The 900388-nt window shown below is 39.6% G+C and overlaps 8 protein-coding genes and 5 long non-coding RNA genes across 40 annotated transcripts; 5 read left to right on the top strand and 8 right to left on the bottom strand.

The window, feature by feature from the left end:
* Nucleotides 1–37189: 37189 nt before the first annotated feature.
* Nucleotides 37190–46661, bottom strand: FZD1 (frizzled class receptor 1). Its single transcript, XM_030008239.2, has one exon. The coding sequence runs from the start codon at nucleotides 46252–46254 to the stop codon at nucleotides 44455–44457; it is 1800 nt and encodes a 599-aa protein (XP_029864099.1). The 5' UTR covers nucleotides 46255–46661; the 3' UTR covers nucleotides 37190–44454.
* Nucleotides 46662–81369: 34708 nt separating this feature from the next.
* Nucleotides 81370–421233, bottom strand: CDK14 (cyclin dependent kinase 14). 11 transcript variants are annotated; one of them, XM_041122213.1, is made up of 16 exons: nucleotides 421228–421233; nucleotides 410916–411214; nucleotides 403255–403286; nucleotides 321390–321635; nucleotides 309290–309384; nucleotides 297990–298069; nucleotides 270459–270553; nucleotides 254156–254218; nucleotides 241828–241951; nucleotides 221384–221504; nucleotides 210329–210422; nucleotides 186596–186659; nucleotides 173357–173405; nucleotides 150883–151022; nucleotides 146617–146763; nucleotides 81370–85664 (listed from the first exon to the last, which is right to left on the bottom strand). In XM_041122213.1, the coding sequence occupies exons 2-15, from the start codon at nucleotides 411004–411006 to the stop codon at nucleotides 146648–146650; spliced, it is 1410 nt and encodes a 469-aa protein (XP_040978147.1). In that variant the 5' UTR covers nucleotides 411007–411214; nucleotides 421228–421233; the 3' UTR covers nucleotides 81370–85664; nucleotides 146617–146647. The 11 variants fall into 11 exon arrangements, with proteins under 11 accessions (XP_040978147.1, XP_029864100.1, XP_029864104.1 ...); XM_030008240.2 differs by lacking the exon at nucleotides 421228–421233 and having other exon boundaries at nucleotides 410916–411567; XM_030008244.1 differs by lacking the exons at nucleotides 403255–403286; nucleotides 410916–411214; nucleotides 421228–421233 and adding an exon at nucleotides 376933–376951.
* LOC115339012 lies at nucleotides 418938–423263 on the top strand. Its single transcript, XR_005932025.1, has 4 exons — nucleotides 418938–419214; nucleotides 419330–419562; nucleotides 420328–420451; nucleotides 420792–423263. It is a non-coding gene; the product is annotated as an uncharacterized LOC115339012 (long non-coding RNA).
* On the bottom strand, nucleotides 421785–425394 carry LOC121233167. The gene is made up of 3 exons (XR_005932026.1): nucleotides 424529–425394; nucleotides 422706–422793; nucleotides 421785–421869 (listed from the first exon to the last, which is right to left on the bottom strand). It is a non-coding gene; the product is annotated as an uncharacterized LOC121233167 (long non-coding RNA).
* A 6206-nt stretch (nucleotides 425395–431600) lies between these two features.
* On the bottom strand, nucleotides 431601–464026 carry LOC115339484 (pituitary tumor-transforming gene 1 protein-interacting protein-like). The gene is made up of 7 exons (XM_030009539.2): nucleotides 463881–464026; nucleotides 459259–459311; nucleotides 454929–455034; nucleotides 450322–450430; nucleotides 446670–446738; nucleotides 440090–440136; nucleotides 431601–433290 (listed from the first exon to the last, which is right to left on the bottom strand). The coding sequence occupies exons 1-7, from the start codon at nucleotides 463993–463995 to the stop codon at nucleotides 433241–433243; spliced, it is 549 nt and encodes a 182-aa protein (XP_029865399.1). The 5' UTR covers nucleotides 463996–464026; the 3' UTR covers nucleotides 431601–433240.
* LOC121233169 lies at nucleotides 463417–472755 on the top strand. Its single transcript, XR_005932029.1, has 4 exons — nucleotides 463417–463698; nucleotides 465361–465490; nucleotides 467725–467818; nucleotides 469299–472755. It is a non-coding gene; the product is annotated as an uncharacterized LOC121233169 (long non-coding RNA).
* A 4437-nt stretch (nucleotides 472756–477192) lies between these two features.
* On the bottom strand, nucleotides 477193–487017 carry CLDN12 (claudin 12). 7 transcript variants are annotated; one of them, XM_041122241.1, is made up of 4 exons: nucleotides 486849–487017; nucleotides 483999–484065; nucleotides 482030–482082; nucleotides 477193–481254 (listed from the first exon to the last, which is right to left on the bottom strand). In XM_041122241.1, the coding sequence occupies exon 4, from the start codon at nucleotides 481230–481232 to the stop codon at nucleotides 480495–480497; it is 738 nt and encodes a 245-aa protein (XP_040978175.1). In that variant the 5' UTR covers nucleotides 481233–481254; nucleotides 482030–482082; nucleotides 483999–484065; nucleotides 486849–487017; the 3' UTR covers nucleotides 477193–480494. The 7 variants fall into 7 exon arrangements, with proteins under 7 accessions (XP_040978175.1, XP_029865927.1, XP_029865926.1 ...); XM_030010067.2 differs by lacking the exon at nucleotides 482030–482082 and adding an exon at nucleotides 486000–486085; XM_030010066.2 differs by lacking the exon at nucleotides 482030–482082 and adding an exon at nucleotides 486000–486095.
* Nucleotides 487018–489728: 2711 nt separating this feature from the next.
* On the bottom strand, nucleotides 489729–550610 carry LOC115339243 (GTP-binding protein 10-like). Of its 8 annotated transcripts, XM_030008935.1 has the most exons (31): nucleotides 550112–550534; nucleotides 549666–549728; nucleotides 548215–548280; nucleotides 547053–547162; nucleotides 545022–545098; nucleotides 543509–543607; nucleotides 541602–541751; nucleotides 541301–541478; nucleotides 540163–540286; nucleotides 537547–537595; nucleotides 537341–537462; nucleotides 536646–536862; nucleotides 535614–535778; nucleotides 534206–534324; nucleotides 533635–533753; nucleotides 532474–532555; nucleotides 531277–531469; nucleotides 530512–530649; nucleotides 527604–527680; nucleotides 526361–526555; nucleotides 525319–525405; nucleotides 523553–523657; nucleotides 502363–502556; nucleotides 502178–502269; nucleotides 500911–501055; nucleotides 498225–498298; nucleotides 497264–497316; nucleotides 493270–493377; nucleotides 492664–492741; nucleotides 491581–491704; nucleotides 489729–490827 (listed from the first exon to the last, which is right to left on the bottom strand). In XM_030008935.1, the coding sequence occupies exons 1-31, from the start codon at nucleotides 550517–550519 to the stop codon at nucleotides 490607–490609; spliced, it is 4032 nt and encodes a 1343-aa protein (XP_029864795.1). In that variant the 5' UTR covers nucleotides 550520–550534; the 3' UTR covers nucleotides 489729–490606. The 8 variants fall into 8 exon arrangements, with proteins under 8 accessions (XP_029864795.1, XP_029864793.1, XP_029864794.1 ...); XM_030008927.2 differs by lacking the exons at nucleotides 489729–490827; nucleotides 491581–491704; nucleotides 492664–492741; ... (4 more) ...; nucleotides 502178–502269; nucleotides 502363–502556 and adding an exon at nucleotides 520176–521480 and having other exon boundaries at nucleotides 550112–550610; XM_030008930.1 differs by lacking the exons at nucleotides 489729–490827; nucleotides 491581–491704; nucleotides 492664–492741; ... (4 more) ...; nucleotides 502178–502269; nucleotides 502363–502556 and adding an exon at nucleotides 520176–521480 and having other exon boundaries at nucleotides 548215–548276; nucleotides 550112–550154.
* Nucleotides 513341–516892, top strand: FAM237B (family with sequence similarity 237 member B). Its single transcript, XM_041122239.1, has 3 exons — nucleotides 513341–513477; nucleotides 515427–515823; nucleotides 516530–516892. Exons 2-3 carry the CDS (start codon nucleotides 515442–515444, stop codon nucleotides 516553–516555), a joined length of 408 nt encoding a protein of 135 aa, XP_040978173.1. The 5' UTR covers nucleotides 513341–513477; nucleotides 515427–515441; the 3' UTR covers nucleotides 516556–516892.
* Nucleotides 516894–520274, top strand: LOC115339244. The gene is made up of 3 exons (XR_003922667.1): nucleotides 516894–516905; nucleotides 516955–516959; nucleotides 520161–520274. It is a non-coding gene; the product is annotated as an uncharacterized LOC115339244 (long non-coding RNA).
* A 207-nt stretch (nucleotides 550611–550817) lies between the features above and the next one.
* STEAP2 (STEAP2 metalloreductase) lies at nucleotides 550818–573874 on the bottom strand. 3 transcript variants are annotated; one of them, XM_030009834.2, is made up of 8 exons: nucleotides 573720–573874; nucleotides 573101–573308; nucleotides 569570–570091; nucleotides 567391–567918; nucleotides 565593–565757; nucleotides 559441–559588; nucleotides 553447–553536; nucleotides 550818–551103 (listed from the first exon to the last, which is right to left on the bottom strand). In XM_030009834.2, exons 3-8 carry the CDS (start codon nucleotides 570059–570061, stop codon nucleotides 550895–550897), a joined length of 1632 nt encoding a protein of 543 aa, XP_029865694.2. In that variant the 5' UTR covers nucleotides 570062–570091; nucleotides 573101–573308; nucleotides 573720–573874; the 3' UTR covers nucleotides 550818–550894. The 3 variants fall into 3 exon arrangements, 2 of the variants coding, with proteins under 2 accessions (XP_029865694.2, XP_029865693.2); XR_005932028.1 differs by lacking the exon at nucleotides 550818–551103 and adding an exon at nucleotides 553666–553825 and having other exon boundaries at nucleotides 553457–553536; nucleotides 573168–573308; nucleotides 573720–573864; XM_030009833.2 differs by lacking the exons at nucleotides 550818–551103; nucleotides 553447–553536 and adding an exon at nucleotides 553546–553825 and having other exon boundaries at nucleotides 573168–573308; nucleotides 573720–573864.
* An 8413-nt stretch (nucleotides 573875–582287) lies between these two features.
* STEAP1 (STEAP family member 1) lies at nucleotides 582288–597970 on the bottom strand. Of its 3 annotated transcripts, XM_041122736.1 has the most exons (6): nucleotides 597713–597970; nucleotides 594225–594329; nucleotides 591582–592094; nucleotides 589931–590095; nucleotides 588024–588137; nucleotides 582288–587788 (listed from the first exon to the last, which is right to left on the bottom strand). In XM_041122736.1, the coding sequence occupies exons 2-6, from the start codon at nucleotides 594315–594317 to the stop codon at nucleotides 587762–587764; spliced, it is 912 nt and encodes a 303-aa protein (XP_040978670.1). In that variant the 5' UTR covers nucleotides 594318–594329; nucleotides 597713–597970; the 3' UTR covers nucleotides 582288–587761. The 3 variants fall into 3 exon arrangements, with proteins under 3 accessions (XP_040978670.1, XP_029866351.1, XP_029866352.1); XM_030010491.2 differs by having other exon boundaries at nucleotides 582288–588137; XM_030010492.2 differs by lacking the exon at nucleotides 597713–597970 and having other exon boundaries at nucleotides 582288–588137; nucleotides 594272–594324.
* Nucleotides 597971–802242: 204272 nt separating this feature from the next.
* Nucleotides 802243–815403, top strand: LOC121233163. The gene is made up of 3 exons (XR_005931992.1): nucleotides 802243–802273; nucleotides 810554–810558; nucleotides 815392–815403. It is a non-coding gene; the product is annotated as an uncharacterized LOC121233163 (long non-coding RNA).
* The last annotated feature ends 84985 nt before the right edge of the window (nucleotides 815404–900388 follow it).

Genomic DNA, 900388 nt, shown 5'->3' on the forward strand with positions numbered 1-900388 from the left:
CTCATGAGCTTCTCTAAGTTACAGAAATATTTGCTTATAATCCTAACACTAATGAAGTATGTTAGGGGAAACCATAATGAACATGTTCAGAGATGGAAAAAAGTGCATGGAAGATAGTCATCCTGCTGACAAACACATTTGTTTGCTCTTTACATTAAAAGTTAATGATGTGTGCTGGCGGGCAGAATGAAGTACAGATGATGGTTTGAAAGCACCCATGCCAGATGTTCGCTCAACATTTGGACTAGTTTTATTTCCACGCTCTGTTACTCACATATCACTCCCAAACGCTGTCTGCAAGGTTGGCCTCAGGGCTACTGTTGCAGGACACATGCTTCCCTGGCGCTCAGCTCCTGCCTTGCTGCTGCTGGCGGCAGAGAGCAGCCTGCCACCGGCCACACACCCTCCACTGGCCGCCGGCTTCAAGCTGGAGCTTTGGCTATCTCAGCCCATGATTTTAGGTAGACCACAAAATTTACAGGTGAAAAATAGATTCTGTACTTGCTCACCCAACCCAACTCATGGAGAGCATCATGGAGGGGACATGGATGCTGCAAGACTTTTGAATGTACTGTTAGCACCTCCCTGGCACTGGGACTCGCAGCCCTGAACAGAGTGCAGTCACTGTCCCTATGACATGGGAACACTGATGGGCATCTCACAACGCGATTAATGAAAGGCAATATAACAAGGGGACACCCATGGTCCAAAGCGAAACCAGAGAGGCAAAACCTGTGTACTTTCAGCTTTACCCTCTCCAATTTCTAGGCATGTAATTTATTCTCTCCCTAAACATGATGAGGATACCTGCTTTCAGTTCACAGCCATAAGTTTAGCACACTGACCTAGAATGTGGGAAATCATGTCCAATTTCCTTTTCTGCCTGAAGGGATGTGAATCAAGATCTGCACAGGCAAGTGACTTGGCCACCATCTTAGTCTGGGATAAATGTGTTGAAAATTGCTCTTCCTGCTCTACTGTGCATAGAGAAATTAAAAATTATTTTGACCTAGAAAGGAAGTGACTCTCACGATGAGTCTACATTCCCGTGCTTACAGTGGAGTCAGCCGTGTTCCAACAAATACTTGTAATGGAGTTAAAATACATTTAAATACACATTGGAAGATGAAGAACTGAAAGTCCTGTCTTTTTTTGTCCCAGATGAATGGCCCAGTTGATAGACTTCCAAGTCAGGCTTTGCTCCCTTTAACAGTTAAGTATCACTGGGCTAATACAGCAATGATCCAGATGGATTTACAAATGGCAGCTGTGTCTGTGGAGTCCACAAGGCAAACGCAGGGCCTCATGGAAAACTGGTTTCACCTCGCAGGAAAAGTGGTGTCTAGCCCTGCAAACAGAAATCCCTGCAGCCCCTGTGGGTGGTTGTGCCGGGTATAGAAAAGTCAGCAGGATATTGGGTGTCCAAGCATCTGCCCTGGCATAGGTCCCCTACGGGGCATGGCAGGACCAAGTGGGCTCGCTGGATGCCCCCGACAGACCTTGGTGGGGGGTAAGACACCCCAGTGCCTGGCACCACCAGGATTGTACTGTGGGATTTTATTGATAAAAGTGGAGGTGCAAGATAAAAAGGTGGGATGCGAGAGGGAGTGGAAAGTGCAAGAATGAGTGGGAACTGCTTCTGCAGAAGCTGAGAGGAGGAAGCATGAGGGCTTGTGGATCTGGGGCAGTGCTAAGCAACTAAATACCCAAGAAAGATGGATTTAAGACCCAATCCTCTCTCCTGCCTGCCCCCTGCCTCTTTGGGAGTTGCACACAAGCCCAGTGGCACTGCTCGCACAGGGTTGTGCACTGAGCAAGTATCCACAGGGGCATCGCTCCTAAGTGGAGCAGCAGCTCCTCACTTTCACCAGGTTACAAAGTTCCCAATGCAAAAGGCTGTGCCTCAAATTTCAGATGATCCCAAAAAAGTATGAGCCAAACATATCCATCTGAGAGTAATATTTGGCCTGTTGTGCTTTGATCCTTCAGTGAATATTGAATTTTAACTATTAAAAATACATGAAAAGTATTCAACAGCAATCAAACATCACCTTCACCATGAAAAATAAACCTTCACCAGTTTTGTTGCTTTCTTGAAGTCATAAATATATCAGACTACGTGTTGAATTACTCCCTGTAAAAGAGTTGAAATTTTGCTTTCTGTTAATAATCCTCTTCACTGTAGAGACTACAGAAATCAGTATACTTTGGCCGAGGTTATCTGGAAGTCCAAGTCCAAAGGCATTAGTCATAATATAGAAATGGCAAGCATTATTAGTCTTTAGTTTAATTTTTCAAGTAAAATGACAGTCTGCAAAATAAGGGAGTAATGGCCTGTGCTTTAAAACTGGCGTGGAGTGGCAAGTAGTTACATACAAGCAAAAAATGAAGCCACAAAGACTGAGTAAAAAGTGACAGTGCACAGAGCAGATTTCCATTCCTGATCAGCATATTTTGGTGATGGTACATGTCTGCATCTGCCAACAGTATTTTTGATGAGTCCAGTTGCCACATGGAGTTTTCCCTGTGGAAACTCTGAAGCTGGTTACTGATTCACTTTGCAGGATGCAGTGTGTCCTGGGAAATTTCTGGTTCATATGTCTCCTCCTCCCATTTAACTTGTTTTGAAGGACCCAGCTGTGCTCTTGTCCATCAGAAAAAAAAAAAAAAAAAAAAAATAGTAGGACCACCATGACTGCTTCATGGGAGAAGTTAAGCTGGAAATTTGAAAAGCTCAAGCAGAAAGGATGGGTAGAACATGTAGGGCACAAATTCATAATTATTTAACTTCCATTATTCATAGATAATTCACTGGAGGAATAACCTTTCCTGATTTGAAAGTATGGATTCATTTTAGCAGTCTCTGAGGAGCAGAAACCGACTAAATTAGAAACAAGAAAAAATAGCCTGTGACATTTTTCCAGGGGAGATTTTGTCAAAATCCAAACAATTTCACAGGCAAATGAAAGTCCATTTCTGATATCTTGATGACATAAATGCAAACAAAATTAAACCAATTTGTTCATATTTTTAAATATCCCATTCCAAGATGAAACAAATGTTGAAACTGGAATTGTACTGTGGATAGAAGTTTCATTTAACAGTCTGATTTCATTGAGACAGCCCCCGAGTAATGCAATCCAAATAGACTCAGTGGTAGAGCTGGTCTGGAATTTTCTGATGAAACTTTTTTGATCTGAAAATAATAGCTCCAGCTAAGCCGAGGAGTTTTGTAGAAAGTAGTCAGCTGAGAAGAACTTGCAGTAAAATAAAGTCCAGGGTGCATCAGAAATTCGCTTGGCTTCTTGTTCAAATTGTCTCATGGTTTGCTTGAAGGACAAACTTCAATATGTGGCTCAGCTTCTTCATCATGTGAAATCCCTCATCCCAGGTACTCCTGGGCTTTCAGAGCTTTACTCCTACCACAGTCTGACCATAAGACTGCTTGTGAGATACGAGAAGTCCCCCAAAACTGCAGCTCCTGATTAAGCGCATCGTGGCTCTGCTTTGCATCAATGAGGAGATCCAGGGCAAGTAGGAAAAGTGGGGATGCTTCTCCTCTGAGCCCTCATCTCCATGGGGTGACTGTCAGTTTGTCCTGAGCTGGGGGTCTTTGACTGCTGAAATACCTGCTTCATTGCTCACTCTTTGGCTTACCTCAGCTCCCAAAGGGCTCTGTTAGAGATCTGAGCAGTTGCTTCTCTCTTTTACTTTAGAAAAACAGAGAACTACTCACTTTTCCCCCAAACAACACATTTTTCAGAATTATCTTTATGGCAAGATTTTCTACTTTTCCTGCTATATTGGAGCAAAACCTCATTTGAAATGCAGGATTTACAATGAAATAGAAATCCTGAGTTTAAAACAGCTTTACCTCATGGTCTCAGGGAAGAAATCAAATCCTATGCGAGTAAGCCCCACCCAGAGAATTTGTTGCCTATCCCACACCCTTCTAACCCAAGAGTTTCCATCTTCCAAGAGTCAGAAACCGAGATTTTCTTGTTTGAACTGAGAGCTATAAATATCAGCTATTGCTAGCAGCCTAACAGAGAACGATATTAGATTGCTCTTTCCCTACATATCTATTTGTGTCTTTGTTAATTATCTTGTAGATTTATTAAAGCCTCATGTTGTTATAAGCATAGAGTCAAAGTTCATTATAAAGACTACCAAACACTGTATGAGTTACATCAGCAAACTGACTCATCTCTATTGCAGTCAACTTTTAATTTTTCTCGCCTATAATAGCAGAGATTGCTGGAGAGTGATAATAGAAAGCTCAGGGGCTGTAGGACTCGATGCAGCTCTGTTTGTGATGGCGAACCTGCATGACCTGCAACCCTTTACCTTAACCAGATTATTCAGGTTAGTCTGAACCTGTCTTTTGCATTAGGTTTCCTCTCCCCTTTCTCAGAATTATTGAGTAAGATAAAATGACTGTCGACTTATGAAAAAATATTCCTTAAAGCTGGAATAACCAAGCAGCATTTGTGAGAACAATCATAATAATACAGCACATGCTTTTATTCTCCACTGCAAATAAAATTTACCTCTTCCCTTTCACCCCACACAGACCTCTATGAGTCCATTTGTTATTGACCATTGTTGCAGTTTGTTACCCGTGGAAATAAAGTATTCGCTATAGAGAGCTTTACTTTGGCTTGACCTAGGCTTGGGCAAAATGAGGTTTGCTGCTAAATATATGAAGACATGAAAGAATACACCAGCAAAGAAATTCTGTGACAGACATTTGAGCAAATGCTCATGGATCATATTAGATTTACTTACAATTAAATCTGAAATTAGCATGTGGGTGGTAATTTATCTTGGGGGACAAAGACTGAAGCAGGCCTCTTACCACAACACCTGCCAGGAGTATCTAGCTTAAAAATCACAGTTTTCCATCTGGAGGGAATAAAAAGGGGTGGGAAGCAGGCGGCAGGCCTAGACAGCCCACACAGACAGTTCCTGGGTTCAGAAAGACCCAATCATACCGGCCGAAAATCCTGGAGCTAGGACTCTGTGGACCATGGAGGTCCAAGCCTGCTGCTGGTGATGTTTGGGAGCAGAGGAATGCAGGGAGGAGCTGAGGTCTTTCAGCAGATGTACTGGCACACTCACCATAGCACTGCAGAATCATATCAAGGGAAAATTATATTTCTGGCTCTCTGTCAGGGTTTTCAGAAGCTGAGACTTTCTGCTTGTGAAATATTTCCTTGGTGCACAAATTGCCCTCTTGTACTGCTCTTCTGAGCTTTCACATGCTTCACCCAGTACAATCTGACAGACTCCACAGAAGTCCAGTAAAATCAGATGTGTGATGCCAGACAGTGATTTGCCAAACCTCATTTGTATGAAAACTATGTCAATATTGTTACTGCTGTGGCGATCCAAAGCAGAAAGTAATTTTAAATTCATGAATACACGTATTCAGCTGCTGTACTTGTCTTTGATGGCTAGGTACCAATAATTTAGCAAGTGACATGTTCTGACATTCACTCCAGAAGTTCAGCCTGTCTCAATAGAACAGTAGCACCAGTGATATAAAGTACGCTGACTCTCTCTCTAGAGCAACATTATTTATGCATGACATGGGATAATGCCTAACAGGAGCAATGAAAGGAAGAAAAGTGCAACGAGCTAGTGTGTATATGATATGACCTTGTTAACATTTCACCGCAGCGTAATCTTTTTGTACTTTCTAGCATGAGAAGTTAATGCATGCTGGTGTGAGACACATTGGAACTGACAGATAGACATGCATTTTAAAAACCTGGTTCAGCAACTGTCACTTTACCATTAAGCAAAACATATAATGGACTGAAGAATGAAGAGGAGAAACCCTATAGAAACAATAAAAATCATTCCTTCTCTTCCTTGGAATATGTGCAAATATGAAGCAGCTTCCATCTGCAGAATTTGATGAGAATCATCTAAATCAGAAATGTGTATTGTGACAAACAACTGAAAGTTTAATCTAGGAATCATGAATATTGGCATGAAAGACTGCCAATTACTTGTGAATCTGAGGACATGGTACCCATGTAGAAAACAAGAAGACAGGGCTGCGAAAGCTCGTCTTGGAAAAGGTTATATAGCTCAAGTTGTGTATATCTCTCTTAGGAATAAAACTGAAAAGAATGAATGGCATGTGAATGGGAGACATTTTAAAATGCTATCACTATATAAGCTTGCTTAGATTCAGGATTTTGAAAATGGCAAAGCATTTTCTTCACTGCTTACATGACCCAACAACTTGACTAAGTGGGAAATTGTGAGCTGTCAAGTGGATGTTTCATGACACAACACAAATGACTTGTATCAGTTGCTTGATGCATAATATACCACTGTCAGTTCAGGCTAAAAACCTGGAAAGACACATAAATCTTTCACATCAAATACTATACTGATGGAGAGCAACCCTGTTGCATACATTTGGGGTAATTCTGATGGCTGAGACTCCTCGGCGAAGTTGCTTGACCTTTACATAGCAGAAGCAAGATCTAGATTTTTTTTGTGGGGAAAAAAATACTGTCCCATAGAGCAAGCAGTGCAGTCCTGACTATGTTCTTGCCCTGCAATAAAGTCTTTCACTTTCTCTCTCAAGTAAAAAGTACTGATTCAAAAGGAATGAAGCATTTTTGTAATATTTAAACTATACCTCAATTGTGTAGATTGTGTTTGCCACTTGACTTCTGTGACCATCCTGCTTGGTTGTAAATTTTGAGTAGTTTGAAAATCTGTTCATTGCCTTGCTTCTACTCAACCGCAACTCTATTGCTACAAGCCCCAGTCATTCTGTTAAAGAACTGTATGGTAATTCCTCTGTGTGATGTTTCTTTCAGTCCTTTACTTAAGTTTCTCATGCACTCTGTAACTTTTAAAAAAAATTGTTCTCTCTTTGAAACATTAGAACTGTTCTTGCTTGATCACATAAAACATATTTGGTCTTGGCTGAAGATCTGGTGTAGAAATAGATTTTTTTTCCAAATTTTATGGCAATTGGGTACTGGCGAAAGGAATTGGTAGTGACATGGCATTTGAAGAGAGCTGTAAGACTCCTGAAGTTTAAAAAGATGAACAGCTAACTTTCTAAATAAACTACAGTGGCCCTGAGGGGGACCTGGAGTTATTATGTATGCTAAGGATATGAAATACTCATTTTCAAAAAACAAATTTTCTTCATTCTTTTTTCGAAAATAGAAAATTCGAGGAGTGGTTGAAATATATGTAGTAGTTACTTTTTTGCTTTAATGATGAGGAATATACCAACTACTTCTACATGTGTGTAGAAAATACATAAATATACTTAAAAAAAATAAAATGATAAATAGGACGCTGCTGTAGAGAGAGGTTTGCTACCCATAGAGGGAAAAGTAATTTTCCCTGACAGTTTCTCTATGAAATAGGGAAAAAAAAAAAAAAAAAAGAAAATTGAAATCATCGATAGTGTTGTCTTGTAAACCAAAAGAAAGGTTATCCATACAGGTCTGAAACAGTTGGTATCTAGAGCTCTAATACAGAACAAATCCATATTTCTAGATGAAAAGCTTGAAAATGTACATGACATCCCCATACATACATTCATGGTAATGTAATACATGGCAGTGAAGTATTAAATGCTAACAGTAAATTTGGACCACAATATATTGGAATTATAGTTGCCATAACATTGTAAAGTTTAGTTACAGGATAAATATACTGGAAATACCTAATAATTTCACTGGGAATACTATTCATTGTTGAAAGTGGTTTAAATCACTGAAATGAAACAGTAAATGCAGCATTAAAGTAAATCAGTAATAACATCTTTTTAGACATTATTCTATCCTTTCCTCTATTTCCATTCTAAAGCAAACAATTTCCTGTAATTTTTCTTTCTTTTTTCTCAAGGTTCTAGTTTTTCCATCACAAGCCTTCCAAAAGGAAGGAAGGACTAAGGAGGATGTTTTTCTGAAAGTTTTCAAACTCCTTTCCGTGACCATAAATCATGGAAGAAAATTTGTTAAGAAGTCTGATGGGATAGACTGTTTTCACAGCAAGCATCATATCTCTTTCAAGCCAGTCTTGGGAAAGGAAAAAGAGAGGAAGAAGGCATAGCACTGCCTCCAGATCATCTGGTGAACTGCACTTGTAAGGGTTGTCCCTCTATCAGGAGATCAGAAATAAGGCAAATGTAAACTTTAGAACTGGATCTTCCCCATCCCCTTGGTATTCAGGTCAAGGTTTTTTTGTAGCTGCTTTACAGAGAAAGGAATCTGCTGTGAAATGTAGATCCCAAATGGAAAATTTCAAAAATCTCTGTCCTTCCGGGTTTGGCTTCCAGCTGCAAACCTGAATCCACATCTGACCTTTAAAAGAATTTGAGATGTCTTTTCTTCCCTTTTTTTTTTCTGTCTTTGGAGGGTGTGCCACTCCCCATTGCAACCACAGCTGCAACCAGAGTACTTCATCTGATGGTTTCTCTTACAGTGAGATGCATCTTTCATGCTACTGTGTTGGACATACTTAGTAATAAGAAGGGAAGGTTGCTTCTTTTTCAAATATTCCTCAAGTAATCCCCAATCTTAATATAACCTAAAGATTCTTCTAGCTCATTAATTATATGCATCCCAAGATCATTACCTCAGTCATCTACCCTTTAATAAAGAATTTTCAGAGAGATTATGGCTTCCAAAAATGTCAGAGACACATTAAAGAAGTTAGAAAAAAGAAACAAGTATTTGGGCTCCATAAATCTTTTGAAGTTTCTCATCATTATTGTTGTTGTTGTTGTTGTTGTTGTTGTTGTTATTATTATTATTATTATTATTATTTCAGTGAAATCAGTATACTAGAGGAGAGATAAATATCAATAACTGTTTCCCATTGAGTGTTTTGTTTTAAGACTGTATATCACCAGTGATGGATAAAGCTATAAAGGTTTGGACATGAGGTTGTTTATATAAACAACTTGCAGTTCATATCTCTATCTGTTTTTTCCTGAGATTGAAACCAGGCTAAAAGAGGAAACTTATCTCCTTGGGGACACTGAGGGGTGTCTGTGCTTTTAGAATACAGGGGCTTGGTTAAAAAATGAGACTGATATCTGAATGATCCCTGGGACTCATTTCTGCAAAATTAAAAGCAGGATTCATTTTCCATATTTTTATTTGGAGCAGTTCTGTGCCAAACTTGCCTTAATCATTTAAGCTGAGCTAAGTTTTGATGGCATATGAGAGCCATCATGAGACATAAGTTCCTTCAACTTTATTCATCCCCTCCCAATTCTCTCCAAGTTCGCCTTTGCATCTAGTTCCCCTCAGAACAATCCCTGTCTTCAGCAGCATTTTTTTAACTCCAGCACTCCCCCTCTTGCCATCCTGGAAGTCTATTGCCATTTCATTTCTGCCTCTCCTTGTTGACTTCCCTGCAGTGTGATGCTGAGCTGTCCCTAAAACTCAAGGGAGTTGCACTTAATTTTAGAAAGAGACCAAAGTGGTGAATTTCAGATCCAGAACCAAATCTGAAGTTTCCTGTGTTTTTGGCCTATTTTGATACAGCTTTCCAGCTTTGGCACTCCCATACTTCTTTCATACGTACATTCCCCAGTGTGTGGGAGTGCTGTTGTTTGGGTCAGAGAACAGGAATTCTGGAGTCAGGAACTCACATTCTTCTAAATTACTCCCTTCATGGCCTTTATGACTAGCTGCTAACTTGTTTATTTAAATGGCACTAACATAGGGTGTTTCTCTTTTTTTATGCCAACTTGACACATAGTTGACAAAATTTTTGGAAGCTCTGTTTATCTAATTTGGAAACCAACTTTGAAGCTATGAAAATTGGCACAGAATATCTTAAGTCGGCCTCTGTGAAACTGAAGCATATTAATTCAACAGCAACTTTTGAAAATTAGATGTTAATACATCCAATTTATCCATCATCTACCTAAACAAAAGGCACATTTACTAACCTCACAGGATGGGGTTTCGTTGCTTTTTCTTGCAGACCCAAATGCCTTCCCAACCTTCTTCCTGACGTCCAGATGCTCTATTCTTCTGATCACCAGGAGGGTTGTCAAAGGACACAGCCTGCGGATCACTGAACTAGATTAGCTTTGCAAATTACTATGGTCCTAAATCCTCTCATCTTAGATAGCAGCAAAATGCTACTAACTTGGTTAACAAGTTTTTACCAGTTTATTATTATCTCCAAAAGTGCTGTTGCTTGTCACAGAGCAGTTATCACTCTTTTTAGTGCACTTGCGATGTCCTCCAAATTTTACAAAGCACTGCATGCTATTTTACAGTAGCTCAGGATCTAGCCTGCATTAGATACAGCATGTTCTCCACTTTTACTTGTTTTACTTAAGCAATGAGCTTCGTCACAATGATTTTCCTTGCTTATAGGATGAACTATTGATTCAGACCGTCACTGTAGAGAAATATTAACATTCTCTCAGACAGTGCTGGAATTTGGCTCTCAAAATGTACTGGAAAGGCAAAGATAAAATTTATATTCAAGGCAATTTCTGTGCTGCACATTGAGCCAAGCATCTGAGTTTTCCGTTCAGAAGTGCCCAGAGATGTTATTGCCAAGTCTCACCATTAAACCAGGAGACATGATTTTTGGTCTTTAATTTTGTTTCTCTCATGGGTTTGCATTTTTTTCCAAATCTAATTTACATTTTATTCTACATCTGCCTTCTTAAGAGATCAAAGTGTTCATACACTGTACAAATGTAAGTTTCCACACCCATTCCTATTTTTTCAGTTTTAGAAGGCACATTATAACATGTGAAATCAGTTTTTCACAGAGCCAGTAGTAACAGAGGCACATATTTCTGCAGATTAATAATTCTCTTTACTGTAGATCTCATGAATTCTTCTCCTCCCTTTTCCTTCTTCCCTCATGATTTCAAAGTCCACCCAGTGATTTCAGTGATCAAGTCACATTTATACAATTATCTGCTTCAAAGACATTTTTAAGGAGAAAATTAAAAAACAAAATAAAAGATGAATTGGCAACATGAACAATTTCCTCTTCACTTTAATCATTACCATAACCATTAGAAAGGAAAAAAAAAAAAAAGAAATCCTTCTGATTTGAAGTGGAAAACATCTTTCCTAACTTGGTGGTATGCACCACCACTATTATCACCACCACAAAAAACAAGAGTAGGAACCAGAAGTGGTGCAAGAATCTAGATCAGTCAGCTCCACAAAAGAGGGTTCTTTTGAGAACACAGTTGGTTTGGGTTTCCTGTCCCTAACTTTAGCGTTCTTAAAGTTATGTGTTTGCTCTGAATTAGTCATGTAGGCTTTCTCTGCAGGCGATGGAGAGAGACACGTAGCTCCCATTCTGAATAGATAAGTATAGATCACTGTCCTGATTTCAGCTGGGATAGAGTTAATTTTCTTCCTAGTAGCCAGCAGAGTGCTGTGTTTTGGATTTAGGATGAGAAGAATGTTGATAACACACTGACGTTTTAGCTGTTGCTGAGCAGTGCTTACACTAAGTCAAGGATTTTCAGCTTCTCATACTGCCCTGCCAGTGAGGATGCTGAGGGTCCACAAGACGCTGGGAGGGGACACAGCCAGGACAGCTGACCCAAACGAGCCAAAGGGCTATTCCATACCATGGGACGTCATGCTGAGCAATAAGACTGAGAGGAGTTGGCTGGGGGGTGGCGGCCCACTGCTCAGGGACTGGCTGGGCATCGGTCAGTGGGTGGTGAGCAATTGCATTGTGCATCACTTGTTTTGTATATTCTCCCATCATTATTATTATTTCCCCTTCCTTTTCTGTCCTATTAAACTGTCTTTAACTCATCCCACGAGTTTTACCCTTTTTCCGATTCTCTCCCCCATCCCACTGCGGGCGAGTGAGCGAACGGCTGTGTGGTATTCAGCTGCCTGCCAGATTAAACCACAACAATCACCCTCTGGAACTGGCTGTCTCTCTCCATAGATTTCAGAGGGACCTGCATGACTGGCTTAGAATAAATGTCAACTTTTTGATGGGTAAATACAGGTGAGATGAATCCCAGCTTCCATGTTTTCCTAATGATGGAGCTATATTATTACCGTGTATGTAATGCACATCTATTTGTGCATGTGTATCGCTATACATATACATATATACACATATAAATGCATATAAGTAAATAATATATGTATATTTAGATATATAATAAACAAATTCCACACGCTAGTTATATCAAAGCTGGGTTGATGAAATATAAACACACAGTTCAGAATGTTTTCCTGCAACCGAACTTTAAATTGATCTAAAGTGGTGTGTCTCTTAAATTGAAAACAAACATGCATTTGTTTGCTCCTTGCAATTCAACCCTATTTGGTCCAATCAAAATTATTTACTACCAAAGGTCACCATGCCCATGTAACGATACAAACATGCCCAGACAGCGATTTAACTATAGCACAACAAGGCTAAAGCAGTGCTGTGGCCAGTGAGAAGCAGCAAGCCAATCCAGGAAGCAAGAATCACAAACGCTTGAGCCAGTGATGGTATCTGAGACCTTACATACAATTACTGGAGCAGTTCACAGGCATTATAAGCCTTTTGCTTTATAAATCAAAAAAGCTTGAGTCACAACAATGAAGCACTTCTCTCGCTAGTTCTTTAAAGGAGTGTAAGCAGAAACAAAGAAACCCATAACTATATCACGAATGTACAAATATTTCTAAACCTCCTCTGAATTCCTTTAAAGCTACTGATTTAAAAAAAATTATGGTGGAAATGTTCAATTAAATGTATTAGTAATTTATTGTACTATGAAACATTACCTATATTACGATGCATTATTAAGCACATAGAGCAGCTATGGAGTTGGCAACCATGATCTGATATATGCATATGATACCATATGATAGGATGATTGGTCCATCCAGGTGAGATATGGAGTATACAAAAAATTCTGAGTGCGTACAGCTAAAGCTAAGCAGAGCCGATGGGACAGTGTGGCATGCATTTGTTTTCCTGGAACCTCAACACAGATGGTGGCTCTAATTACAGGCTACCGGCCTCAGCAATTCCTCCTTCATGCTGTTTTTCTTTTGGTTTGTTTTCAAATGATATATTTCTTCTTTGGTACCATAAGGACAATAAAATAACAGTCTGAGGCTGCTGTTATTATAATTTCTAAACAGCAAGCAAAATAATATATATGGGTGAAAAGGCTATTTCATTTTATTTTTTAAACACTTCGAAGCTTCTAAAATATCATCTTTCCTACAAGTCTTTGTGGAAATTGTTGTTAAAGCAGATAATAACCTTCCTTGCCCCCTGTTAGTGGAACAGCCTTTTTATTGCAGTGAGCAGTGTAATTGCACGAAGGTTGAAGCTCCTCTTACGAATGAAACTTATTGATATGTAGAGATGTATATGTATGACAAAGCCATATCCTTGTATTGTTTTCATTTTTATGGAGTTCTAGTAGCGCTTGGTACTAGTAAATGAGTGTGCAGTTACCCTTATGCTTTTCTGGTCCTGCTTTTTCAGACTTCCTGCAGGGTCTCCAGTGAGACGCATGGTGAGCAAGGTAGGCAGTGCTCATCTTCCCATGGTAATGCCTGTCAGTGCACAGCTGGACCAAAAATAGCCAGTACAGTTGTGATGATTTGGAACGCCTTCATTTTAGCAGATTTGCCTTCGAGATTATTGCACTTTGCCTATTTTAAGTTAAAAATATGGTAGAAAAACTGGCTGTATTTTTTGCTCATTTGTACTTCAACACTGTATAGGACATGGATGACCAGGGATGAATGTCATAAAAAAATTCAGCACAGTCATAATAACAATCCAGAAAAATAAACAGCAACCATCCTCTTACAGAGCTGGTCATCCACTTCAGCTAATAAAACACTGACAGAAAATACTATGTTCCAGGGACAGCATCTTTTCTGTATCATTATTGCTATATACTAATTAGAACTTCTTTAAAAGGTGGGTAGCTGGAATGGGAAAGAAATCCTCGCAGAAGCACAAGGATTTCTTAGATGGAGTCCACCCACTAAGGGAAGCTGTGGAAGCAGCTGTGGGCAGAAGAATGATAAAAGTGGGATCTGAAAATGATCCTTAGAATGAGTGAAACAACACAAGCACTCAACTCATTTCCACCTTTACACTGTACCAAAAGGAAAAGAAGTAATGCACTATTTCCAGCTAGAAAGTGCATCGTGAAATCCTCAGTACTCCTCATCAAACTATTTTGGAAGACATTTTTGGTGTTAGAAACATTGATAAAATGATTAGAAAAGGCTTTTTTTTTTTCATCAAGTTCATTTACCTGTTATTGTAGACAACCATATCATCACACTTTATGAATACAGTTATCAAAAATTAGCTTCAAATGGTGGTTATAGACCCCAGTAACTTCCTAGAAGTCCAGCTGAGACTCTCACTGCTTTCATTGCTAGTCCTTTTTGTGTCCAACATGAACGTATTCACATCTGGTTTATATCCTTATGCCACATTGCCCTTCAGAAGAAAGGTCCTTTTCCTCCTGGAGACATGCTTAGAGAAATAAACAGTACTTTCTCTAAGACTTTCCTCTGCTACATAAAACTAGCAAAGTCTTTTTAACTTATGTCATGTGATGGGTTCTCCGTTCTCTAGTAATTGTCCTAGTCTTTGCTTTCACTTACTGCTGTCTGAGTTCACCTTTCAGTGGTGGAGGTAATCGAGACCACTCTAACAGTGCCCTGCGTAATCATGGCAATAGCTCTTTAACCACAAAACATACCATAAATCCGTGGTAACACTTTAAAAAACATTGGCCCAAGAGAAGCATACGGACATGCAATATTCCTTTTTGGTTGAAATCCAGACTCATGGGTCACTAAAGATTTAAACCTTATTCAATGGAAAAGTAACTTGCTCATTTTTCAGCCAAAGGACATGACTGACCTTCTCAGCATGCAGCTAAGCATATCAGTTTCTTAATGATATTAAAGAGAGGAAAATTTGTTAGGGCTGGGACTTGTGGGAGTGATTGTTCCAGGCTGACAAATTGCATATTAGCTTCAATAATAATGTGATAAATCTGTAATAAAAGCACAATTTATTATTTGTATTTTTTGGATCCTGAAGTCTAGTGTCTCCTTCAGACAAAGAAAGAAGTCTGTGTCCCTGCCCATCCTGTCCTCCTCAGACACGGGAGGAGCCTGGGATCCCTGCCAGTCCTGTCCTCCTCTCCCTTTCTGTTTTCATTAAATACTTTATGTACTAAATTTTTGCTTAACCTTTTATATTGCTATGGTTTGGGTTTTTTTATGTAAAAAATACCTACCCTGGAGTTGGAAGAGAAAGTTGTGAGATGGTTTAATATTTATCCCCATTCAAATGTGACTGTCTGTTCTGGAGGATGCCAGGTGCTTCAAACACTGCCAAACATATGGCAGGGCTGCGGTGCGGCCGCCTTCGACGGGGAGCTGAGCTAATAGCCCCACATGCATTTCATTTAAAAATATGGACAACTATTCAATCAAAATGAATTTTGTCATCTTGGTCAGGACTGCATTCAGTCTGCGTCGAAAGACATGAAAGGACACTCTGCTGCCCATATTTTATAACAATGACTCATTCAGCTGCTATAATCCCAGTCAGATACAGTACAATGCTATTCCTTGCCTGTTTCTTTTCTTTCAGCTGGAACTTTTCCTCTGCTATGCACAAAACTCAGTGGTTGTCAAGAAGGTCTTGTTAGCACCTGCTTTAGGGGCTAGCTACTTATATCCAAGGCTTTGCACTTTCATACCATTTTTTCCCTCTAACTCTGACCCTTTTTCTCCAAGTATGAAAATGTATCTCATCTCTCCCTTGCAGCTACAGGATAGGAAAGCAACTACGGTTACAGATCTGTACGATACAACCTTTTTGCCTGATTTGTCTGATGAAAAATGTATAAGCAAGTAGAAAACATTATCCCAAAGCAATTCGTATACAAAAGCATAACAACCCTACTAACCCCAGCAGAGGCAGCAGATAACTCAGCTGTATTATTTTTTGTTTAAAAGGGATTTACCTTCTATCATGGTTTCCTAGACTGGTTCCAATGCTCATTAAAAGAATTGGATCAAAAAAAGCATTAGTGAAATCCTAGAGCGAGTGAACAGTAAACCTCCTCCAAAAAAAATCAGAAATAGTAATAATTGGGAGAAATAAACATATACATTAATCTGTGGGGCTCGTTAGAAAGATATGCTCTGTTTCAGGAACTAAACTAACTTAGATATTAAATGCATGAAGCGATTTTAGAGGTAATGATTAAATTGAATGAAGAGGGGTTTTTGTCAAAAAAAATCATAATTAAATAATCAAACATCCAGTGCCAGGTTGCATTCATATCAGCATATGCAATTTCCCTTAATTCAGCAGGAGAAAAAAAAAAAAAAGAAGGGAGTAACAATTATGTGTAACCCACAGAGAAATTAATAAACTATATTTTTTTAAAAAAACCTGTTACCTCCCTCTATTATTCCCTCTCCTCCCCCCCACTGCTGGGCAGGTGAGCTCCAGACATTAGACACTGGGCTCGAAGCGGGGTCACCCAGCCAAGCAGTGGGCACCCACGTCTCCCCACCCAGCAAAGGGTGGTGACATCATCTCCCCTACCTCCAGCCCCCAGTGGGTCTGAACACGCTGTGACAGCCACCCTTGCCACAGCCAGCCCAACCCTGCAGGGCAAAGCGATGGGGACGCTCTGGCTGGGGGTCATGGAGGGGTCCAGAAGCCGGGTTCGGGTTTCTTTAAATGGCTCCGCAGTTGGTCCTTGTCGGGGCGGAGGGAGCCGAAGGAGGAGCTATGGGTAGATTATTTCGGCTAAATAATCAGCAGACTGCAGTAAGTGGCTAGACCACAGGTATTTGGAGACAGTAACTGTAAACTTGGTGTATGCACTGACTAAACTAGCTTCTCAACAGCTGTAAGTTATTATGTAAACACTGGGCTCTTACATCCTTTATTAACAGTCACTGAGGAAACTGCTCAAATTTAGTTTTGTCTTATGCACAGCATTATGAAAAAATATTAAAAAGATATTCCTCTACAGACTGTTACAGCATTTCTAAAGACGCAGCATGTTATAAAAAATCCAAGCTAATTAAATTGGGCTACAGCTTGTTAAAAATCCATCTTTTTTCTAAATCTATAAACTGTATTAGGGACATCCAAAAGGAGGAAATATTTGTATCTACCTACATATGCATAGCTCTTACTTGCAACCAAGGCAAAACATTTGAATTATTATACTCATGACCAATGAATATGACTATTTCTGAACTTGTATGTGTGTGCAGGGAAGATATTATTCTAATTAGGGACCAAAGGTCACTTGTGCCAAGGTCAGCAAACATTTTGTTCTGGTTCAAAAATGGGGACAGGTGCACTCCTGAGCATCACAACCGACTGTTCATTGTGTGTGCAAATGATAACAGCTGGACCTTGTTTAACATGCATCCTTATGGGCACAGGCTACCTCTTACCAGCTAAGCTGCTTCTGAGGTTCTCCAGTGTGAATATGTCTACATTTATAGAAGCAGATCACTAAATAAAACAGGTGACAGTCTGCTTCCATGCAATTTAACCAGCCAGGTATGTGTTCCTACTTGGGAACTTAACATGTTTTGAAAAAAAACAGAAGGAAGGAAAATTCTGCTAAAGGCATGAAAGTTATACAGTGTCTGTCCTGTATAATGAGTGAAAGGGAGAAAGAATTCCTTCTGCTTAAGATTATAACAAATAAAATGTGAAACAGACTCACAGGCTATGGACCATATTTTCAAACTGATGAGCAGAGACAAGCTGAACTCCCGACCAGCCAGGAGATGCAAAGATCCTCATCAGCTGTAAAACAAAGCCTTTCAGCTTTTTGAATGGGACTGTGTGGTAGGCTAAGGAGGAGATCCTGGTATCAGAAGTTTAAACTTGTGATGAGTTCTTTTGTTCTTTGTCTCCAAAAGAAGGAGGCATTTGTTCATTGTGTTCATTTGCACCACAGCTATATAATCTCAAGCCTCAGATTTTTCTTGGCCTTTATAGAGACCTTTTATTTCCTTTCTTCTGACAAACTTGACTTCTGTGATTTTTTTGGCTCCCCTCTGAAGCATCAGAGATAGGTCTCAACTAGAGACAGACAGGCTACATTGGTGCTTCAATTGAAATATAAACCTCTCAAGTGCCTTTGAGATATACCCAGAAGGTTATACATACCACCTGCCAGATCTGGGGTTGCAAAGGAATTTTCCCCCAAATCAGATTGTTGGGGATGATCGAGTGTTATCTACCTTTCTCTGTAGGACAGTGTGTTATAATTGTTAGGATCATCAGATAACTAACTAACGGAATAACTGCTAATGAAAACTGAAATCAGCAGTGAAGCCCTTGATCCCCCCAGCTGTCTCTGTTACGTATACCAGTGTGTTTGGGCCTTTTGCTATAGATCTGCAAGTTGTCATAGGGAGCTGGCAAGCTTTCTGTGGCTCCTTTGTGGCTGAACATCTATCAAATGGTCAAATGCAGTAATAGGGAGCTGGACTCAGTGATTTAAATGATCCTTTTCAGTCCATGTTCATATAATAATTTTACTTTTCGCATAGGCTGGACAGCTATGCAAAAGAGAGAAAGGTAAGTGATGCCCCACAGTTAGGGCATCATGAAGCGGCAGATTTACACAGCTTCCAGATGAATGGTCTGGTGGTCTTTCACTAGGAGCTGACAGGGTCATGAGTGTGTGTGTAACACTACCAGGACAGATCTGCTGAATTAGCAATAACAATCTTTTCTGAAAAAACATAACTGCAAAATTCAGTGTCTGTTTTTACTCTGATGCTGTAAAACTGCTATGCATTTGTTTCACAAAAGCTTCTATTTCAATATGTCTTAAATATCTTAATAAAAGAATTACTCTGCTATTATCATTTAATCCTGTGTGGTATGAACCTGACATTTGACAGCCTATGCCTGAGAATTCCAGCTGCCTTTCTGGATTACGAGCATAAAATTTTACAGCTGTATGTGGCAAGCCAGTAGGGTCAGCAAAAAAAGGAGCCTGAATTTTCTATGCAGATCAGTAAAGCTGCTGCTGAATTGTTATTCTTCCCCTTAGTGGGAGTCCCAAGAGACCACATGAGCTGAATTATCTTCTCTTCACTAGTGGACCTATCTCTCAGGGGAAAGGTCAAAAATAAGACATGGCAGGGAGTACAGGAAAAGGGTTGAGTGTGCTTTGAAGTCTTCAGCCCGGTGTGGCAGCCTAAAACGCAGGCATGAGGGTCTGGTTGAAGGGCCATCCTGATTCCCACTCCAGAGAAATCCTCACGTGAATCTTCTTTCCCATGAGAAGACATTTTTTTAAGTGGTCAGGCTGAAGCAGGGTGAGGGTTGTGCTCGCCAGCAGGTGATGGCTTCTTTGGAAATCAGTGATGAGAAGGCAGGCAGACAAGTATCAAAGAAGCCACTAGCCACTGCCCAGACATTGCTGCCCTCCATACAAAAAGGATGTGCAGTGGTACGTCTTCTACCATCGAGGTCATGACACAGCAGGGTGCTCACAGCTTATCTGTGATAAGTCAGGAAAAAACGGAGAGTGAGAAAGCCAGAGAAGAAGTAGCTTACCCAGGGGGTAGAGAAGCAGATTGACAACACTAACATTTGCTAGCTATAGCTCTGGGCTTCAAAGTCCCCAGGATACGGTGCACGACCTCATTACGCTGTGTAAACCCCAAACAAAGAAACAATCACCATGCCAAAGTTTTACTGAGTAGTAATTTAATCTGAGTAATTTAACCAAGCAATTTAAGCTTTAATCTCAATAAATCAGACTAGTAAATTGTGACTAATATAGAAGGTACAGAGCTCATTTCATTTATTTATTCTGAAAAGGTGGAAGAGCATCTGTTTAGGAAACAGACTTTGGACATCTGACAATCAGGTGTGGCTGAGAGATATGTCACAAAACTAGGAGCCACTTCAATTTCTGTTGATTTTGCTCTTTATACTGATTTCATGTCATTATACCAGTTGTCCGTGGAATGTATTAAACACCGTCCAAATAGTTAAAATTCTTTAGAATTTTGAGTTGGAAAAATCACAGCTTGTGATGAGGACTGAAAAATAGCAGATCAAGAAAGATAATTCTCCCTCTCAACACTCGAATAGCTTTTTTCTGAAAAACAGCCAGCAAAGCCACCCTAAATGGCTTTAAAATTATATTGAGAAACACAATTGCAATGTATTATAAAGGTCGTCACACAGGAAAAATCATTCTTCTCCAGAAAGGCCAACTTCTGTTCAGTCACGATGAATAGCTCAGCTAAAACACACCAAAAGGCACAGAAGTCCTGCTCTCTTTCCTCGAGTTGTTTCCTGGGGAAGACCAGGTGAAACATGAAAGCTAGGCAAGTAGATAGAGACAATAAAGAAGCAACAGGAAAGGTAGGAAAGAGTGGATTTCAGCCATGAAGAGTATGCTCTCAATAAGCTGGCTTGCCAGACACGGGGATGATGCGGTCCTTCCGACACCGTGCCGTGCAATCAGGTCTGGAGCTCAGGCTGGAGTGAAGGCTGCGGGGAGACACGAGTTCACAGTTTTGAATAGCAAAATAAACCCAATCACTCCAAGTTTGCCATTTTCCTTCTCTTTCAACTTGCACTCTACCTTTGTAAACATTTCTGTGTGGGTAAATTACTCTTCCTTTCTGAGCAGGCCTATGCAGCTGCTTTATTTCTGACCGGGACGGTCCCTGTGCCACCATCGTCCTCCTTGCTAACAAAAGGGGAGAGGGACAGGGGAGGAAAAATATGATTTGCATTAGAGTAGCTCCTGGAGGCCTCCATGAGGCAGGCATCCCACTGTGCTTGGCTCAGGGCAGGGGATGGGCCTTGCCCCGCAGCTCTCCGGCTGCCCCGGGGCACACAAAGGTGTCAGCAGAAACAGGCAGAGATGGGAAGCGCTGGTGGTGAGGAAGGGAAAACGGACTGAATAGGCTCGTCTGATAACTGGAGATTAATATTGCTGCGCAATCCTAGTTTAGAAACAATCTGCATCATTTTAATTTAAATGACAGATGGGCCAAGGCTGAACCCTCCCTTCGGAGCCTCTTTTGTCACCTGGGAGGTCAACAGCACAGCTGGGGACAAAACCCAGAGGTGCGATTTGCACCCCTCCTTCAGTCTTCTGCTGCTGTATAAAAGGGCTGGAGAAATGTAGAAGGGCTTGAAAAACCTTGACTGTAGAAAGGAGGGGCTCCTCGGTTGGGTGGCACAGGGACAGCCGTGCACTGGCCCAGGGGATCTCCCGAGACTCTCCATCGCTGGAACTGTGCCGGGACCTGCTGGTGGGACAGTGTTCGGGTACAAGAGTGCACAGAGAGGCTGAGCAGCCCGCGGGGCAATCTAGCATGGACAAGATAAATCACGCTGACCTGAAGCTGTGTGGGAGCCTCTACAAACCCAGAAGAGGAAAGGGTATTTAAGCCACTTCACCCTACCTGACTTCTGGGCTGAGCCTCTGCCTAAGTTAGCATGACTCAAATATTTCCTAGGTGTGAGTGTGTGGGTGTCAGTACTGAGCATTTGACTTCTGGTACCATTTTCTGCTCAAAGAGCTGTTCCCATCTCTGCTGGGGAAGAGGCAGGTCTGAAGCCGGAATGTGGTGCCCCTGGGCTGCTGAGGCTGCCAAGCGCTGGGCAGTGCCCAAGCCCTAACCTTCATGTTGTCCAGGAGGCTCCCTGAAGCCTTCTCATCTGACATGGAAAAATCCTTACTCACAGCACCTGCAACCAGGAATTTGTTTACAGAATAGTGTTCATTAAATTTTGATAAAAATTCAGTGTTGGCAGGAACCACTTTTCTCACCACTAAGACTGCCTTTTCTAACATACAATATGTCAATGACAGCCAGTTAATTACAGCAGGCATTCTAAGGCTAGGGATGAAGTGAGGAATGCAGAAGTGGCCATGGGAATTTAGGCGAGCAATATTAATTGAATTATCCTAATTGCAAGCAGAGGTGTGATCTCTGGAGTCTCACTACCACAGAACCACAGAAGGGACAGGGACAGGTGATCTGGTCCAGCTCCCAGCTACAAAGCAAGGCTGCTGATGGTAACCCCTTCCTGGCAGGTTTGTCTGCGCGGTCCTTAGGTCCTTGGTTACAGAGATCCTGCAGTTTGTCTCTGCAACCTTGCTCCTGTGCTTGCCTGTCTGATGGTGAGAAACAGTCACTTCAGTGCCTGGCAGCTCGAGAGTGTCCAAATCTGGCTTTGAGATTAGGGGCATCTTTGAAAAATTTACTCCAGAGTTTAAGCTGAAAAAAAATAAACAATCTCCTCCCCAATAAGGTGCGTTTAAAGGAAGATGAGCTTCATGTCCTTTTAACTGTTCGCCCATTTTTTTTTCCTTCTGTCACTCTTTCCTGCCTCTTGTAACGAAGCAGGAGGTGTGATATAAAGAGCAAACCAAAAGCAAACACCAAGCACAGCCCCAGACTGGATGCTCTCTCTAGCCACTGGTCTTAAACCTCTACTTTCCCAGGAAGAGCAATTTTGCCAAGTGCCTTGTAAAACAAAGGAACACGAACCCCTCAGCAGTGAAGTGGTCGACTTACCGGGGAGACGACAGTGGGAATGTAATTTCTATCAGTAAGGCTGATTCAACTTTTTCTATTCATGAAGATTTTGATGGATTATGTGAGATCAAGTTAAGCAAATGTACACACCATTACCTTAATGCAGTAAGATGTTCTTTGGCAGCTTATCCTTAAGTACCTCTGCAGGACTATTAGGGTGCTAGCAGTGTTGTCCAAGACTACAAAACTCATGATGACAGTAAAATGGAGATATCTGAAACCGTTGAAGAAGTGTTGCTTCAGCCGAGTGGAGCACATCACTGTCCAGAGACATGGCTGCTTTATACTTACCCTAATACTTCTACTGACTGGAAATTAGATAGTCAGCATTGTGCTGAAAATTACTGGCTTTGCTGCTTAAGGAAAATGTATCTTCCTTCCAGGAAGGGATGCATGGCTGCATTCACCAATCTCAAATCAGATGCAGAGGTATAAGGAGAGGAGGGAGCTTGTTACGCTCCAAACAAAAAAAATCAAACAAGGGGGTTTTCTACCTTCTGCAGCCAGAAAGACAGAGCCTGCAGAAATTGTAACAAGGCACTGCTGTGACTCTTTGCATCAATAACCATTTCCTCTGGTATCTGAGCTGCCTGCTGGATTTATCTGTTTTCTCTTGTCCTATGTTTAGTCCATGAGAAATCTGGAAGTGAAACCATCTTCTCTGTTTGGACAGGAGGCATCAAGCCCTGAGAATGCTAATTGCTACCTTAACATAAAATAATAGACAATAACAATCACCATATAATGACTGAATGTTGGGAATGATGGCAGGGCCTGCTGTTCCCTCTGGTAGCAACTGATATTGTAGCAAAATTGGGTAGTCATCATCTACTGCTGAACGGAGCAGAAAAGGCTATGTCCTGTATTTATATCGTTTGGGGTGCTCTCCAGTTTATCTGTGAAGTCAGGCTTCAGGCTCTTGAAATGTAATTTGGGAGATAACTGGATCAGTTCTTCCCAGCGGATGTAAAGCAATGAGGGCTCTGATGAGAGACAAAGGGAGAAGGATTTGGTCACTGAAGAACATAAGTTCCAAATTAAACACAAGAAAAAATAAAGCTCAAAGAAGGGCTTTAGGAAGGAAGGGGGTAGAAAAGCAGAGATAATGGAAAATAAAGAGATATTGTAGAAGCAGCATAGCTGTCTGTTGGAGTGCATGTCGTTGGGCATGGAAATGAGAGGAGATGTTGTCATTCTGTTTTCTGTGCACTGAATCTTTAAATGTAGATGAATCTCTTTCCCTGCTGTGGGGGGCAGCTCCAAGGCAGCTGCTGTCTTGTGTTTCAGTGCATATGCAGAATAGTACCAGAGCAAGATGGTTTCTTCCTCTTTGCTGACCAGCAACTTCTTTTAAAATTATTTGATTTTTACTTTTTTTTTTAATGTTCCCTTTCTACAAGAAATGAAAGCAATCTAGTCTAGAAGATACAAGCGATATATTCTGTCAAATAGGAAAATTCAGTCTTGTGGGAATTGCTGATAATATGACAGTGCTGAGTACCTACTGCCAACCAGTTAGAACCATGCCTGCTGCCAGATGGTGCTGGGGTTGTTTCATCCACCAGGAAGACAGGACCACAGGATACATGGACACCCATGCTGCAGTATAAAATACACACCCAACTTTCTCCTGCCCCTATTTAGATTATCTCCATCACTACTCAGCCTCAAAATCCTCAAAATCTAAACACACTATCAGCAGTCAGTTCAGCACATCATGCCCTGAAGTGCAGTCAGGATGACTCAAGAGTGCAGCTTTTCTTGTCCAACTCTGTTTTGAGAGAGCCATAAATTAGTGGGGTCACAGTCTCAGCTTTTGCCTTGGGCTCCCCATAATATTTCTGCCTACACATCATATGCCGTAATGCACTGTACACATACATGCCCCATCTCTCTCTGAATGTGTCTCCCCTGTGCATAATTACATGCAAATGGGATCACTGTACCACAGACCTTTAACTAGCATTAAACCCCTCAGATATCACTTGCAGTAGAAGATCCTAAGGGTTATTCTCATTGCACTGTGAATTTATCCAGAAGCTAAAACTCATGCATATATTTTTTTCTAAATATTCAATAATAGCCGAAGTGCACCCTTTCATCCATTAACCTCATATTGATGGAGACAGCACAAAACTCTCAGGGCTGAATTCTAACCTAAGTTCAACTTGTGCACCTCAGCGCAGTTGAATGCGTAGAGCTGGGCACTAATTTTGACTCATGCACAGGAGATAGAAAGGCTGTGGAAAATGTACTTGTGACTGTGCAGGAATTACACATATGAAAAATTACAGTGGTGCAAGTCTATCCATCAAGAAAATGACAGCCTACAGAAACTGTAACTTGCAGCCCCCTTCTTCCCCATCAGCGACATTAATTGTTTTGAAGATGTTAAGTCTGACCACTCACTACATTGGCTCCCTATAGAGCTTCTCTTCAGATTCATGCTCCCATTAAGTGGCCTAAAAAATTTGTGGAGACAAGGAATGTATTTGACTACTGAATTACTTTGGCACGAAGGATCCCTCTGTAATAAGGAATAATGTCTTTTGTGCAAGACAGAGAGCTTTCCAGGAAGCAGAGCCAATGCTGCAGACATTGTTTGAACTGCCCTGTGCATTTGACAAGGTCCTTAATCCACTTGCATTAGTAAAAAGAAAAAAAGGAAAAAAGGAAAACAAAGAAAAAGTAAAGTGTAGAGTCTCTAACCTTCCAGAAATGTCTATGTACTTGAAAAGAAAGCAAAACTGGGAAGGACAAGTGAGTCATGTTACTTTCTGTCCCCTCAGAAAGCGTTCAAATGAAAGCATTCAGCTACAGTGGTGGGTAGCATATAAAAGCTTGGATAGAATAAAAAAGAATATTTATTAGCAAATAACATACAAAATAAAAGGAAATGTATGGCCTTTCAGCCTCTGGGTCACCAGGTCAAATCCAGCTCACATGAGCAGTGACGGAGGTCATTGCCATTTGAGGGCTTCGTGATCAATATGAAGTTGGCTTATGAGCCATGAGCTACAATATCAGAATTGTTGCTCCTTCCCAAGAAATTAAGGTATGACATTGTTTCTGTAATCCTTTGCTCATTTAAATTCTAATAGCATTAATATTTGATAATTCCTGGTAAATGCAGGTACATCTTGAATGCTGTGCTACTTTGCATCTTATGCAGCATTATTGCTAAACAAGGGTGCAGTAAAAATGCATTTGGTTTTACACCGTTTAACAACTTCTTCTTTTCATTGGTGCAAATAGCCATGCAGGGTACAAACTAGTGGCAAATCAGACCATGCCTGTAATAAAAATTCTCCATCAATTGAAAGAATTCTGCTCCATTTACCTTTAATTAAAAAAACTCTGGAGTGTACTTACAGTGGCACTAAAAATATCCAAAACGTTTAGGGAAGGAAAATCAAATGTAAAACTCAAGTGACTAACAGCCCTCATGATTACAGTTTCAGAGTGGTAGACAGTCAGTCCTTCAGACTTCCTCATTTTAAACATGACATAACATAAGGTGATTTTCTAAGTATCTCCAAAATGTGATTGGTTTCCCACCATGTTTTTAAAAATCAATAATATATTTTCAGCTACAAAAGGGTTTGCACAAATTTACCGGGAACATTGAATAAAGATGGGTATTTCCATTTTTTTGAGATTTTTACAGTGCTGAATTTAAGCCAGGAGTATGCAGGCTGTTGGTGGCAAGTAAAATATTCACAACTATAAAGAGGAAGAAAAGTAACCAAGCTTTTCAGAAGCAAATAAACTTGGATTTGCCTATGTAAAGCCCATCTGTGTCACACATGCAATGATGAACAGTAGGATGAGCTTTTCAGAAAGTGAAAGAAATCCCATTCAATGACATCCCTTGTCAAAAAAATAGACATTTAGCAGGTGAGCTGGAGCTCAGAAAGCGAGAGAGCAATATACTTTAAAAAGAAAGGCTCTGCACCTCACACTCTAAATAAAACATGCTTGTACTGGCAAACGACTCATGTCAGCAGGACAACTCTTGCATGTGTGAACGAGTCAGCAGAGGATCTGCACAATCAGGCCCTAAGTGGTCATGTCACTGAGTTTAAAGAGTTAAATAAAGTAAGTGTGAATTTCACATTGGAAAACACAGTCACCCGTAACTTCTTCACGTGCAGGAGATGTGAGTGGGGCCAGCCGCACGCCTGCTCCAGGTGAGACAACAGGCAGGCAGGCATCTCTGCTGCTCCTCCCAGAGCGGAGCTCCGACCCACCAGCACTGCCATGGGGGGCCGGGGACAGTCCTGCCCATGTGCCGCCAGCAGGATAGGGTCTGCAGTCTTCTTCCTTATTACCACAGTCGTTACTTTTTACCGTGTGTGTTAAATACCTTCATTGCAATAATGCTATGCCACTCGGTACTTCTTCGGCATCTTTCCTCTAGGGTTTGCATTTACATCGTCATTGCCCCATTTTACAGATCTCAGACCCAAAGCAAGGTCATGGCAGGAATCGGTAGCTCTGGCCAGCACAGCAGCAGGATTACCTGCCTGCCCTCTTTCTGCATTACCCAGAAAATTCTTCTCCAAAAGAACTAGAAGGGTACAGGCAGAAACAGACACATTTGAGAGGAACGATCTTAAAACACTTACTCATTTTTGCTTGGTATTCTGTCCTCCCCAAGCAATTTTACAGCATGGAGTATTTTAACAAGAATTCTACATATGGTATGAGGAAGAAAATTCTATTTTTTTTCACGAGTGAGAAACCAAGTGAACAAAGGATATACTGCTGTTTCTAAAACTGAACTGTCCTCAGGTACCTGCAATCAGGAATACTATTGTAATATTAGGACAAATTGATCCATCTTCCTTCTGACAATGATCTTTTCTATACAGTTTTTTACGCTGCAAAATTTTAGCAGCACTTACTTGATAGATACTTAGCCTTACAAGGGTTTCCTTGGCACAGATTTTCATCCTCCTAGCCCTGTATTTTCAAATGTGTTTAGCTATTTATTCTTGCATCCATCTCTATCACTGCTTATTTATGGATTTTAGTTGGGAGTAAAAAGCATTTCAGTCACAGTCAACTTTAAAATTTCCCAGTGCAACTACATGTTATCTACAGGAGGATAGGTGTCAGGGAAAAATGGAGGTTAGCTAGATAAATTTTGCTTGAAGAAATCTTCATTTTGCAAATGACAAATTTCACACAGCCTAAGATAAAGGCTGGAAAGCCGGGTTAGACAGGCTTGAAGACCAAACCCAGCCCCTTTTGCAGAACCCATCAGGTGCATCAGAACACCCGTCGGCTTTACCACCAGGCAGTTTGGAGATTTACAGGCTCCTAACCTACATTGCAGTGATGGCGATCAGAAACTGCAAAGAGAAGTCAGAAGTCAAGCCCCATGAGGAGGTTTGAAGATATGCTGCCTACATTCTGCAGTAGACAAAGCATCAAAGTGCCTCGCAAGAAACTCTGCATCCTTTCAGCCACCCTGGAGGTGATACTATTAAGCTTCAGCAGGATAAATCCAATGAGAAACTGCTCAGCAACATGAGTAAGGGCTCTACAACCCTGCCCTATATTTTTGTTTCTGGAAGCCATTTTTTTAATCTGTCTGTAGATGAGGGAATTAAATGCTAAATTTCATCTCCTCCCCCACTCACATTGTAAGGCTTATCTAATGCACATTTATGTGAAGTCTGATTCCCCTGCTAAGTGTTTCTACTCTCCCACCCAATTTGGCATACAAATATATTGCACAAAATAAATTTAATTGATTTGTACAGGTATGGAAACAGATTATCATCTATGCAGATTTGGAAAGCAGACCCTGTGTGTTAGCCAAGTGGATGATGCAAACTATAATTATTTACAAAGGGTTTCAGAGAGCTCGGTATTAGCAGGGAGTAGATCATGTTAGATGGCAAAAGAATTTCACATTTATCCATCAAATGACAAAGAAGGCCCAAACTTAATCGTGAGATTATTTGTATATCCAGGAATGATTGATTTAAAACATCAGTGTGGATATTAAGAATCAAATTTTCATAGAAAGGCACTTGATTTAGCTATTCCTGCAAACCATACACAGGATGAAATGCACTCATTGCCAGCGCAGACCAGAACTTTCCATCCAGGCGCCAACCGCAAATAAATGCTTCACCCATAATACACAACTGAGCATACGCGTGCAGCGCCAGCTAGATGTTTCTGCTTAAAATCCGTGGCTGCCCACCATCTAGAGGAAAATATTGACATACTGTCATATGGCTGATAAATATGCAATGCAGATATCACTAAACTGCCACCTCCAGCACACAATTAATAAAGTAGAACTCTAGGAGGGCACGTTAACAGTCATCGTCTCTCTTGGAAAGGTTGTTGTCTTGAATATTTGAGAATACTATTACCTGTTCAGCCTGCCCCTCCCCGCTGCCTCTGCCCACGCTCCAGAGTGACACGGGGACGTCAGGACGGCCATCGGCTCATGCCACCACTTTGACCCGACCGCAGCAACGGGCAATGCTGGATGCCCAGGGAAGAGCATAAAACCAGGACAGGCATACAGCAATTTCTCAGTGCAGTATCCACAATGACCGTACTTTTATATTAAATGAAACTGTGGAATGAAAATGAAAAACCTTGCCTGAAGAAAAAGGAAGCAAGCTGTGAAGATGTCGAGTAAAAGACTCCCTTTTGTGTGCGAAAGGGGGAGGTTGTTTTTCCAAGGGCATGGGATGCTTTTACACAATCGGGGCTATAGAAACTGCAAAAGAAATTGTGTAGCAGGTTCTTTAATCAAATGTCTATGACAGCTGAATTAAAACATTATTTAATGGAGTTAGCTCTGAGATTTGAAGTTTGTTTCTCTTTGTTCCACAGCCCAGGAGACCACTCTTTTTTTTTTATGCCTCCCTGATGTATGAAATCACTGTAGTGTCCTTTACACTGCTTCAGGAACAACGAAGGCTGGAAAAATACTTTTCTCGGGTAATAAACTCATAGCTGGCCTGAATTTTTTTCCCTGCTACACTGAATACACAGTCAAACAGACTGCTCACCTTACTCAGCAATGACCAGGGCACAGCTCTGACCAAAACCCTGTTGTTTCATCTGATTTTGAAAGGTGGCTTTTAAGAACAAGGTAAACTCCAAGGAAACTCTCTCCTGTGAGTCTGATGCTATTGCACAATTATAGACATCATAGCTTCTAGGCTTTGATCCAGAAAAATACTTAAGTGTCTGACTTCAAGGGGCCTTTTCATACACTTAATGTTAGCTGCTTACATACTTTGTTGCACAAACCTCTGAGCACAATGTGTTAGCAATAATTACTGTTCTCTGAAAACATGCAAAAAGCATTCAGGAAAGGTTGGGCTTAGTGTTCAAAAGCTGAATAATCTAAAATGTTGATTATTCTATGGTACAATAAAAACAGAAAACAAAAGAGCAAACACTTCCTAGCAAAGCTCTGAAAAGTATTAATCAATTCTAGAAAGGTACCAGAATTTATTTCATAGTTACAGAATTGATTTTATATCTATATAGAATTTTCCATCACTGAAAACCTCAAAGGGCTTTATAAACCAGGACTGAATTTTATCTCCCGGTTATAGGAAACATACAGCTGCTGTTTTCAAAACCCCGGTCCAATTTCTAGTAAGCGTCTCCTTGGAACAAAGGTCAGTCACTGCTTTTGCAATATATCATCTGAAGTATCATGTGCAGGTTCAGTGCGGTCCTCTCCCATCCTCTGGCCTAATCCGCCTACCTGTGTATTACTTTCTATGTTTCCTTCTTAGCTAGTGGAATAAAGGAAACCTGATCAAATTTCAAAGGGTGAAATACTGAATATATGAATAAAAATAATAAAATGAAGATTGATTGTGGTGGACCCAGATTTATCCAGAGATGTTAGTAGTATTAGTTTTAGAAATCAGTGAAATAATAATAAATAAAAAATCTTGTCAAATAAAATCTTAACGTGAAATTAAACTTTTCCACTGAAATTGGGAAATAACATATTATTACGTAGTACCACAATTCTGAAATGATGTCATACAACCTTTAGTTGCTTCGGTTTTAAAGTATTTATTTATGGTACTCACCACTGACCTATTCTTATCCTACCATCATTTTTTAGGCAGCAGTTATTTCCACAATAGCCCTTCATCTGTGGGTAGAGAGGTTTGTACTTTTACTATGGCTAAAGTGCGAGTATAGCTTTGTCAGGACAAAGTAATTCCATCAAACACAGACCTGATCTAGCCTAATGATGACAAAGCCACACAACCGAAATGCATGCTCCCTTCCTCCCGGGAAACCTAAAACCAACAGAGGTGTTGCTGCAGGTAAATATGTCTTAGAGGTTTTTCAGTTTCATTGTTCACTGATCTATTTGCCATTACCAAAAGAGGATGTCATGGGAGAGAATTTAAAGTATTTTTGGAGACCAGGCAACACAGAACTGGCCTGATTTTGTTTTTCTGAAGTTACTTGGCACTGCAGATCTCTAAATAAATATAAAGTCATTCACAATCAAACAGGCAAGCAAGAAATGACAAGTGTTTTGACAGTGCTCAAAATACTTTGAGGTATTTTTAGCATATTTCTGAGTCGTATTAGCTTAACCTGTAATAGAATATAAATGAGCCCATATGGCAGAGATGTAATTATGTTCCATGTGAGAAATCCCTGTGGTAGATTTGGGGAAAAAAACTCACCACATGTGCCTTCTGGAGGGCACGATTTACACATGATTACCTACTCATTTGCATTGAGAAGAATATGAAGTAACACAATGCTAACAACACGGTAATGAAAAGGGCAAGCAAAGACTCCAGATCCCTGGGGGTGCTGATCCCTCTGACTGACATCCAGTTAGGAGCAGGGAATTCGTCCCTTTAGGGAGTACATTTTATGAAGCGATCTTTGATTATGTGGGCACAGTAATCACGAGTCTTAATTATTATTACTGTGAGAGAATGGGCTACAAATCTCCAGGGAACGTCTCTGTCACAGATACTTTGCCGGCGAATGCTGAAATGAGTGTTTTCCCAAGGATCATTTTCATTCCAACCTGATATTTAGCTGAAGTTTCTTTGACTACTAGTCATGAAACATTAAATATAGATTAGAGGCAGAGAGATGTTGAAAGTTAAAATTCACCGGAGGTGCACACCCCTGCACTTGAGAGACAGCCCCAAATGTTGTCCAGATGTTGTAGCAACAAGGCTGAGGGTTCCCAAGCTGCAGCGCAGCCACAACAGAGGAGAAAGTGGATGTTTAGCATTCCACCGGCCTTCTGTTTAGTTTACTTGTAGTGTATTAATTTAGCAGAAAGTCCTAACAGCCTGTTAGTGGTAGATGTTACCAAGTGTACACTACCCTGAAAGAATGAAGAAATTCTTTTATAGCAATAAAGGGAGTAATTCAAAGCATGTAATTGATTTTCCACATTTTCAAACTGTGATAAGACTAAGCTTTAGCAGCAGAAACATGTGTTTGCAGTTTTGTCAATGTTCTTCAATGAATAAAAAAAATAGGAACCTACAACTTATTGGTTAGATCGTTAACATGCATTGGGCATTTCAGTGGCTATTGAAGCACTTGCCAAAAGCATGTCATCTTCTAAACAGACTCGGAGGTGGTACGGATTGGTTTTTGCCACAGGACATGTTTTTATGATTATCTAAAATCATTCTTTTCCAGAAGGAACATGACAGAAGAACATCAAGGCTTTCTTAATGAGCTATTGTCACGTTTATGTGCTGTCCCCCTTTACCTCTTCCATCCTTTTCACTCCAGAGGGGCAGAGTGGTGTCAGGGCAGGGCTCGCATCTTTGCTCACCCTTGCAGCATTTCCATCTACCTGCTGGGCAGCACGGCTTCTGACAGTCATGCTGCTACCCCCAGCCTTCACACCAGTTGTAGGGTGTTCTCCAGGACTCCCCAAGAACCTCCCTGATGATGTCCACCAGAGGAACTCAGAGCAGAACCATCCAACCAATTTCCAAATGCCAGGCAATGTACTCACCACAGGATGGCTGGAGAAGGCTCAGGTGAACTGCTCCAGCTGCCATTGACAGATAGAGTTTAAGTCCAGAAGGAACATTTAGAATTATTTAACCCAGCCTTTTGCATCAAACAAGACACAGCATTCTATCAGTAATAGCTGCATCAAATGTAATAATTCGATAGTGTGTAAGAGCTTATCTTTTGGGAAGATAGCTCTTCTGGATTTAAAGGCTTCAACTAACAGAGCTTCCACCAAAACCTTTGAATGTTTCCCTTATTCAGCCGTTTTACTGTTAAAAGTGTGTGCTTGTTTCCATATTAACCATGTCAAAATTCACCAGCGGATTTCAGAAAGGTGTTTGGGTTCTTCAGAAAGAAGACAGCAGACAGTGCAAGGGCCAAACTAAAGAGCCAAGCACCAGGCACTTGTCATGATGCTTTGAAAAGAGGTCACCTACTAATGCTTTGGAAACAGGTCGCCTACCTGTCCTCTGAAACTTTACAATTGCAGTCTTCTTCCCACCTTGCATTATGAGAAACCTAACATAATTAGTAGTTCCTTTGTGAAAAAAGAGAGGATGCATCCTCAGAATAACCTATTTATCAGGATACACAAGGGAGATATGGAAAATTTGAGTCCTACTCCCACTCTTTTGGCCTTGGAGCAGACATGTGGACCGAGACTTTAAGTCCCACTGGGCATGCTAAGCCCTGAACTGCAGACTTAGACTCCCATTGCATTTCAGTGAATACTTGTGGAGAGCGATACAGGCCGAGATGGTGACACTTATCAGAACTTACCAGAGAAAGGCAAGGTTTCCAGTGGCTGAGGTAGTTATGGTGGAGAAAAAGCAGAGGTTCATGTCCCCACATGTCATTTGCCCCAATTCTTGTGTTAGAAGACTTGCCAAAGTGAGAAGGAAACAGCTTGGAGGGATGCCTGCCCACAGCCAGGAGGGAAGAGGGTGTTTGCAGCATGGGGGTAAGGAAACCATCTTCTGGCATGGTGAGGAGTTGGCAAAGCTGACTGAGAATCAAACAGGGCAACAGTAGGGCAGGGGGGAAAAAAACCCTCAAAGACGAGAAGCGAGCTGGTTCACGTTTACTCCCTCGGGACAGCACAGAGCATCCCCCGCAGTGGATGACTTCATAAGTTTGAAACCAGGTAAGCGAGCTTCAGAGAATAGGAAATGGGGATACAAGACCCTCTAAACTGAAGTCTAAAGGTTTGACTTTGGCAGGCAATGGGAATAACTATCTAAGTTTGTCACCATCTCATTACCACTGGGTGCCAGGTAGCAGTGGACGATGATCCTGTATGGCTTCCTCATGGACAAACATGCAGCAGAGATCAGCATCCAAACTGAGGCAGGTGCTTGTGGTTATGGCCTGGAGATGGGAGGAAAGGGGACACTACAGGTAAGGAGTCCCGCTGGGACGCCTCTTCTGGAACCAGGGGCAGATTTTGCTGGTGCACACCGTGGTGGGTGATGCATTCAGGGTAGCATGCTCTTCCAGCACAAAGAGGGTTTTTAAAACACATGAAGTATGTTGAATGGCTGAGCGACATGCTTGCTGCTCCCTCCCCCATAGAAACCAGTGTATTTGTAGAGTCACAAGGCTTTTCTTCTACAAAACAATAAAACTAAAAAGGCAAAATACGGGTTAATTCATTGTGCTATTTAACCTGACAGCCTGGAAGAAACAGAAAAACAAACATAATCCCCAATGGTTGCTCCATCCTATCCCTCCTCCATACCTGCCACCTCCTTTTCAGAAGCTAGGCACAGGGAAAACAAAAAAGGAACGTGGTTACCTTCCCCAGGGCTTAGTGGAGCCGTTTGCAGTGACCACCATAGGCACTGCTGTTTACATGGATACATTACCAGTGGCTGAACACAACGGCTCAGCTCCCGTTCTTTGCAATAGTTGTGCAAAGTGCAAAGAAATACCATGGACCGTGCAAGGCTCCCATCACAGGGACAATGGGGATTGAGGGTACTCAGCTACAAATATAACCAAACCCTCGATAGTCTTAGCTCTTGCTGGTTTCTACTCTCAATTTGCACTTAAGAACTCCAAACAAACAGAGCTCTCAGGCAACAATGCTGCTCAACAGACAGCAGATTTATTTCAACTGCTTCCTAGCCTTTTTTTGTTTTGCTGTGGTTTGGAATATAATTACCAAAAAAAAGAGAAAGAAAAAAGGGAAAAGATACAGGAACCGTGTGTTCTTCACTGCAAATGCTGCTGATGTAATTCTCTTTGAAGTGAGCAGCAAAACTCCTTTGGAGGTTAATGAGAACAGGATCAGGCCCTCCACAGTGAACTTGTGCTGAGAGCAGATAAGATCTTGAATCATTCAGAGCCAAGCATGTTATTTGCGCAACATGGGCAGGCTGAGTCAATCTCCGAATATTTTTAATGGGTGTCAACGTGAAGCGTTAATTCCACAAGTTATGTTGTTTTGCAGTTTGCCTGTGCCTGCTCTCCAGGCTGCATTCATGGATGGTACACATCCTCTCACTGGCTGCAAAGAAAAGCTGTTTCCACAACTGCTGCAAGAAAACACTTCTGAGAAAGTATAAAATGGGACTTTTACAAAGAATTGGAAAAAACAAACGATAGTAGAAATACCTGCTAGACATTCAGATTGTCAGCACACGTAGAAGTAAAAGTAGCCCCATTTCAAATAGAGATTGCAACTTTTTTTTTTAAAAGAAAGGATCCTAAAATCAAAACAAGTATTCTGTAACTGATCATTTTTGAGAAACTAATCTTGATCTCTTCTTTTTTTTTTTGACAAAACAGAGAGATGAGGTACTGAAGTCACAGATGCTTAGAGAATGTCAGCCCCTGGATAGTACCTATATACTCTTAATAAACAGGATCAGAAAAACACTGAACATAGTTTGAAGCCTGATGAAATGAACTAAGCACTATGAACAGCTTTTGAATAAGAAATCTTTATTTTTTACTTTCTCTTTTTCTGTCCCCAGGACCTCCATGCGCTTCCCAATGCATTTTGAAGCCAAGATGAAATTACAGCCCTCCCAAGGCCAACAGAAGGCTCGCTATTGCCTTCAGCAGAACCCGGATTTTACTCTTACTGTAAAGATATCCTAAGAAACACTGGGCCCAACTGCCCACTTCTACGGAAAAAGTCAGCTGGAAACATAGCAAAGCCTACCACACAATTTCCTTTTTGTTCTCCCCTGAGGGGAGATTTTTAATCTTGGAGTGGAAAACAGGATCCAGGGAAACCTGGTGGAAACCCTGTGGTTGCCATCTAGAGAGAGCTGGCTCTGGCTGGGCTCCTCACCTTGCCCTGCTCCCTGGCCCAACCACCACCTGCAGCCCCAGCTTTGCAGCCCACCCTGCTTGTCCCTCTTCCATGAAGCGACGAAGAGGGTTTTGTCTTGCTGTGATTCAGAAATACCCGGACAAAAGCTGTTTCCGTGACCGTGGGACACGTGCTGGAGGACCTCCCCACAGTTTCTGCACGCTCTGGGAAGCCGTCCCCTTCCCACATCTGAGTTATGGTGGCCTTCAGCTACCCTTGGCAGGAAAGGCACCAGTCCTACATGGCCATAGTTCCCAGTTCATCATCTCAAACCTGGCCCGTGCAGACAACCATCTCCTCGTGCCCCCATTTCCATCTCTCTCCCCCCATGTCCTCAGCACGAGGGGACAGCAGCCCCCGCACAAGGCCAAGGGTGCCAGGTCTAGCAGCCTTCATCACAATGGTCTCCATTTGTTGTCACATGCGGGCTTAGGGCTGGTATGCTCCACCACTCAGGAACTCCAAGTCTTCACCTCCGTGTCAGGAAGTGGAGACTACGCTGAGACACCACGTTGCGGCCATCCCAGCTGCAGCTCCTAACTGGAATTGGTCAGATCCCACTTTCTTACCTTTGGCGCTGAGCACCATTTGCTTCCATTAACTTCAGTAACAGTGAAGTGCACGATCCTACAAAATAATAACACCTTGAGCATGTTGCAAAATTTTCTTTCACTTCCCTCAGAATTAGAATTTTTTTAAATTAAGAATTAAATAAATAAACCACTTGCAGTCTTTTAAGAGGGCCTTATGCTGAGAAGTGACTAATTCCCCTCCCTGTTCACAGAAAATAAGTGAAGCTTTCACCATTATAGACAAAGTACTAACTAGCAGCAAAATCTGACTTTGTGATGAGATGTTTATCCTGCAATTCTTTTCATTTATATAAATATTTTGAGAAGCCCACCTTGAGGTTTTGCATTGGTGCTTTTTTTTTTTATTATTTCCTCTTTGGATGCATTGGTACACAAGTAGGCTATAAATGAAACACTCATTTTCCTGAAGACAATCACGAAGGTGTGATTGCACCCTTTACTTTTCAACTTCATGTAAGAGCCAATTTATCATAATGCACAGTAATATTTGAATTTGAACAAGTGGAAAAATCCTTATTTGCTCACACTACACTCTCAGTATTAAGATCAGCTCCTTGGGGATAGTATTTGTGCTTGTATTTAACAGTAAAGTGTAATGAATAAAGAAGCTGTCAAACAACTTGAGAGTAAGTCACTTCTCTATTTGGACAGCAATGATTTTGTGATGAACACTGCACAGTGAGTTCTCAAGAATAAACTGGGATCTGAATGAGTTATATTCTTGCAATGGTTATAGCAAGGCAACTTCCAGTGAGGTTATCCGAGAGGGCACGGGCAAGCGAGCAGCAGAATATGAGCCACAGAAGGTCAGCCAGGGATGTTTTAATGGCACATACTGCCTGTAACTTCCTCCGTCAAATGCAGGGATTAAGAGCAGCCAGGACAGCCTCCACCCTAGGTAGGTGGGGGAAAAACAAAAGAGCGAGCACATCGCTCGGGCAGCCAGGAAAATGAGCCAATTCAGCACAGTCCGAGTAGTGCTGCTGCTGGTAGGACATCCATGGAGTTCACAGAAGACTGCAAATGTTACCTCTGAGGAAGGGTGATAGTCCAGCACCCAAGATGCAGCAGCAGTCGTTGAACCGGTAGTGGGCAAGCTGCTGGGGGGACTGACATGCTCTTGTCTTGCTCAAACGGACTGCACACTCCTGTGGCTATCAGTCCTGTCCTTAACTTCAGCAGTACTCCGAGCATGGTAGTGGAGGTCAAACAAGTTACCAGTAATAAAGCAACAGTAATTAACATGAACAAGACAACAGGACAAGTCATACAGCATCAGTGAGTCATACTGTTAGTCTCACTTAAAGACAGCAATGAGACTAGCACCGAGTCACAGAATGTAAAACAGTTATAAAATATCTGAATTATACAAATGAGCATGCAAGAAAACAGCATCAAGACATCCCACCTGAGGGATACAGGCCACTTTCATTTTTCTTGTGATCTTTGTCATGAAACTATCCCATCATAAATGACTTTTAAATCTGTGCTGTAGCAAGCGATTAATATTAGCCAAGTTATACCAGAACTACACAAAAAATACTGTTCTCCCTCACCCAAAGGGATTCTGGTGATACTATAATGCGGACAAGTTCCACCTACTGTGCTGCACTACTGACATACAGTAGCCTTATATGTTAGCCTAGGATAACACCTTATTAAACACTGCAGACCATTAATAAGGCAACTATCCAAGAGACAGCTAATTGCAAATAGAAGTCTATCACTTCAGTATTTCTGAAGAAGTTATTTCTAAGATAGTCCATCAAAAATACTTTTCATGGTGGCTGACACAAGGCTCCCAATGCAGTGTGTTTACACCAGAGTTTAAGTGTTATTGCCAAGTTTCTGCCTTAGTGCGGTTCAATCACGTCCAATACTTTCATACACTGCAACAAAGCCTTGGGATACTTGGACAAGGCTTGTGGGGTCTCAACCCAGCAGCATTTCATGTGAGGTCGGTGGCTGAATGTGGGTCTTCATTAAGTGTTGTCTGAGTAGAAGACTAGAGTTTATTTATTCAACCTCAAGATAAGCAATTTAATGCTGCTGATTTGAATGCAAACAAGGGCAAGACCTCATGCCTGGAAGAATCTTTGATGTGGTTACACTGGAAGTTTAGACTAAACACAAATTGAGATCTGAAACACGGTTGTCACAAAATCGGCATGTTTTCTTAAAGCATTTAAATTTTTTAAAAGCATTGTCTACAACTAAACTATCAAAGTAGTACTACTTTTATCTTGCAATTATATATTGCTTATTAAGGCCTATTTTGCCAATTCACTGAAATCTCTCCCATATGACAGAAAGGATACTTGCTTCTCCATTTAGTGACCTCAAATGACTAAGTAAGAGTGCAGAGTGAATTTCAGCTGGCAAGTAAATGTAATTATGGCTTTTTTTTTTTTTAAGAATATAGTATTATCTAGACTGCTCAATACTGTCACTGGGCTACTCTCAAATGAATATGGGGCTCATAATGCTTCCAATGCCTCCAGGACCTAATCCTGGTGTGCTTAGTTTGTCCTTAAGCAGCTATTTCACATCTTAAAATGCTTGGAGACTTCTAAAAACTAAACTGTGAAAAGCAAAGCCTCAGCACTAAGTCACCAAGCCTTGCTTCCTAAACCCGCTAACCCATTTTTAAAATTATGGTACTGCTATTTCAAAACTGATCAGGAGCTTCAGGACAAAGCATTTCTCTGGTGACACCTCCGTGCTGTAAACACATAGGCAGCAAGGGGTTCAGTCCAAAGCAAGAAAAACAAAGTTTCCTTTCTCCATATGAGCATGAATCATTGCCTAAGCCTTCCAGCTCAATTGATGAACAAGAGAGGCAAGAGATTTACAAATATGAGAAAATCCCACAGCTATGGACCTGAGAGCAACCCTCACTTCTAATGGGACCAAGCAGCTAAAGGACTTGCATTTTTAAATCAACATTTGAATTCAGAATCCATATGATCCATTCACTCTAAGTTTGCATAACATGCAAAGCAATGATGGTCTGGGTTCAACAAGTGCAAACAACAACTAATAGAAATCTGAGAATTTAAAAAGGGGGGGGTGATATTCAGAACTGATTTTGCATAGTATTGCCACACAGTTCTGTAGTGCTGTCATTGGAAACATCAAATATAATGCAATTCCAGTGTTTGAGCACTAGAGGGTCAATCCATTATGAAAACAAAGCCTTACCTCAGTTTCCTTATTTTTAGAGGTAAGCATTTAACCTCTTACTTACCACCTCTTCAGCTGTTATGAGTTTTGCTAGCTGAAGCTCCTTCTGAGGCCATGCACCACTCAGATGGAGGAATTATGTCACACAAACATAAACTTTTTGCAAGGGTACCCTCGATTTTAAGCTATGCATGTCACACCAAACCCATGACTGCTTTCTCTGGTCAGCTGCAGGATGCACACCTTTTCGAAAAGAGCACTGTGTTGGTCTGGAAGTTGTCTCTTGTGACTGGGAGTGGTAAAAGACTGATGAGGCACTAGCCCATAGCCCATTCTGAAAAATACTCATCCTGTACATACACAGCAGCCTCTTCTCATGCCTAATTACGATTCCTTTGAATAATAATAAAAATGCAAATACTGTCCATTTAAATGAAAGGGATCCTCAGCACCACCTGCGATTGTACTCCTGCCCAACAAAGAAGCACCCGGATGGCAGCAGACCGGTGGGCATCATCCAGAGGGCACAATTCAAGCCCACTAGATTGCAGCCTTGCCACTCAATTAACAAATCCCAACGCTTCTAAAAGTATATGCATATACCAGAAATTTGGGGCATTACTGTATGAACAAACCAGAAATCCTTCTCCTTCCCAATAGGATTTGTTATGGAAACAGCATATAATTTCATCCCAATACCACAAATTTGCCACTACATTAAAGAGCGTTACTGTTACTGAAGGATGAACGGTAAATCAGCATCCCCAGCTCTCCAGGCTACAGCCCTCATCAGGGGAATGGTGATTCTGAGTGCCCCTTCATTTCAGGCTATAAATATATCCCATGAGAGAAAGCAAAGCTGTAGACTAAGGAATGCCTTAACAAGTACTTCTAGCCCAACAAACTTTGTTATACCACAGTTTTGTTCTTATATTATCCTTCTTGTCAGGGACAAGAGAACTGGGCAACACTGCTTCTTTGCATACAGTGATACCTTCCCTGGTAAACATGGTACATCAATTATACAGACCGTGTTGGAAAAAAACCTGTCTAAATTCCCTGGAGCAATGGATAGATCTGTTTTTAACAGTAAGGTAAAACATCAGTGATGACTGCAATATACCCATGCAAAAGACAGCTTTGTATCATATTAATGAGGAGTCTCAAATACCATTATGTGTTGAGAAATAAAAGTACAAAAAGGCGAGTCATACAGATAGCACCACAGCATTCAGTAATGACTGTGACCTTTGCAAATTACTGCCCTGTGAAAGTTCACAAAAATTGGCAAACAAAAAAGCAGGGGGTTGCTCTTTTAAATTATTTTTAAATTATGATATTGTGCTCTCTAGTATATTTATTAAAATAACCAAGATTGAACATGGAGCTTCAGCTCTGCAATCTATGAAAAAAATCCCAAAAAACTGAAGGGGATCCATACCTGCTGCAAATCATGAACTGCAAATATTAACATTTTACTTCATGTAGAAACAGCAATTCCATTATTCATCTTTGAAAAGTTTTTTTTTAAAAATTGGTCCTCCCATCCCTACCGTAAATACAATGTCACTATTACAAATAAATGTGTTCTCCCATGCATAAATAAATCACACACATTCAGCTGCAAGAAAACAGATCAGTCAAAATGGCTCAAATGTAATTATACACTGACCAAAAAGAATTCCACTGCAACTGAAATTGAATGGGTTGTACTTCAGGTCATTAGCTGAGTGCTGACCAGTACAATTTTAAATGCTAAAACAGCCCCCCAAGGAGGCGGGGGGGGGAGACTTTAGAAAAATGTGCAAAATATCTGAGAAAGCGGGAACTATGTTCATGTAAAACAAATTTAAAAACAAAAAACCCCCTGCCGTGTTGTCTCACCTCCTTATTTTGTTAAGCTTCCCTTACTTCTCTATGGCTGTTTACGCATCACGATCTGAAAGAAGTAAACCAGCCAAAAATCATTTACATCTTCCTCCAGATCTACAGAATGAAATGTTGCACTAGCTTATAACACTGGAAATCAGAAATCGAGTCTCATAATTAGCCAGTCTTTCCTAACAAATCCAGGCTTACAGAATGGCACTTCGAACAATGAATTAGAAAAAAAGGATGTGTTGTGTTGAAAGGTTTAAGAATGCGTGTACTTTCCACAAAGCTGAAATGCTTCCATGAACATACCGTTTAACTCTGGATTAACCAAACATTCCAAATTCAGGAAAACGTAACTATTTCACTCATTAAAATATTCTGACAATATTGCAACACAGTGTGAGTGTCATTTTGAGCAGTGAGAAAATTTTTTTTTTTAATAGGAAAGGGAGAAGAAAGGCTAAGTTGAGAGAACCTTTTTCTTTAACAAAAAAAAAAAAAAAAAGAACTGGTGAGCTTCTTTCTTCTCCTGCCATATAGCAGATCTCTTCTTGGATTTCACACCACCGACCATACCCTGTCAGAGATCTTGAACAGTTTACATTACTTCTTTTGAAGGATTAATCTAGACCGGCCCAGAGATAAAAACCAAAATGCACAATGAATTCCTACACTGAATTCCAGCTTTTTACTGTGAACTCAACATAAGAAAAGAAAAAAGGAATCCCACACATCTTGTAGTATATACACTGCTTTCACACAGTATTTAAGTTAGTCAGAGGAATACGTAATGGGACAAGATAGTTTTGTACAAAACCTCAATTTATTTCAGAGAAATTAAAAATATGGTATTTAATATATATAAATTTCTATTCCTCTATAAATATAGATGATCTTGTGATAATGAACAGAAATAAATGCATACCAAATTCAAATAATTTTGCATTTCAGGGTATGGTAGCCATAGATAATGTTTATGAACCTAAATACAGGCATTTGTAATATAAAAAAAGTTTAAAACAATACAGTCAGGAGAGAAGCATTCTGCTTTTTTTCATACAGAGGACTAAATATTCAAATGCATCTGTCAAAAGTTACAATTTCATGTTTAGCCTTTTTTTTCTTTTTGTGTTAAGAAGCACAATCCCACGCACCCAGGAGCATACAAGGTAGCAGATATACTGCACACATGGTAGCTTGTCTTTGCAGTATGCAATGTTATTACCGTACGGAAAAAAGGAGGGGGAAAAAAAGACAGCAGAGGCCCTTTAAGGTCTCGCATCCCAGCAGAGCGCTTAACCATTCTGGTTTTCTGTTATCCCTTCCTTTGTTTTTACTACTGGCAAAAATCATCACACCCTCATAATGTGTAATGAATTAAATGTCAATGAATTAAAATTCAGGGCAATGGCTCCAGTGTTTCCCAAACGAAGAGCCAGCGTATGGATATAATTAAGTAGTAAAAAAAAAAAGAAAAAAATCTGAACGCTGCGTTTTATTCCGCTGAAGCTCTCGCTCCCGAGCCCGTATTTCCTGACGCTGCTAACCCCGGCCGACAGCAGCCCGGCAGGGAGGGGACCGGGGCAGGCGCCGGTGGCAGCACCCGCGGGGGGACCCCGGGGAGCGCCGGCCCCGCTCCGCCGCCGGCCCCCGCTCCGCCGCCGGCCCCCTCAGAGCTTGCGACTGAAAAGCCGGCTTAAACACAAACAGACCGAGAGGGCAGTTTGGTGTACCTCTGTCCCCACCCACCTCCGCAGCCATCGGACGTGCTACAGGTGCAGACGGCGTTAAACCTCAACTCCTACAACGAAACAGGCCAACTCCTCGTCAACTATGTGGTGCATTTAAATAAATCTTATAAAATTGTTAGAGGGCAGCCGGCAGCCAGCCCCCCTAGCCCCGGGCGCTGTGGAAAGGCTCTCCCTCCCGAGAAAAACCCGGCACAACTCCGGGCAGGGCTGGGTGTTCTTTCTACCCCCCCCCCCCCCCCCCCCCCCCCCAAAAAAAAGGGCCTGCCGGGTCCCGCCTGGGTCAGCGGGGCTCGGCTCCGCTGCGGCCGGCCGAGGCGAGCCGAGGCGCCGTCCCCGCGCCACGGCCGGGCGGCTGCCGGCCCTCCCCTGCACGGGGCCCGGCGGGGGTCCGTCCTCCCCGCCACGGCACCGGGGCCGGGAGCGGCGCTCCTCCCCAACCCCACCTCCACCGCCACATACCTCTGGCAGGCCGGGCGCGGGGCCCGGGGCCCGGGGCCCAGCCCGCGTCAGGAGGCGCCCCCGGCCGCGGCAGCAGCCTCGCTCCGGGCCCCGCTGCTCACGCAACTGAAACTCCCAGCAAAGCCATTACAAAACCTGCGTGGGGGAGAAGAAAGGGGTTTGGTTTGGTTTCTCTTACCGGCAGTTTTTCCCATCCTGCCCTACGAAAAAAAAAACCCAACGCCCTTTTTTTTTTTAAAAAAAAAAAGGGGGGGGGGGCGAGGAAGCAAAATCCGCAAACGGGTTAAAAGTGTCCTAAATAATTAAAAAAAGTGAGATTTCTGTAATTTAAATACAAATATACTTACAAAATCTTACACAGGCTATTTACATCCCTCTCCCCCAACCCGACAGTGCGCTCAGTTCCGACAGGAGACGGCCCGAGAGGAGCGGGGAGGGCACAGCCGGCGGTCCCAGGCGCCGGGGTCCCCACCTGGCTCGTCCTCTGCTCCCCGCCGCCTGCGGAAGCGACTCGCCGTCCCCCAAAGTTTGCCCAGGCTGGATAAGCAGCTGCCTCCCGAGGCAGAGCCCCGGTCCCCCAGCCGGCCGCCATCCCCCCGGCCCGGCGGACAGGGGTCTCAGACGGTGGTCTCGCCCTGCTTGCTGTTGGTGAGCCGGGTGTAAAACTTCCTCCAGGAGTTCAGGGTTTTCCCAGACCAGATCCAGAAGCCCGAGGTGATGCCCACGATTAAGGTCATGAGATACTTGATCATGAAGACGGTGAAGTCGGGGCTCATGGGCGGGTGGTGGCTGCTGTGGTTGTTGGGGCAGGGGATGGCATAGCTCTTACAGCTCTGCGTGACCCAGCTCCTCTCCCACTGTTCCCTAAAAGCTTGCTCGTAAAAATAGCAGGCAATGACGATGGTGGCTGGCACCGTGTAGAGGACGCTGAAGATGCCTATCCTCACCATGAGCTTCTCCAGCTTCTCCGTCTTGGTGCCGTCGTGCTTCATGATGGTCCGGATCCTGAAGAGGGACACGAAGCCGGCCAGCAGGAAGGAGGTGCCGATGAACAGGTAGACGAATAAGGGGGCCAGCACGAAGCCCCGCAGAGCGTCCACGTTGTTGATGCCCACAAAGCAGACGCCGCTAAGGACGTCCCCATCCACCTGCCCCAGGGCCAGGATGGTGATGGTCTTGATGGCCGGCACGGCCCAGGCGGCCAGGTGGAAGTACTGGGAGTTGGCCTCGATGGCCTCGTGGCCCCACTTCATGCCGGCAGCGAGGAACCAGGTGAGCGAGAGGATGACCCACCAGATGGAGCTGGCCATGCCGAAGAAGTAGAGCATCATGAAGAGGATGGTGCAGCCCTCCCGCTTCGTGCCCTGCGCCACGGTGCGGGAGCCGTCCTCGGCGAAGCGCTCGTTGCAGACCACCCTCTCCTCCAGGAGGAAGCCGGCGATGTAGGCCACGGCCACCGCCGTGTAGCAGCCCGACAGGAAGATGATGGGCCGCTCGGGGTAGCTGAACCGCTTCATGTCCACCAGGTAGGTGAGGACGGTGAAGAGGGTGGAGGCGCAGCAGAGCACCGACCAGATGCCGATCCAGGTGCGGGAGAAGCGCAGCTCCTCGGGCCCGAAGTACATGAGCCCGTAGAGGCGGCCGGGCTCGCAGGGGGCCCCGCAGTCCTTCTCCCCCAGGAAGCGGTAGTTCAGGTAGGAGGGCACCTTCAGCGCCCGCGGGCAGGAGAAGCGCCCGCGGGGCTCGCCGGGCCCCGAGCCCCCGGCGCCGCCGCCGCCGCCGCCCCCGCGGTGGGGGTTGCTGGTCCAGCTCTCGGGGCGCAGGGCGGGCGTGGGGGTGCCGCGCTCGGAGGCGTTTTGCCCCACGCAGAGCTCGCCGGCCCCGTGCACCGGGAACTTCTCGCAGCGCAGCGTGTCGGGCCACTGGAAGCCGAACTTGTTCATGAGGGCCTCGCAGCCCTGGCGGGCCCGCTCGCAGAGGGAGCGGCAGGGCGGCAGGGCCTGCTCCAGCACGGTGCACACCGGGGCGTACATGGAGCAGAGGAAGAACTTGAGCTCGGCCGAGCACTGCACCTTCACCAGCGGGTAGAACTGGTGCACCTCCAGCCCCGCGTCCTCCTGGTTGGTGTGGCCCAGCAGGTTGGGCATGATGGTCTGGTTGTAGGCGATGTCGGTACAGAGCGGGATGGAGATGGGCTGGCAGTAGCCGTGGTCCGGGATGGAGATGCCCCGCTCGCCGTTGTACTGCGGCGCCGGCGGCTGGCCCCCGGCCGGCAGCGCCGCCGCCCACAGCAGCAGCAGCAGCGGCAGCGGCGGCGGCGGCCGCGGCGGCAGCCGCAGGCACCGGCCGCCGCCTGCCCGCCGCCCGCCGCCAACTTCCCCGCCGCCGCTCGCCGCCGGCCCGCGCCGCTCGGCCATGCTCAGTCGGTGCCGCCTGCCCAGCCGGGCTCCCGCCGCCCCGCCGCCGCCGCTGCTCCTCCCGGCCCGAACCTGCGACTCATGAAGGGAGCGGCGGGCAGGGACGGGGCAGCCCCGGCCGCCACTCGCGCGGCCGCGGCGCGCAGCTCTGCCCGCACCGGCGGCAGCGCCCGCCGCGCCTCCGACTACCGCCGCCGCCGCCTCCGCCGCCGCCGCCGCCTGACCATTTGTGCCGGCCCCTCGAGCCCGCGCCCCTCGCCTCGCCGCGCCGCGCCGCGCTCCCTCCGACCGGTTTCCAGGCGCCCCGCAGTCTGCCTTTCACCGGGAGGGAGGAGCCTTGAAACCGACGCCGAACTTTCCTGCGTAAGGGACCGTCTCCCAACGCCTCACCCGGGGGCGGGCGCAGGCGGGCGCGGGGCTGCCCCGCGCCGCGCACAAAGGCGGCGGGGGAAGGGGGGGGGGGGGCCGCCGCGGTGGGGCGGCCCCGTGCGGGGCCGGGGGGCGGGGGGGGGACGACGATCGGGGGGGCGGGGGGCCGTGCCTTTTCGGTCGGCAGCGCGGAGGGGCAGGGGGAGGCCGGGCCCGCGGGGGCGGCTGGGCTGGCCGGCGGCGGCTGCGGCGCGGAGCCGCCGGGGTGCCTGTCACGGCCGTCCCGGGGGGTGTTTTTGGATTCCCCGGTGATGACGATAGTTAAGGCCATTGAACTGCGCACCTCGGCGGGGTCCAAGGCCCATCAAACTCGGCGTCACCCCCGGCGGAAAGGCAGCTGTGCTAATTTCGGCTCCATTCACAGCCCGGCGGGGGCCGGGGGGCGGCGGGGGGAATCGGTATTTGCCAAATAGCAACCGCCGGGGGGTGGATGGGGGGGCCGGTGCTGTTGTCAGGAGTCTGGCGGCAGGGAGCCGTGAACCATCGGGCAGCATCGTTGCAGGGCTGCCGTCCAGAAGCTGGGGCTGCTGAGGTAACTTCGGCGCGGGCAGGAGCGGCGGCGGCGTGCGGGCAGGCAGCGCGAGGTGCGCTTCTCACACGCAGCCCGGGATGTGCGAGTGGCCAAAACTCGCCGCCCTCCAGGGACGCTTGCAGTATCTCGCCACCGAGTTACTGCCAGTGTTTTATGTGCGTCTTCCTCCTGTCGTGTCTACGGCAGCAGCCTGAGATATGAAAATAATCCCAACAGGGCTTTCCCATTCCCCTTCCTCCCTCTGCCCAGTGGGCAGCTCTTCCAACTTAATTCAAGATGAATGCTGCGTGACTTGCAAATACCTCCCGTCAGGTTTTTGAAACACTGGCTGTATTCTGGGGAGGGGGTGAATGGGCATACAGTGACCGCCAACAGTGGCCATTTCTGCTCCTCTAAAGCCCCGTTGCTCACACAGAATGGAGGTCCTGTTGGCTCTTCCGAAACGTGTAGTCGGGAAAAATGATGGAGGCTGAAAGGGGGATTTACTGTACTCACTGGAATTCAATAAGAATAATAAACCGTGCTCCTGGAGAGGAGGAGGAGGAGAATCCTGCCACGTTCTCCAAACATTCAGTAACCAAGCTTCTGCGTCGTGTACGTGAATGTCCTCGTATTTGTCCGACGGTTAATGCTGCCATTCAGAGCTGAACCAGGCATGAAACTTCTCCAGCCAGCTGTCTTCCTTCTCTGCAGCATGCTCCCACCCTTTCCACGTTATACACTAATGAGCTGCAAAAAATCCATTAGGAACAAAACAAGCCCAGCATTTATTTCTAGCTGTCACAGGTGGCAAGGGTTAATAAAAGACATCCGTATTTCTTGGATAGCTACAGATAAAATTTGGACCATGCTATTTAGGCCACTTTCTTTCTCCCAGCAGTGCTGTCCCACATTCAAACTAATTAATAGCAAGATCTATGCTGTGTAACGACTGCAGGAGTGGGATCAAGTTTAGAAATTGCACAACCTTAAATATGTCGACTGCTGATGTCCTCGTTTACTGTGGTTCACTGAGTTCTGTCAAGAACTCTTTTCTCAGAGGACCGTAGTTCAAAAATTATATGATAGCTTTTTCCATCTTCTGCTGAAAAAAAGTTTGATTCCTTGCATATCGTATTTACAGTTTAAAGCTACAGATTTTCCTCTTTGGACCTACATCAGTAATTAAAATTACTAATTCCTTTCTAGCACAAAACCTAATTTATATTCAGCCCTAAATGATAGTATTGTTTTCCTATTCATCCTAAAACAATTGAACAATGGATCTTTAGACAGGAACAAGTATTATACATGCTCTTTCTCATGGAAAATGAGTGTGAATTTCTAGTCTCAGGAAGCCTCCATGGCTTTCTGCTTGTGATCTTCAGACCTGGGGACACATCACACAATCCAGGAAAGGTAATTAAGATGCCTAAGTCCATCATCAGTTGGCTGAAATTCTATCTATGGGGGTCTGCATTTGAAATATTTAAGAAATACTTGCTTCTCAAACTGAAAAACACTGAAAAGTCACTGTTATAAGTTGCTGTGTGCCACAAGCCAGAAGATTGTTCTAGGAGAAAGATCAGTGTATACAGGACAAGGTTTGTACATGTAGGTAATAGCTTTTTTCAGACCAGCTGGTATAGAAGGAGAAGTAGACAAATTTCTGGGTTAACAAGCTATTTTTTTGGTTCTGAAGCAGTAACTACCAAAGCTAAAAGCAACTTGGGAACAAGTGCTTAGGGCTTAGAGGGGGATGTATCAGTGAGACCAGCTCAGAAAGAAAAAGTGGAAACAGGAATAGAGGGGCTGTTGTGGGGGGGAAGAATGAGGGTTGAGAGCTGTTAAGTTCAGGAAGGTTCCTAGGACTTGCTGGTTTTAACTGTTTAATGGTTTTTCACATAACAGAAGAAAATCCTGTGTGGAAAGAATCTTCCCAGAAGCACTTGTCCTACATTTCAAGCACCCCAAACCACAAAACTCATCATTAGAAGCATAATTCTCTCTCTGTGGTCTAAAACACCAGATCAGTTTAAACTGTGCCTGAGCAAGAAATGTAAGATGTGTTGATGCCCATCCGCTACTATAGCAATGAACACCCCCTGGCATTAAACCAGTAGCATCCCCCAGTCTTACGTTTGCAGTTCCAGGACTGTAACGTACTTCATCCTGTGCACGGCTGCTTTCCTGATAGTTTTGCTGCTGAAAATGACCACTCAGCAGCAGCATGAGCTCCAAGAGACCGTCTTCATAGACCAAAACACTGTGCTCTTGGCAAGGGGAGTTTCTCACAAAACAGGACATTCTCTCTCTCCTCTTTCAGACCTAATCCTTAAGGGAAACTACATAACTCGTCCCACAGAAGTGAGCACGGGAACTAGGTTTCCTAACTCCGCCCAACACCCAAAAAATGGGGACTCAGCAGAGATGCTGCTCTGATAGTATATTGTAATTTCCTTCTGCTTCCATCGCCCCTGCTTACTTCTCTCCAGATCAACAGACTGCAAGGTAACTGTCTCTCCTTTTTGCTTAGCTAATAAGTGCCACTCTTTCTCCCATCCTTAACATCATTAAGACCATTAACGTCCTCTCTATTCTAAAGCTACTATCTTCTTCCTTTCAGAGCTGGCTTAATTAATAAGTATCTTAGTAAATGTTAAGCAATTGTTCTTAACTGAAAGCTGCAGCTGGTGTTTCTAACCCAAAGTTTGTATAACCGAAAGTTTGTGTCATTTTTCCAGCTATATGTCTTGGTCTAATAAAAGATACTACTTCTTCATGCAACCCCAGTACTGCACATCACATCCACAGGAGACTATCACTGTGTGTCTGCCTTGTTCTTTTAATGATTCCTTAGGTATCCACCACGGGTGACTGTTGGAGAGAGGAGACTGGACTGGATGCCACCTTTGCTTAGGTCAGTACAACAGTAACCATGTTCTTACAAAGACAAACAGTATCTTCCTTAAAGCACGGGCACTCTTCCCCCTTGCCATGGAAATACAATCTTCCGTTCTAAAAGAACCCAAAATTTGGGCATTAAGATCATACCTTAAAAGGAATTTCAGCTTTTATTTCAAAACAATGTGCTGATGTTCTTGCTGCGGTAGCCACGAGGGGAAATTAGGACTCTGGCAGGTGAGATGAGTACCAAGTTTTGTCCTCTTACATTGTTTATAACCCAGTAGTATCCTCACTCTGCTGCTGTCCTCAGGGTGCTGGTTTGTACTGGTTTTACTTGTTATGGGGGATGTGGGACACAAATCTTTGGCCAAAAAAAAAAAAAAAAAAGAAGCTATCTAAATCTTTAATTTTGGAAAGAAACAAAGTAAAAAGTAGTTGCAGTATTTTCTTGTTTTCCTCTGAGTGACTGGCAGAAATGGGATAGAGTGGGTGCTTCCTTTCCACAGCATTTAAGGAAGACTTGTTTCTCTAGAAGAAATTATTCACCTTTATCTCACAGGCCTATGTTACATACAGAGAATGCAAATATAAGCACAAACTATATTTGTAGTAAGGCTAGTGACCACCCAAATGAATAAAATGTAAACACAGTTGGTAACATAAATGTATGTTTGTCCACAAAATTACAGCAAAAGTTATGCTCAGATAATTAGCTTTTTAGTTTATTCAAGACTTCATTATTTAAATGTCAAATAAGGGGTTAAAACTAAGATCATAACACAGTGGGACCAGTTAAAAGTTGATTTTTGTCTCATGTTGAGCATGAATCTTAGCTGATAAGAACAGTTAATATTTTGGGGGGCAGGGGCGTTAGTTCTGGATGGAAAGCAAGGATTTTTGATAGCTCGGTAGAGAGAAGGGTTCAATTATGTAATCTGTGACGGGCAGCAATGTGTATAGTAAATTCATGAAGTCTCTTGGAGTGACCTAGGGGTTTTCAGATGAGACAGTACAGGCCCACAGCTCAGGTGGGTCTCATTTTGGTTCTCGGTGCTCTGCAGTACACATCACATCAAGTCCTCACCATACACAGACTAGAATGCTTGCTGAAGAATCAGTATGAAGACTGTAAATGCAGTGAAATGAAGGAGAGGTGATCACTGTGTCATACATCTCAAATTGTAAGATGAAATAAGTACCCCCTTACGTTGCCATATTAAAGCTACCATATATTTCTGGTGATAAAATCCTTAATCCAGGTAATACACACCCTTAAACTAAGTTGCTTGACCTTAGAAATTGACACACAGGTCGACAGACCGAAATTCTGGAGAGAAAGTACCTGGACAAGACTCCCAAGCAGCTTTTACAGTTGCACGGTAAGATATTTTTCACTTTACAACATGCCAATGACGTAGCCATCTGCCCCAGGGCCATGGGCCATAGCATCTCACGGATTTAGTCTTGCCAGAAGAACAAAATCCTTAAAATTTAAAAGCCTACCTTGGACATTGACTATTTCTTGGACCATCTAGAAGACTCTTGGAAGTATGCCTGTGCTGACAAAAATAACAAACACATGCAGTGATTGGCAAAGAAAATCAGTAGGAGCTGAACATGAACCCTAGGCGATGGTGCAGTCAGCAGCCAGAATACTTACTGCAGTGAAGGGTCTCAAGGCTGTACAGCCAAGTGCTCAGGAAGTCATCTCGGCACAGGGGCAGTTATTAACAGGCATTTGACAAGATACCAAGGAATTATCTTACCATCAGGTGGCCCAGGTCATCTTACCCTCAAATTCATCCCAGATGCCTTTATATGTGCCTTTTATTAATTGGCTGTATTAGTCTGTGATTGTCAATTTAGGTAAAAATTGTACTTTTATTTGTATTTGGGGGTTGTGGGAATAAGAGAAATAGAATGGAAATGCAGCTCTAGCCACTGAAGTCAGTGGTTAATTTACTCCTGCTGTGTGACACCTATTGTAACCCAAACTCCTACCGTGTAGCATGGGCTAGGAATAAAGAGCAATCTTTGACTAGCACTCGTGTAAGTCAGCCCCCCATTACAGTGATTTTATATGCTTTAAAGAGGCATGAGGAGAAACGTATGCGCAGTCAAAGTGGACTACAAAGAGTCTCTTCCTCCCAATACCCGCAGCATTTTTTCCTTAATGCTGTTTATTCAAGATAGATTGAGTATGTGGAGATTTGATTTGGTTTTCTTTTCTGTTCAGAAGAAATGTAGATGATCCCTTGCAAATTAAAGCCGTATGTTGCCTGCCTTTCCTGACATGTTCTGCGCTGGGGTGAGAGGCACAGGGGCTGCAGCCTGGCTGCTGCTGCCAGAAGTTTTCCGGAGAACAAGAAAAAGTCACAACTCTTAAAAGGGCAATTGCAGATCACAGCTCATTTTGTTCAGAGAGAATGCGAACATTTTTACTCTCTTTTTATTTCCCTTTCTTGAGTGAGTTCTTCTACAGTTACATACAGTGCCTGAAAACACAGACTCTCTCTTGTTCTTCAAACACAGAGATGCTGATTTAAGGGCCTAAGATGGCAATCCTTACTCCCGGGAGTAGACCTGCTGATTTCACGGATGCAAGGGAAGCGAGTAGAGCTTCACAATGTGGTGATGCAAGGAGAAATTCCGTGATGAGCTTTTACTTCTGGTCTCACACTGCTTTTGCCATGCTTTAAGTACATACCTTTTAAAGAAATTACTCCCCATTTCCACTGATGTAAATGAGATTCAGATCATATTTTCTGCATTAGTATTTCAAGATACACAAACTGAAAAGGTATGTGTGTGAGGTGGGGGGATAGAGTGGAGGAAAGTTGTTTTTTCTGTGTCTTTTAGGTGTGCATGTATTTTCCATGAATGTTATTGAGAGAGTGAGCAGGATGAGATCAGAGCAGGGAGTAATTCACAGCCTGCATCTGCCTTTTTCCATGGAATGTGGCTCGGTACATGTTAAAGGGCAATCTCAACTTTCACTTTAGAAAAAATCTTTTGGGCTTTTGCTTTACTTTGGAAAGACAGCTTTAAATATTTAACCAGTGTAAACAGAGGCAAACTGCCCAGCAAGACTGAAAGGAATGCACCACTAGGATCTGCTTGTAAGCACTTCTTCTCCCCTAAATACATTCTTCTTCATATAGGAGGGGTCAGTAAGTAAATTCTTTTCAGAAACTTTGGGCTGATTGTGTGAAAGAAATTGCCTTAAGGATAGACAGGATTATTGTTCTAGACCTTCCTCCAATTCTGAAGCTGACTTTTCTAGTTAGCATTTCCCCTACTCTCTGAGCCTGACTGCACAGCAACTGCTCGACACTGTGGCATCTCTAGGAGTATATCAGATACCTCACGTGGGCCCCAGATAAACCATCTCCTTAGCCTGATCCCACAGTCTTCAAGGAGGAGAAGAAGCAGCACTTCAGAAAAATCTTAAAGTTCACAGTAGTGAATATTACCTTAAGGGTGATGAAGTTTCATTCCCTGTTGTCACAGGTGGTCATTCGGTATAGCTCACATACACAATCACAACATATAGCCCAACTGGAAAGTGTTCAAGCCTCTCCTGCCTTAGTATCCCTGTCAGAACATGAAGCTATTGCATATCGGTGCGCATCTGGACTCTTCGCTTCTGGATTTCATGACATCTCTGTTTTCCATAGTGACTAACAGGACTGTGTAATTTTTAGTGGATTTGGACATACCTGTGGAAAGCTACACATTTACCATCTGCAGGGATGGTTATTGTAATTCTGTGTACTTTCATAATGCATTGCTGACATTAAAACTATCGTGGAATTCCCAGCACTGAAGACCAGGAGGACAAGCCACGTCATCTCAGTATCCCAGATCTCCTGTTCCCTTCAGCTGTCCACATGCCCAATACAGGGTCTATCAAGATTTTCTTCCTTATCTCGAAGTCTCACACTGGACTGATCCAAGTCATGTCAGGGATGGCTGGTCTCAGCAGCCACAGCCCTGTTGCAGCAACATACCACTGCAGTAACACCCTCAACCTCCATTCTGCTCAGCAGGAATCAGCCCATATGCAGGAGACACAGCTAGTGCAACAGCTGGCTGTCTAAATCTGTAACATCCAGAAGATTCTGGCATGCTTATGTACTTCTGTATTGCCAGAGCAAAACACCGCTTTTTCCCACTTTGACTCTCAGTGGTAGTCACTCCATTGGAAGCAAGGTCCAGTCACACCCTTGGAAAGCAAGGGAAATTCCATCCTTACGAACTCTACCAGGAAAGTGAGGGAGACGAGGACTTCCTGCTTACTCTTCCATTTTGGAAGCTCTTTAATTCATGAGAAAGGATATACATAAAAATATGAACACTGAGGAGAAAGCAATAGAAAGGGATGGGAAGGGAAAAGAAGGGATGTCTACCTTCTGGCTCTTATGTGTTGATATCAATCAATGTTGAAATCTTTGTTAAAATTCAGGAAGCACTTTGCTGATGTGATTCTTTTGAACATTGTCTGTTGCTCTGCCATTTATTGTAGCTAGACAGATGGACAAAGTTAGTATTTCTGCAAAGCCATTGAGTTTTTATATTTCTATTTATGTACTTTTTCACAACTGTATAGCTTCTTCTTTGAATATATCATGACTTTTGAAAAATGCAGACTCTCATTTAAATATTTGCTTCGAAGTCTGCAATACGGTGTACTGTGCCTACACATACATCCTTCCAAGTATGTATGTGATGGCAATTAAGAGTTGGAGTTCTGGGTCCTCCTTTTGGCAGAGAAGGGCTAGCAGCAGCTCGTCCTAAACTTTGTCTACACAACTGCCACAGCAAGCAAAAGGGTTTACCGAACTGCTTTGGGAGGCACTTTTCCCTCCTCCTTACAAATGATGTATTTGTGGCTTCCAGGTTGCATGATACAAAGACTTCATAGTTGCAGCTGATCTGCAGTAGAAATTAGGCTGCCCTGAAACCACAGCCTTGAACCCACATCTCTGGGATATGCTAGTCAGCATCGTTTGAGCCATTAAAAAACTGTGACAGAACTGCGTTCCAACATAACGTGTTAAATAGCAGCAGACTTAAAGATGCTTCAAATCATAGCAAGCCTAATTCTGAGCCAATGCAGCACTCAGAGCGCCAAGGACAGGGTATATCTTAAACCCAACTGGTTTTGCCATGTCTACTATGCCACTTCTCTTACTTTTTTTTTTTTCTTTTGAAATGCACAGCACTAGGGATATGGGGCTTACAGACTTGTCTTGTTTGGGAAAAAAAAGTGCCAGTATTAAACTAACCCCCTGTGTAGACACTCTTATTTCAGTTTAAAAGTGCCTTTCATGGAATTAGCAAGTTGATTCCTTGCTGACATAAGCTTAATCAATACGAGGCACTCAGCCTGATATAAATTTATCTCTATGATGGGGTTGCACCAATTTTTCTACATGTCTTTGAAAAACCATTTAGTTAAATCAGTTGTTTCTTCAAATTGGCAAGTCCACACTCATTGAAGATTTGCAGTACAACATTGTGGCCAGCTGAAAAATGAATCACTTCAGTAAAATGTAAAGGACTCTTTGCCTTTGTGTAGTGCCACCTATTAGAGCTCTGAAAGCTGCAAATATCAATAAACTTAGAGCAGCTTTGCATCTATGTTCTTAATCCCCATTTTCTAAATGCAGGAACTTAAACGTGGAGAAATGAAGTGTGTTTCCAAGGTCAGAAAAAGAGTATGTGGTAAAGCTGGAGAGAAAATGTAGAGATGTGGTTTCAGAAACAGACCAATGACTTTGAATACCACTGGTCCCAGCATCTTTCAGGGACCTTATATGTAAAAAGTGCTGGTGCCTGTGCTTTCTGGTAATTGTCCCTTTAAAATCAGATTGCCAGGGTTGGACAGACGTATCCCAGAATAACTAGTCTGTAATCTTTCTTGTGAGTTTTGTAAATACAAGACTGACTTTTTCTTCTTGAATGAAGATCTGCCCTTGTAATAATATCACCACCTTAGTAAATATTTATTTCTAGTGGCATCTTCCTTTAGCTATAAATATAGACATTCTTATCTCAAATTCTGAGGCAAGAAGGATATTCTACCACTTGTTATAGCTACACCTAGTATATTTTTTCTAGGGATAAACATTTCAAATATTACTCTGTGAGCAGAGCTTTTTAGACTAGGAAGAGGACCGCAATGACAATATTGATACAGTACTATCATCCGTTTCTGGAAAAATGGTTGTGGTCCAAACAAGCACTCTGTCTGCTCTGTATTAAAGCAAGTTTATTAGTCTGAAGCCCTGTAAGTGATGGGTCTGGTCACAAGCAAAACCATACATTAGCTCTGTTGGAAAAAAGATGGCAATGTCAGGTCTGATGCGCTTGAATTGATCTCCTCAGATCAGGCTGAGGTTTGGATGGAGTGAGTAATGCTATGGTATGACTGACTGAAAGGTAACTGCATATAAAATAGACCACAGCTGGTGTTTTCACCATGGAGTGCTTGCTCACTCTGTTGTTCGGTGACACCACTAAAAGTTACTGAAACTTGAAACACGGTGAAAACATTTTTAAAGCCTGAAAAACCCCTTCCATCCTTTGCCATATATCTCATCTTTATACCTTGAATTCTATTACCTGGAATTCAGTTACACCAATGATTTGCCAAAAGCATGGATACTTACAAAATGTTAAGCTACAAAGAACTTAGCTGTGCGGTACAAATGCTGTCTACAATTAAGGCAATTAAAAAGGGAAGCTTGGGGCAGAAGCACTTTAAAAATATTTGCAGACCTATCAAAAGTCTTTCTGTGCCCCTATTCCCAGAGTACCTGGGCACCTCAGCACCTCAAAATCTCTAATGTGTTTGTTCTGAAAGATAAAAGTACTGCTCTGTCTTCGTTTTGGAGAGGGAAATCTAAGGCAGAAAGAGATTAAAATGACCTGTTCAAAGTCAGGTAGGAAGTCTGTGATAGAAAAGGGAATTTAACCTACAGCTGGCACACACATTTCTTTTTCCTGAGGCCTATTTTTCCTCCCTGGAAAGCTTTGGAGGGTTGTGAATCACAATTGGTTTAAGCCCCCTGAGGAGATGGTCCCACACTTCCACCCGCTCCTGGCTGTTTCTCCCACCCCTGCTGCGTGTGGCAGCACCGGCAGGGCAGCGGGGAGAAGCAGAGCAGTGGGTGCGCTGCCCCAGCCGAAAGCTTACCAAGCAAAAACCACTGCGCGTCCAGTTGCATCAGTTCCCTTCTCCAGCTCTTGGCGTGGCTGGAGGGGTGCTAGTGCCAGCAGAGGGGAAAGGGAAGGCATGAGCTGAAAGGTGGGAGAGGAGGGGATGGCTCCTGGTGGCAACAGCCCCAGCTTTGATGGGCGTCAAGCGATCATGAAGCTGCAGCTTGGACTGCATCTTCACAAAGCACATTTAATCTTTAGTTTTTCTGACTTGAAGTAAAAAAATCTAGATGTAACTGGACCAACAGCTGAGGTGACAAATATGGGGAGAAATCCCTCTTGTTTTTTTCCTTCCAGTACTGCAAAGGGATGCACCAGGTTGAGGGACCTGGGAGTAGAAAAGGCCTTGAGTCACCTTGATGCTGACTCACTCCCCTGAAAAGAGGGGCGAAAGGACTCGAGGCCATCATTTATTGCCTCCCCCCTGCTATGTATGGCAGGACTCTTTAAAATGGATTTATTTAAAGTCACAGTATTAGTCCATGGCCAGGCTATCACCTTGAACTGTATTCTTTCATAGTAGCGTACAAGCTTCTTAATGTTTATTATCTTAAAAGCAATCAAGATGACAGATTAATGTTCTGACTAAGCATGTTTATATTTATTTATTTACCTAACTTGCTTTGTCGCCAGTTTCCTCTCCCTGCCTCCCTTTTATGCTCTAACTAATAAATGTCTCTCTCAGCATGCCATTGTCAATAGCAATTTAAATTACACATCAGACCATGTAAGCAGCACACACATTATCAGTTAATAGGAAGGGAAACCCCAAGGACAGTGGCATATAGCAGTCTTGCCATCTCTACCAATGTGGGTTGCAGACCACTGTTTTTGAAGGGGCCGTACTCTGTTGCTGCAAGCAGATAGTTGCCTGCCACTGAAAAACTCTGGACTGGGTGTATGGACTTCAATTAATAGCCAGATCACCTGTGATACATCTACTGTGAGTGGATCTCCCAGTGCCACTACTCACTCTATAGAGCAGGTCTCTTCATGGGAGAAGCAGCAGCCCTTGGTAAAGATTAAATGGTGCAAGAGGAGACACAAACTATATACCTTTTATATTGTGGATAGGAGGTAAAGAGTCCTAACTGCTTCTCAACAAGACTAACAATGAAGTTGAGAAAATGTCACTGACAGATGGGCATTTGTCATACTGTGCAGCAAATCCTCCAGGAATAAATAAAAAAAGGGCTCAATAAAAGAAATCTCACCAGAGGCAGATGGTCAGTGGTGATGATCACCAACATGAAAACTCAACTGTAGGCTGAGATTGTCATCCTCAGGTTTCAAATCTAAACTACATTGTAAAATATTTGGAGTAACTATTGGACAAGAAACTTAGGTATGGAATTGCTCAATTAAAAACAACGTTGAAAAAACCCAACATTTTAACTTCGTTGATTAGTGTTGGGTGATTATTTATCTCAAGCCAGTCACAGAAGATTTGGCTGGGATTTGAAGTGGAAGTTTCATGGGTATGCAGCCTTTAGTGTGTACCCAAATATTTCACCTCCTCTTCCTTTGGCCTGTATATAGGAAGTGGTACTTTGGCTGCCGCTGATAGCACATGAAAATGAGTTTTCCTTCAGCACGTACTTTGCCTTTAAAAGGATTATCTCCCACTTTTTTCCATTTTTCTTGAGCTCAACAGTCCGAGAGAATCAGATGATCTTTTAGAAATAAGAAGACAAACCATGGGGAGGTTATTCACTACAGAGCTTGTGGTAACAGCCTTTTGGCTGAAGGAATGGACATGACACCTAAAATCAGCAAAAATAGTGTTTTGTAGAAGTACTTACCAGCCTAATCAACAAATTCTCCCTGCATGCACATAGTCATTATTTTAATACTCTTGGTTTTTCTTTAAAAATTCTCTCTCTCTTTTCTTAAAGCAATAATGAACTAAGGAACTCATAATCTCATACTTATGCCAACAGCTTTTGACCCAAGGAACATAATCTGCCTTTATATTTTATCAAGATAAATTCCAGACATAATTAGTTTTCCCAGACCCAAGTCTTGGCCTGTATTTCTCACAAGTGGATAATCACCCAATAAAAATAAATAAAAATGTCACCCTTCCAAATTCATATCTGACATTGTTTATATCTGACATTGTTCAGAGACCACTTTTGCATTCTCAGGAGACAGCCTTGTCTTTCTCACTGCTGCTCCCTGACCAGTTCTATGCAGCCTATGTAGCCTCTGCCTCTGAACTTGTCATGTATAGCTTTCTCATGTTGCTGTAGACTAATGACAAAGAAACTGGGTGTGTATTTTCGGAGATTCCCAGTTTGTAACCAGACATCTATCCTATCTTATAACAAGAGAGTCTTTATAATATAGACTGGCAGTGCTACACGATTACAGTTTATTTCCATGCCATGCTGGAGAAGATAGATCTGAAGCTGAAGGTCAGAGCCTTTAAAGAGTGAAGAAATGTCTCCTGCAGGTGCTTGGTTTATAATTGCCCAGGACAGAGCTTCTTTGTTGAGGTTTGTTGTCATTATAAAGTTCCCAAGAAAAACAGTTATCATTTATTTTTTTGTCCTGGCATCTATCTACTGTCAGTGGATGTCCACAGCCATAGCCAGCAGTATGCCCCTACTTCTGGCCTCTGATCTGAACTGCTTTTGCTCTTGCTTTGGGGAGCTGCTGGGCAGGCAAAGCAGTAGGGAGCAGGCAGCACCCCAGGTGATAAAATGTCCCGTTTCCATTCTGCTCTATGGAAAATTTTAAAAGCTTTGATGTCTGAAGGCATATGCACTCCAGCAGAGAAAACTTCACATCTTATCCTCTCCCTAGCCAAGAGTAGATCTTTTCTTTTATTTCACAAGCTGCCTGACAACACAACACGTATAAAAATTGGAGCTATCACCATATCAGATCATGAACCAGCTTTCCTGAATGGTGTTATTAAGACAAATCTTAAGTGAGATAAAAATTGGTAGTTTAATAACTGTCCTTAGAAGGATGCTTGGTATACCCAAAATAAGGCTCAATGCAATTAATTTGACTAAACAATTCAGAAGAAATTATCATATTAATGTGAAAAGCATAATGGAGGAATTACCACATGAATGCTCTAATTGCCTGGATTCTAAAACACGTAAGGGTATCAGGGAGCTGGCAGACACCAGAATCCATCATTTCCTCTCTCGTATGTTTTTGCAATAGAAAGTAGAATTAAGCAAACACATTCTTTGCTATTTAATTAAAAGAGTGTGCAGTTTTACAGATAATAGTCTTGATAGTGAAACAGAAAGCACAGCTCTGTTCACATGCTCATAGCCAAGAAACTGCAACCATTTCCGCCAGGGAATATACTGTGGTACTTGATCCCCTTGGTACTGAGCAGGTAGAATATGCTCTCTTGCAGGGCCACGCTTCAAATTCATCCAGCAACGGAGGCAGAATATGTCCTCATTTGTGCCTTGCCTCACAGTTCTGCTGTGCTCCTGCACGGGGAATAGGTGGTGTTTGAACTGACCTGGGCAGAAGATGCCGGATTCTGAGCTTGCCGGAGCTTCGCCCCAGTTTGGTTCAGAAAGCCTGGCTGTTTTACTGGCTTTGGACAGTATGGCAGTTAGGAAGAGTGAGTAAAAGAAGTCAAGAAGAATTAGTAGAAATACGGTGATATCTGAAAAGCTGTTGCAGTGAGCATCTGCCTGGAGTTGGATGCCCAGGACTGCAGACAGAGGTGCTTCAGTTTTTGTGTGTGTGACCACAGCACGACTATGGAGTTGCAGCCTATAGGACGCACAAGTTTTTACAGTTTCATGCCCCCGTTTCCTTTGCACTTTCTACAAGCTAAGAATGAGTAGTTACACAGATCAGCAGCTGCACAGTAACCTGTTATGCTCTGGTAGCTGACCTGGGCACACAGTTTCTCCATCCCAATTCAATTGATGTCAGAACCACTGGGGAGAAGAGAGAGCAGATAGTGCTGTGAGCATTTTGCTGGCCGTGTATGTCCAACGCTGTGCTGGCTCGCTTTTTGAAACACCAGCGGCAGGAGAGAAGCAGCAGCTATGGCAGCAGCAACGGCAGGAGAGGCAACGGATGCAGCAAGCTCCCATCCAAACAGTTCCTGCTAAATCATGGAGATCCATGGAGCACACTTGATGGCCTGTCCTGGCCTTCAGGCTTCATACAACTGCCTGCTGCAACCACAAATTTTAAATCTGGCTGCATAACAATGCATGTTAATGCACATGAGATGGTTTTCAGAAGGTGAATCCTTATGACCCATGAAGATGAAAACTTGGTTTGGGGACCATTTTGAAGAAATCAGACCTCAAAAAAATAGTGTAAATATGGATATATTAGCCATGCATACAGATGTGATAGGCTGGGCCTCGGTCCAATAATCCTGACCATGGTTTTTTTAATAAAGTACAAAATATATTGGCATCACTGACGTGAAAGGTCCTGGTAGCTATGTTGTTTGATATATTGGTTCTACTTATGTTTGCAAACAAAGGAAAGCGAGAGGAGCAGTGAAGTAGTCAGAAGTGGGATAGCTGCAGGAACGGTGTAATGGTCGAGCTGGTGAAGGCTGCCAGTGCAAGTGCCAGCAAAGCAGCCAAAAACCAGATACTCAGATGTATAGGGACACAAGGAGATAGCAGGTAAGCAGCTACAGGCAGTACTTGTACCAGCTTTAAAGAAAGGAAGATCCTGCTGATCCAGATAATTACAGAAGTTTGACTTTAGTCACTGGTGGAAAAAATCATCTGAACATAATTACCAACAGATTAAGGCCAGTTTCAGAGGAAGCAGACGGCCAGAAACGGTGTGACTTCACAGCAGACGCAAGCTGTATTGATCAAATGATCACTCTTGACAACATAGGAGGGGAGTAATAAAGGTGGATTAAAGCTTTTGGAGGAAAACAACTGACTTGGTTTGAGTGGATACAATATAGAGGGTGCAGATATCATGTGGAGCTTCAGATAACTGTAATTATAAAAGGTGTGTATTGAGACTCCTGTAGTGCGGTAAGAAATGGTATTAAAATCAAGCAATTGGGTAAGTTGAAGTTTGATTTAAGAATAGGGGACATGGAATCACGCTCAATTTTCATCATTAAGCTGAATGATGCTGTTGGATGGCTTGGAGGGCATAATTCTGAAAGATTTATAGCAAAGCTTTTCAGTAAATGAAAATGATATGGCACCACTGGCAAATATGAAAGCATTATTTGCCACCTTGGAAAACTGGTTTTGTAGACTTGAACTTAAAACTAGTTCCAAGAAGATGAAATGGAGTTCCAAGATGAAATGACTGCAACTCGGAGAAGGAAGAATATGTACTGTGGTGACATGCAACGTAAGGGAAGTTACAGAGAAGTCTAGTCCCACATGTAGTTCTATCCACATCAGCATCAGTCAGCTCAGCAGCAGTGGTTCAGTAAAGATGAATTAAAACAGTCATGTACCTTAGTCACAAATGCTGCACAGTAGATGATAAGATTATGGATTGATAAGGATAATACATCTAATATCCATATGGGTTTTTTTTTCAAATTTATTATTACTTCATGGACTGAAAACAACTCCAGTAAATCATAGAATCATAGAATAAGATAAAATTGAAAAAGACTGGAGGTGGTTGAGGGGAAGCTCTTCAAATGATTGCAGGTAGAAATGGAAAACATTTGAAAAGATCAGAGACTGAGTCAGGAAATCAAGGCAAGGGATTGACTTTAATTAAAAAGATTATAATGATAATGATACACCAGACCACACCAATACATGACACAAAAAAAAGAAAAAAAAGAAATCCATTCAAGGCCTAAAAGCTGATATCAAGTTCATGACTAGACATTGCATTATGTTAAGCTCTCTTTAATAGTAGAATAATCCTTGAATAGGAGTGACCAGCAATGGCATACTGTTCCCCAGATCTGGAAGGACACTCTAGAACAGCCAGAGAAGAAAAGGACCATTTACCTATTTTGGATGATAATTAAAATGCCTAAGTTTCCTACAGCCCTAAAATAGCTGGGTGGCTATAGAAATAGTCAGAAAGAACCACCACCATTAAAAACTTGTAAAAAACCCACAAATTCAGAATTTTTGCCAAACAAAGAAGTCAGTGTAGATTCACTGTCCTACATATTTAGCACACATGCACATACAACACACACATTTGCACAGTAAGAAGAGAGAACAGACAAATTAAATACACAGAAACTGCAGAAATATGATGTGCTTGCCAAGACTCAGACACAAGTCTTCACAGGAGTCTGCTTGTAAGCCAATTCATATTTGAATAATTGAAACGACATCTAATGGAAATTAAATATATACAATAAAGCACATGTGTGTATTCACCTTTATGACAAAAGCATTAATACAAAGGTACAATATTGAGATTGTCTAGGAAAACATCTTGTCCTAGAAAATGTAAGAGCTTTGTGTTCAAAGGATTTAGAAAATAAACTCCCTTTCTGTGGAGCCCTGCCTCTTGGGATTTGGCATAAGAAAGAAAAGAGAATTTCTAAGAAATATCAGGTTTTCTTTGCTGGCATATTTTTCACTTTGTTCTGAATGGAAACAACTTGAGCTCAAAAGGTAAATTTCATTGACTGTAGATTTTACTAAGTGTGAGTTTAGCGGAGAAAGCAAGAGAAAGCAAAGGATGTACTAAATATGACTGCATTTTACAACCCCTTTCTTCTTCTTCGTTTGATAAGCACTTAACAGAAGTCTATTCAGTGAAAGCTGCCAATTCTTATTTTTACCATATGTACAGATTGAGAATGTCAGAGGAAATGTGTATGGCAAATTAGGGTGAACTCTGTGGCCTGAATGTTAAATGAGAGGGCAAATTATGCAGGATTTGTCTACTATTTCACTGCTCTCATTTGTGATTTCTTTGGGCAGGGCACCTTTATAAGACTGTCCTGAAGATATTATCATAATGGAATGTTTTGCATAATGAAAAACAGAGTCACCTCAGATCTTCTTTTGCATGACAAACCCTTGATTAGAAAAATAATAGGATGGAAATGGAATTTGTATTTATACAGACAGGCATCAGAGCCAAGGAGAATGGAAGCTGACCTCAATACACTGGAGAACTGACATAGGCAGATGCAAACCCTCTCTCTTTACAGTAAATTTAGCCTAGAAATAGACTGGGAAACAAGCAGGAGTCATATAAAAGTCTTCCTATGGTGAAAAGTTCCTTATTCATGAGAAAAGTATTTGTGATATACAAAAGATACCACACATTTTCAAATGATTCATAGCTCTTGTTACACTGTAAGACCCACATTACACCCCTGTGAAAACAAGAATGTTTTGATATTGAACAAAATGGTAAATGTTTTAAATTTTCTATTACACATCTGATTCAACTTTGGCAACTTACGGTCTTTAGGTCCATTGACGTACAGTTAGAAAACAGAATAAATATACTAGCCTAAATCAGCATAGCCAACCATTTACATAACTAGGAGCTGGATTATTTTCAGAACTGAATATAGCCATGCTCCAGTACTCATCTGAATTCATGCTCACATCTGCATATGTATTTATAGGATTGTTGCTGATGTGCACGTGTTGTCAGACACGTAAACCCACTGGATTTATTTAATTATTCAGTATTAATAACAAAGTTTATTTTGCAAACAGAAACAAAGAAATAAACTCTCTAAAGCATACAATAATTTGGAAGACTCTGTACCTTCAGGGAAATTGTAAAATCAAAAGGTAGATTTTACTAACTGATGCTTTCTTACTAATCTAAGAACATAATGTGCTCTCACATGACTGGACTTAATGTATGTTCAACTTGGAAGACAACATAATTTCATTACTGTCAATGATCTTGAGAGCACTAAACAGTGTTGTTCTCTGCCAAGATCATATTGTGCACAGGTCTGACATTGATCTTGGTTGATAAGGATTCCAACACAGCTGGTTTACAGGAAAAGACCCTAATACAACTGCTCAAAATGCCTAGCTTAAAATAGGCTACCTGTGATGGGAAGATAATGTTGTGATAGTGGGAGTTACACATGCTGCGAGAGTGGAAGTACTAATTACAGATGTGCTTATGCTTATTTCTGTGGTTGTCCTGAACTAAAGTGCATTGGCCAGTCTTAATACTTGATATAGCCTGGGAAAAGAATTGGTATATTGCTTTGAGCCACCTCATCTCAGTCTGATAACGATAAAATCTTAGTCTGTCTTTGGTTTTCTGATAGCCATTTCCTCCTCTCTGTCTCCCTCACTGTGATTTGTTGAGACGATCTTAGTCTGATCCAAAGGCTCTGAACACCCAGAACTGCTGTTAAAAGCAGCAAGGATGGGTGTATCCAGCATCTCTCAGGATCAACCTTATCATTTTTAGCTGTAAATATCTGTATGACTAGAGTTACATGTGTCGGCTTTGAGATAATGTCATGATTTCATTGTGGTCAAAGATCTTGAAAAAGCAAAGCATGGCTGATCTCTGCAGAGTGTCTGTTCATTTTATTATCTTAACAGTAAACTCACAGCTGATTGCAGTTTGGCCCTTATCAGTGTTTCCTCCTAGTAACGGATAAAATCATTTCAGCTTGCTCAGGAACAGACCCATCTTAAGTAAGACACAGCTTTACAGAGAGCTGACAGGTAATACTAACCTTTATTTTTCAGCAGAAGTGCCTTTTTAATATAGAAAATGACACAAAAGTGGTCACAACATTTAATATACGTATATGAACAATGGCTAATGAAATCCAGGAATTCAGCTTTTCAGTGTCTGAAGAAGCAGATTTAATACCTGGGATTAGCACTGTAAATTGCTTCACCTGGCTTCAAGTGAGCAGTAAATAGGCTGGTTGATTAGAAGCCTAAAAAGATAAGCCAATTTAATGATCATACATAACATGCCTACCAGGATCCCCTACCTGAACAGCAGTATAGATACTTTCTTTGAGGAATACTTTGCAATGTATTAGAGGATGAATCTTCCCTCTTCTTCAATAGCGAAAGCATGCCAGCCAGACAACCCCCTACGAGCAGCCTGGACCCAGAAGCACATCCATCCATGTTCCCAAATGCTGCTTAATTCACCTTCTCTAAAGTGCTAGGAATAAGTCCTGCACTGAGATTGCGTACTTAATGTATACATTTGTTCCCCCACTCTGCTTTCCATTAATCAATTATTGTCTCAAAGCTGCACTTCATTATGACAAGATTTTAATTTGTAAAAAAAAAGGCATCTGTAAAAAAAAAAAAGGGCATCTGTAAAAAAATGTTCTGAAATAAGAATCTGAGTTGTACTACAGTCTGTTCAGTCCATGCTCAGAGGCAGCTATGAGCATGCCCCCGGATTACTCCCATAAACCAAAACAAAGCCAAACTCTGTAATGACACCACTTGCAAATGCAGCAGTTGTTTTTTTCTACTCTCCCCACTTCCAGTAAGCTGATCCTGGATGCCTTTTAGCCAGCTCCAATTTTGGTGTCTCCTCTCTCTGACCCAGTCAGAAACACACAAACAAACAAATCCCGTAAGGAAGGGCAGGAAGTTGTGTGAGCTGTTACATGGTTATTGTTACTAGGGAAACCACTTCCTTAGTATTCATGTGTTCAGCAGATCTGTCTGGCTGTGTCTGCAAGTCCCAGGCAATGTCATGAAATGAATGGCAACTGGGAAAATAAACCCAAACCAGCACAAAATACGCTAAAAGTGTCCGTGACACTTAAAATGAAAATCTCATTTCGGTAAATCAACCCAAAGCAGAAATATCTTCCCATAATATGCTTTGTAACAAGAGTGTGTGTGTTTGGAAGAGGAATCACTCTTTTCACGTGCTATACTCTATTCCTTTTTCCCCTTAACATTAATACAATATCTGTAAAAGCAATCAGTACTGATAGGCTACAATTAAAGTCCTAAGCCCAAACACCTACATTTTTTGGCTGCTGATCCTAGCTCCAATTTCACAAGCAGTATCTTCATCCAAACAAAGCATGGATAGAGCTAGTACTTTGCTTTGAAAACCAGATTGTGGTGTTGGGACTCATCTCTAACAACAGACACTGCATGCTCCTGCTTTATAGGACAGTTTTTTTGGTTGTTTGGGGTTTTTTTTTAAGATGCAGCTTGTTCCTGAGTTCAGTCACAAAACTGTGTGATTTACTTACAAAACAATTGGTAGAAACATCTCAAGCTGCAGCCACGCCTCTTAATGTTCCCCGTACCCTTCCTTGCATAGTTTAAACAAGCGGCTGCTTTCCCAGATTCAATCACAGAAAACAGGGCTGGAAGGGTTTTCAAGAAATCAGCTGTGCTAAGCAGGTTGTAATACATCTAGTTTATACACAGATGCTCACCATCTCCTTAATCTCCCCGATGATGGGGATTCAACACATCTCATCCTCAGTAGGAATTCCACAGCTGATAAATTGATTTTGCCTCTTTTCTATCTTGCTGAAAATCTCAGCTGAGTGGTAAAGCCCGAAGAGGGTTACACACACCGTCCCTGAGCAACTCCAGCCCCGGGCTGTCAGTTCCAGTGCTAGCCTTATTGCAAAAACAGCTCAGTGTTGTTACTGCTCTCCCCGCCAGGCTCCAGGCGCAGTAGGTTTGCTCATTCACCAGAGGTACAGGGCTAGCACTCAAGAAACTTACTGTTCCTGAGGATCTCAATAACCCCAAGTCCAGCCAGAACCAGCCATCTCATCAGGTTTGCTCTCATTTTAGAGCAGAATGAATTGCAGTGGGGAGATACAGTGTGCAGCATAACTCAGTATTTCAAAGTTCACGTGCTGCTAGAGAAGGACTTTCCTAACCTGACTTTTCAGAAAACAACATCCATGCAAGTGTGAGGCAGAGTTACAGGCAATACCACAGGAAGGATAGTGGTTGTTTCAAAAGAAATGAAGGGGGAAGAAAGCAGCAGAGAATGAAGAGAAAATACCTTTTCCTACTGTAGCCCTGTGATAACAAAGCCCAGATCATCAGCAACTATTTGGGCCTTGCTGAAGCAGTAGGCTCACAAACAGGGTAATGCAAAACTCAACCTATAAATTGAGATAAAAGCTAACACAGCAGCTGGATAAAGAGGAAGATTCTTTTGACTCTACAGAAGTCATTATTATGACAGAGATACACGTGAGTATTTAAAAACATAGGGCTTGCTTCCATTTTCCCAGTTTTATTTATATAGCTTGGGGCTAACTACAGCAAACATATTCTTGCTTTACAACGGATAGAGCAAAACAGAGAACCAGGCCTGTGGGATTTAGAAATATTCCTGCCACGAAGACCTGCAACACAGGATGACAGGCTTATCAAGATACAGAATCAGAGTTCAAATACGCAAGGGCAACAGCTCATTTTTCTCTCAGCCTGTTTGTGTCTTTGCATGATCTCCAGCCTGATCACCAGTCTACAGAATGATATAGGTTTGTCCGATCTACAGTGTGACCATATAAAACAGACAATTAAAGACCACTAAGAGAGACTTAGGTAATTAGAAATATCCAGCACAAACCAATAGAAAGAATTTGCTCATTAAGTATATCCACTGATGGCACTAAAGAGGCACATGCGTGCTACAGCCTGGAAAAGCAGGGAACTAGAGTTCATAGACACAGATAGAAGCTGCTGGACAAAGGCAACCGAAGAACACACAGAAACCCTCACTGATGTCCCAAATTAAAGATGATCTAATAAATATTAGGAACAGTTCCAGGTTTCTTTCAAGAGCACAGCCCTACACTGCACAGAAGCAGCTTCTACCCTTCAGACATCTGGATGTAAAGGCCAAGGAGGAGAGAGTGTTCAAGCCAAGCAGTGTCTTTAGCAGGGCTAGGCATGGCTTTGGCACTGACGGACAGGCACGCTCTAGTAAGTTTGCTATGGCTCCTTCTGGCCATTTCGCCCAGGCTGCTATCTCATGGGGCAGTAAAATGGCATTCACCATCCCCTGACAGGCCCCCACCTCCAGCTCAGGACATACTTTAGCTGGAAGCTGTTGAGAGCTAGGAGACTACTTAGAGAAGATACTGCTATGGGCTTTCTTTATTCACATACCCTTCCTCAGGCACTGGCTGCCAGGTTTGGGGTTGGAGGACTGAAGGACTTGGTACTGGGCTGGAGGACTTTTGTGATGAGAATTAAGGCCATTTTGATGAGGCAGGGTACAGCCATGGCACACACTAAGTCCTGGAAGGTGCTGAGTGCTCCCAAGACCCACAGCACAGACATGGGCTCAGTCTCCTGAGAGCCCCGTGCAGTGGCAGCTGAGTTCTCGGAGGCATTCACAGGAGCAGGGCTGCCCCACTGCAGCTCTCCACGTGGCAAAGTTGCCCCACACAACGAAGCTGCCACTTCGCTTTCAGGGGAACCTACAGTCACAGAGGAACAGCTAACAACAGATGATGACAAAAGGAGGGCCCACGTTTGGTGGTTCGGACAAAGAGGCAGCCTCGGGAGTGAGGCAGAAAACCTGTTCATTTGTCAGATGAGGAATGCAGGCAGCAGAGCAGGAAACACCTCCTGTGGTTCCCTGAAGCTGTAGCTGTTGGAGGAGGCCAGGGGCCAAATCACCCGCCTCTCTTGTGCTTTGAGATGTGCGGTCTGTAGCAAGTTGGAAAAGGAGACAGACCCCCCTCCAGGTGAGTTCACACTTTCAGCAGGCACTTTAATAAGAAGCCAGGTTGGCAGAAGAGAAGAGGAAGGAGAGCCACAGGGCAGCCCAGATTTACACGTAAAAATCCTCAAGCAAGATGTGACATCTCAGTGAGGGTGGAGAGTGCTGGGGTGCAAGCGAACAGTACCGTTCCATTGCTTCATGGCTCAAAATGTCCCCAAGGTCTGTACCCACAAGCCCTACATTTTGAAGATGAAGATCTGCCTCTGGCCCATCTCTGCTCTCAGTATGCTGAAGAGCAGTGCACACCAGCTAAGAAGTCCAATAATGGATATCGATAGTTGCGGGCTGCTGTTCGATCACAGGATGGCTTGCCTGTGACAGGCCACAAGGGACATCAATGCTGATGATAGCGTTTTCAGCCAGGAGCTGCCCAGAAATCAAATCTACCAAAAAGACATTTACACTCTCCAAGTGAAAACAAAGCAAAGTGGCTGCAGCTTTTAGCAATACTGCTGAGAGATCGATTCTTAGTTTTCCACAGATTATAGAGCGAATGAAATGTCTGCCAGGGTAGAATATATATAGGCAACAGTTGTTTGATGAGGATTTTGGAAGGGGAGGACTGAAGCCATACTTCTTTACCGCCTCAGGTGTTTATCACGGAAACCAGTTTGCTGGAAAAGTTGATGCAACCACAAAGCTAGCACGTCTGCCCGTCCCTGCGGAGGAGGCTGTGGCTCAGCGACTGAGCAGAGTCTTAGATGCTCCCAAAGCAGAATACAAGGAGGGTGAAATAACAGCAGAGCTCAAGCTACAGCTGAGCACAGAGTGTGTAAGGAATCACTTAGTCACAGAAAAACGCAACCACTTGTAATGTCAAGTCAAATTTAGTCAACAGTTTCACCTGAAATAAAATGTGGAAGGGATTATTTTGGTGTTTTTGCAATAGTTTTTTGCTTTGGCTTTTCAGGCAAGACTTACAAGCTGGCTCGAAAACAATTTCTGAAACAACATAAAATGGGAAAAGCGCATCCTTATGCCATACCAACTAAATTTTGTGAGACTGGAGGCAAATATCCACTCCCTTTTTCTACTTGATTTAAAGCTAGGTCTTAAAACCACAGGCCTCCTACCTCTTTCACAGTGATACTGATTCTGGGTGGGACAACTTCAATTTTTTCCCTTTGAAGACGCTGGAAGCAGAGACTGGAAAATTCAGATTAGTGTCCTAGACACTAGCCCATACCATAATCCTCACCTGTTTTCTTACCCAGTGAATGTTCATGAGCTGTATGAGGTTGGACATGTCAGCATTCAAGACAGAGGCTCCTCTGTATGCTTTATAGCTGCCATAGTGAATTTTCTTCACCCCAAGTACCAATGCCTTCAAGTGGTCAGGAGCATCACATCTCTCAGAAAATCTGGGCTGGTGGCAGAGCAGGGACACGAGGCAGTGCTCACCACCACAGCTTCTGCTGTTTTACCTGTCCCACCTCAAGGCATACAAATTGCCCAGCAGCCTTGAATCCAGCAGAGCTACTTTTTCAGGCAATGTCCATTGCAGGAGTTGCATTTGATCTGCCTTTGAAGCACGGTTTGGGCAGCCAGCCCTGCAGCCTGGCATTTAGGACATTTTTCTGAGAGGAAAACATGGGGATTACTGAGCAGTTGGAGTCTCCCACCTAAAGAGTGAAAGTTTGCACCACTGGGTGCAAAAGGGGATCTTCCCTCCTCACTTTTGTGAATATTGCTCCAGTCATCTGCATGAGTTTATTTTCACATTGCTTTCAGGTCCTTCAGAAATGTCCCAAATCAGTGTGAAATACTTTATTCAGCCTGAAAAAAACCTTCCCCATTTGCCATGCAGTCCAAAAAAATCTGGTTTCATGTCAATCCAAAAATATTTTTTCCTTTGTTTTTTAAACATTGCCAGCACAGCTTTCCTCCAAACAGGACCAGTCATTCTTGCAGCTCTAGTAAGTATTGCTAGTCCTTTGCTGAGAACATGGGCCTGGTTGCTTAGCTTTCTGGTTCCAAAAGTTGTTGCCCAGAGTAAATGGCCTGTATTGGGTCTGGCTGAGATGGAGTTAATTTTCCCTGTAGCAGCCCTCATAGTGCTGTGCTCTGTATTGGTAGCTAGAAAGGTGTTGGTAACACACCAATGTTCTGGGTACTGCTGAGCAGCGCTCGCACAGCATCAGGGCTGTCTCTCCAACATTCCCCCCTCACCAGCAGGCTGGGGGTGGGCAAGATCTTGGGAGGGGACACAGCCAGGACAGCTGACTCAAACTGACCAAAGGGATATTCCATACCGTATGACATCTGCTTAGCAATAAAAGCTAAGAGAAAGGAGGAGGAGGGACAACATTTGTTATTACGACGTTTGTCTTCTGGAGCAACCGCTTCGCATACTGAAGCCCTACTTCCCAGGAAGTGGCTGGACATTGCCAGCTGATGGGAAGTAGAGAATAAATCTTTTGTTTTCCTTTGCTTCTGCACGTGGCCTTTGCTTTCGCTTTATTAAACTGCTTTTATCTTGACCCACGAGTTTTTTCCATCTTATTCTCTGCCACCCATCCTGCTGAGGAGAGGAGTGACGGAACAGCTTGGTGGGCAGCTGGTGTCCAGCCAAGGTCAACCCACCACAGTCCTTTTTGGCACCCAACGTGGGGCACGAGACAACGGCAGTTTTGTATTAAGCGTGCTATAGCTATAGCAGTTATTAAGTGGCAAGCTCCTGTGCGGGTGATGGAGTTCACTGACTGCACTGGCTCCCCATCAGGGAACTGAACCCCATCCTCCTGTGTGACAGGCGGGGATACTCACCACTATACACCTTATATACTTACTGTGTCCAGCAGTAGCCTGCTTTCCCTCTTCTTTAGAAAGTTACCAAAGCAACCCTCTTCGGGTAAACACTGTGCCTTCACTGCCTAAGGGCCAAATTCTGATCCCACTGAATTAAGCTCCCATTTCAGTAGGATCAGAGTCGGCCCAAACCAATGAATTTCGTCTGTGTCAGACTCCCATGGTGTCTGTTTTGGAGATGGAGGGAGACAGCATGTTAGGCCACGCATCATCTTTACACCCAAAAGGAGACTTCAGCAAACCGAGGAGGTCAGTGTGCCAGGTGAGGCCACAGCAGGAGGCACCCTGCAGACCTGCCTGTTTTTCTTCCTTACACCTTTTTCATACAGTCTTCTCCATTTGTCACCAACCAGAATAGTGTTTAGGCCACTGATGCTTTAAACTTTCCCTGAAAGTTTGGAAGCCATGAGATGTGGCGTTTGCAAGATCCCACGTCCCAGATGATTGGAGCTGAGCTCAGGCATGGGTATCTTTGTAGCAGGAGTCTCAAGGATGAACATCACACTGAGGCTGCTGCTGCAAAGGTTTCTTAGGAGGAACAGAAAATAACTCTGGAGCATCTGAAAAAACCCTTCTTTTTCAATATAAAAATACATGAAAATATGTGTGCATAATCATCTCATTCCCCAGAGTGTTATGCACATAATCAAAGGAGAATCACTATGGACTTTGTGGCATGGAGGAGTACAGTGCTCTTCCTTTATGAATGAAGAACATACGATTGAGCAAGCACCATTACCACGGGTAAAGGAAATAGTCTGCTTTTAAAGAGAAAATAAATAGATGGCATCTTCTCTGTAGCAAAATGAGGGTACCCAGATCTTCCTATTTTCACAATCATTGTTCAACATTATACTTAAGAGCAGTATTAGACTAAAAAGCACCTAATTTAACTTCAGCTGATTTAAAATGCATCTTGGTGCATCTGAGCTATTGTCTAATCCTTTTGTTTGAGATGTTCTACATTAGTCAGCCACTTTTGATTCAGGTGTTAACAATCCCCCTTAAGGCAGGTAATTCACAGAGAATGTTCACAATGTGCAAAGTGGCACTCCAGCTCCCACAGACAAAAGTCAGTAAACTTTAAATCCCAGAGCCCCTAAACTTATTTTGCATAAATTGCCCTCACAGGAGGGGAGGTGAGATCTGTTTACATGCATCCCCTCTATCAACTTAGAATTCAAATCAATTTTTCAAAACAGTGGGAATGCTGATTAGAGGCAAATCACAGCAGAAAGCAAAGGTTGCAACCAATTTTGAGTACAAACAAAATAAAATGTGAGTTACCTCACTTTAACCTCTATGTCCTACTTCAACGTCTTTTCAGTCAAAGGTTTCTTAGAGGAACAATTAACAGAATGGAGATATATTTTTATTAAATAATGTCCTTCTGCAGATGGCATTTTTTCCTTGCATACTGAGTCTACAATAGATAGCATTTACTGTTGTAAGGAGAATAGGTTTTAAGCCCTCTAACTTTTGATTTTTCCAAGACTGTAAATGCAACCTTTATGCTATTGGAAATTAAGATTTCAATCTTTCCACTATGATGCAGTTTCTGTCCTCAGAAGATCTTGAGATAGTGTGCTGTTTCAGATGACGTAATACTGAGCAAAGGGAAGAGTTTGGCTTCCCTTTTCTGAACTGCACCAGTTAGACAATCACATTTCTTTTTTCCCAGAAATACATATATCTGTATTCATAGCAGACAAAAAACCTGTCATCACCTAAAGGTAAAAAAGAGAACTCTGAAGCAATGGTACCAGTAACATCTGCAAATATGTTAAAACAGGACAAAATGTAAATTTCTCCACTGGTAAACCACATAGCCATGCAGCGTCTATCTCAGCAAGCCATCCCAGATAGCCCTAATGCTACTGAAACCAATGCAAAACAAATACTCATTTACTTCAGGATTGCTAGGATTCCAACTGATTTCAAACCAGACCTCTCCCGAGTAATGGTAAGATGGTCTATTAAGTCATTATTTCCTTTAGAAAGAATAACTCTTAGTTGTAGGCTGAATTTACCCAGTGTCTCCTCCAGCCAGTGAAGCTTGTTATCCCCTTTTGGTAGGTTTCATTGCTGCTGCTGCTGAGCAATTCATTCTTTCATGGGGAAATGTTTTCTAGAAACCCTTCATTCCAAACTAAAAGCAAAACCATGAACATGCTTGTGGAGTTGAAATACTGTGTCAAAACTGTGAAATACTGAGATGTCTGGGGATAGCAGTTTGGACAGTTTCATGACATAAGCCCGTGGTGTCTGGAACAAAAACAGTCATACCAATTTCTGGCACCAGCACTGCCCCATAGCTGCACACACTGGAAGATCCTGTTGGCTCCCAGCTCTATGGCGAAGAGACAGGAATCCCTGAGGTCTCCAACCCCACAGTCATTCAAATGGAAACCTGTCACTGAGCTGAGAAACCTGAGCTCCTGGCAATCCACAGGTGAAAGAAGTTAATTGAAAGCTAAGTCTTTCTCTCCTGATAAATCAGTGGTTCTCAAACCTGCTGAATAACCTTGCTTTGTTGGGAAAAACTTCGAACCAGCTCTAATTAAACAGTCCCAAATTAAGTTAAGAAAAGCAATTTAATTGAAAGAAGGTGGGGGGAGGTCTGGGAGATTTGGGGAAGTGCTGGGGGACACCTCAAAAGAAAAAAGTGTGTGCACTGCTACAACGCCGATTTCTCTGTTGGGACAATGTAGTACTGGCAGGCATGTCAGAAGAATAACCAGTGTGGATTTCTTCATTTTTTCCCTGCATCGCATCCTGCACCTAGGAGCATTGCAAGCTGATCCTTCATCTGTTAATCACTTGTTTAGGTGACTACTACCAGAGAACAAAGGAGATTGTATGTGGGGAAAATAAACCAGGTAGAGACTGAGGATCACATGAGAAGAGAGATTAAACAGCACCTTTTCTTTCTCTCTTTGTAGTAAATGTCCAAGTTAAAAAAAAAAGAAAAATCCACCTAAGGCCATTTCTCTAACTCGGGCTCCAGAGATATCTTTAAAAGAACTTGGTTGCAATTTTTTTCTTCCCTGTATGGAAGAAATTAATAAAAGATCAGGGTCTGGGGCAAGTGTGAGTTTGATACTGTGTTTTACAGATGGGCATGAAGTCCAATTCCATCTTCAGGTATTCACGCACCAGCACAAACCCATTACTGCACTGGCTGCTGCATGGGTGTATCTGAGGGCACATGAGGGATCTAAGGCAATACAGTCAACAGGACTGAAGGTGTTGCACACGAACTGCTGGGTCGTCGCAAACTGCCTTCAAATGTGTTGAGTTGCTGGAAGCCCTGGCAGGTGACAGTATTTGGATGGATGTGGAAACGAGGAGGAGGGGCTGGGGGTCCCCGTAGCTGTCAGCGGAACGGCGGGATGCCGGCTCGCAGCTGCAGGCGCTGACGGCCAGGCTGTACGCGCAGTTCGGGACGCCTCAACGACCTGCTCTGGGGAGGAGGACGCCGCGAGGGGAGCGAGGGGCCTGGCTTGTCCCCGCCACCGACACCCAGCATCCACTCTGCCGGACAACGCCGTGCCCTCCGATGCCAGTCCGGAGCCATGGCTGAGGGAAAGGGACCCCCCCCCCCATTCAGAGCGGCATTTCGTAAAACGTTTGGAAAAACCCGGTGAAAGGCTCGAACCTTCCAAAATCCCCGAATTTCACAGCAACACACCTCTTCCACCGTGCCAAGCCCAGCGGCAGGCCGCACCCTGACTAACGCCGGACTGAAAGCTCCTCCTCCCGCTCCGCACCGGATACTCCGGTGTCATTTTTCCCTCACGTTGGCGCCAAAGCTCCCCCTCTCACAGCGAGGACGGACCCGGCCCCGGCCCGGCCGCCGGGATGCAGGCGCACCGGTGGGGCCTTGGTGTTAGTGGTAATGCTGTCCTCTGGCACGGCAGAGCTTCCCTCTTCTCTGGGACTGCCCTCGAACGGCCCTTCAGTTTCAGGTCACTCCTTTCCCATCGGCCCTCCTTCACCTGCTGCGTGAACCGTCGCGTCTGTGGCCCCTCCGCAGCCATGTGGCCCCTGCGCCTCTGGGCCCGCGCCAGCGGAGCTGCTGAGAAACGCGTGTTTGCACAAAACGGGGCATCTGAAGTGGTGTTCAGCAAGGCCAGCAAGCGTAAATGCGCTCCTTGTTTGTTCCTGGCACATTCAGCTACCAGACAGATTCCTGCAGTCAAAATATTTTGGTGCAAAGCAAGCTCAGCAGCCCGAGTCGCAGGTGTGGGAATTCACCGGGCTCAGTGTTTGGAAGGGCACCCTGGGTTTCTCACCATAAAGTTACCGCATACCTGGCACGGTCCTGTCAGTCAGAGGGCATGAGAGAATACCAAGTGAGCCACCGATGTTTTGATTTACGCACAGCGACTGACATGTTGCTAATACGGAGCACCCGAGAGTCCTGGTGGCAGGGGGCAAAGCTGCTTTAGCTCCAGTTTGTCAACAGGCCTCCAGTAAGAGCCGGGGTTGTTTCTAGGCCCCGGCTCCTTTCTTTCCCTGGTTAAGGCGGCTTCTCCTCCATCCCACCTGGCACTGCTGCCGAACTGGGGTTTGTCACCAGCCTCCTCTCCCAAAACCTGGTTATTGTTTACTTCAGCGGCGTTGGCATAGGAAATCCCACTGGCTAACGCTGCAGAAACACACTGGGGTGTTCAAAGCTCTGTGTTATTACAGGCAGTGAGTGTATAGCACACTTCCTCGTATTTAGGGACTTGTAAGGGCTCATCCGAAACCCTCTAAGACTCTCCCCTTCCCTTTGATCAATCGTCCTAAATCTAAATTACAATTGCTTGGGGAAGGGATTTAGGAGGATAGCCAAATGTCCCTTTCTCATGTGGGGGTTATAAAAGAAGGGCCCAGCTAGCAGTAGGGTGAATATTCAGAAGATTTCTAAAACAAGGGAACTCGCCTGTGATCATTTCCCAACCACTGCCACGTTCATGGCCTTGCCCCCAGACCGCATACGCGTCTCTGTCTCGTGCCCTCTCTCCCACTTCCTCCACCTCTGGTCCTGCTGCACTGACAGATGTTGTGTTTGAGCAGAGCTCAGAAGAGCAGCTGGAGCTTACGGAGAGATGAAACCTCGCTCTGCCAAACAGAGCTCACTCACTGCTGTCTCTGGACTGGCAGAAGAGCGGGGTACCTCTGACCACTAATGGAGCTGCTCCCAAAATTACAGGTTCCTGCTATTCCAGATTAGTCACTCTGCATGCACAAGTGCAAGCTAAACAGACGGCAGTGAAAACACGGACGTTGCCCAGATACAAACAAGCATTTCTGGAGAGGACCTAGTGGATGTGGGAGACCAGAAGTACAGCTCTTCCATGATTCACATCCCCACCAGAGAGGCAGTTGTGTTCCAAAATACCCTGCGCTGGGCCGCTTTCCGAGTGCTCAGCAGATAGATGAGCACTTGTAGCAGCCGGCAATGTACACAAAAAGGGCATGTTAGGGCTATAGTGGTTTGCATTTATTACATGTAATGGGCCAGAACAGCATGCTGGGAGAGAAGTATCTGTAAAATGTTAACCATCTCTATGAAAGGGGCTATTTCTGTACAGCACTACCTCCCAAGCAGAAAATAATTTCTGCTTTGCTGTCTGCATTGTGTGTTGTGAAAAAAAAAATTGGGATTATAGACGAACACCTGAGATGATAGTCTCTGAAGAGTTTGACAGTTATATCTGTGTCTCCTGATGCAGCCAAGTGGCAGTTCATGTTTGCAGTATTTCCCAGCAAAGCCAACATGATGGTACACGCAGTTTCTCCGGCTCCACGCTGACACGATGCTGGGCATTTGGTCAACGAACAACTCTTTGCAGTCCTATTAGACCACAACACTTTGTCATGTAATATATCGGTATCTTTCCATCTGTCCATACAGTGAAACATGGCTTGTTTTGAACACAGAAGTTAAACTTCTTTGTTGTTGTAATAAAGTATTCTAAAAAAAGTATCTTGAATGCTCAGTCTTCGACAAACAGCAAGTGAAATAATACTCTTTTGGGTGCTTGTACCCATGCAAAGCTTTGAAAATAGAGAACTGAATCTGTGCCTTGGTTTTTGGGGTGGGTTGGTTTTTCTTCCCTTCTACAAAATATGGATCTTTACATCTGTATGGTATATCCCAGGGCTGTGTGTACAGCTCATTTCATTAATGCATGAATACCTCAGAGCTCCTCAGGTGGAAGCTGGGGGCAAACTATTATAATTAGCTGGATTGTAAAATGAACACCTACCCTTTTGAAACCTACGCTGTAGTCCTAATTCCAGTTGAAAGGTGAGGTTGAAATGTTTCTATGTTATCTTAAATCTCCTTAGGCTTCAAGACTTTACTAGGGTATATAGCGCTGCAGTATCTTGTTGTATAGCACTTAGAGCTGTTAACATCTTTTATGTGAATCACCAGATCGGTCCTTGGAAAATTAACTTAAAAATATGTTTGATTTTAGTTTAGCAGTTCTTTCAAGGTAGTACAGCCCCAACAATCACTACCGGGCCTTTTGGGAAACAGGAGAAAAGGAAAAAAAAAAGAACATTTTTGGAATCACTTTCTTTTGCCCAACTCAGTATCAGCCAGCACAGGCAATAACGAAGGGGCTGCAGGACTGCTCTCAGCTATTATTGTGCCTGGCTTGCTCTCAGCATGACTCACTGCAGACAATATATAACACCACTCGCAAGGGGAATGAACAGTAAATACTTGGCCCTGGATTTTTTTTTTTTTTTTTAAATCTCTTCAGGTTTTTTTTTCTCTGATTTGTATCCCTTTATCCTCGCCCATGTGCTATATAAGCTTCTCAAATCTAATGTCCATAACACCACCCCCCACTGGTAGCAGCAAGCCCTTCCGCTGCTGTAGGGTTTACTTTGCAGAGGTTTACAAGGAGGGGCATTATTGAGAAACTGTATGTGTTAACCTAGTGGCCCAAGGTTGCTCCAACACTTTCCCTCTGGTTTTTCTTTTCTCGGGGGAGGGGTGGCTGCTATTCTAGTTAAGTGCATATCTTGCTTTGCTGTAGCAGCCAGGCTAGTTTAGGAAGAAAACCTTGGGGCTAAACAGGCTAGGAGTGCAGCCAAGGGGGTCAGGAGACAGCTTTAAGGATTATACTACATAATTAAAAGCTCACTCTGAATATGCTTCCTGGTACCCAGTGCTCAAACATACAAACCTTTTTAGGTAATAATTCTTGGTCTTCATTTGTATCTGAGAGATTTGTAGGTTAAAGTTGCCACACAGGTAGTGAGTCAGCCAAACAAATCAGATACTCAGCTGAAGGCACAAATTATTCATCTAGACTATGAAAAGGCAACACCTTCCTACATTTGCCCTAGCCACTGAGAACTGAGGGTAAAATAGAAATAGATGAACATGCATGTGTTTTCTTGGCTTGTTTTCGTGCAATGCCCTCTGGGTGCAGCTGATGTCATTTTGTGGCAACTTTCTAGATTTAAAAGTGGGGATTCTTCTCCAGAAGAGTTCTGCCATCAGAACTGGGCCAGAACATTATTCCACCAGATAAAACCTGCGACACTGAAGACCCACAATCAAGCCTATACTGTGCTAGCTCAAAGGAAGACCATTTTATCTTCAATTACTCCTAATGAGCGGGAGCAAAGGCTAGAATTTAGGTCCTCCATTATCCATACTCTAGGCTTGTGGCTTCCCTGTCAGCCTAGAGAGTATAAACACTTGCTCTCCAGCCATCCCCCATCCTAGACCAAAATGATGTTAAAACCAACAGACTCCTATAGACTCCTGCATTTGCTAAAACAGCTTATTCTGACATTTCAGTCAAATATTCTAACCAAGTCTGTGCAAGCTGCATTGATTTAACTTTCATTGTCTAAAAATAGGTCCTAGCAAGATGTCAGTACCAAAAAAGCTAGAAGCAATGGAAAGGAGGAGAAAATACTGAAGGCACATATTGATTATGTTCAGTGTGAGTGAGCGCTTGCCTATCTAATGTTATAATGCACAAATAAATAAACAGGTTGAGAATCCAAGCAGCACATACTCACTGATTGAGATAAATAACCAACTATGAACAGGTGTAAATATCACTCCCATATCAAAATTGTGAAAAATGCATATCATATGCTTTGCCTGATTCTCCACCAGAATTATCAGGTTTTTATTTCAAGAGATGTTGCAATAAGCCAGAGTTTATTCTCCATACAATGATATCTTTAAGTCAGACCTATTTTGTTGGTTTTTTTTTTTTTTTTTGCCAGAAAACTGGCCCTTCTACTACTTCAGTTAAATCCCAGTGTACTGTAAATAGGTCCCTTGTCACACATGTAAAAAAATGGAAAAAGACACCAAATAATTAACTTACTATTACAGACAGAAATGCGAAGAACCTTGCCCTGTAGTCAGCACTGCCTTGTAGTTTTGATTAAGCTCATGTGTTTGACTGAATCAGTGCCTAATCTTTTCAACTAATTACTGTCTAGTGCCTGCCTGCTTCTAAGTACTTTTCATTCCTTAAAAAGCTGTTGTTTACAACCATTCCCTTGTTCATTTTTTTGAAGAACAAAAAGTAAGAAAAAGTAAAAGAAAGGCTTTATTCCCTGGGTTAGGTCTGGATCACATATATGAAGGAGAAGAGGGATTCTGCTACACTTTATTCAATATGATGTTACAAGAAAACAACAGTTACAGCTGACAAACCATTACATCTTTCATAATACAGACAAATTACAAGGTGTAACAAATAATGCGACATTTATTTTACTGTACTGCTTACTATGCTGTTCTTCTGAAGTATATATATATATATATTTAATTACATTAACATTGTTTTCATGTACCAGCCCTCCCCTTTTTATTTCGTTAAAAAAAGGACACCTCTTAGTGCACCATACAAAAATCCACGTGGAAGCTGGCAAGCAGGGATTTTGTATGCAGCACCATTGAAATGCATTTTGGGGGATGGGAATTATTAGTGCATCCTTTACTTTTAGATTTTTTGCTTATGTGAAAAATGCAAGGCAGTAACATACAGTCACTCCACCTAAATGCTGGTAGGGGAGAGTATTGTTATGCTCAGTAATGCAACATAATTCTGTTTATATGGGGTGTCTGCATTTTGCTCCCCAGTCTGTACAGCCTAAACATTTTATATAACAAAGATTACAAACCCAATAATATTCACAGATGAATATTTTGTAGATGAGCATATCAGAGCATTGACTACACATTTGGTTGCGTGCACTGACACAGTCGCCCACAGGGAACATATTATCTTACCTTCTTTCCCCAGGAGTCTGAAGTGCAGAACCCCTGCGCACCAAAGAGAAAGCAAAAACCCCTGTGCCTCTGTCTACCGCAGACTGAATTTTCAGTGTTGCCTGTACCGACGCCTTATCCTAAACCATGGTTCTGATTAAAAACAATAGTGAGAATTAAAAGGATCCAACTGATCCGGGACACCATACAGTAATGTAATGTTGGCACTATTGGAGTGTCCTGACTAGTGTGGTGCCTGCTGGGTGTGGATTAGAGCTGATCTGAACCCAGCAGGAGAGAGGACTAAGCCATCTCCAGCTGGTTGACTTGTAACGTCAGGTTCTGTGAATTTGAACTTGTAAGGAATCTCTGTATCGTACAGACCATCTCTATCACCATCTTCCCTTTCCCCGTTTGCTTAATATTATATCTCATACAGAGTTAGAACATGCCCTCCCACTTTTATCTGCTTACTACACCTGCTGCCCTGTGGCTGCTCTCCCCTCTCGCAGCAAAGCCACATCCTCTCAGTATCATCAGGAAGGATCTACTGGGGCTCAGCCAAGCGGTAGGAAAATGAAAGTTACACTGCTGCCGGCTATCGACTCCGAGCGAGTCCCACAGTTTCTCAAGGACTGTGTCCCAGAGACTGCTGGTCACTTAAGCCAACTTTTGACTGTTGACAGCATGAAACACCATGTTCCCGGCACCCGCAGCACGTCCAGGAAGCCAGGCTACTTCTTTTTGTCCCTTTGAAGATTCTGTGGGGAACTGATTTGGGAAGGATGAGAGAAAAAGAGGGTAATGCTACTGATCTTTGCTGAAGCTGTCTCAAGAGCATCGATGGGGTTTAAACAGTCCATTCTGCAACACTGAGAAGAGCTGTGGTGAAAACCCCACTTCTGCAAGATGCTGGAGAGGTGGGCTAGCTGTCAGGGGGTCCTAACTGATGGGTGTCAATCAGGCTAACCATGCAGGTAAGGGCTCTGCTGGAAGGTGGAAGAGGGAAATAAGGCCGTACCATCAGTTCCCTGGACAAAGGAGCTTCTACTTTCTCAAAAAAACTTGACGTTTCCCAGCAGATTTGATGTTCCAGAAGAATAATTTCCAGTGGTCACGCAAATGGCACCAGCTTGGTGAGCCCAGGTCCCCTCGGTGCCGGGAGAACACCCCCAGGGCCCAGAGCCTCCGCTGGAGAGCAGCAAACCCAAGTCACCGCAGGCAGTCGCGGCACCTGGGAAGTAGGTGCAGAAGTAAGAGATCCTGGTCACTCCTTAATTGATTGGTAGCTGAGATAACCTCACTACTGGTGAATATCAAGTTACTATTTAGGAACTTAGATATTTGTGCACTTTCCTTCGGGCAATTGAGTTTGAAGATTTTTGGACCAACTTTATTTCAGTGGTTGCTTAAAAGTGGGAATGGGGCAGAGACGATAATCTCACACACACGTGTGTGTACACACACATACACACATACATACCTTAAGCAAACACTATACATGAGTCACTATGGATAGTAATGTGCTAGGCTTGTGGGAACAGTTGGGGAACTGCTCTCTATATTAAACCTTCAGATGTTTAGTTGAGCAGCGTAATTGCTTGTCTCCCAATTTAAGCTGCCAAGTAGAAGCATCTATGAAACTACCTTTATATTCCTAATTGAAATCTTTGTTACATTTTCAAAAATTCTTCAGATTTTTGCAGCAAGTTTTTTTTTCTAAAAATAGCTAATTTTAATCATCAAACTGCACACGATTTAAGTAGCAAAGATAATGTATAAAAGACTTTTCTCTTACAAAAAAAAGAAACATGAAACCCAAACAAACCACGTCTAAGGCAGTTTCAGTGTGTGATAAATTCAAAAGTTCAGTGGTCACTTTTTCCCCCTCATAACCACAGGGGAAAAACTGTAGTAAGTTCTAAATAGGTTTGTGACTGAAAGTGGCTTTCAGATGGCTTTTACCAGATCCTGAAACAGAGATGTCATTGGGGAAAATTGTCTTTTAATGGCTGTGCAAATATTGAGAATATTTCCACGGTTCAGCTCTTTGAAAGTGTAGACTCGTATCCTAGTTCACTAAGAGGCCTTTCGTAGCTACTTGCACATTCAAGGATTTGCCTCATTGGGTGCTTTTTTCTTATTAAACACTGCTGGAGTTTAATAAGATGGCAGTAGCACAAATCCTTTCCCCCTCCTTTTAAACACTGAAAGCTAACCAAAGTGTTACCACACTTCTTAAAAATGTAATCCAATGCATCCAGCAAGCAAAGGATGTCAAATTTATGTGTAGAATAATATTGCCTAGCAAGCGTTTCTGTCCAACCAGGACTGTAACTCAACAGTGGTTTTTGCACCATACCCTGCCCTCTCTGAATGCAAAGCATTGTATATGGTCAGGGCAGTTTTATCGCACCCCTGAACACAATGTTCTCCCCAACCAAAATGTAGCAGGGGCTTCCTTTTCTACAATCACACAACTTAGTTTCTTGCAAAGTTTGCATTTGAATGATTCATTCAGAAAAGCTATCTAAAGACACAGTATCTGGTAGTACCTTCCAATCAGCTCAGAATACCCATGGAAAATAACTCGAAAGGTGCTTTGGTGTGGAAAAGCAAACAGTCTGGGATAAGGAAAATTCTCCACTTTGCTTTGTATGTGGCAAAGGAACACAGCTAGATTCAGTGGCTCATTCAACAAAAGTTTTTCTGTACCTTAGTATCTGCCTTGAATTAAACAGAACAGTTTAATCATCTCTGTTTTCAAGAAAACATTCTGAAAGGTAAATAGCGTGAGGAAAAACATAGAGATGTTAGCCAAGACCCATAAAAGAAAGAAATATTCTTGAAGGGAATAAAAATATAAAGAAATCATTGTATAGCTGTCAGCTGCATACATCTCATCATTTTTGCTTTGTCTTTCTCACAGGCCTATTTTGAAAACTGGCATGCTACATAGCCTAAGCAGAGTAACCAAATTCAGAGTACTGAAGTAAACATGCAATTATTGCCATGTTTTTAAAATGGATATGAACGGTCTGAGGAGATAATGAAAAAAGAAATAACCCAACAACACTTCAGGAATAGTGGCAAGGTGCTGTAATTGTCAGCCGATCAGACAAGTTGGGCTTGCTCTGGCAGAAATAGTCTTCCCATTGGTTGCAAAATATGCACAACTCTCAAAGAAAACACACAGTCCTTTATGCCACCATTGGCTTTTTTTTCTACAGTCATTACTGAAGAAGTGTGAACACCAAATGTGTTGTCTTAATGTATTTAAGACATTGCTGGTGAAAGCATAAAAATCCTTACAAAGATGCAGCGCTGCAGTGGAAAATCAAACAAAATCAAACACAAAAGACTGAAAGAGTACATGCCATGTATCAGTAAGCAAAAGCTTAATCTTCACATAGTTCTCTGAAATCACAAGGTATCCAAATGCGTGCAAGGTTTTAAATAAATTGCAGGGAAAAAACAGGGTCTTGCCAGCTTCAATTTTCTTCTGCATGAAATCCACCATAGAGAAAGAAAGGAAACAGGCCGTGGTTTCTTCCTGGTGTCAGCCTCCTCATTAGGTTTTTGTTTCCCTCCTCCAAACTGGTAAATTTAATCCTGTAAGGAAACAATATAAATTATAACAAGCCCCACAAATTGCATTTTTAAATGATTTTTTACTTGGTAAAATATAGGTTAGTCCAAAGCCAGTTATGAAGACACCAGCTCAGAGCGAAGGACAGACTTCCAAAGCACTTTTTGAGCTGGTAGCTCAAGAAAATGAACTTAAACCACCAATGTTTTCAGGGTGGTTGCCTAAGTGAGATATATTAATCCATATTCATGTATCTCTGCCCCAAGTGCTAATCTTCAGAGGTGCCATCAGCACTCACATTCTCCATGGAAATTATAGGCAGCCATAAATAGACAGTTGGCTCTTCTAAAGGTGGTCACACCCCATGCATGAATGCAAAGGAAGGTTGCTAAATGCTGGCACAGCTTCAAGAGTTTACAGGCTCTTTTTGCCCCCCTTTCTCATGGAGTCCCTAGTGATCACCTTCACAGCAATGCTTGCAACTAGTTTATGAAAAGGTGTCCTCAGGTTTGCTTCCCAAGAGTTATTTGAGGTACCTTGGGGCACATCACAAACACTTCTGCAAACACAAGCAGTTTACAGAGCTCCTTGATGTGCTGTGTTAAAACATATTCACGTTTATTTCATTTTTTTTCCATTGATAGGCAGATAACTAAAACCTCTCCTTTCATATACCAGAAATAAACACTGTATCAATAGCTTTGCTTCCATTGTCTTTCACTCTGCTGATGATTCCTGTTTGTATAGGCTCAAAGCAGTGACTGGACTTGCAAGAAGGTACCACAAAGTTTTTGAGATTCATGCAAAACAGGAGGCAGGCTGAGAATGTGGTAAGCATTACTTTAAAACAAAGCATCCAACAACTGCAAGAAGAGCCAGGTGAAGCCTAAATGAAGGCTAGATGCACGAGAGCCATTGGAAGGATTTTATAATTAACATACTTAATTCTTGATAAATGTCCAAGTAGAATTTTGTGCCAAGTAATAAAGTGAGACTTTCTGAGAAATTTTGTAGCTTTCTAAAGTTCAAAATTTATCTGTTTTACAAGATTTTTCAAGACAAAGGATTGTAACTACAGACCTGCTACATTTTAAAAATGTAGTTGCAGGAAGACAGTCAGATATGGAGGAATTTTAGCATTTAAGAATGCTGAAACATTCATTGAGCATAGAACTGGTTTGTATTAGCATGTCCTAAAACTATTTAAATCAAACTGGATGCAGGTGCCAGTGAATCTAGTCTAGCCCTCATTTCAAAAGCAGGAAAAAAACAAGGCATCAGTTTTGAACTGCAGTTTCAAGCATAACATTTTAATTGTGGCTTTCATCAAAACAGCCTAATCTCTACACAACATCTAACTTTCATAATATCCAGGGTTCCTGTCGTGGTTCTTGAGAGCTCTTCTGCCCTTTAAGCGCCAGAATACCTGAACTGGATTAACAAAAGCCTGTTCTTAATGATGCGTGGAAGCATCTTGGGCCCTCTTGGAGCTTGGTCTACCACCTCTTGAGTCCTGCTTGGGTTGTTTCCTAAACGCCTCTGGAGTTTGTGTGGAATGTCTATTCCACATGAAAGTCCCACTTTCCCCAGGGTCTAGGAGCTTGGCTGAAGCGCCAATAAATCTTGTTTCAAGGAATACATCAGAGTTGATCCATTTACTTTACCCTTCATAAGCTTAAAAAGAAAAGCAGTGTTTGCAACATGCAGATTCACAACTGCTCACTGGTGAAACACTGTTGACAATATTCCCCAAATTCCACATTTCCCTTTCTCCAAAAGCACTTCTTAGGGATGACCTTTTTGGAGCCCCTCCTTACAAAGAAGCAACTAAACTCCCCAAAGCTCCTTCCAACACTGAGCTTGCATGTGCCCCCACCGCCACCCACACTACAGCTGTGGAAGGCGGGCTTGCAATTTGGAAGCCACATCTGCCCAGATCCAGAATGGCTGGCCTGATTGCAGGCTAAATCCAAATTGCTGGAGTTCCAGAGACTGGCATAAGCAGCAGGGACATCTAGGACAGGTAACAAAACCATTTGGATAGAAAAGCCTCTGGATGGAAGCTTTTCCAGGAGTCACCATATTGCTCAGATTTGAGAATAACTGCAATTACGTTAATTACATAGAACTCTTCCTTTCTATCAGGACCTCAGGACAATTTCTAAAGGAGGTGAGAATCACACTTCTCCCAGGGTTGTACTACAATTTCCCAGTGACAATACTACATTTTCTGGCTTCAAGTTTGGCTCTGTAGGCAAAGCTGATGACATGTTCTCCGGGACAGGGCCTGAGCCTGTACAATGGGGAATACCTTCATCAGAAGGTTAGCACTTCCAGAATCAAGCCCTAGAATGTTAAAAGCTTCCTTAGAAATGAACAAACTCACAGCTACTACCATTTAACATAGGGGAAAAAAAACCTTTGCATACTGGCAACCACTGCCAGCACCAGTGTAGACCAAGGGCAGAACACAGGGGACTAAGAAAGGGTAGCAGAGGTTACATAAATGTGCATGGGAGATTGCAAAGTTTTTTGCTGAACATCATTTGTTTTTCTGCCCTGGCTCAATATAAGGCAGCTGACAGTTTTATGATCACAACTCCATCAGCTCCAGCTTTGCTGGGTCCTGCTATGCCAGTGCTGCAGCCGGGGTAACCGGTTTCCCGTGAAGCTGAGAGCCTGTGTAACAGTATGGTGGGCAATGCCACGTCCCACCTTCTGCACAGGCTCGAGATTTAAACTAAATCAAACAGTAAACTCACCAGAAAAGAAGATGATTTGATGCCACATTTCCCCAGTGGTTCTGGCTGGGGAACGCTAGAAGACATAGTGCAATTGGAACAAGGGAACAGCTGGTAGTCACAGTCTCTCTGAAGACATGCTGAAATGCACTGCCTGCCCAGGACGGGAAGCCGTCCTGCATGACAGACCCACTACTCGCACCAGCACCCTGATGGCCAGGTTGTTCTGAGGCTGAACCCTCAGTTTTGGCTGCTGAGACAATTCCACCACGTATAAAATCCTTACGTGATCTTTGACACAGCGAACAAGCCTGCTGGTTAGGAATATATATCCACAGAGTGGGAATATGTAACGTTTGCATCTGAATCCCTAATTCACTGAATGTTTATTGTTGATTCAAAGTGGAGGCCACAGGTGAAATCCCTTCCCTTGGCCTTGAAGTGCCCTCGTGGAGTGCCAGCCTTCTCCTGCGCAATGGGGAGCAGGGGCTACCTGTCCTGAGGCAGAGGAAGAAACCAAACACAGATAGGCCACTTCTCAGAGGAGCGCTGTAATTGCTGTGCTGTGGGACAGGAGACCTCCTTCTCTTCACTTTTATTTTGTTTAGGATGAGACTCACATCAAATAGACACCTCCCGTAAACTGGAGGAAGAGGAGGGTGTCTCTGTCCACAGCAGAAAATCCACAAGAAAACAAACACAAAATTTTAGATTGGGGTGAACCAATCTTTTTATTAAAAAAGCATTGTTTCTTCAGTGGGGCTCTTGAACTGAAACATCCGTTGTTCAGACAACCGAGACCTGAGACAGGGTCCTCCACACAGTGCTGCTGTTCAGTTCCCGGATGGCTTAGTATTCCACGTTTGCATTTTTTCAGATATATTTTAGAAATACCCTTGCTTAGAATTTAATACATTTTCCTGATCATACAAATCAAAGTTTTGCCTGGTGACTTGGCAGATTGTGTTTATGGCCTCTGGTCACAGCTTTGCTTATAAAAGCGTAAATTGTTAAATGGAATATTTACAACTTGTGATTTCCCAAGAGCAAAATAGGGTTCTTTCAGTTCTCCTTTAAAAAACCACAACAACAAAACTTGAAATGCAAGAGACTGCCTTAAAAATGAACTTGTATTTTTTCACCACAGGTCCAGGTACTTTTGGTTTTCATGACATCTCTACTAAACCTAATAGAAGACTACAAGCAAGTTAATGATGTGCTTGAAATATCAAGTGACCTAAATCAAGTAACTCAATTGTATGTTTGTTATCTAGAGAAATTATCTGCTGCATACATCCTGTTTGTCCCAGATCCCAAATGGGATAAAATAAGGTGTTAACCCACCTTAAAAATGGCAGACACCAACTTCAGAATGCAGTAGTTGTTGATGTAACAGTGGTTCTAGGAAGGGATACTAAAGCTGGTAATTTAAACGTTAATCATGCTCTCAAGACATGAGGCAGAGGAGGGTGACTAAATCCCAAATGATTTTCTTTATTTTAATTAGTAAAAGAATGTCCTTTCCTGTAAAAAATGCAAATCACCAATCCAATACATGCTCCTTTTGGCAGCATCAGCATCCTTCTTTAGGTGCTTTTAATTTTTGTATAAATTATCACATAGGGCGGAGCTATGCTCCTGCAGAGTCCTTAGCATGCAAAGCACACTCAGAGTGCAGGCCTATTTATGTGGCAGCTGATTTAGCATTATTATAAGAGTATTCATTCTACAACGCCAGATTTAAAATAAAAATATGAGCTGACAACTGGAGATACTGTATTCTCTATGAGCTGAAACGTGGGGGTATTTAAGATCATCAACAATATATTCTTTCTGCTTCTCCCTCTACCACACATGCACACACCGCAGATACTGTTCATCCTCTCTAAAAAAAGTATACTATTAACAGGTGATTTTTCCCCACACCTTTTATTCCTACCTTTGTTAGAGAATTCATTTTAAAAAGCCAACCAAACATTATCAATACTATTTGCACTCAGATAATATCTACATGCAACTCGTTGCTATAAATATTAATTAATTGGATCACCAATACCCATAATGCAACTTTATTTTGACCTACATGCCCTATGAACTAGATATTTTTTGGATTCAATTTTCTTAAAACCAACTGTCAGCATCATGTGATGGAAGAGATGAAAAATGAAAATGAGCGTTCCTGCTGTGCAGGTGAGTGACCTGTGGGAGACAGCTCTGCCTGCTAGGATTTTTACACGTACCATCAGACACAGACCAATTGATTAGATCATCTTATACCCGCCACCAACTAGGCTCAAGAGACTAATTAGAGAGAGTACTGCCTGCGCAGGCACCCCATTGACACCTAATTTGCTCAGCCAAAGCCTTTGGGGAGAATGTATTATCTCTGCAGCTGCACTTCATGCATTTCTGATTTGAGGCATAAGCAAGGAGTACTTCTTCACTCTTTTGAGCAAACTGAGTATATAAGCCCTTAAGTGCTAAATACAAGCAGACAAATTAAATCTGGCTAGCCTTCCATAAATTCTTTTTCCCCTTCAAATATATATATACATATATACACATGTACACATCTAATTTTATATCTGTGTCTATAATATATGTGCACAAATGCAAACATACAAATAACGTGTATGTATGAGTCTGAATGTGTGTGGAAAGCATGGATATATAAAAACAATTCTATAAACATATGCTTTAAAATATGCAGTTGTTACACCGTATAGAGCGCACTCTTTCGCAGGGAATTTTTCCTTCTGTGAGATTTAAAAGATGCAATTGTTCTAATATATGAAAAATAAATGATCTGCAGTATTGTTAGCTCAGGCTCTGAATTACCCCATGGACAAGGCTCAGTAGACTGCTGCCTATAAATTTGGTCTGCGTATCTTCAGAGGTGTTAGTTCAAAGATTATTTCAGTATACAGCCTAGCTTTGTTGAAAGCTTTTTTTTGATGGACTATACCTTGTTTGTGGTTTCCCAAGGAATACTGTTCACTAAGGCTAAATATAAGATTACTAAAATTGCTTTCTGCTGGGCTTTAGTCTTATCTAGTTATCCGTGCCCCAAAATACACAGGAGAGGCAAGACTTAAGGCTGTCATTAAAAATTTATTTGGAAAAAAAAATGGCACTAGAAAAACTATGATTTTTTTACAAACTGAGAAGGGTTTGAAGAAAATATTTTCTGCTATAGGCTGGCATGTGATTCCTGAACTCAAATACCTTGTAACACACAGGAAAATGGTGGATGTGCATCACTTCTAGAATAGCACTGAAACAAAGTATCTTCTTCCCTGTGATGTGTCTACAAAGCAACTTTCAGGAGTTGAATGAAGCTGAATTATTGCAATTTAATTCCAGCTTGTGTCAAAGCCCATGTTGACATGGTCAGTTGATAGTGTAAACGCAGGATCCTGCACCACGGTAACTAAAGAATTAAAGAAGCCTTAACAAAATACGTGCAAGTTACCTGTGTGGCCAAGACATCAGATGTAACCTCCTTTGCCAAGTACACTATGAATGCGACTTCCAATCTTTTTCCTAGGATGGGGCGTAGCTTAATAAAAAAGAGAACATCCTCACCTCCCTCCCCTCACACAGGCCACATCTTGTCCAATTCACTTTACATTTCTTTAGCAATATTTAATCTCATTTAATGTTAAAATGACACCTCTCAATTATCTTGGCGATGGTTGGCTGTTATTCTTTCACAGATGCAGTGCTGTATGGGATACTTACATATTACAATAATAACTACTATCAGTCATTAAAAGTAAACTACATTTGACAAATAAGTAACAAAGGATTTACCGATTAATTTTTTTCTGCTCTTTTCCCTTGTGTCTTAGTTACTGCGTTGGTATTCTTATACACACTGGATTTCCCAGACTCTGCCTTCAGTGATGAAAATTGCTGTATATTCTTCTCTGGAGTTTTAACAGATGAATCATAATACAGATTGCATACGGACACATTCCTGTTTTAAGAATTTGTCTTCCCACAAAGAATTGGACTTTGCCTCTGAGCAAAGCACCGCAACTCCAAATAAGGGGATTTGCATATGGGAGGTGACTGCAGTTTCAGAGTGGGTGTGAGGGGATGACCCTAAAAGAAGGGAGTGCTAGACAAGGACTGTAAAATAGTCAGAAAATAAAAAGTTACATACTTTTATAAACTAAATGATTTTATGAGTATATGTACATTAAATAAGTGACATACATAATCTTTGAAAGGTGAGAGGTCTGTAGCACAGTGGTATGGGGCTGGAAAGCAAAAACCAAGATTTTGGCTTTGCTACTGAATGTGACCGTAGGCAAGTCACTTTATCCCCCTGTAACCTCTGTTTTGTAACAGGGGCTCTGTTTCATATCCCAGCCTCTGGTTTTAGAGTGCCTCCCAAAATGAGTGCCCAATTTTAGCTGGAGCCACCAGTAGTTCAAATCATATAAATACAGTTAAATTTAACAAAAATGCAGTATTAGAACAGCTGCAAGCTTTGGAAGTTGTTGAAATCCTTACTTGGACTGTGAGTTTTCCGAATTGTACCTTTATGTACAATAAGAGTCCAAAATGAAAGTCCTGCATCACCTAGGACTTTGTGAACGTGCATCCAACAGTCCACTGTGGGAAGCTGATTCTGAAGAGCCAAGACTTACCCTTAAATTATACATCAGTTGCTAAGTAGCATATATGCATATAAAAAATTGCAAACCAACTGTGCATACTTTGCACACAGGCCTCTTCAAAATATTATAATGATAATTATAAATATTATTACAAATATTTAATAATAATATATAAATAATAATAATTTAATAATAATATATAAATATTATTATAAATAATATTATAATCCCCTTCATAGTGTGTCTTGTTAGGAAAAAAGGAATACAAGTCCTGATCTTCACTGTAATATATTTTATTCATAATATTCACTTCCAATGATATTTGATAACATGATTGGTTTCACAGTTGATTGGTAGGTACACCTTTAACTTTTGAATGGCTGTGGTAACTTCCAAATTAGTTTTCTCCAAGTCTTTCAGCAAAAATTCCTTCCTATGCTAGCTGCCCACAGCTGAAGTTTTTTCTTTGAGTTGAGAACAAAGTTCACAAAGCCTTTTACAATTACCATTTGAATAAGGCTTCACATGAAAAATGGCGAGGACTGAAACTACTACATGTCTTCTAGTTTTCAAGAATAAAGCACAGCCCTCTGTGAGTGAGTTCTGGGAAAACTAATACTTCAGATGAAGATACTACAAAGATAGCAGTGTTACTGAGCTCAATATAGTTTGCAAGCAAAGCCATAGAAACCTTATTAAAAACAAAAAAGCAAGCCGAGGATTTTGGTACACATCAAGACCAGAAAAATATTAGTGCTACTTGTTTGCAAGAACATACGTCTCAAACCTGACAAACAGCCAAATCCTTACAACTTCTTATACCCTCCTGTTTGTTTTTCCTTTTCCAAAGGCTTCATGATTCACTATGTTATTTATATTTTTAATGGCTTAAAGATTTGTCTCCTCTGAAATTGAATCCCTATAAAGGCATAAATTTTCAGTATTAGATTCAGATTATACCAGTAGAAAAACTGAAGGATGCAACTCGAAAGATTTTCTAGATTCGAATATGCAAGAAACCCAAGCAAGCCCTCTCACTTCCTTTTTTTTTTTTCTGATTAATGTGATGTGTCTAAATTGCTGTTTCTCACCCTGACAACTTGTAAAAAAGCCTGCCAAAGAGGAACTGACTGAGCGTGAACTGGAGAAATGCTGTCTCCCTGGATCTATAATGAGAGAACGTAAACCTACTATTTTTGCCAGTGTTTGACAGAATGGGATACTTATCTCAGCTGTAGCACCAGCTCTCTACTCTGAAACAGATAAGTAAATGCTATGCCTGAACAAAATTTGTAGATAGCTTAATTAAAACATCTGAAAGAAAAAAAAAAAAGAGTATCAGTTATGGTTGCACATAACAGAACTCAGAAAAGGAAATACCTGTTGGAGGATGATATGCAGCCATTAATGCTCTGGTTAACAGGTTTGTTACTGGTTTGAACCCCTCCCTAGAGAAAAGGAGCACCAGGAAAAGCTGGTGAGAGATTTCTTCATTGCACTGTCTTGCTAAACCAAACAGCCAAGAGACTGGAGATTCAACTACAAGCAACCGGGTGCAAGTGAGCTGAGCTGTGGTACCCTTCCACCATGTCTCTCTCATCTTTGTGGCAGAGCCAGCTTAAGCAAATCCCACTGCCCGCAAACCTCACTCCTTATTCCTGCCCTGCAACTTGTGCCCATCACTTGTCTTGATAAAACTGTCTGTGGGACTCCATGCACACTGGATCACTAAAAGTATCAGAAGTGGGATTATTCTGAATGTAGATCTTCTCAGTGATCCAGTTCATATCAAACTTAAAAAGAGTTGCACCAGCACAACTAATGGGATTGGAAACTAGTGAAGGAGCAAGAAGGAACTGCCTGGATAGCGCTAGGCAGAAATTTATCACGCTGTTTTTGCCTGCAAAGACAAAATCACGGAATCATGGAATAACATCAACAGCAGTTCCCCAGTGCATTACTCATAACAAAGCTTCACTTTCTAAAGTCTGAAGTCACCTCCCAAGTCACAAATGGCTAATTATTTTCAGGTATCCAGAAACACAGTGAAATCTGCCTTAGCTGGCCACTTAGGGGAGCAGACAGAAGTTGTCACATAATGACTAATAATTAGAAAGGAAGAAAACCATACTCAAAAGATCTGGGAATATCCGTAAGATTGCCTAATAAGGATAATCTCCTGTACATGTTTCAAGGGAGCAGCAAACAAGAGATGGCTGAAAGCCCATGCCTCTTAAAGTTCCTTGAATTTTTTTTGGTTGGTTTTCATTTTTTTAGCAATAAAAATATGTTGGCCTGCCAACATATCAAGGAGATATTTAACGCTTTGTGAAGCTTCAAGCCATATTTAACCAGAGTTCAGAGACTTCAGAAGGGATAGAAAAGCATCTGATTCTTTATAGGTCAGTACCTAGCTCTGAATGAAGAATACAACCCTAGAGTTCAGGGAGAGCATGTCAACTATACCCTAATCCAAATACCACGAATGAAACTTATTGACTGCCAGTCCCAGGACTGATGGTCACTGTTATTTAAAAGTGCTATTTATCAACTCGAACATAAGCATATTTCTTCTATCTGAAGCACAACAGCTGACCAACTCAAAAGCCAAATGAGATGATGTGCTTTACCATCTCTGTCCTCTCCATCCCATCTAATATAACAATAAGTAAATAACTTCAGAGAGCTTATTTGGAAATTTATTCCTGGTTTCCCTGTCATGACTTTTATCCCCAAAGCAAAGTTGGCTGGAGAAAATGACATATGATAGAGAAAATGACATATGATAAACTAAATGCCTGCCAGATGACTCATTAGCATTCACCTCCTCCCAAAAATTAAGCAGTGCCTCATGCAAAGATTAAAGTATCCACAGGTACTTAAAAATGGGGCATTCTATACACATGTGATTGTTAGCGTTAGCCAAGTTACTTCTTGAAAGATAAGTGCTCTTGGAACAAATGTAATGCTTCTAGTGTAAGCAGTGCAAAGTAGCTATGGGATAGTCTTGAGATGGGTGTGGACCATTTTGCGCTTTGGCTTACAGAAACAAAGATTCCTTGGAATTTAAAGATACCTCTGCAAGGGATCACAACACTATGAACTACCTTAGTCCCCACAGACAAATGCTAATCATTAAGAAAACAAACTGTGAATGTTTATCATTACCAAAATCATTGCAATAGCCTGAAAGTACCTACAGGCAGCTTGGAATTAAGTTATGTTTGTTAGTTCTTCTTTGGAGAAGACACAATGAATGTTCAGATAGAGAAGGAAGAAGAAAGAGGGATGGGTAAACTAAGGAAAAAAAATATTCAATTTCTCACCTGTATTTCTATTTTTGTTATGTTCTTCCTAGAGAGTACTTTTCAAACCAGCAAGGATTTCTTAATTAATCTGGGATGTGGAGTTACAAATGCCTTTGTTATAGCTTGACAGAATAGACATCATTGCAGTCGTGTTCTGGATAGCAAAGATCCTTCTAGCTAAGCACCATCTGGTTATACATTCTATTTGCTGCTGTGGCTTTTCAGAGACTGAGCATCATGCCAAAGTGGTCATGTCAATTAAAATACATTTTTTAGGACAGCACTGCAACCCTTAAGCACACATAAAATTAGACAGAAAGCAGACCTCACATGCTGAATCAGAAGGATCTTTCCCACAATTATAGTATATTAAATTAATGTCAAGTTTAAGTAATAGATGTATTTAAAATTTGGAATATATTTCCAAATACCATTATGTCCAAAGCTCTTAGGCTATGTGTCCACCCACACTGTGGATGCCATACAATGGTATTGACAGAGAGATCAGGAAGTGTTTGGAGTTGACCTTTTCAAGCCTGAATTGTTTCCCAATCCAACAGTTCTTAAGACTAGAATGGGGCAGGGGAGAAAAAATCCCAGTTTAGGAAATGGAGTGGTGTCTATATGGTATATTGCTTGCCTCCGTGCTCATTCTCTATTGGTTCTGCTGGTACTTACTGAATACTGCTGTGCCGTGCTTTCACCTATACAGCTGCCACTTGGGATTCTTGCTGAAAATCTGTGACATTAGAAATAGTTACTGGCAGCTTCAGGCCAGCTGCTTTTTTCCCTGCCAGTTCCATTTTTACATACAAAACCATATGGAGCACTGAAACAGAAGTATTTCCCCAGTGCGGTCTCTGTGGCATTAAATGGAAAAAATGTTCCAGAATTGGCACCTCTACAGAGCATCACTACAGCAATGAGGATATCCTATCTAGCATACAAAGAGATCACAAAGCAGCTCAGTGATTTTATTTCTCAGAGTTCCCACTCTGGCTGCGGTAAGAAACTTTTCCACATGTATAACTAAGATGTTCAAATATATCGCATGGTTTGGGAAATCCAACATGAGGTACTTCTCATAGACACAACTTTTAGAAACCATGCAGCATCCACAGCCTTTGAAAATCAGGCCTCCTTCAGATATTACAGAGGCTTCCCCCCTCCTAATTGTTTTTTGAAAGACTTATATGTTTTTAAAGAACGGTCTCACACACTTGAGAGGCTTCATACATGTGGCAGAAATAGTAGATGTCAAATCAGGTGCAACATACCATGCATTTTGTGGTATGCAAAGACAGGGATCATGGTAAGATGGAGTACTAAAGGCTTTTCTTTCAGTGCCATAAGCATCAGTTTTCTTGTAACTGCAAGAAATACTTAATCTTTTTTCTGAAGCTCCATTATAAATGTAAGGTTTTGCATAGCTCATTTAAATAGTTTAAACGACACAAGGTTAAGAACAGGAAAGTCTTTCACCAAAGGTGGTTAGTCCTTTTCAAAGATTTCATATTATTTGAAGCTTACTTTCACTGCATTCTTTTACCTTGGCTGCTTCCCAAGTGGGTATAAGTTAATTAAATAGGATTTTGACCCTTTAACCTTCCCTGTAAACTGCATCTTTACCTAACTCTATTTAAATAAATCAGATAAAAAAACAATCATGTAGCAGAATATGTATTTTTACAGCTGCGGAAAAAACAAACATGTCTATTAAGCTTATTTGTAAGTACTTAGTAGTCAAAGCAACAGCCAAGACTCATGGATGATTTTAATTAAAATAAATCTGGGTGGGCACATAAATTCATTTACAATGGCTTTTCTCAAACTGAAACTTCTCTAGCATTACTGAACAGCACTGCACTACAGTAAGTCCTCATTTGTTCGTAGCAACTGAAGTTCAATCCACCTGATTAGCTTGTATTCGTTTTATGAGTCATGTAAAGTGTAGCTAGTCTCTATGAAAAATATCAAAGATATGAGGCTGAAAACTGCTACAGGAAAGGAGAGAAAGAAAGAGCAGAACAGATGGGCAGATAATAACAATACAGAACGACACGCAGCATTTCTATAACAGACATGCTCTGGGTCTAATTATCAAAAGAAGGTGAAATAGATACACCAGGAGAACACCGCATTGCTCTCTACAAGCAGGTAGTGTAACTTTCTGTATATCATTAGCCCTTTTCACTTTAAGATACAAGCTTCTGAATATAACCACCACCTATTATCTCAGATTATTAGACCCTTCCAAAAAATGACAGTGCCTTTTAATTTCGTCCAGAAACAAAATATAACCTATGTATGAAGGATGATAACAGTTACATATGAAGAAATGAGTAACTAGCTCGCTTATAAAGAATGAACAAAGAATTAAGCTGCCTCTTTGTGCCTAAGTGATGTGTTCAGGTCTCCGCATAGGCAGTGACAAAGATGCTGCCACTGGAGCCTGAGCACTGATCACATCTCTCACCCCCAGCAGGGACTTCATAAATCGAGTTCATCACAGAATGAAATCCTTCCAAAACGTAGACCTTCGGTTTGATATATTAATAGTGATACTATCTAACCACCTTACTGGTGCATTATGTTCCAATTTTGCAGCCATTTGGTGATAAATACACACATATCATAAAATCATAGAATGGCTTGGGTTGGAAGGGACCTTAAAGATCATCTAGTTCCAACCCCCCTGCCATGGGCAGGGACACCTTCCACTAGACCAGGTTGCTCAAAGCCCCATCCAGCCTGGCCTTGAACACTTCCAGGGAGGGGGCACCCACAACCTCTCTGGGCAACCTGTTCCAGTGCCTTACCACTCGCACAGTGAAGAACTTCTTCCTTACATCTGATCTAAATCTACCCTCTTCCAGTTTAAAGCCATTACCCCTTGTCCTATCACTACATGCCCTTGTAAAAAGTCCCCTCTCCAGCTTTCCTGTAGGCCCCCTTTAGGTACTGGAAGGCTGCTATAAGGTCTCCCTGGATCTTTCTCTTCTCCAGGCTGAACAACCCCAACCCTCTCAGTCTGTCTTCACAGGAGAGGTGCTCCAGCCCTCTGATCATTTTCGTGGCCCTCCTCTGGACCTGCTCCAACAGGTCCATGTCCTTCTTATGTTGGGGGCCCCAGAGCTGAACACAGTACTCCAGGTGAGGTCTCACAAGAGTGGAGTAGAGGGGGAGAATCACCTCCCTCGACCTGCTGGTCACGCTTCTTTTGAAGCAGCCCATTATTTGCCCTTTTCCTGACACTTGTCTCAATGCATCGTCACTGAACTAACATCAGGAAGATGACAACAACAGTCGTGTCACACATAAGAAGTCCCGCACCGCAGTGTAAGCAGAGAGGTACCGGCACAGGCAGGGAGGCAGACCCGTGCACCAACTCCCATCTTCTGAGGTGCAACCGATCACATTACAAGTGCTCGGGGTATTTTAATGGCATCACGCATCATGTTTTGTCCACCTTTGTCAAAGTACATTAGATCAGGGTTGTTACCACACAAAGGCTATGATAACAAAGATTAATAGGAATCAGTTCTTCCATTTTTCACATTGCATGGAAGAGGATCATATACTCTCACCAGTAAGGTTTCTCTGCCCCCCTTCACAATCCCCAAAACAGAGGTTTCTAAAGTAAGGTCTAGCAGTAGAGGATGCCCAAAGTAAAAAAAAAAGTGATTAAGAAAGGCACTGGAAATTCTAGCAATTATAATAAATAGTTTAAAGGCATGTCAACAGCCTGTAACTCTCCCTCCTCAGAACATTTTTATCCCTACAAGTAATAACCGACAATAACGGTACTGTAAATGCAGAGAGATACATACTTTGTGCTTTGAAAGGGCTTTGCATAAAGTTATTTTAATTATTTTCCTTATATAGTAAGTGGAGGATGAAAAAGAGATTTCTGAAATAAGAAATGTTATTGTTAACTCACTAATCACAGCTGAGGGACTTAGGGGCAGTCTGGTTTCCAAAATATCTGAGCTTATTTTACAGAATTGACTAAGTTGGTGGTATCCCTCTCACACGGATTTCAATGCAAAGCACCAAAACTTCCTTTATGAGAAGTACAATAGACAACACTGGACGCTGAAATCATATCCTGGAAAATTTTAGAATGCTAATATTTGAAACAGGGGATTTTTATTAATTTAAAGAAGTTAATTTTTCATTTGTAAACACCTATTTATGAGGTGATTGAGTTTAGAGTTGACGTATAACATAAATGCTACGTTATTTATTTTTCAAACATAAAATACATATCCCTGCTGTTTTGAGAAACTACTGACCCTTACGAGTCAAAGCAAGGGCTTGATTTCTCTCCTTTGATTCTGGGGACCCCACAGATGAGGGGGTTATAAACTTCCCTATTTTGCTTCTTGACAGTCAACATGCTTATGGATTGGGACCAGCGGAGTAGCTGGGGGCAAAGCGAGTATCGAACCGTAGCTAGAGCTGCCACGGGGACCTCAGGAAAAAGCTAAGACAGCCAAGGAGCCCAGCGTGGCAGAGCAGACCAGGAGGGCAGTCTGCAGCCAAAGCCAGGCAACCACACAGCTACAAACCATGAGGTTTCACAGCAGAAGCTGCTGTAATATGGAAATAGATTCTTACCCTCCAGGCCCATATGTCATCACACCAAGCTAAGCTGAAGCTGCCAGCTAAAATGGGCAATTTCACATGAACTTGGCAGGGTGACTGCCAACACAGAGCTTGTTTTCCACTGGTGCCACCCACTCTGCTAATCCAATTCTGCCTCCTGATTTGCTTTTAAATAATAATGAATGCAGCAGATGGGAGGGGAAAATGTTCCCGGCAGTTAAGCCAGCATGCCAGTGAGGCTCTTTGCTTTTCACATATCTTGTGCAAACTAGCTCTAAATGCAATGTCAAGTGATTAATAGTGGTTAAACGAGAAAGCCAGGATTTGCCATGTTCTCAGTCATTCAATCTTTGACCAGGACAGGCAGGCAAACAAAACAGACAGAAGGATAACATGTTGAAAGAGAAAGAACCAACTTTCATAACATTTAACTTTGATAAGGAGAAGGATGGACTCCTCTTCCCATCCTTGCAAATACCACCTTTTTTTTTTTTTTGCAGGGGCAGGGGGATTGGGGGGGGGGGTAAACACCAGAGCAATATTAAAAATACCTTTCAAGTCAAACAGCCAGTAATCAGGTCAGGCACTATTGAGCATAATCCCGTGGCTGACTCCTTTTTCACAAGGAGAGGGGAAACAGGCTGAAGCACCAGGTTAGGGAATAGGGACGTGACTGTCAAGAAAAGGGGCAGAAGGAGACACGGAGAGTCAGAGGGCAGATGGCAAAGAGTACACAGCCAGGAGGCTACATGTCTTTTCAGCAGCGGCAGGAGGACCTATTATTCCTGGGTCACACAACATTATCTGCTGTCCAACAAACAGCAGGTAAGCTTGTTGCACAGTGCACCGTGTTTTCTCTTGTGTCAGCCTGACACAGAGGATAATCACCTCCTACTGCTACCTACTGGCCTCACACTGTGGGTTGAAAGGTATGAATCCCACTGACAACACATCTCAATGAAGGTGAAAGAAGGCATCAGTATGATTCCATACACCAAAACTTCTTTCTTTTACTTCCTCAGTTTCTGAAAACTTGAGAAATTACAACTCTTGAAAGGAGTTAAAAATGCTTGTGCAATATTGCATCTAATCCCTTCTACATCTGTAGTGGTCTTTAACATGTGATCATTTTCTTGCCCCACATGAGACCCTTGCTACATTCACTGCTCAAACTATATGCTGCTTTTGTAAGACAAGGGGTTTTATTGAAAACAAGACCCTTGACTCCTTTATTGTGGAAGTTGGAAGGTCTCAAGTTAAGTTGAGCATGAGACAAGAAAAAGTGAGAAAGTTTCAGTAGCTGAATGCCTAGAAAATTGCATTTGAGTACTGCTTCTGACATAGTTCCTACATGATGCTAGAAAAGTTTTATCAGAGCTCCTACGTGATGCTAGAGAAGTTATATTAACCTATTTTATTTATTTTTTTTCTAACAGAAATACACTTGGCAACTCTCATTTTCCATATAATCCAAGATGGTTCCTGGCTTGGGCTGCTGATACACTGAGCATTCACTGCTCCAGCTGAGGTCAATGCAAAATGAAATCCAATCTGAACATATTAAGCACTAAAAGATGCTAGGAGCTCTGAGAAATCAGGCAAGAAAAATTGATTTATTTTTAAGAATTGCCATTTTAATACCTATGCCTCAGCTCCCGGTGTGTAAAATGGACACCTTCATACCATCTCAGCTCATGGAGGTACTGTGAAGGTGGCTTCCCAATGCTGGCAAAGAACTAAGATACAAGGCATCATGAAAAGCCTCCATGGAAATTAATGATTCCGTACCTGGTGCAGGCTATGGATACTGTAGCCATAAAGCATAGGATCAAGCACTGAATGATGAAAATGAAAAAGAAACATTAACTATCCATATGTATTCACAATCCATTATCCTGTAAAAAAGTGATTTGAGGTCCCAAAGAAATAATAGTATATGATCCTGCAAATGAAGACTGTAGATGAATGCATAAACCACAGGTGGAGGGAATTAAATTTGAAACCTTACTTTTGTATTTCCTACCTACTGCTTGAATTTGCCACTTTATTAAAGTTCCTGAAGCAGACTTTAGGAGAAGACAGTGTTGCTAAGAACTAATAGTACATCTTCCCAGTTAGTCACAAATAAGATGAAGAGATTCATAATATGAAACATAAGCCTGGCTCAAATTTACTATCAGCTTCTACGTCTTTCAACTGAAATATTTTGTCTGGTTTGATGTTGCAAGACCACAGTAACATAATTTGAGACAGCAACCTCTGATAATACAGGATAACAGATATTCCATTGTGTAAATTTTATGATCTCTGTTTTTCCATCTAATGTAGGGAGTTTAGCATATGCCTTCTAAAAACTGAAAGTATTCCATACAGGCATCTGTACTGGCCTGTTCTTTGTACTAATTAAATTAGTTTCCTGTTGAGTAAGTAAAATACTGGCAGCCAGGAACAGTTGGGGAGACAGCTCAGAGGCTTAAGCACTGAACCATGAACTTTTCTGTTTACTACAATATTAAACAAGTAGACACTCTTGCTGACATTACGGGGAATGAAAGAGAATTCTGTTAAGACATTTGTTTCATTACTGTTCGTGAACTACTGATCTTCTTAAAGAAAGATTTTTAAAGATACAAAAGGTATTTCATTTGATACAGTTAACTAAATAAACGTATTATTTGGTTTAAAAATACATGTGTCAAAGTTAAAGCTGAATTTGAACTTCAGATCTAAGGGGTCAAAACTCAGAAGGGAGAAATGAGTCAAACAGCCACCCAATAACCCAGCCTCATCTCAGGCTTCGTACCTCCACTCTAATGATCACAAAAGTGAAAACTTTATACAACGCACAGATCTTCGGCCCAAGCACCTCACAAGTGGTGTTGACACCTTGAAGGATTAGGGCAAGAGATACCATGTCTCTGATCTTCTATTCTAGTGGCTTTCAGCAACTGCTGGAGAGTTTGCCATATGTATAAATAAAGTGTAATGACAAAGAAGCGCACGCAGTATATGAATGGGAGGTCTAAACAGCCATTCTTACTTCAGTTTCATTTTTCCTTGTAATGTAAGAGCTCTTAAAGTATTATAAATTGTTTACATTAAAATATACATGCTTACCACACGACATATACACTGAGACTTTGTGTGCATATATTTAGCTCATAGCTAATCTCTGAATAAAAGCCCTTTCTGAAAATAGAGACTTATAAAAAGAAACACTGATAAATTTTCAGCTATAGGGACTCTAGTGGTCACTGCAAAAACAGCATTGCAACACCAAACCTGTGTGATTTTGCGGATCACCCCATAAATCTTCCTTTGTCCCACGAGTTTAAGTTTTCAGCCAAGAAAAACAACATTCTTCATAAAATTAATGAAAACAAGCTGCTCTTTGCCTACAGAAAAAGATTTTTCTTAATTACATTTTTTGCTTTGAATCATATATCCTGTAGTTTGATTTAATCCCCTTAGAAGTCAACTAAAAATTAGAGCTTTGCAGCGTGAACCTCAAAGGTGGTGTTTACTCGGAGAATATAAACCCACTGTGCCTTTGGAAGCTGATATTTAAAGCAAGAATAAGAGCAATATGCAAGACAGTTTTTATTATTTTCATTATGTCACTGCATAAATTTATTTTCAGGGCTTAGAGTTTGCAGAGAAATATGATCTGGCCAACATATTTATTAGAAATAAATGGGCTGTATAAATGAATGTAGATAAAGCAAGAATACTGGAATTCTGGTTAATCCCTTGAGGCAGTAAATCAGGATTTCTAAAGCACTTAATGCAAAATATCTGCATCAAGGGGTTAAATATATAAAATATGAAAAGTCAAAGACAAGAACTAGATTAAAAGGTTAGACGGAGATGGTGCTAAAAAAATGGAGCCTGCTGCTAAATAGATATCCAACAGACATTTATTTAGGTTCACTGGCTGCAGCAGCCGCTGGCATACACTAAATGAACTCATACAACAAACAAAAATCAAATTCTAGTGACAGTCTTTGATCATTTTTTGATCAGTACCAAAGCAGAAAATTTCCTTGCAAGAACCATGCTACGTGGACATGATTAAGCTAACACAACTAATTGCCCTAACTGAAAAATAAAAATGCCAATTGTCTATACCCTCGCTGCATCCTTATGGCCTCAGTAGTTCAGATGAGCCCCGTATCCTTCCTGGCAGACTGAGTCTAATGCCCAGTGGAGACAGCAGACAGTGAAAAGACATCACTCATTAATTTAAGCACTAATTGAATCAGTTCCTATTCACCTGAAAATCTCCCTCCACTCCAGAGTGAAACTGGTCCAAAGAACTAAATCTTTGCCAGGCCTAAATCGTAATTCAGACTGAAGAACAATTTTCTTTCACTCTGTCTCCTAATGCTTTCATACACAAAAAGTCTTCCAAAATCATGTTTGTATGTACTACTAAAGAAGATCTACTTAAAAAAAAAGCCTCAAACCCCAACCACCAACAAAAAATGAATATATTGCTCATAAAAACAGCATGTTCCCTCAGATTCTCTGTGCAGCAGATGTATTCCTAACACAACTGCAGCCATCACCCATGACCAGCAAGTGTTGGCTCCAAAGCTCAGAGGTCCTCCTTGTTGTAAGTTATGAAGCAACAAGACATACCTTGATATATATATATATATATATATATTTCTGCTTTTATGCACACACATGGATAAAACTGAACTTCATTTTTTTACTAACATATGAAGACTGGAGCCCTGACCCTTTAAGGGACTCCATGCAAAGAGACCGGTACCCACACAGAGCTTGTTTGAAGTCAATGTGGTTTTCCCAGTGGGAGACAGGAAGAGATGGGAATTACTGAGTTAAATTTGTGTATTAGTTTTTTCAACATAAATTAAATACTTGCAGCTAAAGCAATAAATACTGAAATCCTACTACGCATTGATACCTTTTAGATCTTTGGGAAGGCAAGTGACCTCGATCCTGCCTCTGTCATTCTAAGCTTAAAAGTTTTAAATTTTAAAGGAAATTTAGTCCAGATTGAGAGAAGAATTCTTATTCCCCACACTGGCAGCTCCAGAAACTTCATTTGCTTCAGTAGGTCTTAATCACATCCCTAAAGCTAAATATTTGCTCAGCTACATTCCTAAATTGAGGTTTGTATGAATAGGAGATGAAAAGAGACTTTTCTTTGTATGACAAATTACAGTGCTCATCACTTTTATTCAGCAAGGTCATATAAAATACTATTTCACAAATGAAGGAATACCTTCAAATTGCTATGAAGAGATGCAGAGGATTAGCTCTTGTACACTTCTTTTTCTGTTTGGGACAAGGCTGACAGAATCCACTAAAACCCTGAACATGGGTGATATGTACTTGTTAGACCTTTTAACCTAAATTGATAGTATAAAAGTTAGTTCCAAACACCAAAGTTTTCTTCCTTTTCCCACCTCTTTGTTAAAGATCACATCTCTATGACGCTTAACATGAAGTCGCTCAAATGAACATTAAAATGAACTTCTACCTTACCTCATGCACAGAAAGAAACTACCAAAAAATGCCCAGGGAATGGCTAATAGTCTCAAAGCTACTATTTTAAGGAAGAAAATGTGTGAACTGTGAATTATGCTCATTATGCACGCATTTTATTTGTAAGAATTGGCTATTACAATTACCATACAGTTGTCAAAATTCATTATAAAATGGCATTCTTTTGACAAGCCAGTTTTACAGTGACACTTAAAAATATTAAATGAAGACAGCAGACAAGTACTTACTTGGGAGAAGCAAATCTTGGACAAAAAAGCACACTTTAATCACTATTTTTATTCATTTCACAAAGCTGATACCTTTACTCCCATGGGTCTGAATGAGTGCATGAAGGTACAGGGAACATGCTATTACAGCATTACTAATTCATCTGGATTTGACCTCTGAGGAACAGTTTGTGTCATCGTGGAGCAAAAGCGCTGGTAAAACATTTGTCTAGATGAAAGACCTCAAGCAGTTAACCTGCTCAGCAGAGGCAATGCAACCGGGCACCGGGATAATGACCTCTACCCAAATGGGGAAGGTACATCAATGTAATACTATGACAGCAAGACAAAAGATGATGGTAGCTCAGCAGGAAAACATTAGCAATGATATAACTCTTGGTACTGTATGTGAATGAAATGCCTTAAAAAGTACAATGACAACCTCTTTTTACCTAATAATGATTTTAAGTTTTAGCATTTTTTTTTTAAATTCCACACTCAACTTCGTTCTTCAGTTGTATTTTAAACTCTTGCTTCCATTCCACTTTATTTTTTCCTAAATAAAAATCCTGATAGAAGTAAATATATGATGTGGGTTAAAGTTACAATTCAGATGAAATCAGACTTTCCCATTTGATACATGAATTATTGGATAGCTATGTTTTTCTGACTTCAGGTAGTTATGACACTACTCTTAAACATAAACCAGAAGAACCTGATGAACCTTGTTTAGCAAGTCAAACCTGTCCTAACAGACAGATTAACTAATTTCTTATGCAGATTATTTATGCTTAGGATACCTTTCATTGTTTATACTGAACTTTTCTTCTTTCTTTTTTTAAAAGGAGACACTGTGTCACACATCTATTATTTTTACCAGGCAGAATGCCTTGAATATTTAGCTACTGCTCTTTTAGCACCACACAAAAAGTTCTGGGTTTAAACTATTTATTTTTAAAGTAGTAGCATGATCAGACCTGCATGTTTATCTAAAGATCTTTGCTTTATGAGGGAGATTTTAGTCTGTGAGGTTTCCTCTACACATGGTAGGCAGCTGTCAGCAGCAGTGAGCAGGGCGAGGGGTCACTGCAGCTGCTCTGTGAAATCACAGGGTTCCATCAACATCGCAAAAATCCTGCAGAGTGGGAGCTGGGAGACCACGGATTAGAGTACATTGGAGTGTGTATATAAGGTCACATCATGTCTATCAAAGTGATATCAAACTGGTACGCCATACAATACATTTTACTGTGTTCTGTGTTCAAAGAAAATAAAAGGAGAATGGACATGTGTGTAGCAGACCACAGTTTAACACAGAATTTCACATTGTCCTTTCAAACAGATTTACTAAGTTCACAAAGACGTGTTGAATATGTATACACAGTGGAGATGTGTTGACTGAGAGAGAACTACATTTCATGAATTCTTCAGGTCAGACATGAATGAGTTCAAAATAATTCTTATTAATTAAATAGTAGAAGAGAATATTAAGAGAAACCAGATGTTCACATTTCCCAAATCCTACACGCTAATATACATGTCTGTCCTTGTATAGATATGTCAATAGTTTCCCATAAAATGCTTATTAGTATCTCCTCATGAAACTTCACTTTTATGAAATCAGTAGCTTTATCATCTTAAGATAACCCTAAAATTAGGATAGATAGGTAGCAAACACATAGTTCTGAATTGTGGGTAGACACAAATCACCTCGAAACCTGTCTGTTTCAGAGGACAATTACAGGGTATCGAATGCCGTATCTGTCATGTTGTAGATAATCCACAGAATCTGGATATTTGTAATTCTCATTGTTAGGGTGCTTCAACCAGATGAACAAACTATGCTCCCTGACAAAAAGAAAAGATGCAGAGCTGACGTCTTGCACGAGGAAAGAAGGAAATGGGTAGGGCAACACAGAATTTATTTTGGCTGAAATATGGAACAAATGAGATGACTAGACAGTAAACAATGTCTCGTATTTTTGGCAATCTTGTGCAAGCTGAAAGCTGGTAGAGGTATTCAGACAACAAGGTTTTATCAAACCACATCTGCCTGCAAAATTAAAAAGTTGATGACGCTATAGCAATTCTATGCTGTTTCAAAATAGTTTCCACAATTTTACAATTACTGGTAATCACTTTCAGCAATAGAAAATATGAAATGTAGGTGCAAAGAAAAAAAACACTGAGAAAGTATCTTGATTACAAACTGTACAGTTGTGAAGTATGAGCTGCTGAAACAATCCAAATGGTATGATTTAGACTAAAGCCTCCCAAATATCTGAACCAACAGGACTCTGTGAGCTTCACATTTCCTCTGAAAAGTTCTGAAGTTTTACTGTTTAATCCCGTTCTGTGGAGCATCCACCATGGGCATGGGGACCACTTTAAGAATTGCTGACCCTGGCAAAGATTGCAAAGTTGTCCAAAAAAAAAGTTACCACCTTAAGCAGAAGAAAATTACAAACCTCCCTTTCTCCTTACCATAAATACCAACACCCACTTGCACAGTAAGCCCTTTAATCTCTTCCTCACAAAACCCTTCATGCCTGGCATTCACTTATACATGCATTTGCAGTTATTTTTCACAGCAGATTACCATCCTGCCCTCGCCCAGTCGTTACCCAACCTTCCTGGACACACACATCCTCCATTCACTTGCAGGCATCCTCCTCCACTTTGCCTCTTCCCACACTGAAGCCCTCTCTTCTTAACCACTGGCCCAAATACACCTGAGGTGCTGAGAGGTTTCTGAGCCACCAGAGCTCAGCGTGAAGGGGTGTTGTGTCTTTGGGTTTCTCCAGTTTTATTTTAAGCAGAAAGCTTTGATGCTGGACTGTTTCTTCCTGCTTTCCTGGGAAAGGCTTCCCCTTACGCTCGACAAGCAAGAGTTGGCAAGACTGAACTGAAGAATAAATGCAGACAAATACTCCCGGCAGTGCCAAGGTCTCTCCTCAGCTTCACCACCGCTGACCCAGGTACGGCCCCCTGCCTCCGCAGCTTTTTACAGCAATCGTCACTGCCCAAGCACCAATGCTGCCCTTCCACAAGTGGGAATACCAACGCACCCGCTACCTTAAGTAACGTACTTAGGATCAGAAAGGATCACACAAGCGCTGCCTGTCTTAGCCTACCCGTCGCGTAATAGTTCACCTGCTTTACAAATGGTTTCTCAATCTTAAGTGAATTATCTTTGCAGATATCTGAATAAATGAAAAGGATTAAGGACAGCTGGTGGCAGAAATAAGAAAAAGTGGAAAGTTTCCAATGGCTTTCAGCCCTGTGACTGCTCTTCTAAGCCACAGCCTTGAAAAAAAAATTTAAAAAACCTGCAAATGCTACCTTATTTTCATGTAAGAATAGGTTTTCAGGTTTTTTATTTTTTTATAAATTTCAACCCTAAGGACTGATCTTCCTTGGGAAAGAAAAGTTCCAGAGAAAGTGGAAGGGGCAAAGAGTCGTAAGACAAACACACCTGAAAAAAAGTTTTTCACGAGAATTCTGAGAAATTCTGTCACCCATTTCACTTTGAAATCCTCTCTCCCTCATCCTCTATTGCAAAACCATAGTACAGTATGTATTTTCCTCCCATCAGTTTCTTCTTCTCACATTATTCTCAGGTTAGAGATCAGTTTCCTACAGCTTGTAGGGCACAGCGGGAGCTGAGGAGAAGTGACACACGGAGACAGCCCCAAGTCTGCGTACCTGAATTCCCAACTTCCACAATTCCTTCTGCAATGTTACTGGGCACACAACAGATGATTATTTCCCTTATTTTCTGTGGGGCATAGCAATTTTTCCACTGCATAGGTCAGCCAACTAGATAATCAATACATGCAGACCAGCAGGCCCTGAGAGTCATCCCGTAAGCATGATAATTACATCCGAAACACTGTAATTAACAACACGCACCACTACAAGCTCCACTTAACAAGCGACCAAAGCGATGATTCAGAGCACAGCCCTGTGCAAGGCTCCCATTTTAGGCTACAGAGCTGGAAGGTTGAGAACTCTTCAATAATTCTATGTTAAAAATGTCCTGGTTATAATTATTATGTTATGCTCGTAACATAATTTCATATTATAATTATTAACCCATATTAGAGGAGTAGGGCAAACAGTAGCTAGCTTAAAGTAGTTAGCTTGCAATTAGCTCATAATGATTTCATTACTTGGCACATTGTTTTCTTACACAAAGCTCTCATGATTTCTTTTCTAAAATTACAGAGAGAATTGCTGATTAGGAATCTCCACGTGAGCATAGAATTTATGCACTTGTTTCATTTCAAAATAAATAAAACTAAATTGTATACTTATGCACATATAGGCCAGGCCCACTGAGATCTTCAGGACAAACATATTCAGGCTTTCAAAACAGAGATACAGCCATTAACAAAATAATGTCTAGCTGCAAACCAGTCTTTCCTTCCCTTTACAACATATGCCATAATTTAGGTATGTAGCAGAATATTTTCATAGCAATCTTAATAATAGATTTGAAAAGTTCTTTATGCTCCTTACATTTTTAAACAAAATTATTTAGATGTGGATTTGGCAAAAATTCTACATGTATTGGTTACATGAGGAGAAAAGGTAAACATTTTATTTTATATTCTTTCTGAAGATGTTGATATTTGCATGCACATAGAAGTTTTTCGGGAAAATCCTTACACATTACTAAGCGATAACAAAGAACCACGGTCTTCGTGTTTCCTTCTTTTTTTTGTTTCCCTCTGTATTGACATCTCCTGCTTCCCACTGGTTTCCCTATCTGCTCTTCTACTTTGGTAAGAAATACTGCAGCATGTCTGGGAGAGTCAGTAAGGAAAAGAAAGTCTTGCAGTGACAGAGCTGCTCTGCAGGCTGACAGTGTGAGACACAGCTTCTAAATAATTCAGTCTAGGACCAGAAATGGCAATTCTATGTATGCAGAGATACCTCAGATTTGAGGTCAAACACTTCACGTTCTCAAGAACCAGCAACTAGTAAGTGGAATTTCCATATTGTGAAATGGGCTCGTTTGCTTTCAACTATATGGGTAGGAAATATTAGTATGTATAGAACTCAAGTCACCATCCTTAAAACCCCCCACCCTCAACAGTTGCTGCTTTAGATTATTTGGGAGTTATTTCATTTTCTTATACATTTGAGTTCACATTGTCTGGTCAGGATAGTGGCAGGATGAAAGCTAGAGGTGTTATTGACAGGTATAGGGATGGTACTGTAATTCAGAAATGGCAAGGCAACAAAAAAAAGTAGGTTATGCAAAGAAAGCACATGAAATACCAAATATTTAATATTTACACGTCACATACACATATAATTAGCTTCTTTTCTTAAGTACACAAACAAAAGCACATTTCCATTTTCAGCCATACACTTTAGGCAGAATAAATCATATAAATGCAATAGATTATCTGAAGGCTGAATACATCCGAAAGCTCTGTCCACCCCTCTCGGTGCATGCGTGCATCTCTGCACACAAGTTTTACACAAAGGTACTTGCTCTCAGCCCCTGGACTGTTCACTGTGCCCCCCTTAGCACAGTTCACTGTCCATTTTGCACTGTTACAAAACAAATGCTGATGACAGCAATAGGAATAATACTTCCAAAACAAAGGAACTGTTTAATTTAAGTCCACAGAATGCAAGTTCACATTTATAAATATGTGCTATTCAGCGTGCAAGTTCTTTTCAGCCAGATAAAGCTTTTTGTTGGTTTTTTTTGTAATTATTATTATTTTTAAAAAATAAACTAAAAGTCTTAGGTCTGGAAGCAATCAAACTGGATGTGAATGTGAAGTACAACTCCAAAAATGCTTGCAACATAACTCTGGCCTATTGCAGTGTTGTTATTACAGTTCCAGTTTCTGCTGGAGCCGCAGCCACGAAGCTGCACGGGAACCATTGAAGAGCGATCACAAAAATACCGTTTTCCCCATTGTCCCTCAAGCAGCGTGGATCAAATAACTGCTGCTCAGCTGTCTGTCTTTTAAATAAAAATATTTTCTTCATTGTACATGTATCAATGGCAGGTTGGAGTGCATTTCACTTCTGTTTTGTTTTTCACACCCCCAGCAGTGGATCACCAGTCACGACCACAGTGAGAAAGGTTCTGGCATGTTTTACAAACTTCACTCATTTTCTTTCGGTACAGGAGAAAGTGTGCTCAGAGCAACTTCTTTTCTCTTGTTGAACACAGACAAAAAGCATCAGAAAACAGTAATTATACAGATCCTACAGAAAAGCAGTGAAAGCGTGTCACTATTTCACGTGACATTTCAGGTGTTTTCAGGCACATGCCCTATACCTATGGTAGGTATGAACACTCAGTACTGTTGGTTTTGTTCTGTTTTATGCTACTATCCTAAGTATTTTTAGGGGAAAAAAATTATCCACAAATGGGTTTATTCTCAAAAACATGTGTTTCTTCCATACAGAATTGAAAGTACTAGGGAAAAGCTTAGTCCAGTGTTAAGTGGGTCAGAGGAAGACAAGAAATAGAAACAGGTTGGTTTGGAAGAGGATGTGGGAGTGGTTATGTGATCTGCTACAAAACTCCAGATTCAATCTTTGGTAGTTTCTACACCAAAGATTTCTTGGGAGGCAGACTGGGAACATGGTGTTATATATTTGTGTCATCTTCTGCTCTCCTCCCTACTACTTGCCAATGGCAACTGTCAGGGACAAAGTATTAATCTCTGTGGACTTTCAGTCTGCCTCAATATGGATGTTTTCATGTTTGTAGGAGCCTTGAAAACTCTAGCTTGGGAGGCAGTTAACCCTGAGACCATGCAAGTACTCAGGTAATCTACATGCCCATTGAGCTCACTCAGTTACTTTTTGAGAAATGTAGTTCTTAAGCCTAGAACATTATTTTAAAGTTGTAGTGTAGTTATCTGCAGGTATTCTTACATTAAATTCCATGTTTATTTGTATATATTTTGATGCTAATCCTTAACTTCAATGCTTTTTGAGTGGCAGCTCATTAACTCCTTGATAATAATGACTAGGAAATACCTAATCCTGGGTTTTGATTCAATACCAATACATGTCCTACAAATTGCATTTTTGCTGCAGTAAAACACAATGCTTTATGAAAAGAATATGCATTTACCATAGTAGATAAAAATACTCATCTTACAGCACTACACAATGAAAATTGTTCTGATCATCTGTGACAGCCTCTAAGTTCATCAGCAAAGAAAATCCATCAATAGTAATTAAACATTGCCCACTAGTGTGTAACAAATCTCCTTAGATGTCCAACTATTACCTTTCATTATCACAGATCCAATGCAGTCCTTTCAGTATTTATCTAAGTGGCTGATGCTTTCCAATGTAGGTAGGAGACCCAAACCGCACCCAGAGCATCTCCCCAGCTGGGGATGCTGGAAGAGTACCACCACGCAGAGGTGCCTGCACGCCTAGCCACACTCTCAAGAACATTGAAAGCTGAAGATAGAATCAAGACTTAGAAGTAATGTACAAAGCTTAAATCAGTTCTTTTACTTATATGGCAAAGCTGGGAAAGAAGCTTTTTAAACATATTTTCTCCCATTATACCTCCTCTCCTCCCACCCCAACAAATACTCTCACTTACAAGGACAGTAGGAAGAGAATGGTTGAGGCAAATGTTCCTATATATGGAAGAGTCTCTGAGTTAAAGATAGCTCTGGATGACAGATCATGTTAAATTCTCATCATGCCCAGGCTCCTCACAGTTACAGTAGTAGAGATTAAGTGATGAAGGAAAAACCCACTATCTAATTCCAGGGGTATTCCGACAGGAAAAAATACTTGAGAAACAGAAAGAGTCCTAAATTCCCATCTATTTCCTCTTGTGATACCATCCATGATGTTAGTCTACATTTTTCAGTGAACGTGACACCTGAGCAAGTATTTTATGTTTTCATTTAACAGCAATGTAAAGGTGCCAGATATTATTTGTCAAAAAATGTGCTGTTTTTCATTTGAGAGCCATCTCCATAGCCAAATGACTGTAAGATCAGTGTTGCACTGTAATCATAATTCAAACCACAAGCCTATAATATGTTGTTTCTACTGCCAACATATAATGTTTGCTGAATATTAAATAGTGTTCACAGACTTTAACACTATATACAAGCATTTTCCTTAAAGGGATAAGGACACCGATAAGAAATGTGACTGCCATTTTTATTGGCAGTCCTGAGGTATGCATTTAAGTACTTAATCTTTACAATCTGTTTCTACACAGACAGGTTTTATCCATCTACTTTGTCATTTTTAAATTAGATGTGTTTGCTGCAATAAATATTCTACCATGTGCCTTTTTCTGTATTTGGGTTAAAGATTTATCCTCTCTTAAAAATGACAATTTATTAAATCTTTCTTTTTGTCTTGAGTTCCTGTGCCACTTAAAGACATAATGAAGAATACTCCCCCCCGCCGCAATATTTTTTAACATAAAAACATCTAATAACTAAATTATAAGGCAAATGAAAGAGGACTGAGCATGTATAGCCAGAAAAGATACAAGTCTGCTCTCACTCCCTGTGCCAGGCTTACACATAGAAACTGGCACAGCTGAGGACCACACTGTTCTGGAGACGAGAGTCTCCTGCTTTCCACCCTGTGGGAAATGAAGAATGGCTGGTTGGTCCACATAGCTGCAAACCCATTATTTCTCTTCTCCTCCTACCTATCGCCCAATCTGCCTCCAAGGCTCTGCAAAAGATGATCCCACAGAGCACAGCTCCTTGGTATATGGGCAGACGACATTTGGCACGAACTCCTACATTGCGGATTAGACTCGTCCTCTGAGTTCAATAGGAGAAGGACAACTCTCTCTACCATGTGCTTCTTAGCTGGTTGGTAAAGGCTTTTGCTGTAAAGATGCCTGCCTCTGTGCTCTACTCATGACACCAGGTTCAGTAAAGCTGGCCCCGGGAGATGTAAAAATGCACTTTCCTCTTAGTGGAAGAGGGTTGGTCTGCCTGTTGTTACCCTCATGGGTTTCCCTCTGAAAGCGTAGCAGGAGGAGCGCTTTAGGCTCCGTCAGGGGCTTCAGGGCAGCTCAAGCCCCCAGCAACAATGCCGACTGAGGGCTAAATCAGCATACGCAGCCCCCACCCCAGCCCTCTCCCTCGCAGCTAGCTCCTATGGTGGTCTTTCCATAGAGGCATGCAGTGGGGCTGTAAAAACACAGCATGGTAAATTCAGAATGAATATTTAAAGTATGTATACATGGGCATGCATTCAAGATGTACGCTTCACAGCTGGATTTCAAAACTGGCAAAGCCAGAGTGTAAAAAGGATTGAGGATAGTTTTATACAAGACAGTTTTTATCTTGTACAAAGAAACAGTATTTGAAGGGTGAAATAGCACTCAGGGACTCCTTTTGAAATTCCTGCAGCTTCTATCCAGAGTCTTGGTTTCAGCTGTTCTCTCCACCTCTCCATGGGTAATTTTAAGTATCCCATAAACACACATGGTGGGAATGAAAGGCAGAATTAAGGAAAAAAAATGGGACCAACTTCCACTCAAATCCCAGACAAATGGGGAACGAACCAAGCAATCCAAATATCAAAGCAATTTACTGTGTAGTTTAATAGCAGAATAGCAGAAGCTGATAGTCGCCTAAACATTCTGTAAGCAGATAATTATTATTCAATAGGAAGCTGAGTACATTGTACCTAGTTTGGTTACAAGCTGTACAGATTGCTACAAGCTGTACAGATTTCTTAGCCTTTTTAGAGTGGATAAAATAAAAACTTACTATGTGCTAGAAGCTTCTTTCTTTGCTGACAGGAACCAACTACACTTTTGCCCCCTCTTAAACAAACCAGTGTACTTTTCACTCCATAAATCTCATATTACTTCCTTCCTTTTCATTTATTTTGAACCAGAAGGAGTAGTTTTTAACAGAAGTGCTCTATGGCAGCAGGAGGAAAACAGCAAATCAGGGTGGAAGCTGCATAAGGAAAGTAAATCAAAAGTAATAAAATCACGGAGATCCAGCAAGCTTTGTGGGGGGAAATGAAGTCTAAGTTGACTGAATCCAGAGCTGGAGAAACACTACACATGAGAAAACACCATTAAAAATAGGCCCCGCTCTTAAAAGATGAGATGGGAAATGAAGTAATAATTTATAACAAAGATAGGAAAAAACCTGCCAGGTTTGCAAATTTCAAACGAGATGCAAGTTTGAATAACAAGTGATAATGAAATGCAAGCACACAATCTTAAGGGTAGAGCACCACAGAACAATTTAATTAAAAGGAAAACAATCCTGAAACACAGGATCAGAAATAACATACTGCCTGATGTTTCTGTTCAGCTAACTAGATAGTTATTTATCCGATAGGGTAAGCAATACATTCTAGTGCTTGAAAAATTTTGCATAAAGGTTTGAACTTGACCTGCAAAATATCAGTAACGATGCAAATCTTTCCAAGCAAATATTTTTAAAAAAATTTTTCAGCTGACTTTAAGTGACATGAGTATAAAACAAACGGAAATGTCTGTGGTCATACGAACTTCTGCCAGGCATGTATAATTTTCAAAAGTAGCTTTACTTTCAAAAGCAGAATATAGCGAGCATTTACTGTAATAAAATATGGCCATTTTTTCCAGATTTTTAAGAATGGTCTTAAAAATATTCACAGAGTTTTGCAGGCCTTCAAAAGAAAAAAAAAAATCACATCCTGGCAATCTCCTATAGCTGTGATATTAAGCAGTGCAATAAAAGGGTAGCTTAGTTTATGTTAAAAGATATTAACTACGTTATAGCATATTGCAGAAGAAAAAGGCCTGCAGATTTGCAAATGAGTTTCACACATGATTTATAAATGCAAATGTGAATAGTAGGTGATAATGAAATACAAGCAAGTAAGTACACATGATAGATCAGATACCCCGGGGAGGTGGGGGAAGCTGCTGCACTAAATGTACTTTTTCAAATGTCAGAAATGGACCCAAATAGCATGAGAAAGCAGCATCTTGATAGACTGGAATTATAAGAAAATAGCATCTGGGTAACACCAAATGACATCTGGAAGGTAAAGGCAGAGCTAGTGTTAGCAGTTCTGGAAGAAAATACAGTACTAAAGTGTATTAAAAATAAAGACATTAATCTTAAGTCTGAAGGAGAGAATACTGGTTATACTGGTCACTAAATTTAGCCAGGATTACCAAACGTCACAAAGTCCACAAAAGAAGACAATGTATGTGTATGAATATTGGCTTAAGTTAACGGGTATTTTTGTTTGCCGTGATTAGTAATATACAGATACACACAGGAGATGCACAGGGAATGCAGAGTCAGACGACAGTAATTCCTCCTGGGGAGCCAGGGCAAAGCAAACACCAAGAGGAGCTTTTTCACTCAAAACTACCTTTGGACACATAGCCCAGGTGCCTGTAGGTGTCCTTCCATGCAGCAATGATGGACTCAAGGAGAAAATCCATGCTTTCCTATATTCCTACTGGTTCCATAGTTAACAGTTTAGCTGTTACTTAGACTGAAGGATTGTGCACAAAGAAACCTTGCAAGCGTCTTTTGAAGAATTCTGTGGAATTCTTTTTAGGGATGAACTTGGGTCAGGGGAAAAATGCACTCGCTATATACAAGTTTGCCTGACGATAGACAGTAAGTGGCATACCTTGATAAGGTTGTTGTCTTACAGAGATTAAAAAAAAAAAAGAGGATAAAGTCAGAATCCAGCTCCATTAAAACAAAAAAAAAAAAGGAAAAATTTGAACCATTTTATATGGGTCTGCTTATTCCATCTTGGCTTGGCATCATTGCAGTAGCTGTCTGCTGTTTTCCTACTGTTTTTTAAAGCTGCAATGATTTTTGTGGTGGTACGCAGAGGCAGAGTTTGATGGCCTTCCAAATTTGTATTTACAATTTGAGGATTAGTCACACAGGGCTTTATTAAAAAGCAAATTATTAAAACAGAACACTAATAAAAGATGAAGAGGTTAAGTATATAAAACTATCTGCAACTTATAACTTGATGCCTCACGCAAAGCCTATGAGTAGGTAAAATGAAAACTCAGAATTGCTGGGCAACTTTGACAGCTGACTTCTTAGGGCAGGTTTCCATCAATTAAAATCAGAGATCTGCCTAAAACTGAGCAATGTAAGGGCTGGGCATCTGGGCTACTTTCATATATCCCATGACCTCTACCCAAAGCAGCTAAACCAGCTCAGAGAATTTAGTATAATGGTTTAGGTGACACATCAAAAGATATATTATAAACAATTAAGCTCGAAATGTAAGAACAAGGAAAAAGTAATCCTTAGAATGGATATTTGAAATACTTTAAGTATTTACATAGAATATATAACAGACTGCCAGTAGTGCGTGAGTACCTTGATATCCCCAGGATGTTATGAGGGAGGCATTCAGAAAAGGGTTTGCATCTTTCAAACGAGCTGGCTGCACCATGGCCATAACATTCAAAGGGTTAATTACACAGCTGAGTGTCTGCTCCATTTACTGATAAGCAGAGAATGTTGTAATTTTTTGGATTTATGAATTGCTGGGGTCAGTCAGCATCTTGCACACAACAGCATCTGTCTAGCTCTATCCCTTACCTGCTGGGCAGAGACAATCCCTCTCTCGCCTGGAACCCCGGAGCCCTCTAAGCCGCTTGCTCTGTAACCTTGGCAGCTGGGACTAACACGATTCTTCATTTTTTTTTTTTTTGCAACTGGGCCTCTCTAAATAAAAACTACGGAGCCTTGTTAGCCAACAACTGAGCGTGAAATCATGACACTGCAATCCCCTACTCTAAGAGTCAATCAATTTTTTTCATTACAGATTTGTACGCTAGGGTCAACAAGAAGAAAAAAGCACATGGAGCAAAATGGACGTAACAGCAGAGAATTACAGAATCTCTTTCAAGCTGTAAGCTTATTTTCATTATAATGATGTTCAGTTTGTATAAAATATGCTTTTGATATAGTTTTTTAATAAAAATGAAGAAAACCTAGTGGTTATTATTGCCCTTTGAATGCTAGCTTACATTAGACCAGACACAACAAAGTGATCTGTACAGCCTGCACTGATGTATCTTGGTAGTACAATCCATTTGACATTCTAAAGGTTTACTATTCCTTTTTAAAAAATGACATCATTTTACATTAAGCAGAGAGTAAACGTAAGTGACAGGTTTAAACTGCTAAATTTTCTGGATGATATTTTCACTGCATTAATTAGTAGGAAGGAGGATTAGATAAAGGCACGGGGCTAAGCTGGTGTATTTTAGCTTAAGAATCAGGGCCAATCTGCTCCACAACACAGTTGTTACTCTGACCCATTTCCAACAAGTTTTTAGCTTAGTAGTATACACTGGACTACCCATTTTCCTGAACCATGCTGAAAAGCCTGAAGATAGATCCAAACATACCTGAAGTTATTGGTGACGCAAAGGTGGTCACTACAGACCGCTACCAGTTTTACTAGGCAAGCTTTACCCTGTACACTTTTGTTGACAGGATACCAATCCCTAACGTGAAGCCTGATGATAACTCAGGATAATTTGATAATCGCAATAAAGCTCATACCTACATTTTCAAAACCTTATTTTTGCATAATCAAACATTTGTCTGAAATAATATTTTTCTCCTGTATTTGAAGAGAGCCATCACTATGTACTGTTGAAGACTCTTACTCCCAGGAATTACTCTTGCAATAAGCTAAATAGTGTCAGATGTGAACCTATTTCAGAGCAGCTACATTACAATGCAAGTTGAATCTCATATGGCTGTACACTTGGTGGAGAATCACTGTCACTTAATAATACTAATACAAAATAATGGCCTTGATCTGGAGGACAGCCATCACAGAGAAATTTAGAGCAGTGTTGACTATAATCCTACAGACCATTTTACACTATTCAAGTTGTTTTTTAAAAGCCCTAAGGTAAAATTCTCTCCTGATATAAACACCCTTGAAAATAGTGACTTTACTATAGGTCTATATTGTTAAACTATTTCTTCTACTGGAGGAGCATCCACTCACTTGTCCAAAGAAAGTCACCCATCTCACTGCTGGGTGGGAATTTGTCTTTTCATTTGTAACTTCAATTCTCAGTCTATCTTTCTTTCCTAAATCCCAAACAAACCCTCTGTCCTCCACCTCTGTCCTACAGAGTTCAAAAAGCCAAAATACTTTACCTAGACTGAAAAAAAAAAAAAAAAAGTTGCTTATAATCTACAGAGGAATGAAGTGTTTATACATTTAAAATGGCTTTTGCAAACTCAACTGTTCCCCATGTCTGCGGTAAATAGGAGAAGTAGCTATGGACTTGAACTGCAGCAGGAGCAGCTAAGGTTGGAAAGCCTTTCTTGATGTCTAACGGTAAGAATAGGAAAGCTCTGGAACAGGCTGCCTGGAGGAGATGGTGGAATCGCTATTATTGGATGTTTTTAAAAACAGGTTAGTCAAACATCTGTCAGAATGACACAGATACAGCTGATCCTGCCTTGGGGGAGGCAGGATAGACTAGATGACCTCTCGAGGCTCTTCCTGCCCTATTTTCTATGATTCAGTGATTCAGCACATAGCTTTGAAATGCCCTGGGGCTTGATTCTTTTCTCACCTCATGTTATTTTTAAACTGGTGCAACTTCACTGACTTCAGTAGAGCTTTTCCTCCCTGTCCTGCAGTAAGTGTGAGAAGAATCAGAACTTGCATTTCTTACACAAATGGAGACTAGGTCTGCCCTCCCACTGTGCTGCACAGCTGATTTCCTGAGATGCCTTTTTTACCTGTTTAAAGCAGGCAATATCAGTGATTGAATTCAACCTTTGTATTATTTTAGTAAAAATCTGAGTCCCATTATAGGCAGCAAAGGGGAAAAAAACGTTGAGTAGAAACATTCTTTGCAATTTTCAGCAACTGTCAACTTTTTATCCCAGTGCATTTCTCTTTGTGTACAGAGATGGAGCTCAAGACCGAGAAAAAGTCCACCTCACCTACCAGAGGAAGCCACAGTAGTTAGCAAAGAGGAGGAAAGGAAACAGGATAACCAATACTACAGTACTTAGCAGTACCTCAGAAACAAGGACACAATACACTACAGTTGGCTGCAACATTTTGCAGACAGGGCATTGCAAAAATGTTAGAGACTAGGCGCAGGTTTAGCATGAGAGCTAATAAGCATGGGAGCTAATCACATTCCCATCTATCAATCTCCAAGAAGAAAGAAATAGATAAAATATGTCAGAAGCCCCCCGAAGCTACACAGAATCTAGAATACTACTTACTTGAAAATGTCAAAGCTATCCACATACCACATGCAGTCAGCAGATTACACAGCGCTGCAAATAGCCAGAAAATCCGAAGTCCATGCCACAGTAAGTGAAATACTGTTACATTGCACCAGCTCCAAACAACAGAGGAACCACAGAAAATACAGTCCATGCTGCCTAATTTGTTCTTTCGCCATCATCATCCATAGATGTTACATATCGATGTCACCATTTCTCTTGTGGCACTTCTCTCTCTATAAAATATCTCAAATGTCTATTCTGATAATTTGATTTTGTTTTTAATGGATAATAAATTGTCTCCTCATATTCTTTGAGTGTGAATAACATTCAAGACCAAGTCATAAACTATGCTTTTCATGTATTTCATCTAACCCAAAATAATAATAAAAAAATAGAGAAATGGTTCTTTCAAGTTCACTGTCCTCAAAAAAGACTGACTATATACAGCTGTACATGCAGGTGGATTTTTCACATCCAGAAAATTCATAGGAATGAATATTTTAAAAACCATCAGTGTTAGACTTCACCTGAAATGTGCTGCTCAGGACTCCAGCACTTTCTGAGACTTCTAGCAGATCCTTTTTTCTGATTAATTTCAAAGTGGTCACTCCCTTTCTGTGCTCCCACATCCCAGGAACAGCTTATGCAGAACTTCATGAAAAAGATGGTGAAGATACAAATGGAAAAAATCACATAGGCTGATAACTCCAGTGGTAATTGAACCTGGCATATTTCCTCTATTCTGGTCTAACTGGGATTTGAATATTTGTTTCCCTCAAGTAAAGGTTGTGAAATCCCCTGAAACACAAAACTATGATGAAAAGGTCCCTAGTGTGAAAAAGAGATTTCATTTACTTGTGCAGTGCTTTGAGATTTGATTCTTCACTTAGAGTACTCGATTTCCTTGGGATGATGAAAGATTGTATAAAACCCAGAGGAACATGGAAAGATTTAACTCCCACTTCTGGATTCCTTTCATTAAGAAAATGGTATCTGCAGATTTGGTAGTGGAGGGGGTGTGTCAGTTCTTGGCTTGAGGACCAGTGAAAAATTAGTGAAAGGTTTCAAGAAGTGCTCAAGAAGGTAGTTTATCTATACTCAGAGAAACAATCTTTTGAACCCCTTTAATGCCAAATCACTCAGACAAACCTGTACATTAAGTTTCATGTGACAGTAAACTTGCAGTCTTGTCTTTTAAGAAGTCCTCTGTCAAGCATTCTCCACAGTATGTCGGATACATGTCTTCTCTGCTTCTGAATTTTCCCTGTTCCTTTGGTAAGGCCTACTCTGCATCTGAGTTTATCACAAGGTCATTCTCCTTTCTGTGCCTTTTTCGCTCATTAGCTTATCTCTAATAGATTCTGCCCCTTTGTGATGGCTGATGGTAATGAGAGACAGTTGCATGGTATCATGTTAGTTCCCACATGCCAGCTCATTTTGAACTACCCAGCTCTTCCACGAATGAATGCATCTTCACTTGAATGGGATCTTTCTTACTTGTTTTTGGTTTTTTTTTGCTTTTCCAGCAATGCTCTGTGCATAACTGGCAAGGCTACTCCTCAGTCTGAGTACCAAGCATTCTGGGTATTTTCTGGGGGAAAACCCCCAAACTTACCTGAAACATCCTGAATTTGAAAGCTTTTTAGGATTATTTTACTGGTCAGCTGCCCATCAGATATACTCAGAAGTAAAGACTAGAATATCTGCAATAATAAAGACTAGAGGCAATGGAGCGGATATCTTTCTAATTATGACCTTTTGTAATAAGTTAATCAGAGGTATGCTTGTGTATTCTGTTTTTACTCAAGCTTTGTACACATCTTCCTTTGTTACCAGCTTATGGTTCTTGAACCTTTCTAAAATCGCCTCACTCATTCTTTCCTGGTTCAGAGGATCAAGTGCAATATAGTTAAAACAGCAAATACAGCCTGTTTAACATAGCAGTTAAAGCAGTACGGGCTACTTTGTCTTCTATAGATACAAGGATATTTCTGACAGCGTTCTGGAGAAATGGACCAAATTCTTCCCCTTGGCCATCTCTCCTGCTCATCACAGCAGTTCTTCTTTGCATCAGTGTGGAGGCTTGGACCTTGACTCCTTTCATTGAAGGAGATGAGGAAGTGAGTAAAGTCTTTACATTGGGGACCTAGAAGCAATATTTTCTAGCCCAAAAAAGTGCTTAATTTGGTTATATTTTTGTTGCACTGTTCAAATAATTAGAGTTAAGAAAGTTCAATAAATGCTAGTTATTTACTTCTGTCTCAGTTTTTAGTTCTTCATAATAATGTGAATTCTATTAATCATATGCATTCATGGGGTTATCTGCAATTGTGCATTAATTAACATTTCTCCTAAACCAATGTTCTTTTTACCTACATGCTATTTTCCTATCTGTCTGCATAAGGCACCTAGAATTTCTTGTAAGTTATAGCAATTCAATAATTACTCAAGACTCCCATCTACAAATTAATATGATTGGAGCATTTAAGTATCTAGAGCAGGCAAGAATGAATCCTGAATGGAAAGGCTAGCCAGTTACCTGAATAAAAGCAGATTTTATGCAGAGGGGGGTAGCAGTCTGCAAAGCTGAACACATGGCCTGAGATCTTTGCATGAAAGAATATTATTTAATATACAATTGCATGGTACTTAGCATAACTGAACTTAGCCTTGTTCTGAGCTAGGGGAGCCACATCTTAAGATAAATGTAAAATAATGAGATTGCTCTTCCACAATACAGAGAACACATTCCTAAAGAAAGCCCTAAAGTTCTAGAGGCAAAAATGTGGCAAATTTTTAAATACTCCGATGTCAAAACCTTATCCTCCACTTCAGGCAAGTGACCAGCCACATTCTGCAGATCATGAAGAACTTCCTAAGAGCAAATAACAAAGTTGACAGCAAATGCAAGGACTGATCATCATGACACAGTAACTATAAAGAAAAGAAAACATGAGATTGAATTGGATCAAATAGTAGTTGATTGCATAAAGATGACAACTTATTACCATGTCAATGTTGTGGCTGGAGGCAAGTTAATAATAGCCATGTATGTGTAAGTCATTAGGATTTCTTTGTGGTAGCCCTGTAAATTATACATGGGCCTGCTTTTAGGGAAATCACCTTATTGCACTCCTGTAGATTTTATGCCAAATAAAAAAGCAAAGAAGCAAGCAGAATTATTCTTGCTTACATAGCAATTTCAAGAAACATGAAGGAGTCTCATGATTTGAAAAAAATAATAATCACATTATGTCAAAATGAATTAATGCAGTCAAAAGTCATGATAGTCCAGTCTGTCCTCTTGCACCTCAGAAGGCACGCTTGACCTAATGGCTACTGGGGGAAGGCTGGGAAGCTCCTTGATAAACCCATTTACACATATTTTTGTGTATGCCTGGTATTAGCCAAGTGCTTAAGAATCTCACTAAATTAAGAAATCTGTAGGGATGATATGCAAAGCTGTCAGAGTGCAGAATAGCCCATTCAAAAATGCTAATGGGTATTAACCCACACAATAAATAATTAACATGCAACAGTCTCTTCACATTTAAAGAAGACATTTTCAAATCTTTCAATCCACTCAGATTAGATTACGATCTCTTGAGCAAGCAGTTTTTTTCAGCTACCCCAGCTAGATACCCTTTCTTATTTCCAGGACATCAGGTTTCTCCTATCTGATTCAAGATTATTATCACCATTTAAAAATAAATTACCCAGCAAAATTATTTTAATGTAACCAAGTATTAGAAGATAATTTTTCAGTTAAGAGTTCAGGAAAATCTGATTGACAGAAGTATGTGCGACAAGGCTACAAATCCAGCTTTAAAGCTCCTATGACCAAGTGAAAATCATGCTGACTCAGTACAATTTAACTCTGTTGTTTCAAATCTGATTAAAAAAATCTGATGGGTTAACCTTGAACCAGCAGGCTTTATGGTGATTCCCCAGTAACCAGCATGGAGCCACTGTACCCTCCATAAATGAGATTAGGTGTCCATTGTTGATCCAGATCAAATCTGTGCTGCTGGGAAAGCAGGAGTACACAGACCCCACCTCAATGACTGTGGAACCACAGCCTAATTGTAGTAAGTGCTGGAAAATCTGTATGTGCAATAAACATAGAGAACCTCTAACAGAGTGAAACTCATGCAAAAATACATTAAAGCCCTTAAAGTAATTAAGGAATCTATTTCCTGGAATAACAGACTTCCAGTGCTTTGAAAGACAAAATGTAGCAGAAAGGAACTCAGAAAAAATAACAGTTCTGCCGTATCTATTTTCTTTATGGCACATAAAAATAAATTTCACAAAACAGGAAAGGTCTATTTAGAAAAAACTGAAAGGGAATGTCTAGTCTCGGAGATGACCTAATTTAACATATTTTGGAGGGATTTCTAATGACTTTGCTACTCTGTCAGCAAGAAAGTAGAATACAACTTTCACCATTAGAACGGGACTGACCATATGCACGCACTCAAGGCAAGGCTAACATAGTGTTCCCCCTCTTCCAGACAGAGATACATTCCTGTACCTCAAGAAACAGAATAGAGCAAATCTTGCTTCACTGTAAAGCCTAAATAAATGGCTGCACTTACAGAATCTTTACAGAGGTCAGCTGGGACACAAATGCTATCGCTTCATGACAAAGAGCATGGGTAACACATTTCTGCAGATCTGACTACAACTTCCCAGTGGTTGATCCTTTGGCTGGTGACTCCAAACAGCTCTGGATTCACTTGACATGCTCTAAGCATGCTACTGACTACCACTCAAAAGGAGGAAGAGCTACCAGTTAGGTCCAACTCCATGGTTCAAGAAACTCCCTGCTCAGATTATTTTCTCCTTTGGCACAGGAATTGACTCACAGTCTTAAAATTTTTATTACCCAGTGAAATTCACTGTAAGAGAAACAACTAATGAAATAAAAAAAAAACAACCCCGAAGCAAACACTTTTTCCTCCCTTAAATCAAAACCACTGTGCCAGCCTGGAATCCCCTCATGACAACGTGAGCCCAAGACAGAACAATGTCATAGTTGCCTATGATAGATCACAGGAAGTGAAATTAATATTTCAGAAATGGGAAAGCAGAAGTCTGACAGGTAACCAAGGTTCTGCCAGGATGTCATTCCAAAACACAACAGAACGAGCAACCAGCACAAAAATAAAATTGTGCAACTCTTTTGGTGACCTTTTGGTGGCCCATCTAAGTCACCTGCAGAACTGTATGAGAGTGGAAAACTTTTTTTTAAATGAACACTGAGCCATTTCCTACCTGCTGTGTCATTTCTCAATGAATGTATGTGAAGCTGCAAGAGGAGCTGATACTTTAAAGTCGAAGCCCAATTCCACAGCTTACAGCTTTCCAAGTGGAAAGGCAAGTCCATGGCAACACATGTGATACCAGTCGGCTTGCATGCATACCTGGTCACAAGCTCTTCTCATTTTTCTTTAGTTGTACCCCATTGCTCTTGCTCAAAATTTCTCATGATTTCTAAGGATTTGTTTTCTCCATCGTATCACTGGTACTGCAGTTTGCACTTCATACACACGGTTAGGTAGCTCTAGCAACTTTACAAAGTTGCATCTTCTAACATTATGAGCTGGCACCGCTTCTTTCAACAAGTTTTGCCCAGTGAGTAATTAGCCCCTGTACAAGCATGGTGAGTCACCACAACTGCTCTACCGTTACTGTCATAAAAAGAAATGACCATTCCTTTATTAATATTCAACAGTTGGTAAGGATAGCTTTTGATATATGCTTAAATTTTACTTTGTGTATTACTCTAAAAGACTGGAATTTAGATTTGTTTTTAAAAGACTTTTTGCATTCTGGTTATAAAAGAAATCTTTTATTTTTAATTTTATTTTCAACAGCTCACTCCCTGTTTACAAAAATGCCCTGCTTAAAGCACATTAAAATAGTGAATCAGAAAATGGATGCTCTAATTTTCATTCTAAATAAATTAAAGAAAAAAAAGAAAATGTAATAAAAAGATAAAGCCTTCATAGAGAATTGCAGCAATTATATCTCCACAGCTACAATATAACCCAAAACTTTGCAAAGGCTTTGATTATTGAACCATAGCTGAAGTGAATAATTTGGCTTTCACGAAGAAAACAAGCACATTCATTCTCACCACAATGGAGAGAGGCAGTTTTAATTAAACCTTATCAAAAGATGAATAAAGAATAAACTCAATACCCATTCCACAGGACTCTATTTTCATCTGTTTAGTTTAAGCTTGCCATGTTCATGCAATAATTAACCACTGTCCAAGGAATGCTGGAGTTGTGTTAATGTTGGTAAAGATTTAATTAGTTCAATTATCTGGAGAGTATTGAAGGCTCAGCACAGTACCAATTTCTTCAGGCTTTATACATACCTCAGATCAAAATATATTAAACTGAAATATAAGTGAACAAAGAAAACTTACTATTTCACTTCAGCTACTGAATGAGTGTGTGTTTAATAATTTTATTACCCTCATTTTAAAACGAGGTTTCAGAAAGAATATGTAAGCTGTGACTTACCCATTCTTCCAGATCAACTCTTTTTTTTAACTAAGTCAGCTTATAAACATATTTTAAACAAAATTGAGTTTACTTCAGAAAAGCAAACCCAATACTTCTTTACACAGGAAAAAGTATAGTTCCTTTTACATTTTTTTCCCCCCACTGCCTACATATTTCATGTCTTTCATGGAAAGTGAGGCATTTAAAAAGGACTGAAAGCAGTGACACAGACAACTGTTTCAATCTGTCAGACAGCATGGACAGACAGTAGGGATCATTTCAGAAAATAGAGCGGCCCCCCAGCGGCCTGACCTTCCTGGTGGGAAAGTGAACACAGTGCGGTGCTTGACAAGCTCACCAACAAAGGAGTATATTTAGTTCCCCCAAATTCTGACACGCTTCTCACAGGAAAAACGCAAACCGGGACGAGGTGTCGTTGACTACTGCTAACAAAGTGTAATTTCTAACTGGAGATCGCCCTGCTACTGTGAAACAAAAAGGAAGAGATGAAAAGTGAAAACATTACTTCACTACATGCAGACTGCAAGCACTGGAGTGAGGCTGGTTCCTATTTTTTGAAACTGTTCAACTCCATATTAGATGCTATTTGAGATGCGAACCCTCTGGATCTGTACATGCAGCTCCTGCTGCCTTCAGTGGGAACAGAGCCCAGGAATGGGAGCATTAGAAGATCTCCCTCTTTGTGTTACTCAAATATTATCATTAGCTATTCTTTAGAAGGGATGTTTGAATAAACCACATTCATCTTCCTGTAAAGTTTAAATGACATGTTTATTACTACTGCAGTCCGTCCTTTGTTTTCCCAACACTGTGTTTTGGAGTATGAGTTCTTTATAACCAGTGAAGGCTCCACAAAGTTGGCCAGCATGTGAGAAAGTAACAGGAGTTTATTTCCTTGAGGAGGTAAGAACTGTAGGAGGATGTTATCATTTTCTTATGAAGCAATAAAAACTTATGAGTTAATATAAAAGTAACTGTTTTGAAATTGCATACTACATTATACCCAGGTTGAATTCAAGCTGTCTATTTGTCTCTGTAGGCAGTCAAAAACTACTTTACTGATAGCACTGCTATGCATCCCAGCAGTAAATACCATTTGGTAAATAACCCTTGTAACGCACCATACCTTGTTTTCTACTACTCACATCAGCTGGAAAAACGTAAACACTTTAAGGAATAAATTAAACTAATAAGAGAAGGTGTGAACTGCACATCCGAGTGCCAGCTGATGCCTCAATTCATCTCCCGTTTTGGCCAAAATTTGATCTCCCCTTCCAGTTTTCACTAGGGTGGAAGAGAAAAGGAGATGCTGATACTCATTCAGGCTTTTCTTGAGTCCAGATGGCAGATAATGCTCCACAAGCAACTGAATACAGCACATTGACCATCAACCACCTCCCCTTTCTGGCACTTGATTTTTAAGTTGCATCAACACTCTGAAGACCGGAGGTGCCCTGGTGCCCTATAGCCCATCCCTCGCAGACTTGCTTCTGCCTGGTGTTTGTGTGAGGTTTTTTGACAACCATGTGGGAGCAAACAAGGCTAACAGATGATTAAGTATTTAATGATTTACATTTATCACAGCTGAACAAAAACTGAGCTGAAACACCAATGTCTGTCCCTGAGTGAGCATAAGGAAGCATCCAAGGTTAAAAAAAACCCCCAAACAAGTCACAGCATGTATAATTGAGAGCCAAATTTCATCATGTGGGTAGTCATTTATTAATATTAAGAGGATTGTAATTTTTTTCCTTAATTATAACTGTTAAACAACTGCCGAGTGAACATAAATATATTCATACAGATATATCCAACCTCATATTCTTCAGTATCTTAGAAATTGCTTCATCCTCTTTCCCAGAATTTGACCAAGCCTTAAACATAGTACTCACTATTATTATAGAAAATGCGAGCTATATTCAAGCAAGGACTTTGCTGACCCTTACACTCAGAAAGCATGACAGGGAAACATATGTTGCTTTACAATGACTACTAGCTACAAAGCTGATGAGAAAATGAGCTTACTAAGTATGGACAGATATATTTATAGAACAAATTTTATAATATTATATAAACTATTTCCACAAGTAATGAGATCTTTACTGTGATCCACATAAACAATTAAATAATATCTAAAATCATTAGACTATGGCAACCACACAAAAATTACAGCAACAATAAGCAAAAGCCATCTATTTCATGTGCTATACTGTTAGATGGCCTATTTGGTCCCTAAATATTAATCATAACCCTGAGATGATGCACTTTCTCCCATGTGAAAACCTTGGAAGGTGGTAGTATACACTGTAAGTGAATAGTCATTCCAAGGAGGAGTATGTCTGCCAACACTTTTAAATAGGTTTTGTTTTTGAAACACAAATCACTTATTTTATCTGGAAATGTTCTAAGGAATGGACTGGGTCTGCTACAGATTATCTACAAAAGAGGTTTAGTTTGGGGCTTCTGGCTCATCTCTCAGGTGAGAAAAAAAAATCAGAAAGTGCAGAAGAGGTCTTAGTAGAGGCACAATCCTTTACCCCAACTAAATTTTAAAAAACTGTTTTTAGTTGGCAGGAAACTGCCTATTTGCTTAACAAAGAACTGTTTTGGAGGAGGCAGCAAGAATTTGGCTGCGTTAAGCCTGAAGGGTATCTGATTTTTCTGCTCTCTCCACTTTGAGACCGTAATTCTCCTGTTTTTCTCCTAGTCTGAAAACATTTTGTGATATACGAGTTCGACCAAGAAGTATCAGGGAACTCTGTCTACACCAAAAAAGGAACTTTAGGGTATTTTGTGCAGATAATGAAAAGAACTTGTTCAGTTTTGCAGTGTAAGTCATTTTTACCACACAAATTCCCTGCTTTTGTGTTAACAAAGAGGAATACTTTGAGTCTTTCGGTTTAGAAGATCTTCAAACAGACAATAGTGTGTAAACAATCCCAAAGTACATAACTTTACTAGAACAACCTCCAGTCTGTGAGCAAGGGCTTCAGAAAGGCCCCTTCATCAGATTTCCTTCTGCTCTTCACCCTGAACAAAGCCTTGGCTGACAATACCGAAATCTCCTTTCTTTGGATTAAACCCCCTTTGCTGGAGAAGTATGCAAATGCTAGACGTGTTTCCCTTGCTGAGGCTACTCTAACGCAGCTATCTTTTCACTGTCTATTTTACTCCGGCAGACCATCCTACCGGCTGACAGGGAGACCAGCCTTCCAATTCAATCTTTCACAACACTGACAGTTGGATGCTGGGGCCTGCCATGAACTCTAAAAGGAACTCATTTAGTCATAATTAACTATTCCCTGCATATTTCCTAACGTATGGTAATTGTGCTAAAAGCCAACAAGTGAAGCATTCATTCAGGTTTTCTTTTAAACTTTTATTTTTCCCCAGCAGTCTCTTTCTCCCCCTATTCCTTTTTTAAAAAAAAAAAAAGATTTTTTTTTTTTTCTTTCTTTCTTTCTTTTCCTCCTCCCTGGAAACATTTAGAGTAAAGAAAAGGAATGACGGTGGAGATAGGAAGCTGCAGAAAACTGTGATGTAGGCAGTTCAAAAGGCAAAGTCTGCCATATGATACAGGACCCCATGGCAGCACTGAGCTATTCAGCTGGGTAAAACATAAAGAAAAATGAAATGAGTAGAACAAAGCTATGTCATTAATGCAGCATGATGGACATACTATTTGGTTAACAGGGAGTCATGAATATACATTTCTAATTCCTTAGATATGGTGATAAGTGATCTGTTTCCATTAGCACCAGAGTATATGTATTTGACCAACCTAAAATCTTCAGAAGTTATGCAGATGTGATGCACTTTACACACTACTCTTCCCCTCTCCCCACAACACACGCACAGACCACATCCCACCACGCGCAGTGGGGGTTCTCACAGGGATAAGGTATGATGGGTCCAGCCCTATATACAGACCACATTTATTGCTGTTGAGATGGAAAGCCTTGGGAAGCTGACATGGATTATTTACCTTAAAAGGCAAAATGTGACCTCATGTCTGCCCCTATCTGTTTTCTGGTTTAGGTTAAACGAAGGAAGGGCTGACAGCACTCTCTGTTTACTTACTGACTTTGCATCTGCTGGAATTCTGTTGCCTTTCAGAAAGTTTGGGACTTACAGGATACCTATGCATCATAAATGTGCATAGCCCATATACAAAAGCAAGTGACGACAAAGATAAATCTCTTCACATTCCAATCTCCTTTCCACTTGGATGTGCACCAGGAGCAAAGAAATCACAGGCTTTTGCAAAGAATCCATGATGGGGCTGTGTGTGTTTGGGGCGGCGGGGGCAGGCCTGCAAATTCAGCAACTGTGCCAAAAGGGCCAAACACAGCACTGAGGTTCCTTACTATTATACAGCGTATTTCCAGTGCCACAAAATGTAGTAGGACCTTCCAAGAGCAAGGAGAGTAAAACCCGTGATCTACAGAATTTACATTCTAGGTTTCAGGCGTAATGTAAGAAATAAAGTTAATAAACAAAGAGAGAGAGAAGGAAAAGAGATGGCAAAGCTTCAGACAACAAGGTCATGGAACAACTCATTTTACTCATGTTCACATATTAATGATTCTGGTTTCACTTTTTAGTAGCATCTACCTACCTTTAGCACATACCCTTATACTACATTTGCTTTAAACTTGTAGAATATTTTAGAATAAAAAGACTTCGTAAATTTTTTTCTTCAAACACTAGAGTACAACCACCTTTTGAAGAATGAATCTTAATGTTAAAGAGTAAAAAATGTTTCTAAAATCCTTTTCCCCTCCCTTTACTTCTAGACTATACCAAATATGTGGATCAATGTGGTTTGTAATGGCAGGCAAAAACACACTAAGAGCCAAGCTGACAAGCTGTTGCTGGATATCTTAATGAACCATTTTATCATCATGGTCTGGGATTTTTGTTTTCTTAGGGAAGGAGATTTGGGGGAGGTGTGTTTGTTTAACTTCTGTGCATTATTGTGATCACAACACACAGTGGATTAACAACAGGAATTCAGAACATCCAGTAAAAACTTCTCTCAATAGACATGGGCTGAAAATTTTGATGCTTCCACAATGTTAGCAAGAAACTATGCTTGGTTTTGTGGAAATAAAATACATGAGAAACACCAAATAGATAGGAAGCTTTGCAGATTTCACCTGGTGGAGCTCCTGCTTTTTTGCCTGCAGCATTGAGCAGCATTGCTTCCTACAGTCCTGCAGCTGGAGATGTTGTTTTCTACCTCTTATGCTTCTTTGAGGACCCATGCATTCAGACTGAGTTGCATTTACTCTCTGCCTTCCACAGTAACTCACAGAAAGAGACTTAGATTTCTAAATCACTCTGCTCCACTGAGGCACATTTCAAACACCTTTCTGAATCCCCAGGTGTGCTGCAGTTTCTCTACCCTGCATTTAGGAGTCTGGCAGAAGGAGAGATGACTACGTCCTGCCATCTGCTGACATAAGCAATGCTGTGACTTATTAGTAACACTCCTGCTTTCGATATCACACAAGCTGGTACAGTAGTTTCCCAGAAAACTGTGAGGTTTGGAGATGATTCTGGGGAGTGAGGAGTACAGCCTACACAAAGGAGCAAGTCCAGGACTTGAAAATTCAGAAAGTCTCAGCTTTTAGGTTCTCTGAGGAAATATGGCAAGGGTTAATGATCCAAAAGCAATGCTCCATCTGCTAAGAAAATCAAAATCAAGACTTATGCATAAAGTTCCTGGTCAAGGATTTTGACAGGGTCAGGTCAAGAAATCTTCAATGTGACTCAATCTATCTAAACATACCTCCTTAAAAACTTAGTAATATATGTAAAAAGCTTGTGGGATACTTAATGTAGGGGTAGGACTTAGTTAAAAAAAAAAAAAAAAAAAAAAGAAGTGGTGAGGCAAAGTCTTAGAAAAGGATTTTGAGAGAGAGATACCAGTTTACTGCAGCCCACTGTGTTAACAACACAGATGGAAAAGAAGATTAAAAAGTGAATGTTATCAAAGTCAAGGACTACAGACACACACTAAAAAAATGGCATGGCCCAATCCTAAGTTCAACTTATGGATTGTTTTCTACTGCCCTATTTAATTTGAAATATAATACATAAAAGTTGAAATGTTACTGACTGAACCACATTTCATCAACAGCTGCTCACATTACATAGAGTTGTTTAGATGACCTCAGGCCTCACTGGATTTTTCCAACACTTTCTACACATCCACCCCTCAAAAAAGACATAGCAAGTGTTTTTACACACAAGTAATGATAAAAGGAGTCACTGACATGGGATATGGACCATGTGTTAGAGCTTCTTCCTGGCTGACAAGTGATTCACGAAGATGGGTAACTTCGCAGAATGCACACTAGCAAGTTCCAGTGAGTTCTCAGAAATTTGGGGGAGAAAAAAAAGATGTACAAATCAGATGATGAATACGTGATTCTGTCACTCACTGCTCCTGCCCTATCTTCCCTAGAAAGTCAAGGAACACAACAGTACTAATTTAGGATAGAAAAGTCAGGATTTGAGTGAATGACAAACAACTGCAGGAATAATAAGTTTGAGGGAGTGTAAGGCATTTACTAATTCCTTCCTGGCTACTAGTCTTCATTTGGATTATAAAGTTCCTAGAAGCTAAGAAAACACTGAGGCAATTTTGAAAACCAAGAAGTTGTCTGGTTAAAAAAGAAGAAATGACAAGTAATGGTTAAATCCTTTCTTCTGTTGCAGGCTACACTTCTTTTACTTTCCAGAAAATGTAGATCTGTGGGAAATATTAGCTGTTTAACAATTTTTTTTCTAATTCTGAGTGGCAACTTCTTCGGTCACTAACATAGGACATGCACAGGTCACTAAGCTCTGTCACACACAGTCCTAGGAAAGAGCTTACGTGCACTTGCCTGACTTCCTAGCCAAAATATCCTTCTGCTTGTGTCCAAGCAGCTCCTGCCAGATGCAGATAGACACTAGTCCCTCAAATATATCTCAGGGTTAAAATCTAGCAGGTATGTCCAGTGCTTACTGATCCTTGTCTTTATTCCATTGAGCTAATGGACTTGGAGATTTCCCAGACAGCTTGCTCTCTTTTCCCAATAGAAGTCTAATTTTCAAACTCCATTCAAATAACTTAAACATGTATCACTCCCACAAACAAAACACCATGGCAGACACTGAGTAACAAAAACCTTCTGAACTTCTCAAACTAATTTCCATTTTTTTACTTAAAATAGTAGTTGGGCATCTGGAGAGCTTCCCAAGGTGGGAGAAATTCTCCCAAGGAATCTGCATAGAGGATATTTTTATTCTGATATTCTGCTCTCTTTATTGAACTTTGCGAAGGACTGAGCCTGTGCATTCATTAGCGCAGACTATGGCAGCCAATATTCACAGTGCCTATCTGAAAGAACTTTGCACTAAAAAGTTATCTTAAAGGTAAAGAATGCCTGTGTTTACAGTGCTTTAGTAACTCTTCTTTTTGGCAAACTAGCAAACTGTTAATGCTGAGCTTTTTATCTGAAATACAAAACAGAAAACACTCATCTGTAAGTCTCTGTACAAATATTTTGATTAAGAAAGTCCTTTTAAAAAATCTGATTCTGATTCACATTAGGTGGAGAAAGGGAAATTCAACAGCCTGTGGTTAACTCAATAAAGCAAACCCTGGCTACTCCATTACCAACTTTAAAACTTTGATGGATGAAAGAAAATGAAAGCTGAAAAAAAATCAAGGATCTGAACACTAAGCAAACATTCCTTACCATTCAACCAAGAGACTGCTTAAACATGAGCTGCAACCTTCTGAGAGAAGTACATGTTTAATATATAAAAGACAAAATTCCTTAACAAGAAGAGATATAGTTTGCAAAATCGTTCTTCACGAACAGCTTGCAGCCTTTAAATCTCATTTACTCAGCCTGAGATGGTATTGTTGTGTCTACGTTAGTTTTGATAAGGGAGCCAGCCCTACTCCCATTGAAATCTATGGCATTCTCCCATTGTCTTCAGGAGGAGCAGAGCTACACTCAAAGCCTCACAAAGATACCATGATAAAAGACTCCAGAAGGTACCATGATCCCATCTTATTTTCTTAACATTTCTGAAAAATCAATGTGGGGGAAAGAAACCTGTGCAGTTCATTTCTACTGATATGCAATATGCCTTTTATACGAAAATACAGACCAGTGAAGCAAATGAATGGTTAGCAACATTAATAGCCAGGGACTAGCTAAACTGCCTGGGATGAAGAGTTTGCGTGCAATTTTACCACTACAGAATGTCTCAGAGAAGAGTAAGCATTTTGTAATGCTGATATTTTATGTAACCATTCTTTAAGTCTATGACAGGCAGCAGACCCTGTAGTCTTCATTTCAGATTAAATTTTATACACTAAACCTAAATGCTTTATTTGTTTTTAAATCCATACTTTCTAAGGTTATGTAGTTTTTCCTGGAAATGAAATTATATCATGCAACTGAAATTGCATTCTGATTTTATGCAGCCTGACTAAGCATTAAAAATGAGCTCTGTTACAATTCAACTTGCAACAGAAACATGTCTTTTTACAACAGCAGCTTGCAAAAAAAACCCAACCCCATTGCATCCAGAAGACAAAACACTGCCCCGTGTTAATAATGAATGCAGCTCCTATCTACCACGTTCTGTTAAATTGCTAAAATTGCCCAGATAAACCATTTGAGAGTATGTCAGGTTTAATTAATACAACATGACCTGATCATTTCCACAGTTGGGAAGAAAGAAGTTGGCATTCTTTAAATCCAGAACTCAACCTGGAGATTATGCTAAGTTGCTTCATTCATAGTCCACACTCCTCTGCACATGTCAGGAGGACAGCATTTGTCCCCTCTAGTGATAAACAAATTATACATGAAATCAATTCCACTTCACAATAATTTTCCCTATTGGGTATTATCTTTCCTCCTCTGCTCCCTCCAGTTAAGCTTGCATCCTGTAACTTGCTAATGAGCTGGGGGCTTTCTGTTCCAGGTGGCACCCCCTGCCTCGAAGTCATGACATTTCCCATTTTGAATGCTGCTGGCATTTTTCGACAGCTCCTGCTAACTAGCCTTTTTGACCTGCACTAAGAGGAACTCATCTGATCGAATGCTCTAACCTGCCAATCATGCCAGCAAATGATCTTCACAGTCACTCCCAAGGCAGGAGGGGAAAAAAAAGGGAGAGCAAGAGAGGGGGAGCGAGAGAGAAAGCTAGGGAGAGAGTGATGGAGTAGGCAAGCAGGCAGCCTCTGCAGCTACCTAATGAGAGTACTTTAAGTCTCCGAGGCAGCTGAAACATTGAAAAACTGGTGGGAAAATTAGGACAGAACTGAATGCCTAGTGCTGTAATTACTGATTTCTTTCCACCCTGAGATCATTTTGAGAGCAATACCTCCGAGATGTGCCATTTTCTGAAGAACACAAGTTAATTTTACCATATAAATAGAAAAGAGATATATTTTTCCCTGCCACCATCAATATGCAAACCTCATAATTCTGCTCTGCCAAATGGTGTTCTTTACAGAATTAATTAGGAGCTGTAAGCTCGTTAAATGAGTGTCTTCACCTAGGGATGATTATGAATATTTTGTTGTTGTTGATGCAAGCCATAAATAGCATTTTTAACCTAATTTAAATGCTGGCAGCATTTACACCTCTGTATTTACAAGTATCTGCACACAGATACATAAAACAACAAATACGGTATCTACATAGTCTAGATGTGACTTTGTGGGCTGAAACCAAGCAGAGTCATGATAATGACTCAGTTGTTTTGATTTTCTTCGTTTTATGATGTGACAGATTACTTACTGCTGAATCTTTCAAGCACACAAGGACAGATTTAATTGTGTAGATTTTCTTTGCCTTCAGATAACTAGTTTTGGTCTTAATCAAACTCAGCAGGTGGACTGTAAGCTAACTGGATTTTAATACACATGCAATGCACATACTGAACAAGGGAGGTATTAAAAGCAATTGTACAATAAAAATTTCAGGGAGAAAACTTAAATAAAAAGGCTTATACCATGATATTACATGCTGTGACTGTATTGCTACAATATACCTGCCAGAAAATATAATGCACAATCAGTCTTTATATTAACATCAAAAGACGGTTATAGAAATGGCTGTACAGAATTAATAGCTAGGTACTAATGGCAGAGAATGATCACCCATAATTACTAATTCAAAATATATGTATGGTCCAAAACAACATTAATAATTATAACAAGACCACAAAATTATGGAAATACCCAATTCTGTTTCCGCTTCTTAAAATATCTGAAGATACTGTTTCAGTGCTATTCTTCTATATTACAGATTTTTACTGGAGAATTTAGTATTTTTTCCTGAATTTGGGGGGTCTTCCTCCTCAGACTTTTCATAGCAATTAACAATAGGAGCATGTGGGAAACCCATCCACCCACATCCCAGCTTACGGGGCAGAATAAATGACTGTATTTTTATTAACTGAGTTGTAAACTATTGCTGCGTTTTTAGGCAAGAATCTCCCCACAACTAGGAGTATTCAGTGCACATTTACTTTAACGGGTGTTGCCTTCAGAGCCAATTTTGCAGTGGCTGGTTTAGTTTCTTTGTTTCATAGAGAATCAGGCAATGTAAACTACAGGCTCAAAATAGCAACACAAAGCTCGCTCTCTCCACGGAAACAATTCTGGTATATGGCATTACTAAAATTCATTTTTTGTTTACAATTTGGCTGAAAGTAAAATGTTCTGGTAATTCTGAATGCTGCAAATGATGCCTGAGAGGCGATGCCTCTCATTAGCTTTGCTGTCTCTCTGGGTTACGGGCCGTGTGTCAGCACTGGAAGCCTCTGCTTTGTCTGGAAACCTCAGTTTCTCCCCTTCAGTGGTTCCACTTTTCCTCTTAGACAAAGCCTAACCGAGCAGTCACGTGAGGAAATAATCCTAAAGGAGAGGTGACTGTCCATGGGAGAATAGTTTAGACCCGCTTTTGCCTCCCTCCCAGTCATTGTCATTTATACATTGTCCTCTCTGCATTCAAATGTCATCCCAGACTATCAGCCCACTGCAACTCAAACAGCCTTTCATGCCTAGACACTTCTTAAAGCATCAACAGACCACAAAGACCGTCTAGTGGGAATCGCTTGCTATCCTAATATTAATAATACAATACAGTGCACTTATGGCACAGAGGATTCCACCTTCCGTCTCCTAAATTTAAGAACAAACAAACTGGAAAGACAGATAAACAGTGCTACAACTGAGCACATGCATTCATGCAAATATCACTAATATCTTTCCTACAGCATAAGCGACTGTTAAATTAAAAACCTCTACACTAAAAATTATTTGAAAATGAATCTTCACAGTGCTGAAGGCAAGTTATCATGCATTAGAAATGAACTGAAAATAGGCTCCAGACTATGCAATGGTACAAGAAAATAGGATATTGTCCCTTGACAAAAGTTATCCGTGACAGTAGTAATGCTTCTTTTTTTATTCTGCGAGCTCTGCAGCTGATTTGGCCACAAAACATTGCAACTTGAAAAAAAAAAAATCATGCCAATAAGTATGTAGCCACTAATTTCACACAGAATAACATGGAGTATATAATTGCAAGGAAGACATCAATGTTTCCTAGCCGTGGAGATTTGAAATACTTGTCCTACCAAGTACAGTATATAACAATAAATGTGAGTCCTCCCCTCTCTGTCCTGCTTCCTTTCTTTCCTCCCTCTTCCTTCATCCCTAAAGAAACTCCCAAAGTACTTCTCCTCCCAGAATCCTGTCCATGATTTTGGAAATCCTGTTCACGCTTACTTATTTCCATCTACTCACTTCCAGGCATAGATGCTGTCTTGGTCTTTCAGTCTACAGACCGGACAGGCTTTCACCACCAGTGTTCAGCTAGCTTAGCAAGACCACAAGGCGTCCTTCACCGATTCACTTCCCATACCTCTAAGCATTAGCTTACCAACTCTGAATAAGGATTTTTATCATGAAAGCCATGAGACTGTGTATTCTACTACTTATACTGAGTGCAATTCAGTGACAGTGTATTTCACATGACAACAGACAAGGCGAGCTATTACAGTACTGACACAGGAACACCATTAAACATATTTTTATGTCCCATGAACTCCTTGATGGGGTGGTGGGTTCCCTTTACTGTGGCATACTGGGGGGCCTGATGGACTTCTGTATGGACAGTTGCTCCACCCTCAGTCCCAATGTGTCACTTAAGTGAGATGGGCGGTTTAGATGAAGGCAGCCTTGCACTGGCCAGCTATTTGCTCAGTCCATTCCACCCCCCCCACAGTCTACTGAATACAGGGGGCTTTTCTTGATGGTTGAATAGAGGGCAAAAATCAGTCTATAACTCATTTTAGACTAATAGGAACAAGACAATAAATTCTTATATATCAAGAGGAGAATGTAGTCCAATGCCTGGAGTTTTTCCCTTGTGTGTTAAATTTAGGGCATATTCTATCAGTGTGGTGATCTTATTCTTTGATATGAAGTAAAGCACAGCTGGAACAGTCTCATAAAACCATTATGTTGTTAACATAAGAAAATAATGGCCCTAAAAGTATGAGAGCGCCAAAAAATATCTTGGATCCTGCAGTTATCTTTCACAGCTTAATACTAATTTAACATTTTACAAAATTGATGGTACAATTTCAACTCTGTTTAGTACTGTCATTACTAGACTCAAACCCAAATTGCTTTCAGCTGCCCACCACAACTGCATCTTATTAGCCTTTTCACGAAAGCCAATTTATGCAAATCCAGTATTAGTTAAATAATTAAACTGACCCTCAACATTCATGTATAGACATTGTCTGGCACTAAAAGATGCAAGAGAAATTTAAACCCCCCATCTTCAGTGCTTAGGCTTCCATCTTTTCAACTGCAGCAGCACAATGACTGTTTGTACACATCTATTTGAATCCATCTATTAAAAAAAAGAAGTGCATTTAAAAAATGAAACTGTTCACTGCTGTGCGTTTCTAGCTCTGCTCTTCTCTCTCAAGCCGGGTTTACCCTGAATTTCAATCTCACACCTATAAGGCACTACTGGCTACTTTCAGCTTTTGATTAAATCAACAATGACAAAATCTGGCTGACATACAGTAACTCAGTCCAGAATTCTCTTTTATTCAGACCTTTCTCCACTGTAATTACTACAGTTTTATCCCCTGAAGCTGGAGAGATGAAGACTTAGAAGCACAGTATACGGTTTTCCGCAGCGATTCAGCAGCACTGGGATACCCAGTACAGAGTAAATGCAGGGGAGTAGTGAATGAGAATGACTTTTCAATACTGACTGCTGGACACACACACTGCTGGACCACAGCTTCCCTGCAGCTCGACTAGGGCAAAGCAGGCAAAAATCATGTTCCCACATAGCACTGCTGAAGAGGCACTCTTACACAATTCGTAAATGTAAAACTGAAGATGAAAAACAAAAATAAAACTATTTGGATGGGGATGCAACAACAGTCACCTCTCTAGCTAGCAAAGAGAAAAAGGTAATTTTACCTAACAGTTCGGTGCTGCTGAACACCCCTGGTCACAAGCAACCAAATCAGTAACTAGCACTTTCTGCCAGTATAGTGGTAACTGTCACCTCTTCAGCTTTATTCTGTTTTACACAGCTGAGGTGACCTGAATGACGCCATCGTCCCTTTGATTGGCTGGGCTGGTGTCAGTTGCTGGCTTAAACGGACACAGAAGAAAGAGTTCAGCATCCTGCAATTGAAATTCAGGATTGCTCGGATGGATGTGCGTGTGGTGAAGCAATACAAATAAAGACCACTTTTTGTTTTGCTCCAGTGAATTGTCAAAGAGATTTAGAAAGCCAGGGGATCTCATTATGGTAATACAGGTTAAATACTTTAAAAGCATATGGTGTTACCATCCTGAATGAAGCTGTCCCTGCCGGCTCCGGGAAGCAGACAATAGGCCAGAAACACATCTCGTGTCTCTGGTCCACCAATGGGAACCGGGGATTATAAATCACCACGAGAAAACATTGCGTGCTATCTGATATCAGGTAATGCCCTGTCTTTTCAATTACAATTTGACTCATCCTTTTCCAGAGAGGAGCAAGCTCTAGCCATGTATTCCACTGGCCAAAGAAAAACTCAGCTCTAGAGTTTCTTGTGGTCCATTCTTGTCTTGGTAAAGCAGTATCTGTAGAGATGGGTGAATATAGTATACAATATATCTCAACAATATATGTAGAGATGGGGAATGCTTCCACAGAGATGCTTCAAGCCCATGGGGAAAAAAATATCAGTGAAAACCATCAGGCAGAAAATAAAAATGTTCTGCTTTATCACAAAGCTTTAAAGATGCTTGGATATGGCCAAAGGTTTCTTTCCTTACTCCCCCAAAGGCCCCATCTAATTCATTGCTGACAGATTCTTATGTGAAATGGAGCTCATTACCACATATTTGCTAATTTTCTCCAGTAGGGAGCAGTCTCAACATTGACCTTGGTAACTTCAAATGTCAGCTCTTTCCCCATGGGCACTGAAATAATGTGTTGTCTCTCTCTTGGAGCCCAAGACAATGAGACAGGGTAGTCCACAGAGACCCTATTAGTAGTCCAAGCCTGACAGGGATTATCTAGGTTTTCAGAAACATGTCCTAGGTTACTGCCATTTCAAGGAGTTTTTTGGATTTGTAAGCAGCTATGCTGCATACAGGCAGCTGAAGCACTACAATATTTTAAAGATAGTAGAAATTCTCAGAGATGCACCAATTTCTTCAGCTGCTCCTCGCAGCTATTTCTGAGGGCAGCAGATGAGCTCTAACAAATGATGATGGAGCCATTTACAAAGTTACTGCCTTTTGCTCCTTTCCTTCACCAATCTGCCAGAAATTGCTGCTTCCAAAGTTGGCAGATGATGATGTTTGCCCATGTCCCAGCCACTCCTGGGCAAAGGCCAGTCTCTTTGCTTTCCAAACCCTAAAGAAAAGTGGATTTAATTCAGTGGGTGCACTATTAGGGCAGTAACATCTGGCAAGCTTGTGGAGAGAACAGCAGGAGGTGATAATTTCTTAAATTATCACAGCAAGATTTGGCACAGCTTCTTTGTTGGCACTCTCAACTTTATTTCCTATTCTACCCTGAAAAAAGGAAATTAGGAACACTTGGAAGGAAGGACTAGACACAAGACTAGAATTTCCTTCAACACCATCGAGTTTCTGGAGGTGGCTGAAGATGGCTCCGTGTTTGGGTTTTTTGTGTGTGTCTTCTAATAAATTCCTTTACAATGTATAAATGCATAAAAGTACATAAAATATATAAAAAATAGGACCATTTCCCTGCACACACGTCAGAGGATTTAGAGAGCACCTATCTACAAATCTTTCTCTTTCACAGCTTCCTGATGGATATTGGAATACTTCAAAATTCCAGACCTTCCTAACTTCCCTACCATCTCTATATATGCATAAAGTCAATTCAAGAAGATGGGTAAAGCACGTATATACCTGTCTTGTCCAGGAGACGAGCTATAAGTATTTGTTTGCCTCTGTTTTTTTCATAATCTGATCTATTTCCTTGCAATATTGGCACCTTTTAATTTTCCTTTATCCACACTAGCTGTAACGTTATCTGATCATGCTCGTTGACATTTTAACAGCTTGTACTGTTCGCCTCTATCCCTCTAACTCTACTTGTCTCGCTTACCTGTTAACTTCAGGGCCCTGGCGAGCTACTGTCATCTTTTTGCTTTTCATGCATCTTTTTGCTTCACTGAGCCTTGTGAATGGAGGCTTTAACTGAATATCTCGCAATAAATATCCCTTTCTTAATGCTACTATCCTGCTTACTGCAACTCCAGTCTTCTGCTAGAATAACTGACTCAGCTCCTAACTCATCCATTTTACTGATTGAACATCCTACGTGCCAGTCACTGCTCTACTGCTTAAAATCACAGCCACCTGCTATTCAGATTAAGCCTTCACCAGACCTCCTTTTCACAATTATCAAAACTGCAGTCTTTTTTCCCAACTCCTTTCACTCTCCACACTGACTCTTATTTCCTCTTGCTTGGTGGTCTCATCCCTTTAAAGGTTTCAACCCATCCTAACAATTCCTCACCCAGGTCCAGTCTCCATGTCCACATTTCTCCTGTCTCCCCTGCTATTCTAGATTCATCTCATTAATGCACAGCTCTCTACATTTTACAATTAAGAGGACTTCTGTTTGGTACTAACACTCTTCCAGTATTATCTGCTGCCCCCCATCTTATATCACAAGTCAAATACTACAACCAGGAACTGTTATGCTATTGCACTGTAAGCACCTAACACAACAAAGTCCCAAGCCATGATGGAAAACTGTAATCAATAATGTATACATGTCACAACTTAACATTTGTTAAGTGGCTCCAGATCTTACACAATGAAAGGTGCTGTTCTGTATTAAAGCTGTGGTTGAGCAGCCATAACAGTACAGCGATGTATGTCAAACGTACATGTGGCTCTCTCTTTCTACTTACATAGAAAATTTAAAAAAGTCATTTGTATCCGCTTAAATAGATATTCAGTAAGAATGATCAAATGGTTCTTTTTTGTGATAGTTTACATGCTCATTTGCAAATACAAACTTCCTATTGCATATTGTATAAATGAAAAATTACATTTGTTTGGAAGCAACAGAAAGGAGATTCTGTACATGAGAAATGAGATTCTGTATGTAAGCTTCCACACAAAAGGTCTTTAGCACAGATGGGCACATTCTAAATTTACTTTAGATGGATGATATGTCACGTTAGAACAGACAAGGTTGAAGAGATGTCTGCAGGGACACAGCCCCAGGAAAAAGTAGGGATTAACTTGTCAATAAAGATGTAAACAGACTGCTCTGAGGCAGCCTCATTTCTGACATTAGAAAATCTTAAATGGTTTGCTGGTGAAGAGCTTGTGCAAAAATTGGGGCAGGCTGTCAAGACCAAAATCTATTCATTTCAGTTTTTCAGTAGTTGCTGCCTGTCAGGCAAACAGCCTCCATAACATTACAGGGTTAAAAAAAAATTGTACATAAACATAAAACAGTAAACTGAATATAATTCATTAAAGAAAGTTATATCTAATATTGTAACAAGCAGACTTCATTAAAGACAGACTTCATGAGAATATCAAGCACATTTATATGAGACTATACCTTCGAATAGGTACATGAGCAGAATGCGCATTTATCTCAGCTCCTAGAACTTCCATAACAAGCTGTTATGACGTAGCGTGCAAAAGCAACCGTGAATTTAAAAAAAAAAAAAAAAAAAAGGCAGGTCTGGTTTTTTGAATGAAACAAATCTGCACTTTGGGTATTTTGTGAAACACTGTGGTACGAAACTATTTAGAGAAGCATACTAAGCAAAGCAGCTATATAAGGGAATACTGCTAATCTGGAAAAGTCTGTCAAGTTGTGAATCCCACTGAACAAACACTGGGGTGATGCATATGGGCAGAAGAGAGTTAATGCCATGATATAACAACCACCATTCCCCTACTGTAATTTGGTAAGTAGCCTCTCTACTCACCTGCCCTTCCCAGGTTCTGTTCTACTCTTAGGATACCTGAAGTCATATTACACACTATATCACTGCTGAATAACTATGGTTAAAAAGATGGGGTATTGACTGAAAGCCATCCAAGAACAAAACCAGTTCTAGTAGATCCAGTGATATAGATCAAATTCATTAACATGACAGCACCTCTGTCTCCATCAAGAACATCCTTCTGCTATCAGGGCTACCAAACCTACTAAATGAATCATGTCTTGTCCTTGCCCCAAAGTTCAACAACAGAACTGGCAAGAGGTATTTTATCTCTCCGTATCTTACCAGGGGAAAAAAACATCGGTCCAAATTGAAGGCAACCTAACGTTTAATCTGCTGGCACCAACTTCTGCAATATTTTCAACCTGTCAGTGACACTGATCCTGCCCCCAAGGCCAGGAACTTACATTCCTTATATTGACCATTAAACTGCAAAACCAGATTATCTGCCTGAACATGAGCAATTTAAGAAATGTGCAGTTGAATTTTATATTTTGTTTCCTCTAAAGAAAACTAAAGTAAAGAGTATTTTCAAAGATATACTTTCCAATAATCATGCCTTACCTGCATTTTCAGTTGTGAACATAGGTATTCTTCAGTGTTTGCTGTTTGATACACCTTTGCCATAACTATTGTTTTTTCCAAAGACTCTCATGCTTTCTCCAGTCTCTGGCTGTAATCTTACATTCGGTACCGTAAAAATAGAAGACACTGCAAAAAAGAGTGTCAGTTTAGAAACTCTGATTTTTTCCTGCAAAAGCAGTAATTTAAAAATAATTAGTTAATACATATGGCAAACACAACACTGAGTAAATATATACAGCTTTTACATATACCACCTATTTATGCAAGTAAGCACTGTAAAAATTCTGAATGGAAAGAAGCTGCATGCATTATGATGGAAGCTCTATGATGACAACATTCTTAGCGGCATGCATCTTCTAATAAAACCTGTTCCCAGTTGTGTGTGTTTACTTGTCCTGTGTACCGCTATATAATTCATGTTTTCCATTTTAAAATTTCTGCTCTGAGAGCATTTAGAACTAAATAAGAATGTGAAAAAATGCAGCAAGGTTTTTCAATAATTTGACATCACATATTACATCTTCAGATTCTTGATGCCAGTAGAACCGAGCTATTTCGTTTGACTTCATTTTATTAACTGTTAAAGACAAATAGGCTTGTTAAAAATATCCCAACAACTCAAAAAGCTTTTACATAAAGCAATCCCCTTCTGCATGAGCTAGAAAAACCATGTAACACCAGGCAACTAATTACTAGTAGACACGATAATATTAAACACAGGGATCAAATTGCAAATAGTTAAGGATTCACACACTGATCATATGAAAACTTATTTTTACTTAGGATGCCTCAAACTATTGGGGAAAAACCACTGACTTTTAATACCTTCTGAGAACAAGTGTCCATATAAAAATATCCTCGAATATGCCACTGCATGGTTGCATGAGGAAATGTTAATAGACTGTTTAAAGAACTGATTGGGGCCGTAACAGTTTTCTTTGTTTTAGCATAGCTGTAAGTTTTTGGAGCTACTCTTTCATCTTTAAGTCTTTAAAAGACCTGGCTATTGTTTTGTGCACAAGATCTTCCCACTGTATTTTTGACATCTCAACTTGCTTTTGATATTCTGCTATCCTTGGTAACATACATTATGAATGGCATATGTTCTATGCAAATAAATCAATACGAGCTCTCAAATACGAAAGCAGAAAAGGGGGAGGACTGGGTTTTTTTTTCAATAGAAAATAACAAGTACACATATTTAGTAAAAGGGGTTAATCTATAGCTTACTGCTCAGGTGTGAGATGAATGAAGTCTATGTTGCATCATAAATTGTATTGTATTCCCAGACAGTATGTTTTCAGCAGAACTGCACAACTCTTACCTTTTTAATGTACTATTTTTTAAAAATGAAAGTGGTTAGATGTTAGACAGAGCTTATCTGGAAATTGAACTTCCAACCCAATTGAAATGATGCCTTGACTTGAAACCAAACCAAATAAAAAAATCAAAATTTTGCTTCTCACATAAACTCATTTTGCACACATTTTTAAAATAAAACACAAGATTAAAATTTTATCCTGTAAAATATTACATAGAATATAAATACTTAGTACTAAAGTCAAAACAAGAAGAGAAAGTGAAATACTTCTTTTTTACTTTTTCAATGTAGGCAGAGTCACCATACTTTCATGAAATACTGTGATTCCAAAGAAACAGTATTTTCTGATGGAGAGTCATTTGACTGATTTTTTTTCCCCTTCTCTTTTTCTTTCTCCTCACCTGTGAGTCTTTCCTTGGTTTTTAGTGCTAAATCCACAAATTTGCAATTCAGCACTAGGACCAAGGTGGACAAAATATATTGCATGATGAATACTATTCACTACAGAGATTTGCAAAATTGCAGTGGTGTCTTGATTAGGAGGCAGTAGATTTTGTGTGTACAGACACTTCTGTTGTGCATAAAGACTCAATGTGTTTATACCTACATTTAATTAACTATCAACAGCAAGTGTTTCTCAACGTAAAATATTAACCCAGAGAACCAGAATCACGAAAACTGGTAATTTCACTACACAGTAAACATTTTCCCAACTCTCCAAAGTATATGACTTCTTTGTTTTGTAAATATGTTTACAAGTATATCCAAGTCATACTAAATAGAAATGATTGTAGTATTTGATACTGGGATTGTCCTTTCTTGCATCTGGATTTATGCTTCATAATGATTATCTACTAGACACAGAAATAGTCTTTCTGTAACTCAAAATTTTACTGGAGGCATTTAGAAGAACCTTGCTTTAAAATATAATGATTTTTCATCTTTATTCTCCCCCCTTCAAAAGGTTTCACTGCTCCTGATGTTTAACGTTATGCAAAGACGTGTTTCTGCCAATGAATATCGCCTTATGGTTATGCTTCTGCAAATAACCTGCTGTGAGCTGATAAAAGGATTAATGCAGCCAAAATTCTTAATCTGTGAAATTACAAATTAAATTCTCATATTAAAAATACCACCCTGAGGTATTTTTTGTGGTTTTAATTCCCCTCTGGTGTTCTGCATACATTGTGCTTGTTAATGACTAGGACAAGACTGTCTCTGTTGGCAGCCTGCTGCAGAGTGATAATGTGTAGGCATTTACTTCACTGATAGAACTGGATTTAACCACTGACTGATAAACTAAGTGGCAAGTGGGTAATAAGTCCATATTAACAGAAAAGTACTACTGCAGAATTCAGAATTCAAAATCCTGGCTAGACTAAATCACACAGTCAGAAGGATTGAGATGTCACCACTGCAGAGTGATTTTTGTTTTCCATTTAGTGGAAAAAGGATAAATGAACTGGCATTCTTGATGTTTCCTTAGTCCTGAAGAAATGAATCTCTTTGCATCAGTTTCAGCAAAGGCAGACTTTCAACAGCATCCTTAATTTACACTGCATCCTTTGAATTTTCATCTTATAAAGTACCGCAGTCAGCAAACTGAGTGGTGTGTTAGCATGGCAGAGGAGGAAACTGGGAATCTTTTTGCAGAGCAAGGACACGGTCTATGACAGAGCTGGTGATGGACAAAAATTAATGGTGCTGGTTTGATTTTAACGTTCATATTCTACAAACGGGAGAGTGCTCTTCAGAGCAGAGTCAGGAGTAGGGTACTTGGACAGTCAGACCACAGAATGAGCTCAAAATGTGACTACTACAGCTGTTGAGGATAGAAAAGATAAATTTTTGAAAGACAAAAGTTTTCATACTGACACTGATGTAAACAGAATCTGTTGTGGATTAATATTCAGAAAGGGAGCTCGGTTTTTAAAAGCAAACTTTTAAATCAGCCATAGTTACACACACACATGTGCCATTGTTGCATCTCTGAACTTTTTGCCTCGAAGTACTGGATTTAGATCTTTTGCTAATGGATGTATGTTTGAAAGCAGAAAATAACATACACTGTTCTAATGCAAGCATGCTTCTCTTCACCACATTGAGTTAAAGTAAAATGCTGATTGTTATTCCCCTGTGAAACCTATTTTTAATAACAGAACCTTCTCTGAATCAAAAATATGCATGATAATATTTTTCCTCAGAATAAACAGTAGTGTGCTTTTAACACTGGAAAAAGATATGGACATGTATGATATAAATGATTCACAATCATTAAAGAGATAATTGACAGCATACATGATGATAGGAACATTTCTGCCAAGTCAACTGGAATGCATTTTGTTTAATAAAAGAAATAAAAAGATGTATGTAAATGCTGAAAGCATTCTTAGTTAATAACATCATCTGCCATCCTCTTCTTACACAGTCTAATTCAGCAAATTAACTGATTGTCTACTTTGTGTTTTTCAGACCTCCAAATGCCGAGTCCTTTCTTAAAGGTTACTGTTATAACAGATAGAGATTCTGTGAATCAAACACGGCTGGATTTTTATCCTGTATGCTGCAGCTAGTTAAGAAGTACTGTATGTTATAAAGTGAAAAGCACTAAATATGTAAATTGTATTTTTCCTTTTGCTTTATGACAATTCAGATAATTCTCTTGGCTGCACACATAATCAAATACAAAGATAGCTGGCTGCAGACTGCAGAGCAGAGATAGCAAAAAAAAAAAAAAAAAAGAATCCATTTTGTCCTGTGTCAAGCTAACTATGTAATTTCAAGCTACACAATTGCACTCACGCATTTTGTGTGTGGCTGTGTATGTCCATGAAGCTGTCTGCATGTGAGGGTTAGCATACACACATGCATCTGTACGAACTAGCGTCTTTCTTTTTAATCAATTCGGAGGTGGTTATACTCACTATCAGTTAACTCCCATAGCCGTGGGGGCAGATCACTGAAATACTCATGGCTGAGGGCCGCCTGTGCTGACAATCTGTTCTTTGGGAAACACTGGAGTAGTTTGGAGGCTAGATCTTCTGCGTGATTCACATAGCTCAGCCTGTAACACAAACAAGAAGGTTTTTCTGAAAAACAATCTCATTATTCTGTTTACTAATTCCATCTGCAGCCAGCACAGTTGAAACACTGAGTCTTGCTAGCCAGGATAAAGACAAAGTCTGTTTGGGAGCACTACCAGGAGAGATATTCCTCAGGTTAGGGAGTCAATGAATTACTTCTGGATTGATAGCTCAAAATTCATACAAATTTTACAAATATAGAGCATATAATATACCATATCACACGTGCCCTCCCTAGTATGCTAAAAGATCATAAGCAACAGCATCTTGAAAGCAACTGTTTTGATTCTTCCATTTACATTTTATTGAGCATACTGACAGACTGAAAATTTACAGCTCTGGAAACAAATGGTTACTACTATCTAAACCCATGAAATTCAAGCTTAAAATAACAGCAGTATTCATACAACTTTGTGAAGTATCAAATTTTAAAATCCAATGACGCTTAACATGCAACATATGCATCATGTTTCATAAAGACATTTGTCTTTTGGGAAGTACTGACTTCTTATTTTTTCATATATTCACATGGCAGGGGGTTGACTATTCATCAGGTGTTAATGGAATGTAAACATTAAATTGTAAGTGAATTATCTTTTCTAAGGTACCTAGGGAAGTCTGAGAAAACTCATTGTTTTACTGGGAGCTATATGCTTGGGAATATGATAAGAAAATATAAACTAAAAATAATAGATTTGGAGGAGAGAGAGTAAAATGGTAATCAGCAAGACATGGCTTGGGTCTAGTAACCTACAGCTGCCTTCTAAATTTCCAAAGCCACCAAACTTATCCTACTATGTAGTCAGAAAAGAGGTGCTGAATCTTGTCGACATTGTGCTGCTATTGTTAGTAGGTAACTTTGTAAATTCAGCCATGCCTTTGCTCAGTAAAGATCTCATCAGGTAAAAATGCCAAAGTGTATAAAAGGTCTCCTATTTTTCAATGCACTGGTTTCCCAAAACAGGTAAAGTAGACTGCAGTCCAAAATACTGCAGTATTTGAAAAAGATTGTGTTATCCTCTAAAATCAATAATCCCACAGCATGTTTCATGCAAATGTTCATTTTTGTTCAGCTGAAGCTGACTTGCTGGAAAGCCATTCAGGGAAGGTGGATTAAACAGTTACTCTTTTATTGGGCTGACATGGCGTAATTTATACAGATCAGTGTATGCACAGGTGAAAACTATCTCTACAACAAAGAACAGACAACACTGAAAACACTAAATGAAAAAAAAAAAATTGTTATTACAGTGAGAACTTTAAACTCACCAATGTCATAGACACAACTTTTTGTCATGCCCATACTACACTCAGTGCAAAAAAAAAAAATTAGAAGTCGAAAGCATCTCTACTAAATTATGTGCTGACATATGTATGATATGCTGATAATTGTAATGATTCAAAAAATATGCCACTGGCTGTCTTTTTAATTTCTAGCAACTGTATGCTAGATAGGAATTTCTGAATACTGTGCCTATCTGATCTCTTCTTGAGAACTGGCAGGATATTTGTCCAGAAATTACCCAGGGATGAACTGCCCAGAAGTGCTGACCACTTCAGGGCATTATTTCTCATCAACCGTAATCTTACAGAATTCCCTGGATTAGGATTTGGAATTGCCTTTCCAGGTTAAACAGATGCTGAACTCCAGTGTTTCTGATGGGCATAATTTCTTCTGTTTTCGTTTTCAGTTCATGACAAAATAAAGGCATCTTGAATGAAACAGTCATTGCCTACAAATTAGATTATATATTAGATTAATTCCAGACTCCTTAAACTACCAGATTGTAGAAATTGTTTCATTAAACTTTTGTGAAAATTACAGGAAAGTTCATTACAGAACACAGCAAAATACCAGGAGAAAAAGCTATTCTTAACAATGAAAAGGAAAAGGGAGGGGTAAATATTCAGGGAGAATTGGTATTAATTCTTCTACACAACCAAAATTTCCGTGGACCGGTGATTATATTGAGTCTCTGAGGCCTGCCTTGTGTCCTAATCCCACCTGCACCAAGTATTTGTTCAGAGGTCCTGGCAAATCATTTCACCAACATATTTTTTTTTCCCACAGAGGTAGCTGCATCCTTTTTAGGAGCCATAGTAAACTTGCCCTGTCTTGAAGGAAAGCTACTGTTAAGTCAGAAAAATGAGGTTACTTAAGTAAGTAGTGAAATATTACCCTCCAATATAAGAATTGTACCATTCCTTAGCTGACCTATAGGTAAAGTGAAGATGCTAATTAAGTAAGGCAAAGCAAAAGAAAAGAGCATTCAAATATTAACAAATTCTGAACTGCAGGTGAAATTATGGATGATGACACCCTAGTTCCTTGGTGCTCTTGAACAGAGTAGTGCTGACATTTTGACTATATTAATGGTCACCAATGTACCTGGCATACTGCTAAGAATCTTTTTAGCAAGACAATCAGATTAACTAATATAAATTGAAAATATTTTGAGTAGCAACAGTTTAGGAAGCCAAAGTCACCTTCCCAGTTTAGAAACAAAAGAGAGACCTGTTTACTGAGATCAATCAAGAAACCAAAGATAAGTATGAAATAATCAGCAGATTATACATTAATACAATATAAACCGAACAAAAATATCTAGGGCTGCAACATAATCACATCAACTAATGAAACAGTTGTGAATAAATCAGTCAAAATTAGAACCAATTAATAAATAGAAAAAAGACTAAATTCATTGCACAGTCTGCAAAGATAGTTCAGTCTGCTATAATTATTACATTCACCTGCCCTGATAGTACTCTGAGTAGTGCTGGGAGGGGGGATGTTAGTTGTTTCTACAGTGCTTTGAAGATTCCAGTTGCTACATTATTAGTATTATGTTCCCAAGCATTTATAGATTTTAAACTCAGAAGGGACCATAACAATCAAGTCTCACCTCCCGTGTAATACAGGCCGAAGAAGATCATCCAAGTAACTCATGGATCAAATCTTCACTTTTAGCTAGGCTCAGCTGTATCTTTAAAGTTCTACATCAAAGTTCTAGCTTTGTTTACAGAGCTTTGCACAGCAATGAAAAAATTCTTCTCCAAAACCCATGTCTTCTGTGAAGGTCACTTCTGGAAATCAGTGGACATTGCAAAAGGTATATGCATGTGGGCTTCTAATGTTGTCAGTCTTAAAATTGATGCCTTAGTGGAATGCATGACTAATTTTGCTGCTTTTTTTAAAGACAAGCTATTCTTTTACTTATGAAAAATGCACTGTATGATCATGTATTTCAATTACATCTACTGCATCAGAATTTTTTGGAGAAACCCATTTAGTGCATAACCTCAGCGGTCTGGAACGTTGGAACATTTGGTTTTGTTTCTTTCCTTTTTTTTTTTTTGCCAATAGCCTCTTTAAAATATCCTCCTTAAAACATGAACAGTTTGTCTGATGTAAGTTTGAAACATGATTCCTCAATAGGGACAAAGGCTGAATTTTCTGATGGGGTTCAGTAGTTAAATACCTAATACAGAAAAGTTAACAAAAAGAACTAAAGAAAAAAAAGATTTTATTTTTAAATACACCTCCTTCAGTATGTGACAGGATAGAATTTCGTACAATATGGCTTTGTGTCTAAAACATAATAGCATGTTTTGTCTCACAGCAGTTGGGACATATAGGAACTTGGCATGCATGATATGGCAAGTCTCAATATTCACGCTTCACTTACTGTCACACTATTCACTGAGGAATAGTTATTAGCCATGACAGCATACATACCTTCAGAAAATGTGGCATATAGCAGAATACAGAGAAACCTTTGGCAATGAGTATTAAATAATAATATCTAGAATTGTTTTAGAAATATTGGGAGTATTTTTACACACCTACTCTGATGACGTATGTGAAACACACAGATTTTCAACTTAATCCCAAACGCTATATACAGCCTTAGCTCAAGAAAAACAAACACCATATGAACCTGTCTCACTTTAAACATATATGAATCTGACTAGACTTGAGCAGTTGTAAATCTCATTGGATTACAAGAATTTGATTTAATTTCAGAAAACAGGCTTAAATGTCTTTCTACTGCAGAGGAAGGTCAGTATTTGGTCAAGCAGAACATGACTAAGATCACTGAAGTTTGGTTTAAGCTCTTGAGAAAAAGAAAGTTTTGGGCATGTGCAGTGAACTTCTGAACTTGGGGTGATTTGCTTTTAAATGCAACGAAGAAGGCAGCTCAAATTCACATTAATAATTAAGACAAATGGGCATTAAAACAAATGGAGATAATATGCTGTCTATATACTCCTAACAGCATGAGGTAAATACTTCCCAAAGCAAAAATCATTTACTGTGCATATTTTCCATGTGAAGATACGACTCTCGCAGCGTATCATTAATTCATTTCTCGACTGGCGTTTATAGCATGGCCTAGAGGAGTGAGGCACCTAATTCCCTTTGGAAATCTCAGCTCTGCTTCTTTATTCTAAGTAATCTCTTGCAACCTGAAGTGCTGAAAGACAAAACCACAGTTAACCCAAACAATCATACCATTTAGCAGAGTTTAAACTTTAACAGTACAAAGAGAATAAACAAATCAGTGCAAATCAGGCAGGCCATACAGTAACCCTCGCAGCTCATTTCGCAGAAGATGCCGTGGTCCCCTCAACCACAGGGCTCCTGTACAGTGCCTGTGGTATCTCACCTACCATTGCACTGCCACGAGGGCCGTATTCCCCATTTTCACCCAAGTCTGCTTGAGGATGGCAGTCTTTCCCCCTTGTTCCAGGCTTTAGGCCTCTTCTGAGTTCTGACACAAAACTGTGCCAACAATGCATAGTGTAGCTAATGTCGTCTTTGCAAATTCATTATCTTCTCACCAGCTGACACGGACATGCCCTCATGTGCCTTGACAGTTTGCACCTCTGAATATATGTGTGACCCTACTAGCAGCAGCTACGCAGCACACAAATCGGAGCAGGGCCTACCTTAAGTAACATTTCCTTTTTACTAAATATCAACAGCCTTTTCTGTTCTTACAGCCATGCCGAGAACACCTACCGTCTTCAAAGACTTGACGTGCCAGTTCCAGCGTGCAGTAGCTGCTTCCCTAACGCGCCTGGTGTGCCTCCACAGAGCTTTTGTAGAGTTTATTTAGCCATCATGAAACCACTGCAACAAGTGAATGCAAGTTTTGATGCGATGCTTTTAGCTTTTGATGCAGATGAAGGCATAAAGCGGCACCTCAAGACGAGAATCTAACACAGTAAAGACGTTACCATTTTTTCAGTGTTTTACACAGAGGGTACTGAGGACTACAACTAATGAACAAAGTGAGACAAAAGCTTTTGAAGGCTCACTGAAGCACTGTTTTACTTGTTGCTGATCAATCACAAAATACAGAATTTGCTCTACAGTACAGTGTAGAGGTACTTCAAGCCAAACTATACAGTAAACATTACAGTCAAACACAGCCACAGGAACCACATTTCAGTGTTGGGATTGTGCCCCACACCTGCGTGGGGCTGCCAACAGCAGTCCTAACGTTGTGCTGGGTTGTGCACGTTCTTTAGGAGGCATGTCTCCAAACACCTGGGGCCCCTCTTGCTCTTCCCAAATAGAGGTGCTGGCAGCAGTTTAGATTCAGAAACATTGAGCTCTCTACACATGTAAGGTGGGAAAGTATGGTCTCCAGGCTCCCTAGGCCATCGGTTTAATTGTACTCTTCTAGCTCGGTACCTCACTAGATGCAAGATTGCCACAGTTGTGCAACATCCCACTCAGGCTTCTTACATGAGCTAGGCTGGGACAAATCCTGCATCAACGTGGCTATACTGCTCCCAGCATCTGTCCTTGCTCTGTGCTCCTGCACAACACTGCACTCCACAGTCTTCAGACCTTCACAATTTCCGTAAGGGTGTATGAAACGATCTCTTTGGGAATTTAGAAATTAGTTTGATCCCTTTTAATTATATTACCGTATCATAGCATCAGCAGTCTTATCTGTTGAAGTACTGAAAAAGTGGTCAAAATGTTTATTATTAAAATAAAAGCCATGACAACCAATGATAAGTATTCACTGATACAGAACAGAGATAAAAGCATCAGTCTTTGATTCTTTGATATTGCTGTTAATGTCGATGTAAAAGAGGCCAAAGCCCCATTTGGAAAGCTGTGGAGGTAAGTTCATTCAGTGCATTCTAGGAAGGTAATAATAACCCAGACCCATGTGAACTAATTCTCACTTGACAGTTGCACAGATGCCATTAGCTGGAAAGCAGCCAAGATGAATAGCATTTCATGAAAAAAAGTGAATGTAACAAATTAAAGTTCTAACAATATAGACAACTAGGGTTTTTTTCTATTTTAATTAATATAGGTTTACCTCTAGGTATATAATTTTTACACACTTGGTAAATTTTTAAAAGAATCTACTGATCCAGTAGGTAAACTGTAATTATAGTTGCAGCTCCTGAACTTCTCAGAATGGAGAATTAAGATGCTTAAACTGCTCACGAGTCACATGAGGCTTCAGAGACTCAGTTTGGTCACACCTAAGCTAGACAATGAAGTGATCCAACCTCTCATGGCAATTCACATTTGATAATGGCCATTAAGCTCAGTCATGACTAGATCATAAAATCATTTTTATGTATCATCACTGAATGTAACTCAAGACAAAAACTTAGATATTAATCTATTTCTCCCTGACTCAACCTGTACTACATTTGATGGGTTTTAGTGTCCGTTTCAGATGCATTGCTGTATTTCTACAACACAACACTGCTTGCGATGTTCAGCTTGAATGGTTTGCTACACATAGGAAGCAGAACATTAACACCCTTACAGAACACAACACCTTTAAAAATTGAATTTGGTTGATTTGAGCTTTAAATGCTGAGCTTAAAGAGAATCAGTCAATATACAACAGACTTAACAGTATCCTGAGTTTTGTCCTTCTATAGCCTGACATGCACCTGGGCTAGCTCTTGCTCTGATGCCTCAGAATAAATATGCTGGGCTATGAAACCTTCTAAAGAAACCCAGTGCCAACTATTGAGAGCTTAGGGCATGAAGATAGCCAATATTGTTCATTGACAATATTGCAGATATTTCCTCCACTTGCTCTATACCATTTTAATACAGAATAAGGTTTACAGTTGGTACTAGTTATCTTTTTGCCAGGGTAATATATGCTGGAGCATCAAATGAAGGAAGAACTATGGAGTCTGTATGGCAGACATTAAAAAGAAGAAAAATAAGCTTATTTAAACAGCAAATATACAATATATGTCCAGTGATAACATACTATAAGCTATTGAGAACGTGGCTTTCTGTGATACGATCATGTAACTTCCTTAATTTCTGGGAGTTCTGAGGCTGTGATATTCCAGGCAACGTGACTGCTAGGTACAGTGTTCCGCTACTGTTTAAAACCACAACTAATTCTTTAAACCAAAAGAAGAATACCTGAAGTATTTCACATTATTTCACTCAGTTTTCAGCAGTGTCTCTAAGATACATATATTTCCCAGAAAAAGTATTTCCTAAGCAATTTTCATCAGTACCTGCCTTACCATTTTGCCCTAGAAAGAATTTAGCAATTACTTCTTTTTGATTTTACATGTGTTGTGGTTTAACCCCAGCCAGAAACTAAGTACCACCAAGCTGCTCGCTCACTCCCCCTGGTGGGATGGGGGAGAGCATTGGAAGAGTAAAAATGAGAAAACTTGTGGGCTGAGATAAAAACAGTTTAATAGGTAAAGCAAAAGCTGCGCACGCAAGCAAAGCAAAACAAGGAATTCATTCACCACTTCCCATGGGCAGGCAGGTGTTCAGCCATCTCCGGGAAAGCAGGGCTCCATCACACGTGATGGTGACTTGGGAAGAGAAAGGCCATCACTCTGAACATCCCCCCTTCCTCCTTCTTACCCCAGCTTTATAAGCTGAGCATGACGTCGTATGGTCTGGAATACCCCTTGGGTCAGTTGGGGTCAGCTGTCCCGGCTGTGTCCCCTCCCAACTTCTTGTGCACCCCCAGCCCACTCGCTGGTGGGGTGGGGTGAGGAGCAGAAAAGGCCTTGGCTCTGTGTAAGCACTGCTGAGCAACAGCTAAAACATCTCTGTATTATCAACACTGTTTTCAGCACAAATCCAAAACATAGCCGCATGCTAGCTACTATGAAGAAAATTAACTCTATCCCAGCCAAAACCAGCACATCAATCAGCTATTTTAATTCTTTCAGCATCCCAATTAGCCCAGTATTAAAGACACTAGTTATGGAAGACATAGTGTATTACTTACACCACAACAGACTACTACTCAATTTGCTAGATTTATAGTTTACTGGAAGATGTTTGCTTGCTGCAAGTGTAACTGATGAAGAACAACAACATGGTGGCGACACCTAATCAGAAGCTTTTCATTATTTTGAAATTCTTTAAAGGGCATAAGTCTTCTGATCAAGGGGAGTGTTTTTTAAAGGCCTTTTTCGTGCACCTCAGCAAGTTGAACGGAATATCCGTGGAAAATAAATAGAGCTAAAAATAATTACTAACACCCCAATCATTTTATGAGCTATTATTTCACCAGAAAATGGAGGAAATATATCTTTAATCCTGAACAAAAACTCTTCAAGGTTTATGTTCTCTATAAACCTTTCACTGAGAACTGAAAATATAAGTTAGTAATGCAATAAATGCCCTAACAAATATATCAGATTTTTCACTTAATGCTTTTTACAGGCTTAAACCAAACTGAGTGAAAGAAAATCACCTTTTACAGTCTGACTCTTAAAGGAAGAATGCCTTTCTGTTATGCTTTTTAAAAGAAGGCATGGTGAATTTATATCAACTTCACTGAATCTTGGGGCATGATAAAAGGAAGAAAATACGGCAGCAGAGTTAACATTCCATAGCATTCTTTCTTCACATATTTATTTCCTCACTGGCTGGACATAAGCAAAAAAAAAGGAGGGAATAACCGTCCCCCCCCCAACATAGAAATAGCTGAAATAAACCTTTGGCACACAATGCAGTCAAAGCTCTGTGCTTTTCCTCCTCCCACCCTCAACAATCTGGATTGTTTCTCTCCAAAGAAATCCAAGCAAAAAATACTCCAGAGAAAAAACAACCAAACTCTGAATTTCAAATTTGTCAAGTGGGTGCAGCCACTAGGGCAGTAACCAAAGTTTCCCCTATTTTCCCTTATTAAATAACTACAGAAGGAAAAAACAGCTGTCTTTTTGGACCTATTGCCTTTTGAAAACTAAAAAAAAGACAGAACTAAATTCTAGTAAATAAACATTAGCACCGCCTTATAAATCTCTGCCCTCCTGTCCGACATTTTATGATCTTGGGTTTGAGAAGTCTTAATTTCATTCTAATGTAAATAAGAACTGGTCTGTTTGCTCAGTACTTCAACAAGAATTTGCTGCAAGGTTGCAGCATGCAGGCAGTGCCCCAAGAAGGGTGACCTCGCTTTAGTCAGTGAAGCCAAAGATCATTTATCACAGTTAACCTACAAATCTGTCTTGCCAGGGCCTCAGATCCGTCAACCACTTGGAAGCAGCTACTTGTCCTGTCCTCCTACAGCTCCCTAAAACATCGGATGGGTCTGATCTTTCCTATTATTGTATACCTCTCAGCTAATAAAATATATTTTTATGGATATGGAATGAATAGGAGTACTTTGTATTTATTTATACAGCTCATTAAAGGTGGATAGAGATTTGGAGGCAGAGAGAATGCCCCAAGCCTAGAAAGCTTGGGAAGACAGACCCCAGGCATATGCATTTATTTAACTTTATGTATATGAGTTGCCTGGCTCAACCCAATGAGACTAAGCAATTATGTACAAGTAGGCATCCTGGTCTTTTTGCAACTATACTCCTAAGCTAAGACGTGACAGGGAAATGATGCAGAACTAGTAAACATTGAGAGGAGGAGACCAAGATGGTTATAATGAGAGCATATGGGCAATATATTTAAAGCTATGCAGTCAAAAATACTTTATTATGTATTATTATGCCTATATATTTAGACAGACTTCCATCATACAGAACTAGTTGCAGCTCCCTGACCCTCAGATACTTGGTTCAGGTGATGTTAGAAAAGAACACAGGATGAGACACCACATTTACACCAACATTGTAGCGCAGAAGGTGCCATTCCTTCTCCAGATTCACTCTCCTGATTTAGCACACCACTCTTTCTCTTTACATTAATGGAGATAAATACTTTCTAAAGTGATCATTAGGTCATCTTCCAGTAGGGAGAAGCTTGCAGACTGAGAATCCAGTGCCTGATACCAACTGCAGTAACACTTGTTAAGAGACAAACATGCTTGTGCCAATCTGTTAAAAGAAGTCTGAATTTGACTTTGAACTTGAACAGGGGAAAAAATGAGTGTAATTATTCAAGGGTTTCTTAGGCACAGAGACCATTGTAGAAGAAGAAAACAGTGATCTGTCTCTAGTATGCAATTTGGAGAAAATGTAACATGATTTTGCATTGATCTTTTTTAAAAAGTGAAACATTACATATCCACACATACCTGTGTTGAAGTGTCTTTTTTAAAACGTCACTCAGATTTAACACAACAGTTTATGCCTTTTTAACTACAAACAGGTTGGAGGTGAATGACCAAACCACAAATTCCATATATTTTAGCTATGAATTACTGAAATATGTGGATTTTAAGTGCTTGTACTCACATATGTGTGTGAGGATGCAGTGCTATCTGACACTCAGAAACCGGCTTGCGGTAGGGAAGGACTCAATCCTGAACTATTTTTGCAAATCCTAACCTGTCAAAGTAGCACGAAAGAGAGACAGCGAAGCAGGAAGTTACTGCTGTTTAGGCATAAATCAACATAGGTGATTTAAGAACTAAAATCAAAATTGTTATCTATAATAGTGACCACTAAAGGTTAGATTTCCCTAAAATCCCTAAAAATTGACTGCCAGTAGAGCTCAGAAGGTCACTTATAATGACCCAAAATAAGCAGGTGGATTTTCAAAAGATTTTGCACACGTGGAATTGTGGAATCCATGGAGCTCTGCGACACATCTGGTCATGGGTGCTGCCACCAAAATGGGATGGGCAGGTAAATAAACATCTGGGTCCCATTTTAGGGTCCTAAATGGATATGATGCTTCTGTGAAAGCAGGCATTTGAGGCAGACAAGGACTAGTCCTAGCAGCTTCCAAACTGAGAACAAGAAGCCTGGAGAAAGGGACTGCAAACAACTGGTGAAGACACTATCTGGGCACATGCCCATCTTATTCCCAGAAAGGACAACAGCCGTTGTGAGTCTGCTTGAATTATCTAAGGGACAGAAGAAGGCCTAAATATGAGTAAGGTATCACTGACGTAAGAATAGGGAATAGGAACAAATACACAGCTTTGTGAAGGATGAGAGGAAAAGGCATAATTATAGAGGATTTTGAAAAGGGTAAGAAGGAGCTTAAAAAAGATGGAGTGAAACAGCCAGTGTTGGGAGGGGAGCTAAACAATCCACAAAAAATTAAACTGAATTTACTGGTTGCTTTTTATATGATCTGAAGAAGGGTGTTGGCCAGGAGAAGACATAAGAATTATATTACGATAATCAAGATCTGAGTGACAATGTTGGTTGGGGAAGGAAAAAAAGTATCTTGGAAAAGCTGGAAAGAAAAAAAAAATTGTAAAACATATATAGGAGTCTGGATGCATGGGATAGGAAAGATAAAAAACATCCCCAAGGCTTCAGGCCTAGGTGACAAAGGATGCTAGCATTACAGTGAGAGAAGAAACTTCACTGGGAATATGCTCAAGTGTGCACAGGGCAGGGAATAGTAAGAATCTCTCTATTGAAGCCTATATCACCGAATTAAGCAGGGCTAGGGAGAGAGCCTGACCTCTTAACTACTGAGTGTCCACATTGCCCCCTGGATTATTTTGGCCCATGCCAACTGGCGTTCTCCCAAACCACTCCTAGACACAGTTCAGGGAACAACCCATGCCAGGGACATTCCCAAAAGGCAGCATGTACCAGGCTCCTACAAGCAGGGCATGCAATATATTACCTTCAGTCTTATGCTAGAAAACACAATTCCTGTGGTCTGCAACATGGGTCTTATGTTATTTTGGAAATTTTGAATTAAAAAAACAAATACTGAACACCCCCAAACTAATAATTGCATGTGCAGCTGCATGGGGACCACATAAAGCCCAAAGGAGATGCATGCCCAAGTGTTAGTAGAGCTGTAGCTAGGTCTGCCACATGGCCTCAGGGCCAGAAGATAGTCCCTGGCTCTTCTTTAGTTAGCAGTATAGACATAGGCTGTAGCTGACACAAAAATGATATTCACCAAACACTGTCTGTCAACATCTCAGGAAAGATTCATGCCCTCATGGTTGCAGAATAAAGCTTGACTCAAGGGCACTTTAACGATCAAATATGAAAGAAATGAAAGGAATATAACATTATTCTACAAAAGTCATAATGTGGAAGGAAGGCCAATAATAATCTGGAGCATGATTTTTTTATGTCAGGGTGGTGACATTAGTTTGAGGCATGCTAACAGTACACAGCAGTAAACAGAGCTTTAAGATCGCTATAGAATCTAACCAAAGGCAGCAATGCAAAAATGATGGTCCAGTCTTAACTTGCAAAGGTGTCAGAGAGAAAAGCATAAATTTAATCTATTTTTACAAGATTTCCTTGGATTTTGTAAGTTTGGGTCCAAACAATAGCAATATTTAAAAACTATTCTGGATTCCTAAACAATAGGGACAAAAAAGCAAACAATACATTTATGAAAATGTGACAGAAGTAAAAATTTTATTTTTTCCATTTAAATTCTTTGCAGTAAGATTCTGAGTTTATAAATCCAACACAAAAAATTAGAGCTTTTATTCATTTGTATTTCCAGCCTCCTATTGCAGCAGTGATTATAAAACAAACACAGCTGGCATCTTTATTATTTTATTCACTGAAGGATTTAGCTGGACAAACATCACAAAGATGGTGGCTGCTTTCATTGAATTTATGATCAAATATGCTCCAGCATAAGATCAACTCTGTTACATCAATTATTATGAGATGTGAATAATTTAACAGAAAGTTGTCTATTTGTAAATCAGATCTTACAGATATAAATTCAGCTGAGGTAGCAGACTATGGATATACACTGTATTTTACATTACATTATTTAAAAGGATGCAGGTTTTTTATGAATCACATTTAGTGATAAATACTGCCATTTACATTTTGGTATCCAGTGAGCTGCTAATTCAGACAAACAACATTTCAAAATTTTATTTTAAACTTCAATTAAATTTATCAGAGAAGAACTTAACTGTTTTAGTGATGTCTTTCAAAATTACAGAATGTATTTCCTATAAAGGCTTAATTAAAACCAATACACAAACTACCATCGCCATCACTTTGGGTTTTTTTCAATAGATTTTCACCAGAGTCTGTTTTTCAGCACAGTACCAGGAGAGTTATAATAATTTTAACGCAGAACGTGTGCCTTAGGATATGGGATTGACTCAATGCCTGAAAGAAAAAGGTCAGTTCCCTTTGGAACCACTTGCCTCTTTGCCCTCCAGCAATGACAGGTGCACCAGCCCTATGCTGAGACTTGTTATTCACAGTGTGTTCCTGAAGATACATAATCTAATCTCTCCATTTTAATGCATCAGCAAGGGTTATTGACTCTTATCTTCCCATTTTGACACTCAGGTCAAGCAGGCACTGAACATATATACATGATGATCTGCCTGCAGCCAGCATCTTTCACAAATTCTCAAACAATAGCTTCAAACTTTCTGAGCTAGGTTATTTAAAGAAATCACTAAATTTAATTATGAAAACTGTTTGGCTAGCAAATAATGTCAAGTTTTGAAACAAATCACTATTTTCACTAGTATCCTACAATGCCATGTGTTTCTGCATCACTAATTAAAAAAAAAACCAAACTGCGTGAAAAAGCAAAAATTCTTGTTTCTCTGTCCTATATGGCAGGAAAGAAGTTGGAAATCTGAAGGCAAATACATGAAGCACCACAGCCAGAAACTCGGGAAAGGAAGCAATTAAGATCTTCTTGACAAAATTGCAATGAATTTTGGGAGATGGTCACAGGAGATTCTCATGAATGGCAATATCTGAATATCTATGATTACCATCCTACTGCAGAAAAGGTGGTGGTCAAAATTATGCTGAAAAACCCACATCAAATCATCAAAAAAGTCAGTAAAATAAGTATTTGTCTAAGGTAAAGATATTTTGCGATGTTGTACCACTGCAGAAACCTTAACTACTGTCTGGAAGTCTTTGGTTGGCAGCAGAGGCAAACGGCATGGGTTTTGAGATTGGCTTAAACTATCTGCAGAGGTGACAAAACTCAGTAGCATTATTCATATTGTTACACTTATTGCCTGTCTGCACCATCTCCCAAAATTATATACATTTCTGAGACCCTCAGATGAGAATCAAAGGAACTTTTGAGTTAAAGAAAAATTATCCGTAATACATGACAAAAAACCAGTGGATAACATCAAGCTACTTAAACCAACAGCAGTTGTTTAGCACTAAGCACTTTTGAATGCCAGCCCAATTCTTAAGTTGCCTATCATTTTGGCTCTCATTTTGGAAAAATCTTGCTTTTAATGGCTATATACAAGTAATGAGAGACTCGGCAGTAAGGTCTACTTCACTTACATTACTGCCTTCACAGTATGTCTTCAATTCCTCAGACAAATATTTTTAAAACAGATCTCAGAGACTCAGTTTTGTCAGCAATGTCATTATCTGGAGAAGAAAGATTTCAGCAGAGAGGCCAACAGTAGAGAACTCCAGCAAGAGGGCAGAATTAGGAATGTGAGGATATAATGATGCCTGGTGCCTCTGATCAGAAAGTATTAGACTTCAAACCAAGAAATGAACACAGACACTATGGCAACATATGAGTAACAGACTACCAGAAATGTAATTCTGAGAAATTAATAAAACATTGGCATGTAGAAATGCGTAAGGAGAAAGAACAACTGGAAACATCTGAAAAGAGTTGATCAGTAAGTACTCAAAAACGTTAATGAAGAACATACTTTGAAAAAAAAAACAACCCATACCTGGAAACACCAAATAAACATGTCTATCTGATATACGTCTCAATATCTTAGGGAATTCTTAAGGAATTAGTGAGGATAGCAAACAAATGTAAGGTACCTTTTAAAAGTCTTTCCAGGAAATCTACACGGGAAGAGTTAGTTCTCTTTCCTCATTTCTCTTTATAGGCTTATTACTGTAGGTAAGTTACTGTAACATTAGCTAATTTTGCTCTACATTCTAAAGTACTGTACTAGACTTAAATATATATATATATACACATTCTTCCTTTCTGGTTTTCAAATAAGGAAGAGAATCTTGGCAAATATTTGCCAGATATTGACACACAATATAGAAGCAAATTATAGACAACAGAAACAAAACATAGACAATACGGAAACAAAATTAGTTTTAGGAAAAAACTAAGACAAAATGGCAATCAAAAGAAGAGATGACTAATGAACAAGACATCAGATAAATTGATTATTATTAAAAACGGCCTTAAGCATTTGTGGAACAAAGCGACAAGAGATAACGTTTGATGCAATTTCTCTAAAAAATCTTGCTCTGTGGACAAACTCTGAAGAGCTGGGATGTGATACACTATCTCATAGACTGAAAACTGGCTGACAGACCATAAGCAAAGGGTAATGATGAGTGGCAATGTACTGAGTTGGAAGGGAAGTGTCCAGCTGTGTGCCAGAAGGATTAGCGTTAGTTACAGTTTTATTTAACATCTTTATTAATGAACTGGACTAAGGGACACACTGCATAATGAATCAATTCTTAGATGAAACTAAATGTTGAAAACACCATAGAAGACAAAGAAATTAGTACAAAGAAGCTAACAGAAGTGAGATATGTGGGCACAAAAAATCTACAAACAAGATAGAGCATAGAGAACTACCATTCCTTCCAGGGAAAAATAACCCAAAATATGAATAGATTCAGAGATAATAATGCCAACAAACTCTAGTCCAAAGCCAGAAACTGAATTAAATGTTGCAGAAGAAAACAAAGAACATCCATGTCCATTGGGGCTGTATTTTCACAGCTATCATGGATGGGAAAGGTATAGGACGGTAACAATGTAATTTTACTACTGAAAAAACACAGAGTTATTAGTACACCAAAAAAGAGGACAAAGGCTTTTGTGGTCCAGTTTAGGAGGTTTATTAATATTTTTAACTGGGCCAAGAGGATGTAACACAATAACTAAAGCTTAGTAACACAAAAGAGGGGGAATTTAGAATAAAGCACAAATAAATTGAATGTCAGGGTAAACATTCTATTAATGAGGTCTGTTAGGAATAATCTCCCCCAAAGTTTTAAAAGGTATAACATTTGAGCAATTTACAGTTGTTCTCATTTGAAAGAAACATTCAAATATAAATTGTAAAGAATTTTTCAGCTTGGCAAAAGGATAAATAGAGAAACTCTAGAGATCTTTCTCAGTCATTGGCTTCAACTGGCATCATGTAATTCATTACCATAAAGCTGACAAAACCTGCAGCGCATTTCAGCTTAGCACTAACCGGTCCTGAGCTGGGCTGAGAACTTTGCCTTTTGCGCTTTCGCAGCTGAGCCCCTTTATGGTGCCGGCAACGTATCAAACAGTCCTCAGCGGGTGCAGTGTACAGTAGTAGACACAAAAAGGGCACTGAAGTGTAAAGGAGCAGCTTCCACCACCCTGAAATTAATTTCATAAACCCCATTAAGTAGTGAAACGAACAGAAAAGTGGCGTTAGGGAAATACCCGTGGCAAAACCCCTCGGCCCCGGCCCTGGGGAAGCGGCCGGGGCCGCTGTGCCGGCCCGAGCGCTCCCCCTGGCGCAGGCAGGGCGAAGCAAGAAGTTACTTTGTGGTAAAGGGAGTGTAATAAATTTGCTGTCTGGTAAATAAATGACTTCGTGTTTGTATCGCAGGTTAACACAGGTTTTGTCATGATATGATTCCTAAGGTCCCTCGGGCAAAAGATAACGACCGATAAGGGGGTATTTATGGGAAAGAGGAAACGAAATGGGAAATTAAAGATGTGTTTTTCAGTACAGCAGTATCACTGTAAATCATCAGGAGACAGAGGCAGGTTTATATGCCTCTAAATCACAAATCCTTCTACAAAATCTTTTCATTTTGTGTCCGGTTTCCATCCTGGCTCCCCCCCAGCATGACTCCTAATCACCCCTCAAATGCAAGTGAGGGGACAGCCCCAGCGCAACCTCAGCATACTCGAACCGCACACAGTCGTACACGTATAATCCACCTTTTGCACAGGTATAGCTTTCAATTCTTATTGCTTAGTTTTATCCATCAGAAAGGTGTTAGCAATGACAACACTAAAGCTTTTTCTTCCTACTGTGCTTGAGAGCTTGAATATTCTTTCGGTGGCACTACAAGACTACATTACAATGAGCAATGCTGGCGAAGGGACAGGAGGAGAAGGGCGTAAAAGTGACAATTAGAAGAGAGTTTTGTCTTTAGTCAAAACCCCACTAAGGCAAAGATTTTCTTAAAAATAAAAAACAAACAACAGAACCCCAAACCAAAAACCCTTCCTAAGTCTCAGCTCGAGACAATTCCATCGTCTGTGTTATGCTTGAAATGAAATACAGACTCAAAATACATCGACTCATCTCTGTTCACTCACTTTGCTTTCTTCAGGAAGTTTTCACTGAATAACAGTCCCAAAATAGGCCAGTCCATCCTGGAATGCAACTTTTAAACACCCTGGCCTCAGGAAGGGAGGTCTCAAATACAGAGGCCATCTTGTTAAAGGAAGAAATCCCCAGCAGTGGGACTAGCTGTGAGAATAAAGTGTTATTTATATAATAAATACTGCCACATTGGGGAATTATGAAGTAGTAGTCCTATTTATGCAGAGCAGAATTTGTTTTCAACTGCACCTTTTCTTTCCAACCTAATTTCTCACAATGCAACCCATTAGGACAGAAGGATCTGAAAAAGCTTTTTATATCCTACCAAATATACACAAGGATAATTAGTTCTCTTTTGTTATTCTCTGTAAGGGTTTATTATTGTGGAGAAGCTTTTGCAAATTGAAAGAGGTTGCATTGCATTCTGAAGGCAGAGCTGTTCTTGGTTTTTATTGTGCAGAGATAATTGAACAGAAAAGTTCAGGAAAAAAGGTGAAAATATAATTCAGTGTGATCTCTATAGGAAGATCAGATTACCACATCTTAATTGTTTTTAGACCAGTATTTTAAAATTACATTCCACAATCTGTTAGGTCATGCAATGTAGGTGAAACTTTATACTACATAGAAGCAAATGTCAGTGCAAGTTTTGTTTCCTAACATTATAAGCATTTCTACAAAATGTATAAATCGCATCTTATCTAGTAAATATTCTCTTTATAATCTTTAGGTAGTTTGACAACGAGTGAAAAAATTCAGTGTTAAAGTCTCCAAAGAACTTAATTCACAGTAAGTGATATTTACATTATCTCCCTCAAACTCTTCCCAAAAGTAGCCTCTAATATTGACCAATTCTATTTTAAGAATTTTAGGGATCTAACTTCTTACATAATAAGCCTTCTGGGTTTCACTTTGTCATTGCTGTTACATTCCACACTTTCAGCTAATTTCCAGTTAGACTGGGAATTAAAGAGCCACTGGCTTGTGTCCATCACTGTTCCATTATCTGGCTCTGCCTTTAAAATGCACATCTTGTGGAAGCTGCAATAGTTACTCAGGTGCAATTATTTTGCCCCCAATCTAACATCTGTGGCTTTTTGGGGGGTTTGGGGTTGGAGTTTTTTGCTTCTGTTCTTTCTGCCTTATGGACATGAAGCTGGCTCTGTAGATGATAGAAGAGTGTTAGTCTTCCTTCTAGTAACCTCTCCTTACATAAACTGAATTATAGTGTATGTTTTGAGGTAAGCCTCTTTGAAGACTTCTAAACCCGTATTCTCACTCTTCCATGCCAGGACCTCAAAACATATATATGAACAAGATAAAGGGCCAGATGGTGCCTGAAAGACAGAACAGTAGATGGTGAAAGCTTCATTGGGTTTCAAAAATTAAAGGTGTTCTCTTCCAATTTGGGAGCACAAAGTTCGATGTCTGTTCTACAGTGCTCTGTTTTACAGTTTCTGTGGCAGTTTCTGTGTGACATATTCCTTACTTTCTTTGTATCTCAATCACCCCTCTATAAAATGCAGTAACAGGACTTCACCTCAGAGAAGTTTAAGCACACACAGGTAGATCCTTCCAAGATCATAAACACTGTTTTTAAGGTGTATCTTTCAAAGGTACTAAGATGTCAGGAAGTAACTCTGTAACAAAACCAATACATATTTAAAAACAAAAGGCTGTAACGTTTTTCTCCACATCTTAGGTCTCTCGTTTATCCCAACTACCCTTAAAGCAATTCTATTTCAAATGGGACATTTTTGTGTCATCAACGGTCTTCAACAAATTAAATCAGGAAGTTAAAAAGGAATTTTTATTTTTTGTTAAGATTAGAGATTGCTGCTTTTTGAAACATGCTAATAAAGAAAGAAAATTTCTAGAATGAATCAGTCTGTCCATGTGTTAAGTTTTACAGCTGAATTATAAACCCTTGGGAATATGATGTGTATAACAGAAATGTTTATACATCCTTAATGACAGCTGTGCAAGCAACAGTGCTCTAATACAGCACACAGATAAAGATTTACACTAGAAAAAGAGAAAAACCATTACATTTTGAATGTAAGCGATACATAATTTTGAGGCATTGAATATTTCCTATTATAGTAGAACCGCACATATGAAGCGCTAAACTTTATGTATTGTCATTGCTTTTGGTCTTTCAGTCCCTTCATTTATGCTGAAAAATTGCAAATCCTTTATGCACGGAACATTGAAAATGTATAAATATTTTTGAAGAGCTTTCTTAGAAATTAAAAAGCTCTGGTCTTATTTGAGTCAGCCTGTGATGTGATCATAACTTGTGTCAATTATGAAGTCTCAGAGATCGAGGGTTTGTTTTAAGCAAGCTGGGGTTTGTTCTTTTTTTGTATTTCACAAAAACAGAAATTTCATGCAATGTTCTTGAAGGAAATATAAGATAGCAACTTTTAAAATTCAAATCTATTATTATACTTACTCATATATAGGAGACACTGCTGGGTCTAACTGCTGTTAAAATATAGAAAAACACTCAGTCCACGCCTGCAGAATGGATGGGATAGCGTGCCAGTATCTATGCACATTACTTACACATAAATATGCCCCCAAGCAAACACATTCATATCAGTATTACTTTCCTTGTCCCTCTTTCCCAATCCAGATCTAATTGCCTATGTTGTAATATAATTGCTTGTTCCAAGCTTTTGGATTTCATTAACTACTTTCAAAGAAAAATTGAACTTTTAAGCTTATTCATTGTTAAAGGACAGACAATTGTAGTGATTGACTGACTTTTTAAAATGAAAGCTGTGACTTTCAGGGAATTACATTATTCCAAGCAGTAAGACTGAGGTAGAGTCAAACATTGCAAGATGCCTGCAAGGATCACAAGAACTGGCAAAACTGTTTGAGATACTCACAAAAGCCAACTATAAGTGAAGCTAATCTTCCTGTTGCTCCCTCTAGAGTAAACAGGAGATGGACTCTTCCAAGAAAGCCACCAAATTAGGCTCCCAGTCTAAACTGGACAAACCAGAAACTTTTCTATAGACTGTTGAAAGTCAATTAACTCAGATAGGTGACACTTAACCTTTGTGAAGGCCTGCGCTGGCTTCAGTGCCAGCTTTATGTGCCTCATTGCAGGAATTAGAAAGTTACTCGTAACCATGGAGGATCCAGTAGTAATGCAGAGCGAGCTACAGGGTCACGAAAGATGCCTGGCACTGCAGAAATACAGGTTCTGACTCAAAGCATAAACATTGATGGTATCACATCCAACAACTAACACCTCATTTTAACTATGATCCTGTTACATTAAGAGATTTCTCCTCCCTCAGTTAACCAGTTTCAAAAGTTTTTTTTAAATGAAAAATGCCTGTGTGCTTCAGTCCAAAACACTGGATCAAATCGGTTTGAGAAGGAGCAGATGAAGAATAAATAATAGAATAGCAAAGTGAGTATAAACCTCATCACATCTTGGGCAAGTGACCATGCTATGAATTTTAGAGCTGCAGACACACTCCATTGCTAATAAATTATGATACTGAAAAAGGACTTGGACATTTACTCTATCGGTAACTTTTTTTCCTTATGGAAGTTCTTTCACCAAAACTTTTCGTATCTTCAACTTCAGTGGTGAACTTGGAGGAGGACATGCTTCAGTCTCCTGCTGATTTCTCTTTTGAACTCCCTGGTAAACTACCAATAAGACAGCCAGTTGGTACCAACAATAAAATTTGGAAAGAGTATCAGAGAGAAAACAGCAATGCTGGTGCAGCAAAGGCTTAGCCTTGTTGGAAAAAATTTTGATCAAAAGAGAGTGGAGAAAAAATCTAACAATTTTTCTGGCAAGACAATTTGTTGACGTAGCTGTTATCCTGCTCATCCAACTCAAACTGTGTATGCTTTCTTCAAAATGTAAAAGATGTTAATCACTCAATACAGTGCTGCCCAAATATCCTGTCTACAGAGATTCTTCATATCCTGAGAAATCTTCTGGTAAACTTTACACAGATGATTGGGTAGGAATTCCTGGCTTACTAGGCAACCTTTCTGGATTTTGAGCACAATACCTTTATATCAGTGTCCATCTGATGTAAACGTGACGAAATTCAAGAAACATTAAAAGGTAAAAAAAAAGCTGTGAATTCACATTGATTTTTTTCATTCACGATAATTAAAATATACAACAGTATGGTCATCAGCTCACAGCAATGACCAGATGGACCTGGCAACAGGGGATCATTATGTGGAAACAACACTCAAAAGTTGATTAGAAACCTATTATTTAAAAGTCTCTTAATTGTATAGTGGAACAGAGAAAACAAGATGCAACACTGATGGCTCAAAACAATAACACAGCATCTCTCAATGAGTTCAATACACTTGCCAACTGACATCCCCAAGAAGAAAATATGCTTTACAGTTTCTCCCTATTTACATGTAACTGGCAATTCAAAAACATTCAAAACTGGCAGAAGCAGGAAAGAATAATATTTCAGTAATTCCACATTTGTACTGTAATTAAAAAGGATAGAGCCACTTTAAGTTAACTATGATAACTTCAGCTTGGCATGAATTCAAGAGTCAAAAGAGTAATTTAAAAAAAAAAAGACAAGACTTACTTATTCCATGCTTGTCTAAGGTTTTTAGGGCTGTACTGTGTAAACCGTTCTGTAAGAAAAAGAAGAGGCACATTCAATTATTTATGCTAAAACCAAGACTTTTTTTTCAAATATATTTATCTGCTGTCAGTTTTCATCATTTTTATGTAACTACTGCAGCTCACATATCAGGACGGGGAAAGAAAACCAGCATAGGAGCAATTGCCATACAAACACAGAGGAAAAAAAAACCCCAAACCCAAAAAAGACCTCAACTTGTTCAAACAAACCAACCAAAACAAACCATCATGACCTAAAGCTCATTTACTGCAACATCACCAGAAATGGAAATTTTTACAATTATTTCTAAAGTAGTTTTTGACTGCTAGGGAGAAAAAAGAAGCCTGAAATCTAGTATTTTTTCTTTCTTCATCACAAATACAATTCTCTGTGACCTCACTGTCATGTTTTTAAGCTTCTCAGGGGGCACAAGAGTAAGTGTGGGTCTGTGTGACAAGACAGGGATACACAGAACACGATGGCCACATAAGAGTCCATTTTCTAAAGAACACATATAAATGATGAGCAGAAGTAACACGTACAGTGATGGCTTATTTACTCAAACGTTAAGTTCTTAGGTTCAGATATAAGTACTTTCCCTCTCATATCCAAGAAGATGCTTGCTCTGCAGTAGGACTCTAGCTGGCAGAGGAAGATGCTATGAAAGCTGCTGCAGAAGTGAAAAGCCAGTACTGTTAGTGCTTTGAACAGGACCTAAGTGCCTCTCAGGAAGAAAGAAATGCAATCCAGCTGGACAATATAATAACATTTTCCATGAAGCTTCATCACATTGAAATCCTACTGTGTAGACTGGTACTCGCCCTGGCCAACTACCCCAGTGTGATGGCATTAGTTGCTGTGAAGAAGTCCTAAACTTGCAAAATACTCTATAAAACCTCAAAAATTAATTTTGCTTCTCCTCCACCCATGACCATGACATTTAATAGGCACACCGTACAGTTACAACAGTGTTTTATATACATATGTATATATGCACACACATATGCATGCATCTTACTGTGCAAAACAACTGTAAATGTAACTTGGGAGGGGTCGTGCTCAAATTCCTGTATTTGTATACTTTGCTTATGTCAGTTCTAAAGTTTTCATATGTACTTCATACGTAGTCAGTTCTAAAGATGCCAAAACTATGACACATACAAAATCCTAGCATCAATGTGGATGATTTTCTTTTTTCTTTTTTTTTATTTAACTAAAAAGACATATGCAGAAACATCAACTCTCATAGACTTCACTATCAGAAGTTTTTGGTAAGCAGTAGACCTGCAAACTGTGCCTGAGGGCCACTTCACATTTACAAATGTTGTTGCTTTAACCATACTGATGCAGTTAAAGCAATGAAATCTTTTCCTCTTAGATATGTATGACAAGTTTACTGGAAACTGGAAGCTACATGACTATAACTAGTTTTAGCACCAATATAAATTATAAATATCACTTATGTAATACTGTATCTAAATTTACTCAAATAACTTGCTTAGCAAAAAACGCCAAATGCTACTTACATAGTCACACTGTTAAAGGCTTTTAGATGAACATATGAAACAAGTTTGAAAGGTTTTCTCATGGTTTTTTTGTTTGTTCGTTTGTTTGTTTGTATTACCAACAAAAAGTTTCTGCACTTGGAAAATACTTGACTACTGTAGATGACCATTAAAGTAGCACCTAGCTGGCTTCTCTGTCAGAATGAAGATGTTTAGCTAAGAAAAGAGACAACTCTCAGATGTGCTATCCTTACACAGTTCTCAACAAACTGAAATTATTACGTTGAATTTTTATGAACTATGTTATACATTGTTATATGCCTTAATTTGTTGTTAGGATTAGGATATTGTAAGAAATAAATTATAGGTCATATGGTACATTTTACTAATAGAAAATATATTGCTCTGTAAATATATCTCTCCAAATAAAATATTTTTATTGCTAATTTTATGCACATTTCTTAACATATTTGAACTCATTTCTCATTATTGAAAATGGTACCATATTACTTAGTGTGAACTTGAGAAGCATTTAGTTTGAATACCACACTACTGACATTATCCTAAATCTTGTAAAGTTGCTCTACAGTACTTTCCAATTACTGATAAAGTCAGTTATCCCAGGCACTTAGCAGCTTGGATACTACAAAAAGGAAAAGCACTTTAAACCATTGTAGTAGTTTTTTTCTCTATTTTCTGTTAAGGCTTGATACCACAATGAGTGCAGAACGTAAGGGTTAAAGAGGGGAAAAAGAAGTTGCTGGGTACTTTCTTACAGAGAGCAGCAAGTGAAGAGGTTTCCTTACAATTTTCTGTGTGCACACATTACAACAAAATAACTTATCACACCTGAGGCATCCAGATCAAAACTATAGGAAGTGCCAATTTCTTTTTATCTCTATTATACACTGCATACAATGCATCTACTACAGATGTGCTAACGTCCCAAGGTAGGTCTTTAAATCAAGTGGGCAAAGTAGTCAGGACCATTATTAGATGCAGCCATGGTTCAGTACCAGTAACATGGCACTGGAGTCAGTGCTTATGATTATGTTTTAACATCCAATAGCACAAATAAAAACTCAGTGCTGAAGTACATGTTCCATAGTAAGTAGTTCAAGCATTGTATTGGCATTGAGAGTATGACCCAAACTTACAAGGGAGAGGAACATCACAATTCAAATTGTACCTGTTGTTTACTAATTCAGCTTCTGCTCTCCAGAGGAAAAGCCTGAGCTCTAGCAAGGTTAATAGCCAAGCTGCATTGGCCTCAGCAGGACCTGAGCTCACTCTTGAATTTCAGTTTACAATGTGAATTAAAAACTTATATGCAAGCAGATACTTACCCATAAAAACTGGAAGAAAATAAAGACTTTCTATACTTCATAAATAAATAGTCCAACCATAACAGTGTCCATTCATTTATGACAAAGGACTGAAAAATAAGATGCAGCTAGACAGTGATGCGTAACAAGAAGTCTGCGATACACATGGGAGTTCAGCTAATAAAGTGCAGATTTGCACATTAATCTATTTTGGTGCAGAAAAGTGCTGGGTGGAAAGAGAACTCAACTGACTTGAAGCATTGTTGAAAAGCTAACCTAGACCCGAGGAAAGACAGATTTTGATTTTATCTGTCATTCTGCAATGTTTTGGTCAGATACTGAGCTGGTTCAAACTGGCACAGCAACACTGACTTCAACAGACCTACATCCACTTAAAACAGTTGAGAAGTATCATATACAACTTATTTTCTTGACTGGACTGTCAGAGGTTTACTTTAATCAAGTTAAGCTATTTTCAGTGTGGGAGGAAAACATACAGTCAACCACTTGGCCAAATTGCCTTAAGGCCTTAATGTCCAAAGACGTGTTTCAGTTCTGCAATAAACTGAAAAACTAGTGCTATGCCAGATGAGTTTTTACCAAAAAAATGATACACTGGAACCAGTTATGTAAATGCTGTTATAAAGGACATGCATAAGCAAAATAAACAAACTTCTCAAAGAGATCTTCCTTCTTTACTCAGTCTACTGCTCTACTCTAAACCTCTTTTTAAATAAGTACCTTATACACTCTACTTATCAGGCAGGGAGAGGGAAAACTAGGGGGAAAACATGGATAGGGGGAAACCTTGTCTATAGAGAGGCAAATGTTAGTCCCGAGTCCTTAATTCCAAACTCCATTTACGTGCTGTGTGACTGCAGACCATGCTTCTCCTAACTATTGGTATCAACTCTTTCCCTTCTACTTCAAGCAGATTAGAGGCTCCTTGCTCTAAATTCTTTATAAGGAAAGAAACCACATATCGATAAAATACAGCTTACATTTTTCTACACAATTTTGTGGTCATGCCTCCAACCAGAGTCTTGTTAACTTTCATGGACAGTATAACTAGATGGGACTACTGTGGTAATTAAGCCCAGACTTGTATACATGCCAGCTCTTAGTACTTTCCTGAATTAATCCTTCTTTAGAGAATAAAAACCAGAATAACAAAACCAGCCAATTTTGATTTCAGAGTTGCCAGAACAGAGAAGCTACAATAATCTTGTCCTTGAGCTTCTCCACCATGATCCAGTTTTTTAAGTCCTGAACTGTGAAACCACAATATTACATACCTAGAAACACCAATCTTGCAGTGACAACAGAGGTGAAAAAAGAGGTAACTTAACCTCCCAACTTTTATCTGAGGATCTCCTGCTTGTGTCCAATTAATGACAGAACTGGAATTCAGTCTCACATTTTCATCCCCAAGTTTGCTTCTGATTTACTTTTCAGAGTGAACAAGACTCACACACCTGTATGAATGCCTCTGTCCTTTATTGCTAGGTGGATTTAATACAACCAAATCTAAAGCCATATGTATCTGACTGTGACCAACTGCATGAAATTACTTTTTGTGATAATTTCAAGCATATAGCTTTGGTATTTGTTTTTCAGATGCTCCCATTGATTTGATCATAAAAAAAAGTAATATCAGTCAGTAGATCTTGACTGTGTGTGAGATCCTGGGAATACTGCAGAATTACCATGAATGCTTCCCCAAAAAAGAAATCTTTGCCTGACATACATTACGAAAGGCAGCAGCATAGGCGACCCAAATCTCGGTCCAACCTTGTGGAAGAAACCCAATGTAGCGAAAACTTACTAGCCCTCCCTCAGAACTGAAAGGCAAACAGGCACATGTGAGAATTTCATGCAGACGCTCACATCATCACGCACCCACCCATCCATCCTCTAGTGCATGCAAGCCACTGTCAAGAACGTGAGGCACACCGTCTTGCTGAGGCAGCTGGTCACTCTCTTCAATGCTGGATTAAAGAAACCTGAAAAACTGTACATTTACAGATCAAGATTTGATCTCAGATGTATTTTGAATTTTTATGGTTCAAATTGTGAGTATATATACTAGAGTTCAAACCTTTTCAGATTATTATTATTAAATGTACTTATTTTGAATAAAAACACTGGAAGATCAACACAGTAAGCTCACGTGAATTTTAAAGTAAGAAGTGTGATTTTGATTTCCTTTATGCAAACACTTAAATATTTGCAAATCTTTTGGGAACAAATTTGGGAAACAAAATTTGATCCTCTGCATTTTTATCTCAACTATACAGTCATCATCCTCACTGGCAACCACGTCTCACTGTTAAAGAGCTGGCTTTTCACATGGGTGCTGTATTTCACTAGTCAAAGGTGATTTTTGCTTATGTCAAACAAAAGAAGGAAGAGATTTTTGGTTTTGTTTAAGTCCTACAGCACCTAAAAGTGTTTACCATTTGCTTCTTAGAAGGCCAAGGTAGCCAAATCTTGATTAAGTGGCATGTTCATAATCAAATGCTGTGTAAAGACATCCCTACATAGAACTGCATAAATAACAGCAAACATACAGTACTCATATTCCTTACTGGAAAGAAGTACCAATTGCAAGATCTTCCTGTAGCATACCATTTACTCTTAAGATTTTAAAAAAGTATAAAAAAGGAGTAGGCTAATGCATTACATCCACACCTTCAGAAGCCCAGCCTCAGAGTCAGGATTCACTGTTCTGCTGGGCATTACGTGCGACCCACTTAGAGATGCTGGGTGGTGCAGTTACACAAACGTTCTTCCAGCAGTAAATAGGTTTGAGTTGCTCTTTGCTTCAGACCTTGCAGTACAGCTTACTAAATGCCTCGTGTGCCAAGGAAGTTTTTAGGACTGTGCCCCACAAACAGTAGCATCAACGAAGCTATTGGAATAACAACTGCAAAATGGAAGCAGAAGTGAGCAACCACAGGGAAGAGAGGGAGGAAATTTCTTGAGCTGGTTGATTTGACAAACCCGATGCATCAAAAAAATTATGTTCTTAAAACAGCTGCTCCCAAATTGTACTCAGCTTGAAGACTTAAGGGGGGAAAAAGCAGCCTGTGCCAGAAAGCTCATCCATTACACCCAATTGTATTAAGCGGTCTTAGAAACAACAGTATTTCTATTTCTTATAGAGATAGACAGTATTTCTGTTTCTTATTTCCTTTAGACAACCGCTCTACAGCAACAATGTTACATATGCATACTCACTTGTGTGCCCACATATATACCTACATGCTCTCCACTGCAAACATCATTATCTGCCTGATAAACATGCTCCATCTGACAGCCCTGCATCAAGGGCAGGTTCAAACAGAAGCAAATTTCAGCAGAACTCACTAGTGAGCTTATTAGCAGACCACTGAAGGAACTACTGGTCTGCTGTGAGAATTGAAAAAATAAGCACTTGCATTTTAAGTAACATAAAACAAGGTGAGGGTTTTTTCTCTTTTATCAGTCAGAAAAACACATGAACTATTATACCTTTGCCATGTTTGCCTTGAAAGAACCTAGAATAGGCAAGAAAAGCTACCTAAGGAATTAGAAGCAGACTACATTTTGATTTTTTAGCTCCTTTTTAGCACTATTGATAATCAGCTTCTAGTCTAAACCAAAGAACTTAAAATGCAGTTTGACTTCAAGGCATTTTTTATGTTGTTAATCAAAACATGCCAGCTAATATGCATTCCTTGATTAATGTTCTTCTCTATTTAAAACCAAATGTGATTAGCTTAAATGCAAATATTTAAACATCACCATAATTAATATTTTGAAAAGTCTAATGCATGATTTCTTTAAATGGGTTTTCTTTACTTTTAAATTATAATTCTAAAGTGACTAACACTGTATTGTGATTTGTAAGACTCACATGCTATTTTTGTTAAAGATTCAATCCTAAAAATATTTGAATTATGTTAGCTAAAGATATAAAGGCAAGCGTCCATGCTGACAAGCAAATTTTCAAGCACTATTTGCAGCACTAATGTGCAATTAGAGTTTTTACTGAAGTTCAATCACAACTGGAGTTTTATCATAATCATGAGTTAAACTTTGCTTTTTTGTATGCCAAATATCTCGAGAAAAATTACTTCAACTCCCCACCCTCCATCCCCATCCTCTCTCTTCTCCTCCCCTCCCTTCCCTTCCAAAAGCACCTGCTTTAGCAGAGCACAGGTTATGTAAAAAGGAAGGCTAGATGCTGTTTTCTAAACTCCCTACTGAGCATGAGTAGAAAATGTAATTTTAACAGCCAGCGTTGTCTAAAGCACTGAACTTTTATATTAAATGGTTCCACCTTTTAGCAGTGCTCACCCTGGCTCCCTTGCACATATCAGTTACTTTAACTTTGCAGTTTCATGCAATTTTATTTAAAGAATGGTGAAAACACTGACAACTCCACTTCCCTTTGCCTGTGGATACCAGAGACTTGAAGAAGCACTAAATATTACAATTTTGCCAAAACTAAAGAAAAGGGGGAGAAATTTGAAATTAATTCTCTTTTACAGATCCCTCTCTCTTCTTTCTTCAAGTACTCAAATTCTTGAAGGCTATATCTAGACCAGTAATTTAAATGTGCTTGGGACTGTTGTCTGGCTAAGACACCATCACTGTCCTGTGTCCGTCCTACTGCAGCACCCTTCCACCTCTGTCCTCCAATACAGGAGGTGGGAACTTCCTCCTTCTTACAGGGGACAGTCCCTAGCCCACACTAACTCCCAAACCATGCCCAGGAATTAATTATTTGGAAGTGCTAGTTGTCATGAGCTAAAGGCATGCCAGAGGCTGCTCTAAGAGTATAACAGCAGAGACTCCCACATTGCCTGGGAACATTCGCTGGCATCAGTGTAGATGTAAACAAACAAGATACTGATTCAGTGTGTAACGAATTGTTGACAGACTTTGGTGAAACTCTATAGGAAAAACCGTTACGAAAGTTTGAAAAGCCGTATGTCCTCATATACGGTATTTCCACGGGTTTGTCCCAACAGAGTTTAGTTTCTCAGCCCAGCCTTACTCTAAATAACAACTTAATCCTTTGAAAAAACTTGGCTATCAATCAGCTGTTAAGATGCAGGTAGGCAGACCATATTTCTAAACCAAATCTATATTTATTGATCACCTGGGAAGCAAAGCAGAATTCCTGAGTCAGAACACCAGCTCTGTAGTGGTTTTGTTAGTCATAGACTCGGGATTTTTTCATAAATCCATGAAGTATCTGTCAATCTCTGGCAGACTCCGTGTTATGCAGTATTTCCTATGAATGCTGTTTTCTCTCTCTAGTTTCGTTTTGTCTTCCACTTTCTCCCTAAGGAGAGTCTCTTTCTCTTAACACTTTTCATCCTGACTTCAGGGATTCTCTTTTAAAAATCAGTGCTCAGTAGATGTTTCCATTGTCTCATAAAGGCACCTTTTCAGGTGTATTACTTTATATTATATCTGATCATCTGCTGAACATAGTGAGGTTCAGGCTCCCACACCATCATCCCAAGATTAAATATTTAACTTTCTTTCACCTAGAAACAGTATTGTAAGGAAACTGATACACAGTGAACATTACAAAGCATTCTCACATTTTCTCCAACTTCCTAATAAGTTACTTCTCCTTGACCATTACCATCTCTTCATGGCCACCGTCACTTCATTTATCTTCCATTGTGACCATATCTTACCTTCTCCCACTTTGCTCACTGACAGTACCTTCTGATAAATCTCTATTTAACTTCCCAGGATGAAGGTTATGCAGCATCAGTCCCAAACACTAATTGAGAATGTAGGAAAAGCGAAAATTTGAATCAAGTGTAGATGTTGATCCAAAGGCTTATCTTGCTCAATTATTTGGGCAGGACTCTGAATCCAGGAGTAATGGCTGGAGAAGAAAAGAAGATGAGACTCTAGACTAAGAAAGATGGGAGATTTAATGACAATGGAGAGAATAATAAACAAAAATCAGGAAGACTCAGACACAAGACTGGTAAGGAAGAACCTTGTTTTGCAATACTGCTTCCTCTCCACTCATGCAGATGAGACATAGCAGATGACTACTTTAATTTCATTCTTGGAGATATTGGTTCAGTGACACAATTGGTTGTTGGATCTGGTTTAGTGCAGCAAATCTACATAATTCTTAAAATGTTGTAACAAAAGTGAAAACATGTTCTCCAAGTCATGTGTCAGAGAGTCATGTTCATAATTTACAGTGTCTCTGTCCAATAACTTGCAACACTGGGCTTCTAAGCTGGATGAAACCTCAAGATTTTATTGAAACAGCAACTTTTTCACACTTTCTCATAATTTACTCAAACTGCCTTCTTATCTGAGGGCAGATAATTTACTTTCACAGTGATCCAGAATGGCTGGGTTTCTTTGGTGATATATGAGTACAAGAAAACCCACTCAAGATTACAGCAGTCATAATGGCTTCAAAGTGAATCACAGAGGTAACCTGAAGTTACTGAAATACTTCTGAGGTATTTCAGGATTTTCAAATGCATTATTTAGATTATCCTTAAGTAATGTACTAAGCAGGACATGTGTGCATGTCTGTCTGTGTGCACAGGTGCAAACAAACTGAGAGGACTGAGGATGAGGCACAGAGAAAGCTCAAAGACCAGGCCAACTTTTAGCTTTAAGTATCTCCCACATTACCTAGAGTATTTGCAAGATAGAAAGTAATCAAAGATCTCAAAGCCAGCAGATAAAATACAAGCTGTTTCCTGACTCTTTAAATGGCAAAACTAATCATGGCCATTCTATTTTCACAATTACAGGCTGTTAAAATCACTGAGGTTAGGGGTTTAGATGATGTAGAGCCACCCACAGCTAGCCTTAGGAACTCATTTCTTCTTCAGCCTCAGAAATGTTCCCGCATATTAAGATGTCAGAGATCATCGTTGTTTATGCACTGGCTGCTTTCCATAATAATCAGACCCTTGGCCACTCTAGTAGAGAAGAGACTAATGCCATGTTTTTCAGACATGTTTCTCCCAGTAAACTGTGATTAGCTCTCTGCAGAACAGGACTGTGCTGTACCAAATCACAGCATTCAAATTAGTTATTTAAGTCTGTACGCAAACAAGAAATACCATGAAATTTTTTTTCCATTCTCAATAGTCTTCCAAACTCCACAGGCATTTAATGTGCCCAGCATTTTTTAAACTATAGTAACTATTTATCACTGATAACTTTCTGTTCAAATCCTATTGTTTTATGCTTACACAACTCAGTTTATAGCATCAAAGCCTTGCCTGAGTGGATGTTGATATCCTTATCACCAGTGCTCTCTGCACTTCTCAATTTATCACACTTACTGTTTACAGCTATCAGTCTTCAAACTCACAAAGACACACAAAGCACAGGAGTTACTTAACCCCATATAATCTCTATCTAAATGCAGTAATTTCACAAATCTTAAAGAATAATGGAATTGGTTCAGATTTGGCAAGACATTTCAGGTTCCCTCCTGCATTCTTCTGCTAAGGAAAGGAAAAGATTACGTCATCTTAAATGTATTATTAAAGCATTAACCTCCATTTTTGCTCTCAAGAAGTCAGTCGGGAAAGAAGAGTCTTTCAGTCCCATACACTTCTCTAGGGTGTAACAATAATTTCAGACCAACAAGGAGGGGAGCATGACTGGCTGAGTATCTGTGGAAGGGGACAATGCAGTCTTGCTATAGCCAGAAAACTTTTGTGCACAGAAGGGCATGAAGGAAAGCATTTTTTTAAGAAGCAACAGAGAACCTGGTATCCATGACCAAACAGCTCCAGCGACCCTAACAGCATGAGCAAATAGTGTAATTCCAGCCCAGCCCATAGGTCGGAGCACTTTGTGCAGAGCATGCTTCAGATGATGGTACCCCAGTACTATCCCAGAGGTGATGTCTTTTGCTGCTCTAACCATTCCACACTTCACCAGCATAAAGTCCAATTACTCAGTTTTGGGGTATGTAAGCCAAGTTTTGGCTGTCCAGTTTGATTATGCTTTCTATTGCTGTAATTTCTAAAATCAGCAAATAAGGAACTGTAAGAAAAAAAAAAAAAATTAAAAAAAAATCCTTTTCCCAAGGCCATGAAGGATATAGGGTGGTACAAAGGCAGTGCAGAACATAGTATATGTACAGAAGAGGGCTTTTTCCTTTGGAGTGCTCTCAGACCTCCACAGTTTATGGGAATTAAGGAGCTCAGCGCTTTGCATTAACAGGCCCTAGAATGAGTAAATAATTGCCAGCAAGAATAGTAATTATTCTGACTTGCAAATCTACATACTTCACAGTTGTGGAAAGGATCCAAGAGAACAAAGACCACACTATGCAGAAATGGTGAAAATACCGAGTGACCATCTCCTGTCTTGGAGGCATTCTTCCTCCTGTCCCCATTCTCATTTGTATAAATATTATGTATTCATAGCTCACAAAATCCATAGTCTGGGACAGAGAAAATAAAAGCAAGTCTAGCACAACGCCTGTATAAAAATTAGATTTCATGAAGTGCCTACTGTGGATTTATTTCCTGATGTTCTTCTGTGGTAATAAACCCACATCCCTTAACACACTTGGAAGCCAAACAGGAAAATGAAACCAGGAAATTTCTTGGCTGCCATCTACTGTTCAAAACTTTCCTATATCACACAGAAGAATAAAAACAAGAACAAACCCAAAGAGCACTCACTGACATCTCCAGGTTTTCTCCTCCTCTTTACTATTCTTGGATAAAAACTATGTCTTTGGACCACTGTTAAAAACCACTATATTTCTGTAAGGATTCTGTGTATATGCTCACCTTTTAATCAGAAAAGAATGAGAAACACAAAGAATGAGAATGAGAAACACAAAAGGTTGTAAACTTAATGACACACTGATTTAGGGAAGAACATTAGTATTTTTAGTATTTCAGTGAAAAACTGTACTTGTTAAAGAAGTTCTAATTCACTACAGAGCACTAAAGAGCGATTTCATTATACAGCAACAAGACAGCACTAGGATAGAGACTGAAAAGCAATGTGCAAGAAAGCTGTCTGTTTTCCCTTTTCTAGAGGCTTTGTGTTACCATCAGGGTAAGCCCTACAATATATTTGTTTCTCTCTCTCTCTTATTTGAGAGCTGCCTAGATCTCTTTGTTCTTTTCAACTCCTCTGCCCCATGTCCTGCCTCTTTGCTGTCCCAAAGAAGCCACTATGATCCTGCAGATCTGAAAAATAAGACAGGCTGGAATGAAAAGGGAATCTTCTTTATGTCCGACCAGTAAGATGACTTGGAAATCAGGTTTAAATGACATAGGACGCCAGGTTGTCACAGTTTATGACAAAAGCTGAAGGGACTATCATCTGCAGTAAAGGAGAACCGGGAATTTACTGAGAGACCTTAGGCCTGCAAGGACAAAAACATCTGAAATTGGATTCCTGGGTCAATTCTGTCACTCACGTCCAGACTTTAGTCATATGGTTATAAACTGAAGGCTCATCCTAGTAAAATATACTGGGAGCCAATTAAGTGCTTCATCTGAAAGCATCTAGTAACCTTCTCTTTACCATCTAGTCCAAACCCACTCAGAGCAGGTCCAACAACTTCGGGCTTCTCAGGCCCTGTCCGGTCAGGTTTTGAACAGGATGGAGATGTCAAACCTCTCTGGACAACCAGCTCCAGTACTTCAGCCACCCCCACCAGCCAACAGTCTTCTACTCATTCACCTGCTTGGCATGTTTGAAAAACAGTATTTCTAAGATCCCCACTCGGAAATTCACAAGACTGCATGCATTACATATATATGCATACATACATATACAGCATAATGAAGCTGACCATGTACTTCCAGTCTCTAGGGAACAAACCGCTCCCTCTCACACAAAGGTATCAGATGGTGAAACAGGTTTTCAAGAATGGTTGTAGAATATGACAGCTTTAAGTACAATGCACCCTGAAAAATTGCACCTTTGTAGAAAGTTACTAACAGATGATCTAGTAGTAACTTCAGCTTCCATAAAGTCTTTTCTCTACTCTTTAGTTTCCTTTAGTATTCCTCAAAGTTCAGGGTGGTCTGCAGAAAAGTAATACTGATTGGGAATCTGCCTACAAGCAATCTGAAAGGTACGATACCCAGTGGCAGAGGAATACAAGCAGGTTAGGGCTCATACTATAATAAACAGGAGAAAATGCAAAAGAAAAGCAAAGAAATTAAACAAAAGAAAAAACCCACCCTGAGCACAATAACAAGTAAGCAGCAACAAAAAGTGCATTATGGTGCACTGCATACCAGGTCATTTTGAAGCTTGTGGGCAGGGATGTAATCATCTGTGTCCTGTATCTCCAGGAAAAGAATTTGGATGAACTTGGTACTTCAACCTACCTGGTTTGAAATGGGGTAAAGAGTGGACTCCAGGCCACGTATCTTCATTTGGTGTTCCAAGTACCTGCACACAAAAGAGAAAAAAAGAAAAAAAAAAGAAAAAAACCACACATTGCTTTAATGGAAAAAGACTTACCAAGTCATAGCATTGCATAAAGCCACTCCTCATTGTAAGCTCAATGTACCTTACAATCTAAACTTTAAATAGGCTTAATTATTGGGGGAAAAGGGGGAGGAAGACGGTACAAAAAGTTAAATGATTACCACGGTTTCAAGGTACCAATGGAGTCAGTAAAGCACGTAATGGTGCTGTGCTCCTGTCACGTTGCCTGTTTAACCAATACATGTTAAAGCTACTTGCCATTGACACATGTCAAGCTACCTGCATATCTCAGAGCACTGATGTTACAGAGGCTAGATATTTTAGCTCAGAAATAGTTTCAATCCCTGTAAACTTAAATAAGATGAACAGATACCTAATACATGCTAGGATAGAAGATTTGTACAGATGGTGAAGCAGATCACCAAGAGCATGGCATGAACAAGAATGCACTGTGAATAGTTGTCATTTTAAGTGGATGTAGTATACATAAAAATAGTAAATTTTTAGGAAATACAGACTTTACCAACTCATGCATTACACTTTGTTTCTATTCACTTCAACTGTCCTCCTTCTTGTAGTGTAAGTCAGACCAACTTTCAGCAGCAAAGTATTTAACACTTTTCATGTGCTTCTTACATCCTCTGCTCACATGAAAAGTTCACCCCCTGTGTCTTTGGCACAAATAATAAGTAAATTGAGAACTGCTATAATTAGTTCTCCCAAACCTGGTTTTGCTTTATAAAATGTAACTGTCAACTCTTGCTTTAAATAGAGCCAAGAGGAACACCTAAATTAGCAGCTCTGGAAATGCATTTCTGAATGACTTACGGAATTTGATATTTCACTACTGGGATCTTTCTTGTTACAAATTTACACCCAATTTTTAACATGAATGAAAATGCTAGGGACTGTTTTCAATATTTGCTATAATCTCAGGCCCTGGAATAAAAAGGCTGATATGCTAACGTGAAAGCATTTAACACTAGTCTGGTGCTTGTTGTGCATTGTCATAAATGTCCAAAACCCCCTGCCAGCCCTGCCCCTACCTGCACTGCAAATCTTCTGAATAAATATTTGGACCTGCATATCTTAAGTCACTGTGATATTCTGTGGTCACTTACATCAGCATGAAACAAGCACAAAGTCAGTGTGAAAACCTTTGGTCCAAGTATGTGAAGGTTTGTGACACTTCAGGGCAAGCTACAAGACATCTACTCCTAACCATTGGGAGACGAAGAGATTTTTTTTTTTTTTTTAATTGTGTCTGCTGCAATATACATATGCATTAAGAGCGGTAAAGGAAGGACCACTAGAATATTTGTTGCACTTCTTGAGCTATGTAAACATTTGTTCATGTCAATAAATTCAATCTTAAAAAAATTCTTAGAAGCAAGACTGGGAAGCTAAAACACAAAAAATTTCCCTTCAACACTTCCAGAAATTTATTTCATAAAATTTAGAAATGGGCTTAAAAACTTGAGGCAAACGTAAGCGACCTCTTAAATAGATACAATTCTTACCTACAAGGTGTGCTGTATGACCCTAGTGCCTCAAATTTGTCAAGAAATTTACAATACTAATGTGTTTCTAATCTAAGAATATTAATGCAAAGATCATTTTTTTCCACTATCAAATACAATGAGCAAATAGTCCCATTTAGATGTATTATGACCAGTAGGAGGTGAAAGCAGAGCACCAAGGTGTCAGAGAAACAAAGATGACAGTATCAGTGCAATTAGACAGTATATGTTCACGTGGTTATTTGGATATCCAATTAACTGATGTTATTTGTAAATATTGTTTGTAGGACATTGCTCTCAGTCCTTGTGAAATATGTCTTAATTGGCATTGAGTAAGATAAACCTGGCCCTGCAACCCTGATTCATCGCAACACCTGTATTCATTTCATTATTGCTGTTAGGGAGAGCACAATTCTCCCATTAAACACAGAAGAATTTAGGAGACACAGTTGACACTGTCACTAAATCAATTTGCAAATAACTTTTAGCTTCTGCGTTAATCAAGCTCCTGGTGCCAAGCACATTCCGGACCAGGAGAGGGAGCCCGTGGATTAAAAACAGAGATTCTTGCATCCTCAGTTTAAGTAATATGGTCCTCAATTTTGCAACCCCTCTTAGCAAATCAAAGGAATATTCTCTCATGAAACGTTGTAAGAAAATTAGCCACATCCTTCTAAATGTGTGTTCTTAATCGTCTCTTATTTTAGATGAGAGATAGGCAGCTAAGGCACTGTACAGTTGAATATTAAAACCAGCTAACAAAATCTGAAACTTCCAGTGCAAGGTAGAATATTTATCAGACCAATTTAATGTAGAACTTCAAGCTAAGAAATGTATTATTCTGATTGTCAAAGTAACATCAGGTCCAGTAACAGAGGGCTTGATGGGAGATCACTTTTGTAATGAATCTTATGTGACTCACAATTTTTGGTTTCACTAGTTTTCCAATCAATTTCTTTAATAATATTGCAGCACATCTGCTGCTACAATGTTTAAGAGCCAGCTACAAACAAGTTCTGTGCATTGGAGTACTCAAACCACCAATATTTATAGCTTCTGTCAAGGGTAGCAGCCAGGCTAAAAACAACTAGGGTTTTCTATCATCTAAATGCCTACCATTTTTAAGGTAGGGGCACTTCATAGTTCAGACAAGGATCCAGACACTATATTTTAATGCATTGTACAAACACTATAAAGATCATCCTTCTTCCACACAATTTTTAACATACACAGTACAGAAATTCACGTTACGTGACTATCAACAAACAAGGAACAGTGAAACAGCTGTGGTTTTGGATAAGATGAAACAGTCACTGCCCACAGGTATGTCAAAGTAAAGAGATTTGTAAGCATCACCTTGCAAGGGATGCTTCTAAGCAGCAATCAATCCCGTTCTGATGAGGTGGGATTAGGCAACCCAAAGCAATGAGTTTTGACAGATGCTATAAACAAAGCAAAGTGGAGTTCACATGTAACACCACAGTGGAGAAGGATCTGCCTTGTTCTGGGGCTTACAAAAGACAATTAAGGGACTAACATGGAAAAGGAAAGTGGAGGAGGAAGGGAGAACCCAGCAGTCTTCTGGTTTTACTCCAAAACACTGTCCCTTAGCAGTTAAGACCAATTATCCAGACCAAACCACTGGCAACATCTTAGCATCTAACCGATTATATGAGGGAGCTGGCTGTAGCAAACCACTGGTTACCCACTAGTGCTGGAGAGCAAGTCTAACCTTAAAGCAGCCAGTGGAGGTGGAAGATACAGAAGACACAGCATCCTGGGACAACAACTGAACACCAGGGGCTGTTATTTTACAGTTAACCTCCTAGCCCCGACTATCCTTTCATGGTCCACCACTTCTCATCCCAAGCATACCACCAGGAGTTCTGTCTCTTCTACATTTTAACATTTTTTCTTCCAATTTCGTGTTCCAAAACCATGAAAATAACCACCACTGTCATGGAAATCAAGCTCCAACTTAATATTGGAAATGAGCTTTTATTTACCATTAAGAATTATTTGAAAAAAAAAAACCCAACCTAATTTGTTTGCTTTGTCTACTGATAATTTGCTTCTCAGTGCAGTAAACATTGAACTAGCATGATTTGATATCCTGTTTTTTAAATTGAATTATTATCACAAGAATAATCTACAATTCTCAGATTTGGAATGGATTTAATGTTTTCCAGGGACCAGGATGGTTATGGTTCCTGTAATGAAAACTCCAAAACCTACTGGGGTTTTGCTGTTCCACACTACATACAACACTCTGGGCTCTTTCATTCCCTAACAAACAAGAAAAAATGACCTTCTCACTTGAAACTTGCTGTTCAAAATCAGGATCAGATTCTAATCTTATTTGTAGGGTGAGAAATCTATTTATATGAAAATAACAGAATTATAATACATCAGGGTACTGAGGGCCAAACACCCTTACTGGCAGTTGACATTGTTACAGTTTGGCAGATTGTTACGAAAACAGAATCTGCTGTTCAAATCTCCATATACAAGCATGATGTAGAAAGATTTCCCAGGAAACACAACACAAATACATTAAGGTCTATTGCATTGCCCTAATTTTTTAATATAAGAAAAAAGTTGTTGCTTTTTGCATCTGGTTTTACAAAGACTCATCATTCCCTTAATTAACCTGCTCTTTGGTGTGCAAGGTAATCATTATTTTACAGTGAGCATTATGCCACCCTACCAACACAATTAGTCATGTTGTCCTGTATTATGCTTCGAATGTAAAACCATTCCCTATTACTGCCATGTAATAAGGTCATTCTGGGTAACAATTTGTCCAGAGAAGTCATCTGAATCTCTTGTGAGATGAGCAGCAGTGCAAATCTTTCCCACCAGCTCTTTCCCAAGTGCTGGCATAATTAATAAAGAACAAGCATCTCCATTTGCACTACAACTTTTGAATATACAAAGCTGTATATTACTGAAATAATGCTTTAACCCTTGTTAGATCTGATGATCCTCAAGAAAGGCGATGGTTTGGACTTCAACAAGACAAAGAACATGCAGCCTGTGGTATTATTCAGGGTTTTGTAGCAACAGAGCAGAATGAAAAACAAGATCAGCATGCAAATGAGCTGCCTTTCCTTAGACAACATTTATGGAAATCAGGCTAAGCAATTTGCTGAATTTTCCAGTTTTTTCACATTAGGTCAACTTGATGAACAAACGAAGTTCAGTCAAAAAAATGTCAGGAGAGTGAATTTTTTTTTCCCCCCTTTAATAAAAAGAGGGTTTTGTTGAAAAACGCCCTAGAATTTTAACTAGGAAAATTTACAAGCTGGATGTAAAAATGTTTTATTATTTTATTTTTCCTTTTAAGTATCATCAAGATTTCTGTTCCAGTCTTCCTGTTTGCTGGGTAAAACATACCGCATTTAGTGAGTCCTTGGCTGTGATGTACTGTGGGAGACCATAGCTGTCTGAGCAACCAAACTTAATAAAAAGAGGAAGAGGATAGGTATTGCAGAGCCATTTCCAATTCAGCAATCTCTTTCTATTGAGTGAGATATGGAGGTTTCAGATGTTCTGTTTTTCAACAAAAATCTGCTATATTCTTCCAAAACATACATATCTAATGAAGCTTTCAACTTAGTCAAAACCCTAGGAGTTCTTTTCCTTCTCATCAGAGGAAAGTAAGTTACTGGTTTAGATTTGGCTCTTGAGAAGCAGTGCAATTTCCAGGGTTTCACTACGGCAGCTCCATCACTCCCAGAGCCACCTCTGAACATGGAATTTCCCATCTGGTCTGGAAGAGGAGAAGCTTATGTAATCTTTCTCTCTTGCAGTCTGTCCTGGTGCTAAGCCATTTGTCCAGATGATCCACCTACTGCTGCATTCCCCTCCCGAGGAGTCACTGTTAGGTAGATCTTAACCACATCTTCCACAATCAGGGAAAGTGTTGTATTACCACCTGATAATGTCAGTGAGCACAAAGTACATATGGTAGTGAAGACCAAAGGAGGAACTTTGTCCTTCAGCTTAGTGTTTGGTCTTAGTATAATGGGTTAAAAAAAAATTCAGCAACTATTTGTGTATTATGCATGCTGACTCAGAGCCTGCTAACTGACAACTGCAGTGAGGCTTCCTTCAACTCTCTGCTGGGCACGATGGATGACAGCTGAGTGTCAAGTTTAATATCCAAAAGATAGAGACAGAAATGGAATTGCCTCAATAGCAGTCGTTTCTTCACATCAGGACCTTAGCAGTTCAGCTTCCGTAAGGGACAATAAATCTATCAGTTTGTGTAATGCACTTACGCGTTTGTTAGATTGAGGCCGAACACATTTTAACTTTTGGAAGGTTGTGAATGTTCCAGGGTTCCCAGCTGCAGTGAAAAAGTCACCTCATATTTCACTACAGAAACAATGTCTATCAGCTAAGATGGCAACAATGTATTTATTTGGATTCATGAAAAATAAAGACCATATGCCTATTCATTGTCCTTGAGATTTTAAATATTGAAGCTTTACTTCATTAAATGAATGACAAAAATTACATATATATAGTTCCTAAACCAGGAAACCACATAAATTCAAAGTTAAAAAACTGGAGTGAGGCTGTGTGATCAAGGCAGTCTCCTCCCATGTGGAAAACACTGAAGGCCTTGTTCAGAGCTTGAAAACTGTATTTTAGTAAAAATTATTTTTCTTACATAGGAAACTCTTTCTGTATTTTTTTCAGTCTACTGTCATCAAAACATCCCTTCGTTATTCCCACACAGGTAAGAAAGAAAATACCAGCGAAACAGAGACACAATATATTAAGCATACAGAACATGTAATGTAACTTCTATGATTCCTCTTAAGTGTTAAACAAGAGCCCATAAATCTTTGTAGACAAAACCAGACTTTCAAATTCTTATATGTAATTTTATGTATAAAACAGGTTGCATTTTTTGCTTCCTTATGTCCCTGTAAATGCCATCAAAGTAATAAAAACTTGCAGTGATGATACATGGTAAAAGGAAAAAGAAATTCAACAACCACCATTTTATATGCACAATGGTAATGTGCAGCAGAATATGTTTAATGTGATCTGCATTCATTCAGGACATTAAATCAGAATTAAGGATTTAAGAGAAAACAAGGCTGGTTAGAAAACAAGCTGACTGGAGTATTTCTTTTGAAAGTTAATTTGTGAATGATCTAATCATTGTCTTAAAAAAACCCCAAGGTATTAAACTCTTTCAAGAGCTCTAAGAAGCACCTGCTACACAGACAAAGAGTACAGGACACAACAGCAACAAAAAAGAGAGAAGGCACCTCTTCACCAGCCCCATAAGCTTGTTTCTGCTCTATGTAAAGGGATGCTGTTTTGTGAAAAAATAGAAGTTACTGAGGCTTATTCTCTAAGGTGAAAAAAGAAACAGTAAGAACAGAATGAGGTTCACCTACAACAAAAGGCTGACTCTTTCAGGCATCAAGTGGAATATCATCATTCCATTATACATGGGTAATAAAACCACTTGCTTTGAGCATAAAGAGTGATTTGTGATGAAGCTGGCTTCAAAAACATTTAGGTAATCTGCCAGTATGGATGAGGGAAGCAAAACATGAAATTACCATCAACATTCCCACAAAATTTTAACAACAAACATTAATTAAAAAAAATCAAGTTCAACTAATATTTGTGCTTTAGCTCTGCCAAGGATGAAAAACGAGGTATGTGAAACAATAAAGGACCCAACCGTTCTTAACATCCTTTCCCCATAGAGGCAATATACAAAGAAGTCTCACCAGGAAGCCTTTTTAACATGTGATTTTTCCAACCTTACTGTGTGTATATAAATGATATTTCAGCAGCTGCCTGCATCAAAAAGCTAAATTTATCCCAACACTTTTCCACACTGTTTGCGGCACAAGTTAAACAAACTCATCGTTCTCTTCATACCCATGGTAACCACTGCTATGCTTTTAAGGGACCCTGGCAGAGACACCACTGCAACATGAGGAAGACAACAGGGACTGGAGACTTCATAAACACATTTGTCTGCCTTCACAGAGCCAGGTTCTACCTACTCTCTCTGCACGAGCTGGGCGCGACAGCTGGGAGGAGGAGGAGAAGGAGGAACTTCACAGGCATCACCACAAACCCAGCACTGCAGAGCATCAGGACAGGATGAAATGAAACCCCCAGTCTTACAACAAAGCACTACTGAGATCTGATATGCCAGTTTCCTTAACTGCTCAGCCAGGGGAGAGTTTTGTTTATTCTGAAAAGGACATACTAAATGCATACTACACTTTGAATCACAGAAACAGCTCTGTCAATGAGATGACTTTTAGAAACTAATTCTGTCCATAATCCAATCTAAATTGGAGAGAGAGCAAAACCAGAGTCATTTAATCTAAATGTCACAATGAGAAAAAAGCAAGTGTGAAATGACTTGTACTGGACTGTAGCATCCTCTTCCTACAGGTGTCACAACCCAGACTGGACAGACCAGGAAGTCGTGTTTAATTAGAAATTCCTGCGGGCTAAATTAAGGTGAAATGACACCAAACGATCAGTTAAGGATTTTATTCATGACAGAAGCAAGCTGAACTGAGGAGGCATGGTAGTAGGTGGCAGGGTTTCTCACAACAGGAATTGGCATAAAACTACTTCTGTAAACCGTGTAACCCAGGGTAACCACATACATCAATTCAGGGAATAAGGAGATCCCTCCCGTCGAGTCACGAGGTTCAGAGCAGACCCCCTTGCTTTCTAGACTCCTCCTCAGAGAAGGGCCCAGGGGCAGCTGGATCCACTCTTAGTCCCAGACTTGGTCAACGGTTTTATGCCTTAAAGGGATGAGGTGTAGGGATTGTGGAAAAGGAAAAGGAAAGAGAGAAGAAGACAGAGAGAGAAAAAGGAAGAGAGAAAGATTTCACCACTCCTGGGTCCAGCGTTGGTCCAGTCAGCTGACGGTCCAGTTCCACTGTGCTTGTGCAACTGGGGCTTCAGTTTGTGTCCTTTCATCCTCCTTGCCCCTCCTTCAGGCGGGCACTTGAACTTATTAGGCTAATGAGCAGTTTGTGAGCCTTTGGGCTTGGGGGTCCTTTGGGGAGTAACTTCTCCTTCCTTGCAGACACGGCCACTGTTTGATCTTTGTATCAGAACAGCTTATCAGAACAGGGAGCTGCGCACCCTCCAGCACGCCCTCCCCCTCCTGTTGCTGATGTCTGAGCTGATGGGCTTTTCACCTTGGTTCCTTGCTGTGCAGGGTTTGTCTTTAAGCAGAACTTGCCCCACCACAATGTTTGAGACATTAACTCTTTCCGTCTCTCGCAACAGGTAGTCAGCCCATCTCATTGTAACACCCTATTTCAGTAACTTACAACTTTCATAAACGATCACATGGTGGAAGAAACTGGGATTTTATTTAGTGATTCTTACTAAAACATTTCTGTGAATGAGACAAATGCTAAAAATACTAAGAAAACAGGATTTGGCAAACTTATTTTGAAAACAGAGCGGCCTATGCTGGAGAGAGAGAATCTGAAATTGACAGCAAAAGGAAAAAAGGCAAACTCCTGACAGAGACTGCACTTTCCCTCAAACCAGTGCAACCATGCATCAATTTAGCCAAATTACAAGTTAATTAAAAAGCATAGTACATGCTAAAAGGAGACACTGTTCAGCTCCAAAGTGAAAAGAGGGCTCCTCTGTGAGGGATGGTCCATACTGAAGCAGCTAAAGCAGCAGAACTGAGAACCTGTCCCTCTAGCTTTCCCAGCCACCTGTGCTGAGAAGTCTCCTTCCATCAGCAAACCACCTCATCATCAGAATAAAAAAATCCTGACATTAAACTAGACTTAAGTGTCTCTGATAGCTGCTTTGGACCTGCAAAAACTATGAAACACCTCAACAGGATGAAACTGATCCTTAGTAAGAATAGAATAGAATTTGAAAGCTTTTGTAGACCTCAAAGCTGTGAATCAGGGAAAGACTGGGAAGAAAATTCATGCAGAAGACTACAGCTGACCTCAACAGATTTCTCTCTCCTTCCTTCAAGGAGGCAAGTTTGCTCTTCTGGCATTGCCAGAGCTTGTGAGCTCTCAAATAAGGTCACAGAGAGGGAATGATTTCACCAAGGAAGATCTTGGTGTTAATATATGTGACGAAGCAGCTGCTGATGATTTCTGTGCTGGAAGGTCTCTTCCTTACCATTTGGGAACAGACAGAATGGTTTTCTTCACTGCGAAGGAGAAGGAAGTCAGCAATTTTCTGTCAGAAGGACCCCCTGGCTCACAAGTCATGCTTGTTTATATATACTTTAAAATCTGCTCTGATTTACTCTGTAGAGAAAGGTATATACTCTGCATTTCAGATTTCCTATCCTGTTTGTTTGTAAAGCCTTTGGAATAACCCACCCAAACAGACAGTCTTCTCCTAAATATGCTCTTTAAAGATTTATTTCAAGTTTTTTTACTGACTTTTTTCTTTAAACCGAAAAAGGGAGGGGAAAAAAAAAAAAAGCCAAAAGCCTGTAGGAGGCTTTTATGAAATGTACTTCCACAAGCCCTGCTGTGCTGGCTCAGCAGCTGGCTCATTTGAATTCCAGGTATGCACTACACAGGGTTTTTTTGGAAACACTGGCTTATCGGAAAAGCAATGCTGCTTTTTGGATCATAAAGCTGGCTTTATGGTCTTTTTGAAGACCATAAAACTGGCTCAGTTAACACGCACGAATTCCTACCGAGTGTTGCAGTGTCCAATCTCGTTGGCACAGGCAAAGCTACACCATTGCATCAGGATACTTATGGGCTTAAAGCAGCCATTCAGCTGGAGAGCTTATTTAAATAATTAACAGACCAAATTTATGCATATTCTTATGAATCATCATAAAAACAGCAAGGAAGACATTTTAATTTAAAATAAAATTATGTTTCTTCACTATACCATTGTTTAACTACAACTATCAGAACAAACTAGCACATTTGGGATCACTTCCATTGCTGATAAGAATCATGACCGCACTGGGACCTGACCTAATATTTTTCATAGAAACCAATTCATGTTTTCCCAGAGCAAAACCCCACTCCAAAGCAGTGAAGCACACTGTACTTCTCAGATACTGGAAACCCTTTGTCTCTGGCCTGCCGCCCAGTCACAACACATCGGAGGAACAAGTGTGCCTCGTTATGACACCACACCAGGACTCACCATTCCTTATGCACAAAGAACAGCATACGCACAGCACAACAGAAGCTCATGATGTGCTGCTTGCTTACGTGACAGAAACACATTTGCAGTGGAGAGGAAAGCTTTTGTACTAAGGCAGGTAGAATATTATAGCTGGGCTAACTGAGCTGCTGAATTCACCATCTGGGGGGGAGAAAGAAAAAAAAAGAAGTACTAACATGAAAATTCTTTTTCCCACCTAAAAATCCTGGGGAGGTAACATATACCCAGACCTATATATTAAGCCTGGTGCTCAGCATCACAGAACAGCATGATCCTAGAATCCGATCAGATCATCCAGAAGTTTGCCAACTCCTTACTTTGCCAAGTAAGGTCTTGATCTTGTAATAATCTCAATTTTGAATAGATTCATGCAGCTACATGGAGCCTAGGGAAGCAGTGGGTACTTTGTCAAGTTTTTTTAAGCAACCATTTGTTCAATCTGCAGTAAATGAAGGCAGCCAGTCATGCTGCCATTTGAAGAATGTGCGGGTCCAGGTGTTACAATATTTCTGAAACAGCATGGGCATTAATAATGAGCTCCAGTTGTGTTGGGTATATGTGGTGGATGTAAGAGCACTCTTCCTGGATGTCTAAATATCCTGCTGATTCCTACACCGAACCTTATCAGAATCCCCAAATGAAATCACTTTTTAAAATGTCTAACCTTATCACTAAAAATCCACTTCAAGTGATTCATTTTCAAGTGTGCCTCCTACAACAAACCACAGCATGATGCTTGATGTATTCATTCCAAACCGCAGTATTTTGCTGCTAAAAAACAAAGAGTTTTATACTTGTAACTATCCTTCTGAATCATAGGAACAGAACAAGCAAGCAGAACAAAAAATGGAAGTCTCTAAGTACTATAGAAATTTTTTTTTTCCTAAAAATGGGGGAAATGTCAACCTACTTCTGATGGAGAGACACTGGCTGTTAAAGCAGCCAAAACATTTTAAGTGGGGTCAGGGCAGAATCCCAGGGAGATACTCATTCTCATCCAGAAGACAGTAAGATCAATGGGGAGGCTGTGGCGGAACAGAACCCGTATCCTCCACTGCAGCGTAGTGAGCTAGCCCACCTCACTGCAGAGCACTTTGGAAGTTTCCATTGAACTCCTCACTAGAGCATCGACCCATTTTCCTGACACCTTCTTTACCCATTTCCTTGCAAGTCCAGGGATGGGTTCATTTCCCTGACACCACAAGGTACATGCCCAAACGTAGAGATCAGAAGTGGGTTTTGAAAGAGTGCGGAATGTTGAGACGCTCAAATTTTGTGAAAACTGGAAACTGTGCGATTTAACCATTTATTGCTCATTTAGCAGCTGTGGCTTCAACAATCAGCTGGCAGGTGGCCTAAGACTTTTCATTTTGCTTATTTAAATGAAGGTGGAAGCAGGTGTCACTCAACTGGAAGAGGCAGCTGCACTCCCAGCTTCAGTAAACCCATTTGTTTGCTCTGACATTAGTGCACTCAGTAACTTTGCCCGAGACTTCTGAGCTCTCAAAAACACCAGGCAGGAGGCATTAGGATGTAGTCATCTCCTGCCACCATTTAAACTTGCTTGAAACCACATGCAGGGCAGCTGCAGTGGCAGTCCTTGCTCTTTGCAGCCTCACTTTTGGGCAAAAGGGAACTACTTCCCTGGAGCTGCTGGAACCATTCCTCTCTACTCACTGGAGAAGGCAGCTGCGAGGACTGGGCAGGATTTGGAGAATATACCACCTACAGCTCCAAAAGGAATTACGGGGGCTTGCACTAAACCAGTCAATGATGAAGTGTGAATGAATGAAGGCAAATCCTCAAAAGTTTGGAGCTGCTTATGACCTGCATATCACGGTCCACTCTTTTTCAGAAAAACAAAACAAAACAAAAAACCAAACCAGAGGGGGAAATGGATAAATAAATAAATAGGATATGCAAATACAGAAAAGAAAATTTGCACAGACACATGACAAAGAGCTTCAGTACCACTAGTAGTCAATAATGATGGAGAGGAAGAGAAAGACTGGAGTTACAGTTTCTTATCCCCCCACCTCCAATACATTAAGGTCCACAGAAATGCATAGCCTGAAATACTGACAACACAAAGGCTGAAAAATGATGGGGGATCAGGTACAAGAAGAGTAAAATGACTATATTAATTCTTTAACATGAGCAATGCTGCTATTACAAGGCAAATCATAACATTTCAGAGGTAAATTTTAAAGATCTCACTGAATTAGCAGAAAGGGAGATGTTATACCAATGAAACAAGGGTAACTGACTATGCAAGTTACCAGAGAGAAAAATCAACCTCTCAATAGTGTAGGCACAGCAGATCTCTTGGACTATGTGAGGAACACAGATGAGCAGCACGATGTTATCATCAAGCTAGTTAAAAGGCTGCAAAAGCAACAAAACCATGAAAGCATTAACAAGAATAAGATAATATAAAGCAAAAGTGGTAGGAAGCTGCACTGAAAGTACATTTTACTGAAAGTAAATGAAGCCCAAAGAAGAGATAACTCTAGTAAGAATCAGGTGTTTCACTATCCTTAGTTTTCAGCTATATTCACTGGTCTGATAAATTATTTTTTTTACGGAATAGGGTACTGCAGGGATTTAATGAAAAGCCCCATAAAACAAACAAAAGAGGATTTGCCCTGGCTACAGTTATTACCCTGCTTTGAACTGCTGAGCAGTTGATAAAGTGATATGATGCAGTGAGGTCAGCAGGACCCTTCCCTTTCCAAGAGAAAGAGCAATACTAGCACACTCTAATGAGCCACTCCAGCAGCACAGCAATGTTATTAACCAAACATCTCGGTCATCAGACCAAAGCAGACTATACCAAAATGCCTGGGATCTCCATCATCCAAATTATTAAGGCCTCTTTTTAAATAACTAGGGCAATGTGTTGTATGGATGCACAGCAAGATGAGACAGGAAGGATAACTAATGGATTGACAAAATCCTTGGCTGTATTCCCTCTGATTTTACTGAAGGGCCAGTTCAGCGATACAAAGTTTACACAACTTCTCTTTCTCTTATGAGAAAAGCGCAATTACCAGCTATTGTAAAACAATTACATTCAGGATACACAGGGAAAAAACCCACAAATAGAATATGTTCTAAGATGAAAATAAGTTACAATGCAAATAATTCCCTTTTGAAGAAGGGAAGTAACTGCAGAATATTTGTAAATAACTTTAAAAGGAATTAAGCAAGAGTTCTTCTAAAAACATAGATCCCTCTTTACGGCACAGCAAAGTTTAATCAAATTGGAAGTTTACAAGGTCAACTGATTTCTCACCCACCAAAAGATACAGAAATCCAACCGTAAACTTTCAGCACAATAAGCAGATGCCTAAAAATTTCTCCTTTGGATGTAATCATCATCAGGGCAATCATATTTATGTGAGAAGATACCTATTGCACCATACTACACTTTCTATTAAAAATTTACTTTATGCTGTTCTGCTCCATCACTGAGAGGTTTGAGAGTTTACACCACAGCCATTTGGATCATGTTGTACCCCAAAAAAGCACCATGAAGAATGCTTATTATGTTCTCACAAAACATATTATTAGCACTCTCGGATGTACTCGGAAACAGACCTCCATTGCCAGAAATACTGCTACACAGTGATATACACGCGCACTCTAAAGACAAATAGTGAACACAGGACATTTTTCTTCCTGTAACTGACAGCTAGAGAATCCAGTTTTGCTATGGCCTCCAAGTTATTTTAAATGGAGCACTCAGAAGACTGGCGAAGGAAGAACCAAAGCAACAAGAATGAAACATAGTATTGTATACTTCAAAACCTGCTCTATTTATTTCATACTCAAACAGTTGAGACTACCTACTACATTAAGATCCTAGACAGGTAATTCTCCCACTCGCAATTCCTGTATGAGACCTCTTTTTTTGACACCTTCTTATGAAGTAGAATATATTCCATTTCTGTAGCCTTTTTCCTTTCCTTTTCCTACTTATTAATACTGATTTTGCCAGTGTTTTTCAAGGCAGTTTCAAACTAATGCAGCTTTTTTCCTGTTGGTTACTTTTCTCTTAAAATAAAAAGACAGTAATAATAAAAAAAAACCTATTAGAATAAAAAAATTCAGGGGAGATGCATTCCTTCTGATTGTCTTTCCTCTGTGCAAGTCACATAAGCAACGGCAACACACAAATAGTGGATGTACAGAAACTGTGTGACAGCATTTTTATATGAATAGTTAAAACTCAGACGAGATTATACAAAATTTTCAACATGTCAAATTAAATGCCTAAATTATTTAACCATAGCCATTTAATGAACTAGAAAAGCAGCTGTCCTAATCAAGGTGGATTAATGTTAGCCTTTGAAAACTTGAAACCTCTTGAAATCACTAAGCTTATCTGAAAATTTACATTTAGGTTATAAAAAGATACTAAGGATCAGTAGCTTGTGTAAATGGCAGTGATAGTTGAAGAAAATCTTATGGCAAGTGCTCAGCATCTTGCTAAATTAATACCTTGTCTAGGGCACTGATTCAGGAAACACTAAAACATGTATTAAAGTCTACCTTTATTCAAATTAGGCCTATTGCAAATGGTACCTCAGGTATATGCATGGGCTGAAGGGGATGTTTCCCCCAGATACCATGACAGAAAAAGCTATATACTTTTACCAGTTCTTAGGAGGGCAGAAGAAATCAGCTATTATTCTTGAAGTCTTTTAAGAAACATGTACAGACAGGTAAGGGATATCAATCTTAGATTGTCATAACCTGTCTCTAAGATCATAATCTAAAACTGCCTCACATTGATTTTTAGACATTTTCAACTTTAAGGATGTTTGAACTTGAGCTACTGATTATAAACAACAATTTTGGCAATCAAGATGCTCTTCAGAAAACCCACTTTTGGCATGTGATGAGCAATTCAGACACAAGTAAAAGAGGAAAGGGAAAAGAGAAGATTCAAGTATATTAAACATTGTTCCTTTATTTACGAAACAGAAAGAGAAAGCAATATGACTATTTGATGTTTGATCATTTATTATCTCCCCTAGTAAATAAAGCCAGCATATCAGAGGAGGTTTGTGAATGGGCCTGTGCTTTTATGTGGCACAATATTATCTTGCAGCATAAGTTTTTGGATAACAGACCAGTGTTTTTGTTCAGAATGGGCTTCAGCTCCATTTGTAATATGCACAAATTGCTTGCAACTGCATTTCTGTTCAGTGTCACCTGCTGCCAAAATGTTTGCAATTACAGCTCCATAACACATGTGGAGACATGTACAGAGAGAGATTTTACATGGGAAAAAAATCTATTTCTATCGTGTATGGGGCCAAGAAGGAAGGTGCCTGCAAAGATGTACACTAGTATAAGTAAACAGAGCTGCACTGATTTACACCAGCTGAGTCTCAGCACCATTTTTTTCATTGCATTGCCTGTAACCAGCCTCTTGAAGGCCAGAGGCGAGCCTGGAAAAGAAACAATGCTTCTTTATAATTATAGCCCATTTCTCATTCAGCAACTAAACATGGCAGATACTGAAGAAACATTCTGATTCCAAAGAAAGCCACAAAGCCGTTGTTTTCCACTGAACCATGTCTGAATTTGTTTTCTTTTTCTGATAGCCAATTACTATTCACGTTTTGCCCTACCAAGCTGATAATAAGCCAAGCTCTTGCAATCCCAGCCACGCTGAGGGTTTTGCTCAGAATTAGCCAGCTGGATCGGAACAGCTTCTTGCAAGCAGAAGATGACACCTACGTGCATCAGATTGTGTGACAGGCTGGCCTGACATCCCCCAAGCCCTTGAAAGTCAAGGATGGGGTTACACATTCATTTATTGTTTCCTCTCCTCCTCTTCCCTTCTGCTACCACCTGGTAGTTCCCCTGGCAAGTGTCCATGATATATTGCTGGGTATTTTTATGACTTTAATACACGGATAAATGGGAGGTTACGTGTCCCCTTTTCTAAAAGAAATGTTAACAGAGTACAAGATATAACTTTAATATTTTTTAAAGCCTCCTTTCCTGACACACATACGCAATATTCCTCAAGAAAATTTCCTACATTTTTACAAGATCTCTATTTTTAAATCCTAGGCCTAGTTTGTTCGCCCAACACCATATGGGTTTAATGATACAAGGCAAAAACCAACACAGACTATGGCTACTCAGACAGGGTGAGGACAGGAGTTCTTTGTAAGAGGTAAACGTGAATTAGCATCAGATACCTTGTGCTCTGTTATAAGGGAAAAAGACTACACGTGAAGTGATACAGAAGACAATATAGTGCAGAGAGCTAAAATTGAGCTGAAACTCCTTAAAAAGAACTCTTAAAAAATCCAAAATCCTTTACAAAGCATGAATACCTAAAAGATTTACTTTGTTTTTTAAAGACCATTTTAAAGGTTAATTCACCTCATACTTGCCTAGTTTAGAATTACTTTCATTTGAAGTTTAGCATAAGACACAAAGCCCAGAAAGGAACCTCCTAAAAGTGGTATCAGTGCAAAACCTGCAGGCAGCTGCAGTAAAATACTGAATAAGTGCTAACAACTTCAAAGAGAAGACCCACAGGTAGAGAAGGCTGCAATTTATTTAATTAATTTCAGTGGTGCTGAAGAGAAGTGAAGTATTTTGCGTATTGTTATATTAAAGCAAAGCAGAGGTAAATTCATTAGCAGGACATAATACATTGCACTTCTCTTATTCTACTTACATGCTGTGTTATCGAAGATAGAACTCAGCAGTCAGGTTTCCACTTAATTAGAGTTTCAAAAAATCCCCTCATTTTCCTCATGAAGTCATTGGTGGGAGGAAAATGGAGAGAGATGAGGGAAAAACACAAGCTGTTTATAGAAAATTTTCCCCCTCTAAGCAAGAACTATGTATTTTACAAAGATGAAGACTTTTTCTCCAACCAGATTCATCAGCTGCAACATATAAGGAACCATAGATACCATGCCTATACAAAGTAAAATTTCAGCTCAGGTTCAGCCTCACAAATGTATCTATTCCATCAGAGATGAACAAGCTGTATTTCAGGGCCAAAGTATTTACCAAGTGACAGAAAAACATGTATTGAATAATGAAACAGGAATAAAAGACCAATAAAGTTGACTAAACACCTCATTATACAGGTGCACTTCAAAACCCAATAGTTAAAAAAGTACTCCTCCCTTGGGTTTAGCATTGCTAGCTTCCCAAAAGACGTTATTAACACAATATACCAGAAAGCAAGGTTCCTTTGGGTCCGTCATAAGCTTAAATGAAAGCGAGGCCTATTAAAATGTATTATTTTGGGCGTTAGAGGTCATCAGTGACATAAAGCAAACCTTCAGATACAGAACCACAGCGAGAAAGCTCCACAGCTTCACAAACGCCTGTTAACATTAGAGTCGCAGAGAAAACACTACTAGCCTGCATTACATGATACAAGATGCTTCAAGTGTGTAGTCATATATTTATGTGTATATATATATATAAAAGAAAAAATATTACTAACCATTTAAATGTTCAATAACAGAGGTAACACTTCCATTCCCATTTAAAAGGAAAATGCCATTTTTCATAGCTATCTGAAAACACTCTTGCGAGTCTTTGCTGTACAGCTCCATGCAGAAAGCTAGCATTTCTGGCGTTGCCCTTTGGCATACCAGGCTGCTGGGCTCAACAAATGGATATTGTTCTCTTTTAATTGCTTTTTAATACTGTGCCTTATGGCACCCAACAGAGCAATAGCATCCAATACCAGAGAGGAGTCTTTAGGTTTTTGCGATACACGTGTCAGGAAAGACAGAAGCTTCTGGCTGTAAACTCCCACTCCCGCTGTGCCACGTTACCTGCAGCGTGAAGCTCCTGTGGTGCCCACACACCCCACAACCATGTTTGCAGAGTGAATGCCCATTTACAGATAAAACAGCACTTAAATGCCATTGTCCTGCCTGTGCAGAGATCTACAAAGTACCAGGAGAACTCTTTGCACATTATTCTTGCAGTGAAATGTAATTTTCAGTGTAGTTAGCACCAAGACTAAAGTTCAGCCAACGCACAGATTATTCCCTTATCAGGAAGGCTTTGGAGCCTGGGAGGAAAATTCACTTTGATCTACAGTGTCTCTCAGAAACTTCATGTAAAGTGGAAAAGACAGAAATACCTTCCCACCTAAAAAATTCTCTCCAGAAGAAAAATTAAGCTAGAACAAGAAATTCAGCTCTGATCTAGTCTGAATCTGTTAGGAACAGCAAGTATAAAAGCACAACCCTGAATCAAAATCAGAGCTGTAACCAAGTTGGTACCTCCATTGTGGCTCAGGGTAAGGCACGCACAGGCAAACTGCAGGCTTCTCGCTGTAATCGGCTTTAACGCTCAACTAATTCATGCTGATCATCACCAGATCCAAGGAGCTGTCAATTGTCCCCGGTACAGGGCTAGCTTGAAGGCATTTGGTGCAGCTTCTACTTCTAGACATAACTGAAGCTTATTTACAATGGCAGGTTCTCCTTGATACAGAAAACCTCAAAGTTTGCATCTAGAGAAATGTATGCTAACAAATGATCAATAGGAATAAACTACTGATAAAGATCTTGGCTACTGCATAATGGAAGACAAACAATATTTCCCAATTTTGTGTAGTTTTATTTTGATTCAACAGATTGCATCACATATTTTTCCTGTTCCCATGGTTTGTTTTTGTCCTGGGTTCGGCTGGGATAGGGTTAATTTTCACAAGAAGCTGGGAGGGGGCACAGCCAGGATTGCTGACCCAAGCTAGCCCAGGGGATATTCGATACCACACTGACATAATGTGTAGCATATAAACTGGGGGAGCTGGCCAGGGAGGGGGGATGGCGGCTCGGGAACAGGCTGAGCATCGGGTTCCAGGTGGTGAGCAATTGCGTTGTGCATCACTCACTTTATATATTCTTTTATCACTATTATTGTTATAATTATTTCTTCTCTCTTTGTGTTGTCCTATTAAACTGTCCTTATCTCAGCCCATGAGGTTTTCTTTTTCTTCCTATTCTCCTCCCCATCCCACCAGGGCGGTGGGGAGGAGTGAGCGAGCGGCCGTGTGATGCTTAGTTGCCGGCTGGGCTTAAACCACGACTGTTGAATGTGTACTTGATTGAAGCTTCATCCTGCCTTGTGCACGTGTTACAAGACTAAATAGAAATGCTGAGATCACTGTATCAGATTATTGGTCCATCAGACCTAGCACCTTGCAACAAAGCCTCAAGCTGCTTTTCTTGGAGAACGGCAGAACAGTTTGCTGGATCTTCTCAGTTGTGCTGGAAATGATGATGACACATCACTAGTTTGATACTTCAAGGCAAAAGACTTGTTAGCTCTTACAGGCTGCAATTACACTTTTCTCTCTTATTTTCTATGATGCAGTTCTATCTAGAAAGCAGCCTCAGTTCCAATACATAGGAAAAAAGTAGGAGTAAAGATGTAATAGTATACCGATTAAACCAAATCACCTCTGCATTAAGACATTTTATTCACTGTTAAACCTCTTTGAAAAAGCAACCTACTTATATGTGTGATTTCCATTTTCCTTGGTAAGTACAGGTTTTTTAAAAGAGCTTATTCACACTTTTAAGTATAGTTGGGAAAAAGAATTCATATTATCAGATCCAAAGTGTGACAATAACAACTTGCAGCTTGCTCACTGATCAACATCTCTAAGTGCTGGTCCAATTCTGAGAACAGATTCTGATTTATAAACCCTTGCTGTTTTATTGAGGCCTATCAGACTAATGGAACCTGAGAATGCTTATTATAAACAGCTGCTGAAATAGAAATAAAGAATCAGTGTATATCACCATTTAAAAACCCACAAATGTTTAAAACAATAGAAGTCAGGAAACACAAGCTTAAAGGGAAAAGGTCCTAAAGAAACCTGAAAGATCAATCTCTGTTCTTAATCTGTTATATACAATCACTTAATTAAGCCATTATTAAACATAAATAAACATCAATCATAATGAGGAGGAAACATATGTGGTGTGGTGGGTTGCATTGACGCTTGCTATGTAGATATGTGAAGAATGCCAATGGTAGAGATATGATAAAGCATTTAGAGAATCTCTCTGCCTTCCACTTGATAATCACTGAACCAGCATACATACAATGTATTTTAATTTCATTTACATAATAATGGAAAATTATACAACAGGAGATCAAACAGCCATTTATGAATTTTAAACTGTTATTCACATTGAATTTTCTTCACTTTCCCTGACTATTATTTCTTAGCATTTTGTGACTTTCCTACTACAATGTAACTGATACCCTAAAAGCCTCAAGCTGCAACCTGGACTCTTACGTGCTATGGACATGTAGCTATGACTAATAACAACGGCAACAGATATGACACAGATTAATATACCTTTTGTTGGAAGTTGTGTATTTTAGAAGAGGACTACAGAACAAAAGGATTAGTGTGAAGGTGGACTGTATCTTACACCATTTTCAGAAGACTACCCTTTGTTACAAGAAACCCATCATTGTTGGATGTTGAAAATGTGAACTATGGGAAGACTTTGTGGAAAAGTCTTTTATTGGTTGATCTGTTTCTTTCACAGCTGCGTAAATGCTCACTGTGTGGGAGTTAATTGTATTAGTTATCTGGTGTAACAACCTGATTAATTTTGTAATTCAGCTCTATTAACTGCCACACTATACATGATTCACTGGAGAATGAATGAATTTAATCCTTCTGTTCAAACACAAAACCAAACAAGAATAATCCTTTGTTTTATAACTTTTAAATAGATAACTTAAATTCTTAATGATGCTTAGAGTACATTAGGAAGGCACTCACTGAAACTATTTAGCTAAGGGTAACTAGACACTTCCATTAGCAAGCCTAATTAATTGGGATTTAAAAATTAACTCTGATTTACAAAGGACCATAAAACTACCCAGTGCAAAATTTTATCTTTTTATTTGAAGGTTTGTAAAAGATCAAATTAAAGAAACAGTATCAATAAATTATCCCTTGTTATTTCAACACTGTTCTCAGTATTTGCAGCTGCAGTTTTAAAACAGAATTTAAAAAATTGGCAGGCCTCAAAACTCATCCTTGGGTATATTTATCTTGGCATTTTAACACATAAATAATTGTGAGGATAGGGAAGAGAAAAGAAAAAGGGAATATACAAAAGGTTTAAAAAAGGCATATAGAAGTAGGTTTATATGATATACCTATCACTATCACTTTTTGTGCTATATCATACGATCTCATATGACATAGTGCAAAAAAGGCCCTGTTAAAGGAAGCACTGATTTCTGCTGTTAGAAGTCTACTTAATTTGCATAGCAAAAACACTTACTAAGATTTTACCACAATAAAATGAGATGAAGCCCCAAAGAGGAACTTATTGTTTTCAAAATTTCATGTTCTATAAATAAGGAGGAAATTTCATCCCAATAAATAAGAAGCATAATAATTTAAGAGAGCAGAAAACTGGCCCAGAAGTTGCTAGCTTAAAATACACAAGTTGGCAAACAAACAAAGCAATTAGACATGTCACAGGAACTGCTCAGAACTGCTGCTCCTTGTGTAGGTTGCGGCACAGCTATTTTTCGACAGCACAGAATTTTCACGGTTATTAGCCAAACGGGCAGAATAACAAAATATTTTACACAAAATGAGATATTTTTATTTCACAATCAAATGAGGTCTTGGTTTAGAGAAAGATTTTTTTCTGAGTCATTCCTAAAAGCAGTTGCTAAATTCCCTAATTTCCCAACAAAAGAGATATAGTACAAGCAAGTCTGAGTAAAACGAAGAATGTAAATTTTATGAACACTTCATGAAAGACTTACTTTCCCTCCCCATGGGCCAAAAAAGAATCCCAAATAAATCCTCTGCATTTGAAATAAATGGCTACTAATAAAATAACCTTTAAAAGCAAAGGTATGCTCATGCTTCCCTTCTAAATTTGTGGCCAGAAGCAAAACAGAGATTGCCAGGTTGAGGGAAGAAGCTGCTCTTGTGATACTTTCCCCGATGGCCACCCCACAGTACCAGGAGCCACTTTGGCTAGTATCTGGGTGAGCAGTGGCTTCCCTGAATAAACCCATTCCACAAAAGCACAGTTCCCAGCAGACATCGGAGTAAATTAAACCCCTTATCAGGGAGTCAAGAAAAGTTGTTCCTGAGCCTTTTGAAAGGGAACTGCCAAACCCAGAGCACAATGAGAGAAAGAGCAAGTAAAAAAAACCAAAGCAAAACAAAACAACCCCCCCCAAACCAATCCACAAACCCACAAAAAAAACCCACAAACACCACAAACCTGGGAAAAAAAACCTGTAAATGGTGGTTTATGCTCAATACAAATTACCTCTTCTTTCACTCCTAATGTGGGTGTCAGTGCCTATGAGCTACCCATATACATTGTGAAGGGCCCAACCAGGCCGCAGAAGCAGTAGTAAAGGACTCCTGTTGATCTTGAGTATAAGCATGATTACTGATTTCCCATTCTGTTTCTCACCTTATTTCCTATCTTACTTTTCCTTTATATGTGTCTCTCACAAAAAATACTTGCCATTGATGTTACAATATTAGCGTAATATTAATAAAGCACCAACCAGAGTCATTGTTTTTGATCACTTGCGAAGTGAGGATTACAAAGTGGCTGGATTTCCATTGCCTTACATTTGGAAAGCTTTCTTCCACAATTGTATAAAAACCTTTCTGTAGATTATTTGAAAAATATTAATTGAAAAAGTTAGGATCTGAACTTATTACACAATCTTCAAGAATATATTAAGTAAACTGTATCTAGCTTGTACACTAGGCTTCTGATCCTTGGCTCTATCAGTAATTTAATTCCTGACACAAGAAATATGGGAACATTTATCAATCAATCCTTTGTTGTCGTAGGCACATCACTTCAGCAATAAAGAACTCACCAGAAATATCCTTTCAAGTTGATCTTGAATGTCTTTCATTCCTGGAAAAGCAGCGACTCCTTGAATCATTTCTACAAAGATACAACCCACGCCCCTACAGAAGAAAAAAAAAAAAAGAAAGTATGCAACGTTAGAAAGATTTCTTACAGATCAAATGGCCAGCAACAATGCTTTTGTATCCATTACCAGTATTTAAATAATACTTACTTATTTATTTTTTAAAATCAACGCCAGGCTGAAGGACAAGCATGTGCATTTACTAAAACCAATGTATACATATGAATACTTCTCAGGTATTGTTTGAAGGCAAGTGTAGAGGTAGCAGGAATATAGGTGGTAGCTGTTGAGACCAATAAAGGCAGAGCAGCTGCTCTCTGTATGACTGCTTCCCGAGCAGCATACTCATGCTCCCAAATAAATTCTGGGGATGTGGGAATGGCAGTGAGAGAGCACCCTTGGGAGAAGCTGAACGGGGACAGGACTACAGCATGGAGGCACACTGGGAGGGCTTGGCATGGGAGGAGAATCAGGAAAAAGATGAGTAAAAAGGAAAAGGACATGTGGCTGCTCACAACCACTGAACTAAGCTACTGCCCAAACACAGATAACTTCTGGGATGGGCTTGCTTGGGCTTTCTTCTCCCCTCCTCCAGCATAAAAGAAGGAAGCTCAAAGCCCATAGCTCTGGGGCGATGCTGGCCCCATCCCCCAGAAGCTCTGGCTGAGAGGTGCTGCAATGGGCTGAGCAGCCATGGGCTCCCTCCTCTCCCTGCTGCAACAGCCACCTCATTAGAGCTCCTGTCCCTGGTCTCACAAAAGGTACTTCACATAAGTCCCCCTCATCCCACTCAACTCAGTTAAGCCACTGGCAGAAGTACTGGGAAATCAGAGGGAAAAGGTAGCACAAAGAATGGATACTCAAAGTTGAGAAAAGTTTCTGTGACTCTTTAACTTGAATTTCACATAACCTGTGTACTTATTACCTCCGAAAAGCAAAACAAATTACAAACTTGCATTTGCATCTTTTCTGGATGAAGAGAGCTCAAGAGTTGCTTGTTCCCTCAGCAAAAATAATTTTAAGATAAAACATCCCCCTTGGCTACCAATAGGATGCAGAATTTGATTATGTATTTCAGCTTGTTCAATTATACTTTTCTACATAAATTTTTCTACAACTTCCGTATGCAAACACCTACGTAGGCTGTATAACCATGTCTGTGTATGTAACCACACAAGAAAAAACCTTCACCCAAAACAAATGCCAACTCAATAACACAAAACATATATCAAAATGAACCAAGAATTTGCAAAACTAACTACGGTACCACCTCTCCCTGAAACTGTGAGTTGTGTTTCTGTGTCAGAAAATCCTAGCAATAACCTCTAATTTAACTTTGTTTTTAGAAATAAATTATTTGGAACATAGTAATTACATACCTTTTCATTGCTTATGCATCATGATGATGCATTCAGAAAGCAGCATTTAATTTTAGGGATATGTGTGCATATATCGGTGAGGAAGTGGTTCTAGAATAAAATAACTTAACGCAAATTGATTGCGTATTTTCATTAAGGCTGGGGCTGGGTACTTAAAGATACCACTTAACTAAGATTATCGGCAGACAACCCATGCTTTACTCATGTCTGAAAGCTTTGATCACTACTGAATAATGAAATAATTTTATGTTCCAGGACAATGAGAGTTGATAGTCAAATTTCTTGAAGAAGAAAATTAAACATATATCACTATTTTCTAATTCTATGTCCCAAAGCATATATATATATGTTAAGCAAAGTTTTCCTTTGGCATTGAAAAGTGGAGGAAAACTTTCAAAAGCACCGTTCTGGTCAAATTTTAGAATAATTCAGGTGTTTATAAAAGAGAGGTTAAAATTTATGTTCCATATGCTTCTGCTGGTTACCAAATGAACTGAATTGATTAAAGTGCCATTCATCATTTACTCTGGTTAGTGCTTCATTAGGCACAGATAGGCACAATATATCTTAGTCAAATACTTATAAAAAGTATCAGGATCTCAGGCAAGCAAAAATTCAAGATTTCAGTCAGAAGACATATTCAAGATGAGAAATAAAACAATTGAATTTAGAATAAAGAAGAGAGAATTAGAGTTCTATTCTTGCAACCTGAAAACATGCAATTGATTAAACCAGTGTATAATTTGAGGGCATGTACTGCTATCTGCAGAGAAACTTCAGCTAGCTGTTTGAACAGAAATGCTCTAAAGGCGACGGGAAGATTTTGCCATATTTTATATTGTTTCACATAATCTATTTAAAAAATTTTCCACTTTTAGCAGGTCTGACACAAATATAAGCCAAAAATCAAGTAAGAACTAAAGACAACGCTACTGAAGAAAAATTTCCTCCTTGGAAAGAAGAATCCTATTACGTGTCTTGGACTCTTGTGTAACCTAGTACTCCATTTGGTCACAAGCTGAAATGAGAGTGAAAGAGTACTGGAGTTAAATAAAAAACTAATACAAAAATAAAAAGGTTATTAAAATAATTGAGGAAAGAAACATAAACAACCTTCAAGGTTTGAGCTGGAGGACTGCTGTTCTCTTTGGCCCACTTGAAAATTAAGCTTATGCTTGGTTTCAAAGGGTATGGTGTTCAGCACATTGAAGAATAAGTCCAGAGAAAGAGAAGATTAAATGATACTTAAAAAAAAAAAGAAAATAATTATTAAAAAAAAAGTATGACATTGAACTGATAGGAAATACCAGAAAGCCATAATAGCACATAAAGGCTTCAAGACGGCTGGATGGTATTTTAGATGTCTTACTGGTATTAGTGAATTTTAGGCTCACAGCAAGTAGAAACTGAGTATATAATAGGATCCCTGAATCACAAACCAGAAGTGCACACACATTGAACATGAAAAGAAATTAAGCCTCTGCAAGGCCTTGAAATTTATAGTCTTGTTTTTGTAGACCTCACAAACTATTAAACAGGTTAGAGAGATTTTTGAGCAAATCAAAAGTTATTTTTGTGCCAGAAGAACTGGTTTGTAAGGAAAAACTAAGAGAACAATGTCATTCTTGGCTACAAGAAAACACAAGGGACAGGGAGACTGTGATGACTCTGTATTTAAAATTATGCAAAATGAAGAACAGGGAAAAACTGATTAGGATTTTAATGGTTCCCAGAACTGTAGGTAGATCCAAAATAGTGTAACTAGAAATAGCAGAATGCCTTTAGGAAATAAAAATTTTAGGGTGAGTGTTAGAGAAATACACTTAACGATTGTGCTATACCCCAGCCTCCCAATGGACTTGAAAATATGAAATACAACAAATTAACTTGGCTCTAATGTGCGTGCATCTTCAATGGTATGTTATTTATGTATAATTTGCGCACACTCAGCATACAATGACATCTTCAGGCAGCACTTGAGAAATAATTTGTGACAGAAAAACATTAGCCTAACATATTTCAGTGTATTCAATTCCGATTTTCCTACTCTCTTTATAGGACTTCTGATTTTGAATAAATAAGCCAAATGCTGTATCTTCGTTCAGAGTTCTTTCCAATGGAATGGCATAGGATAACCTTGCAAAGTAAAAGTGACAGCCATTTAATGTTGAAATGGGTGGCTTACCCTCTGATGACAAAAAGCGTGACTAAACCTATTGATGTATTGATGAGACCATATGTGGCCATACCAACTCATATTGCTCTTCTATTGTTCAGCTTAATTTCCTGGGACTCTGGCTGTCACCATACTGCCTTATATGGAGTAAGAGTTAATAGCACAGCTAAATGAGTTACTTTTGCATTTGAACTGACATAGTAAATGAGCATGTAAAAATGAAGTCGGATGTCTCAGGAAACTGCTTTTCTTTTCCTGCACAGCTTTTATAATTCAAGAGGGTATTCCCTTAAAATTAACTTGCTTACTGGTGGGTTGGCTTTATATTTTTTATTCAAGAATTCACATCCCTGCCTCCATGTAACAAAGATCCTTATTGTGACAAGAAGAATCTCCAGCCTGTCTGTCCTTGAATACTGTAAAAAAAAAAAAAAAAAACCCAAATAAAAACATAAAAGCTTTGGTGAGCCATAATCTCTAAAAGATTATTAGGGTTGTTTCCTTCAGTTAATATTCCAATTTTTCTTGATGGTTCCCTAAGAGACTACAGAGACACACTGTAATGAGGAGTTGTTTCCAAACCAAGTTCTAGTTTATACTTAAATCATGACTATAGAAAGCCTATATGCTTACTATATATGTTTTAAACTGTTGAACTTTCTGCCCTGAACAGATCTGCTTTCTAGCAGGCTCAGTGCAGGTGATAACATTCAGAATGTTGTTCTTCATAGTGAAGACCTGTGCTGGGTCTTCACATAAGGTTTCTGTCTGGTCATGAAGCCTGTTTTCAGCGTGCAGGATTTGGCTTCAGAGGGGGAAGGCATTTTATGAAAACAAAGTAAGTGCTTCCAGCAATCTTCCTGGTGAGACTTCTGAAATTCAAAGGAACAGTAGAGTTTTCATTCAAGTTTCCCAAACTACGTGCTGTTTGTACTGTTAAATATATCAGAATTTAAAAACAAAACAAAACAAAACAAAACCCCACATATACACCCCTCAAAACCCAACTACTTGTTTTTTTATGGATTTGTCACCAAGAGGTAATACTGGAACCTCCACCATAAAATCCACTAGTAATATGCAACAAGCTGGAAGGGCACAAAGATTTTTATCTTGTCTGATTTATTCAGAAGAAAAGTCACGTTCCTATATGATCCTGCTTATGAACAGAAATATGAAAACAAATTTTGGGGGAAAGGAATGAAAAGCAGGAGACTTTTGTCTCCTTAATTGACCAAAATCTGATTCAATTCTACAGTGGCACACTGCCAGAATACCCACAGATGCTGAACTTGGTTGGAATTTGTCTTTCATAACCACTCCACTTTTGTATGTTGTCCTGGTTTCAGCTGGGATAGAGTTTTCTTCTTCGTAGCTGGTACAGCGTGTTTTGGATTTAGTGTGAGAATAAAGTTGATAACACACTGATGTTTTAGTTGTTGCTACGCAGCGCTGAGGATAAGTCAAGGATTTTTCAGTTTCCCATGCTGTGCCAGCAAGCAGGTGTACAAGAAGCTGGGAGGGAGCATGGCCAGGACAGCTGACCCGAACTAGCCAAAGGGATACTCCATACCATAGAACTTCATGCTCAGTATATAGACTGGGGGGAGTTGGCTGGGACGGACCCATCGCTGCTTGGGCATCAGTCAGTGGGTGGTGAGCAATTGCATTGTGCATCACTTGTCTTTTCTTGGGGGTTTTTTTGGTGGTTTTGTTTTGGGTTTTTTTTGTTGGGTTTATTTATTTAATTTATTTTCTTATGTAGCCTTATACTATGAAGAAAATTAACTCTATCCCAGCCAAAACCAGCACTTATGTGAAAAGTAACATAAGATGGGAGATACAGTCTGATCAAAGAATAGGGGCAATAAGGCAAACAGATCACAGTTCTCACATGAGAAGTAAATGAGTGAAGGAAGAATTCCCTTCCATAATGACAAAGAACAACATTAAAACTTCTGCGGAAAGTAGATGCAATGAATGAAAAATAAGTTACTTGAAATTATGATAGTTCAAAATATTTCTTTACAGGCAGTCTTGAAGCAACTGTAATTACAACTGAATAGAGTGCTCAAGTTCTTGCCTGCACCACTGAACTACCTAGAAATAAAAGCTCCAGAAATTTGTTTTGTGACCCAACTCTCTGTAGCAATGCTCAGTTTCTATATTAATATTATATTTGTGAAGGTTTAAAATGTACATGTTCCCTTTTTGCAAGATCTTTCTATTACTCACTTGTTCTGTAAAACCAGAATGCAAAAAATCTCAAGAAAATAATCTTCAAATTTGAGCAACATTTTGCCATGAGATATTTTCCTGTTGAACATATTATTCCTGGTTTTCTTTTCTGGATCCAGATACCTTTATAAGGTACTTTCCTGACACATATGAAATGTATTTCTAGCAGTGGAAAAGTGATAGTAAATCTGATGTTCCAAATGGATAAAAGTAGTTTTTAGACAGGAACTGAAATGCCCTTCCAGTAACTACAGACCAAGACGGTCTCCTCACACATGGTGTTTCTATGAATTTGATGCTATGAGAATTTTCCAATAAAAGCTAATTCAGCTGATAAAACTTTTGAAGAACTCACTGACAACGAGAGAAGTTTTATTAACAATACCTTGATAGTTATTGCAATATCCTCACCTTAGTATCCTAATCCTACAGATTAGCATTTCTTTGGAGTGGAAGTCATAATGATAAAGAACATCAAGGGCAAAAGAACTAATTTACCCTGCACTGTTTTCTCTCTCAAGCCCCAAGCAGTATTTTTTCAGGGCATACTGGGACTCATGCTCTTGGATTTCTCTCTCTGCAAACTGTTTACAGCAGATACAGGATAAAGATGCCTTTCTAATGCCCCTGTGTAAAAACGTAATTTGGTGCACCTGTGTCTAACACAAGATCCATTTTTGTTTAATAAATATCTTAATTACTGTTGTAGGTCTTCATTGGTCAAATATTCATGAAAGCATGCGTGGAATTACAGTAAGCACTCAAATCTGCACTTGGAGCAGGCTATGTGCGGAAAGTGGTGTATTCCTGAAAAATAGCATTTATTTTTCTAATAATAGGATAGAAAAACTCTGTATGAAGAGCTTTCCCTAAATTAAGATCAGATTTGAAATCATGTATATCAATCCAGATGTTACAAAGTTAAATAACAGTGATTTAATGAGCAATTTTGTAACATTTGACCGGCCTAGTTTTAAGTGATTTCTTCCGCACCACTAAACATAGCTGCTGTTAGTTAATAAAAGTGAATTTAAAATATATCACAGCCCATAACTTCTTAGGTTACCTGAACTGTCACTAAGAGTGTATTTTTTAAAAGCAAACCAACAGGATATGAAAAAAATTGCCAGCTGTTAGCAAACACAGTTTAAAGCCAGCTGCAGTTCAAAATAAAATATCCCTAGTGACTTCTTGATGTAAGCAACCCAGATGTAGCAGTACATGCATTACCAGAATCAAAAAGAATTTAATAACCTGTTTAAATTGCTTCATTTACTAATACTGTATTCTCCCTGTAAGGGAGAAATAGAATAGGTTCATTTGGGGATTTTTTCCCTATGTTTCTGTATTACTTATATATGGGTTTTAGTAATACATAAACCCTTTATGTATTGAAGCTTATTTTCCTTGCATTGACTTTCAAAGAACTGTAAAATTCAAGGATTAGGACAAGTTACACCAGAGGCAATGCAAAGTCATTTTCCTAGCTACTAGTAAGTCCTCATCAAGAGGGGGAAAAAAAAAAGGTATATCAAAGGTTATCACAACTCTTTGATGCAGTCATGGGTAGTATAATATATTCACACAATGCCGCTGTATCAAATGCTGTCAGCAGTAAATCACAAAGCCCACCACATTGATTTCCATCACCAGCCTGACACCACTAATGCATTTACGTCTTCATTAATATTATTTTATTGCCAGTGGCTATTTAAAAAAGAATGCAGGAGAATGTAACATTGCATGTGGATCATTAGCTTTTAGTTACTATCCTAATGCCCTACACTGGCAAATGAAGTGTAAAAATAGCCCGCAGCCTCTGCCACCTGCTTCCCAGCCACTGTCCAGTGGTTAATATTTGGACTCTTTTTTCATGCAGCTGGTCTTCTACTCAGTAGGAGCTCCACTTTTCATGGTGGTTTCCAAGGAACGGAATGTCATTTATCATGGCTATAGCAAAGCACCTGTGTCTTTTTTTTTTTTTTTCCCTAAATGCAAGAGACAGCTGTGCTTTCTACCTCAACATTATTTAAATATTTAGTGAAGTGGCTGCCTAGTTTTGTCATCATGTAGATCATCAGTAAGGACACAGGAGTGCACACTCTATCTGCCATAATGACATAATGCCAGTATTTGCATAAAAATGCTAATGCTGCAACCACACTTTTGATAATAAATTACCAAATTATCTTGGAATCTGATGGTAGGTGGGTTTCTCCCCATCTCCCTTCCTCCCACTCTGGGAAGCCACTAAGTGGTTTTAATGTAATTACGGCCCAGCTATGTACAATCGTTGTATAAATAAAGCCCCAAGCCTGCCTGTGCTCCAGCAGAGCTCACTGTTAGATGTGCCAAATAAGTGTAAGTGACCTTAACTTGCAACTATATCTCTCGCAATCAAACTGGAAGCACTGTCTCAGATAACCCAGCAAAGCATAAAAGTAAAAACTTAAAGCTCTTTTGTCACACACAATATACATTTGTTCTAATCTGATTCCTGATGTGGCAGTAGCTAAGCCTCTACATAAATTCCTGCCATGTGAAAGAAACTGTATTACTAGGGCTTTTCTCTAAGCTTTTTGTAGCTCTCCAGTTTGTACAGGGCAGCAAAAATTTTGTAAAGGCTACAAATCTAGCACGAGACCAGTATGATGTCTTTTTTCATTTGAAACAGAACTCGCCACCTCTATCCCCAAGCACCTGGGTCTTTTTTAGACCTATATGAAATGCTCTGTGCAAAAAGACATCATTTACTGATATCACTGAAGATGTAATTATTGTGTTCTTCCCCAATACTCTTGCGTCATTTTTGTCAAGACACAAAATAATGACCTGGATTGCTGAAGTGACATTTTGAGTCATTCCTTGATCTTCCCTGTTGTCCATGTAATTTTAATATAAACATATAATTATGAAATAAATGCTCAGTCTGTATTTATAGTATGTTTAAAGTGCTTCTATTAGCTGCATGGCTTAATTTGATCTCTATCACAGTAACACCACATAGTTTGCCTGGACTTTTTAATAGCTCTTTTACTAAAATCATTATTGGGAGGAATGTTAAAAGATCTACTTTTGACAAGCTATCGAACTTTTGAGTGAAGCATTTTTCTTTGTGGAAAAAGTTTCAGTGAGAATCAAAAATGTTTTTAAATCTTTTGTTCAGTGTAAAAAAAAAAAAAAAAAGACCCCACCTTAATTTCAAAGTCCAATAACTTTTTTAATTGGTAAATGTTAAAAAAAAAAAATCTAATGTCTCTTTTGACTAATAAAACATTTTAGAGGACTTTTTGAGCAGTTTGCTCTATTGAAGCATTTAAAAATTTTCTTCAGCCATTTCCCTGTATTCTTTCATTCTCTTTGTACTTCACAAATTGAGACACGCATGTACACACGTACACAAAGATGTGGGACTCTCAAGAACTGAACACATGTAGGCTGAACTGTAAGATGAGCAGAAAGAACTATTAATGTCTCCCAGCTATTTCCATCCTCTGATGCAGTTGTCCTGCCTCACCCCAAGCAAGATGAGCTTCTTGCTGAGAGTGTCAGAGGTGTATCTTGGAAAAGAGGTGATTGCAAAACATCAGGAGCAGATGGGATGCAGAGATTGCATACAGATTGTGAAGACCCCACGTTGAACCTGATCTTTGGGAACAGAGGACAGTTTTAGGATAGATGAGAAGCTGAGATGCAGGGGGAAATTATTTTACATCTGTAAGGTGAAGAATGGTTTGAAGAAAACCAGACAGCTGATATAGAAGGTACTGCCTTTGGCTCTCTGGTGCAGTTGCACTATCACAACGTTCACATTTGGAGAAGTTTGCTCACCCTCCCTTTCCTGCCTCTTGGTTTACCTACCCTTACAGGTCAAGGAACTAGAGCAGCCAGAGGCCCAGTTATATTAAACACTCTCTTCAGTATTAGACATTCCAGTATTTATACTCTGTAACACCTTCAAATGACAGAATCCTGCAGCTTCTAACTCCTGGCCCCAGGAGTCAAGACCTACCAGTGCCACAGGGAAAAATTAGATGAGATTTTCAGGAAAACACAGCTTTTCATCCCACATTCTCTGATTTCGGCTACAGGACTAAATACAACCTAGTCATGCTTAGTTTCCTTCCTCAGCAAAAAGATATTCCTGCTAGATCATCAGTTTCAGCACTACGCTGCAAGATTACCTTGGCAAATATTATTCACCCACCGTATGAAAACATAAGGTCCTTTTAACCTTATCTTACAGTTACCTCTAGATTTTAACGTAATTCTAAATTTAGGTTGTCTGTGTTAAAGAAAGATATTTCAGCAAACTACAAAAAAATCATTCTATTTTTCTGAAACTTGTTCAGTGTATTTTTTTCCTCAAATGAAATGAGTTGTATAGATTTAAAAAGTCAAATAGACATTAAAAAAAAATTAACATCTTCCAGAGCATGAGACTTTCTACGTAAGGGAAAATTATTTTTTTTCACATTTCTGTTTCTTGAATCAGTATGCATTGCTTCTGCTAACACAGTTGAAGCTCTTACCAATTACAGAATTTGTACAGATTACAGAGATCCTGTGACCTCAAAACCTACAGGATAAACGAAGAACCTCCACCTTGGTTTCTAACAGTCAAAAAACCAACCATCATCTTTGTTCGACACAGGACTAAATGACGTTATCAAAAAGGAGCAAGCAAGGTGCCATATATTGTACGCATCAAACTGCCCTTTCAAACCTGCAGGTCTAAATAAAATCTGCAGGTTTGAAAGAAAACTATTCAGTGATGTGTCACACACTGATCTACTGCTAACAAGTACAGCAGATTAAGAACTGAGGCTGTATTCTCACATCCAGAGAATCCCAGTTTTGTCCCTGCTACAGCTGGGCATGGTGAAAGTCTATCTTCTGCAAAACAAGTATCATATCATATCAAAGTACCACATTAAGACTACAAAAGTCAAGCAACAACTCAGTCTCTTGCAAAGCACCAATGGCTCTTCTAGTGGTGTGTCAACAGCAGGTACCAGCTGCCAACTAGTGGGGTGGCAGAAGGGGATACCTTTAGGGAGATACTGAGTGAACCACACAGATTACTACACACAAGTTTTTTAACCTGTACCATTGATCTCACTACATATTTGTTTTACACATCTAAAAAAAAATATCAAAGCTAAAGCACCTACATAGAATCTTGTGTAAGGATTCTATACTTACCACATGTCAAGGCATGTGGAATATTCTGTTGATCCCAGAAGGACATCTGGAGGCCTGTACCATAGGGTTACGACTTCATTGGAATATGTATGGCTGGGAACTGATTTAGCTCTTGCAAGACCTGTGGGGTAAATACAAACAAATTAATGCAAACAAACCAAAGAAATAGTTTGCTGTATAGTTATGATCCTGAAAGGATATATGAGCACACATCACATAACATGACGCCATGTTGCAAGTGTTTTTTCTTCTAGTATTGGAATAAGTTTCTTAATGAAAGAACATGGTAGCATGTATCATTTAATACCTGGCTGAACAGAGCTGTGAATATTATGAAGGAATAATAAAATATGTTTTTCATAATGACAACCACAGGCCCAGGAGAAATGCAAAGATACATTGTGATATACCTAAGTGAAAGACAAATAAACAAAGATTTTCGTTTCCATTAACTGCTCATCCTTAGGCATCGATAGTCTTTCATATCAATGTTATTCAGAAAAAGGAAATGAAAAGGAAACTCCCAGACAAATAGTGCCACAGATGAAATTTGGGTTTTTTTGGGGAGCCTAAGGAAACGTTCCACAGTTTACACTGCAAACCCCAGCCCGCTTATTCAAGTTTATATTTGAAAGTAGTAGACACTCTTACACATTGCCATTCAAATAAATATTAATATTGCAGTAATACATCAGAAAACGGTATGTCCAAAATTCTTCTCTCTCAACAAATGTATATTGGCAGTGCACCAATCTCAGAAGCAGAAATAATTTCAATTAAATTTGTGGCTTACTAAAGATATACTATTTACAATAATTGTCTTTTAAGCTTGTCAGTCATTTAAAATGATTCACATTACTACATAACCATACTCTATCACATAAAATTGGAAAGATTTTAGGAGAGACCCTCATGCTAAAAAACAGCAGAAGAGTGTACTTTTCTAACAGTTCTCCTACAGAAGCCTCTCTCCTCCAGGAAATGGAAAAAGATTTTCAGGCCCATGGTGACTTCCCATCACGGGCCTGCAAACACCTTTTTCAAATAATCTGCTCCTAGTTACTGCCTTGAGACCATCCACTCCCTTGCCGAGAACACTGGACATGCATAAGTAACGGAAATCAGAAGAACGTGCTACTGGGTTTTTTGTGTCTTCCTAAACAAAGAATTACTGATTTCCCTTTCACAAAACAAATGAAATTACTAGAACAGAAGGTCATGTCTTATACCTTACAAAAACCAAAAAGCAAAGTCATACACTCAGAAAGAAATATGCAACATGAGAATTCACAGAAGAGGGCAGACGAGAGTCCTCTGCACCTTTATTCTTAATACACTGGAGAAGCTATTTAAGAACAGTTAATCTCGGTGAATATATCTCCATAGTAATGATGGCAAATCTTGCCAGTAGATTGCATTATAAGCTGATTACAGCAATTAGACCACTGTAGGGGAATAATTTGACTTGTATGCCAGAACTTCTTCTAAAAAAAATTACATTTCAAATATGAATAACCAATTTTTTTTAAGTTTTCAGACCTCCATCTCTTTTACGTTTGTGCACCTGGCCACCAGCTTGATGAATAACTTGGCTTACAGGGACAACACAGGGTTGGTCACATACAGCCCCGAAGAGGCCAGAGGAGAGGTCACATCACACACTGTGCAGTGCCTTCGCCTCCAGAGTAATGTTTTTGCTTCTACGATATCAGAAACCACCCAATGCTCTAACTGGTGAACAGTTCTTATTTCTAGTCTGAGCACCTACATCCCACGTGACTAAACTGAAACAGTAGTCCCTGAACTTGTGGATATGGACCTACTATTATTAAGCTAAATAAAAATTATGAAAGTGTTTGAGAAGCCTGGATGGTGAATGCCTCCATCCTTCTTTGTGTGTCTGAGCCACCCTTTAGACTTACCTGAGGAAGACTGAATTTGCCTGCAACCAACTTCCTCTCTAATCTTCTAGCTAGCTTTGCTAAGACAAAAGGCATAGGCAGACAAGGAAAAGGCATTTTTAAGAAGCCAGCAACATCATGTGATTTGGGGAAAACTGTCAAAAAACTTTAGAGCCTGTGGGGTGAAGAATAAACTCAGGTTTCCACGACACAAAGTCTTTGATCCATACATTCAAGAAATCTCCCATGCAGGGAGGAATGAGTATTCAACTTGCCCTACCAGAAATCATACTGCAAATAATACAATATCCATGCTTGCCTGCCGGTTTCTGCCTCTTTACTGGCCAGGATGGAACTTTGCTAGTGCTATAGTCAGCCCAAGCACACCTTTCCTCCTCTTGTGTGACCATTCAGCATGGAACCAGTCCTTCCAACCTGCTGGGACTGCCACCCATCCTGTTTCCTCAGCCCACTGCTTCGAGATCTCCTCCACCTCTAATTTGTTCCAGGGTAACTAAAATCCATTCGATTTTCAAAGGATGGCCCTTTTGGGCTAATCCCAGCCTGTTGGACAACTAAATGTTTTTCTTTAATCTGCTCTTCACTCCCAAAACACCATGAAAGCCTCATTTAAGGTTAACTGCTACATCTGGTTTCTCAGTTATAAGAGGATCATTACTGAAATGGAGAAAGTTATAAACAAAACCTTAATTTGTACAAGCAAGTTGAGGCCATACATTGGCATCAGACAGCATCGCCAGGTTTACGAGGTGTATAGGTACAGGCCATATGTTTTAAGTTGTGGCCAGTTGGTTTCCTAGTTGGGCACATACACTACTTTGGAAACTAAATGGCCCAATGGAAAGCAGGAGGGAACAACCGAGAGAAATACTCACAAAGGCTAAAATTTGGCAGAGGAAAATTTGGCACAGTCCTGCTGTTCAGTCAATCACTCCCCCTGTGCAGAACTGAAATGACCTGAATTAGGCTAATGCCTCGCAGGACCTGCTTTCTCTCAGGGAGGGAGCAAAGTTTGCTTTTTCTGAATAACACTCTGCACAAAGAAGGCATTTGCAATTATGAACACTTTCACTTGAAGACTCAAAATTAATGCAAACGTCTCTTATCACACTTACAGCATGAAAAAATATCCTCATCTTTCAGATATATTTACAGTTTAAAAAGAATGCTATCAAAATATATATGTGGAACACTAACGAGATACTGCATTTCTTGTCTTGATGCTCCAGATGCAAATAGATGACAGTTACCAGGTTGGGTTGGGGGTTTTTTTTCAGATATCCTTGTGCAAGAAAATTTGCTACATATTTTATATCCTTTTGCACATCCAAATATGCTTACTCATGCAAAATTTATTTAACCACATCCTTCAACTGAAAGAAAACTGAAGGGTAGGATTAATTAGCACAGCGTGTTCGATCACTTTCTTTAAGGGTTCCCTGTCTGTTTCCATGGTTACACTACAGGAAGAGCGACAATCTCATTTTAAAAAGACAGAGCTTATGGGGGATCATCAAAACTTCAAACCTTAATGGGCAGTGTGCATAAAGCCAAAAGGTAAATCAAGAGATCACCAGGTGAGTACCCAATATTTACATATTGCTGCTTGAGCACTTTTTTGCCTGGGAAGGTAGAGGGAGGACCTCCTGACAAGCAGTGAACTCCCCTCCAGTTCCTGTGTCTTCTGAAAGATAAAAGGTCAACATGTGTCCTGCTGTTGCAGCCTTCTTTTGAGAGAAGGAAGCCAAGCATAAGGCCCAGTTATTAAAAGTCAAGTCACATCAGACCCACTGGGGAACTTGTGTGTAATTATGGGAAGAACAGACACTGTTTAATGTTCTCCAGACACTTACTTCTACGGCCATTATTTATCCAAACTGAAAGAAGAAACTGTTCTGATGCATACATACTGCAAGGCTTGCACAACAGCATCTACCTGTACTTGATGCAAACCACAACTTTCTTTTAACTCATTCATTAAACAACAGCTCAGGATACCCTGCAATGCCCTGTATTTAAAATACAGAGTGAATGATCTATGCCTTATGTATGTATATGTCTTTAACACACAAAACCTGCTGCCTCCTACTCTGAATTTAAAAAAACAACAACAAAAAAAGTAAGAGGATATTTCCTTCCTTGGTAGATATATTTTTCTCTGCTTTGTCTGACTTATCTTTTATCTCAGACTCAGAGGTTGTATCTGATTTTACCTAGCACCAGTTATTGACAAAACACATTGCACTGATGTATCACTGTAATTTCTAAATTGTATTTGGCTTTTACAAGAGGCCGCAGCTATATCCAGACTCAAGACCTATTCAGTACACATACCTTTGGCTACATGAGCACAAATATTAATATTTGATATCTCTTTAGCTGCAGGATAGCTTTCTAGTGAAGTTCACACAACAATCAGGAAGCCTTTGTTCACAGCAAATATGATTCTGCAAACGAGGAAACCAGTCACGTCTGCAAAAACAAGGGCTTGCCAACCATGTGCATGGTTTCCTTTTCCCTTATACCTTAAATCTTGAGCTCTTTACTATTTTGATTTACATATATCAAAAAGGGCTCTAGCAAGGCATATTGCAAAAAAAGAAAGGTTTTTTTGCTGTTTTTCCTTGATTCAGATTATTTTTGTACTTCCTTTTTTAGCCTCCTGTTTTGTTTATTTTAACAATTACCTAGAGTTTGAGATAAAAGGCTTATAAAACCATAACTATGATGCAGTAACAATATTAAAATATTGTTAATGTATTCTATTGTAGATAATTAACTGTCAACTTCACTTAACCTATTTACTCAGCTACTTGTTTTCCAACAGAAGCATATTTATTCAGTGAATACCTGAATGACAACAAAACAGAAGTAAAATGGGTGGAAACACCGACACTGCTTCAATGAAGCAGTCAGGTCTCTAACCCAAAAGTCAGTTCTCGGCAATCAAAAGCATCCTGCAGGCTTTAGTTCCCTCTGCTGCTTACCTGAACGGGTCTGTCTCTAAGATGCAGCTTTACCAGTGCATCCGAGTTAAATTCCTTTCAAATAAGATGAATTACCTACAATGTCCTATGCCTGAGTCCTAATACAGACACTAGATTACTGTAGTGCTGTTCATTTATAAAAGTTACCCACTATCAGGGAGAGCCTAATTAGGTTCCCCGATTAATATTCCCAAAATGCACTTGAGCAATGACTGGTCTTCCAAACTGGAGTGCAGGAGTCAGTCTTCAAGAGACAGAGCGATAAGTAAGGCAAAAGGCATGTGTGCCTCTCAGCCTGTCTGTTTTTTCCAGCTGTATCAGTTGTTCTAACAAAAGATTATTTTTCCCTGCAAATCTTTTCTCATGTATGTCTTCAGACAATCACTTACAGTAACACAGACAATAATTATTCTGGTCTGTGAATGGGACTCAACTGTCAATTTGACAAACACAAGTAACAGAACGGGGAGACGCAGAACTATTTTTTCTGCTACCAGACAGAATGACTCTAGCCCTCGCGAAAAATATTTTTCTTTTTTCAACAACTCCAGCATCATCTCTTTCGTCATCACCTCTTTTCTCTGCCTCCTGAGCCACCCAAAGGATCATAAGGCAGTGGAAAAGTGGGATATGAGAATGAGCTCAGCTGTTGGTTGTATATTAAAAGACTCCTTTGATTAATTTGACTGAAAGCCATCCTAGTTATAAAGCTGTTTATTTCCCTGCTTTAAAATCCTTATAAAAAATTTCTGACACATTTTGAAAAAGCCCACTGATGCTGAACATGTACAATGACTGCCAAATTCATTCATTGTCTATTAGCAGAAAGAAACACACTAAAAATTTGGTTCCAATCAAAAAGTGGTATGGAAATGCAAAAGAAATATACACTCCATTTTTGACTCTGGGAAAATATATCTATTCCCATGGCCTTCTGGGTCAGCATGAATATGTTCAAACTGCCTCTGCTACCCTGGAAGCAGAAAAAGAACAGTGTGGGCAGGAAAAAAAAAGAAACAATCTGCACCAACACTGGAAACACACACAGATGCAAAAGCTAATGGAACTCAAGGACAGATAGCAATTTCACATCAAAGATAACTTCTGCATTACTGAAAAGACCTGGATTCATTATGGATATGGTATACATGCCCACAATACCCTAACAGTTGACTGATTTAAATCTTGCTTTCCAGATTCTGGATTTTTACTTAATGATCCTCAGTTTATTGTCTCACAAAAAACCTGTATGAAGATGTTGCCCTCTACTCTTAACAACGTCCCAGAATGAACACGCCACTTTGCTAATAAGGCTGTAAGTGAAAATGTCAGAATTACTCATTCCACAGTGAAGTTATTAGGTTTGAAGCAAAGAGTTAACAATGGCTAACAGATGGTTTTAAATTGCGAAGATCTGCAGAGCGCAGGGAGGACATTCTAGAAAGGACAAACAGGCAGAAAATAATCTTTCACTGAAAATGAGAGGTAATGCATGTGAGGATATTTTAATATTCCCTGAGAAAAAGAGAGAAAACTGGGAAGCAGCTATGAATTAATAAGCCCAATAGTGGACAATGATTTGAGTTTAGAAGAGAATAATAAAAAAATTATATGTGGACTTTTAAGACATATGAGCCATGAACTTGCTCAAGACAAGAAAGGTAACAGACCACTTTCCTACAATTTTGAGGTATAAATGTTTCACTGTCATTAGGATTTTCCCCTAACAATATCAAAGGAATTCAAAAAAGAAAATATAAAGTGATCCAGGGGAAAAGTGTTGTATGGAGACAAACGGAGAGCTATGGATGTCCAATTTGGTGAAGTGTAATAGTCCATCAAGCACCAACCACAGAAGTTAACAACTTACTGCAGGCTATTGTGTATGAAGTCAACAATTCACTGTGATGCTTATCTGAACAACTAAAAGCAGGACTGCAAGAGCCATTTTTGGATGACTCCATCTGGGGTTCAAGTAAAAATGAACCAACCCTTATCGACTGGTACCTTAGTAACTTAGCGCTTGATAAAAGTGCAGTAGGTACTTGACATATTGCATGAGACAGGATAAATACAACATACCGGCAAAGAAATAAATATGCTTGCTCTGTGTTGTGGAAGACTTATCTTTTTTAGAAAACCATCATGTAGACAAACTGCCTCCCGCTTCGTTCGGGTGCTAAGAGGACTGAATACATACCAGATGCAAGCCCCTCATATACAGGGCAGCAGTACCCTTTAAATCCTTCTAATTTAATGTTCTATTAAATATGACAGCTGAAGAACTGTTAAATAAGCACAATTTGGTGCTACTGTAGTAATTCACAGTCATGCAAACAGAAACACAAAAGCTAAGTTTCACCAAGAGTTTTATATTCAAACATCTAATCCCAGTTGTTTACACTCAGGTAATTTTGTTTCTTAACTGACCATACAACACTGGCAGTGACAAGGTGATGCCACAGCAAACAAATACTGCTCTCTCCATCTATTAATGGGGTCCACAACTCAGTGCAGTTAATCTGTGGAGTGCTGAACACTGATGAAAGGCAATGATAGCTGCATGACCACTTGGATGTTACTCTATGGAGTGATTCATTCCAGTGGGATACTACAATTTTGCTGTAGTATTGATACTACAATTTGAAATGAAATCCATCATTTCCCATCTAGAGGTAAAATATCTGGAGAACTTTGATGAAGAGAATACTTCAACTCATGGTCAACTACTAAAAGCCTAATCAAGTACCTGCAAATTTATTTGCAAACAGATCAGATCCCAGGCACTGGTCTAGGATAGTTAAATTAACAAGAACAGGGCTACATGGAGAAACAAGGATTTGAACAACATTAACATCTACAAACAAACAGTACTTTTGAAAAGCAGATCTAACAACTATTTTATTTATAAATCAAACAACACTGCCATTTGACATTACCCTGCAGAAGTGGAATTTGTGAATTTGAAAACTGTCACCACGTGTATTGAAACCATCAATTCTTACAGTACAAAGTCTGAGTTATGTATAAACGGCACAATTCTGCAACTACCAGCCACCGACTCCTGGCCCCTGATACTGCACAGCCAATGCAATTACGTTTGATGTACCTGCTTTTCCAGCTAAGGTGCCACCCAAGCATACATTTCTATGCTGCAGGATGCAGCTGCATTTGTTCCATTATCCTGCCTCATCTTTTGAACCATGGCTGCCCTGTCTGGTACAAATGGTTCTCTAGTGATCATGGAGTTTAATCCAAGCTGCTTCCAGTACTTGAGCCAGACTATTTATAGATAGGACAAATACTCAGCTGATTTTTCTCATTGCTACAATATGTTATACTCTCCAGCTCATGTATCTTTATAGCAGGTAAAACACTGTCTTGGCTGTTCTGCCAAAGAACTCCAGCACGTTTTGCATGTGCTATCACATTAGTACATACGTTCACATACTAGATAACACCCACAGCATCTAAAAACACACCTGCCTGCTCTGGCTTAAGTCAGAGAAAAATGATCTGAAAACATCAGTACAGTATGGTACAGGCATTGGTGCAAAACTAACAAAACTAAAAAACCGAAAATCCTCAGTTATTTCAAAGCTTTTTGAAATACAACAAAGAACAAAGTAACTATAGGAGACTGAAAGATTTCACTAAATTTTAAAATTATTTTCACTTTTCTTTCAAGTGTGAAACCGTTAAGAAGACCTGTGTAAATATTGTTGCTTCTGTAAAGCAATATTATGAAGCAATGTCTTACAACAGGAATCTCTGGAGTCTCAGATTCACCTGTTCAATTGAATTGCTCCTCAAAACTCATTTATTGTATATGTCATCTTAAATTAGCTGAATCACAAATCTTAGAAGAAAAGTTTTATGTGAGAGACATTCCAATATGCTTAGGTCTAAATGATTATTTGACTTTGCATCAGTAATTAGGCATCTGTATTCCTGCAGAGCCAGCTAATCAGTTCTTAATACAATTCTGTCACAGAAAAAGAAGAAATGAAAACAGACAATTTCATTTTAAAAAAAGTTACATTAGAAGAGCATTAAGACTGTGCCTTAACAGTATGATTCTGGAAATATGTAGTTAAAAAGCAAATGTTCCTCATGCAGCATCTTTTTCTACAGTGACATTGAAACACTGAAATGCCACTGCCAGGACAGCAAAATTGGAGCTACACAACCAAATCTAGTCTATTATGTACAGATGTAAGCCTACCAAGTCAGCAGAATTGCTGAATCCTGTATCGTAACTGAATAAAACAAGTGAAACTTCGTTAGCACTGAAACCAAGCCATTCTTTTATCTATTCTTTCATTTAACTTAAGGACTATAGATGTACTTCTCCATGCAATGATTGATAAAAGCTACTTGTAGATTGCAAGCAAAGGATCCCTGATAGTATTTTGACCACAGACAAAATACTACTTTCATATTATTAGTACCTTTGAAACATTTCATGTTTTATTTAAACTATTTCAACTTTGCATGTATGAGCAAATTGTAAGTACAGGTGAGCACATCTCATTTAGCATCACATCCTGAGCACTGTAAGATAGACTGGACTAAGAACTGCCAAAGTTTCAAGAAGCTAACATTAGGCATTTGTGTTTATAAAGTACATTTCAGTGAGCCACTGCCTTTTTTCCTTATTCCTTTTTTTTTTTAATTTAGTTTTTTTCCTAAGATCTACAGGACAGTTCAAAGCTGAATCAAATTTCCAGCCTGCTTGAAGAGTCCATAACTTAACATCAGTAATGACAGTACTGACATAAAAAGTTTTTCCCTTCTAGTGCCTAGTACTCAGTATCTGCTTTTACAATCAAATCAACACACTGCAGTTAATATCTAACTTAAAGGCTGCTGCAACGCAATATCCTTAAAAGCAAATAATAGCCACAAGAGCAAATATAACTGAAAAATTCGATGTCTGAGTGACTTAAAAATTGCTGCAATAAGAAGAATATGAGTATGTTCATGGCTGTGGGTGGCAATAAAAGAACTGACATCTGAAAATCTCTTTCTCCCTTATTTCCAATGACCACAGAAAAAAAATGCTATAATATCTGACATATTATAAGCCATAAAAGCTAAAGGTGTAAAAAGCTGAAATGACCTTGGAGGAGAGCTTGGGCACCTTTACCAAGGTGAAGATCTAACCAGCCACTCTCCCTACCATGTAACACGAAATTCATGCAGCAGCATCTCCTCCCTATGCAAAATGGTTGTTAATGTTCCCACATCACCCAGATAAAAAGCTGCTGATTCCTGATCTGCCACTTTAATATTGGTACCTTTGTGTCTTTCAACATTTTGCTTGACCTCTCATAGTTTGATTATTTGTAACATATATAAGGGTAGCTATGTGGAGTTAACATTTGTACAGCTCTTTGGAAATGTAAACCACTGGAGAAGTGTTAAGTATTACTGAGACAAGCACTGCCTGACCTCTTCTGGCTATCATGAAGGCCAATTGCTGCAGGGGAAATTCTCATCTTAATGCAAGTAGACCTGCAAGTGTGATTTTCATTTACATCAGTATGAATTGTGCATCTATAAATATATTAATATATCCAGCCTTGTGTCCTTCAGAAGGAATGAAAAAACCCTGCATAAATTATTTAAAATTACCTAGATAAAAAGTGACTGTACTGCAGTAAGGTAAGGTTTTAAACTGTCTGGGGCAAAACAAATGATGTTGTAAGTTACAGAACCATCACCTCTTTAAAATGCTATCTCAATTATTTCATATCACGTTAAATGGCACATTTCTCTTAATGAACTGACAGTCCCTGTTCATGTTAGTCTTTTTCTTTGCATATCAGTATTTTTGTTCTGACTTATGATGAATTCTTTCTTCTTTATCCCACGCTGTTTTCCAGTTATCCTTTCATTTCCACACAGCTGATTATTTCGGGTGTAAAATAAATCTGCATAACTATTAACACATTAATGAAATTAAAAGGATTTTAAAATTTGGCATAATTTTCTCAATATAAAATATAGTATGTTCTCTTAATTAAGGAAACATTAAACAAAACCATAATCAGACCACAAAAGCAAAGATGGATGGTACTATGGCATCAACCAGGATGGCTATATTTGAAAACTTCACCATGACCATAGTCATTGTTTTCCCCCGTAACTGCTGTATCAGAAACAAGCAAAGAAGCTTCAGAACAATAAAGTTTTAAAGAAAGTTCAATATTTTAAATACAGGGGCTTGTAGCCACAGTAGTCAAAAGGCTAGGGCTATAAAAGAAGCAAGATGTGTAGGAAGAGAAAATGTTCTCAATAGAAAACTGATAGGAGAACGTGGTCACATGACTATGGCTTTTTTTTCAATTAAAAAAACCTTTGTCATTGCTGCCCAGATTTTAAATACATTTACAGATTCATTTGGATGGATGGATCTCTCTTGTACAGACAGCAGATCACAGTTCTCCATGGTTTTTGTGCAATAATCACATAACAGCCTGGTTGACATTTAGGTGGGGATTACAAGACAATGAAAAAAATTATGACTGTGGTAATAATGCAAGACCACAGTCAGCATTGAGCTAGCTGCAGTACAGATGACATCTAAATCCCATGATGTTCTTAAGTACAAAACACTGAAACAGATTTTTCATTACAGTTGTTTTAATAGTGTCATAACCAACTTCCTTTATTGCCCTTAATGGATAATTAAGATGCTTTCTCCCTTTTTAAAGGCTCAATGTAACTATCTTGTAACAATGGGAAACTGGATTGAACCTTAAGTAATCTGAGATGTGTTTAACAGGGGACCCATCTAGTGAGTCACACCAATCTCCAGCTCCTTAATGGTTTAAAAAACAAAAATATTTTTAAAAATTTTCCTGATCAGTCAATAATCCTGCACAGTGCTTCTTGGTGGGAAGGGCTTAAGTTACAGCACCTACTTTAGTAATAGCTGAAAAGGCTGGTATATTTAAGAAATTTTAATTTCAACTGTTAAAAAGCAATCAGTGAAGACTGACATGGCCAAAAATTCAGTGTGTGGCTCTACTTTGTATTTACTATTAGTAGAGGGAAGTTAAAGTCTTAGCTGAACAAAACTGAACGTCACAGCTTTTGCAAAGTGCTGTCTCCAGATAGCAAACCTGTATCAAATATATCAAACCCAATTTCTGTCCATAAGGTATTTTTTCTGCATCAACTCTCACAATGGCAATTATTTGTTTAGATTCACCTGATACCTCAATAAAACCATCAGATCTATGAAGCAAATTAGACTGAGGTACACAATGGAAACCAAACAGATATGAGAAGCAAGAAGCATCTGCAACGGCACTAGACCACAGTCTCTCCTACATGTTCTTCTCTGAAACAATGCACAGAGGAGTTCTTTAGCCCAAGTGCCAGAAATCAAACCTACCCCTCTGCACTGCTGTCACTTGAGATTTCCTGCCACCTACACATCTCTTCTCCCTCTCCACCACAGATCTCTTCTGGGCAAGATGAGAGAAGGTCACGAGCACAGCACATGAAGCCCTGGCTCCTGGGAGGGGAGGGGAAGGAGGCAGCTTTGGCTACTCCCTGACAGCGGCCAGTTATACTGTCAGAAAATGAGAAGGAACATCTCGGGGTGGAGGGAAAGCCCGTCATCTTGGGAAAGCAAATAACTAACACAGCAACCTGCCGTGGGTCTCTGGGTCCACAGTACCCACAGCATTCGCAGCCTACGGCTTTAATCCTTCCTCCAAGAGAAAAGATTTGAAGGTTCCCTAGCTACCTATCAGCTCCGCTCCTGAGCTTTGGCCTCCCTTTCCCTGGATCTAGAAAGCAACGGGGACGGCAAGGGCTTTCTTCACTGACTTGGTAGTGTGCATTCGAGGTTATGCTAGGACAAATGCACAGTCTGCTCTGCTGCTCCAGACCTCCAGCCCAGCTGCCACCGTGAACCGCACTACCAGCTTCTGCTCTCAACAGAAAATGCTGTATTTACAGTTAATTACAGAAATAACTGTCTTTTATAAAGACCTGCAAGCTAACTCAAGTTTGAGCAGTTCAGGTTTCACTTTTCAGGTTCCCACTTCCTCTTTTCCAACTTACTCACAACATCCGCACCGAAGTCATCTTCATTTCTTGATATTTAATACAAACAGAGCCCTGAAAGAAACCCATTACTGACCTTCCTCCGGGGTACAAGAACAAATTCTTCACATTTCAAAGGCCTGTTCAGAGGGGAACAGGCTGCACCTGGGGTAACAGCAACCTCCCACAGGAATATGGGAAAGAAATCCCTTTTTTCTTTCTCTGGTCAATTCAGACAGGGTATTAGAGGGGTCTGTGGACCTACATTTGGGGTAAGCCGGTTCTCTTTATCAGCAGCAGCCTCTGATAACAAAAATCCAGACAGCTTCCACCACTTCTACGGCCCCGACAAGGCCTGCTGTGGAGGCAGCAGGAGCCCGCTGTGGGTCAGCTGCCTCGGAAGTGACCCAGCCGCTCCTGCAGCTCACCCCCACTGCGGGCGGCTGCAGCGCCACGGCCCGCTGGTCCTCAAGCTCGCTTGAAGCCAGGAGGATCAGAGGCAGCCAGCCTACATAACTAGAGAAGCTCGCGGAGGAGTTTTGCAAACTATTTCATCAAGCATCACCGACAATATAAAATACCAGCTCTTCAGGTGCTGTGACAACTCCTTATACCAGCATCTCCGAGAACTGATACTTTGTGGAGCATTTACACATAAAAACATAGCAGTTATCCATGCAAGCAATCTTTCATGCTATCCACCCTTTCATACAAATCTTATATGGTACATTATAAAGAAATTCCTTACGGGATCCTTACTGTGAAAAAAGAACTAATTTTTTTTCCAAGTTGTCAACATAGCTTTAATCATTTTAACAGGAAACTATACAGCAATAGTCTTGTCCCTCATGACATATCTCCGACATGCTCCCCACAGAAAAATCTATATGGAAATTCATGGAAACATCCTCTTTAATACTCAGCTAGCAGTACTAGTTTTAAACCACAATTCCATTGAGTATAATTCTCTTTATTACAAACCTCAAGCCTCTTTGCTCCTGCTATCTATTATTAATCACCTTATGTATCTAGAAGGATGCATGGTTCAATCACACTTACTTGATTCTTTCTTTTACTACATCACAGGGCTTTACATTAAGAAAACTTCAAAAGCTTAAGGCAGGACTTCCACCATAATGCAGACCTCCTGCAGCTCCTTACTCATCCAAGGAGATCCCAAAGGTGACAAAAAGCTGACAGAAATCAGTGTTATTTGGGAAAGAAAAGCAAAGATATTTCCATGAAGATTCTCACGCTCTTTATCTTTCCAAAGCCCACTCCTACAGATGAGAAAGAGCAACTCTCTGCAGGAACAAGCACTAAAGCATTAAAGCACTAAGTTCCTGATGCTCTTCTTCACTCACGTTGCAACACTATAATTCATTGTGGTGTTACTGCAGTGTGAAGATTTTTTTTTAAAGGACCAAAACTAACAAAAATTGGGGCAGGGAATGGGGGGAGGGGGAAATTTCTATTCAAGTCTTTAAAAAAAAAAAAAATTATCAATCAGGAAGTTTTCCTGTCCTTGCAAATTATAGTCAAGCTAACAGTAACTTCTAGACCTGCTGTTTCATACTTCGAAATCATATTGTGCACTTCTGCTTCTCAGGTGCCTGCATAGTCATACACTGTGTCTTGGAGCCATGACATAGAGAAAAAGTCAGTGTACATACTAAAAAGAATGGCATCCCAACTAAAAGATGTGACTACACAGAAGGTCCTTGCACTTACAATAACTGCAAAATCCAAAATAGAGAGACCAAACAGGTCTTCAAACTTCGCATCAACTCACTTTGTGCAGTTCATTTCTATTGCAGGCCTAGCAGAAAAGACAAATGGGAAGGGCAGCTGCAGGGAAGTTTCACAAACAAGCAATCCCCTGACATATAATCCCCAGCATCAGGTTGATCAGCTCACAGATAAAGCAGGACAAGGGCCCTACTAGTAATTTGGCCAGTTTCTCTTACAGCCTCAGAAGCACTACCACTGCCTCACATGCTAGTCAAGTTTAAATGTTTTGTTCTCTACACCCGTGCCCTGAGGATTTTCTCAGTGCATCGAAAGGTGATGTCAGTGTGCCTACCCTCAAAAGCTATGTAAATGTTTTATCCAAAAATTTCTAATAACAAGTATAACTATGTATTTTTCAACCCAGAAAGCACAAAATTATTCTAACTAAAGGATATGTAACAGTAACCATACCATGATCAGATTAAAGGTCCACATTGTCCCCGGAAAAGTCACAATATTAGGCTGCTAGTGGATGTTTTGGGACAGAGAATAAGAAACAAGGCACAAAAAGAGTAAATCTTTCCAGGAAACTCCCACATGGAAGGTGGGACCCACCTCCTACCTGATTGTTATCAGCTATTTAGGGACTTTGTGCTGGAGTTTATTAAGTGTGATAATCTGGATGCAGACATAACTGATTAGCCAATCTTGATTTATATCAGTATACACAATAGCTAAATGCCAATACTCAATCACTAAAAACAAAACAAAACAAAAAAGGCATAGGATACACTGAGTCACAGAACCATACAAGAAGGAGAATTTGCCTCATCCAACCTACCAGATTGCTCAAGGCTTTGTCCAGTCAGTGAAGCAAATGGAGATTTCACCGCCTCTCTGGGCTGCTCCAAGGCTCATCATGAACATTTCCACCCTTATACCTAGTTCTGTTTCAACCATTGGTTGAATGGTTATGACCATTATCCCTCATTCTCCCACTGTGCACCTCAGTAAAGAGCACCTTCCTGCTAGGCACCACCATTACTCTTGGTAACCCTCTCTTAGGTACTGGGAGACTGCAGAGCTAGTAATTTCATTACAGAAGGCAATCCCATGGATCAAACATGATTTACCTTGATTAAAACTGGCAAACACTTTCTTCACATGTACAGGAATTACTTCCAAGCAGACTCACTCCGTCATTTTTCCAGGGATAGTGGTTGACCAAACTGTAGTATCCCAGACCTTCCTTCTTGCCCTTCTTGAAAATGGGTACAACACTAACCTTTCTCCAGTTATTGGGGACCTCCCCCAGTCTACACAGCCTTTCAAAGATGATAGGGAGCAGCCTGACAATGACATCAGTCAGCTTGCCCAGTACCCTCAGGAGGCCTCCTGCCTGGACCCATGAACTTGCATGGGTCAAGATTTCTCAGAAGATCCCTGACTCAATTCTCTTCCACTCACCCCTTTCCTCCCTGAACTGCATCTCTGAGAACAAAGTCCTGTGAGATCTTATTCATGAAGACCAAGACAAGGAAGTAATGGAGCACCTCAGCCTTATCAGTCTGCTGTGACTAAATCACATGTACCACTTAGCAATGAGCCTACATATTCCACAACCACTTACTGCTTTTCTCCCTCACGCTCTTCTAGCATCTTACCTTTGCCTCCTCAACACCCTGTTGTTGCCAACCTCCTCCTACACCTCAACACATTTTCCTCCCATATGCCTTAATCTCCTCATAAAGCTTCTGTTGCTACCATCTAAACCTTTCCAAAACCTTGGACCCTTCTGCCTGTGGCCACGCAGAAGCACCTTCATGCAGAGACAAAGATAATATGTCTGGCAGAGCTCGTCTGTTCCTCTGATGTTTTCATCTATGTTTGCTCCTATAGTCTTTGGCATGTATTTCTTAGAGGTTCAAAGTGACATTTTGAAAATAAGGGATCACTGAAATGACATATAGCACTGATTATAATATGTTCAATGTGAATACAAATCACATATTTGCTTAGATAACTACTTTGCTTACATTACTAATCACCTGATCACAACTAACACTTGAAAAAAATATATTCTTAGTGTTTGATCTTTGAGTTCATACTGCCATCCACTGCCATACAGCCATTTGACACTGTTTATAGTTAAGATAAATGCACTTATTCTAGAAACATACCTTCCTTTTAAAACTGCTTAATGACTTTTCTAAACAAAGGCTCAAAGATTTTCTTTAAGTCAATACACATCCAAAGGCCAAACAAATGCATCTCTATACAGCGCAAAGAAAAGTTACAGTGAAGAAACTACTAACCAAAGACTAAGGAACAGCTATGCAGCCCAGTCTGTGTGGTAACTAGCACCAAGCACAAGGCTCTATTCATTTAAGTTTGTAATTGCTTATGGTGTTACTCATTAAAGGTTTATAATACTTTATTTCTACTCAAGACAGACATACATGCAGGGGAAAATAAACAAACCTGTAGACAGTTAGCCAAATTCACAACACAGGATCAAAAATAATTTTTGCACTTCATTTCATAAGGAGAATTCCTAATATACTTTAATTTCCTCTGGAATTTTAATTGTATTAAAAAAACAATGCAGGAATGGAGTTCAAGGACTGTTTTTCATAGCAACAATTATTCAAGATGTAGTCTCCCCTATTATATCTTCTCAAGAAAGCCATTTTTTATAGCTCATCCATTTTTAATTTGATAAAGCCTCTATGTTCTGTTCTCTCTTTTCATTTGACTGCTGAGTCTTCTCATAAATGTTCATTTCCTAGCAGCTACAGCACAATTAATAGAAAAGCAAACCACCGTTTGACTGAACAAAGACACTCCCACACAGTGGAGTATCTATGTCTGGGAGCCCTGCTGTAGAAAAACACATGCCTACAGTTATTCAAAGATTCCACTTCAGCCACAGTGCAATGCACTGGCAGGCATGAATAGCCTTTCTTTACCTTGTTTATTCAAGAACTATGATCCACTACAGCCTGCTTTTAAGTATTTGATATCCTACAATGAGGAGATTAAATAAGCCCAACGCCAGATGAAAAGCTTTGGCCATGCTGTTGATTTTTTGTAAACATATGAAACCAAAATCTGAAGGTCTTGTCCTTAGAGACTAAAAGGCCTTTGCTCTAGCATTTTTTATTTATTGTGCTAGCAAAGTCAATCCTATCTCTGACAGAAACTAATTTCTTGATAGGTTCCCTCCTGCCTTGAGTGCATTTGAAAGCAAAACACCCATCTCTCTAATTTCCATACTCCTTCTCATGTAATTAATCAGATATATAATCTAAATCAACTTCCTTTCCAAGCACATTATTGCGAATTAGTCATTTGTGGAAGAAAAACATAAAAAGAAACAGGACTGTATTTTACGTCTTGTTTAAGAAGAGTCTTTCATACTGGGAAGGTGGAAGATGGGCTATAATAGTACAGTGTTTAAATAAGTAAATATGCACAGGGGTGCATGCAGAGAGCATGTGGGTGCGCTCTCATTTCTCATGCCTCTAGTGAAAGAGGTCATGACCCTTCAGACTTCAACCTCATCACTTCTAATTTTTCATCTTGGTTCTCCGAAGAGAAATTTAACCCATCTGGTTTTCAATTTTATGAGGTCATGAGCCATGAAACAAAATCTAGCTGCAAAAAAAAAAAAAAAAAAAGAGAGAGAGAGAGAGAGAGAGATAATCTTCTCTCAGTGTCTAAGAGTAGATCATGCAGACACTTCTGTTAGGTCAGGACAAACTTACAAGAGAAAAAAAATCTCCACAATATTACACATTCATATGTCTACTACTGGGTATTTCTTTTTTGGTTGTACTTACACATCTCTAGTCTCTCTCTCAAAATAATATAGAATGGTCAACCTTAAATTCTGACCAACACAAAGCTGGGAAAATCCTGCCTTCGATGTCATCACTGGGATATTTAGCCTAGTGCCACAAAGAGGCAGTAATTTCATCAGAAGTCATAGTTACATTTCCCATTACAGCAGGGCAAACACGAATGTTCCACCCTTTTCTCTGCTCTATGGCAATACCAGGCAATACAACCAGAAAGAGGTCAACCTACATCTGAGCCGGACATTTCATTGATCAGTTCACACCTCCAGCAAGGCATTTAACAGTGCTGGTGAAAGGTGGGGCTTTTTGTTTTCTTAGAAACACATCTGAAAAGTATGCAGCCTCCCTCTCCCCAGCCACAAAAGCCATACAGCTTCAGCAACAACCCCCTGCCAAAGACCCCCCCACCCTATGAAACATTTTACATACAAGAGTTTGTAAGAACATCTACAGAGTTTTCAGTATCCACCAAAGCCAGAGCACCATTACCACAATCTCTTGAAGGACTTACATGGGGACACTTGGAAGTCAGACAAGTTCATAGTGTTTTATACATATATATATAAATGATACAACAAAACTAGTCATCTCAAACAGCAAAGCACCTTCAACAGAGGACTAACTCATATTTCACTACAAAAACACTTAATGATTCACCTGTTTTATGTACTTAAGAGATGAAATCTCACAGTAAAATGCAACACGCAGGAATGCTTTTTTTAAGCGTATCTTTAAAACACCTCTGGCACCTTCCATGTTTTGAAAAACAGCCACAGAAAATGGTATGTAAAACCAGATAATAATTTTATAATACTATTTCTCTAACTGCCTTACAATCCAAAGGCCAATCAAGTTCTTGGGGACTGCATCCACCTGAAGTCCTGTTCCCTCCTCCAGTATAGCAAATACACACTGAGCTGTTAATTGCAGTAATGCTAATTAAAAGACAAAAAACCATGACTACATTAACAGTGAAATTGCCAATTAGCACATAAGGCTCCCTCATTACTGCTACTGCATGAAATGTGAAGCCCGATGTGAATAGCAGTCATAAAAATAAAAGACATTTTTAAAAAGCTGATAGGTCACATTTTCAGCTTACTTCAGAAGTTCTGCTGGAATCAGTAGCTGAGAAGTTGACCTACAGGAGAGAAAGAAATTCCTACAACATTTTGTAAAAACCACTGAAGAAAAATATTGCCATTTTCCACATCTGCATTCACAATAGTTTTCAGAGGAAAGAGTACTTGCCCCGGTGTAGCCACTAGAAAGTGGCTTTAAAAAATTAAAATTAAAAAAAGGCATAAAAGCTAACATTTCAGTGGACAATTTCCCATGGCTTTATACTCCGCATAAGGCTTCCCCATAAGGGACTAAGGGATACTGAAAGCAGTCCATGTGATCCTAGTGTCCTTTACTCTTTAGAAGGCTTATTTATTGTTGTGTCCTTCAGTCTCTTTCAATGACCATTTAATGAAAGTTAATCCAGATCCCCACAACCCTAGAGCTGCTTCCATAAAGTGACTGTGCTCTTCATATAGTCTGTATTTCCTCAGGTCTCTCTCTTTCTGTTTTTTTTCTTTTCTTTTTTAAAGGTTTTGAGTTCTAGTTCAGAGGTCTCACAGTAAATAAAACTGAAATATTTTCAGCATTATCTTCCTTGTGAGAACTGGAGTATATATTTGTTTTTCACTTGCTCCCTTTTAATCAAGCATTTTGTTGACCATAATCAATTTCTTCGCTCAGGAGAAAAATGTGCAATTATCTACAATGAAGAAGGTGTGTCTAAGGAATAGGGTGGGGGGAAGAGAAATCAATGGAACCATCTGTCTGACATTCCTACAACATTATAAGAGACTTGTAATTAACTGCTTGCCTACCAAAGTCTGCCAGCTTTAACTCCCCCGTGTCACTGATCAGAAGATTCTGTGGTTTCAGGTCCCTGTGCAAAATGTAACGCTGGTGGATGTAAGACAGTCCTCGCAGCAACTGAAATAAAAATAACTGAAAAAGAGGGGGACAAAAAATGACCTCTGTTAATATTTTGCATATAACCACAGGTGATTTCTTTACAATATGCAGGGTGCTTGCATATTGTGGTAACATTGTGTCAGAATTCCTCCCAAACTGGCATAATTCCCACCCAAATTTAACACAACAAGATTTCCATCTAAAAAATATGTACTTTGCAAGGACTAACCCCAGCCTCCAAGCCCTACTATATCAGAGATTTAGTTTGCCTGCTTTAAAAAGAACAAGAGCAATACAACCATGTGCAGAAGGCTCAATTTCTACCAAATTATAATTATATTCCATTTACCCATATGGCCTTAGAGATTAGGTGGTAGCCTGAAGACAGATGTGTATCTTCACTAATTATAGGAAACAACAGTACAGGGTGGATAGGGATGGGGAGATAAGGCTGGGGGATGGGACACTGGAGCTAAAACAAAGAAGAAATTAATAGTATAAAAATAATGCCTGTGTACCCATGGAAATCTGCAAGTATGATAGGTTTTCTCCTTCAAAGTTTTTTTTATTGGGAGTTGCTTATGTATTTTTAATTAGGAAATAATAATTCTCACGTAACCTAAAGGTGACTTTTGAAACCTACTTATAATAGTCTTTAACATAAATTTAGACAGGAGCCTAACTCATCCCACATATTTCTTTCAACCCTTCACTGGAATCTACAAATGCTTTCCCTAGAGCTAAGCATTGATATTGTGTATTTTTGTAATTTACAGTTATGAACAAAGAGCTGGATGATGGAGATCTTTTGTCCTCCCCTTTTCATCTCCTCTCCCATCATTCTCCTGCATTCTTATTGGCACCTGCTGTGAAAGGCTGTGTTACCCTCATGGATTTTGTCAACACAAAGGGTGAACTATCGTTTCCCAGGAGTTTTCTTTGGAGTTTTGAAAAAACTCTCCTAATGTACAGACCCTTCCTATTGCCTGAAATATTTTAAAAAATACTACAGTTTCCAAATGGGAACACAACAAGCCTTTGCAAAACCAAACATGGAGGATTCAAGAGTGGATATGGACCTCACGCCTCACAGCTCAGCAGCTGGTGAAGTGTGCTCTCTCGGAAGATGTGGAAACCGCACCAAAGATTTGGAAAAAGTCAACCCAGGCACATGAGAATTTCTAATTAACTTGCAACACAAGTATCCTATTTAGTGACTGCTGAAGTGAGGAGACATTATAAAAAGGGTTACAAAATCTGATTATAGAAAAGAATAAAGGCTGACATGAAAGAAACAGAAATGTCATGTTACTGAAGTTGAAATGAATTTAATTGCATTTCATTTTTTCCCCGAGTGGAGACACAATACACTGTATGTTTAGCTATTTAGCCAGGGCACAAAGAACCATATCAATCACCTTCTTGCCAGGGTTGTGTCTAACAATGTGCTGAGGAAACCTAAGAGCAAAATACAGAAATAAAAGAAAGAATAGCAGGAAAGCCATAAGTAACATGCACATTCCTTTTTGAATTGTGGTTAAATAAGGGCAGGAAGCAGAAATGGCTTTTATTACAGCCTTAAAATAAAAATTAAATTCTATTAAATGACTTCAAAATAGTATTTTTTTTTTTTAATAAAAAGATAGGGAAAATATCCAGTTTGCTAGGCTAAACCAATGGTATTTAACTTCAAACATTATTTTTATAAATATGCAAAGAAATGTCAATTATCATGTTACCTTACAGTACTGTAATCTTTATAACTCGAAATATATTTATTAATGTGGGCTTTCATTTGGCTTTAATGCAAAGAGTCAAGTGATTTGACACGATGTGCTAAGAAAAACCCCCAACAATTTCACCGCTAAACAGAATAAACATCTACACTTGGGGACAGCTTTGGAACGTAGTTTTATTCCAAACTTGTAGACATGCTGGACTCATCAAGTACTTCCACAACAGTCAATTAATTCACGCACATACACTGTGTCAATTGCTTCTTCCTTGGAGGAAGATCATGAAAGAGAAGGGGAAAAAAATCTCCCTGAATTTGTTACAGGATAAACTCAGCCATTGTTTTGTTGCTTTCTCTTTTCCTCTTCACCTTTGTTTTTATTTGGTAATATTAAGATTTAAGTGAAAACATGAGCCTAACACCCAGCAGTAGAACATTCTGCAAACCACAGGGCCTTTGGGATCTCTTGGGAAGAGAGAACAGTAAAAGAGGCTCTCCATTCCCAATGGTTCCCCACTCCATAAAAAGAAAAGATGAATTGGAAAGAACCATTTCTGACACCTCAGGAAACACTTCTGCCTTCTCACAGTCAAGTTCCCTCCCCTGTCTTTGAGGAAAGCCCTCTCCAAGAAACCCGTTCCCCTTCAAGACTATCTGCATCACCTTCACAAGGATGGAAATGAATACTAGATGAGGTACCATCACCTCTTACCCATATACCCAATCTGATATCGGCATACTACTTATCATGGTTGTACTCTGACCTTACTTGCTCCTTCCTCCGCCTTGCTCAATTCTGATCCCTATGAAACCTCAGCCTGGGGCTTCTAGGGGGGGTTTGAACAAGCAACTGAACTGCCATTTCCCCAAGGCCACAGGATGGCAGCTCTGCAGACCAGAGAACAACTCTAAAAGGAGTCAATGGCAAATTCCATATGCATTTCAACAGGTTAGTTGTGAGGGTAGAAACCATACAGATTTGTGGTTCTTGAGCTTTTATGTTAGTAATTTTAATAGTTGCATGGTCATACACAAGGCTGTATAAATGTCAAATAACCTGAGAGACTTGCCAGCTGCCTAGATGAACAGCCCTGCTTTCATGGTATTTTTCATGAGCTTGGGTGAGTGTACAACCTAGACCGTTACATGCACACATCTAACAGCTGCAAGATGGCTCATGTGCAGCAGAATACTTCACTATCATCTTGTTGGCCTCTGGATGTCACATAGGACCTTGAGCTCTTCTCCAAATGAGCTTATAAGCTAAACACTGACACAGGCCATCCAAAACACATCTATCTGGTGGGACTGATGGGAGTTAACACTTTCTGACTTGGGTTCAGAAAGCTCTGACGAGTCTAACGGTAAGGGGGGATGCTCATGTACAGGTGATCTGTGTAGAAGTGCTCAGATGACTCCACATAGTTGCCCGCCATTCCCAGAGATGGTAGAGAGTTTCTGGCAAAGGATACTGGGGTAAGTGAAAAGCAGAAAGAAATGCACAACATGCCCAGAGAGATTCTCCAGAAAATGTACCATTTCCACACAGTGTCTGCTGAGGCATCAAGGACCCCAATGACAAGAAGGATGCTGCCCAAGAGGACAGACTAATGAGGCCCTGGGGGGCTTTTTAAAGTCTTTCCCTGATGGCACAGAGGGATTTCTGAATGATTTCCTGCATTTGAGCTCCCTTACCACATGTTGTATTGTGGGAATAAAGGACCTGGCCCTAGATAGAGAAGTAGAAAGCTACATGGAACCTTTTTGTCTATAGAAGATGTACAGAACTCTTGGCTCTGCTCTCTCTGCAGCAAGAGGCTGCAAATGGAGCTGAGCTAACCTGGACCAGGAGTTCACATCAGTTCAGAAGAAAGCTGAAAGCAAGATTGGATTAATGTGCCAGTCCTATAGCAAGCTCATATTGCTGTATTAGGATAGTTACTTTCGAAAAGTAATACACAATACTGCACAAGCTTTATTATCACTCATCACTGATAACACAAATGCTCCTGCTTGCTGTATGTATTAAAGCACACCAGCTGGGTATTACGTAATCATCTGAATTCCCTTGCGTGTATTCAGCATGAATCAATATCATATTCAGTCTTAATAGGCCATCAAATCTAAAAATACCAGTAAAAGAAACCCAACATAGGACATCTCACCTCATGCTTGCAACCAGTGTACTTCTCCCTATCATCCAGAGGATATTACAGGCTTCTGTGAATTATGGGCTATTTACAAAGACAAAAGGTGGCAATAAATCCCCACAGTACTATCTCACAGCCTTGGAAATAAACAGAACCAAACACAATGCTCAGTTAACATTTAGGTTTACTAGATTGTTTGGGAGTTTTTTGGTTTAAGCCATTAACATAAGAAAAACTGCCTGGTAATATGTAGTATCATATAAGCAATGAGAAATGTCTCTCTGTGACTTCTGCTAGCATGTCAAAAGCTCATCAAGCACAATCTTTTTTATCCCTGTTGGTTTGCTATTCTTTTACCTCCTCCCAACCAGGATAATACCAATGAGATAAAATCCAACTTTTCACTTCTAATAATGTTCTGGGGAAATACTGAACTTTTTAGGTCAAAGCTTTGTAGACTTTATTGCTTAAATTGTCAGAAGAAATTCCAGGAACAAAGTGTTGACTTGAGATGAATTTGCATCCCTAGGAATAAAGGATCCTATCTGAATAAAAAATTGTTAGCCATTTGAATCAGCATGATTTTCATGATCATAATAAACTTTATCTTAATAAAACATTCTCCTATCTCACCTCCCTGGAACCAACTGAGTTCTCTCCAAAAGATTTTTAAAATAATTCACTCCAAAATGCATTTATAAAAGCTTCTAACTTGCTCCTGCATTCCTTACACAAGAGTCTTACCAAAGACAATGTCACACAGAAATGCATACAATACAGGCACTAGGAATGTCCATCGTATCATTACTTTAAAAAAAAAAGATACAGAGTTTTCCACTTCTTTGCAGCAGAACTGCAAAGGAAAGAGATTGGAAAGTGTTAATTTGCGAACTTCTACTCTCTTTGATATTCTTTTAATCATTTTCTGGTCCCTCTGGGTACTACTACAGTCATTTGCAATGAGGAAGGTGTGCTTAATTAACTGAGTATAAAGACACTCCCTTATGATCAGTTACAGTCATCTGCTAATGTTCAGTAAGTGGAAGACTTTCAGATTTTTCTCCTGAATGGCAAAAGTAAAAATAAATTCAATTCAGTTAAATCTTTTTCTACCCCTCACCAATTCACTTCCATGCTGAACTAGGTCAGGGTGGCAATTGGTGCCTCACCAATTTTAAAGACACTGGGAAGAGTGTTTTCTTCATCCCTACAACATTATCATGTTTTTTTGCCATATGTCAACCATGCGGATCATACAGACAATAAATTACACACGCACACACTAGGTATGAAAGTGACATTCTACTAGCATGAATTTTAACACACTGATAAAGATTCTGCGTTTACTGTTCACAGTTGTGCATATTATCAAATCATTCCTTTAAGTGACAAGACTGACATAGAGTGAAATGCTGATGCCATATTTAATGTCTGATAACTAAAAAGTCTAATTTAAATAATCAATTCTCAATGCCATGTGTAAAAGACGACCTTAATCTGGTATAACATTATTCTGTCTGCTGTACACCTGCTTGTTCACTGAATGAGGAATGAAAAATAGCAGCTTCCCAACCACATTAAACAGCATTGCTTCCTACTTAGCATATCTGTTGAAATATATTTTTAATTCAACTCTACATCAGCAGCATCACTAATTTCAGTGAGTAGGAGAGAGATTTCAAAAGCATGACGTTAGTTAGATTTGCTTCCAGTAACAACTAATAAAATTAAAAGGACCACGATAGTAGGTATTCACCTTAGAGTAAAAGAGTGTTTTCTCCAAACTCCAGTGAGTCAATATGATAGGTGAAACAAGACATGAAAATTCATCATAGCTGGTGGATGCATTATCATGGTTTAATTGTCCGATTCCTGTGTACCTAAGTCTATGGCAGTCAACCTTTTGGTCAGACACCTCTCGTTACACACAGGCACTTACATGCCACAGCTTCCCCTGCACCATGTAATCACACATTTGTCACATATGGATACAGGACTGGCCATGTGATTCAATGCACATGTCCCACAAAAAAGGGGAACACAAACCTCTTGTCTGCCCCACAGACATTTGTACAATCCCACGATGGAAAGAGAACAGAAGCATACCAGGGAGGCCTACATCGATAACGCAACTGTAACCTAAAAACCAAAGCATTTTTATCATACTTTTCAGATACTATGCTTTACTAACAAGCATATGGTTTTACATCTTAGCAATCATGAATGGAGCTACTGCTTAGCAAGAGCCAGTACACAATGCTCTGCTACTGCCAAAGTTCAAGCAGCTGTACTTCAAGTGCAGCAAGCCTCACGTGGATGGGATACAGGAGTTGCTTAATCCTTCCATGTTCTGAATGCTTCCCTACCCTTTGTGCTTCAGATTATTCTAAAACTGTAATCAGTTCAATGATAAATATTTATGTTTACAAAAGACAGCGGATGACAACTACCCTATGGCTTTGACTCAGATTATTAATTTTCACATTATTCATTAAATGCCAAAATTATTCACCTGACAAAAACAGGTTCAACTTTAAAAACTGCAACCATTAGTTAGAGGACAATATTCACAGTACTGCAGCATGGAGAAGAATAAATGAATACCGCAAGTGATTAAGTGCCAGAGATTTCTGATTATATCAAATAACATTCACTGTATTTTAACATTTTCAATTCAACGTGCACTTCGTCCTGTTTAGGAGGCCAGTATTAAAACCTTGGTTTAATAAATCCAATACTTTTATCATATCTGATTTGGGATTTTTGTTTGTTTTTTTTTTTTTTAACCTTAGAGTGCTATAAAGTTGACTGATCTCTTCTTGAGCATTTAGCACAGAAAAATACTGCAGCATCCCATTATGTTTCAATAATTCCTATTAATTATGTTTCTTTTAAACTATTTTTGTCGAAGTTTTAAGACTGAAACTAGTTACAGGTTTTTTGCTGAAACTTAAGCATATTTTTACAGAGATTATTGGGCTGTTCTAGGAAACTTAATACCCAAATTCCACTCCACACTTTGTCACATGCCTTACATGTGACCTTGACAGTCAACTATCTTCTCTGACTCAGCATTACAGTGTCAAAACACATTTTTAAAGGTTGTGGTGGGGGTAGGGCTTAGTTGGTTGAGGTTTTGCTTCAAAAATATCCATCAATTATGCATAGAAGACTGCTGTGCCCTGCTTCCTAGGAGCAAGGAAGGCTCAGAATTGAGATGGGTAAGAGCTGAAGGCTTGAAGGCTCCTGGGAGAAGGCTGAATATTCCTGTTCCCTGCATGCGAAGTTCAGCAAAAGGGTCTGCCTATTTCTTCTTATCATTTTTTGGCCCTGGGAAGAAAAAAGGTGCCCAGGGAGAAGAACAAATCAGAGCAGCAATATTAGATGGAATAAGAACAAACTGGAAGTTCCTTCTCCCTCTGGTCACAGTAGACAATAGGAGCCTTCCAAGTTGCCTGAAGTAAAAGATTTGGAGAGTGATTAAGAGACAGAGACAGTTCTTGTCTGGTTGACAACCCTGTTGTCATTCAGGCTGATGTTGCATGGATTGAGGAACAGTGGGTCAGAGGCAACTGTCTTTCTACTTTGTCAAAAATGGTTTTTTGAATCAAATGCTCACACAAATCAATATTATCACTAACACTGCAAGTAGAGGAAAAAAGGCAGAGAGGAAAAAAAAGAGGATACGTTTCCCAAAAGACTAAAGCTATTTCAATGCAGCACCACTAATTAAAAAGCAAATCAGCTTTCATTAATAGATCTATTTTTAAGGCAGGAATGCAAACAAGCAATGAAGGCATGACAGATGCAAGCCTGTGCTCCACTTGTTCCACCAGTAATACGAGTTACAGAAAACAGACTCAGCTATAAAATAAATGCATCAAAACATAAAGATGAATTTACTTGCATTACTGGGCATGTAATAATATGGAGTAAAAGATGCAGTTAAAATAAAGATGATATTTCAAAGGTTAAAAGAAGTTAAGAATAGTTATATTTTCACAGGTCATGCTGAAATGCACAAAAAAAGATACTTAAAAATTAAATTATGAATTACAAAACAAGACCCATTTATGGACAGCTGCAGACAAAGGCTCAGGAGAACCAAGAAGGTAAGTCAAAAGGCTGGTGGTGATGGCCCTGTACCAGTCCAGAAGGGAACACAAATCAGAATGATGATCATCATAAAAAATCACTGGCAGGGTCAGTTAGCTGCTGTGACCCATTAGAGTTCCTGCGGTAGGAAGCAATCCAGATGTTTCAACTGAGAGTCCAAGAAATATGAACTATCTCTAAAGGCAGCAACAGCTGTAGGAAAGAAAGCCAGGAGTACAGATTTCAGTAGTCTGGGCCAGGAGGAACAGTGTAGGGAGAGTCAAGAGCAAGTCTTGTACCTCAGTTTGCCACAGAGCGTTTTGCAGCCTGGCAAGCGCCACATAGTATACACCTATAAATCAACTCTTAGCTCCAAGCATGTACAAGGCTGCAGCAGTAGATTCCAACAGAAACATAATTATATGTGGGGCAATGTATTTAAGATTTATTGCTTGCCTTCAGTTGTGGAAAAACTGAGAAAGGTGTCTCCAAAACCAGAGAAGATGAGGCTCTGCCTACTGAACAGGGACTTACTAACTGATTACCTTTTCTCTCCTCATCTCTAATATCATACACAGTATATTAATACATAGTTATAAATAAATGGTAGATATGCAGGCTTGTTAGTTACCAAAGATGTATACAATTGTGTGTTTGGAGCTAACAGTTTGGAGAATCTATGGATTGAAACAACTGCTTTCTGCCCATTTCCCTCCTAGCTGATAAAGATGTTGTAGGTACCTAACCACATTTATGTCACCAGGATACTTCGTTTAACATTCTCAGGGATAGGTATTTTAAAAACAACATCTCAGCCTCACACACAAATTCTCTGAAGGGCTTAAAACCTGATGTTATTTGTAAGACTTGCGCCTCCACACATGAATTACAAAATTCTAAAATCATTATGTGTGAATACATATGCACCACTAAAAAGGCTAACCCTAATACTCTAGGGAGCAATATTTTTTGTTTGCTTAAACTTACTGTCCCAAGACTCCTACAACTGCCAATTGAGACATTCGTCTTTATAATTCCACATACTTATAATATTCTGCTTACTCTTTATTTACAATATTTAAGTGACAGCAAATAGCCTATCTGAAACCACAAAGAAAGGCAATGTCAAACATAACACCCAAGGGGACAGCAATATGTGCGTCCATGAAAGTAATTTGGATTTTATTCTATTTACAATTCTTCATCTAAAAGCAAGCCTGAAGGAACAAGCATTGTCTTTAGCTTGTAAATATGGAGAAAATTCAGAAATATAATTAGGCTGAAGATGTCCTATAGAAGCCAAAACATAAGTTAATAATGGTTTTGCTTCTGCATTCCTATAAAGTACTGTTTTACAGGAACTACCGTGTAATATTCTTTGGAAAAAGAAGGATGTGTGATTATGTGGTTTTGTATTTATAATAACTGGCAACAAGCCAGAAAGGAATATCCATCAGAAGGCAATACTTTCCTCAAGAACAAAATTAAAAGGCAGGGGGCCTTTTGTCATACTGGGAGAGCATCAATGGCTTAATCCCACAGGTTAGCCCCAGAGAGCCGAGACTAATTTATTGCTACTGGAATACAATTGCTCAACTGGAAGTTTTTTGAAATGGATTTAGGGATCACATAACCAGTGATTCTGAACAAACACTGTCTAAAAGTCTGGCTAAAAGTGAAATTACTGAAGGACCTCTAGCAAGAAGGGGCTGGCAGGGAAAGAAGGCTAATTAACACGTCTCAGCTCAACCCTTAAAAATCAGCTGTAGCTCCAGTTAGACAGCTCTGTCCAGAAGCTAAACCCAAAATAGGTGGCAAAGTCTCAGAACCACAATTACATAAGTTGACAAACTGAGTATAGTACAACAAAGCATTAAGATATTATGTAGTAACCATCTTATCTCCTCTGTAAGAAGAGGCAGCGCAAGCTTTTAGTTTTGCATACTGGTGAACGTCTGGGAGTTGTTAGCATATATGACTGGGTTCCCTTCTCTCTGCAATTCCTGTCCTCCCAGCTAAAGAAATCACTCTGTTAGGCTAAGCAGCTATTTTTCATTCATAGCTTTAAGAGCAGGTATTTTACTGAATACCCTAGGCAGGCTGATTTGGTTTTAAAATGGTAGGACCTCAAATCATCATGCTAGGTTTTAATAATTACTGCATGAATTAATGCTAGCCTTTGCTGCTGGCCTGGCAAGAGAGTCTACTAAATACATGTAATCAATTTTCATTAACATTATTTAACAGAAGAAGAAGGGTAGTTTCATCTGCTCCAACTTCCCAACATTTTTTTCCCTTTTTTTCCAGTTTGCTTTTCATTAATAGTCTATCTGGACTTTAAAAAGCTTGAACGAGCAGTACATCAGGACTCTACATTTGCCTATTCAAATACTTCTAATGTGTCCATAAGCCTCAGAAGTGTTGCTGAACACTGTTGTTAGATGGTAAAGACAGCCACAGGAATACATGCAACAAAATTTGAAGGGGAAATGCTGCTGCTGCAGTTCCCTCCACAGCTCCTGTTTTAAAAGACAGGTATCTCAGGATTTAGAGGAGTGACACATTTGCAAGCCCAATTATCAGTGCATGCCTATCCTCCTCAAAGACAAGCTCACTGGGCCCTGATACAACGAAGAAAAAGTACAGTTATGTGAATTATAATGTCTTCTCAGTGGGGAACAATTACAGCTACAATGACTACTGTGTATTAGATCCTGAGCTATACAGCACTGCAGCTTTTGAGTAGGTCTCACAAGTCTGAAGCAGCATGAAGAACTTTCAAAGCCAGTCTTAGCTTATCCCAAACCTCAGAGAGCCGAATGTGAAAGTATCTACACAGGGAAATGAAACACAAACCCACTGTTTTAACACGTACATTCAGCACATGAAACTCTGCTTAGGAAACTGAGTAATGAAGGAAGCTTAAAAGTTTTAGTAGTCAAAAAGCAGGTCCCACCTCACCCACCTTTGGCTGTTTCTAAATGCCGCACTCACACAGGCACTGTGAAGCTGGCAGTGGGAGGACACCCATGGGCTTTCCCTGTCCACGCTAGCAAAATGTCTGAGTGACAGTCGTACATTACAAGGATGCTATCTTGCAGCATACATATCATGTATTTTCAAAAAGAATTTTTTTTTTTTTTTTAGTTTGGCCAAATATATGCGGTAAGGAAGACTTTTTTTTTTTTTTTTTTTTTTTAATGGTAGCCATTCTCATGTAACTTGATGTGTTGCACATGCCACTTTTCAGTGAAAGAACACAGAAAATTAATCAATCTACATTATAAAACTAGTTGATGTACAACAATGATCAGCGATTGCAAAAAAAAAAAAATGCTTTCAACTTTTAAAAATATTTTCTTTTCTTAAACCAGACAGGCCTTCTGAGTTTTCCAGGAAAGAGTCTTTTTTTATTTTCCCCACAAACTTCTCAATTTCGAGAAACTAAATACTGGAATAAAGCTCTCAGTATGACAAGTGAAGATTTAAACACTTCCAAAGTAGAACAACAATGGGACTGATGTCAAAGTGCAAGACAAGTGTAACAAATATCATCTGGGTGATCTATACACACACAACACATTCTGCATATCTGATTGGCTTCCATTTGATGCTAAAATAATTTGGCTGACTTCCCGGAAAGTAACTGGATCAAGTCTCTACCAATCTATCTTTCCATTAAATCCTGCTAATAAACTCCCTCCTTCCTGCATGATGATTCTCAGTATCTAACTTAGAAGGAAAAAATTTTTTTAAAGTGAGATGAGCTATTAAAGCGCTTCATCAAAATAAGTGAGCAAAAAGATTAGGGAAGATTTTATATGCTCATATAAAAAGCAGTACCTTCAGCTAATATAATCCATTACAGTTCCCTCAAACTTGGTAAACTTACAATGACTTGCCTCACTGAAGATCTAGCACTGACAGCCTAAAGCAAGTTTACTCAGGGGCTTTAGGGCAGTATTGTCTTGTCTTAAGAGCAAATGTTTGAATGGAGGGGACGGGTTACCAACACTGTAACAGTATTTATTCATATATTCTGGCTCTAAATGAATTTTACAGACCTCAAGTTCTTTTGTAGGAATGTTCAAATACTTGCATTTTTAATTATTTTTAAAGAAAAAATATTTTAAAATATAGTTCATATGCCAATAATTTTCCCTTTAGCTAATAATCAGTTTCTATGAAACAACTGACAGGACATTTAACACAAAGTTACTGCATTTGCCTTGAATGTGTGCTCTTTTTGACTCTTACCTTCACATTTTCTGGATGAAGCCCTCCAGGGTGTTTGTCCATGTACTGACATAAATCAGTGTGCTAAAAGAAAGTCAGATGGAAAAAAGTGTATTAATATCTGTATGACTGCAGCAATAAATATCCTTCTACTTAGGAGTGGACAGAACAAATGGAAAATAAGGAGATTTTTCAGCCACGTATGTGCACACACACACTTGTACCTTTACACTCCATTTTATTTAACAACCTTGGTAACTTGACTGATATAAATATTCACCAAATGTAAATGATTTTTTTTCCTAACATCCTGTATATGGTAAATTAATTACTTTTAGTATCATTTTATACCTTGTGAAGACAATATCACCATTAACACGATAAAGATAGTATCTGGAGGGAAGAGGAAGAACCTAAAGGGAGAACCTCAAATGCTACTCTCATTATTCACATTAAAACATTGCCTTTTAAATATAATTTCATGGTGATTCTAGATTAAGATGGCTTAACAGTTTAGAAAATAAATATGAAAGGCATTGCATATCAGAATACTGAATGACACTTTCCAGCTCAAAAAGAAGCACATATTATGCACATGTACAGCTATTAATTACAGCTACTTTACCAAACAGCTTCACTGAAGACTCAAAACTTTAAGTTTTCACTTCACAGTTATCTATATTCCCTGCAAATATACCATAAAATCTCTTCAGAAAATAAGCAGGTTTGCAATGCATAGATTAATGTTATTTTTAATTAATAAGTATTTATTGCTTTTACTATTGAAACACTATTTTCTCTGAATTTTTCTCTTGCATTTCTTCACCTTCCTACTAGTCAGCAGCATTCTTTCAGTGAAGTAGCATGTTGCTTCTCTGATTTGCTTGCACAACGCAGCTTCTGGAATTATGTTCAGAATAAACAAAGCAAAAATATGCACTAGATTAACCACCAAAAACTTGGAGACTGACTCTGCCTTCCACATCTGGTTTCTGAACACATCTGGTAAAAATCATCCAGCGTTCCTTGAAAAGCTACTTGGCAATACCTGCCTCACTTACAGAACAGTCCAACTAAATATAGGCAGTTTTCAAGGTGAGAGTTTTGGACAAAAGCTGCCTTCGACGCAGCAGAATGGTTTCTCTGTGCAACAATTCCCAGTTCAGGAGCCATTCTCCAGCGCTCTTTTGCAGAGTTATATGGATACATGGGAAAGTTCACATCTTCTAAGACACAAAATTCATGCTAGCCACAACTGTTCTGTATCATCTTCTCTTCTGAAGTCATGAACTATGAAAACACATTGTGCATGTAGAATTAACATTACAATGATGTAAGATGCACTGGTTGATTAGGTTGTGCACTAGCACAACTTTTTTCAGGAATTCTTACATGGTTTCAAGAGAGCGAGTGTCCTGACTGCAGGAAATAGCTTGAGTATCACGAGGGCAGAGGGCATTCTCAAACAGGCAAACCACACTAAATACAAAACAACAGAGTTTCTTCCAAAACACAAGCTACAGCAAGCAATACTTAAATTTATAGTTAACAAACTAGTGAATGAAATGAAAAAATACACCACCTCTACCAGTGAATAGCTACTGTCAGTGAAGTGCATTTTGCATAAAGTCTATGTTTAGCTTAATGACTTATTCCTAGTTTCTGTAAAATCTTTAGCCACTCTAGGTACATATTCCTCTTCTATTCTGCCAGTTAGTTTTCTGGGACTGTATCAATAAACCATGCCAAAACCAGACCAGTCATCCTTCAGTATGCATCACCGCATTACCCAGTTGTGTCTTGTTTTACTGTATCAACACCAAGGAAACATACTTGAACAAAGTTATCTGCTAACCTTGTCATTTGTTTGGAAAAACTAACAGGTTTTGAGTACTAATCCCAGCACAAGACCCTGCCTCCGGCAAAATATCAGCTGAAAAACCATTACTACAGGTGATGGTTGGTGTCAAATAAGAAGTTTGGAGGATTCCCCCCATTTTAATGGTTATCTGTTATTGAAGAGAAGTGCCAGTCTTGTGGAATAACACATTCTCTTCTTTAACTTAAATACAAATCTTTTGAGTAGTGATAGCACCTGCAGTGCTTGGGAGAAGTTTAAAGAAAAGCCGGAAATTTTGCTTTAGAAAGCCCGGCAGGGTGAACAGGGCAGTGGTGTCCCAGCCTCGGATGCACCCGTCATGGCCCCCGAGCATGGCACGCTCCCTCGTGTGGGCTGGCTGAAGGAGGAGAATTATCATTTCCCCACAGTTGTCTTCCAGCCTTTGTGGGTGACAGATAACCCAGTAGGTGGGAAACATACTGCCTCCTTCACCTTCTACTGATTTCTATGATTTGCAACTAGTGAACCAAAAGAAAACAGACCAGAGGAAGACAAACCCAATGCTACTTCTGAAAGTCCCATCCCTGATGCCCTGCCACCCCAGCCACCCACTAGCTGCACTTTTCTATTCACCAAAAGCTTTCTGAGAACATCCACTTCAGAGTCATATCACTAGTAACAGCAGTAAGTTGTCTTTTTATTTCCAATATACTTGTAATGAATTGTGAGGATAACCCCATTTTCTTCCACTTATATTTCAGTTATTATTTGAATGCATTTCCTCCACACATGAACATTAACTATGATCACGTTTGCGTTATGCATCATTTGCCTCCACTTCCTAACCTAAGGACCGGGACAGTTGGCAGCCTGGTATAACCTTCTGCATCAGTAGTTCTCTCCTTCAAAAACTGATTGCTTATATCTACCTAAAATTCAATGTGAGCAGCAATTTGTACAGAATCCTGGAAACCTAACAGAATCAACTGTGCAGCAGACTTTTTGCATCTATTTTTTTCCACACGCATGCTACAGACACAGAGAAACTTCTACCAAATTTTCATTCAGACAGTAAACAGAAATGCAAAGTCTTTTCTGTTCAAATCTTTCAAGAACTTGCCCTCATAAAACTAAGTTAGAGTCCTTCTCACAAAAGCAACTAAATACTATGGTACCAACTGGGAAAGCAACTTATAAAGGTACAGTACATTGCTCCTCACTATAAAAAAAAAACCAAAAGAAGGTAGAGGCGAAGCAAAGGCAGCATCAGCTGCTCTTCTTTTCCCAAGGCAGGTACTCAATGCACATTGAATTAAATATTAATATAGCCAGGAAAGCTGACAGTGCTGCAGGGACAGCTATTTCTAAACCTGTTTTCCCTTTTGGCAGGCAAGTGTCTGCTCCAGTGCTTGCGTGCTCAACTGACATTGAAGACAACTTGAAGGCAAGTTTCAGGAAAGCATTAAAAAAGAAAACAGAGAGCAAACTGGATGAAGGCAGTTTTCTAACGGTATTCCATGGAATTGGTACCACATATATGAATGGAGTCTTTTTCTTCACACTATATTTTGAGGTAGAAGGCAACATGCTTCCCAAAGTGGAACAGTGGCTGCAGATACAGCATACCATACTCTGACACTAGGGTCTTTGCTGTGGTTACCACCTTGATCCAATAAAATATATACCCTAAAAGGAAAATTCAAGATACAATTACATATTGGCAATAACATAAAACTATGTTGAAACAAGGTAGTGAGACAAGAAACAAATCTACCAACAGACCTTTTACAGTCCTTCTCTCCTGTCTCAGAGGGTGAGGACACCTCACAGGGAAGGAAGATATACTGGGAATGCAGTAAGTAACTGCAAATATCCATCACACACATCCTGATCCCAGGTGGACCTGGCTAGACCAAGACTGTATCAGCCATGCTGTTAATCCCCAACACACATAAATCACCACAAGTAAACCCATGCTGACAGAATATATGATATTTTGGCTTAAGTTCAAAATCCCATTCATTCCTGCTCTTAACACTCCACCAGTTTACACACAACTATCTGTATAAATAATCTATTAGCACTCATCTGTTCATAACAGCCACAGAAAAAACATTAGAGATAAATCAAGTTTCCATAGTGAAGAACTCAAAAGCTAGGAAAGTCCAGAATTAACAGGGTTTATCCAACCTTTTATTTGTTTGCCCAATAAATGTACATTATGATAACTTGTTAAATGCATAACCTGATCATATACTTTGTTCCCTTCACAGGATTAGACATACTCACTGAACAGAATAGGACAGACTTGACTACAGAACAGCTGTGCTGGTTTTGTGGTTGTTTTTTTTCCATTCTCACACAGCTTGCAGTCTCTGGCTTATTTACTACTTTGAAGGCAGAAATATTAATCTCACAGGCTTTCCTGCCCTGCTTATTGCTATGCTATTCACATGCTTCACAAACATAAAATAATTTCATAGCAATCCAGGGGAGATGTGGCATTATTCCCTTTTATCAGGTAGGGAATAGAAGCAAAGAGAAAAAATTCTTAAGTATCATTGATTTGGGGAACTCAGTTTAAAGCACTTTGCTTTTGACTTTTCAGAATATTTGGCACTATTTCACCTTCTGTGTTTTCACTGATTTGAGTTACAGCTGTGAGTGTATACTGCTTTTGCAAGGAAGACTGAGAATCTCATGCTGAATAGCAGAAGTCAGTCATATCTGAATTGCGATGACAGCAATTTGCAATAACATCATAAAATTGCGGTGATGACGATGATTCCCAATGTAGAAGGGATGGAACCCAGTTCTCTACAGCAGTATTACCTGCCTTACCTTGAAACAATACTTTGAATGAGGCAGGAACTCCAGAAGACACCCTAGTTCCAACATCCACAAAAAACGAGAGAAGTTCAACAATCGCCACAAGCCTTCACCACACAGTCCTCTGCAGAGCTGCACAACAGGCTCTTCCACAAGGACAGCAAAAGGGGAGTGCATAGGCTATCTTTATCTCGGCATCCTCCAATTTTAAGAACTTGACTTTGCTACCTCACTAATACAATAATGTTTTGTGTAAAATCTCTTATGCTTTAAGTGAACAATTTGACCTTTCCTCCCATTACTGCCTCCCCCTAGAAGCAATTTCACTTGTTCCAGGGATGCAATCTACAGTATTTGAAGTTGTGAAAGGCTAAAGCCAAGTGTTTGAGAGGAGAGGGGGAATCTTCAAAGGCATAGTTCTTAAGTAAAAATGACAATTTTTCTGAAGCTTATCACTTGAAAAAATTTGGGGCAATTTGTAAAATGATAGCTCAATGCGACCCACACCAAAAAGGCTACCCGTTCTCCAAATTCCAAGCTCATGCTATGAAGCTTAAATATTTACAGTAAGAGTCCTCCAGCTACAGATTTAAGACATCTTGCCCATTTTGGCTGAAAAGAAAAATAAATATAGGCAACCTGACGCAGACTTTGGTATCTTATTTCTTCAAATAGTTGTAGTTTACTAAATCGTGCCAGAACATTGTTGCTCCAGGGCTGTGACTTGACTTCAAGGTTCTGGCAAACACAGCTCCACATCCTTGAGAAGGCTCTGTCAAGCCTTTGTGCTACCTTCTCTCAGCAAGTTAAAACACAAATCCTTTCCTCAGTGCAAATCTCAAGTAACTAGACCTCCACTAGGAAACCTGTGACCCTTCCTGGGGTGGATGGCATGAGTTCTGGTTAGACCAGAGACCACACAAAGCGTCTTAGGACAGGGAAGAGAAAATTAATGCTCAGCTATGCTAGTTCCGTCATTCTCCTGTTTCCAAACTGTATGTAGAAGCATATCACAGAATGCCCAGCTTTGATCCAAACTTCAAGGAATTTTGAGTATTTTCCTCCCTATGATGGAGACAAGTATCACAACTCCTACAGGTACATGAAAATGAGGCAGAGATTAAGTTACTTATCCAATATAACTGCTCAGAGTCTAAGTAAAAATCAACAAAGTTGTACAAGAATTAAGCAAAATCAAGCTTGGGTCAAGGAACAAGGAAAAAACCCCCATAGTACGAGGAAAAAAAAAAAAAAGGAAAACGCACGCTTGCTCAGACTCTCTCTGTGATGTTTTTTACTCACTTCTCCCCCACACCATCAACTACGCTGACAATACTACAAAAAGTTTCATTTACCTTATGAAGTATTGTCTCCAGGCTCACATGAAGAAATGAATTGGGGTTTTGCTTTAAACTTGTGGCAGTGTATAAGTGTATGAAGGTCATTTCTATTCAGCAAGACTCTGGTTTATGTTAGTAGACACATGCATGTTTATGTTTGTAAGCATACTGTGTATAAGCATCTGCTGAAGGGAGAAGAATCCAGGCTGATATGTATACAGCAGAAGCAAGGTTTATATACATTGCATCTTACTTCTGGAAGACAGAGAGTACGCAAACAGAAAAAAAAATGAGACAAATGTTGATGGTTCAGACTCCTCCCTTCTCCCCTTGAAGAAAGAATTCTAATTATGAATAGATGAGTAAACCACAAGCTACGAATGTCCTCAATATGCTCCATGCTTTGCTTTAACATCAACTATTTTGCTCAACTATCTTTTGCAGAAATCAGAGACTCTGCTACCAAACACAAATGTGTTCAGACAAAGGGCAGGACGTCTCCTTTCAAAGGCACAGCCAGTGACATGCAATGAGCTCCACTTCACCGGCCCTTTTCCATAATAATAAAGTGACTGTCGCTCTCCTCTAATTAAATTAGTCATTTCTACTTCCTATGCAATCCATTCTCTTTCCCTCTTCTTCCTCGGTCATGATAAATCTCCATGTGACTTAGCTGTCCCATAATTCTGCTTAATTGGTTTCAGCTGTCATTTTTGAAGCTGAAATGAACGGAGAGCCTGGGGCTTGTGAATGGAACAGGAAGCATTTCCAACCGCATTCCCATCATGTAAAACCAGCAATGTGAAAGAACCCTTCCATTAAAACAAAAATGGGAGTATTTGGCTGCCGGCGATACCATCATGCCGCAGACAGATTGTGCTGCTCCAATGAGGCAGCGAGGCTGTTGCAAGCCATTCTTCTCTGTTCAAAGGAGAGCACACATTATTTATGCCCTAGCAGTTTTACCGACTAAAATACTTTCCCTTTTGTCACCAACAAATTCTTAAACCGATAATATAATTTACCAATAAAAGCACAGGCAGTAGGAATATTTGAAGTGACAGGAGAACAAAGGAAAGTTAATTTTATTTAAATGGCATGTATCCTCCAACCCAAGCACTCTGCAGATTACTGTACCGTCACGGTTTAAATGAATTTCATGTTGCTTGTATTTTCAGAAGTGTCATAGACCCTCATTTTCAAGTATTTCTCTGGCTTTCCATAATTCAATCTTTTCCCCCTATGAGATGACCCAGTGTTAGCCATGCTAACAAAAAATACCCTACAAGCTATCTCCGGGTGATACCTAAGCAACTTCCAGAAAAAACGCAGAAGGCAACAGCAGCAGCTGGGCTGAGCAGCAGGGGAAAGATATATATTAGGGATTCAAGAAAGAAAAAAAACCACCCCACAAGACACCTTTAATGAAAACAATTTTGCTAACAGATGTTTCTAGTGCCTTGGATTTCTCTCACACTGTCAGCAAAGATAAATATACTTCAAAACACATGAACAATACTATACAGAAAAGGAGGTTGGGAGGTGGGGGAGTACATGATACATATACAAACCTACTTGAAAATCCCAGAGAGAAAAGGAAATGTACAGTTGTCTGATTTTTTGTTGCTATTATAAAATATTTATTTAATTATTTATTTATTGATACAAAGTCTCTGTTTGTTGCACAGAGAACAATCTGGTCTGTGACTCTGACTGGTGAGACACACTGCCATGGAAAGAATTGCTGAATAAACTAAAAGTTCTTCAACAAAATCCAGTTTTTCTAAAGATGACAAGATGACAGTTTATCCTCTTCCTTATTCTCTAGCCACCTTAATAATTGTATCAGCCTTGTTTTCTTAGTAAATCAGGTTAAAGAGACAGTAAACACTTAATTTAGTAAGATTATTTTAACAAAAGAATACCTCAAAAATCAGTAGGAATTTCTGTTTGGTATGCTCAAAACCTAGCAGCAGATCATCAGCTTGTGTAAACTGTGATGGACTTCTAGTCCCCAAAGTCAACAGGGTTGGGACAATTTTTACAAGCTAAGCAAGTTGTAATACCTGTGTCCACACAGATGTGCATGTGCACTTTTTCTTTAATTTGTTAAGTCATTAGGTTTCCACAGCACTGACCATTATCTCCACTACATCCACATATACCAAAAAAAAAAAAAAAAAAAAAAAAAAAAAAAAAATTGAAGATACAAAAAGTTTCTCATTAGAGCATGGCAGATACCCCTAAGCTCATGGTGAGAGTACCCACTCCAGGGCCATGTAGGCAGAACACATACACGGCAGGGAGGCTGACAATCCACATACAGCCACACTACATTGAGTATCCACACTAATACTGGCACAGTACTGGCCGTGGATGGTATAGACATGTCTACACAAGCTGAGCTAGCACAAGAGCCTTCACTACGGTGGTGTGCTGGGATACAAAAAAAAAATGCCATCTTCAGGGCAGGAAAAAAGCAGCGCAAACACTTTCTCTAAAAGCTTCAGCATCCTATGGTAGACCTCTCTTCATACTGGCTGAGTGACTGTTTTCTGCCATGCCTCCTAATCTTAACTGTCCGTACATGATCATAAGATTAATAAAAATTTTAGAGGGAAAATTCCAGTTCAGACTGCAAGGCGCACAGAAGAAAAATGATGCTTCCATGGATTATATCCTCTTTACTCAAAGTAGTAAAACAAGGAAAAATTAATAGGCCTTTTTAACTTTCAAGTGTTGGCTCTGTTTATTACACAAGCTTGATTCTTGATTCCTCTTATTCACCATTCCTTAGTTATTTTTTATACGATAAAACTATAAACCTATTATAAAGATATCTGCAATTACTGATCTCTTCATTCTGACTCCAGGATTTTTATTATTATTATTTTGCCAGAATTGTTCACCCCAAGTTTCTGTTTTTAAAGATTTCATAGAATTATGTTTATTAATATGATTCAACTAGTACAAAGCTGCATACTGCTAGTTCAGGAAAGAAAAATCTATTTTTAAGATTTAGAATTATGGCAATCGTCACTCTCCAAACAGCCAGTTTGGGGTTGGTGTTTGTTTGTTTTTTCAGTCTGCACTGAATAAATCAGAGCTTCTCATTTTAAGAAGAATTAAACAGCAGTTACAACCCACATTCTTAAAGAGCCTGAGAAAAAGTTTAATTAGATTGAATGGTCTCTAGTGCAAGTTGAGATACGGTCAGGTTTCACCTCAGAGGGACTTAGACAATGCCAGTTTATTACTGAAATTAAAAGATAAGGAATGTGTGGGATGCCACCAGAATATTACTCATGGTAGAGCTGTCCAGAAATCTATAACATAGAAATAATCAATTAATAAAAAAAAAATAAATACTAAAGCTAGAAGGATTTTTTTTTTAAATTTTGTTTAAAGTAGTAAAATAAACTGACATATTTTTTCTTCAATTCCTGATACAGGAAAGTAAGAGTGTATTAACTTCACTGAAACACTACAAGTATTCATATTTAACTGATAAAAATTAAGATGCAGAATGATACACATAGAAAGGATCTCAAAAAGAAAAATAATCAAATTACCTATAAATACCATCAATGACGTCATCCTGCTGATTGTCTAAAGTGTTCTTAAAGACTGCCAGTATTAGAGAAACGATCACCCCATAATAGCTTCTTCAGTGCTTTACTGTCATTACAATTAAAGAGGCATTCCTATAGTTTAATCTTTCTCTTCCTTACTGCCATTTCAGATTTTCTTTTTTATCCTCTTTATCATTGACATGGAAACAGGTCACCGTCTTTCTCTACGATATATTTAAAGGTTTGTAACCATCTCATCCTTTTTTCCCCCCAACTCTAAACAGCCCTATTTACTTTGACTTTTCCTCAGAAGCCTTTATTCTAGATGTTTGCTCATTCTTGGCTTTTTTCCCCCTCAGGTCTCCAGTTGATGCATGTTTTCCTTGTGTGTACAAATTTACCATTTTGGGTGGTGGCCTTACCTGTATTGAATAGAGTGTTATCGCTGGCATATGCATCCTACTACATGTATGTGTTTTTGATGGACTACAATGACGTTTGAAATTTTTATCTGTAATTTAGGAAAAAAACTAATTGAGACCTGACAGTAGATAGAATATCTCATGTGATTTCCCATGTTCCATCTGTCAGCTCAACTCTGGATGTTTTTTATGCTTTGATTTTGTTGTGTTTTTTTTTAAATACTTACACTGAATACACTTATTAATACTTAATAAAAAGAAGAATAAATAATAGATGCTAATTATTAAATGGTGCAAAGCACACTGCAAACCTAACCAATATTTGGTAAGGTTATAAAAAACACTGGTAAATTGTGCAAAGAATAGACATTCAGATACACACAGCCTCCCAATCTGTTGGATTGTAAATCTTGATTAATCTTATTAACATATCTATTCATCAGTATGCACCCTCTGTATGAAGTCTACACAACCCTTGTGAGATCCTGCAAAGTCAGGATGATGAGGCAAACTGAGGAACATCTTTCCTCCTCCCCCTAGACCTGTGTAAATTTCTTAGCCTAGCAGGAGTATTTTTATTTAAATTTAAATACAATTTTTCATTCCTTCTTTCCTGCTGATTCCCATGTCTGGCACAGTCTTTACCTCTCGGCAAAGCACCAAGCAATTTCCTTCTGAAATCCCTTCTGAATCCCTGCCTCCTGAAGCTGTCTTTGTTTGCATTTCCAACATATACTTGGACATCAGCAGCTCCTGTCTCTGATCTGCTCATTAAAACTTGAAAAACAAGGCTCTCCCAAGAGCAGTATTCCCTCACTGCCTCTTCTCAATAGTAGGGGATTTCCTTTCTCTCTGCCTCACAGCCTTGTTCTGTCGTCTTTTTGACTGCAATTTAAGTAGTGCAACTTGGGGCAAGCCTGGGGCACGAGGCAGCAGTTAAACCAACCGGGGAATGGCTCCTCCTCCAGTCAAGGCAAATGGAAACTACCATATTCATCTGCTCCCATGCTGGGAGCCCCCAACGCCTCTGCTCCTTCCCGGGGCGCACAAAGCACACTCATGGCAAGTAGGGGTGTCAGTCACAAGGGTGGCATGAGGCATCTGGCTTGTTGCAGATCTTCACTAGCTTTCAGTCCTTGCTTACCATGGCTAGACAAGCACCTTGACCTCAAATGGGAAGAACATGGCCCATTGTTTCACTCTCACACCAAAATAAGGTAATGCAGCCTCCAAGTAAGTTTCACTCTCGATCAAGGATTAGAAGGCCCCTCTTTTCTTGTTGTGCCCAGTTTCCCTAATTTCCTCTAGGTATTAAGCACTGTTGAATGATTCTAGTGATCAGAGCTTGAAACAGCTCTGGGACTCTACTGATTGTCCCTGCTCTCTCATCCACTACAATAATGTGCCTTTTTCTGTTTGTTTTCACAAACAAGCAATGCCATCCTACCTTTAGTTTCAATACAGGTTTCCTAACAAAATAAATAAAACCAGAAAACCAATAATAGTGTTCGAGCCAAATTATCAAAAGTTATAAGAAAATCAAAATTTTTAATGCAAAAATTTTTTATCCTTTTAGGTAATGAGTGTGGACTATTTGCTTGCATAATACTTTTCTAAGATGTCCCATGAGAAACTCAAACTCTCAGGTTTTTAAACTCTTAATTCCGATAAACAGTATATATCTCAATTTCCAATCAGCATTAAAATGAGAAACTCACACCTATTTTTTTCTTACAGGAAATGGGAGGAAAATGTAACTAATTAACTTTATTAAGCCAACTCATTGTATAACAACCTATTTTAGCTGCTGTAATGAAGCAATGAGAATTAAACTTTCTTCTTTAATAGAAAGTAATTTTTAAGAAGGAAAAACATACACAAAGATTAAAACAGGCAAGGTAATTGAAAATGCTTGGTTTTAAATTACACTATTAGATTAGTCTGGAGCTTTTTCACTGTTGAGGCAGAAATAATATTACTCATTACTCAAACTTCCATTCATAAACGTATCTGTTCTTGTTTCAAATCTAGTTCATAAATATTGAAAGCGTAAAGTATTGCTATACAAGCTCACTTCTATACGCCAGGAATAGGACATGCTGCTGGTTCATTTATTGATGATAATAATATACTTACATAATTATGCATAATACTAAAAACCTCATTATCATTCTACCAAGCCTGTAGCAGTATGTATTGGTTAGGATTGCCTTTCAGCAATTAAGTGTTTCTAAATACAGTCATCTTCCTTTTAAATAAACAAGTGCAGAAACAAATGGTAGCAGCTAATCATCAATTTAGAATGAACAGATGTGAACCCATCTTCAAAGATCTCTCATTATGTCTGAGAAGTCACCTGTAAAATTCATCATTTCCTTGGGCAAAGTTGGCTATATCAGTGAAACTTGCACTACAGCTGGCATACCCACAAGGTTGCATGAACTAACACCTAAACAGAGCCTGGAGAGGATGGGAACAAAACTTGTGTGAACAGTCATACTCCTCTGTTGAACTGTAAAGCTGAACTGACTTCTTTCTTTTCGAAGTCATTGCAGTCTCAGATACCATATGCAAAATGTGTCAAAATTTCACATTTTGTTTCCCGGTCTTGTTTAGCACTTCCCAGTTAACTATACAGAAACTATTTTCTCTACCATTCATACATGAAAGACTCTCAGCCCTTCAGGTATTGTAGAGGTGATTCCAAGCAGCTCATCCTCAAAAATCCTCAGGTAACGAGCAACAGCTTTCAGTCATCCGGTAATAAAATTGAGCTCTCAGCTCCCTTTTCGGTACACTTGAATGACCAACAATAATCATAGCTGATGTAAGAGTTACCAAAGCATACCAAGAAATTATGTTCTATTAACAAGGTACTGTATATACTAAACTATTTTCAATTAAGCCCTTTCATTCAAAAGGAGCAAGCCCCCCTTCTCTTCTTCCACAGAAACATCCAGCTTCACATTCACCACCAAAATGTTTTTATGGAGAATGAACTTCTCCTGATCTTCAACTGTCAGATAGAATTTTTTAAGATTGACTTTTCTTGCTTCTGGGGACCACCAAGGTTAAAGTTAAAAAGCTCTGTCATGTTTTCCTCTGACAGACTTCCACATAAAAAAAAATTCTAATTTGAGGTACACAGAGAATTTAGTCACTGCCATGTTTCCTTTCAGATGCTATTCTGCTTTCAGCTTTTAACTTATTACTGCAATGCACTTTGCAACGAAAGGTGCTACATGAAATTAAATTTCGTTCTACTCTTTCAGGGTCAATGCTGAAATCGAACACCTCTGACAACCTCAGACATTTCATCAGTATTAATTTCCTGATGGAATCGTCACTGACCTAGCAACCTAAAGTTTCCATTTTCTGAGAATTCTTGGATCACTAACTGTTCATCCCTAGTTTAACCATGACATCTCACTCAAATGGTTTTTACTATGTTTGAAATGGCCAATAGTGATTAATGGCAAAAGTGTATCAGTTCCATGATGTCACTTTATGAAGTAAATGAAATTCAACCCCTTTTAGGTTTGTTAGGCCTCAGTCATTCAAAAATGTATGCCACTGTGTAATTTTAATTGCACTAATATTTCTACTGATTTCAGTACAAATCACTCATATTATTGAGCTAAACCATGTACAGGTGTTAAAAAAGAAACAAATGAAAACAGACATTACAGGTATAAAGCTCAGTAACACCAATTACACAGCTAGGTTGCATAGTCAACCAGCCAAAATTTTTAGATTCGAATGGAAAACTGTAATTTTTGCCTCTGCACATTCATATTATGCACTGAATGAGAGCTCTTTGACAAAAGGAACAAAAAAGGTCATTGCGATCGTGCAATTAACACCTGTATCATGAACACCCACAAGAATTCAATTCAGGTTATATGGGCATTCTTCAGCAGTAAGCTTTATCAGATAGCATTAGCTATTTGATCAGCCTATAAGTTTACATTAGCTAAAAATGAAAACAGACTTTTGTTAGGCAATTCTGTCATCTCAAGGCACAGGAGCAAGTTACAACATCATTAGAATACAGGCCTTAGGCTGGTTGGAGAGAACAAAGCATCCTTCCCCTTCATCCTGAACACCACCTTGAGAGACAATGCCCACCTGCCAAAATACTGAAATACTACTTGGATCAGTTGCTAGAAACCATTACTAAATGAGATCCTGAAACAGTTTCAATAGCTACCAAACACCATGTGGCAGTACATCCCACCCCCCCATCCTGCCAGCAGGAAACAAAACTTCTCCAGGAAGGGAGAAGGGAAGGAAACCCTGGAGGCTGCAGGTTGAAATTTGAACTGGCCAGTTGAGATGCGCCAGGTACACCGAGGTGACCCTCCTGGCCAACAGAATTAAATGACCACAGGTCAGATTCGACAGGGGTATAAACAGGGTCCCGCCGGAGGACACGCTGGCAGTCCTCCTCGGAGCAGAGGGTCTGCAGTCGGGGACTCCCCCTCGGGCCGGGGCACCGCCCGAGGTAACTCCTCGAGGGAGAGAGCCCTCAGCTTTTAGGTGAGTGATACGCGCATTTTGAGCCATCACTTTAAATCTTGGGGATTCTTAAGGCGATTGTGTAGTATTAATTCTCTTTACATCATTGAGCCTGTGGTTTTATAAAATGTTACCAGACTTCTAACTAACTTTTGCTGAAGAATAAATCTGAGTTTTAACACCTGTTGGATTTGGTTAGTCGTGCATCCGTAACACACCATGGGAATAAAAATGTGCAACCACCAGCAGGGGTGATCCCAACAGCACCCTGTTGAAAGACAAACAGCTAAGTGAATTCAGAAGAACCAGCCATTGCATGAAGCTTAGTCTGTGTCCATGCTTATCACAGACAGCAACATGATATAACGCATGGCTGGGAGCCAGAGTCTGTAAACACTACTACTGGATGTAAAATCCAGAAATCTGACATTAGTATAACAGGCAAAACCACCTATTTTAGGGAGAAACATAGTTCTATATATCTCATTTCTCAACCTGTGCTGATGAATATACCTAATTGCAGCTGTTGATAAAAGGGACTGCAAAATGTATTCATGTAAAGTTATGCAAATAAGTCTACACTGACCTTTACATAAAATTAAATATCAAGGCTTTTCCTATGCTAATTCAGTGTATAAGTCAGGACCAGAAGAATAACCAATTTTAAGAAAAGGAATTAAATTTTCATTAATGTTCCTATACCTGCAGTAAAAAAATATGTACTGCATGCAACTGCTCTGCAGGCTCCTGTAGCTGAATACCCACATTATTACACTGTAGCATTTCTATGTAAATAGACAAGGTGAATGGCTTCTCCAGACAAGATGCTGTGTGCACTATCATGTAAAAATTAAGGCATACTCCCAAGAAACACATAAAACAATTCCATCTGTCTTAAGTAGGGATATACTAAGACTAAAACTAGTAATCACTGTACTTTATAAACACAGTGTCTTACTGACTACAACACAGTAACAGGTATTATACTGAAAATCTAACCTTCTCTAAACTCATTTGTTTCTTTTAAATTACATGTTCTTGGACCCACCTGTGAAAACTGGGAGGTTAATTATGATAGTACATTGCATAACTCCACAGCTAAATGCTGAAGTAGTTCTACATAAACGCCGTATGTTTTGTCTTGGAAAAACTAAAAAGATTAATTAGGAGGCCAAGCCCAAGACATTGGAAAGTAATACTCTGAACATAATTAGATCATTACACTGTGTACTATGTAAATTGAAGTTTTAATTAGTAGGTAAAACACTAGTCATGGCAAAAAAATAACAATCCAAAATTCTAAATTGTGTGCACCAAACTTATTTTTTACTGACATTGCTTATAAAAAGACACTATGCACATGCCAGTCACAACAAAAGCCATTTAAACTTGTTACATGTTTTTGATAAAGGAACTACCTGTTAAGCATTTCAGTCCTGTTCTTCTTTTACCTACATTATCCTCACCTATTTAAAACTGCCCGATCACATCCGTAAAGAAAAAACTCTAATAAGCAAACTATAACTAGGAAGCAGAGTAAGGAACCAGCTTGAAGTCAACTGAACAGTGTAGGGTCCTTCCAGAGCCTGAGTTGCCACTTCTCCATCTCTGAATCTGGTCTAGTCCAGCCTTCCACTTTTAGCTCACTCCACTACAAAGCATCATCTCTTATAGCCTCCATTCTCCTGAAGAATGTAAAGGGTTATTTTGGCCTGATCCATAGATCATCAATGGTAAAGAGAGTTTTTCCATCAAATTCAATACACTCTGGACCATATCCAGAACATTAGTTACTTTACTCACCACATATTCAAACACAAGTGTCAAGGTCTCCTTGGTGTGAATGATGTCATGAAGCAGCACAATGTTAGCGTGTTTCAATCCTTTCAGAAGAGAAGCTGAAAAGCAAAACATACATGATCTCTTAAAAAGGACCCAAATATTTTACATTGACTGGCTTTTTTTTTTAGTAACTCAGATGATTTTTTCGACATCTGAGTATCATAAACTGACGACCAATAGTTGTACTTTGTTATCTTCTATGTCCATGAGTTCCACACAGTGTGTTTGAAGATCATGCCTTCTCATCCAGTGCCATTTTCTCCACCTTGTTGGTCAAACTCAACCTCACTTTGAGGCAAAAACGAGCTGCGGCTAGAGATGCTTTCCTTATGCAGCCTCCTCTAAGTGAATCAGTCACTCACATCCAATCAACCAGACACCAAGTTCGCTTCTACACTCAAAGATAATTTTTCATCTCAGATAAAAGTCAAGTGTGTCTTTTCAAAACATCACCTTTTCTATCCAACACAACAGAGCTGCTTTCTAAACAAAGTGCAACATCTATCCTAAAAACAGTGTTTTAAGCAATAATTCTCCTTTCCCTCAAACATAAGACAGGTTTGATGGAATCATTTGTATTAGCTCATGAGAATAAATACATGGTGTTTTCTCACCATATTTTTTTTTTTAATGGCACTAGCTCATGTTTTCAGACTACTGACAAATAAAGACTTACCTAGTGAACTTCCAGGTGATCCCCTTCACTAAATTTCTTTTACACCGTAATACATATTTAATGTTCATACCATATTACATATTTAATGGGCCACAAGACATGGCATATTTTAGCAATATATGCTGACAAGCCATGTGTTGTTACCCATGTCATTCTGTTGGTGGTGCCTTGTCATTTCATGCATACATCAGAGCAGGATGATCAGACACCACAGCAAAGTTAACAATAATACAAAGACATGCAAATGAGTGGCATATTTCTGTACTGAATAATGTGGAACTTTCTTTTGTCACCCTTCTTCTTTTGTCAAAGAAAATAATGAAACACCAAACAGTTGTCTCACTCCACTATTGTGCAAAATGGAAGCTAGGGAGCTTCCAGGGCACTGTTACCCCCTGCTGTCCTATAGAGCTCCATCAGGCTGAGGTAACTTCAGAGGTCATCTGGCTTTGAATTAGGGTAAGTACATATCACCTCTCATACTGGTCTTTAAGAGATCGATCTGACAAGCTGATCACTCTAGGAAGCAACACAATAGTAACGTGTAATCTGGCTGAATCGGTGTTCCTCTACAAGCATCCTCAGCAGCAAAACTTTGGAGTTCACACGAGGCAGAAGGTACATTGCAAAGGGGAAAATACCGTAAGGTAGATTGCAAAGGGGAAAATACCGTATAGCAGCTTCAAAGCGAGTATATCACAGATATCCTGATGGCAGGATTGCAAACCTGCGAGCAAGCTCCATGACCGCGAATAAGGCAAACCTTCCACCTGGCTGAAGAGGTGAGAAGAAATCTTTCAAAAGAGATTGCTTTGGCCTGCACTCCACAACTCATGCTATTCAGAGAGTCAGCAGAGGGGAATCTTTCCTGTGCTCTGAATACGTTGCCACTGAGCTGTAAATCAGCTATTGCAATTACAATTATTCTTTTTAAACTTTTGCTCAGTGCATCTCTAGTAACTTTTAACATTCCACAAATCAAGTAGAAGCTTTTTTCTCAAAGGAAGAGCCATGCACAATTTTCATAGGATCCTCATCTTAAGAATTTGGAGAATTTCTTGGAGTAAAAGCTCAGAGAGATTTGGCTATGTTAGTTTTTTTTAAAGGACAAGAATGAAAAATTGCTACTGAAGAAGGTATGGATACGAACAACAGATAAGCAGAACAACTGTTCCAAAAGGTATCCTCTACCAGAAATGAGACCTTTTAAACTGGTAAAACCCCGAGAAGAGTTCACCTGCAGTAACTGAGCTTTTACCAGCTCTTCCCTCCAACCCTGTCAAATGACCACACATACAGAGAGACTGGGAACATAACAACTGCCTCCTAGCAGAGCTTGTGTTGAACTGTAATACTATTTACGACCTCTGTCAGCTTTTGCTGTTCAGATCATCACCTGAGGCCTTTAATTCCTCCAGCTGGCCATTACTTTGTTGCTAAAATCTGTATATGGGTCATTAAAGCTTAAATAGTACATTGAAAGCAGCTTACCCTGAGGTCTTTGCAAACACTGTCTTTCCTCTTCACTCCCCTCCCTCACTCTTCTTTATCTTCTCTTAATATCCAACTCTCCCCTTTTACAGCCTCAATATTCAACATCTGCCATATATTACAAGAACTACAAAACATCATCTGCAGGGTAAGATTTCTGTCTTCACCATTAGTCCAAGTGAAACACAGTAAATAATATAGCACAGAGAGCAAAATCTTAATTGCACTAATTTTACACTGTGGAAATAAGAAGCAATTCCACTATCAATTTACATTGTGAGAAACCAAGCATAACTGGTAAAAGTAAGAGAAATACCCTGTGTGCTCTTCTATCAGGACTGTTACCGGTAAGATTGCCTGTCTCTGTGAAACCACTGCTTTGTTCCTTAAAAAAAGGGGGGAAAAAGGAAATAAAAAAGAAAAAAAGTTATCTGAAATAGGAAAGCTGTTTCTTCCTCCACAGAGTACTTTAAAAACAAAATGAAATACAAACCGATGGTGCTCGGTGTGTTTTCTTCCAGAAACATCCCCTTTCAGAACAAACAACCAATATACCTCTTCTTTTTGCTCGAAGGGGATACAACTTTGGACGAAATCCACTAATTCAAAGACAAAACCCAGAAATTCACATCCAAGAGAATGAAAAAGAGTCCAGGGAATCTATCAGCATCAGCCTGAGACAAGCTTGACTTCACCTTTGAAGATGCCAACACATCTGCTACTGGAGCTCAGCGAGAAGTCAGGTGCTGCTGTGCCTGGTGTTACTTCTAGAACAAAATAATTCTCCCAGAGAATGCCATCTCCGTCCAGTGATTATCACCCACAGATTTCACACACAGTTGTTTTCTTTTAAGATAAAAAGACTAAAATATTGTTGGAAAAGCATTGCAACAACTCACAAAAGTGAGACCAATGTAGTAGTACTCACCGTATCTTTAGCATGTGTTTTTAAAAACAAAATTATATAATGATGCTTCAAAACTGCTGGCACTCTGTTTTTTTTACCCTCGGTATTAACTGTAAGATAAACAGAAGGCAGCACTTTTAATTCATTTTCCCAAAGAGTTTTGAGGAGACAGAGCAGCAAATAATGCTAAAATGCTTTTTTAAAACACTTTGGACAAAATATTATACGCGTTTGAATGGGCAGGCGCTTGTTCTGTCACCTGTGTTTGCACATTCCCTTATACCAAATTCTAGCAGTCAAAAACTGGGCAGAGGAATTGGTGACATACTTCAAGAATTAACAACAACCAAGATGATAAATTTCTGTGACTTGTACATAAGTTCATGACCTGAGCCACTAAAAGTACCAACACTCAGCACTTCTCCATCAAGGGCTAATAGCCGTATTTGCATACCTAAAGGAAACACATTGTATTTGCTTGAATAACCATCACAGACTTCTTCTCCAACAAGGGGATGCTCTCATCTATTATGAGCTCCTGGCAAGATGCCTTATGGCTTGTGTTGGTCAAGGAGCTTTTTGCTGTTCCCAGATGAGCTGGGTTCTAAAGTATGCTCACTCCATGAGCAAGCCAAGCCAGCTGGACTGCAGCCAACTCTCACCCAAAACCTGAGTAGCATCAGTAAATCAGTGCTTTGCTCCCTGCAGGGTTTACAGCATCAGCTCAAGACTGACACTCCATTAACAAAGCCGTGTGACTTTTAGATCAGCCTTGACGTACCTCTAGAAGTCTTGGAGTGTTTTGAAAAAGGCTATTCCAGCATGCCCATAAAGAAACATTTCACAGCTGTATGTCAAAATCAACAAAAGTAACTATTACTGTTGACTCCCAGGCCACATGCAGGAAGAATAACTTTTCACCAGCAGCACTAGCAAAGATGGTACTTTCGGACATGGCAAGTACATTAAGCTTGAACATTAATTATGGTCCTCGGATCATCCTACCACAATTAATTCAGTCTTGCAATTCCTGACTACCACCTTGTTCTTACTTTGTGAAAAATCACAAATCTCCACTGTGGCCTCAGAAGAATCACCTATGATTTCCAAATTGTCTGATATTTCAGTGACCTGGAAGCTTTTCTGAGCAGTAGCAGAACTCAACCTCATACCGCTCATACTCACCGTAATATACAACTGCTGTTGATACTCTCTCGGATTTCCTACTATATGCAAAGGCTGTGATATTCCCATCATTTTTCTAAAAAGTATAGCTATGAAAATGCCTGCTTTCCTCAGTTGAGGTGTTCTCTGGGGCTACCATGCACCAGTGCTCACCATTTCCCATGCCGTTCCTCACACACAGCATTCACCCTTTCTCCCTGTCACTCCAGGAGGACATCCCTCATTAGGAGAGTTTTACTCTTGAAGACAGCACATCATGGCAGTTTGCACCTACCTAATATTTTTAATGTGACTGCGTACCTTTGCTGCCCTGTTTAATTTCTGAGACACCAAAGCACTCACATTCTAGTCAGTAACACAAATTTGTGAAAGCAAGTAATTTGTTGTGCTTCACAGCCAAACAATGTATCTGTAAAATTCAGTGCTTGTCACACTCTGCAGACACAACGGTGCTCTCTGACAGAGTGCCAACTTCCTCACATAAACAGTTGGGTTCAGTCTCCTCTCCTGGAAAGGCATTTTTAGTGAGAAAACATTCATGGGTTTTTTCCCCTCATCATGTCTTCTGAACAAACACGCAATTTTTAAAATTTGGCCTCGGAGCACAATGTCCCTTATGCTTCTCATCCACTTCCCACACAGCAGGACTTTCTGTGTGCAAAACGCTACTTACAATCCTAGCACAGAGACAGGAATTCAGCACTCTGTTGGTTTTGCAGTAATAAATGTTAGAAATTTCCTCCTCAGAAATGCAGTCCCCAAATCTACACTTTACTATTTTCCAGTTTACTCATCTGAAATAATTTACTACAAGCAAATAGCTTTGCCTTCCTACAACAATACCCTAATAAAACAAAATTCAATTCAGGGAAAACTATACTTCCTAGGTAACACCACACTGACCACAGACTTCCCATCTTCTCACCACAGGATATATTCTGCAGATTGATCATTATTTGTAATCCCAAGTAGTTGATTTTAAAGCTGCATGCATATAAATGCACAGAATGGGTCAACTTCCACTCTGATCTTAGTGGACACAATGCAATAAAGATATACAGGTCACTGTTCAGCTTTGAAAAATTTCTAGGAGGAAGTTTCTTAACAGATTTCAAAAGAATCCGTGAGCTACAGGAAGAACAGAAAAAGCACCAAATTGTTCCAGTGGGTTATGATGTAGGCTTAGCTGAATTACCTTCTTTACAGCCAATTCCAACCTCACAACAGTCTCTGCAAGATTTAACAAATGGTCCTTACTCTAGTTTTCATTAAGTCAAAAAAAAATGACAGTCTGGCATTAAGGAAGCGCACAGTGCCTCACACCCTTGCAAGAAAGGATATGCTAGCCCTTCAACTGCAGGCTGCTTTGCTGGAGGGACTACATGGATCACATTAACTGCATCTACCTCCTCAGGCTGAAATTCAGGCTGACATGAGTGGGTTGAACTTTTAACCAAGTACTTTTCTTATTTGTGAAATTTCTACTTGCTACTCCTTCTTGGAAGTGTAGTATGTTATTAAAGAAGAAATACAGAAAGAGTGTGTGTAACAACACATAGGCACCTTCAGAGGTTCTTCTCGCTATGGCTTTAGTCCCCTAAGCAAAAGGCAAGTCACAAACCTGCTGAAACCTCTTTGCCTATTGAACTGGAACAAAGCATTGGAAGGACTGATCAAATAAGCTCCAAAAAGCACTACAGTATATTATTCTAACAGATATACAGAAGATTGCTGCCATATGAAATGAATGTCTCTTTCATTATGTTCTAGTTAGAAATTTATGTATTGTGTATTGTTCCCAATGCTCTTCAGACACAAGTACAGATGGAGGTTAAAAATAATGAGACATCGTCCTATCAAAGCCAGACTCTCATGGAAAAAGACTGTAAAGTGCTGCTCCTATCTTGTAGCAGCCAGTCATGTCTTGCCTTCACTGTCAATTCTAGTATTCAAGAGGAGGAAACTGTTTAAACCAAAAATATGTCAGCCTGTACAGAAAACAACCCTACAATGCAAGTAGCATGTGAAAGCAGGAGTCTTTCTATTACTTTTTTATGCACGCATAGCATGACTGGGACTTGTAGCACAATCTACTAATAAAACTGTCACTGGTTGTTACTAGCCTTGTTATCTTGCTGAATTTCAGACACAGTTTTCATATAAATATCTATCTACCTTAGGATGTCTTCTTTGGAAGTTTTCAGTCTAAACAGTTCCTCCCATCTCCCCAAAACCAGGCTTTAGTAACAACTTCTGTAATCCACTGAGTAACTTTCCCCTTGAAAAAAAACAACCTCTGAACCCCATGTTTTGGAGTAGACACTCAAAATCTGGAAATACAGAGACTTCTAAAATAGGAATACACATTTTTCCATCTCCTTGAAAATCCTCTAAATTTGGTCAAGTTACAAGCTTTTGAAATTGCCTCTTTGGGTCAAACTGACTATCAGCAGTGTGAAAGGAAGGAGGAATACAGAAAAGGCGAGACGGTACGAGGGGCTGTGATTCACGGTGGAAGCTAGGATGGCTGGGTAAGGAGAAAGAAAAGCCAAAGCACAACCGAACAGCCTTCACAGGTGGCAAAACACAGGATGTGGAAAGTAAGAGCGTGTAGACAAGACGGAAAAGAGATAGTATGCAGAGCATGGGGTGGGCAAGCACTCACACTTAGGGGGATGTAGACAAGAGCCTACAGACACTAGCACGTTCTCCACTGACACCCACAACAGAACCCAAGATTCCCACAGATTACCAGTCCAATGCTTTGAGCAGGAATCAATGAAAATGCTTGGCAGTTTTCCTCATTTTCCTCCAATTTCAGTCTACAGACAGAAGCAACCTATGACAGCTACCAGCTAGCATTTCAGTTCAAGCAGGACATGTCCATGTGAAAGCTTGCAAACATGATGAAACATTGGAGTGCAGATACAACACCAGAAAATGGAATAGAGATTTCCACCTACTTTTTCAAACACTGAGAAAATTACATAAACAAAAATCCTAATTAAAATCAAGAATGCCATGCCAAGCGCTCAAAGCAAGGATGGACTACAACTATAGGGGCTTCTGCAACATTAACTCAGCTTCTCCAAGATACACATTCCTGTAGTCACTACTGTGAGATAAGCCAGGGTACAAGCTTTCAGCACACAGCTGCTTCGTATCTATCTTGCATTTATCTCGCACTTTAACAACATGTAAGTTCACCGCCTAACTTATCGTGCAGTGACCAACTCGTGTGCTTGTACCCATTAACTGTTCCCAGCTCTTTCATATTTTTTTTCACAGATGGAAGAAGTAGTTGCTTAAATTTTATTTTTATACAGGCTCAGGTATGAACTTGATCCAGCTTTATTGTCCAGCTTCGGTGGACCTTGCTGGGACCTTGCCCATCCATCAGAGAAGCTGAAAAGTCCACCAGGATCAAGTCAGCAGAAAATTAACCTGATCTTTACCCTTACCTCTACCAGTAGCTGAGCATCACGTTAAGTTACTTAAGCTGATATCATCACCAGGTTCCTCATTTTCTGGGCATTTCAACTTCTGATCTTCATTCACGCTTATCAGAACCACAGAGCACACACAATTATTTACAGAACCCCAAGCAACACTGTATGCTGATATTACCCAATGCTATGCAAGTACTTTGAAAGTCATATCAAAATCATCATTTAAAAGGACTCTCAGCAAGTGTGGTGCTGAGAAGATGAACAAATATTTAAGTAGTCAGAGTACAGTGACGAGCGTTCTAGAAAATCTCAAAACCATCTATGTTTTAATAATGCACAGCAGGTGTATACACCTAAAGCCACCCATCAAGAACACAGAATTAAATTAAACATTCATCATCCAACACAGGCAGAGATCCCACAGCAGGAGTGAACATGGTGCTGTTGTGTAATTAAGGGATGAAGAGTACAAGTAGAGGGATCAAATTAAGTTTTCACAGGTAAACTTAATTCTGACAACTTCTGAATGATCGACTTTGCAACCATAATAAAGATACTCTGCTGTAAATGGTATACCTGCAGTAGTAGTACTACACTGTCTAAATGATGGACTAAATAACTGAGTACCAGTACTGAAACTTGTTTCCTGCTGAAGTCGGTGTGAGTTTTGTTACTCATTTTTCCTAATGCATCAATACGACAAGAAATCACTTAACCGTATGTACCTGCAATGAATAATTTTTTTGTACATAGAAGACCAAAAGGCATCCCAGGAAAGAATTTAAATGCATTAACTTGAAACCCAGTTGCCTGCCAGCATACTTTAACCACTACTTACAAACGAGGTGTTCTACAGAAAAGCTGTTTTTTAAAAAAATTACTTTTGCTACATTTCTCAGTGGGCCATTTCCTTCAGCAAAAATGCTGCACGAAAAGCAGACAGATTTGTCAGCATACACTTTCAGTGGCAAAAAAAAAGGCTTGTGGCATATGTCTTGCTATTTTTCAAAGAGGGAGTGAGACAGGAGCCTTTAAAGGATCATGTCAATTTTCTTCTTCTGGGTGGGTAAGGCTCAACATGCCTCTTCGCCCACAGCTGGAAAATAACACTGGAATGAACATGGCACCTCGTTGTCTCTTGTGGAATGATTTAGAGGTTAAAGAAAGGCAGTCTCGGTAGAGACCTGGCAAATATTTATTTTTACAAATATTTTAGTAAACAAAATCAATCACAGTGAAAATAAGGCATACTGTTCTGTAACTGAAAAAAGAGCAATGTGGAGTGAGTATGGGAAAAGAACAAGGATTTCATAATAAAGTGAATTAAATCCAGTCATAGTGTAACTTACACTGAAAAGCAACTCAAAATAACGAACAACTAGATTTTTAAGCATAATTAGAATATGAATAATATCTAGAACATTAAAAAAAAATTTTAAGGACAGGAAATAACCTTAATTCTGGCTAGATCTCTTTGATGCCTATGATAAGATTCGTATTAAATTTTTCTTTCCCATCCAAAAACATGCTAAGCACGCAAACTACAAAATGGCAAGATTCCCTCAAGTAACTTGTAAACTAATTTCCAACATGAAAAAAAAAGCAATAAAGAGATGAAGCAAGCTGGCAGACACTACAGCAGCAAAACCCAGTGTTAATTCAAGTGAAGGTTAAATTTTTTTCCAGACTAAATCAGGTGAAAGAGTTTGTATCAGAAACTGCTAGCAAAGCTGTACCAGCAACAACAAAGCCCTTTGGTGCCAACACTACTGGTCATCCACTTTGCAATCACATCATCTGAAAATATGGTTTAAGCATTCTGTTCACATATAAAGGCCCTATCCGCTCACTAGGAACAGATACACTGTCCTCCTTCTGGCTTTGCCCTGTGGTCTCTGGGTATTGCCTTGGTTCTCACCCTGTCATTTAATTGTCATTTACTCTTGCAGTTCATAGCGCCCATCAACAATGTTAATTGAATTTAAGGTGCAAGCAATCAGAAGGAAACAGAAAACCAGGACCCCCAGGATTTTTGCTTTATTCATCCTGGAATGTACCTGAATCTAAATCAGGATGACTGCAAACTTCACAAATTTACATTTAAATGACAGTGAAGATCTGTATTACCATGTCACTGTCTAGAGCAGCATGTGCTTATTTAAAACTTGTGGACATTGTTCAATTTTGAAATTTGCATTTTAAAGGACAAAAATTTTCCTTTAAGCAAAAGATGGTAAGACCTGTATGTTTCTTTAAAAAGCAGTTGGCCCTCAGAGAGCAGGAGAGGTGCTAGAACAGAAAAGATGGGCTGAAGGAATGTCTCAGCTTCACAGAGTTGACAGCCACAGCTGATAGTGACAGGGTGATGCAGAAGTTAAGTGATGCTTAGAAGAGACCTAGCTGAGGTAAGCTAGTCATTTCTATCCTCCTAGTTTTGCTAAAAACACCCCCATAATTTTCAAGTACAGATTCACAATTACCTGTGTAGATGCATGATGCCAACCAAACTATGGGTCTAAATCCATATTGGAAGGCATTCTGAGCAACAACATAATTAAAACACACCCAAGAAATGTGAGAAAATACATTAAAGGGATCTGCCAGCATAACCCATTAACACCACAGGTGGCAAGAATTTTTTTTTTTTTTAAAAGGCCAACTCAACAGCCAACAGCTTGTCTGTCTACTACATACAGATATAAAACATCGCTTCCCAGCCCCCTTGAAAATATACTCAGTTCTTCCATCCTGTTGTGTCATGCATCAATTACAATTACAGCAATTTACTGTTTGCTTTTCCAGATAAAATTCTTTTTACAGAATCATAGTAATTAACAATGACAGTAGCAAAATTGATAGCACTGCCTCTTAAAGTACCAGTTCCTGTAAGATGACACTATCCTATTGCCTTGCCAAACTTTAAACAAATGTCCTCATCTTTTACAGTTTGTGCCTAACAGTGTTTGTTCCAGTCAAAACAGGTCAGCCTTTCCCAAGAGAGGACTAGAGAACAAATACACCCTTTAATGTTGGTGACCTTTTCTTCAAACAGTTCTCAGATCTCATGCATTGAAAGGCGGCCTTCAAAAGTTACACGTCAGGTCAAGGACACACTTTTTCTCGTTTCTGTGAAAATCTGCCCAATTTGTCAAAGTTTACATCTAGTCAGTGGAAAACTGTACTTGAAAGCTGCACTTTAGCTGCTAAAATCGCCCAGAGAATCCATCCTCCCTGAGCACACTTAAATATTCAGATATTTCTGGCTGAAGCAGAGGAAGTTTGAGCCAAGAAGTCTGGACTCCAACATCGGTTATAGATGTGACAGTGTCAGTGGCAAAACTCTTCCAACAGTCTCCCCCAAATCACAATCCTAAACCTGTTGTTGGCTGAACACATCTCCAAGCCCCTTGCTCCATTTCTGCTCCCCCCTCTCTTCAACCCTGCTAATGACAAAAAGTGTGGGAAACGCTAGCCCTCTCCAAGCAGACTCCCCATCTCCATCCCATAGGCTCCTGGCTGAGGCCAAAGTTACCAACCCTTGCCATCTTCCTGTTACTGCTTTCTACATCTTGTGCTGCTTTGAAAGGCCTCTGTAATTCGCATTCTTCCAGACCCACTGTTGTAGTTGTAATCCTCTTCCTGGGATCCTCACACCAACATCTATTCTTAACTGCCATTTATCCTAGTTCTCTCTACCACTGCCCAGGCATGGACAGTGCCAAGCATTTCAGTGGGGCAGACATCTTCCAGGCTGCCAGAGCACAATAGAAAGGGGAGCAAGAAGGCTAGAGCGAAAGCAGGAGGGGAAAGAGGACAAAAACACATGGATAATGCATGCAGAACTCTTAACTCTGCCAATATGAGAAAAAAAACCACAACTAAATACAAAGGGGGGTGGGGTTTGCAATGAAAATTGCCATTTAAAAAGCCAGTTTCACAAGGGGACTTGAATGCCATTCATAAGCTCAGGACAAGCCAACAAACCAAAAACCCAGAGCTTACATCTTGATTCATCATCCCACATAGTACATGAGCCCTAAGATAAAGACAATTCTTTAGTGGGTCTCTACATCCATCTTGTTTATTATTATAGCTGAACACAAAAGTGACTTGCTAACCAAATACGTGAGGCATGAAGGTTTTTGTCCCTGAGGAGAAAGGGAACAGAAAACAAGTAGGGCACCTTAGCAAGCAGCAGGATCTATAAGGAGAACTACAACATGCCTAGACCACTGTATTTCTCTAAAACTTCCATTTTCAATTAGAAAGACTAAAGCAAATAAAATACTAACAGGTTGTGTGGCTGAATCAGTAAGCAGCAACTCCAGCTGATGAGCTCCTTTGTATTTGCAAAAATTAAGTGAGGAGGAAAATCAAACTTTAGCTGTTAATTCGATTTGACCAAGCACAGATTGGACTAGAACACTCAGTGTATCAGTAGGTTGCCAATACGGGACCTGAACATCACAGAGCTACTGGATATCATCTCCTTATAAATATATCAGTATCGCATGGTTAAAGACGAGACTATCATCTCACCAACTGAATGCAGACAAACCTGCCCAACACAGACACAAGACTCCTCCGTGATATGCAACTGCACAGAAGTTCAGTGCAACATAATAATAATAGAAGTACAGTGTAAGCAACAATATTATGCACGTAACACCAAGGTTCAGGAATATAACAAAACCATCGCTGCTTTGAAGTAGTTTCTGAACCTCTGAAAGTCTTTGGAATGCGTGTTCCTCTAAATAAGCCTTTTCCAAGCAACTCTTGAAGCAAGCTCATCTGCAACAGTATTTTCAGATACCGCAAAAGGTCAAACACATTTTTAGTTTCTGCAACTAAAAGTGAGAACATCTTAATATGCAGGAAAATACAGCTCAAGCACTATGAAGTCCTTGGAGCTCTTTACTTGTGATTTGCTGCTTATCATCACCTCATCCCAAGTAAATTAAAGAATGACTTCAACAAAGCCACCAAATTTTGTGGGCTGAGTTTTTCTGCCAAGAGAACACAGTCTGACCTGAAAAGGTCACAGGAGTTAGGACAGAAGCAAGTACCCATTGACACTAATGAATTTCTTTCCTCCATCAGCATGGCTAGTTAGCTTGTATGCTACATCAGACACTTTGCAATAGTAAACTGAACCTCTGAAGGAACTTATTAAATGAGGAATATTAAATCCCTGTTCCAACACATGCCAGAAAGCTTTGGCTACAAATCAAGAACTGATTACATCCAAAAGTCTAAGAGCACATACCAGTTCAGATATGCACGTTAAAATAGTGGCAGCCAAAGTGCTAACACTCACAGGGCTACACATCCTCCTTAAATTCCCACCTCAGTTCAATATTTCAAATAGCACCAGCCCTGTGAAAGCAGAACAGAAATGAAATGTTCCCAAACAGAAAAAGAAAAGATCAGTCCATGAAACAGGCACAGGAACACCACTCACTTATTTCTAATTAGGGCTCAGCATCCCAGCGATGACAGATCACAGACTTCAACAGGCCCATCGAAATGCCTCTCCCCCACCTGATTAGGATGCCTGCATTTGACAACCTGATAACGTTTGAAAGAAACAGACAAGATCTCCACAGAAAAACAAACCTGGTCTGAGGCAGTAAAACACATTCCTCTCCCAAAGCTCTCTGTGACCACAATAAGCTACATGTAAAATATTAAGAACCATTTATTTGAGAAGAAACTATGGTTGGGTATCCATATCTTGAAGGTATCTTTAACCTAAACTATAAAATGACTCCTACACATCATAGGAACTGCAGTGGTGTCACTGCCATGAAGGACTGTATAATTACCTGCAGATATTCTTCCAACATTTTGTTGGGCCTTAACAAGTGCTGTTAATAAAACCTAGTCCTTTTGTACAGTTTGGCTTTCATTTCAGTTAAGGAACTTTTATAAACTTGTTTACATAATTGTCAAAGATGTGGATTTATAATTCTGTCAATGATTTTACAAGGTTAATGGCCTCTGTAATTAAAACAAATGAATGAGAAACTGAACTACTTGAAATTTATGCACTTCAGTCAAGCATAAAAACAGCAAACTCTGCAAAGAACTTGAATGTACGAACCACAGTAAAACCCACCCTTTTGCTGACAGCTCCAAAACAACGTACAGAAAGGGACATACTCCTTTTAATGGTATGCTTAGACTCTGAAGTATTTTGAAACCTTAAATCCTAAGAATAGAGATTAACACAATTTCTATTCTAGCTTCCAGACCTGGGTGCATCTGAGAAATACTTTTATTCCAGAGGTATAATTTAAAGTAAACAAACAAACACACACCAGAATAAAACTCATACTGTGATACTGAAGGCTCAAAAACATAGATTCTGTCTTCAGGAGCATATCTATTATCCAAGATGGTTTTAATTTAATTTAACTATCACTTTCTTTTATTTTTTTATTTAAACCTCAAGCTTTTAATTAGTATATTTTTAAATAAATGAATTTAATTAGAACTAAATGGCACTGATATTAAAAGCTCCAAGTCCCTTACTCAAAAAAAACCCCAAAACTGAATCCATCTAAGAGGAAGTCAACCAAGACTTGAAAATGTCACAAAATTTGTTTAAGAATTTCATAACATGCCTTGATAATTTTTTTATTTAATTAGTTGACATACATTAGCAAGTAAAAGGCTAGATCACATCATGCTCTTTTTTTAAGGTCAAATAACCTGAAGTTGTAATAATTATAAGCTAAATTTCTTCATGGAACTAAAACTTCCGTCATCCAAACTTCACTAAAGAACTTGATTTAGCAGCAATAACACATCAGAAGTTCACTCCAGAAAAAAAGAAAGGAATAAAATCCCCTGATACTTCAGGGTTTTTTTAAGGTCTAGAGGTTTCCTATTGCCTCATAAAGGTTAGAAGTTGCTTCATGCTCTTGAACTCTCATCGGGAGTTATTCACGTGCAAAGAAACAAATTCTTTGAATGTGACATTCTACCTTCTTGTCCACAGCCACAAAAATGGATGAAAAACATGAATGCATGGGCTGATGGTGAGATGGTAAGTTTATTAATGCAATTCATAAGCCTCTTGGACTACTGGCAGAAATCCGACAGAAAGGTGTTAAGAAAGTCTTGAACCCATTATCCACAGATATATACTCTTATAGGTTATTTAGTTTGACCTCCTCAATAGAAGGAGCAATTTTCAAGCTCATAAATTTTTACTGAGCATATTTTTAGGAAGACATCCATCCTCTTGCAACAGCTCAGCTGTCAAAGTGCCCCCAACCCTCATGCGCATTTGGTAGAGTGGGAAGTCCATCTAATCCTTACGCTGATAACTTAAGCAAAGCCTGTTTAATCAGGCTTTGAATGGAGACTATACATTGCTCCCAAACCTTTTCTTTTGCCTTTACATAGATTTGTACTTATTTGTGCAAGCAAGGCTGAGAGACAGCAGCATACAGACACACATCAATACCAATCACTTAAATTCTGTTTGAGCCACAGCTACAATCCTTAGCTTCTCCACTGGCATGCAAAATAAAGCATTTTTGATTATGCAAATACTCCTCTGCTTTGTGAATAGGGCCTCAAGTGATTCAAATGTTAATTCTGTTAGAAATCTTGATGCAAACCAGTATTTCAACCATGTCAGCTTTATAACCAAGACTTCCTGAGAAACACATAATTGCAAATTGCAAAATATCTTTTAGGACCACAAATACATTGAGATAAAGTAACCTGGAAAAGTGTGAAAGTTCTTTACAGCTTTTTGTCAATGGGCCTACAACCTGTGGGGCTTTGCTTTGAGTTAGATGCCCCTTCAGGAACCGGCAGTTTCCTACTGGCAGCAATGTAGGCACTGCTACATTAAGAACACCAGAAATGAAACAACAAAAGCAGATTTTTACCTTGTCCAGAGTTTAATGTGCTAAATGTTTGGGGGTTGTGTCTTTTCCCTCACACAATTCAGTGAATGTTTGTATGAAAATGTTCTTGCCAGTATCAGACACATTTTTCAAGCCCTCACAGCACACAAAAGAGCAAGCATGCGTCCTGGATTTCAAAGAAATAGGGGAAAGGGAAGTGAGTGCGTGTGTGTGTGTGTTATCCTGCCATTTGAGGGTAAAATGTGTAAAAAATAAATTATATTTTTTTCCAGCTATAAAATTTTGGAAATATTTGGACCACATAAAAGTAGGTCAATTTTGACTGCTTCCAAACTAGAACTTCAAAATATATTGACTTAACATCTTTCTTTTTACTTTGCAAGTCCAGTTTTGATTTTTTTTTCCAGTCAGTTGTATTTAACCTGTCACAGCAACTTGGGTTACTTTGTCCTCTCAGGTTTTAGGAGATATGAGGGAAGGGAGGATGTTTTCAGATGGAAGCCAGCCACATTGGCACTGCTATCACCCAGTCTGCGAAGCTAGCATGGTGGTACACCAAGATTCCTACCACCCTCTTGACTTTCTTGATTGCTTCTGCTTAGGGAAAACCAGGTGATAATTAAGACTAAATAAAACCCAAGGATATTCGTTATATAATTACCTGAGCTGTACAATTAAGATGGGCTTCAGAGAACTAACTCTCAGCTTAAGTTGCCTATAGACAAAAAAAGGGTGTTAGGAAGTTTCCACAGGAGATCCACAGCAAAATGTTAAATGCTTAAAATTAGCTGTCATTGACAGTGCAAGTTTTGAGCACCTTCTCAAGACAAAATCCACAGCATCCTTATTCACATTAACCCCTTCCTAACATCCGAAAGTAACAGTCAAAGAAAACTGGTCGGTACCACTTCTGCACTGATTAAGGGAACTCTGAATCAAGCTTCATAAAACAAGGACAGCAAACAAGCTGTATCAGTTCAGAACGGATACACATCACCAAGTTTAGCACAGCTAATATATCCTTATTTGGAAGGCTTCCTCCATTCATTTTGTTCTTAGTTCACTTTTCAATTGGCTCCAGCTAAATCTGCTTCTAGCTAAGAAGCTGTGGAAGTTTGTGACAAGTGGCCCAGACCTTAAAAATTCAGAAATACACAGTTCCAGATTCTACAGCTGTATACCCCATAGTGATGGCTTTTAGACTCCACTGTCATGGCTTGTATTTTAATAAATGGGTCAGAGGTGGAAGGTCACGATATCCTATTACCAGTCTCTGAACCATCCAGTTCCCCTTCATCTTAGCAGAAAAATGCAATACATTATCAGCTTCTTTTTTTATATTGCTTACTCGAGAGGAACATTCCAAAGTAAAATAATGTGGATATTCATTTTCATTGCTTTGAAGAAGACAGTAAAGGTCAATTTCTAATTTTGAAATGCTACTCTCTTCATATTGATTATAAAGCCTGAAAGCAGTAACTCCACCCATGCTGCAAGAAGAGATCCCATTATGAAGCACACATTTCAGCTCCATATAATTCCTGAATAATAAATCTCCCACCTCTCCCAGCAAAAACTGAAAAATTTAACTAAAATGTTTGCAACACAATCTTCAGCCTATGGAAAAATACAAGAGTGGGAAAGGAGCAGTGCTGTCTCCCGAAGGAACGGCCTGACCCAGACAACTATGCCTACAGCATCCAGCAGCAGATAGACCAAAGAAAAAAAGCAGCCTGTGAAGAAACAGAAAACAAACACAAGGGAGGAAAAGAAAGAATGTATTTTTTTCCTCACATATATAACTTCAGAGTAAGATGTATTTGCTAACGCATTTTCCACTGTTTTGATTATAACATGTTTTTCTTCCTATGAGAAAGGTATTAGTGCATGCTTCTTAGCAACTACAGTGGCTGCTGCCATATTTCATGCCAATACAAAGACGCAGGCTACTGAAAATATTTCCCAAGTATTTCAAAGTTTAGAAACAACTCATGCCTAGAATCTTCAGCAAAGTACTGTGATCTAAACATAGCATTTTACCATACCGGGATTTTTTACTTCCCTGACCACATGACATATTTAAGGAAGAACTGAATCATTATCACAAAAGATGGGAATAAAAGGCAGCAAAGCAAAATACTGCAGTAGTCTCGTCCTTTCAGGCTGCCTGTCTTCTCAACTAGCAAGCCTCTTCTGAGTGCATGGCCCCATCATTTGCAAATAAGGATCATTCGCCCTTTGATATAGAAGTGATTTATACAGATACTAAAATAGAATAGTATCTTGTGTCTGGAAAGAGACTGATGGTGCTTAATTTTAGGACCCATTTATAAAGAAGTTACAAATTTGCAATAAACTAGTTGTGGTTTTTTTCAAAGGAAAAAAAAAAGTAGTTATTGTGCTCTAGACAAAAGCATTGAAAACAAAGGCAGTGTTGTGGATCCAGCAGTAGCACGTGCACATCTTCATTGTTATACTCGTGTCTAAAGAACCAGGACTGTTTCATACCATATTTCTAAATAAATTACATAAATCAGGCGAATTAGGATAATTTGTTCATGAATTTTCTGTGTAAAAAACACACAAAGCTGTTCTGATGATGTGTTTATGAATGATGACTGAAGTTAGTAGCAAGAAGATGGTCATGTCTCAGACACAACTTCTGATGAAAACAGACATCTTTTGTGGGAAGCATTTTATCTTTATCTAGATGTGGGTACACGTCCAACTCACATTAAACATTCTCTGGGTTGACCAAAGCCAGTACATGGCTCTTCACAAAGAATTTGGTTGTTTGGGGGACAGGGTTAATCAGCTCTGTGTCAAGTCTTAAAGACATACAGGAGACACATGCACACACAGTATATATACACACCCACACACTCCTTTCCATACATACAGTGATGCATCTCCTTCAAGGGGGACAGATTTAACACCAGGAAACCACACAACCTTCTCATGTCCTTATTTTGTATTCACCCAAATGTCAAACTAGTTCTGCTGAGATACAAGTCACCTACGAGTTTGACATGTGCAAAAAAGTATGGAGAAAACTCCAACTGACTGAACCGGTTCAAACACTGAGTTACCACCTTGCTCTGGTGCTTTCAAAATCCAGGACACAGCAGTGGAAAAACACACACAAAACACTCGGAGGTCTTGACAAAGACAAATGTCTTTGTGCAGACTTGAAGTCACCACTTTAATCACAAGGCTAAATGGTACTGTTGCTAAGATTATTCCTTTCACAAAAGGCAGATATAACAAAGAAAAAGCAATTTGAAGAATTGGCTAGGTTGAGGAGACATTTCTTTGCCTCATCACCAGATGATATCAAAGTTTATTTCACCAGGTGGCCATGGAAGGTATTGGCACTTGGAAGAGTGCCTTAGGGCCTCTAAGCAATTCAAGCTGAGATGCCATCACTTGCTAGTAACTCTATTCATATTAACAACCAGCTAGTATCTGTATCACCAATTCAATCCACTCCAACTGGAATATGGCCACAGGGTAAAAACTAATGCTACTTGGAGCAGGATTAACTTAGCTCTACATTTTATGGTGGTAGCACATGCTATAAGAGGAAGTTAAATTTGCATACAGCATAAAAAGACTGACCGTCACCAACTTCCACTCAAACAAGAAAGCCATAACAGCTGCATAAGGGTTCTGTATGACGTATAGTTACGTATTGCAGTTATATATGAAGAAAGGATTGCCACCCTCCTTTTATCCTCCATATTCTGTAATTGCCATCTTTCTTCTACCCTTCCCATCATACTATGAGGAACAGCAAGAGCAGCAAACCAGATAAATCTGTAAGGCAACACTTCTGACTTCTGCATTAAACAGGGAAGAGAAGAAACGTTTATTGAGCAGAAGAAAACTGCTCAGAGCTGAAGGCCCCACCAGGGCCAAAAGCCAAGTCAGAGAGCCCTGAAACTCAGGTCAGAGGAAACTGTAGGCAAATGCCTTACTGAGAAGGATTCAATAGTGCCCCTGGACTAATGGATTTGTAACCTTCTAGTGCTGGAACTAGCACAAGATCCCTTATCCAACACCTTCCGTATGAATACTGAAGATGCACAGACAACTTCTTCAGTGGAAGTAGGGCAGAGTCTGAGAGGTCTACCATTAAGCTAACTGATAACAAGGATGAGAAAAGGATTCCTGATGGCAAAATGATATTTAAAAAAAAAAAAAAAAATCCTCAGTATGTCACCCCATTCTCTTCTTGCTTGAACTGTGCCCAAGAACAAAAGCCAGAAGAAGGTCACATCTTGCACATCAAAGGTACTGAATGAAGATTCAATTGGTACAGCCGTGTTGCATCTCAGCAGGCTACAGATAAAACATTGGAGGGGGAATGGGAGGAGGACAGAGGGGACAGAATATTCTGTGGAACAGACTTAGCTCTATGAAGCTGGGTAATTTGGAATTTTCATTTGTACTTTTCAGAAAAGCATGACACTTTTCCCACATGATGGCAGTTCATTATAGAGTTTAAAATTTATATCACAATTCTCAAAGGGAAATACCATCATTTATGTTGCATTTATGTAATCCCAGCTTTCCTGAAGATTTTATAATTGTGAGAACCACTAATTTGTTAGAGGGTTAAAAAAAAAAAAAAAAAAAGGAAACACTAGACTCAGTCTATGAATAGCAAGGAACAAAGAAACAAGCAAGACAGACTTTATCAATCTCAACCATTTCTGAGCGCCCTACGTGGACAGAAGCCTTTGTTTGGTCCATCAAAAAGAAGTGAGGAAGGAGCAGAGCACAATTTGGACACACTGAAAAGCAGGACACAACATCACAGTAATCACTTGCACTGTATCTGAGATTGGAAAACCTATCAGCTCCCCATGTTCATCGGTGATGACCAGAAATTCAGTTCACCTGTTTCAGCCAGTCAGTCCAATGGCCTTCAAAGGGAAATGAATACTGTCAGTAGAAAAAATTAGCAACCAGTCGGGGCTGGGGAGAACAGCAGGAGGGAAAGCAGAATAATGACGTAAGGTCCTGCTGCTTTGAAGCTCCACATTGCCGAGGATCTAACATGCTTCTCTCAGACATACACAAATGCACACACACACACATGCAGGAGAAACCACAACTGAAATATGATTGAAAATCTTAGCTATCAAAAAAATGTTCAGTCATAAAAATGCCAGAAATTAAAGGAGATTTTTCTATTATTAATGTTCAGTAAGAATGAATATACATTTCTCTACAACTTGACAGCATATTTAATAATAAGTAACATCCAAACTTCTCGTAAATTTTAAAAGCTGACTTCATTTCGTAAGAAAGGTCCCAGGAACATCCTATTCAAAATGTACTGTAGTTTTTGAAGCCCAACTTGTCTTAATTTGGCAATCTTGTATTCCCCTTTTATCTTGAGGAAGCATACAGTTTCGGTAAGGCTGCAGGATGCCCATAACAGAAAGAGACCAGACAGAGAAATTAAAATTGCTGGACTTTCTTTACTTTTGAATACTTCTTGACCTTAAATATCCAGCGACAAAGTGTCCCAGAGGTTCTTGGCTCATGTGTTTTATTTTTAACAAGACTGAAAAACAAAGCTGTTATGACTACAAGCTGCACTGGCTTTGCAGGGACTTTACAGTTAATTAAGCTGTAGCTATTTAGCCTGCATTAGGCACCAGCTTTGCCAACTCTGTAGGCAATGAAATTGTTCCCCAAGCTACAGCGAAGCTACTGTCCTTTTCTTTTTTTTACTTAAATGCTCCAAAGCAATGTGGCTTTTGGGGAGAGTGAGCTTATCCTCAGACTCTAAAAACATAAAGACACAAACCCCCTATAGTTACTCATGTGACATGCATGCTCAGAATAGTTACATCTTCATAATCTTAAATGTAATCCCTTGAAGTTCCCTGAGGCTTGTTGAGCCAGACACATATGAAGCTTTTAGGCATTTCAGTTATGGAAATTTAAATTTCTTGACTGGACTTCATGAAGGAAATGTGAAAGTCCTCTAAAGTCCTATCACTCAGAAGAAAGCAGCTGTCAATCTTCCTTAATTAAAAACAAAACAAAATAAACAAACAAACAAACAAAAAAACCAACCCTGCATAAAAGGAAGAATAGGATTATTTTTTGTAAGAGGATGATTTAACTTTCAAAAAAAAGAATAATTTACTCTTTACTGGCAGATGAAGATGGGATTCCCATTGCAATTTTCATGTTTACCTTCTCCCAGTAGATCAACCAACAATGACTCTTAAAAAAATAGACAGATATTGTTTCACTGTGCCCTTGACCTACAGCATACAACCTTCCAGATCTACTCTAATACAATAAATAGGAGGCTTATCACTGTGAGTCATCTAACTAGTGCCATGAGGTCATTTGTTGACTTAAAGTTATGCTATATATCAGTCAAAAATCACTGAGCTGGGAAGTGCGTGCAATAACTCAGGTAATAATTTAATATGAGATCACAAGAATTATATCTACTGAGTAAAAATATAATTTTCTGTAGCCCTTCCTTAGATGGTACAGGTACAGACTGTGCTATTTCTCTTGGATAATACAGAAGCACAGCTGCTTTACATCACTTTCAGTATTGTTACTACAAAGCAGAATTTTCCATTGTGCACCCATTAGGAACACTGTGCAATAAATTACATGTTCACTTAGGTAAGGGCTCTCTCTTGGCAAACTGCTGATCTTCCCTGTACTTTTTTCTTAGCAGTTACTCCACTTCAATTTTCCGAAGATAAAAGTTTTGTGAAGATTTATCCCCTCCAGCCTGACAACTTCAGAAGGGGAGGCCTCAGAAAACCTCCCAACCTCAGAAAGTCTGTTCAGCCTGGGGCATAAAGGCAGACTCACATTTCTTTCTGAAAGACCCCTTAAGGTTTTCATTTTTTGTTTCTCTTGTTCCCTCCTACCACATAGTGAGATATGGATGGAACAGGCCTGAAACTCTGAAGACTTTTGAAAATGTTTTGTGGCCAAGAGTTAAGAATCTCTCCTCCCTGCTCTATGCTGGCACTCAAATGCATTAAGTTTTCTCCCACAAGTCACAAAACAACCTTATTCAGTATGCATGCTGAACTGCTTTTTAAAAATTTAAGTTAAAGAAAATTCATCAAACAAATCATGTGTTCTTTGTAATTTTATAATGCAAGACAGCTGGCTGTTTCCAAAGCATTTATGTGCTATTTTTGCACACTGCTATCCATATGCAGCATTAAGGTAACAGTTTTCAATGCTGGAGTAGATGAAAAAATTATTATTTGGGCAACTGTCAAACTGAAGATGTAGAGACAGTCTCTGACCTGAACACTTTTAAATGTGAAACACAAATAGGTACAAATACATATTAATTACAAGATGTAAATACAAAAATTAATAAAAAGAAATAAACTAAAAGTTGCCTAATCATGGCATTTAAATTGCAAAGTACAAAAATACCTACAAAACATGTCTGGTTTGGATGATGCTTTGAAACATCATCTAGACCTATGGGAAATGAGACATTACCATATACTAGAACACTAGAATAGAGTTTTATTACTAATAGTAAATCAAATTAAGCAGAGCAAAGGAGCAGCGACATTTCCAAGGGTGGAAAATGAAAACCAAATACAAAACAGTTTCCACAATTAGGATGGGGGAGAAATAATTTTACTACCCACGAAAGGAACACAGTAAGCAAGTTAACCTCACAAGCAAGGTAGCGATAAAACCAAGGGATGTTTGTCTACATACATACCCAAAAAGCAAAATCTTTGTCATGCTGGATATAAGGAATATTATCACTCAGAAATCAAACAAGATAACTACAGAATTGTAAACCAAGCCATTTCCAGAATTAGAATCTACTGCACAGTTCAGTGTTTAGCCTAGATGAACATATGAAGTTACAGGAAATTAGGGGAATGAAATATCTGAGATAAAAGTTAAGGTCAGTGAACTTTTCTGCTGGCTGCAGTGGATTTAGTAACACTTCAAATCTGGTGCTTAAACATCTCTGAACAGCTGATAATGAGAGGTACAGTAAAAGAATAAATCACAACTACACAAACACAGAAAACATATCATTTGCTGATCTGTATTCTACCAAATTTAGTTTAATGAGAAAATAGTGTGTAAATGATGGTCAGGCTCCATACTGTCTCAGATACCACAGTTGCAGGCACATTTAAAATACAACGGTAATATGGTGGCCTGCACCACTCATATATTTGTGATCAGAAAATTACATAGGTTTAACCCACTCAGGTATACGCATCCAATCAGTTACTCTTTTTTCTCTTTTTTTCCTTTTTTTTTTTTTTTCTTTTTCTCAGGCTCTTCAAAGGTAAATTAGATTATCCCAGACTAAGAGAGTTAAATTCAGAGTGAAACATCCTGTAAACTGCATGTCACTAAATGAAAGCATCAATAAATTGGTACAACTGACTCAGACCAAGTTGAAAGAACATTTAGCACAGGCTACTTCTAAATTTTGTTCTAGAAATTCAACAGGCAGCTGAGCAGCACTGATAAATAAGCTACATTTACCTACTTTCATTCCAACCTATGTAACTTTGATAAATGGTAGAAGACACAAACCCACATCTGCTGTAAAAGCAGAATTACTTTATAAGCTTTATTTGAAGTTTCGGCTAAACCTCCCCCAGTCATTAACTATGATTCTTCTTATGCAGCTTTACTGGGGGATTTTTTTTTTTACTTTTCTTTCCATTTTTTGTTTCAACCAAGTTACTGCTTGTTTCCACAGTCACACATGCCATATTTATAGCCTGCATTTTCCTACTTAGTCTTTTTTCTTTGTAGCTTTGTTTGTCTTTGAGCTTCATTCTGCTGCTGTCACAACAGTAACAATATGCTTCCCTGTACACAGACAGCTACAAAATTCCCTCAGCATGACCACTGCTTAAGATTTCAGCCTGTAACTTCCCCCTAATGAACATCACACAGCATCCCCATTAGGAGCACAGCGCAGGAATGGCATTTTCTCTCACTGCTTTACCCAAAGAGCCAGGAGAAACGTTGAACAATTTACTTACATTAGTTTTAATTTATAAATAACTAGCATTCTGCCTGAATTTGCCTTGCATTGATGGAAAATTAGAAAATAAGGAATATTCAAACCTGCCTGGCTCCTCCATTGTGAAGGACTTTGGAGAAATGCCCTCCAACAGAACCCTGGCTCATGATACCATACAAGCATTTTTTGATTAGGGCAACACTACTCCTCAGATAACTGAAATTAGAAGTTGATATCATCTTCAGCGGTATTTGTCCTTGTTCTAATAGTCCCAGTCTAAATTATAGGGCTGGAGCTCTCAGTCAGCCAACGGAGATCAAGAAAAATCTGCTTAACACAGTGTCCAATTCTTACTGGTTTTCCATATCAAACTTAGCAGATAACTTCAAAAGCTTATACAAGCATTTCTTTTTGCTTTTTTTTTTTCCCACCCATGTAGCTGAGATCAGCCACAGCTGCATTACAGAACTCAGCATGTCCAAGACGGATTAGATGCTGCTAAGAGGAAAGCAACAGCTTCCTCAGATCCTGGTAGTGAAGTCCACAGCTGTGGCGTCACCATCAAATAATACAGGTCTGGCACAACATCACTGAGATTATCTTCTGAAAGTTATATTTGTAATACAGCCTTCCTTACTTTCCTCACCCTAATATTTGTTTCTGACAAAATCAAAACAAACAACAGAAAAGTCAAAGCCTAACTAAACACAGATTTTTCCCCTCGCCACCTTACACATCATGTATGTCTGACTTCTACATGATATAAAACATACAAGACTATTTCTAACAGTTCCTACAGATCTGAATGAAGTTCCACTACCCAGGAAACCTGATTACTTTTACCAAAAAAAACCCCAACCACAACCAACCAACCTATAAGCTGAGTTTGACCCCACCTAACCAGGAGTCTACAGAAGTCAAGAAAAAACCCTCTCATTAGCCTAATACTCTTTGGATCTAGTCCCAGCCTAGATGAGTACTTAGAAATGCAATGGATGCATATAGGCCCATCAAAATCAGTGAGACACTGCATACTTAAGAAAATATATATTAATTAATAACTTTAAGAGCTTTTCTAGACAAGAGCTTTGTTCTACTAATATTAAAGTACCAGAACTTTAACTGGCTTCAACCACAGTGCTGTAGTCACAGCTAAAAGGAAAACTTCTCCAATGACACTGTGAAAAGTATTTTCATGTGCCTTTATAATTTAAAAAAATAATCAAGTGGAAAAATCTCTGTTCTTGCTCCTAACAAATACTTATTTATACTGAGCTCACACAACAAACTATTTATGAAGGAAAACACATTATACTGTATTTGACAGTTATAACGCTATAAACTTTCACCTAGAGCAAGCTCACATTAAAAAACCTTTTAAATGTCACTAAAAAGGTGCAAGAAAGCCTTATCTACTATTTTCTTATTCAGTCAGTACCATATCAACTAAAAACCTGGAGAACAATAAACATTTGAAACACAGGCTGTTATGCCTTGAACTTGGCATTACAAATATTGAAAGCTGTGCTCGTAACCCTCTGCACACCTCGTTATCGCAGCACAGCTGCGCGGACAGACAGCTCACAGATAAAATATATATAATTATGAATAAATGTGTCAGATCATTCAATAATTATGACTCAAACAAAGCAGTACAGAAGAAGTGCTGAAATTCCTTCATAAATTGGCCACCTACGGTTTCCCTCCTTTGTGAGAGAGCCCCCTTTAAAATGCACAACCTTGGGATGGAAATCCACAGTACTTTAAAGGCTTCTAACTTCAGGGTGTCAATCACATGAAACATCAATTTTTTTTGCCCAGTCCAGCCCAAAATGGGCTCATGGTATAGACACACATACGGCATATGGATGGCTGCAGGAATGTAGGCAGGAGCGAGGGACAAGGGAGCTGCAGCTGCTAGGACTGCGGCCGCAATGGCCATGAAGCTGCACACCTCCCACGCAGGGCCATGCTGTGGATCTGTGAGGGCTGATGTTCTGGTACCTCCCTGGCTCATCCCACCTTGAGAATTATACCAAGATAGTCAGCACAGTCTTAAGAGGTCCTTCAAAACCCACAACAGTCTTGTCTTTTTAGTTCAGTACCAACTTCAGCTGAGTCTGAATCAGTGGTGTGATGCTAAATTGTTTATTATTCCTCTACCAAGGCTCATTTTCAGTACCTTCTAACAGAGGAAGCCCACGCAGAGAAGGCACATCCAGCAATTTCTGCAAAGGAGCTTGACACAGGCAGGCTCAGATAAAGCAGCCGTCACTAGGGACCACGAGAGGCTGACCAGAAAGGATAAAGGAGCAGAGCAAAAAGCGTAACAGGCATCTCCAAGCATGCTAGATAAGAGTCATTCCCAAGCCACACAAGTTAAGAGTCCATGGGGAACGAAAAACAAACAAAAGCTAGTCCCAAACTACACGCAGCTTCTCAGACACCTGTATTTTTTCTCCCTGATCTTCTGATTGCCTTCATCAAGAAACGCTTTTCTTCACTTCATGCTGCGGGTATATGAAAATTACATCTACCTTCATCTTAGGTGCTGTCTGCACGCAAGAAGCGCGACTTACACAGTTCCCTTACCTTCCAGAGTGACTTCTCACACCCACCTTAAACATGCTCTTAAGTACTCATTTGTATAGTAAATCTAACAGGAGCCAAAGCAGAGGCAGAGCTGCATTCTTTAACAAGAACTCCCACACCAGAGGCTTTGTTTTTGAAGCACCAAAGTTTCTTCCTACTGAGAACATAACCATATAATTTGAATTCTCAAGCTATTCACTATAGCATGGCACAGAAATAAGAAATGCAATGTAATTACAAAAAAACCCCATGCATAATCATTAAATGTGAGTGCATACCTTCCCTGATAGCGGTAAATGGGGTTCCTTCTTCTTCTTGTAATCTAATCACCTTCAATGCCACCAGCTTCCCATTTACCCTGAGAGGGAAAGAGAGGGGAGGGGAAGGAGAAATAAAAAACAAAATTAAAGCAGAAACAGTATTTCTCACAACAGAACTTATCTCTGATCATGTACTTATTCAATTTCTTCCTGTCAATGCCAGTGATTCATTTATAGCACTGCAAGAAACAGTTCATAGCTTCCATAATGTCAACTTTATATTTTCACACTCAGATGCAATCCAAGAAATGATCTCAGTTTTCTGTGAGTCAGTCTGTTTCCCTTCTATCACAGCACTAAACTGAAGCTTTGTTAAGAAGTATTACATTGTAAAATACAGTTTTAAAGTATCTGTCCTTTATTTGATCAAATAGTTCAAAGAAAAAGGCATATGATTTTCATCACCCCACTTGCAGTATATCCATACTTACACTGATTGCCTCCTTCCCACTGCATTACACCCATAATTATCGCCCTCAAAAAGCTGTGGAGGTTTGAGATGGGAAATATTTTTTAGGTCATTCTGGCCATTCCCCGTTAGGGCAGGATTGTTCCTAAGGTACATTCTTGACTACATGGCCCAGGCTAGTTTTAGATTATAATGACTTGCATTTATAAGATCAAAAATATTTTGTGCTCCAAGGGACAAAACTTCACAACAGCTCACTCTAGTTTAAAATCTATTTGGCTGGTTTCATTTCTAGCATTAAAAATTTCATCACATATGAATCGTATTCAAGGCCTTGCAAAAAAATCCAGCTGGTTCAGTTTATCCAAATTGAATCTCACAAAAACTGAATGAAAGATAAAAGCTGATATCAATTACCCTCCTCAAGAACAAACTCATACTCTGAAACTTTAACAGACTCCCCAGGTATGACAAGCAATGGCAAGGATAGATTACCAAAAAGGCATAATACAGTTGCACACACACACACACAAAAAATTGTTATTATTATTATTATTGCAATTTCTTTCTGTAAAAGCAAAATTAGCTTTTACAGCCACAAAGCCCAAGGAAGCATTGAAGTTTTCGTACTCCTGTAGTCACGGAGGCAATTCACTATTGTACTGGGCCCTAGAAGATGTATTCATTTTTCTAAGCAACATGATACGGACATCTACCAAGTCTGAATTCATCTTCTCACTCAGGCTTTTAATTTATGCAGTTAGACGACTTCAGAGACAGGATGGCTACCATCTTGTTTCTTCTGGTTATTCTTTTTTTACAATCGCCAGAATCTCATTAGCCCTGTACACAGCATTGTGTAATGACTCTGAACAATTTCAGAAACCCTGGTTATCAAAAGATGGTTTACTCATCACCTTCCAACTATTCAAAGTACTTCAGACTGGCACCAGTTCAAGTCTCCGGCCACTAGTCACTGTTGAAAGATAATTATCAGCTTAATTCTACTGGATTATCTGGACTTCTCCTTATAACTGCCTTACATATATTTTTGTTTAGATTTAAACAGGACTTCTGGCATCAGAAAAAGATAAGCCTTGCCCCAAGTAACTTCATGTGTCATGCACAGACAGGAGAATAAACCATAATAAAAGCAGAAGTAGAAAGACTGATGACAGACATGCAGTTCATATACATGTGTAGTTTTCAATTCCTCTGTCAATACACCACCCTACCTGTCACATACATATAAATAAGTTAGATACCTGGATAACTTGATTATTTTAAAATAGATGAAATAACTGCGCAGGAGGAATCTAAATAAGAAAAGCAAGATCATTTTGCGGATCAAGAACAGGACAGATGCTATGTTCAGAGAAGGCAATACAGAACACAATGGAAAAAAGCAGACCAAGGAGGTACTAAGGAAACAGGGATATGGAGTCTCTTGCCAGGGAGACAGGCAAATAGCATGCAGCATTGTGTAGATTATGTTCTTTTTAATCAGAAATTCTACATTCCATTGATTCATTAAGAGTAAGAAATAACACAAACAGCAATAGTATGGAACTCATTTCGAAGAATTCACAATCAAACACAGTAGGTGGGCTGTGCTATTTAGTTATCACTGCCACTTTGTCATTGGTACCTGTCATCATCTTGATAGACATCATGGCAACTCTTAATACTATCAAAATGATCAAACTAATCTAAAGTAGCGTTCCTCTGGGATTTCATTCTCCCCTTTAGTATTATTTATCTCCAACATATCAATCTGTAACTTCCAGAATAAAACAGCCTTCTTATTCTCATTTACTACCCAGTCATTAAAACCCTTTTTTTCCAGCTCATTTTCTATAAACAGGAGCGTATAAAACTGGAGATGTGAGAAATGATGAAGTATCATTAATTAAAAGACATAGGTGTGTATATTCACATCCTTTAACTACTCTCCCACTCATGCAATCTCAGGATGCAGTCAGATGGTGCTGCAGAGATGAGCTAAGGGCTACCTTAGGGTATAGCCTTGCTCCTGCTAAATCCCTGCCACACACTCCTGCCACTGTCTTGTATTTGTTCTCATTCCTGCTAGACCCTACAGTGAGACTGCTTAGGGAGATTAAATAGGAGAAGACTGGCCCTTCCAAAAGAACTAAATAATATTTTAAAAAATGATAAAGGCATTTTTCACATTTTAAAAGCAAAACCCACTAGAAAATATATGAGAAGAACTGGGACCACCTCCTGAGAAGCAACAAGCCATGAGATCAAGCCAGCTATGTCATGAAATTCTGCCCTGAATCTTGTGATGATGTGCCAAAATGATGTGGCAATTTCCTTAGAAACAACACTGGAAGAACAGAGACCTGGAGAAAATTACCTCTGCAACCTATCAGAACTTGTCTTTGCAGTCTTCACTAGTGATCAGATAAGGTTAGCAGAATTCCTCCCAGATATTACTTCACATTTGTCTCCCACAACTTTCAAAGCATGCTCAGTATTTTCATTATTTTCAAATACAAGTAGGAAAACTGACAGGCAGACAGCCTTTTAGACAGTGAAAAGGCAACCCTGCTGCCCCTTTTAACATCTAGGATTCATTAAACCACCTCTCTTGCTCACTGTCCAAAGTAAACAATTTCACACCTTCTCAAAACAACACACTTAACTGGGTCAAGGATTTCACTTATCTTACCATCTTACATCCATTCTGTCAACTGCCTCATTAGTTTCTATTAAGGACAAAACTGACTATAAAATTCCTATTTTCTAACTTACAAGCCATCCTCCTTCCTAAACTAATGCGCTCTCTCTTTCTCTCTCTCATCCAAAAATCTTCAGAGAAAGGACAGAAGTCCTGAAGCCTCTCTAATTATCACACAAAGCTACTTTACTCTAGGCAAATCACCAGCAGCTGATGGACAGTTTTCCAGTTTATGGAAATTCAGCATTTTAATGTTACATAATGTCTTCTAATAAATTTCGGATTTTATATGTAAGGTAGGCAAAAGAGAAATGAGTCCAAATTGTTTTTTAAAAGTCTGTATATTATAAAAAATACAAATGAGCCAAATATTACAAAAAATGCTAATATAATGTATCATTCTGCCTTTTCTAAAACAGCACACATCATCATTACCAAAATAAATACATTTATAAAAATGACCACTTATGAGAAATAGAGAAGGTTAGAAATTATTTAATGCTTTAATGCATCATTAAGAACACATAATACTGATGAATATAAAGTAACTGATGACTTAATTGGCTTCACTGGGCATAATGCTGATGATGCCACATAGAGAACAACAGAGTACAATAACATTATTTTCTCAAGTTCTTCAGTTATATTTAGATGCAATAAATGTTCTAAATATAACACATTTTAAAGAGTCAATTAACATAAAATCTGCCACTCTGATTTCAGTCCATTTATTTAATACAGAGTTTTATCCCTGGCTGGAGTTCAGGCTGAGTTCATAACTCAAGCAAATGCTAAGCTTGGGAACATTTCTGCAAAGAAAGATCAGTAGATGGTATTGGGATGATGCTCTTATTTGAGATACACATTTCAAGAAACTAATTCTTACGAGGAAAAGTAACTCTCAATTGTCAAATAGTCACTTACACGAAAAGCTCAAAGTTTGATGATCAAACCCCAAGAATATCTAATTAGATCTACTCTGTAGTGATATTGATGTCACAAACAGATGACTAAAACCCTAAACAGACAATGGTGGCCTAATGAAACCAGGCTCTCCCAGAATTTTCCTTTGAAGAAACCTGACAGAGGCAAATTCATTGCAGGTTTAGTCACCTTTGATTATTCTACCAATGAGTAACTAATTCCACATTGAGGGAAACACTTCTTTTAATCACTATCATAAAAGACAGTTCAGTGTAAACACGGTTTATATTATATCTCTCTTATTGAAAAGGACTTACATTTGTGGTTTACAAAAACCACTTACAGTCCCACTAAAGCCCTATGGTGCAAACACTTAAGGGACTACTACCACAGCCCCTCAATTTCTCTTTTTGACTCCCACCATCTTTTAACCTCCATGCTAAACAAAAGTTACCTTGTTATAGAGAAGCTAGTGGATTAAAGTTACTTCATAATGCTGACGTTTATTGGTGCTGAAAAGTAGAAGATCAAAGAGTTCGGAGAGAGATGAAGGATTTAAATTATTAATTAGTGTTGTCACTGGAACTCAGGGATCCTGTTCTTCACAGGACTCAAGGCAGTCTCATACAAACAATGTGGCAGCCCTCGCTTGAACAGAAGCAGATGAGCAGCATCAGAGCATTTACCTCCAGGTCCCTCGTCCCTACCTCCCAGCCTACGTCATTTAGTTCAAACTCCACAGCTGCTCATTTAAGCACAGGGGCTGCACTTGACCTACACCTGCTGGAACCAAATCACCTGGGACTGGCAGCAGGGAGAGCGATGCGCAGCACCGGTCCTCCTCCGTATACCTCACACCTCTTTGGGCCCTACTGACGTTCACATCAGGAAATGATTTTCATCTCAAGAGAACTTGAAGACAAACATAGTGGTATTGCTTATAAGTAAAGTCGCCTCTTGCAACTCTGCACACCAACAGTCACAGGAGATCTTCCAAGAGATGCCATTCCACGGCTAAAAACCGTGGGAAAAAACATTGGTGCATAATAGCATTAAGTTAGCAAATGACTTCAGCATTTGCTCTACCATTCCAATCATGCATATATGTGTCAGTGCCATTAAATTACTATCCAATAACTTTTAGCACTTGTATCCAATATAACTATGTTCTAGCCCAGTTTTCTACCACATTTTCCTGTGCAGTCCTGGGTAAGTAATGTAAGAGATTTTCTTTCCTCAGTTTCATCCCCTGCTACGAGAGATAATAATGCCAAGTCACCCCTGTACGCTGCTTTGCAGGTTGAAGCACAGCATATACAGTATAATGTTCTTTTTATATATACAGCTATAGAGGAAAAATCTCCCAATATTTCTTTTAAACACTGAGAAATTCACTCCATAAGTGATTCAATATAGTCAATGATTCATCTTCTAGTTAGAATCTTAGTAACTTACCTTAGTACTTACGCTACCTTAATAATTTTTTCCACCATTTGGCATTTTAGTTCAACATCTAGTTATTAGGTTTGCATCTAGTTCAACTTGAAGTTATTGTTTCTATTAATGATTTACAATGCTAGAGATTTTTTTAAAAGCATCTGTGTACACACTATAAACTCATGTTATGACTTTAGAATGTATAGTAAAAAGCAGCCTACAAAAATCAGTTAAGCACATCAGTTAAAAAAAAAAGGGGGGGGGGTAGAGAAGAAAAAATTGGGAAGCTCTAGTAGGTAACTATGAATTGCCTTTTCATAATCCATGAATATATACTCCTTTTCCAGCCATGTGGTATCCTCAGATGAAGAGAGTTTCATTTCTAGATGAACACTGATTTCACACAATTTGCAAGAAATAAAAGAAAAGGTTCAGAATGTTTAGGTCACTAAGACAACATGAATTAGAGCAATTTTGAAATATTCAGTCTAATAAACTGGCCAAAACATGGAGAAAATATTATCTGTGAACTGGACTGTTGCACATGAAACGTATCAGGAAGCATGTGAACACACCTCACATGGGCATGGGGTAAAGCTAGGGGAATGACTAAAAAGTGACAGCATGGCAGACAAAACCATGGCAAGTTCTTCGGGCCATCCGAAGCCTATGGCACTTCCAACAGATTGCACATAAAACAAAAGACAAGACAATGAAAGAGTCATGAAGGTTTCATGACAAGTAAAAGAAATCCTGCAAGTTAAAAAAAAAAGTCAGAACAGCAATTAGTCCTGTCAGTCATCCTCAGTGAAGGTTTCAGCATCATAAATATAAAAATAAAAATACTTCAGTCGTCCTTTTTCTTGTGAGCAGCCATCCACAAACATACATATGAAATATGATGGTCAGCTATATATTCATAACGCATACTACAATACATCATGCCAACAACAAATACACGTAGTTCCCACTGATCATTCAAATATTCCCTGCTGCCCCAAGAATAACACAGCATGGAAACCGCAGCCAGTGCAGAGCATGGTGGCTGTCCTCCTGAGCACAATTTCTCTCTAAGATCCGCACTTTATACCATGAACTCCCTATTGATTTTCAGGTGAAAAAGGTACTGCCTTTGATGTAGATAAATGTAAAATGCCCTGGCTACCTGAAAAAATACCTTTTATCTTTGGGTACATGCTGGAATCACCCTGAACACAAAAAAATGCAGATTTCAAACAGAAATGGGAGCAGTACCTTAACTGAAGGGCTGCCCTACCCCTGCAGCCTTTGAGCTCTCGTTGACAGCATCAGCTTCTACTGTGCTCTGCTCCATGCTCTACCCTTTTCTCATATTAATAGTTAAAAGGGATAGGGACCGGAATTTATTAGGACAAGCATTTTATTAGAAATAAATCAAAATTATGTCATTTTGTGGTAGGCAAAAATGTGTTGATTGAGCTCTCTGTTACAAATTCTACATATTTTTGCAATACTTTGAGCACATGCAACTTAGTGAAGGTGCTAAAAAAAGTAAAGGTACACTAAAAATCACATGGACAAGCAAGAAGCAGATTGAGATCACAGCAGTGCAGAAGCAGTGGAGATACCATTGGCTTGCCTCTCAAAATCCAGACGCATACTGTGCAAGCAGCAGTCACAGATCACATTGCTTTAACCGAGGTAATCTTTTTTAATTCTTTGCCTTGAAGGGCAATTGAACACAGTGGGAGGAGAGGACAGAAACCATGCCAACTCATAATATTGCCAAAAGCACAGGTTTTTCCCTTAAGTGCAATATGCAGAGTTCCCAGTGAGGGGATGCAAGGCCTCCACACTGCTTTGTAAGGGGTTCTGGTTGGCAGCAGCTCCCTTCTGCTGTCACCAGCTTCATCTCCAGACTCTCGTAACTCACATCAACATTTATGTGCCACAGATCAAGCCAGATCGCGTTGCTGTACATTCAGGTAAATTTATAATCAACCCCAAGAGGGAAGGTCAATGGCAGCAGGAAGATATACATGTCAATACACAGACACACAGCACTTCTTCAGCTCAACTACAAAATGAAATGATACAGGAATTCAAAAGGCACCTATTGCTTTGCACCTATTGTATGGCAAATGTTCAAGGTGTTAGCCAAACACAGAGGCAATGGAACTTGCATCATTTTTTAGTGTTATCAGTAAATTACTAGGCCTACTTCTCCAAAATCTTACATTAAAAAAAAAAAAAAAAAAAGCAGAAATCACTTCAAAGTGATCTGAATTTCATGCAGTAAGCAGCCTCTTGGGATTTTATACCACACAGTAACATGTGATAATCTAACCTGAATGAAAGTAGAAAATGAACATGCCAAGATCAGTTTCATTACACTCGCCTGATGTGCAACACGTGAAATCAAATAGATTTCCCTATTGATGCAACCATCAGCCAGACACAAATGGCTGCTTGACTATTTCTCCAATAAACAAAAAAGCCCAGCCTAACAGAATACTGCTTCACTTTCCTCAATAACACAGTCCTGTTCACTCTGCTGCTTTCTCACCCCAGGAAATAATTTTTATCTGACTACAAAAAGAGAAATCCATCATCCAGTAAGAGGAATTAGCCTACTTCATTTCACTTTCCTGAAATACTACCACAAATACTCAAATAGATGGAAAAGTAATGGCTTTGATAGGAAGGCAAGGGCTTGGTACCACTGATCCTGCTCAAAGTTGTAAAAAGCCAGGCTTGCCCTGAAAGCAAGTTACTGCACGCATTACTTCAAATTTTAAGAAAGGAATGGCTGAATTTGTGTCTTTGGAGGTTAGTATTCATCTTTTAGTCTTTCCAGGTAGTAAGCTAAGATCAAGAATTTTTTATTCTATCATCATGATCAGCAGGAGAGATAATTTTAAAAGCTGAAATATATCTCAGTAAATGCATTAAAAAAAAACCCAAACGCCGCTACTTGCCACATGCAGCTGGTGATAAACATTAAGCACAATAATTCTGATTACAAAGCGTGATTCAAAACAGCTCAATCTGATCTTAAATTCTCCACTTTCAACTACAGTTAAGGACACATGTCAGAAATATTTTGGCAAAATGAGAAAGCCAAGCATTAGAGTTGATTGAGAATTAGGGATTCTCAAACATTTTGACCAAAACACACTCATTGTGCAAGTATTACCAGCTTTTCCAATATACGTCATGTCTGCGTTCTGCTGTGTGCCATGAGGGCTTAATCCTTCAGCAGTCAAACTGGGAACATGCCAAAACAGCCCTCTTCTGATCTGTGTTGCTAATTTTTCTTCCCACTGAGCCTGTAGCCAGGGGAACACAGTGATGCATATCACAGTCTCACCCTACGTACCTACATCAGGTGCTAGAAAAAAAATTCTGTATCTATTCCTGTATCATTTTAGATAAAGGTATAAACAGTCAGAGCCAATCTGCCAGAAAAGCAACAGTGCAGTTAGGCTCTCATGGAATGGCCTGAGTCAATGTTGGCCCATCCATTTGCCCCCCATCCTCCATCTATCTTCCCCAAGAGTACATTGTAGCAGTGATGCTCTTTCTTCTTTGGGAATACCACCTAGGCCAGAGATTCCTCAGTTTCTCGTGGGGACAGAAGAGGTAACAGGGCTACATTACTCAACCAACAACTCCTTTTGAAATAGCAGATGGCCCCTGTAGTGCTTCCCCTGTTCTTAAAGTACAACCTCCTCCTGCTGTGAAGTAATTCAACTGTTTTTTTAGATTGGATATTAGGAAAAATTTCTTTACTGAAAGGGTTGTCAGGCATTGGAACAGGCTGCCCAGGGAAGTGGTTGAGTCACCATCCCTGGATGTATTCAAAAAGCACGTAGACAAGGCACTTCAGGACATGGTTTAATGGGCATGGTTGATGGTTGCACTCGATGATCTTAAAGGTCTTTTCCAACCTAAATGATTCTGTGATTCTATAAGTCTGGACTGGAGGTCCTGAATCTGGATGGTGCTGTGTAATATGGGAATTATTCAATTCTCAGTGGGAACAAAAAGTAAACCAAACAAAATTAAGCAGGTGAAGGAATATTGTTATAACATTAGGAATATTCTCTGCATATGCATTCTTATCCACACTCCAGTTACACACACTTTTTTTAAAATACATTTTAAAGACCTTCCAAAAGATGTTATGAAGCAGCAGAATAAAGTTATATATAATTGTTATAATTCACACAAGTTATCCAGAGCTTGCTATTTATAATGGAGAATGCAGAGAGCCCAGTAATTTCAATTTATTAATCAACTACCATTAAAATCATTGAAATATTTCTTAAAGCTCTGTAGTCAGCTCTACTAAAACAAACGAGTATTTCTAACCAATCTATGTTTCATAACACATTCACAAATCACCACTGAATGAAATAGCTTCAGGGAAGCGCTTTGCTTTGTTTTTAACTTTCACTCTGTTCCACTGATTGATGGGACATCTAGCAACCCCGTTGCCTTAGCTCAATCTTATTGAAAGCCAAGGCATATGGGATAACTCTCACCAGATATGTGCTATGATTTTACTAAAGGGTTTTAGTAATACGGAGCAAGCTGAAATCTATACCGTTTTCTAATATTACACAGACCCCGATAAAAAGCTTACATGTGTATAATGTCTGGAACTTACGCTGATGCGTAACTGAACCACTAACAATACAATGTAACTGCATTTTCTTGAAGAAAGCTGCCAGTGAAAGACAATACATGCACTGGCATAGCAGAAGTATAAATATTTCTTCTACATTTAGAACATGTTTTTATTCATATCAGCTGTCATTATGCTCATCAATCTCAAAGCTACTGAGAGATGACGTCACCCCTCTGATTTATTACAAATATTCAGTGAAAAAAATAATTTTCAGTACCTACGTAACTTAATAACCCTGGAAAATGTTAACACACAATTCCTTGTTTCAGTAGTTATTCTGTCCCATGACTGTCATGATATTCTCTCTGCTGAGAATGATAAGTTGCCTCATCTATCATTCACTAGACAAAGTTTTTAAATAAAGATACTGCACATACCAAATCCCCCTCTCAGAACTGCTTTATTATTATTGAAAATTTGATTATGAAAACTTGATTAAACATATGAACTTGCACAAGACACTCTGCTTGACAAAAGATAACTCTCAACTGAAGCACAAGCTCAAGAAGTATATTTTAAGTGTGTTTACTGAGTTATTTTATACAATACAGAAGCACTTAGGGCATTGAGGATAAAAAAGTTGCAACAAAACATTAAAGTGGCCAAAAAAAAATATTTGATATGTATATAGTAGATTATTTTGAGGTGGAATAGTTGCAATGATTGTAAATAATCTCTTGTAAAGAAACTAAACTAACAGTAGTCCAAAATTCCATTAATTCCCTTCATGTTATTTTATTCAAGCTTTTTAATAATTACAAACAAAAGGCTAACAATTTATTGCGTATATTCAGCATTGCTCTCAGAACATCAGAAAAATCTACTTGACAGTATATTGTGCTTTTACCCCTAAAATTAATTTGATATGGATATTGAGAAAGTAGTACAACATTAAAGTACAAACAAAACATGAGATTAACAAGATGGGATCTCATCTTGTGAAGGTAGTATGTTACCCATGCAATATGGTCTCAGCCTCTTTCACTAGAGCACATGGCAGTAGCACTTTGCATTCATTCACAGAGATCTATGTACAAGTGCAGCAACATCAGTTAATACTTTCTGCTTATCTTCATTTACACACAAAATTAAATGAAAAAACCACCACTTACTTGCTTTTCCCTTTGTATACTGTAGCATAGGACCCTTCCCCTAGTTTTTCCAGTTTTTCATATGAGTCTGCTTTTCCAAACTTGGGGCTTGTAGGCTAAACAAAACAAAAGAAGATGACCTTTCAGCATGTATTGCACCCGCAACATTAACTGCTTTGATTCAACCTTCAGAGATCAAACATCATTACCAAAACTCATAGACCTGCATGTTTTCAGCTGCCAACAATAAAAAAAAAATTAATACCAGAGCTAATGAAACAATCTAATAGGCTACTCAAACAAAACATCATTCAGCACCCCAGATGGTGGTTGCTGATATCAACAGTACACTTACATCATTCAAACTATCAAAAGGATTGTGTTCTTAATCAAAGAGGTGTTTCTGTTTTATTTTTCACATATACCACTTTATACAGGGAAAAATATCATTAACAACTTTGTTAAGAGATCTAAACAACAATCTTAATCTGCCCTACAAAATCAGATTAAAAGAGCTGTTTAACTTTCTAATTTTTTTTTACTTTTAGACTAAAGCCAACCCCAAAACATTGCTCTAAGTAGTCAATGTCCCAGTACATCAACCATTGCTCAGATAGTAGTCAAAATACTACAGGAAAGCATCTTTAATGAGAGTATCTTGATTCTGAATTATGTTTAGTCTTCAGATTGTGGATAAATCACACCATACTTTTAATGGCATGTATATGCAGCATAGTTGAATAGCCTTAATATTTGCAGCCTAAGTGAGGAGTCTAAAACTGAACCAAGCCAAGCAATGATTCTTGCTCAAAGGGCCAGACAGCTCAGCTGGCCTTTGCAACAGACTGGTACTTGCCCCACTTCTACACAGTCCTAACGGAGAACACCACAACGCAGCAAAAACAGAAATTCACCTGACATTAAAAGTTTCCAATGAAGTTCTTGGAAAATGTTTGAGTTTTTCTGAAGTGCATCCTGTTTACCCAAATTTCCCCATTTTCCAGTTGTCTGGAAGGAAAGGGCTTTTTATTTTTCCCCCAAGACCAGAAGGACACTGCAAAAAACTGACCTGCAGCTGCCCTCAGCATTCTCTACATATATTTTTGACTGCAGTGCCAAGATGTCCTGTACCTAAACCAACCAAAAGAATATAGAGCAGAAACTTTGGAGGGTCAGCACTGATGCTGAAATCACATACAGGGACTGATTTGTTGGTACTCTGGTTATAACACTACAAAGAAAAGTAGCCAAGCAAATCCAGCGTGTTTAGTGTTGAATTCAACTGGGACACTCTAAGCCATGCACAGCTGCACAGTGTACACTCACATTTAGGATCTTCCACCTGATTTACAAAAAGTACTCAAGTTTCAGTTTTTTGAAAGGAAACAAATGCTACACTACAGGACACATCTGTGTGTAAATTCCTTTAAAACCATGGCTGAAATTTTTAAATCAACTGAGCCTAAAAATTACTTCTATTTAAACAGACAAGAGTATCCCAGGTAAGATGACTTGGTAATTCATACCTCTCCACTACACCCAATTAACCATTAGCCAGAAAATGCAAAAATTCTCTTTACCCAACTATTCTACATTTGTCCTAAGCCAAAATTCTGGCACTTTGGCATGTACACTCTTTTTTTTGAGACTAACATCCCAGCTTTCTATTGAATGGTATCAGGATATACACATGTATTTCACCTCCCTCCAGAACACAGAGCAACCTATTACTTTGCTATCCAATTCCTAAATATTAATAGACTGATGAAAATTTGTCATATGGGAACTCTCAGATCTTTTTCCTGTTACATTATTTGGAACACTTCATTATAGATAAGGCAGTAATATTCTCAGTTCCCAATCTCTGTTTAAAAATGCATTCTGCCTGGTTAGAGATGAATTTTGGGGGTTTTTTAATCACAGTTTGATTACAGATGTCAGCAACAGAGGCGACTAAAATATTTATTCAAGTAGCCTTCTCATTTAAGTATCCAATTATGGACTAACGCAACATTATAAGACTATAGGAAAAAAAGTGTTTAGACAAGTTTAAGTGACTCCCACATAATGAAGAGGAATAGCAAAGTATTTCCCAAACTGCAGGCTGCAGTGAACACACAGTGAGTAGCTTTGTTTGGAGTGGAAATGCTGCCCTAGTTAACAGTGAATGGTTCACTGTTGGTTTCCTCATAGCAAGGAAGAAAGAGGACAGGGTTTATACATGTGTTTCACATCCATTCTTATTTTCACACTGAGATTTACTTTTATTTTATGCCGCTGGAAACCATAACATAAAGGTCACAACAACTTGTAATGCCTTAAGATCTTGATAGGAAACAGGATGCCTTTAATCCATTATCACACAGTAAATCATCAACAGTAATTATTCCTACAACCTGAAGCTCATTACTCCATACCCCAGCTGCCAGAAGCACAGATTTAAGGTCATGACTTTTGACACATTCTCCTCCTGGAAGCTGCTGCATCCTCACCAAGAACAGGAAAATCGCTAAAAGCTTGCATTGGCGGGACCAGGAGGAGAGCTCGCTCCTGATCGTACAAAAGAGGTGCTGGTTTCGACTGCCTTGTCCTCAGGGGCAACCCTACACAGTGCCCCAGGGCTCAGCTCTGCAGCAGCAAGGCTGACCTGCCACCCTCCCCAAGCAGCCCGAATCACTTGTCCAGTGCCTGCTCACGTTGGGTAAGAGCAGACCAGAAACAACCAGAAAACAACTAGAAACCCAACCCGTTAGCCACCACCTGTCCTATATGCAGTAAAACCACGTGGCTGATATCCTTCTCTTTCCAGATTACAGCACCTCCGCAGTGGAGCTCAGCTCTATTCCAACTAGAGCACTAGATGGGATTGCTCGTGTTCTCTACACTATTAGATCTCCCTTTGTGAAAATGGACATTATTTTTCCTTGCATTTGTAATCTTAAAAGACTTACGATTTTTGAAGGTATCTGGTGTAGAAAAGCACTTCAGAGGATTTTACCAAAAAAAATTTAAATAAATTCTGAGGCAGCAGAAGACTTTGCAAACTAATTTGCATGATATTTCTTAACGGAACACCAAGAGATCTCATTCACCATATGAATTACTTTAGAAAACGAAGGAACATTACCATTTCCACAACATTTTCTCCATTTTTTAAAAAAAATGAAGCCTCACACATTAATTCAAACTTACAATTACAAATTGCTTATAAAGGAAGTTCAGACACTTCTTACCTTTCCTTTTATTTCTGCATTATAAAGGAGGTGAAGACTGAGATAATGCAAAAATATGAAACTTTCCAAAACTTAAGTTTTAAGCTTAAAGGGATCTAAATAAAGGGCTATGGAAGGGATCTAAATAACTTCAAGTTACATGTGACTGCTGAAAATTATAACCACTCCAGCCTACTTTATTTTATTATTGCACTCCCCCTTTCATATAGTTATTTTTCCAGTTTCATGGCCATGAATTTTGTTATTCAGATTTCTCCACATTAGTTCATCTTTTTCAACCATTTCTGTTAAAAAAATATGCCTTCTTACAACAAGATTATGGTACCAATTTTTTTTTTTTTTTTTTTTTAGCAAATGCTAATATTAAAATCAAATATAGAAAATTCACTTTTAAGTATAATTACTTCTTTTAAAGTATTTTATTCCTTCTAGTAAAATATACAGGAATACATATACACAGAGATTTGTGTTTGTTGAGTCACAAGAGTTCCATATTCTGCTTAGGGCATGGTTGACTGAAATACACGTAGCGAGTGAGACATACCCAGAGCACGTCAGACGTACAGTGCTTGCATCAGCCACTGACATATCTCACAAGCAGCAGACTTGCAAGAAGTTCCCCTATGTTTTAGAAAGCTGGTGCAATCCTCCAATTTGACCCAGACAAGTTTTCTCAATAGAAGAGAGTACTAATTTTAGCTGGTTTTCAGCTAATTTTAGCTGAATGCACATATTTTGATAGATGTTTGTTCAGAGCTACTTTGTGAAGATCTAACATTACCATACTTCTACCACTATTAATTTTCCTTTCTTCTTACTCCTCCTTACACAGACATAGAATCATAGAAAACACTGACATAAAATAATTTAGGTTGGAGAAGACCTTTAAGATCTTCAAGTCCAACCATAAACCTAGCACTGCCAAGTCCACCACTAAACCATATCCCTAAGCACCACGTCTGTCTTTTAAATACCTCCAGGGATGGTGACTCAGCCACTTCCCTGGGCAGCCTGTTCCAATGTCTGACAACCCTTTCGGTAAAGAAATTTTTCCTAATATCCAACCTAAATCTCCCTTGCCTCAACTTGAGGCCATTTCCTCTCGTCCTATCTCCAGCCACCTGACAGAAGAGACCAGCACCCACCTCGCTACAACCTCCTTTCAGGTAGTTGTAGAGGGAGATAAGGTCTCCCCTCAGCCTCCTTTTCTCCAGGCTAAACAACCCCAGCTCCCTCAGCTGCTCCTCATAAGACTTGTGCTCCAGGCCCCTCACCAGCTTCGTTGCCCTTCTCTGGACACGCTCCAGCACCTCAATGACTTTCCTGTAGTGAGGGGCCCAAAACTGAACACAGTACTCGAGGTGCGGCCTCACCAGTGCCGAGTACAGGGGAACAATCACCTCCCTGCTCCTGCTGGCCACACTATTTCTGATACAGGCCAGGATGCCGTTGGCCTTCTTGGCCACCTGGGCACACTGCTGGCTCATATTCAGCTGGCTGTCAACCAAAATAGGTCACGCCATAACATGACTGTGATAAAAGGACAATCTTTGCCATGTCTGAAAACTAGTTATTTACTGAATGTGTAATTTTTTTGTTTAGTTAATTAAAGCCTTCAAATCTTTCCTATTAAAATTTTATCATGATTTGTTGGATATAAGCCAAAGTGAAATCTCCTCCCTATGGCCACACAGACTTGTATATACTGAACATCAGTGGGACTACTTAGGCGCAAAGAAGCCCATTGCTCAGTGTTTAAAGCTTTGTATTTGCTACAAAAAAAGAACTTTCAGAGCTAAAAAAAAAAAAAAAAACCACCACAGGTGCGCATGTGACCAAGATTGAACTATTTAATGGGCAAAAAGTTAAACAGGCAGTAAACAACCAGTCAGCAAGAAATTGATAACCCTGGAAAATCACTGAAAAGTGTATTTTCATGCTAGGGAGAAATCTTCCAGGGAACCCAAATGGGAAAGATAGATAAATTACTAAGACAGAAGGGAGTAAAGGTCCTCATGCCTCTGAAGAATTGAACATAGTCCTAAGTCACTGTGAAAGTTAGCACAGGTTGTGCTGGATCATGTTACCCCCAAGAGGACACTGGCAACTGGAGCACAGAACTGTGCACATCTTTCCCTTCAGGAAACCCACTGGGAGTTTTACTTGTTTGCCTTTATGCTTCACTTTCCTTGAAAACAGTTTCCATTAAGGTAGTTTTCTTATTATTAGTCTACATTTTTCCCAGTGCAAGATTAGTCTAAGAGCACCACTGAGCATGGAGACTGAGCATCTTTAGCAGCACAGCTTACAGTAACGAAGATTAGATATATTTTTCCTTCTGGTTAAGGAAATACAGATCATAGTAACAAGGATAGAAAGAGTATGCCAGAAAGCTGAGTGCAGAAATAGAAGAAGCTAGTATTTCAAAATGACATGAGAGTATTAAAAATAACAGAGAGAAAAAGAAATGAGAGCACACTGTCTTTTCTGACCAGGTCATTTCAAATAGCCATTTCATTGATATAGACTGTAGGAGGGGTAACAGGTTAAATCCAAGATCTTGCAGTATGAGTCCTTGTACTACATTGCCATGTGAACACCTCTCTTTCTCAGAAATTTTCAAAATCTATGTAGTAAAGAAAGCTCTAATGGAAAATTACACTACAAATCACCTGACTATTCTTACAGAAGCTGTGTGGGTTATGTTCTCATGCATTTTTCATAACTGCAAAACAGCTTGTGAATGTCCCACTTAACTGTCACGCTCCCGAGCCTAAGTTTTAAATAGACCCTTTTTTTAAAAAAAAACAACCTGCAGGATATTAAACTTCAATATAAACCTATCTTCAAGGGAAAAAATATTATGTTCACAGTACCACTGTAAATTATTGAAAATCACAAGTAAAGATCTATTTTGTTACATCCCTCAAAAGAAATCAATTCATTGCTAGAAAAACTTGATTAAAAAATAAGAGATTACTTGATTAAAACTTGATTAAAAAACTTGAGATTAAAAAATAAGAACGGAAGATTCTTTTTTTTTAACCATTTTATATTCTGTCTTCTTCAACACAACAGTAAAGCTTCTTTCACAAAACCATATGCAAATTTCACAGTAATTTCAGGTTCTATCCAACCTACAATAACAGGTCAATTTGATCACACTTTTTTCTTTTTTTTTAAACTTTGCAAGTTGGACTGTTTTCTAGGGCAATGTTCAAGGGATACAAAGATGTTCAAGAATCCAAACTGAGCCTTAATCTCAGCTCTCCCCCTATAAGATCCCATCCTGTTGCTTGCATCTTTCTAACCCTTTAACACATAGCCATAAATTAAGAGCAACCTGAGCAGACGTGACCATAGAGCTCTCTGTGAAAGGGCTGGATGCAGTTTTTAAAGCTGTTTACTTGTTCTCCAGGCTATTAAAGCACAGGAGCTGGACCAACTGCCACATTTTATCTGCCTTATCATCTAGAGAGTATCCCTCAGGTTAACGATTATTAAAGCTTCCCTTGTGCCAGAAAAGAAAAATCTGCTCTCTACACTGAACTCTGAAATTATCTTTCCTCAATAAAAAGTATCGACCAGGAAGGATGCAGTTACCCTAGTAATTAAGAGGTTCCTAAAACTGGAGAAGATTGCATACACCTGAAGAGGAAGACAGGTGAGAACAGCACAAGTGTTTAGGCAGACAGAAATGATGCCTAACTTTTAGACAAAATTCTGACTTTAGTGTCTGCTTTAAAGTTAGATTTCTTACGCAATTGATTTACAATGTGTTAATAGGATCAGTTCATGCTTTTTGCTTGCACTTTTTTGGAGGAAAGTTGCATATAACAGGACTGAAAATGAATAGAAATTACAGAAACAGAAGAGAGGCTGCTCTCCCAAAAAGAGTGCCCAGTCAATGCAGTAAAGCATTGCTTATCCAATTATTTTTATCTGAATAAATTTTTTACATTTATGTGAGCTGGTAGAAGATTAGTGTTTTGCTGCATTTAGTTTTTAAAAAGTAACTGAAAGGTAGTACGTATACCTTAGCATGACATTTGAATTCATTGCTATGGATCTTAAGCCATTCAAGGAGAAAGAACTATCACTATGTAATTAAATCTTGACCAGATGGGTAGCTTATAAAACTTGCAATATTCTATTTACATACTGTGCGAAAGTACTATTTTAATGTATAAAATGTGTACACTGAATACAATAAAACTTCACCTTGCACTGGAGAAAAATAAATAAGGCCACATGCCTAAAGACCATGGAGCTCAAATAAAACTTTCGTGTTTGTTTTTGAGTTGCGCTTTTTTTTATTTTGTCCAGTTTATTTTGTAGTTTTACCATTTCTTCAGTTAGGGAGAAAAGCAAGTTTCTTACCTTGGTAGGCAAAAGATTTTTAGAAAGATACATATAGACAGATAGATAAGTACACACAACTATAGCTACATGTATATAACATACATATATATGTATATATACACACATATATTGTGTTGGGCTGGATCAGAGCAAACGTTTGTCAAGCCAAGTTCCCTCCTTCCAACAGTGGCTGACAGGTGATGCACAAGTAGGCAAACACCTAGTTCATTACCTCCAAGGTGAATATTATCCATTATTCTGATGTGATAAAAAGAGTAAGTCTGTTCTGCTGGAAATTTCATTCCATAATAACATCCAATTTAAATCGGGTTAAACAGTTTGAAAATCACCCTCATAAATGGTTTCTTATGTTTAAAAGAAGGTGGGAAGAAAATGCAATGCAATGTGGCTGTTTTACATAATGAGTATTTAAATGTCAGGTGGAAAGACTCTAAGTGTAAAAACTAAGTTGGTCTTACAAGAACAAAAAAAACCATGCTAACTTCTGTCTGTATGCTACTGCACATATTAACAACACAGGATTTCTACTAGGTTGCAACAAAGTGTGACATTACCTGCAGAAAATTACTTCATGTTCAAGAGCAAATTATTTATTTTCCAAGTGACAATCTGTGGGCAGGAACATGGAGATCCAGCTTTCCCAAACCTGTGTGTGTATGTCCGTGTGCAGAGCATTTCAAAGGTACAGAAAACACAAAATGGGTACATGCCACCTGCGGAATATTAGTTGGTGATCTTCAAACACTGAAGCCAATACCTGCTAGAGAGCTGATAAAGCTTGTGAAACTAACCAAAACAGAAGCTAATGCCCCAGGGCATTATAAAGAAGGTCTTTCAGGTCACGTCTTGGAAAATGTTAGTTCTGAGACAAATAAAAGACTTTCACCTGAGCAGAAGCAGTGATATGGAGACTGCAAGCCTCAGCCATGTACCTTCCGTAAGACATCACTTCCCCACCTGATGGCTACAGAGGACTTTAAATGATGAAAAGGAAGAGACTAAACGGAAGCCTATCTCTAATTCAGTTCCTCTACTAATCAAGCGCAGAAAGTGCAAATTGAAGGTAGCACACATCTATTAGAATATCTTAAAATAAAGCTTACAGAGAACAGAGCCAAAACTGAAAAACAACTACACAACTGTAGCCAGTACGACCCAGAGGGCATAGCATGCCCAAGAACATTACAGAAACTGAAATGCCCATTCAGACTGGTATAATCTGTACAGCAGAAGAATTTCCAGAGAATCAAGTATTAACCCAATAAGGGAGAATATGTAGCAGTCCTCTGACAAGGAAGAAAAAGAAGTAGTGATGAGAAGAGGAAGTAGCAAGGGCATCTGCTATACAACATCAGGACTAGAAAAAAAATGAAACCCAAAACCCTTCGTCAAAATTCAAGTGTAATTCAAAACCAGAGAATGACAAATTCCTGCAACTAACCACACAGACATATGCTCAATGAAATGTGCATCAGAACATCTCCTGCCTGAGGCAATGTATTCAGGCTCTGGGGAAGGGAAGCAACTTGATCATATCTCTGCCTTGGACATCTGAACGTAGGTCTCCCAGACAGGACCAGGTGTGACCTGCAATCAGCAGAGGACTAACACCACCTTTTCCTGTGAAGTTCTGCTCTTTCCTCTTCATCGGCATGAACACTGACATTATTCCACAAGTTAATCCTTGCCAGGTGCTCTTCAGATCACTCCTTGTGAGGAAGAGTCAAAAATGACGAACAATGCCTCCAAGCAGAAGGAAGAAATGAGTTCATCAAACAGAGCTATAAAAATCAGGGAGAATTATGGGAAGTTGAGAAATAAGAATTGTATTTCAGGAAATTCCTATGCACCTACTTTAACATATGAGATGTCCCCAGCAACTCTGTGTGAGTCAGCATAGGAGAAGATTACCAAAAGCGTATGTTTAGCTAGGCCTCTAACCAGGCACATACTAGTAGAGGAAGCATTAACATCATTTACATAAGAAAATACTAGGATCATAGGAGATTGCCTGGACACAGTAGAGTAGCAGCCCTCTGGAAAAGAACAAGATGCCAATAACACAGTTTCAAAAAAAGTCTGCTTTAAAATTCTGGAAGTGTTTTGGGTTTGTGTGGTGGGGTTTTGATAGCGGGAAAGGGGCTGCAGGGGTGGCTCCTGTGAGAAGCTGCTGGAAGCTTCCCGGGCTCCACGTCAGACCGGCCTCTGGCCAAGGCCAACCCCATCAGTGACAGTAGTAGTGCCTCTGGGATAACAGATTTAAGAAGGGAAACCTGCAGTGGAGAAGGAGATTGGAATGTGAGAGAAACCCCTCTGCAGGCACTGACGTCAGTGAGGAAGGAGGGGGAGGAGGTGCGCCGGAGGAGGGGATGCCCCTGCAGCCCGAGGTGAGATGGCAGGCTGTCCCCCCCAGCCCATGGAGGGGAGCGGGGGAGCAGATGCCCACCTGCAGTCCGGGGAGGACCCCATGCCGGAGCAGGGGGATGCCCCCCAAAGATGGCTGTGACTCCATGGGAAAGCCCATGCTGGAGCAGTCTGTGACTGAAGGACTGCAGCCCATGGAAAGGACCCATGCTGGAGCAGTTTGTGAAGAACTGCAGCCCGTGGGAAGGACCCACAGGGGAGAAGTTCATGGAGGACTGTCTGCCTTGGGAGGGACCCCACGCTGGAGCAGGGGAAGAGTGAGGAGTCCTGCCCCTGAGGAGGAAGGAGCACCAGAGACGACGTGTGATGAACTGACCGCAACCTTCATTCCCCATCCCCCTGTGCCACTGAGGGGGAGGAGGTAGAAAAATAGGGAGTGAAGTTGAGCCAGGAAGGAGGGAGGGGTGGGGGAAGGTGTTTTAAGATTTGGTTTTACTTCCCATTATCCTTGTTTTGATTTGATTGGTAGTAAATTAAATTGATTTTGTTTTTTCCCCAAGTTGAGTCTGTCTTTTGCCCGTGACCATAACTGGTGAGTGATCCCTCCCTGTCCTTGTCTTGACCCACGAGCATTTCTTTATATTTTCTCCTCCTCATCCCACCAGGGCCGGAGGGGAAGGGGTGAGTGAGCAGCTGCATGGTGCTTTGTTGCCGGCTGGGCTTAAACCACGACAGGAAGCAAAGCAAATAAAACCCTTCAGTTTTAATAGAAAAGTAGTACATAAATCATTAACAGAAATCAGTAATAGATTCTAAGAGGAACAAGATAAGAACAGCAGAGATGGGGAGCGAGTTAATACCACAAAAGAACTTATGGAAACACTTTCAAAAAAAGTCATTTAAATTGACAGTTGTGGTGCCAAACAACAATCAGGCATCATGCTCAAGTAAACACGGTGCAAACCATTCCATCTATCCTTAATGATTGTAAAAGTTCTATGGTAAGAACTCCTTGTTATGGACTCATCTGGAACACACCAGAGACATCTTTGGCAGCAGCTATATAATGCCAGTCAATGATGAAAAAGCAAATTTGTTTTTGCTACAGATGGTTACATTTTAAAATGTAACCTTTTCTAAAAAGGACAGTCCCCTAGAGACATGACATCTTATCTGTTAAATTCACATGGGTTAAACAAAGCTCATCTACAGAAAATGGATCTCTGTCATTTCTTCTTAGAAGTCTGACAGTATTCAGTCAAACTTCTGTAGGGAGGAGAGAAGATGTCCAGAAGATAGAGCAAAACAAAAAAGAAAGAAAAGAAAAAAGAAGAGGCAATCAACCTTTTAAATTATTTCACGCCAACTAAGATTTGAAGTGTTACATCCATTCTGCTTAGATCTGTAGTCTTCAACTCAAAGGTCACATTATTATGGATTTTGCTTGCCAAAGCATAACAGAAATAGTTTTTCAATAATTTTGAAGGTCTTTGGGGGGCAATGTGTTCTCGGCATTATTCATGAAAGATATGACATTTTATTTATCTAGTTTCTTTTAAAATAGTTGAGAATAAAACAACAATGATGATGTGTTGCCAAACCCTTCTCAGTTGTTTCTCTCTCTTCTCTCTCTCTCACACACACACAAAGTTTCTAACATGGAAATAAGTGTTATTTTTACTACTTGATTTTAAAACGAGAATTTTAAAACATAAGCAAAATCTGTCAAATCTGATCTGTTTCTCTAAAACCTAAATCTAAAAATCAAAAAGGCAATTCATATGGTTTCCTAAACTTCATGGGAAAGAATTCCTCTTCAGAAATAAGCAACCCTTTGCAAAATTTGCAACATAAACATTATAGCAGCTGTAATGCCATGCCAGGATCAGGAGAGGAAAGTGCTTAGAAATCCCATAAGACACCCCAGCTAATATCTGAGAGGAATTTCAAAATATATTCCTTTTCAAGTTCCATTTGCTTATACTGTTTTATACATAACACTACAAATATATATGGGAAACATCTTTAATAGCAGCCAAGTAATCCAAGTAATCAATTCCTTCTTAAGCAAGAAAACATTTATCTGGTGTTATTAATTTCACCATTTGGTACACACACAGGTGTCAGGACTGTGCACTTACAGAGCTGGGGCTGGAGTGCCGCCTGACTTTAGGTGATTCCTTCCCTGCAGATGAAGTTTTGAAGTTAATGCAAGCGTTGTTCTCTGAATGAACTCTCTTCACTTGATTAGTTGGTTTCTCAAATGGATCAAAACTACTCTGTGTCCTCTGAACCCGTACTTTTTTATCCTCAGGAATTGTATCCAGAGGTTTGATCACTGAATCCATTCCCTGGCAGTTCCGTGTAGACATCTTTGTGACACATATCTGAAAGGAAAAAACAGCATTCATTGACTCTAACAGGCTTAAAGTCCGTGTCAATCCATACATCAGCCAGCATCAAAAAAGGCATTGGACTTCATAAGCATTCATCTTCTATTTCTACATTAAAATAGGAAACAACACATGCATTTTACATAGGGATGCATTTTACATAGGGGACACAGAGCACAGTCATAACAATAAAAAGCCTATCTTTGTACAGTGTACTAAAAGATCCTGAAAAAGAAAGACGGAGAGGAACACATAAAATTCATATGTTTGTGTTTTCTTGTACAACGTGTTCTTAGCAACAATGTCACTTCACTTCTTTCTCCAATCTAGCCACCGATATCCGCAAGCAGTATTGATTTCCATTTGTTTAAAAGTGGATGAGACAAAACTTAAATAAATGATGGTAGTTTGTGTGTGCACTTCAGTGCTGGCCTGCCAAAGATCCAATACCAGTATATTATTGTATTTTTAAATAATGCTTATACAGTGTTATTATTATCATCACCATATGTCTCAGAGAAATCAAATCAGCAAATCAATTCCCAGGCAGTGAAACGTGAGACTGCAGCTTAATGGCACACTAAAGTGCAGAAGTTCAGTTCTTTGTTACTGTGAAGTATGACTCTGCCAAGCCCCGAAGACTGCAACTTGCTGCTTGAGCTACCAAAATACGCTATTGCTAGTTCAAAAGAACTAAATAAGCAGAACAGCTAGTTTAGATACTCCAGTCATGTACGTTTATGGTTTTAATTTTAATACATTACAACGTATAAGACATTTTTTTAAATCACGCAGTTGGTAGAGGGTTGTATTTGAGGCCTCAGCTTCTGTTTTCACTCATAAGAGACTCAACTTTTATTTGGGAAGAAAAGAAATAATTTTAGCTTTCAGGCTACAGGGAAAAGCTATGAAATGTGATGCAAGCAGATCTAAGGTGCTCCTTAAATCATAAGGCAAATCAAAAGAATCTACAATGTACTTTTTCTGTGATATTTGCAAGTATTTAAGGATAGACAGTGTTAATTTGCTGTCAACCACGTTGTTCACATACATACAATTAAAGAAGCATAATGTTTCATTCAAGCACCTCCAATCTAAGCATTTTTGAAACTTGCTGTCATAAAATAGTTAATATGAAAAAAAATTTTAAAAAAGTATTCACCATTACCATTTAATCAGGACTCTTCCCCCATAACCCAAAGCATCTCCAATATACTCCAATACACTCCAATTCTCCAAGAAATTATTCTTTGCCATTTCCCTGGAGGAATTCTGTGCCTTGAGATCCAACTTACTTCAGCTGTTTATAGAAATACTGGGTGAATATACCTTGGGTTTTTTAATGTTTTGTGGTTTTGATGATCCAATGTAACAGTAGATCAAAGACTTCTTTTGTACATTAAAAATTTAAAGTACATTTCCTGCACAGTGCCATCTGGGTGAACAATCATACACCAGGTCAACTCTAATGAAGGACATTACTAGCATTACAAACGAGGCTTTACAAGGGTTCACATTTCTTCTCATTAAAGCAGTTTCTCCAAGACTAAAACTTAACCAAGTTTTAACTGAGAAAAGGAACAGCCCCCCTTCATTCCAAATGATAATTCCCTCTCAGGCCAAAATTAAGGCAATTATGTAATTTTGGTCTATTACTTCAGAGAGAAAAGATATATTACTTCAGAGAGAAAAGATAAAGAGCTGCTGCACAAAGAATTTTTAATTAGCCTTCTTGTAAAATTAATTGGCTTCTTTTCCCTAAAACAACTTAAATGCACAGACATGCACCCACATACTTCCCACTGTCCTCTCCAGATCCATGGGATTCCACAGCTATAAACATATTATAGGTAATAATGCCATGAGTGCTGCTTCTAGTTTCTTTTTCCACTGGAAAATCTCCATGTCTAGCTCTAACGTGGGCCAAGTAAGCACTGCATTAAAAAAAAAAAAAAATGCAAGACATCTGTTACTATTGATCGTCTCTACTGGAAGCAATAATAGTTTGGAATTAGATATTGAAGGGAGACACTTTAACCTTCAGGTCACTTGACTGAATCTGGAGTAGGATAAAAATCCCCACAATCATCTTCTAATAGCCAACTTCAAACTTGCAAATGACTAAACCCAAGATGTACACCAACCAGCCCCCCGCTCAGAAGTCAAAGACCTCAGTGGATGCACAGGCTGAACACCAGCATCACCAGTGGGAAAGACTGAAGACCGCAGAGAAGTGCAAAAGCAGGGGCTGCTCCCTGCGCTCCTCTGCCTGCTCTGCAACTGCAGCGCTTCTCCTGCCAGCGCTGGCAAGGGCGTTCATTCATCACTTCTCCCTCACCTATATCAAGAGTTCCCTAGCAGAAATAAAACATTCTCTCCAAGTGACCACTGACCACAGCGCACTGTGAAGCCAACAGAGCTGAGCTTATGCTGTTGTTGAAGGTACACATTTCCAATCCGTCTACGCTGCCTATAAAACTCTGAAGAGAAACAGCATTTAAGTGGTTGCTTTACATTCTGTCATTGATAGGCCAAGTCCAACTTCATGCTGAAACTCTGCTCTGTGAAATCTGAAAGGAGCAGGTCTAAAACATCAGTACTGACCACTGGCTGTAACTTCAAAATTACACAGCTTAAGGTTGCAGTAAACTCATTGGTAATTTCAGGATTCCCTCCATCAGCAAGAGCTACGCTACCGCAATAGCCTTGCTTCTGCCCCTGGGCAGCGGGCACGCTGACCTGCCAGTCTTGTGTCCAGCTAATGGTAGAACTTATTCTGTAGTGACTTACCATGCAAAAAAGCAACAGTGTACTGAGCAAGACTGATGCATAACGTATTCTGGAGATGTTCTGTGCATACAAGTGATCTTAGATTTCACTGGCACGACCAGATCGCTTTTAGGAACAGTACAGATTTGAATTTTTCTATTACACTAATTCAGCTTTTCAAGTATCATTTTCCCCTTGTAGTCCATAACAAAAGTTATTCTTATAAATTTCAGCCTCTCAAATGATACATACAAATACTTAGCATCAGCAGCTCTTAGACCTGTGAACCACTGTCTACCACCTGGTAGTTCCTTGCTGGTAGTCAGGAGATGCCTAACCCACCCTCTTATTTCCAGCTTTCTTTTTGCGTAGGAGAGTAAGGACCATTTTCCAGTTAAAGCATAGTATTTGTCACAAAGGACACACGTTCATTTTCAGGCTCTTTTGGATGCTTCTGTGTGATCCTCTGGGCAAGTCAGAATTTCCCTCTGAGTCCATTTTGCCATCTGTAAGACAGGTCCTTTCTTTTTACACTATTCTATTTCATCTATTTTATCTACATAAGCCATAGGTTCTTCAGAGTGTGGACTATTTTTTTACTACTGCTACATGCAGAACAACCCTTGTGCATGCCAATGAAGATGACAATCCAGAAAGTAGTGGAAACTATCTCTTGCCAGTGCAGTCTCTGAATATCTGCTTTAGCTAAAATTACCAGAATAAAACACAAATTTAAACAAGTGTAAGAGCTCATGACATATAGGAAGTCAATCTACATGATTCATCGTCCCTTCTTGCCCTTCCTCTATAAATCTAAATAATGCTGTACTTAAAACAGTGGGGCTCAGACAGTCATTGAGATGCTGCAAATGCCACCACAAACCAAAATGGGTGCTACATGAAGATGTGATCAATGGCATCTTAACTATTACAAGTATTTACCTCAAATGTACATAGAGACAACATAGGTGATATCTTCGTTTGTCATACACAAGATGACAATTATGCTTTTGTCATGGTTTAACCCCAGCCGGTAACTAAGCACCTCACTCACTCACCCCAGCTACTCACTCACTCCCCCCCAACCCAGTGGGATGAGGGAGAGAATCAGGAAAGAAAAGTAAAACTCGTGGGTTGAGATAAGAACAGTTTAATACAACAGCAAAGAAGAAACCAATAATTATAATAATAACAATAATAAAAGGATTGGAATATACAAAACAAGTGATGCACAGTGCAGTTGCTCACCACTCACCGACTGACGCCCAGTTAGTTCCCAAGCAGCAATCCCCCAGGCCAACTCCCCCTCAGTTTACATACTGGGCATGATGTCACATGGTATGGAATACCCCTTTGGGCAGTTTGGGTCAGCTGCCCTGGCTGTGTCCCCTCCCAACTTCTTGTGCCCCTCCAGCCTTCTTGCTGCTTGGCCATGAGAAGCTGAAAAATACTTGACTTAGGCTAAATACTACTTAGCAACAAATGCAATCAAGAGAAAAAGGAGGCAAGAACTTTGCAGTATGAATGTGATATCCATTTAAAAAAACTTCTGTCTAGCAAACAGCGTAAGCCATTAAGCAGTTTTAATTACTGTTTCTTTAACAAAAGTCATCATACAAGTAAACATTAAGGTACGTCAACACTTTAAGTGATTCTTGCCCCTTCGGGAGTTACTGCCATGATTTGGTACTTCTCCAACCAAAAACTACATTCAAAGCATAACTTTCAGAAGTATAAACTATTTCAGAAACTATTTGGCTTTTAAAAGTCGTGCAATAAAGTCATGGTTATCACTTTCAGAAGAGGTATTTCTGCCAGCAGACCTCATAACTATGGGGACCAGAGGAATGGGATCTTTGTTTATGCTTTATCTCTTCTTTATAGGAAACAGGATTTAAAAATAGGCCAATTAACTTAATACATTTAACAACATAGATTATTGCAAGTGGAACAGGCAATACTTCAAAAAACTGTCCTGTAAGGACTGTTCAGCAGACATTACTGTCCTTCCAAACCTTATGTCAGATAGTAAAGGCTCAAGGAAGTCACTGGCCTATTCACCTCCTCTGAGCTTGGGCATGTTAGGTGGCCCTAGACATCAAACGTAAGAGAGAGTACAGCTGCTTTCTGCCACCTAAGTTCCCACCTGGCAGGAATCCCAACAGCAGTACCTCAGAGAAGCATGCTGAAAAACAGATGTTGGCAAAAACGGTGACAGAGGAGCAGGGACAAGGGGCAGATGATAAAAAAAAAAAAAAATTTCCACCATGTAAAAAAGGTAAAACAAAACAATGGCAATGGTATGTATGGTATTCACACCAGAGAACTTTACATGTAGGACATTCATCCCCCAAGTCTCTGCTTCAGTTCCAAGATGAAAGTCCTGGAAAACCTAAACTAGACTCCAACACCCAATCTCCCTTTGGAAGGAGTCTTGCTCTTCTTCACAGAGAACAGAGTGGTCCTACAGAAACTCATTTTTTGTGTTTCAAGTTACTGTTTGGAAAAACACTTCCAAAGCAGCACTCAGAAACTTCCAGGGACTCGGTGTCTTTCTGGGAAAGGATTTAATCTGAAAATAGCAATGACTGTTTCTACCCAGCGAGGTAACAGTATTAGTAGTTGAGAGTCCCTGACCCCAGCCTTGGAGAAAATATGCCTGTCAGCCCAGGTATGGTCCAACAGAAGCACCTCTCCATGAACATCCTGCCCGTTACATTTCTCACATAAGGATCATTAATATTAAATACACAACTGTATTTCCCCAAGTTGTTACACACACTCCTGCCAAACAGTATGCCAATACACCAAGTAGTCACCAGAGCAGCCACTGGTATCTCATATATTCTCCACACCCTGATGACTGAAATAAACCCACTTTTTAAATTTGTCCACAATTATTTACTCAGTCTCAACTAAAAAGGTAAGACAAAAAGACAGATGATGAGACAGAAGTAATTTTGCCACTTAAAAGCTACAGCACGAACAGCCACTTTGCAGTTGGCTGAAGAGCTCTTCTCTACTTTTGAAAGAAATAGCAAAGGGAAGATTTACCTAGAAAATCAGAATATTCATGTCAATTCCAATATTACTTGACCTATCACAGATTCTGGCAACGTAAAGCAAAATAAAAAGCAGCCCCACTAAAGTTAGTGCAGTTTGGTATTAAAAGTTTTTTTAGTGTTTCTCTGTGTGTTTTTATTTATTTAAAGTAAAAAAAGCCATTACCACACACCTAGAGCGTTAAAGAAAGGGCACTTCAAAATTCCTATCTTAGAACCACAAAAAAGCATAACATAGTTTATACTTTGCAACTTTCTTAGCTGCTGATCAGAATCAGAAGGCAATGCATGACAGACAACAGAACAGCTTGGACAGTCTTTTTTCCCAGCTCATCCTATTTAGTCTCACAATCAATTTGAGAAGATCCCAAGGCTGCTGCTCTAGGGTAAACAGGCTTAGTCATCATTACATCAGTAAGGATCACTGGGCTACAGTTTCCTACAGCCCCACCCTAACATCAGACTATCGTATCTCAAGACGTAATGTCTGCAAATAGCCACATTTTTCCCATAAAGACTACTGCTGAAGTTAGGAGACTGAAATCACAAGAAGTATATTTTTGCTCCATGCATAACGTCCATAATAAGCCCCATCAGATAAATAAAAATCAGTATAACGATTCATGGAATAATTTCTAAATAAAGAAGTCTCTTTGAATCACCTTATATCATTTCAAGCAATACTCCTTAATCTGCATTTGGGATTAATGTAAAAAAAAAAAAAAAAAAAAAAAAGGTTTATCAGATTTAGTTATCGTGATACAGTTTAAATGCAAGATTTTTTTCACTTCATCACTGTCAGCAAAATTAAGAGGTCCCAGAAAAACAGGATTCTTAGAATTAAAGGTTGCTGGATTAATTTATTTACTGTTTAAAGTAATATAGCATTTAAAGAGTGAGAGTGATCAGTTAAAACATGTAAGTAATTTATAGTCCTTATGGTTCATGAATTTTAAAACCAGTCATGAATGCCCCCTGAATTAATCACCTGTTAGGGTACTTAGTAAAAGATAGGCTGTCCCATATCAGTGGAATTTATTCATATGAATAAAGATATCCTCAATAACAAAGAACAATCAACTTTGGCATGACAGACCAGACATCCTACCACACAGAAGGAAAAAACCTAAGAATGTTTGTATAGTGTAAAGACATACTACTCTGAAGCGCATCATGTCTTTTAAGAAGATGCATTATCTGTTTTTTAACTTCTACATTTAACATCCTACAAATGTTTACATTGGTCATCCAGTACCTATGGACTTATGTAAAATATTAAAAAATTGCCATCCATCTGCTATCCTCTATCGGTCATTGCCACTATGTACATCCTAGGAAAAAGTAGTCAGCTGGGTAAATACCAGAGCAAACATCCAAAATTCTTACTGAAAAATCAGAAGAAATCATCTGAATTCCCCCTATTTGTACCATTCCAAGAGAAGTAGTACGAAAGGACTTGATATAGGGAAATGCAAGACCTAGCACCCACCCAGCAAAAATAAATAAATTACTGAGTGACTCAAGGCAAGGAAGTCACTTAACCTCTCCACAATTCCATTTTTCTGTTTGTAATAACGATCCTGCCCCTAACACAAGCAGAAACTGGGAGCACTAATTAATTTTGTAAAGCACTTGGGCTTTTTTAAGTGAAATGTTATGAAGATATAGATTATAATTTGTAGAGCCAAACCGCTCTGGAAGGTAGCACAACAATCTCATTATTACAGAGAATAAGACTTAGCACTTGCATTTAGCTGACAGATGAATAAAGAAAAAATCAAAAATAGCCAAGTGACTACTAACCTAACAGCTGAATTGCTGAGAGCATAAGGCCAGCATTAATTTTCACTGAAAAAATCCTATCTGGATACAAGTTTTCATTATCTTTTATAAGCATGTTATTTTCTATCGTGCCTTGGGAACTACATAAGTCATCTGCGGATTCTGGCAGCACTGGAATGTGACATTTGCTACTTATAAAACACAATTTGGGAATGTTCTGGAGTATTATAAGCAGCTTTGTTCAAAATAAAAACGCAGCTATCTGGAGAATCATTCTCTTTGAAAAACAAAGCAGCAGGGCGGCTCCTTCTTGTTATAACCACAGGTCTTGTCCGCTACTTCTTGTCCCAGCTGGTAGCACTCTCCATCTCCCCCGAGAAGAGAGGGTCAGCAAAAGGCTGCTGCACCCACAAGCAGAAACACGAATGGATCGAGAAGAGAGTTCAGTTAGTGAGAAAGCTACAATACGGGAAAAGATCAAGGAAGAGCAAGTGATGAGATAAGGGAGCAAATAAAATTGTGAAAGGGGAAGTAGAGCAGGTAATGCTGCACGACATCACCAGCAAGTTCATACTGGAACTATCAGTGCAATCAGGCCCAAATTTGAAAGAGCTCCTTCCACACTCACTCTTCCCTGTAATCCCCAGCACCAGCTCTGTGGTTTGAACATTTGATGTGCACAGCTAAAAACAGCAGTGAGAGAACTTGAGTAAGGTAGAAGAATAAAGGGGGAAAAAACAAAGGACAAGAAATAGAGTAATGGTCACACAAGGAAGGAAGGAATATGTGAGGAAAAAAAGATTATAAAATAGGCATTTCTTTTCCTCCCCTGTTGGCCTGTTGTTTCTCCCTGGTAACCTCTGGGGGTAACAGGCTCAACTGTGTCCCAGAACTATAATTCATGTCTTGGGTATTATTTGTTCAGCTTTATTTGGATGCAGAGATTGCTAGCAATGCTAGCTATGAATAAGCAAATGCAACTGAAAAGAAAGCTTGGAGACTGAAAATGGTATCTGGGGATATGGTACGCTCCTTGCTGTACCTAGCACAAACTTACTCATACACGTCCCACAGCTCATCTCAAAGGCACTCTCCAAAAATGGCTGGTTTATTTCTGAAGTTGAAGCTGATGTTAAACCAACTGTCTTTGTCATATGGAAGAAGGCAAATATAAAAAGGTCACTGAAGTGCCAGATGGAAGAATTTTTGAACTGGAAGTTCTGACATTAATTCTCTGTGTTTGTCTGAAACACTGAACTCAATGAGCAGATTAAATGTCTGTGCTGAATTGCCAAGTGAGAAACAAGTCACTCTCACAGAAAGGCCAAGTGATCAGACCTGGAGTAGGAATCCCAAGATCATTCAAATCTGAGAAGTTCAAGCACCTGAATCAAGGAAAAAATAAAGTTTTATACTGGAAGTTATTATGGGCAGTGCTTACACAACTCTTTCTTCCCCCCGCCTCCCACCTGCCCCAGACCTGCAATATAGCACATATTTATTCTGCTAAATTAATAGCTGAATATTAGCGTAATTACTGAATCAAGTGCAATCCTGGAGTCAGGAATTACTGCACATGACTGTATGTCCCTTGGACATGGCAAGGTGTAGCTAAGCATTTCTAAATTTAGTATTTTTTTCTGTTCGTACCACAGCGTAACTTCAGAAAAGTGAGTTTTCAGTCCATTAAAGTTGATGTTCCTCTCCCCACAGGGAAAAAAGGTCTGATTTTGAAGAGAACCCGGATTAGATTTTAGGTCTATAAAAGCCTACATACGTCCTCAAAGCAAAACCCTGTTCTGTGACAACAGTCGTCAGGAGGAGTCACCTAAGGACAGGGTCTCAGATAAAGGTCATGCAGAAGTCCTGACAGCCTGTAACGTACATGAAAAGAGACAGAAACTCAACAGAGCTGATCTAAAGGGGTGGTTTGCTCTATTTCTGTACTTATGTCCCAAAATACAATAACTGTGTTAGTAATAAAGCCTGGCAAATAAATTCTTCCTTTTACTTGCACGATGCTCAGGTTTGCCTCAAAGAAAGTGGCATGTAATATAGCATTCAAGCTTTTTCTACAATTACAACCAGGCTGCTGCTTCCATTAACCTGGTTCAGGACTGACAGCATCCAAAAGCTGTTGGGTCATTCTTCCACTAAACCAAGCAGGAGGACAGAAGAGCGGATCAACAGAGGTGTCAGCCCAGAAGAGGCAGCTTCCAGCTCCAGGCATGAGCCAGCAACTCTTTGGTAACCAGCAGAGTGGTGGAGAAAGTGTCTGAACATAAACACTCTCCCATGAAATTGTGACAGGTGGTTTCTATACTCTTTTACTTAGTTACTCATTTGTATCTGTTGTCTATCCTCCTCTGTAACCATATGAACAGCATTTAAAAATAAAGATTAAAAAAATATTTTCAATCCCTTTCCCATATCAGCCTCCTGCTCCAACAGATGGCTACATGTGCCAGTGCAAGTTTATACAGTTTTCCTTCCATAAGTGCATTATTAGTAGTTTTGTACGAACATTATATTAAGTCTTTCTGAGTTTACAGGTTTATAATTTTAGTCTATCCTCCAACACTCCCCCCGATCATGAAGTTATCAAAGGCGCATCCATAAATGCGGTAAGTCTTCCCACTGCCACATTCAAGTGTGAGAAATCTTGAGAGACTTGACAGCAAAATGCCTATTCTTGCTAAATTCTGAAGCTGTTGGCAAGGTTTTTAATAAAATAAATGGTAACCAACTCCATGCCTTGAAAATAGGTTTTACCTAGTTCCTTTAGGCTCCTTTGCCTATCCCTAGCAAGTCCTTTGATTCTTTCACAGGTCATATCAAGTACTTCTCATGCAAAATAAAAACAAGAATTGTTCTCCTACAAGCAGGGACTGCAACAAAAATACCGTTATTGGTCAGATATGGTCATGCAATTGACAGTATAAGACGTAAACCCAACTACACAACTAAGAAGTCAACTAAATTCTTCTATCTAGTGAGCCTGAAGTCAGATGAAAGCAATGAGACATGATGAGATGAAAACTTAATTTATAATTACAATGAACCAGAGAGTTTGTTTCAGACTGAAACGTCAGACAAAGGTAGTTTAAGAACTCAAGACCGACCTTCACATATATGCTGCAGAGCACTTATAAAAAGAAAAGAGGAAGGGGACAGGTTTCACAGTCATCTTTGCAAAATATCTGCATTTCCAGGAGGAAAGGTTTTACAACCATTTTGTGTCAGGTATGACAACCTTCTTTGCACTGAAGCAGCAGGCTGTACTGTCCTTTACAAACCAATGGGAGTCTTCAGCAGATGCTTAAAAAGTGCTTCCCAAGAAATAATTCAAGACTAGAATGGTAAATTAGTTTGGCTCTCCTTCCTTCATTCAAACCAATTCCTTCATTTAAAAAACGACAAAAATTTACTTGCTTCATTCCCTTCTCTCTTTTCTGCATTTTTTTCTTCTTTCCTTTCCTTCCTTCTCTTCCAAAGTTCCTTTTTTTACTATCTCTAGCAAAAGCTAGAGCAAAAACTAGGTAATGAGAGTTCTCTATTTCATTCTGCTAATGCATTTTAAAGTTTCATTCTAGTACCAAGAAAGAAATCTCTCCTGCTCTTAGGTGCTTCATCCCTGAGGTCAACAACCCTACAGCTTGACAAACGCAGCTTCTAAGGCAGATCAATGTCACAAGGAAAAACAAGCTCTCTGAGCGATTCTAGATCTGCTTTCTTCCGTATTATCTTCCAAACCACTGAATTTGACAAGGTATCCTCTATCAAATCAGCACAGGATAAAGGTATAGACAGAAAAAGAGCCTCAACTTTGTCATTATTCTCTTGTGCGAGTACTGTTCAGAGATTTGAATAACCTATATTCCAACTCAGTCTCCCAGAAATCTTCATAACAACCATCCACAACCTTTCTGCCATTGTTTTCTTTCATGGAAGTCAGAGTTCAGATGAGGATGACAAGTCCAGCTTCACAAACAATGATATCAAGAGAGTCCTTGTCTGTGTTTGGATCTCATATACACCTGACTTCTTTTTTTTAACTTGTTCTTTTTTCTTTTTTTTTTCCTCAGGTAAATGACCTGGTTACAGGATTCTGTAAAACTTGAATGAAAAGTCTTAAAGGAATTTTCTAGCAGCTACTGCAGGTTTGTCAGACTTGCAGTAGCACAATAACTTTTAAAGCAAAAAGGTGTAAGGAAGCATAATGAAACTTGCTTCTCAGTACATAACGTGCTATGCTGGAAAAAAATAGCAGAACCCCTGCAAACATACCATGTCCCACCACTCAGAATTTTGTTGGGGGCATAATGAAAATTATAGCATCTAAAGTTATTCAGAGTATGAAGAACACTCCAGTATATCTTTTCTTGCAAAGACGCATAAAACTTAAAAAGGAGAGATTTCAAACTGATAGTGAGAAGAGCTTATCATAAGGACAACTGCAATTTTATAAGAATTCTCTGAACAGCATAGAGATAATGCTTAATTTTCAAAAAACTAGGTATTTCAACAGAGAAATGAAAATCACTGCTGCTGCTTTGATGTGTTCAAGCAAAAACATATGCTGCAGTAGACTTATGACTGCGCTCAAATCAATTCTAAAGAAAAAGGTATAACAGTACAAAACAGTCAAGCCTTCTGCAGTTGGTGGCAATTTGCACCTCCGAAGCTGTAAGATCCTCTTGAATCACTTTCAACAAACAACAAATCCCAAGAATCAAACTGGTCAAAAATCACATAGTTAAAACATCAGTGAGAAGTCCTCCACCCTTACAGTACACTAAGTTTCTCATGAAAATACTTCATAAAACTGAGACTGACTGCAGATATTTTGCATGGCTTTTCCTGCATGGCTGCCTACCAGCAGTATAATCACATTTTATAATAATATAATTTTACATAATCTGGACTATTTTGCCAAATACAGGGAATTCCTTGTCGACTTGAAAGTTAAGGGTGGTGGTTCCACCACTTTCCCAGGCTGCAGCAAAACCAACCACCCCCATCATTAAACTGTATAACTTTCCAAGACAACTCTTCTGCACGATATTAAAATAACATTTCTATAGCCAATATTTATTAATGGAACCTATTTGTTCATTAAAAAACCCACTATTTACAGGGAAGTCTGGGCAAGCATATTTTACACATATTCTCTACAGGTTTAAATACATTTTCTTTGCACTTACACAAAGATTTGATAAACTGGGAGAGGACATACTCAAACGTACTAAACCTGTAGACTGAAAAGCATCAGAACTTAATTAAACGAAGCTGAACTTTCACAATACATAAACAGGCATTACGCTTTTTTCTATTGGTTTTATTTCCTCACTGCTCACTTGGCAATATTTGGTATTTTCCTCTTCAGGTAAGTTGTATACAATTTAACATTAAATAATAAAACATCCTACACAGCAAAATTGAAATACAACTAACATGAATTCTATACAATTTCGAGGATAGAATGATACAGACTGGGTCAAAAGCTTATGATATGGTGTTTGCTACTACCTTAGATTCCTTCACATTTATGTAACATCTAGCTGAATTTTATCACAAATCTTTTTCAATCAGAAGCTGCAACAGATCTCCTTGTCAGCAGGATGAGATAGCAAGTTCTACTGTAGCATTAACTTACCGAAATTCTAATAATAAATTCTAAAAATTTTTGCAAAACAAAACAAAAATCTCCACCCACACTTTTCACACAGTTTCTGACTAGCACACCATCATAGAGTAAGACAATTAACAGATAAAACTGTCTGCTTCTGCGTCCTCTGTGGGCCAGTCCAGAACTGATATAGGAACTTCAGAGAAAGCCCATCCACCCAGGAATATGATAAACAAAAGAGCAAGATCACAATACTGCTTCAGCAATAGAAGGAAAAGCCCAAAATTTACTTTTACAGAGGCAAAATGACCTGTTTATGCTATTGATTCAAAAATCCTATAACACAAAATCACCCCCCTGAATTCAACACCCAGCACTATGCTAAATTGCTATTTCACTACTTGCTTTTTGCTCAATTGCTAAATCCAGAATTATACGTAGGCTTATATTAGGGAGTGGAATGAAAGATATCAGTGAAATATATGCCACATGTGAAAGAGATGCATATAATCAATAATTCTGACAAGATACAATACACTTATCTCAAAAGCAAAAAGTAGTCACAGAAAGGTATTTACCAAACTATACCAAAACCCAGAAGTCATCACGTACGTGGAAGAAGCACTTCTTGACTGATGGAGCTGCTGCTGGGAGAAGTTGTCCTGACATTAATATTGTGATAGCAGGATTAAAAAAAGTAAAGTCCTTAAGGAGTCTGTTCCTTATCTAACCAACTTTCCATTCATGTACCTTCCTGCCATGGTACCAAAAGAAAAATCTAATCAAAGATGTTGGAAGCCAGTATGGACCTACCCAAGGGAACTCAAGCTCAGAAAACACATTATTTAACCTGTTCTTCCTGAATTAAGAACACCAGCTACATTTTTCTTTAGTTCAGAAACAGGCTCTGGAGCACTGGTATCTCACAGTCTCTCTGTTGTTTCAATTAATATTTGCTAGGATATTCTCCTTCATTTCAACATGGTTTGTAAGCTGTAATTATCATTGTATCAGTACCTGAAACATTTAGGAAAATTTTAACACTAGTATTATCAAACTCAATTTGCTGTGTATAGCACCACCTGACAGCCGAATATTTTGCCAGGACTTCAAAGGGAAATAACCCCAACAAAGCTGTCTGGATCTGCTTGGCAGCTCCTGTGAGCTTTAAGGGGAATATCTACTCTCGCATTTATAGAGAAGTCACCAAATACGACAGCCTGAAGTCTCACCTGACCAGGTCATTCGCACAAGCTCTCGCCCCAGCAAATTCCTACTGGCCACGTAGGTCAGGCCAGGACACCGTTCCGAAACCTGCACGAGGCAGTCAGCTCAGTGGTAGGTGGCACCGTGCAAGGATTTCCCTTAAAGGACAAAATAATCTCTTACCTCTGGCAGCGGCAGCCCAGCAGAGCTGGGTGACTCATTCTCGCACTGCCCATGCCAGCTACCGCTTGGGATCGACTAGGCGTATTTGTACTGAAGCCTAAGCACAGGCCCTTTTAACGGGATCATCCGTTTTCTTGTCTGTGGGGTCTCTGCGAGAAACAAGAACTGCCTGCCCGAGGCAGAGTACCTGCTCAGAGGTCAACTTTTTAAATAGCCCACCCGAGCTTACAGTGCGAGGGCAAAAAATGTTAAAAACTCTGTGTGTGTGTGTGTGTGTGTGTGTGTTTGGTTTTAGGGATTTTGTTTGTTTGGTTTTGTTTAAGAGTTACACAGCAAAACAGCTGAAAAGAGATAGTTAGGTGACCTTTTTTGCTATAGGACTTCAAAGGCTGGCTCACCTCCTTGCACTAAGACGCGATATTGATGATTTTTAGCCTGCTCAACTCCAACTTTTTGAAGTTCTTTCTATCTGGAGTCAGAGACATGAAGGAGACTATGGCAAACATTCACTCCTCAGGTAAGCTCTTATCTCCTGCTATGACAGACCTCAGCGTCACTACAAAACCGATCCACACAGAGAAGATCGTAATCTTGGCAGAGCACTCAGCACTAACCACCTATTAAACTATGTATTTCTTATGTTCCCCATCTGCATTCTTAACTTTTGGCCACATTTTCCACATTGTACGTTATTTTCCCCCCCTAGTTAATTTGGGATCTTCATTTCACTAAATATTACCATAGGGAATATTATTTATCAATAAAAAACATCCAAAACGTTATTGATTTCTTAAGCTCAGAAAACTAAAATGGGAGAACTCCAGAGACAGTAGTAACACAGCAAACAGAGCTGATGGTTTTACATTTGGGGAGAAAAAAACACTTGGAGGTAGAAAGCTGGCAGAAGCAACAACTTTCACATATATACATAGATGAAAAAATATCACTAAGAAAAAAAAGTAATTTAAAATTTGCTTTAAAAAATCCCACATGCCTAAGAATTTCTGGACTTTCATTCTTTGTACAACATGAGAGCAAACACAAATGGTTGGATTACTTCAGTGCATTAAACAATAGCAAATGCACTGAAGGTTTGCAATTTATTAGTAGGTATGACAGGATAAGCAAAGGAAAACTTCCATTAAAAAATGCTTGCAGCTAAAATCATTATTGTAATAGAAACATTCAAGGTTATTCTTGACCAAAAAAGAAAAAAAAGCACCTCTACTTTCTGAGGCAAAACTATGCAAATTAAGTTTGCATACAGTGTGAAACAGCCTGCCCCACATCACTTACATTGTGGTACATATAGTATCACACATTTAGAAAGTTGTGGGGTTTTTTTAAATAAGGAGCTCCAGCAAAATAATAATGAAACCTTCAGAAAATAATTGAGATCCGACTGATTTTCCCCCCTTTAATCATATTCAGTGACAAAGAAGAAAAACCCCTTAATTGGCAAGTACAGAAAAAGCAAACATGAATCCCTGTCAAACTAGTTATTTGATCCCACATTGATATACAACTGATCTCTTCTTGGAGTATAATTCACATACTGCATAAAGTATAAACACGCTTCTCTAGAAATAAAACTTCTGCTTTTACTGCTAACGAGTAATAGCAAAAAACATATTTCATCACTCTACCATTACTACCACAGTTGGTTTCCTTTAAATGCTTGAACATATGGTGAAATATTTTTTTTGTTCAGTTCCACTGGATTTCTGTTGAGATTAATCTATGCCTTGATCTACAACTGAAACACACTAGCTGTCAGTTAAGTCATCAAAAATAATTCAAATTATTCCATACAATGGTCACATTTTAGTCAGTCGTGTACTAATGATAACTGCTTTTTTCCTCCTCTCTTTCCCTGAACATGCTGCTGCTCTAAGCTTTCATACGTTGAAATATTCCACTAAGATCCAAACCGCTGCCAACACACTCCTACATAAGCATTCAAGAATGACTACTTAAAATGACTACCTCACTTTTTGTTTTATTAAATAAAGAGAGCATGTAAGAGAAATAAAATAATCACAGAGGTTAACAAGGCAAAAAGATATTCTGACTTCCATGATATAGCATGTATTTATAAAGGATCATTTTAATCTTATCTTCCACCACTAAGCAAATCCGTAACTGATAAAGACATTTATTCAGATCTAGCAAGATGCACAGACTTGTTAGCAGAGATGAAAAAGTGGCTGATCACGTCCTTCACTCACTTGTCCCAGAGGGCGTTCAGCCAAGCATATATCGGAAAAAATTGCCCATACTATCCTCTTAATACAATAATAAATAAGGCTGCCAGAGAGAGAAATACAAAGCTGTACCAAGAAAAGCATCGCTTTTAAGCCTTCCCCTACCTTTTCCCTGATATTTACAAACCGCAGGCAGTGCTGCCGGGGAGTCTCACCAGGGTGTCTGCCAAGAGGTCTCATGTGGCATTCCCAGCTTCCCACCGCCTCCCTCTGCCTGGATTTTAAGCATTCCCGAGAAAACCCACCCTGACATGCACAGAATGAATCCTGCTCAAGTTGGAAGCATGTGATAAGCAGGCTTCAGGTTGAAACGGGAAACCCCAGCACCTAATTAATCCTAGAGATTTAAAAAAGCCCCATCTTACCGTTTTGCTGTTGTCCAGGTCAGGCTAGATTCACCTGCAACTCTTTGGCATCTCTCTAGCAATGTTAGTGTTTGCAGTCAGGCCAGGCTCATTCAGCAACTGAATTCACAACATCTTTCTGCACTAGCAAGCTGAAATGGTATGGCTGTACTACAGCTAAGAAAGGGGGAAATCTAAAGCAGAAAACAAAGAAATCCCTCAAGACAGGGTAATCCCAGCGGAGTAAAATATAAAAGGTACAGATGAGCACCGAGAGTACAATATTTCTCTGTCTAAATTTCATGAGCAATACCATGCTCTTTCTAAAAAGATTTTTTTTTTTTTGAATATATGATGGACTTGCCTGTGGAGTTCCCAGAAAGGCAGAGTATCCAGGCTCTGCAGCAGCATTGCAGCCAAAGTAACCATGCATATGCTATCTAGGCAATTTACAGCAGTCTTTTTGAAAAGGTATTGATTTACAATGTAGCGCTGCCTCAACCCAACACAGAACTGTAGCCAAAATAGCTAATAGTGATTTCACAGGAATTAAGGGAAAAAAACCCTCAACATTCAATCAAAAGGATGCAACTAATCATTCCCAATTCAATTACATCCCAGTCCTGAAGGAGATCAGCAAGTTCTTGAGTGACAAATGATATTAAAGCAATAATCTATGGGCATCTGGAAATAAGCACTATGAATGCCACTGTCCACTTTTACAGAAACAATATGAAAAAGCATCTAAAATGTATTGAGCCAAAATATGAACTCTGAAGTTAATTCTAGCATTGTAAGGACGAAACATAGTATTTAATTTATGAACATACAAAATATGCAATGCTGTGAGTAAGCAACAGCCACCTACTCCGTGCTGGGAAGCCACTGCTGACCCCAAGCGAAATTGGGTGCGGTTCAAGGAAAAAAGAGGGCAGCAGGAGCAAACCCTCAGTGAGGGCTTCTCCAAAAGGGAGGCAGCGAATCATCTCCATCTCCTACTCCTACAGCAACCCCTGCTGGCCTGTGCTTCAGATGGCTCCTGGCTCCCCAGAAACCTCCCAGGGTTGGGGAGCGCTGGACAGACTATGGTGGGATGGGGAGCAGTAACACATGCGTAAGTGAAACCTTCAGGAGAGAAGGAACGCAGTTCAGCTGCTTTTCATTTTTACTTAACGAGGAGATGCAATGAACTAGCAGGTGAAACACAGCCTGGCTCACATCCCAGGCACCTCCAGTGACGCATGTCACAAAACCATCAGAAACAGGCTCTCCCATAGAGTTCCACTTTGAAGAAAGCACAGCCTGCTTAAACTCCACATATTTGATCGAGTCTCACCACAGTCACCAACACTTAAACACATGCTTAAATTCTTCTCGACTCAAGGCTCACAGCTGAATCTAGCACCAGTGGCTTCAATGATGATAAAATTTGAATGGCATGAGGAAATTCCCTAAGATGCACCCAAAATTAAGTAGCACTTGTTATTTTTATCCCTCATCTATCTCCCAACCTTAGTCACAGTGGCATATTCCTGAAGACTACTCAGTTTCTTAGCTTGGTTTTTAAGCAGATAGAAGGTTTCACTTCTGAAAAAAAGACAACTTCTACTCTCTAGGCCAAAATTTTCTTCTCAGAAAGAGAGAAGGGTGTCTCAAGTGTGGGGGTCCAAAGAAAACATGAAAAAAAACTTCCAGTTGAAATGATGAGAAAATACATTAAAAACATTTACATTTCTTGCCCTTACTCTGGCAACATCAAATTTGTCTGAGGATGAGGGAGACCAGGACAGAAGGATCCTCAGGAAAAAAAAAAAAAAAAAAAAAAGCTAGCAAGTAAGCACCTGCAGAGACCAGTATGTGCCAAAAGACAGGCACCACGTTAAGGGAAAAGTGGTGGACAGCCACAAGGAAAGGAAACACAGAAGGCAAAGAAACAGGGAACTGCATTCCAGAAGCAGGCAAGGTGTTGGGCCAAGCCACACAGAGACAGCAAGCAAACCAAACAGTCCACAAACTAATGGGATCTAACTGAAACAAGCCAAATCATCCCATATTTTAATTATTTTTACTGATTTAAAAAAATCTGTACTTATTGCATTAAAGTCCTTCTTTTTGCCTTTGACACCCCTCAACAGATGCAATTCCAGTTGGGCTTTGGCTTTCTACCTCCATCACTGCATGCTCAGATGATGTCTCTGTATTCCTTCATGGTTACTTGTCCCCACTTCCACCTTCTGTTTACTTCCTTTTTATGTTTGAGTTTTGTTAGGAACTCGTTCATCCATGCAGACCTCCCAGCATTTTTGCCTGACTCCCTACTATTCTTAGCCCCCTCCTTCTCCTGTACTAGCCCCATCCCTTCCCCTACTCCCAACCCCATTTGCAGACTGTGGTTGAACACAACTTGGCTGGAACACAAATACCTGTTCTGTTGCTGCCCATGGTACCACAAACAGGACTGGGAAACCTGGCTGGCAAGCAAAGGCCATCTGGAACTACAACTGGAATTGATGGACCACACAAAGCCCCTGTACCATGGGACTCGGTTTTTTTTCCAAAGGAGTGGGAGAGTAACTGACCTAAAAAAAAGTTTTAATACAATTAAAAAAAAAAAAAAAAAAAAAAAAAAAAGGCAAATACCTGTGGGTTTAGGTTTAAAAACTCTGCATGGAAACCAGCTGCAAATACAAGCTTTGCGTCATCAGTACTGTAAGTCATGCCACCGCTTTCATCCCAGGACAGACTCCAAAACTCTCTGTGGCACCTAAGAACAATTTCTCACATAGGCATCTTTGGAGCTTTTCAAGATAATAGATATACAGTCATCTGGAGTTGCTACACATAAAACACAAAGATTACACAATGTCACAGCTCTGATGGTCAATTAACTAAACATGCAAACCATCATTTATTAATATGGCACAGTGAAAAGAATGCCAGTAGTTACCTTGTGTTCTTTGTAGTCATACTACATACTGTTCAAATGGAACTTGTAAGTAATGTCCTATTTCCATAAGCCTACATTAAATCATCCGAGAGAGAAAGGGAGAGAAGCAAGAGAGAAAGGCAGCCAACTGTTCCCTCCTCTCCAAGAATAACCACACCCAGTAATTTGTACAACTATCATATGTCTGTATGAGCCCATTTTCTCCTCATAGAAGAAACTACATGACTAAGGAGAGCCTCTGCTCCTCAACACATTTCCTTTCCATTTTGACAACTGAAAATTGAATATACAAGGCAAAAGTAAACACACTTTACAGTTTTGAAAATTTACTCACTTCTGAAAGTAATTTGGACATCTAGCCAGCCATTTCATAAGCCACCGGTAACATTTCACAAAAACTTATTTAAAAAGATGCTTAACAAGTTGCATTCAGAAACAGAGGACTGGATGGGACAACACCTGTCCAAGTCCAGTTCAGTTCCTTGCTATCACAGGCGATCACAAAATATGACCCCTTCCCTTAACTGGTATGGGTTTAGTTTGAAGCTAGAATACATAGAGTACACAAGACATGACCTTAATAAAACAACACAGCAGTGACAAAAATGTGCTGAATGCAAAGAAAATAATTTTTATCTTAAGATGGCAAGTGAAGCAGTGGATAATATTGCACAATGGAATGCATGACAAATTATTCCATGTACAACATGTTGTTAAACTTGCTTCACAATACCAAGATTTTAACTATACCACCTGCACTATCTGGTATGGTGGGACTTCACTTAAAAAGTCACTGTCTGAAATAAAATGCAATGTTACACAGTGCCAATCATTTTTGCAACTTTTAAGACCAGAAAAGAGACTTTACGGTTTTAGGGACTGATTCCAAATATACTTTGCATTATAAAGAATGTTTAAAATGCAAGTTCAAAGGGAACAACATGGAGAACACTGTGTAATGATTTTACACATCTGAAAAATACTTCAAATCAGTCCAGACATTTTCAACTCAGTGAAAGCGGTCTTTGCCTATAAAAAGTTAATCCAATGATTTTGGACAACTATACTCTATGTGTGCAACAGGAAAACCTAACTCCAACATTCCTAGCAAAGCCAAATCTTCCTGTGAACACTAATACAGTTACACTGAGATTGTTTTATTTGTTATTGATACTTCTATGTTCCTTGCTATGCTGGCAAAGACCTCATATAAATAAAATAATCCAGACTAAAACACATTGATGCAATGTATCTAGGGTAAGAACTTGAATCTGGTCTTTTAACTTGCTCTAGGATTTTGTCTTAGGGAAGCTGAATACTATTTACCAAGACTCACTTTTGTTCTCTTTTTTTTTTTTTTTAAGCTCTTAGTTAAAGGTATTGTCTAAGTACTATTCTAAAGAATTCTGTTAGCCTCTAATTATTAGCCAAAAGTACTTAAAGAGAAGAAATGCAAAGGCCTGAGGCAGTCAGATCTGCAGCATGATCAGCAGTTGATATACACAGACACCAGATGCAGAACTTAGTCAAGGTATGGAATTTCGTAATTACTCTACTTTTAAGAAGAGAGCAGACCTGTAGGCTTTTCCACTGGGGGTGGGCATCTAGTTAGATGCAAAATGGGACTCCAATGAACCTTAACCTGCAACAATAAAGCATGCCTTGCTATATAAAAACAAATAAATATTCTTCTCCCAGCCATGTCTCACTCATACTTGCAAAAACAAACCCAACTATTACACACAGACAGAATTCTATCTCAACTAGTACTGTTCATGCCTTTATAATATATTAAAATCACACAGTAAAAAAATGCCTATCTGGAAAGAGTATGAAGTCTATACCAAGTGTCAGATAAAATAATCTGCATCTTGTTTGTCTAAATTCCTCATCCCCAACTGAAAGTGAGTAAGCGATAGCAGAGTCATTCATCTTCAGCATCATAGTTATGTGTGCTGTCAACAGTAGCAACATTTGACTACAGAAATGGAGGTATCTTCACAATACATGAATAAAATTCTAGACGAAAAATGCACCACAGTTCCTAAGACTTATGATGTAGCTGTATATACACATAACCTCATGTTCAGGTGCTAAGTCTTAATGTTCCTAATATATTGCGTACAACCTAGACAGCTCAGAAGAAAAAAGACATTTAAATCAACATCTCAGTCAATCATTTTTCAAAAACACCACAGAGAACTCAAGCAGTATAAAATTCAAATGTATGTACTCTGTCTGGAAGATGATAACCATCAGTAAGATGGCTTAGTGGAAGAGGTTTAATTAGACTAACCCATCTACTATAACATACAATTCCTAAAAACACATAGCTGACAATTGTCATATTTGCAATACAAAAAAAATAAAACCTAGCTAATCAGGAAAGGGTAGAAATATTTCTATGAAATAATTTTAATGATGAATACTAGAGACACAGTTTATAAAGTTTTTCTTTAGGGAGAGTTATAAAGAATTAACAATAGCTTTTTAATATCTACCAGTATAAGCCCCAGGGAAGAATCCCTGAAAATGTTTCATTTTCAAGTTACACATATTGCTAGAGCTGATCTCTTACAGGGACAAAGCTCAATGATATCCCATTTCAAAGTCATCCATAGCATTATAGCTAGGAGAAGAAAGCTTTCTATAAATGAATTAAAACTTAACACAAAAAGATGAGTTCACCTTCATGTCTTTCTCAAGTTTAAATATGTCATGCACTGAAATTCTCGTCGCATTTGAAAGCACTGGATTTTAGCTTCCCTTCATTTTCACTTTGAGATACTCACATGAAAGGCCTTGTTGGTTGGTTTTTTTTTTTTTTATTTCACCTGATGTCTTTCTACATTGCAACAGAAAAAACATCTCAGGTTTTCTAACTAAAAAAAGATTTGTGCAGAAAATATAGGCTATTGTGGTTAAAAAAAAATTAAGCCAAATCAACCTCCACATTCCTATGATGTAGGTAAGCAGCTAGAATAAGTTGCATGTGTACAGTATCCACTTTGAAAAATATCTATCTATTCTACTCTTCTTCACTAAGCATTGTTCCTTTGAGCCACAGTTTCACTCCTTAAGGCTTTTGCTACATGCTGAGCTTGCCACACAATGCAAATCGTGAATTCATGTTACAAGAACAGTAAAGAAAGCACCTTCATGACATGGGAATAACTGCTGACAACTCTTGCACTGGAACTGAACTACCAATATACAAGGGAAAGACTTCAGCTCACCAGCAGTCTTCAGCTGCCTCTATCCCTCCCTTACATGCTTTATTAACAAGGATAATCAAAATTTCTGGTGAAAAATCCACTGAGGTTCACAGCAAAAGATCATGTGATCTATGAATTAAGTTCCACAGGCCAAGACCCTGGTGTCCTCTGTGGAAAGGGTCTTGGATTGACTTGAAGCCCCAAATTTAAACTACTTCAAAATTTAATTTATCCTGTATTTTCTCAGTGAAAGACAATGATGAGTGATGAGGTGAATATAACTGCTCCATTAAGTAGGGATGACACTTTTGGCATTGAAGGAGGTTGATGGACTATCTGCAGAAAAGTGAGGACTGTGCTTTAAAAAAGGTAGTAAGGTACCAACCTAGAAATCAAGTGAAAAGTCAGGGATCTTCTTTCACTAGCATTCACAGTAAGATGGAACCAAGGGAATGTCACAATTACTCGTCTTCATTTTCTCATGTGGGACGTTGAAGTACCCCAAATTAATGAACTCAAGAGGTTTACACGACTGTGCATTTACATGAGGTTTACCTGCATATATCTCCAGTGGAATCCTGGTAGAACAATTTCCCTACATTCTGGCCGTCCTGAAATTTGGTATCCAAATACCAAACCTGAAGGGGCAGAGGAAATCTCACAAGACATCTTCTCCAGGCAGTTGCTACAAGGAACCCTCTGATTGGTTCTGTTTTCAGAGATAACTGCAACTGTTAATTAGAGAACCTCACAACAATGACATTTAATCCTAAATATGGTGTTTTGTGGCGTGAGATAATTTCAGCAATTATTCCAGGCTCCTCACAAGCTTATTCCCTTTCAACTGGTCAACAACCTGTTTATATTTTTACTCTTCACAATTTTCGTCTTTTAGTTGTGACAAGTGACAGAAGAACCACCAGCCCAGGAGCCATGGCATGCTCTGTGGGAAGTACCACTGGCAGGTATCCTTTGTCACAGGAAGTTACCGTGAAATACGAGACGCTATAAAAGCATGCTTATTACACCAACCTATAGAAAATGAACCCACAAACTCATCATGTGGAGGAACAAATAACTGATTCACTACCATCTCAGACGCCTTAATGGATTCAACATATATGATATTAACCAGTCTCTACAGCTGTCATCTTATTATTATGGGGACAGTAACAGACAACTAATGTGTATATGTCAGGGAAAGAGCTATGCTGAACTAATATAGATTACAAGTTCATATATAAAGTACTATAGTGAGGTGTACAAATCAACCTCCTTTCTTTTGGTTCTTCTAAATGGAGGTTCAGTTCTCAGCCTTCCCTCTAGAGATGCTCCACTCTTTCAGTTATCTGAACAGGTCATCACCGTAGAGCAGGTATAAAGACTTGATTTAAAAAAAGTCTTTTTTAATATTAACATAATTGAAAGCTGTCAGAGGAACATACATAGTGATAATCACACAGAATCAGAATAAAAGTTAATCTAGCCTGTTTCTGAAAGCAACCAAATTTGTTAGAGGATAAGGATAGACAAATGTGATCCTTCCTCCTGTATATCCTTCTAACCACGAGCAGTTTACTTTGTAATTCAAAGATTAAATCCAGACCTATCCTTCACAACTTTGTGAAGGAACTTCACTTTTGAAGTCTTTTATACCTTTGGCCTCCAGGTGGTAGAGAGTTATACAACACCATGCAGCTAGAAAACATTCCTTCTCTTGAAATCCAAGACAAAAAATCTCTGATTATTTCTCACTACATAGGAACTACAAAGCAGCTAAAGAAACATTGCACAATTATTCCCTCTTCACCAGCATAAATTCAGCTTGTGATCTTACAGGTTACTGTCTCATCCTCCCTCAATCCTCCATTTTACACTCTAACGGGTCTTAGTCTATTACCTTCAACTCAATGGAAGCTATATTGTACTTCTAACTGATGATTCTTATCTTTTCCCTCTGTGTCATCTTCTGTGTCATTTTTGTTTTATGTTGGCTAATATTTGATATGATATTTACACAAAGTGGATTTCTGCAATAACATGATGACAGCTTTGGTTTTGTTCTCCTTTCTTTTCCTATTGTTTTCTGAATGTTTACTTATTTTTTAGACTACTGCTGAACACTGAGTCACTATCTTCAAGCTATTATCCAATGACCCTATAATTCTTATCCAGAATAATGTAATTTGTTTAGACTCACCATTACACATGCATAGATGCAGTAAAGTTCTTCATATGCATCAGTTTGTACATATCAGCATGAAATGCCATTATTGTTTTATCCTCCAAATAGTATATACTGCAAAATCCTTGGGCAACTTTTGGCAGTTCAACTAAACAATAGCTTTTTTCAATGTGCCAATTTTTCATCCCTCTTCCATGTCTTTGTCTTCTACCTGGAAGGTTAGTTGTCATTCCCCGCTAAGTGTCAAAAATGGATATTTTACCTGTTCTGTATGGCATACACGACAGATGTGATGTAGGTAGAAGCATCATGCAAATCATAATGACTGGAAAATCTGATGATAGCAAAACACTAGGTTAGATGGTAGTGTGCTATGAGATTAAAGAAGATGCTGACAAAAAAATTAAATAGAAACACTCAAGTAATACCTGATTTAGGAGTACTGTTGGTTCTCATGATCAAATATGAGAAGCAGCTGTGAGAATCATCTCCCCTCCTTCCAGATATATTTGTCTAGAGGGCTGCACTACCTAATGGACAAGAGTTTCACTGCAGTCACCCATACCTTTGTTCTTTACTAATTAAATTGGCACAGAATGACGTACATCAAAAAGACATGTCAAAGCTTAATCTGATGCAATGCTGAGTCAAATGCTCACAGGAAACAAGCACCAGAACTACAGGTATTGCACTAATATTTATGTGCTCTTCAGTTAAATACAGTGTTGGTTTTGACCTATAAAGTCCTTTACCATTTGGGTCACTAACCCCTTGCAGACTGCTTTTCTTGTCCCATTTTATCTCAGTAATGCAGACAAGAGGGTTGCATTCACCTGGGCATTCTCACTGAAGAGCACATCAGTCCAGAAGTTGATAAAGCTTTAATGCATGTTGAGCAGCTTATCTATTTTCCCAGGACATCTTAGGCGAGAAATAGAAAGCATCTCAGGAGGAGTGAGTTGCTGAAGACATTAAACTTCAGAAAGGAGAAGAGAAAAAAGCCTCTTCCTTGTACTATAAAAACTACCTCTACAAAACAGAGCTAGTGGTAGCACAGCTACTACAGCTTACATGTTCACAGAGCACCCATTCTCACAGAAAGTTCCACCTAAACGTTTTTTTCTTCCTCGGACCACCTCTTTCAGCATCTCTGGAGCTAGACCCCATTAGAGTATGTTCTTAAATAGACTCCCTGGAGATATTCCGCCCTACCACCTTCTTGTGAAGCAGAACAACATGGATTTTCATGTGATGGAACACACAGTGGCTATATAGGGCTGGAACGGATTTATACATCAACAGATTTGTTCTATTCAGCTCATGAGCAAATATGTGGCCTATCAAAAAAAATTCAAGAAGCCTCAAAGGTTTTAGTAATTAAAAAGGAACAAAATACTAATTTCAGAGGGGGGAAAGAATTTCTATTACCTTGTTTCAGATACTCAGTAATTACTTGAATTTTGATAAGAAATTTTAAAGGAAACATGCTGTTTCAGTCTAACAAATTCAAATGCAAACGAAACTTCTCTTGGTTAAATGACATAGAAAAAATACACTGATTGATCTATCTAGCTTGTATCTGTCTCTTTTATCAAGTCAAAGACTCCCTACCACATGAGGAAAGAGAAGAAACTAAGGCCTATGACAAAACAGGTGAAAGATTCCATAGAACTGACAGGTTGAAGGTTGAGAATGGATATCTTCTTCCACTTAAATCACTGCTACAGAATTTACAGTGCAATGTTTCACGCCAGAAAGTCTACAAAATACTGAATATTTACAGTTTTGCATGAGAGCTCTTTGCAGTGTTGCCTCCAAACACCAAGAAAAAAACCCCACTTGTACACTTCACTATTTTTGTTTTGGCCATTCCAGAAGGTATCTATAAGTCTGCACATATCAAGCTATTTTGCAGGAAAAGAATGATGCAGCCATGCATCTCCTGAGGCATGGTTGCCTTGGTGCTCGGACACTTACTTCCTTCTTCAGAACTCTCACAGGACTAAACCCACTTGCAAAATCTTCTGTGGGAAAAAACCAAACCTGGTACTATATTTCATTTCTGACTGTTTTAGCAGAAGATTACTATGGAAAGAATTCTTACTGTACCATAAAACAAAGCTAAAACCCCTTAAATCAGTCATCCTCATAATCTAAGAGGTCCCATGACTATCTATGCATAGTTAAAATTATAATAATGTATTGTTTCAGATATTTTCTTAAGAGAAATCTTACATTCTTTTCTAGAAAGGAACAATAAACTCTCAAAAAAAAGAGGCAGCGTGAGCTCTGTGGTTCATGGACAAAATTATGCAGCAGTGAACACATTTCTTCACAATCTGGATGTTAAGAAACTTCCCTTATGAAGTAGAATCACTGATACTTGATTGTTCTGTTGTTCTTCCAATTAGTAAGATGTCTTCTTAATTAAAACTTAAAAATAATATTAGTATTACCCTAGCAGCCTAGTCATTAAAATAGGACTCCGCTCTACTAGACTCTTTATAGACAGAGAAGTGAGATGAGCGTCCATGGCCAAGCTGGCCACCTATTCAATTAAGAGAGGGAGGGAACCCCACCCTTCCTTGCCTTCTGTTTCAGTGGGGAGATTCGAAAGCAGAACAGTTGAGAGGCAAGAGGAGAACTGAGTAAGAAAACTGTAGCGATACTAACTATTAAAAAGAAAAAGCCAAGAAGGAAACTTGTAGCAAGACACGTACTTGTCATTTTAGTTATGGGCTCTCAGCCATAACATATCTTTTCTTTCTGTAAAACATAGTTTTAGTTTGCCATCTGAACAATGTAATTGTACATAATTGTTTCTCTCATGCTACCTAGTGTCTGATATTCAAACAAAGCATTCCATCTTCAGCCAGGTTGTGCTTGCCTCGCATAATGCCAATGAGTAACAATACGCCTCCCACATAACATTAGACAATCTTCACTCAGCTTTTGAGGTGTCACCCAAACTAAAGATAACCCAGCCTACAAGTAGATGTACATGACCAGAGACAGGACACGAGAAAATGGAAGGAAGCTGCGTCAGGGGAAGTTCAGACTGGACATTAGGAAAAGGTTCTTCACTGAGAGGGTGGTCAGTCACTGGAACAGGCCAGGGAAGTGGTCACGGCACCAAACCTGTCAGAGTTCAAGGAGTGTCTGGACAACGCTTGTAGTCATATAGTTTAGTTTTAGGGAGTCCTGCAAGGAGCAGGGAGTTGGACTCAATGATCCTTATGGGTCCCTTCCAATTTGAGATATTCTATGATTCTATGTGTAGATCCCCATTTTATTGGATAAAACCTTTTGTTTACAAAACCTTTTACAGGATCAGGAGCAAAACAAAAGTTTTACCGTAAAAACCAATACCACATTTAATTAAGAATGGTAAGTGGAAAAAGAGATCTAGAACAGGAGAAGCATCAAAACATATAGATTATGTTTCCCCTAAAGCATTTCAAGGACAAACTGCTACTTAAAGTTTTGCCGAGGAAAGGTTTGAAGGCCTCAGAAATGTAAATGCTGCAGAACAACTCTTTTGAGGTATGATTCCCAACAGTACTGGATGACTTTGAGAGAATGTACATGCATGAGGTACTCCAGCATAACATTATTGCTGCTGCCTGACACAATTTTGACAAAAATGACTGACAAAAATCCTGCAATGCTTTTAGAGCTTATAATATTGAGGGCTCATATGTCTAATAGGACATCTGTCTGTCCTCAGAAAAGGTTGTGGAAATAATTTAAAATGTAAAAAGACTGAGTACTAACAGATACAATTACTAAGGCAATAAAAATTCAGACAAGAAGAATTCCATCTAAGATTCCACTGAAGCCACACTGGCACAAAAAAACAAGCATAAGATCACTTTAAAATGTCTTATGGCTGCTTTTGAATTTCATATGCCAACCACAGATTTGACACTTACCAAATAAACAGTTTCTATTCGAAATGTTACAATAAAAATACACAGCTCATACTCTACACTTATATCTGAGGTTTTTATATTCCTGAGGAGTCTCATTAACCTCAGTGCAACCAGCATATTGAGAGATAAACACACAAAAGGCTGGTTGTTCTTTAACTGCCCATGACAGCACGAACTACCAATTACAATACATGCACAGATGGCTAATTGGTTTTATCACAGTTTTCACAGCTCTGGGAAGGGGGACACCACCTTTCTCAATTTCTCTGAAGGCCAGTACCAGCAGCACAAGAAGAATTCATGTGTTGAGCCCCCTCGGGTGTTGTTGCCCTACTTGGTCAAAAGAAAAAAGAAAAAAAGTTTTATAGTAGTTTACAAGACACACTCAACATCCCCAATGCAATTTTAAGTAGGTCTTCAGTATACACATTGATTTAATCTTCTCAGTTACTTTTGAAATGCTAAGAAGATTGTCACATAAATGCCAAATTCTAAACATTTCATAACAACAACAAAGGTTATGAGACTGGCAATTAAGTTGTCAGGACTGGCAACACTAAAAAAATGAGTAAACTAAGTGCAAGAAACAGTCTTCAGAGCTAAAGCTAAATTTTAACAGGATATTTTGGTTCTAATTCATTGTATATAATATCACTCCTTCCTCTAAAATACCTGATAATACAGTTCTCTCTCATACAGATTCACCTGTAGCTATATTGTTAACAGGAACACTAGATCACAGACTTCTGTAATTAAGTTTAAACAGTGACAACAGTAATAGCTTCCACCCCAAAATGGATCAGCTGTGCATAGGGCATGCGTATCAGTGAGCTTCACACCTGTTTGCTGAAAAAGAACAGGGAGGCTGAGGACTCCACAGAAAGATTTGAATTCCCAAAAGGACCTTGCGTTCCAAATATTAGAAATATCTTCCCCGACACTCCTAAACTCTTGCCCATTCTCCCTAAAACTGCTCCTGATTCCGTCTTTGCTCCTAGCCCTCCATACCCACTCTTACGCCCTTACCCTCCATACATGCCCATACACACCCTTGTCCTTTTCTAACACCTTCCTGAACCCTCCAAACTCCTTGTTAGGCTCCTTTTTCTGCATATATTAGAAGCACTGAATATACTTAGGGGAAAAATAGCATCCTTGCTCTCACGTTCTCCAGGTGCCTCAGATCATCACCTGAAACCTGAGGGCATACGTCACAGCAGCAGTCTGACTTTGTCCCTTTTCAGATGAAGTCCCTCCTCATGCTTCAGCATATGCACAGGCAAGTTAGCACATCATATAAGGAGTTGCAGTATACTTCTACAGTATGAGATCCTTGAAAGTTTTAGCTATGCTTTAACAAACCTCTAATATGCATTCATTAAGAGTTTTCTCAGGATACCAAGTTTGGGAGAACCTGGATAAAATGACGACAGCAGAAGAAAAATCCTTTTTGGAATGAAGACTGCCCTTTGCTGAACTTTAAGTGAGGTAATTCATTGAGGTGGTAAGGATGTGTAATTCGTAAAATTACTGATCATTCTTACACCTGCTGAAGTTTCCTGAAAACTGGCATCCACAGCGACGCAGCAAAGAGCCCGACTCTGCAGATCGCACATGCTGTCAAGTGAGGAGAAGACTAGCTCTTCCTGCTTCGCCATGGAATCACGGTGACTCTGGGCTGCGCTTGTACTACTTCATGAACGTGGAGCAAGACCAAGCAGGATAATTTGGATTTTTATCCAGAATAAAGGATGCTCTCCATCTCCTCCATCAAAGTCCACACTCTTTTCTAGGCTGGTGTATTTCTGCTTCAAACAAGCACTGAAACTAAAATGACTTACACAATTATTTTTTTATAGGCCTACTTACTGACTGTGTATTTTAAAAAAACAGCTGGCAATTGGCAGTCAAACAATTCAAACCAATCTTTGAAAAGCGTCACTTAAAATGTTGGCTCACTGAGAACTGTTTAATACAATGATTACCAGCAAAGGCTGACAGTAGTATTTACAGAGATCTCAAATAAATTCTTGTCCCATACCTGAATAGTCAGATTATCATTATCTTATCCTTACTCTTTCCTGTTAATAGCAGGTGTCTATCATAAGACAAATGAAACAGCCTTTGCAGCCACCTAATTCCAAGGATTGCAAGGCCTGAGCACTGCCATTTCCCAAGCCATTTCAAAGCAAATGAAAAAGTTAACAGAGGCTCTTTCACAAGACACAGAGTACAAGAGGTTACTAGGTGAGAGCGTGTACCAGTCTTTGTGCAACTCTGGAAAAGACAATACAGGTTTCAAAGTTGGTGCATTGTTTGATGTGATCTCAGATTTCAAGGGTTTGGGATTTGTTTGTCATAAATTAACACTTCAGTCTCTATTCTTACTCTGCCAACTGTATTCCCCTAAAGCTCAACTTTTGAGAAGGCAGGGGACAAAATATCATTGAATATTAAACTGTGTAATATGCCTCCATCACATCAACTGTAGCAAACAACATACATCAAGGGCATCCCTGGGGTCACTTTCCAGAAATATTCATTTACATTTTTTAATTGCTGCTTTTCATTTCAAACCCAGGTATATAAACAACATTAAGTCTGCCCTTATCAAACAGCTGTTCTTTAACCAAAATCCCAAGTAATAAAAATGAATACCAGTTAAAGCCATGAACCCATTTCCATATGTTGCATTGTGAAACCTGTATATTAGTACTAGAACAAAAAACCTAGCAGCAGGTTTTTAAAAATACGTGAAAGAAAAGAAAGCCACAAAATAAAAAAAAACACTTTATTATGCAAGCATAAAGTTAAAACCCCACAAACCTGGGTCTTCCTTTAGCAAAGGCCAGAGCACGAATAAAAAAGATACACTTAACAGAACCATTAATACACATACACAGGGTAAAAAAAAAAAAAAACCAAACCCAAACAAAACCCAAAACCAAACAAAAAACCCACACACATGAAAATTTAAATCTGAAGTGCACAAGCATTCCTTGAATCACGTTACATACAACTGGCATGGTTTAATGCATGTAAATCCAAACCAATATGTTAACATAAGCTTGGCATCAGTCCAACTAACATATTAATATGAAAATATTATGACTACGCTCCTTGTTCTTAAAGTAAACAATTAAAACAGATTCCTCATTTCTTTTATCATAGAAGATAGGGAAATGGTAGGATGTTACACAGTTACCTGTTAATTTACACTGCAAAATATGGTTTTACCATGTTAAAATATCTTAATAGCAGAATTAAGTTAGCTATTTCCTAGAAGAAACAGAGATTTTCCTTAGACTGTCACATGAAGGCCCTTACACTTAAAACATCAGAAATAAAGTGCTCTTTCACAAGGAGGTGCCAAACTTCAGTCTAAGCAGAGGTTCATTTCATTGTTTTTGACCAAAAGGCTAAAAAATCCATACCAATCCAAAAACCACATTAGACAGAATAAAACTTCTTTGTGTTATGGGGGCAAAGGGAAGCAATACTGCATAACTTTTGTCTGACTTCATCTTTGTATTTCCAAGGCCATCCTCCCTCCCTAGTACTGCAATATCTGAATATCTTCAAGATGTATTAAGAAATGTATCATCTTCAATATCCACTGAGAAAGATAATAATTTTCTTCTCCCTCAGATGGAAAATTAAGGCTCAGATGTTTAATAACTTGCCAAAAGCATCACAGCACTTTCTCTGCCAGAAGAAACGATATTTGAATGCAGCTTGCTTCTGAGGTTAGAAGTACTGCGAAATCTGATGTATTAATTTAGTCCTGGCCTTTTATACAAATTTTAATGTGCTATCAGGTTGGCAAACTCCAATGACAGCATTTCCTTTGATGTCGCTTTAATGTCTTCCACTCAATAGAGCGACCTTAGGGTTTTAAAGTTTGCTATTAAACTATTACCTTAGCTTAAAATTAGCATCAGCAATTAGTATTAAAGACATGAAATAAAATTAGATTTAAGGCATTATGCACAATACCATAAACGATCTTTACTCCCTCTATTCACCTCTTCCTTCCAAAAACATCATTTCATTCACTCACTGTAATCTATTAAGATATGTCTCTACCACAACATTCCCTTTAAAAAAGAAATTATGTTTCTTAATAAGTGCTGAACTGCAACTGATTGCAAAGCAGCCATGACTACCGAACACTTGCAATACTTTAAAAGCCCTAGAATTCACTCATGCCACAACTACAGCACACCCTTTGGAGAAAATATGCTGTAATTCACTCAGCTTAATGTGAAAAGTAATCACATTATGGAAATGCTTGGTCATTGTGCTGTAGGTAGTGCAGGGTCAGCATTGCTTCATCTCCATCATCTCTTGACTCCTTGTAGGCATTTTTAAAATACATTTTATATAAACTGTATTTTTTTCATTTGTATTTGTTTTCATACTTATGATTTTGAACAAAAATATAAAAGGCAGCTTCTCAAATTTAAATCAGTCTGTGAGCTTTATTGGATCACTACCCACGTGCATGCATAACTGTACATACCTACAAACACATACATACTTACGTTTGCAAACCACCACGCACCCAGTCAACTCGGAGGCACACATTACTCCGGTTCCACATGACCTTACACTCCATGTCACCTGGGCTCGCTGACCCAACCACGGATTGCTCAAAGATATTTGAGCACATTTTGCACTGACACTGTGTTACCTAAACACTTCTGAAGCAGTTTTAGGGTTGGCAGTGCTAAAGTATGGCCTACTATTCTTAAACATTACAAACCTACACCAAACAATAATTCAAATTTAAAACATTCAAGCTTAATTCCTAGCATCTATGATATTTCATGTTAAAAATATTATTAAAAAAAAGCTTTTCTCTATCTGCTCTCAGAGGAGCTAACACTGCCTTTTCTCCCAAAATTTTCACTAGAACATCAACATTGCTTGGATTTAAGTCACCTTAAATTTAGCTTAGCCTTGATGAGTAGCAACAGCAAACAAAGGCCCCAAACAATGCATTGACAAATATGGATATAAGTAATATCTTCATGGTTACTGATGTCGGTCAGAAAACAGCAGAAATATATTGCATTTAGCTCCCAAGAATTACCCTTAGTGGATCAGCATTAATACAGGCAATAGATTTGCAAAGTGTAATGAGGTTTCAGAAGACAAACAGGAAAGTCATTGCACATGACTCCAGGCTTTGTTTCACCTCCCTCACAACTGTAAAAGTCATGACTTTACTTATCAATACATTTTATATAACCTGCACAGCAGACTCGGTTCTTAGGGGGTTTTGGGGGTTGTTTTGGGTTTTTTTTTTTAATTGCTTTGATTCATGTAAAGTTTCTTTTTTTTTTCCACACAAGCAGAAACATAGATTAGACATGGTTACATAAGAAGCAAAAAAGGTCATCATGGGAAAACGTTTTGCAGTAAGTACATGATTTTGTTGAGAAATGGCAGCATTGAATGAATATAACTAAAAATGTTTTCTTTACTGTGCGCTATAAAAAGAAAATTACCCCCCAAATGAAAATCCAGTGATCTGTTCTCAGACACATCAGCTGCTGGCTCCTTAGAGGAGCTGTAGGTCCTCAACTATACCTTTATTTACAGCACATTGTTAGATTTAAGATTTAACCCCATGTTCTCTACATCTGGATCTTTTATGGGCTGCTAATGACAGGGGGGTTTGCCTTCAAAAATAAAAGCCACTGACAGATAAAGAAGTTTGTCCTACTTATTATTTCCATTGAAAATAAACTTTAATCATCCATTTTAATCAAGTTGAAAAACTTATTTTAGAACTTGTTATAAGTTTGCCTAGAACTACTTTCCTTAAAGGGTTACATATTATCAGTTGGTAATCATTAAAAGATCTGTTTTTGACTAACTTTAATTGTTACATTAAATTTGCAATTTCCTCCAAGCAAGAAATATACAATGATGAGCTTCAGAAATTACATATGTATTCAAATTCTCAATTTATTTTAGTATCAATTTTAGTATTAAGGAACATGTAACTTAGGTCTAGTAAACAGAAAATAAAAATTATTTCCATATAATTTGTCTTAAGCAGCATTTAAAAGGAAACTGGAACTAAAATACATTAATACCATGATTTAAAATTTTTCAGTAAATAAAACCATTTTAAATGGTAGACAAGAAAAAACACAAAAATAAGTTTTATCTTTTAACAAGTACATTATTGTCTGCAGTTACTATAAATCAGGAAGGTTTCTCATTGCTATTCTTTTTGCGATTGGAGAACTGGTAAGTGTCATCACTTCAGGCTCATTTTTACAGATACACTGAAGATGAGAACAAAGCATCCTGATTTTCAGCTTCCAACTAACTTCCAGTCTCTGAAGAAACTACTTATTGAATTAAGAAAACATTTGTTGAAAATTTTATTTCTGCAGAAATAAATATTACTGTCAAAAGCTGATTCAGCATTCAAGAGGTTAGCAGTTTGACTTGAAACTTCAGCAGAAAGGTATTTCTTCCCCCTGCCCAGTTAAACTTCACAAATTTTTTTCCAGTTAAAACTATTTTAAATCATACTGCTTTAAAGGTTATCATAACATTATAAAAAAAGTAAAATTTTTTTTTTTTTGCTCACTTGTCTTTAGAATGCTTTTCCACCACCCTACCTATCTGCATAATGCCTAAGTTTAGTTTAGTTGTGTAAGAACATACACAAAATACTTCTCGATGGCATGTTTCAGTGACATTCCCACCCCCCTCCACCAAACATACAGAAAAAATCTGCCTCCACTCTACTGATCTCACTGCAGTCCCAAATACACTACGTTCTTCATGAGTCCATTTGTCATATCAGAGCTTACGGTTAAAACATTAGCTCCATTTTTCATAATCAGTTAATAATGGAGGTATAGAAATACTTCCTCTAAGCATTTCAGCTAGACAAGTGTTTATATTCCTATCCGACTCCGAAGCCCCTCTGTCACTGCTCAGCGCTGCCAACTGCTCTCCGGCAGCACTCCAGCTGCTTCCCTGTCACACAGCTGGCGCAGTCGAAACCCTCTGCTTACATTTTACCCACTCAAATGGCTGGCATCCCAGTGGATTAAGCTGTTCCTGTGCGCAGAGCAGATATCAATTTTACAAAGACCTGGCACTCAACTCACCTTCCAAATCACTGATTCGAGTAGCTAATCTAGTCTCCTGCTCCGAAACACATTATCGAGACCCACCATTTGATACAGCGTGCCATAGGAAAACCATATCAAACTGGGAACATTTATTTACTTAAATGGACTAGCATGTGACAAGTGGTCTGCATTACTCTGTAACATGCGAAGTCAAACACACAGGGAGAGGGATGGCAGTAAAACTTGCAAAAAAAGTGGGATAGTTTAAAAAGGGTTGAAGCAATTTTAGCAGATGTCTACTGGGGGAAAGCTCAAGGGACACAAGCAGAGAAGGTAAAAATGCCAAAAATTTAAAAAAAAAAAAAAAAAAAAAGGAAGGCAACACTTTCGGCAAGGAGAACAGAGATCGACAGATGAGATCAGGTTCTGGCAACCTCTGAAGCTAAGACTTTGGGGTTTAAAGTAAAGCAGGGATAAAAACACTTTATCCTAAAACAAACCCAACACCAATTTCCTTGTTTCATTTGGAGAATGATTTCGCTGATACAATACTCCAGCACCTAAGCTCAGCACCGTAGGTATGAACCCTCTTTATCCGCAAGACTTAAGACTTCAAAACAGCCTCTCACATACAGGTGACATTAACAGCCATTAGACAAAAGCCAGCCTGGGTTTAAGGCAGGCAGGCTGGTAGAAAAAACTGTCTGCTGGCACAGAAAACTACCTTGTAAAGGAAATTTCACCTTTAGATTAGAAATTGTGGACATCTGGTTTTCCACAATTTTTCTGGGAAAGAGAGGTGAAAAACCAGGAACATTAAACTTCCTTCCTTCACGTATATATTTAAGGGTCATTCTTCAATGAACAATTTGTTCTACTACGTTCTGTAGCTTTTGAGAATTTGATTTAAGTGGATTCAGCAAGCACAAGGGCTTTGCTTTGGATGCCATAAAGGTTTTAACCCCAGGAATTGCATGAAAACAACACAGAAAGTGACTGTGGCCACAAAATACAAGCAGCAAAGAAACTTCTCATATAAAAGGCCTGGAGATTTTCCACATTCATACATCAAAATTAACACATTAAACCACTCCCTGGTAGCTAAGAAAAAGCTGAGTATAACACACTGCAAACCCTTAAACAAAAGGCATTCTAAACACTTTAAGTTTCTATCACATAACTGAGAATTGAAGAAAAAAATGCTTTTACTGACTTATAACCTTTAAAGAAATTAGCCTTTTTCTAAATAAATTTTAGCAAATAAAATACTAGTTGCAAGGCAAAATATTTGACTGATTAGGATTAATTCAATCTAAAAGTTTTTACGCTATAGAAAAAAGGTACTTTCCTTCAAAATGTCTCCAATTTTCTCCACAGACCTTTCTTGAAATAGTTTTTATAGGATATACTCTTATGAAACAACTTTCATTTTTGCATCAACCACATTGCAGGCAGTATTTTAAGAAGACTGTCCAATAAAAAGCCTAGTTAATGACCTAATTTCCAGTTGCACTTCTATAATACATCATTTATCCCAGTGCAAATTAGTACCATTGCATACTCTATAATAATTTACTTATTCTCTAAGCACAGGAAAACAAGTTATTAATCCAATGTATTATTAGCTGAATGTCTGTATATAAAGCCCTACTACACATTTACAGCACGCTACCCACCGCTACAGGTATCAGTGTTTACATCTGTATTGCACATTAATCACATCATTTCTTTGGTTGCAATACAATACTAGTTGGTAGATGTAAGCACACAGTATGTGTGCATACCACAAAATAGGGATACATAAAAATAAGGCTACATATTTAATAGACTGCACATGCAAGTATGATTTATGGTTAAATGTCTGCTTCTCAGAATAGTGAAAACACTATTGTTGAAGTCCCACCACATCATTTCACAAGCTAATAAATCTGGAATAGTACAGTGTATTTCTAGCCATTTATAACAAACAAGACATTCTAGATTTCATATTTTTCTTTTATTCCACATGTACACAACTGTTAGTGGTACGTACCAGAGGCACGAAAAGGTGATTCTGAGCACAAAGCACCCAAGTGTGGATTGGGGTGAGCAGGTGTGCACAGAGGCAGCCCACATCTCCAGCAGCACTGCTTCTTCGTACCGCCACCATGAGGCTCACCTGCATCGTCAGTGCAACTGATCATCAGATCAATCATCAGATCAGACCAGCCATGGGCAAATGGTGACAGATGCACCCTTCCCAAGCAAAGCAGAGATGTGAAGGATTTGTGTAATGACAAATCCATGTGTCTTGCATACTCCTTAACCTAAAATGCCAACAGTTCAGGTTTTGTACAATACTCAAAGAGCCTTTTCTGGGATACCTGAAGGCCACTGCTCATATTAGTCAAAACATAGATTAAGATCTCCACAGTATTTGCTCAGGTATTCCAGGATCCTGCCCAGAGTCTGCTAAGAGCAAAAGGGTCTGTGAAGCACGCATTCAGCCACATGAGTAATGCTCAGACTCAGGAAAACAGCTGGGCAGAAGTAGATCCTATCTAGGTTGCTCATTCAGACAAACAAAACTTCAAGAGCTTTGATTCATGCTTCGCAATAAGCTCTGTCATAACACTAGCTACTGGTGCTTGAGATCCAGGTGATGCTAGAGAGAGAGATCAGACAGCGATGAAAAAATCCAGCACACACAATTATTTTCAAACCTATATACACCTTTGATATTGGTACTTACGTAACAGCATCTCTCCACCAAAAATAAAGCTACCACCAGAATTTTCACAGAATCTTAGCCAACCTCCCCTCCAAGGATGAGAACAGGGAGTGCTGTCAAACACCAAACCCCACAATTTTCCTTGGCACTGTGACCCTGCATTAGCACTTGGCATCCTCATCTAAACAGGTCATGGCAACCACAGCGCCTCTGACAAATTCTGTCTACAGAAAAAAGACTGAGGTGTGCTGCACAACAATTTCTGAAGTTTCCAGGTAATGAAGTGATTAGATGCATAAGCAGACCATCAACCACATTACAAACTTCAGTGAAATGCCTTCACTGTATTTGAAACCACGCATAATAACTGTAAACTTCATTTTCTATAGGGAACAGAGTATCAGGGAAAAAAACCACACCTGAAAGAAATTAAAAATATTTTAAATTCTAGAACAAAGAATGAAAGGACATTTTTTCTCTTTCAAGTATTTTCAGACAGCCTGAAGTAAGAATTCAGGCTTGCAAAGTAGACAACTAAATACTGAAATCTGCCTGAAGTAGACTTCGGGCCACATAACAATCCCTTAGGAATGGAGATTGCGAAAGGTCCCTGACGACCAGAGAAAGGCAAATACTGTACCTGTCTTTAGAAAAGGACCAAAATGACAATCAGGGAACTACAGACTAGTCACCCTCACTTAATCCTTGGGAAAATTGTGGAGCAAATCCTCTTGGAGTACATTTCCAGGCACAAGAAAGTGGTGGTCACTGGGAACAGTCTGCACGGCTATAGTGGGGGTAAATCTTGCCTGACCAACCGAATTGCCTTCTCTGATACAACAACTGAATTTCTGGACAACATGAGAGTGATGAACATCACTGACTTTAACAAGGCTTTTGACAGTCTCCCATAGCATTCCTGTATTCAAGTTAAGATGTTACACTCTGGATGGGTGGACGAGTTGGGCTAAAAAAAAAAGTTTAGCTAATTATGCCAGAGGGTAGTGGTTAATGGGTTGTACTCTACCTGGAGGCTGGTAACAAATGGAGCACTGCAGGGGTCCATTTGGGGACATGTCCTGTTTAATATCCCTATCAACAACCTGAAGGAGACGATGGAGTGCACTCTTACCAAGTTTGCAGTTGACAGAGTGGGGATGTTGGTGTCAGGGCTGCCATCCAGAAACACCTGAACAGGCTGGAGAAATGGCTTGATGGAAACTTCATGCAGTTCAGCAAGGACATACAAAAAGTCCAGCATCTGGGAATAAAGTCCCTTCCCTGCAATACTACATGCTGGGGATGACTGCCCTGGGGCAGCTCTGCAGACACAGCCCTGGGGAAGGCAGCAGAGAGCAGCTGCCCAAGACCCCCCATGACCCCAGCAGCAGCGGGGGCCAAAAACTGAACAGGAGCACAGGTACTGCATCCAGGGAAGTGATCAGCCCCCTCTGCTCAGCACTCGTTAGACCACACCTGGATTACTGAACGCAGTTTGGGGCCCTTCAGTACCAGACAGGCACCAACAAACCCGGGAGTTCAACAGAGGGCACCCAAAACGGCTGGGGGGCTGGAGTACTTGTCCTGTGAAGAGGGGCTAAAGGTCCAAGATTTGCTCAGCCTGGGGAAGGGACATTTTCAGGGGAAGCTAGTAGCAGCTCCCCAGTATCTACAAGGAGGTTATGAGAAGACAGACAAGCTCTTTATGATAGCGTATAGTGTGAGGAAAAGAAACAAGCATAAGTTGAAAGAGGAGATTCAGACCGGACATAAGGGGAAACTTTTTCACCCTGCTGACAGTCAAGGAGTGGAACAGGTTATCCAGAGAGTTTGTACAGTCTCCATCCTTGGAAGCTTTCAAGTTACGACTGGATAAATCTCTGAGTAGCCTGGCCTAATTTCATAGCTGATCCTGCTTTGAGCAGGTGGTTAGACAAGAGACTTCCTCAGGTTCCTTTTGACCTGAATTATCCTACAGTTCCATAGGATTCTTTCTACTGCTGAAAAGACCACCTCTGCAGTAAAGTGCTTCCTGGTAACTCACTGATTGAGAAGCTGAAAGGACACAGTATTGAGTAATGCCATGACATTAACTGGACTACTCAGTCCAATTTGTCTACTCATACTTGAAAGATTTCTAAATGAGATTTGGAGTCTAGCAGGAAAACAAAAAAAACAAACGTTATTTCTTAGTCGCTTGAAGGAATACATTTGTCTTGCTTAGAAAATCACAAAGCAACTCAAGTAATCCCTGTTTAGTTAAAATGTGATGTACAACTTATTCTTGAATTTGCAAAATGTTTTCGTATCCACAAATGAAAGCATTTGTGAGTCTGCCTTCTTTCCTAGGTAATGAACAAAAACTGGCCAGTTCCCAAACAGCCTTACTGCAGAGGCCAGTCAGGGTAAATGAATGCAGGAGAAAGGGAAGGTCCCTTCCCACATGTGGAAGTATCGATTCAGAGATACTCAGCATTCAGCATTTCAAAAGAAGGAATGTAATACTTGCCTGTTCAAGCTGGAAAAAATATCTTCTAAAAGAAGTACCTTTAATTTTGGGAGGAAACTTCCCAGACTATTCATCCCACCATGACAAAATGGATGTTACACTACTGGCAGGCTCATGAGAAAGTTTTCATTTTATGGCATACAAATTAGCCAGCTACTACACTTCATAGAAGAGAAAGAAACATATAACTTTTGGCCTATGCTCTTAATGCTAGGCAATTTTCATTCCCAGAGTAGGGTGATGTTTTATTAAAATTTTCCCCAAGGAAAAGTCAAGGTGCTGTTGTGTCAGCTTTTTATGCAGCAATTCAGCAGCTGAGCATTTGCTTTAATTGAGTATGATACCGGTGATGATTCTCTTCTGCAATCGTTGGATATGCGCCGTTTCTCCTCCAGATGGTCTTCTCCCAAGTCTGCAAAATTGGCTGGGAAGCTGATGCCCTTTTATAAATTGACAGCTATCCTAACAGTAACCATGCATTCCTGACATTTTCAGAATATCTAACAAAATACTAGGGTCCAGTTGTTTTCATTGGGTGTTTTGGCATTTTGCTTTGTTTGGAGTTTTTTTTAGGTTTGTTTTATTTTTTTTAGTTACATCACCAAAATTAGGCTAGTGAAATTACCACTAATTTGGGGGTGGGGGAAGAAAACCAGGGGAATCATGTCCCAGGTCTGTATCTGGGCCCACCATGTTCAGATGCCTTGCCTTTCGGAGAGTGAGGAATGAAATTTCACACTACCTAAACATGCTGAGCATCGCTGTACTCCAGATGTAGGGAATCAAATCCCAACACTGCAGCATAGCAGACATCCATCAGCTGGAGTAAACAACCCACTGCGACATGGGAGGTCAACAATCTGTTAAGAGTTAACATTAACCCCAAAATTACCATTGAGAAATCTGAACAGAACCAAGGATAAGATTCCAGAAATCTCAAAAGCTCATCTGCATTTAGCCACCCTTCCCTCTCTGTGAAGTCTGAATACCTTATCAATTTGTTGTTATTTTTTCCCCTCACCTATGTAACATAGGAAACAACAGTTGACTAAAAAGCAATACCTGGTCCCACTGAGGGTTATGTTTTCAATCCTGGTCAAAATCTAGTATTAGCTTTATAAACAGTGTGTAATTGACCTGTGAGGTTCAATAGCTCAGAACATATTGAACAAAGAGCTTAGCAATATTCAAGAACGGATTGAACATAATGATTAATAGCCTCTGTAACTAGACTAAAAATTGCAAGAACCTCAATCTTCATGCTCCAAGGCACAGACTTATAACCAGCTGAGATCAGGAATAAATTTCTGCCCGCTACATTACTGTGAAGTTACGTGCACTGGGAATAGTTTACAGCTTTGGAGACTTGCGGGACCTTCAGTTTCTTCCATTGGTTGGAAAGCATTAAGCATTGGCCCTTAAACAGCTTAGAAAGCAGGACATTGCCAGGGAAGAACTGCCTAAATTGAAACCATTTCTGACAACTGTTCATCTCAACCAGTTTTTAACCTTTTTAAAAATGGTGAATGTTCTACAATATTAGAAAACTAACTCCAGAACTTCACTACTCTTCCTTGGTGATTGGGAAAAGAAGCCATACTATAGACAACCTCAGCCAACATCCCTCCACTCCCAAACACACACAAAAAATAAAACAATTGAGTCAAATCCTTTTTTAATCAAAACTGGTTGCAGAGAGTTTTTCTAAATTGTTCTATTCTTATGAAAAAGAGGCTGATTTTTCAGTAGAAAAAAAATCAAGAACATTTAAGCCTTTCTAGTTTTCACTCAAAAAATATTTCTATTTAGATAGGACAACACTGTGTTCCACTTGCTCTACTTTTTCTTTCCCCCACCCATCCTTCCATGGGCTGGATTTCTTAAATGAATTATGCTTTCTTCCACAACTGTATATGGCATTCCCACAATGTATTTTCCTATTGTAAGGCATCATGTTGGAGTTAGAGACAGTCTTGGCAGCCCAGGAAAGAGATGCACAGGGCACCTAAGATCTAATAATTGCCCATTAACTTGGGGTTAACACTGCACTGGTAGTTTCAAAACCAATAATTGGGGAAAACATTGTTTTTCATTCAGATTGTCTAAACAGGTAAGAATTCTCTCTAGTTGTACCATTTACATTGACTTTATGGTTCTTTCCATCTTAAACTTCAAACATGTAAATATTTATTACGATTTTGAATAGTTATCCTTCCATATCCAACCCAATGTAGTCAGATTTGCCATAGCTTTGTGAGAGACTGAAAGAGTTAGTGTCTCAAACTTTGTGGTAGTGCAAGTTCTGCTTAAAGACAAACCCTGCACAGCAAGGAACCAAGGTGAAAAGCCCATCAGCTCAGACATCAGCAACAGGAGGGGGAGGGCGTGCTGGAGGCTGCGCAGCTCCCTGTTCTGATAAGCTGTTCTGATACAAAGATCAAACAGTGGCCCTGTCTGCAGGGAAGGAGAAGTTACTCCCCAAAGGACGCCCAAGCCCAAAGGCTCACAAACTGCTCATTAGCCTAATAAGTTCAAGTGTCCGCCTAAAGGAGGGGCAAGGAGGATGAAAGGACACAAACTGAAGCCCCAGTTGCACAAGCACAGTGGAACTGGACTGTCGGCTGACTGGACCAACGCTGGACCCAGGAGCGGTGAAATCTTTCTCTCTTCCTTTTTCTCTCTCTGTCTTCTTCTCTCTTTCCTTTTCCTTTTCCACAATCCCTACACCTCATCCCTTTAAGACATAAAACCGTTGACCAAGTCTGGGACTAAGAGTGGATCCAGCCGCCCCTGGGCCCTTCTCTGAGGAGGAGTCTAGAAAGCAAGGAGGTCTGCTCTGAACCTCGTGACTCGACGGGAGGAATCTCCTTATTCCCTGAATTGATGTATATGGTTACCCTGGGTTACACAGTTTAGAGAAGTAGTCTTATGCCAATTCCTGTTGTGAGAAACCCTGCCACCTACTACCACACCTCCCCAGTTCAGCTTGCTTCTGTCATGAATAAAATCCTTAACTGATCGTTTGGTGTCATTTCACGTTAATTTAGCCCGCGGGAATTTCTAATTAAACTCGACTCCCTGGTCTGTCCAGTCTGGGTTGTGACAAGCTTGCCCTAGGTTTCTGCAGTCCCAGTAATATTTCACTATTTACTACTGGTCTCTGAAATCCTTCTTGCATACCAAAATATTCCATGTGCTAAAGGTCACTGCAACAGAATGACCAATTCTAGCCATCTTATTACTAGCATAAATAATCAGGGTATGGGTTTCTTGATTTTATGATTTGAATGAAGATCATGTTCTCAAACAAGAAATGTTCTCCTATTGTGTAATAAATAAAAATATATACACAAAACACAATAAATATATGAAAACCATGAGGTAAAAACTAGAACTAAGTGAATCACAAAAGACAAGTGGGCAGAAAAAGTGTCCATTGTCATTACTATCTGAAAAAATGAAGTGCCACCATAGAACAAACTTAAGAAATTATTCTTATGGCAATAAAGAAGAAACAAGAAAAACAGAGTGAAAATGGGGTTTTTTCATGCCGTCAGAGACCAGGGCAAGCTATCTGTCACTCTCAGTTGGGAAATCGGGACAAGAACCTTCCTGATGCAAGCCAAAACCATATTAAAGTGACAAGATATTTTAATACTCCATTATGAAGGAGAAGCTGCAAAGCCTGAAGCCTAGGATATAGCATCTAAAAATGTAAAGGGAGAATAAAGTAGAATTACTGAATTCCTATACATATTCAGAACAGGTGAGCCAAAACATGACAGAAATCAAACCCGCTTCTGTTACCATGTGGCAGAGTACTAAAAGGAAAGGAGAATATGAGAAGAGTTACCAGAGGTTGAAGGACAAATATTTAACAATTTGATTTTCAGTAACTTACAGTAATAAGGAGTCATGCAGTCTCCTAAGATGTCTGGTACACTCTCCTTTATACAGGTGAGGATAATAAAGTATCCTCACTTAAGTGTGGTGAAAAACAGTCCTAAGGGGTAAACAGGAACTATTATGATGAAAACCAAGAGCTGCAGCAAGACCCTCACAAGGTTTAAGTACACTTAATTGGAAGACAGATTGATACACAGGGCTCTGCAGCTTTATTGTGCAGGAGAACCCACAAAACCAGCTGAATGCATCTTGTTCCATCTCTACTTCTAAAAAAATTTCAGTCAAAACCCATAGTATCCATTCTCTTGATGGTGCTGTGGGCATAGTTAAACCTTTGGGGGGAAAAAAATAAATTAAAATTTAAAAAAAAACCCTGATTCAGAAAGGTCTAGCTCAATTTGGATGCAAATGTGGAAGCAAGATACTTCCTAAAGCAGCAGTGACAGAACCTAGACAGAAGAAACACCATAAAATGTAGAGAAAAATGTTTTTTCCTCCTTGTTTGCTACATTTTAACATTTTAAGGAGAACAGGATAAAAGAAATACCCCAAGTTCTTTTTTTTGCTGTAACTGAAAAGATGACTCAATGAGTTTTCATCATTTATTCATTTATCTTTATGAGGGAATTTCTCCCAAGAGACCAAGACAACCCTCTCAAAACTGCTCTAGTATAATACAGGATGAATAAATTAACAAATTCACTTCAACAGTTTTCAAAGCAGATCCACGTTCTGCCCACATATATTCATGTTCAATTCTCAGTAACATCAGCAGGCACTGCCCACATATGCCAATCACTATCCTCTACAAACCCAAAAAGTGAATGAAGCCCAGCTCATGAGGAACAAGAAAAAGCACATCAAGTGCGAGCACACACACCTTAAAGCACACAAGCTGCAGCCCCCAGACATTGGTACAAAAGAATTACCTTCCCTACAAGAAAGAATGCAAAAGAAATCAGTATAACATAGGGAATTCCGGAAGGTCAAAATCACTACTTGAAGCAAGGTGGCCAATAGGAGGAATATGGAGTTAACAGGACTATGTTTGTTTTAAATACAAAATTAGAACAAGGCTGTCTTTTCCAGTGGCCAGAAAAAAGGCATAAAAGCAAAGTGGGCCCAGTTCCTATTCTGGCCTAGGATCATTACTAAGAAGAAGCTGGCATGTTTTATCTGGAATTTATTCTGAACAGCACGACTGCCCACAAGAATTTTGGTCCTACTATGGTTCTGATGCTCTGGTATCATAACTTGTTTTAAAAACCCCCACTGATTACAAACTAATTTGTCAAACAAAAAAAGCTGTTCAGCATTAAAACTAGTGGCCAGAGCTTTGTTGATCTTATATACATTAATTTCATATATGATGTAAAAGTCATATATACGTAGACATGCTGCACAGCATCCGTGTAATTCAACTACATTTAGTGCTGAGTATTTGCCTGCCACTTCATATATAAGCAGAAAGAAGGTACCCCCAAGAAAACAGCTAAGATCACCTATATGTTTTCATGTCTTACCAGACTCACAAATGTACAGAAGAGGAAGCAATTTGTCATGCCATAAATCAGTGATTTCTTGAGTAACTTCTCTGTATTTCTTGAACCACTCAAGACCAATGCTAGGACAGTTTTTTGGAAGCTAGTAACCAGCTGAGGGGAATGAAATCCTGAGAAAGCAGACAAAATGTTCTGTAGTTTATTAGCTGCCACGAATTGCATCTCTGGTCCTTACCGTTTTGTACTATCACAGGCTGTGACAGCAATGTATTATTATGCCCTCCCACAGACACAGAGGATAAAGTTAAACTACATGTTTAGTTCTCAATGACATTTACATACAGAAGCCTTGTTGCTTCAAATATATGTAGGCATGTTCTGTAGCTTCACTTCAGCTCAGGATTGTATTTGAAATGCAAAGCAGAACAAGTCTGTGAAACTAGAGATAGGATTGGGATTAATTCAGAATTTTTCTTTTAAAAGTTTCTAGTCTGACCCAACCCAACTGCACAAAAGTCACTACAGCTTTTATTTCTCCATTTTGGAGTGCATAAATTACTAAAATACCATTAAATTTACAGAAAAATAAAGAGCAGTTCCTGTTTTGCAGCAGTGGAGCTGGTGGTTCTGTGTACACGGTTACTTCTCCCAGCTCTTAACACTGTGACTGCTACCAACTTGCTCTTTTCCTAGGAGAGAGAGTTTTTATTTGCCCTCTTTTCTCCTCCTCAGAGATGCAGTTTCACTGTGTGCCACTTGGACTAACAGGCAGTAGAGACTTCACGCTTGCAGGCCTTTGCCAACCACTCATTAGTATTTTCTCTGCTCATTTTCAAGTGGAAATGGCCGTTACAATTACTAGCTCCCGGACAGATGTTACAGTCACTTTGGTTAACTACAGAATGACACTATTAACACCTACTTCTCAGCAGAAAAATGTCACTTGCACTGCAATAGCCCTTCCTTCAAAAGAAGCCATCTATCTCCGTACTACCTCCATAGAGTAGTTAATAGGGTTTTGGCTGGCAAGCCCCTCCGGTCACAACAGGGCAGCAATAGAGATCTGACCAGATCTAACACGCAAGAGCTGCAGCAGTAACACTGCCCCAGTGCAAAGCAAAGCTCGCTGGCTGAGAAGCATCCATTTGGTACATGGGCTTGGCCATCACTTCCCAATGAAAATTCCACCCCACGGATGAGCTTTCTCCTAAATGAATTGCAAATTATATACCCATGGAGTGCCAGCTGGTATTGTTTCTCTGTAGTTCTCCCTTTGGCTTCCCTCTCTCTCCCCCCTCAATTAATACAACAATATTCATGCCCTGTCGTGTCGTACTGCTTAATTATGTACTTTGCGGAACAAAGCTTTAAAAATGAGACTATCAAGCTGGAGGGGGGAAGGGGGAAGAGCAGGACAACCAGATGTGCAGAGAGAGAGGGGGAAACAAAGGGCATTTTGAAAGGGGAGTGAGAAAACTAGGATTTGTGTGGGGATGAAAGGACAGAGAGACAGAAACAGAACGAGATTATGTGCATAAGACATATTGGTTCAGTCACTTTAATATATATAAAATTATATGTGGTATTAGATAACACATCCTGCAGTTATCTAACGTGATTTAATAAATACTTGGGGCTGTTTATTATGAGATCTCAACCTGCTCCCATTTCATGAAGCAACAGACATACACTTCCTGCTGGCAGAGAAAGAATGCTGCATTGTTTTACAAAACTGGAAAAAAAACAAGGCAGCTGAAAATATATTGGCAAATCTTGTGTTAGAAGGTATATTTTACTTGTGTTAATTAATTTAGACTAAAAGATATTATGAAGAACTGCTGCACCAGTATTTAATTCAGTCACAGTAAGCAAGACAGTTTTTCACACATCCATTTTACCTAAACTTTCTTTATCCAGTTTACTGCTAAAATTTATTTTGCGTACATAATCAAAGGAAGATACTTAATGAATGAAACAGTAGATATTTTATCTTCTCTTACAAATTGAGCCACATCTTCACGTAGTAGGGACTCCCAGAGCACAGTTCTGGAATCAGTTTCGGGTGGGACATGACTATTGGAAACTAAGAGATTCTCCAAAAGCATTTGGGCTCACTGTACTCCTAAAATATCCTTGCAAAAATAAATACTGGCAGTACCATGTATATTATATTTTGCAACATCAAAATATTTTGTACCAAAAATATAAAAATGTGAAAGAAGTAGAAAGATTTTTTTTCCACTAGAGTAGGAAAGGACCAGCAAGCCCTTCACATCCCACTAATGACAATTTTATAGCATCACTCTCATATCCAGAGTGACCATCGGGGGAAATAAAGCTTTTCTAGGTTTCCAATTTGTACAAAAACATTTAGAATCCAGCTGTTGCTTCCTACCAGTGCCAAGTGAGGCTGGGGGCGAGGGGAGGTTTGTTGATCATGACAAGTTACTGCCTCTGTGTTATTTGCTAACTCTCAAATGGCAGCGTAACAGTTCGGAATAGGACATCTTTATACCTCCCAATGTATGATGGAGAAAAATATTTTTTGAGAGTCTCCGTTTCCTTTACAATTTTGGAAATCTTTTATCCAGCTGCAGTAACTTCAGGTTTTAAGGATGAGCTGGTAGATAAGCTACCCACGTGTGTGTGTGTGTGTGTATATATATATACACACACATATATATATATGTAACATGAATATGATGATGATGATGATCTTGATACCACTGGTTCTCAGAATTACTGTGCAGGTAGCAATTCTCCCTACTTCTGTATGGGAGTGGAGAATGATGTATTCCACATCCACTTGGATTATATTTGTAAAAATATTTTGTAGGAAATAGCTTGCTCAGTATTGATCTACCTCTTCTGGCTTCACGCACCATATACAATGGTCTTCAAATATTATTTGCTGAACCTGATTCTCCTGTATTGAATGCAGACAGAGGTGTATTTTCCTTCAGCCTCTTGCTGGTAACTAAACACAGAAGGAACACCTTTGCAAATGAAAATGAAAATTTGTGACACCCATTTACAAGAAGGGTCAGAGGGAGGATCCGGGGAACTACAGGCCTGTCAGCCTGACCTCGGTACCGGGGAAGATTATGGAACAGTTCATCTTGAGTGCGCTCACATAGCATGGGGAGGACAACCAGGGGATCAGGCCCAGCCAGCCTGGGTTCATGAAAGGCAGGTCCTGCTTGACCAACCTGATCTCCTATGACCAGGTGACCTGCCTAGTGGATGAGGGAAAGGCTGTGGATGTTGTCTGCCTGGACTTCAGCAAAGCCTTTGACACTGTCTCTCATGGCATACTCCTTGAGAAGCTGGTGTCTCACGGCTTAGACAAGTGTACTCTTCACTGGGTGAAAAACTGTCTGGATGGATGAGCCCAGAGGGTTGTGGTGAATGGAGTGAAATCCAGCTGGTGGCGAGTCACAAGTGGTGCTCCCCAGGGCTCAGTATTGGGGCTGGTTCTCTTTAATATCTTTAACAATGACCTGGATGAGAGGATCGAGTGCACCCTCAGTAAGTTTACAGATGACACCAAGTTGGGAGGGAGGGTTGATCTGCTTGAGGGTAGAGAGGCTCTACAGAGGGATCTGGTCAGGCTGGATCGATGGGCCGAGGCCAATTGTATGAGGTTCAACAATGCCAAGTGCCGGGTCCTGCACTTGGGTCACAGCAACCCCATGCAGCGCTACAGGCTGGGGGAAGAGTGGCTGGAAAGCTGCCCAGTGGAAAAGGACCTGGGGGTGTTGGTCGACAGCCGGCTGAATATGAGCCAGCAGTGTGCCCAGGTGGCCAAGAAGGCCAACGGCATCCTGGCCTGTATCAGAAATAGTGTGGCCAGCAGGAGCAGGGAGGTGAGTGTCCCCCTGTACTCGGCACTGGTGAGGCCACACCTCGAGTACTGTGCTCAGTTTTGGGCCCCTCACTACAGGAAAGTCATTGAGGTGCTGGAGCGTGTCCAGAGAAGGGCAACCAAGTTGGTGAGGGGCCTGGAGCACAAGTCTTATGAGGAGCGGCTGAGGGAACGGGGGTTGTTTAGCCTGGAGAAAAGGAGGCTGAGGGGAGACCTTGTCGCTCTCTACAACTACCTGAAGAGGGGTTGTAGTGAGGTGGGTGCTGGTCTCTTCTGTCAGGTGGCTGGAGATAGGACGAGAGGAAATGACCTCAAGTTGCGGCAGAGGAGGTTTAGGTTAGATATTAGGAAAAATTTCTTCACCAAAAGGGTTGTCAGGCATTGGAACAGGCTGCCCAGGGAAGTGGTTGAGTCACCATCCCTGGAGGCAATCAAAAAGTGTGTAGACAAGGTACTCCAGAACATGGTCTAGTGGGCATGGATGATGGTTGGACTTAATGATCTTGAAGGTCTTTTCCAACCTAAATGATTCTATGATTCTATGAAGACTTCAAGGCAATTTGTAAAACAGAAGATAAGTGTTCTCTTTGGACAACAGAGTTAACAGAAGCATTGACTTTAAGCAGCAATCCCCTTAGAAGTAAAGCAATGAAGGCCTCTATATTTTGTAGCAGTAGCCTTCAATATCAAAAACAAAACCCAAAGAGAATTCATTTGCTTGCCCACATTTTAATTTAATATCCTCCAGCTTGAAGTTACTTAACTTCTCACACATGATAGTTTATTTCACTGCTCTAAAGAAGCCTAGTACAAATGAAAGTTGATTCAAAGGAACTGTTTCAGTTTGTTTTAAATCAGATTAAGAGTTAAACAGCCTTTTAAATTTTCTTCTGACTTATTTACTCTATTTTTATTACGTAGCTGTCTTTGTGAAGCTTAATACTTTAGAACACCTAATGTAACAAAACATGAAGGAGGTTGTGACCATGAAATTTAATGCAAAGGAGCCCTTTCAAAAAATGATACTCAACATTAAAGTTTCCAGTACCAAAACTGTGTAAGCTTGGCTAAATCTTCAGTGCAAAATTCAGGGTATGTCCATAACCCCAGAGAGCCTGACCACTAGGAAGTTTGCAGAGTCCAAAGCCATACAATGTTGATGTCCTTCTCAAACAAGCTTTGCTGAAACATGACTACTAATCAAAAGTCTGGTCATCAAATGCCATATGACTAATCCTGCCAAAACCAACTTAATCAAATAGGTTGTCAAATGCTTTAACCTATGCTGTGTCTCACATTCTCCATGAATTAGTCGTCTTTTTTTTTTTTTTTTGAGACTTGCACAATCAAGAACAGAATGTACAAAAAAATACCCTACAGAAACAAAAGGGCCTTTTTGCCTACAAATTACTGCCATGACAACATTTTAAATCCAAAGGGGACGTAAGCAGGAAGAAAGAACTGCCCCAGAGACTACAACTATTTTATAAAGCAGAAACGAAAGTATTCATTTTCAACAAGAGATTTCTATGGCTAATTCTTTTGTTTTTAAAGGCAGTTCCCACAGTATAATATACCCCACTGCATATCAGACTTTCAAACGTCAAAAGGCCATACTTAACTGACTAAAACAATGTACACGGGACACAACTAAGAATTTTCCAGCTTTCTCAGTCACAGTGTAATTTTTAATTCAAATTAAACTCACACCCAGTCAGCCAAATTCATGCATGACACCTATTTTCAGGGCTCCATTATGTCATTAAGAAAAATAATTTTATAATAAAGAAAATCTCACTCTCCTACAAAATCTATCTTACAACCCCATAGTAATGCATCGAATGACAAATCACTGACTCCTGGCAATAGCTGGTATACATCAAATACCATCCCAGTTCATTTGAAGAGCCTTTACTGACAACAAATACAGACAACTTAATATCTGTTTTCCATACTAAAGCTTTTTAAATATACTAATTCATTGAATTGTGGACTTGATATATTTTTAAAATTCATTCATCCTTCCCAATAGAGTAATTGCCAGAAAAGAGACCTCCCTTGCATAATTTTCTTTAAAGGGATTTATATACTAAAAAAACTGCTGCAGTAAACCAGAAAGCAAATCAAACATTCTCGCCCAGACAAAGAAAAAATATCAGTTACTGAAATTGGATGTAACAGCTCAAAACCTGACTTCTAGAGCTAGAAATCTTTAACCGCTTGGGCTAAAAAACTTCCTCAAAGAATGTGTGACACAACCACCATTAGACATACTGTTGTCATTTAGCTTTTACACTTCAGTTCCAATCTAACCGACTTCAGCCTCATCTATCTGTACAGAAAAGAAAAGAGAAAAAAATACAGATGTATGCAGACTGGAGGGGTTGTGGCTCTACCTCCTTGTGGCATTAAATATGTGCTTGTAGTTAATACATTTCACACTCTCTGAAGTCATTACCCAAATGCGGAACCAGATGTATTCAAGCAGTTTGATGCCCAAGATATTCAAGCCAGTCCTAAACTCCTCAGACTAGGAGACTTCCCGCAAGACTGACAAACCCACTTTCAAGAAGTTGTAAACATCGAGAGAAATTGCGTCAAAAACTTCCAGACACTGTTGTGGAGTTTGGTTCCTTCCCTCGGACAGCAGCATCCCAAGCTCTCAGCTCCTGGGCTTCACCTGCTTCATGCTCTGGAGTGAGCTTTGCACTGGGGTGATGGTGGTGTTGATCTGTGGTGTTGTAGTTATTTTCAAGTCTGATTTCAAAGCATGTATTAGAGGGCATAAAATTACACAAAATTAAGCTTAGAAAAAAAGGAGTATGAACTTACACGAACAGGAACCTGTTCAGCGCATAAACAATTATTTCCACAAATTGGCCTTACATCAAAAACTTTGCAGGCCTCTTCATTCCTTTGCCTTTTATTCTTTTCCTGCTGATGAGGTAGTTTCCTCTACTTGCAAACATAAAGCAAATTAAAGTGTCCTCATATTCATACCCATTTCCACTCCTTTTATTTGCATTCTCACATACCCTTTAACCCTATTTAAAAAAAAAATAAAGCATTTCACTATGAAAAACAAAATACAATGCTTTTTAAGTATCAGGTACTGCTTATTAAAATTAAGAAGCAGAATAATTTCTTCGAAACATGTTTTCTCCTCAGAGGCTACGTAGCCTGCTCTCCAAAATTAATGCATTCATTTGTACAGAGCACAGGGACTTAAACAATGAGAACCTGATTTCTACACTAATGTATGCTAACTCTTTTTTCAAAAAAGTTTTCTGTGCCAGAGGCGGTAGCTTAGGTTTTCAATGGTATGGTATGTCTATAATGTAATGAGCTTTACTGCATGTATGTATATAGACTTATTTACTTATTCTTACCTAGATCTCCTATCTAAATAGTCAAAATGTATAACACACTTAAGAATAAAAACAAAGATACATCTATTATACCTGCTAGGCACAAATTTGGCAGAAATAAGTCTGGGACAAGTAAAAATGAGAAACAAATGTTGATTGTACCATTTGATGAGAAATCATAACCTCAAATTTAACAGCAGCATAAGAAAAATAACCCACTGAACCATGTCCAAGAATAATCAATATCTCTTTAGTATCATGTAGTTACAGTACCTGAGACCAATCTTAACAAATAAAGTTAAAAGACGCACATGAAATACTCATCAGCTGTAAATACATTTTGAACTTCCACACCATTATAGGATAGACTTTGCAGTAAGAAATATTGTACCTCAAGCTACTGTTGTGCAGAGACGCTCTAAGGTAATCAAATTATTTTGTAAAAAATATTAAGAATTTAAGAGTCAGCTTAAAAATACTGAAGTGTTGAAACAGGCAGGTAACATTAGTTTCTTTCAATCCTCTTCCCCAATCATCTCATAAAAGCAGCTGGTATGAAATTTTATCAATTCATTCAAACACTATATTAGAAGTATTTTATTAAGTATAAAAGTACCGAAAAGTTCTAATAAATACTGCCAAATCCAAACACCATATTTTTGGGGAATTCTCTGAACAGATTACACCTGGCACCAAAAGAAACTCCAAGTATACATAAAACCCATTTTTTTTCTCATTTCTATGAAGACTTAAAGAACACAACCGGCTGCTTTGACCTCCCGCCCCTGCTGCAGAAGAGGTACTCACCTACTGCAGCCCCGGCAGGATGGTCTGCTCCAACCAGCAGGCAAAAGGCACTCGGACATCCTAAGGACTAATTTTTATCCTAAGTGCCAGCACAAACAAACAAACCAAATAAATCAAACTAAATACATAGTAGACGAGCACAGAGGGATACAAACTGCAGAAATGGAAGATACTTCTAACAGTGCTGCACCATCACCCCAGGTTGTAATGCAGTAATCAGCAAAAAATAACAGCGTTTGTAATCGTATTTTTGTGTTTCCCAGTGCCTCTTCTTGCTTTCAGTATTAGAATGAGAGGAGGGCCCTCAGCCAAATTTTTTTTTTATCATCTGGATCTTAATGAAGTTTATGTCCCTACTTGCTGTTAAATTACACAGATTAGTAACACATGAGTAAAATAAATACAATCCTTCACATGATTAAATTTTAAATTATCACATCTGAGAAGGAAAGCACAGACAACATGCATTTGGCACGTATGGAGCATTTATTGCCCAGGTTTCAAGGCAGGACTTCTGTTCAAAAGCCTTTACCTCTTCAGCCAAAGTAGTAATTTATTTAGCTGGCTGCTATTACAGACTTCTCAATGGGAGAAAGTATATTCTAACATTGTATGAATACTGTGGCAGTGAAATACAAGAACAAAGAATTATCTGGACTTACAATTAGCCAAATGCTTCTGAAGCTGTGGCAACAGCTGACACTGCATAGATGCACATAAACTAAGGATGCAAAGGTATGCACGTGCATGGAATGTAGCCCATCACATTCCCACACTGACATTTAGATTCCGCCAGTTATCTTAGAGGGTCTTAGATCTTGCAGCTCTAACCACAAGTTTACCAAATACCTATGAATATGACTCATCTGTGCAGTTATCAGAAAAGGGATGCTTCACTTAATCTCATTTGGAGTATATCCCATTCATCTCAACCCCACTTAGATCAGACACTAGTTTGCAGCTGCGTACATTTTTTATGTGTTCCTATGAGGTGCTCAATACACATCCCAATACTACTGCTAACACCATTTTAACAGTTAATCAATCAAGTCTAAATGTTCCTGAGTTCAAAATCAGCAGCTGCTATGGGCTGACGCAGATCCAGCAACGAGCGGCTTGTTTAGGATTACGTACTGGATTCACCTCCACTTCGAAAGATGGTCACAGTGCTATGCAGCAAGGGCCTCGGCACCATTTTTCTGCACTAATTAGTTAGTTTATCAGCTGAAGACAGCTCAGGGAGCATGGGATTGGAAACATAGCATCAACATAAACTACTCTTCCTAGCAATGACTGGTAGAGACAATAAGTGGCCTTGCCAAAACACAGTGTGCCTCTCAATGCTGTCTGAATGCATTATACTCTGGATCAGAACAAGAGGCAGATCATTCGATTATCTTGATTGGCGGGGGGACGGCGGGGGACACGCTGCACACAACCCTGCAACCTACAACCCACACCACAGATTTGGACACCCTTCAGAACAACTTGTATGTATCATGAATATGACACAACAACTATTGTTTTATTAGGAAAAATACCTGTTTGATTCTACTTCCCTTAATAACATAGTCTCAATATTTTTCTTTAGTCTTCAAAAGAAGACACTGATTTGATATGCCATTTGCTTGCAAGACTCACAACAACAGAACCACAAGAACACCTTTTTCAGAGCAACTTCTTTTCGTAAAGCAATACCAGCTCCATTTTGCTCAATCCTTGCAAGCAATTCAGAGGCAATTGCTTTGGACAGCAGAACAGCAACCTCTGGCATCACTCCCACCAGCTGCCTCCATTCACATGTAAACCACAAAAGGTTGGAGGATATTTTTCCTCACAGACTTCTCCGTGAATGATATGACACAATTCAGAAAGGAAAAACCCAGAGACCTGCTATTAAAAGCCTCTCCACACATTCCCTCAGCTTCCAAGTTTTCCCCAACATTCTCCATCATTCCCCACTGATTCTCTTACTCTGGCAACGCTGCCAGGCTACACACTTTTTTTTTTTTTTTAATTCCTCTCACTCTACTTTCTGCCTTCTGTGCTGGAAAGGCGGCTTTTTCCTATTTGTTTTCCAACATGCTGAGCGCAACCAGAAGAGAATCTGCTTAATGGCTCCAAGTATTGCTCACTGATGGGAGAAATAAAAATGCTGGTGTCTTGCTCCTTCTCCTTCCCATTCCTTAGTAACGCAAAACAGTCTTTACATCGAAAAATAAAGCATTCATACATCTTAGAGGGGTCTTGGTAATGCTAGAAAACTGAAAGCAGTGACAGTAAACATCCCCAATCATAGATTTTCTCTGGCACCCTTCTGCCATGTAGAGTTTATTTGTACAGTCTGCAGAACTACTTCAGCAAATGTTTTACTTTCTGAGCATGCAGAGTTCACTTCAGATGGCTGACATTCCCCAGAAGAAGAGCTGGGGGAAGAAAGAAAAAGAAACATCTTGGGACTCCCACTTCCACTCAGCAAGGCTCTGTCCCTACTGCCCTCAAAAAATACATAACCACTATATTCTGTGTACTTTCCAGTGACAGAAAAGTGCTCCAATCTGCCTCCCCAGTTTAAAAAACCTATCTGGGTATTTGTGCTTAAAGGGGAAGAAAGAGTGAGAGCAAGCAGACTATCCATCCATTTCACTGGCATATCCTCCACAAAACCTTAGCAAGCTTTGGTTTCATCTTGTATTTTTAAAGTATGACAATTCACAAAATCACTTATATCCTTCGATTAAAGGACAACAACAAGCCAAAAAAAGAAGAGGCAGCCATTAGTACATGAAAAGGGTTGGACAAGAAAATTCATGCTTTTTGATGAATGATGAGAGCTTGAAAAGGGTAATCAACCTTAAAACACAACCAGAAAAAAACTGGTAACACATTATCAAAAACATTAAAGCAGCAGTGTTTATCTGTAAGACTGCTACCTAAAATCTATGAGAAAAGACACAGTAAAATATTTCAAGAAGAATTTTAAGTATCACTTTAAAAATCTCCCTTTTGTAACTATTTAGTTCTTTTCCTTCCCATTTCTTGCTTTCTGCATACAAAAGCTACTGGTGGGAGTAAAACAGAAAATTTCATCCCTCTGCATAAAGCACTTTAAGCTAGAAAAGAGTTCAGAACCCAAATTCACCTCCTTCCCTCACCAGATCTACCAGAGACAAGCTCTCAGGACCACAACTAGTAGGGAATGAGACTGGTGAAGTGACATATTGTCACTTTCTTTTGCCTGAATCTCACCACCAAAAGACTAATGAAAGCACTTTCTATTTATATTGACAAAATGATCTGCTAAGAAAACATAGACAGCACTGATAATCAGTCGAATTTCTGATGTCATTTATAGCCTACCTTCATATACTAACTTAACTGCAATAAGTTATTTAACTCCTTCTTTACATCACATTTTGAAAACTGATAAACTTTTCCAGCCCTTTGTCTATGAAGACATTTTTCTATAATACTGGACACTGAAGCTGCCTGGAAACCACTAACATATGTGCCCTTCTCAACTTTTGTTTTGATCTTGAAAGGGAAGTCAGCATTTCCTGCCCTACTAGAAAGCTCCATATTGATTCAGATTTAATTTCTAAGAGCCAAGGTGTCTTTTTTCCCTCAGTAGCCTTATGCACCCTGACATTAACTCATTCGGATGCCTACTCACACCTGTACTATCTATACATTACTGAATACAGATGCCAATGAACCTACAAAAACAGCCCTGCTACAATGGCTTACATGCAGGTTTAACACATGGATTTCTGATTATTCATGCATGTTTTAAAATTTGTTTAAATTCCCTTCTGGGCAAAGGTCCTTCAAATACAGTCAATGGTTCTTTCTCATTAATTAATGGGAGCTATTTTTTACTTCACTATTATTTGAATAGTAAATGTTGAAATGCATATGAAGTGAGATGCTATATAAAGACACAAGAATTCCTGCTCTTCTTCCTAGTGCACTGAACAGAAATTTGTCTCTTGTTGTTTGGGACCTTGCAGTTGACAAGACTCCCAAAGTTAAAACAATTCAAGGAGTCATTCATCTTAGCAGCTGGAATGTTGTTGTGCCACATTCAGAGCTTCACATCAAAAACCCCATTCCTAGATCAAATGACATTTCTGAAGTACTTAATCACTTTTCAAGATATTTTTTTCTTATGTGCACTCACAGAACCATTCCTGACTTCCTCTCCTTTTCCCACTTTTTACCTTGGGGTTAATAAAATTCTGGTTCACTTCATCTGAAAGACTTATTTTCAAGAAACATGATATTTCAGTAGACTAGATCTAGGTTCCGTTTAAATGACTTTATCTCCTTGTATTCCAGTTCATTGTCTGAAGCGGAAGCAGTCCATCTCTCTACATGACTCTTCAAGTTTCTGTTTGCCAATTTGACCATCACTAACCCCTCTAACCCAGCTTGTAAGGATCCTGATCCTTCAACAGGTATCTGAAGACATCTGTGGCCTTCCCATTCTCTCCCCAACACTTACATTGATAAAAGATGGGGTGTACTCACTTCCAGTCACCCTTCTTTCTTCTATGCCTCTGACAGATGTTTCTACACAATATACTTTCTTTTCCCCTTTACCACAGTCTCCGTATCAATGGCTGTGTGCAAGACTCCATGTTCTCTAATTATTCTCTCTTGAATGCAAGTCATTCAGCACATTAGAATCTACTGGGAAAACAGGCAGACACGAGAGTACAGACATGAGATACCATTATGCCAGAAGGCATGAACGGGTCAACTGTTCCTCTTTTGATCTGTAAACAACTACAGAGGTCCTGGACAACGTGGCTTTGCTAGACAAAGGAGAGGGAACTAAGATGCTGTTTCCCGATGTTTTCAGTGTCCTGAGACCTTTCCTCCAGAGCTCCAGACTGCCCTCTCCCAGCAAGGAAATCCCACAAAGATTTAGAGTAAATTACCACATAGCACTCATGCCAACAAAGAAAGGTACACAAAGATAATATCCAACAAACTTCTAAGTCACACCATGAAACTCACTACAGAAGTGTGATCAGGATATAAAAATTCATACACACATCTGTCATGACATCACTAAAGTTATACCCTTTTCCTTTTAAATTTAATATAAAATATATTAAGAAACAGCAGTTATTAGCAGAAGTTTTCAGGTGCCACCAGACAGTTAACACCATTTGATATCATTATTCCCTTGACATTAACAGCAGAAAACATTTCCTTCATAAAACCCAGCTGTTCTGGGAAACATGGTGCCCTTAAAGCTGTCAGAGCAGGAGCTCCAGCCTCCAGAGACCTGCCTAATCAAGGTTAACGTCCTTCCAAAGCATTTAAGTGATGCTGTTCGTAGCAACGTAAACTGGAAAACAAGGTAAGGTGTGCTGCCTCTGGCTGGATGGAGTTAATTTTCTTCAGAGCAGCCCACTGTTGTTTGCGTTTGTGACCACAACAGTGTTGGTAACACACCAATGTTTCAGCTGCTGCTGAGCAGTGCTTGCACGGCCTCAAGATCTTCTCTGCTTCTCATGCTGCCCCCACGATGAGTAGGCTACGGGTGCGCAAGGGGTTGGGAGGGGACACAGCCAGTACAGCTGACCTCAACTGACCAAAGGGATATTCTGGGAGACATAACATCATACTCAGCCATAAAAACTGGGGGTTTGATCCTTCCAAGGTAGCTGTTGCTTGGAGACTGGCTGAGCATCGCTCTACCTGTGGGGGAAGGTGATGAGTGATTGTCTTTGCATTGCTTCGGGTTTTTTTTTCCTTCCCTTCACTTACTAAACTGTCTTTATCTCAACCCACGAGTTTTTCTCACTTTTGCTCTTCCAATTCTCTCCCTCATCACACTGCAAGGGGGAGGGAGCGAGCGGTTGGTGGGTGCTTAGTTGCTGACTGGGGTAAACCCACCACGTAAGGTCTCCTCTAAAAAGCTATAATGTGCAATGTGAAGTTATTACACTGCTGAAAATACATGTCTGTTACAGACAACAGTTCATATTCTCCACTAGTTTAAACACTCATAATTTGCTGAAATGAAATAGTAGAAGTACTACATTCTCAAAATCCAAATATGAAAATAAAGTGTTTAACACATAACTGCAAGGTACTATGGGAATATTTAAGAAGAAAAAGTGATTCTGTATTGTAAAGTACCTTCAGGATCCACATCTTCTAGGGTTCAGATCCCCTGTTTACCAAGAAGCATATCTCTGTAAATGAAAGAGGTTGTGCACAGCACCTTTAGGAAGTGCTGCAAGTACTTAAAATAAATTTTAGTAATTAAACAACCAGAGACAAAACAGAGCAAGTCTAGTACTTCCTCCCAATAATATTGTAACTATAGTTCTGCTCCAGTGTTATGTAAATATGGGTAACTACTGTAGATTATAAGGTTTTTGTGGAAAGAGGCTGCCTGCCAAAAGAAATGCACATCCTATTCTTCCCTCCCCCTCCACCCCATTTTTGGTGGAAGAAGGAAGGGGAAAAAAAAAAAAAAAAAAAAAAAAAAAAAAAAAAAAAAAAAAAGAGCACTTATGAAGTGAATCTTTGCCTGTATTTTGGGCTTCTGTATTTAAATTCAGAGCAGAACTACAACCCCTCCAGCCTCCCTTGTTTTCTAAGTATTTTCTACAGGATTTTTTCTAAATTACTCAATTGGGAGACTAGGTAATATGACCTACTGTAGGTTGGAAGGAACCTAATTATTTTATTATTTCCTTTCAGATGAAATTTTTGTATGCCACTTTCCTACACAGAGCCATTTTATTGCCTACATATGAACTCACGCAAGTGCTGAAATTAATGGCAGGGCTGCCAGACCCCTAACAATAGCAGTGCAAACAGCATCAACCCTGCAAAAACTCTAACACTACACAGTGAAAATAAAAACTAATATTCCCATTTGAAAAAAAATAAATGCTAATTTGAGACAAGCAGTACTCTGAAGCATAAGAACCAACATAAAGTGAAGAGGAAATGAAAGTGATTCCACAAAATTAGACATACATAGTACAAAAACCAAACTGATATACACAATAGCCTGTGGTATATTACTATGACAGCTACACGCAAGGTAACTGAACTCTTGTACACAAAAGATTCTGAAATAGAGATAAGCACAACAGTAAGAAAGAGGTCAAAACTTATACATAAACTTTATTAAATATAAACCACTATTATAGCTCAAGTCAAGAAACAGAAAAATACAGAAAATCAGGCTAGATGAAAATTTTCCACTTTTTTGCAGAAGCATAATGGTTTCAGGAAAGTTGCCATTAAGAAAGGATATTTCAGAACCAAAACAGGAGCTAGACCTGCCTCCTCATCTCCATAAAACAGAATATCATCTGGTGATCACAAAACTGAATTGGGCTATAAGATATGTATGCTGAAACACTATCAGCTTTTCTACAGTGAGCTGGATCTTCTTTAAGAAAAGGATAGAGGTTTTTGATCCTGTTGCAGACAAAAAAAGCACATGAAATCTCAGTACTCTGAAGGATAGATAAAAATGTTTATTTCCCAGCTCAAGGAGTAAGGCTTATTACACTTTGACAGCAAAGAAGCCTTTACTCACAACTTTTCCCTGGTGTTAAACAAAAAGCACATGCACACATACACAAGAAAAATACTCACAGAGCATTTTCCTTCAAGCTTGAAGGAAGCAGAATACAAACAAATTAAAGCAAAAAGTCCCTGTGGTCCCATTGAAAAATACCCCACAGGAAAGCCAAGTTGTAAGGTGAAACTATTCTGACTAGGAATGGAAATAGAAACTAAATGTTAACAGGAGCTGAAGGAAAACAGCTTAGTTGTAAGTTATTTTAAAGTATTTAAGAACTATTAAGTGGGTAGAAAGAAGACAGCTTCATAATAAACCACTTGCTTTTCATTAGTGTTTTTGTGAAGTTTGTAAAATCTCTAGAGAATGAAGTCGCATTTTGAATCCTATGTAAGTAACAAGACATCTTCCCCTCCCTTGAAAACAGCCAGATGCCTTCACTATACTCCAGTTTTTCTTCACTGTTCTTCATTCTCCTTTCTTGGCTCCAGGCTATTCTATAATGGATTTGCCAGCAGCTCTAGAGACTAGGTGGACTTCTAAGAGACAACTCATTTCAGCAAAAAGAATTGTTTCTTCTTTTCATTCATGCCAGGCATCTGAGTAAGATAAATCTTGAACTGCAAAAGATGAACCAATACAAAGCTATGACTACGCCTGGAGTTTTGTCAGCATAAGTAGTATTGTTTAACAAAATTATCCCTAAGAAACATTACAATGACACTGCAATTTTTACGTGTCCCTAGCTCAGAGCAACAAACCCCAAACATAAGAATGCCAATATTGGATAAACCCACTCAGCCTGGTATGCCTTCTCTGACACTCAATTGATAAGTTCTGTGCTTTTTGTCGAGAGAGTGCACATACCCTTCCAGTGTGAGTCACCTCCAGATGTTTTTCATTTGTCCCCTCCTCCAACATCTGCTCAGTTGCCCAGACATGCTTCGCTCTCCCAAATCTTGGGAGAAAAATCGCTCCCATCCCAAGCCCTGCAAAAGCTTTTACCTTCAGAACCAGCCCTGGAGCACCTTTACTGCAGGATGACAGAGACAGCAACATGAGGCAATGAGATCAATCCAATCAAGCTCTCCACAGGAAACTTCCCCCCATCTGATTAATTTTTTTTTTTTACTCATCTCATCCACATCATTCATAATTTTGCATCTGTCATATTCCCCCTTCGGTGGTCTGTCCAGGCTTAACAACCCTAGTCTACTGGATTTCTCCTTACGACACAGCTGCTCCACATCCCCGTAACTCCAGTTCTAGGAAAGCCTTTCCAAGAGGGACTCCAGAAGGCACCTTGACAGATTACCCAAAGAGAGAGCAAAGAAGAAAATGGTAACCCCTTCTGTAAAGGCATGCAAAGGAAGAAACATCCTTGACTCTCTCTGCTGTCACTTCCCTATTCCCTTCAAAGCCTCAAGTTAAAAATCACGAGAAGGAGCAGGGCAGAATGTCAACTATTTATAAAAGCTGAGAATATGCTAGCAACACAGCTGCTAGCTTCCCCTCCCAAATCCCTCTGGTTAACATGAGGGAAACCATTTATATCAAGTAAAGATGGTAAAGTTTATATACAATACATATAACAGATAAAGACAGGATTAAATGAGCAAGTAAAGGCCCAACCTGCCTAACATGGATATCAATAGTTTGAATATATCATTTTAGAGACAGCAATTAATTTATTCTGTACTTGCATTCATTTGTAGATAAAACTGGTTTGAATAGGCTTAGAATCAATACCAAATTTTCACTTATATTTGAAAACAGATTTATAAGTGTTTCTAACTTATTACCTTTAAAGATTGAAAGTCATGCTATGAATACTTCTGATGTCCTTAGCTACTTTTTAAACGTACACTTACTTAAAACCAGCCTTTTTTTTTAATATTATATATAGTCAAAGACTTAGGCAGAGTGAGTTAGAAAACTCATTTTCTGAGAAGCAGCCTAAAGAAGAGTTCATCTGTTCATATTAAAGCATAACATAACAGTATTTAGGAACAGGGAGGAAAGTGATGGGGGGAGGTACCTATGCATGCATCAAAGCTTCACTTAAATAGTATAAAAGAAATAGATATCAGTTAGGCTGAAGCAGCATTACACAGAGACTTCATAAGGAAAACTTAAGTATGGAAGAATTTTAATTTTCTCTCCCAAGTTTTCTGTAACACACTTTTTTACTTCCAAAAAAACTATAAACCTGAAATTGCAGTTTATATGCCTGCTGCAGTTGCAGGGGACAAAAAAATTTAAGACATGATTTGCACATTGTCATGTTAATCACTTCCACACCTCTTGTCAGCAATCAATCAATGCTGCTAACATTTACCTGAGGAATAACCATTGTTTTCAACAAGAAAATTACTAGCTTGTGCCTGTTTTTCTTATTAAGTATCATTTTACAAATCAAGACTTTGATTCTGCAAGTACTCAAATTTTTGACATGTTCATGTATTTCCCTGGAAGCCAGTGAGGCTCTCGGAGCACAAAGCAGAGTGTATTTCATGCTTTGCAAAAACTTTACTAAGAATTTAGGAACCAAATACTAAAATCTACTTCAGTTACCAATAATATGAATCCAACTGAGAAATACATGGTGACCTGTTTATTAAAAGATACTTAAACTGCTGACCCATCTAGGTTACCAGAACAGTAGGTTTCCAAAATGTATTTTTGTGACCAAATCCAAGAGGTCTAGAAGTCTATCTGAAAAGGAAAAAAAATAACTGTATTGGTTTTGTGTGGCAAGGTTTTGGTAGCGGGGGGGGTTACAGGGGTGGCTTCTGTAAGAAGCTGCTGGAAGCTTCCCCTGTGTTCGAGAGCCAATACCAGCCGGCTCTAAGACGGACCCGCCGCCGGCCAAGGCCGAGCCAATCAGCTATAGTGGTAACGCCTCTGTGATAACATTTTTAAGAAGGAAAGAGTTGGGACAGGTGGGATTTGGCAGCCGGAGAGAGGAGTGAGAACATGTAAGAGAAACAACCTTGGGACACCAAGGTCAGTGAAGAAGGAGGGGGAGGAGATGCTCCAGGCGCCGGAGCAGAGATTTCCCTGCGGCCCGTGGGGAAGACCATGGTGAGGCAGGCTGTCCCTCTGCAGCCCATGGAGGTCCACGGTGGAGCAGATATCCAACCTGTAGCCCGGGGACGACCCCATGCCAGAGCAGGTGGGTTTCCCGAAGGAGGCTGTGACCCCGTGGGAACCCTGCGCTGGAGCAGGCTCCTGGCAGGACCTGCGGATCTGTGGAGAGAGGAGCCCATGGAGCAGGTTTTCTGGCAGGACTTGTGACCCCGTGGGGGACCCACGCTGGAGCAGTGTGCTCCTGAAGGACTGCACCCTGTGGAAAGGACCCATGCTGGAGCAGTTCGTGAAGAACTGCAGCCCGTGGGAAGGGCCCACGTTGGAGAAGTTCGTGCAGGACTGTCTCCCGTGGGTGGGACCCCACGCTGGAGCAGGGGAAGAGTGTGATGAGTCCTGCCCCTGAGGAGGATGAAGCGGCAGAAAACAACGTGTGATGAACTGACCGTAAACCCCATTCCCTGTCCCCTTGTGCCGCTGGGGGGGTTGGTAGAGAAGCCGGGAGTGAAGTTGTGCCCGGGAAGAAGGGAGGGGTGGAGGGAAGGTGTTCTGAGATTTGGTTTTATTTCTCATTACCCTACTCTGGTTGATTTGTAATAAAGTGAGTTAATTTTCCCCAAGTTGAGTCTGTTTTGCCCGTGACAGTAAGTGGTGAGTGATCTCTCCTGTCCTTATCTCGACCCACAAGCTCTTTGTTATATTTTCTCTCCCCTGTCCAGTTGAGGAGGGGGAGTGATAGAACGGCTTTGGTGGGCACCTGGCAACCAGCCAGGGTCAACCCATCACAATAACAGACATAGCAGAAGCTTGAAGCGGGATAACAGAAAAGGTAGGGAATGATGAATTTGAGGACTCTAATATTTAGGCCATCCCTAGATCTTCCTAAGTAATAAAAAAAACCCAAAATAGTAATCAATACTCTTTTTCAAATCAATCCAGAGTAAACAATAGGTTTATAGCTCACACTAATTCTAGTGAGAGCTTTATGATATTTTTAGTGGCACAGCACAGAGCTCATTAATTAGAAATGCCTAAGTGCACCTCAACACTAGAGTTTTGTTTTGCATTTTATCATTTGTCTCAGTTGTTAACTTTAGCCATTAAGACCAAAAAAAAAATTAAAAAAAAAATAAAAAATCTGTTTCAATCACCACAATTCACTGACCCATAGCTGATTTTTTCATGATGTGTTTTGGGATTAATTTTTTAGTATTTTACACAATAATTAGCTAGTTTGGGAGCAAACCCTCTCCAGGGGATCATTAATTAATTACAGACATGTTGTTTATTAATGCATATTTTTCTTTTCCAAAACTGTACAGCGAGAGTGAACATAATTTAGTCCCTTCTCTTAAAAACATAAATTAATAGTAATTCTGTTTTACTGCACAATTAATTATGGCCTAGTTTTAAAGCATCCCCAAGTTTGATCAAGCAGGAGCCTAAGGGTACCATTTTTTAGCATAATGAGCAAAATCTTTTGAACTCTTCTACTGAAGAAGTTTGGTGCTCAGGACAGAGCTTCATGAACAAGTTTGCAAGACGCATGCCATCCTGCTATTACAAAATGGCAGCTGCTCCATAGTAAGAGCACATAAGGGGCAATTCCACACAAATACAAGCTAATATAAGGCAGTTTACTCCTTAAAGTAAAGGGTAAACATTGTGTAAAAAAAGGGGTAAAATATGTGATCATGTAAGGGGTAAAATATGTGATTATGTGCCAATCTTGGGCAGAAAACTGAAATAAAGGCCACACTTTCAAAAACAGAGGTTACTCAGCTGTGCTTCATTGATGTTGATGGCAGCTTTATGCACAAGCAAAAAAAGTTGTAGGTACAACACAGCTTTTCAAATTAAGAATACAGCCCTATTATTATCATCAACTCAGACTCTTTCCTAGAAATCAAGGGTTAGACCCTGAAGTGTTAAAGCTAGAATTACAACCAGGAGTCCTGTTGACAGCTGGTAAGATGAAATGAGTAATTCTGGTTAGACTCTGGTTCCCCAGCTGTTTTTTCCACATGATATTTCTTAATGCCAATTCCAGAACTGGAAACACTTCAGGAACAAGCCCATAAGCAGAGCAATTCACCATAAGAAGCACTTAAAGGCCACACTTTAGATGAAGAATTGAGAGGTTTCAACTAGCCTGGACTTGCTCCACACAACTTCATGTGATGTGTATTTAAGAAGAGGTTGAAACATATCTAAAGAATAACTAAATGAGAAAACCAAGGAAAACACACACACACAACAGGTAGAGTGATGGGATATTCCCCCTTCCCCTAGGTTTACAGAGAAGAACCACATGTTAAAATCAGTATCTCAACTCCCACCCTACTGCCTAAAAACACTACTAATCAGGACACAAAAAAGAAGAAAGTTCTTCACTTTTCTCTAATGCTGTCTTTCCCCCAACTTTACTAATGTCCTTTAAAAAGTGAAAGCTCAAGACATGGCACAGAATTTCTTTCATTTGACAAAGCTTACTTTTGCTCTCATGCTTTCGGCAGCAAATGTTTCCTCTTTCTGGATGAATCAATCAGGAGCCCCAAAATGTCTGCACAGGTTTGCTACGAAGGAACAATTCCAGGCAAAAGAAGCTTTATTTCCATTGGAAGGATGTAGTTCTTTTAGAGGTTCATAAACACAGGTGGTTTCCATGTATAGGTTACTGCCTCAGAGCCTCTTGCTTTTAAAACTAACTTCTAGGAAAAGCAGGGAGGGGAGAAGCTTAAACACACATATTATGCGTATTAATAAAAACAAACAGCAGGAGAGCCCCTTTTTTTAATTCCTCATGGAAACAGCAGGTAAGAGGCAAAGTTACTGATTTCTGTAAGAGGAAAAAATTCAAACCCCAGCAATAAGCTCTGTGTTGCTTGCTCTGGAGTACCAAGTCTTGGGGTTTGGGGAGAGAAAGAAACAGGACGACTTCTCCAGAGGTGTCTTTGGCAGGTGAGCGGTGGATAGGAACAAGCTTCTAAAGATAAGCTTTTTATTACAGATGTTTCTAGAAATCTATTTGGATTTCTTCTAAGCTTTTATAAACAAGTGGTTTGAAACAATACCTCTTACAGTCTTTATAGAACTTGGACCACAATTATTTGCAAGGTACTGTATGGAATTACATATGAAGCAAATCACCTCTCCTTACGGAAACACTTAAAATATTATTGGTGTTCATATACGACAAAACTAACAACAAGCCAATTGCTTGTGACACAAGCAATGCAGAAATCTTCAAACATATTGCAAAAAGAAAGCAGCCTGCAATAAAGCTCATGAATCACAGAACAGTGGAGGTTGGAAGGCACCTCTGGAGGCCATCTCACCCAACTCACCTGCTCAAGCCGGGCCACCTAAATCACGCTGCACAGGATGGGTAGGTTCTCCAGATGGCTTCCAAGTATCTCCACAGATGGTAACTCCACAACCTTACCAGGCAACTTGTGCCAGTGCTTGGTCACCCTCACAGTAAAAACGTGTTTCCTGATGTTCAGAGGGAACCTCCCATGTTTCAGTTTGTGCCCACTGTCTCTGGTACTGTCACTGGGCACCACTGAAAACAGCCTGACTGTCTTCTGTATATCCTCCCTTCAGGCATTTATAGACATCGATGAGATGCCCCCTGAGCCTTCTCTTCTCCAGGCTAAACAGTCCCAGTTATCTCAGTCTTTCCTCATAGAAGAGATGCTCCAGTCCCTTCATCACCTCAGTGGCTCTTCCCTGGACTCTCTCCAGTATGTCCATGTCTCTTTTGTACTGAGGGGCCCAGAACTGAACACAGTACTGCAGGTGTGGCCTCACCAGTGCCGACTGGAGGGCAAGGATCACCTCCCTTGACCTGCTGGCAACACTTCTCCTAACGCAGCCCAGGATACCATGAGCCGCCTTTGTAGCAAGAGCACGTTGCTGGCTCATGTTCAACTTGGCATCCACCAGGACCCTCAGGTCCTTTTCTGGAAAGCTGGTCGGCCCCCAGCATAGTAAGTTTTAGGAAACGGTGTTGCCTGGACTTAGAGACTGAGCCTCCTTTTTTCCCCCCAGGCAGAATTACATCTTGTACCCAGTTAAAGGCTGTGGTGGATGACATGGGATTTATTCTGGATGATGTTGTCACTCAGAGTGGCTCATACCATTACTGACAGACCATGAGTGCAAATTATATGGTCCTGTGGTAGACCAGTGAGGTTGCAACTCATGAAAGTTCAGTCTAACTTCTGCCTGATGTAGTATCTACATTTGAAATTCTGAAGAAGGCTGAGAAGCAAATTCAGAGTATAATTAATATATTCCCACTGAATATCTCCAATTCCATCTATGTTCTTTGGCAAAAGAAAAAAGAATTATATTTTCCATGTTTTGTCTTCGTCTCCAAGAGGCCTTCTGTCTACATTTTTTACAAGTGAGAGAAACTGAGCAAGGAAGATAGCTATGGCTTTTTTCCAAATTTTAACAATAAAATAAACCCAATTCACACAGGTTTGCAAGATGAGAATCCACTCACAGTAGAACATCTGTCCTACAGGCATAGATTCACATAGGTGTCCTCTCTGAAGCTTAACTGGTGACACGAAAATGAAACATCACTTCAACTGTAAAAATCTACATCATTTCTACCCCACTTCTGGAAGAATGAAATAAATAGTGCTGGCAATAAACCTACCAGAGCATCTGAGTTAGAACTTTGCTGAAATTAATGCAGAAGACAGAACTTCCAGAAAAAGAGTCCCAGGTTCCTTGACAGTATTTGTTCAAATATACTAAAACTTTTTTTCATAACAGTAACTTAATTTTTTTAGTTTTGAAGTAGCATTTTGTTGAATATCATCACTTTGTTAAAGCTCATAGTTTGAACCCGTTGACTTATTGTCCATATGAAATGCATGACTAAGCATTCTCTCCACACCACTGAAAAGACCTGTTCTTGAGATATAAAAAAATATACGCACTTAGTCTAACTCAAACAGCTTAGTTAATGCAAACTTACTGTCAAAGATAAAAATACCATTTTCTTACTGATTTGAACAAAGAAAGTCTTGAAGAGCTACAGCATGCCTTTTTGAAGTACAAGCAAATTAGGCATACCCCTTCATCTTCTCTGAGCTTCTGTCATGATTTGATGATGGCCAGGCACATCACATTTAACTGAGCCACACCACACTAATAGCTAACTAAATAAATAAAAAACCTCAAGTATTTCTCCAGATGCCGTCCTCTAGTTTCTGGAATTCTGTGCATCTCCAAGGTCAGCAGGAGATGCCTGTAACAAACATCCTGTTTCTATCTGGTTCTTCTCTGTGCATGAGGAGCCAAGATGAATCATAGATTATTTTTCTTTCTTTCTTTCTTTCTTTTTTGGCATGCCCCCCCCCCTCCTTTTTTTTTTTTTTTTTTAAAAAAAACAAAAACCTTTTTTTCCCTCCAAACCGAGCAAACCTGCAGTCATGACAGACTTCCTACATCTAAACAAGCCAAGGCATGGTAAGAATGATCATGAATTTGACAAATGGAACCAGCATCATTCTTTGTGTGGATAAGCTAAAAACCTAACTTTTTCTGAGCAAGTGTAGATTGCTATTTTAACTGTAAAACTGCATGAGTAATTGGCATCAGCAAAGCAGAGCAGGTTGGAGATCATTTAATAAGGTTGGTTGTTTAGAAAGCCAATAAATAAATGAAAGCTACCAAACCACACTTTCCATCGCTTCTGCCAGTGTCTGGCAGCCCCGGCAGCCCCAGCCAGCCCTTGGGTGCTCCCTTCTCTCCCTGCCCACTCCACTCAGGACCTGAGCTCCCACCCCAGCGGCACTCCCCAGCCCCCTGCAGCTGCCTCAACACCTGGCAAGGACTTCAGTAACATCCTTGTCACCACGGAGAAGGAAACAATACCAGCTTAAGAGCAAGGCAAGATAAGAAAGATAAATGGTGAATATAGATAATTACACTGAGACTAAGCTATGAATGAAAACAGGCACAAAACAGGAAAAAAAAAAAAGAAGAAAGCAAAGAACTGTATCTGTGCCTAAGAGTTAACTGACAGCTACTGACACCGTATTTGGACTATGATGCAGTTTTTGTCACCGTACTGGATAAAAGGAAATAACTAAAATGAAACCAGAAACTGTTATAATAAGAGGATGACTAATTCCAAAAGATGGAGAAGAGGCTAGACAAACCAGTCCCGTGGGGGGCGGGGGGGATGTGTGTGTGGCTGGTTTCCAAACAAAAAACAAAAAACAAACAAACAAACAACCAAAAAAAAACCACAAAAAAACAACCAAACTTAATAAAAAAAGGACTTCCAAAAAATAACATGTGAAAATCTTGTTTCTCTGTCAGAAAGCAACAATCACCGTATGTTAATGGAGAGACGGATATAAAAATGAGGGGACACTGATTAAGCTCTATAGGAATTTCAATATGTTCTCCTCCTAACTGCTTTCTGTAACTGCCTAACAATACAGTGAGGAAAAATGCTTCAGCTGAGAGGATATTAACTTAAGAAAAATAATATGAACCAAAATATGCATTCTAGCCTCTGCACTACTTCTTGCAACATACCTGGGATAACAGAAAGTCTTCCAGATTTCAAAGCTGAAGGGCATATGTGACCTAACTAATCACAGCAAGTGACCTCAAACAAATTCCTTCAGAGTGTTGAATTTTCAAGACAGAAGTCAGAAAACAAGTTCCAGAACAGCATGAAGCCAGCCTCAGGTACATTTTCAGGATCACTGTGGCCACAACCCATGCCCAAGTCTGAATATGCAGTTTCGGTGGAGGAAAAGGAAGACAAAGATCCATTAAAACAAAATAGTGCTCAGTGCGATCACGTACAAATAAGAATCCACTGGTAACAGGAAATTCATTTTACTCTCACTAAAAGAAACAGGAAGACTGAGCTCAAACATTTACAAAAAGATGCTCTTCCATACGTACATGTGAGCTATCAGACTAAGATGAAGTTCACATACAAAGAAAAGCCCTGCTGAGCATGTGGCAGCAGGAAAAATATTGTAAGCCACTGGTTTTCCTGGGCTAGCACAGCAGTGAATAGCTTCTGAAGCTAGTAACATTGCTTTTATTTCTGAACACTGAAAAAGGTGAACACCTGGATCCTACCAAGAAACATAATTCAGGTTAAGTAACTATCTCAGGAGAGCTCAAACACAAACAATTCCAGTTGTTACTTGGAGCTGCTGATAATGCACTATGTGCTCTGGCAGCAGCCTTGCCTCCATCATTTATCATTAAGTTTTCAGCAGCATTCACTCTTATTTTTAGTTATTAAATTACTGCCAATATTTCACATTTAAATAACCTGTAATATTCAAGTTTGAATTTTCAAACTTGATAAGGAGAATTGCCGTAGCCGAGAAGAACAAAAGAAGTACTAGCAGGACAGTGACTCAACTGGCATTGAAGTAGAAAGCTTTGGTGGAAGGGAAAAGGGATAAACAAATTCCAGAATATATAGAGAAAGAGGTGTATGGCAATGACAATTTCTTTAGGCCTTAATATCATCAAAATGACATTGTTTTGTGCACATAAAATCCATTTTGTTTAAATAAACTAGTCATAACCTACTATCTCCTTTTCTTATCCCTTCCAAATAAATAGCAAGAGATGTCAGTTGACTGAGAACCTTGATTACTGCGGATGGGATCCTGCAAATACATGGTTGTCAGTGATATTGTGACACACAGCACATGAGGCATCACACATGCAGAATTTCTCAGGAAAGCTAAAAAGTAGAAATAATTTTCATTTAGATCCTTTCATGATAAGAAGATTAAAATATAGTCATATGTCTGTTAATACTGTGGCTTGGAAGAATTAGGGAAAAAAAAAGCAATAAAGTCTAAGTACAAAGAAGATGGAAGAGACAGACCTATCAAGGAAGTCACATAATTATTTCTTGCCTCACAACTGGGAAATTGCCCAGCAAGGCCAAGAACAAGCAGCTGCTGATCCCATACGTAATGTACTGTGTTTTGTTACTATACTTTATTTAATCTACCAATAAATTGCTATATCTCATATATCCTAAGAAAATAAACAGCAGGATTTACACATAAGCATACTTCACCAAAATAATAATAGCTTGTATTCAGACTCCACATCTCTGGAATGCATATATCCTCTCCTCTGATCAACAGAAACATCCAACACAAAAATAGGCATGCACAAGTGAGAGAAGTAGGCCTGGAAATTCATCTTCATTTTGCAATGCTTTTCTGATAGCTGAAACTCTTGCCTGCAGATCAGAACAGAGCTTTATATGTCAGTGTTTTGGCCAGATCCTCACAAGTCACTGCTGCGGACATGGATTCAGACCAAGTTCTGCTCCTTTGCTCCATCCATTTTCAAAGAAAAATTAAGCAAAGTGCACATACATATTAACTAGTAACATGAACCCTTCTTCCAGTGTCTATAGCAGAAGAGAATGCAGAGAAGGGGAGTAAGCAGTTTCACAGTTGACTGACTTAACCATTTTTTCTTACCCCATGAAAATAATATACACTTTCTGAAAGGTAAATGGGAGCACTGTCACCAAACATGCCAGGTAGAAGAAGAACATAGGACTGAACACATCAATGGTTGAGGCAAAAAGCCAAACCACTGTCACTCAACAGATTTAAAGGATGCTCTGAGATTCAAACTCTTCCCCAACCACAACAGAAAGGTTCTCAAATTTTGGTCTCCTAAAGCCCAGGTTTATCCCCCAACATTACGAACAATTCCTGTTCTGAATGAGTAAAAAGTCATTGCCAAGTAAATCGCAAAACCTTCTACATGGTCTCAGATTTTGCTTCAAAGCCTTGAAACTGGACACAACAGAGCAGCCATTCCACAGTCAGTTTTTCCTGGTGGCTTTCCTGCCACTTCTCAATTACTTACTAGCTTGCATTGTGGTCACCTAGACCTGGTTCTGAAGTGTCTCACATCTTCCAGAACCCAACTTTCTTCCACGTGCAACACAGCACAGGAATTGGCAGGAATCCCTAGTCACCTAGGGATTAGGTCACCTAGATATCACCTAGATATTGGTAATTCCCTGAGAAATTAAGCAAGGCTATCCAAGGGTTGGGTTTTTTTAAGACACCAGAAGTTTCACAAACCAGCATTTTTACAGACCAATGAAATGCACAGTTGATCCAATAAGAAGCTGCCACACTCCAGCAGAATGGCAGTATTGGCTCTCTTCCATCCATGCTTTTCATTCTCAGACTCACCTGAAGGACATTTGCTAAAATATTATCGGTCTTCATCTAGAGGAAACAATTACTCCCTTTAAGCAGCTGAGAACAGCTTTGTAAGACCTGAAGTGCTGGCACTATTCTGCTACAAATGCACACACACTAGCATCACACACCAGTCCTAAGAACTAGCAACACAATTCAGATTCATAGTCTGTTGGAATGGCCTCAAAGACATGGCACATGGCAGCAGAGACCAGTAAATCTGTTGGGTGAGCTGACGTCTAAGCCCTCTGCTGCTAGGGAACCACTGGACCGACACCAGATCCTCAATAGTCTAAGTGAACAGTACTGGAGGGATGGGGAAGTAGAGTTAGGAGAGGTAGGAACACAAACTCACTAAACCACCTCCTGGGAAATCTCCTCTGTTATGGAAAGGCTCATGAGACAACATCATCCCCATCCACCTTCTCCCCCAAAGGTGGCAGACTGGAAAAATCATCCAACACGCAAAGACCTTGTAAATCTGAGAATTGCATAAATGAAGATGGGCTTCCCGCAGGAGGCATCAGATTACATTATTGAGCTTTTACTTCCTTCTTCCCTCCCCAAAAAATTTGCCTGTGTCATGTCTCAAGTAACACTTCACAAGCAGCAACTTCCAACACCGAGTTGTTATCTTCTTCCAGGAATTATGCTTCCTCTCATTTGCTTTGTGACATACGTCTGAACGGACCCATTTCTCAAGACACTTGAACCACCTTTGTACACATTTGGCAAAGTAACTTAAACTACCAGATGAAGATTTTCTGTCCCAGTTCCCTGGTATTATTTAGAAACTGCTTTGACACCTATACTTCTATGTTTGTTTTCCAAATTCAGTTTCAGGGGTTTTTATTTTTCTAGCATTACTTCCTACACCTCTTTCCCATCAGCCTTCAGACACGTCACAACCAATAACCACACACAACCTGCTTGTCCCAGCTTTAAGCAGATGAGAACTGCATCAAAGTCATCATACACCCTAAGTCAAACCCAAGTTCTCAGCACTGATAACACCCCCACCCCAAAGGTATTCAGACCATTTATAAATATTACCTATACAACACTTACTCTAACCACTTCTCTGGAAATTCTCCATCACAACATACCACACATCACAATGTAAAGCAGTTCAGTAGTCACCATTCTCCTGCTTTCTAAATATAAATAAAGTAATCAAGAAGCAGACAGCTCAGTCATGGCTTGTAACAATTTTACTGTATCGAGACCAATAAAGAATTACTGCACCCAAGAAAGAGGGACAAGCAGGCTTCCAAAATCCTTTATATCACAGGCTCTTCCCTAAGTCTGTCACACACCAACCCCACCCTTTTAAGTCTCCCAGGAGTGAAATAATCAATGTTTATTCCAAGATCCTACAAAAAGTAACACTGAGTCTCAAGAGGGCTAGATTTCTCTCTCCTCCATCTGCCATAATCCAGATCCTCTGCTGCAGGAGGAGGAGGTAAAGATATAGTTCCATATCTATACTTCCTACATGCACTTCTCTTGCAAGCTACTTACTATAAATAAAACTTTTTAAAAAATGAACAAACATTATTTAGTGTATTATGTGCCTCCTGCATTATGGCATTCAAATTCCTTTTGCTCGTTCTTTACAGGGCTCTACTTTTTTCCAATTACACCCTTCCCTTTAACTCTTCAAATTCAAAATATTCTCTACACAAGAGTTCTGGTTCAGAGACAGGTGTCGTTTAAACCATGACATTTTTGATGGCAACATCTCAGAGAGGGAGTAGCCTTTTTGGGTTGGGTTGGGTTGGGTTGGGGGGGGGGGCACGGGGAGAGGCTGTGAGAGCAAGCACATTACAAAATCAAGAAGTAACTTGGCAAATCTCCCTCCCCTTTCACACACTTCCACTTCAAACACAGAAGTTGTTCCATGAGTGAAATAAATGAAATTTGGCTTCCTCAGAGTTGGAGACTCTAAACGTAGTAAGGAGTAGATGAGTATTAAGGATTTTGCTGAGGTCGGAGAATTCATAACACCTCCAACCAGATTCTCCTATATTCAGAAGAACTTGCATTCCTGCTTTTCCATCAGAGGAGATTCTTATCTCTATCCCTCAGCCAGCTCACATGCTTTTTCACCAAGCATCTAGGCATCTAGTATCGGCCAGCTTCAAAGTTACTGGGTGGAGTCAGAAAGTATTACATATGCAGGAGGCACAATCACAGTATCCTAATTTCCTAAGGAAGGTGGCCTTAAAAAAAAAAAAGGTACTCTTGATATTGGGATATTGGGCAAAATTAAGACTAAAATATCGCTATACAACTCACCACATAAGAAGCAATAATCACAGCAATTCATATTGATCTTGAGTCTTAAGACTATTTTGGTTTTATTTCATTATGACATTGATGTTAATTTATCTAGTGCATATACATATGACAGAAAGTCTTAAACTACGATTTCAGTGCTTAGAGAAACCACTAACAACAGAAGGACAAGAACCAACGGCTTGAGACTGACTAACAATAATTTAGAAATAAATCATAAGAGCAAGCAGCTAACCAAAGGAACAGGTTACCAGCCTTCCAATGAGGTTAGTCACAACATCAACACAGGCTGTCATTCCAACAAATACACTAAAGTTCAGCCTCGTGTTACTGGCCTTGATCACACTCATTTGAGTGCAAAAGAGAATAGTTCCACCATTATAAGACAGAGTGGACAAGTTCTATATTTCGTGTTACACTAAGGGTCCAAAGACATCAAAGCAATCCTGCATAGTTGGAAGTTATTACTCTAAACTTTGACAAAGTACTGGAACACAAATATGTTCACTCAAGGGCCAAACATTTGTTTATGGACTGTTCTTTGCACCTAGCACTACTCCTCTGAGGTGTTTATCTTCTGCCTCGGTATCCAGAGTAGATAATCAGTGCTTTGCCTGAAACAATGGAACAGATGCTTTCTGTGACAGAACCTACACTCAGAGAAATTTAAAGTTGCTTTGAAAATGAGGGCAACTCCTTTTTTGTTCTTGTTTTTTTTTTACAGTTTGCGCTCTTCAGAGAACAGGTAACAACATTTCAGGATACAAGGAGAAGATGCCTTACTCTCTCCCACTCAAATAAACTAACTTTGAAAACAGGCAAGAAACCAATCCACAACTGAAAACACTAAGAATCTTCCCGCTGATTTCAGTAGGTACTGGAGCAGGTCTGTGTTCCAGTTCCCACAATGTGACCAGTAAACATTGGTATGACAAAAAGGAAAAGGCTAAAGTTAAAAAAAAAAAAAAAAAAAAAAAGCACACTATTACTTTGCTGCTTTAAATGAAAGACTACAAAAAAAGTGGTCTGTATCCTACTCATTCATTCACCTGAGCCTCTGGAAGATGTCGTAAGATCTTACAAAGGTAAATAGGCTATCAATGGTTTTAAATGGATTAACTGAAATGTTTTCATGGACTGAAGTAAAGGCCAGCAGCATCTACAGAAAAGAATTTTTTCATTCAAAATTTAATCAAAGCAACACAACAGCAGGTACCAAAAAAGTGACTAATCCTACACTACTCCTTTACGCTGTTGTGCTCTGAGCTCATGGGCAGGACTAAGTGCACCACAAAGATCCCTAAAACATGTCTGGAACAATTAAAAGTATTTTCTGACATGCAACTTATTCACAGGCTTTGCTGTTCATGATTCTTTTGGTCCTAATTTACTAGAGGGGCTAACTTCGTAACCCACAGAAAGCAATTATGTGATACACTTGCCTGTCAGGTTTGATATCTTAATTTTTAGTTGTTTCTCTTCAAAGACAGACAACTTCCTGCAGTGCTGTACATTTTTGAGCTACTGCATGCAAGTGTAAAGTATGTAGAGTAACATCCACTAAGTAGCTCATTTCTCCCCCCTCGATTCCTGAAGGACAAACAAGTAAGCTCCGGATGTAGGGCCTACAATGTGCAGAATAACCTGACAACTAACTATGCTGCAAACCCAAACCTTGCAGCTATAAAAAGGTTGTCGTCTTCTCCACCCCACTTTCTCTCTGCCCTTGAAGATTTCAGGTCCCTGATGGCCAGCTTCTGCTACTGGTGCTCTGGTGACAACCTGAAAGGCTAAAACAAGAGTCCTCCTCCTCCTCCTCTACCGAAGTGTCAAGAGTGTAGAGTCCTCTCCTGCAAGTTCATTGCTACTTGTTCAAGCTCCGCTTCCCAGGCCATCCCCCCTCCAGAAAAGGGGAAACACATGTTGGGAAGAGATACACAGCATCTTTCAACACCGTGAAAGGAGAAAAGAGTATCTTTTCACTAACTGTACAGGGAGTACATGCTCTTTGTTAAATGTAATCTATATTTCAATAGTTGATGACATCATTTTTCATAGTAGGAGACCTACAAAGTTGAAGTAAAACGGTGCTTGGACAACTACCTCCTCTCTCTCCTTCTCATCTGATATTCCCACTTATTGTCATCATAACTCTCCTCATAACTGCATCCCTGGTATATCACTACTATGTATATTAACCATAAGACAAGATTGCTTTCCTTTTATATCATGGTATGGTCTTAGTTGTGTTTTTCAAGATAGCCTTCTGAGACCAACAAATGTGTCCACCCCTCTGCCCGCAGATATTGTCTCCCTTAGAAGTATGCATCACTACAATCAGGTACACTATTGTTATTAAAGACTTTTATCTTCTGATTTGAAGGCTGTTTGAAAAGAAAGGAATTAAGTAACAAGTGGTATAGCCCATTCTCTGATTCACACTTTAGGCTAGATAATTGCCAAGAACTCAGCACACTTTCGTCTAAGAAACATTACCTAAAACTATGGAACCAATTGATGCTCATGTCATATCAAGCTCTTCCCTATTTACAGGAGATGGAAGAAAATTCTTTTGTGTACCCTTCCCACTAGCCTTCTCTTACTGCTTCTGCAGTAGCTCACATCAATAATCTGTCATATTCCATCAAAAACACATTAGAAAGATTATTTTTCCCCCAATTTAAACAAAATTTGCTCCAGTTGTCTCCTGTTCAGACAGAAAGCCAGGTTTAAAGAAAACACATGCAACCTGTAGATAAACAATCCTGGGGAAAGGGAGGGGACAGAAAAATTGCCATCTTCATAAGACAGCATTTTTCAATAGATCCACTTCAGCCTTCAGAAGAAAGTACTGGGCAAAAATAGACCAGATTTGTAAAAAAATTGTTCAGACTCTACCAACCACAGATCTGCATGGGTGTAACTGTTAGGGAGGAATCAAGTTCTACCAGCATTATAAGAGAAATAAAATAGTCAGGACCACTGCGTGATGCAACAAGAGCTCCTGAAAACAGAGTCTGGCCCCAGGACCTTCAGTCCAGACCTGAGGGAGGTCAAGCCGAGTTACAGCTCTCCACATGTCAGAAAAGCACAAAACATTTGTATCGCTATTGCTGAATTTGAGCAGAGGGGTGTAAAACTCAGTGTGATCTGTTTAGAGAGAGATGAAGTCTGATTTGATCCAGAATCAAGGACATTACATCATCATTTATTTGTTCTAGAATCTGGCATTACACAGCAGCTATCTCACTGTAATCAGCCAAGAATTTAAGCTTACAGCATGCAACAAAGAAGAAAACACAGAAATGCCAGAAGCCTAACATCAACGCATGAAAATACTACCATTTGCTTCCAGCTATGGTGGCAGAGGGAAGGACAAGGCAAGCATTGACTACAATATGACAAGTCATCGCACCAAGACCTACACCTCGTCCTGCATAAACTTGCTCTGCAGGACAACTCGCACTGACCTGGACCTCTCAAAGCCTATCGTAAGTAAAAGCAAGCACAAATCGTGAGCAGCATATTTTACAAATTAACACACATATCACAGATAGGTCAGGACCCCAAACTGATTACACTGAATAATCAAGTATCAGTTTTACCAATACAGCTAGCTGCTGGTTTTGTGGTGGTAGGTTTTTTTGGGTTTGGTTTTTTTTTTGTTTTTTTTTTTCCCAACAGAAGCATCTCTCTCAGTTGACATACTCAGCAAGAAGCCACTGCAGCAACACTTTACACAAGGTGTTCTCTCAAGAGTGACGTTTTTTTCACTGTCTGTTACAATACAGGCCTACAGCTATGAGAATTACCATGGGTAAAGTTGTACAAAGTATCTAATCCACATGCAGTGTTTCTCTGCATGGAACGTTTTTAAATGACCACTTTTCATACAATATGCAGTTTTATTATATTCCAAAAAATCAAGCATTCCATTCAGAGCATTTGACCAACAAATTCATCTGGTAGTTATTTGGAAAGTGAAAATATATTTGAGCAATATTCATGTATTAACATATATGCACGTCATAACACTACTATCTATGGATTGCTTTTAGCACGAGTGAGAAATACTAAGGCATACCTAGACTATGTAAGGTACAAAGATATTTAACCTACCTCATCAAAGCTGCTATCTTCTTTCTTCAAGGCTTTAAAATAAAAGGAAAAAAAGAAATAGTTATCAGTACTGTATTTCAATGAGCACAAAGTAACTAACACCAGAAAAGAAAAAAAACAGAGCAGCATTTTCCTGTTATAATAGGAAAGAACAGGCTGCCATGAATAACAATTTTATACTCAAAATCTGAATCTGTAAATGGAATGTAGGACTGCACAGCGTGTTTCCAAGAAAATAAATTTACATATTTATGAAAAATATTATCCTCTCAGGTTAAAGAAAATAAGAGTTTGCAAGTTTTTTTATTATTATTTTAATTCCTAGTGAGCGTGAAAACACTTTATGGAGAGCCTGACTGAACTTCAAAAAGGAAAAGTATAATAAACACCTAACCATGTATTCAGCTTGTCAAGTACTAAACCTTTATGAAGTAGTATGCATTGCTTTTTTCTTTTTTTTTTCTTTTTTTTTTTTTTTTAATAGTATGACACTAAAGAAGAAGAGATTTCTGTCTTTCTTACACTGTTAACTAGCAATTAATCAACAAACAAGGAAGAGGAAAACTGCAGAAATCATGTAAACTGGTAAAGAAAGACAATAAGGACATGAACAGTTCTGAAGTTGCAGCAAAAATTAAGCTGATGAAAATCTTTCCTTTTGCATACTGGATATCTTTATTGAAATGTAAAGAAAATTACTTTCTCTAAATCTTCATTGAACTGTGTCTGTCTGAAGGTACAAGACTGGTTCCTTTTCTCTGTAAGCCACAGCTAGACCAACCAGGGACTGTGTACTGCACACTGTGACCTGAAAGTGCTCTTTGTTTACTTTTCTTGAAAAGCTAAAATAAGACGAACCATTGCATTGATGATTGCGCTATTTCTTTTCAGTTTAAATCATGAAGGTTTGCAATTTGAGGGAGGTCATCTGAATGACCGTATAGTTCATGCAATGCTGCCCCTGAAGGCTCCCTCTTCATCACTGAAGCAGAATAACATTTCTTACACTTAAAACGCATTTATTTCTGCAGGAGATAAATAGTTAAGCACCTAGCACAGTTCAGGATCTAGACTCCAGTAGTTTCTTTGCTCTTTTAAATGCTCCTTCTGCCTTCAAATCACTACTAGTTTCTAAACCAGCACCTCTTCCAAACCCTGTCTTCAGAAGCAACAGCATTATCAGCTTCAAAAAAAACCACCCCGAAACCGTAGAAGCTGTATCAGAGAGATAACAGAGGCAGGACACCTCTGCAAAAAGTGCTGCAGCTCCACAACCTCTGCCATGGGCAGCAAGGCACAAATCCCAGTTCTCCTTGTACAGAAAAGCAGGGATGGTCCAGCCTGCCTTTGCTTTCAAATTCCCATTTCGTTGGGACATGAAACATGTCTTCCCTCAAATCTTCGAAGATACTCTTTTACAATTGCTCATCTAGATTTCATGCTCAGTAACAAAACAAAAAAAACAAACCCTGGGAATTTGCTGAGGAGACTTGAGGCAAGCATTGTACATTTTTATCATTAAATGCATTTTTATGGTTTTGAAGGCCAGACAAAATGTTTTCAGACTGCCAATCCCAAGTACCCAGAACTATGAGTCAGGACATTAAAAAAAAAAAAAAAAAAAAAAAAAAAAAAAAAGAAAGAAAGAAAAAAACCCCAGCCTGTGGAACATTTTTTAAGAATGCACTTTTAATCTTTTCATTTAACTTTCAGGTCACAATGACATAAAAGCTATAAATTAGTATATGACACACCTAGGTCATGCTGACAAGTTTTTCTCCCTTACCAAAACACAAGATTTTCGCATGACCAAAACATTCCAGGAAGAGCTGAATAGCACATAACCCAACAAAATTCACAACGTAACAGAACAAGAAGAAACGGGAATCTGTGATCCACTGTGTGTTTTTGGCTTATCTTTAATTTAACTTCTACCTTTGACTAAAAGAGAATCTCCAAAAATAAGAATATGAGGGTTCTGGACACTCTTTTAATCAGATTCTGTTTAATAATAATTTCACTCTCAACCAATTCACTACCTACCACCTTCAAAAGAAATCATCATACCAGCATATTTTATACAACAAAATATATTAGAAACGGGGGGGGGGGGTTCTCATCAGTGCAATCCTTTTCTTTTTAAACCAGTAAAAAAAAGCTTTGCTGAACTTAAAAAAAAAAAAAACTGTTTACAAATGAACTTCTCATTATCTCAGGTATGTGAGCTATGTGAGTGTACATTAGAGGAGATTAGTGGAGATAACCTTTGTATTAGTGAGGAGCTAGTAACAAAGCCCAGGGATGCTCAGAAGGGCCACAGACTGCTTTCAGTGCACTGTGAGCAATCTCAGCAATGTTTTCTCTCTTTCTTTCTTTCTTCCTTCCTTCCATTCTACCCTAGTGTTAGTTTTTGACTAAAGAGATTGCATAAGAAAACAGAAGTTAAATGGCATGAGCTGAAGAGATCTCTAATACGATTTTGGTACTATGTGAACTTAAATGCATAGCCAAGAACTCTTTACATAACTAAAAGATAATTTTATAAAATTACTCATTATTAATTTTAATTACATAATTATCAAAGCATAAAACTAAGAACCAAACCTAATAAAGGTTTAAATACTAAACCAGAGTCAACTGAATCTCCAAAAGTTGGTTAACATACAGTATGATGTGTTCATTTATATAGACAACACAGTATGCAAGCAAGAAAAATCAGAATTTTTAAACTGATTTGGATGTTTCTATAAAAATGGATAGGCTGCCAGAAACCCATCAATAAAAAGAATTCTGTAAATTTTTCAGATTCTTAGTAACATAAGTTCTTTACGATGAGCTAAATTTTAAGAGGGACACTCCATGAAACACCAGAAAACTTCTGCCAGGAGAAAGGGTGCCTTAGCTGCAAAGATAGTTCATTTTTCTAGAACTGAACTGTAATTTCTGCAGTAAAAAGCCACCCTATTTCAGAATATAAACTTAAGTTTAGCACCATAGGCCATATGCATTTCCTCCAACACACCACAGTGCCATATCGTGCTTTACTAGACTTGCACATAGCACAAAGTGAATGCTCCGGATGAAGGCTCAGAGACGGATGAGATGCATCTGCGGGTCCTGAGGGAACTGGCAGATGAAGTGGCTAAGCCACTATCCATCATATTTGAGAAGTCGTGGCAGCCCAGGGAAGTTCCCACAGACTGGAAAAGGGGAAACATAACCCCCATTTTTAAAAAGGGAAAAAAGGAAGACCCAGGGAACTACAGGCCAGTCAGTGTCACCTCTGTGCTTGGCAAGATCATGGAGCAGATCCTCCTGGAAACTATGCTAAGGCACATGGAAAATAAGGACGTGATTGGTGACAGCCAACATGGCTTCACTAAGGGCATATTGTGCTTGACAAATTTGGTGGCCTTCTACAATGGGGTTACAGCGTTGGTGGATAAGGGAAGAGCAACGGACGTCATCTACCTGGACTTGTGCAAAGCATTTGACACTGTCCCACACAACATCCTTGTCTCTACATTGGAGAGACATGCATTTGACGGATGGACCACTCAGTGGATAAGGAACTGGCTGGATGGCCACACTCAAAGAGTTGCGGTCAACGGCTCGATGTCTGAGTGGAGACCAGTGATGAGTGGCGTTCCTCAGGGGTCAGTATTGGGACCGGTGCTGTTCAACATCTTTGTTTGCAACATGGACAGTGGGATTGAGTGTACCCTCAGCAAGTTTGCCGACAACACCGATCTCTGTGGTGCAGTCAACACACTGGAGGGAAGGGATGCCATCCAGAGGGACCTTGACAGGCTTGAGAGGTGGGCCCGTGCAAACCTCGTGAAGTTCAACAAGGCCAAGTGCAAGGTCCTGCACACGGGTCGGGGCAATCCCAAGCACAAATACAGGCTGGGCAATGAGTGGATTGAGAGCAGCCCTGCAGAGAAGGACTTGGGGGTGTTGGTTGATGAGAAGCTCAACATGACCCTGCAATGTGAGTTTGCAGCCCAGAAAGCCAACTGTATCCTGGGCTGCATCAAAAGAAGCATGACCAGCAGGTTGAGGGAGGTGATTCTCCCCCTCTGCTCTGCTTTCATGAGACCCCACCTGGAGTACTGTGTTCAGCTCTGGGGCCCCCAGCATAAGAAAGACATGGACCTACTCAAGTGGGTCCAGAGGAGGGCCATGAAGATGATCAGGGGCCTGGAACACCTCCCCTATGAAGACAGGCTGAGAGAGTTGGGGTTGTTCAGCCTGGAGAAGAGAAGGCTCCAGGGAGACCTTATAGCACCCTTGCAGTACCTAAAGGGGGCCTACAAGAAAGATGGGGAGGGATTCTTTATGTGGGAGTATAGTGATAGGATGAGGGCTAACAGTTTTAAACTGAAATAGGGTAGATTTAGATTAGATATTAGGAAAGAATTCCTTACTGTGAAGGGGGTGAGGCACTGGAACAGGTTGCCCAGAGAGGTTGTGGGTGCCCCATCCCTGGAAGTGTTCAACGCCAGGCTGGATGGGGCTTTGAGCAACCTGGTCTAGTGGAAGGTGTCCCTGCCCATGGCAGGGGGTTGGAACTAGAGGATCTTTAAGGTCCCTTCCAACCCAAACCATTCTACGATTCTGCCATTCTATGACAATTTCACACATCACATTTTTCAGCTCAGCACAATAAACCTTCTCAGTACTAGGTACTCTTAACAGTTACAGGACAGAACACAATTTTGCAGGATGAGCCAGACCTTCATCACCCTCTACCAGTCACTGGAAAGCCAGTGGCTGGAAAGCAGCAGTTCACAGTTAAGAAAATGGGCCAAGTCTACTTGAAGCTGCTGTTGGTACCCTTTGGCCCTTTGCTGTGCCCCAGGGTTAACTAAGCTGGTTTTAATCTAAAGATGCTAGGGGATAGCTTCAAACTTTACTTAATATACTGTGGCACACTGTAAAAAAATTAAATCACCTTATAAATTCATTGCTGATATAGCCTCTCAAATAGAGAGGATTACTTTGTGGGGAGAAGGTGGTCTTGAAGGTATTTTATTGAGTATTAACCTGCAAGACCTAGCAAAAAAAAGCAAAAACCAAAAACCACTGCCAATGACAATTAGGATACATTTCCACCACTGTTATCCAACAGGCTAATATAAACTTTAGTATCAAAATGAAGGGGTCTTGTAGTACTGGAAGAATTGTACGTGGCAGCTGGGATACTGCCAGTGCAGGGGGGAGGCCTAGCAGTGCCTTACCATTTCAAGAATGACCGTCAGATGTTCCCTACTGCGGCATGTGAAGGTTTGACTAATTATTTGACTCAAACACCATGTTACTCTTGTATCATTTATATGATTATGCTCATGATGCTGTATTGTGTACTTTAACCTATGAAAACACGTAAATTGCAGCAGAACAGAAAAAGTTTAAAAGATCATCATTATTTATAATAAATCACAACTGAACAGATGACTGACAAAATTCCAGATTAGATACATATTAAATTAGTAATTTGCTAATCTCACCAAGGAACCAGCTCTTCCAAAAAGAGCTGTAAAACCAGAGTGACAAACACCCAGAAAGACTTCTTCTAATGAGGTTTTGGTTTTCTCTCCTTCATTTCGATCTAAGAGTTAAGTATAGCACGTGTCTTAACTGAGGACTTCCTGGTATGCAAGTTAAGAGTTTCTTGCTTTGCTGGGCCTTATCTGTGGCTCTGGTATCAGGGAATGGACTATGTTCAAACCTTATACTGATAAATTAGAAGGTTTTTTGCTCAAAATGCAGCTACCAGAATGATGGTCAAAATAGCAGAGCATCTGAAGACTGAACAGTCTTGCTGGCAGCAGCTGAGTTTTAATCACAAAACAACCACCACAAACAAACAAACCAGGCACCCGACCACACTCCTACACTTCCGCGCACATGCACAAAGAACTGGAGGAGCTGGAAGATGTTAACAATCTGCATACCTAAAATCAGGCCACAGCTCTCAAGGAAACTAAAAGATTGTTTAATTTGTGAAAAATGACAAAAAAAGATGATCACCCAACAGAGCCAACTAAAACATGCAGAAATTACCAGCCAGAGCGGCCTTGCTCCCTAAAAGGCATTAATGGGACTGCCACTGCTACAACAAAGCAGCATCCTCATTCAAAATATTTTCTTTGTTAATGACTTCCACCATTAGTAAAACCTTTCCACAGTTCTGTATGAGTGTCTCTCTGTGTCTATACACACACAGACACACGTGACAGACCAAACACCTGACTGCTTTTTTCTTTCTAATCAAATAAAGTTAATGCATTTTACAAGTTTAAGACTGATGATAGGTGAAAGCTATTTTCATATAGGGACAGAGAGATTTATAACTGTGACTTGATGTTTGCTTCACAACTGAAACTTGGCATCTACCCTTGAAACTCTCTGGTTTACAAACATGAATGAGCTTTTCTCAGTCTTTTTCATCTTGCAGTAGGACAATAAAAGATACCAGATTTCCAACGCTATCCTACACTTAAAGTTTGCAGTCCTTAAAAGCTAAAGGTAATACATTGAATGCATACACAACACACAAAAAATTATAATGCCCACATACTTTAGCGCACCTCCTTGGTAGGGCTATGGAGGGAGAACCAAATGCCACAGCTCATGGCTGCAGTGCAGGCACTTCACATCCTCTCACCGGGACAAAGCGGCTCTGAAAGTTGACCCACATCTGCCAGCCAGACCGACTGTAAGGAAGAATGTCCCAGCGGGACAACCGATGGGTGAGGGCTGCAGGGAAGGGCCCTCACAGAGGGTCTGCAAGGACAGAGGCTGCTGTGTCCGCTCGCTCATCCCGGCCGCCGCCCGGCCTCCCGGCACTACCTCCAGCTGCTCTGCCCAGCCAGCTCGGGGACACCTCACACCTCCTCCAAGGTACCTACCCTCCCTGCTCAGCTGCGTGTTGACGCTGTCAGTGGGAATTAATGCTTTAAAGAGTGAATTAAGCAACATAGTGTGCCAAAGACCAAGAGAAACCCCCAGTCCAAGCAGACCAGAACTCTTTGGCATTGTTCTCGGCAACAAATTCAACTGCAAAATAAACTGGTGTCAAAACCAAACGCGATGCGGCGATACCGGGAGATAACACGCTCGGCAGCAGCGTTCAAATAACGCTACCTCGGGATGCTTTATGTCAGTGAAAGAACGACAAGACTTCGCAGCAGATGACAGACAAGACTTCTTTTGTCTGGCCTCATAAATCACTGGGCCGCCGTTATCTGCTTCAGCATCTCGTGCCTCAACTTAAAACGCGCAGCCCGAACAAAAAATAAATCGCCAGACTTGCAACAAAACGAAAATAACCATTTGCTTTTTGCCAAGGTTTCTCTTTGGCCATGGAGGCACGCTAACCAACTCTCGTTTACAGTTTGTTTTCTCTAGCCTATTTTGGGCTAACTCCATCGCAGACCCGCACAGCGCTGCCAGGGCTGCACACGCGCTGCCGGGAAGGAGCTCTTTATTTTCCCGAGCTTTCTTCCTAAGAAACGTTTTTCGGGGACGGCGTCGGCGCGGGTGTTGCCAGCCCGGCAGCGCTCAGCCCACCGCCCCGCCGCCGCCCCCCGCCGCCGGGACCCCCCCCGGGGCGCCAGGCAGCGCCGCCGGGCTGCGGGTGCGGGCGCAGGACTCACCTATTCGGCCGAAGCTCTCCGATAAAGTTCGCCGCAACTTTTTCATCCTGCTGATCTTCTCGGCGGACTGCGAGTCGATCATGTCACACATGGGGGGGGGCGATGCCCCCCCGCTCGCCAGCCACCGCCGCCGCTCCCCTGGCTCCGGGGGAGACACACACACACACACACACACACCCCGCCTCCTCCGGCTCCGGGGCTCCCCCCTTGCCCCGGGGAACCGCCGGGCGCAGCGGGACACCCCCGGTCCCGCCCGGGAAAAGAGCCCTACGCCGCGGCGGCGGCGGCTGCTGCTGCTGCTCGGCTCCCCGCCGCCACCGCCCGGCTCGTAGCCCCGGCCCGTCCCCCCTTCCCCGGGCTGCCCCGGCAGAGCCAGACGCGGCGGGGAGGGCGGGGGGAAGAGCAGCGCCGAGGAGAGATGGAGGAGTGAACGGAAAGTCCGGCGAGGGGCTGCGGGCACCGGCGGAGGCAGGCGAGGAGGGAGGGAGGGAGGGTGCGCTGAGAGAAAGGAGGAGGAGGAGCCTGGGAGGGCAGGGGAGCCCCGCGCCGCGGCCGGGGGGAGGCGGCCGGCCCTGCCCGCGCTGGCAGGCGGCGGAGCCGGGCGCCGGGCCCCCGCCACCCCGCGGCACCAGCGGCGCCCCCGCCCGCGGCCGCCCCGCCCTTCCCCGGTCTGCGGGACGGGCGGTTGCCGGGGTGAGGCGGGAGGGCGGGAGAGGAAGCGGCGGCGGCGTGGGCGTGAGAGGGGAGGGCGGGGAGAGCTGGGGCCGGGCCGGGCCGGGCCGGGCCGGGCGGAGGGTCGCGGGCTCTCTCCGGGCGCGTCCCGAGCGGAGGGAGCGGTGTGGCAGTCCCCGCCGGGAGCCGTGCGGGCGGGGGCGGCACGGAGGACCTCGGGGGTAGCGTGTGGCGGGGGAACGAATACGCCGTGCCTGCCCAGGGATGTCGACGCCCGAAGCTGTCGCGTCGCGGTCTCCTGGGGACGCGCTTCGTTGTCCCCCGGGGCCGGCGGCAGTCAGGGTGTCCGCCGGCGTGGGGCAGCCCGAGGGCCGGCGGAGGTCTGCTGCTGGCCGAGGGAGCCCTCCGGCCGCCCTTGAGACCGCGGCTTTTAAAGGCCGGTGCAAGTTGTGTGTTGGTTTGGCGACGGAAGGCGGCAGCCTCCCGGCCTAATTCCTGGACGGGTGTTGGGTGGGATGCTACCCCAGCAGCTGTGGTAAGGCCGGTGGGAAAAGGGGCCCTTGCCCTGAGTGTGCACCCAGCCCTTCAAGTTGAGACCTGGGCTCCTCTCAGAGCACAGCCAGATAATAATACGCCTTCAAGTGCGTTAGCCTGCAACTTAATGAGTGTTGGGAGCTTTTGATCTTGTTAACTCAATTGAACCAACATTATTGAAAAATAAATCAGTTTAACCCATCAAGATGGATGGCCATGTCTAGTCTAAAATATAAAGTAGTTGCTTTTTGAGAACAATACATGTTATGTAACGCATTTTAAAACCCAGGTTCAAATTGTATTTTAATGCACGTTATCTGGTTAAAATGAACTTGGGGTTTAATGAGGCTAGCTAACGCAGTTTACTGGGATTATACGGTGTCCAAGCTAAGAGTTGTTAACTCAATTTTAGAAGCACATTTGTCTAGACAAGTGTTTAGGTGAGTTGGGTTCAAGCCATCTGCAACTCTAAGCTCTGGGATCGGACCTTTATATATTACGATGCAGCAAGGCTGGCAAGTATGCGGCATCTCGAGGTGGAAATCTATTGATTATCTACTATAATCTACTATATGTGCGTATGCATGTGCCTCTTGTGGCACACAAGGTAATGGGGAATTGTCCTGCTCTATAGCAGTACAATAACGCTGGTAAAATGTCTTAAGCACAACCCCTGAATCTACAGACAGTTTGATAAAAAGGCTTTCAGAAGTGTGAATCCTGTTGACCCTGTTAGCATCTTTGAAATAGGAGCTAAAGTGGCACTTTTAATGTTGGCTGTGTCATATTATGGAAGGAAATTGAGAAAGGGTGGAAACTGAAATGTTGCAGAGAGCAATGCAGGGAAAAAGAGGAGAAATAAAAATCAGGAAGAAACAGACAAGGGGGCTAGAAGGAGAAAGGGAGTGAGGACGCAAGCACTTAAGGTTATTTTATTCAGTCAGTGCAAAAAATGACATTTAAGTCCTTAATAATAGTTGATAGTTTCATCTTTGTTTAAATCAGATGTTAATTTTGGTGAATAGTCCTGCTGTGCATGGAGAGGAAAATGCCATCATCGTAAATAAAATATTCTGGTCCAGGAACTGAAACTGAGTTCAGCATTTGAGCCCTTTGCACTTTCCATGCATGCCATTCACGCCAGGCAGCAGGGCTGAGACTCGTACCACCACCGCTATAATTCAGTCTGCTGCTTGTTTTCAGCAGTTAGGGATACCATTTCTGAGAGCTTCTGAGGAACCTGCCATTAACTATGCCTAACTGAATGATGCTGTCATGCCTAGTGAATTAGCCTAGATACTACCATCTAGTGAATTTGGAACAACATTCCCATTTTTCCCCCTATTTCTAGGTAAACTATGACTTTATTACTTGGGGAGGACAAGCCTCTGCCAGGCTACTGCAGTCGGTTCAGCTTTCTTTGATAGAAGCACAGGCAACTTAGAATTTCTGACAAGCATCTGGCTTTGCAGTTGCTTGGGAGTGACCTATAGGAATATGTCAGGGTCTTTTAAATCAATGCAAGTTTTGCCTAAATTAGACATCAGTGTGGTGCCAGTGAGAGAAACCTAGGCCTTGTCTTCTGAAAATTGTACAAACTCAGTCCACAGTGTTGTTACACAGACTTTCTCCACCAAAGGAAGGATGAGCTTGAAGCTGTGCACAGATCCTCAAACTGCACACTGCAATTTGTGTTATTCTTCTCCTGGTGGTCTTTAGTTGGCAGAAATATTTCTGTTAAAGTCCTCCTTTTTTCCCTCCCCCACCCAAACCTCTTCTGTTTCCAAGGGCAGTAGTGTTGAAAATTCATTGAATTCAGGAATGTGGAATCACTTTTGTAGCTTTGATCAAGCTCATAAGCTGGTGGTTCTTATTTTTCTTTTCTGTATTTCCATCACCCATCTCAGGAAACCAGTAAAGCAGAAATACATAATGAACAAACCACAGAGATAGCAGCTATTCTAATGATGACATTTTGCTTCCTTGTAGGGGCAGGCCTTCAGCTCTGTTTTTATGTTTAAGTCTTGCAATTTGTGGCATAAGAAAATTAACATGAAAAAAATGGTAAATAATATTGCTGTTTGCTGCCTTCTTCCACAAGCCTCTGCCAAGTTAAAGCATGTTTGCATTTAATGAGGCATCTGGATTATAAAAAGCCAGGCATTTTATTTACAGCATCCTTTCCCACGTCAGCTCCCCAAAGATACACCCTAAATAAAAACCTGCTTGCAGTTACTTTAGGACCCCAGCATCTCCTTGCCTGGCTTTGGTAAGAATTCACTACAAATCCTGACCTCTGCTGCTGCCACTGAGTCATGCTGAATCACTCTGCAAATGTAAGGATTATCAAGTGCAGAAAAACTATTTGCCAAGATAACGCTTGCAAGTTGGACAACAGGAAACATTTGCCTCGGTGCATCGTGCGAGCCAGCAAGCCTCATCATTTAAATGTTTCGTACTGAGGTATGGTTTGGGTTTGTTATTTCTGAAGAGGGGGACAGCAGGGCTGGCAGTTTGTTCATTATTGTGTAAAATAACATATTGTTTGAGGCTGTAAGCAGTGCGGTCATGGGCCTGGAGCACGGGGTGTGCCAGCAGTCTCCTTGCTGCAGATGGAGCAGCCACGGTTGCCCTATTCATTACTTGCAGGGTAAGATGAGACGACGAAAAATAAATCCGCGCTGCATGGTACAGATGGTGGCTCAGGGTGTAATGCGGAGCTGTGCACTTTCCAGATCTCAGGGCGTTTGCTATGGATTTTACAGAGTGATTTTATGTGGTCTGAGCTCTCTCTAAACCCCAGTGTTTGTGTGTCATTCCCCCCCCCCCCCCCCCCACCTCCCCAACATTTCTCCTTAGGGGCTCTTGAAAGGCAGTGTACTTAAGTTACATTCCTGGGCCAAGTGTTTGAATTTCAGAAACCTTAGGAGCACATAAACAAGCAGTGTGTGTTTGTGGAAGAGGTAGTTAATGCCGTTGATTTGGAGTGTTATGTGGGCAGAGTAAGCCCTCGCCTCAAGTGGCTTGCCCAAGGAGAGCAGCAAGGCTGTCTGAGGGGATGAAATAGTCAGCATAACTCCTGCGGGGAGAGCACAGTCTTGCCAGGCCTTCTGCTGCCAGTATAAAGTAGATCTTCATAAATCTCCCTGGCTGGAGACGTTCTCTGTTAGGCCACTCCGCTCACCTTGAAAAGGATCTCTCTCTGCTGCAGCGTCTGGGACCTGAGCTAGGAGCCGTGCTGCTTGTTAACACAGCAATCCTTTCATGACCCTCTGGTGATGAAGATGGATCTAAAGCCACATAACACCCCCTTCCTCTCCCTCCCTCTGCAATCTCACTTTCACTTGTCCTCTAGTAATGCTCAATCCAAGATGACTGTTATCTGAAGAGAAGGCCAGGCTCTGCTAACACAAACGGTGCCGTATCCTTAGGGACATGACCTTTAAGCTTTACTAGCAAAATGCATTAGTGACAAAAATTCAACTTTGGCAATAACAGAATAGTACCTGTGTAATCTACATCCACATCATAACTTGTTCCTCTGAAAAGCTCTCGGAGCTGATGTATCGTGTATTGCCTTATTGGTGATTGTTATTAAATCCCAGTTTTTATTAACCTGTGGAAATCTCCCCTGTTGATATTCCATGCATCCCTGCTGAGGAATGGAGAGCAAACAGGCTCAGATGTTGCCTCTCCAGCCTGGCTACCGTTGCCAGACCCTGCTCCATGGGGTAGAAAGGGATGAGTTAGGGCTCACACACGTTGTTCCAAAGGCACAATGGGAAGAGCGAGGTTTTCCTGGTGCCTTAGGGCCGGCTGCTGGTTAGAGGTGACCTGATGGTGGTTACCCGTGGTTTTACATCTCCAGTACCCTCTTGTGGTCACTTTGTTTCATGTACTGACACGTGCGGTCACTTGTTTTCTGTTTTGTTCTTACTTTATACCATCACATCGGGGGTGAAATGGCTGCAGGTGGAACACAGAATCTTTAACTTTGATGCTTGCAGTTCCTCTCCCTGTTAGGCAGCTTCCTCATAGCATACACAAACACACTTCCATTTCTAGGGAAGTACGAGCTCTTTCTGGTTTGGCCATGACACAGAGTTGTGGGTTAACCCGGGTAGGCAGCCAAGCACCACACAGCTGCTCACTCATGTCCTCCGCCCCCAGAAGAGAAAAGGGAGAGCAAACACAAGAAAACTCGTGGGTTGATAATTTTATAAGCAAAGGAGAAGTGGAAGGAGAAAGAAAACAATAAACAAGTGATGCAAAGGCAATCACTCACTGCCTCCCACAGGTAGAGTGATGCCCAACCTGTTCCTGAGCAAAAGATGGCTAACCTGCCTAAACCCTGCTCCTCTCCATTGTATTGTTGAGCATGCCGTTACACGGCATGGAATATCTCTTCGGACAGTTTGGGTCACCTCTCTGGTTGTGTCCCCTCCCAATCTCTTGTACACCCCCAATCTATCCACTGGTTGGGCAGGGTAAGAAACAGAGGCAGCCTTGATGCTGTACAAAGGCTGTCCAGCAATAGCTAAAACATTAGCATGTTATCAGCATTGTTTTGGTCACAAATCTAAAACACAGCACCATACAAGATGCCGTGAAGAGAACTAACTCCATCCCAGCCAGACCTAGTACACACAGATAGAGGGAAATCAACTGAGCATACAGAGCAGAGAGAAAAAAAATCATGAATGACAATGTACCAGAAAACTGCATACTTCAAACTAACAAAGTAACATAAGTATCAACTATAAACCTAAAGCTTTTACAAAATATGCTGCTGTATAAATCATGTAATCTCGGAGATTCTACTGGGCAAGCATATGTACGTGAGATTTGCAGGAATCTAAGAGCTAAGATGCTTTCCAGTTTAAGATCACCTGGCTACCTAGCAACATAGCATTGGTGCTGAATGTTGTTCCTGTGAAATAAGTGGAAAAACCTTTTAACGAGCTCATTTTCTTGGGCCATCTTGATAAAAGTCTAGTAAAAGGGAAAATGGGATTTAAAATGTAATGGCCTCAACCATTGTGATATCAGATCCCAATGTTTTGAAGTCACTGAAATGTTCAACAAATACTCTCATGATGAAAATGATGCAAAATGAATCAGCAGGAGGGCTGAGGCTGATCCATTTAGATGCACTCAAAAAGCATGTGTGAATCATGTCATTTTATCATAAATATTGAATGAAGGGTGTTTACTGTAACATCACAACTTTTCTTTGCACCAAAATCCTTGGACAGCATCAGAACTGTGGCACTATTTGTACAACTCGAAGGTCTGTGCCTATATGCATACAATGCCCGACTGACTCGGGCTGGGAAAATATGATACTGAACATACATACACACCAAAGGAAATTTCTCATGGGCAAGCGTCCTCTCGTAGGTAACCCATGATTTTGAAAACACATGAGCACACAAACCCAGCTGACTCTGGGTGTGCATATTCAAGTGCTACATGTAAAATTATAAATCCATATACTGATACCTCATGAAAACAAGGTTGAAAGATTAACCCTACTTTATTTCTAAGTTCTCTCCAACTTTTTGTTGGTTTGGTTTTAGATTTTTTCCCCATTTCTCATCTACTTTAATAATTTCCAATGACTATCCTTTAGACCAGACATATTAGAAAAGCATGCTAGAGAAGCAGCATATTGGATGGGGTCTGTTTATTCAGCTCACTCTTTTCCTTTTTGGACTGCTCTAATCTGTAGGACAGAGCATAATGGGAATGTTATGTCCCTATGGAGAGAGAAAGTCTTCCCCCAAAATAATACAAAACATTTGCAAGGGCTATACATGAAAGGCTGCTTTGTCAAAATGGAGATCTGCCCTCTTAACATTAAAATCTAGACGGACTTAAGGCATGTATTCAAAAATCACTTGTTCTTTCCATGCAGTTCTATCCCAAAATCAGCACCTAAGCCAGTTAAAAACAGTTCAGCCCACATGCAACTCTCCACTGAGGGAAGGTTTCGGAAACCGTATCACAGTTTTATTTAGTTACTATCACCGTGGTAACAAAGCTCTGCACAAAATTAAGTGCCACAAAATCACAACTGAGTAGTCTCCTTCACTACTAGCTTGCAATATAGTTGGTCTTCATAGAGTCAGCACAAACCAGTGCTCCAGATCTCTTAATCCAGGTCCTTCTCACACTGCAGTAGCACAATATAGGCTCTGGTTGGTGTTTAGGGGCCTTACATAAGTGTTACCCATGCAGGTAATGCAGATACAGTCTCAGGTGCAAAAGTGTTGCAGTCAAAATTTACAATGGAGGACTGTCACAGCAGGTGTGATAGTTGGAGAATGGTAGCACCCATCTTCTGCAAAATGAGTCAGAAGCACAAGGCACAGCAAACTGGCCACTATGGAATATATTTCCAGGAAAGATGAGGTTTTGAGGAAGATTAAGGAGAGGCTTTGTGTTTGTTTAAAGCCCTGCTTTCAGGAGTTAGGGAGAAAGTATAAAGACATTCTAAGGAAAATTCAGCTGCAGAGGAGCTGGCAACACTAATTAGAGGCAGGGGTTGGTGCCACAGCAGAACTTAAGAAGTGCGTGGATTTATGTAATTAAGAGTTTTAAAAGGAAAGAAAAGGCAGGGGTGTTTAATGCAGCAGAAGATGGAGATGCAGCAGAAAGAAACAAGGTGGGAAAGAAATACTTAGGATGATAAGCTGGAAAGATGACCTATAAAACAGGTTTTGGAAGCAGGATAAAGAACCTTTGTGAAAACTGAAGGCTAGGAGCTTGTGGCAGCCAACCTGTGAGATTAAGAGGGTTTTAGCTGCATGGAGGAAGAGGAAAAGCCACACTGGACAAGAAGGAGCTGCCAGATTTAAAGAGCCTGGACGTTTGTGAAAAATAAGATGTGACAATTCCCTTGGTATTTTTTTAAATAATGCGTGGAGTAAATGCTAAAAGGTGAGACCTCCTGCAAAATTAGGAGGAGAAAAGCCCAGGTTACTGTATTAAATTTGTGACCAACTCCAGGCATACCAACTAATTATGGCACTTGTGACAGTCTTGTCAGGACAGTGCTGTAAAAACTCGAGGTGGCTGACCTATAAGCCAGGTGAGAACACAGGTTTTTTTAATGAAGTGTCTTTCATACAAACTAGCAAGAAACGAGTCACAGCAGAGAACATGTGCATTAGATTTAATGGCAGTTTTGTTCATTTCACTCCTAGTAGCCTGTGCTACCTGGAGTCCATTTCATCCATTGCCTGAGGACTGGCTGACTAGTACTGCGCAGCAACAGTCCCCACTGAGATCCCGCTGCCTCTTGGAAGAACCTCTTAAAACATACAGCTCTGCATAGGCAGTGAAAGGATAGGATCGTGAATGAATGCTGCGGAGCCGTGCTGGGTGGAGGGAGTGCTCTCAAAGTGAGGTACCAGAGCTGGAGGCAAGTCAGCGAGAGGTGGGTGAGAAGACGAGATGAAGAGGAAGGCAGCGGGCTGGGATGATTAGGCTAGACACACAAGAGGAGTTCACAGAGAAGCAGGTGAAGATCTGAGCAGAAGGAAGTCAGTCTGGCACAGAGAGGAAGACCTATGAGTCATCCCTGCAAAGCTGCTAGCCAAAATTGCATGGCAGCTTCAGAATTTAATGATACCAAGAGGTCCTGGTACCTTGCTGACCTATCAAATTCATTATTTTTGTTGGTCTATATGTAAATGTGGATTATTACAAGATATGTCTGCTTACATTAGTAATGAATTGTTCCCAAAACACGTGCAATATTGCAACTAACTTTATTCAAAGTTTATAACTTTTGATTATTTATCTTACTAAGAATTTAAAGATCAAATTTAAAAACCACAGAGCTCAAGCCTAGTATACATTCATGTCAGCTAACCTGGAGTTTGAAATTAAGTACCTAAACTTTTTATCTAATTGATGAAAATAAGTAGGTGATTCAGGACTAATTCCCATTTTTATTTCTGAATTTATAAAAGAAAAATTCACCAGTCACAAGGTACTCTAGCAGGACTTGATTTACTTCTATGGAACTTTCCAGAATTTGTATTTTATGTTTCTCCTTTATAAGGAGTCACCTATAAAATGTGATAAAATGGACAGGACTTTCAGTGTGATTCAGTTTCATATAGTAAGAGTTTAGAAAGTAAGTAAACCCACATTACTGGCTAAAGTATATACAATATTTCTGAAATTCCTCTTGCAGTTATGATCATCCAGAATGGACGTATCTCTAAGATTTATAAAAAGTGATACATAATACAAATAAGTGCGTATACCCAGGGGAAAAGGTCCCTGACGAGCGATTCACAAGACAAATTCCCTGCAAGGTAATTTTTTCTGGTGAAAGCTTCACTTGACAGAGTCCCTGCTAAGAAAAATGTCTTTCAGAAAAGAAGTTTGTGGGTTATAGAGTCCTTAGGAAAGCCCCTGATAATTCCAGCTTCCTGAGTTCACAAAACAAGGCTCTTATAATTGCATGTTGTGCTCCAAGCATCCCAAAGGAGGTGACACTAAGCCCTCACTCCTCCACCCCAATTAAATGAAAGAAAATCTCTATTGCCTTAGACCCACCTTTTCACCTAGTTCCTTTGGTTCATAGATAGCTACTTTGCCATAGAAGAACCTTATATTGTGTGAAAAATTAACACTCCATTTCTCAATTGCTAGTGAGAACAAGAGGAGGAAACATGGAAAGCCAGTACATCAGAATAACCCATGTCCTCATGAAAAACTCCTTGGTACTACAGCAACAGCAGAGAAAAAAGACTATCAAGCAGAAGGGAAGGGAGTATATTCTGGATATTCTTCAGGATAAAAGAGATTATGAGGTGAAAGTCATGGTCCTTCAAGGAACAGGAAGATATCCTCACCTGCAAACAGTCAGCTGCATCAGAGTGAAGAAAAGAACTCCTCAGCAGTGATATATACCTCTCGGGTAACTTCTCGCTATTTATTTACTGCATGACAGAGATACTCCTGGTGCTGGCTCTCTCTAGATTGTTAATCATTTCAGACTCTCAAACCAGCAGCATTGTAGTGCCCAACCATCACTACAAGCCAGACCCTTCTCCAGTGTGCTCCAAGGCACAGCAACCACACAGACCTCCTGCTGCTCTCAGAAGATTCATTGGATTCTGCAGCTCCAGATATTGTACAGAGATGCACATTTTCTCTCATTTAATCAAGTTCAGTTTCAGGTGGTGATGTCTAAATGTGCTTTTTTGATTGCTTACTAGAAACAGGATGATTCCACAGCATCGCGCTCTTTTTTTTCACCTTTTGCACCGAGGATTAGAAGTTGGCCTTGGAAGGTGATAGCCAGTGACCTAGCCGGGCTTTCTGTGGTGCAGTGTTGCCAAAAGATCATCTATCTTTTCAAACACAGAATTCAGCTGTTATGATTCATGATCTGTGTTTGATGTCAACAAGAAGATTGGTCCCAGTAATGACAAACCGCTCAGGCTGCATCTAGCCTTCTGTCCAGCTGAGCAGCTTTCATGTTAAGTAAATGAGCACAGTTCTGTATCTTAGAACTTCTGAAAATAACTTGAAGACTTGCTCTACTGTGTTCAAAATGAATTAAAAAGATACCCAATACTTTGTTTCTTGCTGCAGATCCCAATTCCCGAGTTATGCTCCTTGATGCTTCAGTATGCTCCTTCATTAAGTATATATTTGTATGTCTTTTAATTTGGCTGAAGTCATGTATCTGTATTTTAGAATAAGAATTCATCAGGTGATGCAACTAGGAGACAAAAGGAAAAAAATTAAAATCTTTTTAATCTATTTGGTGTACTGAAAAGAATGTCAGGAAGGACATTTGGAATAAAAGACATAGGTTTATGGCTCCTTTTTTTGCTTCACATCCTAATCTAATTATGTACTCCTTCAGATGACAGTTCCCTTGTGATACTCATTCAAGAAAAGTAATAACCAATGCAATGATTAGAACCAACATTGTAGAACAATTCCATCATATCCAAGATCCAAGTCCATCATAGGACTGTCTGATCACCAGATTTAGTGGTGTCTAGCCTGGGGGCATTAAATAGCTTCTCTGACTGATATATTTATGTATATTTGCAGAGTTTATATATTCATGTTTTCCAAAGTTAAAAAATCTTTTCTTTTGAAAGAAAAATATTGCTCCGTGAATTAAAATTAAACCGGCACCGTGCTTTTCTTCAAATGGCCTACGCCCCCAGGTAGTGAAGCCAAGCGACGTGCAGGGAGCTGCAGCTCCACCTTGCACAGCTGCACGCTCTGGTCCTCCCCCCGCCAACTGGCACTGCGGCTGGTGTGCCTGCTCAATGAGCCGCTCCAGGGAACTGATTCCACTGGAAATTAACACCCACCCCCCCCAAAGTGATTAATTTCCAGCCAGATGAAGGCTCTGCACTAAGGTACCACATGGCCTTCCCCTCTTCTGCTGCTGGCACAGGGCAGAAGGAGGAGGGCCCAGCCAGGGCACGCTTGTTACTAATAGGCATGCTAATAAACTTGGAATAGTTTAAGACAAAACAATATAGAAAGTGGCAAAAGCAGAACACCGTCTCAAGGTTAACATGTGGTAACACTTACCTGGAAGTGTAGGCAAGTGAAAGGAGTCAAAGGGTTTCATTTATTTACCTTCCCCCCTCAAATAGCTTCTAAACTCTTGATTTATTCTCTGAGGGAGAGGAATATAGCACGTAAGTTGCCAAATCCAGCAATATAGGTCTAAAAACATTACTGAATTCGTGTATTCTTCCAGATGAAAGCAAAGAGATTTCTATCTTCTATTATCTAAATCTGATTTATAACACACTTTAACAAAGGATCTAGAAGTATTTTAAATGCCATGTGAATGTGAAAATAAGTGAGAGCCTAAATTCTTGCAATTCTTTGTGTTCTTTTTAATTCCAGTCCTAGAACTAGACTGATAACATACTGTATAGATAACATTTTTAATTTATTCATTATATTCTGATAATTTTTCATATAAGTAATTACATTAATAAACTGGGCATAGTCCTTTGAAGTTCAATTTAGAAAGTACCATCTTATCTGCATGTAATAAACCTCATGTATCTATCCTCCCTCTTCTACTATCATGTCTAGTGACTACTATTAAAAGCTTTTTTAAATATTCCTTTGCTCAGTTTAATAGGGATTTTTACAATATCATTACACATTCTAATTGGGTGATTAGGATTTTCATGCCACTTGTAGAAATACAGGGTGGGTAACTGCAACTATTGCAAGTTATGTAAAAAGAAACGAGCTAAAAGGAGAGTAACATTTTTACACACACACAGTGATGAAATCCAGAGTTAAGAATTCGGCATGGCTGGCACAGTGTGTCGCAGCCCAGAGCAAAGCCCCTGAAAAAAGTGCAGCTGGTCTCAGGAAATCAACCCACTGAAAAAGGAGTTCTCCAAAGCCCCACAAAGAACAGAGGTTTATACTATATCTTACTCTTCTCTTTTCAATTTTGAGAGGCAAAATACCCCTTGTGCTAGAGGATTTTCTGCATCCAACCATTTTATTGCCAGTTTGGGAATATCATCAGCCTGGGTAGCTTTGGCTAGCCATCGTATTTTACATTTGTTGAGGGGACTAGCTCAGTACCAAGATAGCCTTGAATACTCTCCTTTGTCAGTTTTGTGGCCCCATGTTTGAGCCTTAAACACCATCTTAATATGACATAGATGTCCATATGTATGTGTGATAAGCTGTAGGGGACAATTTATTAACATATTTTGGCAACATCAAGCACGTTACAGTGTTGAAGCTGGTGCTTCCAATATTCCTAGAACATGAATGTTTAATAAAGACAACAGTGATCATGGCTGAGGAGTTCTGCCTTATGCAGATATTCCTATGTTGATCCATTTGTCTTCCTTACAGATGGGAGTGGCAGTAACAAACCAGTTCTAGTAACAGGCACATCAGAAATCAGCTTGGATCCTAACCACCTTCATAATTTGGGTATGGGAGGTATTTGTCCCTTAGAAGTTGTAGTCCAGCTGATCCCACCGACTCAAATTCACCATATCAACCTACACCCAGTTTTGGTCTCCTGTGAATCAGCTTAATTTCCAGGACCAAGCTGAGCACTAAAATGAAGTGCGTGTTTCAGCAGAAGCAGGAGCTAATCAGAGCATACAGCTAGTCATGGCTTTAGTACCCCAGTATAAATGCTTAGTCTCTTTTTAAAAAAAATATTTTCCCAAATGTTTTTATTCTGTGTTATTCAGGTATAAAGGTCCCATTACTATATGTGTAACAGCACATTAAGAAGTAAGAAATTAGTCCTGATAGGGGTTTTCTGAAAGTGCCTCTAATACTATTAATGAATAAAGAGAAAAGTGCAAAGGGAAACCGAAATCTCTGAAAATAGTGAGGTACTTGATTTTGGTTACCATGTCTGCTAGACTCCTTTGCTGCTGTCCCAGGAGAGCTCCTCGCACACGTTAGTTCTTCTGGCCCCGTCTCCATGGGCTCAAGTCCTGTGAGCTCAGTGGTTTCCAGCATAGTCTCTGCTGTTGGCCTCACTGCTGAGCAATTTGGTTTTTAACCCTCCACAGAAACAGGACCTCAAATGTAGGACCGGTGCTAACTCCCAGTAATTTAAAAGCAGTGCCTCAGCTTCACTACGTGCTTTAGAGATGCATACTAGAAGCAGAGTTTACTGGACATCAAACCTAGTCACTACACAGTCCTCTGCCTCTTTTCTCACCAGGAAAAAGTAAGCTACGTATCATGGGGCAAGCTGCATGCCATGTTATATATGACAAGAGTGCAGAAATATGCATGACACCATGTAAACATGGCTCAGTCTTAAAAGATGTCTCTCATCTCTGAGATAGCTGTGAAACACCATGGAAGAACAGCAGAGATGGAAGACCACAACTTGTAGAAATTAATGGCATAATATAAACAGAGATGAAATTCTTGAACACACATGGCAGAAAATTCAAGCTCGGCACAACTGAAAGGATTACTTATGTCTTAAAAAGTAAAAGCTGTGAAGATATCAGAGTACATAGTGATGGGAGATTTCTCAAGATCTGAAGCAAACTTGCAGCATAAATGGGAGGTAAGAGGTCCTTGCAGCAGCAGGAAGGACTTCAAGGCTCTGATTATTAGATAAGCAAGCAAGCAAGCAAACAGATGAAATAAGCGACAAACAGGGAACGGGAAGATGATGCAGGAAAAAAGGTAGGTGTTACAGCAGATTATGAAGTCTTCTATGTTTTGCAGAATGCTCCCTGATCTCAGCCACTGACTTCTGCTCTCTGAAGAGTTTCTCACCAGTTGGTGTTATTCTGACGAGCGTAGGCTAAGATTAGCTCTGGTCGTCTGCATGGTGGAAGGGATCATCTGCAACTCTTACACAAATGGCTTCAAACAAGAGGAGTGGGAAGCAGCCTTGAAAATACAAGAAATTCTCTCCTGGGTCAGATCAATGGTCCCTTTGGCCAGTATTCCTCTTGCCCAGAGACATTCAGGAGGCTGACACTGCTGGGCTGACAGTTGGATCGTTGCAAAAACTCCATCAGACAAACAATCACCCTTGAGGAAAGCTGAGTGACATAACTGAGACAATGAAGTCTGAAACTCAGAAAGTTGTCCCTCCGAATCCACAGTACCTGATCTCCGCTGGTGAGTACTAAAGGATGGAAATACTTTTCCAGACCACAAGCTCCAGCAGGAGCCCACTCTGCACGTGGTATCGCATCTGTGTGGAGGCATGAGCGAGCCTTCTCTTCACCAGTTTGCCCAGAAATACAACCAGGACAAAATGGTGCCGTGCAGATGCCCATGGGCTTCCTCTTGCTTTGTAACTTCAATGAAAGAAGCATAGCTGTACCAGCAACCTGCGTCCCAAAAATGAGCTGAGGCAGAGGGCAGCCTTTGTCCTGCTGGCTCTGGCCATGTGCTGTTCAAATAAAGCATCAAAGCACTCCACTGATCGGTTGCATCAGTTTCAGCTCTGCCACAAAACATGCTTTTTAAAGCAAGAGCTTTACAAGCTCAGTGTTTGTAAAGAAAATTCATTACAAGTCAGGGGCAAAAGGAATTGCTTTTCAGAGAGAAAATGCAAACTCTGCAGTCCATTCCTCTCAAACTGTCCCTCATCCACAGTTTTATTAATGATGTCATACAGCCCACAAAGTCCTTTTAGTAGCTCTTTCACTAAAGACGACTAGCTGTCCATGAGTTTGTATAATTCATTTTTGAACCTTCAGACAATGTTTGTCCCCACAGCCCTGCGGCAGTTAGCTCCAGAAGGACTTTACCTGTTTTAAACCGATCTCCTACTAGTTTCATTGAGTGTATCCTAGTTCTGGTAGCGTGGGATTACAGTTCTGCGCTCACTTTATCTACCACCTTGATTTCGGTAAACCTTACTCATCTGTCTCTCCTCAGTCTCTCTGGAGAGCTAGAGCCCTTTAGGGTCTCCTCACAAAGCAAAGTTTCATGTAGCAACAAACTGACACCCCTTCATGCCCTTCCTGACAGTATTCTGTTAGGGGTTTTTTGGCCACCATATGATTTCAGAGACTTGTCAGCGATAACTCTCAGAGGTTTCTCCTGAGTTGCAGGTGCCATTTCCAAGTTCAGCATCACATAAACATAGTATTTTTCCTCAGTAGCATTACTTCGCATTTGTCTACAACTGAGGCTCATCTGCCCACCTACTCTGCTTTGTGAGGTCTTGCCAGACTTTGTCACACAACTGGTCCTGCATTATCATCAGCAGACTTGGAGATCTCACTGCACACCCCCTTCTCTAGGTCACCACCATGCTGACTAAGATAAGTCCTAGCACCTATCCCTGGAGCACCCTACGGCTCATCTTTTCCATTCTGAAAAATGATTTGCTTTCTATCATTTAACAAGCTTTCAGACAAATTTGGTTCTTCAGTAACCCCTGGTGTGCAATACTGTCAAAGACTTCTTTCTTCCAGCTGTATCATACTCACTAAATGGATTTTACCTTCCTAGAACCCAGGAGGTCAGGCAGGCAGGATTTCCCTTTGCAGATGCCATGCTGACCCTCTTCCATACCAATCTCCTTTGTCTAGTGCTTAACTGATCTTAAATCACTCTGTAGTGATCCGGATTAGTGGAACTTCAAGAACATAGAGGAAGACGACTGCAGCATTAAAGAAAACTTTGGTATATCTGCAATACAATAGGCAAAATTGTCACCTTGGGGATTACCACCTTGAAAAGTTGCAAACCCTGTTTTGCCAGGGCTAAGGAGTTTAGAGGTATCTGGTTATAAGAAGTGCCAAGTTCATACAAAGGAAAAAAGTAATGAAAAGAAGTAATGGGAGCTTGAAGGACATTCTCCATGAGGGCAAGGGGGGGGGGTGGGGGGGTGGGGTGTGATTCCTGAATTGATGCGTGGGAAATAAGTAACTAGGGCTGGTCTGAGAACACCAAGTGCCTGATTCTATTTCAAGCCAGGTGACAAGTAGGGGTATAAGAAAGGTTGCCCTTGAGATGCAGGTCAGAGATTAGTTAGCTCAGGAACTGTGACAGAAACAGTGCTACCAAAATCCACCTCAACTTGGGGTAATTAAACATTTCCTAATCCTTTTTGCTGTGCTGCTACTTGACAGCTCCCTGCACAGATTGGACTGAAGGTCAAAGTTAAAAAAACACACCCAGATCTCTGGACCGACTGCAAATAACTTTATCTTCATCCTGCATCTTACTTCATCATGTTAATACACAAACAGATTCAAGCTTACATGGTTCTCAAAGTGACTTTGCTTACTCTATTACCCATTTATCTGCCATGCAAGCACTTGACTCAAAGTGACAGCTCAGAAACTCTGCCCTCTATTACTTTTTCTTGTTTAGAAGCAATTGCTATATCAGCAAGAGAAAAGTCACTCCATTTGATTAATAATACATACTGATGGTCAAGACATTCAGTCAGAAGATTGATAAACTTGTTAAGCTGCTGAAATCCATCGGCAGTTTTCTCTAGGTATAGACTTACCTTCTGCCCTTCCTGCTTTCCGGAAGCTGACATTAAGACACCACTAAATAGTTTCTTTGTAAACCATGTAAGATACATCAGGAAAGTTCGTGATTTTCAGCCAGTCTTCCTATAAACAGCAAGTCTGGTTATTGATACAGCAAGTGAATCAACCTGGGAATGTTTGATATGCAATATAATGTAGCTGTGTATTTTGATTTCTATTTAAGATGACAGGATATAACAAAATACAAAAGCAAATCTCAAAGATGTGGAAAAGAGAACACCTTTTTTTGGTCACTGCTCTATTGTTTCCCCACTAACTATTCCCTTTCGTCTCCCTTCACAACTCCTCCCATTCATGGATGGTTTGTGATTCATTCACTGCTTGCACATTGCCGAGCCTTCACCACTTCACTGTGGCTTAAAGAAGCAACAAAGTGTCAGAGTGGAACAAAGAATTTTGTTCTCACCTCTGACATTTAATATCTGTTGTAGGAACTCGGCATCAGAAAAGAAAGCAGAGATTGTTTTTTTGGTAACTAAAGTATGTTGTTGAGGACAAAAGCACTTGAACTCACACATAACCAGAGATACGTGACAAGAAGACCTAGACATGAAGATGCCATGGAGTTGACAACATAGAACTCTGGGCTTGAGAGCCAACACACACTTCTAAACATTTAAACAGTTGATCCTCTCACGCCAAGTCCAAAACCTTAATGATGCCACAACAAAGACTAAATGTGTTTGCTCAGCCAGAGACTGAGTATAAACCATGTGAAGCCATTAAAATAAATGAAGGATCTATACGTTTTGGATTTTGTTTGAAGGTATCAGAATCATGACCCCTTCTTTTAAGTTTTGGATGAGGCAGCATTTGGGGAACTGCCTCGGGGGATTCTGTCAAGTGACACCAAGCAAAAACCCGGCTTTAGGAATATTCCGGAGATAATGATACTTCAATCACGAAATGCCACTCTCTACCTACTTTGACAAGCGTTCCCTCCTCTCTGTCCTCCAAGCGGCTGTTCTAGGACCAGGCCAACAGAATGGATAAATCAGTCAGTCGACAGCAAGCTTGGCCCTGCTGTCTTAGGAAAGATGAGAGCACATGTGAGCCTTGAAAAGCCTCCAACCACATAACCTCCCCAATTCACGCTCTGAAGCACAAGGCAGTCAGAGATGCTGGCCAATTGGAGCCCCGAAACCAAAGGTGATCAAGCTCAGAGACAGGCAGGAATTGGGGGCCCAGCCATATGCAGTTCCTGCCAACGTCACCGTCTCCCCAGACTACTGACTTCACCACTCCCGCCCTGATTGTTTCCCCATCGTTTCCTCTCAAAATGTCTTTTTTCCTTTTCAGTCTGTTCATGTTTGGCCCCTGACACTCAGAAGAAAGACAGGAAGAAGAGCATGCTAGCCAATTCTCTCCCACTTCTTTCTGGACCAACTAAAAATCTAGAGAACTGCATGTTCAGCAGTTCAGTTAGGGGCATCCTAGGGTTGCAAGATACTGGCATGCAGTTCAGAGCCACTCCTAAGGCACGTACTTGGTACAATAAGAAACTGCAGTTTGCCACACTGATTTTTTTAAGGATAGGTGATGAAAACTACATATGGGAGTCTGAAACAAAGATACTGTAAGAAAAAAAAACAACAGAAAATTGACTGGTTTTCAAAATTATTTCCATATGCCTACTTAATAATGAAATAACAATTAAACAAGACCCGGTACAGACAACTTAATGGACTCATCATCAACTCCAAGATTTCAGAAGTGGCAAAAAGTAGGTTCCTGCATTAAGGTAAGTTAAAACAGCATGCTTCAATCTACTAAAATCTCTTTACATAAATAAGTTACACCCAGCAACATTACCCTTAAAGCTGACCCACTTGAGTTTTCAGTACTGAAAGTTCTGTTCTGTGGAAAGATAAACACACATTTTAACTTTTTCCATTTCCAGAATTGCTCTTCTTTTCAGATAGTAATGACTTCACTACTAAAATTAACAAGCAAAACCCACTAAAATAGAAAGTGTAAAGACAGAGAATAGAGCGTGAAGGAAAGGGAAGTCTGAGAAAAACAGATGATTAGCAGAGATATTGCAGCTCTCGGGCTTAGGTTATGCTGTTTCCCTACTTTGATTTTGTTTGTATGTTGCATCCCTTCTATCTCTTTTGTTGAAAAAGTGTGGAGGAGGGGAAGCCCATATTGAAAATGATAAATGCCTTTGTTCACACACCTGAGAACCAAAGATACAACCTTACCTCTTTCTACAGCTGTCTTCCCAATTACTTGTGGCTACACTGAAATACCAAGACTAGCAACCTTTGTATTGATAAGCCAAATCCAATGCTTCTGTAAAAGAAATACTGACATACAGGAAAGCAAAGGTGGCTGCAATTAATATACTGAAATAAGGATATTTTCCATCCAATTAATTGCTCCAATGAACACAGCAAAAAAACGGTTAAATAATCTCAAAAGTCTGGTGATTGTTTGGGGATTTTTGCTTTTTCTATTAAGCTTTAAGGCTGCTGTCTGCAATAGTCTCATTAAATTAAGTCTTGTCTTTAACTGTGTAAGCAAAATTATACAGTATTACATGTCCAGCTTGACATTTTGTATAAATTACAGCCTACACTGTAAAGTTAAGGCTTAGTATATGGTAAGTCTGGTTAAGATAAATTTGACTTTTGATGCCTGCAACCATGGCTTAGGAATGACAAGCTAACACAGTGTAGAAGTTTGCAGATTTCACTCAACCTTCTCTTTAAATGTAACACAGCTATACTCCAGCAATGCAGCACCCATTCCATATTCTCAAAATATTTTGGTTCTCTAAGTACTTTACCATCTTTGAAATTGTAAGAAAGGTTGTCCCTCCTCCCCCTTTTGTTAGAATACATGACAGCCCTTTCATATACTGTAGCAGGTGCTGAAGAAAAATGCTTTTCTATTAAGTCAGGAATGTCACTACTTGGGTCGTGAGACAGCAGGCAGACCTTCATCATTTTTGCAAAAGTTATCTCCAGGGAAAACCATCAGCATGTTTTATTTCCACACTATCAACTCACTCTTATCACAGGCCATCATTCTTCGAAAGACAGCCATTTGAATAATACTTGAGACTTCACAACAGCTGACATTTTTATATGAATTCCTGAGAAACTGTATACAAAGAAACTGTTTAGAGGTAAGAACACAGAAGGAATGGAAGTGAACACTGTACCAAAATCAGTGATAGTTACTAAAGCCTAAGTAAAAGCAGGTTCTTTCGCACTGGAAGGAATGGCAATTCACCTCATCACCCACAGGCAGGATTTAATTCCCACCACATCTATGTGCTGTTAAGATTTTATTCTTCTGTCAGAAAAACAGCAAAAGTGAAAACGCATCCTTTCCCTTCTCCCAAACTCATGCTCGATCACTTCTTTTAAACCAAGTTAATTTGAAATTGTATGGAAAAACAGAACTAAGTAGAACCATATTAAAGATGTTAAAGTTTTTATTTTAGGAACATTGATAAAAATAACATGAACATCTTCAATATTGTACATTTGTTTAATGGATAATATACAGCAAGGGAGGTTATTTAAACTGTACAGAATAAATGGGAACCTGCATTAGGCTCAGGGAGAAGAGCTCTTTGCCTGTTACTGGTACGCTAGTAAAAATGCTCAGTGAAATACCTCTACAAAAAGAAAAACAGAAAATAAATCACATTATGGAAATATCAAAAGAACAATAAAAGGTTAAGAAAATACTGTTACCTTACTGTACTGGGTCTGGCTGGGATGGAAGTAACTTTCTTCATAGCAGCCCATATGGTGCTTTGCTTTGGATTTGTGGCTAGAACCGTGCTGATAACACACCAGTACTTTGGCTTTTGCTGAGCATTGCTTGCACAGCATCAAGGTTTCATTTCTCCCCACTCTGCCCGCTCCAGCAAGTAGGCCAGGGGTGGCAAGAAGCTGGGAGAGGACGCAGTTAGGACAGCAGGCCAGAATTGACCAAAGGGATATTCAGGCCATACAACATCATGCTCAGCAACAAAAACTGAGGGGGAGGGTGGGCAGAGGTCTACTTCTGGGAGGTGGTGATTGCCTTTGCATGACTTGTTCCTCCTACCCTCCTTTTCTTCACTTATTAAACTGCCTTTATCTCAACCCAAAAGTTTTCTCGCTTTTGCTGTTCTCATTCTCTCCCTCATCCCACTGGAGGGAGGGAGGGAGCAAACAGCTGGGTGGGGCTTAGCTGCTGACCAGGGTCAACCCTGATAAACTGCAGAATTTTGGCTTTTTGTTTTCTTTTTTTTTTTTAATTATACATTAAGCTTACAGCAGAAAGTGTTCACACAGACTGATGTTTCTTCTTAAATTCAGGCACACATAACTATATTTCAAGAATGACTTTCTTCCCATTTTGCCAACTGAAGTAGTTTCTTTTTCACATCAGTGATATATCCAAAGTACATATTAACATCTCCACAACTAAGTTGAATTATTCAAATATGCTCCCCTCTCTCAGCCCTTAGACATTACACTCTTGAAGATCTTTTTCCAGAGGGAAAAAAAAAATCCACCCAGTTCTCACTTGATGGTAGTACATAAGAACGTGCCTGGTGTATTTTCTCATCAATACCAACATCAGCTATTTCTGCTGTGTGAAGCTGTGCTTCCATGTTGCCTTTTATTTTTATAAAAAAGATACAGTAGAGAATTTTTTTTTTTTTTTTTAGGAATATGGGAACAACTGTTTTAAGTGGCAGTTAAGACTGAATTCAAACACGTGACTGTGACTATTAGCCTTCTAGATCATGTAATAAAACACAGTTTTAAGAGGAGGAAAGATAGTATTTCACACTTAAATGTTATCATAAAAAAAAAAAAAAAAAAATCAGCAAACATTTCAACAACCAAAAGTATTTATAAAAAAATTAGTTCTTTATAGGTAGAAGACAGAAACAGGTATTTCATGAAGTCTTTATCCACTCCTAGTTTTACAACTGGGAGGGGGGGGGGGGGGGGGGGAAACACTTTCAGGAAAAAAAGAACCCAAAGAGCAAATGAAAACAAAAAGTATCTTCCTGTGTTCTGGAGTTACAGCTCTAGTGGAAGGTGCTCAGCTTTATTCGTTCTCAAATCTGCTGTATGGATTATCACAATCCTGGAGAAGACCTGTAAAACAAAACAGGACTGCGTTTATAATTTTCTTACCAGTATTACATAAAAACCTTGAGTTACTGACCTCACTGTAATAGGTACTCCATTTAACAAAACCAAAAGGCAATTCTTGTAATAGTTCCTCTATTACCCAAACACTCAAGAATAATAAATTGAAAAAGTGTTAAGCACTCTTATTTCTCAGACTATAATCATGAATAGGTATTTCATCATTTAGCAGGGAAAGAACATTTCTCTGTGAAAAATTCTTATGGAAAAAAGCATTTCTGATTCGTGAGGTATACTCTACAAAAATGCATTTTTGAGAGAGTCAAGTCTACAAAAATCTAAGCATAGAGATAGCTCAGGAAGAACAGATTCAGACTGGCCAGTTTATAAATTCAAGATTATAAGATCATCATCCTTTTAAGATGTAAAGTGCTGCTACTTTGACTTAGTTCTACTTCGATTATACACAGCCATCTGTCACATTCAGCCACTTACAGCATTTCTGCAACAGGACAATAATCTCTAAGAACAAATGAAGATCACTTCTACATGCACTAAAACCTCCAGGGACCAGACCAAGAGCATCACTGAATCCAGGTTGCAGTACATTTCCATCATGAAGATTCTTAATGACTTTACCAGAATACTGTCACAGAAGGCATTGCAAAGCCATCCAATTATGCTGAGTGTCTGGATATGCATTACCATCTTCTGTTAAGGGTTAGTTGAGCAATTGCTGTTCCGCACAGCAATTATTTCAAAGAGACTTTAAACCACACACTAGATTTGGGCTAGGCAGAAGTGCATACCGAAAATAAAGGAGTCTCGTAAGAGTCCAAAGGTTGACCTTTTGTTGTGAAAGAACAGAAACACTACTGCTATCTGTTCTACCCAAGATTTTTATACTGATGTTTCGCAAGTCTGGACTTTTCTCTAGCTCATTTGTTTAGGGCATGGAAACAGAACACAGTTAAGCCAAACACCACCAATTTGCTAATGTTCAGTTTCCCAATAGTAGAAGAGAAAGATCATGCTAGTCACTGCCAAATCTTGTAAGAAACTCCCCTCAGACCTTTTCATACCATACCTCTTTTCCACATGCAACTGCACACAGATATTGAACGTTCACTGTTCTATCTAAAAGCCAAAAACTAATAGCACTGAAGGAAGACTATACTTTTGTCTACCTTGTTGCAGTTGTTGTACTTCTTTTGAACTGCCGGGTTATAATAAGATGTCAATCAAGAAGCACAACCGCTTAGTGCTGATTATTGTATCAGTAACTGCAACTACCTACCTGATAGGGAACAGCAAATATTAAGGAATAAGTATGAAAAATTCTGTAACTACTCAAATTTACAAGATTACAAGCAGTCAATTTGTAAAGTTAAAATCAAAACCAGCCCTCATATGTAATGACCCTTACTCACCAAAGAAGGGGTAAGTCAGTCACAGTTATAAAGCTTCAGCCAGGTAACATAAAATACGGTCTATTTACCTGGTATAGCACCTTGCGTCTTACGTTTCTGTAATTGCTTTAAAAAATAATCTTTTAAGTATTTGTGCAATAAGAATATGGTTACATGACAGCATTGTCAAGAGTTATCTACAATATTTTGAGATCTTGAAATGTTTATATTTTTAAACTTTCAGAAAGCAGTTACTTAAATTTTAATCTTACCTTTTGTGCACTTAAACAAAGAGTTGTAGGGTCCATTAAGTCTACTCTAGCTGAGGAGTAAGCTAACACACAATAAAAAAAAAGCTCTTATCCTTGGCCTACCATTCAACCTTGAGTGCCTTCAGGTAACATTCCTGCATTAATATAACCCCAACCCAAATACAGAGAAAAAACATTTACTTTATTTCCAGACCACCACCCCCTCCTTCCTCCAGACATGTTAATACTTTGGCAGCTAGTATCTATGGATTTCAGGATTTAGTTACCTGAAAGGCAACCAAGTAGTCCAATTATTAAAAATTTTGGCAGTACTTCTGTATTTCACCCCTTCCAAATCCAAAACACATCTCTACACAACATTTACAGAAAGTTAGCAACAGTACTAGAAATTAACATAATTTTATTACAATTGGCATTGCATAAACTCCCTGCACTCATTAAGTTCCACTTGGAAATGAGGGCACCAAACTTCAAAAATTTTCCACAAAGTGGCAAGAGGTCATACTAGATTCCCCAACAAAATTAACTGAAGTTGCATACTTCTCTCTAGGTAGTCTGGCAAGTGCTTATTATGTCTTTCTTATATTTCATTCAAGATACATACTTGACCCTTCATAGGTCTGAAAGTAGCACAGTAAAACACTAGACACTGTTCTCTTGCAGCTTGAACAGCTGAAATCCAATGGAAACAGTGTTCTACCTCCAGAAGTGCCAAATTTAAATTAATCCGAGCATGGTCTAAGACTCCTGATAAAACTTTTCCAATACCATTCTGAGGAGCAAATATACTTTTATCTGCCCATGCCCCAAAATGCTCAACCAAAAGCCATTTCAGACAACTAGTCCTCATATTTGAAGTGAATGTGTCATTTTTACTCGTTATTGCAAATGCCATTCCCAGTAGTACTTGCTTTAATTTTACTGAATTATGTTTACATATGAACAGATATAATCACCACTAATCAGGCATTCGTATGTTTAAGGTAAAGTTCTCTGATCTATCTTATTGTACAATACTGGAACTAAACAGGCTTTAAGAACTACAGGTCAGTCCAGTGTGAGTATTATTGGTCATGACTTCAGAAATTCATCTCCCAGGCAAGAAGGTACTCCAGGAGAAATGGCAAGCCCTCCTTCCAAATGAGGATAACCACAGAGGTTACAACATCTGATAGACCTTGCTCTCAGTCTTGCTCTCAAATCTGCATTCAGCATTTAAATTTCTTTTATCCTCAGCATTCTATGTCATAAGATTACATTAAGTGAGAGGAGGGAGATGGCAGCTCATCACTTGCACCAGTTCTTACTGAAGAAGTTGTATCAGGCTCAAGTAAGTGGACAAAACCAATCTAGAGACACATACAAAAAAAAAAAAAAAAGAGCATGACAAAAAGCTCCTGTCAACTGCCACAGCTGCTCTTAGCCATGACACTCAGAGGAGTTGCAAGCTTATGCGAATTGAATAGCATATCTGGTTCAACTAAAGCTCACGTGCTGCCTTGAACCAGACACGAGTTGTCTCTCTCAACCGTTTCCCATTTGACATGAGAGCGACTACCCAATTTTAATTTACGCTTACAGGTTCAGAGAAGCTAGATGTTGTAGCTTCAGGAGACTTGTTTGCAATGAAGTCCATTACATGTTACTGCTGAGCTTGAATATTGAACACAGGACACTTACAAGAACTTCTAACATCCTGCTTCTATTTACCTTCATTTTGAGGTTAATATTTGACCTGCTTAGCAGTATTCAAGAAACACTCAAAAATTTGAAAGGTATAGTGGTTAAGTATCCTTCATTAGATTGTATGAAATAATGAGGCCTCCTAATACATAGGAAATAACAAAGCAATTGTAAGAAATTAATACCTCTTTCCAGCATATTCATTTATGTTATATACTATGCTAATTATACAGCTTCTCAGTCATTGAGATCTGACTCTCATCACATCAGCACTGCCCAAAAATAGAATTAGCAAGGGAAATACTTACAAGAGACTGTATACGCTGAAAAAAGAAAAAACCACCAACTACTTTGCTGCATGCCTTCACCCCTTATTACACTTTTCCTCTTTATTTTTAACCCCCAGATTAACAACTCTATTCTTATAGCAATACAAGGTTTCCCTGCTTTGCATTCAGAACACTAAAGAAGGTCAAGACAAAGTACCTATCTAGAACAGAAGGAACATTTACTGTGATAAACTACTGAATATAAAAATCAACATCTCACATAAAATAAAGGAGATAGGATTACGTATCATTAAATTAGCTGATCAAAACCTTTGCAGAACTGAAGCAAGTGGTGTGGAAGCCCAAAATCATGAAAGGCAATAATTTTGTAAAAATGAAGAGAAAGAATCCTTCCACTAATACCAGGCAAAATCCTGAAATAATAATAAAGCAGCTTCTCACTAACGCTATACTGAACATACAATAGCAGCAAATGCAGCAGCAATTAAATTGTAGTTCCTTTGTATACTACACAAGCCCCAAAGTACTCTGAATTCTACTTTAAAATTTTCTAACAGTCAACATATAATTTGTGTAATCATATTGCATTCATACGTGAGCAAATGAAAAATACTATCAAATTATGCAACAAAAACACTTCAAAGCATGTATTCCTGGTTGCTAAAGCTCTCTATTGCTTCCAATGCTCCCAAAGGACCGTGGCTAGAGTGACACCTGCAATGCATTATAAATGTGTAATTACCATTTAAATGGGGTAAGGAAAGCTAGTGGATGAAATGGGAAAAGGCATTCCCTTAAAGCCAACCAAATACTGAAATTTCAGGCATGATCATTTTAATCTACAGAGTCGGATTAACAAAGTCATTGTCATTCTGCCACTCATCCATGCATACTTAACTGAGAATCCTCTCTGCAGTGCGTAAGAGTAAAATAATCTAGTGTCTCCATAATTATTTGCAGCAATTTTTATTAGATTATGTTTAATATGCTAGCATATGTATTTACTAGACAGTGAAAAATGAAGACAGAAGACCCAAGGTTATAGCAAGACAATAATTTGTCTACATGTTATCAGAATATAAACTATATACATCAGCAATAATATTTAGGGATTTCAGAATTTATACATATTTTCTCTTTCATTTTTCCTCTATTACATACATACTTTCAGGATGTACCAACTATTCATGTAAGAGATTTTTCTTCAGGAAAAAAATGAGTTATGAGAATCCAGGCCTCAGATCAGTATATCCGATAATATAAATTCATCTTTGTATATGCAATAAAGCAAGCCTGTCAATAAATAAACGTTACATAGAAGCTTGCTATTGAAATTTGAGTTTTATAGTTGAATTACAATCTTTTTCATGTAAACTGCATTGCAAAAAAATGCACGAAGAAATGAATATGCCTGACTCCTTATAAGAGGGTATGCCTTCCATTAACACAATGAATGTATGAACTTGTTTCTAATTAGAGTCATTCATAGACTAACATGCTTCAAGTGGAGGCAAAATGGCACCTGCTCTCATACGACTGTGTGCATAGTATAGCTATAAGCAAGATTTGTTGAATTTGGTATATGCTTTCCAGAGGCATAGAATTATACATTTATATTCCTCAGGAAACTCAACAAGATCCAACAAAACATCCTGCAAAGGTCTGAAAGTTAAGTACTGAAGAGAGAGGATTGTCTTCACCAAAATGTAGGACCATCTAGGAGACAAGTGAACTAGTTTCACAAGCAAAATATGACTGAACGCAGCCTTTTGAAACATCACTTAACCCTAATGCAGTGCTTTGATCCATTAACTGCTATACTGAATTCAGGACCGTGTTCACTCCTTTTAGCCGCACTGCTGAGGAGATGCAAAGCTATATGTGTATCTGTACAGAGTGCTGCATGTTATGGACACACAGCCATTGCCTTAAGTTCTTCACCAGATCTATCCATCCCTATGATTCAAACTTGTGAGACTGACTCTAAGGTCTCTTCTAAGGAGAAACAAACACAAAAAGTGTGTGTTGCTTTATGTTGTTGTTTGGATTTTGTTTGTTTTTTTTTTTAAATCTGAACTATTGTTGTCAACCACTCAAACAAACCTCTTGAAACTTGGGATACAGGGTCAGTTATCCTATAAAATACCACAGGACTGAAGCTCATGACTGATTGTTAAACAAAAATGACTTGTGGTTTCTACAACATTCTTCCTCCTGCAGCTCAAGCTTCACAATGAATTTTTGCTCCATTCCAGCAAAGAAGCATACTTTTGCAAATGTTCTCCAAACAGAGAATTCCCTATAGAGATTGTCTGTATCACTCCCGCATCAGCCAAAGGGCAGGCTACAGATTCATGAAAGCATTCCCAGACTCTGCCAATCAGTTTAACAAGAGGATGAAAATTAACAGTTTTGAGTGACTGTTCAGACCCCTAGAATCAACCTCCTCTGACATTAGTGCAATTTGCATAATAAAAAGTGCAGTATAGTTTTAGCATATCTGCCTCTGAATACACAGTACTATTAACCCTATGAACAAATCAAATGTAAAGTGCAAGCACTGACAAGCCTAGATAACAAAAGCTTCCTATACAACACAGCAGGTCCTACAGTCTTGCAGTATTCTCCTACTGGACCACAGCTCCACTTAAAAACAAAGGAAAAAACAACAATTTTAATCCCTGCATTAGGCTGCATCCTCCATCCTTCTTTGTTAAGCTTGATTTTAAAAGTTCGCTATCTGCTAGTCAGTCTATCCTCTTCAATAACCATGAGTCTACTAGACAATTTCAACTAGATTGGTTTAGCACATTCAAGAGCAAACAAAAAAACTCCAAAATCAGTACTCTTACTTAGGAAGAGACCAGAAGAATGGCTTACTTTAATACATGTATTTAAATGCCCACCCCAAGCAAACACCCCAGCCAGCACATTTTCTCTTGTCAAGTGGAAAGTCAGTGCTGGAAGAGAACAGGACCATACTAGTGATGAGATCAGGTGTTCAGGTGACAGAAGACATGCATCAGTAGGAAACTGGGCTTGATTACTTCTGCTGCTCATAAAGCAGCTTGTTTCTGCTGTGAATTTTAATAATAATTAGGAAAAAGGAATCAATTTAGATACTGAGTATCAAAACAAGATTACCACTTACCATACTTCTTACGTATTTCATCATGCTTCAGTTTTCTTTCATGTTTCCTGCAACAAATAAAGGCATCAGAAGAACATTCAGACTGTTTTGAGCTGTAAGCAGAATATGATAATTACATCTGAAAGAGACAACATTTTTTAAAGTAGTATGCAATTACAAATATAAAAAAACCCCACATTTATCAGTTATAGATCTTATCTTTCTATATACACTTTATGTATCTATAATATTTCCTATAACTTCTCACTAATCAATAAAGTCAAAGTAAGATATATTTGCAAGCATAAAGAAAATACTGTTTTTTCTATATAGAAGTAATGCATCCACATATATGTACACACACTAAGGTATTTGCCTATACATAAGAAGCAAGGTGTAATATTGGAAGATTCCCTAATGCTTTCCAGCAGGGTGCATAATAATAAAATTTAGCTGTGAATACAGCATGCTTCAGAATCCTAATTCAATATTCAATATAATAATTACAAAAAGATAAAAGGTGTATTACTGTTTAAGCAATACAGCAAGTATAAGTGAAAACTGCTAGTTTCTAAAATCCGGCATGGCATCCATGCAGAGCATAAACAAAAATATTGTGTTATATAAAAACTGGATCCCTCTAGTTATATTGTCTTATCATACAACAGTTTTCAGGACTGTATCTAATACTGCCAAACTTTAAATTATTGACATAAACCAACTGTCTGATGAGTCAATTTCTTCTTCCCCTTCCTCCTCTCCCCTTTGCAAAGGTGAAGGGGGAAAAAAATGAAGTAAGTTTAAATGGAAATTGTTCCATCATTCCTCAGAAAGTTTTCCTGTATTTCAAAGGCAGCATCTATTTTGCTTAGTTTGAGAGCAAACAAAAAAGCTCCTACACAACTGTTTCACTAGGATGATCCAGGATCTATGTATTTTGATGAAAGGACATAGAATTTGGCAAAACAATGCTCCTCTAACAAAAAAATACAGTTTGTTGCCCCTATCAAAATTTAACCCAGCTAGACAAGTTGTGACTTTCGCCTGATTCTAATTTGCACATATTCAGCAGAAAGCTGTTAAGCACTGACAGCTTAATTCACCAAAGATCCCATCTACCCTATACGCATATTCCACCTCCAAATAATTCCTACTGCTAATCAGATCCTGTGTGTCCTCAGAAGCAATTAACCTGCTTCCCACTGAGCTGAAGGGCTCAACCAGCCTTTCCCTGCAACTGCACTTCTGGAAAGCATGCAGATAAAGCATGATGAGAAAACCAAACAAGACAGTCTGACTCAAAACCTTCCACTACTATTTCCCTGAGATACCTATCTCCCCTTCCACTATTAAGCCCCCACAGCATAGGACCAAAGCAGCCTGGCTGAACTGCAGGAGGAAAAGGAACTGAGTAATCAGGGTGATGAAATGAAATTCATGTAGAGGAAGAAAGTCAGGACTGAGAGGTTGAAGAAAATAGGAAGAAGAGAAGTCAAGTTTACCTACTGAGGGTAAACTGATCACAGGATTCCTGCTTCCTGTGTTGCCTAAGAGGAAGACATGATACGAGGCAAGGGATCTCAGGAAGAGAACAGAGATTCTGCTTAAAGCAGCCTTCTGTATAAAGCCAGACGTTATTTCTGTATAGTTTCCATGTGATATCACCTGACCTCAAACCAGGTTTTTTTACTGGTGGTACTAATGGCATGTTCTTCACTGCTTTGCATACCCTGTCTGAAATAATGGAGTCTCACTGCTCCAGTTTCAACTGAAATCTCAGTACTTCAGCAGTCAGTCTGAATCTGCCCTGAACACAGAAAGCACTAAGTATTTGCGTAAGGAAGGTAAGGCAGTAGAGTTGCAGGGAAAAAAAAAAAAAATAAAAAAAAAAAAAAAAATCAGGCCGTGTAGGCTTTTAAACCTCAGAAACACTTTAGGATATGTCCCTAGGCTATTCAAAACAAACCACCAAACATCTAAAATCTTTACACTGTTCAAGTTTGAAGGGTAAAACCATTAATATTTGTGAAACATTCAAACTTTGACAGGCAGCCGCGACTATACCATATCACCCATGACTAAATACTTATACAGTAAATAAGGCTTAGGTATACATCAACTGAGAAGAATCAGATGCAAATCTGAATAGGCAGTCACTGAATCAGCCACCAAGAGGTGGCTTACTGCACTGTTCACATCTTAACATTATGATCAACTGAAGTCACTTTACAGTCTTCTGAGTTGGTTCTGTTTCTTAATACTACTGCTAATACCCCATTTTCTGTATACTAAATTCTTGGCTCTTCATGCAAGTCGTCCCCACTGCTGTAAGCTGAGAAACTATTTTTCCTAATACTAACAATTCACATCATAATTTTCCATACTTGGTTCTTCACAAATGAACTGCAATCCTTTCTTTCCCTGCCCCCCCTCCTTGTTCTCCCTTACCAGTACACTACCAAATTATACTTGGCAGTTTATCTCATACAATATCTCATTGCTTTTCATTGGTTTATAAACTTCAACATGTAAATCAAGGTTTATAGATTAATAAATCTAACATATAAATGTACCATGTATTTGCAGCTGTAAATAATTAAATGAGTGTACAGAAAAAGACTAACTACTTGATACTACGTTTAAAAATGTTTTTTCACATTAGAGATGACATGAAGTCCAATAAAGGACTAAAAGCTACACGATACCCATTTCCCTTCAGTATTAGTCAAAAACTGAACTCCAGGTTTTCTTCCCCTCCTGCCCCTCCCCATAATTGCAAACTCCACATATCACAAGTAATTTTCAACCTTCTCAGTGAAACAACAGCTAGTTTTGTCCTCAAGAAGACAAGCAGAGGGCCAATGTCATTACCCTTACTCTTCATGCTAACAGCCATCTAGGTATTCCAAAAACACACTTCCTAAAATTCAGTTTATTACAGATACTTAACACAAACAAATTTTTAAGTTCAAAAGAGACTTTTACGGTGTACCTGAAAAGCCAGAAAATAGTAGGTGCTGCAGTTATCTTGAAGCTTGCAGGAAAAAAAAAAAAATTAAAAAAAAATAAAAATCACACACTATGCAACTTGGGCCTCCTTACTTTGTTTTTACCATTCACTAATGGAATCATGAAATGAAGCTCAGACTAGTCCTGTTCTCCATCCACTGCCAACTGATCTGAACAGCTGTATATGAAATAGCTGCATCCCACAGAAAAAACATAAGATTACAGGAAAAACAAACAGACCAACATAAGGTCAATGCTGCACCTATTTTCCACCCATACTATTTATCCGAATATCTATCCAGCTGTTTTCAGAAACTATGTGAAAACTTCACAGGTTGTACTAAAGAAAGACCACACAGTACAGCACAGTGTTTTCCTCTGTAGTCTGCTGGTCAGAAATGGCTTGTTGATACTATTAATCTGTTCTACAGCCTGCTACTACCAATTCATCCACCCGAGGCCTTACAGGAAGCAAGCAGTGGGTAGGGTGAGGTGTTCTGGTTGCTGGAAGCTGCCTACTCCTCATGTTTTCCCATGACCCCCCAGCCACACACAATGGGTATGCATGTTCAGAACACAGGAAATACCCCAGGGCTGCTGCTAAGCTCTCGCCTGCAATTAGAACAGTTTGTTTCACAGACACACTCCTGAGACAAGCTAGGAAAGAGGGCTGCTGCTGTAAGGCTGCAACAATCATTCTGGCAGAGCAGTCTGCTCCCAGCAATCCTTGTTCCTAGGCTTAATTCAGGAATGGAGCTGGTCTTAGCTATGCATTGCTAATTTCCTGGTGCAATACCACTTGCTCTGTGTGTGCACAGCAAACCCTGAAACTCCAGAAGTATCAGACTTCTTACATATTAACTGTACCAAGAATTTAAAGCTGATACACAAATCACAGTGGAAAGGTTATGGTACACAATCACCCCCCTATGCACCTGGTCATGAGCCTTTGCTTTATAATAAACACAGGTAAGTGTTGATTTAACTAAAGAACATAGCATAATATTAAGGATGTACATTTCACCACAAGGCACATGGTTTTGGCATACAATAAAATGTTGATATTCCTCATGGGTTCCCTTCTCTTTAGAGGGCAACAAAAGCATTACAAGAAAAACATCACCTTCACACTAGTGCTCTGCCTACTGTGCAGTGACTACTTAGACATGGATTAAAAGGTAGAAAATTTCCCTTTTTTCTGATCCATTGCAAGTCTTCAACAGCACTTCTCTGACAAACTGTGTGGTACGACTATGCATGAGCATACTTCCTAAACTGGCCACCTACTTCTTACCCTTCTGCACACATTCAAGTATGACACTTTCAGCTCACAAATTAAATGTTTATGAAAACATACTTGCATCCATTCTCTTCTTGGATAAAGTTTGACACTATGTTGCAATGGTGAAAGGGGAAGTACTGCTTTCTACTGTCCCCAAATAAATGCTTTCTTTGCTTTTTTCCCCATGCCTGGATTCATGCTGTCCTTGCATTCTGTGGATCCCAGCAATCTTACGGATACATGCTGAGACTGTTCACTGAACTCACCCAACAGAGTAAAACAACCTCAAAAACCCCACAGGAATGTGAGTAGCTTTCTGCAAAACAAATCGGCATAGCATAGAGCTAAGGAATGTTGTGCCTTGGGCATGAAAGAAAAGTAAGAATATTCTTTGCATCAGCAGTATGCTTTTACACACAATCTAAAGGGTTAAATTAGTGGCACCATTACATATAAAAGCATACATTTTCAAAACAGTAATTTTAGCTCAGCTACACTAGGAGACATCTAATTCTCATCTTCCCTCTGCAGAAAGTTACTTTTAAGCTTGTGCTTTCCTAAACAAGTACAAATGCAGAATACACATTACTGCAACAGTAAGTCTGTGCTGTTAAAAATAAAGTTTGTGCAGAACAAAAACAATGTGGTAAGTTTAAATTTGGTGAGTTTAAAAGCTACTAAACTGTATTATACACCTAGTGGAAAACTGAAATAGATAAACTGCCAGTATGTAATAGCTCAAAAAAATCAAAATCGCAAAACCAGAACTAATCATTCAAGCTTTGCACCAAGTCAAGCTCTGAAAAAAATCTTTGTTAAACATCCCCATTGTATCCTATTCTAATTCCTTCTATTGCCAACAAGTTTAGGAATTTTGTACAAGGCTAAAGGATGCATCAATTTAACCCATTAAAACAGAATCTATTCTGCTTCCTAACATCACAATGCCTACTTCAGAGCCATAACCATTGTTGGATTCAGGGCAAACAGTTGCTGTATTTGCTCATGTAATCTGGCAGTTCAGAACCAGAAAACAGATTTGCATGGAGTTAAGATGAGCAATTCTCCCAGCTCCTGCCAGAGACACGAGTGTAGGTACATCTGTAAGAGAACCTTATTGGCTCCCACTTTTACGCCCAGTCAGAAACGTAACACATTTGAGCAAACTAAGCATGTTTTATGTCTTATGCACATTTGTAATAGAGAAACAAAGTCTTCATGCAAAAGCTCTGCAAAGGGTCTCGTCTGGAGGTATGCCTTGCTCCCCGCAGTCCCTGCTCATATTAACAATCAATCTGAGTTCAAGAGAAAACAGCAGGTATCAGCAAAGCAGGGAAGGTACCCACCTGTTACTTGGCAGCCAAGTATTTACAGAACATAACCAGGAAGTGGCAAACCTAAGATCAATTTCCTTGTCAGTCTTTGGGGATTCAAACCCACACCTGACAGCTCCAAGCCTAGCATTAACTTGGTTAGGATTCTCCTCTTGTCTTTACTAAAGCTAATCCACTGTGAATCTCCAAAATAAAGACCACGAAAGGAAGTATGATTCAAAACGTATATCAGGCTTGTACTGAGTATCATGGCTCTACCTATAAAAACTGTTTATGTAAAGAATAATGTATAAACCATGAAGACTCAGTGGAGCACTAAGCTACAAAAACCTACACCTGAAAGAATGCCATTCTCACCAAGAAGCACTGTATCACTGCTGACTCTTGCACTACTTTCTACACTGTGCTACAGCTTTAGCATAAAGGATGGAAACATGGAATTAAGTCTAAGATTTGAGCCAAAGTTTTCCATATCCTGAGCAAAATTTCTAATAGGTATCTCACTATCAACTTCTCTACTTTTCCCAGCCAGATTTAAAAAAAAAAAAAAAAAAAAAACAAAAAACCACAAACAAAACAAAAAAAACCTGATTACCAAATTAATCCAAAAAGTGTTTTTTGCCTGTGAATCCCAGCTTCACTTAGGCATTAACTCATGCCACAGACAGGCATCAGTCCAGGAGAGACTAGGCAAGACTTCAGACATCCCTCCTGTTTGCTCTCGGCTGGCACAGAGCACTCATGGTACCTGCCACAGAGAGCATCAACCTGTTTGCTCTCTGTTCACTTACAGAAATACAGGCCCCTAATCAGGTTCACAAATCTCACAATAAGCCCCATTTTGTAAAAACCTGACATTGTCATGCTTAACTCCACAATGCCTCCTTGTTTAGTACGCCATTTATTCCTTAGAAGGTCAGAATACTCCTATATCACCAGGAAGTGTATAGCTATATATCAAGCTGTCAAGACTTACCTCTGAAGAGACTGTAGTCTTCTTTCCTCTCTCTTTCTAGCTAGCCGTTCTTCTTCTTCATCTGGTCTACTAGAAAAATAAGCAGGGAAGGAAAGCATAAGAGGAGGAAAAAGCAGTTTCACTGCTAGGCAATCACCGTTTAGTCATTTGACTTATTTTCAAAAAGGATTTATAGCCTGACCTGAGATACTTCTTCACAGCCATGTAACATTTCATTGCTGAATAAGCATAATTGACAAATTTGTAGAATTACCCTTTCACATCTTATAATACCCAAATGCTTCACTCACTGTAGTAATGTGCCCTTCAGACTCCACAGGGCAATTTAAAGCCTCTTAGGAACAGGTTGCAAACTGTTCCAGAAGCAGAACGCGTACTTGCCATTTTCCCCGTGTGCCACACCCCATTTTAGAGTAAGCGTAAAGTTAAGTCCATTGTTGCCCCCTGGAAGACTGGTGGTTCATAAGCCTTTGATGCCAGAACAATTTACCTTTCCAACAACCACCACTATCCAATCCCAAGCTTCCCCCAGGAAAGCAGTCTGCACGAACTGTCTTGACAGCTGCCTTCCCTGTTCTGGAATAAGCAAGGATTTACCTGAGTGCATCAGCTGTGCGACTCTGGAAAATGCTGAGCCTACACAGTGCATCTGAGCTGTACATGTGCAGATATGCTCTATTGAATGCAGGCACTTAAGCTTTGTGACCTGCCTTGGAGAAAGCTCAGCTTCACTTAACCATTAGATAGACCATATAAGAATTGTAGAACTCTGAAGCAAATGCCTAACAATATTTATTTGTCCGGGGTTTTTTTCTGACAGAATTAATGACAATTATTCAGGATTAGTGAATGGGCACCTGCCATGCTTCCCCAGGTGCTAATCATTTTTCAAAACCGAATGCACTATCTGAAGATGTTTGATACGAATTATTTACAATACACCTGCTAATAGAGACATGAACAGTTGTAGTAGCACGCATCTGCAGCAACCAACATATAAGTTAAGCAAGAGTGACATCCAGTGGTTAATTATAGCATGTCAAATGTTTTAACATATAAAAATCAGACACCAGAACTGGAAATCTGAACTCAATTTTTCCATCTGCTTAATCAGTCCATACATCTCGAACATCTTAGTAATTTAAATACAACCCAGTAATTTAGTATCCATGTAATGTTTTCACATACAAATTTTCTAGTTCCTCCTTTTTTGTTTCCACATAACAAATTAGAAAAATCTTGAGGGAGTTTAGCAGCACAAAACAGATGCAACAGGTCACCTTTACTGGAAAACAAGGTTAGATCCTTTTGTAAAACTAATCAATTCCCCACATTAGCATGCCCAGGAAGACCAGAACCTCCCATTCTTGGGTACTCTTCCGTAAAACTACTTTAGTGGAGACCCTAGCTTCTTATGCAATAGTCTCACTTCACATTGGTGTTGCAAAATATAAAACCATCAAACAAATAAAATGCTGGTATAGAATTCAGAAAATATATTTCTTCCCTAGAATTTAAAAAAAAGCATTAAATATCTTCTGATTTCTAGACACTTTGAAGGAATTGAGTTTTTCTTCAAAATTCAGGAAGTCTGAAATTATACTAATAAAAAAAGTGGTTGTTAAACTGACAAAGTTCAAGAGAGTCTATTTAATATAGTTTCATGAACAGTTGTAGCTCAAGTACATGGAACCAGACTCTTAAGTCCAAACACAGGATAAAAACAATGAACTGAAACAATGCACCAATGGTGCTGGGATTCCTGGGGTAGGCAGCCAGCTATGTTACTGATGTGGGGATTAATGCACCTAAGTATTCTCTGTGTTCGAGGAAAAGATAAGTGCTGGCTTCTTGAACATTGAAGCCCCGCAGCTTAAAAACTCCCAGAAAGACTACTGACACTTCTGCAAAACAAGGTTACACCTGAGATCTGAGACAATACATCTAAGTAGTCAGTAAAACAGATCTAATACTATATTTCTACAAATTTTCCTTCTTCCAATTCGTTAAAAAAAGTTTTTGTGGAAAAGGAATCCCCAAAACTGAGGGAGCAGAGAGCAAAAGAATTCCTGCTGAGAATCAGTGGGTTTAAAGCCAGTAATGTAATCAGGCTTCACTGTAATAATACATTCTGAATCCTCCTGAAATAAGCTGGACCCCACTCTGACAAGACCTTTAAATCCTCTAAGTGTCACAAGATTAAGCTTGACACTTTTGGAGTACTGGCATAAGATGACTCTCAACTAACCCTCTATTTTTAGAATTAGATGTTACAGTACTGATTGACGACTTAGCTACTAAAACTGAAGTCTGGCACAAATCTTTCTCTTCACAGGAATCAAGCTTTATTTGTTGGCATGTCAACATGTAGGGGCCTACATGGTTCTTCTGCAGAGGACATTGGCAGATCTTACATAAAATCTAAAACAGTTCTATACATCTTCAGGGCTTATCAGCACAGGGCTAAAGAGTTATCAATTTTTGCACTAGGACAGATTTGGTAGACCAATCTACCAGCAGAACAGGTGCATGCATCTTCCTCAGGGAAAAGAGAAGGGAATGACATGTTATTTACAATTATTTTCTCCTTTCTTTAAAGGCATAGATGTACCATATTTCTCTGGCTTGAAGGTCAGCACTAAACACTGTACAGCTGCAGAAGTTCTTTAAAAAAAACAACCCTCAAACAAGAGCAATGAATTACAGGTACTTGAAATAGTATAGAAGGTATTTCAAATCAAGAAATAAGGTCCACATTTTATTCATGTGAGAAGTACTGAAGGAAAAAAGGAACAGAGCTAACTGAAACTACACTGCCCAGAAACCTGAGCTCTAAAACTTCAGTGATAGAAGGAAGCATATTGTGCTATCCCAATAAACAAGGCTTTCCAGGTGTTTCATTAGGGAATAAGCACTTATCACTTCACATGGCAGCACTGACTATTTTAGCTACCCATCAACTATTTCCCTCCCTTTGAAGGGTATTAGCCAATTAGAGAAGGAAGCCAGTAAAAAAAAAAATAATTTACAAGCCCTCCAAGAGCTAAAGAACATTTAATTTTTGCAGTATTATTTTAAGTAAGTCACTCTTGGTATCTTCGAGCAAAAAAGTATTATCTTACACACAGAATAATTTGTTGAATTGGCTTGTTGAAGACAGGTAATCACTTAGATACTGACTGTCTGCTGACACATTCTAAAGCAAATTCTGAAGCATGGATACCAAGTGCTGTAGGACATTGCTTCTCAGTTACTTGTTACCCACCTGGTCCCTTTTTGCTGTACCATGAGCTTGCCTTGATAGAAATTATTCTGTCATCACAAGAAGCAAGTATTTATTTAGCATTGAAATATTTCATGTCCAACCTTAATAAGGAAGTATAAAATGTAGAAATGTAAAGTAATAGCTTACTTAAAGAACACATCTGTGATCCTACCACTAATAACATCACTTCAGTGTCATTTCAGCATCATTTCTAGTGCCATACTGCCTGACACTAAACACCTCTTTCTGTTGTCTCTCAAATATAGCAAAGTGACCAAAATTGCTTCCAAATTAAAAGATCCTTAGTATATTGGAGAGTAAAAATTGTAGGTAGGGAGGGAAGACCAGCACCCAAAGTTAGTAAAGGAAACAAATATATGTATTTACCTCCTGGAACGCCTTCTGCAGTAACAGCAGTAACAGCAACAGACTGCTATGGACACCAGAATGAGTCCAGCTACTACAGCTATGGCAATAATTAAAGCCTCAAAGTTTACTGAAAAATATGAATATATTAAACTTGTTAGACTCCAGCATTAACATTTGTCTTTCTGATAATTTCCCTCCTTCCCAAGTATTTTTTCATCTCTGTATGCAAAAAAAAAATATCAAACACACAAATCTGTGCAACTAGCCCAGTTAAAACTCAGCATATTGCATTAGAATTTTGCTACTATGCATAATCTACACTGAACAGACATTAAGTAAAATTGCTCTTTACACATACCAAACTATTACAAGTCATCCTGTAATACTTTATATATCTACTGGCGTGATTCCACAGTTCTGTCCTCCCAATCACGACCTTAGCCAATGTACAGCATGAACAAAAAAAAGTGATGCAGCAGCAGTGTACACACATTACATGCAGCAGCTGGAGAACAAGCAAAATGAAGTAAGATGACAATGTCAGAGGATTTGAAGGAGCCAATATAAAACTCTCCATAAACCTTCCTGAGTCATCTTCTATGTCCAAAGAGTGATTAAGAAATGGGGGGGAGTGTGTGGGGGGTGTGTGTATTATTTTAACAGCATACACTGTAACAACTGTAGCTAGTCTAAACCAGGATAGGACTGCATTCATAAAAAAGAATCAGAAATCTGATGTCCCAGAAAAGAGTGAGGCCCCGGAAGAAAGCAAACAGGGATGATATAAGCAAAGCTACAGACATAACTTTGATGAGTTATTTAAAGGACCTAACAAAGGACAAAATTAAATCATTCAGGGAAGTTGTAACACAGAAAAACTAAACACCTCTTCCCACCCCACACTATTTTAAAGCATGATGGGGGGAAGGAGCAGGGAAGCTGTCTCTTCTCCCTTCTCCCACATAAATCCCTCTGAACTCTGTCAGATTCAGCAGCTTCATGCTGCTGTAGTAATACAGAGTAGCTGCACATGCACTTTTTACTGCTTCAGGGTACTAGTGATAAGACAGCCAAATTTAGCAAGCAAATTTCAGAGGGTCTGTCCTCTCTGATTACATGCACAAGCCAAAGAGTCTGTTACTTCTCTACAGATCTCACCAACTCATGCGTAGTCAAGGCATATCCTTCACAGATCTTGCCAAAGATTAGACCACAGCAAATATTTTTGCTTCTGTGTTATAATTTACTGGGTACAGTTTATAATACAGATTAATACATAGTTTCTAGTTACAATACACAAGTAAACTCTGAACTTGTGAATTCTGAAAGTAACACGTTTCACCACACCACATTTCTCATTGTTACTTCCCTACAAGCTACAAGCAATTAAATATACTTCATTCAGTGAAGTAAAAACAAAAATGGTTTTAATCTCCATTTAATTTTTAAAAAAGTATACTATTTAATTGCAGAAAAAAAATATTTTGAACCCATTAACAAAGCACAGAAAAAGACTGTCAGTTTTCAGTCTGCATTCCTGTCTCCACTATCTATTTCATTTGCTTATTATTCATGAAAAACAATACAATTAAGCTACTTTGTATTATGTTGCTTCTATACCATTCGCTTCTTCACTGCTGGTTAATAATTTGTCAACATGTCTTCCATATAAAATTGTAACTGGAAGCCAGTCATTTGTTTTTGACTTTGAGAGCTGCAATATTCACCTTCATTTTCAGCAAGACTGAGCCAACACTATTTTATTTGCAAAAAGAAAAAACACCACCACCACGCTCACAAGGTAATTAATTTTCCTGCTGTGTCTGAAGGGGACAGTCTCAATAAGACTATATAACCCCATGGCATGCTGCTGCGTATAATTTGTAAAAAGTCTGTTAAGGAAATACGTGCCTGGGTTTGGTTTTTTTTATTGTTGTTGTTTTGGGGTTGGGTTTTTTCTTCTTTTCCCATTTTTACTTTTTTGCTGAGAACGTGCTCCATTACAAAGTTTTGATTCTGTGTTGAAGCTACATTCAATCTAGAAACACAAATGGCACCCAAGTTAGAAGCCATTTCTATAGCAGGAGTAAACTGTCACGAACACCCTTAGTATCAGTAGATACCAGTAATCACTGCTTTGCAAAAGGACATGCTTTTCTGTACTGGGTGTGGCCAAGAGAGTTAACTTTCTTCACAGCAGCTGGTATGGTGCCATGTTTCAGCTTTCTGGCTAAAACAGTGCTGCTAACACACCAACATTTTGGCTGTTGCTGAACAGGCTTGAAGAACATCAAGATTTTGCCTTTTTCCCCACCTCCACTCTGTTCCCTCCAGTGAGTAGGGGTGGAGATAGGCAAGATTGGAGAGGTTAGGAGGGGACACTGCCAGAACAGCTTACCCAAACTGGCCAAAGGGTATTCCACACCATGTAATGCTGTGATCAGCAATAAAACCTGAGGTAAAGGAAGAAGAAATGGAGGGGGTATCTGGCTTCCAGGGTGACTATTGTTTCGGGACTGGCTGGGCATCAGTCTGCCTGTGGGAAGTAGTAAGCAAATTTCCTTTGCTTTTTTTTTTTTCCTCTCCCCCTTTTTCCTTCACCTATTAAACTGTCTTTATCTCAATCCATGAGTTTTCTTGCTTTTGTTCTTTCTATTTTCTTCCCCCATCCCACTGGGGCCAGGGGAGGGAGGGAGGGAGCAGCTGTGTGGGTACTTAGCTATTGGCAAGAGTCAACCCACCACTCTGCTAGAAAAAAGTCTGCTAAACATTTCATAGTAACGGCATTTACTAGAATATTGAAAGCTCAATTTCCTTAAAAGCATGCCTTATCAGTGAAATGATAGCTTTTGTAGCTCTAAAAATTCCAAAAGTCTAAGCATAAATGCTTTCTCTCACAAAACAAACTACAGAGCCCTTCTGCCAAGAACAAAGAACATAAAGTTCTCCTCTACTGTCCAAATCTACTCCCTGTTTGCAGGGATTCTATAAAGTGGTAGCATTCAGAAACCTGCACGCTCCATTTTAATAGCGATCTTCTACCTCTGCTACTCTAATTTACACTACTGCATAACGTCACTGCTCTAAGTGTGGTAACTTTCTTCTAATTTACAGTTAACGTAGTCCCTGATAGTTCACTCCCACTTGTTTTTGCCCTTTGGCCTCCTGGTGCTCATGAGCAAATACACAGAAAGCAGCAAGCCTTTGCTTTGCTGGACTGCACCTGTAGTCTTAGTTCATAAGGCAAGCTTCCCAATGTCCTATTTGTTCTCTGTTACAGTCTAGTCTGAATTTAGATCTGTATGCACAGTATTGCAAAAATAGCTCCAAAGATTTCACCCCAATGACACCATATGCACTGTACTGTATTTTGTAACACAACATGCAAAGCAAAAGGAAATCTAAGAACAATTAAAATACGCAGCACTACAATCTACAGTGGCACTCTGCAGGTTCCTTTTTAACCTTAACTGCATTGCCTTCAGCACCCACAGACCACATAGTTTTTTCAGTTGTTTAAGCAAAAACATTTTTCAGGAATTTTGGGGTGGCTCCATGTCGTGATTTAACCCCAGCCAGCAACTAAGCACCACGCAGCCGCTCACTCACTCCCCCCCCACCCAGTGGGATGGGGGAGAAAATCGGGAAAAGAAGCAACACCCGCGGGTTGAGATAAGAATGGTTTAATAGAACAAAAGAAGAAACTAATAACGATAACACTAATAAAATTACAACAGCAATAATAAAAGGATTGGAATGTACAAATGACGCGCAGTGCAATTGCTCACCACGCGCCGACTGACACCCCAGCTAGTCCCTGAGCGGCGATTCCCTGCCCCCCACTCCCCAGTTCCTATACTGGATGGGACGTCACATGGTATGGAATACCCTGTTGGCCAGTTTGGGTCAGGTGCCCTGGCTGTGTCCTGTGCCAACTTCTTGTGCCCCTCCAGCTTTCTCGCTGGCTGGGCATGAGAAGCTGAAAAATCCTTGACATTAGTCTAAAGACTACTTAGCAACAACTGAAAACATCAGTGTTATCAACATTCTTCACATACTGAACTCAAAACATAGCACTGTACCAGCTATTAGGAAGACAATTAACTCTATCCCAGCTGAAACTAGGACACTCCATTCCTGTGGTATTGGTTCACTGCTGCCACTGGAATATACTACAAAAATTGTGGATCCAGGCATATCATCCAACATTTTAAGAAATTTTAAAAAAGGTAAGAATGGTCACCTTTTGTCAACAGGGAATGACCTTATTTCTTTGTACCTCAGAAGTATGGTTTAAGAAACAGGTGAATCCTGATTGCATACATAAAATACTCAGCACATTCCAACATCACTGGTTCCCAGTCTAGACTTTACCATCAACAGAACTTCCCTACATACTAAGTGTTTTAAAGCCATTGGATCAGCATAACTATACTGGCTGTTCACAAAGAACCCTTAACAATGACTAAGTCCAGAAGATTAGAGATCATGGCTCCAAATCATAACCACTGCCTCCTCCCCCCACCTCTCCAAATAAATTATCAGGAAACAACTCCAGCAAGCTGTAGTCTTACTTTAATCACTCATAAATAGTTCTCTACAGCAAAAGTAAAGTTAGTACCTACTCCAGCAAACTCCCCATCGAGCATTTGAGAAGGAACATAATGAAGATGGAAGAATGCTTCTTACAGGGTAATCAATACAAGTGTTGTTGGTGTAACACCAAAGGCACTGTGCAAAAGAAAAACAAACAAACAAATTATTGATCTTCAAAAACAGTTTACAATTTATTGCTCCTCTCCACAGACAGAATCCTCAAGCCAGTAAAATACTGTATGGATATATGGAAAGTGTTTTGTAGTATAAAACCCACAGAAGTCCTGGTACAATTCCTAAGCCTAAACTGAATTGTGAGTAAGTACATTTTGTACTTATAGATAATAAATATTTACATTATCCTGAAAAATTTGGGAACATATTGAGGTACTACGTATACCTGAGGATAAAATGGCTTTGTGTTTAGAATTTCTGAAATTAACAAGTAATACAAAACCAGAAAGCCAACTGTTCAGAATTTTAAAAACACCTGGTATCTTTAAGGAATACAAATACACTTATAATCTTACTTCACCCCTATATTCGACTATCAACAGAAAGAAAACAATAAAGAACTCTTACAATTCTTCAGGTTTTGCTGCAAGGTAAAAAAGATACAGCCTTATCCAATCTATGCTGCAAAGTACACTGGGTACCTTAATTGTGCACACTTACATATCTGGATATTTTTAAAATTTAAAATTTCTTACATGTATTATAGCTACAATACAAGCACAACATTTCTGCTTTTTATGCCACCACTAAGCATCAAGCTTAAGTTTTGTTTTTCATCTGTTAAAATAAATACTCATTCAAAATTCCTTTACCACACAACTCAACCAGTGAAGAAGTTTTGGATGACAGTAAAAGGAATCCTTGACAGAACAGGGTTTTTTTAGGATTCATTATACAAAAAGCTCATCCAGGTACCATGCTTTATCTAACAGTACTATCAAGAACATCTCTGTCATACATCCTCAATTGCACAAAGTCTGTTATCTTGCTCTAAAGGGTTAGAAAACGTTAAATACAAAGGAAACCATTCGCAGTAGATTCTGCTCTCTTGAAAAATAGTGAAGAAAGACAAGAAAAATGTATTCATATTTTGTAGTTGGTAGGGTGTACAAGTCAAACATACCCATAAAGACACATCAACAAAAATAATTACGAATGTATAATAAGGATTGCAAAAAACCTGCCCTCCTAAGTTTTAATTTTAATCAAGGATGTTAGATGAGAACACGCTTATTTTTGTTGGATTGATTATTTAATAAGAATTAACAGTTCAAAAATAATGAATAATAGAGGGCAGACTAAAAGTCATTGCTGAGCTTTGTTTGAATGTAACACTGACTCTGTTTTGAGTGGGAGGCTGGACTAGATGACTCATGAGGTCTCTTCTAACCTCAATGACTCTATACTGTTGGTCACAACTAGGAGCACAGAATGGCCAGCTGTATCACTCTGATGGAGACTACTGCATGCAACTTAAAAACATGTAGCCCAAAAGGTGATACCTGATACAGCTAGTGACTGGTGCAGAGGCTAAAGTAAAAGAAAATATTTCAACTGACTCATTCCCAATGCTAAAAATTGAGCTGTCAAAATCAAGTCAGAAAAAAGCCTAAACTGAGGGTGAAACATTTCCTTAACTTTGATCCTCATCTACACAACCTAAAAGTAAAGACAGAAAAGATTTTATTTTATTTTATTTAGGGGTAAATCATATCCTTTGGAGAGTATGCTAGGAACCACATTCCCCCTCTGATAGATATCACTGACTTTATTTTAGTAGAGTCTCACATGGATAATTAAGTGCAACATCATTACTTCAGTACACACTCATTTTAAGAACATATTCTTAGTATTAAAAGAGATAAGATAGTAACTATGAACACAAAATGAATGCTTCTTCCTCTATAATCAAATAGATGTACGCAAGGTACTATTATCCCCACTTTTCCTTCAAAAAAAATTGGCTATATTTATTGATCATATAATTTCCTATAACTGTTGTTAGATCCTTTTTTTTAATGCCTAGCTTGCCTAACATCCATTTTCCACAAGAATTTAGATTCCATACATTTGTTATTAGGACAAAAATGAGAATGACAAAAATAAACAGCTGAGGGGAAAAGCGTGTTGGTAGACCACTCAGAAGTTAAAAATGAGACTTTTGAAAATTATCCAGAATGCTGAGGCTCTACACGTGCACACAGATTTTAAAATGCAGTCCTATCTTTAACTAGTGCTTGCATTACATATTTTGTCTTACACACTGTCATATGGAGTTAGAAACATGAAAACAAAACTCTCAAGATGTTAATCAATAGATATTTACACATTATGTGTTAACAGATAAATTTCTCCAAATTTAATACACCTGGTAATCTACTAGTCATAGCAGTAGATATTCTTTGAAGTAAATAAATTGAGTTTCAAGATTGAACAGCTCTAATCAAAATCCTTGTGTTATTTTTTAACGTACCACTTGTAAGGAATAAGATTAAATGCAACAGCGTATCTATAAAATTACCACTCAGAACTTATTGATAAAAACCACAAGAAAATAGGTATTCATCAACTCTAAAGACCAACCCAAAAGATGAACCCAATTATAATTATGATAAAATCTGAGCATTTGGAATTATAATTCTATTTAACTGAATTAAATTACTACATTTTAGGGTTTGTTTGGAATTGTTTATCTATTCACCAAATGTTTAATCTTCATTTTTATGTGCTGCTATCTATATTATCACCAATATGAAAACCTGATTTTTTTTTCCACTGAAGCAATTAATTTCAGCAATCCCTTGCTTTTGTATTGCTCACACAAATGCTAATGGCTTTGTTCTGTAGCCTTTCTTTTCTTTTTTTAATGTATGTGTGAATTGTCTGCATCAAGCCTAAACTGCTTTCTTCAAGGTTAACACTGATGCTATTGAAGCAGTTGCCCTGAATCATCCATCATTCTGTCACCAAAACAAGCCTGGACACTGTCATTGGTTTGACAGATTTTGAAAATAATGTATCTATAACTCTGTTAATGTCTTCAGTACACAAGCACAGCTAAAGGATTTATTTCTCTCACAAGGTGAACACATAGCTTTCTGGTTAATAAAAGTTGTATTCATGTATCTACCACAGCAGCAGAGCTTACTTGAAGTGACAGTCACACCAGTGGTAGTGCTGAACATTAAAGATTAAGTGACCTATATTTTCCATTTCCTACTTCATACTTTTGAAGATGAAGAGTTCTTTACACAATGCCATGCTTATGACAACAAATACACAGGTCTGACAACACACAATAACCACATCAATACCAGGCAATTAATATTTTTCCATTAAAAAAAGCCAAAAGATGCAAAAGACAAGCATAAAACAGGTAAGTTTAGCTCTTTCTCAATTTCCCCTACTGAAAAGGTTGTGCAGTAACTTATGTAACTTAAAGACTCCTGAAATATCTATTTTCAGTGACTTCTGAAGTTAGAATTCAAGACAATCTCTCACTTTAAATCAAGGAGTTTTTTCTACTTTGCAGGGACAGACACCTTTTGCATACTTATCACGACTCTTACTGTGGAGCTAAATGGTTTTGAGCAAAGGACAGAGAAACAAATTCTACTGTGGTTCTTTTGTTGCCTTATTGCAATCTCACTGGAAATCTAAACACTTTGCTGCCAGAATGGAGATCTAGCCTGGCAGTCTTAAGCAGTTACAGTCTGATGTACTCAGGGGAGAGGCCAACATATCTGAACATCTACAAAGCATCGATCCAGTCTGCCTCAGTTAAATGCTTGGGGCATCTCCAGAGAAAAGCATTTCTAGTTTATTTACATTAACTTCCCAGTTCTATTCAGCATACAAGAAATGTAAGCCATTTTACACAGGTAAGATTCAGTTTATCTAGCCCTTGTATAAGATGCAAACTCAACTGCTCGCAAAACGAGCACAGCAGCAATATCAACTCTCTCAGCTGCACTATGAAAGCACTGAGCACACGCTGAGACTGGAAGCCCACCTTCTACTCTGTCCATCCTCTCCAGACAAAGCAGAGAAATAGCCTGAGCGACCAAATCACAGAGCAACCCTGGCAAAGTGAAAGCACACTGGCATCAAGTGACAGAGGGGAAGCAGCACATCAGTTGACTCGACCATTTAAATAAAACAGAGGCTTCCTTTTATTAAGGGTTGTTTGACTAGATTCACCGTTAAAAACAAAACCCCCACCAGACAGCCAAACCAACCGCAACAATCTGACTTCATATTAAATGAAAAAAACAAACAAACAAAAAAACAAAAAAAACCACACACCACCAAATTCTCAGTCAAAAAGGATGTTAAAAATCTTACCGAAACATTTTTTAGACATTCTTCACAGGACCTCTGGGAAAACTCTGAACATGCTAGAAGAAAAACCAACACAAAACAGACAGATGATATATTTATTTTTACTCAATAATGTCAAGCATTTAATACAATAATTAGCCTTTTCTTTTTTCTACTTCTAGATAAAGCAATGATTTTGATTGAAGCAATGAAAGCTCATTATTCCCATTTCAGGAGAACTGCAGCAAACATACAAAACAGTTAAGCTTGACCTCTGACATAGGAAAATGATTTAAGCTTACCTGTAACTTCAATTTGCCTTCTTTAAGGACAACATGGGAGATATAACCCAAGAGCCTCCCTGTGTCTCTGCTGAAGTTCTAAGACATTTACACTTCAATTTAGAGAACATTCCAAGTTTTCCATCTTTGGAAGCCTATCAAAGGCTGACCCTTGCCTAAGGTTGGTCCCCCCTCCATAGACATTAACCTTTTTCTGGGGAAAAGAAGTTTTTGAAAAATAAAGCTCTCCAAATAACATGATTTTAAATTACAATAAGAAAATATTTCCACACATAGGACACAAAGTAATTTTGTAAGATGACAACAAGAAGTCTGACAGAAGTTTGAAAGTCCAAGTGATGCAGAAGGAAGTTAATTCATATTTTCTTTGGACTTTAAAAACATCTTCTATCCTAAAAAAAAGGAAGTATTTACTGGTGTTCACATTCCCAGAAGATTCCAGCTAAAGGCTATGACTTTTTTTAGAAGTACTGCATGCTTATCATAAGACTGGTCTTTTTGATCCATAACGTAGGCATAATTTGTCACCCACAGGACCACGTACATGCCATAGTCTTGACCCAGATGAACTACTTGACAGATGAGGGGGAGTTTCCTCTCCTGGTCCGAACCTGGATTTTCTTCCAGTAATTGAAATTCCTACAGCAGTTTTTAATACTATTTAATGAAACTAACTTCTGATTATTTCCACATATATCATATAAATATGAGGGGAAAAAATATCTCCAAATCAGGAATCCAATTCTACTTTTAATGAATAACAGCATGTTAGTCATAAGCACTTACCCATCTGAGCTAAATTCTTGGCATGTTTTGGGATAACTACATATTTCAATGTTTTCTTTTCATAATTTAATATTATACCTTTCTGGTCCTAATTCTTAACACTAAATGCACTTTATGTAACAGTATATTTAATTTAATAATAATTTAATTTAATAAATCTGTTTAGAAAAAACACTTACTAGTTTATCTGGTACCAATTAATATTGGTACTGGTACCAATTAACTGAGAAACAGCCTAAGCATTAAGGCCCATATACCAATTCATGGAAAAAACCTGAAAAGATGACTCGGAAATAGTTCCCAGTTTAAACTAAAAAATTTTCAAGTGCGATTATTCCACACAGAGTACCACCATGCTTATTATAAAAATACTTCATTACATTTTCAATTTAAGATTTAACACACCTAAACAAACCAGCTTTCTGAACATGAATTAGCAAAGTAGTGTCAGAAGCGTGCAAGTACACGAAGGACTTCTAAAAACGTGATTTAGGTTACATTTTCAGTAACTGAATCATCTACAGAAAAATCAAGAAATGTAATATTTTTAGGTTCTTATCAAAGGAAGTAATCTTACAAGCTTTTCATGCTGTTTATCTTCTTTAACTGCCTTTCTACTGACATATTATAGCTCAAACCTATATGGGCATACATAACCAAAAGACTGGGGCTTAAATTATTAAAAAAATTAGACTTCTATTATTTGTTTATTCTAAAGAAAAGCATAGAAGAGTCTTAATGAAAAATACTTCAAATATATCATCACAACATACATCTCAAATCAAAACATCTTTATGTACTGCTGTTACAAAATGTAACATTACCAGGAGTTAAAAAAAAAATTTCCATTCTGCTTTATGTATTTCTCTGCATCACATAACTTAAAGACATATAAATTTCCCACCAGTTACAGTATTCTCCACAAGAGCAGAGGATAAAACAAAACACCTCTCAAACTGAAAAGAAGAAAAACCCAACAAACAACCTCTCCAATATGCCATGCTAAAGCATTACATATACCAGCACATTAAACAAAAACAACTTTGAATTTTTTTTTATTCAGATAGATATCTAAGTTGACAGTCTCCCTCTAATATTTCAAGGGACTACTGTATTATCTTTATCAGGGGAAAAAAAAAAAAAAAAAAAAAAGCAAGCCATCACACCACTACCAACAATAATTCATATTGTATTTTAAACAGTATTTATCTAGCACAACCATTCCTCCTATATTGGCATATAACATCAGCATTAATCGCCTAACATGTAATAAAATGAGAAATCACTTTTACATATCAAGCCTGGTTTACCAAGCAGTGGAAGCATTACTTTGATAAGTGGTGTCATTTTTACCAAAATAGTTTGGGGTAACACCTTGTACAGAGTGAACTGTAACTATATGAAGATTATATTCTCACAAGGTAAGAAAAAGCTATCACTGTTCATGTGCTGGTTTTTTACAACTACAATTCTGCCCACACATACAGGAATTGTACTATGTTATACACAAATTACCTGTATGACCTTACTTTCAAGGAGACATACTCATGGACAAATGCAGAGATACAGAACAAAGGCTGTTCCTCCACAAAATACAGGTAAAACAGAATAGTGCTGACAATAAAACTCTGTTTTGTTTAAAAACAGCTTTCCCCTCCTCCCCTTTCCAAGAGGTATTTGTGCATGAAGGTAGCATATACGGATTTTTTTATTTTTTTAAGGAAGACGGGGCTCTACACCAGCATACATTAGGGACTGAGGGCTGCCATACAACCTTAAGATCAGTGACTTTTGGGACCGGGGGGGGGGGGGGGGGGGGGGGGACACGACGGTACAGGCACCTCTTACTATTCCACTGAAAACAACAGTGTGACTGCTCAGTCAGAAACCATTCAACACCTACACTTATTCATAGCTAGTTTATTTTAATGTGTTCTCTGCCCCTATTCTCAGGACAACACTGCTCTTCAACTTAAACAGTTGTTCCCTCCTACTGGCATAAGAGTACTTTCCCCAAGTACTCTTATTCCCCTTCAACCTTCCTCCTGCTCCAGCAAGTAAAGCCCTACTCTTCTAGGTATTTTCTCAAACAGGGAACAATACAACCTTTGTAGCCCTGCTTTGTTCCAGTCCAACTCTGTTGAACACAGGTGCTGAACTTGTGGAATATTTAACAGGATGACATACAAGGTCCCGCAATCTGGCAGAACTACAATAAAACTGCCTTCTCACTCTTCATGAGCACATCACTTCAGTATCTGATTCACGCATCTGATAGTCAACAAGTCTACCTCCCTACTTTTTTTCCCCCAACTAATTCGATTTAAGATTAAAACTGTAATACTTGTCATATGACATAACAATCCATCTTTTATTTTTCACTTTCATCTTATTTCTAATATTTACTCCTTAAAGGTCACCCACACCCTTCTGTATAATATCATGATCCTTCTCCATATCAACAACCAACTTTGCATCATGAGCAAATTCCTAAACTGACATAACAGTGACAATATGTGAAAGGTTCTTCCTAGGGAATCCATAAGCAACTCCACTACCAACTCAGCCTGGTTTTTGGCTCCAACCAAACCCTTTGGTTTCACTTATGTTTCTCAAACTACTAGAAAGACACTGATCAACTTGCAGTTATTAGCAGGTCTACCTTTTGTTCTTTTCTCTGAGAAACACTGACAGTTCCCTTTCTCTTCTGCCTCAAGTTAGTTGTCTCACAAAGCTGGATACTTCCCTGTCGAGTATAAACCCTTCCATAAAAGAAACGAAACACCTCAAAATGGACTCTAGAAACATGTGTGAACGCCCACTTGAAATACCCTAATTTAATGCAAACTAACCCGACATGTACCCTTCTGGTCACATCCACTAACGGCAACCAAATTTGAGGACGAGCTTCACCAACTGCTTTCCAAAAGCAGCTATGAGATGAACGATTCCAAAAGAACAAACAGGACGGCAAGAGCATCTCCGCCGGCTTCTCCTTCCAAGCCAAATTCCTCACCATCAGTCAGGACAGAGAAAACACAGGCGACTGCCGTCTCCTTGCAGCAAAACTCCGGAGAACCCCACGGCTCCGCAGGCCGGCCAGCAGTACAAACCCTAGTGCCATCGCCCCTTCCTTTGGTGGGAAGCCTGGAGCCAGCCTCTCGGGAGCGGGCCGCCGGTCCCGTCCCGTCCCAGCGGTGGCGAGGGAGGGCAGCCGAGGGGGCAGCCGAGGCGGAAGCCGGACGGGCGGCCGCCCTCCCGCCACACGGAACCAGCCCGCGCCGAGGCAGGGGACGCGGACCCGGGCAAAGCCCCGCGCTCCGCCAACTCTCCAAAAGGCGCTCCCGGGCGGCGCTCGGCGCCTGCGGGCCTCGGGGTGAGTGGGGGCCTCTGCCCGTCCCTCCCGCCGTGCCCCCCGCAGCCCTGCCCAGGGGCGAGCGCGGCCCTCCAGAAACGTCCCGGAAAGGCCGCGCAGCCCGCACCCACGGGCGAGCCCCTCACGCGGGGAAGAAGGGAACGGCTACGCGCTACCCCGCGGCTCCCCCCGCCCCTCCTTACCCTGCGCCGGTGCTGGCGGAGCCGTGGCGGCGAGGTGCGCCAGCCCCGTCCCGGCGCGGCCCCACACCAGCGCCAAGCCCTGCAGCCACAGCGGCCACAGCCGCAGCGCCGCCATCACGAACCGACTCCGCGCAGGCGCCAACAGCTCCCAGCGGCGGGCGCAGGCAGCGCGCCTCACAGCGGGCCGGCTGCCCGGGAGCGGGCTTTATGGGACGGGGTCTCGCCCCCGCCGGCCCCCGGAGCGGCTGTTTCACCTTCCGTAAGCTCCCGGTGCGTGTGGCCTGGCGCTGGCCGTGCCTGCCGTGCCAGCGTCCCTCTGGCGCACCTGTGTGAGCGGCCGCGCTGTGGCCGCGAGTCCCTCGCGGTCACCTGTAGGCTCAGTTCTGTGATATACCGGGCCTTTTTCCCCCCCTCCCTGAAGGCTTATTGTTCTTTTGATTTGACCCGCTTTTTTCCTGCCTTTGCTGTGTGGGCTCTTCCCGTCGCTGCGAGGGCAGGGAGGTGCCCAGGATCCCTTGCCCTGTCTCCTGCTTCCTGGTGTCTTTTTTTTTTTTCAGTAAGGATGGCCAGTGGGCGGCCAAAGCCAACAGAGCCAACAAAGGTATCCCCAAGTTAGGGCTGGCCAGGGAAGGGAATAAAGAGATGGAGACAAATGCGAACATTTGCCATGACCTTCCCATTTTAAAAGACTAATGAGCTTGTGAGAAATGCACTCACGCTGACTTTCATGAATTTTACAAGTTTATTATAGATCAAAGGCAAACAGCGCTGGGCGCATGGTCAAAACCAGAGGCGCACCGGTTATACCCGAACTCGCCTTTTTATACACTGTGTTTGTGGTGTTTCAAAGGGGTTATTTTAATATTTCAGGTATCTATTAACATAACTCCACCCCAGACCACCCCCCACTTGCGCGCGTCTCTTGTGGTTCGGAGGGGCCTTCGGGGATCTGCAAGGGATGAAGTCAGTAGTCTTCCTCTGGCTGCACTTTTCACCCTGCTGTTTTCCTCCAGTCACACTTTTCAATATTTTCACATTAAACTTCTGTTTTTCCTTTGTTCTTCTCGTATCTTTCATGTCAAATAATCTTTGACCCCCAAAATGCTGTTCTCATGCTAACAAATCACTCCTTATCTTCTTACTTGTGTTCTCAGTTTTACTCGTCCTTGAGTCCATATGTCTGTTTTTCTGTGTTTTCACAAATCCATCTACACATCCTTTAATTACTTGAGTTACAGGATGTCTTATCTCATCAGAAGAAACTACATATTCTGCTTGTGCCCATTTATTGCCTACAAACTATAAAATACAATTGATGTCTGGAATATATTAACTACATATTTCCCGTGTTAAGGCCTAATTTAGTGGCAGTGAGGCAAACATCCTTTCAGGACATAGCTTATGCAGTAGTTAGGCAAATTTCAGTGTTCTTGTTTTGCAAAAGCCAATATACATTTCACAAGCTGTTGGTTTTCCACAGTGACCCCCACCTCTCGGGGCCTTCCAGAAGTGTGTAGCGCCCTTTGAAGTGCCCAGGGGTGTACAGAACACCCAGACAGGGCTGCCAAGATATGACACAGGAGTGAAAGAAACAGACCCCAAACTCTGAGGTGGTTAAGGGTAAGGACTCATAGGAAACTTTGGGCATCTCAACAGCCCTAGACAACTGTGCTTAGGCACCGAATCAAGTCCTTAATGGCCAGTGAAGTAAGATATCTCGCCATGCTTTGACAGCCAGCTTTACTTTAATTAAATGATCCTATAGCTGAACTTTGTCAGTTTCTCTGTGATTGTGTTCAGGAATGGGAAGTTTGATATTGGGCAATCAATAGCCAAAGTGCCGGTGTAGGTTTTTTTAGTGCTGAATGACTCTGCTTCAAGTAGGGAGTGAGCACTCCCTCCAAGTACGGCACTGTTTCAGTCAGCAGTGACTCCAGGTGCTTGTGACCTTCATTCTCAAACACGGCAGCTTTCAGACCACTTTTATTAGTTTTGTGTAATGATACCACTGTTATCATTGAAAGTATTGCAATTGGTTTGTGGGCATAGGGAGAGTAGATCTCAGCTGTTTGAGATGCTTTTGCAAATGCACGTGAGCCTTAATGAGGAATAAGATGAATGTTCTTCACAGTGCTTGACCTTGCCATCCCGTCTAACTTTAGACACCTGATTCACCTTGCTGCAGAAATTAATATCCCTAAAATCCCACACAGTAAGAGATGAGTAGCTCCAGGAAACAGTTCAAAGGGAATTAGGATAACTGCTAGTAATTCTGGTGACTTAGGCCACTGCGTAAAAATAAAGGGAGCAAACCTGAGTCTTCTTGCTTGGTTCTAAGGCTGTTGGCCTTCAAAGCTGGCAGAGTGCTATACTGTACCAGGATGGCTTTGTGGGAGATTTGGCAGTTTAGAAGGGGCTGATTGGAAGGTGCCCTTACCTTAAATTCAGTTTCAACCTGTGCATTAAAAAGTTATTTACATTTCATTCTGCCTATATAATCTTTGGATTTTTGCCAACAGCACTAGAGTCCCTGCCCCTTGGTCTTCAGGGAGTGTTAGAAAAATAGAGCCAAAGTGTGGGTATATGGGCCATATGGAAACAAAGATGTTTTTACCTGAGCTTAATGTAGGAAAATGCTGACTCATGACTTCAGCCTTCTTCAGCTGGCTGAATCATAGAATCATAGAATGATGTGGGTTGGAAGGGACCTTCAAATGTCATCTAGTCCATCCCCCTGCAATGAGCAGGGACATCTGAAGACTAGGTTTTGCTACGTGTTCAAGTCTATAAATCTCTATGCTCTGAAACACTTCTTTTTTTCTTGTTTCCATATTCTTGAGTCACTTGGAGCATGCTCTTGGAATAGTAGAGACACACAGATGAGTGACAAACACTACCAAAGATAAGGAACTGTTTACATAGATAGTAATATTTCAATAGACTATAGCTAAGGAGACATACGACAGAGATGTATAAAGTCATGAGTGGCACAGAAAAAGTGAACATAGAATGACTGTCTTTTCTAATACAAGACCTAGAGGGCATTGAACACAATTATCAAGTAGAAGATTGAAAACAAAAGTACTTAGAAGAAAATAAAGAGGTCGAAGTATAGCTAAGTTGTGAAACTCTGTATGTTAAGGACTCTAAAAGTTTAGATTAGTCCAAAAAGATTGGATTTTTTTCCATTAATATGTCTGTTAACAGTTATTAAGTACCAAGATATCACCTCTGGTTCAGAAAGTCCCTGACCCACACTGCCAGAATCTGTGTGCAATTCCAAGGAAGATGCATTATATGATTGCTTTATTCTGACATTCTTCCTTAGGCATCTGTTGTTGACTGCCTTTTTAGGTGAGATGCTGAGCTAGAAGTGCCCTTGAAATGACTTTATATAGCTGTTCTTATTAATTTCCTGAAAAACTTATATTATATTCCACATGATTTTGATTAAATGTACTAAATTATGTTTGAGGCAGAGGGGAAGTCCTCTAGCTAATTTTTTATATCTTAGATTTGGATGGGTTTATGTATTCAGTGAAGAATGACTTCTCATAAACCCGCTCTAAATTCCAAGCCAGAGCTTGTGATTTTTCCTTGAGTTGCTTCTAGCATCGTTATTCTACAGAAAGTATCTTTAACCTGGAGGAAAGAGTTACAGGAGAGGGGGAAAAAAAAGAATTTGCTGAGAGGTCTTCAGAAGTATGGTTACATCCATCTTCTCTGATCTAGCTTTGTTATTCCCTTGGGGGACAAAAACATTAATATAATTTATGAACAGCTACGGTAATTCTCTCACAATAGCTATACCTACAGTAATGAATCACTTTTTTTTCTTGATTAGGTGACCACTCCCTCAGCAGACATAAATTCCCAGGAAATGGAGTGTAGAAGACTTGAAAAAATGATCTACCAAGAAACTGGGTTTGGAACAAGTGGTATGTATTAAGATTACAAACAAAAAGAAAATCTCAGAACTTAAACAGATTTTGCTTTTTTCTATCATAATTCTATATTCATTTCAAATGATAACAAGGATTTTTCTGCCAGCTCTGTAGATTCTGCCTGGGCTTTTGAACAGCGTTTCTACTCATGCATTTTCAGCAGCAGCTCTGGCCCCTTTTCCTCATCTCTGCTCCAGCTCCTCCCTTGTGATAGAACAGCTGAATGAGCCATTCACTGCATAGCTGAACAAAGAACAGATTGGGCTGACAGAGTCTTGTCTTCTTTTTTTAGCTGGTTTATTTTTCATTATTACCAGTGCCAACAATCTCAAAGGTGACATATGAGTTACAAAGTCTGTGTGTGTTCAGTTGATTCCCTTAATGACAGTATTGCTTCATCACTGTGAATGAGTTTACCCTGCTTGCCTGATTACAATATGCATAAATAATTCAACTGATAAGTCATGTAAGTGATTAGGATGTCACTTTCTTCTTTGCTGTGTTAGGCTTATGGACATAGGCCCTGGTAAAAGGCATTTTACTCCAGCAATACATTGTTCAAAAAGGTTGTTTTAGTTTGTGGCTGGCTGAAGCATGAAAGTATCTTCAGGTTGCAATTTGATGTGCACTTAGATCAGTGTTCCCACAAAAAGCAGTCTGTGGTTGTCTCTCCCTGAATGCTGGTTCTCGTATTCAACAAACACTGTGGTGTATGAACAAAAACATTCCTGCAGTCCTATAGTGAACTGGTGCAGCTGAAAGTTTGTTTTTCAGCTAGATCAGTGATACCCTATCCGGGTCACTGAGCGGGGGACCAAATTCTTGTGCTGGCACAGCTAAGGAGGAATTGTGAGGACACGACTAATATCCCAGGGAAGAAAGAGGACCTTTTTTTCGACCCCTCTCAGTTGCAGGACCAGCTTAAATGCCTGTTGGCTTCATATTAAGGCTTTGTTGAAGTCGTGCAAGAGGCTACATATGAGGTCTAGTACTTTGTTAAAGTGGGGTACTAACTGTCATTAAATACCTACAGGGAGCAGATCTGCTGAATAAGAACATGCACCTTCCTATCATCATCCTTAAGAGTGTATTCAGATTTTAATAAAATGGCTCTTACAACTATAATCTTAAAATTCAATTAATAATACCATTTTATAGAGGAAAAGGTGCAGCTACAAGTTCAGGCTATTTCTCAAGGTCAAATAAAGAAAATTAAATCTTTCAGGTCAATATCCACCTTCTATCTTATAATAACCACCCTTCCATAAATAATCTTCACTGAAACAGATCTCCTAGAGATCCTAATAACTAGAAGTGGTAACGTATCATAAACAGATCAGCTCCAGTCCTGCAAATACACAGATAGCGGATATTTGCAGGGGTTAGAACAATGCAGTATAGAGGGGAAGTGATATACTTTATTCAAGGTTTTGCAATTTTACTATAAATACAATGGCCCAATTTTATCTTTCAGGCAAACCCTGAGATTAAACCAGAGATTAAATTGGCTGTTAAATGGTCTTAATAAATTCAGACATGATCAGCTGAATACTACTGGGACAGTTAAAGTAAGTCAGTCTTCTCAATTGATGTGAGAGCCCTTGCTGTCATGGAAATAAGATTTGCACCCACGGCGATTTTTGGCTTGCAAAAAGGGAGCCTAAGAGAATACAAAGGACCAGTTCAGTATCTCTGCTAAGGGTGGTGTTAAGTAGCAGCTGATTTTCTTTGGTTTTCATTGTACAATACTCAGGTGACCACGCACTTAATATTTAGGGAGTAAACGTACTGTTCAAAGAGTATCTACATAATTACTCAATTATCTTGTGGCTATACTGAGAGATAAAAATTCTAATCTCATCAAAGAAAGGCATATAGTGAGAATTTTTGCCTTCTGACTTGCACAGCTCATGTTACATGTGAGGTTTTTTTTCTAAAAGGAATAGTTGCAAACAGAACTGCTACGTGCTCTGTTCTGCAGAATGGTTAATAGTACTGAATCACAGTCAAATTGAATTGTTTTCTATTGTTAGATTTATTGTAATACTACTGCGACTAAAATGACAAGCCAAGTGCTTCAAAAATTCTATTTTGGTAAGATCTGGCAATGCATAAACAGCTGTTAACATTTAGTCCTCTCTAATATTTCAAACAAGGGAGAGCAGTGAATTTTCTAATATAACATGTACTGAACTGACCAATTCTAGCAGGGTTAACTAATTTATTTTGAAAACCATTGAACTTATCTAGACAAAGACTAATTGTTAAATGCAGCATTTCTTGGATGGAAGGGCTGATTTGTTTTTTGGCTGAGCACTGGTGCACAAAAAAGGATTGGGACCTTGGCATAGGGTATTGTTCAAATCTCCCAAACAGGCCCGTTGGTTGCAGTCTGGGTAGCGACAGGAGTCACTGGATCAGATGAGACTTCCCTAACCACTTCTCTGCTCAGTTCTCGCATCCCAACTGGCCCCTGATTCTGTGCGACTACTTCAGCATATGCATTATCCATTGCTATAAATTATTTTAAAGTAAAACATCTTACTGTATTATGTACAAAAAGACTGTTCTCTGTGACCATTTCTGCATCTACAGGAAGAGTTTCTATGGACTGTTTACAAGTGTCTTATCTGTGTGCTATCTGGTCAGTTCTGCAGCAGGAGCCACCAGGAGTCTCCAGAAGGGCCAGATTCTCCACCCAGGATGTTAAATGACACATTTAGGTGTAGAAATTTGTCTTGGCACAGCAGGAGCTGCCTGGGGACTGTCTGAAATCTCCACCTGAAGATCTACTGCAAGAGTCAGTCAGATCCCTTGTTCTGGAGGTGGTGAGGAGCTGGGTCTGTCACCTTGTCTTTGCTCAGTTGAGTGTCTTTTCTGTGCAGGGACTAGCTGAGGAGTTCCTGGACCACTCAGGGAGTTAATGAGTTTAGCGCACTGAGTGTGCACACAGGGACATCGCTAAGACCCAGCTACACCACAATTATAACTAAAGGACGACTTGACTTTCATCCAGCTCTTGCCACAGCACCTCTGTAATTGAAAACCATGCTGAACAGCATTCATCCAGCTGTGAAATAAGATAGGCAACTTGTGATTTCCTGTGGGTTGTCTTCTGTCTTGTGGTTCAACCAGGCACAGGCTTTCCCTGGGAACATGGCTATAATGCCACGCGGATCATGCTGTTTTGCTTTCTCCTGTTTAAAATTGCTGTTGCTCTCTAGAGAAACCTGTTTCTAAGATTCTGCTTTTTTCCCCCAGAATGAATTAATGTAATGAGACTTAATTGCATGTTTTGTATTTATCATTGGCTTTGCCTTATTAAATCTCCTCAGTCATAGCTGGGCCAAAAGAGACGTTGTAGAGCTACGGTCAGCTGGGGTAGGGTAAATAGGAGAGTCGCAAAATGGAACAGCCCAACAAAAGAAGGGTCCTGTTGCGTTCCAGCAATGAATAACTCCACTTGATTTAAGCTATTGGCTTAACGAACAGACAGAAAATATCCCTTGGCTGCTATTTCCCAGGCCTTGTCTAACTTCTGAAAGATTTCTTTTGTTAAAACTGATAAAGATCAGCTAACAACTTAATGCCAAAGTATGGGAGAAGTATTTACCCACACAGCTGCTCTTATTTGGTCCATTTTCTAAACTGTGAGGGGACCAGATTTTCTCTTGGCATTTCATAATCATATGAGTTACCATACTGTTTCATTTGGACACTGGATCTTTTTCTTAATACTGTTTATTTCCTGGCTTGTCAGCACTTCAGCTTTTCTGCTCCCTGCTGCAGACTCGCATTTGCTTCAGAATGCTATACAGCTGTGAAAAGACTGTAGTACTGATATCTCATATATCTCTGTTCTGATTATTTTCAATATAAAGTGCTAACATAATTTGCTCCTTGATTCAACAGAAGTAATTCAAGAATCCTAATGCCAAAACATCTCGCTGTAGCTTTGATCTGTCTTCCTCTCTCCATAGCCTTAATTCAGGCTAATTAAGAAATTGTATCTGTATCTGGTTACTTTCCAGGAGTTTTGTGCAATACCAGCTCTACACCATCCCAGAAAAGGAATCCCTTCTATTCTTCTTTCATAGGCAATATAAAATCCCCATATTTAAAAATAGTAATGTATCATTCCAGCACACATCCCAGAATACTTAACCTGGAATCTTGACTGCAGCAATGACTTATATCTTGCTCCTTTGAAGAAGTTAAGATACGGAGAAGTTAGTGTTGGTTACCATGTTACTTAGTTTCACAATATAGACTCCCCTGTATTACCCAAAGCAGAGAGCTACTGTTTCAGAAAGCAGTAGCATTACAATTGTTCCAGTGGACACAGCATCCTGCCCAAATCTCCTTGCATGTGGTATGTATCTGGGATGTCGACAATTCAGGAGTTTACAAATGTCTGCCTTTACACACCAGACATTTTCAAAACAACTCTAATTAAATCCTTGTTAAGATTCACAATAATTTCTTTCTAGACGATGGGTGACATTTGTTTACAGCTGGATCATATACCGAATGGGGATTTTCAGTTTAAACCTGATGTTGAAATTTCTGGTGTTTTCCTCCACGCCTGTGCCAATGGAAAAGGTAGTCCTGCCTTCTGCTACGTTCTCCCTTCTTATGTTCAGTCACAGTTGTGCACTTATCCAGCAAAAGTCACAATACACGTGGTTAGACACAGACAATATTTTCAGGAAATACAATAATCACTTCAAGCCATATAGGAAAATTTAAGAGCTCAAGAAAACAAATTAGTAGCTTTCAGCTATTAGGAACTTGTGTTTACTCCTGCTAGGAGAAAGATGTGACAGCTGGGAACAGAAATAAACCAAAGGAAATGTGTTAAATTTCTATAGTAGGGGATTATCAATAACAAAATGAAATCCAAAACATAGTAAAAATAGCTGTGAGAAAAAGATAATCTCCAGAACCAACCCAGGAAGCATGATCAATTTGAGTTTTCTAATTTACAACAGTATTCAAGCAAATCCAGTTGTAGGCTGCGTTACCTATGATAGACCATACAGAAGCTTCTACAGACCCTCATGCCATCTCTGGTGCCCTGCAAAAATAAGGAGGTGTCACCTGAGACATTGTCTTGCAAAAGATGCCTACTGGAGGGCTGCTGTGGAAATCTGGACCCAGAGAACTGACTTGCCCACGTGAGGAAAGCAGGGAGAACAGCCTGGAATTCTTTTGGGAATGGGGCTGTCCATGAAACAAAGACAGCTATGATGCATAGAAAGAGCCTTAGAAGAAAAGGACAATTTTCTAGGGACAGAAATTGTCAAAGGCAACCTTTCGTCTCAAGAAACAGTAATTTACTTTGCGGACTTGAGAGTCAAAATCAAAAGCTGCAGGGTTTTTTGTACTTCAGTAGGCATACACAAGCAGCTCAGAGGCATATTTCATCAAATTATGTTGTTTTCATGTTATCTAATAAGACCTTTTTGAGTTCTTTTCCTGTGTTTTAAACTAAAAAGTCTCTGTGATGCGTTTGAATTTTACCATGAATAGTGAAATGTAGTCCAAGCAAATTCTGTTCTGCCCAGTGTTCAAGATCTCCTACAGGAGCTCTAAGCAGATTAGTGCTGAGAGCCTGAGAGAATTATAGCTCTCAGATGACTTCTCAAGTGAGGCAGACAGGCATCAGCTGCTCAGATTATTGGTTCTCAAGGTTCTCATAACTCCTTGGCTAATTAAGGTGCAGCCACATGGCGTTTGAAAGTGTACATGCAAACTAACAGGAGCCGATGTACCATAATGAATGATGAACTCTGTAACCCAGCGGCAGCTGACAAAAGAACTGCTGAAAACCCCACCAGCACCTCGGTATTTGCTAAGCTGCAATGCCAGAAACCTCATGTGTTGTGGCTGCCTGTGTGCCACCAACCTTACAGAGCCAGCTCTTTCCATTTGTTAGACTGACTCTCCAAATTATTTGCAAGGGAAACATCCTCGCCTCTGCAGTTGCGGAGGTCAACAGCATTTGGTCAGAGTTGCAGATGGCAAGTCAGATCTGAAGGTGTCTGCACCACAAGCCTAAGAAAGGACAGAAAGGTGAATATTTCTTTTGATGACTGGGCTTGTATTCCCAAGGCCTTCTCTGGGAGGTGTATAATTGAATCAAGTAGAATAGCGGCCATAGAAGGCAGCCAAATTTGTGCAGTCTGATTTATCTGCAGCTGTACTGTAAAAAAAAATGCCCTCCCACTGAGCCTATTTTGTGAGAATGAAATTCTGTGTCAGCTGCTTCCTGAGGTGATACTTTTGCCAGGAAATTCAACCTGTCTATAGAACACCTTAGCACAGCAGTAGAAAGAACCTGATCATTTTATTGTTGCTGACTTGATTAAAGAGTCAGAACAGTGCAATAATAGTCATCCATGAAGCTGAGTGTTCAAACGGAGATAACACTAAACCATTCGGATCTAACCTATAAGCTAATGCAAATATCTTAATATCTGGCATTATTCATCTATTAAAAAATTAGCTCTTTTCCTTACTAATATCATTATCAGTTGAGATTTCTTAATACATAGTTTAAAGCAGTGTAATCTTCAAGTTCAATAAAAAAAAAAGTCAACGCTTTTTTCCACTTCATTACCTTTTTTTCCTTGTCATACCTTCTTTTTCTAAGTGAATTAGGATGAAATGAAAGAAAAGGGAACAACCTTTGAAATGCTTTGAAACATGTTTTTTTGCCTTGCTAATAAATGTTCAATGTTTTTCTCGAAATGCAGCATTTTTCAACAACTTCTACAATTAATAAACACAACCTACATTAAAAAAATGTTCATATTAACACAGTCTTTCCTATGTAAACTGCTCATTGAGTGAGAAAACAAGGTCTCGAAGTAAGGCTTCATGAAGAATCAACGTAAGGCTGCCATCTTGCCCTTCTACTTCCACTCCCATATTCCTGCTGCCTCCTTTGTGTTGGCAGTAGAGCTCGCGACCAGGAGGCAGACCAGATTAGCTGCCTGGGAGGCTGAAAACTGAATAAGCAGAGAAGAAGATAAATAGCAAAAGGAGCAACAAGATGGGATTTCATCTTCTGGTAGCAGACAATACTTACATCTGCTTAAGCCCATCAAAAAATCACATGCTGAAGCTTTTTGAATAGTACATCAGAAAGTGTCTGCAGTAAGTTAAGATACATCCAAGACCTTTTTTAGGAAACAACTTATTTTTGACATAACTGCTAGTATTTATTTAAACTCCAATGTGAATTTGTAAATGAATGTTTATGAATATGTTGTGGCTTTGGGAAGAAAACTAGCGCAGTATCAATGGTTACAGACCCTCTAACTGATGGAAGTGCTGCGATACAGGGTAGTGAGGCTACAGAGAGACTGGAGAGTGCCAAGCTTTGGTGTTAAAATGCCACACTTGGCAGTGGTGGCTACACAGCAGCTTCTGGCATGGCACGGCACTAGGAAGTGGTGCTCAGCACTTGGGTCAACATCTGTGGTTCCCAAGGACAGATACTGCTTGGGCAGTACTCATACACTGTGTTTTCAAAGTTTGCTTATCATATTCTGGCAGTCTTTTGTGCCAAGTGAAGCTTATTCAAATACTTAGAGCTTTAATTACATTTTTCTCTTTGTTAGAACAGAAACTAGGACAACAACCCTGCTCTCGAAGTCCACCTTTCTGGTTTCTCTCCTCAAAACAGCCCTAAACACTCATACCTTCCAGCTCACCACAATTTCTGCTCCAAACTGACTGTTGGGACACAGATAAAAAGCAGTTTTGAAATCAGAAACTACCCTCTTAACCTTCGATGAGGCCTCTGTGTGTGCAGCTTCATGAATGCTGATGCAGCAGTGGAACAAAAAATGTACAAAAAAGCTTATGCTGCTTCTAAGGTGTGTTCCCTGCCTGCTCAGTAGATACACAAAGGGATAAGTAACATTACATACCTGCTGAACCATGTATGCGAACTCAAATCCTGTAAAATAAAACAGGGGAAAATCTGCCAAGAGATTTGTTTTCAATGAGCACAAATATGTGAGGTAGTTTTTTAGGAATTTTAGTATGAAAAAAATGAGGGACTCCCATGTTTTGGGAGAAATTGAGTTCTCTGCAAACCAGTATTTATGTTGACACCCAACTATCCCCTAGGTTTATACCAGCTCTCGGAGATACAAGGCCTGTCTGAAAGTGACAGCAAAAGAGGAAATGAACCCACAGAAGCAGAGAATATAAAATCATTTTTCCACCCCCTCAAGCAAGTTGTAGTACTGGCAACAACTGCTTTAAACTGTGCATACTCCATGAGAATTATTCTCATATAAACATTACTTCCCCTCCCCAATCAGATAAAAAAACAACTTACTAGAATGCCAGTTTAGAATTCTAGAAACCTACAGAGGAATTACCAAGAAGTCTTATTATATTCTGCATAAATAATCCAGGTTGTTTTGTGAACTTGCACTATGGCATCAGCATTTCTAACGCTCAAAGGGTTTGCGTTTTGCCCCATAACAATGGGGAAATGCTTGTTACTGAGTCACCATAATGCTGCTGAGCTGTCGTTGCCAGGAGCAGCACACAACAGAAACGATGCATCACTAACCATTACTGTCATCCTGGAATGTCACAAGTCCCTGGGATGCCTGCACGACTTTCACACGTAAGGCAGTAACATATTCTCCAGCTGACAGCACAGCTAGCACAGCCGAGGGGAGGACAGGATGGCTAATGCCACCACTGTCTTTCTTGTGTGACACTAACACAATGCAAATCTCACCAGTCTAGGAAAAGACTAATCCAGCACAGAACTTTTCGGCTGGGTTAGCAAGTTGCAGTGGTTAAGCGATGGCTGAGCGAGCAGCAGAACTGACACAGGGAAGAGACAGGGCTTGGGTGCAGAGTTAGGACTGCGCTCTTTTCCCTGTCACACTGACACTTTGACTCTGCTGTGGGGCTGAACCAGATCCTGGCCCCCAGCCTGCATCCTGGCCACAGGCAGGAAAAGGAAATCCTCTAGGTTAAAGGAAATCACTCTCCTTCTTTTAAAGGCAAAAGGAACCCTAGAACTTCTTAGGACTAGCTTACAATAAAAATAAAGGGAAATTATAAATAACAGTCAAGCTTTCAGAAGGTGGTAAAAGGATTGGTTTGGGTTTTTAGGGATTGGTTTGTTTGTCTTGTTTGTTTGTTTGTGGGTTTTTGGTTTGTTTAAAGCAGGAGTCCTATAAAATTAGGGAGTTAAAATGCAGTATACACAACATTTTAAGCCTGTTAAGGCATCTGAAACAGTCTGGCAATCGATATCAAAACAGGTAAAGTCTTAAATATTCCAGCATTTACTGTTTTCCACAAAATTAATCAAAATAAACTGCATCTGTATGAGAATGTTTTATTAAAAATACATATCTTCTGTTTCACATAAAAAGAACCAACACTGTAAACAAACACAACTTAAGAAGTTGGACAAGAATTACTTCAAAAAAATACAGGTTCCTGTAATCCCAGAGCACCCAACCTTTGACTGCATGAGCCACAAGTTAAAATCTTCCTTTGTTCAAGACCCAGAGTGCCTGTCCTGTACACAGCAAAGTGCCCAGGAAGGAGCAACTGGTCAGAGGCAGGGGTGCTAATCGCTCCACAGTGGCTGTTCCCTGGCAGAGGTACATGCAGGATACACGCGTTCTTCTCCTCAAATCCAGGGAGGCCTGTCAATCCCCAGCCCTGCTGCTGGGCACAATGGTAACCTTAGCAAGAGAAATGCTGGAGTGGCACTCGGCTCAAGTGTCACAGGTTGGCCACCTCTTTGTGTAAAGAAGGAGAAATACAGCACAGCACTTTCAGGTAATTTCACTTAGGATCCAGCAGAAACTCACATTAACAGCACTGTTGAAAGAAACCCAGCCGTGCTTCAGTGATACAACACGATGCAACAGTCTTTTTCATAAAGATGACCTTAACTGAAACCTATGCTGGAATCCACTAACTTTTGGATCCCCACTTTTTGTAACTCAGATCCATCTCAGACTTTTGGAAAGACACAATTTTCAAAGCAACCAGTTATCAGTTTAGGCAGCAGCAAATACTGATTGAAAGTTTAGTGCATAAAAATCAAAGTCAGAATACAAAAGAGCTGTCAGAGACATCTGCTATTTGAAGTGTACAGAACAAAACACTGGCTGCATTTACTCTTGTAGAAAACATCAGTTTGCCAGGCTGCCTTTCTTGCTCTGGAGATGCTGAAGATTCCACTCCTTTTAAAGTCACCAAGAGATGTATTCATCATCCCTCCAAAATGATCAACATGCTTTGTAAATTCAGGCTCAAAAAGCATGCCAGACACTGACTGTAAACTAACATTTACTGGCCAACTCATAACTTGCGCAAGGCACGAAGAAGAAAAGACACTGGAATGATGAGGAAGCAAGCTGATGTGAAATCACAAACCAGTGGTCCCTGTGCTTTGACCTGACAAAGCATCTAAGGATATGGGCAGCTGAAACAGCAACAGTATCTAAGGTTGGGCAAGGTTGGGCAAGCAGAATAACTGTAAAGCGAAGTTCGGTTTTGAAGAAAAAAAAAGTTGGCTTGCATGTCATTATACATGTTCTAATCCCATACAAGTCATGATCTGATTAAAAGGAAAAAAAAAAAACCCAAAACTTCATCCAACATCATACCTTGCAGACCTAAGAGGGTGTTAAATTCATGTAACTTTAGAGGCCTATCTCCTTAAGTATTCTTCATCATCTACAGTGTTAATTCCTTAGACTGCAATTTAATCAAGCACTCTGTCTGCAAGGCCTGTCAGTTTACTGACTATGCTGGGAATTTATGACAAAGATCAGCTTCCTCACTCAGTGCACTTAATTCCGAGGTCTACCAGTTAAAACACAATGATTCCTCTTAATATACTGTTACTGCACAGATTGTAACAGAACAAGATTTGCCCAGCACAGCATTTGTTCCTATTTCTAATGCATAGAAAAAGAAACAAACTGACTTTCAGGACCTCGGATGAGTTTGCAGAACTGGAATTAAAGAACTCTATTTGATTTTTTAGCAAAGCAAACTTGTTCTGGGATTAATGAAATACAAATATCCACTAAGCTCCAGAATGCCACCAATCAAAATAACTTTCCTTACTGGAATGACATCTTAAACACAAGATCTCAGTTTGCCAAAATCTGAGCAAATCAAATTCTTGCCTTAATTGTAACACTCTTCAACTCACTGTCATCAAATTTCCAAGTACTTTCAAAGCCCATATTTGATCCTTAGGGCTGACCTGCTCTGCATTTTAGAAGGAAAAAAATGATTTAAAGACATCCCAGGTTGGGAATTTATAATCCCTCCTCATCCTTGTAGAGCTACAAGGTGAAGCTCACAAATTACTTAAAACTTCATCTTACAGAAAATAGGAATGGTAAACTTTCTCCAGTTGTGAGGTGGCAGCATAGGAAATAACTGGATTTTAAAATAGCTCAACTTGAAAGGTGTTGAAGAGCAAGGCTGAAAAGGTTAAGTCTTAATCAGTAATTAAATAAGCTACAGCATGAAAAGTCCAACAACCATAAAGGTCAACTCTGAGAAATACACAAGCTCATTGTTACTTGTATATACATTAAAAAAAAAAAAAGACAATCTAGATTTAAAAATCTCTCCCCAGGGTTACAATCCCCTTCCTAGAGAGATGTTGTTATAGCCTGTGTACAGTGTTCCAAAAGAATGTTTTATAGCCTTCAGAATTCTTCATGGTTTTCCTAATCCATTTTGCAGTGACATTTCTCTCCAGAACTGAGTAACACTTTAAAGGCTACTTGAAAAATCCATCTTTAAGATGGCCTTCAAATAAAATATTCAAGCTCCTAAACAGAATTTTTACATACAAGTGGTTTTTGTTTTAATCACAAAATAGATCTAGTGAATTTGGTAACTTATTAAAAAACAGACTAGAAATAAAATTCACAAAGAAGTTTCTAGCCTCCAGTAATTCACAAAATGCTATTACAGTACAGAAGAACATTATTAGTTAAGCCAGTTTTATTTCTTCTGATAGCTACTTTGAAAATAAAGGGTAATTTGACACTAATTCTATTACAGAAGTTCATAAGCAGGTAGCTTTTTGTGCGTGCAGTAGAAAATAAAGAACAGTGCTACAGAACTGAATTAGTCTGCGAAATACCCTTTTCAGACATCACATCTTGAAATATGTGTGTCTAGATGAACAAGAAACTCAGTGAACCCCCTACACCCCATTCCACTGCCTGCATTTGGATAATGCATGGGTGCAAGGGTCCACCTATGTAGCTCTTACAATGGGATCAGAATCTAATAATAGCTTATCAAATAGCAAAGAGGTTCAAACCTATTTTGATCTCAGTAAGCAGAAGGATGAACGGATACTATTGTTAGTGTACTGTCCCAACATTAGCAGCAATTTTGTCTGTAGTGAGCTCAGAGTTAAAAAAGAAAAAAATTTGGTCAGGAAGTAACACACGAGAACAGCAACAGACTTGCTGAACTCAGGTCTCCATTGCTTTGCACCTTGGGAAAGTTGACCTTACAAAGGATTATGCTCAGTGCAAGGCAGCAGAGAGAATCAAGCCTGTAATTTTCCTGGTTTGAACGAGCACAAGAACTTGGCTTCCAAGACTTTGTCTTCCAAGACTTTGTCTTCTTAAGATGCATGTGTCACAACAGGAATGTCAATTTCTATGGCAGAGAGGCGAGAGCGTGCAGAATACGGCTGAGAGGCATAGCTGTGCATGCTAGGGGCATGGGAATAGAGGGGCTGCCAGAAAGGAGAAGGTAGGCTTTTACATGCGCAGTACCACAGAAACAGCAGAACGGAAGTGAAAAACAGACCGCCAGCGCTGGCAATGGCAATAAACACAGAGATGTCAAAGCTAAAGACAGGCTCGTATTTTCTGTTCAGGTAATTGTTATAAAAAATGACCCAGACGGATGGAGTAAGACAAATGGCACACGCAAGGAGGAACAAGAGGCCAGCCACGAGATGGCAGCCCGCACTGTTTACAAGGCATTTGGCCAACTTGATGTTTGGCACACTGGATACAAAGGCTGTGTTACACATGCCAATCAAGCAGAGAAACAGAGCTGAGACAGCAGTAAACATACTCAGTGGAAGGGCAAACTGAAGAACACGCAAATCCAGTTGATCAACAGCGGTGTACCACTGTGGGTCATATATCACACAGTCTCTGCTCCCATCAAAGCGAGCGCACTTAATCCAGAGTCCAGTGTAAACGGTCACATTCCTCTCATTCTTGTTGAATGTGTACAGTCTCATTTGCCTCCAGTTTGGAAGCAGAACTGCTGCAAGGAGTCCAGCTACTGAGGCTGTTCCACTGAGGAAGGCCAGTACGGTTGCTGCATGAACATCCCGGCAGCCCATGCTTACCCACAGAAGTTGTTTCCTGCAATTAAAAAGAAAAAATAAAAATTTAAAAATCGATAGGTGCAAGTTTATGGACACAGGACTGACTACAGTTGACTTCTGCCAGGTTAATAAACTCGTGTGGCAGGCAGTAACTCTCTGGCACCATCTTTGCCTTAGATGCTTACGTGGAGGTAACACCACCAAGTTCACACTTTAATGAAACCTCAGATTATTTCACAGACTGTTATGATTGCTTAGCTGACAGACTACTAAATTCACTGTGTTCAAAATCAAAAAGGAGCACTTTAACATTGGATTCTACACAGCCTTTCAGCTTGTGTCACTGCATGGACTTTTAGAGTCCGGGTGGAGAAGGTGAATCATCGAGTAAGTGTGATTTAAGAAGTTCACCTCTCCCTCAACTGGCAGCTCCCCCTATGTAGCCCAGATGTAACATCAGAGTGCGCGGTCAGTCCTACCACACTGCCGTGTGAGTAAAAGGGAATTGCTTAAAACCATCATCACTAGATGGGACAAGGAATGCATATGTAGGCAGTTATACACACTTCATATAGGCCAAATTATTGCTGAGAGCCGCAAGCTAGTAGAGAAGGCTCTGTTGAGTAATTTACTATGATTTTTTTCAAAAGCAATTAACAGTTCTTCCACACTACTTCTGCCTTTCAAAACCAGCTGTCCAAGCACATGAACAATTCTAGAAAGCAGACGGCTTTTCAGCTTTCACATTTTCCTCTTCAGATGAAGTGTTAAAGAATACTGCTCCCTTTTCAATATAACCACTGTCTTTGTACCTAGTAGAGCCTCTTGCCTGCAGCGATCCTGGGAAACACTCTCAATGATGGGTCTTTTATAAAGAAATTGTTTAAAAAAAAAAAAGACAGACTCAATTTGAGTAATCCTGTCTCTGGGTGCTTGAGATACTTTAAAGAGGCTTAGTACATAATAGGCACTAAGCATCTACCCCAGAGCATACTTGAAGCAGGACACTAAAAATTATAGTACCTAAAAATGAGCAGAAACTGTGAAAAATCTGAGAGCTACTAAGTCATAAACTCCTACTGAAATTTCTTCCAAATCATTATACTGCATTGCGCTGATTTGTCTAAAGTCACAAAACAATTCTTTAGGTACCAGAAGTTCTACCTAATGCATAGACAAATAACTGAGTATCTACATCTCAGTAACGTTACAGACATGGTTGCAACCAAAGAGGAAATGGGATTTGATCCCTTACTATTCTTCCACACCTGCAAACACCATATGCCCAGGGAACTTTTCAGATAAGCAATTTCCATGTATACTGGAAGCAGACTACAAGCATTATCAGGCTATACAGCTAGTCAGCATTTTATTGATTTATAGACAAATAAAGAAAGCCCAATTTGTTTCGTAAGAAAGCATTAGGCATTTTTTTACTTTTTACGCCATCTAACCCTGAAGGATTGCAATGGTATGCGGGAAACAATTAACTGTTGATCATACTCTTTTAAAGAAGCACTGCTGAGAAGAAATAATGACAACCACATTTAAGCTAAAAATGCACCTCCTTCATCAAAAAGATGGCATTATATTTTTGCTAAGAATAGCTGAGCGTGGGCAAGCTACTGTTCTCATGGCAGTAACCTTTTCAGAGAGTGGATCATTGATAGGATACCTCCCAGGTAGGGGGACCCGAGACTTATTTCCATCATAATTGATTTAATATTATGCTTAACCTCAGCATCAGTAAGGTCAATGCAACCAACCTGCAAGGAAATGGAACTATAACAAATGAGCTTGAGAGGTAAATCTAATATAGCATCAAATTTTGTTCTCCTCGAGCTTGATACTTCTGCTCTTCCATAAAGAGCTTGCCTTTGCCTGGATAAAACTTCCATGCAGGCAGAGCATACTCTGAGACAGAGCTCTACCAGGAGCAGCTGGAATACACACAAGACGGATGGTTTTCAGAAACCCACTGCCTCTGCAAATTCATGGGGAGGTATTTTCTTTCCTTCTACATTATCAAAATATAGTTATGGCAAGGACTACGCAGCCAGGACTTAAGACAGCATGGGGAAATTTGTATTTTTCTATTACCTCTGCTGTATCAGTTACATAGAAGACTTTAGTCTCTAGTTCATCCTAGTTGCCAGGTGTGTTTAGGCCACCCTGCATAGCTTGGTTTTGCTAGCCATTCCTGGCAGAAGCACCAAGGGTGGGGGTTTTTTGTTATTTTTTGGAGGGTTGTTTGTTCGGTTTGGGGTTGTTTGGGGTTTTTTTCTATTGTTGTTGGTATTTGAGTTTTGGATGTTTTTTGTGAAACAGAGGGAAGAGGGAAGAGGGAAGAGGGAAGAGGGAAGAGGGAAGAGGGAAGAGGGAAGAGGGAAGAGGGAAGAGGGAAGAGGGAAGAGGGAAGAGGGAAGAGGGAAGAGGGAAGAGGGAAGAGGGAAGAGGGAAGGGAAGAGGGAAGAGGGAAGAGGGAAGAGGGAAGAGGGAAGAGGGAAGAGGGAAGAGGGAAGAGGGAAGAGGGTCCTTAGTTGTTCTCTTGGGGTAGGAAGGGAAAGACAAAGAAAATAGTTTATTTTGTCATTAGAGGGTGTCAAGGAAAAGTGAATTTATAGGCAAGATGTCCATGATCCCCCCTATCAGGGGAAACTTGTCCCATCTTGCAAATACTGCTAGCTTTATAGCTGTAATTACAGCTTCAGTTACAAATCCCTGATTAAGACAGCAACAAAATAGATGTTGTCTTAATTAAGATGGATCCATTGTACTCACCAGCGGTGTGTTCAAATCAAGAGAAACTGTAGCAGCTTTTAGAGTAGGAAAAAAGGTGTTACTGGATCTAGGAAACAGAACAAGGAAAGAGTCAACATCACATTTGTTTCATGCAATTCCAGGAACAGTGTTTACATTATAATTCAGAAATAAGGAATCTCAGATATGTTTATATCAGGCCAACTCCATCACCTTTCTACAATTTCCTCTTATTTAAAAAACAAAACTCAAACTGCTTTTTTTCTTCCCCCAGTATTTTTCCCTCTATCTACTCATCTCTGTATTCTTGCAACAGACAAAAAACTCCCTTTCTTATAGGTGTTCCAAGACATGGAGATGTTCACATCCTGAATTTTGTGTTTCTAGCAAAAAAATCCATATAAAGCTATATAAAATTATTACTTCAGATGTTAGGTTCCAGGCTGCGCTTATACAGCTGGGATGAAAGGGTGCAATGATTTTTTTTTGATGTCAGAGAACAAAACACAGACTCTAAACTGTTTATATACTTGTTCTCTATTCCTTCCTGGCTTCTACACAAAGGTTTGAAGGAAAAGGGAGAAAGGCAGGAAGTACTGGTGATGCATTTTCAATGGCTGTCCAGCTTTTCCAGAGGAAGAGAAAGGATCCTCTTGTGGATTCTCTTTACACCCATATCTGGGAACCACACCACTGGGTCCCAAGAGCAACTCTGCAGGTCATAATAGGAAAATTGCTTTTCTACTGGACAGTCAGACCTACAAGCATGTCATTATGTGATTGTAAGAACTACAACCTAAAGGTGAGTTTGCTGTACTAACACATACAAGGACATAGAGTTTATTCTGAGTGACCTATATCAAAACCTGAAATATTGTAACATTTATATATGCGTAGTCTCCTGGGGTGCAACATCAAAGAAATTCTTCTATCAAACCATCTAGGCAAGAGAGAGACCTTACAGCACGCACTCACGCAACCCAAGTTTTTCACTAAATGAGAAAATGAATTTCCAAGTCTGGAGTCCTCCAATATGAATGCTATTGCATACAAGACACGGAATTGCAGACACAATGAAATCAAGCATCCCACTGGCTTTCCACTGCCAGGTTAATCAACCAAGGCCGCTATGAGTAAATGCGATAATTTGGGCAAACTAACTATGCAGGGCTGCAGAGGTCAGCATCAATACGTTCAATTGCATTTGGAGAAGTAGCAGCTTCTTTTTTTTTTTTTTTTTTGTTTAGTTTGGATCTCAAAAAAAAAAGTATTATTGCACAGCTTGGAGCAGCTGTTCTTATTCACTAATATTTCTGAGCAATTTTCAAGCTTTTTGTGCATTTAGCAGCAACTGAAGCCAAGATAAACATACAGATCTCCCTCTGCAGGTTCACACCCCAAAATACCCGCCAGTATTCAGTAACAACCATCCTTAAGTAGACAATTAGTACTGGCAAACAAACCTGTCATAAAGGGACCTGTGCCCAGCCCAGGAGTCCCTCCCATTAAGTGATGAAAACCTGTGGCCACCAGCTGTCATAATAAACAGATACAGAGCAGGTATGGAATATTCTACAATATCCAACTCAGAAAGCCCTCCATTTCTGCAGATATGGAGTTTCTTTACTCTTCTTCTATCCATTTAGTCCATCTGATTTTATTCTCTATCACTGGTGGTGTTGAACAACTAGGGATCTCAGCCACTTCTGAACTAGCTGTCCAAGGGAAAAAAAGCACACTTTGGCCAGGATAGGTGAAACCCTGTCTTGCCTTAGATTCTAGACCCAAGCTTCTTACATCCCAAGGATTTTACAGCTGTCATACTCAAGGGTCTTGTATCTAACCCACAGAAGTTACCAGTCCTAATACCACTTCAGGCACAGAATTTACCACGGCTCCTATGCTAAGATCCACGTTGCTGTAACAAGAGAAGCTGGCTGAAGCTGGTTAAAAACTGGTAAACCATTAACTGCCCACAAGCTAAAAAAATGAAGGAAAGAAAAAAGAAAAAGAGATGTTTACTAGAGACGTAATTCAGCGATGAGTAAAGCCAGCTCTGTTCCCTCGCATGGCCTTGAGAAGACCGCGGTCTGGGAACCACCGCTGTTCTGTAAAGCCCTGCAGGAGGGAGGTCACAGTAAGTACAGTTTATAAACAAATGCACTCCCTAACGATCCACAACAGTATTGCCACTTAAAAAATCACGAGTTTTGGATAACTGACCACCAGAAACTGGAGATCAACAGCTATCCTGTTTCAAAATAAGTGGAAGTAACTGATACAGAATCAGTCCCACCAGTCATTTTTTTTCTTCTAGAAATCAATCACTCAGTTCCAAGTTCTACAGAACTCCCTATTAAAATCAAACCCAGACGTACAGGATTAGAAGCAACATTCCTAGCTAATGCATTAGGACTCTCAAGGAAGACCTGCGGCGCGGGTCACCGTTTTACCGACCGACGTGGAAAAACCAGGAGACGCACAGCGGCGGCAGAGGCGGAGAACACGCGCTCCCCCGCGGAGCCGGGCAGCCGCCGGGCGGGCCCCGCCACACGCCGAGCACCGCCCGCACCCGCTCACCGCGAGTGCGCTCTAAACCGAACCGCAAGAAACCCGCCGTACCGCGAAGCCAGGCTTGCAGGGGAGCAGGGCTAAACCGGCAAGGGCCGCAGAAATCATCCGCCCGGCCGTGCAGCCCCCGCTCGGAGCCGCCTCGGCGGCAGCGCGGCGGGCCGGCAGCCCCTCACGGCCAGGCGGCCGCGGGCGGCTCCCCTCGGGCGCCGCCGGGACGGAGCCGGAGCCGGAGCCGGAGCCGGGCCCGGGCCCGGGCCCGGGACCGCGTCCACCCCCACAGCCGCTCTCGCCGCCCACCTTCCCGTCAGGGCGCGGGGGCACGCAGGAGAGGCACCATCGCCGCCGCGCTCCCCGACCTCCGTCCGCCGGAGCCGCTTCTCCCCTCTCCGGCGCTGGGGAGGCCGCGGGACGCCCGCCCGGAGGGTTGTGGGGCTGTAGTCCAGCGCCGCCGCAGTGTCGGCGCCGAGCCCCGGCGCGCACTACAACTCCCAGCGGCCCCCGCGGCGGGCCCCCGCAGGGCGGCGCGGGGCCGGGCGGCCGCTGCCGGGGCGCGGCCTCGGCGCCCTCGCTGCGGGGGCGAGGCGGGCGCTCGGTCTCGTCCGTGTTTAGGGAGGACTGCGATTCGCGCGCAGCCCCCCGGCCGCAAAACCCGACGCTTTAAAAGACGGTCCTCCAACACGTCAGCGCAGTCAGAGGAGCCGGCGCCGTTACTCTCACCAGCGCTTCGTGAGGCCGCGAACAAAACTCGCCCGTTATACCCCTCGGTGGGTCTGGGGAGCAGCGTAGCTACGGGCCCTGAAGGAACCACGCGGCCCCTTGCTCTGACCGGCCTCGGCAGGGCCCGTTTCCCCGCGCTCTGCACTGCTGCGTGCAGCTACCCTTGGCGCAGGCCCTGCGGCACCGGCCTCGGCCGCTGCCCGGGGACAGCTGGCCGAATCCGTCAGGGCCGAGACGGCCCCAGACCCCATCAGGTCAGCAGTAAAAACCGGTCAGCAACCGGTCACTGGGAGAGCAGTTGGGTATTGGTCTGGTTGGTGGCGAGTGATTGCTTTTGCATCTGTCTGTTTGTTTTTCCTCCTTCTTTCCTTCACCTATTAAACCTTAACCTGCAAGTTACCTTGCGTTTTCTCCTTGGGTTCTCCCCTGTCCTGGTGAGCGAGCAGCTGTCCTGGTGCTTAGCTGCTGGCCTGGGTCAACCCCACAAGAAGTGCAAAGGCCAGTGCTAGTCCTGCAAGTTACAGCTCTTAAGACTGGCTCAGTGTTGCACTTAACTCATTATCCGTTCATCGCTGAAGTTTCTGTAACTCTCCATACACAGCTGAAATAAAGGCAAGCTGGGTCTTGTTTCAAACTTCCCCCCCCCCCCCCCCCGTATACATGTGAAATTAAGACCAGTGTTCAAGAAGTCTAACAACAACAAAAAATGTTATTTTCAACAATGAAATAAATGGAGTATCAAAAACTGTTGACAGCCCATACTTAACTTTGGTGAAAACATTTTATGGTGTTTGGGGCTAACAAGAAGAAAATCAGAATGAGAACCAATACTAATGATAAAAGAATTGCATTATGAGAAATCATACCTTTCTTCCCAGTGACTGCTTTAACAAAATTTAGAGAAGCATGGTTTGGTAAGTATACTTACAAAACAAAACAAGATCAAGTTGAGAAGCCTTTGATGTATTCAGTCTTATTTTGCTTTGCAATCAATTTCACAGAATCATAGAATCATTTAGGTTGGAAAAGACCTTCAAGATCATTGAGTCCAACCATCACCCATGCCCACTAGACCATGTCCTGAAGTACCCTGTCCACTTGCTTTTTGAATGCCTCCAGGGATTGTGACTCAACCACTTACCTGGGCAGCCTGTTCCAATGCCTGACAAGCCTCTCAGTAAAAAAATTTTTCCTAATATCTAACCTAAATCTCCCTTGCCTCAACTTGAGGCCATTTCCTCTCGTCCTATCTCCAGCCACTTGACAGAAGAGACCAGCACCCACCTCACTACAACCTCCTTTCAGGTAGTTGTAGAGAGCGACAAGGTCTCCCCTCAGCCTCCTTTTCTCCAGGCTAAACAACCCCAGTTCCCTCAGCTGCTCCTCATAAGACTTGTGCTCCAGGCCCCTCACCAGCTTTGTTGCCCTTCTCTGGACACGCTCCAGCACCTCAATGTCTTAATTGTAGTGAGGGGCCCAAAACTGGACACAGTACTCGAGGTGCGGCCTCACCAGTGCCGAGTACAGGGGAACAATCACCTCCCTGCTCCTGCTGGCCACACTATTTCTGATACAAGCCAGGATGCCGTTGGCCTTCTTGGCCACCTGGGCACACTGCTGGCTCATATTCAGCCGGCTGTCAACCAACACCCCCAGGTCCTTTTCCACTGGGCAGCTTTCCAGCCACTCTTCCCCAAGCCTGTAGCGCTGCATGGGGTTGCTGTGACCCAAGTGCAGGACCCGGCACTTGGCCTTGTTGAACTTCATACGATTGGCCTCAGCCCATCGATCCAGCCTGTCCAGATCTCTCTGTAGAGCCTCCCTACCCTCAAGCAGATCGACCCTGCGTGCCAACTTGGTGTCATCTGCAAACTTACTGAGGGTGCACTCAATCCCCTCATCCAAATCATTGATAAAGATATTAAACAGAACAGGGCCCAACACCGAGCCCTGGGGAGCACCACTTGTGACTCGCTGCCAGCTGGATTTCACCCCATTCACCACAACCATCTGGGCTCGTCCATCCAGACAGTTTTTCACCCAGTGAAGAGTACACTTGTCTAAGCCGTGAGACACCAGCTTCTCAAGGAGTATGCCATGAGAGACAGTGTCAAAGGCCTTGCTGAAGTCAAGGAAGATAACATCCACAGCCTTTCCCTCATCCACTAGGCAGGTCACCTGGTCATAGAAGATCAGGTTGGTCAAGCAGGACCTGCCTTTTGTAAACCCATGCTGACTGGGCCTGATCCCCTTCTTATCGTGGACTTGCCATGTGAGTGCTCTCAAGACAAACCGTTCCATAATCTTACCCGGTACCGAGGTCAGGCTGACAGGCCTGTAGTTCCCCAGATCCTCCCTCCGACCCTTCTTGTAAATGGGAGTCACATTGGCAAGCCTCCAGTCCTCTGGGACCTCCCCTATTGACGAGGATCACTGATAGATGATAGAGAGTGGCTTGGCAAGGACCTCTGCCAGTTTAATTGTTTTGAAGTAGAAAACACCCTGTACAATAAAGGAATTCTAGTTTTTTTTAAAAAGTAAAATATCTAAGTATGCCTGCTTGTAATACAAAAACTGGAACACTAACTATTCTGAAAAATGCATAGCTCTGTTGAAAAGCAATCATCATTTTCTTCACCAAGAAGTTACATATACCCACAACTCCATAAAAGGAGGGAATCCCAAATTAAGTTGGGGAATTTGGAATCAGGATTTATATGATCAAGAGGACTACAGTAGGCAACAGCAGGTGTGGAAAAAAAAAAACAAAACCCAACATTACACATCAGCCTTGCTTTTTTGTGCTCCTACAAGTCACTTCCTTGCTGCCATTTATTTGTGTTTTCCTTTAAATCTTTAAAAACAACAAAACCCCCACAATCCGATGCCTCTCGAAGTAGCACAACTGGTTCACCTTAGAAGTGCTAGACCCTGGAAAATGGCTCCATCAGAAATTTCCCTTGGTGTTTTTGATGCTCATGGCAGAAGCTGTAGAGTGGTTGAACTTGCTCCTTTGCTATCTGTGCAGGTTATATTCCTTCCATTCATCTCATTTGGCAAAAAATATTCCAGGGATCATCAGTTGTTAAGCAGTGCTCTGAGTTGCACACGCTGTGGTCTTCACTCTGTTGAGTCGGTAGCCAACGTCAATCAGAAAAACCCGTTCTTTTCCCCACTGTGCTCTACCCAAGTGCCAAAAGAAATTGAGACAATGGTGGGACAAGCAAAGAACTGGGCAGTGGTGGTAGAGGGAACAAAAATTAAATGGAAGGTCTGCATAGCAATGGGTTCATGTACATACTAAAAATATTAAAATGCGTTGGATCCAGCCAAGAACGCTAGCTTCTATTCACTTGTCCTTCTTCTGAAGTTTGTAAAAGTAGTAGTTTCTTTTTCCGATATTCTTCATTCTCCTGCTCTGCTTCCTCATCTATAGATTTTCTTATACGTGCTTTTAGTTCCTCGATTCCTTCTCCAGTATATGTAGATATAGGAATTATATCTTTGAATTCAAGTGTGTTTGCAGGAATCATTTCTTCCTGTAGTAAGTGTAAGAAGTCTGAAAAATCATATTGGAAGAGTTAGTTCACTCCCCAAATATTGTATCACTACAAAGCCCATAAAATCCCATTAAATTTAGAAAACAAACTTTAATAAATTACAGTAATAAACATAACTGCAATTAATATCTAAGTATTATTTGCCTAATTACTCTTTATAGCTAAAGTCTCAGAAGACAAGCACTAACATAGCAGTTATACCATGCCTGCACTCTTATGAGAAGATTCTATACTCTTCCTTTAAGATGAGTACAAAGAAATCCCAAGCTACAGAATATGGGAGATAGATATTTTTAAGCCTTCCTGGTTCTTATACTCTCCAGGAAACACGAAGAAATCCACCCCAATGTAATAGCAAAATTGAAGTAAACCTACATAGGCCTGTCCAGAATTTTCATGTGTTTTGGCCCAAGTCACATGATAAATTGTATATACATCAGTGTCTGTAAGGGGACTTTCAATGGAGGTTACCGTTATCCGAGATACCTAGACTGGAAATTTACTCTCCCTTATCATAGTTGGGAAAGATCTAGGATCTCTGTATTTTATTAAAATACTTCCCCAGCAGTGAAGCCAGCACTACATATGCATATTAACAGAGCTCTAAATGCAGGAAGTGGTTTTAAAACATATGTTCAAATAATAAATTTAATAGCTGACTTCAGTTTCAAACAACTCCTTGCCAATGCAGTTACCCCCGATGAAATCTTATTACTACTTTTGTCAAAGCTAATTGTTGAAAGTTAATTTACCTTGAGGATTCTGTAGCTGTTTCATAAGTTCACTCAAGTTATCCTTTGCACAAGGTAAATCCATTTTATTAACAGCAAGAACTGCAGGCTTTGTTAGAAGTTCCTCTTTGTACAGCTCCAGTTCCTTAAAAGACAAGTAAATTTGCCTTAGTAAGTATTTGTAGTTTAACAAGTGCTACTTCAGTATTACATCTCCTCTCTCATTTGTTTAATTGCTTGAATAGTCTTTAATACCTAGGCAGCTGTGAGATTTACTCAGGTGCTCAAGGTTGATGTATTAAAGCCATCTGACAGAAGAAAATAATGTTGAGTGATTTTTTACTCAAACACAGACATTTCAGGTAAACAGACCGGCCAATTCTGAAACAGCCTCCTATAAAAAGAATGACAGTTTTGGTTTTGTTTTTCTGATATCCACAAACACAAAATCAGTTTCAGAAAAAGTTCAGATCTATAAGACATACAAGAAAATTCTCTGGAGAGTTTTCTGATTCTTAAGCATTGACTATGGTCAATATCAGAAATAAAATCACAACCATGAATCAGCTAAAAATAAACAGCAATAGCTGAAATTCAGAAGATTCATCATCTTCAGTTGTATAGCTAGAGAAAGAACAGCTGCTAAACTTGAAATTACATAAAATGTATTATTTTAATCAGAAGCAATGGTAAGAGATGGAAACACTGAGTGTCTGCATAGCTGGGCCCTGATGTCTCATCTCCTTTAGGCTATGCAGTAAGGGCATCAAGGCAAGGGTTTAACTATACCCATTTCTACTTCCTAAAAGACTACAAGACTGGGGAACTGAAAATGATGTGTCTTTTCACCTTTGCCTGACTGTAAGAAATATCCCATATGCTGCACAGATTACTGAAGGAACAGTTGTGCCCAACATAAAATAGAGCAGTTTCTCCTGGACAGTTAAAAATAAAGATTTAATCATTTCCAGGAATCCTAAGCTTGTTAACCGGCCTTATAAATCCAGAAGACACAATAACATTTGAAAGTTCTTGATCAAAACTGAGCCTCTTTCTTGGCTCAACGTGTAACTACAACTGTCAATTATGAAGGCGAGAAGTTACCTTTGTTAGAAGCAATATAGTTTCAAAGGCTGTTCTGAACCGAGTCTTAATAGACAGCTGAAACCCAGAAATATCAACCTGAAAAAGTTACACAAAAACAAGCTTTATGGCATTAAATTATGTTACAGTATCAAGGTATTCTCCATCAACTACTTTGCAGTAAAATGTCCATGTACGTGCCTTCATTCCTGGCCAAGTAACAGAGGGCAACTATACACCAAAGTAACACCATAGACACTGGAAGCACAAACTGGTTGGTTCTGACACAGTGTTTCTCAAAGGTCTGATTTTTAAACCTCTTTTTTAAGGGGATCTCACAGAAAAAAAGAAAGAAAAAAAAAAAATCACCCCATGCTTTAATTATGCTTGGAACACTTCACTGCTCTAAGTTAATTGGCAAATTTTAATGATAAATTCTATTTAAGGATTTAATTTATCATCAGTCATTTGAGCGTTCCGTTCTGAAAACAGTATTACAGCTATATTTATCATAAATCATACAAATTACAAACGATTTCCTAAATTCCAACTACCCTGCAATTAAGAGGCATTTTATTTACTGCACTGCCATTGATTTCAATAAGCTATAAATTTTATTTAACTTACAACTAAGAGAAGCTGTTTGGTTCTTTCTACATGTTTGAGAAATTTGTGGCCCATCCCTTTGTTTGCATGTGCACCTTCAATCAGTCCTGGGAGATCAGCTACTGAAATCTAGCAAAACAAAAGTTTCAAACAAAAGATTTCCAATAAGCAAAAATGGTCATTTTAAACACCTATTATCATTTTATATAAACAAAAGAACCCAGTGTCATGGTTTAACTCCAGCCAACAACTAAGCACCACGCAGCCGCTTGCTCACTCCTCCCCACTCCCAGTGGGATGGGGGAGAGAATCGGGGAAAAAAAAAAAAAAAGTAAAACTCATGGGTTGAGATAAGAACAGTTTAATAACTACAGCAAAATAAAATATAATAATAATAATAATAATAGTAATAGTAATGAAAAGGAATATAACAAAAAAAAAAAAAAAGAAAAAGAGAAATAAACCCCAAGAAAAGACAGGTGATGTACAATGCTATGGCTCACCATCCACTGATCGATGCCCGAGCAGTGATCCGCCCCTCCCAGCCAACTCCCCCCTTTCATATACTGAGCATGAAGTTCTATGGTATGGAGTATCCCTTTGGCTAGTTCGGGTCAGCTGTCCTGGCCATGCTCCCTCCCAGCTTCTTGTACACCTGCTTGCTGGCACAGCATGGGAAACTGAAAAACCCTTAACTTAGGATAAGTGCTACTTAGCAACAACTAAAACGTCAATGTGTTATCAACAGTATTCTCACACTAAATTCAAAACACAGCACTGTACCAGCTAATAAGAAGAAAATTAACTCCATCCCAGCCAAAATCAGGACACCCAAAGGAATGTCAGGAATTTCTGTTTTGAGAGACTTTTACAACTATGTGTATTCCTTGGAATTGTGCGTGGGATCAGTTCTCCAGCAGTATGCATTGGCTGTTTCTATACATTTAGAATCTATTATCAGAACCAGATTTAAACAAAATGCTACTATTATACAGACATTGCGCTCCTCATGTTCCCCCATCTGTTTATTTATAGCTGTCTGCAAAGTAAAAAATAGAGGGTAATAATACCTCGGCAGAGATCTTGCAAAATTTACCTATTACCTGAGAATAAAACAGACTCTGAAAGGCAAGAAGATTAGGCTATCATGTTTGCACAGAATTCAAACTGTCACTGGAAAAGAAAATAAAGTCTGTTCCTTGTGGCTACAGAGGATCACCATTCCAAATGCAAACTCATTTAACATTGTTCCCCTGAGTGTGAGAAGCTCCAAGAATTTCTCTTCCGCTCTTCAACTGAAATGAGATTTTGATTAGTATATGAGCTTCCAACCAGAGCCCAGCAAAGACTGCCACAATGGAGAGGAACCTTGTCATTTCCTCTGCTGGTTGAGAGGGCCGTACACTGTTGTAAAGGAGAGCTGAGGCAGACCGAAAAAAAGCAGAATACTACAACCTGCAAATATCTACTCAGTAGCTCACAGAAACCCAAGACAGATAGTGAAGCAAAGAAGAGCAAAAGTAGGGTCTTCAAATCTATCTAATACCCATTTAGACAGCAACCAGATTCAATTAAATCATGCTGAAAGCCAGCACACAATAAAATTTCCAGTGTGCTACCTGTTGCAGAAAGGGGCTTTCTGCTATGAGTTACACTCCCACACGCGTGTCACCCTTTAAACTATTATGCATTTCCTAAATATTAGAAGCCTTGACTTCAGAATTGTCTATCTATAGAAGACATGAGATACAGATGGATAAACCATAGACTTGTAACTAGAAACAGGGAGAGAGGAACTGAAACAGGGAGAGAGGAACTGAAACAGGGAGAGAGGAACTAGAATTAGAACAGAAACATGCACTTCCTGGTGTGATGTGTTTGGGTGCTGTAGTACCATCATCACCACCTTTTCCCCCAACTTTAGTTCTCTTTCAAAGAATATTTTTTAAGGAGCTCAAAGAAACTCATACTCTCTGAAAACAGCACTTGGTTCAGATATTCTGGTAGAAAATGTAAATGGTTCTGCCAGTTTCCATGATCTGGTACTAAGACCTGATGCCAGATTCGTACTCAGATCCTCTAGTTTCATGTCTTGTCTTTTCCAGGTAGTAATGACAGATGGCACCAGGTAACTTGTATGTATTTTCTTCTTTATAATGTACTAAGATAAAATAAGCAAATTGTTATGTATTTCCTTAAAAACGTTAATGTTCTGTAAGAAAAAAAAAGATAATGAGCCAGTCTCCCTTGAATGATACAGGACAGTCACCTCAATTACTGCTCTTAATTGCTTTCGTTGTTTTGTTTTTAGCAGTTGCAATACTGAGAGGTGAAGTACTTCCTCTTACTCACACATGCTCACTGTGATCACAATCACTAGTTCCCTTGGTTTTAGAGAAGAGATATTTTGTCCATATAGTTCCTATAGAGCACCCAACGCTGTAGTGTAAAAACTATGCACTGCGGAAACAGCGAACAATAAGGGTCATTGGCTATGACATGAAACGGACTGCAGAAAAGTAAGCCAGGAGTGCAGGTAGTTCTCCTGCTGGAGAAAGATATGCCAGTAAGAGCAAGAGGTCCTGATTTATGGCAGGCAGGTAGTTTTTTTAAAAGGCTTTAAACAATCCTTTTATTTGCAGCAGAGTTTTCTAGGATAAGTTACCCTAAACTAGCAGATAAAATGAATATACAAAAAATTTCCCTTAGATGTGTGCATCTCTACAGGGAACCTGACAAACTAAACTTACTTCCTTTAATACACAGTTTTGTTAAAGGTTGTTAAATGAAGGTTTCAAGCATCGGCTACTGAATCCCCCTAAGATTATTGCTTCTGAAAGTGAGAAGAGGAGTTTTCTGTCTTCTCACATCTGAGAGGTATGCTTTTCTGGTTAACTCATCTGAAACCCTTTTATGCATTTGCCTTTTATCTTGGAAGTGATGAGTCTAGTACTGCATGTATCATACACTTAAAAACCAAATAAAAGCACATCAAAGAAGATTCAAGCTTGAGGAATCAAAATGTTTGCTCTATCCTTACATGAACTTGGGGTCCAAAATCTATTAGTAAGAGCCTCATTTAGCATTGGTTTTCCCCCCAGTGGATACTGTAGAAAGGATTCCAGGCATCACGCAATCATCTGACAACTTTACCTGAAGAAGCTGGGTGGAATTGGGTTCACAAAAATTAAGGTGGTAGGGGAGTAGCTCTACCAGTTCTCCACAGCTACAGCCTACCACAAAAGGAACTGGACCCAGGTACCCCACCTCTCAGTTAGTGCACTATCCTGGCTGTCACTATCCAGGCAATCACTATCGCTTCATACTATGCAAGTTTTTTATTAAAAAAAAAACCCAAAAACAAACACCACAAAAAACAAACCACAAAAGGAAGTCAGAGCAGCCAACCTAGAAAGCCAAAACAGTAAGTTATGGTAACTGGGTTATATTCACTAAATTCCCTGTCATTTGCTACTGCAGATCTGCAGCTATTGGACAAATTTGCCCCTGTTTAAAATCCATTCTGACAATGACTCATTCATTCCGAAGCTCTCTGTATAGCCGACTTGCAGAAAATTTGCTTCTTCTAAATAAAAATAACAGGTTAGTCTCTGAAATAATGATTTTTTTTAAAGTTCTAAACTTAACAAGAGTATACTAGGACACAGCAATCTCAATTCCACACAGGAGCTCACAACTCCAAGATTATAAAGCAGGATTAGAACCACAGAAAGGAGACAAGGAAAATGAGAAGCCATTTATTAAAGTGATTTGCTATCAGCTCAATGTCATGTTACTGCATTTGGCTATAAAGCTCTCTTATGACTTTATAAAAATAGTACTTTTCCCACAACTTTCATTAAGTCCATGTAACTGCATTTTATATGTATACATTATAGATACACGTATGAAAAAACCTACAAATTTCCTTTTTCTTTCTGAAATTATGTTAAGCAATGTAACTATCCATTATATACAACTTTAACGAGCAAGCAGAATGAACTTTCATACCCACCTGCTTATAATCTGCATACATGACCTTTCCTAGTTCAGGCTGTACTGTCGTAACTATGACAAGGGAAAAAAAGAGGAGGGGAAGAAAACAAAACTGTTCTTAACATTTTAAAAAAATATTAATGTTACAAAACATTTAAATGTTGCAGGACTTTCTCACTTCATATTTAAATGAAACAAATGTTCAGTAGCAGAAAAAAATAAGGCAAATGGGATGTTAAGAATTACTGGAAAAGGAATAAAGAAAAAGCAAAACAAGAGAGAACAAAATTAGACTACTCAAAAAAATAATGGTTCACCAAATCTTGGCACTGTGTGCAGTTCTGCTCCTGTCATCCCAAAAAGGGAACAGAGGAGCTAGAGAAGTGTCAGACACAAAAAGGATTATCCAGACTATGGAAAAAGGCTGTAGAGAATCAGGAGTGGTGCAAGAAGGTCAGTAGGAATTATCAGTAGCTGTGCTCTTGCTTTTTAATTAAAGCATGATCAAATGGCTAATCCTAATTTACTGACAGAAAACTAATAAAAATGGCATTTTTCAATGGACAGATTCAAACCCAAAATCTTACCCTGTTGCAAGAACAGGTGGTAGCTATTTCCAAAGCATAAAGATGTTTAAGCAAAGGAACTTGATGGTGCATATTCAGTAGACCGCACCATGGAGCGTCTCAGATGCAATAAAATGGGCTGAGACTGAAATAAATGTTAAATAGACCTGCATCAACAGGCTGAAGCACTATGAGGGTATACACATGAAAAACTGAGGTGGTTAAAGGAACTGCACACTGAAAGAGCAAGTTCTCTCTTTGAAGTATTTCTTACAATTAAAAATCTGTGTAACGTATTTACCAGGCAACATGGTTATCACCTATTCTTTATTATAAACCAGTAAAGCAAGTCAGAGAAAAGACTTCTTGCTCTCATGAAATATTACTGATCTAAAAATAAGAGTATGAACTTACATGCATAATTTGCAATCTCAGGTTTGGCATGAGAAATCTTGCTTAACAAGGATGATTTTCCTGCATTTGGAAACCTAGAAGGAAAGTCAGGATTTATACAGTGAATAAACACATACGTGATTCCTGTATATTTTATTACTGAATACACTAATTACCTTAATCAAACTCAATGCTATCAACTAATTTCTGCAGACTCATTTACTCAGACTTTTTTAAAAAAAAAGCAAAAAACCACACCAAAACCCATTATGATTTTTTTTTTAATCAAATCGGAATAATTTTTCTAAATCCAACAATGCTTCCCAAGGATGCAGGCAGGAGAGGTATGTAAATACATGCGTAACAGATTTAAGAGAAATCTTTCAAAGTCACTTGGATAGAAATACAGCATAAGCATACATGTCTACTTGAATTCAGTCTTCACATGCTATAGCTGATTTTGTAAATTATATGTACATTCTAAACACCTGTCATGCAAATACATCTTATCAGTGGGATTTACAGTCTTTTGGTATACAAATCACGGTTAATGAAACATTCTACAATTTAAATATCAATGATATCAATGCTACGGTTTAGCTAATGTAGCAAAGCATATGTAAACTGTACGTACATATATATATGTGAGGGGAAGAGCGAAAGAGACTTTGCGTATATAGACACACGCATGCACAGTTTGTGTATGTTTTTAAGGCAACAAAGTTGTATGAGGGATCCTGAAATTAGGACTAACCTGCTTTGTTACCAAGTAAACCAAAAAGAATACCAGTGAAGCCCTAGGAGCTGGCCTGTGCAGACCTGACTGTTGTAACGTTTTCCCTTTAGAAGGGATAGCTAAACCTGCACACTACAACAAAAATGTTCCTTAAGGGATATGGTAGCTTTTACAAAAGCTTCCTCACATTTCCATTGAAATGGAAACCTAAATTAAAACTGAAATTATAACACATGCTTATTTTAAAGACTAATCTGAGCCATAAAAGACACAATAGCCTTGATTCATGTGAAACTTGAAGCTAACGCTGACATCAGATGATAGACTATAGTCCTTATTCATTGCACCTGCTCCATATGGGAGACCACACCAGACTTGTGTTCCAGTCAAATTCACAAACAGTTATTCAGCATGTTACAGTGCGACAGTGATTGAAGAAAACTGAATATTGGTCACAAGATACAAAGGCATGTGTCACACAGAAAACCATATACTCTCCACTTGAATACATGGAGAAACATGACCTGTTAACAGGGACAACTCAAAAGAACATGAGCTAATGAAAACCAAGACTAGTATTACATTAAGGGGCTTTATAAAGGAGCTGTATACAGGGCTTTCTTAAAAAAAAGAAAGAGACATAATGACTCTTGTTATAACAGGAAAACTATTGAGGGTAGTTTTAATGCTCTCTGATGTTGAAAGGTGCCTTAAAGACATTCTGGAAAGTTACTCTGGTCATCTCCTCAAGTAAGTATTTTGTTTCCACTGAGGTACATTATGCTCTTTGAAGTTTAAATTGCAACCTACACTACACATCACAACCTGTACCCAAACCTGATGGGCCTTTCTCAAGTCTGTATGTTTTTTACCCGACCTAATAGCAAACCACTTGCAAATCTACCAAAGTAAAAATAACAAGAGATCAAAGTACAACCACAAACTATCAGAGGCTGATTCATACTCTCAACAAGAAAATAATATGCTCCTCTAATTAACTGATGATTCTTTTTATCCATTTTAAAGGGAAACAGTCAGCTAAAATACAAGCCAAAATGCAAGATTAAAGCAGGACTTGTGTCATAAAACTCCTATAGTTTCACACACTTTAAGAAAAAAATTCTCTACTATGTAATTACTGAAGACCACTTGAAAATTATATAACTTTAGATAAATCTGATATTAACAAAACTATTTCTAATAAGTAAAGAAAGAAAAATGCAGGTAGAAAACCATGCTGTCTTCAAGTTTCTATTTTTTAATGGTATATGCCAATTAGACTATTTCCACCTCAAACCCCTTGTCATTTTATGTTTCCTATGGTGTTTATTAGTAAGGACCATGGGGGGGTAGTAAATGCTGAGTAGACCAATACTTTCACAATTGTAGTTTGTTGAAAGCTTTCTCCAAATAAAAATAGATTTATCTGCATTGTTATAAAGCAGCGCCATTGAAAAGCACCAGAGCAAAAGAAATGCAAGTCCTACTGTTCCAGTTTGTAATTACTTCCTTCCAACACTCCAAGCTGTTTATGTGGGAGAGTAGGCTACGTAGCCTTTGAAACTCTCTTTAAAACTACTACTGAAAGGATCCACTTGTGCCAGTACCATGAAGTCGAAGATGCAATATGGATAGAGTTCTTGGCTGTTTTGCACCTCCTACTCACTTCATAAGTATTAGCTAATAGTATTTTGATAATCACTGCAATTGCTAAATTCAATTATATCAATATTTATATATTACCCCAATTCATGAAACTCTTCACACACAAAAGCATAACCAATACTTTCCAAATTTTAAAATTAATTTTAATAGGTTTAAACTCTATCTGATTTGCAAACCACAAGTCATTTAAGTGGCAATGCAAATGTACAGGAACGTTCATCCTCCAAACTCTCAAATTTCTTTGAAATCCCATTTGAAATTTACTACTTTGTTTTCTAATGTCAGTTCTCAAACTACAGTACTTACCCAACTAAGCCAACATCTGCTATAAGTTTCAAATCAAGATGAACAATCCGCCTCTGACCTTTGCAAGGCATGAAGTTTGTGGCCAAAGAGCCTCCAAGACCTCCGCGAGCTACTAGGAGTCTCTCTCCTGCTGCATTAAGCTCTCCTGAAAGTAAATTCACTAGTGAAAAGGCACAATCCCCTGCAGTAGTTCAGTTGTGATTTTCCACTTAAATCTATCTTCAATGAAAAGAGAATTTTCTGTATGCTTTCTTACAAGAGCTGTGCACTCAGGGTCATGGTATTTTTCCTTCTTCAGAAACAAATGAGCACAATCACACCTCAGTATTCCCCTCTGTCATACAGTTAGTTACTTCAAGAAAAGTGCTAAATACAGGCAGGCGAAGTGTGGCCAAAATAGTAGTTCTGAAGCCTCCAATACTTGAATTCAAGAATGCAAGGAAAAATTTGCATTGATAGAGATGGGACTACAGCAAACTCTTCAGATGTTCCGTATTTTTTCATTAAGATGCAGGCTATAATATCTCCCTTAGGGTTACAATGTTAGAATAATTAAAAAAAAAAAAAGGGTGCAACATTTCAATATATAATTCAAGGATACCTTTAGACACTGACATGCCTACCTCATTAACAGTCCTTGCCATACATACAATTTTGTTAGACATCCAAATCAGAGTCATTTGTGAATTTAGTTTGAACTCTGAACAGTGTGAGAAGAAAAACTCTGAGAAACTGCAAAGGAACCATTGAGAGCTATTCCAAGAGCACTGTATCAAAAGCGATCTTCCTGGTTTACTACCAAGTACCACTCTTTAAAAAAAGAGTAAAAAACAGATAAGTATTTTAGATAACCTGAAATGTTGACACTCAGCAAGGATCTTCATCTTTTAAGCAGTGTCATAATTCAGTAGAGTTATAGGGACACTTACCTGAGTTTATGGACACGTCATTTATGTAAAGTTCATAATGATTCTGTGGAGGATCGGTATGGCTTCCACCCTTTAGTACTTGTTCGCAAGAGCAGTTTTCTTTCTGCTGCGTATAGTGATACAAACTGACTACTGCTCAATTCTGGAAGGGGTCCCTGCTTTTCCAACAATTTCTGCAGTGTATTTTTTGTCAACTCTTTGTCCCAGCAAAGGAAAACACACACATATTTTGGGAGACATGTAACCTCAAAACATCCTAGTGTTAGAAGTCTGCTAGATGCTATCAAGAAATACGACAGTATCTACTATATACATTAAACCAAAGCAAAAGGTCTTACCAATCTGCTTGCCATCATCACAAAGAACTGAAATTCCCACAGGCACATGCACTTCACAATCTTTTCCTTTTTCACCTTTTAGTGCTTTAACACTGGGAGAAATTAAACCAGGCTTAGTAACTTAACCTGACATTTAGCTTTCTGGAAAAGATGTATATAACAACTTTCATCGAACAGATTCATACCTGCTGTTGGCTCCTGTTCCAGCTAGAAATCGCTTCTGCGGATATCTGTCCTTTATGGTCTTTAAGGTAGTTCTTTCTTGGGCGACGAACCAGACATCACCACCTCGCCCTCCTTCCCCACCTAGACGAGGATAACCCATTCCACCAGTTCCTCCTCTCACATAGAGCCGTAAATCATCTATGAAGTTGCCGTACTAATAGAACAACAAGTTTCACATCAGTATTACATTCTGTTTGTATGTCATTTTGTAGTCGTTAGAAACAACGTGGCTAAAACTGCTTGAACTTTTACCTGATGGCAACAACGAGCGTTCAGAAAACAGACATGTAACCCTCCGAGATACTTTTCTAACAAGAGAAACGTTTGACGTCTCCTCCCCGGCACGCCCGCCCGGCCTGCAGAACCCCGGGCAGAGGGACGGGACGGGGCGAGGCTCAGGCTCTGCCCCTGCCCCTGCGCCGGGCCCCGGCGCCCACGGAGACAGGCCTGCCACGGCCGCGGTGCCTCGCCGCGCACCCCGCCCGGCACTGCGCCTCTGTCCCGGCACGTACAGGCCTCCTGCCAGGAGGCCGCTTCGCTGAGACGGTGCCTGGGGAGTGCAGGCAGCAAAGCGCGGGGGCCCCGGCGGGCCGCGGGTCAGCCCGGGGGAAGGCTGCGCCGCGCCGGCCCGCCCCGGGGCCGGGAGCGGGGCCGCGGCTCTTCGCCAGCCCTTCCCGCCGCCCGAGCCCTGCCTGCCGCGGGGCTGCCCGCACGCAGGGCCCCCCCACCGCTCCCCGGACCGGGCGTACTGACCTTCCGCAGCACCGCCCCGCCGCACCGCACCATGGTGGTGGCAGCAGCCGCCGCCACTGCCGCCCGGGCCCGGCCTGCGGCGGCGGCGGTGGAAGGGGCGGGAGCAGCGGGCCCTGAAGCGCAGGGTGGGGCGGACTCGGGCCCCAGGGGGCTGTGTGGAGAGGAGAGGGCAAGAGGGCGGGCGGGGCCACCGCCCAGGCTCCGGGCGTCTGGCTGGCGGCCGGGGGGGCGCGGAGGGAAGCGAGCAAGCCCCGCAACTCCCCCCCTTGCCGGCGGCCGCTATGGCAGGCGAGGCGGGCCGGTGCCCCGCGCAGGTGCGCAGGCGCCCGCCTTCCCGCCCTCGGCCGCGCGGGGCAGCGGCGGCCCCTCGCCGTCCTCCCGCCGCGGCCCCTCGCCGTCCTCCCGCCGCGGCCCCTCGCCGTCCTCCCGCCGCGGCCCCTCGCCGTCCTCCCGCCGCGGCCCCTCGCCGTCCTCCCGCCGCGGCCTGGCGAGGCCGTTCCCGCCGGGCCGGTCCCCGCGGAGCCGCCGTCACTGCAGGGGACAGGCCTTGTTTGCTGCAACGTGTCAGCTCCTCGCTCCAGTCCGCCCTGGCCCCCGAAGCATCTCACGCCGAGGTGCGGGCAGGGACGCCTGAGGGGAGAGCCGGGCCCCAGCTGCCGCCATCTCCAGCAGCGTGTTCTCCCTGGAAGCTGCGTGCTGATTAGATACGGCATCTACTGCTGGCTTTGCCCATGCAGTTGGACCCTCTGAAGCCTGTTGGTCGTATTGCTAACGCGCTCTCCCTCAAGAAATTGGAACCTGACCTTTCAACGATACTGATTTTCAGGGCAAGGATGCCCCTGTTGAAAGTACCTGGCTTTAATAAGGCTTATAGTGCTTTGTATTTCTTAAATGGTCACAAAGGAGAAATTATTTTGTAAATCATTACATTAGTGAGGTCAGAAGGGTAAAAGTGGTGAAAAAATGTCCCCGAGTGAGTTCTTTCACAAGTCTATTTTGTAGATAAGTATTTTTCAGACAGCATGAGCATATTTTCAGTGGGTTTGTTTTTTTTTTTAAAGCACAAATCCTCATGAAAAAGTAAATGCTCTTCTGTTCTTTCTTACAGCGTTTCCATAAGGTCATACATTCTCAGTTGCAGTTGTTAGCTACCTGAGGAGACTCGTTACAGTAATTTAATACTAAAAATAGTTCAACAACAGATTTTTATCTGTTACATACTAATACACGCCCCCCCCCCCCCCCCCGCCAAAAACAGTGGTGTGCCATATACATCCTAAATGGCCCAACAGAACATTTAAGCAGTACCCAGGATGTATCACAACATGTCAGTGCTGTCCAATGCTATTTTAAGAATGTTAATTTGGTTTCATTAGTTGTTTGTTAGTTTTGTTTCTTAGTTGCTTCATGGCCTAAGACACCAGATTTGGGAACTGGATTTACAAAATACATGCAAAATAGTAGTTACATAGTTAGATTCGTCTGCGAATTATCGTTTGGGCTTTATGTTTGCTGTAATTTTGCTTTATTTTGTACACTATAAAAGTTAGGCCAATACCTACATTTAAAAAACTTACCTGTACGTAGTCCTACATAGTCATCAGTTAATTAGGGTAAAGGAATCTTCAATTTGCTAAAATTTTAGACATAAATCAGGAAAAAAATATTTTTAAAAGAAATCGGGGAAGAATGAATAAAAAATCCAAACTCCTAATCCTGTGCTTTTCAGCTGACCCACACTTCGCTGACTTAAAAAAGCAAACCGTTTTTTTTGCAACTGCATTATTCAGAAGAAGGTACAGAAGCAGTGTGGCTGTCATTCAGAATGATTATTCCTGATGGATTTTGATGATCTTGATGAATGAATAAAATAATAACACACTTCAATTGAATACAATTTTACAAGATACTGCAGTACAAAATGTTTTTTTTTTTTTTCTTTTGTCTTGAAGCATCATGTTCCATGGGAGTTTTTAGTAGTATTTTTAGAAGGTCTTAGTCCCCTTTATGAACCCTTTGTTTCCACCTACATGTACGGAAAAAAATACATTCAAAAGCTTTTCACTCTGTTGACTATTACTGACCTGCTTTTTCTGCTGTTCTGTGTTATTTTTACCAATCAACTACGTATTCTCTTTCAGCTAAAAATACTTCTAATTTCTACCAACTGGACATGCTTGTATCATACTGTTACAGAATTTTTAGAGCAGAAGATTTTTCAGTGATACAAATGGGAGAGCAGGAGAAGATGTGACTGTTGTCTAGTGAGCCTAAGTTAAATCCCCCAAATTCAAAGTCTGCCTTTCCTTAGTGCCAAAGTAATTTCACCACGTGGAGAAAGGCAAGATGGATCATGCAGAACAGAAATTATTACAACAGCAAAAAATGCAAAACTCCATGTCATGCTTTCACGTCATGGGGACTACATCTGCAGTTCTGAAACAGGTGATACGTAAAATCTAGCAGCAATTGTTTTGAACAGATCTGTTGAGAATGTTATAAGATGACTGGAAAATAGCAAACATGGGTCTGGCCTTGTTTGTACTTGAGGCATTTAACACAGGGGTCCTAGATGAGAGGCTTGTTGGCTGAGACTCCCTCTATACTCGGTGGTGAGAGGTGTCTCCAGAGGACAAGCCACATCATGAATGGCTCCCTGTGGATCTCCATCTCTCTCTGTTAAGTCTTTGAAGTTAGGTGGGCTGAACCTGGGCTGTAATTGCTTGTCTTTGAAAAGAATAAAAGTGACCTGGCCAGCCACAGACCCCGAAGCCTGGTCTCAATCTCATGCAAAGCTTTGGAAAAACTCAAATTTGCCATGTTAATACCCTATTGATAGAACATTTGATATGGTATCACCTGGGAAGGAATGAGAATATGAGGGTTAGGAGAGAAATTGTGAAGTGAGATAACCACAAATAAGGTTGAAAAGGAAGATGTCAGCCTTAAAGGGTTGGTTTTAGCATGGTCTTGATATTTTTTGTAGTAGCCCTGATAAAATCAGTAAGAGCATACTGATGAAATCTGGTAATGATATATACTTAGGAATCATCAAAAGTACAGAGAGTATCTCAGGAGATAGAAGGGAGGTATTAATGACATTTAAGGCCCTAGTGAAATCTCATTGGGGTACTATGAAAACTTCTAATTAATTGTTCTATAGCTCAGCTAAGGTTGAACTGAAAGAGGGGTAGAGGAAGGTTAGGCACATCACCAGACAACTTGAGAACCTTTTGTACAAACAGATTTTAGGATGGCTCAGCTTGTTTACATCAATAAAACAAAACCAGAGAGGAGATATGAGTGCTGTCTATAAATATATCAGGAAAGTAAACATGAAAGATGAAAACCATGTAATTTGCAGGGCAATGTTGATGAACAAACAGATATGTACTATTATTAATAAATATATCAGGAAATGAGAAGGATGTTTCTAGTCATTACAGCAATCAAATTCTGAAACAGTTTTTCTGTGGAATTAGTGGGACCAAAAATATACCTGTTTTTAATATGGCACTTGATAAATTTATGAGGTGATTGTACAACAGAGCTTTCTGTAGTGGCAGGGAACTAGGCCCTATCATTCAGGAGGACTTTTCTGTTCTGTGCTACCATGCCAATTCATAGTACAAATAGCAGAACATTTTGTCCAGATTTATGGTTCATAGTATGGGAAGGAGTTGTAAGTCCAATCTGAATAGAAGGCAAGGTTCAGTAGTTCTTACGTATGCAAAAGTTAGATTGTGCTACTGTGACTTCAGTAAAGTATACAATGTCGGCATTATATAGAAAATAATAGAAAGCAGTAGATAAGGAAAAGAACTTTTTAGTGAGATGAAGAAAGCACAGGGAATTTGCAGATAGCAAGAAGATTATCAGCAAAGTTCTTCAAGGATCAAGTCATAGGCTCTGAGCTCTCCTTGGATACCAGTGCAAGCATATATCAAATTACCCTGTGTTTTCATGCTTTTTTCTGCTTTTGTGGTGCACACTGTTTGAATTTAGTACTGTTGAATTGTTACGACTGTTGAGAGCAGCAGGGTCTGTAGCCTGTTGACTTAGCAGAGCCTTATATTCAGTGTGCTGAACTTCCTTAACACACAGCAGGAGGTCAAATCCAACAACAGGTTAATGTGTAGACTGGTCCAGAGATGCCAGCAGAGCCACTAACTAATGTTAATTCAACTCATGTAATCAACCACAACTCAACCTCAAAAAAGAGAAATAAAGAAAAACTAGTCTCCTCTGTATGTTGTGCACTGAAAATGTTATATCCATTGACACAACACTAGATTTATTTCAGCACTGAGCAAGCTCATGCCAACAAGCTCATACCAACAGGGAATTAAGTGACATTTCATTTGAAATATGCCATTGTGCATTTTCTGGAACCTTTTATACCAGTAAGCACATGATCATGCATACACGATGCTAAAAATTACTGAAACTGAATCATTTAAAACTGTAAAGTTTGAGGATATTTTAGATGGTTTATTTTCTAAATACTTTGCTTCAAAAATGTATCTGATCACCCGAAGAGACTCTGTTTTGCCAGGGCAGCACTGATTCTATCATCTTGTTCTTCTGGTTTGTGTTGGCTGTTTAATCAGTAGTGGGTGTGCTGTACTGGAACTTAAGGAACAGGGCTGTGAGCACGTCACTGTCAAGCCTGATCGTAGAACATCACTCTGTTATTTCTTTACCTCAGACGCTGCTAATCAGCGATGCAGAGGCTGACTCAATTCTTTCAGTAAACCCTGTTTACGTAAGAGTGTGCAGATGTGTAGTCACAGAGATACCTATAATTCAGTCATACAAAAGGCTGATAGCATTTTAAAGCTCTCCAAACTGATTTATATGTAGCCAATGCATATTCTGAGTTTCATGCTAAATGATGCTTCAGTTCCTGCTCTTTCTGTTCTCATCGTGTACTTCAAATACTTGTATATGATTGCTTGAAAATCACAAGGGTACTGCTACATCAAATCACGGTTTTACCACTCCGTTTCTTTTCTCTCATGATACAAATCACTAGGTAGTGTGCTGTCATCAGCTCGAACAAGAAGAAGCCGTAAAATCTCTTTCCACAACAATTTTAAAGCTTCCAGCGGCAGTTTTTTGAAATTTGTACTTGAGGTACTGTTTTTCTCAGTCTAGAGAAGAACTAACTTCGATGGAAATATTTAAAAATTAAGCTGAAATATTTTAGCAACATAGCTTTATTTTAAAATAGAGTTGAAATAATTAAAAAAATGGAAGTGAATTTTTTTTTCCTTGCCTTTCTGAACATGCACACAACAGTTCATTGCAATGCTGGGAAGCTGGCAAAAAGGTCTTTGTAGTTGAAAGAAATAACTACACCAACATATCCAAGGTCCAGATGTTCTAAAAAGTTGATGGTGTACTATTACAGTTTTATTTTGGGGAAAAAAAAAAAAAAAAGTTTTAACCATTGCCAAGGATACACTCTTCAGTACAATAAAGTGCCACTAGATGGAGAAACCTCAACAGCAATAATAAGAATAAGTAAGCTGAAGCACAACAGTTCGAAACTCATGCTATAGAAAAACTATCGATGTTGGAAGAATTTGGAGGGAACCATTTTATTTTGCCTAAGTTCGGTTATCAATTAAAAAACCTCAAAATCGCAGAAATAGCCACTTTTGTCTTTAATCTGATCTCATAAAACTTTCTGTGTGAAATGGCTGTGCTGGAGTCTCTGGGTTTACACATGGCGTATGCTGCGTCTTTGGAATTCTTCCTGAACCCCTGCAGAACAGAGAACACAACACGATTTTTCTCTAAATCCCATTTATATTTAGTCACCAGCTGAAAAAAAAATCTGCTTTCCCAAGTACATGGACAGAGTCTCCGTTTTTAAGGGCTTTCACCTACAACCCAAGATTTTATGTCGTTTTCGGGTATGTTAGATTTCATGAAGATGGTCACAGATTGACTTCCCTTGACCTTACCTGTTCTGAAATAGAAATTGTAATAAGAATACTTACCTAATAAACATGATCAGTGTCTTCATGGTGCTCCATCCTACAAACTTCATGTAACATCCTGCAGGATTATTAGTCGCCAATAATTTTGATCTCTGCCAATTTAAATTCATGGGTTCATCATTGTTCCAGGTGTCATTCTCCCATAGGTGATGATCCCTCAGTGCTTGACTGACAAAGATGCATAATACCATAAAAGAAATATGAAAATCAGCCTTCAGAACCATTTTCACTTGGGGAGGTAAATTTTTAGATATTAGCAAAGAATTTTCTCATAAATAGATTCTTAAGAGAATGTTGTTGATGAGGTGGTACTTTAAAAAGAGATTTTTTTTATTAGAAAGGATTTTCCTAAGAAAAATCTGTTTCTCAGCATTTTGATTTCTATAGTTGTATTCTGGGAATACCTCATTTTAAGATTAAAAATGGTGAATTTATTAACTAGATTAGGAAAAGCAAGAGGAGCATGATAAAAATAAATCTGTATGATGAAGAAAATGGATTGAGGGCTGCTGTCAGTGGCTGTTGGAGTACAATGAAATCACTGTGTTTGCACCAGTATCCTAGATGTTTTAAGTGGGAATGAAATGAGAAGAAGGAATTGACGCAGTGGCTGAACAGGTGTGCAACTACCCGCTTCTTTATATGCCTTTAAATGCCTTCGAATTTTTGGCTGTTACACTGTGAGATTGATCACGCTAATAAATTTGATAGTGCATAAAGCAAACAAAAAGAGGAGAAGGGAAAAGCTTTTCTTAACTTGAAAACTTACAGAAAGCTATTTTGATTAATGATATGAAGGAGCTTTCTTAAAGGTAGGTTCCTTGTGCAGCCTTCCTAACGCTTTGATCTCCTTGGTTATGAATGCTGCTTTAGAATTTCAAGGAGTAATTTCACCTAATACAGCTTTAGCTTCTTTCAATGATACAAAGAGTTCAGAGCTAAGGTAACTATATTCCAGTCTTTGAGATGTTTACTTCTACATAGCTGTGTAGGTTCAAACAGGGCTTATTTTTTTGAAACAGAAGTTTGAAACAGTGTTTACATTGCTTAGCTGGAAAGGCTTTCAGAAGATAGCTCGTTATTCTGAATGTTGTCATTTCAGAGCAGGTTTGTATTTACCTTTAAGTACTGTATATATTGTTTTCATGACAGAGATTGTTACATTTCCACTTGAAAGAACAGGATGTTCCTGTCATGTTGTGTTCCACCAAAGCATGTTGTGAAACCCTAATAGACCCAATTTTACTACGTATTTGTCCTATGTTCTCATCAGCCATGCCTTCCTTTAGAGAGAGGAGGTTCTCTGGGTCTGGAACTGTTAAGAGTTTTACATGCTTAAGTGCTTCAGACATCACAATTCTGGGTACGTTATTTTTCATATGGGGTAATGTACTGCACAGACAAAGTTTAAATTACAGTCCTGAGCTGTTGGGTGACACTCAAATTCAAGAAAAGAGCAGCTGCAATTTAGTTACATGATCCCTCTCCTGGTATAGAGCGGACCGCGTTCCTTCAGGCAACATCTCACGCAGGACAGTTTCCGATGTCGAACTGTACACACAGCCTTGAAGAGAGCTGTTGGTTTTGTGCATAGGTTCAGCGGGGTTTGATACATGGACCCAGCATTACAGAGTGAAGTGATTTTCTGCTGTGTGCCAGACGCAGCATTTTCATCGTACTTTGAACAGTGGCCTTTTGAAATTTCATGCCTTTAAAGAGAAGTGTGAGGGAGCCAAGTCTTGCCAGTGCCTCAGATACCTGACATTTTCTGTGAACCTTTGAACAGCCTTTAGGAAGATGTAATTTCTGTGAGGCAGGCACCAGACGGATGACATTTGGAGCACTTGTTTTTAAGGTGCCTGAACACTACTTACAGACAAAGTATTTGCCCCCACATTGTGCTAGAATGATTGTATATGAAAAAGAAACTTGTCTTTTACTTGAGCGTTCCATGCAAGTGTTTTCCTTTGACTTTCAAATTTGGTTCTATAGAGTAACCCCGTTTACCACTCCTCATGCCATAGGTCTTCAAAACATGCATAGATCCTTACACCACGCAGGGCAGACTCTGATCTCTTAAGTTAATAGATGAGGAAATCACACTGGTAAAAGCCCCAGATCTGCAAGTTATTCTTTGTAAGTGGGTGTCTAAACTCGGAGACAAAGTGAAGTAACTCAGGAGACCCACTCCAGAGCATGTAGCATTGGGCCACAGGAACTCCCAGCTGCCTTCTCTTGGCAAGAGCCGTTTCCAGCCCTAAGTTGGTGAGGAGGGAGTAAAATTACTTCCTTCCATTATATATGCAATAGGAAAAGGGCTAGGACATCCCTTATGCAGTAGTTCTCAGGTTATGAACTGTTCTTCTATACAGTGATGAGCTGCACTGAGACACCAGTAAAGTGGGGGACTTCAGTGCTTCAAGATCCAGTCCTTTAGTGCAGAAGTGGGCACAGGAATCCTGGAACATTTCTGAGGCATGATTGATAGCATTGCCATTTTTCATAACTGATTTTGTTGCATATCCCCAGCTGCAGGAATTTGTGACATGAAGAGAGGCAGCTACATTCAGAGTTATAATCTGACATCGAACTGCAGCAGGTTAGAAAGAAACACAGAATTTCAGCATATTTGCAAAAATGCTTCAAGTTTAATGATGTTGGCTGCCAATGGTTTTACTTTGACAAACTTTCTAGTGCCTTTGAAGGTAAAAGACTGATGATCTTCCTTGAAAGCAACAGTCTCCTTGGAGAGTTTAGAAAGCATGTATGCAATGTATGAAGAGTTCCCTAAAAAATCATCTGCATTTCAGAATATGACACAATCCATTTTCCTTGGTGATCTAAGAGGTGATTTGAATATACATGTTGAGAATTTTGTCAGAAAAATCTGTGTAAAGAAATTTAAGCTTTAATTATGTAAAACAAGATAGCTGTAATAATCCTAATCCTCATCCTTGTAGAATTCAATTTTGGGCGACCTGTCCTGAATTGGGCACAATAGATACCTAGAACAGGCTCCAGAAATCCAGCTTGCTGAGTGTGGAGTTGACTGAGCTATCCAAGGAGGAGTGCCAGGACTGAGGGAGGAACAGAACTGCAAATTTATGGACAGGAATTTGTCCATTATAGGAAGTCAAGGCCTTTTACACATTTTAATGCTCTTGGTTCCCTGACACTCTTTAGTTAAAATGGTATTTTTAACCTCATTTTACTAGCAGGATATAGAAGTTATTTTATATAGTGTACTGGGTCTGGCTGGGTTGACTTACAACATGTAGACCCATGGAAAATCCACAGCAGCTGGAACAAGAATCTGTCTCTTTTTATTTTTGGCCTTACGCTTCTGATGAGACATCATAACCGGTGTACCATAAGAACATGTATGGAAGAAATAATTAGAAATCTAAGCAATCTTCTTCATAAGCTGCTGTCCCTCAAAGGAAATGGAGCTCTTCTAAACATGTGCATGAGCCTAGCTCCTTAGCAGAGAAAATAACTGGCCAGAAACAAAACAACAGATGAGTGTTTAACCACTGGCACAGCTGGCCCGCTGCTGGCTGGACGATGTGGGACGTGAACACCAGTGCGCAGCAGCCGGCGCCGGCGCCAGCTCCTGCAGGGGATATTGTCAAGTACAGATAAAACGGCATCGAAATCCTCTCTGGCAAACAAGTTATGGGAGATTTTAAAAAATAGCGTCAAATTGATCCCAAGTCAGGGAGTTTCTACAAAAAGGGAACTGGAGTAGTGGATGCACACTGTGCCTAGAAATTCTGGGCTGTACACTCATTTTCCATTATTTTGAAACGCTGTCTTTGATGGGTGCACGTTCTGGTAGGCAGACAGGATTGCGGATGGAAACCTGGCTTTATAAAACGAGGAGAGCATTCACGTTACCGATTTGGAGAAAGATTTGCTATCCATTGTATTTTCCTCCCTCTGACAGCCCTCTGCCTCTCCCCTTCCCTCACCAAACACCCCCGCTACCCCCCCCAAATGCAGTCCCCCCAGGTGAGACCCCAGCCCGGACTGGGCTGACAGGGTTCCTGCTGCAGCAAGAGGTGGGGCTGCCACAGCCACCGCTCCCTCCCGCCTTTCCCCCTCACCCGAGTTCGTGCTGCTGCTGCTGCTGCTGCTGCTGCTGCTGCTTTGCCGGTGGCAGAGTCGTCCCCGTGCAGTGGGATCCCGGCATCCTTGGAGCATCCAGCAGCTGCCGGGCACTTGCAGCCCTCTCAGGAATTTCTTGCTTTTTCTTCAAGTAGCTGACTACTGTTGTTTCAAGGCTACTGTTCTCCATCTCATCACAGAAACTCTGTAAGTATGACTTCTACTGCGGCTCTTTATTTATTGCCTTTCTGAAACTCATCTGTCTTGTACTGAATAGTAGGAGTTACTAGTTCAAAGTCGCTGTGAGGCTTGGTGTGGTCTCTGCTCCTGTCTGAGGTGTTCAAATGGACCCTTAGCATTTTAGTTTTTAGCTGGATTAAAACATGAAATCAAAACAACTCAAAATGTTGGTGGCTTCCTGGCTGCCGTCTTCCTACTTTGTAGCTAAATTGCTAGTGTGTCTTTCCTCGAAATACTGGTGCCTAGAGAAGTGGAAGTGAGAAGAGAAGCATTTCTATCCCTGCTTGTTTTGAAAACTGGAGCCAGTTTTCTAACAACCCAAGGAAGAGAAACTTTAATGCATATTCCTAGGCTATCGGGATGCTGAGGCAGGTAATCCTGCTGCCTGCTGAAATGTAGCTAGCAAGTGAAGTTTTAGAAAGGAGTTAGGTTGGGGGTATCTGTCTGTCTCATTCCCTTGAGTCCTGAAGGTGAGGTAAAGGAATACTTGAGTTTAGGGACCTCAGATGGCTGCAGCAGTGTTAATGGCACATCATTAAAACTAAAAATCATCCCAGAACCCTGAGACCACAGGTCCTGTTTCCTGACCCAGCTCGGTATGACTGTGAACTCCATGGTGTCACCTCAACTCTTATATCTTCTTATAGACAGTTCACGAACATATTGTATTATCTGTGGGTTATCTTCTCTTTAATTGCATCCCTAGGAGTTGCAGAGAGGATGTGAGTATGTTAACACTTTGAAGACATCATAGACTAACTATTCATATTGCCAGTGCCCGAAGATATTCTGAATGGGAGAGCACACTTGCAATTCTGGCCAAGTTCCCAATTAAATTTGCACAGTTGCCCAAAAAGTTGCCTTGTATCTGCACAAAACCTCACATAATTTTGGAATTTTATTTTACATTCTGAATTGGAAACTGTGGGAATGAGCATGGCACCAACTCTTTGACACAAAATTGTTTTAGGACACCAAAATAAGGGGCACTATCTGAGAGTCTTGCCTGTCATCTTTTTCTTCAGACTTCTTCCTGTGCTCACTTGTTTGGTTTTTTTTGGTTTGTTTTCCTCTTTATGTTTACTCTTCTCTTCCACTGTACTTTATCTTGATAGGAAGGACTGATAAAAAAATTATCAGGTGTTTCAGTGATGTTCTGTCTAAACCTGCTTTGACCATATGTAATATGTATCATAGGAAAACTGCACTTTTCCCAGAGGGAATCTGTGTACGACTACATATTCTGCAGCATTCGAAGTTCTCATTATGCCTCCTGTGTTATTACTCCTTCCATCTCCAGTTCTCCAGATAGATAGTTTCTGTGTTTTGCATATATGCTAGAAATAACTGTGCCAAAAGTTTGCTTAATTTTCTAACGTAAGCCAGAAAGGAATTTGCCTTTTTCCAGTCTTGCAACAGCTACTGAATGAGTTCATAACCTGCCTATGCTCACCCAATACAGCGTAATGGTCTGGTTTACTATTCCTTCACTACCACCTTTCTGGATTGGACTGTTCCATGAAAGACTGGCTACTTATAACTGTTACTTGTTTGCAATCATTTAAAATAGCATACCACTAGGATTCTTTAAGCATCTGCTAGTAATCTGATTTTACTGATGATCTAAGCACAGGAGTTTAAGGGAAGAAGTCTTGAGCTCAAGGAGCAGTTCTGACATAGGCTTCAATCACATCAAACTTCCTGCTTCAGGTTTTCATGTTCTAAACAGTGTTAACAATTTCTAGGTGCAAACCTAGCTCCAGTGCTAGGGATCATTGACTGGTATTTATTCCATGGCTTGAAAAGAAATATTTTTCTGTATATATGCCTAAATCATCTCTTGGGGTATCCTTGAAAGTTATGTGAGAATGAACTACATAATAGCAGAATCACTGATTTGATACACTTTCTTTCAGGTATCTTCTTGGAGTATGGAATTTGTATGGAAACGAAGGTGGTATCTTCAGCTGGGCTGTATATTGATACTGAATTTGGTTTATGCCAATCTAGACTATCAAAAAGAAACTCCTGCAAGCCTGGGTCAGATTGACCATCAGTGCTGGGAGGTGTCATCCCATGGCCTGGTGGAAATGAAGAAACTCAAGGTAGCAGATACGGTCATTGATCTCTGGGACTTCATGATGTTCCTAAAGGAATCCCCTAAGCCCAAGCACAATGAACTCTTCAATGATTTAGCCCAGAACTTCTGGGATATGTATGTAGACTGTGTACTCTCAAGATCCCATGGAATGGGCAGAAGACAACTAATGTCTCCCAAATATTCTTCCACATACTCACATAGAACTTTAGAAGGTAACTACAGGATATGGTGTTAGTCTGTTATGTACTAATATTAAACTGAACCACTGTTTCATCCTTGTCCTTGATTGTTTAGACAATTCAATATAGTAATTTCCAGTTTTCTGTCTCTACTTGTCAAAAGTATTTGCATCTTCCAATGGTAGCTACTTTCACAATATGTGAGTCAAAAGTAGTTAGGGTACTACATTTCTGTATTTAACAAAGTGTAAAAAATGTTGGGTATGCATGTGGGAGTGTGTGGAAATGGATGCTGCATTCTCTGTTTATCACTGTGTGCATATACATGACATTGCAATACTAAAGGTTTCCTGGTATTTGGACTTCAGTCTCAACTTTAGGGAATCATCCCTCCATGAAAAGGGAAGATCAAATCCCTGACTGCTTGAACCCTGTTCTTCCCATTAAAAGTATTGACACATAATGTGATCTCATGGTCACCGTGAATCATCAAACAGTGACAAATTCTGGTCATCATGGTCTGGGATGAGTCTGAACTGAGATCATATAGGTGATTGGCTTTACATCTTACTAACCAATCCAAGATCTGTTGACTTCCTTCCTTCTTGGGAGTAGACTTTTTTCTCATGTACCCAGTCAGATGTTTTAGGTTTCCAGACTGAACATGGAGATCATTTCACACTAGTATTCCTAACCATATTGCTTGGAAAATAACTACCTTTCTTTCATAACCTTGCAGGGTCTGCTTTCACCAACCCATTTTAGGCCAAAAGGGGAGAAAATGAAGATACCTCAGCAAGGCAACATCAAAATGAAGGAGCACAAAAGCACAGCGTATACTGTAGATGCTTAGACAAATCCATTGGCATGGTGCAACCTTTTTTTTTCTTTTCTTTGTATAAAGTACTTAATCACTGATAAGTATGTGAGCTCCCACATTGTCACTTTTGCTTTCCTGTCTTGCAATCCACCAAGGTTGCCTTTTCCCCACTGCACATGTGAATGATTTTGTGTTTTGAGTCAACACCTTTGTTCTCTCAGGTAAGCTTTTAAGTCTGAACTAGTGTTGTATTTTTGTAGAGGCTCATCTTTTCCAATAATTCTCTTTTTTAAAAGTTGATTTTGATGGAAACCCAATATATTTTTATACATTAAGCAATGGAGAAAATGTCAACAAACACATTTTATACAGTGTCTTGCACATACAATCAACTTTACTTTTAAAAAATTGCAAAAAAGTGTGACGTCGAGCTAAAGGGAAGGATTATGCTCATTGTAATGTCCTGTGCAGTCTAAACTTTGTATTTTGTCACTGCTTAGTCTAGGCTACAGGTTAATTAAAGTATTTTTCTATGCAGCAAGGTCTGAATAGTAGTCGTCTTCTTGTCTATTAAAATGTTATTTGCAAAACCACTACTACATCACCTTAAGAACAGTACTTTACACAAGATTGCTCTTTACACATTCATACAGGTAAATAAGGTGATACAGTCCATCCCTGTCATAGCAGGCAACATCACAGTTGAGAAGAGATCCATGCATCAAGTGGTTTGAAAGAGAGACTGGCTTGACTTACTGCTCCCATAATAAGAAACCATCCAGCATGGATGAGCTAGTTCAGGGAGATTAACCATCTAGTTAATCCATTTCTCCTGGGCACAGAAAGCCTGAGAACAAATGGGAACACTCAGAGATGCTGACTGTTCTCTGCTTTACTCCTTGGGCAATGCAGCTTGTTCAGTCCCTGTTGTGTTCTAGCCTTTTATGAGATCCCAACTGGGTTTAATTATTGTAGGAAACAGTACTTAGCCAGTAACAGCATATAAACCTTCCTCAGTAACAAGAAATCTATCCCACATAATGCCTAGCTCATGTAGTTCATAAAATACCCAACAATTCTCATAGATTTGTGAATGTTCATTTAGGTAAACACAATATTGAACTGCATCTTGTAAAATATGTCTCCTACAGTAGCCTGTAGGAGTGAGAAATTTCTCTTACCCATAAATATCACTGTAAGTTCCTTATACAAAAAATATTTTAAGTACACCTTTTCTTTTGAGCAGAGGGAGTCATGACACACCCAAACCAGCAGTTTCAGGAATTGATACATTATGATGAGCAGCTATTTGAGAGCCGTCGTCTAATCTGTTCCAGCAATATCCAGTTTATAAAGCTGTGTACTGTACTGCATTTGCAACAAATAGTGTTTTAACTGTCAGAAACCAGATAAATAAATTCCCCTTGTTCACACCTACAAATAATTTTATTCATCACCTACAGAAGTGTAAAACTATAATAACATTTTAAAGGTAATGTTTCCTGTATTAGTGATCTTTTAATTGAATGCCAGAGCAAGGTATCCTATGCAGTTTTAAAAGGTCCATCATTCCTCAGACGGCAAGTCTTTGTTTTGATTAATTTTCTATAGGAGACAAAGGTGCTTAGCATCTACATAACTGGCTCCAAAATGCTTGAACAATCTATTGCTACGGTCACCCTGCAGTGTCTGCCAAAGTGGCAGGTGATTGTTAACAACAGGAACACAGCACCCTAAGCAGCAGCATCAAAACAAATTCCAGGTGGACATACCTGTTTTGTCCATGACAGAGCCCTGGAAAGCCAGCTGGCTATTCCTGGGGTGTCTACAAGAAGGATTAACAGTGAATGGGATGATCTTTTCCTCCACCAGTACTCAGCACTCCCTCTCTTTCCATCCCTGCGTTACAGCAGGAACAGCAAGCCCAGTTTTCCTGGGTTCCCCCCCGACAGCCAGACCATAGTCCATGGCTGGCTGGCAAAATCAAATGCTGTCTATGCTGCTGTGAAGTCTTGTGTTAGTATTCATTTATGAAGTATAAATGTAAGCATTTTGGGAAATTCTGTCCCCTTCCTTCTTTATTACAATTAACAAGAGCACTACTTGCCTGCAACATCAGGGTGTCTAGCAGAAGCATGACGCAGCTGGGGGAGGAATGCTGTGGGGCTCACTTTGTGCCTGCTTTAAAGTTTTTACATGAGCATAAATATAAACTGATTTCCAGTTAAAAGATCTTTTATATCCATACCTTGGCTACACTGTACTGTAGTAGCTTTTGCTCAGAAATTGGAAGGACTTACATGAGTCCTGTATGTCTTTTTGGACAAAATGGGCCAGTGCCTTGCTGCCAGTAGTCATGATGAGTCATGCCATGACATGAGTCACCCACACATTCACATGTATGCAAGCATATAAAAAACCTTTAAATGTCACAGTCTTTGTTCTCCTAGTCAAATATTTATTGTTTGGTTTTAATTGTGAAAAGACAATGGAGTAAACTTTTTGTGGCCCCAGTGTGTAGATATATTTTCACATTCTGTAAAACAGTAATAAAGCAGCATAGGGGCTGAAGAGCTGCTGGAGAAATATAAACAACTCAGCAAGACTTTACCTGACACAGAGGACTTTAGTTAGATAATTTCTATATACCTTAGCTTACCTTTCTGTCCTAGTTTCAGCTGGAATAGAGTTAACTGTCTTCCTAGTAGCTGGTACGGTGCTATGTTTTGAGTTCAGTATGAGAAGAATGTTGATAACACTGATGTTTTCAGTTGCTGCTAGTAGTGTTTAGACTAATGTCAAGGATTTTTCAGCTTCTCATGCCCAGCCAGCGAGAAAGCTGGAGGGGCACAAGAAGTTGGCACAGGACACAGCCAGGGCACCTGACCCAAACTGGCCAACAGGGTATTCCATACCATGGGACGTCCCATCTAGTATAGGAACTGGGAAGTGGGGGGCAGGGAATTGCCGCTCAGGGACTAGCTGGGTGCCGGTCGGCGGGTGGTGAGCAATTGCCCTGCGCATCATTTGTACATTCCAATGCTTTCATTATTGCTGTTGTCATTTTATTAGTGTCATCATTATCATTATTCGTTTCTTCTTTTCTGTTCTATTAAACTGTTTTTATCTCAACCCTTGGGTTTTGCTTCTTTTTCCCGATTTTCTCCCCCATCCCACTGGGTGGGGGGGGAGTGAGTGAGCGGCTGCGTGGTGCTTAGCTGCTGGCTGGGGTTAAACCACGACACTTTCTTGCAGGCAGGCAACAAATACACATACAGGCTTGTTTAATAAAACATACTTAAACTTTATGCAGATAATTTTTAGGAAAAAATGTCATAATGAAACCAGCACAGCTTGATTTAATTTCTCTATCTTTAAGTACTAGATGACTGTCTTACCCTACAATGTAATGTTTAACAGACCTGCCCATAAGAAAATGCTTCTGATCTTTGGAAACTACACCTGTGGAGATCTCTCAAAAGTTTAAGTACCATTTCATATGGCTGTTTTGTTTTATTTCATTAATTTCTTAGGGTTCTTTTTTTTATAGAATTTAAGTAGACAATTTTGAAACAAAAATCTCTGCCTTTATTTTTAATGCCAGCACTGCTATGTCTTGTTACAGGGACAAACAGATTTTTAAGAAATGCTTATACACCACCCCCGCCCCATCCCTCTTTCAGGAAGTAAAAAAGGGAGTTGGAAACCAAGTTCTACCTGTTGAGCTCGAATATTTTTCAGCTTGGCATTTAACAAAGTGAAAGCTTGTTCTTTTCCCAAAATGTTGCTTACAGGCAAAAATGACAGACTGTGTGCCAGAGCTTGTATGTCACAGAACCCCTTGCAATGTCACAGAAATTTATGCCATAGCACTGGATAGCAACTGGTTTTAAAATGAAGTAATGGCTTCAGGGAATCTTGCTCTATTGTAATACAGCAAATTCTGGCTTTGCCCAAGTTAGGAAAGGAGGCAATAGCTTAGAAACTGAGTCATCTACAAGAAGGTCTGCTGCTCACAAGTTTGTGTTGGTATTCTAGAGGTGCTAGGGTGGAAGAGGGTGAGTTCTTGTTGGAGACAATATGGGCAATAATCCAAGAAATAATCAGAATAGTAAGATGAGTTAAACAGCTACGAGAAACCCATGAGGAGCAGGACATTTCAGCATGTCTCTCCAACAGGCTTGGAGAAACTGTTGGCACAGACAAGCTTCTTAGTGAGTCGTTAGATGAAAACTGAGAGAATAGAAGTCAGAAGTCCTGATGCTAAAGGTAGCAATTCAAGAAACAAAATGGACTTGGACAAAACCCATGTGGCTAAAGTATCCAGAAAATGAAGAACTGAATGTGTTTCTGTGAAGGTTCATCACCCTGCTCAACAAAAGAGGTACTTAAACTGCAGTGTATGGAATGTGTCAACAACAAGAGATGGAAATCTAAATAGTGGGCCTACTGATAGTGGATCAGGGTAACCTGACACTAGCACACAAAATTATTAGACTTAACATACGTTTGTACCATACTGTATGGGGTACTTTATTAATAAATCATCCCCACGTTTATATTAGTTAAGACAAAATATAGTTTTACTCTCAAGATGTTCTGTGCAATTCATCAAAGCATTACAAATAGATTTTATCTTGTATCTAAAATATACATACAGTTAACGATAATATTAAAAGCACTGTTCAGAACACTATTCTATAGGTACTGAATCTTTCTTGACTGAGTCCAACGTTTTAACTCTTTTGATCTTTTTTAAGGCTCCTTTAGAAACAGAGGGCTTTCTAAGAGCAAGGTCTGTAACAGCCAGTGGTCCTCCAATTAATTGAGGAGGTGTACTTTCGACAGTTACTAAGCGACCAGATCCAATCTGAAAAACAAAATAAACACATTGCTTGACATTCATGTTAGCATTTAAAATGAGATGAGAGTTAAATCATGAACTGTCTTTCAAAAATATTATTCAGCTGGTGGAGATGCATGCTGAGGTTTCTGAGGTCCACTCAGACTATCCTTTATACTAAAGTCACAAATTGTTCCCATCAATACAAAGGAAAGGACAGAGTGTTTTTTCAGCATGTACCTTTATATACTCTGCTTTTCTGCCTTCATGTCTGATCTTATGAATAGAAGGAAAGAAAATCAAGCCTTTATTACAATAGAAGTTTGTTGTGCAATGTTATTTGGATTCATGTGTAATATCAGCCACAGTTTTTGTCCTCAGAATTTCACTATACGTTAATACTTCAAAGAAAAAAAAGGGAACAGACCCTGTTTCTCTCAAAATGCAATTGCCTGTAACTACTGCTCCAGCAAAACTCCAAGACTGAAAGAGACATACACTTTCCAGTCTTATTACTACTCTTTATACTGAATAGATTCAGGTCTTTGAATAAAAATCCCTGAGTGACACCTCTATCTTGTAACCATGACCTGCTAAAACAAACCACGCAACTCTTTGAGTGCATGTGGCTCACATGTTTGATTACTTGACCTTGACTAGTTTGCAACAACCATCTTAGCTTAATTTTTATCTCTCCCTACTAAGGCCGTTTGACAGAGAGGAGGGAACAAGATTGTTCCATGAAAAAAATTGCCAGCCATATCTGTCATTTGTAATTCTTCTAAGCAATGTACCCAAGGAATTTTATCTGATGTTGCTCATGTGTTCATTTTCTTAATACGCTTATTCTGCAAAATGGACTAACCTTTTCCTTGTTTTTGTCTACAGCTGTTGAAATACTGATTATAGAACCATGAAGACATTTTCTTGTTACATCCTTTCCCTCCAAATAAACGGATAATCTTGGCTTGAAGTCCAAGTCTTTAAAATAAAATCTAACAATGTATTCCTCTCTACTAACAATTTCCACCTAAATTTTTCAGATACTTTCTGCAAAATATTGCTGATTAACAGTCTCACTGATATATGCACATAACTAAATAATTTTTACAACCCACTTCAACTTGCATTCATAGATGTGTCCCTCTGTATCTTTCAGAAGTTTAGGGCAAAGATAATTTGATAAAAATCCTAGTCCAGCACTCTGAGACCATTCCCTTGCTTCCTATTAAGCTCCTCCTTTCTTCGTCACAACAAACATGAACTGCCTCTTTTATTTTTCAGGATGCAGCCACCTTAGTTGTCATTACTCATTCATGCCAGAGAGCCCATGATAATAGAATCTCTTGCCTTTGTGCAAGTTTGAAAACAGCACCTCATGTTTTTAATTCCTTGTTTCTCCTTACATGTAAGAGTAACTTAGAAGCAAGCAAGAAGCTATCCCTCCCCCTAAAATCCTACTTAGCTGTGATGCTCACAGAGAAATCATCCAGCTAGCTCAAAACCAGTTACTGACTGGAATGCAGATTCTCCCACGTCTTACCCCAGTTTGTCAAAACTCAACATCTAAATATGCTGTTACGCCCGAATAAGATCTTAACAATGGCTTTTATTTTCTCACACTTCAATTAACTGATAGAAATGAGAAAAAAAAAATCTTTTCTGCAGATGCAACGAGTGGCTTATCTGCAGACAGTCAGGAACACGTTTACTGACAAAGGACAGCTTTGCTGATGTATTAGAGATCGCACAGATTTACCTAACAATAAATGAAGAAGGTCTTGACCTCAGCAGGGTTTTCAAGGAAGGCTGTCCCACAAGAGGTGCATGTCAAGTAGTATAGGGGTCATCTTGCCCACACTTTTTATGAGTAATTTGTAGATCTGAATCTCATTCTGAGCAACTACCTGTTGCCTGAGGATGTCAGAAGGGGGAGAGGTGCTTTGCAGGAGATAGAGATTCTTTCTTACATACTTGGAGCTTGTCAACATAAACGTTATTTAAAGAAAGAATAAGCAGCAGCACATATACAGCCAGAATAAACCCCAAACCACTTACACATTGACGAAAATAAAATAGTGTCATTGGGGATTACTTACTGTTGTACTGAGGCCTTTAATATCAGTAGAATGGACTGTTCCGTTTTGAGTCTTCAGTTTAGATCTGGAAGCCTCTATTGATTTTTCCTGAATCCTTTTTGCCTTCTAAGGATAGTTAGAAAAAAGGCAAAATTGTTTTAATCCAAATTAATTGTGTGAGTTGCACTTGTTAGAAAATATACAAACAAAACGACAAAATAAATGAGGTGATAATTCTATTGGCCTTTAATTGTAAGTCCCCTCCCTCTGGTTTATGACTCTCTCTTGTACTGGAGACCTGAAAATGGAATAAATGGACATGGCTTTGCAAGGGTGAGAACAGAGTAATCACTTGCTATGACCTGCAGGCTATATTCTTTCTAATGTAGCCATACATGCCATTAGCCTTCATCACCACAAGAGCACACTGTTGCCTCATCTTCAGCTTGTTACCCTATACATAGTACACAACTACATAGCCAGTCAGTCCCCTGGCTGTACTGATGCATGCAACCTCAATACGTCCCAGATGCATGACTTCACATTTTGTTTTCCTGAACTTCATGAGCTGTTGGTCAGCCCATGCCTCCAGCTTGTCAAGGTCCTTCTGAATAGCAACCCTACCTCCCAGCGTATGCATTGCTTCCTCCAGCTCAGTGTCATCCATGAATGTGATGAGGATGCATACTGATCCAATATCCAAGTCATTAATGAAAATGTTAAATAGTATCAACCCTATAATTAACTCTGAGGAATATCACTCGAAACTGACTGCTAGTTAAACTTTAATCACTGACCACTGTCCTTTGAGCCCATCAGTCCAGCCAGTTTTTCATCCAACTTGTAGTTCACCTGTATGTAGCCCAGTCCATATCTCCCCATTTTGGCTACAAGGAGGCTACACAAGTCTGTGCTGAAAACCTTGCTAAAGCCAAGGGAAATAACATCCATCTTCCTCATTCTCCAGAGCAAATAATTTTATCACAAAAGGCAGCCATGGTGGCAAGGCATGATTTGTCCTTGGTAAATTCATGACAGCCATCACCAATCACCTTCCTGTCCCTCATGTGCCTAAAAGCTTCCCAGGGACTCAGCTAAAACTAATCAGCCTGTAGTTCTCCAAATCCTTTTTCTGGCCCTTTTTCATTTCTAATTCTAGCATAGATCTTTACCACAGGCCAGGGAGGTGACTGCACGTGAAAAAGATTTTTCTCTTTTGCACCTACTTTGGGAAATGAAGAAAAATTAAATTTAGGTGCCAAAGCATTTTATTTAAGTCTGATTTAACTCATTCTCCAACTTAGTCTGATTGCCTAACCAGACTAGTTTTTATGTTCTTTTGGAAAAGCGCAAATATTGCTAAAAGAATCTCCTTTCATCATAAAATATTTCCCATCTTGAGAGATGTTTGCTGTACTAAAAATAGCGAATGAAGTATTAGAAAAAATAAAGAAAAGTAAGAATGACCAGACTTTTAGTTTCAACAGGTTGAGAACAAATATACATATGTATATATATATATACACCCCCCCCCCCCAATTGCAAGTGTGTAAACAATGTTGATCCTCAATTTGTGATAGTAATCAGAAGAGCAGAAGAATCAAAGACTTCGTGTAGCTTTGCCAATACATCTTATGGTTCATTCTTCTATATCTGTGAGAATATAAAATTTACTGTAACTTCTAATTGAATATCCTCATAACTCATTAAGAAATGTGTTTGGAACTTCATAATTATTATAACTACACTGTGAATGTAAATTTTGCTCCATCACTCAGATTTCTTACCTTCAATGCTTCATACTTTGATGTCCGAGTCAAGAAATTTTTCCAGGATTTATTCACCATTTCTCTCTGCTTATGGATAGCTTGTATCTGTAATATAAATGAGATTTACAAGATGCATCTGAATTCTTTACTTGTACTGTTTGGATGGCATGTTCAGCTATGCCCCTTTGGCTACCTTAGCTCAGCCCTCTCACCTGAGATTGGATGAAAATGTTGTAGTAATGTACTTGTCCTTTAAAAACTTCCCTTATGCACCACCTTTTAAAAAAAAAGGTTAACCTTCTTTGCGCAAACTAATTTTCTCCTCCTCCAACACAGATGTTGGAAGAGCCCCAGCTCTTTCAGGAATACTTTCTGTATATTCTCACTCTCAAATGCTGAATAACAGAGATGGAATCAGTTCTGGTGACAAAAGTGCAAGCATCATAACCTATGACAATCCCTCAAAAACATCAGCATGAGATTTCAGACAACTAGACCAACTGATCTTACTTCTCAGAAAGCAGGAGAGGATGAGACAGTAGATGAGCAAAAATGCCAAACGCTTGCCTTATAACCAAAGCTGGAAAATGTCTATACCTGCTCACTCTCAGCATGCTGGAAATCACACAGCCCTACTTTCTGAAGTAATGAAGCTCTGTGAATATTTAGCCAAGGGAGCTTATAACAGAGGATTATGTTTCATTTTAAGGAGCAGATCTAGTTGTAATTGGTACGTTAAATTGTTATCTACTACAGATGAACACAGGTGCAACTCTACAGTAACATAATGATCATTACTCATCACACCATTGCTGATGCATCAGTGATGATACTGCTTCATTTTTTCATGTTACTCTCTAAATACTAGCAAAATTATACAAATTGGGAGAACTGAGGTTAACCTAATTTAATTTAAAATTAAAATTTTACTGCTGAGACAGATTAAAATACCTTCAAGAAGTGTACACATAAGGGACTCAACACTATATAAGAAAAGCTTCATATAAATTGACAAAAATGCTTACATGGGCTTTACTTGTTTAAATACTCCTTGTCTTACTTTTGTATATGTTTCTTCCTCTTCTTGGATTTCTTGGTGATGTTGACTTTCAAGCACTTCAGTCTGCAGAGCAGCAACCATTCTTCCAGTGTCTTCTGATACCTCTGAAATAACTTTCAAGGCTTCCTCATCCGACGTAACAGGCCTGAATTCTTCTTTTAGTTCTGCACACAGTTCACTCCAAACTTCTCCAACCTGTATGTGAAACACACACCACACTATTTATCTCTTTTCTCAGTACCAACTATTCAAAATATAATAGAGCAACCATCCCTCTTCTTATTGTTGTTTCACTTCCCAGAATTTTTATGCAAGATTAGACTTCAGTAATGCTATACCAAATTCATTCATGATAATCCTCCCTAAGCCTTCCCAAGCCCAAGCTTGACTCCACAGAGGAGTAACAGGAATGCTGGTAACTACAGAAACTCAGAAGAAATACAGATAGCTATATGATACCAGATTACAAGAGTGAAGTGTTATGTCCTACTGGCTGCTGCTTAAAATCCCAAATTGCACACATTATCTGACCAAACTGCAACATGAGACATAAACAGAAGCTAGATTTATCAGCTAATGATCGAGTCTTGCTAGTTCCTGAACATTTCAAGCTCTCATAGACTTTGTTCCCAAGCAGAAAATTGGCATAAACAGAAGCATCTTTTGAGCAGGATGGCTCCCACAAAGCTTGTTATCCCGTTCTTGTCTCCTATAAGCACATCATTCTTAACTTTTGACAGTATGGATAGAACTGCATGTGGGGACAAAGATGGGAAAGCACATAAAAACCTTTATCAGAATGTGTATTTAATGTCATTTTGAATAGCAAACTGCCCCCCCCCCCCCCAACTGACCTTACTGCACAAAGAAGCAGTCCTACTCTTCAGCCCTTCCCCAATTTCTTACTTCTGTCCTGGTGCATTCCTGTTTCTTGAGCTGGTGAACAGTTAAAACTAATTTTTTCTGAGTTATTTTTAACTAGCGTTGGTTTCTAGTCATATTTTCTATGCAGTCGCAAATATTTGTAGCAGTACAAAGGAAGAGTCTGGGGAGTGCTGCAATGATGGAAGTGGGATTGTTGCTTTTGATGGTAAATACTGGCTTACACTCTCTGTGAAACTACAGGTGACTTGTGACATAGATGACAGCTTTTGAAGGGTTATTTGTTTGTTGTATCCTGAGATATACTTGCTATTTTTGCAAATGCAGATACAGTAATAATATTTTCTCCCACAATACTCACTTTAAAGTCAATATAACGCCGTATGATAGCAAGTGTGACAAAATCCTTAGCAGATAAGCCAGGTAAATTTTCGAAACCTAAAAGAATATTAATCGTGTCACTACTAACAGCATGATGAATTTATCTTAAAATATAACATTCTAAAAAAAGACACCATTTTATTTGTCATATAATCACATGCAAAATCTTCATCACACATACACCATTCATTCACTTTTCTAATCCTGAGCAGGCTTATGGTGACAAAAAACCTGTTTTCTCCATAATAAATTCACTCTATACTAACTCTTTACTTATGAGTGGCTCCAGTGACCTTTGTCCTGGTTTTGGCTGGCATAGAGTTAATTGTCTTCCTAGTAGCTTGTATAGCGCTATGTTTTGTGTTCAGTATGAGAAGAATGTTGATAACACACTGATGTTTTCAGTTGTTGCTAAGTAATGTTTAGACTAAATCAAGGATTTTTCAGCTTCTCATGCCCAACCAGCAAGAAGGCTGGAGGGGCACAAGAAGTTGGGAGGGGACACAGCCAGGGCAGCTGACCCAAACTGGCCAAAAGGGTATTCCATACCATGTGATGTCATGTCCAGTACATAAACTGGGGGGAGTGGGGGGATTGCTGCTCGGGGACTAACTGGGCATCAGTCGGTGGGTGGTGAGCAATTGCATTGTGCATCTTGTATATTCCAATCCTTTTATTATTCTTATTGTAAATTTATTATTGCTATTATTATCATTATTAGTTTCTTCCTTCCTGTTCTATTAAACTGTTCTTATCTCAACCCACGAGTTTTACTTTTTTTCCGACTCTCTCCCCCATCCCACTGGGTGGGGGGCAGTGACTGAGCAGCTGCATGGTGCTTAGTTGCTGGCTGGGGTTAAACCACGACACCTTCCAATCACTTGGAAAGCCAGGATAGTACTGCATTTGCTATGCTTTTGTGGTAAGGGTTTGATCTTCTGTTAAAGCAGACAACCAGCTGAGTCCACAGGTCACAGTTTCTAAAGAAGCAATTCAGCACAAATAGAGTTCGCTTTAGCTGTGAAGTAGTCAACAGGAGAATCACATTACAGGGTGTCCAGTACTTTGGTTCAAAGCTGTGTAATGAGGGTGTCCTCCATCTCATAGACTTGAGTCTTGAGCATAATGCCTTGAGCATCATGACTCCATCTTTTAAAAAATGTTTACAATATGTGTAAAAGAATAAGGTAGAGGAGTATGGTTGCTGAGACTATGCCTCATTTTTTGCACACTGAATGTTAATTATACTTGATTTTTTTTAAAAAACCTAAATATAGTCTATCAAATCTCATTCTAGACTTCATCACAACATCTGTGTGGTAACTGGAAATGTAGCATCTATCAGTATAATTACATCATGTTTTGAAGTTAAGAAATACCATGAATAAAGACCAATTAACACTGGTTTTCTAGATCACCATGTTACAGGCTGTTATGGAGATGGCTACAGTAAGAGGAAGATGCTGAGAAAAGACTATAAAAATCTTTCCATTTTTTTATTATCCACTTTCATGTCATTTCAGTACAGGAGACATTACAATGTATATAAGTAAGAGGTATGTGTGAATATATCAGAAAGCTGGAACAAAATCTCAAGCTTTTTTGCTTTAATAAAGAATTTAGCTGTGATCCAACTTTTAACATAATTAACGCTAATAAAAATTAGTAAGAACCTGGGTTACAACAGGGGAAGAACTAGCTATAGTTTATTAGAGAAACTAAGGATGTTTTCAAACCAGTTGGTTCTCTAGGTTACCCAGGAAACCGGTTGAAGCAGTCTCAGAACAATTACTGATCATCTTTGAACCTGTGGAGGATGGACATGAAAAAAACAAACATAATGCCTATTTTTAAAGTGGAAAAGGACAAGCCAGAGAATATTGGTTCAGTTCCTGAAAAAAGACTGAACCAAATAATTAAATAATGTTTATGCAGCTAAATGGTAACAGTGAAAACATTTATATCCAACATGAATTAGAAAAAACTAAGACCTAGCTTTTGTCTACAGCCAGATAAGAAATCTTATGGATATGGAAGAGTTTATCATGTATCATGACTTCAGTTTAGGTTTTTAGACAAGTTGTAATGTGTGCAAACAATATTCAGTGTGCAAACAATATAGAATTAGGACGGACTACAGCATCTTGAAGGAAAAGATTAGAATGCAAATTAACCTTGCCAATCTGAAAAATTATCTAAACCTACAGAATTTAATTCAATAAAGACAAATAAAAAATTCTAAATGTAGGAATAGTCATCTGTACAAATCCAGGATGGTAGATGACTGTACAAGAGCCTAAGTCAAATGAGCAAACAATATCATGCCGCTATGAATATAGTAATTGTTATATTAATGTCAGAATGTTTATTTACAAGATGAGTAGAGTAATGTAGCTTTATTTGGCTGTGAGGGTTCTGCTGGAGTACTGTGTTCAGTTCTGGTACACTATAAATCAAGAATAATGTGAATCAAGTGGAAAGACTCAAGAAAAAAAATGAGAATAATTAGAGGTTATGTTAGAAAATGAGATCGGTGAGTAATGTCTTTCTTAATCTAGGGAAATAAAATTAAATGTAAAAGTGTTAAAATATGCGAAAGATTTTGTGTGGGAGAAAACAAATTACAGAAAATTGCAAGCATATTTTAGGTTTAATTTTAGGAAAACTCTTCCTAATGGTAGGGGCAGCAAAGTACTGGGGAAGTCTTGAAATCCCCATCAATAGGGACTTTAAAGAACAGGATGAGCAAGCATCTACTAATAACAATGTTGATGCATCTCAAAGTTCCCTTTGACCTTTTTTTTTTTATAGTTACTTTATTGATTGCCAGTGAACAACTTCAGCTTAATGAAAAATATGACACTGACAAGGCAATTCACTTGTCTTACCTAGCTTGCACAATAATGAATAAAGTTTTGCTCGTATGTTTTCTGAAATTTCCATGATGGCAAAGCTGGGACAGTTGGCAGGCATAGGAATGACCTCTTGCTGTTTCTGGAAGCTGCTAGCAATAGGTCTCTTCACATCTAATAATTTCAAAACACAAAACCAGAGCAGAAGAATGAACAGGTAGTATGTTCCCAAAGCTCTTAAACTTGGAGGAAATGCTATCTATCTAATGAAGTATGAGGAAATTCAGCAAGCAGCTATGGACATATTCTTTTCTGTGATGCCTCCTCTAAAAGAAGACAGTTCCATTTTAACTTTGTGGACACTATGTAAATAATTTTGATAGTTTGGCCAGGAATTTGAACATAAGTTGGGCCAGGAAATATCAATTTGCATGACTAAAGATTTCCGAGAACATAGCACTCTCCTTACTTCTTTTTACAACATATAGCAAAACACAATGCCTTTTGTGGAAGAAATTAAGTAGTTTAACTGTCCAGCATTAAAAAAGCTGTTCAGGATACTAGTCATGGTTCTGTTCATTACCTGGTTCATTCCCAGCTGATGTAGAAAATGCCATCTAGTGGCCAGACTCTAAACGAAATACATAAGAGGTATTTTGGGTTTGGTAAGAACTACAGCATAAAGCTATAAATATTGTAATTTACTTTTCATCAGGATTCAGACTACAGAAGGAAATACTGTCTTTGTTTTGCTTTATTCAGTGGAACTGCTCACAGTTTCACATGCATCATAAAACTTACCAGCAATCCTTCCATATCGATCACGTTTGACTCCTAGCTCCAACTCCTCCTGTCTCCACAACTCTATTAGAAGGTTAGCTGCTGTTTGATCTTTTTCCCCTCGCCAGGTACTGATGTGTGAAGTGGTTTGAGGGTTGTCACAAAATTCAACCAAGATTCCAAGAATTATATTGCACAGGTTCTTTTGCTTTAACTTGGTGAAGGGAAAAGGAAAAAATGTTTTAAACTGTTCAAAACACAGTGATATCTACCTCCAAAAAAATAGAGAAATTGTGCAATATCTAATCAAGTAACCACAAGCTTTTCATCACAACTATTTGCATTTTTGTATAAACTATTTGCACTGGTGTATAAACTTGTAAATCTTTCAAGTTTCTGGAATCCTGCCATGCAAAGTTCCATAAATCAAGGAACATGAGGGGAACGAATGTAGGATCATATAAGATGTACATACCTGTGTGTAGAATTACATAATAGGTTTTGTATACATGCCTCCAGGCTCACATGCTGAATATACTACCACCAAGATTTATTTTTGTAAGCAATGGACTCTGAAGGCAGTGGCTGAGTGGTAACCACACAGCACCTGTTCTATTTTGTGGCCAGATCTTTCAGCAGCAGCTGAGAGTAAGGAAGGGTCTGCAGCCTTGCACTATAAGGGCATCAGAGGCTGGCAATAAGACGAGAACGAGGAGGGAATGAAACAAGGAAGGTGCATGCTTATTTTGTGAGAGATGAAACGCCTGTGCCAGCTCTATATCCAAGACCCACTGAAGTAGCTATACATATAAAATATGTGCACAAAGTAACTTTAAACAACAAAAGTTTCAAAGCCTTGAAGCCTATACTAACTCTGCTCTTAGTAACTTCAATATGAAGTAAGAACTGAGATGCTTTTCTAAACAGAGATGTCATCCAACATAAGAGCATAGTTTGAGTTTTCTTTTAAAAGCATGTATTTTTGGTAAATTTAAAACTCCCTCTGTCAAATACTTATTTTTAAAAAAGATACATGGAAAATCATTTCTGAGCAGATATCCTGGTGTGTGATTACCTTCCTATCTCAAGCAATTACATACACTGGTCTTTTTGTTAGTATTGTAATAGTCTTAGGCGATACTATAACAAAAATAATGCAATTTTCCATGATGTTTTACTACTCTTTCATTCTGTAACAACAATAATATAAATACTTACTGCCAACAAATCCAGAAGGAGAAAAATGCCCTGTTTTTCAAGAAAATAATCCTCTGCAATGTAACATCCAATGACACAGGACCTTAAACAGAAATAATTTCACTGTGTAGAAACGTTTGTATGCTTTAGAACATTCTACAAGCATCTCATTTATTTTACTGAATTGCATAAATATATTTGGTATGCAATACGCTTCATACCTTCAGGGAGCAGAAAAATCATGTTTCACATGCCTTTTCATTTACACTGTACAACTAAATATACACTACTTGACTGCTCTCTCTTCTCTTGCAGGTGGCACACCTTCCTTGTAGCAGCCCAAGAAATTTGGCAGGTTCACAATTAATTGAATTAGAATTTGGACTTGAACTAAAACTAACTCAGTAAAAGAGGCTAAAATTTCGCTAGATCATGTCCCTGATCTGGCTTATTGCAGGGCTGTGTGAATATTTCTGCCAGCAGAATCAAGGGGGTGAGACAAGCAAGACTTTTTTTGGCAACAGTGTTTGCTTCTCCCGGCTTAAAATGATCATAACACGAGCATTCATGTTGCTATTGCTTCCTTATTTCCTCACTTATGGTCATTAACACAGAAACTGAAGGGATCTCCTGCATCAGTCTTCTCTCCCAGACAAACATATCATTTGGCTTTCAATGCATTTATTTATCAACCTCTGCCTTAAAACAAATTAACTTTTGGTTATCCTTCTATGTATTGGCATTCTCTGATAGCAATCTTTAAAATATTTCTAGCCTAACATAGCCAGTTTACAAATGCTTCTTCTTATGCTTACACAGCTTTTAGCTAATATTGGTCTATTCTTGCCTTCTGCTTAGTTCTCTGAAGTCATTTACAGACTCTAATCATACATGTCTCTTTCTTAGAAAGTCGTAGGTAACTCTGCATGTCAGGAGGTCACTCTGTGTGGGGAGCTAAGACTGCTGTGTAGGGAGTTAGGTTGTCATACTGAACCCCTGTTGAGAAGAGAATACATGCAGAACAGGCCATTTATTTTGTATCATTTTTAATTAGTCAAATTGTATGCAGGATTTTCATACATGAAAGGCCTATGTGTGCAGAGAAAGGGCATAGTATTGCAGACCTGAAAAATACAAGACTTGACATTTTAAGAGTTCCTGCTGCTAAAATACTTTACTAACCACAAGCAATCAAGTGCACTGAAGAGGAGACAATTGTGGCCTAATCCACTGTATAACCTCTTTGGATCCATCTGAATGAATGGGATAAGTATATCCACTCCTTCATAGCTGAAGAGTTCCTGTTGAAATGACAATTAAAGCAATATGTTTCTTAAACAATATTTACTAAATAGCTACATATAAGAAAATAAAAAGGAAACTGAAAAATGTAAATATTTATATTGTAATAAATTTGGCCCATTTGTTAAAGCAGGATATATTCCTTATGATGTAGATAAGAAAAAGAGATTTTCAGTTTTTCCAAACTGCTAATCTCATTCACTAACACACTTTCATATATTCATTTAAAAATCATGTAAATTAGCAATTAAATAGGTGAGACACTTCCTAGTGGATTTCTGAGTGATTTTGCATTTTGCCACTGTCACAGAAACCAGTTACCAGACCTGACTTGTTAGTGATGAACTACAGTTGACATCTGCTTTTGAATAAAAAAAAAGCAGCATCCTTTAAATGAAAATATACTATGTTTTGATGTTTTCTGCACAGTATGACATAGAATGATACATACCTTTCTGTGGAGATCATTTTCACAGAGAGCAGACAAAATAAATAATATATCAGCTTGGACTTCCAGTACAATGGCATCTTCTTTCTCTTTGGATTTGTTTGCTGCATACTTTAGGATGTCTATAAAGGAATATATTTTATACATGTGAATGTCCTATATACAAGTCAGAATTCTATTAGAGCTGCTGATTTTAAAAAAAAAATCAAATTTACACCAAGGGATTTTTAAAGGAATCTACTTATGCTGTTCAGTTTTATCTTCTGTGTTTCGTAATAGCTTACAGAAGTGCAGCACTCTGATGCTATAGTTTCACAGACTTTACTCTTGGTGACAGAGTTAATGATAGCTACTTGCACTGACTTCTTCCTTGTTCAGTCTCTGTGCTGACCCTTGTATTGTGCCAGTGCAATGAATTCAGGGAACTGATCTGAATTAAGGAACTCTTAGAAAAAGGCAATGAACTTACTGATTTGCTCTACTGTACAGCCTTGCAAACATTTGTACTGACAGTTGAAATGTGGGAGAGACAGAAAATACCACCACTGCTGAGAAAATCAGCCTTGGAACCACTATGTGCAAGAGGACATTCAGACACACAACTTCCCCAAAGTAAGAAAAGTTACTTGAATCTGATATGTAAGGTATAGTGTTAATTTTGCTTTCACTAAAATCTGTAAGTAAGTTTCCACAGAGTTTTCACTGGAGTTCAACTTTCAACTGAGGATATAAAGTCCTTTATTTCTAGGCTTTCTATTAGAACATAGTCATTGAATTCCAAAGGATCTTACCTATTTTGTTTCTTCCACTGTGACTCTTTCAGAGTACTGGAAACTTTTTATTATTGCAAGAAAAGAACTTACACCAGGGTGTATTGGAACTTAAGACCTAATTTAACAGTAGGTATGTGTTACTGAACAAGAAAATGCTCTAAAATTGCAGAAGCAGTGGTTAAGCAGTTTTATTCTGCTTTTACTCTTCATAATGTTATTCATATAAAAGTACATTGTTATTAATTTTCTTCTACTCTGAAGAGGAGTTGTGGAAAGCAACACCATAATAGACTTAGGTAGAATAAGACTCATGGCTGGAGTTCCTAGGGGCTACCACAATGAAAATAAGATGTAACAAATGCAGTATAATAAAGGGAGAAGGGGCAGCTTTCACTCTGAAATGAAACACCTAGGTTTTTACAGCTGTTTTGCTTAATTCATTCAATTCTGTGTGTTAAAGTGTAACAAAATTCAAAATCAAATCAATTACATCTTGGATTAATTGTTTGAGGCTTTTTAGTTTTTCAGCAGTCAGAGGAGTAACACACTAAAACCACAGCACACAAAAAAAGCATGAACATTCTTAGTGTCAACAGAAATGTACTAATTTAAGTACAGCAATACAAATTGTGCTTTACCCAGTAGCTGGCTAATTGCTCCCTGGTCACACAAATTAAGGTTCACAGCATCATCATAAAGGGACACAACAGATCTCAGCACCCTCAGGCTGCAGCGCATTTGTGCAAGTTTGTTGCCACGACCACCTGTTCCATGGAAACTGTTACCTTGACCAAAGAAAGGATCTGTGGAGCAATCGCAATGAGTATTTTTTTTTGACAGACAGTGTATGTTCAGAACAGTAACATGCTCAGGAAAAAAGAAAAAAAAGGCTTACGGTGTAAGCTAAAAACAAAAACCCAAAATCCCTTAATGTTAGAAAGGCTTTCAGTTTAAAACCATCTAGTAATAAGCTTTTCTGTGTAGGGCTATACTTTTTACTTTCATAAGAAAGGCATGATTTTAGTGAACATTTAAAATTATTACAACAATTTTTTTAACCTTAGTAGGTTAATGAGCAGTCTCCATAACTCAAAATATCTTCTCTAGCATGACATATAATATCAACCTTTTGATCTCCATTAGACCCAAATGAAAAATTATTCCTAGGAAAACTTATCGACTTTATGATGAACACTATCCATTACCAGAAAACCAGTCCATGAAACTGGGTGCAGTTAGTTATCTCTTTGCTTAGCCTATACTCTTAGCTGATGGCCACAAGCCAGCTTTAGTCTGGAAGCTGTCTTACTGTGTAAGACAGCTCTATGTTTGAGTTAAGGTGTCCTGCCTCATGGTAGGAATTACTCATTGGACTTGTTGCCACAATAAGTGTATCTGACTAGCTTAAAACATGGTCAGTAGAGTTGTGCGGCTGCCCACACAACTGAAGGAATATCAATATAGTGGTACACAGGGAATGGGGCACCAGCTTATCCTTCAGTAGATATTATGGTCGTTTATTCAGAAAGATTAGTTTCCTAAGTGACCTATTGAAGAAGAATCATTCTGACTTCACAAGTTTTACATTTTTCCTTCCTGTCAAAAAAAGTAAGTGCAGTTGAGTTGTGTTTCGAGGTTACTGTGTGTGAAAGCCATAAGCATCTACTGACCTTGGCCTATACACCATTCTAGAAACACAAGGAGAAGAGTATTCGCTTGGCAGGACAAATATTTATCTACTAACAAGGGAGCCACTGAAGCTAAAATAGCAATTGCATGAAGCTGTAATTCTTCATATTGGGCAGCAGACCAGTCATGAAATCCAGGCTTCTGACTTGGTTTTACATAGCAAAGCAAAGCTGGCATCACATAATTTTCACTGAGAAGCTGCAGAGTCAAGACAAAGAGAGAGACACCTTACAGGTTTCACATGCAAATAAGAAAAATCTAAAGCAATGAGTCAACTTTATCTGTCCTACGCTAGGAAAATTATTTTTTATTGAGAAAGTATGTCATGAACGCTACAAGTACAGACAAACTCTATTTATATTCTGTAGCATTCCCACAGACTGTGGTTTGTTAAACTTTATTACATTCTTCACATGTATTTCAGTAATGCTTTGCAGTCACGTGTCAGCTGATTTTCCTACCATGGTCTAGGTTTGTAACTTTTCTGAAATAGAAACTGTACGCTGCTTTCAAACAGCAGGACTTAATCTGAAGCTATGTAGGAACTCTTGATTTGGAGAACAGCTGATTTCAGTCTACTGGACTATGCCAGATGGACAGCTAAATAATATTCCTGTGATTCTTTTGACTCCCCCTTTTTTTTTCTTACTGTACCTTCTGTTCTGTTACAACTTACCCGTACAGCACATGGGTCTTTAGATAAGACTGCTATTACATTAAATAGTAACTTCTTCAGCTCGAAGTCCTCATAAGAGTAGGTAAGTTTAAGACCTTTTATCAAGGGATTGGGAATTTTAACTATGAAGGAAATTGTAGATAAGTTACAAAAAAATCATCATTAAAAGTAAAAATAGTGTAATTATACAGTATGAAATCCCTTACCTTCAGTAAATGTTGCAAGTACTATTAACAGCTTTGTAAATCCACTTTCCTAATAGGCATTCAAAAAACATACATTAATTAAATTAAATTGCAGTGAAATTAAGACTTATGATTTAGTTTTAGTTTTGCTTTTTTCTTCAGAACACAGAGTTTAATGTATCCTATGGCAGAATAAACAGAATTTTATCAAAGAAGAGATCAACCATTTGGAGACCGTACAATACTAACTACAGTCCTAAGGGTACAATTAGTTAAACCCATGTCTCATTCAGTACAAGTTTGAACTTGCATGGGGAAGTCCCAAACACATGTATTCACTCCTATAATCTACCACACAAGAAAACTGTATTCCCAGTACTGTTAAGAGTTGTGGTTTTAAAAAAGCATTTGTGCAGATGTAAGTTTATACATCAGGGTCATCAGTACATACAATTTTGTGCCTTCAGTTGTGTGTACCAATACACTTACATTCAACTTCAGTGCATTTACAAGTAAGCACATGAAAAATGCATGTATAAGCAACATGCATTTACAAATATTACACATTAAAAATTCAGAAAATAAAATCTTGTCATTCACAGGTCCTAAAGAGCTAACAGAAGGACAATTACAGCTAATATAACTATGGATAGGACCAAGGCCAGGTGGTGCCTATGCAGCACACTAGAGGCAAAATGGCTTTACTTCTGAGGTGATTAGAAGCCATGGTTACCAGGATGTTGCTCTTCTTGAGCAACAAAATACATTAGCTTGGCCTCAGTACGCCGGCAAAGCCACCACAGAGCTTTCCGCCAGCTCCCAACAGGAGCAGAGCTCTCAGAACGCTACACAGACATCCCCACAGAATCAAGCAGTTCTGTTGGTTTTGCAGCAGCTTTTTAGATGCATCCTCAAAAAGTTGGGCTTAGATTTTTTCGGCCTAGCTCTGGAAGTTAGCATACACTCAAATGATTTTAACAATCAGAAAAATATTGCAAAAGTAATTTTAAAGAAAATATTGAAGTACACAACTATATTGCCTACCAGCTGTTGTCTCTACGGTATCTATATTCTCTGTAGAAAGCCATTGCAAAGTGGTTAAATAAAAAAAACAACATTAACACTTATTAATCTTTTCTCCTTGCTGATTAATGCAGTACTAAATTCTGATGGAAACTAGTAAGCATTACCAAATGGACAGTTTTGTTCTAACACAGAGGTAATCATAATTAATACCATTATAAGCTTTACTTTACATATATTTTCCAGTTTCCTTGTGGTGAGAAAATGATTTTCCTTTTCAAAGGCTGATTCCTGTGCTGATTTCTGAATTATGCTAAATACAAGACTGAGTTTTCTGAAGTTGCTTGGATAGTATATTAAGAAAAAAAGACAACATTCTGAAGAAAATTTCTCTAGTATTATCTACAAGGCAGGAGTGAATGGTAATGTTAATGTTTTTGTCTACCTGATATTTATACCTTGTACTTTATCTCCACAAGTGAAGTACAATCTCTAGGGAGATACAGAATCTAAATTAAAACATTTTCATTTTTTCTTTGCATTGAAATGATTTTTCTTCCTTGTAGTATAAGGAATTAAAATAAAGTGTCCTGGTTATTTATCTTGCAGGAGAAACTGCCCTGTTTCTACAGCCAGATAAACAATTTGAATGTTTTAGACATCAAATATGTTGCTGCAATAGTGTAACAGACATTTCATAATGGCTAGTGATAAAATGGAAAGCTTGAATGAAAAATCTGTAATCTTCATTAAAGACTATAAAATCTATTTAGTAATACAGCCAATTCAGAAACTTCTACTCAAGTTGAGAAATGAATTCCCTGAAAGTAATCCATTCCTGAATAGCCAATAGATCTACAGGAATTTGATTTCTTAATTATTCAGTAAGTATGTCACAACTTCATATAAAGTTCTAAATCTCAGCTGTAAAACAGGAGAGTAAAAGAATATTAACATCTATAAAAAGTTAACTTCTCTGCAGTTTCCTCATAAAAATTCTGGAATACTACAGAAGAATGAGCCATCTACTTTTTAGGCAAGTCATGATAGTGCATTCTGGACTACACTCATGTGACCTAATCTTAGAAAGAATTTATGTGCCTCTTATTAACTGGATCCAAGTAATTATTTTCTCAGCATCTTATTTAGAGCTTCTGAGCTGATTTTTGGAGGAGCCTTCTTGTTCCTGGTTATGAGGCACAGGTACTTCAGTTGAATTCGGGCCATCTGAATACAGCCTGTACTTCTACATCTTCAAACAACAAAAGAGATTTAGTGCAAAACTCATTGTAACAGAATGGCACATCTGAGAATCTCTACAAGAACACAGGCGTTAACATTAACTTTTGCAAATGAATAGCGTTAGTGTAATTTTCTAAGTATTAAATAAGGTTGATGCTAGTACTCCAGGCTAATGACCTACAGATTTGAAGTCTCTTTGAGGTAAAGGGAACTGCAGAAAGAAAAATGGTTTCTTGCTTAGCAAATCTAAGGAAGAAGAAAGCACTGGAGACAGAGCAGAACAAATATTAGAACCCTAATGGGGAAAAATACTGAGTATATAATAGCAAAGGAGAAGTTATTAGCCTCTGGAATATAAGTATAAATACTTACAATCATAGGTGCTGCAGGGTTTTCAGCTAGTAATGTGGCAATCACCAAGAGGTCATTCCGTAGCTGACGATCATAATGCCGGAAACCATGCATGAGAAGGTCTACAAATACTTCTTTCAAAGCACTTAAAAGAAAGTGAAATGCATTTTACCTTTTCTTTTCATATTCTAACTTTAGACAGCTCTATGTATATGAATCCTCATTCAGCATCATACTTTTCAAAGCCTTAGGGTTTAACTGCAAGAGAAATAACTTAAAACTTTATTGTGAAATGGATTCTTATGTGTACCACTAGACATCCAATTTAAGCATATACGCAAGGTGCATGTATTACAAATTGCACCTTCCACTGTATGGGTTATAATTAATAGAAGACATAATATTTACTCAAGCATGGAACTGGATGTTGTTGAATGATTATTGAGAAGAAATGGTCTAGTCCTAAATAGTTAAAACAGTGTAACTCACTAATGAAGAACCTGTTATTTACTCCAGCAGAGGATCTAGAACCAAGCCTTCTGTATCACAGCATAGAATTTCCTACTAATCCTATAACATAAGCACTTCAACAGTGCAGTAATACTGGCCTACCGAGCCTAACATCAGCTTGAAAATGGTGCCATTAACTTTTTCATCATACAAAGCAATAGATAGGGATATACCTCCTGCACTATGCAGCAGAGCACCTTGATGTAACAGAAACAACCGGTGGTGGAATGCTGTGTTCATGAAATAAAGAGAGGCTTGACAATGAAATAATTTTGAAGTTGATTGGATGTGCTTTTAGCTGGACCCTGGCCATTGAGTTTGTAAGCTACCTGGCAGGCACCTCTTGTATCATATATCATTTCCTGGCATCTTACTGGCCACAGTGCTATCTAACTTGCTGAAACAGAAACAGATGCCTGAGGGGTCTAAATCATGGGCTGCTTGGCTGTGAGGCCTGATCCAGTAGTGCTTCCATTTTGGAGAATCGGATGTGTTAATACTGAAAACTTAATGAGGACTTAATGAGAGACCTCCATTCCCCTTTCGTATTTTCTCTCGATTCACTTCAAACAAAATGCTACACGATAGCAATGCTTTAGATGTCTCCAAAATTAGAATAGTAATTCATAAAATGTTTCCCTGTACTTACTGTACACATTCCAAGCTACTGAGCTGATTAACAACTTCTTCTTTTGAGGTGTTTTCTAATAGGTTCCATAGGATTTCTGAGGAGCGGAACACCAGCTGTCCTGAAGGATCAACACCATTTAGATACAAACAGAGTCTGCTGGCTGCTTGGGCCTTCATCATAAGTCTGCAATTTACTCCTGAAATTATGAAAATCTGAATAATTAATTCCCTGTAGGTCAGTAATTGTTTTAGGCATATTCAGAGAACAAATGATCTAAGATCAGAAGTATGAGATTGTTGAAAGAACAGTTTGTACTAACCAGAGCTGGAGAGATGCTGGAGAGCTTTAAGTACCCACAACTTCTCAGTAAGTTGATTTTCAACTAATGTTAGTGACAAAATGAGAGTTTCTGCTAATCCTCCTAATTCAGCCATCTGAATTTTATAGTTTGCACTTGTTGGTTGGTAACCTGCATATACAATAGCTTTAGTTATAATGCAGTAAATATTCAGAATTTTGGTTACTTCATAAAATATTCATCCTTTCTCAAGAAAGGATTGAGAACTGAGTATTGTATTTTCTTATTCTTAAAATCAATTGAAAAAAAAAACTAATAAACAAGAGCTGCTTTTCTTATATATGAGTATTAATAGTGTCTAAAGCATATCCAACAGACTTAACCTCAAGAAGACTAAAATGATATATAAACAAATTAATTGCTTCCTTGAACTTACAGAATGAAAGAACAAGCAGGGTTATAGAGAGGTGAAAAACCTTCTTCAGGTCCTGCAACAAGTTGTTGGTGCAGGACCTAGCTCTCTTCTGTAGCCTATTCACTAGAGAATTAATACCTTTTATTATCATGTTACTTAAAATATGAATCCAATCTTTGATTTATAAACTTGACTTTCTAATGTGTCCCTGTTTTTAGTCTTGCCCATGCATATGCAAATCATATTTCATTACTGAATTATGGGGGAATGGGATGCATTGAGAAAAGAAATTTATATTTATATATGCTAACTCATGAAAGTAAAGTTTTTCTTAAATAGCTTAAAAAATATATATCAAATGATGTGAAATGCAGGATTGATAAATGCAGATAATGCACATGGTGAAATGAGTGTTAAATAAGCATAAACTCTGATATGCTGTAAGTTGGTATTACTTCAGAGGTAAGAGAACTCTGCAGGTTCAAACTTTGGCAAGATTTACATATAAGCTTAGAGATGAAGAATTTGACTTAAAAAAACCAGACTGAAATACATTCTTCATTTTTGAGATAACATATCTTATTTTCTAAATCTGGAGATTTGAGTCTTCTTTGTAAGGTAAAAACAGATTTATACGCTTTCATTTTTCTAGAATCTTGTGAGGGCTGTTGCAGCTGCAGCTTCTTTAGGCCTCCTAAAATAAATGAAAACCAACAAGAGGGCACAGGAACTAGTGCCACGCTGTAGGAACACAGCAAGGGAACACACTGACATCCAGCATACTCCCTCACATGCGCTCTGGATCCGCACTGTGTCAATGACACATGATCCTGTGCCCCTCTAGGAGGGGATCCATGACTGACTTTGCCTGGTAACAGCCTCCGGCACCATCATAAGGGTCAAAGGAATAAATAGTAGTGGATTCTGATGACAGTTTGCATGCCTACCCATAATACCAGAGGATCATGCTTGAGCTCATATACCGGCATCATCAACCTCTTTCTGCAGAGACAAGTCACACAATTTATTCAAAGCCTATGCTCAAATGTGTCCATATAATATGAACTCAATCAAATTTAGATGGGCTCAGAGCTATCCCTCACAAACAACACAAGTGAAACCAGAGCTGCTTCTCTCCAGGCTACATAGATGAAGTTGAAAATTACATTTCCCTTCTTATAATTCTGATCCTAACTACTCTTTCTTCCTCCATTATCCATGTTTCAGAGAACTTGTGACCACTTCACATTTTCTGGATACTACTTAATCCTAATCTCATAAGTGTAATAATTAATTCCTTGTACACTGATGAACTAATTTCAGATTTTGAGTATGCATTTCTATAAAAACATGTTAATTGCACATTTGCCAATGCTATATGTTTAATATATGAGATACAGTAACTATAGTTATAAAGAAAAATTAATCCACAGCTAATTAAAAGAGCCATTTCAAAGTAGCTGGGATCATAAACACTTGATTTCTTGTGACACTTGAAAATACTGTGCTTTACCTGAAAGTAGTTTTCTCGGCAGCTCCGTATTATAAAAGCTAACAACACACTTACAGATTTGTATTCTAACTTGAGAGCTTGGCACCCTCATCAAATAACCTGTCAGGAACAGAAAAAAAGAAGTAATTTACAAAATTTATAATTTTTTTTACAAAGTAATCTTAACACTTCTATTTACAGTACTTAGTGTTTCCTTTGGTCATGCCCCCTACCAATCTGTCATTTCATGCAAAGTTTGATTATAAAATACTCAAGGGACAGGGACTCCCACACTGAATAGGACAAAGGGGTCTTGGAGGAGTAGCATAGGGTTAATCAAAAAGTGACCTCCTCTGCTTTATGGCTAAAGACCCTTATAAGAGACTGGATGTTATTCCAGAAGTTGTGGAATTCAGAGGAAAGCCACTACACTAGGCTGTTGTCATCATTAACATGTCAGAAACTCTTCTAGGAGACATGATATGACATAAAGGGAGCACAGAAAAAGATCCTTTTCCACAAGATAAAGAGAATTCCATTAAGAGCTACCAGTACCTAACATGGATAATATAAAAAATCTTTTAAGATTTTAGGGTCTTTTTGGACATGCTACTTTAAAGAGAATCTGCAACTATCTGAAACCAGGAGGCCATTCTGCCATCTACTTGGACCTGTGAAAATAAAGACTTCTAAAAATATTTTTTTTCTCACCCATTTCAAGGGTAATCTTTTTTCATGTGTGACAGGCTGATTGTGCTACTTCTTTACCATTAAAATCTTACCATTAAGTGAGCTGATATATCACCCCTGCTCTATTCTGAATCCTTTTTGACCTACAGTGCTTGCAGTATTTTCTTTGAAAATCACAAATATAACATGCAAGGTCATAAAAAGGTATTTTGGTACTAAGCAGTTCACTGACATTAAGACACGACTTTGACACCTTTTCCTCAACAGCTCTCTTAAAACAGATTTCTGAAAGATAGAAGCTCATGGCTCAGATGCAGGAGGAAGCTGAAGTCAGAAACTGCTACCCCTAGTAAGGCATGGCACTAAACTGACTTGTATTTTGCCTTTGTAGGTGGCAGGTCTCAGGCTTTTGGGTTTTGAAGGTTTGAGCTGGGAGTCAGGAGTTACTGTTTCTCACTTGTTTCTTCCATTTGGTTTCAAAGAAGCAGGAGGGATACATGTTCCCCTTATCCCAGGCTTCAGTGTTTATACAGCAATTTCTCAGAGCAAAATGAAATGAAACAGGCTATAGACAGGTTTAGTTCTTCAGCTGTACTGATAAAGTTATCTTGCGTAGCTTCTGACATTGGCAAATGGGTAATTCTGCTAGCTAATCTGCAGGCTAGCTGCACAGCAAAGTAGGAGTGGTTTCTAATACTGAAAAGCAGAGGACTGAATGAATAATTGGAAGAAATTACTTACATTTACTAATGAGGTAACAAGAAATTAAAATCATGCTAATAATATAGTTAATTTTATTATGGCATAATAATAATTTTATTGTGGCATATCAGTTTACACTCACCCAGTTGTGCAATGCAATTTGAAACTGCCACAGAATAGCTTACTTCATCAGATAATTTCTTTTTTTGAAACGGTAATCTGCAAAATGAAATTTAAAAATATTACAACTATGCTTAAAACTGCAGAAGAACACTTCAATCAAGTCACCAGAAAAGCTCAATAGCTTTTCTCTTCTTCCTTGACGTTTTCTGCAAATAAGGACACTTTTCCCAGGACAAATACATTCTTTGCAATGCTGATTCTACACTGAAAGTTCCAGTTCCATAATCTGGCAATTACATTTTGGCAATTAGTGGTACGTGTTCATAGGTAATATTTTCATAATTCATATTTGATGCAATAAGAAATACTGAATAAACAAATGTCATTTAAATGTGGGAGATTAAATCCTGGAACCTAGGCACTATCAGGCTATTGCAGAGCTAGACTATGCATAGACACGTGCAGAGGTGGGAAAAAAGGATCATATCCCTGGGCGAGACCTCTTGAAATGGATAAAAATAAAACCAATAAACTCACTCCAAATAGCCCAACAACAAATCTATTTTTAAAAACAGGATATTAAAAATATTCAACAAGATTTGCAAAATACTCAGATATGACATAAACATGTAAGTGCTAAAAATTCTCTAACAGTAAACATTACAATTTTATGCTAAGATCTCTGCAGCTCATAGTGTAGAAGTAGCTTTCTGGTAGGTTTACCTCTGCAAACATAGCCAGAGAAAAAGAAAGGAGAGAGCAAATAATGGAATAAATGGGCGGAAAAAAAAAGAAACAGACACTGAAAAAAACCTGGGAAGACAGGTAAACAGAAGCAGTTACGAAAGAGTGGAAAATTTTACTGTAAGACTTCTAGTATCTCAAAGGAAATTTTAAATAACAGCTCCTCCCTCTAGTTATAGGCTTCTCTTTGTCATATGAAGTAGTAGTGAATTGTGGGGGAATTTCCACAGTACAGAAATTAAAGCAAAACCCAAGGGTGCAATCTTCCAAAATATATTCATTGCAGAAACCACAATTATTGCTGACTGCTGTAGGAGATGAAAAGTCTTACTCACAACTACATTTTATCGACTTTATACACTCATTCTCAGTTTTGTCACGATTCTGCCAAAGACTGAAGAAAACAAAACTTTGTGAGGTGCTTTCTCATTCTCCACTGTGTGGCAGCAAAGGAAAGCAGTACAACTGAAAGATTCAGCTGAGAAGTTCTATGTTTATTAGACCTAACAGCTGAGAGGAAGCTATGTAAAAACCTATTTGAATATCTGGTATACTAACTATGCGACTCATTTTCTGTCTGGCATAATTTTTCTCTTCCTTATTTTCTCCAATTTTAATTAAATACAGGAGTAACTGTAGTTACAAGCATTCCATCAGTAACTTTATTAAATTATTGAGGAGGAGAAGACTACTGACAAGTGTGGATAACACCTAAATTCTATTGTACAAATAATTTAAAGTACAGTATGACAATGAAGATGCCCAAAAGTTCATGCAGTATGTTTTTAAAGTAATTATAAATCCCAAATCCTCCAACTGTTGTGGTTCTTTCTCTTCTGCAACATGGCTTGTCATTTCATAAAGCTTACCTTCAAGTATTAAAGTGTCTTTGTGTCACCTCAGGTTTTTAAACTCAAAGAGCTCGTCTGAAACAGCGAAACATACCTCAGCAGGACTTAGCTGCTGAATCTTTTGAGGCCAGCAGTCCCAGCTTACTCAGGCAATAAGACACCGTGGGGAATCTTGCTTCCAAGCAAGCTGGGGCCAATGACAACACAGTTTTGGATGATGTAATAGGTAGCTCCACAGATACTGAAATGCTAAAATGGGTCCCTCCTTCATGCCAACAGAAATTGGACTCAAGGAAAACACAGTTCATGAAAAGGAAGGGTGATACAATAGATGCCTTGCAGATATAGATGCCTTGTAGATAGATGCTGTATGGCTATGTCAGATGCCTTAGAAAATGTATGAACATGTTAATAAGCAGTGTTTAAATCTGTAAAAGAAGGGTTGATGTACTTACCCACATAATTTAATAAGTTCACATAAAGGCTCAGTGAAAGCTTCTTGTTCGTTCATTTTTTCTGCACACAGGTTAAGAATTTCAATTATTTGTGATAAATCCTTAAGGGGCTTTTACTTTAAAGTTAAGGAAATCATATTGTTTTTACTGCTATGAATCAGAAGAAAAAGTTGAAAACCGTATTCATCATACTTCAAAGACACAACCAAGAAAAAACAAGGCCAATGCTTTCAGAGTTAGATGTCTAAAATAAAGCATATGAGCCTATACTTAGGCTTTACTTTTACAGAAGTACAACTTTTGCAAATCTGATTTAGTTTTCTTATCAGTTTAACTCACTGGAAGTTCAGCACTGAGTATCTAAAAATACAGGATGAAAAGTCTTTACATCAGTGTCAGATTTACCTATCTAAATTCTGAGACAGCCTTGAGGTATTTAAATTTTTTTCCTACTCTACTCCAAAGTGACTAACTGAAGTTTGGAAATCTGGACCCAGACATGTATTATCTAATTTAGGGTAGAGGCACAAGATCAAAACTGAACAGATCACTGAGACTGAGAAGTTACTACCAATCCACTGACTCATGGAAACTGCCTGTAAGTACTTAGCCACAACTCAATTGTGAAGTAATGTGATAGCTTAAATCACTGTGGCAATTAGCTGAACTGTATGAAATTAATCACATTTTTCCATATGCCCACACCCTCCCTACTACTTCTGATTATTTGAAGCCTTTCAATTTGTACTGTAAATACAAAAAAAGTTTCAGATTAATTAGTCTGACTTTATTTTTCTTTAAAATGTCTCCTCACTGGAAGTCATTGCTATTTTATCTTCTGCTTCTTAAGTAGTGACAGTTATTATGCTTGTCTATTCTGAGTTGAAAGTACACTAATTACATTTTGAACACTTTCAACCACTGTACAGGTGAGATTCCTCTACTGAATTTTGTAGCAAAAGAATCTAGCATCCAAGAATCTTGCTAACCTACTGACCTTGGCTATGTGTGCACAAGAAGGCCAATGATGAGAACGTATGTGGACCATCACTGCTCTCCATATGGAAGTACAGCACATCATAAAATGCTTTGCTGAAAAGTCAGAGTATTATCATACGTAAAACACCATGACTTCAGAATTCTACAGTGGCAAAAAGGATACAAGCCCGTTTTCAAAATGCTTGACTACCTTCTTGAGAGCTTTCAGCTGCTCTTTTTCCAAATCTTTCTTAAGCAAAAGAATGACAAGGTTTTAATTGCAGTTTGCCTTAGAACATTAAGTGATTATGTTTATCCCCTTTTAAGTTTAAATTAAAGTGGAAACCAGATTAAAAAACATCACAAGACACAATGAAATTCTGAAAGTGCTTTGCAGCAGGATTAGCTCCTTGATCAAGCTTCATTTCTAAGTATGGAGTCTGTGCTCTTGTAACTGAAGAGGCTTTTTAAAACTCTATCTTTTGTTCAAATGTGTGGGCTCTTTCTTTTAAATTCTTTGGGATTCTGTGAAAGACAACTGAGAAAACCAAACCTATGTCACACATGACATAAATGTATAAAAGCGTAGATCTAAGTGGCTTAGAGTGGAGCTCTGCCACCACTAGGAAACAGTCTGCAAATTCAAAGTTAAAAACAACTGAAGTGAGGATATGTCAGGGTGTGTCAGTGATATGCAGCATTCATTCCAGCTCTTCTGAGCACCTCCACGCTGGGCAAGAGTACTGCAACTTGAGGCAGGCCAGAAAGCTGTTTCAGGAATCTACAAGCCCAGAATCCTAAGGGCATTTTATCATATATCTTACACTCTCTAGAGAAGCAGTAAACACTATAATCCAGCACATTTTTCTTCAGTCAGTAAGTTTATTCTATCAGCTCTGTATCAAAAGGGGAAAAAAAAAGGACATGAACTACTTCTCTGTGGGGCATTAATTTAAAATGTGGTATGTTTAATCGAGTTCTTGTTTTAAGAATATAAAATATTAGTTTTTTTAGAACAAAAATAACTGATGGTTTAGTGAATTTAGTCTGCCAAATCTTGTGGAGATGAAAAACAGTTTGTGGAAATCCATGAGATTATGCTCTCCTGTGCCTATGCCTAGGTAGTCATATTTGTTCCTCAACATTGAACTTTGTGTATTTCTCCTTCCTTTAAAATCACCTCCCTGGAGAAATGTTAGCAGTTAACTTAGGCAATTACATAAATTCCTGACATACTTTCAGTAATTCTGTATGTATTTCTGTTTCTCAGCTGTAGGTTTCAGCACTCAAGAAATCCCAGACAAGCTAGAAATTTTGCATGTGTAGTTTTTAAATACACGTGCTTTTGTCTTTTTTTTTTTTTTTTGGCAAAGTGCCTGTGTGAGGATGTACTGGGTTATATATGCTTTTTTTTTTAATATATAAAACCATCACTGATACCATTCTCTATTACAATGACCATCTTTAGAAGTGTTCAAATAGCAGAACAAATACTTCAGGTTTGTGCTCTGTAGCCCCAGCCACCAGCACCATCTGGTTTATTTAGGGCAGGTACTAAAGTAGTTGTATAATACACTTTTCTAAGCCCCATTACTACCTGTGTAACTGAAATAATGAGGTATCAGGCTTACTTACTGAGTCTGAATCTTCAAGTAGTTTGATGACGCGACTCAGATCCACTGATCTTAACTGTGTATCCTGGAAAAGCCACACTTTTAACTTGGTTTTTTTTTAGACTGTGCTTTAAAAGTGCTTAAACCTTAAACCGTCAAGGTGCCGCATTAAACCAACACGCATCTACCCACGGACGGGTAAAACCAGGCTGTGTGTGGAGCACAAACCGGGGCTTGTTCGCAGCCCGACCTAGCGGCCAAGCCAAGCCAAGCAAGCCAGGCCAAGCCAAGCCAGGCCAGGGCAGGCTAGGCCAGGGCAGGGCGGGGCAGGGCAGGCCAGGCCAGGCCAGGGCAGCGAGCGCCGGCCAGGGCAGGCCAGGCCAGGCCAGGCCAGGGCAGCGCCTCGCGGCCCGCGGCGGCTGCAGGCGGCGGGGCTGGCGGGTGACTCCTTGCCGCGGGGGAGCTCACCTGGACGGCGCCGAGGTCCGCGCCGGCGTCCGAGGCGTTCCTGCGCCGCTCCCCGCCGCAGCGAGAGGGGCCGGGGGCCGGCGACAGCGCCGGGGAGCGGGCCGGGGAGCGAGAGGGCGCCCGTGAGGCGGGGGGCTCGGACACGGCCAAGGAGGACATGGTGCCGATCCGCCGCCGCCGCAGCAGCGCGGCCTCGCGCCGTTGCCATGGGAGCGGGGCGGCGCCACCTCCCGCGGCCGGGGCCCAGGCCCGCGGCGGCCTCGCGTGGGTCCCCCCGCCCGCCGGCACCCCCGGCGGGGGCAGCGGGCAGCGCGGGTCCCGCCGGCCGGTGGGGACCGCCGGGGTGCCGCCGTGCGCCCCGTGTCCCCCCCGCGGCCTGCGGGCCCCAGTCCTGCCCCTCTGCCTCATTCCGGTGCTACACCTCTACGCTTCTGCCGCCGCGGCACCCCTGTTTGACACCCTCCTCCGTCCTGCCACGAATGCCACTTCGTGCCCTGTGACAGAACACATTTCCCCACCCCTGCGCAGGGCAGAGAGTGGGCTTTTCCCACTTGCCGGGGAGCTGGAGGGGAAGAGGCCGGTCAATCTGTAACTTCTGATCATGAAAAATTCCACCCTGAGAGACCACCATGACAAACGCTTGGGTAGGTGGGACAGCCCTGCCTGGGGTAGCCTGGCTGCGGGGAGGAAGGGGAAAAGAGTCTTCTCTGCATAGACCTAAAAAAGACAGATGACTCATGCCTGGAAGGTGGGGACAGAAGCGTGAGGGGATTTGGGTATTTTCTACTTGCTCACAGTTTTCACCCCTAGGTTTGCTACGGCATCTCTCAGCTGCGAACACGGGATGCTTCTAAGGGGACGCATATCTAATGTCTGCGCGGTTGTATTCTGAAACGGTGTCTCCAGGATGGGAGCGTGGCTGAGCCCGCCAGCGCCAAACTGTCCGGGAACACCAGGCCCTCCGCTGGGTTTACTGTGATGGGTGGACATGCCTGGAGGAAGAGAGCTGGGTGTCCAGAAGTGGCCGCAGCAAAAGGTGACACCTCATGGTGTGGTCACAGGCACTCTGCTGCGCTGCTCGCTCCAGCTGCCCTTCGTTGGATTTGGGTATACTTTGGACAAGTGGCACATATGCAACTTTGGAGACACACATATCCCAAGTTTGGCTGCAGGCGGAGTTGGTATCAACCTCAGTTCTCATTAACAAGTAATTTTTAACTCCTGTGGTTCCAAAAAAACATTTTAATACATGAATAAATTTATTAAATGCTAGGATAGCTGTCTGAATCTCCAGACAGCTTTTATAGGAAAAGAAGCGATTGATAACAGAAACAAGAAAGAAACCTTCATTGTTCCATCTATAACCAATATGGTTCTTATTATCACTCTTCCCAGCTTGTATGCTATACCCCTCGCATTTTGTATCTGCCTTCTTCAGAAATAAGTAAGACGCATATCATGTTTAGTACTCACACATGCTATACAGTTCTCCTTCCATCAAAGGGGAAATACACAATATGACATGTACCCAGCCACACTCTGCATTTTGTAGAAGTCCATCCTGTATACAACTCCAAAATGACAGCAAATATATAGCCTAGCATAGAACAGAACTCTAACTTGGAAAATACAATGACCACTTTGACATCCTTAACCTCCCAAGTTGCATTCATAGGAATACAGGTCATACAATGGCAGGACCTGTAGAACATTATAGTGCATTCACCTAATGTGACAGTGCAGCTGCCAGTCTTGGAGCTGGTGTTTGACACTTTTCATCCATCCACGTACACACCCCTCTCCATTGCTCTAACCATTTTACTAGCCCTTCCATGTTCTACTTAAACATTTGTTTCTGTGAACATATTCTCAGCGGCGGTATTGTATCTGGGCCTGCACTGGATGGAACAAGATTTTTTATTAAGCATTTGAGATGAATTGTAACGACAATGCTTAAAGGTCTGGAAGCAGTTAGCGTTGAACAAACTGGATTATATAATTTTTTACTTGGTGCCGAGATACTTACTGAAGTTGTATGTATTCAAAGTTTTTAAGCTTATGAAAAAAAAAGGGCTAAAATGGTTTTAAGTTCTGTTGCTTGTGTTTTGAATGACAAATGTATAAAGAACGTACCTAAATTGGGCAACTTGGTCTGTAAATTATAAGCTTAGGTCACATGCCATTTGTTGGCTGACTGTTCCAAAGATCATATTGCAAAGCTCCATTTGCTCACTGTGCACCTTCTTCATAAAAGAAGCTTTTAAAAAATTGGGATGAAAGCTACACTGTGCAAGTCTGACTACAGCGATTCTGCTACCCTTGGCAAATGCCAAATGTCCATCCTCAAAAACCTGCAATCAACAGTGAAAATATTTACTTAACAGTTTTCTACCCCTGGACAGGCTTACATTGTATTTTTATCACATCTACCTCTTCCGTTGGTAATAAATAACATTCAAGACATTAAGGCTATAGTACCTTACTTCTGAGAGTATTAATTCACAAGTATTAAATGTGAAGTCTTACAAATGCTAAGAAATACGTTTAAAAAGTAGACTTGATGTAGAGAGGATTTCTGTTTTGACTGAGGACAAACTCTTTTGGTGTGAAGAGACATTTCAGCAAACTCTGTTCTTGAGGTAAAGTTAAATTTCATAAAACTACAGGACTGTGTAGTCGAATGTAACAGCTGCGCATTAGAAGACCAAGGTTCCATATCTAGGTCTGCCATTAATCTCCTGTTGACTTTGCTAAGTGAATTATTTCCTCTACCTCTCTATCTGCTGTCTTACAAATGAGGTTGCAAGCTCCTGAAGGACTATTATTCAGTACAGATGCACCTTTCATGTGCTGCAGTGGGGGTCTTCAGCCCTAGCCAAGTGATGTCCTTTCCTTGGCTGTATTGAACCTGTAGACTTTTTCCAAAGCCATCTGCACTGTTTATCAAATAGGACACTGAGCAGTTTATAGTATAGAAATCAGAGTCTTTCTAAGAATCAGTCTGTTAACAACTTGTCTTCCTTTTCATTCTCATTTCTTCTTTTGGTCAGGAGGAAGGGTAAAAAGGAGGGGCATAGGAACAGGAAAGTGCGGAACTGTCCTGCCAGACCTGTGTTTGATATCCACAGAAAAAAGAAAAGAACAGTGAAGTGGCTGGCAGTAGACTCAACCTTAAACCTGTAAAGTCAATAGAGCTTCTAACATCTGGATTTACCTGCCTATACTATTAAAATACAGTGTTCAAGTCATTGCGTGGTATGGATTTGCGGGGGACTTTCACGCTGATCTTTTATTATTGTAAGGAAATGCAATAAGTCACAGTAGACAGAACTTACACTTTTGTACAGTACAAGGTACAGCTGGACAAAGGTGGAAGTTCGGGGCCCTAGCTGCCAGCATAGTATCAACACTCAGTAAAACAAGCACTGTGATATAGAGAAACAGGGTGAGATTTTTAAAAAAGCTAAGAAAAGACAGACTTTAAGGACCAAAACGTTACTGTTAAATCAGGCATGGCACAAATAGATATTAAATATTTTGAATTTTAAAAATACCTAAATTCCATTTGGTAATCCGGGAAGGCTATGTAACTTAATGTGAAAGCAATGCGATTCCTGCCAGCTTCACTGACTCATATAGTGCTGACCTCTAGTCAAGCAGGACTTCTCCTCTCATGTATTCTTTTCCTCTTTTCTCTTATGTTCGCATAAGCCTCTATGGAAAAAAGTTATGTATTTCCCAATGAAGGATCACAAAGTGGTTCACCTGTTTTTCTCATTTAAACAGTAATGCTTTCTTACACACACAACCAAACAGGAAGAGTGTCTCCACCTGGCAAACTTACTCATGCCTAGCAGTCTAACTTTTGGCAAACTTTTTGTTTGTTCAATGAGAAGTGGACTGAATATATGCTGACAGTACTGTGGTGCTCCCTGTGTTCTGAAAACATGGAGAGTACTTTACAGTAGGATATGGGATATAGTTTTCCAGTGTGTCTGTGTGAAATATGTGTTATCCAGCCATTGCAAAAGAAACAAATTGCCCTTTGGAATTTTTTTTATCAACTCACATTCAAGTTCTACCTCTCAGAGAAAATGTTGAACAGAGCACACATGTATTATAAAGAAAAGCAAGCTAAAATTTATTATACATAAGCACAGAAGAAAAAGCCAAATACGTGACATTGACTTTTTATTGATTTTTGTGTAAAACACAGTCTATGGAAAAATAGATAAAAGCATTACTAATAATTTATAATAGCCCTGTTCAGAGAGAGAGCACAAACTGACAAACACAACTACAAAGAGAATATTGCACATGGGAGACATACTATGCTTACTGCAAGACACTGCCAGCAAGGCATGAGAAACAATATATAATGACAGAGATCATTGTTCAAGTCAGTTCAATGTGTCACTGATTTTAAAGGGTGTAATCTAATTAATTCAATCAGTATCATATAATGATACAATATCAGTACTGCAACATTACTCATTACATTGATAGAAAATACTACAGGATGAACAGCCAAGAAATCAAAAACTCGTGTATTAGGAGATGCACTGTCTGAAAGGAACTATGCGTATGCATCTATTACCACTGCATATATGAAAATATTATACTGAAAAATTCAATCTATCTAATTTTTATGCACCTGATATATCTAACTTTCAGAGGAAATCTTCACATTCAGAGAAAACTAACTATATTCATACCTGTGAAATTTATAGCCTCTTGGAAACTCATTGCCTTACATTAATTAATAATTTCCCTTAGTGCTAGTTGGGCAGCAAGTATAGCTAATAACATATAGACACACACACAGAGACACACTATTTTATAGGCAATTAATGCCAAATAAAAATACAAACGTATTTTCTCATGTTGGCACATCATGTAATGCACAATGTTGGAACAAAAATTTAAACGTGGCACCAATTCACAGTAACCATTACCACAAGCTAGATATGCAAAGAACTTGCAAAACAATTACAAAATAATTAATCTCTAAATAATTCAAGAACATGGCTACTTAATTAACTTGTACATAGTTGCCACAGTTAATAGAATTGTAAGATAAAATTAGACACATATGGAACCTGTAATAGAACTGTATTTTAGACAATGTTAAGAAAGAATACCTTAATATCCATAGAAAACAAATAACCTGTTGCTAAATACAGAGGTCTCAATTTTCTAATATGATGTGTACAGTTCTGTGTTACATATTAAGCACTATTTTTTTTTTTACTGAACAGTAACAAAGAGAAATGAAGTTTACTTCATTATTCATTTTTCATTAGGCAGTAAGCAATTTATATAAAGCCACACAAAAATATTTTTATAGCAGGCTATCCTTCATATTATGTATTTATTCTCCTAAGTAACTAAGACGTCTAAATGAATTTAGTTGTTTATAATTAGGCAATCAAAACTAAACTTTTAGCCTCAGGTCTGTTTCCAATGAGAAGTCCTAATGTGAGTTCTTCTATAGAAATCAATGTGTTTGATTACACGAATAAAGATTCCTTATGTGACTAAACATATACATGATCTGATATATAATGTGTAGTAAATGCATGAGTGCCATTTTACTTTCAGACTTACAGTGTCTTGTTTGTTAGAGTGAATTGGTCTTTAATGAACACTACAAACTACTAAATCACAAGTCAACTTGCCATTCCAGTTAGGAGTAAATACATGGCCTAATGGGAAACCATATGTCTTTTTGTAGCACAAATATTTAACAAAGTGTCTTCATATATTTGATCTAAAAATATCATCTATTTATTAATACTTTAATATTTCAACATTTCAATTAACTTATAAAATCAAAACATATTTTTAATTTTCTATACACAGAGTTTGGAAAAGGAACAACACATCATTATTCTCTCCAGACACCTTTGGCAGTTCAAAATTTAACAGTTTAACGTTCTTGAAGAAATTTAATGATGAAACGACTTTTTGCATAGGAAAGAGGGCCAATATATTTCTATATATACTGTGAGTGGTTGCATTACAGTACAAAATATATGGACTTTGACAGTAATATTCAATTAGTACAGTATCTTAGTTCTGCAACATCATCGCTATTGCATCAAATGAATTAGATAGTTGTAGGGAACATGTATGTTAATTACCTATTCTACAGAAGTGTAGAATTACTATAAAATAATAGCAGCATATTTAATTTTGAAATGTAATCAGATTGTCAACAGTAATGGTTTCTGCCCTAAATTTGTTCAGAGGTATGAAATTCTGCTCTCAGTTATACCATCCCATTCTAGTGATTTCAATCAGGTTTCATGCACAGGACTGGGGTAGAATGTAGTGTGGTATTTATCCCATTAAAATTCTCCAAGACATTGTTTATTCTAAGATTTTTAAAATTAATTTTATTTAAAGGATTGAAGCACAAATGCCTAAGCTTTGTGTGGTTTCCCTTTGCAATAATGGAATAGGAAACAGGCCAGGAAATTCAGTTACTGAATTACTTCAGTAATTCTGCAAGCCTTTCAAGAAATATACAGCTTTCTGTATTGGAATGAATTTACAGACAGGCAAAGTAAGTTAGAAGTTTTAATTGTCACTTGTTCTTCTTTTTTATGTGCAAATCTCATGCGTACTAGTCTAGGCTCCTGTCTATCTCCAACAATGACAGGTTTTTCACTTAATGTCTAGAATGTTTGATAAAATAGTATTGTGCTTGTGTATCACCACGAGTATCACTGAAATAGCTGCATATTGGAGGAGGGACAATAAAAGTAGTACCTTGAAACTAAGTGATTTATTTCTGGAAAAAAGAAAGAATGCAAACTTTTGAAATGAATTTGATAGATTTATTAAACTTTTTTTTTCTCTTCTGTCTTTTTCTTTCTTTTCCTGTAAAAAACTGGGAAAGTTTCAAATTTCTAAGACAGTTAGATAAATTTTTGAAAGAAGTAGTTATTAAATACAATAGTCCAGAGGCAGCACCTCTCTCAAATAAGTCCTAAATTATTGATTTCCAAGAGGCTGAGAGGTTATGTCAGAAGAAGGATCACTGGACACATGCCCTCTTTTTGGAAGCATCTGCCAGTTGTCAGCTATTGGGAGACAACTCTCAAAGACCTTAGTCTGACCAATTATAGCTGTTATTATCATTTACTTTTCAAAAAATAGTGAAATAAAATTAATTTTCTCTTTCCAATTGCTTCCCCCCAAGCTTAAAAAGGAGGATAAGCATGCATTTTCCAACTATTTGAAATTGAAAATTTGTGAACTGAAAAAAACTTCTCAAATTTCTGTTGACATGCATGAAATACAGTTGAATTTTTTTTCCAAAAAAATGTTTTCACAAACCTCCATTTTCAAAAAGAATTCACTGACCTCTCATTCGATACAAAACATTTTTAAAGACATATAAAAAATGCTTTAATTTTGGAAAAAATCATGCAAATATTTTTTTTTTCATCTCTAGATTTGAACATGCTTAAAATGAAAGATAGTTCAACTGTCTCTTGATTTGCAACAAACCCAGAATATACACCCCAAATATAAGTTTTGGGAATATGGATACTACAATGAAAATTAAATCGTTGTAATTTTTTGAATTTGAAATAAAATTATGAATAACTACCATGAACTCTTTAGATTTAGGTTGGTGTAACAGGGGGCAGTTTGATTCTAGATTCTTCTTGTTCTGTGGAGCTGTTGGTTTCACTACAAACAGATAATGAGATTTACAGGACTAATGATGTTTAAGGATAAATTCAAGCTTAAGTACTGTATATTTCTGATGTATCATATGAATGACAAATTCTTGCAAAGTAATAAATTACAAGTGAAGGTTCAGCTAAGAAAGTCAGAGATCCTGAACAGTGCAAATATAGATAAGAAAATGTAATTTCATACAAGTAAAGAAAATCAGGATCAAATACACATTCTGATTCACTGAAATAAAGGTTTTGCTAATTAAGCAGGAGTAGCCTGAAGGTATGAGTTGAGTTCAGCTATTTTGTTAGAGAAGAGTAGAACCTGACAAAGCAGTAGTAATAAATAATTGTGGATGTTCTTTTGAATCCCACAGGAAATGCAAACATCTAGTTTTGGAGATGAATTCATTTTTAAGTATAAGAATAATAATTTTGTTTCTCAAAAATTCAGGCATATCCCAGAGACACTTGTTGTAAAAGTAAGACTTTTATATAAAAATAGAAGATTGGATTTGCACAAAAAGATACTAAGAATTTAAGACAGACTCTGGGAAATTCACATATAATAACTGAAACTCCAGTGTAGAAACTTACAGAAATACATGAGTATTGTGATGCTTCCCTGTTGTATCAACATATTGGAAGTTTCACCATGAAAATGGATTTTTATTGTTGCAGATTTCTCAGCTTTTTTTTTTGTTTTAAAATATTTCCTGATATTTCAAAATCATTCTAGAATCAAAAACTAATTGCTTGCACACATACCTGCAAGTCTTTCTATACATGTACAACACTATTTTGTATTTTCATTGTATGATGTATGGAAATAAAGAGATGCCAAATGTCTAAAATCCTATGTGAGACTTTGAAAAAAATGACCCTGCTAGTACAATACCATTTGCTTACATGATCTACAATTACACCATAATTGAAACTGGTTTTTGCATATTAAAATCATGGAATAGTGTAAAACCACACGAAAATACATATACTGTACATGTGCAACACATTATTACAAATTAATTTAAGTTGTTTCAAAACCTGATTATTTCCTAAATTATTAACTCTATTAGTATATATTCTGAACTCACCAACCCAGAAATGTGGTTAAAAATAAAAGAAACACTGCCCAGAAAATGTGGTATTAATAAATAGCACTCTGACACATATGTTCTAAGTCAAAGAAATATCTGGAAAGCATGGTTATAATAAAATACTGTTGTGATATAACTGTGCAAAGGAGCATTAAAAAATTCTGATTTCATAATTATCTGCCCTCTGTAATTCAAAACAAAAATATTTTTGTAGTTATCTGAAGTAGTAGTCTTCAGTAATGAATCTCTCTTAGTTTGGTTGAGAGCTTGTACTATATGCCAAGCAAGTCCATAGTGACTTTACTCATACTTAACTAAACTCCTAAAAATACAAATTTATGACAAAAAAAACCTCCCAAAACCAAACATTTACTACAGTGCTAACAAATATTAGTCTATCATCACATCACAGTTATCCTTTCTGGGGAGAGATGTGGAACAGACCCACTTGCTTCTTCTATAACATGGCTTTTCTCCCATCCTCTTCGAATTCTCCTCAGTTTCCTACTTACACATGGCAAAAGTAAAATAATCTTACCTAGAATTACAATGGAAGGCAGAACAAGGGCAAGAACAAAATTTGGTGGTGTATAAAATCTGTAATACTCTTCTTCAAAAGCTCTTTTCCATCCATAAATCAGTACATGGAAAGTACTTATGAGCAGAGCAACGTATCCAAGTGTAGACTTTGAAAAAAGAGAAAACGGGGAAAAAAGAAGAGATAATAGTACTTGGTCCTTCATCCAACAGCTCTAATCCATTACTTTAACATTTCTATTAGACATCCTGTTAAAATCTCTTACCTATACACTATTTAAAATTAGCAATACGTGGTTTTAAGTTCACATGTTCTGAAAACTACAGACTGAACTGAACACTTATTTACAACATGTCTCTGCTAGCATCTACCGGCCTTAGTCAAAGCTGAAATGAAGATTATGTTTGCCCAAATTCTAAGTACTGGAAGTCAACTTCAGGATATGTATATGAATAGGGAACAATCCCAGTGAAGTTACTGGAACATCAGTTGTGATTGGAAATTAAGTTCCCTGTTTCTTAACTATGAGGCTAGATCACTTCCACGATTCATGATTATGGAACAATGCAGTTCTGCTGGAAGAGATCTGGGCCTAGCACTCCAGATTTTTATCACTCTGAGAGGTGCAGTTTGCTTCTTCCTCACAGTGGCCTACATCCACTTGTCTGAAGGTAGCATAAACCATCCCTTACCTTCCTCCATCAGCTGTTGCCTACTGGTTAATAGGAATGTCTGGACTGCAGGACTTGGGCATAACGGCACAAGGCAATGATGCAGTTTGTCATGAACAGGTAGTGCCAGATGAAATGTGAAGTAGAAGGTTCCCACAGCACCCTGCCCAGGACCTCTCATCATGTAATCTAGAGCATGCCACAGAAGGTAGTGCTAATAGGGGCCATTCACTGTTTCTGCGAATCTGCCATTTTAAGAACTCTATAGTTGTATTGCTCTGCAGACTTGAGTTAAATGTATTAATGTTGACTTTCCCAAACCATGGTAAAAAAACCTACTATGCTTTGAATTCTGGTGGTGATCAAATGAAGAAAAACTCTTTTTTGGCCAAAACTAATGTAATGACTAACTTGGTTGGGAAACTTCTGTAGAAAATCATTGAAACAGAGAATGAATATTAAGAAAAGTAACTGGCTACCAAGGTTTGGTTTAATTCCAGCAAACAGAGAGGCAAAGAAAAGTGCGGCTTAAGGGTCTATAAGTCTATAATAGTGAAAGAATTCATTCTTTCTACTTCAAGATTAACCAGTTTCTAGGGAAAGGAGAATGTCTGAGCTAATACCATTTGCAAGGATGTAGAGATATAATGGTATAAAAAGGAAAATACTTTTGTTAATTTCTAGAGATTGGTACCATGTGTTTTAACTTGCCAATATTTATGCATTTTTTTGCCAATGGTTTCAGAGCCACGTTGGTACGTTTTAGATATGCTGCACCCTCTTTTTAAAAAGAACAATTTGCTCTCAAAATATTCTGTAAGAAACAGAACAATCAGACAACCACCTGTGGATATGAAAATGTCATATGCAGTATCTGAACAGAAGTTCTGCTAAGAAATTTGGACAGCAAAAATACTATCAAACCTGATGTTTGAATATGTTATTGCAGTTTTTTGCTAGTATGACTGTCCTGAATTCATTGCTGTTGTATCGCTGCCAGCAGGCAAAAGGGCACAAGTGAATCATATCCCTCATTTCTTCATCAGGCTTACTGATGAGTACTATAACAATTCTTGAAAAAGAAACAGGAGGGAAATATTATACAGACTCTTCCTAAATTAAAAAAAAAAAATTAATGCTTATTTAAATTCCATCTGCAAACTACAGTTTTGAGACATCTCTATATGTCTTTCTATCTAATGGTCAAAATGGAAACTAACAAGTACGTCATTTATCAGTACATTTTACTAACAGCACAAGAACAAGAAAAACTTATGATGTACCTCTGTTAAGTTCTTTTTTTTGCCCTGTTGAAAGTTGCCATATGATTCTTTGAAGTGTTGGTAGGGCATGTGCTAGTATGTACTGGACCGTTTCAACCACTCATCTAAAAATCTAACAAAGACAGTCCTATAGGAGCTTCTGTCAGCTACTGATGGTATTTCTTTCTACCAGGCCCTTACGTGATGTATTTCTGTGCTGTACTTTTAACAGTAATAACACTGCTTAGCTAGAAAGAGGATGTCCTCCACACAACTTAGCATTCTGCAGTCTTTGGCTTGTTTAGTCAAGGCATATCTGCACTAGAAAGTTCCATTAAGAGCATTTATCCTAGCTCACACAGGTACTGACAATGACTTTTCCAGAAGTACAAGCAAGACTGGCTGCCTTTGCTACTTAAATAAAACCCCACTGCAGGAGGCTGTGTCAGTACAAAACTTCTGTGTTTGTTATAAAGACATGATTTTTCAGTATCTGCAAATGTTCAAAGACTGCAGCAGTGGCTGTACAGTAGTAAAATGAGGAAACTCAAAACCGACTGAAACAGGCTTGGACAAAAAGACATAAGCTAGTGCAGGAAAAGGCACTGCTGAACAGTAAAAATAAAATCAGTTGGTAGCACTGGATCATACTACAAATCTTGGCCAGCGGTAGTGTCAGAAAGCCATATTCCAAAGTTGACCACCCCTATGGATTTACTTGAGAAATAAATGATGATTGTGCTGTGGGAGTTATTAATTGCTAGAAAGCAATCTGTTTAATACTGGAAAGGTGAGAGAGCTGCTATCATTCAGGTATGCAAGGTTATTTTCTTCTGCACAAGTTTATGACTGGACAATGTGGAGGAGGGAATACAGGGATTAGAGACAATGGATTTTCTGAAATGTAATTACGCTTCAGATGGAATATACATGTTCTGTTTCTGTCATCCTTTCCTGGCTTCTTAAGACACAAAAAGAAAGGGATGAATGTGTTTACAAGAGCTGGAAGACCACTTACACTGATGTTACCACAGGGAGGCCAGGAGAGGCACAGGATGCTAACTTCTTTAAGAGCACTTTAAGAGGACTTTTGCAAACAGCAAGAAGGGATTCTTTTTCTTCACTGGTAAATTCACATTGGTGAGTGGTAGCAATATCAGTTTTAAGTCTTGGGAACCCTCTGCCTGGGCTCTAGGATGGCTGCTGGAAAAAGGGGAGGAACAACTTTGGTTGCTTTGCTTCCTTATCTTCCATAATACTGTGTTTCCTGGAAGTTGAGTTAATAGATAAGCACATTTCCTATGGACTCCCCAATCTTTTAGCTTTTTTCTAAGTCTTCCCTATTTTGTTTCTTTTCCTTCCTGATCAAGTCGGTTTTTTAGCCAATGTGGGAGATTCCCAGCCAAGGCCACTGATAAACTGGACAAACTGGCATTGTTTGGGGCAAACAAAAAAATGGTAAAGGAGTGGAAAAATGCAGGAGAAAAATCCCTGAAATATTACCAGGAAGATGTATGTATATAGAGACACAGATCTGCTGTGGGACAAATCTGCTTCAGGTATTTCTACCTTCACAATGGTCGAGTAATTCCAAGCAATTTACATATACAAAAGGTATTTTCCAAGGCCTACATTTATGCAATGTATACTTCAGACTGCCCCAGTAACAGGATATTGCTAAACTTATAAACAGGCTGTAGCAATTCTGACTGGAAACTTAGCTATAAACTTGCTAAATGCTCAGGCCTCATTCTTCTTTACTCTGGGGGAAAAGTATCCTATTCTTGTGGGAGAATCAAGGCAGGGCAGACCTTCCTCAAAGTGTGTGTGCAAGAAAAGTTTAGCAATACTGTCTCCAAAAAACTTTAGGATTGTGCTAGCAGACAAAAGGAATGTCTACAAAAGATCAGCTTCCTACTACACAAATGGCAGATTTGCACTGATTGTTGCTAACAAACATAAAGCTCAGCTTTCAAAGCCAGTCTGCTCTGTCCATTGCCACTTTGCGTGATGTGCTTTGGACTTGAACTTTTAGACTGGAAAACAAAAGCAGCAGCCATTTAGATATATATTTACAGTTTAACTTCCTTCAGAAGACTGAAGGACACAGTGCAGCACTACTTGCAGACAACATTCTCCATTTCCATGTATTTTACATGAACACTCAAGGACTGGTTTCAATGTCTTTTTCTGTTTGCAGTGTGTTGGTTTAGGTTAGTTATTATGCCTGCTCTGACAAAATACAAATTCTTTTATATTTCTTGCCCATGTCTGCTGTTGTTCCTTATCCAAATATGTTCAGAAGAGAAAAAGAAGATTAATGAAGTGGTGTTTAAGAAAACTGATGCATTAGTTTATCAGCCCCAGCTTCTTCCCTGCTTCTTTCCTCAGTAAGCTCCAACTCTGGGTCATGTTAAGATGTCTGCAAAGTTTCATGTTAAATTTCCATCATCTAGGATCTCCTACTGAGCAAACTCTTCATCACTGTCTCATTCTGTGGCTCCTCCATCTGGATGTTATGAGTGTTTCTCTCTGAATCATGGTGAAGTAATCAGATATTTTTGTACAGTGGTCAGCTCTGTACTGCAGCAACTCCCAAGTTTTCTGCTGGTCTCTTAGCTCCTGGTAGGGCTGACCACATTCATACCGTGAGGGAGTGAGCAGAGCCTGCACCGCTTCTCCTCTCAAAGTCCTTTTCCCTTGATCAAGCAGCCTGGAATTTTTGGGGCTGCTGACACCTGTGTTGTGAAACCAGGCTAGGTAAGGAGGAGGCATCTCCAAAATAATTGGGGATATCAAAGACAGCAATGATTTCTGAGCAAAAACATTCACAACCGGCATTTCTTTACAGTATTAGGAAGACTGTGGTGGAAGTCTGTTTGAACCACTGTAGGTAGGGGAGATGCTGCTCAGGGCTTGTACTACTGGAACAGGGCTAAAAAATAGTCTATACTGTATATGTTAAAAATTTGTTAATCCTAAACTCAGAGTTTCCTAGTAGGACTCAAGACTGAGTATGTTTTAGCAGTAAAACTCTTTAGAAGAGGCCAGACTCTAATTTTGATGAAACTATTTACTAAGATGAGCAAGTAATACTATGTTGTTCTCAGTGGAAAGTGCTGAGGTAAGAAACTGTCTGAGTGTGCTGACTGACTGATTCTTCACCTGTCAGATGCAAAACAAGTTCAGCAATTGTTGTGGCAAATCAGCTGAGATTCAGGACTAAAGCTAGAGACATACTGCTTTTCCCAGACAAAAAAAAAGCAGCACTGAGATGTTGGGCTAATAGGTCCACTTTGTCCCCCTGACTTAGAGAAGGTTGAGAAAATTAAGTTCAAATTCACTTCAACATATTGTACTTCAGTAGAAGAAAAATATAAAAGACAGTAAGTATTATGATGTTTTATCAGTTCTACTTGCATACTGGGTACAGTGAAGCTTGTGGAGAAATGCAGACTCCTTTTACTTTAGTGAGAGATCACTGGAAGTCTGTTTTCTGATTAAATAAAGCAAGAGGACTTTTTTGAAGGACAAGTAACTAAATAAAGAACAACTTACATCCTGAGAAGTAATAAATGACAAAGTACCTTTAATCATCATTAACTTAAAGGAAATTTTTAGTAGTTCAATATTTTTTGTGACTAAAAATTACAAATTATCATAATTACCAGTTCTCTTCAGCATGTAATGCAGTATCAACTGTAACATAACTCCAGAACAAAGAACTTGTTCCCAATCAAATTCCTCAAAATACTGACAGATTATTCATTAAAGTTCATAATTATTTAGATTTGGAACTATTTTACTTTATTTACAGTGGAAATAACTGCAGTAAATATGACACAATAAAAAATGACCTTATAGACACATCAGTTTGTCCAAATTTATCTAATTTGAATTTAGCAAGAAATTCTAACAATGGAAAAGGAATAGATTAGTGCTCATTTGGTCTTAGCTATGTTGGTTATTTAAGACCAAGAAGTGTAAAATGTAAATTCCTGTTCTAACACTCATGAAATGCTTAATGTGCCTTCATGGTAATATGTCTGCTGAGTAAGGCTATGTTTTTTCATTAACTTACCAGAGAGAGGGAAAAAAAAAAAAGTTCTCATCATATTGCAAAGTGCTTTTGTTCATCATCATCATCATCATCACCACCATAATCATCATCAAGAATTCTTATAAACAGCAAAACCTGCTTATTTAAAAAGTAACACACCTGAATAAAACTGAACTCCCTCCAGTTTAAGGCATTGTTTACTGAAGGGATGGAAGTTACTGCCAGTAAAGAAAGCAATCCAAGGCTCATTATTCCAAAGGAGATATACATTTCAATTCGCCACACTTCTTCCTCATTCCAAGAATTTTCAATGTTGGTGTGAACCTGATGAAAGAGCAGAAAGGAAGCACTTTATTCTACAGAATATTAAAAATACCAACAGAAGTTATTTTGCTGAGTAAAAATCTACAGTCACAGGACAACTATAAAATGGGGTCAAATATTTCAGATGTTTCCTCATGTCTTGGAGAAAACCAACTATTTCCTTACTGCTGGTATTGGCTCTGGTTAGATTAAAAATATGTTAAACATGGAAACTTAGATGAGTTGTTAAAAGAAAATGTAACATTATATACTATTCATAACAATTACGTTACAAAAACAGATAAATCTGCGCATTCCTGTACACTGTAGAAAAGTAGCCATGTTCTTCAGACCCTGGAAACTTAAATTCTATAACATAAACTGGGTAAACCTGCAACTTGGTTTTAGTTTGTCACATTTAGAAATAGTTTAGCATCATTTCCTGTTTTTTGCTTCAGCTCCCTATGCTGAGTCCAAGTTATTTTGCCTCTTTCACTGCTGACATTAGATACATCCAAAATTGTTCTCTTTGGAGAGCTTTACCAGAAAAAAAAACCCTCGGGTCCTTAACAATTAAGAGGCTTGGATATTCAATTATTTTCCCACTTTCAGGTGAACTATTGTGATATGACATGTCTTGAAAGAGGTTCACTAGGAATATTAGCAAGTGAGAGTTTTACAATATTATTAAAACCAAGATAATTTCTTAGTAAAAGTATCAGTGGGTCCTTTACTAAGTGTGAACAATTACAGTTTCTTCCTGCCTTTTACAGTTTTGCTCTTCCTGCCTTTCTCTTAAGTTCAATTTTTCATGCTAACCTTTTTAGAATTTGTGGACCCAATGCCTGTTACTTTGTTCCATTTGATTTGATTCCTTAGTTTGCTTTTCCTTCTGTTCCATCACATATCTCTTTCCTGCAGATTTTATGTGCTGCATGACAATGCCCCTTTTCTGGCAATGCTGCTTTTCTGCCACTTTAAAGGTGACAATAAGCTACCTCACTGACAGACAGAAGCATCAGACCCTCTTCTAAAGGATGACAGATTTGTCGGAGATTGTTTCAGGGTTATGCAAGATCAATTGCTCCTGGGAACTGAGTCAATCTCTATTGTCTGTAATAGATGATGTTCACAGAATTTTTAATGAATAAAATATTTTTACCACTGGTCCAAAATGTTACAAAGTAACAGCATTTTCATTTTGTAAAAATAGATTCATCTGCAAGCATTATTACAGTATCTACCCTTATACTTTTCACACTTTTAAACACACGACATACATACATACTTCACCCATATGTTGTCTCTCTATGTATAGAGGAACATACCTCAGAAGTTTCCTGCTGTTGCTCCTGTCCTGTCTATCCTGCATTCTCCTTGTGTATATTACTATCAATCATGGATTCAAGTAGGACACATCCTTGATTCCCCCTACCACACAAACTTGACTGCAGCTTGACCCACGAGGTGAGCACAACGCACAGATGTTTCTTTTAGTCTCCCTTCTTATTCAGCACTAGCTAAGCATAAGATAACCCATAACATTCTCTGCTGAAAACAGTGGAACAGATTAAGAAAACATATATATTGTATTCATGAGCCATACACATACAGCCAAGGCATTTTTAACTCACTGAACTAAAGATTGACTTACCTGTTGATATGCCATATTGAGGAACAAGTATCGCTCCGATCTCCTCATAGGTAAGCAGAGGCTATATGCCACATGCACTGTTGCAAAGAAAAAACTGAGCAGTCCAAGCTGCTTTCGACACTGGAGCCAGTTGTCCAGCCAAGGTGGAAATCGCCTATACTTAGTACCATAGTAAAGCTGGTAAGCAGCTGCAATAAGTCCTGATAAATACACTAGAGAAAGTAAAGTGATAGCAACAATTGGTAGAGTCTTGTTCACGATCTCAATGGGGATCTTGTAAAAGTCACTCTGCTGATTTCTCACATATGGATGGATTACATCTCTGATGAAGGAATAAATGAAGAAAAATGTTGCCAGGCTAATGGCAATCACTACAGGCCCTTTCCACAGTGTGAACAGTCGCAGAGGTAAGTTTTCAATCTCCCTTGAAGATGACAATGCCCCCAAATCAATAGGAATAAAACTGAGCTGACGGGCAAGCTCAATAACTTGATGGCGAGCCTGAACATTGTTACTGCATATATAGACCTGTTGGGAAAGTCAAGTGAATTGTCTGCAGTCAGAGAAAGAGACTCAATGGTTAAAAAAAAACCAACACCACCACAAAAAGCCCTTAATGGCCTCCAGGTCAAAACCACTACTGCTAAAATTGTACAGTGTTATCCCAGCTTATATCACCAAGATGAGAATGAAACCACACACAAATGCAGCCAAAGTGACAATATGCACACTGATTTAGCAACAGAGTAACCAAAACAAAATTGGCTTTTTCTTGGGAGTTAATAATGAGTTGACTGTGGGATGCCCTGGTAATCTGCATACTGAAACCTCCCACAGTGAAATGTCTGCAGGACTGGATTGAACTTTAAACAATGGCTAAAAGCATTTCAGAAAATCACGAGTCTCTCAAAAATACAGGAATCTTGAATGATGACTGTAGTATAAACAGAATGAAAAGCAGAGAACTGTGTAATCTCTCCATGTATAACAATTTTAGCTTAATTTCACAATCCAGACTTGTGCAAAAATTGAATGTTTAACAGAAAAGACAAAAACTAGCAGATAAATAAGAACTCCTTTGAAAGACCAGTTATTCCATAGTAGAGGAAATGCACTGCTACAAAGTACTTTAAAGTTCCTTTAAAATTTACAGTGGGCCATAGTTTGCCAAACACTGTTTGCTGATCATCTGCATTAGAGTAAACATGATCTGTTTTGACAGAGTTAATTACTTATAGTGCAGTGGTATTCTGAAACGGGGTAAAAATAATACGGTAAGGTTATTTTTAAAATCCTGCTAATTCTGTATCAATTGCATTCCATTTAAAATCTACCTGAAGCATCAAAAAACTCAATTTAGTCTCCAGTGTTCATGTTACACAAGTCATTTCTCATGTATTTCTCAGAGCTCATAAAGCCATGAAGGACTCGGTTCTTGCATAGGCTTAAATCCTTTGTATCACTTCAGCAAAGCGTGAAAAACATAAAGCTGCCTTTTCTATATGCAGGATGGATTTGGGGAACATACTGGAAAGGAATTTGAACATGATGTTCCCAAGCAGTCCTGGATAAAATGAATGATCACTTAGAAACATATGTGCCTCCTTCTGTTTCTTCATATTTATGATCTTAGGGCATTCTAAAAGCTAGATAATTTCTTTCATTCTTTCATTCACTGTTACGTTGAATGCAAACATTTTTAGAACAGCTGACTCCTGAGCCCTGGGATCAGGACCTCGGATTTCTGTGCATCTCTTTCAATAGTTCACCCCATCTAAACCAATACTAAACCTAAAATATACTGGGAAAGACTGCCTCTATCCTTGTATAGAGCATAAGGATAAAAATTAACATATTTCCTACAGAAGACATTAATACCCAACTCTTCTCCTCTGTCTGTAGTCATTTAAAGGTCAGCTGTCTAGTCTAAGCTAGTATCCACATGTCCTCTACAATCTTTAAAGATAAACAGGCACCCCAGGGGACAATTTGGATGCAATGGGATCCCATACAGTGGGACAAACTAGACTCCGGAAGTTTTTTAACTTAAACTAAAGGCCCAACATTTTAGGTACGTTAAGTCAGGCAGGATGAATCCCACGAGTTCTGGCTGCTTACATTCAGTTCCTGTCATTTTCATCTTACAAAAAAGTTAAATTAATACAAATATAACATTTACCTGTCTGCTGGCATCCTTTGGTCCTAACTGCAGTGACCAAGCTGAAACAACATTGAATCCTTTGACAATCAGGGAATCTGGGAAAAGCGATGCCAAATACTCTGCATTGGAGTCCGGATATTGGTCTACTCTTGTATTATTGCTGACATCAATCAGAATTTTACCAGTGAGTAAATGTTTGAGGTCCCACAAAGAGGCGTAATGTTCTCTGTGTATGGCTACAAAAATTATGTTTGTTTTTGTTACTGCATCTTCATGGTGAGTGACATCAACCACATGGGGAAAGAACTCAGCAGCAAGTTTAGGGTTTCTGCTTCCTACAACCACGTGGTACCCGCATCTGATAAGTCTAATTGTCAATGACTTAGCAAAGTCTCCACTTCCAATGATGCCTATTGTGATCTTACTGGCATCCTTGATGCCATTGGCAACATTTGGTAGAAAAGTTTCATTGAGGTTCTTAGGACTTCCCATCATAGAGATTGATTCCATACTTCGAAGACACCAAACCTACAATGATTTCTTCGGGGGGGGGGGAAAAAAAGAGAAAAAAGAGAAAGCAACAGAAGGAAAAAGGCAGCATCATACAATTTTACGAGACATCAGAATCCATAAACACCTCTGGGAACAAAATCTGTGGTTCTAAGTTTCATGTTATATTTTCTCCTTAATAAAGTATGTGCTAATCAATGTTGTCTTGCAATGAGTCACTAATACAAGGAGAAACATAAAATACTTCAAGAACTTCAATAATACAGTTACAGAATTAAATGCTAATTTTTTCCATCTTCTCCTATTCCCTATCTTCCACTGCCCTGGAATATTGGACCACAAGATAAGCTTGTGCTCCTGAAACTAATGGTCAATGGAATAATGAGAAGAAACATGTAAGAAAAACTGGGTAATTATGGAAAATATTAGAAGGTAGAGATAGCTGGCCTGTGGCTGGCATAAGGACAGTGAGTTCATGGAAGCTGAATGCCATTAAACGCTTAGGCAGGTTATTACAGTGGTATCCTATACTGGCCAGGAAGGAAGGGATGCAAAAGTCTCAAAGCTGCAAATGTCATGGCTACCACCATGACAGACATCCGACACACTCACCTGTCAGTGTGGGAAATGGATTCATGCCCACATGGATCCAATGGCAAAGACAACAAGGGAAATTTGTCAAGGCCTATTCATGAGATCACTAATGACACTGCTAGGTCAGACTGCTAGGTCTGGCCATGGATGTATAAGGATTAACTGGGTGCAAGGGTAAAAGATTCAAGGCCATGGGTCACAAATATGTTTTACATAATTTTCTGACCAGGCAGAGAAGATAAATCCTGGAGACAAATACATGGGACAGCATTCCACAACAGGAAGAGATAGATTTCATGCAATAATAAAAGGGAAGAGAGTTTTAGGACCCAAATTCAGTGCAGTGAGGGAGGCTTTGAAGAAGAACAGGGGCTAAGGCTCACAGAAAATTAAAAGAAATATTGCTATAGCCTTGGAGAGAAGAGGTCACAGAACTGCAGTAAAACTGTAACAAAGACAAAAAGACATAAAAAACCAACAAAACAAGCCCCAGGAGGGAAGTCTTCACATGAAACCACAGTTATAACCTAAGTGGTTCTGCACTGTAGAACAGCAATGAGTTCTGAAAATGAAGGAAGCAATGAGGAAAGGCAGGCTAAGAAGGAGCAAAGAGAAACAATGAGGTTGCCGTCTTGGGAGCAATCAACAACAGACCACACAGAAAGGAGATGAACCTCTTCCTGAGCCACCATCCAAGAGCTGATATGATGGTAACTAATCACCAGTGGGGGACCTTACCCAGCCATCAGCTAGGAACACAGGATGTGTGGTGAACAACCTCCCACAATTAAAAGTAGCATTGTGTTTCAGAAATTGGAGGAAGCTAGGTACAAGAATGGACACTTTTCATTTCAGCTTTGACTAGAACGGAAGAACTCACTGAAACTGGACTGAGACTCTAACGATGGACAATATGTGAAAGTGACCATAAAATCAGTATTCTAAGAAAGATTCTAACAGTGATCTTTCTGGCAGAGGCAGCCCATATAGATTTTTATGCATGCCCTGAAAAAACATTTCTTTCTTACCACATGACCTGAAACGTATCTAACACATGACCAAAATACCAGTATTTCCTGTACCATGTTGGGCACACATCCAGGAACATAATGAAAATAGCTGTATTTTGATCAGATGAGAGATATACATCAACTGGATATGACAGAACATGTATGCTTTCACCATGTGATTACAGAGGCCCATTTCAGTTCATGCCATGTGATGTGAAGGTGTTGCAAAACTTTGGGATAGAAAGGGAACTGCCATGAGGAAATGGGCTACCAGTACCATTTAACCATACTGCAGCCTACTTTCAGTTTTTGTCCAAAGCATCCTTAGGAGAGTGGACATCAAGGATTTGGACATGATGAATTATTCTGGTGAGCTGAATTTGGGCCACTGGCCAAAGTTTCTCACTGCCTGTTCTAATGAAAGTAGAGTGTGAGGAACAGAATAAAACTAACAGACTTCATAAAAAACTATCAGGGAATAGGCAGACATGACTCTTGGGCAAATAATCTAAGAGATGGAAGAGATGACAGACTTGGCAGTTACTGAAAGGGACTATATTAAATGCACAATAGCAATTCAGAGGAAAGAGGGTGTGTAAGACTCTTATAACTGCATCAGGAGAGCTTTAATGACCTGAAAAATCACACAAAAACTAAAAAAAAAAAAAAAAGGGGAGGGTGTGCATAGCTAAGGACAGTATAAAGAGACATATCAGAACAGCAATGGTGAAGGACATAAAGGATAACAAGTAAAGGTTCCATAAATACAATAAAAGACAGAAGGCAAGGTTTATAACTTAGGAGGAAAAGGAAAAAATTATAGGTGACACAAAGTAGGTCAAAGTGTTAAGTGTCTTCTTTATTCCAGCCCTCAGCAGAAAGGTTAATTGTGAAGAGATATTTAATGAAATTCCTTTTACGGGGAGACAGAAGGTGAGGTCAAAGTGGAAAAAAGTAAGTTAAGCGTAAAGGATAAAGTTAAAGATAAGATAAAGATTTTCAAGTCAGCAGACACTTATGAAATCCACCCTTGATGCTTAAAATGCTGATCGAAGTGACATCTTGAGAACTCAGAGAGGACAAGAGAAGCAGACTAGCACATACCGCTAAAAGAAGGGAGGAGGAGGACTGAGGAAAGCAAAGACTTGTTAGCCTATCTTCAGCCTCTGGACAGATTTTACATCAAGTTACTGAGCAATCAATCTGTAAACAGATGGGAAGCAGATGATAAGAAGTAGCTAAGGCGGGTTGTTCAGGAACAGACTGCAACAAAACCAACCTCCTTTTACAAAATACCTGGCTTCACAGATATAGAAAATAGTAGAAGTGACATAAACTTGACATTTGCCCTTAGATAAGCTAAGAAAACACTACAGAGCTACGTCAGCCAGAAGGTGACACAGATGTGAAAAGCTGCTCTTGGAAAAATAACTACTGGAGAAGAAAAACAGAGAGCCGGGCAGTCACTGAATTTGTGACCACCCGCTCGGGCGGGAACTTACGGGGCGAGGGCTGAGGCGAGGGGCTGGCTGGACGCGGGGTGCAGGCCGGTGCCCCCTCGGCAGGCTAGCGGGCGGCTGCGCGATGCGGCTGTCCACCCCAGAGGAGCTCGGCGGGGCCCAGGTCCTGGCCGGCATCTCCAGCTGCAACGACAACATCGCCCGTGACGAGAGCGGCGACCCTACCGCCTGGCCGGTCGCCGCCCCGGCCGCCTCCGCCCCCCCCCAGGCAGAGCCGGGGCAGCGCTGCCAGGCCCGGCCGCCGCGGGGCGGAGGCGCCCCGGCTCCGCGCCGCCGCCAGGCACCGGGGAGCCCCTCGCGGCTGCCGGGGGCCGGGCCGCACTCAGCCCCGCTGCCCGACCCGCTCCGGGGGGCCCTCGACACCGCCAGGCCCGCCAGAGCCTGCCCGGAGACGGGGGCAGCCGCGGCGGGAGTCCGCCGCCACAGCGATGGGCAGCGGGGAAACCCCCGCGGGGCGACGGCGGGCACGGCTGGCCTGAGGAGGCGCCCGGAGGGGATGGAGCCACCTCCCGCCCCGGCCCCGGTGCCGCTCACCTCCTCCCGCCCGCCAGGAGGACCAGCGTCGCCGCTTCTCGTCCTCAGACTCCGGCCCCGCAGAGGCGGGCGGGCAGGCGGGAAGGCGGCGCCTGTCTTGCCGCTGCGACCCGCCCCCTGCGGCCGCTCCACCACCGGCACCACCGCGGCCGGGAGGGCGGCGGCGCGCTCCCGCCGGGACTGAGGCGGCGGCGGCGGGGTGACAGCGCCGGGGGTCGGCGGCGTGTGGGGAAAGAGAGGGGCGCGGCCGGCCCCGGGGTGCCCTCGGCCCCGGCCCCCGGTCACTGCCCTCCGGCCGCAAACCCCTCAGGCCTCCGCAACGCCCCAAGCACACGGAGACGCGGACGCAGGGTCCCCTAACACGGCGCGGGGACCTCGCCGGTGCCCAGGCGAGCTCACCGGCCCTGAGGGCAAAACGTGCCCCTCCTCCCGGGCCCTGCCCTGTCTCGGCTGCTCCGGCCCTGGTTTGTTCTCCAGCGGCAACCCTCCTCCGGCCGCTTTTCCTTATTCTCTCCTGGCAGAAAGGTGCTGCTGGCCCTCAGCCGGTGCCGGCTGCAGGTGAGGAATCACAGAGTCATAGAATCATAGAATGGTTTGGGTTGGAAGGGACCTTTAAAGACCATCTAGTCCAACCCTCCTGCAATGAGCAGGGACATCTTCAACTAGAGCAGGTTGCTCAGAGCCCCGTCCAACCTGACCGTGAATGTTTTCAGGGATGGGGCATCTACCGCCTCGCTGGGCAACCTGTGCCAGTGTTTCACCACCCTCATCGTGAAAGATTTATTCCGAGGCAGTGTTGGATGTCCCTGTGGCCCAGGCCAGCTTCTCTGGGTGTGGGTAGTGGGGAGGTTTCTCCACACGTTTGCTGTGCACCCGGTGTACTCTGCGCAGGTGGGAGTTGTGCTCTGATTTCAGTGTTAAACAAAATGAGAGGGCATACAGGGTTCAACCGCATAAAAGCAAAGCTAAACCTCAAGATCTGAACTCTACATTGCTTGGCCAAGGAAATTACCAGCTGAAAATAAATGGAGCTTTTTTTGTGAAAAGGTGTAGCTTCTGATTTTAGTATTTTCTGATTTACCAAATAAATTCCATCTTTCATTAAGCTGTGCTGTATATATGACAATGTGTAACCCTCAAGCCTTTGTGTTTAACACATTTAAAACTGACCAACACATATAATGATGTATGTCTCTCATGTTGCTGCAAAAAACTAACACATGCACAGATGATTGAAAAGGAGCCATATGATTGCAGTGAAACACTGAACGTACCTGTTTTCATCCTTTGTGTGTGCATACTGCCTTGTTTCTGTATTGCACTAATTGAGGACTTAAGCAGAATGAACCATTTAATCAATTCAAACATTTGTTTCAATATATAATCACGAACAACCATGCAGTAGAACTTGAAAAGAGGGCTGAGAAACTTTTCTGTTGTAGTTCAGAAGCCATTTCCCCCCCAATTATTAAATAAGTCATTTTCCTGACATTGAAAACGTGTATTTTTAAAGTATTTTTTAATTTGGTAAACAGGTGCACAGAAAACCTATTGCCTGTTTTTCCAAATCGCATTTTCAGCTCCCAGAGAGTGAGGACAGGGTTGATATTCCATGGAAGTCAATGGAAAGGTGAGTCCATTCACAGACTACTCAGAAATGAATTGGCCCTTTCTGTGTCTAGAACTAGCATTTCAGCCCTTCAGTTTCATGTTCTAATATTGTCCTTTTCTCTACTATTGATTCAAAAGTCATTATCCTAGGCTTGTTTTTCTGCGGCCAGTACAACTACAGTAGTATGAGCTCAAAAATTTTAGTCCAACTAAAAAATGTGTCAAAAGAAAAAAGCAGAATGTTCGTATTATCTGTGGCTGATTGTCCTTATATGCTACTTTATGTGACTCTTGTAGCCATAAAAGTATTGACATTAAAATAAGCATTCTTAATTTATTTGAATTATAGCCTTAATAGGAAGGCTGTAAGTCTGACTGTTTGTGACTGCTTTCCTGTGGGATTTTTTTGTATTATTACTGCACCATAAATTCTTGAACAGAAGACTGAGACCTTTAGGAGATGATGCATTAGAAGATCTGTGTTGATTTTGTAACAAGGAGAGGGCTTTTTTCTTACACAGATAGTAAGTGGTTAATGATCCTTGAATTCTGTTACCTGTTTCTTGTGCAGCTGTTGCGCCTGTGATTGCTCACTAGGTACATTTTCCATGTGAAAACGTCACAGGTTCTGTCTTCCAGCCTGCGCTATGTAGGGTGTGCCAGCTCCGACCCTGGTCATTCATGGCTAACCCACCTGGGTTCCCACGGATGTTGTTCAGTGTCATTTCTCACCTACATTGTTCAATTCTTCTCCAGTTGTTTCTCCTGTCACTCTATGCAAACCTACCTAGCTTTAGCCTTTGTGCATAGGGGTAAATGAGGAAACTTTTGAGTCGTGGTCATTTACCAGCCTTTTGCACAGACACCACTAACTTGATATCTAGTACATTTAACAATTAAAATCAAGGCAGTTTGAGGGATTTAGCTTGATCCTATGTTTTCCTTGCACCTTTCTGAGGTTTTGCAGTTTGAATACCCTCATTTGAAATTGGGACTAAAACAGCTGCAGCCTCCCTTCCATTGCTGTGTAACTGATCCATTCAAGCAGGAGAACCATAAAGAGGTCCCCATTTTGCATGCAGTTTAGCATGAGAGCAAGGGTATATATGTACATTTGTATAATTAAACTCTCTGAAAAATTGGACCATGTCTCTTTAGTGAGAGGATGAAATTGGATAGTTACCGTTCTCTCAAATTATATACAAAGATCTATGGGCAACATAATTCTCAGATATCCTGTTAAAGGGCTATCTTAAACAATCTGTCAAAAAAAATATTATTTGCTCTTAGCAGGTGTTTTTCTTTCTTTAGCAAAGTCCAGGGCAGCATTATTATTTCTTCCTTTAAGGGATGGAACATAACAAAGGAGTTTCCAATTGGCAAATGGAAACAGATATTCTGCTTCTTCCTCTTGGCAAGGGGAAAGCAAAGCCCCGGGGATTTCCCTGTGGAAAGAGAGTGAAAACAAACACACAAAAATTTGCTTCCTATAAGGGTAACAAACCCAAATACAATCGTTTCTGGCATACCACCCTCAACACAGCTAATTTCGTAACTTAGCAGAAAAATACAGTATTTCCCAGCCAGGAACATTCAGGCCAACTAATTTTTTCTTATGGCAGCCTGCAATTACTCTAAAAATAAAACTCACACCTCTTACCCATTCTTTATAAGGACAAAATCGATCTGAGAGATTTATTTTTACTTTCTTTTGTAGAAACAAATGGTAGTTTTGTTCTTTGCTTCTTTCTGATTTTTTAATTAATCTGATGTCATTGTTTGCTTGAAAAGATGTTGGTTTTTAATACAGATACTGTTTTTTTTTAAAAAACCTAACCACTAACTAAACAAAGAACAAAAATGAATGGTAAATACCTCAACTAAAACCTCTTCCCTTCCTTCACTCTGGATTTCATCAATTTGTGATGTCCCCTTTTCACTAACTGTCCAGGTATCACTACTTCTTTCAGACCCTGTAGGATCTGAATTTTAGTAGTCAAAATCTAGGAAAGAAGGACAAACTGAAATACATAAATAAAAACATTTAGATATTCTTTTGAGGGGGAGAAGAGAGGTGAGGTGAGGAGAGGCAGGGGGGGAAGGGCAAGGGAAGGGAAGAGAAGAGAAGAGAGAAGAGAAAAAAGAAAAAATAGAGAAAAAAGAGAAAGACAGAATGAAGGAAAGGAAAGACTTTATTGAGCACATTTAATAAGCCATAGTTGAGAAATCATAGGAAGTAATGCAAAACAAGACAAGGTATCTCCTTCTTCCCAAGAGGAACTACAAATTAAGGCTGATTTGTGCAAAACAGAGAACCCCCACGAAAAAAAACCAAACCCAAAGCAACCAGAAGTACAGGAGATCCAGGCTTACAGTTCTATTTCTAAGGCAATCTGAGTAGAAAAACAGTGAGGATTGTTTCTTCTTTTATGATCTAGCAGATTAATTTTATTCACCAGAAAGAAGCTGAAGGAAGGAAACCTCTCCTAGCTTTCTCGGAATATGGTTTTCCATAGCTATTGTTGAAGCCCAGTTAAAGGGTTTCAAGACCTTTGTTCTTGGCTTTGTATGAGCACAAGGTCATGTATGACCTTTCCACTTCTCCCTGTAACTCTGAAACAACATTTGCTTTGTGGTCTAAGTTACAGAAGGTCAGAATTTTTCTTCTTGGTTTGTGGCTGCTCATCTTAGAAGGCATCTACAGAGTGAGACAGTAGGTTCTAGAAGTGTGATCTTGTGCCTGCAATAATTGTTGGACCCAAAGCCAGGGGAAAAATAGATTACTTTTGTAATGCAAACAATTAAATCCAGAGCAAAACTTTCTGTCATTTGACTTGTTAACCAAGAACAGACATACATTCTTCCTAGGGAAGCATGACTACTGCAAAACTGAAAAACTCATTTAAAAGATGATAATACTTGCCTGAATACTAAAGTAGCTGAGGGAAACATAGGCTAGATTATGGCTTGACCACCATTTGACAGCCTAAGACTAGCGTGTTTGTTTTACTGACAGGATTTTAGCTCTTTGAATTCAATTTTCCTTCACAAAGCTGCAGACCACAAGTTTTTCTTGAGAGCAGAAGCAAAATGAAAATTAATCAAGATGACACTGTGCAATATGTAGCATCATGGTTGTGAAAACGTAGAGATATATCACTTAACGTGTAAAATATTTGTAACCTTCTTATTATATGTACCTTATCATAGGTTAAGTCTTCAGTTACTTTATTCTGAACACTTTGTTTCACTGAATGGGACCATGCCAGCTGTGTAAAATACTCCCTGACAAATAAAAATGAAACCGTGATAATTCAGCAGCAACTTAGCACTGTGAGATGAAAATATGTATCTTTATAGAACAATGAAATACTGATTCTGTTCTCAGTCCTGTGAAGATTTATGTAGTTAATTCCACAGAAATGAACTGAGGGCAGTGAGTTGCTACAGAGCCTGAGAGTTAAACAGTTCTTTTCAGGATCAAGGCAATAGCTTTTTCTTCAGGATTTAAGTTGTCATTCCCAACACATTTGTTTTCCAGCCATAAAACTTAGAGGAGTGTATCAGTCTGAGAGAGATCCTATCCAAGTATAGGAACATAAGAAACACCCTACTTGGTTAGACCAATAGCCTATCTAACCCATTAGTACATGTTCAAGAGCAGCAAAACAAAATGCTGTTTAAAGAGAGCGTGCAAGCCTGGCTGCTGTATTTTATACTCTCCTCCCAAATCCATATTTGTCTTAGTGATATCATAGGGTACATGCCTGCAAAGTCCTTTTAGTGTTGCTTTAGGGGCTGTTGTTTCTGAATTTGTCTAACACCCTTTTGAACCTGCTGAGGCTGTTTGCCTCCACAGCCCTCCGTGGCAGCAAGCTCCAAAGGTTCTCTGCCCACTGCATAAAGAGGTACTTTCTTAATCAGTTGTAAATTGATCTGCTAGTTTCATTGAATCATCTCTGGTCCTGGTAATGTGGATTTGGTGAAAAAGTTCTATGTTTATCTTGGCCACTGTCTTCAACATTTCATAAACCTTGGTTTTATCCCCTTCCACCTTCTCTCTCATTTGAAGAGCTTCCATCTTTTTAGTCTCTTCCTGTAAAGCAGCTGCTCCACACCTTGATCACCTGAGATTCTCTTCTCTGTGCTGGTAGGTTAAATGATAAAAGGCTAATCATGGTGAACACAAAGACCCAGTGAGGGTCAGAGGGGCAGTAACAGGCAAAGGTACCTCTGCAAATGAAGCCAAACTGCCTACTGCCAACACCATCCAAGGAGAATGACCAGATCATTGTCCCTGGGGTGAAACCCACCAAGTTGATCAAGGGAAGAAACTTTTTCCCCAAAAATGTAATGTGAACTAAAGAGCTGTTTTCTTAAAGGAATGTGGGACTTGTTATGGTATGAAAGGGGAAGAGAATTATCTGAAAATTATTATGGGCTATTTTAAGGGGATTGTGAGAATGTGCAAGACTTCCTGTGGGTTGTTTAGGGAAAGGACCAAAGGTGGGGAAAGTAAGGGATCAAGGTGGATCAGGGAGGAATAAGAATGAGAAAACACAGGGAAAAGGGCATTAAAAGGGCCAGTCAGTACATGATAGCCCCCTTCCATCTCTGAAACTATTTATAGGCTCTCAGTTTCACCCTGCTTCATTCACCCACCCTCACCTCATTCTAGTAGCTAAGTGTATCCCATTCCTGCTTACCCTGTGTACTTCATTTTCCTCTTCCTCACCACTGGCATTCCCCACCACCAATTTTCCCTTATTCTTTTAGCACCTCAGTGTCAGAAAGGTGTAAGAACCCAATTATGTGAAAGAGTTTTCACGGAGGAACTTAGAAATAACTAAACAAGCATAGGATGTTAAAAGAGGGCCGAATGAAGCTGGGCGGTTGGTGAGGAGGAGATTTTGTGGTTCAGCTGCTGTGTTGTGATATGGAGTGCTCCAGGCCACGTTCTGGTAATGGAGAAACGGTAATAAATTTTAGTGCAGTTCCCTTGATAAAGCTGTCTTGATGGAGGGTAAACAGCAGAATAGAGTCCATCCCAAACACTGGAGAAGGTGAACAATTTATTGGTAATTGTGTCAAGGAGAATGCAGACCTGAAGTATTTATGTGACTGCAGGGGACAAACCTGACTCTGAATAGCTAAGTAAAAGTCCCATTGATTTCACTGGGAATTTTGCCTCTGCGAGAACTAAATAGTGAGGATCAAATATTTGCAATAGAAAAGTGATATCAGAACAAGGATAAAACTGAAGTTATTACGAATTACTTTTCTGAATATAGTCTAATGCACCATCTAATTCTGGTTTCAGTTGGTTCCTTATTTTGCATAAGGAATGTTTAAGAATGGCTTAGCTTCATTGTGTCTTACATAAATGTTTTCCTTCATTTAGCACAACATACTGTACACTTTACCAGGAAGTAAAGCAGCCATGTCTGCTCCACTATAAGCACAATCTGTTTGAAGATAACTCAGTTTATATTTAGATTGTTATGAAGAGTGGAGCAATATCTATGACTCATATCTCCCCAGCTTCAGAAACAGTGTTCTTCATCCCTAATAAAATCATAGGGCTACATCTCCTCCAAGTCACAGAGCCACTTACAACCTTGCTGGTGTTCATACCTATCAGTGGAATTTGAACAGATTTCCCCAGAAATGCCTCAAATGGTATTTCAAGGATGGAGAAGTGGTTGCAACTTAACAGGTTCTGCAGGCCAAACTCTGCACACACCTGGCCTCTTTGTATTTGTTCACGCCATTCCCCAGCTCCATGTGGATAACCAACCCTCATATCCCCTCTGTTTCAAGGATTCACTTCAATTTTTTCAGACTCTCTCCCATCTGTCATTCACTTGTCCTCCATTTTACTCATCTCCCTGACTAAGGATTTCTGTTCCCTACTATCTTGATGATGTTGCATTCATCTTATTCAGTATCCTCCACCTACTTATTTTTCCCCTTCAATATCCATTGGGCTTCTTTACTCTTTCCTCTCATAAGAAAATCCGAGCACTTGCAAAGTCTCCTCTCCTCATTGTCCCAGATCTCCAATTGTCCTGTTCCTTCCCATTCCATGTTAATGCCTGTTTGCATAGCTTCATAGTCCCAGGCTTCCTCTGCCCCAGAATACCCTTTTGTCTGTCATTAATTATCTGGGAATAAATAATTTAGGATGTTCATATCTTTGTGAATGTACTAAGTCTATTGAAAATTAGAAGGCAGAAGAGAAAGCCATCATTATTTTAATTATGGGTGCCATTAAACAATTGTTAGACTGCTAAACTCTTGCAGAGGTGCTTGAGGTGCCCTGCAAGTGGCTTGTTTTTCTACCATTCTGGCTTCTTTGGTTTTTTCTTGTTAAAGATTTTCTGTTAGAACACTTAGAATATTTTTGAATGAATGAGATGCACTGTTCAAAAGTTATTCTGGTATATGTACCGGTACCGGTGGACAGGCAAGAGAGAAATGCCATTCAGTTGTATATATGTCACAGAACTGGAAAAAAAGGCAGAGAAAAAATTAGAGATGGGTTATGTGGACATTCCTTAAGTCCAGCAATTAGATACTTCTCAGCATTTCAAGTAATGGACACATTCACATGGAAAATTCTTTTTCAGTAGAATACATCCAACAAAACAGTGTAAGAATGTATATAAAGACTGCACATGACTGCAAAATACAAGATTGACTGTCCAGTGCAAAAAAGCCCACACTTGCCTCACTTCTTTTTTAATAGTGAGCTCAAAAGATGAAATTTAAGGACCAAATACTTCCATCAGTAGCAATGGTGGTATTCTACCAGTCCCACAGGGACTACACATCTTTAATCAAGTCAAGGATATAGCATATTTATCTCAGTAATATACTTTCGTGCTACAAAGATGAAATATACATTAAAATAAACAAACAAAAAAAGACAAAACAACTGTATCTTCTGTTGCATCATCTTTATTGGAAGTAGCTGAGGTCTTTTTTATAAATTTATAGAGTTTTGTTCACTGACTGGTTTTATATATTTTCATTTGAAAATCTCTGAAAACTTACTATGCATACGTAATAAATTAGCCTCATTACCCCCATTCAAATGTGACATTCAATCTACGGAAAAGTTCAAACTATGGTGCAGAAGTTGAACTCTGATGCAACTGAATTCAATAAGATTTTTTTAAAGAGTCCAAGGTCTCACCAAAAGAAATTATTTTGCCATTGGCAACAGAGCATGCTGATGGGATGAAGAAATCCTGCCACTACTGAAAAAAATCAGTGGCAATGATCAGCCTTTGCCAGACACTTACAGTGACTACAGCAGACTATATTCTCCAGGGGTGGATTCCGCATGTTTTAAAAAATCTGTCTTTTTGTTTTGTTTTGTTCTTTTAAATGATTCTCTTAATGCCATTTTAACAAAATCAGCTTAACAGAAATTAGTCTGAATTTCAAAAATGGTTAACATAACATTTCATGTTATCAAGGGACAGTACCAGAAACCATGGATGTAGCAGAAAAGAAGGGAAGACGTGAGATCATCATCTCTGCAAATGAAGCCACGCAGTCCACAGTCATGTAGAGGTCAGTCAGTTTTGTATGTTTTTGGTGACAATTTCTAGAACACATTTTTGCCTAGTGATTCATGGAAAACTAAGAACATGACAAATAAGTGAAGCAATGAAATATTCTTGCTACTGAAATAGGATGAAATAACTTAAGTTTTGAATTTTAGAAGCACTTGCAACTGTGCAGTTTAAGCTGGTTTAAGTTAAGCTGCCCCTTTACGCCATTCCTCTTCCTGTCCTTCCTGCTGGCATATGTGCGTGGCTGTCAGGTGAATGAGACCAGTGTATGGATCTGGCTGAAATCATTCTTTCCCCTGCAGTACTTTTCAACTGGATCCAATTGCCTGGTCTGATTAACTTTGTAGCTTTAAACACTTGCAGAACTGAGAGAACAGAGAAGGGTGGCCAAAGGGAGGGACTGCTTACCGTAAATGCTGCTGTCAACAGGAATTTACGTTAAACTATAGCCAGCACAGCCCTGGCTCTAGCTTTCTGGGCACTGATTGTTCGTACCACTTCTAGGGAATAGTATTCTGGGATCTGGCTACCCCAGGTAAACTTGGCATAAAATTCCTCAAGTCCCTTCAACAATTTATGAGTATCTCTCCAGTTTCAATTTTCTCTGACTTAAATACATCAGGGACATACAACAACTGAAGGAAGTACTTTGCAGCCTTCGTAGAGGCATTGCAAAACCACTTACACGAGAGTGATGGATTCTTACTCAAAAATATGCCTGTATTCCTTTCCTCTACTCTATGCCCTCACCATTCTTGAGCTTTTCCTGGTCTTTGATCAGTGTTTTCAGGGATCATAGGTCTCCCTCCAGAGCATACCACAACTAGCTCAGCTTTCTCTTCCTTCTCACAAAATCTCCTCTGAATGCTAGAATATGCAGTCTGTCAGTTAAAAAATCTGTCAGGAAAAATGTGCTTTCATTACATCTCCCTATGAAAGTGTCCATTTTGCTTTTCACATCTTTGTCTTCTCTCCTTTGGAGACTCCAGGCTCTGCACCAGCATGGGGAGAATGGTTTCCCTTGACTGAAGCCATTTTTATGGTTCATGGCAGCAGCTCTTCTAGAGTCTACTGTGCCTCTTTACTCTTATACCCTGGATGTATATGACACAATGGCAGCTACAGCATACACTGAAGCATTTAATAATGCACAGTTTTATAAAAGTAATCAATGGTATACAAATAAGTGCCTAAAATTTGCACGCATGTTGATTTTATGTATTACAGTACTATATAGGCATATTAATACACTGAATTTTGAAATAGGTACATAAACATAAACTAAAAGGAACATATGCAGTTATTTTGTGTTGAACTAAATCATGTCTATTACAAAGGGAGAAATAAAATACTGTCAATAGCATTTTCTTCCATAGCCCTTTATAGACCTTACATGACCCTCCTCCCTCACTATTGTATCTGAATGCCTTAAAAGCTTGAAAATACTGTTGCAATGTCCTGCAAAGTGTTACTGCTCCAGTTCTGCAGATTGGGAAGTGAGTTACTTAGAAGTAGTTTACTAAAGACTTAAAAAGCAGGGAAGAGACTTGATATGAGGTCTCAAATTCTGCCTGTAAGCATCCAGTGGTGGTTTCTAGAGAAATGGCTAGCTGTGACACAGAAAACCTGGCTCCTACTTGAGACAATCAGTAGGGAAAAACCTGCTTGAATGTTTGGATGTCATGTGTGATTTTATGAATAGCTTTGATAGACTGTATGAAAATTTCAGCTGGTAGAAGACATTTCTGGGTATGCCCCTGGGCAATGCTAGAGAGAAAAATCTGAAGTGTGCTTAATGTCCCCAGCTGAATGATGAGCGTAAAAGGTCAGTTTGGATAGTATGTGATGATCTTGAAATTGGTTTTCACCTGTAATTTATGTTAGGATTTCAACCCATATTAACAGATTTAAATTAATGAAGTTATGCTAATTTGCACTACCTTGTGTAACAAGTGCATAGAGCAGGGTATTACAGTAGAACGCTTCATTAGGACATGATTTCTCAGCCACTTGAAGTGGGATGAATCTAAATTTATCACTGCTGCACCATGAATAGAAGACAAATAAAGATGTACATTACATACATTTTCTCTAGTACTTCCTGAAAGGAGTTCTGTGCTTGTGACGTGCCCTGTTCTGACTTTATGCACTAAATACAATGGTACAGACAACAGTTCCTTCCTGCTGCTTGGATAAAGTAGTAGAACAGATAGCTCAAAAACTTTTTATGAAATGTTGAATATAGATAGTATATTTACATGTTCATGGAGTTCTTGGTCTGTTTTCTAGCAGTGGTACCTATAGTGATTTTTGCAATAAGGATCTGTCAGTCTCCAAATTAGACAATATCTTACAGATTCAGAGAGAGAATGTTTTAAGAACTTGGGCAAAAATTTCAGAAGGGCCAAACCAACTTTGGAATTAAAGTCCCATTTTCAAAAATGACTTAGTGGCCTAAATCCTACTGCTGTGCAGTAAGCTGCAGACTCCAAAGGCACAGAATCTTAACTTCCAGCTTCTATTAACTTCATAACCATATTGACCAGACTCCTCTACTCAATGCTTACTGATCTAGCTGATCTATAACACAGCCCTTGTGCAAAAGATTTCAGTTGGTAATGGTGATAATAAAGTGAAGTCTTGAAGCCCATTATCATTCCCCTGAACTACTTTGCTCTCTAAATGCATATACATATTAATTTGCCCTGATTTTGTTTCATACATGCCATATGAATAGCTTTGAATGGCTTCTTCCAAGAAGTGTCTTCATTCACCACTTTTCAGTTACGAAGGATCAGGTTCTGCTCTCTATGCCGCATGCTTTGATACCCCTGAAGCTGTTTATATTCCTCTGTGTCAAAAGGTTGGCTTCTCTGATCAGCTGTAAACAATTAGGCCAAGTATTTGACCAGAATTTAACAAAGCTGGAGATTGAATTAAATTCTCCAGACTTTCTAAGGGAGCAACAGGTCTGATTCTGGAGAGCACAATTTAACACATATTTCGATAAAACCAAATATCACTCTTTTCAATGGATGCATACAGGGGTTGCTTGGAGTACTTACAGTCTCAGCTTTGTCCTAGGTAGTAAGTTTGAGCACACTTTATGAGTAGGTAGTGGATAATACAGAAGATAAAGGGATTTCTTTATCATTGCACTTGCCTCAACCTGTTCCATTAGAAAAATGATTTCATTAATTTTTTCATGACTCCCGACAACAAAGTGCAGGTAATATTCTGAATAAGCCTTTGGCAAATATTATTCTTCATCCCTAACATGACTTCTAAAAGATTTTATTTATTTAATTTATAGAAATGTAAATGCTAATGCGTTGACAACCACACTTTTCCCGTTCTGTTTTAGAAATTTCTTAAGATTCACATTGCAGACTAGCTTTCTGTGTTTTAGAGAGTGTTTGCCTCTGTCATGCATTACTGATTTCATACATAATGCCACTCACTTCTCTTCAGTCTATACTATACAGGCCACCATGTCCCCAGTTATTTTCACAGTACTACATTAAGTGCAAATAACAAGGCCAACTTTTAAGTTGCAATAACTGAATGGAGTTATAACCAGGAAAATACAAAATGTAGTATCCCTGTAGCTATTTAATTTGTCTGTTATTTATGCTCAGTGTACCAAGTCCACAAATGTACAAAAGAATCATTAGCTGCAGAATCATTAACACCATGTATTACATATTTTTTTATACCTACATTGTTTTCCTGTTTGTTTTAATACCAGAGCCATTACCAATTACAATTCTCATTCAGATGATCCCAGCAATAGGTAGCATCATCAGTCCATGTCTTAGTCAACTCATGCAGGGAGAATGGCAGAAATGTTCCTGATGCTGGGTGAAAATATTAACTACTGCATATTTAAAAATAGATACTAACAAATGAATTAATCATTTAAAACATTCAGCCAGACCTATGCATCCTAAGGAAAATGAGGTTTAATTAGCATATATGAAAATTTTTGTAAAAGCAAATACATTCATAAGCCATTTTACATGAAAATGTCACCAAATCAATGTCAAGATTCAAATGTCTATTTTTAATGTTTTTCTTCCAGTCACACAATTGTGCTGGCCCTAGAGTAAACAGTAAAACACATTTACCTGACATGAGTTATCCCACTGGAATAATTTGTGCGAAGAAAGTTTAGCACATGTCAAGGGCTGCAGGCTTAGGTCAAAAGCATGGAAAATTTCCAGCATCAGAAACAAAAGAATGTGTTCATGGAATAAAAAATGGGAAATGTTTTATCGTTTTAAGTAAACAGAGACACACCTAGTCCTGTATAAAATGGAGATCTGAGTCTAAAAACTCTTTTTTTAGACTGTGCCCAAGCCTCAGGAGAGATTTACCTTGTAAAGTTCCCTGCAATTCTGCTTGCTCAATTGTCTAAGTTCAAGACCTGGTGGGAATACAGTTTCTGTCTGGCTCATGTGCCAAGGTCCCCATTCTGCAGAGTGAAACATAGGATGCAGGCGATAAGGGGGAATGGGATGATAAATACTTTAGTTGTTGTCCCATTATAATACTGAGATTTAACAAAGGAACAAACATGGCTGTGGGAAGCAGAAAGCATTCCTGGGTTCTGTGGTGTAATCATTTATTTATTTTCTGTGGTCATCTGGAGCAATGATTTATGATTGCTTTTGCCTACAAAAGAATTACAATTGAGGCAATGAAGCCCTTGGATTTTAAAAGCAGTGAGTCAGAAGAAAGAAATGATCAAATACCAGAACACTGCATAGATTAAAGTGTAAAATGAATGTTTCCACCTTCTGTCTTAGAAAAGGTCCAAATTGCATCATATATCCCATACTCCTGAAGTCAAAATGAAAAGTGAAAAAGACACATCTATGAAAAATATGAAAACAGAGCTCGCAAGTGAACATTTCATGGCCTTGAGCATATTTACATACATAGACAGGAAATGTCCATATTTGATCTACAGTCTGGAAGTCATGCTGGTTTGATTGGTTTGTGTGTTAGCTTCCCAACCACATCTGATCCTTTTTATCCTCTTCCTAAAACATGGGAGGAGCAGTATGCATTTACAAAACAGAACAACAATAGGAAGAAAAACTGCTACCATAAATGAAGGTGGTGTATACCAGATAAACTGGTTAACATCGACCCACTTATTCCAAGCAAACACCAGTGCATGAACAGTGCACAGCAGCAGAGCTAAATATCCCATCTTGCTCTGAAAAAAGAAAGAAAATAGTAGGCTATTTATTTTTTCCAACTTGGCAAAAAGAGTACTGTTAAGCAAATATGGAAATCAGGAAGGGCCTTAACCAACACACTTAGTCAAAGAAGAGACCTTTGGCTTTGAACTAAAATTTAAGAACTATAATTCAAGAATATAACTGTACCCCTCTATGCCACCGCAAGAGAAAACAGATGAGGTACATTTTTCAACTATTGCTATGATACTTAGCTAATATACAGAAGAGATCACGGATTACAGGCTATTCTGGAAAAACAGTCAGTTCTCAATATCTCAATTTATAGATGTCATCTGTATCCTAAAATACTTTATTTCTGTGATAAATTATTATGAGTTCAAAAGCAGATTTATAAATGGCTTAATTGACTGCAAAGAAAAATTTTAAGGTCAATTAAAATCAGAAACTCTAGTAAGTCTAGTACTATGACAAAAGCAATTGCACAACTACAGGAAACTGAAGTCTTTTGTTCCACTTACAGTGATAAATTTGGCTTAGGATGTCTACGAAATTCAGGAGTAAAGAAAATCTTATGCTAGAGTTACTAGTAATTTTGAGTTTCTTGTTGCATAACAATCTTGATATTGTTAGAAAAATGGAATTAGTCATCAGTGAAGTCAAACACTGCCTTTCCAAGTGGTAAGTCTACAGAATCTGATTTTCAAGTATAAAGGTTATTTGTTTATAAAACTAATCCAATATATTAGTATTACTCTTCTGGGTTTCTTCACCATACTAATTTAATACTGAAAGCAATCATGGACTAGACTTGTTCATATAGATTCTCTGTAGAGCTGAAAACTTTTCTTACAAATGATGCACTTCATAGAGTGGGCAGAATTTCATATCACTAATTGTAGGAAGAGATACATTTCAGATCTACTTTTCAAATTCAGATCAAATTTTCCAATGCCAAATACTTAGTAGGTCACTGAATTTTCAGATTTTGGTGTTCAGGGACCTAATTCAACACTTGCGTAACTCTAGTGTGATCATATTGATGTCAGCAAACCCATCACTGATTATTACTGCGTATAATACAGGAGAACTAAGAGCAAACCAGATACTCAGGTGAACAAAACAAGCACATCTGTAGCAAACTCAGGACTGGCTGGATTTGATTATGCATCTGCTCTAAGATGTCTCCTTTTCAGAATACACCTTTTTGGAGGGGATTATGAAGCTAACAATGCTGCAGATGGAAAGCCTTTGCACATATTACTGGGCAGAAGCCTTCTCCTGGACTTTCCAGCCACCTGGTACTGCTCAGGCAGTAAAGAATTGCCAAAACAGCTCCAAGGGAGCAACAAGCAATTCTCCTTGTGTAGTGGAATCCCATGCTGTATGGGAACAGCATTGGCTGGTTCAATACCACCTACTCCCAATTCAGCAGGACACAGGGCATTCCTGAAACATAAGATGACCAGAAGATGACTGAAATGCCTTCAGCACCAGAGGTCTTTGACCTAAGAATAGGTCCTGAAGGGACAACTGCTGCTGGTCACCAGGTCAGAGGAGCAAAAAAGTGGTTTGGAGTTGTCTTTCTTCCCACTTCATACGCTGAACCTGACAGCCTTTTCTCCTGACAAAATAACAAATGAAACGAACATTTCTTGCAAAGCATTTAACAAAGAGTACAGAACAAACTTTTAGATTCATTTCACTAACTCCTCTGTGTTTGATATTTCTAACTCCTAATGGTCTTTGTTGATAACATAGAGTCCTACAATGAGGACTAATGACATGCAATAATGACATTTATGCATACCTGAATGTAGTGGAACTCTCTCCAGGTCAAAGAGTGACTGACAGATGGGATTGATGTTATTGCCAACAAGGCCAGCAAAGCAAGTCCCAGAATTCCTAGACACACATAAATCTCCATTCTCCAAACATCATGTTCAATCCAGGCGTTTTCTTTTTTTTGTTTGACCTGCCAAAAGAACACCATATTTAAAATGACAGACTGGCACACTTAGCCGTTTATGTGAAATACAACTATGTTCACCATAATATTCAGGAAATAAGCCAAGAAACACAGTATTTTTGCTTGTTTGAATGTCTCTGAATGTAACTGCTATTTACTTCTGACGACAAAGTCTCCACTAGTACCTGTAGAGCAAAGGTGGGCTTTACATGAGAAGAATTTAGACTTCATCAGCATCTTGGCCCAGGAGAGACTGTTTCTGAGGCCTGTTAGCCTGCCTTCACAGCAGGAGAAATCTTATTCTTTGACAAAAAAATTCCATCTGTGGCTAAATACCATATCTGGGAGATTATACCAACAGGAAATATATTAACAGCACTATTTTAGGGAGCTAATTCAGCAGGCATTCTTAATGATGGTATCCTGCCAGGATAGTTGTTTGGCTCTATTTTTTTAAAAACAACAACTTGGTACATTCAGCTGTACTGAATACGATGGTTGGTATGGATGAAATGGTTGTGATTTTAATAAACTGATGTCAAAGGTTCTCCTATTTATGAGAACTTACAACAGCCCTTTGATGCTGCTTGTGATCACCATGGCATAATATGCCCCAAATATGATCATTTCTTCATCTTGAGGACTGGAATCACAAGGAAATTTCTGGTAATCCATTCAAATCAGATTACCGGTAAGGCTGATTTCAGAGTTTTCAACAGGTAGTTTGACTGTTTAGAGAATTCTTAAGAAGCTGCTAACATCATACTATGCTTTTAATAAAACTCTAGATTAGACTTTGAGGGTAACAAAAATGTACATTTGTAGTCTATACCTTATATTGGAATATTCCTTATACTGCAGTACTCATGGCACTCAAGGCGATATGCAAGTATTAGGAACGCTGTAGTCACAGAGGGTCTTAGAGAGCTTTGCCAGCCCGTGACTCAGAAGCATGATTGAAATTCTATCTTTTAACAAGTTAGTGTGCATCAGCCCGATAGTGGAGCCATCAGTGTTCACAAATTTAGTTTCTGGCAAATGCAGATTATTGTGATTTAGCTCAGCCCTCCTTCATTGCTGGCTAATTCACTTTACAAAGAATATGTCCAAAAATGGTGTGTGCTTGGTTTTTGTAGATAGTTAGATTCCACTGGTGCAGAGATTAATCCATGCTAAACTAATAGTGTGCCAAAGACTTAAATGTTCCTGTGAGGCAGGTATAATTACGTGCATTTTACAGAGAGATAAAAAATCCCAAATGAAGAAAATGACTTATTTAATACACACTGACACAGCTGTGATGACTCTTGACTCTATTACATGCTTTAACAAGTAGGTCCTGCTCCATCCCTTAACAGTGCTCTGTGGGGATCCGCTTCAAAATCAAACGAAGGCAATGAAAATGGCTTTCCCTCCCATCCAAATTTGCTTGAATGACCAAAACAAGGATTTTCTGAATACAGAAGGGTTGGCATTTGCATGCCCATCATACCTGCTGGAATGCCCAGTTCAGCAGCTTGTATCTGTATGATCTTCTCATTGGGTAGCATAAGCTGTAGCAGGCGTGCATTGCAGCAAAGAAGAAACTGAGAAGTCCAAATTGCTTTCTTGATAACATCCATCTATCCAACCACTGGGGAAACCTTTTATACTTGGTGCCAAAGTACAGCTGGAAACTAGCAGCTAATATTCCTGGTAAATATACTAGTGCTAAAAGGGTAATTGAAACCACTGGTAAAACTTTGTTTATGACAAGGATTGGAATTTTATAGAAAACATTTTCCTTTCTGATTATAAAAGGATATATGACATCTCTCATAGAAGTGTATATAAATGTTAATAATGAGATCACAGATGCTATCTTCATTGGCAGGTGCCACTTGGGGAACAGGTCCTGCTTGCAGTGTTGTTCTGAAGAGTCTTCAAACTCACCAAAATGGTGTGCTTGATGTAAATTAAAAAGTGCAGCTGCTTCTGGTGGATTGGTGACTTGGACATCCACATTCTGGGAAGGACAGAAAGGAAGTATCAAGTGAGTTCAAGAGAAGATTAAAAACTTCAGTAATGACAGTACTTGCCATCATGGCACTGAAACCATATAGAAAACATACAAGCTATTAAAGACAAGGTAGCTTGAAAACATAATGTTTTGAACAGCATAGTCAGTAGTTGAACAAGGCACTTTTAGCATAGATTTCTCATTTGTCATTCATTATCTGTGGTGATTTCAAAAGAGATTTGAATTCCAGGCAGTTAACTACACTGCAAGGGAAGATGGATTACATTATGTGAAGCATCATTGCAGCTTCTTATGATATGAGCCACAGATTTCAAATGTCAAATTTCAGCTACAGTCTTGATGCAGCCCAAATAATATGCACAATAACAGAATCCAGAGTCGAGACAATAAAATATTTCATTCAGTCACTGCTATTTTAATGACATTGAATTGGGGGAATAAGGATGTAAGTAGAAATGTTTGGGATCCAGCATATTAGACCAGCTGTGCATCCGTCAACTCCAGCATCAAGTCCCATGGTCTTCTTCCTCTCCTTCACAAATGTAATAGTCTCCTCAACTTTTACGAGAACTTGTGAGACTGAGTCACTTCAGTTTAAAAAGCTGAATTTTCTGCTGCCAAGTAGGCATGGCTTGATTCTAGTTTCACAGAAGATCTTGGCAGAATTATCACAGACTTTAGAAGGAGCTAAGCTAGTACAAAATTTTAGTGTAATATTATAAACTGTTTTACACTGAGATAATATATTTAAAGATTGTCCCGTAATTATAGTTCATGGAAGAGGTACATGATCAGTACACATACAAAATGAAAATACATGTACCAACAGCAGGTCATTGCAATTGATGCCGCAGACAGCTGTCCAGGGGTGGAGAACTGCTAACATTAGGTAATAAACATATAAGTCCTTTAATATTCCAGTGAAATATAAAGTAAAACTGAACTAATGCTGCAATGCCTCAGCTTTAGAATGCCTGATGTGGCAGACGTCCAGACCTCCAGAAAGCGAAATGGCACCGTCCGTTTTGAGGAAGGCAAATACTAGTAGTTTGAAAGTTGTAAGTTAGTGTTCTGCTAGGATACAGGAGATCTTCCTATCTCAGCAATATATCTGCCTTTATTCTTAAGAATCAAATATTACATTGAAGCTGATTAAGCAGTCAATTCAAACAAGGTACTACTTGTAAATAATGCAAGGGTAAGCGGGTGTAAGTCTTGTGTTCTTCAATGATACGTAGGTGTTTTGTTTTAACAGAGAGATAAAAAATGTACACTGCTTTCTTGCTGTAAAATCCTAATTGGAGACAAGGTAGCCCGTTTCCCACATGTCTAACTGATTTGCCTACAGTGCCTCACAGTAAAATTAAAGGGCATGGTCTTCATTAGGATTTTTTAGCTGAATAGCTACTATGTGCTTATCTGATGATAAAAGCATATCTTTGTAACAGTGAAGCTGTAGCCTAAGTAACTTTTATTCTCTAGTCTGTGCAGAAAAGTAGAGTGTAGTGTATGCATTGCAGACTCAGAAGTTGGTATAAATTACACAAACTGAGATTCACACCTGAACCAAGTTTCACCTAGAGATACTTGTTTCTTGAAGAGATAGTCTATAAAGCCTAATTCAGTATTTCACAGCCTGTGAGACAATTCACATTAGAATAGAAAGTTGTAGCTTGAACTACTTCTGTGCATAAGCAGTTGCAGAGGCAAATGCTGCTGGAGTGGATTTTTTTCCTGGACTTTTTTGTGTGATGTGGAAAACTTACTGAATGCGATGTGGCAATTATGAAGACTCCTCCAAAGATAAATTTTATATTCCTGTATAAAAATCCCAAATTATTTCTACAGAGCTTTGCTCATCTGGTAAAATGCAACTAGCAACTAACCTCATGTAGTTTTTAGCTGGCCCAAACTGTGTATTTTTTAGCATGGACTGTGATTAAATTGAATGAGATGCTCTTTATCTTTTTATCTCTTCATGTCAATATTGTGAGAAGACTTTAGAAGTATTGATGATATGCCAGTGTGATGGGAACACACTGTTTCTGGACAAAAGCAAATAAAGACTGCAATATTCTGTGTGACATATGAGCTGCTTTTTTACAGAAACATTACCAAGTTGCTAAGGTTTCCTGTATTTCTTCTGGGCAAGATGCTCTGACCTGCATTCTGATCAATGGTGTGATTATCACCTTCCCTCTTCTCCATTGTGGAAACTCCCTGCAAAACAAACACAGGATGTAAAACAGGTTTTGAAATGCCCTGCTGGAACTTTGAAGCCTATTTTCCCTCAAAATGTTTTGTTCCCTCTCCTCTGCACATCTGCTGGAGAAAGTACAATAACCTAGGGAAAGGAAAGTCTTCCCTCTGAGAACAGAAAAGCTCAGCTTGTTTTTTAAGTAAAGCGGAGACTAAGAAAGCATATGAATCAACAGAACAAAATCACTGATGAAAAATAATAATTAAGTTAAATGCTTATGTCACCAGTGGAATGAATTAATTAATTCACGCTGAAAGTTTTTAAATTGCAACAATGAAGTTTGAAACAGCTTACGGAAATAACATGTAAAACGTTATGAAGATGGATTTTGTTCATGACACTTGCTGAGGCAAGAAATGTGTGTTTCCTAATATTTTTTAGGTTTTAGGATTTAGGTTTTAGGATTGGTCTACCTGACAGTCACTCTGTGGCTTTAGAGGTATATTCTCCCTTTGATACCGTCAGGAAACTCATGCTGTTCCAAGGTACACTGGCAATACTCATCACCCACAAGTACCAGCAGAAATGGTTCTAAGCTACTAAGGACTATAAGAAATCAGAAGCCAGGGGGAAAAAAAAAAAAAAAAAAAAAGGAAGAGAATGGATAAACTGAAAGAAACGTTTCTGAAAATCGTAGGATAGCAGGGAATACAGTATCCTGAAGACTGTAAAATAAAGACAAGGACTACAAGGACCCTCCTGTAACAAGGACTTCCCATGTGTGCCTCACACTGTCGCACGCTGCAGGAGAGGCACTAGCACCACACCACTGGAAGCTCAGGGTGCCACACCACAGCGTGACTTTCTGTGGCTACCTTTAAGACAGTGACTAGGTAGCTCCTCCATGTACCTTCCTACTGAGCAGCTGAATTACTAGATACGAAACTGTTTTGCTAACTACTGATTCTTTTATATCCATAAACCTTTTGGGAAATTGTATGGACAAATCAGACTTTAACAGTTGTCTTTTTTTTACTGTGTCTGGTTCCTTCAGTGGATGAGTCCTACAGTCTTGTACTGTCTGCTATGAGGGTTTGCTTTCTGCCAGGCCACCAGACTCTGAAGCTGAAGTATTCTCTTCCTAAGTATTTCTCTTTGGATTTTTCCCTCCTGCTAGCAAGCTCTCCCTTTGGGCATAACCTTTCAGCCAAGTGTTGCAGAGTAGGGTCAACAAGAGCTTCTGTCTGAAGGTCAGGCTGTTAACCCTTTCCTGCACCAGCTAATGGATAGTTTGTCTATACTGCACACAAGAAAGCATAGGCTGATGAAGGCACATTTCTATCTTTTCCCCCTATTCCTAAGGCTAGTGTCAGTGATTTTATCACAAGTTTTGGGGTATCAGATAAAATCATAAAACCTCAGCTCCTGCAGTCCCATGATTAGTTAAGAATTTCTACTTCTATATATTTTAATATTCTGTATTTCCAGCTGTTACAATGGCAAAGAATAGTTTACAAACAGAACTCAGTATAATGTACTTACCTGGAAAAAAATGCTAACAAATACAGTGAGCTCCAGATCTATTTTTAAAAGAACTCAGAATATGAAGGGCAGTCACACTGTTTTTGAGGCCCACTCTCTGATTTTTAAAGTTTGATGTGGAAAAAAAAAAGCATGTAAACTTATTGACCAACTTTTTACTCTTTTAGGTAGAGACTGACGTCTTAAAATTGTTTAAACAGCTTGTGGCTCAGACCCTTTAAATTTTTTTTCTGTACTGATCTCTGTTGAGCTTTCAAGCGTTAATATCACCAGTCTACATGATCCCAGCCACTTCATAACTCTCCTCTTCCGACTACCACACTATCTTGGGGGTCCAAGAGCATATTTTAGATTAGGAAGCTCTTTGTGGAAGAATTTGACTCACCTGATTCTCATGCTGCTATCACTCTTCATTTAGAAAATTTAGAAATGAAGAGTCCAGTAATAGCTTCTAGCTAAAGGTTTGTATTGATGAGGATGTAGTAAATGACATCATGACGTGAAAGAAAAAAATCCATGAACTAGAATGCCAGCTGCTGATCCTAAAAGCTGATTTATTGGTTCTTCTGGGAAACAATGTTAAATACAGTGTTAATGGTTTATGCAGGAGAAGACAAAATGGAAAGAAAAAAGAAAGTGTGTGTGAATGAATGCATGTGCTCATCCCTGGAAATATGGGTTACAGCCATGCGACTGCATGCAAGGAAACATAGGTGCTGAACTATAATAGTCCACTTGGCTTCTGATACCAGAGTTAACACAAAATTGTTTCTTGGGTACGCCCAATAACAAAGCACTATAATAGTCTTGGAAAACCCTAAAGAGAAGGCACTTATGATTCCACTATTCAGTGCCTTATGAATTGCCAGAAAGGAGTCATCTACAGCATGTATCTTTTTGGAATACATCTGAAGAAAAAAATTTAGGAGTCCTGTGAGAGACAGAAACTAATCAGTTACAGCCCTGTCTAAGTCACAACTGTTATGAAGGAAAACAGTTGTATTAATATCCATTCTCAGTGCACACCCCATCTGCTCTGGGAGGCAGCTGTGAATGAGCATGAAGAACGTCCAGCTGCAGAAAGCCAAGTTTCCAACGCTGCGAGTACGCTACTGCATTTTGTACTGAGCAAACAGGCTCATTGTAACGCTGAACCAACAGGGATCCGCGCTGTGCAGACATTACCCCGAGAAAACATCATCCAAAGTCAATGAGAGGTTTTCCTGAGTAAGGGGTTTCAGGGCTGGCTCCGCGAAAAAAGAAAAATGGGTAAAATAAACAGGCTATGATAATAATGACGAGGTGACGGAAGAGGCGCGGGACAGCGACTACATCTCTCTCCTTCGGCACCATCGGAAAATGACAGCGTGGAAGCGTTAGGGATAACTGTCTGGCTTTTGAAGTGCCTGCTGCATCGTGCGGGACGGTGTAAAGCACTCGGGACACGGGTAAACAACTTTCTTCGAAAATTTTGCTGAGCTCAGTGGAAAACCTAATAAAAACCCGGGGGCTTGGAGCGGGAGAGCGTCGCCCGGCGCTTCTCTCCGGTCAGAGTGCGCGCCCGGGGCGGACAGCGCCGGCCGGGGCAGGGCCGGGTGGGCTGCCGGCCCGACGGCCGGCCGCTTCGCGCCGCTGCCCGGGGGGGAGGCCGGGCCCGGCGGGGAGCCGGAGCCCGATCCCGGTCCCGATCCCGGTCCCGATCCCGATCCCGCCGCGGGGACCCGGCCCGGCGGCGGCCGCGGGGCGGGCGGGGCCCCGCGCCGGAACCCGGCCGCAGCCCGGCCACGCGGGCGCGCGCGGACGCCTCCCCGGCGGCTCCGCCAACGGCCGCCGCCTCCCCGCCGCCCCGGGGCTCACCCACCTCGGCCCGCCGTCAGCGCAGCCTCTTCCTCCCGCCGGAGGCCGGAGCCCCCGCCGCGGGGGCCGGCGGCAGCGGCGGGCCCCGGCTCGGCTCCGTCAGCAGGGGGGGGCAGCCCCCCGCGGTGCGGGCGCCGGTGCCCGGGCCGCGGCGCGGCTCTGTCGGGGAAGGCGGACTCGGGTGAGCCGCGGAGCGCCCGCCGGACTCTGAGGAGGGGAGCGGCGGGGCGGGGGGGTGAGCTGGCCGCAGCCTCCACCTCCACTCCCGGCCCCGCCTTCCGCGCCCATCCCGCTCCCCTCCGCGCCGGCGGGGCGCAAGCCGGAGTCCCGTCCCCCGTCCCGAGCCGCGGCGGCGGCGGGGCAGCGGAGGGCGGCGGGGCGGCGTGGCCTCGGGGTCTCCCCTCCGGCACCCCCGGGCCGGCCGCCCCGAGAAGCGCCCGGCCGTGGGTCTGCTGCGGCCTCGGCTGGGCAAAGGGCGCATTCACCTGCGCCCTCCCCGCCCGGCCGGAGGGAGGAGGAGGAGGAGGAGGAAGAGGCGCCGAGGTGCGCTGCCTTCCCGGGCGCCCCGCGCCTCCGCGACCGTGCCTCCTGCCAGCAGCTCCGCTCCCTCCGCCGGGGCGCACGCGTGGGTTTGCCGGAGGGTGCTGCAGTACTTTGGGGGACCGGGGGGGCTGCCCCCGCCCCACCAGCTGCGCGCAAAACGCATCTCTAGCCGGGAAAATTTCTCGTCTTTCAGTCCGTTCTCCCTTCCCTACCGCTTCTTCCGGAGCCGTCACTCTTCCAGCCTGACAAAATACTTTATTAAATCCTGCTTCTAATACGAGTAGTCCCCAGTTTAATTTTTTTTTTTTCCCCCCCCCCCCCCCGAATACCATGATCTTGTACCTTTTTTCTGGGCTGGAGATCCTGAAAAAGCAGTTGTCTCCTGAAAGTTTCGTCACACAATAGTGTGAACTATCATTATCTTGTGAAAGCTCTCTTTTAGTGGATATTTTGACATTTAGTGGCATACTGACATTGCAGAAAACACGGCCCGTCTGTCTCAGAAATGTTAGAGCTCACTGTGTATTTCTCAGGACATCTTCACAAAAATGATGCCAAGTTCCATCTCTTTATATCTTGGGAATACATTTTTTTCTCCTTCTCAGTAGGTGTTAAGTGGACATAGGCTCCAGCTGAATGCTACGCCTGGCAGAAAAGAAGAGATTGTCGTAGAAGGAATAAAAGGTAGAATAATTATCTCTCCTGTGTTAAAACAAAACATTAACTTTTATTTTTTCTTTATAGTTGCCTTCATTAGCATATTTGTCTGGGCTTTGCATGAAGGCTATTTTCCACGTGCTTCCCATTAGTCACTTTTTTGCAAGGGATGCTAACTTTTGTATGCTCTCACTTTGTGAAAGTGCCGTTTCATTTTCTTTTCTACTCCTTTTTTTGCACCGTCGGTTTGTTGTTTTTTTTTCCCCAGTTCCCAGTACCTAGCATCAGCAGGGTGACGCCTGGCGGTGGGAGCGCAGGGGAGGAGGAGGAGGCTGGCTGTGGCAAGGTGTACCGGGCCGCTCTTACGTTCCGGCTAAATGAAAATTTGTAGTCCAAAGGACTAAAAGCATTGTTGTATTCCAAGTGAACTCCATGGTAAGGCTCTCCTCAGAAGTCCTGGTGTAAGTTAGTGTTATGGGGACTGCTTTCATAGACCAAAAGGTAGCTCAAGATGCTGAGAGATTTCAGCATCTGGATATCTGATCTTAAGGTTAGAATATCCTTACGATATCCTTAGCCTTTTCATAAAACACACAAGAGCTAAGCTCCTGCATAAGCATTCTCAGAAGATGAGCAAAAAGCCAGCCAAAGTGAACCTGGCTATTAAATAAGTACCTAGTAAACTGCTCTGCAGAGATGCTCCTAGCTGTATCTCTGCACAAGCAATCCCCTCTCTAGTCTCTGCATCCTGAGTACTATTAGGTGCCTGTCTGTGAATAAAAATGGAAAGCTCATTTTATGTCGGCGCTGACAAAGTGGAAATAGATTCAAATGCTAGGGAAAAGTTTCCTTTCATGGCCATCCTAAGGCATGACTTCCAAGTCATTCAAAGTACCACTTGTATTAGAGCAGTTACTGGAAAGCAAACTGCATGGCAGTCCTGCAGACTATTACATCTAGGTGATACCACTGCATGCTGACAGCTTTGAACTGGTATTTATCCAAAGTGCTATGCAAGAAGTGCGAGACTTAAGGTAGGAAACACCACAGGAATCAGGAGTTGATTCAAAATGAGATAACTTCTCTTGGCACATGCAGAATGGGGATGATCTTGCTGACAAAAATTTAAAGCTGTGCAGATTTGCCTAGCTCCAAATATTTAGAAGAGTGTCAATATTCTTTAACTATTGCAGGAGCTGGGTGAGAAAGAGTAATACTTCTGTGGTAGCTGAAGTGTGACAGGGTATTTTCCAGAGGTGAAATACACTCTGGTGACTCTATCTTAGCCTGTCTGTGTTTTAGTCCTTCTCCATTCTGGGCAGAGTCTGTGTGTGGTTGTTGACAAAGGACATGAAGGAATGGTAGATTGCATTTTCTGGAGGAAAAAATTTATTGCATCATTGACAAGATTGCCTGACAGTGCTTTAATCTTGAGAACATTTTCACCACCGTTTATACAGGGAGAAGTCTGTGGTCAGGGCAGTTTGTCTGCTTCTGCAACTGCTCTTTAGAAGAGGAGCTCTGAGAACAACTTGCCAAATGGTTGGAAAAGTGGTGCAGTCTTCCAGTAACACACAGGCCTACATGTAATCATACTAACACTTAGTCTCACTCTGAACTTGTTGAGTAAGCTAAGTGTAACTATTACTGTCAGCAAGATCACTCTAGCATGCCCTTGGGTGACTCAGAAATGATGCTGCATGGGGGAAGTGGTGTAGAAGGGTGGAAACCATTCCCTGTAATTTAAACGAGTGCAAATGGTCTTGGTTCAGCTGGGTTGAAACATTGAGACAGTGGCTGGGTTTCCGGGATGGCACTGGAGGGGGTTCAGCAGAGGGTTACCAAGGTCCTGCAGGGCTTACAGCACATGCTTCCTGAGGAGAGACAGGGAGGAACTGGGCTTGTTTAGTTTGGTGAAGAGCAGACTAAAGGGTGATGTGGTAGCAACCCTCAAACATTTGAAGGTACAAAGGTGGGGAAGCCCAACTCTTATTGGTAGTGCCAGGGAGTGTAAGAACAGTCAGGGGTCACAGATTGCAGCTTGAAGGTTTATACTGGATATTAGGAAAAAAATTCTTCACTGTGAGGATAGTGAAAATCCAGAGAGATTGTGGAATCATGGAAATTTTCAAAATTTTGCTATACAGAGTGGTGGCTGACTTCACAGAATCACTGAATAGTTGAGGTTGGAGGGTGACTCTGGAGATCTAGTCCACCTCCTCCATTCCCCTGGCCCGAAGCAGTGTTAACAGAACAGGTTTCTCATGGCATTGTCCTGTTGGGTTTTGAATATCTCTGACGACTGAGACTCCACAACCTCTCTAGGCAACTTATTCCAGTATTTGATCACTGTCACAGTAAACAATTTTTTTTTTCTTTTTCCTTTTTTCTTATGTTTAAATGGAATTTCCTGTATTTCAGTTTGTGCCCATTGTTTGTTGTCCTTTCTTTGGGCTCCACAGCTGAGAGTCTGGCTCCATCTTCTCTACTCCCCTTCTCCCTCAGGTATTTATATGCATTGTTAAGAGCCTCCCTGAGCCTTCTCATCTCCAGGCTGAATAGTCTCAGCTCTCTCGGCCTCTCCTTGTAGGAGAAATGCTCCAGTCCCTTAATCATCTTCGTGGTGACCTGCACTGAAGTAACTTCAGTACATCCATGTCTTGCTTGTACTGAACCCAGAACTGAACACAGCACTGCAGATGGGTCTCAAAGGGGCTGAGAAAAGGGAAAGGATCACCAGTCTCAACCAGCTGGCCATCTTCTGCCTAATGCAGCCTAGGACTTGATCTGGTATTGGTAGGGGTCTTGCTTTGGGTGGGACAGTGGACACAGAATTTAACTGCATTAACGTTTTTGGCCATGGAGATGTGTGAGATGCCAACAAGAAGACTCTTGCTCAAAATTCCAAACCCCAACCATCTGTGAAAGGGAATATTAAAAAACGCGCACTACAAAGAACCATGTATGAACTTGGAAAATTATGAAATAATTTGAAAATTCATTTTGAAATGCAATCAAATCTAGCCTGATTTTGAAAATTGTAGCATAAGAAACTGCAGTGTTGGCTCCTAAATAGGACAGAGCTGATTTGGGAACGGAAGTGATAAGTGCCCTCTGTTCACACGGTGAGCGGGAGTTGCAGATGCACCTGGCAGGGAATGCTTGTTCCTTGTGGGCTAAGGCCATCTGAGAACAGGGACATCAGACAACATATTTGGTTTACTGGCATTTAATAAGCTCCTTTATCCAAGGGAATATGATAGAAAGAGATTAGATAAGCAGACAACTGCTGTATTCCCTGCTGAATGAATGTAAAGTAAAGGACCAGCTGTTCTTAGCGAGTAACATTGTTGAAGTCAAACAAATTTCTTACTTGGCCTGGATTTATCACACAAGTTCTGATTCAAAGAAGTAGCTTTCCTACTACTTGAAATACTTGAATTCCTCTGGAGGATTAAGTCATCAGTGCCAAGTTACGGGAAGCTGAGGAAAAGGAATACAGTGAAAAAACCCAGAGGCTCAAGATTGTTTGAGAGGACTGTTCAATCCAGTCCAACACATGTAAGAAACAAAATTATGTACTACTTCTCTTGAATTATGAGAAATCAATAGAGCCACATGACTTCCAAATAATTTTTTAACAGTGATACTTTTAGACACTGTTGAAAGTACAAATAAAGACCACATGACTGCTTCAGTTAAAGTTCAATTAAATGAGTTGAAAACCAACTCAAAATAGAGAAGAATAGCAGTATTTTATTTTCTCATTCCTTGTAAAAGAAATTACATTCTGGATTTCAAGTGTATAATTTATAGACAAGTACATAAAGCACTTCCACTCCTAGTTTGTCGAACTAACACCTTTCACAAAATTCCTTTCTGATAATGCATGTCGTTTCTTGGAAGCAACATAGAAGAATTTGCTTGATATCTAAGAACAAAATTTGATTGAATCAGGCATAGTGATATTCTTTGTGTATAGTCACATACTCTTAAAGTAATGCTTGCCTTTCTCATTATGTTTGTCACTTTTACTTATATAACATTTAAATTGTACCGTTATCCCTTGAAGCAGTTATGATACTTCTCTGATTGTGGTGTTTTGATGATTTCATGATTTTACTGCACACATGTCACTGGAGTATAGAGCTTACTGCCTTAAAATACTTATAATAATGAAACCAGTGATAATAAAAATAACAGTAATTTATATACAGATTAACAAAAAAGCTGCAGCACTTCACGACTGTAAAATGCAAAGGATACAGGGGAAGGAATGGACTCACCAGGGAAGGGTTACTGAGCAAAGACAGAATATTGGGCATGCAGTTAGGCATTTGTCCTGCCCCAGTTCAAGAGGTTTTTTACATTTTTGCCTCTTTTTTTTTTTTTTTTCCTACCGGAAACCATTTTGCTTAAGTCTGATTATATAATAGCAAATAGCGGTGGTATATTTTCTGCTGCAGTGTATATGGGTATTCATTACCTTTAATTGTTAAAAAAGATAATTTTTTACAATATTTCTACAAGAGTCATTTGAAATTAAGATGCTTTGGAACATACCTTGGGAAAAACATTTAGTGTGGTTTATTGCCTGTAGCTATGGCTCTTTGACATATTTTGTGGTTTAGGAATGGCATTCTAATGTCATTATATTTTCCACTGAGGACTTATGAAGGCATGTGGCGAGACCACAGAATTGTCAAAGTGTTGCAGGATCCCTCCCACAACCATGTCCTTTCCCAGGCCTTCTACCTCAGGAATTTCTCAGAAAACCTTTCTGCTTCTGATACCATATTTTAAAATCCTTACAATTCGTAAGGACAATATACCTTGCATTTACTTTGTCATTTTTTTGCCTATTACCATAGTGCCTACAAACCATAGCCCATAGTGTTAGGCGCTATGCAAACACAAACCACAAATACTGACACTTTCTCTGCAGGCTGTAATGTAGGTTTCACATTTGAAACAATAGGAGAGGTGTGATGCAAGAACATAGGGAAGAAGCAGAGCTGAACACTGTTTTAGGAACGTAATGAGACGGTGATGGTTAGGATGTCAGGCTGTGGTGATAACTCTCCGGCGTGGTGATAACAGTTCCAACTGCTGGATGCCATTGTAATAACAACAGCTTCCTAATTTTAAAGAGGGATTTGAAGGAAGGCAAGGAATTAGCTTTGTCAGAACTTACAAGTCATTTCTTGGTTACCGAGATGTCTTTGAGAAGTAAGCAGATGTGAGAAATTCTTAAAACGCTGTGTTAAGGGTACTGAGGTACTTACTTAAAAACCCCTGAGTTGATCAGACAGTTGTTATAAATTTGATACAATCTAAATAAATGTGGCGCAGAACCTGCCAATACATTTGGAATTACTTAAATATTTTAATTATTATTAACAATTTAAATAATACCATAATTTAAATAAAGAAATAAATGCTTCAAAGTTGTCTACCATCAGATTTAGGGCAAATTTTTTTACATGGAACTACTACATTAATACATTTATTACGGTTGACTGGTAAGGGAATTTTGTTGCTTACATGCAAAGACTGACAACACAATTACACATATGTCTTCAATATGGAAATAATTGTGCTAATTAGAGCTTGTTAAGTTGGATATTTTGCCAGATTTGGAATTATTTTTCAACAATTTAAGTGCTCATAGTAGTATTTTATAACAAGTTCTTAGAGCAAGAGTATTTTTAAATCTGGACAGTTTTATTACTTACAAAAGAAAAGATCTTTAGTCCAAAACTACATACTGGAATTCTAGCTTAAGATTCTGACTTGCTATCCATGCTATCCATGGTTGAAATTAAAATTTTCCTGTCACCCAGAAGCGCAAGTTATACTGTGTGACTAACTACACACTACAAACAACAGTAGGTAGCTGAAGCTAATTGTCAGGAATAATCCAAGAGCTGAGATCTTTGTTCAGACTCTTTTCTGCTGCCTGGGACACTGGTCTACTCTAGAAGCAGAGCAGGGACTCAAGGAAGAACTGGAGCAGGAAATGGGGCAGGACTGGAACAGAGACAGGGAGCTCAGGCAGAGCAAGAACAGCAGGCTCTAGCATGCTGCAGGCTCCGGAGAAAAACTGTAAGCTTCCATCTAACAGCCATCCAGTCAGAAATGAGCTTTGCAGGAGACACAAAACCTGGGGTGAGCGGTTGATACAGCAGATAGTTGTGCTACCATTCAGAGTCACTTCAGCAGGCTGGAGAAACAGACCAACAGGAACCTCATGAAGTTCAACAAAGTCCTGCACCTGGGAAGAAATAAACCCATACACCAGTGCAGGCTGGTAGCCAACCAGCTGGAAAGAAGCTTGGCAGAAAGGGCCTTGGAGGTCCTGGTGGACACCAACTGAACATGAGGACCCTTGCAACAAAGGCAGCCAACAATCTCCTGGGCTGCAGTAAGCAGAGCATTGCCAGCGGGTCGAGGGAGGTTACCCTTCTCCTCTACTTGGCACTCCACATCTAGAGTGCTGTGTGTTCTGGGCTCCCTGGTATGAGCGAGACATGGACATACTTGAATGAGTCCAGCAAACAGTAACAAAGATGATTAAAGGATTGGAGCATTTGACATAACAGAAGATGGACTGTTTAGCCAGAAGTGGAGACATGGGGACATCTTATCTATGTGTATAAATACCTGATGGAAGGGAGTAAAGAAGAGCCAGACTTTTCTCAGTGACAGGACAAGAGGCAATGGGCACAAATTGAAATACAGGAAATTCCATTTCAACATAAGAAAAATAATCCTGATTGGCTGCGATTGAGAAGGTGCATTGATTGTGAAAAGACTGAAATCAAACTCCACAGCGATATGTGACCCTAATGACTATGGATGGTTTCAGGAATTGGACTCAAGAGTGCACTAGCTTGAATATGGACGTTGGACGATGGGCACAAGAGTTTGATAAGAACTTTAAATCCATATCATAGCAAGTGTACTCAGAAATCTCCTTTCAGGTCATTTGTTGTTTGGTTATTGCCCTTACTTGAAGTCTAGAGTAGAAGTCTGGTTTTCTGCTATTTTGCTACTCTCTTTGGCACACTTGTTTTACTAGCGTTGTTGACCTAAGGTGACTTACCATTAATGGCCCTCTGAGAACTCTGCCTCTGCCAATTCTACTTTAGATCTCAGTGAAAATGCAGGCAGGGAGAGTGCACTGAAAGCAAAGACAGACATTGACATGGATTTAATCATTGCAGGCTACCAAATGAAAGCTTGGCAATACCTTTACAAAGAGATGAGAGTCAAGCCAGAAGACCTTTAAACTACTTAGATGATAGTAGAAAAAATTGCGTATGTCTTGTCTCATATCTATTTTCAGAAACAATATCAGAAGATGAAGCAGTGTAGAGAAACTCATTCTGAGCATTCATAAAGAGCAGCAAAGCTAAGGAAACAAGTGTTTCTTAAAATGTTTTATTATTATAGTTCCCTGATTGTCAATATGGATCTGTAACAATCCTGGCTTTGGCATAAACTACAATGTGATTTTTTTTCCCCCCTTCCTAATCTGCATCTGCTGACAACATTGCCTTGACTTCCTTAGTCAACAGTTCATGAAAAAAATAGACTTCAAAGACAGGATATATGCTCCTGAATGTTATTAGGAGATCTCCAAGAGGTTGAGTGTTGTTATTTATCCTTTGCTCTCACTTGAGAGATCCCTTAGGTTTACAAGCACTTTCTTCTTATTGCCTAAAACAACTGTCTGGAGCTTTGTGAATTCCATTCTGCAGGGCATCTATCTAACTTTTAGTTGTTGTGGTGCTTTGCATGCCTAAGACACCTAAGTGGGCTGATATGCTTAAGGATGCCTTAGCATCTTTGAGGAACTTGCCTAAATGACTGCTACAGAAGTATTTAATGAATATTCTTTAATAAACTGGTTTGGTAAACCATAAACCTCTTTGTCCGTAAGAAGATACTTGTTTTGATTGACTCATGACTAAATGGTTCCCAGTTCTACCGACTGTCTCCTCCTGTAAATTTAGAGCTTTCAGCAAAACAGAAATCCTAGCAATCCGTCCTAATGTACACTCCCAAAACACAACTTAGAAGGGAAAGTTAGAACAAAGTACTTTCAAAAACTGTAATTTAGAATTCTTTATGTTTTATAGTCTAGAGTGTTACTTAACTTTTTGGACTCACAAGGACTATTTTATGTTGACAGAAATTGGAAATCTTGATTTTCTTCACTTATCCTACTATCTTGTTTAAAAATAACTCAAAATATGTATTCCTATGTTATCTAGAAGTCACTGGTATAAAAATAGTTGAAGGGATTGATTATAGTTCAGTAAAGGTGCTGGCAAAGTCATAAAAATAAATTATAGAATATTGTCCAATTTTGGTTTTATTCATACTGAGCTCTGCCCTACTATGACTGCTTTGGTGCTGAAGAGAAAAACCCAAATGATGCCTTTGTATGTTTTTACACTGTTAATTTGCATAAAACATACATAGCTATTTGTAATTCTAGAAAAAATGACAGGTCAGTCTTTTTTATAATGCTTTTGAATGGAAGAGAGGTGCAACACATTTAACAGATCAGTAGAGCAAAGTAAAATGGTGAAGAAATAAATTCTTTTGGTAATACATTAATTTCAAGTACAAGTTTACACAGAATGTTCAGATATTGCAAGGTTTTTCATAAATGAATCAAATACTGTAGCAGTACTAAATATATATACATACAATTATAATGAAGGAAAAGGATAGAAATTATATAAGAGAAAAAGAAATACTGTTTCCTTATACAAGTCTTTCTTCCTGCTCTAAATTTAGTTATATTATAGAGTCAGAAATATTAAATGAAACTCTGAAGCTGTTTGGTATAGAGTAGTGCATGTGATTTAGAATAAATGAGACTCCATTGGAGCAGAGAAAGAAGTTGGCTTGTGTTTAAAATTAAATCAGTAATTTGAAAATGATTGGTAAGGATGGCTAATTCTACTGTTGTGGACTTGACATCTGCTTGACACTAGTGTTGTGTTATGTTACTTTTGCTGGAATTGTTCCTTATTTAGCATCACAACAGAACATGGATTAGCCCTACAGAGTATCCTCTGTGGAAATTCTTCAGTAAATTATGGGACAATTTCATTCATGTGCAAGATACTGGAATATTCCATACTGAAAGAGCTTGCTGCTGTGATCCTTTAAATTTTGTATAAAAATGCTCTTAGTTTTACTTTTACCCTTGAATAGCAGCACTTTATAGCAGCACTTTATAGTGTAATCCACAGGAGGAATGTTAATCCATACGCTACCAAGCCCTTTCTTCTGCTAGAAAGGCTTTAGAGATTTGATGGTATGGGCAAATGGCAAAGCTCTCCCATGAAATAACATCTCCCTTTAATGTCATGTTGGCCACCTCTATTTTCATTCAAAAATCCTGAACATTTTAGTGGCCGTTGCTGCCACAACAGTATTGAAACAGTGTATGTGTGCTTGTATCTGTATTTACATATGCAGCCACACACATGCACTCCTCCTCCCCCCAGTCTATCCAGCTATCTGTCTGAAACACATAAAGTTATATTTTGACCCAGTGAAAAGCACAACAACTGCTTCCTGTATATTTTCTCTCCTCATCCCATCTGTTGCCTTTTCCACATGTGACAACCTTTTCTCTTCAGAAGAACATACTTTGGAAACTGAATTACTCTATTTCTGGAAAAGAGCTTCTACTACACTCCCCTCCCCCACCCCCTTCTTGGCCACCTTCTGTGGCCAAAAGAGTAAAACTTCAGTAGAAGATGTTGTGTTTTTTTCTTTTTTGTTAAGACTGAAAATAAACTGAAGAAGCCATTTCCATTGTCCTAATTCATCTGTTTTGTTTTATCTGGAGAAACTGAAACTTGGATGTGAGTGACTTCATTTTGGGGTTCTATAGCAAGTTGTTTTTTCTGCACCCCCTGTACTATTACTAAATTAGCTACAGTGCCAGAACATGCTCACATCCCGATATAGCCCTAAGACTCTTCAGTTTGCAGCAGCCAAGCTTTCAGTTAGAGTGATTTAAAAAGCCAGTGGTCCCTCCTTCCCAGAGGTTGACTGTGATGGGACATGATCCTTTTCTTGAGAGGGCCTTCTTCTGATGGAACAGAAGGGCTGTGTCACTATTTCACCAACCCGTTCCACAATGAAATAGCTCATAGTTTTTGTAGGGTGAAAGCTTGATCAAAAGATCATTGAGGTCAAGGGCAGATATTTTTCCACTGACTTCAGCAGACTTTGCATCTGGTCCTTTGTAAGAAGCTCTTACACCAAAAGCTCCAAAGTGAAGGTCAGTGTCCGACTTGATGCTTGCTTTTCTCTGAAGCTGAACACTAGAGAAGAATGTAGCTGTGATGTCTGTGCCTAGCTGACGCTCCACGGAGGCACCTGAGATACAAGGCTGGGGTTTTTTGGCTCCCTGTGTAGTTTGTGGTTTATGTTAAGCTGCAGTATCTCACATCTGCTGCGCACTAAGACCGGGCACATGTAAAGTTACCATAACTCAGTTGATGTTCAATAAGTTGTTAAGCTGCTGTCAAATTTTAACAAGACTCTAAGTCTAAGCATTAATACAACTACCACTCCTAGCAACAAATGGGAATTAAAATGTTGTATCAATTATGGTTTTTATAGCAGGAGTAAATCTTTTTTAATTACAGAAATGGGTTAATTCATGTCCAACAAGAATAAAAACACAGTGAAAACATCTATTTCCTTATAAACCAAGAGGGTGATGTGAAATGGTATTAAACACTTATTTGAAATGCATTCCTGAAGTAATAATCAATTAGAATTAAGGAATGAAATCTCTGTAATTAAATACTTCATAATGGAGGCCTAAACTTACCATGAAGGAGGCAGCAAGGTGAAATAAGCAGTAAAGCAAACTAATATTTTCACTGGGGTTATTTAATTTATTTTCTATTCATTGATTATTTCTACAATAGCTGTCTACTTCAAAAATCTACTATAAAGAGAAGTCCACCAAGTTATCATGGGGGCTGAAAAGAAAGGTGCCAGTGTCTGAGTTAGCATATTCTGCTCATCAGAACTTTTCACAAATCCTGGAGTATTAAAGTGATTATTAACACAGGGGAGAAATTTCAGAATGATATCTTCCATGATGCTCACTTTGTTTATCCAGACAAGATGTACAGCAGCATAAACCCTAACACAACAATGCTTCCCAACTACTTCAGAATACCAGTTCTCTCAGCTGAAAAGTGTCCCCTAAGCCAGCACACTGCCTGCGGTGGTTAGTGTCCTGAGGGAGCATTCTCAGAGGAGCCACTGCATGGTTGGTGGGAGAGGCAAGGTGGACTGGAGGAAAGCATCCTGATGTAGAACTCTGATGACTTCCTTCTCATCTGCTTTTGACAGGTTGTTGAGTGACTTTGGAAAAGTTTCTTCAGTGCTCTGTGTCTCTGTTTCCCCCTGCTTAATATAAGGATGCTCGTCCTGATGTCTGTGAAAATATTTTGAGATCGTTAGGGACAAATAGTAGAGCAGAGCAAGGGTAGCAGCAATTGCTATACTTACTAGGCTTGGGATGTGCTGAACTGTAAGCCTGAGACTTTATTAAGTGTGTAGCACCAAAGTACAAATGCCTCTGTTACTTGTATATACTCTTTCTATGGGTCTACAGGTTGGCACACTTCTCTACCACATATTCCTTCATCTTACCCAGTCTTACAGAGAAGCAGTATCCCTGCCCAGGGTGTTCTGGGTTCTTAACTGATTTCAATTCATTCGAACACTTTGTGGCAGCCAGAGAGTAGTGATGCTGCTTCCTGTCTGTGTAACATTTTGTTTAATGAATGAAGAGTTAAGCCCTTAATAAATGAGCAGGCACATTCTAGGTCCTGATCCCAGTTGGTCTCAGCATGTGATATATACTTGTAAATGACTCTCTTTTGTGGCGGTACAAATTAAAGTAATGTTCAGGTCTCTTGCACGTACTTTTTTTCTGATTTATTAGAATGCAAAATAGCTTCACTTGGAAGCAGATTTTCTGTTATGTCTCCTGAGGATAGTGGATGACTTGGGTGGTGGCTGTGAGAAAAGACTGTTAGGGCTTAGTAGTTTCTGATGCTTTTTCACTATGCAGCATATGTTAGAACAGCCTGAAAATTATTTTAACTAATACCAGTCAGAGCTGCTCTCTTAAGTACCATTCTTTGGGTGGAAATAACAGGGTGGATGGTGATAGCCATTCCTCCTCTTGGCCTTTCCCTGTGTCCCTCTGCTGAGACTAGAGGAAGCAAGGGGAGAGAGGTGACTGCCAGCTCCATGCCTTTTTGAGACTCCTCAATGCTGAAGACCATTAAAGGTTACTTGAGGAATCAACAAATGTAATAATTTTGCTCATTTTCTTTGCAATAGTAAATACTTTGGTCATGAATAAACACTTTACTATATGTCTGTATATGGTGAAGTCTTCTCCAGTTGCATTTTAAGTGCTGTTGCTGTATAAACTTTACATTAATATAGTAGTAATTATAGTTTATTAAAATATTATGTGTGCTTTTCAGTGACACCAAGCAGCCTTCATCATGAAATAGGATTCTGTTTTGCATTAACATAGAACAAATGTGAATTCTAATAATACTGAAAGAGCAGCTAACTATCAGAAGAAAACAAGTGTTTAGTGGGAGGCATTGATCTATGGAGAGAAAACAAGTAAACCCTAGCTCTGAAGTCAGCATATCCAGAGACAGCTTTATAAATTTGTATTCAATCACAGTACCTCAGGAGGGCTGTGAATCAACAGCAGTGAACCTTTCTGTAACTGAATTTAGAATAGAATGAGTTTGGGTATTTTCTTGTCTGACCTTTTTCTTGTTAATTTTTTTTTTGTTGTTGTTCTTGTTTTAGGCTTTGGAAATGTTGATATTGAAAAGTTGTATTTGTATCATCTTGCACATTCTCTTGCTCTGGATATACTTTCAGTTTTTTGGTTTTGGGTTTTGTTTGTTTGTTACATCGCTCTTTATGTATTGATTTAGAAAGAAATAATATAAAAAATAAATAAATAAAAGCAATAAGGAAAAAGTTTGACCAAAAGGTGGCAGTGAAGACACGTAAAACACACCATCCTACATTTGAATACTAAACAGTTTAAAAGAAGAATCTAATTCACCTAAGCTTTAAGAGCATTATTGTTAAAAAAGTTACCTGTTAGGCTGCATGTTAATGTAAAAACTCCAAAAGGAGTTTGACTTACTGAAGTAATGTATTGCTTGATAAAAGCCTGCTATTGACTCTTGTGCGAGCTGTGTGTAAGACAGAAAAAGAATGGCTTTGCCTTGATCTAGTCTCCTGCTGCTCAGAGAAGAGATCACAGAAGGTTCGGATGGCTCTTCCTATTGAGATAGGAACACCCAAGGCACTGCTCATCCATCATTCCCAGTGCACGCTCTACATGTCTAAGCAGCCTTTCTCTTGTTTGTCCAATTCTAGTTCTGTTTGAGAGTCACTGGTGAAGCAAAGGGGTAAGCCAACATTTGAGCTCTTTGGACCATGGTGAAATCTTTGTCTGCTGTGCTCTGTGTGATGGGTTGACCCTGGCTGGTTGCCAGGTGCCCACCAAAGCCGTTCTATCACTCCCCCTCCTCAGCTGGACAGGGGAGAGAAAATATAACAAAGAGCTTGTGGGTCGAGATAAGGACAGGAGAGATATCACTCATCACTTACCGTCACGGACAAAACAGACTCAACTTGGGGAAATTAACTCACTTTATTACAAATCAACCAGAGTAGGGTAATGAGAAAAAAACCAAATCTCAGAACACCTTCCCTCCACCCCTCCCTTCTTCCCGGACACAACTTCACTCCCAGATTCTCTACCAACCCCCCCAGCGGCACAGGGGGACGGGGATGGGGTTTACGGTCAGTTCATCACACGTTGTTTTCTGCCGCTTCATCCTCCTCAGGGGGAGGACTCATCACACTCTTCCCTGCTCCAACGTGGGGTCCCACCCACGGGAGACAGTCCTCCACGAACTTCTCCAACGTGGGCCCTTCCCACGGGCTGCAGTTCTTCACGAACTGCTCCAGCATGGGTCCTTTCCACGGTGTGCAGTCCTTCAGGAGCACATTGCTCCAGCGTGGGTCCCCCACGGGGTCACAAGTCCTGCCAGAAAACCTGCTCCGTGGGCTCCTCTCTCCACAGATCCGCAGGTCCTGCCAGGAACCTGCTCCAGCGCAGGGTTCCCACCGGGTCACAGCCTTCTTCGGGCACCCACCTGCTCCGGCGTGGGGTCCTCCACGGGCTACAGGTGGATATCTGCTCCACCGTGGACCTCCATGGACTGCAGGGGGACAGCCTGCTTCACCATGGTCTTCACCACGGGCCGCAGGGGGATCTCTGCTCCGGCGCCTGGAGCATCTCCTCCCCCTCCTTCTTCACTGACCTTGGTGTCCGCAGAGTTGTTTCTCTTACATGTTCTCACTCCTCTCTCCGGCTGCCGAATCTGCCTGTCCCAACTTTTTTTTCTTCTTAAAAATGTTATCATAGAGGCGTTACCACTATCGCTGATTGTCTCGGCCTTGGCCAGCGGCGGGTCCGTCTTAGAGCCGGCTGGTATTGGCTCTCTCTCGAACACAGGGGAAGCTTCCAGCAACTTCTTACAGAAGCCACCCCTGTAACCCCCCCCGCTACCAAAACCTTGCCAACAAAACCAATACACTCTGTCAGCTGTAGTTTGTAAGGATGTTTGGTTCACTGTTATGGGTGTGGGCACATGATCTATGGCCTTTTGTCAGCTGTGCCTGCTAAATGTTTATCCAGTTAAGTAACACATATGACAATGCACTCTTTCCCCAGCAACTGATTTTGTCTTAAAAATGTACTTTCCTTTATTATCCTTATTAATTATGACTATAGCTAAATACTCTAGTTGTGCTTTATAGAAAATACTAATTAAAAAGATAGCTTCTTCCTCAAGTAGTTATACCCCAGGGCTTAGTTTCCTTTTCCATTCTTAAATTGTTCCTCACTTGCACAGAAGCATAAAATTTGAAGTAGTCACACATACACATATTTTTCAACGTCATTGCTGAAACACTCAGATTTAGTTTCTGGGTTGAGCCCATTGGTAAGGTCAAATTCCTGTAAATGTCTTCTGATGGCTCTGTGTATTTTCCAATGCATTTTCTCCTGAATGTTAGTAAAATACATTATGGAAACTATGGGGAATATATTTCATGAAACTTAGCTTCATTTATTTGTATGGCTGCTTTTTACAACTTGTAATCCATGGATCACTGTTGATCTATAAGACATCAAAAACTTGTCCTGGAAAAAATTAGTAAAAAAAACCAGCTACAATGTCCTTGGAATATAAACAAGGAAGTAAGCAAATAAAATAGTGGGCAATAAGAGTAAAAAAATGAATATTCAAGATTTAGCCTGATTTTTATTTGGTTGGAAATGACAAGGTATTGTAAGACTCCTGTACAAGACAGTCTTTAAGTTTGTTTTTTTTAAAGCTGTAAATGGTCCTCCATATGAAAAGAGGTTAAATAACACTGTTAGCCAGTATCCTACTGAATGTGTGAACCAGCCAGTTTAAAAAACTGACAGCCTGTCCTCTGCAAAGTTGCTCCACTGTGTGATAGATTTCTTTGCAAGGAAACTTTCATGCCATGCAGCCCAGATTTCCTTGGCATCACATGATGCTCATCAGGTCCCAATTCAAAAACAAAGATGCAAAACTCTCAAAAGATATTTAATATAGTTTATGCTAACCACTACTTTGTAAGCCTGTAATAAGCTGGAAGTTAAACCTACAAATGCTGCAGTGTTGTAAGATGCTGTATTCTTAGAAGCCTTTACTGGCCAATGGATGATTTGTGTAGGTTAATCCCATTAAATTTCAAAACAAATTAGCTTGACATTGAGGATGGGAAAATCAATCCCTACTCTACTGAGAGCAATCCTTTAATTTCACACTGGGAATTGGAGAATGCTTTTCCTGTTTTCCCAGCTTTCAGTACATTTGTTTAAGAATTTTTTTTTTTTCTCACTATGATTTGAGTCAACCAGGGGAAGCCATTGACAGGAGATACACTAAATGTGTTTACTTGAACCACATCTTTTTCTGAATGCATACAATTTCTGATTTTATTAAATGAAGATGCTGTAGAGCTTCTGTGGTTTGGGTTTCTTGTTCTTCTGAGGACTCACAAATATAGATTTCTTAGATTAGCTCAGTTTGGAATGACTGTACAGTTTTGATAGCAATTACAAATACTTAGTTAACGTGTCCTAATTAAATTCTTTGCAAACTATTGATGAACCCTGAGCAGATGAAATGAAATCAAGAAGATGAAGAACTCAGAAACTTATAGTTAAATACTTGCAGAGACCCACACATGGAAATTGCTATTTCTGTTAAGTTCATGTTGAGCGAGGCACCTTTTGAACAATATACTTTTAACTCTTTTCTTTTGTGTTAATCAGTCAGAGTAAAGGTGCCAGATAAAAGCTTTAACTAGTTACCTGGGATTGTTGGGGTGGCTATGGGAGAAACTCCCAGCTGGTTCATAGTCAGTAGAGCTGCTTCCCCATTGGAATGGGTGCTGGAAATGCCTGGAGGTGGACTTACCTGTGAGATGGCTGTAGCCTCTTTCATTAGCTCTGCTTGTGTCAATGCGGTGCTCCCTCTGTGCTGTGTGGCAGGGCAAAAATTGCAGCACTCTTGATCTGGCTCCCTGAGATGGGACTTTTTATTGTGGTTCTCCTGCAACTGCAGAGTTCTATAGCCAGATGTGGGTCTAAGGAAACCTATGCCCCTCTCAACAGCATTAATTTCACTCTTTCCCATGTACTGCTATCACCACTGCTGGATGTATAAAGCTCTTGAGGTGGAGGAAGTATGTGCCGGGAGCATGTCGAGTTGAGGCTTGGAAGGAGACAAAGTGGTTGGTTTTCCCCACCATGAGGAAACGCAGTGCTGAAATGAGCTCAGATTCCTCTGTGGAATTAAGGAAATGCCACATGTACCTGACAGCATCCTTGCAGCAAATGGGACTCATGCCTAGAGGAGAATAAATCCCTTTTTGTTTGTTTGCTGATTGGGTAGAATCTTCCTGTGTTACCCGATCAAGACAGTGGGACATACTTTGACTTCTGGTTCCTTTTCTGCCTTCTAAAAATGTAACCTACTTAAAGCATATATAGGCGCCTTTGGTAAGCATTGGAAAATATATCTGTGTGCTGGGAACTAACAAAAAAAAGAAAGACAAAATACTGTGTTTTGGATAATACACAAAATATCATGTTCTGAAATTTATCCAAAGTTCAAGAAGTGTTTTTAAAAAGTTTTTCCTTTTCTGTGTTACAATTAGTGGTGTGGGGACCTGCTGCCTGCTGGAAGATAGGCTCCAGATGATAAGCAGTATTTCTAAAAAATATCCTTTATAGTTATAACAGTAAGATGATTATTTGTAAACAATAAAACCACCATCGTATTTCCCAGCTGCCAAAGAATAGTGGGATGTAGCATCTGGGGATTTTTTTCCAGAAATCTTAAGCAGTCCTTCAATTAGAAAAAAAGAAGGAGGATTTGGCTGCATTGCTATTATTCCACATAAACTTGAAGTAATTCCTTCATTTAAAGTTTTTGGATGAGGTCACTGGTGATCTGAAATTCTTCTCTTGGTGTATATAGTGGATAAAGAAGTCCAGTCAATTGGAAAGAAATTTATGTGGATGAAAACAGATACATTTTTCACATTTGAATAGAGAGAGAAGGACTTTGTTGTAGTGAAAAAAATAAATTAAACCAGGAAAATTCATATAGACAGTTTCAGGAAAAGGAGAGCAATCTTAGATATTTTTAGAGCTACTTCAAAGACAATTTACATATGTAAGTTTAAATGTCAAAAAGACACTGGTCCTCAAATTTTAGTGAATTTCTTTGGGAACTGGGTACCCAACTACATATTGCACTTAATTTTACTTGTGAGGCACACCCCTTTTAGTTCCAAACATGTCAAAATTACTAATCTAAATATGGTTCTTTAAATCCTATGTGGGTGTCCTGATTTTCAAAATGTTATGGAATATAGAAGGTTCCATTAACACTAGAGTAATACCACACTTTATGCTAAGAGTTTGGTTGTCATTTCAGATATGGCTTTCCTTAGAATACATAAAACTTGTGCTGAGGACAAAATTTTCCCTACTGCCATATACACAGTATCAGCATCAGTAACACCAAGAATCAGCACTGGCTGCTGCTGTTCTTAGCTGATGAAGTCCACTTGGCCAGCATGCCTGGATTTCCCCTCCGTGAAAGCTGCAGTGCTGAGGGTTGGCTAGATGCATGCCTGGATATAGCTGTAATAAGGAGCTTGACTATGCTGTAAATTGTGCCTAGGACTGGGAACTTGAAAGGGCAGAGAATCTGCAAACTAAATGTAGCTTTTATGAATTAGCTGGAGCCCAGTCAGGGGGTGGTAATGCTATCAGTGTCTGTTAAAACTTCAAACTGGGACATAGAGAATCTCTGGGTAATGGTTGATTTGAATAAATCTTTGGATAATATATTTTGTCTCTGTCCACAACTCCTGTTATGCAAAGGACTGATAACTTAGCTTGTCCTGTTGTGTACAAAACACATCTCTTTTCAGGTCATCCTCCTTAGTTCATGCTGTTTATTTCCCTCTCAAGGTATACAGCGAATGTTTTCTACTTTCCCCTGCAGACAGAAAAATATCTTCAATTAGATATTTATCTAAAGCTGTTATCAGCTTTAGCTGTGTTTGTTACATAATAAAACATACCCATGCAGTAAACCCAAGCAGGCCTGCCCTGCAGCCCTATCTAGTAACAGCAAGAGACGCACATTAAACTCACAGTATGTTCACATTAGTTTCACAGTGACTTTTATACATTATCACAGGACAAAAATAAAATTAGCAGCCAATAATGTTGTAACCAAGAAAACAGCATACAGGGGGGATAAAGAAAGAACAATTTATAGCTGCCAATTACAAACATTTAATGATATGAAGGTACTTTTATGCAGAGCTTATCTTAGCTGGATCCCTCCTTGCCAACAGGAGCATCTAATTTTTTTTTGAAAATGTTCCAATTTTATTAAAATTTAATGCTGATTTAAACAATTACAAAGCACTTTTGTCCAATTTTTTGTGTTCCTTCCTATACCCTTGATATAAGACTTCATGTTGAGAGCCTAAAGCAGGCTTCACCTTTCTTCCTATTGAAAACTTTCTGCTTCTTACACCATGGGAGGTGATGGTAAAGAACAAAATAAAAACAACATACAACTTCTAAATGGGAAGTGATGTGTTCTTTTCAAATGCATATTGCTCAAAATATAAACCAAGCTCTTGTTAGTTGTTAGACTAATATAAACCAAGCTCTTTTTAGTTTTCAGATGGTGTCATTGATTTGTATATCTGAAATCTGCAAGACTGTTGACATCTGCTGTTTGAGACTGAAACACACTGAATACTACTAATTGTTCATTGCACTAAGGAGCCTTTTATGCAATTAGGCCACATTTTTTGATGAGGAAATCAATTTTAAATTAAAGGACTGCACTAGGGAAAGGTGTAGTTAAAAGGTTCTACCTAAAAGGAAATTGGAAAACTGTGAGTATTGTAATGCTTTATCATGCAGCAGTCCTGTAGAGCTTTTATTTCTGCAATGAGCTTCGGTACCTCAGGAAGACCTTTCTGCAGAAAATGGTAATTCACTTTTAGAAGTTTAGTTACATTATTTTCGAATTGGAACATTGATGTTCTGGTGATAAGACAGCATTTGGAGACCATACAGTATGCATGAATGACAGCAAGAAGTAGACACAGGACATCTGAGCAGTGATACTTGAAGAATCTCATTTGACGCACTCACATATTATTTAATGGCAGAAATTTTTTTTTTCTAGTGAAGAACAAGTGTATTTTTTGCCAGGAGAGTAAATGCAATTGGTACAAAGAACACCCTTTATGACATCCTGAGGCCACAGTGACTCTTTGCATCTTTTATTTCCCTCTTTATTCTTATGCTGCCCAAGCAGGCAAACCAACTCAGACAAGACAGAGCCACCACTGGGCTTCTCCACTTTGTACAAACTAGAACAACCTGAACTTCAATTCTTCTACACCTCTTCTACCCAATGCTGAGTCTCCTTTTCACCCATATTCAGTGTTACCTTGGTTCTAGGTGGACCTGAGATGCCTCTGCTTCTTTGTCAGGTGAAGGTGTGAAACCGGGCTAAGTATTTAGTTTGTAAGCTCATTAGTCAATCCTCCATAGCTACCTTCTGTTTGAAGATCTCCAATGATCTTTTCAATTACTATCATTACTTAATCTGGCTTTGTTTGACTATGTTAACTGATGAGTTCACACTGATACAGTAAGACTCTTATATTTAGGCCGAACTGCTGGAATCCTCCCTTGTGGTCATGGACGGATGGACTGCTGATGCACAGACATATCAGTGCCCAATACTCATAAGACAATCCCCTCACAAGGTCAGAGATACTGACCTTTCCAGGAATAGAAAATCTCAGTCACGTGTTATCTACTTGATCTTCTTCTGAGTGAAGAAAATATATTGATGATGTGAAAAGGTAGGAATGCATCCTTTCAGGACATGTTTTTCAAAGTGTTGGTGGATTTGGGTCAGAACTAGTTATGTATATATAAGAAACTTGGGTACTACATAAATGCAGGTATATCTGTGCATATGCAAGCATGAGGCATTTAAGTTTCATGTGTCCTTTAAATTTCCCAAGCATGGCAACCAGTAAGTATTAATGAAAGCTTTTTGCTCCACCTAAACTAAATAGAAAAAACACTCATCTCCTAGGCAAAGAAGAGGCCTTATTTTAGTGTTTCTCATTGATGGTATTTTCAATCAATTATGGACATTTCCTGAGATAAAATGAAAATACAGACACTATAAAAACACCTCAGTATCTCAGTTCAGTATCTTCTTCTTTAACTGGTCCGTCAAGAGACCTTTTATTAGAAATTATTATAGTACTGATTTCAGTGAAGCATTCATATGGTATTATCTTCATATTTAACATGCCTTTTATATCTAAACCTAGTTTAAATGTAATTTCATACACTAAGTCTCATAAGAAGAGTTGCAAAGGGATGCTAAAGGTATTATCGTGTGAACTTGGTATGGTCTTTTCAGGCTACTAGATGCTTTTCTTGCAGACAGATTATTTCTGCACAATTTTGCTTGGGGAACTACACAGAATGCTGAGTCTTACAGTAAGAATTCAGCAAGTTGCTGATATGTGCCTGAAATGTAATAGATTGGTTATAGTAAATAAAAGAAATACCACTACTGAATAGGTGCTATCCTTATTAGAGTGTAGAAGGCAATGTACCAAATTCCTATATAAATGCCATCATTGGACCTGCCCTGTGTCTTTTCTGTCTTAATTTCCCCACATTCCTTTTCCCACAATAAGTTTCTTCTATCCTTTCTTTGGTGCATGGAAATGTAGGAATGTGTTTTCCTGAACAAGGGTGCTCTCTTGCCCATTGGTCCTGCCAGGAACTTTCATCTGCTTGAGTCCTTGAGCTGTACAAACTCAAGCTTGTGCTAAAAGACGTACATTACATTTTGTTGTGTTACTCTAGCTGTGTGCTAAGGGGATTCATTTCAAGGCAATATATATGATACTGTCTCACTCTTCTCTGTGGCTTGCAAAATGGGAGGGCAGTTTTAATTTGCTCTGGGTGGGTTGGTAGGGAGGGATATTGTCGTGGTTTAACCCCAGCCAGCAACTAAGCACCACGCAGCCGCTCACTCACTCCCCCCCCACCCAGTGGGATGGGGGAGAAAGTCGGGAAAAGAAGCAAATCCACGGGTTGAGATAAGAACAGTTTAATAGAACAGAAAAGAAGAAACGAATAATGATAATGATAACACTAATAAAATGACAACAGCAATAATGAAAGGATTGGAATGTACAAATGATGCGCAGTGTAATTGCTCACCACCCACCGACCGGCACCCAGCTAGTCCCCGAGCGGCGATTCCCCGCCCCCACTTCCCAGTTCCTATACTGGATGGGACGTCACATGGTATGGAATACCCTGTTGGCCAGTTTGGGTCAGGTGCCCTGGCTGTGTCCTGTGCCAACTTCTTGTGCCCCTCCAGCTTTCTCGCTGGCTGGGCATGAGAAGCTGAAAAATCCTTGACATTAGTCTAAACACTACTAGCAGCAACTGAAAACATCGGTGTTATCAACATTCTTCTCATACTGAACTCAAAACATAGCACTGTACCAGCTACTAGGAAGACAGTTAACTCTATTCCAGCTGAAACTAGGACAGATATTGATTCAGTTTCTTATATGTGCTCTGCATTTCTTTCTTCCCTGAACAAATGTGATCCACAGCTTGGCTTGCACAGGTCTCTTTGTAGAGAAACATTGACTGAGACCTTCCATATGTGAGTGTTGGTCTCAACCTCATAATGACATTAACTGATGAAAATGTTTGTGAACTTCAGGGCTAGGCCTTATCTGTGTGCTGGATCACCTGTCTCTGTGGTGTTTTGAACCTGGTCCCTCTGATGAAACCGATAGAAAGATATGGTGACTCCTATCTAGGGCCATCTTTAGTACAGCCATAGCAAGCATGGCCTAAAATGGGAGCCTTTTCAACACTTGAATGCAAAACCAGCACAGAAAGGTCAGGAGATGCCTGATAACTTGCTTAGTTGAACTGAGACTAAGCATGATAGGATGCCTTATTCTACAATTGCTGACTGGTAAGTGTGGCGGGGGGTTAAGGACTAAACACTAAAGTAGTTTGTGTAAATCATTTAATATCAGAGAAACCTAGGCATTCTATAAGACAGTTTCAAGCCCAAGTGCATTTAATTTAAAGCTCTGTTATTTTATTAGTGAAGCAGATAACTTTCAGCAGCTTGCTTATGTGTCTACACTTAGCAGTTGTCTTTCCTGATCAATTAGAACTTCCAGAATGGAAATTCTGGTTGTTAGCTTGCCTAATCCTGATTCAAGACTGCAAATATTTTTGCTCATTGCATTTTACTTTTCCAGTAGAATACACACTGACCTGCAAGAATTGAAATTCCAGGAAAAGATATTGGAGACCACAAAAGCCTTGATCTTAGAGCTACATCCCCTCAAAGCCTTCACATAAACTAGGATATGTGTAGATTGTGATTATATATTTAATGTAGGAAATTACAGTTTCCAGTTTTCACAATTGATTCTTTAGAGGTATATTTTTATTTACTCATGCACTAGCTCAACAAAATAAATTCTAAATAAAACAGAAGTACAATCAGGTTAAATACAGACATATTGATGTGCCATAATAGACGGTCCCAATGCAAAAAATTTCGCAATGTGTTTGCTGAGTCTGTGCTGAAGGGTAGCTTTTGTTAAACAAGGTAAGTGTATCTCCAAACACACATTTATTCGTAGGCCAGTGTTCACATTTCTGGCAGTCTACTCATGGTTTATTGTGCACAGAAGCCAGAAAAGAGAGTAGAAAAAAGACCAAGAGCTTGCTTGCCTGCAATGTACTTGGAATGCAAGCAGAGTAAGTTTTGTTCCTAACAAGAGAGCAAATCTGTGTCTGTATGATTGGTTTGCTGTCTGTGTTTTGGGACTATATGTCATGACTGAGAAAGTGGTTTAGTAGCTGAGGTTGTGAGGCAGACTTCCTACTTTCAGGTTCTGCTGGTACATGGATGATTACGAAAGATAAAGGGGGATCAGAATTACCCTATGCAAAAGGCTTAATAGACAATCTTGCAGCAATAAACCCAGCAACCAGAACGTGGCCCAGCTGAAGGGGACTTTGGGGGTAGGATTGCTCCCTTCTTTGAATACATGGGCTAGGAAGAATGATGACGATGCTTCACAGGCAAGAATTGAAGGGAAGAGATAATAAAGATAAGTGGATGCAGATTCCACAGGCTAAAAATAATCCCTAAATGGCAGCCTTGAAGGAGACATTTGGATATGAAATGTCATCTCTGAGAGCTAACTTCAATACCTGAGGAACAGGGATGCAGATGGGTGGCAGTGCTGATATTCAGAAAAGGATCTGAAAAACATGACGGAGAGAAGGCTGTACAGAAAAATTTGTACTTGTGGACAAATCATGAAAAGAGGGTGTATGAGGCAGCCCTCAGTGAATACTGGAAGAGCATGACTGAATACAAGATACAGGGAGACACCGACTTATGAAGAAGTAGAGTTGCTACAGTATCTTGTTTAGGACAGCTGAGCTTAGGGTCCAGGGAAGACTATTCAGTAGGAGGGTTAGGATGTACGAAGGGTGGGAGGCAGCCACAAAGTCTGAGTACTCTGTTACAGAGTAGGACATCTATATTTCCTATGTGTCATTAGTCTCCATAGAACAACAGCAACACACCAGAAATCATAAGCTTAGCCAAACTGTTGTATAATTTATACTTTTTATGAGGTGCAACATAGGAAGGCTAGTAAAGTTAAGAAAGTGTTAAAGCGTTTGTCTTGTGCCTTCTGTGGATGAAAGAATATGTTAAAATTGCAATATAAAAGTCTCCTTAAACTGGAAATGGAGAGAGAAAAGAGGGAGTCATGATTCCAGGAAGTGCTCTGAATATCAAAGGCAAACCCTGAATATTTCATTTGCTTTGAAAGGACACTGATCAAGCTTTGAATGTTTCATTTGCATTAAAAAAGGACAGGAATACACAGTCTAAGAGAAATCATCCAGGATTGGAGGGAATCACCCAGCACATGGAGTAATTTGATGAATTCTGCACCCTTAGCTTTTGCAACAAGATTTTTTGGGTGATTATTATTTCTTGAGCACCTAAGGAGAAACCACTTAGCTGTTAAAATTCAGGTATGCATTTTTAAATGTATTTACTATTTGCAATCCAGTTTACAAGTTTGTAATTAAATGTGTGAACTTTATCTTCATAAACTAGCTTTTATTGTGCTTTAACCTTTAATACTCACATAGTATTACAGGGGGAGTCTGGGTGAAGCTGAGAATTTGGAGATTTATAATCTCTTTGAAAGTAAAAAGAATCTGTATGAAGCAGCTTTCTTGGGACAATCTGCACACAAAGTCATGGTTTTAAGAAACATGGGTGCTTTTCTGGTAAGCTGCAAGAGCTAGTATGCAGGCTATTAAATATGGAAGTCAGTCCAGTGAACAGCTGTCCTAAAGTCAGCAGGCCATGGAGATACCTCACCACTAAATGTGTGGTGCAAGTGGAGCAAGTTCCTTCAAGACTTTTTAATCTGGTCTATTTGACCTTAGGATCAATTGGATTGGAGTCAAGTCAAGCTACTAACTTGTCTCTTATCCTCAAATAAGACTGAGTGTTTGGCCTGTCACCATGCCTAAGTCAGGGAGTTCAGTTTGACAGTAGCTTTCAACTTTTATTTTGTAACTCCCCCCACCAAACCAAAAGCCTTTAATTCAGTCTCTTTGCAACCATAGAACACAAACTTTGTGCAGTCTTTCAATTATTTGTGGAGGTCCCCATGGATTCAAAACATTTATCATTACTTTGTAGATAGGCACAGATTTTGTGAATCTCCTGTTGTGAACCTGGCATTTTTAAAGAAGAAAAATGTTAAAATTAAATTAAGGAAGGATGATATTGGTGAAAACACCAATGTTGAGTGAGTGCTAATACAAGAAATCAACGCGTTGGCTAGACTTAACCATTGCACATGCCTGTCCTCCACAGACAAAGACATTTTGGTAAGCAAAACCCAGAATTTATTACAGAGTTGGAACAATTAAGAAAGTTGAAGAACCTTCATTACAGAAGTTTGGAAGGCACCTGTGAATGGCACAAATTACTGCTCAATTTACTTGATCTATTGTGACACAAAGGTTCTTGCCAGAGCCCTTGGCTTGTGAGATGAAAAAAATTCAAACCTCTTATTACTCTAATTAGACACGTAAATCAGGTCAGATTTATTCAGTCTTGGCAAGAGGCAGACAACTCATAAATATAATTGTAATTGTGCTTGAAGGAATGCTTGGTAGTGTTGCTGGTGGACACTGAAAAAAGATAGGGTTGCTTGGGATTTTTTTTTCCTAACCCTTGAAGGAAGGGGATTCAATGCCCCCTTTAAGAATCAGATTAAATTGTTATATACTAACCCCTCATTAAGGCAAATAATAGGTAATTAGATTTCAGAATCTTTCTCATTAAAGAGGGACAATCCTTGCTACTCTTCCAGATCCTGCTGGCAGTGCTAGTAAGGACAACCCAGGGCAATATGGCTGCTGTGTTCTATAAGCTATAACACGCATGCAACAAATGAGCAAAAAGTTTTATACAGAGGATGTGCTGGTTCTAAAACCCATGAAGACTTGTTTCCAAATTATGAGAATGCATTGAGAATTGTGTACATAATATTTGTGCAAATGTTGCAGAAAATTCTTTGCTATGGGATAGATTAAATACAAATTCAAGGTTTAGCAAATGACATTGAAATATCTAGGCTATTAATGCCAGGAAATGTAAATAGCTAAATCAATGCCATTGTTACACCAAGCACTAACTGAGAATTGGTTAAATGAAAGTCCTTCCTCTCAGACTAACTGAGAAAAGAAAGATGGAAATTATTATTTCTACTGAGATTAAGTAGGGGCTCCGGGAGATTCCTACCTCAACGCTATTTGCAGAAAATCAGGGATACCCTTGAAAATGGGAACTGCCTTCTTACCCTTATCTGCTTGTCTGACAGTATTTGGCTTCTAAGGCTGTAGTAGTATCATATTTATAACAAAGCAGGCCATACAATGTCTAATTTCTATCACAAATGCAATGCCTATATGCTTGAGTCCAATTATTTGTACTGTGGTTCTGGACTTTGAACGTTAGTTAATCTGCAGTATTCATTGGATCTGTCAGATAAAGGCCAGATTAGTGTATCAACATCAGTTTAGCCTTCATCCCATGTGGAGAAAGTTTCAAGTTAAAAATTGAAGGGAAAGGTTGAGAAAAGACTGGCTGCCACACATGTATATGTACACCTCTAGAAATATCTCTTGGTTAGTAACTGAGGCCTGGATTCCACCTGTTTTGAGCTGCCAAGAAATCTAGCATGTACTGAAAGAAGGCAATATATTTAGATATATCACTTACATCAGAATAAAGCCCCAAAATATTTATGCCATTGAAATACCCAAATCCTCTCCTTACTGAAAGTGATACTATATATACAGAGACTGCCAACTACACAGTGATAGTTTCCACTGACATGCCAAAGTTCACACAGACAGGTATTATAAAAATATATAAATATATTTATATCTAAATAATTTTATGTATTATAAAATTATATATATATCCACATAGGTTATTTATACACACACACGTACACATGCACGTGTATACAGAGACACACATAAAGTTAAAAAATGTAATCAGAATTGGGAAGAAACATCTTGCTCACTTTGAAAAAGAGCAACATATGAGATTAAAGGAGTAATCTTTGACCATCGTATATATCTCATTCAGTTTTAATAGAAATAATCTTTTAATGCCTTGGCCACTTCAGAGGCTTTATGAAATAAAAGCTGAACCAACTGACTGATGTTGAAGGGGAAGAAATATCATGTATGTTTTTGCTCATGCCCTGTCTTCCAAAGTTCTGGTGTGATACTGGTGTAATTATAATACACCTTGTTGACCTTAATGAATGGTGTCTCTGTATGGCATAGAGCAGGCAGTTACTAAGTTTTTGGTGGTTGTGGGATGTGACTAAGAAGAATACTGAATGAACAGCAATTGCTAAGGAGTCTTAGTCCCTTTGAATCAATTAAATGGATTTCATAGTTGGAGACTTATTAAAAACAGCTGGAGTTAAATCCACATGTCTCCTTCCCTTTTTTTTATTTTCTTCCCCTCTTCTTCACTCTGCATGTTTTTCTCTCTGACTGTAATTGCTGTATGGTTTTGTTTGGTTTAGTGTGTGTCATATTAATCAGTGCAGAGGGACTACTGTGTTTAATGTATGGACATCCAATCACTGAGAGAAAATTTTTGTCTGTTCTCATGTTTAATACATTTTTCTTCTGTTGACACAATTTGTTTGGTTTGATTAAAAAACAAAGATAAAAACAGAGGAAGGCTGAAAATGTTTAATAAATAATAAATGGGTATGTTGACAACCTTTTGACACTGAAAGAAAGAAATATATAAAGAATTTTTAATGAAAATACAACCCCAGCAGGACGTGAACACAATATTTTTGAAATATATGACAGACACTTTATCCATTAGGTTAAAAAAATTGCTTTGCTTAACACCCAAGGGATGCTAAAGGTATTTTTTGGCCAGCAGGTCCACAAAGTACTCTTTAAATGGAATAGAAATTGGATCTTAATCCCACAAAGTTTGCAAATAATTTTCCTGGCATAGCACAGTAGTATCTTGTAGGTGGAAATACTAAGAAAGCAGAGGACTTGCTGGTGAGTTCTAAATGGGTCTAAGAATTACAGGAGCCTGAAGTAAGTGCCATAATTTTTAAAACATAAGTTTCTTGAAACCCCATGTGTGTAAGTCTTACTCTGTGTCAAATGTAAATACTGCCTTTCTGTATCTTAAGGGCTTAACCAGTTGTCCTTATGGAGACAAAAATTCCTATTTGTGGACATAGTGACCATTAGATAACATGGGTGCAGTATGTTCCCCAAGATTACATGAAGTAGGCAGCAGCAATCCAAAGATAAGTCATTGTATCCTCATATCTTTGGCCAGAAATTGATTTGAAAGATATGTTTTGAATTCTGAATTTAACCATCACTCCTCTGTAGGCAAGAACCTGTCCTAATTAAATTTATTTATAACCACTTTTTATCCATTTATTCCAGTGCATTTGTTGCGTTTTGTCCACATTAATTATTCTTTTCTCTGGTATTTATCCTTCTGATGTAGAGACCCATCTTATTCACTCTTCACTTTCATTTTGCTAAGCTAAACAGGCCAAATCCTTATCATGCTCCCCAGTAATACTGGTTTCTCTAGCCTCCTAATCATCTCAGCATCATTCCAGTTTCAATACATATTTTTTGAAAAGAAAAATGTCCACCTAGATAAGTTCTCAGTGACACCTTGTAAAATAGCAGTAATTTTCCATATTCCCACAGGAATGCTGACTCCATCTGATATAACCTAGGATCATATCTCTGCTTTCCATGGAGGCATTGCACCAGGAGGCAAATCCTCAGTCTAAAACTGACCAACAGTTTAAGACACCCTCGTTCTTTTCCTTCCGCGTTAGTATTTCCGTACCGATGAGCTCCCAGATTTTAGCAGAAATACTTGTTATATCCTAACCTTGGGTCCTTGCACTTTGTTCTGTATAAATTCTATTTGTTTCCTAGTACATAATTTCTTCCTGTGTAAGTTTCCAGACATCCAACAACACCATGTTTTCAATTATTGTACCATCAGAAAATGTCACTGTGTTATGGTCATTAATGGTGACTGTTTATTGAAGAACACCACTACACTGACAACTGTTCTTTTCAGAACAACTCATTATTTTATTTTCAGTCAGTTTCTTACCTATCTTCAGTTCTTCTAGTTAATTCCCTGTCTTCATTTTAATTCAATTTCTCATAGAGTGAACACACAAAAATTTGTTGGAGTCAACTTTGGTCATATGTTCTTAGTTTTAAAAATCAGTTATCTTATTGGGATAAGGGATCTGGCATGATTTATTTTTAGTAAATCCATGCAGGATTTTTATATAACTTTTCATTTAGCTTCAAGTCTTAATTTTTTAAGGTTACCAGGCCATTAATATTATTGAGTTGTTGCACAATCATTTTTCTTCTCTGTAGCTAGAAACTTTATATTTGCTATTGTGCAGCTGTATGGAACAGCCCTATTTTGATTTATTAAACAACCTCTTCGATGTTTGCCTTGGATTTCACAATATGCTTTTAATTATACACATCGTGCAATTGTCATTGTCCCACCCTACTGGGAATCCAGGAATGCCTTTTTTTTTCTGTAGTTGAAAGTCAAAATGAATGTTAGATTCCTCCTTTCAGATCTTATCCTCTGGCTACAGATTGTTCCATCTGCTGCAGTCCTATATTCCTATTTCTTTTTCAGTCCATCCACTGGTTATCTCCACCATAGCTCCACCATTTCAAATGGGGAGGTTTTTGTGGGTTCTTCCTATGCCATTTTTTATTTTGGAGAAGGAATATAGTAAATATGGATGGGATCTCTCTGATTTGGACCCATAAAACACCTTGATTTCTGAATGATTGGCATTACTGCTTATCTAGAGGATTATCTGGTCTTCATCCCAGTGTGGTCCACGGAGATCATACAGCTTGAATCCTGTGCCAGTGCAACTTGCTCTCAGGATTTCATTCAAAATCAAGGTCATGCTAGCCTGCCTGAGGCTTCACTACAAAACTAATTTCTTTTTCACATTAAATTTATGACTGATGTTTTATTGTTGTAGATGTTAGAGTTCTTTTCTCCCAAGGAGTTAAATGGGACCAGATGAGAAAGGATTCTGAAGCTCTCTTCACTAGCTAGCTACTAGTTTTTTGAGTGCTACTGTCCAAACATTTAGGTGTCCAGATTTACTTAATGGATGTGGAAATGCTAGAGAAACCATGATAATGACTGAAAGCTTTCTGGATTCTGCTTGAACAGACTTTCAACTAAATGTTGTTTTGAAAATATTTCCTCCTCATTTGTCGGTTAGCAACTTTCAGTCTCTTTCATGCCATCTGCTGTCTTCTGAGATCTTTAGTTCCCAGGCCATTTCAGGTTGCTCTTCTCAATATATTGTCTTTTCAGCTTCTTTCCCTACTTCAAGACGAAATACTGCTCCAGCAGCCCTAATTCATTGTGTTATAGTAACTGCTACGTGCTCTTTCACATGCTCTCAAGGTTCTATGCATAACATTACTCACTTTTTTGTCTCACTGGACAGCTAGACAAACAGAAATTCATCCTCTCTAGAAACATGCAGAATTTGTTCCATTATATATAATCTGTTCTTGTAAATGGGTGTTACAACAGACACTGTGCATTGAAAGCCTGAAAATCAGATAACATGGCTCTTGTGGATACACTTCAGCTATGCGTATCCACAACCATCTACTGCATATCTTTTTGCTATCTTTGTACAGTACTGGGAAGAAGACTGTAATAAAATCTTGCTTTTAAGGGCAATGAGGCCTTCTCTTATTCAGATATGTGGAGCCCTGTGGGCACAGTAATATTATAGACCCTTAACATAACAGAATTAGGCCCACAGCATTCAACTCTCCTGTGTGCCATGCTTCTGTCTGAGGAGTTAATTTAATAATAGTAGGACACTAACAGACAATTAGTGTAGTGGAACAACTGACAACAGTGTGGAAACTGATGCAGTGGCCTTCTTTCGTCCCACAGTTAAAAATCTACTTTCTGTTTTATTTTTCCTCCTGCAATATAGCTCCACCTGACAGCCTGTCTTCGACATGTTCATAGATCAAAGGTATTTGCTCTTCTGACTGGAGACATGATTTGCTCATGTACTGTTTCAAAACTCACTGAGCCCAGTTGCACCATGGTAGTCATCTTTGTGCACTAAATCTGGGCTGTCGTCCACTACATTTGACTTCCAAGTCCTTAGCTAGTTTCTGTGTTCGACTGCATATTTGAAGGTCCCCATTGTGCTGGGAAAATAAAGAAATCTATCTGCCATGGCAAGAAAAGGTGTTGTTAAGCAGGATTGTGTGGTGGCCGTCTAAGGTCTGTAGCCTTTAGAAATCAAGAGCAAAAACGTTCAAGATCTCAGCCTTAATGCTCTTAGAAATCTCACCTCAACTTCATAGTATCTTCATATACCTTGTAACTCTTTGGTAGCAAGACTTTTAAAAGCTTCTAGTTAAACAGGAATCAAACTTTTAATTTAATTCATGGATAAATAAAAGATATGTTATATCAAATAATAAACTTCATGACTTTAACAAGGCTTTCAATTTTCATATGAGAGATAGGGAGTGATAGATGAGATTGAATCTTGGACAAGGTTCCAAAACTAAATGATGAATATACTTCTAATGAGAATAAGTGATTATACAGACATCAACAAATGGTGAACAGGGAGAATGGAATGGGGGAAATACTAAGGAAAGACAGTTAAAAAAGAGAAAAACTCATGAAGAGAAGGTAGCTAATTATAAGTAGGTTGCCAAAGGATGTCTGAAAAGAGGATGAGAGTTTAATTATGGTTGCATAAAGCTAGGCTGTTCCTAAGAGTTACATTAGAGAAAGTAGAGGTCATAAAGGGAATGTGTCAGCCCAGAATTAAGGATGTGATCAGGTCCTAGAGATATATGTAGATTTGAATCTTGTTGGTCAGATAACAGTGTAAAATGGTTTCTTTACATCAGGAAAATTTGGCATTATCCAGGAAAATTTTCCATTATCTTGTACTAAGCAGTCTGCAGGAAGTATGCACTGTAAGTAAGAAGAAAGTTGTAGAGAAGCTGTAGGCCTAATGAAATCACAGCAAATTATAGTATAAAATTGTTACAGCATTTTATATCCTTCGATTGTCATTCATGAAGTTTATGCTAGAAAACAAGTAATAGGCTTTTTAAAAGACAAAGGATGATTATATTGGGATTGGATAAGAAAATTTAAATTGAAATGAAAAAGAATATTCACAAATATGGTCAGTTATGGCAGAAACAGAAGTTGTTATGAAACCTGGTGAGTGGTAATTTACAGTGCACTGTGATCTTATCATGGATGTATCATAACAACACAGCTTTCGTAGGAAATCAAGCTTTTTCAGTCTATAAGACTTAGAAATGGACACTAGTGAGCACCCTTAGAATATTGAGCAAGGTGATACCTGTATAAGCACATGAATAACACACACACAATAACACTTTTTTCAGATTCTGCCTTATATAAAATAATCCTTTTTGGTCTGTACGACAAATAGGTTGATTCTTGTACAGGTATACTGTTGTCTTCGCTTATGCTGTTTTGGGTGTGGTGCATGGCGGCACTCGTGAAAAGCTTCAGGGGGAAAGCTAAGTTGAATACATGAATTTTGTGCTAGGTTCAGAAGATCGCTAGGTTCTGTTCACTCATTAAATAGCTTAAAAGAAATGGCATTGGATTGAAGTACGCTCTTGCAAGACCAAAACTACTGTTTTTTATCTTATCTTTTAAAATGAAATCCTCTTATAACTCAAGTGGATTGAGATAGACACATCTTGTGCTAATCTGTTGCTAAAAACGTATATGTAAGTGGAGATAATTCTAATGTTGGTCCTGTGGGATGCCTACCTCTCTTCAGTTTTCAGTTTCAAGCCTGCTCCCATTAGTATTCAATAAGCAAATCCACAGGAAGGGACATGTGAGTTGTGATACCCAGTGCTCCCAAGCTGCAAAGTCAGATGCTGGAATGGAATTCAAGAGCCTCTTAAGGTTCTTAAGTTGCTTCCATAGGAAATGAAGGCTGTCACATCCCTTGGGTTTATAATGCAGCATGTGTGGGAGTTGTTGAAGACAGCTGGTAGAAAACACTAGAGAAAGAACTACAGCTGAGATTTTCTCCCATGTTCAGTGTCTCTGTGAAACAGCTGTTCAGAAACAGAAGTTGTTTCCAGTGCTCACACACCTGAGCTGTGCGGGTGGGTGCAGAAAACTGGATCACTATTTTCTTTAAAACAGACACTGGATGTGCTTCCATATTGACCTCTTCCATAAAATGTTCTTGATTTGTTCAGAACATTTCAAAGTATCTCTGTGTCGTGGTTTAACCCCAGCCAGCAACTAAGCACCACGCAGCCGCTCACTCACTCCCCCCCCACCCAGTGGGATGGGGGAGAAAATCGGGAAAAAGAAGCAAAACCCACGGGTTGAGATAAGAATGGTTTAATAGAACAGAAAAGAAGAAACTAATAATGATAATGATAACACTAATAAAATGACAACAGCAATAATGAAAGGTTTGGAATGTACAAATGATGCGCAGTGCAGTTGCTCACCACCTGCCGACCGGCACCAAGTGGGGATTCCCCGCCCCCACTCCCCAGTTCTTATACTAGATGGGACATCCCATGGTATGGAATACCCTGTTGGCCACTTTGGGTCAGGTGCCCTGGCTGTGTCCTGTGCCAACTTCTTGTGCCCCTCCAGCTATCTCGCTGGCTGGGCATGAGAAGCTGAAAAATCCTTGACATTAGTCTAAACACTACTTAGCAACAACTGAAAACATCGGTGTTATCAACATTCTTTTCATACTGAACTCAAAACATAGCACCGTACCAGCTACTAGGAAGACAGTTAACTCTATCCCAGCTGAAACTAGGACACTCTGTAAGACATAGCCATATTCATATTGTATCCCAATTTCCTAGTTATGCTATTGGCATAACTTTTATTTTAGATGAGAAGAGCAAAGCAAATAAATCTTCAGAGAGAGATATGCCATGTACAAGCATTTCCAGCTGTCCACAGTGTAACTGAACAAAGTATAAAAATAGTCACCAAAGGATCTAGAATCAAGAATATAGTCATAATTGCATATACAACAGGTGTAAATTAAATAAGTAGGTAAATTAAGCCTGAAATAAAGAATGCTTCAGACAAAGGTAGGGAGCACAATTAATATAACAGATGATAGACATGGAGAAGAGTTGTTCACAGCACAAGCAAAGAAGAAAGCCTTCTGCAGTAAAAATGTGTTTTATAGCTCTCTCGTAAGGTATGCAAAAAGGTTTGGGTGTTGCCACCTCTCCAGGTTCAAAGGAAGGCTTTGAAGTGCTGCTTGTTAAGTTGAAAGGAAATTGAAAAGCTATCTATCAAGGAATGCTGAGCTTCATTAAATATTGTATATGGCAGTAGAAAATGAAAGGAGGAATCAGCATGTTAACAGTTGGTTAAATGAGCTGGTAGTCTGCACTAGCAAATGGTGACTGGTCATTGAAAATGATTAATCAAAGCAGTAACACAAGAAAGCAATCAGAAATCAAAGAAAGGTTATGAGAAGAAAGGCAAGTTTTTCAGTGGTGCAGTGTTGTAAAGGACATTGGAATAAAAGACCCAATGGCAAAGCAGGCAGAAGTGGGCACACATGGATCTCCAAAGACTGTATTCAGTAGAGATTTGTTTTTCATGTAGGCATAGCTCAGAAGAATGATTGGGAGGTAAATGCCTTTCATAGTGAAGACTGTTCTCATAGCTGTACTCACAGAGTGCAATAACCAGGGCTTTTGTGACCTCCTTCAATTTGTTTCCATACTTCCTTCATAATTTCCATTTCTTTGGTGGCTCCATTTCTTCTTGTTCATGTATTCACAGTTGTTCTTTACTTCCATTTTCCTTCCATTATAGTGCATATATTCTAATGAAATAGAGGTGTTGAAGTGTAAAACTGTACGTCATACCTCTCCCAAGGAACTCTGTATATCCCAACTAGGCTTAACATGACCATTGAATATTTTTTGCAACATATATTATCATCCCACTTCCCTTTTATCCAGTTTATAGCCATTTTGCTTCCAGTAAAAAGGGCCAAAATTTGAGAAGGTGTGCAGTGTAAAATTTCTGTCACTGAGTACTGCTATTTTAGCAATTGTTTCTGCACAGCTAAATTGTAAGATTCAAACCACAGCTTCACTGGACTTGGCATATTTAGGAATAAGGTAATACCTTCTGAATTCAGACTTCTTTCTTGTGTATTGAAAGCAGAAACTCATTTAGAGGCACACACTGATAATCTTGAGATAATATAATCCTGTATACCATTTGTGAATCCTGCTGGTAGTACTGGAAGGTAATTGTGGGGAGGTCTCCATTTTACAGACATTGAGCAGGTTCTCAGTCAATATTTCATTCAAAGTGATAAAATAAGCAGGATAAAGAAGGGTGTTTCACAACTTGAAAATAATTTTGCCCAGTTCCTAAACCAATCCTGTATTTTGCTTAAACTTCCATAGTGGAAAGGGGGACACAATCCATATGATTAGTACAGTCTTTAGATGATATTATTAGAATAGCTGTTCATTTTACCTGGCTGCTTCAAATAAATTGTTACGTCTTTAAATATATTTCCTCTAAATACTGTTATTAACAAAGTATATTAATTCAGAGACATGCTCATTCTACCATAAAAGGCTAAGAAATAGTATCCAAAATATCTGTGTTAATATAATATATTGCTTAATTAATTCATACTTTTCACATTTGGGATTAAATTGAATTCAATGTTCTGTAGAACAGCTAAGGATATATGCAAAATCAAAATCATGTATTGTCTTAATGGGGCTTCCACACAGAGCACTTATCTGTATTTTAACATTATGTTCTGTGAGAAGATACAATCTTTTTGAAAACCTTTTAAGGTTGCATTTTTACTCACATGATTAAGCCTATAGACTAAATTATAGAGTGAACAATCTACCATGAAAGGCCAACTGATCTCAGTACTTCATAGTTTCCTTTAGACAGAAGCAGAGAAAAGATTTGATTTTATCAATCAATAGGGAGCTCTGTGAGATCAGGGCAGGTAGACATTACTCTTAACTCACTCAGTAGTTCATATATGACACATAGGCTGTGTTACCTTACCTCACCTTACTAGGAAGATCATCTCTAAACCTTCGGGAACAACTAAATAGTGGGAAGTGGTATTGCTCATTATAACAACTTGAAAAAAGTACCTTGCAAGTGTTTGCCTGTTTTCAGTAGATTTAGTTGTATAACCAGAGAATAAGAAGACATTTGTTGTGCTCTGTTCTCTCAGGTACATTTCAGGCAGAGTTTTTCTTGTTATTTATTTTCACCTGCAAGCTTAACTCTGCTTTTTCAAAGTTCTTGCTTTCTTTTTATTAGTAAATTTTGTTACACAGTATTCAAAGTAACGCCTTGAAGGACCTTGAAGATGGCAAGAGGGCATACAGCACCATTCCAAAGACACAAACTACTGGCCACATGGAAAACTCCTTTAAGTTCCTACCTATGGGGCAAGATGTTATATAGATCAACTTTTACTGCCTTTTTACGTAGACCTTTTTCCTCTAGGAAAAGCCCACCCCCATGAACAGAGTTAAGAGTCTGGGAGAAAAGCTAAAGAAAGTCTATAGAAAAGGTATTCCTTGACTCATCCCCTGTTTATGCTGAGATGATTTAAACTGGCAGGAGGACCTGTTCTAAAGGGTCGTCTCCCAGGGCTAACCTTTTCTCAAAATCTGTATCTACCATGTCACCTATATAAAATAATTCTTTTAATGTACTTCAACAGGTTCTTCCACAGAATATGCATAATCTTCAAACAGCTGAAAATTCAGCTTGACATCCTTCTTCCCCTTTGTTTGAAATCTGGGGCATCATGTCTATATTTCTCTGCACTGTATGATATTGTGGCAAACTTTTCAATGCTCTAAAATAATAAAGATAAAGATAATTTGTCTGGACTTTTGCCTGTCTAAGATCCCGGTTCTGAGATCAATCTTGTTCTATTTTTGGAAGTTGAAGCAGGATAACAGCCTCTTATCATTTATTCAATGAAGGAGAAAGGGCAATCAAATAATTTTTACACTGTAGTTTTTTTCTGGGTTTTGCAGAACAGCAATATAACCAATTCTGTAGATTTTTCTTCTCACTCAGCTGTAAGTAGTATGTACCAAAATCAGTAAATCATTATGTCTCCAGAAAACAAATAGGAAAGGCTCAGAACTGATGGAATCGGAGTATCTCTGAAGGCATTCTTTCCAAGAAGTGAAGCAAGTAAGAGTTTGCACAGCCACTGCTTATATTGTACTTGTTTTCTAAGGCATATGATTTTAAAACCCACTAAGGTGATCTTTTTTCATTGAGCTTTTAATCCCCATGCACTGTGTTAGCCTTTTGCTATGCTGTGTGCTGTTAGATGCAGAGGTGACCCAGTACTCAAATTCATTTTGATGAGCAAAACCTTAGAACTCTTCAGCAAAACATACTGGGAGAAAATACATAAAGGTTCAGAATGCTGTGAAAGAACTGTAACCCACAAAACAAAATGAAGAGATTGTTTTATTGGCTGTGATCCACATCTCAGAAGTGTTTGTATGATCACAGTATTTTTAAAAATCTATGATTTATTGATATTCAGATGATTTCCTTTAAAAAGATCTGTTGAAGGATGAAAGGTATTCTTTTAAAAGCAAAATAATTAGCAGGGTTTTATTTCTCAGCCAACATTTGGAACCTTGCAAACACTTGTTCTAGGATTAAAATATCAGCATCATTAAAAAAAGAACCATGTGGCATTTCTGTTAAATTCATTACATCCCCCTTTTTTCCTTTGTAACTTTCCAGTTTTTCACAGCTCATCAGATATGAATCATTTATCTCTAAAATAGTTTTAAAAGTTAGCTTTATTTTTGCAACATTTTACTTCATGAACAAAATGTAGCTTTGGAGTTTTGTGAAATTGAGCCAATGAACTGAACTTTCTAAAACAATTTCTTATGACAAAGCTAAGAGGGCACCATCAGATCTAAAAAATTTTTTAATTGAAGGACCAGACATTTATAAATTCTGCAAAATTTAAGTCTTGCTGTTCTGTTTTACCTTTGAGTGATTAGGTAATAATCTTATACACCATCTTTTATTTTCTCAGCAAATAGAGTGAAGTGCAACACTGAATTGACAAATGTTTACGTAGAGATGGAACTGAAAATTCCTAGTGGGTGCTGTCTACCCTGACAGATACTGTTTTTGCAATGCCATACATTTTAAACTGTTCATACTAATAAGAGATACTCTTGGAGCCAAGTTTGCAGTTGCCTTTGCATTTTGTAATAGAAAGGCCTAACTCAATTACCACTGTTAAGGGGAAGCTGTGAATAGCATGGTGTATCAAATCACCAGGAATTTCTAGCAAGAAGTGGGTTCGCTAGTAAAGCATTTTTTGCCTGCATACATTTTTCTTTTACAGCAAAAATGGTAATAAAAGGGATTTTAGTGAACTTGCCACATGATAAACTTAAGATTTTCTCCACAGGAGTTAGGTGTCCAGTTTCCAATAAAATCTGACAGGTTTTTGACATCCCTTCTTTAGAAAATCCCTTCTTTCTAACACCATGTTTACACCGGAGAAATTACTATGGTGAATAAAGTACATCCATCCAACTGAATGAAATGCCCATTGCCCAAAATAACCATTGCAAGTTAGTTTTGGAATTTGTGAAGGAAACCACTGATTACTGTGCCAGTCCATCCCAGATAGACCAAAGCAGTCTGGCTGTATCCCTGGGTGCAAGTGTTGTAACAGAGTAGGAGTGGATCTGCAGGGTGAAACAGCTGGTGCAGAAGACCTGACGTGTGGACTGTGCAGAGCTTAAGGGTTTTGCTGCCGCCTTGCTTGGTCCTGTGCACTAGACCTCATTAACAGCTCAAGTGCCCTAGTTGATGTGGTCCAAAACCACTCTCAGATGTGACAGAGAGAGCAGTAAGTGGGAATAGTTGGGACATTCAGTTCAAAAGTACTTTCCTGATCTGAACTGAAACAGTAATGTAGATGTATCCTACAAATCATCTGTGGGATATCCACCCTGCACAGATGGCATCTTTGAAATGCTTTCTGCCTCTGCTATGGTCCTCTCCATGCATCACCAGCAGTGGATCTGCTTCAGGTTCTTTGTGCGATACAGCATGAAAAAATGTAAGCAAACAATGCATTATGCTTTCAATATCTCAGAAACATTCCTGATCTCTGTGGAATGCTGCAATTCCCCCAGTTTGTCTCAGAACCCTTAGATAAAGTTACATTGCATGACAGCACTATGCTGAGTGTGGTTCCCACAAGTGAGTTGATTAAAGAAATGGAGGTCCTGTTTGCAGGAATTAATAATGCTTTGAAATTTGTCTCCACATCCTTGGCTATGTCAGTAGTATTTCATGTATGTTATGTGCTGGTTGGATGCTGCCAGTGAGTTGAGCAGAAATCTTATTTCTGTGGTAAAGTAGCAAGATGCTTGCAGTACTTTAAATTGTTTCAGATGAAAGAGGGGATTTACACCTTGAGCATCATCAAAGATGATTTGGGCATGTTTTATTTCTTGTCTCTACCGGCATAACTATTTCTGCTATTCGAATGAAAATAAGCACTAAATTAACAAAGTGCTGGAATTTTTAACCTCCAAATTGGTTTTGCCTGGCTTCCTTTTAACTAACAGAAGAAGTGTCAGATCAGGCCAGCAGAATTCATTCACAATTTATAAGTTTTCTTACCCTACCAATGTAAATGTAAAATGTTTGATACAAATCTCTTATTTATTTTACTAGTTTCACATTCATTTTAACTGAGGTGAAAAACCTGCATATTTTAGTTTGTGGCTGGGTGTCTCCTTGATTCAGAAAAGGTTATTTGGTGGGCATGTTGGTTTTTTTTTAAGATAAGTAACAAGGTCTAAAAGGTCTGCTGCTCTCACATTTGAATGGAATGCAGTCTTTCTGGTTTTAGCATCAAAAAATGTTCTCTTTCCTAAAAGTGGAAGATTAAGATTTTGATCAAAGATTGCTGGAAATTTGGATATAATGAATATTATGCAAATTCTGAAATGTCATTTCATGGAGAAATTGGGAAATAATTAACTCTCCTCCATAGATATTAATGTGTCAATATATAAGCTTGGAATTCTGAACTACTGAGTTTTCCAGTATAAATAGAAGATTGTCTCAAAAAACTTTCAGATACAGATTTTTTCTCTTTGTATTTGCAGAAGTCTGAAATTTAAGTACTATGAATATAAGGTCTCTACAGATTAACATAACTTTACTAGGTACAGGATCATCTCAGTGACTTCAGCAAAGGATTTATTTTAATTTAGAATATAAATTTCCTTTTTATGAATTTCCTTTGTAAACCATAAGGATTAAGTCTTATGTCAGTGGAAGACATGAACTATTTTACCACACCAGCTTACCTGAATTTCTGCTGATTAAGGGCAGAATTTATCCTCTTACATATGAGTATATAATAAATACATGGGGAAGAAAAACATTTAATTAGATGTAGGTAGAAACAAAAAGACTGATTTAGAGAAGTGTTTTGTGGTAGAAGTAACTTCAACTCTGAAATAAAATGCTGATGGCATTGTTGCAAATACAGTATTGTGAAAATGAAAAAATAATCTAAACCCCAGCCAAACAAAATATTAGCATATGCTGTGCGGCAGAGCTTCAATGTCAGTATCCCATCTTGGGCAATTCTTGCAAAATACAGGAAAATGTATTTGAAAGCATTTGATTTTTTTGTCTTTCTGTGAACTGGAAAAAGCTGAAAGAGTAAATTAATCTCTTTTTTTATTAGAGCAATAGCAATATTACTTCATGAGACAGCTTTTAAAGAAAGAATTACAATACAGGAGAAGGAAGAGTGGTAGTTAAGAGAAGTTTAACGTCATCATAAATGTGCTAAACTATTGACTGGCTGCTCTTATATGTGGTGTTTTTGTTTTCCAGAGACAGTTGTTTTAAATCATTTATTACCTGTTTGAAGAAGTTAATGAACAGCATGAAAAGGGGACACTTTTGTTCTTTCCTTTTTTACCTTCCATAATGATGTTTACTTCTGGCACAATGATTATTCAATTTTCAGAGATGTTCACCACCTTCTGCTGCTGATTAAATTCCTGTTTGGTTTCCCTGCCAAATCTGCTGGATTAAATTAACAAGCTCTGTCTGCTTTAGTGGGAATGACCTGCACTGACCTTCAGCTTGTACAAAATAATAATCTTTTCAGTGATTTATTGATTCAGTGCTCTTTATCTTCTTTTAAAGAAATGTGCAATAGAAATGTTTGCCTTTACCTTGCCTGAATTTGCAGACATGCTCTGCTTATTTCATTACACTAGCAACTTTGGCCCTTGATATATAATAGCTTTGCACTCTCTGCTATTATTAACACTTTGTTTTCTTCAGAAGATTCAGTGGAGCTTGTTTACTCTAAGGACAAAACTTCACATGATCCTTCAATCTATAACAGGTCCCGGTCTTGAAAATTATCCATAACACAGGACCAATTTAAGAAGACTAAAACCTTTCTCTTTTTTTCTAAAGTAAATTCAGTTTTTATTGAATTACTTCCTTAATTCATTAGTTTTGTTGTTGCCCATCAGGTAGTGAGGAAACTGTAGACAAATGATGTTAGGAGCAAATATGAAAATTATATAAACTATAGTGAGTGTAAGAATCTTGAGTATTTAATTCTACTTCCACTGCTATTCAAGTTGATTTAATAACTACTGAGTGAAGAAACTACTTCTGAAGTACAGAGAAATATAAGTACAAACTCTCCTTTTGTATTTGCAAGATAGGTTTAGACTGGGTTGTTTTACAGTCCTTGCATTTTATGTGTGGGCTCTGAATGGTACCTCGACCAATGAAATCTGATGACCCATGCTAAGGCATAGTACTTGTGATCTGCCGTGGAAAAGAGTGCTCTAAGAGCACAGGTAGTCTCATCTAACATCTGTCGAATAAAGAAAAAGAAAAGTTGTTGAAAACACAGAATCTGTCTAAGTTGAAATAGAAACAGTGCTAGATCTTTAGCTACAGTTTGGACAGCTTTCCCCTTAGAGATTATTGCTTAATACTGCCTATTGTAGTGTTTTAAATGGCACCATATTTCTAGAAATGACTGGCCGATATGGGCAGGTGTGAAAGACTGCCCATCAGCAAAGGAATCTACATTCCTCTCCTGAGATGTTAAAGAGATTTTTCTAGCTGCTACCATACCAGTTTCATAGTTTATATTGAACCCAATGGAGCTCACGTAGTATAACCCACACCTTTTAAGCTGCCCCAATACAGATCATTTTGTCATTCATGAAAATAGAATCCATGTCCATATTTTACAACCTTTGCAGACATCATGGTTACAGACAGTTTGACAGTCAAAGATATGGAATCCTAGTAAGAGCTGTTCTGTATCAGACCGAGTAATTGGTGAGCTCTTGAGATCAGGACTGAAGAACTATGTATAGACATGCTTATGGGGTAGACAGATCCCCAGACCTGCATTCACATTTTCCATGGTGCAGAAGACTTCTGTGAAATATGATCAAGATGAATGGATTATCATTACTGTGATCATATTACATTGCAGAGCTAAATGTTATCTGGGCTCTCTCACATTATGTGCATGTGGGAAATCTTATGTAATGACAGTACCATTAAAAGAGTGCATTTCCCTTATATAAAGGGCTAAATACCTGCCGCCTTCTGAAAACTTCTTTGCAAGCCATTATTTTTATGGTTTTGATATCATAGTTCATCCTTTTGGGTATGCTTGAGTTTAATATGAGCACTCCAGTTCTGCTTTTGCAAGATGTGACATTTCATCCTCTGACAATGCCTGGTTTTGTTGTCTTCAAGTAGACCTACTGTGTTATGGCTTGCGCTTCATGGTCTCCAGTACTGGACCAAAACTGTTATGCAATGGTGATAAGGTTTCTGTGGGCAATCCTGCACAGATATATGACAATTAGGTGTTTTACTATTTGACTATGCTTCTTTTAGTAACATGTGTCTGAACTTATTTTCTAACATTCTTACTCGACAACACTTACAGTTGCGAGACAAGCTTAAGCTTTCAGTTACAGCGAGTAAAATGGTACGAAGGGGAAAAGCTGCCCTTAAAGGGAAAAGTGCCCTTGTCAAACAATGTGTGAGAAGACAAAGATTTAAAGACAGCCTGCTATTAAATTATCTAGTTATTAACTGTAGACTGGGAAGTGTGCATGTGGAAGGCAGAGGGTGTTAGCTTACTTCTTCAAGCCCATAAGCCAGTGCTGGAAGTGCAAGAAAGACAGTATGTTGGAGTCTTGCTGTCCAGGTGAGTTGGGGGCTATCAGCTGAGTAGCAGTGTGGTAGCCTGACACTTTAGCTGAATGCTTCAGTGGTGCCTGCTGAGGACTTTCAGACTTTGTGATCCATTGCTCTAGTCCTTTGAGGTATAGCTGGTAGATATCCAGAAACCACTCTCATGAATATCGGCTTTCCATCACGTATGCAGTGAGTCTTACCCATGACACTCTGGAATTAACAGCTTTGAAGCCAATACTCCAGGCCTTTCAGATAGGGTCATAAATTTTCAGTGGTAGGAAATTTTGCTTAAGGACTCAAAAGGACTATGGATCCAGGAAAACTGAGACTCTGTGGAAGCACTAAGCATTGCTTCATTATTTTTCTATTTATTTTCATCTTTCTCTTCTGTCAGGTTTGCTAAGGTGAAGATATTTTTATTTTATAGCATTGGTTGTCACTTCACTTTTAAAAATGCAGTTAATAGTGCTGTCTTCATTTGTAGATCTCAAAGCCCTTCAGGTGAATGTTGTTTTCCCCTTTAGACATGTGGGAAAACCTTAAAAAAAAGATTCCCTTTATGTGTGGCTTTGGAGTGGATATTTTTCCTTTGTTGTCAGGAGGAAATTTTTAAAAATCTGCTTTGTTGACACCACTGCAATATTAAACCATTTCTAAGCTATTTCAGTAAATCGGTTCTTTGGTTTATCCCAGTTGCACAGCTTCAGCAAATCCTTTTTATGTGAAACTTAACGGAAAAATGGTTGCAATACATTTCAAGCAAGAGACAAGATGAGCACTTACAGACATCTTCTTAAGTGACCAATTGATTTGTTGGTGACACTGATGAAGGGCAGTGTCCCCTAGTAAAGAGAGATGAGGTAACCACATAATACTCTGATATCAGTTGTCTGTGCACACCGATAAGAACCAGAATGGCCGTCTAAACCATACTTTAGTGCCTGTATTGATTGCTGGTTCTCAAACCAGCCCTGTTATGAATTGGCCATTTATTACTTCAGAGGGAATGAACATCCCCAGACTCGGTGCTATGACTAGGCTGTAACGAGGGTCTTTTCAGATAAAAAAACCAACATGTAAGATGAAAACAAAAATAAGAGCTACATTTTTCTAGCCTTATGTATGTGAGAGAATCAGGATAGTATATACAGGTCATGGTGTTTACTACATACACGTTGTCTGTGGTGATACACTGGCTGCACTTGAACAAGTCCCCCTGCAAAGCCATTTGGTTGTCTTACTCTGATACACCGAGGAGGATAATAGCTGTCAGTGCACACTCTAGGACACATTCCTGTGTATTAGATCAGTAATAAAAGTCACCACTGTGCTCAAATAAAAATTCAGTCAGGCCCAAAGGCTGTAGCTCTGGGTCTGAGCTTTAAGTCTCATTTAAAAATTGTTGAGTTTGCCTGTGTTCTGTAGCATTCCACACTGGGCTTTGCTTGTTTTCTCTTCAGTTTTATATAAAATGGTTAGGTTTGTTTTGAGAGCACATAAAGTACACGACCATATTTTACTGACGATAACTGTTACTTTCAAGAGGGTGTCACTTTCCCTCAGCGCATTTTGTAGCTGAAACAGGTTAGTTTTATTTGCTTTATACAAGAAAATAAATGGACAAAGATTTTCTGAATTGATTGTCTGAGACTTGGTGCCTTAAATACATATTGAGTTTTCTAGTTAAATGCCCTGTTTTCAACAGCTATGCTCTAGCAGTTGCTTTGGAGTATGGAGAGGAAGCCTGAGTAAGTGGTGCTTTTGAAAACCAGTCCTGCTTGACTTCTAAATTCATTCTTGACATCTTACTAAGTGGTCTGATTTTTGGGTGCCTTACTGTTGTAAATATTTCTGCTAACTTTAGTGGAAATAGCTAGCCCTTTGGCACTATCACTTTAAACTCCATTCTTAATGTAATTTGGCATTTCCCTGTATGTCTTTCCCATAACTATTTCCATATTTTGATCTCAATTATCCACTTGCTGGTTTACTATCCTTTTGCAGTCTCTACAGACAAGAGATTTCCCATGATTATTTGGGATTATGTACCGTGTATCCCCATATCCAACTGGCCATGCAGAGATGTTATTCCATAGGAAAGCTTCTGAAATTACTGCGGAACTTCTTTAAAATGTAAAAATACTTTCAAATTGTAAAATAGATTTAGGTCTATAAAGGTATCTGATCCTTGTGCCATTAAACAGTCAAAACCCTAACTTACCATATTTACATATCTCATTGATCACCTGTATAGCCTATGGGGAAAAATAGGTTCCTCCACAGAGAGCATCAGATCTTGGGTGAAGTGTTGTGAGGTGTCTTAGTGAGGTGGGATGGATTGGGCCAATGCATCTGTATGCAGACTGTGTGAGTCTTGTGACCTTGGTCTGGAAGGAATCCTGCTGCATTATATATAAAGAAATAAGTAACAGAAAAAGGTTCTTAATAATTGTTATTATCTTGAGTGGGTTCTTCCTTGTTAATTTTTTATTAGAGGCAGAAATCAATTATTTCCTTATGTCATGGTTTAACCCCAATCAGCAACTAAGCACCATGGAGCTGCTCGCTCACTCCCCCTTGCCCCTGGTGGGATAGGGAGAAGAATTGGGAAAAAAAGTAAAACTCGTGGGTTCGGATAAGAACAGTTTAATAATTAAAATAACAACAACAACACTACAATAATAATAATAATAATGACAAGGAAGATAACAAAAAGAGAGAGAAATAAATCCCAAGACAAGACAAGTGATGCACAATGCAGTTGCTCACCACCTGCTGACCAATGCCCAAGAAGCAATCTGCCCCTCCCGGCCAACTCACCCCAGTTTATATACTGAGCATGACGTTCTATGGTATGGAATATGCCTTTGGCTAGTTTGGGTCAGCTGTCCTGGCCATGCTCCCTTCCAGCTTCTTTTACACCTGCTTGCTGGCAGAGCACAGGAAACTGAAAAATCCTTGACTTGGGATAAGTGCTACTTAGCAGCAACTGCAACATCAGTGTGTTATCAACATTATTCTCATACTAAATCCAAAATCAGCACTGTACCAGCTACTAGGAAAAAAATTAACTCTATCCCAGCTGAAATCAGGACACCTTATTTTAAAATATCATTGCTGTCTCTAAAAAAATAAATATCATGACACAATGATGAAATAGGCATCCTTTCACCTGAGAGAAAATTGCACTTTCAGTGAGTAGGGGTTGTTCCGCATTATGTTAGTGAGTGATGAATTGCAGTTTCCTGTACGAAAGATTCATTAACTTCAACTTTGTGTCTCCCTATCAGCAGGCGGAAGATAGGCTATCTCTGTCAGAAGTGTGTGATATAAGTGACAGGATGCTAAATACATGGTCTTGGGAAGAATTTTCCTTCTCGTGCAGTGAATCATGGAGGCCTGAATAGCATTTTTTTTTCTACAAACTGTAAGTGACTGTAAGGACATTCACACTGCTTAGAGGTAGGCATGCAAAACAGGTAGTTAAACAAGGAGCCAGACTTCTCAGGCTCCCTGTGTAGTCAGTGGAAAGAGAATTGCAGCCAAGGGGGCATTAAGTGGTTTGAGGAACACTTGGCCAGAACCTGCCCCCTCTAATGATTGCCAAGGGGAACCAGCTTCCAAAATACAGCACCTCAGTCGAGTGCTCACACTTAGGTGAAGGGTGTAATGCACCTGATGCTATGTAGCACAAAAGCTGATCGGGAATCAGATAATGTCTCAGTGAGTGACCATGTAGCTCTAGGTGATGACCAGTTTCTCGCTGGGAGGAAGTTAATGTTTCCTTCAGAGCTCTAGCATGGGATCTTGCCCTCTGTGCACTGACTCCTTTGACTTGGAGAGCCTGCTAAAGAGGGAGCTGAAGCCCTGCTCTGCTTGCTTCTGGCCTTGGCTGGTACACCTTCTACCCCCCTCATGTGAAGGGGTAACTCGTGGAGGAGGAGTAACTTTTGGGGAAGTCACTCCATATGACTGTGCTTTCTTGTTTCTCTGTGGGGACACCCAGCAGGGGGTGCCACCTGTACAGTACTGCTTATTATATTGGGTGAATAACAAAAAAAAAGGGTGTTAGATTTTAAAAATTAAAATTAATCATGAGGTTTAAAGCTATTCTTGATTTGCCTCCTGGTTTTGAGTCTTTGGAGGTCTCAAGCTTTTTTTTGCCACTGAGTGAGCTGGATAGGAGTGATTTTTAAATGAATCCCAAGATTCTCATATCATCGCATGACCCTGGGAGAAGCTGCCTCTTGAGACTCTCTCTGAGTCAATAGGACTTCAGGCTTGCTCTCCCTACCAGAGAATGGTGATCAAACCAGAAATCAGTCAAGATATGCTTACCTAGTATGTCGAGAAAAGTCACTAAGGGTAAAGTTGACTTTTGCAGCTGCAAGTAGGTGGGAAAAGGCTCTTTTCTAATGTGTGTTTCACTGTTAAGGTACAGAAAGGGTTGATGTGGAACTGCAATGTCTAAAGATGCAACAGCATCTTTAAAAGCATTGATGAATCAGATTTTTTCATCTGAAGTACTTGTTGCCCTTAGCATTGGTGACAAACAATACTGCTACTTCCACAAGCATACTGTTTCAAACTTAGCTTTCCCTTTTCCTCTCTACAAACTGCTTACTTCAAACCAGATTATACATTTGCAAAGCCTGTTGAATCCTGAGATTCAGCTTTGTTTGAAATGTAGCTTCATTAACCAACTGCAGAAAAATTTCTCACATCTTTTACAACCATATGTTAAATAACAACTGGATAATAATCACATGGAATAAATAAAATGGTCTGTATATCACAGAAGAAAGTTGAATGCAACTATGTACTTTTATGATGACTGGTTTTTTTTACCAATGTTATAGCTCCTGGCTTCTTAATATGTTAACTTTGCTTTGCTCTGGTCTCAGAGCATTAAACAACAATAAAATCCAGATGAACAGGCTAGCAAAGGATACCCATATGTATTTCTCAATGATATGGCAATGTTAATGTCTGATATTAGATCTTTTAGGACAGGAATGTGTAGTTACTGAAAAAGGTGCATGCTCAAAACATCTTGAGTATCTGTAGGTTATGAATATCATTTAGAACAGCCCTGAAACTGCTGTAAATAACTCTAAGGAGCTGACTGATGAGATGTGGGACAGAGCACATGATTATGGAACTGCAAATGGGCCTAAAAGCCCTATTTAGCTTTTCCTAACCCACATCCTGATCTGAAAGCAGCTTGACCATTGAGTTACTAATTGTTTATAATTTTTTCTTTGATTCCTGAAGCAAAGCAAAGGCACATTTCAATGGTGCAGTGACTAGTGCAGATGGCAAGCTAACTAGTACCTCAGATGAACACAGTGAATGGGAGGCAGCTAAGAGAATGTGAAAAAAAACCCCAGCATATAAAGCTAATATGAAACAAGACACAAATGCTCCAATTAAAAAAGAACTTCAGATTATGACCAGCAGCTACCCAAACAAATGCTTCCTTTAAATCAGACAGAAATAATGCTGACCTGCATCTCTGAGGAGCTTACAACTTGTTAGCAAAATGTCATCTTTGTTGAAACTTGGCATAAATATTTTACACTGTTAACACATTTCTTCTTCTAAGCACCTAAACCCAATTTGCTCTGCTATATGATATAATTAATGGTCTATCTGGAAGTCAGAGGAAAATAATGTTTTTATATTTGTATCTTGACTGATATAAGACCTCATTTTGACAATGCAACATCACTAACACATGCTTTAAAGCAAAGGAAGAAACATATTCTTGAGTTCACACAGGAGTGATCAGAAATAACTGCATTTTTATAGTTTGTCTTGCATGGAAGATGCTCTTGTGAGAAAACTGAAGATAAAATTTATCTCTAGAGGTGAAATGAAGGGGGAAAAAAGAGGATCTCAGTTTTTCATTCTTTATTCTTAGTCATCAGGATTAACTGTTGCCTGTTTATCACTAGAGCTCCTATTCCTCCTCTAACTCTGGTGCTCTCAGGGAGAAGGCAATGTGAGCTATATATGAGGCATGTTGCACGGACACCAGCTGCTCAATGATACTTGAGGCAATAGGAAAACAGACAAAACAGAACTGTGGTATTTTCTAAACACTTTCTAGAGGTAAGCTTTGAACAGGATGGATTATAGAAATGTGACAAGGTTATGTAGATTAGAACATACAATTCCAGTTGCTTGTATGACAGTGATAATGTCTCAACTCTCATAGTCAAGGTAGACTTGAAGATTATTCTGAAGCCCAGCTCCAGCTGCTGTCCATCTCATAGTTAAACTCTCGCTACCTGTTCATCTTGATTAAACTGATCTTACTGCTACTTTTCTACAAGCTTGACACTTTCTGCAATGTTTCAAATTCACTTTGTTTTGATGGCCTTAAGTGTAGCAGTTCTGTCAGCAGCGATCCCTCAGTGCTCTGCTTCTGATTTGCAATCCTTCTCTCTCTCTTTGTGAGGGACTAGCCTAAAAGGTATTCTACACATTAAATTGGACAGAAGCTCTACTTTGGGTATTAAAGAAGCCAATGTTGATGGCTTTAAGTTGGCTGTGTTGTAGCAGGAAGGCTTATGTAGCTCAGAACAGTCAAGAACTTCCCTTAAGCTTGACCCTAAATATCAGCATGGGCAGATCCTGTGTCTCCTTTTGAGAGGTTTCTTTTTGCGTCTTCCAGCACAATGCAAGTCCTTGTTCTTTTTCTGTTGAAGATCTGTGCTAGATGCATCTTCTGTCTGACTTGCATAGTCAATCTTATGTATGTTGAATGCTGTGAGAAGAAGCACTGAAGTCAAAAGATTGGGCCAATGGGAAGGGCAAGAGTTTAAGTTGAAGGTTGAGTGGAGATGCAAATGTAAAACTGCTTTTCTGCTAGTAGTGTCTGAACTTTCTTGGCTTCTATTATAGGAGAGCATTGATCACCTTGGAGAAATGAAACTTGGTTTTGCACCTTTGTGCTGGCTGCATTAAAGGTCTTCTGTCTAATTTTGGACACATGCTTTTATGTGACTGCTTGAGGTCTCCAATCAGATAATCCTCATATTTTGTTTTTGAACTACCTTGCCTAGAGTAAATTGCTATCACAGTGAAGAATCTTCTCATGAGTGGATAATTACCTAGTATCTACTTGACATCCCTGGTTTGTAGATGTGTGCTATGTTACAAGACGAACCTTTCTCTTAAACATTTCTTAACTTTTAAGAACTTCCTACTTTACAGCAAAATGCTATGGGCCAAATCCTCAGGTAGAGTAAATCAATGTCTTTCTATTATGCCAGTGGAAACTGTGTTGATTTACAGCTACTGAACATCTCACCCTAGATATTGATTGAATTTCTTGTTTTCTAGTGGGAACAGGGCCTGAATAGCTTCTGCATTCTGTTTGCTTTCTCTTCTCCTTCTGCATATAAAAAAAATTTGATTCTTTTAATAATAAATCCTGTAGCAGTTTTTTTCCACTATATAATAAAATCCCTTAAGAGCATTTATGGAAGTACACTCATTTATTTATGCAAAATTGCTGCCTTCTTCACTTTTGTCTCATTTTTCATGGTGTTCAAATTAAATATTTTATTCATTGGTTGCAGTTGTGCCCACCATGCATATTACTTCATCATGATGGAATGAGATTGATGTGCTGCTTTGTAATCACCTATCTATACATGCCATCTTTGTCAATAGTGGTTCATATTTCTTTTTCTTTGCCAAGAGGCAAGTGCAGGAAATCAAATAAACTTGTATAATACTGTTTCAAAATTAAGTTTATTACATGAAATTTGAAAAGTGCTAGCAAAATAATGGGAGACAGCTGGACCAAGTCCAGGCCATTCTTGGAAGGTTCCACACTATTATCAGTTGGGTTTTTTGTCAGTGTTCCCTGTAGGATTTGATGGGTAAATATTACCAACATTAAAACATATTCAGCTTGAAGAAGAGTCTGCAAGTGTGTTGTTGCACTGGGATATTAACATTGTAAAACTGCCTCTCTTTCTATTTTAGTGCAGACAGCTTTGTTTTAATCTTTCTTTTTAGCCATTAAAAGACTGTTTCTTAATAGATCCTACCATAAATACATATAATATCTCACTTTTATAGTACATGATCATACTGTATCACATTTTCTCTAACTTAGAGTCTACTAAAAGTATACTTCTTGATTTTTTTGTTAGCTTTTTGGAGCAATGACTTTTTTCATTTTGTACATTGGTTAGCATAGGACCTAGGGCTGGCTCATGAATAAAGCCAGAATTAAGCTTGCTGCTGTATGGTTTTGTTACAATGCAGTCGTGTCATACTACTTTTAATATGTTCAGTGTATAAAGGCCCTCCTCTCTTCTGAGAAAGTGTCAATATTAAAGGCTTTCCCAACAGAGCCATAGGCCTTCTTTTCTGACTGTTCAACAATTATCTGAAGGACAGTGTAAGACATATAGAATTATTTCTTATTAAACTTCTTTAAGATCACATATATACATATATGTGTATATGTAGGCTTGAAAGAAATGCTGGAAGTCACAGACTGCTATGTAACTTCAGAACTTAAACACAGCACAGATCCGTTATAGCTTTTCTTGGATGTCAAGTTATTGTGTGAGTATCATGATTCAAAATATGACTGTACTGGTGACTATTAATCTTAGCAGAGTAATTTGCAAAATACTTAGTCTGAAAAGTTCTTTTAATATGAGTCTTTGTATGCTTAGAAGGGAACACATGCTAAAATAACTGGCTGAATCTGGCCTAAATGTAAGCATCAACCTGCCTTGTTGCAACACCTCCTAAGAACTTCGAACTAGAATTCAATTGTTAACAAAAAGATTAAAGAGTTTTGCAAGACCAGAAAGTGTTTGTTTTTTTTTTAAAAGATTTTAATGATTCTAGAATGCCTGCAAAAAAGGGAAGAAAGATACAAAGATAATAAATAACTGAACATGTACACTGACTTAGTGGTTGTCACTCTGCTTCATAACATGGCCATTTATAACCCAGTCATATCGGCACTTCAAAGCGTGATGAGATAATTACATTTAGCTACTCAGCAAAGCAGAAGAACACGTCATGTTTTTGGTAAGATATGACTGAATTCTATACAGGCAGTGGTGACCATATGTTCTGTTTGTTTGTTACATACTACCTGTAAAGCACATTCGTCTCCTGTTAAACTATGTGAGCAGTCACATTTGGATTTTTTTTTTTTATTTATTAAATTTTTAGTTTTCTCCATTGTTTGCTTCAGGCAGGACAGAACCAAATTCCATTGAAATTAATAGAAATACTGCCACACACTTCTATGGCTTTAGGTTCAGAAAATTTACATCAACTGGCTAAGAGTGCCAATCTTTTATTTAAAACATTTCTTTCCCAGCTTTCCACTGGTTTTGTTTCAAAATATAACAATGATGTTCATTATAACCTGGCTGCTGGCCCTCAGATACAGTATGGGGAGCAAACTACATCCCTTGTACGTGTACAAAATCACAAGGAAATTATTTGGTTTTTACCATCGAGCTGTTCCACCGCTCCAAATTGCACCTTCCGTTTAATAGGTCCTGGTATCCTACTTCAAACTTGTGGTGCTTGAACATGGGTGCTGTTGGAGAGTTATTACATTCTCAGTTCTTGAAAGAGATGCAGAATTAAATTTCAGATATTTTAAGTAGTTCTCTGGACACAAAAATTTGATTGTCCACAAAATGAAATTTTTATTGACTACTTAATTTTCACTGTGTCAGAAATTATTTCTACTATTTTGTCTAATAAAATTTACCTCTCATAATGCTCAACTTCTGCCACCTTCCTTCATATTTATACTTAGAAACTCTATTTTGCAAGATATTGGAAATCAATCTAAAAGAAGCAAATGCCTCTTGTACCACTGGAGTAGCTACAGTTAGGGCATAATCACCTCAACCATAATTTCACTCTTTTAAGTGACATTTTTGAGTTAAATTAATTCACAAGGCTTGTGCTAATAAATAAAACTTATATTTGTATGCTATGAAAAATTAGGGAATGTTAGTATTCATATGCTCAGCAAAACACAGAGTATATTTAATACCTGCCAAATGCAATTTATATTCCAAGCTGAGAAAGAATTCCATCATTCAGCATTTTTCAAGCATTTGAGTGACTGGAATTACACCAACAGCCATGCATATCTATGGTTATTCCTAACCTCTGAAATCCATATTGTGTTATGCATGCCTGTGCTCACTGATTTCTTATTCCTGGTGGTATCTGAGGACTAAGATTCTACTCAATGTGATTAAAAATATTAAAATTTGCCCTACGGAAAGTTTTCATTGCATGCTGAAGCTGGGCTTGCATTCCTGATTTTGGTGTGGTATCCACAGTCAGCAGCTCAAACGTAGATTTACAAAAGTGCACCCTAAGCTCTTAGTGCAGATAACAAAAATTCCAGGAGGGAGTTAATTTTTAAGGACCTAATTTAGTAAGGCAGTAACAATAGGCTTGTATGGCTAAGCATGAACTTTGCCAATACTGACTGGAGGTCTCAATCAAAGGACTGTAGATCTAGGTAAGATCAGCACATTTTATAATGTTGGACATCAGCAGTGTCAGGCATCCTGAAACAGATAAAAGGGAGAAGGTGCCTTGGGCCATAAAATTTACATTCCAAGCAGCTGAAGGTAAAAATGATTAAGCCAAAACATTCTTTTCTTTTTCTTTTTTTTTTTTTTCCCTGAAATAGTGTCTAGTGATACAGATTATTATAGTGAGGTAGTTACCCTAAAATGTTAAAAATCTGAAGCGGGTCCTTGTACAAATACTAGAAACATTATGTGATGTACAGTAAAGTGGAGGATATTAACAACCTGAGCTGTCTCAAAACTCATGCTTGTTTTCCAGACTTTTTATGTTTGAAGTGGATGGGTGGTGATGGTTATATTGCAGTGTTCAATGCAGGACAGCAACTGCAAACCTGATAACTGTGTGTGGTATTCAGTGGTCCATGAACATTCATTGCATGTTAAACATGTTCTAAGTACTTGCTTGCTAACTGATTGAATAAGTCATAAGTGCTTCAGTTCTACCACTTTCAGTGCAAGTTTTAGAGCACAAAGAAAGAAGGAAGGTTATAAAGAATGTAAAATTAACTTCAATAAAGACCTCTTAGGCTCAAGTCTGAGCCTGGCTGGGTAAAAGCACATTTTCTTGAATATGAGACTACAGCTGGACTTTTGAATAAGACAATAATAAAAAGAAAGAATGTCAGCAATGAAAATGTAAATGCATATTCAAGCTAAGTTATTTTTTTACACTTTTATTGCTTGTATCACTGAAAATATTGCTTTTATATTATTTTTTTACAGTGAAATATATTTTATTAAATAAGTTCTTTCCTTTACTTTCATAGAATTACCTCAATTGTCTTTTAAGTAAGTGAAAAAATGCTTTTCATTCTTCTTCATTATGTTTTCACTGATTCACCACAAATACAGAAAAATAGAAAGACAAGCGTTACTCTGGCATCCAGGCTATGGCATCTGCTATTCCATGTGTTTTATGTCATTGACAAATGGTAAAGATTCTGTGTGCTAGTCTGAATAGCAGCTCTTCAAAGGAATAACCTGTCACAAGCTAGTGAAGTCACTAGTGTTGGCAATACTATTATTATCTAGAGACAACGTGAGATGCATGCAATGGAAACTTCCTGGAGTAGAGAAAATATTAGTGGAACTTTTGCATCTATGAATGTAATATATGCAGTCCTGAGATGGTAATGAGTGGATAAACTGGTAAATATAACTAGCGGGGACATATTTAAGCATTGCAATATCAGTAAGTTGGATGGCTTTTTTTCTTTTTTCCACTGTTGATGTAACACATGGATACACTAAAATAAGCTGGGTTAGTTTTTAGGAAAGGGAGATGTGTGGCAAAAGAAAGTCCTTCAGAGTCTTCTAACTCTACTGAATTGAAGCTACTAGGCTAATCTTTTGCTTTGTGTTTTAAAGGAGGATATAAAGGAAAATGAACCAACACTAGGTGAAGAATCACTTGCTTGTATCACTGGTGCCTTCAGTTTATTTAACCTTTCGAAGACTGATGCACATTGCCTCAATGCTAGAGCACAAGCTCTTTCTGATGTAGGCCAGTCCATAGGTGAGCCATCATGGTCAACACTCTGCTGTCTTCCACCGCTGCTGCAGACAGTGGAGCCCTATGCCAGAGAAAGAGCGTGAAGGAAGATGACAAGTTGAAAAGAGGGAGAAGCAATGAGAAAAACAAACAGAAGGAGGGTAAGTCTTGGTTCCTCACCAGGAAGTTGGCAGAGGAGTGAAGAAGAACATCACCAAGTCTTTAATACATCTGATTGCAGGAATAGAATTTCTGTTTGTGATAGCTTCAGGCTTTCACATATATATTTGTCCTTTCACACACTTTTGGATAATAACATTTTGCAAAGGCACTAAAACTCTGGTTAAAAAGATATATTTTCTATCCTCATTTTCATTCTTTTCGTTCTGCCCTCTTTTTAAATGACTAGGCAATGTATTCAAAAACTCAGATATCTTTTAGAAAATGACGCAGAAATCAGAAAGCTCTTGCAAACCATTCAAGTGAGTGGCAAACACCTGTTGTCAGAAAAAAAGGTATCCAGTGTGTTGTGATCAGATGTAATTTTTCTATTGTTTATCTGCAATTTTTGTAAGGTTTCTACAAAAATGAAACCTTCTATAACAGTCTAGATGGTATGCAGACAAATAGATATGTATTTCATGTCTCCAGTTGTAGCAGTTCCAATTTTTTTTACAGTAACATTGGGATCCTAGTGGAAAACTACAGGAAAGAGTTCTCTGAAGAAATAATTCAACAAAAAATTCTGAATACTGAAAGCCTTTTGTAAAATGTGGTGAATGTTTATAAATAGAAGAAACAAAGATGTCAAAATATTAATTGCAAATGCTGCTTCACAGCTCTATTTTAAGGACAACAACAAAAAAGTGCCAACCCCCCCAAACCCCCAAACTGGAAAGAGATTCAAGCGGCTGCTATATGAATTGAATGAGCAATGGAGATTGACCCACATGAATGCAGAGGTTTATAAAGGGAACCAGGCTGCCTGAATGGTAGGTTATCACTATTATTTCAGGAGTTAGATAATCAATGCATTCAATTTAGTTTTCTAATAATTTAATTCCTAACATTTTAAAGTAAGTCTCAGAAATATTAAATAACTAAGAATATTTACCTTTGACTATATTGTATACTGCAAACAGCTGCTGATGCTGAAATAGGTCATATTTTTAGGTCACGTGCTCTTCTGTTTGGCTGACTACTTTCTGGATTCTCCCTCATTCAATATTTCTCCCTCTGCATCAGAAAACCAGAGACATTGTGCATGCAGAGTAGTTTGGTGAATATGCTAAATTGCTGTATTGACATGCTGTTAGTTCCACTCACTATATCTTGCTTTTGCTCATTAAGAATGCCATCAGTTTGAGAAATGCTTGCAAGGTCTAACAAAACACTTAGGACGCCCTACACACTGGGGACTGGTTGTGCTGCATGACAGTGTACAGGGAAAATTTAGTCTTCTGGGAACACAGGAGTGGCTCTCCATGCCAACCTTTACTCTTTGTCACCTACACAAAAAGATCACAGTGAAAGATACTACAGCCTTACTGTAAAGCTCTGCCTCCTAGGAAAGATAAGGGACAATACAGACTTTCTACAAAATAAGTCAGGCCCCAGCTTTCTTCTGGAAGTAACATCTATAGAATTGAATGGAAATTCACCTTTCATGAGCACCAAACCTGGCTTAGGGTCAGTCTCAAACCTGATGGTTAGGGAAGCTTCTGGAAGAAGGAAACAGGAGCTTGCTCAAGGACAGACTTGGTAAGTATCAAAAGCATTGGACTATGGTACAAAGCATAGGATGTCTGGTTGCCTTTTTTTTTTTTTCCCCCATGAAATTTCTTCATTGTGCTTTTGGTTTGTGGTGAAGTCTGCACCTTCTGGATTTTTAGGCATTGTTCTGCATCCCATAGGGACTTAAAAGGGACTTACATGCCTTGCAGCTCTGGCTGGGCAGTTCTGAACAATCATAAAAGCACAAATGTCTGTATATATATAATTTTCAGACCAAATAGGGAGCTCCAAATGAGCTCAAGGGTAGGTAACTGCTGAACAAGGAGCTTCTTTCTCATAAATTTTGGGCATAAAGATTGGTCGTCTCTAAGTCCTGTGGTAGGTGCATAATTCTCAAGTTTTGGCAGGCTTTTGGTTGACCCAAGAAGCAAACATTGCTTGAAGGCAACAGGATTACTTTGAAATATTGCTATCATCACTTATTCAAAATAAATAAAGGAAAACTTTTTCTCTGAACAGAAGTATTACAAGCCCAAAGGAAGCAGGCAGTCCATTATGGTGTTTTAGCTATTCTTAAAATGAAAAATTTTCATTCCAATATCAAGCCCCAATCTCCTATGTTGCAATTCAAGCTTTTTTGTCTCACCTTTCATATATATGCCCTCATATATATATATATATATATATATATTTATATGCCCATATATATAAAGTAACAATTTTTGATGTGCTAGAAACTGTTATGGTATATTCACCCAGTTCTTTCTTAGGCAAAACTGATCTGGTTTTCCTTAATCTTCCCTCATAGGTCATGTTCTCTACAGTTGTTTTCAGCCCACCTGAACATGATTTCATCTAGATGTTAATTTTCTGGTTTGTATACTAGAACATCAGAATTTATTCTAGATATTTGAAAAGCCTTACTAAAGTCCAAATATATCACAGCTGTGAATTTTCCATTATCCAGCTAGACCAGTAATCAAAGAAAGAAATTAGATTGGCTTGACATGATTTGTTCCTGATAAATCCATGTTTTCTGTTTTTTATCACCAACTTATTCTCTTGTGCCTTATAAATGGATTTTTAGTAAATTGTCCCAGAATTTTTCAAGGAACAACAGTCCAGGACTGGTTTGTACCCTCCCAAGTAGACAGATTTTCCCCATTTGAAGTGTGACATTGTGATTGCCCTCTTTTTATCTTCGGGGAATTCTACTATCCTTCATCAACTCTTCAAGGTAAGGGCTATGATTCAGAGATTACTGTGGTCACTTTGTTAAGTATACTTAATTGAAATTAATTGGACTAAGCTAAATTGAAAATCTCTATCTTTTTTCATTGTCCTTTCCTATATTCAGGAAGACATGCCTATCTCCTTTAAAAATGTAATTCAATTAAGTATTGGATCATAGTTAACATTTATTTGAAGATTGAAAGAAGGCTTTAGATACTTCAGCCTTCCTTGGGTCATTCATTATTTCATCTCCTTCTTAATACTTCCTTTTACTTCTTTAATGTGTAGTGTATTTGTAGAATCTTTTCTTGTTGCTTGTTATGTCCCATCTTAATTATAACTCATTTTAGTGTTAGCCTTGCTGACTTTAACGTACATATCTGAGAAATTCTTTTATATCCTTAAGAATGTGCCCTTGTTTTCATTCTGTGTGCAGTTCCTTTTTCCATTTTCACATCATTAAATTGCTACTAATGAAGTCAAAATGTCTTCTACTAGACTTTCTATCTTTGAGATAGTTTCAATTGTGTAGTTGGCATAATGTTTCCAGTAACCACCAGGACTCTCACACTTCTTTAAAAATCCAAATTATCCATGCAAAAGACCCTGTCAATAAATTCCTTCCATTGATGTCTGCTTTCTCAAAGTGCTGTTCTTATTTTGTTACCCTCTTTTTTTCTCTTTCCAACAACATCTTTTCAACCGAATTATTTTGCACCTTCGTCAGAATCAAATTTAAAATAGCTATTGTCCTAATAATCCCTCTTCCAAAGAAAAGATTGTCTCCAGCACTTGCAGCAAACATTTTAGGCCCCACAGTGTAATTGTTCCAAAATACAGGAAGGAAAGTCATGACCCCAGTCACCAACAGGCTACTTCTCTTGGGTTGTCCTTAGATTTGTCGTAAATGATATCCAACAGCGTCTCATTGATTTAGCAGTGGAGACACTGCCACAACACTGTCTTTTCTTTCTTTTTTGTCTCAGCTAGAGCCATTAAAACTGTCTTTCATCGGATGTATTTTTTCTGAAGTTCAGAAAGTGCTCCTGATAAATAACCCCTCTACCACTGCATCTCAGGTATTTCTCACCCCTCCCAAGGTGCTTCCTTGTATACTTACTATATTCCACTAGGAGTTTGTGATACCAATTATACCAATTAGTTAAGCCTTTGAGTTGTTCTTGTTTATTCCTCATATCCTGGCCATGTATCTAGAAGGTATTTCAGATACTCAGCTGCTTGTGATGTTATTCTTTCACTTGCCTCATAGTTTCTCGTTTTTTCATCTCACTTTCCAGATCAAGGCTGGTTTCCTACTGCTCCTCTAAGAAGAAAAAATGACTAAAGACAGCTCTTCTCTTTCACTCCTCGGATTTTGGAAGCTAAGCATGTACTTTCACTGAGATGCTGTCTTATTTGCACTGTAGACTGCATCTCCATTCCCACTCCTGTCCTTAGTGCCACAAACAGACTGCATCTCCATTCCCACTCCTGTCTTTAGTGCGACAAACAGACTGCCTTTTGCAGATTATCTGCGATTGCTCCAGATGACAGTGACATTGCCCCTGGATTAGTGGTAGAAAAGTAGGGACTGTGCCAATGGATTTAAGTCTATTTGCCAGCTTGCAGTCTGATGAAACACAAAAGCATCTATCTGTTATGTTTGATATTCCTCCTTTGGAGTAAAGCAAGGAGAGTTACCAACTAGCCCGAGTCCCGGAGCTGGAGTGATCACATCTAAAAGAAAAAATGACAGCCTACTCTGAGCCATGCTTTTATTTCTTATTTAAAATCACAGGAGAAAAATCAGTTTTCTCCACGTGCCTGCTTTTGAGAAAGCTTTGGGGTGGACCTTTTTCTGATATAAAGGAAAAGGATAACATCAAGAGAAGTATTTGCAGTGATCTGGGTGAAGATCACATTTCTGTCTTTAAAAGTAGAGATTGTGTGGGTAAGCCAGAGTAGTGTCACTTTGCTGTTAAAATGAAGTTCGTTCAGTGACTGTCTAGAGAAATTGTATCTTTAGGTATTTCAGTAGCCTGAGTTACAGCATCTCTTGGGAAGCATGATACTGAAATATAGAGACCTTCATCCCAAGGTCACTGACTCAGATCTGCCCCTAGGTGAAAGAGCAAAAAAAATACCCCTACCTGATGGCTTTTTGATGATAGATGTGAGGAGAGCCAACGGACTATGATCAAACAGAGAAGTGCCCACATTGCAAAACTACTGTCAGAGTCACTGATGCCTCAGCAAAATGGCCAAGGACAAAATAGGCATGGAGATTCCACTTACTGCAAATTCCTGCTGGCAGCTGCTGAAAGTCAGCGATGATGGACATATATGTGCCCTACCACTGTACTGAGCTTTCAGGGGAAGCAGTGGCGGGGAGTGAAGGACTTCAACCTGTAACTTCTCTAAGACAAAGGAAGCCATACCAGGAGGCCATGTGAGCTCGAGGTCTTACCTAGGATTAGTAATTTTTATCATAAGACATCTGAAGCCCACCCACCCATTCTGAAGTGAAACGTGAAAGTATCTGACAGGCTAAAAGCAGTTCTATGATCTGTTTTGGGAGAAACATAATCCTGATTGGCTTTGCCACAGTAACTTTTTTTCATGTAGTGCCACCTGATGTGATAAGAAGAAAAGTAGAATCCAGTGTAGTCTATTGTGGCTGAGGACCAGGCCTCAGAAATACGTGTAGAGCAGCACTCCAGGAGGTTCTAGCTTTGAGGGAGGCATCAAGACTTACAGGGTATCTACAGATCATCCACTGAATTCAGTGAACCTTTCAGTTGTACTCCTGTACTGTGCTTTGCTTTGCACTGTGGAGTGGTCTCAGAGCACATGAACTGGATTCCCTTTGTGTGGAACTTAACTGGAAGATGCACTCCAGGAGTTCATCAGTGGCAACTTGGCATTCAGCCTGTGTAGGCAGAACACAGCTAGTTTGATGTAGAAAAAAACCATGCAATATGAGCAGGAAGGATGTCAGGTCTTCACCAGCTATTTCATTTTACAGAGCCACTTCTGCTCGTCTGCATTGCTTGCTAACATAGATGTAGTTTACCTGGACTAAGGGATTTTGGTATCCTATAAACATGGGATTTATATTTTGCACCTAGGCTTAAAAACTGTATGCAGTATATGCTTAAAAATTATATGGAAAAATAATTTGCTTGCACTTAGTTCAGTGGTTTTGATGCTTCTGTCATCTATATCAAAGGAAAAGAAAGAATCCTAGTGGACTGAATACTTTGCACTTGTCAACAGTATGTCAGGTTAAAATGTATCTTTAAACATAAAGTATAGCCAGTCTAGTTTTTGAGCTGATATAGGGAGCTCTTGAAATGACCTTGGAGGCTGAGAATGAAGAATGGACACGGTCAAAAATTCTTGTTGTCTCCTGAAGTCAGTGGGCTGGATTCGACCATCAATGTATCACAGAACATCACAAGCCTTCACACTGAATACAGTCATTTTAGTGGCTGTGGAAAGCATTTCTACAAATTAGTGAGATTGAAATGTTAGTGGCTTTTTTTTTTTTAACTTGGCAAACATAGCTTTTTACATTTCTGCACCAGAGATATTTGCAAATCTGCTTAATTGTAGGTAACCTGTTAATTACAAAAATAATTCAAGGGTAAGATAAAACACAAAAGACAAGACATAATGAACTTCAGATTTTTTCCTCTTCTGTAATCCTGTGACAGTCATTTTTTATTCCATGTGAAGAAAATAATGTCAGGAGGATACTAATCATCAGTTTGCTACAGCTGAAACCAGCACAGCTGGCAGATGAGTATTTTAATGTATTTCTAGATTAAGCAAGGCAGTTTAAAGAAAACATCATGCAAAAATTCAATCTGCTATAGGTTTAAAATAAAGTCCTCATCTGTGCCATGGTAGAGTGAATAGCTACCTTATGTTTTATCATATTGCAGTGGATTATCTTTCTAATGAAGCTTGTATCCCCCTAAAGCATTCTTGAGATATTTTGTGTTCACATTGGTCTATAATAATGCAATGAGTGAGTGCAAGAGTGGATTTTCCTTTAGTAAAGCTCTAGCAGGACTCTTTTCCTAACAAATTAAACTGTAAATGAAAGCAATTCATACATGGAAGGCAAAACAAAATGCTGTATATTAATTTCAGTGAGCTATTTTATTCTCATCAAATTGGATTCTTTGCAAAATTAGTAAGGGTTTTGGAAAGGGAAGGAATTAGAAGTTTGTTTTTTATTTATATTTGTTTTAATACCTCTTTTTCTCTGCCAGTCCTTAAATAATACCCCCATATAGTACAACTTTAGCTGGACTAATACAGTTGGAGCCTAAGAGACTACAAATCAATATCCGACTCTTCTTTAATGGACGTAGTTTTCCATCTTCAATTTCTTAACTCATCTATGGTCAAAGATTCCTCTACCTTCAAGAAGCCTAGAACTGAGGGAGAGCTAGAGCTTAATTACTCCTGAGAATTAGCCAGACTATAGTGGCATTAAACATCTGTAAGAAAGGGCTTCTAAACTGTAGAACTTGTAAAGATCATGTAAAGAAGATGCAGAGAGCATCTAACTTTAGTCATTTGTGCCTGTTGTCAGAGGTTTGGAATGGATAAAATATTTGTTCACACCTTGTTTTACAGAGGAGCGCTCAGAGTCTAAGCTTGGAGTTTGGAGCAGGAGGAGGGGTTTCAGACCACTTTGCACTTCTCTGGGTATTCAGTATTGACTGACTACATACTCTTCCATAAATTGGACTGGTTATCCATGTACCTCTGGGCAAGTATGGTTGCTCTTGGGAGTTTATCCCACAGGCTAATACATCACACAAACAGGAAGCTAATTACCCCTCTTCTGTGCTCAGCAAGGGTTTCAATCTCTTAATTGCGGTCCATCATGACTCATTTTATTGTACTAAATAGCGTCTGTATCTGAGGTACTTCAAATAAGCTAAATATAACAGCAGAAAGACATCACCATGGCTCTGCCTAACCTTTTCACATGAATTTTCCTTGCATGCCTCTCTGGGAGAGAGGAAAGGGCAGAGGGCATTCACCTTTCCCTTGGCAGCAATAAACATCTATAGCCTAAACAGCTGGTCATCTTTTGTGCTCTCTCGCACCAGCTGATGTATTTAAACCCTGCTACCTATTTGCCTGCTTTTTTTTTCCCTTTCCTGATAAGGAGATGGCATAGTCTTTCTCCCTTGGTGGTGGCTGCTTTTTCCCCCATCCTTAGAGCCTTTTCTTGGCCTTCTTTTAGTTGTGGCCCTGCTAAATCATTTATGTGGAGCTTTGCTCCTGCATCAGTCTCAGTGCCATCCCTTTCTTTGGTGAGGGCAGTCTGGCATTCTCTCTCCTCACTCCAAAAGGAATATTATCAATCTTAGTCAAGGACATTATTCAGGTCTAATCCCACAAACCATATAGTAAAAATCTCCTTCTGAGAACCTTATCCTACATTTGAATATGTGTTTTTTAACCAAGGACATCAGGTTGTCAAGACTGGGTATGGCTTGTGATATCATGGGTTTGAATGGGTGCTTTTTGGGGATAAAATACAAATTAAGACTGAATGTAATTCAGGTCCCATTAAAGCCCAGTGGAAAATCCCCAGCTAAATCAGGTCATCCTGATCAGCCACTGTCTGTTTTTATCTCATTTCAAGCCTTCTCCCATTAAAGATAATCTTTCAAAGGCAAGAAACCTAATAGTCATCAAAGTGTTACCATCAGAATAACTAAAACTGTGCATGGTTAGATACTTCAGAGTGATCTGATGATACTCTTTTTTATCTCAGCCTCTCACCTTTTGTCCACTTCTATCATGACACAAGGTTAGCAGCTGGGTGCCCCAAAGCTCTCCATTTGTTTAAGTTCTCTATATAAGGAATATATAGAAAGGGGAAGAGATTTGGTCATCAGTCAAGTCTGCAGATGGCAGGCAGTTATTTAGAATAGTCAAATTCAGAGTTATAGAACGTGTAGTGAAGTGAGTGCAAGGTCAATGAATGCTAAATAATATACACTGAAGGGAAAAAGGACAACAGCATAGTGGACTGCAGTAAGGGGTCAGAGACCGTCTGGATCTGATCAGCCCAGCCACACTGACCCCTTCCTTTTCGTGGACAGGTCTGTATCGTCTTTGGCACAGCTGCAGAGAAGCGCTTCTGAAATCACAGTCAGACACCTTAAGCTCCCTCTCACTGTACCTGACCACTGTTCTTGTGAACCCAGAGAGGTGCATAACTTTGTGGACAGCCTAATGAGGATTGGTGCTTGCAGTGTCTCTGGTGATAAAAGCAAACAAGAGAGTAAGGTGGGTAAAGAAGAAAAAAGAAATTAATATATGCTATTATTCCCACCTGAACTACTGTACAGGGGCCTGTTATCCTATGTTAGGAAGGATATTGTTAAATTAAAGGGCAATCAGAAAAAGGTCATAGCATGATTAGGTGTTTGAAAATCTCTAATGACAATGATGAAAGGATGGGGAGTGTCTATTTTAGGAAGACCTCTGCAAGGGGCAAGGAGAGAAAACAAAAAAAGTAACAGTTTAAGGATGACAGATAAAGAAATTCTGCTCTCACTACCTCATAAAAAAAGAACAAAGAGATATTTTTCTGAAATATGGCAAATTTAAAACTTGCAAAGGAAATACTTTTTTAGAGTTAGTGGAGTTAAACTATGGGACTTACAAAAGTATTCCCATAAGTTTTACAAGAATGAGGAGCCTTACTTCTGGCTTTTCCCATCTATATGTCATTTTTCTGCCTTCAGAGTGCCCCTTGGGTAGATTTTTGTTACTTGAAAGAGCACGCACTTGCAAAGGAGGGTGAAGGGAGGGAATGGTCTGCGCCAGACTGTACGTGGTAGTCAATAAGAAGATTTCAGAAGTTTCAGTAACTGGGAGAAGCACAGTGAGGGTTTTGCTCCGAAGCTCCGGTGGCAGTCCTGGCAGCTGGACAGAGCCCTGACCATCTCCTGTGCTCTGAAATGGGAAGCCAAAGCAGCAAGCCCCTTAGGGTATGGGGGTGGGCAGGGGGGGATTTGGATCATGGGTGGGGGAGAAATCAAGGCCATTGGGAATACTGAAATGTTCTTGCATTAGTTGGGAGGGGGGCGTAGAGGGGGGGAGTGGAGCTCTGGCTTTAGGGGCTGGGAGTCCTGAGGAAGGAAGCACTGGGAGCTATTATGGGTAGCTCCTACCCCCCCATTTCTGCTTTTTACTCCTGTTTGCCAGTGGATATAGTGCACAGACTCTTCCCTCCCAGAACTGCTATAATCTCCTCCCTATCTCCAGTACCCTGAATTTCCTTCTGGATTTAAAAAAGCAATTTAACAGATACAGATACAAAGAATAGTCAGGATTATGAGAGTAAACGTGAAGAGGAAGTGCTAGAAGGAAGAGAGAACCTCGTGAGATAGGTTCTGAGATACCCTTTAACAATCTGGAGTTGGAAAACCTCTCCTTTGCTACTGAGGAGTTGGTCTCCTCTTCTGTAGTGCCAGTCACCACCCGCAGATAAGGCAATGGTTTATATGACAGGTCTGGGTCAGTATAAACATTCTTAACAGTATCACAGCACTAATTGAAAACTGAAAGTGGGTTTAAATGCCTCTGAAGAATGGCTGTGAAATATATTATTCAAATCAGGAGGGAGTAAACTCCGTTTACCTATATTTCATTTCAGCTGCAACATCTGTTCCCAGCAAGGTGTGACTGAATTCCCCTTGATTGTATCTCTCAGTAAGATTAGCAAAACTTTTCTGAGCGATACTGCAGAGCTGGAGACAGGAGGAGATGGTTATGGGCCTGATTTTTGGAGGTATTGAACAGTCATGTATCACACTGACTTCAGCTGATGCTGTGGGTATTCAAGGCTTTTCTGGTATTAACAGCAAGGCCCTGACTGCAGTGGCATTTTCCAAGAGAAGGCTCATTCTCGAGAGCTATTACTTTCAGGTGGAATATTTCCCAAAATTTTAATCAATCCTTATGGAATTACATTTTTATTAGTCATGAAATGTATTTTTTTACATTGATTATTTTTCTCTGAAAAGCAATTAAGTGGTGCATGAAAGGCAGAGAAGTAACAAAATTAAATTCAAAAGGTTTAAGGAATAATCATTTGAATTATAAAGATCAATCACATTGTAAATGAAATCCAGCTGACTTAGAAATCCCTTACTACAGATTTTACAAACTTTTACTGTCTTCCTACTCGTCACATAGGAATGGGACTACTCTGCATCTCAAAGTAACACCCATTTGGTCTATCTTAGAAGTAGTTAATTTCCATTATAGTCTACTGAGAATTCAGTATTTACTGAAGATTGCTTAAAGTGAAGAAAAACATAGCATGATAAACATATCAATAATCTGTAAGTGGGATTGCTAGGAAAGATTTGAGGTAAATGTTGGAAAAAGAAGACTTCCCATGGTGAAAAAAATAGGCATCTTCCCCTGAGGGCTTTTTTTTTTTTTTTAGGAATTTGTATTCTCTGTTAAGAATTTTGATTTTCAATGAAAAAGTAACCTGTTGATACTTTAAAGAAAACAAAATGTAGTAAAAAATATTTTTTGGACAAAGCCAACTATTTATACCTGTGTCCTTTAAAATATATCTTGGTGTCTACAACAGGCCTGAATTCAAAGGCTGCATGCAGGTTTTTTCTCTGCTAGGAGTGAATGTAATTATCAGTAGTTTTCAAATTACTGTCTATAGACACTAAGGACTTTGCTAAGCCTGTCCTGGTTGTCTGCATAAAAAAAAGTTAATTAACAAGTTAGCCAGGGATGGGACCAGTGGTGGAGGAAGCGGCTCATGAGAAAGGCAATTATGCAAAGTGCACTCTGAGAAGGACTTTCTCGAATCAGCTAAGCCTCTGGGAAATTAAATGGTGATGGCACTTCATGAAGTGCCCCTGGTTTGGCTGTTCTTTTCACATTTGTAGCACCTGGGAGCCCTTCTCCTAGACCCCAGGACGCTGATGTGCTAGGTGCTGTACAAGCCCAGAAGAGAGATGGCCTCGCTCCCAGGGAGCTTGTTGGGGGATAAAGCAGGCTGGTGCAGCAGGGCATATTAGCTCAGGTTCAGCCCCAAGTACAGTTGTGATAGGCCAGATTTCTGGCCTAAAGCATCAGAGAAGCAGACTCAGGATTGCTTAAACGTGACATGCGCAAAGTCTGAGAAAACAGATGGACAGAAGACAGCCAAGAGAATAGAAGGAAGCAATGAGACAACTCTGGTCACCTTGAGAGACAGTTACCTCAGCACACAGACAGCCTAAATACTTTCAGATTTTATTATTTGTGCTGTGAGTACAGGTTTTACATAGATTAAGCCCAATTCCGAAATAGCAATAGCAAAACATCAAAACACAGGCTTTTTCCTAATGGTCTTCCTATATGAAGTTTTGGCAATGTTTATTTCTCTTGCACATAATGTGCTTAGATTTACTGACTAGTAAATAAATAAGTCAAAGTTCTTATAAAATACAAGAAGTAAATGTATTATTTCACTGATTCATAGTTTGGTTGTTTTCATTTTTCCTTTAGCAGATTATAAAACAAATGCAACATGAATGAAGGTAGATAAAAGAATAAGCATTACTAAAGAGTAGAAGGCAACTTAGTGGAGATGTCTTACAGCTTATATATCTTTGCTATCAGTAGCAGTGCATGAACAAAAGCTAGGAGCCAGTAGGGGTAGAAATATTCTTACTGTTTAGGTAAAAAATTTTTAAAATACCTGTTGGCAGTCTTCTTGCCCAGCTAAAGATTAGTTGCTAATGTATTTAGTTTAACAGCCACCTTCACACTAACAGCATCTTCTCCTCCTATGCTAACTGCAGTGCTCTGAATGCCATAGATATGCAGGCAAAATTCTGTAAAAATATAGAACAGACTGAAATTTAATACAGCTCTGCATGGCATGATATCTTATTAAAAAGAGGATATTTATTTAACATCCTGCCAAGCAAACTAATAGGTTTATTCTTTTCTGTATGCATACTGCTTCTTTGGCCATTGGAGTTATACATGAAGATAACGCCTGAAACTATCATTTCAGTCAATGGAAATTTCTTTATTGACTTAAGAAAGTACAATATGTTCATAAGGACTATAGCAGAATAGTCTTGTAATTTTATCTGGGCTAGCTACTTGCAGCCAATTTTGCTGTCAGTCCTGCTACATCTGTTTCTGAAAAATCTGAATTCATATTTACTGATGTTTTCTGTAGTTCTCGGTTCATGAGTTAAAAACCCAGCACTTTTGTTAGCCTTTTGAGGTACAGAAAAGGCTGGATTCTTTTCTTTAACTATGCTTATTTGTTTTCTCAGACATTTCTGTCTTCTGTTGCCTGTTGGTATACTACCTAACTAAGTTGCTGGCTGGTTACACCAATTGAAGTGAATGGTATGCCTCCCTGTAACTTCTATGATTCTGGTAAGAGAAAAGAAGCAGCAACTGGAGAACTGAAGTGGGGCAGAATTTTATGCAGTATAATCTTATACGCTGTAAATTTATGTCTCAGTTATCTAACTCAAGTGCCTAAAACACTTAGGAGAAAAGCTGTCTTTGTTAGAAGCTTGCCTCTGCACTCTTAGCTGATCAGGGCACTGCTGCCTGATCTTGCTGCAAAAGGAATAGGTTGTTTTTAGTTCTCAAAAAATGTCATTCAGCTGAGTCTGAACAAAGCTGATTCTCAGACACAATGCCAGTGAACAATGCTGATTCCCAGATATTCTGGTTATTTTGAAGTTAAAACCAGGTTTCTGTGGGGGATTTTTTTTTTTTTAAAGTGAGTTTCTCAAGCTTATTCGGCAAAAACATTAAAAAGTAGGGCACAGTTCTTCACTTCATAGGTCATGTTAAATCACAGATTACTCACAATTCCAATGTATTTTAAAAATGAAGATTAAAAACAACTTCTGGAAAAGTGAAGGGTGGAATGTCTTATAAATGTTTTAATAATAATCCCTTTCCCGAAGTGCAAAAACATTTCAGCATGGAGCAGATACATGACAACACTATAAGTCCCCCCGATTAGCATAGAGATTTAATGTTAGTGTATTAACCTACATTCTAGGAAGTCCAAGAATTCAAAACATGCCTAAAAAGTCATAAATATATTTCCTTATTCTTTATTGTAAAGAGCTTCAGGGGTGGCTACGCATGTTTGGCCATATTTCTTTTAACTATCCAAAGTTATCTTGAAAGTACTTGTTTGTTCTTCCTTCCAGTCTAAAAATAAAGTTGCTGAATCGGCAGCAATTAGAGAAAAGATATGAGAACAGAGGGGGAAAAAAGATCAAACCCAGAAAAAATATGTAATTAAGAAAGACTGAAAAGCTTAGTAAATGGTACGTGAACTGGATTAATGAAAATATTCAAAATTTGTAATCACGTGGCATTGAGAAGATCTCAGGCTTATTAGTAGCTAAGAAATATACATATAAGAGTCAAATTAATGATTAATTTTTTTTTTACTGGCAGTTCATTAAAGACACCGGATGGGCAGTGAGTTTTGGTAAGAGAACTGTAGTTTTCAAACCAGTTTTGAGTTTGTTTATTTGTTTGTTTGCTTGTTTGCTTGTTTTTAATGAGTTAGTAGGTGCACGCATACCATGAAGGGTAACCTTTTAACATACTCTCCTTCCATTGTTTAAAAACATCTAGCTCAATATGGTAAGCAGACAGGTGTGCTTGTGTTTGGGTGCTGGATATCGCATGCAAGAATATAGTATTTTTAAACTCTTCCCTGAATCCCATCTGTATTTCCGTCGTGGAATTCCTCCTAAGTGACTCAAGGTTGTGGCTTGACTAAGCAATGTTGCATATTTTAAATGACCACATACAAATTCTAGCCAAGTAATATTCTGATTCTGTAAGTGATATGTTGCGTAATCATACTCCTGGAAAGGGCATCAAGAGGCTCATTTAGTGCATCTGCCAGCCCTGAGGCATTCCTGACAGGGGTTTGTTTCACCTGTTCTGAGAAACCTTGGTCAGAGGGTAAACCATAACCTTCCCCGGTGATCTCTTTCAGTGCTCTGTCTATGCAAAGTATTTTCTTATTTGTAATCCAAATCTTCTCTGTCGCGCTTCACACCCCTTACTACTTCTCCTGTTCACGGCCCATACAGAGAAGAGAGTGTTCTGCTCCTCCTAACAGCTGCCTGTTATGTATTGGAAGGCTAATATGTCTGCCTCAGCCTTCTTTTCCTTAGCCATTACATCTTTCCTCATGTTTTTTAGACCTGTGATTACTCTCAGTGGTCTCTTCTGAACTCTACCACAGTTTGCCCTCCTTTTTTGAAGAGTGAGGTTATCAAAACTGGACACAGTATTACAACTGAGGCCTGGGTAGTGACAAGACTTGTTCCACGTGCCTTTTACAACAGCATGACACGGATGATTAATGTTCATTTTGCAATCCATAGTGACTCCACATCCTCCTCTGCAGAAGTGCTACCACCCACTATTTATTTAGGTAACTGTCATGGTTTAACCCCAGCCAGCAATTAAGCACCACACAGCTCACTCGAACACAGAGAGAATTGAACACAAAAAAGTAAAACTCATGGGTTGAGATAAAGACAATTTAATAGGACAGAAAAGGAAGGGGAAATAATAATAATGATAACAACAATAACAATAACAACAATAGAATATACAAAGCAAGTGATGCACAATACAATCGCTTACCACCCGCTGACAAATGCCCAGCCAATCCATGAGCTGCGGTGTCCCCCAGCCAACTCCCCCCAGTTTATATACTGGGCATGACATCATATGGTATGGAATACCCTGTTGGCCAGTTGAGGTCAGCTGTCCTGGCTGTGTCCCCTCCCAGCTTCTTGTGGACCCCTAGCCTCTGCTGGCAGGGCAGTATGAGAAGTTGAAAATCCTTGACTTAGTGTAAGCACTGCTCAGCAACAGCTAAAACATCAGTGCGTTATCAACATTCTTACACTGAATCCAGAACACAGCACTGTACCAGCTACTAGGAGGAAAATTAACTCTGTCCCACCTGAAACCAGGACAGTAACTATACCTACTGAGGAGCAATACTGAACTCCTGTCCGTATTAAGCATGATCAAGTTTTGCAAATCATATCTCCTATTGGTACAAGACCATTTTTTATTCTAAGCCTGTCCTCCAGTGTGTGGGCTGTTCTAACCAGCTTGGAGGTAGCAGCGAATTTCCATCCTTTTCCTTTTTTAATCTGTTCTCTCCTACAATTTCTGTAAGGAACTATTGAAAATTAGCCTCCAAGAGCAATTTTTCCAACCAGTTTTCACAAACTCCATTGTTTTTTCATCTAGACCTTATTTGTTTTACAATGGCATATGAAATAATGACAACATCCTTATTCAAGCTGGGATATCGAATGTGTCCTCTGTCCCCCTTGCCTGTGTCCCCAGAAGCTGTGCACTCAGTCCCGGTTACTCTACTGGAGAAGGTTTGATGTGATTTTGTTTTAGAAAGACAAGCCCTGGCTCTGCAACCCCTGTTTTCTTCTAAGTACCTTTAAAAATGAATCAGTTCAAGTAGTTTTCTGAGACCTGAAGCCCTATGGGTCTTGTGGTTTTGGGCTTCCCTTTGAAAGATAAGCATTACATTTGTCTTTTCCCTGCCTTTTACTCTGATCTTCCAAGTTCATAGAGATAACTATTATTGCCTGTGAGCTCAAATGGCCAAGTTGCATACCTCTAAAGTGAACGATTAAAACATTTGAATGCATGAATGCAGCTATAAAGTTAATTAACATTTGGTTTTACTCTTAGAGAAAAAGAGGTCTTAAAAGTAAAACAAAGCTTACTAGATTTGTATGAGAACACTTGAACTAACTGAAAATTCTGTGGAAATGCTTTGCTGAAAACATTATAAAACTTATAATAAAAATTTCTTACTGCAAATATTAATCCCAAATCTATATTTCCATATGAATATTTAGATGCAAACAAACATTTCCATTTTCTATCAGCTTTTAAAACACCCCCCCCTAAAATTATAAGCAAAAGTAACAACTGAATTAAATAATATTTTGAATATTTATTTTGTATTCATTTAAATTGTCCTAAGTTGGGAGTTTCAAAATGCTTTAGCCAAAACATTATTGATTATAGAAAGGTGTTTTTTTTTTTCCCCTAAAACAAGCTAACAGCAATTGTTTCACCATATAGACCTGGATAATCCAGCTGCAAATGCCTACTGATGTGTCAGTGTGTTGATTTACAGCTGACGCTAATATAAATGCATAACTGGATGGCCCGTAAAAACTAAGTGACCTAAAATGTAAATGAAACACAATGTGAAGAATGGATAAAATAAGGTTTTCTGATGAAAAACAAAAATCTGACAGCAAAGAGCTGGGAAGGAATTTCACAGCACTGGATGAGCACGTGATGAAGTGACACTAGAAATTCAATGCTGATAGACACAAGGTGATGTATATGAGAGACAAACAATCCTCATTTTACAGGCACAGTGATGGTCTCTGAACTAGCCATCACCACTTCAGAAAGAGGTCTTGGAGATCTAATGTATCTGCAAAAACTTCAGCTTAATGTTTGGTAGCAGGTGAAGCAAACAAAGTGTCCAGAATTTTTACAAAAGGAACTGAAGGAAAGTAAAAGGAAATATGACCGTGTTAGTGGCCAAATCTGTATTCCAAACTGCAAATCCTGTGTGTAGCAGTAGTTTGTCTAATACAAGAAGTATACAGGAGAACCAGAAAAGGTACTGAAGAGGCAAGAAAGCTGATCAATGTTATGAAATAGCTTTCAAATGAGAAAATGACTGACTAGACCTGCCCCAACTAGGACTGGTGGGGACATGACAGGTAAAGCAGAAAAGATAAATAAGCTAGGAGCATTCATGGTCCTTTCTTCTTGTAAAAGAGTTGGAGGTTATTGAAGAGAATGATCAGGTCTCAGTTTCAGAAGAGACAGAAGATGGTAACTTCTCACACTGTGCATAGGTCAGCCAGGAGGTGGTTGGCCACAGTAAAAAGTAGATGTCCGAAGCTTTCAGAACTCTAAAGGGCGAACAAACAAACTCATGGGAAATGTCAGTCCAGGAATATTATTTTGTAGAAAGTATCACTTCTGGCTCAGGAAATCCTTCATCTATAGGTCATTGTGAACTTCCAAAAAGTACAGAGGAGTTACCATTGTCTATTTACACCATTTCTATACCCTCTCCTGGGTAGCGTTGTTGACTTCTGAAAGGATACTGGGGGTCAGACATGATTGCATGAAGTTTTTCTGTGGGTGATGTTTGTCAGTGTTGAGCTACTGCGCTTTGCAAGGCCAAAGTGAAAAAGATTATTAAGTTTGAAACATAAACATAAGCCACGGGCTAAAATTGATCTTGCTCTGCTGCTGTTTTATTCTTTGATGGTAGACAAGTACCTTGGTTTTAGTAGTGGAAGAATTGTATCTTGTGCTTGATCTGTGCTGGAATACATCTGTGACTTCTGTGATAATTTTAGATGGGCTGTGCAAAAATGAAATCTGCAAAATAGCAAGTGTTGAACTGAGCCTAGCTATTCTGGTGGTCATTCTTAGAGATTGCCTGTAAGAAATGCTTTGTACTTCCTAAAGCTGGCTTCAAAACAAAAAATGCAGCTACCTTTTCTCTTTTTCTTTGCTAGGACATAATGCTGGGACTGTCCTTTTATTCTCAGTTCTGTTCCAGTATATGAGGTAACCAATAGTACACTCTGAGTAATTTCATAACCATTTCTGACTGTGTCTACAATAATGATTTTTTTCAGTGCTCTTTCATCATTTTGATCTCTGCTTCAACATTTTGAAAATAACACACTATCTGTTTGGCTTTACAAATGATACTTTTAAATCATTGCTATCTTAAGCAATGACTGTCTGTAAAGAATTGTGGATGCCTCTTAAAGAACGGTACAGTGGTACAGGGATACCACATACTCCAGTCTCCAACATTGTACTCAGTCTATAATCAGAAAATATTTCTTTCTAGCAAATTTATCAGTAAAATTTCAGTAAAAATATGATAAGGGTGGTCTGTCTAGGAAGGGCCTGACAATGTCCATGTCTATTTAACATAATTCTTTCTTTCCCTCCTTCCCTGACATTGATTAAAATACCTATGAAGAAATGAAATCTTCAGCTTGGTATTAATTTGGTTTTGGAACAACCTCTGGTGTGGAGAAACCCCCTCTTAATATTCATTCTCTGCACAGGATGTATACTACTGAAAATATACACCCCTAACCATCTTAGCTGGTGTATTGTATACTACTCACTCCCAGTTAATAATCCAGAACGGATCAGAGTGCTTCCTTCAGTATGTTTTTCAATATTATGGTGATTATTTCTTCATATTGTAAGACAACCCAGTGGTGATGTTCGTGAAGCATTCTCCCTAATCCACTCTTTACCTGGGAGCGGCAAACTGGGCCAAGAAAAACTCAACACTACAAAGCTCAGAGGTTATATATATGTTTGTCAATTGATGAACTGTTACTACAAGGTGTCAGGATTAAATCTATACTTGTGCACTTAGGTTCTTATAAGTCACCAAGCTGTCTTCAGTTACCAGTTTTTGTAGTTTCCTTGGTTTCAGAATGGAATCTGACTCAGGGGGAATTCATAATTTCATCCTGGATGTTCTGCAGTCTCTTGAAGGCAGTTAATATCTGTGATCCTAAATGTCGTTTTTCAAATCACTTGCAAACTGGGACATGAATGTAATCACTTCTTGTGTGTGCTTATTCATAGGAAAACCTGCAGAATCCCCATGCCTTTCAAGTAATCAGTAACAACTTTTACTTTAGGAAATGGATTTTAGATATGAGCACTTGCTAAAAAAGTGATAGAGGAACAAAGTGTAACAGGAAAAGTCTTTCTCTAGGTGGTTATTTTTGAAATAGATTACTGAAAAAACACAGGGAGGGAACTTCATTGTCTTAGACATTCAGATTAAGTGTCTCAGTGGGGTTTGAGATGTAGAAGTTCTCAAAGAGATCAGTTTTCAGTTTTGTAAAAATGGGAAGTTTTGGAGCTAGCTTGTGTTTATTAGATACATTAAAGTTAATATAATCTGTGTTCAGTTCTTGAAAATGCTGCAAAGTAACAGTGGAGCATCAGTATGGATTTTTATATTAAATCTTAAAAGATGTTTGTCTAAGGTGTTATTTTGCAAACTGTTCTTGCATTTCTAGAGGTATTAAACTGATTTAGATACTAGAATGGAAATCATTAATTCTTTTAAATTCATGTAAATCTAGTTCTGGTATTATTTGTTTGAGCAATAGGAAAACTGCTATTTCTACAGCAAATGTCAATCCTTCCACACAATTTCTAGTTAAAGTCAGGTAGGGTGAAAATGATAAGCTCACATGTGCTTTTTACACATGTGCTGGTCCAGACACTCACCAAACCATACTCTCTTGGTAGGATCAATTTAGGCTAAAAATTCTTGATAGGACTTAGGCAGATCCTAAGACAGATCTCCCACTTTGGTAAGCACCTTAAGTGATTTTCCCTTAAGGGAGAAAGTACTGCTTATCTCTCATGACTAGTCTTGAAGGGTGTTTGGATTTGCTTTGGTGTTCAGTGATGGAAAACTCGTGAACTTTTTAATGGGCTGGGAAAACATTTTCTAGACTGTCTGCCAGTATCTACATGTACAACTAGATGTGACAAGCACAAAGGCAAAGACCCTGATCACTCTGTAAATTGAGAAAGTCTGGAGCTGAATCTGGATATGAATGTTGTAACTTGTGAAAATAATAGACAGTATTAGGAAGAGGACTATTAATGCAGAAATGTGGGTGTCTTTAGGATTCACATTTTGTCACTGTTATTTTGTATAAATCAGAACACCGAGACTGAGTTAGACTAACAGCAAAAACTGCAGATCATCAAAATTCAGTAAGCTGAGACGATTGCAGAAATCCTGCTCCTCTTTCAGTTGTATGTGATTAGGGTAAAGAACTATGAGCTGAAAATCCATGGGACAGACATTTCTGTAAAGTAGCTCAAAAGTAAAACAAAGTAAATCCAATAACAGCACAGTGTCTGTTGTCTAGTAAATGGATCAAAAACTTAAAAGAAATATTTCTAACATATCTAAGTATTTCTTTTAGAAATGTTGACTATTCACTTAGGAAATTAAAGTCTTTTTGACACCTTGCAGCTGTTACAGGATTTTTCTATTGTTGAGTACAGATTCATTGATTAAAGATAATGTGGGAATTATGGAGAATTTAAAAGATGCCAGCAATTTCTATTTTATGTAAGTAAAATATATATATTCAAAGCATGATCAGTTCAATATTGCCTTTTCAGCAAATACCAATATTGTTTTTAGGGAAAAAAAATTAGGACTGGGATAATGCTCAGTTAACTTCAGTTAACTTCCTGTAATTGTCATGATTTTTCATAAACAATAAACAGTCAGTTTGCAATCACATCATACATCTATTAGTACACTTGAGTGTGTCTCATATGGCACTCTGGCTTTGAACACATCCATCTTATATAAGCATTCTCTAACCTGTTGCTCTCCCATTGTTGACTGTCTCTGTCCTAAAACGATGCTGGTACATGCAGAGGTCTGGGAGCAGGGTTTGACTAAGACTGGAAAAGTACTGAGTACTTTGGTCTTTCCCGTCCATCTGTCATCAGGTTGTGTCTCCCATTCACGATGCCCACGTGGGGAGTAGTCAGAGGGGTGGGTGCACCAAACCTCTTTGGCTGGAAAATAGGAGCATCTTCCCCACAAATGCTGTAGTTGACAACCACTGACTGTGGCTGTCCTCTTCATAGCGCTAGTCCCAGTCTGATGACCTTGGCCATGCTGCCTGATGTCTCGCCTCTCTTCCCCCTCGTTTAGCAAAGCCCTGAATCTCTTTTCTAGGCAACGGCTGCAGGAAGAGCTGGAGTGACAAACTTCCATCCTCCTAGCAGTCTGTGTCCTCTTTCTTCCTGCTTTTGGCTGCACCATCCTCCTCTCCCTTGCCTTGCCAATATGTACATTTTTTCAGTATAATAGTTCAAGATTTTTTCACTTCATGCTCAGCATGCAGCTTTCTCATGTAAGGTCAAAAGGAATAGCAGAAAAGGCCTGATTTAAAAGGGATGAAAGGGAATGGAGCTATGGTATAATCCAGTGAGGTCCCTGCACCAGACTGTAGTTACAGAAAATTCCAGTGTCTGGAACTGCTATGTAGCCGATATCTCTGCAACCCCAAATATACACTCAAGATACAGTAATTTCTAGCCCTGCCATCCCAAGGCAACTTTGTGCCTTCTCTCCTCTGAATATCAGTTTCTTCCACTTCAAACTTCACTAGATCCCAAGTTTCTGACCTGACTAAAACCATGCTGAGAACTGATCTTCCCAAACCTCAAACCATTGCTGAGGTTTGATGTTTTCTCGGAAGGATGTCTGGATGTCCTTCTCGGGGACTGTGAAGAGGACGGATGTGTCAGTTCCGTAATGAAGACAATAAAGGTTAAAAAGTAGATGACCTTGTTAATATTTAACATGTATGCCACTGGACCTGACTTTTTTTTGAAATTAATATGTGTTTCTGGTATCATGTGAATATTGAGGTGTGTGCAAGGAGGCGTAAGTCCTGCCTTGAGAATTCATACACTAAAAATTACAAACCACAAAGAAGAGAAATTCTTATAATGATTTTCCAATTATTTTTCCAGTTTATGCAACTGGATAGTAGCTCAAAGTATTTAAATTCCAAAAATTTAAAATAATAATTACGTGCTTATCACTAACAATTAGTATTTGAACCATATAAAGCTATGAGGGTATTTTAGCATGGTTTCAAGTTACTCCGAAAATGTCTCATTGGTTGAGATTTTTGCAGGATCTTTAGTATGACGATCTGTTTTAAATGAAGAGAAAATAGTGAAAGATTAGTCTATACTTCAGGTATTCCATCATTTTCTGAAGATATGCACTAAGAAATCATTTAACCTGTACAGAAATGCTTTAGTAAAAATATGCTACTACTATATCATTTGTCAGATCCTAAATCCTGTGCAGGTTGAGAGGCTGGTATAAAAACTATTTCAAATTGTCTTCAGATGAGAATGTTATCTGAGAACATTCACATGTTAAGGTGTAAGATAAGCTTTGCTATTTGCTTGTCTTTCACAGTTTCTGTGGGATAAGATGTATTGATTGCTTTGATTTTTTTTACTAGTAATCTGAGAATTTTTATATTAACCTTCAGTATTTGCTGTTTTTTCCGAACAGGGATAACAGTTTTAGGTCCCTTTTTTGGCATATTTTTCAAAAAGTTGTAGGATTATATCCAGAAGAGCTGCACAGTTTCTCATGCCCACTCAGAGTCCAATTTTCCTGATATGCATAATCTTTCTTGTCCTTTCCTATTCAGGTTTTACCTCCTTTATTTTTGGCTGGGGCTGCAATGCAGCTTCCCACTCCATTTTGCCTTTCCCCTCTGAGACAACCTCAGGTCTAGCCTTAGCATTACAACATTACAACCTGTTGGCTTTGTGCTATAACTGAGTTGCATGAAAATCTGAGAAAGGAAGAGCTGTTCATTCCTTCTTTATGATACAATTGCCAAAGAAGCATCAAATGAAATTAGCAAGTCGATATGGAAGAACAAAAGGAAGGGCTTTTTCAACGAACTGTTTCATTAATCCCTTTTTTCCTATACGTGGATGAGGAAAGCTCAGGCAGGTTAAGAGGCAAAGAGACCAAGTCATGCAAAACATAATTTATCAGATGCTATTAAAAACAGAGATACCTGTTTTGATTCCCTCAGTCACAGAGCACTGGAAGCTTGGGGGGCACCATGGCGGTGTCACTATGTCTCATATTCTTGGCCTCTGATATCAGACATTGTGGGAGATAGGATACTGAAACAGGTATTCCTAGGCTCTTATGCTACAGAACTGTCTTGGTTTTGTTCTTACAGGAAGGGTCATTGCTGCCATCTCCAGAGAAAAAAGAGGAAACAAGTAAGACTTGGATGGGTTGAGGAATTAAGGATGCAATGTCAGACATTTCAAATATTTTGGCATTTGAGATTTTTTTCTTTGAAATTACAAAACAGAGGAAGAAATGAGGCAGTGCTTAGTATTGCTTACTTCTTCAGATGCCCATGGCCCTGAAAGTGTACCAGAGTCAGAGAATGATATTAATAGGAATTAGAGTACTTGCTCTTTTCAAGACTGGCACGTAGATCACTGGTTTGAGACAAGGAAAAAAAAGAAATACCAAACTACCCATGAATTGATATTAAACTGGAAAAATGTGAATGGTGTCATAACCGTTCCTAATCACATCATTTCTTCTACCTTTGCAGATGGAGTCTAGCAAGGACTATAGAGTCCAGCTGTTCTGCAACTGTTAGTCTCCCAGAATTCAACTCCTGTGGTAGAAACCTATGGTCCAAAATTGACTAATGCCATTCATACGCGACTGTTGGTCCTGACATGTGCCTGACCATGTGAAGACTTGAGTCATTTCATTACAATGAAATATATAACTAGTAGAAATGGCAACAAAATAAAAAAAAAATACTGAAATACTTGGCAACTTTTTTAGGTTTCTGACTTAGGTTTCTGTGTTTAGATGCTATTGACATTTTAGGAAGTGAACTATAAGCCATTAAGAAGTAATATATATCAGTTTTTGCTAGAGTGTTTGCCGTTACCTCTGGTCCTGGGGCTTATTGTAGTTCTGTGAAACTATGAGGAGAATAATTCCACATATTGTTGTATATGAACTTGTGATATAGATGGCTTTGATTTGTTATAAATCATTAGAATTTTATTTGATTGACACTGTTTTGGCTCTTTGAGAAACAATTAAATGATGAACTTGGCAGGTAAAAGCAAGGTCCTTGCATAACTGTAACCAAAAAAATCACAATAATGTTTCTAGCTAATAAGTTTGTAGAAGTGAGAGGGGACAAGAAGGTTCCTTGGTTGATGTCTTTAGCCCAGGTGATTCTCTCTGCACAGGGAACAACCACTACTGATACGTGTGAGATGCTGTAATACCAAATGATAACCAGATATAGTTTCAAAAGTTTTAAACTTGAAAACATAGAGCTCAGAATCTATTAAGAAAATTATCACAAGACAACCAAACCCAGCTGAACTGTACTTCATTTAATATAAAGGTATAAATCATTCTCTAGGGCAGATAATATCTGTTTATTATTATACTGTGATACTGTGATATGAACTGGCATCACAGTTCTCTAAGATTTTCTGTTTGTGACAAGCACATTGTGTTTTGCTTCTTGTTTTTGGTCTGTGCTGTAGCCAATCACTGTTCTTTCCAGATTCATGATTTTCATAGGCATTCTTTTTCTTATTTATCCATGTGTGAAAATACCAGTCTATGGCTGTTTTCTCCCAGAACAATTACTGACAGTATTCTTACCTTAATGATTAAATATCATCCTATTTTTGTGTTCTTGCAACTTCTGCTTCCTACAAGAACTCAGTTTTGAAGTTGATGGGATGGAGCTTAATTAAGAGCTTCTAATATTCATTGTGAATATATGGGGCTGAACAGGCAGTCTTCCACAACTTTTAATTTTTTATGTGTGAAACTCCTATTAACAATGAAGCATCTGTTCTCTTAAAGGAAACCATTTTTCACACATGTTGGCATTGGGAGCTCTTGTGATCAGTTTATAGTGCAGGTGTAAATGTTCTGTTTGGTTCAGGTGCCTTAATGACACTTTGCAAATCTGCTGTTTTTCTTTATGTAAATTACTTCATCTATACAAATCTGTTGGTTTAGATGTGGAATAATCAGTGTCTCTAAACCAAAGCAAGCACCTCTGATTTTGGCACAAAACGCTAGTCATATATTCCACTTATTCCCTGCTACAGTTATAAATGGTAAACGGCAGGCCTTTTAAGAAATTCCCCTGTGGTGCAGCTGGCAGGAGATTGCTCGATTGTATAATAATCAGATCTGACCAGATGGTGATGAGGCTGGGTACTAAATGCTTTTTAAGCTCTCCTGCTAGGTTTTCTCATTTAAAAGTGGAGAAATCCCACTTTAAGACCTACATGATTTCAAAGACACCTTGCTATGAGGCATAGAGAAGTGCCTATTCTGTCATATGCAACAGCACTTCACATTTTCAGGCAATGTAGAGAAGGATCATGACTTATTTAGAAAGTCTGTGTGTTGCTCATGGAGAGTACCAGCCTGATAGCTCTGGAGAATAAAAGTTAATTAGTTAGGGAACACATAAAGATTAGATATGGGAAGTAGATGGTAAGTACTCTATTTATCAGTGCTTCATCTTTATCCAGCTGCAAAATGTCACAACTTCGGAGCAAAATATCATAGCTGAAGGAAGGACACTTGAGGTGAGGTTCAGCTCACAAATGGAAGACTTACACTGAGGTGTTCTGTGGAGGTATCTACAGGTGAGCCAGGTGTCTCTGCTCCTGCTGTGGTCACTGGAGGTGAAATCAGTACAGTCAATGAGGATAAGAGAGCTCTTAATCTCACGAGCTATGTGGGCAGGCACATCCACTGACTGTGTTGACTAGGTCTCCATCAGCAGTGATGGGAGCTTAAATACCTGGCACACATTGCAGATAGCTTCTTCTGGACACCTAAATGTGGGTTGTTAATCACTGAACTGCCTCTCACTCCTCATTCCTGCTCAGTCCATGCAGGAACCGTTCTGATAGTTTTGGGAACTGTGCAGATCTTGTACAAAAACTTCTTCCAAGCCGGGGCTGGCTCTGAACTGAGGTCATCTGCAGCTCCTCAGATGGCTGGTTCTGTCTACCGTACTCAGATTCTTTTGGGTTAGGCTCACAGGATTTTTTTTTTTTCAGTATCAGAAGCTAATCAGCTAGTCGAAAAGCTACTGTTTATAGAAAGCTTTAGAATATCTCCTAATGAGCATGAGTTACATTCAGTAATAGAATCCTCGTGAGCCTTTTTCAATCTATCTATAGAATTGAAGGCTTTTCAAATCAATAAAAAATCTACTTGCCTTAAGTTAGCACTAGTTTACCTTTACCTAGAACACAAGGTTACCTCTGAAGCACTTTTAAATTGTTTCACTACTTCAGGTATTTTCATTGAAGCAATCTAATCTGTACAGAAGAAACAAAGGTAACAGAAAACAAGTAAGCAATTAGCTTGTGTGGAAATCTATTGTGTTTTGGCAGGGAGCTGGGTAGAATGGGATTCCTCACGATGAAATAACTAGCAAATCATAGGATATCTATTTTAATCCATGAATAAGAGTAAAAGAAAGTGTGAGTTTTGGGTGGTATTTTACTTCATGCATCATACATGTAATGTACTTAATCACAGAGATTTTATAGCACAGATTATTTTCATTTACTGGTTGGTTTGTTTGTTCTCTTCAGTGTCTAATACTTAAGGTCTAAATTATTAAGAACTGGAGTGTGAGATCTGGCACTGGTGTCTTGACTTTGAGGTTTGAGTCTCCTTTAAGTTGATGGACATATTGGTACTCACATTTCTGAAAAACAAGCCTTTCCAGAAAGATGAGTTTCTGTGCTCACCTAGAACACAAAATTTTGCCCACAGTCTTTACAAACCTCACCCTGTTAATTTTTTTTTTTTTTAATAACTATAGCATTTTCACATCTGGCCTTGCTATTTCAGGTTATTTTGTAACCTGACACTGGGTAAGATGCTTTTAAACTTGTACATTATATGGGCAGCAACTAATATCCCAAAGGAGATTTTGCTTCTTCATTTAGCAACTCAGTTTTGACACTAGATTTTTCATCTTATTTTTTAAAGGGAAGAAGCTCATAACCTGTGCTTGCAAGGAATACTATTCCTTGTGATTGAAATATATTGTGTTTAGTGCAAAAGGTCTTTCTCTCCCTCTGTCTAGTGATGGCTGGCTGAAGCCTGAAGTCCCATGAACTTACTTAGTGCTAGTTCTGTGTCTCCTGCTGGTACCATTGCTGTGATATGCTGTCTCCAGATACCTTGTCTGCTGTCACTGCAACTCTTCCATGGGATGTTCCTTCTTTCCTTTCTTAGATTTTATTCAATACTGTTGACTTATCTGTATATCACATATTTTGCTGCCTCCATGCATTCCTGCAGCGTTTCAGCTAAACATTTTCTCTTAAGCCAAGAATAAAACCTCTCTAATTCTCTGAGCTCCTTTTAAAAAATTTGTTCTACTATTCACCAGATCAAGCCAAAGGTTAATGATTAACTAGAGGAATAACCCAATTTTGAACATTCTTGTTACTTAAGTTGCTTTCATGTGAAAGCTCTAGTACCTGTTGCTCAGGGTCTATTCAGCACAATATGTAGTAAGAGATGCTGCTAGCAGAGGCTAGCTGTTGATCTAACATTAGCTTTTTTAAAAAAATTGGCTTTCTGTATTAGTGAGATCTGAGGAAACAACAAAGGAAGTGTTCAAAAAAAAGCTAAAAATAACTTGAAGTAGCAAAGCTTCATCTAAGACTGCAACTCTCCTATACAGTAACTCTGTACTTCCTACAGTAACCCCTGGCCCAACACCCTAATTATTAAATGGATTACCTGTATTTTCAAAGGTGGTGGAAGACTTTCTTCAGTCATGTGAGAAACTTCCCTCACTGTGATGCTAACAAGGCCCCTAGCCCTTTTGTTCTGTGCTCCTCTTGAGAGCACTTGCAGAGGAGAGGAGCTGTAGGTGCCGGACAGCACAGCTGAGTTATTGGCTTTGGCAGGCGAATCATTAATTTCCCAATCAGCACGTTTTGTCTGACAGCTGCCACCCTGCCCCAGAGGAAGCGAAGAAGGGCTGGCTGGGCAGCGTGTGCTGCCCAAGCTCCTGGCATCCCTCTGGAGCTGGGCACGGGGTGGGTGGTGGGGCTGGGCTGCCCATGGGTGCGTGAGCCTGGAGCTGTGCCTTGGTTTGCACGTGTGTGTAGCCTCCTGCGGCTGGTAGGAAAGTCAGCAAAACGTGAAAGGATGCGACAGCCTCACAAGCTGCCCCAGGGTGGTTTGCAGCTGCAGCATGCCATGAGCAGGTCAGAGGACAGGGCAGGGCTTAGGAGCAGCTTTGCCTGTGCTGGGGAGGGAGGAAGAGCTGTGCTATTCTTTCCTTTTTTCATCCAGAGAAGTGACTGACTGCTGCAAGTGGAAGGGAAGGAAAGCAGTGCTGTGCTTGTGTCCTCCTTGCAGGGGCGTGTATGGGAAAAGCAGATCTTAAACTTTGCAGGCTATGGTGTGCTAAGTGTATGCAGGGCTCTGTGACCTGTTGAAGGCTCATCCCGCACACCCTTTTTTCCCCTCGGGGGTTAGATACACAACAGGACACGCACAAACTCTGTTTTCCTGTCTCCCTATCTTGTTGTGACTCTGGAAGTTCTGATGTAATTTTTGTGAGACTAGAGATTTTTTTCTCGTGGCATGAATTTGGTTTGTTATTTGCCGTAGCTGTGGCAGTCAGGCCCTGGCCTTTGTTAAGAGCAGGACCTTCAATATCCCCACAACTTACTCATCGCAGACGTTTCACTTAAAAAGAATTGCTTTCCCTTCAGAGTTGTCATTCCCATGTATTACTTACATTCAGAGCCGACCCTACCACGGACACTATTTCCTAATGCCAAAACTCTACTCTGGCAGTCTTTTTTTCATCCTTTTTTTCAGTGCTGAGTACATGGAAACAAGGCCTATGACCCTTCAGTTGCTTTTATTGTGTGTGTTTGTTGTTTTGTTTTGGTGGTGGGTTTTGTGTTTTTTTTTTGTGGCACAGTATTGTTTCAAAAGCTTAATGTCTGCTCTCTTTTTTTTGCCATAATCTCATTTACGCGCTTTTATATTTCATGTGTTGCAAAAATTGCACCAGCTGGTACATCTTCTGAAGTGATATGAACTGACTAGAGGGCTTGCTGACCTACCAGCCACTGAATAATTATATCCTCAGGTGGGGAAATTGCACCATACTAAAATGCTCTTCAAAGTGATATTCAGACAACTTGCTGAATACTTTTATATTTGTTTGTATATATATATGGTGTGAAATATTGGTGACTAAGGCTTTAAGTTAAAGCAAAACCAGCTCTTAAGTATTCCAGGGAAGAAAGGAGTTACCAAAATGAGAAATGCCTTTTCTTCTGGAGACAAGTAACAAATAAAATGGAGCTGTGCATAGTCCGGAAACTGTTCCTGATGAAAAGAAGTAGTTGTCCTAACCTGTACATCATCCAGCTCTGCAATACAAAAAGAGCACTCTGAAAAATGAAAAACTATTTGGAGGGTTTGCATGAGTACATTTAATTAAGCTGTTGGAGTACGGAAAGCTACTTAAGGGCTTATTGTCAGCTAAGAAACAGAAAGACCTGTTAATGGGTTGCAGTTAAGTGAGGATACTGTGGTAGTATTCAATGTTACATGCAGTTTTGCTAAAAACTAAAATGAGCAAAGCTGAAGAGATTAACCAGAGCGTTTAGCAGCAAATAATGCCTAGTGGAAGTTATTAGTTCAGCTGAAAGAAGCCTGGTGAACCAGGCAGGGCAAGACAGCTTAGGTTTGCTACTCCAGAGTGCGGAAGCCATTTCTGCAGGAAAGGAAAGCAGCCAACTGGCCTTAGCAATTGCCTCCCCAAGATAGGACTGTAAAATTGTTATGTTTTTGGTATGAGATAATGTGCTTTTCTATGCACAGCTGATGAATGGCCTGCTTATCTACCTTGATGTTTTTCTTTTCTCTTTTTAATATAATATGGTTGGTTAAGCCAGCTGATTCATGTTAGATTAGCTTCTTGAGCATCAGAAAGTTTAGCTGAGTTTTTCCAGCATCATGGATGGGGTTTTTAATCAATGTCTCATTAGCAACTCTTCCAAATTTGAACCTTGTTCCTGCCATTCAGTTCCCAGCAGAAAAGTTGTAGGTATATTAATCCATTTTTTTTTTTTTTTTTACTTTAAATTTTGGGATACACCCAGCTCTAGGTACACAAATTATTATTTTATGTAAGCGCATGCCAAGGATTCTTTGGCAGTACCATAAGAAATCTACTTCTAAAACTGTGAAAAGAAACAGAAGAAAATCCTGTTCCACTATCCAAACCCTCAGATAGTTGTCAGGACTCTATCAAGGTGGTTCACAACTGCATGCAACACTACAGGCTTGGGGGAGAGTGGCTGGAAATCTGCCTGAGGGAAAAGGACCTGGGGGTGTTGGTCAACACCTGGCTGAATATGAGCCAGCAGTGTGCCCAGGTGGCCAAGGCGGCCAATGGCATCCTGGCCTGCATCAGAAATAGTGTGGCCAGCAGGAGCAGTGAGTGATCGTGCCCCTGTACTTGGCACCAGTGAGGCCACACCTCAAGTACTGTGTTCAGTTTTGGGCCCCTCACTACAAGAAAGACATTGAGGTGCTGGAGCGTGTCCAGAGAAGGGCAACTGAGTTGGTGAAGGGTCTAGAGAACAAGTCCTCTGAGGAGCGGCTGAGGGAACTGGGGTTGTTTAGTCTGGAGAAAAGGAGGCTGAGGGGAGACCTTATCGCTCTCTACAACTACCTGAAAGGAGGTTGTAGAGAGGTGGAGGTCATTCTCTTCTCCCAAGTAACAAGCGGTAGGACAAGAGGGAATGGCCTCAAGTTGCAGCAGGGGAGGTTTAGGTTGGATATTAGAAAAAATTTCTTCACTGGAAGGGTTGTCAGGTATTGGAACAGGCTGCCCAGGGAAGTGGTTGAGTCACCATCCCTGGAGGTATTTAAAAGACATGTAGATGTGTCACTTACGGATGTGGTTTAATGGTGGACTTGGCAGTGCTAGATTAATGGTCGGACTTGATGGTCTTAAAGGTCTTTTCCAACCTGACTGATTCTATAATTTTATAATGCATCTTAAGGTCATGGGATGCAGCATAGTGTTCCTCAGTAGCACAAATAAAGGGACTGTTTTGCAGGTGGTCAGATGCTTGGAAAGGCACTTATGTTCCTAGTCCTACAAGTAAACTTCCAGTGATTTCCAAACCTTTGAATGAGATTAATTTAGCTCAGAGTGAGGAGCTGTGATAAAATTCAACCACAAAGCCAACGGGTGCACCATAGAGATCTCGAATGGTGAGGACCATGGTTCCAGGTGAGAAATATTGTTTTGCAGCTGTTGGCTGTTAAACTCATCATTGTGAAGATGAAAAAAATGTAGTATTTGGGTTATAGAAGAGGCTGGAAGGTGGAATGCCAGGTGTCACCAGCAGCTGATGAACACAGGGTGGAGGGAGGGGAGAGAGGCTTAGCCAAGCTTGGAGAAAATACATGTGACTAGTAATTCTATGTTTTATTCTATTGCCAGAAGTGAGAGGCCAAGGGGCCTTGCCTGAAGGACCTCTCTGGAAAACAGTACCTTTCAAAGGTGAGGCTGCTGCAGGAACGGGGTGGAGGCTGCGGGTATAAATGCAAGGTTGACATCCTGCTTTGAGCACCAGTGTGTCACGTGAAGGTCACTGCTTAAGTCCACTTCATGGAGACTGAGATTTCAAACAGCGATGCTACTTCAGTTTGAAAAGAAAAGTAGAAGTGTAAAGAGTCCTTGTCTGAAGCAAGTGAAGCTGGGAATCTTGGCTACCCATAAGCCATTGCAGACTTTTAACACCTGACATGACGCTAAGCAATCTGTCAGTGGAAAACCACCCAATTTTCTAAGATTTTTGGCAGATTTCAATAAAACTAAGCACGGTGCCGGGAAGTGTTTGGATTTCAGCTAACTTTCAAATTCTGATGAAGGTATGTTTTGACGATAAATTTATCCCAAGAGCTCCTGTTGTGGCTTCAGTTTCTGTATAGATTTAAGATGCAGCCTGATAAACTGTTCATGGCAGTAATCTTATATGTGCTTCTTGGAAAAGTTCCAGAGACAGCACTCAAGCAGTCTTATTTTAGCAAAGTTCACTAAAATAGGAACAGATCATTAAACATTGAGAAAACTTTCTGAGATCAGTGTGGCAGGCCCAACTTCACACTTACTGGGGTTCTTCATGCAGGAAACTGTATTTAGTGCAGTTTAGTTAACAGTCTGATTTAAATCCCTCTTATTTATTTAATGGTATCATTTGGAACTAGCTTGGACTTAGTATATTTTTCTTAAGGAAACATTTTTTTTGAGCAACAGTTTATTTTTAATCAGTGAAGGCTCAGAGGGCAAGTAATTATCAGTTGAGTGTTTTTATTCATCTTTGGAAAGAGGAAAAGACTTTTCTTTGGCATCTATTACTTGCATTGCTGCTGAGGAGGCCGGAGATGGGAAGGAAGATTTTTTTCTTTAGTTATTTTTGAGAGAGGGAAAGCTGAGGAGTTAAGGGCTCGTAGGGGAAGGCAATGGGGAATTGAAATGCAAGTTTCAGGAGATGTGTCTGTCGTAGCACATGCAGCGACACTTTCAAAAAAAGAAAAGCAGAAACTATTCTAAGGCAGAGGTTGCACGTTTGGTATCCAGTATTGAGGAAAAAGAGGTAAATATCGCTTCTATTGAACAATTTAAATTGAGGATATCTAGAAAAAAAGTACTTGCTGCGGTAGACAGAGGAGCCTCTAATACCATCAGTTAACAATGACCAGTTGCAAAAGTCCTGGTGTGTCTTTTGATGTTGCATATAGGTGTTTCAGCCAGAATAATAATTATTTTTGTGGCTTGATAATGTTCTGAAGACTTTGTAGTTTGTAGAAAGTATACTGAAGAGACAAAAAGCCACCTATTGAAAGCAAAACACAGATATTGCAGCTGCTCACAAGGAGTTATGCTGCCCTCACTTGTTTTTGTAGTTCATTGGGAGATTTATCTCTCTCTGCTCAAATCCAAATTATGTTAATGTCAGTGCTCTCTGGATTTTCAGTGTATATGAAAACAGAGCTAAAACACAAGTTAATCCCCAGAACTGTGAGGCCAATAAGCATCCTACTATAATATGAAATGTGGGAGGTTTTTGTGACTGCTAGAATCCAGTTTATATGGCATTAGACTGTACATTTTCCTTGAGTTCAGAAATGAAAAAGACAAAACTCTAAGGTCAGTGCCTGGAATAATATTTAGAAGCGACGAAGCCCTGAGTTGGAAGTTAGCTTAAGAGCATTGCAAACCGGTGCCCTTGCTTTTTATGTGATTTAATATAAATGTCCAATGGAAAAAAGATTGCTATGGATGAAGAAAATAGACTTTGTTTTTGAATTAAGGTAGTGGATATACTTGGAAGTTTTAAGGTATATCTGTGTGTGTTTGCCTTGGCTAGCAGAGGTAGAACATGTATTGAAGATGTTAGATGTTCACAATATGGAGAAACATCAGCTGATCCCAGACTGATGTAACAAAATTGCATATTTCAAAGAAGGTTGCATAATAAAAAATGTTCTGTTCAGGGGTTGGGAGCATTTGTGTGAAGGACTGGAACAGTGATGTTTCTGAACAACTACCTGCAGCCACAGGAATATGTTGGTTGACTAGAGACTTTGAATTATCTCTGAAAAAGTCTACAGGGATCAAAAGCTAAGATGCAGCATCTGATAGACTGCTTCAAAGGTTTTGACCTGTACAGATATGCAGAGACGGCATAGAACAGTTGGCTTGAAAGTGTGTACCACCAAGGGCTTCATCAGGGCTGCATCTTGAGCATTACATGACTGTGATCTTGGGGAAAGACATTTAATAAGGGCAAAAGGACACTAGAAGATCTGTGTTTTTACACTAAGGTGCTCATTGTCATAATGCCCTGATAGTATCTAAAAGCCTCAGTGTCTGTGCCCTGGTCCATTTTTACATTGTTTCCTTTGTCTTCAGTACCCTATAATAAGAACATATATTATCATGTAATTATGTATTATAGGTGAAACAAAAACATAATGATGTTTAAATAACATTTTCTATGCCTGTGCCTGAAAATAAGTGTAGGAATTTCATCACCCACTATGTCTTTCAGAAGCATGTAAATAGTGTTCTCCATTGTTTTAGGTCAGCAAACTTTTATGAGTTCAGCGTGGAGCCATTCTGAGGGGAAATTTTGACTCTTCCAATGTTGAAGACATAGTTAAAATTATTTAGTAAACTTTGTGAAGCTACACTTCATGCATTTAAACAAACTAATCTCTTTACACCTATAAGAAAAAGCAATATGAATTTGGAGACACATTAATCATTGCAGTTTGTCATGAATAATGCATTTGTTTGTTTCTGCATGTTATCTGATAATATACGGTAAAGCTTGTTTTACCTCTTTGGCATACACATTGCAGCTTTTATGTAATGTATTAGGTATGGAACTTAGTTGGATTTTTTTGTTTGTTTTGCCTTTTTTTTTTTTTTAAAGTGCACTTTTCACGTGTATGAGTGTAGCTAGTACCTTCCCCTTTTCTCTAGCTTTCCCACCCAGCAACAGCTGTCCCCTCATATTAGTTATATGAAATATTTCAGCCAAATTTTGCAAACAGGTAGAAGCCTGAAATGTAATTAAGCTTTCAAAGCTTTGTGAAAATGGGTAGCCAGGATGGGAGGAAGTCTCTGGAAGTGGCTCAGCTGAGGGATGGGTTATAGTATGAGCACTCAGGTTACAGGATTCCAGGAAATCCTGGCTCGAAAGATCTGATGAGGGGCATACAGCAGGAATGTGCGCTGCTTTAGATACTAAGAACAGTGAAGCATAACTGTACCTACAATGCCCGGTGTATCCAAGCAATGCTATGAGCTGATGTCACATCCTAACATGAAACTAAGGTGTAGCCAATGTATGCACTAAAGGACCAAGTTTTCAGTGCAGACTTGGAGCTTACTTGTCCTCCAGCATAGATAGCCTCTGAGATATAAAATTATGCGAGATCTAAATCCACAGGAAACTGGACTCTTTCAGTGGCAGTACTTGTGGAAATACATGCTTTTCTTTTTTCTTCTTTTTCTTTTGTTGCATATAAAAAAGGAAGGGAATAACATTGATCTGGAATTGAAAACTCATCTTCTAGGTGGACACAGCCATCTGCAGAGCTCCGGTCTTCCACTAACTAAAATTAAAGTAAAATTTTCTTATGCTACATTTTCTTATATTTCACCTATACTCCTGCAGTAAATCAAAATATTCCTGTTAAAAGAGGAAAAAGGATCACATTTATGCTGCTATTTTGCTGCTTTAATAAAACAGAGGTGTATCAAGAGGGGATGGGGAGAGAAAGCGTTAGAGAAACATACTGTCACGCCCTTCAGGTTTCTTGCTAGGCATGATCCTCTGCTCTAAGCCATGCTGGTTTATAACAGCTGAGAAGTAGGCTGTTTGTGCTGTGTCAGGTAGGTCTCTGAGTAATTTCCATCAAGGGGCTGATTTATAAGATGGACTTGAAAAGTCCAAGCTGATGAAGGTGGACTTTTTGTAAGCTATGTAATTAAAATACCAACAAAACCAGATTTGTCTTGTGCTTGTCAAATTCTCTATTTTCATTGTATGGTGAGTATTTTTTGTGTTGACAGTATGCCTGCAGTAGAAAGCAATATTTCCTATAACTACAGGAAGAGATAAATCATAGCATGCTATTTGTCACATTAAATAAAAACTAATAACCTAATTAGCTTTTCTAGTAAGTGATATTGTTAATACTTGGTAAATTAAAGCACCAACAAGGAAATATTTGTCCTTCAAATATAAAAACAAATTATAAAATTCCAGTAGACTGAATGGTACAACTCTATGACAAATAAATTTTTCTCACAAATAAGTGCATGTTTTCTGAAAAATACCTGTATTTAAGTATTCAATTACCTGTAAGGATTCTGATTTTTTTTTTTTCCCCTCCCACTGAATCAGGAGGAAAACAGGTCTGCCAGATCAACCCGTGGGGACTTTATTCCATAGATAGATGGGTAGTATATTAAAGCAGACAAACAGTAGCTCAGTTCAGTTTGACAACTGAAATATTCAGATTTAAGTAAACCTAAAAGAAATGTATTTGCTTTTCTCCTCCTGACTGAAAGACAGGAGAAAAGAAAAATCAAAAACCTTCCTGTGGAAAAAATTAATTTTTTTTTTTTAAACAAAATTACATTTTTCATATTCTTGACCAACTGAACTTTTCAGATTACAGAGATTCTTTTAGGATGGTGTGGTGTATTGGCTCCTTTTTTATGAAACAGTGCGACATATTGCTTTCTGGTAACAGTTCCACAGAGGGAGAAAATAACTTATAATCGGCTCAGTTAACTGAGTTTCTCTTGAAGTGAAGTAGCAGTAGTCAGTGTTTTTGCCACAAAAGCACTGGACTCCAGCTCCTCAATGAATATTGGGTGGGTGACATTTTTCAGTATCAAGTCTGTTTGCAACACGTTTCAATAGGCCTCAGATTACTGACTCATATTTTCAGAAAGTCAGCCATTTCCCTAAACTCATTTCTACCAGTCCCTACGACAAATAGTTAAAATGAGACTAATGTCCTTGAATTAATTTTGACATTTGCAGAGTAATGATTTAAAGTAGAATTTTAACATTCTGAGCTTCTTTGTAGTCTTCCTGACTTGAATTACTTCCCTTGAAAGCTCCAAAATCCATGCTTATGTTTTCTTGTTGTTATTGAAACAATAAAACTACTTCTTCATGGACTTCTTCAGAAATAACAGAGGTTTTTGTGGCCTGGTGTTGGGGTTTTCTTTTTTTTTGTTTTCTTTTTTCCTTCTCCAGGGCATTTAGCATTTAAAAACGTATTTTATATTCCAAAACCTTAGTTATGATTAATTTCAGTTGCAATAGTGAATATTCAGCACTTCCACAAGCCAGATCTTAAGCGTCTGAAAAATGCACCTTGAAATCTAAGGAAGACAGTGGTCAACCAAACATCTTTATGATAAACAATTTACTTGGCATCTGTAGTAGGCATCTGAGTAGAATGGAGTTATCTAGGACACCATTTTACTCCCTTAACCTGTTTTTCCTTTTCGTGCAATACATCTTCTGTCTCCTGTGATACATGACAAGTTTCCTAGAAACAAGAGTATTATACAATATGAATTAATCTTGCCCACAGGGAATCCTTTGGAAAAATAGTACAGGAGCGTACATTGTGGTGACTGGGGGCAAATGAGAGAGTCTTGCCTTGACTCTGGAACTTCTTAATGGACAGTTTTTATTAGATTTCCTCAGCTGTACATCTTGCAGTCTTTGTGAAGTAAAACTCCGGTATTCTCTGGCAAAATGCATGGCAGAGAAAGAGGTGTGTTAATAAGGTGGAACCTACAGAAGAAAGAGCTGCTGCAGTTTACCTAGCTAGTCTTAGTATGACTGTGCAAACATTATTTTTTTTGGGGGGGGGGGGCGGTGGTGGGGAGGTGGTGGTGGGGGGGGTGGTGTGCCTAGAATATGAAAATTTGGATGAATTTTTGCATTAGAAGAAAATGCATGTCCTTGATGCAAAGGACAGATTTCCCTTCACTTTATTTCAAGTGCCTTCTCCACAGCAGGAAGGCTCTAATGATTCTCAGTACAATGACTGGAAAATATTACTAACATGAAGTGTTTTGTTCTGTGGAAAAGCTGAGAGATTTTAAACTGAAATAAAAATAATAGAAGGGCTGGGAGACTCTGAAATGAATGGTTACCATTAGTGAAATTATAAGTAACCAAAATGTGGGTCTCGTCCACTGTCAATCAACTTTAAATGGAGGCAGCATTATCACTGAAATCTATTATATGAATGGGAAGAGTGTTAAAGCAGTTGATGTAAATAATTTCCAAATAAGACCTCATGCTTATCAGAAATTAATAGATTTTTTTCACAACAGCTATAGAAGTCCTAGATATTTAGAAGGAAAACTACTCCTAGAGAGCCTCTGATATTTGCTGCATCTGTGTTAGAAAGGGAAAGTCCAAATCAAACAACTGTGGAAGAAAAGTTTGGACTAACACTGATAAGGATGAAAGTGAAACTTCATTCCTGCAAATATGTGGGCACAGTTACCTTTAAACTCACGTGCAGTTCCATTTATTTATCTGAGCAAAGCTGTATTTGTTTGCAGAATCAAGGCCTAAATCTGCAAAATACATTTTGTTTCTGTGCGACCAACTTCCATATGAAGTCATGGCTGTTGGTTATGTTATGAAAGAGTCAGGAGAGGGTGAAGAGTTTTCCCCTCATGTGAATTCCCATTTTTTTAAAAATCAGATCTACTCAGCTTATTAGTTTTAGGTGTCTGTGCAGAGATAAGGAAATAAGGTACACAGATAAATAAATAGAGGATCTAAACCCAGAAGAGTTTTCTTATGCTTCTGCCATTGCCATTTTTTCCCAAGTCTAAAATATCTTCTGGAAGAATATGCAATCATCTGAGCAGCAAAGATTTTGAAGACCTATATATTGTCTTGGTGCACAGTGGTATGGTCAAACCTTTGAATGGTCCATTCTCCTAAGCAAAATGCTTATTGACTCCTCACATATAGCTCCAGTTAGCCATTACCCTCACCTTGAAAACTTAGGTAGTCCAGTGAAAACGGATATAACAAAACTAAGGGGGTGGAACTGTATAAGTACATATGTATACATAGCTGCACACATGAGTACAAATGTAAAGCTAAGAAATGGCTGCTTCTTTTTTTAAATTATAGCAGAGTTATTTGGAAGGGTATGTCAAACTTTTTAGAGGACCAGGAAAAAAAATTGTATTGCAAAGTCTGCAGTGAGAAGAGAATAATTCTCTTCCTGATATGTCCTCCTCAGATGATACAAAGGATTTGTCTTTACCTGTTTTTTTTCTAGTCTCACTGTTTTTTCTTTATTTTATTTTTTTAATGGAATATAACTACCAGGCTTTACCCGTGGGATTGTGTTTCTGAGTGTTTTCCATCCTGTCACTGAATGCCTGTCTTTCAGCACAGTTTGGTTTTGAATTTTCTTGTCTGTATGGTAGCAGTTAATCTGCTCCTTAAGAATTTCATCTTGAAGGGTGACTTACTGTCTGTCTCCATTTAATTTGATTTAGAAGAAGGAATTCAAAACATGTATGTGTTCCTCTTTACCTCTCAAACAACCTGGTCTGACACAATAAGTGGTGATCATCTGGGTCTTCTCATAGAAATGGATTAAAAAAAAAATCAATTAATGGGAATTTTCAAAATGCTGATCAGTTAACTCATGATTATAATAGAAGTTTGAATCTTTTAAGCATTTAGGCTGCAGGTACTTTACCATTGTAATTTTCTCTCACCGCCCAAATACAGGAGCTAAGGAGCTCTTCCTATTCAGCTGGGTGTGGGGGAGGCTTCTGGGGCCCAAAACCTTTTGGGGTGGTTGTACAACATTTCTTGGATATTCTACCTCAGGCAGAATTTTTCTGGAAGGATCAACCAGATTGCTGGTAGCTGACACTACCAACCACAGAGGGTATGAGGCAGGAAGACAGATGGGACTGGGCGGCTGCTTGGTAGGCATATATTTCTGCTACAGACAGGGCAGTCAGTGGTAGAAGTCTGGGTTAATGGTGCAAGAGGAATGACAAATTGAATTGTTTCTCAACAAGAATGTCATTCAGAGCTTTTCTTTACAATGTTGACATAAAGATTCTTCTTAGTTATTAAGACACTGGTAACGTTCTCCATTCCTACCTCAAAAGCATAGTTTCCATCTGCAGTTAAATATTCATCAGTTGGATTTTCTGTGAATGCAGAGCTTCCATCTACAGTGAAATATTCATCAGTCTGATTTTCTGTGAACTTGCAGCTTCTCTGCAGGCACCTCAGGACTGTAACTCAACTGATTCCTCCAGTCTCAGTGTTCTTCCACTCACTTTAGAAATGGAAATACTTTCTCTACATGCTTCTTCCCTTAAACAGTGATGAAGAGGCAGGTCCTAAAGGGACTCTTTCCTGGTGATCCTAACCATTTTAGCCTTTTTGGGACCTGCAGCTTGTTATGAGGCTTTATACACATTGTTCACATAGGTGCCTAGTATAGCATGCCAGGGTCACCTCCAAAGGGGATTGACAGCTGTGATACAGCTGTATGGGGTGTCCACAGCCATGGAGACCACTTGGAATACACTAAAGACTCTCACTCAAATGGTCTCTCAAGTGGGTATGTGTGGGCAACTGAAGATCTGTAATCCTCATAAACCTGCCAGGACTGGACATGCCTTTGGGATCTCTCTCATGTGGTGTTCCTTAGCTGACAGTCTACATTTCTTAGCAGTTTCTTGGATGTTTCGGTGTTGGCTGTTGCAGCGTGACATGACACCTTTTAGCTATGCAGCTCTGAATATGTGTGACTTGAACAGAATGCAGCACTACTGTGATTACTGTAATTTATTTTACTTTTGAGCTGCATTATATCTCCCTGCCCCTTATGATGTACTGAAGGACTTTGCTTTTGTTACTTTTTTTACTTCTTGCCTACACCAATTTCAAAATTAGATTTTTTTAAATGCAGTATGAAGTTAAGCACATTTTTACAATACACTTTATATATAATTGGTAACAGCCCACCTGTAATGGCTGAGACTGGCATGATCATTTGTTACATGGCAGCTAGTCATCTCCCATTGTCTGGTCTGACTGTCTGGTTTATTGTCAAGAAGTTGTCCTCCCTTTTCCTTGATCATTTTGTATGGATCAGAATACTCTCAAATTTTCTGAATAATTTTTGCCTAGCAGTTTGCAATATCCTGCAGTCAACCACTGGTATGGATTATAGCTTTTCAGGCTCTTGTGTTACCTTCCCTAATTGTCCATCAGCATCACTTGCCTTCAGGAATCTTTCAAATACTGCATCCACCTTCTCTTTACCAGTCTTAAGTGGGGTAGAGTAGGTGTTGTGTTGGTCCTCTTACTGCAGGTGCTCTTTCTGCTACAACGAAGCACAAACCTGCTCAGCAAGGGCTTATTCTAGGAGTTGGTGTTAAGAATATATTTATAAGAAAAATGATCAGAGTAAGGATGAATACTCCTTATGCAGATTGTAATCCTTTGGCCATAGCCTTAGAAGTACTCAAAGTTAAGTTAGTAGTACTTTCCAGAGAAGGAACAACTTAGAGATATTCTCTACCTGAGGAGTCTTTCAAATATGTTCCTGGAAACACTTTGCTGTGATGAACTGGTCTTTCCCAAGGAAAAGACTCCGAAGAGTATTTTCATCAAGGAATTCCCAACTGGCCTAGTACTCAGAGCAATGCAACACTTGTGCTCAGATATAACAAACATATAGGGAAGAGATATGTTCTCATTAGATTTCACTAGCACTGTGTGATATCACCAGATTTCAGTATCTGAGCTAACAGAGATGATTTAGAATGCAAATAAACTATTAACGTAATTAGATTAGATATACCATGGTGCAATTAGAATCACCTCCGTCAGACCATTCTTCATTAACAGAACTTGTTCAGAACATACTGTGTGCTTCCTGCTTCTCCTAGACTAATTAGTTATGTGTATGGATGCTTGGATTGCTTAATTATTTTCATTGTTCACGATTAACGTCTTGCTGAACTGGGACATACTGTCACTCAGAAAGAGGCTGTGGAATTGACCTGGGTCCAGGAGAGATGTAGTCCAGACATCCACCAAGCTGCAATGACAGTCAGGGTAGAGAAGAGCTTGGAATAGAGCAAACATAAATGGAAGGAGTTAATGGATTTGCTGTGAGAGGAGGAAGATATCAACTAAACTGCTGCTTGGAGACAGATCTCACTGCTTACAAACAGAACTGAGAAATGGATCTGAAATAAAGGAGGAAAGTTTCTGGGGTTGGAGGGAAGGAAAAGATGAGGGACAGGACAGGAGTCCTTTTATGAATTTTTTTCTTTTTAATAGCAAAATGGCATGCTCTTGTACTAATCTTCTGATGTCACAATCAAAGATCTCCACAGGCTTTGGCTTTCTAAGCTTTTAAATTAAAGCTGATCATGTAATAGACTTTTTGCTTTGGTTGAAAAAAAAAAATCAAGTAAATTTGAAGGCTGTTTGGGGAAAGAACCTCAAACAAATGCATCTTTGGAGATGTCAGTTGAAATGTTTGTTAACCTTCCCTTTAGAAAAAGGCAATTTTGGAATGAAAAATGCCATTTCAAAATAAAAATAAAAGTTGACATTAAATGAAATGTCAAAACAGAATGAGTCAACATTTCTAAAATATCCCCTTTTCTCAACAGTCTTCAACTGAAGCTATTTTCCAAATGTGGAATGAAGGCAATTTCCAGCTTCTTCCATCCAGACTGACATCATGCTACATTTATTTTATGACCTACTATTTGCCAACAATTTTGGCCAGTACTAGTCTTCTTTTCTGTGAGGGATGCTTACAAAATCACTTCTCCCAGTGCTTAGATGTAGTTCTACCTCCAGGAGAAACTGCTTGCTCATGCATGCTGACAACAGAAACTCAGCACATGGTGAAACACAGTGCCCTCAATTGACAATGCAGCTGTTTGGTTAAGATGAGCACACTGGAAAGGGATTGTGTTGCAATATCACCAGAACTTATACATTTTAGTCTTACAAAAAAAAAAAAAAAAAAAAGGGCATTTTTTTTTTTCTGTTTAGCTGTGGTGAAAATGCTATCATCACCTTTCATCTTGATGACTAAGTGTTCAGCTATGCACTGTTATCCCTTCTAATCTCCTCTCTGACCTTTCCAGTAAAGAAAACAGTTGGTAGTTTGTTATGGAATTAGAAGAAAAAGAACAGTCTGGCAATATACTTCTGGTAGCACCATGCATGGATAAAAAAACAAACAAAAAGCTACGTTACCTTGCAACTTCTAATATACACCCTTAAAAGCAGAATCATTAGTTCCTTCAGTTTGTTTAATCATTATTCGGTTGTATCAGACTTTTTCTCATAAATAAACTTGTATGAACTCTGGATAATCTGGTCTGGTAAAAATTCTTAACTTCTTGGTAACTACTGGACAAACCAGAAGTCCTATGCAGATTATTTTGCCAGTCAGAATTTCAGTAGTTTAAGAACCTCTTCTTGGACTTAACGTGTCATTCAGAGAAATTTGGTCGTCTTTCACTAATTTTGACAGCTGCATTGATATAAAGGAAATAATAATGATTTTCAGTGAATTTAAAAATTGAAGTAATTTTCCCATGGTATGCTGAGTAAGGGGATAGTCTGTTCTGTTGTATGCTACATTCAATATATCTCTCCATTCTGTGTAATAAATTGATAAAATTGATGTATTTTTGTAATACAAAAGGATGGATTCATAAGTACTTAAAGGTGGTGCAAAGAGGCAGACTTAAAAATTCACTAACCAGATTTATTCAATATATGATTTCTCAAGGACTTTGGGCATGGATATATTCGTTTAACATACCATCATAATTACATTTAGTGCTAAATCAGGAATGACAGTTTGAGATATTGTTCATATAGCTTTTCTGTTCTTCTGTCAATCCACCAGCTGCGGGAGATATTCTTACTTTCTAAATCTGGCATTTCAGCCATAATTAGGAGTGCTTGTGATGTTAGTTTGTTCAGAGCCCTTCTACGGGCAAGTTGCATGAAGCTTTTTGAGTCCTCTGCTTCGAATAATTTAATGGGTTGGTAGTTTAATTGCAAGATTTTGACTGTGAACTGGGGAGTTAAAGTGTTAAGCTCATTCACTGTAGTGCTTTCCTCTGTACTTTTTCCACAGTCTCTTCATTTTATTGGACTTGAATATTGGATGTGCCACACTTGAATATGCTATTATTAGAGCTACACTATCCAGATGATAAGCAGATATTTTTCATGCAACTTTTAAAATGAGATCAGTAAATCAATATCAAAGCGAGTATTACAAAGCTTAGATTTGTTTGCAGCAGTCACCTCAAACAAGAAAACATGCCTTTTATAATATATAGCGCATTTAATCCTATATATAATTTATGGGTGTACCAGTTAGTTCATTAGAATTCTGACTAGAAAGCAAAGGAATGAGAGGCTGACTACACAGAAATCCACCTTATTGAAATGTTATCTCTTCATAGTCACGGTTTAACTATCCATGACTAAATTTTTTTTTTTTTTTTTTTTTAAATGCCAGCATACCCTTAAAGAAAAAAAGATATATGTCACTTTTCTAATTTTCTTTATCTTAGAGCAGGGATTGTATTATCCCACAAGTAGTAGAGCACTCTATACAATGTTTTCCTCATTGCAATAGAAATAAATAAGTAGAAATTTTGGAGGGTCCTTGAGCTGATTGTCACTGACATAATCTTAAAACCCAAACTGACTGTAAATAAGGTTTTGGGTAGTTCTCTATAAAATACTAGCATTCAAATGTGAAATTGAACACAGTGAGAGATTTTGAACTGATTCAAGATTTTCTCTGAGAATTGTGTTTGTAACGTGCTACTTCTGCCCTAATCCTGTAGTCAGTTAGAATGATGAAGCTTTATGGAAGAATTTGTTTTCTTTGAGGAACTTGATACTTGAATACCTTTCTGTATTTATAGTGCACATATCTGAACTGTTCCTCAGAAAGATGTTGTCTACTTCTAACTTTTTGATGATTTCCTTCTAGAAAGAAACAATTTTTCTGGACAGTGTCTTGCAAGAAGCTACATCTTTTTTTTTCTGACAAATCTTTTTTTAATTACTTCATCTTCTTTGACCATGGTCATTAAATTCCTCTGTTAACCTCCTAATTACACAAAAACCCCCAAGAAACTTTGATTCCTCACTTTAAAATTTTGAAAGAGAACTTTTATAGCACAAGAAAAAGTGCTTTGTGTTTGCATATTTGTGAGGTTTTTTGCTGTCATTATTAGTCTTGCCTGACTACATTTCTGTCCTGAAAATTAATTACCCTAAATGCTTTTCTGAAATCAAGCTTACAATATTACGTTTAACAGATTTAGGCTTTACAAAGTCAACTTTAAAAGTTCATGCTTAGTAGCACTATGTTCCAAATACTCTGTTTTATTTTCAGTATTGGAAGTATGAACACGTAAGAATCATATTATGAAGCCATTCTGAGACATGCAGGATATATATATACTTCTAGAAGCATTGCACCCATTATTCTTTGGATGGAGACTCAGCTATTTGTCTAGTGAACTTATTGCCTCTTGCTGACTTCCAGCAGAGGATCTCCATACAGAATGCATGCAGTGTGCAGGGTTCTGTGCTTGGAAGTGGCAGGAAACAGTCCAGAAAGAGTTTCATTCTTACTCTGTTTCAGGGCTAAGGATTTACAGTAGAGGCCCTCTGCAATTCATTTTCTCCCCTTTGGAAATAGATGACACTTGTTATCTAGTCACTAGCAAATTGGTTTTTTGCTGATTTTTATATCTCAGTGAGTTTCACTGAGTATAGGTTTCAAATGCAGGATGGAGAAAACCTCTTTTGAAATCTGGAGAACAGAGCTGTAACTACAGATCTTCACCTGTTACAACATATCCTTCTTAAAGAAATAGCCTTCATCAGCACGTAACTGAAAAGAGCAAGTTAGGTTTGCAGAACAGTACGTGGGAAGTGTCTCATATGCTCTTTTCACGTTAAAGATCCTGAGGTTCACATTTTAGATACTGCTGCCTTTCGAACTGTTAACACTCTGGGACTTTTCAATGCCCGGGAATTGTGTCACTCGAGTTTCATGTAGCAAGGCTAGGGAACTGAAGAGTAAAACTTCAGATACAAAGAAACAGTGGTAGAGACATACTAACACTTTCTGATGAATGTGCGACTTCCAAATGTTTATGCTGTGAAGCAAGAAAAAGCATCAGAAAGAAAATGTTGCATCAGGACCATCATTCTGAACTTAAAAACCGATGAGTGTATATTGATATTGAAGAAGTGAAGAAGAATATTGAAGAAATGAAGAACACCAATACTGAAGAAATCCTCTTAATTTGGAGTGTGAATGAAATTGCAGAATGGTAAATTAGTATAGTACCAAATTGGGTGGTGCAGGGTAAGTGAAGGACAGACTCATGAAAGACACAGATCAGTCTTAGCTTAAAGTCAAGAATGCTACACCAGTTTGATTGGTGTTGCAAGTCAAACTAGTTCTTAGTGCTGCCACAGGAAAATCTTATCAATAATGCTTTCATATATATCCCCCTCAACAAGTCTTGAAAAAACAATGTTGTTTTTTCAGGCAAATTCTCAAGGCCTCTGAGGAATTTAGGACTACTTAACTTTGCCAAATCATCTTTTGTGTAAGTAAGCTTGTTCACAATGTGTAAAATTAACTTTCTACTGGAATAAGAGTGAAGCAAGCATACAGATTTTGTTTTCAGAAACACTGATGGTGGTATCTCATGTTTTGTCCCTATTTTGTTTGCTCTCTAGAGCCTTTTGCAACCTCTCTGGCAGGCACGTTGCACTGATAAGCCATACAGATGTGGTTAAGCAATGGAACTGAGAGCCATGGAAAGACAAGATGTTTCTTAGTAACCCCACTGACCAGCTTGGTCACTATCATTAAGCATCCACAGACTTGTCAGTGGTCCTTGCTTGTGCTAGCTATGGAGCAACAAGAGATTGTCTCATTTTCTGACCCCATGTCTAATCATAGAATCATAGAATCATTTAAGTTGGAAAAGACCTTCAAGATCATCGAGTCCAACCATTAACCAAGCCCACCAAACCATGTCCTGAAGTACCCTTTCCACTCGCTTTTTTAATATCTCCAGGGATGGTGACTCAACCACTTCCCTGGGCAGCCCATTCCAATGTTTGACAACCCTCTCAGTAAAAAAATTTTTCCTAATATCTAACCTAAATCTCCCTTGCCTCAAGTTGAGGCCTTTTCCTCTTGTCCTATCCTCTTGTCTAAGCAGTATGTCTAACCATTAGTGTGTCAGGAAGGACCATGAATAGACCTTACAGTGTATAGGAGCAGAGTTGGTGATGCTCTAAAACTAATATATAATAAAGAGTTAAATGCTGAGAGTCTGAGGCAGCAATTTGCTAATTAGTAGTATTGCTGAAGTTCTGTTTAATTGCTTCAGCATTCAGGGGAGGAAAATGTACCTGAATTACCAAGGTATAGTGCAGTGAGTGCACTCATTACCACTGTGCTTTGATATATAGATCAAAGACTTCTTACATCTAGAGAAGCAAGCTGCCATTGAAGTCCATACTAAACACCTGCTTGATCATGTGCAACTGATTGTACTACGTGTTTCATGTCTTTGAGGAGTGCATTTAAGGACCAAGCTTGCCCAATGTTTATTGGTATGATGGTATGAATAATTGCTATAGTATTGAAGTCAGCAACATTAGGACTTCTTAGCAGCATCAAAGAAAAAACTGTATTATAAGAACAGAGAATATCTATGGCTTTACACTTTATCCATCCACACAGTAAAATCAAATATATGTAGTAATATTACACACATTATTCCCTTAAAAGAACTTGAACTGAGTAGTTTCTTGTATGTATTTACCATATATTATCCTGTTTGTGGGGAAAGATGCCCTAGGCACCTTCCAAATTAAAGAAAAGTTAATGAGCATAAAATGTGTCAACAATTTGTACACCAGTGTGTTACAGCTTCAGCAGCAGTAATTGGGCTAAATTCAATTACAGGTCTTTTAGAAAATAAAGATGGTATTTTATTTAAGACTTCACTTAATATCTTACTTAGGCCCATGTTTTAGGAAAGAAACAGAGTTAGGTAATCTGCGTACTCCCCAGGCTTTTCTTTGTTACCATAGACCCCCATGAAAGCCCTCTGGAACATTAAACAGAGAAACTGTTGTTTTTTTTTTTAAAAAAAAAAAAAAAAAAAATTTAAACAGAACTGATTGAAAATGGTGTGTGTAAAAGCATGCCTTGTTCTGTTATTTTAAACGCCCTGTCCTAGAGTCTGCATATGTGTATGTGAGAATGAAGTTACAGCTATTCCTAAATCCATGAATTAGTGTTGGTAGCCAAAGGACCAGTCAAGTGAAGGTTTCTTGTCAATGTTAACTGTTTAAGCAGCTTCTCTCCTCTCTTTCCTGATCCATACCTCTCCTTCTTTAGCATTTCAAAACTGGGTTTACTCCTGTCTAGCTTGCCCATATTCTCAGACTATGCCCAGAGCACACTCTGTGCCAGACACGGTTGCCATCTTGCCCGGAATGTTCCCTTGCATAGGTCATGAAGCCCCACCACTGTCTGAGGAAGCTTGACCTGTCTCTTGCCTCAGAAAGTTTTCACATCTATGGTTTAGATAACATTTTAGGAGTTAGGATTGATATATTCTGCTAAAACCGAGGAACTGTTTAAATGCTCAAAGAAATTGAGATGTACATGGATGATTATCATCTTTCTTGCCTTTTGGAGAAAGGTATACCTGTTTGTAAGAGGAGCTCCCATTTCTGTGATTTCAACTGAAGGAAGGGCTCACTTTGCAAGACCACAAACTCCTCACTCCTTTTGTAGAACTGCTGCCTAAATATGACCCCTGACCTCAGCCTTTCAGCAGCCTTAGGGCTGAGTCCCTCACCTGGCACCGGGCATACGCTCCTCGTTCAGCCAGAGACGCTCCTCGTTCAGCCTCATTTCTTTCTAAGCTGCGTTGACCCCTTTCACTAGGTTTTACCTTTTTCAGTTGCAAACACATCTCGGTATTTCCTGCCTGGCCAGAAGTGAGGCAGCCCAGAGCTGCGGCTCATTCGGTGATGCTCCCGACCAGATACAGGCTGCTGAGGGCCATGCATTTTGGTTCAGGCCCAATGTCCTGCTGGCATTCATAGAGACTGCAGGCACGGAGAGGGCAGAGTGGCTGATAGCCTGGGGTGGCACATATGTGTCAGTCCCCAAGTGCCCTCTGTAGCGTCTCAGAGTCATCCCTGCATTTCTGCAACTTGTATAAATGATACCTTCTGGACTGAACTGCTTTCCTCTTACAGAGGTAACAGAGAGCTCCATTTTCTTTCAGCCTTATGGCTCTGGGACTATCATGTGTGAATACTTACACATGGAGCAAAATGTGGATACCCTCTGCCCTGGCCCAGGGCAGGACTCTTAGGCACCCCTAGTAACATGAAGTTGCAAGCACGTAGTTTGCATCACCAGTGGAAATCCTGTTACAGAACTGATTTAAGAAGGGGTTGGTAAATGACTCTGAGATGCTCAGTGGATCATGACATATGCTTACGCAGTGACAGGAGAAATAGAAAGCTGATGAGCTGTGCTTAGGCTGAATCTGCTCAGCTTACGCAGTAACAAAAAAGAAATCTCAACCCTGTCAGAAAAGGATTCTGCCAAGTATCTAAGGCTTCTATTTTATATTTTATTTTTTGCATATAATCCTGTGAAAACCTCCTACCCTAGCAAGAAATGTCACTTATTAGAATCAGTTATGCCTTTATTTCTACCTATGAATAGCATAAGAAAACTGCAACCACACAGTGAGTTCTAGCATGTACTGCAAGAAAGCAGTGTGGTGTTTACAGCTTGTGCTTTGAAGTCACAAATACCAATCATTTATTTGTTGTTCCTTGCTAGACAAGCTCTTCATTATGAATGCATCAGTCAGCATCTGAAAGCTGCCTTGAGGTGGCCACTTGCAGCAGGTGTAATTCCCATTAGGTTACCTGCTTCGATGCTGGAAGAGTGAGAGCATGGCTTACGCTCCATATAGGGCACGGTGCAGAGCTTTGCTGTAGGTCTTGTCAGCAGGCAGGGGTTATTTCTTCTGTCATGCACCATGTTCCTGGGTTGCAAATGCATGACTTGCACATAGGAGAGCGCTTTACCTCCATGTCCAGGAAACCTGGTCCCTCTGGTGAGCAGGTGTGCCCAACCTTCGCTCTCAGTGTGAGCAGAGAGAAGGCTGTAGGGTAAGATGCATGTATGTGACAGGGGAGAAGAGCAACTGGGGAATGCTTTCTCTGATCATAGTCTGCGCCTAAGTATGGTGTAATATAATCAGCACAGGGTAAGTACATTTTCTGTACTATTGAAAACTTGCAGTTAAAGTATTTTCCTAGTGCTTGAAGAAAGAACAGGTAAAATGCCCATATGAAGGTGGTGCTACCCAGGCAAGGTATTTTTCTTCCTCTTTTTCTTCTGGCCTGACTTTCTGTCTTCATCCAGAATCTCCTCTTCCCCTACTGCTCTCACAGTTGCTGCATAACATCTGCTTTCTCACTCTTCTTTCTGCATGCCATCGAGTGCTTTAAAAGGCTTCTTATCACCTCCCAGGAAAGAGCATATCGATGCCATCTCCTACTGCCATTCTAATGACTCCAGGTTCTGTTCCTCTTCTTTGAAGGCCTCCAATGCCTCACCAACATAAAATATATCAATACATCTACCATCTCCTACTTTCTTCTGTCTCTTAATTTTTGTTTAATGTGGAGCCTTAATATTAATAACACAGTTATTTGAAGTTTAGCAACCAATTACAAACTTTATTACTGGACATGTATACAGAAGAAAGTTCTTGAGTAGATTTTCTGGCATAAAGTGAATAGAAGTCTGGAGGTTTTCCACTCACTTCAAGTTTTTCCTTATACTTAAAACATCCTCCTGGGACTGAAGTGTAAAAGCAATGCACTTAAATCCCCCAAACCATTTCTCACCTGAGCATTATTCTGTGGGACAACAGGCCAGTGACAGATAATCACACAGTGCTTCTTCAAATTAAAAGCCTTTCCCTTTCTCCCTAATAAATATTCAGTGACAAACCAAAGATTAAGAAAATTGATACACAAAGATTGAGCCGACCTGAAGTGTTGGGTAAAAATCATTTTACCATTAGAAGGGAAAAGTATCGCCTTTACAATTTTTAGTTGTATCCAGAAGGGATTGCATGGTTTCTATAATGCCAGGATTGAGACTTCTGGAGAATTATTAATTCACTCACAGAGAGTAGCTTTCTATTTAGCATATTTTCCCCATCCCTATTATAGCCATTTTACTGCCAGTAAGTATGACTTTCTGTATTTATACAAAAGATTAATATATCAAGAGACATATTCATGTCAATCATGCATTTCTCAAAGCAGTATAAAATGGATTATTTACTAAAAGTACATGCACTTATGCAACTAATTTTCTGTGAATATTCTGTATAAATAACTTGTAGATTGGCTGTGCATTGACCTTTAAAAAGCTGACTTTAGTCTCAGCTCCAGCATCCCTGAAGACTGAACTAATTGATATAGAACTAAACCTGAATAAACATCATAATAAATAGACATTGATGTAAGCTACTGTTATGGTCAAAGCCAGACTAAAATTTCAGTCTGTGGAAAACAGAGTTAAGATAAAGCAGTTCAAAGCTGATGCTTGAAATGAAAGGAGAAAAGTAAAACAATGAAGACTAGTCTTAGGTACCAGTTTCAGTTTAGCTAGGGTCAGTTGTGATTGAAAATTATGGTTTTAACAAGCAATACTAAATGATTTGATAATTTATTTCTATTCGTGGTGGACAGCTCTCTGCTGACTGACACTTTTACTGGCTTTCCCAGATAAGACCAAGGATTGAGTGAACTGTGGAGGCTGAACTACCTCATTATTAGTGATCCCTGTAGTCAGAATTAAGATAAATTTCAGGGTCAGAAGTAAGATAAATTTCAGTTTTCCCATTTAAAAGTGAGAAGATATTTTTCCAAATGACAGTGACTGATCTGATACTGGCTATGGCCAGGATGTCTGACAAATCCAACTTTCATCAGAAAGCGTAAGTGTCAATAGCCTGAAATATTTCTCTGGAAGCATCATGGATTCAGTGAGCCCTCAAGAAACCCAGGACAAGGTCTGGTGATCCATGCTATGACTATTCTGTAAATTAAACAGACCCAGGATCCTTTTATGGCATTAAGGCAAACTGCTCAGATTATTTACTACCCCATCCTGTAGAAAGTGTAATTGTTCCCTTAACTGCTAGCACTGAGCCTTTTAGGAATGGTACTTGCCTTGTACTGGCTGTTGCATTTTCCTGGGAAAACTATTTGGGGAAGTGCCAGTTAGAGTTAAAAGCATGCCATGAGTGACTCTAACTATTTATCAGTATAAACATTTGGGTTCCCGCAGTTCTCACTGACACAACTTCATTTACTGGTATGGACACAGTCTGTGCCTACAAGAAGCATCATGTTGCGGCTCCAGTCCACAGGTGGATTTTGGGGCAAAACAGCTTCAAGTTAGGCTCTTGTGATGGGTTCAGACAGGCCAAAGGCTCGAGCCGTGGTGCCATGCAGCCCAGGTCTGGCCAGGTTACGAGCTGACCATGTTTGCAGAGTAGATGTTGACTTCTGAGTCACTTGTCCTGGGCTCCCTTTACAGCCAGTGGAGGTCTTAGGGCATGAGTCACCCAACCCCAAAATACATGAACTGTGCCTTATAGGACCTGTTTCTCACCACTGGCTGTAAAGAGAGAGTGCGTGACCTACCAGCACTTAAAGTGGGATGCTATGATTGCCACTCCAGGTCATGTGCTTTCTGAGCGTGACTCAGCAGCTGAGATCTGGGAGGGCTTTCAGTTCACAGGAAGTTTGGGAAGGTTTCTATTTCATGTGGATGTCAGAGTTAAACTGGCTTTTGAGAAAAAGGAAGTTTTATGTGAACTAGAACACCAGCGTTTTGGACAGAACTATATTACATCTTCTTTGTGGAGATAATAACTAATCATAGCACAAGACTCTGGAGGTTAAGTCTTGTTTATTTTTCATCAAACAGTCTTTGAAACAGCCAGTACTCCAGAAATAAAAATGAAGCAGTGATTTTAATGAGGCTCTGCTCTTTTGTCTTGTGTCTCTTGCCCTACTGTTCCAATGTTTACATTTTAATGTAGTTTCATGCTCAATGTTGACCTCCTATAAAGGATTTTGGACTGTTCTTGAAATAGTACAGCATTGACCACATGCATTTAGCAGCGATGTACTTTATAGGTGAATTTAGGCATGTCGCACTGGTTTGTTCAAGGCACCAAAGGAGCTGTACGAGACATTCAGAAGCCAGGAATGTCACTATATTCACTATTTTGAACCATAACTGCAGAGTTCAGAAGTCAGTCTGAGTCTCCTATACCAATAAGTTACAGCAGCATACTGACACCAAATTCTTTCAAGTTTCATTGCTAGTTCTCAAGGACCTTCACTGATGACTGCTGCTAATCCACCTTCTGGAATACTGAAGAAGTCAGAGAAAAGTATTCTGGATATTTCTTGGGCTCATGGAGCCAGTCCCAACAAGTATATCTTTGAAAAATGCTTTGCTATGAAGTAGGAGGGCAAGTGAGGCTTGTACAGGGTCAAACAGTCAAACACAATCACAAAATGAACATTTGAGGTTATCTTCTGATCAGTTAAAATTAAGCTTTGAATATTTTTAATGACTTTGATGTTATGATCAGTTCAAATTTTATATTGCAGTGTTTTAGGTTAGGAGTTTCTGCGACATATTTTAATAAAAGGTAGTCCTTAAGACACACACACAGACAATCAAAGTATTTACTTCTACTGTGTATTACAGAAGTTCAAAATGGCAATAATGTAAATTACAATGCTTGGAAGAAAATAAAATACTTTATTCTAACATAAAAGCTTTCTTATAAATAGTTAATGATGCCAAAATTGGACTAATTTCTAGGAAAGCTCCAATTCTAATTTTTATTTCCTTATTTTGAGAGTATTGTAAATATATTTTTATCTGCTACCTACAAAAAACCAAAATCCATTACATGGCATACCATAAGCAATCCTACAGCAACCTGTAAAACTTAAGGCTAGTATTTGGAAATACTTTCTTGCATAGTGTGAACAAAACCAGCTGTGGAACTCATTGGTACAGGACACTCTTACAGTCAAGAATTTAAAAACTTTCCTAGTGAGATTAGATATTTACTATTAGTAAGAGTAGTACCCGCAGTTATATAAGCACTGCTGCAAAAGGAACTGTAAAACTGTTTTTATCTCATGTCTGAGAGCTAAACTTTGTCAGGAATAAAGGATAACAGGTGAAGGACAAATTATTTCACATTTTTCTCCCAGGGGATTCTTGCATTTTCAGTTCAGACTTCTAGTGCAGTTGGAGATAGGACACCAAAGATGAATTATGCCCCTGTACACATTCACATTTGCCTTCATACTGAATATTGTGTGCACCCTACTCCCCTCATCTCAGAAAGGATGCGTTAGAACCAGTGCAGGCTCAGAGAAGGTCAACAGGCACAATGAAATGTGTGGCCTGTCTCTCATATGAGGAATGACTGAATGGGTTAGGGCTCCTCAATCTGGAAGAGATGACTTAGGTACGTAAAACAGATGACTGCAAAATTGTGACGGGTGTGAAATGGGCAGAGAAAGATTAATTCCTCTGATACAAAACACAGGAAAAAAACCTAGTAGGAGCTGGGTTCAAACCAAGCAAAACCAAGTGATTCTCCAGTCAACAGATAGCAGCCTTGTGTGAATCCTTGCAAAAGATATTATGAACACAAGAAGCTTGAGTGGATGTAATGGATGTAAAGAATGACAGGAAAAGTACTTAGATGAAAGATCCATTGAGATTTACCAAACAGACACACTATGTCAAGCTTAGGAAATACCTTGGATGAGAATAGTTTGAACCTGAGAATACTAGTGTTGTGGTTTAACCCCAGCCAGCAACTAAGCACCACGCAGCTGCTCACTCACTTCCCCCCCAACCCAGTGGGATGGGGGAGGGAATCAGGAAAATATAAAGTAAAACTCGTGGGTTGAGATAGGAACAGTTTAATAGAACAGAAAAGAAGAAACTAATAATGATAATGGTAGCAGTAATAAAATGACAATAGTAAAAGGATTAGAATATGCAAGTGATGCAAAATGCAATTGCTCACCACCCGCTGACCAATGCCCAGTTAGTCCCGGAGTGGTGGTCCCCCCACCCCTGCTCCCCCTAGTTTATAGACTAGACATGACATCACATGGTATGGAATACCCCTTTGGCCAGTTTGGGTCAGCTGTCCTGGCTGTGTCCCCTCCCAACTTCTTGTGCCCCTCCAGCCTTCTTGCTGGCTGGGCGTGAGAAGCTGAAAAATCCTTGACTTTAGACTAAACACTACTTAGCAACAACTGAAAACGTCAGTGTGTTATCAACATTCTTCTCACACCTAGCTCAAAAACATAGCACTATACCAGCTACTAGGAGGACAATTAACTCTAACCCAGCTGAAACCAGGACAATTAGGAAAGAATGTTATATGCTTTCCCTGTTTTTACACCTGCCTAGCTATGTCCTTCAGCTAGATGGATTCTTGCTCTGAACCAGAGGAATTCTTATTTTATTATTCTGGGTCTGATCCCAAGGGTCAATTGATACCTTTCTCTACACAAACGTGTGGGTTCAAAACAACAAACGGTATATACATTGATTTTTACTACAAAAAAGTTGACATAAACAGACTAAAATAAACTCCTTAGTGATGCTTCTGGTTTCTTGTAGTCCCTACTACTTCCCGACTTGCCACACAGCAGATGGGGGTTGCAGCCACTGTTTAGCAGATGACCCTGGTTACATTTACTGTGAATCTTACACACAAAAATATTTTATTCTGTTACAGAGAATTAAAGAAGTCAATCCAAGAGTTGCGGCACCACCTCAAAGTGAAATCTGACACTGCCTACTTTATATAGCTCCATAAGCTACTGAAGACAATAGTCGTGGACCCATCGCATCAAATGAGACAACATTGGCTTCAAAATACAGCAGTGTGTCTCTACTTGTTAAAAGAAACATCAGCCAAATAAGACTGATTTTTTTGCTTTGGCAAAATATCAGGTCTCCTATCTATGGCCGATGAACACTGTTAAATAAAACATATCATGGACCATGCAAAAAAAAAAGAGATAAAGGGAGAAAGGGGAAGTCTGTAACTGGTGCAGGTGATTCACTTCCAAATATGTGTAGATAATAAACTCATGGAACTTTTTTAGACTATTCCAGTGTATATCTTTGAATCCTTAGAAATTATCTGAACAGACAGCTTAAGTGTCACTAATACCATTAGGGTTTTAATAGTTATTAATTCAGCCATTTTAACTTCCAAGTAGAGAGATGCAGTTTTACTTACCAGTTTTATTCTTGAAATGTTTCAAGAGGTTGCTGGTGCTAGCATATTTGAGTTTTACATGTGCCTCAGCATTTCTGCAGGTTAATAATGTCCTGAAGGCTACAGGATTTCCTTTTGGTTTCCAAAATTACATATGCATTATTGCAAATGAGTTCTGCCACAAAGGAATTCATAATGAAAACATCAGAGGGAATTAAAGTGCTCCTTATAATACTTGAGCTTGCTCCATTAATCTGAGGGCAAAATGAATTGAGTCATTATGTTCCCAGATGGTATTAGGGACCAAATGGGCAGCCCTGTCCCAGCTTGATATTTTTTTTTTCACTGTAAGTATTTTTTGCTGGGGGAGTGGGTCAAGTCCAGGGGCAGCAAATCCATAGTGGGTAATTGAAGTCCCTGAGTAATATTTTAATTCAAGTTTTAATCTTTATGCACAGAGACAGCAGGTCATTGTTAACTAGCAAGAGAAGCAGAAAGATTAAGAATGTACACAGTGCATTACCTTGAGAGGAGAGTGAAGGAGCGTAAGTATCTTTTACTGTAGAATCATTTGGCTTTAAAGAGCTGTCTTCTCATATCTCTATGCATGACTTCATTGCAAATTCATTGATGTCTGAAAAGTGTCTGAAAACCATCAGGCAGCATAATATTTATAACAACAGTATTATGTTAATTGTGATTGTCAAGGATATGAACAAAGCAGTATCTTTAATTAAGCCAGCTGATCCACCTGCAAAGAACAGACAAGATTTCAAATCTGAAATAGGAGCCACAAACTTGGAGCTAGTATTTATTAAAGCAGTTAAAAGGTACAGTTCTGCCACTGCAGTGTACATGTTTTACGGGGACATTTGAGTGCATTTTTATTTATTTGTAATGAAGAAACATCTAGATGTCTTGAGTGTATGTTTCTGCAAAAGCAAGTTCTCAATTAGCCTCTTCAAATAACATATTCAGTTTTGAGCAGACTGCTCTCATAACACCTCTTACGTATTCATGATGACTGGTGTGTATTTACAATGGATGTTGTAAGCAGATACAATTCTGGTCTTGCTGTCCTCCAGGTGGATGTGAATTCACTTTATCCCTGCTAGAAGATGGAAAATCTGTGTAACTATGGTAGATGACACTGAATCTGGATATATACCATACTGCAAAGCTGGATTTGTTTATCTGTAGTGGGGTCTGCACTAGTGTGGATACACAACATTATCTCAGTCTGGAACTCAGTCCGGAGCTCAATGAGCTTGCATGTGACCACAAGAAGCCACAAATATGTATCCAAATTATTTCCTTGCATATGAAAATGACAGTTCTGAGAAGTGTTGGAATCGGGCTGGTGGAAGTCTATGTGCACTGCATGACAAAGCTGAATCCATGTTTGTGTTCAACAACAGGGCTCTGCCTGTGCTGCTGAGCTAGGAACTGTGTGATATTTCAAAATGGGAACCAGTAGAGGATGGGTGAGGTTGTAGCTTCTTTTCCTGCCTGGAAACTTCTAGCTTATTTTTGTAGAAAACACTTTGCTCAAAAATGGCATAGGCAGAGGTACAGTTAAAGCAGTCAGGCATATCTTTCATATAAAAGCATTTTTTAGTGGGAACACCCTATTTGTTTGTCAGCATATTCCTTGGAAACGGCTTGTTTTTTAAAGACTTCCATAGAAACAAGGACAGAAGCCTTTCTGGTCTGTAACTTCTGAGTCTAGAACATTCACAGAGCAACATGCCACCTGTCTCATCAGAGATGCCAGGGCTTGCAGGTCCCAAAGCAGGGAGGTCCAGTTCCAGCAGAAATCCACTTTCTTAAGGAGTTTTTTGGCTCTCCTCATTTCTGCATGGGCATCCTCAGATCTGAAGAAATGATTCATTTCATTTTGAAATGAAAGGGTGGATCTTCTCCATGAAAAAAACCTTTAATAGGTTTTCCTTTCATCTGCAGTATTTTTTAATTAAAATTTAATTTCATTGAAGTTAAATTTCATTTTTTAATCAGTCATTATATATCACTTTTCAAAGAGTTATAATTTCCTGAAATTGTTATGCCAGGTCTGTTTGTAGATTCTAGTTACTGACATAGTGAATATAAAATCTTCAGAAAAGGTAAGTTAACTCCTTACTCATGGCAATAAATTAAAAATATGGTATTTAAAGGAAGAAATAAAACTACCTACTCTTTTAAATAATGTTCAGATTGCAAGACTTTCAATTATTTAATGTAACTATGAAATTAGACAATTTACCATTTTCATTCTGACTTAGTGCTGAGATTCTCTTCAAATCACAAATTCCAGCAATTTGGACTTTAAGGAAAACAATAAATATCATGATAAACACTGCCAGCAAAAATCATGACAATTGATTTTAAAAATCAGTCGTTCTTATGGAGGCAATACTTTTTTAAATGTAACTATTCAACAGAAAAATCTTTAAGAAAGTGAAATCTAACTTCATGGGAAGATTTGTAATTTCAAATAAGAAAACAGAATAAAGACACTTTGGAAGTTTCCTTCACAATGAAATGTTAGAAACTCAGTTTTAGGCCATTTTTTCCTAATAGTTTATGTAAATTTTGAATTTTTTTTTTGCTTTATAATGCATACATTTCTTGTAGCCAATTATTTAAAAGTGAAAATGTTCTAGTGTAAAAATGTAAAGCATATACCCTCTCTCAGTCTGCCCTTAAACTTCTTTTTAATTGTAAAAGCGGGCATATAGCCACAGAAAACAACTGATATTGCTGCTGCAGCATTTTGACAGAAAAAATAATTCAATCTAAAAATATTAATATTTTTAAATTGAAATGCAAGAAAGAAGTGAAAAAACAAGGCTTTTTTTAGCCAATGAGTTACGAGAAATCTTTGTGTGTACAACTTCCTTCCTCCTTGTAACAAAATTGGGGTCAGGTTCATCTTTGCTCTCTAACTGATGCCCAGATGGAGGATAAACTTAGTCGTGAAACAGAACTTGAAAAGCCTGGCACATGCACCACCTGGGCTCTGCTGCTTTCCTCTTCAGCAGGGCAAGATCCTGGGCAGTGAGACAGTAAAAAAGCTGTGGCTCTGTCTTTCCAGCCTGCATGCCCCGTAGGGGCTGGGACAAATTGCATCCCCAAAGGCTGGGATTGCAGCAGGGCGTGAACTCTGCAAACCTGCTAATGTGGAGGTGCAGTTTGCCACTCCTCTGAGATGATGTATCTCCACAAGAGCACTTTTATGGGTGAGATGTAAATAAGACAGCTGAGCTCCTGCAATGCAGTGCTTCCTTGAGAAAGGAACTTATTGAACATCCTGACAGTCTTGTGTGGTGATGATTCAGGAAACTAAGAAAATTTTGGACTTCTTTATTTGGGATAATAATTTTTTTTTTTTTTGTCTGACTAGTTTAAGCTAAAGAATAACTCAGACTGCAAACGTAATCAAGACAACCTTGAGAGTAAACCAAGAAAAGCTTAGTCTTCCCCTTTCAGATCCCCTTTCAGATCTCTTCTTTGTGCTTTGTACATGTTACTTCTAGTATTAACAGAGTTTATTTCTGAGTGACACAGAATGCTGATGAGAATGATGAGCTACCCTGTGACATTTTTAATATAGTCATGTAATAAATGAAAACAGAAATGCTAGAAGAAAATTATTTTTCTGCTTGAAAAAAAACCCCACTGGTATCTCAGAACTAATTATAAATCATACAGTTTGGATCAGAGAGCAAAATCAGAGTGACTAGATCACTCTCATCAGTTTCTAGTTTGGGTCTTCTTAAGGGAAAATAGGACAGGTTCCTACCATTGCCAGCAATATATATCCCCATCTTGGTTACTGCATCTCACTTGGTACTTTTATCCAGATCCACAACCTCTTCTCTTTCTTAATCTTTTTTGCCTTCTGTTTTCTTCTTGCATTCTTCTCCTGCTGGTTTTGTTTCCATCTGTTCATTTATCTTTCTCTGCTGTTCCCTTTCTTCCACTTTTATTTTTCTTTCCGCACATCTCACTCTTATTGTACCTCCTTTCTTTTTTCTTTTTCCTCTGACTTACCACTAAAATCCCCAAATCAACCTCTGCTGCTGCTACTCAGTTGCTCCTCCTTGCAGCCACTAGCACTAGTTCTGCACAGTTTGCTGGACTTGATGGCTCCACAGTCAAGGCAAGCAGAAAACAAGGCTTTGAAAACCCCGTAGTAGTAAACAGTGTGATCCCAGGGGTTGCATTTGGATTGTTTGCTATAAAATCAGCACTGGAGGATACAAGCTTCTACCAGCCAGACCTTGGCTTCCTCCCTAGACAGGAGAAGGACAGGGGAGCTGGCTCAGACCTGCAATATACCCTCCAGCCTAAGTATTATGTTATCATTTTTACTGACTGTATAGGGAGACAAAGATTGGGAGAGTTTGTCATCCGAAGCACTAGGTGATCTTAGACATCAGAGGTGGTACCTAGGTCCATCTCAGACATCAAAAGGGATGGAATGAATGCAGCCCTGGGACTGGGAGGGGGCACCAGCAGTGCTTCTGAGTTTCTCCAGGATTTTCTTACAAAGCTGTGACATTCCCAGACACTTCGTTGAGAGTGTATGGCAGGCGAATGAGGAAAGTAGCCTTCTAGCATAAAATAATTAACTATGATTCTAATTCGCATCTGTTGCTTAAAACCAGTGAACAGAGTGTTCATTCCAGGATTTCTGGTTTCAGAAGGAATCCTTTTCCTTCCCTCCACAGAGAGAAGATATTTAATTGCCCTATGAAATACTGAGAAGGTTTTCTGGAATTCTGATGCTGTGAATTGCCAGGCACTTTCAGCTGCCTTTGAACTCCCACAGAAGTGACCTTTACCGGCAGTGCTCAGGAAGGTGCAGACAGGCTAGATGAGAACATACCACAAGTTCTTTCACAGCTAGCTTTCAGTTGCTGATGGCTTTTGTCCTTCCCCTCCCCCATTCCTATGCCTCTAACAAGTCTGTGCCATTTCATTTGCTCTTTTTAACTGAAAATGCCTCATTAAACATATTTCTATTTTTTCATGACTTTCATACGCTTTTCAGTCATACACAAAAGCCTCAGTTTGGGACTTTTGCTTTTCACCTGTTATCTCTTTATGTCAGTCATGCACAAACTTTGAAGATGCAGTTACAAATCTGTGGCCAAGCACCTGGACAGCTGTCAAGAACAGAACAGGTCATGTCTGACAGCTTGGGCTTTGCCAGCTGTACTGCTGAACATCCACAAAACCCAACCCAAACCAAACAAAGCCAACATCCCCCGAGCAGTCACTTCCTCTTTTGAGTCCTCCAGTGCTTGGATGAGGAAGGAATCAAGACTTCTGTTTAAATTCTCAGAGGAAAAATAAAAATATTCCAGGCCACACTAAGCATGGACAGTTACTCCACAAAATAGTCACTGAACTGTTGGGAGGTCTAAAAGTGTAGCTGAGAACTAGAAGTGGAGCTGACAAGAGGCAATGACAAGGTAGCCAGCTGCAATAGAACAAAAGGAATTGAGGCTTAATCTTACTATAACTCTGTGCTAGTGAGGTGAAAATTCTAGGAAGTCTTCAAAGTTTTTTTTTTTCCAAAAATTGTAAATGAAATAATAGTTATCCTGAAACAACCCTGGAAAAATAAAATGAATCTTGCTTATTTTCCCTTTAGGCTAGTGCCATTCTTGCTAAGCCGTCCATTGGTGCCAGAGTATGTAACATCTCAGTCATCAGCAATCTGGCAGGTATTTTGTCCCTATATTGATCCAACAACTATATGCCAGGCTGTTTGCACCATCTGTCACACCAGAGTCAGCAGGGGGGACAAAAGGTGGACAGCTGGTACTATCATTCTGCAATACCATTTTAAGGGAGAAATACCAGAACCTGTGTCAAAAGGCATAGAAAACAAAGAGCCTCAGTGGTGAAAACACTAAAGCGAATATGTTTCGGATGCAGCAGCTCATCTTTCCTATCACACTCTCTACGGTTATTAGAAACCCACTTCTAAGAATGAAAAAGGTCATGGGGTGCCTAAACTGAACATAATCAGTCTTCATTATGCATACTTTCAGTTTTCTGAGGAAAGCAAAGTTGCCTAAAATGACTGGTGATAAAAAGCCAATCTGTAATGAATCCCTCAGCTGCAGAGAACTGGAATAAAACTGCAGTAGAGAGAGTTTCTGGATTGATTTTTGCTGTAGAATCATAGTTACCAGGGAAGCGTTCGTCAAATGCTGGCCAGAAGCTGACCTCCATTACTCTGCTCCTCCTTGCAGGTTTGTCTTTGGTAAAAAGCTATTTCAGAGTCTTACAAATATGTTGGCAAGAGAGTAACGCATAACCCAAAGCAGGATGCTTGGAGAGATTTTTCATATGTTCAAAGGCAAGTCAAGCAATATTCAACTACATAGTGTGTCAGCCAGGACATCAGGCAGTGTTTCAACCAGTCAAATCTGCAAATCAACCAAGAGAGACATTAGGAAATGCATAGAAGTAGACATTAAAGGTTTTGGTAAAGAGCATACTGCAGGAAATGTGATTCAGGAGTTACTGCACCATTTTGAAATTTACGGCCAGTCTATACCTTCTGGATTAAAAGTGGTGCCAACATAACATATGCAGCTGAGGATTGTGCTTATATCCCTGTACTTGTTTTGCAAAGTGTTGCAATTTGGTTTTGACAGACTTGAATGATAACTGCAGCACTGAAAATAGAATCATGGCTCATCAGAAGATAGTCACTTTGCATATTTCACTGAGGCCAGTGTAATGCCGAGTGAAGACCAGAAAGAAAACAACTTGTTAAAGATCAGCTGAAGCAAAACGGTTTGCTTCTGGAGTTTAAAGATGAAGGCTTTGCTGTTATACATAAGAATCCTGAAAGCCAGGGATTTCTGCTCTGTGGAAAATGTTGAAATTTCAAATTTTATTCCATGTTATAAGAAAAGCAAAATTGACCAAAATATATTTTAAATAGTCGTTTGACTAAAAACTTGATTTTGGAGATTTTTCCAATCTAATGACTTTATGTATAATCACATAATCCATCATCTTTAGAAGAATGATATGACTAGAATATGAAATATTTTTAATGACAATTGGTAAAAATAGCATTAAGGCATTCTGTTAAAAATACAACTTTCTTTCCAGAAAAATCAATGCATTCTGAAGGAAGGTGTGATTTTGATCAAAATAGTATTTTCTGATAAAGGAACAGCTACTGAAGTAGTTTTGACCAGCTGTAAGAATAATCCATAAGATTTCCAAAGTCACATATGACATGGGAGATAGGGATTTTATATTATATAATTGACATTCGGAGTGACACAGAGCTGCTCTACAGGTTCTAAAATGTTGGCAAGCTTCTAAAACCTTCACAAAATAGCAATGACAAAGTAAGTGGGGATATCATAATGAAATTTAGCCTCAACTGTCATAACTAAAGTAGGAAAAAACGCAATTCAAACTTTTTATTGCTATTGCATATAGCAATATTGGAGTCATAGAAGTTGAGCTGTGATTAATCAGATAGCTGACATGTCTGTTATCTCTCTGCAGTAGCTATGGCCAGAGTTAGATTCAGCTCAAGCCTTCTTTTGCCTAAGTTAAAGGACAATAGACAACAGTCTTCCAAAAATATTCTCATTATGATCAGCCTTCTGTCAAAACTACTCAATGACAACTGCTCTCAAGAAAAGTTCTCATACCATATAGAGATATTATCCAAATCTAAATAATTGTTAAAAATAAGAAGAGAGAGAATGAGATCCTGTGAAGCAGAAACTGATACTTGGAAGTATCCTCAATCTTCACATATCTTCTCATTAAACAGGACATGCTAAATAGTGCATGGTTGAGCCTGTGTTAATTTTCTTTGTAAAAGAAATGAAAGGAAGAATGAAAAGTACTGCAATCCCCTTCTGTTTTAAGTTGAGCAAATTCATCATCCCTATTCTAGATATTACTGTTTTAGAGTGGCTCCCCATTACTCTCACCTTCACTGATGTCTGCAGTCTTATGGAGATGCTCTAGGTCTGCTAACCACACCAGAAGCAAGTGATGAGACGGGGGCTTATGCAGCCATATGCTGTAAAACAACATCGATGCTGTACATTATTTCATTAATTGTGTATTTAATTCTCAGGGTTAAATGCAAATACTAGCCTTGACCTTCTATTTCAGGTTTGGCCTTGGAAAAAAGGGTTATGGCATTCAAGAATTTAGCTGTGAAGCAGAAAGTGAACACTTAAGACTATTTTCCACTGTTTGCAACAAGATCTTTCAGAGTATCCATGAACTCAGAAAAATCTGAGTTCTGAAGTCAAAGCACATCTTCTTTTCTGCCTATTTTTCTACTCACCAGAGGATCAATTCGTTCTTGTCAAGTGGTGCTTTTGTTGAAGGACCAATTGTCCCTTAACAAAATTTGAGATTTCTCTTTGCATTTTAAGGGGTAAGGATCTGCCTCCTACATGATAGTGGGTTGGAAAGGAATAAGTTTCTTGTGAGGTGAAGTTCATTTCATGCTGTTGCAGGAACCTGAAGCAGCTTTCTTTTGGGACAGTCTCTGGAAAGCAGCACTTCCAGTTCTGCTTTTCCTTTTGCCTTTGGGCATTGTTGCAGTAAGACTGGTGTATCATGAATGGGGATGCTGTGCAAAAGAATAGATAAATTCTATCTCAAATTTTGTGCATTAGATTACAATGAAAATATTATTACCAAGTTTTGTTGTTACACTTTCATGAGTGTACTTTGCCTAATAATCTTATTCCATGTTATATCAACATTCAGATGAATACATCATCTGAAGTAATACCTGCTTTCTTCAGTCTGAGTCTGAGAATAGATGAACATTTTTTATCATTGTCAATAAGAAAATTACTTATGTCACCCCTGATATTGAAATGAAGCTCAATTATGTTGACCTTGATATCCAAATGAACTGTCTAATACAAAGATTGCACATATTCCAGTCTTTTAAAATCACCAGAAGTGATCTACTATTTTATATGATAGATGAGTTATTAAAAGAAGTCAGGTGGAGAACTGAGAAAACTTTTGGTTAAATTAAATAGAGGGTTTCATTAATAATTTAATATAGAAAGAAAATCATAACTAAGAACTGTCAGGAAATGGAGAATGACTTAGGTCAAACTCTTCACAAATTATCATTCTTCCCCGATAGAAATGAATGTGAAACTAAGCAAGTGCATAGACTGTAGTTTCAGGGGAGAGTTTAAATCAGAATGCCAAAAGCAGAAATTACTACAAACTAGAAAGCTAAATATAATAAATTAAAAAGAAGTAGAAGTATTATTCAGTATCCTAGAGATCTGGTAAAAGGATACCGCTTGCTGGTGCGTTTGGCGAGTGCCAGAAGTGCTGTGAGTGGGGTCTGTAAGATCAGGTTCTGCTCTACAGAGCAGAGCATCTACCAGTCGTGAAGGTGCAATAGCCTAGGGAGTAGGCAAGCTCCTTACAGTACTGTGTGGGCACAGCACTCCATGGGTGGGATACTTTACAGGGTATGAGAGCCTATTTCTTCAAATTTGCACAAGCCGCCCCATGCAAAAATCTGTGTTAAGCAGGATTAAAAGTGGTTTTCTTTGCTTCAGGAAAAATCCTATTAAAGACAAAGAAGCTTGGAGTTTTCATAGGAGAAAGCAGCTGTTGATTAGAAGAGACCTAGAATATCTTTCCAAAATTGCTTGATGAGAAGCATGTGTCAGTATTTTTCTTCCTGTGTTCATTTGCCTTTTTGTAGAACAGAGATGTTATTTATTTTGTTAAAAGAAAGAAAATGTGAAACCTTTAAGCTCTTGGCCTTTCAGCAGGTAAGCTCACCAGGGTATAGAGGAGGTCAGTGAGCTGAACTTTGGTAGGGATATTAATATTTTATAATGCTTTGAATCAGCATAATTTACCTCATCAGTTAGGTCATGTCACAGTCCTGTGCCTTTTAAGCCCTGAAACAACACTGGCAGTTACAAGCCCTGCTCTCGTTGAAGGCAGGAGGTCTCTGAAGGAAATTTCAACTCAAAGCAAGCTCAGATCCCTGGATGCTTTAAAATGAAAATAGAACTCATTTTTAATCCTTTTTGCTGAAGAAAGAAGGAATGCAAGTAGATAAGTGGGAGGTGATATTAATAAATAGAAACAATTGAATTATCTCTCTGAACCAAGGAGGAAAATTGGGCAGAGCTATCTCTATATGTTCTTGGTATGGAGGCTTTTTTTAGTGGGATCTTGGACTACAGCAAGGGTTCTCAGGCTTTCTGATGACAGGAAATACTAACTGGCAGCAAAACATTTAGCAGGAGTAAAGGACTCCACAAGGAGTAAGCTAGTTTATCTCAGCAAAACTGGAATCCTAATGATACTGTTTGCAACAACAGAACAGCAAGTGCCACTTACCAGTGACTAGTTATTATATTTCAAAGTACTTTTAATGTATTTCAGGACTAAGTGAGAGGAAGCACAAGCAAAGCTCTGAAAGACATGCTCACTTAACTTCAGAGTGTGGTATGTGCCCTATTGACTTGCTGTTAGTAGGATTTCTTGTTGTGCTTATTTCCCAATCTTATTTGCCATGTGTCCCTCATTTAAGGTTCCTTGAAGAGTCCCACCAGTGCTCTTGGGTAACTGCTTCTGAGAGGTATGGAAGCAACACCCACTTAATTGCTGGAGTTAGCATGTATCTGGCTGTGATGGGAGGCAGGAAAGCCCAGCTTTCTAGCTTCTTGCAGTGTCTTGCAGTAACCTGGGATGTGTCACAGGGTGGGCTCTCACCTCTCCTTTCCCAAGATAAACCTTACAATTCCCTTCTGTCTTCCTAAAGTTGGGAAGTGCTGATTGATGTTCTTGCCCAAAAGCACGAGTAGGAATTATCTCTAGCAGCTCATGTGAACAGTCTTATCTGCCATGGCACCTCAGTTCAGACGTGCTTTAACCCTGCTGTGTTAGTCTTCCTTCAGTGTACCTGTTCAGCGTTGCAAAGCCTAGTCATAATTTGGGGATGTAAAGAAGCAGATCAAATATATTTTCCCCTGTGCTTTATGCCATGGTCTAAGCATGTGTTTTCAGCAGTGATATGATAGTCATATGAGCCACCTTGCCTCATCTGTTATACCAGTCTATAAATCTCAAAATAATATTTTCCTTCAAGTCTTCCTATTTTACACCATAAATGTGCCTGCACACTGTAGGCACTTATTGGAATACCATCAGTTATGGTAGCAGTAGAAAAACATTGAAGGTGTAAGAACATGCTGCTCAGACCTTTTCAGTACTAAATTCACATGTATTGCCTCACCTCTTCTATTTAGAAATCATAAATTCTGTTGCACGAAATTTCATATTCATGGGCCATTAACTTTGTTTGTCACTTAGGGTAATTAGTATAGAATCACAGATTCATTTAGGTTGGAAAAGACCTTTAAGATCATGGAGTCCAACCATAAACCTAACACTCCCTCCCTCCTTCAATGGCTTGGACAAATAGAGGTTTTTCATTTCTCACTAGGTTGTATTACAGCATCTAGCAGTGCTCCACTTTCTTTTCTGAAGTAACAGAATAATTTGAATGTGACTGTAAATACTCAGATTCATACACACATTGCCAGGTACTTGCTGCCAGAATTCCACAATACACAGTCTACACATTGAAGAAGCAGACTCAATAAGTCACCTTCCCTTAAAAAAGCTGTGCTAGTGTTCTCCCTGATACTTTGGGCACAACAATTGTCCTGTTCACATTGATATAAGAAACAAGATCTTGAGTTATTTTTTTGGCTTCTATGTTCAATGATTATGACTGAATTCATAGTAATGTCCCTTTGCTACTGTCCTAGTAGGAGTGGAAAGGTGCAGGGAAGCTTGTTTATAAGCTGTTCTGTTTTTTCTGTCCCAATATTAAAGTGGGCAAGCCAGCGCAGGAGAGTACGTTCTCAAGAAAGCAGGAGTTAACATCAAAACTTAAAGTAATGCAGCTTGTTTCAGGCAAACTCAGTAAACATTTATATTGTGCCAGTTCTGCAGTCAGGAATCATTTTTAAAATCTGACAATGGCTAAATTAGACAGTTCTCCATTACTGCCTAGAAAAGTAAAAGCGTAATTGCCACTTGTGTCTGGTAAAATGGATTCTGCATTGTGATATTTAACACATACTGAATGAGCAAGCTAAAATCAATAAAAAGTCGACTGAAACTTTGTACTTTCCCTCCCTTTTCTTATTGTTACCTAGGAGCACTAGGTAATTGATGCAAGTATTTATTGTAGAGGTTTGGATACTGTACTGTTCTGGCATAATATTTCTCTATAAATCTGGATATTCCAGTCAGAGTTGACAACAAACGTATTGAATGAAGTGCAGCAGGTCTGTTATAGGTAGTAAGTAAGGGGGGCTGTACCTTTTCAGCGGCAGAAGCTGGATGCCACTTTTAGGACTTCCGTAGACCAATATGAAAATATAATTCTGGAATATCAGGACCATGGCAACCCCCTCCCAGGGGGGCACGTCGCTGTCTTGTGGGCTCAGACAACAGAGGTTTTGGGTAGCTGTTGGGTAATTCAGCTTGTGCATTGCTGGTAAGGGGATTCCCCCTCACCTGAGGTCCCAGACTTGTGGGTGGTAGAAATGCCGCTAAACAAGAGAGAATTGTCCCATGGGCTAGCTCTAACCTGCAGGCCATCGGCTGGACACCTCTGTGTAAGCCAGTCACTGGGTGTCGGTGTACAAAGAGGACACCCTCTGAAAATGCATCATCACTAGTTTTGTTTTTAACAACCTCTAAAAAGAAGGCAAAGTAAAATCCCCATGAACTCTTCCTTCTCAAATTAACATTTTGGGCAGTTTTCACACACTGGTGTCATTGATACCACAGAGTTTCTCTTTGCTCAAACATGGAATAGCTATGGTGACATTGTGTATATATATTACAGCTGAAAGAATAATCTGAAGGGAAAAATTTATCTGACATATTGATCTGCCCTCTCACCTTTTTATCTGCCCTGTCCATTTAGACAGAAAGGTCTTTGGCCACATCCTGACCCCAGTAAAGTCAATAGTAAAGTGCTGATAGACTGCACTGAAGCCTGGATCTTACCCTGGGGGTTTTCACTTAGCAGCTCTATGAAGCCTTGATATTTACAAAGCAAAATGGACCAATTATTTAAACAAGGATACAAGGAATGAACAAATAATGTTGTGAACACCAAAGAAGAGCTGCTTGATCTGGGCTTTGGTCAATTCTCCAGTGTCTAATAAGAGGTGAGTGCATACCTCAGGCTTTCCCTCAAGCTTCTTTTTGATAGACTGTTTTCATGAGGCCATTGGGAAGATAATACTTCAGAGACCTTTGCCCCTTTGTCAAATCTGGTTTTAGTTAAGCAATAGGAATGAAAATTACTGAATGGGAGGGAAGGGAGGAGACACAGACACACAGAGTGATTGCATAAGCCACATATTCTAGGAAAACAGTTTAAAATTAATCTTTCCAGAAGAATTTTAATTGGTTGCCGTTTATTTCTGTTTTATTTTAGAGCTTTTTAGCATTAGTCTCAAAAGGGAAGTTTAATAGATGCTTCATTTTCACTAGATGCAGTTTTCTAAAATGTGCCTTCATGAAATCTAATGAGCATACATGTTTCTTCACTCTTAGCATTCCTTTAAAATAAATTAGGGTGGAAGTTTGTCATAGACTATCAGAAACCAAAGGGAAGGAGTGAGGGAGAAAAGCGCCTCCCCCTGATTCCTGTTGGTTGTCCTCTACATGCACCAAGTGATAAAACAGCGAGATCATAACTGTGTTTTACATAAATCTCCATATGGCTAAGCATGTATCAAAGGAGCTTGCTAAGTATGCAGAAAGATACGACCTTTTTAGATTTTAGGAGAAAATATTTTGGAGAACTACAACTTGAGTAAATGAAGGGTATACTCAATGCCTTTCCAAAGAATCCTAATAGAAAGCAGGAAAAAGAAGGAACCAATTAAAGATTCTTTGAAAAAGAACAGCCATGACATGCATGGATAATGAAGACTCATAATGATTGCTTGAAAGACTCAGGTTTAAAGAAATGTAGAAATGGGGAGAGCAACTAAGAGAATAAAACCAACTTCTATCTATTATGGAAATTACACCTATTTTGTCCAAGAATGACTAAACTGTTAAGCTTCTTGTAAATCTGTAATGTGTCTTCAACAAAAAGATGAGTTTGCGAAATTTTAACACTGATCACTTGTGTAGGTTTTTGAGCACCCTCAATTCCTAATAATATCAGTAAGTGTATTCAGCAGGGTAGGGTACTGGGAAATCTGAAAAAGCTGCCACACATCTTGGAATGTCCAGGAAGTTTCAGTACTATTGATATTGATAATTTTCTGAAAAGTATTATGCTTCCTGCGTATGAGTTTTTATTTTACAGCTTGACAGCAAAAACGTGAATGTAATTTCAAACTGTTACATACAGTGACATGGTATTGAAGAGCTCTGAGGTATTGATCAGAACATGCAGGAGAATAAATGACAGACTCAGGAATGGATTTAAGTGATGGACTTCAGCTTTATGGCTTTAACAAAGCAGCTGGGCAATAAATGTCTAAATCACACTTACGTAGTTGGCAGTTAGAAGTTGGTGCATGGTTACAAGAGTCCAGCCATAAAATCAGTGATTTGTGGTGGAACTCCCTCTTCAGCCTGTACAGAGACATAGCCTTTTTCCCATGTAAGCAGGTGTAGAGGTTATCAAGAGAGGATTCTCCTAAAGTCTCACCTTCCGCTGCTGCTAGATGGGTCTGGATTCAACCAGCCTAACTGTAGATATCTCACTGAGTTGCCCAAATTGGACGAAAATGTAAGAAATCAATGATGGAATGGAAATACCTTCAAGAGGTTCCTGTTCTCAACTGACTATATAGGAATTTGGAGCAAATGGTAGCCTAAGCTAGGCACTTCAATTAAATGTCTAAAATTAGAGTGGATGAATCTAGCTGTAGGTCCACCAGCTAAGTCTATCTCGTTTACCCTGAGAAAAGAATGAGAGTCTAGATAAATTTGTCTTACCATTCTGAATATGGAAATTTCATATCCCACTCTGCTTTTATTATAGGGAAGGGGAAAAGAAATGAAAGTCAGAGGGTGACAGAAATACCTTTTAGATCCCCAAAGATGCTCAAAGTGCCTTCCACTGCTATTGATTGAAAGAGTGTCTAAGAGTAAAGACTAGAATTTAGCTTGTCTCAGACCTAATTTTCTCCAGCCAACGAGCCAACCTGGGTTTTGGTGAAAGATTGAAACAGAAGTGTCTATCCCATGTCATCTGGTACAGTCATTCGCCCCCTCCCATTGATGAGGATAGGAGCATTGACAATAGGAGGCAAGTGAAAAGAGATAGGTGTATCATAATTGTAAGCAAGTAGAAAGGTGTATGAGTACTTTTTGACACTTTGCTTCCATATATCATAAATTTGTGCTGTATAGCCTCATAAATTCCTTCCACTATGCATCATTGTGCAACCCTTCCCGTGTTTTTAAATCCAAGGAGCAATTACTCACAGAGGGCCATTTCTTGGTGGCTTCAGAAGCAATTAATCCTTGGTGTGCTCTCTCCTGCATCAGAAGCAGTCTGCCCGGATCATCCAGTTCAGTATAATTCAGCTGGGCCAGCTGCAGATCCAGAGTGCCTGCATATTAAAAAATGAATTATTCTCTTCATATTTACAGCAATCCCAAGGGATGTGCTTGGCTTGGACCGTGATCCACTGGTAAGACAAGCTTAGATCCTAGTGGAATCTGACTGCCAGCACCCAAGAATACAAACTCAAGACCTTCTAGGGGCCAAGCATCTCAGCTGCCTCTGAAGCAGTCCTACAAGAATCCATAGCAAAATGCAGGAGGGTCAGCTCAGATAGCTAAAGTCATCATGCCCTTGTCAAACTGATTCCAACCTTATGTGTGATTAGCAATCCTGGCATCCAGGATCACGTACCTAAAAAGGCCTTGTCAGCTTTCAGAGGACAAACGTGTTCACGGCTATATTCCTTCAGTGTGACCCTGACCCTCTTTCTCTGCTGGTTCGTTTGTGAGCACATTAATTTCAGTGACACTGCTTCTTGCATAAATTGCCCATTCAGTCATTCCAATGCACGCCTGGAGCTGCTTCTCTGCTGCCTGAAGAATGAGATTGCTAATCCTGCAAGCCAGCAAAAAGGCTTCAGCAAATGCTGCTTTAATCAGTTGACTCCCATTCCGTTATAGGATATTTCTGAGTAAATATCCTATAACCTGAAAGCAATATTTGTTTGGAATACACATTGCCTTTCTTGTCTTGACGCCAACAGCAGCTTTAGTAAGAATACCTCTTTTTAGTGTATTGCAAGACTGTGTCAGATCAAATCTCCGTGATCTGATCACAGCCCAAGATCATGGATGAAGGGGATTCAGTGTGAACTACTTATTGCTCTTCTTGTCTCAAGCTTATAGATGAACCAAACATGCTGGAATAAGACTTGCACTCTCCTACATTTGATGAATTCCACCAAATGTTTTTGGAAGCCTTAATTATCCAGGGTTTTCTGCAGTCCTAAAGTTTGAGACTGGCCCCACAACTGATAAAGCTCAAATACTAGGTGACTGTGAAAGGGCTCCCCAAATTTGTCCTTCCTACAAAACACAGTTGTGGTCCTGTGGATGTCAAGAGTGACAGACTGTGGAAGAAACCTCCTTATGCTACCTGTCATTTTTGCCGGTACTCACTTAACATCTGTTGTCACGTAAAGCTGGAAGCCAGGTTGCTGACCAGTACTACAGTTTAGGGATGCCTTTGGACCTCAGTATTTATTGGTCACATTTTCAAACCTGAGTTCAGGAGTTTTGGACAGTGCACTGACTTTTGCATTAGGAGACTGTTAGTATTCAAGTAGAGAGTTCATAGCTAACATTACCTGAAGCCCGTTGAAAAGATAATTCTTCAGTTACCCTAAAAATGTCTCTCTCAGAGGCAATAATTTTTTTGAATAAACTGTTTTTCTATGACTTTGTGGAAAGAAACCAGAACTGAATTTTCTTTGAGGTTTCAGAAGCATTATCTTTTTTCTCCCCAGTAGATTTGATTTCTTCATTTTCAGTTTGTTCCCATTATTTCTGGGCATCAAGATGAGGATAGAAACATAATACTTTTAGGAAAATTATTATGCAGCCATATTCCCAGGACAACCTGATACACAAAATAACAAAGCTTTCAAAATCGGAGAAGGTCCCAATGCAAAGTCTAAATTTGGATCCCTGCTAAGGGTAGCTGTCTGGGACAGTTATGTGTACACCATAATTCCAGCTCCACTCTTGTTTCATTGCCCGAGTTGCGGCCTAAATTGTTAGGAAAAGTTTGGATATGATCAGGATAATCATACAGATTTGTAGGGGCTTGTTTGGACTGAAACTTTAAGCTTTTAAACACTTTTCCATGGTAGCTCTAAATCTGGTGGTCAGTAACTGTGTAATGTACTGTATACCAGTAATGTCAAATATTTCACACTAAGTTCTGATGGTATTTCAGAATAGGGGACAGTAGTACCTTTGCAATTTAGGCACAAAAGACAGGAAATGTTAAAGAAAATGACTGAAATAAAAACTATGCACAAATTTATTTGCCTAATGAAATAACCCAAAGTATGTGTCCCAATCCAATGTCGGGGAAGGTTTCAATATGGTCCCAAGAACAAGATTAAGACACAAACGAGGTCAAATATCATATACCCAAAAGAGCTTTTATTATCAAAAGTATCAAAAGTAGCGATAGGATAGAATGGAAGAAAAGGCAGAAATCAAGCAAGCAGTCGGGATCGAGTTGCAAGGATAGTCACCACCATGGATCCAGCGGCGTCCTGTTGGTCCTCAGTCTTCAATTCTTCGGTGGTGGGTACACACCACGGCTTGTCTCCACAGTTTTTTATAGGGCATAGTCCAACGCATGCACATACGTACTGTTTATGTACTGTTTGTGCGCTGCAGGTTTCGTCTATCACACAGCTTTTGCGTGATCAACACCAGAAACCAGTACCTTATCTCAAAGACTACAGTTTCCATGACAATGGTAGTCTCCACATTCCTGCATGCTTCGCCGGTTCCGGCATGTCTCCTCCCCTGGAAGCCTCAGTGGCCTGGTAATCGTCCTTATGGACAGAGGAGTGCCCTGCTTAAACAAGCCTTTTCTGGGATAAATGGCTCATCACAGCAAACAATCTTTGAGACAAATAGCTCGAGATAACAATTCAGTCTCTCACAGTATGTCTTGAACAAGTAAAGAAAAAATGATAAAATCTCCTCATCCAATTAAAAGTAGAACCGTTTTTTGCTAAAGGAATTACAGAGAAACAATTCAGAGAACAGATACTCACCCCACAGTATCTTAACCTTCATACACAATCAGTGAACTAGTCCTGGCAGTTTTTCATATCAGTATTCGAACTGCAGGAAATACAAATATAAAGTAGTTGACAAAGTTTCGCTTTTCTGTTCACAGAGATTTATGAACAATAAGTAGCAAAACTATTCAAAATCACTCAGAATTATTTATGAATTAGAAATATCCATTCCATGCTTACAAAGCACTGGTTGCATAAATTGAAATTGTATGGTCCTTCCAGGTGGCGGGCTATGTGCCATATTTTGGTTTATCATCATGATAGCTGTAATACATCTAGTGATAGGGTGGATTTGCATATGTAACAATGTAAATTCAGAGCTTGGATTATGCACTTTTTTTCAGAACAACCTCTCTGAGCTTCATCATGAAGATTTCTGTTAAAGAGCTTAGGTGGCCAGAATTCATGGCAAAGCAGCTGAGTGGATGGTGTATACTCCTGCACTCTCCTTGCTTTCCAAAGCCAAGAGTTGCCATGTTCTCAATGCCTTTAGGAAAGTTACTGAAAATATAGTTTTGTACTTGTGAGATGAGTTGAAATAAAAGTCTCCAAAAACCTCCACAATATTTTAGAAGGCAATTTTAATCCTAATGGAGCCAGTCAGTAGATGTACCAGTCTCACTAGATTTGGTTCGATTCCCATTTGAGTCAATGGAGAGAATCCCATTGGCTTTAAGTAGGAATTAGATTAGCAGGATTTATGAAGCAATTGTGTTTGGTCTCTGTTAGGAATAGGAAACTCTTGAAATGATCCCCTTTTTGAGGAAATCAAATCTCAGTATCTTGGCTTCAGATTCATATTGACAAAGAGGCAGAAAAAGCCAAACTTCCACTTAACTCAGATAGTCTGTGTATATTGCAATGTGTGGAGAGACAGAAAAATGCCTTCCACAACAGCAGGCTGATAAAATCAATAGTCCCATCCTTTACTTTAGAAAGTTGTAAATTGAAATATTTGGGGAGCAGGAATTAAACATGCACAGTGCTTTCAAATTATGGGTATTTTAACCTTTTTTTTCTTATAGTTTTTATTCATATACATCAGGCCTTGAAGCCAAATTCAGTAGAAGGTAGCTTGTGATCCTAAGACAAGTAGCTCTGGCTGGTTTCTTTTTAAAAGAAAGAAGCCACAAAAATGTGTGTATAGACAGGCTTTGCAAAATATATCTTTCCATGGTAAAAAATCATCTACTGTAATAACTGCAGCAAAAATAGCACCTTTTCTTCTCACCTCTGTTTCACAAAGCCTATGTGTGAGCTTCTTTTCTCTCTTGCCTCTAACACAGCCTCCTAATTTAACCAACCTTTCATTTATGAATGGGGTCTGAGCACAAAGTTCAGCCTATTTCCAAGCTCCTTGAGGGCTCAGAGGCAGTCAAATCCATCTTTAAATGAAAATGATGAACATAAGTCCAATAAGTCCTATATATATTTTTTTCTAATGACATCAACTTCTGTTTTGCCTGCCTTACCTAGAAGCCTGCATGCTCCTTGTCTATGAAGGAGCTCATACTTCATTCAGCAACCTCAGAGAGTTTGATTTAGGATGTGGATTTTACTGCTGCCTATTTTTATAGCAGAGGTTTATATATATGTGTCTCTACAGTTCAGTGAGGTTAGAGGTGTGTCATCCTGTAGAAGCATCAGTGCTTTCTATCCTCTCTAGTTTTACCAGAAAGGCCTTACTACTTGATTTGAAATTTTCCCATTATTTAGAGGACGTTAGATGCTTTAATAAATACATCTGTATTTCACAAACACCTCAGCATCTGAGCTGTCATTATACAGGTGTAATACAACACGGAGAGAACACAGAAGGCTGTAGTCCCTTTCCCCAAATTACCCAGGGAACTAGAGAGCAGCTGCACGGTATTGTTGCCTACCTTCTACATCTCAGTCGGATCCATCTTTGTTACCAGGTCTTCTATTGAGAAGTCACAATTCTTGCAGTGAATGATAAAGTAGGAACCAGTTCCTTTTACAGTAGGACTTTAAAAAGTCTTTAGTATTATACTCAGCTGTACGCAAATGAGCTCACATGGAGATTACAATGCTAGCAAGGAGAGATAATGTGGACAGCATTGTAGGTCTTTGTGGGCTTTGAAAATTGTGACTTGACTGTAATATTATGCAGTCCTTAAAATGCATTAAAAATGAATAGTCTAAGGGCAGTCAGTTACATACTCAGAAAGATTCAGTGTCTTCAAAATTATAGTGTTAGGCATGTTTATCCAAACCAGTGATCTGATGGGATAACTGGATGAAAATTCCTTAAGTGCTTTATAATGGTTGTGGCTTGCAGAGTAAATCATACACATTTTACAGTTAAAAATAAATCGAGCTTATGTTGCTACAGAAACTACTGCTGCTGTAGTTTTGGGGGAGGTGTGTGCCCCATTATCATGCTTAAATCCAGGCATCAACTACAACCTATAAAATACAGAAATGCCCCAATGTAACTGAGTATTTTGAAACTGCTGCATTTGATAACTGATTTAAATATTGTAACCCTTAATTATTTTATTTATATTGTATTTTTTTACAAAATACATAAAGCAATAGTTAAGTCTGATAGTGATGCAGCTGGAAAATTGTGAAGATTAGAACTTTGACTCTGGAATTTTCTTGTGCATCTGCAGCAGGCTATAGTGTTGTGATGCTCGGTTGCATAGTGTGATTTTGGAACATGTAGCTGCAGGTGAGGTACCTCTGCTCCCTGCAAGGCATCGGGACAATTAAGACAGTCTCAGAATTGAGGGTGTGATTGAGCAGCTATAGGAGCAGGTTTGAAATCCTCTTGGGGACTCAATCACATGAGTGTGGAGTGGTTGTATGGAGTCAAATGAAGATTCATGCCTGGAACTATTTTCTGAACCTGCCTCTTCAAAAAGCGGAAGAGGAGGCCTCACTTTTGTTTGGAAAATTGGCAGCTGGAGAAGCTTTGTTTTGAAATAAAGCCTATATTTCCAGACTCCATTGCCAGGACTGTTTATGCATTATAGCTTACGACTGTTTAGGCACAGTGTGTAGGGAAGGCTAGGAACAGAAAGCAGAACCCGATATCTCTTTCTTATAAACTGAGGGTCTAGTCACCTGGGCTAGGTGATTTCCTGCACTTTCTTTCTTTCATGCAATGACCCTTGTCTGTCTTTCCACAGCACAGCTCTGTGCTGCAGGGAAGTGCATTGCTGCTGCCTTACCGATTCAGCTTTGTTTAAACAGGAGGGTATGCACCTTTATCTTAATGAAGATCAGATCTGTCATATTCTAAAGTCATCCCATAAACCACTGAGCTGCTCAATAAAACTGAGCCAGCATCCTTCCTTGCATTTCTTAAGAAGCTCTATTTTGCATACAGTATTAAGTGTCATCAGCAGCTCTTAAGCCTGCTCTGAGAAAACCTACTGAATAGCATTTAGAAATCTATCATCATCTCATAGAAGTGATGACCTTGAGGATCCTTCTTAGGCTCATACCACAGAATCACAGAAAGGTTGAGGTTGGAAGGGACCTTTTGTCCAACCCTCCTGCTCAAGCAAGGTCACTGAGAGCAAGTTGCTCAGGCACTGTTTGTGACGTGAGCAGAGGTTTATTAAGGTGATAACAGTTCTGTCTTCATGTAGAAACAGGACTTTATAAATTTCACTGGAAAAAAATATCAATTGTCTGAGGATCCATTCAGGGCTTTTGAGGATTAAATTTTCAGCCTTAGATCTGTACTCAGGCACTGTCTGGGCATAGCCTCACTTTTGGTGGATTGCTCTAGTGTATGTAATTTTTCAGATCAGATATAATGGATAACCAGAAGGTTAATGTCTATGGACCCCAAGGGGTATTCTGTGGGCTGAAAACAATTCAGCTTAATAGGGAGGGGTCCTAATGGTATCAGTTCATCAGATATTACAGGCCATTGCAGCCTATAGGGAAGGATTTTGTCCCTTGATTCAGCCATACAGACATTCTGCTGTGGAAGACTACACTGGTGAGGACTGAAACAACTAATGAAGATGCTCTTTTGGAATATTCCTACATTAAATGTCTGCCAGGAGAAAGGGGAGATGTGACTTATTATGGATGTTACCCTGAAGCACAGTGGAGGATTTAATGGATGCTTTTCTTTCACCCTGGGAAAAGTCCAACCCTGCTCATTTATTTTTTCCTGCTGTACAGATTCCTATAATCTTAGTTCTTTGGATGCTAGCCCACTCAGCACTTCTTCTACTTTAAAGATGGCCTGTCTGGTGTTTATTCTGCCTTTTGACAGCACAAGTTTAAAATTTAGAAAAGATTGGGTAGCAGGAGTAACAAATACAGTGATTACATAAAACGCAAAAGCTGAAGTTCCCTGCACCTTGTAATTTGGCCATTTCCAAGGCAGTTAGATAAGAATCCCTGTAATGCAGTGCTGGACTTTTGAGTACAATATTATTTTTGTTAGCTGTGGTTTCAACCCATGGCACTAGTGGCAATCATTTTAGCATACTCATTTCCTGAACACGTACTCCCTGTAATACAGTCAATAGGAGAAGCAGGTTAGTGAAACAGCTGTTAATTTTCAACCATGAATGAATACTCCATCCTACTTGGTAGATTTTTCTTCCCCCACAAGTTCAATAAATATTTATGTCAGCCCTGCTGTCAAGTAGCACTCTCAGTAACAGACAGTTGCTAAATTAAGATACTTTCCTTGGCAGTAATGGAAAGCTAATAATGCAATTGCCATATGCAAGCCTTGGAGACAATTTGCCTTATAATTATCATAAGAGGTTGAACTGCAACTCTAAGAGTAATAAAACACAGGGGCAGACTGTGGTACCACCAGGAGTATCGAGGTAGCACTGAGATGACATAAAGAAATCAGGTTCCCTTCCTCAGTAGTGCTGTTTCACAGCGGCAGCTGCAAGTGAACTTCAAGCAAAGGCGGCAGAAAGGTTGGGAGATGGTGCTGCAGACTATGACCTGCTCACAGAGATGTTTCTCCAGCAACATGTCCCCACCGATCTGTGCAACTGTAGTTGTGCTTACCCCTCAGAAGGTCCCAGCACAGACAGATGTGTGCTAGTAGACAGAAAGTGCAAGGAAAACTGCTACACATTCAACCAGACCTGTTTTTTCCCTTCCATTCATCCCTCAACTTCTCTTAGGCTTTATGTTGTATCCTCAGTAAAATGGGCAGATGGAGAATTAATGCTCCTTTTTGCAGCTACATTTCAGGAAAGAGATCTTGGAATCATCATTCACAGATCTCTGAAATTATTGTTTCTATGTGCAGCAGCAGCTAAAAAAGCCAACAAAATATTGGACATCAGCAGAAAGGGTATTGAGAACAAGACAGACATCAACATTTTGCCATGGTATAAAACCCTAGTGAAGCTCGGCTTCAGTGCTGTGTGCAGTTCTAGTCTCTGCATCTCAAGAAAGTTGTGGTGGAGTTAAAGAAGCTACAGAGAGTGGCAAATACAATTATCAAGGTGGTGGGGCAATGCTTTATGCAGAGAGACTGAAAAGACTGGGAATTTCCGTGAAAGGAATGGATATAGGGAATACAGAACCATTATTCACCAAATCCCACATGACCAGAATTAGGCTGGGCACAATGAAACTAGTAGGTCGGTTTAAGACAAATAAAGAAAGTACTTCTCCACACTCGGTTGTGGACTTTGTGAACTTCACGGAATGACATCTCACCACATTGTTGAGGTTGGAAGGGGCCTCTGGAGATCATCCAGTCCAACCCCCCAGCTCAGAGCAGGTGCAACCAGAGCTGGATGCTCAGGGCTGTGTCCATTTGAGTTGAATATCTCCATGGACTGAGACTCCACACTCTGGGCAATGTGTGCCAGTGCTTGATCACCCTCATACTAAAAAAGTTTTTCTTATGCTTAAATCGAATTTCCTGTGTTACAGTTTGTTTCCATTGCCTCTTGTCCCGTCACTGGTTACCACTGAGAAGAGTCTGGCTCCATCTTCTTTGCTTACCACCATCAGGTATTTATACAGATGACTAAGATCCCCCCTGAGCCTTCTCTTCAACAGGCTGAATAGGCCCAGTGCTCTCAGCCTCACCTTGTATGAGAAATGCTCCAGTCTCTTAATTGTCTTCAAGGCCCTTTGCTGCTGGACTTGTTCCAGTATGTCCATGTTCCTCTTGCACTGGGGAGCCAAGAACTGGGCATAGTAATCCAGGTGTGTCTCACCAGTGCTGAGTAGAGGGGAAGGACCGCCACCCTCAACCTGCTGGCAATGTTGTTATTAATGCAGCCCAGGAAGCTGTTGCTGCAAGGGCACATTGCTGGCTTGTGTTCAACTTGGTGTCACTATGATCCCCAGGTCTTTTTCTGCCAAGCTGTTTTCCAGCTGGGTGACCCCCAACAGATACTGGTTCATGGGGCTATTCCTCTCCAGGTGCAGGACTTTGCATTTCCTGCCTGTCTAGGTGCCTTTAAATGGCAGCATGACCATCTGGTGTATCAACCACTCCTCCCAGCTTTATCATCTGCAAAATTGTTGAGAGTGCACTTTTATCCACTATCCAGGTCACTAATGAAGATATTAAACAGTATTGGCCCTAGTATCGATCCCTGGGGTATGTAGCTGGTGTCTGGCCTCCAACTGGACATTGTGCTGTTCAGAGGAGACTGTGGAGGTAGACAAGTATCAGCAGATCCCTAAGGTTCCTATCAAAAAGGAATTAGACAAATTCACAGACAACAGGTCCCTAAACAGATATTAAAAGAACACATCAGGGATGTGCCCTCTAACATCCCTAGTCAAGCAACTACACATGCTGGGAAGAGGATTGGACTGCAGAGGCTGTCCAGCCTTTGGGGGAAACTCTGACAGCGTAAGAGGGAATACTGGTCTGGATAGATCATTAGGCTGGCCTAATATGATATTTCTCTTTCTATTCCTGCTATCACTCCAGGCCAAGGTCTGTATCTTAACAGTTCAGAAAGAGCAAGCTCATTGTTGCATTAATTGTGGGACCAAGTGCTTTCTTCTCTTTCTCTCTCCAATCATCTTTCTTCAGCTTCACGGATTTCAGCTTTCATTGATTTCTTCACATCTGTCTGGCACCGGTAGCCCAGCCACATATAACCTTCTGGATGAAGTAAGCTCTCTTCTCACACAGCTGACTAATTGAGAAATCCTGGCGTACTCACTGTCCTCTCTATACTCTGCCCATACAGAGAGGTGGCTAAGATTTTCTCCTAGGACAAGCTATCCCAGAATTTTCCTGGATTCTTGGCAAGGAACATAGTACTGGAAAAGTATATCTTACCTATTCTGTGAAAATTTTGAATAAGGAGGCTGTGCATGAATGTAGTAGCACTTGACAATGTTGGCAAGGGTCATACCATGTGGTGGTGTGGAGAGTACATTGTCAGATGTGGGGGGTAGTACACAGAAGAACAGCCACCCCTATATGAGGGCATCCTAGAGAGTCCCAGAAAAGCCACTTTAAGGTCTGTCAACTGGGGTGCTCATCAGATAACTCAGAAGGTGCTGCATGCCCCAGGCAGAATAGCTAGTGAAGCAATTTGGCCTTGAAAGCTCTGAAATAAATGCATACATGTTACCAATTACAACTTTGTTGCCTTAGTTGGGCTAGGGATTAGTCATCTTGAGAAAGGAAAAGTTACACAGTTAAAAAGTTAGTGATATATATATACACACACATGCATATATACACACACACACACACACGCGTGCACTTACTCTCAGTCACACAGACGCACATACATCTGTGCATACACATCAGCGCCTCCTAAGAAATAACATATGGTTTGCTGCATTTCCAAGGTTGGAGGAGTGAAGCTCAGACCATGCTAGAGGTTGTTCCATTGGTTGCTATTAAAAAGTCAGCACTTAACAGACAAATGTGGCAGATGAAAGACCACTTTCCCTTACACCCACACACATGCTGGAAAGAGGAGATAATTTACAATATACTGCAAAATGTTGATTTTTAAATGTTACATACTGTGGATAAAAATAAGTGATTATTTATTACTTCTGTATTGCTGTGGGTGCTTAGCTCTTGAGTCTTTTAAGCTCTTTCTACTCAAAGCAAGAAAGAAATACCGTCCAGTTATTTACACTGCTAGGCTAATCCCCAGAATAAGTCATAGTTTTGAAAAGGTGTTTGTTGCCCCTTGAAGGAGAAGAATCCTATCTTAGATGTATGATTTGTATAGAAATATTATTTCATTTTGAGGAAGCCGGGCATTTGAACCCTCAGAATAGATTTTCTTTAGATGCAAGTTCCCTGGACTTAACAGGGGGGCTGAGTCCTGTTAGTCCCTCTGACCACTGGGGATATAATGACTTTTTAAAGTGAAAATAATTGAACAAGCTGTGCATTAGCACTATTTCAAGCTGCTGTGAACACCGTACAGTGTTCAATACAGTACACTGAACCCTGCTGAAAACTATGTGTTCCAAGTCATGTTTTGTTGCAGTGTTACAGAAACAGCAAAGGTACAAGGGTGCTAGGAGCCAAAATCCAGTAGGCCTTTGAAAAGGTTGTTCACAATAAGAAATACTTTCACAACAGTCTGTGTAGGTTACTGTACCAGACGTAACATGTTCCTCAAGGCTGTGAAAGGATCACTCACCATCTGGTGCAACTCCCCTGTGGATGAACAGGACAACACAGACATCTGGCAAGACACAGCCAGACACATTGCTGCCTTTAATTGCTTGAGACCCTCACTTCCCAGGGCTGGCAGAGCCTGCAGGGTTGCAGGGCGCTGCAAATGAGGCCCCAGCAAAACCTGCTCCCCCCTACACAGCTTCTCAGTACTCCCTGGCTGTGCTGTACTTCAGTTGTCTCCTTTCATTGTCCTGAGGTCTGCAGCTTCTTTCTATAGCCTTCTAGTGTCATTCCACTCATCTGGAAACCAGGACCACAATAACCTCCCAGGAGCAGATGTGATCAGCACTGTTTTGCCTTCCTGATGAGTTCAGTAGGAGCAGAAACTCTTGCTTTTGTACACGGGGCAAGGATTCAACTTGTCCTAGTCTAAGACAGCTGCTCCACAGCTGGGCTGGTCGCAGTGTTCACAGGAGTTCAGCCAACCCAAATGGTGCCTTTCCCCAAAAAAGAAAAAAATGTGGTGATGTGGTATAGCCCAAGCTCTGCTTTTCTTTGTCCTTGAGAAGGAGAAAACAGCTTCTTTATCTATTGAAGTCTCCCAAAAACACATTGGTGAGGTAACTTGAAGGGCTCTATTCTAGAAATTATTTTCTTTCAGTTCATAGTCTCAAAGGTTGTATGTGAAATAGTTTGTGCTGTATTGAAATAGATAAAAACAAATTGTTCCCTCTTCTGTATTTATTATGGATCCACTATTTATTTAAAAATATGTTAAGGGACTCTTGCTGTATAACCAATGGTTACATTGGGGTATGAAGCAGAATGTGATTCCCCATTCACAAAGAGAGTTTTCTGCTCCCCTAGCTATTTTTATTTGATTTCTAAACTGTGCTAAGGCATCTGTGAATATGATATCTCAGCCCAGACAGAAGAATGCTTAATCTGAAGAGAATGGAAATTACCAAATATTCCAGTTTAGCATGCATTTACTAAATAACTTGTGTGTGCGTATGTGTGTGTGTGGTAGGAGATAGGGTTCATTTTGTAGCTCTGAATTTCTATTTCAAGTGAAAGGAAAACATTTAACCAAATGTCTCATTAATGAGAGCCTAAAGAACCGCTTGAACTTCTAAACGTTTCTTATTCACAGCAATAAGAGAGTCCAAAGACTTCGGTTAAGCTTTTCATATGCAGAATGACATTCCTCCCACATGTCCTCCTACCAGCACCCTAAATTTACAGGCAACTTCAAATACCTTTAAATATGAATGTTGAAGGACCTTTTTACAGACTACATCCTCTTTGCAAGTTGCAGGCAAATCTGTCAGAATTTTGTCTTCTGCCAACAATGAGGATAAAATATATATACCTATCACTCAAAAGTTCAAAAGCTGCAGTTCCCAGGCTTTCATTCACAATATACACATTCAAGAATAACAAGTTGCATGTATATGTCTAGTGAATGCCCCGTAGAACTATTAGCCAGAGAACAAAACTAAATTGATCTAGCTGTTATCAGACTTTCAAAATTTGATCCATCAAACACATTCCAGCTAAGATTAAAAAAAAAAACCCAAAGAATTCCAAAGCCACATGTTCTTTTAGACACAGAGCAGCTTTCCTCCTGCATTTTTATATTTTAATCAGCTTCATGCAGTATGTTCAATCCTCCATGAAGGCAATTCAATTCCCAGAGCCAACAGCTTTATCATATTTTTTTCACTGACTTAAAAAAGAAATCACTTCCAAGTGGTGGAAGAAAGGGATTGAAAAACCAGAACTTATTTACTTAAGATGTCCCACCATACACAAGACCTTCCAATTATTTTAAAAGCAGCATTGGGAGCTCTAACTGGGATAGTCTGCAGAGACAACTTCCCAATACAGAAGGTAAGCCATTTATGAGACTGCTTGTTTCTGCTAGCTAATGGCTATACACTACCACAGTTTAAATCCATTACTTGGGTTTCCAAAACAACAGAGCCAAATGTCTCTCAGTTACAAAGGTGTGAATCCTTGATTTTAGAAGATTATTCCAAACACATCATAATGTAATAAGCTTAGTCACTGAGCATCTGTATCCTCCATGTTATTATGTCCAAGTCTGTAGAAACTAAAATCCAGATACATACTATCCACCCCACAGAGGGGTGCTAGGTACCAGATGACCCCTGTCCTAGTGGACAAGCACCCCTGCCCCAATCTGGCCCCATAGCTCCTCCTTCTGTTTTCTGACATGTTGTCCAGATACCATCTCATCACCTGGCTCAACATAGCAGTTATTTCATGTGCGAGGGAAGAAGTGTCTTGGCATGACGGCCACACGCCAGCTGACAAGGTGGCAGTTTGTCCAAGAAGGAATAGTTAACTCCCTGATTTATTCTGCCGTTGAACATTTGTGATGTATAGAATCATAGAATATCTCACACTGGAAGGGACCCATGAGGATCATTGAGTCCAACTCCTTGCTCCTGGCAGGACTCCCTAAAACTAAACCATATGACTACAAGTGTCGTCCAGCCGCTCCTTGAACTCTGACAGGCTTGGTGCCATGACCACTTCCCTGGGGAGCTTGTTCCAGTGACTGACCACCCTCTCAGTGAAGAACCTTTTCCTAATGTCCAATCTGAACTTCCCCTGATACAGCTTCATTCCATTTCCTCGTGTCCTATTGCTGGTCACCAGAGAGAGGAGATCAGCACCTCCGCCACCCCTGCTCTCCTCAGGGTAGTTGTAGACTGTGATGAGGTCACCCCTCAGCCTTCTCTTCTCCAAGCTGAACAAACCAAGTGACCTCAGCTGCTCCTCATAAGTTTTGCCCTTGGTCGCCCTCCGTTGGAAATATTCCAATAGTTTGATGTCCTCCTTATATTGAGGCGCTCAAAACTGCACACAGTACTGGAGGTGGGGCCACACCAGTGCAGTGTTGAGTGAGACAATCACCTCCCTTGACTGACTAGCTATGATGTGCTTGATGCACCCCACGACACGGGGTATGGCAATAAAAGAAAGAAACCCGATAAGAATCTCAGAGCAGCACAGCTAAAGATATTAAACAGCAAGAAAGAGAAAATGGACAAGGTATGGCACTACATGAAAGCTCATGCAACAGCAGTGTTTGATTTACTCTATAGCTTGGTAGCACAACTTCCAGTTAGTCTTTACTACCTTTACCCATTAGACTGATTGCTGGTGCTTCCTGCCAGTCATTACAGTCTAAAAATATTAGCGTGTATTAAAGTGGTTTTGCATGAGGAAGAAACCTCCATAATCTCTGAATTGGTCCCCAGATCACACAGAATCACAGAAGGGTTGAGGTTGGAAGTGACCTCTGGAAGTCATTTGGTCCAGTACCACTGCTCAGGAGCATGTCCAGATGGCTTTTGAATATCTTCAAGGATGGAGACTCCACGGCGTCTCTGGGCAAACTGTGCCAGTGCTTGGTCACCCTCACAGTAAAAAAGTGTTTTCTGATGTTCAGAGGGAACCTCCTGTGTTTCAGTTTGTGCCTATTGTCTCTGGTCCTGTCACTGGGCACCACTGAAAAGAGCCTGGCTGCATCCTCTTTGCACCCTCCCTTCAGGCATTTATACACATTGATGAGATACCCCCCGAGACTTTTCTCTAGGCTAAACAGTCCCAGCTCTCGGAGCCTTTCCTCATTTCATAAATGCTCCAGTCCCTTTTCTGGACTCTCTCCAGTATGTTAATGCCTCTCTTGTACTGGGCAGACCAGAAATGGACACAGAACTGCTGGCGACATGCCTCCTAATGAAGCCCAGGATACCATTCACCTTCTTTACTGCAAGGCCACAATTCTGGCTCATGTTCAACTTGGTGTCCACCAGGATCAGCAGCTCCTTTTCTGCCAAGCTGCTTTCCAGCTAGCTAGCCCCCAGCATATATTGGTGCCTGGCATGCTCTTCCTCCACAGGTGCAGGACTTTGCACTTACAGTTGTTGAACTTTATGAAGTTCCTGCTGGCCCATTTCTCAAGCTTTTTGAGGTCCCTCTGGAAGGCAGCGCAACGCCCTGGTGTATCAGCCGCTCCTCCAGTTTTGTGTCATCTGCAAACTTACTGAGGGCACACTCCATCCAATCACCCAGGTCATTAAATGTTTGTTTTTTTCCTGGCCCTTATAGGGACTCTTCTGTTAATTCTGAATGCTGACTAGGCAGTTGGGCAGCAGATGAAAAAGTTAGGAATAGCTAGCTTTATGAAAGCTTGCCCAAATTTACTAGTAACATTTTACAGAAAGGTGAAGTCTGTGAGTCAGATAGGCCAGAGCAATTCTAGCAAAAATTTTATTCTCCAGTAGAACATACTGCTCTGGTAGTGGAATGTTGTTGGAATCTCTTGTTTGAGACCCTTTTCTCTCATATAGTCTCACTTCAGGGAGGTCTGTGGTCCTTGAGGTTTCAGCTGTTGTCAACTATGCATTTACTACTCCAATCCAATGACTCACTATATTCCCCATGGTTTTTCAAAATCCTAGCAAACACCAGCTTGAAAAGAGCTCACATCTGCCCATCAGTTCAGGCTAAGATATTACCTTTTTGTTTTCTCCTAAAACCAGCATATTTCTACTCTGTTGTCCATAGGACATGTATTAACATGTCTGCCCCAGAAAAGACACATGCTTAAGACACAGCTAGGGCCTAAATCACTCATTAAGATTAATTGGATTAGGCTGCAGTGTATACTATCTGATAGGGTATATTCTCCTCCATGTAACAGACTGGGCGTTTCTTAATGGTTAGTGGCTAGTCTGTAGAGGTATGTAGATCTCTAGCCTTAGGGGACCCACACTTTTAAAAATAGGTTTCTAGATCTACTTTTTACAGAGCCAGCCTGTTAAAACAATTCTATATAATCTGATTTATTGAAATGTCCCTTTTAAATTATTTTTATTCCTTTAGTTATATCCATCTGTACAAGATCATATGAGAGTCTTTCTCAGGCTACTGTTGTAATCACTGGATGAAAAGATAAATCCTGGGTCATTAAATCCAATACCTGTTGGCACAAGCAACAATGTAAAATAATTATTTTTATATATTATGACAGTAGATGTGCTTAACACCACCATTCTATAAGGAACAAAAAATCTTTATATCTGGTGCAGTCCATAGATGTTGAAGCAAAACCCCCACCTAAGAAAGATCAAAATTAATATTGTTATGGGAGAGCCTCTAAGAGTGAAGCCTTATAGAGGCTGATTACAGAAAGCCTAATTACAGTTCTCAAGTAAATGCAGAGTTTTGCCAGAGAAGCTGAGCGTTGTAGTTATAGTCAAGATCTGGCTTAGAAACATTTCATGAGGCCAAATGTACTCTGCATAGCATTTTGTAATGTTAGTAATATTGCCTGTGTGCATATATATATATTTAGAATCAGTTCCATTTGGAGTCAATGGCAATTTAGTCCCATTGACTCCAAAGGGAAGGTGGGAAGAAACGTTAGGATTTGCCTTAATAATAAAGACTATTTGAATGATCAAGGCTTGTGACAATGCAGAGGTCAAAATTTAAGCGGTAAATTGATTAGTTGTTATGAAAACCTTAAAAAAACCCCTTTAAGTGAATGTTATGGGTGCTACCATGTGAAACTGTTATTACAGATACAGCTGAAATAGCTTGTATTTTTGAGGTATGGTAGGAGTAAATCTAAAAGCCATATAATATTTTGAAAGGAAAAAAACTTAGCTAAAAGTACAACTTCAAAGTAGTTTAACTCTTTATTTGTCTTTGTGTCATCTGTTAAATAATTTATCAAAGCTTTCTAATGGAAAGTTTCTTACCATAATTGGTTTAAAAGCTTGATGAAAAATATTCTTCCTTTCTGGATGTCTAAAAGTTTGCTGTTACAGAAATAGGCTTCTTATGGATATCAAATCCGCTAAATACTCATTGCTGCAACAAAATGACTAAGAATGATATTTTTAGTACTAGGAAGCTGTCAGGAGGATTCAGTGCTGAGAATGGTCACTGGGGGTGGGATGGCTGAAAAGGGCTGAGCTGATCTAACAGCTGCTTGCAATGGAGAGCTGTGATCCTGCTCATCCCCACCTCATCATCGCTTCCCCCCTTTGGTCCATCCTTGCTCAGGCAGGTATTCCTCTTGCTTGCACTCCTGCAGGCATGAACCTGGTACTCGATGAGCTAATTTGGTTCGTTAAGCTGGTCCTTGTTTTACTGAGGTGGTGAGTTGAAACCCACCCAAGGGAGTCAAAGTAAGGCCAGGGCTGACACAGGGTGGGGGAGCAAGGTGCTGTGGTGGGGAGTGGGGATAGGAGAGAGCAGGGAGGGAAGCAGAAGGGCGTTGGGAGATGTTGCATCTGGGTTTACCCTGGCTCATTGCTGGGGGGTCAGTCACCTTTCTGTGTGAGAAGGCTGGAGCAGAAAAGACAGGCAGGCACATGTTGTTCTTTACAGTGCCAATTTACTTGATCCAACTGTATTGGAAAAGAAAGCACTTTACACACAATTGCTGCAGCAGAAAAAACGTGGGGGATAGCAAATGAAGAAGGGGAAGGGGGATTTGTTCTGGGAAGGCAGAGGTGCAGATAAGGCTTGGCATCCATAATGGGGAGAGCCGTGGTGTGAATGATTCCTCTCTCTGTTCCTCCATCACCCCTGGGCTTGTTGGGGCTGTGACTGCCCCTTCCTGTTCTCCTTTCTCTGTTCTCGCCATGTATGGGAGGTTTCACACGTCTTGGATATGGTTACATACTGCACCTGGCTCTGCCCAGCTCTCCAGGTTGCATTCCCATAGTGACCGTCAAGTGACAACTGTGCGTTGTGTTTACAGCTCCAGGTTATCCAGAATCGTCCTGTGCCTGTATTGTCAAGGCTTCTTTTGTCATCGGATGCTTGTACTCTCAAGGGCCCTGGCTACAAATGACGGGACATGTTGATCTTCACTGTGTTGTATTTGCTAATCAATGTTTTTGCTATTGTAAATGAATGTGACGGTAGGGTCTTTTTGGTGAGACCTAACAAAGTAGATCAGTATCTGATCCAATACACAACTGAAGGAAGTGGGAATCTTTCCTTTGAATTTAATGGGTTTTGAATCAAGTCTGTATTGACTTTTTTTAATAAATAATATGTTGTTGTATACTTCTAAGTGAATATATAACAAGTTGATGAACAATGTGAAGTTATAAATAAATAAATATTAAAGTTCAGAGATCTAAAATTATCTTTGGTAGGAGGCTACTATAGTCTGAAAGGATATTTAGGCATCTGATTCCCATAAAATGATCTTTAACCACCAGGACAAAAATTATGAACTTTAGGATCATTTTTGGACAACACTTCTTTAAATAAAGATGATAAAAGGCATGAAAGTGGCTTTGGTCAGCACAGTTGTGGAACAAGATGTAGTAACTGTAGAGCTCCAAGTTTGGTTTTAGTCATTGATTTGTGGAATTTGTTCAGAGACGTCCAAGAGAAAGTGTATGGAAAAAACAGAATTTGAAGTTAACTGTACATATGAAAATAGTGTATGAAAATTGGGCAGCTACGAGTCATAAGACCTTCACAGCTTCACCTCTGGGAAATCACCTTCACCCACTTAACCATCTCTTCTTTTCACTGCAGAGAAAGCTTAAAGTCTGAATGCCATCTGCTTTGTCTGACAAAATGCATCTTACAATCAAATTATACCTTATATTGGTTTAGATCCAGCTCTTCTGAAGTCTACTGTCAATGATGTATAAATGTTCAACTCCACTTCCCTAGTCTTTCTCTACAAGCTGCAAATAAGAATTAATGAAAAATTATTTGGCTTCTTCACCAGGCTTTCACCTGAAGGCTTTCCCTAGCGTGAAATAATGTTTACATATTTTCTTCTTTTTTGTGTTTTTCAAATCTGCTAGAGAGCTTGGAGAGAAAGACAATTTTTTTAGGGAAAGTACCTGTTGTTCAATGCCTTGTCACTTTGTCTATGAAGAAAACAATCACAGACCTGTCATCATTGCCTAATTATGCTACTTTATGACTTGTCAAACAACAATATAAAACACTATACATGCAAAGGTAAAATAGAAAGTAGAAGTCTTATATGGCAAATCTTACTTCTTTTGTTTGTCACTTCTCAACAAGCTGTCCCAAGAACTGCAGTATCCCTAAAACAATGTAACTTGAGAAGATAGATGTTATCTTTTCTTCCTCAGGATCTCAGTTCATAGCTGGGAACTTTTTCTACAGTGGGAGCAGAGAAGGAAGTAATTTGTGGATTATTTTTTTTAATGATCCTAACAAGAAACTCTGAACTCTCTTGGCCTGGTTTTCTAGCTTGATCAACCAATATCTCCTAAAACCCATTCTGGGGAGTGCTCATACTCAAACAGTTAACCAACAGCTTCAATGTGTTGTTGAATTGTGCCTTGTTGACTTCAGCAAGGTTTCTGGGTAACCATCATGTTCTGAAGAGACTAACTTCAGGCTGTCAGTGTAAGGGAATGTGTCACTGCCTTTGAAGAGTGGAGCAGGCTGGGGTGGTGTGTGTCAGGGTAGCTCAAACAGCTAAAATCAGTAGCCTGTGGCAGACAGTTCTATATAGCTTTTTACACTGTATGTCAAGCTAAAGTCTCCTTCTTAAAAACCATAAGTACCGCATAGTACCAGAGGTGATACTTGGGAAAGAGTAAGTATCCAAAGTGAAGACCAGAAGTGAGAGAAAGCAAACTAACAGAGGTGTGGAAGCATTAAAAAAAAAAAAACAAACCCCTTCAGCTGAAATAATGTAGCAGAGTCCTGGAATAGAGTAAGGTAAGGATTTGACATCTAGATGCGGGCAGATGGACTCTTTGAGAAAAGGGGGTTTAGAAAAGTTAGCATTTCTTCTGCTATTACTGGACCTGGAGCTACAGGTGTCTTTAGCAGCCTGCATCTAAGCCAGGATGAATTAGAGTGAAGAATACTGTATTCTCAAGAAAAGCAAAGCAATTGAAACATACAGGTTCCAAAAGAAACTGCAAAAGGAAGGAAAGTCCTTTGGAAGGTTTCTGACTGACATTAACTTAGCAAATCAGGCATGAAATCATGCTACTTAGGCAGATTTCATTATTAGAGATTGGATTTTGATTGGAATCAAAGATCTAAACCAGCAGGTAGAACCCAGGAAAATGAAAATATTAAAAAACACTTTAAAATGCTGGAAAGCAAGAGGGAGATACATTAGACATGGATTAAGGGAACATGAAACTGGAAAGTGGGAAGATGTGAGGAAGCTAAATATATCAGAGAAACACCATAGAGCAAATGCCTATAAAGTTGTAAGGTTTTAACAAGAGCATGAAATGGGAAGGGTGCATGGATCCAAACATAGGTCCACAACTGGAAAACATTAAAACAATTGGAAGGTATATTAGTGTTTTGCAGGAGTATGCAATCAGAACCAGCAAAATGAAAATGGAACCACCAGCAAGCACATTGACAGTGACTGATGTATATTTATCAAGACAGCGATGCAAACACGAATGAAGAACAATTCTATATAGAGGTAAAGTGCAGAAGTTGATAGAGGAAAATGTACTCCTTTAGTGGAGACTGGTGGAACTGTTGTGAATTATTAACTGGGAGCTAATGCTTGGGTAAATGTTATATCTGAAAATATTGTAGAATATTGGAATAAGAAACATAAATACATAGAACAAAAACCACTACAACTGAGGACTCACAGAGAAGACATAATTACATGAACTTGTACAGAAACCTGTAAGAAAAAGTGGGTCTGTTTATTTACTGTGAACAATGAGCCAATGAGTCTAAAAACCAGCAAATCCTCAGTTTGCTTAAGAGAGTACCTAAAGGTCAGTCGAGCATGAAAAAATGTAAAAGAAATGTTGAATAAATTAGGATGTCAGAGGAGGTAGGGAGACAAGTATACATGCTTGCGAGGAGTGCATTTAAATGTTGACTTATTCACTTTTCTCTGAGATTGCACATCCTATTTTAAACACAATGTGGAGTGTATTAAATTTGTATTTGCTGAATTTAGAATCCCATAAATTTTATCTGATATTGTTCAAAGGATTTGTATGAGATTCTAGATTTCAACACGTAGCAAGTCCCAAATCTGAACGGAGTGTCTGGTAGAAAATGCTAACATCACTACAAAGACTGCTAAATGCAGGTTAAGAAGTCTGAAACAAATCCAGTAGTGCTGGACTTGACAGCAGATTTTTTTTTACAAAGTGAACTGGTACTGACTGAACACTGACTGAGCAGAAAGATAAGAAAAAGACTTTTCATTCTAGCCAAAAGTGCAACAGAAAATACAGCTTAGGAGGATAAAGTAGAAGAGATCAGAATATCCCACATACAGAAGATATATCTCACTCATGCTCTGGATACAGTGGTTTGTAGATGCAGTTTGTATACACAAGGGCATTGCATGGGCCTACAAGGCTGCAGCTGGCAGGAAGATTGCTCCTTGTTCTTATGTGAGCTCCTGTCTTTTGAGCAATTTGCTATAGGACAAGAGGGAACAGCTGCAATTTATTCCTTTGGAAAGAGGAAAATGAAGGAGGAAGAGAAAAAGTCAAAGCACCTGAAAGTAAATTGGAAATGAAGGATTTTGCTGAGCCACTAATGGACAGGATTGAAGCTGCAGGTAGATAGAAATGGCGATAGTTCTCTGCATGGCAATCCGAACACCTAGAGCTCCTGAAAACCCCTCTAAATACATGTGATACAGATAAAGCTGTTATTCATAAGGATTATGCAGGAACGTAAATTGCCTCATTGCACAATCTTCTGTTTCAGGAAAAGGGAAGCGTGTGAGTATCCCACTGCCCCTCTGAGATCTAAGCAGTCAGATGTGGTCTGAGGCAGCCTAAGCCCAGGGGACGCGGGTTGTCCACAGGCAGCTGCAGCACAGGGGAGCCACACACACGGGACAGCTGCTTATGCCTCAAAACCCCTTGCTAGCCAGCAGCTGAACATGATCACTTTGCTGAGAGACACAAAACGCAACACCCAGGCTTCAAAATATTGTCTGTGTTCTTCAATAAGGCATAACTTTCGCTAGCTTGAAAGGAAGTTTCTGTTGACAGTAAAGCAACACTGGAAATTGTACAAACTGCAGTAAAGCTTCAGCGTAAATCCATTGTAATTATTATTGCTGCTGTTACTATTAGTAGCATGGTACAAACAAACAAGTATATGTATTTGTATGTGTGTGTTTGCCTGTATATGTTTATCTATGTTTATACATCTTACTTTTTTATCCCCACAAAAGTATGCTAATAAAAGTTTAAATACACCCGGAGAAAGAAAATCTCCCCATAGATCCATTTTGCTTTGTGACATAACTTTAACAAGATCTTTTCCAGAACCCTTAAGAACTCTACAAAATCTCCGTGGAACTGTTGCTTGCAGAGGATGCTGAGGGGTTGTTAACTAGCACATGCATAGCCACTAAGCCAATAACTTTGGGGTTTTATGATTTTCCTTGGCTGTGCAGCAAAAGGCATGTTTCAGCAATTTTTTCTTGCCACAGTCTTTCCTACTGGGAAATTTTGTGCAGCGTTTGTATGCACATGTTTGTATGGGCATGGCTTTTTTGTGTGTCTCTGTGGAACAATGCTAGTTTATGGCCAAAACTGAGAGGAATGGCCTCGAGTGGAAGACTGCAGCATCAGTAATCAGGGATTTAAATTAAATAGCAGGAAATATTTCTGGTGTATTTGATTCAAGCCAAGGTTGCGGGTCTGATCCCTATATGGGCCATCGTTGTAAGCACACAAAGGGCAAGGGGAGGAGTTCATTGCAATGTTAAACCCTATGGTCTGGTCCAAAGGGAGATTGTAATGGAAATACCTTTAAATTTTTGTAACCCGGGATTTGAGTTGCATGTTATGGGAATTACTATAGCAGGAACCCCTTGTTGCTAGCCAGGCTAGGAGCAAGGAGAGGAGTTCATTGCAATGTTAAACCCTATGACTTGGCCCAAAGGGACCAGGGGTGGAGATTGTAATGGAAATACCTTTAAATTGTAACACATGATTTGAGTTGCATGTTATAGGAATTACTATGGCAGGAACCACCTGAACCAGTAGAGGACAAGCCTTACAAGAAGCAGTGCAAGCGTAGCAGTGACCTGACCCGAGCTGGCTTTGGTGGCCAGTAACTCCACGCAACACACCACCTCTCTTGTCCTGAGTGACCACCATAACAGATGGAGCCCAAGGTCGTAGACTAGATGAACTCAGTGGACAATTTGTGGATATTTTACAGACATTTTACAGGGGTGGTCCATAGACTAGGGGAATGATATCTGTGCATTGTATCAAAGGATGGGAAGGGGGGTGGTGGTTAATGAGGTAGATTGGATAGTGTGAGTCCTGAGCATGACGTAAATGGTATGGAATAAGGGGTGGAGAATGTGCTGGTTTTGGATGGGATAGAGTTAATTTTCTTCACAGTAGCTAGTATGGGGCTATGTTTTGGATTTATGCTGAAAACAGTGTTGATAACACAGAGATGTTTTAGCTATTGCTGAGCAGTGCTTACACAGAGCCAAGGCCTTTTCTGCTCCTCACCCCACCCCACCAGTGAGTGGGCTGGGGGGGCACAAGAAGTTGGGAGGGGACACAGCCGGGACAGCTGACCCCAACTGACCCAAGGGGTATTCCAGACCATATGACATCATGCTCTGCATGGGGGGGAGAAGAAAGAAGGGGAGGAAGTTTGGAGTTATGGTGTTTTGTCTTCCCAAGTCATCGTTAGGCATGATGGAGCCCTGCTTTCCTGGAGATGGCTGAACACCTACTTGCCGATGGGAAGCAGTGAATGAATTCCTCGTTTTGCTTTTCTTGTGCACATGGCTTTTGCTTTACCTATTAAACTGCTTTTATCTCAGCCCACAAGTTTTCTCACTTCTATGCTTCCGATTCTCTCCTCCATCCTGACGTGGAAGTGAGGGAGTGGCTGGGTAGTGCTTAGTTGCCAGCTGGGATTAAACCATGACACAGCCCCAACTGTTATTAAGTACTTAAAAAAGCTCTGCCAGTCAGTCTGATTGTTAAGTGTAGGTATTTGAGTGTGGGTATTTGAAGAGTATTTGAGATTATGGATCTGACTGCTCTGAAAATGTTCTGCCTCAAGTATTGTATTTATTCACTTTTAATGATTACTTTTTGGTTTATTACCCCTCAACAATTCACCTGACACACTTACTTAATATTCTTTTTAGACATACAGCACGGATCAAACATTAAGGCCTTGAGATATTTTTAAATAGCATCCAGTATTGGAATCCTATATGTTCAAATTCAGAAAGAAGGTGTAATCCACAATAAATAGTGCTCATGATAGAATGCTTAAAGCTGATGTATGTATTTAAAACAGTCTATTCAGCATAAAAAATATTTCTTAAATGTTACAAGTTCAAGTCATATTTTCACCTTTAAGTGCAGAGAATAGCTCTGAAAACTTTACCATCTCTAAAATTGGGCTTTTTTTTTTTTTTTAAAGCAGTTACACATGAAATTGTGAAACAGCAGTATTAGAAGCTTACATGATAGCCACGCAAAAACTCTAACACTGATGTTTGAATTGTCATTCAGTGTGTAGAGCTGAAGAGCAAACATTTGCATGTGGAATACCTTGCCATGAAGATGTGGCAAAGCATTTCATGTGGATGAATATTGCTGGGAAGAGTTTTCAGTGTCAATTTTACCTATGATACACCCCAAACTTCAAGATTGTTTGTTTCCACAGAAGCCTAAAGAGGTCTCGGGTCATCTTCTCTTTTGATGCATTTCTTCTCTTGTGACAATGTTGGCAGATATCTGCTGATGAACTTTTTCATGCAGCAAAGTTGACCGAGAACAATGTATGAATGTTTTGCTAGGATACCTCCCTCTGAACCTGCTTTCTGTGAGGCCAGATGAACATCAGTGCTAGTGCAATAGCTAGGACAGGAATACATGTCTGGGGAGAAGGAAGCGTGGTGGAGTTGCTCCACACTTTAGAGTTGTGGAGCTGTGGCCTCAGAAGTGGGTTTTCTACCTGAGACTTATTGCTGCAGCTGTGAGCATCACAGGATCTTTGTGAAAGAAAAAGAACAACCACTTCTTAAGGTCTTTCAATTTTGAAATATGTTACTTCTTTCTAATTTCTCTGCTTTAACCATTTCTCATGAGCCCCAAATGGTCTAAAGTTGTTGACTTAAGTCTCATGCTTTGAAGTTCTTCCTTTTAAACCTCTACTTGGGGAGACATTGGTCTACTTGGGAAGAAGTTGGGTTGGTTGGGGAAAACAATAAATGCGTGTTTTGTTTTTTTTTTTTTTTCTTTTCCACAGGTAGGTAAGTACTGGGGAAAATGATTGTTTGGCAGGATTGTTTAGATGTATATACCAGCTCAAGAAAATATTAATACATGTACTTAAATTCATCTCTACTTTAGAATCTGATCTTGAATCCTTACATGGAATTGCATCCTTAAGTACAGAATAAGCAAGTACTTAGCTATTCTCCTAAATAGAGATATTTTCCTAAATTGGAATCAATGATTTTCTTTTCAGTTGACAAAGAATTTAGAGAAATGCTTTTTACAATTTTTAAAGAAAGTCAATGTATTTTAATACCTCCAGAAGGCTAGAAATGTCATCAAGCATGGAAAATAGAATTCCAGACAGAAATAGTAAGAAATGTTAGAATTATGTGAAAGTTATATATGGACTGAGAGACTTTTCATGTCGCATTTCATCCAACGCAAATTAAAATGAATGAGATATGCAGCACCTCTGCAGCATAATTTTTGTGAAGTAAATGCAGACAGATTCTTAACTGGAGTGGCACAGCCATAATGTGACTGTGGTGTTACTGAATATGCCACTAACATGTGGTAGAGGTTTGGTACATCTTTAAACAAGTCAGGAAAAAGAAAGCCTCTCATTTTTCTCTGTTCTAATTATCTTCGTTCCAGTGGATTAGAAAATGGAAAATGTAGAAGTCAAGCTGAAGATGGTTCAGAGCTCAATCGCCTGCCAAGTTAAGTCTGACAAATGGCAAGTGTGTGTAATTAATACTGTCATCTTTCCCTAGACCAAAGGGCGACTGCAGTAACTATAGATTGTAATTGTCATCGTTGTCACACAAAATGTGCTATTATTAAGTTCAGGCTGAATTTTATTGCTGAGAATGCTCATAAATTGAATGGTCAGTCATTTAAATTACCAAGTAGAGAGCTCTGCGGTTTGCTCTAAAGCTACTTTCTAAGGCAATGTATTTGACTTTAGACCTCTGAAAACTAGCTACATTCCTTAAAGAGATGTTAGACAGTTTGTTACCTATAAAAGAGGATGCTCTGACAGATGCGCTGCATTCCATTTATGTTTTAATCATCTCTACACTCTAATTTGTAAATTTTTTTTGTTGAAAGGCAAGTACTGCATATGCCATGTTGGCAACTTAAAAATTAGGAGTTATTATCTTGTTAGTGCAGCAGAGAGAATGAGTGAGGATGGTTTTGAAATATGGATGAATAAAGTGTAGTTGTTTAAGAAGAAAAGATGAAAGGGGATGAAAAGGAAGTGATGCATTCAAAAGAGAGAATCTTGAGATCAAGGAGTTCCCCAGCAGGATCTGAAGTCTTTCATTCTAGAGGTAAGAAGAGAAGTATAATTTCAGCCTCTTTTCAAGGAAATCTGCGTAGAGTTCCAACCACGCCTGTGGTATCAGAATACCAACAGAAAAGGACCTGCAATGTGCTGCCATCACCATCAAAAAGATGTCTTTATCTTGCTGCTTTCATTCCCCATGTCAGTGCGAAGCTGCTGGAACATGAGATGTGGTTGTCACATCTGTACTTGCTGCAGCTTTATGAGAGAAAGGCTACTATGCCAGGTCACAAGGGAATGCACAGGAGCTAGCGATGGTTTAGGGTTTTCACATATTGTAAAGCTGCTCAGGTTACCACACTACACTACAGACTTTCTCAGCCAAGAGGATATTTCCCTAGAACATGGGGTTAATCTTGGGCGAGTTGTGCCATAGGGTGGTCTGGCAATGGCTGTGTTGCCAGCACACGTAGCCAAATGCAACGTAATGTTACAGGGCTGCAATACCATGGCTTCTGTGGGCACTGGAACGGTCTCTTCCTCCAGATCTGTGAACACACTGCTCGCTGTCAGATTGGGCTGACATTGAGTCTGCCCTGCTTAATCCTACTTAATCCTTGTTGCTGTTTCTAGTTTCATTTCCTAAATTGAAAAAAATACTATATATATATCTATACACACACACACATATATACATATGTACATATACTCTCACAATATATTTGGGCTATCTTACTCTATTGATAAAATTCTGAAGTACTGTTTCTGTATTAACAAAATGGCTAGGGTCACCGTGACCTATCAGAATACTGGCTATCTGAACAGTTTGCTCTTATCCTGCCCAACCATCATCAGCAATCTCAGATCATCATTGTACAACAAGTTTGTGTGCTGCTAGACACTGTTGTCTTCCTACCCAAATATCAAGACCCCTAATGCCTTTTTTCAAAAGCAGTCCATTAGTGATACTACTAATAATGTAGTACGGGTAGTAACACCAGTTTGGCCTTGGGCCATAGTAACTTTCTACTTTTGCTGTTACAGTCACTGATGCTTCTATCTGTTAACAGTGTTAATTGGGCTGTGATTTCATTTGCTATTTTGGGAGGTTAATACTGTTTCCTTGGCTTCTGAAGCTTTCTGTTGCATTTTTGGAGAGAAAGGGAGCTATTTAGGTGTTTGTAGACTGCTCAATGACTGCATGTCTGAAGGCCTGAAGAGTAGGTGCTGATATGTTTTGAAAAGCCTGGGTGTTTCTGTTATCATCTCTATATGTAGGAACTGGCAAAACAGTTGTTAGTGTAGAGAGAGATCCTGGATGGGTGGGAAATTAAGATGTGGAGGGAAACAGCATCACTGCATCCATCCTTTGAAGTGGGAAGGTGGGAGGGGGAAGGCTGTTAGCTGTGGATAATGAATAGACCATATCCAGATAAATGTATTCTAGTTTATTTTGCAGAAATAGTAGAATGATGTTGTGTATCTATTTAAGGGCTGAATGGTATTTATTGAATACATTCATCCAAGCTGTACAAAAATGATTCAAAAATCATAATATGTTGCTCCCTGAATAAAATAGAAGATAAATGAGTACGTGGCATTAGCTTGACTGTGCTGTGGAACTAAGGCATAGCTAAATAAAAGAGGGCTGAGAAATATCTTTAAGGGATCCCCTTGACAGGTGTTTTTTCTCCATCACTTTGTGGTTGAATATCGTGGGATAATCTTGTATTTAGATTAATTGAAATGGTGGACCTAGCAATGATTTGTTCTTTATCTTTTAAAAATTATAATATTAAATACTATATCTCTTGAGAATATTAAGTATAACTGATCTGCTTCCTGGATGAGTGGACTAACAACTAGGACTCTCTCTGTTGCTTATGCAAAGCATGGTAATTATTCTGTGTAAGATGAAGCACCATCCAGGGGAAGGAGTGTGAGAGCCTCACTACAGAACAAAACCACTTAACTGGGTGTTAACAGATTTTTTCTTTTTCTTTGGCTAAAGGAGAGATTTGAACCCAGATCACCCCCAGTTAGGGAAATAACCAGTAATGAGCGAGCTTCATCAGCAATGGCAGATTCAAGTCAGTCTTGTTTAAAATGAAAAATTTTGCTTCATGCTCTCACTTTGGTTTTTTTCCAAATACAAGGGAAGACAGAAAACAATATCAAGCAGCTAACTCAGCTCATCTTTCTGATCAGGCACTGCCCCCAGTTTATCTTCATGTTCCTTTACTCACGTAACGTTCCAGCACTAATCCGCTTTCCCCAGGACATCTTGCACATGAATGTAAACCATTCCATTGTTCTGGAAAGTCCTGGCAAGAGCTTCCCATGAAGAGATTGCTGTGCCCCAGAGGGGACCGAGAGGATGGGAACACTTTCTGGACATGTGTAAAAATGGGAAGCGGGAGGCAGTGGGCTGGAGGGGCCAAAGGCTTGCAGCTGAGCCGGCAACAGTATTGCAGCTATTGCTCATTGCGGAGAGACATCCCAACTGTAGAGCTTAATTGTTTTGTTTTGCTGGGTTTGTCATGCCAGTTGTCAGAATAATTCCTTTGTGCATGGCTGAATTGGACATATGTACACAGTACCAGCTTAGCCTTCTGATATCCTGAGGGGGCCTTTCCCACCGCAAATTATTTTCCATTGAACAGAGAGTGACTTGAAGATTTGTCCTTATTTGTCCATATGGTAGCTGTTGTTCTCTTCCAGTGTGAAAGTCTGATGAGGATATTAGACACAGTTGCTCTATACACGCCTAAAAGTATTTCATTCCCTGTGGTTTTCCTATCACTGACTGTTGGAGTCTTATATTCATTGAGAATAATGAACTCTGGTAGAAGAAAATATTTTAAATATATAAAGCAGACTGTACGCTGCTCACATGTAGTACAGCGGGTACGGGGTGACATTTCAGACTGTTGCTGGGTATCTTTATTGAAATAAGACTGGAATATAGGGGTCCTGAATCGTCTGTCATGAGGTGCAAAAAAGTCTTAATTATGTTCCAGAAAAACTGGGCCTCAGGATACAAGGGGTTTTTTTAGTTTTGGTTTTGTTTTGTTTGGTATTTTTTTTTCCCCTTCTGTTTGGAATCCTTATGGAACATTACTTTTTGGGAAGGATTTTTTTTTCCCTCTAGAGCCTTTCTTAAATGAGCTGGCAAGAGCAGATTTACATTTCTCTGCATGACTGTAGGATACTAGAGTTTAAACAATGAATGAACAAGTGTCACATTTATTTAAGAGCAGTGAAAAGTTGCTGCCTTAATATACACTGTCAGCAGATTTTAAAAGGGTGAAGAGAGAGAACTGCATGATCGCTAGATTGTTTGTCTAAACTGGAGACTTTAAGCATGAGGGAAATGCTTCAGGATTTGTACTGGGTAGCCAGCTGATGTTGCTTTGACAAAACAAGGGCAAGTGAAAACTACAGATATGAAAAAACAATTTTTTGAGAGACTTTATTTCTTTTTTTTTTGCTGATTCCAGGATTCTTTCCAGTCCTTAAGCAGTTGACCATTTTTCAGCTTTTTGAATCCCACTCAATTCCCACAGGTGAACAAGTAGTTCTCTCTCTAACACATCCTACCACAGGCTTTGTTTCCTCCCCTTTCTGTCCCTTTTCTCTATTCTTTCATGGTTTCACTTCACTTCTTTCCTGCATTCTCAGTGTGGCTGTTCTTTTTGTCTCCTCTTATGAATTTTGCATTTTTAAATCAGTTCGTTTGACTCCCACAGTGGACCTGATACTAGATGTCTCTTCAAAGTAATTCCTGTTCTATGTTATTTTAGCCAGATGCTAAAGCTACCCATTAGTGGAAAACATTTTGTTCACTGTATGAGACAAAGAAACTATAGGTTTGTGGGTATGTGTGAGTATGCAATTAAAAGCCATTTCCTATGATTTATTTGGGGACATTCAATTAAGGAAGTATAAACAATCAGAATTTTGGCATCTCGTAATTTTGCTTGATTTTATAGTCTTTGCAACCTTACTGTTTCCTTAAATTGAAGTTTGCTTTTTGTGGGGATGTTATAATCTTACATACAATGCATATAGGCAGAAATGCAGAAATGTGCAGTGTATAATTATTATCAAAGAAACTCAAGTGTCGAATCTTCAGGTTCTTTAAAAAGAAAAAAAGCTTTGCAAAGAAAAACAAGATCATGTAAAGATTTAATACATCTCAAAGCCAACACAATTTGGTTTGATACATGACCCTTTTATTTTGTTGCCTTAAAATGTCTCCCTCCTGCCAAAACCATTTGTTACCTTCTTCCTTGGGGAAATATGCAAAGACATGCAGTTATGCTCAGGCCTCCCCACTGGAAGGTTTTTATTTCAATCCTATCAGCCTCTATTCTCGCCAATCATTTTTCTTTTGTTCTCAGTACCCATTCTTTCCAGTAATTCACTTGAGCTACAAGATCTGAGAAAGACTGTGCACCACTGTAATTTAGAGGAAAAGATGTTTTCAAGCTGATTTGTTTTCCAGCAGCTTTTTGTGAGAGAGATTGGTTTGCAACCTCCAGACAATTAAATACACTGACTGAAGATGGTTTATCACCAATTAATCCATACAGAGACTACTTTTATTTTTGGCAAAAGACATAAAAAACTAACAACTAACATTGAATATAGCTTCTTGGTGAGTGACAATATAAAGCCCAGTTAGGCAAGCACATAGCAGTTGCTTGCAGCAGCTGTGACAAGAAGGTGGCACGCTGTAATGGGAGTGACAGAAACCTGGGGTGAAACACTCACTGGACTGAAATCCTTAGAGTCAGTGCCATCAGTAGGGCCAACATTTCTGCCCAGATGAGGATTCAGCTGACTGCATAGAAGTAGCTGGCACACTCAGTGTTTTGGCCATAGAGCGGAGGAAACACCACATCTACAATAGAATTGACAAAAGCTTGGCAGGTGGGACTGGCAAGAATTTTTTGCTAGATAAGCAGCCTGGACTGCAGCAGGTCCAAACACCTTCAATTGCGATGAATTTTCCAGCAGCCTTATAAACAAACTTTGTTATTTTGGAAAATCACATGAATGTGTCAGTGGAAGAGGATTAGAAAAGATGGAAGTGATGGGTTTTGTTTTCGTGATTAAGTTTAGACTAGTCATGATGAAATTTTCTAGTGCAAGAGCAATCTGCATTTTAGCTATGGCTGCTGTGGTCTACCTAAGAAGGCAATACTCATTTCCAACTGCAAAAGTCTCTTCTGTGCCTCCCTAATATCACTCCAATATTGTATATTGCTCTAATATATGCCTACCATGAAATCAAGAGTGGTCTGGTTTGATGTCATTTCAGCAGACTAGTATCTGGATGAAATCTGGTGTTCTCATAAGGAGATGCTGCACAAGATCTTATGCTACAGATCTCAGAAGGCAAAGACAGAGGTTTTTTTGGCTGGTCTAAGCCAATGGGTTATGGGGAGAGTCAGTAGCATGTTTATTGGGACAGATATTAAACTATAATTAACATCTTTTATGGAATATATAAGATGTCATCCCACAGCAGAAGAATGACTTTCACTTGTCACCACAATGAGTGTGTCCTTGTGATGAGAGATTTCAGCTCTAGACAGGAGCAAGAAAGAGTAATGATCCTGAATGTTTTTTTAATGTCAAAAGCTTATTAAAGAGTGGTGATTAAACTGTGAGAGGAAAATAAGAGTCCACAGGGCAGTCAAGGCAAAACCTTCTTCTCTGAGAAAAGGGTGGGAAAAATAGCTCCTTGTTTCCTTTCCTTTCTAACTCTCCCCCACAGAAAGGAAGATTTCTTCAGGAATATTTCAATGTTGTCCTGTGGGTCTGACCTCCCAGGCAGGCAGACATGGAAAATCTCGAAGGTGACAGGAGATCTTTTGAATTCTCTCCTACACAACCCTCAAGATTTCTGAAACATGATGTTTCCACTGCACTACTTTTGTCATTCAAATTAGTACAGAAGTTGTATAAAACTGTAGCTCTGGCACTGCCTTGTGTAAATAATGGATAGGGTAGAAGTAAGTGGGAAGTAGGTTGGCAGCAAACTGCCTCTACCAAATTTTGCCACCTGGGCAACTCCCCTCAGACCCAGCTTGGTTCAAATTGCAGACAAGATCACCAAGGTTGTGTCCATCCTATACGTATGGACAGAACCACAGCATGCTCTAGGCTGCATTTCCTGACAAGGGAACTGTTCAACTGACTCTGGAGAGAAACCTGGATATGAACCATCATGTACGCCATGCGGCTGAGAGGGGACTGAGGCTCCAGCTGTGCAACAGGCTGAAACAAACCTCATGTTGGATCAGGTACAGTGTGCTCCTGTCTGTCATCTGTGCAAAATGTTTTGAGATCCCGAGGTAAGAAGTCCTGCACTCACAGAATGTATTACAAAACCAAAGCTGCCTAAAGAATGATAATTCACCTTTGCCTAATTGCAGATTTGGTTTGCTGTAGAAAGCAAATCTCCCTCATTGACTTGTAGGTAGAACTAGACAAAAAATTTTCAATGGAAAAATTTTTATCCAAAACAGCAGTTTCTTTGAAATATGAAGATTTTTCATTTTAACAATTTTCAGTGAAAAAGCCTTCAAGTGTTTTGTTTTGATAATGTTTAAATCTCTTTTATATTTCTCTTTTATATCATAAACTCTAAGCATACATATATATCACTTCAGAATGTTCTGACGGTTTGGAAGATAATTCTCTGATTCTTTTTTGAAATGATTCTTTAAGGGGACATAAGGAATTTACATCTCCCACAAATCTCTAAATTTAAACTTCTGCATTCAGATCTGGGGCAAAAACAAACACTGAAATGTCAGAATTTTATACATAATAGGAATTCTTTTTTTCCCCTGGTACATTCTGTTTAGATTACCCTGCACAGTATGTGCCTGCCTTCCCTAGTCTGCTTGTGTGTTCAAGAAAATCAATTTGAACAGTCTGAACAGAGATCTGCTGCTGGCCCCAGCCTGAAGGGGTTCAGAGAACCCATCACTCAGCCCACAGGGCTTGAGTTACAAATTGATACCTGAGTTCAGCAATGGGAAAGAGTTGGAAAATCACAGCAGAAAAAAGACAATGGACATTGATGTCTCCCTCTTTTAAAAAAAAAAAAAAGGCTTTGCAATTTCAAAACTGACTTTTCTTTCCTTTCTTCATTTTCTTTTGTGCTTGTAAAATAAGACAGATGGGATACCACCCTTTCCCAACAGCTGCTCTTTGACAATGTTGGCCACTGATGTTTTTCTTCATGTTGCAAAACCCCTCAGCTGTGTCGACCAAGGGACTGATGTCTTATGCTTGATCTTAAAGAGGACTTAAAGGCAGGTTCATGCTGCCTGAACTTCAGCCAGCTCCCAAATTGAGGTGATTTTAGGTGTCTGTCTTAAAGAATGATTCAGATTCTCTAGTCCCTGGCATTACTTACCCTTTGGAAGTGTTGTGGATGAGTGATTTAGATCACTTAAAGAATCACCTTCAAAGATATTAGCAAAAGTGATTTTTTTTAATGTGAATTTGTACAAGTGTGACTTTTCAATGGCAAGGTTCACTCAGGGGGTCTGCACCACCACAGGAAGTCAATTAAAGCATCCCCAATTTGGGCTCCAGAGTTCTCTAAGCCTCTATCAAGGGACTCCTGTGCGTATGAAAGCATCCCTTCCTGGAAATATTTATGGAGCTTTTAGGCTTCCATTGCACTTCAAAGAAACATTCTTGGTTATGCCAGGTCTCTCAACCCTTTTTATTTTAAATTTTAATTTTGCTATCTCATTGCTAATAAGGAAAGAAGATAATCACATGCTAAGGAGGAAGTCATTTAGCATTTGCCCCTCCTTGGGATGCAGAAATAAGAAACATTTCTCTACCTCTCACTATATATCTAACCTTCCTTGTACTATGTTGGTAAATTACTCATTGTAAACAACTCAGGATTTTGAACTAGTGTCTACCAATGCTTCAGCACTGAACTTTGGAAGAAGTTTGCCAGAAGAGGAACAATTAGCTATAGTTGGGCTTGGAACTGGCGGTTCACATTTGGATGGAACCAAATAGTGACAAGAAGAACGCTACATCAATGCCTCCTACCTCAACGTAGGCGATCTCTTGAACTTACCTTTAAAATTTAGCTTCTTGGATCTGACTTTTTTTCTGTCATCTAAAAAGAAATCAAGTCTCACTATGTGGCTAGAGGTGCCTACAGGCTAATTACAGCTGACAGCTAATGTGCTCATAGAAAGGAGGGAGGTTAATTTTAGCAGGTGGGATACATTGATTTTGGGAGATCAGAGCTGGAAAGAGTTGAATAAAGCAAGGCTGGTATTCATGAGTTTGAACAGTAACTATTCTTTTGTTAGTACCACCAGTCCCAAGTTCAGCAAGGAAATAGCTTTCTAGCATTCACAGAGAGGTTTTGCCTTCCTGGACAACTGAACCTGCTTTCAGTTCAGGTTTTTTTACTCCAATGATGTACAAGTCAGTCCTGAAAGCCATACTTACCTAAACAGACTAAAAATCAACCTCTTGCCTTCCTCCCCAGCTTTGTAAATGAGCCAGACTACCAACTTTGCCTCCAGAGAGTTTCTGTAGTTCAGCTGATTCTTTCTGTCTTTGCACAGCTATTGCCAGCTTGTTCTCATCGCTTGCTTGCAGCAGAACCTAAAATTACAGAAGTTATCTGCTTTTAAGACATTTTTATCAAGAATGGATCTTGAGGTCTCTGATGCTGAGCGGCAGATTGCTGTTTGTTCTCAGTACATTGGGCTGTAAATTCACTGAGAGTGACGCGGAAAATGTGTTCTCATACTGCACTCCCAGAGTGTCTGTGTGAGGTGTTGTGTATTCCCCACTGTCAGCATGTTGTCAGTAACTTCTGGGAAAGCAGTATAAAAATAATCAAACATACATAGTGAGGCAGAGGAGGGAATGGTACAGTTTCTGCACCTGTGAGTCAAAAAAGTGATTAGGAAATGCAGAGAATCTCATAGCAATGGAGATTTTTTTTTTTGTTTTCTCTTCCTGCCCCCACTTCCCCCTGACACCCCCCCCCCGCCCCCCGCCGGTAGACCCAGGGTTGATAGCTTTGGTTAGTATAGCGTTGTGCATATTGACAGCAGAAAACTGTTGTTAGCCCTAAAAAATTGCCTGCTGCATGGATGAGCTTAATGTGCAATAAACTCAGTGGTGCAGATGCAAATTTAGGATGCCTGAAAACTGAAATTTAGCTGGAGAGCTGTTTGATGGGAGCATCTGTGTAGACACAGCCGGAACATTTCTCTTGATCTTACCTGACTTTAAAGATAACACACTGTAGAGTGCATGTAGCTCCCATGTAGAGATAGGTGGAGCTCCAGGTGCTTCCAATATTCTTTTGCACATAGAAACTGAGGAAGTGAGAATAAAAGTCAACTCTCCCTAGGAACTGGCTTTATTTTACAGCTTTCACAGCATTTAAACTTAGACAGTAATAATATACCTAGCTGATGAGATAACCGTTTTCTCTTTCTTCCTTTTAACTACATAAATAACTGACTCTTCTCAATGTGAATTGTGTTACAAAGCTGGAACAACTTTCTAGGCCTTTCTCCATCATTACACAACAGAAAAATGCAATACCCCAGGCTGACAGAATCTGAGGGAGAATGGTTGCACAAAACCTCCCAGCTGTACCAAAGGGAAAGGAGAAAGGGGAGAGGAAAGTGTTCCTCAGCCACTCTAGATAGGTTTGTAAAGATTTATTGGCCTCAGAGCAATCTGTAGCCTAGTAAATTGGTGTTTGAGGGTGTCACGAACAATAATGTACTACATCTTGCACTACAACATACAGGTGTCCAAAAGCTATTACAGTCCAGCCACTGCACTAAAATTGTATGAAAGTGATAGTATGGCCTGTGTGTGTGCCTGTGAGTGGTACCAGAAAACTTTTCTTTTATTTTTCTGTCTTTTTGATAGAACTATAAAAGAGGTCCCCACTCTGATAAAATGCTACCAAGAGGCCAAATTAAATTTTCTGCACCCAGATTCAACAATTACTCTTGTCAGTAATAACTCAGAGGGAAAGTAACTGTATATTGAAAGTATGTCCTAAAAATTTTTGATAGTTGTGATATCACAGGCTCCTGCAACAGATGGATGATACTGTAAAATTTTGTATTGCTCTATGGTATTACAAACTTCTAGCCCTTTAAAGAATATAAATGTTCTCTTTCTCTACCCTAGTTTTGTCAAAATTAGCTTGTTCTTTCCCAAATCTTTGTCAGAACTTCCTTGCCTGCTTCACTCTGGCTACTATGATAGTACAGCACTGCTGTAGGCTGAATAAACTGGCTTTCTAAGGCTGCTTTAATGAAAGATTTGTTTTATTCCCATTGAATATTATGGTACCTGTTAGTATGTTCTCTTTAGAACAGCTTACTTAATGAAATCCAGTGATACAATCATGTTAAATCATACATGCTTCTTAAAGTGGATCAGTTTCTTACAATAATTTTCCTTTTGGCCTGGGATGAAACTTTAAAACATATAAATAGTAATATGTAGATTTGTTTACTTCCTGAGAAGATAACTTACACTTAGGGATGAACAAGTATGTTGCCTATGTTCAAAAAGTGTATAAATCTATCTTGTGTGCACATTCTATATATCTAGATACAGGTATGAAATATTTGCAGGAAAACCCCCTTGGTTCCCTCTTTGTTAGTTTCCTAATATATTCAGACAGTTTTTCATTATGTTAGTCAAAAACTCTTCTCTCCATTGGACAAAAAATTATTTATTACATTAAATCATTTAGGATCATACAGAAAAGGTAATAAAGAGTGCCAGAAGTTCTGCATCTTCTCTGCGTGGAAGAGAAATTGCTCTAGGATTTAACAGCTGAACCTGAATATTTCAAAGCAGCTAAAAGTCAAATGGAACTTATTTCAACAAAATCTTATCACAGCTTTTGTGCTTGAGAAGCGTCCATACGTTGGTGCTTAAGATTTTACATGGGCAAACAGATAAACAACATTTGTAATACTAGTGTGAGCTTGTTTCCGTGGTCCAGAGACTACTCACTGATCTGAAAATTGGAAGAAATGTCTTTCTTTGCAGATTAGCAGCTGCAGCTTTATATGACAAAAATTTAGCAACAGATTAGCTAGTTTATAGTGTGCACAACATAATTACCAATTCCTAGCCAAGTTAGAAAAAAAATCAGTGAGGATTTTGTCCCTTACCATAGTATAAAGTGACAATATTTCCGCAGGGTTTGAAAGCTCATCTATGAAAACATGTAGATGAGGATATCAGGAGTTGGAATTCTTGCATAACAGCACAAAAGCCTTTATTTATTGGTAGTTAAGACAAGAAAGACATCATCCATGAAAAATGATAGAGAATAATTTAAAGCTGAAAGGGCAGGACTTGCTTGATCTTTACCCTGATGCTTTTTACAACATTCCCAAGGACTGACCGTATCAGTCAGTTATTTTTTCCCTCTCCCAAAAGAGGCCTTAATGAATTATGTGTCTTGTTTTCACTGAAGTTAATTTGTAACACAAAAAATAACTAGCAATTATCATGAAACATTAACAATGATCTTGTTAAACAAAAATTAAAGCTTCTATTGAAATTGAGTTCCTACAGAGGTTTGGGGAGGAAAAGCAAAAGGTAGGAATAGAAAGAAAAAATACCAGCCACTAGAGTTGAAAAGACACTAGTAGATGGCAACAGTGCTAAATACCTTGACTGTGGGGGGAAGTAATTCTTGAGGCTTAAGGTTTGAACAAGACCTTTAAACGTCATCTTCAAAAGGATAATTTTCTCTCCTAATGGATCCAAATACACTTTGATCAAATCAGTGAAAAAAAAAAAAAGAAAGAGCTGATACTTTTGTATTTATTGCTCAAGTGTCAGCCCTTGTTTTGTTACTTGTCAGAAGTAGGGTTTCTGCCTGCTCTGTTCCCTGCCCTGCTTGAGCCAATTTCTGTTCCACTATCCCATTTGTCTGTGTGGCAATGTTTTCATCTACCACACCTTGTCTAGGTTACACTAAAGCTAGTGTTGCACAGACACCCATGGGCAGAGTGTTTGTTAAAAACTGTAATTTATTGGGAACTTGGCATAAAATAATACTTGCATAGGAAATCAAATCTCTTGAACAGGATGGTCATTGCTGTCTGGGTGGCAATCGGAGTCTGTTGTGAGAGTCGCAGATGAGACTACCCAAAGTGCTGTTCTGCTCAGTTCTTATAACCTAGCTAGACTGTGGTCCTACATGACCACTCCAGGACATGTATTGTTAGACATGTTAGACATTGTTAGACAGAACAGAATTATCACAGAATCATAGAACTGAATTATCTCCAACTCCCATTTACAAAACTGTTTCTGCATTTGCAGGAACTGTTTCTACTGACTATTTACAAGTATCTTATCTATGTCAGTTCTGCAGCAGGAACTGCCTGGAAGGGTCAGATTCTGCACCCAGGTTGTTTTAAATACAAAATTGGTCTCGGCACAGCAGGAACTGCCTGGGGGGAATCTTTAGGACTGTCTGAAATTGCCACCTGAAGATCTCCCGCAAGAGTTAGTCAAATGCTTTGTGGTGAAGGTGGTGATGAGCTGGGTCTGTGACATTGTCTGAGCCCAGTCCGTTGTCTCAAGCCAGTTGAGTGTTTTGTCTATGCATGGACATGCTGAGGAGGTCTTGGACCACTCCACCCAGGGAGTCAGTGACTTCAGTGCACTGAGTGTGCACACAGAGACAGTCCTGATATCCAGCTACACCACAATGATAACTAAGGGATAAACTTGAGTTCTGTCCCTCTGCCTCACTTGTAATATCAGGTCCATTGCTGCTGCCACATGAGTAGCTTTCTGTGTTTTTCCTTTGGTCAATTTTGTTCAGATTCTAACACAGCCTGTGTTAATGGTCAGCACAGATGACTTGTCTGTCATTCTCACAGTGATTTACTATTCTGAAACTGAAAAGAAACTGTGATTTTCTTTGGGCAAGTGACACCAGCCTCTCAGCCGACATCTTAGAAATAAACTTTTCAGTAATCTTTTAGTTAATGGTCAGCAGTTCCTTCACAGTTTTGAGGAGGGGGGAAAAAAGCTCCATTGTGAATGCTTATGGATTATTTTGATCTCTATGTTGCACACAGGAGTAGTGAAAGTGATCCCCAGCTTGCCAGCATGGCCAACATTGCCATCAATCACAGTCTCAACCTTAGGATGTAATTAAGTATCTTCAGACTTAGAAGAAAAAATATTTGTAGACTTCATTTTATGGAAGAAGAATTTATTCTGGCTTATGAGAAATGTCAGCTATAATGTTTGTGCTTTGACACTCTCTGGTAACTGATGCACATACTTGCTTCAGGAACAGATCTAGAGTGGGGATGGCTGAGAAGATTGTAAACATCCTGTGGTTGCCCGATGTTGAGAAAGCCCACCACCAAATTGTTCTTAGCATTTGCTAACATTTCAGATGTTGACACACACCAGCTGCCCTCCAAAGAGCTGGTTCTCAAAAGCTCCATCCTCAATGATGCCTAGCCAGCCCAGAGTGTGGCTGGAGGACAAAAGGAGTGTTTATCTAAATTATGCTTCAATGGAAGAAAGTGTTCTTTTGGATACTTTATAAGACAACAGTGACATGGAGCCTGAGAATCCTCTTTTCCTCAGCCAGACCCCTCTGCTGATCATTATTTCAGCCCTATTTCCCCAGGAAATTCTCCTATTTTTCTTCTGGTGTTCTTTGGTTTGGTGTCAGACTCTTTGTTGTGTCAGAGTGATACAAAGCAGACTTGGCAAGGCGAAGAATCTGCTTCTTACTCTGCGTGTGTGTATCTGTGCATTACTGGAAAAAAAATGTTCGTTTATTACCCTGCCACTGGCATAAAGAGGATCTATCCTCGGGTATTGAATTTATTGTTTCCTAAGCTTTCTGGAGAGAACAAATGTTTACATCTGGTAACATGAACCAGCATCAGCATAAGTCTCTAATTTGGGCAAAAATCTGCTATTGTTTATATGCTATTTGTGCCAAATTTTAAAATAATTCTTTTAACAGGATTTGCTTTTCAACTAGGAACTGAGAAGAGAGTTGAGGAAGATTTTGATTAGAAAACATCTTAAATATTTTCAAACTGGGAGCCAGTGTGTGATATCCATGGCCACCTGCTCAGTATTTGTAGCAATTAGAAATTTAACATAATTAGGACTCATTATTACTTATGCCCAAATTGTCAGGCAAAGCCACCTCTACTTCTGTGAATATTTATTGCTTTGGATGTATCTAAAACTATTTCATAGATAAGAACTTTATGAAGGTTGCTCATTTTATGTGTTGTAGGATTGCATATCTGTATCTTACATTGGCCTTGCTTCTTGTTTGGAAGAATGAGACCTTCAAAGAGAGCATAAATGATCATGTGACAAATAGTGAAATATCTTGTTCTCACACCTCTCCTCATTTCCCCAGTTCCTTCTCAGGGACCTCATGTCCCCTTTCTCATTCATCAGTACAGGCATTATGTGAAAAGTGTATGTGAGACATGAGAGTATGTGAGAGTTTACAGACATTGATGGAAACTCATAAATATCAGGGGGTCAAAAATACTAAATTTCAATAGTCATTTGGAGTCTGAGCGAATACTTCTTTTGCAACATTTATCCAGCTTAGAGAGGGCTGTCTTACAGATTAAAAAAAACCCAAACAAAACAAAACTCCCAAGAAAAATAGCTTATATGGCATTAAACCCTGGTAAAATTTCAGTAATGTAGGTTTGGCAGTGCCTTGCTTATTTTCCCCAAGGAGGCTTTATATTAAATAATCAGCTTGTTAAAAGAATGCCATTTCCATACTTCTTGGCTCTACTTCCCTATTGTATACTTTAAAAAGCAGCAGGGTCATTTTCTGTATGCAAACTTGAGCTATTCTTCTAATTTTAATTGGATTCAGAAAGTGCTCCTGAGGGTGGATTTGAACCCATAGTCACTTGTGGAATGAACTCTGGAGTTGTTTTCTTTTGCTTTCAAAGGAGTTACTGTTCTGAGTGTAGGGTTTAATGCAAAAATCTTGTGGCAAGACTCTTAACTCATAATCTGATTTTCTTGTTGATTTCTCTGATATACTTACTGAAATCCTATGTGAGAACATGACTAGTAAAGAGACAATTGCATAAAGTTCAAATTTTTGAAAAAACATCTCATCTAAAGGAAAATTTTTTAAAGGCAGAATGTCAGCAGTGCTGGAGAATGATTCTTATTTACAGAAACATGGGAAATGATGGTTTAAGTTGCATTACATGGCCCCAACATACCACCACCATCCCTGAGTAATAGGACTATGGGACAGGAGAAATGAAGACCAGTTTGAGACTTGGGGGCTGGCCAACCCTTGAATTCTGTACTGAGACTACTTATCATGTTGCCAGTGAATAGAAAAAGGTGTTTTGTTTGTGGTTTGTTTGTGGTGGGTTTTTTGTGGGTTTTTTTTTGTTTGTTTTTTTTTTTTTTTTTTAAGACATTGTCGTGGTTTAACACCAGTCAGCAACTAAGCACCACGCAGTCGTTCACTCACTTCCCCCCCACCCAGTGGGATGGGGGAGAAAATTGGGAAAAAATGAAGTAAAACTCGTGGGTTGAGATAAGAACAGTTTAATAGAACAGAAAAGAAGAAAATAATAATGATAATGGTAACAGTAATAAAATGACAATAGTAATAGTAGAAGGATTGGAATATGCAAGTGATGCAAAATGCAATTGCTCACCCCTCGCCGACCGATGCCCAGTTAGTCCCAGAGCGGCCATCCACCCACCCCAGCCAAGTGCCCCCAGTTTATATACTGGACATGACATCACATGGTATGGAATACCCCATTGACCAGTTTGGGTCAGCTGCCCTGGCTGTGTCCCCTCCCAACTTCTTGTGCCCCTCCAGCTTTCTCACAGCCTGGGCATCAGAGGCTGAAAAATCCTTGACGTTAGACTAAACATTACTTAGCAACAACTGAAAACATCAGCCTTATCAACATTCTTCTCATACCTAACTCAAAAACATAGCGCTGTACCAGCTACTAGGAAGACAATTAACTCTATCCCAGCTGAAACCAGGACAGAGGGCATCCATCAAAATATAACTTTCAGACACTTCCAGCCTGAGCCCTGCTTTTTAGTGATCTAAGATTAACTTTGCTATTTGAATATCCTTCCTATCACTAAATGTGTTAGAGGGAGGGAACAGAGAAAAGGATGGATCATACTTTTAATGAAGCTGAATATCTTGAAAATCTCAGTTTTTTAATATATGTTTTGTTATATCAAAAATTAATGACTGCTACCAAACATTCTACGTAGCTTTCACTTTAATAATGCAGACCATTACCTTTTGATGGATGTTTATTAGGAGCTGTTCCTGTTTCAGTGCAGCTGGTGCTTTAGCCAATGGTACCCCTATTCCCTTGAAGGAAGTACTGCCATTATTGGCTGAACAAAACCCAAACCAAACTTACTCTTTTTCCTACAAAGTTACAGTGCTTTCTGTATATAATGTAGACCAGAGTTATGCTGAACTAACTTTGCTCTAGTCCCCTCTAGACTAGGACAGGGGAGAAAATTTCTTTATTCCTGGCATTATAACTAATAATTTTCTTTCTGCTTAGTTTCTGGGAGTTGGAGCTCTCATTGCTCCTTTGACTGTCCAGCGAAGGAAAAGCAGCAGGCAAATCCAGCACAGTGAATGTTTTGATGTTCATTGCTTTGGTGTGTCTAACATAGGCCAAAGATTGTGATTAATGGAGAACTATGTCAGTGTCTAGGATCCTACCTATGAGTAATACCGTGGCCATGAGGAAAGAAGGTGCCTTACCTTGTTGTCTTAAAGGAGGGAGCGGACAGAGTCCTCTTGCATAGGAGGCAGCGATTCCCACACCTGCAGAAATTCACTGGACGCCTGTGCCGCACACAGCATGAGGCCAGTCAGCAGCAACCCGCTTCTGCTCAGTTCCTGCAGCTGCTGTGAAGCAAGTTTTCTCACTGCTCTGGGAAGCGGCTTTGCTCTTGGGAAGGCAGTGGCTCAGGACCCAGCTTGTTCCACAGCTTCTGCAAGATGTCAGTGGGAAGAACTTCACTGATCAGCTCTACCTTATCTGTTCCCAACACGGCAGCTGCTCCTTGTGTTCTGACTGTATTTGTTTTGCCCATGAAGCACTAAGTGCTGGCTGATGTAAACAGTGTTGAGATAGAGGAGCCATTGCATACTACCAGACTTCAAGCACTAATTTGAGAAAGAAAGTAAAAAATTAAAATCACATCTGTTTGCTAAATGATGTTCCCAAGGTTTACATAGTCTGTATCTAAACATTTAGCTTAAACAATCTGGTATTTAGAAGTGCTGTGAACCTGTGCATTTCATTAAACCTGGCTAGGGTGAAGAGCCTAACATGATGGTATCAGGGGGCAAGGTCTCGTACCTTATACCTAATGATGGAGTTAGGAGCACAGACTTAGACATCTCAATCTGTAGAGCTCAGCCCATTTGTACAGCTTCAAACAGTGACATAGTGACTGAGTCTACACTATGAAGTTCTAGGAATATGGAGAAGAAAACATGTCCTGTAAATAACTGATTTTACTTGTAAAATGGAAAAACCTTTTCTTAAAAAGAATGCAGTTTATGGACAGGTTGTAACTATTGTAACAAAAAGCTTTGCTAGCATGTGTGACATCTCCAATAATGGTCCCTGCTGCTGTGGCAGTGGTGACCACAGATAGATAAGATACTCTAGTATAGCCAAGCAAAGGGTTACTTGTGGGTACTGGTTTGTTCATAGGTCTAAAATACTGTAAGAACCTGGACTAAAGAATTTGAAGCACTCTTTATATTTGATAATACCTTTTCTGAAGAAAAGCCTTTTTAATATTATCTGAGACTTCAGTGATGTCTGCAAAGATAGCTATAACAGAATTACAGAGTGGCTCCTGGAGAAGAGCACATGGAAAAGCTCCTCAGAAGTAGTTAGGTCTACTTAGAATTTGAGGTTAGAATTTTTTTTGTGAAGAGATTTATTTTCATTTTTTCTGTTACATACACTTACATAAACACCTCCATGTTATCTTGTAGTAATGTTATACCTATCCTGCATTGCTCAAGAGGTTTTTCTATCAACCAGTTATAACTCTAGGTGTACCATATATGTGACTGATACTTCTGACAATGTAAAGGTTGTTTTATCAGTATCCTGAGGACAATACACAGTCCACTTCTCATGCATACTTTAGTTCCTTTAATATACTCCATTATTTATGTCCAACATACTAATGAAACAGGGTCTTACCATTTAATAAGTTGTGATTTAGTGAGATTTATCCTTCTGAAGAGGTTTCACTATGAAGCTAATGTGAAGTTGAGGGTCCAAGTCATAGACACACCCCTTTTAATAAATAAACTAATTAAAAACTTCTTCTGCCAGTCAGAGCACGAGAGCACACTTCTGATCAGAAAGAGGTGAAAGATACATGCAAGCAACAAACCATGCAATTAACCTGTGTCTGCATTACTGCACAGTCTACCCTGGGGAGAATCAAGCAGGCAATAAATGGTAGCACTTTTTACGTACTGTCTTGAGGGTTTCTTCTGAGTTACAATCACTGTCACTGTTTCTTTTACACTCATTTCCCTTGTTTAGCAACATGACAAATTCATATTGTTGTCACTTTCCTTTCCCACGTGTAATGCAGATCTTATGATGTCTATTATCACTAGATTCATCCATATCATTACATCATTAGGATTTGTGTTCATATGATTTCAGTATTATATGTGATCATTTGTTGAGCTTTTATTCCTGTAATTTTCATGCCTTGATGCTGTTAGACATCTAATGTTTTTTATCCTTGGAGTTTACTAGACATTGTCCAAGCAAAGTTTGGCCAATTTTATTGCAGTTGGATGATGATAGCCAACTATAGACCTATAGTCCTACACTTCTTTTATCCTCTCTCCCTTTTGTTCTTTCTGTAAACTTGTGAGTTAGTCAACCTTTATCATCGGTTTTCTCTATTTGTTATTTGACTAGTGGTTAAAATATTCTTTAAGCTATTTTCTATTTTGTTAAGCATTGCTTCTTAATACTGATATGGCCTAGATATTGCATCCCTACTTGTTGCTATGTTAATGTCTGGAAGAATAGTTTACTGATCTATAACTCTTTGTCTGTAGCAGGCTTAGAAAGGAAAAAGGGGTAGAAAAGAAAAAAAGAGAACAACTTAGCTTTATCAGTTCACATTTTGAAAGAGCGCATTCTGCCCCATCAGTTTTCAACAAAACTTTCCTTTAGTGTTTTTTTGGAAAGAGAGGTGGCAACAAAAAATATTTGTAACTGTTTCTTGATGTATTCCATGCTCTGGGACTTCAGAAGGCTGCCCTGGAGCCTATTTCTTGAAAGTCTTGGGCCACAACCAACAAATATCCCAAAGTTACTGCTGTCTTTCAGGGAAATGAGCCATCTTCACTACCTAGAAATGATGATATGTGTAGGGAAGGAAAGCGTTTAAGATATTTTACTTAAATTTTGCATTTTATCTTCTGGTTTCTCTTTTGCTTTTCATTGCTCACAAGAGGAGATCAAAACAATCAAGTGCTGTTTCCCCATGGGGAAAGAGAAAATATCAAGGAGCAAAGGCCAAATTTTAAGTATTTATATGTCAATTTCACATCTGCCTCCACCTCCTGACAGAGTTCTAGGCTGGCACAAAAGAAGTTACACAAAAGAACCGTGATTATGTTCTCTCTGGTTTTGGGGCATGCATGATATTCTTATGAGTATTTTTAAGGCTACTTTTCATTACCTCAAAATTTCAAGCAAAAAAGCAAGCAGTACTTTTTATTAGGATAATGCTAGAACACATATGGAATTGCTACTGAGGGTGTGACGGTCTGACAAACTATAGTCAATGTTTCAAACATTCATTAAAGAACTTTGGAGGAGAAAACAGCCTCTGTAAAAACGCTGGAGTTTTGTGAACAGGACAATGTGGCCAGAGGAGAGGGCCCCATGGAGGGTGGGACCGCACTTCTCCAAAGCTGCAATTTCTTATCTTAAGTGACCAGGAGAAGGAGCACAGCATATGCTCCTGGAGGAGGAGTCCCCACGGAAGATGGGACTGTACTTCTATCTTAAGCAGTCATGCCAGCAGGAAAAGAGAGGTAGCTCTGCAATGAACCCCTCCCCAGGCTCACTGACCGATTCCAGAGAACCCTGGGAATGGGAACTGCGCATGTCAAGACCATCAATTAACACACTATAAAAGAAGGGAGAACAAGTTCTCAGCACGCACCCTCTGGAACTGGATCTCTAGGCTGGCTGGACCAACGCTGGACCCAGGACTGGTGAAACCCTTTTCTTCTCTCTTTCTTTCCTTCTCTCTCTCTTTCTCTCTCTCCCTCTTTTCCTTCTCTCTTTTCCACAGTGCCTACACCTCATCCTTTTAAACATAAACCGTTGACCAAGTCTGAGACTAGGAGTGGATCTAGCTGCCCCTGGGCTCCTCTTTGAGAAGGATTCCAGAAAGCAAGGGGGTCTGCTCTGAACCTTGTGACTCAACAGGAGGGCTCTCCTTCTGATACATTTCATGTTCCTTTTTCCATTTCTTTTTCTACACCTCCCTTCTCTTTTCAAACAGCGGCTTAATGACATGATGCAAGGTTCATATTGATAAGTTCACTTGTACTTGGGCAAGGTTAGCTAGGTTGAATAAATGTTGATTGTTGTTTGAACTCCCCTGGTGTCGTTTCACCTTAATTCTGACAAAGGAAATCCACGAACCTGAGTCGCTCAGAATTTGGGACGTGACAGAGGGTTACAGATTGTGACATGGGAATTACCTTAAGAAAAATTTAAAGCAAATCATTTTACAAATCAAAAGTAGCCCTTGTGGTTACTCACCATGGCAAGAGCAATGACATGGTGTGGTGGCTTGGCCCCATCTGGCTGCCAGCATCCCACCCAACCTCTCATCGCCATTCCCAAGCAGGACTAGGGGAGAAAATAGGAAGAATGAGCGAGGAGGAAGACTTGTGGGATGAAATAAAAACAAGGATGTCATGTACAGGCTGCAAGTTACACTCAGTAACTTCAGTGAGGCAATGAGTGGTGCAGGGTGGGCTGCAGTCGAGACTTAGTGGTTTAACTCTGCCATTCCTTCCTTCTTTTTTCCTCTGCTGTGGCATGGGTCCTCCATAGGCTGCAGTTCCTCTGGGAACATTTGCTCCACCACGGAGCACCTCCTTCTAGTCCTTCTCTCACCTTGGTGTTCCCTCTGCTGCTTCTCACTCATTTTGTTCACTCCTCCTTTCTTTGACTGGCATTTTCTGCCCTGTCTTAAATACGTTTTCAAAGAGGCACTGCCAGCTTGGCTGATGGTTTCAGCTGTAACCTGTAGTGGGTCTGCTGGAGCTGGCTGGAACTGGCTGTGTCTGGCATGGGGCAGCCCCATGCCTCTTCTCATGGATGACAACTCTGCAGGCCCCCTGCTACCAAAACGTGGCCAACTTCACCCAATACACGTGTACACAGATAGTAAGATGAACTTCATTAAAACAACAAGCACCAGTGATGGTGACCTGTTTGACAGCTATTGTTATGGACTGACTGGGAGCAGTGGATGCTGGCAAGTCAAGTGAAGGCCACAGGGAAATTTCCTGCTTCTCCCAGAGTTAAACAAAAGCACAGAAAACCAAATTCTAGTTTTCCTCACACTTACAGTTATGGGCCAAGTAGAGTTGGAACAGTCCAGGAACTGGACATGCGGACTATTACATGGAGGCTGCCATTCTTCTGTGATTATTGTATTTTCTATTTCATGCCTTCCTTGTTATGTTTGGATTCATTAAACATGAAGCCTACACAGCTAAGCCTGAAATGACTGTGTGTTGGAAGTGATGTTGCTAATTAATTGCTATTACTGTTGCTAATGGTTAAAGAAAGTCTGGTAGGTTCACAGGAAGAAAAAAGGAAATTGGATATTTTAACCAGACTAATGCAGATTAAAACAGAGCTAATAAGCCTCATGTGAAAAGCTTGTATTTAAATTACAAATGTCATTTTCTTGTGGAAATTAGCATTCCATTTAAAGGCCTGTTTGTTTGTGACTTTCTATAACTACAGATGGACTATATTTTAGGCTATTCATGATAATAGGTAGAAGAGAAAAATATCTCATGAAAGGTTTTCTCTTTGTAAAGAACCTTCACATTTATATCTATTAGATTAGTGGAATTTATATCATTAAAATGTTTCTACAAAATGGAAAATTAAAATGTTTCCCTTGGGTTTTGTGATTTTGTCTAATTTCACATGCTATGGGTGACTTTGTAGATTTCTTTTCCCTGTGCATGTGGAAATAAATAATTTGACTTATGATCTTACACATTTTTAGTTTATTTTTGTAATTTTATTAGTTTACTGCAGAATTTTGGATTCTGGTAAATAGCAAGAACTTCATTACTTCACATCTATGATTTGCTGCTTATGTAGCAGCATGGGAATTACTTGTAAACCTGGTATTATTTACAGGATTTCAGAAGCAAATCCACAGGGAAACAAAACACAGGATGGAGGGAGGGATACTGTAGAGCAGTAAGAGAGCAGCTGTTTAGAAAACATTCCTGAGAACAAGCTTCAATTGTCAAAAAAGTTGTTTCATACATTACCAAACACCAGTGCTTAGAACAGCCAGAGAGAGAACTTTTCTTGTGGAAGAAATACAGAAGAGCAATCCCTGAGGACTGACTCCCTGGGAACTGGAGACTCACACAGAGCAAACCCTCATGGAAATGAACTTTCACAACAGTAGTCTGTTTAAAACCTCAAAATGCATTCTGCAGAGTTTCTCTAACACACTGCTGGTGGCTTAAGATCTTTCAGAATAGTGTAGTAAGTTGGTGGGAGAAGAGAAGAGAGAAGACAGTCATATTTTGAGGAGGACTTGCATTGCTGATTAACACTTAGTCCTTTTTTCTCTGCCTTACTTTCAGAGTACATGTGAACACCTCTACACATTTTTATTTTTCTGACATGCATGCATGTACAAAATGAATATATACCTTTAAATACTTGTATGTATTTGCACAGTTTGCATCAGTCAATTGAAAAGAAAAGGTGCATTCTCTTTTCTGTTCTTTTATGGTGTTCTCTATGACTACTAGCTGGTCATTTCTCCAGTGTAGGTCACACTAAGCTGACAGACTTGCCTTGCTTCTGAAAGTGCTCTGGCTATTCTCCCCTGGCAGGTGGCCAATTGGCCAAACAGAGAGCAGTTTCACAGCTGAAGATCTCGGAGTCTGCAAAGCTGTAACAAGTTCCTCTGCACTATTCCACCCCTGTAGATGAGATGAATCGGGATCAGAAGTCACACAGAGCATTTAACACCACTAATGTTGGTACAAGAAACAGAAAGAGCACAGAGACTTCAAAAACGTTCTGCTTATTCAGTTACTGGTTGCGGCAGATGATAAAAGGACATCAATCAATGCAAAGAAATGAAAAACATTTTTTTTTCCTCTGTGAATACATATTACTTAGAGACTCCCAAGGGAAATCCCTGAAACAAATCAGTACAATTATATGTTTTGTAGAAAACTAAAACTAGCTTGTAACGAGATCAGAATATCAACAGAATAAATAGGTGATGGTAGAAGGCATGTCTCTGATATTCAGTACTCTGCGTGACAGTGGTTAACATCTAAACAGAATGGTTTGATGGGTCTGAAGAACCTGATGTAATGGAAAAGACTGAGGGATCATTTCCTGGTTTGGGGGAAAAAGTTTCTGAGATGGCCAAAAAGCCTCAAAAGGCTAAGGAACACATTCTGTGGTTATATTGAGTGTGGGATGTCATTTTAAACATTAGAAATAAACATACGAAAAGTAAGAGGGGAATCTATTGAAGCAAAAATGAAGATTTCTGTGGCAGTTTTCAGAAAAAGATGAAAGATATAGGCAAACAGCAAGTTATAGGGAAACTGCAATAGTGGAATTACAGTAAACAAAAGGAGGCAATGGCTAGATCAGGGAAAAAGGAATTGTAGCCTTTTACTCTTAGTGAACTTGGGCTCATACCTTTGTGGCTAGAAGGTGCTACATCCTTAGATGACCAGTGTGAAATGTGTCATTTTTCTACATATGTGTATGTGGCCAGAGACCCAGACACAAGCTTGCTCTGCTGTACTCCCAGAAAAGCAAAATTTGCAGAACTGTGGTTGTATTCAGGCTGAGATAATAAATTCTGCTGAGGGACAAAATACATTAGCTCTGACCTGATGATCTGATAACATGGTCATGTGGTTTTTGGATCAACATAGGGTTATGTCTCACCAGGTGAGAGTATAGCTGGGGATCTATGGCTGCCTGCACCATGCACTCGTCTGTCTGTTCAGGGGAGGGTTAACAGGGCAGGGAACAGCCTCCAGGCTTGCCGGTTCTTCCTTGAAGATTAAAGGGAGTCCAGCTTGTGAAGCTGGGCTGATCTCACTGAACTTACTGCATAACTGGAAGTGAACATCACAGTATCCCATTTAGAAAGCTATCATTGTAGAAAATGTCTGTTCCATTTAAAAGAATAATAAAGAAGGGCATCTCACAATTTTTCAGACTCTTGAGACTATATGTATGTCTCCTCTGTGATTTATACTGGTACATTCATGATTAGTTTTACTCTTGTAATGAGGGCTGCTCCAGGCAATCCACATTTTTAAGTATAGATAATTCACCATGCACAGTACACATCAGGTAATAAGACACAATTACCATAATTCTGCATTTTAAAAAATCTTTCTATTCTCACTGGATACATCCTGAACTCTAACATGTCTTCCAAAAGTAATTATTCTATTTTCTTGTTGCTTTCTTACACATTTTTGATGTTAAGATAAATCATGAGTTTACTGTCATTAGAAATGAAAATAAACAAAACTATAAAAGCTACATCACTGCTGCTTGAATCTTCAAGGGTAGTTCAAAAAGCTTCAGTAACAGCATCATTCTGTCTTCCAAATTGCTGACATGATACATATCTGATACCAACTGAAGTTAGATTTGTTAGTGGCATTCTTGCAGAAGTGTTTTATATGAAGAGAATTCCCTCTTTCATTTATGCGTGAACTCAGATCATTTGCCCTGTGAAGTTGTCTTTGAAGAGTTTGTCCTCTCCACCAGCAGATAACCACAGAAAAATAAAATGAACTAGGTTAGCTCTTTTAGCCAAATTTATTCCATGGATGTGACTGCTGAGAGCATCAGGACTTTCTAAATCTTTTATCATTGCTTTGGTTCAGGAAAAGTAATTTTTTCTACTTCAAGGCAATAACAGAGTCCTCATTCTTGAGAAACTGTTCTTTTCTAAAGAACATGCAGTGTGATGCAACTGTCAGTGCTCAGGAATTGAGCTAAAAATTTTGTCATAGCTTGTTTCTATATGGAAAGCAAGACAAAGTTTGGTTACCTTTTGTCCTGGTTTTGGCTGGGATAGAGTTAATTTTCTTTCTAGCAGCTGGTATAGTGTTATGTTTTGGATTAAATATGAGAAGAATGTTGATAACACACTGATGTTTTTAGTTGTTGCTAAGTAGCGTTAGTATACTAAGTCAAGGATTTTTCAGCTTCCCATGCCCAGCCAGCAAGAAGGCTGGAGGGGCACAAGAAGTTGGGAGGGGACACAGCCAGGACAGGTGACCCAAACTGGCCAAAGGGATATTCCATACCATGGGATGTCATGACTAGTATATAAACTGGGGGGAGTTGGCTGGGGCGGTGGGGCAGACCGCTGCTAAGGAACTAACTGGGCATCAGTTGGCAAGTGGTGAGCAATTGCATTGTGCATCACTTGTTTTGTATATTCCAATTATTTATTATTATAATTGTCATTTTATTATTGTTATTATTATCATTATTATTTTCTTCCTTTCTGTTCTATTAAACTGTTCTTATCTCAGCCCACAAGTTTTACCTTTTTTTTGCTGATTCTCTCCCCCCTCCCACTGGGTGGCGGGGAAGTGAGCAAGTGGTTGCATAGTGCTTAGCTGCTGGCTGGGGTTAAACCACGATACCTTTTCAGCAGCAGGTCTGTATCAGAACTGCAGCAGGGTAAGGCCAAGTAGATGTGAAGTTAACTGTGATATTTGATGATCTTGAAACTACCTACCCATTTTGACTGAAATTGAATAGCTGAAGATGTCATTTTTTTAGTGCTTAGTTAATGAACGACATAGCAGAATATTTACAGGACTCACCAGACTTATAGGTTCCATGTCTCACCTCTGTGTGGGGAGAACATGCTCAAAAGTTTACCTTTCTTTGGAAGTTCTCATGTCATTAGAACATTTGGTATTCCAGAATGGGATGCTCTTATCTTATGGATTATATAAATTGTAAAGGTGTTACTGAGTCTAACATTGAAATCCAAGTGCTCTGTTTTGGGGTATCTGAACTATGAAGCCTGAGCATCATTCCTCCTTTCATGTGAAGAACTGTGCAAGTATTTTATACATACTCTGTTGACTCTACTAGATGTTTCAGCTTTCCAAAAGGTACAAAGGAATGTAAAAGAAGCCCTCAGTGAATTGCATTGTTGATATGTTACTATAAAGAAGCTGGCCTATTATGCAGAATAGGAACATTAATCTGGTTTGTTGTTTAGAAAAGAAAACAGAGAGTTGATATTTTATTATTTTAGAATGGATAGGTTGTTACCTAGAATTGCTTTGGTTAGTGAGGAAATACAAGATGAATCTGCAGTAACAATTGCATTGTAAGTACTAGAGTAAAGTCCACAAGAAAGATTTATGAAGCTGATAAGCATGCGTCACATTATGTAATATATTAAGTTCTAGGAAATGAAGTTAAGACATACTTTTTAATGAGTTCTATATCTGATTTTCCATTTGGATATTGTTTCCATTTGTAATCAGGTCTCTCTCCATCTTTCCTTTATCCTTTATCCAGGCTCAACCCAGTCTCTTCCCATGCTATGCCCATCCACACAGCTCTCAGGGCTGACCCTGTTAAGCCTCATGTCTTTTTCTTGGCCCTAACTATCCTATCCTAACAGCTGTTCCTTGTCTGAAATGTCTTCCCTCCCTCTTTCTGTTGCTCTTTCTTTGCACTGAAGAGCCAAAACGAGTGTATAGCAGCAGACACTTTCAATGGTTAAATCTAATTCTTACTTCAGAAGCTTCATTTCCAAGCTGCCAGGAGTGGATTCCCCCAAGAACAAAGCTCCTGTGATGGCTGATGAGGCAAAATTGAAACTCTGGAGAATTAGGAAACTGCACCAAGACACGACAGGGTTGTTCATGCATTAGATGCCTCAGTTATCAGTGACAATTATGCTGCATATCTATGAGAAAGTCACTTAGGCAGCACAGGGGTTTTAAATGTCTGAAGATATCTTACCTAATAGTTGATGAAGTTAGTGGAAATGAATCAGCTTCTTAGAAGACCTGGACAGCATGGTCACTGCAATCTTAATGTGAAGCAAGAGTTGAAGCAGGCGTAAAACCAAAGTGTTTGCAGTTTAGTGAAGGTGCACTGTCTGGCTGAGAAGCTGGAGAAGGTAAAGCAGGTGCTGTATGCTCCCAGATGTGGAGGCCTCTGTCTGATTTTGTAAAGAAGCCTGCAGGAGGAGGGTTTTATGCATGCTCAGCTGTTCCTGGATAGAAACAGCAGTCAAGAATACATTCTTTCATGCTGGAGAGGATTTTGCCCTTTTCCTCCTCATGCACTGTAGAATTGTCCTGGGGATTTTGTTCAAAATTAGAGTGGTTTCTGAGCAAACATTGATCCATTTTTATTACGTTAAAAAAAAATATCTTTTAATCTAAAAGCTAGTAACATTTCTGTGATTTGTAAGTGAAACTAGGTTGTTATCTTATGTTCAAAATGAAATAGAGAAACATTTCAAATTTTATGTTTTTCACTCAAACGTGGCATAATCCTATTTTCACTGATTTTAGGCACAACGCAGCATCATATCCAATCTGACAGCTGGCTATTTTGGACAAGTTTTCTGTTGTGATTTTTCTTTTGAAACAGAGGGTACAATTGTTCTGTTACAAGATAGAAAGGATAAGTGAAGAAGTCCATGTTACCTTCAGAGTTTATTGATGCATATCACAAAGTCAAATGCTTAACTGTTTTGCTAGAATTTGCAGTGCTCTTCCTGCAAACAATGAAATGCATGTACCAAGAGAATAAGGCAAGCAAGATTTGGCCCATTATGAAATGAAGCTCAGCACTGAGGCATGAAAATAGCTCCCAAACAGACTGATGATGTAATCCTGTAGTACTGTGCAAGAATGCTTCAATCTATAAGCTAGTATTGTCCTGGGACACCAGAAATTCAAATGTTCTAATGTATATCACTGTAAATTTAACAGATGTGTGCAAGTGACTAATGATTATCCCTAACCCAACAGCTATTAAACAGGATTTGTTGAAATGCACTGTAAAATAAATAGCAGTGCCTTGGGTATCTAAATAGTAACTGAGAGTGCTACCAAAAGTTGGAACTTTTCTGTGGGAGGCAGGTTCCTGGGTGGGAGGAGAGACCTGGGGAGGTGGGGAAAATCCTGTGATAAGGGAAAAAAGATAAAGAAACAACTGATGAAAAGATTTGCTGAAGAATGAGTGGAAAGGAAGAAGGGAAGAACACTTAGGTAAAAAAGAAAAAGAGAAATCCCCCACCAAAAAAACCCTCCAAAACCAAAACACAAGGCAGAGTAGAGAGGAGTCTGAGGAGAAATGAGGTCAGTGTGCAGAAGACTGTGTGAGAGGATGGGAACAGAAGGGATAAAGATCTGCAGACAGAAGGCAGAACAGAAGGGAAAGGACTGACGATACACACCACTATCAGAAAGAGGCAGAACTGTGTGACTGGGGACTCATTGTTAATAAAAACTCACAAACCTGTCATCAGACTGGCCCCGGAAAATGGAGTGGCATGCTGTCTGTCAGAGTCACAGCCACAGCAGCTGGGGTTGAAATGCATCTGGAGGGAAGAATGCATGTATCACATATTGCCATGTTTTTGCTAGGATGAGTCCATGATGACATGCAAGAATGGGGAAGGCAAAAGACTTTTTTTATAAAAAAAAGATGGATATGTGATCCTCAGAACAGTCACAGTATCTAGGTAAGATCTGGAATGATGAAGGATTGGTGCCATAAAGAAGATCTGTGGGTTGTCTGTTGCTGGGATTCACTGAAAACTTCTTGAAGGGTGACTATTCTGGAAAAGCAGGTTCCTAAAATAAGACTGCTGATGAAAATTGCCATTGAATCATGACCTTGGATCCATAGAAGTTGTTTTAGGTAGAATGTCATCAAATGAACAGGTTGTAGGTGAAAGAACATATTTGAGGTTTGGAAATTTTTTTTCTATTTTGCCAGATGAAGGTGATAATTTGAAGTTTCTGCTGCTTCTACAGCATTTAAGCAGGACAGAGTGGTATCTCCAGTAGTGCAGTGTGACTTCCCCAGCTGGGAAACCCTGGCTAAACAAAGAAACACAGACAGCAAGCAGCCTGACCATGGCAATGGATGCTTGGTAGAGCTCTAAGGGCAATGGTATTGAAAACGTGTCTTGTCTCCTGAGATATCTCTCCCTATGAGTTATAATGCTAGTAAGTGCAGGTGCTACAATTTGAATGTGCTATGTGCTTGTCATGAGATGCCCCATTTCTTTCCCAGGAAGAAGTTCCACTTAAACATAATGAAAATTATTTGGCAGTGACCTTGAGTCCAAATGGTTTAGACTGACATTTTGCTTCCTGGATAAAAGAGGAAGATGACGGAAGCTGAAAGATGATGCAGGAAGGAAATGCTAAGACAAGAACACACAACAAATTTTAAAGCAATTTGCGATGGAGTTTGGCTGCTGAATTTGAGTGCAGAGTTGTTTTTGCTGGAGCTCATAAAAGCAGTGCTCTCTCCATGTGTGCTTTTGTCTAAATATCTTGCAGCAGAAGGGCTGTTTTCAGCCTAACATTTGCTGACTGTCTCGAAGAGCTACTACAGTACTTCAGTATGTCATTTTCCCTACGGGTCAGAGGCTTCCTGGGTGGCAAGTCTGGCTCCTACAATGTTTGTCTGCTGGTCAGTTAGTTGAGCTATCATCTGAACCACTTTTGATGATTCCTGATTCACAGTCTGGACTCCTTGTTTTTAAAAAAATTGGGTTTTTTCCATCATTATTTTGTTTGTGCCGGGCTGTTTTTGGCCTTAACCCCATCTATGCCAAGGTGAGAAGTAGCAGCTTTGAACATCCCATGTGCAAACCCCCTGACAGACAACAGGCCTGTGTCAGGAACCACAGGAAGCATAAGATCTGTTGACCTCAGATAAATCTAAGAGATAGCACTGACTGCATCTATATTGGTGTTTTACTTCAGATCTCCTGCTGTGTCTTGGCTTGGTTCACAGTGAGGTTTTGCTGTGCATGAACTAGAATCCTTTCTGGGGAAAACTAAACTAGAGCTCCACTGCTGGTGATGGCCCAAATGTCCTCCAGCCTTTCCTCAATATATGTGGGTACCTACGTCCCTTGGATGTCTATAAACTACAGAAAGTATAGTACAATATTTGGGATCAAACTAAATGTAGTTTGAAGAAAAATTTCTGAACTACTTGCAGTGTAAATGTAGGAGCTTGTGCAAAATATTTGCTAATGTAGGCATTGCTGTATGGTGGACAGTAGAATGGACTACATATGCTACTGAGGATTAAGTTACATGGGCCATGTACAGCATATGATTATTTCCAAAGCACAGGGAATTAAGGACTGTATTTCTGCTTCTCAGAACACTTTAGTGGTCGCCTTCCAGGCTTTGCCTTCAGTTCCCTGAGGAATAAAATCCGGGGGTGGGGTGGGGGGAGTGGGGGCACAGTAGCCAAATGTGACCATGCCACAGCTACCAGGTGACTGCAATGCCAGGTGGTTCTCATTTGGAGTTCTCAATATAAATTTCTCCTTGGTCTTCAATAAACCTGTATCTATGTACAGTGAAGTATAAGGCTGTCCAGGATGGGATGGTTTTATCTATCAATGTCTCTAAGGTTCTTTTTATCCTATCCCAGAACTGTTCCTGCTTCATAATCTACAGCATTTGACCCAGATGTGGATGACCTGAATACTAAGCATGTGGAGGATCAGATACTAGCTGCTCTTGTGCCTAGTTAAGGGATTTGGTCCTAAATCTGTCTCAGTTAAGTGTGCAAACCAGTAGGTTAATCTGGAAAGGTTCCTTCTTGCTCTCATTTACCACAAAATAATCCTGAACCTTAGCAGTGTTTTCAATAAGACACGTTCCCATGCAACTTTAGACTCTGACAAGCTAGTTATTTCCCAAGAGACAGTTCCCACTCACTGCTGCTCAGGGCAAACACCTTACACCATTCAAACACTGCTCCCATCTCCACTGACTTCAGTGCTCAGCTAAAACCTGCTAGACTAGCATTTGCCAGTTACAGTGTAGTATTTTTAAAAGAACATATTATATCCCTTTTCCAATGTTTTATGTGTTCTCCTGTAGCTATTAAATGTACCTTTGTAGCTTTTTTTTTTCTTCCTGTTTAATATAATGGTGTCACCATTATAGCCCTTTCCTGGATTTGGGATAATTTTACCTTCAAGAGCCTCCAAAGATTTTTCATGGTTTTCAATACTGCCTTTTATAAAGTATTCAATTTGTGCTCACTTTCTTAATTAACAAAACTATAGGGCTGGATATGTGTTTTTTCTGTGTCTCTTTTCTGTACTATCCAAACCAGAACACTTGCAGCAGCAATTTTATCTTTTTCTGTGCTTATAATTGTCATTAAATCTTTACCTTTTGGCCAATATATAGGACCATGGTAAATTACTTCTGCTGAAAGAGAAACTGCTGATCTGGGTCAGGTAACTCTCTGCCACAATCTGTTTATTTTAAAAGACTATGCATGGATTTCTGAATGCAATGGAAGCTGTTTACTCTTTTCTTGTGCACATTTTCAAAGGCTGTCGGTTGTCTATTCTGCCTCTGCTCCTTGCAGGATTGCAGCTATCAGGGAGCTAAACAGGTGCTAGCCCCCTCATTTTTCAGACTGCTGCAGTGGGAGTGTTTCCATCCTGTGACACTGTAGTGATTGCCCTGTTCCCACATTCCCAGTATGGCTGTATCTGCCCTTGCCTTGTCAGGGGCAGCCTCATGACTGTTCTTTCACCCTCTACTGCTTTTTTTCTGCGAAGCACAGCAGCACACAGCTGTTACCAAGCAATTTCTTAATCCCAGTGTTGGTAGCCACTTTCAGGTCAGGGTTGTTGATATCAAATCAGTGGACTGCTGAATCACCTGGCATGGAGATTAGAAACAGCTCAGGAACTGGTGTGTTGCTATCTTTCACATGGGCTTCACGTTAAGCCAAATTCCCAACTCACTCAGTTAGTGTGGTTAGCGTGGCTTAGACTTGAATGGAATTTGCTGACTTGAGTGGCTTCTTCCCACTGCATTTACTTATTGCTATATAAAGGGACTGCCCCTCCCAGTGCGTGTAGATATTGTACATAGACACCTGTCAAGTTGAAGAAAACTTGTGCTCATTCGAGATCAATGGCTCACTTGCTGATAGCTATTAATGCCTTTCAGAAAAAATTCCTCCAGCTCATTTTTGTCCATCACCTACATGGAATTCTAAATGTTGACAGCCTATAAAATCCATTTGTAGAACCAAAGTGTTATAATAATAGTAGTATTACTCATAAAAAAGCCTAAAATTGATACAAATCAGCCTACTGACAAGGAATCAATTAGAAAAGCTAGAAAGTACTGACAGAAATAAGGCATACCCTTACAGTGTTTAGCCGCACCCAATTTAAGAGTGCCTGCATCTCAGCTGAGTTGAACATTATTTATTTTACTCAAAGTGCCCCCTTGAAAGCTTCTCTTGAGCCTTATTCCTTGGTTATATCTTTATTTCTGGGCAAAATTCTGCTCCCTGGCATTTCTTAGATACCACATTTGTTAACAGTGGCCCCAAATTCAAAGCTTGTTGTACCTGTCCTGATTTGACAGTCTATGCTGGACCTGCTTGAGATTGCCTGACATCCTGTTGCCTTGTGCCATCTGCTACAGAAGGTCTGGAAACAAACTCTGAGTTCTCAGATTTTTCCAAGATTTCTGGGTGGAAGAAAAAGACATGTCCAGGGACAGCCAAACTCAGGAGTCCTATACTCTTTGTGGTATTTCTTCCTTATCCATGGGGTGTGAATTTCCTGTTTGGAAGAATGCTATCTGGTATGGGAAGTATGACTGTTCCTGTGTTTGTGGTGATGTCCCATGAGCACTTCTGGGTCTAATTTTGAACACATCACACTAACTTAAAACTTGGTCTTCTGGGACCAAAGGCATGTTTCTTTCCTGATCTGTATGTGTCTGCACTCTGCCCAAATTAGGCAAAGAACTGACTGAAAACCAATCATCTGCAGAACTGGGCAGATGAGAAGTTTTTATGATCTTGCATTTTGATGTTGCACTGTGGTTTACTGCATTTGCCTTTGGGTGCCTATTAGCCAAATCTCAGGGGCAGGGGTTAGTCAGAAGCTTATGTGGATGATAAAGGGGATATTGATCTCTGGTAGCTATCTTATTCCACAACAGAGCCAAGAAGGCACATGTAAATCAGAAGGGTGAACAGGAGAGCTCATACAAGTATGAGCTAATGTTATATTTAGCAGGGTTCTGAATTCAAGCAAAGTGTGCAGTGTCTTTGAGCATTGACTGGATTCAAGTTACAATGAAGTGTACTTAAAGAGCTATACCCATACTATTTGTATCCATTTTGTAAAGTTTGCCCATAATCTGGTGCTGAAAAGACCTTCCAGAGCTAAGTAGCATTGTCTCAGGAGGACAGTAAAAGGTGCATCATTTTGATGGGGCGATTTGTTATCTGCTTGTTAATGCCTCTCGTCGTACTATTTACAAATATAAAGTTATACAAATCTACTATGCAAGTCTAACCTACTACTGTCATCATTTAGAGGTATTCTGTTCCAGCTAGAAGGCAGAGAGATGCACTCATTTTGTGTGTGTGTGTGAGATTAGAAATAAGTTTTTTGGTGTCTAAGTCTGCAGGTTTCCACAGGAGCCGTGTGAATGCAACAGCAGGTTCTGATCCCTTAAACTTATTCTGAGGCCCATGTTAGCCTATAAAATATAGGCTAAAATTGAAAATAAAGTTTTAATTAACAGCTGTAATTTCTGAGACTGCTGCTGACAATGCCTGGCTTGTTAAAATGGCTCATTGTTTGTGAAACTGTGATTAAAGTAATTCTGTGTCAGAAAGATTGGATGTGTTCCTGCTTGTCCATTTCCCAATACAATCCACTGTTGTCTTCCCAGTCCATGCAGTTTTCTCCTTGCACACCCGCATGTGGTCATCATTGCTTTTTGTTATATCCTACATGACAGCTACAGACTCATGTCACCTCACTCCCAATCTTTTCAGTAGAGTAAGTTCGATTGTTTTTTTTTTTTTCCTTAGGAATGGGGAGAGCTAGGCAAGTATTTGGTGATGTGGTACTTTGAAAGCCCTTTGTCTCACTTTACACAGTCAGGAGACTGTGCCAACCAAATGTTAAATGGGTTGGACAAACTGAGTACAGGACACTACTGTAGTTTTGCCGTAGAATCAGAGGACTTGGGAGTGCAGTCACAGTATATAGGTTCCACTAATCTCCAAACAAAAATATTATGCTGAAGACTGGATTGTACTAGGTTATAGTGCTACAGACCTCTATAGTCCACAAAAGAATACAGATGGCATTTATCTCAGCCGGAAAAAGGTTTTGGTCAGTTTAAATAGTTACCCAGGTAAACTAATTTTGGGCATACTTTGGCAACTGATTAAGAACATCCTGATGAACATTCTACTGCCAGGAAACTGGCTACTGTGAGCGGTGTCTCTTTTGGTTTGTTAGTCTATAGCACCTTGTCAAACTTCAGTGAATATCCAGTTCGGACAGATGCTGAATGGCATCATGCATATCAGCTGGGCTGGCAGATGAGTACCAGCACCTTCTAGTATTGCACAGTCTGGCTCATTTTGCATATTGCAAATACCTCACTGGCCATTTCTGTGTCTTACCAAAGGGTCCTGCTGGAAAGAGACCTTTCTTCTTCAGTCAATAACACTTCAGTATGTTGCAATAATTGTGTCTCTAAATTAGACACAACTAACCTAGCTTCCCTTCATTTTCTTTCTGTAAACTACATTACGCATGACAAATTACTTGACCTTGGTTATAAAAATACAAAGGGCATGCAGTAGTTAAATAAAAATAAAATGATAAAAAGCTAAATTTCTTCCTCATGTCGTAGCTGAATCGCACAAATGAATTGGTGCTAGGCCACTGTATCTGTGCAGTATAAGGAATGGGCTCAATCTAATGCCCCATGAAATGAATAGAAAGATTCTGGCCCCAATGGGCCTTCAATAAATCTTATCCTGCAGACAGCCAAATGGTAAAAAGAACTTGGTGATTCCTGATGACTTACTCTTCTGTAATAAATGAATATTATTTTATTTGGGGGAAAATAGAAGGCAAGAAAGGGAGGAGGCAGAGGACAATCTGATTTTACTGCTGGAGAAAGAAAATAGAGGAAGGAGATTATAAATAATGTGCTGGCAAAAATAAAGTTTCTCCTTATACAAATCATGCTGTTTGAATAACTACTATACATTTCAGTGAATTAAGCTACTTTAATTAATTACAGCCAGTTTTATACATATTTTCAGTGTCTTTCAGAATATTTCATACAGTGTTTTGCTGATCAGTAATAAAGATTGTTAAAAAAATATTTGCTAAGTGTGTTATATTATATCCTGACACTTGTGTGCTGTTTTAAAAAATCATCCTGTCACAGAAGGATGCTAATGACTTAACAACATAAAGCTTGCCTGTTTGTGAAAACTTGATGTTTAATCTAGACAAATTTGCTTGTTTATATAGCTGTGTAATCAATGTGTGCAGGAGAGTTATGGTCCTATGCAACTATTAGCTCTACTTTACATAAATATTACGTTTTATCAATGGACAAATGCATCACTTTATACAGCAAGGTATCACAGAAGGAAATTCAGAATTTTAATGAGAACTTTCTGCTGTATTTTTATGGCATATTGGATATTTTTAGGATATAGTATAATTTTTCATAAAGCTTCATGAGTCATTGTAGCGGATCATTGATTTCATACAAATCAAAAATTACCTGACTCGGGAAATTTGAACTTTCTCAGCTATTACTAGTTTGTGTACTTTGAGGAAAACTCTTTCTGACTGGATATATCTCAAAATAGTAGAAGTTCTTTTCTATATATCTCACTTGTGAACATAGGCAATAAACATGTTTTTAGAAGAGCTGTTGATATGTGTGTTCAAAGTATATGTTTCTATGAACTTGATCATAGGAATAGAAAATCACAAACAAGACCATAAGTGAAAGATATGACAGGGGAGGGGTTGTGCCTTAAAGTGTAAATTGTTAGTTGCCATTGAGATCTGCATCAGGACTTTTTCAGTTTTAATTTAGAATATAAAAAATTGATCAACTAGTCTTCACTACTGTATAATATACCTCTAGACATATCTAGATACTTGAAGACATAGAAGACAACATTTTTATTTGTGAGAAAAGAGAAAAATTGCTAGGGGTGGATGAATTGCTTTTGCAGACAGTAAATTTTTTAAAAGTGCAGCTTAGTGAAGGAACAAAACTACCTATGCATTTGGGCAAAGTTGATGAATAGATGACCTTAAAATGAATGAACTAGATAGGAAGGTTGAAAAAAAAAAAGTGAAAAATGTTTTGCTTGCATGTTTTCTAATTTAAACAATTTAACTATTCATTTTGAAACAGTTTCAATTTAAGAATGACTTTATCTTCTATGAAATAGAATTTTTAAAAGAAAATTAACCAAAACTATAAAACATAAGGTCTTTGAGGATGATGCAAAGTAGAAACTCTTTTTATTTTGTGAAGGAGACAAGACTGGGAGGATTGGTGAGGTGCAGATAGGAAACATTCATGACTCTCACAACTTCTATGATGTTCTCTGTTATGCATGCATCCTTAGTAAAATATCTGGTGGTTGAAATTTTAGTTGTGTTACATTTGTGGGAGTTCTGTCATGAATTTGAAAGGATCCATGATTTCACTCTCAATCTTTGTGTCCTTAAGAAGCATTTCTGCACTTATTAACTGTAGAGAGAAAAACTGGGAGATAGGAAGGCAGAGATGTGAGACTAAGAGTCTTTTTGAGATGGATGGATGAGGAGGATGTTATTCAAAAACAATTAGACCTAGACATAAACCCTTTCCATTTCTCCTGTGTCCCTCCATAGTACTGCTCTCTCTTGATTCATTCTTTCTCCTTAGTATTTGCCTGCAAGAGAGAACATTCAGTAAGTGCTGCAGTGAAAAGTGCCAAAAATATTCATGACGTGCTGTATTTCTGCTGCTGCATCAAACACAATATGAGGAAGTGGCCCACAAAAGGTTCTCTCTTTTTAATTACTCCACGCACTACAATTCTTGACCAGGTATTGAAAGGTAGCAATGGCCAATGGACTAGGCAAACTTTTCTAATACATTCTAGAAATAGGATGTTCCTTGGACATCATAAATTAAACTGTGCTTTTAGGAATCTCTTCAAATCTCTACTTGGGATTAATTTATTATTTTGTTCTCAGAGAAAAGCAGGTTTTGAGTGGGTCCAAAATACACATTCAGTGACGAATCCAGCAAAACTTCTGAAAACTTCTGTACCTGGTAGTTATTATTACAAATACTGTAAAAGTTAAACTTTAAATGTTCACTAGCTTTGTGCCATTTTGTTTATAGTTCTTCCTGGGCAGATATTTCCACACTTATGACTTGGCACTGTGTGTGCAAATGGGAGACCAGGCCATCTGCACAGATTTCACACAGAAATCCATGTTTCTTCATGCAAAAATGTTTAGCCAAAAATTCAACAATAGATTTGAAATCCTTTAAAAAGTCTGTATTCAGTATCAAACTTGTATTATTTCTTCATCTCTATAAAGCCTTTTTTTTCCTGCAGCTTTATCCAACTGTGAGTAGAATGCAGATTCAACACTGATTGTTTCTAAGTGGTTTAAAATACTTTAAACACAAATTATTTGCATTCAAAGCCTTGATCTTTGTTCTCAAGACCTTAAAAATGCCAAGAAAAGCAGAACTTCTTGTCATTTGTTTTCACCCACATGCATTACTAACATTCCATTTCGAGAAAGTAATTCTGATTCAGCCTCTTTTAATTGAAGAAACAGGCAATTTCTTCTGTAATTTTCATCATTCGTTATTTGTGAATTAAGAGACTTGACAACCCACTATAATGGCTGGACAATCCTGGACATTTTAAAAAATGACCTGTCCTTGAAATGTCTTATTTTTGCATTTTTATAGTTTCAAGGGTGATGATGAGGGTGATATAAAAGGAATTAATAATATGCCATACATATTATGCAGCTTTAAAGTGAACCATAGCATGACCTACTCCATGAAGCCGAGGTAGGCAGAGACTTTTCAGTTGTTAAAGAAAAACATGCATCAGAAAAGAATATCTAGGCAAGAAAAAAAGCCTTGGAAAAAATCCTGTTTGTTCCTATGGCCCATTGAGTTGCAACCAGCTTCCTCTGGAACTAATCATGATCCAATGCTGGCATTCCTAGCATTTTTTTCCACAGTGTAATGTGAAAACAAAAAAACCTTATTGCATTGCAGGTGAAGGTTTTGAAGTGTAGAGAGATTCAAGTGATTTTCAGCTCTTTTGGAAAGGGATTAAAATTTTAAAATAAAATATGGCTTTATTCAGAAATTGCAAGGACCTTATGCTCTTATTCTGGTGAATCTAGCCAGGTGCAAAGAGTTTGACATTGCTGAGCACCTCTTTTGCCCAACAATTTATTTAAGAATTGGGTGCACAAAGTGAAGGATCAGGCCTTATGCTTGATTAATGTTGTCTATTAACAACAAAACTCCATTTACTGCCTTCTGAGCAAAAGCCATCCAGATCTCTGAATTTCCTCAACCAGTTCCTTGGTGATGCTCTCTTTCCTCCTTGTTCTCACCAAGACCATGCAGACTGCTGCATGCAGTTGTGTGACATAGTTACTGCTCTGTTACCTGCAGCCTTCCACTGATTTCTTTTGCATCATCTTCTGTCCACCTTCCAGTGTCCTAAAAGGTCATGGCACCGTCAGCCTGAGCCCAGGAAAATAATAATAAAACATTCTTTTCTATGGCCACGATGTCCAGTAAAAGGCTTCAGAATATAAAGAAGTAGTGTTTTCCATTGATGGAGCCTGAGGTGTGGTACATGAGGTTAGCTGGGGGTAGGGGGTGAGGGGAACTTGGGATCTGTTTGCCAATAATCTCAAAGCCCAGAGCTGCCAATAACCTCCAGGTTATTATTAAAGTTTATAGCACTGTCCTTTTTTGTGACCTCTGTCAGTTCACCCTTACTGGTTTTATTGAGTGAAGGTGGCCAGGTTTTGGCAGGGGGGGAGCTGCAGTGATGGCCTCTGTGAGAAGAAGCCAGGGCCTGGCCCCAGGTTGGACACAGCCCATTCCAGACGGATCCAGCTGGCTCTGCAACAAACCCAACACAGGATACAGCTGAGCCCAGTCGTGTCTCTGTGAAAGCATATTTAAGAAAGGGAAGAAAATGCTGGAGGGGGTGATGAGGAGGGGAAGATGAGGAGGGAATAAAAAGGAGTGAGAAACAGCAGAAGGAACACCAAGGTGAGAGGTGGAGAAGGACGAGGTGCTCCATGGCAGAGCAGATATTCTTGAAGGGACTGCCGCCCATGGAGGACCGGCAATGGAGCAGAGGAAAAGAGAAGGAAAGAGTAATGGCGATAAACCACTATGGCCTGACCACAGTCCCCCTGCACCCCTTGTTGCCTCACTGAAGGGACTGCGTGTAATGTGCAGTGATAACAAGCAGGAGGAGAGGAGTCTGAAGTCAAGCTAGGCCTGGGAAAGGAGGAGGGGTGTGTTTTCCCCAAGTGTTTTAATGTTTGTTTCTTTTTTGCACTTTTTTTTTCCCCAGTACCTAAATAAGTACTCCAATATTTACATAAATTAGCAATATATTAGGTTAAATTCCCAAGTTGAGTCTGTTTTGCCCATGACAGTAATTGGGACATGATTTCCTTGTTTTTATTTCATCCCACAAGTCTTCTTGCTCTCTTATTAATCCTATTTTCAGCCTCCTTGTCCTACTGGGGGGAGTGAGTGAGCAGCTGGGTGGGTGTATGGCTGCCAGCTGAGGCTAACACACCACACCAGTTCATCTGTCTCCATAGGCAATCTATCAGTACCAAAGTGCCAACAGCAGTTGGTAGTCACACACTTTCAAATGAGCATGGCCACATGTTTATGAATAAATAAGGGATCTCTCATACTGACATATCAGCATCCCTGATGCTGAACTGAAGATCTTCCAGTGGTCAAGCTTTGTCATACAGAAATTCTGCAGAGACGGCTCGTTTATCTGACTAGACTTGGTACCCTCATATGAAGATTGGCCTAAGCCAAATTAAGTTCTTCCTGAAGCAACTTATCTGTCTCCTGGTCCTCTTGCTCTTGGTCCATATCTTCTGCTCCTCAGAGTGTGTTATTTAGTTTCTCTTTTAGTAGCTATCGATGGCTGTCATCTGTTTTTCTTTTGTCTTAAAACTGTTCCTAAATTAGCTTGTCGTGTCTTCCTTAAAGGCACATGTAACAATTATTCTCATTCCTTCCACAATCAATGAGAAGCCATGGCTGTTGCATAAAACTCTTATCAGAGCTGATGCCATCAAAATCATTCTGGTTAAGATTTCTTGTTGTCTTAGCTGTTGTCTTAGATGTGAAAACCTGACTCTTATTTTCAGACAATCTCATTTACTTAAGATTTGTATGATATTTGCTTTCAGGTTTTGGATTCCTTTAACAGATAAAACAGTAGAATAAGAAAAAAATGCCACATTTTCTTCTGCGAATAAAGGTATGTCAAATATTGCATTATGCGCCTTTGTTGTCATGCCTGTGGGAGGCCCTACAGAACGTATGTTATGACTTCCAGTGTCTCCTAGTAGAGGGTGTTAGCTCTTTAATATTTTTTAAAAAAAGCTGTCATTGAAGATTATTAGTTGCTGATAAAGTCAAGACAAAACAAGAAATGTAACCGTTCAGCTGAGGAAGGTCTAATTTCTCTTTCTCTCATTTCTTGTGATCTCATTTTCCCAGTTCTCTAGCCTTTAAAGTTCCAGACCTGAATTTCTAAAGTAAAATAAGGGGAAATTACTTCAGAAGTTCATACTAACTTTATAAACAAGTAAAAAAAAAAAAAAAAAGCCTGAGTAAAGCTCATTTATTTTTCTTTAGTTGGTCATCCTTTTAATCTGCTTTTGTGATTGACACTTGCATGTATACAAAAGGGATGAGAAGGAAACAAAATTATTTCCACTCCCTCGTACACTTCCTGGACAACTTTCATCCCAGCATAAAGTACACTGCAACAAATCTGTGTGAACAAAGTTCTGGTTAGATCTGGACTTAGCTTCCAAACCAATTCTGAAGTATACTCCCTACCTAGTTTACTTTTGGAGGTCACAAGAGAAAGGCACAGGTCTCTAGTCTCTAATGGAGGAAAATAAAAAGGAAGTGACATCTGATTATGTGCAGTACATAGGAATCAGTTATTTTGCAGTGGCTGTCCAATGACTATCACAGTCTTTCTTTACTGTTACTTATGGATAGTCTTTCTCTGCTTCCCTTTATAGTGTTCACAGTGACAATGCAGTTCCACCTTATAAAGAACCACACTGAGATGGGATGATCTAATTTGCTATTTTCATTAAATCAGATTCTGGAAATTGAACAAAATTATTTTTCTTCACTTCACCCACATTCTTTTCTCACTTAATCCTTTTCGTCTTTCTTTTTTTGAAAATAGGCAGCATCACACCAAATAGAACATGGTTTTGAAAAGATTGTTCTGGAAGTACTGAAATTGCTCTATCTTGCCATTTTTAATCAATTTCAAACTTTGGGTATAAAAGGCTTCACAGTACAAGATAGAATTATGTCTGAAGATGCCTCCTCTCCTAAAGAACGTCCAATTGCTGAACAATATATGCTATTCACAACTGATCTCTTGCAATTGCCATAGATAGCTCTTATGTTCTGTTCATCTATTATCACTCAATACTGAATTAATAAAGTTTGAAACTTCTCAAGGAACTATATTTTGAATATTTTCCTGAAATGATAGATCCATAAATCTTAGATAATCTTGAGCTTCATTATGCATCCTTGAAGTAGAATCTATTACTCGGAAAGTTTATTCTTTCTTTCTTTTCTTTCACTGAGATGAAATATCCAAGACATTTAATTATTTTAAATATGGTAGGAATAGATAACAGAGACAGAGCCTGTGAATTTCACACATATACTAGTATTTTACATTGTCTAATGCCCAGGAATTTTGGTGTGAGTGGAGATGTCATCTTACATACAAACATACCCTAAAATAACTGTATTTTTTACTAGTGGAGTTACCTCTAAGACCTTATGATGCTTGTAAATCTTGATAATGATGACCTGAGAGACATTATTAGTAGATCCCAGATCATTAATTTTACAAAGCCACCCATCAAGTAGCTGCTTTGCTGTATAGCTTCAGGATTTGAGAGAGGAGGAATGAAATGCATGATGTAACTAAAGACAGCTGTCTCAAAGATCATCAAACTCTTTAAAACACGTAAAAAAAACATTAAAAGCAAGGAGGTTGAAGGAAGTTTTAATTTCTCATAAATTTTCTTTACACAATATAGGGGGCAACAATCATCTGGTCTAGGGAAAGAAAAAGGAAAAAAAAAGAAAGGTTTTTAAAAAAAATAGATTGTAATGGTGCTTGAAGCCTTCAATTTAATACTGCTGGGAATCAACTTTACTGGACTTGTAGATTCCTGCATCTAGCTTATCTGGTGATTGCAGATGATGAAAAGATTTCATGACTCATGCATGATTGATAGCCAGCTGTCAGGAGAAAATATAACATTTTTGGAGTCACACAACAAAGAAAAAATTGGTTTTGTCTCATTGTCATTAATTTCAGTCAGCAATGCTGTTTATTTCCCATTTAGAAAGACAGAAACATACTTGTGAAATCTGAAAGCCCAATCTAAATGATACCCAGGCAAAGCCCCTGATTTCCTGGATGGGCTTTCTTATTTGCAATTGTAAGATTGACAGTTCATAACAAACTAGAATGAAGATTGGAGGAACAAGCAAGCAAGAAAAAGCTCAAGCTGCTAAACATTAAAATCATGTGGGTAACAGCCCAGCGTTTGTGCTTAATAGGGTATAGATATGTATGTCAGCCTGAATCAACAGTGACTGAAAACTGATACCACCTGTGACTCCAATACCAAGTCTCAGCTGTGTTTCTACTCTACAGCCTGGCGGGGGGAAGAGCAAAAAAGCAGATGTCCTTCACTGACCATCAGGATTGGGGTGCCTTTGGATGTGTGTGTTCACTGCAGAACCCAACAAAGAATTCCTAGTGACTCTTCAATTAAAAATGTTGTCATACTTTGCTATTCTCCTTTTCAACTCTACTAGCTCCATGGGTAGAGGAGTGTCAGTACATTTAACAGCTTTAATGATCAGTAAAGGTAAAGAAAGACTGGGGGGGTGGTTGGGGATGGAGAAAAACTAGTCCTTAATGTTTGACACTTTTCTTATTTCACTTGATTAATTTTGTGCCAATGTGAATGAGATTTTTAATGAAAGTTAGCAGGATGTTTTTCTCTTTTCTGGGCTTATTTTCTCTTGCTGAATAATTTGGAATGCCTGCTTTGAGTTTCATGCGAAAGTCACAGAACTACACGTTAATCAGGCACCTATATTAAATAGGGCTTGTGTTATAGTGCATTAATCTGTTCTGGATAAATGTTGAATGGTGTGATTGAGAAATTCAAATAAAAAAAGATTTATCCAGTTTGGGTAATATGTCTTGATCCCCATGAAGTCACAGAACTCATGAGAATGGAAGGAATCTGTACCAGGAATCTGCTCTGGAAAACACGTACAGATGGGTGGTTAAATGGATGTCTGTTCTTCTGCATTAATGGAGTGTCACAGCATTCAGGTCTCTCACCTTGACTTGAAAAGAAGAGTAGATATTAGTATGTGCTTTTGGATTACACCTAAGTGGTTTCAGACATTAATTATCATCTTTATGTTCCTGTGTCACTCTTTTAAGGAATATCTTATATACAAGCACAGTAAGTAATTAAACCCTCTTGTATTTCTACATATGAACTCATAAATGCACTGAAAAACTCTGGCTATGATTCCTGTTTGCCCTCCTCTCTGCATGCTCATTTATCTCAGTGCAAAAATGAGCACCACATGGATGCAAAGCAGGATAGTCTTTTGCACCCATATAAATGACTACACAGGTGATGAAGACAGACATACCTGAACTGAAAGGTCCTTAACTTCAATCTTACTCCTTCTTTCAGGGTGTGGTGTGGGTTTTTTCTTTTTTTTGGGTGGGGTTTCGGGGGGGAAGGATGTTAGAGGATGTAATCAGAGTCAGAGATGAACATTGTCTCTGTGGCACTTACTCACTCAATTCACTTTCAGAGTCACTGACTAGTTTCCTCCTTTCAGCTGGGAACGGTCAACTTGTATTTCAAATAAATCTTCCATCTTTTTGACTCCAGTCCACTGTGTCTTGATAATCTTGCATCCTTTATTTATAGGTATAGGGAGCAGTAAATAAAGAAAACATACTGTGATTTTGTACTATCAACAAGAAAAGAAAAATAAAGGAGAAAACCACAGGGTGGGTAGGTCTATGCTTTTTGGAGGAAAACTTACTTTGGATTTCATTTGTAAGGGGAAAAATATCCAGAGAAAAACAAGTTTTATGGAAGTGATGTGTTCACAGATAACAGAATTTATGCAAAGGAAGCTCAGAAATGCATAATAAATAGTTTCTTCTGAGTTTTCAGCCCTCTTCCTTCATATAGAAAAGACCTGGATACTTCTTATTTATAGACTTTAAACAAGAACATAAATCTCTAAAAAATGGAGTTGTGAAAGAAGGGGGTAGAAAAACAGTCCCAAAAATGTATTCATGAACACAAAAAAAGGTAAAAATGAGTTTGTAATTTACTGCAGCTCAGAGGCAGCAATAACTAATACACTGGAAATTTACCCATTTTATGCATCTATTTTGCTTGCTTTACTACTCTGCTGTTCATAAAAAGAGCATTTATTTCAGCAACTGTCATGTCACTTGGCATTTATGTGATATCTGAGCTATGTGTGAAAATGCACTTTTTTTCCAGTTCCAATTTTTATTGAAAAGTTATTTATTTTACAAATTGGTATCGAGGTGATTTGTCCTCCTATCTAACTAGTTTTACTATTCTACTTTTATTATGTTCATTCTTATCACTTGGGAATCAGAGTCATAAATCATTTGGTTTTGTTTTTCACATCCTGGTCCCTACTATTCTACTTGCATTTCATCCTCTGTGTGCTGCTGTCTTAATTCCACCTAGTTATTACCTGAGAGATTAAAAAACATACTTTTCTATTCTTACACTTTTTCTTACTGTTATGCTGCACTTTTGAGGCACTTTGGATTGTCCACTACATTTTGTGCTCAGCTGTGACTTTTGACAATTTACTCCGTTGTTTCTCTTTGCCATTGTTATTATCTCTCACCCATGTACTGCAGACTTCCACCTGGGGGTCAGAGCTGCTCTGTAACTGGCACTGCTTACATCTGCAGTAGGGACCTCACCTGTCCTGTACAACTTCCAGCATCAAGTGTGGGATGAGAGGCGTCAGATACATAAAAGAACTAGACAGGGGAAATGCAATGTAATCACTGCCTGATTAAGCACTCTCCGAGCTAAGGTCCCTGATGGCTGCAGAGATGTGCTATGGTGCCATATCTCTCCTCTGAAATATCACAGTTTTTGAGATTCTCCAGTAATCACCTAGAGGGAGTGAAGATTATTAGATAATCTCTTGAGAGGGTCACTGTAGTTTCCAGGAGTTGTTTTGTTCCTAGCTCCACCTCCAAAGATGCCAACCAAAAGGGAACTAGAAGATTAATTAACTGCACCAAGCATTTAAAATTTAAAAGGAGAAACAATTTAAAGGCAGATGAAGAGACATGCTGAATTTGCTCAGCTGCAGTCTTCTTTTAACAAACCTGGCTTTCTAGCAAAAAAACCCCATACGTTTACTCAACTATTAAACAAACCTCCAGGTCAAATTGTTTATCTGCTCTTTTGTTGTTGCTGTCAGCATAAATGGCCTTGCTTCTCTAAGAAGATTGGCATAAAATGGAGTCTGTTTATTTCTAATCGCAAACTTTACCTGTGACAAGGCCATATTACTACTTCTTGATCTAAAACTGATCACAGAGTAAGTGTCTGCTCAATGGCTATTGATGGGAAAATCTCATCTGTTGCCTTGGCAGTTTCAGTATATTTAGAAGCCGAGAACCCAGATGTGAGTTCGCATTGTGCTTGTTTATGACTAACACAATACGCAGGGCCACTCAGTCCTGTAAAATATTCAAGGTTTTCCCCTTGCTTGAGATAATTTAGCTGCAGTGTCTTTCCTGGGCTCCACATTTTGTCCTGACACTGTAGAATTTATAGGGAAGGGGTAATGGTGGAATGAAACCTAATTTTGTGAAAATAAGTTGGAATTGCTATCATCTGAGCATCAGTTGTGAGACAAAGAGAGCTGGCTGCCTCAGTGAGGGGAGCCTACCTGTGCCACAGGTATTTTCACAGCTGCATTCCTATTCCCATGAAAAAGCCTTTTGCATTCACTGGCAGTACTGTGTCAGATGTCTGCAAACCAAACAGCAACTGCATTACTTTTTGTGCTGAAAGGACAGCCTGGTCGCTGGCCCATAAAATAATAACTGGAGAGCTATAGCAAGTCCTCTGAGAGATTGCTCATTTGAGAAACATTCATAAAACATTCATAAAAGCTGTGTTTCTATTTATATGCAGCAAACCCTCTGATCCCAAAGGGGATCCCAAGCATAGGTATGATCCCCAGATAATCAGTCGTGTTTGCTTTACAGGTAATGCCATTTTTGGTGTATCTGCTTTCAGACATACCATTGCAAACAGTGCTGCCAATTAATAGTTCTCCCTTGCCTCAGAACTTAGAGGAAAAAACAGAGTACTGCTGACAAAAACATAAAAACACAGCCTCTGCTAGCTCCGAACATTGCTTTATTAAGCCTGGTATTCTGGCTTAATATCCAGCAGTAGCTAATGCCTCATGCTTCAGAGGAAAGGCAAACCCCACAATTTGTGCAAAGCCATAAAATAGGGGAAGTATTCCTTGCAGAGCCTGCAGCCATCAGCTTATTCCCTGAAGCATGAGATTTGATTATATGTTTGTTTCTTGGGGAGAAGAGCTATGAGTATTTAAGCTTTTCAGGCTGGAGATCATGCATTAGATTAACCTGGAGGAATCTGAGGCCCGTGTAGAACAGATTGTGGAATTCCCTTGGCAGAAATGAGCAAAGCAGCCATTACTAACATGCTGTCATATTGCTAACTGGAGCCGAATGACAAATTCATAGGAAATTTTGCTTCTATTTCTGCTCTTGAGCTACCAGTGAGAAGCTTGTGATTTCTTCTGGGTGTAAGTAGCAACCTTATTTCCCACATAGTTTCTAAGTTTGTGTTGTGTTTGCAAACAGTGTAATCTGGTATGAGTAGGAGCTGGGACTAAAGAGCTGGGTCATGTAGCACTGTTCACGTGTCTACCTGCGGACTGCTTGCGAGGGCTGGAAAGCAACTGTTTTGGCTCTGCTCACTCTTTTCTACCTACCTCTAACTGAAATTCCTTTCTTCCATTCTAGGCAGTACAAAGGAGTACTTTCATTTTTTAGTAGGCTGCTTTTTTTTTTTTTTTTTTTTTTAAATTGCTTTTGTCTGTTTGTTTGCTCTGGATCTATGTAATATTTGCCAAGGAAACCAAAGCAGACAGTACCTATGGCTCCAGTCACACACAGTCTGGGGCTGGTCCAAGCTTTGTGAGGAAGATTCATCTAGAGAAGGCAGATGGAAAAAAAGAAAAAAGTCATGATTTGAACCATTATCCTGTGGCTTGTGAGCAACCTCACAAAGGTCAAAGAAACTTCAGGAAGATTTGGGTTTGCACTGAAGATGAATTCAGGTATTGCCAGGCCCAGGAGCAGAAAGAACATAGAGGCCTTTTAAAATACTCCCTCCACCACCCTTCCCTCTTGGTCTGTGGCACTAATAGGCTACTGCACAGTGCACATTCTTCAGTCACCCTTCAGTATCCAGCTGGGCTTATTTATGGACTCTCGGTAACTAGTTACACTTATATTCAGCCCAGACAGACAACCTGCTACTCTGGTCACCTATCAAATCCCCGGTGGTTCAGCAGAGAGAAGCTGAGTGCCCTTGTAGCAGCATTATCCTGGTTAATTAATTCTTCAGTGCTTCAGAGACTCAGAAAATCAAAGTCCAACTTAAAACTTCCTATGAGCAAAAGCTTCTTTCCACCCCCCTTCAGTTTTGGACAGAAAATGCATTTTTGCCTTCCTATAGTTCTTTGTGCTGTGAAAGACAGGAGGTCCTGCAGTATCTTCTTCAAAAGTGGTAAGGGTCTTTTAGCTTCCACTGGGAGCTAAGGGCAGTAAACAGTTCCTGATACCTCCCAGGATCAGATTTCATGACAACTCTTACATTGCTCCCCCTGTTTTGGCAATAGCAGCTTTGTGACTGAATAATAAAGAAATGGCAGCAGCAACTAGCACTTGCGTGTGAGTTAAGTCTCAGAGCTCTGCTAGTACAGAGTAGCTGTGTTGTCTTATGGATGTAGTTTAGGCTCCATTTTGACCTACAGCAAGAACCTTCATACCAGGAGTGCCATCCCTTCTTCAGCTTGGAAGCAGGTCCAGGCACGGTCTCCAAACCACCTCCACCCACCACCAAAGGTCCTGCTGTTTTCTCTTAGCTGCACAGCAAGGGTTGCTGGCTGCATGGGACCGAGGTGGTGGGATAGGATTGAGGAACATCTAGTTCTAGAGATGTGGTCTTAGGGCCCTGCTTATAGCAATGGTAGGTGGTCCTGGCTTGTTGCCTGGTATTGATGATCCTTCACCTGCCATCTCACGTTTCTCTGATGGCCATTGGATTGTTGGTGGAGTCTGTCACCACCACCTGACCCACTCTGCTCACCTCGCTCAGGTACAGTGCCCTGGTCAGAGAGGTCGTATCCTTCTAGGATGTCCATTATGGATTTTAATCCTGTAGTCTGGACCCATAATAACCCTCAACAACATAGAAACGCACGCATCTTTCAGTCTCACTTGCAAAATGCAATCAATATTTCTTATTTCAGGGGTATTGCACATTGAGAGAGAAAATAATAAGTGAAAATGTATTATTTCCAAGTCATAAATCATCATATTTCCTGTCTTCCATTTACTCCAATTTTTTGGCATCACATGACTGACTTGTTCATCAGCCAGTTGTTTATGTTCTTGCAAACATGAAAGAGCTTATGGATGTATTGATTTGGATCAGAGTTCATATACAAAACAGTGTAAGAAAATTGAGTTAATAAAACTATTCTGCAAAAAGTAATTTTTTGCTCTCTGGAACAGTGAAATTTACTATCAAAGATATCCATACAAAGTCAAATTGTGGCACAAAGCCAAGTTGTTTACAGGTGATTCCTGCTTTCCAAAAACATGTCATCTTCCATTTCTTAAAAGCTAAACCCTGTATTCCGGTGCTAAGTATGAACTTAAGTTGTAAGATACAGAATAGACTCTTGAAGTGCATTTTCAGCCACTGAGTCCCTGGTGAAGACTGTCCTCTGTATTGTTTAGTTTCTTGGTTTCAGATATCTTACCCTCCAAATTTATGTTCTTTTAGGAGAAAAGATAAAAACTGATTGCCGTAGAAACATTTTGAGGTTAACATAAAACATAATTCAGTCCAAAAAAGCCTGCTGTCCCACTGCAGCACTAGCAGCCCAAATACCATAGAAGGCAGAAGCCAAAAGGGCAGAGTAACCTTACTGAGAGGTGATGCTGTTCTTGTTGCTACTCTGAAGTTCTTAAAAATTGCCCAATCTTTAACATTTTAGGGGGCTTTTAGCAATAGCATTAACAGAACTGTTACAAAACGTTTTCAGGCCACCAGCATAGTTGAATTCAGTTTCTGGATGTGAAAGACTTTCGTTTCCTTGGAGTTGGGATGGGAGCCGGGTGGTGGTCTCCTTACAGGCTGGCATTTTCCTACTGCCTTTCTGCGGTAAGATTGCTTGCCAGCCTGCAGTGTAAAATTGCAAAAATTGGGTAATATTTCCCAGTGCAGCTGGACCTCCTAAATGTTATTTAAATTTCTATGAATCACTGAGGAGTATCAGATCACAAATGCCATCTTCTAGATCCCTGTTTTTGCCTCCTTCTCTCCCGCTTCTCCAGCCACTCAGCAAAATGCACCTGAGACATTCAACTGGGATCACATTTTCAAGGTGTCTTTTAAAACATCTTTTTTTTCAACTTAAAGCTTTTAAGCCTTAATTCCTCTTGTGCTTGTTTGTTGCCAGAGCTGTTCTCTCTTTACTCACGCTGTGATCTGTCCTAAATTCAAACCAAAAAATCAAGTCAGCAATTTGACAGAAGTGACATTGATGGATTTTTCACATGCAGTATTCTTGGAATTCAGGTGTGTCTTTCACATGACATTGTTTGGTACCGCATTCCCTGAAATTATAAAGAATAGGTGTATTGTTTCAATCTGAAATAACAAAGAATCACTGCAGTGCCTTGATGCCTGTTTAGATAGAAGGATTTACCATTTCTGCCTCGAAATCCTATATATTATGACAATACTGACTTTGCCATAACTTATTCTTCTCAGGGTTTCTGTGTTATAAAGCATTTCTGATGAAATGCATATTGAATATATAAAGAATTAAAATAAAAGATAATACAACTTTAACACAGGCTTCCTGTACTGCCAGAAAATAATTCCTAATAAGTAGTGCAAATTCTTATTCTCATGATGTTTTTGTCTCATGGGATATCAGGCAGATACAGAGTAACACTGACCTTTGCGGTCAGTATGCCTCTTAACTGCTTAGTAATACAATACATTGAGGTATTTCATGCATTAGTTTCTTCATTGATCAAAATAACATATGGGATACAGGATCTCTGCTCACAGGAAACTGTTTGGATTTGTATGAGATTGGAGAGGGCTGAGAGAGGATCAAGCTCAGGCATTCTGAGTGCATCTACGCTAGCAGTTTAGAGTGTAGCACAGGTCATTTTTTTGGTGTGAATTACTACAACTTGCACTTGATGTACTGTAGATGACAATTTTGTGCACCTTTGGTGTACAGAAACTGGATTCTTTCTCTGAGCTGGACTGAGGAACAGAAAATTTCTGGCATGAATGTTCTCAGGCAAGAGATTACTTTTTTTCTATTTAGTTTTAGCCATATCACTTCTCAGATCAAGCTCATAGTGCCAATATAGCTGAAAGGGAGGTACTGATGGCAGGAACACTTTAAGCCAGTATTGCCACCAAAAAGTTTCATCTTGGAAAACTATAGCCTCTCAAGTACTCATTCCCCTCTCCTCAACTTATTGTGTTTTCCATCATAAATGCTAAGTATTAGATGGAGAATATGCTTCTTACTATCAAAGCTGATTTCTTTCTCGAAGGAGCCAGCTTTTCTGTGTGCATTACTGTACTTTAGCAGGTAAACATGAATCATCAAAATCTCACTTTAATTTGTTGAATTGTAACTTGGAAACTGAAGAAGCAGAGCCCAGTAAGCATTTTCAAAAGATATAATATTAGTGTACTGATGTCTCTGACCTGAGTAGCTAGTCACTAGCTGGGTTCTTGCCTGCTTGTTCTTCTTGTGAAGAGAAAGTGATAATACAGGCCACAGATTTTTCTCGGTGCTGATTACTTACAAAAAGTGTACACAAGAGGCCCGGCTTCTCCTAAGGCAGGAGGAAAAACAGTAGGTGGCTTCCCTGCTCACAATTTCCAAGCCTATTTCCAGCTATCTTACTCCACAAAGGAGCCTAATTGCTTCATCCATTTAGCCTGAATGAAAGGTGCCGAACATTTTCCAAAGCTTTAACAAGATCTGTGATTGCCTGAAGATGAGAGCCAAGTTTGAAGGCAGCCTTCAGCACCTTCCCACCCAGAAACCCACCAGGGGCTGTCCAGGCTGGGTAGGAAGAGGGTCTGCCCAGACATACACAAAGAGGAGAGTACCCTCCTCACCCTGAGGCTTTAAAAAGTATTCTCACCTGGTCCCCAGGTGTCTCTAGCAAAAAAAACCAAAACAACCCTGTATAGAAGGGTGCTGATGACTAAAGCTACATTAGAGAAGGATTAGGTATTTAATGTCTTGGTTTAAGATGAGCAAAAGTTAATTTCCATAACTCCTGTATTTGGACTAATGGGCCTTAAGAAGAAATTAAATATCACATGATTTTGAACACTTCATAGAAGGTGGATAATAATATAAACTTTTTTTTCCTAACAAGGCATTTAAAAAATAAAAATTATACTTGCAGGGGACCTTCACTTCTCCAATCATTACTTGTCAACGTTGACATTTTTTTAGATAGCCATTTATGAACCAGATGCTTATTTATCTTGAGTAATATGTTATAGGGTCAAATTTGGAAATTCAACCCTTTTCAGGAAAGCATGTGGCATATATTCACTTCCTACTGATATGGGGGATTGTACTGCATATTTATGGCTAACCATATGCTCAAGAATTTTCCTGAATGGGCATGTATATAGAACCACACTTACACAGTCTGCTGATTTAGATTGCATGTAAAAAATGAATTGTGTCATATTAATGTCATATTATTAGCTGAATGAACATTGTGCTACCTTATAAATGTATTTTGATTTATTATAGTGAAAAGGATTTTAGGCAGAGCTTACAAAAAACACCACATTGCAAACTATTCTAAAGAAATATGTAAATAGAAATCTTGATCCTCTTCTGTGTCTGCGTTAAATATTAAATTTTAAATAGCATCAAACTGCCAGGATGACCCACTGCAGAATCAGTGATTGGAACACATGATTCACATTGACCACCACGTCTCCTTTCAAAAATCTGATTTCAGTCTCCAGACAATCTTGACCTTTCCTTGTACTATCCATGGTGTCCTTGTACCACTCGGCAACACTGACTCATGGAAACCCTCCTACCTCTATCAATACCAATTCCATTTGCCTCTCTGAGTTTCTAGTCAAGAAACAAAATTGATGGTGCCCTTAGTACCAAGTGAATGCAAGTGTCGTGGTTTAACCCCAGCCGGCAACTAAGCACCATGCAGCCACTTGCTCACTCCTCCCACGTTGGGATGGGGGAGAGAATCGGAAGAGTGAAAGTGAGAAAACTCGTGGGTTGAGATAAAGGCAGTTTAATAAGAAAAGCAAAAGCTGCTCACACAAGCAAAGCGAAACAAGGAATTAATTCACCATGTCCCATTGGCAGGCAGGTGTTCAGCCATCTCAAGGAAAGCAGGGCTCCATCATGCCTAACGGTGACTTGGGAAGACAAACACCATCACTCAGAAAATCCCCCTCTTCCTTCTTCTTCCCCCAGCTTTATATGCTAAGCATGACGTCGTATGGTCTGGAATACCCCTTGGGTCAGTTGGGGTCAGCTGTCCCGGCTGTGTCCCCTCCCAACTTTGTGTGCACCCCCAGCCCACTCACTGGTGGGGTGGGGTGAGAAGCACCAAAGGCTTTGACTCTGTGTAAGCACTGCTCAGCAGTAACGAAAACATCTCTGTGTTATCAACACTGTTTTCTACACAAATCCAAAACATAACCCCATACTAGCTACTCTGAAGAAAATTAGCTCTATTCCAGCCAAAACCAGAACAGCAAGGTAGAGTTAATTCTGACTTAGGAACATTTTACACTTATTTTGCAGTTGTTCAAAATGTCTAGGGAAAATTTAGGACAATGACTAAGCAGGATTGTGTTTTTCCTGGGAGGAATAAATTACAGAAACATTTTTCTTAATGCACATTGAGGTATTAAAATATTTTGTAAAACAGATCACCTGCAAAAATGAGGGGATGAATATTATTAACACCTATATGAGTCATATACAAGCAATAGAACAGAATTAAATTTTGCCCAAGTAAATATTGCTACCACCTTCCTTTACAGTGATGAGTAGTTAAGTCTATTAGGCCAACCTCCAAAAACCTCCCCAGTAATGTAGGGTGTTAAGATGAGAGTTCATGTGACTCATGCTATTTATTATTCACTACAACAATCTAGGCAATTTCCTGCTCTCTCTACCTCATATATATAGGGTCTAATTCAAAGCCCTGTAAAGTCAGAGGAAAGGGGAAGTGGCATAGGGAATCAGTAGCATAGCTGGGAATCAAACACTGGAAAGACCAAAGTAAGAACCAATTTTCAAGTACTACCATCTTCTGACATTTCATTTTTTCCCTGTTGTACAGAGAGGTGCTATTGCACATAAGACACTTACGTGAGTTACAGGACACCAGAGTGTATGACTTGGTTCTAAAGTAGGTATAGTGAAATTTATTAGATACAGCAAGGCTTAGCATAGCCAGTTTTATGTGTTTTATGTGATCGTTGTGAACTAGCATTTTACTTTTTTCACCTAGATCTAGTCAGAAGGTTAGAAATTGAGAACTTTCTTTCAATAAACCGGTCATTAAACATGCTAGTAAACTAATTCAGTGTCAAAAAAATTGCAGTTTACACCAGAAATCATACTTTAAAATTCCAGATCAGCTCTAATCCTGACCTCTATCCATTGCAATTCCTTATTATATCTGACTGGTTGTTTTAAACCTTTTGATCAAATGATAAAGTAAATCACATTGATGACAGAGACATGTTATGCCTTAGAGAAAACAAAGCTGAGTAACATAATGAGAATTACAGAATCCTATCAGACTAAACTGCCAGGATTGAATTCCCAGACACAAGGAGAATGAATATGGTATTAGCTTATGGTATTATTTGGGATAACCCAGACATAATAGGGACGATACTTATGGTACGCTAAAGGAAATCTGTGTGCTTATGAGAGGAAAAAAACCGCTAAGAGCAGGAAATTTCGTTTATGCCATGTGTAGGTGGTATACTGATCACAATGGAGTGTGCCATAGAGAATAATTTTAGGCACCATAAACAACTATTTCTTGGAACAATTATTTCAAAAAGCTACAAAAAAAATGCTACTCTTGATTAAATCCTGAACAACAGGTAGAGCAACATCCAAGGCATAATCACAAAAAAGTTTCTTTAACATTAGTATAAAAATATACTCAAATTCAACAGCCTTACAGGAAGAGAAAAAAAGGTTATTTGGTTAAAGGGACTTAATAAGAGTGTAGAAAAGGATTAAATTCTTGTAGGTGGTATGAAGACTTTTTCAGACATCACAGTGGAAGTGTTGAGTAAATCTGTATTGCTTATCAAAAGAAAAGATTATGAAAGAACCACCTAAAATCAAAATGATAAACAAAATTCTAACATCATTAACCACAGAGACTGTTAGAAGTAAAAGGCATGCTTAAGGAAAAAAAGGAAGACTTGACCAAATAAGAAAATTGTGAAGGAGCATAAATACTCTCTAGTTAAACATAAGGCCATAATAGGGGAGGCCAAAAATGATTTTGAGGTAGAACTTGCTAAAAACATTAACAAATACTAAAAAGCTTCTCAAAAACAAAAAATACAGGAATTTTGTCAGCTTATACTGCTGATTTCTAGTTGAGGTATAAAGAAACACAAAAATAAGACCATAGCAAAAAAGCTAAATGAATCCCTTGTGCCAGCATTTGCTACAAAAGAGCTCAAGGGAGGTTCCTACACTGAAACTCATCTTCACAGAGGTTGAATTTAAGGAATTATTTCAAATTGAAGTTTCAGTAGAAAAGTTTTAAGTGCAAACTGATAAAATGGATGATAAACTTCAGGGCCAGATGGTTTTTCTTGAAGAGCTCTAAGGAAATTGAAATAAGAATTTTCCAAAGTTATCATTATGGTCTAACTTGATATAAAGGGAGAGAATTGGCAAATGTAAGTTGTGGTTTTTTGTTGTTGTTTTTTTTTTTTTTTTTTTTAAAAGACACTTCTGATTCTGTATAAGATCTGTTTCCACACTGGAAAATTTTTGAAGCTATAAAACATATTATAGCAGAAAATAGAGAAAATAGAAAACACAGAGAAATTATATAATTGAGAACATGCTTTTTTTTTCCTAAAGAGAGGTCACTTATTCATGAACCTTAGCATTGTTTGAGGTAAGGAATTAGTTAAAGGGGAGGAATTCAGCAGATCTGAATTTAAAAAATCTCTTCACTCACCAAAGACTTAAGGAAATTAAGCTGTAAGGAGACAAGAGAGACTGTCCCCTTCTGGGTTAAAAATTGGATAACGAATAAGGAAAAACAATATAAGTGGTGATATTCATAGTGCAGGTAGATTGCAAGTGCTCTCAGAATCCATTGTTGGAGCCTTCACTGTTTGCTGTATTCACAAATTATCTGGAAAAGGGATTTAATAGTGAGATGGGAAAGAATGGGAGAAGGAACCCAGAAAACTTTACTAAACAACTTCTAGCTTACTGCATGGTATACCCACATTGTGGTCTATGTAGTTCTAATCATAGCATCTAAACATGGATACTGTTGATCCAGAAAAGATTAAAAAAAAAGGTTGGAAAATGTGATCAGAAATATGTAACAAGGAAAAACAGTATTGACTAAAATTTTTTGGCTTTGAAAACTCTAAAAAGTTACTAATAGCATGGAGAAGGTGAAGGTATTCAGAAGATGGCACTGGATGAAATTATCAAGTAGTAGGCTTTTCAGGAACAGGCCGAAAAGGAGTGTTTTTCTGCATAAAACATCATTAAGCAGATGAACTTGAAGTTTTGGATACTGAAAATATACATGAGCTCAGAAAGGACTGAAACAAATTCACAATGAGCAATCCATCAAGGTGCATTAAAAATAGATGTTTACATCACATCCAGATTGAACCTTTGGATCAGGGACATCTGAAACCATACATTGCTAGATGGTGGGATAATGTACCCAGGAATTTCCAGCATATGGTTGTCTAGTGCTTCCACTTTTTGGTAAACCTATGTCTCTGGTCAGTGAATGTTGTATCTGGCCACGTATGGCTATTTTTATATTTTTAGCCTACTGTTTCCCAGTGGATATTTTTTGCCTAGTCAGGTTGTACAATGGTAATACATTTTGTCTTGATAAAAGTTGGAACATATTTTAAGAAATCACTTTCATGATATTATGAATAATTATAATATTCCTATCTATAACAATTACCCATGATGAATATCTATTATAGGTGCCTTTTAAGTTATGATCCAGTTTGTATAAATTTTTATGTGAAGTTCTATCTGTCCTCAAGTCAAGGTCTTTCTTAATTATTTACATTTAATGTGGGGACTCTTCATCAATGTCATTTTTTTCTCCTGGTCACTGCCAACTCAATTTGATCTCACAAAATGAATTTGTGGCATTTAGATTATATCAAATGGTAGTAGAGTGTGAAATCTAGGCAAGTATATCTTGTGACATTTCTTTCATTCTTTTACCTTCTATTGTTTTAATGAACCACTTTAGAAAGTCCAGATGCTTGTTTTATCTTTTTTTCAATCTTTCTGAATTGCAATTGACCTTCTAACACTGCTTTCTCCTTTACAAGCATTCTCAGCTGAGCATTCATGCTAGGTGAGGGGTATGTATTTTTTATTTTTGCATTTTCAAATTGTATAATCTGATATGAATTTAGAAGCAATTCAAAGGAGGTGACGTGGACTTTGCAGCATTCTTATCTGCAGATCTACTTTAGGTACAAAATATTCTATTCAAATCCCAGTTTTTGCATAGACCTACTGTATCAGGTAGATTTATGTGGCTCAGGTTACCAAGTACTTTGTAGGAAATGGAACCTAAATGTCATGCTAAAATTCCTGGTATGCAGGACTTTGGTAATAGGATCATTTAACTACTAGCTTGGATAGAAAATAATAAAAATTACAAAATAGCAAACAGCTAAATACAGAATAAAATATTTAAAAAACAACTTGAAATATAACAACATACATTTGAGCAATTTGTGGTAATGAACATATTTTAGGAAGAATAAGAATATGTTAACAAATACCTTAGAAAATAGGTAAATCCCTCACATGCAGCAGTTCAGCTCTTACCTGTGGAAAAGTTGCTCGACTCTAATACATACATTAGTGTATTCTGTCTAAAAACATTGTTGATTCCAATCATATTCAGGGTGATTATTTTAACCATCAATCCTGAGCATGAGAAGTTTGTAAGTTATAAATAAAGGTAAATTAGTACAGAGAAGATGTACAGGAAACTCTGCCTGGGGAGACATGGAGAAGATGATACAATTACTATTATGGAAGATGGGAGGTGGCTGTATCCATAATATTTCTGTCACCTTAATGAGACTACAAAAGCAAATTAAGCAGCTACTCAGTCCTGGTAAATATAAAACCTAACAATCCTGTAAGGGAAAGCAGCAGCAAAACCTTGTAGTAAGCATATTTGGGAAATTTGGGTTCCTTCAGGAATGGTTGAAAAATAATGGGCTTATGACAAATTAGAGCCTAAAATTTGAGGACTGTGAGTAACAGAAAGGAATGGGTTTGTCTTGGATGTGCTGGTCTCACCCACTTGCAGGGAAACTCTTAAATTTCTGCAATATGTAGCCTACCATATTAAAATAAATAAGTGCTCTGATGAGGGTTTCTCTTAATGCAACAAGCTTTAAACTGTGATAGCACAACTGCTGGTACATGAACACCCTCTCCACTGAGGCTGGAAACCCCTGAGAGAAGGGATGAGCCAGACCATTACCTGATGCTAAATCAACCCCTGATCACTCATTGCAAGTGTTCTGAATTGCATTTGAGCTTCATACCATAGCAAATGGGGTTTGCATTTCTAGCACGAAAAGGTACATCTGTAAACTCTGAAATACATCAGACTTGAGCAAGGGCTACAAAGAAGCTGTTGCTTCGCAGGTGAGAGCAAGGAAAGATCTTTGTGAGATTAATTGGTGGGATCTGTGAATCTGGATTTTGCAAAGGTGTTTACCTGCAGTGCAGATCAAGGAAAGAACCACAAAGATTGTTTGGCACCTCAGCCACAGCTTTCTTCCTAATAATTAATTTACATGTCTCAGTTCATATATGTGCTTTTATGCATCCTGTTTTAAGTCCTATATAAGCTTAGTGGCCTAGTTTGGAGCTATGGATTTTATGAGATATAGTGACAGCGAAAGCTCAAATTTGAAATATGTAAGTCTTCCTATAAATCTAGGTTTTGATTGGAGTGACCTAATGGAGGAAATACAGGAAAGTATGGATGCGGAAGATGTACATAGGATCTCATCTAACAGGAGAAACTGCCTGTTTCTACCTGGAGATGTGTCTGCTGAGAGTCACCCTGAAAGCTGAAAAACATCAGAGAAAAGCCTGTTCTGTAATTCAAAGTCTTTTAAATCAGACTGACACCTTTAGAAAAGTGTTGCAGGCAGTGAACACATTTGATGAGCCAGACCATTGTTATCCTTTTGTTTAATGCTGGTAAACACAGGAGCGTGCTTCCACATGTGAACATAACTTATTTATCTGCAAATATGTTGACTTCATCTTTTCCAGTTAAAGTATCTTGTCTATGATGATGTGTTCAAGTTTTACTATAACTACCTCCAGTTGTAAAAGGTTTTCCATCCTTTTATGAGTAAAAGTCACAGTTGAAACTGACTTTTCTGTTTAACAAATGCCATCTTGCTGAGTGGTGAGCAGTGGCCTTCAGGGAATGTAAGCAAAAGATTCAAAAAAAGAAGGAGCTATAATCTGTCTGCTTTCTCATAATGTGAATTAGAAATACAATGTTGGAGCAACATAGGAAATTATAAAGCCTGCAATTCAGCATTGTAATTTACTCATGTAAGTGAATTAATACATTTATGAAATACATGAATTAATCTATTCTGAAGTGTTGACATGGAGGGAACTCAACTGGACACTAAAAAAGGAAATGTTTGAGACCTGTCTATAGACTAAAAAAGGATACTTTTGCTACATTTTCTGTGATGCAAATTTAAGTCTCAGAATAACACAGCTGAATTTCAGTGTTAAGTTTTTGAATGTGTTTCCTAAATCTTTGACAATGATCAGTCCCATGGAAGTGTGCAGTACTTAACCTGACTGATTATCTTGTCAATGAAATTGGTACACTATACATTTAAAAGAAAACCGGACCTGAGGCTGCCTCACTTTAGAAACAGAGGTGTGAATAAAAAGTTTGTAAATACACATAACAGTCTGAGAGAGAAGAAACTGTGGGAGTTGGACACCAAACCATGTAACACCAGATTTCCTAGACCAAGATGTTAGAATAGATATTTGCATATTAAATTCTCAATTTTCAGCTCTAATGTAGTGTGCTTTTCAACAACAGTCAGTGCTTGAATGATAGCCATTATGATTATATAGAATTAGCAGAAATTAAATGAAGTTTAACAATAAAAAAACACAGCAGTGCATCATTTGATATAAAATGTTGCCAATCAAAAAAATAAAGAAAAGCCATCATCAGGGTAAAGATATGAGATAGGATTCAGAATTGTGCTTTATAAAGTCCCAAACTTAGAAGGAATAGAGATAGCACTGGTAAATACTTTTTCATTTATCTTAGCCTGCAGCTGAGAAGCCACTCTATATACTGTGCGCTGTTTACACAGATTTACTGTGCCTTCTGTACTATGTGACACATTTACTCAGTGGCCGCTACTAAAGGTTAACGGCTTGGTCACAATCTTCATATTAAATATGGTGCAAACTCTAACTTGTTATTCATGGGTCATGAGAGAGTTGCAGGGCCACTTTTTTACAGGCTTCTGAATATTGTCCTTAAATTTATGCCTGTTAGATTGCAGGTACCCAGCTCCAGCTTCACCAAAGAGTAGAGACCATGAATAAAAAGGGAATTCCACACCTTTTAAAAAAATTGGCCCTCCAAACAAAGATCAAAAGACATAAATAAATTGTCCTATTGAAAATAACCTGGAGGTACCAGAGTTTAGGGAATGCCTCTTGACCTTCCTGCCATCTTTCTTCTTTATTATTACAAGGCAATTGCCTGAAGACAAGATCGTAGCTGTCTACTCCGATTTTTCTTCTTGTGTAATTATTAACACTAGCTAATACAAGCCATTCTCCAAGCTCGCACAGTAGTCTGTGGCTCAAAATGCAAGCTGAAAGTCAGAAACAACTACAAAACACATGTCTGGTCATAAATGATTTATCAGATTGTAAAATACCAGCTTCACAATCTTTTTTTGCCACAGGCAGGGCCAAAGAAGCCTTTCTGGGCCAGCCGTACTGCTTGGGACATATATGTGCCTGTGTGGCTGCACAGAGCAGCCACCAGCAGTCAGGAGAAACATCCCATGATGAAAATCTGCAGCTTCTGCCCACATAGCCAGCAAATTCTCCTGGGTTTTTGCTGCAAGACCTCTGATTCATTTCCATTGCCTTTCTTCCAGTTCTCCTAGATCCTTCCATGTGCTCTGCATGTTTAATCCTGCGAACAGGAGCCCATGCCAGACGGCTGCTGCTTCTTGAAAGAGAGATTCACAACTGCCTGCCCCTCATTGTGACACTCACACAGGTCTTCAGTTCCACTGCCAGCTTTCACAAAATAGCAAAGTTCAGTACGTTTGCAATCTCTACCCTAATTTAATTTTGACCAAAACTGTTTGGGAGGTTCAGAAGTTATGAAGAGCACTTGGCAAAGAGGAAGCTGTTGTTTCTTGCCTCATGGAGATCCCGCTTTCCAAGCCCAGTCATTCTGCCAGAGCTTTTTTTACAGCTCCACTCTCTAATGAGTGGATTCAGGCAAGAATTAATACAAGAGGGTAAGGAGAGCTTAATTTGAGAGGTAAAGAGGATTCAGGGTAGCATGAAGAATGCAGCTGCTTTGATAAAACCAAGAGGTCTTTGTAGCCATGACTCCCTAATATGTAACTTCAGGTTTCTAAGGAGAAATTTAATCTTTTATTAGATCAATACATACAACTGGCAAAAAGCAAGCTGTTTGGGGCATACTTTTATAGGTCTGAAATATAAGCAGCAGATTTCATAACTAAATACAGGCTGACAATGATTACTTGTAGTTTACTTGATGCTACCCAATTTTGATCAATGGGAATTTTGCTTCCTCAGTGAAGTGGGGAAGAGGGAACTGTTTGATTTTCCTGCATAGTAAGATATTCCAGATACTGTCAGAATTTACTGGAGCAGAAGACAACAGTCTTGTCTGCTCCAAAGCTTTTCATTTTTACAACTGTATCAATTAGTCTAAGAGAAGCTGTACATCCTAGTCCAATGTAGGAATTACAATACAATGAAGGGAATAACCAAAACAAGTTCACAGTTTAACAAGGACATTTCTCCAATCTGTCTCACCCCTTGAAATTAGTGTTAATGACAGCACTTGCATCTCACTTCTTATCTCCCGAATTATTTAATTAGATACTGTTTGTGACAATAGTTGGTGAAGCATTTGAACTCAAGAGGAAAAAGTGGTGGTATTAAGTGGAATATGAAATTAAAAAGCCACTGTAGCTTTGTAGAGGAACAGTTGAAACCATAGTCTGTGGATATGCTCTGGATATTCCAGCCACAACGTTTGAGCATAATTAGCTACCTGAGACAACATAGGTCAGCTATGTCTGCCAAGGCAGTAGTTTCAGGATCCTGTTTCAAGGCTAAAATAGACTGCAGAACAAAAGTGATGATATAGACCTACAGTTAATTTTAATCATGATATAGTGTTTGGCCCAGGCAGAAGCAGCAGATGCCTTACTGAGTCTTAGCTGGCAGCAATTACAGTTTCCTGCCCACTCAAACAATATCTCTATATTCCTCCTGGGTGATCTGACCCTACTTTCATGTCTTGTATGCTTGCTTTTAATATTTCACTTTAGTCAGGAGCTCCTTGTTCATCCACGTAGGCCTTGTGCCCTTGTTGCTTGATTTCCTGCTCATTGGGATAGACTGTTCCTGAGCCTGGAACAGGCATCTTTGAAAATCAACAAGGTCTCCTGAACCCCTCTTTTTTCTGAGGCTGTATGTCATGGTGTTCTTCTAAGAAGATCCATGAAGTCCGCTCTCCTGAAGTCCAGAGTTGTGATTCTGCTTTTTGCCCTGTTCTCCACTCTTAGGATCCTGGACTCCTTCATCTCATCGCCACTGCAGCCAAGGCCACCCCCAGCCTCCACATCTCTGACTAGTTCTTCCTTGTTTGCAAGTATGAGGTTTAGTAGAGCATCTCCCCTCATCAGTTTCTTAATCACCTGTGTCAAGAAGTTAACATCAGCGCAATCCAGAGACCTCCTGGATTGCCAGTGCCCTGCTGTGCTGCTCTTCCAGCTGATATTGGAGTGGTTAAAGTTCTTCACGAGAACCAGGGCCTGTGAGCAAGAGGCTTCCTCCAGCTGTCTGAAGAAGGGCCTTGTGTACTTATTCCTGATCGGGAGGTCTGTAATAGATGCCCACAACAATGGGATCACTCTCATCTGGCTTATCACCAGTCCCAAGGCAGAGCTCCATGCATCCCCCTGCTCTATCACATAAAGGGTGACTAACCCTGTTCACCATACCGTCCTGTCCTTCCTAAAGAGCCTATATACACCCACGGCAGCACTCCGGTCGTGTGAGCTATCCCCCCATGTCTCTGTGATCCCAATGAGATCGCAGCCCTGTAACTGCACACAGACCTCTAAATTCTCCTGTTCATGCCCCATGCATCCTCTAGTGCTAGAAGTCACACGCTCCCAGCCTTCCCCATCAGAGAAGTCTCCACTTCCCAACCTGATAAGCACAGGCTCTGCCTGCCCCTCCTTCAGTACACCCTGGGGTTTGGGCTGGTGAAGCTGCAGGGTCTCAGAGAAGATCCAATCTCCTTTTTGCCATCCCTGATGCTGTGCAACCTGCTGACCTCCTGCAGCTCCTTTGTGCAGCTGGTACACAGACCCTCCCCCAGCACACTCCTCCTGCAGGCAAGCAGGCAAGGAGCCCATCTCGCTGGCCCCAGTCCCGGTGAGAGGCTGCAGGCGTCCCGGCAGCCTCAGACCTGCAGGGCTGCATCCTCCCTCTGCAGCTCCGTCTGAGTTCGGGCCTCTGCTGCGCCAGGGTAGTTGCTCCTGTGGGTGTTGGGGAGCCATCGCTGAGCATGGGTACACACCATCCTCAGTTTCTGGCCCCTTTCTGTGTGGCATCCCACATAAGCTGTTGCACCTCCTGGCTTGTAGAAACCATGACTAGGAGATACAGCCATGAGCGGGCAGAAGAAGAGGGAAATCTGTGCTCCAGCCCTCTGCAGCCTGAGAGGAGCAGAGCCTGCATCCCAAGAGCAAGCATATTGTCAGCATCAAGCTGGAAGTGAAAAAAAGAAGGAAAGAAACATTGCTGCCTCTCTTATTATAGGATAGTGATTAGAACCTAATCACAGGAAGACTCAGATTTTAATTTTTACATTTTACATGTGACAGAAAACCAGCAACGAAACCTGACAAAAAATACACTCAGATTAAAAGCCAGGGTTGAGCCTGACCCTGGGAAGGGAGTTAGGTTTAAAATAGATCTAATGTACCATATGTACCGTTTCCTGTCTCTTCATGAATTTAAAGGTCTGTAGTTGAAACCGGAGAAACTGGAGATTGCAAGTACATTATCTGACCCAGAACTAAAATACTACCAAAGAAAAACAATTAGTTCAACCTAGTGAACTGACCCAACTCCACTCTGACAGAGCTGCAGAGACTTATGAGAAAGCTAGCGAGAGTGGCTTTGAATCTGTTTAGAGTGCTGCCTTAGTACCTAGTGCAAGATGCAGTCTCTTTCAACTAGAAGAAAGAATGCTTCTGAGAGCAGCTAAAATAGATGCTAGCCTAGTGACTTTTTGCATAATAAAATCAAACAAAAAAAATCCTCCAGGGACAGCTGGTAATTAGAAAAGTCTCCAAAACTGGTTCATTAAGCCATTTGCTGGCCAAGTACAAATTCTGAACAGAGAAAAAGAAATTACAGTCTGTGTTTTAAATGTTATTACATGTTTTAACTGTCATTACAACTAGCTAAAGGAGCTAATGGTGTTAGAATTAGTGCCTACATCTCTGTGGGAAAAGCAGGCTCAGACGGGGCTCATTATACCATAAGTGGAATGGCCATTTGTTAGCTATCGATTGCGATTCCAGCTATCTGGAGACTGCTGTGCTGTCAGATGCAGCATGGATTTTGTGCCCTCTCTAACAGCTCTTGACAGTTACTGGATGTGGAATCCCCACCACAAAAGCCGTGTGGGATGTGGGGGACTGGCCTGTTCCATCGCACCATACAAAATATATGTACATCTCAGAGAATGAAGCCCACAGCTCAATAGTTTTTTTCTGAAGGACGTGGCCAGGCAAAAATAGATCCATCCTTAACAGGCTCACTCTAAACACACATATAATTATGTGTGTATATACAGAAATATAAAATACATATTTATAAACATACATATATAATAACGTGCATATACATACACACATACAAATAAATCAACCTGTGTATTTTTCTGTCTGTGTGTGCGTGTGCACATGTGTATGCATGCATAACTATGTTGGTATATTGTGGACAAAATTGATACTGGGAATTTAATTTTCCTAATTTGAGTTGAGAAAGTCATTTAAAGAAATTGTTCTTCTGTTGCCTCATAATGCTGGCAAAACTTCCTGTTATGGATGCTTTTTCCAGTGTTATAATTAAAATGTTACAAGCTTGAAGAACCTGCTCAGAAGTTCCTGACAAATCATGTGGCTTCTTCTGCAGCATTCAACATTTTGGAGTAAGTGGACAGAAAATTGGAGTCCCATGCATTGAATCTGATTTACAAGGAAATGCTAAAAGGAAGAAACCTAAATGCTGCCTTTAGAAGTTAGGTCTGTGAATAAAAAGGAAGGACTGAACCAGAGTTAAACGCTCTGGTTCCCAGCTCAAAGCCCAAGCCGGTTACAGAGGCAGTGGTATAGAAGAGCAGCCGTGTCTGTTTTAGAGAGGTCTGTACCTTCTGTGTTGGCTCATTCTGGTAGGGCCTTTTATAACGAACTGCACGTGGTTTTGTTCTAGCTTGAAAAGTGGTGTTCACTCTGCTGAACTGTGGATTTGGCTGCTCAGGGTGGGGCTGGATGGACAGGTGGGAGCTGCAATGTTAAGAACCATCCCGACCTACTGTTTTCCACAAAATGTTGAGATTTCATCATCAGTTTCTGTTCCAGTGTGGCACAAAACCACAAACTTTTCATTAATCTGTGGATAACAGAAGCTTGCTGAATAATATAATGAGTGGACAATATCAGCTTACTTATAGATAATACAGCCTTCCTAGGAATGATCAATGCTCTGATACTTAAGGAGCTGCTGAGATGTAGGTGAGACAAGTTTGAGCTTTTTCTTGGTCTGCTCTAGACGAGCATGAGGCTTCTGCATCCTACATGAGTGTCCTTGCTTCTAGATAATCATCTGTTCTGGGAGGGAAAAATCTGCTTCATAGTCTACCCAAGGCAAAATATACAAAAAGCCTGCAAAAAAAAAGTCCATGAAAGGCAACAGTTCAGTGAGATCAATGTATTTTCCAGCCATCCAGTGTCCTGAGGTGTTCCAGGAGCTTTTCTGAATGGTTCCTGCCTTCTGAGGAAGCAGGACATGACAATGCCCTCAGTTCTACTAGCAAATATATGCCTAAATGGCATGACCTAATGTAAAATTTAAAACTTTAAACCTTTCGCAAGCAGGGTGCATTGACTGGTAGGAAACTGCTCTGTGTGTGTGAAGTAAGACCTGAGCGTTTTTTCATAGCTCAATAGTACATATCAGGAAGAAGTGAAATGTGAAAGCTTTGGGAAAAAGAGAGTTCTCACTTACGAAAGTGCCAGTCTAGAGACTGGTTGGTCAAATGCCTTCTACCAAAATTGTTTCTGATAGAAAATAGTGGGAGGAGGAGTCAAAGAAAAAGGCCAATCCCAATAAACCAATGTTTATTATTAAAATAGAAAATATTTTTATTTTGAAATTATGTTTTAGTGCTTGATGGGAGCTTTTGCTGATTGCCACAGATTCCCTCTCATTTTTGGATAGACACTTTCAGATACACCCAGTGAAATCTCTAAGACAGGGAACAGCACAGCTCTATAATCATGCCCTGTATATATCCCATGCCCTTTATCCATTCATCTGTTTATCACCAGGTTAGATTAAGCAGTGCTAGAAGGCTAAACAGATGTAATGGGGGATGCATCACACAGGTTCAAAGCCTTGCAATGACAGGATTCATAGCAGTTTCTTGACAACCTGTGCTGTAGGGAGGGGTGAACAATCCTCAATAAACATGTCAGTCTGCACCAGGAGAAAATCTCTTCTTGACCCTAAACCTGAGAGATCAGTTAACCTGCTTTAGTTTAATGTTACTTTGATTAGTTCACATCTGTGATTCGTTTTGTCAATCTTTAATTATAGGGGCTGAAGTTTTCCTAGGCAGGCAAAGAGTGAAACAGACATTGCACAGATAACCCTAATTTGGGGTGGTGGTGGTTATATTTTACATTACCTGCTTTTGTAATCTAAAGAGGAATTTATATTTTGGGGGTTGCAAATACATGTGTATGGTGAATTAATTTTTTTTTTCTTGGTAGTTCTCAATTCATTTGAATAAAGAGAGGCAGAGTTGTCACCATTCTGACCAAGATCCATTAGCTCTCAGAGGTTTTTTTTTTCTCATTCTGCTTTTCTGGTCACTAATCTTTACTTTCAAGACGAAGAGAATGACAGCTGTTTGATGCTGCCCCCACTTTCAGTCCCCCTGCCCCAAATGCCAAATGGTATCTATTTCATTTGAGTGCTCCTGGCTGCATCTTTTTTTCAGATGAATACTCATAAGACCCATGGTATTTCTCTCCTGTCCCTTTTGGGAACAGGAAATAGACCATTCTCACAACAGGGATTTAAAGGGATGCTTCCTTATGTAGTTAGGAAAACAACTGCAAAACACTAGATCACCAAGAGACTGGTTACTTAATTTTCACTGGTATTAGCCATCAGTAAAGTGCTCTTAAAATTTGCTCATATCTGAAGACCCAAGTACACTTTCATTAGGACGTGATAGAATTTTTGCCATTAAAAGTAATAACAGTTCTGGTTACTCACAGGGAGCACAGCTGCTCACCAGGCAGGCAAGCAAGCAGGTGAGGATAAACTGTGACAAAGGGAATCTAGGGAATGTATGTGAAGTTGTTTAACACTTTGTGCCCTGCAGCTGCCCACCCCATCCCCCTGCCCAAACTAGTGTTACTCCAGCAAACTCAGCAGGAGCAACTTTCTCTGTCTTTGCATCTTCCTTAGTCTAGCCTGGCATCCTTTGTAGCCTCTTTAGTTCATCATTCCCCATATTGGCACAAAAGCCCTATAGAGGTAATGTAGGTGAATACACGAACACAGATAGACGTAGATCTCATCTGCCGCCTGTCCTGGGGTCAGGAACCAGCTTCTGACAGAGGTGAGGCAGATGTCTAAGGACAGGAGTATCTGAAAGCACAGCAGCCTGTTTGCAAGAGGATGTCTGTATCTCTCCAACACAGGTTTGCCTTGAGGCCACAGTCTTTTTTTTCAAGCTTACATAGGTATCCCTAGTCTCACCTGCATTGTTTTACCAGTATATCAAATGTAGTAACATGCATTTGTCATTAAAATCACCTAATTCATGCTAGAATCATTCTTTCTTGGGCTGAGTAGTGACTTGCTTACCCACCAGTTATTAAAGAAAATGTCTTATAGGATAGCATGCTACTCAAAAAACACACCTCACTCTCCCTGGAACTCATTCAGATTCTTCTGAGAGCTAGAAAGAAATATTTTTTTTCCCTGCTCTTTCTTTTTTTCCTTCAGAGCTTCCAGTGTTGTATTTGGGGCATAAGTGTTATAATTCCACAAGGCTCAACAGAATCTCTTCAATGATGTCTCTTAATAGAGACTTTTCAGTATCAAAATATCTGCTTCATTTAGTATAAATGGCAGTGACAACAGATGAAATCCCTATCAACTCTATTTAAAAATTAATATTTAGCATGTAGTGGTTTTGGTTTGGCAATTTGGTGTTAGGAAATGCTTTATTAGTCTACCATCACTCTCTTACCTTTTTCTGTTTGCACCTCCTTGTACTCTGCAACTAAATGTAACATGTCTATACTTATATAATCTTCTCCTTTCCTCCTCCCCTGAGAAGACAACAAAATGATATTTTTTTTACACAGGCTGAGGATTTTAAATGGCTGCTGGCAGATGGTATCTGAGGATCTCTGCTAGTGCACTGAAACCTAAGGGGAGCTCTGCAGACAGGAATTTTCTCATGTTTCAGCCTCTTCTGTGGTTCCCAGGGAAGAAATTCTGAAGATGACAAGATGCAAAGTAAATTGTCTTCAGGCCATACTGCCATTTTTGGAAGAGTGTAAAAAAAGATGTGCTCAGCTGCAGACCTTGGGCCCAAAATCTTCAATGCTTGAAGGGAAAGGTATTCCCGGAGAGAGCTGTCCCTTCTGTGACAAGCCCAACCCTGGATTTTTTTCTGAGAAGGGCCTGACTTCTGGGAGGAAAAATCCCAGTCCAGCAGGTAAAATTTGTATCAAAGGTCTGGCCATTTGGTTAACATCTTGCAGGATTTGGCCATAGGACAGCAAACAGATTGTATCATGAGGATCTGAAAATTGTTTCCATATGATTTAATGTCTTGCAAAAATATTTGATTAACCATAGAAAAAGGCATAGGCTATTGCTCTGAATTATCTGTTTGGTTTATGCTGGCATTAGAATAACATGGGAGATAGCTGTAAAAGATACCTTTTCCAGACCCTCGCCTAAGTATTTGTTTTTCTGTGGTCCTTCTCTGTGTGAAACTGTTGATAGAGAAACAGAATCAAACTCTGGGGAAGGCTGTCTGTTACATAGAAACTGGATGAGTAATTTATAAGGCTTTGGTTTCTGTTCTTATGAGATCTATATTAGAATTAATTGCTTTAATTGTTAAACCAACATACCGCTAGCTCCTCTTATGACCATAAAGGCAGTTTTCTAGTCCTACAGCTGATCACTTTGCGACCTATCCGTTGAGATAAGTGAAGAATGTGAGGCGCTTCAAAAACATTTGTTGGCTATATTATATTACAACTCCTGACACATGTGCATGTGCTCATCCACACAAACCCCTCTCAAACTCTAGCAGTAAAACATCCTAAGACTAGTTTCTTTATGCCACTACTTTCCCACTTTCATGTATCAAGTAAACGTTAACCACCCTTTCTGCTGCTAATGAATAAAGTGTAGAGTTTTCAAGATGTCACTGGGGAATGGAGGGCATGGATTCTTTTCTTCCTTTGGCGAAGAAAGCTATAGATGCTGACTTTAATAAATAAATAAATAAATAAATAAGTAAATAAAAAGTAGCCTCAGCAGGATCCTAAATGGTTCTGCACAAGTAATCTGACCTGACATTTTGTAGCTTGTGCGGCCTCTTTTAGCTCAGTGACCTTTGCTGGAAAAGTGTAGTACTGTAGGTGGGGCCTGATCCATACCCACTGAGGGCAAATTAGAGCTTTCCTCTTACTTCACATGCATTTTGATTTGGGTCACATCTAGAGATGTAAATGGGAATGCAGAACATCATGTCAGCCTGACTTTATGAAGTGCATGACAGCCTAGAGAGATTAGCCTGACTCCAAAAAAGTATGACTATAAAAAAATCTACCGCAGCTAATGTCAGAGAGGGAAACATTTTTGAGAAAACACACATAGAGGAGGAACCAGAATGTCCTCTGTGGATGTGCACTGAGATTCAACAAAGTCAGTAAGAAAAGAGTTTGGCCTGAGTTAGCAAACTGAAGTTAAAATTCTCTTGTCTAGCAAGGAAGGTCTTTGCAACTCTGAAGATACAGACACATAAATCACTCCCTTGTGAGGGCTGATTTCTTCTCAAATGAATAAAAAAAAAAAGGGTGTATTAGTATGCTGATGCACAGTATGTCAGTGTCCACAGATTAGTATTACCCACTATGTCCAGTAAAGTAACGATAAGGTGTAAATGGAAGTCAGTGTTCTCTCTTTGAGTTGTATAATTCGGTAAAGTGAGACACAGCTGATCTAGCTACCGTGCATTGACAAATAATCGTTCTCATGAGAGAGGTGAACTGGGCATGCTGTACTTTTCATAAAAATTAAAGAGCCCATGTCAGGCATGATGGACAGCTGGAAATGCTTTGTTTTCCACACCTTGGGTATACAGTTCTGTCTACTGCTATTACTTGCTGTTTTGTGGAGAGGACCCCTGGGAATTCTCTGCTGTCTCTTACAATGCAGCAAGCCAGTGCTTCGGCATGTACTTGTCTAACTGTACATAAGTCCCGCAAATGAAACAAAAAAAGTGCAGGGTCTGCAATGCAGTGCAAAAGATTTTAAATTGCTTTCTCTGACATATTTAACCACCAAAAGATGCAGGCACCATTGCTCCAAAGCAGATCCAGTGATTGTAATGGCCTTTGATGACTGGGTTCTGGTGATTCAGTCCTGCCTGGTGCTGATGACTTGTGTGCTTTTCTAAATACTCTCAATTTCCACAGAAACTAAAGAGAATCAAGGTATTAACACCTATATAATTTATATTTCCATGTATTCACTAAGGAAAGACATTATTTAAAATTAAACTGAAAGCACTTATTCAGTACAATAAGTTTTTAGCTTGTATTATAGACATCAATAGTACGTCCTCATGCAAATCCTGAATACAAACCTCATAGTAACATCGTATGTCTTGTTTAAACACTCTGGAAAGGCAACGTTTGTCTAAGTTGTGTTTGCAGCTGCTTTTCCCACCTCCGAGGTAGCTAATGAAATATTTGAACTGCAACTGGTCTGAGTAGAGAAAATTTTTCTCTGTCCACATACCACTGTCCTTGGCTCTCACCAGAGATAGTATTTCCCTTTATCATCTGGTTTATCATCTGGTTTAACCAGTCACGTTACTGGTCTCTCACCTCCTCCTGTAAAATGGCCTGAATCATTTTACAACCAACCTTTCTTAGTGTTATTTTTTTCCTTAAAAAAACCCCCAAACAGTCCAACTTGAAACTGTTTTGGAGAAAATATAGAGAGTAACCATATGGAAAATTATACTAGGACATCTGAGGCTTGGAAAATGCAGTTGGGACAGTAGGGATAGTAGCAAACAGTTGGCAGGTGGAGGGACGATTAGGGTCTTCAAGTGGTACCCTGTATAACCTGGATCTTCTGCAGTCAGCATAGTTTATTATCTGTGTCCTCAGGAAACTTGTCCCTCAGCAATGCCCCTAGAGGAATTAGCATAAATTAACATGTTCCTTTAGATATATTCCTATCTCAAAAGTGAATTTAACACTTGCAAAAGGACATGGATCGATAGCTCTTGGACCCAAACCTATTCATTTCTGAAAGAAATACAAGATCCATGAATCAGAGGTGCCAGCTTCTGGCTCTCCTCTGTGGAAGAGGAGTCAGCCCCAGGGGTGGGAGGGAATGTCACTTCTTGCCCACCGAGACCAGGCCTTATACTGACACCCTCATTAATAAAAATGAAGCACTGCCCACTGCACCATATCTGCAGCTGTCAATTATCACCAGAGATATTTTTCCTGCTGATGAATAGAGAAAGAAGAGTTTGATAGTTGACCCAGGGTTACCATTCCTTCCTTATATACCAGTAGTAGCATAATTTTGTGGGTTACTAGCTAGAGAATCAGTTTAATCCATTTTAGCAAAGCCTAAAATATTACCAATAACTGCTGTAAATGTTCAGAGGAGACAAAGGATGAAGAATTCTTCCTTTCAACTTTTCTTTCAGTGTCCTCAATTCCTGGCCTTGTTGTGGTAGAAATCTGTAAAATTAAAACTTGTTCCTTAGCTCTAGCTTGCCTACGGAGAAGATTGCCTTGTCCATAGTATGTATGCTTTGCTGTTCAAATGGTAGTTACCAGCAGATTATTCTTCCCGCCCCCCCCCCCCACCTCTTATAAGTGATTTTTTTAAATTTTTATGTAACCACTTGTACCAGAGCTTTATAGCCACATCAAAAGCTTTGGGGAAAACTCCTTTTTTTAAGCTTGCAGCAGCGTATAGCTTTATACCCAATTACATGGCAAATCACATGTTTTACATGCAAACCTTATATATACGTTCACAGTTTCCTTACATGGTCAGGTTTGAAGCTTGTTCTTCAGTAGGCTTTTTACTACTTGGCTTTGGGATTGTCTCATCACCTGTTATTAAAAACGTGTGGAAAATTGCACAGAGAAATGTCTGCCTTGGGTAATTATCTGGTTGCTGTATTACCTGAGCATCTGAGCACTTTACAGGCTTCAAAGTATTTATCTTTACAACAACCCTGTGAGAGAGGGAAGTGTTGTAATGCCATTTGTGAGGCAGGGGGCTGAGGAAAAGGCATGCTGCATCTCTGCTGAGGGGGAACATTGCTCCACAGCATGGCCCCTGAGTGCCCAGCAGCCTGGCTGGAGCGCAGTACACCTCCCGCCCAGCCAGTGCAATGGGGTTTTCTTCCCACAAAAGGGAAGGAACCGATGTGTTTAATTCTTACCTTGGTATATGCCTGGCATGTGGTGAGCATGAATGTCTGGGAGATCTGCATGGATCCCATGTCTACCAGTTTACATGTAGCTTAAGTGACTTGCTGAAGACGGTACAGGAAATCTGAAGCAGAGTAAGTAGAACATGGGCTATGGGCATGTGATTCAGACTGAGATGCACAACAGTATCCCAGATGCCTGTGTGCAGCTGACCGGTACCACACAGAGTCTGCAAGAAACCTGCTCTTTTCTGGTGCAGCAGTTGGAGTCAAGTGTCAAAAATGAGAGTAGATATTTAGCAAATGCATCCTAGCCTAGGGTTCAGTTAGGTCCAGTTGGAAAGCTTTGAGAGGTTTTGGTTTCATCTACCCTACACCACCAAATAACCAAGGAAGAAATATGAATATTTTTATAACATGATAATATTGAAACCCTACTTGAGATGTTCCTGCTTGTCCTGTTACTTTAAAACGATGTTCCAGCAGAGCATTTAATGAAGAGTAAAAACACAATTGTGGAATTTAAAAATATTAATAGCACCTGCTTTATCACTGCAAACACTTTGGAGGGAGGTATGAACCTTGACTGACATCTTGAACTGTCTGGCATATTACTGTGTTTTGCATATTGCGCAATAAACTTCATAGAATCATAGAACAGCCCAGGCTGGAAAGGACCTCGAAAGATCATCTGGTCCAACTGTTTGTGGGAAAGGAACCTAGATGAGATTATCTAGCACCCTGTCCAATTGCATCTTCAAAACCTCAAGTGATAGGGACTCTACCACATCCCTGCGGAGGTTCTTCCAGTGAATGATTGTTGTTACTGTAAAAAATTTCTTCCTTACATTGAGATGAAATCTCTCCTGCTGCAGCTTGGAGCCTTGTCTTCTCCATGTGGCTCCTTGTGAAGAGAAAGCTTCTGTCCTCTTTGCAGCCACCCTTTAAGTACTGGAATACTGTGAAGAGTTCCCCTCTGAGCCTTTTCTTCTGCAGGCGAAAAACACTTGCTGCCTTCAGTGTTTCCTTATAGGGCAGGTTCTCCATGCCTTTGATCATCTTTAAGGCCCTCCTTTGGACCCTCTCCAGTCTGTCCACATCTTTCTTGAATTGTGGGGACCAGAACTGGACACAATACTTCAGGTGCAGCCTGACAAGGGCTGGGTAGAGTGGGCTGATCACATCTCTATCCCTATCCCTGCTAGTATTGCCTCTGTGGATGCAACCCAGTTGCTGGAGCCCTGCACTGCTGACTCATGTTCAGCTTGTTGTCCACCAGGACCCTCAGGTCCCTTTCAGCAAGACTGCTCCCCAGCCACAGATCCTAGCCACTACTGGGCTCTTTGGTTGTTTCATCCCAGGTGCAGGACTTTGCACGTGTCTTTGTTAAACTTCATACTGTTCTTGCTAGCCCACTCTTCCACCCTGTCCAGGTCAATTCATTCAGCAATAAACTTCTTATTTGCCCGGTTGCTGGTGAGTTGCTTCTACAAAAGCATCCGCATATTTTGTGAAGGCAGAAAAATGCACCCATTATCTACTGCTTGAATCCTGCCATTTGTCTTTGCAATAAACTCAGAGCTCCAGGGCATGGTTTTGATAAATAATTAAGGGCTAATCCTGGTAATGCTTTGTGTGTGGAGCTGCCATTGAAATCGATGGGTGTTCTGAGCATGGAGAACTTGCCCTAGTGGGCCTTTAATCTTGCAGTAAACCAGAGAGACATTTGTTTTGCAACTGAGTGTTTGGTGGAATAATGAGAGCATGTGTACAGAGATTTTATTTTTCATCATTCTTTGCAATGAGGAAAGACACTGTAGTGTTTATATAGAACACCAATGCAATGTAGGGAAACAATAGTGGATTTCTGGAGATATTATCTTCCTTAGTTTATAAACAGATCACTGTTGACTATCAATCACTATCAATTTTTCCTCAATTAGTACATGAAAAACACATCTTAGCAGCCATTAAAATGTTTATAATCATCATTACATTAGCCTATGATTCTATGAGTCTGCTTACATGTATAAAAGTAATCAGAGTAACTTTGATTTTCTCTCTCAGTAAAAATGCCAGAGATAAAACTGCAAGCAATTCAAGGCTAGTTCTTAAGTATAAATGGCTAAGGTAACTAATGAAAAACAAACATGATGGATGGCATAATAATGTATAAGAAAGCTTATTGAGAAACGCTGGTGTTCTGAAAATTCTCTATGAAAGAAGTGTTTTGCATTGCCAATGTCTGAATAATTTCTTTGAAATTGCTAGCTATTTTATCATCATTATTTTAAGATTTTTTAAAACAAAATAGTAGCTGAGCTTAAAGGTCAAGAACTGTAAATACATGAGACCTTCCTTTCCATATACTGTCTGCATTTGAAACAAAGTTTTTTAGTTCTTTTTGAAATGGAAGTTTGAGTTAATCTCTTCTTTTTTTATGCTGCTTATTTACAAAGCAAAAGCTTCTATGTGTCTCAGTGGGCTGAAAAGCAGATTATTGAAAAGCCGGATATATACTATCCTAAATTGAAGTGCTGCCTATACTTACTATTTTTTAAAATGTGCTGTGGAAAGTTCCCCATATTTTATTTTTCTCATCAGGTAAAAGCTGCAATAATCGTGCACAGCCAGCCCCAGCAGTGAGAACCTGCTGCGCCGTGCCGAGCCCAGCAGCCCACCACAGCAGCCCCGTGTGGCCATGGTCACGTAAGGCACACTTGGATCTGGCAAAGGCTGCCAAATGAATTGGTGTCTGTTTCTGAGCTGTGTGAAGTGATGGGCCAGAGGTTGATACTTGGGTTTTTTGTTTGAGACCCACATTGTGGCCCACTTTCAAGATTGTTATTCCCTGTGCTGGGTCTAGCCTGCCACAGAAGAGCAAACTGATCCCGGGGATGTGTACTGGACCTTGTGTCCCACACCTGGACAGGGCAGCAGCAAAGTTACCCCAGCTCCTCGAGGGGAAACATGGCATAGCTGCATGAGCATTTGAACTCTGGAGTGTAAACTGTCTGGTTACTAGTCTTTAAAACTCAGTTTACCTATTTTATCTTCCTTTCCCCCCTATCTTTTCAATTAGTGCTGGGAAAAGCTTGTCAGGGTAGGAAATGTTGTAGAATTAAATACTATGACATATACATGAATTCTTGTATGAATTCCCTCTTTTTAAATCACTGAACCACACTGCTATAAAAACATTTTCAGTTTGTAAATATTGATAAAACTGTATTTCTAATATGTGAATAGAATTTTTGTTGGACAAATTAAATAAAATGCCCTTGTGTGAATAAAATTTCTTTTCACAGAACATAGCATTTGAGGTTAACTTTCATGTAACAGCCTTTTGAAAATCTTCTTTAACTTCAAAGGAGAGACAGAGAGCAGCAGATATCAAATCCAGAATTCATTTCTCCTTTAAACTGTAAGGATGCTGTCCAGATTGCACTCATCAAAGATTTGCATGACTGTACAGCTTAATTTTCTCACTCACTTCCAGATCTGTGCATGGTTGTGATGGGAGCTTTGCAAACTTAGGGACATCACACTTCCAGTCATTCAGCTAAGAGGAATGGGCTTAGCAGAGAACTTGCCAAAGCTCCTCACAGTGGAGAGGAGAGGTATGGAGATGGTTACTGTGTGACTTCAGTCCTCTGATCCCATTGCTTTCCTGCACAGGGCAAGAACCTGAAGGTTGCTTTAAACTGGGACAAATGGGATGTAGGGAAGGATTTTCTGTAAGAACTTTTTCTCCAGACTGAAGGTAAGACAGAAACAACAGAGGTATGACCGGGTCTTTGCTGTGGAAACAACCTTTCTCACCTGAAGACATCTGACATTGGCCAGATGTACCAGATGTAAAATTAGGATAGCTGGGTAGGTTGGCATGACACAGAGTACAATTCTGGAGCTAGTGCCAGGGAACATGGGTATGCCAGTATGCTTTTAAGACAAGATGACTGGTCTTAATTTATCTTTTTCCCTTCCCTGTGGTTTTTATAACAAAGGGACGTGATGCTTTCCCTTGAAAATGTGTGGAAAGGATTTGGAGATGCTGGCACTTAGAAGGCTGTAGGGCTCCTTTTCCCCAGCCAGCTTTCTTTCCCCTCTCCTACCCCCTCAAGGATTTTAGCCTGGATGTTTGTGATTCAGGATGGGACATGTGTTAGAAAATAGGCCAAGCAAAACACAACTGGGCAAACCTTACAACAGGAGAATAAGAAGGTTTGAGAAAATGATAAAGCTCATGAAAATCATGCAAATATTGAAACTTTAAATAAAACCTAACAAATTTTTTTTTAGCAAATACTGAATGGTAATAACACTACTGCTGCCTAAGCTGAAATAATAGAATCATAGAAGCATAGAATGGTTTGGGTTGGAAGGGACCTTAAAGATCACTTAGTTCCACCCCCCCCCTGCCACAGGCAGGGACACGTTCCACTAGACCAGGTTGCTCAAAGCCCCATCCAGCCTGGCCTTGAACACTTCCAGGGATGGGGCACCCACAACATCTTTGGGCAACATGTTTCAGTGCCTCACCACCCTCATAGAGAAGAACTTCTTCCTTACATCTAATCTAAATCTATCCTCTTCCAGTTTAAAGCCATTACCCCTTGTCCTATCACTACATGCCCTTGTAAAAAGTCCCCTCTCCAGCTTTCCTGTGGGCCTCCTTTAGGTACTGAAAGGCTGCTATAAGGTCCCCCCGGATCCTTCTCTACTCCAGGCTGAACAACCCCAACTCTCTCAGTCTGTCTTCATAGGAGAGGTGCTCCAGCCCTCTGATCATCTTTGCGGCCCTCCTCTGGACTCGCTCCAACAGGTCCATGTCCTTCTTATGTTGGGGGCCCCAGAGCTGAACACAGTACTCCAGGTGGGGTCTCATGAGAGAGGAGCAGAGGGGGAGAATCACCTCTCTTGACCTGCTGGTCATGCTTCTTTTGATGCAGCTCAGGATACAGTTGACTTTCTTGGACTGTAAACATACATTGCCGGGTCATGTTGAGCTTCTCATCACCCAACACCCCTAAATCCTTTTCCGCAGGGCTGCTCTCAATGCGTTCATCGCCCAGCCTGTATTTGTGCTTGGGATTGCCCTGAACCATGTGCAGGACCTTGCACTTGACTTTGTTGGACTTCGTGATGTTTGCATAGGCCCACCTCTTGAGCCTGTCAGGGTGCCTCTGGATGGCATCCCTTCCCTCCAGCATGTTGACCACACCACACAGCTTGGTGTCCTCAGCAAACTTGATGAGGGTGCATTCAACCCTACTGTCCATGGCGCTGACAAAGATGTTAAACAGCGCCGGTCCCCATACCGACCCTGAGGAACACCACTAGTCACTGGTCTCCACTCAGATATCGAGGCGTTGACCGCAATTCTTTGAGTGTGACCATCCAGCCAATTCCTTATCCACCTAGCGGTCTACCCATCAAATCCATGTCTCTCCAAATTAGAGACAAGGATGTCATGTGGGGCAGTGTCAAATGCTTTGCACAAGTCCAGGTAGATGATGTCAGTTGCTCTCCCCATATCCACCAACACTGTAACCCCACTGTAGAAGGCCACCAAATTTGTCAGGCGCAATTTGCCCTTAGTGAAGCCATGTTGGCTGTCACCAATCACCTCCTTATTTTCCATGTGCCTTGGCATAGGTTCCAGGAGGATCTGCTCCATGATCTTGCCAGGCACACAGGTGAGACTGACTGGCCTGTAGATCCCCTGGTCTTCCTTTCTTCCCTTTTTAAAAATGGGGGTTATGTTTCCCCTTTTCCAGTCTGTGGGAACTTCCCTGGACTGCCACAACTTCTCAAACATGTTAGATAGTGGCTTAGCCACATCATCTGCCAGTTCCCTCAGGGCCCACAGATGCATCTCATCAGGTCCCATGGGCTTGTGCAACTTCAGGTTCCTTAGATGATCTCGAACCTGATCTTCTCCTATGGTGGGCAGGTTCTTCATCCTCCCAGTCCTTGCCTTTGCCTCCTGTGTCTTGGGTGGTGTGGCTGGAGCACTTGCCAGTGAAGACTGAGGCAAAAAAGTCATTGAATACCTCAGTCTTCTCCATGTCCTGGGTAACCAGGTCTCCTGTTTCCTTCTGGAGAGGGCCCACATTTTCCCTAGCCTTTCTTTTATCACTGATGTACCTATAGAAGCTTTTCTTGTTGCCCTTGATGTCCCTGCCAGATTTAATTCTAGCAGGGCTTTAGCTTTCCTAACCTGATCCCTGGCTGCTCGGACAATTTCTCTGTATTCCTCCCAGGCTACCTGTCCTTGCTTCCACCCTCTGTAGGCTTCATTTTTGTGTTTGGGTTTGTCCAGGAGCTCCTTGTTCATTCATGCAGACCTCCTGGCATTTTTGCCTGACTTCCTCTTTGTTGGGTTGCATTCATTGCTCCTGAGTTTGGAGGAGGTTATACTTGAATATTAACCAGCTTTCTTGGGTCTCTCTTCCCTTCTGGGCTTTATCCCATGGTACTCTACCAAGCAGATCCCTGAAGAGGCCAAAGTCTGCTCTCCTGAAGTCCAGGGTAGCAAGCTCGTTCTGCGTCCTCCTCGCTGCCCTGAGGATCTTGAACTCCACCATTTCATGGTCACTGCAGCCAAGGCTGCCCTTGAGCTTTACATTCCCCACCAGCCCCTACTTGTTGGGGAGAACAAGGTCCAGCACAACATGTCTGAAATAGGAGAAGCAACTTTACTTTGTTGATTATATGTTGATTTTGTATTGGCAGGAAGCTGAAGGTCTGATTTTTACCCTGAAATGGGCTGTTAATAGAGTGGGAAAATATCAGTTGCAGCCCTGCCTGATGTTAGTGGAATAACTTCTGTGCTGTACACAGTAAACTACTGGAGAGAAGCAATCTGTGCAGAGTAAGCATCAGTGCTTCTGGTTTTACCTTGATGAAGACTGCTAATCTATCTGTGGAATGGAAAACCTTCTGACTTTAAAAGCCCTGAACAATTCTTGTGTTTTGGAGTTGTGGAAAACTTACTTTAAAAATGCAAGTTTTGATAGATTCTGCTGAGATGAGAATCCTAAAAAATGAAATAGAAGTTACACTACCCCTTTCCAGATGAACACAGGAGAATTTGTTTCTTTTTTAAGCGAAGCAGGTGCTAGAGGGCTACAGTCTTGTTGATATGATACCAGTGTTATTTGGTTTATTGGAGAACATGTTTTTTAAAATGAAAATTATGATGCTATGTTAGCAAAAATAAATTCATTAATGGGATTATCAGTTTAGATCATTAAGTCTGGTGATGAAGGAGTTCTAGTTTTGATCAGACAGTCCTATCTCAAGGATGTCTGGGAACAAACTGACAATGCCATCAATTGTTTTAACCGTAGCATCCTCATCTGATGCATCCAAGCATGTGCTCAGGATGCCCTTTGATGGCATAAGGAGAACTGAAATACTGTGTACATGCAAATAACTCGACAGCTTCACGCTTGGCATCAGGTGTATAGTGTCTGTTCTATATGGGGGATTCTGCTTGCATACTGGTGATGTGTGTTACAACGTGCCATATAACTAAATGTTATATAACAACTTGGGTGCATTCAGAAGTGTTGCCTGTATGGTTTTACACAACAGTAGGCTTGTGGTTTCTGTATGTCGGTTTGTGTCAGAGAAGTGGGTGGTGTATGCTCTTCTTCTTGGGAATACACAAATAGTCAGACACTGTCCAGATATTAAAAGAAGGAATGAAAAAAGAGAGAAATCTGGGCACTGCTGAGTTAGTCTTGCTGTAGACATAAACTATTGCTACATTTAAGCAGTAGTAGAAAGATCATGCAGTTGGCAGTGCTTTAATCCAAATAATATTGTCGATCAATTACACCACATGGCTAAACTTTACCTTAATGAACAGCTACAGCATTTCTTTCCAGTAAGTTTGGACACCTTGGAGTACCTGCTTCCGCTTCAATTTAATCCTTTTGGGGAGTGGGAGTGGAACATACTGAGAAAAAAACAAAGGCAATGATTACATGCACTCATTATTTTGGCTATTCTCACTATTTTTGTTTGTTCTTCTGGAATAGCATGGAATGGCAAGTGCTTGGATAAGTCTATTGTGACCTCTCTGGCTGTTGTCTCCAATTAAACAAATTATTGTCAAGCTAAAGGTACAATTTTTTATTTTTGTGGGCTAGCAATATTGCAGGTTTGCTTGTACACACATTGCTGTATTATTGACACACCCTGACACTGCTTTTGTTACTTGTGTTCTTACAAAATTCCCAGGCAATCATTAGCTGTGCTTCAGTACCCACTTCAAATGCTCTCTTGGGTCCTTTTATACCCTACTCTTCAAACACCCTCTTTGGTGTGTAAGTGTTAACAGGTGTGACCATGTGTATAGAAGTGCATGACACTAGTGTGGTATCGCTGTCACAGAGACTGGACCCTCTTTACACTTTTTATTCACTTTTAAAGAGTGAATTTAATAACCATAAAATACACTGAGAGTTCTGAAATCTGAGGTCTACTGTTTTTCTGTTGGAATAGGTATAGGGCAAATATCACAAGACATGCAAACAGCAAAGAGCACATTAATTTCTGTGCACAATATCTACCATATGCTTCAGCCTTGACTTTTTGCAAGGTCTCTGGAGACAGAATGGTAATTCAATCTTTGTGTCCATTGACTCTGTGTTTTTCCTGCATCAGTTGTCCAAAGAAGTGCTGCTTCATCCCAGCTGTAATGAATATTCCATGTAAAGGGCAGGGCATGCAGTTTGTTGTCTGTCACTTTAAACTATATTTGGTTGGAATCAGCCATAAACAGAAATCAGCACTTTCATTTAGAAGGAAATATCTGGTATTTGTCTTGTTTTGTTGAGAGAAAATAAAAAAACCGCAACCCCCAAACATTTAGAATTGGATCAAAAAATTCTAAAAATTTTGATAGTACATTGCGCTTACAATGTTGCCATTAAAATTCAGCATTTCAAAATTCCAGAAGAGAAGTTTCACATTTAGCTGAAGAACAGTCTAGTTCTCAGCCAGCTGAACATCAAACTTGACCACCGCCATTCCTGAACATGGCTTCCTGAGACTTGAAGTTGGATGTCTGTATGCTTTTTCTTTCTCTAATCAAATAATGTAGGTCAACAATAATGTGAATACTGGACTGTGTCACGCTCTTGGATCAAAGTGGGGGGAAAACTGCATCAGTGAATATAGTATCAAACCAGAAAGATTAGCTTGCAGTATCAGCCCTGTAAACCCCCATGATGCAATATGGCATTTAATTCTGAAGTGATCCGTGCCTCTATACCCAACTTGAATAAGACCATAACTACAACTTGTACCAGCACTATAGAAAGATACAGAAATACTGGAGAACACCGAGTAAATAGTCAGGTAAAGGGGGGATCCAAGACCAGGAAAACAAGCCTTGTGATGGCTAGTGAAGTTTACAGAGTTCAGTTCATTCAGTTTGCTGAAAAGATACTGGAAACAGACTGCATATGGCTGGTGGTTACATATAGTTGCTGCATAGAGAAAAGAAATGTGAAGTAAAACAGAGAATTTTCAGCTCTGCACAGGAAAGTGTGACTGATTGCAGTGGCTGAAAATTTAGATTTGTTTAATCACATTTTGAAATATGATATGATTTGCCATTAAAAATTAAGCATTGCAGCATTTTAGCCAAAACAGTGGGTGAGTTTAAACATTAAAAGAAGGGAAGACATTTTGTGCTTTGTTGATTTGCCTTTGTTTTCTTCCACTGCTTTCTAAAGGATATGTTTTAATCCAGATTCTTGAAAAAAATTCTACAGCCTGTACACACAGAAAATGGTGCTCTCCTTTGGCCTTAGCTGGGCTCATGAATACAGCCTGGAGCACTACTCCAGATTATTAGGATCCATCAGTATGTGGTTTGTTTCAGAAATATGAATAATAGCTTTCCTATTGGGAAATACAGTTTCTTGATTAACAGAGGCCATCTGGATCAAGACTGCAAAAAAGGAAGCAGGTGAATAGCCTTCAATTTGCCTGACCTTGTCTTCTAAAGATGCCTTAAGCTGTGGGTATCTGTATTGAGATTTCTTTCCAGCAGGCCAATTCAACTTCCATTTTACTTTAATTGATCTTTTGAAACGTTAGTGCAATAGAGCACCCTAATAGCAAAGAGTAAGATTAATACAGATATTTTGTACCTGGTCTATGAGAAATAATCTAACTACTTACTGAAAAGAAACTGAGTTGAATAAAAGTTGCTACCTAAACTGTGGGAAAGCAATAAATATCAGCCAGGAACTGCAGATAATGATATAATATTTGCATCCATTGCCTTCATTAATAATTTCTAGAATCTTATAAAAGAATATCTTTTTGCAGAACATAATTTATCAACTTTCTTCAGTGTTTATTTCTGCCTGAAATACGAATACACTGCATTAGATACGATATTACACAGAACAAGGAACAAATTACAGAAGGTTAAAAGAACCAGTATTTTATAATTAATGGTATGCTGTCTTGACATTTCAAACTCAATGCAATCCTCTGTGACCCTCTTTATTTTATTTCTTTGTAGTGAAAGTTTTCGTAAGCAACATTAGTTGCCTGTAATGTGGGGTGAGTGGGAGGTGGAAGAAACTCTTCCATTAAAATCATGTTGTGTTTTGAGTCTTGCTTTCAGAATTGAAACTACTCAGCAACTTTACATGACAATTGAAATCCATTAATGAAGAAATTTCCCGAGACAGCTTCTATTTGCTGGCTGTGAGGGGAGGGCATGAACACCTGTGAATGAATCTGAGGTCTGGATTTAATGGCCTGAGCTCATATTATGAAACCATTGTCTTGACTTCTGCTTTTACCATTCACCTATTCTCTTTTTTTCTGATAATATCTTTGGGCTAGCCCTATGCCCAGAGCTCCTGGGAGTGCCAGTTCCCAGGAGCAAGTTCAGGGAATGCATTAGAGAAAAGGAAAGCCTCAGGAGTTATTTATCATTAGCCTCACCTTATTACTGTGCTTTATTGATAAGAAACTTTATCCAAAGCTTTGGATTAAAACTCATACTCCCTAGACATAAATAAATTTTGTTGTATCTTTTTTTGGCAAAGAGCAGTGTAAGGGACCAAAACAGTGTGCTCTGATTTGACCTGCTGCCTGACCTTTAGCTTGTCTTAGCACTGATGTAATTGCAATTGCTCCTGCACTGGCCCTGCTCCCCCTGCCTTTGAAGGAGGACCAGCAGGACAATGGTTCAGTTCCTGCTGTTTCTTGCTGGTTTTGGCGATACCTAGCCCCTGCTTATGAATCTCTACTACTTAAGTGTCAGATGTGCACTAAACCACTACTCAGACTGTGATTGTGCTCTTTCAAAGGCTGGTACAAAGAGGGAAGGAAGTTCTTTGTATCAGTCTCTTTCAAACCTTCTGTGTAGGGCAAGCTACCACCAAACCTTAAGAGCTTGCTGGTGGTCACTTAACAGCTACAGACAAACCCAGAAACACCAGCAGCCCAGAGCTCTAGTGTTCCTCTCACTTCATACCATGACTTGTGTTCCAGCTCCCTGCATCTATTGTCTCCTATGCCTCAGGTCAGCCTCCACAAAAACACTGTAGTGCAGTTTTGAACTGGACTTTTAGCATCCTCCTCAAAAAGTAGAGTGCTTTTCTGTACCCTCCAAGCTCTCTGCACCTTTCATCTCAAGCCTTGCTGAAGTAATCCACCGTCTATAGAAAGTAATTCTGCATAGCAGCCTCTCATTCCTTAGGTACCTCTGAGACAATGGCAGAGGCTTCCTTCCTCCTGGTACATATATGATGTGTCTTCCATAATAATTTCAGCCTCTGACTCCCAGTCTCCCTTACTGTCCTCCTCACAGCCATCTGGTCTGTGCTCTGTTGATGCTGCCCTTCCCATGCTGCTCTGTAAGTTCATGTGGATGGGGATACAAGTGACAATTACACAGCAAAGACAGTGCTCACATTCAACCCTGCATTAAAAAAAAAAAAGAAAGTGTTGTCTTATGCTACTGAAGACAGGCCATTTGTCTCTTTGCTCTGCGATGGTCGGCAGCTTATAAATGTGTACCGGATCAGTGCAGGCAGTTGTGCTCCAGGAGCACTTTATTTATCCTAGTCACTGACCAGCTGTGTTATATGCATCTTCTTTTGCTAATATGCTGCTGCCCAGCGTGACAATCAAGCTTGTTCTTCTAGAAACTGGCAAGAAAAAGAGAAGCCAGCTGGCACGGAGGGAGGAGGGGAAACCCATTGAATGCCATCTTAGCCTGTGGGATGACAGTAGGAGATGAAGGGAACTAAATAAAATGCTGGAAAGACAATGGGAAAGGTTGGCAGAAGGCAGGAGACTAGCAAGAGTCGGAAAAAGGTGGAATGGGGACAGTGTTTGGAGAAGAGAGGAAGGCAGGACAAAAATATAGGATGTATTAGGACTGAGTGTATAATTAGAGAATAGAGAAATGACAAATAAGAAAAGTTACAGATTAAAGAAAAGTTTTAGAAAAAAGAAAAAGACAAAATGGGGAAATAGGGAAAATGACTAAGTGAAACTAGAATGACTCAGTTCACTTTGTTCATGGTTCAGTGTATTGTTTTTCTGTTGTCCTGTTGATGTTGCAATTTCTTCTTGGACTTAGTGTCTCTTACTGCAGTAAAATGGTTAGGTTTGGAAAGTATTATCCAGGCAAGAATAGAAGAAGCTGTTAACTAACTGCATCAGACAGGATTGAAGAAGAACAGCTTTCTCCAGAGCAATAGAGTTCTGTTGAAGTCTAATGTTTCATGGGACTGCTGTGATGAGAGAATGAGAATGTCTAATGTTTCACTTTGACAGTGTTGAAACATTTATATCAATTTGATTTGACTTACTTAGTAAAGACAATATATTCTCTTTAACATTTTAATATAAGAGTTATGCAAAATGAACCAGAACACTGAAGTCTGAGATACTTTTATAATATTGAAAGGAAAGGTTTTGTTAATTAATTTAATTCTGCTGAGATGTTTATTTGTCTTCAATTTTTTACTGAAAGATATGAAATTTCAGAATTCCTTGTGGAATGAAAGAACTGATTTCAAATCGTGTGCAGAAATAACTTTTAATACCTGCTTAGCTAGCTGATTTAAAAATTAATAAGAGCTCAGTTTCTTAAACACTGGAGTAATAGATTATAAATCGGAAAGAGTTCGGTACAATCCTCTAGCTGAGTCCTTTATATAATAAAATGTCACTCAGGCAATTCCTGTTTTAGCAAAAGCCTAGTGCTTAGAATATGATTTAATATGGCAAAACCACTATAAATTGTGCTATATTGCCCTAAAGGTTAATTACTTTCAGTGTTGCAAATTTGTGCCTCATTGCCTATCCAAATCTAGTTTCCCTCAATCTCCAGCCACTGTGTTTTTTTCTGGTTTTGTCTGTTAGATTGAAAAAAATTCTGTTCTCCATGTCAGTGTTATGGACTGGTATTATGTCACCATTTAACTTTCCCTTTGTTAAACTAAATAGACTAAGAACCTTGGCTCTTTTGTTATCAATAATTTCAGCTTTCTCCTAAAAGCTGTTCTTGGAATTCTTTCATTGAACCTTTTCTGAATTACAGACACCAGAAGTCAGCAGAGCACTTGCTATCTTGGTAGCAAATATAGAGTTTGTAATAATCAATATTCTTCTGTCTACACTTGTGAGGCCAAGATTAGCCTGTCTGGTTAATCTTGCACTGAGAGCACTTACAGCTCAGGTTCATCTGTTGCCTCCACATCAGCTTCAGATCCTGTCTAGATTCCTGCCTTTTGTTAATTAATCAAATTCTTCTCAGATGTTTATCCGTTTTCAATTTTTTTTCTGTGCAAGATGCAATATCAGAATTTGTTGTGGAGCAAAAGGACGGACTCCAAATCATCTGCAAAAACAGTTTTCAATACCTGCTTAGCTAGGTAATTTAAAAATTAAGGAGAGCTTGGTTTCTTAAACACTGGGGTAAGAGATTATAAATATGAAAGCACTGGCTACAATCCTTTGCTGAATATTCTATATAGTAAATTGTTTTTATTATATACCAGCACATAATTGTATTTATGAGCACAAAATCTCCCATTCGATGTCTGTTCCTCCAGTGTCACTTCATACCTAATGATATAAAACCCCACTTGATTCTTCTTCCACCCAGACAGATGTATTTAAATAGATCCAAGTAAGCTGGTCCCCTCATTCCTTACATGCCTTCAATTTCTGCTTAATCATCCAATCTTTATCAGTAGCAGTATTTCTGACTTCATCGCTGACAGTGCTCTGAGCGGAAGATTGGAGTACATGACCTACTGTGGTCCTTTCCAACCTGTATGATCCTGTGATGCTATGATTTTCTTCCTAGTATACGGAAGAAAAGAAGAAATTACTGAGGTTGTCTCCTACAGCCTTCAGGCCTGATAATAATTCACAACTATACTTTGAGACCAATTAACCAGTTTTTAATCCATTTAATGTTTGGCCTGTTGATTTTGTGTTCCCCTAATTTCTTGATCAAAATATTTGCGTGGTACCAAACCATATGCCCTAGAGAAGCCTTACATATCATTACTCTTCATTCTACCAGCCAAATTTATAGTCTCATCAAAACCTCTCAAGATGCACTAGCCTTTCTAACAGTGAGCTTTTAAACAGAGAGTCATAGATGGCTAAAATTAATGTTTTAGCAGCGCCTATAGTGAACTCAAGAGACTTGTCTAGTCTTTATTGAGTGGGTAATACTTCTTTCTCATTCCACTCTGTAACATCCCAAAATTATGGTTTAAGTCTTTGTTGTGAGAACAGCAATTTGAAGGATGATACCAAAATGACCAAGCTTATTTTTCAAAAGTCTCTTTCTCTCTCTTGCTGCCAACTAGTTTTCAGATTCATAAGCAGCAGAAAAACTGTTGTTCCTTATATTCATTTTTTAAAAACATTTTTTTTGTCTTCTACTTAAATAGTGGCTGCTTGGAATAAAGGAATTCCTCTCACCTTCTAAAAAAGGGCAGGGTCTGAGACAGTTTTTATTTCAATACTTTGACTTGTGTATGAAATACTTCTGTAAATGACAGTTATACAATGATTTTACACATTACAGTGCTATTTTTATTAATATATAACATATAATTTTATGTTAAATAAATCAGTTATCTTTATTACTTAGGCAGACTCACCAATTGTGTTTTATGCAGAATATTCAGTCTGCTAAATTGCACTGATAGGAGATACAGTTACAGTTCTCTAAGAACATCATGAAAAGATCACAAGGAAAACAAGAAAGAAATGTGGGAGTAGAGCTGAAAAAGGATAGCACAATTTGCGTCAGGGTGAGGGAAAATGGTTATAAAATGATAGCTAACTCTTACTCAAGTACTGGATAAATGAAGATGAGTTTCAAAGGCATTTTCTACTGCGGAGGCAGCAGTCCAGGTGAATGTTCCATCTTATCAGCTAGCAATGCAGCAGGGGACTACAAGGAAAAGCTGTTGGATTTACATGTAGCAGCAGGAAGAGAGATGTCAGAACTAAATTACTGATCTTCACATGCCATATTCCTGACAAATACCTGTCTGTTAATAAGTCTCCATGCATGGAGTCCATCACCCTACCATCAGCTGCCTTAAAGACTGCTGTCTGCTAGTGCTTTCCCTCTGCAATCAGAAGGCAGATGCACAGGCACCTGTGCAACTTAATTTCCACCCATCCACCCATTTTAGACAGTACTGGAGGTGTCAGTCACCCTTTGCTGTCAAGGGAGTCTCGGCTTAGACTAGGTGCTTGACACCTCTGACTTCAGGTAACCTATGTGAGTGTATCTATGGTGAGATTGGCTGTGCTGGCAAATGAGAGTTAGACCCAGGTAGGAAATTGTTGTTGGCAGTCTAAAGTGACAATTATATTCATGTTTCTCTAATACTGACTGATACTTTAGCCATGACATGTTAAACAGTGCAGAAGAAATAGCATACCTATGCAGGAGGATGCATGGGTTTTGGAAGTAAAGTAACTGCGAGTGATTTGTTTTTTTAATGTGGTTTCCTCAAAGTTTCTGGTTGTAGAAGGATCTGCACCATAGAACATCAAACACGCTCCTATTCTTTGTGTGGTTGTTCAGATGAAATGCAAGCCAAAGAGCAAGCTAAATGGGTCTGATACAAAATAACACAGCACTGCACATTAAGTGATTATGGTAAGTTTGTCTGCCTGACTGCCTAAGGAAAATAACTCAGCATGGGTCAGATCCTCAGCTGACACAGTGGTGCAGATTCACTGAAACAGAAAGGAGGCTGTAACTATAAATATTTTGCCAGTTCAGAGTAACTCTGAGATGAAAAATAATATAACAGAGGCTCTCCTGTACTAAGTCATTCTTCTTCCTGCACATATCACCTCTGGTGAACTCCAGGCATATTTAATTATGTTACCATATGCTGCCCTCCCCAATAGACATGTTTTTAATAACTTAACTCGAGACTGTTCATGAATAATTTAGGACTGGTGGGGTGGGGGGTGGGGGGAGGGAAGCAGAGAAGGTTGTTTATCTTTGAGCCAGTCTTCACCAGCGATGCTTTTTCTTCCTTTCCAGCCCTGCTCCTACCCCCTCCCTCAGCATACCTCTCAGTTTTAAAGTCGCTACTCAAAACAGATTGAAGCAGGTTGCAAACAGCAGGTAGGGTGTATCGTGCATCCTTTAACAAATTAAAATGTGGATCGCAATCTAAGCTAGCTCTGTGCTTTTTCTCTGGTCAACAGTCAAAAAGTTTAGGTCAAAGGTAAAATGGTTTAGGAGGACAGTTTATCCCACCTTCCCTCAGGTGTCTAAGACTAGTATGATAGGTTAGGGTGAGTCGATGTCCAGTCATGAAAAGTCAAGGTGATCAACTTGGACTAGGCAAGTTTTGGATTTTAGGTTCAATAAAAAGGAAGTAAAGTAGAAGGGAAAAAGTTGGTCTAATTAAAAAAAAAAAAAAAAAAAAAGTTTACAAGCCTTGATTTGTTACAATCCTGGCCCAATACAACTGCTACAATGACACTTAAACTAGAACCCTAGTCTGGAGGTGTGGATGAGCAGAATCCCAAAACAACTGACTTAAAACAAGCAGCTCAATTGGTACTACCTGCTGTGGCCTACCTCTGCAGAAGTATACATGCTTTGATAGGCTGTGTTTTAGAAACAAAATTTCTTAGTCAGCTCACCAATTTTTCAGCTCAGGTCTCACTGGTTGAAGAGTCCAAGAGAAGAAAAGTTTTATTTCTGATTCAATAAATAACTAGATGAATGGAGGTACATACATCTATAGACAAAGGTGGTGATATTTCTATTTAATTGCTGGTGTTTGGGGTAATGTGGAGGATGTGTAACTGGCAGGTGTAGCAGAAAATAGCCCTCTTTTCCAAAGAGGATAACTGCTGTGCCTGATGATTCTTGCTGCAGTAAGGATGAGAGAGTTTTGATATAAAATTTCCTATTGGAGATTGAGGAAACATTCTTCTGCTTTGAATCGAACAGAACATAAAGAGTTACCTCTAGCTAGAAAAAGAATACAGTTCTCTTATCAATAAGGATGTAGATTTATTTTGGAAGGAGCAGCAAATGAGATTTTTCTCTCAGTTCTTTGAGGTCTGAGAGATTTTGTTTATTTGTATTTTTAAATAGTTCCTCATGTTGCAATGTCAGTGGGGAGTGTGTTTTGTTCTTTCACTTTTGCTAAGTTCACATGACGCCACTCCTTTTACTAATGCCATAATGGCAGCTCGACTGCATTAACAGCCATTGTGCATTAAACCACTTTGCTGCCTGGCACCTTTCTTTCACAGCATCCATTGCTTGCAACAAAGCAGTCAGCTAATTTTTCTCTGTGGCTGGCACAGCAGAAGATTGGGTAGGAGCTGGTCTGACAGACCAATGATTGATGACCATAACCGTCCCTGTCTGGATAGAAAGTGTGTCACCTACCAATTTGTTCTGTTCCTGCCAGCTACAAAAGGAAACTAACAAAATAGCTGAATGTCTCTGGCATGGCAGCGAACCTCTGCACCAACTATTAGAATTGGTTGACACCTATTTGCTATGTGAATAAAGAAACCTAAGCTTCTTCACCATCTAGCTACAAACTAGCCAGGCTGTAGGTTAATTCTGCTCTGCAGAGCGGCTGAGCAGGCAGGAAATTTAAACAGACCAAAGGAGTTAATTCTGCAGCACTGGAACGGCATGTGCCTCACATCTCCAAATCTCACGTCATGTCCAAAGCCTGGGGAAGACACAGCTTTAAAACATTCTCAACACATATAGTTTGCCTTGAGACAAATGGTTATAAGGTGACCAAATATTTGAACCTGGAAACAAGAAAAATTTCTCTGTGTTGTCCCTCTAAAGTTGGAGTATGAGGGCAGCAAGGTGATGTAGGTAGACAGGAAAAGCAACCTCACAAGGGAGTTAGGAAACTTATTACTGCAGTCCTGTTCAAATAAAAACATACTGGAGTCACTGCAAGGCTCCTCAGCAGCTAATGTGTCTCTAACTTGCAAGGGCCAAAGCTGATAATTTCTTTCCCACAGAGAGAGAGGCTTGAGACATCTCACTTAGCCTGTTATCAAAGAGCAGCCCAACATTCAAGGGGCTGCAGGTTCACTGTCAATATTGCAAACTCTTATGATTTTATCAAGAGTTTTCTCATATTTAGCACTCTTCTAAAAGCTTCTGGAACCAAGTGATAACATGCCAGTCTTGGATTTCATTTTCAGCATCACAACGTTTTTATTCCTTCTGACCCAGAAAAGAGCTTGAAATTGGGAATTCTGAAGGACTGATGGTAAGATCTCCCAGTAGCTGTTTTAACTGTTGGTGTTTTTAAGAACGTCTCGTAATACCTTCGAAGCTCACTTGCAGTTTTGTTTAGTTCCTAGCTTTAAATGCTTCCTTTTGACAGTTCCAGGTGAGGTGCACAGTGTGTGTCAGGTGAACAGTGATATAAGCACTTTGCACAGGGAAGAAATACTTTTGTGGAAAGAGCGGCTGAACATGATGGTTAAAAATCAGTGTTCCTTTTGAAATCTAAACATGGCTGCATTTAGTTTGGAATGGCTTTTAAAGGTCAAATCTGTTCATGAGCACTGAGGAAAACTAAAACATAAAAAAATCATCTTATCATTTTTATATAATATAACTTACAGTGACTGTTTCAGCAAATTAAAGGGTAGCAATAGGTCTGGAAGTGTACTGTGTTCATGTACTGTCTTCAGTGAAAATTTAGTTGCATAGGCTCTTGCTTTCCTTTTTATATTTGGGGGTGACCTATTTCAAATTAAAGTCTTCCATAGATGCTGCATAATATATTGCAAATCCCCCATGCTGTGCCAGTCTGGACAGTTCCCAACCACAGGTTTTCCTGTCAAAGCAACAAGATTTTATGGTCTTTCCCAGTGAAGGTTCTTGAAGCCATGGAATACAGATACATTCTCTGTCCAGGAAATCTACTACAGTATAACCTATTTTCTCTGAAGCAGAGAGGCATTTTCAAAATCTGTATTTCTTTATCCAACAGATTCATTTTAAATCTACACTTTTTGGAGAAATTTCTTCCTGTCACTGGACTGATTTGGGTTATTCAGGCTGTTAAACATGGGGTTTGTACTACAGTTTAGACTTCCTGCTTACATTTTTATTGATGATTTTGTGAAGTTGGAAGTACTTCACTACTTAGACGTATTTCCCACAATCCCTGCTGATTCTTGCTCAAGACCAGGAGTAACTATTAATTCTCCTGCTGCTTTTTATCTGATGGAGGAGCCATCACATTAATGCACAGATTCTAGCCAGGTGTGTCAGTCCAGCAGAAAATTCTTGCAGGACAAAGTGCAAAGTTGGATGGAAATTGTTTTTCTCACCCTTATTCTCTGTGTTTGCTTGCCTGTTTTTATATCTTTTTTTCCAGTCTGCCTTTTGGCCATGGTCTTGAGGGCCTCTTTTTTCTTATTTTTATTGGAGGATGCTGCTTCACCTTTGGCTTTTTTTCCAGAATCCTTTCCTGATTTCTTTTTCTAAAACCAATTTATTCAAAGAATGTCATTATGAAATCTGCTCTTGTTGAATGCCCTCCTGTTTCAGGTGGTGATTGCATTGCTTCAGGAATGGAGCCAGAGCTCAATGTAAAAGTAGATTTCAGCTATATAGAAATTTCCCTTGAAAATTTGATTTTGCAAGGAATTCACAGTCTGATAACAGACCTGAGCCCAAACTGCAAAGGAAATTAAACAAATAGAAACTTAGGGCACATAATAATGCCTGTAGCTGCTCCTACGTGGCTGTTAGCAACCAATGCTCAGGATTATGAAGCCTCTGCTTAGGCTACCAGCCCTATAGGAGGGTTTCTGTGGCAACCCAGCTCACTGTGCTGTTTGAAGTGGCTGCCTTGTGGACTGTGACTGTCTGAGCCATTTGGAGATGTTTGGAAGAAGTGCAACAAGGAAGAGTATACTGACTAATACTGAGTGAATTCTAGGTTCTAAAATCAGACAAAAGAAGGGCTTGATCCCTGCCCAAACCCACGGATGAGTGCCTTTTTGTCCCAACGGCATGAAGATTTTTCTCTGCTTTTGGAAATAGGCAATACAGTTGTCTTTTGTTTTGAAACCAATTAACCAACCAGCCTGAGGCAATGTAGTATTGGTCACTTCAAATACTTAGCACTTCATAAAATGGCAGGCAGCTGAGACAGGCTTTGCAATGGGAAATGTCTGACCATGTGGAGAGAATGATTCTCTTTCCTCCTACATAGCCTGGTAGGTGAACAAGGCTCTTGTAACTGGTACCTCTGATAGTAGCATCCCAGTGAGGTCGCCACGAAGGAGAGAAGCTTGTGGCTTTCTCATCTGACTTGGTTTGCCTAAATAAAATGTAGATGTCTGTCCTAAGTTATGTAAGCTCCCTCTGCAGTCACCAGTGAGAAACAGGCACTCCATGCCAGGTTAAGCTTTTGAGAGACAGATGAATTGCAGTCAGATATGTAGCTGTCTTTCTCTGATAACTCTATGGGGAGCAGAGATAACTAGATTGACTGTCCAGCTTAGAGTAGGCAATTAGCTTTTAGCCAGCTATAATGTTGTGCAATTAATCCTGTGTAGAATGTTTAGAGTCTTCCAGTGCAGCTTTCTAGCACAGGAGACATGAGAAAGAGCACTAATATATTCAAAATGGAATTTACTTCTTTACATTTGTGTTCTGCTTACATTATGTAAAAAGAAGTGAAAAGGAATTGCCATTTTTTTTTTTTTTGGTAAGGAATAACTTCAGCACTGATCATAGTCAAAGAACAGATAAGACTGCAATTTTTTTTTGCTGATTGCATGTTTTTCTCTTTGCAAACTCACACCTCTAGTAAACTCAAATCAGCAGCACCCTTTGTCTTCATAAGACTAAATATTTGCTTCAATGTTAGAAAAATAACTAAGTAAATTGGACCTACAGTGCTATTCGGGGACATCTGTCATGATATAATACACATTTATACTTGTTTCAAGTAAGTAAAAAAGTAATGGATTTGCTTAAGTTGCTCTACGTGCAATTTGCAGCTGACACAAAGCTTACTTGCATCATTTATTGATTGTTAACAAAATAATGTTAAAGAGTAACACTTTGCAGTAGTTACTTTATGTTCAAGACTGCTGTACATGGTATGTCACTGACTATGTATATAACTCAACATGGCACATGACAAGTTATGAGGAAACTGGAAAAAAATAATGTCTATTTCTGCAAAAATACTTTAACAAAAGAATAGCTTTTATTGTGTTGAAAAAAGCTGAAACTGTAAATGAGTTTTATGCTTTATCTTCATCAAAAAGAACAACCATTGTCCAAGGAATTGGCACATAGGGAAATAAGCCTGCCCTGAGCTGCATGTTACTGCACAGAGGCAGCTTCAAGGTTGCCAGCTAAACTGTTTGACAAGTCTGCCAGTGAGTCAGATCCTGCTGCTAGAGAAATATCTTTCAAAGCCCAGCATCTGGGTCCTTTATTGCAATCTGAGAAGAATGGGAATGATGTTTTAGTTCAACTGTAGCTGGCACAGGCTTAGACAGAGCTGTCAGAGTTACCATTGCCTTTATCTCCTTTCAGATAGCTTGTTTCCTCCCAGTTGCTTATTTAATAGGTCTGGGACATTTATTTGACTGTTTTGCTTTATCCCCCCTCCCCAGTATTGCTTTCTATTTTATTCTAAATGTCATTGGTTGAAAGAGGCAGGTTCTGCTCTACAGTGGGTTAGATGCAGAACTTGCCTTTTTTAACACGCGTGTGTATGTAAGCAAGCCACTGAGCAGAAACTCATATTTTGCATCTGAAGGCTCTTGACAGGGGTAGTCATATGATTATATATGTTGGATGTAGCTTTTCAGCTGAAAGGGCAAATAAATCCACCTCAGGCTGTGTTAAGTGGATAGGAGTAGGTTTGTTTTTTCCAGTTGAATTCCAGTCAGAATAGGGTCATATTCTGGTTTACTGATGCTGAATCCTTTTAATCGAATAACATATTTTTAGCATGACTAAGGGGATCCACAACTTGCAAAACATAGCAGTTTACCTCCATATTCCTAAATTATGTCTTAAACGATAGTAGGTAGAAATAATTGACACTGGGTGAAGCACACAGGCTGTCTCCAGGAGGCGAAAGGACTTATGAAGCCCAGTGTAAAGGTCTTGCAACACATGGCTTGCCAGATGCTTTCCCAGAAATATGCTCAGCTAGCTCACATGGGTTGGGGGATATAGCACCTTCTCTAGCTCTTTCGTGCCTTCGCTAGTGATACTGTGCTTGACCTCCAGTAGGGCACAACCTTCGCCTACAAGCCCCACAGGTGACTCGTTCTTTCTTGACAAGACTACCAGCGTGCTATGTTGTACCTTGGGAGAGGATGCAATAAAACCTAAATATTTGCAATCCTGTGCAAATTCCTTCAAACAAATGAGATTTTTAAGTTAAAGGCATAGCTTTTTCAGTATTGTGGTTTGAAATTAAACAACAGTATTTGGAAGACCAAGGTATTATAAATTCGTGTTTGGAGTCTTTGCAATGATTCAAATTTTCCGTAAGAAAATAACAAATTCGACGAATGATTTGGTTAGAAATAATTTTTAGTCCAGGAAATAAGATAATTCCAAAACCATCCTCAATCTTCCACAGGAAAGTGGATTTTTCTCTGAAATGTTGAGGAAATGCACAGATATGTATATGTGTGTGTATATGTTTGCATTTCCTCCATAAGCTCTGTTCTGCTCTGTAGTCATTCATAGGCACAGATTCATTATTTGGGCTAAGGGTGAGTTCATCTTCCAATAATTGGCCTAGCATATACTCTTCCTTACCGGTCTCATTTGGCGAAGTGACTGCAGGTCCCCTACATTCAGATCACAATGCTGTCTGTCACCATCTTCAGGCTGTGGGACTGCAGCTCACCAAGTGATAGATTTTAATGGGGACAGGTTATTTCATCAATTCTTTTTTCATAAAACAGCTGGACAAGGACAAGTCTGGCAATACCTTTTTTTTTTTTTGCCAGTTCTTAGAAATCCCATTCTGGGAGGATCTGTGGAGTTCCCAGAAGGCTGCCTGTGTTCATGTCATACTGATCTAGTTAAATTAAGACAAAAACTTGTCACTTTATAAGTGTAAGGAGTCTTTCATGACTGCCTTATAGTAATTTCATGTATTTCTCCCTTTGTACCTATTTTGCTTTTTTTCCCTTTGTTTTTAATTTCCTTGATATGTCCAGATGAATATAGTATCAAAACCTCTCTTCATACCTTGATGTTTTCTGAAGTGTCTCTCCGACACTCCGAGCTTTGCCTAATACCACACACCTGCAGGACTGGCTTCTTGGTTTTGGATAAACAGTTGGCTGCTTCTTATCACCCCTTTTGAACTAGAGCTAATGAAATTTAGTTGAGCCTGCCTGTAGATGTGAAAGTCCATTATTCTCACCTGCAGATGCACTTTTTCCTCTCCTATATGCTCAGATCATTGTTTTCCTCAGACTATGGAAAGGAAAGGATGATAAGGAGTTATGATATCCCAGGGCAGGGACATCTTCATGTAGCAGGAATCAAAATTGAGTGCCATAGAATTTAGATTAGAAGCTGTTACAGAGGTGAGGAAATTCTCTTTTCTTAGCACTGGGGATAAATTTATTTAAAAGAAAGATTCTAATGATGTTTTAGTACTTTTAATGTCTAGGACAGTTTTATTATGCCAGAGGATAATCTATTTTGATTTCTACTCAGACAGTTACAGGTGTTGAATATAGTACTAAAACACCCATCCTTGCCTAAATATAGGTAAATCTGATCCTTCCTGAACTGATATAGCCCATCTCTTAAAGACTGTCTTGCTCAAGGTGTACCAGTAGTTTGTAAGGTTTCTGCTATTTTTTAGCATTTAAACTGTATCACCAAAAAAATAAGCAATGTCTGCGCAAATAGTGATTTCTTAAGATATTCTAGCTACTGTCTCTCTTGATTAAGTGAAGAATTGCTCTTCTGCTTTTCACATTATTGCACTCTTCATTTGACTAGTAGTGGGTGGATATTTCAAACAGAATCTTTTTGATTATGAGATTGTAGGTGATATATTATTTTCTCATTTCCAAATAATCTCCCCATTAGAGAAAGTGTGAGTGGTAAACGAGGAGTTTCTCCTTTGGGTGTCCGCTGTGTACATACAGCAAATTTCCCAGGCAATGCTTATTGGTATTTGTAAATGATCTGTTCTCCATCTGAGAGCTTTAAGTACTGGATGCAGCTGCCTATGCTTTGCCCCATTTGTAAATAGTTTTAAATATGCATGATCATCTCTGGCAGATTGCTTTACTTGTAGGATTTATGAGTTTTTTGACTTCTCTCTTATAAAATAATTCACCATAGCATCTCCTGCACCTTCCTTTCCAAGTACACAGAGAAGCAGCACATTCTGAGAGCCAGGATTTTAGAATGAACAGTCAGAAAATGTAAAATCACAGAATGTCAGTAATTCTCATGTTTAGACTGCTAATCACTTACCCCCCAGGAGTACTTTTATCTCCCCTCCTTATTCAATATGCCATATGTCAGCAATTAACAGTGAGTCAAATTACAGCTCAACACAGTTTTGCTCATGCAGTTAGTGGAGTAGGCAAGAACCAAACTTAATCCAACAACTATTTGTAAGTGCAATGCAAAGGGCAAATGGAAATTGGCTACAAAATTATGGATGGTGAAATGTCAATGTTATAAATTATTTTAGCTTCAGGGTTCTGGGAGGCAAGAAAGAGCTTAGTAAATAATAAAGTTTTCTAGAATTCTTTGTGTTTTGATGAAAACCTGTAAATATATTTGAGACCCAAAAAGCACTGACTGGAATTGGACCCCATAGTGCTGATGGCAGTTGTGTGAAGTCATACAGATAGATGACCAGGAAAACATAATTCATTTTGACCTGCATAGTACCAAGTTCGAGGCATGGTACGCTGAGTGTGTCATACAGAATAGAAGCAGGGGATAACAACTGAAGTTATATATGCTTGTTTCTAAAGTAAAGGACAGGTGCAGATTGCTGTAGCCACATGAGAGCGGCTCAGACCAAAAGACAACTCTGCTGGACTCCATCCAAGGAGTGGGTCCCACCTCACTCCAGTTCAGGATATCCTGGTGGTTTCTCAGAGTTCTCTGCAGATTTTTTGAATGTGTGTGTGTGTCCCTGTGTGCATTAAATCATTTCTCTTGGACTGTTCAAAAGTTGAGAGATGAAGTGCCACAGTACTAATAATACTGGAAGGATTTAGAGAAGTAGTGATGAGCACTAGTGATAGGCATAGGAGTTCCCAGTAGAAGCTTACTGAGTATGATTACTCAGTTTTACACAAAGTTCAGAATTAAAAGAATATTAGACATAATTATTATTCTCCCTATCCTAATTTCTCAAAGCTCAATTTTTACCTAATCCATATTTATTACCCAAATCATCAAAGCAAAATATGACTCATGAACCTTGCAGAGTAGATTTCGATTTTTTATGTCTCTCAAAAGTTCTCTTCAGATTGAGACTTTCCACAATTCTTTGAGATATTGTATAATTGACATTCATAAGAAAAAATCTGACAAGCCAAGAAATACTGTAAATGCCTTTCAAACTTATCTGTGCCTGGCCCATCTATAATCTTTTACAGAAGATTATATTTCAACCTCTCCTGTTATTTTGCTTTCAGGAACCAGAACCAGTATTATATTTTCTAATATGAACTTATTTCCAGGTCATCAGCTTAGTTTCTTAGATAGGAATCTAAGAACCATCACATGGATAGCATTATGTCCATCAAGTGTTATCTCAATTTTTTTCAGTTTCTTTATAAGCCACTTACAATCTTAAGTGAGAGATTTCAAACATTTCATCCATTGTATTCTGAATTATATCTAACCTTGTACTTCTATCTCCCAAATTTTCAGCAAGTATATTTCCTATGCCTGAATCCATTAAAAAAAAAAAATGAAGAAACCAGATTAGAAAAAAAAAAAATAGTATATAGCTGTGCATGATTAAGAAGCTCTCCATAGATGATTTTTCAAATGTGACGAGATGTAATATTCTGGATACAGTAGCATTTGCAGGACTATTCTCTGACACAACTGGATCTCCTGAAGATATATGACACTCTGTTAAAATCTGGGTTTATATCCCAGTTGTGATCAGAGCCAGTGTGTTAGCTTGCTGTATTTGTTTGATATAAGATTCATATCAATTCAGAAGATTCATATGGATGAGACTCAGATTTCAGACAAGTCTGTATGACTGAAGAATTTCATATCACCTTAACTTATTTTGTTATTTTTCACATCAAGAAAGAACTTCTAAGAGGTTAGTGTCTAGGTATCTTCATCTTGTGACAGAATTATAGTGTGGCCTTAGATAAATGATTTCCCGCCCCCTGTGTCTCAGAGCACTGGCTCCCTGATTGTCACCTTCATGGGGCTTTTTTCCACCAGGGAGGTGAGCATTTGTACCAATGAAGCTATAACTTAATTAATTCACTTTTTTTTTCATAATATTGGAAATATTACACTTTCCAGAATGCTTTTATTATGTAAAGGAATAAAATGGGAACAAAGCTTAGCTGTCTCATGATAAAACTTGTTGGAAGCTTTTGGAATTTATTCTTTTCACCAGCAGACATTATGATCCACGGTTTGACATAAAACACTCTGTACCCAGGTCCTGCCAGGTTTTCACAAGATTGTTCGTGGAACATGTCTATTATACTTCTATATGCAGTGATATCCTGCGTACTGTATGTCCTCTGATAGTGTCTAGAAGTTTCTGTTTTACAAAGATCACTATCTGTTAGATGCTGCATTAACCAAAAGCCAAAAGACAAGATTCTTTCCCAAAGCCATTCCTTTCTGGTTTAAGGCACTGGCTGAATGTAAAGGGGAGCTGAGAGGTGCAAGGAGCCAATAATATAGAAAGGATGGTAGGCAGCACTCTCTGTTTACCAGACATCTAACTGTTGCCAAGTGTATTTCTTGTAAGCATCATTGCAAAGGACAGTTTCAGGGAAAGATTTGAGGCAACAACAAGGTCGTTTTGTGGATGTTTGTGGGGAGCTCAAAGGTGTTTGCCTAAAAAACTTACAAGTGTAGGATGGAGCTAGCTGACTGGCAATGGAGGTTGATGTTGCAGTTGTTGGGGAATGGAGCTGAGAAGTAGGAGTAAGATAAAACTAAGTAAAGGTGAGTTATTTTTAGTGCAGAACATGTAGAAGGGAGGTCATTAGAGGGTTGCTGCAAGATGGGGACCGTAACTAAAACAGTGGGTAAAAATGAGCTCTTTTGCTACATTATTTTATATTACTCTGTAACTGTATTTCAGATACAGGTATTTTAAAAGAGTGAGCCGTTAAGATTCAGAAAAAGGTTTGGTGTAAAGTTGTAAGGAGAGGGCCAAGAGAAAAAGATGACCAGGTTATCTGTCAATAGCAAGATGAAAGTGCTGTCAAAAGTGATCAAGAAAGAAGAAAGGCCAGAATGCCAGTGGAGAGAAAGTTAAACATTTGGATTGCTTGTCAGCAGATAGCTGGATGGTTTGGAGAGATAGCTCATGTGGATACAGGGGTCAGGTCTGAAGCAAAGAGTCAGACCTATAATAGACCCTTCTCCCTTCACTTCACCCCACAGAACTGGATGGTGAAAATGGCAGTCGTGGGAGTAACACATTGAGGAAATGATTAGAGGAGCTGCAGGAACACAAGGACATGTACAGCTGGAGGGAACTGTGAGAGGATCAAATACTTTGGGGAAGTTTATAGTCATCACCACCTACAGTCAGACAGACAAACAGAGAGAAAGAAATAGAACAACAGAACATTAATAACTCCTTCCTAGCCAAAACCAGTCTTAGATTCTTTAAAACAAAACAAAACAAAAAGCATTGTAGCAAAGAACCTGGATTGGAGATATCTTGGAGATGGAATGTCCATTCCCAAGACATCACGTAAAGGGGCAGAGAAGCATGGACAAGTGCTACTATAGGTTGCAATCAATGAGGGTGAAAAAGCAGAGGAAGGAAAACTATTAGAGGTGATGGAAATCACAGAATTCATTCTGCAGCTCGGAGAGGAAAATGGAGCTAGCAGAGAAAAGCAGTGGAAGAAGAAATAGTGAATGAGGAATGAATGAGTAGCAGGCAGATGTGATTTGAAAAAACAAAATGAAACATCCAGAAATAGATGAATAAAGCAGAACTTGGTAAGAAATTAATCATGTGAGATGTATAGTTAGATCAAAAAGGGTGAACATCCAGGAAGAAGAATAATTTCTGTGTTCTGTATTTTAGAAGGGAAATCGAACAAGATTGTGTTGACTTTACCCTTCCTTCTTCCCTCCCTTCCTCTCTCCCTCCTCTCTCATCTACCATTTTTCCTTACCTTGTTCCACTTTCTTTTGAAATTCCATTTTCTGGCCAGCCTTATCATGTGATTCCATGAAAATACAGTCCCTACATCATATAATCTCAGACTGGAAGAGGTAGAAGCTTAGTGGTGAGTGAGTTACTGACTTTTACAGACAACTGAATAACTCAGTCCTACAGAATAAGTTTTAACTGAAAGTTATAACTTTATACATCAAACAGATTTAAGGTAAAAAGCTGTATTAATATGAGAACTGTCAACAGTAATTTGATTCTTTCTGCCAATTAGGAACAAATATGAAAACATTCTAAAATACAAAATGAGCTCTTTGTTGGTGAGAGAATAGCAATTACATCTCATCAAGGCACCTTAACAGAAAATCTTTCCTGCATTTCCTTCTCCCTCTGAGACTGAAAACTGGGATATGTCTTTCCACATTGGTATTTTTGATGCAGATAATTTGTCTCCTTGGGCACTTTGAGCACCACCTGTTTAGGCTTATAAAAAAAAAAAAAAAGAAAAGATTTTGAGAATGATTAGTATTCTGTTGTGCTTTCTTTTAGAACAGGGAAGTTGAAAAGTTTAACTGACAAGGTATTTGATCATTACATATTCATAGATATCTTTCAAGCTTTACAACTGCCATAATAAAAAAATTATAATTCAAGACCCATCAAAGGAACTTATTTTCAATCTATGATGCTTCACATTTTCCTTTTTTTGTCCTCCCAGCACCCCCAATCTTGATGATCTCAAGTAAAAGTAATCAGAAAATTGCTCTTAAATTTGCTATCAACTTGTTAAGCACAAGGATATACAACAGAAGATAAACAAATACATATTTTCTGTGCATGATAAATAGCCATTTTGCTAAACTGCCTCTGCTCCATGTGAGCTTCATGAGCATCATGAAATTCAACAAAGGGAAATGCCAAGTCCTGCACGTGGGGAGGAATAACCCCACACACCAGTACAGACTGCAGCCAGGCAGCTGAAAAGCAGCTTTGCAGAAGAGGCCCTGGGGGTCCTGGTGGATACCAAGTTGAACACAAGCAAGGAATGTGCCTTTGCAGCAAAGAAAGCTGTCCCAGTTTCAGCTGGGATAGAGTTAACTGTCTTCCTAGTAGCTGGTACGGTGCTATGTTTTGAGTTCAGTATGAGAAGAATGTTGATAACACCGATGTTTTCAGTTGCTGCTAGTAGTGTTTAGACTAATGTCAAGGATTTTTCAGCTTCTCATGCCCATCCAGCGAGAAAGCTGGAGGGGCACAAGAAGTTGGCACAGGACACAGCCAGGGCACCTGACCCAAACTGGCCAACAGGGTATTCCATACCATGGGACGTCCCATCTAGTATAGGAACTGGGAAGTGGGGGCGGGGAATCGCCGCTCAGGGACTAGCTGGGTGCCGGTCGGCGGGTGGTGAGCAATTGCACTGCGCATCATTTGTACATTCCAATCCTTTCATTATTGCTGTTGTCATTTTATTAGTGTTATCATTATCATTATCCGTTTCTTCTTTTCTGTTCTATTAAACTGTTCTTATCTCAACCCGTGGGTTTTGCTTCTTTTTCCCGATTTTCTCCCCCATCCCACTGGGTGGGGGGGGAGTGAGTGAGCGGCTGCGTGGTGCTTAGTTGCTGGCTGGGGTTAAACCACGACAGTCCAAAAGCCAACAGCCTCCTGGGCTGCATTAGGAAGAGCATCACTAGCAGTCAAGGAAGGTGATCCTTCCCATCTACTCAGCCCTGGTGAAACACACCTGGAGTGCTGGCTCCAGTTCTGGGCTCCTCGGTACCAGAAAGACATGGATACACCGGAACAAGTTCAGCAAAGGGCCTCAAAGATGATCAAGGAACTGGAGCATGTGACGTATGAGGAGAGGGTGAGAAAGCAGAGACTGTTCAGCGTAGAGAAGAGAAGGCTCGGGTGGGTCTTAACCAGCTGGATAAATACCTGATGGAGGAGATTAAAGAAGACAAAGACAGAGTCTTCTCAGTGGTGCCCAGTGACAGGACAAGAGGCAATGGGCACAAACTGAAACACAGGAGAATGATTAAACATAAGACAAACCTTTTTCTCCTGTGAGGGTGATCAAGCACTGGCACATGTTGCCCAGAGAAGCAGTAGAGTCTCCATCCTTGGAGATATTCAAAACCTGTCTGGACACAGTCCTGGGCAACCAGCTCTAGATGAACCTACTTGAACAGAGAGTTGTACTAGCCAGTCTCCAGAGATGTCTTCCAACCTCAACCATTCTGTGATTCTCTGATTCTGCGTTGTCTTTTCTTTTAATAAAATGCACAAAGGTTTCTTCCAATAAACAGTTGGTTTTCTGGATGAGCATGTGTTTAAATTATATTTCAGGATGCTGTATCATGTATCTGGAAAAGGGGTCCTTCCACTCTGTAAAAATAAATACCAGCTTCAGCTGAAAACCTGGTATATGAACCTTTATTGGTGAGATGCTTTATTGTTTTTCTGTGGGAAGATTTTAAAGACTGGATTTCATTCAGATAAAGAGGGAAAACATCCAGCAATGAGGAAGCTTACAGTTTTTCATAAGGAATAAATTTTTGTAACAAGTTCATTACAGGGGTGGGATCAGTGGAAAGTGGAGCAAAGAAAACCCTTATAAAACTGGCATTAATGGCTGTTGCTGTACTTAACATTCTGGTAAAGAAACTGTGCAAAAAAAAGTAAAACTATGTATATGGTTAGCTTATTCCACAGAAATATCTAAAATTGTGACCTTTTCCTCTGTGCTCTTTGGAGTGAGCTGTTTGTTTGTTTTTTTTTTCTCATGGAGAGTTTACAGATTTCTTTTAAACTAAAATCTGTTCCCTCAAGCTCACTATTAAAAGGACCTGTGATACCTAATGTATGACTAGGGCATGTAAAATGAGTGTATGAGGAGGATTAGTAAATAAAATACTGTTTAATTGAGGAACTGTCTCCATTTTTCATATTAAAGTTCTTCAGGTACCTGTGTATGCTCAGAAGTAACTCAGTCTTGTCATGACTTGGTGATTAATGCGTATCTTGGAAATGTTAAGATCAATAAAACAAGCACTTTTAGAGCACATGTATCAGATCAAACCACTCTAATAATAATGAGGTGACCTTTACATGTTTTAAAAATGTATTTGTAGCAATCAGCCGTTAAAGGCCTGCTTGAGCTTGAGTTAGCATTTAGAACATTGTTTTCAAAAGCTAATGACCTTAACTTCTGTGAATTTGTTTTATGTATTTTGAAACCATTTATCCTACTAGCATCTGTGAAATTCTGTGGCAATTCTATGGCATGAGTTTCCAATTTAAATAGATTCATATGAAAAATATAGTTCTTATTGTAAATGTGTTACCTGATGATTTTGCAAGGGCTAATTTCCATTTCTTCCATGTACTCTGAGAAGCAATAAATGTCCTTCTCCCTGGAATTTCTAATTTTATTAAGCGACATCATAGCCTCTTCACTGGTTTTCTTTTTTAAGCCATAAAGTCCTCTTCTTTATCATCTCATCTAATTGGAATGTATTTCACATATATGATAGTATTTGTTGCCTTCTCTGTCCTTTTCTAACTCCACTATAAAGTTTTTGGAAGAGGTTTGTCAAGAACTTCATGCAACATTTAAGATGTGGGAACATTGTGGATTTATGCAGTAACACAATGATGCTTTCTGTTTCATTCTCTATGCATTTCTTAATCATTCCTACTCTTTTATTTACCAGCCACTAAGCAGGTAGCTAATGGGGGTAGATTTAAGAAAACAATAATTTTAAGATTTCTTTCCTGCCTAGTAATTTAGTAATAGTAATTTAATAATAAGTAATTTAGAGGCCAGCCTTGTGCAAATAGGGTTCTTTTACACTGGTGATACCAGTTAATAAATCTGCTGATAAACTCAGTCAGCTCTTTATAGACTCTGCTTGAAGATCAATTCATACAGCCCAGGTTTCAGACTAGATTTATGTTCTAATTTCTCTTAATTTACACTTATTTTCTCTTGTTAAAAATAATCTATGATAGGACCTTCCCAGTTTATCCCTGGAAATCTAGTTTCTTTACACTTTCCTGTAGGATTCAGAATATAACAAATGACCACTTTCCTCTTTGCCAGAGGAAGGTCAAACCTAGATTCCCCATTCCCAAGAGAAAGTACATTAAAGTACAAGACTGGTCCTAATCAATCCTTTTAAATCAGTCTCATTTTGCATGAAATTGCTAAAGGTTTTTCAGGTCCGATGACAGTGCCTGAGCAAGAACCAGAGTGACCATGAGTCCAAGGCACTGTGGCAAGAGACGGCAGTTGCATAAGTGAGATATACAAATTAGCATTTGCATTTCTATGTTAAACAGTCACTTTGTAAAATTTATCTTTCATAAAAGAAGATTGACTGGAGAAGAAAGTTTTGTCTGACATTTTATCGATTCCTCCTTTCTTCTTTGACTTGCTACCTTGGCCTCTTGAACTGAGTATCTCCTCTTTATCTGATATGTGGAACTCTTATTTTTCCTTCCTTCAGTGTTTCTTTGAATAAGACTCATATTTTTGTCCTTAATTGGCTCAGTCTTACTAGTCTTAGGCTTTCTTAAAAAAAAAAAAAAAAAAAAATCACATTTTTTAAAACAGATGGTAATATTGTAGGAATAAAGTGTCATTAGAAGCATCCATTGTACACAATCTCATCAGCCTTCCAGCTTTTATTTTGTTATTTAATTTTCATGAAGACCATGGTCATGATTACATGTGGGGCAAACCTGGAAGACAGAGTGCTGCTTCTAAGCTGTCTTCCTTACCCCTGCTTGTTCTGCTAGCTTTGGTGGTACTTGCGGTCACACTGGCACAGAGCTGGGTGTGCTGTTCTTGCCATCACCACTTCCAGGGTACCATTCAGTTTCTGCTAGAATGATATCAAAAGGTCATGAAAGAATTTGGCTGGGAATGGATAGGATGCTTTTACCTGTTATTACACTCAGGTTTTAGATGAGGTATCTAATGGAGGTAGAAGGAGCTAAACCTGCTTTTTAAGAATTAACTTGATATTTTTTTGAGATAGGGAACATGAAATGGGTCTTGTGAAATTAGGGTACTGAATTCACTGAGTTTGGATGCAGATCATAGGCACCTTTGAGTCAATCATCTCGCTCTGAGAATCAAGTACCAAGGAGCAGACCATATGGATGATTGTAGCACACAGAGGAAAACATCTCTCTTCATTACTGAAATACCTTCTGTCAGCACTGAGGTCAAAATCTTATGAACCTTTTCTTGTGAAGGATGTATTTTGCTTCTCTTTCCTTATGAGAATTTATGCTCCAGTCACTTAGGAGACTTTACATACTAGAGACAGCTGCAGTACCTGATGACATTACTCCAGCTGTACTGTTTTATTCCCAGTGGTATGGGCAATGTATCATCTGCTAAGATTTCAGATTGAGATGTAGTGACGTGTTACTTCTATGGTTGCAGTCACCAAGTGAGCAGTAACAAAAGGATTTTCCAGTTACAAGAGTTTTAATATATTCCAATCTGCAGAACTAATTTAGAGGAATGCAGTAGCCAGTTAATTGAGCTATCCTAGTTTGTTACTGAGATGACGAACTAATTTTTATTAATAAGCTTTTTTTGCAATACGAGATTAAAATATGTATAATGTGTTGATTCATTCAATGCATCACATGAAGTCATCCTGACATAGTAGGAAACATTTCTCACTTTTCATCCTATATTACCAAGTAGCTTGTCAAAAAGCTTTATTAATAAAAATTGCTGTAAAGTTTTAATGTCCCCATAGAAAAAAGTCACGAAATATTTGAATGTAGGTAAGAATTGAAGTACAGATGAGAATGTAGACCATCTAGGCTGGCATTCTGTCTCCAATAATGACCAACACCAGATGCTTCAGAGCAGATGAATGAACATATTGGATAATCAAAGAAGAGAAATGTTTTTGCTGAGTAGATTTCTCCCTAACCTTATACAGTTTTTATTGGCTTTGTCTCACAGTGGGGAATTTATATATCCATTCAGTTCTTTTGTTTCTTTTTTTTTTTTTTTTTTTTTTTTGGTCAGTATAACTGGATTTTCTTTCCACCTGTGGAAACATTCCAGTCTTTGGGAGATCTTGGTAACCCTAAAGTCTTAATGCTATATATGGCAAGAAGTCAGACAGGTCAATTGTTTGTATAGGTCAGTTGTGTTCTGTGGGGAGAAAAAAAGTATTCTGCCTAGTAGCATTTCCAATTTGATTGGCTCCATCCCTTTTAACTTTAGATTGTATGGATATATTTTTAAAAAACTCCTGGGAAAACTAGCTTTGAAATTAGTATTTTGGTACAAATACGCTCATTTTTTTCAGGAAAGTGAATGATTCTGTATATTTCCAGTGTTTTCCAGTGTAGTAAATTAAGTGTTTTAGTGTTTTGTGAGCCTCTAGTATAATTACTCAGGTCCATTGCTTCAGTGGGTTAGGATAAAATTAAGTATTTTCCCCTGAAGTCTTGCCTGAGAGTTTCTGCTGGTGTTAACTGCATTGAAGAAACCTTTATGTGGGAGATTTCTTCGACCTACATTATGGTGACCCTTGAGTTATAGATATGACCTGTGGTGGGTTAACACTGGCTGGACCCCAGGTGCCCACCAAAGCTGTTCTATCACTCCCCTTCCTCAGCTGGACAGGGGAGAGAAAATATAACAAAGGGCTTGTGGGTCGAGATAAGTACAGGGAGAGATCGTTCACCAATGACTGTCATGGGCAAAACAAGCTCAACTTGGGGAAAATCAACTTAATTTATTGCCAATCAACCAGAGTAGGGTAATAAGAAATATAACCAAATCTCAAAACACCTTACCTCTGCCCCTCCCTTCTTCCCGGGCACAGCTTCACTTCCAAATTCTCTTCCTACCCCCCACCCAGTGGCAGAGGGGGATGGGGAATGGGGGTTGCGGTCAGTTCATCACACGTTGTCTCTGCCGCTCCTTCCCCTTCAGGGGCAGGACTCCTCACGCTCTTCCCCTGCTGCAGTGTGGGGTCCCTTCCACAGGAGACAGTCCTCCACAAACATCGCCAACGTGGGTCCTTCCCATGGGCTGCAGTTCTTCACGAACTGCTCCAGCATGGGTCCCTTCCACGCCGTGCAGTCCTTCAGGAGCACACTGCTCCAACATCGGTCCCCCCCAGGGTCACAAGTCCTGCCAGAAAACCTGTTCCAGCGTGGGCTTCCCACGGGGTCACAGCCTCCTTCAGGCACATCCACCTGCTCCAGTGTGGGGTCCTCCCCGGGCTGCAGGTGGATATCTGCTCCACCGTGGACCTCCCTGGGCTGCAGGGGGACAGCCTGCCTCACCATGGTCTTCACCACGGGCTGCAGGGGAATCTCTGCTCCGGCACCTGGAGCACCTCCCCCCCCCTCCTTCTTCACTGACCTGGGTGTCTGCAGGGTTGTTTCCTTCACATGTTCTCACTCCTCTCTCCAGCTGCTGTTTCTGTGTGCCCTGCAACTTTTTTCCCTTCTTAAATATGTTATCCCAGAGGCACTACCACTATCACTGATGGACATGGCCTTGGCCAGCGGCGGGTCTGTCTTGCAGCCAGCTGGTATTGGCTCTGTTGGACATAGGGGAAGCTTCTAGCAGCTTCTTACAGAAGCCACCCCTGTAACTCCCCCGCTACCAAAACCTTGCCACACAAACCCAATACATCACCCAATTCAATTTAGCTATCTTTGGAGCCTGACAGATCACCAGAATCATCCTGGCTTCAAGTAATTTAAATTATGCAAACGGTCTTTGTTCTATTCTGTAGAAAAATACTAAGAGGAGGGTCTGGCAGATGCATGCTTTTCAATTCATGATCATCCTAATATATGTGCTCCCTTGCCCAGTTTTATATGGGCATGTGGCTTGAAATGTCCATCATACAGAGAGAGGGGACCAGTCAAGAAAGGAATTAGTACAGCTCTGCTTTGATAATTGTTGATAGAATGGCTTGAAGGACACACATAGATTTGGCTACACAAACTCACCTGTTTTTCCAATGTACAGACGGAATCTCCTCATAAAAATGGTAAATTTCACAGGATTTTACACCGTAGAAGCCTAGGAGCTTTTCCTGTCCTGGGTAATTCAGAAACTAATATATTTTCTGTCCTACTGCCTGCTAATGCAATTAAATAAGTTCTGCCTTTGTTCTTAGTTTGATTCCACATTTCATCCTTCATATGATCTTTGATTACTCTTTCAATAGATTTTCTTTGCCAAAGTACAATGATGTTATGGAAAGAGAAAATAGTGAAAAGCATCTGCAACATATGCATGGCACTAGTCAGTTGAGCAGAGAAAAGGCCCGGGATCCTGGGAAAAATTTGCCCTGCAGATGATCTCTTTCTGTTGTAAAGGGCACCGTATTGGTGACACCCAGAGAGGACAGGAAGAGTAACTATTTTGGGATTGGTTTACATCAGATTTTAAAAAGTCTGTAGGGTTTCTGGGCATGATGAGATGAGTATTTTGGCAAATGAAGGACTCAGCAGGTGTAAATCAGCATACAGCTCACTCCAGCTGAAGATGTAATATAACTACTCTAACACTATATGGCTAATTTCCCTTGAAGTAATGATTGTGTTTCCATGCATAAAAACCACAACTCAGATAGATAATCCAAAACCTTTAAAAGTATCACTCCTTGAGGCTAAGTCCTCAGATAACCTGCCCTGTCAGACAACAATATCAGAGGAAGAGGCAGAAGGAGGGAGTTTCTACTTGAATGGAGTTCCAGTTTATGGTGAAATCAAAGCAGAAGACCTGCTGGATGAAAGTCAGCTTTCTGTTACATTTACTCTTGTATCACCTGCACACTTCTGCTGAATCATAGGGGCTTTTACCCATACCCCAGGAGTCACTCATGCAGTAATTTGGAAAAATTCTTTTCACGAGCAAGGGAATGTTTGGAAATACTATACTGTCATAAAGTAGAAGCTGAATTTCCACAGGGGCTTCAACTACACACTTATTACCCTAGGTACAGTTTAAAGCATAATATTGTTACATAACTTTTCCTGAAAGCTACTATTTGATTTTTTTTTTCCTCATTTATCATTCTACTACTGCTTGGGCTGACAAAGTCTATTAATTCCTTCAAAGCCATTCAAATTCATGATTTTACGACATGCTCTGTTTCATAAGACCTCTTTTCTTTTTTACTGTTTCCTAATACAATCCTGCTAGAATCAGTCTGATGAAAAACTTCTTGGATATAATTTTCCAAGAAGTAGTTTTCTGGTTTATCAAATTGAAACAAAAGTACAAGTCTCTGTGAAATAATAATACCAAGTAGAAGCTTACACAACAAACTTTGAAAAAAAAATAATCCCCAAGGCAGTATCAGAGAAGCCTAAGTGGAAGAATTTAATCACAGTTACTTTGCTTGTATTTTTATTAGATCTACCCAGATTCTTACAAGCAATATAGTGGCAAGCTTAGCAGCGTTTGGATGGAGGAAAGCTCAGCTGAGGGATCCAGCGAGACTCTGCGTGGAGCGGCTTAGAGATATCAATTTCCCAAGAGTGTTTGGGACAAAACCTCCTTACGGAAATGAGCTCAGAGCCCACTGTCTCAGCAGCACTGTCACTTTTCTCCCTTCCCCCTCTCAGCATCCCTTAACCAAAGCTTAGGGTCATAACATTCAGGTATGATAAAGTCATAACCATCACTCTCTGAGCACTTGTGAAATTTGTTCTCTGCAATCAAACCATGTTTGCCCAGCAATTGTATGCACGTAAATCAGGTATGACCCTCTGGCCATTCAAGTACACCACTAGAATTTTCTCCACATAATCATCCCAGAAGGAGGTCAGAGACCCTTGCAGCAGTTTCCATCCTTTCTTGTCCCCTTTACATTTTTTATGACTCCTCTGCTATTGTTCATGTGGTTTGGGTTCAATGTGGCTGATCTCTGAAAGAGAACTCCTGTAGGAGGGATTCCTGAGGCAAATGCAGCAAAATTTTGTACTGCTTTCATGAAACCTGTAGGAACATAAGGACTAGTGGCACTGAGAGGCCATTAGAAGTGGAGACTGAGACTTCATCTGTTAGCTTCACCAAGAGCTCTATAAGTCCATCTCACATCTCCAAACTGGGCGAGGCCACCGGGAGTGCTGGCTGGTGTCATTGCAAAGCTCCTCTCAATCATGATTGAGAAGGGTGGGGAGACACTGAAAACTGGGCAAATATTATTCCTGTCCTCAGAAGAGGCCAAAACCACAAGCCAATGACCAACCCAAATTTGTCACCATCCTTTTGATTCTTGGGAAAATCATGGAGTATGTCCTCTTGGAGCATATTTCTGAGTGCATGAAGGCAGTTTTTCTTGGGAACAGACAGCATAGATGTGTCAAGTGTAGACCTTGCCTGATCAGCCCGACTGCCTTCTATGATAAAATGACTGGATATGTGGACAAGGGGAGAACAGTGAATGTCATTTATCTTGATTTTAGTAAGGCTTTCAACAGTCTTTCACAGTATTTTTTGTATCCAAGCTAAGACTTCATGGTCTGAATGGGTGGAAAACTAGCTTGGTAAAAAACCTGTTTGAGTAATTGGACTAAGTAGTTAAAGGGTCAGTTAGAAATGAAGTACCACAGGGCTGTATCCTGGGACCTGTCCTGTTCAACTTCTTTATCAACAACCTGGAGTGGGGGTGAAGAGGGGCACTTGAAAGAATGGCCTGTTGGAAACTTCATGCAATTCAGTATGGACAAACATAAAGTCCAGCAGATGGGATTAAGCCTCCTACCCCCACCACAATGCTACATGCTGGGGATGACTGTCCAGGGGCAGCTCTGCAGGCACAGCCTTGGAGGATGTGGCTGAGAGCAGCTGCCCAGGAGCCCCCATGAACGTGGCAGCAGCGAGGGTCAACAGCGCACTGGGCTGCACGAACAGGAGCACAGGTACTACATGCAGGGAAGTTGTCACCCACCTCTGCTCAGCACTCATTAGACCACATCTCAATTACTGTTGTGGTTTAACCCCAGCCAGCAACTAAGCACCACGCAGCCACTCACTCACTCCCCCCCCACCCAGTGGGATGGGGGAGAAAATCGGGAAAAGAAGTAAAACTCGTGGGTTGAGATAAGAACGGTTTAATAGAACAGAAAAGAAGAAACTAATAATGATAATGATAACACTAACAAAATGACAACACCAATAATAAAAGGATTGGAATGTACAAGTGATGCACAGTGCAATTGCTCACCACCCGCCAATCGACACCCAGCTAGTCCCCGAGCGGCGATTCCCCACCCCCCCAATCCCCAGTTCCTATACTAGATGTGACGTCCCATGGTATGGAATACCCTGTTGGCCACTTTGGGTCAGCTGCCCTGGCTGTGTCCTGTGCCAACTTCTTGTGCCCCTCCAGCTTTCTTGCTGGCTGGGCATGAGAAGATGAAAAATCCTTGACTTTAGTCTAAAGGCTACTTAGCAACAACTGAAACCATCAGTGTTATCAACATTCTTCACATACTGAACTCAAAACATAGCAACTTACCAGCTACTAGGAAGACAGTTAACTCTATCCCAGCTGAAACCAGGACAATTACTAAGGCCAGTTTGGGGCCCTTCAGTACCAGGCAGGCACTGACAAACCCGGGAGTTCAACAAAGAGCACCCAAGATGGCCGGGTGGCTGGAGCACTTGGCCTGTCAGGAGCAGCTGAGAGTCCAAGGTTTGCTCAGCCCGGGGAAGGGACATATTCAGGGGAGCTTAGCAGCAGCTACCCAGAACCTACAAAGAGGTTACTCTGAGGATGGAAAGAAGTTCTTCATAGTGTTGCATGGTAGGAGCATGACAGACAATGGCATTACACTCAAAATGTTGTTTACAGGCAAAGAGAAAGCACCCCACACATATAAAGCCAAGAATTTATTATTAGTATAATTGAAATCTTAATGGGCTAATCATTACTAGTCTAGATTTCCTATTACAGAAAAATAAAAAATACTCTAAGCAGGTTTCAATAATCATAATAATTCAGTTAAAATTGTTGTACACACACTACGTAGTTTCTACCTCTTTTTCTCATGTCATGCTACCTCTCCCCAGCTCCTCAGTGTCTTGAGGCTGCTAGTTTCACTTTGGTGATGGTCATGGAGTGGTATTACTGCAAGTCATCAGCATGTGGAGTCCTTCCCTGGGAGGAATATGATTTACATGTTGATAGTTTCTTCTTCTTCACTCTAAGATCAACTTGGGGTCTTTCTTATATTTTTGCTAACACGCTTTCACACCTTTACCCATTATTCATTTGTCTGTAGCTTCATGTTAGATTCAAATTTGTTATATATGGTGCTTTTTATGTATGCTAGATAGTATTTCTTTATTCTTTGTTTCCCCTGAAACCATTTTTTTGCACAGCTCCAGGTCTGCATTTCTTTAACTGACCATGGGTGTGCTGTCTATAGCCATGGGGTCTCCAGAGCCAGCCCATGCCCCAGTTGTTGTAATGTCATGCCTGTGCTCCTCTACACCACATTCAGTCTCTCCATGTCTTAAGGCCACCACTATCACACCAAGTCTGTATTTTCCTATACTAAACAATTCTGTTAAAGTCATAAACCATAGTGGTACTGTAAAAAGACAAACAAAAGTAAAACAAATTAACCACAGACTCCTGATCAATGAGAAAAACTGCTGTAACAGCTAAACCAAGTAAAAGAAAGCTGCAAGCATGTCAACAAAAGTTCAGACAGAGCAAGCATGACAGCCTCAGTCCTCAGGCCTTGCAAACTCAGTACAAAGCTTATGGCTTGCTTCTGGCAATGGCTTGTTACAGTATTACAGCTTACACAGTTACACAGTTACAATTGACATACACTTTAACAAGTGATGTTCGGAATGGATATATGGAGAAACTTGTTCCGCATGACGACAGTTGGGGCAAGGAAGAGGTTGCCCAGAGAGGTTGTGCTATCTCTGTCTACGGAGGTTTTCAAGACTTGACTGGATAAAGCCTAGAGCAGCCTGGTCTGATCTCATACCTGACCCTGCTTTGAGCAGGAGGTTGGACTAGAGGCCTCCTTCCAGCCCCTTCCAGCCTGAATTATCCTATGATCCTGTGAAACCGCCCCAACCACAGCTAGCTCAAGGATTCCTTTAAGTGCTAACATGACAGCCACAGATGTTGCCTTGGCAGTGCTCCCACTGGCCTGTGAATGTGATGGGGAGCCCAGCTGTGCAGTTTGTAGTTGTGAGGAAGAGTCTGAGAGGACAACGCCATCACTGGGGCAGGAGGAACCACAGCAGCTCTGCGCAGTACCTGGAAAGCAGACTCTCAGGAGCACATATGGACAAGTGCCTTTGCTTTGTTCTCGTCGATTTGCTTAGCACACCATTCCTCTTTACTTATTTGAGAACCTTTCACCTGTATTGTCTGCATTATTTGACAGACTATAATAAAACCCCAAAAGGTTTTATTGATCTCTTGAGAGCACTTGAGGCCCGAAATGGAGGGCAGAAGGCTATTAAACTTAATTCATGTTTACTGTAACAACAACTTTTTGAGCTGTTTTTTTAATGATATTTCTCTGAGCCACCAGCCCCAGGGCACCCCTAAGAGAACGTCTTTAAAAATATTTCTATTCTGAGTGGACTTTGAAGGTTTTGTACCATTCCTTGTAAGCTTTCTCTCACTGCCCTGTGCGGTACCAAGCTTATCCTGGAAAACATGGGTTGCCTCTTTGAAGATAATGCCTGATTATAGACTCTGCATATTTTGTCTTCATCCCAAGAAGAAGACTGGTTTCTTGCATATTTCAGTTATACTGTTTAGGGGTGCATAGAAAGAGGCTATCCCATTGCTTTGGCCAGATGGGAGGAAAAAAAAAAAAAAAAAAAAAAGCAGCCCAAAACACAAGAAGGTTTTCTTTGTTTTTCCTGAATAATTAATGTTTATGTTTATAACAAAAGGTGAAAGGACAATCTGGCATTTGGTAGTGGTTAGCAAAGTAAGATGGCTATAAGGCTGGAGGACAAAATGTAGGAGATGATTGCTTGAAGTGGAAAAGAAATACAACTTTGGAAAGGGGGTAAAGACTTAAGTGTCTCAGGAGAGCCAAAAGCAGAGATTTAAATAATCAAAGTTCTTGGGTACCAGGCAATCTTGCCAAGGTAGATGCAGATGGCCTCATTCATAGCCTTCTTTCCCTGCTATCTCTAGCCATGGGCCAGGCAAGGGCCATGGCAGTGTCCAGCCTGGCTGGAGCAGTTGGACTGGCAGGATAACCTTCCCCTTTGCATGGACTGGTAAATGGACAGCCATGATGAGCCTGGCAACATTTTCTAAGCTGGTATCAACCTCATCTTCTTGATGAGAAGCTAAGAAAGCAAAGCTACTAAAGATGTCTGGTGGTAATAAAGGACCCAGGCAGACCCTTATGGACAGGAGTTCATGTGATTACATATGAATCATATGGCCAACAGCTCTATTTACCATGGCAGCAACCATGGCATTAGAAGTGATTATGCAGCATAATATCTTCATATTATGAATGTTGATGACATGGGTCATGTGAATAAGTGCCAGCAGTGTATTGGTTTCCCTGAATGGAGAGCTCCTGCCATGCCCCTCAGGTAGTTAAACCTTTTGATCAAAAGCATGGGAGACATGGAAGGGGAGGCCCAGCTCGGGAAGAGGACAAGCAGATGAAACACATGATCCAGGAAACCTGATAAACCAGAGGCAAAACTAGAAATATTTTGGATGTTTGACTTTTCTAGAGAAAACACCAATTTTATTTAGAAAGAAAAGGAAAAAGTGTTTCCCTTGAATATCATTTTGTCAAAACACTTTTCAGTCAGCCCATCATAGGTGTGAGATCTCAATTTGCTATTATGGTCTCTTATTACAGACAATGGTGGAAAACCAGCTTCTCTTCTGCAAGAATATCCAAGCATCCAAGATACTGTTTCATTTCAAAACGGAGTAATTGCTGTTTTTCACAAAAGGGAATAACATAGTTCAGGAACATACAGCATCTTCTCTTTCTGCCAGGTCTTCAGTCTGCTGGGGTTGCTCCTAGTCAAGGCCCACCCCTAGGAGACAAATTCCCAGTAAAAGCCCAGACTCCCAGGCTGGCTGAATGAGTGGTGGGAAGCCCCATCTGCTCCCTCTCTCAGAAGGGGAAACCCCGTGTCCGGGAGTGCCCAGGAGTCCTGATGACAGGTGGGCTGCTGTGGGGCTGTGGGCCTGGGACCACTTGGCTATGGCGCAGCTGAAGAGTACCTGGCAGCTCTGAGCTTCTCAGCCTGGTTTCTGGAATGGGCTTCGGTACCTGCCTGCCTCAGAGGCCACCCAGCAAGCAGGGGAAGTGGCAGGAAGAAGCCCACTGGAGAAGCAAGACAGGACTCCACAGATGCTGCCAGACCAGCACCTTCATCTTCACCTACAGCAGATCAGTGTGTACAGGATGAGCGGTCAGGCTGGAACTGGCATTTCTGAGCTGAGAAATTTTGACAGAATATGGTTTGCTTTCCCCACTGACATTATTAGGAGAGGGATGTGAAATGCTGTATTGGCTTTGTGTGGCAGGGTTTTGGTAGCGGGGGGGGGGGGGGGGGGGGGGAGTTACAGGGGTGGCTTCTGTAAGAAGCTGCTGGAAGTTTCCCCTGTGTTTGAGAGAGAGCCAATACCAGCCGGCTCTAAGATGGACCTGCCGCCGGCCAAGGCCGAGCCAATCAGCGATAGTGGTAACACCTCTGTGATAACATTTTTTAAGAAGGAAAAAAAGTTGGGACAGACAGAAAACAGCAGCCAGAGAGAGGAGTGAGAACATGTAAGAGAAACAACTCTGCGGACACCAAGGTCAGTGAAGAAGGAGGGGGAGGAGATGCTCCAGGCACCAGAGCAGAGATTCCCTTGCGGCCCGTGGTGAAGACCATGGTGAGGCAGGCTGTCCCCCTGCAGTCCATGGAGGTCCACGGTGGAGCAGATATCCACCTGCAGCCCGTGGAGGACCCCACGCCGGAGCAGGTGGGTTCCCGAAGGAGGCTGTGACCCCGTGGGAAGCCCGCGCTGGAGCAGGCTCCTGGCAGGACCTGCAGATCTGTGGAGAGAGGAGCCCACGGAGCAGGTTTTCTGGCAGGACTTGTGACCCCGTGGGGGACCCATGCTGGAGCAGTGTGCTCCTGAAGGACTGCACACCGCGGAAAGGACCCATGCTGGAGCAGTTCGTGAAGAACTGCAGCCCGTGGGAAGGGCCCACATTGGAGAAGTTCGTGGAGGACTGTCTCCCATGGGTGGGACCCCACGCTGGAGCAGGGAAGAGTGTGATGAGTCCTCCCCCTGAGGAGGATGAAGCGGCAGAAAATAACGTGTGATGAACTGACCGTAAACCCCATTCCCCGTCCCCCTCTGCCGCTGGGGGGGGGGTTGGTAGAGAATCCAGGAGTGAAGTTGTGCCTGGGAAGAAGGGAGGGGTGGAGGGAAGGTGTTCTGAGATTTGGTTTTATTTCTCATTACCCTACTCTGGTTGATTTGTAATAAAGTGAGTTAATTTTCCCCAAGTTGAGTCTGTTTTGCCCGTGACGGTAATTGGTGAGTGATCTCTCTCCTGTCCTTATCTCGACCCACAAGCTCTTTGTTATATTTTCTCTCCCCTGTCCAGTTGAGGAGGGGGAGTGATAGAACGGCTTTGGTGGGCACCTGGCAACCAGCCAGGGTCAACCTATCACAAATGCTTACCATGGAGCCTTGTCAAAGCATTTTTAAATGATTTCACGTTTTCAAGGAAAATAATTCCCGTATGGATGCGCTCCTTTTTATCACATAATAATCATTCACCAGCACTGGGAGTATATCTATATGGCAGAATGCAGTACTGTGTGGAAGCTGTTACTGAAACCGGTATAGTCCCATTAGGGGGGCAGTCCACATGTTTAATTGTCAGAGCTTACTTATGTACACATGGGCAAGACTGAATGCTTCATGCACACTGTGTATAGAGAGCTCCTGTGTGACTCTGGCTGAGAACAATTTCTAAGATATTAGCTGAGGGAAGAGAGCGAGTGAGGCTGAACAAACAATTTAACCACAGGGCATCACAGATTGGCCAAGGACACATTTTTTTCTCAACGAAGTGAAAGGAATTTCAATGGCTCCCCAAGACAAGAGTGGAAAATAGCCCTGTGGACCTTATACCACATCTTGTCAGGCTGGAGGAAGCAGGAACTGGGAAAAATAGTGGTTTTGTCATCTTCTTCATCACTTTCAGCTTGTCATCCTGCAGCTGTGAAGATCTCATTTCTCTGACCTTTTGCCCAAGGAGTTTTAATCAACTGACATAGCTGCTGTGGCTTAAGCAGGTATGACTGTGCCTTTAATAATGCAGGGTAAGTTTGTATTGGCATGGGGAAGAGGAGAGACCTGGAAACTGTGAAGGACTGCTGTGTCTAATTCCTTATCCCAAAGGTTTTTGAAGACAATGAGGTTCAGTGAATTAGGCTAAATTATCACTGTGAAGTTTGCAATAAAGCTATGGAAAATCCTGACATTTGAGAATGGTTCCAAGAATAAAACTGCAGCAATTTATAGTGTGCATAACAGCAGTGTACTACAGAGTGCTTCACAGGGATACCTGTGTGAGAAGATGCTGATAGTAAATGTGCCAGCATCTTCCAGGGAGACGTTCTTGTTAATAATAGGTGCTGTTGCTAGCAAATTTCATACCATTTTTCCCCATCAAAGACAAAACAGAAAACATGTAAACTCCAGCAGTGACTTCTATTAGCAGAATACTCTGGTTAGCTAACTCCCACACCTGAAATTGTTATGGAAGGCTTACATTTCTGATAATGTTTGTGACTCTTAATGGATTCAGTTCCTGGAATTGAAATAAAGGTGAGGCAAGTTTGTTTATCATAATCAGTAGTACATGATAAAAATAAAGGTCAGCAAAACATGAAGGCTGAAACTGCATATACTGAAATCAGCAAAAGCCTTCACCCATCTCACTTCTGCAGGCCCTCCCACAAACATTTGCATCTGTCAAAATATTACATTTCTTGCAGAAAATATTACTTACAAACTAAGCAAGCACAAATAAATCTGGAAGCATATAATTAAAGTTGTGGCCTGTTTCTTTACTGATGTAATTTTAATTTCTCATTCCTAACTACCAAGTAACCATGCAGTTTTAATCTCTTTTACTTTGCTCTTTTTACTCCAAAATGGAAATAGTTCCGTAGCTGTATGCAGCTGGTATACATGTTGTCAGATGTGTATTAACTCTCTTCAGATAGATATACATCAAAATACCCGAGAGCTCTATATTTTTTCACATAATGCAAAATATTGTGGGCAGGAAAAAAAGTGATATAGAGAGAATCCATGTTGAATTCCCAACAGGGTGTTGTAACTTTCATACAAGTCTATATAATTCACTGGAAATTTGTATTCTTCTGTGCTGGAAAGCAGCCAGAACTTGTATGCTTTGTTGAATAATGTGCTCTGATTCTATACTTATAATCTATGATGAACTGCTTTCTGGTGAAAAAATGGGGTTTTGCCATTGGTGTGCCAAAAATAGAAAACCCATGTTCATGGGTGGGGAAGAGAATGGAGGAGGACTCAGAGAAGACACCTGAGACTTTGGGGAACAGAAGTGGAGTCAGGGAGGAAGCTCGTGGCAGGGAAGGAGAGGCTGGATGGTGAGTGGTGGCAGGAGGAGGGGGCAAAGGGAAGTGCTAGGGCAGGGGTGGCTCAGCAGGGGCCAGGGTAGAGCTTGGAGCCAGGACCCGGAGAGGAAGGGGCAGGGCAACAGGGGCGAGACTTGGTGGGGAGATATGCAATGGGCTGTGCCCACCTGCATGGCATGCGAATGTGCCATTAGAGACCTCAGCATAACACATTTGGTGTCCTGACATTTCTTTCCCTCTGAGGGCTAGCTGTTCTCACCTTCACACTGATTCAGCTGGGCAGGAATAGTATTTGGTTGTCTATGGCATACCAACACTGGTATTATTTCACCGGTTATGACATAGCAAATCTCCCTAAGTAAAAGGTCTTAATAAGGGAAAACCTTTAATCCAGAGCAGCACTGTTTTTTAAAGGGATAAAAAGATGCTCTGCCTATGCAAGATATGTATTTGTATGTATTTCTGTCTGCCTGACATTAGAAACAGTGAATTTACATGCAGGCACAAACATTCATGGCCATTCTTTCCTGATGTTAATAGGGGACTGGAAGTCTTTGGTCTGTGGGGAAACTAGTTAGCGGAAGAAGGGCTCTGGTAAGAAGGCTTTGACAGCAAACTGACATGAATAATTTCTGCTGCAATCTTCCCACAGGGTGCAAAGGACTTTTTTCCATCCAAAATACATATTCTTTAACAAAAGTCCTTAATAGGAAGATGGGAAATAAGGGAGCTGGAAAGCAAACTCAGTCACCTTTCTCTGCATGCAGTTTCAGTCCTGCTCATGTTTTTGTGGTTATTTCATTTGTGTTTGCTGTCCTGCAAAGAGAATATATACCTTCCCAGCGACAACTAATGGAGATTCTCCATTTAGCCCAGTTGGGAAGATTCAGTGCTTCTGGAGCTAATGATTACAGGTTAGCTCTACTGTGTGTAGCTTAGCAGGTTATTTTTTCTTTGTCTACTGAGAGCCTGGATCATTACAGAAGCATGAATTGCTGTATAATGCTAGCTAATAATTGATTTTTCTGTTCATTTGAGGGGAGAAAATAGACTCAAAGAGACTATAAAACTTTCTGATTTTCCTTCTTCTGAAACAACTCCTCCCACCAAGCATTTAATCTGACATGAAATTTTTAACTGATTATGAAGAGAGAAGAAAAGAGCATTCAGAAATAGCCAAAAAGGAATAACAAGATTCAAAAGGTAGGGTGGCGGGTGACAAAGAAAAAGAAATCCTTAAAGTGCCTACTAATGGTAGTCAAGAAGACTTGAGCTGCAAAAATGGCAGCAAGGGTAGAAGGGTGTATATTTATTCAGTGACTCAGTGATAAAACCACAGCGTACAGAAGTAGAAGATCACAATTCACTGGCCTCTCAGGAAAGCTGAATCCACATCAGCTGCCTGCAGCAGCATGGAGAAGGACTCTGCTCAGTGTGTATAGGGCAGATCACAGCATTGTACTGGAAGCTGGGAACCTGGATTCAAAGTTACTCTGCCTGGCTCAAAGCAAGGGTTTAAGCAAAACATTAATTAATTTTTAATACTTTTAAAAGGAACTGGTTAAATTAAGAAAAAAAGTGGAAAGTCAGAGGTATAATGGGTCCTGTCTTAGACAGTGAGGGTTTGGGAATCTGTTGAGACCTCTCTAAGCCCAGAGCTCTGAGTGATTTAGAGACTTATGATGGAGGCAGTTATTGGCTATCACTGAAAGATTGAACTGTTTCAGTGTCATGGAAAGATATTCTGGCAAATTTTAATTCAGAAATGGGATAGAATACAAGTTATTGAAGTCTTTGTTGTGAGGAAACAAAGTATCATGAGCAGTGCATGACTTCTTTTGTGTTTAAATTAGAAAATAACAAGCAAAGTTTGAAAAAAGTTGGAACAAATAGCATTTTGCATTATTTTGATTTAAACATTTTGTAACATTTGATGCTATATTGTAAAATGTTTCAGTTTTGAGAAAATCTTATTTTCCAATAAAAAAAAAATCTATCAAACATGATTGCAGGATGTTTATTTAATAAGGCTTAAATGAAGAGAATAAGCTTTTATGCCTCTTTTGTTATGAGAGGAAAACAGAACATGAAAAAATGCGATCACCAGTATCTGTTTATCATATGTAACCAAGAAATAGTGTTTACACCAGAGAACTGTAGGAATAATTAGTCTTCATAATAACAATAAATATTGGCCAAAGCAATTCAAAAGTTTTTTAGTCAGTAAATCATTTCGCACAACTTCACCTGAGAAGAACTGAATCAAGGGGTAGTTCAGAACTGGCGGCTCATTGCTAATTTGTTTGACAGAGTAGATCTAGATTTGTTCTTTAGTTTCTATTCTCACATGACAAAACCTTGTTTCTGAGTTTTTAACTCCATTTATGTAAAATGTTTCGGTTGTGTACTGCCTGTTTATCTCAATAAAGCAATGAAGGTTACTGATCAGGGTGGGTTACGAAGAGTCTCTGCCGACAGAGAGTAATTTTTCATATTGAACAGCCATTTGGGGAAAAAAACGGAAAGAGAAAAAACAACTTTAATGGTTTGCAATGTAACTAGAATTCCCTGTTCCTTTGCTAGTTTATAGTTGGTAAATAGCTTCCAGAAACTCATTCCCTTTGGTCTAATTCCACCGCTTCTCTAGCTAATAAAAATGTTTGCAGAAACACCAGGGGTTGTAATACCTGTTCTGTTAGTTCTTCACTTGATGCAGTCTCTTATAGTTCCTAATATTTGTAATTATAGCAGAACTGTTTGTGTTTTAATAGTTAAAGATTTTTTATTGTTGTTTTCGATAGCATAATCATATTTTCCAAGGTTTACAACCTGGCTATCAACCTTTCCACCTGTTGGAATCTTGGCCCAATAATTTTTAAATGGTGAATGAATAGGTTGCTTTTCATTTTATATGGCTGATTAGAACTATCCGATCATGTGCTATCAGTACAAACTCATTTACAGTTTTATTTTTGTCTGTAAAGCTTTGGGTATGGAATACACTTTACTCCAAGGACTGATTTCTTGGTTAGTCTGGAGAGGTGGAGAAGGCTCAAAGCTGTGCCATGTTGCACTCCCACCCGGAGGCACTCCTCTGGCAGTTCAGATTTGGGCAGAACGTGATTTCCTCCAACCCATGTCAGTTACTCTTTACAGAGAGAGCAGATGAAAAATCTACTTGAGCTAATGATACCTAGGTTAAATATTTCCCCATGGTAGTAGGAATCCCTTCTGTTCACTTGGATACCTTCCTGCCAGTGAACTCCAGACCTATGCCTAGATGTATCTTTTCTGACATAAAACTGGATTTGCATATGTGCACTTTTTTTAATCCCATGTCCACTCCCACTTTAAGAACCTTATAACAGTGGTCATTTCTCCTAAACAGACTTTTCTGTCTTGCCTGATTAATTTCTCAAAATTGTTTCTCTCAGTGTCTTTCACCTGTAAGACATTTTGCTCTTCCCAGTTAGAAAAGATTTCAAGTCCGTGATTTTCCTTTCCTACATAGCACAAGTAATTGCTCATTTTCACAGAGGCTCAGCTGATATTTGCTGCTGTGGGATTTCCCTTCCCCCCCCCCCCCTTGTTACTTTTCATGTTGTTGTGCAATTAAAATATTATTTCTAGTCTCACAGCTAAACTTTTCAGCCATTCTTTTATACCATTTTCACAGCAGTGCTCTTGAATTCCTGACTGACCCACCATTCTTTTTTCATATCTACTGTCATTTCTCCCTTTGTTAGCACATCAAAGGCAGAGTCCTTTTTAAATAACTCTTCTGACATATGGTAGGCTGGTATTTGAAGAGATTATAAAGGTTCTTAAAATGCCGTTTGATCTATAGGACTGCTTGACAATACTTATGTTCTTTAGGATTTATTAGCATTTTCATTTTGTATTTGATTGCCTTCATCGTTGGATACTCCAACTGACCATGTTACACTGCATTCTTAACAAGTCAAAGAAAGCAAGCAAAATTAGGTTGCTGCCTGCCCACTGCAACAGGAGAGGAGTTAAGAATGATATGAGACCTATCCTAGACTTAAGTCTGTAAGTAATGGCCTATTGGATTAGACCTTGATCCACCCTTAAGAGCGCTCTACTTCTGACAGCAACACTGGGAGATTTATTCTGGGGATGGCATGAGAGTCTGGCCACTATGTGGTCCATTCCCTTGCACTCCACCAATACCCAATTTAAAGGGAAAAAAGAAAAAAAAAAAGGTAAAGAATAAAAAGCAGAACTTTTCACTTTTCAGACTGCTGCGAGTGTAAAATTTTACATCACTGGAGTTATAACCAGCAAACCCCACCATTATTCCTGTAGCTCTACTCCAGAGCATGTCTTTTATGTGAAACTACAAAGCTAAAATAGAGAAAGCACTGAAAGCAAAAGAAAATGCTTTTGAATACTTAGCATTTTTCTACATAATCTTCAATATTACTTAACATTTCAAAACTTCCCTTTGTGACATTCCATCTAATCATGAGCATCATTGACCAGAAAATTATTATTTTCAGATACAGTGACAGCATCACCAATGCCTGAACTTTGCCTTCTTTAATATGTAACAAAAACAATTGGAGGGGCTTTGTGAGTCTTGGTAAATATACTCTATTCTCTCCCAGCATACATTAGCTGCTTCAGAAAAGTTATTATGTGTCTGTGCTTTCACTGACAGCACCTACTGGCCTTATTCTGGTCAGGCTCTGCTGCAGTAGGTGATTTTGGCTTCACTCTGTACCTGCTGCTCTCAGTGAGATGTCTGCACCGGCTTTTCAGTGGTGCAAAATTTCTCTGCACACCTCTGTGTAGCACTGAAGCACCTTAAAGCGTGCCCTTTCAGACATTCTCTGTACAAATAACCAGTGAGAAACCTGAGAAGCCATGGGTTGGAGAACTTGCTTCATAAAAGGTGGGTGATATAGAGAGGCAGGAGTAGGAAGTTTATTGGACACCAATCAGGTGGATGTGCTGTGGTTGAAAACCCTTATTTTAAGCATGTTCTGTATTGGGATTTTGCATGGACAACTTGAACAAAATGTTTGTCTTTCTCAGCCTTTCCAGAGTTTCAGGCCTCCTGCAGATTTCCTTGTCTGCTGGCAGGAGAGTGAAAGGTGCCTGATGTTGACTCAATTTGTGAATTTCAAATAGCTGGTGATTCAAAAAGCAGGCTATTCAAATCCCCATACCAAAACTTCTACCCCTTTCAATGATAATATCTGTAAACTGAAGTGAGATAGCATATTTATGCTGTCCCAGAAAAATGTTTGATATCTTCTGTTACCCAGTTGTCTTTGGAAGAAGCATTATTTGGCTAACATTAGCCTTATCTTAGAAGAGCTTATTTTTCAAATATTTTGTCTAATGAGTTTCAAAGGCTGCCTCATAAATTATCTGATGATTTTCCTTGATCATATCAGAGCTTGGTGGATTCTGTGTTTCATAAAGAAGTGATGTATGGAGAACCAAAGGCTCACTTAGAAAGTATAAATCCTTTCCCCAAGTTTCTAGCCAGAGGAAGAACAAATATCTCTGATCATCACCTATATGAAATGAAGAACTTGGCCTGTGGAGGAGAAGAGAAAGACGAGACAATCACAGCTCCATTTTGAATCAAAAGACTTGCTTTTTTAAGCTTTACTCTTCTAATGTTTTCATATTTCCCTAAAAACTTAAGTTTTCTGCAACAAATTAGTGGTTTTCTCACTAGTTCTAAACCCCAAATGAATACCTTTATATGACTAAATAATGTGGTCATGAAATCACTGCTTGTACATTCCTAGGTATCTACCTCTATGTAAATAAAACAAAATATTGTGGGAAGAGATTATAAACCAGATTAGTTGTTAATTTAGAAACATTTGTTAACAACTTGTAAATCTGATTTTGCATTCCATCATTACATGCAACACATACTATTAATTAAATGGATGTTTCTCATGGGTGACTTTGACCCACATATTTTGAGCTGCAATTTAGATAGCTGTGCCATTCATCCCACTGTTTGCAAGTGGAAATGAGATTTCCTTTTCTCTCCTGATCTCTGATCAGGGTATTATGCTGGGACTCATTAGACCTTTTACAGAGAAATGGGATTTTTTAATGGGAAGACTGAGATCTAAAAAAAAGGAAAGCATTTCCATGAAATTATTTCTTTTGGCAAATCTAACGGGAACAATTGTACTTCACAACTTGTGAGCTAGGCAGGTTTTCAGTTCTGACTAGGCTGGTGCAACATGTGTGTGTCTGCCTCTGCAGTTACACAGCTATGAGGTCAACCTCTGAATCACTTTGTTTCTGAGGTCTAGGACAACCACTCCAAAGAACAGTCCTAGCTGGGGAAGCCCAGACCATCTGATTTCCCCATCTGTTCAGCTTCCACAGCCTGAGACATGGTACGCAAAGTACCAGCCCCAAAAGTTTAAGTCTGAGGTCAGGTTTTCAGCATTAAGCTTCTGGATCTGTGGCATCTTCTCCATCTGAAGCACTTGTCTCAAGCACAGCCAGGGGAAATTGTTCCTGAACCTGAGGAACCAAACGGGTCTTGAAGCTCTGGGGTCTTCACTTCTGGAGCATTTCAGCATGTTCATACTGCCAGCATGTCATTTCCTATCACAAAAAAGCAGACTCAGATTAATAGGTTTTGTTAGTGCCATTCCTTATTGCTCACTAGTGAAAAACAAGGACTAAGATAAGCATCATGTTTTGCTTACCTAGATTTTAGGGAGTTTGAGCAAGGCCATGTTTCATGTGAAGACACTTAAATGCAGGCACCTATGTGAGCTAGGCAGCCACACTCACCTTATGGTCTGTGGAGTGCTAGAGGAGGATTCAATTATCAAAACTTAAGTGCCTTGTTATAGCTGAGATGTTCTTGGTATCCAAGACACCTGCAGAGCCCTGCCAGATACAATGCAGTACTTACAGCAGCTATGTGTTCTTGGGGCAGTAGCTGGAGATCAGAAGGATTTCTCCTGAACATCTGAAATGGCACCAGACACCTGAATTGTGTCTCTGGTGAGGACTGACTGCATGGCCTGGGGAGCAGCTCACCTCAAGGTGGACAACGATGGCTCAGCTTCATTCCAGAGACCTGGTCATCCAGTGGCAGTGTTAACATTACACCAGGCACCTATGTTTCAGCATCTCAGCCGAGTGCCCAGCAGCTCATCAGCTGAATCACGCTCTGCCTCACCTGTGGTGGAAGATTAGACACCTATCTCACAGAGAAACACCTGCTTTGAGAGTCCTAAATTTAGGTGGTGTAGCCTCATTAACAGTCCAGGATTTGAATCCTGTTCCCCACACTCGCTCACTGTATTTCAGTGTTTCCTAATGGAAATATTATAGGCTTTTGGTTCTGTGAGCTTCCTTCAGTTTTGTCTTTCACCCCCTGAGTCATGACTGAAACATTTCAGCTGGAAGGCCTAATGACTATGTCCGGGCGAGCCATATGCTTGTTGACTTCATGTTACCCGTGTCCCTCTCTTGCTTTCCCAGCTGCTCCTGACCTCTCTGGGGCCTCTTCCAGTGGGCCCAGACAGTCTTCAGGAGACTCTGCTGAAAAGAGAGGAATGAAGTCCTAGCCTTTGTGTTTGCTGCGCAAGTCCTTCCCCTACATTGGGGTAACAGTGGGTGCACCAAAACATGCCTTTAAAAAGTATATGTACATGAACACCTGTCTGAATCATTGTTGCTCTCCTCCCTGGCTGGGCCACATTTCATATTTCTTATGAAGAGCTGATGTTGGGCAGTAGTGGCAACTTCCGGCTGTAATTATAAAAGAATATAATGACAAGGAAATGAGAAACAAGGAAAGTACGTCAAGGGTCACATGGCAGTAATGTGTTCTGTGAACTAGTTTTAAAGTGATGTGTAATGGGGAGGAGGGATAATTAAACTTGTGTCTCTATTTCTCTGCAACATAAACCCAGGGGCTAGTTTAGGTTAAAGCATGCCCCATTCACACTGTCATGCAACAGACGATTTTGCTCCATACTGGATTAGACCTCAGAAGAGAATGAGGCAAGGAAGTCCTCTAAAGTGGAGGACAACCATGTTAGATCCACGAGCAACCACCTGTTCTTCATCTCAACCTTACACGATGGAGATCCATAGCCTCAAAATTTTGGAGGCAGCTAGGTAAGAAAGAAGACAGAATAGTAGAGCACAGGGCAAGTAATAAATATGTGCTTTCCTGGTTGTGTTAAAGTAATGTAATTGCTACCTAGTTAAACCACATTTCTAGTGTTGTATCTGTCTTTTTGCAATGTCTAGGATGTTGAGAAATGCCATTTAAATTTAATAAATTCATAATTTTATTGTACTCTGCAGCAAATCTGAACTGACTCTTTGAGGTTCCTCTTGAGTTCCCTAGAAATGATTATTTGGCTGGCTGTCTTCTAATCTCAATCCATACTGAATTTTAAAACAATAAAAATCATTCAAGTTGGCAAGTCTTTTATCAGCAAAACATTTCTATAATTAGGGTTAACTCAAAATACATATTGCCTGTCCTTACTAATTCTCATGCTTATTTAGAGGCATGATTCAGCATCATGCTATAGGAGGCAACTACATGAATTTAAACAGCACTCCATCAATCTGTAGAAGAAAGTGGCATAAGCCAATATAGCTGTGTGTACAGTAGATAAAACTAACCATCTCTGGAGATTTCTATTCTAGGGAAACAATTATGTACACTGAATAACCCTCTACTTCCGCAAGGCTTTTAGAGAAAACTTGCTGTTCGTTTGGAGGACAGGCTCTGTGAAGGCTATTGCCGTTGAATTTAGCTTGTCACTGTATTGATTAAGGTGAGATTATTTTTGCCCTTGATGTTGGTCCAATTTTTTATATTACAAAATCCTTCAGTACAGCACATAGTGTCTGTAGAAGAAAGTAATTTTTTTTTTTCCTGCATCATTTCCATCTGGTTTATAAAAGGTAATGGTCTGTATTTTTGTTATGCTTGAAAATAAAGTGAACACAATCAGAAATAAGAGCATGTTTAAATGTCTATCTTAGCTGAGAAGGCAGACTGGGAAGCTGACAACTGCTAACCTGAGGATAATAGGTTTGCCTAGTCTGCAATTTCCTTTGTGGGTTTAGTGTCTTACATAATCATTGCAGATAATATCAAATACTAATGAGCATTTGAGCAGATTTGGGGTTAATTTTCATCTTGCATATATTGATATAGCTCTACTGACCATAATAATACATTCATTTATATCAGTTGACTATCTGGCAGTTTCTCTTCTCTGTATTTGCTGTCACTGCCAACAATGTATTTTGAAGTGGGAGAAGGTGAGGGAGGAACTGAGACTAAAGCAGTAGGTAAAGAGGAAAAAATACTTAAAAGCATGATGGCAACATGTCCCCTCAACCTCAATCAAAGATCTGGCAGTTGCAGGAACCTGATTAGCAGTGCTATGAAGAAAATACAGCTGTCCATTCCTGGTCTGCAGGTGTTGCAGTAGGTATTCTATTGTCAGACAGCCAGTGTTTTGAATCAAAGTAATTATTTCTTGTAGAAAAAAAAGTGCCATCCATGTTGTTATAATAGCAATTACCCATCTGTAACAAGCTGGGCACTTGGCGAATACCATTATATCACTGAGTTTCTGATTCTGTGGTCATTAGATTTTCCTTTTTTTGCTTCCACTTGATGTCAGGTGTCTTCCATGCTATCTAGTTAGCTCCAGCTTCAGATGCTGTGTGCTTTGAGTGCCTCAGCTCTTGAGAGCACTAAATGAGACAGCTGGCCTTTGAGCAGACTGTTTTAGTGGAGAACTGAGAGAACCTGCTCTGTTACCCTGGTGGCAGTGAGCATTGAAATGACAGGGCCCAATTGTCATAGCCCAGAGGACTATGCCATCAGTGCGATCGGAAAGAGGAAGTTTTCACAGAAACCAAACTGATCTAAAACTGAATGAATGAGGGTTAGTCATACATGAAATGTGTTCTACCTGGCATCTTCAGAAACAACAGCTTGGAAATGTAGAAGGCAACAGCATGTAGCAAATATGGCACTTATGCTCATTTCCAGGTAGAGGACTGTATATGCAATTTATTTAGTCTCAAGCTTGCAGGCAGCCAGCCTCTAGCCATTTAGTGCAGAAAGGCTCACTGGACGTTTACTCTTTGTACTCCTACCCGCTCTCACAGCTCTCAGTGTAATTAACTGGAGGTGTGAGCAGCCACTGTCCCTAGAAGATCATGTGTCTCTAATATTTGTCATAGCCATAAAAGAACCACATACTGAACCAGACTGCATGCAAACAGGGCGCTTACTTTCTTACCAAAATGCAGTGGGATTGGGTTCTCAAGGAGCCCCCATACACGGTTTGGAGTCCAGAGCAGGTTGACAAAGGGGATTGTAGCAGGGGACTGCATGGGAAGACGCCTGAGTTCCCAGCCTCCGCGGGGATTGCCAAGACACAGAAATGGTCTCAGAAGCAAATGACTTCAGCATGACAACACGTGCTGCTTTGATTTACCTGTGTTGTTTGGCTGCCTGCCTCCCAGTTGTGTGTCAAGGGTCAATGCCTCTTCTGATGTTCAGACCCTGAAACAATGGTAGTGTTCAGGGGCAGGTGGGGAACTATACACTACAGGGACATATATTCTTTTCTTTCTGCATTCTGGAATTTCTCTCACATTTTTTTCTAAGCCAAATCCTGGTCCCATTCTGTTTGCCACTGAATTTCCTGTGTTGGATAAGTTTATGCAACAATTACAGGGATGTAGTACAGATTTTGGTTTGTGTGTTAGGGGTATGAAATAATTCTTTTTGTGTTGCTTCATTTCTTAAATTTGATTGCTGCAGGAGACAGCTGATCATATATTTAACAAATGTAAAACAGTAATAATTCATTGACAAATAAATTGATTGGCAAAACAGGTTCAGTGTATGCATCCACTCTTTAATGAGTGATAATTAAAAAAAAAACCCATTAGCTAAGGAAAGGAACTATGATTTGATCAATCAAGATTGGGCAGACAAGCTGACCTAGGGGTGAACAGAAGGGTACTCATTTGAGTAATTATGACATCACTTACCCACATCCCTCACATATTCTGTTAAATTAACTCTTGCCATCAGAGACAGGCTGCTGCCTCGTCTCTTCCAGTTCAAACAATCATATCTAAACTTACTAGGACTAGTAACATGGGCTGGCCCAGAGGAGTTAGATGACCCAGCTAACCTAAGGCACAGGGGTTCAACCAAGCACCCTGGCTTCTACAGATTTATTTAAAAATGTTTGTTATAAAGCAAGCCTTATTTCCCTCCTGCCATGCCTCTCCTGTTAGATGTAGTACATTTAGCGTAAATGCAGTGAGCAATGAGATCTGGTCTCTTCTGAATCCAAGGTGGTGTCTCTGCCTTGTCGTATGCTGCAGCATGGAGATGCCCTGCTTGGCGGCTGCTTCAGGATCTCTGCAAGGTGCATCAGGGTGATTCCTTTAGGTTGCAAACAGAGCTCATATTCTCATTGCTTGTTTATTCTTGTATGTGAACCTGTGAATGATTTATGCATTTTTCATATCAGAAAAATGTTTGCTGTCAGAAGACAAATGTGACTAGATGTATTAGCACTCTCCAGAAAGCTGCAGAACATCCTGGATGATTCACGTCAGGAAGGCCAGATGGGAGACTCTAACCCTGGCTTCCTAGGGTGAAAGTTCAAGGACTGACATAAGGGATTTTGAATGGAAAATTTATGACCTCAGTTTATAATGTTTAACATTTTAATATAACAAATGTTGTGGCTTTGGATGGGGAATTTAGATCTGAAAATAAAGAAATATTTGCTGCCATGTATATAATGGAAATCCAGCTCTTTCAACTGGTGGCTCTGGACTGCTGAGTAGCAGTGGGCTTATTGTGCTGTACTGAAATACACCCCACATCAAAACATACCTAAATCTGGAGCAGTGTTCAAATGGCAGTGGTTTGCTTAGCTGCTGCTTTCTGCCCTGCTTACACTTCTCTTTTTACTAACTTAAAGATACATGACCTTGCTGTCAGGAAGAGCTAGAAAATAAAATTGGTGATTCCACCTGATGCACTCAACTCCCCGATGGACTTCCCTAGGACTTTCTTATTGACTTTTCAAAGTCTCCATGTTTGGTGGAATCACTGTAGGAGGTTCATAAATGATAGATGAAGTAAATAGCTCCATCCCATGCCTGCATGGAGAACGAGAGAGAGAAAAATGTCAGTGTGTTTGACAATCACTTGTATGTTGAGTGGTGAGCAGTAACAAGTAGAACCTTTTTGATAAAACCAAGAAAATCCACAGACTGTTACTTACTTCCTAAGTCATTAGCTCTTCTGAGAAGACACTTCCAGCATTTTGAAGTCTACCCTTGAGCACACAGGCAGCCAGCCCCTGGCAATTTAGTGCAGAAAGGCTCACTGGACATTTTCTTTTTGGGCACCCATCTACTCTTGCACCTGAATAAAATTAACTGGAGGTGTGAGTAGTCACTGTGCTTAGAAGACCTCATGCCTCTTGTTCTTGTCACAGCCATAAAAAGTAATGAAGGATTCAATGAAAAGTAATGCAATGATAGTAAAAGTCAAGAGGCAGTCTACAGATCATGGAATCACACCTTTCTGTCTACCTTTATTTTACTCAGCTATTAATGCTATAGCTGAACGGTGACCATCAAAATACCATGAACATTTTCAATGGTGAATAAAGAGTTAAAAAATAGGAAGTTAATTAGTATTATGAAGATTTGCAAAGTCCATTCTCTTTTAATATATCCAAAGCTTTGCCTTATGTTACACTGATTTGTACTATTCAGATATGTTCATCAGTTCATGGATTGTCATTGCTTCTTTGTGGTATATTCACACAGCTTTCACCATATCTGTGTTCCCTATTGAGAGCAAAGCTCCATCGGTGAGAAATACATACATAACACAGTAAAGGATAGATATTTTTGATACTTGTAAGTTGCAGTTGATTTTATTGATCCCAGTCTTGACCTCCATCTTGCTGTGTCCTTTGTCTCAAGAGCATAATTCCGGCTTTATTTCTAGAAGTCTTGTTCCAAAGCGATTTTTTTTCCCCACTTGACTTAATTACTTAAAAAGTAATCTGGGGTTGTCCTTAAAGTCTTTGCCAGGTACCCTTGTAACCCCCACAGATCCTTCTGCAAAAAAAATTGTCCTAAAAATACATCCTGCATCATTCTGGCTATGTCTAAATATCTATTTGTATTCCTTAGTATTGGAAAATTGTAAATGTTTAGTAATTACAAATACTTGCTTCATTAGGAATGAGACTGCACCTCTCTACAGCTGAATGGCAAATTAGTAATGATTCTTCTAATAATTCCTAGTAGTTCCATGTGACATAGACAATTTTATTGGTATAAAAGTACATTTTGTAGTTTTACCTCTATAATACTTACACATTGGCAAAAATGCTAGTAATTATATAGCTTATTTAATTGAGGCAAATAAACCATGTTACACCAAAAGAACAACAATCTGTGTGGTTTTTTTTTAATACAAGGCTATCCATATGATAGAAAAAAACTTTTTCTTTCTTGACATGTAATATGATAGTTTTTATATTGCTCCAGATATGTTTGATCTTTTATAAGACAAGAAGTTGGAAAAAATAATAAATGCTAAGGAAAAAAATCGTGCCAAGAAAGCTTGATTTTCCTTTAGAAAATAATGTGAGCTAGCACCAGCTTAGGTAATCCTTGTTCGCTTATGTGGCAATAACACGCAGTTTTTGATGTGATTATTTGTGGATCAAACCCTGGTCTCAGGCCTGTTCTGTGATTTTTACACAAGTTTTTTTTTTGTTACACTCTCAACAGCCTCAGTCTATGTTTCAGGCTCTGAACAGCCACTACAGAAGTGTCCAGAAGCTTGATAGTTGCTCCACTTCTGATTCCTTTATATTTCTTGGACAGAAAACAACAGAACCACACGCGCCTTGATGCTTCACTCCACCAAGACCTCCAGATATGCCCCTGCTGTCATTTAAGATTAGACTTGTGTACTTTCCTATTCTACCAATATCGTAATGTACTTCATAACCTTCACCAAGGTCATCCACGTTGTTCTTTGGGAGACACCTTCTGGGAATCAGTCAGGGGACTGCTATGGGTCTTCTAGGTTTCTCTCCAGTTATGGGTGGAAGGATCACAGAGTGGTCTAGAAGATATGAACAGGGAATTATAGAATTGTCAGTAGAGGATTCCTGGGACAAACCTACTTTTCTGGGCAAACTGCAAGCACTGAGGTATAAACTGAGAAATTAGCAGGTTTAAGTTCATATCCAGTGACTTGGTACAGCTTTCATGCTTGCATAGAATGGTTATTTAGGAGTGTCTACTGTAAACGTCCAGTTCTTTAGAGCAGTTTTAAAGTCAATTCTTAAACTACCTGTCCAAAATGGAGAAATAACTGATTTGAAAATCAGGAGATAACATTTCCATTTTCCTTCAGTATGACCAGAGGGATTGTAGGAACTGTGTTGCCTTGTCCACTCAAGTAGAAGAGCCACAGCTCTGGCCTGTGTATCATGGCAATATCCCAGAAAGTCTTGCAACTTTGGCCAGACTCCTGTGGATTCGGTCTGTGGCATCTTGTTCTGTAATAAGTTGTTTTCTAGGTGTGGTGGGTTGACCCTGGCTGGGCGCTAGGTGCCCACCAAAGCCGCTCTATCACTCCCCCTCCTCAGCTGGACAGGGGGGAGAAAATATAACAAAAGGCTCGTGGGTCAAGATAAAGACAGTTTAATAAAGTGAAAGCAAAGGTCGCGCGCGAAAGCAAAGAAAAACAAATGATGTTATTCTCTACTTCCCATCAGCAGGCGATGTCTAGCCACTTCCTGGGAAGCAGGGCTTCAGTACGCGTGGTGGTTGCTCCGGAAGACAAAAATGCCCCCCTTCCGTCTCCCTTTACTTAGCTTTTATATCTGAGCTGACGTCATATGGTATGGAATATCTGTTTGGTTAGTTTAGGTCAGCTGTCCTGGTTATGTCCCCTCCCAAGATCTTGCCCTGCCCCAGCCTGCCATTGAGGGGGGGCAAAAATGTTGGAGAGACAGCCTTGATGCTGTGCCAGCGCTGCTCAGCAGTAGCCAAAACACTGGTGTGTTATCAACACCTTTCTAGCTACTGATGCAGAGCACAGCGCTATGAGGGCTGCTATGGGGAGAATTAACTCCATCTCAGCCAGAGCCAATACACTAGGAGACCGGAAAACTGTATGAACACCAATGTATAGAAAGCTGTCAAAGTGACCATTCAAATTCAAAGAAGACAGATGTTGGTAGTGTCTTAAAGAGATATTTTGTCACTGCTTTTCTCACTACTCTCTTCCTCATTACTTTCAAGGCTGCACTACAAATGCATAAAGCTTAAATATTCTGTGATTACAGCATACTTGTCTGAAACACTAACAGTGAGCCTAGATAAAAATGCCACCTTGAATCATATTATGCGGTACCATCCTACAGGTACACCAGACTCCAGTGTGACACAGAACAGCTCAATGCACTCCTGTACTAGCTAAATAAGGAAACAGAAATAACCTGTAATTTCATACAATGTGCCACTGGTGGGAAAGAAATTGCAGCAGAAAAAATATTTTTATTACTCTTCTTTTTCAAGAAATAAGTTCTTTCATTTTGTCTCTTTTCTCATACTTTTGTTTTAAGGGACATACCCCACCCAGTGTTTTTTTTTTTCCTAGGAGATGGTAGAATGGATCAGAACAAACTGAATGCAGAAAGATTATCCTCTCTTCTATGAAGTCAAGAGTCTAGGTACGAGAAAAGCAGAAGCCCCAAACTAGGGCAGTGTGGCTGCTGATGCAAGAAACAAAATGGGACTCCTGAGTGTGCAAACACCAGTGCTTGACATGGGTACCTATGACCTTTGTACTACCATGCCAGGATCTGCTTACTTATATACACCACTGCTTTTGCAATACTTGCTACAGCCATGAAGACCTCTCTAGAGAAGATAGATAGCTTAATCCTTGAGAGGCCTTGTGTCTCATGTCATACTATTTTGATGGAAAAGTAAAGAGAATGAAAAGATATAGCAAAATGTAATAGAGTCAGAAATAACAAGGGAGAGAATGTTCAGAGTTTAGAATCGAAGAGAAGGACACTGGGATCAGGAAAATGGAATAAAATCAGGTTTCAGAGCTGAAATGATGGAATGGAAGAGGCAGTATCTCTTTGGGTGAGGAACCTTTTCTATAAGAGAAACTTTTCACTGTTATGGGGTCTCAGTGCTGTTTCTGATCTGCAGCATACTTTCCTAGGCTCCTCCTTGTTTTGGGGTCATTAATTTTCATGTTTCAGGAACCCATGCTTCAGTCAGTTGCATTCATTGCAACTGTGTATTGTTGTGTATTGTTCATCACGTCTTGGTCACCTGAGCAGGAAGGTTCCTACTGAAGCAGGATGTCTGCTGGAAATTAGAAAAAACTCAAGGTTTAGCCATCACCTTGAAAGAGATGATGAAGATTTTTCAGATGGTCATGGGCACTCAAAGAAGATGAGTGGGATCTTTTGGGCAGCTCTTGAAGTAACTTTTTGGCCTTCCCTTGAACTGAGTTGCTTACTTAAAAAAACATGGATTGTTAATTTTAACTTTCAGTGCATTTGTATGTGTTAGGTTTAAAAAAAATGGTAAAAGTGCCTTGGGTGAAACTTCAGTTCACATGTGACATCTGAAACTATCAATGAAAGTCAGAAGTACCATCAAGACATTACCTTTGTGAAGTGTTTACATTTCTATCTTCCTCTGCCTCTTGGGAGTCATACTCAATAGTTTACAGCACATAACAAACTCTTTCTTTGCTGACTAGTTGTGAAAGGTAGGGAGTATTCATAAGCACTGAAATAATGAGATACCTTTACAAAATAAGACCTTTGAATTATTCCATCTTCCCATAAGATATAAGAATTCATAAAGCATTTCAGTAAAACAGAAAATAATTTTAGTGCTCTTTTTTATTCCTTCTGCTGTGCTGTTTTAATCCCATGAACAAAAAGACTGAAAAGCTTAATATGTTTGGACCATCAGTAATCAGTATGCCAGTGAAACCCAGATGCTTGTCAGCAGACTTTGCATAAGGTGATAAAATCTATCATTTCCCTTAAATTCATCACAGTTTTGCTTATCATACCAGAAATGTGTCACTTCTTCATTCTTTTGCAGAATCTAAGGAAGATCCTTTGCTCTGCTTTAACTAGTAGGTTCAGAGCTCACTTGAAGTGTCTGTGCATAGGCAACCCCCTCAAATGATTACATAAAGGTAGGAGGAAAATCAGTAAGACTCTTCTGAAAACAAGTTAAGCTTGCTTTCCTGCTTTCCTGCTTTCCTTCTTAATTCTAGTATTTCTTGTACATATTGTTTAATGTCAATGAACCGCAAAGGTTCCTTATAATGCATGAGTACTAAGTCAGCGAGTTTTTCCTGCCAATCTGTACTGTTCTCTTTAGTACAAATACTCTCAAACACATAGGATAAAACAATATGATTGCTAAGACACTTCTAATCCCTGACATAATACAGATGAACTTGATTAATCTATGTCTAATTGAAATTAAAAATGAAATAAAAAAAGCAATGGAAAACATTCTGTTCATCTGGCAACTTATATAAACCAGCGTTATTTTAGCTATTACACATCAGCTGATTTATTGTTGATGTCATAGAAAAGTGTATATTTGTACATACCCACAGATATATATGATGTATACATCACTCTGATCCAGGATGTGAACTGATGCAGAAGTTCACTAAGATATGTGGAGCTCAGCAGAAGGAAAGGAGCTTATCAGAACCTGCATGTGATCAGTTACCCTCATACAAATTTTATATTAGCTGTATGCATATATTAGATGTCACCAAATGTACATGTACACATGCCTGACTTGGAAGCCTGGTATAGTGCAGAATACAAAAACATAAAACTGTAAATGATTCACAGAATCACATATTCAATTGCAGCATCCTATTTCTGGCAGCGGTAGCTTGATCTTAAAAAAGCCTTGGGGCCTCCATGTAAGAGAAGCTGGCATTATATATTTTAAACACAGATCTAAAATATTGTATACTTTTACATTATGACAACTTACACTGGGAAGTGAAACAGGGCACCAGAGGATGACTGTGTTGAAAGGTTGTTCAGGTGGAAAGCATGATCTCCTGTGGACTCAGCAAGGAGGGCAGAGACCTCAGCTGGTTAAGATGAATCAAGACAGTAAGAATAGAACTGAACTAGAGCTGCAAAATTTGGATCTGGTCTTAGATTTCAAGCATTGCTAGATTCTGAGCAAGTCTGTTCTGCACACCTATAGTGGCAGCAAAATCAGACCCAGCTGCCACCATGCAAGTGACACAGTGTAGGAGGCTGGACCTCTCCAAGAGCTACAGAGTGCTTATATACTGGAGTATATGTCTTCCACATCACATTTGGACATTAGCTAAAATGTCAATTCCTCCTCAATGTGTGGCAAGTGTAGATTTATTCAGAGGACTGGGGATGCACTTTGGTGATCGAGTCATTCAAAATATGAGATCAGGGTGAGGACAGAAATCTGCCTCAGCTGATGAACAGATATATATATACTGTGAACAGAGAAATTTGTGAGTGCTTACATTTTCTGGAGTCACAAGTGTAATTTCATGGAAATTTCATGGACTCTGTTGCACACCTATTGCTTGAACCTTATTTTAGAAATCATCATCATCATGATTACATGTCTTTGTATTAGCAGCCTGGAAATTATCCTGCTTACCCATCTCAAAACATAGGACTTCAGGTTATTTTCTTCAAAATATCACTACTCTCAGATCTTTGGAAGACCAAGACAGGTAATATAATCCCGAGGTTTATTGCGTGGAATTGGGAAGCTACAAGCTACGACAAATGGCACAGGACTGTCGAATAATTGTTTTAAGGACTACAATGGGAAAGAGCAATTTTGCGTACAATGAATGCCCTGCATTTCCTCTGTCACATCTCCAGCAGTTTATGTCCTTATCTGGAGAGATATAGCCAGCTCCTGTGGTGTAATATATGCTCTGAGCACATTGCAATGAATTGTTGGGTCCTAATGGGAGCTACCTGAGAAATTTTAATCGTCAGGCACTAACTGTAATGGCTTGGCAGCTTATGCTTTGAATATATCTATAGCTAACTGCCATATCCAACCACTGTTTCTGTTCTTCCAAGACAGGCATAATGAGTCCCCTGTACAGTATATGAAGGTCCTCTCCACCTTGGCATCAGTGCCATCTACTACAGCTGTACTCAGTTTATAAGCAGCTCTGTAGGTTGCTTAAATGACTTTTTATATACACCAATGTCACAATTAAAAGGTAAAACCTCTAGTTATTTAGCTTTCAAAGTAACATTTTCAAGTCAGAAAGTGGGGTTGAATGGGTCCGTGCAGTAGAAAGTCTGTATAGAAGGAACAGCATCTCCTATAAAGCACAGACTTTATGGCAACAGGCCTGATGATTGCATGCATCCTCCACCATGGGAATTTATGTGGATGTGAGAGCTGTCCTTCCCTTAGATTGTGTCTTCATGCTCATTTAAGCACAGCAGCTCACATTAACTAAAGAGGATTAAAATGAGCCATCTTTCTTTTGAAGGGCAATTTGCTTTCATAGACTGCTTGGTTATCTCCATGCTTGGTTAGCTCCATGTTTTTCTCAGCTGGGCCAGGCTCAGACTCTAAAGCCTTTTCCCATGCAAGCGGAGCAGTGCAGCTGCCCGTCTTAACACATCCCACTTGTTGGCCACAGCCTGGGAGCTTTCCCCAGCTTCTCCTGCCGCAGGGCAGGCTTGCTTCCAGGACTTCTGCTCCCCTGGGGCCTGCCTGTGCCTACACATTTTCTAAAACCATCCATTCCCCAGTGAAGGTTATGAGACATCATGACAGGTCTTTATTTCCCTTCATTCCCTGGGGTCTGAAATACATCAGGAAGAGTACAGAGTTGACCAACTTGGGTTGAGAAATGTCCTTTGCAGTGTTGTTTGGGCCACAGATTTCTTACGCATTGATGATTCATGGAAGAAGACCATTATGTGTCATGTTAGGTCTATTTATGACTATCATGCTCTGGCATGTCCTTTGCTCAGGGTTTGTAGCACATGCTTTAATGGTTTGTCAGAGAGTAAAGACCATGATCTGAATAATATAATTTTCTGTAGTAATTGAATCTTATCAAAAGAAAAATCTTTGAAGGGTCTCTTTTTTGGCCTGTGTTTTTCTTTCTGTGGTTATCATTTTGTCAACACTTGTTACTACAGATCTTTTTGGACTCGCATCAAGGATAGTCCCACACATTTCTTTGACAAAACCTTTTAAAATGTTCCATTGCTGCATCTTTCATTCATTTCTAGCAGCTAAAGTTAATGAAAAACAGATACTGTACTGAATGTTTATGTGACATACAGAATACTAATGACTGACTGTTTAATACCAGCTAATAGCAAACTAGCACTGAGAGTCAGCCAGTCTGATGATGAGGAAAGTACCTCTATCTGCATGGGGAGAAAGAAGAAAAATGCAAAAATTAAAAGCAAGAAATGAATCTGGTACTGTGTGCAAACATATGTAAGAACTTAATTGAATTATCATTTGAGCTGAGCAAATAATATGAAGAAAATAACCTATTTAAACCTAACCTTTTTCATTTCATAAATTGGTCATGAGCCGCTTAAAAATATACTTGTGTCATGGTTTTACCCCAGTCAGCAACTAGGCACCACGCTGCTGCTCTCTCACTCATCCCTGGTCCCAGTGGGCTGGGGAGGAGTATTGGGAAAAAAAGTAAAACTCATGGGTTGAGATAAGAACAGTTTAATAACTAAAATAAAAATTAAAATAAAATATAATGACAATACTACTACTACTACAAATATAATAATAATAATTGTAATGAAAAGGAATATAACAAAAAGAGAGAGAAATAAAACCCAAGGAAAGACAAGTGATGCACAATGCAATTGTTCACCACCCACTGACCGATGCCTGAGCAGCAATCAGCCCCTCTCAGCCAACTCCCCCTTTTATATACTGAGCATGATGTTCTATGGTATGGAATATCCCTTTGGCTAGTTTGGGTCAGCTCCCTCCCAGCTTCTTGTACACCTGCTTGCTGGCAGAGCAAAATGTAGCTTGGGCTGCCATGTAGGCACCGCCTAAGCTCCGTGGGGAGAGATAAGCACCTAGCAAGGGTGACTCTAGTGATCCTGAGGAAAGTGGGATGAGCCTACGGTAAGGGCTCTTCAGTATATAGGGAACACAGGGAGGAGTAGACATCTACATTTTATGCAGTCCATTTAGACAGGAGGATTCTTGCATGCTGTATGTAATGAGTTGATCTTGTGTCATTTCCATAACACAGAGAGCTTTCCTTCACAGATCTGTTAATGTAATGTGTCATGTGAGCACTGGGGTGTAGCTATCTGTAAGAGCCTGAAAGAGTTAATGTATCACACGTACAGGAGGCGAGAGTGTGCCTTGGCTTCTGGTCTGGAAAACTCTAAGCACTGGGTTATGAAGACAGAGGGAAGCAGACACAAATACTAGGGCAGTTCGGTGGCCCCTGTGCATTTCAGTCGTTGCACAGTGGCACAGGTGTCCTGTAATGCATCACTGAGATTCTGGAGCCCATCGGTCTTGTTGACCAAGCTTGTGAGAAGTCACTAGCACATAGTTATAGAGCATAAGGTCAAGCCAGCATTTGAATCAATGTTAAGTTCCTCCATAAGTACTGAGTATGAGTCACTTACATGCTTAGACCTGAAAACTGTTCAGTGGGAACGTTACATGATGAATTTAGTCTTGGATTTGTGAAGGCCAAAGAAATTCTAAGGAAAAGTTAAAAAGTTTTTCTAACAGGAGCTGACAGACAGGACTGTGATATGATTTTCATGCAATGCTTTTAATTTTCCAAGTTGCCGAGGAGACTTTCTCGGTCTGAACCTGTCTGATCATGCTGATCATGTCTCTACACACTATGAGATTCTAAAGCCAGTTTCCTGAGAAATCCTTGAGAAATCTTTAGAAGAAAATGAAGTTACACATTAACCAATGTATTCTAACCTATAAGGTCACAAAGCCTTTCAAACGTATTGCCTACAATGGGAATTAAGTGGCTAAATCTCTCTGCTGTACTTTGAAAATATACCCTTAGCAATAGCCTAACTCTCTACTTCCAACTGCAGATGAGTGACCTTAGGAAGAAAGGATGAGAACATTTTTAATCCAAGTATTTATTGAATTAGCAACAGGGGAAAATACTATATGGTTCTCAGCATTCATTTTACAAGGTTTGCCATCATCATGATGGTCCAATCGTGCAGAAAGAAAGGATTTGTGTTGCACGGGCAATAGGAATTTTACAGCATGATTAAAGTGTTTATGTATTTTACAGTTCTAGAAGGATTTTAAGGTTAGCATTAATATATATTTGTGGTACTGAGACATGCTGAGAATTTTTAGTTCATTTTTTACTAAGAAGACAGTTTCAAATTTAAATTCATTGTAGCTTGGTTTGGTCTGTGTTTCCCCCCTCCCCCCATAAATATATATGCTGATTCTGAGTCATGAGCAGATTATAGTGCCTTGAAATGCCATACCACCAGGCATATCTGTGTGTCTAGAGATTTCAACAGTGGTCTTTCCAGTAATTATATGGAGAACATATCTTGGCTTGTAGCTAGGAGATCATTTACTGATGCTCTGCAGTGTATTCTCCATATCATCTTCTATGGACATCTGGTCCACCAAAGTAGAAGAACTGCTGCTTGGCCTGTGAAACTGCTGCCTCAGCTACCCCGAATATTCTTCCATGGGGAATTTGGTAATTCATTCCTCATAACTATACTCGGATGTCAGTGCTCTGTCAAAGACATTCTTCTGCCTCAGGTTAACTTTGTCAGGAAGAACCAGGTAAAGGTCCCTTTTGAAAGACACCACAGTTTCTTGGGACACTGATCCATCAAACAGATTATCAAATATAACGAATACTATTTTCCTAAATTATTATTTGCAGTTTTTCATTCCCTGCTTCTTTCCTAGAAAAAATGTTTCTGTTAACTCTCTAGAAAAAATGCTAATGTTAGGCATTAACATATTTTCCACTTAACAGATTTTTAATTCATCATTTGGATTACATTTCACCAAGCATACTAGTTTCTTGAGATTCAAACGGAGCTGTGACTCATTTCCCCTGTTTGTAAATCCAAACAAACCAAGTTCACCAGGCTGAAGTGTTTCATGCTGTTTGCTTATACTTGCCCAAAACTAGCCCATAACCTGCTGTTTCAAATGTCCCCGATGTAGGAATGAGCAGACCACATCAAGCAGATTAAGAACTGACCAAACATTTACTCTGCAGCTAAACACATCTTTGTGTACTTTTTGAAACACTTGCACAGTTATTCATTATTTTTCACCATTATCTGAACTGTTTGTCTTAGGACTTGACTGGGAGCAGATATGGAAAAAAAGATACTGTTTTTGCAAAAGTTACAGCCTACTATGAGTAAAAAACCCACCAGGAATTTTTTGTCTTAATTTTATTGACATCAGTAATTACAGCTGCTCATCTGAGGTTTTATTCAAGCTTGCAAACCGCTCTAGCTTTATCCATCATGAGTCTAATCTTTCTTTGGCGTTCTCTGCACCCTCTGGAATTAACATACCCTTTTTTCCTGGTGTCACAAATCTGACATTGCTCTTCAGATTTTGCACATGCCCTCTCTTTTACCTTTATCATTCACAGGCAATCCTTGTGTTCATTTGCTTCCTTCTGCTGTCCCATTTTGGCACCCTCACCAGCCTTCAGCATCTGAGAATCTCTCTTGTGAAAAGCTAGTGGGGGCTGGTGACATTGAGATGAAAGACAAAATTATTTTCAACTCATCAGCTCTGATAATAACCAATACTAAGTTTCATTATTATACTTCACCCTGACCCATATAATTTCTCATAAAAATAATGTAAGAACTGTTTATCTAATACATTATTTAAGAAAAATAAACCCAGGGAATTTAGCATTTGAAAAAATACAGTCACAGAAGAGTCACACATGAGAGGGAGACTCATGGGGGGAAAGCTCATTGCTAAGGATTAAACCCATAATATGTCAGCAGTAGATACCAGTACTGTAATTACAGATGATATTAATAAAAGCATTAAGTATTTTAAGTCACAGAGACCTTTCAAGAAATTACTAGTAAACTAAAAAGTAGACCAAGGATCACCTCATTTAATCGCCAGGGTTTTTTTCACAGCCAGTTTCTCAAGTGTCTCAGGGAGAGAG

Source organism: Aquila chrysaetos, chromosome 3, assembly GCF_900496995.4.
Source record: "Aquila chrysaetos chrysaetos chromosome 3, bAquChr1.4, whole genome shotgun sequence".
NCBI lineage: Eukaryota > Metazoa > Chordata > Aves > Accipitriformes > Accipitridae > Aquila > Aquila chrysaetos.

Coding starts and splice junctions, on each gene's coding strand:
- FAM237B (XM_041122239.1), top strand. CDS start 515,442: ATGGAATTTGTATGGAAACGAAGGTGGTATCTTCAGCTGGGCTGTATA. Junction 515,824..516,529: donor CTCACATAGAACTTTAGAAG/GTAACTACAGGA, acceptor ATAACCTTGCAG/GGTCTGCTTTCACCAACCCA.
- FZD1 (XM_030008239.2), bottom strand. CDS start 46,254: ATGGCCGAGCGGCGCGGGCCGGCGGCGAGCGGCGGCGGGGAAGTTGGC.
- LOC115339484 (XM_030009539.2), bottom strand. CDS start 463,995: ATGGCGGCGCTGCGGCTGTGGCCGCTGTGGCTGCAGGGCTTGGCGCTG. Junction 450,431..454,928: donor TCGATGGGGAGTTTGCTGGA/GTAGGTACTAAC, acceptor CATATTTTTCAG/TAAACTTTGAGGCTTTAATT. Junction 446,739..450,321: donor TGCAGAAGGCGTTCCAGGAG/GTAAATACATAT, acceptor TTATTTTTCTAG/TAGACCAGATGAAGAAGAAG.
- CDK14 (XM_041122213.1), bottom strand. CDS start 411,006: ATGTGTGACATGATCGACTCGCAGTCCGCCGAGAAGATCAGCAGGATG. Junction 403,287..410,915: donor GGAGAGCTTCGGCCGAATAG/GTGAGTCCTGCG, acceptor TTTATTTTAAAG/CCTTGAAGAAAGAAGATAGC. Junction 151,023..173,356: donor CTTAGACAAGCATGGAATAA/GTAAGTCTTGTC, acceptor TTTGTGTTACAG/GCTGAGCTATGTGAATCACG.
- STEAP2 (XM_030009834.2), bottom strand. CDS start 570,061: ATGGAATCAATCTCTATGATGGGAAGTCCTAAGAACCTCAATGAAACT. Junction 567,919..569,569: donor CAAAGGATGCCAGCAGACAG/GTAAATGTTATA, acceptor CTTTCCCAACAG/GTCTATATATGCAGTAACAA. Junction 551,104..553,446: donor ACCTTGTACTGTACAAAAGT/GTAAGTTCTGTC, acceptor CTCTTCCTCCAG/GCATGTCCACCCATCACAGT.
- LOC115339243 (XM_030008935.1), bottom strand. CDS start 550,519: ATGAGGCAGAGGGGCAGGACTGGGGCCCGCAGGCCGCGGGGGGGACAC. Junction 502,557..523,552: donor TTAAAGGCCTCAGTACAACA/GTAAGTAATCCC, acceptor TTGTTCTATTAG/TACGGCAACTTCATAGATGA. Junction 492,742..493,269: donor CCAAACAGCTTCTCTTAGTT/GTAAGTTAAATA, acceptor TAACTTTTTCAG/GTTGATATTTCTGGGTTTCA.
- CLDN12 (XM_030010064.2), bottom strand. CDS start 481,232: ATGGGCTGCCGGGATGTTCATGCAGCAACCGTACTGGCCTTCCTCAGT.
- STEAP1 (XM_030010491.2), bottom strand. CDS start 594,317: ATGGAGAAGAGGGAAGGTGATAATCACACCATTGATCAGAATGCAGGT. Junction 592,095..594,224: donor CAGGAAACCTTAGCAACTTG/GTAATGTTTCTG, acceptor TGTCCTTCCCAG/AATGTGGATGTCCAAGTCAC. Junction 588,138..589,930: donor GAGAGTTCCACTACATTCAG/GTATGCATAAAT, acceptor TTCTTTTTTCAG/AGCAAGATGGGATATTTAGC.